The 978,514-nt window shown below is 44.5% G+C and overlaps 5 protein-coding genes and 4 long non-coding RNA genes across 22 annotated transcripts; 3 read left to right on the plus strand and 6 right to left on the minus strand.

The window, feature by feature from the left end:
• The first annotated feature begins 132,054 nt into the window (after positions 1–132,054).
• Positions 132,055–739,918, plus strand: LOC309658214 (uncharacterized protein). The gene is made up of 8 exons (XM_082456604.1): positions 132,055–132,129; positions 132,690–132,854; positions 133,007–133,165; positions 136,288–136,414; positions 137,092–139,824; positions 139,935–154,536; positions 632,706–634,588; positions 730,884–739,918. Exons 1-5 carry the CDS (start codon positions 132,095–132,097, stop codon positions 137,110–137,112), a joined length of 507 nt encoding a protein of 168 aa, XP_082312730.1. The 5' UTR covers positions 132,055–132,094; the 3' UTR covers positions 137,113–139,824; positions 139,935–154,536; positions 632,706–634,588; positions 730,884–739,918.
• Positions 435,803–494,574, minus strand: NSG2 (neuronal vesicle trafficking associated 2). The gene is made up of 5 exons (XM_082456606.1): positions 494,368–494,574; positions 493,330–493,480; positions 477,678–477,761; positions 440,136–440,246; positions 435,803–436,099 (listed from the first exon to the last, which is right to left on the minus strand). The coding sequence occupies exons 2-5, from the start codon at positions 493,456–493,458 to the stop codon at positions 435,908–435,910; spliced, it is 516 nt and encodes a 171-aa protein (XP_082312732.1). The 5' UTR covers positions 493,459–493,480; positions 494,368–494,574; the 3' UTR covers positions 435,803–435,907.
• On the minus strand, positions 529,809–560,155 carry LOC309658422 (uncharacterized protein C5orf47). Of its 6 annotated transcripts, none has more exons than XM_082456965.1 (5): positions 559,823–560,155; positions 547,561–547,646; positions 545,694–545,793; positions 544,186–544,224; positions 529,809–538,590 (listed from the first exon to the last, which is right to left on the minus strand). In XM_082456965.1, the coding sequence occupies exons 1-4, from the start codon at positions 560,112–560,114 to the stop codon at positions 544,205–544,207; spliced, it is 498 nt and encodes a 165-aa protein (XP_082313091.1). In that variant the 5' UTR covers positions 560,115–560,155; the 3' UTR covers positions 529,809–538,590; positions 544,186–544,204. The 6 variants fall into 6 exon arrangements, 5 of the variants coding, with proteins under 5 accessions (XP_082313091.1, XP_082313089.1, XP_082313090.1 ...); XM_082456963.1 differs by having other exon boundaries at positions 529,809–541,346; XM_082456964.1 differs by having other exon boundaries at positions 529,809–541,346; positions 544,156–544,224.
• On the minus strand, positions 579,309–643,055 carry CPEB4 (cytoplasmic polyadenylation element binding protein 4). Of its 3 annotated transcripts, XM_082456421.1 has the most exons (10): positions 640,523–643,055; positions 623,746–623,827; positions 605,342–605,392; positions 596,328–596,351; positions 594,412–594,585; positions 589,892–589,981; positions 589,406–589,524; positions 587,905–588,019; positions 586,187–586,368; positions 579,309–583,716 (listed from the first exon to the last, which is right to left on the minus strand). In XM_082456421.1, the coding sequence occupies exons 1-10, from the start codon at positions 641,645–641,647 to the stop codon at positions 583,489–583,491; spliced, it is 2,190 nt and encodes a 729-aa protein (XP_082312547.1). In that variant the 5' UTR covers positions 641,648–643,055; the 3' UTR covers positions 579,309–583,488. The 3 variants fall into 3 exon arrangements, with proteins under 3 accessions (XP_082312547.1, XP_082312548.1, XP_082312549.1); XM_082456422.1 differs by lacking the exon at positions 596,328–596,351 and having other exon boundaries at positions 640,523–643,054; XM_082456423.1 differs by lacking the exons at positions 596,328–596,351; positions 605,342–605,392.
• LOC309658291 lies at positions 616,227–617,594 on the minus strand. The gene is made up of 3 exons (XR_014262181.1): positions 617,577–617,594; positions 617,132–617,222; positions 616,227–616,243 (listed from the first exon to the last, which is right to left on the minus strand). It is a non-coding gene; the product is annotated as an uncharacterized lncRNA (long non-coding RNA).
• On the minus strand, positions 713,815–774,849 carry LOC309658251. Its single transcript, XR_014262140.1, has 2 exons — positions 747,538–774,849; positions 713,815–718,611 (listed from the first exon to the last, which is right to left on the minus strand). It is a non-coding gene; the product is annotated as an uncharacterized lncRNA (long non-coding RNA).
• A 44,848-nt stretch (positions 774,850–819,697) lies between these two features.
• LOC309658260 lies at positions 819,698–828,905 on the plus strand. The gene is made up of 3 exons (XR_014262151.1): positions 819,698–819,820; positions 820,617–820,683; positions 821,148–828,905. It is a non-coding gene; the product is annotated as an uncharacterized lncRNA (long non-coding RNA).
• A 33,054-nt stretch (positions 828,906–861,959) lies between these two features.
• LOC309658246 lies at positions 861,960–874,595 on the minus strand. The gene is made up of 3 exons (XR_014262135.1): positions 874,465–874,595; positions 873,920–874,068; positions 861,960–864,584 (listed from the first exon to the last, which is right to left on the minus strand). It is a non-coding gene; the product is annotated as an uncharacterized lncRNA (long non-coding RNA).
• Positions 874,596–874,609: 14 nt separating this feature from the next.
• Positions 874,610–884,735, plus strand: BOD1 (biorientation of chromosomes in cell division 1; the record flags this gene model as incomplete). 7 transcript variants are annotated; one of them, XR_014262055.1, is made up of 5 exons in its annotated part: positions 874,714–875,226; positions 876,704–876,766; positions 878,799–878,923; positions 882,763–883,031; positions 883,945–884,735. XR_014262055.1 is itself a non-coding variant. In XM_082456566.1 (5 exons), exons 1-4 carry the CDS (start codon positions 874,735–874,737, stop codon positions 882,956–882,958), a joined length of 876 nt encoding a protein of 291 aa, XP_082312692.1. In that variant the 5' UTR covers positions 874,725–874,734. The 7 variants fall into 7 exon arrangements, 6 of the variants coding, with proteins under 6 accessions (XP_082312694.1, XP_082312697.1, XP_082312696.1 ...); XM_082456566.1 differs by having other exon boundaries at positions 874,725–875,226; positions 882,763–882,959; XM_082456568.1 differs by lacking the exon at positions 882,763–883,031 and having other exon boundaries at positions 874,610–875,226.
• Between the last annotated feature and the right edge of the window lie 93,779 nt (positions 884,736–978,514).

A 978,514-nucleotide genomic window follows, 5' to 3' on the forward strand; every position in this document is an offset into this window, starting at 1 on the left:
AGAAGGTTCAAATTCCATGCAGTTCTTAGCTGTTTGATCATAACAGCAGAGTGTAGAGTCAGTGAGGCCGCATAAGTGATGAAAACCATGGGCCATAGGGCTAGGCCTTCCCAGGTTCCTCTCTGCACTTCATTACTTCTAAACTGTTAACTTTGGATAAGTCACATCGCTCTAAGCCTCAGTTTCATTATCTCATTATCATCAAAATGGGACACCACTAACAGTACCTCGTCACATGGTTGTTATAAGGACTAACGAAGAGAATATACATAAAGTGGTTAGAGCAGTACCTGGCACATGTAGATGGCTGACAAATAGTAGGTATTATTATTGCGTACATTTTCTCATCTAGTTTTTCCAGGAGCTCTGTGAAATATCTTCATTTGTAGATGAGAAAACTGAGGCTCAGAGTGGTTAACTAAATTACCCAAGGTCACACAGCTAGATGGTGAGGAAGTCCAGGTAGGAACCTATGGAGAGGCTTTTCCAGTTACACTCGAGGGTGAGAACAGACCTAGGTGAAGCAGAGCCATTTATACCTGGCCTAGCCATGCACACCTCTCCGCAACCCCCTGCAGAGTGTAGGCAGAGGGGGCTCACTGCTCATGGCGAAGTGACCAGGGCCTGCAAAGGAGTGACAGTCCTTTTTACTACCAGAGGTTTATCAGTGATACTGCAGACCATATGTGGCAGCAGAATAGTGGTTAAGATCATGAACTTGAGTTAGACCTGGGTTTTCATGAATGGGAGATCTCGAGTAAGTTACCTAACCTCTCTGGGTCTTAGTTTCCTTATCTGTAGAAGGGTGGGGACGGGGTGAGGAGGGATAAATTAGGATATTGGGATTAACATATACACACTACATATATAAAATAGCTAACTAATAAGGACCTACTGTATAGCACAGGGAACTCTACTCAGTACTCTGTAGTGGCCTATATGGGAAAAGAATCTAAAAAAGAGTGGATATATGTATATGTATAACCGATTTACTTTGCTGTACACCTGAAACTAACACAACATTGTAAATCAACTATACTCCAATAAAAATTTTTTTAAAAAATTAAAAAAAAAAACTTCAGGGCTTTTGCACTGGCTGTTCTCTCTGCCTACAATGCTCTTCCCCCTACACTCACATAGTTAACCCCTTTATATCCCTTACATCTTTATTAAAATCACTGAGCCCTACCTCGATCACCTTACTTAAAAATAAAATTCACCCTCTCCACTCCATCGCCTTCTCCTGGCTCTATTCCTACCCTCCCCCCCTCCCCAGGCACTTCTTACCACCTAAGCCTACATCATTCACTTATTTATTATTTTCTTTGCTCATTGTGTTTCTCACCACAGTAGAATGTCATCTCCACCAGAGCAAGGACTTTGGTCTCTCTGGGTCTCTGAGAAAAGTGCCTGGACATAATAATAGCTCAATAAATATTCCTGGTTGTTGTCACCGTAAACAAACCACACCAGAGTGCTAAATTTTTAGGAAATTCTCAAAACAAGCAACGTTATCAAATCATGTTGATGTTTCAGTCCCTCTGGAATGTGATCGTGGTTTTAATGCCAAATTCCTGTCATTTTTAGTTATGGCCTAAGGCCTCCAAATAAGTCTGGGACTTCCTCCTTCTCTACCTTACATCCTGCTTTCCCCTGTGACCTGTTCTCCTTTCCACTGTGACCTGTGTTATCCTTACCTGGAGCTTGCAGAAATGCAGACTCTTGGGCCCCACCCCAGCCTGACGCAGCCAGAACATGCATCGGAACAAGACCGCCGGGTGACTTGTGTCAGGTCAAGTTGCTAGCGTCCATCACTTTCTTCTTTTCTGGAATCTCTCTCTTCCTGCTCCCCAAATCTTTCAGCCATGCTGCCTTAGCTTTCTAATTTGACTTGAAGCTTCTTTTCTATGCACATTAGCTCTCTGGTGCTCCAAGGGGACTTTTCATGTTCCTTTGCCTACACATCTTGTCTCCTCGAGGTGCCCCTTCATCAGATGGGGAGCTGTTTGAAGCCAGAGGCTCTCCCTACCTACCTCCACCTCCCACTGCCTCCACCTGCCTTAACTTACTAGGATCTGTCCTGAGAGCAGATGAATCATTTCACGTCTTTGTTTCCTTTGTTTACTCCAAGGATCTAAAGATGTTTAACACAGCATTGCTTTCATGGATTCTTAGGTCTCCATGCTTTCTAAAAAGGCAGGACCATTCTGTCTTCCCTGGTATGCAAATTCGCTTTTGTTTTAGCCAGTGAACATTGGGAACAGCCTGAGTGCCAGTCCCTAGATAAAGTGGCTGCCAGGGAAATAAATATGCTGGAGACACAATTCCTGGAAATAAGCTCACAGCCTTGTGGATGCCCCACGTGGACACACTAACAGGAGTCTTCATTGTAATATCATCCGATTCAGTGGCAAACATCTAAATGTCCACCTGCAGGAATAAAAAAAAAATCTATGGCACAATCATACTGTAAAATTCTATGTAGCAGTTTATTTATTTATATTTATTTTTGGCTGCATTGGGTCTTCGTTGCCGCGCGCGGGCTTTCTCTAGTTGTGGCGAGTGGGGGCTACTCTTCATTGTGCTGCGCGGGCTTCTCATTGCAGTGGCTTCTCTTGTTGCAGAGCATGGGCTCTAGGCGCGCGGGCTTCAGCAGTTGTGGCATGTGGGCTCTAGAGCGCGGGCTCAGTAGTTGTGGTGCACGGGCTTAGTTGCTCCGCGGCATGTGGGATCCTCCCGGTCTACGGCTCGAACCCGTGTCCCCTGCATTGGCAGGCGATTCTTAACCACTGCGCCACCAGGGGAGTCCCTATGTAGCAGTTTTTAAAGAAAGGGAGATAAATATAGAATTACTGCCAGAGAAAGATCTCCAGGACAGGATGAGTGAAAAAAAAATCTTGCAGAATATGTGCCTTTTGATACTGATTAGAGCTTAAATATAAAAATTTATATTTAATAGGTACAGAAAGGATTGAATGGACACACAAACTAATGACAGTGATCAAGGGAGATTTTAGCCTTATCTGTCATTTTTTTTTAACATGGAGAATATTTGTATGTATTATTTGGGCAATTATAGAATTCATAATAATTTTAAAACATAACACTATTCAATTCAAATTAAAGAAATAGGGCAAGAGCAACCAATGTGACCAGAACTGGGAGGTGGAGAGATATTATATGCTTTGGAAACAACTTTATGTGGCCAAGTTACAATCGTTCTGATTATATGGATGACTTGACTGAGACCAGCAGTGGTTAAGTGACTTGCTTAGAGCCCCATAGCTACTAGATAAGATAGGTCGAATGCAGCACAGGTGCTTTGTGCTAAATGTGGAGTGGTCCCTGAGTGAAAGATGAGAAAAGCAAGTGCCCTCCCCCACCACTAGGTTAGATGTGGCCATCCCCACCTATCCCAATATGCCTGAGTCTGATCTGCATTTATCCATTTTTTGGCCTCCATCCCAAGACTCCCTTCCTTAAGATGATGGAGACATGACAGTTTCCTCTTTCCCTGAGGGCAACCACCTCCCCCCCTCTCCCTTTTATCTGCTTCCTACAAACTTAGATCTTTGGTCCTGACATCTGCTACAACTTTGCAAGAGGAACTTTACAAATTACTGCTCCTCTTGCAATATTCTGAGCTATAGGCCAGAAATCTGGATTCCCAGCTTCTTCTCCCAAGTTCTCAGCTTCGCCATAAACCCCAACCCAGGCACCACACAGGTAGGCAAGACCAATTTCCTGGACACAGGTCTGTCTGATCAGGCATTACCTCTGGGGAGCAAGGGTCTTCTATTTTTATGATTCTTGCACACTCTAAAAAAAAGTTGCGAAGGCAAGCAGAGAACATAAAATCAAACAACATTAACAACAAAAGACTCGACTTCAAAAGTGTCTATACTCATTTCAGAAAACCATAGAGCTGAAAATTATTTCCCGGGCAATAAACATCCAGAAGTAATCAAGCTAGAACAAGACGGTGAGTATGACACACCTTGCTGGGTGCTCAGAACACAGTGAATGTTAGGAAGGGGGGTTTGAAACAACTGAAGCATTGTCCTCAAAGGTGCCCTGTATATGTGCTGAAATGAACAAAAGGAGGTTTTAGTGTTTCTCAGAACAAAGACAGCTAGCTCTGGAACCAATGACAAAACATCAGAACATCATACAAGGCTGAACATGGGAATCAGCTCTGCATTGCACATTTATTACCAAGAGTGAGTGCAGCAGGCCTGGAAGAACCAGATTTGGAAACATCTCGAATTTTGTTTGCCCAAATTTGCCAAGCATGATAGATTAGGAGCCCTTATGGGTGTACCCAACTAATTGCACTTCATTATTTGTACACTTCAGATGACCTTTCAGCAATGAGCCCAATTAATTAAATGTAGACACACAAGTCAGATTCGGAAGGAAGGGCGAGGGCTGGGTTCATTTTAAAATTAAACCTGTGTTATGTTATTTTATTTTGAAAAGTCACTGAGAGAACACATGTAAAAACAGTAGTTCATATGGAACATTCCTTCAGGATATGGTAGAGACTATTTACTAGGACTTCCTGGGACCTGTCAAAGCCCTGAGGTTCATAATGCCAGAGAAGGAGGGAAAGGGGAGAAGATTGTCTTAGCAGGAGCAGGGCTGGTCTTCATAGCCTAGGAGAGGGAAGGCAGGTGGAAAACAGGCCTAGGCTGATTTGAAAATCAAGTGAAAATCAGGTTCAGTGCATTGCTAGAGTCTTCATCTAGTCTTTATCAAGGACACCTCAAATCCCATTAGGCAGGACAGAAGGAATGGATAATTTCTAGAGACAATGTTTCTCACATTTCCATCACTCATGAACGCCTTCACAATGTTTGCAATATTCAAGTGATTTGTCCTACTGTTTCCATTTTTCCTATAAATCGGTAAAATGATTTCCCACAGGGTTGTGCCATCTGTCACTGCCACCACTGTGTCTTATCTAGTCTTTTCACCACACCAGCGTCATCTACCAGATCCACCTGCCCACCCAGTGAGGCCCCTTGGGGATGGGTTCCCTTTCTTTTGAACAAACCACAGAGAATGCCCCAATTTCTCATTCGCCAGTTTTAAAACACCCCCTTCCCTCTTCAGCCCATGCAACCTGACTTCCTTAATGATATTCCAGAATGACTGCTCACGAAGTCCTTCATTCTACAAACATTTCTCTTTCAGAGTCCTCCTCATTCATAGCCGAAAGTCAGCTAGCTCTCCCATCAGAGGCAGAGGGGAGATTGCTAGCAAGGAAGGGGCCAGAGGTATGTGCTTCAAAATACATACATTTTGGATGCCCCAGCAGGTTTCCAGGTAGATTGATTCAAGCTTTCTTGGTTAAGTCAGGTCAACCATCCTTTGTCGTGAAGGCTCAGCCCTGGAATTGCTTTAGAGGCCACGCTGATTACCTCTGATCTTGTGCAGTTTAACTCAGACTGCAGAAGGTCCCTTCCCCAGTGCAGCCTCAGCAGTGGTTCTAAAGCTGCTCGACTCAGAGGCCTACCCGTGGATTAGCGATGGGTATGCATGGAGAGGTCGAGAGCTGATGGGGATTTTGATAGCCAATGAGAGCCATGGAGATTTCTGAGGTACGGGCCCAATTTCTCTACTGACAGAAAAAAAGGCAGCCCCCTCAGAGCATATGGAGGCAAGAAGAATCTGAAAGGAATGCGAGCAGGGGGTGAAATATTGTCAAGGACCACACAGGGGATAAAGACCCCTCTGGACACCCATTTCACCTGCTCCCTCTACTCCCAGCCCTACAGCTTCTCCCCTAGTTCTACAATGAGTCTAGCCCTAGAGCCTTCTGTCTCAGACACCAAAGGAAGGGATGGTGAAACTATGACCAAAATAAAAGGGATTAATTAAGTCAGGGCACCAGATACAAAAGGCGGTTTTGTGACTCAAGCCCAAATGATGACACAACAGTATCTGAGAGTTCTTGAAACCTTAATTGCTGCCTAATTGTTTTAACAAGAGTTTCTTTTCAAAACCAGTGTCTCTTGTTTATCCTGGCTGGAATCTGCCCGAGGCAGGGCAGAAGGGCAGCTACTGCTACTTCCCACTCAAAATGGCAGCCAATTATTCAGCACCTGGAATGAGCCAGGCTGTGTAGCCATTTACTCAGATGGGTCTGAATTTAACCTTGCCCAGTCTTTTTGGGGGCTGGTACTACACCCACCATCTTCTGCATTATGGAGACCTGAAGGTGATCAGGGTTTTCTTTACCACTTTGTTCCTTTCAAGGCCTAGAGGTTAGGTCTATTTGCTCATGTGCAAACATGACAGTAGTCATGTGCTGCTTCTAACCACACACACCTCACAGCAAACCACTGTTCTTAGAAGTTCTTGGCCATTCAATTCAGTGCATAAACATGCATAGTACATAATGCATAAACACGTGTAATGTAACAGGAGAATAAATAGAAGACTTGGAGAAAGTTCTCATTCTGAAACTTTACTTCTGCCACTAACCAGTTTATGGCTTTGAACACATCATCATCATAATAATAATAACTATTAAACGTTTTGAGCATTTACTTTATACGAGATACTTTCTGTGCATTATCTCAGTTTTATGAAGTGGGAACAATTATAAGCCCCAATGAATAAGAAAACTAAGGCAAGAGCCCAAGGTGATATAACTATAAGTAGTAGAGCCAAAATTACTTTCAACAGGGTCAATTATTTTTAGGATAACCAATCATCCTGGTTTGCCTGGGACTGAGGGGTTTCCTTGGACATGGGATTTTTAGTGCTAAAGCCAGGAATGTCCCAAGCAAACTGGGATGAATTGGTCACTTTAATTATTTCCTGAGTATATTTTACAATAAACACTTGGTTCGTCTGTAAGTATTTTGTTTCTGTCGTTTTATTAACCATAGTTTTGAGTTTTCTTTTTTGAATCTAATCTTTTCCTTATACAGGCATACCTCAGAGATATTATGTTCCATCCCAGACCACTGCAAAAAAGTGAATATTGCAATAAAGTGAGATGTATGGATTTTTTTGTTTCCCAGTGCATATGAAAGTTATGTTTACACTATACTGTGGTCTATTAAGTGTGCAATAGCATTATGTTTTAAAAAAATGTACATACCTTAATTAAAAAGTACTTTATTGTGAAAAAATGTCAAAACAATTGCAATAGTAACAGAAAAGATTACTGATCACAGATCACCATACTAGATATAATACTAACGAAAAAGTTGGAAATATTGCAAGAATTACCAAAATGTGATACAGAGACATGAAGTGAGCAAATGCTGTTGGAAGAAGGGTGTCGATAGATTGACTGGATGTGGAATTGCCACAAATCTTTAATTTGTATAAAACGTAATATCTGTGAAGCACAATAAAGTGAAGCACAGGAATGCCTATATTTTGTAACCCTCAACTTTGCTGAGTGTAGATTGTGTTAGCTTTAATTTGTATAGATATTTTTCTACTGGTAATATTCATCATAAATTAGATGAATAAAACGGTTTATAATTACTCCTTGGCTAACGCATGATACAACCATGTGCAATTCTCACCAGTGATTCCGGGATTTTATTGCTCATCACCTTACTAACCTGATTGTTCTATAAACTTGTTGTGACTTTGCCTACTAACTGGTCACATAGTTGACAGTGCAAAGAGCAAATAGCACAGTCAAAACACGATAAACTAGTGAAAAAAATAGTGGGAATAGAGAGTCTGGCTTTGTAGAGAGGAAACTTTCACATAATTAAAATGTTTTATTTTTATTCAACAAATATTATGAATTTCCTACTTCGTGCCTTGCACTCTCCAAGATGCTGGGTCCAGTGGTTAACAAGACCTGGCCCTTGCTCTCGTAGTACAGCAGAGTAGATTTTAACAACTAATTATATAATTAATTATCTGATTTTAGTGATGACCCAGACTACACAGGACAAGCATAGGGACCTCAAGCGCATGTGGACGCGAGCACTTGGCATAGCCAGGTGACGACTCCAGGAAACTGCAAAGGTGAAATCAGAACTCTGTGCCTGAGTCAGGGGTGGGGTCTTCAACTACAGTATTCTGGGGGCCACTGGTCTCGGTCGCGGTGAGGACAGAAAGGGGCACTTCCTTCCTGCATATATTTCCTCTAAGGATTGTGATAAGGGTGGGAGTAAATCTAGATAGAGTTGGCAGGAAGGGAGTTGTGGCGCCGGGGAGGGCTGAGGCACAGCACGGCTGAGAACCCATTGCCACCTGATATTATCACTAATTGGGACAGTGCAGCTTCTCCGGAGGCCCCTGGGAGATGATTCTTGTGCTACCATCTCTGGGGCAGTAAACCCTCACCCAGGTGAAGATATGTATTTGTGTATACCTAGGCACTGAGCATTCTGATTTTATCCTCACTACAGTTCTTCCAGTTAGCGTGATTACCACCATTTTGCATATGAAGAAACTGAGGTTCAGGGAGCGGAAGCAAGAAAGTCACCCTGCTAGAAAATAATAAAGCCACATACTAGAAAAGAGCATAGATGTTGGATCATTCATCCTGGACCGCCTCAAACAGTGTGAGCTTCAATCTTTTTTTTTTTTTTTTAATTTATTTATTTTATTTTTGGCTGCATTGGGTCTTTGTTGCTGCGTGCGGGCTTTCTCTAGTTGCGGCGAGCAGGGCTACTCTTCGTTGTGGTGCACGGGCTTCTCATTGTGGTGGTTTCTCTTGTTGTGGAGCATGGGCTCTAGGCGCACGGGCTTCAGTAGTTGTGCGTGGACTCAGTAGTTGTGGCTCACGGGCTCTAAGAGCACAGGCTCAGTAGTTGTGGTGCACGGGCCTAGCTGCTCCGCGGCATGTGGGATCTTCCCAGACCAGGGCTCGAACCCGTGTCCCCTGCATTGGCAGGCAGATTCTTAACCACTGCACCACCAGGGAAGCCCACTTCAATCTTTTTAAAATGTGAATAATAACCCCGTTACATTAGGGTCGTTCCAGTGGAAACAGAACGGTATCACATATGTTCATTACCTAATCAGTCATAAAGCTCAGAGTAGGTGGCTCAAGATAGAGCAGTTTCCTGTCTCTCCTAACCTCAGTTGCCTCACTAACATACTCTAATCTTGTAAGTGGCTTTTCTTGGAGTTGCAGGTGGATACAAAATAGAAGGGAGACTCTGGATCTTCGATGGAGTGGAAGAAATTGCAATCTGCCTGGGGTGCCCAGGGAGCCACAGAAAGTGAGTATCTCCCAGAAACTCTTTCTCAGTGCTCACCGATGGACTAAGCCTTAAAGGATTCAGGAATCAGGAGGGAACATCCACAGGGGCTGTGTGATCAGGAAAGGTTTCCCAAGGAGGTGAGAGAGCTCAGGACAATAACATTTCCTGATCAACATGCTCTAACAAGAGAGGGTTTTAAAGCATGCCAGAAAAATGTACACCTATGACATCTTGGATGGGAGAAAAATCTGTGTCCTTCCTTGGTTAATTTTTTCAGAGCTGAACAGCAACAATGTGAGAAAATAGTTCTTAATATTAAAGCATTGTATACACACACACACACACACACACACAGAGTCACACACCTAAAACCCAAATCAAAACAAAAACTAGCCTTTGGAGTTAGACCAGTCCAGATTTGGATCCTGGCTTCTTCATTTCCAAGCCGTGGGACTTGAAACAAGTCTCCTAATCTCCTTAGCCTCAGTTTCCTTCTTTATAGAATGAGAATAATAATACCTACTTTGCAGGGCTCCTAGGACTGAGTTAGCTGACACACGTAAAGCACGCAGTTCAGAATGTGGCACGTGGTATAAGCATTCATTATCTGGGCTTATTGTCCCTGGCACCAGAACACTAGTTCAGGATTCTCTGGGTAAAAGCCCTTCCTAAACTCAAAAGTTATTTTTTCAGCTTTATTATGGAAATTTTCAAACACATAAAGAATGAGAGAAAATAGTGTAATGAATCCCCCTATGACTACCTCCCAGCTCCAACATATGTCAACCCATCGGCTAATCTTGCTTCATTTTTATCCGTTCCCTACTCCCTATCCTTGGTATATATATTTTTAATTAATTTAAAAAATTGAGATCAAATTGACATATAACATTACATTAGTTTTAGGAGTACAACATAATGATTTGATACATGTACATATTGCAAAACGATCATCACAATAAGTCTAGGTAACATCCATCACAAACTTGGTATATTCTGAAGCATATTTCAGATGTTTTATCTACAGCTTATTGGAAGTTATTTTTCTGTCAGCTTCTTAGTTCTCTTTTTGTCAGGGCAAATAATCCGAATTCCCTTTTTGTACATGAAATTTATTAAGATAAAATTTATATACAGTAAAATTAGCCCTTTTTAGGGTATAGGTCTGAGTTTTTTGTTTTTTTTTTTTATAGTGGGTAATGTGAAGACTTCAGATGAAATAGATTGAGAAACTGATTGGAAATTGAATGCAAACTAAGACCACTTGACTGTTACTGAAATGAATAGCCCAGTTTGCTTTTTTTTTTTTTTTTAAAGAAATTCACGTTCTTTTATTTATTTATTTATTTATTTATGACTGTGTTGAGTCTTCGTTTCTGTGCGAGGGCTTTCTCTAGTTGCGGCAAGTGGGGACCACTCTTCATCGCGGTGCGCGGGCCTCTCACCATCGCGGCCTCTCTTGTTGCGGAGCACAGGCTCCAGAGGCGCAGGCTCAGTAATTGTGGCTCACGGGCCCAGTTGCTCCGTGGCATGTGGGATCTTCCCAGACCAGGGCTCGAACCCGTGTCCCCTGCATTGGCAGGCAGATTCTCAACCACTGCGCCACCAGGGAAGCCCTAGGTCTGAGTTTTGACAAACCAAAAAGCTTTGACAGTTCTTCAGAGTTCCTTTCTCAAGGTAGTCATATATTCCAGCACTAAATAGATGAATAAACACACAAAGTTTTTTACTGTCTATATTGACCTTAACATAGAAGAAGAGGAAATAGCCTCTTTCAGTGGTCTCCTTAATCATAGTTTATTATGCCTTGGAAACCTAACATGGTTGATTGGTTAGAACATAATCCAGGAATAGATTTATTAGCATCAAGTGTTGTTTAGAGCAACTGAATTTATGTTGATGCATTCGTTCCAAATGGTCATAATAAAAGGTTTCTAAGAAGCTCGATTACATTAATAACAAACCTTAAGCATGCCCCTATTGGGACTGTGTTCAACCCAAATAAAAATAACTTTGTTGACTAAAAAGAGATGTTCCTTTGGTAGCTACTATACGTTCAACAACACAGAAACAAAGGACCAAACGAAAAACAAGTGTAGATGCCAGGAATAATACTACTTCCTTCTTCCTGGATCCTAGCAGACAGTCTGAGACTACATACCAGCAAGGCTGCCATCTATTGTTTCCCAGTTACTTTGCATTCTCTTCGTCTCCAGTTTTGAAAGATGGTACAGTTTCTGGGTCACTAGAACCTCTGTGGGCCACTTCATAGTTTGGGTGAGTATAGGAGTACAGTTAAAAGTGCTTACAGTGGCACTTGCCTATAGGAGCTATCAAAACTGAATGCTGTGTTTCATTACAACTAGCTGTCAACAGCTGAAACTGTTAAAGCACCATGAACTTGGAGTAACCCAGTACCCTAGACACTTACATGACCTAACCAGAAACTCTTTCCTAACCACTCAACAGAATTTATCTAACCATGTATAGACCTAGGTACTAGCCTATCTAGAGGGCTAGCTTTCAATGCTTAATTATCACAACAATCAAGAACTCCCCTCTTTCAGCGCTTAAAAGTCACTGACTTTTTCCTCTTTGGAGAACTACTTAGAGAATTTCTTTGACGGCATGGGTTCCCTTGTCTGGCAAGTTAACAGACCCATTTTTGTTTGTTTGTTCATTAGCTCCTGTTTTTGTTTTGTTTCATGTTAGTTTGCAACTCTGTTGGTCTTTGTTCTACTCTTAGGCATAAAGAATGGAGGTTTCACCAAGATTGCCTTGACCAGCCTCTTTCCTGTATGTCCCTGATTTCTAAACTTGAACATATGGGCCCTTTTGTGCTTCAGTTTGGTCTTGCAGTGGGTGGGTCCTGCAGTCCTGCAGCAGTGATCGATCTCTGATGCGTGATTTGTTTGCTACATCCTGGCAGAGTTTACTTTGTTTAACTTGGTTGTCATACTCTTGACTTCTTTTATAATTCCGGCTAGCAATCTCCTGCGAGACCTGGTTTTAACTTGAGAGTTTTTTCAGCAGCACTTCAGTCTTGGTTTGTTGTGTTTATTTGTCTATGGTTTGTCTGAAGAAGGGAAGCAAATACTGTCTTTCCTTGAGCTTACTTAAGTCTGTCTTTTGGCTAAGGAAAGAATCCCTTCTGTGTCTGTTTTTTGGTTGGTTGTTTGTTTGTTTTGGTTTGTTTTGTTAAACATAGCGACTGCCAAGTTCAAAAACAGCTAATAACACCCTCCTTCACCCCAGTGTAAATGATTTCAGTTCTACAATAGTCAGTCTTTTAATTGGCTGTAAACTCTGTTCTTATGCCATGCTCTAGGATATCTGGTCCAGATAGGAGAAAACTAATGAATCAGATTATAAATTCTCAAATTTGATATTATGTATAAAATAGATAACTAATGAGAACCTACTGTATAGCTCAGGGAACTCTACTCAATGCTCTGCTGTGACCTAAATGGGAAGGAAATCCAGAAAAGAGGGGATATATGTATACGTATAGCTGATTCACTTTGCTGTACAGTAGAAACTAACACAACATTGTGAAGCAACTATACTCCAATAAAAATTAAAAAAAAAAAGAAATACAAAAAAAATTCTCAAATTCTATGGGAGCCCTTAAGTTAACTGGTTTATAGAGACTTAAAAGCAGTTATATAAATTTAAAGTAAAAGAACTCAAGAACTTCCGAATGGCAAAACCACTTAACCACTAATGCTTTAAATATTTTAACTCTTTCAAAGGATATTTTTCTGTTGAGACTGCAGCTCTGAAAAAGCAAGATTTAGCTGCGAGTTGGTGGTGTTGGTTACTAAGTTACACACTGAGATGGAATGTAGTTCATCTGGTGCTTTTAAACTATTTAAAGTGTTAATTGCTGTTACATAATATAAAATAAGAGAAATGTTTATAATCAAGGTGAATCTTTAAAAATTAGACTATTTTGATAATGACTTCTCTCTGATTTTACCACAGTATAAATATGTTAGCATAACACTCTAGTTTAGGCTAGAAAGCTTATTTAATCTGAATTTTCTAAATTTTCTATACTTGTCTTAAGCTAATATTACTTTCATAAATGTTTAAAATTACAAACTTGTAAGTATATGTGTTCAATTAGATTGAATTATAATAGCCGATGTCTTCATAAAAAGGGTTGATATTTGTAACTTCAGTCACGTCACAAATTCCATGAGTCTACAGAACCACTTGACTATAATTGTCGATGTAAATTCTAACATAGTGTTTTCTGCTATGTCTAATATCATTAGTGATGGTTATTTTTGAAGGATGACTTAAATTTAATTTCTAAGATCTCCCATGGACTTTGAAACTTTGAGAGTCAGCAATGAATAATTTTTATTTCAAATTCCTAAGGGAGAGAGGAAAATATGTGCAAAGTTATAATTTGTATTAGTTTCATATTGTTGCTGTAACAAATTACCACAAACTTAGTGGCTTGAGAAAACAAATTTATCCTCTTACAGTTCTGGAATCCCGAAGTCTACAGTCAAGGTGTTGGCAAGTCTTCATTCGCTCTGAAGTCTTTAGGGGAGAATATGTTTTGTTGCCTTTTCCAGCTCCCAGAGGCCACCTGCATTTTCTGGCTTCTTCCTTCCGTCTTCAAAGCTAGCATTTTTTCTTCTCTCTGACCTCCTACCTCCCTGTGATTACATCAGATCCACCCAAATGATACAGGATCATCTGAAGATCCTCAGCTTCATTACATTTGTAAAATCCCTATTGCCAAGTAAAGTAACAGAGTCACAGGCTCTGGGATTATGGTGTGGACATCTCTGAGGGATCATCAATCAACCCATCACACATGAAATCATTTCAACTTTAATTCTTGCCTGTACATAAGCTCATTTGCTCTTTTACAACGTTTGAATCCAAATGGTAAAATCAATGTGACATATACATTGTTTTATGTTAATAAGACTAATGATGTAAAAGATTGTATACTATGCTTATTTATGTATGTTTTAACATATAAACACAGTGATTCCATAAGCAAAAATCTTAAATCAGACAGAAAGGAGAGGTCCGATAAAGGAAGTACTCTTTACAAGGAAGTATTCTTGTCTGATGTAGAGTCAGTTCTTACGAGTTTCAGTTTTTAATTTTTATTCCCTCTTACCATGCTTCTAGGTTATTTTAAATGAGCAGTAAGAATTCTTCGTTGACCTCCTGATGATTATTACGTTAACTTCTGTTCATTTGTTGCTCTGTTTAATGAGGCAGCCAAGACTTTCCTTTGTTCTCATGACCAGCCTATCCTGATGACTTTTTTTGATATTGCTTTCCCCAAAATGAGACCACAAATTTAGAATCATAAAATTCTAAGGATATTTTTTTTTTAATTAATTAATTAATTTATTTTTATGGCTGTGTTGGGTCTTCGTTTCTGTGCAAGGGCTCTCTCTAGTTGCGGCAAGTGGGGCCACTCCTCATCGCGATGCGCGGGTCTCTCACTATCGCGGCCTCTCTTGTTGCGGAGCACAGGCTCCAGACGCGCAGGCTCAGCAATTGTGGCTCACGGGCCCAGCCGCTCCGCGGCATGTGGGATCTTCCTGGACCAGGGCTTGAACCCGTGTCCCCTGCATTGGCAGGCAGACTCTCAACCACTGCGCCACCAGGGAAGCCCAGGATATTTTTTAAACGTAAAATATCTTTGGGTTTTCCTGGATAGCCAGTGAGTAAACACAAAGCTTTTCTCTCTCACCTTATAAAAAGAAAATAAAAATACTTAGATTTGTCTGGCATTCTCCAGATTTTAAGTAAGTCAAAACCAAAAGTGAATTAAAGTAAGAGTTTGAGTTTGTTATCCTTCTCATGGAATTTCATGGCACCCCCTTCTATTAAGGTGCTATGCTGAAAAGGTTATTAGCTGCAATGATAATACATTCATGGCAATTAATTTGTTTCTATTTGGTCTACAATTGATACCTTTACCTGAAAGAATGACATCTTCCCAGTTAGCATTCCGCAACCAACTTTTGGGAACAACAATACTAGTTAAAAATTTTTCCAAGTGTCACACTGTAAAATTTTGCCGATGGTAAATTATTATTTCATAAGAAATAATTAACGAAGCTCTTTTTATATACTTCTTTTTGAGACATCAAAGAAAATGTCCTTGTGCTTGCTGAACTCGCTACACTATTTTTGGTTAAACTTTAGGTGTATTTGGTTAAAATGGCACTTTGGTGCCTGAGAGAGGTCTACTTACAATATTTACCAAAATGTCGGCCCCCTGTGGCTTTGTGTGTTTCTACCAAGATAATATCACCACCCAACATGGGCTGTGGAGAGGGAAAGCAGTCTACCATCTTGATAGGTTTGGTTGTACCCATGTACGACATGTACCCATGTTGGGGTTCTACCAAAGGACCTGCCTTGCAAAAGCAGATGTCCCAGAGGAGGGAGAGATGATGTTCCATCAGTTTGTGCATGGACTTCTCCCTCAGTTTGGGATTCCTGTTCAGAACACTGCTTTAGAAACTGTCCTTAGCAACGGCAATCATACCAATGAAATTGTCTAGAAGATGTCTGCTGGTCAAGCTCAATGGTGAGAGTCTTACTCACTTGCTCACTTGCAATGACATTGGGCAATCGCATCACTTTAGGTTATTTATTGACCAAACAAGGTAGCTTTTGTACACTGGCTAACACCTCCTGTGGCATTTGGAGTAATGTTTCAGGATAAGTCAAGAGGTTCCTATATCAAATTCAAGAACCAGGAATTCCTTGTCCAAGGTGGGACGAACTGACCAATGGAATCGCTCCTCATGACTTGTCTACATAAGGGCCTGATTAAGGGGCACTTTAGTGTTAGTTATACTGTTGTGTTAATTGTAGCTGTTGTCAAGTATATTGTTAACAAGGTCTTAAATGCTGTTGCACTGCTACCCTCTTGTTGGTTCATACATCAGGTGATTCTGTTTCCAAGGAGACATAAATAAGCACAATGGGATCTGTGGAAAGGACACTGCAACAAGATGGTGGTGTGGCCCTGAACACCTGACAATTTACTTATGCTTTATGCTCTCGTCCATCATCTTGAGAAGAAGGAGAACCGATTTGCGGGAAACTTCCACTTACGGCACCATTTGCCCGAGGCGATAACAAACTGAATATTTTGTGTCATTACAATTGGTTCTAAACAGTTAAAGTGGATGAATTTTAAATGGCCTTGGGTCTCAGATTCTCAGTGGACATCACTGAAGGTGTTCCTGACCAATAACAACAGGACTTGCTTTAACCAACTGTGTTCAGAGCTGTGGCCTAAGTCTTTCCTATCCAGAGGACCAGTCTTCAGTGCTAAATTAGACCAACCGCCAGGAACTTCCCCCTGCCAGAACTTACAAAGCCCTGAGTTTGTCCTCCACACAGGACTACTCAGTGAGTTTCTCCACTGGTGCGTGCTCCCTTGACTGGCAAGTTTATATACCTAGTTTTGTAACTTTCTTTATACCTCTGTTATTCCTGCTTTGTTTTTGACCCAATAATAGCACATACAGTTTGTGAATCAAAAAGATCAATCTGGATGCAGATTCTGCTTCCTTATGAAAATATATATATATTTTTTTAAAAGGAGGTTAACCTCTGGACAACTAAGGTTAAAATTCTCCAGAACTGGGCTTCCCTGGTGGCGCAGTGGTTGAGAATCTGCCTGCCAATGCAGGGGACACGGGTTCGAGCCCTGGTCTGGGAAGATCCCACATGCCGCGGAGCAACTAGGCCCGTGAGCCACAACTACTGAGCCTGCGCGTCTGGAGCCTGTGCTCTGCAACAAGAGAGGCCGCGATAGTGAGAGGCCCGCGCATGGTGATGAAGAGTGGCCCCCGCTTGCTGCAACTAGCGAAAGCCCTCGCACAGAAACGAAGACCCAGCATAGCAATCAATCAATCAATCAATCATTAAATCCTTAAAAAAAAAAATTCTCCAGAACTCACATACTTGGGTAACTGAGGTTGAATTGGGAAAGTTTCATTTTCATTTATGCACACTTAACTCAAGCTTTTTGCTTAGCTTTGTCATTAGAGGTCAGGTCCCATTAACTGTATTATGAAGTAATAACAGTGCTATGCAGTGGCTCAAACATCACTTATTTTTTATGTCATATTTATGTTTTTTGCCATATTTATTTCAGATTTTTTCTTTAAATTGACTCATTTGTCCTTATAAATAGATAGCAGTATCACAGCGTAAATGTAAGTGAAATATAAAAATAAAAACCAAAGCATTTTTTGAATAAAGATTTGCCTTTTTTCCACCAGTGGCATGCTTATCACAATTTGTGGAAAATTGTTGTGATCTAATAGGCAAGGCCTTGGGAGTGCTTTAAACCATGACAACCCATTACAACACCACAAGATCAGCAGTCAATAAAAACCAAGCATCCAGCTGTCCAGCCTGCTTCCTCCATTGCCCTAAAGCCTCTTTCTCCACTAGCACTTGCCTTTTATACCTTCACAAATTCAAACCCTCTGCCTTGTCCCTCTCACCCTGCTCGGTATCCCCCTTGGTCTTGACTTTAGAATTTGGTTTCTCAGTTTTGATCTTCCATACTCAGTATATTCACTGTAACAGGAGTCTGTGATTGCAAGCAACAGAAATCCAATTCTGGCTACTTAAACCACAACAAAAAAGAGATTTAGTGGAAGGATTGGGGAAGCTTGCAAAATTGAATGAGAAGCTGAAAAACCAAATTCTGTATGGGGAGAGAACAGGGTACTTCTGAGGATCAAGGGCACAGAAATTAGTAGGCAACCTCTTTAGGAGATGCTGATTCTCCTCACCTTTTGACTCTTCCTTCGGTTGTTTGGGGTCAACATCAAGGCAGATTCATCTTTGGCTTCTGGAACAGCATGCCCAGCCCTTTTGGTGGGAATATTGCAGAATTCCAGCCTCAGCATTCAAGGGTTTGAGTCCCTTTGGGCAACTCTCTTTACTTACTTCCTTTAGTCTCAGTTTCCTCATATGTTAAATGGGAAACCTCATGGGATTTGGGGCAAATAGCTATGAAATGCAAAACTACTGTAGTGGAGCGAATACAAGCAAAGCCATTAGAGCTACATAAATCTGGATTCAAATCCTGATTAAAATGTACACTGGCTATGTGTCTTTGTGAAACTTATTATATTTCCATTTCCTCATCCGTGAAGTGGGGATAATAATAATATTTACCTTATTGTAATTAACCTTGTATCTAGCACATAATAAATGCACAGTAATGTAAACCATACAAGGAAAAGAGGTAATAGATGTGATAATAACTTTGTGAGGTTATTGTTATCAATCATTCCTTCTTGAGGGTAAATAGTGAAGCCATACCTCCTCCCACATATAATTAATAGGACAGTTATGAGAAATTTCTGTCTTACAGTAAGCTTTTCACATAGGAGAAAGGAAGCCCTTGGAATGAAGGGTAGTATTAGATCTGGCCTCTGTAATCAACAAGGCTTTGCCTGCTCTAGTCTCATGTCTCTTCTGGAGCCTGAGGTGTTCTTGACACATCTTTTATAAAAGTCAGCCTTGCTTTCTTCCTGTTGCAAATTGCATGCACATTTCTGCTCCCTGCGACCAGCCTCCATTTCTCAACCAGCCTTCTCCAGCCTCCCCCTCCCCCTCTCCTAATGAGAACGAGTTGACTTATAATTAAGGTCATATTTTATCTGCCGGGAAAGGCAGTGGCTGGCGTGGCTAGGGCTCTACAGCTCCACTCAGCGTTCCTCTGGCAGATTACCGGTGTGTTGATGACCATCGGTTGTTGTTTCAGGCGGAGATACAGAAGAATGGTTTTGATGGCTTGAAATTACCAACCGGATTTATAGCTTGTACATAGTCCTTGTGGCGAGATTTTCCTTCTCTGCTCTAATCCCCTCTTCCCGTTCAGACCTCATTTAGGGATCCCTTGCCAGGAGCATGATTCTCAGAATGGAAAAAGAAGAATCTTTATAGCATTCCAAGTTGATTCTGCTGAGAAGTCCATAAGGGCTCTTCGCACCAAACCTCCCCTTCTGGGATGGGAACAGTTCCACTGGTCCACTGCAGACTGCCTGCCCAGGGCCTCCTAAGACTGTGATCACTCACCACTCACTCTTTCTCTTCTTGGTTCACAGCAAGAGAATTTCTGACACTTTCCTATTATTTTTAACTTATCTCTTAACATAATGCTCTGTGCAAAAAGACAGGTGGTTTTCCCAGACACCCTGGCTGTTATGGTGATGGAGGAGATGGTTTGGAAAAATGTGAAAACCTCCAAACCACTAAAGTCAATCTAGCGCTGTTTGAGGGATACTGAGAAGCCTGGCTGGCTTTGCCTGTTTGCAAGTTGCACTTGCTTCTCTGGCTCAGACAACTCTGCAATGAGAACTAAGTAGAAGTCGCCAGAGAGATTCCCCTCTGGGAAAGGAAGTTTCCCATTAGAAGCAAAAGAAAGAACAATCCACGTCCAAACAGCTTTCTGGTCCGTTGGCTCCGAGACTGGCGGATGGGCCAGTGTTCACAAGCAAACTGGACCAACTTGGAGAGGAGGGACCCTGAGTTGGCTTTGTCTGAGTCACACAGCCGCTGTGCAGTTGGCAGAATGACTCACCCCTAAACGTCTGCCCTAAGAGTCGAGCATGGGAGACATTCGGTCTCTGCCTACTTGTTATCAACGGGAACATAAGAATCCCCCACCTCCTGCCCTCCCCCCAACCCCAATGTCAAACCAAAATGTTTTAGATTAACATCAGGGTTTTAAATGCGAACGGCATGTCAGCAAGCCCCCTAGACAACATTATTTAGTCTCCCGATGTCGGACGTTTGTAGTGACTGTACATTGTACCAGCACCTTCTTCAGAGTGACATTGACATCACTCTGCTCGAATGAGTTAATTTTCCCATCATGGACTGATTCATTGGGCAGAAACCACAAGTTCACGTGCCGATGCATGGACTGAACTCCGTGACCCTCTACTGCAAAACCGAAAGTGTATCATTGGGTTTTCATGCACACAAGCACTGGGAAGCAGTTCGCTTTCATTTAGTTAGATTTTTATTTTTCCTTTTTGTGGCAACATGACCTTTCATGACACCAGCTGAAAGCTGGCTCTTTTTGTAGCATTCTCACGTTGGAATTTGCCAATTACAGCCAATATTTATTGAGCTCATTAACGTGTTGGATTGTGCTGGGCTTCCATATGCTATTTTATGTCGTTAGAGCGACTTACCAGAATAGGTGGCATGGTCGTCGTTGAACCAAAGAAGAAATGGACGTTCAGAGAGATTAGGGAACAGTCCAAGTCACAGATGAGCTCAAAAAATATCGGGTATAAAAGACGAATTCTAACAAATCATTTGATCCATATAAGCGAATGAAATGTTATTTCTACACTTCTATTTCTGCTCTTCTTCCCTGGACCAAGATCCCTCCTCATCTCCTTTCTGGAAAAAAATCGCTCAGCAGGTTGCTCAGGGGAAAGTGCCCCAAGGCTTGAGATATTTGGACAGAACAGAGGCCACACTGATTCTTCAGGGTGGATTCTGTCAGCTGCGACTCAGGCTTCAACCCAGCAGGCTTGCCACTAGCCCTTTATCTTCTGACTTTAGTTCAAAAGGCAGAGATGGTTAATTTAAAAAAAAAAAAAAAGAAAAAGAAAAAAAAGAAAGAGATGGTTACACATACCCAACACCAGGGAAGGCAAATGTGAACCCACCCACCAGGCCCTCCCCTGATTATTTAGGCCCAGCCCAAACCCAATGCTGCTCTTTGAAGCCTGCAAACTTTTTCTCATTACTCATCTCTTCTGATTTCCAGCCAACTTTCCACCATGGAAGTGCCTAAGGCCCAGAAGAAAAGTGCCTTCTTATCCTCGGGGAGGAAGTATCCTGGAGAGCTGTGAAAGCGCCTCTTAGGAGATCCCCCTGCTGGCTTTTCAGATCCACCAGCTTGAATCCTTAGGGAAACATCCAAAAATTCTAGGCTCTCCTCCAAATGGAAACTGAATCCCGAATCTTTGCAACTGTGTCCGTAAGCATTTCAGACCACTCACTGTGAACTGCTGTACCGTGGTGTGAAGTTTTGGTCTGATGGCCCATCATAATACTTTGGTAAAATATGAAATTTCATGCTTTCAGATTACAGTTTCCACATAGCTTCTACTCCCAGATGCCCCTGTCTTTTGACAAGTGTTTGTAAAAATTGTTCTGCAGAATCAGCAACATTAGATCACTGGTTCAACCGCCTGAATCAATTAAGTACCTCTGTGTCCAAATCCCAACTCAAAAATGGCCTTAAAAACAAAGAGGGATTATTGGCTCAGGAAGCTGAAAGGTCCAGAGGTAGTTGGCATCAGGTGAAGCTTGATCCAGGTGCTCACAGAGTATCATCAAGGCTCAGTTTAGCTTGTCTTTCAAGATGTCAGCTTCATCTTTAAGTCCCACATGCTAGCTTCCAGCAGTTGAAGGCTCCTCCCCAGCTACAAGTTCTGATGCGGAGGGGAGTTTCATACCAAACTATCCAGGAGAAAAAGGAGAGATTCTAGTAGTTCCCATGGAAGAGAGGACCTTATATCTTGGAAGTTCATAGCCAATGTCTCCTCTCACCTCCTTTGACTGTGTTGCTGACCATCATCAAACCAATTCTCATGGTCAAAGGGAGGATATATATTCATTGGCTTAGGACAGTGAGGGACCTCTAGGAAGTTCCTGTATGATCTCCCCCTCCAGTCATCCCCTGAATCCCTCTTCTCATCCTCAGGGCTCCAGCCATACTGACCTTCTCAGTTCCTTGAATTTGCCAGTCTCCTGCCTGCCATCCAGCCTTCCCAAGGGCTGTTTCCTCAGTCTTCTCTCTCCACTTCATTAGCTCTTGCTCAAGTCTCACCCCCAAGGCCACATCCCCAAGGCCTCATAACCAAGGCAGCCTCCCTAGGCACTTGAGTTCTCAGCCCTCCCTTCCCTTTTACTGCACCAGGTAAGTCTGTGTCTCCCATAAGTGAATCCATTCATTCGTTCCTTCTAGTGAACATTAAGTGAGTGCCTCCTGGTTGTCAGGCCCCATCCTGGGTGCTAGGAATGGAGCCATGGAAAGGAAAGTCTTCATGGAGCTCAGTGGGCATATCCTGTATTACACTGCTCCAACGGCAAAGCATGGCTGACTAGTACACCTTACATCGCAGACGCCAAACCGTGATTGATGGAAGATCACATTTGATATTCAACCCTCTGATAGGGATTCTGGGCACTGTTACCAGCCCTAGAAGCTGGCTTGTATTAAAAATGCATGATTCTGAGGTCAGGCCTTTTGTGTAATAGGAAAATTAAACTCCTGAATTCATTCCTGTGGGTCTAGCCTGTGCCACCACACCAGCTGAAGCCTCCCCAGCTCTCGCCTGTGAGTTTGAAATGGTCTTTGAGATCCAGGAGAGCAAAAATTTAGTCGCATTTATCTCGGAATTCCCAGCACTCTGCATGGAGTCTGCATGTAGGTGCCCCATAAACACAAGTTCAATGAATAGTGGTTTCCTTGCCTCCATCTCCTTCTGCATCTGGTCCAGTCTCCACCTGGACTTGGAGTGATTTTCCTACCCAATGAGGCCACCCGGCCAAGGAGATGTTAGTGCCCATTTTACAGCAAAGGAAGCTCAGACTCCAGGAAGTGAGGTTAAGGTCACGGATGTAAGGTCACGTCGTGAAAGAGCCAGGACACGACTGGGTCTGTCTGGGGTCACAGTCAACCTCTTTTTACAACACACACTGGCCTATAGCAGAGGTCCTTAATCCGGGCGGGGTCTCCTCCGTGGAGTGTCAGGAAGCCAGTGAACATTTGGGATTCTGTGCAAAATGTGGGGATGTGTGCACACGTCTGCAGAAGGGAGATCACAGCTTTCATCAGATTTTCAAAGCTATCCGGAACCCAAAACCATTAAGAGTAACTAGCCTGGGGATATTTTCTTTCTTTCTTTTTCTTTTGACTGACACAGATGCTGACACACCACTGCCCCGCACCAAATCATCTTAATAGTGGGTTTCACGCGGAGCTGGGGCCCCTCTCTTCCTGGGGCACCACCCGGCCGACCACCATGGGCATCTCTGCCAGTCCAAACAGCATCTGCTGCCTCCGTCCCATTCCTGAAGAATCTGAATATTAGAAGGAATGGAGGATACAACGAGGTAAATTTCCAGACAAGATAAATACAGACAGTAATATAATCCTTACTTGAAGAATAAGGCTACTGTTGGAATCTCCATGCTACAAAAATGTACCGAATTACAGGGGCACACCCAGTTGGAATTCTGGTTTTCACAGTCTCTTTGCTTGTCAAACTTAATATCAAGGAAAATAAGCTAATTTGATTTGGCAAAGGCTCATGCAATATGGAATTGATATCTGTGGCAGCGACCTTTGATGTTTTGTATAAACAGTGTTTTCCCTGCTGGGGAAGCAAGAGTCGAATAATAAACAGCGCCTTCCCTTCCCCACTCACAGCCTTCCCCCCATCAACAGTACCAAAGGAAAAAAAAAAAAAAAAAGAAAGAAAGATAAAAAAGTAAGAAAGTAAGTCTTTTCTGTGGCTCACAGAATTTATGGAGGCATTGAATAGCCATTATCGAGTAGCCAAACTTGTTGGCCAATTTCTCAACCTGACATTTGGGGCCAGGTAGGTCTTCCTTGTGAAGGTAAGGGTGCTATCCTCTACTTTGTCGAATGCTCAGTGGCACACCTGGCTCCTACCCAGTGGATGCCAGTAGCACCACCCCTTCCTCCAGTTTCTTGTTTATAAATTTATTTATTTATTTTTGGCTGCGTTGGTTCTTTGCTGTGGTGCGCAGGCTTCTCACTGCGGTGGCTACTCTTGTTGCGGAGCACGGGCACTAGGTGTATGGGCTTTGGTAGTTGTAGCACGCGGGCTCAGTAGTTGTGATGCACGGGCTTAGTTGCTCCACAGCATGTGGGATCTTCCCAGACCAGGGCTCGAACCCGTGTCCCCTGCATTGGCAGGCGGATTCTTAACCACTGCGCCACAAGGGAAGCCCCCCTCCTCCAGTTTTGACAACCAGAAATGTCTCCAGACATTGCCAAATGTCCCTGGGAAGCAGGATGGCCCCCAGTTTAGAACCACTGGCATACAGGTAGGAAAGAAGATTATTAAAGAAAACTTTTTTCTTTTCTCTCAGTTTCAGGCACTAGTTGCCTTAATCAGGGCCTTCTGCCTCAAGGCCCTGAGTCATCACCCAACAGTTCCTTAAGAGTCCCCGGGGAAGAACCATTGGTGTGTCACCTCTTCACCTCCCCTATACTCCCAGGGGCTTCAGGCCTGTCTGCCACACTTCTGCCTGGAAATGGGCAGCTCTCACTATCTCTGCTTAAAACACAGGGTGCATCTGATCTTGTGGGGGCTCTCTGCCTCAACAGATTTCCAAAGTTCAAGAATTGCATGGTTGCTGGGCACACACCTGATGCTCCCTTCTCTGTGTCCCGTGGCATTTGGTAAAGTATTGTGGTAAAGGTTGCTTACCTGGAGTTGGGTAGGTTCAAGTCCATGATGTTCTGGAGCTGGCTAGCCCCAGCTCACGAGAGCTGATTGTTAAATGTTCAGGAAATCTGTGAACCATGTGCAATCATGTTTGTAGCTTGACATGACCCATGATGAGAGAATTTACACCACAGAAATTGGCAAACAAACACCACACATCAGAGCTCTCCTGTCCCCTCACCTACACCCCCAACCGGTTAAATGTTTACTAGTACACCACTAGTTCGAGTTCAGGCTTGAAAGTGGGATAGCAGACACGGCTTGCTGCTGACCCAATATCCCTTCTCTCCATTCTTTCCTACTCAAGGAATTCTAGTTTTGTTTAGCCTGGCAGTGAGTCCATTTATATAACTGCATTTCCTGCCTCTCTTGCAGTTAAGAGTACTCAAATGACAAGACTCTGACCAATGGCATGTGGATGCAGTTTAATGGTAGGTCTTCCCAGAAATGCTTTAAAAGGAGCAGACCAACTGGCCTGTGACTTTTATTCTCTGTCCTTTCCTTACTCCCTGTTTAGATTGTAGATGCTAGACCAGATGTGGAGCCAACATCTCTCAGCCACAAGGTGACAAACCAGAGGATGAAGGTCACACACTAAGAATAGCTGAGCAGAAAGACAAGAGGTGTCTGGTCTCTGATGGCATCAAGGTGTCAGTGCACCAGCCCTGGACCCCCTGCCACAGGCTGCTTATCGGTGGGCTTCAGTAATATACCACTGAATGCAGTCCTCAACTAGGACCTCAGAAAAGTCAACAGAGCTCCCTTATCTATAAAACAGAAATAGGAAGAACTGAATTCATGGGATTTCTCTGAGGGTTGAATGAGATAATGCATGTGAAGAGCCCAGCGCAGTCCTGGCACGTGGGAATCACCTAGGGGTGCAGGCTGTTGTTACTACGAGTCTTCGGCTACACTTAGCACCCTGGCAGGTATTATGTGCTTGGGTGTTTGCCTCTCCACCTAGCCTTTGTCTCTTTAAGCACAGGGCCGTGTCTCATTCACTCTCCATTCTCAGTTTCCACCCCTGGTCCTATAGGCACAAATTGAATTCAGTTGTTGCTAGAGGACAGGCTAGAGATTTGAGTTATACTCAAACAAAGGATAATTAATTTATGTTTTATTGTCTGAGTATAACCCATATATCTAGGCCACCCTTTAGCACCAACTGAATTCAAGCAGTGCTTATTGAACACAGGTTGTATTATGAACACAATGAACCACACAAAAGTCTAATAAAACATTGATATCTCCACCCTACTCTAAGGAACTTGTATTCAGGTTGGAAACATAAGAAGGGTCCCTACATAGCTGTGGTGCACAGAAGCACGTGGGTTCTCAGACAAGGATGAAGCGAAGTGCTGCAGGTGGCTGATGGAAGTGATGCAGGATAAAGAGAAGGCCCCATGGAGGAGGAGGCATTGGCACAGGCTCTGGGGGATGGTGGGTTGGCGCTTCCATTAAGAAGGCATCATGGGTATCACAGATCATCACAGATAAAGGCAGGGTGGTGGGAAAGCCTGGTTCCTGCACCCGGGAATGGGGCCAAGTGGCAGGTTGGAAAACCGGGTTGCAGGCACCTCATGGAAGAAAGCTTGCCAGGCTGAGGCATTTACATCTCTGCTCACTCTCTGGGCAGTGGGGAGCTGCTGAGGCTTTGAAAGCTGGGAGGGACGTCAGAATTGGGATTTAGGTGGATTAATCCAGCAGCCATGTGACGATTGTTTGGAATGGGAGACAGGGAGGTACGAAACTAATGAGTAGGCTGTTAAATAGATGAAAGAGGCATACACTCTACCAGCCCTGTGAGCTGTTCCTTCACAGTACATGAAACCGTTGTAAACATATATTTCTTTGGGCAATCCTTTGATTAATGTCCATCTTCCCTTCTAGACCGGAAATCCATGATAGCAGGGCCTGGGTCTGTGAATCTCAGCACCTAGATAGCAGGTGCTCCATGAATAGCTGTTGAACGATGAAGTCAGAGGGGACTGAGGGTCAGACTTGTGTCTTCCAGAGCACTGAGAGTGGTCTGTGAACCTTGGGACACCTAGCCAAACACCAAGAAACGTAACGTGTACCCTGTTCCGGAGGAATGGTGGAGAACTTCTGGTTGGAGCCAGGCACCCAAGCAAAAGTGCCAACTTCACTGCAACTTGCTGTGAGACCCTGGGAAGTCCCTTAACCCTCTCCAGGCCCCTCGATAAAATGCAGAAGTTGAGGCCATGACTTTGAAAGTCTCCTAAAGTCCTGCACATCTCAGTGCAAAGGAAGGAGAGAATTGATTGAATGCATGCTACACGCCAAGGCACTGAGCCATGGTCGTTCCCTGCTTTCTCTCATTCAATCTTCAGAAGATCTCCGAGATTGATAAACATATTCCAGTGACTCAGAAGGCAGCCAGGTTATCCTACCTCTTTTTTTTTTATATTATGTGTTTTTTGTTGTTGTTTTTGTTTTTTTAAATTTTATTTATTTATTTATTTTTGGCTGCCTTGGGTCTTCATTGCTGCGCATGGGCTTTCTCTAGTTGTGGCGAGCGGGGGCTACTCTTCGTTGTGGTGCGTGGGCTTCTCATTGCGGTGGTTTCTCTTGTTGCAGAGCATGGGCTCTAGGCGCGCGGGCTTCAGTAGTTATAGCACGCGGGCTTCAGTAGTTGTGGCTTGCAGGCTCTAGAGTGCAGGCTCAGTAGTTGTGCACAGGGTCTTAGTTGCTCCGCGGCATGTGGGATCTTCCCAGACCAGGGCTCGAACCCGTGTCCCCTGCATTGGCAGGCAGATTCTCAACCACTGCACCACCAGGGAAGCCCGGCAGACTGATTCTTAAGCACTGTGCCACCAGGGAAGCCCTACCCTACCTCTTATGTTCTGAGTCATTCAGGCCTAGGGAACAATCTAGGCTCCACATTTTCATGTCTGAGTATCCTTGGGCAAATTAGTTAGCTTTTTTGTGCCTCAATTTCCTCATTTGTAAAATGGGGCCCCCAAAGTATTATTATGTCACAAGGGAATGGGAAGAGCTTAATGAAATAATGCATTTAATTCCCATATGGTTCCTCTGCTTGGTCCTTGGAGATCAATGATATTAGCCCTTAATATAATGATAGACCCAGTGGAAATCCAAAGGTATTTCTAAGACTTGCATGAGTTGGTAGGGGGCTAAGCATCTCATGATCACTTCCCCGTAACTAGGTGCTATGATTTCCCAACTATAATTTTTAAAATCACCTCACTTTTAAAAACATAACTAAATTTATTTCCAAAACCTGTGGACGGCTACTCAATGGGAATGCAGTGCCACTTGGGATATGAAGAAGGTAACTAGAAAAATAAATACCATAAAGACAAAACGAAAGCCTGGCATTCTAGCTGGCTCCAGCTGCCCACGGGAAACTGTGAGCCTGTGTCCCCTTCTTGCTAAAGAGCAAGGTCTGCAGGGTTAGGGAGGTTTTAGAGGGTAGTAGCACCAGATTGTGATAGAATTGAGAAGAGAATACGTCTTCATTTGGTGGTCCAGGGTTATTGAATCAATCCCACCTAAAATCACCCAGCATCACCCCATCCCTGCAGTTCGGGCAATACTAAACCATGCTCTCCTGCTTGTGGCATCTTCTCAGATGGAAGGCCATTTCCCCAGGTGATATATAAGGACGCTTGCAGTCAGGCAAAGATACTGAGGGCACGCATCTTTACTCTTCCTCTCTCCTTCTCTTTTACTTGATCTGGCACATTACTGTGGCTGCAAGCAAAGCAGCCTATTCCTTTAATCTGCTGCATCGTGGAGGAATTTTCTTTTTTAATCCTATCGTTTTCTTTTCATCTCTATTACCCGTGTTAACTGCTTAATTTGTCGGGTTCCTGCGAGCCACCTATTGATAATGGATAGATTGTTCCTTCCTTCCCAATTTCCTCTATTAGTCAGCCCAGGAAGTTTATTTGTGCTTTGCATGTAACCCGATAGGGTGGAGAGTGCCCGCCTTGTCTGTAGGCCTGTGTAAGTTAATACTGTCCAGCCCTCCAACCAGGAAGCTATCAGGTTGCACGCTGGCAGGCTCCTCTTCATTGAAACGACCTGTAGCGGAGACATAAGGACCTCCCTTGCTCTAATTGCTTTGAGTTGGCCATCTGGGGAGATCACTGATGCCAGGCCTGGCTCCTCCCCCCATGCCTCCAACCCCATGCCTCTAACCTGGGGCTTTTACAAGACGGGGGTGGGGATGTCTTGCTAAGAACATCCTGTTCAAAAGAACTCAGTTTCCCAGCCTTGTCCAGTTCCTCCTGGGATTTATTTTTTTTTCAGTTAATTTTTTTTTTCTCCCCCTTTGAGTTTATTCAGGCAAGAAGCATTAACTACAAAGAAGTCTCTTTAGGTGGGATTTTGACTGGGGGCTAGATTAATACCCAAAGATGCAAGTGAGTTTTTTTTACAGACTATTTTTATTTGTCTAGCTGTTTAAAACAACTGTGTAGTGAAAATCTGGAGATTGGATGGAGCCAAAAATTCAGAAAATTTTTGCAAATTTTTGAAGTTTTGACTTCTTTTGAGAAATTGGAAAAGACTTAGTTCACATTCCTGTAGGAAAAATGAAATAGCTGAGAAGGGGAGCTTCATGTCACCAGTATCCACTCTCCTGTTGACCACAGCCTGCAAAATGGGCAGTATAGGGCAATGATCTTGTACCTGACACAAGTCACGTGTGCATATGACCTTCTGGACCCCAGTAAGTGACTGAGTTTTAGACCCCTAGTCTATGCAGCCCAAACTGAAGGGGCACCACTCTTCCAGGGAATTTTGGATTTGGTCAGACAATTGTCAGATTTCTACTGGAGTTCATTTCATTCTCTATGGACATAATCGTAGCCCCTCAATCCCTTGCCTGAGAGAGAGGAAATTCCTGGCCCTCTCATTCATTCACTTTATAGACTTCACGAGGAACTGCTCTCCATCAGGGCCTCTGCTAAAGTATGGGAATCTGAAGATGAGTTACTTTCATCTGCCTCCCCCAGTGGAACGAGTGCCGTGAGGACAGGATGGGAGCTTGTCTGAAAGGAACCACTGCAAACCTTAGCATCTAGCACATGCCTGGCTCTTCAAAGAATGAAGAGAGGGAGGAAAGAGTAAATGAATGAAGGGCATGATCTCTGCCCTCAAGGAGCTCACCATCTGCAAACACATCACTCTAACGCCCCGCGTGCAATAAGGACTATGAAAAGGGAAGAATAGGGGACTCTAGACATTAAGGGAAGGGGCGCCAGCTGGTGGGGGAAAGGTCAGAAGAGTCTTTGAGGAGGAAGCGTGATGTATGAGCAGGTACTTAAAGGGTGACTATAGTTCAGCCAAAAACAAGGGGTCCAGTATTGAGAGGTGGAGGGAACCATATGTACAGATGGGAGAGCAAGACCTTCATGCAGCTACAATGTGGGTGTGGCTCCCTCACCTGACGGTGGGCTCCAGCGTGTTCATCCTGTATCCTCAGAATCTAGAGTAGTGATTGGCACAGATGAGACACTGAATTTTGTTTGTTGAATGAATTCATGAAGGAATGACGCTTTATCTATGCCTGAGACATGGCGTTGAATCAAGCTTGAATGCATTTGCACACTGAGGCTGAGGATGGGGAAGAGGGATGCTTCTGAGGGTGGTTTGGAATCAGCAGTGATAGTGAAGATGGGACGGCTGGATGAGCATGTGTGGACAGGCTCCAAAATTATCCAGTCTTGAGGATCACAAAGACTCTTCATGAGAATCCCAAAGTGCCCCAAACCCAGAACCTGGGATCTTCCAGATCAATCTCAGAAATACCCCACCTCCTCAGACATTTTGTAGTTGGGCAATTGGTTCTGGGCCATTTGTAGTCAAAAGATGATCTCAGACTTTCCCTGATTTGAACACATCAGACCATCTTCAGATGTTGGAGGCAAAAGAGGTCGGTTGGTAGCTACCATGTTGTTTTGTCCAACTTAGGGGTAATGTTTTAATGATTCTGCTCAGTGCTTGAGGTTGGGGTAGGAAGAGGAGGGGCAGGAAATACTCTTTCCTTTCCTGAAATCCCTGAATATACCTCCCATTTAAGCAGTGAGTCCTAAGGGGCGGTGTTCATCCATTATCACATTTACCCCGTCTCTGTGAGGTGAGTGTCATGCACAGCAACCTCTCTTTACGCTGAGAGCTGAGATCTGAGCCTGGAGCCTGCTTCCGCCCCTGGTGATGGTCCTACTGGACTGCACCCTGTAAACCAACCCTGTGACCATCCATAGGACCCCTACTGCTTCTGAGGCCCCAACTGGGGCAGAGAGAAGAGGTTCTTCAAGAGCAGTGACCTTCCCATTGCCCTTCACTGTAAACTCACCACTCCCTGAGAAACTTTGTCTTGGGTCAGTGCCTTAGAAGCAGAGCTGGAGATGGGGCTTCTTGTGCAAGTGATGGATTGAGGAAGCGATCTCTCCTGAAACCTAGGCAGGAGCAAGGGGAGCAGGATGGGGCAGGGAAAGATCAGCAAAGGTGTGATTTCCAGAGAAGTCTAGCTGGGTCCTATGAAAAAGTCTGGAGTGTGAATTGCACTACAGCAGTTATCCTGCTCCAAGGTTGTAAAGTCTCCCTCATCAGTCACGGCAAAGGGCAGAAACAGGACCATGGGGGAGAGGGAGGGTGTGTGTGGGACGAGCCTCTGAGGCAGCTCTGATCGGCACAGGGTGCATCTGGGTGGGACACTGACGGTATCTGCCGCACTCCTGTTTCAATCAATGGGAGCAAATATCTTCAAGGTTACATGTCAGCAAACAGACCCGGCTTTAAAATCCAGCTCCTCCATGCACAGCAGGGGGACCTCAGACAAGTCACTTCAACTCACAGAGCCTTGCTTTCCTCTTCTGTAAAATGGGGATAATATTCGTGTTCATATTCTAGGATCATTGTAAGGATTTAACAAGACAATGCAAATGAAAGGGCTCAGCAAAACGCCTGGTCCTGAGTAGGTCCTAATGTTGACTTCTATTATAGTTGTTGCCGCTGCCACTGCTGTCCTAATAGGCCCAAACTTAGAAAAGGTTCTGCCTAACTGGTGCTCTGATCTTCTGGTGAAGAATTGCTTATTCCTCTGAAACACAAAGGGATGTTTCCTTACAGATAACACGGAGAAATACATAAGTGTATGGACAGTGTATATTTTATTAAGAGGAATCTAGTTACAAATCCAATGGGCACATGGCAGATCGTGACTCATCTTTGGGGTCTGAAGGCTCCTGAGAACTGCTTGGAAAAGAAGAGCTTGAACAGCCTTCTCCGAGGGAGCATGTCAACAGTCAACACCTTATATTTTCCCTGTGAGCATCATGCAAATACATGGCCCTAAATTGCCTGCAAATTACTCTGCTGCCAGTTGCAAGAGTAATTTTAGGATAAGCCTCCCTCCCTAAATTCTTAGTGAGCTTCTGAAGTTAAATGTAAAGGTAATTATTGTTAAATTAAAAATTATTATTAGATTAAAAACAGGCCTAGGAAAGGCCCATTCTAGAAGTGTCGATTCCACCTCATCTTTACTGGTTATTCTTCTAAATGGAGAATCTTCTTTCATTCCTTCAAATCAACCCAGGATCTGAAAATGGGTTAACTTCAGAATTTTCTAAGTAACCTGTGGCGCTGTTTTGGGCAAAGGAGAGTTTATTAAGTCCACTGTCTGGCTTAACTTCTTGGGTCCTTATTTTCCTAGGGATTATTTGCTCACAGAAACCAGCACAGTTTCCTTGGCTAGCCCTCCCTGCCCCCCCTTCCCCCAGTGAAGAGTCTTTACTGGGCTTCAGTACCATCAGGAGAAGCCAGTGGGTTACCTTATTGATGCCCAAAGAAGGAAGACTTCAGGCTACTCTTGCTGCTTTCTATCACATTCTTTGCAATTGCAGAACAAAAAAAGAAGTTCTAGAAAATACTAAAAATAATTTTCAATTAAAAAAATGCAAACTAATATATGGAGGCAGAAAGCAGAGTAGTGATTGCGAGTGGAGGAGGAAGGGAAGGGATGGATTATAAAAGAACATGAGAGGCTTCCCTGGTGGCGCAGTGGTTAAGAATCTGCCTGCCAGTGCAAGGGACACGGGTTAAAGCCTTGGTCTGGGAAGATCCCACATGCCACGGAGCAACTAAGCCCATGCACCACAACTACTGAGCCTGTGCTCTAGAGCCCGCGAGCCACAACTACTGAGCCCGTGCACCTAAAGCCTGTGCTCCGCAACAAGGAAAGCCAGCCCAAAGAGAAGCCTGCACACTGCAACGAAGAGTAGCCCCCGCTCACCACAACTAGAGAAAGCCTGCGTGCAGCAACAAAGACCCAGCGCAGCCAAAATAAATAAAATTAATTAATTAATTAATTAAAAAAAAAAGAACATGAAGAAACTTTGGGGGGTGGTGGATGCATTCATTATCTTGATATTGGCGTTTTCACAGGTGTATACCCATGTCAAAACTTGTCAAATTGTACTCTTTAAATATGTAGTTTATTAGCTATCAGTTATGCCTCAATAAAGTTGTAAAAACAAATGGATTACTTCCTTTGTTTTTTAATAGTATATATTTTAAAATAAAATGGTTTTAGTGTGCCCAGTTTGAAGGAATGAAGTATGAGATAGGTCTTCAGCCAAGAATAAAAGACAGTTAAACATGATGGTTAAAACCTATGCACTTCTGGAAGCAACCAAGATATCCTTGAGCAGGTGAGTGGAGAAATAAACTGTGGCACATCCAGACAACAGAATATTTTTCAGCACTAAAACCAGATGAGCTATCAAACCATGCAAAGGTATGGAGGAAACTTATATGCAAATTACTAAGTGAAAAAAAGCCAATCTGAAAAGGCTACCTACAGTAGGATTCCAATTATGCAACATTCTGGAAAAGGCAAAACTATGGAGGCAGTAAAAAGATCAGGGACTGCCAGGGGTTGATGGGCTGGAGGGAGGGGTGAATAGGAGCACAGAGGAATTTTAGGGCAGTGAAGCTACTCTGTATGACACTATAATGATGGATACATGTCTTTGTACATTTGTCAAAAAACCATAAAATGTACAACACCAAGAGTGAACCCTAAGGTGAACTATGGACTTTGGGTGATAACAACGTGTCAGTGTAGGTTTATTGATTTTAACAAAGGTATCACCCTGATGGGAGATATTGATAACAGAGAGGCATGTGCAGGAGGTGTATAGGACTTCTCTGTACTTTCCTCTCAGTTCTTCTGTGAAACTAAAACTTCTCTAAAAAATAAAGTCTTAAAACAAAACCAGCCAATTAACCAAACAAAAAATCCTTATGTGCCTCAACATAAACCCAGGGGTTCTTATCTGTCTGCACACCCCTGGACACTGGGTATGTGAGCAGTGTTCTGGGAAGCTGGTAATTTTCCAACTTAGCCTGAGTTGAAGGGAAGCATGATGAGGTTCTCCCAAAACCCATTCAACTCTCACTAGGTGGTTGGTTGGAGGGGTTGGGTTAGACGTGGAGTGTTTCAATGCAGATAGGTTCCAGAACCAAAGCCAGAGACTGAGGTATCCTCTAGACTCCCACCTTCTTCCTGCTGCCACTGGTGTCACCATTCCCACGTCCTGGCCCATGTCTCCTGTTCTAGCTTTATGCTACAAACACGTGAGACACACATACACACACACACTCACTGATACACATGCACAACCATGAGCTATTATTAAAAGCAAGATCTTGCTACTATCCATCCATCCATCCATCCATCCATCCATCCATCCATCCATTCATTTATCCAAGAACTCTTTGCTGAGCACCTATTCAAGGTAAAGTTCAAGGAACAGGGTGGGTGATCAAAACAGACACAGTGCCTACCCCAGGGACCTTACATTCTAAAGGGTAAACTAAACAACAACAGGGTAAGTGCTATACAGCAGAGATAAGTGGCTGTAAGAGCAAATAACAGGGAGGTCTAGCTTATTCATAGAGATAGGGAAGGAAGGCTTCCCTGGAGAAATGACGAGTGAGGTGATTTGAAAGAAGTATAGGAGTTAACCAGGTAAAGAAGGTCAGTGGGAATATTTAAGACAGAAGGAATGGTCTGTGCAAAGGCCCTGTGGTCAGAAGAAGCATGGTATGATCAAAGAACTGACCAAGGGCCTTAGTGGCTGGAGCTCAGAGAGCAACGGGGAGAGAAGCCAAGTAGAGGCTAGAAGGCACATGACTTTACATTCCCCCAGAAAACCACCACAAATTCCCCAAAGAAAACAGCACTATTTACAATAGCCAGGACATGGAAGCAACCTAAATGTCCATCGACAGATGAATGGATAAAGAAGATGTGGTACATATATACAATGGAATATTACTCAGCCATAAAAAGGAATGAAATTGAGTCATTTGTAGTGATATGGATGAACTTAGAGTCTGTCATGCAGAGTGAAGTAAGTCAGAAAGAGAAAAACAAATACCATATATTAACACATATATATGGAATCTAGAAAAATGGTACTGATGAACCTAGTGGCAGGGCAGGAATAGAGACGCAGACGTAGAGAACGGACTTGTGGACACAGCAGGGGAAGAGGAGGGTGGGACGAATTGAGAGAGTAGTATTGACATATATACACTGCCATGTGTAAAATAGATAGCCAGTGGGATATGGGGATATATGTATACATATAGCTGATTCACTTTGTTGTACAGCAGAAACTAACACAACATTGTAAAGCAATTATAATCCAATAAAGATGTAAAAAATAAATAAATAAGTAAAGGGAAAACAAGAAAAAAGTAAATTGCATAAAGTAATAAAAGATATTATACATTAAAAAAAGAAAACAAAAAGCACATTGATCAAGCAAAGCTAAGTTTACTAGATCTACTGCAATAAACGAGAACACAACCTTGACAGAGTTTTAGTGATGTCTCAGAAGGTGAAGGTCAGGGGAGGCTATTTATAGAGTTTTAGGGCCTGGGCTTGATGATTTTAAAGCTGGTTTTACCAGGCAGAGAATTAATTGGGATTAAGCAGAGTCTACGACATGGACTTGTTTATGCCTCAGATTTGTGAACACAGTAAAGAGAGGGTCCTAAAGTGAGTCTTGCTGTTCATCTTCATACCTAGTCTATTTCAATTGGTTCACAGATTTCTCTTCCAGTAGTGGGTCTTTTTTAGAGCATGTAGCTAAGTTATCTTTGCTGATGCTCAGTATTGCTTAAACATGGACAGGAAAGTCTGCCCAGACTTAGTATTTTTTAGTGCAGGGACAGGGAATTATGTAGCTTTCAGTTCTGAGGTCTGATTTTACCCTAAGTGCAATGGGAGCTCATGAGTGGGTTTTACACTTCCTCTGACCTGCTGACCTTGTTGTGGGGTGATGGAAATAGTGGGGGATGGGCCGCCATCACTATATCACCTGGCCAAGTCACCCTCTAGTTGTGGAATTCAGTGTTCTTATCTGTCCAGTGGGAACACAGGGAAAGATGACTCAGAAGGCTGTTGCCAAAGTTGATGTTTTCATGGGCACATGTCCTCTGTGTTAGGAATGGTTGAGAGGAGGCACTTCAGTGCAAACCAGATGTGTCTTCTTTGCTTGGCTCAGCCACTTAGCATTTCCGACCCTCTGCCCATTCTATAACCTCTGAGCAGTTTCCTCATCTGCAAAGCGAGGATAATAACTTTATTAGGGTAATTCTTGGGATTAAACAAGCTGTGTAAGAACATTCTTAATACTGCCTGGCATGTGACCAGTGCTCAAGGGTGAATTACTATTGTTCCTTTCACATTTAACCACAGAGGCGAGAAGGTCTCCAGAAGCCCCTGTGTTCATTCCGTGACCCTCTAAAGGTCAATAATGCGCCGAGGGCTCTCGTCATCCGAGTCACTGCTAACGGTCTGCTTTTGTATCTCTCTTATTATGTTTGGCTCATAGCATTGTGTCCTGTTCCCCATAACTAGGACGTGAATTAACGTCATTTTCCATCTGGGGGGTGTGTCTTAACTGTCCACTTGTGCTAGTTTTTCCTCTAGGTCAAGGCTGCAAGCAACCCAAGTGCAGGAAACATGTTTCCGTGCTTTCTTTCTCCACCCAGTAAGAGCTTAAGGTCCTAAATCATTCCAATGGCAAGCACTGAGACCCACTCCGGGCCCAGGCTGGCTGCTGCATTTACAGGAATGAGGCAGACACAGAATTCCTGGGGGACCCTGGGATTGTAGGGAAAGGACCCAAATAACAGTCTTGGGGGGGATAAAGCACCACATACGGATGTTTAAGGAATTCGTTCTAGCCTGAGGCATTAAAGCAAGCGTCTCAGAGAAGCTGATGCCTATACAAGGTTTATCAGAACATACTTAAGCATTATTTTTTTAATAAGTAAAACATGCAAATAGAAAAAAACGGAAACAGTTCCAAAATAGTTTAGGGTGAAAGTAATTCTTCCTCCCAATCCCTGTGTTTCCCTCTCAGAGATCCCCACGTTTTGTAGTGTCTACCTGCAAATATAAGCACAGATACCACATAATAAACATCCCCACAGCACACTATACTCAGTTTTATTAATTATATATCTTGAAGATGGCGTTATATCAGTATGTGTCTGTCTCCTTTATTATTATTGTTGAGTAATTGTACATAATCAGTTCCTTGTTGATAGAATGGCTATTCTCCCCCCCACCCCCCTTTTTTGCTGCTATAACAAATAATTCAATGAATATCTTTGAGCACTTGTGTGAGGGGTGCATAGTAAATATAAAACAAATTCCAGATGCAGAATTGCTGGGTCAAAGTATATACGCATGGCCAATTTTGATAGATAACTTCCAAGTTGCCTTTCCAAGAAGGTATATCCACGTGCGAGTCTCACCAATGGGCAAGAGGGAGTTGAACAAGGCTTGGGGCGGTGGAGGGGGCGTGGCAGTGGGCTTGCCTAGCAGGTTTTCAGGTAGTGCAGGGCTTCTTTTGTTGTTGTTTTTTTTTACTGAAGTATAGTTGATTTACAATATTGTTTTAGTTTCAGGTGTACAGCAAAGTGATTCAGTTACCTATATATATATATATTCTTTTTCAGATTCTTTTCCATTATAGATTATTACAAGATATTTAATATAGTTCCCTGTGCTGTACACTAGGACCTTGTTTTTTACCTATTTTATATATAGCAGTGTGTATCTTTTAATCCCATACTCTTAATTTGTCCCTCCCCTGCTTTCTCCTCTGGTAACGATAAGTTTGTTTTCTATGTCTGAGTCTGTTTCTGTTTTGTAAATAAGTTCATTTGTATCATTTTTTATATTCCACATGTAAATGATATCATATGATATTTGTCTTTCTCTGTCTGACTTACTTCACTTAGTGTGATAATCTCTAGGTCCACCCATGTTGTTGCAAATGGCAATATTTCACTTATTTTTATGGCTGAATAATATTCCATTGTATATATGTACCACATTTTCTTTATCCATTCATCTGTCAGTGGACGTTTAGGTTGCTTCCATGTCTTGGCTATTGTAAATAGTGCTGCTGTGAACATTGGGGTGCATGTATCTTTTCGAATTAGAGTTTTCCTCTTTTCCAGATATATGCCCAGGAATGGCAGGTTGGGAGGGAAGAGGAGTCCAGGTGGGGATACAGCCTATGCCTGGGCCTGGAGGCTGGGGGGACTGGATAGGTGGAGGGAACAGAGAAGAATGTGATGAGTTTTCAGTGCAAAAAGGCAGGGGCAAGACAAGAGGACTGAGGAAACTGCGCCAGGTCAGAAGAACACTGAACGTGGTGCTGCACTGTTGGAATGCTCTTGGAGACAGTTGGGAGCCTGAGGGAGATTTTAAGAAAAGTAATGTGATCAAATTTACTGTTAAGAAGGATGATTCTAGCAGAGTGGAGACAGTCTTGGACTGCCAATCTTTTGTGGGTGAGGCGATGTCGACACGGAGCTGAAGGAAAATGGTGAGACTTGAACTAAAGAAGAGACTGAGAGTCCAGAGGAGGGAATGCTCTTGAGAGCTGTTTAGGAGGTAGATTGGGCAGTCTTTAATTTGTCTTAAACTTTGAGATTCATGATCTCATCTGATTTTATTTTTTTTAAATCTTGAAATATCAAAAAATTATCTTCATGTTTTATGTAAGTCTGGTAACTTATTTTGTTAATAGTTAATTTGCATAATCGGCCTGGAGTACTATGGGAGCAGACCAAGATGGAGTCAGGTTGGTGTGGTGGTCTCTGGAGTCCTGGGTGTGGCAATTTAGAAAGAACATCCAGTCCTCTCGGAATGCAGAAAGGCTAGAAGGATGCTGGGATTGGGCTGAAGCGTAAGCTACCACAACTCTCTTAAGGGTTCATCAAAATTCCCTTCCCTCAGTCAGAGGCAGAAGTCATCAAGTAACTTTTCCACAAGCCTTTGAAAACTCCCCCATTGTTTTAAGATAATGGTGTTAGGTGCTTAGAGATCACAAAAAACAATTTGTAGTTACATGTAAGCTTCTAGAGTTAATTTATAAGAGGTTTAAAGAGACAAAGTGACTACAGACTCTGCAAGAGTATCTAGTTCAATAAACCATCAACAAGCACTGGGGAGATCTTGGAGACTTGGGAGATGAAGTGGGGTCTCCCTCCAAGAAGTTCCTCAGCTAAGATCTTTTGGAGTCAGTTGAAAGAGTTCTCATGAATCTGTTCCCAGAAGTCTCTTGGCAAAAACAAGAATGTTTTGGGAAAAGCCATCAACCCTCAGAGGATCTAAGCAGGAGGTTCTGCTTTCAAAAATCACTATCCTACAAGCATGTTCTTAGAAAATACTGGGCTCTTAGGGCTGTGTTGAGTGGTGTCTCATTATTGTGCAACAGTCACTTGATATTAATTCTGGAACCATTCTTAGAGTCAAGGCAGGAGAAACGAACAAGGAAGACATTTTGAGTACTTTTCTCAGAAAGGTTCTAACCCATGAGTCCCAGCTCCGCAGCATGAAGCAGCAGACAAAGGATGCTGCAGCCTATTTTAAATTTTGAGGGAGACGGTGATACTTGTTATCTGTAGGACACCATGCAAACTAATTGCTCGAGGTAGTTCCAAGTTTCAGCCTTAGATTGTGCTATATCCCTTTTGAGGATGTCAGCTTTGGTTTTCAGCAGTTACTGTAATAAAAGACAAGGGCAGCATGAAAGTCAATGTGGATATGAAGGTGGCAGTGTCCCACGTGCTTTCCGAGGTTTGAGAAGCTGTGCAGTACCCAAGCATATCCCTTTGGAAGTGATTTTGGCTCTTTAAGAATAAATCCAAAAATATTAACTTTCTCTTGATTTATGTGTACTATTTTTTCTCCAGATGAATACTAAGTTGTTAGGACATAGATACTTATTAAATTCATAGTTTGGAGCTAACTGCTTAATAAATGGAACTGTTAGGTGTTTCTTTTTGCTCGGGCACCATGAAAAAATTACTGAGATGCTTGGACACTGTGAACAGAGTAAGTTTGGGAATTTTCGGATGCTCTGTTCTTGCAACATTTCATTCTTTTTTCATCTAATTCTTGCAATAACATATATGTTAGGTACTACTTACTCATTCCCATTTACTTTAGAGAAAACTGAAGATCGGTGAAGAACAACATCGCACAGCCAGTTAGTGCTAGAGGAGGAAAGAAATCTGAATCAGTCTGACAGAATATCCCTGTTCTTTGCTACCATGCTGAGCGCTCGGATACTTAGGATGTCCAATTAGCCAGTGCACCCTAAACATTAGGAAAGCTTAGTTTTACTGCATTACTAACAAGGCCACATTATTCTTTCATCCTGTTAAATCACAGCAGTGTCTCATCCTCCAATTGGAAATCTCTTAAAGTCTGGGTGGTACAGACCCATGAGTCAGACTGCTGGCTCCACTGCTGTGATCATGCATGCACAGGAACTGGGCCCTCGGGACCCGTGGGGGGTAATATGCCCTCTAAATATGGTCCTGACCAGGCCCTCTTCCAGGAACCAGGAGGTATTCTTCCTGAGGAATGAGGAAAACTCGGAGAGAGTTCAGAAAGAAGCAGCCTCTGTGATCACAGGGTGGGAATCAAAGAATATTACAAGGTTCAGAACCAGCTCATGACACCAAGGAGAAGACAGGCCCGAGAGGGTTAAGACCCTTACCAAAGGCCAAACAGCGAGTTGGTGGCAGATACAACACTCTTGACCTAAGCCATCACTCTTTTTTTTAAATTTATTGAAGTATAGTTGATTTACAATGTTGTGTTAATTTCTGCCGCACAGCAAAGTGACTCAGTTATACATATATATTCTTTTTCATATTCTTTTCCATTATTATTTATCACAGGATATTGAATATAGGTCCCTGTGCTAGACAGTAGGACCTTGTTGTTTATACATCCTGTATGTAATAGTTTGCCTCTGCTAATCCCAAACTCTCAATCTCTTCCTCCCCTAAACCCCTCCCCCTTGACAACCACAAGTCTGTTCTCTATGTCTGTGAGTCTGTTTCTGTTTTGTAAATAAGTTAATTTGTATCATATTTTAGATTCCACGTATAAGTGATATCATATGGTATTTGTCTTTCTGTCTGACTTAAATCACTCAGTATGATAATCTCTAGGTCCATTCATGTTGCTGCAAATGGCATTATTTCATTCTCTTTTTTTATGGCTGAGTAATATTCCATTGTATATATATACCACATCTTCTTTATCCATTCATCTGTTGATGGACATTTAGGTTTTTTCCATGTCTTGGCTATTGTGAATAGTGAAAAGCCATCACTCTTGATATAAGCCATTGGGCAAAAATAAGGGCCAAGAAGAAAACCTCAAAAGCTTCAATTGATTACTGAGGCTTGGTATGCCCACCTCCAGTGTGGCCCCAAAGGCTGCCCTTTAGGAGCTAACATAGATTGTTAGCACAGACCCTCTGTGCTGTGTCTTACATCTATTACCCTGTACAGTCTCACATAGTAGTCACTTTTTAAAGACCAGGCAACTGAGATTCAAAACAAAGAACGTTTGCAAATTAAGGAGTAATTGAGGTGGGACTCAACACCAGGTCAGACTAACTTTCCATGACCCATGGCGCTTCTCATGCACCTCTCTCAAAGTTCTCGGTGGATGGGAGAGTGTTGTAGAAAACCATTAACTGCCATCACCAACACCACCATCTTGGGACTTTCCATTCCCCATTGGACTTCGACACAGCACACAGACCTTTCCACTGCCAGATTCCAGATGGGAGAGCACCTCAGGTTCTCAGGTGGAAGAAGCTAGCCCTCACCTATCTAGTTCAGGAGCTGGCAAACTTTTTCTGGAAATGGCTGTATGTAAACATTCTAGGCTTTACAGGCACCTGTTGTTGTCACCATTCAACTCTTCCATTGCAGTAGGAAGGCCGCCATAGATAATATGTAAATAAACAGATGTAGCTGTGCTCCAATACAAGTTTATTTGCAAAAACAGGTGACACACATGGTTTGCCACCTCCTGGCATAGTTAGTTCTATATCTAGCAAACAGCCTTTTTCTGATTTAGCTTTGATATATTCCTCCTATTTACCTGACACTCATCTTAAGACTGAAGACTTTGTATTAGTGGTTCTTCCACTTTGTTGAGGGTGAGGGAGGCTGTCCCAGAGCCCACTGAGAACCCCTAAACCCTCTTCTAAGGAAAATGCATGTGTGTGCAGTTTTGCACATGATTCTAGCTGGGTTGTAGACACAGATCCACTTTATCCTTGAGAGATCAATGCATGCATCTTGGCTGTCTAGAAACTGCAGAGACGGGGGCAGCTGGTTGGCGTGAGGACATCAGTCTGAGAATGCCGTAGCCTGAGGAAGATTTGGTGATGTGTCAATGTGCTGGTTATTATGGAGTTTATCTCAGCACAAAGACCCCCAGCTAACAAGTATATGTCCCAGCTCTCCTGGTGGCTAAGTGTAGCCATGTGATCTTGTTCTGACCATTGGGATGGGAGAAGTGATAGGTACCACCGCCAGCCCCTGCCAGTTAAGACTGGATGTGCACTTCCCAGGCTACTTTCTCCTTCCCACTGACTAAAGAGAGGTGAGAATGACACAATCTCTTTTCACCCAAAGATGGAAGCCACATGTTGAAGATGGAAAAGCCATCCTACTGTCTGAACGGCCTACCTCTGGGCTGCTATGAAGAGATAATTAAATTTCAGTCTTATTTAAGTCACTGTCTTTCTGGATCTCTTTGTTACGGCAGCAAAACTGTTCCTAGTACTGGCTACATAATTTGCAGGACCCAGTGCAGAATGAAAATGTGGGGTCCTTGTTCAAAAATTGTGAAGAATTTCAAGACAGTGACATCAGAATATTAAATCACATGCAGGGCCCTTCTAAGCATGGGGACCTATGTGACGGCCCAGGTTGTATGCCCATGAAGCCCGTGCCTGAATATAGGTGGGAGCTCATGAAGCCCAGGGGGTTGGGTCATCAAAACTAGGTCATTTCTAGTGATTGGATGGCACCATGATTCTGATCATTTTCTGACCTACCACGTGGTCAGGAAGGAACCAGACCAGGGACCTAGATTGAGGCTCGCTTTCATGATAGGGGCCCTGGGGCCTATGCCCTCTTGGGAAATTTTCAGAGTCCATTCCTTTCCACACTTGGGGCACAGCAAGAGAATGCAACTTCCTGGAGAGCAAATCTGAGGTGACAAATGCCACAGGTCTCAGTGGTTGCCATGGACAGACCTTGTGCCAATCCTTGGTGTGGTTGGATCGTCAGATGTGGCTACAACAAGATTTGGACAAGGGTATTGATTTGGTGGCCCCCTGAAATCTTCCTTCACAACCCAGCAGCTACTCTTTCTTTCTTCTGAGGAAGGTACTATTATTACTGCATTTTACAACCTGGGAAACTGAGGCCCTACTGGATTAGTAGTGACCCTGGATTCAAGCCCTGGCAGTATCCCTTAGGCGTTTAGGCTCTTAACCACTACCCTAAGCTCGACCCGAAAGAAGCTACTTATTTTGCAGGAATGACTGCCCGTCTTCCACCCCCGGAGGGAGGTGGCTTATTCCTCCCTTTGTCCAACGCCTGTAATGGGGGGGCCTTCGAGTCAAGAGGTTACCAGGGCAGGTTCAGGAAGGCAGCTGCTAAGGTTCAACTTTCAGCTCCATTACCTACTTTCCAGCTCTGTGACCTTGGGCCAACCTCAGTTTCCTCATCTGTAAAATGGCAATAATCATAAAAGCCCCTGTCTCATTAATTTGGTATGAGGATGAAATAAGATAACGCAGGCAAACGACTTGATATTTAGAGAGCCCTTAATAGATGTTCACTCTGATTACTGATGTGAAACATGCAATACGTTACTTTCCGAACCTTTTCAGACATTTATCTGCATTTGCTCTGCTCTTTCCAGGCCCCTCCTGCTTCTGCCCTGGTCTTTGAATCCTTCCTTCTACCCCCTTCTCTTCTTTTGCTGCCGTGTTAAACTAGGCAGGTGTTTTTTGTTTTGTTCTGAAATCAGGACAAAATGGTTACATTTAACTGAATCTAATTTATTAAAATAATTGTCTTAATGAATACTAATTATTAAATGTCCACTTAGTTATATGCTTCCCTTTGCTGCTACATGTACTTCATGTGAGTCATTATGAAACAAGACAGGCAGCAAACTGTGTAATTACAGACAAAGCATTTAAGACACAAACCAATAAAAATCAAAGGTAGGAGAAAAATGCTTTGAAGAGAGCTGGCGACTAGTTGGGACTTCCTGTGTCCCGTCAGGAACCTGGGGCAGGAGGCGGGGGTGGGGTGGGGTGTTGGGTGATGGCCCCGGGATCCAGTGCCAGGCCTCTCCATCCAAATGGAGAAGTTGTTTATAAGGAAGACCAAAGAGTCGCCCGGTCACATCTTTTAGCAAGTCGAAAAAGATGAAACTCCAGTCCGATAACAGCCCTTCTCTCAGGAAAGCATCCGAAAAAGCAGGTGGTGTGAAGAGGCAGCATGAGAAGTCAGGTTTGGGATGGGTTCTTGCCTTCTCCACAATAACAATTTGCTGGGTGACTGTCATGGGTTGAACTTTATCCACCAAATTCACATGTTGAAGTCCTAACCTCACCACCCCCTCAGAGTGTGACCTTATTTGAAGATGGGGTGTTTGCAGAGGTAATGACATAACTGAGGACATTAGGGTGGGCCCTAATCCAATAGGACTATTGTCCTTACAAGAAGTACCACAAACTAACACAACATTGTAAATCAACTATACTGCAATAAAAAAAAAAAGTACCACAACTAGGTGGTTTAAACAACAGAAACGTATTGTCTCACAGTCTTGGAGGGCAGATGTCCAAGATCAAGGTGTCGGCAGGGTGGGTTCCTTGTGAGTGCCGTGAGAGAGATCTGTTGCAGGCATTGCCCCTGGCTTCCGGTGGTTTTCTGCCAATTTTTGACATTCTTTGGCTTATAGAAGCATCACTTCAATCTCTGCCTTCATCTTCACATGGTGTTCTCCCTGTGGCCCTGTCTGTGTCCAAATTTCCCCTTTTTATAAGGACACCAGTCCTGTTGGATTAGACCCCACCTTGATATCCTCATTTTATTTTATTTATTTATTTGATATCCTCATTTTAACTTGATTACCTTATCTTCAACTAAGGTCACATCCTGAGGTGCTGGAAGTTAGAACTCCAACATAGGAATTGGAATGGTGGGACGTAGGAGTGGGGGGAACCACAGTTCAGCACATCACAGTGACCTTGGGCAAGTATCTTCCTTCCTCTGAGCTCAGTTTACCTATCTGCAAGATGATGTGTAATCATATAAACTCCAAGGGCTTCTCAGCCCTCACGTCCTATGCAGGTCAAATAAATCTCGGCCCTCAGATCCAGCCTTGCCCCAAAGTCTGCAGACATAGAGGCAGAGACGTCAATTTTTTTTAATTTTTAAAAATATTTATTTATTTATTTTGTGGTGCTTTGGGTCTTTGTTGCTGTGTGCGGGCTTTCTCTAGTTGCGGCGAGCGGGGGCTACTCTTCATTGCGGTGCACAGGCTTCTCATTGCAGTGGCTTCCCCTGTCGCAGAGCACAGGCTCTAGGCACACGGGCCTCAGCAGTTGTGGTGCACGGGCTCAGCAGTTTTGGCACACGGGCTTAGTTGCTCCGCGGCATGTGGGATCCTCCCGGACCAGGGCTCGAACCTGTGTCCTCTGCACTAGCAGGCAGATTCCCAATCACTGCACCACCAGGGAAGTCCCAGAGATGTCAATTTATAGCCAGGCAAATGGGGTTGGAAACTGCCTTCCAGAGACAACTAGGCAAGGGCGCACCTCCCCAGGGGTGTCTTCATGATTTGCTTGGGGTGGGGATGAGAAACAACTCCCCAAGTCTCTGTGACCAAGCGCTGGGCTGAGTTGGGCAGAGGGGACCCAGGCCCAGACCTGGTCACTTGGGACCAATTACCAGTTTGACCCAAGGGTGGGCAAGAGTCTCAGGGGAAGCAGAATTAGGTCACCAACCCTTTCCACTTAGGTCAGCAGAAAGCAATGGGCCGGGCAATAGCTGTAATCACCTGCCCTCAGCTGCACCCAGTTCAAGCCAGAGGCCACGGGGGAATAAAAGGCTCCTATCTCACAATCCTCTGACGCATTCAGTTTAGACTGTGCTGATTCCCATCATATTGTCCTGGAAACGACCCGATTTTATCTCAGGCCCCCTGAATACCGACCATTACAATGGGAGAGAGTGTTCCAGGACCACTGGTGCTGGGGGGTGTTTGCACCCCAAGCTCGCATTTGCACATGAAAAATGGATCAGCTCTGATGGATAGAGATAAGACTTGCTGTTTTGTGTAAGCCTGAGAGATAGGATATGCAGGTAAATAGAGGGTGCATTTTCAAATCTGAGGAATCTGGGATCTTTCGTTTTGAAGATGGAGATGCCTGGGGTGAACAGAGGCTGTGACTGCATGAGGCCAGGAGACTCAGCCAAGCCCAGTCAAGGTCCCTCCCCCAGACCATTTCCACTGAAATCCACCTGCCCTGCCTCTTTTTCCTGCCTCATCTATACCAGCTGCACCTACCCTAGGGAAACCAACTTTCCCAGTTTTATCCCTGAAATTCCCTCATCCCAGAACCCCCTCAGTCCCCAGCAAAGTGAGACAGCTGATCACACTATCTCTCCAGCCGGCTCCCCCGCTCCACACACATGCACACACGACGAGCCTGAAAACACCTGCAGTTTCTGAAACAGCCTGATCCCCTCCCTGAACACCTCCCGGTCTTTAAGCCAATGTTTTGCTCTTTCCTCCAAACTGTCACCTGATCCCGTGCTCTGGGGAGCCTGCCTGGCACAGGAGCTGTTCAGCCCACATCCCTGTAATTGTGTCCTCCTTGCTTTGTCTATCTCATCTGCCAAATTAGAAGCTCCTCCCAGGCAGGGGTTTGGAGAAGATGGCACCAACGATTGCCTCATGGAAGAAAAGAAGGAAGAGGGCTGGATGTCAGGACTAAACAGCCCATCCCCGCAGCTGTCTGCAGAAGTGACCCTGCCACCTGCCTAGACACGGCAGGCACTAACACCAAGAGCGACATTGACCTGAAATGAATAAAGTGTGTATCAAAGATACATAAGCTAAAGTCAGTTTCCCGTCCACTTATTACTCCCATGCCTCTTTCCTAGACACAACCACAATGAACCACTTTCTTGTGTGTATCCTTCTAGAGATACATTGTACAAAGGCCAACATGTCTTTAAAACACACACACAAGAAACAAACTCACAGACATAGAAAAAAAATTTATGGTTACCAAAGGGGAAAGGTAGGGGGAGGGACAAATTAGGAAATTGGGATTAGGGCTAGGGTTAGGGTTGGGATTAACATATACACACTACTATATATAAAACAGATAATTAACAAGGACCTACTGTACAGCACCAGGAACTCTATTCAATACTCTGTAAAAACCTATATGGGAAAAGAATCTGAAAAAGAATAGATACATGTATATGTATAAATGAATCACTTTGCTATATACCTCAAACTAACACAACATTGTAAATCAACTATATTCCAATATAAAATTAAAATTAAGAAGAACACACACACAAAAATAGGAACATAGTGCTTGTGTCCTTCTGCACCTTGCTTTTTTTTCCCCCTTGTTGACCATATATTTGGTATCAGAACATTCAGAACTGCATCTTTATTTGTAATGACTTTCATTTCCTAAGGGGAATCTGTAAGGAAACTCCAGACCAGTCACCATCCTCAGTGACTTGTACTTTCTCAGCACCCTTATTCTTCACATCAGTCCTGATAGGTGTTTTAATAAATTAAACCAAGTGCTGTGCTATTTAATTAGGTACCTAATGTCTGAATCCCACACTAGACCAACGGAGTGGGCCTCAGAATGATCTGGAAGGCTTATTAAAATACAGATCGCGGGACCGACCTCAGAGTTCCTGATTCAGTAGGTCTCAGGTGAGGCTAGTGAATTTGCCCTTGTGACAAGTTCTCAGGTAAGGCAGATATTGCTGGTCCAGAAGCCCCACTTTGAGAACTACTCACTAGACTGTGTGCTCCCTTAGATTGTAAGGGAAGCAAAGGGGAGGTTTCATTCACTAAACTATCTTCCGTGCCTGGCACATAAAAGATAGGCAGTTGATAAATACTGGTTAAGTGAAAAATAAATTAATGAGGGCTCTCACCCTGGCTGTGAACACTTCGTGTGCATTGGTCTGGGGTGGAGCTCAGGCTGTCTTGCTGAAGGACATTTGACAAAGCTTCAGAGTAGATCAGAGATGGGGCCTCCGGTTCAGCTGGTCAGACAGGTTGACCCACCCCAAACCCTCCTTTCCCCAAGGGTCTAACCTTTGATGCCAAGAACTCTTCTTCTTCATACCCAGATCCTGATCACTTTCTTCCAGACAGAAGGGGTTTCCAACATCCCCCCTTCACTTTCCCCCATTACCCTGGGGAGGAAACCGGGGAGCCTGGGAGGTGAAGTGGTTTGTCAGATTCACAGGGCAGTTTTGATGACAAGGCAGAGATCGGCAGCACGGAGAAAATCCATACCACAGATAAAGCCAGAATGACTTCTTTCTCTGATGAAACTTTTCAGTCTTGCATGAAATTCACATTCATCATTCATTCATTCATTCAAGAAAGATTTATTGAACACCTACATGCCATGCCAGAGACTTGGGGATGCAGTAATGAACAAAACAAAGTTCCTACCTCCATAGAACTTGCATTTGGGAAGGGGGTACAAGTGAAAACAAGTAAATAATTTCGGATAATGATGATTGAATGCAAAGAAGAAAGGGAAACAGTCCAAAGTCTGAGGACTCTTGCACTATCGCCAACTTGTGGTGGGCAGAGCTGAAGGGTTTTTGCTGTGGTGAGTAGCTTTGCTGGCTTCTGGAAAGTTCCTAAGTAGAGGTGCTTTAGCCGTGGAGTCTGACTAATAGGGCAGAAGAGCAACTAGGCAAGGCCATGAGGAAGGAGCTTCCGCTTCACCAGGCACCTTCCATCAGGTGTTGTATAAAGAGCAATGCCTTCATACCCTAAATGTCCACTGACAGATGAATGGATGAAGAAGATGTGGTATGTATACAGAGTGGAATACTACTCAGTCACAAAAAATGAAATATTGCCATTTGCAGCAACATGGATGGACCTAGAGAGTATCATACGAAGTGAAGCAAGTCAGACAGAGAAAGACAAATATTATATGATATCACTTATATGTGGAATTTAAAAAAAATGATACAAAAAACTTATTTACAAAACAGAAATAGACTCACAGACATAGAAAACAAACTTATGGTTACCAAACGGGAAGGGGGTTTAGGATAGATTGAGAATTTGGGATTAACAGATACACACTCCTATATATAAAATAGATAAACAACAAGGTCCTATTATATAGTACAGGGAACTATATTCAATACCTTGTAATAACCTATAGTGGAAAAGAATCTGAAAAAGAATATGTGTGTGTCTGTATGTGTAACTGAATAACTTTACTGTACACCCGAAACATTGTAAATCAACTATACATCAATTTAAAAAATAAAATAAATAAAAATTTAAAAATAAAATGCAGGAAAAAAAAGATCAATACCTTCAGAGCCAGAGAGTTCTGGGCTTAAATCCTGTCTCTATCACCTTGCAGCTGCATGACCTGGAACCAGTCATATAGCCTTTGGAGACTCAGTTTTTCCATCTGTGAAATGGGGCATGATGACAAGAACTACTGCATAGAGTCAGAGGAGAAGGATTTGAGTCCCAGTTCTGCTAGATTCAAATAGTGAGACTTTGGGCAAATGACTTGACTTGTCTGAGCCTCAGAAAATGTATTCATACATCCACTCATTCAAACAAGAAAAATAGATGCATTTTTTTCTGAGCCTCAGCCAATTTATTAATTCATTCAAACAAGACAAAATGATCTTAAAAATAGGCATGATAGACACTACCAAATATAAAACCGATAGCTAGTGGGAAGCAACTGCATAGCAAAGGGAAATCAGCTCGGTGCTTTGTGACCACCTAGAGGGGTGGAATAGGGAGGGTGGGAGGGAGGGAGACACAAGAGGGAAGAGATATGGGGATATATGTATATGTATAGCTGATTCACTTTGTTATAAAGCAGAAACTAACACACCATTGTAAAGCAATTATACTCCAATAAAGATGTCAAAAAAAAAAAAAGTCTGCCAACTCAAGCTTTGGTTGAAAAAAAATTTTTTAAATAAACTTTTACATTTAAATAAATAAATAAAATAAAATTCAAAAATAAATAAAAAATATATATATTATGCCACTCAAAAAAAAAAAAAAGGCATGATCGAAGGACCTTAAAGATGGCGGAGGAGTAAGACCTGGAGATCACCTTCCTCCCCACAAATACATCAAAAATACATCTACATGTGGAACAACTCCTACAGAACACCTACTGAACGCTGGCAGAAGACCTCAGACCTCCCAAAATGCAAGAAACTCCCCACATACCTGGCCGTGTGGCTGACAGGGTCTTGGTGCTCTGGCTGGGTGTCAGGCCTGAGCCTCTGAGGTGGGAGAGCCAAGTTCAGGACATTGGTCCACCAGAGACCTCCCAGCCCCTCATAATATCAATCAGCGAGAGCTCTCCCAGAGATCTCCATCTCAACGCTAAGACCCAGCTCCACTCAATGACCAACAAGCTCCAGTGCTGGACACCCCGTGCCAAACAACTAGTAAGACAGGAACACAACCTTACCCATTAGCAGAGAGGCTGCCTAAAATCATAATAAGTTCACAGACACCCAAAACACACAACCGGACGTGGCCCTACCCACCAGAAGGACAAGATCCAGCCCCACCCACCAGAACACAGGCACCAGTCCCTTCTACCAGGAAGCCTACACAAGCCACTGAACCAACCTCACCCACTGGGGACAGAAACCAAAAACAATGGGAACTATGAACCTGCAGCCTGTGAAAAGGAGACCCCCCCCAAAAAAGTAAGTTAAACAAAATGAGAAGACAGAGAAATATGCAGCAGATGAAGGAGCAAGGTAAAAACCCACCAGACCTAACAAATGAAGAGTAAATAGGCAGTCTACCTGAGAAAGAATTCAGAGTAATGATAGTAAAGATGATCCAAAAGCTTGGAAATAGAATGGAGAAAATACAAGAAACGTTTAACAAGGACCTAGAAGAACTAAAGAGCAAACAAGCAATGATGAACAACACAATAAATGAAATTAAAAATTCTCTAGAAGGAATCGATAGCAGAATAACTGAGGCAGAAGAACGGATAAGAGACCTGGAAGATAAAATAGTGGAAATAACTTCCACAGAGCAGAATAAAGGAAAAAGAGTGAAAAGAATTGAGGACAGTCTCAGAGACCTCTGGGACAACATTAAATGCACCCAGAAGAAGAAGAGGAAAAGAAAGGGACTGAAAAAATATTTGAAGAGATTATAGTTGAAAACTTCCCTAATATGGGAAAGGAAATAGTCAATCAAGTCCAGGAAGGGCCCAGAGATAAACCCACACACATATGGTCACCTTATCTTTGATAAAGGAGGCAGGAATATACAATGGAGAAAAGACAGCCTCTTCTATAAGTGGTGATGGGAAAACTGGACAGCTACATGTAAAAGAATGAAATTAGAACACTCCCTAACACCATTATACAAAAATAAACTCAAAATGGATTAAAGACCTAAATGTAAGGCCAGACACTATCAAACTCTTAGAGGAAAACATAGGCAAAACACTCTTTGACATAAATCACAGCAAGATCCTTTTTGACCCACCTCCTAGAGAAATGGAAATAAAAACAAAAATAAACAAATGGGACCTAATGAAACTTAAAAGCTTTTGCACAGCAAAGGAAACCATAAACAAGATGAAAAGACAACCCTCAGAATGGGAGAAAATATTTGGAAATGAAGCAACTGACAAAGGATTAATCTCTAAAATATACAAGCAGCTCATGCAGCTCAGTATCAAAAAACCAAACAACCCAATCCAAAAATGGGCAGAAGACCTAAATAGACGTTTCTCCAAAGAAGATATACAGATTGCCAACAAACACATGAAAGGATGCTCAATATCATTAATCATTAGAGAAATGCAAATCAAAACTACAATGAGGTATTGCCTCACACCAGTCAGAATATCAAAAAAAATCTATAAACAATAAATGCTGGAGAGGGTGTGGAGAAAAGGGAACCTTCTTGCACTGTTGGTGGGAATGTAAATTGATACAGCCACTCTGGAGAACAGTATGGAGGTTCCTTAAAATCTAAAAATAGAACTACCATATGACCCAGCAATCCCACTACTGGGCATATACCCTGAGAAATCCGTAATTCAAAAGCAGTCATGTACCACAATGCTCATTACAGCTCTATTTACAATAGCCAGGACATGGAAGCAATCTAAGTGTCCATCGAGAGATGAATGGATAGAGAAGATGTGGCACATATATACAGTGGAATATCACTCTCCACAAAAAGAAACGGAATTGAGTTATTTGTAGTGAGGTGGATGGACGTAGAGTCTGTCATACAGAGTGAAGTAAGTCAGAAAGAGAAAAACAAATACAGTATGCTAACACATATATATGGAATCTAAAAAAAAAAAAAAAAGGTTCTGAAGAACCTAGGGGCAGGACAGGAATAAAGACGCAGACATCGAGAATGGACTTGAGGACACGGGTAGGGGGAAGGGTAAGCTATGAGAGAGTGGCATGGACATATATACACTACCAAATGTAAAATAGATAGCTAGTGGGAAGCAGCTGCATAGCACAGGGAGATCAGCTAGGTGCTTTGTGACCACCTAGAGGTGTGGGATAGGGAGGGTGGGAGGGAGACGCAAGAGGGAGGGGATATGGGGATATATGCATATGTCTAGCTGATTCACTTTGTTATAAAGCAGAAACTAACACACCATTGTAAAGCAATTATACTCCAATAAAGATGTTAAAAAATAAGTAAATAAATAAAACACTCAGATGCAAGCTGCCAAAAAAAAAAAAAAAGGCATGATCATTTACATTTCACTGGGATGTCGTAAAGGTTACACAAATGCATACATGGAAACTTCATTCATGAAATGGCTGTTCCTGTATTACATATTCCCCAAAGGAGGAAGCAGTCTTCTCTTCCATCTCACCCCACAGTTTCCCAAAGTCCTTTTACTTTTTTCCATGATCCAGTTTTGGCCTCTACTCAAACCACCCAGGCAGCAGCCGTGCAGAATCTATAAATAAGTCAAGTAAGACTTGAAAGCAAGGAGGACGGGCACCAGGTGAATGAGAAGAGAATGGGGTGTATCAGTACCTGAGCCTGGGGTAGTGGAAATATCACCCTGGCCTCAGAGTCACACATACCTGGAGGTGAGCCCCATGTCATCCCTCAATGGCTCTGTAACCTTGGAAAAGTCATTTCACTCCTCTGAGCCTCCATTTCCTCATCTGGAAAACAGAAAACCCAACTCCTGAATCCGAGCTAGCATTATTGTTGTACTGATTCTAGGAAATAACGAAGGTGTGTATTATTCACACATTTATTGACTGCTTGCTCTGTACCAGGCACTGTTTTGTGTGATTTATGTGCTTTATGCTATTTAATTCTCAAAATTACCTTCTGAGATAGTAACAATTATAAGCCCATTTCACAGGCAAGGAAACAGGCAAGGAGGGTCCAAAAAACCTGCCAAAGTCACCCATCTGGGAGTGGCAGAGCCTGGATTCCAGCTCTGGCCATCAGCTCTAGAGCCCATACTTTGAACCACTACTCTGTATTATTTCCTAATGTGCAGTGGACTTGCAGCCCTGGATATCTGAGGTACTCAGAACTGGCCGGCTATCCTTATCCTTATCCTTATCATCAGGTCACAGATGATGTCACCAAGTGCCTTGTTGCCCCTGCTATTGAGAGTAGCCTAGGACTGATGATGGCCCAGTGGCCAGCAGTGCCCTTGGCTCTATTTGTCAGGCATTAGGGAGACGCCCTCATTCTAATTTTGGAACCTAGATTTTTAAGGTCAAGCCTCTGAGTAACAGGATTTTCTTTGGAATGTAGATTACAGTCTTTAACTAGCTTTATTAAATGTGGAACTTCCTCCTAGGAATCAGGAAGACACTGATTTTTTTCTACTAATTGTAAACTCTCAGATGTTTCTCATTTCTGGAAGGATGGAGTGAGTTGGTTTAAAGTGAATGCTTCAGATGTCTATGACTGACATTATATTCTCTACAGTGATGGCAGTTCCCAAATTGTTTGAATCAGATAAAATGGTTTTAGCACACACGCACAGAGAATATAACCATATATATATCCTATTTCTAGTTTTAAAATATATATTTACCGGGGCTTCCCTGGTGGCGCAGTGGTTGAGAATCTGCCTGCCAATGCAGGGCACACGGGTTCGAGCCCCGGTCTGGGAAGATCCCACATGCCGCGGAGCGACTGGGCCCGTGAGCCACAACTACTGAGCCTGCGCGTCTGGAGCCTGTGCTCCGCGACAAGAGAGGCCGCGATAGTGAGAGGCCCGCGCACCGCGATGAAGAGTGGCCCCCGCTTGCCGCAAATAGAGAAAGCCCTCGCACAGAAACGAAGACCCAACACTGCCATAAATAAATAAATAAATAAAATTAAAAAAAATATATATATATATTTACCAAGAAAATACTTCAGCTTCCTGCACATCAAGGAACCACGAGTCCTCCCTGGGAGGACTCTCTGCGTGCACTGAAAATATTGAAATGTGGTGTGGTCTCCCTCAACTGCTTTCTCACCCAGGAAGAGGTTATAGGGGGAAGAATTTCAGTGGTGTAGAAAGGGAACTTTGGAGCCAGACATGCTTCAGACATCACTCACTTGTTATACGCTTATTCTCTTTCAATCTCAATGTTCTTGTATTAGCTAGCTATTGCTGTGTAACAAATTACTCCAAAACTTGGTGGCTGAAAATGACGATATGTATTATTTCATAGTTTCCTGGGCACAGTGCAGCCGGACCCCACCTCAGGGTCTGTCACAGGCTGTGATCAAGGTGTTGGTCAGGGCTATAGTCATCTCAAGGTTCAGCTGGAGAAGAATCTGCTTCCAAGCTCACCTATGTGGTCGTTGTCAGGATTCAGTTTCTTGCAGGATATTGAACTGAGGGCCCTAGTTTCTTGCTGGCTGTTGGCCGGAGGCCATACTCAATACCTTGCCACATGGGCCTCTCCAACGTGGCAGCAGGCTTTCTCAGAGCAAGCAAGACAGTAAGATTGAAGTCACAGTCTTTTACAATCTACATCTCAGAAATGACATCCCATCATTTTGCTTTATTTTGTTTTGTTTTTGTTGTTTCTGTGAATCTCTTCTTGTTCTGTTGTCTTTTATATATTTAAACTTAAAAAATTTAAATTTTGGTAAAATACACAAAACATGAAATTTGCCGTCTTAACCATTTTTAAGAGTACAGTTTAGTAGTGTTGAGTATTATATTTTCACATTGTTGTGTAACCCATCTTTAGAACTCTTTTTATCTTGCAAAACAAAAACTATTCCCATCACATAATAACTCCTCATTCCCACCTCCCACAGCCCCTGGCAACCATCATCTTACTTTCTGTCTTTATGAATTTCTCTATTCTAGGTACTTCAGGCAAATGGAATCATACAGTATATGTCTTTTCATAAATGGCTTAACTCACTCACCATAATGACCTCAAGGTTCATCCATGTTGTAGCATGTATCATATTTCCTTCCTTTTTAGGCTAATATTTCATTGCATGTATATAGCACATTTTGTTTATCCATTCATTAATCAGTGGACTCTTGGGTTGATTCTACCTTTTGGCTGTTGTGAATAATGCTACCGTGAACATGGGTGTACAAATATCTCTTTGAGAACCTGCTTTCAATTCTTTTGAGTACATACACAGAAATGGAATTGATGGACCATATGATAATTTTATTTTTATTTTTTTTTGAGGAATGGTTTTCCTGTTTCCCACAGTACCTACACTATTTTACATTCCCATCAACAGACCACAAGAGTTCCAATTTTTCCACATCCTTGCTAAGAACACTTGCTATTTTCTTTTTTTTTTCCTTCTTCATCTTCTTCTTCTTTTTTTAAATATAGCAGCCATCCTAATGGGTGTGAAAAAACTATGGTTTTTATTTGCATTTCCCTAATGATTATTGATGTTGAGCATCTTTTCATGTGTTTATTGGCTATTTGTTTATCTTCTGTAAAGAGATGTTTATTCAAGTTTTTTGCCCATGTTTAAAATTGGGTTACCTCTTTTTTGTTGTTGTTGAGTTGTAAGAATTCTTTATATATTCTGGATATTAACCTCTTACCATATATATAATTTTCAAATATTTTTATCCTATTCCATAGGTTGCATTTTCACTTTGTTGATCATGTCTTTTTTTTTTTTTTTAAAGAAATTCAGGTTCTTTTATTTATTTATTTATTTATTTATTTATGACTGTGTTGAGTCTTCGTTTCTGTGCGAGGGCTTTCTCTAGTTGCGGCAAGTGGGGACCACTCTTCATCGCGGTGCGCGGGCCTCTCACCATCGCGGCCTCTCTTGTTGCGGAGCACAGGCTCCAGATGCGCAGGCTCAGTAATTGTGGCTCACGGGCCCAGTTGCTCCGTGGCATGTGGGATCTTCCCAGACCAGGGCTCGAACCCATGTCCCCTGCATTGGCAGGCAGATTCTCAACCACTGCGCCACCAGGGAAGCCCGATCATGTCTTTTGATGCACCTAAATTTTTAATTTTGACATAGTCCAATTTATCTATTTTTACTTTTGTCATCTGTGATTTTGGTGTCATATCCAAGAAATCATTGCCAAATACAATGCCATGGAGTTTTCCCCTATGTTTTCTTCTAAGAGTTTTATAGTTTTAGGTCTTATGTTTAGTTTTCAATCCATTCTGAGTTAATTTTTGTATGTGATATAAGGGAAGGATCCAAATTCATTCTTTTAAATGTGGTTATCCAATTTTCTCAGCACCGTTTGTTAAAAAAAAAACTGTCCTTTCTCCATTGAATGGTCCTGGCATCCCTGTCAAAATTATTTAACTATATAAGTGAGTTTTTATTTCTGGGCTGCCTATTCTAGTCCATTAGTATATGTGTTTGTTTTATGTCAGTACCACACTATATTGATTACTGTAGCTTTGTAATAAGTTTTGAAGTCAGGAAGTGTGAGATCTCTTACTTTGTTCTTCTTTTCAAGATAGCTTTGGCTATTCAGCATTCCTTGAGTTTCCATATAAATTTTAGGATAGGTTTTTACATTTCTGCAGTTGGGACTTTGATAGGGATTGCATTTAATCTGTGGGTCACTCTGGGTGGTGTTGACATCTTAACAAGATTGTCTTCCAATCCATGAACATGGGAGTTCTTTCCATTTATTGTTGTCATCTTTAATTTCCTTCAGCAATGCTTTACAGTTTTCAGTGTCTTTTTCAGCCTTTCCCCTTTTTGGTTAAGCTTATTCTTAATTATTTCATTCTTTTCAATGATATTGTGAATGGAACTGTTTTCTTAATTTCCTTTTTGAATTGTTCATCATTAATGTATATAAACACAACTGATTTTGTGTATTGATTTTGTATCCTGCAACTGTGTGAATTTATGTATTAGTTATAACAGGTTTTTTTTGTGGAATCTTTAGGGTTTTCTGTATATTATGTCATCTATGAACAGAGATAATTTTCCTTTTTGCTTTCCAATTTGAATGTTTTTGTTTTTTTTAAATTTCTCTTTCTTGCCTGATTGTTCTGGCTAGGACTTCCTGTACTATGTGGAATGGAAGTGGCAAAAGTGAGCATCCTTGTCTCAATCCTAATCTCAGAAGAAAAAACTTCTAGTTTTTCATCACTGTGTAACATGTTAGCTATGAGGTTATCATCTATGACCTTTATTATGTTGAAGTGATTTCCTTGTATTCCTAGTTTGTTGAACTGCTTTTTTTCATGAAAGAGTGTGGAATATTATTAATATTTTTTTTGCATCATTTGCAATGATCTTGTGTTTTTCTTTCCATCATTTTGTTAATATGAATGATTTTTTAAATATTGAACCATCCTTGCATTTCAGGAATAGTTCCCACTTAGTCATGGTACATAATCTTTTTAATGTGTGTTGAATTCTATTTGCTAGTATTTGTTGAGGATTTTTGCATTATTATTCATCAGAGATATTGGCCTGTAGTTTTCTTATAGTGTTTTTGCCTGTTATTGGTATTATTGTGGGCTTTATAGAATGCATTTGGAAGAGTTCCCTGCTCTTCAATTTTTTTTGGAGAGTTTGAGGAAGATTGGCATTAATTCTTTCTTAAATGTTTGGTAGAATTCACCAGTGAAGCCATCTGGTCCTGGGCTTTTCTTTGATGGGAGGTTTCTGATTACCAATTCAATCCACTGATATCCCATTACATTTGTCAGATTCTATTTTTTTTTAAATAAATTTATTTATTTACTTATTTTTGGCTGCATTGGGTCTTCGTTGCTGTGCATGGACTTTTCTCTAGTTGCCGAGAGCAGGGCCTACTCTTTGTTGCAGTGCGTGGGCTTCTCATTGCAGTGCCTTCTCTTGTGGAGCACGGGCTGTAGGCTCAAGGGCTTCAGTAGTTGTGGTTTGTGGGCTTCAGTAGTTGTGGCTCACGGGCTTAGTTGCTCCGCGGCATGTGGAATCTTCCCGGACCAGGGATTGAACCCGTGTCCCCTGCATTGGCAGGTGGATTCTTAACCACTGCACCAACAGGGAAGTCCTGTCAGATTCTATTTCTTAGAAGCAAGTTACTAGGTCCAGCCCACATTTAAGGGGAGGGGATTACCAGGAGGAGGGAATGATTTGGACCATCTTAGAAAACTGCCTACCACAGTCCTCTGTAAAATGCAGCTATTCCCAATCAACTGATTAAAGAAGACGATGTGTAGAACACTTCCACACCATGCTTGTTGCCCCAGAATTGCTCAGTGAATGGTGATTTGCCCTCCCATTTGACTGATTTTATGATGCAGTCTAGATTGCTGGTAAGAGGGAACTTTTGACATCATTGTATAAAATCCACACTTTGTCAAAAGCTCCCATTTCCCTCAAATCCATGCAGTTTCTAAGGAGTTTGTGTTTATGTTCTCAGTCTGAAGCAATTAACAGGATAAGCATCTTGATCATGGTTTCATGATTGTAATTCTTACACCAGCTGTCATCCCTGACCCCTCAAACCTGGGTACAACTCTTTCTATATGATCCTGGACACCATGGGTTTCTTTTCACATGGTACTTGTCCAGGTACTGTATTTGTCTGTTTCAAGTATTCCTTTTTCACTGCATGATGAGCTGAAGCCAGAAATGATGGTTTTTCTCCCTCTGTATTCCCAGCCATTCTGGGTACCAAATAGGCCCTCAATAGAAATTTGTTACATAAAAGAACACATATAAATCAAGGAGTAGATAACTATCGCCATTCTTCTGCTAGCCTTGAAGGCTCTGACTCAGTCTACACACCCAGGGTCCAGTCCATGCCTGACCAGCATGAAGCTCAATAAATGCCATCGGTTAAAGAAGAGAATGACAATTTAGCATCTCCTGCCAACTACTGTAACCACTGGATAAAATTGGAAAGATTAGTTTTTATCTGTTCAAAGGAGCCATATATTTGAGATGTCCCCTCTCTAGTCTCCTTATCATAGGAGAAAGAGTCTCAAGGCCAGAGATTCCTTAAGTCATTTTAGTGTAAGAAAAAAGAAAGTTTTTGTAGTTGGACTTCTCCAGAAGCTGACCCCGAGGCAGGGATTTGAGTTCAAGCAGTGTATTTGGAAGAGGATCCCCGGAAAGCATGGTTGGGGGTCAGAGAAGAGAGCTTGGGAAAGGACAGAATCCAGCACAGGTCGCATTCATGAACAGGTAACTGCACTGAAATACAGCCTCATGGTGGACCCCTGTGAGATCTTGTAGAACAGGCTTCAGAGCCCTGAGTCGCATGGGAACTGTGATATTTACATCAACTCCTGATCTCATTGTTTGAGCGATGCACTCTTGACACTTCTGGTCTGGCCTGTGTGCAGAGCAGCATGCTTCTGCAGCCAGAGGGAGCCCTTCAGAAAAGGGTCCCCAGTACTTGCTGGAAGAAACCATCTGGATGCTGAGTGAGGAGGGGGACTGGGAGGGAGACTGACAGCACCTGCCGCAAAGATTCAACATTGAACTTGGACCTGAGACCTAGTTTTGTCCCTAACTAGCAAGGCAAGCCCCTTCCAGCTCCCCAGTCCTCAGCATCCCCATCTCTAAAGTGCCGTTCTGCTCAGAAAGTGCTAGGTTTTCATTCTCCCAAGAAGAGGTATGACTTGGGACGGCTGAGGCCCTTCCTTGTTAGAGCTCAGTTCTAGAGCTCCTGCCACGGCTCTGTCCATTTCACGCCAGTCCTTGGAGCTGAGGTCCAGCCGGATCAGGTTGCTCTTTGCAGCTCATCTGTGCATGTCTAACCACAGCGTGATTCGCGTTTTGCTCTAACCCAAGTGTTTGTATCATTTGATACTTTGATTACTTTGTTCAAAGTGATCTCATTTGTTTATGAGCATGTGTGAAGTCCCCAGCCCCCTTGAAGTTCCTGCTCTCCTGTCTCCTGGGCAACTCACCCTGCAGACGGAGTTAAGACCTCCGCTGCTGGAATAACCCAGGGGGGCTAAGACAGCCTCATCAATGAGTCACTGTCTTGTTGTAAATTCTTAATCTGACCAGAGTGAAAGAAAGAATCAAAACAAAAGCAACACAGTTCGGGCCCAGTTCTGTTAGCATTACGGATACAGATTTAGTTGTTGGAGATTCCCCATCACAGCATGCATTTTCCTCTTCTTGCTGTCATCTCTTGCCCTTCCACCCACATATTCATCTCTACATTTTTAGGACCAGATAACTTTCTTCTATATGTTCCATGGGAGGTGAGTAAGTATCAGGAAAAAAAAAAAAGCTTCCAGAGTCACATAAGTTTGAGGAAGGCTAGAATCAACAAACTAAAAAGGTTTCTTTGTTGCTGGACTTCTCAGAGCCTTGAATCTGCTAATGTGCACTCTTAGTGCAGACAGGGTGAGCAGCATTTCTGAATCGAACACGACCACAGAGCACTTTCTGTTAAGTGGAGAAATGCTCTGGAGAACGAAGTTCTAGAAATGCTTTCCTGGATCATGCACTTGCCATGGAGCTAAAAAAAAAAAGACTGATAATTCAGAAGGCTTCAGGAGTCTGCAAGCGTTCAGTGGATGCGTGAGGATTCTGGCATAGCTCCTGTATACCCCATGTCTGTCTCATTCATTGAGTATCTGCTATGTGCTGGGCGCTTTACCCTAGGAAAACACCTTTGCCATGGAAGACAGAAGTGAAGACGGTCTCAAGGAAAAGGCTTCCTGGGAAGGCATTTGGAGAATCAAGGGAGGACTGGGGAGAGTCTGGGGGCATCTTCATGGAAACTGAGCAAGACTCACTCCCCAAACCTGCCCTCGGCACCAGGACCTGTTACATAACAAGCAGGGCCCGGTGCACGATGAAAACTAGGGGCCCTTTGTTCAAAAGTGACAAAGAATTTCAAGATGGTGGCAGAGAGTTAAAGCAAGCATGGGGCCCTTCTCATTTCACACCGACCACAAGGGCTTGGACCTGTGGCAGGAGCAGGTACCCTGGCCCTCTAGGGAACAAATTATGGGTAGATTTTTGCCTACCGTCACCTCCTCCTCCCTTCCCCCCAGGTGCTGCTCGGAGACCAGCCTTCTCTCCTTCTGCCTCGGCAGGAAGCTTGGTCTGCCAGCTCGTCATGAGTCAGCAGCTGATTAAGCAATGTGCCTGGAGATGACTCAGAGGTGGCATAAAATGGGGCAAGAGATTGGGGGCTTTGAATCCTGGCTTTTTGCCCCTTCCCTCTCAGTGACAGTGAGCAATTTCATGTTCCCTTTCTGCCCCTTAGAACCGTCCTTTGGAAAAGGACAAGGATGGCTGTCCCGGAGAAAGGATGGTGTCATGGGCCAATGAGGGTGATGACACCTGGATAAACCCTTTTCCAACGGGCCACTGCTTCACAAGTGTACGGTTTTGCGCTTTCTCCTTTTGGAGACGCTTGGTCACTCCTCTCATTTCCTTACTTGTCCACTCATTCGGGCAGAATTTGGAAGGTGAATAGAAACAAAATAGGCAAAGAGGAAGGAGAAAGGCACTCTGGGAGGGAAATCGCCTTTGCAGTACCCCATGGCTGGAGGAGTCTGGCCCACAGGGAGGAAGAGTTGGGGTCCAAACCCAGACAGCTTCCCACCACCCCTCACTACCTACTGGGTTCGGAGAAACTCCGCTGACGGTGAAGACAGAAGCTAGTGGTAAACCAGGGCCACTGGGTTGTCTCTGGAACTTCTTTCAGCATCCTCACATCCCCATGACACAGTAGCCCAAATAATTGATGGTTGACCACCAACCAGCTTTAAGAGGCTCCAACCTCCCGGGGCGTCAAGCATCTCCAGCAATTAGGCTCAGCGTGACAGCTGTTTCTGAAACAAGGAGCCAAATGAATGGAATTAATCTCCCTGATTGAAAGCCATTAGTGCCTGTGATATACTGGTTCAGGCATTTAAGAGCCGCTTCACCTCACCCGGTCATGCCCATAGGGTCATAGGCTGAGTCACAGTTAATAGTGGGAAGGCTTTAATGGAGGGGAAGGGTTTGAAGAAGGGCAGGGTGTGTTCCGAAGCTTGAAGGTTTAATACATTTTTAATTAAATGCACTTTAATAGGATTCAGCACCAACTACCATGTCACTTCAGACAGATTCATTATATTTGTTCAGTTAATTACATGTGTGTTATTGCCCAAGTGTCAACTTTGATGACCTGGAAAGAAACTTGACTTCGAGGGACACCCAAGAGTTCTGCGGGCCCTTTGAGGAGGAGATTACACCGTTCCCCACCCTCTAGCCCCCATATTTACTCTTGTGCATCCTACACTCACACCCACACCCACACCCACACATGTGGGCACATGTGCAGAGACTCCGGCAGACACCCAGACACATGTGTATATTCTCCCTGCCCCGCCCTTCAAAGAGGAAGGGATGGTAGGAGATATTGAAGTTAGGGAAAAAGTGTTTCCAGATTGGGCTCCATCCTGCTATCGGCTGCATGTTTTCACACAAGGTGCTGAATGTTTCTGAGCCTCAGTGTTGCTTCTCTGTAAAGTGACATGACAGCAATGTTAATAATCATCATACCTGCCAACGTTGCTGTAGGCTCCCAGGAGATAACACCTATAGAGCATTTCACTGTGTGAGATGCCCAGAGCCCTGCACATGCTGTTTGCTACTGGGAGGTGTAACCGATCCCACAAGAAGGCACCCATTAGGGCTCCGCTGTCTGCACTCAGGGCACGGGATGCTTGCTTTACCGGGAGTGTTTGCGAGCCGAAGCGTGATCTCATTATTCACTCAACAAACATGCACTGACCACCCTCAGCTACGACTTCCTGAGCATCTACTAAGTGTCCAGCTCAGGGTCCTGGGCTTCCACATGTTTCTCATACATGGTTGCTTCTCCATCAACAACCAAGGGAGTATCAGCAGATTACACATGGGAAACCGGAGCTTAGATAATGGATTTATTCAATACTGTTTATTGGCTCTTTATCCTGTGCCAGGCATTATGCTCCAGGGGTTGGGGATAGAGGGGGAAAGGAAACAGATGTGGCTCTTGCTTTTATGGCCTGATCTTCTCACAGGAAGTGTTTGGGGCTCACAAGAAAGTGCTTCTGGGCCTTTGGTTTTCTCTGGGGTCCAATCACAATGTGTTGGACTGTGTGTCTCGCAGTGTGGTGGCCTCAGCACCTCACTGCCTCCTTGCACAGTGTTGGTTCCAAGTTCCAGGCATGGCAGAGGTGTCAGGGGCCTGGGAAGGGGGCCCCACTTATCCAGAGGGGGCTCTCGGAGATGTCCAGGATAAACTCAAAGGCGGTACCTCTCAGACCTTCATGTACTTACACTCTCCCAGGGAGCTTGTTAAAATGCAGAAGCTGATTCAGTAGGGTTGAGGGTGGGAGGGTGTGATGGTTAATTTTATGTCTCCACTTGGCTAGGCCAAGGTTCCCAGTTGTTTGGTGAAACACCAGTCTAGATGTCTCTGTGAAGGTCTGTGCTAAATGCGATTAACAGTGAAACCAGTGGACTTTGAGTAAAGCAGAGTACCCTCCATCATGTGGGTGGGCCTCATCCAATCAGCTGAGGGCCTTGAGAGAAAAGACTGAGGTCCCCTGAGGAAGAAGAAATTCTGGCTCCAGACTACCTTTGGACTTGAGCTGCAACATTGATTCTTCCCTGGGTCTCCAGTCTGCCAGGCTGCCCTGAAAATTTTGGACTTGCCAGCCTTCAAAATTGCATGAGTCAATTCCTTAAAATCTCTCTCTCTCTTTCTCTCTCTCTCTCTCTCTAGTTAGATACACAGATAGATGATACCTATAGATAACATATATATTAATTTTAATACTATATTTTAATTTATAAATTTAATAAGATGTAAGAAACAGTTAAATTAATTTTAATAATATATTTTACTTAACAGAAAATACCCTACTATTATTTCCACATGTCATCCATATAAACACATATGAATGAGGTATAGATATAGATATATATGCATAGGTAAATATGTATATATAGATATCTTGTCTATGTAAGATATATATACCTTGTATATGTATATATTTATTCTGTTTCTCTGGAGAACCCTGACTAATACAGGGGATGGGAAATTCTACATCTCCTACAAGCTCCTGGGAGATGCCAATCCCGCTGGTCTGTGAACCAGACTCTGGGTAAAGTCATAGATAAAGATGTCTGCAAATAGGAGCGCCATCACATGAAAAGCCAGGGCAAATCTTAAAGTTACCCAATGGACTTTGAGAGGCTAGGTTTGGCTGGAGCTATTCTGCTTGCTGTGTTCTTTCCAGTAATGAACTTCTGCCCGATCGTCTGAATCCAACAATTTATCCAAGCCAGTGAGCCACTGGAGTCTCCAAGAACATACCCTGCCTACTTTCAATCTCGGGGTTTGCAGTTCTATAAACACAGCTTTTCCCACACACTCTTAAGTCAAGCAGATGCGGTGGTCCCCACTGCCAAACAGCTGGATGGAAGCTGCAGAAAGAAATCAGAGTCGGTGCAAAAGTTTTCCAGCGGTCCAAACGTCTGGCATCCCACAAACACCAACGCAGGCCTCCGCAGCCCCCTGCCTTCCCTGACACCTCTCGAATGGCAGCGCAAGCTGGGTGTCAGTAGGAGGGCTCGACGAAAATAATGAGAGAGAATTCTCAGCCGTTGCAAATGCGAATGGGGCAAACAGTTGGTCCGAAGTGTGCAGAAGACATGGCAAACCCAGACAGAAAAGGAAGAGGCTGGTGGGGAAGGGGAGAGTCTTCCTCTCTGAGAGTCCGACCGTGTGAAGGCAGTGGCAGCCAAGTTCAAGTGGAAGGTGCTGCTCCAGACAGTTCCAGACCTCACTCCGCCAGGGCACAGGGCACAGGAACCTGGGGCCAGTCAGCACTGGCCAGGAAAAATAGAACGCAAGTCACATAGGTTAACTTCAATTTTCTAGTAGTCGCGTTAAAAAAGTCAAAAGAAACAGGTAAACTAATTTTAATGATAAACTCTAACAGGAAATACCCTAAATATTGCTATTTCAACAGGTCATCTATATAAAGACGGATGAATGGGATATTGTATGTTTACAGGCAGACATTTTATCACACTTGACTTATTGTGCTTTGCAGATACTGCGTTGTTTACAAATTGAATGTTTGTGGCAACCCTGCGTCAAGCAAGTCTATCAGTGCAATTTTTCCAACACTTCGTGTCTCTGTCACATTTTGGTAATTCTCGCAATATTTCAAAGTTTTTCATTATCATTATATTTCTTGTGGTGATCTGTGATCAGGGATCTTTGCTGTTACTGTTCCCTCTCACTGAAGGTTTACACGATGTTTAGTACTTTTTAGCAATAAACAATTTTTAAATTAAGGCTATGTACATTGTTTTTTTCAGACATAATGCTATTGCACACTTAATAGACTACAGTATAGTGTAAACATAACATATTTTGTTTTTGTCTTTAAGGGTTTGTCTATTTTATTTATTTATTTTTTATTGAAGTATAGATTTACAATGTTGTGTTAGTTTCTGGTGTATAGCAAAGTGATTCAGTTTTATATATACATGTATCTATTATTTTTCAAATTCTTTTTCCATTTAGGTTATTACAGAATATTGAGGAGAGTTCCCTGTGCTATACAGTAGGTCCTTGTTGTTTATCTATTTTATATATAGTAGTGTGCACCTGCTATTCCCAAACTCCTATTTTATCTCTTCACCCCCCAACATCCCCTTTGGTAACCATAAGTTTGCTTTCTATGTCTGTGAGTCTGTTTCTGTTTCATAGATAAGTTCATTTGTGTCATATTTTAGATTCCACGTATAAGTGATATCATATGGTATTTGTCTTTGTCTGACTTACTTCACTTAGTATGATAATCTCTAGGTCCATCCATGTTGCCACCAATGGCATTATTTCATTCTTTTTTTATGGCTGAGTAGTATTCCATTGTATACATGTACCCCACCTTCTTTATCCTTTCCTCTCTTGATGGACATTTAGGTTGTTTCCATGTCTTGGCTATTGTAAATAGTGCTGCTATGAAGATTGGGGTGCGGTGTATCTTTTTGAATTAGAGTTTTCTCCGGATATATGCCCAGGAGTGGGATTACTGGATTGTACGGTAGCTTTATTTTTAGTTTTTTAAGGAAACTCCATACTTAAACATAGCTTTTATATCCACTGGGAAACCAAAGAATTTGTGTGACTTGCTTTATTGCAATGGTCTGGAACCAAACCTGTAATATCTCCAAGGTATGCCTGTACTTTTTTTGCACTAACTCTTTGAAATCTGTTACACTGACAGCACATCTCGATGGGGACAAGCCACATTTCAAGTGTTCCTTGGGCACATGTGGCTGGGGGCCACCATACTGGACAGTGCAGTCTGGACCCTCAATGACCAGCACCAAGCGAGAGCAGACCTTCAAGTTGGTATTAGCTGCCTGTCCTGCACCCTCCCCCCAACATAGAAAAACAAATAAGAAGAAAAATGAGAAAAAATAATCTCTGGATAATTAAAGATGCCAGGCAAATCGTGTCAGGTTAACGCTCACAGAGAAGTGAATAATAACACTGGTTCCACTCAAGCAAGCACCAAATAAGCAAACATTCTTTAAATAAACAGAAATCGAGTATATTTCAGGAATGGATTTACTCTGTGGGTCACAGAGGAGGTTAAACAAAAATTTGTTTTAAAAACGTCTCCCAAAGGATGCCCTGTGCTGTGCTCCCAACACACGTTGTTGGGAGAAGGGGAGGCTCCTGCGGGTGGGAGCCAGGCCAGCTGGAGGGCTGAGAAATCGGGTTTGGGTGGATAACAGGGCCTCCAGACACCTCTGTCTGCCATGGCCATTCCCAGTTCTCGGAGTCAAGTGCCAACTTCACGTGCAGGTCTGCAGGGAGAGTGAAACTCCCACTTGGGAGAAACTTAAGGAGACATTTTCGGTCGGGGACTTTCAGCAGATGCTGTGCAAATCTGCAGGGTGCAAATTGGAAGGGGGCTGAATCCCACACATTTGAGTTGTTTATTCATTCACTTAGTTCCTCACTTGCTTCTTTCTTTCTTTCTTCCTTTCTTTTTCCTTCCTCCCTTCCCTTCTTCCTTCCTTTCTTCCTTCCTTCCTCTCTCCCTCTCTCCCTCCCTCCTTTCTCTTTCTCCCTTTCTTTCTTTCTCTCTTTCTCCCTTCCTTTCTTTCTTCCTTCCTTCCTGTCTTCCTTCCTTCCTTCCTTCCTCTCTCTCTCTCTTTCTCTCTTTCTCTCTCTTCTTTCTTCCTTCCTTCCTTTCTTTTTCTTTCTTTCTTTCTTTCTTTCTTTCTTTCTTTCTTTCTTTCTTTCTTTCTTTCTTTCTTTCTTTCTTTCTTTCTTTCTTTCTTTCTTTCTTTTCTTTCTTTCTTTCTTTCTTCTCTCTCACATTGCCTCAGGTTGGGTCCCCTGGGAAGCACACAGCAGGTTTCATATGGAGTATCTTACAATCAACTGTGATGCAGTCCAGTGGAGCCCTCAGCCCTCCCTGGGGAAGTTCTGAACATGGGATGAGCCTTCAGAGCTCTCCTGAGCCAGGTGAAGAGGGCCAGGCCTCATAACCCCAGGCTGACCAATCATCAGATGTGGGCTGCCCTGGGAAGGGAGTAGGATGGAGGCAAGGTGGCTTTCTTCCGCTGAGAGCTGAGCGCTGTCTGCTGGCAGCACTGCCAGTGTCTGGGATGAAAGGTCCTTCCTTATTCCTGAAGGGCCATGTGAATGGTGCATCTCAGTACCTACCCCACACTCCCTTAACCACGGTCACTCATTTATGCACTCGTGTCTCTGACACTTAATGACTCACTCATTCATTCACCCATTCAGTCATTTTTTTCATTCATTTATGCAATGTATACATGTCTGTTCTCTGCTTAGAACCTTCTGGGGGCTTCCCTTGGCACTTCAAGGCTTTCCTGACCTGAGCCCTGGCCCCTCTGAGCCTTGTTTGGGTAAGATCCTTACCCTCGCTCACTGTGCTGTGATCAAGCTTTTTGAACACCAAGCTCTTTCCTGGTTCAGTTACCTCTGCACCTATTTTTGTCTCTGTTTTAGACCCCGCTTCCCGGGACCTTTGCAAACTGGCTCCCTTTCATCATCCAGGTCTCAGCTTGGAGCTGCCCTCCTCAGAGGAGCATTTGCAAATCATCTTGTCTACAGTTGTTCACCCCCTACCTCTCCTCTCCCCCTCTAGCCCTCTTCTCTGGTTATTTTGTTTTTTTTAAGATGATCTATCACTGTCTGAAATTACCTTGTTTGTTTACTTATTTGCTCATGCTTTCTTCCTTCTCCACTGGAATGTAAGTTTCATGAGGGTGGGTTCTTGTCTGAGTATTTGTCCTTAGTTGCTCAAATACTTGTAGAGGGAACAAGTGAATGACTCAGCAATTTGCTTACGAATTAAATTCATTCATTCATTATACATATGTTGACTCTCTTATTCAGGTATCAATTTGCCCGTTCCTTCATTTACTCAGTAAGCATTTTTATATCTATAAATATGCATTATAATTTATTTGTTTAAATATTTAATATATTTTTATAAATATATAATATACATATAATGTATACATATATTATACACATATATACTATAATAAATATGCATTATATAAATATGTAATATATACATTTATATAAATATGTAATATCTCACTTTTACTACGAACTCAATAAAGATACTCTTAGCAAGTTTATTGAAAACAGTAAAAACAAAATTATATGAAAAAGCAAACAAACTAGAGTAACCTTGATCTTGTCCAACTCTAGGGGACGGCAGATGAAGTTACAGTGCATCGTGATAGAGCCCTTTGCAAATGACACTTTGTTATGACTTTGTGACAGTGTAACAAGGAACAAGGCCAGTAGGTCCATGAGAAGCAGTGAAGAAGCAAGTCTGATAAAAAGGCATGTACAGTATGAGCATAGCTATGTCAAATATATCTGCTATCTGGGGGAGACTAGAAGGATAAAAGTAAATGGAATTAGTCTCGGTTAGTGAGATGTGGGGAATTTTTATTTTGTCCAAGTATTCCTTTGATAGTATATCACATTTCTCAGCATGGAAAAGATGTTTAGAATCGTATGGTCCTCAAGACAAGACACAATGCCTGAGACCAATGCCTTACCAGGTCTCAATCCTGAGACCTGGTAAGAAGTATAGTCAGCTGTTTTTATCTGGGGGTTCTGAATCCATAGATTCAACTAACTGTGGATGGAAAATATTCCAAAAAATACAATCCAGAAAATCCCAAAAAGCAAAACTTGAATTGGCTGCATTGGCAACTATTTACACAGCAATTACGTTGGACTTCCAATTATTTACATAGCATTTACATTGTATTAGGTATTATGAGTAATTTAGAGATAATTAAAGTATACTGGAAGTAATATCTTGTGTGTGTGTATGTGTGTGTGTGTGTGTGTGTGTGTGTGTGTGTGTGTGTGTTAGAATAATGGCTCCAGAACCTGTCAATATGTTACCTTATATGGCAAAGGGGACAATGCTGATGTGATTAACTCAAGGTTCTTGAGATGGATTGATTACCCTGGATCATCTAGGTTGGTCCAATGTAATCACAAAGGTCCTTATAGGATGGAGGCAGGAGGGTCAGAGTTAAAGATGTGACAATAGAAGCAGAGGTTGGAGAGATGAAGGGCTACCCATCAAGGAATGCAGGCAGCCTCTAGAAGCTGGAAAAGGCAAGAGAACAGCTTCTCCCCTAAAGCCTCCAGAAGGACACCAACCCATTTCAGACTTCTGATCTTCAGAACCGTAAGCAAATAAATGTGTGTTGTTTTAAGTCTCTAAGTTTGGGTAATTTTTTTCAGTGACAGTAGAAAAACTAATACAGTGGATAAGTTGAAGCTGAGAAAGATCAAAAAAAACTTGTCCAAGGTCAGTGGCACAGTTAGGATTGATTCAGAGTTCATAAAATTTTACCTGTTGCTCGCTACTGCCACCTATCTATGGAGTATAAGTGAAGCTGGAATTCTTTGCTATGATTATTCACAATGTTCTAGATATTTGCAGGTAGCCGGCTGCTGCCTTAATTTTTAGAGTTTAATTCTAAGGATTGGGCATCCCCACTTAAATGTCCCTTCCTCCTTCCTTTCTTATCCCTTTTCTTCTTCTTCCCTCCTTTCCTTCCTTCTTCCTCCCTTTTTCCTCCCTTATATTTACTGAGCACCTGCTATGTGCCAAGCTCTCTCCCAGACTCTGAGAATACACTGGAAATGAGATAAACCAGGAGGCTGTCCCTGGGGACCTCATGCTGAAATTTTGCCCAGATTCTGCAAATATCTCGAATTTGGTGGCTAATTTGTGCTACAGAAGTCCATCTTCTGCTTTAGTCCCATGACAGAGATGCGGAGGCACTAAAGGGTTAAAATTATGGTCTTTTCTTCAACCAAGTCCTACTCCTCCAGGGGGATCTCAGAGAATAATGAAACTGTGCTTCAAGGCCACAAGAGGGGAAAGATCTGGATTTTCCCCTTCTGAGCCCCTCTGCCTCCCAGTGTCTCTGGGGAGGGGGAGGGCTCTGTCTCCCTGGAATTTAGGGAGGATCCCAGGTTCGTGTGCTCAGAATGTCTGAAGGGACACAAACCAGGAACGAACAGAAGTAGGTCCTGTGTGTCGGGAAGTGAAACAACACAACTGCAGAGTAGCATGGGAGAACCAACACTGGTGGCATTTGAGTTCTACCTCCGCCTCTCACTCACTCCCCATGTGACCTTGGGCTGGCCAGTGCACCACCCTGGGCCTCAGTCTCCTTATCTGATCAATGGGAATAATGATATTACTTGTCTCCTCTGTCCCAGGGTCAGGGATACAAATGAGGAAATATGTGTAAGGGAGCCCCACGCAGTGATAGATAACGGATGCTTGTGCAACCTGGGATGAAAAGTGAGCAAACACATGTAAACGTTTACAGCATATTGCAGTTATACTGATGATGTGGGTAAAGATCATTCTCTACCATAAATAGCTGTAGATATTGGTATGTGGAGCTCTGGTTCTTTATCAGATTGTGCCCACCTGTACACACACATAGACACACACACACATACATGATGCAGTGGAAAAAAATGATACAGTACAAGGAAGTGTAAGACCCCAGTTCAGGTTCTGATTCTCTCCTGACCCCATGTGCCCCTCAGTAAAACCATCAGTGGTCACAAATAGGGCTATGTGCTCTTCTGACTGCAGATGTGTTGTTTGGGTCAGAGTGTTGAAAAAAAAAGTTTTAAATAGTTGCCTACATTTTTAAAAAGTAGAGACTGTGCCTTAAGAAAAAGTAGGTTTCTGGAGTCCCCTTGAGACTCCTGAGGTCTGGCAACTCTGGGCCTGCATCCCCCATGGCCACACCTGTCTGGTGCTGAGTGGCAGCTGCCCCCTTCAGCTCCAGAGTGTTCTTGCTACGAACCACAGTCCCCACCACTCCCATATGTGCACACCCTGCCAGCTGCTCTGCTTTACCAGCAGTCACCTGCCTGGTCCTGCGGTGACTGTGCCTGCCAGCCCCATGTTAGGAATGTTTTGTTTCCCAGCAGCAGGCTTCGGGCACAGGGCAAACAGAGATCTACTGGGAGCGATAAAGTGGTTATAATTCTAGATTAAAAGTGGCAAGTAATGCCAGAAAAATTCCACTCTCTTCCACGAGTTGGAAACAGATCTCTTAGAAGACAGATCTTTCTTCTATCTGAAGGCCCTTCCTTCACTTAGGCCTCAGTTTCCCTATCTGTAAAAGAAGGTGCTGGAACTAGATGATCTCCAAGGCTTTTCCAATTCTTTCGTTCTTTGGTGTGCTCTCTTTCTCTCTCTGTCTCCGTCCTCTCTCATACAAATATATGTTCCTGAATGCAGGTTCATGTCCCCAACGCACAGTGAGGCCGAACACCCTGAAACGTCAGAGTTTGGAGCAGAGAAAGGTTTATTGCAGGGCCGTGCAAGGAGACAGGTGGCTCATGCCCCCAAACCCTGAACTCCCCAAGGGGTTTCAGCAAAGCATTTTTAAAGGCAAGGTGAGGGAGGGGTGTGGTTTGCTGTTGCAGATTTCTTGGTTTTGGAATCCTTTGTTCTTGCAGCCTTCCACACAGGTCAGGTCACATATTCCTGTAAACCTCCAACAAGACAAGTGTTATTCTCTGTTCTGCAACTTTTTATCTCTATATGAATGGAAAAGTGTTATACCCTTAAAGGTCAGAGCCTTGAGGGTGGGCTATCCCGTATATTTCAGGCTATATGCAACATTCTTACACCGAAGCAAAAGTAATGGAAAACAAAGGTTAAAGTAAAAGAAACAGATTTCATATGGAGTCAGATTTGTTCTTCCCTAGTACATCTACATGCGAGTGCACACAAGATGTTGTATTCTTACACACAGACACATTGACACATCTTACTGAACATGTTTTTCCGTCTACCAGTTGGACTGCGCTCCTGACATCACTCCTGCAGGTCTCCTTCGTGACTAAATCCAGCCATTAAGCTTCAATGAGTTACGTGCTGGCATTGTGTCAGGGCAGGGAGCAGGATTAGTCACCTAATCTCCTCTTTTATTGGTGTTCTCTCCCGGCAGCAGACAACAACACAGACTGTTAGAGGCAGGTACCCAGAGCTCAGCTGGAGAGGGCTAAGATCCCGCCCACTGATAGCAGGAGGAGGGCAGCAACCGAAGCTTTGTTCTCATCTCTGGCTGAGCTCAAGAACTGCAGGAAAGAGATCTCAGGGATCCTTGTAATGGTTAAATCAAGGTCAGGTTCTAGTCTGGTCCTTTGCGGGGCTCCTGACCTAGGACAAGCCCTTTCCATTAGGCAATCACTCACCTCCTGTAAAGAATGCCACCTCATCTCCAACTCAAAATGCTCTAGGACTCCTCACAAAGAACGGAAGTTGGCATTCCAAATAATTTCGTGTTCTGCTTTGCCACTTTCTTTTTGGGCCTCTTAGAATTGGAGGGATTTCTTTGTGAGAATCTGGGCATTATTAAAAAAGGCAGAAATGACAAATCAGAGTTATAATATAATTATGTTATTCATAAAATAATGAGTAGTTTGTTTCAAAAATATTAAGTGTGGTCCCAAAATGGGGCACAAATTTAAAGCTGTAAAGTGAACATGTTTTTCTTACAGGCCAATGTGATGGATGTATATTGCCTTGTTTACCAATAAATCTGAATTGAGGCCCTCAGTGAATGAGCGGCCTGGGTGTAAAGACCACCTAAGCCTGGCCTGAGACAGGCCAGGACTTCACTACCTTGACCTGGGAACCGATTTGAGGAAATTCCCTGTGAAATGGCTTCCAGGTGATAATGACCTTCATTTTGAAGTGGTTTCATTCAGACTTAGAGCGGGTGGTATCAGGCCAGGACCCATGTGCTTATGTTGAGGTCAGGCTGCTCCTCTCACTGCTTTATGAAAATCCAAGTCCTCCTGGGAAGGGCTGCAGAAAATCAGTCACCTTCTAGAGTGAATTAGTTCATCAGACTTGTTGAAATGTGGCCATCACTTGAGAGAGGTTCTTCATGAAACAAACCCAGGGCACGAGACACTGAACAGTGAGGCCTTGCTCGGTTGGGTGGGGAAAAAAACACAGACTCAGGGGCTAAAATCTGGAATCTCATTCTCCCTCTAACTAACTGTTAGCCCCGGAATGGTGGGCAGACCACTTCACCTCTCTTTCTTCATGAGCAAAAGTGGAAATAAGGTACTTCTCAAAGGGTGGCAAGCCAATGAACTATTCCAGGCGCTGGGTTTACAAGAGAAATAGGTCTCCACTCTCACAGGATGGGGAGGCAGATGATAGAGAAGTAAATTATTTACACTAAATGGTGGCACTTGCAATCAAGATACTAAAATCAAGTATTTGGATATGACGGGAAGTGGAATAGCAACTTAACCCAGCGGCAAGGAAATTTCTCTTTGAAGAAAGGATGCTTGAGCCAAAGGAGGAAAGAAAGGGCCTTCCTATAAATATATATGGAATGAATGTTCTAGCACAAGGAGCTGCACGTGCAAAGGCTCTGAGTGGAAATGTGGATGGCGTGAGAAACTGCAAGGAGCTATGTGAGTGAGGGGGCAGATGGGATTGGTGGGCGGAGCTGGCATCTTACAGGGCCTCATCAGCCATGCTAAGGAATTTGCATTTTATTCTGGGAAGCTGCTGGAGTGTTTCTAATATACATAAAAGCATGTTTAATATGAAGAAAGTGTTTTGTAAACTCAACAGTACAAAGGCAAAGTATTATTAGTATCACATGTGTGAATAACAACTTTCCATTGTAGTTAAAACTATTACACGGGCAGCTTGATCCTTTGGTTCCCTCAGTGAGAATTCGCAGTGCCAGGATCCTGAGGCATTAGGTGTGAGAGGGGTCCAGGGTCACCTCTCTGGTCACCTCTTAGGCCACGGGGCTGCTCGAAGAGAGCGGCCTGTCCAGAGCCTAAGCACCAGCTCCAGGCTGGACATGGCCCTTCCTGCTGCCCTGGTTTCCTCACCTGGGGGTGGGGAGGGGCAGAGGTGTGCACTGACTGGGCTCCATGCCTCGCAGGGACACTGCCAGCTTCAGTGAAAACCTGGCAAGACCTCTGAGCTCCTGGGTCATCACACTCGTGTTACCCCAGAAGGAGAACCCGAATCTCCTTTGGAGAGTTTTTGCTCACATTTTATTTTTCTCTGACTCCCCTCAACAAGCTTCAGGGCCTTCCAGGTATATTCTGAACTCACCGTACATTTATCATAGTTTGCGATTCTCCATTTTTTCTTTTAACGGGCTGAAGAGCTCCTGACTTCCCCACCTCACCGCCAGCTTCTTGAGTCTAAGGACCATGCTTGAGCGTGCCTATCTTTGCAATCCATTGGGACAGGCTAGATCAGCCTGCAATAACATACAACTCCCAGTCCCAGTGATTTAAAGCAATAAAGGTTTCTCTGTTGCTTGAGCTGCACGGCCACCACAGGTGGGCATGGGCTCTGCTCGGGGTGATCATTCAGGCGCCCAGGCTGATGGATGTTTCTTCATCTTAGGGGGCTTCTCAGCTCAGGCTTCAGGGCTCCCTGCAGGAGGGGTGGAGTCTTGAGACTGGCAGTAACGCTGTGGACTAGATGTGACACGTCTGCTCACTTCTTACTAGCCAGGACCAGTTACCTGTCCGTGCCAAACTTCAGGGGCTGGTGACGGTAACGTCTCCCACACCCTGATAGCCAGCACCCATATATGGCCAGGCCATTCAAGATGGCTGCACTCTTGCTCTTTGTACATCCCCTGCCCAACCAGGTCCTGCTTCACTCACATGACTATCCAGTCCTCTAAATTATAAGGTTTAATTAGTCTCCGATCACTGATGAGTCCACTTGACATCAATCTCCCCTATAAATGGTAGCCTCCTTCCCCAGAGTAGCAAGTGCTGCTGCCACGTCCTGGGGTGTCTCTCCAGGACCCTTTGTGTAAGATCCCCTGTCCGATAAACCACTGATGTCTCTGTCACTGCCTCCGGGCTCTTTCTTTGGTCTCGAGGCCGGGCAACTACAAAACTTGCCAGCCTGCGGGGTACAGCCCAACAGCCCAGTACCCAGGCACTCAGTAAATAATCTTGGAAGTGTGGCAAAATGGTCCAAGCTCATATGACTGACTGTCAGTTTCTTTTGGGGGGCAGTCTGGGGAGGTGAGAGCTGTGGATTCTCCCCTCTATGCTCACAGCTTCACTGCTGGATTGTATGGTATAATGGAAACAAGTCTCAGGTTGAGTTTTGTTACATGAACATCACTTCTTAGCGAGTAAGGGGAAAAATGTCACCTAACAACAGATGCACGTGAGAATCAGTTCCTATAAAAATAGTGAGGTCTTGATTCTCTGTCCTTAGCGTCCTGACAGGTACATTTCAGGACGGGCTCACTCCACCCTGGGTGCTACACACCATGCTGGCATATTTAGCCAATCATCCAGTGGAGCCAGGAAACAGAGACCATACTTAAAAGAAGAAGCACTGGACAGAGAGAACTGCTGTGCCCGTGAGTCTGCCAGCCCACCACACTTCTTGAGCAGTGTTTCACTAAAGGAAAATGACCCTTAATATCCTATATCCTATACAACCAACCATCTGGTGCAGATTTACATCAGAATATTTGAGGTGCCTGTGGAGCCTTGACTCCTGATGAAGGTCCTTTGAATGTTAACTATCTTCCCCTGGCTGTAGACACAATTAACTCATATATAACGATAGACAAAAATCTAGTACATCCATACAATGGAACGCTATTCAGGAATCAAAGAGAATCGGCTGTGGCTGCAGGCAAAGGCATGGCTGAATCTCAGAAACATTACTCTGAGTGAAAAAAGCCAGATACAAGAGACCACTCCATTAATATGGGTGTCCAGAAAAAAACAAACCTATAGAGATAGAAGGCAAAATTGGGGTTGCCTGGGATGGGCATGAGGGACTAACAGTAAATATGCATGAGGGATATTATTGGGGTGAGGAAAATGTCCTATAACTGATTTATGGTGGTAGGGCACAAGTTTGGAGATTTACTAGAACATCTTTGGATCGTACACTTGGGATGAGTGAATTACATGGTATGTAAAATGTGCTTCAGTAAAGTTATTTAAAAAGTAAAAATGATCACCTCACATATAAACTCATCACACTGCTTATAGCGCATTTAAAATCAAGGTATAGACAATATAACACAAAGAAATGAGGTTTCTTTCCTAAGGAGTTTTCAACACCTCCAACTACCTACTCGTGCTTTTGAAAGAACAAGTTCATTCCATCGATACCAAAGGGGCTTAGGGTTCTCCTTGAAAAGCCTCCAAACACATCTCTGGAAAACACAGTCGTTTACAGTGAGAATTCGCATAAGCCACCCCCTCTTCCTGTACACACACAGGCAATAGGGAAGGGGTTAGAAGGCCAGAAAAAAAAAAAAAAAAAATTGACCTTGGAAGACCAGCTTCATTTCCCTCATCTGTGAAATGGGGATCATCTGAACTCCCTGCGGGGCCCGGCATCTGGGCCGTAGCTGCTCATGGCAGATGTTGTTATGACCCAGAAACGGCCTTGTTTCTCTATTAATGATGGGGTCTGATCTTCAGCCCATGCTCTGGGCTGCACAGAGGGGATACAGCAGTGCTTCTCAAACTGGAGGAGGTCGTGCTAAAATGCAGAGTCTGACCCCAGATGTCCCAAGTGGTGCTGCAGGTACGTGGCTGCACCTGAAGTTGCAAGAACTAGCCATCTTCACTTGGCAAGGACTTCAAATCTCCTGTCACCTCTGAATCGCCCTCCCCCTCCCCCTCCCCCAATCTGGCCAACCTTCAGAATTACTGGGGAAGCACAGACACCTGGCTTTACCAATAGGCCTCCCAAATCAGTTATCTCAGGGATAGGACCCTACTTCTGAGTAGGGTAGGACAGAATCCCAGATCTCAAAGCTTCTGTGGGGCTGGGGAATCACCGGTAAGAGAACCCTGCAGGAGCTGAGGAAACACATCGGATCAGGAGATGGGATATCTGGCTTCTAATCCCTTCTCTGCCACCCTGTGAACTTGGTGGGGTCATTTCCCCTCTCCGGGCCTCAGTTTCTCCATCTGCACAGAAGGAGGTGATGGAAGGCGCCCACCTCCTACCCTGCACTCCTGTTCTCTGGCTCCGTGAGCCCCAGCTTTCCTGGCCTGTTCCCCATTTCCAATTGGCCTTGGCATTTCTGCGACTCAGGGGGCAGGCCCAGCAGGCGGGAGGCGGGGAACGGAGGGCGGAGTGCCAGCTTTTCCGCCCTGATCCTGCCACCGGAGCCGGGTGCCCAGCTCGAGCTATTGTACTCATGGGAGGTCTTAGCTGGTGAGGCCGCCAGCCCGACTGCTGAGGCGCCAGGGCTGTTTCATTATTTCATCAAAGTTCATTATGCTGGGGAGGAGACCAGTAATAAAACATGATTACAAGAGTCTCCCATGAGCACTTAAAGACATAATTCGGGGTGTACATTCTGCTGCATCCCTGTTTGTGGTCACATAACGCACGGAGATTTGCACCTCTGATACACGCCAGTCTTCGTGTTAATCTAAGTGAAACGAACACCCAAAGAACTTGATTCACTTTGTCTCGGGACTGAGTTGGTGGTTTCCTATGGAGGCCTGATGTGCCATGTTTGAAAACACACAGTTAACTGTGTGTGTAAAAGGCAGGTACAGTGACACAGGTGACGCGGAGAGACCGAGTTGCAGCCAAGCATATCAGATGTTACTGGCAAAACGCTTGGGGAGAAGTGGCTTTGCTTTCTTTCTTTCTTCCCCCTCACTGCCCCTCCCCACTCCCACCTCTCTTCTTCATGAAATAGCAGCTGGTGATGAGTGCTGGGAAGGTAATAGATGATACTCCATGTGCCAGAGCTAACAAAAAGAGATCTGTCTTGTGCCCTGCCCCATGCCATCTGGGCCAGCATTGTCATCTGAGAATAAGATCCTGATTAACATTGACCGGTGGGTTTGAGCCCGGTTGTTCAGGATGTGGGTTGGAGGACAAGAAGGCAGGACAGAGTGTGGTGCACTCTTGTGTATGTTGGGTAGAATTCTCCTGGGCTGTGGCCGCGAGGGCCCTGACACATCACATCTCTCCCTGGGTCTCAGGCTTGGCCTCTGAGGGCTGCCCCTGGGCTAGGGGCGCTCTGCCTTCACCCCTGACTCCCTGGGTGCCTTGAGGCGAGGCCCTTCTCTGTGGCCCATGGCTTCCAATCCCTGTAAAATGGAAAGGTTGGGCTAGGCAGTGCCACACGTATTTGCCTACTCTTCGGAATCATCTGAGAAACTTGTTACAAACCAAGTTCCTCAACCCTACACAAAGGATACCAGATCAGACTCTTCCCCAGAGAGTCCAGGGAATAAGTGTCAATAAATCTTCCTGGTGACTCACGACATTTTTAACTTAAATGTTTTGGATATGTAAGATGCTCACACCATTGCGTCACCGATAATTCACATGGTATAAATGGGTGGTAATAGAGAGTTTCCATCCACTGTGTCCCCCCGTCACTTGCCTCCTGCTCCCATCACCACCAAAGTTAATGGTTCTCTGTGTGTATATGTGTGTGCATTCTTCCAGAGAAATCTGTGATGTACAAGCCAGTATGTGTATATGTATATGTTATATTCTTTATCCTCTCCTCTCTATTTTTTATATAAATAATCCTGTCTTCTTTTTTTTTACATAAATGATAGCATACTATATGCTGTTCCGTATCTTCCTTTGTTTTCATTTAATACATCTTGGAGATCTTTTTATATCAGTTAATAAAGGCAGTAATGTGCTGGAGCCAACAGGGATGGATCTCTTCTCAAGCCCAATTTCAATAACCCCATGTCAGCAGAAGCTTGAAATTGGCCATGGTGGTATTTACCCCATGGACGAATGCTACAATCTGGTCACCCCCCAGTCTCCACTCCCAGCTGGAGAACTGGTTGTTATACCTTTACCAGCACACCGCTGGATAAAGTCCAGCCTCCTTTTTTTAAATGGCTGCATAGTAATCTACTGTATAGATGAACTATAGTATATTTAATCAGTCCCCTGTTGATGGACATCTAGGTTGCTTCTAATCTGCCAATGTAACCAATGCTGAAGTTAAGTAACTTCGTACATGCATGATTAGGAAACATTTCTAGAAGTGGCCTGAGTCAAAAGTTTGCACCTGTGCCATTTGAGTGGGCGTTGTCATATTGCCTCTGAGAGGCCATAGCAGTGCACACACCACCGGCTGTAGATGAGAACAATACTTTCTTCACATCCTCCAGGTCATCACCTTTAAATATCTCCACCTCAGGTTAATGCACATTTCTTCAGGATGAATGAAAGCTGAGCATCTGTTCACATATTTAAGAGCCATTTGTGGCTCCTTTTCTGTGCCCCTTTGAGCATTTTGATCAGGGAAACTTGGAAAGACCAGCCTAGTCTAATCTTTTTTTTACACATGGGGACCCAAAGGCATAGAGTTGACCAAGACTCCACAATGAATATTGGCAACAAAGACATTAAAATTAGGAGTTGTGGTCCCTTAAAATCTAATGGGGCGCTCACAATAAGGGAGGCAACATTCCAGTGAACATGTAATTGCAAATCGTATCAAGTTTACGAAATAAACAGAGGCGCACACTGGTGGCCCACAGGCTGTGCCTATCCTACAGACATTGTCTATTTTGGCTTACACAGTGTTGTTGTTGTTGTTTTAATTTTAATTTAAAATAGTTGCCAAACTTTAAAACAAAAAGATTTGACATATGAATTCTTGTTCATGGCTTCCTAATGTTGGGAAGAAAAGTGAATTAGGAAGCTAAGGATAAGACAGCAGGGAGTACTGGGGACAGTGCTGTGGGTCTCTCTTACTTGGTTGTTATTGTCATGGGTGATTATAGGTTCAGTGATGCCAGATCCTCCCATTTGTATGTGAAGTCTTCTGATTTTTGTGTCAACAATTCATAACAAATTGTCAAGCAAATCGTATGTGTAAATGATTTGGCATGAGGACCACCAGTGTCCTACTTCTGCCATGAAAAAAAGCCGAGTTAGAGAATGTGCTTTGTGCCCAGGACACTTTCCCCAGCAGTGAGGCTTTGGGAAGGCACCTCACCTCCTGGAGCCTCTTTTTGCTCATCTGTAAAATGGGACTAAAAATAAAACCTAGATCAGCAGGCTGAAGTGAAGCTTAGCATACAGTGAGTGCTTAATAAATGGCAGCTATCGCTGTTATTGGCTCTCTGGAAACTGCTGGAGAAGGGGCTAAAGCAGTCTCGAGCTCCCGTGGCCACAGTGGGCCATAATGTCTGCCAACTCAGTGTGAGAAAAAGCAGCCTGCCGTGACCTGAGTGTCCCTGATCCTACCAGCCTTCTTCTGCACCTTCTTACAGCCTCACAGAAGGCACGTCATGAGTTTGATTCCAATATTTTGGGTGGTACCACTTGTTTGCATGGTGCAAATGCCTTAACCCACCCTCCCTATTGCTAGCATCATCTGACTGCCCTTTGAGACACTATCCAGCCAAGTCCTTTCTGTGCAGGGGGAGGAAGGAGGGTCCAGGATGCTTGCTTCCACAGCCATGCCCATGGTCAGCCCCTGAAGGCCTGGTTGAGCTCCATGGAGTTAGGGTTTATCTCCGTTAGGGAATGAGCTGAGCTGAGGTCTCATATGTCACCTCTAAACACTTCAATGTGCATATCATTAACTAGAGTTCAATATTTGTTTATGGTTCCTTTTGTTGAGATAAGTTTTATGTATAGAGTGAAATGCACAGATCTCAGGTATACTATGCTATAAGTGTTGACGAATGCATACAGCCATGAACTCAAAGCCCTACAAGATACAGAACGTTTATCTCCCCTCATGGCCTTTCCCAACCAATCCCATCCCCACCTCCTGCTTCACTTTTGGATATCACCAGCTTACTGCATTTTAGTTTGGAGGTCGTGGCATAGAGCAAAGAGAAAATAGCCTCAAGGTTGAATCGGGGAAAGCAATCCAGGCCAACCTTTCTTGCCTCCTGGACCAACCCTTCCCCAGAGGAGCCGAGCCCTCTATGTTCTGCACTGCTCCCCGATACCTGCAGACACCATCACACCACTTTATGCAACACCTTCTCATGTGCTCTGTCCTCTGCCTGGGTGCCCCTCGACCTGGCCAACTCCCACCCCTTTCGAAAGTTTAATTTGAATGACATCCTGGCACGGTGAGGGTGAGTAAATGATAACTGTGGCCTTCAGATGACACATAATCAATGTTTATCTTCTGAAGAGTTAATGGATGATCGGATAGAGATGTTTTATGTCTAGGAACTTAACTCAGTGCTTGGCACCTAGTAGGTAGTCGATAAACGTGTATTGGATACATATACACCTGTGACCCCGTTAAGCTTATTGTGGCAGATTTATCACAGCGAAAGAAATGTGAGTTTTTAAATGTATCCATCTTTTCTTTCTTTCTTTCTTTCTTTTTTTTTTTTTTACTGTCAAATTCTTGATTCCTAGAATCATATAAAGACACAGACTTGAACTTGGAGTCAAAAGATCTTGGTTTGAGTCCCGGGTCTGACTCCCTTGCTCTCTGTGAGCTTGGGCAAGCTGCTTAACCTCTCTGAGCACTTAGGTTTTTCATCTGAAAGGTGGGGACAATAAAACCTCAAGGAATCATCGTGATGACCAGCAAAAGAGAAGAATGGAAAGGCTGATGAAATCGCTTTCCCAAGATATAATTTCCCTCCTTCACAGGCAGATCACTCATGGAGGCACCACTTTGTCACAGCAATCGTTTCACTGCTGAGTTACATGAACCTCAAATGGGAGTAAAATGATGTGGACCTGAAACCTGACTCAGCTCTGAACCCTGGGACTTAACCCTCTGAGCCCTGACTTCCTTGTTAGCAGGTGAGGCACAGTGGTCCTTTCTTTATAGAGTTAACACAGAAATAAAATCATTTGTTTGAAAGCACAGTGCAAACTGAATGGAGTCTAAGTTGCTATAAGGGGTCATTACAATAGCTACGAGCCTCCCTGCATTACTCTGCCCTAGTTCAAGCTGTCGTCTCTTATCTGGATTCCCACCCATTCCTCTACCTCCACACTTGTCCCCTTCCAATCCAACCTCCCCATTTCAGCTAACAGGATCTGATTGTGTCACCTCCAGCTTAAACCTTCAGAAGATCTGTGGCCTGCAGGAAAGCATCTAACTCCACACTGTGCCTTGAAAAGCTGTCACACTTGTACCTTCCCAGCTCTTACTAAGACCCCTTGCACACCAGCTCCCCACTGGCCCGGTGGAAAGGCTTGCCCTCAGTTGCCTCTGGGTCTTTGCGCATGTGCTTCTGTGTGTCTCCAAACTCTCCCTCCCACCCTGAGCACAGGGACTGTGTCTTGTGACTGCTATCTCTCTCAGAGCCTTGCACTGAGCCTGCTGTGTGGTAAACACTCAATAAACATCCATTCAGGACATGAATCTCTCACTTAACATTCATAGGGTGTCAGGCACAGCACGTACGGTGTTCATATACATTATCTCAATGCATAGATATTCTAACTGTCCTACTGTCCTAACTCCCTCTCTCTCTCATTTTGATTCACAACATCACAATAAAATAAGTACATAAATAAACAGATAAATTATTTTGCTTCCAAGGAAACAAAGCCTTTTGCATTTCATTTTTTTTAAAATTTTTTTTAAATTTATTATTTATTTATTATGTTTTATTTTTGGCTGTGTTGGGTCTTCGTTTCTGTGTGAGAGCTTTCTCCAGTTGCGGCGAGCGGGGGCCACTCCTCATCGCGGTGCACGGGCCTCTCACCATCGCGGCCTCTCTTGTTGCGGAGCACAGGCTCCAGACGCTCAGGCTCAGTAGTTGTGGCTCACGGGCCTAGTTGCTCCGCGGCATGTGGGATCTTCCCAGACCAGGGCTCGAACCCGTGTCCCCTGCATTGGCAGGCAGACTCTCAACCACTGCGCCACCAGGGAAGCCCCCTGCATTTCATTTTGTAGAAGTTCTACGTGCCTGCAATACTTCCCTTGTTCCTAGGTAGAAAATTATATGTTTTTTTTTTTAATAGTTCTGTTGCCTTTTTACAACCATAGGCATAAATACACGTACCTTCTTTTATTTTCCCTTTGGAAGCAGAGATGGGCTACACCTCAGATCTAATGTATCTCCAACCATCCAGCACCACAGGCCTAGAAGCAATCTTTCAGGGACCCTGGTAAAGCTTTTGAGCAGGGGGAGAGCCTCAAAACCCCACTGACTGATTCAGTTGAAGGTGGTTCCCAATCTCACAGCTTTTCTCCCTTGCCAGGTAACTTATAAGGCTATTTGTACCTAGATGATGAATACGTACATGAATTGCATTCATCACATGGGTGTTTTAGTGGGTCAATGAGCACAATTTTCAAAATATTTCTTTCTCTTCCTTCCTTATAGAGGGTTGATCATCCCGCAGCACCCACTCTGACTCAAGCTGGTCCAAGCCACCTGGGGGCACCTGAGAACTGAAACCAACGTCAGACTTGCACTCGAATTCCAGCTCCACCATTTACTGCCTGTGTGATCTTGAGCAAGTTATTTTACCTCTTTGTGCTTCAGTTTCCTCACCTACAGAACAGCGTAAATCCTGACCTCAGGGGTGGTGTGGGTGGTGGATAGAACAAAGCTGCCAAGTGTCTGACACGGTGCCAGGAGCATGTACCAGGTACCAGAGAGGCATCTGATGACTTCCAGCAGGGGTGGGTTTTTCTCAAGGGCCAACTCCAATGGGTCAATGTGGCTGCTGGGAGAATTCTGTCCAATCTTCCTGGACCACATTTGGGCTCATGAGGAAGGAGGGCTGTGGTCTCCCTGTCAAGGTAGATGGGAAGGATGAGCAAAATGCCAAGTTCATATTGTCCCAGATAAGGTATTCACTGGTAGATGCTCATGTATGGGATTGGGGTGGCTCAGCATGAATCTCGTGGGTGCTGACTCCTTTGTCACTGGTATTCTGTGTCCCACCAGGGGCAGGGTGGGCCTGGGGTGGGGAGCATTGCTTGGTGGGCACTCTTGGGGTTGAGGAGATGAGGAACATTTTGAGGAAGAGGGCGAAGAAGTATAGGCCAACTAAACGTTGATCATAACTGTCTTCCCACCTTGAGTTCAGCAAACACTTGGGTGCTTTTTCTCCTACTATTTTCCGCTGTGATTATGAACCACCAGTTTCAGAGGGATGGCATCTAAATGTTTCTGATTCATTTACAGTTGGGTCAGCAAATGTGCACTGGTAAGGGGAGACCTCCCAGGAAGTTATATAAGCTTCCTCGTGGAACTGAGAATCCTTGTTCCGGCCAAGTTTAACTAAATCAGCTGGGGCTGCGCTTTGATTCTAAAGATAGAGCAGGCATGGGGGTTGGGGGATTCCGTTCCCACCCCAGTCATCCTTTCTGGTCTTAATTACACAAATCCCACCCTCCGGAAACAGAAATCCTAATGAATAGTAACCTAAGGAGGACCACGGTCTATATACCGATGTGTCTTATCTCAGTAATTTCAGAAGAGAAGTGAAAAAAAAAAAGATGGATCCTGAACAATTATTTGTCTAATAAACAGCCCCCCTGCCCGCCGCCTTCATTTCCTGCAAAGAAAGCTCTGTGGCAGCTAATCCATCTTGGCTCCGCTCAGGTATACCATCATTTTTATCGGCCTCATAAATCGCCTTTCCAGATTACACAAAAATATACATTGCCCCACTCTAATTATTCCAGATCCCCACCTTCTCCTTTTTCATTTTGATCCCAGGTAAACCCCATCATTACCCGAATCAGTGTGGCTTCCCCAAACGTCAAGATTAAAACAGACCGTGGAGACTTATGCAAGACTGAGTCAGCCGAGCAATTTGAACCAATAAATATCAAAGTCGTGTCTAAGCAGAGAACAATTCATTTGATACCACATCTGTCAACAGGCCTGTGGAGGATTTTCCTTCCCAGGGCTCCACCCTGGCGGCCCCGCTGGCTCTTCTTGCTGATACAATGAAGAGGCTGGATTTGGCCTCACAGGAGAATGGGGCCCCGAGCCCAGGAAGGCACACGGTGCCTGGACCGGGCTGGGTGGGTGTGAGGGAGTCCAGCAGCTGAACTGCCTGCCCTCCGCCTACTATCAAAACGGCTGCACTAATGCCTTAGCTGGGTAAGCGCACTCTGCAATTAGCAATTCTTGTTTATTGGTTGATGTGGGCCTCTGGCCAAGAGGAGCCGGGATTGAATCAATATTCCTTTTATTATGTCATCGTAGGCAAATGAATTATGAAAACAAAAGCTCAGTATGAAGCTGCCAATGCTAATTACTGGGTAGGATGCGAAGACACAATACACAAAGTGTGCTCTGTCCAGGCGGGAGTTTGGGAGCTGCCCTCTCGCTGGGTCTGGGGGCTGCAGGGCCCACCTGCCCCACTTCCCACAAGCCCTGGGCTCCCAGAGGGAAGTCGGAAAGGTCTGGCCCAGTCCCCCTAACTCAGCCATCTCGGATGCCAGTTTAAAACCAACTTAATACAATTCAATCCAAGGCATTTATTGAGCACCTACTGGGTACCAGGTACTGTGCTTTTCACACACAACCACCGTCTCCATTTAGTGCTGTCTCTGGAGTCTCGTGGTGAAGAGGGCATGTCTTTAGAATCAGACACACCTGGCTTCAAATCTCAAGTCGGATGCTATTTACTGCGGAAACTTGGCTTCTCTGACCCTCAGTTTCCTCATCTGTAAAATGAAGATAATAATATGCGTGTTACAGAGTTCAAGGAGGAATGACTGGGAAAAAATGAGCCAAATATTGCACGAAGTAGGCAATAAATATTAACTATAAATTAAGCAATAAATGTTAACTATTCTTCTCCCCCTCCTCTTCCGCCCCCCCCATCTTTTCTTTCTCCACCTCTTCCGTCTTCATCTTCTTATGATTTATACTCATCTTCATCATCGTCATCATCATTCCATGAGCACCTGTCGTGTCCAGAGCAGGGCTGTTAGTCGATTGCATGAGCGGACGGGAAGCAAGAAGGAAGGAAACTGGTCTTGGAATACGGAGGGGATAAAAGATAATTCACATCAACGTCTTGAAACCCAGAGTTGACAGCCTAACGGAGGGACAGGCTTATATCAAGTTAATTTAAATAGAAAGTGGAGAGAAAGCAACCGTGTTGTTGTGGAGAATGCCCACCTCTACCCGACTTCTCCTTGCGTGGAGGATGGGGTGACGTCTGCAAAGTCAGCTTGTGCACTTTCTGTCAAGTCACAGGTGGTCGGAGGCAGGGTCATCAGGGAGGGGTGGCGTCGGCCGGGAATAAACAGTCACAAGCCTGCCCTGTGCAAAAAGTGACACTCAAACTCCTCATGTGACCTTCTCAGTGGTTCCTGAGGGCTCCTCTCTGCCTCCCATCTTACACAGAGATAGAGCAACTCCCCGAGATCCCACATACAAGATAAGCCCTGTGAGTTCTCACTTGGCCGTTTGACTTTAGAAAACTCACTGACCTTCTCGAAGCTTCAGCTTCCTGTCTGGACGATAGGGATGGCACACGTGTGTACTGTAAATCCGATGATGAGCTGGGTTTTGCTTCTAGAGCCCAAGCTCGCTCTGTGTCTCCCCAGGGCCTCCAGGACATTGGGGGTGTGGGGACCTGGCGACATCCCATTCGTCTGTGTTCTCCCTCTCGACTGCTGTGCCTGGAGCTGTGCTGGTTCAGTCTTTGCTACATGCAGTAGAATAATCATAATAACAAACGTGTATGTCATAAGTAACAGCTTCTAAACAATTTTCCTTTCAGAAAGTCACAGGAAACCTCTGTGGTGAAGATTGTCAGCCCATTTTCTTTTTTTTTTGGCTGTGCCGGGTGGCTTGCGGGATCTTAGTTCCCTGACTAGGGCTTGAACCTGGGTCACAGCAGTGAAAGTGCCGAGTCCTAACCACTAGCCCACCAGGGAATTCCCTGTCAGCCCATTTTCAAAGGAAAAACTGAGGCTCCAAGGGGGGAAGTGGGGAGCCAAGTGTACACAGCTAGTTGGGGCTTCCAACGTGGGTCTGGAGCCCTCCCCACTACTACGTGTTTTCTGGGAGAGAGAAGAAGGTCAGGACTCCAGCTCCTGGCCACAGGCTGGTGCCACACGTCTGCTGAATCCCCAGCCCCCTGCTTGTTTAGGGAGATGAAGATTCCACAGCTGATTTTGGTTAGGGGGCTCTTATCCCCAAAGGCAGATAATCAGGGTCTTAGTTTTCAGTTAACTGCAAGAAAACAGCTTTGATTTTCCATTTACATCCTGGTCCTGCGTGGCTCCTGGACGTGGGATGCGCTAAGTATCTTTGGATCCCAAGTTGGAAGTATTCCCACGGTAATACTTCTACGGAGCCCTCAGGAGCTATTGAGAAGGTCATGTGAGGAAGTGTGAGTGTCACTCTTTGCACAGGGCAGGCTTGTGACCGTGTATTCCCAGCCCGTGGCACCCCTCCCTGTTGACCCCATGGCTTCTGGAGGCGGTGGGGTCAGAGCAGGGGGGAATCAGGCTTCCATGGAACATGGAGGGGAGAGAAATGGATGAATCTCACTTTCCATTTTTCTACTAAAGAAACAGACTCCGTGTTTATGGGACTCAGGGTCAGCTTCGTGGGTGTGTAACCAGCCCAGTCACACAGGGCCCTGTCCTGAAGGTTTAATGCTCTGTGGCCACCGCCTCGCAATTCTCAATACTTTTATCTTTGTTTTTTGTAGGTGAAATCTGATGAGACAATGGAGCGTGCTCTGGAGACGTGGAGTCTCAGCTCAGACCTGGTCCCACCTCTCCCGTTGCCCCTCGGGGACAGATTCTCAGTCGGTTACTTCTCTACTCTGCCCAGTGACTCAGGCCACCCTCTGTGCCTGGCAGGGGCCTGGGGACAGAAGTAGAGGGGGCTGGGACTGGGTGCATGTACCCCATTGGATGAGCTGTGGGGCAGAGCTCCTGGCATCTCTGAGGGTCTGCCCTCACCCTGCAAGTATCCCCATGACCAAGGGAACACAGCATTAAATAGCAGATGAAAATCATCATGATAACTTAAGAGAGAGATCTTGGAAGAAAGGGAAAAGCTCTTTCTCTCCTTTTTGAACAAGGCACCAGCATTTTTATTTGGCACTGGGCCCTGCAAATTATGGAGCTGGTCCTGCTGAGACTTCAGTGGGTTTGGACATAAATGGAAACCGTGGTGTTCTGATTTATCACCATTATATGGCCCAACACTGGCTGGGAGCAGGGAAGTGTAAGTCCAAGACAGGACAGCCCAGTGGATACTAGGGTGAGCTTTGAAATCAGCTTCTGCTCCTACCTGTGGTGTGACCTTGGACAAGTTGCTTTGTTTCTCTGAGAGTTGTTTTCTTATCTGTAACATGAAGATGATAATAGGGTTGTCAGGAAGATTCAGTGAGAACATGCAAGTAAGAGCTCTTGGCAGTAAATCTGGCACAGAGCAGGTGCCAAATGGCTGTTAGTTTTTATTGTTTCATCACTGTCATTTTTATCTGAGTTCTGGTCCTGCCCCTTGTGTGACCTTGGACACATTAACACCTATGAAAACACCTAGCACCGTGCCTGTTATGCTCTAGTGTCTCAAAAATCAATAGTACCCTCACATGGATGGTCAACAAATTTTCAACAAGGGTGCCAAAGACACACAACGGGGAAAACAGTCTCTCAACAAATGGTGTTGGGAAAACTGAATAACCACATCCAAAAGACTGAAGTTAGACCTTACCTCACACTGGATGTAAAATTTAATTCAAATGGATCAGAGATCTAAATGTAGGAGCTAATACTCTTGGAAGAAGACACAGGGAAAATCTTCATGACACTGGATTTGGCAATGATTTCTTGGATATGACACTGAAAGTAAAGGCAACAAGAGGAAAAAAATAGATAAACTGGACTTCATTCAAAATGTAAAAAAAAAAAAATTTGTACATCAACGGACACTATCAAGAATATGAAAAGACAACTCACAGAATGGAAGAAACAATTGCAAATTATATCTGATAAAGAATTAATATCCAGAGTATGTAAAGACCTCCTACAACTCAATAAAAACAAAAACAAAAAACCCCAAACAACTCAACTCAAATATGGGCAAAAGAATAGAATAGACATTTCTTCAAAAAAGATACTACAGATGGCCAATAAGTCCATGAAAAGATACTCAACCACTAACCAACAGGGAATTGCAAATCAAAATTACAACGAGATACCACTTCATACCCATTAAATGGATATAATTTAAAAAAAATAAACTTTCATTTCCTAGAACAGCATTTCTGAAATTGTTTACCCTGGAACAGTTGTCAGAGTAAGTTATTCCTCAGTCAAAAGAGTGAAAGGAGTTTGGAAAATCATTAGCATTTAAAGGCTCTGAGAAGTCCTGCAATTTAAAAAGTACATTTTTAAAAAAGCTAAACCCAAGATTTTCAAAACATCTTTGAGCATGAGTCCCTTTTTTCTATGTAACATTCTCAAACCACTTTTAGGAAAATGCTTGTCTAGAGGTCTTCAAAGGTGAAATACCAAGCAGGCTGGTTAGTAAAGACATGTGGCCAGGCCACGGAAACAGACACAGCCACTATTCTGTGATTTCTTGCCCTTCAGGCACTGCATTAATCTAAGTTCAGTTAAGTCCCCCTTAAGTAACTCATGTATTCTCTTTCTTCATTTCCTCCTGAATTCAGCAGAACTTCACTACATACCCACTGACCCAGTGCAGGTGCCAGGAAATTTAGGTAAGCCCCCAGGGCCCAGCCGTCAGGGCACTCACAGCGCAGGAAGGCAAAGAGAGAGCAGGCCAATTCTACTCTGAATTCCAGGCTCAAAGTGGCTATTCTGGAGCCTGGCAAACCTGGAACTGTAAGGGCCCAGAGGAGGGGGTATCTGAAGTAGGTGCTGAGATTCCCCTACCCCCACCCCACTATCTGCCAGAGCAGAAAAGTCCATGGAGTGATGGTGCCATGTTTCTTCACTTCCCCAGGGACCCAAGGAAGTGGAGCCTCTGGATGGATTTTCTAGGTATTAGAGCAGAGATTTCAATCTGGCAGCTCTCTGTTCAGTTTGTTTAACTTACATAGAATCTTTAAGAAATAAGCTACCAATAAGAGAAGTGTTCCACATTAAAATTTGGATTTCCTTTTTTTTTTTTTAAATGATTGGACCATCTGACATCTCTGGGTCCACACTTGCTGTTGCAATTGTCTGGGGTCCACCAGTCCCCCTTACTTCCCCCAGTTCCTATCTGTCTGCTTCACTGATTTGTGCTTTATTCAGTACATTTCTATCTGGACCTCATAAACATTGGAATTTATAATCCCTATTAAAGATACTGCATCATTCCCTCCCCCTCCCCTTGCATCAGTATATGATATTGATTTAAAATATAAAATATATATATCTTTGTTGGGTTCCCCCCCGTCAGGTTACAAAACGTAATACATGCTTCTGATGAACATATAGAGAGTCATCCCAATTCCTCTGGCATTTCTTGACCGGTGTTATCTGTTTTCTCTATATATTTCTCCTGACTTTCCCTCTGCCTACAACACAGCCAATTATTTTAAAAACAACCAGTTACTGTTACCAAATGCTTTTAGAAAACCGGTGGTAACATTTACCAGATGTTTTCTGTGGGTGACACACCTCTCTTGCTTTCCAAACAATCAGCTGTAACAGGGACAAGATATTTTTCAAAATAGTGGCTGTTTCACTGACTCTGCACTTGATTTTTCACTTGTTGGTGTTTGTAGTTCTTCCGTCAGTGGGAAATGCAGTCAGGGTTATTTCTGGCAAGACTGGGGTGGGGGAGGGAGAGAGGAAAGGGAAGTGGGGCCAGCTTGTGCCCCACCTACTATGTGCCAGGCCTAGTGCTGGCATTCTGGCCACCCTGAGTGCCTCTCACCTTTTCTGAGCCTCGGTTTCCTCACCTCAACGGTGGGGATAGAAAGGATTGTAACATGGCCTGTTGGTCCCTGAGAGAGCATTTTGTCCAACTGGCATTGTGTTGGATTGTCCAGTTGGAAACTGAGGCACAGAGAGGTTATGAGACTTGCCCAAGGTCACACAGCAATGGAACAGCACCTAAGAATCTATTCTCCTAATCCCTCCAGGCAGTGTTCCTTCCCTTACACTGGTATTTTTCAGACATTGGTTATTCAAGTATCAATTTCATTATGCTGTATGATCATTTATAAAATTATATACTTGATCATTTTAAAAATCAATTTGCTATTTTTACAACTTTGCAGCATTTCCACGGATGGAAAACCATGATCATTTGACATTAACAGAAGGTAATTGTACAAATAGATACATTAAAACACAGAAAACTTCTTAGTAAATTGTAGCTTGATATGGTTGCCTGCCAGACCTCTGTTAAAAAGAGGGTTAGCCATTGCTAAGAGAGAAATTAAAGACAGATTAGCACCTTGCCGAACTCTTTCCCTTGATCTAATTTGAAGAATTGGAAGAAAATTGAACTGGAAATAGCTTTCCCTGGGTAAGCCGGTGTTCTTGAATGTCACCCGCATGTACTATGGCATCCACATGTCACCTCTTCCAATCAGGGTGAGCCCACTGCCTCCACGTATCCCCAGGCTGGCTCTGGGGCCCACTCGAGACTGCATCCCCCAGGGCATGAGAAAGAGCTTGCGCTCTCTGCAGATGGGATGTATTATGATCACCATCGTCAGTACGCAAAGCAGCAGACTCTGGGACTTTGTGAGTTAACTACGTCCAACAAGTCTGTAGTACCCTCTGCATCAAGTCCACCAACTTGTCCAGCACTGTGAAGGCTCAGACCAGGAAGAAAATTAAAAGCCAAAACCCAAGACAACAAGACAAATGAAATCACCCCTCATGATCCAACCTCTTTATTTGAAGCAAAATCAGAGCTTTTTTCCCTGAATCCGGATGTGGAGCTGTGGAAGCCACAGTCTCGTCTAGAGACATCTGTGGACCAAGCTGGTTGGCACTCTCGTGCTTCTAGGATCCTTCTTCCCTCCTTCGTTGTGAACTTTCTGTCCTACCCGGTAATTAGTCCTGGCAGCCTCAGATTGGCTCTTTTGTTTTCATAATTCATTTACTTTTGATGATATCATAAAGAGTGTATAAATTTCATCCCCCTCCCCTAACGTCCTGGCCCCATGCCCACATCCACTAATACAAAGACACTAATTGCTTCTCGCTCTAGTGCCAGGCGCTTTGAAAGCATCTTTGCCTAATGGATGGAATTAACCTTGTTTAACGTACAAATCAGCAGCCTAATTTGCCATGAATCCCGACTCTGTGGCTCCACGTACTGTGGCTGGGAGGAAACGGCTTCCCACTCTGCCCTAGCCACGCTGGGAAAGAAAACCAGTGATGCTGGCATTAGCCACGCCTCCCTCCGAGTTCCTCTCTCCTCCTGGGATGGAAGGAGGTGACATCTGAGCTGAGATCTTTCCATGGGAGACCCCCCTTGATCAAATAGTAGCCCCCAGGTATGTTGCTGGGCAGGCTGTCCCAGAGACCACCAAACAGAAAGACTCACAGACCAAATGAAGATGTTTGAAGCACACAGTTTATTAAATTCATTTAAAACATACAGTGAGAAGCCAGAGGAAACAGCTGGGGTTGGTTAATGCACTTGGGACAGGCTGCAGTGGGTCTCAGGAATGCACCATCTGAATGGGCCACGCGACGCTTCTGTGTTCTCTCTTTCTGCCTTGTCAGCCTACCCCACTGACAATAAGGTTACAGAGACTAGAACTGAGGGTGAGCAAGGGGGCTCAGAAGATGGGAGTTGCCCGGAGCCAGCACATGTGTGTTCCGCCAGAGAGCTGCGGGGTTAATCCCCCCAGCCCGAACCGTGACTTACCATGCAGCCTGCTGGGCACTGTGGTTTCTGTCTGAGGGTCTTGGACACAGGACACGTTTGGCCAGAATGGGTGTCGTCCATGGTGGACAACTTAAGACCCTGTGAACATTGAGTGCCCATGGATATTTACAATATGATGCTTCTTGGCCCCTTCACTCCATCCCACCCATGTTCACACACGGATGCTCAGCTCACTTCATCTGTGCCCAATGCAGCTCACAAGCTACTTACTATTCTGACTTAGTTTCAGCCAGCCGCCTTATTTCTTTGTTTCTCTTGCTCTCAGTAAAGCAGAATCGAATGTTCTTAAGTAAGTATTGCAGGAAACACACAAAACAGATCTGAATGTGGAGCTAGAGCTGGCCATGGGAAGACCTGGAGAGAGCATTCCAGAAGAGGGAGACGCTCTCTATTTGATCCAGCCTTTCTGCTGCCTGATTCACAACCCATCAAGTGTCAGGCCTCCAGCAGCTCTGACCAGTATGGAATGGTGGTGGTAAAGAGCAAGGTTTGGGGCTCAGATATACCTGGGTTAGAATCCTGGTTCTATTGATTACCAGCTGTGTGACCTGCAGCAGGTGACTTAGGCTCTCTGAGCTTCTGTTTCTGCAGCAGTAAAAGGGAAATGAAAACTGTTACGTTGGGATTTGAGAAAATGCATGTACAGTGGTCCTCATATTATAAACTGTCTTTGGCACCTTCGTCAAGAATGTTTGGTTTTGGATCCTGGCTCTGGGTGCCTTTAAGTCATCTGATCAGTTCATTCATTCACTGAACAAAGGCTTACTGAGCTTCACAGGTGTCAGGCACTGTTCTTGGCACTGAGGATGCACCAAGAGGATGCAAGTGATCAAAGCAAAGTCCTGGCCCCTGGAGCTTCCATTCTAAGGGGTGGAGGCAGATAAAAATCTGAGGAACAAGTAAATCTATAGTATGTTGCATGGTGATAAGGTTACAACAAAGCCGGGAAGAGTGAGGGCAAGATTGTGCAGGGACATGGGGTTGCTATTTGATCTGGGAAAGCCCACACTGATAAGATACTATGGGAACTGGGGAAATCGAAGGAGGCACCCGGTGCCTGACTTGGGAAGAAGTGTTTCAGACAGAAAGAAAACCATATGCAAAGTTCCCAGGTGAGTGGGGAAAAGCTTGGTAGGGTTTGAGTGTCAGCAAGGAGGCCAGTGTGGCTGGCGTGGAGGGAGAGGAGAGTTAGACCCTTGAAGGGTCCTGGAGGGTCATAATTTTTTCTTTTTTCTTTTTAATTTTAATCATCGATTTTCTGTTCCTTCATCTAGACTCAGAACCTGAGAAGGTCAAGGTTTAAGAAGAATTTTTAGCCAAATACTAACAGCAATTCCTTACTCCTTGCCAGGTTTTTTGTTTTTCTATTTTTTAAAAAAAATTTTTATTTATTTATTTATTTATTTATTTATTTATTTATGGCTGTGTTTGGTCTTCGTTTCTGTGCGAGGGCTTTCTCTAGTTGCGGCAAGCGGGGGCCACTCTTCATCACGGTGCGCGGGCCTCTCACTGTCGCGGCTTCTCTTGTTGCGGAGCACAGGCTCCAGACGCGCAGGCTCAGTAACTGTGGCTCACGGGCCTAGTTGCTCCGCGGCATGTGGGATCTTCCCAGACCAGGGCTCGAACCCGTGTCCCCTGCATTGGCAGGCAGATTCTCAACCACTGCGCCACCAGGGAAGCCCTGGAGGGTCATAATTTGACGTACAGTTTAGAAGGATTCTTTGGCTGCTGTGCGGAGAAGGGACGGGAGAAAGGAGAGCAGCTGGGAGGCTACAGAGAAACCCAGGCACAAGGCAGCGCTGACCAGAGCAGCAGCGGTGAGTCCAGTTATATTTATCCCTTAGGGTCTTTGGGAAGATTCAGAGGAACATATACGTAAGGGGTATAACCCTGGGCCAGCACGAAAACCGTCTGTTAAATATAATCACAACCGGGCCATCTTTTCTTTTTTTTAAGTTGAAGTGTAGTTGATTTACAATATTGTGTTAGTTTCAAGTGTACAGCAAAGTAATTCAGTTATTTTTTTTTTCAGATTCTTTTCCGTTATAGGTTATTACAAAATATTGAATATAATTCCCGGTGCTATATAGTAAATCTTTGTTGTTTATCTATTTTATGTTTGGTAGCTTGAATCCGTTAATCCCATACTCCTACTTTGTCCCTCTACTGCTCCCTCTCCACTTGGGTAACCATAAATTTGTTTTCTAAGTCTATGAGTCTGCTTCTGTTTTGTATATAGATTCAGTTGTATTATTTATGATTCTACACATAAGTGATATGGTATTTGTCTTTCTCTGGCTTAACTTCACTGTGCATAATATTCACCAGGTCCGTCCATGTTGCTGCACACGGCAGTATTTCATTCTTTTTGTGACTGAGTAATAGTCCATTGTATATATATACCACATCTTATTAAACCAGTCATCTGTTGATGAGCACTTGAGTTGTTTCCATGTCTTAGCTATTGTAAATAGAGCTGCTGTGAACATTGGGGTGCATGTATCTTTTAGAATTAGAGTTTTCATTTTTCCAGATATATACCCAGGAGTGGGATTGCTGGATCATATGATAACTCTTTTTTTAGTTTTTTAAGGAACCTCCATACTGTTCTCCATAGTGGCTGCACCAATTTCCATTCCCACCAACAGTGTGGAAAGGTGCCCTTTTCTCCACACCTTCTCCAGCATTTATTATTTGTAGACCCTTTGATGATGGCCTTTCTGACCAGTGTGAGATGATACCTCATTGTGGCAACCAGGCTGTCTTGATATGACAGAAATAAAGTCTCATGACTGCCCATCACACAGCTTCTTGTGGAAAAAAAAAAAAAAACTTAAATGTGTGTCCTACTGATTGAAGGGCAGGGTGGGCTTGTTTTGTTTCCATGTAAAGAGGACAAAGTGAATCACATGTTGACATCCTAAACTGTCATTGGTTGAATAGATTTGCAGGTGCCATGGCCCCAGCAGACACTGCCATTCAGCTAGTGGGACCGGTTGCTTTCCACGTGTATGGGACTCCCAGGCCGGTTCCAGTGTACAGAGAGGCCCACACTGGGGCCAGGGTGCCATGATCCCAACAGCTCGTGGACTCCTCCTTTTACTCTCCTGCTGAGAAAGACCCTGCTGCCCCCTCACCCCAGCCTGGTCATCCCCATGTCCCCCTTGGTTGCCTCTTTACATCAGGGAAGAAATAGGGTGACTATGTCAGGATCCTATCATTTAGGCTTTAGACCTTACATACAAATCAAAGGTATGTGCCTCACATCTGCTATTTCTAGCCTGACATCATCGTTTTTTGAGGATGAAATGAAACAAAACAACACAGGAGAAAGCACACCAGGCAGTGTCTGGCTTACGGTCGCTGCTTGATCAATGGTGACTGTCATCTACTGAAGGCTTAGGTTTAACACACCCTGTCACAGAGACTCCATACCTGTTTGTTTGTTTGTTTGTTTTTACACTATTTTTATTTTTGGCTATGTTGGGTCTTCGTTTCTGTGCGAGGGCTTTCTCTAGTTGTGGCGAGCGGGGGCCACTGTTCATCGCGGTGCGCGGGCCTCTCACTATCGCGGCCTCTCTTGTTGCGGAGCACAGGCTCCAGACGCGCAGGCTCAGTAGTTGTGGCTCATGGGCCTAGTTGCTCCACGGCACGTGGGATCTTCCCAGACCATGGCTCGAACCCGTGTCCCCTGCATTGGCAGGCACACTCTCAACCACTGTGCCACCAGGGAAGCCCCCTCCATACCTGTTTTGATGGTGATGTTCTACAGAATTAGAAACGGAGGAGAAAGATGGGAAGGGTCATTTGCCAAACTGGAAAGTTCTGGAAAGATATTTGCAACTGGATGGCCTTGTCCCCATGCTCAAGTTTAGGCCAGCCTCCAGATGCTACGGGATTGTTTGAGTCCTGATGGTCCCACCCCTCTTTGTAATACTTCTCTATAGCTCAGGGATAGCATTCAACAGCCTGGGACTTTGGAACTGCAGCCCAAAGTGACATGGAAAGCAGCATCTGGGGCATTTCCCCTGAGTCCTGGGATATACTCACTCAATAGCCACTTAATTCCAGGACTCACCGGCCTACCCACTCAGGCCTGATAGGAACACAGCTTGCTGGCCCCAGGCATCCCTGAGCTCCTGCGGCTGCAGGGCGACCCCGACAGGCTCAGGACATAAGGGAGGCATTCAGTAACTATTCATTGACTAGACCAATAAAGGCTCTCAAAGAGCTTGTAGATAAGTGGACAATGGGGGAGCATCAAAGTGTAGGCTCCCATCGTTGATCACATACTATATAGAAAATTTCTAAATCTAAAATGGTATGTCCCTCATGCCAGGGGCTGAGCTAAGCACGGTGTATGTATTACACTGAGGGAGAGGGTTTTCTCCAACCACCGCTATGGGCTTAAAGCACCTTCATCCATGAACACTGCCCTTTAATACCAGCCCAAACCCCTCCTCCCCCCTCCTCCTTCTCACCACCTCCTCCCCCAGTGCAGGTTCAAAGTTGGCGAAGGACAGCAAGGTTGTAAGCAGAGGCCTCAGGGCACTTTAGCAGCACACACAAGAGCCTGGGGGAGCCTGGGAAACGGTGGCCCAGCCTGGGAATCGGCAAAGAAGAGGCGGCCTGGAAAAGGAAGGGGAGCCAATGCAAATCCTGAGGTCGGAGGCAGCTTGAAAGTGATTTGCAAGGCTGGCTGGGCTGGGGCTGAAGAAGGTTTGGGAGTGTGTGTGTGTGTGTGTGTGTGTGTGTGTGTGTGTATTTGTGTGTAAGAGTCCTGCCTATACTAACTTGGTGGCCAGCCAGTCTGGTGTGCGCTGCCGGGCAGGAGGGGAAAGAGCGTGGGAATTAGTGGCTGCCATGGCTGGGTTTCCAGCCCAGCTCTGCCCCTTGTCAGTTGTGTGGCCTTTGGTAATCTGCTGTCTCTCTCAGACCTCGGTTTTCGCATCTGAATAGTAGGGTTCAAGTTTCTACCTTGTCGTCATGGAGATAACCTGTCTATTTTAGACACTGGTTCCTGCGCAGACTTCCTGAGTCTGAAGATGCAACTACCTTTATTATTTTTAAAAACTTTTTTAACAAAAGAAATGTTTTGGATTAGATTTAGATTAACAGAACAGTTGCAAAGGCAATACAGAGTGTTCTCTTACACTCCATACCCAGTTTCTCCTATTGTTAGCATGTCTTAGCATGGTACATTTGTCACTAGTTTTTTGTTTCAGGGGGTGGTGGTTTCATACCCTTTATTTCCCCTCCTTGATTAATTTTCACAGTTAGGTTCAGAACTCCTAATGTATTGCTCTGAGTCTTCATTAGCCTGGGCATTTGTCACTGCTAATGAACCAACGTTGACACATAATTATTAACCAAAACCCACACTTTATTCAGATTTCCTTAGTTTTTACCTAATGTCCCTTTTCTGTGTCAGGATCCCATCCAGGACACCCCATTACATTTGGTCATCATATCTCCTTCGGCTCCTCTTCATGGTGACAGTTTCTCAGACTTTCCTTATTTACGTAACCTTGACAGTTTTGAGGAGCGCTGGGCAGATATTTTGTAGAATGTCCTTCAATTGAGATTTATTGGACATTTTTCTCATGATTACAATGGAATTATAGGCTTTAGGGAGTAAGACCACAGAGGTAAAGTGCCATTCTTATCACATCCTATCAAGGGTACATGCTATCAACATGACTTAGCACTGTCGATGTTGACCTTGATCTCGTGGCTGAGGTAGTAATTGTCAGGTTCCTCCACTATGAGGTCTCTTCCCCTCCCCCGTTTCTGTACCATCCTAGTTGGAGGGCAGATGTTATGCACAGCTCACACGTGAGGAGTGAGGGGTCACATCCCACCTCCTTGAGGATGCAGTAGCTATGTAAATATTTTGGAATCCTTTTGTATGTTGTCTCTTCTCCCCATGTATTTATTTATTCAATACTTTATTTATGTCAGTATTAATTCATGGATATTTCTTTTATACTTTAGATTATAAGATAATACTGCTTTATTTTGTTCCTCAAATTATTCCAGCTTTAGCCATTGGGAGTTCTTTCCTTTCACAGATTATCAATTTTTTTTTAGCAATTCCTTAATTTTTGGCACTATAAAACGTTCCAGGCTTATCTTGTATATGTCTTGTATATGTCCTGTTACAGGTCCAGATCAGTCGTTTCTCCAAAGAGCCCTCATTCTCTTTAGTGGAGAATGGTCTTAGAAACCAAGATGTGGGTGTTAGGTGTACTCATTGCTACTGAGGGCTCATTGCTTCCAGGCCCTCTCAGCTGACAGAAAAAGGAAATATATGTGTATATACTAACACATGTATATTCACATCTATAAATATGTCTACATATATGCATCTGTATCTATATTAAACTAAACATAAGCTCTTACTGATGTTTCCAGCTCCAATACATTGTTCCACGGGTTATTCTAGCCTTTTCCCTCTGCTTGTCTGTTATCTTCCACTCCAACAGCGAGAAACTTGGCTACCACCACCTGCCATCTATTTACTTAATTGTTCAATTGAAGTTTACACATACAGTGGTTTCAGAATTGTTAACCTGTACTCACATAGGAGAACTTTATTAACTAGTGGACAGTGCTTATGCGTAATTCCTTTTGCCTTTAGTCTTACAGACTCCAGGCATTTCCAGTTACTCAGGTGAGGACCTTCTCCCCCATCCCCTTCTGTGAGGTTATTTCATACAATCATAATACAGTTAGATTATTTAGTCACAATCTGCATTTCAGCCTAGGATCCCCAAACTCCTAATTTTTTAAAATTTGCATGCATTAAGGTCCACTGTTTCTGTTATAAAGTTCTATAGATTTTGACAAGCAAATTGTGTCATGTATTAATCCTTAAAGTATTACACAGAATAGTTTCACCACCCTAAAAATATCCCCTCAAACTCCAGGACCCCTGGGAACCACAGATCTGTTTATTGTTTATATAGCTTGCATTTTCTAGAGTGCCATATAAATGGAATCATACAGTACATAGAATTTTTAGACTAGTTTCTTTCACTAAGCAATATACTTTTAGGATTCATCCTTGTCTTTGCATGACTTAACAGCTAATTACCTTTTATCACTGAATAATATTCCATTGTATGTATGGATATACCACAGTTTGCTTATCCGTTCATCTACTGAAGGATATTTTAGCTGCTTCCAACTTTTGGAACCAGATGCCCCTGCCTAGGACTTTGAATTTTAAAGGGGTGACCCAAAGATGCCAGATCAGTTTAGATGAATTCTGACAGCGTCATCAGCACCATCCAGTGGCCACCAGCAGTGGTATCTTAACAATTTCTACAAAAACCTTGGACTCCTGCCACCACTAGTTTCCTTGGCTCACCCATTTTCCATGCCATGGTTCCCCAGTTTTGCCATTAATGGTGCGGGGTTCCAAGAGCTCTTCATTTCCTTGTCTGTTTGAGTTCACAAGTATAGTTTATACCCATCCTTTCCCCACTGATAACCACCAGTTTGTTTTCTATATCTGTGAGTCCACTTCTTTTTTGTTATATTCACTTGTTTGTTGTATTTTTTAGATTCCACATATAAATGGTATATTACTGTATTTGTCTTTCTCTTTCTGACTTATTTCACTCAGCATAATGCCTTCCAAGTCCATCCATGTTGCTGCAAATGGCAAAATTTCATTCTTTTTATGGCTAAGTAGCATTCCATTGTGTATATATACCACGTCTTCTTTATCCATTCATGTGTTGATGGACACTTAGGTTGCTTCCATATCTTGGCAATTGTAAACAATGCTGCTGTGAACATTGGGGTGCATGTATCTTTTTGAATTAGTGTTTTTGCGTTCTTCCGATATATACCCAGGAGTGGAATTGCTGAGTCATATGGTAGTTCTTTTTTTAGTTCTTTGAGAAACCTCCACACTGTTTTCCACAGTGGCTGCACCAATTTACGTTCCCGCCAACAGTGTACAAGGGTTCCCCTTTCTCTACATCCTTGCCAACATTTGTTATTTGTGTTCTTTTTGATGATAGCCATTCTGACAGGTGTGATGTGATATCTCATTGTGGTTTTGATTTGCATTTCCCTGATGATGAGTGATGTTGAGGATCTTTTCATGTGCCTGTTGGCCATCTGCATTTCCTCTTTGGAAAAATGTCTATTTAGTTCTTCTGCCCATTTTTGAATTGGGTCATTTGATTTTTTGATGTTGAGCTGTATGAGTGTTTATATATGTTGAATATTAATCCCTTATTAGTCATATCATTTGCAAATATTTTCTCCCATTCAGTAGGTTTTCTTTTTTGTTTTGTCCATGGTTTCCTTTGATGTATGATGTATAATTAGTTGCTTGGGTTTTTTGAGCCTCAGTTTCCCCCTCTGTAAAATGGGACTGCTGATCTCCACCTCAAAGAGCATATGTGGGGATTCAGTGACATAACAAAGGCAGGGAACCCATGAGACTGTGGCTGGCACAAAACCTGCACTGGGAAAATGTCAGCTGCCCAGGCCCCTTCAATTGCAGTGCCACAGGGAGGGGGCCTCACGAGAGGCCAGGCCATGGTCCATCCAGCCTAAATCCCGGGCCTGGCAATTGTGGGGAAGCTCAGCCCACTCTTTGACACACCTCAACCCACAGCTTGGCCTTTCTCCTCTGGAGGAACCACACCCAGATTGGGGGAGCAGTGGGGTCACCATGACCCAGGACAGAGCACATTGTAAAGTCAACATGAGCTCTGTGTCCCTCCTCACCAGGACAAGGAATTACAAAGACAAAGCCAGCAGTCTTTTAACCAGGACCTAACCAAGGACAAGGAGTGGGGACCCCAAGAGTTCTGGAGGTGATCAACCTTCTGATGTGTTCTGTCTGAACTCTCTGGCAGCTCTTCTCCCATTTGGGGGAGGCAGATTGTATCAGAGGAAAAAGCAGGGGACAGACCTGTGTTCGAATCCTGACCTTTCTAACTACTGGTTATGTTGTCTTGGATGAGCTTCTTAACTTCTCTGGGCCTCAGTTTCCTCATCTGTAAAATGGGTATATGAATCTCTACCTCCCAATATTCCATGAGAATCAAAAGGGTTAATGCAGGAGTAGATGCTTGTAAATATCAATTCCCTTCATCGTGCATAATTCTTCCCCCAAGTCCAGGTCTGAACCTGCCTGCAGAGTTCACTGCCCCCCAACCCCACCCCACCCCCACCCCCGCCAAGACTCTGCAGCTAGTTCCAGCAGCAAGTGCAATGCTCATTGGGAAGGGTGGTATCATCCTGGGCAGGCAGAGTGCTGTCCCAGGAGATAGCACTTGGGTCTGACAAGTCTGGGTCCCCAGAGCTTCACTCCCAGCTCTCTCTGTGGACCCAGGAGGGGAAGGGAGTCAGGATGGAGCCTGGTAAACCTGGTCTCCAACAGAGAAAATGTAAACTGCATCTTCTAAGGAAAAATTGCCATCATTAGTCAAAATATCCCTTTCTATTTTGGTGTCAACAAGTTAGGAACAGCAGGCTCTCAGCCCAAGAAAAATATGCTTGTGCTTCTCCTTTATCACGATTCATCTTTCAGCAAATAATTACTCTCCCTCCAGGCACCTTCATCTCAACCTTCTAATTATACTATTGTTGGGTTTGATGTCAACTGAACAATAAATCAAACTTGGGGCAGAATGTCTGGTGGAAAATGTACTGAGGAGTAAGTTGTGGGGAGCACAGGGCATTAGGGACAGGCACGGAGTGGGGGCTTATTCTCTTTCTAAGTTTTGCCTCAGAACATTGAAAAAGCTTTCCTTTTTTCTGTTAATTCTGTTAACTTTGCGATCGTGATCTGGGCCATGTAGGGAGCTGCATTTGTAATCATTCCCCTCCAAGGTGCCTTGAAAGAATTTAATTAATCAGTGAGCTTAAAATACTAGCAAATTTATGACTAACCAGCAATTTCTCATAAACTTTTTCCTTAGTGGCAATTGGCCGCCTTCTCTGCGAGAATTTTTGTTGCATTCAAAAGCCAAGGTTTCCATTAGAGGAAGAAAGAGGGCAGTGTTTATTTTAGTATTTTATTTTATTTCGTTCCATTCTGTTTTATTTTATTTTATGTTACTGAAGTAGGGGAAATGAGTGGTTCTGGAAGGAGAAGGGCAGGGCCTGGACTCTCAGGGCATAGAGAGAAAACTCTCATTTCAATGCCATCCAGTATGTTCATTTCCATGCCCCGCCATCTTGGCCATGGCACTCACATCCTAGCAGGAAAGACAGGAGCTCGCTCTGATCTGTCACAGAACAACAGTCCATGGCAGAAGGCTTGGGAGGTGAAGACGGTATGCAGGGCAGAGAGTGACCAGCACTGCATACCCCACAGTGTGCTTTCTTTGACTAATTTTTTCTAAATCCAATCTATGTATGGACTGGACCAAAGTCCAGTATGAGTCAGTTTAGTCAGTATTTTCAATTTAGTTTAAAAAATATGACCTGGCACCAACTGGGTACCATGCCCTGTGCTAGGTGAAGGGGATGAACATAGAAGGAAGATACAGCCCTGGCCTCAAGGTGCTTCCCTGAAATGGGAGAGACAGCTATGAAAATAGATAATCATGATGTTAGCTGGTGAGTGCTGTGATTTGGGTATGTAAAGGGTATTTAACAAGAGTAGTAACTGACTGGGAAGCAGCCATGGGCACAAAATTGACCCTGTGTCCTTTAGCCCCAGAAAACAAGGTGACTCAGTGTACCAGTAATAGCACTTTCCTTTTTAAGCCTACAGTTTATTGAACAATTATTATGGACCAGACACCATGCTAATCACTTTTCTGTTCGCTTATTTAGTCCTTACAGAAACCCTATGGGGTAATAAAAAAAAAAAAGAAAATGACTCAACATCATGTCACTAGGGGTGGCAAATTAAAACAACAATAAGATATCACTATACACCTATTAGAATAGCCAAACTCCAGGACACTGACAACACCAATTGCTGATGAGGATATGGAGCAACAGGAACTCTTATTCATTGCTGGTGGGAATGCAAAGTGGCACAGCCACTTTGGAAAGCAAATTGGTGGTTTTTTACAAGAGTAAACATACTCTTACCACATGATCCAGCAATTGCACGCCTCGGTATTTACTCAAATGAGTTGAAAAATTCTGTCCCCACAAAAATCTACACATGGTGGTTTATAGCAGCTTTATTCATAATTGTCCAAACATGGAAGTGACCAAGATGTCCTTCAGTAGGTAAGTAAACTGTGGTACATTCAGACAATGAAATATTATTCAGCACTGAAAAGAAATAAGCTTTCAAGCCATGAAAAGACATGAGGATCTTAAAATGTTTTTTATAAAGTGAAAGAAACTAATCTGAAAAGGCTACACACTGTAGGATTCCAACGATATGACATTCTGGAAAAGGCAAAATTCTGAAGATGTAAAAAGATCAGTGGTTGTTGGCAGGGTTTGGGGGAAGAGGAATAGGTAGAGCACAGAGGATTTTTAGGGCAGTGAAAATACTCCGTATGATACTGTAATGGTGGATACATTATTTGGCCAGACGCTTACAATGCACAACACCAAGAGTGAACCATAATGTAAACTATGGACTCTGGGTAATGATGGTGTGTCAGTGCAGGTTCATGGATTGTAACAAACGTCCCACCCTGGTAGGGGATGTCCATAGTTGGGGGAGGCTGTGCTTGTGGAGGGGCAGGAGGTGTAAGTATGGAAAATCTCTGTACTTTTTGTTCAGTTTTGCTGGGAACCTAAAACTGCTCTAAAAATAAAGTTTATTAAAAATAAGAAAATGACAAATGATTGCCTTTCATGTGCACTGAGGCTGACTATGTCCTGGGCAATGGGTTATGGGCTTTGGACTTGCTGGAGGTACTGTGGTCACCGTCTCCTTACACTACAGAGCAATCAAGGCTTTCAAGGATTAAGGAAGGAATTTGTCCAAGTTCTCTAGGAGGAGCCAAATCCAATCTTCTGACTCAGAACACAGGCCATTTAACCACTGTGCTAGACTCTTACTTTGAAGTCCAGACATGACCAGAATCTCATATTTGGTACAGTCTGTGGCTGGTCCACACAACACCGGCAGAACTACATACTTCATTTGTTCGTTCATTCATTCATTCATTGCTTTGCTGGACAGGTGTCTGGCTGCCCTCTGCGGGGACCTGATGTTGTGCATTGTTATGTTTCTTTTCACTGTCTTGAGAAAAGAAGCTTGAAATACCTGTTCTACTCCCCCTGGCTCTGGCCTCAAGGATTAGATATGAAGCACTGTCATTCTAACCAGCCAGGACAAATGACTGACCCATTACACAGGCCTTATTGGATCATTTGAAAGTGTGGCCAAGTCCCCTTAATGAAATGGCCCGGTGCCAAAGAATACCAGGAAATTTATATATATATCTCTATATATCATATGAAGCAGCACCTGACACAGTTGCCAACCAATGAACCATCAATTCTAAATGAAGTTGCACATTTGCCCCAAAGGCCTCGTCCCAGGCCGAGCCAAGCGAGGTTGGGGGGAGGAAGCAGGGTAGAGGAAATTCTTCCCCTCTGCCCCCCCCATAGCCAATCTTTTGGTCAGAATTTGCCAGATCAAGGCTTTAATTCTCTCTTCATTTTGGCTGCAACCAACTGACTGGCACTAGGCTTGTATTTGTAAAATCAGCATCCCCTGTACAGACGGTTTAATACATAAACAAGGCCAAGAAGTCAACTTTGAAGCCCACATAGAGCTCTAGTATGCCTTGGATAGTTGTTTACAGTTACTTGGAGTGTTAGCATCTCTCCCCCTTTCCATATCATGTAGCATTCGCTCCCCAGAGTCAATATACCCAGACTGCCCAAGTTCAAATCGGCTCCCTCACCTCCTAGCCGTGTGACCTGGGGAAAATGACTTAACCTCTCAGGACCTCCATTTCCTCATCTGTATAATTGAGAGAGGAACGATCCTCCTAGGGTCATGGTAAGGATTCAAAAATGTAATAAAGGGCCTAAATTATTATCATTACTATTATACTGGGAAGAAACAGATGAAGTGTCTACATTTTTGCTCCTGAGGGCCAGAAGAGAAGATGGAAGGCCAGACTTGAAGTAACTGTGTAGGAGCTATGAAATAGCCTGCTGTCCTGGTTGTACACCTGGGTTAACTGGGAGCTCAGTGGAAAGAATTCACAGGGTCTGGATGTAATGGTGTTTTGCATGCAACTCTAATGAGTTCCAGAAGGAAGAACCATGGCTGTTCGTCTTCCTTTCCCCAAATCCTAGTGCAGTTTCCTGTACGGAGTAGATGCTCAATAGATACCTGCAATCAAATCAAATTCAATTCTAAGCTTTAGTTTTCTTGTGGCATGGACCACATCGGGTCCATCATTACAAACTTGCAGGACTTTGTACGCAGTAGAGATGAGACCAGCATGTGCTTGCTTGCTGGCTTGCTGAATGAATGAATGAATCAATCAATCAATCAATCAGTCAATCAGTCAATAAGGCAATACAGCTCACCTTCTGTGAGATGGATGTTATGACCTTCAGGGACACAACAGGTAAAGAATACAAGTTAATAGCACATTGCACCCTAGAGAGAAATCGTTTATGTTGGTATTTAACTCATTTACGTGAGCATGTATTTCCCGTAATCTAGTGGCATTCTATCCAACAGCAGGAAGAGGAGAGAGTGGAGTTGAGACATTGGACACGTGTGGGTCCAAATTCAGCCTCTCCCCTTCACAGGATCCCTAACTTTCAGGTGAGTCAGTTTCTTCACCTGCAAAGCAGGGATAATGATAGATATTTCAGAGGATTTATCCAAGGATTAAATAAGACCTTTCTCTTAGTGGCACATAAAAGCATTTTTACTAAGTGCAATTACTAAGAGGCCCTGGGCTGGCGTTGGGACACAAAGATGGCCAAACACGGGGCATTGCCCAGAAACTCAACCTGTGGGAAGACGGATGAAGGACTAATTCTCACACCAGCCAGGATGAAGGGCTATTTGTGTTCCATTCTCTGACCCATGAACTTAATAGGAACTCTTTATGAAAAATTTTATGGAAAATATATTACTATATTATATATTCATTTTCGGATATCAGAGAAGATAAAATAGGGAAAGTGTTTCTCTTAGCAATTAAAAAAAAAGTAATATACCTTACAAAAGATCCATACAGGGCTGGGGAAATAGGAAATACTAGCGACCTTGAGATTGGGACATCTCAGGTAAACAGGACATCTACACTGGACCTCACAGGGTGGCTTAGAAATTAACAGGTGGAGAATGGGGCAGTGTGTGTGGGGGGAGGGGGCAGTGTGAACCTAGTCTGGGAAGTGAGAACTGGCAAGAAATGCAGGGAGGCGACGTGGGTTGTTGGTGGAAGATGTCCTGTGCACCTGTGGTCACACAGCTGCCAAGCCCTTTGGAAAGAACCAGAAATCCCTGGGTTCAAATCATGGCTCTGCCACTCACAGGCAAAGCCGGACTAGCCTTTTCACGTTCTCTGAGCTTCTGGCTTTCTGTGCACAATAGGAACGGAAGTACTTCCGGTTGTGACAGGGATTCCATAAGAAAAACGTGTGGCTTCACCCAGGACAGGGTCTGAGACACAGGAAGTGGGAACCTGGTGTTAGATCCTGTTCCCATTTTTTTGCCTCTGTCTGCTCCCATTCTGCAACAAACAGAAATCTTCAAAATTCCCAAGCAGGAGGCTGAGCTGTGGGAGGCGGAGATAGCCACCCCGGCAGGAAGTCAGGAGGACATTTTATCGTTCTCCATACACGGGGAATGAAGACCAGGGCCGGGGAATGAAGATCGTGAGTAAGGAGCGACGTGGGTTCATCCTTTATGGGGTGCAGCCCTCATTTCCATGCCCCAGCACAAAGCGGGGTGGTGTCCCCGACGCAAGGAATAAAGGGATGTCATTGGCATCAAGATATCTGTGCCCCTTGTATGCTTCATTTTCAGGATTCTCATGGTCCCCTCCCTTCCCCCGTTCTTCATCTCCTAGATCCCAGGCACCTTTCCACCCCGCCTCCCTTGCCAAAACCATCAGACATCACTGTCATGTGAACTAGGCAGGCCGCCAGCCGGTCAGCGCTTACACAATCCATGGCGCCTGCTTTAAGTGTCTGAGAGACTCACCACTCCGTCAGGACCTGAGGGCAGAGAGTCATCACTCCCTCTTTCTTCACTTTCAGTTTTTTTTTTTTTTTTTTGGTCTTGTAAAGATACAGTATGAATTGATATTTTCCTCTGAGTTCCCTCTTCCTCGTTCCTTAAAGGGATAAATGAATCTAAAAGTTTAGTATCATTCAGACCACAGTGGATCCCTGACACGACCAAAGGGGCCCGTGGAAAGGATCCATCCAGGGGGGCTCCAAGGAGGCGACGTTTCGGGTTGTATTCCCTGAACTAGTGCTGGGTAGTATATTTTGTGTAACTGGCTGGTTATGCCATCAAAGATTCTTGACAACCATGTGTCCGCCCAGGTTACAAACAGATTGTTTTCTAGACCCAAATTTATTCCATCCCATATTGTCTTTGGCAAAGGTGAACAGGATGCTATTTGCCCTTCAACCGTTTACATCCCAATAACTTCTAAGAATATAATTTCCTGAGTTTCACACACATTGATGGGTGTGCAGGGGGAGGTGGAGGGAGGTGAGTCAAGCTGGGGAGGGGGTGGGGTTATTAGAAAGCTCCCCCGACTCAGGTTTCTCGGAGTGATGAACATGGATTGATCTGAGAGAGTGAGAAAGACCCACTCACCATTCAGAATTTAGAAGATTAGAACATATTTTCCATTTCTCCTTTTTTTTTTTTTTAAAGATGGCGACATGCAGTAGGGAAGGCAAGGTAACATCATCAAAGATTACTCACTGTAGTTGACTTCTTGTGAAACCAGGACACATTGAGAGTGATAAGCAGGTAATATGAATAATTATGTCGGGACAATAGGTGTAAACCTGGGCTGTGCCAGGCAAACAAGGATATAAGATTACCCTGCTGATCTGGCATCTTTATACAGCTGGAGTAAGGAATAGAGTGTTGCATGCAGCTGGACCAGCTGTCACAAAGCTCATGTGCTAAAGTCCAAGCATCATCTTCAGAGATGCACCGTCATTTCCTCCTTACGTACAACTTGCTTGTTCTTCGTTTTCTCCAGCAGCAAATCAGAAAGACGATGAAAGGTGTCGAGCCCAAGCAGATAGCAGTGACAAATGGCAGCCTGAGGATGCTTTACCCCAAAAAGCAAAGTCTAGAGAGAACTTTTAGTGCTAAGCTCTATTCAGCTCAGTAGCTCCTTATATTTAAAATGATGACTTTGCCTCATCAAGAAAACAAATTTATTCAACAGCCGGTTGTGATCATCTTCACTGGGCTAGAAACTGGGAAGTAAAGATGAATAAAGCACAGTATCAGACTTCAAGGAGCTTATAGCCTGGAGCAGGAAAGGGATGTGAGAAAAACAAATAACAGCAATGCAGTGAAATTATTACTGAACGCAGATTTGTGTGTCCAATGCACAGTGAGGCCAAACAAACTGAAACTTCGGAGTTTGGAGCAGAAAAAGGTTTATTGCAGGGATGCGCAAGGGTGTCTCATGCCCCCAAAGCCCCAGACTCCCCAAAGGGTTTCAGCAAAGCCTTTTTAAAGGCCAGGTGAGGGAGGAGGATTGCAGGATATGTGATCAACTGGTGTACAATCCTCTAATTGGTTGATGTTGAGGGTGGTGTCACAGGGGTGAACATATCAGTCCTTAGGCTCCAGGAGGCCTGGGGTCTATGTGTTCATGTTCATCAAGTAGTTAACATGTTCCATTTGGTGGGGGGTTTTCACATCTGTAAAACAACTCAGGAAATGTGCATCAGATACTATTATCTAGGTACTTCAGAGAGGAGCTAAAGCAGAGGATAAGGGTCTGCCCTGGGAAGGCCCCATAGGGTCCTGATGGGTAACAGAAAGTGTGTAGTCAGTGAGGGGTGGGTGTAACAATGCAGGGAATGGACAGGGGCACATTTATTCTGCCTGACATGACTGAGGGCTTCCCAGAAGAGGTGACATTGGAGCTGGGCTTTGAGGTATAGTTAGGCATTCAGGAGGCAGAGAATGAACAGAAGGGTTTCCTGGGCAGTGTGAACAGCAAGAAAACCAAGGTGCTTGGGAAGCAGCAGGGCACTCAGAGAGGACCCATCATCACCAGCAGAAGGTCCTGCTTTTGAGACAAATTGAGCACACCTTATCTTGTGTCTGAAGGTTTAAAAATAATTAATCAAGCTAACCGCCTATTAAGTAAACATATTTCTATTCAAAATATACAAAATGTGAATATATTTGATCTGAAATGTAAAGCAAATGGAAAAAATTAAGCAATAAAAATTATTTTTCTATATATATATTTTTTTTTCTGAAATAAATTTTCTTCTAAAAAAGTCAAAGTTATCCATTCAAGTTAAAAGGAAAAATATAAATTATAATTGATAAACATCAAACAAAGAGAAATTATTTTTAAAGCAGATTAAAAATATGATTTATTTATTTGTAAGTTTATGCAAGTTTAAAATTGTTTTTTAATTTTATTGAAGTATAGTTGATGTACAATGTTGTGTATACAAGTTTTAAAAGCTGTGGTAATACACACGTAATATAAAATTTACCCTGTTCAGTGGTATTAAGTACATTCATATTGTGTAACCATTACCACCATCAATCCCCATAATTTCCTTCATCTTGCAAAACAGAAATTCTGTCCCCATTAAACAACTCCCCATCCCCCCTTCCCCCCAGCCCCTGGCAACCACTACTACTCTACTTTCTGTCTCTGTGAATTTGACTATTCTAGGGACCTCATATAAGTGGAACCATACGGCATTTGTCCCGTTGTGACTGATGTTTCAGTTACTGTAATGTCAAGCTTCATCATGTGTCAGAATTTCCTTCCATAAAAGGCAGACATTTTAAATATTCTAAACATTTTCACATCTAAACATTTTTCAAAAACGTTTCAATGTCCATCCAACTGCTAAAATAAAAGAGTCAGTAGCAGGTTTCATGCATGTTACACCTAGGCCTCCATCTCTACAAATTAGAGTGTCAAATCCATTGCTTAATGTTGCAAAGTTCTCAGGCTCCAAGTGCAGCTGATGCAAACTCAATGTCAACTCATGAGTCTGTTGAGAACCCTGATTTGCAAAGTGAAGAGAGGTCATAAAATGGGAAACCTGGCGTTTTGTAAAACCATCCATTCATACTATCTGAGGAGAGAAAGATTGAGTGAGTTAATGAACTTATGTTTTCTCTTACCCAAGCCCTCCCGTGGTTCACACACTCTGCTCTCGGAAGCAGCATCACTCCAATGTCGATCACGGTACAGCACGCAAATCTTCCCAGCATTCGAACACGCCTGCATTCTGTTTCAAGGACAGAAAGCAGAAGATGTGGAAGCATTTTCCAGGGGCCTGAACGGCGTTAGCAGAGAAGTGGCTGTTTAGGGCCATGGATTGTGCTGTGTGCCCAGCCCCCAGATACTAACACACTGGGTGATATTTAGTTAATGCATTTTTGCGTGTGACTTTGACACGTCGCATCCTCTGAAGTGCAGGGCCCAGAGCAGGGCGCCTCTTGCCTGGGTCTGAGGGCATCACTGTCCAGAAGAAGCAAGGTCTGTCTTGAGGCATTAGTAGGAGATTCCCTCCTACCTTCATCAGACCCCCATCAGGCACACCAGATAAGTTTACAATCTAAGGGAAATTCCTAGACTATGCGTGGATAATAAAATGTTTTGAGGACAGGCAACCTAGAAGTCAGCTAGGTCTTGCTCCCTAAAAGCCAGATCAATTTTATTTCAATTTCTCCCCTCCCAGGGCCTGTAGAAGTCCAAAGTTTTCTCTCCAGGGGCTTACATTATCACCTCCTTCACCTCCTGGGCATTCATTTCCTTGGGTTTTTCTCTTTGGGTGCTGTCTCCATTTGGCACTTCCAAGCCCAAACTTTTGAGTTTCTCCTAAAAAAACAAAACAAACAAAAAGTATAGACTTTTTTTGACTTTTCACAGACTTTTCCAAGAATCGTGAAACAGTAGAATTTATGAAAAATTCTGCTTGTTTATGGAGCAGGGAGAGAGTGCAGAGGAAATGTTCATATTATAAAAGTGCAAACAACTTTAAATGCAACAGTAGATTTCACAGCTCTTAAAATGTCCTTTGGCCACTTTATTCTGTGGGGGTCTTTCCGTGACCACTGACCAGGGTCTTGAGTCCCTGGTGTCCTCAATGTGGTTGACTTGGACTGTTCCTTCCCATTTCTTTCTTCTCTCATCCCTCCACCTCCCACACTGGAGCAACAGATTCTTTCCTTGCCTTATGTATAACAACTTTCTTCCCTTCCCACACCAACACACACACACAGACACACACACACACACACACATGCCTTTAGAACTTTGAACCAGCTAACATTCTAACTTCTTCCCACAAACAACTTATGATGGTGTTGTTCCCAAACAAAGGCAGTTCCCTCCCTTAGAAGAATTATAATGTCAATGATAGGAATATAATTTTTCAAATTGAAGTATAGTTGACTTACAAAGTTTCAGATGTACAGCAATGTGATTTTGTTATACATATATATATATATACATATATTCTTTTTTTCAGATGTTTTTCTATTATAGGTTATCACAAGATATTGAATATAGTTCCCTGTGCTATACAGTAGGTCCTTGTTGCTTATCTATTTTATATGCAGTATTGTGTATCTGTTAATCCCAAATTCCAAATTTATCCCTCACCCCATTTTCCCCTTTGGTAACCATAAGTTTGTTTTCTACTTCTGTGAGTCTATTTCTGTTTTGTAAATAAGTTCATTTGTATCATATTTTAGATTCCACGTATAAGTGATATCATATTATGTTTGTCTTTTCCTGACTTACTTCATTTAGTATGATAACCTCTAGGTCCATCCATGTTGTTGCAAATGGCATTATTTCATTCTTTTTTATGGCTGAGTAATATTCCATTGTATATATGTACCACATCTCCTTTATCAATTCATCTGTCGATGGCCATTTAGGCTGCTTCCATGTCTTGGCTATTGTGAACAGTGCTGCTGCGAACATAGGGGTGCATGTATCTTTTCAAATTAGAGATTTCTCTGGTTATAAACCCAGGAGTGGGATTGCAGGCTTGTATGGTAACTCTATTTTTAGTTTTTTAAAGAAACTCCATACTGTTCTCCATAGCGGCTGCACCAATTTACAAGGCATATAACTTTTTTTTTTCTATCGCATCACAGAAAAAGATGGACAGAGATTTTTTTATTGCCTGAACGCTAGTGCTAGAGAAGGCAATAATTATATGGCACTGGCTATGAACTGCAAGCTTTGCTGACTGTTAACTGCTGCTGCCGCTGCTGCCATGAGCCAAACAGGAATCTCTTTGGAGCTGTCTCTACTCCAAGCCCACAGATTCCAAGTTTAGACACCCAAGAAGTAATTGAAAATCAAATGCACTTAGGTTTTGTCATTTATTTGGAATAACTTGAGAGTTGGAAGTGAACATCACAAGAGAATGCAAATAACAAATTGCCATGAACCTATCCTCGGGGATCCTCCACCTCTCCTAATGGGACCAGGTGTTAATTTGCTGACTGTCAGAGCTGGAAGGGAGCGGAGGCATTATCTAGTCTGGTGATTGATTGTCAAACTTATTTGGTAGCACAGCTCTTTTCTCAAAAAGACTCATTAGGATGCCTGATATGTTATACAGATAAAAATGGAAATTCTCTAGCTGAAGCAAGAGTTGGAGATGTGAGACCTTATGCTTATGAATATGACCCCATATTCAGCCCTCATCTTCCACCCCTGCCCCTGCCATGACCCCAAGCCAGCTCAACAGAGTCTAAGCTTATGCAAAAGAAAGGGTTACTCTGTGTGCCAGGCTCTGGGGTAGAACCTAGAGCAACAAATAGGCAACAACTGAAGGCAGATGCAGCTCCAGCTTTCATGGAGCAATCAATCCAGTGGCAAAGACCATTTCCCACCTCTGTTACAAGATCTGCAAGGTCTTTTTTTTTAATTGAAGTATAGTTGATTAACAAAGTTGTGTTAATTTCTGCTGTAGAGCAAAGTGACCCATTTATACATATACATATATATACATATATACATATATATATATATATGTGTATATATATATATATATATATATATATTATATATATATATATATATTCTTTTTTATATTCTTTTCCATTATGGTTTATCCCAGGACATTGAATATGGTTCCCTGTACTATACAATAGGACCTTGTTGTTTATCCATCTTATATATAATAGTTTGCATCTGCTAATCCCAAACTCCCACTCCATCCCTTCCCTATCCTCCCTCCCCCTTGGCAACCATAAGTCTGTTCTCTATGCTGAGTCTATTTCTTCCTTGTAGATAGGTTCATTTGTGTCATATTTTAGATTCCACATATAAGTGATATCATATGGTATTTGTCTTTCTGACTTACTTCACTTAGTATGATAATCTCTACTTGCATCCATGTTGCTGCAAATGGCATTATTTCATTCTTTTTTTATGGCTGAGTACTATTCCATTGTACATATGTACCACATCTTCTTTATAGCCAAGACATGGAAACAACCTAAATGTCCATCAACAGATGCAAGGTCTCTTGGAACAAATCTAGAGTAGCCTTTGACTAGGCTCATGGAAGCCCAAAAGATCCTGGGATGATTTTGCTTACCTTGTGAGGAAAGTTACGGAACTCTTAATGACAGAGTCATTTGGGAGTGTGAGTTTACCGTTTCAGAGTTGGATGTTGGCATATGCAGATAAGAGTAGGTTTGTTTAAGAGGCTGGGGTCACTTATGAAGTCTCGCACCCTGCCACTTTAGCATCCAGGCAAAGGAGGACAAGAAAAATTAGGTCTATTTGTCCGTTAATTTGTTCGTTCGTTTATTCACTCATTCAGTCAATATTTCCTGAGCACTGACCTGGTCCCTGGGCTGGGGGCTTACTCTGGTAGGGACGGAAAAGTAAAATCATTGCAATACATCTCACATAATCAGGGCTTTAATAGAGAGACAACCACCGTATCATGGCAACACTTTAGAGAAATAGACAAATGACTGGTGGGGAAATGGTGGATGCCAAAGAAGATACTATTTGAGTTTAGGTGAGGAGATGCCGAAAGCTTCTGCTACTTATTTGGTTCCTTCCAGGGAAAAAGGAGTCTGCCTGTACCCACCCAAGCTAGATCAGACATTCAGGACTCTGCAGTTTCTAAAGAGTCTCTGTGTTCTCTGCTCTACATCTTGCTTAATTAGGAAAACTCTTGAGGTCAATTACCTGGCAATGTCTCATGTGTTAGTCATGCTGCCCTCAGGGACCAGCCATTTACAAGCTTCCTGGAGGATGGCTTGGATCAGTTCGTGCTGACCCTACACTGGACAGGAGGAGGCTGGGGAGGGGAAAGAAAGGCATCTGAGGGCCTTGAATGGGACTCATTCCAGAGCACATGGGAGGGGACTTGGCTCAGGTATGAGAGTGGGGTTATCACATCCCTGGGCCTGAAGGCAGAGTGACCACGCTCTGTGCCTCCTGTCAGCTGAGTTTTCCTGGGAAAACCTCTTCACCTCTCCGTCTCAGATTTGCATCTCTGCCTACCCCCTCTCCCTACACCTGTCTCTTCACCCATGTCTTAAAAAAGGTTTTTAGTTTAAAAAAATCCTTGAGTTTATTATGGAATAATCAATCGCCTCCAAATTTTATTAAGCACAGATTTGTATACCTGATGGGAAAAATAAAATAACTAGAATAACCCCCCTGAGTTATGTTCAGCCCATAATAAAGACTCTTGATGATTTCATGACTATGGGGACACGTACAGCTTTCTTTGAAATATGCAACTGGGCTTTCCATCAGTACTGTCAAAGACCCTTAGGGATGAGGGGTAGTCTCATTTAGAAAAGGCAAAGGTAACCCCAGCTCTCATGTTCCAGAGGAGAAAACTAAGGTCCAGAGAGCTAGCAGCAAAGCCAGGACTCTGGTACAAGTTTCAAGCCCAGACCAGGATCTTTGCTCTACGACTTACAGTCTTCTCTCCTCCCTCTCCTGTCTTTATACTAGAAAGGCAAGTTTCCTAAAGGAGGATCTGCTGAAAGGGAGCCAGAATCTACTGGGTTGTCTAATCAAATGCTATATTTTAAAGATGACAAATACTGTAGGAACTTGAACTTCTTCAACTCTGAATATTTCCACCAAATTATTTAATCAAACTGGGAGGGATGGTGACTGATAAAAGCAATACCTGTACCCTGCACCCCTAAACATTGCCAAATGCGAGGAGGTGGGTATCTACTGTTGGACCTGCCCAGCCCTCTCCTCTCTTTGGGGGTAAGCACAGCCTGATAATTCACAGCCTGACTATAGCCACTATGTCTAGTGAAGGCAACCGATGCAACTTCTACTTTGTTGCCTCCGAGTACAAGTGGGACCCTGACCCAAGCCTGACCAATCAGAATCTCTCCTGGAAGTTTTTTTAATGAATGTCAAGGGGAGGAGGGAAGTGCACTCTTATAAAAATGTGAGCCTGAAGCTGTAGGAAACTTTGAAGCCTCACTTGGCTGAGAAAGTTAGTCTGCAGTGAGAAATAATGACTTCTGCTCTCAGAGAGAGGCTGTAAGAGAGTTCTGAAGGTATTAGAGTTTCTGGTTTTATTTATTTTATTTTAAAAAACATTTTTTAGAGCAGTTTTAAGCTCACAGCAAAATTGAGAGGAAGGTACAGAGATTTCTTATACACCCCCTGCTGTTACACCTGTCTCGCCTCCTCCATCATGAACATCCCCCATCAATGTGGTACCTATGTGACAATTGATGAACCTACATTGATAACGTCATAATCACCCAAAGTTCATAGTTTACATTATGGTTCACTCTTGGTGTTGTACGTTCTATGGGTTTGGACAAATGTGTAATGACCTGTATCCGTTGTTAGAAGTTACAGGGTATTTCACTGCCCTAAAATTCCCCTGTGCTCTGGCTATTCATCCCTTCTCCATACCCAACCTCTAGTAACCACTGATCTTTTTACTGTCTCCATAGTTTTGCCTTTTCCAGAATGACTTATCGTCGGAATCATACAATATGTATCCTTTACAGATTGGCTCCTTTTCCTTAGTATTATGCATTGAAGTTTCTTCCATGTCTTTGATGGCTTGATAGCTCATTTCTTTTTAGTGCTGAATAATATTCCATCGCCTGCATGTACCACAGTTTACTTATCCATCCACTTACTGAAGGCACCTTGGTTGCTTCCAAGTTTTGGCAATTATGAATAAAGCCACTGTAAACATCTGTATGCAGGTTTTGGTGTGGGTATAATTTTTCAACTCATTTGAGTAAATACCAAGAAGTGTGATTGCTAGATCATATGGTAAAAGTATGTTTAGATTTGTTCTGTTTGTTTGATCAATTTTTAATTCTTTTTATTTAAAAAAATTTTTTTAACATCTTTATTGGAGTATAATTGCTATACAATGGTGTGTTAGTTTCTGCTTTATAACAAAGTGAGTCAGCTATACATATACATATATCCCCATATCTCCTCCCTCTTGCATCTCCCTCCCACCCTCCCTATCCCACCCCTCTAGGTGGTCACAAAGCACCTAGCTGATCTCCCCGTGCTATGCGGCTGCTTCCCACTAGCTATCTGTTTTACATTTGGTAGTGTATATATGTCCATGCCACTCTCTCACTTCGTCTCAGCTTACCCTTCCCCCTCCTTGTGTCCTCAAGTCCATTCTCTGTGTCTGCGTCTTTATTCCTGTCCTGTCCCTAGGTTCTTCAGAACCAGTTTTTTTTTTTTTTTAGATTCCATATATATGTGTTAGCATACGGTATTTGTTTTTCTCTTTCTGACTTACTTCACTCTGTATGACAGACTCTAACTCCATCCACCTCATTACAAGTACCTCCATTTCATTTCTTTTTACGGCTGAGTAATATTCCATTGTATATATGTGCCACATCTTCTTTATCCATTCATCTGTTGATGGACACTTAGGTTACTTCCATGTCCTGGCTATTGTAAATAGAGCTGCAATGAACATTTTGGTACATGACTCTTTTTGAATTATGGTTTCCTCAGGGTATATGCCCAGTAGTGGGATTGCTGGGTTGTATGGTAGTTCTATTTTTAGTTTCTTAAGGAACCTCCATACTGTTCTCCATAGTGGCTGTATCAATTTACATTCCCACCAACAGTGCAAGAGGGTTCCCTTTTCTCCACACCCTCTCCAGCATTTATTGTTTGTAGATTTTTTGATGATAGCCATTCTGACTGGTGTGAGGTGATACCTCATTGTAGTTTTGATTTGCATTTCTCTAATGATTAGTGATGTTGAGCATCCTTTCATGTGTTTGTTGGCAACCTGTATATCTTCTTTGGAGAAACGTCTATTTAGGTCTTCTGCCCATTTTTGGATTGGGTTGTTTGTTTTTTTGATATTAAGCTGCATGAGCTGCTTGTAAATTTTGAAGATTAATCCTTTGTCAGTATGTTTAGTTTTGAAAGAAAATGACAAACTATCTTCCAGAGTGGCTGTACCATTTTGCAATCTCACCAACAATGAATAAGAGTTCCCATTGCTCCACATCCTTGTCAGCACTTGGTGTTGTCAGTGTTCTGGATTTTGGCTGTACTAATGGGTATGTAGTGGTATCTCATTGTTGTCTTAATTTGCATTTCCTAGATGACATATGATGTGTAGCATCTTTTCACATGTGTATTTGCCATCTGTATGTCTTCTTTGATGAGGTGTCTGTGAAGATCCTTGGACCATTCTTTAATCAGGTTGTTTGTTTTCTTATTGTTGAGTTTTAAGGTTTTTTTTTTGTATATTTTGGAAAACAGTCCTTTTTCAGATGTGTCTTTTGCAAGTATTTTCTCTCAGTCTGTGGTTTGTCTTCTCATTGACATTGCCTTTTGTAGAGCAAAAGTTTTTAATTTTAATGAAGTCCAGCTTATCAAGTATTTCTTTCATGGACTGTGCCTTTAGTGTTATATCTAAAAAGTCATTGTCATATCCAAGGTCATCTAGGCTTTCTCCTGTGTTATCTTCGAGGAGTTTTATAGTTTTGCATTTTACGTTTGGGTCTATGATCCATTCTGAGTTAACTTTTGTGAAGGGTGTGAGGTCTGTGTCTAGATTCCTTTTTTTTCTTTTTGTATGTGGATGTCTAGTTGTTCCAGCATCATTTGTTGAAAAGACTATCATATTGCCTTTGCTCCTTTGTCAAAGATCTGCTGACTATAGTATGTGTGTCTATTTCTGGGCCTCTATTCTGTTCTATTGATCTATTTTTCTTTTCTTTCACCAATACCATACTGTCTTGATTATTGTGGCTCTACAGTAAGTCTTTAAGTCAAGTAGTGTCAGTCCTCTGACTTTGTTCTTCTCCTTTAATATTGTGATGACTATTCTGGGTCTTTTGCCTCTCTATAGAACTTTAGAATCAGTTTGTCAATATCCACAAAACAATTGCTGGGATTCTGATTGGAATTGTGATGAATCTATAGATCAAGTTGGGAAGAACTGCCATCTTGACAATATTGATTCTTCCTATTCGTGAACATGAAATATCTTTCCATTTATTTAGTCCTTCCTTGACTTTATTCATTAGAGTTTTGTAGTTTTCCTCATATGGATCTTGTATATATTTTATTAGATTTGTATCTAAGTATTTTTTTGGTGCTAATATAAATAGTATTGTGTTTTAAATTTCAAATTCCACTTGTTCCTGATGGTATATAGGAAAGTGATTGACTCTTGTATGTTAACCTTGTATTCTGCAACCTTGCTATAATTGCATTATTAGTTCCAAGAGTCTTTTTGTCAATTCTTTCAGATTTTCTACAAAGATGATTATGTCATCTGTGAAGAAAGACAGTTTTATTTCTTCCTTCCCAATCTGTATACCTTTTCTTTCCTTTTCTTGTCTTACTGCATTCACTAGAACTTCCAGTACAATGTTGAAAAGGAGTGGTGATGAGGGACATTCTTGCTTTGTTCTTAATCTTAGCAGGTAAGCTCCTAGTTTCTCACCATTAGGTAAAATGTTAAATGTAGGATTTTTTGTAGATGTTTTAAAATCAAGTTGAGGAAGTTTCCCTCTATTCCTAGATTACTTGATCTTATTTTCTCTGGGGCTCTGTTGTAAGCCTGGTCTTCTATAGTTACAGGAAATTTCCCATAAATTCTCAACCAAACCTAAGCTAGTTACTCTGTGGCTCCATCCCTTGCAAAAAAAGCATCCTGACTAGCACACATTCCAGTAAATGCTAATGCTACCGCTTTCTCCTTTCAACTACATGTGCTGAGCACCTACGGTGCACCAGGCACAGCACTGGACATTTTCTTATGTGGAATTTTCTCTTAGAAATAGCTTTGCAAGGTTGGAATTATTTATTTGTCCTCTACAGGGAGGAACAGAGGTTCCAAGTGGTTACATACTTCTCACACTCACTGTATTAGCGTCCTGTGGCTGCTATAACAATTACCACAAGTTGATGACTATAAAACATCAGACATTTGTTCTTTCACAGTTCTGGAGGGCAGATGTCTGAAATCAAGACATTGGTGGATCCATGCTCCCTCTGGAGGCTCTATGGGAAATTCTTTTCCTTGCCTCTACCAGCTTCTGGTGGTCGCCCACATTCCTTGGCTTGAGGCCACATCACTCCAATATCTGCCTCCTCATCTCCTGTCTGTGTCAAATCTCTCTCTGCTTCTCTCTTATAAGAACATTTGTCATTGGGTTTAGGATTCACCCAGATAATCCAAATGATCTCGTCATCTCAAAATTCTTAACTTAAATATATCTGTACACACCCTTTTCACAAATAAGGTCACATTAACAGGTTCCAGGATTAGGATGTAGACACATCTTTAAGGGGGCCACTGTTCAACCAGTTACACTCACAGTTAGCAGTCAACTGCGTTAGTAGTTAGCAGAGCAGGCCCTAAACCCAGGCTGCTCAATTCCCTGACCACGGCCCTTTCCAGTGAATCACCACAGATTCCAACAGGAAAGAGGGACTTAGAATCACAGAATTGGGGGGTTACCCGGACCTCTTTTTAGAATCTCTTCTCCTTTAATTTATGATTGGTGAAACTGAGACCCAGACACAGTGAGTCATTTGCACTAAATCTCATGGTCCATTCTTTGCCAGAACCATCTATAATCTCAGCATGCCATCTGAAAAAATATCAACACAACTTCCAGAAGTTTCTGAAATCTCTTTCTTCAAGGGGCTAGCTTATTAGCTCCGTCTAGAGGCTCCCAGGATTTCATCATTATCATTTATTTTTGGTGGTGGGAGAAGAGTCCTTCTGCAGAGAACCGTAGTGAAGTATCCACCTCTGTGCTCGATGGATTCCCGGTTACACTTTATTAAGGGCCGTGACAATTTCCAGCATTTGTCACAAGAAAATATCTTCCAACAAACACCAGCTCATTAGAGACTGACTGTTAGGATTAGGGGTTGGTCTTGTTTTGCTCCTACCTCGTCATCTCCAGCCCTAGCACCCAATCAAACTGTGGCAATCAAAAGCCCATACAAGTTTCCTAATAGATTCAAAGCAGGTGGGGACAGCACGCTCCATTGCAGTAGCACCCAGAGTACATGAAATATATCAAAACCCACTCTCACAGTGCAGACTTGCTTCCCCACTTAGAAAACTAGACAAGAAGCAGAGCTCCATGAACCATCTCTTTCTGTGCAAACCATTACCAGCTAAATGATATATTTTTTTTTATGTGTTGAGATCATACAATAATGAAAAGCAGTCTGGTTGAAGTGTTGGTGGTTATACAGGGCCTGGTGCAGAAATTTTGATCAAAGCCTCTTGGCATCTGAAGTCATCAGTAATTCGACAGTCTATTTGGGTAAAAAGAACTCCTTTCTGGCTGTCTGACTTCAGGCCCACCCGGGAGAGGGGCACAACTCAAGCCAACAAGGCTGCTGGCAAATCAAGACACCTCTTCTGAAGAGGTGATACGGAACATGCGTTGGTGGCGGCAGCTGGGTGGCGCGATCGGGTTTCACTGGGGGAGCTGTGTGTACATTACACATGCTATTTGCATGTATGTCGTCTGTTCTGACCATGCTGGCGCATCCTTTCCAGAACCCTGAGCAGTGGCCTTCTACTTGGATGAAACTGCAAAAAATTCTTACAAGGAGCCATTACCCCTGCAGGAAAGGAGGGGTGAGAGCTTAAGCAACGGGAGAGTCCGAGGCTAAGGGTCAGTCTGGTTAATTAAGATTTCATAAAATATTTCCTGATACCCACTTGTGCCAGGCCTAGGTTGGTTCCTGGGGCCAGAAAGGTGAATATTCACAACCTTGCCCTTTAGGGTTCACGGTCTAGTTGAAAAGATAGAATATCAAGGTACAATTACATTCAGTATAGTCCGTATTGTGAAAGGGAAGACCCAGGGCTGTGGGGACACTGTGAGGGCCCTGACTTGGTGTTGGGAAGACAGAGAAAACTGTCAGAAAACTGACAATATCCAAGCAGAAGCATAGCTGGGAAGACAGGGAGAGGAAAATTAAAGCACGTGCTCTTCCCAAGCATAGCCTCCAAAGTGGCCTCTTTTTTAATGTTTAAAGGTAATATTTATGGACAAAATTATTATTAAGACTAAGATGAAAAGATATTAGCAGAAGAGTGTAACATGTGATTGACATGCCAGTGGTCAAACTGTGATATGCACATAAAAGGTGGTAGAAAGGTGAAACATGTTTTTTCTTTACTTTTTCACCAATCAGTGGTACAGCCATACCCCCTCAGCTCTGTCCCCAGAAATGTACCCTCTGAATTCAGAATCTGGTCATGGGTTTGTTGCCCAGATGAAGATGTCAGTAGGTGAAGAGGAGTGGAGGCAGGGAATAAAAGAGGAGAGAATGGATTGGCTGAGGGAATAGCATGTGCAAAGGCACTGGGGTGGGAAAGCACAAGACAGGCTTGGTGAATTCTTAACACATCGGTTTGACTGGAATGAAGATGTTGTTTAAGGGAATCCTGAGAAAAAAATGTTTGAAAGAGAGACTGGGGTCAGTTGTAGTGGTCCTTCAGTATCAAGCCAAAGAATTTATTTAGGTTGCATTTTCTTTAGCAAGAAATGAGAAACCTGAGCAAGGGGGTGATGGACTCCAAGTTGCACTTTATGAACTTGATAGTGAATTCAACCCTGTTCTAGGTTCTGGGAGAGGCACAAAATTTAAACACATGATTATATTCCTGAAGGAGATGATAATAATTTGGCTTGGGAGCCATAAGGCATATATACAGCAGCAACTAAAGAGTGATTATAAGTTTATATTAACAAGCATGTCCTAGTCTGTCTTGTAGTAGCAGTAGGACCCAAGTCTTCAAGTCATTTTTCCTTCCTGAGCTTCAGTTTCCAGATCTTTAAAATGGGCATTTCCCCCCCTACCTCACAGAGTCGTTGTAGGAAATACAAGGGATAATTCATGTAAAAGCATTTGATAGTGCCTGCCAAATTATAGAGTCAGGAAGAATGGAGCTTCTGTACTAGAAGGAAATTTTATCATCTTTGATTGGTCAAACAATTATTTTCCAGGCATAAGATAGATATCTTCTTATAAAGAGCTTTAGGTAAGGTTTTAGATAGCTTTTTTCCCCTCCAAATTTGAGATATTAGGGTAAACAAAGAGAGGAAATACTATGTAAAATGGAAGAATTTTGGAGATGGGGATGGAAGACTGTGACCCTCTTTGATCCGGGAAAAAGAGGCTCCAATTAGGCTTATAATTCTTGCCTTCTAGGGAGCCTTGGATTCTGTAGCTGGAAAACATCCCTTCAGCTGTTAGTCCAAATTGAATTCTGGTATATGCAGGAGATCCGGTGGGCTGAGAGATAGAAACTGGAGACCCCTCAACTCTTCAAGGACAAATCCCAATGTGAACCACCTGGAAAGAAAGCCTTGCCTAAGCCATCCAAACCCACTGGCTTTCAGAGTCTGATCTCTGTTTATTTTCTCATTGCACCAGAAAGGAACCAACTCCTGAGATGGATAAAAACAAACATTTGTCCAGCTCATTGCTGACACAGTCTGGGTAACTTTGTGTGTGTTAATGACAGTGTCGCTATTTATGGGGATCCACCTGAGAAGTTTTGTGGACACTCTGAGGATCCAAGGGCATCATAGTCAATTAAACGCCTAGGCATCTGTTGCAGGCTAACATTGTCTTAGGCCTCATGCTGGGGCTAGGGCCTGGGGAGATGGAGATGAAGGGTCTGAAATTGAGTAATTTTGTCTTTGCCTTAAATAAATGAACAACCAATGGAGGGTAAAGGTGGAAATATAACTATAAACAAGTAATTATAGTGCAAGGCAGAATGTTGAGAAAGGAGCTAAAATTCTACAAATTTAATTTAATTTTACTTTATTTTATTATTTTATTTGTGTGAAGTGTGCTAAGTATAATCTTAGAACCCAAATCAGAGCACACGATTGAGAGCTATACTCACTTTGGTTCGGAGAAGCAGTGAGAATAACAAATTATTGTTGGAATTTCTAAGCACATGCCTTAGGTAGATGGGCACAATTGAACAAAATATTTTAAATTGAGACGGTCCCATAGATGTATTATAAATAAAATGGAGATAGGTAAGGTAAGGCAGATATAGAGAAATTTATTCAACAAAATTTTTCTTTCGGAGAGAACTGCATTCATTTGGAAGAAATACCTTGATATCTTGTGGGAGTGAACATTATACCTTATCGGAATCTCGCAGAAAACTCTGCAGGAATGGAAGAAATGCTTGATGGGCAATGCTTTGCTGGCCAAGATGTACCTGCAGTTGAGGGAGGACACACAGGAATCTAGAAAATTCAGAAAGACGTGATAATGGGGATTTGATCTATTTGGACCTCAAGATCTGGAGCGAGCCTGGCCGGCATCCGACCTGCGGACGTAAGCATGCACGATGTGAACATTAGAAAAAGAAAGAGACTGAGTCCAACTGGGAAATAACATTTCCTCTTCAGGAGGCAAAATAAACACTAATTATTCAAATTTATCCTCTAGAATGCAGTTGGCTCACCAACCCCACGTTACATGAGCTCTTCCTGAAAATCTTTGCATTTGAGTGTCCCGGAGCAGAGTTCTTATTTAAGCCCATGACTTTCTAATTCTCAGAATTAATTTTAAGGAAATAACTACGGATGCTCAAAAACTCAGCCATATGGCTATTCGTCACAGCACTGTTTGTAAAAAGTTAGAAGCAATCTAGGCGACCAACAGTGGGAGAATGGTTAAATTATGACGCATGCATAAAATGAAATATTGTGTGGTCATTGGCAATTATAATGCAGGCTATATTTATTGACATGGGGAAATGCCCACAATATAATATTACAGAAAAAAATAACCATTCAAAAATGTAACCATGCTTGCAGTTTTTTGAATGGTTATTTTTTCTGTAATATTATATTGTGGGCATTTTCCCATGTCAGTAAATTTGTACAAAAACAAATGTAGTGTACATACATTATCCTATATAGAGAAAGGCTGGGGAGGACCTATGTGGTGAAGTAAACAGCAATCACTTCAGGCTGGGGGTGTGGGGGTGATTTTTTACCTCATCATTTCCTGCATCATCTACATGGTTTTGACAATGCATATCTATAATCATATAAATTCATAAAGCTATATCCACGTTAGGACTAAAAATCAAAGCAAAAGCTTATGTATCATAATGCTATTTTTCATTAGATATTTAAAAGCACGTATTTATATACATTAGAAAGGTGTCTGGAGTAAAGCTCTAGGAGTTAAAAGTCGTTATCTTGGAGTGGGTGGGATTATGGATGGTTTGTAATTTATTATTTTGGCTTAACTCTATTTTGAAAATGTTCTACAAAGGAAAAGGGTTGTGGGGGAGAAAACTGACAGTGGAGAACCTCCATGGTTCTCCTGTGGGTAGGTCAGTCCTCTCTCAGCCCTCCTATGGCCAAGATTCTCCTAGGCAGAGAGACGATATTGAATAGTTACCAAATTCAGGTTAAGCGATGGGAAGAGAAGGGGAAGAAAATGAGTATTTTGAGCAGAGGGCCTGGGTTTTGAATCCTGATTCTGCCACTTTCTAGTTCTATGACTTAGGGCAAATTACTTAACCTCTCTGTGCCTCAGTTTTCTCATCTGTAAAATGGGCACAACGATCATTTCCACAGAGCTCTGAGAGGCTCAGGGAAGGGTGAACCGGCCCCAGTCCGTATTCTTTCATTTCACAGAGGAGACTGCGAGTGCTCAGTGAGGCTAAGACACTTGCCCGAGGTCACACAGGAATGGATAGCAGAGCTGAGATTCCAAATGACTCTGAGTACAGCGCTCCCTCACCCTCCTCAGAGATGAGGGGCACACCAGTCATTCTTTTTTGTTTTTTTTAAAATTTATTTATTTTATTTATTTATTTTTGGCTGCATTGGGTCTTCGTTGCTGCGCGCGGGCTTTCTCTAGTTGCGGCGAGCGGGGGCTACTCTTTGTTGCGGTTCGCGGGCTTCTCATTGAGGTGGCTTCTCTTGTTGCAGAGCACGGGCTCTAGAGCACAGGCTCAGTAGTTGTGGCGCACAGGCTTAGTTGCTCCGTGGCATATGGGATCTTCCTGGACCAGGGCTCGAACCCGTGTCCCCTGCATTGGCAGGCGGATTCTTAACCACTGCGCCACCAGGGAAGTCCCCACCAGTCATTCCTGACTACATTTTTATTATGAGAAACAGATTCCACAGAGGTAAGCAGAAAATAATGGGAAAACGTCTCTCCCAGTGGCATTTAGCACAGCGTATAGATTTGCTCTCTGATGGTTTTATGCTCCTCCGGCCTCGTGTCCTCTCTCATTCTCTCTCTGCTTCGTTTCCTAGGGGAGAGGTGGAGAATGAGCTCTCTTAAATTGGTGTGAATTTGGCTACCATAAAAGAAGAGAAAAAAAGGGAAAACTAAACAAACAAACAAAAAACATGAGATGCTGTTTGGGAGGAGATGCACGCTATGAAGTGTCTGGTCCAGGCACGGAGCAACGGCTGCAGTGAGAAATAGCAAAGCTGGCAGTTCCCGGAGGAGCTGGTCACTCTCAGCCCGCCGGTAGCGCAGAGGCAGAACAAAAACATCTGGCGTGATGTTTACCCAGCACCTTTCTCCCCAGCCCTCCCCGGACACGGAGCAATGCCTCACTCACCCCTGGGGCTGCACCTTTGTTGTGGGGGAGAGAAGAAGCTTGAGGGAGGACAAAGGGTGGTTTTTAGTTTCATTCTAATTTTCTAAATTGAAATCTAGAAATGGATGAGAACTGGCTCAAGTGGACCCAGAAACAGTGGATAAACCTGAACCCACACAGCGCTGGCGTTGGCGGTTGAATCTTAGCCCCAGGTGATGTTATTCCAGGTACAGAGGGCGAAAATCTCCACTCTAAGTGGGAGAAGATGGCAGCCGTAACAGTGGTGGGGAATGGGAAGAACGCAGCCCCTTAGAGACAAACCCGGCTTGTGGCAACCTCGACTCCACCTCCCAGCCCTGGGCCCTTTGCCAGTCGTGGTTAAGAGCTTGGATTCTGGAGTGATAACAGGGCTGACACGCTTGTTCCACCACTTAGCAGCTAAGATCTGTCTAAGCTTCAGAGTCTTCAGCTGTAAAATGAGGCTGTTAATAATAGTGCCTCCTTTACCCTGGTGCAGCAACTGGGGAATGGGTTCATGCATGTAAAACCACTGCACTGTCCTAGATGTTCAAAACACAGCCTGGTTATCATTATTCACTTAACTTCTCTGTGGCTCCTTTTTCTCATCTCTGAAAAGGCACTCTTACCAGCTGCCCCTCAAGCCACCCTAAGGCTCTAATGAGACAACACCGTGCAGATGCTTCGTAAACACATTGCTCCTCTGTCCACCAGACTTATCTCCAGAAATCTCTCACAAACAACTGTGGGTGGTAGTGTGGGAAAGCCCCTGGCACACAGTAGGTATTGCATTAAAAAAGCAACAGTAAGTTCTTGGCTTGCGTCTGTTCAGGCCAAATGGCAGAGACTTGAATAGCTTTCTATAAACTGGCAAACTGGTGATTTCATGCAGAACAAACAAGCAAATGTCTCTGACTGTTTCCTCAGCAATAACATTTAGGGCCTAAAAACTATCTAGATGATCAACCTGACCACCGACCACAGGGTACCCAGCACAGGAAGAAAAGGCGGTCCCAGCGCCAGGTCTCTGGGCAGCCATGATGGGGCCACATGGCATCCTGTGGACCCCAGCAACAGCTGGCAGCCGCCTGGGAAACTGACAGCAGCTTCTGTGGGCTGTGAGGACACCGCCTGGTGTGATCACTCTTTCAGAGGGACTCAAATAGAGTTCCCCTAGGTGTTGACCTCTTGCGCTCTCCAGATCGCCACCTGGGGAAAGCCGCTTCTGGCAGCAGTTAGATCTTTTCCAGAGGCCTTCCCAGCTCTACCTGGGGGCCATCTGACCATGGCATGGCGGGGCAGGGGCGGGGGTGAGGGAGGAGGAGGGGAGTATCTCTGCCTGGGACAGTCCAGCATAAATAACAAACCTTCATTCATCTCCTGTCATTCCCAGGTACCGAGCAGGGCTCTCAGAATAATAAAAACAATGGTAACTAAACCATTTTTACTGTCTGCCAGGTAGTCCTTTTAATCGCTATAATCATCCCAAGTGATGGGATGGGCTGAGTGAGCTCTGTTTTCAAGATGGGGAAACAAGCCCAGACAGACCTCCCCTAGAGCAGAGGGACCCACCTCCAGGATCAAGGCGAAGTTTCTGAGCATGACATTCAAGGCCCCTGCCTACTCTTCCAGCCTCATTTGTCCTTTCAGGGATTCTGTGTCTGCAGAACAACTGACTCTTTCTATGAACCCCTGGCTCTCTCCCTGTCTGCCTTTGTGCATTAGCTCTCCCAGTCTGTCTGGAATGGTCCCCATCCTCCCCTTGGGCTCCAACTTGTCTTGCAATAAGAATTAGCATGTGAGAGCATCTCTAGAGGCCAGATACGTCATCTACAAAGCAAACCTGGGAGTTAGGCATTATCATGCCCACTTTAAGGAAGAGGAAACTGAGGCACAGAATAGCCAAGCAACTAGCAACAAGGTCACGGAGCCAGGAAGAGGCAGACTTGAGATTGAAATCCCTGGAGTTGGACTTTGGAGGGAGCCCAATATCTTCTCCACACTATGGTGCTTCTCGGCTCAGGGATCTCCTTCTCTGGGAAGCCCTCCTTGACCTCTCTGTTGGGTTAGGCCCAGGAATGGGCCGGAGCCTGCCCTTACCAATCTATGAAAGCCAATTATTAAATTGTCCGGAATTTTGCAAGCCGGTTGTTAAACACAGCAATTATTAAAGATTCAATTATAAACACATAATTAAGTAAATTATATTAAAAACAAAGGTCATAAATACTCAAAACTTGCCACTTCCTCATTATTTTATTACATTTTACTAATACCTATGCTCTGAAGATTATTTACATCCAGTGCATCTGCACGGTGGCGATGTTATGTAAGAGGGCACTGCTGTGCAACTCTCAGCGACATCACTATCGTAGCTTTGAGCTCAGCCACAGCTGGAATATTTACACCACGGAAATTGGCAAATGCTACCTATCAGGGCTTAGTTTATTGCTGTGTTGATTGACTAGATTTAACAAAGTGACGGAGAAAATCTCAACAGTGCAGCTTCAACTTGCTGCATTGCATTGTGAATAGCCCCCCAAAATGGAAGAAAATATTCTTTCGATATTTGAAAACTAGTATTCAACTTCGCAAAGAAGTTGCTAACAATATTGATAAACAAGTGGGGTTCCAACATAGTCCTTGTTGTTTGACTTTCATCTTCATTGTTAATGTCAATGAAAATATCATGTCAGAACTACACTCAAGGAATCGCTGTTCAGCACTCAGCAAGCACACCAGCTGTGTTTCTCTCCACAGTAGCCCTAACTCCAGGGCTCTGAAACTTTCCCACCTACGTTCGCCTCTTCCGGACTCCTATTGAGAGCAGGGGTTGAGTCTTTCTCTTTATAGAATCCTCAGTTCTTGGGGTAGGCACTTAATTATTGTTGAGTAAATGAATTCATGCATTCATGGCTGCATGAATAAAGAATTAACCCTATCCCCAACGAAATCCCCTATCCCCAACAAAATGAATTCTTAAGATATCCATTTATGCATATTTTATTCCTCTACTTATCATATATTGCTGAGTACCTACTAGGTGTCAGTCATGTTAATACTAACTTTCATGGGCTGGGCACATTGTAATGAAGAACACTACAATGGAAAAGATAAAAAATTTCTAGACTCAAGGACTTTTTGTGTCTTGTGTTCAAAACAGCACCCAGATTCATGAATTACTTAAAGGAAAGCGAAGTCATCAACCTCGCCATCTTCCCTCATCTCCAAGGATCCCAAATGAGCCTCAGGAAGAACTGATTGAACTTCCATTCAATGACGATGTCATGCCCGGGGCTGAGGAACTGGAATTCATGGCGAACCGCAGTTGTGTTTTGATTCCCCATAGATGTCTTTGAATTCGATCTTCCCCAATGACAAGAGGGAGGCGATTTTCCTGTGAGTGAAGAGCTGGTTTCTCGTGTCTAAACCATCACTATCACCATGTACCTGGGAGTGTCGCCTTACGTCTGCCGAGGCAGAAAGAAGAAACAGCTCAAAATAACGTACAAAACCAGGCTTAGAGGATCAGAAGATGCCAACCCATGTTCCTTTCAACAGAGGCCCACGGTAAGCCCCCACTTCTCTTTTCCCTTTGCTAGTTTCATGCAACTCAAACTTCAAGACCATCTTAGCAGATAAACAATATAGCGTGTATCCCATTAGAGTATTAATACAAAGATAGGTGGTCTAAAACTCACTAGGCAAATAATTAGTCACCAAATGAATAAGAGAAAAGAACAGCCATTAACACACTAAGTCACCTGTTAAAGGCGGCTGTATTTATATTTGGTTTGTGGTGGGAGGAGCACTTTCCCATAGCCAAGCAGGCATGATATTGGTTGCAGCAGCCCTGAGACGTCCCCCAATATATGTCTCTTTTCCTTAAAAAGAAGAGATGAGGAGGGGGGAAACAAAATCAGTTGCTTCAACTTGAAAGTCAGAGCTAAAGGAGGCATTAGGAAAAGACTTTCCTGTGGCTCAGAGCCCTGATTACCACAATTAAAGTTCAAGGTGTGGTGCTATTTGCTCAGCATGCTCTGACACATGAAAGAAAATGATTCAGGCAAGGAAAATAATTACACATTAATTTGTGTTTGGCAACTGTGTTTTACCCGTTTGGCCCACAGAGCGAAGATAAAAGGTGATATTGTTGAAAATGTTTTATCTGCCTTCAATGGGGTTGTCATGGGCTGCATTTGGAGACAGACCTCTTTGGTTGGGCATTTTCCTGGCATTGTGGGGCTGCCTTTTGCGCTCCATTGCCGGGGCCGGCCAGGAGGAGCAGAGGAAAGGTAGGTTATTAGCTGTTTACTGCCCTGAATCCTTTGTATTGGAGGATTTCCCATGGGTTTGGCCAAATGGCAAGAAAAGTGACCCTGCCCAGGGCAAAAGCTCCAGTCCCCATCCTGGGGGCACTCACTCCGTATCATGCTATCTGTTGCAGTTTGCCATGGAATGAAGAGGCAGACCAGCCAGGACCACAAACTGGGCCGTCTATGGAGAGAGGCGGCAGACAGCCATGGGCGAGCTGCATAGCAGGCAGCTATGCCAGGAAGAAACGCATGCCCCATGTAGCCAAATCTTCCAGACCTTCAAAAGAAAAGTAAGGAAATCTGGATTTTTAAAAATGAAATCTCTCAGTTTTTGCACGTTGGCTTGGTTAAAAACAAATAAAGCATGTCTATGGGCAGCACCTGGCCTACTGGTGGCCAGTTTGGGCTCTGAAATGCAGCCCAGGGCTTAAACACTAGCTTCTCGAGTCAGAAAGATCTAGGCTCTGAGCTCAGTTTCATCGCTTCCCAGCTGGGTGATGGTGGACAAGTTACTTAATCTCTCTAAGTCTCCATTTCCTATTTGTAAACTGGAGACAGTAACAATTATACCTCCCTCCGAGAGTTATTGTGGGGATTAAATGAGATAATGCAAGCAAGAGGCAAGTTCCTCGCACAGTCCCTGGCAAACAGTAAGCGCTGAATAGATGTCAGTGATTATCACTATTTATAACTGAACCATGGAAGAATGAAAAAATACGTCATCGCCCCAGGCTTTCTGTCAATTAGGACGTCTGGGACACTTCGGCTGCTCCACAGATAATTAGATAATTGCTGAATGAATGAATGAAGGGATGGATGGATTAAGACGCCAGCTAGGGGCCAGAATGAACAATCCATCTGCCGTCTTCTCTTTCTGGTGATGTCCCTAGTTGTGTTTGTGCCAATCGTTTCCCTTTCCGGACCTCAACTTCTTCATCTGTAAAATGGACTGGATGTCCTTCTCTCACCAGCTCCGAGGGATGCTTTCCTGCCTCCTGACAAGATCTTTCAAGAACTCTCAGAACAAGTTAGGACGGGCCAGCAGGGACTTTACCGCCCGGCTCTGGGAGGGGAGGCAGCCTGCCACTGGGACTGTTCCTAACTGAAGGAAGACTGGTCCTCCATCATCCCACCCCACATCTGCTCCTTACTCGTCTCTCTTCTGCTTTTTGTCCTAGGAGGCTGACTTGGAAAAGTAGCTCCCTCGCCCTCTGCTTTTCAGTATAATTTGGGCAGTAGGGAGCCCATCTGGAGATCAGGGGCAGTAGAGGAAGGAGGTGGGGTATGTATCCTCCGCACCCGAACCCTGCCCTGGTGAAGGGGCTCCTCTACATAACTCTCTCTGTTCAGATTCCGGGAACTGCTACCTCCTGTCATCCCTTTGGGTCTGGTGGAGTAGCTCCCCAGGCATCTCACCTTGCCCACACCTTTGATTTTCACTGACCATCAGGGCCTGGGGTGAGTGTGCTTGCTGTTTCCTGCCCAGACCCTGATGGATACAAGCAGATACCTCTCTACCATCTAATCTGTGAAAAATGTCTTCTAAGGAAGAAGACTTCCAAGTACCCAATAGAGAATACAAGCTTGGGGATCAGACAGGCGGGAGCTCAAATCCCTATTAGCCGTTTATTGGCTCTGTGAACCTGGACAGGTTCTGTCATGACACGGAACCTGCTTCCTCGTCTGTGCAGCGAGATGCACGACGCGTCTTCCAAGGCAGGGGGGCTGAAGAGGACCATCAGGACAGCCCCGCACGGTGCTAGCCAATCACAGCCGCTCAGGGCGGCTCTTTCTCTTCTTCTGCCTCTTCTTCTTTCTTCTTCCACCTCCTTTTTTCCTTCCTAGAGGCAAGAGTTTTTGTTTTAATTTTTTTTCAGCTTTGTACTTTTGGTAGACTGTGCCTAATAGAAATCGTTCCCATTGGTGGAGAGCCCACGGGCTCTAACCTCCCAACAATCACGAATGGTTATTACGGTGGAAGGGCATTATAGCCCCAAATCAGAGTGCAAAGACAAAAATTGAATATTATTAAAATTCTTCTCGAAAGTCCTTTAAAAATATTTACCCATACATTTTGATATATCTGGTGTGCGATGTAGCCTCTGCACCCTGGGTATATATACACATTCTATAATGTATATGGCAATGTACAGTATATTCAGGACTATATATGCAAAATATCATTTTACGCTGTTTCAATTAAAGAAAGAGAGAGCACAAGTAGCTGATTTTGTTGAGTCAAAGGTACCTAAGATAACAGCCATACTGATTTTACGAATAAAGACGTTGAGGCTCTGGGATTGGGGGGAAGAAAAGACATTGAGGCTCAGAGAAGCCAAGCAATTTGTTTAAGCTAATAAGTGGCAGAGTCAAAATTCAAATCCAGGTGTGTCTGACTCCAAAACCGGTTTTTACCTCGTGCCATAATGTCTGGATTTATGTGAGTTGGAATAAACACACCCTCAAAACCGGCATCATCAAAATGACTTTCAGTATTTTATATTGGAAATGGCTTCACATACTGGGCCAGCTGCCTGTTTCACTCCCAGTCTCTTTTTTTTTTTTTTTTTTTTAACATCTTTATTAGAGTATAATTGCTTTACAATGGTGTGTTAGTTTCTGCTTTATAACAAAGTGAATCAGTTATACATATACATATGTCCCCATATCTCTTCCCTCTTGCGTCTCCCTCCCTCCCACCCTCCCTATCCCACCCCTCTAGGTGGTCTTGACTTCGTGGGGCCTCAGCCCCACCGAGTGGTGAGACCAGGACCCTGGGCCCCGCCTGGGCGTGGGGGAGGAGTAGGGGGATGGGGGATGGTAGTGGGGCATGGCACTCACTCTTCCCTGTCGGCCAGGAGAGGCAGCATAGGATGGAGACCTCCGCTGATAGGCAAGCCAGGTAGAGATTTTCTTTTTCTTTTGGCCACTGATGAACGGTGATAATTGTTGGGAGGTTAAGATTCTCAGATGAAGGATAACTACCAAAGTGCCAGGTACAGAGAGGGATGCAGGGAGAGAGCCTGGCCTTCTCCCCGTGGCTCCAGGGCTGATTCGGCCCTGACCTTGGGCAAGTCATTTGACTTTTCCCATCTGTAAAATCAGCCTAATGATGGCTTCTCTTCCAAACCACTTTGATTCTCAGATGAAAGCATCCATAAAAGTGCACAGGATTGCTATTAATTGCACCATTATTATTTTTATTCTTAAGGGATGAAGTCCACTAAACTTTAACTATGTTTTGACTCTCCCCTGACTGGCAGGATGAGCTCTTGACTATCAGATGACAAGCCTCTCTGACATCGCCCTTTGTAGGGAGGCGGGCAGACGGGCGCTCCCCACAGCAAGGCCGTCGCCCGGGCAGGTGCAGTCTGTGCCGGGCGCGCCCAGCTACCTCTGCTTCCACCCTTAGATATAACTGCATCCAACCAGCTGTGGGCAACGTGCTCAACGATTGGAAAGAGCCAGGAGCCAGAAGTGGCTGGGTTCCAGGTCTCAGCTGTGTGATTTTATGGGCACGTCATGGACACCCTTTGCCTGTGAGCTTCTGCAGTTTGGATAATGGGAACCAGCATCATCCCGCCCACCTCCAGGCCAGGTTCAGAGGAGGCAGCGCTGTGCAGGCTTTAATGCCATTATCAGGTCAAGCGTGACCGTCGTCCCACCTCGAAAACATCAGCGTTGGGGAATTCCTTGGCCGTCCAGTGGTTAGGATTCTGTGCTTTCACTGCAGAGGACGCGGGTCCCATCCCTGGCTGGGGAACTAAGATCCTACTACAAGCTATGTAGTGCGCTACCCCCAAAATAAAACAACACCACAAAAACAAAAACAAAGAAAAAACCCCCCCAAAACCAAAAACAAACAAACAACAACAACAAAATTGTCCTGCTGCTCTGACAAGAAATCAACGTAGGAGAGATACTTGAGCTCAGACCCCGTTTCTACCCCTTACTGCTGCTGGAAGACACAGATAATACTATCTACCTTCTAGGCTGGTGAGAAGGAAATAATATGGATAAATCTTAAGCCAGCGCCTGGTGCAAAGCACACGCTCGACCACCGACAGGTATGATTATCAGAGAGGAAGCACTTGGCAAAGAGCAAAAATGATTTTTTCCCGTAATTTAAAGGGCAATGCACATCTTTCTGGATTTATGAAGGATGCATATTATAAAAATATTAAAATAACTTTACCTTCCTTTTTTTTTTATGCAGAAACCGAGATTACAGAAGTGATACACAGCCTGGGAGAAGATGGTGATTGGCACGAAGGAGAGACTCAACTCGCCCACAGCCCTACCCCCCAGGGCCCCCCTGGGAAGACTTTGATGGGCGTGTATATCTCCTACCTCCTGACACTGTTGTGCCACACAACTTTAGGGCACTAATGTTGCAGATCTTAAGGTCAAAAGGGGATATTTAGTTGCAAAGAGCCCTAGATTCCAAGACTTGAGTCTATTATCTGTGCCATATTTTCTTCTTTCATGCTGCGTTTTCTGCTTTAGACAAATAAGGCACGTGACTGGATCAGAGTTTCTGATCAAAGTGTGGAACATGAACACATTTTAATTTTCTAATCACTATGTGTTTATTAGAAATGCATGAACTGGAACAGTCGAACATATTAGAAGAATCTACATCCAGCAAATCAAATCCACGGTTTCATGAATAAATATTAATTTATATATATATATATATATATATAATGTATTTCAATACATTCATGTAAATTAAAAAATGAGTTGATTTCAAGCAAACTATAAATAAACAGCAGTGCGGGTGGCATTCAGAGATGGCAGGCTCTCTCAGGATGATACAGTGCCTGAGAGCTGGAAAATACTGGACCAGACCATCTCTAGATTATTTCCTGCTCTAAGGTTCTCTGAAGGCACTGGTAGAATCTGTCACCTGGCTTCTTGCAGGCCTTTCCACCCAACTCTGACAGTGTTCAATACAACCCCAAGTTTTTCACCGAATGGTCCATGTGATCCAAAACTTTCTCTCCACACCGTAGCTGAAACGTGCCACATAGAGGGAGAGCCATGACTGGGGTAAGAGGGAATGAGTGTGGTCTAGGAAGCCTTCTCAAACCCTTTCAGATCCTACAAGCATTTACTGAGCACTTGCTATATGCCAGTTGACATGCCAAGTCCTCACTCATGATCTGGCTCTTTGAATCTTGCTGCCACCCTGTGAAATTTTACCTGCACCTTTGTCATTAGTGGGGCCTCTGGCCAGTCAGTTAGTTACTAGGACCCATTTTATCTTCAGTAAAATGGAGATAATGAAATCTGTCCTATGCACCTCACTGGATTACCATCAGGATCAAAAGAGATTGTGTATGGGAAGTGTCTTGGAAAATACAAAGTCCTGTCCAAAGAGAAGGAAAAAAAAAGAAAAAAAAGAACATCAGAAAACCTCTTTCCTCTCCCTTTGCTTCTCTTTCTTTAACAAAATTCACTCTGTGACATTAGATTATCTGTGAGGACCTATGACGTCATTTAAGTTGTCAGAGGTCTTGTTTCTCCAGCCCCTTTCAGATTTAATCACTGACTCCTACGACCAATCAGTGGGTGTTTTAAGTTCTAAGCCCTAAATTCTGCTAAACTCCAGTTTGAATTCCACTGTGTAACTTATGAGCAGTGCCCCTCTGGGACTCTCCTCCTAAGGATAAATCGGGGGATAATGGCAGTTGTTGCCCAGCGGTCTGTTGGGAAGATGCGACGGGCTGAAATGAAAGCAGTGGGCAGTGTTTGGCTCGTAGCATGTGAAAAATGTGTGCTGTCATTGTTATCATCTACTCTGTGAGGTCTGACTATTATTATTCCCATTTAAGAGACAAAGAAACTGAGGCTCGGAGAGGTGAAGCTGCGTGTTCAAGGCTGCACAACAAGGAAGCAGCAGGGCAGAGATTTGAACCCACTTGTGATTCAGGTCGTGCTTGTTTGCGGTGTGTCGTGAGGCTTCTCCAAGGGAAGGGAGAAGGTGTTCTCATGAGAGAGAGGAAGAGAGAAAGAGAGAGAGAGAGGTGCTCTTGGTCTGGATCACATACAATTCTCTTTCTTTCATATGGTGCTTCCTGATTTCAATAACCTTTTCATTCATCTTCTCATGAAACGTGGCTGATGTGATCACCACCAAGCCTGGATTATACTTGAGGCTCCTATCTCTAGAGGCTCAGTTCTGCCTAAAATGCCTTTAGTTTCATAATCTGCAGACTGAAAATCAGGAGCCATCACTCTACCCATCATTTATGCATCCCCCGACAGCAGATGTTACAGAATATCTGAAATGAGCCTGTCCGAGAAAACTTATTTTATTTGGTTTCTGCACAGAAATATTTCACCTGCTTGTACATCATGCCTTCCCCTCTCCAGCCCCCCATGAGTTCTAAGCTAACCGTCTGTGCTGGTCTGTGATCCCCACTGCCTTTAAGAGTGTCAGGGTTGACTGGGGCCCAGGTCACTGCTGCTGGGCACGGCTGAGAGCTGGCCTGGAGAGGACAGTCAGTGAGACCTGTGAGCCTGGGCTCCTTCTTGGAGACATGGGTTTGAATCCTGTATCACTGCTCACCAGCTGATTAGCTGCACTCAGCTTTTCTCAGCCGAAGTTTCTTTATCCATGAAATCGTCTTCATCTCGGAAGGTTTTGGTGAAGATGAAATGAGATAATCCATGTAACACATTTACTCACTTAGCTAACAGTAAGTGCTCAGTAAGTACTAACAATTATCCCGCGAGCTTCCCCTCAAGTGGAGAGATTGAACTCCTTTGCTGATACCCAGCCTGAAATCCAGTCCAGTCGTGTCTGTGGCTATTTCCTGGGCAATTGGAATTTTCCTGACCAGCACATGAGTCCCTACGGTGGCCGCAACCTGCAAATGGGCCTCTGCATAGATCCCTGTAGAATTTTCTCCGACGATTACTACCTCATTTTCTTGTTTTCAAGGTATTTATTTATTTATTTCAAATTCTGAACCTGTCTGAAATCAGAACAGGTCTTAAAATCTCTACACACAGTTAGGATAGTGGTAACTCTTTTTATTTCCCTTCCTCCAGAAAAGCTGTTGAACCACCAGTGACAACTCGAAGTGAGCAAAAACACAAAGTTCCCATTTCCTGGATCACTTCCAACCTTGTGTCTGTTGGATGTGGTTGTCTGGCATTCAAAACTCGGTTGCCCTGGAGCCTGGAATCTTTGGCGGAAGGAGACTTTGGGGAATGAGCTGGTGCCGCAGCACCCTCTGGTGTCCAAGTGGCTTCTGCCGGGACATGCAAGGGGCTGCATGAAGGCAGCAAAGGAGGGTTTGAGAACATCTGCCCAGCTTTTCTTCCTCCCCAAGGAGGAGGGGGAAGGCAGTGTGAGAGGTCTCATGTCTGCCTCATATGAACAGTGGGGAAGTGGGGATCAGATTGACCTTCCATGAGCCAATAAATTTAGCATCCACAACCCAAATGGTGAATCCTGACTTGGCGTAACTGCTCTGGAGAAGGGCCCAGGAAACCCCCAGTTTCTCCTAGCTCTTTCTTTGCTAAAGCAAAACCCGACTCTGCTTTCCAGAGAAGGCTTGAATTCCAGGGTCTCTGCTCTGCCCTGAGCCTGCCGGGGACTGGGAAAGATGGGATGCCAGGGGTCCAGAGAAGGGCCCCTTTGAGACAAGAGAAGGGGGACTGGTGTACATTTCCAGGCTCCCCTGCACCCATTCCTACTCTTTGATCTCTTGACGCTAGGGTTCACCCTGCGTCAGACTGGGCGGCTTCAGCTGTCTGACTCTGCTGCTGACCCCAGTCACTGGGGCTCCGCTTTTCGTCCAAGGGCCAGAGTCCAGCATCCAGCCCTGGACATCGGTTGGACTTCCATTCCTGAGTTTGCTAGTCAGGTCTCATCACAGACATCTGGAAGGAAGTAGCATTGCATGACCACCCAGCCTGATCCAGGACAGAATGAGGGTCGAGGTTCAAAAGAAAATGAGACGGGACCTCCATCCTCAGCCACTCCAACAGAGCCAAACCCACACTGTGCCCGAGCAGATCTTGCCATCAAGATGTGGACAGTTAACACTTAGAATATTTCATTGAGTGCTCTGGTAATTTACCCGCTGTTTCTTTGGGTTTAATGTACAAGAAAGACCCCTGAACCTGAATAGCATCTCTAGAGTATTATACATGTTTTCAGGCAATGTTTCTCAAACTGTAGTCTCCTAACAATATTAGCATCAGCTGGGAGCTTTCTAGGACTTTCTAGGGATGCAAATTCTTGCCCCCTGCCCCCACCCAAATGAACCAGGAATTCTGGGGATGGAGCCCAGCAATCCCTGTTTCATCAAGCCTCCCAGGTGGGCCTGATGCACCTGGCGAATGAGAACCATTATTTTAAGGGAAAATGGAGAGAGAACCCATTATGAGCCATGTCTCTTGCTTGACACTTTTTTGTATATATTTATGTTTGTCTAATCATTTTGGGTAGTTTGTTTGGAATAGCCTGAGATGATGCTGAGTCTGGAAGTGGACGATTTATCGAATAGCTTTAGTGTTCCAGGACTAAAAGCCACCATGTTGTTTGAAATGAGTTTCCAGGACTTGCGACACACATAATATTGAAACATAAAGACGCGTTACCAAGTAAAATATAAAGGACGCTCTTGGAGTTGCTGCTATTTTGAATTATGTGCACTTGCTTCCGTTCATTTTTGGACCATAAAAATTGGACCATACCTGTTTGAGGAATATTTTTCTGAGTTTGCAGCCCAATTTCTCCTTTTCCACCAGGTTTGCCATCTTCAGAGAATCCCCTTTGTATAATTTCACAATGGGGAATGGCAAAATATCAACCGGGCTTCCCTGGTGGCGCAGTGGTTGAGAATCCGCCTGCCAATGCAGGAGACACGGGTTCGAGCCCTGGGCCAGGAGGATCCCACATGCCGTGGAGCAGCTAAGCCCGTGCACCACAACTACTGAGCCTGCGCTCTAGATCCTGCGTGCCACAACTACTGAAGCCTGCGTGCCTAGAGCTCCGCAACAAGAGAAGCCACCGCAATGAGAAGCCTGGGCACCCCAACGAAGAGCAGCTCCCACTCGCCACGACTAGAGAAAGCCCACGTGCAGCAACGAAGACCCAATGCAACCAAAAATAAATAAATAAAATAAATTTATAAAAAAAATATATATCAACAGTCATATCTCTAGAAGAGGAGCTGACTGAGGCAGTCTCCTGCTGGAAATATCAGTGGCTCCTCTATGCTGGGAGGAGAGGTCTACATGCTGTAGTCTGGCTTTCAGGGTCTTCACAAATTGGTCCTTGACCTGCCTGCCTAGCCCTGAGTCCTGCATTCTCCCTCACAGGTTTCTCTAAGTTCAGCCAAACCATCCACTCTTCCCTAAATGCTCTGCCTTTGCTCCACGCCCTTTCTCCACTGTCCCTCAATTCATGGTTCCCTCCCCAACTTGGTGAGCTCCTCTGTATCCACCAAGTGCCAAGCTCAGAAGCCAGTTCCTCTAGGAGATCTACTAAATTCCCCCAGGCAGAGCTAGCCCCATCTTTATCCCCATTCAAGGCATCAAACTCACTCGCATGCACTGACATTTCAGGAAGTATCATGTTGGAATATAATTCTGTATCTGTATCTCTGTCTCTCCCATAAGACTGTGTTTTTGCTCTTCAGTAGCTGGGGCTTCTGTTATTCACCATGATCAGAGACCGGCACATAACAAATGCTCGATAAAATGTTTTGAATGACTGAATGAGCCAAAAGTAAGGAAATGACTCAGAAAGCATTTAATGGCAGAGTTGACCATTGATATACCTAACCAGGCAGGTTATCTGCCACTACCACCACCAGGACCAGCCCTCAATTGGTTACACATTAGAAGTTCCAGCTGGAGGGGGACCCTCCAAACTGTGATCTCATCACCACCCCCATCCTGATGCAACTTTCAAAGAGGGGCCTCCCCAACTTCCTCACTTTGAGAATCACTCCGAGTTAAGAGAGATATCACTGATGAGCCCCCACTGGCCTATGAATAGTGTGGAGGCCAAAAAAAAAATGTTGAAGACTATTGTTTACAAGTTGCTCTTTAGAATAAAAAAGCATATGAATGTAAAAGGATATTGATATATCTAACAGTCACGAGATGCTTGCTCATGACAAGATTCTGATGCAAGCTGGTACATTTCTCCTGCTAACTCTCCCAGGCTCTTTTCTTCTCTTGGCATGATGCTCTTTTGGCAGCATGATCATTAAAGGATATCTACTCCAAGAAAATGAAATTAGTCAAAATGTGATGGACACAGTAGTCCAGCGAAAGGAAAACTTCTGTCTTTAGAGAGTTGTATCTCTTTGAGGTTTGTTGAATTTTCCTTTTTGCTTTTTTTTTTTAAAAAAAGATGTATTATTTATTTATTTATTTTTGGCTGCATCGGGTCTTAGTTGCGGCACATGGGATCTCCGTTGCAGCCGGTGGGCTTCTCTCTAGTTGTGGGGTGTGGGTTTTCTCTCTCTAGTTGTGGGGCGCAGGCTCAGTAGTTGTGGCACGCGGGCTTAGTTGCCCAACGGCATGTGGGATCTTAGTTCCCTGAACAGGGATGGAACCTGCGTCCCCTGTGTTGGAAGGCGGATTCTTAACCACTGGACCACCACGGAATTTTCTTGTTTTTTAAAGGCAAGATATACAATTTCTGTTTTCATCTTACTTACATAGGTAGTTGATGACGTACCCAGAAGGTTGACTTAATTTATGGAATGGATTCACATCTGTAGCTACGATCTCCATAAAATGAAAGGCTTATCAGTTTGCATCTGTAAAATACAGAACAGAAGCCTTCATGGGGTTGTAAAGCTCAAGAGCCAGCTACTTCTTATATTTTCCAGGAATAAATGAAAATCCAAAGAGGATTCAGAGACAATTTGAATCACTGAAGCATAAATAGGCACCTTTTATTACATACTCACTTTGTGCCAAGAACTTTCAAAAGATGATCTTATTTAATCCTCACAGCAACCCTGTGGGGTAGGTATTTTAAATCCTCACTTTATAGACATAAGGGGAAACTGAAGCTCAGAGAGGTTAAGTAACTTGCCTAAGGTCACACAGCTACTGTTTCAGACTTGCATTTCTTTGTGGAGTTATTTGATTCAAAAGCCGTGTTTCCTAATTATTATGAATTTGGCCAGGTACAGCCTGCAGTAACTGAAGCCATAAGCATTATTTAAAGGCACAGCTGGGTTCCAGATCCAGCCAATTATTGCCATATCTTCAAATTCCTCCATAGCAACTGGGAAGCCTGATTTTTATGGAACAATTCTAAAATGTTGGTAATTACTTAAAAACAGTTTACAACTCCATACAGGCTCATATGACGCATCTGGCCTATAGGATTCCTGTGGGATCGGCTGAGGTCTTTGTTGTAACTGTTTCTCTGTTCAACTTCTCTCTCCAGATCTTCCTTCCCTCCCTGACAGTGTTGATTTTGAGAGCACTTCTGAATGAACTTCTGTAATTGAGTCTCTATCTTTGAGTCTATTTCTCTGGGACTTAACCTATTACACATAGGAAAGGGGGAAGAAACTCTGAATATCTGAGCATTTTACCCCAAAGAGACTGAAATAGCTGAGGATCTAAATTATTGACTCACACTGAGTTTTCCGGATTAAACTAAATTCACGGCCCATCTCTCTCTTCTTGTGCCCACTGATATGCAGCAAAGTGGAGGTGCATGAGGAAGATTCAGTCAGTGTGGGTAAAGAAGCTCCACACATACATGCTCACAAGCATGTGTAAATTGGCAACTCTGCTCTCTGTGCTTTTAAAACAGTCTTAACCTAAAATGGCTGTGAACAGCGGGTGTGCTGGTAAATGTTTGACGATGGACTATCTGGAGGGGAAAAAAAGCACTCTGATTTAGAGCATGGCCAATTTCCATGGAGCAAATACTCCCACCATGGTTGATTCCAAGCGAGCTCTGTGAGGTCCCTAAATGCTGGTTGGGAAGAAATCCGCACAATCAGCTCTTGTGAGCAGGTGTCAGCCTGCTCCAACACCTCACTGGTTGTGGGTTTCTTACAAGTCGGCAGCAGTCTCACTGCTTGGCTGTGTAATACACGTCAATTCCACAGGCGTTCCATGAGCACCTGCTACATTCCAAGATGGTGTGCTCTCTCCTGAGAGATGCTTAGAGAAGAAGAGATTAGCTCTAATACACAGCTGCATGGAAACTTCACAGGGTTTCTGCAGAGTAAATGCCTGCCCTGGGGGAAAGATGGATAAGACCATTGACTTTTTTTTTTTGGTAAAGATTTTTTTTTTTTTTAAACTAAACACACTTTTTACAGGCATTTTTATTTATTTATTTATTTATGGCTGTGTTGGGTCTTCGTTTCTGTGCGAGGGCTTTCTCTAGTTGTGGAAGTGGGGGCCACTCTTCATCGCGGTGCGAGGGCCTCTCACTATCGCGGCCTCTCCCGTTGCGGAGCACAGGCTCCAGACACTCAGGCTCAGTAGTTGTGGCTCACGGGCCCAGTTGCTCCGCGGCATGTGGGATCCTCCCAGACCAGGGCTCGAACCCGTGTCCCCTGCATTGGCAGGCAGATTCTCAACCACTGCGCCACCAGGGAAGCCACCACTGACTTTTATCTCCTTTTATCCTGGGACTTACATTCCAGAGACAGTCACATCTATGGTTCCTGGTCCTCTGGTCCTCCATCTACTCATTTGTTACCTTTACTCGTCATAAGCCAATCTGGGTTTTATAAGCACAAATGCCTATGGGGCCCAGATAAAACACTTTAGCATCTCTGGATGATGTTACCTCCCTGCAGAGAGGATTTCTAGTGCTTCTAGAAGGCAGTCAGAGTAGGAGCAAATCACCTTTTTCCATTCAGGGAGTGAGCTTTTGGAAGGTGGGTTTCAGTGTTCCTTTGGTACCATCGATTTCTGTTTGTCCTTATTCCTAGAATCTCACCCTTTTAGAATCCCAACTGAAAGACCCAAGTATTCTCCAAAGCCCCTCCCCCTTAACAGGTCCTGAATTCTATTTTAATTTTAATCCCCCCATATCTGTGGCACTCCTAGAAGCACCGTCCTGTTCCCCTTTGCAGAGAAGGGCACCACCAAACATTGGGTTCCCTTCTGTGTATTTTCTTTGGCTCCTGAAGTCCTGGCTGCCTTGACAGCCCTGGACTCTACCTTTTGGTTCTCTGGCCTGTGAAACTCGTGAAAGCTCTGCTCAGCCCCTCTGCCTCCTAGCTGTTGTTGTCTCCAGGGCTCCTCAGCCTCCACCTGCACAGCTTAGGAACTGGCACACGCCTTGAACTTGTCGGCTTCATTCTGAAGCATTTTCCTTCCCTCTGGAACCGTAGCTCCTCAAGCCCTGGCATCCTCAGCCGCTCTTCAGTGTTATCCCACAGATAGGTTTTTAAGTCCAGATTTCTAGTCATTCGTTCTAGGGTTGTTCTGAATCAAGCCAGTCCATCGTGGCTAGAAGTGAACGATGTAACCCCTGAATTTTGTGTTGGCAACGGAGCTAATTTTTGAAATATACTGTGTGATCCAACTCTTAAGAGCCAAACAAAACATATCTTTAGGCCAGTGTGGGCCCACAGGCTGCCAATTTGTGACCTCTGGTGTTTTGGAATGCAAGTGAGTGAAAGTTATGCTCTACAAGGAAGACTCGGCTCTGATTTGGGTTTGTAAGTGGAGTTCAGGGAAACAAAGCAGGCTGAACTCTCCTTTGGTCGGCTACCAGAGTACAGACATCGGAATCCAGCTTTTTCTTTTTCTTTATTTTTTTCCCCCCCAAGTCGGTTTCCCATTCTTGGCTTCCCAAAAGGGAAAGGTGTTTGTGTGAGGTCTATGGAGTCAGATGCACGTGGGTTCGAATCCTGACTCTGCCACCTATTTGCTGTGTGACTCTGCCTAAGTCACTTAACCTGTTTTGTAAGTTATTAATATTCCCCTCATAGGATTCAAATTGTGGGGATTAAATGAGATGATGATGTGATCGTGCCAGGTGAGTGGTACATATTCAATATGTGTCCTTTTAAAGCCAGGTCCCACCTCCCACAAATCCTTTTCTCTTTGGCCTTTCTCTCGTCCCTGTTCAGACCTGCAGATCCTTTGATCTGTTGTGTTTTCAACCCTGGGTCCTTTGGTCTTTCCAAAAGGAGACAGAGAGGCAGCCCTGTCTACTCCCCACACTTATTCACTGTGATATGTCCACCATAGGAGTCAGCCAGCTCCAGCCCACGGACCATCAGAGCGACATAACTCCACGCTGGGCTGGTGAGATTTATTTCTGAGGAAAATTTGGGCTTAGGGGGAGGGAGGGGTTAAGAATTAATCCCCCATAAAACGTAAAAAAAAATGAAGAAGGGAAAACAAAAAAGTCATCCAGTGTCATTCTAGACTCATCGGTTGTCCAACTTTCCCCAGCTTTGGAGAAAAGAGAATGTACTGATAATTAATGAAGGCTTCTAGATGTCACAAGTGCAAGAAAATATTGGGTGTCAGGCTGCTTCCAATGACACAATGCTAGCCATCTATTTTATTGCTGTTTCTGTAGTTTTTTGAAACCAACAAAACACTGTGAGGTAGGTGATAAAGTGTTGGGAAATGCCCTCTCCCCATTTCTTCTGGGACTCAGCAAAGCAAAGAGCTGCAAAATATTTTAGAAACACTTTCCATCAAACGCCAGCCATTAACCGATTTTGCAAAGGACTCTGAAAGTGAATTCTCCACATGCCTCAGCCCTTACAAAGCAAAAGTCAGCACAGGAGCAGAGAGGAAGGAGCACATTTAAGACCAGTAGCCTACACAGTTCAAGAGCCTTGGGCAATGGCTGAGGTCTTCACTTGACCCATGTAGCCATAATCCAAACTTCTAGATTTTTATTCAAAATGGTGCTCAGAGACAAGAATACAAGGGGAAAAAATAATAGATTCTTTTGAAAGCCTGCCTGTTAATTTTTATTAACTCTGGAGAAGAGATTGTTAATTTGGTGGAAGGTGAAACTGCTCTTTGCCAAGTATTGTTAAAAACTCGTGGAATGCTCGCAAAAGTTCTGGGAGGTCCGTGTGACTTACCTCATCTGGTGGCAGTAACGACAGAATTCACACCCGATTCTTTCTTTTGCTCCCACCCCGGTCCCTGCCCAGCTAGAAGAAAACACTCCTTCAAGAAGCCACTTCGTGTGAGTGTGTCTAGATCCAAAAGCTCACATGTAGCTATGTGTGCAAATTCTCTTTGAGCTTTCATCGGGAGGAATTATATAATAATATCACATGATTTTGCAAGAAGTTCACCAGGGCTGTTTCGGAGGCTGTCAGCCAAGACACTGTTCAGACAGGGAGGCGTCAGAGCTGCCACTACAAAGTGGATGTTAATTACCTAAAACAATGTGTGTAATAGGCAAAGAAAAAAACAGGACCTGCTCTCCCAGCCCAAACCACTCATCTATTACAGCGCCAACTGCACAGTTATTTTGCCCGGAGGAGTTGTAATTAGCTGGTTTGCAAATTAATAAGATCTTAAAAAAAAAAACAAAACGACTACAAGGGGGAAAAGAATGGTGGGAAACTTTATATCTCCGATTCTCCAGGAATACATTTAGCCTGCAATTACCTCATTAAATGTCCAAAATTCACTTAATATACGCTGTGTACATTCTGCCCGATTGGAGTAGTTGGGCATAGCCCAGACCCATAAAGGCGGGCCGTCAGGGAAGGAAATCTGGGGGAGCAGCCTATCAGCCTGTTTCTATCTTAAACCCAGATTGCTTGTCTGGTTTGAGTTTGCAGATGCTAATAACCGTGCTTGATTATTCCAGAGAAATGAAAACATATGCAGGTGAGCCAAATGCTGTCATGCTGTTGCTTAAAAAGCCAGGGACCAGGCATGACTCAGTCCTGGTAACAATGGATAATACCAAACCTAGGACACTGTAATTAGATCTTTAATCCTATTGGCCTTTAATAACAAAATGGACTTGATGAATGGTTGGTCGGTTTTACTTGGTTGAAGGATGCTTTCTCTCCCAACAATGAAAAACCTTTTTTTTTCCCTTCTTCTTTCTGTTTTTCCCGTTGGCAAAGGAAGTTTCAAGATGAAAGGAGTCCTTAACTAGCTAGAGGACTGATGTTAGAGCATGCTTAATCAATCAGTGGAGTCACCCCAGATCCCCTCAATTCCAATTTCAAGGCTTCCACACACAGGGTACATCCATGACTACAATTATAGTTAACAAATTGTAATGACCATTAATTCAGTATTCACTCTGTTTTGGCCATACAAATTATTTTAATCTCCATTTCAACTTTACAAAGTGAGTATGATGCGTCTCACATAAAAAACGAGGCATTTGAAGCTCAGGTTTTGAGGTTTTTCTCAGGATCCCAAGTGAGAGAGGATTTGCATCTAGGTACCCTGTCCTCAGTGTTCTTTGCCCCATATTCCCTGACCACAGGAATCTCTCATGAGTATTAAGTTAGTCCTACACAAGGGCCAAGGAGTCACGATCAAATTCTCTGAGCTAGTTTGCTTTCATCCTGACTTCTTTTCATTTGATGTAAGCAGGAATTTGGGAGCGACAGGTGGGTGGGGAGAGGGGAAGGGATAATCAGCAGTGGAGGTGGAATTTTTAAGCACAGAGAGGTAGAGTATTCATCTTTAAGATATGGTAGGTGCTAAACTGAAATCACTGTTTCTGTATTGAAATCTTCTATTGGGTTGGCCAAAAAGTTTGTTCGGGTTTTTCCGTAGCATCTTACGGAAAACCTGAACAAACTTTTTGGCCAATCCAATATATACACAGAGGTCTTGTGTGTATAGAAAGGAATATATTTTAAGACCTGGGGCAAAAGTTTTCAGAACAGAAGATACAGAAAAAGTATATACCGTTTTACCTACACACTGATCAATGGTGTCAAAGTATGGTTCTTAATTATACTTTTAGGTCTGTGACTCTGCAAGATAAAAGGAGTTCCCTCTTTCCTTCAGTTGCCCCTGGAACATCCTAAAGGATCAGAAGAGAGAGGTGACATGGGACCATAGCTTGTAAATAGGGGCTGAGAAACTTAATCCAACAGGCAGAGAAGTTCAAGAGAGGAGACCAAGACTTTTGCCCCTCACCTAACATCTTCTCACCACACTATTTTAAGAATACAAGCAAAGCATAATATTTGACTATAGAAAGACTTAAAGTGTCTGTATATTAAATATATCATTAACAGAATTTTTTAAACCAAGAATTTGGGAAAATATTTGCAACACAGATGGCAGGGAGTTAGTATATTTAATATAGAAAAAGCTCTTTCAGGTCAATAAGAAGGTAAAACACCCCAACAGAGAAACTGGCAAAAGACATGACTAGGAGCTCTCCAACAAAAAATTACTTATATGGATTAATGTATCATCAATGACCTTCCCAAACTCATAGACTCAAAATACATAAAGAAAGGCAGGAAGAAACTAACAGGAGCCCCAGGAGAAAGGAGAGCATTAACCAAGCTTTCTCTCTTTGAGAGTTAAACAAACATCAAAAAACAAATGGAAAAAAAAAAAGGATTATTTAGCTCAATTTAGTGGGTATGTATTGAACTCAGTACCTACAAAGAATATGCATTCTTCTCAAGTTTTGCAATGACAGTTGCAGAAAATGACCAATCTAAATCATAAAGAAAAATCTCAAAAAGAAACCCTCTTTCAAAGTTAAAAAATTTACAGAAATATCCTTTGACCCCAATGATAGAGATCTGAAACAAAATAATTATCCTAAAATCACAATATAAGTGTATTTATGAGAAATGAAAAACAATCTAAACAACTCTTAAAAATGGAGAAAATTAAAAGTGTAATTATGGACCATTTAGACAATAACAATGAAAACCTATCAAATCTTAAGAGATATAGTCAAACTTTAACTTAAAGAAAAGACAGCCTTGGCTTCTTGAATGAATGAAAGTAAATGAGCTGAATATCCTGCCAAAAAAAAAAACTTAAAAAAAAAAATAAAGTCTTAAAAAAGAAGCCATTGCTAAAAACAAAAGTTTAAATTAATCAATTAGATATAAAGGAAACAAATACCCAGTAGAACTGGTAAATCTGAGAACCAATTCTTTGAAAGACCAAATAAAGGGACAAAGTTTTGGAAACTCTATTTTTTAAAAGGAATATGTGCATTTAAAAAAATTAAAATAGTATATTAACTGGTGGAGCAGTAAATAATCAGATCAATGGAATGTAATAGAAGGTCCAGAAATAGAGCTAAGTATTACAAAAATTAAGGATAAAAAAATTAAGGGAGCATCTTAAATCAGCAAAGAAATAACAGATATTGGAAAACAGACAAACCATGGATTATAACAAAGAAAACTATTTCCCTACCTCACACCATACAATAAATAAATTCCAAAATAGATGAAAATTCTAAATGTACAAAATACAGCCATAATCTGGAAGGATATAAGTGCGGTCAGGCAATGCTATTTCCTTCCGGTGTTCTCAATACATGAGTTGAGAAGGGCTTTCTGGGCATGACCACAAAAGCAGAAAGTTAAAGTAAAAGACTGACGGATTTGGCTATAGGTTTAAATATATTTGATTATTTATCCAGTAAATAAATAATATCTCCAATGTCCAGGTACTATTAAAGGTGCTCAGGGAGCCACGGTGAGCAAAAACTGACAGAGATCACCGCCTTCGATTGGGGGCAATAGATAATAAGCATAATAGATTAATACAGAAGTAAACTCTACATTTTTTTTTAGAAAGTGATAAACTGTATAGTTTGTAGAAGGTTGAAAAGATAAATATGCATAAAGCATTTTTCTTTATTTGTTAAGGGGGTTGGGAATGCAGAAGGGGGATTGCTATTGTCAGTAATCTGGTCAGTATAGATTTCATTGTGTAGGTGACAGTGGTGACAATCTTGAAAGAGGTGAGAGAGCGGCCATGTGGCTATCCCAGAGAAGAATGTTCTGGGCAGAAGGAGCAGATGTGCAAAGCCCCTAAGGCGGGAACACGCCTGGACCATTCAAGGACTAGCATACGGGACCCTATGACTGGAGATGAGCTAGCCAAGGAGAGATCATGGCAAGGTCATTGGCTTTACTCCAAAAGAGGTGGGAATCATGGGTTTGAGCAGAGGAAGGACACGACCTGCTTTGTCTGAAGCGGTTCACTCTGCTGCTAGGCTGAGAATAGACTGTAGGAGGTCAAGAGCCGAGGCAGGGAGAGCAGTTAGGAGGCGGCTGCAGCCTCCCGGCAACCGTGAGGACAGCTTGTGTCAGGTGGGCCCAGTGAACAGAGCTGGAGTCTAGATACACTCTAAAGGCAGCAGGGTCAAGAGGATCCCCTGTGGGGTGGATGGGGAGTGATTGGGAAAAAGCCAGGTCAAGGATGCCTTCAGGATGTGTTTTCTTGCCCAGCTGGAGCCCCTGGAAAAATGGGCAAGGCTGAGAGTGGAGCAGTTGTGAAGGGAGAAGGTCAGGATCCCATTTTGGACAGGTTGAGTTGGAAGTGTGCCTTAGACATCACGGGGTCAGGAGGCATTTAGATGGAGGAGTGTGAAGTTCAGGAGAAAGGTCTGGGTTGGAGCTAGATTTGGGGGCAGGCTCAGAGTATGTTTTAGTCAGTTTGGGGTGCCATAACAAAATATCATAGGCTGGGTGGCTTAAAGAACAGAAAATTATTTGTTCTAGAGGCTGGAAGTCTGAGATCAGGGTGCCAACGTGATTGGCTTCTGAGGAGAGCTCTCTTTCTGGCTTGTAGATGGCCACATTCTCACTTTGTCCTCATGTGGGAGAGAGAGAGAGAGATCTTCCTTTTCTTTTAAGGCTATATATATATATATATATATATATATACACATATATCTCCCTTCTTTTTTGGATTTCCTGCTGATTCATTTTGCTGTGCAGTAGAAACTAACACAACATTGTAAAGCAACTATATTCCAATAAAAATTTTAAAAAAGAATTAATATTAATGTAAGGCCACAATTCTATTGGATTACGGCCCCACCCTTATGTCCTCATTTAACCCTAATTGCCTCCTAAAGCTCCTATCTCCAAATACAGTCCCATAGGGGGTTAGATTCTCAACGTATAAGTTTTGGGAGGACACAATTTAGTCCATAGCAGCATGCGAATGGTATTGAAAGCCATGAGACTGGATGAGATAACCAAGGGAGTGAGGGAAAATGAAGAGCAGGGAAACAGCCAAAGCACCATAGAAAGCTACTTACAAAGCACATGACATGCTGGGGAAAATAGCAAGCAAAGGATTATATGCTTGCTATAACAGGATGGTTTAATTGAGTAGGATATTCCCAAGGAAAATTGGACAAAGAGCATGAACAAGCAATTCTCACAAGAAAGCCAAGTGGCCATTAAACATATTATGCATTATTTCAACTCATTCATCATTAGACAAAAGCCAACCAAAAGAATCAGAATCATGAGAGCATATTTTCATCAATCAGATCGATCAAAATTAAAGAAGGATGATGATGATTTGGTTTGTGGTGTTTAGGGAAAGAGGCATTTCAGGCATTATCAGTGAGAACATAAACAAGTCGAGCTTTACTAGACGCAAGTTGGGCCTGGGATGCAAAGCTTAAAAAATATGCCAATTGCAAGACAAATTTATGGTGTCAAAAGTGGTTATCTTGGGGGGAAAGGAGCTGTTAGCTGCAGGGATGGGTGTGGGGTATCTAGGGTGCTAATAATATTCTCTTTCTTGATCTAGTACATGAGAGTATTCACTTCGTGAAAATTCATTGAGAAACTTTTTTGCCGGTAGTTTATACTTCAATATAAAATATTAAAAATAATAACGCCTTCCACTGGATACAGAGATCTCCTTCTACAGGCAGCAGAAGTAGGTACTGATAGCAGTCGACAGCGGTGCTCCAGACCCCAGCAGGTATATTTGCGTCTCCGCTCTCAGTTTCGGGTGTCTCCAACTGAATCTCCATATAAATCCAGAGTCGGGCTTTACTAGGGGAGCCCCTGAAACGTGAGTCACATTTTATGAGAAGCGGGCTCAGCACCAGGAAGTCGGTTCTACTGTGAAGGCAACACAAGCCGTTGATAAAGAGAGGTTGCCTAGCTGGCTTTTTCTGCTCCTTCAGAACCTGTGTGAAATGTCACCTCCCCAGAGAGTATTCACTGACCACCACCCTCACCTCTGTCTATTCTTCTCATTCAGAACACCCTGTTCTTCCCACAGCCCTGATCACGGTGGATAGATGATTCTGTTCTGTATTGGTTTCATACTCCATGGGCATAGGGATGATTTTTTTTTTTTGGTAAGAATTTCTCTTTCACTGTCTTTGCTTTTTTTTTTTTTTTTTTTGGTAATTTATTTATTTATAATTAATTAATTAATTTATTTATTTATCTGGCTGTGTTGGGTCTTTGTTTCTGTGCAAGGGCTTTCTCTAGTTGCGGCGAGCGGGGGCCACTCTTCATCGCGGTGCGCGGGCCTCTCACTATCGCGGCCTCTCTTGTTGCGGAGCACAGGCTCCAGACGCGCAGGCTCACTAGTTGTGGCTCACGGGCCTAGTTGCTCTGTGGCATGTGGGATCTTCCCAGACCGGGGCTCGAACCTGTGTCCCCTGCATTAGCAGGCAGATTCTCAACCACTGCGCCACCAGGGAAGCCCAAGGGTGATTTTCTCACTGACATATCACCAGTGCTTAGAAAAGCACCTGGTACTTAGTAGGTGCACAGTAAATGGGCATTTATTCCCACTCTCTCCCATTCCCCTCTTCTTAAAAGAAACAAAAGAGAAATTCCATTTGTAAATTCTTTTTAAAAAATGTAATCATTCCAAATGCCCTTGAAGATGGATTTTTTTTGGACCTGGCTCCTGGGTAGGCAGATGGTCACAGGGCAGAAAGGACAGGCTTTGGAAATTGAGAAACCCCGGTCAAGTCCCAGTTTTACTTCTGTGTGACCTTGGATAAGTTTCCATATCTCTCTTGGGTTTGGCTTCCTCAGACTTAGAATGGAGAATGATACTATCCAACTCACAGGCATGGACTCGTATCATTCCTCACCTAAATTTCTAAATTGAGACATCTGTGAGAGTGAAAGGGGGGCTCCATTAGTAATGCTACTGGGACAGGTATAAATGCGGACTGTCCTGGGCCGGGGGACCCAGGATGTACACTTGACATACTACCAAGCCTGTTGGGTGTTTGGAACGAGCTAGGGAGCTGGGCGTGGAGTAGGGGCTCAGTCGGTGGTAGTTTTCTTCCCAGTGCATCTCTGCTGGCTGTACTTTGGTGGCAAGACTCTAGAGCAGTGGTTCTAGGGGAGCCTATGAAACAAGAGTCACATTTTTATGAGAAATGCACTTAGCGCTAGAAAATCAGTTCTATTGTGAAGGCAACACGAGCTGTCGATAAAGAGAGGTTGCCTAGCTGGTTCTTTCTGCTCCTTTGGGGACCTGTGCAAAATGTCACCTCCCCTGAATATTCCCTGACCACCACCCTCACCTCTGTCTATTCTTCTCATTCAGAGCACCTGTTTTTCCCAGAGGTTCTCAACCTTGGCTGCCTTTTGGAATCACACAGAAGCTAAAAGGAAACACAGATGCTGATGTACTTGGTCTCAGGGGCAGCCTGAGCATCGAGGTTTTTCAAACGCTCCGGGTGATTGCAGTGACGAGCTAGGTGGGAATCCTGCTCCAGTGCAAGTGGCTCTGGTCCCCCTACACTCCTCAGCCACCCCTCCCTTTTTTACTGTGGTAAAATATGCATAACATAAAATTTACCATGTTAACCATTATTAAGCGTACAGTTCAGTGGCATCATATATATTCACATTGTCATGCAACAATCACCACCATCCATCTCCGGAACTTTCTCATCTTCTCAAACTGAAACTCTGTACCCATTAAACACTAACTCCTCCTTTCCCACTTCCCTCAGCCCCCGGTAGCCTCTATTCCACTCTGCCTCTATGAATTTGACTAGTCTAGGTACCTTAAATACGTAGAATCATCTAGTATTTGTCCTTTTGTGTCTGGCTTAGCATGCTGTCTTTGAGGTTCATCCAGGTCGTAGCATGTGTCAGAATTTCCTTCCTTTTTGCAACCAAATAATATTCCATTGTATGTGTATAGTACATTTTGTGTATCCATTCATCTGTCGATGGACACTTGGGTTGTCTTCACCTTTTGGCTCTTGTGAATAATGCAAGTATTCATTCATGTCCCTGTTTTTAATTCTTTTGGGTAAATACTCAGAAGTGGAATTGCTGATTCTTTGTCCTTCTTTTTTTAATTACCATCTCTCTTCGCCCACACCAGACGTAGTTTTGTTTAACAAAAATCATTTACTCCCAACCTGGATCATCCGAAATCTACATAAAGACTGGGCTGAGGAAAACTTGCAGAAAAGAAAGGACTAATATTTAAGTTAATGGCCTCTGAGCAGAGCAAAAATCGATCACAGTTTCACAACATCCCTGAGCCTGGAGTGTGGAGTGTTCGGTGCCTACAGTGAAGGCTTTGGCTGATAAAGCACAGGTGCTGTGATGTCAAAAAGCTTGGGCTCATTTTCAGCTGATTCTGACATGAGATCATGGTTTCCTGTCCGAGCTGATAGCTGGGAGATCTCCAAGCTATTGTTCCCCTGGAGCCCAGCCCTCCTGAGGCTGGGAGCTTGTGACAGGACTGGGAGGAAGTGGCTCGGACTTTGCCTCCTCCATGACATAAGTAATAAACTGTGGACGTTGCAGGGGGCCTCCTGGGACCCTCTCTACCTCTTGATGATTCTTGGATCTCCAGACTCAGGAGGGGCCTTCCTTCTCTGTTTATAGGAGCAGTACCTCCCATCAGCAGCCTAGAGGCTGTGGGAGTGACACGCATTGCCTTCTTGGAGTTCACTGCTGATATTTGCTCCCAAGAGGGATGTAATTCCCCGAGCACAGAGACTGAGTTTATTACCGCACTAGGCAATGATGATCTTCAAGTATGGTAAAAATTAGTCAACCTTGACATTGGAAGCCATGATTAAACCGATTCCAAACTTTCTATGACAGAACCAGTCATCCCTGAACCACAAGAGGAAAGCACCAGGAAGTGAAACAAGACCCAGGGGAGAACTGCTTCTAAACAGGGTTATTCATTTCAGGAACTCCCAGCCTGTATCGAGTAAATGGTCATGTACATCTTACAAGGAGAGTTTCCTGAGAACCAACCACAGAACGGGCTCTGTCCTGAGAGGCAGGATAGCTCCAGCATTCAGAGCATAGGTTTGGGTTGACATGCCTTGAGTTGTTAGCAGACATCCCCTTCCTCAGAGCCTTGCAGGGGATGGCAGCTAGCTGAGAAGAAGAGTCCGCTCAATGTTAGCTGCAATAATGTCTCTACTACTGGCTGCACAAACGTGAGCTCTGGTCCCCACAACAGCATGTGAAGTCCTGGAACCATCCCATTTTACAGATGAGCAAACAGGGGCTCAGGGAAGTGAAGTAACTTGCTGAATCAGTTCCCTACCGCCGCCATAACAAACTATCACACACTTAGTGGTGCAAACACAACATGCATATATTCTCCGACAGTTCTACAGGCCAGAAGTCTGAAAAGCATTTCACTTGATGCAAATCAAGGCCAGTGATGGCCAGGCCATCATCCCTCTGGAGGGTCTAAAGAATAATCCATTTATTTGCCCTTTCTTGCTCCTGGAGGCTGTCCTCATTCCTTGGCTCACGCATCACCCGTCACATCATCTTTTCTGCCTCTGCTTCCCTCGTCCCCTTCTTCCTCTCCTGTAGTCTAGTTTCCTTCTGTCTTCCTCTTACAAGGACCCTTGTGATTACATTTAGGCCCATCTGATAATCTAGGGTAATCACCCCATCCCAAGATCTTGTACTTAACCACAACTCCAAAGTCCCCTTTGCCATGTAAGTTACCATTCACAGGTTCCGGGGATTAGGACATGGACATTTTGGGGACCATTATTCAGCTACCACAGTGCCCAGAGTCACATAGTCAGTGAGTGACAGAGCTGGGACTCACACACTGGTGTGTCTGATTGCAAATCCCATGATCTTTCTCTTAAAAAATCTTTTAATTACATAAGACATCAAAACATTTTTCTTTTAAAACTCAAAACGTTACAGGTAAAGCTAGTACCTCTTTTGACAGCCCTTCCCCCAATGCAATCTTGGCTCCTTCCCATCTCCAGAGATGTATTTGTTCCACTGGTTACCAGTTTAAGAGGCTGCCCACCAGAACATTTCTCATTCGTTTGCACACATAGCTATCGACCCATAATAAACAAATGGCATTTTTATGTGTGTGTATATTATATGTTATCCTGCATTCTGTTCTTTCTACAACTTGGTCTTCCATCTAATAATATATCTTGAGGTTCCATATGGTGCTACGTATCCTATGGATGGCCCTCATCCTTTTTAACAGCTGCGTAGTATTCCATTTAACAGTCATACCATTATTTTTATATCCTTATTTCCATTTTTCCCAATTTTCCACTGTACAAACATTCTTGTTTATGCCTCCTGGACCACATGTGGGGATGCTTCTCTAGGGTGGATACGGAGAATTGGAATTGGTGGGTGTTGGATTTTGAACTTTATTAATGCTTCAAAATTGCCCTCCAATAAAACTCAGGCTTTCCCTGTTACATTAGATTCTTGTGCAAGTGAAAAAGCATCCTAGGAAAACATTCTCCTGCCCAGACTTAAGTATCCATCATGGTGTCTCACCTGGTAAGCTTCTGAAGGAGCCTCCCTCACCTACTGGTATAGTTCCCACCATTCCAAACCAGATTGGTCCAGGGAAACTTAGTGGGCAGGAATGAATGATTGGGGGTGTTTTCTTCAATTAACCATCTTCTTGTCTTCAAATTGTGCCTCATTAGAATGGGAGCCAGGAGACTGGGATTCTAGAATCCCCTCTGTTAGGGTTTCTTTGTGTCTCATACATATAAAACATTTTTCTATATTTAGCTTTTTTTCAATATGTTATAAAAATCCAACAGAATTATTTTTCAAATTTAACTGGGTGTCCTGCATTTCTATTTGCTCAATCTGGCAACTCTAAATTCAGTTGGCTTTCTTATTTGGAAGGCAAATAAGTCTAGAGGCTTCAAACACAATTGCATTCAGATAACAGCTCTATTTGTTTACTATGGTTGCTGTAATAAATACCACAGAATGGGTGACTTAAACACCAGAAATCTATTTTCTCACAATTCTGGCGACTAGAAGTTTGAGATCAAGGTGTTGGCAGGGCTGGTTTCTTCTGAGGCCTCTCTCCTTAGCTTGTAGACGGCTGCCTTCTCCCTTTGTCCTCACGTGGTCTTCCCTCTATACCTGTCACTGTCTTAATATCCTCTTCTTATAAGGACACCAGTTTTATTGGACTAGGGCCAACTCATACTCATTTTAACTTAATTTCCTCTTGAAAGACCCTATCTCCAAATAAGTCACATTCTGAGGGTTAGGACTTCAGCATATGAATTCAGCCCTAACACCAGCTCTGGCACTTATCTGCTGAATTCATTCATTCTACAGCAGTTGATATTGAATAAAACCTACGCAGCATCAGACAGTGGCCAGGTTGTGGGGAGGAACAAGTGAATGAGGCAGACACATCCCCACTATTATGGACCTTACATTTTTGATGAAGACAGACAATCACCAAATATTACATAAGCAGGAAAACAAGATATAAAAATAAGTGCTATGCTGAGAATTGAAATGTACAGATGAAATAGAGAATGCCTGGGGGCTACTTTAGCTAAGTTGGTCAGAGGAGGCCTGAGGAGGTGACATGTAAGCTGAGTCCTGAACATTCCAAGATCAGGGAAAAGAGCGTTTCCGGCAGAGGGAATAGCTGCGCAAAGGCCCTGAGATGGGAATGAGCTTAAGGTGTTGAAACAGCAGCATTTCCTGCTCTGAAATCCTATGAGACTGTAAAAACACTTTTTATTATGGGATTTTTCAAACACATACAAAGTAAACTGAATAATACAAGGAACCCACATATGCCCATCATCCACCTTCAACAAGGATCAACATTCTGTCATTCTTTTTGCACCTTTGCTTCTCCAGTCCCCCAAATCCCCACTCAATCATTGCTTTTATAGTTTTTTTTTAAGGTAAAATTTACATACATTGAAATACATGACTATTAAATGTAGGATTTTGACAAAATGACACAATCGTGTAACTCACATCTCCATACAACGTAGAATCTTGCCATTCACCCCAGAAAGTTCCCTCATAGACATTCCCAATCAATTCCTCTCCCCCCAGAGATGGGGGAGAGGAATAATCTGAATTTTTCCAACATGCATTAGATTGGCCTCTTCTTGAACCTCATATAAATGGAATCATGCAGCATGTGCTCTTTTGTCTCTGATTTTTTGTTCTCAACAGATCTGTAAGATTCATCCATGTAGTTGTTCATATTAGTATTTGTTCCTTTTACTTGCTGAGTCTTATTCCTTTGTGTAAATATGCTGCAGTTGATTTATTCATCCTCCTAGTGATGGACAGTTGGATTGCTTCCAGTTTGGGACTATTATGAATAAAGTTGCTATAAACTTTCATGTCCAAATCATTTTATGGATATATGTGTTCATTTCTCTTGGGTAAATGCTGGTTTATATGACTGATGTAAGTTTAATTTTATGAAATACTGTTAAATTTTTTTCCGCAGTGGTTGTACTTTTTACCCTCCCACCAGGAATGGGTCTTCGTAACTCCACGTCCTCACCAACACTTGGTATTCTCACTCTTTTACAATTTCAGCCATTCTAGTAAGTATGTGGTGGTATCTCAATGTGATTTTATTTCACACTTTCTTAATAAACAATGACGTTGATTATTTTTGTACGCTTATTGGCCATTGAGATATCTTCTTTTTTGAAGTGTATTTTGCCTATGTTTTAAACTTGGCTATTGTGTCTCATTATTAGCAAGTTTTAGGAGTTCTTTATGTATTTTGGACAGAAGTTCCATGTCAGGTATATGTTTTGCAAATATTTCCCCCTGTCTGTATCTTGCCTTTTCATTTTAGAAATATGTACACCTAAAAAATTATTTTGAAGACACTTTATTTTTATAGCAGTTTTAGATCCATAACAAAATCGGGCAGAAGGTACAGAGATTTCCCATATATCCTCTGCCTCATCGTATGCACATCCTCTACCATTATCAACATCTTGCGCCAAAGGGTACCTTTGTTCCAAGGATGAACCTACATTGACACATCATTACCACCCAACCTCCATAGTTTACATTAGGGTCCCCTCTCAGTGTTGTACAGTCTATGGACTTGGACAAATGTATAATGACATCTTCGTTCTTTTTAATGACGTCTTCTGAGGAGTAGAAGTTAATTCTGGCGAAGTCTAATTTATCAATTTTTTCTTATATGTTTATTGCTGTCTATATCCCATCTAAGAATCCTTCACAGTATATCCGCTTCTGCTTCAGACACAGGCTGTTACCTGGTGAAGTAAACCATTTCATTCTAGATAGTTCTGTACCCTCTGTGTGTCTGAACAATGTAAGCCAAGACTCATCCCACCTCTCCCAGAATTTATCTGAATTGTCAGTACTGGACAAATATCCCATAATAGGGAGCAAATAGGAGAAAAATCCTTGTTCACCTGGAAGATTCATTGTTTAGAAGACTCCAATCTGAGGAGTCAAGAATAAATATCCATCTAAGGAAGAAGCAGGAAAAAATATATATACATGCATATGTATGTATGTATTTGGAAATCAATATAGATTTTCATGTAGTTGAAAAGGGAACATTCGGAGATGGAAAATGGTTGTTTTGAGACGTTAAATGGGAAGAGTTAAATTTCTAAAAATCCAGCAGAAGTCATAAACAGCTCATTTGGTGCATTAGAAAACATAGCCAATAAATAGAGAACTTGTGATGAATACGATGATCCCAACAAACAAATAACATGGAGCAAAAAGTCATTCTATCACCAAAAGAAACTCTGTTAGTATTTTGATATATTTATATTCATTGATGTGAATACAAACATATCCCCAAGTTTCTTCATTGGCCTGTGTGTACAAAGGAAGCCACATTAACTCAAATACAGCTGCTTTTTGCCACCATCTGCCAGTCTTCCCCCTGCAAGGCTTTGCTGAGTTATCTCCGGGGTCCCCCGCGGAGGGTCTCCCGCAGGCTCTCCATAGGGCCCTCACGTGGTGCTTTTCCATGCCCACTGCACTGTGCCCTGTTTCGGGACCATCTCAAAGACAGTGCCCACTCCAGGCATTCATGTAATTTATCAAACGCTGACTCAGCAGTAGCTTAATGTGAACAATTGTGACAGTGCCCTCTTTACCCTGTGTTGTAATGCCCTGGGATATAAAGAATACCCTGGCCCTAAAATGTGCAGAGCCGGCCCTCCATATTCCTGGGTTCCGCATCCACGGATTCAACCAATGGATTTTCCAGCCGCAGTTGGTCGAATTTGTCAACGCAGAACCCGCGGATACAGAGGGCCGACTGTACAACGCCATTTAATATGAGGGACTTGAGCATCCAAGGATTTGGGTATTCACGGGGCCTGGGGGAAGGGGAGCAGTCCTGGAACCAATCCCCCTCGGATACCGAGGGACGACTGTACTTGCTGTTCCCTCTGCCTGGCAAACTCCTAACCCAATGAGACCCAGTTCATATGTCATATTTAGGGAAATCTTCCCTTCATCTCTCATTCACACAATTAGGAGAAAAATCAAGTTGCCCAGACTGTAGAGACAAACAGACCCAGCCTTAGTCTTCTCTCCCCTTCAGCAGCTTGTGTCCGGGACCATCTCCCTTGTCTGGAAACAGAGCCCACAGGGGGACGTTCCTCAGAGGCAGGTTGGCAGGTTAATGAGATGGTGTGAGAAGAGGCTAGCAGCACCTTGGGCCAGAGTAAGCAGCTATCAGAGAGTACTGAAAAGGACGTTCGAGCAGTTTAAGGACCTTAAACTGATGACATACGGACCAGATGCAGCACTTGGATAGGTTTTGTTGGGACCACACAGAGTTTACTTTAAAAATGGAATTAGTTAACATCCTAAAACATGGGAGGTTTAAACCTTCAAGCGATGTGCCCCCCCAAGCAACACCACTAGCACCACCAAAAGTGGATTCTGCCTCCTCTTGAGAACTCCTCTTAAAGCGATGGCACCCTGAGCCTGTACCCTTTTAAGACCCTGATCACTTACAGTCCCCTTTCAATGGGGTGTGGGTACCATGCTCCACCTACATAGTAGGTAGCTTCCCTTCTTCCTGACACTGGTGGGCCCCTGACCCACTAGGTGCCCAGTCCCAAGATACAGCTCTTCACAGACACTGTTCCCGCCCTGGGGAGGTTCATTCGATGGACCTTTAGTCTCCCGTCTTCTGCCCTCCCACTGCACCCTGTATTCCTCACCCTGTCTGCATCCCCTCTTCCAGGCCCTGAGCACCTCCAAGACAGAGATGATAAGGCTCTGTTTGTGAACTGACTGAAGTCTTCAAAATTTTTAAAAATTCATCTCTTCCCCAGTGATCAGTCTCAGGAAAGACCAAAACACACAAGAATTGCATGAGCATGAAAATGATTCTTAAGAACACATGATAAAACAGGGTCAAGGTCGAAAAAGATGACGCCCTTCCCCCAATGCCATCTTCTGCCACCCCACACTCCTGGTTGGCCAGGTTCTTCATTTACAGTGGCCATGGCTCCTGATCTAAATATTCACTACTTCCTCTAACCAGGGTAATTATTACTCATGTAGACAATAGGCCATTATATTTGGATTAGAACAGCCCTGGTAATTCCAGAGGTACAGATCCTGTTACTATTTTTTTTTTCTTTTAGGACAATAAACAGCACCCATCTGAGACTGGCACAAGTTTAAAAGCCTGGCGAAATCCATTGTTTGTGTGAAGCAATAAAACTTCTCATTTACAGCACATGCTACCTGGTGATATGGGGAAAAATGGTTATCTTAGCAATTCTCATAATAATGATAACTTAGAAACAGCCTGAAACCTGGTCAGTAAGAGAAATGATAATTCAACTGTAATGTTTATGCAGTGGCTTACTACCATCAATGACAATGAATTAACTAGAGCTACCAAAAACCATGCTCAATGTGAAAAGCAAACAGCATCAAGATGTAAATACTATGCTGTCATTTATATAAAGTTTAAAGACAGCAAAACTCAAAGCTGTATAGTTTTAGGGACCTAGCTGTCTATGGTACACAAGCCTGGGTATGACACATAGCATGGCCACCTTGAGAAGGTGGGAATTCGTCCAATCAGGGCGGGGTGCACAGGGAGAGCCAATCATGTCTGAAGTGGTTTACATCTCTAAAAGAATACCTGAAGCAAATTAAAGCAAAACGTTGGATTTGACAGTGCTAGATGGTGGCTAATGAATGTTTATTATATTATTGCCTACACCATAATGCATGGTTAAATTCTTCAAAATAAATAAAGAGAAACTTTAATTCATCACCTGCTATGTATCAGATTATGTTATATGTATCACTCACCTTTAATTAAAATAACTTGTGTGGAAGTTATTTCTATCTCTATTTTACAGATGAAGAAACTGAGGTTTTGAGGCATTCTGCGACTTGCCAAGGCCAACACGGCTGGTAGCTGGGTTTCCAGACTGCCTTTAATTCTAAAATGCACATTCTTTTCACTACAGCCACAGACCTTCAGGATGGACTGCTTTCTTGAGCATGTTTCCCATGGTAAACTCTCCTCCTCTTCCTTCTTCATCCCCCCCCACCCCGTAACCCCCTGCCTCCCAGAAACAGGTACTGCCTTTCCTTCAATATCCCTATCATTTGCCTGGCAGGGCCGGCCCCAGTTCAGTCCCACAGTGACCAGGATGTGCCTCTGGCTTAAGAGCAAAGAGTCTCAACACGTCTGGGCTGTTTCCAGATCCTCTGGGGCAGGCTGTCAGGATCCCCTGCCTCTTGGGCACTGGGAGGCTTTGTCTGAAACCCATGGGTTATTGGTAAGGCCACTGACCCTTACTCAACCCTGGTCGTGGATTCTCTCTCTTTTTTCTCAAATCCTCTTGGGAACAGGGCAACAGACTCCCCTGTCCTTATCCCATCTGTCGCACTCCTAGTTTAGATCGCATCCTCACTCACCAGGCTACGTCCTTATAGATCTTGTCTCTGGTCTTACCGTCTCCAGTCCAAAACCCATACTGGTGACCAGAATGATCATTCAGTCACTCAACAAACTTTTACTGAGGACACATCGTGTGTCTTGAGTTTCACAGGTTGAGAAGATATATAGTCAGTCCCTGTGAATAACTTAAAGCATAATAGATCTAAAATTTATCTTGGAAGGTCATGACACTTTCTTGCTTAAAAATGCTCAGTGACTTCTCAGGCCCATGGACCAGACCTTCTGTTGGAGGTTCCTGGGAACAGGTATTTGGTAAGCTCCCTAGATGACTCAAACACTACCGTTTGAGAATGCTGGCCTAGGAATAAAGCCCAAGGCTCTTGGATTGGATTTGACGAAAAAGAAAGCAGAGCCCATATAGGGGCTTTTCCAGCAAGACAGCTGTGACGTCACCATGACTATCATTTACATTCCACACCACCTGATTTGCGTCACGCTGAGGTGGCTGCTGTGGCAATGATGACCTGTGACCCCTAGCCTGCTGGGTCACTCCAGCACCACGTGCTGTGCACTAATGAAATGGAATTCTTTTAAGATAAAATGTCACAAAAATCATTCTAGGTCAATACTCTGGTTTGGCTGATTCCAGTGTCAAGATGTCTGAATGAATGACCTACTTGAGATCCCTCTGAATGGGCTCTGCTCACTCACACCTCTGAGCCCCCGCAGATGCTTATCCTTCTGCCTAAAATGCTTATCCTCTTCCTTTGTTTCCCTGGGAGCCTTCTATTCATTATCAAAGTTGTCTCCTCTGAGCAGCATTCCTTGCTCTCCCCTCCCTTCTTTTTACCCCCATAACATATTAGGGCTTTCTTTTTTGTCATCTGAATTACAGGCTGCAGTAAGAAAGACACTGCGTTCATCTTTATCCTGGAATTTCAGTGGTTCCAGCCCCATCTGCTCATTCAAGCATTTGAATCCCTGCAGGGGATCATGGAATATTTGGGCATATTCTATTCTACTAGACTCTTGGTCAAACTCTTCTTTACCGTTTCAAGGCTCCCCTGAACAATATTCATACAACTTGTCCCTCCTTATTTGAGAAAAAGATGGCAGCAAACACTTGTAAGACTATTGATAATTATTCTCAAGTAAGCCACAGTGAGATACATGTACACATTTTCCAGAAAAATAAATTCACATGTGTGCAATAAGCATAACATCTGATGCTTGCAAAGTCCTCATGAGAAATGTTTGTTTAAAAGCATGCAGTTAACCCAAATGTCCCTCCATTAATAAACGGATAAGCAAAAGCAGGCCTATCCCTACCATGGAATATTATTCAGCCATAAAAAGGAATGAAGTACTGACTCATGCTGCAACATGGATGGACCTTGAATACATGATGCTTTGTGAAAAAAGCCAGTCACAAAAGGCCATATATTGTATGATTCCTCCATAAAGACAGAAAGCAGATTCATGGTCGCCAGGGTCTGGTGGGGAGGGGGAATGGGGAGTGACCATCTAATAGGTACAGGATTTCCATTTGGGGTGATGAAAATGTTCTCAAATTAGGTAGTGGGGCTGTTTGCACAACCCTGTGAATATACGAAATACCACTAAATTGTATATTGTACAAGGGTGAATTTTATGGTATGTGAATTATATCTCAGTTTAAAAAAATCATTCAGCTCCTAAATTGCTACTAAAATATAGAGAGACAGCTGCTGATTAAGTGTGCCTGAAATGTAGGAATGGCCCCCAAATTAGATGTCTTTGCTGCCAACCATGACTGTCCCAGGAGAGGGTACAAGAAGGTGCAGAACACCTCCCTGTTTTGAAGAAGACTCCTGGTTGTGGGAAAAAATACCAGGTTCAGACTCCGCCCTCTCCCCCCCATCACCCCCGCCCTGGGCCAAAGTGGAAAGGGCTCAGATAAGTTCAGCAATATGAAAAAGAAGAAATCTCAAAAGCAGAGGAATAGAATTAGAGTGACCACATGTCCCATTGGCCTGTGACAGACTCATTTTACACCTGCTTTCCCAGCGTTAACTACTAAAATTGTCCCCTGCTGTTCTCTAAATTATAGGCTTGGATGATAAATTATTTGGTCACCCCACCTAAACCTGTGGGGGAAACAGTTGTGTGTTAGGTAATGTCTCTTTGAGTATAAAATAAAGGGCAATGGAGTCATTCGTTGACTATCTCTGGGTCTCTCTTTGCTTTGAAACTTCTGTTGTCAGTGCTTATATCATAAGAACCAAAAGCAGGCAAAGCCTAGAAAGGGAGCCTCCTTCATCTTAGCAAGTACCTGATACAAGTCTTCAAGGAGTGGGAGTGGGGGAGTAGTCTTACCTGCACAGCAAATTAATGCTGCTTCTATATTCCGTCGACTACTGCCTCTATGAGAAAGACTGCTTCGCTGGTGTCCCTTGATGTGCACCAACTTCTGTCCTGTTGGGATGACAATTCCCATTACCTCCTCCAGCCACACATGCTCTCAGCCCTCACGGTGCCATAAGGATGCAGCAACCCTCTGTTCAGAGGCTTCCTAGAGCCGTCCATGCTGTGGTGTTTAGAAAGATGATTCTCTGTATCCCTACACTATTCCCTGGACTGGGACCAGTTCAGCTACCGGCTGCCTCTCACTAGCCAGAACAATGAAACCTGTCTCTTCTTCAAGCCCCGTAGTAAAATCTGCTTTCTCCCCAAGACTTCCTCCTCCCTTACAAGAATCTTCTCTTGGGACCCAACATCCCTCCCTGAAATCTGGCTTCCACAGCTCCCTGGGATACCACCTTCATCAGCAACATCCATGTGGGTCTGAACCCATTGTGGCCGTGGTTCAGGTTTCATTCCCAGAAGAGGAGAAAAGATACAAACAGATGCTTGATGGAGAGGGTCATTGCTGAACTCCTGACCAGATGTACTTGCCTCTTGGCTCTGGCTGAGGAGCCCTGGAATGTATTTTCATTTTGTTTTATGTGTTGATGCACCTGCCCACTCTGCTCAACCATGAGCCCCTTGACCATATATTCCTTGTACCCACAACCTAGTGGAGTGCCTGGCGTAAAAAGTTGCTAAGGAATGTTTGTTGAATGAATGCACTTGTTGAAACTGGCCTAATAATCTCAGCCTCCTCCACCAAAAACACACACCTCTGGATTTAACTAACCAACAGCTTCAACTTCAGTGGAAGTTCTGTTAACTGTTGAGAGAGAAGGGTTGAGTTTTATGATTGATTTTAATTCACAGAAGTTAGTAAATCTCTTCTATAATCTTTGGTTGAAAAGGAGGAGAACCCAAAATGTGGTACGCCTGGTCTGAAGAAGTGAGCTCTAAATCCTACTCATGGGTTGAATGAGTAGGATTCATGAGAGATGGAGTTTTAACCCCATTTATCACTGAACACCAAAATTCAAAAACCATAACTTATGAGTGATATATTCCATTTCTCCTGCTTGACCTGGAAATGCCTAAAGAGAATATTAAAGGTTAAGAAAGGATGAACTGCTGACCACTGAGAACCAACTGGTAAAAACAGGTCATTCACCTTTTCCCTCTTCTGGGAGAAACAACTATCTATTTAGTTTTGCTTTATTTTGATTTGTTGGGTGGGCAGCTGGCTAATGCTCATATAGAGAAGAGTGAGATCCATATTGTAGTTGATGCCTATTGTTTCAATCATCAAACATGATTTATAAAAGTTATAAAAATAGTCTATCATATATACTCATTTCTACTCTTTCCATTGTCTCTTCTTCCTTCCTGATGTTCCGATTCCTCCTTTTATCAGCTCCTTTCTGTTTAAAGAATTTCCTTTAGCTAATCTTTAAGCTAATGAAAAATTTTTTTAGTTTTACTTCATGTCAGAATGTTATTCTTCTTCATTCCTGAAGGATAGTTTTACCAGATATAGAGTTTGCAGTTGACAGTTCTTTTCTTTCAGCACTTGAAAAATATTGCACCACTTCCTTCTGGCATCCAGATGAGTAATCTGCTGTCATTTAATTGTGTGTCATTCAGATGTGTTCCTATAAAGGTGTTGTTTTTCTCTGATTGCTTTCAAGAACCTTCTTTTCTTTCTATGTTTTGTTTCTTTCTTCTTTCTTTCTTTCATTTTCAAAAGTTTAATTATTATGTATCATAGTGTGGATTTATTTGGATTTATCTTTTTTGGGATTTTCTTGGCTTCTTGGATCTGTAGATTGGTGTCTTTCCCCTAATTTGGGAAATTTTCAGCTAGTAGTTCTCTGAATATTTTTTCAATCCCATTTTCTCTGTTTTGGGATTCTATTGATGCTAATGTTGGATTATTTGTTATTGTTGCATAAGTTCCTAAGTCTCTGATTACTTTTTTAGTCTATTTCCTCTTTGTTCTTTAGATTGAGTGAATTTTATTTTTCTTTTCTCACATTTACTGATTCTATTCTTTGTTATCTCCACTCTCCTATTGAGCTCACCCAGCAAGGTTTTATTTCTGTGATTGTATTTTTCTGTTCCTTAATTTCCATTTGGTTATTTTTCATAACTTCTAATTTTTTGCTGAAATTTTCTGTTTTTCTTTTCATGTGTTTCAAGAGATTGTGTGACTGATTGTTAAAATATTTTTATGACAACTAGCTACTTTAAAATCCTTGACAGAGAATGCCAACATCTGGTTCATGTCAGTTATGGGTGTCTATTTATTGTCTTTTCTCATTTAATTTGTGATTTTTGTGGTTCTTTGTATAACAGGTGGGGTTTTTAAAAATTGAATTCTGCACACTTTTGTCTATTTTCCTCGGAGACTCTGGATCCTACATAATTCTTTTATTTTAGCAGACAGTCACTGTGTTTAGGTTCAGCACATGTGTTTATCCTACTTTTGTGTGCTGTGGTTCCAATGGTAGTTTAATTTTCAGAGCATTTGTAGTATTATTTTAGTCTTCTTGATTTATCTGGTACCACTGGGGCTTACACTAGTCCCTGCTGGGGCTGTCTGTGGGAACAGAAAGGATATCCCAAGACCTGGCCAGTAGCATGCCTCATGATGGGGAAACTGCAATGGGATTCCCCCTACTACTGTCTCCTGGCTTCCCAGTGCCTCTTGGCAAAGGAGGAGAATCCTGTACTTACAAGGACAAAGACGCTTCCTGGGCCAGGCTGCCTGCTGTAGCTGGGTCTCTCTTGCCAGGTCCTCCCACCTTCCTCTGGATCTCTCAGTGGAAAAGGGTGTCCCAGGCCTTGCAGGGAAAGAGAGTTCTCCCTTATCCTCTTGCATCTGGCAAGGGTCCCAATCAGTCTCTGTACTGGTGGTGTCAGGCTCACTTGATGTTGTTAGAGGGACCCCCCTTTTGATCCAGGATGGAATGAACCTAGCCTGGCTGCCTTCTGTTGCTATTTTGGAGGTTGGGAAATGCCAGGTCCAGGTGACTTTCCTCTGTTGGGTGGTGGAGACACAAGATGCCCTGACCCTGTGCTGTTCCTCCACTCCTGGGATCCCAAACCAGCTCATCTTCTTTTTTTATCACCTTTCAGAGTTCTCCTTTGGTGGCTGTAATAGTAGTCAGGGTTCTTGAGAGAAACAGAACAGGATGGATGGATAGATAGATAGATAGATAGATAGACATCCTATATAAACATATCCTCTCTCTGTATATATAGATAGATATATATTTATTTTTGTAGAGAGAGAGATGTATATATGTGGATAGATAGATAGGTACAGAGATAGAGATAAAAGTATAGATATCTCTATCTCTGTGTGTATGGAGAGAGAGAGAGAAAGAGATCTTAAGAAATTGACTCACATGATTGTGGAGGCTTGAAAAGTCCAAAATCTACAAGGTAGGCTGGCAGGCTGGAGACTCAGGGAAAAATTGCCATTCAGATCCAAAGGCTGTCTGCTAGAAGTATTCCTTCTTGCTCAGGGGAAGTCCGTCTTCGTTCTATTAAGGCCTTCAACTGATTGTATGAGGCCTATACATAGTGGAAGACAATCTGTTTTACTCAAAGTCCACCAATTTGTATGCAAATTCAAAAAACAACTTCACTGAAACATCTAGAATAATGGTTGACCAAATATTTGGACACCATGACCCAGCCAAGGTGACACGTAAAATCAACCATCACAGTTGTCTCTTGGGTCTATACTCTCTCGGCTGGACTGGAAGGTAAGAAACACTGGAAAGGCAATTTGTAGGGAGGGGGAATGAAGCCAACCCACAGAGGGAGACAGGGATGAGCACGAGTGAGGGAGTGAGTTCTTTCCTGGGAGCATCTGTGTCCCCAGCCCAGCTGCCCCTGCCTTTACTGAAACTTGGTCCTCCAATCACTACTTAGATGCTGGTAGCCTGTAAAGTGCCCCCCACTTTTTTGTTTAGTTAGTTTCACTTGGGTTTCTGTCACTTCCAATCAATTATAGAGCCTGGGAGGATCAATTAAAAAGAAGTTGCTGGCTGGCTCAAAGGCTCAGCTATCCCAGCAGCTGGTCATCTTCTCCTGATGTTAACCCTGTTTTGCTCCCTGCAGAAAATAGTGTTGAGGTGGAGAATGAGCCCTTTGCTGTGCTGGGGGTGGATTCCCCACAATCAGGCTGAATCAGGGACTTTCTCAAAGGAGGGAAGATCAGTCTAGGAGAGCAGTCATTGGGGCCCTGTCTGCTGACTAAATTAGGGCTGTTCTAGGGCACAGGATCAAGAGACGAGGATCCAAAATAGGTCAAGGTGTCACCATAAAGTGGCAATGCAGAGTTCAAATTTCTCGAGCATGGCAATTTATGGGTAGAACATCTGTCCAGACTATAAATCTGCAAGTTTATTGACAGATTCATATTATCCTCAGTGCCCCAATCCACAGCTTCAATTGCTGTGAGGTCGCACTGAATGCATCATAAGAATTTTTCAAATATCTTCAACTTTGAACCCAGGGCTATTGGATTTCCTTTGACTGCAAAGCCAATATCAGTCGCTTTGCCCAGGAAAAACTGTGCATGAGAAAATATCCCCAAACCAGCTGAGTCCTTGTAACCAGACTTGCTTCTGATGAGGTGAAAAACCATTTGGAAATGGAGCCTTTCAGACTGTGCTTGACAATTGAACATTTACGTTTCAGTTGAAAACACCGAAGGGAAAAGGGGGGAAAAAAACCAGATGTCCTTCTCCAGAAGAAAAAAAAAAGGAGAGAGAGAGAGAAGAAGAAAAAACACACCACTCTAACCTCAACTTTATTTGCATATTATACATTTTCTATATTTTATTTTATAAAAACAGTCAAGCCCCAACCGCAAGATTTCATAGATAAGAGGAAAAAGCCGGACTTTGCTTAATTCAATATTTTAGAGAAATGCTCTTATGGGCAGTGAGCAAATGGCATCCCAGCCAGACCAAGACTGCTGACGACTCTGAAAAATGTGACCGTGATTCACACTGGGACACCACATCTCATAACACACCGCTTGTGCGAGAGGCTGTAATTACGAAATGTTTGTATTAAGCAACGTGGGTGCCGAAATACAGATGTTCCTCATTGACTGTAATTGGACCTGACGTGGCTTTGGCCTGCTTTATAACAGCTGCCGGAACATGCAGCCCGCTTCAGCCTGGTCCTCTGAAGGCCTCTGTTTCATATCACCTTTATGGGGGGTGGGGGCGGGCTGGGGTCGGGAGAGGACTGTACATTAGCGCTGGGCCCTCCTCCGTCCCAGAGCTTGGTGAAAATGCCTTTCAGCCTGCTTTGAGGGGCACTCTTCTCAGGGGCTGACTGTGCAATTTTATTCAGCAATTTCTCTTTTTATTTAAAAGGGAAGGTCTTTTTGGATGTTCCCTCCTCTCCCACGAAGACTGAGTGAAGGTGCCATTTGTTTTCATGCTACTTCATAATGTGTCCAAGATGTGCTGTCTCCTAAAACACATCAATGAAGAAAGCCCTTCTCTGAAGCTTTGTGCTCTCTCTACCCACTGGCTTCCACTCCACTGCACACCCTTGGAGTCCTCAGATGCAAAAGGCCATCCTCCTAGAAGCGTTAATAATTGACACACACGTACTGCACACCCACTGTGTGTAAACTCCGCCGTGAATGGAAAACTAAGGTAAACACATGCAGACCAGCTGTGGCTTAGTGTGTAGGAACCTATTTCCCATTATTTAGAAAGAAAGGGATGGGGGCATTGGTTGAACATCTCTTCTGCCCCAGGTAATGTTCAGAAGGTCACAAAGGCCCACCTAGGCTCAAGGGGAGGAAACAACTCCACCACTCAGTGATGGGAGTGACATTGGCACATGGGAAGAAGAGCCTTCCAGGTGGAGGTAGTGAGGACAGGGGTTCAAAGGATGGGCTTTGGAATCACATTGCCTGGAGTCACCCAGCTTAACCACTGGGATACATGATCTGGGCAATATTGACCTCAGTTTCCTTATCTGTAAAAGGAACTCTAATTGTATAAAGCTCACAAGGATTTGGGTGAGACAGGCTATAAATGAGTTGCATATAAAGCCTTTACTGCAGTGTTTGCCATATAGAAAAATTACAAGTGTTCAATAAGGCTATCCTCAACATTAAAACTATATTCCTAAAAATATTGTGAAATATGCTTAGAGGCATGGATCTATCTACCTACCTCTGTATATGTATGTATGTATATATGTACATATGTATATATGTATGTTAGATACATGCATGTATCTACCTACCTATTTGTTGAGCCTCAAGGAAAGATATAGTTATTCTGGTAAAAGAAGAAACCATCACTTATATATAGATTTAAAATTAATGGATCTTGGGCTTCCCTGGTGGTGCAGTGGTTGAGAATCTGCCTGCCAATGCAGGGGACACGGGTTCGAGCCCTGGTCTGGGAAGATCCCACATGCCACGGAGCAACTGGGCCCGTGAGCCACAATTACTGAGCCTGCGCGTCTGGAGCCTGTGCTCCGCAACAAGAGAGGCCGCGATGGTGAGAGGCCCGCGCACCACGATGAAGAGTGGTCCCCACTTGCCACAACTAGAGAAAGCCCTCGCACAGAAACGAAGACTCAACACAGTCATAAATAAATAAATAAATAAATAACGTGAATTTCTAAAAAAAAAAAAAAAAAAAAAATTAATGGATCTTTAAATTAAAATGAGATTCTATTCAAGGTAACATGAAAACACATTTTTACAAAGCAAATGAACCAAGACTTTAGAGGCATACAAGAGAGATACAAAGGTTAGAGTGAAAGCAGGAATCATACAACCTAGGTTATATGGAAAGATGCAGTCAGACCTTCCTGGGTCTGGTGATTTTTTTTTTCCGAGACCCGCCATCCATCCACTGAATCTCCCTGCATTCCTGCTTTCCTTACAGCTCTGCCCTTTGACCCCTCTCTTCCACTTATCTATTGTTGGGTAAAAAACCACCAAAACTTAATGATAAATGATACCAACAGTCATTTATTTTGCTCACCGTCTGAAATTTGGGCAGGGCTCAGTGGGGTTAGCTCTATTCTGCTCCTCCTGGTGTCAGCTGGGGCAGCTCAAAGGCTGGAGTGATTTGGAGACTAGGGGCTGGGGCCATCTGAAGACTCACTGGCTCACTTACTCTCCCATCCTGTGGTTGGTGCTGGCCTGTCTGTGTCGCTGCCTAACTTCCTTGCATGACAGTGACTAGATTCTTAGAGCAAGGATCACAGGAGGACAAGGAAGAAGAGCATTGCATTTTAATACCTTGCCTTGAAAGCCACAGTGTCTTGTCCACCATATTCCATTGGTTAAGATGGTCACATAGGTTCAAAGGGAGGAAACACAGAGCTCACCACTCAGTGGTAGTAGTGACAATGGCACATTGGAAGAAGAGCCTATGGGATGGGTTCTTTTGAAATACAATTTATCATACACTCTTTTAGACACACTTTTAAAAAACTTTCAATCCCAAATCTTTAGACCTGAAGCTGCATGTATTTCCAGGGCATTCCTATTTTGTTTGCTTTTTGATAAGCATTTATTAGAAATCCTTGCCCTTGAGGAACTCAGTCTAGTGGGAGAAGCAGATAAGTAAACAGATGACAAAACAGTAGGCAGCAAGTGCTTTATTGGGGGGAATCAGAGGAAAAAGATAAAGTTCTGCACACATGATTCTAGAAGTACCAACTGAGTAACTGCCACAAGGTTACACATCTAGGAAATGGCAGAGCCAAGGTTCACAACCAGGTCTGTTTGATATCAAAAGCCAAGGTCATTAACCCCAGAAAGTCAAGCAGGTTCCTCACCTCCATCAGCAGCTTCCAGGCTCTTTGAACCCTAATGAAGTGACACAGCAAGACCACCTATGTGAAGAGAGGTGAGCGCCCATCCCTCTATCTCCTACCCATTTCTACCTTCTACCCCCACTTATACATAAGGAAACCAAGCTCTAGAAGCAGTTGCCATCTGAAGATCCAAGGAAGCTTAGGCATGGAACTTTGGTTACCATGTTGCTTGTGGATAGGGAATGGTGTGTGGTTTCTGTTGCTTTGCTGAAGACAAATGCTGAAAAATGACTCTGCTCATTAGGGAGAAAGCATGTTTGCTATTAAGACTCTGCCCAAACAAATGAAAAGAGACCAGACATTGAAGCAATGAGTTGAATTATCATTGTTATTAATTCAGGGAAGGTGGGCAAATCCCTTTAACCAGTTATTACAGGCAGAAGGACTTTTGGACTTGATGATCTAGACACTTGACTCAATTCTCCATTTTGTTTGAAATACACAGATGGTCTCTTTCTATACCCACAAGGATAAAGTGGTGGATTGAGGGAATTTTCAAGTAATTTCAGCAACAAAAAGTTTTATCCATTAGTGTATGTATTTGACAAATATTTACTGAGTGTCCAATATATGCTAAGGACAGTCAGTGATAGATGCTGAAGATGGAACAGTGGAAAAGGCATAGACCCTTTCTTCAAATTTTCACAATTTATTGCAGATAATTATGAAAGAGGCTGGTTATCTGTTCACTAAACCTGTTTTATTTTTCTCCTGGGTGCACAGCTGGACTCTATTTCCCATTCTGCCTTGCAGCTGGGTGAGGCCACGTGACCAGGTTCTGCCAATGCAATGTGAATGAAAGAGATTTGTACCACTTCAAATCTCACTCCATGAAATTTCCTACATGCTTCTCTATCCCACCTCTTTCACTGACTGCTGATTGGGTGTCTACACCCAGGAAGGTCCTGGAAGCCATCAGTTGCAGAGGCAGGGCTTTTGTAAGTTGGGTCCTTGAATGGCTGACCACATGGAGCAAATCACCCTCCTAGCCCTGGCTGATGATTAGATTTTACAAGAGTGGGAAATAAATTTCTGTTGTGTTAAGTCACTGAGATTTGGGGATACATCTGTTGAAGCAGTTAGCACTACCTTAGTTAATACTCCAGACAGTTGCAATGCAGTTAGGAGAGTGTTGTAATGTGGGTATATGCAAGATTTTGTAGAATAATGAGTGGAATTACCTCCTTTTGAGACCGAAAGATTTGAACAATTTTCCATCAAATTGAATGAGTTGTTGGGTGTTGGTGGAGAGGTTGTGTCAGAGAAGACTCCTCAAAAGAAAAGATGACATTTGAAGTGTCCCTTGAAGAGGGAATTGTATAGTTACAAGGAGGGAGTGAGGGAAGGGCATCGTAAGCAGGGGGAACAGCCTATGAACAGACTTTGGGTCTGAAAGTGCATGGCATATTCAGGAAATGGCAAGCTTTCCTGAAGGACTAGAATTTAATCTGCCCAGTTGAGACAGGAGGGAAAGAGGTTAGGAAAAGAGGTTGAGACTCTGAAATACAGAGTCATGAATGGCATGGTAGAATCTACCTGAAGATAATGAGAAAGCAGTGAGAATTTAAAATAACAAAGAAGGGGATAAATAAGATTGGTTCTTTGTCTTATTAAGATAACACTAGTATCTGGGTAGCGTGAATTAAAGTAGAAAGAGGTATTTAAAGGAATTGAATTATCTTAATTCAGCACTTTACTTTTTCCATGCTTACATGTCCATAAGACAGAAAATGCTTTTACAATTCAGTTAAATTGAGGAGTGGGTGGGAATGGTCAATTCAATATTTAAACCAACTACAAAAAATTGTTTGGCATAAAGTTAGCAAGACGTTTTGATTTGCGGGTGGTTAAACTTAACCCTGGTGGAGTCCGTATTTTATTGACTCTTTGGCAAAGCATGTTTTTGAGGAAAATGGGCCTCGCGACTTTCACATGAAACTGGAGGATTTCTTGGCCATCTAATCATTTCTGCTAACTTGAGTTTCAATACTTTTATGTAAAGGAATCGAAAACATTTAAATCAAATTTCCTTTTAAGGAGACATCAACTTGAAAATGATGGGAAAAGTGGATTGGCAAAATGTGTTAAGGGACTTGGTGGACTAAAATTATTTGCGGGAAAAATAGATATTTTGAAAGGTTCATGGTGAAAGCAAAACATAAGAGAATTCACCTAAGCCCCGATCCAAATGCCAAGAAATCCAATCCTGAGACCACTACCTTTCCTTGAATTTCAATATCATCATCTGAATCCCAAAGGTAACTCTAATGATTTTGTTCAGTTGGAACTGATTTTTCTCATCTACTCTTCACTGTGTGAGGATTAGCAGCCAAGCAAGAATCCCATTTTTTGAGACTCTCTGTAGTAAGCAGCCTCCAAGGTAGTCCCCAGTGGTCCCCATCTTCTGGTTCACACTCTTGTGCAGTGGCCCCTCCCATTGTACCAAGGTTAGTCTGTGTGACCAAGAGCAGATGGTGAGGACAGATTAGGTCATAAATGACAGTGGCTTCCATCTTGGGGACTGGCTGGCTGTCTTTGACTACTTACTCTGGGGGAAGCAAAAGGTCATGTTGTAAGCATGCCTATGGAGAGCCCCATGTGGCAAGGAATCCAACAGCCCACTGGAGCCCAGTGAAGAACATGACTACCTGCAATAAATCATGTCGGTGAACTTGGAAGCTTCCAAGTTCAGAGCCTACAGCCCCAGTTGAGTCTTCAGATGACTGCAGCCCCAGCTAACCACTTCATTACAACTCATGAGAAATCCTGAATCAGAACCACTTGGCTAAGATGCTCCTGGATTCCTGACTCTCAAACACTGTGAGGTAATAAATGTTGGTTGTTTTATGCTGTTAAATTCTGAGGTAATTTGTTATATGGCAATAGCTAACTAATATACTCTCTATAATGAGAGGTTTTTTTTTTTTTGACATTAGCATGGTCTAATTTCTTTTAGAGCTGTTCTAATTTTCCGTCGGACCCAGCCCTCTTTTCTTTGCATAAGTCTGTTGAATGTGGGACTGCCTACCAGTGAGTCTGTGTGAAATAATATATGTTCCAGGTGTGTTCCATGCTTAAATCAATGGGCATTAATTTTCTAACTTTTGAATCAAAAGATTATTTCATTAACTTTCCTATCTGTTTTCTAACATCTATGTTTAAGGCTATAGATTTTCCTCTAAGTGCCACTTTAGCTACAATCTGTATCTTTCAGTAATAATATCCTCATATTCATTGTAAGTATTTAGTAATGTTCATTATAATTTCCTCTTTGACAAATTATTTACAAGGGCTCTTTTTTAGTTTCTAAATGTGTATTTTATTGGTTTCGAATTTTATTGCATTGTGGTTAGAGGATTATCTCTGTAATATTGATTCTTTAGTATTTGTTGAGGCTTCTTTTGGGCTTGATATCTGCTAAATGTTTGCAAATATTCCATGTGAGTATGAAATACATACATATTCTGTTTGTTGGATGCAAGGTTCTATATATGTTCATCAGCTCAAGCTTGCATGTGTCTTTACTGGTCAAATCTTCCATATGTTCTTAATTTTTTCTTTTTTGGTCTTTCCATTTCCAATAGGTATTTAAAAATCTCCATTATGATCATAAGCTTGTCAATTTCCAACTAAATCTCTAAGGTTTTTTTTTTTTTCTTGGTTGAGCAAATGCATATTCATTTATTTAAATTTGACTCTGTTAAAAATCATTACTGAAGGACACATGGTTAAGCATTATGTTAAACAGAAGCCCAGAAAAAGATTGGGATTTGTTATGGGGGGGATCCTCACTCCCCAAATCTTCTGGGATGAGTACACATCATTTCCTTATATCTAAATCTCCTTATTCAGAGATCAACTTCTTCACTTGCTTCTCACCCCAGCCCCAATGTCACAGAAATAAATGCTCATTGACTGGAATTACATAATCATTAATATTTGGAACAATGATCTAGAGGCCAAAAAAGATGATGGATAATCATTGTGTTATTAATAGTGATTTTTACACAAAACAACAAGAAAATTCAGTTAATGAAAAACCCCATTGCCCAGGTGTTCTGGTTTCCCATGAATGTACCACACAACAGTGAAGAACAAATTTGTTTAACAAAAATAATGCTAGGTCCTAGATATTGGTCACTTACTTTTAGCAAGATTCTATACAACAAAATCCAGTCTAATAATGAATAGATTTGACAAAGTCATTTAATGCTTACTTAAGTAAAACCAGACTCAATATTATTACTACGGGGATTTTATTATTATTACTCCTACTGTTGTACCCAACAATAATAATGATCAATTCTTAGGGTTTCATTTACTGAACATACTTTATTGCTAAAATTACTTTCAGTTCTAGGTGAGTCAAGCCCCTCATGTCCTTCCTCTACTCCAAGACTACAATATAAGCTCCATGAGGCAGGTGTTGGTCTTCGTTTTCTATTACTGTATCTCCAACATCTAGAGCTGTGAGTGCTGAACACGTGTCAGTTAAAGATCTGCATGGTTGAAGGTTTAAACATGCATCTTACCTGGACCACTTGTGCCCAGTTTTAAAGGCTGCATGTGTGGCAGTTGTTTTGACAGCTCTTGGTAAAGGAATGACCTGGCATGCATTTCCCTATGTCACGTGTCTCACTGCAGCATCCGTGAGAGTCCAGGGCTGGAGAGCACAAGAGAAAACAGCAAAGGCTGTTTCAGGTAAAGAAAGTGAAGCTCTAATTATCTTGAAACAAGTCTTCCAACAGTGAACAAATGGTGATTATCCCCAAATAAGAGGCCTCCTCTCCAGGTCTCTAATTTACAGGACCCATAACATAATCCGGTTTCTTCAGGGTCCTTGAAAAGAGGCTTTGTTCACCTGGGTGACCTAACCCTAAGGGAAGGGAACAGAGGAATGAGGCAAACCATTATGAATCAAAGAACCAAAGCAGGAGAGGAAAACTGGACAGTGTCTGGAATTAAGCACAGAAGTCATTCTCCCTGGATCACTAGCATCCTCAGAGCCTGGCTGTTGGCCTCGGGGGCAAGCCTCCTCTTCCCTTGGAGCCCACCGACTGGCTGCCTTGCTCATTCAATATACCTGTCAGGCAACTGGCCTGATGCTGGTGGCCCCCAGCTAGCTCACAGTCTGCTCAAGTGGGAGAATGGACACAAGGATGAATTTTATTTTAATTTATTTACTTATTTTTTCAAAGATTGATTTTAAAAAGTAATTTCAACTCTTCAGTCTATAAGCGCTTCTTGAGCATAGAAAATCATGATAAGGGGCCTGGATTCCAGACTCAGACAGAACTAGGCTCCTCCAATCCTGTCTCTGCTGGCCTGCCACCTTGGAGAAGTAATTCACCTCTCTGTGCCTCCATTTCTGAGTTTTAATACAGGGAGAATAATAGAAGCAATCTCATGGTGATGGTGTAAAGATTTAAGAGTTGGTGCTGGTAACCCCTTTAGCCTAGTGCCCAGCACATAATTGTAAATGGTGGGTCCAGGCTGAGTTATCCAACCAACTGTCTCTGTCTAGATACCAGTTCAATACTTCCTTGGCTCTTTAAGGGGCCCATGTGGAAGGAAAGTGGAGGAAAAGAGGATCCCTGCTCCTTCTGTAGAATTATCATGGAACCTACGAACACTTTGGACCATTCAATGAAGTTTCTGAGCTCCCACCAACTGAATGCCAAGTAATATCCACTGTAGAAGCTTTTACCCAAGGATGTAAAGATCAGCTGGCCAGAGACAAAGGATTAGAATGAATAGCAAAGGCTTTGAAAACAGGCAGATGAAGGATCTAATCCCAACTCTGTACTTTACCATATATGCCACCTTGGGCTACATAATATACCTTTCAGAGCCTCAATTTTCTCATCTGTAGAATGGGATGATGATATTTATCTCTTGGTTTGGTAAGACTTGAACAAGCTAATGGTTGCAAGTTGCCCAGGATGATCTCTGATACAGAATAAGTGGTCAATGAATGGATATCTTACCTTAAGATATAAAGAGATACAAACGTAATTCCAAATCAAGTTTTGTTTAACAAGAAGTAGGAGCATACAGGATTCCTAGCCTATAGGAAAGCGGTCTTTTACTTGTCATTTGTAGCCCAGGTGCCCTAGCACATAATAAGGGTTAGTAAGCATTTACCCAGTCAACAGTTGGCTCACCTAGTAACTTGGGCCTACCCAACTCCTCCCTGGGCCTCAGTTTCCCAACTTGCAGCAGGGTGGTGACCTCTATAAGGACTCTTCAGTTCCAAGTGACTTTGCTCTAGTGACTTGACTGATCTGTAGCTGTGTGGATGCACGTAACCATGGTGTGACTATTAGAAAATTCAACATCAGAGCCTTCTCTCACAGCTCCAAAACAGAGAGCAGTTCATATTCTCCTGAAATGCAGATCTTACTGCTGATAGCAACTAGATTCTAAATGGAGTCTTCTAGACCCAAATTCTTTATAGATTGCTCCAGGGGAAATGGTTGTGATATACCTGAACAGGGGGTGGAGTGGGCATGTGAGGATCTGTTAGAATTTTGTAAAATGCAAATCAGACTGTCAGTGTCTAAGCTCCCAAATCAAGTTGCAACAGCTTCCAACACTCCCTTTCTGGCTCTCATCTCCCAGGCTCCCTAACTATGACTGTGACACGATAGTTCAGTGGCAACTGCCACCAAACTTATCGGAGAACTTAGCAACAGGGGGCCTTTCCGAAAGACAGATGATGATGGCTCTTCTCTCCTACCTCTTGTGGCACACACAGTGCCATGCATCCTACATGCTGACAGAGCCCATGCTGCACTCTGTTTCTTTAAGTCCTCCTGGAATCTCCTACGACTGGGCCATGGGATTCATGAGGCACCTGTTAAGTGCTTGGCACTAATGAGTAGTGTCAATATGAAGAGGTGGGGAAATAAGCCTAACTCCCCAAAATCTAGAAAGTGGCATACTATGGTGAAAAATAGATGAGGAATGTTAGAGGGGAATGTGAGTTCCATCTTGGCTCCTGTCTCAGCTCCTGCTGCTATAACAAAATACCATAGACTGGGTGGCTTAAACAGCAGAATTTATTTCTCACAGTTCTGGAGGCTGGAAGTCTAAGATCAAGATGCTGGCTGATTTCATTCCTGGTGAGAGCTCTCTTCCGGGCTTGCAGGCAGCCGTCTTCTTGCTGTGTCATCACTTGGTGGAAAGAGAGAGAACACATTCTTCAGTCTCTTCTTCTAAGGGCACTAATCCCATCATGAGAACCCCACCTTCATGGTTTAATTACCCCCTACAGTCCTCAGTTGCAAACACCATCATCTTGGGAGTTAGGGCTTTGGTGTATGAATTGGGGGTGGGGTGCACAATTCAGTCCATAGCAGCTCCTAATTTAATCCCTGCCCACATTCTCCCCACTTTCATTTCATTCTCCTGGCTACCCAGAGAAATTTTTTAAACTCATTCCCCAGTTTAAAACCCATCAGTGACCCTACTACCTTTAGGATCAAGTGCAAATTCCTTAGCCTGGCCCATAAGGCCCTCCATAATCTTCCCACCCGTGACCCCCCAGCCTCCTCTCTGAATACCACCCTCCCGAGCTCACAGCCCAGACCCTCTTTCAACTTCCACGTCTGTGTGACCTGCTTAGGTTGCCTGTTCTCCCCATCCCACCTCTTATCACATGTCCCTACGGTGACTTACTTCATTGCCTGTTTTCTCCACCAGACAAGGAGATCCTTAAGGCCAAGGGACTGGTCTCATTCATTATCAGAGCCTCAGCACCTAGTAAAGGGCCAAGTTCATGGTGATGCTTAATAAATCATTGTTGAATGAATGAATAAAATGTGGTCCTGAGCAGGTTACTTAACCTCTCTCTGGGCCCCAGATTCTTCTTCTGTAAAACGAGAACTGTGGTGAGGATGAAATGAGGGGATGGATTCAAGCCACCAGCCCCATGCCTGACACACGACATCCTTTTTGCCCTAAGTTCTCATTGGAAAGCCCAGATTCACACATGTGACATGAATGCAAGACAGCATAAAGCTGGAGATCATATAATCTAGTCATGAAGAGGTTTAGGGAAGGTTTTCTGGGGTTGGTTGAACCTGTAGGAGGCAAACCCATTACTGGTGTCTATTGGATTACTACTCCACGTCATTTCTCATATTTAATATTTTTTTATTATGGCCAATTATACAGAAAGTTTACTGTTTTAGCCCTTGGTACAGTTTAGTGGTATTAAGTACATTCACATTGTTGTGCAACCATCACCACCATCCATCTCCAGAGCTTTTTCATCTTCTCAAATGGAAACTCTGTCCTCATTCAACAATAACTCCCCATCCCCCTCTCCCCCAGCCCCTGGTAACCACCATTCCACTGTCTGTCTCTATGAATTTCACTACTATAGGTACCTCATGTAAGTGAAATCATACAATATTTGTCTTTTTTTTTTAAATTAATTAATTAATTTATTTATTTATTTTTGGCTGTGTTGGGTCTTCGTTTCTGTGTGAGGGCTTTCTCTAGTTGCGGCAAGCAGGGGCCACTCTTCATCACGGTGCGCGGGCCTCTCACTGTCATGGCCTCTCTTGTTGCGGAGCACAGGCTCCAGATGCGCAGGCTCAGTAGTTGTGGCTCACGGGCCCAGTTGCTCCGCGGCATGTGGGATCTTCCCAGACCAGGGCTCGAACCCGTGTCCCCTGCATTGGCAGGCAGATTCTCAACCACTGCACCACCAGGGAAGCCCCAATATTTGTCTTTTTATGACTAGCTTATTTCATTTAGAGTGATGTCCTCGAAGTTTATTCATATTGTAGCATGTGGCAGAATGTCCTTCCTTTTTAAAAACTGAGTAATATTCCATTGTATGTATATACCACATTTTGTTTATCCATTTATCCATCAATGGACATTTGGGTTGCTTCCAGTTTTGGCTTCTGTGCATAATGCTGTCATGAACATGGGCGTACAAATATCCTTTTGAGAACGTGCTTTCAATTCTTTTGGGAGTATACCCAAGAGTGGAATTACTGGATTACTGGCAAGTCTATATTTAATTTTTTGAGGAACCATTATACTGTTTTCCACAGCGGCTACACCTTTTTACATCCCCACCAGCAATGCACAAGGGTTCCAATTTCTCCACAAGCTCACAAACATTTGTTATTTTCGTCTTTTGGTTTTAGAACAGCCATCCTAAGTGCATCTCCCAAATGTTAAAACATTACTTTAGCAGTCCTCAAAACCACTGTCTAAATTCACCCAGCAAGTATTCCTTTAGAACTTCCAATGCATGGACACCATTGTAGTTGGGATAAAGTAGTGAACAAACAAATTCCCTTTGCTTGGGAAGTTGACATTCTCACTGAGAGAGAGAACATTAGCAAATCTGAACAAATAACATGTCAGATGTTGGTATGCTCTTTGAAGAACAATAAATCCCAGGACAAGGGGACAGCATGACCACAGGATGGGGGAGGAGGAGAGGGCATAGGATTTTAGATTTGTTTGTAATGAAAGCCTGACTCTCTGAGAGACTGGTTTTTAACTCCATTTGAGAATTAATGAAACTGAAGCTTGAAGGGGGTATGTGACTTGGCAAGTTTGGGCAGCGAGGGTGGGAATTCAGCGTCAGATGTGCCTTCGAGACAATTCAGTGAACTGCACACCTATGATTTGTGGACTTCTATGTATGTGTGTTATTCTTCCAAAAAAAGTTTAAAAATTACCGTGTGCTCGACTTCAGAATTCGTTATCTTCAAGGACACCACCCTGTCGTTAATCGAGAGGAATTGAGGAAGTGATGTTTGGGGTTCAATAGGCAGAAAGATTGAAATCAGAATAGTTTGGAATCACTGGGTGACTCAGTGAACGGCTTCCTGGAAGGGAGCCATGGGTGGGGCTGCAGTGAACTTGGCTATTCCCTTTGATTGCCTGCTGGGCCATGTCCAGGGTCCAGCTCCTTGCCATAACTGCTGAGTCCAGCAAAAGAAATCTTGTTCTCACAGACCACTCAGGAGACTGCAAACGGCGAAGGGCTTTCCCCCTCTCTCCAATCCCACTCCCAGCTGGCATATCTGGCCCCATATCACTGGGCAAACCCAGGGGAGACACGGTTTCCTGAAGAGATGAATCATTGTTAGGGCTGTGAGGTTACCAGCGGGGTCAAGGCAGTCACTCAGAAGTTGCAATAAAGTTTGGAATCTGAAATAAAGACCTCCTCGTGCTCAGGAAATCAAATGGCTGCCCACAAAGGTGTCTGCAGACAAACTCTCTGCGGGTCACCAGCCCGTGCAGGCGATGACCAAATGACTGGTTCTCTAAAGCACTTCTGGCTGCTGCAAATGATTTACCAGGGGGTCCCCAAGGTTCACGTCCCACTGAAAGATTGACACAGCGACAGAGGCAGATGTCTAGATAAGATCTCGTGGTTGGGATTGGCGCAGGAGCAGGGACAAAATATTTAGTAGCCTTTCCTCATGGTAGAGCCAAGTGGAGGGTCAGACTCTATACTTGTTCATTCATTCAGGAAGGCTTATTTGTACCAACTATGTGCCAGACACAGAATACAATATTGCAGAAGATACTGTCCTCAAGCTCAGGGGCCCACACCTTCCAGAAGGGGGGTGTCAACCTGTTCACGGGCCCCTGTAACAGTGGGACAAATATTACACTGGAGGGAAGCATTTGGGGGGCTGGGGACACAAGAGATGTCTTGGGTGTACGTGAGACGTGGAAGCAAGGTGTCCCAGCAGAGGTGAGGTCTGGGGTAAGTTTGGAGGAAACATTACTTTCAAGACACCGTGACATGAGCTCTTGGTGCGTTTGGTAGGGAGGATGGAGAGGGGTGGAGAAAAACAGGGCCCCAAACATGGAAAGCTGCGACGCCAGGCTGAAGATGAGACAGGAGAGCACTGTGAGTGTGGAAGTGACACGGTGAGATTAATGTTTTAGGGTGATTGATGCCAAGGGTGGATGGAGGGGGAGAGACTGGACTCAGGGAGACCAGAGAGGAGGCTGGTCCAGGAGGAGTCCAGGGGCTTGAATGGTGGGAACAGAGATGGATGAAGAGATAAGGAATTTGAAGAGCTATAGTTGACATTCCTCGATAATGACTGAGAGGAGACCAGGATGTGTGGGGAGTCGGCAATGCCACCTTTGGAACCTGGAGGAGGAGTGGCTTTGGGGAAAGCGGATGCTGAACCTGGGTATGGACACCTGGATGACAGGTGAGGCCTGTTTGTAGCAGCAGGATGATATTGTGTGTCATGGAGCTGACATTCAGGGGCCTGTGACAGTCAAGAGATGGGGCACCGGTGGGGACCCAGCACCTGTGCTTGAAATGACCACATCATTACGGCAAGGGGATGAATGAGACATTACAAAGCCAAGTGCGATTAAGGTGAGATCTGATTTGCGTTTCTTCTCCCGCGATCTGGACCGTGTTTTCATGACCTAGAGAGAGAGAGGAGCATCGTGAGGATACAGACTTCCTGCTTCCCTTGGGCATGGAAAGGGTAAGGTAGCTGTACCTGCCTGTTCCCATGTCAGGTTCCCTCACTGAACTCTTTGCCAGTCAAGAAGCATGTCTGTTTCACCGCTGAATCCAGAGCACATGACAATATCTGCACTGGGTAGGAACGCCATAAACACCTGCTGAATGAACCGATGGATGAGGGTGGAGCATCCAGAAGGGAGGCTGGTGGATACGTGGACGTACTCCCGACATCAGGAGAAAACCCTGGAGTTATGAGTGCGGGAACCATCAGCATACAGGGGTCAGCACCCAGTACGTGTATATGAAATCAAATCTGCTCTGAATTCTTCCTGCAGATTTCTGGCCATGAGGGTGTCTGCCTGTTCACAGCATCCCCTCCTCTCCCTACAAGGCCATGCCTTCCCTCTGGCGTTGGCCAGCACTGGACTTCTCTTAAAGGTAAAATCTGATCCCAGTTCCCTTGAGACAACAGATGAGTTTTTATGTCTCTTGCTTCTCCCCAGAAAGGCAACATCAGGTGGAGAAAAGGACATAGATTTTGGAGGTGAGCAGATGTGGGCTGGGACCTGGCTCCACCGCCACCAGCTAAGTCTTTGAATAGGTGTATTTACCACTCTGAGCCTTGGATCTTCTCCTTATAGAATGGGGATATGAATGATCACCTGTAGGCTTGGTAGCAAAGTGGGGAAGCATGCAGGGTCTGGAGTAGATGGTCCTTCCTCGACCTCAGGCAAGAGACTCCTAGCTCTGTGTTGGCTTCCTCAATGGGAATGTTAAGAGCAGCACCTTCATTGGTTATTATGAGATTTTGATGAGTCTGTGCCCCACCCCTAGTCAATATCACTATGTGTCAGCTACTGTTACCATTTAGACCATTTAATGGGATTATATATGTAGATTCCATGGTACTTAGTAAGTGCCCAATAAATCATAGAATTCCCTCCTAATTATTAATGGTGAATGTTATCTCCTGATACAATTTACTGTCCACTCCCTTCACCAACACACCTAACCGTACAAGAATTTATTAGTGCATGCCAAGGCTGTTGGAAAATTTAGAAGCCAAATTACTGCGGAATGTGGAAGGCTGCTCGGGACAGTGGAATATGCAGTAAACTTGGGGTGGGAGGAGCTGAATTCAAATCCCAATTCCACAACATCCTCCCTTCAAGATGCTTATCCTCTCACTTAAGGAGTTTTGCCCCTCTGAGGTGTCAGTCTCCTCATCTGTTAAATGGGGATAGTAATTCTTACCCCATAAAATGGTACAGGATGGTGTAGACCTGGTTCTCCTGAAACAGACTGGGATGGAGGACTCAGAGCACAGGCATTTGTGCTCTAAAGATCGATGCCTTTGAAAGGAAGAGCATGCAGCAGTCTAGGGTACAGGGAGAAGACACATTGCGATTCAGGTCTGGCAGAGCCTTGGTCAGCATAGCAGGGGCCTGAGATGAGGACGGTCCAGTGTTCTGAGTCAGCACGCCTAGGTCTTCACTTCCCTGCCCTGGTCAGTCACCATGGACACAGAGGGGAAGGGTGTGACCTCGGGTCAGACCCTGAACAAGCCGACAGCAGGGGATCTGCTGACCACCATCCCCACAACCGGGCAGCAAGTCCTGCCTCGAAGGGGGATCTGGCTGGCGCCTCTCCTTGTCTACCACCCGAGGCGAGCTCTTGGCACAGGGTAGGTATCAGTTAAGGTCAGTGAATCTTAATCTACATGGATTGTGTTTTGGGGAATACTAGCAACTGATATCACCCTTTAGAGCCCAAAAGCTATTAAAACCATTGTCTCTTTATTCCCTACTGAGTTTCAGCAGAAGACCTATTAATGATCTCCATTCCCACATCCAAGTACATCTCCCCCTGGAAGACGTGGTTTTATGCCCTGGCGTACGTGCCAGAGAAGCTGTGTTCCACCCACTCCTGGTCTCTGTTGGGCCCTGACGGTTTCAGTGGTCAAACCCTTCTTGGTAACGAACAACCTGGAATAAACCATGGAAGAGGGCGATGTGGAGTATCCCTTCACCCTAATCTCCACCACCACCACCACTACACAACCACCACACCACAAACTCCACAACATCCCACCCCAAATGAACCAGTGCCCCCAAGTCAAAAAACACATCATTCTAAACTCACACCTCAAGCACGCCCACCCAATCTATAATCCCCCAAACAGGCCTAGTGTGGGGTTCATCAAAAATACTAACTTTTTTCAAGAACAGTTTGGGTTTGAGAAAACCCCAAGCCAATTTTGCCAAACCATTCGAATTATTTGGTTCATGCATAATTTAAAGGAAATTCAATCCATGTGTTACAGATTTGTTTGCCATTAGATCCTCAGAGCAGTGCCATTCAAGGAACATTTTCTATCTTCAATGCTGTATCTGATGCAGATGCTTTCCAGACAACACAGAGTAGCAGTTCTTCTATTTTGGAGGGGGTGGTAGAACTGGGAATCATCCTTTTAGAAAAAGCACATGCATGTCAAACTCTGGAAGCCAGGGTTTGGAGAACAATATTTGTCTTAGAAAACCAAGGGGGAAATCATAGGAAAACGAGGTTTGAATTGTCATCCCACTGCTGACAAGGTGCACTACCCCAATCATAAAACACCTCTGCACCCACCTGCTCCCCCAGGGTCTCTGAGGTTGTTTCCTCATTTTTTAATTATGCCTAATAATACCCTGTACAGCTACTGTGAGGATTAAATACAGTAATGACAACAGTAAAGTGATGTATGTTCATCAGTCAGGATTGGGAACATCCAACTCACATCAAAACATTTATGACTCTTCAGTGCTGGGACATCACCTGGTCAGCTCTCTTGGATCTGAATATCCTCCAGACTCCTCGGTCACACTTTTGGAAGTCAGTTCCCCGGGTCACTCCTGAAAATGTCTGACCTCATCAATCATGTATTTTAAAAATAATATAACTTAGATTTTCTTATTATGAATGTAATATCTGTTCCTTTTAGAAACAAAAATGACAAGAGATAAAAACTATCCAGCAGAAATTGAAAGTCTTCTACCGTTCTACCACCCAAAGAAACTGTTTATATTTTGATATATTTATAACAGGGGATATCAAGGCAAATATATCCTCCAAGTTTTCCTACTAGGCTCTGTGTCCAAATGAGGTCACATTCACTAAATTAACTGTCAGTTCCTCCATCTGCCAGGCTCCCTCAGTTATCCCAGGGAGCCCCAGGGGGGTCTCATGTGAGCTCAAGATTACAGCCCTCATGTTCTGCTATCCTGTGCCCACCACTCTGTGCCCTATTGAAAAACATCTCTAGGGCAGTGCCCAGCTTGGTCACTGCTCTCCATATCAATGTCCACTGAGACAATGGTGACATCTGGGCCAAAAGGCCACCTCCTGATGCCCTTGAGAAAACCAAAGAGATCCTGAGTTTCCAGGTCCTTCTCTAGACCTGGGCCAGGGTACTGGGCAAAGAAGTGGGAAATGTTCTCTCCTCCACTCTTTGTCCCAACTTGCCATCTGGGGCTGCCACTGACATGCCGAAGGTCACACAGAGTCCTTGAACACAGCTTTTTCAGCTTCTGCCTGAGGTCCCCTGTCTCACGAGAGCCCATGGGGCCAGCCAGGGGGCCGCAGGTACCTTGCTGCCTGCCCCATGCCCCTCCCCCAATTTATTTCCCAAATCTCCTCTTTTTTTTTTTTTTTAAATTAATTTTATTTATTTATTTATTTTTGGCTGTGTTGGGTCTTCGTTTCTGTGCGAGGGCTTTCTCTAGTTGTGGCAAGCGGGGGCCACTCTTCATCGCGGTGCGCGGGCCTCTCACTATCGCGGCCTCTCTTGTTGCGGAGCACAGGCTCCAGACGCGCAGGCTCAGCAATTGTGGCTCACGGGCCTAGTTGCTCCGCGGCATGTGGGATCTTCACAGACCAGGTCTCGAACCCGCGTCCCCTGCATTGGCAGGCAGATTCTCAACCACTGCGCCACCGGGAAGTCCCCGAATCTCCTCTTTGATGTTTCCTTTCCTCCACTGAGATAAACATGCCATTAGACACTTGTTTAATGAGTTCGTTGAACACAGAGAGACATGTCTAGGGGTTTGCGTTCAGCTGGGACACAGGGGCTTTTTATGAAATTGGAATCGTATTTCATATGCACATTTCTGCCTGTTATCAAAAAGTCTTCTAAAACATGATTTTTTAATTTGTCGCTTAGTATAGTTGTATCTAGTTCCTTTACCACAATTTATTTAAGCAATATCGTATTTTTGGATTTTCAGGGCTTTTTTTGTGTGTTTATAAAAAGGGTTGCAATAAATGCTTTTCGTATATCTATGTTTTCATGCGGGCATTCAAGAGTCCAGTAGTTTCACCAGCTCTCTCTGGGACTGGCAAGACATGTATATTCCACATGGGTTGGCTTTCTAATTCAAAAGTGGGGTTTTTCCAAGGTCTCTTCCACTTTTCCAACTCTTAAAATGAAAATCAGATGTTTTTAAAGCTCTTATAACAAAATTTTATCTAAGAAGGAAAGACATGCCCTCAATGAATTGTCTGGTCAAGCCCTTATAACAAGGATTGCAAACTAGTGGCCCTTTGGCTGAATCTGGCTCAGAAATTGGTTTTGTTTTGGACAAGCTTACCCTTTGAAGTTAGATTTGAATCCTTTAGCCATGCACGCTCCAGTCTGCCCCATCACCACCACCACGCCCCCATGTTTTACATTGTCTTTCCATTATGTTACAGGACTTGGCTCCCAAAGTCTTTTGAGTTGCCTGCCCCTACTTTATATCTCAGCCAATTACTCTTGTCTTTCTCATTTAGACATCTAATTAATTATCAATTAATCAAGCTGATCAGGTGTTTATCGAACCCTCCTATGTGCTGACTTCTGTGTGTGGTGCTGAGGACGCAGCTGTGAACAGCAGATCTGGGATCTCATGGAGTTTATATACAGCAGGGAAAGCCAGACAATTAACACACAGACACACATATGCCTCAACAAACAAGAAAACATTGGGTAATGATAAGGGCTGTGATGAAAATAAAGCAGGGTGACATGCTAGAAAAACATGGAGAGGGGTGTGTGCCTTTAGAAAGGGAGCTTAGGGAGGGCTTCTCTAAGGATGTGACATGTAAATTGGGACCTGAATGATGAGAAGGAGCCAGCTAGTGAAAACCTACAGCAGTGATTCTCAAACTTTGGTGACCATCACACTCACCTGAGGGCTGGTTAAAGCAAAGACTCTGGGTCCCACCTTCAGAGTTTCAGAGTCGGCAGGTCTGGGGTGGGACCTGAAAATGTGTATTTCTAACAAGGTCCCAAGTGATGCTGACGTTGATGGTTCAGGGACCACACTTTGAGAACTACTGGACTAGAGAAAGTGTGTTCTCAGTAAAAGGAAGGGTTGGTACACAAGGTGTAGGTACAAATGGGCTCAGTGAGTTGAGAGAATAGATGGAAGGTGGGTGTGGCTGGAACATGGTGGGCAGCAGGGAAAGAGGCGTGGTCAGAACACTGGGCAGCGGGCAGAGCCAAGAGGCCACTGGAGGCCGGGGTAAGGTAATGAGTTTGGATTTTATTCTAAGTGCAAAAAAAACCCTTTGGAGAAGTTTAAACAGTGAGTGCTATGTTCTGTAGAATGGGGAGAATAGTAGTACCAGCTTCATAAGGTTGTTCTGAGGATTAAAAGAGTCAATGCATGCAGAGTGTTTATAACAATGCTTAGGACATAGAGAGTGTTCAGTAAAAGTTAGGTATCATCACCACTATCATCCCCATCACCACCACTGTCATCACCACCATCTCCATCACTGCCATCATTATCACCACCATCATCATCATCACCACCATCTCCATCACCACCACCATCATCATCACCACCACTACCATCATCATCATCACTACCACCATCACTGCCATCATTATCACCACGATCATCATCATCACCACCATCTCCATCACCACCACCATCATCATCATCACTACCACCATTACTGCCATCATTATCACCACGATCATCATCATCACCACCATCTCCATCACCACCACCATCATCACCACCATCTCCATCACCACAACCATCATCATCATCACTACCACCATCACTGCCATCATTATCACCACAATCATCATCACCACCACCATCTCCATCACCACAACCATCATCATCATCACTACCACCATCACTACCATCATTATCACCACCATCATCATCACCATCTCCATCACCACCACCATCATCATCATCACCACCATCTCCATCACCACCACCATCATCACCACCATTATCATCACCACTACCATCATCATCATCACTACCACCATCACTACCATCATTATCACCACCATCATCATCATCACCACCATCTCCATCACCACCACCATCATCATCATCACTACCACCATTACTGCCATCATTATCACCACGATCATCATCATCACCACCATCTCCATCACCACCACCATCATCACCACCATCTCCATCACCACAACCATCATCATCATCACTACCACCATCACTGCCATCATTATCACCACGATCATCATCACCACCACCATCTCCATCACCACTACCATCATCATCATCACTACCACCATCACTACCATCATTATCACCACCATCATCATCACCATCTCCATCACCACCACCATCATCATCATCACCACCATCTCCATCACCACCACCATCATCACCACCATTATCATCACCACTACCATCATCATCATCACTACCACCATCACTACCATCATTATCACCACCATCATCATCATCACCACCATCTCCATCACCACCACCATCATCATCATCACCATCATTATCATCAGCATCAGCACCACCACCACCAGATGGTGACATGTCTGATGCCTGATTCAGGAAGGATACCTTTGCCACTGTGTAGATAATAGAAGATGAGGTGAGGGTGGAATCAGGGAGACAAGTCAGAACTATTCCAGTTTTTCAGGTGAGAGATGATGGTGGCCAGGAAGGTGGCAGTGGAGACAGAAAACTGGACACATTCAGGATGTTTTGGAGGTAGAGCCAAGTGGACTTGCTAAGGAATTAGATGTTCTGGTTGGGGACAAGTGACGGAAATCAGACTGAAGGATGACCCCTTCTCACCTAGGAATGTGGCAGGCTCTTGGGATATACAAAAATAGCATAGATAGGTGAAGCTTCAAGCTCCACCATCCTCCATTCCCTTCCCTCCTCTCCCTGTAATCCATCTCTTTTCCCCATGGGCCCTAGTCTCTCAATGATGGATTATACCAAAAAAAAAAAAAAAAAATACACCCAGAAATGCTGGAGATGAGGAAGACTGGGCCCAAAGCCTCACTTTCCCAAACCAGCACATTACCTTTCCCTGGGGCCACACACCCTGTCAAAGGCACGCGTAGAAACTCTGTTCTTGTTCCTCTCCTGGTTTCAAGCAGCACAGAGTCAGGCTCCTGGGGATGTGAGCAGGAGACAGGTTTACCAGGCCCACAAGCAGGTCCAGCAGGTGGTTTGCCAGGCCCACCACCGGCTTCCCTAGGTGGTGCAGCACAGAATGGCAGGAGCCCTTGCTCATGCAGGGACCATTACCAGCCTGTCTGAAAAACAGAGACAAACTTGGGGGGTTCTCTTTGCTCTTGCCAGCGATGCCCCAGAGAACATCCTTGTACCTGTTTCCTTGAGCATACAGGCTGGTGCTTCTCTATGGTAGGTGCTTAAAAGAGGAATTACTAGGCTACAGGGTGTGCCCATTTTTTATTTTCTACCTCTGAATGTTTTCCTGCAATCCCTGGCCATTGTCACCTTAGCAACAGCCCAGATTCCATCAGCACTAGGAGAATTCTGGGAGGTAGCAACCCGGGTGATGGCTTCTCCGGCAAAGGATGTACACTCTCGTTTCAAAGGCTCTCTGATGGGATGCTGGGTTCCTGATCATTCCCTAGAGAGACTCTGGCTTTAGCATCACTTAGGCCCAGTCCCTCTTCTACCTGGCTGGGTGATCCTAGATTGCTCCTTAACCCCCAAGAGCTTGGTTCTCTCTCCTGTAAAATGCGGATGGGAATCACTAGATCTGAGCTCCAGAGGGGCTGGAATGAGATCATGTGTGTAAAGAAATCATCAAAAGGTCAGGCACAGAGGAGACAATAGATTCTTCCTGCAAACTCTTAGGGAGGGCCTCCAGGGTAGCAGGCCCAATGCTAGGCATTGGGACCACAGCAGTTGCCAGGACTCCAAGGCCCCTCCTTTTGTGGTCTTTATACTCTGGGCAGTTGCCTTTTCTTGCCTGCTAGCAAGGTCAGTTAAGCATCATTTTGATGGGTTTTGATACCATCTTGCCTCCTCCCAGCTTGCACTGCCAATGAATGAGTGTGTGACTTCATATGAGCTTTGAAGAATATCTCTACAGAAAACTCTCATTGTAAATTAAATTTTATTTTCCACATTCATTGTTTCCTAATTCATTCATTTTTTATAACTCTTATGATGGCCAACCTAAAAATAATTTTTCTGATCTGTCTTTTCCTTCTTTATGATCCATCTGGAACTCTTCTTAGAGGGGTGTCACTCTTCCAATCTGTCAATTGGTTGTGATAATAGCTCACACTTACTGAGCGGGTACTAGAAGCCAGGCATTGTACTCAACCCTTTTTATTCATTCTCTCCTCCCCTGCCCCCTCTTTTACAGACAAGGAAATTGAAGCCGCAAGAGGTTATGTGAAAGACGCAGATGTAGAGAATGGACTTGAGGACACGGGGAGGGGGAAGGGTAAGCTGGGACGAAGTGAGAGAGTGGCATGGACATATATACACTACCAAATGTAAAATAGATAGCTAGTGGGAAGCAGCCGCATAGCACGGGGAGATCAGCTCCGTGCTTTGTGACCACCTAGAGGGGTGGGATAGGGAGGGTGGGAGGGAAACTCAAGAGGAAGGGCATAGGGGATATATGTATATGTATAGCTGATTCACTTTGTTATACAGCAGAAGCTAACACACCATTGTAAAGCAATTATACTCCAATAAAGATGTTAAAAAAAAAAAAGAGGTTACGTGACTGATCCAGGGTCACAGGAATTCAAATCCCAGCAGACTGCTTTTAGAATATGTACTCTTAACCATTATTGGCTACAGCCTTCTGGATGAAATGCAAGTTATAAGTAATTCTTTTATTTTGTAACAGCTTTGTCGACATACCCTCTTTAAACTGTAGTGTGCAATTCAATGGCTTTTAGTATATTCACCATGCTTTTAGTGCATCCATCAGCACAGCCAATTTGGAACACTTTCATTTCCCCAAAAAAGAAACTTTGCACTTCGTAGGCATCACTCTCCTGATCTCCTCATCACTCCCTGCCCCTGACGATCACTAATTCACTTTCTGTCTGCATGGATTTTTCTGTTGTGGCCTTTCCCATAAATGGAATCATACAATATATGATCCTTTGTTGGTCTCTTTCATGTAGCATAATGCTTTCAAGGTGCATCCACGTTGTTGCCTGTATCAGTATTTCACTCCTTTTTATGCTGAATAATATTTCACTATATGGCCATACCCCATTGTGTTTATTCATTTGTTTGTTGGTAGACATTTGGGTTGTTTTCACTTTTTGTCTCTTATGAATAAAGCTGCTATGAACATTCCTGTACAAGTTTTCATTGGGACATATGTTTTCATTTCTATTGGGTATATACCTAGGAGCAGAATTGCCAGGTCATGTGTTAACTCTATATTTAACTTTCTTTTTAAAAATTACCAGATTGTGTTTCCAAAGTGGCTGCACCATTTTTCAATCTCACCAGCAGTATATAAAGGTTCCAATTTCTGCACAATCTCACCAACATTTTGTTATTATCTATCTTTTGATTATAGCCATACTAGTAGATAGACAGTGGTATCTTGTGGCCTCCTGGGTACCTAGCATGGGACCTGGCACCTGGGAGGCCTTCCCTAAGAATGGTATTTTTGATGGCTAATGATGTTGACCATCTTTTCATGTGCTATTGACCATTTATGCATCTTCTGTGAGAAATGTCTATTCAGATCTTTTCTTTTTTTTTTTAAATAGAAGCGACTATTTAATTATTTTATTATTTATTTATTTATGGCTGTGTTGGGTCTTCGTTTCTGTGCGAGGGCTCTCTCTAGTTGCGGCAAGCGGGGGCCACTCTTCATCGCGGTGCGCGGGCATCTCACCATCGCGGCCTCTCTTGTTGCGGAGCACAGGCTCCAGACGTGCAGGCTCAGCAATTGTGGCTCACGGGCCTAGTTGCTCCACGGCATGTGGGATCTTCCCAGACCAGGGCTCGAACCCGTGTCCCCTGCACTAGCAGGCAGATTCTCAACCACTGCGCCATCAGGGAAGCCCCTTTTGTTCATTTTAAGTTATTTGTTATTTTTCTTTTTATCATTGAGTTATAATAGTTCTTTATAGTCTGGATAATAATCCCTTATCAGATACATGATTTGCAAAAATTTTCTCCCATTCCATGGGTTGTCTTTTCACTTTTTTTTTTTTTTTTTTTTTTTTAAATTTTTTTATTTATTTATGGCTGTGCTGGGTCTTCGTTTCCGTGCGAGGGCCTTCCCCAGCCGTGGCAAGAGGGGGCCACTCTTCATCGCGGTGTGCGGGCCCCTCACTATCGCGGCCTCTCCCGCTGCGGAGCACAGGCTCCAGACGCGCAGGCCCAGCAGCTGTGGCCCACGGGCCCAGCCGCTCCGCGGCATGTGGGATCCTCCCAGACCAGGGCTCGAACCCGTGTCCCCTGCATTGGCAGGCAGACTCCCAACCACTGTGCCACCAGGGAAGCCCTTTTCACTTTTTTGATGGTGTCTTTTGAATTTAAAAAATTTTGACCATATCCAGTTTATCTATTTTTTCTTCTGTTGCTTGTGCTTTTGATGTCATTTCTATCTTTTCATTTTTTTCCCTTTGCTTTTAGGCACATTTTCCCCTTCCTGCTTTCACCTCCTACTCATCCTTTGGGAACTCAGTGTCAAAATCCCTCCTCCAAGCAACCCTGTCTGGTCTCCAAGACAGAGCTAGGGCTCTCCTCACGCTCCTAACAACCCCCTGCACCACACCTGTTGTACTTATCTGTCCACTTGCCCGTCTCTCCCGATAGACTGGAGTTCCTCGAGGAAAGGACTGTGTTTTCTTTTCTGCTGAGTCCCAGGCCTGGGACAGAGTAGCTCTCAATAGTATTGAAAGAAAGAAGGAAGAAAAAATATAAAGAACAGCCTGAGCAGAGTGTGGGGACCAGACAGGACAGAGTGTGCCTGGGGATGAGAGAGGAGTGGAACCCTTTAGCTAGATGGTCATATTGGTCCAGATCCCTGATTGAGTTAAAAATTAGGCACATGGGGCTTCCCTGGTGGCGCAGTGGTTGAGAATCTGCCTGCCAATGCAGGGGACACGGGTTCGAGCCCTGGTCTGGGAAGATCCCACGTGCTGCGGAGCAACTGGGCCCGTGAGCCACAACTACTGAGCCTGTGCGTCTGGAGCCTGTGCTCCGTAACAAGAGAGGCCATGACAGTGAGAGGCCTGCGCACCGCGATGAAGAGTGGCCCCCGCTCGCTGCAACTAGAGAAAGCCCTCACACAGAAACGAAGACCCAACACAGCCAAAAATAAATAAATAAACGAATTAATTTAAAAAAAATTAGGCACATGATGGTTATTAATTCCCTTTGTTCTATTCTCTCTTCATTTCCACACTCCATAAACATTTTAAACTCTATAAGCTGTTAATGAAGAACAAATAACGTGGGTAACTGCGTGATCTCAGCCTCCGAGTCACCTCTGGCCCAGCCCCAAGGTCCTGCGAACTAGTCATTTTCAGGCCATTTGGAAGCTGGAGCCCCAGGAAAGACATTAGATAAGATGGAGCATTTTGATAGGGAACAGTTTTTGGTTACCTATTTTTTACAACACAGTTTTGGAAATACTCTGGCCTGCTTTGATATCTGTATTTTTCTAAATCTTTGTGCCCCAAAACAGTTGGCTGAAAACAAGCCAGCTACTATTTTCACACCTCCTGCCTATGATTTGCCAAAACTATCTCTGTATGTCACACTATATTTAATAATCTTACAGAAGAGTGAACAACTGAATCAGAGCATTCTTTAAACAAATTAAACTTTCATGACATCAAGATGCTCCCCTAGATCAGATCAATAGTCTAGGGTGTTGGGCAGACACAAGCTTCTTGAGACAAACTACTTCAAAGAAAGCTATGCATGTCCTTATAAAACTGAAATCCCATGGAATTCATCCAAGCCTGCTGTTTCTTTCATGGATCTGAGTCATCTCAGTTGACAATTGAGTATGTTAGAAATAGCTAAATATTAGCTATTTCTTAATTGCAATTACTATTTTTTTTTAAGAACAAATGTATCTAGGGGAAAACACTTAACAAAATATATTTGCTCTGGTCAAATCTGATCTGCACGGACTGTTAATCCTGGAGAGAGACACAAACATCAGTGGCCAGATCTCTGTAGAAATCAGCACAACTCTCTATATAGATGGGGCTGTTGAAATTGCATACAGGGTCCACTAGTATTTTTTCTCCAATTGCAATATAATCACCATCAATCCTTTCTTTTCATAAAGACTCTTCATTGACCTCATTTCACAGAATGGCCTTTTAAAGCTAGAAGGAATCGTCTGAGGCGTTGAACTCCAGTGCCCACCAATGACCTTGTTCTCCCCTTCTCAGTGCCCACATCTGAGCCCTGTCTTTGAGCCACTCTTCTCGTCTGTGGTATGATGTCTCCCCTTTCTGGATAATCCTTGCTCTCTTTCCCATCTGCCAGTCCAAGGGATGGAAATCTGAGGACCCAGAGGAAAATGCACCAAGATGGAAGGGGCCTGGGTCCCTGAGAGACTCTGTGGAGGAGGTGATTGTGAGCGGCTGAGCCCAGGTTGAATTGTTACAGTAGCTGACACTATTTACTCCGCCTAAAAGCCTGTCGTGCCTCTGAGTGACTTACATGTACTGATTTATCCATCCTTATGAGCCCTTTCATCTTCACGTTACGGATGAGGAAGTTGAAGCCCAGAGAGGTTAAGTGACATGCCCAGGTTCTCACAGCTGGGACAGGGCAGAGTTCAGCCCCAGGTGGTCTGGCCTCAGAGCGTGCCCTTCACAGCACTCTGGAGATTTTGGCAATAAAGAACTATACCCTTTCTCTATTTCTTTGGGAGGATCCACCCCTCCCCCTTCTGCCTTCACTCTCTCTTCCTTACTGGCTTTTTTTTTCATATTTACTGAATATCTACTATGTGCAAGGAACTGGACCATGTTGTAGCCTGAGGCTGTTATGATGAATAGGACGTGGTCCCTGCCTCATAACAGTCATGGCCTTGTGGGGAGAGAGACACGAGGATGGATAATTACCATGTTGTGTGATAAGTGCTCTGATAGGATAAGCAAAGAGGGCTGTGAGGGCACACGTAAGGGATGCAGTGACTCACATCTGGTTGGGGCCATGCAGAGGTGGTAGGTCTGGGAAGGGCTAAAGCTTAAACTGGATCTTGAGGGCAAAGGGAAGATGGCAAGGCCAAGGAGGTGGGGAAAGGCATTCCGGGCGGAGGGTACACCTTAAGCAAGGGTGTGGAGGCATAAAATGCTATGTCAGACTTGCAGGCCTGGAGAGGATTCAGAGGAGGAGAGAGCAAGGAGGATGGAGAGGTAGGAAGGAGTTGGCGCACAAAGGGCTTGGAGGGGTAGGCTAAGGAGATTTGACTTAATTTTGGAAGCAAGGGGTGATGTGGTGAGATTAACTTCTCAGAGAGTTGCTCCTGGAGTGGCCCGGCATACAGAGGGCCAGAACCGGGGGTCAGGAGACGGGTGCTGATGCAGAACCAGCAGTGTCTCCAAGATCCCAGTTCCCCCCTGTCACCTGATCCAGGCAGCTAGGCACCTTCCCATCCTGTTATCATGAACCGGGGCACCAAGCAGTTTATCTCTTCTTTTCAAGAGCCTTCTAAAAACAGACCGAGGGGATGTAACAACTTCAGAGGGCGGCGACCCCATCAAGCTTCAGACAGCCTCTCCAAGGTGGCTCATCTCCCTTGCCAGAATGGGGCCAGGAAGCTGGCAGTATCCTAGTAACTGCTATCAGGGAACATTTAAAAATAAAGCCTTCTCCAAGAAAAGAGAGCTGTCTCCAAAATCCAGGATCCAAGCCACCCCAAGTAACTCCTACTTCCATTTAGAAGCTGAAGGCCAAGTTTACGTGTTTGAGGATTGGCTTCCAAGTCCACAGAATGGATAGGGGTTGTGTGATCGCCTTCAGGGAGTTCCACCAAAGGATAGGGAGCCTGGTGGCTTCAAGAAGCAGTGTTTCCTGATCAACTCAGAAATGATTCATTTTCTGTAATCCTCAGAATCCGTGAATATCAGATCTGGGAGGGAGGTCAGAAAACAGTTGTATTCTACTGGAGGTGAATTCAGGCTGCTCAGGGCTTGCCCATCCTGGAATCTTCTATGGAGAGCCTCCCTGCCAGGTTCTTTATGCCTGAAATTGCTGGGTTTTCTGCCCTGTGCAGTGGAGTCCACCCTGGGTGTCTCCGATTAGTTTTGGGTAACTGGATATTGAGTAGATGTAGAAGCAAGGGCCCCTGGAGCTGGGCCATCAGAGTTTACCTCTCAGCTCAGACTCTGAGTGTCTTCTTGTGCTGTGTAATTGGGCAGGTTAGCTCCTCTCCCTGAACCTCTCTTTCTTCCTCTGTGACAAAGAGAAAATAACATTGCCTCATCCTACTGTCATTCTGAGAATGAAATGAGATATGGTCTGTGAAATGACCCAGCTGAATGCCTGCATGTAAATGTGAGTTTTCTCCTCTCATTCGTGGAATGCAATTGTATCTTGCAGGCCTCATGTTTAATTAGGTCTGTGATTCTTTTTAAAATCAGCACTGACAGGGTACTGAACTATATTCAGAATACATTTTCATCCCACGTGGGTCTCATGCACACCTCCCTGCAGCTGTGTGATGTTGGCAGGGCAGTGTGTGGTCTTTATTTTAGGGATCAAGAGATTGAGCTTCTCACAGGGTGCTTTCTTTGCCTAAGTCAATGGCTTGGGCCAGGTCTGCTGTTACTATTGTTGTTGGGTTTTTTCCCCTTCTTATTTGTAATGGATCCAGAAGCGCTGTTTGTCAGAGAACATTCCCTCCTAAGTAGATGCTGGGTGCTGGCTACTGAATTCACACACATCATCACGTCTGGCGCATCTGGGGGAATCCAGGCCCACAGGTCCATCACTGCTTCCCTCTCTGTCTTGGGTTCAGTTTCAATTGTCAGCAAAGCTCTCTTATCTCCCCGGTGTGTCTGGAAGAAGAAGGTCATCCCATCTGTCCCTACAGACAGAAACCAAGGCCAGGAACAGAATCCAGTGTTTCCCAGAATGGCCAGCTCGAATCAAACTTAGCGCATGGGAAGAGTCATTCAGAGGGTATAAAACAGGCTTTTTCCCTATTCCTCGCAGACCTCGAGGGGCACAATTTGAAAGTGGGATGAGGGTAGATGCATGCAATCAGGTAATAAATCGCTACTCAAAAGAATAACAGAAAGCACTGACTGCATGGAGAAAGAGGCATTGTACAAATTATTTGGTGATTAGGAAACATTTTCTCTTCCTCTTTATGACTTGAGAGTCCATTTCCTCTGAGGATCCATGTTTGCTCAGGGGGTTCATGTGTGTGCATGTGGATGGGCGCATTTGCGTGCGTATATGTACACACATGCTAGTAGGTCATGTTCAAGACAACTTAGGTCCATCCATGTTGCATACTAAGTGAGGTAAGGCAGACAGAGAAAGACAAGTATCATATGATATTGCTTATATGAGGAATCTAAAAAAAAATAGATGCAAATGAGCTTATATACAAAACAGAAACAGACCCACAGGCGTGGAAAACAAACTTATGGTTACCAAAGGGGAAAGGAGGGGGGAAGGATAAATTGAGAGTTCGGGATTAATATATACACACTACTATATATAAAATATAATAGATAAACAACAAGGACCTCCTGTATAGCACAGGGAACTATACTCAATATTTTGTAATAACCTATAAAGGAAAAGAATCTGAAAAAATAAATATATCTGTATGTATAACTGAATCACTTTGCTGTACACCTGAAAGTAACACAACATTGTAAAGCAGCTATACTTCAATAAAAAATAAATCAATTAACAACAGCAAAAAGAAGACAAGTTACCCTCTGAACAATGGGCAAGTAGAAAGGAGGCCTGAAACCCATGGGGAGGAAGACCACAAGGGCTCTGAATGGTGACCTCAGGCCCAACTTGACCCGTGCCTTGAGACATTGAGGATCAGATATCTGCTCTTCCTAAGAAGCCCTGCATTTACTTATCCTTGGAAGCCATGGAGAGGGGAGATTTTCCTAAAGAGGAGACAATATTCAGGGGTGGCAACAGGTCATCAGAGGTAAATGAGAAGTGTCGGGGAAACACACAGATAGCGTGCTGGAGAGAAGATAGAAAAAGGATCCTTCCCAAGATCAATTAGGACAGTGGTTTTCAAAGCATAGAACAAAACTGATAAGGTAGTGAAATCAGTTCCGTTGCTCATGACAAGCTTTAAATTAAAGGAAAAATAGCAATGAAAGAAAGAAACAATAAATTAGAATGTATTGAATGAAATAAGGGTAACTTCTGTCCTTGGAACTTTTGTTTGACACAAACTATATTTCGAAAACCCATAACTAAAAGAAGCTGACCCTTGAAAGAGAATAAGGTAGATGTATTAGTGATATCAAGGCAGTGAGTCCAATGCTATTTTTATTTTGGAAAGTGACTGGCCATTTAAGCATTTACATATGTGTTTCTCTCTAAAAGCTTTTGATTCAATAATTGAGAGTCTACATGTTCTGGAACATGGATCCGAGCTAAATAAAATACAGCGCATGACCTAGAGGAGCTCACCATTTGCTGAGGAAGACTGACTTGGAAAAGATGTAACAGGAAGAACAATAATTATTCCACGAGTATTCATGAGCTTTCATTTTTTCCCATGACTGTCATGGGAAAGATCTTTTTGCTTGTTGAGTCAACATCCAGAGACTGGCTAAGGAAGAGTGTATAGAAAATAAAATAAGTCAGAGATACTAAGTTGATCTATATAAAATAGAGCTGAGAGAAAGATAAGGAGCATATTTACTTACTACAAAACTGCAGGGAGAATCATTCACATCATATTCTATGAAAGCAGCATCCTTAGACACACTGCTCTGAAGACTAGAGCAGGAATGGAGCTCTTGATGTGTGCAACTTGGGGGCCTTGATGAGGAGTCAGAAATAAACATGTAAGTTAGAGGTCACGGTTGGCTTCAGGGAGTTAGAATTTGAGAGGGAGAAAGAATGAGTGAGTTAGTTTTGAAACAGCTGTTGACAGAAGGATATTGAGCGAGCCAACAACTGGGAGAGAATTTCTAAGGTGTGTGCTAGTAAGAATTCATCCTCCTCTTTGCCATTTCCATAGGGGAGCTCAACAAAGACTTTCAATACTTTTCATCACTTGCAGATTGCAAGACTCTGCCTTTTGAGGACCTGAACCTAGGTTGAAATTGGACCAGTGTATCCCCCGAGAGAGATTTTCTTGAGTTGTACAAGCCATCATGGAATCACAGTTTAGTATGTTAAGGATTGGAGACAGAACAATAGTGTTTGAAAACACCGATGCAGAACCAATTATTTTATCCTACCTGGATGGGAGGGATGTGTTGGGGTAGAGAAAGCAGAAGCTCCTTGAGCTAAGTCCTAAAAAAGTAAGAGGAAATTAGCCTGGTTACACAGGTGAATAAAAATTCCAGGCAGAAAGAACAGGATGGAAAATATGAAAGCTCTGATGTGTTTAGGAATTGGGATGGCTTGCCAAAGCTGGGTGATTGGGAAAGTAAAGTGGAGATTATTCTATAAAGTTAATTTATTAACAAATCTTTTAAAAGGTTTGTTAAATTCTTAATCTTGAGGAAAATGGGAACCAGTGAACAACTCTACAACAAATGATATAGTCAGATTTTCATTTCTGAATGACCATCAATTGCAGTGTGGGGAATGGATAAGACAAAGCACAATGAAGGCAAGGCGACAAGTCTGGAGGTTGCTACAACACCCCCATGAAAGGTGAGGAAGTGTAAACTAAGAGGGCTGCAATTGGGATGTAAATAAGATATTGGATTGGAGAGTCATAGAAGATGCTTTTAAATGTGGCTTTGAGGGAGATGGAAGAATCAGGATGATCAAAGTTTCTCACTGGCATGGTGGAGAACGTACTGAACCATTATGATAACACTTGACAGGAGCAAGCTTTGGAGAGAAGATGGTAAATTTCATTTTGAATCTGGTTTGGTGGCTAGGAAGGAGTTAGTTAGGCTGGCTTTTCTGACTCTCCAGCAAAAGTTCCTCCACTTCACCCCATACTCCACACTATCACACCCCTGTAGTCTCAGAAACTGTCCAATCTCCCTGCCGCCTCTGTGCTTTCATTCACTGCTCTCTCTTCCTAGAGGGCGCTTTCGCCTTTGTCCACCTGGCAAACTCCTACTAATCTTGCACACGCCACATGATGGCTGTCTTCCTTAACTAACCACTATCCACTCCCCCAGTCAAGGTTGGCTTCACTCTCTTCCCAGAAAAAGCCTTGGTTGCCCAATTTTTTGTGTTTAACATTAGCCCAACACTTACCACATATGTTGTGTTGGCTGATCTCCCTGTCTGTCTCATCCATAAGACTGTAAAGTCTTTGAAAGCAGGAATCAGACATTCCTTGAATCCAGAAAAAGACCTGGGGCAGAATAGATGCTGAACCCTTGTGGAATGAATGAATGAGTGAATAAATGAATGAGCAATAGAATTTTGGGCTGTCTTAGCTGGGGTTCAGACTAACTAATTATTTTTTCTTTCCACAGTTACTCTGCTCCTGACCTTCTCCCAAGTAACTATTTACACTTATTCATCTGTGGGGGGAGCTTTGGGGACATGAAGAAATGAACATTTTTGTTAGGAGATGGGCCAAGAGAGTAGGGTGGATAAGGGTAAAGCAGTGTTTGCTTTCCCCCGGGGTTCTCTGTACTGGCTTAGAGACCTTTGGGAGGAAGGTCATAAAAGAAACTGAAAGGTGTATTCCAGAAATATTCTGTGCAACTCTGGGTTCAAGCAGAATTGCTTTGGAGTCCAGCTGACCAAATGTGTTGGGGTGTTGACGAAGGTGCCCCACACCTCCACACAGAAACCACCAGCACTCCAGCACCCCATGGACTGGAGACTCTGGGAGCTTCCATAGATGACCTCCATGGTGTGAACATTGATGTTCTCCTGATGCACAAGAGCCATGGGGAGACTCTACCAGGTAGCTTTAGGTGGTGGATGGGAACTGGTGGGAACAGAGGAAAGAGAGGAAGAAGGGAGGGCATGTTATTTAGTGACCGTCACTGACACCACATGAGTGTCGGTGACAGTCACTGGGAACTCCCAGAAATAACAACTGACCACTTCCAAGATTCCAGTGACGCCATAATATCACAGTAACTATGAACTTTGTAGACAAAGGTTGATGATGTGTGGGATATTAAAATTAATTTCACCTGTTTCGTTTTACTTTGTGGCTACAAGAAAATTAAAAATTATAAATGTGACCAGTATTATATTTCTATTGCATTGTTCTACTATAGACTATTATGTAGCCATTAAACGAATGAAGTCCATCTATAGGTACTGTCAAGGATGATCTCTAATATAAATGTACTGTTAAGTGAAGAAAGCAAGTTGTATCACTAAATGCATAATCCAATTTATAAAAATATTTTTAAAACTATGTGCACATTGCAAAGAGAAATATAAGGAGAAGTATCTGAAAAGGTCCCTGGAGGATGGGACCAAATGTTGTACCCAAATGGAACAACTGAGCTGAGACTCTTGAAAGGCATGAACAGGGTTAGAAGAAACCAATGGAATGGTTAACCATCCTGGGAAGGGGTATGGCCTTGGGGAAAGGAGGATGTAGAAATTTGATATTTTTCTGTACTTATTTCTGTAGATTTTAAGAAAATAAGCACTATGCATTCAGTAACTTCTTAAATAGAAATTGATTATAGGACAGATCATTATTGTTGATGGGCTGACACAGGCTCTGGAATCTTCATCAGGACCATGTCAACTGTTGGCCCATCTCACTGGACTCCCAAGCTCTGCCTTCTCTAGAGCATTAGTCCATGGAGGCAGCTCCCTGCCCTGTTTGATAAATGCATTGTCAATAGCTCAAGCCAACTGAAATAATAATGGGAGAAACGTCTGCTTCTGCCAAGAACTGAGAACTGGAATGACGCTGGCGAGTATTTCCTGAAGCCAGAGGAAGGTTTCCTATAATTAGAAGCAATTTGCTAGAAAGTTTACCAGGCTCTTCCAAAGCATACAATATGGCAAATTGTTAAAGCTTTCTTTATTTTTCCTTTCCTTTCATGACACACTGCAGATGGAGAACAAGGAATACTCCCTTTTCCTGGGCTGGGGCTGTTATTTTAGAGGATCATGTCTTTGCCGAGTCAGTGGAGTAAGAAGAAGAAAACCAACTTTTGTATCATTGTGGGAAATGGGAGTGAATTCAGAATCATATTCTAAACATTTTGAAGCCTTTTCCAACTGTCTCCACTGAGAGACTTCAGGTTTAGTCAAGCAGGATCTAGCAAGTGAAATATACACCAAGACCAAACTCACTGAATTCCCATTCCAGCGTGTAAGAAAATAGGAAACTCAGAATGCAGTTACACAAAGAGCTATTCCCATTTCTATATTCCAGAAGTCAGCCACAAAGACCAGAGATGCAGAGATGGGTATACTAACATCTAATGAGCACCTACCTAGTATTTCCCCAGCACTGTACCAGGCAACTTGCCCGTTCCCTGCAGTGTAGCCCTCACCATCGCCCACACCCAACCCCCAAGCCCAACAGCCCTGTTGTAGGTACTATCACTATCCTCTATTTATAGATGAAACTGAGACCCAGCAAGGCTAAGAAATTTTCCCAGGATCAGAGGTAAAGCTAGGGCACAATGTAAGTCTTGTCTGACTCCTAAACAAGTGCTCTTTCCTCTACACCCATCTATCCTACTTTTGGAGCCAGTCTTAAACTGATGGAAGGCTGGCTCTTAATACCCGGGCTGCCTCTATAGGATTCACAGGTCCTCCTAACTTGTGACTCTATAGGATTCACAGGTCTCTAACAGAGGGAGTGGGAGCAGGCTTCCCTCTTCCCTGGTCCAGGAGCAGTAGCTCTACAGCATTTGGAACAGCCGTCTTCCTGGGAGCTTTCTTATCCAGCTTTAGCTGTCCACTTTATTCTATGACATAAGAAGTTATGCAGCCAAGCAGTTCAGAGCGGGCTCTGACTCAGGACGCAGCTGTTCTCAGCCCTCCTTTCTAACCTCAGGCACGTTGTGTTCCAGAACACTGGCAAGATGGCCTCCTCAATCCCGATTTACTGTCAGTCTCTTGGAGGGAGAATGGAGGTGGGTGCTGGGGGACATGCAGTGTGTGTGTAAATAATGGCTCGAATGAGAGGTGGATTAGATCGAAGAAGTCCTGGATGCAAAGGAAATAAAATTAATTAATTAGCACATCCGTCCATCCATCCATCACCCATTGATCCATCCATACGTCACTCATCCATCCATAATCCATGCATACATTCATCCATCTACCCATCTATTCATCCATCCATCCATCCATCCATCCCCCATCCATCCATCACCCTTCCATTCAATTATTCAACTAGTGCTATATCTGAGACAGAACAAATGAAAAGAGATTGTGTTAGGGTGGTGGGATCTTTACTTTCACATTTTAATTAAATTTTTTTAATGATTTTTAAAAATTTGGCTGAAGCTTTAAAGAAACTGAGGGAGATTAGTAGACAAAGCATGGAGACAGAGAAAGACAAATATTGCACCATCTCACTAATATGTGGAATCTAAAAAAGTCAAACTCCTAGAAGTAGAGAGCAGAATGGTGGTTGCCAGGAGCTGGGGCGGGGGTGTGGAGGTGTTTGTCAAAGAGTATAAACTTTCCATTATAAGCTGAATAAATTCTGGAGATCTGATGTACAGCATGGTGACAATAGATAATAATAAACTATTGTATACTTGAAATTTACTTAGAGAGTAGATCTTAAATGTTCTTACCGCTCAGCAAAAAAATGTAGCTACGTGAGGTGATGGAAAGGTTAATTAGCTGGATTGGGGACATCATTTCACAATGGATTCATATATCAAAACATCATGTTGTACATCTTAAATATATGTAATGATTATCTATAAATCATACCTCAGTAAAGCTGAAGAAAAAAGGCAAAAGCGTGGGCTTTGGCAATAGAGAGGCATGAAATCTAACTCTGTCTCTGCCCTTTACCAGGTTACCAGCGAACCTTGACCATCGTTCTCAGCTTGGTTCCTGGTCTGCCTTATGAAGGAACCAATCTTCATTTCCTTGGTTATGGTGAGGAATGAATGGTGTATCTGGACCAGAAAGTGCTTGGCCAGGGCTACACGAAGGAGGATTTAGGACGCATTTGTTGAATAGATGAAGAAGCAGGGGCCTGCATTATGGTTTATGGGGCCTCTGTTACCCGGAGTGACAAATCCTAATTGGTTCTGTAACCAATAGATGCCTTTTCTGGGGGGGATTAGGTAACAAGTGGATTACGCACTGGATGGAGATTGTTAGAAGCTGGCCTTTTGGAGCGCAAGAGGGGAAGGAGGAGGATGGTATTCCAACGCCTCGCCTTAAACCTCTTTATCAAAGTGGGCACATTTTCAGCCTGATTTGCCTTTGAAACTCAGCAAGTTCACTTGACCCGGGGGTTAAGTGCTGCTGAGGCCCCAGCTGAACACTTTGTCCTGGGAATGGAAAAGTTGAGCAGGCGGTGCCTTCCTGCCAGAGGCTTAATTTGCTTATAAGATCTCCTACCCTTTGACAGGCTGGAGAGTGGCCTCTTTGGGTGCACAGGGAAGGACATCTCTCCAGGATTTTGCCGAGCCTCTCAGCCAGGAGGGTAGGACCCGTATCTCCCCTTTGTTCATACCCCTCCAACCGACAGGCACTTAGTAGGTCCCCAGCACAGCCTTTCAGAGGCAGAGTGATGGTGTCAAAAGGCCTTGGAATTTGATTTCAGGTAAGAAGGCCTTGGGGTGACCTGGGGTCACATGGAGGCCTTGATGATTCCTAAGGGTTATTTCACCTCTCAGAGTCTCATTTTCTCAGCTGTGAAATGAGCCCATGATTCCTCCTTCCTATGATTGTTGGAAGGACTTAAATTAGATCTCGCATTTGAAAAGTACCTTCAAAAGTAAGTGCTTATTAAGTCTTCCTTTTTCTTTGCCCTTCTTCCTTCTCGTCTCTCTTCCTCACTTTCTGAGCTTCCAACTCCTCACCTATAAAAGAGGGTGAATCACACGGCCCATTTCCCTGGGTCGCTGTAAATGATGATGAAAGCCTTACTTAGCACTGGACACATCAATCAAAGCTGAATTGAAAGAAAACATCTCAAAGCACAAAAATCATTTGATTCTCCTGCCAGAGAGGATTGAGTCCATTCCCCACCTACCTCAGCTCAGAGAGGCCAGAGGCCCGGGGATGTAGTGCTTTCTTGTCAAGAAAAGGACAAAGCCCTGCAGAATGAAGAAAATTTGAACACACCTTTCCAGATTATTATATCAAGTGAGAAATGGTTTCAGCTGAAGCTGTCTGAATAAATTACTGGCAGTCAGAGGGTGAGGAAATTGAGCTGTGAATGCATTTATTTAATATATTTATATGTCAAACTTAGCTCCTGCTCTGTATATTTTTGTGGCTTTTAGACATAAGATATTTTACCAGATTCTCCTTCCCTCAGGAGGCAGTTGTGCAGGTTAGGAAAAGGTCCCAGACAAATCTCCAAGTGAGATATAAATTCTTCCCTCTTCCACAATTTTTTGTAAGGAAAAAAAAAAAAAACACCCTTTACAGTGAGGTACACATGTGGGGACATAATTCTTGAACTTGAATTGGAAAATATTCGAATGCAGCCTTAGGATGCTCTTCTCTCTCTACTTGGTAAACTCATACATGTACGTCAAAGCCTGAATCAAAGTTGCTGTGTTTTATGAACCCTCCTGACCTGCTGCTAATGGTAGTGGACCCCACATCTGTGCTTGGACCACCCTTTATAGATCTCTCTGTCAAAGCACATGATACCCTGTATATTTCCTTGTCTATGTCTCACTAGAGGTTATGAGCTCCTGGAGGTCAGGAGCCACTTCTGATCTATGTTGGGGCCATGGAAGCCAGTACAGGCCTGCCATGTAGCAGGTGCTTAGCTGATGGCTTAACAAGCGATATACCTGCATTCACTGTAATAGACAAGTGAACACAAGTTTATGGAGAAACGTGGGCAGGAGATTGTTCTGAAGGAAAGTATATGGGCCAAGAGGTAGCTCACAGTATTTCCTGAAAAGTCACCAGCGACTAGTTTTACTGGCCAAACAATATTAAGAAACAACCTATTACTTAGTTTGGAGGTTGATCTTATTGGGTGTGAAGTCAGCAAGTAAGTTAAGAGCAGGAAAGGTCAACACTGCCCTCAAATCCCCATAAATAACAATAAAAAATGTCTTTGTATATCCAACCTCATAGATGATTTTCTCCATCCATCTGCTTTTGTGTTCGTGGCCCTCAATTTTCCCTTTAGTTTTCTGTTTGAAGAAGTAGGATTCCATCACCCCTCAAGCACGTTGTCTTCAGAAAACTGGATTCCGCTTGATTGTGGCAGCTGAGAAAATCTGATGTCACCCCACATTCTTTCCATTAGTTTTGGGCACATACCTTGACCATGTCAGGTGAGAGGACGTATTCACGGAGGGGAAGGCGTGAGCTAAGTGCTATATGATCTTATTCCACTGGGTCAGGTTTTGAGCAGCATTTTATATTTATTTATTTATCTTTTTATATAAAAGTACTGTTTAACACTCTAATTCATTAAAATGTATACATATCCCATAATGTATATGTACGCATCACACACTAGCATTTGCAAGTGACAGAACCTCTCAAAAAGTAGCCTAAGAGTATGAGGGGAATTTGTCTCATTTCATCCAACTTCAAAAAGTGCAAGGGTTCAGTGGATCTTGGGATGGCTGGATGTCCTCTCTCTCTCTTTTTCTCTTTCTCTCTCTTTATTTTTCTCTTTCTCTCCCCATCACGCCTCCTGCAGGAGACAGGCTTTCCACATGTGCTGGGAAACACAGTTGCTGCCCGTCATAGATTCACAATTTTCCAGCTCTGTGACTGGAAGAACAAAGAAAACTCTTCTTCCACATGATTCCAGGAGAAAATTCCCAGGGAATAACTCTGATTGCATCAGCTTAGGTGACACTCCTACCTAAGAGGGTGGATGATTGGGTCCTGGACAGACACGATATAAGCCATGACAGTGTGTGATCTGGTAGGCTTCAAGGAGGATCTGTATTTTTAAAAATTTCCTATGTGACTCTAATGTTCACACTCAATTTGGAAACACTGATCTATATTTATTAAATATGTTATATGGGTACAAAACACCCAGTGATATATTTGAAGATCCCAAGATGGCTGAAATAAATGAGCTGCTGTCTACCCTCCACTACTACTTAGCTGTCTACATTGTGCCAAGTTGAAGGATATGCAGACAAATGAGATTTGGACTCCATAATTAAGGAGCTACTGTTTAGTGAGAGATACAGATACAAACAAAAAGTGACAATTGGGGATACAGACTTTGTTATCTAAGTGCACGGAGAAGGAAGCACTAATATACTTGGAATAGTTTGGGAAGTCTTTCCTGAGGAGGGGACATTTGGACTGGGTCTTGAGGGATGAATAGAAGCTTGCTGCTTAGGTCGGGCAAAGGGCATTTAGCCTCAAGGGAATGATGTTCAAGGATCCGGTGGGGCTTTAGAGCCTAGTTCTTGAGTATGTTACTTTCAAGTTAGGCTTCCTGAGTTCAAATCCCACCCTTCCCACTCAGCAGACATATGACCTCAGGAGAGATGCCCAAGTTACATAGAATTTTTTGCCTTAATCTTCTCATTTATCAAATGGAATTAGCAACTTGATCCTCACGGGTTGTTATGAAGATCACATTAGTTAATATTGAAAAGTTGGTTAGGATTTTGAGTCATACGTAGCTGGGTGTGCATGTCTGCCTCACTGCTTGTTAACTGGGATCCCAGGAAATCTATTCTCTCTGTATCTTCACCTAAAACATTGTGGGCAGCAATAGTATAGATCTCAGGGTAATTCTGAACCTTGAATGAGATATAATGCATGGAAAATATTTGCCTCAAGATCTGGTCCATGGTATGCGCTAAATAGGCATTGCCTATCATTATGTAATCATCACTCTGCAAAGTGCTTAGTGCAGTACTCAACACATGGTAGGTGTTCAGTTTCTTCCTCCCATTACAGGGAAGACTGCCCCGTGGCTAGGAATTGTCCTTGAACATCTCACCAACCTGCAAGTCTTTACCGAGATGCTGAGAAGGGGGGGGGGAGGTGTCCCGGAATCCCCCCGGGTCAGGGCTGCGTGTCAGGCAGGGAGGTTGTCTCCATTCAGTCCAGCTCAACTTTCCTAGGCAGAGGCCCACAGTCTAATGAATTAGAAAGCTGACACACCAGGGAGTTCATTCTGGAAGAGAATGAAAGCCCATTTGAAGAAAATACTTCCATCAGCTTGCCCATACCACGGAGTGGCGTTCTGGCATATGTAACGGAATTACTGAATGGTGGGGACTGCAGTCTTCCTTTCCTCTGGGTGTTTGGGAACCAGAAAGAATGTTCACATGGCCTGTACAAATAGGCAGCTGAATTATGCTAATGAGCCGCCAGGCCTGCTGGGAGGGAGCAAGCATGAAGTCAGGACAGGATCAGAGTCTGGGCATCTCCATGCCCACAGGCCTGAACAATTTGTTCTATTTTCCAAGGCAGGATTCAGACCCAGGGGAGGGAAGGGAATATCACAGGGCCCAGGCAGGGTCTGGAGGACCCAAGAACGGGCAAGATTTGCCCCTGAGCCAAACCTCATCAAGGAGAGGGCAGGGGTACCTTCACTTTACCAGGTTCCTGATTACCGTGGCCCCTCCAAACCCTGAGATGGGCAGGAAAGCGACCTGTCCAAGGTCAGACTCGGTTTCCAGCCAGGGTCTGCCGGGTGTCGAGGCCTGGGTTGTTTCACTGGCGACCTTGTGAAGCTGGTTGTGGTGGGGAGACTGTGAGTCATTCAGACGTGGGTCCTGCGATTTACTAGCCCTGTGTCCTGGAGAGGCATCTTCCTCCCTCAGAGCCCTGATTATCCCCATCTGTAAAATGGGAACAGTAATGCCTATTTCAAGGGATCATGGTAGGAATTCTGTTGCAAAATGGGCTATGGAAATACTCTGAAAACTATGAATGCTCTGTACACATGTGCAGATTCTTTTATTCTGAGTTCCAGAGGGACTCTGAAACCAAGAAAGAGGGTAGCAAGGAGGGTGGGGAATTAACCCTTAAAGGTGGCAGGCTAGAAATCCAACAGGGCATAACTGGTCCTTATCGGGCACCTCTGGAGGGCTTGGCAGAGTCTTGGCACATGGGGATGGGAAAGAAATTCAAGACAGGGAGCTTCTAAGGTACCTTGTGAGCCCTTCAAACATGGTGCCCGGCAGACCAGGACCTCTCTGTGTTCCCAGCTCCTGGACCTACATGGTGATGCTTTAACATGTAAATGACCACGTGAATGACAAATCGGGCTAAAGCTTCCCACCAAAGCCACAGACCTTCACGCAGCGTGGAGCGTGGCTGATGAGACTTCCTTCAACTTTGACATGGCTTTGAGACATCACATGTGTTTTTGTTTTTGTTTTGTTTTGTTTTGGTGAATTATTCTCTTAAGGTTTCCTTAAATGTGTCCCATTTCCTGAGAGTCCCAGGCAGGTTCTGCGTCCCCTATCTGCTCAGGATATTTCATTCTCACGTGTGCCTTTATCCTCTTTGTAAACCAAAGAGGAAAGAAATGGGCGAGGGTGGGGTGTATGTATTTCTAAATGGAAAACCGTTTTTTTGTGCCGTCAGGTGAAGAGAAAGTTCCAGAGCTGTGGGGCCTGAGAGCAGGCAGAGGCTGGAGTCCTGGGCGGCCTCACCCAGGACAACCTCCGCACTGGGCTCCAGGAAAACTGGGAGAGGTGGGTGGGGAAGCCTGCGGGGTTGTAGACCAGTCAGGACACAACGCGTCCATCACAGGCTGGAGGTGGGAGAGTTTAATCTTCTTCAGGAAGTCCTCAGGGTGTAAAAAGTCAGGCCTGATATTATAAAAAACACTGCAGAGAGGTTTTAATGGGAGCGGACATATCAGGAGCGCTCTCTAGCTCCAATTTTCTCATTATAAAACTGACCGAAGTGTAAAAAACACGCAATGCACATTGAATATCTCTAATATGTGGCTGCGTTTTAGCCTCCGGAGAAGGACGGGTATTCATTTTCATAAATTACTTTTTAACTATTTTTTTTTTTTTCAAAGGACAGGGGGTGGTGAAAGAAAACAGAGACAAAACAGATGCCTTCAGCCCTTTGATCAGCCTCACTGCAGACAAGCAGGCTGCCTGCTAGCACCTCTTTAACTAGAGCTTGCCAGGAGGAAAATGGGTGGTTTAAACTGCAATTACAGTGCCTGCTGAAGGCCTGTCATCACAGCCAGAGGGACCTGATCCCAGGCAGCTCGGGTGCCTCCAGAATTGCAACCAGTGGGGCGGAAAGCTAAATATCCCCTGTGGCCAGTGTCTTCCACAGGCCCAGAAGCTCTGGGCCAGTCCCCCATCCCCCTGCCATGTCCCCCACCCCCGCTGCTAGAAATATAGAAAACTAAGATCATATACGCTAGCTCGGCCGGGCCAGACAGAAGAGAAAGGGGCAGGAGACGGCAGCCTTATCTCACACCCAGGAGCCGGGGAATGCGGCTAGAAGGGAGGGGAGGATGGAAGAGGCAGAGGTCAGATTTCTGGAGCATCCGGAGCAGAACAGGAGCAGCCTAACCGGACTAGAGCCACTTGCCAACTAGGCTGAGAGCATTCAGGGCTGGCCTTTGGGATATTAAGCATTAAATAGCTACCGACTCGGAAGAGGAGATGATAATATTGACTCAGGCCCCCATCCTCAGGCTCTGCCCTAAGCAATTTATGTGTTTTGTCTCTGATATTCAGCTGGTCTCTGCGCATGCCCAGGGCCGGGCACGGAGCCAGGCACATGGTAGACCCTTGAAAAAAATCAATTGGGTCTAAATGAGGGACTGCCAAACTTTTAGAAAGAGAAAATTGAAGCCCAGAGAAGTTCAGTGGCCAGCCCATGGTCACCCAAGTAGGGTTGGGGGGTGATGCTAGAGGTGGGATTGGGGTCCAGGTGGACCCACCCACAAAGCCAGTTCCTCCCAGAAGTCTGAGCTGCCTGTCTGAGACAGGGTGGTGTGCTTCCCCACAGGGAATACGGGTCCAAGATGCTACCCTGACTCTCTACCCTGACTCCCTTGCTGGGGTGAGGCACTTGCCTCTGGAGAGGAATTTAAAGGGATGTCCAAAAAACTCAGTAATCAAGATAAGTAATGTTATGATGCAATGTTTTCCAATGTCAAAGTTAATGCAAAAATCATAATGACCAAAATACCAAATTTTACAATACAAGCAGCGTAGGTTTCACAGATGTCTCCTTTTGCCTTAGACTCCACTGTGACTTGGCATGACACGGCTGACTTAAATTGCTGTGTGACCTTGGGCATCCAGTTTCCCTCTCTGGGCCTCAGTTTTCCAGTCTGCTTAAAGGGGGCATATTGTAGGCTCCTGGGGACCTTTCCAACTCTGACATGCTGGAGTAGGGTTCAAGTCCCAGCCTGGCCCGTCGGTGGCTTCGACTGTGTGTGCGGGCCCTGCAGAGGCCTGCTGGTCTGCAGCTGTGACACTGGGGAAGGTATGCAGGGCAGCACCCACCCTCTCGTCCTTTTGCAGCATCTGGGTTGAGTTTCAAAAGTGCATCCCCTGCACAGGAAGGTGCTGGGAACCGAAGTCAACTACAGACGTGACGTTGGTGCGTTTTTGGCTCCGTGGGACAGGGATGGCTTGAGGGGAGCTCTGTCTGCTCTTTGTGGCACTGGAGGCATGGGCAGCCCGTCACAGTCACTAATGTTTCTGGCCTGTCTTCCTGGGAGGCCAGCTCTTGGGGTCACTGCTCTTCATTTATGTGGCTTTTTAAATTTATCCCCCACCCCCATCAGCAGAAATTCCTTTATTTTACGAACAATGAGAAGAACAGCTGGGGAACTGTTGCAGCGATTTGCTTAAATTTTTTTGACGTTTGCTCCTTGCTTTGTAATTGCATTTCTGATTCTGTCTTCTCCCACAAATGAGTGCAATAGATTAGTTCCAGCCATTCACTAGCTCATTCATTCATTAATTCATTTAAATAAACAGTTACTAATACTGACTGAGAGGACTGACAGTCCTTGAATGCCCTCCTGGCACATAGCACCACGCCGGGCAATCATCTATTGACCCACCCCTTGATTCACCCAGTCCCGATGCGTATCATATACCTACTACATGCCAGGTGCTGGGCTAAGCTCTGAATCTGCACTGTGGAACAAACCAGCCTCATCGCTAGTCTTGCAAAACTGAGGACAGTCTGGGGAGCCTGACAGTAAACAAACCGTAATAAGTAAACTGTAGCCCCCACCTGTGTGATGGTTAATGTTATGTGTCCACTTGACCTGGACACAGGGAGCCCAGATATTTCGTTAACCATTATTTCTAGGTGTGTCTGTGAGGTTGCTTCTGGATGGTATTAGCATTTGAATCAGTAGACTGAGTAAAGCAGATTGCCCTCCCTCTTGAGGGTGGGCCTCATCCAATCAGTTGAGGGTCTAAATAAAATACAAAGTCAGAGAAAGGAGAATTCGCTCTCTCTCTGCCTGACTGCTGAGTGGGGACATCAGTCTTCTCTTGTCCTCTGACTGGGACTTACACTGTTGGTTCTCAGGCCTTGGGATTCAGATTGGAATCACACCACCGGCTTTCCTGTGTCTCCAGCTTGCAGATGACAGATTATAGGACTTCTCAGCCTCCATAACGGTGTGAGGCAATTCCTTATAATAAATCTCTCTCTCAATCTCTCTCGAGATAAGTAATGTTTTAATGCAATATTTTCCAACGTGTGGTGTGTGTGTGTGTGTGCATGTACGTGTGTGTATTCTGTTTCTGTTAGTTCTGTTCTCTGGAGAACCTGACTAATAACACCTCTGAGAAGAGCCGAGAAGAAAAGGCACACAGCGCTCAGAAAGCATGCAACAAGAGGATCCAGCCTGGTCCCGAGGGTCAGGAGAGGCTTATCCCAGGAAGTGCTAAGGGGGCTGGAATCTGAGAAGTAGCTAGCAGTTAACTAAGTTAGGAGGGAGAGGGAAGTACATCTGGCACAGAGGATAGTATATGCAAAGGTCCTGAGGTAAGGAGACAGGTGACTCTGAGAACTTGGAATAGGGCTTAGGTGGCTGGAGCTCAGAGAGCCACGGGGCTTGGTATGGAATGAGGCTGCAGAGTACATGGCGTCCAGATCATGCAAAGCCTCATAGGCTGTGAAGAAGAGTTGGGTTTTGACATTACCACACTGAATGCACTAGCTGTTACTGTTACTATTGTTACCACAATTTTTCAGATGAAGAAAATAAGGCTCAGAGAGGTTTACTCATTGACCCAGCAAACGTTTATTGAACACCTACTATGTGTCAGGTGCTATACTGGGTGCTGGAGAAATAGCTGGGAGCAGGGAGCTTTCACCCGTACAAGTGACCAAGGCAGAATGGGGACTTGGGTCTGCATGTCCCAAAGGCTTTGCTGCTTGCATAAGTCCCAGCTTCCTGGGCCCAGCACTGGGATGAAAGGTGACCACCGTCCTCCCCCTCAAGTGCTCAGAGTCTGGGGGCCAAATGCCTTGCTTCTGTGGTTTGTTCACCTGGGCCAGACCCAGCACCTCAGTCCCCTCAAGATGTCACAGCCACACCCCAAATCTGCAAAGAAAAAGGCTGAAACTGAGTAGCAAGGTTGTGGACCTGGCCAGGAAAGTGGCACAGGAAATCTCCACCTTTCTTTCAGCTGTTAAGGCAAATCTAGACACTGCCCTCCCCCCCACCAGGCCAATCTCATTTTCATTTTTGTGTATTAAAAATAGATTCTTTGCTGCTCCTTTTTTTCAAGAGGTGGAAGCTATTTCCACTCCTCCTCCTCACTCTGGACTGTCCTTGTGACCTACTTGGACCAGTGCCATCAATGTGGTACAAGTGACAGCCTTTCCTCCCTGCTGGGGGAAGATCACCTGAGGTGAAGCAGCTGAAGGTAGCTGCTGAAGGATGGGAGAGCGCGTGGGGGGAGAGGGCAGGTGAAGGCCGCTGAGAAGAGGAGACAGCTGAATGCAGTCCCACGAGCAACCCCAGGTGAGACCAGCAGAGGGACTGCCCAAAGGCCCCACAGACTCATGAGAAGTTAGAGATCACTGTATTTTAAGCCACTAAGTTTTGGGGTGGTTTGTTGCCCATCAGGAGATAGCTGAAAGACCCCTGGGTGTGTTTCCAGGAATAACGTAAAGAATGCTCTACGGAGGGAGGACGCCTGTTGTTTTTTTTTTTTTTTAAAAGTTGAGAAATATGTTTTTTTTTAAATTAATAGACTTTTACTTTTTTTTTTTAAGTATTTGTTAATTATTTATTTATTTATTTATTTATGGCTGTGTCGGGTCTTCGTTTCTGTGCGAGGGCTTTCTCTAGTTGCGGCAAGTGGGGGCCACTCTTCATCGCGGTGCGCGGGCCTCTCACTATCGCGGCCTCTCCTTGCGGGGCACAGGCTCCAGACGTGCAGGCTCAGTAGTTGTGGCTCACGGGCCCAGCCGCTCCGCAGCACGTGGGATCCTCCCAGACCAGGGCTCGAACCCGTGTCCCTTGCATTGGCAGGCAGACTCTCAACCACTGCGCCACCAGGGAAGCCCCGCCTGTTGTTTTTACTCAGCATCCATTTCCCTTCCTTCCACTAAATGCACCCCAGTTTTTCCCAGGGTTCCTCAGGGCACCACCCCTTCCCCCAGTCTCAGGTGTGATAGAGGAAACTGATCCTCCTTCAGCTCCAGGGGTGGCAGTTAACCCAGAGGACCGGCCAGTCAGAGCATGGCTTTCCCCCCCGGCCACAGTGATTGGTTCAGAGATGGACACACGATCCAGTCAGAGCCAATCAGAACTATTATTTCTGGGACATTTGCTCAAAATATCAGGAAAGAAACAGGTAGCTTCTTTCTGGCTGGAGTTGAAACTGAGAGGAGGTAAGCCTGGAGCTGCTCATGGTGATTTTATCACCACATGGAGAGAACCTGTTGGAAAATTGAGCTCATACCGAGGAAGCAGGGCCATAAAGTGAAGAAATATTGTGGAGATGTCATTTGGACACCTAGATATAGCCATGCCTGAAGCAATGCTGATTCTGGACTTTTGGGTTGTGTGACCCCGCAGGTTTTTCCCTGTGGTGGCCACGAAAATGTGCCACCCAAACCTGCCGCTGTGCAAGCATAGTTGACTGACAGACCCTCTGCATCTTCCACTGCATTTGCTCCCAGGCTGCCTTCCCTCCTTTCCCTGCAACACTGGGCTGCTTCTAGCCAAAGGCTGAGCATCTGGGAGCACTAGTATTGTCCCATGTCCCACTGTCCCTGGTGACTTTGGTTCTAAGATTCCCCACTGGGAAACTTTGTTAGAAATTGCACTGAAGTCTGAAACTCTTTCTACCTAGCCTTCCTTCCTTCCTTCTCTCCTTCACAGGATTAGAGCTGAAACAGCCTGCTCCCTCCCCTTGAACCTTCCCAAGTGTATCCGCCATTAAATCTCTTGCATGTCTGTTTCCATCTTGGCATCTGCTGCCTCGGAAGACCTGAACTGACTCCCCTATCCCTTTTTATTACTTTCTTAATCCAGTTTGACCTGGGTTTCTGACACTTTCAATTGGGCCATTTCTGACAAACACAATTCTCCGCTAAGGCACTGGGTCTTGACAGAAGGTGGCAGAGACCACCGGAGGGTGTGGTTGGATCTCTGTGGTGGAACCCCACTCCCTCCAGGTGCACGGTGAGGGGTGGACTGGGGAGACTGGAGGAGGGAGACGAGTCAGGGCCCCTGAATATCATCAGTTGGATTCTTTGTATAGCTGGTTCATTGGCTGGAGGGAGAAACGGAGTAAAAAAAAGACCTTGACAAAATGTTCTTTACTTCCCTGTGATACTATTATTGTGTTTACATGTTGCACACATTGTATCTTAACAAGTATTAGCAACATTGAAATGAGTACCAGCCCCTCCATCCCAGTGCCCTCACTTCCCCTTGTGTCCACCAGGTCTCACCCTTATGCGGATGTGCCATCACCTGGCACAGGCAGCTGACTTTTTAAAATGAACTGCTATGCAATTTTACTGCCTTCTTGGAAAGGAAAGGGATTTTGCAGAGAAAGCCGTCCCCCTCTCATCCTTTGGCAGCGAGGGATGTAAACATCTCTGGTCACACCTTTTGACAAACATGGAAGCTCACTTCTTTCTACCTGTCCCATCTTTCCCTGGTAGATCCCTTGTGGATCATATTCTGTCTTCTTTCTTCCTCGTCTCCCACCAGCAAACACACACCACGCTGCATCCCTTTTCGGCAGGAAACGCTGACTTCTCTTCTGTTCAGATATTCGCTGGCTTCTCCATGAAACGGGGATGTGAAAACCAGAGACGAGAAAGCAAATTATCATGGTCAGCAGTGATCAAAAATAAATGGGGCAAAACTGTCTCGTGGAGAACTGATGAAAACCAGCTGTGTCCAGGGAGATGTCTGGCCTATCTTGTTTTTGTAAGGGAACAGTGGGTTGCATTGGAACTTCATCCCCCAGACGCACTGGGATGATCGGTTCTCAAGTGCCCATTGGATGATCATCGTCACAGTGGCTACGAATTGGCTTAACAGAGAGTAAGGGCCCCTGGACCCTGAGCAGAGCCAAAATGACCCCATAGGGCATTACGGGTGATTTCTTTTTAAATGTATTTTATTGAAGTATAGTTGATTTACAATGTTGTGTTAATTTCTATGGTACAGCAAAGTGATTCAGTTATACGTATATATACACATTCCTTTTCATGCTCTTTTCCATTATGGTTTATCACAGGATATTGAATATAGTTCCCTGTGCTATACAGTAGGACCTTTGTTGTTTATTCACCTTACATATACTAGTTTGCATCAGCTAATCCCAAACTCCCAATCCATCCCTCCCTCACCGCCTCTCCCCTTGGCAAACACAAGTCTGTTCTCTTAGTCCATTACAGTTTATTTTGAATGAATGAAGAAAGGGAAGAAACGGAAAGAGAGGGAGAGGGAAGGAAAGAGAGAGGGGGGGAAGGAGAAAGAAAATGGAGGAAAGAAAAGAAGAGTGAGTGCCACCTGATAAGTCAGGCACATCACACCCTGTGTCACTAAGTAGCCCCAGTGCCCTAGGAGGGAGTGGTCTTTACCTGCATTTTGCAGGTGAGGGAAGCTGCCCTCAGAGGTGAGACCATCTTGTTTGTAAAGGTGGAGCAAAGGGTTCAATTCAGAACTGGGCGACAGGCAAAGACTTTCATTTAATTAGTGATGTGTGACAGTCTAAAGACCTGGCCAGAAAATTACCTCCCATTTCTGAATTAACTCCTGGAAATGACACATAGGTCAACCCGTCGCTGCAGACCTTTAAAGCTGAACCTCAGATTTCCCCAGCCTGACCGTGACAGTGACAGTGGCTGTGCCTTGGCTGTGGTGCCTCCGGGGTACAGGCGTGCCCACACCAGGCACAGGCATCTAGGAGCCCTGGAGGGTCCCCCAGGAGCTCAGGCATGGTCTTCTCACCTTCTGCCTCAGCTGCCTCTCCAGGGCCACTGTCACTAAGTTACTTTGTGCCCTGGTCCCACATTGGCTCCGTGAGGGCTCCGGGGGGGTTCAGGGACCCCCTGGCAAAGCAGGCCCTCAGCTCCGTCGCCAGTCCCTCGGTGTGCGGGGCTCAGACTGGGGTGCCCCCAAGCTAAGCGTGCAGGACAATATTCAGAACAGGCCCAAGGGACCCTGGCCACCGCCTTCCCCGGGCTCGGCGTGCAAAGCCACTTCCTCATTCTCCTTCAGTCACAAACAACCCCAAGTCTCACTAAATGGACTCCTGGGGGGTGTCTGGCCCAGACTTTCCCAAACAGGCCCAGGCTTGTCTGAATTCCAGAGTGGGCCCAGCTTGAATCCTCACCCTCTGATTCAGTTTAGGAAACTATTTCCCACCTACTCTCTCAAATAAGCTTCAGAGTAATCCCATGAACCTGGCAGCAAACAGAGTTCCTTCTCGTCTGCAAATAGGGAGGCCAAAGCTCAGAAGGTCACATGGATGGGGGGCGGTGGTCAGGATCAGACCCCTGTCTTCTGAGAGCAGAGTTCCCCCTCCTATTCTGCAGGGCCCCCCAAACCGAGACCCACCCCCCTGCCCTTCCCTTCCTGGAGGCTGATGGCCACATGCGTGAGTCTGGAGTTAGGGAATCTGCGTTCCATCCTGGGCCTCAGTCTCTTTTTTCTGTAAAACAAAGGTAGAAACCATCCCTATCCCTTAAGGCTGCTGTGAGGATCAAATAGAAGAATTCCTACAAAGAACCGTGCCGAGCTCCTGACACAGAGAAACCACTCGGCGGCCATCGAGAGTCCACACAGATGGGTCGCAGACCATGAGGTCCTGACTGAAACATCCAGCTTTAGACAGGCCATTCACCCTTCATTGGAGGAAATGCCCCATTCGTGACCTCAACTGGACACGTTTGCTATAATGTGGGTATAAAAACACATCTTATTCCACAGCGTTCTTGTAAAGATTAAATAACAACAAATGTGATGACTTCTTTGGAAACTATGACAGGCAAATCAATTCTTATTTTCATCACCTGCCTAGAGCCTTCTTTGCATGGACTCTTAGGGAAGATTCTCCTGAGTGCGAAGAAGAAACAAAGACATGCCCCGTTGACTGAGCCCCCAGGTGTTAGCAAAGCGGGGCGACCACATTGCTAACGCCAGCTTCTCCCGGCCTCGGGTGCAACCTTTCCCTTTTCACAGATGAGGCAACTGAGGCTTGGAGGGGTGGCCCAACATGCCCAAGGTCCCATGGCATGTGAGTGGAGAACCAGGGATTCAAACCCAGTTCCATCCATCTCTCCCGTGCCTAAAGATCCTGCAGAAAGATCAACGGAGCCTCCTCTGATTAGTCTCCCTGGAGCTTTTTATCAAAAACCGAGACATGGGTTGGTAAGAGGTGAAAGAAATAAATGGTCCAGAGGTGGCCTTGTTAGAAAAATCCCCCAAATGGGACGCCAGACAGGGGCCCCTTGGATGGGACTGCGCTGGTGAGGGGGCAGTGACAGGTCTGAGGTCTGAGGCAGTACAAGCTGAGTTATAAACTGGGGCCCAGAGGCTGCCACCCCTCCCTCCCCAGTGCGCCCCAGGCCAAGTGAAGCAACTTGATCCCAGACGTATCTTTAAAGTGGCTACAGCCCGGCTGGTGGCCTCTTTGTCAGACAATGGCGCCCTCTGCTGGCAGCACAAAGAGAAGTGGCTTCAAGGAGAGGCCTTCCTCCAGCAGGCCTCGAGGCCTTTAATGTTAATAATAAACAAGGCATTTAATGCTAATAATAGAAACAATACCAGCGATGATAACACACACAGTAATACCTCCAAATGACATTACAAGGAGGAGGAAGAGGAAGAATAGAGGTTTTTATGGAGCACTTAGTGCCAGGTACGGAGCTAAGCACTTTACGGATTTGATCTCATCTGGTCTTAAGTACCAGTATTTTTTGTCAGCTTGCAGAAAAATAAGCGCAATCCAGAGAGGTTAATGAACTTACCCCAGGTAAAGCTGGAGCATAAGTTCATACGCCTGCCGCTGCCCTGCACTGTCTAGTTGGGCCCAGTTCATTTCCAGCCCAGTTAGAACATTGATCACACCGTCCAATTTTGTCCCTTGTTTATTTAGGTGGCTGGCATGCTGGGTGAAAGCACAGCAACTTTGCAGTGGGACACAAAATCAAGGTCCCCAGCTCTATAGAGTTGCCAGATTTAGCAAATAAACATACAGGATGCCCAGTAAAAACTGAATTTCAGGTAAATAACACATTTTTTAGTATAAGTAGATCCCAAATATTGAATGGGACATAGTTATACTTAAAAAAAGATGTTGTTTATCTGAAATTCAAGCTTAAATAGGTGTCCTGTATTTCATCTAGTCCCTCCCCCCAGCTTTGAAGACCTGGGTTGGAATCTCTGTCCCATCACTTTCTAGCTGTGTGATCTTCAGCAAATTATATAACCTCTCAATTTCAGCTCCTGCATCACAGAAATAATATCTGCTTCCCAGAGTAATCACGATGACCGTGATCTCCTCCTACTAGCCCTGATTCCCTGGACACATCATGTAATCTCTCGTAGCCTTGGGATCCTCAGGAGCCAAGCGGGCACAGGCTTGGTTAATTCAGCAGATCAATGTCAGGGTCTAGGTCAGCTACTGCGTGATTCTTTTCATGCTTCCCCCTGATGTTCACCCCTGCTCCCAACACCATGTCCTCCCAACACTATGTCCAAAAGCAAGAAAAAATGGAATTTCCATCCCAGCCAACTTTCCTTCAGATCTCATTGTCTAGAATTGAGCCAAGAGAGGCTGGGGAAAATGAAGAGCTGGCATTTTCAGGCTTAGGAGGGGCAGACAGGCTCTGCCTGCAAAGAAAAGGAAAGAAAAACAGTCGTTGGTCAAGAGTACACACGTCATGCTCATTCTGTGCCAGGCATTGTCCTAATAGTGCTATAGATGTCCATGCATTTAACCCTCACCAGATAAGTATCATTATCCCATTCTACAGATGACAAAAGTGAGGTCCAGAGAAGTTAAGGTTGCTACTTGGATAGATTGTCAGAATAGCAAGTGGCGGAATGGGGATCTGAACCAGGGCATCCAGCACCAACATCTAGGAGCCTGACCACTCAGCCCTCCTGTCTCTATGGAGGCAGCCAGCAGGGGCTGCCCCACCCACTCTGACTCACCTCTCCGTCCTTCGTGCTACACGAGGCCTGGCGCTGTGTGTCCCTAACTCAGCTGCTGAGTCCAAGGGCTGGCTTCACAGTAGCCTCCTGGTAAGTGTCAACAATTATTGTGACTTCACACTTCCTTTCCACCCTCCCTCTCTCCCTTCCTTGTGTGTGATGACATCGTTAGTTACCTGTGCAAACAAACACCTAACTCCCGTGGAGGGGGATGGGGGCCGGGCTGTGCCTGCGGAATGAGATCTCCCTTGTGATCTGGACCTTGTCCCTGCCTGCTTCGTTCTCATCAGTTACTGGGACATGCGTTTCTGATGAGACAATGCAATAGCAATCGCAATTAGAATGCAGAAGTGTGGTCCGGAAAATGCCAGATGTAATACATTAATCGTTCTTAGACTTTGGGGTCTCATTCCTGAAAATTATTTATTATTTTACTAATTATTTATACATATTTATGTTTATTATTCATTAGCACTTATTAATGTATAGTTTTAATTATCATTGTTGTTTATATGGGTTAAATTTATCAATGTTTATTGGATTCAAAATTAAAATGGAGAAATTTATAAAACACTTATTTTAACTCATTTGTAAGCCCATTACATTTAACATACCTATTTTTATAAAAAATAATTGTGTTTCTCAAAATAAAAAATTTAGTGGAAGAGTGGCATCAATTTTTGTGCAAATCTCTTTAATGTCTGGCTTAATAAAAGACAGCTGGATTCTCATATCTGCTCAGCACTCAATCTGTTGAGGTATATTGGCCGAAGAATAGAAAGAAAATCTGGTCTCACACAAACATGCAGTTGGAAAAAAGAAGAGTATTTTAATAACCTTTCTAGATAAATGTGAATATTCTTCTTTGATATTATACCCCATATTGACAAATGGTGCTTTCTCCAAGGTTAGCTGCAACCTGAAATCTGAAACCATAGCATTCAATTTCTTTCTCCTCTGCTACATTAAAATCCATTGTTCTTTCTTGGATGGCTCTTCCCTTGTGCACGATTTTGTAACAGCCTGCGTTCATCATTTGGGAATCATTGGTTCACTGAGTCATGCAGATCTTCCAAATCTAGGCACATTTCATTTTAAAATATCAAAAGATCACATTCGCTAACGTTACCACATGTCTTATCAGAAGAGTGTTTAATTATTGGAAAACTGTCCAGCTCACGGTGGTGGACATGGATTTTCCCAAATTCAAATTTTCACTTGCAAGTTCAAATTTCATCATTGGTAGCAAATATTGTCATTTTTTCCCCCTTGACATGACAAGCTCACTTCATTTACTTTCAACAAAATGTCTACCAAATACTTCAGTCTGGTTAGTTTGTCAGTTGTGCTTTCAAGCGAAATGGTTGCCAATGAAAAAGTGGCTAGTTTAGCTCAAAAAAATTAACATAGCGCTTTTCTTCAAGGCAACTATCATACTTGAGTCTGCAGCAAAAGTGCTTCATGCATACTTCCTATTTTGTCAGGCAGAATAGTAAAAAGTTATATATGCAAGGGTTGAGATTTAATAAAATTAATGATTTATACAGCTTCATCCAGACATTCTTCAGTGAAACTGGCTTTTCTTTGGTTTTTGGGTTTTTTTTTTTTTTCGTTTTTCGTTTTTTTTTTTACCATGAGTGCCTGGTGGTGGAGAATACAATGAAGATGACAACAGTTTGGGGCACTCCCTTTGATTTCTGCAAAAGCTCCAGGAGTTGTACCTCTATTGCTTTTGCATCCTTGGTATAAATATCAACACAGTGAAACAGGCAAACAACATCTCCGTATTCCCATGAAAAGAGTTTTAATCTTGCAGCCCCCCTGAAAGGAAGTTGGGGTGCCTCAGGGTCTGCAGATCACACTTTCAGAACTGCTATCGTGGTAGTAGCCTGGGCAGGAGGTGATGTGTCCTGCCCAGCAGAAGAACAGAAAGAAGGGAGGGATAAGGAAGGAGACTGGGCAGGAGCTGGTGGCAGGTGAGGTGTTTGGATGCAGGAGAGGGAGGGGGATGAGTCAGGGATGGCACACAGGTATCTGGCTGGGGATGGGGAGGTTGGTCCTGGGAATGTTGGCAAAAGGCCAGGCTGTGGCAGGATGGCGGTAGATAACGACTCCATTTCTTACTTACTTACAGTGGGATGTCACTGAGACACCAATGGGGAGGGAGCTGGAGGCTGGCACTGGCTTTCAGAATCATCTGTGCAGAGGGTATGCATTGGTTCCTAAGAACACTGAGATTTTCCCAAGAAGGAAAACCCATTTGTCTTCTTGTTAATAGAATGTTGAACAAGATTAAACGGCCTTAATTCAAGGCAAGGAATAGTGTGGTTCGTGTTAACTTCTTGCCCACCAGGCAAAATGCTTAGAGCTTTGCAATCATAATGTTAGTAATAGTAATGGCTGGCGTTCACTGGGTACTCACAGTGAAGCTTGCTGTGGCCTCCGTCGTGCAGTCCTCGCCAGCACCCTAAGACTGGCTTGTGGGAGCAGTCAGAGAGGGGATGAAGGTAGAGCACACAGCACGGTGCCAGGGCGAGTTCTCAGTGAGCCTCGCAAGCTTTGTTTTAACATGGTCCATTCAGCATCTGCTCCGTGCCAGGTACCCAGTAAATGATTGTGGAATGAATGGGGAGGTGATTGTGGGGCTGGGCTCAGGCTTGAGCTGTGCAAACCCACAGAGAGTCACAGGAGCAGGAAAATAAGGGGGGACTGGATGAATCATTTCCAAGCTGCACCCAGAAAAGGTTGTGATTTGGGGGGAGCGTGGAACATCCCTACCAGCCAGGTCACTACAGACGTTCTCTTTCTCTCTCCAGCTGCTTTTTTGGGGAGCAGCCACTTTGCATGAGGAAGAGCCAAACCAACAGCCAAAATACATGACCTTGTCAAGGCTGAAGAAACGGGAAGCGTTCATTTAATCAGTAAACATATATATATATATATATATATATATATATATATTTCAAGTCCCATCAATTTCTCCAAACTGGTTGCTCTCATGGTCAAGTCTGTAATATGTCCCTTTGTCCCAGGTCTCAGTCCTTTTTCCAAACAGCTGGCTGGTGACGAGTCCAGAAGACACCCGATCTGGGCTCCGGAAGCTTGATGAGACTCTGAGCACACACTTGTCAGCGGCCTGCCCAGTGCAATGCCTTCCCATAAATAACTCAAGGCCTCTGTCCTCATTGTTATATGCAGGCAGCCTGCGGGTTATTCCTTTGTCTTTCTTTGACCCAATTGGAAAAAAAAAAGAAAATTACATAAACATCTTCCCCATCACTAGAAGATTGCTCAAATAATTATGTCCCCATCATTCAATGGAAAACTATGCAGTTGGTAAAATGAATGTATCTGATCTAGCTGCAAATTTGGAATGATCTGCAAGACATATTGTTCAGTGAGAACAAAGCAAATATATAGCATGATATCACTGCTGTTTAAAAAAAGATATGCTTATGTATTTGTACTTTTACACGTATGAGTGCATATGCACATATTATACGTATAATGGAAGAATGTACTAGAAACTGAGGACACTGGTTTTCTTAGCAAAGGGACGGGAGGATGGGAGGGAAAATTAACCTGTATTGTAAACCTTTGTGTTCTATTTTAATTTTTTGAGTAATGTGTGGGTGTTGGTTAAATAATAAATGGTAACATTTATTAAGCGCTCATTATGTGCCAGGCATGGTCCTAAGTGCTCTACATGTGTTATCCTCCCCACACGGAGAGTTCCAGGGGTGGTGATGTTTCTGGGGAGGCCCCTACCCAGCCTGGGACTACATTTCCCAGACTGCCTTGCATCCACCGGTGGCCATATGACTCATTCTCATCAGTGAAATGTGGGCGGAAGTGAGGTGTGACATCACTGGAGTGGAGCTTTTCAAAATCTTTGCACCCTCTTCCAGCTCCACCGCCAGAGGCAGAGGATTTTGAGGCCCTGGAGGAGGGTGGAGACACAAGATAAAGGCACCTAGTCTCCTCTTGGACGGAAGTCTCCCTCCAACCAGGGTCGCCCACATTGGACAATGACTTAAGACATAAATAGAATTCTATGGAATTAATTCCATAGGTGAAGACATAGAATTAGAGTTTATTTCTTACTGCAGCTAGTGTTGCTCTAACTTGTCTCCCAAAGCTTAAAGGGTTGTATTGGCTGCCAGGAGCAGAGTGAACTAGCTGGGAGCAACAGAGGGTGTGGAAGCCCAGTTAAAAGATTCCCTGGATGTGAATGGTGGTGTCAGATTTGGAAAGAAGTAGACAGATTTTAGACATCAGTAGGCAGAGGAGTGAAAGGAGTACAGAGGTGTGAAGAAGAGAAAGATGCTCAGATCTCTTCCCTTCCCAACCGCGTGGGCCATGACGCTGGCACTGGCCCAAAGAGCACCAAGGGAGAACCAGTGTACCTGTTACTATCCAAGCAGAAAGCCTGGACCGCTTATTCAGTATGAATTTCTGTCACTTAAGGACTTTTGAAAAGTACATCCAACAAAATAAGTAGTATTTACTAAATGCCATCTATGCTTATTTTTCCCCACTTGTCTTCACCATGTCATTCTACAGTTGGTTTACTAGAATCCGTATCTAAATAAAGGATCCAACACTGCATTTGTTGATACGTCTCTTAATTCTCTTTTAGTCTTCAGTGACGCTCTCCCCCTGCTACCTGCCTGCCATTCATTTCTTGAAGAAACAGGGTCATTTTTCCTGTAGAATTTCTCCCATTATGGTTTTGGCAGATTGATTGATGATGCTTATAAGTTCCCCCCTCCCACATAGATTCTAAAAACTTAGTTCTAGGAGCTTGATGAAATGCCAGGTGAGAAATTTGGGCAAGAATACCTTACAGGTGGTGCTGTGTACTTCCTACCGTGTCAGGGGACACCTCGTGTCTGGGGGTCCCCACTTTGGGGATGTTAAATTGCCCAGTGAGTTAAGGCAGTGCCAACCTGATTGCCCCATCCAGTGTCAGTTACCACATCCATCTGTCCCTTGAGAATTTTAGCAGAAATTAACGAACATTGCTGAGATGGAGTGTTTTATTTGCAAAAAGTTGGTTTTCTAACTCTATCATTCCTCCTGCATTTGTTAGCTTTGATTCTTCTCAAAAACAGAATATTGCTTCATCAACCATCTGCTTATCCTGAAATAATAGTCTGTAGAGGAAAGGCCAGATAAATGTTTTATTCTTTCCCTTTATTTATCAATTTTCAAAATAATAAACCGGTACCCTAGCAACCCTAGCAACCTAGTAAGAGATAGTATTGTTATCAACGTAAAGATTTCATGCATTTGCTGTATTTCAATCCACTGAAGCCATTATTCTTTCTGAAGCTAATATGATCCCATCCTTATACAGGGGAGGAGCCCTTCAGATCAGCTCCTCTCCTGTTCTAAAAGTCTTTGATAGCTTCTTACTTTTAGGCGTGACAAGATATGCCAGATTCTTCTTGTACGTTTCCTGCTCCAGGCTTGGACAAACACACAAGAAGATACACACAGTCCTGAGCCAGATCTTTTCCACAGAGTACTTTATAGATAAGAAAACAGTGAGGGGCTGACAGAGCCTGAGGCCACAGCTCTTACTCCCAAACACATGCCATTGTTAAAAAAGAAAAAGGAAAGAAAATTATTCATGACACTTGTTGAAATTGGTAAGGAGGATTTTATTCAAGGGGGGCCATCGTGAAGGGTATGGGGCACAGCACTGGGGTCTTGCAGCTGGGGAGAGAGATTGGGCTCAACTCCGAGCTCAGCGTGGGCAGGTGGGAATTTATAGCCAAGGGGCGGGGTGGGGTCAGTGCATGGAAAATTACCAAGAGGAAACTTCAGGGCAAGGAGGGTATTAGGACGCTATTAAATGAACACTTGTTAACACCTGAACAGGGTGCCAGAAGGTGAGCCGAGGTTCAACCACAGACCACAAGAGAAATTTAAAGAGAAGTTGATCACTTACAGATCCTGGAGGACGTACACAGCATACCTTGAGGGGCCACACGGGGAGGTGAAGGCAGAGTGCAGACAGAGAGAGGAAGGACCTGGGGCACATGCTTTATGGGGGTCTGTGAGTAGGGCCCTGGGGCCAAGGCCAGATCGGTCAATTTAAACCAAAATAGCAAGGTTTCGGCAAGCCCCACAGGGTCACGTCTAAGGGCTGTTTAAGATACACAGGCACTGGGAGGCAGGGAAGACGGCTGACCTCAAAGGCTGACAGGCGTCACCCCAGGATTTCCACTGGCTGTGACCCTGGAGTCTAGGACACATGCTCCAAGTCCACCAGGCTGCCCAGACCCGGCACAGAGGGAAGGCATCCTCCCTCCAGACACAGGGGGCTCTGAATACGCCCCAAGGACTCCAACTGATGGAGATGGCAAACTGTAGAAGGTCAGATACGCGTGTCAATGAACAATCAGGTGTAGTCGGATTCCAAGAGGCGAGAGAGAAAGAGAACATTGTTAGGCCCTTCAGTGTGTGAAGCTCTGTGAGTCAAGGCTTGTTATTTCTAGTTTATAGATGAGAAAACAGAGGCCCAGTGAGGTGATGACCTTGGCCAAGGGCACCCAGCTCATAGGCAAAAGTTAGGATGTGGACCCTGGTCTGTCTGGTGCCTGAGACCTTGCCATTCCCTTGGACACAGCTGCCTCCTGCACGGGCCCTGCTGGGCTCTTGGCCGGGGAGGCCTGCCTGTCGCTGCAAAGTCCGGGAGCCAGCCTTGACCTCCACTCCCCGAGCCCGCTGGACCCAGTGGAAGCCCGGCCCTCCTCTTATTAACTTGAACTAGGGTCTGGGAAGCAGCAGTGTCCCCATTTATGCTCTCCTTTAAAGGCATTGATGAGCTCATTATCTTCTCTCTGCATTCCCACTAACCATTTAGAAGTAAAATGGGAAACAATAAAATTATTTACATCAAAGGCAAATTATAAAATACCTAGCAAGCGAGTTAACACAAAAGATACAGCACCTATATGAATGAAGCTGTACAGTCTTAACTGAAGACACAAAATATGTCTTAAATGAGCAGAAAGAAATTTTAGGTTCCTGAATAGGAAAGTGACATACCATAAATTCCTACCATTCCAGTTAGGATCTCAATAGTTTCTGCAAAGGACAAAGTTATTTTAAAGTTCTTATGAAAGAACAAATGTCAAGAAAATGCAAAATATTCTTGAAAAGGGAAAATATTTAATCTGACTATAAAGCTAGCATAATAAACACAGTGTGGCATTACCACAGAAACCAAAATACAAACAAACAAACAAAAAACTAATTTAAGAGACTGCAAAGGTACCATAAGGCAATGGCCAGCAAGAGGACAATGATATAGGACAAAGTATTTAGAAACACACCCAAGTTCACAGAGAAGTTTAATATTTAAGATGGTGGCCTTTCATTTCAATGAGAAATATATGGTAACTTACACCTGGTGGAAAACAATATCTGGGCCATATTGATCATACATTAAAAAAAAAATAGATTCAAGGTGAATTAAGAATCTAAATGTAAAAAACAAAATAAAAATAATAGAAGACATCTTAGGAAAATATCTTTGAATGGAGGTGATCTAAAACAAGTCAGGATAATATACGCACAACTGTATATACAATATATAATCAACAAGGACCTACTGTATAGCACAGGGAACTGTACGCAATATCTTATAATAAGCTATGATAGAAAAGAATTCTAAAAAAATATATATATACACATATATATATCTGAATCACTTTGCTGTACACCTAAAACTAATACAACATTGTAAATCAACTATATTTCAATATAAATTTTTTTAAAAAAATAAAAATAAAACAAGTCAGGAAACCCAGGTGCTTCAACAGGTAGGAGAAACAAAGCTGACTGCACAATATGCTTAAATTTTTGAAAAGCAAAAGACAGCATACTCAAAATCAAAAGGTTTGGGAAAAACATTATGTATGTGACAAACAGTCGAGTTTTCCCAGTATAAGAAGAACCCCTACATAAATGAGGCAAACAATGAATCTAAAAATGAGCAACGAATATGAAAAAGCAAATCCACTTTTTTGTCATCAGGGAAACGCAAAACAAAATAAAATGCAATATTGTTCTCACCCATTAGATTTGCAACATTCAAAAAGAGTGGTCAATCTGATTCTGATGTGGGGAGATAGTCCGTCTCATACAATGGTATGGGAGCGTTAATTGCTGCAATCACTTTGGAAGGAATTCTGGAAAAAAATATTGTGGGTTCATAAACACTTACCTTTTGGCCCAGGAACCCCACTCTTGAAAATCTATCCACTAGATGTAAAGACACACATATGAAGATACACTGAACGTGGAGACAGAAGAGGAGGAAGCCCCCTGGATGTCCTTGGGGACGGTGGGGGGGTAGTGGTGAAATAGATCAAGGTAATCCCTCCAGGGCATGGCTGTGTCCCTGCTACAGAGCAGATGACCTAGGGAGATGGCCAAGCTCCTTAAGCAAAAATAACAAATAATCGAAGAGAAATGTAGGAGGTACCATCTCATCTGTGGTCAGACAAAAAGCCCCCAAAGACATGAATGTATGTATGAGCACAGAGGAATATTAGGAAGCAAAACCTCAAGCCTGCTCAGACCTGAAGACTCCATAGCCCCAAGCACAAGGGATGTGTCTGAGCACTTCCCGCTCAGGGGTGGCCACGCTGGTAGCGTCTGCACCACGGAAACTGGCGAATGCTGCACATTCTGGTTTTATGCCCTGGAAGCCAGTCATTAAACCTTTACCAGCGTGTCACTGACACAAAGGGCTGAAAAGGAGAAGAGAAAAGGGGCACTGTGTCCAGAAGCTCCTACTCCTCACACCGGGAAATGCATGAACACGGATTAATATTATAGCACACAGGAAACTTATCCAGGCTCCGTCCAAGGAATACCATTCTTTCCGGAGGATTCTGTGGTCTGTGCTGCTTGAGCCACTGCACCAGGGGCTATGCTGCATTCTCACCACTCGGGGGCAGTGTAGCCACAGCCAGTTCGCTTGCGCAGCCTGGTTGGGGCTCCCAGCCCCTGCCTGAAGCCAGCGGCTCCTCAGCCCTTCAGGGCCCTGGGACCCTCCCCTGGAGGTGGAGGAGGGAAGAGGGGAGAAGACTCAAACCTTCGTTACCATTTAAACCGCGTGGTTCCGCTTACAAACAGGGTGGCAGCCAGTGCACTGCCGTGAGCCTCAGTTTCCCTATCTGTAAACCACAGAGGATGATAGTATTGACTTCAGAGGGCTTTGGGATGATTAAATGATATGATACATGAAGAGTTTACTATGATGCCTGGCACACGGCGAGCCCTCAGTGACATCAGCCACTATCATTATTACAGTTTACATGGGTGATGGTCTCACCCCGTTCTCCAGCCCATCCTCTGAGGTATGTACTATTACCTTCCATTCTACAGAGTAAAACACTGAGTGACATAGAAGGGAAGTGACTGACCAAGGCTGCGCAGTGAGTGGGGATTAGCAGGGACTTGATCTGGTCTGGATGAATCCACAAGTCTCTCCTCCCCGACTCAGCACAGCAGAGGTGATGGAGAGAGAGGAGGGTCTGCAGGCTGCTCTGGGGCCTGAGCTACCCCCTCCTTCTCCCACCCCCATCCCTGCCTCCACCGGGGTGGGCCACTCAGCATTCCCCTTTCAGAGTGCAATTCCTTCCTTGTAAAATGAGTCTTGCAATTACAGAGTCATTGTAAGATCCAAGGACACGAGCGAAGGGCGCTTCATAACAAAGAAGCCGTCCCTTCATCTCTTCATTCATCTCACATGTGCTCCAAATGCACATAAGGCCCGCAACAGTGTGGGGTGAAGCCCCTGGGCTTTGCCCTAATGGGCTCCCAGTCTGGGGAGGGAGAAGCGATCGAGCCTGTTTCCTCCTCTGGGCACAAGCATTGCCACATGGCAGGTCTGGCGTTTAGGGGGTAGGCAAGGCACCTGTCGATACCCTCCTCCTCTGTCCTCCCCACCAAATGCTCATACGTATACACGGATACATATGCACACACATGCATGCACACACATGCACACGTGCACACATGCACACCCACACAGGAGGGGTTGGGTCTCCATTTGTGGGGCAATGTCTTTCCCTGTTACTGAGCAACAGAGGGGAGTGCCTGGCAACCTGGAGCAGCTCAGCATGACAAGCACTGTACCACGCCCGGCTCTAGCGGCGGCACGGAGAGGAGGGCTCATCCAAGCCTCACCCAGACTTAGGAGGTTGTAATGCCTGTGCCCAGCCCTGGGTATCCCATGCTTCCCGCCCAGAGAGGCCACCCAGCTCAGAGGTGCACAGTCACGTGGCCACATCCAGTTTCTGAGCTCGGCTGTCGGATCCGCGAGCTGGGGGCAGTGGCAGCCCCTGCACCACAGTGCAAGGCCTGACAGGGCTCTGCAGGGAGAACACTGAGCAGGGAGCCTGGGCGAGTGAGCACTGGTGGGAGAGTCAATGCTGACGTTCCCACCGCTGATCCGCACCCCTCAGCTCTAGGCTCCCGCTCCAAGCGGACGATTGCCTCTCCCCTGCAATGTCTCCCCATAAATGAGTGTCAGGGACCTCCCCCCCACCGGGTGCTGTCCTGAGGGCTGACTGGGACAGAGACACACTGACTGGCAGCACAAAGCCTGGACCAGACCCTCCTCCCATGTGCCCCTCCCCCACCATCTCCATCCTTTCAGGTGCTGCGGCCCAAACCTTGCCTCACCCTTGACTTTCTCTCTCCTGCCCCCCATCCAGTCAGTCAGCAAATGCAGCTGCTCAAACTTCAGCCTGACCCCTACTCACCCCGCACTACAGACAACAGCCCGGTGCAAGCCGATGTCATTTCAGCTGCTTCTAGCTTCCTGGGGACCGGAGTGGTCCTTTTAAAATAAACGTCAGATCCTGCATTTCCCCTGCGTGGAGCTTTCCAGTGGCTGCCATCTCACTCGGAATAAAACCCAAAGTCCTTCCCTGGCCTCACCATTTGCCCCTGATACCCCCCACTCCAATCTGCCCCTCCCCCTGCCTCAGGTACTGGCCTCTCATCCCCTCCTCAAACACTTTGCACCTTCTGTTCCCTCTGCCTAGCATGCACTTTCCCTGATGGCCACTTCCGGTTTCTGCTGACTCTCCAGCGACAGAGCTGCCCCTTCCTTCCACGTTACAAGGATACCATCCTCCCCACCTCCTGGAGACCCGCCATCCCTTTACCCTTCCGTCTTGTTCTTTGTCCTTCTCACTGCCACACGGCGGTTTGACACTTTATGTTTGTGACTTGACTGCGTCCCTCTCACGTGTGCAAGCTCCATGAAGAAGGGACGTGGTTCTCCGCTCAGCCCCCAGTCGGTAGCCCTCAGCCATGGCAACAAGTAGGCACTCAGCAAACAGATCCTGAACAAATGAATGAAGAGGAAATGGAAGGAGGGCTGAATGAATGAGTGAGTGGGTGAAAGCTTCCCCATTAACTCTGGTGTACACTCTAAGGGGTTGGTTCAGAATCAAAGGGTGTGTCAAATGCTCGTATGCACTGGCTTCCTCTCTGCACCCAAATTCCTCCAAAATCCCACTCACCTTTTCTCATGGACACACGTAGAATCCTTATTCCTGAACTCATTCCAAAAAATACTGGTAATTGGAGTTGAGTCAAAGAACTTTCGACCTAGAAGAATCCAATTGACCACCCAGAAATGGCACCCTGGGCTAGTTCTCTTTCCCCTCCGAAGACAGCCTGGTCAAAGGGAAATTAAAGACCCTGCAGGGACAATCCTGGGCTCAAATTCTGAATCTTCTTCAATCTATAAGACTTGGGCATGACCATTCACCTGTCTGTGCCTCAGTTTCCACCTATGTATAATGGGCACAATCCCCCCCCACAAAGATGGATTGCTCTGATGGTTAGGCAAGGGCAGAGCCCTTTGGGGGGCAACTTGGTAGTTGCTGGGTGTACACAGAGCACCCAGGACTTAGGGGACACACAGTTCCTTTTCCCCACTGCTGGCCCCCAACTCTGGTGCCCCTGACGCCTTCCATTCCTTTGTGGAGCTCTTGAGAGCAGGAGAATAAAACAGCTTGCGAGGCTGGCGCTGGATGAATCTCAAATCCTTGACTCCCAGTCCAGGACTCACCCACTGCCACTCACGGAAAATGTTCATTTTAAAGGCTGTCTGAAAATACGATTCCCCAGGTAGCACTGGGGGTGATGGTGAAGAAAGGAACACAAGTGAGCTCCACACTCGAATCTTCTGAGCTGTGTGTTTATTGAAGGCCTTCTATGTGCCAGACACTTTGGCAGAAGTTACTTCTTTTGATTTAATCAAGTCCTAACACAGCCCTGGGGAGTAGGACATTACTATACTCATTTCACAGAGAGGGAAACTGGGCTCCAAAAGAGGCAGCCACTTGTCCAAAGTCTCAAGCAGCTTACAGATAACAGAACTTGGATTCAGACCCAGGTCCATCTAACCCCAGCTTTCCCCACTGTGCCCATCTGCCTTCCTGAGTCCCCTGAAGGCCTCCCCTCTCCAGCCACACCCACCAAGGCTGTGAGCTGCTTTCCCCGCAGCAAGGACCTCCAGCCCAGCCCCCTGCAGAACTTGAGCAGGTAACATGAGTAAGGTGGGCAGGTGGGCAGCGCAGGGAACCACAAAGCTAAAGCCCTGCCGGATATGGGCTCCCCTCACTCCTTCAGAATGCGGGGCAGGGCACATCATTCAAGAGGAAACGAAATCCAGGTTCTCACGGGAAATCGCCTGACTTTTAAATGTTGTCAGTCACAGCTGCAGGTTGTGTTTGGTCCTCATCTGTGAGCCACTGTCACTGCATCACATAAACTCCAGGGACAGCAGGAAAGCAAAAGGCAATATGGACAAACTGTCTCCTTTTTTTCTTTTCCCTTCCTTCCTTCCTTCCTTCCTTCCTTCTTTCCTTCCTTCCTTCCTTCCTTCTTCCTTCCTTCCTTTCCTTCCTTCCTTCCTTCCTTCTTCCTTCCTTCCTTCCTTCCTTCTTCCTTCCTTCCTTTCCTTCCTCCCTCCCTCCCTTCTCCTCCTCTTTCTTACTTTCTCTCTGTTATGGTATGAGTCGTATACCCCCAAAATTTACAGATTGAAGCCCTAGCCCCCAGAACCTCAGAATGGGACTGTAGTTGGGAACAGGGTCTTTAAAGAGGGCATTAAATTAAAACAAGGCCATTAAGGTGGGCCCTAATCTAATACGATGTGTGTCCTTATAAGAAGAGGAGATTAGGACACAGACCCACAGAAGGAAGGCCATGTGAAGACACAGGGAGAAGGCGGCCATCTGCAAGGCAAGGAGAGAGGCCTCAGAAGAAACCAAACCTGCTGGCACATTGATCTTGAACTTTCCCGCTCCAGAACTGTGAGAGAATAGATTTCTGTTGTTTAACACCCCCAGTGTGTGCTACTTGTTATGGCAGCCCCAGCAAACTGACTCTCTCTCTCTCTCTCTAAGGAAGCTAAGGCTTCAGGATGTATCGACGGCAGATCTGCTCCAGAAAGAACGTAATAGGCATGGATCCACCTCCACACACTTCCCACAGACCCAAGTGGAGGAAATACCTCTCAGGGATTCCTCAACTTCCTCTCAGGGACAGTAAGGAATTTGCTTAGGAACAATGTTTGGGGGCGTAGGGTGAGACCCTGAGAGCACGTCGCCCCAGTAACAAAAGCTCCTCTCCAAGAAGAGGGGGAAGGTGTGATGGAGGCAAAGAAGAATGAGGGTGGGGACAGGAGAGGAAAGGATACTTCGAGGCCCTGTTTGAGGAAACCCCGTGCATGCCTCCCACTGTCAAACTGCCTGTAAAATTCTATGCAGACTCACGAAATGGTGCATATGCATAGATTTCTTTTAATTAAAAAAAAATTTTTTTAATGGAAATATAGTCAATTTACAGTTTCTGCTGTATAGCAAAGTGATTCCGTTATAGATACATTCTTTTTCATATTTGTTTCCATTATGGTTTATCACAGGATATTGAGTACAGTTCCCCGTGCTGTACAGTAGGACCTTGTTGTTTATCCATTCTATATGTAATAGTTTGCGTATGTTAACCCCAAACTCCCACTCCATCCCTCCCCCACGCCCCCTCCCCCTTGGTAACCACAAGTCTGTTCCATATGAGTAGATTTCTTAATAAAACTTGTAAAGGAGCTGTAACCTGGGGCAGGATGAGACCAATACCCCATTAGCTGATGCATAAACTAGTGTGTGTGTGCGTGTGTGTGTTTCTGTGTGTTGGGGGGAAGGAGAGGTGAGGGGCAAGAAGGCCTCAATCAGTATCTTGTGCCACTTGTGCCACTTGTGCAGAAGCGCCATCAATCCCCCCCCACACAATCTCATGAGTCAGGGTCCTCCTCGTCCCCATTTTACACAGGGGGAAACTGAGGCTCTGAGCGGGCTTGCAGGCCACGAGCTGCAGTGCCGGGAATCGAACAGGCTCCAAGGCACGGCCCTGGCGTCCTGGCCTGGAGATGGGGCTTCCAGAATCTCCAGGAAGCTGGAGCAGGCACCGGCAAACAAAGGCAGCTGGCTCGCTGGCTGCGCGGGGAGCAGCTCACCGCCAGGGGGCAGCGCGAGCCCGCGGACGCCTCCCGGGCCGCCTTTGTCCGGGTGAGGCCCCTTCCCGCACCCCTCGGGAGGACCCAGCCAACCCCGCAGGCCCGGCGCTGCAACCCCGCACACCGTCCTCCGCATCGCCCTGCCCTCCCTCCTTTACAGGCGAATTGGATTCCTTTTCATCTGTCAGGGCCTGGCTCAAAGATCTTTGCGGTCGTTTTCCGTTTCAGGGAGACTTCCTTCATCTTCTGCGCACACGGATTGATGCTCCGCGGCCCAGCCCTCCCTCCATCAGCCCCACTGGGCACAGGAAGGCGCTTTCCTGTGCGCAGTGCTGTGCAAATGTGGATTCCAGCATCCCCATTTCGGCCTGTCCTGGTAGAAATGTGGAGGCTCCTGGGGCCTTCGGAGCTGCAAGAGCAGCCAGGGTCTGTGTCCCTCCCTGTGATGATCAGACGGGGCGGGTCTGTTGATGGACGGAGACCTTGGGCCAGGACCACTTCTGAGCCACTCCAGTTCCCCCAGGCCCAGCTTGGTGCCTGCTGGGCAACACTTGTGTGGGTTCCTGGGGTGCCTTGGTGCCTGGAGCCTTCCCCCTCCCCTGCTCCCACAGGTGTACCCATCCCCCTGAAGCTGGCATTTCTCGTGGTGTGCAGGTGCCTGAGCTGGGAGTCTTTTACAAAACCCAAAGAGAGCCCCACAATGGGGAAGATTACTTGGCAATCAACAGAGCCAGCTTCCCAAACCAGGCAGGCTGTCTCCAATGCTGCTCCAAATCGGAGCCCACGCCCACACTATCCCTCCCCACACACAGACACAAAAAACCCTCTGACTTGATCTCCACTGAACATTTATCTTCTGCTGGATAACGTTCTTCGTGTGCATCTCCTCATCTCCCCTCAATCAGCTTTGCAGAGTAGAAATGCCTCCCCATTGCACAGATGAGGAAACAGAGATCCAAAGCAGGGGAAGGACCTGCAAGCCTCACCTCCACCTGGGAGCCTTCCCAGAGTTGTTCCTCCTGGAACCTGCCCACCCCCATTCCTCCTGCCTTGGACTTAGACTTCAATTCTCAAGTATTCCCCTGCTCTCTCTTATGGCTCCCCTTCCTGATTCTTTGGAGGGTCCAACACACGTCTACTTTCTCATGGGACTGTTGCTGCCTGTCTCCTGTTTTCAGCTCTGAGCTCCATTGGGCTGGGACTGTGTGAATTTTGTTCACCATGCTATTCCCCACACAGAGCACTCTGCCTGACACATAGTAGGTATTCAATCAAACGTGTTAAATGCATGAATGAAACGTAAAAACAACCTTAGGGAGTATGTGACATCAGCCCTACTGTCTCCATCATCCCCATGCCATGCATGAGGACACCCAGGCTCAGAATGCCGGCTGGGATGGAAAAGAAGGAACATTTCTGATCTATGTGAATCAAGACTTCTATTAAAGTGTATTTGGTTAAAGGGTTTATAAACATGAAATTACATGTCTGTGTATTGAAAATACCTTGTGTGTTTTTTTAATTGATCAATGGTTATTTATTTTCTTTATTTTATTTTTTATTTATTTTTTATTGAAGTATAGGTGGTTTACAATGTTTCAGGTGTACAGCAAAGTGATTTGGTTATACATACATACACATACATATATTTATTTTTTCAGGTTCTTTTCCACTTTGCATGTTTTAATAACAGAAATAAAAATAGATGGTATTAAAAACAGTCAACTTACTAAAACGCATCTCAGCGAACCACGTGAAAACAAAGGTGATGGAACAAGGGGGCTTTGGAGTGTCTGTGTTGCTGTTATGTTACTGCAGGTGGGGTGAGCCGAGAGCACAGCTGGGGTTTGACCAAGTGGGGCAGAGGGCCAGGCTGAGGCTGCAGTGTCCAGGTACCATGCAGACCACCCTAGTCACAGGCCCCCCTCCTCCTGCTAATGAGGTGATGAAAATAATAATACTAGCCGCAGGCAAATAAAGTAAACCGTAGGGTCAGGCAGCTGTGGCCTTGCTAGCTGTACCCAGTGCAGGGGGCCCGGGGGAGATGGGAGGTTTGCAGGGAACTTGCAATTGCTGATGCATTGCTAATGAAATGACTGCACTGACTGGTGGGTTTGGAGCCCTAGGGTGCTGTACTGTTGGCGTGAACCTGGGTTACCCTTTCTGTCTCGCCCCCATCTACAATATGAATGAGAAGACACCGTGGAGAGAGAGGAGGGGGTCAGCCCAGAGAGGGGGTGGCTTGCCTCGGCTTCGCAGTGGTGGTGGCGGAGAGAGAACTGCCAGCCAGCTCTCTCCGTCCGTCTCCACAGCAGCTGCCAGGGCTGTGAACTGCATCCCCGGAGTAGGGCAGGGCAAGACGCCCTGTGGAGCCTAATTCTGGCAGACTTTTGTCTTAAGTCCCAGCCATACGCCAGGAATTACTCCTCCAGCATGAAGGATCCCGTCTGGGGCTGTCCACCTCACTGCTTTCAATTTATGATGCTTCCCGACTGGTGGCTGTTGGAATCACAGCTGGAAGATGCTCAGAAAAAACCACAGCGGTCTTCTCTCCTGAACACTTCTGCCAGACCCACAGTACGTGCCAGGCCTTGGGCTCAAAGCCTCAGAAGCTGGCCCCCGGGGAGTCGAAAGAGCTGGGTTCAAATCTCAGGTCTACCTCTTCCTAGCTGTGTGACCTTGAGAAAACCACTCAACCTCTCTGGGCACGTTTTCCTCATTTATAAAATGGGGCCAGCCACTCACAGCATTTTGTGCTGAGTAGCTGAGGAATAATATAGCAAATGTGAATGTGACTGATGGAATCAGGACAAGAGGGGCACTGGGTTCCTGGCCCCCAGTATAACCCTTTCTCCAGATCAGAAGGGTGGAGATTGTGGACAGACCAAGTCACGGGCCTTTGAATGCTGGGCACTGAATGTGGATTTTTTCCTGGGGGCCATGGCAGGCGTGGAGGGAAGTGCTCAGATTTGCATTTCAGGAAAGGAGTGTTGGTGGGAGGGGAGAAGCTGGAGACTGGAGGCCAGGTGGAGATGGATAGAGCTGGTGAAGGCAGGGGCCTGGCCGAGGACAAGAATACTGCCCTGTTCCCATTTTTGTTTCTATTACAGATCACCACTGGGCTCTGCCACTGAAGACACACAGCCCCAGGATCCCTGCAATCTGGGGGCTCCCTCACTCAGCTTTTACCCAAATCCTTGCTCCTGCCCCTTTCTTCCCATTCCATATGAAACATCAGGATATATATATATATCTTTTAAGATTTATTTATTTATTTATTTATTTTTGGCTGAGTCTGGTCTTAGCTGAGGCTTGCGGGCTCTTCGTTGCCACGTGCGGGTTTCTCTCTAGTTGTGGCATGCGGGTTTTCTCTTCTCTCGTTGAGGCGTGCGAGCCCAGTGGTCGTGGTTCATGGGCTTAGTTGCCGCACGGCATGTGGGATCTTAGTTCCCTGACCAGGGATCGAACCTGCGTCCTCTGCATTGGAAGGCGGATTCTTTACCACTGGACCAGCAGGGAAGTCCCAAAACAACAGGATTTAAACATTTTCTTGTGAAGGAGGCTGCATGGTGTTGGAAAAGGGCGCTGAGGAAAATGCAGACCTGAGTTTCGCACACTGTTCCTTGCACTCACACTGTACCTTCAACCAGTCCCGTGTGGGAGCCTGAATAACGGTCCCAAAGATGTCCACATCTTAATCCCCAGAAGCTATGAATATGCACTTTACATGGTAAAAGGGACTTTGCAGATGTGATTGAGTCAAGGATCTTGAGATGGGGAGATGATCCTGGCAGCCCAGTGTAATCACAGGTCTTTATAAAAGGGAGGCATGAGAGAGATTTGAAGACACGGTACTTCTGGCTTTGAAGGTAGAGAAAGAAGCCACAAGCCAAGGAATACAAGCAGCCTCTAGAGACTGGAAAAAGCAAGAAAACAGAATCTCTCTGCTATGGTCTGAATGTGTGAATGCATAATTCCTATGTTGAAATCTTAACCCCCAATGGGATGGTATTAGGAGGCATGGACTTAGGGAAGTGAATAGGTCATTCCACCCTCATGAATGGGATTAGTGCTCTTGTAAAAGAAGCCCCACAGAACTCCCTTGCCCCTCCCACTGTGCGAGGACACAACGAGAAATGAGTGACCTGGAAAAGGGTCTCACCCTACAAGGCTGGTCCCCTGACCTTGGACCTCCACCCTCCAGAACTATGAGATATAAATTTCTGTCTTTATAAGCCACCCAGCCTGTGGTACTTTGTTATGGCAGTTTGAACAGACTAAGACACTCTCCTAGGACCTCAAGAAGGAACACAGCCCTGCTGATAACTTGATTTTAGCCAGTGAGATGAATGTTGGACTTCTGACCTCCAGAGCTGCAGGAGAAGATATATGTGTTGGTTTAAGGCAGTAAATCCATGATAAGTTGCTACAACAGCAATAGAAAAGTAATGCACGCCTTCCCCCCTCTGGGCCTCTGTTTCCCCGTTGAGGCTGTGGACACGGAGAAGCTTCAGGCACAGGCTGCAGTGAGTGGAGGTCAAGGCTAAGTGGAGATAGAGCAGGTCTTTCCGGGAGGCCTGGGCTCTCCCCGTGCCCACTGTGGACAAGGCAGAGTGGATGTTCAGAACTTGATTCCTGCCTCTGAGTGTCCTGGAAATGAGTGAAGTAGGCAGGTGAGAGGGGTAATAGGGACTGGTGGGGTCTGGAGAAAAGCCCAGAGCAGAGACCTTGGCCACAGGGGCAGCCCTCCCCACGTTGCCAGGTGCACAAGTGGGCCCAGGTTATCCAGATCATCCCACTCTGCTTAGAGAATCAGGACAATGGATGTTCCTGTGAAATCTCCCAATCCTTCGATGTTGCCAACCAATTAGAAAAGAATTAAACAGGGAGCGAGCCAAACCAAACACATCTGCAGCCCAGCCTGGCCTCCAGGCTGCAGTACCGCTGCCTCCGGCTTGATCATTCAAACTCCAGGCTTTGGCATCAGCCAGAGCTGGGCTGGAATCCTGGCTCTGCCACAGCCAGGTCACCTGGGCAGCTCACCCCATCTTTCTGAGCCTCAGTTTCCTCATCTGTAAAAAAGAGATATGAACGCCAACCTCACAGGCTGGGGGAGGAATAGATGATGACGTGCGCGTAAAGTGCCCAGCGCTGGGCCTAGCATGGAAGAACCTACTTATCAAATGTTCCTCGTTACCGTCATTACTGTTATTTTACTGCATGAGCCGGAAGACAGCTTTCCATCCCTCTGTGCCCTGTGCTGGTCCTTCCTATAGGAAGGGCCTCTGTGTCAACCAGTGATGGAACTCAGAGCCCGAGCTCCAGAGAAAAGATCCCCGCAGAAAAGAGTCTGCTGTCTCCGAGTTCACACCGTGCGGCGTGTGAAGTGTTGTGAGCACAGAGCCTGGTGAAGGAATGCAGGCAGCAAGGTGCTACAAAGGCAAGTTCACGTACACTGCATCCCAATCGCAGCCTTGCTATGTCAGAGTCCCATCTCATCCCTTTATAAAGCTGTACTTGCCAACCTCAGATTGCCGTGTCCCACATGCCAGACTGAGGTCCCGCTTGCAGTCACACATGCCCTGCACTCCCCACCCCCAAATTGAGTGAACTCGGTGTTCAATGATGTTCAGGTCCTTTTCAGTCAGTATCTCTTCTACTGTCCTTTGCATAATTTTTTCTTTAAATTGACGCTTTTTTATATAAATCTAGCTCCCACTTAGGAACATTATATGTAAAACAATGGCCTTGATGAGCTAATTAATTTTTTTTCTCACCTATGTTAAGAAAAAAAGTGTCTCTGTTAAAAATTTAAAAACTTGTCAGTGTGATGATGGCAAATCCTCCTGCCAGCTCTCACGGTGATTGGGGCGCCCCCTTCAGGTTGGGCTGAGGTTAAAGGGCAGCGTGATCTCGCATTCTTGCTGCTTCTCCCCGAGGAGGTTTCTCCCAGTTTTGGTTCCTCTGCCACTGGGATTTGCGGATGGTGAAGAGAGAAGTCAGGAGAAGCTGGGAACGTGCCTTCAAGCGTCATTATCATCTCTTGATTTTTTAAAAACGGATTTTACCATGCATTTGAGTAATTCATTCATGCCTTCTGCCTGGCAAATGGTTTCCAGTCCTTTCGCTGGAACTCAGGGTGTAAACTAAGCATGTGGCTTCTGCAGCTCCCTATTTCTCTAGGACCAAGTCCGAACTCGACACGGCATTCAAGGCTCTTCCAGGTCCTGACTTGTGGGCACTCTCCCATCCTGCCATGCATCCCTCCGTTCTTTGTATTCCAGCACTGTCCAGCCACTGAAGGTTTCCCTTCTGTGATGTTGTCCATGCTGGTCTCACTGTTGGGATGAACCCCATAGGCTTCGCTTGATGAGCAAACTCCTATCCAATCTTCAAAACCCTACTCACCATCATTGTTTTGGTGGTGTTTTCCCTGATGCACTCTCTAAGCTCAGTCTCCCCAGAAGAATTGCTTACTCTTTCTCCTCTATCAAATGTCCCAAATCCTTCTTGGCATCTCCTTTGCCAGTACTGTGGGCTGAGCCCACAATGCCCATCACCCAGCTGATGACAACATCTGCCGAACAGGTCTCCCCACTTTCCCTCCACCCCTCCTACCTCCTCTAATGTCATGTCCACAGAAGCCAGAGTTACCATAGAAAAACCTCCATCAGAGTACGACCACTCCCCTCTTTAAAACCTTCCAGCAGCTTCTACTGTATACAGAATAAAATTCAAGCTCCTCTAAATGCCTCTAAGCCTTGCTGTGATCTGGTCCCATCCACCTTTCTGGCCTTTTTCGTGTCCTCTCTGCCTCAGCTCACTGGCCCAGTCTTCTTGCCCGGAGTCTACAGCTGCTGGTCCCTACCTGGAACGTTCTGTGCTGCCTACCTGCCTTCCGTACACGTGCTCCCACCTACCCCGTCCTGCACCACATGTACTCTCTTCACCTGCCCGGCACTGAGGACTCAGCCAGACCATCAGCGCCTGGGGAAGCCCTCGGTGCCTCCCCCATGTGACTGGGTGCTCCCGGAGGCAAGGATGGCATTGCATCCATCCCTGTGTCCCCAGGCTGGGGACAGGGTGAGGTCCAGTCCATGAGTGGGGGTAGACCCGCTGGGGCCCTCAGGAGGATCCAGCTCCTCCCATGATCTGGGCCCGCGGCCAGCCTCCCCCGGGCTCCCACCGCTGGCCTCATGAGGGGCGCTCTTCCCACAGGAAGGTTCTTAGGGCTCAGCAAGGACACTGCCTGCCTGTGGATCAGGCAGTGGATTTACAGAGCAAGCATCCCATGTGTCTTTTTGGGTTATGGAGACAGGGACCTTCCAGGCAAAACAAGCGTGAGTGCAATGGGCACGAGATCGGGAGTGAGGAGAACCCAGGCTGGAGACTTAGTTCTGTCCTAGTTCAGTGCAGCCCCGGGTGCCCTGCCCTAGCTGGGCCATTTCCTGGGGTCCAGATTAGAGGTCTCCAAAGCCACTCCCAGCTTGGGTTTAGTACAGGTCAACTTCCCATAACCCTAGTTTCTTCTCCCCCTAAAATAGGGCTAATGATTCCTACCAGGCCGTTAGGATGCCATGAGACAACACAGCAAAGCGCCTCGCAGGACCCCACCCACAGGAGTTAGGACCCCACTGGGACTTTCATGGACCGCCCCCAACTTTCTTGCTTTCGTGGGCTCCTTCCTCATAAAATAAGATTGAAACTTTATGCAACTGGTATAAAGATAAGTATAATTCAGGCTGAATGATATTCATTTTTTCTTATTATTTTAAAATAAATTGAAATATTTTTGTGGACCCCTAGGAATATTTGCTTCCTACCTCACCACCCTACATTTCATCTCCCACCCTGATCTCCACTTGCACAGGGTCCTTGGCTCTGTCAGGGGCCCTGATGTCAGCACAGGGGATGAGGGTTAAGCATGCCAGCAGTGCCTGGTGTATAAGTCAATCTGTTAACTCACTCAGTGTTCGTTGAGCATCTCCCATCACTAGCAGTGATAGATTTGTTGGTGCTAATAACTTCCCTTGTGTGATCATGGTATAGTGAGTTCAATACTGTCCTCCAAAAACTCATGTCCCCTCAGAACCTCAGGGTGTGGTCTTATTTGGAAATAGGATCCTTGCAGATGTAATTAGTTAAAGTCCTCAAGATGAAATCATTCTGGTTCAACTCAGTGATTGGTGTCCTTCTAAGAAGAGGCAAGGATGCAGAGAGACACGGAGAAGAAGATGATGTAAAGATTGGGGTAGAAATTGGAATTATGTGTCTATAAGGAATGCCAAGGGTTGCCAGCTGCACTTACCTGGCAGCCACCAGAAGCCAGGAGAGAAGCACACCTGCAGAACATCTGGCCTCCCGACCTGGGTGAGAATACATTTCTGTTGTGTGAAGCCGCCCAGTTTGTGATAATTTGTTATGGTGTCCTTAGCACAGGAATATACTCTGCTCATCTTCATTGCTGCCCCGCCCATGAGAAAGACACATTTATTGTCCTCCAGTTTAGACATCAGCACAGGGAACCTCAGAAAGGTCCGGCAGCTTGCCCAAATTTACCCGGCTCCCCCTGACTCTGGCCATAACAGGCCCAGCATGCCAGGACTTGGGGTGTGGGGGTCATGGGGGAGGGAGGCTGGGGGTGGGTGGGAGGTGAGGCTGGAAGGTGAGCCAGGGCAATGCCACCAAGCGGGAAGCTGCATTCTGCTGCCATTGACACTGATAATTAGAAGCACCATGGAGCCACCTGGGAAATGCTTACATGTGACCTCAAACGAAGAAACAATGTGAAAGCAAAACTGCTTCTGCGCAAGCTGTGCAACAGCAGAAGTGCCTGCGGACAAAGCCTACAAAAGATGCAGAATTGCACCCTCGGGCCTCTAGATTTGTGGGAGATTTTTTTCCCCATCTATTTTCCAAAATTTCTCTGATGTTATTTATTTATTTATTTATTCATTATTTATTTATTTATTTTGATAGGGAAAAATGCAGAGGGACCCTTATCCCTGCTCCAAAAAGCCACAAAAACTGGAAAGCCCAGAAAACCGGAGCCCCGGCACAAAGCTCCCTTCACCTGCTCTGTGGATTCTGCTGCCCAAATTCCATTTCCCTTGGGCGTCTGCACTGCGGGAGCCACAGCCCTGCTGCAAGCACCTCCCTAGGCAAGCAGGATCCGCTGGGGCTGGCTTGTCAGAGGAAGGACGAAAGGAAAATGTTTTATCCCCGTGCTGAGATCAGAGACCCCGCCGGAGTCCAGGGCCCTGTGCAGGAGGGGTGGGAGCGGGGAGTGGCGCTGCAGGGTGGGGTAAAAGGAGCAGAAACCGCCCCAGGCTCCACTGCGGAGGTGCTGCATTTGCATGATAAGCTATATTTTTCCAGAGCACCTATTGCTTATTCATTAGTTATTCCTAGGACTTGCCAGGCAAGCGCATCTGCAAGGTGCTAGGGCACGTGACAGTGGCCCTGAGCCATCTAATGGAGTAGGGGGCAGCTGACCCTTTGGTGTCAGAGGCCCCGGCAGAGGGATGGGGTCTTCAAGGCCATGCCAATTTCTTTCCAGGGCCTGAAGACACTTTCATTACTCCAGTCCATCATCCATCTCTATATAGTGACAACTCTATATAGAGCCCCTCCCACCACCACCTCCAAATACATTCTAGGCCCGGACATGAAATGGTGGACCAAGTAGGGGAGACCTCTGCTCCTGCAACGCTCACAGGCTGATGTGAGTGACAGAGTCATTATTAGCCCACAAACAGTATTTCATTACGATATCAAGAACTAGGAGACACGAGAAGTACCTCTGGGGCCCTGTAAGGCCGGCTTCTCCTTGAAAGGGAAGTTTGAGCCAATAGCTGAGAAGTAAGGAGGTGTTGGGCGAAGAGTGGAAGAAGGGCAGGGGCTGCGCTGGAATAGCATCCAGGCAGAGGGCGGCATGTGCAAAGGCCCTGAGGGAACATGGCGTGTTCAAGGAAAAGAAAAGCAATGGAGCTGGAGCAGAGAAATTGATAAAAGAGGCAAGTGGGAGATGGGGCTTCAGGGAAGAGGGTCAGGGAGGAACAATCAAGTCACACAGGGTTGATAGGATGAGCAATGGCTTTGGTCTCTGGCCCTAAAACAACAGGAAACACTGAAGAAGTTTAAGTTAAGTTTAAGCTGAGTGACATGATCAGATTTTCACCTGACTGGGGACCTGCAATCCTGGCTGGAATCCTTAACACACACACCATGTGGCTGGGGTCATTTCCCCCTTCGAAAAGTGGGAGTCAACAGGACCACCTCCCTGGACCTTTACCATTTAATTGAGTGTCTACTTAATGCCATGTGGACATACTCTTTCTTGCTATGGATGAGGAAACTAAGGCTCAGAGAGGTGAAGCGACTTGCCCAGGGACACACAGCAGGAAAGTAGCAAAGGTTGGTATGAACCTGAGTAATTCATCACTATCCAAAACTCTACCATTCCATGGCCCTGGAATGTGGCTGGCTTAAGATAAGGGATGGAAAGTGGGCAGAATGAGGCATAGAACTGCCACTCTCTGCACCAATTCCCTCTCCTTCAAATCCAGCCTCATTAGATGCACAGACAAAAAGACCAGGGGAGCCTCTGTGTGTGTGTGTGCGCGCACGCGTGTGTGTGTCTTTAGTTATTTTTGGCACCAGGGGAACTTAATTAAGAATTGAGTTCACAGCTTTCCCACTGAGAGAGAGTGGGGGGTGAGGGACAGAGAAAGGGAGTTGAAGTCAGAGCAGATTGAAGACAGTGATGCTAAAATAATGAAATGGAGCCTTGGAACCTTCCACTGGGGCAAGGTAGGGGGCGCAGATGCTATTTTGGGCTAATGTTCTGCGTTCACAGGCAGAATTCTTTCTGGGTCTGAGCTGGAGCAGAGTCTGGGAGGCCATTGCCCTTGGTGATGGCAGAGACTGTCCTTGGCCCCCTGTTGAAGCAGGGGCCATCTGGAAAAGAGACTTGGACGTGGACCCCTCCCCCTTCCCGAGCACCTCTCTTTCTCTCCACCTGCCACCTTCTCTCCTCATCCGGGCCTTTCTTTGCTGCCTGCATCCTGAGCTCCAGATGCCATGGGTCTTTGCCCCCTCTATAGGATTTTAGAAAGTTTCCTAGGGCATCCATCCAAGACAGGCAGCTGTGCAATGAATCTAGTTTAGAGAGGAGTCTTGTTTGGCTGCAGTGCTTAAAAAAAAAAAAAAAAAAAAGTGAACTGATACTGTGATAATACAAAATTTTGTGCAGAGAGACAGCATCGTGCTGAGCCCTGAGTTAAGTGCTGGGGGTACAGTGGGAAGAGGACAGAGGTCCAGGGACATGAGCGGGGAGCCGGTATGTATGCACGGCAATGACATTGGCTGGTGATAAGGGCCTTGCAGGGGGACCAGCAAGATGGGGTAGGTGGTTATGGTACCTCGGATGGTCGGGGTGCCTTCAAGGTTGAGGAGGAGGCAGCCAGACAAGGCAGAGGAGGAGCTGGTCCTGAGGGAGACTGTCATAGACTTTGTCATGAGAGCCAGCGGTCCACAGGTAGGGAGAAGGCACTGGTGTCAGCAGAGGCGTCGCTGTTCTTTCTTTTTTTTTTTAAGTTTTTTTGGCTGTGTTGGGTCTTCATTGCGGTGCGTGGGCTTCTCATTGCAGTGGCTTCTCTTGTTGCAGAGCATGGGCTCTAGACGCACCAGCTTCAGTAGTTGTGGCTCGCGGGCTCAGTAGTTGTGGCTCACGGGCTCTAGAGCGCAGGTTCAGTAGTTGCGGCGCACAGGCTTAGTTGCTCCGCCGCATATGGGATCTTCCTGGACCAGGGCTCGAACCCGTGTCCCCTGCATTGGCAGGCAGATTCTTAACCACTGCACCACCAGGGAAGCCCAGAGACGTCGTTGTTATTCATTGATTGGCTGTTGTTGCCATAACTGCTACATTGAACCAGAACGCCTTGCATCAGTCGTCAAAGACAACTTTATTTTTGTCTCCGGCATTAGAGAGGGGGTCCCTGTGCCTCTCCTGCTCTTCCCTCCTGGGTAATAGAAATAGACCTAAGATGCTTATGTCTCCTGCCACCGCCTCAATTCAGAAACTAACAATGTCCCCCCGTCCACCAGCTGCTCTTTCACATCGCACTGTGAGTTGAATGGGGACAGGAAAGGGGAAGCAGTAGTTTGCACTGGACAGTGTGGACTTCTAATGACCTACAGCATCCAGAAAGCTCTGAGCATTGGCCAAGCACTTCATAGATGGTGTCCCATTCTAACCTCACCACAGACATCTGAGATTCAGGACTAATTTGGTGGCTAGTTAAGGAAGACTGACCCAAACTAGATTAAGCAGAAAAAGGATTTATTACTCACATAGCTGGGGAGTAAAAACAGGTTAGCTCTTGAAGGATGGGCTGCAGGAGCCCATGCCCTACCTCCAGTTGTCTAGCTCTCTCTGTCTCTTCCTCTCCATCTTTCATCTCTCCCTCTATTTCTCATTGTCTGATTATTTTGTATTATTTATGTATTTATCCACCAGCGTCTCAGGCAGCCACTGAGATGTCTGTATTAGTTTCCAATTGATGCTGTAACAAATTGCCCCAAACTCGGTAGCTTAAAAGAATACAAATTTATTCTCTTACAGTTCTGGAGGCCAGAAGTCCAGAAGGGATTTCACTGGGCTAAAATTAAGGTGTTGCCAGAGCTACAGTCCTCTGGAGACTCTAGAGGAGAATCGTTGACCTTGCCTTTTCCAGCTTCTAGGGGCCTCCTGCTCTGCTCACCTTGCGGCCCTTCTTCCGTCATCAATGGCCAGTTGAGTCCTCACATGGCATCACTCTGACACTGACTCTTCTTCCTCCTTCTTCCACTTTTAAGGACACTTGTGATGACATAGGGTCCACCTGGATAATCCAGGTCAATCTTCCAACCTTAAGGTCAGCTGCTTGGTAAATTTATTTCCATCTGTAACCTTAATTCCACTTAGCCATGTAAGGTATTCACAGGTTCCGGGGTTTAGGATGTGGACATCTTTAGGGGTATTATTCTGCCCGCCACAATGTCTAACAGGCATCTCAAGCTTGACAAGTCCATATCTGAACACCTTCTCTTCCCCCCACAAACTGGCTCCACCTGCGACCACCCCGGTCTGAGCTGATAGTGAGTCCATCCTTCAGTTGTACAAGTTACAGGGACCTGGCTTCCCTCTTTCTCACATCCTGCCCGCAAGCTTTCAGCTACTCCTGTCCACTCTACCATCAGCATCTACTCACAATTTCCTCACTTCTCACCAGCCTGGACCGGCCACCACCCTCTCTCACTTGAATGATGACAAAAGCCTCCCCTCAAGCTTCCCTGATTCTACCCTTGCCCCCTGTAGCCTGTTCCCAACAAGGCAGACAAGGGGCCCTTTGAAAACCTCGATCAGACTGTGTCGCTTTTGGTAGGTAGCTCCATCTGCTTCTGCACTTACTGGGAGGGAAACAGGAATCAGAGAAATGGAGGTCAAAGTGCTGCTTTATTACTGAAAAAGCTACACTAGAGGACGTGGCTCAGGTGTGACAGAGGGTTTGTTAAAACTCTTTTGAGTTGAATGGACTCACCCAGACTTTAGGCAGAGCTCTGTTAAGGTGGCTAATCAAGGAGACCAAGATACTCTCTTCCTGAAGGCAGACAGATGTGAAGGAGAGAGATGAGACAGGTCTGAGCCAGCATCATCTCCCTAACCTCCCACCTGGAGGAGAGAGTAAAAGGTAAGGAGAGGGGCCAAGAGGGTCCTGGGAATGTTCCTCCACAGGGAAACAATACAAGTGGGAAATAATTGTTCCTTTTCAATTTCTACTGATGTGTTGGAATGATGGGATTAGTTTTCATGGTCGAGAGAGGTTCATATCTACATCCAGGGGATGTAGATGTCTAGGGAGGGGATGGCTATGGATTGGGGAGCATGGGTACTAGAGGATGCTAGTAATAAAACTAAAACTGAAGTGAACTGGGCTTTCTCCCCTGCTGTGATTTTGCTGGTCTTGAGTTTCCTCCTCATCCCATGAATTTAGTTGCGGCCCAAATTCAACCCCAGCTGAATAGCTCTAAAGTGGTACCAGATAAAAACAGCACAGCCCACATAGAAACAAGCCTCCTATTTTCACAGTTGCCATAGAAATAAGGAAAAGGTGACTAATAAAAATGCTTTGCCTGGATCTTGGTAAACAGACCCAGCCATGGTGCCTGGTAGATTGCTCACATACAAAAATCCTCTAGGGCTCTATTCAAATGAATATTTCCAAGAAAGCTGGCTCCACTGGATTCCCAGCAATGTTGTGCATGAACTCATAAGACAGATAATGCTCTAAAGGTATCTAATGAGGTCATGTATTATGTCTGATAATAATTGTCCTTGGAGAGCCAACCCATTCCTCCCTAGGCGTATCAGTGGTTTTCTCCAGGTGGACACACGCCCAAGCCAGGTAATGAGGTTTTGTCATAGGATCCTGCTGTACCTACTGGGAAGAAGAAAAAAATAATTAAATAGCAGTAATAGAATGGAAGTATGGGGTTGCTTGGAGCCACCACATCAAGATAAACTCCCTAAAAGAAAGGGGAGGCACAGAGAGACACAGACTAGAAAGAAAGAGAGGGAGAAGGAAAGGAAGGCAGAGTCCGCATAATACCACTTGAACATTTATATCCACGTATTTCTGACCTGATTTCAACCTTAGACTTGAGCCAACCAGTTTTTTTTTTAGTTAGGTGGATCTGGGTTGGGTTTCTGTCCTCTGCAAAGGAAAGAGACCTGTTAGAGATTGAATCGTGTCCCCCCAAAAATATGTTGAGATCCTAACTTGGACTGTGACCTTATTTGGAAATAGAGCCATTGTAGATATCATCAGTTAAGATGAAGTCATACTAGAGTAGGGTAGCCCCTAATCCAATACAACTGGTGTCCTGGTAAGATGATGTGAAGACCCAGAAGAGGATACCATGTAATGACAGAGGCAGAAATTAAAGTGATGCAGCTGGAAGTCAAGGCATGCCAGAGATTGCCAGCTACCACCAGTAGCCAGGAAGAGGCAAGAAAGGATTCTACCCAGAGTCTCACAGGGAACATGACCTTGTTGACACCTTCATTTCAGTCTTCTGGCCTCCAGAACTGAAGAGAATGAATTTCTGTTGTTTTAAGTCACCCCGTGTGTGGTACTCTGTTAATATAGCAACCCTGGGAAACTAGTCCAACACCTGGCTGGTAGGAATGTCATGAAAGGCAGGCAAAATCTGGCACCAGAGACTGAGATGCCATTCCTTGCCCTCTATCTCTCTTTAGCTGTGTGGCTCTGGGTAAGTTTCCTCACCTTGGTCACCTGGTCTGTGAAATGAGCAGCACAGGACTTCTGCAGTGCTGTGGGCACGTCTGACAAGGGACCTGGCTATGCCTATTCCTCAAAGACCCTTTGCTGAAAGAAAATAGGACCATTAGGGGCACATGCTAGAGGTTCTCAGCCTTAAACATGAAGACTCACTCCTGGCTGTTGTCTTCTTTTTCTTTTCATTTTGGTATAAATTGAGATTTCTTTAGACCTCTTTTTCTTGACTTCATTTCAGTCTCAGAGGGTCTCCTTGCTGGGACTTTTATATCATGTCCCTGTTTAATGTCCCAGCAAAGATAGTTTCCTTCATCCCCCTCACCTCAGCCTTCTGCATGGGGTGGATGAGTGACAAATAACAACAGCTGTCAGACTGAGAGACTTTCAGGAAAGGGATCCAGCTCCCAGCTCCAGGCCTTCATCTATCTGGGAAGTTACTTATAAAGGACATGAAAAGGAAGATGGAGGCACCACTTTTGGCATTTCTTCACCTTGGGATTCTTACTGGAAAGTGGTGGGGCCTTCAGATTACTGAAATTCCTTGATTTATGTCTTGGAGGGAGTCTGGGAAGTATTATGCTTCTTCAGGAATTGGTGGAATGGGACAGCCCACAATGGGAGGATAAGAGGGAAAAGGGAAGAAAGGGCCCTGCACAAATAAAACTTCTAGATTACAGTGGTTCTAGAGGCATGAAGCTCTGAGCAAAATTCTTCCAAGGATCTAGTCACATGCTTCCAAGATGAATCACTTTTGAAAAAGAATTATTACACTCAATCATATTTTTCTGCCCTTGCCATCTTGAAGTCAAAATGATCCATACAGACTTCATCATTTCTCCTTCACTCACTTCAAACTAGGCACAAAATCCTGAGATCAAGTCTGTTTGCGCTCCCAAATGATGGGGCACTGCTGTGGCCTGATGAGTTGGAACACCAGCTTGTAGACTATGGAAGCCACTTGACAGCAGCTACATTTGTGCATGCTTTATATTTCACCTGCTTTGTTTTTTGGTGTTATTATTGTTCTCAGTATAACTCAGATCAGCTGGGCATCCTCAGTTCTATAGATCAGACTATCCATCCCATGGCTTTGAGAAAACTAGACTCTTCCATTATATTTCTGCCAGTTTGGAGAGGCGTATATACCCATGACTCCTGCCTCAGGTCCTACAACAACCTAAGCACAAAACTCAGTCCCAGCATTGGTGCCTAGAGGATACCCGCTTAGGCAAAACAGTTTCAGACTCTCTTTAGTTCTCAATGAAGACGTGTGGGTCATGGACTTTGGGAGAGGGCTAACATTTGCCCACACTCTCTCAGCCAACATTCTCTCCTACTTTCATTTAAGATCAAAACAAATTTCTCCATTTTTTTCACTCCTGACAATTAACGAAAGGTCTTAACTTTAAGGTGGTTTAAATATGCTGGGGGTGGTGGGTAGGGGGCCCTCTCCTTCTACCCTAAGTGGCTCAGCCAAATGCAATTAGATGCTTTCTCCCAGAGAAATACCAGCAAATAAAAATGTCTGCATTTTATTGTTACATTAGTAAATATGTCCCTGTATTAGATTGCTAGAGCTGCTGTAACAAATAACAGGTGATTTAAACAAAAGAAATTTATTGCCTCAAAGTTTGGGGGTCTGGAAATCTGAGATCATAGTGTTGGCAGGTTTGGTTCCTTCTGTAGATTGTAAGGAAGGATCTGTTCCTGGCCTCTCCTTGGCTTGCAGATGATCGTCTTCGTGTTCATATGGTTTTCTCCCCACATGTGAGTCTGTCTCCAAATTTCCCTTTTGTATAGGACCTAGTTATATTGGATTAGGGTCCACCCTAATGACCTTATTTTAACTTGATTACCTCTGTAAAGACCCCATCTTCAAATAAGGTTATATTCTGAGGCACTGGATATTAGGACTTCAACATATGAATTTGGGACAGAACACAATTCAACCTATAACAGTCCCATTATCCAATTCAAGAAATTCTGCACATGAACTGCCCCAAATTTCAATGAAGAAAAGTTGCAAGCATATGCACACGTCTCGTGATTTTTATGCAAGTAGGTAATTACATTCTGAAGCTGAGCCCCCTCTTGGCAGCTGTATACTGTGGTCTGTGAAGTCCTTTCTCATATGAGATCCCAACCACAAGTATGGCTACTTTGCCAAAGTTTATTTGGGAAGCCAGAATGACAACTTTCACCTTCTGAGTTATGATTCTTGCACAGATGATTAAAATCCAGCTCTTCAAAGTTTAAGTAATTTACACCTTTGGTGATTCTCTCCAAAGGGATATCAGCTTGACTGAACGTGATGAACTTTTAATTAACTCTTATTGTTGGCAACACAGGATTTCCCCATGACTGTGAGCTTACAGAGAGGCGTTCCATTATGTTGCTAAATATGCTGTCACCTTGCTGAACTGTGGTGAATCTGTACTCTTGCCCTGCCATACAGAGAATGGAAATAACTCCAGACGGCTCAGAGGAGTGATCGCAGTGTAGACTGATCCCAGTGTAGACCATAGAGACAATGAGGTTGGTGAGTGTGCTGGCTCCTCTGACACCACCTGGCTCAGCTAGTGTCATTCTTGGGTGGAAGTTATGCTAAAACTGCAGAATTTATAATTGGTGTATGGGGGTCAAGAATGAACCCAATTATGATAACAATGAGAGAAACATTGTTAACTACCTTTAACAGAAAGAAAAACTCAGCCTTAGGGAAGTGACAAGACTTTCCCCAGGACACATGACTTTAAGTAACTGAGCAAGAATTTGAACTTATATTTGATGCCCCAGAGTCCTTTAGACTATATAATACAGGTCCAGCCCTGTGGTGGTCATCTGTTCCACTTGCCTTGGGTTTTCTTTTGAGAATCACCATTTCTTCACTCTCAGGCCATTTGGCTCAAGTGAGGCTGACCTCATCTATTCCACTTCAATTAGACTTGGACACATGACCCAGCTTGGCCAATCAAAATCATGATATTGATTCAGGAGTGGGCATGTGACTCAATCCACGCCAGTGAAATCTGCCAGAGGGACTCTGTTCCTGTGCTGAATTTGGAGGCGCTGGTGGTCACCCTCACCTACACTTGGAAAGAGCCTGCCTGAGAATGAAAGATCAGGAAAGATATAGTCATGGCTAAAGTTAGAGTTACCCCTAGACTTTTCAGTTGAATGAGTTAATAAAATTTCTTTTTTTGTTGTGAAGTTTGTTTGAATTGAGTTTTTTATATTTGTGCTCAAAAGAGTAGAGATTCATCCAATCTTTACAGTTTAAAGTGTCCAAAGCACATGATTGGATGGTGCCAGAAGGAACCAGTCTTGTGGACATGGAACACCAGGGGCAAAGGATATTTAAAGTCAAGTGGGCATTGGTAAGGGTGTGAAGTCTTGGGGTCCTGTCTTGTTGTTGGAAAACTGAGAAAGTCCTAGGCAAAATGGGACAAGCTGGCCACCTTAGACTCAGAAGTGTTCTTATAATAAGAACCCTTATAGGCTTTCTTCCCTTATAGGCTCTGGCACTAAGGGACTCCACCATCTTCCAAGGTGCCTTCCTCTCTCTTCCCCCAAACCAGTGCATTCTCATGACTGACCCTCTGGTCCTCTTTCCTTCTAAGCCCCTCCTATTTGCTCACCCACCACATTTCAAACCTGCTGTCAGTGATTCCCCACTGAGAGAGGGTCTCCCTCCTTCTGAGTGAAACTTGTCAATGTGTTCTGGGTTCTGTCACTGCCAGGCTCCTTCTTCACACTCTGTCCTTCCACGCAACCCCCATGGTTCTCCCTACACTAGGTTTGGCTCCAGGTCTTATGAACTCAAATATGTATCTCTTGACTCATGTGTAAGTTGGAGTTTGAGGTCTTCACTTCTTCCTAGTTAAGCTGCAGCTGTCGTTGTAGGCTAGGGTGTTTTGTTTTGGTCTGTGTATTTTTAGAAGATCTGGGAACATTGAAATCTAAGGTGGTCATCTTTATTCCGCAGGAACCCAGATATCCAGATATCCAGAAATCTGAGAAATTTGAACACTCTACCGATGGGTCCCACACTCTACTGCCATCGTGGCCATTTCTGCCACACCACTGCTATTGAGCTTTGGGAACCCAAGCTTCTTGACTCCCCGGTCCATCCAGCAATTACTCACAGGTGGGTGGGCTCAGGAAGAACTATGTACCAGACATCTTGTCATTCCCAGAAACTGTGTTAAGTACTTTCATGCCTCCATGCCTTTGCTTATGCTGTTACTTCTGCCTCAAATACCCTTTGCCTAGTTCTCCATCTGGAAAAATTCTCTGCATCTTTCAAATTCATCTCAAATGTCAGCCTTCTTTATGAAGCTTCCCCACCTCCTTCCCCCACCCCCATCACCACCAACTTATTCTGTTGTGTCAATGCATCTCTCCTTCTGCTGAATCCCCCATATTGTAGCACTTATTCCATTGAACCTAACATACATTCTCTCTCTTACTAGTCCTGAGGTCTTCAAGGTCAGAGAATGTGCCTCCTTCATCTTTGTGTCCTAAACACCCAGCACAGTGCTTGGCATAGAGTAATTGATCTCAAATCTTTATTGAATGAATGAGTAAGTAAATAAAATAGCTTATGCTAGGCTTGCATCTAAGACAGCTTCATGGTGTTGGGAGAACTGGCACCAAGCACTTCTCACCATTCACAAAGGCACAGCTGACATTGCAGACTCCGGCCTCCAGTTAGGAAACACTGGGCTCTTTGATTCTGCTTCATTATTATGTTTTTATAAAGAAAACAATATGATGCTTCCTTAGTGCCTCCCAAAGCACCCCAATCAGCACACTAATCACTCTGAAGTGTCATCTGAATCTGCCAGTTTCATAAATTTGCATATTTTCCAATCAGTTCCTCATCCCCCTCCCCCCTTTCATTAGCTATTCTTGGAAGAGCCGTGCTCCTTCCATATTGCTCAAACCGACTTGATTTTTATTTCACTTTGTAAAGACAGATTTGTGCGATGATGAATTAGTCATTGCCAATTTCATGCGTTTATGCTCTGTGCATTTACACCTTATATTTATTCAGCCTCATTCTCCCCTTCTGGCTCCAGATGGTGTGGCGATACAGCCTCGGGTACGGAAGGGAGAAAACTTGCTCTCTCTCCCTCCCTCCTCCCACGATTTCAGCTCCGGCTCAACCGTGCCAGGTTTGAATGGCACAGCACCCTCCTGCAAATGTGGCTGCCTCTGCCGATTTCACAGGCGCTTAGGAACCAGGAAAAGTGAGTGAGATGATAGGAACCACCGAGTACACTCTTTTCACTCCAGCCACTCTCCCTCAAATAAAACTGTAGTGGGGTGATATTTTGATAGATTTTCAGATATGTATTTTTCCAAAGATTTCATCATTCAGGCTGTGAGCCACAAGTGCCTCAAGAGAAGGCTGACACAATGGAACCATGGAACAGAAGAGTAACATCTTTAGATTTTCAAAAGCCGAAAGTCTTGGTGACAGAGGAACATGTGATCAGGCCAACCCAGGACTTCTTGCCTTCTTCTGGAGCCTGAAACGGGAGTCTAGATAAGAATGTGAATCAAGGACCAGGATGGGTGCAGGAAGGGTCGGAGACAAAGCTGTGGTGATCCTTGAGGAAGGCACCCAGCACCTGCCCATCCCCCAACACTGAACCCCAAGGAAGGGAATGGACCACAGGGCATGGAAATCCCAGGTGAATCTGGGGGTTAACTGGGAGTGGAAAAGATCAGTTCCTTGCTTTCTAGATGGGGCCAAGGCAGGTGGCAAGTTTGTTTAACTCCTTGTCCCCCAGGCTCAGTAGAGTAAAAATGGTGACATTTTACATCTAGAAAAAGAAACACAGAGGGTGGAAACAAGCACTCAGCATCTCCTGTGACCAGAAATGTTCCTATTCCCATGAAGGGGGCGGAAGCAGACAATGGGACGGGACCTGGAGAGAATGAGGAGTCAGAAGTGAGTGAGGACACAAGACACGTGCTGGGGAGGACAACCAGGACGGTATGGAGTGGTGGACGCTCAGACCACACCAGCATGGACATAGGACCACCCAGGGACAGAGGACACACCTCCATGATGCTGTGGTCCTATGTAGCCTCTGAGAACTCAGACAGAGGAGGGTGATGGGGGAGTGAGAAAGCCCCTGACTTGGTTGAAGAGACCTTAAATTGATTGAGATCATCTGGAATCAGCTGAGATTACCCAGAATGGACCGGAGAATGAAGGTGAATTTCAGGGCAAATAGAAGAGGTTTACGTCTTGTGCATCTGTGCTGGGGCCTGGGATGGATAAGCACTGTCTGCCCTATTGAGCAAACGTGCACGAGTTGACTTCAAAGTTTCAATGAATCCGAAATTCCTGGAGGAAAATGTAAAGACCTTTCAGGGCAACCACATATTTTAGGGACCTGGACATTTTATGTACTGACTTGGCCAGAGTCCCAGAGCCCCTAAGGAGAGTTGGGTCTTCTAGGCCTGCAAGCTTACCAACACCTACAGAAGCTATTGATCATATCAGAAAAGCTAATCATATTTCTCAACACAGGTGCTCACATAAAAACATTTTACAGGGATATTTTTAAACATCTGCAGTGTGTGTGTGTGTGTGTGTGTGTGTGTGTGTGTGTGAGAGAGAGAGAGAGATTGTGCAGAAAGTAAAAGGATGAATGCAAAAAGCTTCTGGGAGCAGTGGGTCTTAAACTTGTCTGGATGGTGGATTCCCTGCTGGTCTTAGGCTCTTCACAGAGCACGATGAAGGGGGGACATCTGGACCAGGAATGATTTTATAGGCCGAAATAGAACCAGGAATTTTATGTTGCACATAAAGCTTAAATATAGTTCATTTTCAAGCTATGAAATATAATGAATTATAAAAGAAATGGCCAAAATAAGCCCAACTGTATTTTTCCAAGTTTTCTCAAGCTCTGTTTGCATCACGTATGTCACCTGTGCACAATCTCAGTGAAAACTGGCACAAAGGTAAGAAGAAAATCTATGGAAGAAGCGTCAGCCATTGTTTTCACTTGTTTGGCAAAATGGAGATGGGGGTAGGGGAGGGAAAATGAGATGATTTGATTTTAGAAACAATTTGATTGAATTTTGTAAGTGCTCATTGAGCACAAATGCTAAGCCAAGAGCTCCTGTTGGCACTGGGGGAATCCAGGTGACCAAGTGTGGTCTCCATCCCAAGGAGCTGTGGGACCATGGTGGCAATGACTTGAGATGCCAGAGCTCTGCTACCCTACGTTTGATACAGTCTGGCCTGTCTGGAGAACTCTACGGCAGCTGTGGGCGGAAGATGATGAATTAAAGGAAGAGAGAGAGTAGCCACTGTGGGCAGTGAGGCTGGAGTCAGTCATGGATGGAGTATCATTTGAGGTCCACTGCTCCAACAGTTTACGCAGAGGGCAGACTACTTCCCTGTATATACATAAATAAAATCCTGGGGCATGGCTTCTTCTGCAAGGTCTAGATGTCATGTGGCCACTCTACTTTGTTCAGAAGATCTCAGCTCCAAGCTGGAGGAGAGAGAGAACCATGCAATGTTAGCAAGCAAACAACCCTAAAGAGAGTTTCATAAAAACAATTATACAGGACATATATAGGAGTTCTTGACACCTTACCACACATTTTAATCATTTTATCTCTACTTGCTGAATCAAGAATTATTGCTTGAGCTCCTACCAGAGCTGGCACCATGCAGGACTCAACAGACATGTGGTGGACAGAGGCAGGACAAGCCTTGGTAGTGTGAGCGCGGTGCATGCCCAAGTCCTCAGTGGGCAGATCAGGTTGCCCTCCAATCCTGGCCGCCCCGGAGCTCTCCTCCTTGGGTCTGATGTGGCCTTTGGAGGCAGCAAACTCACAGATTTACGCTTTTTAAAGCATAGGTCGATTTGCAGCAACATGGATGGACCTAGAGATTATCATACTAAGTGAAGTAAGTCAGAGAAAGACAAATATCATGTGATAGCACTTATATGTGGAATCTAAAAAATGATACAAATGAACTTATTTACAAAGCAGAAACAAACTCGCAGACATAGAAAACAAACTTAATAGTTACCAAAGGGGAAAGCGGGAGGTGGCGGGGATAAATTAGGAGTTTGAGATTAGCAGATACACACTACTATATATAAAATAGATAAACAGCAAGGACCTACTGTATAGCACAGGGAACTATACTTAATATCTTGTGATAACCTATAAGAGAAAAGAATCTAAAAGAGAATATATATATATGGATAACTGAATCACTTTGCTGTACACTTGAAACTAACACAACATTGTAAATTAACTATACTTCAATTTAAAAAGTACTAAAAAAAGTATAGGCTTCAGTTTCCTGAGAGACCCACGCAGAGACCAATGACAAAGATCATGCACCATGCTGGATGTGAGGACAATATTTGGCTTTTTTATTCCTAGATGAGTCACTGCCCGGAAGGAACTCACAGTCTACTAGATGAATGGAAAATTGAAGGGTGACAATGATAACGCATGGTGGTCTTTCCTGTAGCAGAAGGTCGGATTAGTTTTGTCTAGTGGGAAATGTAAAAGTTTCTGAAAGGAGGCTCTGCCTAAGCTGAGGTCTGAAGAGTGACTAGGAGTTGGCCGAGCAAAGAAAATATATAGAAAGGGTGTTTCCAGCCAAAAGACTAGCATTTGCAAAGGCTCAGAGTCATGAGACAACAAGGTGATCTAAGCTGGCAAGGGGTGGGCACGGAAGCAAAGAGACCCTGTATGACCGTCCACCTGGCAGATCCAGTCTCAGGCACAGTAAGGATTGCCTTAAAAGGAAGGTTGACCTTTCATAGAAATCTCCCAGCACCAACAAGAGTTGGCTTGGCTGACTTGGTCCTTCTGTATCTGCGCCCTAGGCTTTAATATAACTAAATGCCCACATGTTCACTTGGCGTGCCTTCTGTGCCTGGTCCAAGTGGCACTGAGAATACATGGAGGACAAAGACATAGTCTTAGCCCTCAGGTTGCTCCCAGCCTAGGAAGAAAGACAAAGAAATAAATAAGTCAGTGCAAAGGAGAGTATGAGTTGCAGAGCTGGGGCTGGAATCCGTCATCCTAAGTGTTCTGGAGAACAAGAATTGCCCCCAAGGAGCAGACATGACCTGCAGCTATATTTTATTTGGACACTACGCTTTCATATTTAAAAAATGTACCTGCCAATAATTTTTAAAAGGAGCTGTCAAAGAAAAAATGCAGATTTCAGATCTCTCTTGAAACATTAAAAAGGTCTAGCCACATGGTCCACGTGTTTTCCCAGAGCTGTGTAGGTAGCAGGGGTCCCATTCAGATGGGGCGTGTTCTCACCAGTCCACACCATCTGGCTGGCTTCATTCAATCTCTTTGACAGTGTGGCCCCTGCAGTCACCTAACCTTGAGATCCCCGATTCATACAAACACCAGCCCAGTGCTTGACATACAACAGTCCCTTCACCAATGGGGACTCTAGGTAATAATAACTGCAATAACTATTATTATCCTCTGGTTCATTTCACTGCCCGTCTCCGGTGTTAGCCCCCAATGGTTCTGAATAGCTTCTTGTGCTCCTGAGAACTTGATGATTTCTCAGCCTTTCATTCCAGCATCACAGACACAAGTGAAATAGCCGAGCAGACCCAGGCTGCAGAGACAAGATGCCACAAAGGGAGGGACTATGGAGATGGCTTCATATGGAACAATGAGCACTTGTCCCACACAGACCCTAGCAGGCAGGTTACAGCAGGGAGGCAATCACTGCAAAGACAACAGGGCAGCAGCAGAGACCCACAAGTCACTTTGCAGCAGACGGGGCACAGCCCTAGCCTGGCTGGCATCTAATTCATAGCAAATGAGTACATTTCTAGGACAGCCAAATACAGCTCCTTGGTTGGGTCCCGTCTATTCAGACACCTGTTTTGCTCCATCTTCTCTGGCTAATCAGTGTCCCTGGGGAGCAACTCAGCAGCTAGGAATTTGCTACCACATTGGGGACTCCTATTTCTCCTTACCCCAACTCCCTCCCTCTACCTGGGCTTATGTCTATAGCCACCAAGCACTTCCAACAGCTGCTTCACTGCTGTTTTATGAGTGTCAGCGCTGGGGAGTGCAGCGTTCCCTTTAGCGTTGTGTTGATGGTGTGCAGAATGAACATTTACAGACTTGCAGTTATTTTACTGTGTGTTACCGACTTTAATTGCCTCCCCTTACCCACCACCCCCACAAGTCATATGTTGAAGCCCTAAACTTCACCATGACTGTATTTGGAGATGAGGCCTTTAAGGAGGCAATTAAGGTTAAATGGGGGCCCTCATCCAATAGTACTGGTGTTCTTATAAGAAGAGAAGGAGACACCAGGGGGGCACATGAGCAGAGAAAGGCCATGTGAGGGCATGGCGAGAAGGGGGCCGTCTGCAAGCCAGAAAAAGAGGCCTCACCAGAAACCAATCCTGGTGACACCTTGATCTTGGACTTTCAGCCTCCAGACCTGTGAGAATATCCATTTCTGTTATTTAAGCAACCTAGCCTGAGGAACTTTTGTCATGGCAGCCCTAGTCGACTGCAGTGTGTACCAGGAAAGAATAGATAATTGGCACATCAAAATGCAAGCTCACAGATGATATTGCTCAGGGTGAGGCTTAAGCTTTTGAGTTGAAGAAAACTGTTCAATAAATAATAGAACTTGAAGGTATAAGAAATGGGAAAAAGTTGTAAAGTTCCAACTAATTGAAGATTAGGAAACACTGGCTGAGTGGAATGGTAGCTTTGGGATAAGGCAGCCCTGAGTTTGAATTTCAGCTTTGCCCCTTCTTTATCTTTGTGAGTTGGAGAAAGTCAACCTCTCTGAAGTCAGGTCCCCGTTGGTCAAAAACAGGCAGTAGAACTTTGTGTTTTAATTTTCTCTTAATGTGTCTGCCAGCTCCACGGGCTGTGAGCATCTCAAGGACTGTATTCTGGTTTGTGCCAAACTCATGTTCCCAGGACCCAGCCCAGGACCTGACACCAGCAGGATAGCAAATGGGGAGGAAGGACATGGGCCCTGCCACTTCCCAGCTGTGTGCCCTTGAGAAAATTACTCAATCTCTCTGAAACTCAGATTCCTCATCTCTAAAATGGAGATGATAGAGACTTCCCTGGTGGTGCAGTGGTTAAGACTCTGCACTCCCAATGCAGGGGACCCAGGTTTGATCCCTGGTCAGGGAACTAGATCCCACATGCATGCCACAACTAAGACCCAGTGCAACCAAATAAATAAATAAATAAATATCTAAAAAGATAAAATAGAATGGAGATGATAGTAACATCTACATTAGGGTCTTGTTTCGAGAATTAAATGAAGCAGTCCCTGTAAAGTACTTAGCACACTGCTAAGAGCTTAACAAAGGTTTGTCATTATTATTAGTCCTGAGTAAATGCTAGCTGAATAAAAGAGTGAATGAATGTTTAGTCAAATGAATAGATGAGTAGCTAGTGAATGAGTAAGTGGGTGGGTGGAGGGTGGATAGATGGTTGGATGGATGGATGGATGAATCTTTCAATCAGTGAGTGTATTATATATTTATAGGTGAATAAAATGATTGATCGATGAGTAGGAGGATGGATGACAGATGGATAAACTTTCTGAAAGAGGAGTGGTTAAGTAGCATGGGGGGCGGGGGGTGGATGGATAAGTTGATGGACTGTGGCTGATCCATTTGAAGCATCATTTGCTTCTTTGCATAGCTGAGGGCTCCAACCTTTGGAAGGTAATGGCCGGAACATTAAGGATAGACAGTCAAAGTGGCCTTGAGAATAAGAGTTTTAGGTAACTCTGAAGTGGCAGTTTGAGACAGTTCTCCTTTTTCAGGGGAAAGCCTGAATATGGGTTCATTGACAGCCCTCCTCCTAAAGATACAGGGATGAGAGGGTCATTTTGTGTTGGGAGCTTTGGTAGTTTCAGTATTCCTGGCCATCTCACTTCCCCCTCTCAGAAGCCCATTTGCTTCTAATCTGATAAGCAAAAACTCCTTGAACAGCAATCAGACCTGGCCCCCCATGTACGGCGTTATTTGTAGACAGGCCCTGGATAATCTATCATACCTTTTTAATTTCCCGCCACCCTGGAGATAATGAGACTTTCTGTGGAGTCTGGGCAGGTTTCAAGTCAGACTGGCAAACTGCCAAGAGGGCATTTGCCACAGGAATTTCATCAGAGGCTCTAGTTTCTTTCAAATAATCCAGCGATTGTCTCAGCGTCTCCAGAAGGGCCAGGTTCTCTGGCAGCCAGATGTTTGTGGCTTCATCCAAATGGCCTCACTGGAGTGTCAGGGCATCCAATGGAGACAAGGCTGCATGTCAGCTCTCATGGGCCCATAGAGTAAGAAAAAAATGTGGTCCATTAAACACAGCTGTTCTCTCTGTCCTCTTCCTCCTTTTTTTCTTTTTTCTTTTTCCTGCCCCTGTTGATGAAAAAATTAATTAGTTGATCTAAGAAAGAAAGTGAAAATTTTATTTGAGACAAATTGAGGATTATAACCTGGGAACAGCCTCGGAGAGCTCTGAGAACTGTTCCACCTGTTAGAGGTCAAAGCACAGTTATATAAGTTTTTGAGACAAAGGGTCATACCTTAAATATTGCATTATTGACAGTTTACACAATCCAGATCTACACATACGAGGTGAGTAGTGGGTAATGGGTCATCTTGGTCCCTCCCAAGATTAAGAAGGAAGATTAGCTCCCCAGGAGTTGTCTTGTTGATGCTAGGAGAATGTTTTTTTTTTTAAACATTTTTCCCTTTTCACTATTTAAATTCATTTATTTATTTATTTATTTATTTATTTATTTTTGGCTGCGTTGGGTCTTCGTTTCTGTGTGAGGACTTTCTCTAGTTGCTGCAAGCGGGGGCCACTCTTCATCGCGGTGCACGGGCCTCTCACTATCGCGGTCTCTCTTGTTGCGGAGCACAGGCTCCAGACGCGCAGACTCAGTAGTTGTGGCTCACGGGCCTAGGTTCTCCGCAGCATGTGGGATCTTCCCAGACCAGGGCTCGAACCCGTGTTCCCTGCATTGGCAGGCAGATTCTCAACCACTGCGCCACCATGGAAGCCCCTAGGAGAATGTTGCTCTTGATAGTTGAGCAGGTATTTCTGCTGGTGGGGAGATTTGGTCAATGCATAATGCAGACACACAAAGAGGAGCAAGGAGGCCAAAAGGCAGAGAAAAATTTTTGTGTTTAAATTTCCCTTGACTTGCTTTAGAATACAAATTTTTATTTCACCACTCCCATTTCAGTAATTATTTATAGCCACAACTCAAGAATTCCATGGAAGCATAAGTGTTCTGCAGAATACAGCTTCTACCCACACCCACACAGCCAAAGCTTTGGATCTTTCTTTGGGGACTCCCATTTCTCAATCTGAAACTGAGCAAGACCCCGCGGGGCCTTCCTAGGTACAAAAGCCTTTCTGTGTCCCCCATTTCTTGTTTGTAGGAAAAAGGCTTCAGCCACCCAGACCTTCCCTGAGTTCCAAAGGGCAGATTCAAACAGTTACTAATTAGGGGAGTGAGAGAATGCAGAAACGAAGGAAAAGCAGTCAAGAAACAATACCGCAGTGATGGGGCAGGTTCCTGGTTCCTGCTCAGGGAATGTACATAGCAATCTGAGTTATTGCATAGGAACTAAGACCCCCACCCTTAGGATGGTAACTTCAGGCTGGGCACAAGCACGTTGGACCCCAGACTGGTTGGAACCAGAAGGCTGATGATTGAGGTTCCTAGAGCACCACCCTATTACCTCACCACCAACCAATCAGAAGAAAGTCACACACCCTGCAGCCTCTCCACCCCAAATTTGCCTTTAAAAACTCTTCCCTGAAACCCATCGAGGGGTTCAGGCTTTTTGAGCACGAGCTGCTCATACTCCTTGCTTGGCCCTGCAATAAACCTTTCTCTGCTCCAAACTCCAACGTTTAGGTTCATTTGGCCTCACCATGTGTCGGGCACAGGAACTTGGGTTTGACAACAAATCCTCTCCATTTCCGCCTCTACATCAGAGGTTACAGCAGACTCCACCCAGGGACGGGGCAGGACGGCAGGCTGACCAGGCTGCCAGTTCTTGGGGCCTTGGGCTGATTCCTGAATCCCTCCGAGTCTCTGCCTTGTCTCTAAAATGGGCCTAATAAACCCTTTCTCATAAGCTTGTTTTAAGAATAAAATGAAATTATGTACCTTTTATGCCTCTTTGCTCATATCAAAGACTTAACAGAAATGCTTAACTGCACGTTGCCATTCATTCAATTTTTTTGGTTTAAACACCACCCACACATGAAGAACTGTGCCAGGCACAGGAGAGGCAAATGGTGGGCAAAACAGTCTCAGGGGTTACTGATTGTTGTTATGGCAATACTGGCTGCTGCTAACACCACAGAGATTACTGCTGTTATTATACTGCTGACTCTTAGGCAGAGCAATGGATCAGCGGAGTGAGAAGTGTGGATAGTGTGACGTAAAGCCATCTCCCTATGACTCGACAGTCATTGCCTGCCTCATTCTCCCTTGTTCCTTTCAAGTACAATACAAAAGCTAAATAAGCTAAATGTTCCCACTTCTCTTGCTGTTAAGGGCTGCATGTGACAGACCTCTGGTCAATGAGACATGAACGTTAATCTGCTGGTTAGTTTCAAGGAAAGTCGTTGCTTCCCACATCAAAGGGACACACATCAATGGTGCTGCCCCTTTCCTGTCCTCTTCCTTCTTTGAACCTGGACGTGACACTTGGACAAGTGGCTACTACGCTACTATGATGTGATGAGCCAACAAGCTATGATAGAAAATGGAAAGACAGAGATGTTTGGACTTTCCTGGCACTGTCAAGCCACTGCCCTCAGCCTGTGCTGCCCACCTTCAGGCTCTCATTTGAGAAGATTAGCCCCAAATATGCTTAAGCGCCTGCTAGCCAGGTCCTCTGTTACTCGCATCTCACAGCTTTCTTAACTCATAATCCACTAATGTCAATACTAAGTGATGCTTTTAAGACACAGGGGTACAATACCAGCTGAGACTGGGCCAATAAAAGCATCCCCAGCCAAGACAGAAGAAACACATGGGCAGAATTGATCAAGTGGTTCTGGGCTTGCTCTCTCATTTCTGTCTCCTGATGAATGTGCATCCAATTTCCACATCTGCCTCCTTCTTTGCTTAATATTTAAGACTACTGGGGCCCTTCATTGGATTACCAATTAGTAAGGGTCCCGGCAGGCTACCATGACAAACTCAAGAGTTTACCTGGGGTCGAGGGTGGGGGGTCTAATGGAGAAGCTATTTGCAGAGGTGTGGGCAGGCTTAATGAAAACCTATAGGGGCTGGTCTCACTCCTCTGACCTGCACCTTCCTAGGCTCAAGGGCAAGGGAAGGGAACGGTGTTCGCACAGCCTGGAGACAGCTGTGGACACAAAGCAGGACGTCGGACAGGATGTAGCTGTGGAAACAGCCCAACAGCAGTGACGCGGGAAGCAAGTGAGGAGGGAAGTGAATGCCTGACCTATCTTTCCTCTGGCTAGAGCCTCCCATCGGCTGACGCCCCAGGAAACCCAAAGACCAGGGAGCCAGATGCGATGTGGGCTCAGAGCAGGGAGGGGAGAGCTTCCAATGGTGGAGACAAGCAAAGGATGACTAGCACTATGGCCTTCGATGGTTTCACCTTACAGAGCCTCCCAGTGGTGCAACAGTAAAACACATCACAATACAAATATAATAATGAGGACTTCCTGTGTGCCAGGCTGAAAACCAAGTACATGACATTTCCTATCGCACAGGGTCCTTACCACAACCCTATGAGGTAGGTGCTATTAGTGTCCCTATTTTATAGATAAGAAACGTGTACTGACCATCGGGTCTCATGGTTCCCATTTCTGGTCCTCACCCCAAAAAGAATGCATGAGGGGGGACTCAGGGTGTTCCCTGACACACTTGCCTACAGGCATTGTAAGCCTTCATGCAGATATACCCAATCAGAGTGGCCCAAACCCCTTAGGCTAGCAAAATATCTTGGGATTTCAAACCACTATTGATTTAAAGTCTTGCCAAGTGCCTGCATTTCACAAAAATGTCGACATTTTGGCCACGTGAATGATTGCTGAACGGCATCTGCTGTGTCTGACCCTGAACGCTTTCTTCTCCGTGAGCGGCTGCAGCCCTGAGAAGCTCCCAGAGGTAGCCAGGCCCGGGAAGATGCCCCCTTTAGGCTTTTGGGGGTTTTGTTTATCGTTTTATTATTTATTCATTTGTAACAAATGAGTATACAACTTCCTTTTACCTCACTTTAAAGAGCTCTTTTCTGTTCCTTAAATAGCCTGCGTGTGCTAATTAGTCACTCATAAAGAAAATGAAATAGTGTGAAATTAGGCAGAGTGAATTATTCATGGCTGTGGGTTCTGCTGTCACCTTCCAATGGCATCTCCATTTGAGGGAAAGAAAAAAAAAACTTAATAATGAGAAAATGAAAAACTCCCCCTTTGTCTCTTTCGCCCATTTACTCTGGTGGATGAACTATGCAATGGTGGCTGAGCAAAATAATGATTATGATAATTACGATTGTCATCATCTTAGCCAGTGGGGTTTGCTTTTGTTTTGTTTCTGTTAGTAAAAAGAAAAAAAGATGGTAATACATTTCTCAATTTTTCATTCTCTATTTATTTGACAATTGCTAACTGTGTAGTAACTCCTGATGTTTTTAAAAGACTTAACCCAGGCAATATCACCTCCAGGAAGCCTCTGGATCATGTTTCCCTCCCAACCCCAAACCCAGTTGGGAGGGATCTCAGGACTTATCACACAGCCTTGTGTTCCCAGATCTGGCCCCCTTACAGGCACAGGGAAGTGCTATCAGGCATCTGAGTGTGAGAACACGGGCCCCTTAAATGATCCTGCCCAGCTCTGGCTTCACCACCCTTCTGATGACCTTTGCGTTTCCCCCAAAGATTTTCCCAGAGCAAGAAAAGATGTTGAGTGGTTGGCAAGGGAACTTGAACTATTTATTTATTTATTTATTTATTTATTTATTTATTTATTTTTGGCTGCATTGGGTCTTTGTTGCTGTGTGCGGGCTTCCTCTAGTTGCGGTGAGCGGGGGCTACTCTTCATTGTGGTGCGCTGGCTTCTCATTGCGGTGGCTTCTCTTGTTGCAGAGCCCTAGGCGCATGGGCTTCAGTAGTTGTGGCTTGTGGGCTCTAGAGCTCAGGCTCAGTAGTTGTGGCGCATGGGCTTAGTTGCTCGGCGGCACGTGAGATCTTCCCGGACCAGGGATGGAACTCGTGTCCCCTGCATTGGCAGGTGGATTCTTAACCACTGCGCCACCAGGGAAGCCCCAGGGAACTTGGTCTATTTAGAATTCCACCCTATAAATAAATATCCTGGTTTCTGACTCAAATCTTATTCTCTTAGGGGTTTGGGTATTTTAAATTAGTCCCTGAGGCCAATTAGCTCTAAGTAACTCCCAAGGTCCATTCATTCATTCGTCCATCCAACACACTTTATTGAATACTTTCTCTGTGCCAGCATTGATCTGCAGATTCAGTAGAGAACCAAACAGGCACACTTCCTTCCCTGGATGATTTACATTATTGTGGGGAACACAGACAATAAACAGAGAACCAATAGACTTTATAATAAAATGTTGAGTGGTGATAAAGTACTCTGAAGAAGATTAAGAGGCAGGAGAGTGATGGGGCCGCCATTTCTGGACCTAACCAGATGAAGCTCAGTTTGGTGCATCTTCCAAGAGGCCCTCTGGGGTGCCTCCTTTTGCTTCAAATGGGGTGCAGCCAGCGAGCAGAGCAGGCCGTCAGCACGGTGAGAGCCCAGACCAACAGGGTCAGGGAGCAAGCCCTGGATACAGGGGCTTCACCAGTGTAGAGAATGCTTTAGCGCTATGGGAATGAAGCACTTGTCTCCCAGCTCCTGGGAGTCCAAGACATCTCTTCTCATGCAGTGTTACGTACTCAGCCCCAATTTTGCCTTCCCCCAAATTCTTGTTTATAGATATTTTCATTTGTACATCTTTCCAGAAATGGAGACTTTATGATTCTAGGGCAGCGGTTCTCAGCTGGGCAAATTTGGTCCCCATGGATATTTGGGAATGTCTAGAGACACCTTTGGTGATTACAACTGGGGAAAAGGGTGCCACTGACATCTGGTGGGTAGGGACCAAGAATACTGCAAAACACCCTACAATGCACCAGATATCCCCCACAACAAAGGATCTTCTAGCCCACAATGTCAAAATGTCAAAAGCTGAGGCTGAGAAAACCTGTTCTAGAGACATTTGACATCAGGACCTAGACCTGAATCAGAACATCAAGAAGGCATAGAGAGTTTGGAAGGAGAAGCAGACCTGGAACTAAAAGGCTCTTAGTTTGTATATTGTGTACAGTCTGGGATCACAGATCCAGATCAAGATTGGGATGAAACCAAGTGGAATTCAAATTCCAGCTCTATGATCAAATTATCTAACCTCTGTGCCTCACACTTCTCATCTGTAAAATGGGGCTAATAGTGCCTACACTGCAGAGATTTCTGTAGGATAGATAATAGAGCAGACACTCAATAAATGGAAGATGAAACTTTTTTAAATTGTGGCAAAAAAAAAAAAACCCACTTAATATCTAACTCACCCTCCTGACAGTTTCCAAGTGCACAGTACAAGATTGCCAACCACACACGCATTGCTGTGTAGTACATCCCAGAACCCACCAGCCTGCCACTACATCCACCAAACAACTCCCCATCTCTCCTTCCCACAGTCCCTGGCAACCTCCATTCTACTCCTTGTGTCTATGAGTTTGACTACCTTAGATTCCACATAGAAGTGGAATCATGTAGTAGTTGCCTTTTTGTGACCAGCTTATTTGACTTAGTATAATGCTCTCAAGGTTCATCCATGTTGTAGTATATGGCAGAATTTCCTCCTTTCTTGCAGCTGAATAATATTCCATTACATATAAATACCACATTTTCTTTATCCATTCATCCATCAATGGACATTTAGGTTTTTCCCACCTCTTGGCTATTGTGAATAATACTGCTATGAACATGGGTGTGCAAATTATCTCTTTGAGATCCTGTTTTCAATTCTTTGGAGTACCTAGAAGTGAGGTTGCTAGATTATATGGGAGTTCTATTTTTAATTTTTTGAGGAATGTACATACAGTTTTTCATAGCAGCTGCACCATTTACATTCCCACTAACAGCATGCGGGTCTCCAAGTTCTCCACATTCTCTCCAACACTTATTTTTCTCTGTATTCTTGATAGTGATCATCCTAATGAGTGTGAGGTGATATCTCATTGTGGTTTTGAGTTGCATTTCTCTGATAATGGGTGATGTTGAGCATCTTTTTATATGTTTATTGGCATATAAATGCTTCTTGGTATTTTCTTTGGAAAATGTCTATTCAAGTCCTTTGCCCATTTTTTAATAGAGTTATCTGGGGGTTTTTTGTTTGCATTTTGTTCTTTTTTTTTTTTTGCTATTGAATTGTAGGAGTTCTTTATGTATTCTGGATATTAACCCCTTCTCTGATACATGGTTTGTAAACATTTTCTTTCATTCTGTAGGTTGTCTTTTCACTCTGTTGATTGTTTCCTTTGCTGTGCAGAAATTTTTAAGCTTGATGTAGTCCCAGTTGTCTATTTTTGCTTTTGTTGCAGGTGCTTTTCATGTCATATCCAAGAAATCATTGCCAAGTCGAGTATCATAAGCTTTACCCCATGTTTTCGTAGAGTGGTTTTATAGTTTCGGGTCTTACATTTAGTTCTTTAATTCAGTTTGAGTTAATTTTTATATGTGGTGTAAGATAATGGTCCAACTTCTTTCTTTTGCATATGGATATCCAGTTTTTCCAACACCATTTGTTGAATAGATTATCCTTCTCCCACTGTATAGTCTTGGCACCTTTGTCAAAGGAAGATCATTTGACTATACATGTGAGAGTTTATTTCTGGGTTCTCTATTCTGTTTTGTTGGTCTATATGTTTGTCTTTATGCTAGTATGATACTGTTTTGATCACTGTAGCTCTGTAATATGTTTTGAAATGAGAAAATGTGAGGCCTCCAGCTTAGTTCTTTCTCAGTAATGTTTTGGTTATTTGAGGTCTTTTGAGATTCCATATGAATTTTAGAATCTTTTTTATATTTCTGGGAAAAAAATGTCATTGAGGTTTTGATATGCTATGGAATCCATAGATTACTTTGGGTAGTATGAACATTTTAACAATATTAAGTCTTCCAATGCATGAATACAGGATGCCTTTCCATTTATTGGTGTTGTCTTTAATTTCTTTCAGCGATGTTTTATAGTTTTCAGTGTACAAGTCTTTTACCTCCTTGGTTAAGTTTATTTCTAAGTATTTTATTCTTTTTGATGCTATTGTAAGTGGAATTATTTTCCTAATTTCATTTCAGACTGTTCTTTGTTAGTGTATAGAAACACAACTGGTTTTTGTGTGGTGGTTGCATCCTGCAACTTTGCTGAATTCACTTATTAGTTCTAACAGTTTTGTGTGTGTGTGTGTAATCTTTAGGGTTTTCTACATATAAGATCATCTGTGAATAAAGATAATTTTACTTCTTCCTTCCTAATTGGGATACCTTTTATTTATTTTTCTTGACTAATTGCTCTGGTAGAACTTCCAGTACTATATTGAACACAATAGTGAGAATGGGCATCAGCATCCTTGCTTTGTTTCTGAGCCTAGAGGAAAATCTTTCAGTTTTCCACCATTGAGTATAATGTTAGCTGTGGGCTTTTCATGTATGGCCTTTACTATGTTGAAGTAATTTTCTTCTATTCCTAGTTTATTTCATTTTTTTAAATCATAAAAGAGTGTTAAATTTTGCCAAATGCTTTTTCTGCCTCATTTGAGAGGATCATGTGATTTTTATCCTTTATTCTGTTAGTGTGATGTATTACATTAATTTTTGTATGTGGAACTATCCTTGCATCCCATGGATAAATCCCACTTAGTGGTCATGGTATATAATTCTTTTAATGTGATGTTGAATTCAGTTTGCTTGTATTTTGTTGAGGATTTTTGCATCAATATCCATCAAGGGTATTGGTCTGTACTATCATTGTCTGGCTTTGGTATCAGGGTAATGCTAGCCTCATAAAATGAGTTTGGAAGTGTTCCTATCCCTTCAATTTTTTGGAAGATTTTGAAAAGAATTGGTGTTAATTCTTCTTTAAATGCTTGGTAGAATTCACCAATGAAGCCATCAGGTACTGGACTTTTCTTTCTTGGGATGTTTTTGATTTTGACTCCGTCTCTTTACTAGTTTTAGGTCAGTTCCAATGTTCTGTTTCATCATGATTCAGTCTTGGTAGTTTTTATGTTTCTAGGAATTTAGTCATTTCTTATAGATTATCCAATTTCTTGGTTATAATTGCTCATAATAGCCTCTTATTAACCTTTTTATTTCTGTGGCATCAGTTGTAATGTCTCCTTTTTCATTTCTGATTTTAGTTATTTGAATCTTCTATTTTTTTCTTAGTCTTGCTAAGGATTTGTTGATTTTTGTTTACGTTTTCAGAAAACCAACTTTTGTTTTCATTGACTTTTTTTCTGTTGTCTTTCTGTTCTCTATTTAATTTATTTTTGCTCTAATCTTCATTGTTTTCTTTCTTCTGCTAACTTTGGGTTTAGTTTTCTTCTTCTCTTAGTTCATTGAGGTATAAATTTAGGTTGTTGATATGAGATCTGTCTTTTATTAATGTAAACATTGCTATAAACTTCCTGTTAGTACTGACTTTCTTGCATCCCATAAGTTTTTTGTTTTTTGTTTTTTGTTTTTTTTTGGCCGTGCCACCCAGCATGCAGGATTTTAGTTACCTAACCAGGGATTGAACCCACGACCCCTGCAGTGGAAGCTTGGAGTCTGAACCGCTGGCCCACCAGGGAAGTCCCTCCCATAAGTTTTGGTATATTACTTTTTTGTTTTCATTTGTCTCAAGACATTTTCTAATTTTCCTTGTGGTTTCTCCTTTGACCCACTGGTTGTTCAAGAGTGTTTTGTTTAATTTCTACATATTTTTGAATTTTCCAGTTTTCATTCTGCTATTTATTTCTACTTTCATTCCACTGTGTTTGAGAGATGGAATTATTATTAACAAGTCAAAACTTATTAGAAGTCATTCATGGAAACTTCAGGGTTTAGAGTTACTAAAATCATTCCTAGGGAACAAAGAGTGGTAACTAGAAATGACTTGGAGAGTATTTATTATAAGTAAATTTAGATGTGTGTCATGTTTTTAATATACTCTTTTATATGTCCTGTATAATTCTTTATTATGTAAGTATTTTTTGCTTTTTATTGTGTATTTATTTTTATTCATGTAAGGATAAAAGGGGTATTAGGTTTTTTCCTAACCTTACCTTAAGTCTGCTTTTCAGGGCTGAGTGTCTCCCTTCTGGATTCTCATTCCATAGGGCATTCCGTTCCCACTCTGTGTCAGGCATGGTACCACGCACTGCAACTACAAAGATGGACTAGTCATTATACCTGCACTTAAAAGGCTTTCAATGTTTACAAATAATGTGGAAATGGAAAAAGTGGAACATTCAGAAAGGGAACCTACTGTGTTGTACATATTTTTTAAATGTCAGCTCATTTAATATCATGATATCCTATAAAATGGGGGATTCTCTCCAATGAGTAGATGAGAAAACAAGCTCAGAGCGGATAAGTGACTTGAATAGGGTCACTTAGCCAGGCAGTAGCAGAATCAAGACTTGACCAGGTCTGTCTGATACCAAAGCCAACACCTTTACAACTGTATTGCCTTCCATTCTGGAATGACTCCAGAAAAAAAAAAAGTTCACATACAAATACAGTGACAAAATTATATCTTTATGAATCTCAGATAAGGCTAAACAATGACGACAACAACAACAAAACGTCCCCCCCCCCCCACACACACACACAAGCACAAATTAATTTTTCTCATCTCTGGAGAACAGAGTAACTCTTTTTCCTTGGTCTTTATTTAAAATGTGATGGAATCACTATTAACATCTGCCTAGAACCTCTCTGAAATTAGTAAATTCCCTATTGAGATCTGGAGGCAATGTATTTTAGAAGTCAGAAGAGCTAAGCTAAAAAAAATGTATGAATCCATTTCATTGCACAACTGGTATGCTCTTGCTAGGTATATTTCTACAAGAGGCTTCAAAAGAATTAAGAGCACATCACATACTGTGCTGCATGCAGGACCAGGAATCCTGTAGATAATTCATCCTTGAGAAAACTTTAGATTCTTGCAGTTGGAAATGAGCTCAGGACAGTTCATTCAGCCTCCTGTCCACTGTAAGAATCCTTTCTGTGGCATTCTTAGTGAATGGATTTTTAGCCTCTGCTTGAATACTTCCAGGACAGGGAACTCACAACTTATTGAAGCACCCAGCTCCACTGTTGAGTAATTTATTTTCTAGAGAGTCTCCCTGAAAAGACACGGGACTAAAAGTCAGATGAACTATGGCTCTAGTCCCAGTTCTGCCACTTAGTAGCATAATGACCTTGCGTGAGACAAGAAAACTCAATTAATTAGAATCCTTTCACCATTATGGCCCTATGGGCATGCCAAAATAGCTTACTCATCTTCCCCATTCACATTTTCAACTTCCTTTTATACAACCCCATTATAAACTGAATATTTGTTCCTTCAAAATTCATATGTTGAAGACCTAACCCGCATGTAAATGTATTTGGAGGTGTGGCCTTTGGGAGACAATTAGGTTTAGATGAGATCATGAGGATGGGGCCCTTATGATGAGATTAGTGTCCTTATAAGAAGAGACACCAGGGAGCTTGCTCTCTCTCCTTCTCTCTGCCATGTGAGGACACAGCTAGAAGGTAGTTGTCTGCAATCCAGGAAGGAGGTTCTCACCAGGAACCAAATCTGTCACCACCTTGATCTTAGACATCCATTCTCCAGAACTGTAAAAAATAAATGTCTGTTGTTTAAGCTACTCAGTCTATGGTATTTTGTTATAGCAGCCTGAGATGACTAAGAAAAGTGCTTTCAGATCTCTAAAGAAACACACCAATGGAAGATGTTCCCCTTAAAAGCAGATTCCTCCAGTTTCCAAGAGATATGATTTCCCCAAGCCAATAAGTAACCCTTCCCAAACAATTAGTACAAGCAGATTTATTCCTTCATCCCAGCCTCTTGGATGTACTCAAAGCCACTTCCGATCCATTTACACACACCTCAACCATAATCTGCTTTTCTCCTGTAATATTAATTACAAGCTTTAGTTTATCACCTATTCACACAGACTAGATGCTGTTCATTGAGATTCTCAGCTAATCATCATGACAATCCAGCAAGGTGGTAAAATAGGCATAGTTTGCTTGATGAACACCCCCTTCATTTGATGAACTAACTTATGCCCACTCTGTGTGGTGTTGATGGGTCTGTTACAGTGCCTTGTCCCTCCCTGATCTAGGTCACAGGAGAGGACATATGACCCATGTGGCAGCAATTAGTTTTGTCCTCCATTTGATACATAAATGCTTCAAGCAGATTTAGCCTCCTATCAGAAAGAACTAAAAACCTGGACAAAATATATGAAACAATGATTTTCAGCCATTAGAATCAGGCAGGACTTTTTAAGCTTGGTTCCCTTTGTTGTAAGATGATTGCCAACATCTCCTAGGGCTACCTGTGTTTTTATCCATGAGAGAGAGGAAACATCTGTTTTAGCATTCCAAACAAGAGTAACAGGGAAATAAGTCTAATTGGACCAACTGAAGTGACAAGGCAACCACAAAGGGCTTTGATTCGGGGAATGGAGTGTGCTGATTGGTGCCTAACTCTGGAATTGGGGGTGTGGTCAGTTTCCCTACAGCCCCTCAGCTACATGGAAAAGACATGGTCTCCTGAATGAAAATTAGACAACTGTTGGAAAAATGCTTACGTGGGTAAACAACCAACAAGTGTCCATTACAATATGCAACAATAGTAGATCAGTTAAATAAAATATGGTGTATCCACAAAATGGAATGTCTTACAGCCATTGTAAAGTAATTATTATATAGATCTATTTCTGTGGCAAAAATGTTCATTTTAAGTAAAAAATAAAAAGATATGAAATGGCTTACATGGAAGCATCCCTTCTTTTTTTTTTCAAAGGATGGGTGGACAGATGGTTGGATGGATGGATGGAAGGATAGATAGCAAAAATATCTGGAAGGATTATACCAAAATAGTAACGATTGTTATTTCTGAGTGATTGGAATACGTATGTTTTAATTTTTTCCTCTTTCTCTTTAATTTTTAACTTATTTTTCTGTAATGAACATTTGTTACCTGTTTAATAATAATAAAAAACTTCCAAAGAAAAATATCTTCTTCCAGATATTATTTATTTTTTTCTTTAACCAGATGTTTCATTTTAACAAAGCAAATACAACCAAAATTTCCTTTCTCCCCTCAAAGGCACAGACACAACACAAAGTAGCATTTTGCTAGGAGAAGACAGATGGTGGGATAATGTGAAGGTTCGAGAAGAATCAGGTCAGCCATCTCCCCTCCCTCCAAATCATTAGTCTTAGACAAATGAAGATGAAATGGCTCAGAGCACTCTCTGATCAATGGCAACATGGAGTCTATAAACCAGTTCCTCTTGGAAGAATAAAACCAGCAAGTTGATCAGCAAGAACCCCACCACCTGGACTCATCCTGGAAGAAAGGACACTTACCCTTAGTCATCAGACGAGCCACGGTGTACCATCGGCCAGAGCATCAATTCAGTTTTTACACTTTGGGTTCCAGTAACCACAGTGACATTAATAGCAGCCAAAAAGGAGTACCAAATAAACTCCTTCCATGACTTATTTCATTTAATACACCCAACAACATTTGGAGGTATGTTCTACCATTTTTCCTACTTACCACGTAATAAAACTGAGGTCAGAAAGGTGAAGTGACTTAACTATGGTCTCTCAGGCAGAAGCAGAGGCCAAGGTTGAACTCAAGAGCTGTCTGGGTTTAACACTGCTCTTTCTACTCTACCATACCACCTCCTTGATCCTTGTACTAAACGGCAACCAGAACGTGGAGCTCTTTCTCTCTGGATATAATTTGGAATAGTCTGTATTTACTGTGAGGGGTTCAGATTGAGGTTGATGGTAATTCACTCAATTATCCAGGGGTGACTGGATAGGACCTGGACCACTTCTCCACCTCCCAGAAGATTGCATATGTGGTCATTCCCATGAGGACCAAAGAAGAACCAAAGTTCTACTACATCATTGCTTGGAAATAAGTCTGGTAAAGCTGGTTGGGGTGCATGGCTTAGCTACAAGGCCTAATAAGGTGCTTGTACTTCTCCCAAAGCCCTAAATAAATTTTACAATATTTTTGTTACCTCGTGAACCACTTGGTACAGGACCATGGTGATGACCATCATGCTCAGGTGTGTATACAAACCTATAGAGAGTGAGCAAGCTGGTCAGTTGACCACGTGAAGGGGAAAACAGCAAGAGGCTGAACCAGCAGAGCAGGGCAGCTTGAGTGAAAGAGTTTGCATGACCTCTCCTACCCTCTATTTCGGGCACCCTGGCTCTAGACAATTCTATTAGCCCTCCTCCTTGCATGGGGGCAAGGAGGGAGGTGGGAAAAAAGGATCAGGGGCCTCCTACTTGTCCTGGAATGTTTGCATTCAGCATCACACTGAGAACTTAAGCTATTCAGGAAAAGCACAACAGTTTAGGCATCTCAGCACATATTAAGGAATCATACTTGGCTTTCAATCCATTTTTTTTTAAGCCATTCTGAAGAGAAGTCATTCCTAAGTGTAATCAGATGGGCTGTTTTGTGGGAATTCTCTCCCCGTCTTCCTCCAAGCATGAGAGTAAATGGGGGTCAAGCGGGCATGACCTCTGAGAGGTTTTGGAGCCAGAAATAAACAGGGCTTTGAACATACTGAGCTATGGTAACAGATGAAAACATCAGATCCATTTCCCTTCAAAGCATTCTCAATTAATTTTTAATTCAGTCTCCATCTTGTCAATTATGAGGAGATACCAGCATCAGCATAACAGCTGGAGCGTGGCAAGCCCTAAAATGGACTTCAGAAAAGGCAGGAACGATGTTCCAGGCTCAGCCTGTGATGGAGCAGTGACCATGGGCCTTTGGGAGAAACATTTTAGCATCATTTCATATAATTGCCACTGTTTACATTGTAACCACCAGCGGAGGAGTTAGGTCATCTGCTAATGGCACTTCTAAAGTAAAAATGACCATATGGTCTTCATGATAGAGTGGATTCCAGTTGATAACATGAAAGGGAAGTCAGCTGCTAAGGACAACAACAAGAAAAATAGAATTATAGATTGTAATGAATTCTTACTATGTGCTAAACACTGTGACTATATGCATATATATGTATGTATTTTTAAAATGGTGGTAAAACTCACATAACATGAAATTTACCATCTTACCATCTTTAATATGTGTAGTTGAGTAGTGTTAAGTACATTTGCATTCACATTGTTGTGCAACCAATCTCCAGAAATCTTATCATCTTGCAAAACTGAAATTCACCCATTAAAAAACAATTCCCGGGATTTCCCTGGTGGTCCAGTGGTTAAGAATCTGCCTTCCAATGCAGGGGGTTTGATCCCTGGTTGGGAAACTAAGATCCCCCGTGCCGTGGGACAACTAAGCCCAAGCGCCGCAACTACTGAGCCTACGTGCTCTGGAGCCCTCATGCCACAACTAGAGAGCCCACATGCCACAAGTAGAGAGCCCGCATGCCACAACAACAGATCCTGCGCACTCTGGAGCCCTCACACTACAACCAGAGAGAAGCCCGCACACTGCAACAAAAAATCCTGCGTGCTGCAATGAAGATCCCCTTGTGCCACAGCTAAGACCTGATGCAGCTAAATGAAATAAAATAAAATAAAATATACAAATGAATGAGTGTGACTGTGTTAAGAAAAAACAAACAAACAAACAATTCCCCTTTCTCCTTCCCCCAGACCCTGGCAACCACCAATCTAACTTTCTGTCTCTATGAGTTTGACTACTCTAGGTACCTTATGTAAGTGAAATCATACAATATTTGTCTTTTTGAGACTGGCTTATTTCACTCAGCATAATGTCCTCAAGATTCCTCCATGTTGTAGCATGTGTCAGGATTTCCTTCCCCTTAAAGGCTGAATAATACTCCACTGGATGTAAATACCACATTTTGTTTACACATTCATCTATCAACGGACACTTGTGTTGCTTCTACCTATTACTATTGAATGATGCTACCATGAACATGGGTGGACAACATCTCTTCCAGACTCTGCTTTCAATTCTTTGGGGTATATACCCAGAAGTGGAAATGCTGGATCACATGGTAATTCTATTTTTAATTTTTTGAGGAACGGCCATATTGTTTGACAAATGCACATTTTCTCATTGATTCCCACAACGGCTCTGTGAGATAGAGCTAATGATGAGGAAATAGACTTGGAGAGATGAAGTACCATTTTACAGATGAAGAAACTGAGACTCAGAATGGTAACCAACTTAAGGAATTATGGAGCAGTGCTTAAGAGCTTAGGTTTAGAAGTCAGACACATCAGGAGCCATGGTGGGATTGGATCCCACATCTCTCTGGCTCAAGTCTACTGCCCTCCACAAATAAATCCCATTTGAGTTTTTTTTTTCACTTTCCAAAATTTTTGTTTGTTTGTTTGTTTGTATTAGTATTTATTAGATTTGGCTTCATAGAAATGAAAAGGACAAATTTACAGAAGCTTAAATAAGATTGAAGTTTTGTTTTTGTTTTTTCTCTCCTAAGTAAGGTCCAAAATTTTATATCTCTACTTCAAATCATTCTGAAAGTTAACCCTTTTAGTTCGTTTTTAATCAAATTACTAAGCAAACAAGAAAGAAACTTTTATAAATAACCCTGCTGGAAGAAGATGCACTTTTATTTCTATATTTGTAACAATGGTGTTTGTACAGAAAATACATTTCTGGGTCTGGTCTGGGCATCAAAGAGAGGGAAATGAAGGACAGGACAGGAAAATCCAGTAGTTTTCTTGGGACATAAAGTTTAAAAAATAACTACTTGTACTGAACCAGAATTGAAATTGGTGGCTGGTGTGTCAAGTGGTTCAGTGGAGAGGAAAGGATGGAAAATTACTACATATGGTACTCTCCACACACACTCACATTAATTCTGAAATTATGAGCTATATCTCGTACATATATATTATATATATTACAGAATAGAATACTTATACTTTAACACCTCCCAGTTTAAACAAAGAGAACATTACCAGAACATTCGAGATTTCAGTTTGCACATAATCAATCATACCCTTCTCCTGGGGCCACCCAAATTCCAAATTTTGTATTAATCATTCATGTATGTTTATCTGCATCTATGTTTGCATCCCAAGTCAATATTCTACGTATTGATTTGTATTTGCCAGTTTTTGACCTTTACACAGTTGGACTCCTACTATCTGAATAGATGGAATCATACTGTGACATTTTTAATATTTGATGGATATTTTGGTTTTGAGATTCATCAGTGTAGCTGTGGTTCATTTTCACTGTTACATAGTATTTCATAACTTGTTTATCCATTCTCTTACTAATGCACATTTGGGTGGTTTGCTTTAGTTTGTTATTGTAAGCAATGTGACAATGCACACCTGTTCCAGGGTGTATACACAAATGGAATTGTTGGCTCGGGGAGTAAGCCCATAGGAAGGCTTACTAGATCATGTCAACTTTTCAGAGAAAAAGATTTTTCTATCATTCACAATAGCCAAGATATGGAAACAACCTAAGCATCTATCAACAGATAACTCGATAAGATATGTGGTATCTATACACAGAGGAATATTATTCAAGCAGGAGAAAGAAGGAAATCCTGCCACTTGTGATGACACGGATGGACCTGGAAGGCATTAGGCTAAGTGAGATAAGCCAGACACAGACAAATGCTGCATTGTTATCACTTATATATGGCCAAACATAGATATAGTAGAAAAGGGATTGTCAAGGGCTGGGGGTGGGGGGTCGTGCGGTGGGAGAAATAGGGAGAGGTTGGTTAAAAAAAAAAATTCTTCAAAGAATTCATACCAATTTATACACTTACTAGGAACATAATTTTTCCTGTTGTCTACATGCTCTCCAATGTTTAATAGCTTAAAAAATTTTGGGCTTCCCTGGTGGTGCAGTGGTTGGGAGTCCGCCTGCCAATGCGGGGGACACGGGTTCGAGCCCTGGTCTGGGAAGATCTCACATGCCGCGGAGCAACTGGGCCCGTGAGCCACAGCTACTGAGTCTGCGCGTCTGGAGCCTGTGCTCCGCAACAAGAGAGGCCACGATAGTGAGAGGCCCGCGCACTGCGATGAAGAGTGGCCCCCGCTCGCCGCTGCTGGAGAAAGCCCTCGCACAGAGACGAAGACCCAACACAGCCAAATATAAAAATATATAAATAAATAAATTTTTTAAAAAAGAAAAGATGACTACTATCTTTAAAAAAAAAATTTTTTTTTGCAAATGTTTGGGTATTGAATGGTATCTCATTGTCGTGTTATTCTGCATTTCACTGATTACTTAAAAGATTAATCATCTTTTCATATGCTTTTTGACCATTTGTATTTCCTCACCTTTGAATTGCATGTTCAGATTTTTTTGTCTGTTTGTTTCTTGTTCTACTAGGCTGCTTGCACGTGGTGGTCCTGGTGGTGTTTTCTACTTTGTGTCTCCAAGTTCTTTATATATTCTGCACACTAAATCTTTTTAGGTTTCAAGTACATTTTCCCCTTTTTTGATTTGTCTCCACTCATTATGGCATTTTAATTTAATAAAGTTAAATTTATAGAAATTCTTTATGGCTTGCGTTTTTGTTTTACATTTAAGAACGATTTCCCTACTCTTAAGTTCCTAAATTTACTTTAAAAGTTTTAAACTTTTTCTTTCACATTTAAATCTTCAATCCATCCAAAACTGAGTTTTAGGGAATTCCCTGGCAGTCCCGTGGTTAAGACGCGGCGCACTCACCGCCAAAAGCCTGTGTTTGATCCCTGGTCAGGGAACTAAGATCCGCAAACCGCATGGCATGGCCAAAACCAAAACAAAACAAAAATTGATTTTTCTATGAGGAAGGTATCTGACTTTATTTCTCCCATACAGATAACAAATTGTCCCACCACTGATTATTGAATTATTCTGCAACGCCCTCTCTGTCGTATAGCAAGTTGTCATGTGTGTAGAATCCCTCTGGGTACGCTCTGTATTTGTCTACCCTTTTGTAACATTAAACTGTCTTGCAATCTGATTGGGCATATCCCTTCATCTTGTTATTCTTCTTGGGAAGTTACTTAGCTATTCGAGCCCTTGGCATTTTCATTTTAGAATCAGCCTGTTAATGTCCATGAAAATGTCCATTTTTTTCCCATCTCATTTTCTTCTTTTCTAATACAATCATTTAAGGCTATAAAATTCCTTCTAAAAAAAGCAATTTAATTGCATCCCACATTTTGTAACATAGCATTTTTATTATCACTCAGTTCTAAGTATTTTTAAAATTTTCTTCACGAATTTGTCTTTAAGTCTTGAGTTATTAAGAAGTTTGTTCTTTAATTCTAAACGTTCATGGGCTGTAGGCCAAGGATGTCAAATTCTAGTACATGTGCTGTCGCTTTCCCCTGCCTATGCCTGACATCAGGAACTGACCCCAGCAGCATCCCTAGGAAGCCCAGAACCCTTCTCCACGTGGTACTCCAGGCAGCCACAGGTAATCAATCAGGGATGAAACATTAAGATGGAAACTATTGCACATCCCTGCTGTAGGCTGGGGAGACATTCCCACCTGTGTGCCGAAGCTGCCAGGCTCACATTTGTGACTAAGGAAAATTACTCTGATCTAGAGACAGTAAAAAATACCAGCTTTCCCCAGCCCTAGAACATTTTATTTTCAATCAGTAAGGATACAGATGTAACCATTTAACTCAAAAGACGTTTACTGAGCACTTACTATGTTTAAGAGAGTGGGCTGTAAATACTGAATAACACCATTGCTGCCGTCAAGCAGTTTACAATTGACCTGATAATTTGAAGCCTTTTACTCAGAAAACCTTGACAGGGGCACTCCTTGAGCCTGGCACTGCTTCTCATGGGCCATCTCACTTCTGAAAAACTCTGGGAGCAAGCTGGTGTTATCTCCACTTCACAAATAATGAAACAAGACTTGGAGAAATGAAATCACTCACCCAAGGTTGCCCAGCCAGTATTTGAACTGAAATCCATAGTCATATCGCTGTGTCGGCACTGCACCGTGCTGCCTCCTTGCAAAAGATTACAAGGTTTTATTTATTTAGTTTTTTCTCTCCCATTTTGTCCACATGCTCAGCAATTGAAGAGTGGAATGAGAATTGATGGATATGCAGGCAATTCGTTTCTCTGCTACGGAAAGTACATCCAATCTTCAAGCTTCCTTAAATTATATAATGGTTAGTTGCCTCAAAAAATCTTGCTTTAGGGGGTCTGTTGCCTGTTTTTCTTATCTCTCCAGGATGCTTTGGCCAACCAAGCAGAATGCTTATCTTACAGCTTTAGGGCTTTGAAAAAAACGGTTTCTGCTGTGCTGAGTGCCCTTCCCTGGGGGCCTGTGTGACACTGAGTAAATAGGTCTTCCTGAACTTGTTTCTCTCTAATTCATACTGCCCAAGGCAGAGAAGTAGCCAGAAGTCTGGTCTGTGCTATGGGTATGACAAGGAGGGCTATATACATACATACGTTACCCCACAGTTCACATGACCCAGACACAAGTTACGTGATGGGCACATACGGAATTTATACCTGTTATCCCATTTCATCTTTAATTATTATAAAAGAGTATTTTATTACCATTTTACCAATAAAGATGGAAGACACAGGAAATATACATGAGTTACCCAAGGTCACACAGCCATTAGCTGGCAGAACTGAGATTTGGTCTGCTGGACTCTGCCTTCTTTTAAAGCAAAGACACTTATTCATACAGCATATGCTACTTCTGTTTCTGCAGATGTAGGAGGAAATAGAGTGGGGAGATAATGGTACCCCATAGATGTATGTTCATACACTGATGGGTTTTCCTAGATGGAAAAAAAATTAGGCTATACAATCATTGCAAAAGTTGTGATAAGATTTGTCCTGAATTTGGCTAATTTGGCCCCCAGACCAGTAGCCTTCACTTTACCTGAGAGCTCCTTAGAAACACAAACTCTTGGGCCCTATGACACACCTACTGTAGTTTAACAAGAGCCCCAGGTGATTTGAATGTACGCTAAATTTTAAGATCTTTACAAGACACCAGAAATGCCTTAAATTTATTATTTTTTTCAATTTACAAAGGGCTCTTTACTTGTGTATAGACACAACCTGTAAATCTAGGTATGATACTTGTGTATCCACCTCTACATGGCCTCAAAAATACCAGCCTGTGTCTTGGGAACAAAATCCCAATTCAAGAGGAAGACACTCCCAATTAGCTAGTTAGACTTATGTTTTTATTTTCTCTTTCTCTCTTGTGCTTTCTACGCACTGATTCATGGTTTGATTCATAGGCTGACCTGCCTCTTGTCTCTTCCTTCGATTCATCCATTGTAAGTGATGCTTCCTAAGTTCAAACACAAGCATGCCCGATGCCTGCTTAAGAATCATCATGTACTCCTTGTTGTTTACCCACTCAAGGCCCCACTTCCTTGGCTCGACATTCAGTGACCTCCAAGGTCAAGTGCTGTCTTCTCTTTCAAATTCATTTGTCTCCAGTTTGATAGCTTAGACCGATAATGGGTCACCATGGTTACTCACGGATCCCAAAATCCTGCCTATCCTTTATGGCACAGCAATGCAGTCCATCCTCTGCCTCCCTTGCCCAGAAGATGCTTTTTGCCCCTGTGCTGTCTTTCAGACCCTGCTCAGACAACTGAAAAGCCTTCCCCATCTTCTGGAAGGGTCAGTTGCTCCCTGCCACATCATCCCACGTAACATAAAAGTGGTTCTCAAACTTTCGTGAGAATCAGAGTCACCTGGAGGGCTGGTTAAAACACAAGCTGCCGGGCCCACCCTAGGATTTCAGCTTCAGTAGGTCTGCATGGGGGGCTAGGTATATGCATTTCCAGCAAGATCCAAGTCGACCTGATGCTGCTGGTCTGGGGTCATCACTTTGAAAAACCACTGTAACACAGAGACAGCAATCACATCATGTGGTCACGAGCAATCTTCCCGTTCTGCCTCTAGCACAGGACTCTGAGTTCCTGAGGCACATCTGTGCCCATTCAGTGACTGAATGAGAGAACAGGCCAACACAGTGCAGCACGTTTTGAAAGAGTCCTGGCTGGAAGCTTGTCTTCCCCACTTATTATCATGAAAAGGATTTCTTCATCTAAGAAGAAAATGTATCTTAATGGGCTATTGTGAGGCTTAAAAAAGAAGAGGGACAAAGTTCCTATCACATCCCTGTCACATAATATGTGATCAATCAATGTTAATAAAAAAAAAAGGAAGGAAGAAAGGAAGGAAAGGAAGGAGGGAGGGAAACCAGGTAATGTTTTGGCATCCTGGGCTGAGAGCTCAGTGTACAGGAAGCATTTTGTGGGGGCATTTAGTACCAAGCAAAGCCCGAGTGGAATTTTATAGTCAGAGCCCAGAGCAGCTGTGTGACTTGGAAACATTCAAGCACTCTAAGCTTGTAGTCTCAGAGACTGCAGGGAGTGTCTTCCACTCTGAGCAATAACCAAGAAGACACTCAGAGCTTCCTAAGTAGAAATATTTACCTGGTGAACACTTTCCAGGGGGGGACTGGCAATCCCAGGTGCAAGGTGGGTTTCAGGAGTGGACCAACCAGCAACTGCTAGAGGCAGAGACCAGTGCTCGAAGACTCCAGAGTCTGTGCTGGGGAGCCCGGTGGCTCTGGCTGAGTCTGAGAGCTGGGGCTCGGAGCGCTCAGGGACTTGGCCAGAGAGGAATGAGCTGAACATGGACCTTGCAGCAGGCTAGGCAAACACGAGATGCTCTGGCCATTCCTCTTCTATCCACGCCCGGGGCAGATTTTATTACTCTATTCCAGTTCTCCTTCCCGCCCAGCCTGGACTCCAACTCAAAACCCTTCTCAGCAGAGCCCACCAGCAGCAACTGCCAAAAAATCCAAGTCAGCACTCTGTAAAACCACAAAACTATAATACCTGTGATGGGTTTTCTATTGGACAGAGCTGTCTGATAGAACCATCCGGGGTGATGGAACTGCTCTGTGATGAGTGCTGTCCAACATGGTAGCCATGTGGCTGCTGGGCCCTTGAAATGCAGCTAGTATAACTGAGGGAGAATTTTATTTCATTTTAATTGATTAAAGTGAAATTTAAATAGCCACTTTTTTTTTTTTTTTTTTTTTTTTGGGACGTATTGATGTCTAGCTGGTTTGGGGGAAAAAAATTCTCCTTTCCACAATGATTTACCCAGGCACACCTTTGTGATTTTTCTCATTCTTGACCTGCCTTAAGATATTGCCATTTAAATTTTTTTTAATTAATTTTATTGGACTATAGTTGCTTCACAATGTTGTGTTAGTTTCTGCTGTACGGCAAAGTGAATCAGCTATACATATACATATATCCCCTCTTTTATGGATTTCCTTCCCATTTAGGTCACCACAGAGCATTGAGTAGAGTTCCCTGAGCACAACTCAATATCAAAAAGCAAACAATCCAATCCAAAAATGGGCAGAAGACCTGAATAGACATTTCTCCAGAGAAGACATACAGATGGCCAACAATCACATGAAAAGATGCTCAACATCACTAATTATTAGAGAAATGCAAATCAAAACTACAGTGAGGTATCCCCTCACACCGGTCAGAATGGCCATCATCAAAAAATCTAAACAACAAATGCTGGAGCGGGTGTGGAGAAAAGGGAACCCTCCTACACTGTTGGTGGGAATGTAAATTGGTGCAGCCACTATGGAAAACAGTATGGAGGTTCCTTAAAAAACTAAAAATAGAACTACCATATGACCCAGCAATCCCACTCCTGGGCATATACCCAGAGAAAACCATCTAAATTTAAATTGATTAAAATTAAAGTAAGAATTCAGTTTCTCAGTTGCACTTGCCATGCTCCAAGTGCTCACTGCTTTCATGAGGCTCTGTCTGTGCTAGAGTTTTGGGCATTTCCCTCACTGAGAAGCTTTCCTGGAGATTACTGGCCCAGACCTACAGTCCCATCTGTGACCCCTGACTTCACTCTAGGAGAGAAGAAGACATAGTCACAGCGATCAAGTGTAGGACCCTCCAGAGCAGGATCTGTAAGACCTGAGCATGCACAGCAGACACTGCAGCACATGGGGATGCTGGAGGAAGGGCCTCATGTCTACCTACGCTGAGCCCCTCTGTGCCCACAGCCAGAGATCCTCTCTTGTGAAAACCACCGTACTCCCCTGAGAGGTGAGAATCACTCCCCACAAGGGACAGAGGAGGAAGCTGAGGCTTGGAGAAATTAAGTAACTTACCCAGGCTGTGATGGTGGAGGAGAAATCAGACCCAGGTCTGACTCCCACATCTATACTCTTTTTATTCTGTCACGTGGCCCCCAGGATTACTTAAGACATCTACTACCAATGCAGTCCACCCTTGAATCATTTATACCCCTGCAGGCCATTTCCAAACCCCACTCACAGCCCATCTAAACCTAGATACCCACAGATTTTTATGATGAGCCACAAGTTCAAAGTACAAAACCCAGGGCATGAGAGATTTAAACCAAAAAAGTGGCCTTTGAAGACAAATGGCCATGCGATATTCCAAGGCAGAGAGAACACTATAGAACTGTTACTTACAGAAGTGGGTTTGTAACTTCTTGGCTAACTATTAATAATAATAATAATGATAATAATATTAGTTTTCTATTGCTGTTGTAACAAATTACCACAAATTTACTGACTTAAAACAAGGCAAGGTTATTTTCTTAAAGTTCTGAAGGTCAGAAGTCCTAAAAATCAAGCTGTCAGTAGAGCTGCATTCTTTCCAAAGGTTCTGGGAAAGGACCCGTTTCCTTGACTTTTCCAGCTTCTAGAAGCTGCCTGTATTCCTTGGCTCATGGTCCCATCCTCCAGCTTCAAACTAGCAGTGTTGCACCTTCCAGACTCTCTCTGCTTTCATTGTCATATCACCTTTTCTGGTCCTGACCCTCCTGCCTCCCTTTTATAGGGACCCCTGTGATTACATATAGACCCTACCCAGATAATCCAGGACAATCTCCTCATCAAGATTCTTAACATAATCATACCTGCAAAGTCCCTTTTGCCATGTAAGCTAATATATTCATAGGTTCCAAGGATTAAGATGTGGACATTTGAGGGGACATCATTCAGCCTAAGACAAATACTAATAACAAAATAGTACTTCCCTTAATCAAGCCCTTCCACTGCTGAAAACACTGGCCTGGGATTCTTTCTCATCCACTCAGCAACCCTACAGAGTAGACCTTAGAGAGTCACTCATTTTCACACACCTAGTAAGTCTCATCTCAAACCTTGGTCCCTCTCTCCCGAGTCTACCCAATTTTTTCTTTTACCAGGTTATCATGATGGAGAATTTCCCAAGTGCCAAGCACTAGACTAGTGCTTGTGTATCATTTGTATCACCTCCTATCTTCACCCTGACACATGGGTACTTCTCTCCCAGTTTAGAGGTGAGGAAACTAAATGAGGTTTGCAAAGGGGAGTTGATTTACCAAGGTCAGAGAATGCATACGTGACAGAAAAGGATGACTCTTAAGCTCCCTGCCTTTCCCTTGGACAATGAGGGCCCCATGGCCACAGCTAATGGTGGCCCCACTGGTCCAGGACCCAGGACAAATGGCCCGCCAAGGGCTCATGTACCTTGGGTGTTCCCCCCTCCTCTGAGCCAGTCTGCAGGTGCCAAAGCAGAGGGGCTCCCCATGCCTTGTCACCAGCATGTATTTATCAGCTGGAATGGCTTTATATTCTATTTGCTAAATTGGATTGCTTTCAGAAAAGGCTGGGGTGGCGATAAAAACAGATTTTATGGCCATCCAATCAGAGGAAGCTGAATTTCATTTGAGCAAGTGAGAATGGATGACTTTCAGCTTTCTCTTTTAAAACCTGGGGGAAGCACTTAGATGTTGAGGCTACTTCATCAGGCTTTAGGAGGCTTTTTTTTTTATTAGTCACTTACAGCAAACATTTTTCCCTTTACAGATGGTTACTTATTGCAACAAAAATCTCCCTCTAGGCTTAACGCCAGGCTGAGACTTGGAAAGTGAGGGGGATAGAAATGGCAGCATCTCATTCCAAGTCAAGAATGAGAGAATTCACAAAGGCACCAGGGAAAGTCAAAGGAGAAGGAGGAGACTTTCCAACAAATGGTGCTGGAACAATTGGATGTCCACATGCAAAAAATGAATTTCAACGCTCAGCTTGCACTATATACAAAACTCAACTCAAAATTGGTCATAGATTTCAATTTAAAGCCTGAAACTATAAAACATCTAGAAGAAAACTGGAGAAAATGTCTGTGACCTTGATTTAGGCAAAGATTTTTATAGATAAGACACAAAAAACCAAAGCCAAGAAAGAAAAAAATTGATAAATGGATTTCATTCAAATTAAAAACTTCTGCTCCTCAGAAAACACAGTTAAGAAAATGAAAAAACAAGCCACAGACTGGGAGAAAGTATCTGTGAAACACTTATCTGAGAAAGGACCTGTATCCAGAATCTATAAAGACCTCTTACAACTCAATGATGAGAAGAGAAACACCATTCAAAAATGGGCATAAGATGTGAACAGATATTTATTCAAAGTAAAGATACAGATGGCAAATAAGCACATGAAAAATTGCTTGCCATCATTAGCAATTAGGTAAATGCAAATTTAAACCACAGTGAGATACTTCACACTTATTAGAATGGTAAAAGCAAACAAACAAAAACCATCTACATTGCTATGTTCTGAATGTCTGTGTCCCTTCCAAATTCATATGTTGAAATCTTAACTTCTAAAGGTGATGATATTAGGAGGTGGGTCTTTGGGAGTTGATTAGGTCATGACAGTGGAGCCCTCATGAATGGGATTAGTGCCCTTGAAAAGAGACCCCAGAGAGCTCCCTCATCCCTTTCGCCATGTAAGACACAGTGAGAAATCTGCAAACTGGAAGAGGGCCCTCACTGACCATGCTGGCACACTGATCACAGACTTCCAGCCTCCAGAATTGTAAGCAACAAATTTTTGTTGTCTATGAGCTACCCAGTTTGTTGTACTTTGTTATAATAGCCTGAATAGACTAAGACAAATACCAAGTGTTGTGAGGATGCAGAGCTTCTGGAACTCTCATATAGCATTGGCAGAAATGCAAAATGGTACATTTAGCCACTTTGGAAGAACAGTTTGGTGATTTTTTATATGGTTACACATGTACTATGTGATCCAGCAGTCTTATTCTAGATATTTACCCAAAAGAAATAAAAATATATGTCCACTAAAGACCAGTATGCAAATGTTCACAGCAGCTTTATTTATAACTGTCAAAAACTAGAAACAACCCAAATATTCTTCAACTGATGTATAAATGATATATTTATACAATGGAATGCTACTAAGCATAAAAAGAGATCGACTGCTTATATATGCAACAACACGGATGATTCTCAAAAAGCATTATGCTAATTGAAAAACACGGACTCAAAAGGCTATATGCAGTATGATTTTATTTATACGATAATCTGGAGAAGAAGACAAAACTATAGGGACAGAAATCAGCTGAGTGGGCTGGAGGCAGGGGAGGAGAGGGCATTGACTTCATGAGAAAACTTTCTAGGGTGGTAGAAAGTTCTAAATCTGGACTGTAGTCATGATTACACAATTCTAAACTTTGTCAAAGTGCATTGAATTGTATACCTAAGAAGGATAAATTTTACTTTTCGTAAATGATATCTCAATAAGCATAACTTTGAACAAAAGGAGTGAAAGAATTCAAATCCTACTCTTTCCCCCAATAATAATACACAAAAGTGGTCATGGAGATGAAAATGACACCAACACAATTATTCCAATTGTAGAAATTTATACTGTAGTCCATGCATTTAATATCAAGCGTGATAGTCCTGTATTCTCCAGAGCACAAAGCCTGTGAAATTGTATAATCTTTTTCTCATATTCTATTTCTATCATCCAAAACAGAAGAGGACTTTCATTTTCCAAAACATCCTTTTTCTGGAAAAAGATAATACTTGATATCTTTATACCATGTTTCAACTCACAGTGGAATAGAGGAAGTTTATAGGAATGCTTTCAATAAAGTAGAGACTATAAATAACAAATCAGGGCCAAAGAAAATATACATCACATGAAAAAGTCAAGAATAGGGAGAAAGTTGGCCTGTGGATGTACAGTTCATGAGCCTCCACACACTTATTCATTTAGCTGTGAGTTTCCTGATGGCCAAAGGAGATGGGAAAATTAATTAGTCAAGTAATTTACACATCACATCATCAGAAACCCTCTAGCTCCTCAGTGGGAGTAAATGATATCAAGGCAGGACAAACCACTAACAGTATCTCAGCAACTTGCCTCATTTCTAACTGGTTTTGATCTGGAAGAGAGTTAACTCAGCTGGGAAACCCAGGAGCAAACATGGAGTCTCAGCTTCTCCAGCTCTGGTGCCTGTCCCTGGGTCACCACATGGCTGTTCAGGTGGCCTCCTTTCTTCCAGTCAGATTTTTCCTAGGAGAAAAGCAACAAGGATGCCAGAAGAGGTCCTAGACAAGATAGACTGGGTTCCAGGTTCCAGTCTTGACCTGAACACTGGCTGGATTGCTGCATGGCCTAGTGCAAGCTACTTAGTTTTCTGGGCCTCAGTGTCCTCATCTGTAAAATGGGCATACCCAACTCAGGAAGATTGTTGTGAGAATTTGGTTAACAGATGTGAACACTGTGAAAGAAAGGTGAGTGAGCCAAAGGATAGAGACCTTCTCCCAGGAGGGGTCCAATATAAGAACAAAGTTCACTTACTAAAGATGGCAAAGTGGAGGGTGGAAAAATATGGGTCTTTAATTAGATAACTGAGCTACTGAATTAGCCAACCCAGAGAGAGATGTTTCATTTCCAGAGTTTTTAGGATGTGAGATAGTATATTTCCTTATTGCTTAAATTGGAGCCAAACATATCCTAAGTCACCTCCTGTCTGAGACCTGATAATGCTTAGCTAAGTCCGCTTTTCCTTCCAACAACAGTAAAAAAAAGAATGCTCATATACGTAGAAGCTTATATTAGATTTTGGATCAGGGTCCATTTTTATGTAGTAAGTAGGAGAAAATTGAATTCACTACAATTCCTCTTAGAAAGTGATAGTTGTCTTAGTAGGAAAAATAGTTTGATAAGTGTTCAGGGTCAGAGAGAATGTGAGGCATTTGAACTTGAGCAGAATAGAGGAGAGGACATTATTTGTTGCTTGGGATGACATGAAGTGGTGGAATTAGAGGGGGAAAGAGAGGCAAGGGAGCCAGGAGATGACAGAAAGCTAGGAATCACATGGTGTCACAACTTCTGCTGGACACTCCCCCTCAACTCCCTATATCTCTCCAGTCTAGTGCAGTGTACAAAAATCCCCAAATGCTAATAAAAGTGGGCCACTTGTAGCAACCAGTGACAGAGCTGATTTCACCCTCTAACGTCCCTAGGAGGTTAGAGGGTGAAATAATAGCCCGTAAGAAAGCAAGTGTATGTAGACAAACAAACAAACAAAAAAGTCCAAGTAATTCTCCATGAATTTCCCCCCAGATCAAGAAGAGATATTTGGTTCTCATTAGACTTTAGTATTGGTGCCTGAGTGTTAGGGAGCCCCAGGTTATATCTGGGTTATGTCTAGTTACGTTACTATTGATATTTCTAATACCTGTTTCTGAACCACAAATTACACTGGGCTATCTGACCCAAACTCTTCCAGAATTTGGACCTCCAGCCCAATCACTGGTCTTTGCTTTGAGCACTGTCACTTTTTGTTAGTCAGCCTCACTCTACGGCCAATGCAACCCATGTTCACAGCCCCTTTTGGAAAAGCATAAACTCCAATATTCTCAACCTTCCAATAGAACTTTTCTCTTCCCACCTTGCTTATGCATCCGTGGCATGGTTGCTCCTAGACTGTTCAGCATTTTGAGGGTTTGAATATAGCCCTTCCTAAGGAAATGCCTTCCTAGCAGAATTTCCCAACATTGGCATTTAGACCTGCCATTTGCATAAGTAAGCAGTCATTTGTACAGATGAAATGAGCAGTTACATATGTGCAGATAGGTCCTAATAGGTACCATATGCTCCAATTACCCATTTTCCCAGCCCCCCCGGACTGATTGGTTATTAATGCAACAGATGGAGCAATTTAGAACTAGCAAACTCCCCAAATGCCACCCTTCCCCTCCTCTTCCCAGACCCACAAGCTTCTCCTGGCATCCTCCTCATCTTTGTCATTGTAGAATAAATGCTATGGAGGAACACATGCCCTTAGTTCCGCCGAGAGTTAAATTGCATTTCCTTAACGAGAGTGCCACTTGGGAAACCCAACGGGCCTTCACTGTCAAGAAGACTCTCAATGGACAAAAATTGGGTTTCTAAATTGCATCCTCTGTAAAAAGCTGGCCTCTTTGGAGTTCTGACAGCTGGAAGTCTTCAAAGTGTCTGAAGCTCAGGGATAATTGAGGTTTGCTAAGATGACCCAGAGTTCTGATGAGATCCTGGGTCTCTTGTGTGCCATCAGGGACATAACTGATAATGTTTGGCACTCCCATGAGATCATCAGAGACTTGGAAACCTTTAGAAATGAAAGCAGACAGGGAACTGTGTAGGCCAGCAGATTTTAAGCTGACTTCCTTGGAACCCTGGGGCGTCCACAGAGGTACGTACAGGTGGGAGAAGTCTGAGCGTCAGGGATTCTGCCCTTCACGGCCTGCTTTAACCAGACCTGTTCCATTTTTACTCTGTGAGCTTTATTGTTTATTTGGCTTATGAATATGAATAAAAGTTCCCACAGCCAAAGTAAGATGGAAAACCAAACAGGTTCTCGGTTTTGGACCTGGCCTGACAAGACCTTTTAACTTCTTGAAGTGATGTAGGTAAAAGAGGTGGTAGAACAGAGGCTATTTTTAAATATTTCACAAAGCTTAACAGAGCTCCTCCATTTACTGAATGCTCCCTGAAATGTCACGCAGTGATCTCACCCATCCCCCCGCTTCATCAGCCACCTTCGCAGCGGTGACTCACAGGCTCCAGCACAGACCCCTTTCCCAGAATCCAGACCTGAATCAACACTTGTCCAAACCGCATCCCCTCTTGCAATTCTCAAGGCATATCCACCTCAGCATGTCCAAATGCAAAGATATAATCTCCTCCCTGTCCTCCAGTGCCCCCACAAACCAATTCCTTTTCTGGCATTCCCATCTCAACACAAGGCAGCTTTTCCTCTACTGAGCTGCCTACAGCAGAACCCTAAAAGTCACCCTTGACAATGCCCTCTCCCTTTCTTGGTATGTCTAGACCATCCCCAGGTCCTGTCAATTCTCCCTTCTTAACGTCTTCCTAAACCATTGACTCTTTCCATCTCCTGTGATAATCACCCTACTCCAAGAATCACTTGAAGAGGCAACTGTAAACTTTCCTACTTGGTCTCTGCTTTCGTTCTCCTCTATCTGCTCCAAACTCCTCCCCACACTGCAAATGAAGTAAAGTTTAGGCAAGGCAATTCTGACCGTGTCACTCTTCCCCTAAAATCACATCAATGTCTTCAGGTCTTATGATGAAGAACCCAATGCTCAACAGGGCCCAAGGCCTTACAAGGCCTGGCTCCAGCCTCATCACTCACAACCTGGACCCTTACTCCCTGTGTTCCAGCCATTCCGGCTTTTTATCAATTCCCTATGTGCATAAGGGTCCCTTCCACCTTTGCCTATGCTGTTCCCTCTGCCTGGAATGCTTTTCCTTCCCTTTTTGTCTAGTCAGCTCCCACTCATCTTTCAGGCCCAGCTCAAGCTCTGTTACCTCTGGCATTCTTGCTCAGGTCTCAGGCTTCAAGTCCCTCTTGATTCCTATGCCCCTTCTCCATAGCATTTGTGACAATCCGGTTTATGGATTATTTGATAAAAGTCTAACTTAGCTCTAGATGGTAAACTCCATGAGAACAGGGAGCACGTTTGCCTTTGTTCATCCTTGTATCCTGAGCGTCCAGCACACAGCGGGCGCTCAATAATATCTGTGAGATATAGGGAGGGAGAGATTTCCGCTGTGGGCTAGAAACAGCCTACATTCTCTGTGATGTCACGTTGATTATCTTCTGCTAATGAGAAGCTCCAAAGAGCATCTTTGTTTAAAAATGAAGAAAAGAAGAAATGATTACTCCTGTTAAGCAGTTCTCTTCTGCAGGCAGAATCTTTCAAAATAAGTTGAAAAAAAAAAGAAAGAGAAGAGATCCTTGATGAAGAATTCAAAGATGCTTATGCCACCTAATCCCTTTATTTCTCCAAATTGTTCATTCAGGCTTTTACATGCACTGTCTCATATACAGTAATCCTCTGAGCAACCTCAGAGGTTGGTTTACTATCTTTTTTTTTTTTTATAAAAGGGGAAACTGAGGATCAGAGTAATTAAGTAACCTGCTTAACAGCCACTGCTACAGGGTGACAAAGCCAGGATTCCTTTTTTTTTAAACACATTTCTTTTCTTTCTTTAATATTTATTTATTTATGTATTTATTTATTTAGTTATTGGCTGCGTTGTGTCTGCCTTGCTGCACGTGGGCTTTCTCTAGTTGTGGCAAGCGGGGGGCTACTCTTCATTGCGGTGCATAGGCTTCTCATTGTGGTGGCTTCTCTTGTTGCAGAGCACAGCCTCTAGGCACGCGGGCTTCAGTAGTTGTGTCACGCAGGCTCAGTAGTTGTGGCGCACAGGCTTAGATGCTCCGCGGCATGTGGGATCTTCCCAGACCAGGGCTCGAACCCGTGTCCCCTGCATTGGCAGGCGCATTCTTAACCACTGTGCCACCAGGGAAGTCCCCAAAGCCAGGATTCTAACCCATGTCTGTCTCACCCGAAGCCAAGCTCTTTCTACAGTTCGTACCTACAGTTCCTCCACCGCCCTATAGTTGAGGAAACCAAAAGGGACAGAAGTTTCTTGCCCAAGGTCATGCAGCCAGTAAATGACAGAGAAGGGCAGGATAGATTCCCCAACTCTCATACCACTGTGTTCTTTCCATAATCATGCATGTTTTACTATATTTGAATATCACAAAACTATGTAAAGCATCAATCATCTAGAGGAGACGTGAACCAGCCTGAGAACATGAGTTAGAAAAAAAAAAAAAGTTCAATTTTCGGTAGTGAACTAAGTCCCCTAGAACGCTGAGCCTGAGGAAAAGCTATGTGCTAACAGTTGGGGGTGGAGTGGTGGGGAGGCTGCAGTATCAGAGCAGCACAACGAGGGGTAAATGGAAGGGAGACAGGGAAGGAGGGAAAGGCAAGGCTAGCTGGTTAACTTGTTTCACTACCCAGACAGCCACAGCTTCACGAGAAAACAAGCCCATTGTTTGGTCACTGGGAACAATCCAGAAAGGCTGTATGTGACCACTATGTCTCAGAAGGTTCCATCAGCGTTAGGAGAGTGACCCAATTCAGCTGCCCATCTCTATCCTTCACTGGGCTCTAACTCTCCACTTCTAGATGGCGTCACCTGGTCTTGGCGGCCTTTGTGAGTCTGGACCGCTTGCACCTGGGTGCTTCCCCCCATAATGGCAACATGGAGGGTGTGATGGAGGGAGACGTTTAAAACACTAGCTTTATTCAAATACTTATTTGTGGTCTTATTTGTGGTCTAATTCAAATAAGACCACAGCCAGCTTAGATGCTGAGTCATCAGTCATTGTGGCCCGGGGCTTTATGAATAGAGAAACCGTACGAGAAGTTGCTGGGTCCACGCCAGCTGAGACACAAGCCAAGTGATCCAGGCCCAGACATAGGTGGGGCCTCAATCAGGAATGCTTCCTGTGAAGCTTAATTTATGTGTCAACTTGACTGGGCTAAAAGACGCCCGGATAGCTGATACGCATGATTTCTGGGTGTGTCTGTGAGAGTGTTTCTAGAAGAGACTAGCATCTGAATTGGTAGCCTGAGTACAGATGTCCTCAACAGTGTGGGCGGATGGCATTCAACCCACTGAGGACCTGAATAGAATATAAGGGTGGAGGAAGGGTGACTTTGCTCTCTGCTTGAGCTGGGGCATCCGTCTTCTCCTGCCCTTGGACATCAGGGCTCCTGGTCCTCAGGCCTTCAAACCCAGACCAGGACTTACACCATCAGCAGCCCTGGTTCTCAGGCCTTCGCACTTGGAGTAGAACTACACCATGGGCTTTCCTGGGCCTCCAGTTTGCAGACAGCAGGTGGTGGGATTTCTCATCCCCTGTAATTACATAATACATCTTTCTATCTCTATATATCCCATTGGTTGTGTTTCTCTGGAGAGCCCTGACAAATACACCTCATGTTTAATTATCCTCTGTCTCACCTCTGATGTAACGGTAAACAGGGGAAAGAGCATGGACTTCGTTGTGAAAAAGATCTGGTTTTGAATCCTGACTCCTACCTCATCAAATGTGAGACTCTTCCTTCACCTGCAGAACGGGGATAGTTGTGGTATCTGCAGCATTCAGATTGGGGTAAGACCATTTTTCAAGCTTTTCTGGGAGCATAGACAGAGAAGGACGCGTGTGCAGTTCTGAAAGGTTGGGGGCGGAGTTTAAAGCAGCTAGTGCTTGTATGAAATATCCTTGAAACCCAACCTATCATTAAAAATGAACATAAAGGGCTTCCCTCGTGGCGCAGTGGTTGGGAATCTGCCTGCTGATGCAGGGGACACGGGTTCGAGCCCTGGTCTGGGAAGATCCCACATGCCGTGGAGCAACTGGGCCCATGAGCCACAACTACTGAGCCTGCGCGTCTGGAGCCTGTGCTCCACAACAAGAGAGGCCACGATAGTGAGAGGCCCGCGCACCGCGATGAAGAGTGGCCCCCGCTCGCCGCAACTAGAGAAAGCCCTCGTGCAGAAACGAAGACCCAACACAGCCAAAAATAAGTAAATAAATTAATTAATTGAAAAAAAAAGAAGAACCTCTGCTTTAAAAAAAAAAAATGAACATAAAATGTGCAGTCTAGTCTATAACACATCATGTTTGTTTTAATCATTGAAAATTTCCCTCAACATAATTTTAAACAAAAACCAAAGCTCCAGAAAGAGTTTACCCTACAAATGTACGTATCCTTTAAGACATCATCAGAATCCCCTTGCGGGTGCCTGAGCAACCCAGTTTGAAAAGTCTTACAATTAAGGCACAGAAACAACTTCTATTTACTGAATACAAGTTAGGTGTTTAACTTGCCTTTTCTTATTTGATCATCTCAAAAACACTATGAGGTAGGAGTTATTTCCCCAGTTTTACAGATGAAAATGCCAAGATTCAGGGAGATTAAGAGCCTGGCCGGAACTCACACAGCATGGGGCAGCTCAAGGGAGAATTTGAATCCAGTTCAGCATATCTGAAGGTCAGATTTTTATCCACCAGGCTTCGTGGCTTCCTGATGCATGCTGAGTGCCTGGCCCACCACCTGGCCAGAGCAGGAACTATGAGCGGATCTCAGTTACCACCCCTTGGCATGTGCCGGTCAGCTCACATCTGCAGGATCAGATACTGGAGAGCTATTCCCTCCTGACCCAGTGTGGGCCGGGCTGTCAGTCGCCAGAGAGATGAGTAGGATAATTTTGTCTCCTGCTCATCATCTGAGCCTAAATCTCTTTCTCTCTCTCTGCCTCCCTCCAGATCGGGTAGACTGCAAATCTGCCAGGTGTTCCCCAATGCTACCAAGCTGTTCCTATTTAGTGGGCAGTCTGGGGAGAGCTGTGGCTGATGTCTACTCCCCATTACCAAGATCAAGAGCTCCGAAGAGGGAGGCGGCTGCAGCCGAGTCGGGTGCCATTTTGCAGGTCAAGGCAGCACTCGTGACGTGGGGGATGGAAATAGCCCCTTGAAAGGGAAATGTTAGAGGAGCTTTTCCTCCAGGTGAGAAAATAAAGACTACTGAGCTTCTGAGTGGAAAAATACTAAACCAAAAGGTCACGGCTATGATTCTGTTAAGTTGTTTTAAAGAGCATTGGAGTTTTTTGGGTTTTTTTTTAAATTTATTTATTTTATTTATTTATTTTTGGCTGTGTTGGGTGTTCGTTGCTGCGCGCAGGCTTTCTCTAGTTGCAGAGAGCGGGGGCTACTCTTCGTTGCAGTGCGCGGGCTTCTCACTGCAGTGGCTTCTCTCGTTGTGGAGCATGGGCTGTAGGCGCGTGGGCTTCCGTAGTTGCGGCACATGGGCTCAGTAGTTGTGGCTCACGGGCTCTAGAGCGCAGGCTCAGTAGTTGTGGTGCACGGGCTTAGTTGCTCCGTGGCATGTGGGATCTTCCCAGGCCAGGGCTTGAACCCGTGTCTCCTGCATTGGCAGGCGGATTCTCAACCACTGTGCCACCAGGGAAGCCCCAGCATTAGAGTTTGACTGTGGTGATAACCCCTTTTCTAATCACGCTCTCTCTTAGGCAATCTGTAGTTTATAACCACCTGTGAAAGATAGCAATCCCCAGTTATATCCATCCATCTGCCCACCCCACCCCTTGTCAATAGAAGGTACTGCTCTGGACCAGGCAATGCCCCTTCCTTGACTTCTGCCAACCAGAGACTGAGGAAGTGGCTGCAGTTTCCTCACCTTTCCCTCCCCGTCCTCACTTTGCTCCGCTCATAATGTGTGTAGTGGCCTCACCATCCAGAGTGATTAGATTTGATATAGACACGAATAAAAATCTTAAGTTCTGCACATACTGCACCTCAGCTGATGAGGGGATGTTCCTCTTTCTATCTTGTCGAAGAAGGAAGGTATAATTAGATGATCGCCATTTTGCAACCCCTAATGAAATAATGAACATTGGCATTAACGATGAAAGGATGAAAGAGACAGGAGAAAAGAGACAGTCATATCTGAGCTGCTTCCTGGCCACAGCACCACACACACAGTGGGGCTGCCAAAGCAGCAAATCCAGACAGGGGAGCTTCTAGATCCAACCACCAACTTACAGGAAACACAGAAGACAAGGGAACATATTAAATTCTACTAAGGGAATGCAATTAGCGAAGTCCAGACTGTGGAAAACTTAGAGGACCAATGACTCATTTTCTTCAATAACAACAACCAATTGCAAGACAATGGAGAAAGAATTTATAGATTAAAAAAAAAAAGTCTTAGGAGACACATTCACTGATCACCGGGTGGCTTTCATTTGGATTCCAGTTCAAACGGATAATCTTAAAAAATAAAAACACGTTTAATGATATGAAGAAATTTTTAGTGATTGTTTTGAGCTGTGATGATGGTATTGCGATTATATATTTATATTTTTTAAGAAATTGCTGCATTTTTATTTATAATGTTATTTCTTTTTAAAAAAATTTTATTAAAGTATAGTTGATTTACAGTGTTGTGTTAGTTTCTGCTCTACAGCAAAGTGACTCAGTTATACATATATGTGTTCTTTTTCATATTCTTTTCCATTATGGTTTATCACAGGCTACTGAATATAGTTCCCTGTGCTATATAGTAGGACCTTGCTGTATATGTGATTATATTTTAAAAACGGGAGCTTTTTTTTTTTCATAGAAAGGAGAGACAGGGAAATGGGTGATGTTGGTCAAAGGGTACAAAGTTTCAGTTAAGCAAGATGAATAAGTTCTGGGGATGTAATGTACAGCATGATGACTATAGTTATTAATACTGTATTGTACACTGGAAATTTGCTAAGAGATCTTAAATTAAATTTCAACACGCACACACAAACGGTGAATACATAGAGGAGGTATATATGTTAATTAGCTTGATTGTGACACTCATTCACTATGTATATGAGAACATCAAGTTGGACATCTTAAATATATACATGTATTTCATGATATCTCAATGAAGCTGTTAAATAATAAAATAAAATAGGAGTTTTTGCTTTTAGAGATACATACTGGAATATTTGAAGATGCAATGATAGGCTCTTTGGGATTTACTTCAAAGTCATCTTGGGTGCAGATGGAGGAGGGTCTAGAGGACCAAAGTTTGTCCACAGTTGACAGCTGTCAAAGTTGGGTGATGGGTATGTTGGAGTATGATATACTATTCTCTCTACTTATTGGCATAAATTTGAAATATACCATCGTTTTTTAAAGCTTTGAAAAATAATGTCTTCAATAAGATCAATAACAAATATTTTTTTCAGCAGCTACTAGGTACTGTGCACTATTCTAAGTGTTTGAAATACATTAGTAACAAAACAAAGATTCTTGCCCTCCTGGAGCTCACTTTCAGGTGGAGGGGAGACATTCTAAATAATAAATGTAATAAATAAGCAAATTGTATAGCTTGTTAAAAGTGCTCTAGGAAAAACTGTGAACAGATTATAAGAGGCTGGGAGCTGGGGAGGAAGTAGGTTATAATTTCAAACCGGGAGGTAAGGACATTTGTGTGAAGACTTGACATAGATGAGGGAGTTGGCCACGTGAATATCTGCGGGAAGGGCATTCCTGGGAGAGGGAATGAGTGTGTCTGCTAAGTTTGACCAACAGCGAGGAGACCAGTATGGCTGGAATGGAGTGTGTTTGGAGAAGTGAGTTCAGAAGAGGAATCAGAGAAGCAAGTGGACCAGGACAAGATCATGTAAGGCTTGCAGATCTTTTAAGGACTTTGGCTTTTACCCTGAACAGGATGGGGAGTCACGCAGAGTTCTAAGCAGAGGAGGGACAGGATCTGACTCCATTGAAAAAGAATCACTTTGGCTGCTCTGATGAGAATAAACTGTAAGGATCAGAAATGGTAGCAGGAAGCCCACTTAGGAGTTTCCTGTGGTAAGAGGGATGTGGCCTCAGACCAGATGGCAGTGCAGGTGGACAGAAGTGGCTGGATTCTGGATGTATTTTGAAAATAGAGACACCGGATTGCATATGGGATGTGAGAGAAAGAGAGGCATCAAGGATGACTCCCAAGTTTAGAGCCAGAGCGACTAGAAAGATGGAGTTCTGTATCATGCCATCCCAGCAGAGGGAGTTGGGAGTTGACCTTGAACTTGTATTTCTCTCTCAGGTACAGAATAAGCCATCCGGGGCTAGTGTGGTGGTTGCATCTGAGTCTTGAGCACAGACCGTTTTCAGCTTTCTCCTCCACCATCTCCCCAGGAATCGTGCTCATCCTCCTGACCCAACATGGGGTGCCAGCCATCACATCCACAGTCCAAACAGCAGGATGTGAAAGGAGGAAAAGGAGACAAATGGACCAGCTATACTTTAAGGATATTTTCCAGAAGCTGCCACACAATACCTGTGCTTACATCCCCCTGTCCAAAACTTAGCCACATTTTGTACTTACCTCCTGGCATGCCAGGAAATACAGCCTCTATTCTAGATACCCAACAAAAAAACAGGTTTTATTACTAAAGAAAAGGACAAAAATGGATATTAAGGTAACTACGTACAGTCCCTTCCATACCATCCATCCTGTTGTCCAAAGTGGACTCTCAGTCCTTCTCAGCTGTTCACCCTCAAGCATGATGCTTATCAGCCTGGGCTTTGGAGTCAAATAGACCTGAATTTAAATCCCTGTCTGTTCCTTAAAAGCCATGTGACCTTACACTTCTTCTCTGTGATACTTTGCCTAGGCCTCCCTAATGCTTGGAATGCCCCTTATCCTCACTCTTCACATAACACACTTCTAGTCATGCCTCAATACCCAATCCAAATGGCCCCACTTTGGGGAAACATTCCTTGACTTTGTCAGGGGACAGTGTATCCACCTTTCTTTCTGACCTGTTCTTCCCTAAATACTATGTCTAATCACTTCTGTATGCTTGTCATAAAATCAACATTCAGGAAATGTTCCTCATGTTTCAACTGTTTCCAAATATTTAAATGTTTGCACGCAGTAAGAATTAAATAAATGGTAGCTGTGGTTATCATTGTGGCTACTATTATTATTACAATTATTTTGCTGTCATGTGTACAAAATTTATGTGGTTGACTGGCTCTTGGTTCATATATCTGTACAGCCAATCAACAGAGTGAACATTCACCAAAGAAAACCCAAACGGGGAAAAGTCTTTGGAACGTGGCCAGAATAGGAAGTGGTGTTTTTATGGGGCTGGCCACCCTGTCACAGCTAAATGGGCCTTCATTTGCTCAGTGTGTGGAGCCCAGAACACAATCAAGGCACGTTTGATAAAACTTCTGTCTTCTTTCCAAAGCCTTAAATCAAAGAGGAATTTGCTTGCAGCATCAATTCTGAGTCTTAAAAAAGCAGCGCGTTAGCATCAACAATGGGATTAATTAGGCTTCCCTGGAAACTGTTCAAACAAAGGATTGCACAGTTCTCCAGGAAGGTCGGGCTTCTTCATTCTCTTCTGCAGCAGTTCAACAGCTATCACCTCTGTGCAGGCCCTCGTGCTGCTGCTGGCACAGCTCAGGTGTCCAATGCTATCCCAGATCTCTAGCTCCCAGGGGAGGGTTCTGCACGGCCAGGCTTCTCACTGGGGTAGCAGACAGAGGTCCTGTGTCCTAGGCCCGGGGGGCTAGTGGAAAGATCAAGGGCTTTGAAGTCCAGTAGAAGCTCTGCCACTCACCTCTCTGGCCTTCATTGTCCTCCTCTGTAAAATGGGTGTGATATTCTCCACAGAAGAGTAAGATTGGCATAAAGGTTGAAAGAAGTAATGTCAGTGGCAAACTTTAATCACTGGCATATAACTGTCTCAATCTCACCAAAGTGGTGTGTCTCTTTTGCTATTAATTACTTAATATTTTCTTTTAATCAATATATTTTAGGAGGAAAGGCTATATATAGTCTTACTTTAAGTAGAGAAAAACAAGATTTTTAAATTACACAACCAAAAACTTAATTTTTTGTTCTTTTAGTTTTTGTTTGTTTGTTTGTTTTTTAGTTCCTCTCCCTGTCCCCCTCCTCAGCCTACTTCCTCCCACCCAGAGTCTCCCCACTGTCTCTGGGCAGAGCGATCTCCTCACCATCTTAAAAGTCCCATACCACCTGGTAAGCTGAGGTTTGTGTACACTGAAAGGGTGATCTGGAGGAAGACATCCTCTCGTACCCGAGTCCCAGTGCATCATGGGAGGCCCTGGAAGCCACACCACAGCTGTGGTTCAGACATTTGCAGCTGTCTCCCAACTCAGGTGCCCTGAAGGAGACCACGCTGGTCTATTTTTCCCAGTGTTATTCCACGTGGACCACAGTACTTTTCCCTTTGGAATTCCTATATTTGGCTTACTGGAACACTAGCTATTTTGTTTTTAAACTAGTGTATTGAAGGGGAGCAGAATACACTACCCCAAGGTATGCAGATTTGGCATATTGATTATTTTAAATTAAAGTTACTTGAGAAACAACTGGTATAAGAAGGACACGCTGACCCTCCTTTTTCCCCTGAAAGCAGGAGATAAATCTCCCATGTGAAAGGTGCCCTCCCTGTACCTGGTGAGTAGAAGGCATCCTTATCACCCACCAGAGATAGGGAATTTAGGGCCAAGAAAGCTATATAAGCTATATAAACCTATAAGCCAACTTTGTTACTTCTTTTTTTTTTTTGACTGCACCACGCAGCATACAGGGTCTTAGTTCCCAGACCCAGTTCCCAGAGATCGAACCTGTGTCCCCTGCAGTGGAAACACGGAGTCTTAACCACTGGGCCTCCAGGGAATTCCCAATTTGTCACTTCTTTACCAATTTACTGCCAAGCCCAAACCCCTTTGTTCTATCAATTCTTCACACGTTTATTGTTTCTTTGTCTAAAAGGTATAGAAGTTTCCTACTCTGGTCACTTCTTTCAGTCTCAAATTTTTATGGGATTCCCATACATATGAAATTAAATTTGTTTTTCTCCTGTTAATATTTTATGTCAATTTAAGTCATAGACCAGTCAAAGAAATTAAAAGGGAAGAAGGGAAAAAATTTTCCACCCCCTACAGTATTATCAGTTGAAGATTTTTTGGTTACAAGTGACAGAAAAATTCTTCTTGGATGCACTTAAGTAAAAATTGAAATTTATCAGCTCACGTAACTAAATAGTCTAGAGGCTTCAGGCAAGGTTTGATCCAGGGCTAAAATCATGTGACTAGGATGGGCTTCTCTCCTCATTTATTAGCCCTGTTTTCTGCAATGTGGCTTCTTTCTCTGAAAGTTCTCCCGCTATGGTCACAAATAAGTAATTTGAGCTCTCGTATGTCCAGGTTCAAAGCCAGCAGAATTATGTGAACCTCACTGAGTAGTCTTCTTAGCAGATCCTGGAATCTGTTCTGACTCGCACTGGAATCAATCAATCACTGTCACCAGGGGATATGGCACTTTGATTACTCAGTCCTGTGTCAGCCAGCTCCACCAGAAACACACAGACCGAACGTGGTACAGGAGGTGGCCCCATAGAGGGAAACTACAGGATGGTTACAAGAAGAATTAATGGATGTTGGGGACAGACGCCACACATATTCAGGCTACCAGTGAGTATTATGTTCAGCTGCTATAACAGGAAAGCAAAATATGGCTTTAGAGATAGAGGTATGGTTCTCTCTCACAGAAAACAAATATGGGGTGGGTATGCAAACCTGGTGTGATGTCATTAAGAACTTGCATGTAGCTTCTATTCTCAAAGTTACATCCTGGTCCTAGGTGGATGCTGTAGGTATAGCCTGTTATCCTGAGTTGGCAGTAGGAGGAAGCAGACATGTGGAGGGCAACAGGAGGCAAAAAGGCTCCCTTCTCGACTGAGTTAACAGCCACTCATGTCTCATGACCATACCTACTTCCAAGATAAGGAAGGCTGGGTAAACGTCATCATTCTTCCAAGTAACTAAAAATCAGGATTCTGTAACTTACTGAAATTCTTTTAAATATGTTACTTCTGGCTGGAGCTTAGCATCTGAGATACATTTCAGGTATGTTTCACTTGCCTTTCCCTTAAAAGCAATAGCCGTGACCTTCTGCATGCCACCTGCGCCCTTTGTCTTATTTGATGTTTGATGCCCACAGAGTCCAGGGGGCAGGCGTCACTGCTGCCACATGGGACAGGTGAGAAAACCAGGTTCAAAGAGGTGAAGTAACTTGTGCCCCATCACACCATCACACTGAGGGAGGGTAAGGACGGGATCCGGGATTCGAACTCCCATCTCCTCATTCCACTAGTCCTATTTGGTCATGCCCGAAGGCATCCCCTCTGAGAAGCGGGGTCAATTAGAGCCCTCCCTAACCAACCCCACTCCCCGCGCCTAGCATCCAGCCTTGAGCTGAGCTCCATAAACGTGCTGATGACTGACCAGGCAATGGCAGGTTTGCGGGGTAGGGAGTAGGTGGTGGTGGTGGTGATTTGAATGTGAATGAAAGCACACACTAATCGATTCTCCTGAGCAATTAATTCTTACATCAGACATTGTGTATCAGAATGGATCCGCTCGTTTAATACAGAGCTCAGCGCTCTCTCGCAGCAAAATCACATTGCAGCCAGCATCTCTGAAGCTCAGAGTGATGATTTCTTGTGAAGCAAATAGCTCCGCACTTTCATCTACAGCATATGCTAAACGTGCCTTTAAATTGAGGTGGTACTGGGGGCCCGGTCCCTCACATTTGCCCCCCATGTGTTTATTTGCATGACTCACTGCTTTTAGATATTTTTACTTTGAAGGTTTTTAGATACACACTGCACCCACAGGCTGTTCCCAGGGGGGTGCTGTCAGGCCCTGCACAGCCTACCTGCCTGGCGTCTGAAGGCCCCGGCTTTCAGAAGATTGCAAATTTGATATGGCTTTTAAAGCCTGGCTGTGGATTTTATCCTTTTTCATTTTTCCAGGATGGCAAACAGCTGAGTCAGTATGTGGAGCCATACACAATCCGTCCTCTGAAGCGTATTTCTCCAGATCCTGTATCTTCACCCTTCCTGTCTTTGGTCCTTTGTCTCCCCCCTCCTTGTCCATAAAATGAACTCCTGTGTTCAACTCCAGACCTTTACATTCAGCACCCCTCCCCCATGTAATCCTGGGTTCCGATCCACTCCACTCTCCTCCAGAGCAAAACCCAGCTAGCTGCTTCCTCCAGTTCTGGGATTTTTTTCCTCCAGGCTCTGCCATCCTTGACCTTGAAGCTTCTTTTTCTCCTCCAACTTCTGCCCTGTGGCTTTCGCTCAAATGCCCACCTCTGCCTGGCACCCTGGCCCCAGTGCTGCCCCAGGCCCTGCTTCCCTGGGGTAGGGGAGGTTGGGCCACCAGCTCCCCCGGGGGGATTTCATCTGGATGGTGGAGAAGGAGGCCTGCCTAAGAATTTGAACTGGTAGAAATAAAAGACAAACGTGCTCTCAGAGTAACTTCTGGTTCCCACAATTCACAGGCAAAGGCCCAAGGCAGTGACTGTTTTATTTTGGAGTTTAAGTCAAAGCAAGCCCAGAACCTTCTCTGAGGGGCTACATTTCTCTACATCATAGAGCCACAGAACCAGGAGTCTGCTGTGGGCAGCCAGGAGGTAGGAATGAGGAGTCTGGGGAGAGAGAAGTTTCCAGCCACATGGGGGTAGGCTGGGTTTTAGGGAGAAAATGGCCCCAGGAGACGCGGGGCTGCTGGAGGAATGTTTAAGAGCAGCGACTGGGTTACTGGTTCCTGATCTTACATCCAGGGCCCTCCTTTGTGACCACGCTCCCCGCCCCAAACCTTCAGGACAAGTCTGTGAGCACACCAGTCAGTATTAGAGGGCTGGGGGCAGGAGGAGGGACGACAGCCTCGGGCAGGGAAGCGAATGGGGGTCACTAATCCTGCTGGGAGCAGGAATGGCATAAGGGACATAGGAGAATGTAAGATGTCCTCCGGAATTCTCAGCAGGAGTCCCCAAAGTGTGTGACGGGGGCTCAAACCAATTTACTGGCCATTAAGTGTGGCCCTCGACGAGGAGGGCCAGCTGGGTTCCTCGTTTTTAGTGGGAAATCTGCCAAAACGGGGGCTGCGCTCGGCTCTGCCTCTCCAGAGACCTCCTGGCGCTGCTCCCGGAAGCCTCGGAGGTTCCGATGCGCTGCTGTCTTGGGAAGGCGCATCCAGGGGGCGAAGGTAACTAGAAATTGCTGCCAGGGCATCTCCGGAATCCAGGGGCTGCTGTCTATCCCTGTCTCTGGCACTGCCAGGGTGTGTACCCAAAGCAACACAGTTCCCAGCTGTTCAGTTCGCCCTAAAAAGGCGGAGGAAAGGAGTCCATCTCAGCGTGGGTGTGGGGTGGTGAACACAGCCCGGCCGCTGCCCGCCCCCGGTGAGAAAGTCTTCAGGGACTAGAGAGGAGACGGGGCGATTGTGAGTCAGGTTGGGTGTAGACGCTGCCCCCACTTCTGTCAGTCGGGCTGTAGCCCAAGCAGCCACATACCGTCTGTTGCGGTTTCCTCGTCCGGAAGAGGAGGTGGTGATACCTGCCCCATAGGCATGCAGGGGGGGACGCAGGTGAAGAGCTGATATGGGGTGAGCCCCTTAGGTATTGCTGTTGTCACTGGGGCTCCAGTGCCATCAGCAGGACCCCAGCCAGCGACGGGCATGAAGCCCTGTGCCCAGCCCTGAGGAGCGGAAGCTGATAGAGTTAAGGATGACGTCAGAGCCCAGCCAGCCGACCCCGCTTCAAGGCAGGCCCTGGAGCCCGGAATCCAGTGCCATCAGCAAACCAGGCAATCCTCCAGGGAGAGGGGAGGCTGTAAAGTAAAGGTTCTGAGAACACAGAACCCACCCTCAGCCCAGACCCAGGCCTCCAGCTGTCCTGCCTGCCTCAGTGGCTAGTGAGCAGTGAGGCCGAGTTCCAGAAGGTCTGCATGTCTCTCCTATTGAGGGCAGGGATGCCATAGACAGTCTGCAATTGGGAAGGGGTGGACACGTCCTGGGCTGGCCCACTGCTCCCGGCTCCTGCTCTCGTGGCCTTGCTTTTCCACCAGGAGACACTAGCCCACCCCATGCACGAGGCATTAGAGCATAAGCATGGACTTGGGAGTGAGATGGGTCTGGGGCAAACCCTGACTCTGCCACCCCCTGCCAGCTGGCTATGGGACCTTAAACCTTCACCTCCCCTTTCTGAGTATCCCTTTAGTCAACTGAAAGTTGAAGGAGATGTTGCCTAAAAAGGCATGTGAACTGGTGTTCTTCCCATGGCAACAGGTATCCTCTCTGGGTTCCAAGCTTATCTAGTCCCTGCCAGCAGCACCTGCCCTAACAAATACTGTGATGGTCTCACTTACTCCCAAGAGAAGGGTTAACCCAGGAGTAGCTCTGTCCTCTGACCTCTCCTTGAGAGCAGGGGATGGGGAGGAGAGTTGGGTCCTTCCTGAGTGCCCAGGAGGGGGCCTCAGGCCCTGAGGTGAGAGAGGCTTGGTACCCCATTCATCACTGCAGAAGGCTCAGTTCTGTCAACCAGGTTTGGAAAGACGTGGGGTCCTGGCAGGGCAGACAGGACAGTGGATGAGGAGGCAGGAGCTGGGGTTAGGATCTAGGGCCGATGTTGTCTACAGAGCAGAGCAGTTAAGAAGATGATGGTGTTAGAGTCGGGCCAACCTGGCTCAGCTCTGCCCCTCGTTGGCTGTGTGGCCCTGAGCCTCACCCAAACGGGTGACCTTGTAATGGCAATGAGAATCTGCCATGGATCCCAGACTCTGAGACAGTGACTGGTACCTGGTAGGTCCTAAGGATAGAAAGCCACCCCAAACTGACTTGACAAAAACCAAAATGACTTATTAGGCCTATAATTTAAAAATCTGGAGTTAACATCTTCAGGCACTACTGGATCCAGGGGCTCAAACACCTGCAGCGTGGCTCCTGTTTGTCCCTCTCTTGGCTCCACATCCCACAGGCTCTCCCATCACAGCAGCAAGACGTCTACAGCTGCTTCTGCACTCACTTACTCATACCATCTTATTTCTAAGTCCAGGAGGCAAGGTGTACATCCTTCTTCCAGGGGCCATAAGTACAGCCCCTGGGTTTGCCCTGACCCAATTTGATGGCTTTGGTCCAAGACTCAAGGATGGGTCCCCAAATTAGAATCAGGAACTGTTACCTCCAGGAGGGTCCATGGCTACGGGACAGGCGTATGATGACCCATTATTCCACAATGATGAGAGTCAATTAAAAGTATTTGTCTCCCAGAGACTGATCCCTATGTGGCCTTGACGTCCAAGAAGATTCCCCTATCCCCCTAGAGACTTAGCCTCACTCTGGGGGTGCAGGAGGCCTTTGTCCCTGTACATCAAGTCCCCTGGCAGTCTTCACCCCAATTATAAACCAAGCACCCCATCATGCAGTGGAATCACAACTAATGAAACAGGAAGAAATCTGCTGTGTTCAGCATGGAAATGGCCCTATTCTTGGGAGAGACTGCATGGGAGTTTGTCTTCTTAACCACAGAAATCCAATTATCTTCTCTCCAGAAAGTGCATGTACAGAGACCACTTTCTCTAATTAATTGGTTCTCTTGCCTGTACTGGGCCTTTCAGGGGTCCTGAGATGAGAGCTCTGTCTGGGCGGCTGATGGGGGACATGAGGTGAAGGCCGCCCAAGGCCTTCCATTAGCTGAGCTCAGCGAAGCAGCAGTCCCAGGTCAGCTTTGTGGAGACGGCCTCCTGCTCTCCGCTCTGAAACACGTGTTGCCAGCGCTCGCTGGAGGAGGTCCTGTCTTCCCCTTTTTTCTTACATTATCCTAAGACCGGGAAAAACTGCACACTGGAGTTGATGGGCTGGTTGTAAAGGTGAAGTTACTGGCTTATTGCCATTGCCTGACTCACGGGTACACTCACTCATCTGTCCCTTCTGCTCTTGCCAGCCCCTCCCCAGCCCTTCCCTAGTTTCAGCTAAGCCTTCTTCAGAGTTCTTTGGAAAGGACTTCATGTCTGCTCTTGGAGTCGCCCAGGGTAGATGCTACAGCTACCCTGGTGCTAGGGGCACCCCTGCTGACCAGCTGGGCATGGGCACCAGCGTGGTTATGGTGGGTTGCATACTGGCCCCCAAAGTGATCCACGTCCTTAGAATCTGTATGTTGCCTTACATGGCGAAAGGGACTTTGCAGATGTGGTTAAGTTAAGGATCTTGTGTTGGGGAGATTACCTGGATAATCCCGGGGGACCTGCTGTAATCACAGGGCCCTTATAAGAGGGAGGCAGGATCAGCATCGCTTATCATCAGCGAAATGTAAATCAAAAGCACAATGAGATATCATCTCACATCTGTCAGAATGGCTATCATCTAAAAGAACACAAATAACAAATGTTGGCAAGGATGTGAAGAAAAGAGAACCCTTGTACACTGTTGGTGTGACTGTAAATTGGGGCAGTCACTGTGCAAAACAGTATGAAGGTTCCTCAAGAAACTAAAAATAGAACTACCATATGACCCAGCAATTTCACTCCTGGGTATATATCCAAAAAAAACCCAAAAACACTAATTCAAAAAGATACATGCACCCCAACGTTCATAGCAATGTTATTTACAATTGCCAAGATAGGGAAGCAACCTAAAAGTCCATCGATCAAGAAGATGTAGTATACATAAACAGTGGATTACTACTCAGATATAAAAAAGAATGAAAGTTTGCCATTTGCAGCAACAGGGATGGACTTGGAGGGCATTATGCTAAGTGAAATAAGTCAGGCAGAGAAAGACAAATACTGTATGATATCACTTGTATGTGGAATCTAAAAAATACAACAAACTAGTGAGTATAACAAAAAAGAAGCAGACTCACAGATATAGAGAACAGTGGTTACCAGTAGGGGTGGGGAGGGTCACTGTAGGGGTCGGGGAGTGGGAGGCACAAACTAGTAAGATCTGCTCAGGGACGTATTGTGCAACACGGGGAATATAGCCAACATTTTGTAATAACTGTAAATGGAAAGTAACCTTTAAAAATTGTATAAAAACATTTAAAATTTTTATAAATAAATAAATAAGAGGGAGGCAGGAGATGAGAGTGGGGAGAAGGTGATGAAAACACGGAAGCAGAGATTAGAGTAACGTGATTATGAGCCACAGCCTCTAGAAGCCAGAAGAGGCAAGGAGAATGGGTTGTCACCTGAGGCCTCCAGAAGGAACAGCCCAGCCAGCACCTTGATGTTAGCCAGTAAGACTGATTTTGGACTTCTGATCTCCAGAACTGTAAGAGGATACATTCACGCTGTTTTAAGCCACTACATTTGTGGCCGCCTGTTACAGCAGTGTTAGGGATCTAATACCCTGACTGGCTCTGCCTGTTTTGGAAAGTGGTGATGGCAGGGAGAGGATATGGGGAGAACGGCTTGCATCCCTTTGAGTAGCACCTGATGATGGGGGCACCCAAAGCAGTGTTTCGAAACTTAGGTGAAGCAGTGTTTTCAGTTTTTATGTTTGAAGTCAGAGAGGGTGTGGCCAGGAATTGGGCTGAGCTGCCCTCCTGGGACGTGGCATTCTCTTCCACGACGACTGTGTCCCCCTATGTCAGTGAGTGCCACCTGGCACTGTCTGATATATCGTCTCTAAGGGGTTCTTCTGCCCCTGTCCTGGACAAGGATCTCGAAATAACCATAGGAGCAAGGTTTGTCATATCAAGGAAACACTGCTGTTGGATGTAAAGAGAGTGTATTCCGCGGATATCAGGGAGACTGGGTTCAGCTCCCTACACTTGGCAGAGAGAGGAGCACATAGCAGCAGAAGATAAGAAACAAGGCCCATTATATGCGATCGAGACTCCCAGAACCTCCTCTACCCAGCCAAACATTCTTGATCAGATTTGAATAATGATTCTAACATTTACTGAGTACCCGGTAAATGCCAGGTGCCACGTGCTTGATGTGCAAGACCTCATTTAATCCTCACAATAAACATAAAAGGAAAGTACTATTATTCTTCCCATTTTGTAGATGAGGACATAATAGTTAAAGTTCGCCTTGCTAGAAAGCGGCAGGACCAGGATACAGATGCAGTTCTTTCTAATTCCAAACCTTCTGTAGAATGTGCTGTCTTGCCCTGTCCTAGAGTAGATTTCTTTGTCCTTGCCTGCCAGCCCTCTTTTGCTGCTACTTGAAAGTCAGGGGATAGTGGACTTCACGACCACATCCTCACATGCTCGTAGTTGAAGAGGGGATCGTAATGCCTGGAGAAATCCATGGGTGAAGGCAGTACACCATTTCACTAAGAACTCACAGACTCTCTAAGGCTGGGCTTGCTAATCAGGGCTTCCAAACCTCCAGCTGCTGGTCAATTTGGCCCAGAGATGTTATTATTTCTTTCCATGCAATGTCAGTGCTTCCCTTGCTTGCTTGTTTGTTTTTTAATTGGAACTACTGTATTTCTTTTTTGTTTGTGTTTCTGTTTTCTCATTTTAGCATCCCTGAAATCAAGGTGCATCTTAAGGTCACTGTTGTGACACATAAGCCGTGACACATCATCGCCTGTTATTGCTTCATCAAAACTTGCAGAACGGGTGTTAGCAGCTTGCATAAGATCCCGGAGGCAACAGTAGAGCAGGCACAGAGGATGATATTGTGTGGAAGAAAGCAGATTCCGATGATGCTGGTGTAGAAGCAACACAAAGCAGTCAGATTTCAAGTGGGAAGATGTTTTAGGGGAACTTTAACCGATTAATTTTGCATGAGATTTCCTTCTCAGACCTGCACAAACTCGATGTGTGATAAAGAATCTGTGTCTATATAAGTCTAAAATAGCCCTTTCTATATGTATAAAATAAATCTTTAAGTGATAAGAAAGTCCCATGACATAGTTTAATTAGCAAATTTTGTTTTCTTAGTGGTACAGAAAATAATGGTGCAACTTACAAGGAATGATGTCTTAAATTTGACGAGATATGGTCTTTGCCCCCACCCCCAAAACAAATCTGTCTCTTGAGCTTCATCCAAAAAAATCAGAAAGTCTAATAATGCAGGGCCTTTATGTCTGCAGAGCAGTCATTAGCTAGAGAGCTGAGAGGCAGTTCCCCCTTTTGAATGGGCTATATTACACTCCAGTTTGCCCCAGTCTCCACCACTCCCTACTACTTTACCCTAGACCCTCTTCAATCATTCTAGTTATTATCTGGCCTCTGTGAGCATTTAGGTCTGTCAGCCCTGAAAAGATAGGTTCAGTGTTGTCTGGCTGGGGAACTATGATCCACATATGGTCCCAGCAGCAAAGATTAGCCTCTGATTATTTCTTTAGATGTACTTCGGGGAAGGGGAGAAAAATTCAGGCCCACGAGCGGCTACAGAACAACAGCACTCAAGAGGGCTCCTTGGAAGTCACCTTTCCGTGGCAGCGTCCCAGAATCCCATCCTGTTTCATTGTTACCCCACTAGTGGGCTTCCCAGCCAAATGAGCAGACAGCGAGATCTCCAGCCACTAAATGCCTGTCACACCTGTCCTGTGAGTGTCAGAGAGACACCCAGGCGTGGCCGAGACTGAGCAGAGGACGCAACCTAGCCTCTGGCTGAAATCTCTGTTTCCCAAGCATCTACTCATTCACTTGCAAATTTCTGCTGAGCGCTGCTAGCGTCAGGCAGCAGGCAGGGCAATGGGATGTGAAAATGAAACACATTGTCTACGGAGGAGATGCAGGCAAAGAAAATGATATTTCATGGGGGAAGTGTCCTAAGACAAGGAGACAAGTGACAGGAAAAGTAAGTGTGATTATTTCTATTTTAGGACATCAGAGAAATGCTACCAGGAAGTGCTTTCTAAATAGGTTTTTAAAATATGCATACCTGTCTAGGGACAAAAAGGAAAAGACCTTCCAGACTATGGAGGGAGGCAGGAGGTAATGTAGTGTGATGGAGGAGGGGTGCCCGGAGGCCATGCTGGAGAGGTTGTTGTGTCTGCCCTGTGTAAAACATTTGAAGCAAGCCTGGAGTTTGGGCCTTATCCTGCCTGCCAGAGTCCTTGAAGGGTTTTAATAGCTGGGGCGGAGGAGCACAGTGGGAATCAAATTCAGAGGCAGGGTGCAGGGTGGATTTGGAGAAAGAGGCAGAAAACAGTTTGGAGGCTGGTAAAACAGTTCCAGTGAGAAGGGTGAGAGCCTGAGGTGAGGCGGTGACAGGAAGGGTCCCAAGGAAAGAACATATTCAAGAATATTAATCTCTACCTTAATTCAAGTCTTAGGATCAGATTATTTTGGGAGAGTGTTTAAGATATGATAACATTTGCTGTGCTGATAAATCCCCCATCTCAGGGTCTTACATTTATCTCTAATTTATAAGAAATCCAGTTGGTGACTGGACTGCATGTAGTCATTCAGGGACTCAGACTCTTTTCTTCCTTCCTTCCTTCCTTCCTTTCTTTTTCTTTCTTTTTTGAGGCTCTTCCATCTCCAAGGCCCTCAGAGTCCTTCTATTCCAATAGGTGAATGGGAAAAAGGGAGAAAGTTTTCCCACGTCAGAGGTGTTTCCTGCTGGACCAGGCCTAGCCGTGATGACATCACTCTGACCACATCCCATTGGCTACGAGTCAGTCACATGACCATACCTAGCTGCAAGGGAGCCCGGGAAGTGTGTCTAAGCTGTGTGCCCAGGAGGAATGGGGACTCAGAACATTGCCACTGCCTCAGAAGATGAGGAAGAAGAATCTCTAATAACTCCTCAGTCTCTAAATTGAACAATCACATAAATAGTGACTGCATTAACGCATGAGAGGATGACCAAAGGGAAGATGGACGGTCAGATCTGCACATTGTGAGTGCAAAGAGCCAGTGGATATTTGGGTAGGACTGGATGTACAGGTTCTTAGCCCAAGATCAGTCTGAGCCAGAGTGAGACCTCGTGAGCCTGCAAAAGGAGTTAAGTCTTACTGGTCTCTGCTCTCAACCCTGAGAGGCACCCACCCAAGGGTGGTCACCGGGCAAATGGAGCACATCCAATCTGGTTCCGTCATCCCTGAACTCTTCACAATTTTCCCAGCCAAACAGAAGTCTCCATAATAAATGACAAATAATAAACTGTTACAATAGTGTGGATCAGGTCTCATTTATCTCAGAATTCTCCAAGAAGAGAGAACAAGGAGGGCCAAAATTCCAGAAATGCTCCAGCCATCCTTCCCTCTTCTATCCATTTTCTCATTTTCCTCCTTCCTAAAGCTACAATACACACGGGAGTCACTGGGCCCCCCCGGTTCTCTCAGTTCATTAAACTCACAATGAACATCAGAGATGCCAAGAGCTGCAGTCTGATAAAGAAGAAAAGGGGTTTGATTTCAACCTGGAAGACAAAGGGAAGCCCAGGGCTTCCGGCGGTCGGAGCCTATGAGGTGCTGGCCCACCCCTGCTCCGAGGAGACACAATCTAATCCAAGACACAGATGTCACAGCCCCAGGTCCTCCTTCCTTAATGACCTGTATGGCAACACCCTCCTCTGCAACAGTCCAATAGGGTCACATTCCGGGACAGGGTCCTATTTGTCCTCTGTCCCTCACTAGAATAGTTCTGCCCGAATCCTGTGCTTCAAATCCTCCAGCGTGGGGAGCACCTCCTCTGTTCTGGTCCTTGTGTGGACAGTGAGGCACAAGACACACACCTCCTCAAGGAAGCCACAGTCTACAGAGGGAGGCCCAGATGAGGAGGATGCAGATGAGGATGGTGCCAATAAGGATGCAGTTCCTGTTCGAGGTGAGAGAAGATGTTTTTTGGTACCCGGGTTGGTACCCAGGTAGCATTAGAACAGAGGTCCAGGAACACTTCAATCCAGTCCTGCTGTCACCTTCCCACCTGTAGGCTTCTAAAGCAAGAGAGCCATGTGCACGGAGCAAGAACTAAGCGGGAAGCAAGAAACGCTTAATTAACTGGGCAACCCTCTGATACCCACTTCCCTGAGAACAGAGCTTTCTGGTAAAACCTGGGCTGAAACATGCAGCTTAGGTTGGAGAACTTAATAAGCCTCTTCTTACCCAACAGACCACCTGCTTCCTAATCTAAGTCCTGGGCCAGCATGAGCTGGGGATGCTTCGAAGAGGAAATGAGGGCCAGGAGGGCCCCGAGCACATTCACGCACACAGCCTCCTGGGGGACAGGGGCAGCGGGAGGTGGGGAGAGGAGCGTCAGGCCCTGGGAGCCAGGCTCACCTGTCTGACAGCCGAAAGCCACAAAGTGCAGTGCCCTGCGTGCTGATCTGGGGGACAAAGTGCCCCTCAGCTCCAGGGAGGGCTCTGGCTCTCAGGGACCAGCAGGTCTGCCTCTCTTCCAGGACCTGGAAAGTGGCTTGGGGCAGGAGTGGTGCCTGGGAGGGCAACTGGGAAGAGTTCCTTAGCTTTTGCCCTGCGTCTTCCGGTGTGTGCTGTGGGCTGGTACTCAGGCCAGAGCCCTCAGAGATGCCGTGACCTCGCCAGCGTTACACAGTGGCTAAACTGTGAAGTAGAATCCAGGCTCCAGCAAATCAAAGCCCCTCCTCCACGTGCGTCACAGCAGCACAGTAAAATGGTGCTGGGCAAGGCTCTTTGGAGGAAAACGTAGCGTGCAGTCAGTTCAGCTCAGAAGGGGAGACGCAGGCAGAGCCATTTGCGCCAGATTTCCTAAATGGGAACAAAAGCAAGAGCATTCCTGGGGGAGGAACCCCAGACAAGGGCGGGGAGTCAGGGCATGTCCTCCAACAGCAAGTCCCCCCGAGTGGGGACACACGCGGTGTCTGAGACCCACCCCCGAGCCTGGAGGGGGACCCCAAAGGCAAGCCAGGCCCTGGTTGCTGTGCTAGGGAGTTTCCACTCTATTCTGCAGGTGCTGGGGAACTATGTCAGAGGCTGACCGGGAGCCAAGCTAAGTTGTCGCACCTGTGAGAGTAGCAGTGCGGAGGATGCGGGAGGCTGCAGGAGCGCTGATGGACCAGGAAGGGTCCAAAGCAAGGGCCGTGGCAGTGGGGACGGAGAGGCTGGCCAGTGTGAGGAGCCCTTTCGAGGACTAGCCAGACGCGGTGACCGATTAGACGGCAGGTTGGCAAGTAGAGGGAAAGAGGGGGAGAAAGGAGGACCCTGGGACCATAGCTCCGAGTCCCTGGATGGTAACACATGAAGACAAGACTCAAAGAGAAGGAAGGAGGACTGGGTAGAGGGGGGAGACAATGAGTGGGTGTGTTTAGAATCGCCCAATGCTTGCTGAAAGGGGACTGGATTTCATCAACTCTAGGACACGTGTTCTCTTACATTTCAGCATCGCTGAAACTGGAAGGCATCTTACCGTTGCTGCGTCCAGAAAGCCATAGTTCCATACGTGTCCATCATTCAGCTGGCAGCATTTTCTCTTTCCTAGTGTGGCCTCCAAAACATGTTTCCACAGCCGATGACATCTTAGACTGTACGAAGTGGAGTGATGAGCTGGGGGTTGGCCGTGGGAGACAATGAGCCTAGAACACTGCCCTGGACACTCCGCTGCTTTGTGGCACTTCTGTCACCTTGAGCACCAATTCCCTGTCCTCCTAGGACTCAGCGCCCTTATCTCTAAAGGGGGGCCAGTAACTGGTGCGAGGGCTTTGCTCACAGTGCCAGGAGCTGCCCTGGGCTCCCTGGTTAAGCTCAGGTGGTTTGGGGTTAAAGCTGCTCTAGGATTAAACCGTTTTACAGTCGGTTCTGCCTCAGCCAGCTGTATGTATTCTCTGATCCAGAAAAAAGCCACCTGACAACCCAAATGTCCATCAACTGATGCTGGATTAAAACCAAGTACGTCCATACAATGGAAAATTATTTGGCCGTAAAAAGGAATGGAGTCCTGCCACCTGTGACAACGTGGATGAACCTTGAAAACACTGTGCTAAGTGAAAGAAGCCAGACACAAAGGACTGCATATGGCATAATTCCATTTACATAAGATGTCCAGAATAGGCAACTAGAGAGAGACAGAGAGTACATGAGCAGGAGAGGGGTTGCCAGGGGCTGGGAGGTTTGGTGAGTGGTAGCTAATGGATGCAGGGTTTCTTTTGAAGGTGACGAAAACGTTCTAAAATCGATAGTGGTGAATATAGTAAAAGCCATTGAATTTTACACTTTCAATGGGTGAACTGTATTTCAATAAACTGTTTCTAAAAAGCCACTCTGCCTCTGTTTTAGAGCATTTCCCTTTCTTTCCAAGTGGCAATTAAGTCTTGTGAAATTCTAGGTGTTTACCTGATCCTTGGACTTGGGACCTGGGAAAGGGGGGCCCTGAGCCAGGGTGGACCTGAAGGCCGCAGTGTGGGGCTGGTGAGGTGACATGGGGACGCGTCCAAGCCATCACCTCCAGGATGAAAGCTCTGTCTCTCCTGACCACGCCCTCGCCCTGTACCCACTCCACATTTCCCATCCCCTTGGGGAGCTGTGACTGGCTGAAATGGAGGACTAGCTGTGAAGACTGTCACAGAGGGACAAGAAATGTTTTGGGGACATTTCTGGTTCAGAAGGTCTGGCCTCGGGCAGGGCGTTCTGGCTATATTGAGGCATGAGTGTGGGTCTGGCTTTGAATCTTGGATCTCCACCTTCTGTGTGACCTTGGATCACTTACTCAAGCTCTCTGCGTCTCAGCCTTCCCTCTGTAGCAGGGGGACAGGAATCCTGTCTTTCTCCAAGGGTTTTACAAACTCTGATAAGCCTGGAAGGAGAGAATGGGCCTTGGACACAAAATGTAAGGAGGCGTTTGCTCTCACCATGTGCACACAGTGAGCGCTCCTTAGATTTGGTACCCGGGGCCCCTCACTAGCTTCCCCTTGGTCTTGGTCATGTTTACAAAGGTTGATTGAAACAGGAGCTTTGCCCAGTGCCTGCCAACAGTGAAGGTCACATAGCAATTGTCATAAATGGACTCTCTTAAGATTCTGAGGGATGGACTTTCTTTTTCAGTGTGTTTTCTTCTAAGCTACTCCATGATTCCAAAGTGTTATTAGAAAAGTGGGTCCTGGCCAAGGTTACCATGACACCTGCCTTACCCTATATGACGTACCCTGCAGGGCGAGTGGGGAGGGGTGGGGTCTGGTTGGCTGCGGAGCTGGCCACAGAGGCGATGCCCACTCACCTGCCTTTCCTCTCATCATCCCTCTTCTTCCCTCCCTTTCCCTCTTTCCCATCTGAAGTCCTCTGATCCTGGACCAACACCATCTCTTTGCCTACCAAGCCCGTCCCATCACTTCCCTCTGACCCCTCCCTCCTATGGGGATATACTATTCTCTGAGATATTTACACTTTTGAAACTTTTTAAACAGAGTGGGGAACAATGCTCAAACTGGAGCCAAAATGCCCTGGGGAACAGGAGCAAACACTCCAGCGATGAATAGCCTGGGAATCACAGCATTGCCGGCAGTCCACACACCCCTCGGAAGTTTGAAGACGCCGATGGGGAGGTAGGGGCTCCCTTTGAGTGCCGTCATGAAGAACGCCAAGGGACAGCACTCTGGTTCTTTCCTCCACTCTCCACTTCTCTTCCTCTCAACCTTCCTTGATACCATCTGAGTATCACTTCATATGTTTTATTTGTTTGTTCATTCATTCTTTTTCAATAAGCTCATCGCATGCATTATGTCATTCAACTCTTCCAATCGTCTTCCAAGGTTGACGTTATCTCCACTTTACAGGCAAGGAAACTGAGGTTTAGAGATGAAAGAGACGCAATTTGTGACTCCAAGGAATCCAAATATTAATAGAGGAGGTGAACACACCAGTATCCTCATATGGATGTAGCAGAAGAAATGACATTTTCCCAGCGTGTTCATTTGGGCTATCTCATAGCCAGATCTTTTTTTTTTTTTTTTTTTTTTAATCTTTTGGCCACGCTGCACGGCATGTGGGATCTTAGTTCCCCGACCAGGGATCGAACCTGCCCCCCCTGCATTGGCAGCACGGAGTCTTAACGACTGGACCACCAGGGAATTCCCCTCCTAGCCAGATCTTTATAAGCATCCCTATTTTATGGATAAGGAAATAAAGCCCCAGGAGATTTTAAGAGATATATATTTGGTTACCAAGCAAGTTAGTGTATACTTGGAGTAGAACCAGAGTCTGGTGAGTTTTCCTGAAGTTGTCAGAGGTGAAGACAGCATTTTATCTACAGGAAATACTGACTGCACTTTGGACACAGTGTTGTCATGACGACTCCAAGCATCCGAGAAGAGTAATGTGGTCCCTCTTTCCTGGCGCTCATTGGCCACAAGAGCACGGAGCAGGCATCGTGTTTTGCTCTGCCTGTACATTCAGGGCCCCCTCTGCTGGGAAGAGCACCTCCATTTTCTTTTTCAAAAATTCCTTCCCCCTTTCTCAGTCCGTGGGCTTTGGGTGAATTTGACTTCTTTCCTGAATCAAGGAGTGGGTGTATGATCAGCTGTGGCTAAACAGAGCATCCTATCTCCTGGCCCCATGATGGGCTCAGGGATGGGCATGCAAACTGCCAGAATCCATGAAACGCAATTTCATGATCCTTTCAGATGCAGTTCTCACCACCACAAAAGGAAACCCGCCGAAACTGGAGTTACCGTACAAGGCGGTGGCACCAGGAGAAGAAGCTGGATGCTGAAGACATCATTCAAACCCTGGAAATGCCCCTTACAGGAGCCAAGAAGTCCCTTTTTCTGCCTATGCCAGTTGTAGTCGGGTGCCTATCCTTTGAAAAGCAAAGACTCCAGACAAGCACAGAAGGATTAGGTACACAGAGTTGTGACAGATATTAGATCTGAGCAGGACAGATCAAGGGATGTGGGAACTCAGAGAAGGGGGAAGTGGAGAGCCTTCCAGGATGGGAAGATCTGAGGGGGACCTTGAAAGGAGAAGGATGGTGCTGTGTGCCATCACCAGAGAAATCATCAAAAGCAAATCCACCTGCCATAGTGTGGTGCCTGTGGGGATCTCCTGCCTCATCTCGCCCCCTCCGCCTCCCCAGGCTCCATCATTAAGGTCCATGGTACAGGCAGCCTCTGTGCTGGAGAGACCCCCTTGCCCAACTCCTTATAGTCTCAACTCAAAGCCACTTCCAGGGCTGGCATATCCATTAAGCACAGAAGGCTTGGAGCCTTAAAAGTATCACGCGCCCACAAAATGTTTTCATTTCACAAAACATGATCTACATATTAAAATATTATTCAGCCATAAAAAAGAAGGAAATCCTGGGACCTCCCTGGCGGTCCCAATGCAGGGGGAAGAGGTTCAATCCCCACACCGCATGGCAAAAAAAGAGAAAAAGAAGGAAACCCTGCCGTTTGCAACATTGATGGACCTGGAGGGCATTATGCAAAGTGAAATAAGACAGACAAAGAGAAAGAAAAATTCACAGAAACAGAAAATAGAATGATGGTTGTCAGGGCCTGAGGGGAGGGGGAAATGGATAGATGTCAGTTCAAAGGGTACAAACTTTCAGTTATAAGAAGCCTAAGTTCTGAGGATCTCATGTACCACATGGTGATTATAGTTATTAATACAGTATTGTATACTTGAAAGTTGCTGAGAGTAGATCTTAAACTTTCTCACCACCAAAAAAACCCCCCCAAAACCTGAATTAACTATGTTAACCATGGGAGGTGGTGGATGTGCTAATTATCTTGATCTTGGTAGTCATTCCACAATGCATACCAAATAATCACGTTGCACACTTTAAATAAATGCAATTATATTTATCAATTATTCCACAGTAAAGTTGGAAGGAAAAAAAGGCTTCATTTTAATTTATTTTAAAATAAGAACAAAATTGATATAATAATGGATATATAATTATGAATCCATTCTGAATTATATTGATTTTTATACCAACATACCAATGCAGTCCAAAAAAATTATATATATATATATTTTTTTTTTTTAAATGGAGGAAGGGGCCCTGCAAGGTAAATGTGCCTAGGGCCATGAAAGTCAGGATGTGGGCCTGTCCATTTCCCACAAGGAAACCTTTCCTGGTGCCCTTGACTGCAGAAATTTTTTCCATTCTTCTTCAGATGTTTATGATTGTTTTAATAAACTTTTAAACGTTTACATTTATTTTTATAATTGCTTGTCATCTCCCCTGCCGGTCTACACACTCTGTGAGTACAGGAATTGTCAGCATCTTATATGCTGCTGTGGTTGAATGAATGAATGAGTTTTATTAATTTTTGTCCTGAAACACGTCTGTCCTTCTGCAGCTTTGAATCCCTTAAGCATCAAGACCTCCCCTAGCCTCCAGCCTGAGGGATTGCAGTTTCCCGTATAGTCACCTAGGGAGGAACTGATCTGTTAGGTAAAGCCAGCTGTTGGTGGTTCTCTATGGAAAGAGACTCGGTGTCAGTTTCAATTCCATTTCTCTCATTCTATCTTCATATTACTGAGGCATAAGGGATTAGGGTGTAACTTTACGCAGATTTATTTACATTTGGGAATAGCATTTGCATGGGTTTCACCCTCACTCACTTATTGAAAATGACACCTTCAAGGTTTATCACCTGGAGATTTGCCTAACCGTCAAGTTATTTTTCTTGATGTGCATTTGTGAAGTCCTTGTAACTTTGGTTGGTTTGTTCATCCATTCATTTATTTAATAAATATTTATTAACACCTATTCCGTGGGGGCAGTAGACCTTATTCAAGATGGGGAGTGCTGACTGGAACAGAGCAAGGGCCTTACAGATATCTTTTTCTCCCCACCCCTTCCATCTTACCGCCCATGGAGAATTTCTGCTGACACCTCTTCCCCACACCATCTGCATCCTATAGAATTTCCCTTTCCTCCTGAACTTCTCTGAAAACTCAAAAATCTTTTCCCTCCGTTAAGCAGAATAATTCACTTCTCTCCAGCTCCTGCTTCATCTAACAGCACCCGTTTCACTTCTATCCAGTTCTTGCTTCATTTAACAGAATCCATTCTTTTTCTTTTTCTTTTTCTTTTCCTTTGAAAGCAGTTTTGAATATAAACAACAACAACAACAGAAGTTTTGTTACATAATGACTTGGAGTCTCAGGACTTCCTTTTAATATCCTCTTTGTGCATTTTTGCTTTCAAGAGAAATGCTATAGGAAAGAAAAATTTCTCAATGACTTTATCTGCATACATTCCAGGTACCTAAAACCAAAAGACTGGAGTGATTATCAAAGGAAAGAGGAGACTGTCCTTTCTGGAGAGTTTGGACCATTGGATCTGAGAGATTGTTGGGGGGCAAGAGTACAGCCATTAACAGTAGAGAGAACCAAGTGTCTTGCCTAACTGAACTGTTTATGTCAGCTTCAGGAGAGGCATGTAACCTAGCATCTTACATCCCTACCCCTCAGAATGGTTTCAACCTCACAAGCTCAGGGTTGCAAGTTGCCTGCCAGCAATACTCTGGGTCATGTGCTTCTATATTCAAATCTAGTAGTAAAAAAAAGAAAACCTGCCTTACTAATTAATGTGAACATATGATCTAAACTTGAGCCATGTTGGGTTATGTGCCCATCCTTGAACCTATCACTGTGGCCAGGCTTCAGCTAATAGGGGCTCAACTTCAGAGCCATGGGTGGAGTCGATCCCACATAACTTCAACAGCTGGAAAATTCACGTACACTTCGGAAGGGGGATTGGCATAGCATGCAATCTACAGGTATCCACTGAAGGTCTCTTCTGTTAGCAAGATCTGAGGTCATTTCAGAGGAAGACCACACCAGGACTTACACTTTGAAATGTATGTAGGATTTCAAAAGATAGAAAATGGAGGGACGAGGGAGGAAGAGGGTTAGGAAAGCATTCCACGTGGAGGGAATGACAAATCCGGAGGTACAGAGGTGAGAAAGCCAAAATCCTTGGGGTGAAGGAAGCAGAAGGTCCAACAAGTCTGATCAAAACTGATGGGGACATAAGATCCCAAGGAAGAGGAATGGGAGGGGCTGCAGATATCTCAATGAGAGCCCCGAACAGCTGGCTAAGGAGCTGGACTTTCTCTTGAGGGCAAGGGGGAGTCACAGAGGCATTTTGTGCAGGGCAGCAGCAAAGTCAGATCTGTGTTTAGGAAGACCGCCTGGATGGGGCTGTGTGGAGGATGGACAGTAGTGGGAGAGACCAGAGGCAGTGAGGAGGTTACGGGCCTGGGTGGTAAAGTCCACCCTTGGGGTGATAAACCCAATGTTTTCTTGTTCCAGCTGTTGATCAGAGGTGCTGCACTGGGTACAGGAAGCTTCCAACAAGTGTCAAATTCTTCCGAGAGTCACAAGCAGAGAAGTTCCTGGCATCAAAACTGGCTACACCCTTTAAGCTCTCTGAGCCTCAGTTTACTCATTTGCAAGGTGGGGACAATATTCTCCACCTTGCGGCTTTGGGGTTCTTCATGTTAGTCCTCAAGAAATGTTAGACCTGATCAATAGGACTTCCCTTAACCTGCTCTCACCAAAGCCAAGCTACTCATTTTGTACAACATAAGGAAGCAAATCCTCGCTGGGTCAGGTAAAGAAAAATGACTCATCAGGGTCCAGGATTTTGTACAAAGTGCAATTAATTATCCAATCTACCCTCCCAGTAGTCTGTGAGGAAGGTTTTGTCATTGATATCTGCATCTTTCAGGTGAGGAGATTGAAATCTAGAGAGAAGTACTTGCCCCAGTTCCCCCAGCCTAGAAAGCAGCAGAGCCAGGATGGGGGTCCCACCCCTGACCGAGGGTCCCCAGAATTCACCAGCATGGGCCTCAGATCCTGTAGCAACAAGTTACATTGATCTGTAGAGATGAGCAAATCCAGCCAGACCAGACCAAGACCTGCTGGGGAGAAAAGATCTTAGCTGAGTCACACCACACAGTGCCCCCTCCTGGGTATCAAAGAGATTGCAGCCGACCTTCTAATTGTTCCTAACAGCCCCTGTGCTATCTTCCATCCCTAGACCCCAGCAGGCTGACCTCCTGAAGAAATCGCCCTTCCTAGGTAGGCTTGGGGTAGGGTGTGTATCTTTCCCTCCCAGTTTGTATGTGGTTTTAATGCTTTCTCCTTGTTTTTCCCAGTGTGACGTGTTTAAGGAACAAGAGCCTGGCTTCCAGTGGCAGCCTCTACCACTTAGTAGTTCTGAGATTTTGGACAATCACATTCCCTCCCCCCCAACCTGTTTTCTCATCTATAAAATAGAAATATTGATCCTCCGTCACAGAGTCGGTAGGTATTGCATGAGACAATATCTGTAAAATGGCCAGCACATGGCCTAGCTCATCCTGGTGGTACTGGGGAGAGCAATGCACTACTGTAAAAAAAGATGCTGAAACAGTCACTGTCTTAAAGAACACAGGAGTTTGTTTCTCTTTCCAGAATGGTCCTGAAATGACTGAGCAGCTCTGCTTCTGTAACATAATCCAGGGACGAGGTCACTGGCACTCCGGGTAGTTAACTGCGTGACTGGAGCTAAGACCCCACCTTCTCTGGGTACCAGCCAAGTGGAAGGTGAAGGAGAGCACGGAGCAGGCATCCTCAATGTCTTAAGACCCCCAAACACAAACACCCAGCAGGGCTGGGCACAGAGACTCTGGGGCAGCCATGTACCCAGTTCCAACTCTATTACTTGAGAAGAAGAGAATGAATTTTGATCAACAGTAGTCTAGACCTTCCATATTAGTTTTCAATAGTTGCTCTTATTTTCAAGATGTTCCTCTACAAGATAAATCAGTAGATTTCCACGGTCCAGCAGAAGGATCACAAAGATACTCTTTCTTTAGACAAGCAAAAATTTGAGTCCGGAGTCATTGGCTATGTTCAGCTATTAACATTTTCTGTTCCCTAAGTGATGGCCCCGTAAGCTTCTTATAGCTTCTGTTGGGCGCTTATATCCAATCATCTTCATGAAAGGATGAAAATGAGAAATCTCAACAGTAGATCCTTTGAAAATAAAAATTAGGGTCCAACTCTCAGGTGAGAGTTAATATACAAGCTAAGTTAATACACAGCCTGAGATAAAAACTGAAGTTAGTTCACCGGGGAGCTGGTGCAATGGGAGGAAGACTTAGGGCTTGGGGTCGGGCAGGACTCAGTTCCCAGAGGGAGCCATCAGCAGGGATCAGGAGGGTCCGTTCCCTGGGGGTCGCTCTCTTCTGCAGGATCCACATCCAGAGCTCATGTTAAGAGTCCCAGGAATATCCCCACCCTGGCGAGATCCCACCACCCCTCAGTGCTGACAGCCTCCATCTGCCAACTTTGGGACCGTCAGGGACTAACGTCATCACACCTCTAACCCTGACCACGTTAGGCGCCTGTGGTCCTCGCCAGTGCAGGCTGTTCTCGCTCACACCCCTCAAGCCTCTGCATCTGGAGGCTGGTAGATGTCCTCCTTGTTCCTCATGACCTTATGTCCTCTTGCCCAGGAACCGCCCAGCTTTCCCACCACGTCACTAGACTACAGCACCCGGTACCCATCTCCCAGTGTTGCGTCATCTACATCTCTTACCGCCTGTATCACTTGCTGTCCCTTTGCTCAACATCTCTTCTGTCATAATCTTTAGTGATTTCAAAGCCCATGTAGGCAATCCTAGGACACCCTGGTCTCGTGTCCTTGACCTGAGATCCCCTCCGCTAGCTCATGATTTACCCTCTCTCAGCAGTTTGCTCCCAGGCCCACACCTCGTCCGTAGCGTCACCAGTCACTGTAACCACCCCTCCAAAATTTCAACTGCAAGCATTTCATCTTCCTCACCCACCCCTGACCTCTCCACTCACTCCCTCCAGGACCCCAGACCCAACAATCTATAGCCTTAACAACTTTCCATTGTGCCTGACCCCTGGATGTCCCCTCTTCCCTCGGCCTCAATGTCATGGTCAATCCTTATAGTCCTTCTTTGACAACATTCTCACCTTCCTTGATCTGAGGAGATCTGCGGCTTATTTCCAGGTGGTGGCATCTTCAAAATGAATCGGAAGGCAAAGAAGCTGCCTGGATTTCATCATCGGGTTGACTCCATAATAAAAGAATTTGTTCTTTGGGGAACTGTATCAGTTTCCTACAGCTGCTGGATGAAGGACCACAAACTCAGTGGCTCAGAACAACATAAATATGTTCTCTTCCAGCGGCGGAAGTCTGAAATTGGTCACACTCCGCTGAAGTCCAAGTGTCAAGAGGACTGGTTCCTTCTGGAGAGTCTGAGGGGAGAGTGCGTTGTTTCTTTGCCTTCTCCAGCTTCTAGTGGCTGCCTGCATTCCTTGGCTGGTGGCTCCTCCCTCCATCTTCACAGTGCATCTTCCGACCTCTGCTTCCAGCATCACCGGGTCTTCTCCTCTGACTCTGACTCTCCAGCCTGCCTTTTATAAGAGGCATGGCGAGTACATCAGAATCATCGGGACCATCTCTCCATCTCAAGATCCTTAACTGAAGCATATCTGCAAAACCCTCTTGCCAGACAAGACAACATTCATAGGTTTCAGAGATTAGAATGTGGACCTCTTTGGAGGGGCCATCTGGCAGGCCTACCATGAGGACCAAAAAATGATGAATATCTCTCTGGGTCAGGAAGTTGTCTTCTAGCCCTTCTCGTGCATTAGCTGGGAAGCAAGAGGCTCTGGCTAGCCCCCAGGCTGGGATCTGTATGGCTGGGACTGGACTTCGGGCTCTAAGTGAAGCCCGGCAGCCTAGCACTCAGGGAAAATTGGGGAAATCTTGCTTTGGCATGCAGTCCAGAGAAGCAGGGTTACGCTGATGTAATTCACAGTCCCCCAAATCTCAGAGACTTAATACAGCAAAGATCTTTTTTATGCTTTTTGCAAAGTCCAGTGGGATCTGGGCGTCTCTCTAGGGAAAATGACAAGCAACTCAGCAGTTCTGGCTGTTGTGAACTTGTGGCTCTGCCACCCTAACACAAAGTCTCTTCCATATCTGCCACAGTCCGGGAGGAAAGGGACCGGGGAAGGACACATGGGCTTTTCAGTATCCTGGCCCAGAAGTGACAGTCACTTCCATTCGCGTTTCATTTTCTAGGACTGATCACAGGACCCTGGCCAAGGGCAAGGGGCTGAGAAGTGCAGTGTTGCATGCTCTGGAAGGGAAGGAGAGCCAGACACTGATGAACACCAGCACTGGCCACTGCACACGCCGAGGGATGCAGAGCAGCTGGCAGTCACTGGCGAACGGGGAATAAGGAAATGGATCCAAGACGTCAGAAGAACATCCTCAGCGCAGGTACATCCCACTGCTCTCCAGTTTCTCCCCCGACGACCCATTGTTTTGAGAACTACCAAGAATGCCAAACTTAGACCCAGGAGGGGAAAAGAGAGTTTTCTTTTATCTTCAGATTTCATAGTTCTAACTACGCTCCTGCTTTCCTTTGCCAGGGACATGAGCACGAATCAGAATTACCTAAAGAACTCCAAGAGGAATTTAGCCTTCAGACTCTAAATGTGTAGCATTCTTGGATTCCCACGTCAACAAGGCAGAGATGGTTTAAAAAATGAATTCTCGCTTTATGTCAGAAAGTTCAAAACAAGCAAATTCACAAAGAGAGGTCTTGGCAAAAGCTCCAGATGTGGAATTAGACAGACATAGGGTAGAGGATTCCAGCTCCTGCCCTGAAACTGTGTAACCTCTGTGAGATGAGCTTTTCCCCATCTTTAACATAAGGTGATAACACCTGCCCTGCAGGGTGGTGCTGAAGATTGGATACGACATGCACAACCACCTGGCCCCTGCTCTGCACTGCCTAGGGCGTGATGCAACCCTCCCTTCCTCCTTTAAGAGTTACCCACCTATGAGGATTGCACTGGGGATCAGGCAGACACATGGGGAGGACACAGGGCAACTTGGCAGAATAATATGTTGAAGGATTAACTGAGATTTTTCTTGTCCTTGCATTTCCTTGTAGCCATGATCCCCTTGCTTGTCCAAACAGCCAAGGTGGGCATACTGTACTCATCACCCCCAAGAAGGACTACGGAGCAGAGGCTTTTCAGTTTCAGAAGTAGAGGCCTTCTGGGGAACGTGCAAAAATTCTAGAAAATACAATAAACTTGGGAGAATCCATAAGTATAGAAGAACCAGCTCCCCACCAACAAAGCCAGATCCAGATTCCCCTGGGATAAGAGGAGGTGCTGGGGGCAGAAGAGAGGAAAGCTTAGATGTCAGTGGGTCCCTTAGAAGGCTTCCTGTGGATTCTGTCCAGAGTAGGGAAGAAGAGGGAATTCCCTGGCAGTCCAGTGGTTAGAACTCAGTGCTTTCCCTGCCGAGCCCCGGGTTCGATCCCTGGTCGGGGAACTAAGATCCCACAAGCCATGCGGTGTGGCCAAAAAAGCCCAAACAAACAAACAAACAAAAAACAGAGTAGGCAGAAGAGGGAAAACCCAGATCTGACAGCAGTGGGCAGGTAGAGCCCTGGGAGGTAACAGCCCCCAAGGGGAGAAGCCATGTGGTTGACTGCACAGACAGCCTCTCGGGGGTGCCTGGGAGCAGCTCAAGGATACCTGAAGGGCTTTTCGTTGGGAATGGTGGGTGATGGTGCCCGCAGTCTGCTCCCTCATTGCCTTGACTTGTAGGTGTCAGAGCACAAAGGAAGGTCTCTAAGAGAGAATGTGTCCAGTGGTGAAAACGACTGGGGATGGGTCTGCTCCTTCTGGGTCATCTGTGATGAGTTGGGCCCCCATGCCCTTGTGCTAAGAGGCAGGCAGCATCGGCTGCGGTGCTTTTCCATTATGCGTGTCTCAAGGTGTAGGACGTTTCTCCTGGCTGTGTTGTCCCTGGATGTGAGACACCTAAGTCTGTTCCCAGGCCCTTCCAGACTGTGCAACTCCAGACCTTCTGATAAATCCTGCTCTGCTTAAATTACCGGAGCGGGTTCTATTCTCGGCAATTAGAACTGACCGACCCGATGACTTAGCAGGAACTCATGTCATTAACAATGGAAACAAGGATGTCCCAGCAAGTGTCAGCACAAGCCGGTGGTGAGGACCAGAGGAGCATTTCATCATTCACACGACTCACCCTGGCAACCTGGATACAACCTCAGTGCGAGGAAGGGCGGCTGCATTACCTGTGATGACCTTTCCATCACTGAGCAGAGTGGTGACTCCAGAAACACACTAAATAGTTAATACAGAATTCCAGAAAGTCAGGTTCACCAATGCTTGAGTTAATGACCCAAGATTGGTTCACAAAAGACAAGCTTGCATTCACAAGTAAAATACAATGTATCTATACCTCCATCTCACACCTATTAGGAGGGCTTCTATTTTTTAAAAAAGAAGAAAATAACAAGTGTTGGTGAGGATGTGGAGAAAACAGAACACTTGGGCACTGCTGGGTGGGAATGTAAAATGGTGCAACCGCTATGGGAAGCAGTATGGGTGTTTCTCAAAAACTTCAAAATAGAATTACCCACATGATTCCACTTTGGGACATACAGTTGGCCTGTCACATCCACAGGTTCTACATCCGGTGGGGGGGGTCCTGGAACCAATACCCCCCACCCCATGGATACCAAGGGAAACTGTATACCCAAAAGAACTGAAAACAGGGTCTCGGAGACATATTTGCACACCCATGTTCATAGCAGAATTATTCACAGTAGCCAAAAGGTGGAAGCAACCCAAGTGTCCATCGACAGGTGAATGATTAAAGAAAATGAGGTGTGTCCATACAAAAGAATACTATTCAGTCTTAAAAAAAGAAGGAAATTCTCACACTTGCCACAACTTGGATGAACCTTAAAGATAGGATGCTAAGTGAAATAAGCCAGTCACAAAAGGACAAAGATCGTGTGATTCCACTTACATGAGGTATCTAAAGTAATCAAACTCATAGAGACAGAGTTTTCGTTTTGCAAGATGAAAAGAGTTCTGTGGATGGATGGTAGCGATGGTGGCAAGAAAATGTGAATGCGCTTGTTACCATTGAACTGTATGCTTAAAAATGGTTAAGAAGGTAAATTTTACGTGTAGTTTACCACCATTAAAATTCAGAAGAAGAAACGTTTTCTAAACCTTTCATCGAGAAGAGCTAGAATCCCAGAATGTTAGCACTGGCAGAGGCCTATTCCCAGAGGGAACACTTGAGGCCCAGAGGCGGGAAGTGTTCAAGAGGACAGGCATTTTCATCCGCACCTGAGCTCCTTCAATTCACCCCTCCCACCTCTGTCCGATGCCCAGGTGACAGACATGCTGTCCCCACCCTGAGATGCTCTGTCCGGCCTCATCAGGCTCTGCTCTGGCCCCTGGCTGCTGGATAATTGATGATGGCTCACAGACCAGGCCAGAAATGGAAGCAGCAGGCTCCAGACACTAATTAGATCTTCTTACTCCCAAAAGGATGTGCTGGAGCCTTGTTCCAGTGAAGAAGTGACATTGGGCAAATGAAACAACCACCTCTATTGAGCTCTTCCGATGAGCCAGATCCTTAATGCATGCTGTCACCTCGAATCCCCCTAGTCCTATGAAGCAGAATTTATCATTATAGCATCTTAGGAATGGGGAGCAAAGCCTACCGGTTGTCACTGAGCAGGGCCAGGAGCCTGTGCAGCTCTGAGCTGGGTCCACATGACCTCCTGTACCCACTAGACACCTTGTCCATGTTTGTTGAACCGAATTCACACATTTTAAGCCATGCAAGGTTTGAGAGCAATATTGCCACGTCTTTTTAAAAAGATTTATTTATTTATTTATTTTATATTTATTTATTTGATTGCGTCAGGTCTTAGTTGCAGCAGGCAGTCTCCTTAGTTGCAACTCGCCGGCTCCTTAGTTGTGGCAGGCGGGCTCCTTAGTTGCAGAAGATGGGCTCCTTAGCTGCGGCTCGCAGCCTCCTTAGTTGAGGCTCTCTGGCTCCTTAGTTGTGGCATGTGAACTCTTAGCTGCGGCATGCATGTGGGATCTAGTTCCCAGACCAGGGATTGAACCCAGGCTCCCTGCATTAGGAGCATGGAGTCTTAACCACTGCACCACCAGGGAAGTCCTGAAATATTGCCACATCTTAACCCACCCACCAGGGAATAGAATTCAGGGACAATTGTAGTAAGTGCAACAGCTATATGCAAATAATTGATTTTTTAATTTTTTGAGACAGAGTGGTTTATCTATATAGATAACTCAATTTGTGGGCTTCCCCTTTCCACATCACTCCTCCAGGTCGAAGCTCTTTCCAATGAAGCACCAGCATTAGAAATTGTGGACTTTTTTAATGGAATTGTTTGCAGAGAATGAATATATTTGTCTGATTATCTTTTTCAAAGCAAGTTACAGAATATTGCAGTCAGCTTGTCCTTAGAGATCATTATATCCACTCCTCTGCCCATTGTACAGATGAGAAAATAGGCTCAGAAAGGTTTGGAGGCCTCCAATGGATGGAGGAAGTGAGAGAGAACCCTGGCCTGAGACCATCAGGTCTGCTGCATGGCTTTGGCCTTGGGTATATGAGACTAGAAATATCTCTTTGGTGGTTAAAGTCAATTCCTTCTCAGGCTCCAAACTGAGGTCTTCTGGGTCCTCCAGGGAGCAGGTGTGTGCCATCTTTCAGACTTAAAGCCCCAAGCCGCGGACATGAGCAGGTACTTGTAGTCATCTGCGGGGAAGGGCTCTTTACTCCCATTTTGTAGGTGAGGAAATAGCCTCTGAGAGGTGATACCCCTTGCCCAGCACATCAGCCAGTGGATGGATGTATTATTTTGCTAGAGCTGCTGTGGCAAAGTCCCATAGAATCACTGGCTTAAAACAACAGAAGTTTATTTTCTCACAGTTCTGGAGGCTCTAAGTCCAAAATCAAGGTGTCAGCAGGTTGTTTCCTTCTGAGGATTTTGAAGGAAAATCTATTCCAGACTCTCTCCTCGGCTTTGGCTGTCTTCTCCCTGTCTCTTCATATCGTCTTCTTTCTATGCATATCTCTGTGTCCAAATTTTCCCTTTCATAAGGACACCAGACATATTGGATTAGGACCCACCCTAAAGACCCTATTTTCATTTAATTCTTTAAAAGTTTTATCCCCAAATACGGTCTCATTCTGAGATATTGGAGGTTAGGACTTCAACATATGAATTTTGGGGGGCACAATTTAACCCCTAACAGCGAAGGAGCTGAGATTGGAGGTCAGGTGTATAAGTGTGAAAGCCAGGGTTCTCCCCTCCACAATCTACAGCCTCCCTGGCAAATTCCAGGACAGGTGCTGATCTTCAGGAACTGTTTCACTAATGAGTCAGGAGCAGAATCTGACTGTATCTCCCAGAAGCATGGAAAATGTGACCATCCAAATAGATAGCATTCCATCTATAGCTGCAGCTTCTCCAAATCTCACCATCAAATAAGAGAGAAATCTGCAGGAAAAGAAGCTTAGGCAGCTCTGACGCAGGTGAAAACACCCTAGATCTTATAGTAAGAGACAGGAAGATTAAAACTGCTTTCTTACAGCTTTACCATCACACCTGTGGGAAACGCCGTGGGTACAAAGTTCTGTATTTCAGTGTTGCCATATTGAAAGATTCTAACAATCTAAGTGCCTGCTGATAGGAGATTGTTTAAATACATTGTGGTAAGAGCCATAAAACGGAATACCATTTTTCAAAAGAATAAAAAAAATATTTATGTGAACCAAAAAGTAGAAAAAGTAGAAAAGAAAAGCACAATGTAGAATAGAGTGCAAAATATACCATCATTTGTGTGAAAACCTAATCTAAGTTTGCATGTATATGGAGCATGTATGGATAGTCAAACACAAAAAAACTGGTATTGTTGGTTACTTTCTGGGAAGAAAACAGGATGGTCAGGGAAGGGGGGGATAGAGAGACTTTTTTATTGAAGTATAGTTGATTTACAATGTTGTGTTGGTTTCACAGTGCACGGTGACTCAGTTGTACATATATATGTATATTATATATATATATATTCTTTTTCAAATTCTTTTCCATTATAGGTTATTACAGGATATTGAAGATACTTCCCTGTGCTATACAGTAGGTCCTTGTTGTTTATCTATTTTATATATAGTAGTGTGTATATGTTAATACTAAACTCCTAATTCATCCCACCCCCTTTGGTAACCATAAGTTTGTTTCCTATGTCTGTGAGTCTGTTTCTATTTTGTCAAGAAGTTCATTTGTTTCATATAGATTCCACACATAACTGATATAATACGGTATTTGTCTTTCTCTGTCTGACTTACCTCACTTAGGATGATAATCTCTAGGTCCATCCATGTTGCTGCAAATGGCATTATTTCATTCTTTTTTATGGCTGAGTATTATTCCATTGTATATATATTATATATACCACATCTTCTTTATCTATTCATCTGTCAATGGACATTTATTGAGGTTGCTTCCATGTCTTGACTATTGTAAATAGCGCTCCTATGAACATTGGGGTGAATGTATCTTTTCGAATTAGGGTTGTGTTTGGATATATGCCCAGTAGTGGGATTGCTGGATCATATGGTAACTCTATTTTTAGTTTTTTAAGGAACTCCATACTGTTCTCCATAGTGGCTGTATCAATTTACATTCCCACCAACAGTGTAGGAGGGTTCCATTTTCTCCACACCCTCTCTAGCATGTATTATTTGTAGACTTTTTAATGATGGCCATTCTGACTGGTTGTGACGTGATACCACATTGTAGTTTCGATTTGCATTTCAAAAGAGAGACATTTTAAAGTTTTTTTCTACATGCAAAAATTACCGATTTAAGTTATATACAATCTCAAAGAAAGTTCTTACCATCAGTCTACAGGCCCGATTTGTGGCTTAATCCTCCAGGCAAAACTTGAGCCTTTTAATAGTTTCCCAAATACATTCAATTAATTTTTATTCTCTTTAATGAATCTAAATTAAACCAGTGCCAGCAAGGGGGGAAGATGAGTACAGAGAAGGGACACAGATAAAATGTCACTCCTTTGCTTTTTTTTACTCCCTGTCCTCTCCCCACTAACGGAAGAATTAATCCTTCCTTCTCCAGCAGTCCCACCGTGACTTGGACCTGTGATAACTCAAGTCACAGAAAGTGACAAGCATTCGTCAGTGAGTCTGAGCAGGAGGGAGGCTCACACACAGGTCTGGTGTTGGACAGAGACAGCTTAGAATCCTGCTCTGGTCACGCGCAAGCCACAGCTTGTGTGACCCTGGGGGCTGGACCAACCTCTCTATTGCTCAATTTCCTCCTCTGTAACTTGGGGGTAATATTACTTGTTTCGTATGGTTGTTGTCAAGTAGATTCAACAAGCAGGAGACCCCTCCCTAGCACAAAGCCTGGCACCAACTGGGCACTCTATCAGGACCACTTCTGCTCCATGGCCCACATTTCCGGGGCACCTTCAGTGTGCTGGGTGTTTAGTGGGGCTCTGGGAGACATGGAGAGTGCCGGCTCTCAGGAAGAGTGCACTGCATTCTCATCTGCTTGTTATCATTTTTGCCATCCTTGCTTTTGGGTGCACACCGTAGCCTCTGACACATGGAAAGGGCTAGATAAAGGACGGTTCCCTGCTCTGGCTTTCTTCCTGGCTCCCTGAGACAGGGGCTGCATCAGCACTTGCTCCAGGCCTGGCACAAGGTCCCTTCTGGAAAGGCCTGCTGAGTACAGCAGTGAGAAGCACGTGGGACACCTGCTTAGCCCCCCTCTCTGGGCTGGAATATGACACGGCAGAACAGAGCCCCAGCGAGCTCCCTTTACACCCCCAACAGGGAGACGGGAACAAGAGGCCTAAACAGAGGAGGGTCTGCAGCCATGATTTCTCCTTAGAGGGTTGATGTGGGTTCTTGGGATGAAGAAAGCTGGTTTCCCAGCCCGCTAGCCTCCTGTAGGAGAGGACTGAGGAGCTCCTGGGTCTCAGCACCCTGGGAGACCCTTTGCCGTACACCATCAGTGCTGTGATGGAGGTGGCTTTTCACAGAAGAGGGCCAGGAAGCTGTCTCAGGTGGGACCACGGGGCACCACATCCTTGAGGCCAAAAAGAAAAGAGCTGGCCGGGTGCATGACACAGAGATTCTCTGCTTGCTTATTTTGGGGGTTTTTGGCATTTTGGCATTTTTGGCACAGCAAAGGAAACCATAAACAAGACGAAAAGACAACCCTCTAAATGGGAGAAAATATTTGCAAGTGAAGCAACTGACAAAAGATTAATCTCCCAAATATACAAACAGCTCATGCAGCTCAATATCAAAAAAAAAGACAACCCAATCAAAAAATGGGCGGAAGACCTAAATAGACATTTCTCCAAAGAAGACATACAGATGGCCAACAAACACATGAAAAGATGCTCAACATCACTAATCATTAGAGAAATGCAAATCAAAACTACAATGAGGTATCACCTCACACCAGTCAGAATGGCCACCATCAAAACAATCTACAAACAATAAATGCTGGAGAGGGTGTGGCGAAAAGGGAACCCTCATGCACTGTTGATGGGAATGTAAATTGATACAGCAACTATGGAGAACAGTATGGAGGTTCCTTAAAAAACTAAAAATAGAACTACCATGTGACCCAGCAATCCCTCTACTGGGCATATACCTGGAGAAAACCATAATTCGGAAAGACTCATGCACCCCAGAGTTCATTGCAGCACTATTTACAATAACCAGGACATGGAAACAACCTAAATGTCCATCAGCAGAGGAATGGATAAAGAAGATGTGGTACATATATACAATGGAATATTACTCAGCCATAAAAAAGAACGAAATTGGGTCATTTGTAGAGACGTGGATGGACCTAGAGACTGCTATTCAGAGTGAAATAAGTCAGAAAGAGAAAAACAAATATCGTATATTAACGCATACATGTGGAATCTGAAAAAATTGGTATAGACGATCTTATTTACCAAACAGAAATATAGAAACAGATGTAGAGAACAAATGTATGGCTACCAAGGGGGTAAGGGATGTGGGATGAATTAGGAGATTGAGATTGACATATATACACTATTGATACTATGTATAAAACAGATAACTAATGAGAACCTGCTGTATAGCACAGGGAACTCTACTCAGTGCTTTGTGGTGACCTAAATGAGAAGGAAATCTGAAAAAGAGGGGTTACATGTATAAGGATAGTTGATTCACTTTACTGTACAGTAGAAACTAATACAATATTGTAAAGCAACTATACTCCAATAAAAATTTTTTTTAAATGTCTATAATTCTGTGATTAAGAGCTCGCTCCCATACCCTAAAAGGCTTTCAAGACAAAGCAGACAGAACAGAGATGCTGAGGCCATGGGGGGCTCAGCGGGACCTGGGGGTGAGGTCTGCGCACAGGGCAAAACCCGCGTCAGTGCTGCCACGTGCATCCACGTGGGGTGAGGGGGTCGTAGCAGCAGGACTGGCTACCGAGATTTGAGCCAACATAATGAAAGCTTTAATATTAATACAGCTCTTCTTTATGTGCAAAAATAAATGACCATGTTGAAGATCCAGGAAAGGAACCTGCATTTCAGAACCTATCATTTGTCAGGTGCTTTAAAAACACCCTTCTAATTAACCCAATGTGATGCCATTCCCATTTTAGATTTGGGGATACCAAAGCTTGGAAAAATAGAGTAAATGACCATGGTCTCAAAGGGAGGTATCGAGGGTTCAGTAGAGAGGCCACATCAGCTGCTGAAGCTGAGGCCATCCCACGGCGGGACAATGGCGTCCCCGTCCCCACTGCACTGTGCGTTGGGAAGCCACTGGGGAGGTTACCTCTTCCTGAGGATGCGTGGATTTCTGACGTTCTGGATCTGTTCATAAATTTCTTGTCTTTGCCTATTATTCTTGGATGATAAAGTGCATCTGGCAGGCAGGCTGTGTCCTCCAACAGGGACAGGACACTTCCCTGTGCCAGGCATCGAGGAAGCAGAGATGAATAGGACGCAGCCCCAGCCCTCAAGGACGGGCCAAACGCAAGCTCAGAGCCAGGCAGACCTGGGTCTGAATCCTGCCCTGGGCACTCATCGGCCGTGCGACCCTGGGCAAATCCCCTCGTCCCTTCAAGCCCATGTTTCCTGCCGACATTGGAGATAATAACACCCTCATAGGGTGGGTGTGAGGATTAAATGAGACAGTATATTTCCAATTCCAGGCATACAGTCAGTGCTTAATCTTAATTTTAAAGCCAGTGGCCAGTCTGGCTATAGTTAAAAAGACATGCCGGCCCGGCAGCTAAGTCAGCCTGACAAGTCACATTTTAGAGTTTACTTTGTTGGAGGTGAAGAGAAATGCAGATTCTTGGCTGGGGGCTCCCAGGGGTAAGATGTGCGTCCCAGGGGTAGAAGAAGGAAGGAAGAGGGGAGAAATTAAAGCACAGGGCTTATTGTAGACTGAATGTTTGTGATCCCCCCAAATTCATGTGTTGAAACCTAACCCCCAATATGGTGGTATTAGGAGGTGGGGCCTTTGGAAGGTGACAGGAGATGACGGTAGAGCCCCTGAAACCAAGCAGGACCCCATGGGGCCCTTGTGGGAACAAAAGCCTCTCTGTGTCCCCCGTTTCCTGTTTGTAGGAAAAAGGCTTCAGCCTCCTAGACCTTCCCTGGGTTCCAAAGGGCAGATTCAAACAGTTACTAATTAGGGGAGAGACGGAATGCAGAAACGAAGGAAAAGCAGTCAAGAAACAATAGTGCAGTGATGCACAGGGTCCTGGTTCCCCCTGGGGGGGTGTGCAAAGCAATCTGCTACATACTTCTGAGTTTTTTTTATAGTGGCTGGGGCCCCTAGCCCGGTGGAGGATGGTAACTTCAGGCTGAGCACCAGCAGTTAGACCCCAGACCGGTTGGAACCACAGGGCTGAAGACCGAGATTCCAGGACCATCACCCCACTACCTCACCACCAACCAATCAGAAGAAAGTCACACACCCTGCAGCCCCACCCCCACCCCCAATTTGCCTTTAAAAACTTCCTGAAACCCATCAGGTCTTTCGAGCATGGTCCACCTGGTCTCCTCGCTCGGCCCTGCAGTAAAACTTTCTCTGATCCAAACGCCAACATTTTGGGGTTTTTTGGCTTCACTGTGTGTTGGGCACGTGAACTTGGGTCCAACAACACCCCGACAAATGGGATTAGTGCCCTAATAAAAGGGACCAGAGAGAGCTCTCCTGTCCTCTCACCCACATGAGGACACAGCCAGACAGCATTCTGCAAGGCAGAGGAGGGCTCCCACCAGAACCCAATCACACTGGCACCTGATTTCGTACTTCAGGTTCTAGGACTGTCAGAAATAAACGTCTGCTGTTTACTAGCTACCCAGTCTCTGGGATTCTGTTATAGCAGCGGGACCAAGACAAGACTCAACATGTCTTTAATGCTTGATTTGGCCAATGTGTCTGGAAGCTTGGGATCTGGAATGTTACCTTACTTAATGCTCATGATAACCAGTGAGGCAGGAACCATTGTCTTGTCCATTTGACAGATGGAGGGACTGAGGCTTGGAGAGGTAAAGGTCACTCTGACAACAGCAGCACGTTTGTTCAGTGATTCACTTGCTCATTCAATCAACAGATATCAAGTGGTCCTCTCCTATGTGCCAGGCTCTGTGCTAGTGACCAGGGTACTACGTGCCCTTTATAAGTGTGAAAGGAAAATCAAAATGGAGTTGGTATTGCTAAGAGAGCTCTCTAAAATGAAGCTGGGAAGTGTGACTTACCCACATCTCAGCCCAAATGGAATCTGAACTTTTGTCTTAATGCAGGCATCTAGAACATCTGCCCAATGTTCCAGAAACTCAGATACTTATGAAACACTTACCCTAAAATAACTCGTGACAACCTCTCCCTTAAAGACAAATATTTCTCTTCTTGTGTTGGAGTATAGCCTCATGGCTTTTGCCTTTATAAACCCTTGACTCTTTCTCTTCCCGGGAATAGTCTTCTGGTTTTACCCATATCTGAGTCTCTCAAATTGCAATTCTTAAGACCCCGAATAAACTCTTATTTGTAGCCTTCTGTGCTTTTTTGGTTGACATAAGAGCCTGCCCTCAGGATGCTTGTAGCCTAGTGAGGGAGACAGATGTATATGGAATAACCATGGATGATTGTGTAATTGCAAACCAGGATCAGTGCCCCGAAGGCAAAGCAAATGGTGCTTTTCGAGGGGTCAAAGTTACCCAGGGAAAGGGAGTTGGGTGGGAGAAAACTTCCAAGGAGGAGGGAAATCTGGTACACGATCTTGTCTGATCCAGGACTAATCTTCTGGGTCTCAAGGTGGAACTAGGGCCTCTAGCCACAGGCACAACAGCAAGCTCCATGCAGCCTCCCAGCTTCCCAGACCTCCTGGGGGAGCAAAGAGAGGGGAGTCCCTCCTCTGCAGGCAGCCAGAGGGCTCTGTGGGAGCCTGTGGTCCTCAGGGGCCAGGAGACACAGCCAGTCAGCCTAGGCTGTGCGTGACAGATGCCATCAGGCCGCCCCGCCGTCCCGCTGCGGAGGTCCAGGTGGTGAAAGTTCTCCCTTTTTTGCAGAGATCAGGTGATGGCTGGAGCACAAATAACCTTCCAGTATCATAAGAACACATCAAAAGCCGTTCACCCCAGCCCCCGTGCTCTCTTTAAACAATTTTCAGTTGGCTTCAAATGCTTTAGGAAAATTCTGGCAACTGCAGAAAGAAAAGTGTCATTTGCTTGGGGAGGGGTGGGTACTGGTCCCAAAGCAAGGAGGGTCTCCCTGAGTCCTCTTGCCAAGAATCCCTGAGTGGCATATCTGGCTCTGGAAGATAGAAAGCCAGCCAGCTGTGGTCGGGAGGAGGGGGGAGCTGAGTTGGGAGAAGCTAGCCGGAGCCAGCTGTGCAGGTCCAGGAGGCCAGTTGAAGATTCTGATCTCTATCCTGAGCTACTGGGGCTGCTGAAGGGTTTTAAGTGGAAGTCACATGATCTGAAGCCTGTTTTGAAAAGATGTCTCAGCTGCTCCGGGAAGAGGTACTGGTACGTGGAGAGGGAGCGGCCGAGCGGCCGATGCAGGAAGAGGGTGCTGGGGGATGAAAGGAAGGAACCACGGAGCTGGGGAAGAAAACGCCATGGCTGGGCTGCAGGATTTGGGCCACTTCTCCCTTCCCCAAGCAGTCAGTGGGGAACCGCGCTTTCTGATGGTGTCCAAATATCCAGGCAGTTTATCTTAATTACTAAGGGCAGGACTGAGAGTTTTGTTTGAATGCTGGGAACTGACTCTATCGGATGATGGCCATGAACGGATGATGAAACCTAAGTGCCCATAAGATGAAACCTGCAGGAAACAGGCAGACGGAGTTGCTATGTTGGGGTCACTGAGAAGGGACAAAAATACGTGCACTTTGCTCTGTGTATGGTAAACCTCCAGTAGTAATAGTAACAAGATCCTGTTTTTATAATCAGAGCTTCCCTTCTTTTTTCTGTTATGGGGTGACCGTCCCCCATTTATACAATCTGGTACAAAAACATCCCTTACCTGATCCCAAGACAGATCATGGCGACAGAATAGACAACAAATGTTATCTCATTCTTGGCTTTTAAATTTCTAAGGTCACTATCCATTTACAAAGATATAAAAAATAGAGATGAATGGTCAGAGCCCATCTTCCTGCTGCTGAAGGTTTCTGCATCAGCTGGGGACATGGGGAGTGGAGGGGAAGGTGACCACAAGGGTAACAAAGGCCCATAGTTCAGAGAGACAGGAAGCCAACCCAGGGGCCACAGGCAGAAGCTGGGTCAGCCTGGGAGACCACCGACTCACCCATGGGCAGTTCAGTTTCTGTAGCCATGGGTGCCATTGGCTGGCAGTGCCAAGAAGCTGGGTTAGTCATTGACAAGCCAGAGGAGGGCACGCCACTCACAGCCCCCATAATGTTCACGGACATCTGTGCTGGCCCCCATCTGACTCACCTGGACAGCCCACCACCCTTTCAATTTCCCAGGACCCTCATGAGCACCACTTCCTGGGATGTGGGGTAGGCTGTGGAAGACAGAGGAAGATTTGATGGAGACCAGAAAGCCCCTCCATCCATGCATCATTGGGACAGAACAGAAGCAGGCAAAGGTCTCCCCTTCACATATTATTACATACATGACTTCCTAACTCATTGGGTTTGGGGGCTTTTGTTTTGTTATCATCGTGAAATCCAATTACATATGTTGATCTGAGGCCTGCTTTTCCCAGTTCATCAAACACTTTAGAGATCTTTCCTTGTCAGAACCTAGAAGATTACCTTGTTCTTTCTTACAGCTGCAAAATAATCCATAATCTGAAAACAACAAAAATTTTAAACACCCTCTATTCTGAACATTACATTGCTTCCATTCCCCACCATTACAAAATAATGCCTCAGTGAACACTCTGTGAGTACGTGTGTGCGTGTGTGTGTGTGCATCTTTATATTTCTGAAGTATGGAATTTCTGGATCAAATTTTGATAGCTTCTGCCCTTTTGTCTTACAAAAAGGTGGCATTATTACATCCCCATGTTGTAAATGATTTGACAGAGGTTTAGAAGGGAAAGGGACTTGGCCAAGACCCCCAGCTGCTAGAGTGGAAGACAGGATTTGAATTCATGTCTGCCTCTCCCAGGCCTGATAAATAGGTACCCAGCAGCCTGGATTGGAAAAAGTCTCCGTTGTCATGGTAATGAGTTTGGAGGAGCCAGGCATCTTGTGGGCATAAATGGGTGCGTCCCTGTTCCTAGAGGCTCAGCGCTGTCTCTGCCCTGCTTCCTGGACCCCATCACCAGCTTCCTGAGGGCAGCCCCTCCCTGGAGGCATTAACTGCCAGATCAACCCATCAGTCTGGAGTCAAGGTTACCAAACAAAACAAACGTGCCACCTGGGCCTCCCTGACAAGCAGGAAGCTGACTGTCTTTCTCCTTCAAGGCACATTACAGAACAATCTAGGATGCAGCTGCATCAGGGGCAAAGCTGCCTTAGCATCAGCACATTCTATGACCCAGCCCCAAACACAACTCCCATGAGTGAGGTCTAACGCATTTCTGGCTTGGAGATGCTTGGAGGGTCCCAGTTAGCAAGGAAAGAACCAAGACAGATCTTGGGGCTCTTTTCAATCTCTCCCTCTGAAGTTGGGAAAAGGACTGTTTCTTTCTCAGAATGTATTACTTAAGGGCAGTATTTCAAGCGAGGGGGGGTCACAAATCCAGCGGAGGTCAACACTAATTGGCAAGCAGTCTGAGTAATTCATTAATCTCCCTTCCGCTCAGCAGGCCAGGCGTGCAGCGCGTCCCTTAAACCGTTGGTTAATTCGCTGTAGCCCATTCAACTTCCATCCTGCCTACTTATTTATGACACCGGGTGGCAAGTGTCTACTTGCCTTTTTTTCCTAGAATGTGAGGTCCTAACTGTTCCTGGATGGCAAAAACCTGGCTGCATCCCTCTCTGCGCCGTGCACAAGGTCAAACACAGAGCATAAATGTCTGATGAACGGAGGCTGGATCCATTCATTCATGTGATAAATATTCCACAGCTACAGTAGGCCACGCTCTGCTCTAGCCTTGAGCTTGTCTGATTTGGTGGCCAATATAAATAAGCCAACAAAGACATTTGATGGTGGGAGGAAAGAGTTCTGGATAAAAGTCGAAGAGATGGGTTCTGGCTTGGCCAGCTCCCTTTCTGGGTGTCAGTTTCCTCCACGATGAAATGAGCTCTTTTATGAAATGAGGAGCCCTGGAGGGCCTCTACATCCTTGCAACCAGCTTTGAGAAAGGGTTGACAGTCCTTATCCGAGTGCGTAGCCCTTCAAGAAAACAGATGTGTTGCCCTCTGAGTAGCAGATGTTAGACAAAAGTGATCAGTCTTGGGGAAATGAACAGTTTGTCTGTGCTACTCACAGATGGAAGAGCAGATGTGCATCAGTATTGAGGGGTAAGCCCGGAGTCACTGGCAGGTGAATGGCAGAGGCTCAGGTCAAGGCCGGGTGGGCTAGGAGAGGGCCTGGATTCAGGCAGGCCTGGGCTTGAAGCCTTGTTCAAGGCCTCTCTTGAGGCTATTCACCTCTCCCAGCACATTTTACTTCCCACCGCTTTTATGAGAATTGAGGGTACCAGGTTGGGACAGTGTCATGGCTCAGTGGTTAGCCCCAGAGTTCTGGAGCCCAGTGGCCTGGGTGCAAATCTCTGTCCTAATATTTCTAGGTGGGGACCTTGGACAAATCATTCATTGTCATTTTTTTTTTTCATATAGAAAATAAGTAACTGTTATTGAGGGCTTTTAAAAATTATAATAAACTCTGAATAAATGGTAGTTATGAACACATACTTACCTGGCACGCTGTGTTAAATATACCCCGTGGAGTGTTCATTTGAATAATTGACCTTGATGCTTCCAGGGCCTCATGGGAGTAAACTGGAGCATGATGGGGCCGCTCAGTTGCCTTTAGGCACTAGAGTGTGGTATCCTGGGGTGAGGGAGGATGGATCTGAGTCTCAGGGGGCTGGGAGGACCCTGGGCCTGAAACGAGGCAGAACCACCCTACTCGATAGTGGACTCAGGGACAAGGGACTTCTGGGACCATAAGACTAAGGTGATGCCATCCGTTTTCAGGTGGAGTTAAAGAGCTGCAGGACCTGACCTGGAGCTTGCTGTTTGGCAGAGATATGGCCTAAAGACAGCCATCCTGGCCCAAAAGTGTTATCTCAAGCTTTTGTGATATGGTTTCTGAGGCTTTGAGATGTATATTAGTTGCCATGGTTTTGAAAGAAGTCCACTGGTGCCAAGTGTAGGAGGAAGGGAGTGTGAGGAGTGAAAGAATAGGGGATAAAGCAAGAGACGGGATGGAGCTTCATTCTGGACACAGATACCCCACCTTGTCTGGACTAGCTTCTGCAACTTGTGTCATTTTGAAGAATGGGAAGATGAAGGCAGAGGCAGTATGTTCTAAGGTCTCTATATGGACCAAGAGAGGAGGAAGGAGGTGCTTCCAATTCAGTCCCCTGAGGAAGGGGGTGTGGTCAAGGGGGGCTTCACAGAGGAGGTGACATTTAATTGGGATCTGGAAAGTTGAGTGTTTCTCGGACCAAGCACTTTGGAAAAAAGCATTCCAGGCACAGGATGCAGCACTGAGGTCCAGCAATGCAACAAGTAAAGGCAGCAGCAAGCTCAGCAACCGCAACTTGGCACTTGAGATAAGACTTTACGTGGAATAGCAGCCAGAGACCTTGGGAGGAGGCCACCACCACGGACCATCCTCTCCTCCAGGATGAGGGGGCGGCAACAAGGGATATACATCCAGCCAGGAAAGCCAAGTCCAGAGATGGGAAACCACTGTTTACTAGACGCCAGCCCAGGGCTAAGCACTGGCATTCATCATCCCATTTAAGCCTCACAACAATCTCATTGGATTATCATCTCCTTTTTATAGATGAGAAAACTGAGGCTTGGAAGGGGGAAAAGCGATTTGTGCAAAGCCACACCTGGGTAACCACGTCATGGCAGCCTTCACGCTGCTCAAATCCTGGGGAAAACTGACTTGAACTGAAATCCAAAGTTTTCCCTGGATACCTGCAAATTCCCTAAGGGCCTCTCTTGTCTGGCCTCTTCTCCTTCCTGGGTCCACTTTACCCAGGGCACGTCCGCATGCCGCCATATGTTCCCCAGACCAGACACTGATCCTTCCCCACAGTACAGGGACTGCCAGGTACCTGCCACCTCCAATCTCCCCTTCCTCCCAGGAATGGAACCCTGACTAAGGGGTCTGGCAAAGCACCAGCTAAAAACTATAGTTCCCAGCAGCCGTTAATGACAATGACCTTGGCCCTGCCATCCTGGAATTGACAAGCCAACACCAGCAACCTCCCCCTTTACGTGAGGACAACAGCCCTTGAAATTCCTCCCAGATTCACCAGTCCCAACCAAAATGTCAATACATGCTTCCTGCATTTTTGTGGATTTTACTGACCACTTGTAGGTCACAGAAAGGAGTCAGATCAAACCCCAGGCCACCTTTTGCCATTTCCCTCTCTCCTTTCTCTTTTCCCCGTTCCCAAATGTTTCTTGTCTCCTTCCTATCCAAATTCTCAGGGATTCCTAGATTTTCTGCCTCTGTTTTCACCCTCAGTCCTCTTCCCTAAACTCCAAGCCCACACCCATCCCAGCCTCAGCAGAACAAAAGCCCTTCACTTCACAGACTTTGCTTTGGTTTTGCATGTGTGTGTGTGTGTGTGTGTGTGTGTGTGTGTGTGTAAGGAAAACCAACTGACAGCCTGCCAGCCTAGAACCAGCTGTGCCTGACATCCCCTTGCTTCCGCTATAGTGATTATTGTTCCAGATGGGGAAGTGGTGTCTCTTGTCCCCATCCTAGTAATGCCTTTGTAGGGACGTGTCTGTTCCAGCTGTGGCTTTTCACAGTTTCCCCTCTGGAAATCACGCAGGATGTATCCCTCTGGGCACCGTGGGAAACTGTTTTCTCTCCTGCAGCCCTGCAGGAGCTGCAGGCCATCCCCCAGCAGGAACCCATCTGTGGCAGGACCCTGCTGAGCATGGGTCTCTCCTGATTTTTTAAAGTGCCAGGGCTCACTCTTGGGGTCGCTGCAAATTCAACCAGGAAACAAGAGGGGGCGGGAGGAGCTGGGGGCCCTCAAGGAGACCTCCTTCTCTGCCAGTGATGCTGGAATGTGTCCCAGCCACGATGGCATCAGAGCAAGGCCTCCAGGTGGGCTTCCCCAGCCCTCCCATGTGGTTTTAAAGCTCTGAAGTGGTTCTGCCTGGAAATACACACAACCCCAGCCAGGTCTCCCAACCTCACCAGCAAACTCACCATCAAATTAACCTCGGCCTTCAAAACAAGTATCCATTGGAAGGAACAGGTAAAGCTCTCCGACCCCTCCCTCCCCTCTAGGGCTTCTCTCAAAAATAATAGTCGCCATCACAAATCCTTGCCACTGAAACAAGAGAGGATATGTTACTTTAAATAAAAGGACACTTGTCCAAGCAGAAATAGCAGGCATGAAGGAAGAGATAGCCATGGCCCAGGGCGGCTTTGTCCAGCTGGGAGGGTCCTGCAGACTTCACCCTCATCTTGCCATTTTCAGAGCATCCTCTAGGGCCTGGCGTCCAGGCTTGGAGGTCAGCTAAGATGGGTCCCAATCAACGCTCTGAGAATGGTCAAGGGATGTACAGAGCTGCTGCCCGTGCCCCTGGGTCTCCTACGGTGTATCCAATTCCATGTGGCTTTTGTTTAGGGGTTTCTTGTGTGTGGCTTCTGCAAAGTACAAGATACTACCCAGCCCAGACCAAGCACGTGATAATTGCTCCTCCAATCACTGGCACGCCAGGTGTGTTGGCGACGCTGGCTACATCTGGAATTGGCTGCTGTTACTGCTCCAGCAGTGGGCTGGAAATGCAAAGCATTAGGTTGAACAGAAAAACAAATGTCTTTAAAGAACCATATGCCTTTGATCTTGACATTTTGGTGAATTGTTAAGACCATTTTTCTTGTTATAAAAAACCCACTTCTAGAACAAAAGAGATGGTGCGTGGATTCATTTCCTATGGCTGCTATAAGAAATTACTATAAACTTGGTGTCTTAAGACAACACAGTTTTATTCTCTTACAATTCTGGAGGTCAGAAGTCCAAAGTCAGCCTTATGGGACTGAAACCAAGGTGTAGGCAGGGCTGGCTCATCCTGGAGGCTCTAGGGGAGAATCTTGTCTTGCCTCTTGCAGCTTCTAGAGGCCGCCCTCATTCCTCAGCATGTGGCCACATCACTCCAATCTCTGCTTCTGTCACACAGCACCTTCCCCTCTGACCTGACTCGCCCTCCATCCTCCGTGGAATTACACTGGGCCCACGAGGATAACCCAAGTCCACCTGGGGAGCTGGAAGTGAAAACCCATTGTACGTGATGGGGTTCAGGACACATTACCCCAAAATATGGCACTTTGGTATATTAAATACCTTAAGCTGAAGGAGTTTGAGAAAACAGCAAATACAGAAAGGTCACTCTGACCTCTCCCCAACCCTTGCCCTTCTTCCCTGAAACAGGCCATGAAACTCCCATGGCAAAAGGTACCCTCCCTGTACCAGGAGGAAGGAAGATATTTTTACCACCAGAGAATTTGGGGCTGAGCTGGCTGTATAAAAAACCGTGTTAAATTCACCTTTATCGTTCTAGTTACTTCTTCACCACTTGCTACCCCAAGTCCAGACTCCTCCGGCAATTCTTCAGTTGCTTCTTTGTCGAAAAGGTATAAAAGTTTCCTGCCCTGGTCGCTTTTTCAGGTCTTCATTCCCATGGACATTTTCTCCTGTTGATCTGTGTTGGTCCGTTTAACTGCCAGACCCAGGCAGGAACCCTAAGAAAGTGAAGGAAAACGTTTTCCTCCACTACATACAACACAGTCTGATAAGGGCAGCAATAGAAGTAAGATTAACCAGGCTACTGGGAGGGTCCCAACTCACCAGACCAGGGCTCGGCTGGCAGCAGGTACTGGGGGAGGGAGGGGGAGGGGTCTGAAATTAAAAGACGAGGGAATCCTGTGCACATCGGGGCAAAGGCTTGGCGGAGTCTGACAGTCTGGTGTGCATGGGAGCTTCAAGGAGCTGATCTGCTTCTCCACTGGTTCCCCCAGGCTGCAGGAAGGTAAGATGAGGTGACGTGTGAAAAGCGTTTTGTGAACCGCAAGCCCCCTGCGAAGAACCAGAGGTAAGGGGGCGGGGCTCTTGCCCCGCCCCTCGTGTCTCCTCAGCACCCCCTCCCTTCTCTGGTTGCCAGATGAAGCGAAGCGACAGAACTTGGGGGAAAAAAATTAATAAAAGGTCAACGCGTAAATCTGATCATTCCTCCTTAGGTTAAAACCCTCCAATAGCTGCCATCCCTCTACAACAGAAGCCAAAGTCCCTTCCTGCCCCGGCTTGGGGGGCGGGGGAAGGGGGAACGGAGGGACGCAGCTCTTGCCCACGTGACTCCCCTGGACCCATCTGACTCCCTCCCACCCCTGCCGTCTCTCTATTCCTTGAACACCCCGAACCCGCTCTGACACTTGCTAGACCCTCAGTGTGTAATCACCTGCTGTGAATCCTCCGGCCTGTCTCTTTCTTGGCCTTCAGCCCAGATGTCCTCCTCAGAGGCCGCCTCTGACCTTCTAGCTGAAGTGGTCTCCACATCGCCACCCCGCCACACACCCCAGGCCAATCGGCCTCAGGTTCTCTTTTCTTTTCCTCAGGTAGCAAGTATCATGATCTGGAGTTACTTTATTCCAGTATTTACTGATTTGTCTCTCATACGGATTATAAGCATCATTGTGGGGACAGGCACGATACCACTTTGGCTCACCTCTGCATCCCCAATGCTTAGGTGACACTAGCCTGGGCAGACCATCAACATTTGAATGATTACATTCCTAAAGGAACACAGGAATGAGTGAAATTAAAAAGAGCCCGCCAATGCTCATGGCCTTATTGCATGCAAACCAGAATGGAGATTTATGAACGTTTTTATATCAGACTATGTTCAGTTCTCTCTTCCGGAAAGTCACACAGCCGATGATAGCACTCAGACATTCTGGAGGAGAAAAAATGAGAATATTGCTTTAGCATTTATAAAGAATTTCAATGCACGTTACCTTGTTTTTCTTTCCGTGAAGACCCTGCATGTTAGCTGGTATTTCATCATTTTAACACATGAGAAAACTGAGGCCCAGAGAGGCTGTGTAACTTGCCTGAAGTCACACAGCTTAGTCATGGTAGACCCAGGCTCCTAGGGATACCTATGTTTAGAGACACTCTATGCAGTGCCCTTCTCTCTGTGAACACTAATTTCTGCCCTTTGTTATTAATTTATCTGGACTTAGGCATTTCCCTAAGGTATTCACAGCCTAGTGGGGGAAATGGATTCTGATGGATACCAAGTTGTGGTTGGTGCTGCTCTTGTTGTTTCCTGTCTAGCAGCCAACATTCCTTCCCTGGGTCACAGCCCTTTATTTTCCTTTAAAGAAGCATCCCCTTCCCCATGCTCAGACCGTGTAGCTTGGTAGGGCTGCCTGCATCGTCCCAGGATAGGCATGTTATCTTTATCTGGTCATTTGAAGTCACAGTAGTTGGGTCAGTTCAGGTACCTGATGAAGCTGGACCAGCAAGCAACAGTCCTAGGATTTTTTTCTGGAACATTAGGGAAAAAGAATTTTCCTTTCCTCAAGGCATTGCTTATCTGGTGAAATATAAGTTTAAAGTTACCAGTGTCTGTGTGAGAATGAGCCCCACACAACAATGAAGCAATTTCTCATTGATTTTGCGTTAGCGCCTGGATCAAGCCATGCCTGAAGGCGAAACTCCTTGTGTTAAGGCCAGTCAGAGTTGGGCTTCTGATACTTACAACTGAAAGATTCCCAGTGAATACAAGATGTGTGAGTTATTACTATCTCGTGCAATAGGAACACACAGCATGGGACCTCACCATTTGGAGGCCAGGAAAGCCTCATAGAAGAAAGGAAATTTAAGGTTGAACTTAAAGGATGAATGGGGATTCTTGGGCAGATCTCTCGGTGATGGGAGTAACATAGATAACAACATTGCCATGGGATTAGGTAGGCCCAGTGTTGCTTGACCACAAAAGTCTTCAAAATGGTCATGCCAAAGAGTTTGAGCTTTATTCTTCAGGCGGTAAATTCTCATTCAGGAACTTTCAATAGGGCGGGGGGAGGGGAGCAGCTGGGAGGGGCTGGATTTATGAATTAACACACTGCTCTTTAGAAACCACCCTAGAACAGGTGATCCCGGCCTCCTCCCTCCTGGAATCCTGTCATGTCCTCTGTGGGCGGATTGGCCTCCCCCAGCCCCACCTCAGGCTACAAATGAATGGCATTGGCATAATTAAGCCATGCTGGGCAAAATTCCAGATGAGACCCAGCCAAGGCCCAGGAAAACTGTGATTCTACGAGAGTCTCTTCATTTCTTTCAGTCTTAGGAATTCTCCTTTTGCTCATTTCCACCGCAGAAACAAAGCACGACCCGCCTGTAGTAACAGGTTCTTTGTGCTGTGGGGCGCTGGGTTTTGCAGGACTACATGGTCCCTCCAGCAGCATCCATGGGCCTTCCCTGCTGCATGTGACCCAAAGACTCAGAAGATGCGGTACCCACCCCAGCTGCCTTCCTCTTGACAAAGGAAAACCTAGGACAGAGGAAGAAGCAGGGAGTGGGACTGAGCCAGGAGGAGGGAGGTAAATTGCGTCTTCATGAACATCTTAATTGTGCAAAAACGCCTGGTCTCACCCTGGCTTGGAGAGGGAGGATACTGGCTGTGAGAGTCACCTGGGAACCTGCCATGGGTGTCAGGATAGCCCCACACCCTCTGAGCTTAATGTCCACAAGCAGATGCCGGTGTACCGCCTGGGAGTGGGGTGATGGCAAAGGCTGAAGCAGGGGAATAATATGTGACCCTCACCCCGCCTCCCTGCACTTGTTCATCCTGCTCCCTCCAGCCCACGCCCGCCAGCTCACAGCATTGCTGCCCGGCTGGCTCCGAACCTTCCTGCAGCCCACACGCCAGCTGGATCGGGGGCAGGTGGCCACTGAGCCTGAGAAGGAAATTACCCACAGTAGCTGGGGCCTGATGCAGCAGCGAGGGCCAGTGGCTGAGAGGGAAGATTCCAACTGTACCTGACAAACCTGGTTGCCCCTACTTTTTCTTAGTTTGCTGCTCCCTTTACTCAAAACAACTCTTCTCCCAGAAATCCATATGCTCCCTACCCTTCTCCTGCTCCTCCATCTCCATCTCCATCTCCTCATCCAACTCCCGCTCCTCCATCTCCTCCCCCTCCTCCCCTCCCCTCTCCCTCCCCTCCCCCTCCCCTCCTCCTCCTCCATCTCCTCCCCATCTCCTCCTCCCCTCCTCCCCCTCCCCTCCTCTTCTCCCTCCCCTCCTCCTTCTCCTCCCCCTCCTCCTCCTCCTCCATCTCCTCCCCATCTCCTCCTCCCCCTCCCCTCCTCCTCCTTCCCTTCCTCCCCCTCCTCCTCCTCACCCTCCTCCTCCTCCCCCTCCCCTCCTCTTCCCCCTCCCCTCCTCCTCCTTCTCTTCCTCCCCCTTCCTCCTCCAACCCCTCCCCCTCCTCCTCCCCCTCCCCTCCTCTTCTCCCTCCCCTCCTCCTCCCCCGTCCCCTCCTCCTCCCCCCTCCCCTCCTCCTCCCCCTCCCCTCCTCTTCTCCTTCCCCTCCTCCTCCTCCTCCCCCTCCCCTCCTCTTCCCCTTCCCCTCCTCCTACTCCTCCCCCTCCCCTCCTCCTCCCCCCCTCCCCTCCTCCTCCCCCTCCCCTCCTCTTCCCCTTCCCCTCCTCCTCCCCCTCCTCCTCCTCCTCCTCCATCTCCTTCTTGCTGGCTGCTGCCTGGGGGTTGCTCTCAGCTCCTAGAGGCCATTCTCAGATTCTTGCCACATGACCCTTCCATTGACACTCTCACAACATACACATATATATTTTAAAACTCACTTATTAACGCTATAGAATTTATCTAGAACATAAATTCTATGAGGGCATGGATTTGTGTGGGTTTTCCCTAGCATCTAAAACAGTACCTGATACACAGTAGTAGCTTAATAAATGTTTATTGAACAAATGGCTATAGGGATTAAGAATGTACTCTAGAGACACAGGTGGGGTTCGAATTCTAGCCTTAGCATCGACTAGGTGTATGGCCTGGATCCAGGTGCCTGACCTCTTTGGGCTCACATTTCTCATCTACAGAGGGGAGGTGGTTATCATAGGATTGTGGAAAGGCTTCAGTGAGATCGTGCATGGAAAGCACATTACAGGTGCCTGGCCTTGAGTGAGCACTTAGTAAATGTGAACCACTCTGGTTATTATTTCCTTCCATAGTGCCAGATAACTGGCCATTTTCTTATTGGGGCTCTCAACATGTGAACAGAGAAAGGAGTATTTCAATCTAGTAATTTGCTCAAATTGGCACCACGAATGAGTGACCAACAGGATTAGAACCCAGGACTGAGTTACTCAGGAACAGGCCCCACGAGGTAGGGATGATGGGGAGAGAGGGGAGGGAGGGGAGGGAGGGGCAATGGGGCAGCTGTGAGGCTGTCACGACCGACTGGGAGAAGACATGGTCCAGGGGACCTTGTGGGACATGAGAATGGAATATGGCCTTTCCCCTCACAGAGTCAAAGGGAAAAAAACACCCCAGGACATTTTTGTACAATTGTCTATGCGCATAACTAACTGCACATTGATGCTGCTTCCATCTGTTGTGTGGGCATCTGTCTTTGCCTGCCCAGCGTCTATACCCCGTCCTTCGATCCAGTCCCAGTGCCCTGATGTTGTTTTGGGAACCAGTCCTTCCCCAACCTCAATCCATGTGGTTCTAGTGGGACTGACCACAACTCTCTGCTTCAAGAGTGGACCTTGACAGTGATTGGATCAGGATATGTGACCCAGCCTGTGCAATGAAATCAGTCCTGGGACTGTTGCCGGAACTTCTGAAAAACAGGCTCTCTTTTCTATTAAGGTTGCTAAGCTAGTAGGATGTGAGCGGGGGCCATATGGGATCCCCTTAATAGGAAAAGTCTAAATAGGAAACCAAAAAGCCAAAACAGAAGAAAAGCAATGGAAAGAGATAAAGAGAAAGGACAAGTAGGAGAAAGAAAACAACTTGGTGACATCATTTAATGCCCTGGATCCAGCCATGCCTGAAGCTACCCCTGGACTTCTCATTTGCATGAATCAATACATTTCTTTCCTGCTATAAGTCAGTTTGTGTTGAGTTGCTATCACTTACCACCAAGAAATTTCTAATTAATGCACCTATTCCCCACCCTGACTAAGCTATTGAGCAGCTTGTAGTGTGTTCAGAAGTTTAAGAACACTAGGGAGAAGGAAACTACCATCTACAGAAGACCTATCATATCCTAAACCTTTACCAGAACCATCTTATCCTTCCCCAAACCCTAGGAGCTAGAAATTATTATACCAACATCACCAATGGAAGAACAACTGCCCAGGAAAATGATTTCCAGAGCCAGGTTGCAAAGCGGAAGCTCAAATCCTACACCTTTACCCCTAACAGTGCAGCCTTCCACAGATGAGGGAGGAAGATCTTTTTTATTTTTTTTAATAAATTAATTAATTTATGGTGTGTTGGGTCTTCGTTTCTGTGCATGGGCTTTCTCTAGTTGCGGCGAGCGGGGGCCACTCTTCATCGCGGTGCACGGGTCTCTCACTATCGCGGCCTCTCTTGTTGCGGAGCACAGGCTCCAGACGCGCAGGCTCAGTAGTTGTGGCTCAAGGGCTTTGTTGCTCCGCGGCATGTGGGATCTTCCCAGACCAGGGCTCGAACCCGTGTCCCCTGCATTGGCAGGTAGACTCTCAACCACTGTGCCACCTCAGAAGCCCAGGAAGATCTTTTAAAAGAAAGGATTTTGAGACTGACCATGAAGAATGAAAGTGGTTCTGTTAGGCCAAGATGGGCTGGGCAAGGAGATCCAAGAAGAAGGAACAATGCAAAAGCCACGTTCAGAAGCAGGACCACTCAGAACTAGTTTAGAAAACAGCACCAAGTCAAAACTGGCTTGAGGCTAGAGCTCATGTAGGGATGAGGTGAGAGAGACTGGGAAGCGGGGAGCCACCAGATCACCAAGGCCTTGAATGTCACCCAAAAGCGTTTGACTGTAACCTCTGACTTCAGGGAGCTTTGAAAGGTTTTGTGATTTGGGATGATATGCGGGGTGGAGGATGGGCTGGGTGAAGTGAGGCCAGATGTGGATGCTTGTAAATGGTCCCAGGTGAGAGAAATCATGAGGCCCCAACTGGGCAGGGCACAGAGGATGCAGGAGAGGAGGCAAATAGGAAGAAAATTGTAAAGGAAAACATGTCCACATAACCTGACAAGTGATCGATTGAAAAAGGAGTCAGGGAGACCTCCAAGTTTGGAATTATTTACAGGAAACAGTGAATTCAACTTTTCGACACCAGAAAGTGGAGTCACAAGCAGGCAGCAAAGGTGGTGATGTCCCCTGGCAGTGCTGTGAGTCTGGAGGGTAGACAATCTGGCTAGCCATGGATGGGCAGGTGCTGAGCAATTGACCTCAGGAAAGAAAGTCAGGGATGTGGAATGAATTCCGGGAGACTAACGGCATGAATGGGGTCTCATGACCGCTGCCCCATCTCCTATCACTGCCAGACTGAAGCACGGAAGAGGGAACCTGGGGGGACCTTGATCTTAGGGTCAGGTAGCAGGGCAAAGGCTCCCGCCCTCCCACTAACGAGTATGTTTCCATCCCCGTACTGCTACTTGGCCTCCCTGCTGTGTGATCTTGGGCAAGTAACATCCTCTCTCTGAGCCTCAGTTTCCTCATCTGCAAAATGGGGTTCAGGGCTCCTACCTCAAAGGACTGTTGTAAGAAGAGATGGGCATACAGTACGTTCACAGCTCTTTGAAGCTGTGAAGTTTCCTTTTTTCTAACCATCGCCTTTGATGAAAGAAGGAATGTTTATTCAGGGACCAAAATTTACCTGCAGACCTGGTAAGTACAGCATTTTTATGGCCTTGTTCCTCTTGCCGCTGGGACAAAAAAGGCATTTTATGGTGCAAGAACATTTTCACTCAGTTCTTTTAAATCTTCCTTGCAAGGCTCTGCACAAAATCACTCAGACCGTAAACAGAATTGAAAAACTGACTGAGGCGATTTCTCTGGCACCCCGGGCCTCCCGCTCACCTTTGCACGGTGTTCACGTTTCTCTGACAGCTGTTCCTCGGAACCTAAGGTCAAGGATGGTCCAGCGCATGGGGGTTGATGCACAGCTGGTTGAAGAAAGTCACTGATTATTTCCACTAGTGTTTGTTCCTGATCAAACGGTTGTCAGTCGATGTGGATTTGACCTCCCGAGATGCTGCTATGTTTTGCCAGCTCTGCGCATTTAATATGCCAACTTCAAAATGCATTCATTTTTGTTGCTGCAATTTCAGCCCTAGAGCAGGGGTCACAAATTCCAGTTCCCTCAGGGACCAAACTGAAAAGTGAAGAGTGACGTTTGCTGGGTGTGAGGCAATAGGACTTGATGGGACCTCTGGCTAAACTGCTGAGCCAGGCCTCCCCCAAAGAAGGCAGCTTCCCCTGGGCTCCACCTGATCGCTGCTGTGTACAAAAGTGATTCTAGTGTTGCTGGGGCTTTCCAGTTTTCTAAAGAAACTGGTATTGTTACATGAAATTTTCTGTTTCAGGCAAGGCAGCAAAATCCTCAGGCCACCCATTTTCAAATTTGCCCCAAACAACTGTATGGTTGTTTAAGTTAAAAAAACAACAGGTAGGGCTTCCCTGGTGGCGCAGTGGTTGAGAATCTTCCTGCCAATGCAGGGGACACGAGTTCGAGCCCTGGTCTGGGAAGATCCCACATGCCGCGGAGCAACTGGGCCCGTGAGCCACAATTACTGAGCCTGCGCGTCTGGAGCCTGTGCTCCGCAACAAGAGAGGCCGCGATAGTGAGAGACCCGCGCACCGCGATGAAGAGTGGCCCCCGCTTGCCGCAACTAGAGAAAGCCCTCGCACAGAAACGAAGACCCAACACAGCCATAAATAAATAAATAAATTAATTAATTAATTAAAAAAAAAACAAACATGTAGCACTTGTCTGGTACTCTTCAGATTACAGAATACTTTCCCAAGCTGACAGTGTGATTTCTAATTTTTCTGAGCCTCTGCTCTGGGATAAGCCCCATCCTGGGGTCTAAGGGTGCAGAGACAGACCAGACTCATTCTTGCTCTTGGGGAGGCCGTGGTCCTGCCAAAACACTCCCTGCAGTGGTATCATCGGGATCTTCATTCCTCCCAGCTGGGGCCCCAGGTGTGAAAGGGAACCACCGCCTTGGTTTCTAAGTCCCCAGTTTCCTCATCTGTACAATGGGGCTAACACCATCTAATTGGCAGGATTGTGGCGAGGACTAAATGAGATGGCAGATGTAAAATACCAGCCCAGAGTAGCACATAAATATTAGCCTCTATTTCTTTTTTACCTAAAACAGCATGGGAAATTCAGAAGCCCTGCATTTAGCTCTCAGGTTCTGAAACCTAAGGCTCATGACCCAAGGAAGAAGGAAGCATCCATGTAAAGAAGAGTCAGACAATCTTGGATCCAAATCCTGGCTCCACTACTCGCTGTGACCTTGGACAGTTCCTATCACCTCTCTGACCCTCAGTTTCTTCTTCTCTAAAAAGGGGAATAGGGCTTCCCTGGTGGCGCAGTGGTTGAGAATCTGCCTGCCAATGCAGGGGACACGGGTTCGAGCCCTGGTCTGGGAAGATCCCACATGCCGTGGAGCAGCTAGGCCCGTGAGCCACAACTACTGAGCCTGCGCGTCTGGAGCCTGTGCTCTGCAACAAGAGAGGCCGCGATAGTGAGAGGCCCGCGCACCGCGATGAAGAGTGGCCCCCGCTCGCCGCAACTAGAGAAAGCCCTCGCACAGAAACGAAGACCCAACACAGCCAAAAATAAATAAATAAATAAATTTTTTAAAAAAGGGGGGAATAAAACCTACCTCATAGAACGAGCATGAAATGAAGTCACATATAGATAGCAGAGCCTTTGGCGCTTAGTAAACACACAGAAAACATTCCCCTCTTATTCCCTGTGTCCCAGGGGAGAGTACCTTAAGTCCCCAGGTTTCCCTGATTGTGTACCACACCTGCCCCTTCTCAGTTCTCAGTCCTGGCTCTTGGACTCTTGCTGGGGTTTAGCCTTCCCTACCAGCTCTTCAAGGAGGAGGGTCTATACCCCTCAGCCACAAAGACTCCACATGTCAGGATCTAGAAGAGTGCAAAGGAACCTTATGACCTCTAAGCCACTGGAGAGAGAGGAGGTTTGGGGGAAACCTTCAGATTCTTGCAGAAAGTCCAGAAATGGAAACCAGCCTCCTCCATGCCCTTGTGAATTTGATGTAAAACTCAAGTGAGGAACACTGATGGGGCTTGTGGGGGCAGGGTTTCATTTGTTTAGAAATCAGGAAACTTGGTTGCATCTCTGCATACAGTGCGCGAGGGTAGACATTTGACTTAAAGCACTGGATCTCAGCCCTAGCTGCACAATGCAGTCAACCGGGGAGCTTTCAGCTCTGCTGATGCCTGGGTCCCAGCCCCAGAGATTCGCTAGGCCTCTCCCTTCAGCAAGTTCAGGGTGGGGCCCGAGAATCTGCATTTCTAACAATTTCCTGGGTGGTGATGCGGCTGCTGCTGTTCCTGGCCCTCACTTTGAGAATCACTGGTTAAGTGAGCAGTCCTGGTGCTGAATATTTGTGTTCTCCCAAAATTCTTGTTAAATCCTAAAGCCCAATGTGATGGCATTAGGAGGTGGGGCCTTTGGGACTAATTAGGTCATGAGGGTGGAGCCATCATCAATAAAATTAGTGCCCTTATAAAAGGGACCCCAGGGAGCTCCCTGGCCCCTTACGCCACATGAGGTTGGCCATCTATGAACCAGGAAGCAGGCTCTCACCAAACACCAAATCTACTAGCATCTTGGTCTTGGACTTACCAGCCTCCAGAACAGTGAGAAATGAATGTTTGTTGTGTAAGCCACCCAGTCTATGGTCTTTTTGTTATAGCCACTTGAGGACTATGATATCTGGGTAAAGAGATAATGATGGCGACTGACACAACTTTTGATGGCCTGGGGCTGGGCTAAGTCCTTTCCATGGCTGAATACACTTAGTCCTGACAGCAATCCCATAAAATTGGTGTTATAATTCCCCCATTTTGCAGAGAAGAAAACTGAGTCAGTGAGCGGCTAGTACAGCCAGCAAACCTAGAGCCGGGATTTGAACCTAGGCAGTTAGACCCGCGACACACTTCCACAGCGCTGCCCCTTGTAAGTGGCATCAACTTGGAAAGTCGCCTCCTTTTCCTCATTTGTAGAATGTGGCTACTGGGCTTTCTTTCTCTCGAGGGGTTGTCATAAAGAAGCTAATCTTTCAGCCTGGAGCATCCTGTAAGTGCTCACTGCATGGCAAGCTGCTATTTCTACCTATTTTTTTCCACTTCTGCTCAACCACAGGGAGGCAGTGTGGTGTGGTGACCAGACCTGCCCTTGGGAGTCGAAGACTAGAGTTGACAATAATTTTTGCCACTGACGTTGGCCAGTGGGAAGTCACACTGGTTGAGCATGTGTTACACGTGGGGACCTACATGGCCCCCAAACAGGGGGTGGCTGAGATTCAAGGCCATCAGGCCTAGAAGGCATTTCCCTTGAGTGATACCAACTCTTTGTTTTACAAGTGACAAGACTCAGGTTGGGAGGAGAACAATGACATTACCAGGGCCACAGAGCTTAACAGTCATTCAATATTCAACACAAATTTATTGGGTACCTGCCATGTGCCAATCACTGTGCTGGGTGTGGGGAGAGAGGGCTGAAGCAGGAAGATGCACCCCAGGACCTTGCATCCTAGTGTGTGGGTGGAGGGATGGAAGAGGGAGAGGCATAAAGGAGATTAATAAACCACGCATGAGTGAGATATGTGATAAATGCTATCAGGACTATAGTCTGATTTGCCAGAAGGACTGGCAAGGTCATCATAGATAAGGATGGTCAGGCTTCTCTGAGGAGGTGGCATCTGAGTTGGAAATTGGAAGACAGTGTGTGCATGAGCTAGCAATAATAACCAATTATTCCTTAGCACTGACTATGTGCTGGATACTGTGCTAAGTTAAATGAATGCTTATCACAGCCCTTTGAAGTAATTACTATTATGATGCCCATTTGATAGAGGAAATTAAGGTTTAAAGGGGTGAAGTAGCTGGTCCACCAGAAGCAGAGGGACCAGGATTCAAACCCAGGAGATCTGATGAAATGGGGTGCCCCCAGCCACCGCATTTGACAGACTCCTGGGACCAAAGCCCAAGGCAGAGGGAATTGGGGTGATGACGGGACGCGCTACAGTACAGAGGCAGCCAGAGCTGGATGTGAATCCCTGGTACGTGACCTTGAGCAAGTCACGGTAACTCTCTGATGTTCAGGTTCCTCCCCTGTGAAATGGAGAAGATAAGAGCAATGCTGTTTTCAAGATTCAGCCGGTCAGTGTGTACTTAGTCCAGTTTCTGGCATATATGAGGCCCTCAGAAAATGGCACTATTGTCCTACATTATGAAGAATACAGCCTTTCAGCTGGATATTGGAGGGTCCTCAAGGTCATCAGAGTTGCCTGTCTGACTTAAATAAAGGCTTCCCGGGTAGGAAGTCAGCCCCAGATCTTTCACTGATACCCATCCTGATCTTTCATTGTCTTGGAAGAGTATGAAACAAATCCATCCTCCACCAGTGGGTTCTTGTTCCCCATCCGTGAAAAATCTTTCTTTCCTCCTGACTTTGTGCTTGCAGGATCGGGCTGGTGAGAAGCTGTGTCTGTAAGATGCTGCAAATTGAAATGATCATCTGCCCTAATCCTAAATCCCCTTGTCCTCATCTGGGGACGCCTTAGCAAGGGAGATACCAAAAGTAAATTTGCAGAGAGAATTTTCTTTTCATCCTGTAGCTGTTTCCTTTTGGCTTCAGTCAGAGTTGGCAGAATTGGCTTGGGTTTCCAGCCAGAATCATACAGCAGTTATCACATATGAGCTTACACACATACGGCTTTAGTTTCTGAATCATTTTAACCACTCAGCTTATAAATTCCCAGCCTCTCACTTTGCACCACCTGCTCCCTCCCTACCCATAAGTAGACTCTGAATCCAGTTCAGTTCAACACTCACTGAGCACCTATCCAAACCCAGACATCTGGATGGTGCAGGGAGATTCTGGGATAGTTCTGCACAAACTCCTGCCCTTGAGGAGTGCGTGGTATCCTGAAGGTCAGATCTGGTCACTCCTCTGCTTCAAACTTTCCATGGTGTCATGGAGACAGCCTTTTCTTCTTGGGCACACAGCTGAACCACATTTCCCAGCCTCCTTTGCAATTAGGTGTTACCATGCTTTCTGTGTTGAATTGTGTCCCATAAAAATGTATATGTTGAAGTCTTAACCCCAGTACCTGAGAGTGTGACCTTATTTGGAAATAGGGTCGTCACAGATGTAATTAGTTAAGATGAGGCTGAACTAGAGTAGGGTTGGGCCCCTAACCCATTATGACTGGTGTCCTTATTAAAAGGGGAAATTTGGACACACACACACACACACAGGGAGATCGCCACATGAAAAATGAAGGCAGAGACTGGGTGACTCTTCTACAAGTCAAAGACACACCAAAGATTGCCAGCAAACCGCAATAAGCTAGGAGACGGGAACACAGAACACAGAACACGGGCAGGAGCATGGAACAGATTCTCCATCACAGCCCTGAGCTGGAACAAACCCTGCCAACACCTTGATCTTGGACTTCTAGGCTCCAGAACTGATAGATGGTAAATTTCTGTGTTTAAGCTGCCGAGCCTGTGGTACTTTGTTCTAGCCGCCCTAGCGGACTAACCATGTGACTGCATAGTAAAAGACAAAATGTGATGGAAAGTTATGTGTGCCGTAGACAGCCCTTGTCCCTAGAAACCTCCCACGCGTCCCCTTCCACCCTCCATCCTCCCTCCTGCACGTGGACACACGGACAACTTGGAAGCACCATCCTGAAGGTGCCATGGCTCCATCAGCCTGGGTCTCTGCATGACCGCGTGGAGCAGAGCCACCACCTCCAACAGTGACTGGATCTGACGTGGTAGAGAAATGGACTTCAATTTCTTAAGCCTCTGAGATTTGGGGGTTTGTCTGACAACCCTGTTTAAAGTAGCCACCCCTCAAAAAAGGAACCCTCCTACACTGTTGGTGGGAATGTAAATTGGTGCGGCCACTATGGAGAACAGTATAGAGGTTCCTTAAAAAACTAAAAATAGAGTTATCATATGATCCAGCAGTCCCACTCCTGGGCATATACCCAGAGAAAACACTGATTTGAAAAGATACATATACCCCAATGTTCATAGCAGCACTATTTACAATGGCCAAGACGTGGAAGCAACCTAAGTGTCCATCAACAGATGAATGGATAAAGAAGATGCGGTGTACATACATGCAATGGAATATTACTCAGCCATAAAGAGACTGAAATAATGCCACTTGCAGCAACATGGATGGACCTAGAGATTATCATACTAAGTGAAGTAAGTCAGATAGAGAAAGCAAATATTATGTGATATCACTTATATATGGAATCTCAAAAAATAATACAAATGAACTTATTTACAAAACAGAAATAGACTCATAGACATAGAAAACAAACTTATGGTTAGCAAAAGGTAAAGGGGGGTAGGGATAAATTAGGAGTTTGGGATTAACATATACATACTACTATATATAAAATTGATAACCAACCAGGACCTAGTGTACAGCACAGGGAACTATATTCAATATCTTGTAATAACTATAATGGAAAAGAAACTGAAAATGAATATACATATATATATGTATAACTGAATCACTTTGCTGTACACCTGAAACTAACACAACATTGTAAATCAACTATCGTTCAATGAAAAAATAAAATAAAGTAGCCACCCCTCCTTTTCCTTCATAGCATTCAGCGAGATGTCTAGCCATATTTTTGATTGGCTTCCCTGCTTATTTTCTGCCTCAGCCACTTGATCCTAAGTTTCACAGAGGCAGAGGGTCTGTTCACAGGGCATTGTTAAATGCTGTTAGTTCAGTGCACTGCGAAGTGCCTGGTGCCTAGCAAGTTCTCTACCATGTTTCTGGATGGAATATTCTGTCTGGTGGGAGGAAAGGATGGGGAGCAGACAACCACTTCTCACTGTGACATAAAATGACCAGCGTGTGAACGGGTCCGGGGGAACGATGCCTTTGGGGAAAAGAAGAGAAGGGCAGAACAACCTCAGAGAGGGGGTGATCCCTGAGTGGGTGTTATGGGAGAAACAGGGGTGACTGTGGGAGCTGGAGAAGCCTTCCGGGCAGAGGTACAGCTCAGGTGACGGTGAGGAGGAGCAGAGAGCCCGTATGTCCCGCAGCTGAAAACTGGAGTGCCGGCCACGTGTGGGCAGAGGAAACTCCAGGGGGTGCAGGTGCACAGGGTTGCAGGAGCTGGACCATGAGAGCCTGGAAAGCTCAGATAAATGTTCACTTAACCCCACCCACTTTCAAACTTCTCAGACCACACCCCATAGAAAGAAAACACATTCTACACCTCAATCCAGGACACACGCATTCAAGTCTGAATATAACAGAAATAAGTCTCAGTACATAAGACTGCCTTTTATAACTGTAAAAAATCTTGTATTTTCTATTCTATTCCCAACTATTCTAAAATGCTTATCTCTTAGGCTGAATGGATTTCACAGTACTACTGGGTTGTGACCCAGAATTTGTACCCCTCTGCTTCCGGCCACAGAACTCCTTTAGGTGGGCTCTGAGCCAGCGTGGGGAGGGGATGAGAGGATAGATGAGGGGAGAGCAGGGCAGCCAGCCCAGCAGGAGATGGGGGGCAGCCCAGGCGAGGGGCTTCTGCACAGGGCAGTGGATATAGAAGTTGGGTCGGTGGGTGAGATCCTGGGAACAGTGGGTGCCTGGGGATTTGCAGGACCTCGAGCGTAGGACTTGGCCCTGGTTTTTTCTAAGGGCTTGGCTGAGCACTATGGAGAGAGCCCCAGGCCATGTGCCCCCCTGGAGAGGCCTTGCTGACTGATGCTTGGACTGCTTCTTCGGAGGGGAGGGTTTGCTGAGGGGCTGAGAGTTGAGGCCAGAGGTGTAGGGAGAAGGAGGTGTCCAGGGAGGGTGTGTGCACACATCAGCCTCGGGAGTGACTGGGATGGCTCAGTGCCCACCATCAGGGTGACTGGCAAACCCTTAACACGAAGCAGGGCTGGGCTGTGTGAGTGTGTGTGTGTATCTGCGTGTGCGTACTGTGTGAGAACATGTGTGAGAGAGTTGTGTGTGTGTTCCCACCTCAGTGACTTGGGGGTAGCAGTCCCTTCCCTGTGGATGGCTTTGTGAGGCTCTTCTAGGAAAAGTGTGGAGACTTCCTGGCACATGGCCGGTGTGCTAGAAGCAAATCATAGCTGCCCATTTCAGGAAGAGGAAAGTTCTGGGCTTTACTTCGTTCCCACTGGCACCCCTTGGGCTGATACCTGAAACGATTTACCTCCTTCTAAACCTCTCCCACTGTGGAGGCTGCGACAGTAATCATTTATCACCCTACACGCCTTTCCCCACCCTCCCCTGTAGGCCCTCTCTCCACTCTGGAGACTGATGGATCCTGGGTGACAAACCTCGGGACTAAGAGTTCCCCGCTGCTTTCCCAGGCATGGCCCCTCTGAGCCCCCATGTCTGCATCTGTGCAATGGACACATGACCCAAGCCTCCTTTTGCAGGATGAATTTGTGAAGAGATAGTGAATGACACACCTGGAAGGGCTTTGTCATCTATGAAGAGGCTCAGGTGGTGACAGGATAACTGGAGATGGCGGGGATGATGGCATCTCAGGAGAGCCCCTGACGAAGTCCTTGCAGAGAGCTGGGAACCCAGAACAGCCCAGCCTGCTCAGGACGCTGGGGGCGGGTGCAGGGGCCACAGGCTACAGAAAGAATCCCTCCTTCCTTCACGCCTCCCTGAGTCCCCCCCACCTCCTGCTTATATTTGGGTTTGGATGTGATCAGAGGAAAGGGGGCAGATGTTACTCCAGAGAGGGCCCTGGGTCCTGCCAGACAACAGCTCCGGCCCCCTAAGTACCTCCTTTGCCTCCAACAGAGCCCGAGGCAGGACCTGAAGCATCTTCACCGCCCCAGCCCCAGTCTCTGAAGCCAGCCCTGCTCCCTGAGCCACGGGGAATAACTCCGCAGCCTCCAAGAGCTAGAATTCTCCAATTCTGGCTGGCACCCGTTTCCCATGGCAACCCGAAGCTCTCCTTTGCCACCTTCGGGAATGTCATTAGGCTGTGAGGGGGAGACGGCAAACAAAGGGAGAATGTCAGGCTGCGGCAGCGTTTAGGAGGATGGCTCTGCGGGGCAGAAGCTCTTTTTGTAGCAGTTTTTTTTGCTTTCCTCTTAAATAAAATATACAAACCATTTCATTATATCAAACCAACTAAGTCCTTTCTTTTCTAAGGGAAAAAGCAAAACTAATAAAGTGTACTTCAGTGCCTCGCCAAGGAACCGGAAAATAGATGCTCATGTCTCTAGAGCAACAGTATAACGACAGCAGGGACTTCACACGCTCCTTCACCTTAAACACTCCCAACCACCCCTTTTCCTGGTGAAGGAACTGAGTTTGAGAAAGACAAACAGCCCTCTCAGGTCACAGACCAATAAGGGGAGGGCAGGGATGTGAGCCCATCTCAGAGCCCTGGTCAGCATGGGACGTACCTGCCAACGTGCTGTCCTGGAAAACAGCGATCACATCGTCAGCACCGGATTTAAGAGCCAGGTGCCTGTGGGAGAAAGGAAGGGCTGCTGAAGGTTTTCTTTGCTCTCTACCCACCAGGTCTGCTGAATCAAACCTGAAAGCAGCCAGAGCCCCAGGTGTCTCTGGAATTCACGCCCATGCCATCTTCCAGCTGGATGACTTGAGCCTCCTCTGTCTTTGTCTCCTTAACTTCCATCTCTCCACCCCAATGCCCACTTCGCTGAGGCCACAGAGTCTATGCAAGCATGGTGTGGCCACGTCATCTCACATCTACTTAGCACAGGACAAAGTCCAAGCTCTTCAGCATCAGCCTCGGGGTCCCCCGTGGTGGGTCTACCATCGACCCTCCAGCATCATCCCCCAGAAATTAGCCCTTCAGACTGACCCCTGCGTTGTTAACCAAACACTCCCTGTTCCATCTTACCTCTTTTTCTTTACTTTAGTTGATTCCTCTGCCTGGAACAGTTCCATTCCCCATGAGCCACATGAAGTCTGATTGAACATCCAACTTCAGCCTGTGTCATCTCCCTGTGAGATTTTCCCTGATTTCTGGTCCCATCCACCTCCACGCAGACTTAAATCCATCCCTCTTCTCAGTCCTTAAAATATTTAGACTTGTAGCACTTACTTCCTTGACTGAAATTACATACTTACATATCTGTCTCTGCTGCTAGACTGTGAACACTTTGAAGACAGACTACATCTGGTTCATTACAGTAATCTGAGCACATAGTAGATGCTCAGGAACTTTTAAATGATTGACTGGTATACACACACAGAGATGGACAGTGGAAAGAAGAGAGCAGGCAAATGTGATTAGAAGTCGTTTTAAGCTCAGCCAACAAGAGATGGTGCCAGGATGAGCTACTTTTCAATTTGAAAATCTCTTCAGAGTTGTTGGAACATGATTTACGTGACATAAACGAGTCCAATCTGATGTTGGACCGATGACCGGGCTCACAGCGTGGTTATCCAGGCGTGCTGGAGGGCTAGCAGCGTCTTGTCTTATCTACTATGGCATCATTAACATCTCCGGCTAGTCCACTCACTTAGAGAAAAATCTATGGCCTTAAATGCATTTATTAGAAAACCACCAAGACTGACAAGAAAAGGACTTAGCACGCATCTATAAAAAAGGCAGAAAAGAACAAAATAACTCACTCTCTGAACTAAAAGAGGCAATTAAGAAAGATAACAGCAGAAATTAATAAAATAGAATACAAACAAAACAAAATCAGCCAAAGATTGTCCTTTGAAAAGACCAATATAATAGACAGATTTCTGGGAAACTTTATCAGGAAAATCAGAGGGAAGATATTAACAAACAATTTTGGAAATGAGAGAAGACAGGAGCTATAGATAAGAGTGATATTAAAAATGTATTTAGGGCTTCCCTGGTGGCACTGTGGTTGAGAATCTGCCTGCCAATGCAGGGGACACGGGTTCGAGCCCTGGTCTGGGAAGATCCCACATGCCGTGGAGCAGCTGGGCCCGTGAGCCACAACTACTGAGCCTGCGCATCTGGAGTCTGTGCTCCGCAACAAGAGAGGCCGCAATAGTGAAGAGGCCCACTCACCACGATGAAGAGTGGTCCCCGCTTGCCGCAACTAGAGAAAGCCCTCGCACAGAAATGAAGACCCAACACAGCCAAAAATAAATATAAAAATAAATAAATAAATAAAAGATTACTATTAATTAAAAAGAAATGTACTTAGGAATGCTAGGTGCAACTTAATGTCAATGAATATAAGCTTCTAAAGGAAATGAATAACTTCTTAGGAAAATATAAATTATTAAAATTCATTCAAGAAGAGGTAGAAAACATGAATAGATCAGTAAACATAGAAAAAATTGAAAAGGTAACCAAAGAACTACTTCTTAAAAAGGGAATAAACTCAAGTGATTTATGGTGAGTTTCACCAAATTTTCAAAAGTAGATGTTTTCTATGCTATATAAACTGTTCTAGAACATAGAATAATGTGGAAATCATTTTTCCTTAAGCTCTGAGCAAAATTCTGACATCAAAACTAAAATAGGAAATAGTAGGCCATATTCACTCAGAAACATAAACATGCTAAAAAATATATTAGCAAAACAAATATACTGCCATATTAAAATCATAATCCAAAGATATTTTACTATTGAATATCAGAAAAATCAATATATTCACCAACCTAACAGATAAGAGAATAAAATAATATATGATTTTTTTTTAAATGGCATGCACAGAACATTAGAATCAGAAGCGACCTTTTTTTTTTTTTTATATATATATAATTTATTTATTTTTATTTATTTATTTTTGGCTGTGTTGGGTCTTCGTTTCTGTGTGAGGGCTTTCTCTATTTGTGGCAAGCGGGGGCCACTCTTCATTGCGGTGCGCGGGCCTCTCATTATCGCGGCCTCTCTTGTTGCGGAGCACAGGCTCCAGATGCGCAGGCTCAGTAATTGTGGCTCACGGGCCTAGTCGCTCCGTGGCATGTGGGATCTTCCCAAACCAGGACTCGAACCCGTGTCCTCTGCATTGGCAGGCAGACTCCCAACCACTGCGCCACCAGGGAAGCCCCTGATTTTTTCAGTAGATGTTTCAAAAGCACATGGTAAAATTAAAAACCTGTTTCTGCTGAAAGAAAGTCATAACCTACTAGGTGATGTTTAACAAACATCAGACAGGCTGGTGAAATATAGAAGCATTCCCTCTTAGGACTTGAACAAGGTAAGGATACTATCTGTATCATCCTGCTACATAACATTTTACTCAATGTCCTGCCAAAGCAATAAGGCAAGAAAAAAATAAAGGAATAAAATTTCAAACAAAGACAATTGTCATTACTTGTAAGCAATATTATTATCTCCCTAGAAAATTAGCTAAGAAAATAACAGAACTAATAAGAGACATCAGTAAAGGAGGAATAGGTAGATATCTACAAAACATTAAAAAGTTAATAATTTCCTTGACTACATAATAATCAATTATAGAACAGAATTAACATTTTCATTCATAAGGAAAAACAAATATACACACAAAAGCTAAGAATAAACCTAAGAAGAACTGTATAAGACCTAAATGAAGAAAATTATTAAACTTTATGAAATGAAGGTTAACAACAATAAAAAAAATCCTGAATAATGGAGATTCATGCCCTAATCCTGAATGGGAAGATAGATTATAAAGATGTCAATTCTCTCCACATAATCCTCATATTCAGTGTAATCCCAATCATAATTTGAGCATGATTTTAATGAAATTTAATAAGTGGACTTGACATTAAAAATGCATTAAAATTACTAGGAAAATTTCAAAATGAACAATAATACAAAACTTGCTATACCACATTAAAAAAACACTATAAAGCTATAGTATATATAAAACAGTGTGTTTAGTGGCTTAGAAATAGACAATCAATTAATAGAACAAAGTAGAAAATATGTAAATGAACCTATATACATTTAAGGACTTATTTTATAATAACGTGGCCAACTCATTAAACAATATTTTATTCTCAGTTGGAAAAAATGAGTATGAACGTAAAAAATTTATGGAATATCATCATTAAAAAATAATGAAAAGATTACTTACTGACATAGAAAGTTTTCCAATATATCAATATATTATAAAGTGAAAAATGGTAAGTCATGGAACAATATGCATACTATAATTCCATTTCTGATGTAAGATGCAGGTACATTTGTACATGTTTGAATGTAAATGCATAGGAAAGAGTGTTTAAGACAGATGTGAAGCTATTTACAGTGGATACTTTTAGAGAGGAAACTGGAATGTGGAGGGGATATGGAGAAAGTTCTCATTTTGATCTGTTTTGTTCTAGATTATTTTAATCTTTCAAACTGAAAATGTATTCATGCATTTTTAAAAATTTTATGCATTCAATAATAATTGTCCAGGAGGAAAAACAACAAAAAACAAAGAGCAAATCCATAATACACCATGGGAAAGACCCTGGGTGCCTACAAAATAGACCTGGAGCTTCGGGAAGCTCAGGAAACTCTCTGGACTCATCCTCTGCATGCCCCAGGCCTGCCCACTGTCTTCAGACACAGTTCATTATATCTAGAACCAGTTCCACCTCTCTATCTGGGCCAAGTTCAAGAGCTGTCCCCTTGAATTTGGCCCTCACTCAGATGACCATCTGGTTCCTGGGACTGCCTTCACCCATGGACTTCATTCTTCTTACATTCCCTAGCTTTAGCTCCTCACCCCCAGGCCAGTCCTGGCTCATCCAGCCCAATGGGGGAATCCAGACCTTCTCATCTGATGTGTGAAGAAAGTGAATGCCAAAGTCACGGCTCCAAAGCACCTGAGCCACATGCACCACCCCCCCAAGGAGAAGCAAGAAACCACATGGCAACCTCTGAGCATCCATCTTTTGTCATCACCCCCAGCCTTTTACATCATTATTATTTTCACACAGCAAACTATTTCCCACTAGAATGAGGGACAACAGGGACTTGATCTTGTCCACTGTTTATCCCATCCCCAGCACCTGGAAGCATACCGGGTAGGCACTCAAAGAACTCATTGGGTAAGCTCAGGAAGTCACATGTCCTGTCTTTAAATCCACCAAGTGTGGTCAATTTCAAATTCTGGAGACATGTACTCTCAGCGAACATAAAAGAAGTAGCTTCCTCTGCCTTGCCCAGGCCTGAGCAGCTGAGCACCCAGAAGGCCTGGACCTCTCCTGATAAGATCCACCCTTCTGATTTCTGGCGTCTCAGGGTCAGGTGCAGGATGCCCTTCTCCTTCCTGGTGGGCAAGTCTCATTTCCTCTCCCCAGAATTTTTCAACAAATCGTGAACCACCTTAACTTGTAGGCCTCGGGCCATTTTCCTCCTCTGAGCCTGAGTTTTCATTCGCTGAATAATATAATCCCCAAATCCCCATGTCAAGGACAAGTCAGGACTCTGCAGCCAGCACCATTCCTGGCTTCTGGGACAGCAGTCACGGAATTTGCATTTTTCTGCCAGCTTGGTCTCATAAATTCCAACACACCCTGGCTGAGGATTTATCAGACTAAAGATTTTCTATATCTCCTTCCCACAACCAAACTCAAGGAGAATTTCTAATTTTCTGCCGAGCCCCAGTGCTCTGCAGGCTTCTTTCCCAGGGTTTTGCTTCACCAAAAATATTGATTGCTTGAGGAAAAAGCCACAATCGATCGAGCTTTCCCAAAAGCCTTAATGAGCAGGGCTTCTGCCAGGCTGAGCCATGATCGTTGATGTTCCAGCAGGAGTTGAGGAGGACTTTGTCACAAGACACAGCCGTACGCAGCCCGCCAGGAGGGAGATAAATGTCACAGGACACAGCCGTACGCAGCCCCCCAGGAGGGAGACTAACAGGTACCTCATTAACTGGCTCACTCTGCACGGAGGTGAGAGCTCTGGGCGAGGAGGCTTTGCAGCTGGAGAGTTCTTGACTAATTGTCAGACACAACTATTTTAAAAAGTCACGGCTCCAATGCACCTGAGCCACATGCACCACATGCACCAAAATGGCTTCTCTTATGTCAAGAAAGCCATGCTTGGTTCTCTTTCTCCAGGGGGAAGAGAAGCAGTCCCTTTGCACCCTGTGAGACTGTGGGAATGAGGGCTAACTTCCCTGGGCCTCAGTCTCCTCATCTGCGAAATGGCTATAATCACGCTCCCCTCCTGCAGTTCCAGGACTCTTACCAGACAGAGTGATCATATGTGCCCAGCACAGACCCAGGTGCCCAACAACTGCTTCCTTTCCTTTCCTTTCCTTCCATACTTTTATAAACCTGGAACTAATTCCCCCACTAAGAAAATGAGCCTCTCACACAGTTTTTTTGTTTTTGTTTTTCTTGTAATCATGTGAAAGTATCAAACCAAAGTTTCATTTTGAGCATGGACTTTGCACTTAGCACTGGACCAAAGCAGCCCGGGAGATGGTAAAGAAACCTAAGTGGCGTCTGCTGCCTGGGGAGAATTTATAACTTGCTCGAAAACTTAAAAGGGAATATTTGCCAGCACTGGATGCCTGATCGAGGCAGCTTTAACTCCAAAGCCCTGGGGACAGAGTCCGGCGCTGGCTGCTGCCAGCCGTGCCATGTAGACCATTACTTAGTGTCGTGGAGCCCATTTCTCTATCTATGGAACTGACTTTTTAATATCCACCCTCTGGGGTTGTGGTGGAGATGTTTAAAAACATAAATAAAATGGTGTAGGTGAAACATTCAGTATTGTGCCAGGAGTGTAGCAGACACGCCATCGATTCTTTTTGAATTGTATGACCCAACAATCAGGGAATAATTAAGTGCAATGCATCCAATGTACGATGGAGCCACACTAGATGGAAATGAACAGAAAATTCTGAGAAACCGCAGCCATGGTCCTTGCATCTTGTTTCACAGCAGCTTTTGCTGTTGCCCTGAGATTCCTTCCCAGCAGGAGGCAGCATGCACAGGTAAGCAGATAGACATGTACTGCAATGCAGGACATACTTGGGTTCCAAATCCAGTTTCACAAGTCACCTGCTGTGTGACCTTGGCTGGGTAGTGGACCTCCTAGACCTCTGTATCTTCTCATATCTATAGGATGGCCACAATGACAGTCGCCTTCTCACAGGCTGGGTGAGGATGAAATGGTGTAGGATGCATGGGACTGGACCACGGTGAGGCTCAGATGTGAGTTAATATCAGGAGAGTTTCCGATCCTGTCCCTCTTTAGGAATGGGGCTTCCCAAGGCCTCGGTGAGGAGCAAGGAAGAGAGTTGAGGAGGAGAGGAAGCGAGAGGGATGGAGACCCCTCACAGGTGCAGCGTGAAGGGGCCGGGAAGGGGGTCAGCATCACACCAGGAAGAGGGAGAAGAGAAACGGGGTCCCTCAAGCCCCGGAAACTCCTCAGTCCCAGGTGAGCCGGGACAGTTGGTCACCATAAGGGTGTGATTGAAGCAGCAGCAGCACAGGGCGGGGCTGGGCCCAGGCAAGAGGACAGTGCAGGAGAAGCAAGGGGAGCACTGGAGGGGTCCGGGCAAGGTGAGCTAAGCCCCAAGGAGAGTGTTTCCCAGCCCTGGGGCTATTGCTCAGAGCAGAAGCTCAACACAGGGCCTTTGCTTGTAAGGACATCTTGTCAACCACCTCGCTTGCCCTACACACCCACTAGCACCCTGCCTGGGTTGCACCAATGTTGTTTCCCAAGCTGGTGAGTTTCCTGCCATGGGACTGCCACCAAGAGAAAGGATGCTGGAAGAGCCACTGGCCCTTCCTTCCAACTCGTGAGAGCACAGGAATAAATAGAGTTGCTAGGAGGAAAATGAGGCATCAAGACTAGAGGACAGAACAAGGAAATGGGTGTGTGTCCCGCCCCCAAGCAAGGAAGCACTGACGGCTGAAATCCTCAAAGGGATTTGTAATAAACGTGCATGTGTTTAACTTCACAGTTTAACGAATGTGACTATAATCGCATAAACCATGACAGGCAGTAATAATCATGAGGACAGCTAACATTTCTGAGCATTTACTGTGTGCCAGGCACTGACGGGTTGTATCCTCTTTAAACCCTCAGAGCAGTCCCATCACAAAGGTACAATCTCTGTGTCCATTGTATAGATTAGGAAACTGAGACTTCCTAAGGGCCGCTCACTTGCCAGGATCACCCGGAGCAACCAAAGAGCTCAAAGGGCTGATTGGCCAAGTCTGGGCTTCGACCATTTACACCTAAGAACTGCAAGTGGGGGAAGCAGCTAGGGTAGGGGGTCCCTGGAGAAAGAGAACCAAGCATGGCTTTCTTGCCATAAGAGAAGCCATTTTTCACCTAAGCCATTTTGTGATCTAAGCCTGGCCACAATGTTTGCCTTTGAACAGGTCTCAGTAATTAATGATCTTAAGGGAACAAAGAATGCAGATCAAGTGGAACTTAAGAGATGATGATGTTGACTTTTTCTGACCCTCATGACTTCAATCAACTAAAGCTTGGACTCTGTCAACTGCCCAAACCCCTTCATAAATATGCATGTACCCTTAGCTTAAAATTTCGCCCAGTTTGGCAGTTTGCGGAGACACTGCTTTGGGAAAGATTCCCAGTGTTCTCCTTACTTGCTGCAAGTAATACATCCTTCCTTCCCCTGATCTTTGGTTTGGCTGTGTCTTTTGGCTCGACACCCAGCAAGAGGTGAACCCTCAAAACGAAGATCTGTTACTCAAATAAGGGGGAGCACAGCTGGGCAGGCAGCACCCAAGCCCACAGCCCACTGTACCTCAAGACACACTATCATCCAATGCTTGCCTTTAGCACCAGCTGTATGCAGTAAAATCTAATCTAAATTTAAAGCCTTGCCTCAGCCTTTTTGTGTTTCAGTTGTAGAGTCATTGAAAGTAAAGAAACTTCTAGAGGCACAGTCATTGGCCATACGCTCCACATCCTCCCACCCCCAAGGGCATGCTTTCACATTTCGAATTTTCCCCGGTTCAGTTAAAATCGTTGTGTCTGACAATTAGTCAAGAACTCTCCCTCAACCTAAGAAACGTATTATTATTTTTTTTCTTTCTATCTCCGGGAGAACAGGGTGTGTAATTATAAGAACCTAATTATCAACTCCTTCAAAAGAATCGGGCTGCTTGGGCTGCGTTTGTGGCGTTGGACTCAACAGCACTGAAAACCCTACTTGCACCATATTATAATCATCGTCATCAATCATGCTCCCTTCGAAGCACTAAGTGGGGACATTTTCTCTCAAGGGAAACACAGCAAACCCTTTCTCAATGACAGGTAAGTAGCAGCATGAGAGGCAGATGGCTTAGTGGTCTGAGTCATCCAGATGAGAGTTCTGAACCCAGTCCTGCCCTCAGCCTTGACCTTGGATGAGTCACTTAACAGTTCAGCATCTCGGTTTCCTCATCTGTAGAGTGGGGATGAAATGGTTTCCCTCACATCATCCTGTGAGGTTAGCAAAATCATGCATGTCACAGCAAGTCCCAGAGTGCCTGACCCAAAAGAAACACTTGCTAAATGGTAGTGGCATTTCAGTTTGATATCTTTGTATCAATATTATTTCATCCAATGAAGGTGATGGGCTGGCATGCTCTCGGTAAACTGCCGAGTCCTCTTATAAGCTATCGTTCCTTGTCCAGGTAAGAAGCTCACCTCTTAGACCTGAGGAAGTTACCCTCCCCCTCCACCTCTTCCTTGGGAGAAGCCCAAATCATAAAGCTCCAAGAGACATGAAAAGACCAGCAGCTTATGTTCCCTGGCCTCAGTTTCCCCATCTGTAAGGTTGGCTGGTCATCTCTACTCCCTGGTTCGTTGTGAATATTAATAGAACTATATGAAGTGTCCTCCTCAGCACGCAGTACCTAGTTGCTGCCCCGTCAGGGAGTTTTCTTCCTTCTGGTGCCCACTAAGCCAGCTGGTGCTCCCTGCACTCCTACGAGGGAGGCAACACAAGGATCTGTGTTCCCACTGGATCAGAGAGGTCAATGGACCTCTTTGATGACTCTCAGTTGGCTAAAGCTGGAATGTAAACTCAGTCTCTGGGTTCCTATGCTCTTTTCAGTGCTCCACAGCCACCTCATTCATTCATTCACTCAACAAAGATCTCCCGAGTGCTTCCCACAGGCCAGGCTGTGGGCTGGGCTACTGCACCAGTCCAAGCTTGGTTTAACCAGGGTCTGAGCCAGGGCAGTGGCCACACAGAAGGGTAAGGGGGCAGCTTCTGTGTCTCTCCTTTCCATGCCTCCTCCTCTCTCTTCCCTGCTTATTCTTCCTCTTATTTTTTTCTCTCTGGGGCTTCACTACCCACACAGCCACATTCTGATGAAGTTAATAATCAGGGTGTCAGCTTTAAATACCGGTTAGCTCAAGGAAGAGAACCTACTTGCCAAAAAAAAAAAAAAAAAAAAAACACCTAACAAAAGGAAAATTCCAGTTGAGCTAACCCATTACCATGGTGCCCAGACTGTACGACATGGTTATATTTCATTGATTCATTCATTTTCATTCATTTATTCTTGCAACAAGTATTTTTGTGCATCTCTCTATTAGGTGTTAGACATGGTTCTAGGCCAGAGGTCAGCAAGCTTTTTCTGTAAATGGCAAGATACGTGAATATTTAAGGCTTGTGGGCCGTATGGTTTCTGTCACAACTACACATTCAGTGCTGTTATTGTAGCATAGACAATACACAAGGAAACAGAGGTGGCTATGTTCCAGTAAAATTTTATTTACAGAGAGAGGAGGTGGGCTGGAGTTTGCCCACCCCTGCTCTGGGCCCTGGGACCCAGAGGAAAAGGAGACCCAGGCGCCCCCTTGTTGAGGTTAGAGTCTGAATGTGAACGTATTTCCGGATGGAGCACTGTGGTAAGAGCAAGGTTAAAGGGGGCAATGATGATGACAGACAGCAGTTAATTATATGGAGCACCTACTACATGCCGGAAACTTCACCTGATTTATTTATTTTTCCAACAACCCTGAGAAGGAGGTATTATGTATCACCATTTATAGATGAGAAAAATGAGGCTCAGATGGGGAAATGACTTGCCTGGACCACATGGCAGTGATGGGTGGAGACTTTGAAGGGGAGAGGGTTGGTGTGCAGACAGGGCCTCCAATGGTGACCCATTGCCGAGCTTGGTGGAAATACCAGTTGGGGAAGCCCCTCTCCTCCTGCCGCAGAAGACAAACCCTTCTCTCACCGGACAAAGCGAGCATGGATCGCAAGAATGTCCACTGTCCTGGAAGCAGCCCCAGGGCAGGAACTGAGTTTTGTCCACTCTATCTCCCCAGGGCCCTGAAGGAGGTCCTGGAAAGCTTGCTAAGTCGTGGGCTAGTTGCCTCCCCCAAGGAAATACAGTGTATGTGACTGGATCAGGCAGAACTCCCTCCAGTTTTGGGCTCCACCCTCCTAAGAGCTCATCAGCTTGACCTAAGGGCAGGTGTGTGTGTGTCCCACTCTCAGGACTGAAGGCTGCACCCCACACTCTCGCTGAAAGAGAGGGGGGTGGGGCTTCTAACCTGCTCAGGTCACTGCAGCCTTAGCAGCAGCTGTCACAGGAAGAGGTTAAAGAGGGAAAGGAACTTTCTTTAACACACACACAGAGGAACATTCATTTCCTAGTAAATCCTAACTGGTAAAAGCAAAATCAGTCAACACTTCCATAAATGAAACATCATATTCTTCTTTTGTGAATCCATTCTGATCTCTCACTTTCCCAATACAGCAGGCAGATGTGTGTTGAGTAGAAACGACTGTCCAGGGTTACTTATTCCTTTATTTTAAAAAAAATGAACAGAAAAGGTAATCAAATTTTTTTTGCCCATTAAAAATTTAATTTTCCATACCTATTATAACTAAGGTCAGAAATGCAGGAGTCGGATGAAATTAATTGTTTTTTACTTCTGCTTTTCACTCTGCAATGGCACATTTGTGAGCTTCCTAGGAATGAAATGTAGTAGCCTTTCATCACATCTCAAAGAGTTCCAGCCCACAGGATTGATTATTGTGACGATTGCTTTTCTGAAGCATGTGCCCTCTTGGGGTGGGTAAGAGTGGTTCAAAGAGGTCCAAAGAGGGACACATTTTAAATCATTGACATTGAGCTGACTGCCAGTCTGTTTCTGGGTAAATTCATGTCATAGAAATCTGCAAGGAATTTTTTAAGAGATAGGAAACAATATATTCCTTTTGACACTATCTGGATGCAGGAGGATGTTTCCAAACTTCATCTCAAGCACTGGGCCCAAAATGTGTCATTTCCCTTCAGGCTGCTAGTTGAAGGACCGTGTACAAGAGAATGTGTGCGGTAGGATTCGGTCTATATTCAGAAAGAAGAATTTAAAACACTCATTAACTCAATTCCTCTCTCTAGGGGAAAAAGCAGTCTGTAAGGATGCCCAAAACTGTAGCTATTTCTGTTTGCAAGCCTTTTCTCTTTTACATTCATTTAAAGGAAAGCTATCATAGGGAGACCTGAGCTTATCACATTGTTTTCCATCTTCCTTCTTTTGTACCCGCTGATCTTCTTGCCTTAGATGCCCTTTCTCACTATTTCTACATAAAGGACGTCTACTTTTCCTTTAAAAATGCAGCGCAGAATTCTGCTTTGAATGTGGTGAGTTAACTCCTAGCAGACACCAGTCCTCCCAGAAATTACCACTGTAAACTATGCACAGTATACAAAAAGCAACTACATTGAAGTCTCTGGAGACTGATCTAAAGCAGGCACATTTTGGAAGGGAGTCAAAACATAGAAAGGACTGGCACAGGGTGAGTTCCCCACTCTTGCAGCTTTGGTCTGGGGGTGGGCTGTGATCTTGGCGTGGTGATAGAAAACCCATCATCTTTCTGAGCTGAGGAACAAGCAGATAGAGCCCATCAGAAAGTGAGGGGAGGAATCTAGGAGAGGAGAGAACTAGAGAAGGGGATCCCCAGGTTCTGAGTGTAAACTTCGTCCATGTGTCTGGCCAACCCCATGGACCATGCATGCCTGGGGAAGACTTGAAAGAGCCCAATAAGGATGAAATACTGCCCTGAGAATTGGCTGACCACACCCACAGGCAAGCCAGAGATGACAGTCTGAATCTAACTAACTGTCTGCTAAAAAAAACCCATCAACATTCTTGGGAGGGACATACCAGCAATTAGGAGTTTCCACAGCATGAAAACCAAAGTGTTCAGGATAAAATCCAAAATTACTCAATATATGAAGAACTAGGAAAATACAACCCATTTGCAAGGGAAAAGAAAGCCGAAAGTGGTAAAACACATGATGATTCTGATGTTAGAATCATTATAAGAAAACTATAATTGTGTTCAATGAGGGAAGAGAAAATATGCTAAAGGTGAAAAGGAAATATTAACAGAGAAATAGAAGGTGTGTGTGTGTGTTTATACCAAAAGGGAAATCCAGACCTGAAATACATAATATTTGAAATTTAAAATACACTAGGTGGATAATATTGGACTTCCAGCTTTAGCTTATGATATAGAAAGCTGGAAAGCACACTGTTCTTACCTTTACAAAAACCACAACAAAATCCAGGCAATCAGAAAAATTAAAAACACTTCTTGAATTCATTGCATACAGACACTGGGCCTATTATATATTCAAATTGTTGAAAACTTAAAACAGTATCTTGGAGGTAGCCAGAGGAGAGAAAGATACATTGCATTCAAAGGAACAAAGATAAGAAGTCCTACAGGTATGATTAGAAACTATGCGATCCAGAAGACAACAGAGTGACACCTTTAAAGTGATGAAAGAAAAATGCTGCCAACATGGCACTTTATACCTAGCAAAGACACCTGTTAAAAAGGAGAGAAATGAAGAATTTCTCAGACAAACAAAAACAGAGAATTCATTGCCAGCAGACCTACACTATAAGAAATGTTAGATGTTCATCAGACAGAAGGAATATAATCCCAGGAAGAAACTTGGAACTACAAAAAAAAAAAAAAAAGAAAAAAAATGGGGGGTTGGGGGGAGGAAGCACTAAAAGTAGAAAAAAATGAAGTTACATATCAAGATCATTTTTTCTTATTTTTAGCTGCATCAAATCATAACTGACTATCTAGACCAATAAGAGTAGAAATGTGTTGTGTGTTTATAGCATATAAAAAAAGTAAAATGTCTGTTAACAGGAGCACAAAATACTGGCGGGAAGAGTTGGCTGTGTACTATTGTAAGGTCCTTACACTACAAGCGATATAATATTGAACAATATCATACTTGAAGATAGATACTTCTGCTCTTCAAGATACTGTTTAAAAAATGAAAAGACAAAAACTAAATTAAAATAACAAAAAATAAAAAACATAAAAAAGACAATCACAGACTGGGTGAAAACATTTACAGATCATATCTCTGATAGAGGACTTGGATCCAGAATATATAAAGAACTCTCAAAACACAATAATAAGAAAACAATGCAAGAAAAAATGAGGGAACTATTTGAACAGACACTTTATCAAAGAATATGTACAACTGGCAAATAAGCACATGAGGATATACTTAATGTTGTTAGTTATTAAGAAAATGCAAATTAAAGCCGCAGTGAGATACCACTTTGCACGTATTAGAATGGATACATAAAAAATTCTTTTGACTTTCAACATCAAATGTTGATGAAGATGAGGAGCAACTGGAACTTTCATACATTGCTGGTAGGAGTGTGAAATGATACTGTCACTGTAGAAAACAGTTTGGCAGATTCTTGTAAAGTTAAATAGACACACATCACAGGACCCAACAAATCCATTCTCAGGTATTCACCCAAATGAAATGAAATGTGTATGCAAATGTTTATAGCGGCTTTATTTTCAACCAACAAAATCCAAATACAAGCCTAAATATTCTTTAACTGGTAAATGTAAGAACAAACTTGGTACATCCTTACAATGGAATAGCACTCGGCTACAAAAAGAAACTAACCCTTGGTACATGATCGAGATTCAATGGCATGGAAAAATCTCAAATTCATCATGATAAGTGAATGGAACCAGCTTCAAAAGGCTATATACTGCATAATTCCATTTATATGATATTCTGGAAATAAAAACTATAGGGACAGGAAACAGATCTGTAGCTGCCAGGGGCTGAGAGTGGGAGAAGGGACCTGGGGGAATTTGAGGCATGATTAATGGAACTGGTCTATATCTTGATTGGGGTGATGGTTACACAACTCTATACATATGTCAAAAGTTGCAGAGCGTGGCCCCCGCTCGCTGCAACTAGAGAAAGCCCTAGCACAGAAACGAAGACCCAACACAGCCAAAACTAAATAAATAAATAAATAAATAAATAAATAAATAAATAAATAAATAAATAAATAATAAAAAGTCTTGCAGAGCCATATACTAAAAAGGGTAAATTTTCCTGAAGGTAAATCATACCTTATTTTTTTAAAAAAGGAAAAAATCACTATAATGATTGAAAGTAGCCATACACATTCTGCATGGGTCCATTTATATGGAATCCTAGGAAAGGCAAATTAATGTATATTAATGAAATTCAGATCAACAGTTGCCTGAGACTGTTGGCTGGGTGAAGGAGGCATGGACTGGAAAGGAGTATTTTGGGGATGATAGAAATAATTCTGTATCTTGATTGTGACACTTTTTCATGGATGCATACATCTGTCAGAAGTCTCTGAGCTTTATCTTTTAAATGGATGCAGTTTACTGTATATAAATCATACCTCTCAAGGAAGTTGATTTTTAAAAATCCAGCTCAAATTTTGTGTTGTCTGTGAAGCCCTCTAAGACCTCCCCAGGCATCATGGATTCTCCCTTCCTCTGGACTCCACGGATAAATTCTATACATGGGTACCTTTCACAGAACTGGCTTTTCATGTCTCGTTCTTCTCCAACACCCAGCACAGAGCCTAGAATTCATCCTTTCAAAATAATTATTTCATTACAAATATGTAATGCGCACCTATTAAGAGCTAGGCAATGACTGTGCCTTCATGAAGATTACAGTACAGCTGGAGAGAAAGATAATAATCTCGTAGATAAGTAAACATAACTTCTCCGAGCCTCAGTTTCCTCATCTGTAAAATAGAGGTAATAATAACCATCGGGTTGTTGCGAAGATTATAACAACCTTATAACATTATATGATGTTATACTGATGTCAGTGCCTGACACATAGTGAGAACTCAGTAAGTGGTGGCTATTATTGTCATTATTAAATTTAATTACTACTGTGACAATGGGTAGGAAGGAAATTAACTTCATTCAGTGATAGAAAAAATGAGAAAGTACCTACTTTAGAAAGGGTCATGGGGTACCTTTCTTCGAGGGGACATTTAAGCTGGAACTTGAAATCTGAGAAGGCACTAGCTAGGCAAAGTATGTTCCTGGCAGATGGAAGAGCCTATGTGATGCCCTTGAGACAGGGAGTTGGTGGGCCTCTTGGAGAAGCTGTAAAGAAATCAGGTGGCTTCAGCCCAAGCAGGGAAGGGGAAAGAGTAGAGGAGATGAGAAAGAGGTAGGGGCCCCTGCACCAGGGCCTCATAGGCACTGACATGGTTTTGGCAAATCTTGGTAAATGTTGGTTGGATAGGTGCCTATGTTGATGGATGGACAGATAGAAGGATGGATGATTGGATAGTTGGATGGATGGATGGTTGGATGGTTGGATGGATGGATGGATGGATGTATACATGGTCAGTTGGATGGCCACTCAACTCAGAAGTCACACAGATCTGGGTGAGCCATCTTTGCCTCTTAGCTGCTATGCAAACTCAGGCAAATACCTTTCCCTATCCCAGCCCCTGCTTCCACATCTGCAAAAATAGTGGTTATAATAGTAGTGATGCCACAGAATTATTGAAAGAATCAAGTAAGATCATGCACAGAGGCTGCCATTTAGTAAATTTCTCTCACTGTCTCCCCTCCCCCTGCCGCGTGCGTGCATGCACGTGTGTGTGTGTGTGTGTGTGTGTTTCATACACCCATCATGGTCAGGAGCCTTGCCTCAGCTTGGCAAAACCAGAAACAGGACTTGGTGAAGCACCTGGAGCCGACTGGGCTCAGAATCCATCAGACTCACCAGGGTTGGATGCATAAACCGGAAGTCATGTTCTGTCATGCCCTGAGAAAGAGGGGCTGGGCCATTGAATGAGGACATTCTTGGAGGTCATCAGAAGCTGGTTAAGGCAGGGCAGGGTCAGGGAATGGATGGATCTCAGCAGCAAAGCAAAGCCAGGGAAAGGACAAGGAAAATGGTGAACGTGTACGCAAGTCTTCTTAGGATGGGAAGCACACAGATTTTCTCATTTGATCCTCTCTACAACGCTAGGAGGAGAGTACTATTTTTATCAACATCCCCATTTCACAGATGAGGAGCCAGAGGCTCGGAGAGGTATGTCAGGCTTCCCACCAAGGCACCCGGTTCAGTTAAGGGTGTGCTGAGAAAGTATGGATGGCCTTGGCATTGAATTTCTGACTGTGAGCAAACTCATCTGTCTTCTCCCTGGCAACAAACAAATGTGTACATTTTCTGTGTGTTCTTTGATATGGGAAATGATAAGACGCACCAGGGCGATTAATTTACTCAAGGTCACCCACTGGTGAGTGGTGGAGGGGAGATTCAGACCCTGGCTCCCAAGCCCACCCTCCACATCAGGGAAAACCCTGCTATGCACACACCCCAGCCCCAAGGTCTCACTCCATGGCCACCCTGCTCTCCTCACCTCCGGCAGGATGCAGTCAGTCATGAGCCTGTTTAACCCTCCCACAGACCTGGCGGGGCAAATACAACTCCATCCACTCTATAGATGAGGAAATTGGAGCGCCCTTCATGCCCTCTTCCCACTTGTAGAACTTTGTCCAGGCTGTGCCTTCTCTGCCTACCCAGAACAGGGGCAGTGGGACCGGGATAGACGATGCTTGGTTCTAGAACTTCCTGGGGCCCTCGGTCAGCAGCTCCTTTGTAAGCCTGGTGACCACTTCCTCACCCAGCCTTCCAGGCTCAGCTCAAATCCCACCCCTTTTGTGCCACCCCCAGAACAACCTAGTGATTCCTCCTCACGCCCAGGCTTCCTTACAGCAGCTCCTCTTGGGATTATAACTGGCTCTGGCTCTGCATCTTTCCATTCTGGAAAGAACTTTGGGGGGAAATGTCTGCAGCGTGGAGGGCCACACACAGGGCTGGGATTTATTGGGAGACAGAATTAACAGAACTTGGAGATGAAGTGGATGTGGGAAGAATGCTAGACGAAGGAGGCATAAATACTCCCAGCTCTCTGTATAAGCAAAGGTGGAAGACAATGCCATTTGCTGAGAGGGGATGGAGGAAGCCAGCCGGGGCATCTGTGGAGGGGCAATTGGAAGTCCCATGAAAGCTGGAGTCCCAGCACCAACGACAACAATCTCACAGCAAAGAAATCTTGACAAGGAGTTGAAACCTTTGGAGGCAGAGTCACCAAAAGGCTCCCTTTCCCTCAAGTCCCAGCCATTACATTTCTAGACCTTTATTTAGATGATGGAAGCACCTAGAAAGAAGTGGAACCAGGAATTTTCAGTGTGGATGAGCTCAGTCGAGCTCAGATGGCTGGGAAATCACCTACCTTTTTGATTCCAGCTGCTGTCTAATGAACTTCCTGTTTGTGGGGCGGAAGTAGAGAAGGGAAGGGGGAGGGGAGATGAATGTCAACAGCATCTGGGGTCCTGGGCTAAGCAAAGGGTTGGCCTTGGAGTCAGGAGGTCTGCGTTCTGACCCCAGTGCCGCCTCTAATGAAGGCTGTTAAGTCTGGCCCTTTCTCTGGAATGCCTGGAAACTTTCTCCTTGTTTCAAGGCCACTTTCTGTGACTCTTGTCTCACTCTCAGCAGAGTTAGACATTTTCCTCTCTGCTCCTCAGCACCTTGTTCATCCCTCAATTACAGCAGCTGCCATATTTAATTATGATCATTCCTGGTCAGTGGCACAAGTAGAAAGAACCAGGAAATCAGACAGTCTGGGGTTCCTGTTCCAAGCTCTTTCTCTCACTATGTGTGACTCTGGGGAAGTCCCTTTTCCTCTCTGGGTCTCTAGCCCTCACTGCTGTAAGGTTTCAAACATAGGAAGAAAAATGCACATAATCTGCTTGTTATCATTATGGGCACATGTTAACTGCACAATAAAGATTAGGTCCTTGCCCCAAGAAGATGGCAAGCTCTATTAGGATTGGGACCCTCTATCTTCTGCATCTCCAAGGATCTGGACTTTGCCACCAGCTTGAAGTGTGTTCATGTCCTGGCTCTGCCCCTTACCAGGTAAGTGACCTTAAGGCAGGTCATTTTATTTCTCTGAGCCTCAATTTCCTAATCTGTAAAATGGTGGCTTTTGTTAGGAAAAATCATAAATGTGAAGTGTCTGGTAATGTCTGGCACTCATTACTACAAAAGCCTCAAATTGTTGAATTAAGCCTTTCAAACTTCAGAGTCTGAGATCAGGAACTGTTTCTATCTTCACTAGTGTAACCCCAGGGATACCATGTACAGTTGCACAAATTGTGCACTGCACTATTCTAGAGCACCCTTCATACAGATTTGATGTGAACTGTGCCATCTAGAGTTGTGCAGTGCATCAGCCCTGCAAGTGCCATGCCTGGCATTGTTCTAGGTGCTGTAAACAGGATCAATTCCTGCTCTCATAGAGCTTATATCATAGTAAGGAGGGGGGAAAATAAACAAGACAATAAATTAAGTGTTACCAATAAATACAAGAGGAAAGAGGGTGATGTGACAGACAGCAACTAGGCTAGGGAAGCCTTTAAGGTGACAGTGACATGAGCTGTGGCATGAATGTCAGCTGTGCAAATATGGAGTGAGGTGTTACAGGGAAATCAGAAAGACAAAGCATGAGTGTGCAGAGAAGTGGTCAGAGGGCCAGCCATCGTGGGCACAGAGTCCCAGGTAAGGACGGCATCCCCTTCTAAGGGCTCCAGGCAGCCTCAGGAGATTTCCATCAGGGGCAGGACATGATAGAGTTTGTGATCTACAAAAGGGAAGGGTGGAAGCAGGGACCAATCAGGAGGCTGATGCAGTCATCCTGGTGGGAGATAAGGGCCACTAGGACCAGAGGGTGAATATTAGAATCAGAGAATCCAGTTAGTACATGTCAGAAGTAGAGAAGTAGTAGACACAAATGAATGGGCTGTGGAAGAGAAGGACTGAGAACTGTTCTCGTCTCGGGTGGATGGAGAGCTACTTATGGAGATGGGAAGCCTGGAAGAGGGATGGGTTTGGGGAGAGTTTGCAGTGCTATGAGGCAGCCTCATGAAGCTGATAAAGCTCAACTGGTGCTCAATAAAACCCACTGGATGAATGAATGAATGAATGAATGAACAAACAAAGGAACGAGGCTCCATGTCCTCTCTAACCTGGGGATAATAATTCCTCCCTTTGTGAAGATCAAATGAGCTCGTGGGGGTCATGGAGAGAGAACACTGCCTCTGAAGCTGTCCTGAAGAGGGATAAATGGTCCCAGTGGTCTGACCCTGAGCTGCCCTCCGTCCTCCCATCCACCCCTTCCATGGTGGATGGGAGGTGGCATTCCTGGTGTCCTGGGGAGCAGCCGGGCCTCTGCAGGACAGAGCTGCTGCTGATTCCCTGTGCTTTCCTGTAACTCCCTAACCCCGCTGTTCTCCACACTCCTCCGCTCCCTCCCCCCACTTGGTCTTTTCATTTTCTGGCAGGTGTCGTCTAACACTGTGGATCTGTGAAAATGTCAGTGCTCTTCTTTCTGCCCCATTTCACTTTAAATGCTCTTCAGAGAGACCTGCAACTTCACAGCAGAGCTCTGGGACCAGAGAGAACTGGGCTTAGATCCTGTTAGTTACAAGCTGTGCTGCCTTGAGCAAGTCGCTTCCTGTCTCTGAGCCTCAGTTCCTCATCTGCAAAATGGGTTACTTGTTCAGCCTGAGAGCTTACCCTCGGAAGGACCCTAGACCTCCGCAGAAAGTCTGGCCCAGAAGAGCAGCAGATTGAATGCTAATGCTCAGCTTTCTCCCAAATGAATATAAGACTCCAGGAAGCTCGCTTCCCAGATTCAAACATCTACTCTTCAGCTTCCCAGATTCAAACATCTACTCTTCAGCTGTCAATTCATTCAGAAAGTATTTCTGGGGCCTGTCCTGTGTGCCAGGGCCTGGACCAGATATTGGAGCAGATGAAGTGTAAGTGAGATGTGGAATCCCTGGTAATTCTTGGTAAAGGAGAGTCATGTGAATGGGCAGAGAGGGGGCTGCAGCATGACCTGGCAGTCAAAAGTCACCCCCAGTCATCCTCCAGGAAGGCTGCTGAGAGGAGGGGTGTCTGAGCTGAAACCTGGAAGAGAAGGAGGAGCTCCCAAGGTGAAGGTGGGGGATGTCATGTGCTCTGAGGTGACCAAAAGCATGAAGCTTAGAGAAAGGGAAGCACAAACAAAAAAGAGGGAGGAGCAAGCATGAACAAGGGAAGCAACGCCATCCCATCAAAGAGCGCCCGGCAGCTTCTGGCCACAGGCAGCAGTGCTATTCAATTTAAGGAGTATCCTGAGGGCACTGGCAGTGTGCGTGGGCTGTGGCAGGAGCACACGATCTGATTTCTGGTTGCTTTGCAGAGAATGAATTGTGGATGGTAGATGAAGCAGGGAGTGCTGAAATCAGGCAAGAAATCAAAGCCGAATTCCCCTTCCACTCATGAGCCCTGGAATCAGAAGGCCCTCGGTTTAAATCTCAGTTCCACCACTTCATATTTAGGTGGAATTGGATAAGCCACTTTTCCTCTCTAAATCGTGGGTTTCTCGTCTATAAAATGGGAGTAGTTATAACATGCATCTTGGAGCTGCTATAAAAAATTAAACGAGTTGATCCATGGACAGTGGTTGGCACAGAACAAGTGCCCGGTAAACAGAAGCTATTACAATTGCTCCTTTTCCTCCCTGTTATGCGTGTAATCACCCACCGCCCTAACATACCTTTGGACTTCAGGGTATGTGAAGTCCAAAGTCCCTCCCCATTTTCACAGCCAATTCCAAGGCAACTGCTGTGAGCAGGTCTGGGTTGAGGAGTGAGTGGCAGAGAGGTCTCAGAGGATTTGTGCTGTAGCTCCGTTGCCTAGCAACAGCATCAGCCTCTGCATCATTGCAGAGCCAGGCCGCATCAGGCACCCTCAAAACAAAGGCAGCAGCAGAGATGACTCACAGCCAGTCTTTGGAAACTGGTGGGAGCAGGGCCTTTTTGGGGGGTGAGGGGTATCATGTATACCCAAATTCTAGCTCTAGGGAGGGACCAGCCTCAATTCTAGCTCCTGCTTTCCCCCCCGGGGACCACCGCTCTCACCATCCCCTGGGCCTTCTGGTACAAGGTGGAGACAAAGAGTCGATTATGTGCCCACTGTATGCCAGAGCACTCTGTGCATTCTGTGTGCCATCTTCAGAACGGTTCTTTTTCAATTTGCCATGGAGGAGTCCGAGGCCCAGAGAAGACAACATTCACAGTTGGAGTCTAGCTAGCCTCAGAGCCCATGCTCTTGTCATTATGCGGCAGGGTGTCTCCCAGATCCTGCTCCCCGGCCGTCACCTCTCTGCAGAGCTCTAGACCCAAATAGCCAAGCATTCCTGGCACCCATGGAGGAACCACAAGCACCACACTCAAGAAGATCAAAGCTGGGCTCCTCTTCCTCCCTCACCCAGCTCCTGGTCCTCCTGAGTCCTCTCCTCTGTGATGGCACCAGTACCTACCAGGCAGTCACATCGAATAAAGTAGGTGTCATCGTGGGCCTTTCCCTTCCTCCTCGACCTCAACGCCAGTCACCAAGTCAGCAACTGTCCCTTTCTCCCCCCACCCTTTCTTCTCAGTTCATCTGTCCAACGCTCATCTAGCCATGGTCTCCTGGACGGTATGTGCTCACCCCAGGCCAGCCTCGGCCTCCCGCCCCATGCTCCACCCCGCAACTCCTTCCAAAGGCCAAATCTGACCATGGCACTTCTTGCTTCAACACTATATGGCTCTACCAACCACAATTTGAAGCCCAAACTTCTTCCCAGGGCCTGCAAGATCCCTCACAATCCGGTCCCCATGCCGGCTGCCCACAGCACGTGCACAGACATACATGCACACACATGCTTACAGACACGCACTCACACACACACACACACACACACACACACACACAGCCATCCTGGAAGCGGGTCCTGCTCTCCATCAAGCCTTCAGATGACCACAGCATCAGCCAGCAACTGGATGGACAGCTTCACGAGAGATCCCGACCCAGAACCACCCAGCTAATTCACTCCGGGATTCCTGACCTACAGAAACTGTGAGATAATAAATATTGGCTGTAAGCTGCTAAACTGTGGCGTAATTTGCTCCACAGCCATAGATAACTAACACCGTTTCCTAGAGTAGATCACCTAACCTCGCTGTGCCTCCATTTCCTCATCTGTAAAATGGGGTTAATAAGAACACGTGGACAGGACTTCCCTGGTGGCACAGTGGTTAAGAATCCACCTGCCAATGCAGGGGACACGGGTTCGAGCCCTGGTCCGGGAAGATCCCACATGCCGCGGAGCAACTATGCCCATGCACCACAACTACTGAGCCTACATTCTAGAGCCCACGTGTCACAACTACTGAAGCCCACGCACCTAGAGCCCATGCTCTGCATGCAACAAGAGAAGCCACCGCAATGAGAAGCCCGCTCACCGCAACCAAGAGTAGCCCCGCTCGCCACAACTAGAGAAAACCCACCTGCAGCAACCAAGACCCAACGCAGCCAAAAATAAATAAATTAATTAATTAATTATTTTTTTTTAAAAAAGAGTTACTGACTAGGAACTGCTTATCACAGCGCCCAGCGTGTATGAAACATTCAATAATTATCAGGTATTACTATGATTTTTATTATTATTTATTATAAAAGGTTTCTTTTTCGTTTCCAAAGACTCTTTCAGTTCCAAAGTGTGACTTTCCTGAGTAACACTGAACAGCATTTTTAAAATTTTTGATATTTTATTTTTAAATATAACTTGTTATGTTTGATAGTTTGTGGAATAACATTCTCCAATATTCTCTATATTAAATGCTAAATATCAAAAAAAGAACAAAATTAAGGGCTTGCCCAATATCCGAACAGGTGTTCTCAGCTGATTATGTCTTCCATAAAAAACCTATTACTGGGCTTCCATGGTGGCGCAGTGGTTGAGAGTCTGCCTGCCAATGCAGGGGACACGGGTTCGCGCCCTGGTCTGGGAGAATCCCACGTGCTGCGGAGCGACTGGGCCCATGAGCCACAACTACTGAGCCTGCGCGTCTGGAGCCTGTGCTCCGCGACAAGAGAGGCCGCGATAGTGAGAGGCCTGCGCACCGCGATGAAGAGTGGCCCCCACTTGCCGCGGCTGGGGAAGGCCCTCGCATGGAAGCAAAGACCCAACACAGCCATAAATAAATAAATAAATAAATAAATAAATAAATAAATAAAATGTTAAAAAAAAAAAAAACCTATGTACTGTGATCGCTGGAAGTCAATGCCATTACTCTGCTGAGAAAAAATTTCAGCCCGATGATTCACAGCCTTTTCCTGCAAAGTGACGCTTCCCCTAAAAAACAATGACAATAACAATAACAATCATAATAGGTAACCACTATCTTCCACCTAGTTCTCACTCTGCCAAGCGCCTTACGTGCATAAACCTTCACATTCAGGAGCATCTAGTCAGGGACAGATGGGGAACTTGAAGCTCAGAGAGCGAAGCACCGCGGCTGAGGTCCCCCAGGGAACAAGCGGCAGATTCAGGACACAAACCTGCTCCACGTGACATAAAAGCTGCTGCTCGGGGGCGTTTCGAGACCGGACCCCTCCTCTCACCTCCCCAGGCACTTCCAGAAAGGCTGTCATTGGCTGCGGCCAGAGCTGTACGCCTGCCCTGAAGTCAGAGGCACTTCTCTTCTGAGGCTACGTCTTTAGAACACGCTCCCACCTGCACTGCAGGGGCACGGGGACGCAGGGGGCCCCCCGAAGCTGGGGGCCGCCTTTTGCTTCAGGGTGTGGCACATGTCCCTAAGCCCCATGCCATCCGTTTGCTGCCCCACAGCCCTCTGAGGCCTCCAGATCCGAGGAAGGCCAAAGGCCTGGAGTGAATGTTAGTGCCAGCCAGTCACAGCTGGGTGATTCCAGCACCCCCTTACTGAGACGTCACAGAGGCCAAGGCACCGGAAAGCAGGAGGGGCCTGGCCCCGTGGCTCAGGACTTGCAGTCAGAGCTCTGCCATCAACACCCTCCTTGAACTTGTCTGTTTGGCAAGTCCTGCTCCACCCCCCTCTCTTACCCAACAGACACCCCAGCAGGTGGCTGGCTGTGGCTGGAAGCCAGTGACCTCGCCAATGGTCACCAAGAAAGCCGTCTCTTCTGGCCCTTTGTCCTGGGCTCAAGAACAGGAGAATGTGCAAGACTGAGACTCTGGCATCTGTGTGAGGCCCATCAGACGTAAAATTTCAAATGCTTTGGGTCCATCTGCCCAAACGTGGACTGGTTTTCAGACCTTCTTTCTCACCCAGCAGGAGGAACCGCACGTCTCTCAATTAGAGCCTGAAAGAGGGCAGGATCTCCTTCTGGTCACCTCCCAGAGGCAGGGGGACAGAGAGCCTTTATGCACCTGGAGATGTGCTGTTTGCACAATCTTACAATGAGAAAGCCAGACCCTGAGAGCGGGCAGAAGAGGCCACATAGCTTAACTCTCACCCCGTTGCCTCCTCTGTCTCCTTGTTTAGGGGATACTCAGCTTCTCCTTGCATACCTCAACTGACGGAGAGCTTACCACCTCCCAAGATGGCCCTCTCTGGAACCCAGATTTTGGAATCAGAGCCCTGGATTGGATATTCAGTTCAGCACATGACCCTGGGGAAGCCTCTTCACTCCTGTGGGTTCCAGTGTCTCCCTTTCCATAAATAGGGCTTGTGGTCTCACAGGTCTGCAGGGAGATTCAAATACAGTATTGGCTATGGATGCACTTTTGAAATGGAAAGCCACGTGCAGCGGTGTGGGTTATTTTTGTAGTAATTGCTGTCATTATGAGGCTGTCATACAGCACAAATTGTTCCGGAGCTTCTCTGATGTAGAACCCACACTCGCTCCCCATCAGCTCCTACGCCCTGGATCTTCCCACTGTGGGTTAATCACAGCGGTTGTGGTGAGAGAGAGAATATTTGTCAGCTTTATGAAGATGCCAATCCAATCTGAGAATTGTCATTCTGGAAAAATATAGACCAAGGGTGCGCTCACTTACACTCCTTACTAATGAGCTAGTTACAAGGTCACGTGCACCCAAGAGAGGTACATGCTCTCACCGCCCCCCGCTCCTCCTTTCTGTCAGCAAGCATTCTAGTGCCTTCTACGGGAGAAACAGAGAGACCTCCCAGATCACCCAACATAGTCCCAACACACGGCACCCCTCTACTCTGTCTCCTGCTGATATATTTCCTTCTCTCCTGCTTATCACTATCAGACGTTTTTTATTCATCCATTTGTTCCTCATCTGTACTCTCCTGCTAGAACAGAGCCTTCTCTGTCGTGTTCTCCACTAGGTTCCCAGTGCCAGCCCAGGACCTGGCAGATGAGATATTGAATCTATGTTTGTTGGATGAATTTATAAATAAATAGTGAGCAAAGTGCAGCCTCTGAACCCAAAGAACTCTGTCTGTCTGCTGGGGAACAACAAACAAGCGTTCAGGTAGTATTGATTCAATGTGATCATGATAACAGATGAACAAGGAATAGTAGGGACAAAACAAGAAGAGGCAGGAACTCTGCTTCCACGGAGTCCAGGAAGGCTTCCCTGGGCAGAGACTTGAGTTGAGTCTTGAGGGATGAGTAAGAGTTAGCCAGGTGGATGAAGAAACTGTGGTTCAAAGAACCAGGGTGTCGAACAACGAAATGCATTGGTGGTAGGACACACTGTTCCTTACGGCTGCAGCATAGGGAGAGAGCTCTGGAGCACTGAGAGAAGTGAGGCTGGGGGTCTGTTCCTAAAATGCAAGGTCAGGACTTGCGTGCTTCATCAAAGAGCAACGTGGTGTTCTGAGAGCCTTGGGCAGGAGTGTGGTGGGATCAGAATCACAGCTGGGGAGATCACTTCGGTGCAGTGGGTTAGAGTGGGGGTGACTGGAGACAGGGAGGCCAGGGAAGAAATGGGTCCAGGAGAGGGGCAGGTCCAGGAGGGGGCGGGGCCAGGAGAGGGGCAGGGCCTCCTGAACGGGGCAAGGGCAGGGAGTTAAGGAGATGGGAATGAGAATGTCTAGAGTCAAGATGAGAACAAAATTAGGAACAAAGAAGAACTGAGAGATTTTTACATGAAAAACTCATCTGCTTTATGATGTTAGCACTAGTCTAGATTTCCCAGGTAGAAAGGGAGGAGATGAGACCACATGTTGATATTTACTATGTGCCAGATACTTTTCGTTCATTGCTTCGCTCAGTCCACGAGGTGGGCATTATTCTCTCCATTTAACAGACAAAGAAACTGAGGCTCAGATAGGTTGAAGAATCTGCCCAAGTTTTCACATGGAGGGCAGAGCCAGGAATCAAACACAGTTGCTTCTGACATTAAAATCCAAGTTCCTCACCTTATATCACCTGCCTCCCAGAAGACCCAGGGGGGACAGATTTTGGAAAGAGGGGAAGAAAAGAAAGTAGCAAGGGACAAAACTGTGCTGCCTGCTATGGTCTGAATGTGTCCCCCCAAAATTCATATGTTGAAATCCTAACCCCTAAAGATGATATTAGGAGGTGGGGCCTTTGGAAGGTGCTTAAGTCATGAGGGTGGAGCCCTCATAAGTGAGATTAGTGCCTTTCTAAAAGAGGCTCCAGGGAACTCCCTTGCCCCTTTCACCATGGGAGGACACAGAGCGAAGGTGCCAGCTTGAACAAGGAAGAGGACATTCCCTGGAAGGCGGCAACCATGGTGGCACCTTGATCTTGGGCTTCCCGCTTTTGGAATCATGAGCAACACATTTCTGTCATTTGTAAGGTAGCCAGTTGGTGGTATGGTGTTATAGCAGCCCAAACCTACCAAGACACTGCTCTTGGAGCTAACCTTCAAGGGGATCTTTCTTTCTCGTTGCCAAATTCTGTCTTGTCTAAATGTCAGTAGTAAAGAGGACAAATTATCTTTTTTCTTCCGTGCTAATTATGCTAACATCAAAGATTTTTAAAGATCCTTCCTCATTCCTGATTCAGGCACTAATTTCCTTTTCATACTTTAAACTGAGACTGTGGAGACATAAACTGTGACCTGCTTTTCTCCCTCTCTTCTGGTGCCAATTGTTGGAAAAACCTTTGGCTTTAAAATGAGAATTTCAAAGCAGACGGTCCAAGCTCTTAAAGAGAAGGGAAATCCCAGTTATTGAATAGCCAAGAGAGTGCTGTTACTGTAGGTGCCTTCTATGCAAGACTGTTGAATCGTGACATGTAATCATCTTCATTTTACAGGTGAGAAAACTGTGAGTCAGAGGCGGACTTTTTCACGCAGGGTCACGCTGGTAAGTGAAGACCGAGCATGTCAGGTGCATCATGTGGATCCATGGCGGCATGTGGCAGAGCCTATGGCCATTTCCTCATCACTGGGCACAGCTCGGGCACTGAACAAATGTTTGCAAAATGCACGTGTGGGTAGACAGATGAGTGTCATCTTGCTCGCTGTGACATCAACTTCTATACCTGCATTTTCACTTCCAAGTATAGGCCTGATACCTAGTGTTTACTCCATCCAGGTTTGTTGAGAAGGCAGACAAATCATGTCCTCATCGGTGCAGAGTGGCAGAAGGGTCTCCTGCTGGGGTTCTAACAATATACCCATAATAAAGAGCTGTCCCTGCCCAGCTGACCACGACCGACAGCGGGCCGAGCCATGAAGGTGGGCTGGAGTAGAGCCACTGCAGAGAAGACAGGCTTGGAACTCACCAAACCCATTTGTCTGGTTTCCGAGGCACAGAGGGACATCCCATTTGTACGCAGGTGGAGCCGTGTGACTGGAAGAGAGGGTATGACAAGAACAAAGGTCTTGAGTCAGAAGCTAGCAGTATTCATGCTTGAGGTACAATAAGAAGGAAAGTGTAGCTGCAGTCTGCCATGGTCACTTTTACCTGACATGGCTTTTTTGAGGGTCATACAAAGTTAGATAAGGGAAAAACCTCAGGCAGCAGATTCCTCTTTTCCTCCTTCTTGGACGTGTGGCAGAGAGATGGACCAGCTGAAAAGATGGGCAAGAACTTGAGCTTAATGGGAAGTTGAAGATGATGGGATTGAAGCTGATGATGGTCCAGGAGTGTACCACTGGGTGGCTTTCAGTTGAAGTGACAAAAAAAACGCCCTGACTCTGGTTCCTGTACTAAGAACATTTATTTATCTCTCATAGAAAATGTCAGAAAGTAAGTGACCCAGGGTTGGTGTATCAGCTCAACAATGTTAGTGAGCTAGATCAATACCCCTTGAGTTCTCTTGTCCTTCTTCTCATGGTTGCAAGATGGCTGTCATGGCACCAGGCATCACAGCCTCACTTGACCGTCTTCAAAGACAGAAGGCAGAGAATAGTAGTGGCATGGTGGAGCAGAGTTTATCCTCACATGCCTCCTTTTTATTATGGAAAATACATTTTCCAGAATCTTGTCAGCAAATTGACTGGATCACTGGTCATACACTGGGAAGGGATTAGTATTTTAGATTGCTGTGGTCACCATGCCCACAAAGTCACTGCTCAGTCTCTAAAGTAATTGGTCAGTTCAGGACAAGTAGACAAATAAATACATTGAACTAATCAATCAGCCATCAGGAGTAACAACTCATCGTTGAACAGTACCTTATAATTATAAAGTGATTTCACATATATTGGCTCCTTACATCCTCATAGCCAACTTTTCAAGGAGGGGATATCATCCCCATTTTACAGATGAGAATACTGAGGCTCAGAGAGAGAGTGACTAGCATATGGCAGAGCTAGATTCGTCTGACTCAAAATTTCCCCTGCTGCATCTACTTCCTCTTCTTCCATCCAAACCATCTGCCTGGTTGGCTAAGGGGACTGCTTGGTTCCCATTGCCCAGAAGTCTCCTTCAGAAGGAAGGGGAGGGGAATCCTGGGCTGTTGATCTCCTACTGTGTGCAGAGAACAGATACACAAAGAGCAGAATGATGTCTCTAGATGGTCATTTGGGGCTGGTTCACATTCTGGGTTCTACTGACCTTTCTTTAGACAGTTGGAGCCCTTGGCATGGCCTTGAGGGGAATCTGGGTTGTTTAAGCAGGAAGACCAAGAGACAGACATGGTGGATGTGTACTGATTCCCAAAATCATCTCTGGAGAATCAACAGGGGAGGTTGTGCAAGAAGCTTGGTGCAGAGTTTATGGACCTAGATTTGGAAAAGAGAAGAGGGAGACAGTTAAGCCTCTTCTGCCCCTGCTTGTGCCCCAGGCATGGAAGGAGGAAAGCCAGGGTGTGGAGGATAAGGTGGAATGTGACACCACATTGAGAAGCACAGACCAGCATCGGGAAAACAGGAGGGTACCTGCCGTTCTCAAGCCAGGGACTCCCAGAGGCAGTGACACCCACCCCACCTGTGGATGGTCCAGCGGAGACTTAGAGAAGCTGAGCCACATCCAGAACACCCCAGGAGGACACCTCCTTCCAGCAGCCAAGGTCACGTATAAGCTCTCCCACCATATTCCTAGACTGAAAGCTAGGGCCTGTGACACCCACAGGGGAGGCTTTGGTGCTGCAGGGTGGCCCCAGCAGCTAGGACTCAGGTGGACAGGTCAGAGTCAAAGGTCCCACCCCGGGTGACATATGCACAGTCTCCTTGAATCTCAACAATGAGTCTAGAAAAACATATATTGGCATTTTACCATGATACAGAGCTGGAAACAGACTCAGTGAAGTTCCATATCAATTACCAAAAGAAGGAGGAGGTAGGATTTGAACCCAGGACTGTCTGTTCTTTTTCTGCCCTTGAAAAGATTGTTCTGAAATCACAACGTGTCTTTTTCATATCATGCATGTTGCTTATTCATCATTATTTTCATCTATTATATATTATCACTACTATATCTTTTTCATTGTAGAGTATCGTTCTGTCTTCAAGAATTAGGAGTCTCCTGAAAGCAAAGATGCAAAGATCTGGAGGAGAAATAAACTAGCCTCGCCTGTATTTTAATAGGCTCTCAATCCTCAAACTTGTCCAGAAAGACCTAGAGGCCTGGGGACAGTGATTTCCTGCATCTGCAGATGCCTCCTCACTCGCTTCCTGGCCTTCGCAGTTTCCTCCCCTGGGGAATAGCATTAACTGTCTACTTTCTTTCAAAAAAGAAAGACACAACAGTCTCGTGGCAACACTTTTTTTAAGTGTATCTGGTCTGATAACCAAGTGGACAAGCACAGCCGCTTTAGGAGGCGTGTTCAGATCCCAGGTAAACTTCTCTTGCTCTTGGGAGGGGGATAATCTTTGAACCTGGTGACTAGTATCCTCTCTCCTCCCTCCCCATCTTCACATTACTTTCTCTGCTCCTTGCCACCCCCTCCCCTGACCTTGGGCCCATCCTGCTGGCAGCCTCAGGGGCTAAACGTGGGCAACTAAAGCAGAGAAAAGGGGGACTTCCTCCTGGCTTTTAAAAACCTAAACCCTCAGGGCAAGGAAATCTCCTCACAGAGCAGACAAAATATTTAGGAGAAAACATGAGGCTGTACGAACAAGGTCTCCCCTTCCTTTGTAACTCACCACCCTTCAGATCAGAACTGATTTTTCCAGACTGGGGATAGCTCTCCTCTGAAGAGAGGGTCTTAGAGGAGAATCAAGATACTCTGGGTGGGTCCTAAAGAAAGAGCCCCGATCTCTCTCCAGGCTAAGCCCCAGGAAGGGAGCCAAATCCCCAAGATGTCTGTGGGATTCCAGAGGAGAGAGGGCCTGCCCCCTTGCAGCCCACAGGAGCCCAAGAGAGGGGAAAGAGACCACAGAAAGTGATACATGGTGTATCTTGGAAACAAGTCTATGAACAGCCTCACACAGATGTGTTGGAGGCCAGGAGCTGGGGAAGCAATGAAATAACCTCTGAGCATCCAAAGAGCCAGAGACTCAGTCAGGGGCCAGCAGAGTCAGCACTGCTGAAGAAAAGCAGCCCTTCATTCTCTCTCTCTTCTGTCTCTGTCTCTGTCTGTCTCTCTCCTTCCCTTCCTCTGTCTCTCACTCCCTCTGTTTCTCTGTCTCCCTCCCTCTAATCTCTCTCTCTGTCTCTTTACGCTCACACACACACACACACACACACACACACACAGACACACACAAACACCATCAGAAAATCTCAGACTGATCCTTCAAAACATATCTACGTAAGAGATTGTCCCACTAGTATTATTATTTTCACTTCAACTTTCTCACCATCCTCACACCCTGGACCCAGCCATCACCGTCTCTCACCTGAATTGCTGCATGAGCCTCCTAACGTATTTCCACACTTATTTCACTACAGTTTTTCTGGCCACAGCAGTCAGCGTGATCCTTTAAAAACACAGGTTAGATCATGACATTCTTCCTCTGCTCGGAATCCTACAGCAGCTTCTCATCTCACGCAGCACAAAATGCAAATTCTCTCTGTGACCTACAAGGTCGTACCTGCCCGCCCCTCAGAACTCATCTCCCAGTTACATCCTCCGTGCTCACTCAGCACCAGCCACTCTAGTTCTCCTCAGACACACTGAGCTCACACCCCACCTCAGGGCCTTTGCACAGCATCTGGAATTCTCCTGGGCTGGCATGGACCTTACTCCTTTAATTCATTCAGGTGTTGGCTCAAACACTACCTGAGAACCCAATCTCTATAAGCTCTGAAAGCATGGTTTTGTCTAGTTCTTTCATGTCTGTATCCCCAGCACTTAGGAGAATGCCTGACATTTCCTTTGTGATCAATGATTATTTATTGGATAAACAAATGTCCCATGTTGGCAACTAACCAAGGGCCAGTCAAGTAGAATCCTGAGTTTTTTTTTTTTTTTTGGCTGCATTGGGTCTTCGTTGCTGCGCATGGGCTTTCTCTAGTTGCGGCAAGCGGGGGCTACTCTTTGTTGTGGTGCGCGGGCTTCTCACTGCAGTGGCTTCTCTTGTTGTGGAGCACGGGCTCTAGGCGCGCAGGCCTCAGTCGTTGTGGCTCTCGGGCTTAGCTGCTCCGCGGCATGTGGAATCTTCCTGCACCCGGGACTGAACCCGTGTCCCCTGCATTGGCAGGCAGATTCTTAACCACTGCGCCACCAGGGAAGCCCCCTGAGTTTGAATGGATGTAGTCAAAGACCAGAGTAACCAACCCCTTCTCCAGATCTTAGGCTCCACCCTAGGAAAAAGCGGGGGAATATTTGATCGTGTCCACCACCCTCGAATGGGGACTAAAAATAGAATTAATGTAAATGATAGAAAATGAAGTTATGTTTCTTGCCCTAAGCTTGTGGTCTGAGATTCTCAGTAGACACACTTTCCTCAAAGCAGAAATCCTCAGCCAGCTGGTGGCAACCTCTCAACAGCCTCAATGATTTTCTGTTGGACCAGCTCACCTGCTTCCCTCCTTTCCAGGCATCCTTAAAGAGCACCGAATCCCTTCGATGTACCATACCTGGGCTGGTGGGCACTAGGCTACTATCAATAATAACGATTAACATTTATTGGACTTTTACAGTTCCAGAAACTGTGCTAAAGGCTTCCTATGGGTGATGTCCTTTCATCTTCCCAACGGCCCTGTGAGGATTGTAAGGCTTGCACTATTATTAATCACCTGTTACAGATGGTCCCTGACCTAGAAGCACTCCAAGTTCCATCAGGAAGACAAAGACATGAATCAATTACCATATGGCACGAGCTTGAACAGAAGGAAGCACGATGCTGCAGGAACACAGATGGAAAGCTGATTAATTCTCTTTAGGATGGGGGGGTCAGCGAATTCTGCCTTCTGCAGCTACCAGAACCCTTCCAGCCTCTTCCTTTCTAAGGCTTTCAAGCCTATTGTGCCCTCTCAGACACCCCATCCTTGGCCCTTCCCGTGGCTCCTCCTCTTTCAGCCCCAGTCTCCTTCCAAATGTCCCTCCAAAGTAGAGTCCCATCTCCCCCACTGGAATGTAAGCTCCCTGAGGGCAGGGCTCCTTCCTGTCTGGTTCATTACTGTATTCCCCAAACCTGGGCAAGTGATTGACACAGCAGAGGTGCCCAGTATTTACTGAACAAATGTCTGTATGAGTGTGTGAGTGAGTTAACTAATTGAAATTACAAGAGGCTCAGTAGGCGGGGAGGAGGGAAGAGAGGAGCAGAGAATTCTCCTTTTTGAATGGGTAAAGCTGGAGGGAGGTTGCCAGAACATATGGCAGGGAGGAGCAAAGACCCATCAGAGATGTCCTCTGCCTCACTCTGCTTCGGGAACCTCACGGTCAGTTCTCCTAGGCCCTCTCCCCCAAGCAGAGTTCTTAGAACATACTAGTCTCCTGATATTTGATGAATGAGGGAATGCCTAGGAATCACCCCAGCTGAGCAAATGCATAGCCAAATGGGGCGGTGCTGCCTCTCCCTAGCATTCCTTCCTCAACGAGTAAATGGTCAGTTCACTGTTTTTCTCACTAGCCCATTCATTGGAAGTTTTGATGTCGGGCAGATCTGAGTTGGTACCCCAACTAAACCACCTTGGACAAGCTGCTAGGCCCCTGAGCCCCAGTTTCTGCACCTGCAAATAGAGGTAACAGTACCTGCATGATAGCTGTGAAGGTTGAAAGAGATGAAACCTGCAAAGCCCTCTGCATAATGGTCGGTACATAGTAAGTGCTCAATAAAGCACTGGATCAATGAAGGAATGGATGAATGAATGAAAAAGGGAATACATATTTTTGGCGAGACCTTAGATTTAGTAAATTTGAGACAACTTGATGCAAGAGAGGCTGCAAATCCTCCTTTCCAAACATCTTGAGAGATAGTGCTTATTGAAAAGCATACTGAAGCCTCTTGACAGACTCGAGTGGTGGCTTTAAGGGCATGGGCCAGGGATGCTGATGTGATGATTGGCATCATCCTGTCCTGTGTCCTGGCCAACACAGGCAGAGGGCTGCCCCAGCACATGGAAAAGGGACCCCACCGAGGGGCCGGGGGCTTGAGGCAGCGCCCCCAGCAAGCTTGTTGGTTCTTTGCAGACTTATTTTAGTAAGTCTGAGAGTGTGGACCCTGGAACTGTCTGGATTCGAAAGTCAGCCCTGCTTCCTATTAATTGAGCAGGTTTATGCAAGTCACATGACCTCTCTAGGCCTTGGTTTCCAAATCTGTAAACTGAGAATAAAACAGCATCTGCCTCATTGGGTGGTGGTGGGGATAAGTGAGTTCCCACAGGGAAAGCATGAGAACAATGTCTGGCACACTGTAAATACCCAAGAGACAGATATTGGCTGAAAGTATAAATAAAAAGATTCTGGCATTATATAACTACCCTTCACTCAGTGTCTCCTCTGTTCTGGGATCTGGACATGGAAGATGCAGAGATAAATAAGCTATGACCTCATTGCTCCCAGGCTGGTGAGCAAGGCAGCTGTGTAAACAGACAGTGGCCCCCGATGACTCTGGGGCTGTGGTGGAAGAATAATTAACAGACTGGGAGACCCTCAGTAAGGGCACCCAATCCAAGCCTGGGAAACCAGAGAGTCCTTCCTGGAGGAGGTGATGAACTTCAAGTGGGAAAGGGCACTGAGCCAGGAAGAGGGGAGGGAAAAAGCATTCTAAGCCAAAGATTGTGTGAGCCGTGGCCCAGAGGCGAGCATGGTGGGCACAGCCAGGGGATAGGAGGATGAGAACATGAGGGCAGGGTGGGAGATGAGAGCTGCGGGAATCTGCAGAGCACACTCTGTGCGCCAGACCCTGTGCTCAGCATGGGGTACGGGGAAAGCGCACAGTAGCAGCTCTCAAGGGGCATACAGTCTAGTTAGAGAGATGGAGACCTAGATTATTATATTATAGTCATAATAATAATGCAGTACGGCAGGTGCTATGGCTGAGCTTTGCCCAGGGGCTGTGGGGATCCCTAGGTAAGCACAGGAGAAGAGTTTTGGAAGACTTCTCAGAGGACAAAATGACTGCAACAATGTTTCTTCTTTCCTTCCTTCTCCCAAGAGGTAGTATAGGATGGGGTTGAGAGTGCCAACTCTCTGTTCATATCTCCGTTCTGCCCACTTAGCAGCTGTGTGACCTTGGCCAAGTCTGTTAAGCCCTGTTTCCTCATGGGATTGTTATAGAATTAAACAAGTTAATATGGTTAAAGTACTTAAAACCATACCTACTGCAAAAGTAAGTGCTCTCTGTGTTGGATGTGGTAGATTCACTTATTCAGTATCTGTGTATTAAGGTGCACTGCTTGCCAGACATTGTTCTAATCACGGGAGACATGATAGGGGACCAAATAAACAAAGTCCTTGCCTTCATGCAGTTAAGATTCTAGGGAGGGAAGATAAGTAATAAGGATGCAAACAATAGATGAACAAGATAATGTGTGCTAGTGGTAAGTGCTGTGATGGAACTACATCAGAGGAGCGGGTGACTTAGATAGTCTGCTCAGAAAAGGCCTTTTAGATGAGCTAATTCTCTGAGGATGAGGAGAAGCCAGCTGGGGGAGAGCTGGAGACAGAGAGAGCCAGACATTGACACGGCAGGCCCGATGACCCTGGATGAATGCATGAAAAATCAGCTCAAGGCTTCCCACCAGGATGTCTCCCAAGATGTCAGGAACCAGCGTGGCATGTTCAAAGAGGGGAAAGAAAATGAGTGTGGCCAGGGCAAAATTCAGAAGAGGAAAAATGGGAGGAGATCAGATGAATAAAATATGGCCCAGAAAGATGGGATTTGATGGAGTTGGGGCAAGAAGACCCTTTACGTGGGAGAGTCCTTATGGGCAAAGGCTCAAATGTGTGCGTCTGGCTTGCTCACAGCTGCAGCTGGAATTTAGGGTGGACGGTGAGGGTAATGGCTGGAGAGGACCTTGCGCGGATAAGAGGGTATTTGATCTCTAGCTTCTATGCAATGAGAGCCACCACAGACCAAACTTGGTGTTTTAGAAAGATCGCTGTACCATGTGAGTTTCCTCGGGCTGCTGTAATGAAGTGCCACAAACCGGGTGGCTTAAAACAGAAATTGTCTCACAGTGCTAGAGGCTAAAAGTCTGAAGTCAAGGTGTCAGCAGGGCTGTGGTCTCTCTGAAAGCTGGAGGGGAGAACCTGCCTTTCCTCTTCCGAGCTTCTGGTTATTTGACGGCAATCTTCGGCATTCCTTGGTTTGTCCAAGCTTCCTACAGAGCTTCAATCTTTACCTCTATCATCACATGGCTTTCTCCCTCATATGTTTGTGTCTTCTGTCTTTTTTTTTCTCTTCTAATAAGGATACCAGTCAAATTGGATTAGGACCCACCCTAATGACCTCCACTTGATTACTTATTTCCAAGTAAAGTCATATTCACAAGTACCAGGAATTAGGATTTCAACATATCTTTAGAGGATGCAATTAAACCTATAATAAGTATGGATAATATCAGAGTTGTCTCTGGCCCAAATTAGCAGGTATCTGTATGCTGGAAAACACAAGACGCTAGCCTTGGAGAAAAGGTGAAGACCCATGAGAACTGTGTTTTGCAGATTCCAACCATAAGCATTTGCCTTTAAGACCTTCTCGGACTTCCCTAGTGGCACAGTGGTTAAGAATCACCCTGCCAATGCAGGGGACACGGGTTCAAACCCTGGTCTGGGAAGATCCCACATGCCGCGGAGCAACTAAGCCCGTGCGCCACAACTACTGAGCCCACGTGCCACAACTACTGAGCCCGCATGCCACAACTACTGAGCCTACAGGCCTAGAGCCCGTGCTCTGCAACAAGAGAAGCCGCCGCAATGAGAAGCCCGTGCACCACAACGAGGAGTAGCCCCCGCTCACCGCAACTAGAGAAAGCCCTCACACAGCAACGAAGACCCAACGCAGCCAAAAATAAAATTAATTAGTTAATTAAAAAAATAAAATAAATAGAGTCCATAAAAACAAAAAAGACCTTCTCAAAACAGCGTCTGGTGGGATTTGTTGCCTGGATGCACACAGCTGCCACCTTCCCGCTGATGATATGAATCAATAATCTTTTCTCAAAGGCTGTGAAAGTCAGGACCTTATCTCCTGACTGGAGATGGTTTTGCCTTCCCTGACTTCAAATGCACTTCAGAGGCACACACTGTTTTCCTGCTACCTCTGCCTGAACACCAGCGGGCTCCAGGGCCTGTATGCCGGCCACCCCCAAGAGGGGCACCTCTCTGCCTCTCTGGTGTCGGTGGTGGGAGGTAAGAGGAGGTGGTGGGGTGGAAGACCTGAGACTTACCACGGTCTGCCATGTGCCCGCACGGGTGCTGGGCTCAGGAAGGAACCAGAATTTGAACCCAAAGGCACTAAACGTCTCAGCCTTTGACACTGTCACGTCTCACCCATCCCACTCCCCCCGCCCCCAGCCTGGAAGCGCTAAATAGGCTGCAGGCTTGCAGAGTCCTTCTAGATCCTTTGTGTGTGTCAGGATAGACTAGTTGCTGTAACAAACACATTTCAGTGGATCATCATGAGAAAGGCTCTGGCTCATTCACCCAGAAGTTCAAAGTGAGTGTTCCTGGGTGGTAGATTCCCTGGGTAATGAGGAAGAATCGTGCGGGTCTAAGATTTTACCCTGCTTGCAAGCTGGCAAGTTGGCTCGCCACCATTCCGCGGATGCTGGAAGAAGGCACAGGACTCTGAGTCAGAGGCAAAGGACGTGAGTGTCAAGTTCACATTGGTTCTCCTTGTTCCCAAGCTCCACAGCAGCGATGCAGAGCAGCCCAGGTGGGAGCTGCACAGCGGGCTTACATCACAGACGAGGAGCCCCATGCTTCTGGAACCCAAATCTTTTGGCCTGAGTGGTAAGTCGATCTGATCTTTGCCCGGAAAGGAAGTATTATCTTTATTCTACTAGGCAGTGAGCAAATCTTCCCTCTGCTCCAGAAGCAGACACCATCTTTATCTCCCAAAGCTGTTCACTGTACAAACATCCTTGAAAGAATAGTCTGGAACAAAAGCTGTCAGTGCCTCTGCTCACAAGACATACAGAAAGGAGAAAGCCCCATGAACAATAAGCTCCCAAGAGTAGCTCCCCAGTAAGCAAGGACTCAAGGGCCCAGGTTCCTTCCAAACCCTCCTGCATATCCTTAGAGCTTTCTCTATACAGATGGAAAATGGGGGAAGAGGATGAAGGATCAAGAGGGAGAGAGGATTTAACAGTGTGGGCTTGAAGTAGTGTGCTGGTATTTCACTTGCCAGAGCTCGGTCACTGAGCCATGCTTTCCAAAGGAGATTGAGAAGTGTAGTGTAGCTTGTGCCCAGAAGGAAGAGAAAAAAGGAATGCTTTGGTGAACCACTAGCCAGGCTCTGCTGTTCTGCTTTTTTATGTTGTTTTTTTAATTGAAGTATAGTTGATTTACAATGTTGTGTTAGTTTCAGGTGTACAGCAAAGTGATTCAGATTCTTTTCAGATTATTTTCCCTTATAAGTTATTACAAAATATTGAGTATAGTTCCCTGTGCTATACAGTAGGATCTTGTTGTTTATCTATTTTATATCTAGTAGTGTGTATATGTTAATCCCAAACTCCTAATTTATCAGTCTCCCAACCCCTTCCCTCTTTGGTAACCATGAGTTTGTTTTCTGTGTCTGTGGGTCTATTTCTGTTTTGTAAATAAGTTCATTTGTATCATTTTTTTAGATTCCACATATAAGTGATATCATGATATTTGTCTTTCTCTGTCTGACTTACTTCATTTAGTATGATAATCTCTAGGTCCATCCATGTTGCTCCAAATGGCATTATTTTATTCTTTTTTATGGCTGAGTAATATTCCATTGTATATACCACATCTTCTTTATCCATTCATCTGTCGGTGGACATTTAGGTTGCTTCCATATCTTTTCTGCCATTCTGCTTTAATTCTAAGCTAAACTTTACAAAGATGCTCCAAGGATTTCCAGGAATCTGCTGGGAAATAGAGGTAAGGATAATGGGGAGTGGGACTGAGAAACAGAAAGAAAGAAGGGAGGACCACTCCTCTGAGTATATAGTAAAATATCTATTTAACAAGAGTACTAGATTTGAAAAATGAGAAGCACAATTTTAAATCCTTGAGACTATACTTCCCTAGGATGACAACCATCCCAGACTGAGTGTTTCTCGAGACGTGGGACTTTGGGTATTAAAACCGGGAGAGTCCTGGGTCAACTGAGGCAGCTGGTCACCCAATGTCTGGGCTGCATAGTCTCGGAAATGATTTCCTCTTTCCGAGCCTCACTTTCTTCACTTAGGAAGTGAGACATACCCTTGTAGGCTACCTTACAGATATGTGATGAGCGACCCAGGGAGATGGTGGGTGGAAAAATCTTTTATAAAGGATCACATGCATGTGAGTGTATTTTGGAATATGTTTTTAGAACCCAGAAGGTTGAAGTGGGGCAGAGGGAATTGGATCCAAGTAGGGGGAAAGCTCAGAGACGCCATCATTGAACAGCTTAACCTATAAAATGAGGAAACATGAGATTCAGGACAATAAGCCAGAGGAAACTCACCCAAGCCCCACCCCAGAGAGTCTGTGGCAGAACTAGGCCTCTTAGCAGTGAGTTCAGTACCTTTCCTCTGCCTCTCATGGAATTTCTTGCCTTCTACTCCCTGTATCTAGCAGGACCCTTGTGGAGTCCACGACACCCCCCCAAAGATGAGTATTCAAAGCCATTCCTGTTGTAGATGGGAAGACTCCTTGTAAATGTTCAAACCCACATTCACCCAGTCCTCTGTCTTTGTGGCGGCCAACTGGTTGGGAAAGGAAATTTTTGTCACTGTCATGAGTATTTATTTCCTTCAGTAAACTCTGGCATTGTATTATGAGAGCCTTAAAATATTGATATTCCCCATGATTTGGAGTCAATAGGGAATAAAGTACTTTGCACAAATCCTGGTTTATAACTCAGATATTTAAAAATGAACTCCAGCATTTCTGTTCAAATTTCAAATAAAAACTTCATATTCAGTGTGGGTCTGCTCAATTTTCTAACCTTCACTGGAGTATAAATATGATTTGCTCTCTTCTTGAGTCCAGAAATTTGCTTTACTAAGTCTCCTAACCATTTTTGTTTAAAAAGGCTAATTTATCATGGCAGCATGTGTAGGATTGAGCAGAGAATCTGCTCAAATGGACTGCCCCAATCTTTATCTGTGATGAAACATTTACGTGCTTCATCATGAACACACCATCATGTATTGACAACCAAAATGGAATTCATTTTTTTATTTCTCTCCAAACCTGGTTCTCTTCCCAGGTTCCCCGTCCTAGTAATGCCAGCACAGTCACGTAGATGCCCAGAAACACAAGAATATTCTAGACTCTTCCCTCTCCCTCACCCCCCCACACTCAATCTGGCACGTGCCTCATCATTTCCGTCTCCTCAAGTATTATCTTCTAAATCAGTTGACATTGCTGCAGCCCTACTACTTACTTAGTTCAAGTCTTATCTTCTTTCCCCTGGACTATTACAATAGGTCCCTGACCGGGTCCTCTGTCCCCCGTTCTCCCACCTCTGATTTCTACACCACCTAGGCTAGTGGTCTCACATCCTTGTGATTGTCTGCATTTTTCTTTATTTTACATTTCTCTCCTTCCTCCCTGATTCTTTATGAGCATCACCCACCTGGGCACTCAGCCTAATGTGTCTCATCTGTGGCCTTAAATATGCGCTGATTCTTATCAGCTAAGTAAGGTTGCTTGGTATAAAATGAGTTTTAATTTAATATTAAGTTCATTTGGTTTCCCTTCTCTCTCTCAGTTTTGTTGCAGGGAGACCTTTTCATGTAGCTGTAAATACACCGAGTTTGTGGTTTCTGGCTTCTGCAGAGTATTCCACAGTGTGCATCCACCAGATTTTACTTGTTCTTGCCCCAGTGGTGGCCACTCAGGTTGCCTTCCATCTTCTCTTCCCCTTCCATTCAGAGCCTAGCAATGACCATCCTAGGACATGCTCCTTTGCAGACCTTGGAAGCGATTTATCTGAGCTGTATACCTAGGAATATGTTAACGGGAACATATGGCATATGGACATATGCATGCTTCATTTTGCTCAGTGATGCAGAGCACTTTCCAGAAGGACTCTGCCAGTTTATGTTCCTGCCTCTGAGCAGGGGAGTTCTGGTCTCCCCACATCCCCATCGGCATGTGGAATTATTCACTTACAAATGTTTGCCAAATTAATACATGTAAATCCATTATCACAGTATTGTTCTAACTTCCATTTCCCTCATTACTATGACTTTGAGCCCTTCTTCATACAGCGCTTAGCCATATGAATTTCCTCTTCCGTTCCACTCCTTTGCCCAATGTCTTATTGAATTCTGTCTTTTTAAAAAAAAATGATTTGTAAGAGTTCTTTACATATTACAGGTGCCAGCAATTTGTTGGTATGACATACTGCAAAAATCTTTATTCAGCCTGTCATTTGTCTATTAACTTTTCTGGTGCAATTCTTCATTGAGAATGAATCCTCCATTTTAATGTCAGAATCATCTAGATTTGCTCTATGGCTTGTCAGGACACCCCTTTTCCCCCCAGTTTACTCCTGGTCCCAACCATGCGATGATGGCTGAGACAGCCACGTGCCTTCAGGGTTATCTTGGCTTTGTGGACACAAGCAGTTGGGTCACAGGTGGGCACCTGGCCCTGCTGGGCCAGTGATCCCATTATTAAGGGAGGCGAAATGGGGACTGAGTGCAAATCAATCAGTCTCTTTCCAAGTGGCTGTCAAATTTGGGAGCTGTTGATGACTATTTTCTACAGTGATAAAGCTGACCTGCAGGGTGACACCAAAATGTAATAGGTATGTGGAGAGAAGCAGAGGAAGGGCAGGATAGGAGGGCATCACAAATTTCCTTCCCATTCCCTGGTTTCTGAGTTCCAGCTCCCTAGAATGACTCAGCATATTCTTGACTTGTATTTTCCAGTTACCTTACAGAAAGCCATATTTGGGCACTCAAACACCATTTTTAAATTAACCACATCCTTTTGCCACATCTACTGCCATTTGCTTAATACTGTTCTTTCAATTGACCAGATATGTTTTCTTAAAACTTTTGATTTAAAGAGGAAATTTCATATCAAGACTATAAGTAGAAAGTTAGCAGTATTTGCTATACCTAGATGTAATGATGGAAGTAAATAGAAATAAAACGATGTAAATGTTAACTAGATACCATCACATGCTGAAGAAATGCATTCAGACAGAGTAAACCTAAACTGAGACTTTCTTCTCAATGTAATCAGGATTTATAGAGATTTAGGGAGATAGTAACCCTTTCTTGGTGTGATTCAATGTTATGTAGTGCTTTCTCTCCAACCTCCTAAAAGCATCTCCCTGTCTCAGTGGTACCTTTGAAAGCTAGTGTTCTAATAAATCTTTCCTCTCTCCCTCTGACAGGTTTTTATTTTTCTTTTCCTTAATCTATGTTTAATATTAGGTTTCTGATCATTGCAACCAAAAACATAATAACAAAATGAGGTTTCTGCAGTTAAATGGCCCAGTAGTTCTAATTTATCATTAAGAACCAGGCTTATGGGAAAATGGTGTAGATCACCTCCTCGGACAAGTTGTCCAGGACTCAGGCATAGGAACCCCTCCTAGAAGCAAGGGAGTCTGGGAAATGTAGTCCAAAGCTCAACAGCTGATTCTTTGCAACAACTCTACACCATGGAATGAATGCATGGATCTCTTATGGATGGTGTCTGCCACACACTGTCACCAACAGCTCACACAGGGCTGAATATGTTATAGCAGCTCAGATGAGAGAGGGAAGAAAGGTAGGAAAAAGGGGCAGAGGAAAAAAATGTGCCCTATTTCTTTCCTTTAGGTGAGAAAAATTCTATTCATCCTTAAGTCTCATTATTTTAAATGAGCATGAACCACTTTTTCCACAGCTATATGGATAGTCCGCATAAAGCAGTGAAAACCTTATGGTTTTATTAAGCAGATTAATTTTCACTCGCAGAATCTTTCTGGGAGTATATCATGTATAGGTTTATTCCTGAAAGGTCACTTGGAAAAATACTTTTCTATAAATTAAATCTTGTCTTCCCCTGACCTTCATAAAGCTATCGGAGTTGAGTTTCTCTGGGAGCCTATTTCTAAGTCCTATCATCTTTAAGAATCCGGTGAAACATATAATATCACAAACCTAAGCGTGTGTGTGAGATGGTTCTCAAAACAAGTCACACAATAAAATGGCCTGGGACTAAGAATTGCTCTGAAGTTGTATTAGTTTTCTAAGCATGCAGTAACAAAGTACCACAAGCTGGGTGGCTTAAACAACAGAAATTGATTGTCTCATAGCTCTGGAGGCCAGAAGTCTGAGATGAAGATGTTGGTGAAGTTGGTTCCACCCATTGACTATGAGGAAGAAGCCATCCCATGCTTCTCTCCCGGTTTCCGGTGATTTGCTAGTCATCTTTGGCATTCCTTGGCTTGTGGATATAACACCTTGATCTCTGCCTCCATGTTCACATGGCATTCTCCCTAGGGCATGTTTGTCTTTGTGTCCAAATTTCCCCTTTTGATTGGGACACCAGTCATATTGGATTATATGACCTTAAAGATCATCTGGAAAGACCCTACAGTATTTCCAAAGAAGGTTGCATTCTGAGGTTCTGGGGGGTTAGGACTTCAACATATGAATTTGTGGGGACGCAATTCAACCCATAGCAGTCATTGTCTCAAAATCAAAATGTTCAAAGGAGAAACAGTAGGGACCATGTAAGAGAACAAAATGAACTGCACGGAAGCCAGCCAACCTTTGTGATGCCTCCTGGTCCACAGCTAGAGAACAGAAAACACTTCTGATTTCTCCAACCTTCTTTTCCAGGACTTAAGATAGCAACTGACCCCTAAAATATTGGGCTGCGGGCTTGTCGAGAGGATTAGAAGGTGGGTCCTAGACGTGGACGGCCTGGGCTCTGATCCAGGCTTACATTAAACCAACTATATGAATTTATACATGAGCCTTTGTCTTCTCATCTGTAACCTAGGCTGATACAGACCTCATAAGATTGTCCCGATGATTCAGTGAGCAAAATGCCTGGTAAGTAGTTCCCAGCAGGCATTGTGCTAAGCGCTGGGTACAGAGTGGTGCTTAGGACAAGCTTACCTTAAAAGAGTTGTATGGTGACCCGCCACACACCCATCGCCTAGATGTGATCAGTGCTTTGCTGCATCTCCTCCATCACATACCTCTCCATCTCTCCACCCCCTCTAGCCTTCTGTTACTCCATCTCATTTTTAATGCATTTCAAAGTAAGTTGCCAACATCAGTACTCTACCTCCTCAACATTTCAACATGCATATCATTAACCAGCGTTCAATATATTTTTTATTTTGAGATAAAATTTAGTACAGTGAAATGCACAAATCTTAAAAGCATCCATTGCTGGGTTTTGACGAGTGATACCACTGAAATGCAAGCATTTATCAAGACACAGAACATTTCCATCACTCCAGAACCTTCCCTAATTCCCCTTCTGAGTCAATCTCCACATCCACCTACTCCCCAGAGGTAACCATTGTCCTGATTTCTATCATTAGAGACAAGAGTTTTGATTGTTGCAAAACTTTATATATGGGATCAGACAGTAGGTTCTCATTGAGGCAAGCTTCTTTCACTCATATAATGTTCTTGAGATGCAGCCATGTTATTGCATGTCTCCGTGGGTCGTCCTTTTGTTTCTCAGTCACCTTCCATTATATAGATAGATCACAGCTTGTTTACCCATCCTCTTACTTATGGACACCTGTGCTGTTTCCTGTGTTTTGGCTGTTCTGAAAAACTCTGCTACGGATATTCTTACACGAGTCTTTGTGTGAACATGTGCTTTCATATTTCTTGGGAATGCAATTGTGGGTCATAAGGTAGGGATATGTTTAGTTTTATTTTTTTAAAAAACTCCAGAATGTTCTACAAAGTAGCTAAATCATTCTACACTTCCTTCAATTTCCTAAGATTTTGAAAAAGGAAGATCACCCTGGTGGCCTCTGAGGAAGGTAAACTGGAGGAGGAAGGGCCCAGACCAGGCAGGTGATGGACTGAGAGGCCTTTGCAACATTCTGGAGTAGGTGACAGGAGCTGCACAAGTGCCTCCTAAATCACCAAGACCTCGCTCTTCTTTTTAAAAGGTTTACAATGTAGCAGGATTTTGATCCTGTGTGTGTGCTCAGAATAATCCCAAACTACTACCAGGACACAAGACAGGGCTGAGAGACAGAAGTCTTCATTCTGAATTTATACAATAATTTCGTGGGAGAAAAGAGACTTATAAATGTGGACTATTTTAACATTTGTGCCAGTGTATTCTCTTATTAACTCTAACCAGGTTTCACCTATTTAATATGGGAGGGGGGCCAGTCTGGGCTGAGAAATGAGGATATTTCCGTGCTGTTTCTCCATTCCTTCACTGCCCTGCAGCTGGTGCAGTGAATGGCCTCCCCAGCAGCTCCCAGCAGCAGGGTGTGGGTGCTTCCCAGAGAGCTAAGCCTGTGTTGGGGTCTCCAGCCCTCTCAATGAAGCTGGGAACCCCTTAGCAAATTTTAATCAATCCCTTTTTCTCCTATACTAGCTGGCAATCTTCAAACCGGGGTGGGGTGCAGATCCCTGAGAGGATGCAAAGTCTCGGGTTTTAGGGAATCAATTTCCAGATCTTCAGCTTCCAAAAGCCCTTGTTTCTAAAATGGGCCCTCTGGTAACTTCCAGGGTCTGCCTGTTCTTTCCTACCTTCTCTTTCACAATCACACCTCTTGCACTTAACAAAAGAAAGGCTTGCTTCTCCTCCAGCTTATTATTGCTATAAAGGGCAAAGGTCTCCAGGACCAAATAAAGGGGAAAAATTTCAGAAGGACAGCTCCGGAGTGGGGGAACCCCTTAGCAAAGACCTACAGTGAGGAACACTGGGACAAACTCTTTGCAGGATCCCTCTAACTTTATTCAACCATCTATTTATCTGTCTTTCCATCTATCGGTCTGTCTATCTAACTTAGAATTGTTTGTTTATTTTTTAATTTTTATTGAAATATAGTTGATTTACAACATTGTGTTAGTTTCAGGTGTACAGCAAAGTGATTCAGTAATACATATATATATATATATTCTTTTTTAGATTCTTTTCCATTATAGTTTATTTTAAGATATTGAGTATAGTTCCCTGTGCTATACAGTAGGTCCTTGTTGGTTATCTATTTTATACACTAACCTAGAATTAGAATTCAGAAGTGCAATAGTTGTCTCATGGTCAAGTTTATTTGAACTAAGTGATGAAGTCAGATGTTTTCTTTCAAACACTTTGATTTGGCTGATAGTTTCAGTAAGTGGCCTTGCCATTTAGGCATGGGGGCTGACATTCTTCAAAATTGAAAGCACTGAATGTGCAGCTTCAAGATTTCAAAGAAAATATATCTAAATCAAATACTTATACAATGAATAATAAGGTACATCTTTTACAAGCATCTAAACTCATGACTTAAAAGAATTTATGTTATTAACCTGTAAAAATGTGCAAGAGAAAACAAAGCTTTTAAAATTATTATTGTTTCAGGGGGATTTGGAGTAAAATTTTTCAAGATCTCTGCCTTGCGATATCACCCTTCATCCAAACTGGCTTCTCAAGGGGTTTCTTCCAAATAAATACTATTGTGCTCTTTTCAGGAGGAAGTCTGGAGAATTGAATTCTCCCCAGCTCATAACTTAAGGGGGAAGAAATGATAAAGTTGTCCCTTTGCTTTTGGGAAAGGAAATACATTTGCAAAGGATTTGATCAGCCACAATAAAGCTGCCTGATGGGCCTTGATGGAAGATTGGACATATCAGAGACCAACAGAATCACAGGGTACTCTTTTCGACCAATCCACATCCCGAAGGCCTCCACTGAAAGAGGCTTTCTTCCCAGAATTGCAGGAAGGGGCTGCAGGCCGAAGCCCAGCCAAAAAGTACCGCTTGCTGCTTTTCAACCAACAAGCCTTTGCCACCTTCCCTTGGAGGACAGCTCTCCTCCGACGAGGAGGCGTCCGTATCAGCAGCGGCCCCTCTGCTTGCTTAGGAAGCGTGGAGAGAGGATGCACCTGGCTGCAGGACTGGCTCGAGCCCAGCTCCACCGTTCATGCGCGTTGCTGAGAAAAAGGTCAAAGAACAAGTAATTAAAAGCACCACTTCTCACGCTGGAGAAAATACAATAATGACTTTAAGAGATTTTCCTGTTTTCTTTCCAAACGCAATTAGATGCCAACCACCTTGACTGATCTCAAGTCCAAATAGCTGATGCTATTTTATCTAACTCATGATTACAAAAGCGCTGGAGAGCTCACAGCAAATATGCTGGGGAGAAAGTTTTTTTCCAGCTCATCTAGTCTACATGAAGTTTTTCTCCTATTTTTTTTCCTCCTGGCCAGCTCACGGTTGGGCTGTGGTAGGAGGTGTGGCAGTTGTTATTGTCTGGAGTGTCCGCCCCTCACCACACTGTGAAACTCCCTCCCAGCACCAGAGTTCATGGCAGACTGCCTTCCCACAGCCCCTTCTCAGCTGTTTGTAACGCTGCATCCTGCCTTGCAAGGGTCAGTCTGGGAGCTCTGTAAGGGTGGGCACTGCCTGAATGATTGCGAGACATTTAAAAGGATGAGAGAACATCCCTTTGGAGCTGTACGTGTTTGGCATCTGTCACTATCTCCTTGAAGGTGGGGTCTGCATTTTAGACGTCACTGGCTCCCCGGTTTCTAGCGGAGACTCTGCATGTGGGAGGTGATCAGTGAACACTGAACTGGATCGATCACTCAACTTTGCATTCATTTATTGTAACAGCTACACAGTGACTAGTTGCTACATACAGCGCAGAGAAAGAGCACAGCCTCTGGGGTCTGCATTCGTTTGCTAGGGCTGCCAGGACAAGGACAACAGACTGAGTGGCTTAAAATAACAGAAATGTACTGTCCTCATCGCTCTGGAGGATAAGTCCAAGATCAAAGTGTTGGTGGGTTGATTGGGTCTGGGCTGTGAGGGAGAGCCTGCCCCGCCCCTGTCTAGCTTCTGGTGGTTTGCAGGCAGTATTTGCGAGTCGGTTTGTAGATGCATCGTTCCAATCCTCTGCCTTCACAAGGTGCTCACCTCGTGTCTCTGGTTCTGTGCCCCAAACTCACCCTTTTTAGAAGGACACCAGTCACATTGGATTAGGGGCAACCAATGACCTTACTTTAACTTGGCTACCTCCCTAAAGACCCTATTCCCAAGTAAGGTCACAATTTGAGACACTAGGGGTTAGGACTTCAATGAATCTTTTGGGGGGACACATTTTTTTAATTTTATTTTATTTTTTTTAATACAGCTGGTTCTTATTAGTTATCTATTTTATACATATTAGTGTATATATGTCAGTCCCAATCTCCCAATTCATCCCACCACCCTCACCCCGCTTTTCCCCCTTGGTGTCCATACGTCTGTTCTCTACAACTGTCTCTCTTTCTGCCCTGCAAACAGGTTCATCTGTACCATTTTTCTAGATTCCACATATATGCGTTTATATACGATATTTGTTTTTCTCTTTCTGACTTACTTCACTCTTTATGACAGTCTCTAGGTCCATCCACATCTCTACAAATTACCCAATTTCGTACCTTTTTATGGCTGAGTAATATTGCATTGTATATATGTACCACATATTCTTTATCTATTCCTCTGCTCATGGACATTTAGGTTGTTTCCATGTCCTGGCTATTGTAAATAGTGCTGCAGTGAACATTGGGGTGCATGCATCTTTTTGAATTATGGTTTTCTCTGGGTATATGCTGAGTAGTGAGATTGCTAGGTCATATGGTAATTCTATTTTTAGTTTTTTAAGGAACCTCCATACTGTTCTCCATAGCGGCTGTATCAATTTACATTCCCACCAACAGTGCAAGAAGGTTCCCTTTTCTCCACACCCTCTCCAGCATTTGTTGTTTGTAGATTTTCTGATGATGGCCATTCTGACAAGTGTGAGGTGATACCTCATTGTAGTTTTGATTTGCATTTCTCTAATAATTAGTGATGTTGAGCATCTTTTCATGTGTTTGTTGGCCATCTGTATGTCTTTTCTGGAGAAATGTCTCTTTAGATCTTCTGCCCACTTTTTGACTGGGTTGTTTGTTTATTTAATATTGAGCTGCATGAGTTTATATATTTTGGAGATTAATCCTTTGTCCACTGATTTGTTTGTAAATATTTTCTCCCATTCTGAGGGTTGTCTTTTCATTTTGTTTATAGTTTCCTTTGCTGTGCAAAAGCTTTTAAGTTTCATTAGGTCCCATTTGTTTATTTTTGTTTTCATTTCCGTTACTCTAGGAGGTGGGTCAAAAAAGATCTTGCTGTGATTTATGTCGAAGAGTGTTCTTCCTGTGTTTTCCTCTAAGAGTTTTATAGTGTCTAATCTTACATTTAGGTCTTTAACCCATTTTGAGGGTTTTTTTGTGTATGGTGTTAGGGAGTGTTCTAATTTCATTCTTTTACATGTAGCTGTTCAGTTTTCCCAGCACCACTTATTGAAGACACTGTCTTTTCTCCATTGTATATCCTTGCATCCTTTGTCATAGATTAGTTGACCATAGGTGCATAGTTTATCTCTGGGCTTTCTAACCTGTTCCATTGATCTATATGTCTGTTTTTGTGCCAATACCATATTGTCTTGATTACTGTAGCTTTGTAGTATAGTCTGAAGTCAGGGAGTCATTTCTCCAGCTCTGTTTTTTTCCCCTCAAGATTGCTTTGGTTATTCAGGGTCTTTTGCGTCTCCATACAAATTTTAAGATTTTTTGTTCTAGTTTTGTAAAAAATGCCATTGGTAATTTGATAGGGATTGCATTGAATCTGTAGATTGCTTTGGGTAGTATAATCATTTTCACAATATTGATTCTTCCAATGCAAGAACATGGTATATCTCTCCATCTGTTTGTGTCATCTTTGATTTCTTTCATCAGTGTCTTAGAGTTTTCTGAGTACAGGTCTTTTACCTCCTTAGGTAGGTTTATTCCTAGGTATTTTATTCTTTTTGTTGCAATGGTGAATAGGATTGTTTCCTTAATTTCTCTTTCTGATCTTTCGTTGTTAGTGTATAGGAATGCAAGAGATTTCTGTGCATTAATTTTGTATCCTGCAACTTTACCAAATTCATTGCTTAGCTCTAGTAGTTTTCTGGTGGCATCTTTAGGATTCTCTATGTATAGTATCATGTCATCTGCAAACAGTGACAGTTTTACTTCTTCTTTTCTGATTTGGATTCCTTTATTTCATTTTCTTCTCTGATTGCTGTGGCTGGGACCTCCAAAATTATGTTGAATAATAGTGGCAAGAGTGGACATCCTTCTCTTGTCCTGATCTTAGAAAAAAAATGCTTTCAGTTTTTCACCATTGAGAATGATGCTTGCTGTGGGTCTGTCATATATGGCCTTTATTATGTTGAGGTAGTTTCCCTCTCTGCCCACTTTCTGGAGAGTTTTTATCATAAATGGGTGTTGAATTATGTCAAAGGCTTTCTCTGCATCTATTGAGATGATCATATGGTTTTTATTCTTCAGTTTGTTAATATGGTGTATCACATTGATTGATTTGCATATACTGAAGAATCCTTGCATCCCTGGGATAAATCCCACTTGATCATGGTGTATGATCTTTTTAATGTGTTGTTGGATTCTGTTTGCTAATATTTTGTTGAGGATTTTTGCATTTATATTCATCAGTGATATTGGTCTGTAATTTTCTTTTTTTGTAGTATCGTTGTCTGGTTTTGCTATCAGGGTGATGGTGGCCTCGTAGAATGAGTTTGGGAGTGTTCCTTCCTCTGCAATTTTTTTGGAGTAGTTTGAGAAGGATAGGTGTTAGCTCTTCTCTAAATGTTTGATAGAATTCACCTGTGAAGCCATCTGGTCCTGGACTTTCGTTTGTTGGGAGATTTTTAATCACAGTTTCAATTTCATTACTTATGATTGGTCTGTTTGTATTTTCTATTTCTCTCTGGTTCAGTTTTGGAAGGTTATAGCTTTCTAAGAATTTGTGCATTTCTTCCAGGTTGTCCATTTCATAGGCACAGAGTTGATTGTAGTACTCTCTTATGATGCTTTGTATTCCTGCAGTGTCCATTGTAACTTCTCTTTTTTCATTTCTAATTTTATTGATTTGAGTCCTCTCCCTCTTTTTCTTGATGAGTCTGGTTAAAGGTTTATCAATTTTGTTTATCTTCTCAAAGAACCATCTTTTAGTTTTATTGATATTTGCTATTGTTTTCTTTGTTTCTATTTCATTTATTTCTGCTCTGATCTTTATGATTTCTTTCTTTCTACTAACTTTGGGTTCTGTTTGTTCTTCTTTCTCTAATTTCTTTAGGTTTAAGATTAGATTGTTTATCTTAGATTCTTCTTGTTTTTGAGGTAGGATTGTATTGCTCTAAACTTCCCTCTTAGAACTGCTTTTGCTGCACCCCATAGGTTTTGGATCATGGTGTTTTCGTTGTCATTTGTCTCTAGGTATTTTTTGATTTCCTCTTTGATTTCTTCAGTGATCTCTTGGTTATTTAGTAATGTATTGTTTAGCTTCCATGTGTTTGTGTTTTTTTACAGTTTTTCTCTGTAATTTATTTCTAATCTCATAGTGTTGTGGTCAGAAAAGATGCTTGATATGATTTCAATCTTCTTAAATTTACCGAGGCTTGATTTGTGACACAAGATACGATCTATCCTGGAGAATGTTGCATGTGCACTTGAGAAGAAAGTGTAATCTGCTGTTTTCAGATGGAATGTCCTATAAATATCAATTAAATCTATCTGGTTTATTTTGTCATTTAAAACTTGTGTTTCCTTATTAATTTTCTGTCTGGATGATCTGTCCATTGGTGTAAGTGAAGTGTTAAAGTCCCCTACTATTATTGTGTTACTGTCGATTTCGTCTTTCATAGCTGTTAGTATTTGCCTTATGTATTGAGGTGCTCCTATGTTGGGTACATATATATTTATAATTGTTATGTCTTCTTGTTGGATTGATCCCTTGATCATTATGTAGTGTCCTTCCTTGTCTCTTGTAACATTCTTTATTTTAAAGTCTACTTTATCTGATATGAGTATTGCTACTCCAGCTTTCTTTTGACTTCTATTTGCATGGAATACCTTTTTCCATCCCCTCACTTTCAGTCTGCATGTGTCCCTAGGTCTGCAGTGGGTCTCTTGTAGACAGCAAATATATGGGTCTTGTTTTTGTATCCATTCAGTGAGCCTGTGTCTTTTGGTTGGAGCATTTAATCCATTCACATTTAAGGTAATTATCAATATATATGTTCTTTTACCATTTTCTTAATTGTTTTGGGTTTGTTTTTTAGGTCCTTTTCTTCTCTGTGTTTCCCACTTTGAGAAGTACCTTTAACATTTGTTATAGAGCTGGTTTGGTGGTGCTGAATTTTCTTAGCTTTTGCTTGTCTGTAAAGCTTTTGATTTCTCCATCAAATCGGAATGAGATTGTTGACAGGTAGAGTAATCTTGGTTGTAGGTTCTTCCCTTTCATCACTTTAAATACATTGTGCCACTCCCTTCTGGCTTGTAGAGTTTCTGCTGAGAAATCAACTGTTAACCTTATGGGATTTCTCTTGTATGTTATTTGTCATTTTTCCCTTGTTGCTTTTAATAATTTTTCTTTGTCTTTAATTTTTGTCAGTTTGACTACTATGTGTCTCGGCGTGTTTCTCCTTGGGTTTATCCTGCCTGGGACTCTTTGTACTTCCTGGACTTGGGTGGCTATTTCCTTTCCCATGTTAGTGAAGTTTTCAACTATAATCTCTTCAAGTATTTTCTTGGGTCTTTCTTTCTCTCTCTCTTCTTCTGGGACTCCTATAATGCAAATGTTAGTGCATTTAATGTTGTTCCAGAGGTCTCTTAGGCTGTCTTCATTTCTTTTCATTCTTTTTTCTTTATTCTGTTCCACAGCAGTGAATTCCACCATTCTGTCTTCCAGGTTACTTATCCGTTCTTCTGCCTCAGTTATTCTGCTATTGATTCCTTCTAGTGTATTTTTCACTTCAGCTATTGTATTGTTCATCTCTGTTTGTTTGTTCTTTAATTCTTCTAGGTATTTGTTCTTTAATTCTTCTAGGTCTTTGTTAAACATTTTCTTGCATCTTCTCGCTCTTTGCCGCCATTCTTTTTCCGAGGTCCCGTATCATCTTCACTATCATTAGTCTGAATTCTTTTTCTGGAAGGTTGCCTATCTCCACTTGTTTTTATTGTTTTTCTGGGGTTTTATCTTGTTCCTTCATCTGGTACATAGTCCTCTGCCTTTTCATTTTGTCTACCTTTCTGTGAATATGGTTTTTGTTCCACAGGCTGCAGGATTGTAGTTCTTCTTGCTTCTGCTGTCTGCCCTCTGGTGAATGAGGCTATCAAAGAGGCTTGTGCAAGCTTCCTGATGGGAGGGACTGGTGGTGGGTAGAGGTGGGTGTTGCTCTTGTGGCCAGTGCTCAGTAAAACTTTAATCCACTTATCTGCTGATAGGTGGTGCTGAGTTCCCTCCCTGTTTGTTGGCCTGAGGCAACCCAGCACTGGAGGTTATACGCTCTTTGGTGGGTCTAATGGTGGGCTCTGGGAGGGTTCATGCCAACAGAACTTCTGCTGCCAGTGTCCTTGTCCTGGGGGGTGACACATTTCAACCCACAACAGAGCTGACCAGACCTAGGTAAGTTTCCAGCAGTGGGACCCTATGCTCTAGGGTCCTAAGAGGATGCACCGATTACTTGCGTGTTTTTCTGCAATATAATGTAAAGGAATATTCTTCCCCTACTGCCAGAGCACCTTGGAATTCCCAAAACATCTGGATCCTTTCTCAAAGGACCTTTCTAGCCATGGTATGAAGTAGGGATCAGCACCCCCACTTCACAGATGAGGAAAGTGTGGCTCAGAGAGGTGAAGTGGCCTGCCCTAAGGCCAGTGGGCAGAGAGCAGTGAAACTGGGATTCAATTCCGGGTCTGTTTGACTCCAACCCCAGGACTTGGATGCCACCAATTTGCTGACAGCTCCTTCATTTTCTCTTTCAAGAGCTCACTGGTCTGAATTGTATTGTTGTTGTTTTCTTCCTTGTTAATTAGTGGGACAATTTGCATAGAAGGGAATAAATTGCTGACATAGAGAGACACATCCTCCTAATCAAATGTGTTTCTTTAAAGCTGCAGGGGAAAGAGCTGACCTGTGGAGATGCTGTGGACGCTGTCATCCTGCAGGAGAGCGGGACTGGGGGCCTCCAAACAAGATTGCAGAGGGCCACAAGGAGGATGGAGGATGGCGAGGGTGGGCACAAATGGACTCCACACAAGGGTGCAGAGACGCACACCTGGGTGCCAGAGCAGCAGTGCAGGTGTAAACCCCAGCACCTGACCCATCTGAGCCTCTGTTTCTTCATTTATAAAATGAAAGAATAATAACACCTACCACATATTCTACTGAGTATACAAAGAATTATAAAATAAGTAATGTAATAGAGGAATAGACAAGGAGCTATGGAGGCCCAGAGGATGGGCAAGTCTGTACCACGAGGCTGACGAGAGTGAGCCTGAGAATGGTGAGAAGGGCAGGGAGTGTATGAACCTTGCTCCATAAGTTCAGGTGGGCAAGATCGCTCTCTTTTTTTCCCCAAACTCAATTAAACTCCTATCTTGAGCCCTCATTCTGCTGGGCCAGCAGGAGATGTAGCCTCAGCCCTTCAAGGAATTTGGTTCTGGGATCTGAAGCATCTCTTAGAGACACAGCGTGACTGTCTCCATGGTCTTTTCTGTCTGCTTTTGAGCCACAGATGAACCCCTACAGTCTTTTGGATGAAGACTGTACAGCATGTCCATTCTCCAGACATGACTTTGCTCTCTGGGGCCTAGGTGCCTTTGGGTGGGAGAGGGGGCACTTGGTGCCCTTAGCATGCAGGGTCCCTCTTCTCTCTGAGATCCCCAACCTCTCTGCTCCATCTCCTGCTCCCTTCAGCCCAGGGGATCCTTTCTGGAATGAGACAAATCTGTCTACATGTTTCTTCAAAACACTTCATCTGTACCCAGGAATTATCTCCCCTCTGTGGTGTAGATTTTGGAAACAAAAGCAAGAAGTTCAGGAAAGTGCTTTCTGCTTTCCTTCCTGCCTTATCCTTTTCCCATGCAAGAAGCATACCTATTTCAATAAGGCATGGTGAGGAGGATGGAGGGAGGGGAAAAAATGAAACAGTGTCCCAGCTTACAGGGCATTTAAGGCTGTGGGTGCTGTGAAGGGCCATCTTGGTGGGACTGAGTGTGTGTGGTGAGGAGGGTGTGGTCCATGGAAGACATGAGGGGGTGGGAGGAGCCAGGGTGTAGGCTGCAATGGGCTTTCAATGTCAAGGTTGGGAGACTGGATTTAATCCTGAGGACCAGGAGGAGCATTGAGAGGCTACAGGCAGGGAAGTCATGGGGTCAATTTAAGCCAGTGAGAAGGGTGGATGGGAAGAAAAACTAAACGAGGGAGATTGTAAGGAGGCATCTGAGGGAGGAGTGAGGGGGACCTGCACTCAGATTCTGGCAAAGGAAGGGGCCAACTCGAGTCACTTTGAAACTGGAATGGTCAGAACTTAGCAGCTGATAAAATGTTCATTGCTATAAAGGGAAGCATCTAAAATGGCACCTGGGTTTCCAGTCTGGTGACATCACCACCCAATTTAAAGGACATGGGCATATAGCATATTTGGGGGAAATATGATGAAGGTTCTGGGGGACATGTTTACTTTGAGGTGCCTGCAAGGATATTCAGTTAGCAAGAAACAGCATGAAGAGACATATATGAGTGTGAATCTAAATAGAAAGGTCTGGGCTGGAAACAGACATTTAGAAGTTATTGGCATAGAGATTTTTTTTTCATCCATCGCTTCAACCATCCATCCAGGAGACCACTGACAAGTAATCTGATGATAAAAATAGATTGTAGCCATTCTGTGATACAGGGATACACAGGATTTGGGGGGACTGCTATGGAGAATCCTACCCAGTTTGGAGAGATCAGGGAGATCACAGAAAAAGTGACACTTAAACTGAGTCCTGAGGTGTAAATTGGAAAGTGCTTGATGGATGAGAGAACTTGGAGGCTGAGGAGCTCACCTGAGGATGGAGCTGGAATCATGAACCTAACCCCAGAGGTAGGTCATTGTCACAACCTCTCCTAAGCAAGGCATGGTGTTCAGATGGAAAATGGATTTCATTTATGTATTGGTCATGGTAATTCTTTTTACTGTAACAAATAAAACCCAGAATTTCATTAATAACACCATAAAAGTTGTTTTTCATTCATGTAACAGCCCAATGCAGGCAGGCGGCTCTCCACATGGTGATTCAGGGATCCAGGCTCCTTCCATCTTGTGGCTCCATCATCCCCCCAAGAGTCCTCAGCTTTACAACATCGCAGAGTAGGGAGGAGTGGGAAGGAAGAGAGAATAGAGATTCTGCACTACCTGCTTAAAAGTGCCATCCCAGAAGGGACACACATCACTTCCACCTTCCACTCACAGTCGAATGCTGAAAACTAGTATATAATGAAGCTTCGAAACAAGAGGGGCTGAGAAAGATAATCCCTCACCAACTGAGGCCCTCATGGTGACAACTCCATGCTATGGAAGGTGGTCATGGCCTTTCAATAGAACCACCGATCTCTGTCACTCTCAGCATCAAAGTGAGCGATAGAGGGAGCATGGAGAACTGTTGTAGGGAAAGATGATTAGGCTGCAATAGGGCTCAGTAAGAAAGGTGATGTGACAGATTCACAGTCTTCCATAGGTGCAGATGGTAGTTATGGTGTGTGGCCAGTTACTTCCAACCCAAGCATGATAGCTCTTCCTCAAATTTGCCTTTTAGTGAAGCCCCATGGATTCACGTTGGGGTCCCAAGTAGAGTGTGGAGGAGGTAAAGGTGCTGTCAATAGAATAAAAGAATAAAAGAGCTGTTTGGTTAAAACTCTGTAGGGCACAGGAAACAAAAGCAGTCCTGCAGTGGTCCTCTGATGATAGACTGAAATACAAAGGGAAAAGGGCATCTTCTCCCTTTACCCCACCAGAGCCTGAGGAAAGTGGAAACTATAGGACCCCAGGGCATCAGTGGCCCTGCCCATCAGAGTCTGAGAAATTCTGGGTATCCAGGGAGCTCAGTGGATAACAGACCCCAGCAGGTTCACACCTGTTCTCCAGCACATGTGAGAGTCCACCTGGGCTAGGAAGAGTGGTCTTCATAAGAGGATGGAATCTCCCAAAGGCAGATGGGGGCAGGTGTCTATGACATTTAAGGTGCTATTGTTATTAAGACCCCATCATTACTCTCAGTGGTGAGGCCTGAGAAACTCAGCTTAAATATAACACAATGCATTGGGCCATTCAAAAATGTTAGCTTTCAGAAAATAAGTGACTCTCTATATATGTCTTACAACGAAACACAAAGCAAGATGGTTACCCTAAAACACAAAGTTAATGAATCAAAACGTGTCTCTAGTGATGTCAGAAATTCTAAATGTCAAAAAAGTCATGTATCTGAAATGACATTACATGTATACGAGAGATGAATAAGTAAATATATTGTAAATAATAGTCATCTTTCTCACTGTCAGAGAAAGAAGTTATAATCAAGCAAAGAAAGGATGTTAGAATAAACCCTTTGCATTGGAACCAGAGGTATCAAAATAAACTTATGTTTGATTTTGATAGAGATAGGTAGATAGATAGATAAATGATAGATGATAAAAGAGAAATATGGAGAGAGAGAGAGATGGAGAATGAGAGAGAGAGAGAGAGAGAGAGAAAGAGGTGTGTGTGCATACATGGACTGCTATACCTCCATCATTTCCTAACTCTGTCCACTGAGAGGAACTAGAAGCAATGACACTCCTCTAGCACAACTAACATCCAGATCTTGGTTTCTAAATACCATTCCTCAACAAAAAAGAATCAGAGCTCCTTGGAGTCATGGTTGATTCCAGGACTGGGAAAGGGACAACACAGGATGAGCCTGGAGCATCTTGTAGTGCCAGAAACTAAGAAAGCACTGAAAACAAGTGGGATGTGTATAAAATAGATAACTAATGAGCACCTACAGTATAGCTCAGGGAACTCTACTCAGTGCTCTGTGGTGACCTCAATGGGAAGGAAATCCAAAAAAGAGGGGGTATATGTATACATATAGCTGATTCACTTTGCTGTACAGCAGAAACTAGCACGATATTGTAAAGCAACTATACTCCAATAAAAAATTTTTTTTTTAAGTTAAAAAAAAATAAAGTGGAGAAAAAAAAAGTGGGATGTGTCAAAAGGACACAGGAACCAACCTGAAAGAGCTTCCAATTACAAAAGCTGAAACAATCTGAGCAACAAAATAGAGTATTTGATTATAACCCAAAGAATATATAAATATCCTTGAGTCCACACTAATAAAATGCATGATTGAATCAACACATAAATGGGGACAAGAAACAACTCTTCCTTTCAGAAGAATTCTGATAAATAAAAGTAGAAGGAATAGAAGAAATAGAAAATTACTACTAGAACACTACAGTAGTAATTGCTGCAGGCAAGACCCACTGATGAATGCTAAAATTAGTGTCAGAAGGTTTAAGGAGAAACAGGATATTTGTACATCCTCCAAGTACCTTCCCCCAAATTTTTACTAATTACAGAGGGAAAAATGGTAACATTACAATGGAGAAACTTGGAAAACACCACCTAAACTGAGGGGTCAAGGTTAACAACACTAAGAATAAGACAGATCAATATCACATACCCCATAATGTGATGCACTAATAAGTGACATATATGCACTAATAAGGGCATATCCCCTCAGAATCCCCAAAATCATATCTTCAGTGTAACTATGGGAAAACATCAGACAAACCCCAAACTGAGGGACAGTCTACAGAACAGTTCTCTTCAAAAGTGTCAAGGTCATGAAAGACAAGGTAAGACAGAGGAACTGTCACAAATTAGAGAAGACTAAGGAGACAACTAAATGTAACATGGGATTCTGGAAGGATTTTAGTGGAAACCTGGTGAAATCTAAATAAAGTCTGTAGTTTGGTTGTTTCTTTTTTTTTTTTTTTTTCAATGCATGTAAGGAGTTTGATCAAAATTGTTTCTGGAAATGTGATGGAGACCTCAAAACAATACTTTAATGTCTTCATTAAAATGATATATTTGTGTCTTAGTTTAGCAAATAAAAACTGTTAGTAGACAGAGGAAGATAGCGTGCATGTGGCTCTGTGTCAGGGAGTCTTCTCTGACGATCTCTGGGAGGCCTGGAAAGAAAGGGGTGTGCCCATGAACTTCCTAAGGGCCCGTGGGAGGTAATCGACTTCTGGGCTACAGGCACTTCACAGCCACTGCATTATTTTAAGCCACAGCAACCCTATTGGGGGGGGGGTTATTTATAAATAATTCCAATTTACAAGTGAGGAAACTGAGTCTGAGTGAGACTTATTAAGATATAGCAGCCACAATTTGTTGAGTGCCTGCTACAGGTAGAAATTTATTATTTCGTTGCATTCTTGCAAAACGACGTAGATACAATTATTATGCCCGTTTTAGAGATTGGGAAGCTGCAGCTTAGAGAGAGGAAGGGAACTGGCCAAGGCTGCAGAGCCAGGAGGAAGGAGCAGATCCTGGGAGCCACGCTCCTCCGGGGCTGTCTCACCCTCTGCCACGCACCCCACTTCACACCCAGCCCAAACCCAGCACAGAGCCCACCATGGACCTAGAATTGAAGCATAAATTACAGCAAGTGAGTCCACACCTCCAGACACCATTTCCCTTGGAAGGAGACAAGGAGGCAGAGGCAAGGACAAGGACAGATAAGACAGAGAAGAGAGAGCAGAGAGTCTGAAAGAAGTGTGGCCATCTCTCAGGGCAACTCGGACTCATGGTCTCTGGGGCTGGGTTCTCAGAAACACATCATTTCTGACAAAAGAGCAGAGTCAGATGAACACCCCTCTGTGCCAGACTGCATCTCATGGCACTGATGTTGCCAAGGAAACCAGCCCTCAACGGTTCCCGAGAGCTATGTTTCTAAAGAGACGGTGTTGTGTACTTCTTGAAAAGATTATCGGAGATTCATTTCTTATTCTTCCTCCACATGAGTTCCCCCTGGGATTAGAGCCCATCGTAGGGGTGGAGGGGGGATAAAGTGATTCACAGCAGCTCCAAGTGGTCTTTCAATTTTCCAGAAAAATGTACATCTCCCTAATGTGTTCAAACTTGATTGACTGCTGGGGTCACCCCAGGCGCCATTCCTGCCTCTCCCCAGGGTGAAGCAATTGTGTCTTCATTTATCTCCCTCCCCCTCTCACTGGCCTGGACCGTGAGCCCCAGGGCAGTGGCAGCAGCCTCCTGTGCCTGCTTAATCTTTTCATCCAGCACTGGTACTGGGGAGACATCCCAGGGGCATCTGTGAGGGGCAGCCTCGGGCTGTCCCCTCCGCACCGTTATGACGCTCTTCCCACGGCCTGGGAGGACGGCTCTGCGGTGTCTTCTCTCCACCTCCTGATTTCTTCCTGTCAAAATGCAATCGATCCTTCAAGGCCCAGGTCTAAGTTCAGTTCCTCCAAGAACCCCAGGCTGGCACCCCACTGCCACGCTGTCCCCTCCTGAGAACTTCTGTCCCAGCTCCTCTCCTGCACACCTGATTGTCTGACCTCCCCATAAACTGTGAGCCTCTTAAGAGAGGTTCCCACTGCTGGAGAGCAGATTAAAAAATGTGCAAAAGCCACAAACAGATCTTGTGCTACAAACCAAGGCACTGTGTTTATTATCATCATCTCCTGGTTCCCCTTGGCCCTTTGTCAGCCAGCAGCGCCCTGCAAACCCCAGGGCAGCTTTCCCCCGACCAAACCCCCTTTGGTTAAGCTTTTCTAGAACCAATCTCCCACTCCTTGGGTATTTGTGGGAGGAGTTAAGCATCCTCTTTTTTTTCTGATGAGAAAATTCCAACTCCGCCAGGAAGAGCACATGGCCCCAGGGTCGCTCCTAAAATCAGAAACCTCTGTCCCCGTCCCCTGCCCCTGACGTTCTCCCTTCCTTCCGGTCACACTCCCAGAGCCTGTTCATTCCAGAGAAAAGACAGCTTGGGTTTATTTTTTGAGGCAACGGAGTGGAAAATCCATTTATGACAGAATGTTTGAACATGTGTTCATTAAGTCTTTAGCTGACTTCGTGTAATTGAGAAAAATAGTGGGTGTTTATGCATTGGCCATATGGATGAGGCTGCCTCTGAGAGTGGGAGGCCAGCCCACAGCCTGGCCCTGCCTGCGCAGCTCACCAGGCCCTGAACAGAGGCTGCAGTCTGAGGCTTTATGGGTGCAGGTGGGGCTGTCTAAGGCCCGTTTGTGCTCAGCCGCCTTTGTGCAGGAGCCGTGCTACCTCTCTCCTCCTTCCCTCCAGCAATGCCTGCAAGGCCACCACCCCCAGTGCAGCAATGAGCCTGGGGCGTCAGCCTCCAGCTCTGCCCACAGTCAATCTTGACCTCTCCCCCAATGGTCTGCCATCTGAGGTTGAGAAGGGTTGTGAACACAAACTAGAAACTCCCAAGCAAAAGGCAGAGATAAGCGGTTACTGCTGGAATGGCACTGTGGTTGAGAAGCTGGTACCCAAATACGTGGGTTGGAATCACGACTCAGCCGCTTCCTAACTTCAGCCTCGTGTGGAGGTGCTGCGCTGCTCTTTCATCTCAAAATAGGGGTGATGATGACACGACGACAGTGATGTTGAGTACGGGGGTACCTACCTCACGGAGCTGGGGGAAGGGTCACAGGAACCAAGATGCTCAAAGCGCTTAGTGCTTGCAATGTAGAAAGGGACCTTTAAATGTTTGCTATCCTTAACATTCACTGCTGATACTGAATTTAGGCTGAGAATAAGCTAGTTCGCTTTTCTAAGTGTGACTTGACTTTCTGAGGCATGAACCTTGACAGCATTGCTCGGGGTCTTACAGAAGCAGTCGAGGGGGATAAAGTAGTCACACACACATGGGTTTGAATCCCAGCTCATCTGCTGTAGCCCCAGGGCATCTCTCCATCCCTCTGAGCCTCAGTCTCTTCATCTGTCAAATGGGGACCAATAATCTCTACCTGCCTAGGTAATAATAAGCCTTAAATGAGCTCGTTATGAAAAGGGACCACTCATCACCCACCAGCTTCCTCCTTAAGCTGTTGGCCAAATGCATTCTGTCAATGGCACCCTCAGACTCTTCTTGTGCCAATGTCTGTTTCTACATCCGACTCTACCTCCAGACTTCAGGGAGTGAATATGTGTCATTCGTGGCTGAATGCCCCATGCCCAGCACAGCCTGGCCCTCTGCAGGTGCTCATAGGATGAAGGACGTTGGGCTGCAAGACAAGAGCCAGGTGCATCTCTTGGTCCTTGCCTTTGACCTCAGCATCATTTCAGGCCCCGTCGGCTGAGGATGGAGGTCCCTCCGCAGCCCAGTTCCAGCCCCAGCCTAACAGGACACTCTGCCCCCAGAGTTCACCCATCCTCGGGGACCCCTGCCCCCAGCATCTTCCCCACCAGGCTCACTGAGCAGAAGATAAAGAAAAATTCAAAAGGAAGGTCAAGACTCTCAGACACATCTATCTTTATTTGTTTCCTGTCAGAAAAGTCCAAGGATTACACCAAAAAATACTTCAGCCTCTGCTACCTACTGACAAAAATACACCACAAAATTATAAAGCGCTCAGCAGTTTTGCTAGGGACAACTTGTTATTCCGCTTTAGGTGACCAATGAATTTACAAGTGACTCGAGGTGACTGAAGGGTGGGGATGGGGAGGGAGGAAAAGTCAGATGATAGCTTTCAGCAGACTAGTTTGAGCTATGCTTGTCTTATTACCCAGCTATTATGTACGATGATTTCAGCATCATAGCAAGCCACACACAACAAAATGCCCTTTAAATGGCCTGTTTGAGCTTCGTGGGGAACCAGTACCACATCTCATATAGCCTTTCCCAGCCAGTTCTGGCTTTGCTGGACCTGGAGCCAACACCACACAGAGGGGGTCTCCCCAAAACGTTTGCTGGAGAGCCGCGTGGGAGCGCCTGAGGTGGGTCCAGGGCCACGGGAGGCCTGGGCAATGTCGGATGCTGCCTCCTGGCTAGGAGCTTCCAGAACCAGACTGCGGAGTTTGGACGGTGCCCCCTGTCAACACAATGGAGTGGCCAAAAGACGGCCACAGGTCTTAGCTTCCTTTAGGAATGATTTGGCTTTGCTGCAGCCCCAATGGAAAGTCTCCCTGGCTGTCACCTGAGGTTCCTGGTTAGGACCCTTCCTGTTCTTCCTAGTGTTATTAGCACTTTGGGAAACAGCAAACAGACACAAATTTTAAACTTGGGTGCTGTGCTTATAGCTTGGCCAAATGTCACATGCCCGTGCTGTACCTTCTTCTTCCTGCAGCCTCTCCTTCCTTCTCTTTCTACCTCTTCTGTCTCCTGGGCAGTACCCAGGTGTAGGGCTAGAAACACAAGAGAAAGACAAAGAAAGTCTGCCCGCTGCTCAGTGTTTGCTTATACCCTACACATCCCTAGGCCACGCAGCCCGGCCCCAGCTCCGGTGCCCATACAGACAAGTTTGTGCGAACTTTGCAAAACACGCGACGCGGCGGAGGCTTTTCTCTCTGGGTTGTATGCGTCCTGGGCTGACACATGCCACAATCAGTCCTTCTCTCCAACTCAGCAGTTCCTAACTTCCGGTATTCCTCCCCCGCAGACCGGAGGCCAAGCAAGCAGCCCCGCCTGCATCACTCCCAAGTTCTATACCTTCCGCAGCTCACGCTGAAGCTACCATCTCTCGTCTAAGAAGCCCAGGGCATCTGTGCTCTTTACCACCCTTCAGTGTCTTCCAGGTGCAGCCGGTCTAACCCTTTTTTTGTTCATTTTCTTTGTTTCTTTCCTCTTCTGTTTTTAAATTTTCCTAACAAATAATAAGCAGTGGCTTTGAAAATATCTTACATGGGAACAGTCAACACGAAACATGCCTTTGTACATGAGCCTGACTCGGGGACGAATCAACCCTACCAAAGGACGAAAAGAAATATTGATTCAGACAGCTCCAGTGCAGGAGATTTTCGGTGAGATCCCACCCACCCGCCCCCGGCCCCACCCCCGCCCCCATATCCCGGGAGTTCAGTGTTGTCTTGTAACTGGAGCTTGGCTTAGCCCACGGGGGTCCCCCTCTCCGCCCCCGATTCTGGCTGGGGGTGGGCCTCTAATGGCCCTGGGTCTTGGGCGGCTTGGGCTCGTGGATGACGGCGGCTGCCGACAGCCACGGCCCGATGGCCCGGGCAGTGCTCTGCTTGGCCACGCTGTAGTGGCTGATGACCGTGTAGAAGCGGCTTCTGGAACTGGGGTCCTGGGATGAGTAATAAGCATCCAGGGAGGCCGGGATACAGCGCTTGTGCTGGGGAAGAGAGAGACAGAGTCAGGGGTAGCTCAGCGGACTGCTTCCAACCCGCCCTGCAACACGGCCCCCCCACCTGGGGGCCACAGGCACGCCAGACTCTCAGCCAGAGGGCAGGGGATGGTACCTGGCCTGCGCCTGGCCCTCATCAGGCTTTCCCCAGTGTCATCACCATCATCAAAGCTGCCACCTACTTGAAGCCAGAAGAAACTAACCTGATGCTAGGTTGCAGGTTCCCAGAGGTGGAGAGGGGGTAGGAGAAATGGGTGAAGGTGGTCAACAGGTACAAATTTCCAGTTAAAAATAAATAAGTCCTGGGAATGTAATGCATAGCATGGTGACTGTAGTTAATAATACTGAAAGTTGCATTTTTGGAAGTTGCTAATAGAGTAGATCTTAAAAGTTCTCATCACAAGAAAAATATTTGCAACTCTACAGGTTGATGGATGTTAACTAGACGTATAGCGGTGATTATTCTGCAATATATACAAATATTGAATCATTATGTTGTACACCTGAAACTAATATAATGTTATATGGCAATCACACCTCAATAAAAATAAAGAAGAAAGAAAGAAAGGGAGAGAGAGAGAAGGAGGGAGGGATGGAGGGAGAGAGAGAGGAAGGAAGGAAGGAAGGAAGGGAAGGAGGGAGGGAGGGAGAGGGAGAGATGGAGGGAGGGAGGGAGGGAGAGAGAGAGAGGAAGGAAAGAAGGAAGGAAGAAAGAGAGAAAGAAAAAGAAAGAAAGAGAGAAAAAAGAAAAGAAAGAAAGAAAGAGAGGGAGAGAGGGAGGGAGGGAGGGATGGAGGGAGAGAGAGGAAGGAAGGAAGTGAGGGAGGAAGGAAGGAAAGAAGGGAAGGAGGGAGGGAGAATGAGAGATGGAGGGAGGGAGAGAGAGGAAGGAAGGTAGAAAGAAAGAAGAAAAAGAAAGAAAGAAAGGGAACGAGAGAGAAGGAGGGAGGGATGGAGGGACAGAGAGAGGAAGGAAGGAAGGAAGGAATGAAGGAAGGAAGGAAGGAAAGGAGGGAGGGAGAGGGAGAGATGGAGGGAGGGAGAGAGAGAGGAAGGGAGGAAGGAAGAAAGAGAGAGAAAAAGAAGGAAAGAGAGAAAGAAAAGAAAAAGAAAGAAAGAAAGGGAGGGAGGGATGGAGGGAGAGAGAGGAAGGAAGGAAGGGAAGGAGGGAGGGAGAGGGAGAGATGGAGGGAGGGAGGGAGGAAGAGAGGGAGAGGAAGGAAGGTAGAAAGAAAGAAGAAAGAAAGAAAGAAAGAAAGAAAGAAAGAAAGAAAGAAAGAAAGAAAGAAAGAAAGTAAGAAAGAAAGAAAGAAAGAAGAAAGAAAGAAAGGAAGAAAGGAAGGAAGGAAGAGAAAGAAAGAGAAAGAAGGAAGAAAGGAAGGGAGAAAGAGAGAGAGAAAGAAAAGAAAGAAAGAAAGAAAAAGGGAGAGAGAGGGAGGGAGGAAGCTGATGCTGATACTAATTCAAGGTCAACATCCTCTGCTTACTGACTGTGGGGTTACAGTGGACACTGTTGGTAGCTCTTTACCTGGCTGCTTCTCCCATCCCCTAACTGCTTCTCTGGGCCATTGCCTGCAGCCAATCGCTGTGCATTTCATTGCCTTGATTGGATAGTTGTAACTCTTTTCTCTTATATCAAAATCCTTGGTTCCTGACAACATTAATATAATTATATATTTGCATGATCCTATAATACATATCAAATGGTCACAAAATAACTGAAATATTATGAGTAATAGTTAAGACTACTGAAGGAACTATAGGATTTCTCTGCAGCTCTCTGCGTCCTTAGAATATATTCCACTGAGGGTGTACAGTCAATATACTGCATTCTACAGTCATTTGGAATATTTATTTTCTTGGTAAGTTTATGTTCCCAATTTGATATACAGCTAGATTTTAGCTTGTTTATAATTTCAGGAATTATTTTTTATTTATTTATTTTTACAAATACATCAAACATTTATACACATCAAGGACGAATGTATAGCAAGATATATCCAGAGAAGCCTTGCTCCCATGCCTATCCTTTCTGTTCCCTCCCTGCCCACCTGAGTCACCATTTTTCTTAGTCTTTTTAATTTATCCGTCCAGAATTTCTTTCTGAAAATAGAAGTAAATCTCCCTGACCTCCCCTTTTCTCACTCAAACGTAGCACCTTTTTTTCTTCACTATTATCCTGGAGGGTATTCTGTGTCCATGTCTGGAGCTCCCCCACCCCCCCCCCCCACTCATTTTCACAGTTGTTTGAAATTCCATTGTGCGGATACATCATAGTTTATTCCACTGTCTCCTATTGACAGTTGTTGCCAATCTTTCAGAACGTCAGCTTCTAACAACTAAAAATGTCATCTTAGGAAGTCATGTAGCAGAACCAAAGGACATGTGTTTTTAAGACAGAACAGTCCCCATTTGACTCCCTCACTTTGAAACATAACATCTGTGATGTCTTAGAAAACTCATAACAAAACGCTCTTAATCTCCGTTTCCTCAGATGTAAAATGGGGGCAATAAAACCTGTTTTTCAGAATGGGTGGAGAGCTCAACTGAGATACTGCTTATGAAAATGTCTAGGAAGGGGGTGACATATAATGGGTACTCAGTAAATGGTAATTTATAAATATTCGTTTCGGCTCTGAAATGTTACTACCACTAACAATTGTCAAGAGCCCAATATCTAGCAGGCCCTTTGCTAACCGATTTTACTTAAATTGCCTCCAAAATCCTGTGGGCAGACATTATTGACGCCCATTGCAGGCGAGAAACCTGAGGCTCAGAGGGGCGAGGGTATGCCCGGGGCTCATGCAGCCAGTTCAGTTTTTCAAGGGAAGGAACACGATCTGAGTGAAGGTGATGGAGAAAAGGCCCAGCTGCAGGACTGGGGGAGGCCACCTCAGAAGCTCTGCTCCCTGTCTTCACGTCTCTGCGGGGATAAGAAACCAGCCATCCAACCAGGAAGACTCACACCTAGGCGGAGCGCTCTGGAGACGGAACAGTCTATTCGGAGCAGGAGTGAGCTCTCCCAGATGCGGATGGGCAGTCCGAAGCGAGGGCCATCTGACAGGAGGCCCTCTACTGCCTACTTGAGACCAAGTCCTTCATGCAAGCCTGAAAACTCCTTGCCAGGCATATATGACTTTTTTTTTCTTGTAATTTTTTATTTCATATCAAAATTTATTGTGAATATACAACTTTTTAGAAAATAATTTTAGATTGTCACCATCAGTTTTGTTTTGGTGTTACTTATACATTTCTTTATACTAACTTTTTTACGTATTTCAACGCCTTTATTGAGTGCATAAAGTTTTCTTTTTTATTGAGGTATAGTTGATTTACCATATTTTATAAGTTTCAGGTGTATAATTTCATGAGTCACAATTTCTACATTTAAAGTTAGTATAAAATATTGGCTATATTCCCTGTGCTGTACAATATATCATTACAACTTACTTATTTTACACATAGTAGTTTGTACTTTTAAATCCCCTACGCCTCTCTTGCCCCTCCCTACTTCCCTCTCTGCCCTGGTAACCACTAGTTTGTTCTCTATATCTGTGAGTCTGTTCCTTTTATGTTATATTTACTAGTTTGATGTATTTTTTAGATTCCACATGCAAGTGATATCATACAGTATTTGTCTTTCTCTGTCTGACTTATTTCACGTAGCATAATACCCTCCAAGTCCATCCATGTTGCTGCAAATGGCAAATTTTCATTCTTTTTGTGGCTGAATACTATTCCATTGTATATATGTACCACATCTTCCTTATCCATACATCACTGATGGACACTTAGGTTGCTTCCATATCTTGGCTATTGTAAATAATGCTGCTGTGGACATTGGGGTGCATGTATCTTTTCAAATTAGTGTTTTCATTTTCTTCGGACACATATTACATTTTAAACAGTCTGTAGGGAGGTTGCCATACCCAGAATTGAAATGTCAGTGAAAAGAAGACATTGATAAACCCTTTAATTGAAGCTGACAGTCACCTGGGCCACTCCCCTGCCAGAAGCCCCTTACCTTATAGACAAATCCTTCTGGGCAGCTGTGGTCATAGGTGAAGGCTTTGTAAACCACCAGGAACACAATGCAGGCGAGGAAAGCTAGGGCCAGGCTGACGAGGATGGTGACCTGGAGAAAACAAAACAGAATCCCCCAGCCTCAGCTGGCCTGCCTTCAGTCCACAGGGTGCAGCCTTCGAAACCCAGAGCCGATAGGCAGCCTGGTATGTTAGAAAGAGGAGGGGGTGGCCAGGGGCCCAAAGAACCAGCTCTGTCTCAGCTCTGTCACCAGCTTGGAGAGTGAGCCTGAGCAAACCGTCTGCAGTCTCTGGGCCTCGGTGTCCCCTTCTTCCAGAAACTCTCAGAAGCTCCATCTTGGCCTAGTGTGTGGTTTCCACCCCCTCCCCATTTACTTTTCCTGTTAATTCTGGGGGGGGCAGGGGGATGATCATTAAGCCCTCACGTATGGTGCTCCTGCCTTCCATCACCGCCCTCCCTGCCACTGCTGGGTTCCAGTCTCAGGTATCAATGCTTATTCCACCTCCACTTGGACGTCCAGGACTCACCTGAAGTGCGTTCTCAAACCAAACTCCTGCTCCCCTCCCATCCCAAACCTGCTCCACACCCCGCATTTTTACCCAGCTCAGGAAATGTCAGCCCCACCTTTGCAGTCACTCAGGCCAAAAAGTTTGAAGTCATCTCTGACTCTCTCTTTTTCTCACATTCTACATCCTAGCTACCAGCAGAAGCTATCATTTCTGCCTTCCAACACACCCATAATCCAATCACTTCTGACACCCTAAATCATCTCTGTTGTGGCCAAAGCCATCATCATCTCTCACCTGCAGTACTGAAACTGCCTTCTAACTAGGGGCCTCCTCGACCCCTACATGTATTCACACACAGCAACCTGAGAAGTCCATTCAGACTTGAAGTCAAGGCATGTCCCTTCTCTGCTCAGAAGCATCTAATGGTCTCCAAATTGCTCAGAGTGAAAGCCCAGCTCCTAGCCATTATCAACAAGTAAGCTTTAAAAAAAAAAAATACCACACCAAACAAACTGAAGTCACCATCAGGATTTACCAGAAAGGACTAAGTGGCTAATTTCAGAGGCACCTCCAGGTTTGCACTGACCCCATCCCACCGCCTGTGTACAAAGTGGTAGGGTTACCACTGGTAGGGTAGTGGTAGGGTAGTGGTAGGGTTACCCCCATGATGCTGGGCACCTAGTGTTATAAGCAGACTTTTTTCATGTTGTTTTTAAAGCTGGTGGGCTTTTGAGTCAGTTGGCCGAGAAATATGGTAGAATTCCTATCATGGAGAGAAGGCTTATTGGGATTCAGAAGAAAAATAAAATCAACTTTTTGGGGGGGGCGTCCCTATCCCATCTCCTTCCCACCTCAGGACATGGTTTATAAGGACAGGAGGAGATGGGATTCTACATTACTCCAAATGGAGTCATTTGTTAGCAGCTGTAAATACTGGATGGAAGGAATTTGAAAAGGAAAAGAAGATGGGTGTGGGAGACGTCCATCTGAATCCTATGGGCAGACAATGTCCATGAGAAGTTCCTGTGCATGTGTGTGTATGAAGTTTTAGGGCGATGTGCTATTGTGATGTAAGAATTATATCTATTTGGTCTTGTTCCCGGTTCCTGGCACAGAGCTAAAACACTTGTAATTTCCTAAGTGATAAAGAGCAGGGTAGCAGCATCTTTTGTTGTAATATTTGGTTTTTTTGCCCACTTCCTGAAATAACTCTGATCCGTAAAGGTGAAAGGAGCAGCTTTTATTATTCATAACAACCCCCTTTCAACTACACCTGAGTTAATGTTATGTTATATTATGTTATGAGGTGACTTTTGGAAAGCCCCTAAGGATGGGGGCTGGTTGCCAGAGGAACTAACCATTGATTGGAGGGTTGTAACTTAACCGCCTCCCCGACCTCCAGGGAGGGAAGAGGGGCTGGAGATGAAGTTAACCACCCATGGCCAATGTTTTAATGAATCATGAAGCCTCCAGAAAACCCTAATCGAAGGGGCTCAGAAAGCTTCCAGGTTGGTGAACAAGAGCACATCCATGCCCCTGAGGGTGGTGTACCCCAAACTCCACTGGGACAGAAACTCCTGTGCTCAGAACCCTTCCAGACCTCACCCCATGTATCTCCTCTTCTGGCTGTCCATGTGTATCCTTTATCATCCTTCATAATGAACCAGTAATAGTAAGTAAAGTGCTCTCCTGAGTTCTGTGAGCCATTCCAGCAAATCACTGAACCTGTGGAGGAGGTTGCAGAAGCCCCCAGTTTATAGCCAGTCAGTCAGAATTTCAGCTGTCAACCTGAGATTTGTGACTGGCATCTGAAGTGGAGGCAGTCTTGTGGGACTGAGCCCTCGACCTGTGGGGTCTGTGCTGACTCAGGACAGTTAATGTCAGAGTTGAGTTAAGTTGTAGGAAATCCAGGCAACCTCCACCAAGAATTGGAAAAGTGCATGGTATGGAAAAAACCCCAGACATTTGGTGTCAGAAGTGAGAGTATAGAGAAAAAGTGTTTTTTCCTTTTACAGGGTGACACATAAAATTCAGTTCTAGACTACTGTCCACACAATGTGCTGTCCACCCTCTCCATTCACATCCCAAACCCTCAGCTGCAGCCTGTTGCTCAGCCATCAGCCTCCTCCCCAGGATTAGGGTGGTGACAACATGGGGTGAGATGGTACAGAGGTCAGACTGGAGTCACCCAGCAAGATGTGGAGAGAGATGGAGATGTCAGAGGCCAGAATTTGGAACAAGAGGTGCTCCCAAAGACGCATACCCCCCTTAGAACCTCCAAAGATAGTATTTGATTAGTACAGGGACAAGAGCCACCCAAGACTACTGCTCATTGCTGAGGACCTAAGAACACCCAGTCAGCAGGTGTTTGGAGTATAGATGTAAAGAATTTTAAATGCCCAGTTTTCCCAATAGCCAAAAGGTAGAAATAGCCCAAACATAATCAACTGATGAATGGATAAACGAATTGTGGTCTATCTGTACAATAGAATATTATTCAGCAATAAAAAGGAACGAAGTTCTCTTACAAATGTGGATGGACCTCAAAAACATGCTAAATGAAAGGCCACATGTTGTATGATTCCATTTGTACAAAATATCCAGAATAGGTAAATCCATAGAGACCGAGTGCAGACTGGTGGTTGCCAGGTCCTGGGATGCGGGGAATAGGGAATGACTGCTAATGGGGATAGAGTTTCCTTTTGGGGTAATGAAAACATTTTGGAACTAGATCGAGGTGATAGTTGCACCACATTGTGAATGTACTAAATGCCACTGGATTTTTCACTCTACGTTCTCAACTTTATGTTATGTGAATTTTACCTCAACTTTCTAAAAAATGCCCAGAGCTCCGGCTGACTTTGTCAAATGGACCTTAAACTCCTGCTAGCATCCCCTCATCAGAGCTGCCCCCAAGACTGGGACAGACACGCTCACAGTCGCCTCCATGGTCGCAGACCTTGAACATGCAAAGGAAAAGTCGAGAGCTGCAGCCCGCCCTGCCACCACCTGATGCAGGATCTGGGGGAACCCGCAGAGAGCTCCCCCTCCAAATGACTCCGTACAGCCCCAATCTCTGACTGAGCAGAGAGCCAGGCCTCTTAACTGACTCGGAAGCAGGACAAGACTCCAGCGTGGACGTCCCCAGGCAGGGCTGCACTATTCCCCTGGTTCCCAGCAGGCTGGTGGTGGCGCTGGGAGCTGAAGCAGGGCCCGGCAGGCTGGCTGTGAGACAGGTTCCCTTTATGGTGGGTTTTTTTTTTTTTGGTGGAGCGGGGGGGACCGCTTTCATTCCTAACAGCCCCCACCTAGGAGGGGCAGGATCTGATTCACCACAGCACTCCTATGGCTTGACGGGATGAGCACAGCAAATGTTTCTGAAACAAGAAAAGAGAGGGAGGGGAGGAGAGAGAGGGAGGATCCTAAAGGACTCAGTGCTGATGCCTAGATGGCCACCACCCCAGTGGATTCTGATTTATCGGGTCGGGGATGGTGGGTCCAGGACACTCTCCAGGTGATTTTAATGTACAACCAGACATGAGAACCACTACTCCAGCATGACTATGTATGAGGGTTCTCGAGCTTAGAATCACCTGGGCAGGGTTTTAAGCGATCCTGAGGCTCTGGCTCCGTCTCAGACCAATTACATCAGAATTCCAAGGCAGTTGCTGTGTGCAGGCGAGTATCGAGATGAGTGCGGGACATAGACCCCAGGCAGGGTGGCCTATATGACCATCAGGGTCAAGGTCTGACGCTGACTGGGACGCCAGGGGTGCAGCCCACCCCAGGGCATCCTTCCGAGCAAGGCTAACTTCTGCCACGTGTTCCACAGCCCCAGAACGAGGGTGATGGGAGGCCGTTTTAGGCAAAGATAAGTCTGCCTCCCCGCCCTGAATCTTGGTAACTTCTGCAACAACTAGAGGTCGGTCATTCCTTAAGAGCCTGTGGAGGTCAGAGAGTTCAGGGTTGTGAATCGGGCACAAGCCCTCCCTCAAGGCTTCACAGCCCACAGGGCGGGGGAGAGGTAGACAGGAGGACACAGGCACTTGTAACACAAGGGTGGCACCATGAGTGAGGACATCAGCCCAGAGGGCTGCTGGACCTAACCAGCCTGCGGGTGGGGAGATCAGGGAAGGCCTCCTGTGGGAGGTGACTCTGGAAGTGACTTCAGGGAAGAATGCCAGGATAGGGGAGGAAGAAGGTTCTGAGCGGGGAAGTCACATCTGCCGCAGTGCAGAACCTGGGGCTGTTCTGGAAACATCATATGGTTTGTCATGGCTGGTCCAGAGGATGCAAGTGAGGGAGAGACAGGCCTGGGGCAATGGGTAGGTAGGAAGAGAATAGATAAGGAAGGACCAAGCTAAAACTTGGGCTTTATCTCCAGGGTGGCAGAGAGCCCCTGAAGGTTTTAAGCAGGGGGATGACAGGATTAGAATCACGTTTTGGAAAGATGGTATGGTGGGGCAGGGAGGAGGGAGGTGGACGTGGAAGCAGGTTTGCAGGGGCAATGCTGGAGGCAGGGAGGCTGATACACCAGGACATATGCCCTAAATAGGCCAGACCTGGGGCTGTAGGGGTGGAAGGGCTTGAGAAGGCCTGGGAGGTGAGCAGAGTGATGTGAAAAGGAAGGCGGAAGGGGCTGACTCCCTGGAGGAAGGAGGATGTTTGAGCAGGGTCTGGATTCCTAGTCTTAATGACCGAGTCTGTGTTGGCTATTGGCTGGGGTGGGATGGGGATACTGAGGTTTCTGATTGGTTCCAGGGTGAGGTTTTTCCTGAAGGCGGGTCTCCGTGGGGCATCCTGAAGCTGGCCTCTCCCTTTCCGACGGATTAGATTCTTGGATGTCAGAGGTCTTAGCGCTTGGTCCCTGCAGCAAAGCTCCCGGTGTGGCAGGGGAGCCTCAGAGGACCCGGGAGGGCAGTCCCCGCTTCCCCCATAGAGCACCTCTGAACGTGAAAGCCAGCAGCGCATCAATATTGCTTGACTCAGTTTATATAACCTCGTTGCTTGGAAACATTCTACAGCCTTTGGCTTTACCTCCTGAATATAACAGCCTGGGATTAGAAATAAACAAGTTCTCGATGCTGATTTGAGTGTTTCCTTAGAGATTTGGTCCTCCCTGCTCCCCGTCTCCCTGCTCTTCCCTTCATTCACTCAGCACATGTTTATTAAGGGGCCCACTGCGAGCCAGATGCCGCCATGCAGCAATCGGGAGCTTACGGCAGGGAGAGGGTCAGACGCCGAACTAGCAAACCACCAAATAAATAACTTCAAAACAAGACCTGAGCAGGATCTGGAACAGCGAATAGGAGGGGAGCCTCGGATATGGTGGGCAGGGGTGGGAGAAGGAGCCCCACACAAGAAGACCCTGGGCCAGAGCCACCTAGACTGAGGCGCAGCCCCAAACCCCTAAAAAGAAGAGGAGCTCGGGGTCTCAGTGGACCTGGAAGAAGCGGTCTGACTGAGATGGGAGGAGGGGCACGGGGGAAAGAGTGCTGAGGTGAGGCCCCATAGGCCTTTGGAGACCGAGATCACCCCTGTCCTGCCCAGGAGAGGAGCTTCCTCCAGCTTCCATCCAGTGCTTTCCAGGTAACGTCCTGCTCAGCCTGGCCTCCCTCTGCCACCGTCCAGCCTCTTAGGCCACGGCTCCCTGGCTCACAGTTTCCCCTCCAGCCACCCGCCACCCCCAGGCTGCTGAGGGCTCCTGCTGTCATGCTTATCCGTGCCTTGCCCAGCCCTGGAACACACCATCCCCACTACCGTGTCCTTCCTCATCAACCTCCTGGTCCAGCCCTGGGGCCCCTTCCCTGAACACCTGATCCTGCCCTGCTCTGTACCTGGGGCCTGCTTGGGCTGCCCTGATGGAACCCACCATGTCGTCCTTACCTCCTCATACCTCTGAACCCTCCCTCTGCTGGGAGTGCATTGGGCAGCCAGCAATCTCATCCCTTCCTCTGTACCCAGCACCATGACTCCCACGGTGGGGGGGAACCCATAAACATTTCCTGAACTGAAATGCTGAATTGACTTAAGACCTGGAGGATGAACACACCCATATACACATGTGCACACACACATGCACACACACACATGCGCACCCCTTCTCCCCACATACACACACGCAGACACTCAACCTGGTCCAAACCACATCACGTGGGAGGGGGTGGGGCACTGAAACATCTGTACTTCTCCAGTCCCTAGTCTCAACCCCTTCCACCACCCGCCCATACACATGCTCAAAATAAAGTACCTTAACCTTGAAAAAACTCAGGGTTTGGATTAGAATCAGCTAAGACCTGCCCAAGATCTCTCCTCCAGCTTTTGAGCATAGGTCAGGGAGAGAATAGAGGAAGAACTGAAAACAGAGTGTGCAGCCAGGGGCTCTGCTGAAGGTGTACTTAAATGGCAGTCATCGTGACCGCCCTGTGAGCCACACCTCCATATAGTGATAATAGCAGCAGTAGTGGTAGTCACAGTAACAAAAGATGCTAAGAGTTATTGGGAGCTTACTGTATACTAATATCACCACCATCATATGAAGAAAGTAGAATTCTTAACCCCATTTTGCTGATGGAGAAACTGAGGCTCTGAGAAGTTAGGTGACTCAGGTCCCACATGTAGTAAAAGATAAGTATGAACAATGCTTCAAGGTACCTCAAGGGCACCTTGAACTCACCATGCCAGAACCAGCCTGCTGTCTTCCCCTCAGCTGTGGTGGGAAGCAGCTCTGACCACTCGCCTCTGGAGCTTGCCCTCCTGCAGCCAACCCTGCCATCCCTCCCACTTCTCTCCCCAGCCCCACCCCAGTCAGCCACCAGTTCCCGGAGCTTCTGCCTCTGGTGTGGTTTGTTCATTTCTCTCCACCATCTTCATCATAACTTCCCTGGGTAGGACCACCATCACCTCACCGCTGCATGCAGCAGCCTCCCTGCTGCTCCCCTGGCCTCCAGCCTCCCGGCTTCTAGACCAGCCTAGACTTTCTAACAAGCCAACCTGAGCATGCTGCTTCCCTGGTGAATGAGCCGTCACACCTACAGGGTCAAGTCTGAACTCCTTACAGAGCAGACAAGGCCCTTCCTGATGGAAACTCGATTTGCCTCTTCGGCCCCAACCCCTCCCCCCGCTGCCTGACTGCACCCTCATTCCCCCCACCTCTAAGCTCCTGCACCTGCTGGCGCCTCTGCCCGGAACGCCAGCTTCCCCTCCCAAGGCCATCAAGCTCCTGCTCATCCCAGACCCAGGTCAAGTTTCTTCTCTTCCCCAAAGTCTTCAGGTGGTATTTAGCGACTGCCCTGTCTGCTCACCGCTCCTGAGACACACTTCCCAGAGCACTCTAATTAACCACCACCTGTATGCCTCCCCTCCTGAGAGGCAGTGTGGAATAATACAACACACTTCCATTTACTAAGCACTGCTTGTGTGCCAGGCACTCTTCTCAGCACTGGACGTGGATTTATTCTTTTTTTTTTTTAACATCTTTATTGGAGTATAATTGCTTTACAATGGTGTGTTAGTTTCTGCTTTATAACAAAGTGAATGAGCTATACATATATATATATATATATATATCCCCATATCTCTTCCCTCTTGCATCTCTCTCCCTCCCACCCTCCCTATCCCACCCTTCTAGGTGGTCACAAAGCACCAAGCTGATCTCCCTGTGCTATGCGGCTGCTTCCCACTAGCTATCTATTTTACATTTGGTAGTGTATATATGTCCATGCCACTCTCTCACTTCGTCCCGGCTTACCCTTCCCCCTCCCCGTGTCCTCAAGTCCATTCTCTAATAGGTCTGCGTCTTTATTCCTGTCCTGCCCCTAGGTTCTTCATGACCTTTTTTTTTTTTTTTAGATTCCATATATATGTGTTAGCACACGGTATTTGTTTTTCTCTTTCTGACTTACTTCACTCTGTATGACAGACTCTAGGTCCATCCACCTCACTACAAATAACTCAATTTCGTTTCTTTTTATGGCTGAGTAATATTCCATTGTATAAGTGTGCCACATCTTCTTTATCCATTCACGTGGATTTATTCTTACAATAGCCCTACGAGATGGTACATTTTCACTTTTTAGGCTAAGGCACAGAGAGGTTACATAATTTTCTCAAGGTCACACAGCTAATTAAGTAATACAGTCAGGAGTCTAACTCTCTAAAGTATGGCCTGGGCTCGTAGCCTATGCTATACTTCTCGTAAAGCATTTATTCACTAAATATTAAGCGCTTACATGTGCCAGAGAGAGTTCTACACACCGGGCGTACAGTGCTGAGGAGGACAGTCAGGTCCCTGCTCTCGTAAAGTTTACCTTTAACTGTTTCGACAAGTGTCCACTTCTGCAAAGGGGAGTAATAGCAGTATCTGCCCCTCACAGTTCTGAGGATTAAATCAGATAATGGATGGGAAGCCCTATAGTGCGTTGAATGGTGGCCTCTCAAAAGATATGTCCACGTCTTAATCACCAGAACCTGTAAATATGATCTTATTTGGAAAAGAGGTCTGTGTAGATGTAATTAAGCTAAGGCTCTTGAGATGAAATCATCCCTGGATTGTGCAGGTGGGTCCTAAATCCAAGGACAAGTCCCGTTACGTGAGACACACAGAGGGAGACAAACACACAGAGAGAAGAGAAGGGCATGTGAATAGGGAGGCAGAGATTGGAGTGAAGCAGCCACAAGCCAAGGGACACCTGGAGCTACCAGAAGCTAGAAGAGGCAAGGATAGATCCTTCTCTAGCCTTCAGAGGGAGCATGGCCCTGCCAACACCTTGATTTTGAATTTCTGATCTTCAGAACTGTGAAAGGATGAATTTCTGTGGCATTAATCCAGTGTGTGGTCATTGGCTGTGGCAGCTCCAGAGTGCTTTCCCACAGTGTCTGGCATATGTGCTATAGATGTGCACTCCTCCGTCTCTCCATATCATCTGCCATGCTTCTCAGCAGGTACTTCAAAGGCTCCAACCACTGAGGAAGACTGCCATTTCTCAACATGTATTTCTCTTGTATACCTTTTCAGCCCTTTTTTCCTTGGAGAACTCCTAGCCATGCTTCAAAGCCCAACTCACAACATCTCACCTCCTCTGGGAAGCCTTCCCTTGCCAATGTGTGTTCTCACCACACTTTTTTTCCCTTCACCACTTAGCACTCAGCCCCCTGTATCACGACTATCCATTCTATTGTGTGTTTGCCTCTGTGGTCCCAGCTCATGACCTGGCACAGAGCAGAATGTACATCCCACATTCCCTACCCCCACACCTCTTTCTTCATTTTTGGCACAAAACACTACCAAGAGTGAATTTTAGGGCCCCTTTTAACTGTTTCACACCTGACAGGTTAACTGGATAAAATCATTGCATTGGGTCATCTGAAGCAGTCTGTATGATGCTGGGAAATGATTAGTTTTGCCCCTGAAGCAATCTCCTTGTCTGCCTGCTACGCCCTAAAAGACAGGAAGCTTTTCTCTGATGGCTGGGTGAATTAGGCCTTCATTCTAGTCAACGTCCTTGCAGTTCTCTGCAGTAGCTGTGGCCCCATCCTTACAAGGTTCCCATTCTGCCTCTGCCTCTGATGAGCTGTGTGACCTTCAGCAAGATGCTTCACCTCCCTGAGCTCCCGTTTCCTCTTCTGTTAAATGGAAACAAAAATCCCACCCCACAAGATTGGTGTGATGATTAAATGAGATGATGTCTGTAAGTTATCCAGTGTTGTCCTGGCCCCTGGGCTTAACCAATAATAGCAGTCACTTATTGACTGTAATAGTGCACTGGTACAGTGTCAAGTGCTTTGCATGTAATATCTCCTTTAATCCTCATGATAGCCCTATAAGCCTAAGTATTACCCCCATTTTACAGTCCCCCTGTGCACACTAAGGCACAGAGTAACTTGTCTGAGCTCACGTGGTTATTGAAGTAGCAGAGCCCGACTGGAACTCTGGAATATCTGATTCTGAAGCCCTCAGTCCTAAACACTACCCTAACAGACTTTCTGATAAATATTCCTCAGTCCTGCTGCTGCGTTTGCTTGCAATAGTGCAATGAAGCAAGGCGATATGTACTGTAAACTTATTCTAGGAGGATGTGTCACCGCAGACATGAAACCCCAGGAGTTAGGAAGAGAGAGGAGAAAAACAAAAACCCTCCCACTGTCTGCCAAGCCAGGGTGCTGATCTAGGACCCTCATTATGCCAGAAAACATGAACTTCATTAACATTCATGTACTGCAGCATCTCGGCACCATGATACCGAATAAACCGTCCTTCTTTATGAAGAATGCAAACCCTGGAAATCTCAAAGCAATAGAACCACTCATAACGGGGAGATTAAACTTTGTGGGGAGATAAAAACAGAGCTGCCCAACAGACATTCATCTTTCGTATGTGACAGCTGGAACCTCCAGAGACAGAATTAGACTACCCAGCGCCCTGCTCCTGGCTCTGCCTCAAAGATCCTGACAATAGGGCTTGAGAGGAAAGTGCGAGGGAATCACGGACTCCGTAAATTCTGCCCAAATGACACCCTGGTTTCCCTGGCCCTCTCCCTAGCACCAAGTAATGAATAGAGTCGAGTCTTTGGAGCCGGATTGTCGGTCTGAAAGCCCAGCTGTGTCACTTATTACTATATTCCTGGGCAAGTTGATTGCCCTTTGTAATCCTCTGCTTACTTCTCTCCACCGGCTGTTGTGAGGCAGAATGTGCTAGTGTCTGAAGCCCTCAAGCAAAGGCCTGGTCCAAAGTAATGACCTTAGTTAGCATCCAGGGGGAGCACACACACGTTACATCATTTTGTGTCCTCACAATTCTGTGGGGAAGGTACTATCCATGTGCCCATTTTACAGATGGTCTATCAGAGGCACATGGAAAGACTTTACCTATATGAGGTGAGAACTGAGTATTTGAACTCCGGTCTTTCTAACTCAGAAGTCCAGCTGCCTAACCATATGCTATATTGCCAATAAATCTATAACTATGTTAGAGTTTATTTTTATTAAAAATGTATTGTACCCTTAGAAGAACAATATCGGAAATCCAAGAGGAGAAACCCCCATTACAATTCCGCCACCATCTCCAGTCCATTTTTACACGCTTGTTATTTGTTCCTATCCACGTGCCTCCCTGCATAAATCTTGATTCCTTTTGCTCCTTCCCATTTCACCCATTTGTGGCCCATCCAACTTTCTCTGATCACATAGACCATCGTCACCAGCCTAGTCCGAGTCACCCCAGAAGAAGAGAGGCCTCAACTTCACCATCTGCAAAGTGGCTCCAAATCATGACACTGATCTACACAAAACTGTCATGAGGTACAACCAAGATGAATAATGCAAATAGCAAATTGCCGTGTAAAGGCAAAAATAATAAGCTAATGCTTCTTGTTGCCACCACTGTTATCGTACAATTGTACAACATTAGAGCTGAGTTTGATTCAGTTATTTCCTCAGCACGAGGACCTTCAGCTGTTACACTGTGTTACCATCACCTGTGACCTGTCCTCCCAGACTAACTAACAGCCGCCCCTCAAGGGCAGGGCAGTGCCCTCTATCTTTGGGCTTCTGAGGGCCTGAGGGTCCTACCATTTAAAGGATTTGCTGGTGATTCATGTTGATGGGGGAGAAAAGCACCTCTGCCATGGGCCATCTCCTCCCTAGTCTCTGCTGCTTCTCACTCCCAATCCATCGTCCCTGCTGGCCACCAATGGGATCTTCCTATATTAAATTACCCCTCTGAACCTTTCACGGTAAGGCTGAAGATCCCACGTGAGCCTGCTTTGGGGCAGATTTTGTGTCCTGATACAGTGGGTCCAGGATCTCACTGAGCATCAGAGCCCTGATGCATCAAATAAAGGCGATTGATCAGATGCAGAGCCCTGGACGTGCACCCAGAGATCCGGGTTCCCTTGGTCAGCCCAACACTCACAGGTCAGCATTTCCACACAAGTCCAGGAGGTTTGGATGCAAGTGACCTGGAAACTGTAGTTAGATCAAGATGAGGGCCAAAATGCTTTGGCTTCTGAAGAGAAGAAAGCAAGGAGTTCACATCCCTGATGGTCAGATACTCAGCATTTTACATAGATGATCTCACTCAGTCCTACCCAGTGTCCCATAAAGTGGGTACTGCGCATATTCCTGTTTCTCAGATGATGAAACTGAGGATTGCAGAGGCTGCATAATTGTCAGGATTTTCCAGACCATCAGTGGTGGAGCAAGTCCCAGAAGCCAGGTCTGTCTGGATCCAAAACATATTTTCTTCCCTCAACACTGCACTGTCTTCATCCTCTGGCCCCCACTTACCTGTCCAACAGCACCAATTGCTTTGGCCCTAGGAGCCCTCACACACACACAGAGAAATGCACTGAGACACACACCAACACATGCAGACACACATATGCAGTTATACACACACAGACTCACACGCAGACACACAGAGACACACGGAGACACACACAGACACACACAAACACACAGACATATATAGACACACACAGAGACACATGCACAAAAATACACACAATAACAAAGACACACAGACACAACAAACACACACGGATTCACATAGATAGACATATCACACAGACACACACAGACCTATGCAGACACACATGCACATACACACACACAGTACAGTCTTAGTTCCTGAAAGTTCTAGGCTTTCTGCTGCTGGCATGCCTTTCCACTGTCTTCCCCTGGAGGGTGTCACCCCCACACACCAGGCAGCCTTCGCAGATCTCTCCCTCAGGAGTGAGGTCTCTCTGGGTTCCCCCTCGCTCCATCCTCACCACCGTCATGTGTTGCTCTGTGTTATCACGACTGCTAGCCCTGTCAGCACGCCCTACTGCACCGTGAGCTTCTCAAGGGCAAGGAGTGTACCTCACTGACGTCCTGCCCAGCTCTCAGCTGGGGCTCAGCACCAAGAGCACATGTGTGAGCTTCGAAGGCCTCACATCCATTTGCTTCAGCCAGCCCAGAGCCAGGCCCCAGTGCAGGGCAGGTGGTCTCCTGCCCCAGATGGTCGGCTACACGCGTCCCGGCCACACTCAGAGGTGCACCGCTGCCTCACCGCATCCCAGCCGAGCCTTGTCTAGATGCAGCCTGCATCCGCATCTCCATGGAAACACCAACCCTGCAGCCCAAATAGCCTGTTCCATTAAGCTACTTTCATTTCTCAATCCCCTTTCTTGGCAGAAGAATTGATAAAAAAAAAAAAAAAAAAATCGGGTCAGCAAAATTGGTTTGGAAAATTAGAAATCATCTTCTCCAAGTTCCAATGTGTAACACAGCTAGGCATGCCAGCGGGGGGTTCTGAGCCAGATAAGCTACTCCACGTCTTCCTATAATTCCCGCAAGGCTGAGAACGAATGCCTGCCAATAACACAGCGGCACACGCAGCAGGATCGCCTCTGGACAGAGGGTGGTCATCTTTGGGGGAGGCAGCGTTCCTGCCTCTCCTCAATTTCTGCCTCGGAAACTACTCAGAAGTAGTAGTTTCTGCTACTTTTGTTCATGAGGAGGAAGGAATCTCTATCCAACCTTCTACCTCCTCACGCCTCCCGCCCTACACACATGCACCCACACAGACACAGACACACACTCCCTACCTGGAGTGTTTTCACAGAAAAGAGTTAACACAGCGGACCTGACACAGCTGCCCTTGGAAAAGTCCGCTTGGGAGGCTGAGCCCTGGCTGGTGTCCTGGAACTTGGATATCAGGAGGGCTCCCACGATTCCCAGAACTAGTAAAAGGGGGTCAATGTGCCTAAACCGCGCAAACAGTGTGGTTTAGGCTGAACACCTGCCTTCCTTCTGGAGTCTGGAGCTTGGGTACGTGCTAGGCAGCGGGTACCAGCCCCCAGCAGAAACCTTGGGCACTGAGTCTCTAATGAATTCCCTGGTCCACCACTCTCCATGCGGGTACTCACAACTCGTTGCTGGGGGAAGTGAGCGTGTCCCATGTGACTCCACTAGAAGAGGCCTCTGCAAGCTCCTGCCTGCTTTCCTCTGGAGGTCGCCCCCTGCACCTTTTACCTTCGCCGCCTGTGCTTTGTACCCTTCCGCCGTAATAAAGCATAGCCAAGGCTACAGCTACACCCTGAGTCCTGTGAGTCTTTCTAGTGAATCATCGACCTGGGGGTGGCCTCAGAGACCTCCAACACAACTCCCCTTGCTGTCCCCTTTTTGGTTTCCCGTGAAGGAGAGACACCGTGAATCTTATGTTTCAGAGCCTGGCAGCAATGGCTATGCTATACTATGGATCCTGTGCTTTAAAGGCAGCACCAGGTTCTAGCTGTGAACTCTTCCCTTCCTGCCCCCAGAGCCCAGGCCCCACGAACACCTCTTCTCTGACTCCTTGCCTCATGGGTCAGGATGGCTGTGAAGTTCTCACTCTTCCTACATGGAAGAAGCCTGGGCCATCTCTTTCTCGTCCATCCCTCCCCTCCCCTGCAGCATCTTGACCCAGGTTATCGCTAGGTGCACCTGATATTAGGAATTAGGAACAGACACTCTCTCTCCTACCTTCCACCTCAATTTTCCCTCCAGTGGTGATGAGTACCCATCAGTATGAGATCTCTTCCTGGGGTGAGGGTGGAAAAAACAGGGCGAGAGGCTAGAGAACCACTTAGGCCTCCCATCCTGAGCCTCATGCCCAGCTGTGCTCATGGGAGAAGCTGCCTCTTGGGCTATTGGGTGCCCACCAGGTGAATAAGGCAGTTCTTCGTCTGCCATTTGGGGTCCATCCTTATGTACAGACCTCCTTGGCAGGGAGCCTCAGAAGGAAACAGCGGAAGGATTCTGGCACCAAAATCTCTTCCTAGCCCTTGTCAATCTACAGCTGTGAGTATGTAGGCTGACCCCCCAGCTACTTGGCCCTGTCAAGGGCTCACCATTCTCACCTTCAAGCAGCACCTAGAAGTTGAATCTACCCTCCAAGCCCAAATGTTCTCAGACATGCATGTGTCTCTGTGGCCTCAGATGGAAAATTTTCCATCAGTCTGTTCTGTTTCAAGAAAGAGAGAGCCTTGGCTTGGAGGCCAGAAAGGCCCATGTTTGGATTCTAACCCCAGCACTTCCTGGTTCTCTTATTACATTTCCTGGGCCTCAGTTTTCTCATCTGGAAATTGGGATCCTAATAACTATGTTGAAGCCCTGATGTAAAGATGAAATGAGATCGCTATGTGAAAACACAGAGGGCAACACCTGGCACAGATCTGGTGGCCGGAGATGTTCATCCCAAGGATCTGGAAAGAATGAACACGCCTCAGGATCTAAAACCATGTGCCCTCTGCCTGTCCCATGGTTCCGTGCTTTGAGTGATTTCTTTTTTCATGCCAAACAGATGGCATTCACTCAATGCTAATGAATTCATTCTCCTATTTTGGACACATCAGACTCACGCACATAGCTGTGAATGGGAAATAACCAGAGGGGCCAAAACAACGACCCATGGTGTTTTTGTTGATTTGTTTGGACTAATCAGAAGAAAAGAAACCGTTTCCTTTGGGTTTTATTAAATATTGGGACGAGGCTGCAGACGGCCATCACTACTAACCAGAGCCAGTCTGGAGCCAGTGCAGACTCTGAGAACATACATGCTGTCCATTGGCAGCTCCACCTCTACTATCTGTGTGACTTGAGACAAGTTCTGTGACATCTCTAAGGCTCAGTTTCTTCATCTATGAAATGGGAGTTTCGATGATCCCTAGCTTCCAGAGGCTTTGAAAGGCAACATGAGGTCATACAGATCACCTGCCTGGCTTTGGTCTGAAGCAGTGTTCGGTAAGTGCCTTCTAAGTGAATGCATCAGAATGATTTCTGTTGAGATGTTATCTCTTGGGTAGAAAAGCAAACGCTGAAATGGCAGGTCAGGTCTGGAGGGTGAGTATCTGTTCTGTTTACCGCCCATATTCTGTTTCATTCCTCACTTGGGGTCAATTCCTGAAGAAGCAGTTGGCTTTGCTTATGGTTTTGCTTTATTTCTTATTGAAAACTTTTAGAACCCATCCTATAAGGTAGGTCTTATCATTTTTCCTGTTTTATAAATGAAGAATGTGTAAGACCCAAAGAAGTTAAGTCACTTGCCTAAGTAAACTCCAATAACGAGTGGAGAAGAAGCTGAACTCAGGTGTGAACCCCAAGGTTGTGTGTACATCCGCTTCCTCTGGAATGGCTGCTACCAGAGTGGCTGTTTGGAATACGAAGGTGATCTCCATCCCAAATCAAAAAGATTATGTTTGGTCAGACTCTTTGGTCAGCTCCCCATGGAAGCTCCCCAAAAGCCATTAAAGAAGCCCATTCTCTAGGGCCCCGGTGAATCCCGCTGAGGTAATTGCCTTTTGAAAGGAAAGGGAAAATGAAACACCTGTGGCCTCAAACTTTATATGAGCAATAATTCAAGAGTCTCTTTCAGAACCCAGAAAGGGCAACTCCCCATGGAAGGAGGAGCGGTACAGAAGTGTGATCCCGGCCAGAGCCAGGAATTCATTTATATTAGTGGAAACCTTGAAAGAGAAAAGGCACAATTTAAATTGGAACATTCCAAAGCAATAACTCATTTTCCAATTGAATTTGCTATTGGCATAATCATTAGAAAGAAGAAACAGGGGCCTTGGGGCCCAGGTTATGCAGGAGATAAATCTCTGGACTCCTGAGGTATTTTTCATTTTGCAAGGGCAAACCACTGTTCAACTTGGGCCAGAGGATATTAAGACCTTTGAGAGTAAACCTCTTACAGGTTGGAGAAGCTGAGGCCTTACTTCACAGGGTTGTGTCTTTATCAGCCGATAATCAAAGGCAAATGCAGATAGCACAGAGAGATCAGCTCAGCGCTTTGTGACCACCTAGAGGGGTGGGATAGGGAGGGTGGGAGGGAGGGAGATGCAAGAGGGAAGAGATATGGGAACATATGTATATGTATAACTGATTCACTTTGTTATAAAGCAGAAACTAACACACCATTGTAAAGCAATTATACTCCAATAAAGATGTTTAAAAAAAAAATAAAGGCAAATGCAGAATAGAGGTCTTAACCAGTGTACCTAGATCTAAACAGCCTATCAAAGGGAGGAGCCAACCTTTCCTGATCACCTACTATGTGCAACCACAGCACAGACAAGCCACGTAACTGAAGCAAGAGGGCCAGGTGTGGAGACTGGAGGGAATGGAGGAAACATGTCCCATCCACACGGGGTAGCTGCTCAGCCCCAGACAATTGTCAAGGATGGGAAGGAGGCCCTAATATGGCTGTTCTTCTGCTTTTTCAAGAAAAGACAGAGATTCTGCCCACAAGTGAAATGTCCCAATTTTTAAATTGGGGGCATCAGATACAACACTATGGTTTCTTTCATTATTCATTCTAAACCTTTCAGTGACTCTGTAAAGTCAGTCTTTTTAACCCTATTTTATAGGAAATAAGGTTCCAAAAAGTGCTTGGTCCAGGGTCAAACAGCCAGTAAAGGCTGAAACCAGGACTCGCTCCCAATTTGTTCTGGGAGGGAGGTAACGAGGTCCCAGGTGATGGGCTGGGGAGGGTGACTGGTCTGGGGCTGAGTGCAGAGCCAGCCCAGGTGGCACCCAGAGCACCTGTGACACTTACTGTACAGGGCAGGGTGGGGGATTAGAGGGGTCTGGAGCACATGTCTAGGAAACAGCTGCAAAGAGGCCCAGCACTGTCTATCATGGAGGAAGGATTTGGGGGCATGGAGAAGGAGGACCTACTATTTATTGAGCAACTACTAGAAGCTAGGCCCCAGGCTCTACATGCACTGCTTTACTGAATCCACACAACAGCTATTTGAAGATGTTATTATTCCTGTCTTCCCGAGGGGACTTCCCAGGACCACACAGCCAGCCCGGGTTGAGCCTCTTTGTTCTAACATTTGCTCAAAACACCTGGACCTTCCTCCTGCCCGGGCTTTAGGCAAGGAGAAGCCTGGAGCTTCCACTGCCATGTGGTCAATCACCAGCATTTTGTAAAAACCGGTCTGGGCCAGAAGGCCTCACAAATCTTACCAGGGTTATTTTGCACAAAGTGGAACTCAGTAAATTAAGATGTTGCACAAGCCTTGCTGTTTCCATGGGGAGGGATCATAGCTACAAATCTGTCCCAACGTGCAGGCAAATGGGCTTTGAGCAGATAGGTCATGAAGTTTGTTTACTGCTGCTGCGATTATGATTTTTACTTATTATTAAGAAAATGAAAGGCGTCCCAGGGTGCAGGGTAAAGGCGGTGTAACTGTCCACTTTCAGCTCTGCAGAGACTGGGATGCAGGCATCTAAAAGGGAAGCAGTGCCGGGTGGTGCAAGAGGGAGAAAGGCTCTAGCCCCTGACTGGCCTGGATCCAGTCTCTGCTCCACCACTTACGGGCTGTGTGACCTTAAGCAGGTGATGCCACTTCTCGGAGCCTCAGTCTCCTTAGCTGCAAAAATGGGATTAATCATAATAGCCGCTACCAGGCACATTGGTAGGACTCCCAAGGACGCCGGATGTAAAGCTCCCAGCAACGTTGGATATCATCACTGTCGTTATTATTAAAGTACATTCCGTAAGCAGTCGCCTATAAAACCACCTGCTTGATGCCCTGTCACTAAAATAGCATGATGCCTGGCTGGACCTCTTAATTTCATCAAAACGGTCTGTTGAGTCACAGTTTTAATTAACTTTCCCATGGTTTCACTGGGAAACCATGTTTCGGGCCCTTGCCTCTTGCCCCCTATCCCTGGCTCCAAACAATGGAAGTTCATGTCTCTTATAAACCAATTCTGACTCTGCAAAGACGAGCAAATTACCCATAGACACACAGGGTTGCACACACAGCTAGTCTGCAATGCTGCAGAGACCTTTTCACAGAGCTTAGGGCTTGGAACCTAAGGAAACCACCTTTCCTCAACGAGTTCCCTATAGTGGCTGCAATCTGGGTCCCCGGTTTGTGTGCATATTCAACTGTGACCTCCTGCCGTGTCTTCCCAGCAGTCCTGGCGGGATGAGCTGGGCATGGTGACCCAGAGCAAAGGGTCATTGTGTTTCATATATATGCGAAGCTGCTCTTTGCAGGGTTGCAGAACACCACGGGGCTGGGGGTGAGGTTCAGGTCAGGGTTGCTTCCTGGGTACAGAAAATAAAGCAGGACAGAAGAGGCAGAATGTTCTCAGCGAGAGGCTCCGTGGCGGGAAGCCACAAGCCTGCTGAGAATGCCTATGCGGGACTTGAATCTTGACTGAGCTGTTTCCTCCTTGGGGGCCCCAGCCCTGAGGATTCATCTTGGTAGCCCCTGCATTTGGCCAAAGCTTGACTGCAGTAGGTGCTCAATAAATCTGTGCTTAGTAAATAAATGCCCCTAACTAGTTTCATTCTTCTTATTTTCATCACACTCCTATCTTTTTCCAGGAATGAGTTAAGGTGCATGATTTAGTAATCATTAACATTCGCTAAGTGCTCCCAGTGTGCCAAGTTCTACCCTGAGCATCTTATATGGTTTCCCCGTTATGTCTTCACAGCAATCTTTGTGATAGGTATTATTATTACAGTCCCCATTGCACAGATGAGGAAAATGAAGTCAATGAAGTAAACGAAAGTAAATGTACGAAGTAAATGAAAGGAACAAGGATGGACACACATCAGAAGCAGGTATTATAACAGTGCCTGTACTTGCAACAGGGGGGGCAAAAAATTGGTACAAGATTTTCCGGAAGCCTAGCCACAGATAGGAACTGGATCCTTTATAACATTCAAGAGTCCAGAAGATAAAAAAAAAAAACTGATTTCTCAGGAGATGCACAGATGGCTCCTATCTAACATGTGTGGCCTTGGTCAAGTCACTTCTTTCTCACCCTCTGGTTCTTTGGTTGTTTTTGGTTTTGTTTTCTGTACAAAGAGGGTGATTACAATAATGTCCCCGACACAGAGCAGTTACGAAGGTCAAAGGAGATGATAAATGCAGCAAGCCCAGTGCCGGGAACCCAGAAGATGCTCTATCAATTATTCACCCTGTCATATTTCTGGCCTTTCCTCCCCCTCCACTTATTGGAGGAGGCATCTTGGAGTGTGGGTGTTTAACTGTAAAATCATCAGCGAGGCTGCCCAGCCAGCTCATTGTTGCCTAAAAAGAAGAAAGGAGCTATGCAGGGCTTTTCAAGCACGCCTGCTCCTGAATTTCACAAGCAGTGGGTGGCTGAATTGTTCGGTGAGTTCCAGCCTGGGCCCCACTTAAATCCACCTTAAAATGAAAGGTGCCTCTAACGTCCCATTATAGGGCCGTGCCCTAGGAGGCTCAGGAAAGTCATGCTTTTCCATCGTCTCCTGCAGCCAAGAAATGCAATTGATTTTCCTGGCCTTATTTTCATATTTAAAAGAACTGTTTCCCCCAGGCTCCTCAGAGAACTGAAATGGAGAAAATCTCATTCATATTTTACCATGTAACCCAAAGACTCATCATGCACCTGACAACAGATACTGGTGGAACGCCTGGTCCATAGCAGGTCTAGGCCAGGCACATGGGATGCAGGGATGACATATGTGTGGTCTCTGCCCTTAAGAAAGACTTTAGAAGGCAAAGTGAGAAGCACTGTGATGGAGAAAGCACTGGGGAAGGGGTTCTTAAGCCAGCCTGGAAAGAGATGGAGAAAGGGTGATTCAGGCAGAGAGAACAGTCTGTGCAAAGATACGGAGGTGTGGGTGGTACATGAAAGATGACGCTTAAAAGGTAAACAGAGGCAAGCTCAAGAAGGAGCATGGGTGTCAGACTACAGAGTTTGTTGTGAGCACTCGAGAACTAACAGATGTTTGACATCTGGTATTCACTGACATGGCTCCATTGTTTTAAAATGGAAATTGAATGGATGGGTGGAAATTGAATTGGACGGGATGAAATTGGGAGGTAGGAGAACCAGTCGAGGGCTCTAAAAATAGTCCAGACCTAAACGAATATTCCATGAATGTCTTCTTCACAGCCCAAAGTATATTTCCCAAAGTACCTAGTACTGAACTAGGTACTTTAGGAAATACCAAAAAAAATGGATACTAACTGTGTTTTGATGCTTTACATTTACATACTCATTTAACTATCACAAAACAGGATTAGGGGCTTCCCTGGTGGCGCAGTGGTTGGGAATCTGCCTGCTAATGCAGGGGACACGGGTTCGAGCCCTGGTCTGGGAGGATCCCACATGCCACGGAGCAACTAGGCCCGTGAGCCACAACTACTGAGCCTGCGCGTCTGGAGCCTGTGCTCCGCAACAAGAGAGGCCACGATAGTGAGAGGCCCACGCACCGCGATGAAGAGTGGCCCCTGCTCGCCGCAACTGGAGAAAGCCCTCGCACAGAAACGAAGACCCAACACAGCCATAAATTAATTAATTAATTAATTAATTAATTAAAAATTAAAAAACAGGATTAGTATCTTCATCTTACAGATTAAAAAGTCTAAAGTTCAAGGAGGTAAAGAGAAGTGAGTCACACTGGGAAAGCCCGCAAGTAAGGCAGATCTGACGGGCTCCACCCACTGCTGACCAACGTGGCCCTACCCTGCAGACCAGCATCAGAAATGGTGCAGGCTCAAATACAGAAAGGAAAGACAAATTGTTGCATCTCTGTGTGCAGCCTGGAGTGAGATATTTTACTCTAGATCCAAGAATGACTAATGTGTGCCTAAAGGGTGATCTGTAAATACAGAGCCCCGAGCTCTATTAATATTCAATGATGAATGATGTTTCTTTCAAATCAGATTCACATAAATGGAGGTTTCAGCAGTATGCCAGCTCCTGGGAACATTTGACTGTGGGCCATGTCAGGTACTTCCATGAATCACCTGTACCACCTACCTCAAGGCTGGGGACACAGTGGCTACTCTATAAATACTTGTTGACTGAATGGGGCCACTTTGAGAAAAATCACTGAAGGGAGTTACAATTAGGACAATGACGGTGGATGCATTTCATAATGTCATCTTTTAAAGCTTTAGAGAGGTAGCTGGGTACAAATGGAATTTTTTTTTATTAATTCTTCACATATTTACTGAAAACTACCCACACCCTCCCAATAACACTAAGCCAGAGGATTTTATGGGTTAATCCTGTTTTATAAAAGGCTCAAAGAAACATTATTTCTCTACTCTTTCCAATTTTCTAGAACATGGAGAAAGGAAAAGGCATTATATTCTCTTTACAAGCACAGCATAACACTAACAACCTTACCTGACAAAGACAGCACAGAAAAGAAAACTCAACACAACCTCACAATATTATTAAAGCAACAATTTTAAATAATATATTAGCAAACAGAATTCAGTGGTACACCATGACCAAATGAGGATATGTAAGAATGCATTAATATTTAAAAGTCTATCAGTATAATTTACCATAATACTAGGTCAATGAAGACAAACCATGTGATCAACTCCATAAATGCAGAAAGAGCAATTTGAGGGGAAAAAAAATCCATCAAAATTTAAATGGTGAAATGCTAGAAACAGCAGATCTGAAGGTATTCACCAATGCAATTAGATAAGAAAATGACATTAGGAGTCTAAAAATTTCAAAAAGGAAATAACATAAGAAAACTAAGTATCAGAAAAGGGAAGCAATATTAGTATTATGGACAGATGATACAATTATATATGTAGAAACCCAAAGAATCAAATTTTTTAACAAATTATTAGGAACAACAAGGGAAGATGGTAACTGCCTAGTGGCAAATAAATGTACAAAATTCAAAAATATTTTTATTAAGTATAAATAAAAACTTAATAAAAATTAAATTAGAAAATATAATGGAAGAAAAGGGCCTTTTACAATACCAACAAAAAATAAGTAAAATACTTCAGAATAAATTTAATAAGAACTGTAAAGATGATTTTAAAGCACAGTTGAGAACCTCAAAAGAAGATGTCAACAAATGCAAAGTTAAATCTTGTTTCTAAATAGACTCAATACTTTAAAGATGTAGCTGCTCTTCAAGTTAATCTTTGAATTCATGTAACCCAAATTAAAAAAGTTAACAGGAGTTTTTTGGACCTAAAATATATATTAATATTTACCTGGAAAAGTAAATGTGCAAGAATGGATTAGGAGTTCCTGAAATGTAAAAGGAATAAGAGAAGACTTTACACAGATTTTAAAATGTATTATAAAACTACGTAATTGAGACAATTTAGCATTGTCTCTGTTATCAATAGCAAATAATTGTCAGATCCATAGAAGAAAAGAGAGCAGAGGAGTAAACTCAAATACATATGGGAATGCAGTATCTAAAAACTGTGGCATGTCAAGTCAAAGAGAGAAGGGATTAACTAATAATCATAGATCAACTGTCAAACTGCCATTCAAAAAGAAGTCAGGTTGGATTCCTACCCTGCCCTTTACAAATTCCAGAGGGATCCAAATTTTAACATAAAAACAAGTCATAAAAGCAGCAGAAGAAAACATGACTTTAGGGTGAGAGAAGGCTTTGATTTTTATAGAGTCAAATGTACCCATAATTTCCTTTATGTCTTCTGGAGTGTGTGATTAATTTGAGTTATAAAGCAAAAGTAAGAATTACTGAAAATATAAGAAAGAAGTTGCACCATAAACAAAACAAGAAGGCGAAGGACAACTGAGAAAATACTGAATAAGTGAGAATGACTAAGTTCTCAGCTTTTGGAAGAGGCCACGCAAATCAACAGGGAGGAACAGCAAGTGGTCCAACCAAGTAGGACGTTTTCCAGGAAGGACACAAACAGGCAACTGGTACATGGAAAGAGGCTCGATCTCACCAGTAATGAAAGACATACAAACTTAAGCAAAGGTGAAGAGCCATTTTCTATATATCACATTGGTGAAACTTTTAAAGTTTGTTCAAACAGGTGCTGGCAATGTGGGGAAGAATACATTCTCAGGCATGGTGGAGGATTTATATGTGGTGGGAAATTTTTGGAAGGTAATTTGGCAAAAGCTATTAAAACTGAAAATTCACATTCACTTTGGCAAAGTTTTTAAGATAAAGATTCTCATACCTTACATATATACTTGTGAAATATATGAAAGTTGTGTGTGTGTGTATATGTGTGTGAAAATACACATACTAGGAATATTACTGAAGCAGAGTTCTTAGCAGCAAAAGACTGAAAGCTAAAACAATAGGGGACTGATTGAGAAAGACTGTGAAAATCCTCAGTCTACAGTCATTAACAAGAACAAAAAAGGATCTCAATGTGGTGATGTGGAAAGGTCTCCGAGATATATTATTAAGAGAGAAAAAAAGCAAGGTACAGGAGAATGTATATAAAATGGTCCCATTTGAGAGAGTGAAAAAGAATATCAAATGTGCATATGCATATATAAATACATATATGCTGACATGTAGAAAACGCCTCTGGATAGAAACATAAGGAGATATTCCTAGGCTGTTCTATAGAGCTTTCTGCAATATGGAAGTATCCTATAAGTCTGAGCTGTCCAATATGGTAGCTGCTAGGCTCACGTGGCTATTGAGCACTTGAAACGTGGCTTGTGTGACTGAGGAATTAAATTTTGAATTTTATTTTATTTTCACTAATTTAAACGTATATAGCCACACGCGGCCCGGAGCTTCCAATTTGGATAGCACAGACTTAGACAGTGGATAGTTTAGGGGAGAAGGATTATGAAAGGAGAGAAAGGGAGATATTTTTTCAGTTTATGCCTTTCTATAGTGTTGGAATTTTGTGCATGTACTACATGTGTTACTTTTTTTATAGTTTAAAGCAGATTTTATTTGCCTTCAACTTATTATCTGTGTAGAATATACTCTACACCGCCATCTGAATGCTCTTCAATGGGCATTTGATTACACAGAATCTCCAAAACTTTTACTTTATTTTTTTTTCTTCCAGTTTTATTGAGATATAACTGACATACAGCACTGAATAAGTTTCAGGTGTACAGCATAATCTTTTGATTTAATACATTATGAAATGATTATCACAATAGGTTTAGTGAACATCCATCCTCTCATATAAATACAAAATAAAAGAAAAAGAAAAAAAAGTTTTTCCTCGTGATAAATACTCTTAGGATTAACTCTCTTACCAACTTTCATATATAACATCCAGCAGTGTTAATTATATTTATCATGTTGTACATTACATCTCTATTATTTATTTATCTTTTTATAAATGGAATTTTATTCCTTTGACTACCTTCATCCAATTCTTACTCTTATTTAAAAAGTTACTGACCACCAAGGTCCCAGGGTCGATAGTCATAGTAGAGGATTTAGAAGTGAATCAAAGGTAGTGTCTGTCCTCAAGAGTCCAGGCTTTCTTAGGGCCATGGGAAAACATATGTAAGGAAATAACTGCACAGAGGAGGTCAAGTTGACAAACTCCCCAGTGAGTAAGGTCCCAGAGGAAGAAAGGGTCAGTTCCACATCTGACAGTGGGGAAGAGAGGAGGGGCTATTAGAACAGGCTTCACCCAGAAGGTGATGTGTGAGCCAGCCTATGAGATGAAAAGGTGCCCGCTAGACCATAGGGGAGAAAAAAACACTCAGGGCAGAGGAAACAGCTATTTGGAGGAGTGGAGGCAGAATAGGGCAGAGTATGCCCAGGATTCCATGAGTAATTTTGGTTGGTGGGAAGGGTGTGAAGTCAGAAAGGAGAGGAGGTTGAAGAGAGGAGAAAGCGGTTCTGAGGACCAGGGACAATAGACTAAGGAGTTCAGATTTCACCCTGAAGGCCAGGGAAGCCCCAGAATGGCTTTAAGCAGGAGAGAGAACTGATCACACATGACTCTCAGAAGAGATGTCTGTCTGGCTATGACTTGGAATATCAAAATCAAAGACAAGCTGGAAAATGAGGAATGCAATTGAAATATTTTATCCTATATAGAAAAATAATAAAGCTGTTTATGGATTTAAAATTGCATGTTGTACATTTTACTTTGCCCATGAACAATCACCTTTGATCCATTAAGAGTTAGGCAGTACCAAGGGGAAAGAAAATTCAAAGGAATTAATTTTTCCCACCTCCTGTGACCATCTCATATTTTAGTAAGTCCCTTAGGACCTTGAGAGGTCTTTTGTCTTTACTAATTTTTCTAGGGCTTCAAATCTCCAGGAGATGGCTAAGATAAGAAACTGAATACTCAACAACTCTGACATGTCGTGGTGGGACGTAATTCCTATTTTCAGACAAATAAATATGGCGATAAATCCCAGGCCAAGGTTTTCTCAGCCTTGGCACTACTGATATTTTAGGTAGGATAATTCTTCATTGTGGAGGGCTGTCCTGTGCATCATAGGATATTTCACAGCATCCTTGACCTTAACCCACTAGATACCAGTACCACATATACATACAAACACACACACAGAATGGTGACAACCATAAATGTCTCCAGACATTGCCAAAGGTCCCCTGGGGAACAAAATCATCCCTGATTGAGAACCACTGTCTTAGGACATCTCAGACAGGAGAGCCCTTGGGGACTGTCCCACCCAACTTCCTCATTTTACAGATGAGAAAACGGAAGCTCTGAGACTGAGACCAGAAACCAGGTTTCCTTACTCATTTTAGAATTTTTTTTTAGAGATCAGATATATTTCTTTTTTGCTTTTTTTGAACTTTTTCTCCAGTTTTACTGTTTATTTTATTTAATTTATTTTTTGGCCACGCCGTGCAGCATGCAGCATCCTAGCTACCCCGACTGGGGATTGAACCCACGCCCCCTGCATTGGGAGCACGGAGTCTTAACCACTGGGCCGCCAGGAAGTCCCGAGATCAGATGTCTTTTTCTTAGCCTCAGAGAAATGCAATTTTCCAAAAAAAAAGTTGGAGGAATTTTAAATCAAATCAATTGCACATGGATGGACATGGAGATTATCATATTAAGTGAAGTAAGTCAGACAGAGAAATACAAATATCATGATATCACTTATATGCAGAATCTAAAAACAAAAAATGATACAAATGAACTTATTTACACAACAGAAACAGACTCACAGACTTAGAGAACAAACTTATGGTTCCCGGTGGAAGGGTGGGGGGAAGTTATAGATTGGGAGTGTGGAATTGGCATGTACACATTCCTATATTTAAAATGGATAACTAATAAGGACCTACTGTATAGCACAGGGAACTCTGCTTAATATTCTGTAATAACCTAAATAGGAAAAGAATTTGAAAAAGAATGGATACACGTATATATATAAATGAATCACTTTGCTATACACCAGAAACTAACACAACATTGTTAATCAACTCTGCTCCAATGCAAAATAAAAAATTTTTTAAAAGATAAGGAAAAAAATAAATCAGTTTCATCTAGCTGAATATTCATTTATTTTTTCTCTCTCTTCTCTCTTTTCATCTCTCTCGTTCTCCCCCTGATATACATGACTCAGCCTAGAATTTCAATTTACTAACTTGTTTTTCTAGCCACAAATGCTACCAAAGTTAATAACAATAATGATGATGATAATAATAATAAAAGAATATGAAAACATCCATCCCTCTCTAATTTAGCATTTTTCTTCTTTCATTTGTTCACAATGAAGAGGTGAATGGGAAGACGTCTAGTATATATCAGAGTGCCTGTGCGCCAGGCACTCTGCCAGGCACATCCTAAACACAATCATTACAACAACCCTCCGAAGTGGGCGTTGGCATACCCATGTCACTAAAGAGGAAACTGAGGCTCATGCAAATGAGATGACTTGCCCACGTAGCCACTGAGTTCTAGAACCAGCATTCAAACCCAGGTCTGTCAGATTGCATAGTAAAACTGAGTTCGGGTTGTGGAGTCTTAGAGTGCGTTCATGATCATCGCCCAAGTGAGAGCTGAATCCCCTCTGAGAACCAGATCCGCCCGCAACTGCTCGGATCACAGAGCTGAGGAGCTTGCCAGCATCTCCAGGAGGAAGCCAGGCCTATGTGGCAGTTGCTATGACGACTAGTTTTCTTATAATTATAGAACATGGTGGTGACACGAAAAGCCACACAGTCACTTTGTTAGGACCTGTCTTCCTCTGACAGTTCCAGGCGCTTAAACATCATCAATTTTTTTTTAATCCCGTTTAAAATAATCACACATTGCAGCAGCAGAGGCCCAGAGAGCAAGACAGTCAGGAGATTAATCCGCCCACTGTGTGAGGGGACCGTGAGACAAGCCACATGACAAGCCATGAGGAAAATGGCATGTCTTCCTTGGGAAATGTTTGCTTCTCTCTTCTCTTTTGGATCAATGCATTTAGGACTTGGCCAAACAGCGTATTTAAAGAGAAAAAAGAAGAGAGCCAAAGCAAAATTGGCCTAATGCTTGGCAAATAACAGGGATAGGCAGCAAAATTTTAGTATTCTAGCAACCACTTTTCAGTTTAGTTTAAGTTAGCCAATTACCCATATGTACAGGGTTTCCTGATTTGGAAGCTGATAGAGACAAAAGAACACACACATACACACATACTCGCATATACATACCATAGACATACATACCCCTCTGGCCCAGAAAAGCCTGACTCTTGCCACTTATTGGCTGCATGACCTTGAATACCTTAATTAAATTCTCTGACCCTTGGTCTCCTCACCTGGCTATCAAAAAAAACCGCCTACTTCAAGAGTTAAAGATAAAATAGAAAATGACTAGCAAACTACTCAGCACATAATAGGAGCTCAGTGAAATGGAAGTTATTGTTATTAATTAATTACAAATAATAATTTTTTAAATCTTGTTTTACTTTCCACAAGCATCTTCCTTTCATTACCCCAACATGGGATGTGAGAAACCTTTATGAAGCCCTACCTTCTGTACTACTTTCAGCAATCCAGCCAGGTAGCAGGAGAACTCTAGTTGAAGCCAATGTGGCATCTCAGAGCAGTGGTGGGTGCAGGCAAAGGCCGGGACATTCTCCAGATGAGAAATTGACTTGGGGAATCAAGGACAGGTTTCTGGAGGAGGTGAGATCTGAGCTGGTTCACAAGGCGGGAAACGTGGGCTGGCAATAGAGCCAGAGGAAACTGCACGGGCAAAGACCTGGAGGAGTGAAAGGGCATGGTGGTTTTACAGAGCCATGAGAGGCCCGAAGCACTGAGGACACAGGAATGGTGGAGGGCCTAGCAGCAAGGACCACCTTTGGAAGAGCCTGCAGTATCACGCAGAAACCTCACGTTGTTGCCTGTCGGAGTGGGGAGCCATCAAGGTTTCTCAAGCAGGATCTGACGATCGTTCTGACTTCATAACAGGTAGAAAGGGGAAGATGGGATGAAGCTGGAAGGTCAAAAGCTGGCCCGGCAGGAATGGTGGGCGAGGAGGAACAACTGAGCCAGGGCAATGTCAGTTGAGACAGAGGACCTAGTGAGATGGAGCCAGGCGTGGCTTCCCACTGAGACCCACCCTGGGTGGAAGCATTCCATCTAGCCGGATGACCAGCTCCCCAGCAATGAAACTCTCATGTAACGACAAGAGGCAGCTCACATTTATCAAGCTACCATGGGGCTTATATTATCTCATATTGTCCTCAGGCCAGGCCTATGATGTAGACAGCATTATCCCATTTTACAGATTGGGAAACACAGGTTCAGAGAGATGAAATGACTTGCTTTAGTTCGTACACACCCACAGTGTCAAACCCCCAGCCCATGTATTTCCCCTTTTCCATACTGCCCTTCACACAAGTGTGCTGGTAAACCGTCCTGGGCTGGAAAGGGGGGTGATGCATGATTTACAGTGTTTGCTCAGTTCCATGGTGTAAATACTCCCACCATGGTTGGTTACAAAGTGCCAACAGCTTAACAAGCAGTGTGCAAACTTTTAATCAGCCGACTCCTACAGGAGTCCCATAGGAAATAAGAATATTCACTAAACTCTAGAAGCCATCTACACTAAACTTATTAACAAGTGACTTGCTTTATTACAGCATTTATTTGCCAGTGTTTGAGTCAATGAGAATGAGGACCTGGCAATAAAAGCACCCCAGTCATTAGGCTGTGGAGCGGTCATTGAATCTCCCAGTCCCCCATCCAAACCCTGAGCACATTCCTCCTGAGATAGTACCACGGATGTTTTCTCTCCCAGGGAAAGGTTTTGTTAAAAAAATTAAGCCACATTTGCTTTTCAGTTCTCAATAATATATATTTTTGAAGGTCACTCTAATAGTACAATTCCATGAGGCCAAGAGAAAGCACCCAGCCATAAATATAGGCCTACATCTTTATTCTGATTTCTGATAAAACCCTAGCCAGAAGTGCAATAATAAACATCAAATACTATTGCAGATTTTCTCCACCAAGCACTCACATGTAAATTCTTTCCGTTCCAGATGATAGCTCTGCTCCTAAGCCAGAAGGCAGTGTTTTTAATAATTTACCTTAAATGTTCCTCAAAAGTTAAAAAAAAAAAAAAGAGGGCAATAAAAACCAAGACAACAGATAATAAAGTAAAATCGCTTATCTCCATTTGCTGCTGTCAGCAAATATTAGAATCCCACCAACGGAGGGCAGCCCCTGGGGTTTTGATGAAAAATTGGTAGAAGCAAATGGCAAAGCTATAAATGAGGTCTCACCTCCCAGGGAATGTGACATCAGGAAGGGGACATTTATGAGAACGTGTCATCGGCAAGAAGCTTAGAAGCAAAGATAGAGCCACGATTTTAAATAAAGATATTGAAAATGAGGCAGCCAGAGCTCTGGTGTTTATCAATGTGTAGTTTTCTATCAGCCAGGTATTTTTGTTTGCTCATTAACCTGTTCATTCAGTTATTAAAGACATCATTTGGTGCCTAGTGTGGGCTGGCACTGGCTAGGTTCTTGGGGAGCAAAGATAAAGAAGACACCATCCCAGCCTCAAGTCAGTGGGAGACACAGCAGGTAATGTTGATGTCAACACTGTATAACTGGAGGGTTATATAGCAGGTGCAGGAATCCCGAGAAGGAAGGACAGACTGCGCAAGGGCTGGCAGGCAAGCAAGCCCTCACAGGCCAGAGCCATTTGAGTTGGGTGCTGAGAGATGAATAGGGAGTTTGCCCAATGATGGAGGTGGGAAAGGCATTCCAGTGGGAAGGGACGGCACGAACAAAGACAGGGAGGCATACGAAGTATGGTATCGTGAGGGAAGGACCAGGGCTTCGAGCAGGTCAGGGAGAAGGCAGGCGAGCCATGGAAGCTATGGCAGGGTTAGGAGGATGGCAGTGTCCTTGCAGGATATGCACATTAGAAAGAGTCCTCCTTTGGGGAGGTGAGAAGAATGGGCAGGAGGGGGGCTGAGAAAGCAGGCAGAGGGACCCAGAAGGAGGATGGGCCAGGAGATGACAGGTGAGGACAGAGACCAGAGAAGAAAGCACAGTTACCAGAGACTCTCAGGAGGGAGAGGGGCCTGGACTCTGCCGGCTGTTAGATGTGGCCGCCTCCCCCCACCCCGCCGGGGAGGCTCATTCTGAGGTTTTGCCATGTCTCTCCCATGTTGGAGTTAGAAGGAATGTGAGCAGAGTTGAGGCCTGAGACAGAGTGCAAACACCCCCAACCCCTGGCTGCGTGGAAGAGGAAGGGAAGGAAAGAAATGTCTGCCAGGTAGACGGGCTCAGCAGCATCCCCCGGGAGCTATTCACTGGTAGCCAGGCTCCCTTCCGCTGGCGGCAGCTTCCCTAACCTCTTACACCGGCCACGGCCCCCTGCTTAGGACCTGCGAGTACATCCCAGGCCCACAGCCTCCTGGGCGTGGAACTTGGGAAAATTCCCAGCCTCTCTGAGCCTGTTTGCCTCACCTGCAAGTGGAGTGACAGTCTCACCGGCCCAGTTTGCTGGGATCATTCAGTGGGATAGCTTACATAAAGCGCCAATCACAGGTCAGGTCAGGAGCAGAGCACAAGCCCAAAAAGTTGAGTGGATCAGTGAATGGATGGAACAGTGAAAAATCAGCACCCTATAATATCAGGCCTGAAGCTTCAACTGGATTTTTGTTTATTTTTGTTTTGTTGGTTTGTTGTTGTCGTCGCTTGTTTTTAATAATAGCCCACAGACACCAGCTCCTTGAAAACTGCTAACCTCTCACTTCTAGTTCTCCCCAACCAGCTTTATTTTAATGCGTCCATTTGCTTGACTGGAATGGTGGGTTCTGATCCCTTTACACTAACGCAGCCCTCCCATTCTGGATTCTCCCTGCTGACTGTGCTCAGGGTCTGGTCTGCAGGCATCCCCAGGATCTTTCCCCATGCGACCAGACACCCTCTAATCTGAGCTTACCCAGGCCATAGCCACCAGGGTCAGATTTCCTGAACCCAGACTCAACATGTTATTGGGGATGAATACTGAGGCGGTCCCGAAAGTCTGGGGCTCAAGTTGCAGCACACGTGACACCCACTCTATGCCAGGCCCTCTTCTGGGAACTAGGAATACGTAAGTGGGCCAGTGTGACCCTACCCTCCAGGGACCAGAGGCTGGAGGGGGCTGAAGATGCCGGAGTAGCCAGTTACAGTACAGCAGCATTCGAGAACCCCATATGATCTGCAGAGCCCAGAGGAGGCACCAAACCCAGCTCAGAGGATCAAGGGAGGCATCCCAGAGGAGGTGACCATACAGGGACAGTATTCCAAGAAATTGGCCAGAACACTCTTGTCTAATCCACACCTTTGCAAGCTCCTCCAGAGCAAGGATTTTGTCTTGCATATAAGTGTGTCTCCCAGCAACAGGCATCCAGCCCAGCCCAGAGCAAATTTGATAAAGACAAAGAAGAAAGGGGAGAAAGGGCAGGAAGGGAAGAAGTCAGGCAGGCCACAGTTTGGCAAGGACAATGGCAGGGTGGCATCAGGTGTAGCAGATATGGAGCCATAGGGCTTGGTTCTTATTCTGTTCTGACACGTCCTCGCTGCGTGGCCTTGTCAGACAATTCACTTCTTTGAGCATCAGTTTCCTAGTCTGTAAAATGGGGATAATAATAACAGTAACAAGTACACAAGGTTGTTGTTAGCCTAAAAAGTGGATGTAAAGGCATTTTTAACAGGTACTAGGATTATTCATTTTATAATGGATGTGTTGAGAAGTAGCCTACCAAAAAATATTGCCTACACTCCCCAGGAGGCAAAGAGATAGCTCCCTAGGTCACTGTAGAGAGCCAGAGGCCACCCATGGATCCTGACATTGAACTGGCTACACTTAGAACAGTTCCTCCAGGTTTTCCCAGCCACATTCCCAGGGAGAAAAAGCCAGGAAAGGGAGGACCAGGTCTGTCTCAACCAACACACAAAATTCAGCTAATTAGGTAGCAAGCTAAGAACCCAGGATGAAGGAAAGGGATCTGAACAGGAAGAGAATAAAATGATCATTCATTGAGAACTAGAGTGCGCCAAGGACTTACACTTTGTGCTATTGTGTCCCGGTTTACTGATGAGGAATCAGGAGCTCAGAGAGGTGAAGGGACTTTCCCAAGGTCATGAAGCTTAAGAGGTGACAGGGGTGTGACCCAAGTTGCCAGGTGAATCTAGCCCCAAAGTGCAGGTGTTCCCTAGAATACCTCTCATCAGCTTGGCACAAACAGCCTCCAAATGCAAGACTCAGTTCCTTCTCACAGGTGAGCCTGGGGACAATCAGGTCTGATGGCATGGCCGGATGCACCAGCTCCTTCGACGGCATAATCAGCTTTAGAAGAACCTCCAGCTCCCAGGACTAAGAAAGAAGGAGGGGCTTCTCTCTGCACGCTCCCATCTTCTCAAAGAAACCTGATGAACGGTCTCTCAAGTCTGTGGCCCTTGGCAATGACTGCAAGAGCCTTCATGTTAAAAAAAATTCCAGGCGATTCTTTCAATTTTTCTCAGTTCGTCTCTCCCTCCCTGCTCTGTCTTCTCATTCTCTCTCATAGAGAATTGTTATGAGCTGATCTCCCCAGGTCAAATTTGAGATGTGAACTCGCAAGCTCTTCCACCTCCATGAAGATATTGGAATGAGGGAGGGAGGCATCTTTGCCATCCGCATGGTTACTTCTGCCATGGGCAATATCCTGAAGGGGCAACCCGGCCGCTGTTTACCAGCATTATGCTCTCTAAGATGAACTGGGAATTCTCTGACTTCCAGCCCCTGTGGTCTAGCCGAAATTTCCACCCTGAGCTCCAGACGCGTTACATCCAAGGGTGGCCAGAGTGCCTCTGCCCCACCCCTCCCATGGTCCCCAGGCACCTCCCACTCAATGCGTCTCCCACTGCCCGGTCCCCCACCTCCTACCCGGTGGACAGCATCCCCCCACCGGCTCAGTCAGCCAAGCCAAACACGGAGGAGCCCCTGATGCCCCTTTCTCCAACCAGGAACAATTCCACCTCCGTAACAGCCCAGCTGGACCCCCGAGTCCCACTGCAGCTGACAGCTCAGACCCTCAGACTCTTCTTAATGGCCAGCACAACCTCCTTCCTAGTGCGCTGCACCCACCTTCACCCCAGCGGATGCGTCCTCCACGCAGCCCAGGGGGAGCTCTCTTTAAGGAAGTGCAAAGCCAGGCTAATAAATGCTCACAGCTCTACAAAAGCAAACAATTTTGCTCCATTCCTCCCATTGTGTTCCAAGGGGCAGGGCCCTCCGCCCACACCTGACAGTCAGTGCTGACAAAGGGCTGCCCCCAAACCCCAACGCCCTTTCTTCCCAACCCCCAGGGCCAACTGAGTCAAGCTGCGTGGGGCGCTTCCTCAGGCCCTGGACCCTGACAAGCCACTCATTTTCTCTTGGCTGACTCGCTTCTGTTCTAACCCATAGTTACCTACAGCAGGCGGCACAGATGAACAGAAAGGCAGGGGGCCGGCTCTCAGCACTGGCCCTGCCACTTGCTAGTGGGTGAGCAGGTCGCATCACTGCTCTGAGCCATAGTTCCCCTTGAAAAAAACAGGGGATTATATCAGCTTCTCAGGGACTCGTGGGCAGCAAATATGATAAAATAGCCACATCACCAAAAGTTGCCAACAAAGAGGAAAAAATAAAAAACAATGACAACATGGTCCAACTCCACGGCTGATAACACAGCCACAGATGACATTTTGAGACATTTCTTTCCATGTCCTTTTTCCTCTGTATACTTGTGGGTTTTTTCATAGTTCCAACCATAGAAAACATACAATTTTAATCTCTGCTTTTTTCACTCAGCTTCCTCTATGAAGTATTTGCCCAAATTATTGCATGTTTTCATAACCATCATTTTAAATGATTGCTAAATAAGGAATAATTCCATCAAAAACTGTAACACTCTATTTGGTAAAAAGAGCAAATTTTTAAAATATTCTAATTTTTTTCTGATTATTGTAACAATTCATGCTTGTGTAAAATTGAGAAAGTAAAAGTAAGATGAAAATATCTCATAAGCCCATAATTCAGAGTAAACTAAGTACTCTCCCCCCCAAAAGTGATTCCTAAGAAACTGTTGAAACAATCCATCTTATGCATGTGGTCTTACATATGGAATCATGAGAAAGCTGCTGAAAATCTAGCATTGTTTCCAATGCTTCGATTTTACAAATAACACTGCAATAAACATTTTGGGGCATGAATCTGGGCATACTTCTGATGATCTCTGCTGCCAGGAGGACAGGTCAGCTTTACTCCCTGGCCTGATGCCCTTACATTATGCACCAAGATACTCCACCCTCCCCTCACATCTACCTGCTGGTTCTTGCAGATACCTGCATGCAGTTCAGGCCAGGTCAGCGTTCACTGGGCCCATGCTGTGTGCCAGACACTAAAGCTACAGCCAAAAATAAAAGCAATCCCTGCCCTCAAAGAGGGGGTCAACATCCAGGGAAGTCCCACATTCTGGGGGGATGTACCCAGAGGTGCCAGATTCCCTCCCAGGCTCACACACCCAGCTGCTCTGACACATGTAGCAGGGAGAAAGATAGGGACAGAAACGGACCAATATATTTATCCATGTATAATACATACTCCAACCAAGTATGTATTATACAAATGCATATAGACAACCAACCAAGGGCTGTTTTCACTTCCAAAGCCCTCAGCCACAGTTGATACAAAATAGTTACTATTAATCATGCACTTATCATGTATAGATCCAAGTGCTTTGCATGTATCCCATATTTCATTCTCACAGTAACCTTCTATTATCGCCATTTGATGAATGAGGTTTATTGACTAGCTTGTGGCCACATGGCTGGTATGAGGTGGAAACAGGGCTCAAACCCAGCCAGACTGCTTCAGTATCCATCCACAGAACCACTTCTTCTACTGCCTCCATGGCTGATATTGCCTCCTAAATATTTTTTAGGCCTCTATCCACTCACCTTCCTTTGCTAAGCCACTATTGTTTTTTTACTTGCAGTAACCCAGCAGTCTCCCCACCCTCCCTCTATTACTCATGTAAAAGCCAGCATGTTTTTTCCAAAAACCTAGTTTAATCATATCCTTCCTCTTCTTGAAGTCCTTTGGGCTTTCTTTCATGCTTCTGGTCTAAAATAATAATTCCTCCATACAGCCTACAATGTCTGGGACTGTCTGCCCTCTGCCCACTTTTCATACCTCATCTCTCTCTGGTCCCCACACCCCTCCTAGAACTGAGCTTCACTGCCCTTATTCCTATTCAATGTTGGGTTCAACTTCCCTCCAGCCTCAGGGCCTTTGCACAAGCTGTGCTCTCCTTAGCCACCTAAGTGACTTCCCCAGGGTACTTCCCTGGGCTTCCTCCATACATCCTCACAGAGCAGGCTTCATGGCTCTTTCACGCAATTCATCACAGTGATATATATTCATCAGTTCTCCTAGTGACTCGGCCACCAATAAATAGAAAATCAACCATGCGGTTTTTACCACTAAGAAGTCAACTTTTCCCTCCCTTTGTCTTTTTTGTATTTGTTGCAATCAACCAATGTCTAAAATTTGAGTTTCTTTATACATTTCTATCACATTTCCTGAAGATTGTGATGGAAAGGCAGAGAGACAGGGACAGGAGGAAAAAGAAGAAATGAGACACATTTATCATCAAATTGTCTGAACATTTCGGAGTAGGAGAGAGGATAACTTGTCCTCAAGAGGCAGAGCTTTAGTTATTTGATTCGACTCAGTGACCCACACTTTCTGTTACACCATCAAGACACTGACCGTAAATTCAGCGATTTTCGGCACCCGGAACTTCCCTTTGTTCTTCTGTTCAGGCTGATATTCCGTTCTTGTCTTCACAATCACCTGAAATGTTCAGCCAGTGTTAGCATGCATAGAGACTTGAAAGACTTTTCTGTTCCTTTTTTTTAGTAACTAGAATTTACTGTATATTGCATAAAGATCAGAAAATAAAGAGCCTCCCACGCAAACAAACACAAGAAAATAGAAAATTCAAATTACCCATAATACTTTCCAATTCCAACAGACAGCCATAGGTAACAATTTTGGTCGCACCTTTCCAGAAGTTTTTATATGCATATATATGCACATATTCTGCATATGTATTTGCTATTTATGCAAATATATACTTTTATGAAACGGATTCATACTTCATTTTATCACAAAACACTCTACTAACGTTTTCTCCATGTAGAAAAATACATGATTTCATTTTGCCTTTTGATGTAGCTTAATATTTCATTGTATGCATATACCACAATTAATCTAACCAATCTTGATGGTTGAACACGTAGGTTGTTTCCACAGTTCAGGGTATATAAACAAGTTATTATGAACATCTTGTAGCAAAACTTTTGCACATATACTTAATTCCAGTTTCATTTAGGGACTTCCACAAAGAAAAACATAAAGGTCTATTGAATCTATTGTATCATCTTATTTTTCTCAAGTCTGAATATTTTGCAGAGGTGGTTAATATCTTTTCAAGATAAGCTGTCAACCTGCCAAGACATTTATGGAACTCCATTCCACTGTGTAGGCAAAGTGGAAGAAAAAAGAAACTTGACAGATAAAAACTATTGCCGAGTGTCACAGTGTCATAGGTAACACAGAAGCTGTCTGAGTCTCGGTGCCTCAGCTGTAAAATATGGGCAATAATCATAATCATAACCCCTAGTTAACAAGGCTGTTTTGACGGTTGAGTGAGATGAGAGTGGGCAATACTTTTGGAATAATTTATTATGTGCCAGAGCTAGATCAAGCTCTCCATATACTTTATCTACATACCACTGCTATTTCCATTCTCCTGAAAGGAAAACTGAAGCACAGAGCTGTCAAGTCACTGGTCCAAGGTCATACAGCTCAAAGGAAGCAATCTTCTAACTATGATCATTCTTCTCATTAGCGCTTAAATTAACCAAATTTTCACTGAAAACTTTTACCAAGTTTTCCTAGAGACAATAGTCAAGCGTATGTACTCCCGCAAGAATTCTTCTATGAAGAATTTTCTTTAAGGTCTGTGAGGCATACCATGGACAAAATATAGCTCAAAAAGGAAAGGACGGGGAGGAACTACTATTATTGAACATCTACTATATGGCACTTAAATATGTTAGTTAAGGAGGATCTGGGTCCCAGCCCATCTAGAACATCACTCCTTCCCTGACATTTAGAACTCATTTGCAAATGTAAATTCTGTTGTTGTGCCCCGCCCCCTTTGGATTCTGCTCCTCCAAATATTAAAAAGTGAGCCCTGGCTTCCTTAAAGAAATGATACAGCTAAACAAGGATGAGGGTTTTGCGGGGGAGTGGGGTGGGGAATGTTCTTTTTATTTTTTTCTATCTCCTGTTCCAAAGAATAGGAAAGCAGAAGCTTCTTTGCCACAAATAATAAAAATGTCCCTCATGCTTTGCAAATTTACTATACAGCAGACACTGAGCACTTGACATGCACTATCTCACTTAATTCTGTGCTGTGGGGCAAATACTGGTACTGTCAATATTGTAGGGAGATGAAACATTGTGCTTTGGGTTTGAATCCTGGCTCAAGCACTACGCCTTCTGTGTCTTAGTTTTCTCATCTATTAAATGGGAAAATAACCATCACTACCTGGTTGGGTTGTTAGGAGGCTTAAATGAGTTAATGTAAGTTAAGCACTCAGACCGTTCATTCAATAACAATGTTTTTTTGAACACTGCCTCTGAGTGCTGCCAAATGTTCTTCCAATAGATGTCTGAGACAGATATGGAATTGGGCCTCGCTTGCACCTGTCAGCCTGCAGGTCCTCCCTATCCAGCCCTTCGAGAGCAAGGCAAAGATTTCTCAAGAACAATACTGTTCAAGGATGGTCTGAAAAAAAAGGTTTCAAGGGTGAATAGAAGTTTCCTGGGTGAATAAGACAAGATATTTTATGCAAAGTGAACCACATGGTCAAATAAACAAAAGTGTAAAATAGCATGTAATCTACACATTTGGCCGTTTTGGTGTCATGTGAACTTCAATGTGTTAGTGAGAGTTAGGAGCTAATATAAATGTAAGAGTAAATGCCAAGGCACGGTTCACAGGCTAAGTGTTTCTATTAGAAACTCACAATATTCTGGGAAGGGCCAAATGAAATAATGTATGTGCAGGTGCTTTGTGAACTTAAAAGATATTCTACAAATTGTAATGATTAAAAATATTTAGAATATCACTAGATCAACTGACAGGCTATGAAGTATATTGAAAATTTAGATGTCTGATCATTTCTCTGAATCCACATTTTTAGAAATATTCACAAACTGGGAATTATAGTTTCTTCTCCCAATTCCCCATGTTGTGTGTGTGTATATATCTAATGTCTGTATGTATATATATAAATATATTATAATACATCTCAATGTCTATTTCTAAGATAGTGAATTTCCTGGTCAGTGTGCCATGTGACCTATAAGACTTAGGGCAATAACTGCCTTTGCCTTTTATGATAGACAGCATTCTAAGATGGTCTCCAAGCTTCCCACCCCCGTGTACATGCACTGTATAATCTCCTCCCTCAAGAGTGAGGACAGGACCTGTGAATATGATGGCATAGTCACTCCCATGAGCATGGTATGCAAACTCGGTCACAGCAGACTGGAGAGAAATTCTCCTGCTGGCCTTGAAGAAGTAAGTCAACATGTTGTGAGAGGGCCATGCAGCTAGTACCTGAGGGTGGACTCTAGGAGTTGAAAATGACCCCGATCAACAGCCAGGTCACTCAAGAAAATGGGGACTTCAATCCTACAACCACAAGTAACTGAATTCTGCCAACAACCTGAATGAGCTTGGAAAAGGACCCCAAGAACCAGATGAGAATGCAGCCTAGCTAACAGCTTGATTTCAGACCCATGAGACCCCCGAGCACAGAACCCCTCTAAACTGTGCCTGAACTTCTGACCTATATAAACTGTGAGATAATAAACTTGTGTGGTTTTGAGCCACTAAAGCTTTGATAATTTGTTACATAGCAACAGAAAACTAATAGGCCTTCCCACATTGCCAAGTCCATCTCAACCATCTCTTAGCTTGAGTCCTTCATTTCTAGATCCTTAGCCATCAGACTGGTCTCAAGCATAACACATCAAGTGTTAAGAAGCATTTGTTTCTTAGTCTTTCCCTCTGCCCCTTTATTTTTATAAACATCCTTCCCAAAACTTCTCAAAAAGCCCTAAACCATTCATATCATTCCATGTAAATTTTAAAGACCTCATGCAGTGGCCAACATGTTGAGATAGGAGACAAAACTAAACAAATATTACTGTTGGAATGAGACAATGAATAACCATTACAGCCAATATCATTCCAATTGTCATAATAAATATTTTGTGGTTGCTTCTCTAACATCCATTTCCTTCTTCAATCAAACCTCCCCCCCGCCCGATATTGCTTTCAAGAACTCACCCCTGTCCCATGTGGCAGCCATGTGGTTTGGTGGAATTGATGCTTTCCTTGATGGCAGGGAGGGACTCTAATTAGGTAAAACCAATCAGAGCATATTATTCTACTGATCACAAAATGTGATTGACTCAGAGATGGGCATGTTACCTAACTTGAATCAAAGAGATATGAGGCAATACTGACTGGGAACTTGGGGGAAGACACCTCCTTGCTCTTTATGAGTGTTCCCTAAAGAACATGTTCTTCCTCTGGATGGTGTGGTGAGGACTTAGTCCAGTCCTGAAACTGCTGAAGCAATTGTTGCTACTATGGGGAGGAGCCAGGATGAGGTCAAAGGCAGCATACAAAAGGGCAGAGCCAAGAGGGACCCAGAGAAGTGGAGATGAGCCCTGATGACACCCTGCCCTCTGGATCACACCTTGCCTGAAACCAGACCTATGCTGTACCCTGCAGTCATGGGGGTGGGGAGGGGGACAAATATATACTCTTTGAACCTTAATCCAATTTAGGTTGTGCTTTCTAGTACTTGAGGTGAAAAGCTTTCTATCTAATAGAAATGTGTTCCAAGAAAAAATGAACTGAAAAGCTATTCGAATTTAGTAAGATGGTCAAGTACTAAATAAGTATAACAAAACCAATAGATTTTCTTGGCATCAGCAAAAAATCACCTCAAAATGTGATGAATCCACCAAAAGATACACACAAAAATGTTTATAGCCACTTTTTTCATAATAGCACAAAACTGAGAATAACCCAAATGTCTATTAACAGGAGAATGGATAAATTGTGGTTTATTCATAAGATGGAATGCTACACAGCAATGCTACATAGACATGGGTGACTCTCACAGACATTATATTGAACTAAAGGAATCTGATGCAAAAAAGTATTTTTTTATGTCCTGTGTGATTTCATTTATATCAAGTTCAATATATATAAAATAATTTATATATTATCTGAATAAATATATATATTTAACATGCCATTTACCATTTCCAGGAGTGATGCTGAGTTTAGGCAGAGTTGGGGTCATAGCCCTCTTTCAAATCCATATACTACTTTGCCCTGAACCCCTATGAGATGTTGCTTATGCCCTGAGTGAGTTTCTAATGAAAACACTTCTTTTGGCTTCAGAACGTTTCTCAAACAACTGAGCTCAAACTAGGTCAACAGACAGGTTGACTGACCCTGTGTCAGTCCTCAGTCATCTTCTCCTCTCTTCAGCTATACCATATTTTCTCCAAAAGCAACCCATGCAATATTTTACCTTTGCCCCTAAGGAAGTGTTAGCTCATTAGAACCCCTTCTCCATGTCAAAAGCAGGTCTTTGCCCATTTGCCTGGAACAAATGGGCAGTCTTCTGGCCTCATCTTCTTTGATCTCTCAGTAATATTCTTTGACCACTCACTCCTCCTTAAAAGTCCTCCTCCCGGGTCCACGGTCTTCTCCCTGCTCACTGACCAGCCCTCCTCAGTCTCCTCCCACTCTGCTTTACTTCTCAATGTTAGAATCTCTCAGGGCTAGGTCATGGGCATGCTTCCTTCCTACAAGTCCCTTCTGAGTGTTCTTACTCCCATCATTTCCAAGTCCATCTTTATTCTCATAACTCTCAAATTTACATCTCCAATTCGGACCCCACCCAGCACTCAGATTATCCTACTGGACATTTGCCCTTGGATAGACACACATAAGTTTACCATGTCCACAGAAAAGCACTTGGGTTCCCTGACCCACCTTCCCCAACCATCTTGCCCTCAACATTCTCTTCCCCGTGTAATCGCCAGCTAAGAAAATAGCAGCATGATATGCCATTGTTTATGTCAAGTCATATACAGGAATCTCTCATGATCCCTCCCTTCCCTTCAGTCTCCAAATCCATTGCAATCACCAGCTCCTGCTTCCTCGAAAATTTCCCTCAAATAAACCCATTCATCCAGTTACACTGCCAACACCCTAATCCAGAGCATCATTCTCTCTCCGCGAACTTTTGCTCTGACAGCTTCCTTGTTTCCATCCTTGCCTCCCCAAACCCAAACAAAAAGAGATTTCTAGACCAAGAGAGCATCATAAACCAGCAAACATTCAGAAGACATCCAGGAGGCTGGACCTGGGAAAACCACAAAGAGGCAGTTTTGAGTGGCCAGGGAACAGAGCAGGTGAAGTGAGCAGTAAACAGAGGCTCTGAATGCCATGCCTAGCATCTTGAAGATGAACTTGGGAACAGTGAGGAACTGAGCAAGGATTATTAACCAGAGAATGGCTTTCCAGGTGTGCATTACAGGGAGAGGAGAAGCCCCTGGCACAGTGAAGATACACTGGAGAGATGTAGAGAGCAGGAAAAACCAGCCCTACAGTTACTGGAATCAACCAGCTATTGGGCATGTCATGAAGTGTGGTGTGCTGTTCCCATGGACTGGAGCCAGAAACAATTCCCTTCTATAAAAGGAGATATAGTACCAGTCAATTTTTTTAGTACTATGAAGGGGAAAGCATAAGAAATGTTAGCCAATCGTTATTAATTGTACCTTGGAGGAATCAGCTTGCATATGCAAAGAAAGAGAGGGAAGAGAAAATAAATTTGCAAAGAAAGGCTCTATTTTCTGCAGTTGAAAAAAAAAAATGGAGGAAAACAGAGCCCTGAGCTCCTTGATTAATAACAGAAATGGGAGGAAAAAGTGGAGAGAGGGGAGGAAAAAATTCTTTCTACTCTTGTTATTATTAAAAGTGGGGTTTCATAGATACTTGGGAGAATGAAACTCCAGGTTTTCAAATATCATTGTGGATATGGGCAAAGAAATAAATTTGTTTTCTTTTCATATCAATACATCAGTCCCCATTGTTCGGTCAGCAGCTGATATGAAGAACATAATTTAACATAATTGGCATTGTGAAAATGGGATAAATTATTCATCCCGAAAGCACCCCTCATCTGGATATATTCCCCCTTTGCTGGCAAGGCCAGATAATACGTGGTGGTTCAGATGGTGCAAAGTACAGATCATAAAAATTTAAAATACTGCTTCCCAGGATTATCAATAATGAAGAGGTTCCCACATGGAGAGGCCCCAGGATTGGCAGGAACAATAAATAAAAGTGCAGAAGTGCTGACAAGGAGCATGATTGTATTTTTATGAGCTGGGCTTGCACAGGCCAAAAATAGACCTAAGCTGTATCCTTCAGCTCATTCCTGCAGCAAAGAGAGAAGTTCGGAGCAGGGCAATGAAAGGCTAGCCCCTGAGCACCTCCTGTGTGCCAGACACTGAGCTACAGGCCCTACTGATGTGTCCTCAGTTAGTTCACACAACCCCCCTCTCCGATCTTCACATCTCTCCTTTAAGATCATTATAATTCCCATTTTTCAGATAAGGAAATTTAGCCTCAGAGACTTCAGTCACTTGCCTATGATCAAATGACTGGTAAGTGGTTGAGCTGGTATCCAAACTCAAGAACATGTTGCTTTTTTCTATCATTTTTTTAAGGTACCCACTATGTGCCTGGCACTGTACCAAAAGCTTTACATCCTATATCTCAGTAAATCCTCTCAATCGCTCTGAGGTAGGACTGATTATCCCCATTTTATAGGAACCTGAGTCTCAGGGAGCAGAAATGACTTCACAACCTCACATAACCACTAAGAGGCAGAGTCAAGGCTTGAACCTGAGCTTCTGGCTCAGATCAAGTGCCACTAGGAAGGTCATCCTTCAAATCTCGTAACAAACTCTGATCCTATGGCACCTGATGCTCCGTAAGTGCTATTAACTGAACGAACAAATGAACGAATCCTTTATCTAAATAGACAAGGTGAAGTCACCCCAGTGGGGCCTGAGTACATAGTTGGGAACCTTCTCCCATTTACTGCCTCACTCCTCAACCCACACTCCATCTCTTTGGGTTTGAGTCTTTCCCTGGACCCTTGAGGTTTGGTAGTGGGCCCAGAACACAAGGTAAAATGTCAATGCTCAGAGTACATTAGTGGCAGTGTTGTCCAATCCCACCCATTCACCGATGGGGACGTGGAAGCTCAGAAAGGGGGACGGATTTGCTGCAGGTCACACAACAAGGCAGTGTCAGAAGTAGGACCCTAGTATGGACCTGTTGACTCCCAGTCCGGGGCTATTTCTGTGGCATTGAGTCTCTTTTACTTGCTGGGCCTTTGATTTCTCAGGGCAGAATGGAAGGCTGGCCAGTATGGCCTCAAATGGATGGGCTAGCCCAATAAGTCTATGACTCTCCAACTCTCAGGCAAGGCATAGAATTGGGCAAGGTGAGCGACTCTTCCTTGGGTCCTACAGGGACGGCCAGCTCCTGCTCTGAGCAGAGGCTAGCTGCCTGGACCGGAGTCACTACAGCAAGGCCGGCCCACAGCTCTGCCACCCAGGCCTGTCCCCTATAGGGCAAGGCCCAGCCCACCTCTCTGCTCAAGCCTTCTTACAGCCTGGGGCCAGCCCCGTGCACTTCACGAAAAACAATCCTGATTCTGGGACTGAACTGATGATGATGATACCACAACATTAAGCAGTTACTCTCTGCCGGCCACTGTGATAAACATTTGGCATGCATTTCCTCATTTTACCCTTTAAACAGTTCTTAGAGGAAGATATTCCTGTCCTCGTTTTAACAACGAGAAAACAGAGAGACAGAGTGGTTAGTAAACTGGCCCAGGGTCACACAGCGAGTAGGTGGTGGAATTAGGATTCAAATTCAAACTGCATTGCTATAATGCATGTGCATCTATACAGGCCTCCCTCTGCATGCAGGGGCACTAGCTCGTTCCACAGTGGTCTCTCCATGTGTGAACGTGAGCAAGTAAGTAAGTCACTTCAGCTCTCCGAGACTGTTTCACCATCTGTGAGATGGAGGTGATTTTTTAAAAATAGAAAATTTGATATATGCTCATGGTAAAAAAAAAAAGTATGAAAATTGTAGAATAAAAGTTTTCAAACGGACCCCAACCAACCCATCCGTACTCTAACCATCTAATGGTTTCTCGTGTGTCTTTTCAAGACTATTTTATGAATTAGAAGAATGAAACATACACACGTGTTTCCATAAATGGCATCACTCTATACCACACTCTTTAAAGTTGTTTTAACGGAGCAATGTGTCTGTTGCTTTCTCCACATTAGCGCAAACACAAGCAAATCTGTCTCATCCTCATAACAATTGCTTACTATTCCACATCCATGCACCAGGGTTTATCCAACCACTCCAATCTCATGGAACATTCCAATTGTTATATATATATGCCTTTGCATACTTGAAAAATATACCCATAGGATAAATTCCTGCCAGTAGCAAGCATACCAATTAAATAGGATATACAGTTTAAATTTATAAACAATATCCAAATACCCTCTAAAAACCATTGCATCACGTTATATAACCAACCAGAGTACAATGAGAAGATCTGCTTTCCCCCAGTGTTAGCAACACTAGGCACTATTACATTTTTTTTGCCAATCAGATAGGTAAAAAGTATGTTTCATTAAAATTATGTTTTCAAGTTATAAAGAATTTTTAATCTGCTTATGGGTCATTTTTTTGTCTATTTGCTGGAATCACCTAGTCAGAGCCTTTGCCCAATTTAGGGTGATTTATAATCTTGTGAGTCTCTGAAGAGTAGAACAAGGGGGCTCAGTGAGCCTGGAATCGGCAGAGATGTGCATCCCCTGCTCCCTGGGGAAAGGCTGACAGTTCTCTGATCCTGTGTATCAGGGAGAAAAAGAAACCCTCTAGTGAAGTCATGAGAATGATGACCAAGAAGGCGTGGCGGACTCAGTGACAGGAGCAGTATCTCCATTGCCCAACATCTTTCCAGATCCGCCCCGTCGGACCCCTGCACCCCCGCTGTTGAAACCCCATCCTTCTCAGCATGTCTCACGTTTACAGTCATCCTCCAAAAATATCACCTTCGGGAGACATATTCTGAATATCCAGTGAAAGAAAGGAAACTATCAATGAGCACCATCTTTGTGCCATTAGACAATTTTCACTTTTTTTTTTTCCTCACAGTAACCCGGTTAGGTAGCTATTATGTTCATTTTACAGGAAAAAAAAAAAAAAAAAAGAAGCCCAGAGATGCCAAGCAACTTGCCTAAAGCCACACAGTACATAATTAGTTTAGCTGAGAGTTGAATCCAAGCCTGTAAGACAACCAAGCGCATGCGGTCTACCACACAAAGTGAAGGGTGCTAAACATCAATAATTGACCTTTTAATGTCTGCATTCCTTTCCTCCCACAAGCAGGTGAGCCAACCTCCTCTAGGATGTGTAAAGACTTAGTAACCAGTAGAAAGGAAAGGTACATTTGCCTAGAGCCTGGCAGCTGGCTTGGTGAATACACAGTTCATCTGGGGCTTTGCCAAGGTGGAGTTGTGCCTGTCTGTGGCTTGCTTTCTGCAGACCAGCCACCCCTTAGCTGGCATTTCCCAGCACTCTTGGGTGCAGATCTTGGCTGCACTGTTTGGTGTGTCCTAGGACAGCATTCCCCTTCTCTGAGCCTGTTTTGCATGGTTACAACCTCACAGAGGAGTTGTGGGGACTTCTGGGTTATTGTGGTCACTTAGATAAACCAAAGGCACGTCCTGGAATTTGGTGTCTACGGACTGATGTTCCAGCTTCTCAAGAGCTTGCTCCCATGGCCTAGAGAGAGCCACCAGACTGCTTGGATTCAAGTGGAAAAATTAAGCCCAGCCTTACCCTAGGCAAGGGGCAGGGGGCCTCGTTCAGCCAGCATTTCCTGCTGCCCGCCATATGCCAGGACTAAGGCTACAAAGATGAGACAGAGCCAGGACCCTCAGGCCTAGTAGGAAAAGCTCCTCAGTGCTGACCCAGCACTAAGTCTCCATCAATCCATCCACCTCCCCATTTCTGCTGCCACCGTCCTAATACACACCACCACCATCCCCTTCATGAGCACAGCAGTAACCTTCTAGCTGATCTCCTGCCCCTCCACTCTTTTCTTCCACCATACATGGCCAGGGCTGGGGGGTTGGTGGTACTGCAGGAAACCCAGTAGCCTCTGTTTTGGGTACATTTCTCTGGTGCTGCCTCATTTGGAAGATGGATTGGAGAAAAGAGGAAGAAGAGACCAGGAGACCAAGCATGAGTCACTTGGCCCTAGGGTGGCCCACTGCAGCCAGAGGAATCTTCCTAAAATAGAAATCTGATCCTGTTACTCTCCTCTTTAAACCTCTTCAGAAAAATGCACGGGGCCCCTCATGAACTGGTGCCCACCCCACGTCACCTCCCAAGTCTCTCCCCCTCCCTCAGCTGACCCAGCCAACCTGACCTCCTGACCTTTCCTCCCATTCCCTCAATGTCTGTCCGCATGCTGGTCCCTCTGCCCCCTACTCCCCTTACCAACCCACCCTCCATCTCTCAGCCAGGGCTCCTTCCTCAGAAGGACCTCCCCTGACCATCCTGCCATCATAATTTAATCCCCTTAAGTCTTATCGTCTCTTAACAATACAGCACCTTATTCTTTCCTTAATAGCCCTTCTTGCAGTTTGCATCTCTGTATTTCTATTTGTGTGCTGGCTTGTTTGAAGTCCCTCTGCCCCACTGAACAGGAAGCTCCATGAAAGCAACGGCCATGCCTGACTTTTCGTGGCTGTATATGCGTAGCCTAGCATAGGGCCTGGCACATAGAAGGTGCCCAGTAGACATGCTGGATGAGAGAGTGAGTACCTTCCGTGTAATAAGTATAACCTTAGCTATAATTATGGGTGGTCAGGGAAGGTATCCAGGAGCGCTGCCATCTGAACTGGGTTTAGGAAGATGAGCCCTGGCTTATCAGACAAGCAAAGGGGCAAGAAGAGCATTCTGGGCAGAAAGAATGGCATGGGCAAAGAGGAGGGAGCAAGAAATACCCTGGAGAGTGTAGAAAATTCCAGGGCGGGGTTTCTCAACCTCAGCACTGTTGACATTTTGAGCAGGGCAATTCTTTTTTTTGGGGGGGGGGGTGAAATTTTGTGCATTGTAGGATATTTAGCAGTATTCCTGGCCCAAAACATCCCTCCTCCTATTGTCACAACCAAAAATGTCTCCAGACATTGCCAAATGTCTCTCTGGGTGGAAAAGTCACCCCTGGTAGAAAACCACGGCTCTAGGTAGTTCTGACATGCTGGTGTTCAAGGTACAAAGTGAGGAGTGATAGGAATGGAAGCCAGTGGGGCAGATAATGGAGGACCTGGAGTGCCAAGGTCAGGATTTGAGGACTGTACCCTGTGCGGGTGACTGGAAAGGCTTTCCATGGGAGAAGGACTGGTCACAACTCCAGAGGCACTACTGCAGGTGCGCTGTGGAGGATTGATTAGCGTGATAGAAGAGGTGGGGAAACAGCCACGAGTCCAGCCAATCTCGTCTCCTAAGGCATGCGCAGTCCCGCTAGCACTGTGTAGGGAAGGAGCCCTGGAGGCCGTGACATTCTCTCTGCAGGATCGCCCCAGGCCCCACCTGCATGTCCAGGAGAGCTCAAGAAGGAGCCATGGCCGTAGATGAGGGAATGCAGAGTTTGAGGGAGTACTGCCTGGGGATGGGAGGCTTCTCATTATCGAAGGTAGCACGGTGCAGAGGGGAAAGCTGTGGTGTCAGGTGCACCGGGGTTCCAACCCCAGCTCTTCCACTCTCTCTGTGAAGCTTGGACAAGTCACTCCATTGATGTGAACCTCAGTTTCCCCACCAGTGAAATGGGTGCACTAACACCCACCTCACAGGGCTGTTGGGAAGATTAACTGAAACGACAGCCAAGAATGCCCTGCATGGCCCATTCCTAGCCCAGAGCAAGGGCTTCGGACATGCTTGTCCACACCACTTAGCCTCCAAAAGCTTTTCCCCAGAAACTCGCATTCCATACTAAAGGGTATTTAGTGAACAAGATAACTGTCAGTATTACACACCAAGCACACTCTGTATTTTACATTTTCAAGAGGAAAACGCATGATGTAACATTGGGGTTAAATACACTTCTTTCTGATAACCTTTTTAGCTTCAAACCTTCACCATCTGGCTGGACCTAATGAGAGAGCTGACAACTATGTCAGAACTCACCTTGCCTCTCTACAGCCCTGTGAGGTTGAGTCCCCCCTCTACCCACGAGGAGGCTGAGGCCGAGGCAGTTAGAGAACCTCACTCAAGTCCTCAGCCGCGGGAGGCTCGTAAAAGGTAGAGCAGTGAACCCCCCAAGAGAGGGGCCTCCGAGTCTGTGCCGGTAAACACAACACTGCTCTTAGCGTTTGGCTTCTTGAGTGGAATTTACTGTTAACACATCTGTTCTAATGTCAGGGGGAAAAACCTGGTTTACTCTTGTAAATACTATAAAATCTAAATCCTAGCACAGAAAACTGCTGATACAATTTCCCACTCAGAGAAGAGAAGACAGAGGTCTAAGGGAAGAGAGACAACTCACAGGAGTTGAGCTGAGGTTGGTGACGGAGCTCTTGCTCGAGTCCAAGTTTGGGGACTCCCAGACCAGCTGGCCCCCTATTCCTGCTGAGATGGAAGGTTCTAGAACAGTGCTGCCTGGGCTCTGGGCTCTCCAGACTTTGCCAGGAGGCTTACCAACTCTGCACTTTGGAAAGTGACTTTACCACTCCATGCCTGAGATTTATCGTCTTTAAAAATTGGATCAAAGTAGCAACTCCCTTATTAGGTCCTATTAACTATTGAAAGGGTGAAAGAAAATTGTGTGTGTGTGTGTGTGTGTGTGTGTGTGTGTGTGTGTGTGTGTGTATGTACTTGTGATTTACAAAAGCATCTAGCATTTAAGAAGCACATGAAAATGATCATTTTTATTCTCTTATGGTTAGTTTTGTGCCAGGCACTTTATTTATAAGGCCACATCTAACTTTGCCCCAATCATTGTGAAGTAGGTGTGAGCCTCCCCACTTCATAGAGGAGAACACTGGGGTCCACCTGGTACAAAGACTTTATCATGAACATCAGAGTGAGTCTGTGACATGCCCCTGTGGAAATGTGTCCCTTTAGGGATTTGCATCTTACAGGATACTTTGGTTTCCTTCCATGCATGCAAGTCCACAATGTATTTATCTTCCGGCTTTGGGACATCTGGACCAGATGCTCAGTGGTTATCAGGTGTGTCTCCTCTCTCAAGGAAAGAAAGAAGCCCTTGGAGGTGGGAAATGGGGTGGGGAGTAAGGGGAGACAGAGGCCATGATACCTCTGGATGACCCGCAGATGTGTGTAGAGCTAAGAGGAGAAGTGACCTCACCACAATCCCTTTTCCTTGCATACCTGTCAGGGACATACAGATCTTCGAGACTGAAAAGGGTAAAGATTCTTCCTGAAACTTCACAAAACCTTGAGAGAATATTCCCTCTGCTTCTCCTCAATTTCCATTACATCTGGGATCAAATTCTAGCATTGCCACTTACTCCTTCTGTGAATTTGGATAACTAACCAAATTTCTCTGGTCCTTCACCTTTTGCCCACAAAAGGGATGTATAATCCCTGGGTAATGTGCATCTAACACAGTGGTTCTCAACTTTGGCTGCACATAGGAGTCACCTGGGAAGATTTAATTAATATTGACACCTGGGTCTCACCCCCAGAGATTCTGATACAATTGTTCTGATACAGATATCAGGATTTTCAAAAGCTCCCCGGGTGACTCTAATATGCAAGTCAAAAACTGAGAAACTCTGCTATACAGGTAGCCAATACCCAATTAATACTGTTCCTTCACATTTCTTTAGTGCTAACTGCCTGTTCAAATTTTATTTTCAAAAGGTCTGACCAGTTGCTCAGAATGGCTCAAGGATTCTTTATTTCTGCCACCCCTATGCACATTTTCATACTGACAACCTCTGCACTTTCAAAACAGATGACTCAACCCTTAGCCAATCAGCCAGGACATTTATCTAGCTTTGGCTCCTCTTCTGTTCATTGGATAGAGCCAATTGGTTAAGACACACAATGCCCTCCTGGAGATGCCAATGAGAAAATCAAACAAATGGAATGATCCATTGTTCACTCTTCAGCAAGGGAACTTCATCATTTGCCTCCAAATCTATCTCTTATGGTATGTAAAAGCTCACATTATAAAACCCCAAGTTCTCTCAGATGGATCTTAAACAATATCCTTTCTCCCACCTATGTCCATGGGATAACTCCACCACTTTTGTATAATTGCTCACCTCCATTCTTCATGGACTACTCCCACGTCAGGAGATGTGCCATCAGCCAGTCACTCATTTCCAGCCACGCCTCCGCCAAAGACACCCTACTTCAGTCATGCTATTTCCCGAAAGCTCTCCATCCTTTGCATAAGTGTGCCCTTTGCCTTAAATGCCTTTTCCTCCAATGGTCTACCCGGGAGGTTTTTACTCACCTTTAAAAGCCAAATTCAAATGTTCTCCTCTGCAGCTTACCTAATCTGTCCTCCAAGTCCCCTCTCTGCCACAACAGAATTTAGTTTTTTCCACTCCTCTGCTCTCACAATCTTTGTAATGCTCAGGCACTGCATTTACCATGATGCTTTATATTAATTTAAGTGTTATACTGAATAGGGATTTTGTAATGTGTCTTTTTATAACCAACTTGCAGCCTAGGAATGGGGCCTTAGGAGGTGCAAACTAAATGCCTGCTGGACTGCATCCAATTCTCTGTCCTCAAATCCGTAGCAGTCAATTTTTGAAACACCTTCCCAAAATAATCAAGACAATTTTCTCTTTCATCATCTAGAAGCTTATTAGTATTCATCTACTATGATGAAACTTTTAAAAGGAAAGATTAATTTTCTTGCCCATGTATGTATATGTGAACAAAAATAAATGAATAAACACTTACCATAAATCTGAAATAACATAAAAGATGTCATGTCTCTGGAAGGAATAACTACATTTTACAAGAAAGGGAACGTATTTGGCTGATGAGGGAATGAAAGGGTTTGGGGGAGGTGGAATTTTTTGCCGCTTTATTTCCTGGGAAGGGGGGAGCATGGGGGGCTGATGAGGAAAAGAGCGCCTGCTTTACCTTTTCCGGAGCAGGTAGCTGTAAGTGATTAACCTCCAAGGGAGTGATGAGAGGGACGGTCTGGAAGCCATCCTCAACCGAAGGCGGCTTGGTTCCCTTCTCACTGGGGTTACTGTTCAGCTTCACCATCCTTACGCCTTTCTTCCCAGACCTAAGGCAAGCAGTGGGATTCTAGTTACAGTGGGAAGTAAGGCAGGAAAACAGAGGGCTGACGACAGAGAAAATAGCGCTGTCCTCAACAGTTCCACTCCAGCAGCTTCAGTGTACAGATCAGTCATCGATCTTCCGCTAGATTTCCTGACATGATTCCCATTATCCAGTAAAACTTCTTTAATCATCCAGATATGCCACCTACCCACGGCACTTAAGAGCTTTCAAATTTGAGAAACTCAAGGAAAATCCTAGGCTCACACACAAAATATACAATCTTAAAAATATATCCAAGACACTAGAGCCAACATAATCATATAATCTCAGTGGAAAGCTTATTCTTAGTGCAAAAATAAATCCTATTATTCTGGGTCACCCTGCAGTATGATAAATTTCACCTTACCATCTTGGTTGCTATTTTATTATGTTGTTGTTTTTTTCCATTAATCTCCCTAAAATACAATAAATACATTCAATGTCCCTATGTGTAGTGTACCCTTTTACTCAATATGTAGGTTGCACAGGAGATACAATTTCCTAAAACAAAAAAGGTTTGGCTTGAACCTGATCCTGTTATTCAGCCATGGAATGCCTCCATTTCCTCAATAGCAAAGGGCCATTTTTTTTTTTTTGGTTCCATGGAAAGTTAGCAATCCCCGTATTGCAAGATTGCCAACTAAATAAACAAATCACATTTATTTCTTTCCAGCTCCCTTGGAAGTGAAACGGTGATCCCACCCCAGCCCCAGAAGCCCAGCACAACAGAATTTTTCTTGTCAATCCTGCTGATGGAACGTTATTAGACAAAATAGGGTTGTTGTGGGAGTGAAAGGGAAAGGGTTGGAGGACATTGGGGAGTGGTTATAGCAAAAACAAAAGCCTACTTACTGTGCTGCACTCTTGGGGGGTCAGAGCAGATTCAAGCCAATTTGAAGAGGAGGAGGACGGCCAGGAGTCCTCCCTCCTCAGCCGGAGCTGGTGGTGCTGAAAGGACAGCGCCTTGCGTGCGTCTGGAGTGGGAGCTTCTGAGAGCGAGGCGCAAGCGAGCGGGCTCCTGGCAGCTGTCTGCCTGCTTGCTCGCTTGCTCGCTCGCGCCCCCTCCCACCGGGAAACGGGTTCCCACACCATCTGTCATCTGGCACCACCTGCTGTTTCTCATGCATGGCCACAACCACAGGATGGGACAAAATGGTTTCCAAAAAGTGGGAGGGATTCTGGCCATAAAAAAATAAAAAATTAATACGCACCATATTATAAGCAATCCTTGAGCCTTTAGAAAAACTGGAGAAGGAGGCACATTCATTAAGAGAACGGACCACTCCTAAGATCTTCCAGAACAATATTATGAAATAGAATTGCTCAGGACCTGCATCGTGCGCTAACCTGTGTAAGGAGAGAAGGAGAACTAATATTCATTATCTCCCATGCAGTGGGGACTTTTCCAGGCTCTTTCAGACTATTTCCCTCATTTGCAAATTGTGATTTCTAATAGTACCTACATGATGGGGTTAGTGTGAGGTGTGAATGTGATAACTTGGGGAAAGCATTTAGCTCAGAGCAGGGTGCATGGCAAGCAGTGCATAAACATAAGCTCCTATTCTCACAATGTTACTGTCATCATGCAGGTCAGCTAAGGTCACAGAGCTGGTACAGCACCAGGAACTGGGATTTGAGCCCTGATCCATTGCTGTCTAAGTCTGTATGCAGTCCACAACATTACGGGGCTTCCAGGTTGGTATCTGGAATCAGAGAGGGCAAAGTCCTAGTGTCAGCTTTATGAAATTCTGGCTGTGGGGATCTTAGACATTTTGCATTCACTCTCCAAACCTCCATTTCTTTATCTCTGATAATAACACCTCCTTTGTAGACTGGTTGTGAATATGAGAAGAGATTGCACTCAAGGAAACCCCTTTTAGTTCGGGGACAGGGATCTGAATGGCTGAATCGTTTCATCCCTGGGGGTTGCTCTTACATGCCCTTCAAATCCTCCGAGGTCAAGGCTGTTTCCACTGGTTTCTCCCAGCTGTGTCCAAATCACATTTGGCCATTCATTCCCAGCTGCAGTGCTGTTTATGATGCACTTCATGAGGTCTTGGCATCAGTAATAGCATCCCCTTTCACTTTCAAAAGTATCCTGGCTTGCACGATAAATTATTTGGTCACCTTAGTTGGTGTTCACATACTGAGCATATAGTCTCCTAGCTAAAAGGCCAGGAGAAAACATATATATTACCTGTACTGTTTAGGAATGAGATGGGTGTGTGTGTGTGTGTGTGTGTGTAAAAAGAGAGAGATGTTTCTGAGACAATAGAGGCTATACTACATCAGAGCTGCGTAGGGCACTTCTGTTAATAGAGGTATGCATATATATGAAAGGGAGGTATTCCAATAAATATTAGTCCCCCACTCCCTGCTTTTCCAAAGACCTGGAGGATTTTCAGGTGTAGGCATTGACTAAGGACAACAAAATGTAGACAGCTACATGGAAACAATTGTGAACACTTGTATTTGATTCTATTATTGCTGCCTCCAAAGGAAAAGGGAAGTCCCTTCAACACCGCTTGTGATTGATTCACAAGCAGAAATTGTGCCTTTAATAACTCTAAGCCACAGGTCCTGAGAGTTTAGTAAGGTCCAGGATAAGGGCCTGTCTCATGGAAATGGAAAATCCAGGCTTCCTTATATGTGAGGACAGGAGAGAGGGTGCAGAAAGAAACAGGGGGCCAGAGCGATGTGGAGAAGCCCCTTGTTGAAGAATTATATTGAGGGGTGCTAAATATAATAGACTATTATTCTCCTGTAGAGCTCTGGAAAAGATGTTTGACAACTGAAAACAAAAATTATGATATTTTCTGATGAGGTTCTCCGAGTATGTAGACGTAGATGTAATATATTAGACAACTGCAACATAATAAATGAAGGATAAAGGGACCAATCTGGTGGTAATATATATTCCACTTGAAGTGGTAAAGTACTGATTCCAACTAAGCTGTGAAAACTTAATTATGCTATTGTAATCGCTAGTATAACCAAAAGTATACTGAGATAAAGTCCAAAATGTGATATATAAATTTAAATGGAATACTAAAAAATGTTCCAATAGCCTAAAAGAAGGCAGAAAATGGAAAACAGAGAAACAACAACAACACAAAAGAGAGAACCAGCAGAAAACAAATAATGAAATAGTAGACTTAAATTCAAACATATCAATAATTACATTAAGTGTAAGTGGTCTAAGCAAACCAAATAAAAAGAAGAGTTTGTCAAAATGAAGGAAAAGCATGAACCAAATATATGTTGTCAACAAGAAACTCACTTCAAATAAAATGATACAGGTAGGATAAAAGTACTGGCTCAGGCTTTCAGCTCAAAGGAAGACAAGGTGCAACTCTCTTCTCTCCTCCCACCTCTAGGTTCATCTGACACTACCTGACTCTGTCATGCCACCCAACTGTGACTCCAATGAGATCAAAGTCATGAACCTCAGGTACACCTGTGAGGAAGTCAGTGCCACGTCTTCCCTGGCCCCCAAGATCATCCTGCTGGATCTGTCTCCAAAAAATGTTAGTGATGACATCACCAAGACAACTGGTTACTGGAAGGGTCTAACGATTATAGAGAAACCATTCAGAACAAACAGGCCCAGACTGAAGTAGTACATTCAGTAGTACATTCAGTACATTTGGTGGTGCTCTGACCACCAAAGTCCTCAAGGAACCACACAGAGACAGAAAGAAGCAGACAATCAGTAAGCACAGTGGAAATATCACTTTTGATGAGATTGTCAACATTGCTTGACAGATGCAGCACTGATCTTTAGCTAGAGAACTCTCTAGAAACATTAAAGAGGTGCTGGGGACTGACTAGTCGGTGAGCTGCGATTTGATGGCCTTCATCATAGATGACATCAACAATGGTACAGTAGAATGCCCAGTTAGTTAAAAACTACAAAGGAAAATATTTCACTAAAGGATTATTTGACAACAAAAAAAAAGGTAATGAGATGGAAGAAGATGCAGCATGATAACGCTAAACAAAAGAAAGCTGGAGTAACTATATTATTATCAGACAAAGTAGACTTCAGAGCAAAGAAAATTACCAGAGATAAAGAGGGACATTACATGGGCTGAAAAGGTCAATTGACTAAGAAGACATAACATTCCTAAATGTGTATGAACTTAATAACAAAGCTTCAAAATACATGAAGCAAAATCTGACAGAACTGAAAGGAGAAATGGACAAGTTCACAACTGTAGTTGAAGACTCAAACACTCCTATCTCCTTAATTGAAAAAACAAATTAAAAAATCAGCAAGGCTATAGAACAGAGTTTCTCAACTTCAGAACTATTAACATTTTGGACTGAATAATTATTTCTTGTGGGGGACATGGGCTGTTCTGTGGACTGTAAGATGTTTAGCAGCATTCCTGGTCTCTACTACTAGGTGTCAGCAGCATCTTCCCCCAAGTTGTGACAATCAAAAATATCTCCAGACATTGACAAATGTCCCCTGAGAGAGAAGGGCAAAACCACTACCAGTTGAAAACCACTGTTATAGAAAAACTGAACAACATCATCAACCAACTGGATCTAATTGACATGTATAGAAAACTCCACCCAACTACAGAAGAATATGTATTATTTTTAATTGAACTTGGAACACTTACTAGGATAGACTATATCCTGAGTTATCAAGATATACTATATCCTGAGTTATAAAACAAGCCTGAACACAGTTTTTCAAATTGAAAATTATATAAAGAATGTCCTCTGACCATAATAGAATTAGACCTGAAATCAATGACAGAATGATAATGGGCAAGTCTCCAAACACTTGGAAATTAAACAGCACACTTTGAAATAATCCATGTGTCAAAGAGAAAGTCTCAAGGGAAATTTAAAAATGTTTTGCACTGAACAAAAATGAAAATATGAGATATAAAAATTTGGGGAGTGCAGCTAAAATGGTGCTTAGAGGAGACTTTACAGCATTAAATGTGTATAACATAAGATAATAAAGGTCTCAGATCAATAATCTAAGCCATCACCCAGAAAAAAGGAAGAGCAAAATAAACCCAAAGCAAGCAGAAGGAAAGAAATAATAAACAGCAAAAATCAATAAAATTGAAAGCAGAAAGAACAATAGAGCAAATCAATGAAACCAAAGCTGGTTCTTTAACAAGATCAATAAATCAGATAAACTTCTTGAAAAACTGACAAAAAAAAAGAGAGAAAATATGAATTACCAATATCATGAATGCAAGAGGGAATAACACTACAGAGCATACAGACATTAAAAGGATAATAAGGGACTAAAACAAACAACTCTATGTACATAAGTTTGATGAACTAGTTTAAATGGACCAATTTCTCAAAACCCATAAATTACCAAAACTCGTCCAAGATAAAAGTTTAACCTGAATAGTCCTAACTATTAAGGAAATTGAATTTGTAGTTAAAAATCTTCCAGGAAAAACAAATCTCCAGCCCCAAATGATTTCACAGTGAATGCAACCAAATATTTTTAAAGAAATAACACCAATTTTACACAGTCTCTTCCAGAATATAAAAGAGGAGGGAAACAATTCCTAATTCATTTTGCAAACCCTGCATTACCATAATACAAAAACAGACAAAGACAGTACAAGACAAGAAAACTACAAGTCAATATACCTCATGAACATAAGTGCAAAAGTCTTCAACAAAATATTAGAAAAATCAAATCCATCAGTAGACAAAAATATTGATACACCATGAACAAGTGGGCTTTACCATGGGGATGCAATTCAACAAGAAAATGATTTTAATAAAATTTAACATTCATTCATAATAAAAACTCTCAGAAAATTGGAAATAGAAGGGAAGTGCCCCAACCTGATAAAGGGCATAAGAAAGAAAGAGATAAAGGCAGGAAGGCAAGCAGGAAGAAAGGAAGAAAGAAGGGAGGGAAGGAGGTAGGGAGGAGGGAGGGAGGAAGGGAGGAAGAAAGGAAGAAGAAGAAAGAGAAGGAGGGAGGGAGGAAGGGAAGAAGGAAGGAAGGGAGGGAGGGAGGAAGGGAGGAAGGGAGAGAGAAAGAAAGGAAGAAAGAAGGAAAGAAGGAAGGAAGGGAGGGAGGGGGGGGAAGGAGGAAGGAAGAGAGAGAAAGAAAGAAAGAAAGAAAGAAAGAAAGAAAGAAAGAAAGAAAGAAAGGAATGAAGGAAGGAAGAAAGAAAGAAAGAAAGAAAGAAAGAAAGAAAGAAAGAAAGAAAGAAAGAAAGAAAGAAAGAAAGAAAGAAAGAAAGAAAGAAAGGGAGAAAGGAATGAAAGAGAGAGAGAGGAAGGAAGGAAAGAAGGAAAGAAAAGAAAAGCTAATGTCATAATTAATGGTGAAAGACTGAATGTCTTTCTCCCAAGATCTAGAACAGGCAGGCAAGAATGTCCACTCTCACTACTCCTAGTCAACATCATACCTGGAAGTACTAGCCAGTGCAACAAGGCAAGAAAAATAAATAAGAGGTAAACAGATTGGAAAGGAAGAAATAAAATTATCCTTACTTGCAGACAACACGATTATTTACATAGAAAATTCCAAGAAATCTATTTTTTAATTCCTGGGACTAAATTTAAATTTAAATCTCTAGTCTAGCAAAGTTGCAGATACATGGATGTATGAAACTTAATATTTCTATATTTTAGCAGTGAACAATTAGAAACCAAAAGGTTTTTAAGATATCATTTAAAATAGTGTCCCCAAATGAAACACTTAGGTATAAATCTAGCAAAATATGTACCAAATCTGTATGGGAAAAAACTATGAAATACTTATGAAAGACCTCAAATATGTAAATAACTGAAGACATACCATGTTCATGAATTTGATCAGTCAAGATAATAAAGATGCCAACTTTAAAAATTTATTTATGGATTAATTTTCTATTATAATCTTCAGTAGCAATTTTTGTAAGTAAATCTAGATCATTCTAAAATGTATATGATAAAAAAAACAAACAACCCAATCCAAAAATGGGCAGAAGACCTACATAGACATTTCTCCAAAGAAGATATAGAGATTGCCAACAAACACATGAAAAGATGCTCAACATCACTAATCATTAGAGAAATGCAAATCAAAACTACAATGAGGTATCACCTCACACCAGTCAGAATGGTCATCATCAAAAAATCTACAAACAACAAATGCTGGAGAGGGTGTGGAGAAAAGGGAACCCTCTTGCACTGTTGGTGGGAATGTAAATTGATACAGCCACTATGGAGAACAGTATAGAGGTTCCTTAAAAAACTAAAAATAGAACTACCATATAACCCAGCAATCCCACTACTGGAAGAAATACCCTGAGAAAACCATGATTCAAGAAGAGTCATGTACCACAATGTTCATTACAGCTCTATTTACAATAGCCAGAACATGGAAGCAACCTAAGTGTCCATGAACAGATGAATGGATAAAGAAGATGTGACACATATATACATTGGAATATTACTCAGTCGTAAAAAGAAACGAAATTGAGTTATTTGTAGTGAGGTGGATGGACCTAGAGTCTGTCATACAGAGTGAAGTAAGTCAGAAAGAGAAAAACAAATACTGTGTGCTAAAAAAAAAAAAAAGATTCTGAAGAACTTAGGGGCAGGACAGGAATAAAGACGCAGACATAGAGAATGGACTTGAGGACACAGGGAGGGGGAAGGTTAAGCTGGGACGAAGTGAGAGAGAGGCAGGGACATATATACACTACCAAATGTAAAATAGATAGCTAGTAGGAAGCAGCCACACAGCACAGGGAGACCAGCTTGGTGCTTTGTGACCACCTAGAGGGGTGGGATAGGGAGGGTGGGAGGGAGACGAAAGAGGGAGGAGATATGGGGATATATGTATATGTATGCTGATTCACTTTGTTATAAAGCAGAAACTAACACACCATTGTGAAGCAATTATACTCCAATAAAGTTGTTTTTAAAATAGTAAAATAAAATTAAAAATAAATTTTAAAAAATAATAATAAAAATATAAAACATAAAATGTATATGAAAAGGCAAAGAACTAGAATAACCAAAACCATTTTTTAAAGAAAAATAAAATTGGATGAATCACACTGCCCATTTTTAAGACTTAGTATACACAGCTACAGTTATTTATACTGCATTGTATTAGTAATAGGATTGACATATAGATTAATGGAAGCAAATAGAGACAACAGAAATAGACCCATATAAATAATAGTCAATTGTTTTTTGACAAAGTGCAAATGCACTTCAATGGTAAAAGATAATCTTTTTTAAAAACGGTGTTTGAACAATGAAACTTGACTTAAACCATATGCCTTATACAAATATAGATCATAAATCTAAGTGCAAAATATGGAACTATGAAACGTTGTGGAGAAAACATAAGAGAAAATTCTTTGTGTCCTGGGGTTAGGCAAACAGTTCATACACTTGACACCAAAATCACAGTGTATAAAAGATTGGTAAATTAGCATTCATCACGTTTTAAATTTTTGTTCTGCCAAAGACACTTTAAAGAAGACAAACTACAGACTGAAGAAAATATTTGCAAATTATATATACCTGACAAAATACTTGTATCCAGAACATATAAAGAGCTCTCAAAACTCAACAGTAAAAAAAGAAAAAATTAAAATGAGCAAAAGACTGAAACAAATGCTTCATCAAAGGGAATGAATAGGTGGCAAATAAACACATTAAAAGATGTTCAAAAATCATTAGCCACTAGAGTTCTAGAAGAGGACATAATTAAGTCAATCAACCTTTGTGTGAATGAATGAATCTTTATGACCCCTTCCAAGACTTCATAGAGAAAGAAATCGAGCATGATTAAATGGAAGAAAGAAGCTTAAAATGCTTTAAAGGTAAACGTCACCTACTTCCCAGAGGCAATAATGTGAAGTGGAAAAAGCATGGATGATGAGGTCAGACATGGGGCTTTGAACCCACCTCCAACATGGTTCCAGATCTTGAAGAAGTCACCGTCCACTAAGAGACTCAACTAGCAGAAAGATACATAGTCCTTCCTGTGTGCCAGGTACTGTGATAAAGATTTTGTATGCATTTTCTCTTACACTTCACAACAAACTTCTGAAATAATGATAACAATATTTAACATTTTTTGAGTACTTACTATGTGCCAAGCAATAGTCTAAGCACTTACCATGTGTAATACCATTAAATTCTCACAATTACCTTATAGTGTAGATACTGTTATTACCCCCCATTTTACAAAAGAAAAAAAATCAAACGCATAGAAGTGACTGCCCAATGTCAAGCAGCTAGTAAGTCACAAAATTGGAAGTCTCTCTGAATCCAGACACTAACATGACCACTATAATAAAGAGAAGCACAGACTACAGTAGGATTACTGAGATTCCACTACCCAGTACTAGCCTGGGAACAGGAAAGATTTCCCAGATGAAGTCTTAGCTGAGATCCGAGGACAAATAAGAGACAAGAAGGCAAAGAGGGTAGAGACATGTACTGAGGCTTGGACAGTTCCCAGGAATGCAGAGTAGTTTGGGCTGGCTGGAGTTCAGAGTTCAGAACATGGAGTTTAAGCTGCAGAAGAAATAGAAGAAGTGAGCAGAGGTCAGGTGAGGAAAAAGTTTCCTGTGTGTTCTCATTAATCAGGACTCTTGTGATTTCAAATAACAAGTTTGTGGAGTCACCTTATATTGAATCAGAAATGTATTGGCTCGAATAGTCCAACTGTAGGGACCACAGAGATGGGTCAATTGATTAATTTGTCTTTTTTTCTGCTTCTCTCTGTGTTGACTTTATTTTCTCAGATCATTTTCCTCCATAAAACAAAAGTTAAGGTTAACAACAGCCTTCAGGATTACTTCTTAATGGACAGTGAGATTCCCTTTCTCTGAAGAGTACTGTTTAATTCCCAAACATTTGGGGATTTTTCTAGATATCTCTTTTGTTATTAATGAATACCTTATTGCACTGTGATCAAAGAATATGTTATTTAGGATTTTATTCCCTTGAAATTTTTAAAACAGACTTTATGGCTCAGCCTATGGCCAATTTTGTCAAATGTTTCATGTGCACTTGAAAAGAATGAGTATCCTTGAATTGTTGGGTGCAGGATTCTGTATAAGTCAACGTGGTTAGGGTTGTTTATCATATTGTTCAAATCTGCATGTTGATTTTTTTCATCTGTTTGTTCTATCAATAACTGCAATAAGTGTACTAAAGTTTCCTACTGTAATTGTGGACTTACCTACTTCTTTTATTTCTGTTAGTTATTTAATCCCTTTTTAAAATATTTATTTATTTATTTATTTATTTTATTTTTGGCTGTGTTGGGTCTTAGTTGCGGCACATGGACTCTTCATTGTGGCATGGGCTTCTCTCTAGTTATGGCTCACGTGCTCAGTTGTTGCAGTGCACAGGCTTAGTTGCCCCGTGGCATGTGAGATCTTGGTTCCCCCACCAGGGACTGAACCCACATCTCCTGCATTGGAAGGAGGATTCTTAACCACTGGACCACCAGGGAAGTCCTTATTTCTGTTACTTTTTGCTTTACATATTTGAGTGTACAAAATTAAGTAGATACAAATTTAGAATTGTTTCTGCTGGATTAACCCTTTTTTATCATTATGAAATATCCTCTATCTCTACAGCTGCATCTTGTCTTAAAGTCTTCTTTATCTGGTGTTAGCATAGATGTACCAACTTTCTTTTGTTAATGTTTGTACAGGAAATACTTTTTCATCCTTTGATGAAATCTTCAATCTCTCTGTGTTCTTATATTTGAGGTATGCCCCATGCAAGCAGCATATACCTGGGTTTAAATTTTATCCAATCTGAAAATCTTTGTCTTTTTATTGACTTGCTAACACTGAATCTAATTATTGATATATCTGAGTTTAATCTACCATCTTACTATTTGTTTTCTATGTGTCCTATATATTCTTTATTCCTTTCTCTTTTTTGACCTTTTTTTGGGTTATTAAAATATTTTGTTAGTTTTACCTACATTTGTTTTAATTATTTCTTTTTTTATTACTTTGCTCATTAACTTGCAGATTGCAATGTGCAACTTTGATTTATTATAGTCTAATATAAATTAATATTTTTATTTTTCAAGGACCTTAGAACAATTTAACCACACTCTTCTACTTTTGTGATCCTGCTGTCATAAATTTTATATTATACATATATTGAAAACCCACCAGAGATTATTTTTTTCTTTTCTTTTGAATTTTATTTTATTTTTTTATACAGCAGGTTCTTATTAGTTATCTATTTTATACATATTAGTGTATATATGTCGATCCCAATCTCCCAATTCATCCCACCACCACCCCCACACCCCCGCTTTCCCCCCTTGCTGTCCATACATTTGTTCTCTACATCTGTGTCTCTATCTCTGCCTTGTAAACCGGTTCATCTGTACCATTTTTCTAGATTCCACATACATGCGTTAATATATGATATTTGTTTTTCTCTTTCTGACTTACTTCACTCTATATGACAGTCTCAAGGTCCATCCATGACTCTACAAATGACCCAATTTCATTCCTTTTCATGGCTGAGTAATATTCCATTGTATACATGTACAACATCTTCTTTATCCATTCATCTGTTGATGGGCATTTAGGTTGCTTCCATGACCTGGCTATTGTAAGTAGTGCTGCAGTGAACATGGGGGTGCATGTGTCTTTTTGAATTATGGTTTTCTCAGGGTATGTGCCCAGTAGTGGGATTGCTGGGTCATATGGTAATTCTATTTTTAGTTTTTTAAGGAACTTCCATACTGTTCTCCATAGTGGCTGTATTAATTTACATTCCCACCAACAGTGCAAGAGGGTTCCCTTTTCTCCACACCCTCTCCACCATTTGTTGTTTGTAGATTTTCTGATGATGCCCATTCTGACTGGTGTGAGGTGATACCTCATTGTAGTTTTGATTTGTGTTTCTCTAATAATTAGTGATGTTGAGCATCTTTTCATGTGCCTCTTGGCCATCTGTATGTCTTCTTTGGAGAAATGTCTATTTAGGTCTTCTGCTCATTTTTGGATTGGGATTTTTTTTAATATTGAGCTGCATAAGCTGTTTATATATTTTAGAGATTAATCCTTTGTCCATTGATTAATTTGCAAATATTTTCTCCCATTCTGAGGGTTGTCTTTTCGTCTTGTTTATAGTTTCCTTTGCTGTGTGAAAGCTTGTAAGTTTCATTAGGTCCCATTTATTTCTTTTTGTTTTCATTTCCATTTCTCTAGGAGGTGGGTCAAAAAAGATCTTGCTGTGATTTATGTCAAAGAGTATTCTTCCTGTTTTCCTCTAAGAGTTTTATAGATTCCAGTCTTACATTTAGGTCTTTAACCCATTTTAAGTTTATTTTTGTGTATGGTGTTAGGTAATGTTCTAATTTCATTCTTGTACATGTAGCTGTCCAGTTTTCCCAGCACCACTTATTGAAGAGACTGTCTTTTCTTCATTGTATATGCTTGCCTCCTTTGTCATTGATTAGCTGACCATAGGTGCATGGGTTTATCTCTGGGTTTTCTATCCTGTTCTATTGATCTATATGTCTGTTTTTGTGCCAGTACCATATTGTCTGATTATTGTAGCTTTGCAGTATAGTCTGAAGTCAGGGAGTCTGATTCTTCCAGCTCTGTTTTTTTCCCTCAAGATTGCTTTGGCTATTTGGGGTCTTTTGTGTCTCCATACAAATTAAAAAATTTTTTGTTCTAGTTCTGTAAAAATTGCCATTGGTAATTTGATAGGGATTGCTTTGAATGTGTAGATTGCTTTGGGTAATATACTCATTTTCACAATGTTGATTCTTCCAGTCCAAGAGTATGGTATATCTCTCCATCTGTTTGTGTCATCTTTGATTTTTTTCCTCAGTGTCTTATAGTTTTCTGAGTACAGGTCTTTTACCTCCTTAGGTAGGTTTATTCCTAGGCATTTTATTCTTTTTGTTGCAATAGTGAATGGAATTGTTTCCTAATTTCTCTTTCTGATCTTTCTGTTAGTGTATAGGAATGTAAGAGATTTCTGTGCATTAATTTTGTATCCTATAACTTTACCAAACTCATTGCTTACCTTTAGTAGTTTTCTGGTGGCATCTTTAGGATTCTCTATGTATAGTATCGTGTCGTCTGCAGTGACAGTTTTACTTCTTCTTTTCCAATTTGTATTCCTTTTATTTCTTTTTCTTCTCTGATTGCTGTGGCTAGGACTTCCAAAATTATGTTGAATATTAGTGGTGAGAGTGGACATCCTTGTCTCGTTCCTGAGTTTAGAGGAAATGCTTTCAGTTTTTCACCATTGAGAATGATGTTTGCTGTGGGTTTGTCATATATGTTCTTCATTATGTTGAGGTTGGTTCACTCTATGCCCACTTTCTGCAGAGTTTTTATCATAAATCGGTGTTGAATTTTGTCAAAAGCTTTTTCTGCATCTACTGAGATGATCATATGGTTTTTATTCTTCAATATTTAATATGGTGTATCACATTGATTGATTTGCGTATATTGAAGAATCCTTGCATCCTTGGGATAAATCCCACTTGATCATGGTGTATGATCGTTTTAATGTGTTGTTGGATTCTGTTTGCTAGTATTTTGTTGAGGATTTTTGCATCTATATTCATCAGTGATATTGGTCTGTAATTTTCTTTTTATGTAGTATCTTTGTCTGGTTCTGGTATCAGGGTGATGGTGGCCTTGTAGAATGAGTTTGGGAGTGTTCCTTCCTCTGTAATTTTTTGGAAGAGTTTGAGAAGCATAGGTGTTAGCTCTTCTCTAAATGTTTGATAGAATTCACCTGTGAAGCCATCTGGTCCTGGACTTTTGTTTTTTCGGAGATTTTTAATCACAGTTTCAATTTCATTACTTGTGATTCGTCTGTTCATATTTTCTATTTCTTCCTGGTTCAGTATTGTAAGGTTATACCTTTCTAAGAATTTGTTCATTTCTTCCAGGTTGTCCATTTTGTGGCATAGAGTTGCTTGTAGTAGTCTCTTATGATGATTTGTATTTCTGCAGTGTCCGTTGTAACTTCTTGTTTTTCATTTCTAATTTTATTGATTTGAGTCCTCTCCCTCTCTTTCTTGATGAGTCTGGCTAAAGGTTTATCAATTTTGTTTATCTTCTCAAAGGACCAGACTCTAGTTTTATTGAAATTTGCTATTGTTTTCTTTGCTTCTATTTCATTTATTTCTGCTCTGATCTTTAATGATTTCTTTCCTTCTACTAACTTTCGGTTTTGTTTGTTCTTCTTTCTCTAGTTCCTTTAGGTGTAAGGTTAGATTGTTCACTTGAGATTTTTCTTGTTTCTTGAGGTAGGATTGTACTGCTATGAACTTCCCTCTTAGACCTGCTTTTGCTGCATCCCATAGGTTTTGGATCATCGTGTTTTCATTTCCATTTTTCTCTAGGTATTTTTATTTCTTCATCAATCTCTTGGTTATTTAGTAATGTATTGTTTAGCCTCCATGTGTTTGTGTTTTTTTATATTTTTTTCCCTGTAATTTATTTCTAATCTCATAGCATTGTGGTCGGAAACAATGTTTGATATGATTTCAATTTTCTTAAATTTACTGAGGCTTGATTTGTGGCCCAAGATGTGATCTATCCTGGAGAACGTTCCATGTGCACTTGAGAAGAAAGTGTAATCTGCTGGTTTTGGATGGAATGTCCTATAAATATCAATTAAATCTGTTTGGCCTATTGTGTCATTTAAAGCTTGTGTTTACTTATTAATTTTCTGTGTGGATGATCTGTCCATTGGTATAAGTGAGGTGTTAAAGTCCCCCACTATTACTGTGTTACTGTCGATTTCCTCTTTTATAGCTGTTAGCATTTGCCTTATGTATTGAGGTGCTCCTATGTTGGGTGCATATATATTTTTAATTGTTATATCTTCTTCTTGGATTGATCCTTTGATCATTATGTAGTATCATTCCTTGTCTCTTATAAAGTCTATTTTATCTGATATGAGTATTGCTACTCCAGCTTTCTTTTGACTTCCATTTGCATGGAATATCTTTCTCCAACTCCTCACTTTCAGTCTGTATGTGTCCCTAGGTCTGAAATGGGTCTCTTGTAGACAGCATATATATGGGTCTTGTTTTTGTATCCATTAAGCAAGCCTGTGTCTTTTGGTTGGAGCACTTAATCCATTCACATTTAAGGTAATCATCAATATGTATGTTCCTATGACCATTTTCTTAATTGTTTTGGGTTTGTTTTTGTAGGTCCTTTTCTTCTCTGTGTTTCCCAGTTAGAGAAGTTCCTTTAGCGTTTGTGTAAAGCTGGTTTGGTGGTGCTGAATTCTCTTAGCTTTTGCTTGTCTGTAAAACTTTTGACTTCTCTATCGAATCTAAATGAGATGCTTGATGGGTAGAGTAATCTTGGTTGTAGGTTCTTCCCTTTCATCACTTTAAATATATTGTGCAACTCCTTTCTGGCTTGTAGAGTTTCTGCTGAGAAATCAGCTGTTAAACTTATGGGAGTTTCCTTGTATGTTATTTGTCATTTTTCCCTTGTTGCTTTTAACAATTTTTCTTTGCCTTCAACTTTTGTCAGTTTGATTACTATGTGTCTCAGCGTGTTTCTCCTTGGGTTTATCCTACCTGGCACTCTCTGTGAATCCTGGACTTGGGTGGCTATTTCCTTTCTCATGTTAGTGAGGTTTTCAACTATAATCTCTTTAAGTATTTTCTCGGGTCTTTCTCTCTCTCTCTCTTCTTCTCGGACTCCTATAATGCAAATGTTAGTGCGTTTAATGTTGTCCCAGAGGTCTCTAATGCTGTCTTCATTTCTCTTCATCCTTTTTTCTTTGTTCTGTTCCACAGCAGTGAATTCCACCATTCTGTTTTCCAGGTCACTTATCCGTTCTTCTGCCTCAGTTATTCTGCTATTGATTCCTTCTAGTGTATTTTTCATTTCAGTTATTGTATTGTTCATCTCTGTTTGTTTGTTCTTTAATTCTTCTAGGTCTTTGTTAGACATTTTCTTGCATCTTCTTGATCTTTGCCTCCATTTTTTTACGAGGTCCTGAATCATCTTCACTATCATTATTCTGAATTCTTTTTCTGGAAGGTTGTCTACCCCCACTTCATTTAGTTGTTTTTCTGGGGTTTTATCTTGTTCCTTCATCTGGTACATAGTCCTCTGCCTTTACATTTTGTCTATCTTTCTGTTGATGTGGTTTTTGTCCCACAGGCTGCAGGATTGTAGTTCTTCTTGCTTCTGCTGTTTGCCCTCTGGTGGATGAGGCTATCTAAGAGGCTTGTGCAAGCTTCCTGATGGGAGGGACTGGTGGTGGGTAGAGCTGGGTGTTGCTCTTGTGGGCAGTGCTCAGTAAAACTTTAATCCGCTTGTCTGCTGATGGGTGGGGCTGAGTTCCCTTCCTGTTGGTTGTTACCCAGCACTGAAGGCTATAGGCTCTTTGGCGGTGCTAATGGTGGACTCTGGGAGGGCTCACGCCAAGGAGTACTTCCCAGAACTTCTGTTGTAAGTGTCCTTCTCTCTGCAGTGAACCATAGCCACCCCTCGCCTCTGCAGTAGAGTAGGTCTGGTTCAGTCTCCTATGGGGTCACTGCTCCTTCCCCCTGGGTCCTGATGTGCACACTACTTTGCCTGTGCCCTCCAAGAGTGGAGTCTATGTTTCCCCCAGTCCCGTCAAAGTCCTGCAGTCAAATCCCGCTAGCCTTCATAGTCTGATTCTCTGGGAATTCTTCCTCCTGCTGCTGGACCCCCAGGTTTGGAAGCCTGACGTGGGGCTCAGAACCTTCACTCCAGTGGGTGGACTTCTGTGGTATAATTGTTCTCCAGTTTGTGAGTCACCCACCCAGAGTTTATGGGATTTGATTTTGTTGTGATTGCACCCCTCATACCATCTCATTGTGGCTTCTCCTTTGTTTTTGGATGTGGGGTATTTTTTTTTTGGTGAGTTCCAGTGTCTTCCTGTCAATGATTGTTCAGCAGTTAGTTGTGATTCCAGTGCTCTCACAAGAGTGAGTGAGCACATGTCCTTCTACTCCGCCACCTTGAACCAACCTCCCCACCATAGATTATTGTTTTAATTAAGTTTTATTGTCAATATTCATTTAGATTTACCCAGATGTTTATCCTTTATATCACTTTTTATTGCTGTCTGCATTTTGCACTTCCATCTAGGATCATTTTTATTCCAAAATTTATTCTAAACGAGAATAGTCTTTAGTATTTACTTTATGTAGCTTTATTGTAATAAGATCCCTCATTTTTGCTTGACATTGGCTTTCTATTAAAAAGGATATTTTTGTTCGGTATAATGTTCTTGGTTGGCAGTTGATTTTATTTTTCAGCACTTTAAAAGGTGGTATCATATTGTTTTCATTTTTCTTAAAAAAGCAACTGTCAATCATATTGTTTCTCCTTTGAAGATAATATTTCTTTTTTACTTTGTATCCTTTTAATATTTCTCATGGCTTAATTTTCAGAAGTTTTATCATTATGTACCAAAATGCGTTTTTAATTTATCTTGAATAGGGTTCATTGTACTTCCTGAGTCTGTGGTTTGATGTCTTTTGTCAGATTAGACAAATTTTCTTACCTCATTTTTTAAATAGATTTTATTTTTTTAGAGCAGAAAAACTGAATGGAAGGTACAGAGATTTGCCATGTGTCCTCTGCCCCTACACATTCATAACCTCCCCCATTCTTAACATCCCCCACTTGAGTGGCACATTTGTTACAATTGATGAATCTATATTGACACATCATTATCACCCAGAGTCCATGGTTTACATTAAGTTTCACTCTTGGTGTTGTACCTTCTATGGGTTTGCACAAATTTATAATGGTATGCATCTACAACTAGACTATCATACAGAGTAGTTTCAGTGCCCTAAAAATTCTCTTTAGTCCACCTATTCACCACCCTCCCCCCTAATCTTTGGCAACCACTCCGTCCATAGTTTTGCCTTTTCCCTAATGTCATAATTAGAATCCTACAGTACGTAGTCTCTTCAGATTGACTTCTTTCACTTAGTAATATGCATTTAAGTTTCCTCCATGTTTTTTTATGTCTTGATGGCTCATCTCTTTTCAGTGTGAATAATATTCCATTGTCTGCATGTACCACAGTTTATCCATTCACCTACTGAAGTACAAGTTTGTTGCTTTCAAGTTTTGGCAGTTATGAATAAAGCTGCTATAAACATCTGTTTGCAGGTTTTGGTGTAGACATAAGTTCTCAATTAATTTGGGTAAATACCAAGGAGTTCGATTGCTGGATCAAATGATAAAAGTATGTTTACTTTTGTAAGAAATGGCCAAACTTCTTCCAAAGTGGCTGTACCATTTTGCATTCATATCAGCAATGAATGAGAGCTCCTGTTGCTCCACATTCTCATCAGCGTTTGGTGCTGTCATATGCTTATTTGCCATCCATATATCTTGTTTGTGGAGGTGTCAGCTAAGGTCTTTGGCCCATTTTTTAATTGGGTTTTTTATTATTGTTTAATTTTAAGAATTCTTTGTATATTTTGGTTAACAGTCCTTGATTAGATACAAATTTTGCAAATATTTACTCCTAGTCTGTGACTTGTTTTTTCATTCTCTTGACAGTGTCTTCTGCAGAGCAGAAATTTTAATTTTGATGTAGTCCAGCTTATTAATTCTTTCTTCCATGAGCCATTTGTTTGCTGCTGTATCTTAAATGTCAACACCAAACTCAAGGTCATCTAGAATTTCCCCTATGTTATCTTCTAGGAGCTGTATATTTTGGCCCTTTACATTTGGGTCTTTGGTCCATTTTGAGGTAATTTTTGTGAAGGGTATAGGATCTGTGTCTAGATTCTTTTTTTTTTTTTTTCTTTTTTTGCATATGGATGCCCAATTGTTCCAGCATCATTTGTTGAAAAGACACTTTTCTCCATTTTATTGCCTTTGCTCCTTTATCAAAAATCAGTTGTCTATATTTATGTAGGCCCTATTTCAGGGTTCTCTATTCTGTTACATTATTCTACTTGTCTATTCTTTCACCAATATCAAACTGTCTTGATTACTGCAGCTTTACAGTAAGTCTTAAAGTCAGGTAGTTTCTGTCCTACAACTTTGTTCTTCTTCTATATTGTGTTGGCTATTCTGGGTCTTTTGCCTCTCCACATAAACTTTAGAATCAGTTTGTTGATACCCATAAAATAACTTTTTCTGGGATTTCTATTGAGATTGCATTGAATCTATAGATCAAGTTAAGAAGAACCCACATCTTGACAAAATTGATTTGTTCTACCCATGAACATGGAATGTTTCTCCATTTATTTAGTTCTTTGATTTCTTTCATCAGATTTTTGTTGTTTACATCAGATTTTTGTTATTTTCCTCATATAGATCTTGTACATATTTTGTTACACTTATACCTAAGCATTTCATATTTTAGTGATACTGTAAATGGTATTGTGTTTTTAATTTCAAATTCTACTTGTTCATTGCTGGTATATAGGAAAGCAATTGACTTTTGCATATTAAATTTGTTTTCTGCAACCTAGATGTAACTGAGTATTAATTCCAGGAATTTTCTCGTTGATTCTTTTGGATTTTTAACATAGACAATCATATCATCTACAAACAACAACAGTTTTAATTTTTCCTTCCCTATCTTGTATACCATTCATTTCCTTTTCTTGTCTTAATGTATTATCTGGTACTCCCAGTATGATGTCAAAAAGCAGTGGTGAGAGGGGACGTCCTTGCCTTGTTCCTGATCTTTGTAGGCAAGCTTCCAGTTTCTTACCATTAAGTATGATGTTAGCTGTAGTTTTTTGCAGATAATCTTAATCAAGTTGAGGAAGTTCCCCTCTATTCCTAGCTTGCTGAGAGCTTTTATCATGAATAGATGTTTGATCTTATCTAATGCTTTTTTTGCACCTATTGAAATGAACATGTGATTTTTCTTCTTCAGCCTATTGAGGTAATGGATTACATTAATTGATCTTCAAATGTTGAACCAGCCTTGCATACCTTGGATAAATCCCACTTAGTTGGGTGTATAATTCTTTTTATACATTATGGGATACAATTTACTAATATTTTATTGAGGATTTTTGCATTTATGTTCAATAAAAGATATTGGTTTGTGGTTTTCTCTTTTTGGTAGTGTCTTTGTCTGGTTTTGGCATTAGGATGATGCTAGACTAGGACTAGGATAATGAGTTTGGTAGTTTTTCCTCTGCTTCTATCTTCTGAAAGAGATTGTAAAGAATGGTATCATTTTTTCCTTAAGTATTTGGTAGAATTCACTGGTGAACCCATGTGGGCCTGGTGCTTTCTGTTATGGAAGGTTATTAATTATTGATTCAGGTTCTTTAATAGATATAAGCCTATTCAGATTATCTATTTTTTCTGTGTCTTTCAAGGAACTGGTCGATTTCATCTAGGTTATCAAATATGTGAGCAAAGAGTTGCTCATGGTATTCTTTTAATATCCATGGGATTGGCAGTGATGTACCCTCTTTTATTTCTGATATTAGTAATTTATTTTTTCCCTCTTTTTCTTCTTTGTTACCTTGGTAAGAAGCTTATTAATTTTACTGTTATTTTCAAAGAATCATCTTTTGGTTTCATTGATTTTCTCTGTTGATTTCCTGTTACTTTATTTCTTCAGATATTTATTAGCACCACTTTATCCTCTTTTTCTGGCTTGCTAATTACATGTTTTAGATTTTGTCCAACATCTCTTATGGTATTTTCTGCATTGTCCATCTATTTTTATTTTTCCTCTACATATTTTAAATATTTTCTATCTTCCACTTGACTAATCTTTTCATCTGTGTAATCTTTATGGGTTTTATTTTCTGTTTAATTTATCCAATTTACTGTTAAATCATCTATTGAGTTCTTGATTTTAGTTATTAAATTTTTTCTAAATAGTTTTTATAGTTGTTTTTATCAAATTCAGGTCTTTGGTGACACTCTGCATCTTGTCATTTTTTGATGCTATTACTCACATATATTTTTAAATCCATGTTTGATAACTTTAGTATCTGTATCTCATGTGAATCTCTATTACGTCTTTTTCTCTCCTGACTTTTACTAATTAAACTCTGGCATGCCTATTAAATTTTTATTGAATATCTTACATTGTATATGAAAAAAAGTATAAAGGAACTAGATACTATTTTCTTCTAACAAAGTTAAATTACTTTAATTCTCACAGGGAGTTAAATAGGAGCAATTCACCTTGGTCCACTTAGGGATTGAGATAGAGGCTGAGTTTCAGTTCTTGTAAGGTCTGGTCTATTTGGGGTTTCAACAGTCCCTTGGGGTTTTCAAACAGAAGCCTAGGTCATTTACCAAGACTCCTCCTCCAAGGCAGACGTTGAACTCCAATTTTTGTCTCTTGTGGCACCAGGAGGCTTCAAATGTTCTGTTTAAGTTTCTTAACCTCTTCATATCCACTTTACATTTGGGCCATCAGTCTCAAGTACAGATAAGGAATCAGAAAACATCTTGAGGAAAAAAAATGGTAAGGAAGTTTGGGCTGACTGCTCAGCAGTTCCCTTTTCTCTGGGAACATGTCCTCTTCCAGCCCGGGATATCTTGGTAGCAATGAACCCCAATGTTTGATTCCCCAGTCCCAAGAGACTGCTGAAAGCTCTTGGCCACTGCTTTCTTCTCAGCTTCTAGGTCTGCCATCAAGAATTGGCAGTGTGAAGGAGGAAAGCAGTAGAGAATCTGAGGCTTGCCCCAATCCATTATTAACTTCTCTCCAGAACCATAACTCTCCAATTCCTTGCTTCATTGGTCCCTCTCTTTCAAACAGCTATTTTGGGCTTTGTTTTGTTTTTAATTAACAGGATTTGTTTTTAAAAGCAGTTTTAGGTTTACAGAAAAATTGAGTGGAAAGTACAGAGTTTTCATATATCCTCTCTCCTGCCACCCCCCACCCCACACATGCACACACAGCAAAACACATACACAATTTCTCCTATTATTAACATCTGACATTAGTGTGGTACCTTTGTTACAATTGATGAGCCAATATTTATACATTATTATTAACTAGAATCCATTGTTTACATTAGGGTTCACTTTGTGTTGTACATTCTATGAGTTTTGGCAAATGTATAATGTATCCACTAGTACAAGTATGTAATATACTCATTATTACAGTATCATACAGAAGAGTTCCACTGCCTTAAAAATCCCTTGTGGCAACCACAAATGATAAATTCCACTTTTTCAAAATGACATAAAGTTGGAATCTTACAGTATGCTGCCCTTTCAGATTGGCTCCTTTCACTTAGCAATATACATTTGAAGTTCCTCATGTCTTTTCATGATTTGACTGGTCATTTTTTACCACTGAATAGTATTCCGTTGTCTGGATGTTCCACAGTTTATTTATCCAGTCACCTATTGAAAGACATCTTGGTTGCTTCCAAGTTTTGGCAATTATGAATAAAGCTACTTTAAACACGTATGTGCAGGTTTTTATGTAAACATAGTTTTCAATTCATTTGGATAAATACCAAAAACAGTACTATTGGATAGAACAGTAAGAGTATGTTTACTTTTGAAAGAAACTGCCAAACCGTCTTCCAAAGTGTTTGAACTATTTTTCATTCCCACCAGCAATGAATGAGAGTCCCTGTTGCTCCACATTCTCACCAGCATTTGGCGCTGTCAGTGTTTTGAATTTTAACCAATCTAATAGGTATGTAGTGGTATCTCATTACTGTTTCAAACAGCTGGTTTTATTTTAAGCAAAATTTTAGTTGTTCTCAGCTGAAATATTGCTAAGATAATCTTCTATTTCATACCAAAGAACAACATGAGACTTGTTCTCTCAGGTCCTAAGTTCAAAACTTCCAAAGAAGGACTCTGGTAGGCACAATTGAATCCAGTGCTCATTTCTGACAAGAGAAATGAGATCTGAAGATGACCCCCTACTCAAACCAGATGGTTGATGGGGACAAAGCCATTTCTTGGAAGAAAGGAAGGGTGTATTCAAAAAGTTGGAAGGAGTGTTGAGCACTCCAAAAAAAAAAAAACAAAACAGATGTGTGTATACCACAATCCCCTGATGAACAGTTTAGTTTATCAACTTTACTTTTAAATTAATAATACACACTTAAGGTAGTGTATAGGCACTGGCTTGGATGAAACAAAGAAATAGTTATTCTTTTGAGCATTACCTGATAATTCCAGGTGACTGTTACCATGTATTACTTTTAAAGAGTATGTTTAAATTACCCATGTTTTTAGCATAATATCATATGTCTTGTTTTCACTTATAAATTTTTAAATTGCTATTTATTATTTCCATGAGCTTGTAACTATTTTCCTTCATAATTGTGAGTATAGTGTGAGAATTAAGGACATAGTCTTAGCAGCCAGACTATCTGGGGTCAAATCTCAGCTCTGTCACTTGCTAGATTTCTGATTTGGGGTAAAAGTTACTTAACCTCTGTGTGCCTCAATGTCCTCATTATAAATTGAGAGTATTAGTAATACTTCATAGGCTCATTATAAGGATTATATGAGTATATATATATAAATAAATATATATATATATATATATATATATTGCTTAGAACAACATCTATAAGTGAAAAATAAATATTTACTCTTATTATTCAATTATTACATAAGCATTTTTTATAACTAGCTCGGGTTTTTTTTTTAATTTTATAACTTATTAATTTATTTTTTAAATTATTTTCTTATTCTTCACTACCTTGTTTGTATCCCATTTTTCTCTTTTGAACTTCCTGGAACAAATATCTAGTTTATTGATTTACTTTCTTCCTGTTTTATAATGAAAGAAATTAATGCTATTACTTTAATATATCTCTGATTAGTGCTGCTTTTTTATTACCCTCCTTCAAATATTGTATAACTGAAGATTGTTTCTCTGACTCAAGAGTCATTCAGTAAAATAATTTTGTTTCATTTTAATTCCTAAATGCTTGGTTTTCATTGTTACTAATTTACATCTCTTGACACTAGTTTCTGGTTTCATTGCATGTAGTCCAAGAGTGTTTTCTGTTTATTTTCTGCTTTGGGGAATGTAGTAAATTTTCATTGTAGCCTAACATATGAACTATTTCTGTTAAAATTCTCTTAGCATAAGGAAAGAAGTCATATTCTATATAAATACAGATTTTTATACATAACTATTAAATTAAGTCTGTTCCTTAAGTTATTTAAATCTTCTATACCTTCATTGATTTTTTACTTGCTTGATCTGTCAAGAAATGAGAGAGGGGTGTTGCTGTTTTCCATTATTGTTGTGATGTTTCTCCTTGTAGTAAAGCTTCATTATTTGGCACATAGTTTCATGATGCCACATCTTCTTATGAGTTTTGCTTATAGATGTAAAATAACCTATTAGTCCTATTTAATGTTTCATGATTTGGATCCCTCTATGTAAAATATAATTGCAAACCCTTCCTTCTGTGGTTTGTATTTTTCTCTTACTAGTTTTTTATAATTGAACTTTATTTCTTGACTAGGTCACGTTAAGTAACCTTTTAAAAATATATTTATTTATTTATTTATTTTATTTGGCTGCATTGGGTCCAAATTGCAGCACACAGGACCCTCGCTGTAGCATGTGAGATCTTTCATTGTGGCGTTCAGACTCCTTGCTACAGAGCTACAGTGGGTGGGCTTCTCTCTAGTTGTGGTGCAGACTCCAGAGCACATGGGCTCAGTAGTTGTGGCACACGGGCTCTGCAGTTGTGGCACGCAGGCTCTAGAGCATTCAGGCTTAGTTGCCTTAAGGCATGTGGGATCTTAGTTTCCTGACCAAGGGTGTTGGGCAGGAAACTAAAGCACTAATAGCACTTTAGGGGCTTCCCTGGTGGCGCAGTGGTTAAGAATCTGCCTGCCAATGCAGGGGACACGGGTTAGAGCCCTGATCCGGGAAGATCCTACATGCCGCAGAGCGACTAAGCCCGTGGGCCACAACTACTGAGCCCGCATGCCACAACTACTGAAGCCTGCGTGCCTAGAGCCTGTGCTCCACAACAAGAGAAGCCACCGCAATGAGAAGCCCACACACCGCAACAAAGAGTAACCCCTGCTCTCCACAACTAGAGAAAGCCCACGTGCAGCAACAGAGACCCAATACAGCCATAAATTAATTAATTAATTAATTAATTTAAAAAAAAAAACTTTAGATGTCTCATTATAAATCTTGTTTTGGGGCTTCCCTGGTGGCGCAGTGGTTGAGAATCTGCCTGCCAATGCAGGGGACACAGGTTCGAGCCCTGGTCTGGGAAGATCCCACATGCCACGGAACAACTACGCCCGTGAGCCACAATTACTGAGCCTGCGCGTCTGGAGCCTGTGCTCCGCAACAAGAGAGGCCGCGACAGTGAGAGGCCTGCGCACCGTGATGAAGAGTGGCCCTCACTTGCCGCAACTGGGGAAAGCCCTCGCACAGAAACTAAGACCCAACACAGCCATAAATAAATAAATAAATAAATAAATAAATAAATAAACCCAAAGTTAAAAAAAAAAAAAAAACTTGTTTAGTTGTCAGTTTAAGAATTTATTCCAGGGCTTCCCTGGTGGCACAGTGGTTGAGAGTCTGCCTGCCGATGCAGGGGACGCGGGTTCGAGCCCTGGTCTGGGGGGATCCCACATGCCACGGAGCAACTGGGCCCGTGAGCCACAACTACTGAGCCTGCGCGTCTGGAGCCTGTGCTCCGCAACAAGAGAGGCCGCGACAGTGAGAGGCCCGCGCACCGTGATGAAGAGTGGCCCCCGCTCGCCGCAACTAGAGAAAGCCCTCACACAGAAACGAAGACCCAACACAGCCATACATAAATAAATTAATTTTTTTTTAAAAAAAAGAATTTATTCCAAATTTAATGGTATGATAGGAATATAAGCTTTTTAGAAATCTGTCCTAAGACTCTCCCAGAGGCAAGCATAAAAGGAAGCTATGCTCATATTATTGCTAGGAGCTCTATACTTAAATTTCAAATAACAGCAGTCAGAAAGCTATGAAAAGCTTGAGATTCTCTTTCTTCTTAAAAAGGGAAGGGGACACTGCCTATTTTTGATTTAAAGGGAAAAAGGACAATAGAGAAGCAGAAAGGCAAGTGGCAGAAAACCCAGTGCAAATGTCTCCTCTGGTTGGCTAGAAATAGATGAAGAAGGAGACACTGTAAAGGAGGCAAGCCCTGGGGGTGAAAATTGACATCAGCTTAATACAGGATGGCTTACAAAGAACCATTCCAATTAAGGGCTGGGGATTCACTTAGAAAGAAATAAGCTGATAAGAATAAAGGCTTTTTGAGAAGTTTTTGAATTTTACCTGGAAATGTATGGTTTAAAAGGCATTCCAAGGGACTCTCTTCCTGTTAAATGATCGATCCACTCATCTGTCTCGTCTAACAAAATGCTTCCCGGTCTATGCTGTAAAATAAGTCTCAACTGAGTGGAAAGTTCTGCTGTGGGACAGGTTTCTCCAAAAGCCAATTTTGAGAGTTTGAATGCAGAAAGTTTATTCAGGAGTGCTCTCAGGATAAAGAAGGGAAGGGAAGGAAGCAGAATTGGTTAGAGGGAGAACTTGAATGGTGATACAGTCTCAACAAAGCCCTCAGACAATCTCACAAGTACCTATAAAGCTGGGATGGCCCTTCATAGTTGTCCTGAGTTGAGATGCAAGTGAACGCCCTTCCCAAGAGGGCAAGACCTTGGCCAAAGTGTCACTCTTCAGCCAAGGGCAACTCCTGGAGAGGGTTAATAGCTAAGGCTGTCAGCCAACAGCCAAGCGACAAAAGACTTTCCATCCTGAAGGGGGCTCTATCTGGGAGCACAGCATCCACCACAGGCTCTATCCTAGGCTGCCCTCATGTCATACTCCTTCACTTGGCAATCACACCCTGAGACTTCAAATACCATTCATATATAAATAACTCCTAAATTCCAACAGATAGATTTTTTCTAGACTCCAGACCCCTATATACAACTCTTTCCTTGACATCTTCATTTGGATGGTTCATAGGCACCTGAATCTCAACATGTCCAAAACTGAACTCCTGGTCTCTCTCTCTCAAAACTGCTCCTCCTCCTGTGTTGTCTTTCAGTGAATTGCCCCATCATCCATCCATTGCTCCAATCAGAAAACTGAGAGGGACCCTTGACATCTTCCTAACTCCTACATCCAATTACCAAGTCCTGATAATTCTCCCTCCCAAGTATCTCTCACACCAGTCCACCCCTCCCTATGTCCATGACTCCCCCTAACTGCACTCTATTTCCCTACCTAACAAGTCTCCTGACAACTGTGCTTTCCTCCCCACCAATCTATTCTTTAGACTATAGTCCAAGCAATTTCTATAAAATAAAATTCTGGTGGTGTTATTTCCTTGTTTAGAACTCTTGAGGCTTTTCTTCTTTATTTTTAAAAGATAAAGACCAGGAGGGATCTTTAAGATGGCAGAAGAGTAAGATGTGGAGATCACCTTCCTCCCCACAAATACATTAAAAATACATCTACATGTGGAACAACTCCTAAAGAACACCTACTGAACGCTGGCAGAAGACCTCAGACTTCCCAAAAGGCAGGAAAATCCCCATGTACCTGGGTAGGGCAAAAGAAAAAAGAAAAAACAGAGACAAAAGGGACAGGACCTGCACCACTGGGAGGGAGCTGTGAAGGAGGAAAAGTTTCCACACACTAGGAAGCCCCTTCATTGGTGGAGACGGGGTATGGTTGGGGGAGCTTTGGAGCCAGGGAGGAGAGCGCAGCCACAGGGGTGCAGAGGGCAAAGTGGAGAGATTCCTGCACAGAGGATCGGTGCCGACCAGCACTCACCAGCCCGAGAGGCTTGTCTGCTCACCTGCTGGGGCGGGCGGGGGCTGGGAGCTGAGGCTCGGGCTTCGGAGGTCAGATTCCAGGGAGAGGACTGGGGTTGGCGGTGTGAACACAACCTGAAGGGGGCTAGTGCCCCACAGCTAGCTGGGAGAGAGTCCAGGGAAAAGTCTGGACCTGCCTAAGAGGCAAGAGACCATTGTTTTGGGGTGCGCGAGGAGAGGGGATTCAGAGCACCGCCTAAACGAGCTCCAGAGATGGGCGCGAGCTGCGGCAATCAGCTCAGACCCCAGAGACGGGAATGAAACGCCAACGCTGTTGCTGCAGCACCAAGAATGCTGTGTGCAAGCACAGGTCACTATCCACACACACACCCCATCCCCCCACCCCCGGGGAGCCTGTGCAGCCCGCCACTGCCAGGGTCCGGTGATCCAGGGACAATTTCCCAGGGAGAACACACGACGCGCCTCAGGCTATTTCAACGTCATGATGGCCTCTGCCACCACAGGCTCACCCTGCATTCCAATTATAACTACCATACCCTTTCCTGCCCCAGCCTGAATGAGCAAGAGCCCCCTAGTTAGCCGCTGCTTTAATCCCCTCCTCTCTGGGTGGGGAACAGATGCCTGACGGTGACCTACACGCAGAGGCAGGGCCAAATCCAAAGCTGAACCCCAGGAGCTGTGCAAACAAAGAAGAGAAAGGGAAATCTCTCTCAGCAGCCTCAGGAGCAGCGGATTAAATCTCCACAATCAACTTGATGTACCCTGCATCTGTGGAATACCTGAATAGACAACGAATCATCCCAAAATTGAGGCGTTGGACTTTGGGAGCAAATGTAGACCTGGGGTTTGCTTTCTGCATCTAATTTTTTTCTGGTTTTATGTTTATCTTAGTTTAGTTTTTAGAGCTTGTTATCATTGGTGGATTTGTTTATTGATTTGGTTGCTCTCTTCCTTTTTTTATTATTATTATTTTTTAATTATTAAAAATGTTTTTTTCTTTCTTTTCTTCTCCATTTTCTTCTCCATTTTCTTCTGAGCCGTGGGGCTGACAGGGTCTTGGTGCTCCAGCCTGGGGTCAAGCCTGAGCCTCTGAGGTGGGAGAGCCAAGTTCAGGATATTGGACCACCAGAAACCTCCCAGCCCCACATAATATCAATCGGCGAGAGCTCTCCCAGAGATCTCCGTCTCAACACTAAGACCCAACTCCACCCAACGGCCAGCAAACTCCAGTGCTGGATGCCCAATGCCAAACAAATAGCAAGACAGGAATACAACCCCACCTATTAGCAGAGAGGCTGCCTAAAATCATACTAAGTTCACAGACACCTCAAAACACACCACCAGACGTGGCCCTACCCACCAGAAAGACAAGATCCAGCCCAACCCACCAGAACACATGCACCAGTCCCCTCCACCAGGAAGCCTACACAAGCCACTGAACCAACATCACGTACTGGGGATAGACACCAAAAACAACAGGAACTACGAACCTGCAGCCTGCAAAAAGGAGACCCCAAACACAGTAATTTAAAAAAAAAAAATGAGAATACAGAGAAATATGCAGCAGATGAAGGAGCAAGGTAAAAACCCACCAGACCAAACAAATGAAGAGGAAATAGGCAGTCTACCTAAAACAGAAGTCAGAGTAATGATAGTAAAGATGATCCAAAATCTTGGAAATAGAATGGAGAAAATACAAGAAACGTTTAACAAGGACCTAGAAGAACTAAAGAGCGAAAAAACAATGATGAACACAAAACAAATGAAGTTAAAATTACTCTAGAAGGAATCAATAGCAGAATAACTGAGGCAGAAGAATGGAAAAGACACCTGGAAGATAAAATAGTGGAAATAACTACTGCAGAGCAGAATAAAGAAAAATAATGAAAAGAATTGAGGACAGTCTCAGAGACCTCTGGGACAACATTAAACCTACCAACATTCGAATTATAGGGGTCCCAGAAGAAGAAAAGAAAAAGAAAGGGACTGAGAAAATATTTGAAGAGATTATAGTTGAAAATTTCCCTAACACGGGAAAGGAAATAGTCAATCAAGTCCAGGAAGTGCAGAAAGTCCCATACAGGATAAATCCAAGGAGAAACACGCCAGGACACATATTAATCTAACTATCAAAAATTAAATACAAAGAAAGAATATTAAAAGCAGCAAGGGAAAAGCAACAAATAACATACAAGGGAATCCCCATAAGGTTAACAGCTGATCTTTCAGCAGAAACTCTGCAAGCCAGAAGGGACTGGCAGGACGTATTTAAAGTGATGAAAGGGAAAAACCTACAACCAAGATTACTCTACCCATCAAGGATCTCACTCAGATTTGAGAGAGAAATTAAAACCTTTACATTCAAGCAAAGAGAATTCAGTACCACCAAACCAGCTTTACAACAAATGCTAAAGGAACTTCTCTAGGCAGGAAACACAGGAGAAGGAAAAGACCAACAAAAACAAACCGAAAACAATTAAGAAAATGGTAATAGGAACATGCATATTGATAATTACCTTAAATTTAAATGGATTAAATGCTCCAACTAAAAGACACAGACTGGCTGGATGGATACAAAAACAAGACCCATATATATGCTGTCTATAAGAGACCCATTTCAGACCTAGGGACACACACAGACTGAAAGTGAGGGGGTGGAAAAAGATATTCCATGCAAATGGAAATCAAAAGAAAGCTAGAGTAGCAATTCTCATATCAGACAAAATAGACTTTAAAATAAAAACTATTACAAGAGACAAAAAAGGACACTACATAATGATCAAGGGATCAATCCAAGAAGAAGATATAGCAATTCTAAATATTTATGCACCAACATAGGAGCACCTCAATACATAAGGTAAATGCTAACAGCCATAAAAGGGGAAATTGACAGTAACACAATAATAGTAGGGGACTGTAACACCCCACTTTCACCAATGGACAGATCATCCAAAATGAAAATAAATATGGAAACACAAGCTTTAAATGACACAATAGACAAGATAGATTTAACTGATATTTATAGGGCATTCCATCCAAAAACAACAAAATACACTTTATTCTCAAGTGCTCATGGAATATTCTCCAGGATAGATCATATCTTGTGTCACAAATCAAGCCTTGGTAAATTTAACAAAATTGAAATTGTATCAAGTATCTTTTCTGACCATAACACTATGAGACTAGATATCAATTACAGGAAAAAGAACTGTGAAAAATACAAACATACAGAGGCTAAACAACATGTTACTAAATAACCAGGAGATCACTGAAGAAATCAGAGAGGAAATCAAAAAATACCTAGAAACAAATGTCAATGAAAACACGATGACCCAAAACATATGGGATGCAGCAAAAGCAGTTCTAACAGGGAAGTTTATAGCAATACAATCCTACCTCAAGAAACAAGAAAAATCCCAAATAAAACACCTAACCTTACACCAAAAGCAATTAGAGAAAGAAGAACAAAAAAAAAAAACCCAAAATTAGCAGAAGGAAAGAAATCATAAAGATCACATCAGAAATAAATGAAAAAGAAATGAAGGAAACAATAACAAAGATCAATAAAACTAAACTCTGGTTCTTTGAGAAGATAAACAAAATTGATAAACCATTAGCCAGACTCATCAAGAAAAAGAGGAAGAGGACTCAAATCAATAAAATTAGAAATGAAAAAGGAGAAGTAACAACTGACACTGAAGAAATACAAAGGATCATGAGAGATTACTACAAGCAACTATATGCTAATAAAATGGACAACCTGGAAGAAATGGACAAATTCTTAGAAATGCACAACCTTCTGAGACTGAACCAGGAAGAAATAGAAAATAATAAACTGACAATCACAAGCACTGAAATTGAAACTGTGATTAAAAATCTTCCAACAAACAAAAGCCCAGGACCAGATGGCTTCACAGGCGAATTCTATCAAACATTCAGAGAAGAGCTAACACCTATCCTTCTCAAAATCTTCCAAAATATAGCATAGGGAAGAACACTCCCAAACTCATTCTATGAGGCCACCATCACCCTGATACCAAAACCAGACAAAGTTGTCACAAAGAAAGAAAACTACAGACCAATATCACTGATGAACATAGATGCAAAAATCTTCAACAAAATACTAGCAAACAGAACCCAACAGCACATTAAAAGGATCATACACCATGATAAAGTGTGGTTTATCCCAGGAATGCAAGGATTCTTCCATATACGCAAATCAATCAATGCGATACACCATATTAACAAATTGAAGGATAACAACCATACAATAATCTCAATAGATGCAGAAAAATCTTACAACAAAATTCAACACCCATTTATGATAAAAACCCTCTCAAAAGTAGGCATAGAGGGAACTTACCTCAATATAATGAAGGCCATATATGACAAACCCACAGCTAACATTGTTATAAATGGTGAAAAACTGAAACCATTTACTCTAAGATCAGGAACAAGACAAGATTGCCCACTCTCACCACTAATATTCAACATAGTTTTGGAAGTTTTAGCCACAGCAATCAGAGAAGAAAAAGAAATAAAAGGAATCCAAATCAGAAAAGAAGAAGTAAAACTGTCACTGTTTGCAGATGACATGATACTATACATAGAGAATCCTAAAGATGCTACCAGAAAAATTCTAGAGCTAATCAATGAATTTGGTAAAGTAGCAGGATACAAAATTAATGCACAGAAATCTCTTGCATTCCTATACACTAATGATTAAAAATCTGAAAGAGAAATTAAAGAAACACTCCCATTTAGCATTGCAACAAAAAGAATAAAATACCTAGGAATATACCTACCTTAGGAGACAAAAGACCTGTATGCAGAAAACTATAAGACACTGATGAAAGAAATTAAAGACGATACAAAACAGATGGAGAGATATACCATGTTCTTGCATTAGAAGAATCAACATTGTGAAAATGACTATACTACCCAAAGCAATCCACAGATTCAGTGCAATCCCTATCAAAGTACCAATGGCATTTTTCACAGAACTAGAACAAAAAATTTCACAATTTTTATGGAAACGCAAAAGACCCCAGGTAGCCAAAACAATCTTGAGAAAGAAAAACGGAGCTGGAGGAATCAAGCTCCCTGACTTCAGACTATATTACAAAGCTACAGTAATCAAGACAGTATGGTACTGGCACAAAAACAGAAATATAGAACAATGGAACAGGATAGAAAGCCCAGAGATAAACCCACACACATATGGTCACCTTATCTTTGATAAAGGAGGCAAGAATATACAGTGGAGAAAAGACAGCCCCTTCAATAAGTGGTGCTGGGAAAACTGGACAGCTACATGTAAAAACATGAAATTAGAACACTCCCTAACACCATACACAAAAATAAAGTCAAAATGGATTAAAGACCTAAATGTGAGGCCAGACACTATAAAACTCTTAGAGGAAAACATAAGCAGAACATTCTATGACATAAATCACAGCAAGATCCTTTTGACCCACATCCTCGAGAAATGGAAATAAAAACAAAAATAAACAAATGGGACCTAATGAAACTTAAAAGCTTTTGCACAGCAAAGGAAACCATAAACGAGACGAAAAGACAACCCTCAGAATGGGAGAAAATATTTGCAAACATAGCAACTGACAAAGGATTAATCTCCAATATATACAAGCAGGTCATGCGGCTCAATATCAAAAAAACAAACAACCCAATCCAAAAATGGGCAGAAGCCCTAAATAAACATTTCTCCAAAGAAGATATACAGATTGCCAACAAACACATGAAAGGATGCTCAATATCACTAATCATCAGAGAAATGCAAATCAAAACTGCAATGAGGTATCGCCTCACACCAGTCAGAATGGCCACCATCAAAAAAATCTATAAACAATAAATGCTGGAGAGGGTGTAGAGAAAAGGGAACCTTCTTGCACTGTTGGTGGGACTCTGGAGAACAGTATGGAGGTTCCTTAAAAAACTAAAAATACAACTACCATATGACCCAGCAATCCCACTACTGGGCATATACCCTGAGAAAACCATAATTCAAAAGCAGTCATGTACCACAGTGCTCATTACAGCTCTATTTACAATAGCCAGGACATGGAAGCAACCTAAGTGTCCATCGAGAGATGAATGGATAAAGAAGATGTGGCACATATATACAATGGAAAATTACTCAGCCATAAAAAGAAATGAAATTGAGTTATTTGTAGTGAGGTGGTTGGACCTAGAGTCTGTCATACAGAGTGAAGTAAGTCAAAAAGAGAAAAACAAATACCGTATGCTAACACATATACATGGAATCTAATTTTAAAAAAAAGTTCTGAAGAACCTAGGGGCAGGACAGGAATAAAGACGCAGATGTAGAGAATGGACTTGAGGACACAGGGAGAGGGAAGGGTAAGCTAGGACGAAGTGAGAGAGTGGCATTGACATATATACACTGCCAAATGTAAAATAGATAGCTAATGGGAAGCAGCCACGTAGCACAGGGAGATCAGTGACCGCCTAGAGGGGTGGGATAGGGAGGGTGGGAAGGAGGCTTAAGAGGGAGGGGATATATGTATACGTATAGCTGATTCACTTTGTCTTATGACAGAAACTAACACACAATTGTAAAGCAATTTTACTCCAATAAAGATGTTAAAAAAAAAAAAAAAGATAAGGCCAACATCTCAAACCTAGCCTATAAGGCTCTTTATGATTTCTCCTCTGACTGCTCCACAAGCTTCATCTGCTGTCACTCTTCCCCTTGCAACTACATTTCAGGTTTCCTCACCTTCCAAACACACACTTCTTCCCAACCCACGTGACTTTCCATGTGATGTTTCCTTTGTGATTCCCTCTTGAGGACGTGCTCTTTCCCACTCCTTTAATTAATGTCTTGTGACTCTTCAGAGTCATTTAAATATTACTTCCTCAGACAAGTCTCCTCTGAGACTCCAGACTATATTCAGCTTCTCTTGTACTCCCTTAGTACTCTGTTCCTCTATGCTGAGATAACTGTTCTTAAACAGGTTCTTAAATTATATGATTATCTATGTAACTGTGGTATAGTGAGAGTAGGGATTGAGTTCTTGTAACCTAAATATCAACAATCAGGGGGTGAATGGGTGAATTTTGGTTCATCCCATATGGTGAGATATTATTCACTCTTTAAAAATGATGTAATAGAATATTGAATAACATGGGAAATGTTTATAATGTTGAGTAAAGAGAGGAATCAAAATTGTATAGACATTATCTCAACTATGTGAAAATATAAAGACTGAATTCCAACTACTAAAAAGAAAAAATAATTATGTAATGTGATAGAGGTGCTAATTATTGCTACTATGGCAATCATATTACAATATATAAATGTATCAAGTTAACATGCTGTACACCTTAAATTTACACAGTGTCATATGTCAAATATATTTCAATTAAAAAAGGACTATAAGAAATAAAAATGCTTATAGGCTTTTTTTCTGGATGACTTTATGGGTGATTTCATTCTTTTCCTAATACTTTTTGCTCATCTCCCCAAAGCATATTATTTATTTTTAAATCAATAGAAAAAAAATGAATAATTTCCTGCTAGAGAAAAAAACTACCGAGTTCTAGAAAACATAAACATTTTTTAGAACAGTGAATTTACAGAGAGACTAGTAAGTCAACATGGTGAAATCAACTAGTTGAATGTAAGTTCACTGGGTATTATGCAAGACCTATGGAAAATTCCTTTTATTCCTCTCTGATACACCAGAGAGAATTAATGGATTATAAATATCTATGTTTTTCTTCCAACTTTATTGAGATATATTTGACAAATAAACCATGTATGTATTTAAGGTGTACAATGTAATGTGTTACTATATGTATCCATTGTGAAATGATTACCATAATCAAGCTAATTAACACATGCATCACCTCATATATCACTTTTCCATATATCACCTTTCCATTATCACCTTTCCATTATCACCTTTCCATTTGTGTGTGTGTGTGTGTGGTGAGGACATTTAGGATTTACTCCCTTAGCAAATTCAAGAATACAATACGGTATTATTGACTGTAGTCACCATGCTGTACACTAGATCTCCAAAATGTATTCATCCTGAATAACTGAACTTTGTACCCTTGGACCAACATATCCCTGTTTTTCCCTCTTGCCTCAGTCCCTGGCAACTACCATTCTACCCCTGCTTCTATGAGTTTGACTTTTTTAGATTCACATATAAGTGAGATCAGACAGTATTTATCTTTCTGTGCCTGGTCTAATCACTTAGACACTCCCCATTTTTAAAAGACATATATATATATACAGACATATATGTATATATATCTGCAGTGAACATGGAAATGCAGCTATCACTTCAAGATACTGATTTCATTTCCTTTGGATATATACCTAGAAATGGTATTGCTGGATCATATGGTAGTTCTATTTTTTATTTTTTTAGGTACCTCCATACTGTTTTCCATAGTGGTTGGACCCATTTACATTCCCATCAACCGTGCACAAGTGTTCCTAATTCTCCACTCACTTACCAATACTTTTTATCTTTTGTCTTTTTGATAATAGCCATCCTAACAGGTGTGAAGTGATATCTCATTGTGGTTTTGATTTGTATTTCCTTGATGCTTAGTGATGTTTAGCATTTTTTCATATACCTGTTGTTCTCAAAGTGCAACCAGAATATGAGTGTTACTTCCCAGAAAATGGACTGTGTATCTCCACCAAGAAGTGAGAGCTTATAATATTTGCAAATTCCCTGTGAAAATTCCCTTTCTGTAGAGAAATTTTACTTCCTTGACTTTTTATGTTTATGTTAAAGAATGGGAGAAAAACTGCCCCCCACTGACTCATATAAGGTAAGAAAGGCCTGTCTCCTTTCAGTTCATTATCAAAACAGTTGCCAAAGTAGTTCCGTTAAATGTTAGTCAGTTCATGTCAATCCCCTGCTCAAAACCTTCCAGTAGTTTTCCATCTAAGGAAAGTCCTCAAAATAGAACACCTCACTCTCTACCTTCTCACCTCATCTACTATTCTATCTGTCTTACTCCACCTGAGCTCTTCCTTCTTTTTTCTTTCCTGTTCTCCAGCCTCAGGATATTGGCCTCTACCCAGAATGTTCCTATGCTCTTTCTGCACATCTGGCTTCCAAACTTCAGGTTTTTATCTAAATGTCACCTTCTATGTGAGGCCTTCTCTTCACCTCCCTACTTAACACTGTATCCCTTGACATACTTGCATCTCCTTTATTTTTCTCCATAGTATTTTTTTTTATCATATTTCATTCACTTCTGTTGCCCCAGGCCTAGAACAGAATCAGGAGCATGATATAGACTCAATAAATATTACATAAATAAATGAATGAGTAAATGAATGAATGTCCCACTGGAACCTGACTCACATAAGTTAGGGCTGGATGTCACCACTCCTCCACAAGCTCTACCCTAGACCATTATATAATTGAAGACTCCCACCTTCAGGCAGGAGTGGGTAGCACATGTTTGGTAACTACCTAGTATTACCTTTTCTTGAGATAATTTCAGTTTTCAGTTGGTCTCTTTGTCTCTTGATGTCCGGAAGATTCCATTTCATGGTGATATTTTAAAAAGAAAATAAAAGGTCAGGCTCAGAGAGGATATTTCCTCTCTGAGATATACCAACTTACATAATTCATAGATTAAAATACTGGGACGAATGGAGTCACCCATAGTCAACTAGGCTATTTCCAGCTATTTGAAAAACTTCTCTAAACTTCCCCAGATTCCTGAAATAATAAGGTACCATAAGGACACATTAAGGTCATGGAAAGACCAACATGAGAACTGACAACTAAATGGAGTCATTTGAGATCATATTGGAGCATGTCCTGAAATCTGAAAAAACTCCCTCATACTCAGATTCTTAGAAAGTAGAGAATAGGATAAATGAGGATATTTCATGTCAGGTCTTTCAACTGGGAGTCTATATATTAATTTTATTTTATACTGTAACTTTTCTAGGAATATAAAATGTTTTTATACATGCAATCAGATTTCTAAAAGCATAGGAATCAGAGGTCTCTTTTAGGGCTATTATCATTTATTATCAATAAAAGTAAACAAATTAAGCAAGTGGTAAATGAGTTTATCATGCTCATGAGGAAAAGTGGGATAATCTGGGCTCAAACTGTGTTATTCCCATGAATGTGGATATTTCCTCACACTTTACTTGACTTTTAGAAAGTTCTGAATAAAACAAATGAACCATGATGACAGTCAACAATATGCATAAATTTTACCAATGTAATATTAAAAAGTAGTATTAATGTAATATTAAAAATCTAAAAAGATTATATGTAACCTAATGTCCTTATTAGAAAATTATCATGCAGCTCAATAACAAAAAAAACAAACAACCCAATCCAAAAATGGGCAGAAGACCTAAATAGACATTTCTCCAAAGAAGATATACAGATTGCCAACAGACACATGAAAGAATGCTCAACATCATTAATCATTAGAGAAATGCAAATCAAAACTACAATGAGATATCATCTCACACCGGTCAGAATGGCCATCATCAAAAAATCTATAAACAATAAATGCTGGAGAGGGTGTGGAGAAAAGGGAACACTCTTGCACTGTTGGTGGGAATGTAAATTGATACAGCCACTATGGAGAACAGTATGGAGGTTCCTTAAAAAACTAAAATAGAACTACCATACGACCCAGCAATCCCACTACTGGGCATATACCCTGAGAAAACCATAATTCAAAAAGAGTCATGTACCAAAATGTTCATTGCAGCTCTATTTACAATAGCCAGGACATGGAAGCAACCTAAGTGTCCATCATTGGATGAATGTATAAAGAAGATGTGGCACATATATACAATGGAATATTACTCAGCCATAAAAAGAAATGAAATTGAGTTATTTGTAGTGAGGTGGTTGGACCTAGAGTCTGTCATACAGAGTGAAGTAAGTCAGAAAGAGAAAAACAAATACCGTATGCTAACACATACATATGGAATCTAAAAAACAACAACAAAAAAAGGTTATGAAAAACCTAGCGGCAAGATGGGAATAAAGACGCAGACCTACTAGAGAATGGACTTGAGGATACGGGGAGGGGGAGGGGTGAGATGTGACAGGGTGAGAGAGTGTCATGGACATATATACACTACCAAATGTAAAATAGATACCTAGTGGGAAGCAGCCACATAGCACAGGGAGATCAGCTCGGTGCTTTGTGACCACCTAGAGGGGTGGGATAGGGAGATGCAAGAGGGAAGAGATATGGGAACATATGTATATGTATAACTGATTCACTTTGTTATAAAGCAGAAACTAACACACCATTGTAAAGCAATTATACTCCAATAAAGATGTTTAAAAAAAAAAAAGAAAATTAAACACCTAGATTTATAATGAAGTTTTAAAAAGACATATAACTGCAATAAAACTATATAAAAAGCAAAATAAAGAAATCATATGCATGGATTCAGTATGATAGTTATCTTGAGTAGAAAAAGCAAGAAGAATGGGTTGGGAGGTATTGGGCAATATGATTAGTATGTTATTTTCAAGATATTATTTTGAGAGTAGGTTCACAATTGCTTCTTGCATTATTAAAAATAATTAAATTTATATAAATAAATAACAATTAAATATAATTAATATAATTAATTTAAAACTATAATTATATAATATATATAAATATATAATTATATAAATTATATGAATATATAAAATTATATCTATATAATATATAATTATATAAAATATAAATTAAATATAATTAATATTATAGTTAAATATAATTAAATATAACTATTAAAAATAACTAAATAAAAACAGACCATGCACTGATCAATTAGAATGCCATGAACCAAGGATTAGTGATTAATCCAATCTCTATTCTTGAGATCCATAAATTTGACAGGGGAGAGACAAAGTAGCTATAATGACATGATAGCATGAAATTAATCATAATCAATTAAGAGTAAATGGACCAAATTTCTGAATTCAGCTTAGTATGTGCCAAACTGGAAAGAGCATCACTCCCACCCTAACAAAAAGAAAGCTGGATATCTGCAAAGTCACAGTTTTTCTTTAATCCATCAGATTGCTGAGGGAGCAGTGCAAACAATTTACTTGAAATTTAAGGAAAGACAGGCACCTCCAAGAAGAAACAAGGTGCTAGCATTTGCTTACCTAGGGTAAATGCCAGACATTGTACAAGTTGGTAAGAACAATTCAGCTTAAAATTTTGATGGATTGCTAAAAGCTTAATGTGAGCCAGTGTGAAAGTATAGAATGAATCCCCCAGAACCACAGACATGAGAATTTTCACCTATTCACAAGTCTTCTGCACATATCTTCCCAGGTGCTCACAAGAAAGACCTCAGACAGAACAGAGACCCCAGAAAGCCTCCCTTATAGTGTAGAACTTGGATAAGAAAATAGCAACACTGAAAGAAATGCACAAAATCCTGTTCAGATCTTTCTTCCCTATCTCTGCTAAAAGCAAAAGAATTAAGCACTGATGATGTATCCAAAAATTAAGAGACACATGAGGAAGCAAGGACAAAAATTCAACACACAAAGCAATAAAAAAAAAAAAAAATTCATATGTGATGCTGATGTTGGAGTTAACAGACAGGGAATTTAAAATAAGTCTGATAAATAGAACACAGTCTCTAGTGGAAAAGATTGCCAATATGCATTGGCCAGATAAGGAATTTCATCAGAAAAATAAAAACTTTAAGTTTTTATTTCCATTTTAAAGTGGAAATGCTAGGAATAAAAAAATGCTGGAATTAAAATTTTGTAATGCTAGTAATGTAATGTAATGCTAGTAACAGAGATGAAGAATGCCTTCTGAAGGCTCATCAGTAGACTTGACATAGTGGTGGAAAGAATCAATGAACATGAAAATAAATCAATAGAAATTGCCCAAACTGAAAAACAAAGATACAAAAGAATGAAAAAAAAATAGAACGGAGCATCCACAAGCTGTGAGACAATATCAAATGTCTAATATGTATAATTTGGATACCAAAAGAAGAAAGAAAGGATGAAATGGAAGAAATATTGAAGAGATAATGGCCAGAATTGCCCAAAAGTAGTAACACCAAAAGAAATATCCAAAAAGAGGACACCAAGAAGGATAAAAAGAAAAAACAAACTACCACAACCTAGACACATCATATTCAAACCACTGAAAACCAAAAAATAGAAGGAAACTCTTGATGGCAGCCAGAGACAAAAGAAACTTTACACACAAAGGAACAAAGACAGAAAAACAGCAGATTTCTCATCAGAAACTATGCAATCTAGAAGGTAATAGAGTGTCATCCATAAAGTGCTTAAAAAGAAAAGTTAGCCCAGAGTTCTAAACAGGGAAAATATTCTCCAAAAATGAAAACAAAATAAAGAATTTTTTCAGAAAAACAAAAAATAAGAGTAATCATTACCATCAGACATGCACTACAAGAAGTGTTAAAGGAAGTTCTTCAGTCAGGATGAAAGCAGACAGAAATTTGAATAAACATAAATAAATGAAAATCACTAGAAATGGCATGAGTGTAAATATATACTTCACATTTTTATTATTTTTAATTGCTCTAAAAGATTATTTGAAGGTAGGCTGAATAATTTAAGATGTATATTGAAAACCCTAAAGAGACCACTAAATCTTCTTAAGAGTTAATAAATAAAAAGCTGTGGTAGGTACACTTCTAAGGTGGTCACTAATGATCTCCACGTTTGGTATTCACATCCTCATGTAATTGCTTCCCCTTGAATACAGAAGAAACATAGTGACTTGCTTCAAACTAATATAACTTGATAAAAGTGATGGCAATACTTTCACTATTTTGAAGAGGCCCACATGGCAAAGAACTGACGGTGGCCATAAGCTAACAGCTAGGAAACAAATGCTGCCAATAACCAATGAGTGAACTTGGAAGTAGGTCTTTCCCCAGTTGAGCCTTCAGATAAGACCACACATGCTGAGCTGATACTTTGCAGCCTTGAGAGAGACCATGAAGTGGAGCATTCAGTATAGCTGTGCCTGTATTCCTGGTTCATAGAAATTGTGAGATAATAAATGTGTGTCTTTTTAAGCCACTAAATTTGTGGATAATTTGCTGTGAAGCAACAAACACACAAAATGGATGCTTTCTGGTGAGTGTTAGTATGTAATACAAAAATCTTCACACTTTGTGCCCCTTCCCATATGTCTAACCATAAGCCTCTATCCCAGACCTTCCTGTCTCCAATCTTCCAGTCTTTCCTAAGAGGCCCCAGATCAGATGGCCAGGCCCTTGCTTACAGCCCAGGAATTCATATAGATTCTCACTGTGAGTCACTTCTGTAATAAGTGGATGATCAGGTGTGCTGCTTTCAACTCTGCTCTTTTCCCTTTCCAGTATCTTTCAGGGCCACTCTGGAACATGACTGTCATGCTGCCACCATATATATTGGCTTGCATCCATGATCAAGCCAATCCATCCAAAAACCAGAGCTCAGACTTTTCCTGCTCTTTCAACTGGTTGTATGAGACTGCCCATAAGTGCAAGCAGGGTGAGGGTAGCTAGTACAAATGATGCAGGTGATCTACCTGTTCATGTGGCTTATTTGTGTTCTCTAGTCCTGCTTAATCTTCCTTCCCAGATGTGCTATTTCCATTTTATGATAGTCTGCTGCAGGTACTCCAATTTCTTGACTAGATGGGTTCAACAGAATTCTTTTCATAAAGTGAAGTTTCAGATTCACAGTCACTTGGTACCTCATGACCAAGCAATCTGTCTCTACCAGAGCCCCAAAACATGTTGGAGCTGTTTTTCAAAAGGCATTTTATTTCTTGATGTAGACATAAATTTATAATTCTACTATGATTTATAATTCTATGATGGAGACTGTGTTAAGCTTCTCATAAGCTTCACACTACATCTTTTCCCACTACTGATATCTCCAACACCATAGGGTCTTCCAAATCTTATGCCAGGCAGCAGGACTGCTTACACCACAGCCTGGACCTATTGCAGATCTCTTTCCTGCACTGGGTCCCACTCAAAGGTGGCAACCTTCTATGTCACCTAATAAATGGACCAGTTCGATATTTCTAGGTGAGAAATGTATTTTTTTCTAGAATCAGAGATGTCCACCATGCATGTGCTTCAATTTCTGCGGTAAGGGAATCAGGATGCATGCCTTTTTTTTTTTTTTTACTTTGGAGGGGATATCCTGGCATATTCCTGACCACTGGACCCTAAAAACATCACTGAAGTTTTCTTCATTGGAATCCTAAAATTTCACTAAAAATTCAAGCAGGTCTTTGAAACTTTGCAGTTTATCTCTCGCACCCTCTGGAGCACATGTGCATTATCGAGGCTTTCAGAGTACTAGCCATCTCTTGTTTGACTTACCTGATCAGCATTATTAATGTAATGGATCACTGTGATGTTCTGTGGGATGACCAAGCAGGCCAGATCTCTTTGGACTACACTATGATGAAAGGCAGGAGACTTAACATAGCCCTAAGGCAAAACTAAATGAACACTATCTTCCCTGCATGAATGCAACTGTCTCTGACCTCTGATTGGGATGGAAAAGACTGCATTTGCCACATCAGTGGCTACACATCATGTTCCTGCTCTACCAATGATATTTATCCAGCACAGCAGCTGCAAACAGGGCTACTGGTTAAGTCTGCTGTAGTCTACGGTCATTCTCCGGGATCCATCTAGTTTCCTCAGGGATAAGAGTGGTATATTTAACAGAGGTATGATAGGAATCACCATCCTTGCATCCTTTAGATCTTTAATGGTGGTGCTAATCTCTGCCACTCTCCCCGCATCCCACAGAATGTGATCTTCTTTTTTTTTTAATTTAATATCTTGGTTGGGAAAAGGGGGAAGTTTCAGACATTTCCACTTGTCCTTCCCCACTATGAGAACCCTTACCCCAAATGACAAGTATCCAATGTGGAAATTACTCCAACTACTAGTTATATACCAGGTATATTCCTGGGGACTATGGAAATGACCACTGAGTAGTTTGTAGATCCAGTGGGCCCACTGTGAGCCAGACTTTAACCAGGATTCCATTTATTACCTGGTCCCAAGATGCCCCCACTCTAATTGGAGTGCCTTGAAGATGCTTTGGGGCTCCAGATATCCAAGTAAACTCAGAACCTGTGTCCAAGAATCCTGAGTATTCCCCTTTTCCCATGTATCCCAAGAAAGTTCCTCCATGTCTATGAATTCTTTATTATCTATAGTCTTACGTTTCAGCCCCTTTGATCAAGCACCTCAAAATCCAATCTCTGGGGTATGCTCCTTTCTCATGACACTGCATGCTAGCTAATTCTTAAGAGTTCTTTCTGTGTATAATCTCTTTCCTGCCTTATCTAGCCTAGCACTTTTCCAGTTGGGTTACCCTAGGATTTAACCTTAGTTATGGCCTAGTAGCTAGGAGAGGCGATAAGGGCAGCTCCTGAGGAGGGCACCTGTTGCCTTGAAGGGGAGGGGCTTCTGCAACACCTTCCAGCACAGGGGAAGGGTGGACTACCTTGCAAATTCCTAGGGTTCAGGGGAATCTGCAGAGCCAACACCTTCAGGGAAATCTATCCAGATAGTGCCATTACACATTCCAGGGCCTCAGATTTCCCCAACCTGTGCCTTGACTTTGTCATAGCAGACCTGCCTCAACTGATCATTTATTCATCTCTGGAGCTCTTCAACTTTAGCTCTTAGACCCTCTAACTGCCACTTAACAAGGTCCGCTCTTGCACTGCAACAGATGAAGACCTTTCAATAAACTACCAGAGAGACACTCTGGTCCTCACATTTATTCTTTAACTGCTTGTTAATGGACATACAGTTTCTTACTATCCTCTCTGTAGAGTGTTAATACAACATAGCTGTAACCAGACAACTAAACTATGTTTGAAGGCATTACTTGCCCCATATCTTTCAAATGTTTGGATCATCATACCTGTAAAGATATTCCACTCCACTGTGAAGTTTTTCCAAGTGACCTCAGTTGAGATGTTTAATAATAGGGCCACCACCGTGTGCCAGGGACTATCCACATTGCACATACCACTCAAAAAGCGTCTTGTTGCCATCCGGATGGTGAATACACCATCCCAGTGCCCCATCTTGCTGCTTACTTTATCAGACCACTCCTGACATCACTTGCGTTAATTTGAGTCCTCTCAGAAACAGATGCCAAGGTGGAATTAGATGTGCAAGTACTTACTGAAGAAATGTCTGTGAGGGAAAAGAGACAGAGCCAGGGGAGCCTAGGAGAGCCATCCCAGCATGACGAAGGACTGATCTCTGCAGGGGAGAGAGAGAAGGAAAGATGGTTGGGTAGGAAAAGTCTTAGACTCTCTCTCTCTGCTGTGGTTCTAAGAAAGTTTCAGCAAAGCAAATGGGGAGTCTTTGAGGCTCATCTCACAGAAATGTATCTGCCTTAATATCCCTGCCATGCTTAATCAGTGGCTAGGAGCAACTAGTTGGGAAGCAGGGCCTCATACAAATGTAATAGTCAATGCACAATGCAGTACAGGTGGGCCATCAGTCAATTATGTCCCCCGTGGTAGGAAATCTGAGAAGCGTATTTACATAGCTGCCATAGATACATGGTCCCTGACTTAGGAACTTGTGATGCTACTCCAGTGGCATACCACTTCCCAGCCAAGCATTCTCCCTTTAATTAATGATGTACTAGTGTGTTTCCACCTCCACTCCCACAGGGCTGGCTCCCAAATTCAAGACTGGTCTCTCATCATTGTATTATAAGCCGACTCTCAAAGACTCCTAGGTTACCCAAAACTTTCCCCAAATTTTAACCTTTCTTCAGCTTATACTAGATGGGAAAATATGTTGAATTTTAGTTAGCTCCTTTGCTAAAAGATCCCATTCAATTTCCTAATAATTCCAAAGCTCACCTATAATCTTCCAGATGACTGGAATAAATGGCTGAATAATACTTTGAAGTACTGACATGTTTCTCCTCTATTCTGTACTCACCCAAATGCTTAATTTGAACCACTAAAATATCTTTCCTCCCCACCCTGCACAGCTAAGCATGAAACACTCACTGCAGACTCCAAAACAGAAGTTGCAAATACTAGACTATTGGGCGAAAATAAAATGCCTTTGGTCTAAGCAGAAGAAAGGAAGAGTCAGGTATACATTTGGCAAGTGAGTGCGCCTACTCCTGGAGACCAGACAAAAGATACTCTGCGCTGGAGATGAAGAGAAGGCAGGACCTCAGAGTAGTGTGAGGTCATTTAATGTAGGCATCATTAACCCCTTCTGGAATTACAGACCAAAAATAAATCACAACATCATAGGTGATATTCAGTGATGTGTCAGCAAAGAAAAGCTTTACTATATTTATTATATCCTATTTAACAGAACAGAGATTTAATATATTTACCAGAAATTATTAAATGAAAATTTAAAGATTTAGAGGAAACATCTAGAACATTCATTTTAGTAAGAGTCTTCATTACTCCACAGTTCTAGAACAGTGAGACAAAGCTTGTATCCAGCATTAGACTCATTTTTAAAATCTAATAAATATTGACACACTTGATAAATTAAAACAGACTACTTCACTATGTCAAGTACTATAACTCACAAAAATATAAACTTACATTGAAGCGAACCTAACATCCTCATTCATGTTCATCACAACACTTTATGCAGCATAAATTGCAGTGTAAACAAGTAAATGTCTCATTTTACAATGATTTAAATTGTATAAGCTAAAATTTGAAGCTTTACCCAAGAATTTAGCAGCCTGAAAATTTGCCCAGTGCATTCCAAAGAAGTTGCATGACCCTCGCTGCCAGGGGACCTTTGGACACTGCATGGCAAGCAGGGCCCATTCACTCAGGCAATGTGTCCTTCAACTGGAAACAGATGGATTTGGTAAACAGTCACAAGAACATGTTACCACAAACCCTAGTCCGTTCTAGGCTCATGAAGTAGTTAACTTATAACTAGAAGAAGAAACAAAATTATGAATTATTTTACAATCCTTACGTCTTGTACCATTTCATGAGAATTCTGTATTATTGCCACTCTGTAATGCCATTGTAAGAGAAACGAGGAGGCTCACCTTCTCAGTACCCTCAAAAATAATGGATGTCACTGTTATCATCCTGGATAAAAAAGGAGGACCTTTACCTCAAAGAAAGAAGCAAGGAGTGCACATGGAGCTTGATTAAGGGAAAACCTTTTGTCTCCTCCCTCCCACACTTTCAGTTCCAGCCTTTGATACAGTTTAGGGAGAGAGACTGCATCAGCAAAAAGCAGAAGAACTTATGTAGGTACTAGATGATTACTGCTAATATTGAGGAGAAAATAAAGGAACTTCACTGAAAAACACTTCTAAATTATTTTCAGAGTTCTGAATCTCTCATTTACTGATATAAAAATAATGTATCTAATTAAAGGCCTGGAAAGGAGAATGTCTCCTCTGATCTTTATCCAGAAATTTCCCTAAAATACTCCACATTATAATATAGACTGCATAAATTTACTAACTTTCCCTAGGATAAAAAGATGGCTTAAATAACTATTAAACACCCAAAATAATTGTTGCTATGTAAATGGTAGGTCTTTATCATAATTGAGAAATTTAGAAAAAGTGAGGAAGCCAAAAATAATTTAAATGAATCCAAATATAATTTAAAACAATTAAATCTATATGAAGGGATGAATAAAGCAGTGGATGCAGACTCATTAATAAAAGGGAAAAGTTGGCAATTTTAAATGCATGCAATTATACTGATATGCTAATTTAAATTTTATGTAAAATATTAATTTGAATGAGTATGGAATAAGTATTCATTCTAAAAATAACACTTGTATGCATATAATAACAATATTTAACTAAAATTTTTATTAATTTGCAAAGAAACACTACTAATTGATAAAGAACATAGTTTTTTCTATTCAACTATTAAAGTTCCAACAAAACACATCAAAATTAACATATAATTATGATTCAATTTAAAGTTCCATCTTTAAACTCTTCATAATCTTCTTTGGTAAACAGATCCAAAAATAGGTTAACCCTAAATAAAAGATGACAAAATTGAATCTTGTCAATACAAAATGTCATAATCAGTAGTCACTGAAAAATTTTAACATTTCTAAAACTGCAAAGCAACAGTTAGCCACTCCCTGCCTTTACTGTTTTGATTTTTACTTTCTCCAGTTGACCATAAAAAGCTTCTGATGGACTCAATGTGTAACTCATATTTTCTTCTCCACTCCAACTCCTGCCAATACCCTTGGTGACTTCAACAGCCCCAATTACAAGAACGGTGCCACAAAAAAGACTATATCACAGGCCTTTGCCTCCAGGCCACTTCAGCCACTCACAAGCAAAGCCATTGCTTGGACGGTCACTGTCATCACTTGGAACTTCTACTTTACTTCTAAGTGCTGGAACTCCTAAAATGTTCCCAGCTGATACACATATACTTCTATACCCCTACTTTTTTGTACCCCTATACTCTCACTGAACAAGTTCACTGTCCTCCTTTAAACTGTTGATCCCTTGATCTCCCACAAGCTTCATTTATATCCCCTCAAACCCACAATCATTTCTCTCATTACTCCTAATTAAGCCCCTAGAATCCCTCTTTGAGGGACTGAGACTTCCTCTTCATCCTAGACGTTGCCTGACATTCTGTTCTCAGTCCTCTCCTCTCCCTCCATCCCCACATTGAGGTTTCATCTGCATCTACTGCTAGAACTACATATGACCTTTAAGCAGTATAGATATCACACTGGATCTGATATGACACTTCCAATTGCTTACAATTTTCAGCTGAATACCTATTGTCTAAAATTGTACGTGCCAAAATAAAACTCAGTAGCTTCACAAAACCAGTTCTTTCTCTTGACTTCCTTATTTCTTATCTGCTCGTTCTCAAACCTTAGTATCATCTCTCATATTGCCCTACATCTAGTCATTTGTATCCTCTCCACTCTCATTAAGTGCATTTCACTTTTCCCTTGGACTGCTGTCGCAATCCCTAGATTTTCTTGTTCACCTCTTATCTTGCCTCTATTCCAAACCTTTTTATAAAATGACACTGGATTCTTTCTAAAATGCAGATCTGATCAACCCACTGCTTTAAAATGTTCTATACTGATGATATACAAGATATTTGTGTAGTTTCTAATTATCTTTCCATAAAATACTTATTAATTACAAAAGGAAAAATAGTAACTATATACAGTGGAGAAACGGACATCTTAACCAATAGATCAAAGTTAACATCCTCAATAAAGGATAAATGAAAATCACATGACTCCAGACGTGATGTTCTGAGAAGGAAGTAACATTACTTATATAATGTTCCAGCCAAAAATGCAAAATATGAATCAAATCATGGGAGGTATCAGCAAGTCCAGAGGGATAGTCTGAAAAATAATTGGCCTGCGTTCTTCAAAAATGTCAATGTCACAAAAGACAAAGAAAGGTTGAAGAACTGTTACAGATTAAAGAAGACTAAAGAGACATGACAATTAAATACGATACATGACACTGGACCAGACCTGCTATCAGGAAAAAAATCCCATTAAAGACATTATTGGCACAAGAAAAAACTGGAATATAAACTATAGATTACATAAAAGTTTTATACCAATGTTAAATTTCCTGAATTTGATAACTGTAGTGCAGTTATAGAAAAGATATCCTGGTTCTTAGGATATATACCCTAAAGTATTAAGGGGCAATACCTGATACACATAACACACAGAGAAAGAGAGAGAGCGAGTAGGATAATGATAAAGCAAAGTGGCAAGATGTAAAAATCGGTGAACCCAGGTAACAGGTATTCTGGAGGTCTTTGTATTCTTCTTGTGATTTCTATGTACATTTGAAATCATTTGGAATAAAGGGTTAAGAAAATGTTCCATGTTTCTTCATTGCCTACTGAACTGAGTACATATCCTTGGCCGAGTATCCATGTGAGACCATTTGAAATATAGTCTCAGTACACTGTATACCTTTCTTCACTATGACTACCTTACACAAGCTTTAATCAAGCTGTATATTCCTAAACATTTTCTGTGACTCCATGAATTTTCTCATGTCCATGTCTTAAAGTATACTCCCTTCCCCCACATTCCCACTTATAAAAGTCTAATTTCTTTTTTCCAAAGCCCATCTTACTTACCTTTTCTACTACTTTCCAAACCCCACCAAACTGGGTGTAACCTATTCCTAAGAATTGAATGAGCCCAGATGATTAGTAAATCAGGGCACAATTGAAAAAAAAAAAGGGGGGGGATGACATGCTCAGTTTAAACCACATGGCATTTAAAAGTAACTGTAGAACAGCCTAAAGAAATTCAGAGGCACATGACCAGAGGTCAGAAGTAGGATAGAGATTTAAGGGTCATACACCCAGAAAGAGTAACTGAAGTTATAAAATGGGTGAGTTATCTCAGAATAAATATGTAAAGAGACAGCAGGACCAACAATTACTCCTAGGGAAGCATTTGTTATTAGATGGTAGCAAAAGGGACAAATAAAAAATACATAGAAAATATGGTCAGAAAGGTAGAAAGAGAACCATGACATAGTCTTCAGGATAATAAGAAGAAAAATTTGAACAAGTAGTAGTAAAACAATATTAAATGTGGCAGCATGTTCAAAAAGAAAAGAGAACTAAGCAGAGATATGAAAAAGAAAAAACACAAAACTTGGACCATAGAGAGAGTAGTTTCAATAGCATTGTGAATATGAGGTCCAAATGAAGCTTATTAAATTTCAACAAATATTTCAACAGGCTAGAATTAGCAATGGGTATACACGAAAGGTTGGAGATGGTAGGATGTAAAGGGGAAGGAAAAAGTCTATACCTTTTAATTGTTATCTAAGTGGATTCTTACCAGAAGATGACAAGAAGATTCACCTTGTGTAATTTGAATCTAGGAACAACATAAAATATAAGGAAAATTCAAGTTGGTCTCTGGCATTGGCTTTCCCATTAATAAATATATAATAAGGAACAAGAATTATAATACATTTTTAAAATATAATTATTAGTTTCTATAATCAGTTTTAAAATTGTAATAAAAATAATGAATTACAAGGATACCTTTCATTTATGAGAGGCTATTTCTGGAAAACACAGCACATTATTTTAAATTGCTAAATAATCCTTACAAGATCACCTGATATTTAATAGAAGGCCTATTGCTGAGGCACAAAAGAACCCGACAAGTTCAAGGTAATGGCCAGAGCAAAATTAGATGTGATCTAGTATGTTTATTAGAGTAATTGGATCTGGATTAACACTCAGAACAATGTCCAGGGTTTTTGCACATTTCTCTGCCTGTTCAATCATCTTTGTCACCTAAGAAACCACTGACAACTTTTTTCCTCTTAATGCCCTCTGCCTCATTCTCCTTCTTAATTGGATAAGAAAAATAAAAGAGTATCACTAATGTGAATATTAGTTCATATGCCATTATTGCAAACAATTTATGCTATTATGGATGCAATATTACAATAACAGTAATGAGTTTCCAGTGTTACACTGCTTACAAAATGGCATTGTTTTAATTATCTTACAAAAATATTCTTCACAAAATCAAATTCTGCAGATTTACTGACTGTCAAAATAAAAGTTGTCCTTGAGTGACTGTACTAAAAACTTATAGAAGCATTCAGCATGGTAATATATGTATTAGGACATGCATGTAAAGGAAAGAAAATGCCTTATGATTTAGCAATTCATGTTAATAAATTTTATCCAACTTAATTGTTTGAGAATCCAGAACTTCCAATTACTTTAATAAACATACTAGATCACATCTAATTTTGCTCTGGCCACAATATCAACTCACTGATGCAGCTTAAAACATGGTTTAATTTACGAATTGTTTTCCAGGAATGAAATAATGACATCAAGGCCATAACTCAAGGGCAGATTTTGCTAAATGCATTAAATTGGACTGCAGCATCATGAAAAGGAAGTGACTGTATGAAGCAACACAGAATTTATACTTTTATAATACAATTAAAATGTTTTTCTTCATCAATATGGATGAGTTTTGTAATCTGTATTAAAAATTTGGCGTTTAAAACAAAAGTTGGCATTAAAATTCAAATTTAATAGACAAGCGTGTTCCCTTGGCTCAGTCAGTTCCAGTCAACATTCACCTTCTGCACTCTTCCACTCACACATACACCTGTGGTCTACTCTACACTTAATGCTTTACAATGCTTTGACTTTTCATTACAATGAACAGTGATAATACGGTAGCCTTTTTTCTATAGCTCTATACATTGAATGTGACAATGCGGAAAACTACTGGTCTAATGTAATCCAAAGGTAACTAAACTATTAGAGAAGCCAGTTCTCTTTAATACAATGAAAATTGTGATAACTTACTTTCACTAGGTAATTGTTGGCATTTCAGCCTAAGTCTGTATTTTTCATTTTCTTCAAGCATTTTAGAAATGACTTTGTACACTCCATTCCATACTGAAACCTTAAAAAGGTAAGCACAGTTAAGGAACACTGGGCAGAGAATCTGGACTATATTGTGATGTAGGCAATTGGGAGTAAGCCAACTGTGTTGCATGCCAGTTTGATATTATCATTATAAAGCAATATTATACTTAGAGATCTAAAAATTAAACATGATTGTTTTCCCATATTCAGTGAATTCTCTGATATCTTTTCCCAACTTCCTAGCATTTCCTCTCTGCAGTATTTAAATTAACTGTCCTGGACAAAGGCAATGTGTTTCAAAGGCAATATCTAGTAAGTCCTATGGTTTCAACATACTCAATTTTGTTTTGAAAGGTAGTAAAAATAGTGAATTTCTATTCCTATGTCTATGTCTAAACCACTGGACAATGATATGATTCTTAATGTATTTTATTCTAGTTAATAATTAAACATTTCTCCTAGGACATACCAAAGCAAACTTACTAGAGAGCATGAATATACTAGAATAGGAAGAATGGAGACTATAGAAGCAAACAGATAGATCTAGGCTCAAATTCTGGCTTCACTTAACCAGTTGCTTGACATTGGGCAAGTGTTTTAATCTCATCTAGGAATAACTTCAAATATTGGATTATTAGAATTAATGAAAAATATAGGTAAAGCACTTACCCCAGTGTCTGGCACAAAGTAGTTACAGGTAAATATTGGCTATTGCCCAAGAGGAATTGGCTCTTAGAAGAAAAATTTCTTAGTATAGTGGGAAGATTAAATGCTCACTCAAAATACACTTGCTGCAAGGATTAGTCACTTTGAATGCTATTTTATACTATACATGTATTAGAAATCAAACAAACTCAAAGCTCAGAAATAATATAATTTTATGTGTCATTATCAACTAACAATTTCTTTAAACGGAAGTGTAAAATATATAGTGGTAAACAAAGATTAGTAGAGTAACTGATCTTGAATATGTTTAATTAATTTTATTTATTTATTTATTTTTGGTTGAGTTGGGTCTTCATTGCTGCGTGCGGGCTTTCTCTAATTGCCGCGAGTGGGGGCTACCCTTTGTTGCGGTGCGCGGGCTTCTCACTGCGGTGGCTTCTCTTGTTGCAGAGCATGGGCTCTAGGCACACGGGCTTCAGTAGCTGTGGCTCGCGGGCTCTAGAGCACAGGCTCAGTAGTTGTGACGCACGGGCTTAGTTGCTCCGCGGCATGTGGGATCTTCCTGGACCAGGGCTGGAACCCGTGTCCCCTGCATTGCAGGTGGATTCTTAGCCACTGAGCCACCAGGGAAGTCCCTTGAATATGTTTAAAACACTCAAAAGTTACCATGACATTTGGACAGCCAGACATGAAAAGGGTTCAGCATAAAGTTTCATGCTTGTCAGCTTTCCTGCTAGAAACTTGTACACCCCTTGCCTTTAAAAGAGCAATGTGACACCAATATAGATACCTTTTTCTTTTCTGTGAAATCCATGATTTTCTTATGTAACACTATCTGAGTTTGTTATATTCTATGGAACATATATTTTCATGCTTTGAAAAAGCTCACAGTCAGCTACATTTTGATTAAAATGTGTTTCATATCTTCAAACACTGGAAGGACTATTCTTTATGGTTAATAAATATTTCCAAACCCAGTTTCATTACTGCTAAATTAATTCTATTTTCTCATCTCAGTAAATTAAATTTTTCAAAAGATGGCACTATTTTTAATGTCTTGAGTATCTTCATACGTTTGTATTTAGACAGGTTAATCTAAAATTCAAAATACCACTCATTCCCCTTTACAATAATATACCTTTTTCTTTTTCTTCATTATTTTGGAAGCTTCATTCAAAGGTATGGGGAAGTCAAACTTTTTAGCTAAATTCTTCTGGGTCAAACCTAATTTAAAAAAAAAAAAAAAAAAGAGCCACAAGGTAAAATATCAAGGTCAGCACAGACTTTAAAGGATTCACTATCCTGAGAATTGACAATTATAAATGTCTCTTGAGCTCTCTTTGGGGATTTTTACACTTGTTGGTATATTTCAGATCACTAGATAATACCAGTTTACCAATTAGCTAATACTATATTGGAAAAAATAAAACAAGAAAACTAAGAATAAACTACCTTGGCGGTGCCTAGGAGATCTCCCTTTTCTGATTTGAAAGGTGAGCCCCCAAAAGGTCAGCAACAGATCTTGTTCTTTACCCCTCCCAGTCTTTGCACATGCTACACACCTGCCAGGCAAATGTCTACCTGCTCTTCAAGACTCAGCCCACACATCACCTCCTCTCTACAGCCTTCCCTCAATCACCCACAGCCCCACAAACAGCACTGGTTCCAGGAACAGGTTCCAGGGACACTTTGTTCACAGCACTCGGAACACTTTTATAGCATGTGTTTATACTGTTTCCTCCACTAGGCTGTGACCTCCTGGAGAGGCAGTGTCACCGTGTGCCTTATTCATCTTTCTATCTATGCTACCAGACACAGAGTAGGTACTAATAAAGGTTTGTCAGAGTGATAAGCTTCCTGACTCTACTCACTAAACCATGCTGCCTTCCCAAATATTAACTGTGAGAAGAAAACCTAAGGGATTGTGTGTCCAAAGACAAACCCGTACAACAATGAGCATGTGTTCCCTGAAAGCCTTTATATTTGGTCTCCTTTCATCTGTAACACTCCATACGTACCCCAACCCTTCCCCACCTCATTCCTGCCCTACCACCACTCTATACCTGGCTTTCTTCTACTCCTCCAATATTTAGCTTTCCAGGGGTGGAGGTCCTTCTCTGATTTCACAAAGCACCCTATGCTCAGTTATCACAGGACTTATCATGTTGTTTACTTGAGGAGTATGTTCTAGTCTTCATTAGAGGTCCAGTACTGTATATATTATATACACAATAAATATGCTGTTTGCTGAGTGAAATAGATTATGTTCTAAAACGGCATGTCCCTAGTTAAAGTGATGAAGGGGAAAAACCTACAACCAAGATTACTCTACCCAGCAAGGATCTCATTCAGATTTGACGGAGAAATTAAAACCTTTACAGACAAGCAAAAGCTAAGAGAATTCAGCACCACCAAACCAGCTTTACAACAAATGCTAAAGGAACTTCTCTAGGCAGGAAACACAAGAGAAGGAAAAGACCTACAATAACAAACCCAAAACAATTAAGAAAATGGGAATAGGAACATACATATCGATAATTACCTTAAATGTAAGTGGATTAAATTCTCCAACCAAAAGACAGAGACTGGCTGAATGGATACAAAAACAAGACCCATATATATGCAGTCTACAAGAGACCCACTTCAGACCTAGGGACACATACAGACTGAAAGTGAGGGGATAGAAAAAGATATTTCATGCAAATGGAAATCAAAAGAAAGCTGGAGTAACAATTCTCATATCAGAGAAAATAGACTTTAAAAGAAAGACTATTACAAGAGACAAAGAAGGACACTACATAATGATCAAGGGATCAATCCAAGAAGAAGATATAACATTGTAAATATTTATGCACCCAACATAGGAGCACCTCAATACATAAGGCAAATACTAACAGCCATAAAAGGGGAAATTGACAGTAACACAATCATAGTAGGGGACTTTAACACCCCATTTTCACCAATGAACACATCATCCAAAATGAAAATAAATAAGGAAACACAAGCTTTAAATGATATATTAAACAAGATGGACTTAATTGATATTTATAGGACATTCCATCCCAAAACAACAGAACACACTTTCTTCTCAAGTGCTCATGGAACATTCTCCAGGATAGACCATATCTTGGGTCACAAATCAAGCCTTGGTAAATTTAAGAAAACTGAAATCGTATCAAGTATCTTTCCCGACCACAACGCTATGAGACTAGATATCAATTACAGGAAAAAATCTGTAAAAAATACAAACACATGGAGGCTAAACAATACACTACTTAATAACCAAGAGATCGTTGAAGAAATCAAAGAGGAAATCAAAAAATACCTAGAAACAAAATGTCAATGAAAACACGACGACCCAAAACATATGGGATGCAGCAAAAGCAGTTCTAACAGGGAAGTTTATAGCAATACAATCCTATCTTAAGAAACAAGAAACATCTCAAATAAACAACCTAACCTTACACCTAAAGCAATTATAGAAAGAAAAACAAAAAAAGCCAAAAGTTAGCAGAAGGAAAGAAATCATAAAGATCAGATCAGAAATAAATGAAAAAGAAAGAAGGAAACAGTAGCAAAGATCAATAAAACTAAAACCTGGTTCTTTGAGAAGATAAACAAAATTGATAAACCATTAGCCAGACTCATCAAGAAAAAAAGGGAGAAGACTCAAGTCAATAAAATTAGAAATGAAAAAGGAGAAGTAACAACTGAAACTGCAAAAATACAAAGGATCATGAGAGATTACTACAAGCAACTATATGTCAATAAAATGGACAACCTGGAAGAAATGGACAAATTCTTAGAAAAGCACAACCTTCTGAGACTGAACCAGGAAGAAATAGAAAATATGAACAGACCAATCACAAGCACTGAAATTGAAACTGTGATTAAAAATCTTCCAACAAACAAAAGCCCAGGACCAGATGGCTTCACAGGTGAATTCTATCAAACATTTAGAGAAGAGCTAACACCTACCCTTCTCAAACTCTTCCAAAATATAGCAGAGGGAGGAACATTCCCAAACTCATTATACGAGGCCACCATCACCCTGATACCAAAACCAGACAAAGATGTTACAAAGGAAGAAAACTACAGACCAATATCACTGATGAACATAGATGCAAAAATCCTCAACAAAATACTAGCAAACAGAATCCAACAGCACATAAAAAGGATCATACACCATGATCAAGTGTGGTTTATCCCAGGACTGCAAGGATTTTTCAATATATGCAAATCAATCAATGTGACACACCATATTAACAAATTGAAGGAGAAAAACCATATGATTATCTCAATAGATAAAGAGAAAGCTTTTGACAAAATTCAACACCCATTTATGATAAAAACCCTCCAGACAGTAGACACAGAGGGAACTTATCTCAACATAATAAAGGCCATATATGACAAACCCACAGCCAACATCATTCTCAATGGTGAAAAACTGAAACCATTTCCACTAAGATCAGGAACGAGACAAGGCTGTCCACTCTCACTACTATTATTCAACATAGCTTTGGAAATTTTAGCCACAGTAATCAGAGAAGAAAAAGAAATAAAAGGAATCCAAATCAGAAAAGAAGAAGTAAAGCTATCACTGTTTGCAGATGACATGAAACTACACATAGAGAATCCTAAAGATGCTGCCAGAAAACTACTAGAGCTAATCAGTGAATTTGGTAAAGTAGCAGGATACAAAATTAATGCAGAGAAATCTCTTGCATTCCTATACACTAACAATGAAAGATCTGAAAGTGAAATTAAGAAAACACTCCCATTTACCATTGCAACAAAATGAATAAAATATCTAGGAATAAACCTACCTAAGGAGACAAAAGACCTGTATGCAGAAAATTATAAGACAATGATGAAAGAAATTAAAGATGATACAAACAGATGGAGAGATATACCATGTTCTGGGATTGGAAGAATCAACATTGTGAAAATGACTATACTACCCAAAGCAATCTACAGATTCAATGCAATCCCTGTCAAACTACCACTGGCATTTTTCACAGAACTAGAACAAAGAATTTCACAATTTGTATGGAAACACAAAAGACCCTGAATAGCCAAAGCAATCTTGAGAAAGAAAAACGAGGCTGGAGGAATCAGGCTCCTTGACTTCAGACTGTACTACAAAGCTGCAGTAATCAAGACAGTATGGTACTGGCACAGAAACAGAAATATAGATCAATGGAACAGGATAGAAAGCCCAGAGATAAACCAACGCACATATGGTCACCTTATCTTTGATAAAGGAGGCAAGAATATACAGTGGAGAAAAGACAGCCTCTTCAATAAGTGGTGCTGGGAAAACTGGACAGCTACATGTAAAAACATGAAATTAGAACACTCCCTAACACCATACACAAAAATAAACTCAAAATGGATTAAAGACCTAAATGTAAGGCCAGACACTATCAAGCTCTTAGAGGAAAACACAGGCAGAACATTCTATGACATAAATCACAGCAAGATCTTTTTTGATCCACCTCCTAGAGAAATGGAAATAAAAACACAAATAAACAAATGGGACCTAATGAAACTTAAAAGCTTTTGCACAGCAAAGGAAACCATAAACAAGATGAAAAGACAACCCTCAGAATGGGAGAAAATATTTGCAAATGAAGCAACTGACAAAGGATTAATCTCCAAAATTTACAAGCAGCTCATGCAGCTCAATATCTAAAAACCAAACAACCCAATCCATAAATGGGCAGAAGAAAAAAAACAAAACAAAAATGGGCAGAAGACCTAAATAGACATTTCTCCAAAGAAGATATACAGATTACCAACAAACACATGAAAGAACGCTCAACATCATTAATCATTAGAGAAATGCAAATCAAAACTACAATGAGATATCTCACACCGGTCAGAATGGCCATCATCAAAAAATACAAACAATAAATGCTAGAGAGAGTGTGGAGAAAAGGGAACCCTCTTGCACTGTTGGTGGGAATGTAAATTGATACAGCCACTATGGAGAACAGTATGGAGGTTCTTTAAAAAACTAAAATAGAACTACCATACGACCCAGCAATCCCACTACTGGGCATATACCCTGAGAAAACCATAATTCAAAAAGAGTCATGTACCAAAATGTTCATTGCAGCTCTATTTACAATAGCCAGGACATGGAAGCAACCTAAGTGTCCATCAACAGATGAATGGATAAAGAAGATGTGGCACATATATACAATGGAATATTACTCAGCCATAGAAAAAAACGAAACTGAGTTATTTGTAGTGAGGTGGATGGACCTAGAGTCTGTCATACAGAGTGAAGTAAGTCAGAAAGAGAAAAACAAATACCGTATGCTAACACATATATATGGAATCTAAAAAACAACAACAAAAAAAGGTCATGAAGAACCTAGGGGCAAGATGGCAATAAAGACGCAGACCTACTAGAGAATGGACCTGAGGATACAGGGAGGGGGAAGGGTAGGCTGGGACAAAGTGAGAGAGTGGCATGGACATATATATACACTATCAAATGTAAAACAGATAGCTAGTGGGAAGCAGCCCCATAGCTCAGGGAGATCAGCTCAAGGCTTTCTGACCACCTAGAGGGTTGGGATAGGAAGGGTGGGAGGGAGGGATACACAAGAGGGAAGAGATATGGGGATATGTGTATATGTATAACTGATTCACTTTGTTATAAAGCAGAAACTAACACACCATTGTAAAGGAATTATACTGCAATGAAGATGTTAAAAAAATAAAAATAAATAAATAAAATGGCATGTCCCATTTTGTGAGAAACATGCCACTGATCCTGAGTGGGGCACAGACGTAGCACTAAAGAATATTAACTCACATGGTGGGAAACACATTCCCTTTCGAATTCTTTTTCAATCTTATGATTACAGCTAGGAGAAAGTCTGAGTTTGGAACTAGTGTGTCATTACGACTTTTCTAAGACTTGCTAATCTCTCTTTATAACTGCAGCAACCTCCAGCAGACAACCTATTTGGCTAGAATTTAATAATATTGTTTTACCTTTACTAGATTGTTTTTAATTAATTTCTATTTGTGGAAAATGATACATGTTTTCCACTGAGGTAATGACGTAAAGTGTTCTAAAAAGAAAATTAGTTGGGAGGGAAAAAAATGCACCTATTTAAATAAGTATATTAAGTTAATGATAGTGCAGATGATGTGCAGATATAACATAGGAAAATAACTTAAGTTTGGGAAACTCTGCCCTTCATATACCCATATGTATCCTTCCCTCTAAGTACCTACAACCTGTGGAATACTATACCTGCATCACTTCCAAATGTTTTCTGTTTGTTAGTCTTACATAACCTAGACATATACTCCTTGAGGTCAAGATAGGAGCCATCACGTCTATCTGTATTAGTTGGGAATATAAAATATGTCAAGAAGTATAGAGGATGGGAAAAAGAAAAAAGGCAAAATTATTTCTTCCACTTATTTTGTGTATTTTACTGAGTCTATGGCTCCAGTGTATACCATAGATTTTTGTCCCAGCTTATGCTTCAAATCTGTCTCTCCTCCTCTTTCCATACACTCTGACCCAGTCAAAATATACTTCTCCTTCTTCCCAAATCATTATCCATCCCTGATCCATACTCAGTGCTTCACTAACATGTTTTTCCTACCTGTAATCCCCTCCTATCTTAGGAACATGTGTAAATCTCATGGAGCTACTTCCACCACCATGAAGCCTTCCTTGATTCCTTCATCCCCAAATTATTCACCACCTCCAAAGCATTTATTTGTACCTCCACAACAGCATTCAACATCCTCTACTATATATAAATTATGGGTATGTCTCTCAAGTTCTGTGAGAACAGGGAACCAGCTTGACTTATTAGTCTTGTTTGAAACATTAGAAGAGTTACCTGACTTGGCTGCCCCTGGATTTCTAAACTATAAGACATCTCACAAATGGCTTAAAAGCTTATCTTCCAGAAGTGTCTGTATCTCTGATAACTTGACTCCACCATTCAAAAATCTGCAGTGACTATAAAATTAGAGTCCCCGAGGCATTCCACAATGTGGTCCAAAACTAATTTTTCATTCATTCAATAAATATTTAGTGTATGCACTATGCGCTAGACACTGGGCTGATCACCTCCTCTTCCCTTAAGCCATTTCTGCTGAGTGTGCCAACATATACTGGGCACCTACTCTATATCAAACACTGTGCTAGGCATTCTGCATGCATTACTTCATTTAATCTTCACAGTAACTCATTAAGGTAGGAACTATTATCCGCATTTTACAGAAAGGGAAACTGAACATCAGAATAGTTAACTAACTTGGCCAATATTACACTGCTAGTAAATGAGAAAGCCAAGATTATGACTTTCTGACTTCAAAGCCAATGCTCTTGATAATATCCACTGTCCCACTAGCAATTTCTCCATTCATTACCTTGATTTCTTCCTTCTATGTCTCCCTTTTCCTGAACTACCAAAGCCCTTCTAAATTGTCTCTCTTACAGCACTGATGCCTACTAGCTTATACTTCCATTATTCACATTATTCATGTATAAGTCCCTTGAGAATAAAATATTTGTCTGATCTGTGTCACTAGCACCTGACCTAGTGTCTACAGTATGGTAGATGTTAAATAAATGTTACTGAATGGATAAATAATTCATCTTTGTTTCCAACAGAGAGCCAGACAAAAGTATGCAATGAATGTCCACTTAATGTTAATACTAAATACATCCAAGAATGAGTAAAATCATTAAGCACTTAGTGATTTTACTCATTTTACTTAATGAGTAAAATCATTAAGCACTTAAGCACTTTCTGGCTTGACTGAAATGTAAGTCTACCTCAGGACCTCCTTCCCTTGACTCTATTCTTGGTTCCACAAGCACAGCAGAGTGGTCACCAAAGTTAATGGCTCCATCATCCACCCAGCTGCCCAGCATGTAAACTTCAGACTTGGCCTCAACCCATCCTTCTCCCTCTTCCAGCCAGTCATCAATCCTGTCCATTCTGCCTCCATTGCCACTGTCTTAGTTCAGGCTTTCTATCTTTCCACTTTATTACTGCCTCAAAACTGGTCTCTGGCTTCCAATCTCTCCCAATCCCACTCCATCCCCGTTATCCTCCCTCCAGCTCTGATCATGTCACCCCTGCCACAAAGGAATGGCAAAAAATTCCAAAATTTCAGGACCAAACTTCAAAACAAACTGCATTATTGTTTGTTTCCCAGAAGAGAAGCCAACTAGAGGAAAGCCATTCTAGGTCAGCACAAACCAGTTACAAGAGCAGAAAGCTGGTTTCACAATCTAAGCTCTTTGCCGTCCTGTTATTTCTACCTGACTTATGTGGGGATCTCCAGCACTAATTCATGCATCCTTTCCCTTCCCCCATGAGCTTCTTCATCTGTTTTTCAATGTTCTTCATTTCCAATCCACTATCTTAGTGCTGGACTATTATTTGTCTCTTTGATCTGTTGGTGCTAATGCAATACCAGTTCCATTTTATTCTTTCCTCACTTCCTGCTCTCCCCCCTTTAAAGGTGAAGAGCTCACCACCACCACCATACTCTCTCCAATTCCCAGAGTAAATCTTTTAACTGTCTTTATTATTCAAAGGAGCTGGAAACCTAGTGCTAAAGTGTCTTATACTACCCCTAAATTTTTTAATCACCAGCACAGGGGTCAAAAAAACCTGAGTGCCTTTTAGCAATGGGACCTTTGGAGGAGCATGAAGTCTAAAATAGTGCCCCTGATGAAGGATCTCTGAAAAGCTTATTCTCAGGAGTCAATCAAGTTACACAGAGTACAGTTTTATACTTCCAAATTATCAAAGTAAATTTAAGTAAGTTAAATTATCAAAGTAAAATTAAGTAAGTTCTGAAAGGATACCAAAAAAAATATTTATGTATTTTTCAACTTGAGCTTCAGTCTTGCCTGCCTCCAATGCGATCTCCCCTATACAGCATGAACTAAGTAAATCTGACCCTATTACTTCTCTTGTTCAAAACCTTTCAAGGCAGAACTTCTGGGTAGCTCTAGACCATGTGACGGGGTCGGGGTGGGGAGAAGCAGGGTATAGTAATCAACTTCCCAAAATTTCTCCCCAAACAACTTTACATTACAAAAATTCTACATAAAACCACACCCTCACCATTACTTGAAGACAGAGAATGCTGAAAATGCAAAATAAATGTAAGTACAATGAGAAAAGTCATTACATCGTGGCACTATGATCCCATTTGCTCCAACCTCACCCTAAGCAGGGCTTTGTGGCCAGCAAGGAAGAGAAAGGAGGGACTCTAGAAAAGGTGGCTGCGGGAGAGCTGGAACAACCAACAGCAAGAAGAAATCCACCCTAACTCTGAAAATACTAGAAGATAACCAGGCAGATCACAGCACAGACTACAGGAAAGAATTTCAATGTACGATTTAAAGGGCCAGACACCAAAAACGTGCACTTTAATGGGACTGATTTGGTTAAAGGGGCAAGTATGATTTAAAGGGATAAAAACAACTTAAAGGGACAGTCTTCCAATCTCTTGGCTTATGGAGGAGAAAAAGAACCAAAAGGAAAGCTCATAAATTAGGTCACAAAGAAAACATCAGTAACATCCATAAAGTGGAGACATTACAAACACCACTCTGATCACATGCAATAAAACTAGAGTTTACTAGGAAAAAAAAAAAAAGAGAAAGTCCTGGAAATTTTTGAAAAATTAAATCTATTAAGCAACTCTAGAGTGAAAGTGATAATACAAACTTAAATTACAAAAAAATATATTTTTAAATAGTGACAATAAAACCACTATATATTAGAATCAATGGGATTTAAAGTAGTGGTTAGAAGAAAACTCATTGCACTAAACACATTTATCAATAAAAAGGAAGAAAAAAATTAAATTTCTTGCTCAAAATAAAAGCACAGAAAGAACAAAGTAAACCAAAAGAAAGTACACATAAGGAAATAATGAAGTTTTATCTTTTATTATTTACCTTTATTATTGAGCAAGAGACTAGAAAAACAAAATACCTAATTAACAAATCAAAATCCTGTGTTTTTGAAAAAATTAACAAAACACTGGTGAACCTGATCAAGGACAAGGAAGAAAGCACATACATCAAAAAAAAAAAAGGAAAAGGGGGAAATAACCATTGAAACACAAGGAATTTTGAAAAATCATAAGACACTACTTTGCAGACCTCTATGCAAATAAATTTGGAAACCTAGATGAAATGGATAATTTCCTAGGAAAATACAGATTACCAAAATTGACCCATTAGAGTTGGAAAGTGTAAAGAGACCAATTTCCATAGAAGATACAGAAAAAGTTATTAAGGAATTATCCCACAAAAAGCACTAGATCTAGATGGTTTCACAGAATAATTCTACCAAATCTTCAAACACCAGATAGTCTCAATGTTCTATAAATTATTCCGGAGCACTGAAAAGGAAGGAAAAGTTCCTAATTCCTTTTATGAACTAAGTATAACCTGATACCTAAACCAGATGAAGAAGTACAAAGAAAGAAAAACTACCCTGTCTCAAATTCCAATGCAAAAATCCTAAACAAATTATTAGCAAAGAGAGTCTAACATTATATTAAGAAAAAAGTACATCATAACCAAGTGGGATTTATTTCAGGAATGCAAAGTTGGTTCAATCTTAGGAAATCCATTTGTATCATACACCATGTTAATAAATCTAAGGGAAAAATATTATCTCCATAGATTTAGGAAAGCCTTTGACAAAATTCAACACCCATTCTTAGTAAAAACATTGAATAAAATTAAAATTGAAGAATACATTTTAATGCTTTAAACATACACCCCCTTAGTCTTAAAGCCAATACCTTATTTAATGGGGAAATACTAGAGGGATTTCCCCTAAGATCAGGAACAAGGCAAGAATGCTCACTATCTCCACTATTATTCAACATTCTATTCATGGTATTAACCAGTGTAATTAGACAAAAAAAAAAAAAAAAAAAAATCAATTGCAGGCATAAAAATGGGTTAAAAAGAAATAAAATTATCTCTATTTACAAATAATATGATAGTATACCTGGAAAATCATGAGCATTAATGACAAAACTAACTCAAATAATAAATGAATTCAGTGAAGTACTAGGATCAAAAATTAACGTACAAAAATCAATAGGCTAAGTGAAAGAAGCCAGTCACAAAAGCGCCAATATTGTGTGATTCCATTTATATGAAATAGGCAGAATAGGCAAATAGGCAAATCCAGAAATTTGCAAATTTGCAAATTTGGTATTTTCCAAATTTGCCTATTGAGAATAGGCAAATCTATGGAGACAGAAAGTAGTTTAGTGCTTGTTTAGGGCTGGGGTTGGGGGCAGTGAGGGGGCATGGTGACTGACTAGTCGCTAATGGGTACAGGGTTTGTTTGAGGGGGTAATAAAAATGTTCTAAATTGATTTTGATGATGGTTGCACAACACAGTAAAAAACATTGAATTGCCCGTTTTAAATGGGTAAACTGAGCGGATCGTAAATTGTCTCAGTAAACTTTTTTTTTTTTTAAGCACAGGTAGAGGTATGGGCCCTCAAAAAGAGGTAGGACTTTTCCAGGTGATGGAAATGTTCTAGATCCTGATTCTGGTGGTGTACTACCAGGTGTATAACTTTGTCAAATCTCCTGAAAGTTGTTGGGTTGGTTTGTTTGTTTTAATCAAGAGGCTTTATATACACAAACAATGAACATCTGGAGGACATTATGGAAGAGTAAACCCATTTACAACAGCAGAGAAGATCAAATACCTAGGAATAAATTTAACAAGATACATGAAAAACCGATAGAAGGAAAAATTTTAAGTATAAAACATTCCTGAAAGACACAAAAGTAGAGTGAAAATGGAAAGACATCCTCCCCCCTCTTTTCAAAGAGGAAGTGACATCATTAAAGATGTCGGTTCTCCTCAGGCTAACTTATAAATTCAATGAGTCCTGAAAGGAATATGGACACACACGCCAAGGCCCCCATCATTCTGAGGGACTTCAGTGGCTCCGTCCAAGAGCCTCCCCTCTCGGATTCGGATCTCGGGCTGAACTCAAACGACCTTCGCTTGCACTTCAGCGCCCTCTCGGGGCAACACCGAAGCGCAGGTCGGGCTTGTCTCTCAGCCCCCGGACGGACAGGAGGGCCGCCCACTGCCCGCGGCCAGGCGGGGGCTGGGCGCGGCGGCCGCTGAGCGACCCTACGAGCCCGGAGCGGCCCACCGGGAGGGAGGCTGACCGGAAGCTGACAGGGAGGCCGCGAGCTAAGAAGCCGACCGCCCTGAGACTCGGACCCCAGGCAGGACGGCTGCCGAGGAGGACGGAAAGGCGGGCTGACCAGTCGGCACCCTCCACAGGCCGGGGGCCCCCTCCCGAGTCCCCGCCCGCCGGGCCCTTCGCGCCACCTGCATGTGCCTCCTGCCGAGGCCGGCTCCGCGAGCTCGACGCCCGCGCCGGAGAGGAGGCCGCGGGGGCCCTGGGCGGGGAGCCGGGACACAGCTCCCCGCCGCCCGCGGCCCCCGGCACAGCTGCCCGCGGCTCCTCCCGGCTGCGGCCGGCCCCGAGCCCGGGGCTACACGGACCCTGAGCCCGGCGGCCGCCCAGCTGAAGGACGGCGCCGCACTGGTGCGAGCCGAAGCGAGCCACGTAGACGAAGCGCACCCGGTCCCGCCTCTGCTCCCGGCCCGCCGCCACCATCGTTGCCTTCTTCGCGCAACCGCCGCGCGGTGCTCTCAGCGGCCAGCCCAGCGTGACTGGGGGCGGACGACGCGCGGAGGAGGGGGGGGCCTGGGGGCCAGACCACTGTGTGTGTGAAGGGGGGACGGGTAGAGCTGAGGGACTGGACCACTGTGCACTGTGTAGGGGGTGAGGGGCGAGCTGTGGAGCAGGACCCCTGGGGGCGTGGGGGGCGGAAGGTGGGTTGGGGAGAGATGAGGGGTGAGGGAACAAGTAGGGGAGTGAGAGAGGCTACAGAGACCGGTCATCCCGTGGGCAGCGGGAAGAGGGGAGTTTGGACCACTCTGCACGGAGGGGGGAGCAAGAAGGTGTTTGGTTGGGGGGTGGATGATGGACCACTCATCTGAAAGGTGGTGTTAGAGTTTGGAGACTAGATCACTTGGGGGTGGGGAGCAGACCATGAGGGGCAGAGCTCTCTGAGGAAATGAACTGAACCAAGAACAGGGTGGGGGAAAGGGAAGAGACCAGGTCAAGTAGCTTTACCATGGACCATCTCTTTAAATCCATACAGCATTTTACAGCAGAGGATCTGGGGCTCCAAAATGTAGAGTGACTTCCCCAAAGTAATACACAGTGACAGAGACATACTCTCTTAAACGTCAATAAACTGGATTATAAATATGTGCAGAAAAGTGCACGAATCATCAGTATACATATGGATAGATTTTCACGCAGTGAACACACCCACGTAGTATCCGCTGAGGTTAAGAAATGGTGCACTGCAGAAGCACATCACGTCCTTGCCCAGTCCCAATCCCTTTCCCTTCTTTCCTGATTACAAACAGCATCAATTAGTTTTGCCCATTGTGTTTGCCTTCTTTTACTCGTTACGTTAATACAAGATATTGCATAAGTTTATACATCATTTGAATATACTACCATTCATTCATTCATTCCACTGTAGGTGGAAATTTGGTTGTTTCCAATTTAGGGTAATCATCAATCAATAGTGCTGCTGGGAACAACTATATATATATAGTTGAATATATGTTATAGGATATGTACCTTAGTGTGGAATTGCTTAGGGTATTCATATGTTTAGCTTTAGCAGCTACTGACAGACAGGAATCTGAAGTGGTTGTACCAGTTTTCACTCCCACCAGCAAAGTATGAGAATTCCAGTTGCTCCACATGTTCACCACCCTTTGGTGTTGTCAATCTTTTTCATTTCAGCCATTCTAATGGGTGCGTAAATTAGGACTCTCGAGAAAAAGAACCAATAGGGGGTGTGTGTGTGTGTGTGTCTGTGTAGACAAGTTCATAATCTTCAGGATAGGTCAGCAGGCTGGAGACCCAGGAAAGAGTTGATGCTGCAGTTCAAGTCTGAAGGCCTTCCGCTAACAGAATCCACCCTTCTTCATGAGACATCATTCTTTTTCTGTTTTTTCTATTAAGGCCTTCAACTGAGACCATAATGAGGTCCACCCACATTATGGAGAGTAATCTGTTCTACTCCAAATCTACTGGTTTAAATGTTAACCTTCTCTAAAGAATACCTTCACAGACACACCTAGCATGTTTGACCAAATATCTGGGTACTGTGGCCTAGGCAAGTTGACACGTAAAATTAACCATCACAATGTGGTATTGCTTTCTTATAATTTGCATTTTCCTGATGATGTGTGAAGCTGAGCTCATTGGCCATTTGGATATTATCTTTTGCATTTTAATCTCTTGCCTATTTCTCTTTGTTTTTTTGGCTGCACTGGGTCTTTGTTGCTGTGCGCGGGCTTTTCTCTAGTTGCGGTGCACGGGCTTCTCATTGCGGTGGCTTCTTTTGTTGCAGAGCACGGGCTCTAGGCGCGCAGGCTTCAGTAGTTGTGGCATGCAGGCTCAGTAGTTGTGGCACTCAGGCTTAGTTGTTCCACGGCATGTGGGATCTTCCCGGACCAGGGCTCGAACCCGTGTCCCCTGAATTGGCAGGTGGATTCTTAACCACTGCGCCACCAGGGAAGTCCCTCTTGTCTATTTCTATATGGGGTTCTCATAATGTTCGCATTCATTAAGAGGAGTTCCTTACATATTCTATATATTTGCTATTTGTTAGTTGTATGTATTGCAAATTTTCTTCTCATCTGTGCTTCACCTTTTTATTCTCTTTATAAACTCAATAAATAAAAAAGTTTAACTGTAACGTAGTCCAATATATCAATGTTTTTCTTTAGTATTATACTTCTTGTGTTTGGTTAAATAAACCTTTGACTATTCCAAGATGTTCTCCTCTGTTATCTTCTAGGAGCTTTACTGTTTTATCTGCACATTTAAATACTCAATCCACCTGGAATTGATTTTTATGAATAGTATGAGGTAGAGGGACAAGATTAATTGTTTGTCTGTATGTATATCCAGTTGATTCAGGCTAAAACTTCCAATATAATATTGAATACAAATGATGATAATGAACATCCTTGGCTTGTTTCTGATCTTAAAGGAGAGTTTCAATGTTTCACTATTAAGTATAACATTTGCTGTTTGTTTTTTGTCATATCATTTAACAGATTAAGGAAGTTCCCTTCTATTTTTAATTTGCCAAGAGTTTTTGGTAATAAATTGGTGTTAAATTTTATCTGATGCTTTTGCTAAAATCTATTGAGACAATTCTTTTACTTCTTTATTCTGAAAATGTGATGTATTACATTGATTGATTTCTAATGTTAAACCAAACCTGCGTTTTGGAATATGTCCAACTTGTTTGTAACATATCATCAATTAATATGTTTGACATACCTCTAAATTTGATTTGTTTGTGTTTTGTTTAGATTTTTTACTTCTATGTTCATGAGAGAGAATGGCTTCTTATGTATTTCGTAGAATTCATCATCGAAGACATCTAGGCATGGAGTTTTCTTTGTGAGTAAGGTTTCTGGTAATCATAAGATTATTCAGATTTTCTATTTCTTTTTGGGTCGGTTTCAATAAATTGTGTTCTATGAATTTGTTCATTCCTCCTATCCTTTAAAACTTGATGGCAAAAAACATGTTCAAATATGTTTTCATTATCTTCTTAATGTTTCTAGGAGCATTGTGATATCCCTTTTCATTCCTGATACTGTTAATTTATGCTCTCTTTTTTTAAAATTTGATCAAGACAGTAAGTTATCAATTTTATTAATCTTTTCAAGGAATCAACTTTGACTTTGTTGATTCCTTCTATTGTTTTCTAATTATTTTTATAATATCCTGTGATGGATACTTAAATCATTGATGTTAAGGCTTTCTTCTTTTCTAATGCAAGCATGTAACGCTGTACATTTTCCTCTGAACATAGCTTTAGCTGCATCCCACAAGTTTTGTATGTTATATTTTCATTACTAGTCAGTTCAAAATATTTTATTATAATTTTTATAAGACCTATGGGTTATGATAAATATATTGTTTCACTTTCAAGCATTTAGGAACTCTCTACTTTTTGTTATTTATTTTTATCTTAATTCCATAGTGGTTAGTGACCATACTCTGAATGATTTCAGTCCTTTGAAATTTTCTGAGACTTGCTTTAGGACCCAGCATGTGGTCCACTTTTGGGAAATATCTGTATGCATTTGTAAAGTATGTGTATTCTGTAGTTGTTGTGTCTAGTGTTATATATATACAAAATTAGATCATATTTGTGAAGTGTCTTATCTGGGTTTCCTATTCCAAGTATAATACTTGTTGATCTTTCTTTGATCTATTTGCCCTATCAATAGATCAGATTGTTCTATCAGTTACTGAGAGGGGTATGCTAAAAATTTCCCTCTACGGCTCTGAATTTGTCATTTTGGTTTTATCAATATTTACTTTATATGTCTTTAACTGTTGTTAGGTGCCTACACATTTAAAATTGTTTTGGTAGTTTGACTCTCTTATCTTTAGGAAGTGTTTCTTTTTCTCTAACGCTGCTTCTTGTCATATATTCTTGTGGTTAGTGTATCATGGTGTTATCTCTTTCATTCTTTTACTTTCAACCTTTTTTCATTCTTACGTTTATAATGTGTATTGTAAGCAGCATATAGATTTTTTAAAATTCTAGAATATATTTTAAACACCGTGAGACATTAAAATTATTATTGTTTTATATAGTCAATACTCATTTTGATTTTCTGATATATTTACACTTCTCATTGTTTTTTATTCATTCTTACATATCCATTCTTCCAAATGGGGTTATTTTCCCTCTACCTAAAGAACAACCTTTACACATTACACTAGTATAGTTCCACTGGAGATGAAGTCACTTAGTTTTTGTTTACTTGATATGTCTTTTTTTATAACTGTGTTTTTAAACAATATCATTGCTGGGTATAAAATTCAAGGTTGCCAGCTATTTTCTTTCAGCACTTTGATACATTCTGTCTTATGGCTTCTACTATTTCTATCGAGAAGTCAGCTGTCCATCATATTACTGCCCCACTTGAAAGTAATACATTCTTTTTCCCTCTGCCTGTTTTTCAGATTTTCGTTTTGTCTTTGCTTTTCAGACATTTTACTATGATACAACTGAGCATGATTTTCTTTGCATCTATCTTACTTAGACTTCATAGTGCTTCTTGAATATGTGATTTGTTATCATTTATCAGTTTTGGTGAATTCTACTCTAGTCTTTCCCTTCTTTTCTGAGACTCCACTACACATGTTAAATCTTTGTACTCAGTTCCATTTATCTCTTTTGCTCTCGTCTGTAGTCTCTGTCCTTGTTTCTCTTGAAGCTTCTGTCTAGTTATTTTCTACTGATCAGTATAGCAGTTCACTAATCCTCTCTTCAGTACCATCTAATCTGCCATTAAACTCCCTTATTGAGTTCTAAATTTCAAATATTATATTTTTCATTTCTAGAATTTCCATTTCCATTCTGCTGAATTATCTTCTTCTGAATTTCTTCAGAATATTTTCTAGAAATGTTGATCAGAGTTATTTTCAATACCATTATGATAACTGTAACAACTATTTTCTCCCTTGTGTTTTGGTTATCTGATTTTTTTTTAATCCTGGTGTGATGGGGAATTTTTTTTAACCAAATGCCAGATATTGTATAATTAAAATTGTAGAGTTTATTGGAGGGTTGGGATGATATTATCTTTTACAATTTACTTTTGTTTCTGGCAGGCAGTTAAGGTAGGGGGAGTTCATCTTAATCCTATCAGAAATTGAATTGTTTATAGCTTGGCTTCAGTCTTTACATAGGAGAGTGTATATCTTGTTTGGTCTTACTCTTTAGTGCTTAGATCTTCAGGTCTCCCAACTTAAAGTCTAGGGCATTTACTAGGACCTTCCTTGGCTGGCCCTGGACTCCAGGGTTTGTTCATTTAGCCCATAAGTCTGCCTGTAGTTCTTCTCAACTTCTCAGACTCTAGGCTGCCACTCATAAACCAGCAATGTCTGGTGGGGGAAAGCTATGCTGAATATTGAGTCATTGCAGTGCTTGTCTTGGCCCTGGAAACTTGGCCCTGGAAACTTGGCCCCTCAAGGTCTTACCACCTCAGTAGCTTTCCAATTCTTTTGAACAGATTTTATTTCCTTTTTCATTCAGAATTTGATCTTTTGCTTGGTGGAAGAGTCAACAGATCTGACACAAACTAGTTCCCCAAGCCAGAACAGGGATGGGACAAATGTAGGGAAGTCTGAAGCCACTGCCTCGTGAGCCTACTCATGTGGAACAATCACAGAGCTCACTGTCACTGTCCCTGTCACCCGGGGCCTTCGCAGCGCTCCACCCGAGATCAGCATGGATGGGTACTGACGGGGCGACCAGCAGGATGACAAGAGAGCCTGGTGGGTGAAAGGGGTTCACATAGCCAGAACCTTCTCACCGTTCAGTTCTCAGCCTATAGGCCCCGCCTGAGAGCACCCTGGGACCCTCTGTCCAAAGCAGCCCCTGTCCCCAGTCCCTCCCTCATACATGGTCTCCACCATGGCCTGAAACTGTCTTTCTCATTTAGTGGTTTACTTGTTTATTGAGTGCCACCCTCTCCCCACAACCCCACAATTGCTACATGAAAGTGAGGACCTTGGCCATTTTGTTCCCACAGCATGTACCCAGGTGCCTAACACAGTGCCTGACACACACAGGCCTTCCACTTTCATTTGTTGTATTAATAAAGAAGTACAGGCAGACCCCAGAGATATTGTGGGTTCAGTTCCAGACCACCGCAATAAAGCGAATACCGCAATAAAGCAAGTCGCACGAATTTTTTGGTTTCCCAGCGCATATAAAAGTTATGTTTACACTATACTGTAGTCCATTAAGTGTGCAATAGCCTTGTGTCTAACAAATGTACATACTTTAAAAATACATTATTGGTCAAAATTGCTAATCATCTGAAGCCTTCAGCGAGTTGTAGTAGTAACATCAAAGATCACTGATCACTATAACAGATATAATAATCATGAAAAAGTTTGAAATATGGTGAGAATTACCAAAATGTGACCCAGAGATAGGAGATGAGCAAATGCTGTTGGAAAAAAAGGGAGTGGATGGACTTGTCCGAGCAAGGTTGCCACAAACCTTCAATTTGTAAAAAAAGCAATATCTGTGAAGTGCAATGAAATGAAGTGCAATAGAATGAGCTCTGCCTGTAACTAAATGAATGGCCAGACAAATTACAAAAGGGCAAGAGTAGAAGGAATGTAGGGCAAAAATCCCACAGGAACCATCTCTTCCACACAAGACCTTTGCAAAGAGCAAGTTTCCTCCTTTCCTGGGTCTTGCTCTCTTCCAGCCCCACCCCTCCCTGCATGCAGCCTCCTGCATACCTCCCAGAACTCACCTTCTCCCTCAGAAAACTTCACCCTGCCCAGGAGGAGCTTATCCCTCGGTCCCTTCTCGTGTCTTGGAATCCCAAGCAATGCCTTTGGTGTCCGCCAGGCAGGCGGTGGCCTTCTCCGCTCTGTCCTACCTGATGGGGAGGATGGTGGTCGGACTTGAGTCCTAAGAACGAGGGTGGATGGGCGTGTCCCAATCCCAGTTGGGTCTCTCTGTCAGCGCAGCTGTTTCTCTTTATTAAGTCACTTAGCGAAGATAAACATTCATTTTCTGTGGCTACATGCAGGTCAAAACTCTATGGAGAAAGAACTGTTTATTTCCCCTGCTAGCATTAGAGGCCAGATCTCTAATTATCTCCTGTTCTCCATCTCACCTTGTTGGCGCCATTTCAAAAGAAGCCACCCCTGTCGTTAAGTGTGTTTCCAAGGGATGGCACCAGCTTCCCCACATCAGCTCCACCAGCTTCCTTTGACTTTAGTCTTCTGGTAACAGGGGGAGAAAGTGAGCTCGTTCATTCCACCATTTACCTAGCCAACATTTCCTCCTGCATAATCAACCCTTTGTACCAGGGTGTCCCACCTCTGCCATTCCACTGACGTGACAAGGTCATTCTCCACTTTTGACCTTGCTCTCCCGACTTAACCTCACCATGGCTCCCCGTTGCTCTGAAGACAAAATGCAAAATCCCCTTCTTGGGCCTCGTAGGGCCCTTGCAGAGCTGGCTCCTGCCTGCATCTTCACCCTCACCCCAGCTCTCCCTTGGCCTCCAGCCCTACCCAACCTCTGTCAGTTCCTCAAAGGCACTGAGTCTGATTTCACTGTGAGCCATTGCAAGCAGCATTTCAAGTCTGCTCGAACCCTCTTCTCCTTGCCTCCGTTGGCTACTCCTTCTCATCCTTCGGAACTCAGCTTACAGCCTCCTTCTTCACAAGGCATGCCCCTCCCCAGATGGGTTAGTTGCTCCTTATGTGCTCCTAGGGCACTGAGGACCATCCTGGAATAAAGTTATTACAAATTATAATCACCTGTTTACAGGTCTAACTCCCCAGCTAGACCCTGGGGGTAAGGACCATGTCTATTTTGCTCTTCGTGTGGTTATTTGCTTGCTTGTGCCTGAATCCCTCCAGACAATGAACTTGATGAGATCAGGGCAATGTTTCTGCTCACCATCATATCCCCAATGCACCACAGCATGCCCAGCACATAGTAGGTCCAAAGGTGCCCACAGCCCCATGTTTTTCTCCACACCATACCACCAGCTAACTTTAACTGAATGCTTTCTGTGCACCAGATTTGTGCTAACCATTTGCATGGAGTGTGTAGTTTATGTCTCACAATCGCTCTATGAGATAGGAAGTGTTAGCCCCACTTCACAGATGAGGAAGTAGAGGCCCAGAAGAGGTTTAGCAGCTCAGCCAAAGCCACAACAGAAAAGTCTTAGAGGAGGGAATCAAACCTGGACAGTGTGGCTCCAGCACTCACGCCCTTAACCCCTACTCAGGACTGTCCCTATCACAACATCTATCCCACTGTGCGGTGGCCAGCCCTCTCCTCCCCTCCACCGAGCTTCTCCGCATGAAAACAATTGAGAAGAGGGAAGAAATGACTGAATGGCTGACTCATTAAAGTCAGCAGCCCTTTTAGTTGCTCAGTCAGCATCAGCCACCAGGTGGCAGTCGCACCTCCCAGATAAAATCATCTCTCCCTTTATTTCCCCCCATTTCCAGAAAGAAAGAACTCAATTTTTATATTTATCAAGGAATGAGTAGTCTGAATTCAAACCTCGACTCTTTTCGGTTGAGCTTTTTGAAAATGGTGCTTGGAGAAAGTGCGTTTCTAATCCCTAGGCGCTGTGGAGTGCGTGGCCCCCGCTGCTCCGCCGGGCTGGTGGAGAAGTTCAGCGCCTGCCTGGGGCGTGCCCTGCATAGAAAGACCGGGAGCAACTGTGCAAGACGTCTTTTCAGCCAGCAAAAGAGATGATTTGCTCCTCCCTCCCCCCACCCCTCATCAAACTGCTGCAGGAGCAGAAAAGCAAAAGATGCATATTCCTACTCTTGAATTCCATTTGGCCAGCAGCAGGCATGGGGACATATGGTCCCCTGAGGAGATAGCCACAGATGACTGTCAGAAAAGGGCCTTCCCACCTCATCTGCGCCTGAAATGTTGTTCCTTCCTTCTCCACTGGCTCTGCCACACGCTTCTGGCAGCTTCCACCGTGTTCCTGAGAGTGGAATGGGTTTGGGGGCTGAAATGGTTCTTGCTGCCAAGCCCACCCTGACTTTCCAAAAGCTAACCCCAGGACTTCGAGAAAGAAAGAAGCCCAGGCCCATTCCATAGCAGGAGGAGGGAGGCAAGGGAAAAGGTATACTTTATTTTTAAATGAAGAAATTGTGATATGTTTTAAATGCTTACATCAAACAAATAAATGCTGTTAACCCCCAAAATACAATGTAACAGAATTATGCTTTTCTCCAAGAAATCCCAGGAGTTACTTTTAAGACCGGACTCTTTGTGTTACAAGCAGAGGAATGGCCCTGAGCTTAAAGGTGTGTGGTGGCTCGATTCTGTTCTCCTACTTGTCACTGGATCTCTATGGCCGTTGTTTAATGTCAACTGTCTCCATTTTTGGCCCTTTGTGAATGAGAGGATCTTGGGTCCCAGGGGACCTAGCCTAACACTGAGTTTGTTGGGACCAAATGGATGGGAGGACCCCACCGTATGGGGAATTGAGAGAGAATCCTCTAGACCTGGTAGCAGGGAAACTGAGCCCTTTCCCCCTCCCCTGCTGCCTCACCACCACTAAACCAACACACACACACACACACACACACACACACACACACACACACACACACACACCTCAGCTGTTGGTTTTTGAGCCTGATATCTAAGATTAGTTATCTATGTCCTCCATCTAGTCTTCCTTTCATATACCCTCTCCGAATCAGAATAACGCTTAATCAGAATTAGAGCCTGTTCAATGCCACTAAGTGCCACTCGTTACTTGTTAAAGCAGGATCTCTAGTGCCCTTTCATACAAGCCAAGCATTTCAATGAGACTTCAGAGGACAGGGAGGGGACTCGGGTAAAGATTGCCCTTTGTAATCAATACCCTCCTTTCTGAAGCTTCTGTGTATCTGGGTAGCATTAGGATGGGCCTTGTTTCCTCCTGCTTTCACAAAGGTTTTGCCTTTGCCGAAGTGTTCCAAGGGAGTGGGGTTAGTACTGCATGGTAAATTGTATCTCCTCCAAAAATAGTGCAGCATGTGGGATTTTGCCAAAATCCAAGTCATTCTCAGATATCTTTCTCACTCCCCACATTTCCTCAAGCCAGTGTCATCCACTGACATCCACTGACATTCACCGTCATCCACGACCATCACTCACGGAGACCACTGCCATCCCCTTCTAAATGGTTCTTCTCCCACTCTTGCTCCCCTACAATCTATTCTCCATGCAATTGCCAGAGTGATCACTGATCACTTCCCATCCCTCTGCTGCAGCAACTCTTCAGTGGCTCTCCATCTAATTTAAAATAAAATCCAAAGTTTTTACCCTGGCTAACAAGGCCCTGCCTTATCTGGCCCCTTGACCTCTCTGAGCTCATCTCATGACCCCTCCCTCTTGTCACAGCCTTGATATATCAAGCTCAGTCTTGCCTCAGGACCTTTGCCTATGCTGTTCCCCCTGCCCAGAATACTTTTTCCTAAGATTTTGGCATGGCTAGTTTTTCTCGTATTATTCATATCTCAGCTTAAATCTCACCTGTCAGAGATGCCTTCTCTAATCTCCCCAGTTCAAGTAGCCCCTTCCCAGTCTCCACCATATTATCCAGTTTCGTTTTTCTCATAACACTAACAATAATAACATTTTCTTGTTTATATATGTGCTTACTTGGCGATTGTCTGATTTCCTCTTCTGAATATAAATGCCAAGAAGATAGGGACTTTCATGGCTTTGCCCCCATAATATCGCCAGAGTATAGAACAGGGCAAAACAGGGCAAACACTTGGATGAATGATTGAATGAATAAGAAAACTTCTTGATATGATTCTCCTTTGCAGAGTGCCACCTTTGGCTAACAGAGAGCAAGTTCAGAATTCAGATTAGTGGTTCTGAGAATAATTATAATACCTTATCTTTGTAAGGCATTTTCTCCTGAGATCCACCCAACAACTCCCAATGCTGGGTGTGGGCATCACATTTCACTAGGGCTCAGATTACTGAAATGACTCACCAAAATCACATAGACACACACACACACATACACACAGAGCTGAGGGCTCAAATCCAGGTCTTTGTCCCCAGAATGTAAATGCCAAGAGGACAGAGACTTTATGTGTCTCATCCCCACAGTATCCTCAGAATAATGTGCAAATATTTGTTGACAAAATGAATGAATAAATGAATGAGCAAACTCTTGGACAGAATTCTCTCTCTGGGACTGAGGCAAATTCTAAAACGTAGCAGCTCCCAGCCTCTCGCTGTATCTGGCTGGTCTGTTCTAGCCTCAGGAGAGACCAGCTCTTTGCTCCTCCCCCTACCTCCCCCCGGGGGCCTGGGTTCCCCAGTTTCCTGTCCAGAAGCTGCCTCCATAACCCAGCCAGACTCTCTTCTCTCATCACACACACTATCCCTGTCCTTGTTACTCCAAGGCTTCCACAGGGACTTGCTTCTTTCTCCAGCCTCCAGCGTGGTCTGAGAAACTTGTTAGAAGTGCAGAGTCTCAGGCTCCCAGGGGGGCTGAACCAGAACCCACATTTGAGCAATATCCCCAGGTGAACTTGGCGCCCATTAGCATTTGAGGACTCTGAGCTGCCTTTATCGAGCATTCCGATCTCTATTTTGCTTGGGAAATACCTTAGGCTTGGGGCCCCATTGCAGCACAGCCATCCTCTTAGTGGCAGTTTTGAGAGCCGGCCTGGGAAAGAGAACTAACGTTAGGATCCTGTGCGTCACCCACTCAGCAAACATTTATTAAGCACTTATGATGTGCAAGGTGCGTGACAAGTCCTAAGGACACAATATGATTAAGACAGCGTTTGTCTCCCCTACCCAAAAACGCAGGTACACAAATTATATAGCGTGATAATTAGACAGTGTAATAAATGCTAGTCAGAAGGAGCGCTTCTGATAACAAATCAAGTGTGATGATGGTGAGTCGGGGCGGGGGGAATCTTTAGAAAGAGTGATTCAGGAAGTTCTCTCGGAGGTGATGTTTAATCTAAGTCCCAAAGGGTGAATGAGGAGCCTGCTCTGAGTTGAGTTGAAGCGCGGAAGGAGGCAGAGCAGGGCAGGTGGATAATTTCTCACAGGAGGAAAAAAACGAGCGCGAAGACCCTGCCAGGGGAAAGGGGTCTTGTGTTGGAGGAAGGAGAGAGGTTCGTCCGCTGCGTGGCTGGAGGGCATGATGAAGACGGAGAGAAAAAGGAGAGGAGGTTGAGGTGGGAGCCGGGGCTAGAACACGCTAGGCGCCCGGGCCTGGGGAAGAGCGCGGATTTTATCCCCAGGGCCAAGGGAAGCTGTTGGAGGGTTTTAGCAAAGCCTGGCAAAGCCAGATTTCTGTTCCACTCTAGCTGCAGGGGGAGAATTGCAGCAGGGTGAGTGTGGCAGCGGGGAGGGGCCGCCAGGAGGCGCTGCTGCAGCCCGCGGGGCACTGGGCGTTCACATCTCTTGTTCCTCACCATCCCCTCCGTACAGAGATGGGTGGGGTAGGGTGTAATATCGCAGAGGGGATGGGACCTTCCCGAGGTAGTTGCTGCCAGCAATGGCCAGATGTGGGGCAATAATGGTGACGATAATGAGAGTCTCTAATGTTTATAGTTGGGGTGTGTGTGTGTTTATGATTGCCTCATTTAATCCTCACCTCAACCCGATGATGGAGGTATTATTATTTGTCCCTTCTGATGAATGAGACCACAGATACTCAGAGGTTACCTGCTGTGGCCAACGTCACTCAACCAGCAGTGGCAAAGGGACAGAAATCCTGGGCGTCTCACCCCAGAGCCACGTCCTTAACCCTGGTGGCTCCTGTCTTTGGGGTTTGAGCCCAGCTTTGCCTGACTTCAAAACCTATGTGGTCTCTACTATCCCACTCTGTGCCTGGGTCACTTTGCCTACAGTTTGCCGTTCATTAGGGCAAAGGGGAAATAATCAAGGAACTGAAAATCGTATTTTCTCAAAAGCAGTATAATGGAGCTGTCAGCTGAGAGACCCAAGTCCTCCTTTCCAGCTCGCACTCCTCTTTTCCTGCTTCTTTCCCTAAAGAGAAAGATTCCAGACAACCAGGGTCCCAAGACATAGGCCCTTGGAGTTCATGCTCATGTTGGTAGCACAGACTCAGCCCCTCTTTTGCAGAGTGTGGTCGCCCCATGGGAGGATCCCTGTTCCTAAGGTGGGAAGGAAGATAGCAGGAACTGAGCACTGCAGCAGTGGGCACTGGGCCTGGAGTCTCTGCTTTCTCCGTCACCATGGCAACTCTGCCAGGCTGGATCTGGTTGAACCGTGAGAATAAGCAGGAGGTGGGAAAGCAGCATCAGAGGGTCCCACCTGCTGCCAGTGACCCTGCCGCCCACTCCTGCCCCCCACCTAGTACAGGGACTGGCGATTCGTAAGGGTGTACATAATAATAATAGCACAACAACTGTCATTATGATGCTACTAATAACAGGTAAATGGATTGAGTACTTACTCTGTGATAACACGGCACTAACTCCTATCAAAAAAAGACGTGGCTAGAACCCAACTTTTGAGAATTATGGAGCTCCACTCTCCATATGTAATTCAGAAAAGAAACTATTATTATATAAAACAAGTATAAGGAAAGCCAAAAACGATTCCAATTGCCCCTCCCCCCTTTATGGGGGACTACAGCGTCACTACAAAATTGCCTCGCCCCGGGAGAGAGAGAGATGAGATTGCGATCAGGAGTGTGGGACGCTGTGTCCTGGCTATGGGGTGTATGGGGGTGGAGGGAGGTGCCAGTGGCTTCTGGACGCTAAGTTGCACCTGACAGCTGCATTCCACTGCCCTTCTCCTCCCATCCTTCCCATTCCCTCCCCGCCCCCCTTCACCTACCCTCCTCCCCGCCCCCTTCTGACACCCCTCGAGGAGGGCTGCTGATCCGGATTTAAGTCGGACTCTTTAGGGCACTAAATCTGAGTCCCCACTTGCATCCCTTCCAATTTTTAGAATTTTGCATTTGGTCCTTGATTTGAATTCTTTGGGTGGCAAATAAAAAGGAAGTTACTGATGACTGTATTTGGCTATGGCCTTGGTATCTCCCTCAGAAGGACCGTTGTGCTGCAAATCTATGTTCCAGAATTCTAAGTTGGTTCTTCCAGGCTCCACAGTGTCACATCTGTTCAGGAACAGCTGTTCAGGCTACAGCAATGATCAAAGCTCTACATTCCAGAGCTCCGGTGCTCTAAAAATGGCAAACACTTCTTCTTTCTTTCTACATATATATAAAAATCAGGAACATAAATTTTCTGTAGAAATCTATTTTAACGATTCTGACATCTCAGCCCAGAAGCAAAATATTCAAGTGCTGTTCTGAAATTCAACAGGGCACACCAGTAAGAAAGCCTCTCCCCCGCTCCTTTGGGTTTTCAGGACTATTTTTGTTCTGATCACAGAGATGGTGCAGAGTCTCAGAGGATGAGATTCATGAGGAGGCTTGATTTCTATATAGAATGTGTTGTTCAATTATAGTTCTATAGAAAGAAGTAAAACCCTTTCTCTTTGGTGGGATTTTCCTTGAATCTAAAAGAAAATCTGATGTATAGTTGTATACATGTATACCTTATCTGCATCTATCTGTCTGTCTGTCTGCCTACTTACCTACCTACCTATCCACGTAACCATCCATTCTCCATCCGTTCATCCAACCATCTGCCCATCCATCCATCCAGCTAACTAGAGATCCTTCCTTGGCACCCGTGTGATGATGATTGGTTGGACCACTTCTTCGTCACGTGACAATTTAGCGGACAACATAACAACCACAGAGAATAGCCATCACCTTATCGTTAAAGACATCCTTGTCAAACAAAATAAAGGAAAATAATTTTTTGATGGGTTTCTAAAATGGTATGTATCCTTTCGGTATAACGTCTTGGTGATCCCTTAGTCAATGCGGGGCGGGGAATAAATTTTTACTAAAATTTCTTTCTTGTTGGAAACTTACAAGGGGTGAGGAGAAACAGCACCTGGGTGTGAACCCTGATTTTGAAAACTGGTTAACCTTTCTGAGTCTTGACCATGTTTAAAAGGGGCATGCTAACAGTACCTGCCTCATAGGACTGTGGGCAGAGGCAGAGAGGCACGATGCCTGCACCTGGTAAGCACTCCATCGATGCTAGTAGATGTTATCATTATCATGATTCTTCTTCTCACTCCCAGAGCTGCTTGTGTTTCTGGGATCTGGGGGTTCACAGTACTAGAGAAAAGGCCCTTCCTTTTTCCTTGTTTCCTGCCCCCCAAACTGATACGTGTCTTTTCCTGGTGGTGAAGTCAAAGAGAAAGGATATGCACTAAGGGGTCTGTAGTTCCTTGAAGTGAATAGAAATGACATTTCAACTCCCTTGCCTCTACTCCTGGAAATGTATACCCCAGTCTGGCTGCTGAATCACAGACACACATTTAAGGGAGGCCAGTGGAGCAGACAAGAATTGTAGAGGTAAACGGGAGCCCCCCTTGGCCTCACAGAGGGAAGAGCTTTGGCCTCCTTACCTGGCCTCCCCTACCCACCTATATGACCTTGAGCAAAATCCTTTAACCAAGAACCAGTTATTGGGGAGCAAGTGACCTCATGTGTGGACTCCAGTCAAAACTCACCTTCTCTCTAGTGAATTGCTTCATCACCCTATCTCTATACTTTCAAATACGAGAGCTTGCACCCAGATTAGGTTTAGGAATGAAATTTTTTGTCTTGAAAACAAACCTAACTTAAAAAAAAAAAAAAATCCTGTCCATTGCTATTCCAGGGGCAGTGAGGTTTATAGGGGAAGAAGGGATGTGGTAGGTGGGGATTGGAGTCCAAGCTTCACCACATACTAGCTGTGTAAGCTTTCAGGTCACCCAACTGCTCTGGGACAGGACACAGTTCTGTATTCTGTTCAGTGCCTCGCGGGGGGAGTGGGGGAATGGGGGTTAACCTGCCAAAGTACGTAAGTGCCTGATGCACCACAGTCCATCAGCAGTCGCTAGCTTCCTCTTCCAGAACCAAACCATCGATCGCCCTCGCGGTCATGAAGCCATTCCGCATCCCCTCCCCCACCCCCCGAAGTTAAACACACAATGGGCCACTTGTCTTTTCCCTCCAATATGAGAGGTGAATTATGCCTCCATTCGTTCAAATAAGGAGGCTCAAGGCTCAGGTCTTTCCTGGATTCTGTCTAAAACCTTTTATGGTTTCACAGACTCAGGTTACTGCCAGTTCCCTTCTTGCTAACAAGTTTTAAATGCCCTCTTGTGTTTAGTGGGGATCCTTCCTGGATATGTTTGGTTCTTCTCTCTTTTGGTGTTGGGAGTAGGGTCGGAGAAGCGTTGAAAATAGTCTCTTTAAAAATGGTGACATCTGCTTTGATCGCAGTGACATTTTGATGGTGTCGAAGCCCTGCTTACTGAAATAGAACTGCAATGAAAAGGATGAAGAAAGCGCAGGCTGAGCTGCTGGCACTGTATTCACTGATTCACCACCCTCCGCCTCCCACCTACCCACAAGCAGGTTTTTACCGACGCTTAATCAGATTATCCGCAATAGAAAACACTGCGGGTTTGGGCACACATTGGATTTTGACGCTGCTGTTCATTTTTAACTTCCTTGAAACAAACTGTACTTTGCCAACTCTGGTCACCACAGTGAATCACAATAAGACAAAACAATGACACCCAATTTGACTAGAAAAAGATTCCAAGTTAAAATACACCAAGACTCAGGCAAGCCAAAACAAAACGTTCTCTAATAAAAGAGACTGAATGGGTACTGCTAGATAAGGGGCTCATAGTAGGGTAGAAATATTCGTTTTCTGAATTCTTAGTTTATTTGAAGCCTGTGGTCCCTATTCTCAGAGCATGGGGTGTGGGGTGTGTGCTGGGGGAGGTGGGCAAAGGAAATTTTTGAAGGAGGGAAATGATATGCGTTATCAGAAAGGTAGACAGTGCACCACAGAAGGCAGATTCAGAGCACAGGTTGCTTGGGTGACGTGGTATTTGTGGCACTCGTGACAAATAAGGGCCGATCTGAGTCAGCAAGGAGCATAATGAAAACAGCATTGCAAGGTGATAGTTTCTGCTGCAGAGTAAACGCCTCTTTTTCTCCTGGGGTGGGAGCAGAGGGAGGAGGGAAGAAAGGAGGTGAACTGGAAATGGGACAGGGGTTAGAGGCTAGGCAAGTATGTCAAACCCAAGTTCAATGCAGACCATGGCAACAGCCCAGGATATGACTCAGGCGGGGCAGGAACAGGAGCCCTTGCAGAATACAATCCAAAGTGGGGCTCTAAGGCTGACACCAGCAAAAGTACTAACAAGTAGAGCAGTGCACCCCAAAAGTATGTGCCATTAGGGATCCTGCATTACCTGGAAACAGAGTCTACGGTCAAAGCAACTCAGGGGGAAAACACTTGAAACAAAGCAAACAGGTTTCTTCACTGTAGAACTTCTCAAAGCCTTAATAAGTCAATTGCCTATTTTCCAAGAAACAGGATGCTTTATTTTCGATGCTAATGACAGAACTTTTTATTTTTTATTTTTTGTCCTTTTCTCGTGGTAAGGACTATCTTAGTGCTCTGAAGATGAGAATCTGGGAAACAAATATTAAGAGTTTCTTGTTTACTATTCTGTCATTACATACTTCAGAAAAATAATTACCCTTTCAATGTGTTTAACTCACTTCATTGACACCTTCAATGTTCCTTAATTTTTAAAATCAGGAACTTATTTTCCCAATGACTTTCTTTCTCTCTGACTTTAAGTATTTCTCCAACTTAAAAAAAAAAAAAAAAGACTTATTTTCCTTCTGAACTGTGTATGAATACAAACCCATTACCAAAAGAAGTTATGAAATAACTTCATTGTTAAGGACCGTTAAGAATGGAGTAAAGAGCTTTCCTTGTTGGGTGGGTTTAGGTGAGCTACCAGTGAATAAAATAAGAAAATGCAGCCCTTATAACCTCACACAACCTTTCCAGATTCACCATTCCATGACTTAAGACACCAGAAGTACTGCACCTACATATTATTTCAAGATACCATTGTTACATCACTTATAGTTGATATATCACTTGCCTAAAATAAATATTTCCTCAAATAAAGAAACTAAATCTACTCATGTTTTTTTTTTTTTTTTTCCCCCTCTCCGACAGTGCTGAAACCATGCCAGCATGCCCAGGGATATAGCAGAGGTGGCAACCAAATGTCACCCACATCTCCTATGTCCTTGGGGCTTTCTCAGGGGCCCTTCACTGAACTCTGAACTTAAGTTTTGGCTACTGCCAGCCAAAGCTTCTGTGACCTGTTACTCCTGGGGGGTCCTATGCACTGCTGGTTCAGCCTGAACTCTCAGAAACCCCTACAGTTGGAAGAGTTGTATATTGGGAATATTTAGACAACTTAGAAGCAAAAGACCTCCAGAGTCCGTTTGTCTCAGGACAAGAACTGCTTCTTCTAGTCTTAGGAATACTATACCCAAGGTAGGAAAGAGCAGAAATTAAATTTGACAAAACAGGATATATTCAGTGTTATGTTTTATGCTATAATAAACCCTTAAAAACTTGAAAATGCACTCTAAAATACAAATGACTAACACATCACAGTATTCAGTAGTCCACGTGATTTATGGACCAACCCAAAGATAATACTTTCAATTCACATGCTCTACTGATTATAATCCCAGAGGCCACATCCTGTGATGTCAGGATCTAGGGAGGAACCGGGTGGTTAAAATTCCAGAGAGACTTGTTAACAACCCAGATCCTCTTGTTAGAGTGGCCAGAAATCAAGGTTCTTCACTGACAAAGACCCAAAACCAAACCTCTCAAATACTGACCTTTCCTATTAAGTAAACATGTGTTCCCTTACTTTCATTGGACATTTGGCCTTAAAGCAGATGACCGAACGCTCGGATCCTGGGCTTAGGCCTCACACACATGCTGAAGGCTACAAATGAAAAGACCTCTGCAGGGCAGCGTGTGAACTAACAGTGCAGGCCAAAGACGACCACCACTGACATTTATGGGTTTACATAATAAGCAAGGCACACTTGCCAGGAGTACTTATATGACCGGACATCTTTTCATTTCAGTTTCTTCTGCTTTGGCCAAAGAATACATTCCTCATATTTTTTAAATGTTATATCCCCAACCATGGAAGCATAATCTACTTATGTTGAAAATAAGTATATTAAAAGAAAGCTGAGTTAAAAGTTTTATTCATTCAACATCTCACATTACAAATATTTAAAAATTATATGCATACTGGTATAAATAGTCATTTGCAAACTATTTAATAACATTAATTTTCCACTAGCACTTCAACAAATGAACTCTTTTAAAAAAGGAACTGTGTTATATAACTTAAGAGTAGAACATACAAAAATAGGAACTTAACGTGAAAATGACTTTAATAAAAAATGAATTACCCTTATTTAAAATGCTATAATAAATACTACAACCTCCCCATACACAGTAAAAACTATATGGAAATTCAGCCAAGTAGTACAATTAACTGACATACTTAAATAACTTTTCCTTCTGATAATATGAGCAATACACTGGAAAAAAAAAATTAGGGATTAGTAAAAACTAGACACCCACTTGCTAAAAGTTTCACTTCCAAAAAATATAACAAAAATCTGATGAAAATTATAAAAACTAATTATACTTTAAATTTTAAAAATATAAAAAATAAAACAGTTGAATACAATATTGTCCCAATTCTTACAATGCTATCAATCACAGTAGCTTTAAAATAAGATAATAAAATAAAGCAAATGACCAAAACCTCTTTTATTCCATTTTTAAAAATAATCTCAAATTTACATTAGTAGAAAGATTGAGTTCTGATTCTTTTCTTTAGAAACACCAGCAAGAAAGAGGATTACTCTTAACAGTAGAAAATGACATTTTTAAATGTCTGTAATTAAAAACAAAGAATTACACTGCAAAGATCTTTCAAAAGTTTGAAATAAGTATTGCACATAACTTGAAGTTAACTTGCCACAATTCATCACATTCAAGTTTTAAATCACCTTTTAACAGAAGATTCAACTCTTCAAAACAAAAAGGGTGAATTATCAAGTCTTTCCAACAGCACTCTCATAAAATGCTAAATTCATTCACTGCAAGTTTTATTTTGCATTCTGCAGAGGTCTGTGTATGGAGAAGTATATATATTTTACCAAAGCTTGGGGACCAGAAGGGGAAGGGAGAGGGTTCCTTTACATAGAAAATAATCAGAAACACTTTATTTTACATTGCAAAAATAACCATGTAATTACTCTGTAACTACATTGTAAGTACATGGCTGGTGCCATGCTAGTGCGCTAGAACTACATGCTTGGTACATTGAAGTGATACCCTAAAATCTGTAAACTAATTACATGTTAATTATGTTTTGAGTTACATGGTAACTCCCAACTACAATCCCATGTAATCTGAAGGACATGTAATCAATAAAGTCCAGAGTAATAGATAATAATTGTTTATGCCCTGTAAATTGAAGTGTAACCAAATAATCTGTAAACACGCTTGTCACACAATCACAAGTAAATATTAGTAGAATAACAATTTCTTACATTAGTCATGCATACTAACATTACACACCTGTCCCACGGCAGGCTATTTTTTTTTCTTTATATATAATTTAAAAGAGCAGACATCTCTGAATCAAACACTTAACACCAATTTATTAATATTAAAAATGGCTAAACATTCACCAAAAATGTCTGCGTTATGAATAATTTTAAAAACTTAGTAAGAAGCTGTAGACAATTTTGTTATTTTAAATTTCTACCCTATGCTTATGCATTTAATTTTTTTTTTTTTTTAGGAACTACAGTGTTATCTGTCATTTTCATGCGAATTTTTTTTCACTGTGACTTTACATAGACTATTTCTTAAATTATAGGTACACCAATAGCTGGTGCTGGGGAAGGATGTTTAAGCAACATGCTTTCTCTTCTCTGCAGACTCTAAAATAGCATTGCCAGTGCACAACATTCATAATTTAAAATGTATGCAGAGCACTGAAATGTATAAAAAGCAGAATATAAGAAAATAAAATTTATTAAAATTATTTATATTAAAAAATGAAGTATATGAAGATCTCTCAGTAATAAAAGTACAAAAAGCTACTCTCTGCAATATGAAAAATTGAGGTATTGCATAAAGAGATATCCCGTCAGTGAAAAGTGTGCCTAAAAATGTTCACTGTTGGAAAAACAAGATATACAAAAGTAGTGCATAACAAATATACATTATGTGCATGACAAAATAAGTTAGCTACAAAAACACTGTACCGAAATTCAGCAGGTCATGTACAAAGGGAAAAATTATTATTCAAAGCTAGTTCTTATTTCTTGTTAGCTCATCACACCTGTTTACTGGGTAGGAACAGCACGATAGCACACCCCAAGCCACCTACAAGCACTGAAAAGAATAAAAAGAGGCAAATGAACATTCCAATTAGAATTACGTCATTCAGGAGAAAAGAAAACAAAGTCCCTGACCAGCTACGCAAGAGCACCCCCCATTCACATGACCGCTTTCAATATTTGCAGGGGATTCTTTAAAAGCCGCTCCCTTTCTGTATCTGTTAGACAGCAAATGCCTCCATTTTGACCTTTGGAACCTAACAGGTATACAGTTCATTAAAGCCTGGATTACAAATAAAGGACTGCTTTTCCTAAAGGTGATCAGTAGGGGTCATCAGCCAGGTGGTTCCACCGCACTGCTGGGGCAAGTCTTTGGTTTTGAAGGATCCAAGATGGTACTGTTAGGTAGCACAACTAGCAAGATTGCCATTAGATTTTTTTTTTTTTTTAATGTTTTGCACACTGATGATAATCCTTTTCATGGTGGATAGGGCATTTCATAAGAGAATGTCCATTAAAATAAAAGTTACTTCCATGACCAGGGCTTCAAGAGACTATTTTCAATTTACCCCTGAAGCATACTGTTCAACACATCGTAACGCCTTTCAAAAGCTAGTTTTATTTATAATAAAGCATGCATTACTTGATGAAGTTGGCACTTCAAACACTGACTATGTCCCATGCTAAGTTCTGAAACTGTAATGTTATTTTATTTTATAGGAAGAGTAAGATAAACATACGTACCTTTGCACAGATTTACACAGTTACTTAGTTCAACAGTGCAAAACACTTTGCAACTACTTAACTTTTTTTTTAACTTTTTTTTTTTCATTTTCTATGTTACAACTAAATTACAGGATACCCAAAGTAACTTTAAATCTAAAAGTAAAGCCAATCAGCAGCCAATTTGAATATTGGTTTTGTCTTCCAGTTTTGGCTACACATGGTAGTCTAACACAAAATCAAAAATGATATCCTTGAGGTATCTCTAGATCTGTTTTTTTTTAACGTCAAAATGGAGAGCAAAGGCTGACACCTGATGAGTGTTAGTAAATTAGGATATAGAGTTTATATATAACATCAAAAATAAAATTTATATATTTGTTCTTTAGGAGAGGAAATGCTAGTTTTCCCACCAGTTGTCATTAACTCTAGCTTTGGTAGGTTTCCTGGGGCTGTGACCAGATAAGTAAAAGTTTAAAAATAAATAAGCGCACTCCCCTCAGAAGTAAATGTACCCAATTTTTATATTCTAAATTTAAAAACCTGTTTAAAAGAAAATAAACCTAGCTCTGCCTACTTTACTATTCTTTTTTTCTGATGTGGTAGTAACTTTGCGGCATAATGAAATTACATTCCGCCTCTAAACCCTTAAAATTAGTTATAATGCTGCTTCAATCTTGCTCATGCATTTGTGTTTGCTTTAACACGCTCTTTCCTGTTAATGATTGTTAACTTCTTCCACTGCTGTTAAAAGAATAAAAAGGGGATGGAAAAAAAGAGAGAGGCAAAAAATATGAAAGAAAAGAAAGAGAAAGGCAAAAGCACTTCCCTGGGGGAAACCCCGCGTCAGGAGAGATTGATAGTGTTATTGTTATGTGGTTATTTTAATAAAAGTATTCTTATCTGTTACATTATTAACAATAATTTAATTAAAAACCCAAAATACTCTATTGTTTCATTTCTCTTTTAATATTTCTCTCTCTCCTCTAAGAAAATGTTGCGGGAAGTTTGGATCCTCTTGGTCTCCAGCAAAACAAGAGAATGAAACTTCCATGCAACATGATGGCAATACGAAAAAGGAGTTCATACATATTGTTTTCAGTGACACAAGAATCTACAAAACGCCTATATTATAGGTCATTCTTTCCGTTAGACTTATTGTTAAGTTACAGACTGCACAAAAGGACATGCCAGCATGAAGAGGTTGAGGAAGGGGGCAGAATTAACAGAAGAGTGCACTTATTCTGAGGCCTGAAAATGAGCACTGTAGTTATCCTTTAGTTCCAGCGGAATGAAATATGTCGAGGACGGTCACCGCCTTCCTTCACCAGGGGCTTGTGGAATTCCCTGCCAGCGCGAGAATGAATAGCAGCCCAGCAATATTCACAGTAATACTGCAGACAGGTAACATTAGCACAGAAAAATGGAGCAAATTTTCCCCCACAACGGGCCCCCTGACATTCATCACACAGCTGATCGTCCAAGACATATGGCTTAACTTCCACCTGCAATCAAAAATAAAACAAGGGTGTTTACATTTCTCAGTGAATGGACCAGGCAACTCTTACACCGTGTGTGTACGTTTCCATCCACTGTCTGAATGAGTCTGTGCCAAGGTACCCCAAAGGAAGGGTCAATAACTCTGTTACTGAAATTAGCTATCATCTTTTAAGAAACTGCTAAGGCTTTTATGCCCATTGTTTTACATTTTTGTCTTATTAAATGAACAGTTTTCAAATGAAAAGCAAGATCTCAGCAGAAAGTTAAGAGTGAAGCCAACTTAACGTTTAAGAACATTACGAGGTTAAACCCACAGGAGAGTTTTCACAGACACAAACCGTCACTGTAATTAGTGGATCTGGGTTCTTGTCATATGTGGAATTATAATTTACACAAGACCAACTAAGAGATTCCCAGTGCCACAAAATAGCACTTCAATGTGCAAATCAGAGGGAAGCTGCCTGACTTCTGCATCACAAGCCTCTGAGCTGTAATAAGGTTTGGGTCATGGTTTCTATTTACAGTGTACACATCTTGGGTTATAATCACAAACCTCGAACTCCAGGAAAACAAGATGCAGCCATAGTACTCATAATCTAAAACCTTGCTTTGTTCTTTGTCAGGAAGAATGGCTTACTTCAGTCTAAAAGTCAGAGGTGAATTTATAAAACTGGGTCTGTTCCAGTGTTCAATAGGCCAATGTCATTTGAGCCTCTCAAGCATTAAAAATAACCTGGCTATTAATTCTCCAGTGAGAAAAGAGTTGGTTATTTTTAGTCTTGGAGAGACTCATGATTGAAACTCCCTTACACCAGGCTATGACTACCACTGGTGCCATCCACTTCTGACAAGGAATCCTGAACAAAGGTTAGCTGTGAACAAAAAGAGAAGAGTGATACGGAAGGCAGGAAGAGCAGACGTAATCAGAGGATTAGGCTTCTGGCCCTGAGGCCATTCCATAACATCTACAGAACGGCAGGAACACCGGTCAAAGAACTGGATCATAGAGGAAAACAAATTAAGTCTGAATTTCTAATGGCTAACCTTACAACTCTGAAACCGATATGATGGAATGAAGTGATGAGGCAGGAGTGTCCGTTTACTCAGATGTACATATTTTTTTGTGTGAATAAAAAACAAGGAGGCATGTTAACATATACTGCAACTAATCCTGCCCCCTTCCTCCATGTTTACAGTAGAATCTACACCTTTCTCCTTAATATATTCACAGTATGATGACCACTACCATGGGAAATTTTCAGCTGCCACCGATGTGGAATATACATGAAATGGAACATAAGCAGTAAGTGTAAACCACTAGTGACCTGATAGTTTCTACGTACTGAATTGAGAAAGGCACAATACAGTCAATCAACAAAGACTTTTCTGAGCACAATGCCTTGGAGTGTTGGATATCTAAGTCAGCCCTAATGAAAGTGCCAGTCTGCCATGAAATGAGGAGCTGACACCAGAATGTAAATCAACACATTGCTTTCTTCATCAAGAAGGTCTTTCTATGAAAAAATCTCAACTGAACTATAAACACTGTGCTTACTAATGCAGCAGATTCACATTCTGGTGTAAATTCCTATCTCACCACAAACTCCTAACAAACCATTTACCAACTGGCAGTCGGTTCACAAGCCACATTTTGAGTAGTACTGGTGTAGGATAGAGTTCCATCCACCAGAACATAAATCCATGAGGACAGGGATTTCTTGCCCTAGGCACTAAAATGTTTGTTGAATGCATGAAACACAAAGATAAGAAATTCGTGAATGCAAAGAAAAAAGACATATAATGGAACACACAGTCTCAAATACAATACATTAAAAAACAGAAGAGTTAACTTTGAGGGTTTTTTTCCAGCCTTTTGATTCAGAGGATAAACACAACAAAAAGGAATATAAAGTGTGAAAATAATTACTACCAACTACTACCTAATTTCAGGCAGTAAAATAGATTACAGATGAAAGGATTGAGTTCTTCTACTTAATCTGTTACAATGAAATATTGCTTAGACATGCCGTCCTAGAAATGAATTTACTCAATCATTTGTTACATAGGAAAATAGGGCTTGCTGAGGTATTTTTGATATCCCAGGTTTAAGAAAAAACCGTGAGGAGATCTCAAGAGTGTTCATGTTTGTACAGTTGATATAACATAGTACAAAGGATTCGGTAAATATGCATTGAATGACTAACTGAATAAGTGAATGGATGGAGGTGATACCTTAGGAAAGATTAAATGGACTCAAGCAAAGTGACTGCAATGTTCTGGTTAGGCTATTCAGAAAACTAAGAGAAGAAATTCATATGAAGCTCTTAGATGTATTCTAGAGCATGCATCTAATGGGTCCTACAGGAATAACTATCAGCTGTCAATTTATTGTCGCATAAAATTCCCCCACTCCAAGCTTGGTAATGACATAGACGGCCATTTCTAGAACTTTCCGGAATGTAGTCCAGGACTTACCCGTTTATCTATCTCTCCATGCTGCAGCTGCACGAAGCGGGCACTGATAGCAGCTATGTAACTCTGTTGATTAGAGAATGCGACTCGCCCAGCTCCTTTTGGGTATTTCAGCTCAGGGTCGGTATCAATCCCAGCATAGCACACGCCTCCATACAGCCGGTCCATTATCATGGCAAGCTCCACTACATACGGAAGGAGCAAATAGGACATTTGAAATCAGGAAAATTCATCTGGCTCACCAAATCAGGAAAATTCATCTGGCTCTTACATCAAAAGCAGTTCATCTGTCTGTCATTACAATAATTATTAAAATGAAACTAGTTATTATAACCAATTGTCCATGTGTTCGTCTTTAACCCACTGTAACTAAGGGCAGGGACTCTGCTGAGTATTTCACACATGTTCACTTTTAATCTACACAACAACCCTATGAAGTAGGTAGTAATTTTCTGGGGAAACTGAGGCACAGAGAGGATGATTAATCTGTGCAAGGTCATGGGTAGTTAAGTGATTGTGCTGCACTTGGCACCCTGGTCTATCTGCTCTACGCCACGATGCACCATATATTTACCAGTTAACAATGTACTGCTTAATATAAATAATCATTTGAACACTAGAAAGCTGATTGGCAGGCTCTTTGGGGGTCCTTCGAGCATATTTCCAACAAAATCCTTTTTACCTTTCCTTACCGTGTAGCTATTTGCCAATTTTTCACATAGAAGCTTCAAGTAGGGCTTCCCTGGTGGCACAGTGGTTAACAATCTGCCTGCCAATGCAGGGGACACGGGTTCGAGCCCTGGTCCTGGAAGATCCCACATGCCGCGGAGCAACTAAGCCCGTGTATCACAACTACTGAGCCCGTGCCCTAGAGCCCGCAAGCCACAACTACCAAGCCTGCGTACCACAACTACTGAAGCCCGTGCGCCGAGAGCCCGTGCTCCACAACAAGAAAAGCCACCGCAGTGAGAAGCCCATGCACCACAGAGAAGAGTAGCCCCCCTCGCTGCAACTAGAGAAAGCCCGCGCGCAGCAACAAAGACCCAACGCGGTCAAAAATAAATAAATAAAAAATCAATAAAAAAAAAAAAGAAACTTGAATAAATGTATCTTCTTCTCCATGAAATGTTACAATTCTAAAACTGCATTCACGTTCATTTTATGTTCTTTATGTCACTTCTACTATTAAACCTCAAATTATTTGAAGTTGGGGATGAAATTTCTTCTGAAAGCACTGCTCTGAAAACACAATGCACTGCTGAGAACGCTGCTGTATTTCAGAGCTCAGTAAGCAGCTGTTGAGCACATGGGGACGTGGGAAACAAACAGCGAACATCTCGATACCTAACCCATCCCTGAAGGGTTTTTTTCTCTCAGACGATGAGAGTGATGAGCATTAGCATTACGAGACCGTGCACTAAGCACTAGGATCCACAATCTCCTCTAATCCTCAAAACAACTCTCCATAAAGGACACACTTATAACTCCACTTGACAGATGAGGAAATTGAGAATTAGAGAAATTAATTTGAGCAGGGTTACTCAGCTATTAACTGGAAGCAGAGCACATGAATTCAAGCCCAGACACTTGGATTCCAGAACTCTCACTCCTAGACATGAACTCAAATGCTTATGGAGAATCTATCCTGAAAAATCTGTATATTTCTTATGCTAACGGATAAATAGGTTTTTTTGTTTGTTTGTTTCTTTGTTTAATCATACCAGCTCGCAATGGTCGGGGAACACCACCAACAAATATAGTTTTTCGTGGGTCAAGAGGCTGTGAACCATCCATCACAAAGTCACTGTCACTGAGATTCCAAGGCCGAATCTGTACCTAGAGAGTGTGCAAACCAAAATGTCTCATTCTCAACACAGACAATTTATGGAGAAAGGAAGTTTAAAATTATTGCAGAGTATTTTACTTTTAAAAGCAATAATCCATGTCATTACAAATCAAGAGAATTAGAAAAGACTTACAAGTAGTATATTCCAACCTTTCATTTCATATTTAAGAGTAAACTAACCAAGGTGGAAAGTTCAATTTAATTGCCTATTGTAACCCAAATCACTTAACATTAACATGCCCTTAATTATCTGTAAGTTAATTAACTATTTTACAGCTTATTTGGGCCTCTCTCCTACGCGACATCCCAGTAGCCATATAATTTAAATTTAGCACGGTATTGGATGTTGATCAGTATTCAGTGCTATGTGAACTAGGACTGTGTGTCCAGTCCTATGTCCAGGAAATGCAAACTACTCCTGATACTAACCAATCTGTTACACTGTTTCAAAAGGCATTTCAAAATAAAAATATTGATGATATCTGCAGTAAGCATTTTATGATAAAACACATCAGTGTGTCCATTACAACAACCAAGGATCAAGTACCTCAATTCAACTGTTTGCGTGTATTAACTGTTACCAATGCCCACACCAAAGGCTAAGGGGTTGATAGTGGGGTATTCCCAACAGGTACACCAAACCAAGTCCCAAGGCCAGAATGTCCCAAATTTAAATACCTAAATTTAGGGACTGGCAGGGAACAAGCAAGTCAAATAGAGACTAGCCACGTAAGAATTCTGGGACAACCCTAAGACACTAAGAGGAGCTCCACAAATCACTGTTTGAGCTGAGCCCACTGGCGCCTCCATTCTGAACTGGACCCCATCACTAGGTACTGGCTGAGTGATAAAAGATTGTTGGTTTGCCAGATTTGTCAAAACAGGCTAGTTGCTGCTATTCCTAAAGACTAAATTTTATAATAAAGAAAAACTTCTTCAAAATGAAACAATATGCAATGTACATTTATGTATATACATAATTCATTTTACTTGGCGAGTACCATATGCAAAAAGTTAAGGATAGTATTGGGTAAAATCTTGATCAAAGAGAGGAAAGAGAAAGACCTATTTGTGATTTGAGTTCTATTATTCAGAGGAAATTCAGCTACTTTATATTTATCAAATGCATTACCAGGTAAAGTCTTTTAATAGAAAGATTCATCAATATTTTAACTAACCAAAAATTCAATGTCAAAATAATGTGCACAAATATACAGAATGTCAATGTTAGGAACCTGACAGAAACAAAACTTTTTCATTTCGATTCTACTTACAAACGTGTCAATTAACAGAAACATTAAGATGTCTGTGGGTTTTTCAGAGCTAACAAATAGAGGCAAAAATGAGAAGTTATTTTCATGCTAGACTGCACTTACTGGCTTGTCTTTGATAGTGGGACTTGATACACACAGGTAGAGTTTTCCATCTTCTTCAATACATGCATCAATGAGAGCCTGAACAGAGCTTTCATCTTGAAAGAGCAGGAATGCATAGCCTAATAAAAAAATTTTGAAAGGCTTATATTTTTCCTATTTTTAAAATAAATCTTCAAGGGAAAGGAAGCATAAAACTAAGGAAGGGAAAAGGTGTAGAAAAAAATGAAAACAAACAAACAGAAACCTCTAAAACTTAAATCTCACCCTAAATCTGATAATATCAACATTAAGTTCAGTTTGGTATTATCTTGAAACCTCTTTTAGAGTAAAATTAAATCTGAATTGAAAGTGCATACTAAATACAAATTTTAAAGACATATTTGGGAAAATGTAAGTTTAACAATGAAAAACTGTACAGTGAAGGTAAACATTTATGAAAAGAACATAAGGATAAACTATGCATGTATACTGAATACTGAAAATTACCTTTAGGAGGAAAATAGGATTTGCTCTCTGCTTTATGAGGCCAATCCACAATCAAAGGGCCAAAGCGACGAAAACTAGCTGTGATCTCATCTAATGAACAACAAATCAAAAAAGTAGATTTAAATATTTTTATGTTCATTTTTGGGAAATAGTTTAGAAAAAAGTTTCCAATCTACTATTTACAAGAATAGTACACCAAGACCTCCCACATCTCCTTCATCTGGATTCCCCTTACTGTTAACATTTTGTGCGTTTGTCTTCTGCCTCTTCCCCTTCTATCTATGCATGAATCTATCTATCTATCTATCTATCTATCTATCTATCTATCTATCTATCTATCTATCTATCTATCATCTTTTTCTGACATGATGCTCTATTACCCCCAAACACAACTACTGGTACCTGCTCAAAGCAAGGTCACCCCCTTATGTACCACCAAACAACACCACTTCCAATCAGGAAATCAACATTGATACAACACTCCTTCCCAATTCACAGACTCCATCCCAATTTTAAACTATCACAATATATCTCTTTTTTCCTTCCTGATCCAGAATCCTATCCAGAACCATGCTACATTTAGATGTCATGTCCCAGGTCATCAGTCTTTTTCAGTTTACAATAGTTCCTCATTCTTTCCTGTCTTTTACATGCTTAGTAGCTTTAAAATATACAGACCATTCATTCTGCAGGATGGCTCTCAACCTGGGTCGGTACTGTTTCCGCATGACCTATGCATTCCAAACAGGAAAACCACCATAATGATGCTGTCATCCTGTCCTTTCACTAGGTATGTTAATCTTGATCAGCTGGTCAAATTGATACCTGCCTGGTTTCTCCACCAAAAAGAAACCATTTTCCCCTTTGAATTTGATTAGTATTTTGTGGGGGAATATTGTGTTATCCATCAATATCCTGTTCCCTCATTAGACTTGGCATCCATTGAAGACTCCTACCTATATCAGCTACCACAATGATTACTGCCAAATGCTGATTACCTATTTCTATCAATCCTTCTACATTTACTAGTTAGTATTATACAATAAGGAAGAGTTTTCCCTTCTCCCCCATTTATTTAGTCATGTATTTATTTATATCAGTATGGACTTATTTTATTCAATGGGTTGTAATCTGATTCTCTCTTCATTTATTTTGATGTTCAATTTGTCCTCAAAATTGTCCCTGATTTGGCCAGAGGGGGTTCCTATGTCCTTTTGACCTATCCCCCCATCATCCTTCAAGGGCTTCCATACTTCCTGGCCCAAGAAGATACTCCAGGCTTTCATCTTGTTCTTTCTCTGCCCTACCCTTAGAATTAGCCGTTTCTCACCCCCTGCCCACCGCCCGCACCCAAGAAATTCTCATTCCTTTCAGTGACAAACGGTATTTAGAAACTAAGATTTAGGTATTCCATATAGTCATTGCTAGTGGATATTTATTACTTCTAAGTCTTCTCAGAGGACAAAGCTAGGAAATGTATGAATATACACACAGATATATTTACAACTGTTTCTGTATCTGTGTACATTTTAAAAATGAGTTCATACTGGTAACTGTAAGTCCACTCCAACATCTCATGTTTTTTTCTAGCCTTCCCCCCTTCCCATGTTTGTAAATTCCCTTCTCGCTATGAGAAACCAAGTTCTCATTATCCTCAATATGTTGGCTTCCTTGCTCAACGTAACCCATCTTTCAGCTAGCTGCCCTGGCAGTCTCCTCTACCTTCCACCTCTGCACCCTAGCCCTTATTGCCCTGATTTACTGGGCAGCATGCACGCTGCTGCCGAGGCCTCTGAGCAGGCCCCTTCCATGTGTATACCTACACACGCCCTCCACTTGGCACCCTCTTCCCCCTCACCAACCATCTTCCTTGGACACCAATATCTCTGAGCCTTATGAAGAAGGTAAAGGAAGCGCACATGGGATGGACAAGGAAGACCTGATCATATTTTCCTATTAGTGTAAATGATACCAGTTATGCTATATTATATATTTGGAGAACTACTGAGTAGACTATAGGAAAATAAATTTCCAGGGAACTTCTAGAAAGAGTAGGTAAGCATATGTAGATAAGACCTGGGAGTAGGGCAGGAACAGAAAAGAGAGATGAGAAACATGTTCAAATTTCAGTCTGGTAATACTGTTCTCATCTCCTCCAGATTGTGAAACAGTAGTCTGTTCGAACAGCTATGATGCCTGTTGCTACGGTACCGTTTAGCTCATGTGAGATTGATAAATAGGGGAATGATGTCAGTGTAACCTAGACATTATACTGGTTCACAAATGACTTTTCCTAAGCAAGGTGAGCTAGCATAGTGGGAGAACCATAACCTTCGGCAGGAAAGGAAAAAGCCCCCAGCTTGTGTGATGTGCAGGCAGGAGCCCCCTCAGCTCTATTATAAGAAAATTAAAAATGAGCACAGCAACCAAGCCTCTCTGGTCAGAGAGGTGTCCCCCCAACCTTGCAGGGCTCTTATCTCCTGGGAGTTCGCATTCCTCAGCTGCTCAGAGGTCCACTTTCATCTGCATTGCCTCCAAGCTAGCAAGCCAGAATTTCTGCTCTATTGGTTTTGTGCATTTTCAATATTCCTTGAGGCAGTCTCTAACCATACTGAGCTGCTTGCCTGAATTGTCCAAGTTATTTCCAAGGTACTAATTCTCTTTTTGTTAGTGCTTCTGGTACAAAATTCATTAGGTTCTAAGTGATCTGCCTCTAGCCCCTTTTGCCCCATAAACCCTGTGATTCTTAGTGCACAATTCCGCAGAACACAGTATTCTTCAGGAATACATATTTCACATTTTAATAGAAAGGGCTGCCTGCCTAAATTGCTACCGACTTATCATCATACGTGGTCTTGAGGATAAAGCAAGATGACTAACACAATTCCCATTAATTTTGCTCAGTGTAAACCACCTCCTTTGCCAACTTGGTCAAATTTACCTGTGCCTCTAAGAATTTTAGGAACGATACATTTAAGATTGCTTAGTAATTTTCCTAAAAGATACAGACTAACTAGGCCAGAGAAGGAACTTATCCCAAGCAAAGTCAGATAAAATTCAGTCTTCTCTGTCTGTATATAAGCATATAATTTCCTCATTGAAGTCCATCCAGGGCTCAGGAGTGTTAAAGATTTGACCTCTAAAGGCTCATAAAACCTAGAATCCATAATGCTAAGGAAAGTGAGGATTCCAGCTAGAGAAAAGAAAAGGTCACACCCAGGAGCTTACTGGAGTGAACAACATCATGCTGAGGTGTTTAGCCCAGGATGAACACTTTGAGCAGAAGCTATGCCTTCTGACGACAGAACGGAGATTGAGCCAGTCTGGCCTGAAATTTCAGCACAGCTTCCTCCGGGACGTTTTATCATAGACCCAAAAAAAAACCAACCCTGTGTTTATTTCAATCTTTGGCTGTTTTGAAGCCATTTTTGTCTCAACCTTCCAAAAGACTGATCATCTTAAGGAAAATGTAGTGGCTCAGTAAGTTTAATCTCAATCTAAATGGGAAGTTATTAAACCTCATTATTAGACCTTATAGATTTTTAGAGAAAACTCTTCTATCCTCCGTAACATTTCTTTCCATTTCCATTCAGGAAACCAAGACAAAATAGATTAGGAAAAAAAAGCAAGCAAGGATATGTGGTTGCTATATGGTCGCAACTTTCATTTTTGTCAGGGTCACTTAGACCCACAGGTGAATAAAATACTTCTGGACAATAGTCCTCTATGTCTTTTTGCATGACTGGCTCCTTATTCAGGTCTCAGCTCAAATATCACGTCCTCAAAGAGGATTTCTTTAACCACCTAATCTCACAAGTCTCCCTTCTGAGACTTCACTATATCACATCAACCTGTTTTCTTTTCAGTACTTATTCTCTAATATTTTCACACATTTTTTATCTCCCTTCCCCCACTAGAATATCAACTCTATGTGAGCAGGGGCTTTCTATCTTGTTTACTACTCGAAACAATCCTAAGAACAGTTTATAACGTTCAGAAAGCATGTAAATATTTGACAAGTGAAAAAATACTCAGAAAATGATATAACTCTTAAGATTCCCTAAGACTCTAGGCTATATTTTTCAAAAGTTCAGGCTTATTCTAAGACTTTAAACTTTTAAACAATTAACTGTACATTTACAGAGCACTCATAAAAGGTAGAAAATAGGAAAACGAATAATTGAATTTGGCCAAGGAAGGACACACAGACAAAAATGCAGTTAGCGTCCGTGTTTGCCCACAACAGAATCCTTGAGAAGTTTTCCCAATGATGTTTAACTCTTTTTGATTTAGTCCAGCCACTTGCTTCAGCTGGTTCCCAAAGTCCAGCTCCCTTTCCTTCTGTGAACTAACCTTACATGCTGTGTTAGGAAGACAGGACAAGAGAACAATGCAATCACAACTGAACACTTGGAGCCAGATAAGACTGTTATTATAATGACAGCAACCATTACCTATGCATTACCTACTATGCGCCACAGTCTGGGCACCATGTTATAAACGGCTCTTTCTAAATATACCTTCATCGATGTCAGGAGGTAATCCGCCCACAAACACCTTGCGAGAATATCGTTCTACTCTTTCTCCATTCTGGTGAGTGAAGCAGTGAGGTGAACCCAGGCCACTATGAAGAGGTTGATCCCCACGGCCATCATCCAAGAATCCATCTTCCATTGGAAACAGTGAAGACTGACCTGGAACAGAAAGCAGGAAAAAAAAAGCTAACAGAAAATGTTCCTTGCCACTGATTATCTTACACGAGAAACAAGGAAAACAGCAGATCCAATAAAACTGCTGCTTTTATTTTTCTCACTGAACAACAAATCACTTAGATATGCTCTTGAATTTCCATCACCTTAAGGTCCCAATTGAGTCAGGGAGAAAGTACATGGTTAAATAGAGGGCTGCTCAACCATCCCACTGGGATCCAGAAACTTGAGCGAGGTGAAAGTACAATAGGAGGGAGCACTCTTTTGAAAGCAGTTGGCAGCAGGCTGCACCACCTTGGCAGGGCCCCATGGCCACTGGCAACCTACACATGTACACTAAGTATTAAATTTGACTATCAGATGCTAGATCACTTAAATTTCTTTAAAACATCATATAATATAGCCTGCCCAATTGCCTCTAAGAATGTCCCTAAAATGAACAAGTTGATTTTTAAAGTGAGCACTCAGTTTACCTTAACTAATGGGATGCCATCAAAATCCACTTGATGCTGTTATCCAATTTTGTTGGCTAGTCTCACAGAATTTAAGATTTTTAGGCATGCTAAAGATAAATTTTCTTTTAGTTGAGTAATTATCAGCTGGTACAGGTAGTGTCTAATTCTAAAAACTAGTCATTACGTTTGCTGTTAAAAAATCCTATCATTCAGAATATAAAAACAGAAAAGACCAGAGATGCCAATGTGGTTAATATTCTTCCCATACTTACCTGCCAGTAAAATATGAACTTATAAATCATAAACAAAGCAAAGAGCTACAAAGAACTGTAGAATCTCTCAAGCACTGTTTTGTCACTTTTCAGGCTGCCAATTTACTTCTAGGTACTACATAAGGAATTCGTTAATGGATTCTGCAGAAACATATCTTAAGTGCTCTTCCTTTACTGAAACATTCCAATATCCTTTTGTCACCACACTTGTCTTCCTTTCAACTTTCATTATTAAACACAATTGACAGTATATTTGTTATGAATTTACCCTATAAAACCACAGTTCAAAAGAGTTATATAATGAAGATAAAAAATGACTCTAAAATTGGAGGTTATTTCTGGATCTTCAAAAGTCACTTATATTTTAAAGCTACGTTATTTAACTGTCTAACTTACTTTCTTATAAAAAGGCAAAACTATAGTACAGGAGGCAAAAATAAAGTTTATTCAGGCAGACACTCTAGGAAATGATTCTTTGAAATTCTCTAAACTGTGTAGAGCTTTACCCCCCCCCTCAATGTTTGAAATTTATAGGAGTAGTCATCTATTTAGTCTCATTTTAAACAAAATGCAGTATTATGCTCAGTAATAAATAGACAAATATATAAAAATTTTTGAAAGTAGATTTAAGCTATTCAAGCATAACTGAACCTCCAATATAATCAGGTATTTTGGGACCAGTCATACTATATTTTCCTTTTTAAAGATTCTTCATTTTGTTCTCCTAAGAAATTCCTTTCACAAAGGAAAAAAGGGAAACAAATCTTCAGATATAAGTAAGGTGAGTTTGAAATTATTTCAATTCAAATCCCAATCCTACCATTCTGACTCCTTCAAATTAGAATGTCTATAATGTTAACTATAACACATAAAGTATGTATTGATCACAGCTATGTTTCATTCCCCCTACCCGCTTCCCAACAAGGGTTAGAAATTGAGCAAACTTGGGTCCTCTCCAAATACAACTGATACATTCAAAAGTTAGAAACAATAATGTTACCTCTCCTTCGCCCATATGTCCTTGCTGCATGTCAAATGAGAAAACAAAAAAAACAAAAAAACAACCTTTCAAACATTGTCAAAAGAATCAACTGTGATTTCATCTACCAGCTTTAGAAACTGAAAAAAATTGGCTATATTCCTCATTTCCTGGTAAGCATCTCAAAAAAATATGGAATTTGGATGGTGAGAGGTCAATTTAATGCATTATTTTTTTTTTAAGTTCTTCAAGGACACTGTAAAAAGTGTATTGAGCCTTACTTGTTTTAAGGGAAGCTTCCTGCTCTGTCACCCAAGATCCAAACTAGTATGAAACTAAGGGATATGTAACATGATCTAAACCAACTCCTACCATATTGATCTTAATTTCTCCCAGAATTCCCTGCTAACTAGCCATTCAGTAGATATTTCAATATTTAATTCATGACTTTTTTGCCACTACAGGATAAACAGCAGTTTTATACTATTTCTCAATTATTCCCTAATAAAGAAACACATAACAAATGAAGTCTTTAGGAAATTTATAAACTTCCTTTTAGCCAGTTTCTTGTCCCTAATCAAATCTTCCACCGTGGCCCAAATGTTGAAAAGTAAAAAGTTTGGCATTTTATCACAAAGTAGGTTCCAACCAAGAAGAGAAGAAAAACAATATAATATAATATAATATAGTATAATACAATATAATATAGACTTATATAATTATTATATGTATATACTTGAATACTCAGAAAATGGCAGTATAAATTTCAAATCAGAAAACTTTTGAGAAAATGTCTTCCCTCAAACAAACTGGAACTTGTATGTGCAGTTTGTCCAAATACCCTAATTCTATTCAACAAACATTTCTTGAATGCATGCCTGATCTTGCTAAGCACATGTGCTTGCTAAGCACATGGGTCTGACTACATGGAACTTAAAGGCCAGGTGGCCACATAAGCAAATAACGGTAATGTAACCATTACAGCAATAGGCATGTTAAGTGTTAGGTGCAACAGAAGCAGAGGAGGAGGAGAAACTCGTTCTGATTAAAGAGACAGAGAGGGGAGGGTATGGCTCTGAGATGGACCTTAAAGAGAAAACAGAGAAAAGGCACTGCAAGACCTGGCAATGGCATGAATAGGGGTGCTGTAATGCTCAAGGAAAGATGCCGAGAACAGCAACATATGCAACAAGTGAGGTCTCTTGACTGGAGAGGAAGTTTAAACAGGAAGCTGGGATAGGTTTTCCAGTTAGAAATTATAGCACATTTTAAGAGATCACTACACGAACTGGTCAGGGTTTTCATTCTTAGCCTTCTCGATAAATGCTAAGTAAGTACAGCTCAGTTATAACTGAGTTACAAATATAACTTAGAAGTACCATGTACCTATTTTCCAAAATAAAATTATGTCTCATACCAAAATAATGTCTATCATTACTAGATAACATTGAATTTCACCAAAGTACTTAGGCAAATGGATTAAAATCAGTAAAATCTCCCTCAGCTGTTAGATTTTCACTTTAGTAGTTCTTAAATTTGGGGTGGGGGTGGACGTATTTTCTCACTTAGTGAACCTGACAGAGGTTAGAAAGACAAAGATGTCACAGAAGTAGTTGTTTAAGAACATTCTATTCATACAGCTGCTTCAAAGACAAGGGAGTTTGGGGAAATTAATGATTTGAATATCTTGGTTCTGCCAATCTTAAAAAGTTGATTGATGCTGCTTGGATTTCTGAGAAAACAGATATTTGAAAAGAGTGGGCTTTTAAAAGCTACAAAATTAACATTAAAAAATCTCATAGCTTCCGCTATTTCAATAGTAAGTACAGTTTCAGGAACAGTAAAGGCTATAGATCAAAAGCAAAAATCAAATACTCTCAAAGTCTTCAAACATGTACTTTCAAACTTTGATTCTGTACCACAAAATTAAGCTGGTTAATATAAAAGAATTCATGATCAAATTCCACGATTAAATTCTAAAAACTATATTTAGAAACATTTTCCCACATTTAGGGAAAACAGGTTACAGGTGTACAATGCTTATAGCTACAAAAACTGCCTAATCAAATAGGCAAATTAATATAAAGTAGTACCAAAAAATAAAAACAATGACATTCTGGAGCACAGAAAATGAGAATGTTTAAATTTTTTATTTCCACTTATTATAATGCTATACATTATTTTAATATAGATTTTGACACATGACAGATATACAGGAAAGTAGACAAATCATAAGTGTACAGTTCAATGAACTTTCCATAACATGAACACACCTATGTAACCAGAACCCAGATATTAACAGAATGGTAAGTGGTGCCACTTCATCTATGTACAAAAGAGGTACTTAAGCACAATTCTCTCACCTATTTCAAATTATACTTGGAGAAGCATATTATGATGAAATAGTTATAATACAGAGCTTCACCACTTTCCTGAGGAAAATGTCAGATTTCCAATCTCATGATTATCAAGTGTTGCACATTATTTGATGTTTTTCAAATACTGGAGGAAGCGGCAGTTAAAAAAAAAATCACTTTAAATATGTTTAAAGAAATCTATATTTTGAAAAACTTCTGGCTAAGTCAGCTGAAATAAACCCTGCTTAGAATTTTTCTTGAATTACCAAAGAGTATACACTGTTAAAAGTTTTCAAAAATGCATACTATTATTGAATAAAAATCTTCTAGTTCCCATCAGAGTTAAGATTAATACTATTTATATGTTTATCTTTTATATTTATTACTTAGTTTTGATTTATATAATTTAATGTTCAGTATTAAAATGATTCAAGAATTTTTTAAATGGGCTGGAAACATTATGGCTATAAATTTTTATAACTTCTGGATGCATGTTGTTATTAGATCTATGATAAATACTTTATTTCCAAAGTGTCTTTACAAGATTGCTTAAAAATGCCCTATATTCATCAGTAAATTCCCTCTAGTAAAATTCCAGTAGTCTGGCATTGTAGACTTGCAAAAAGGTACAGAAAGACTGACCGGGTCTTTTTCAATACACATTATATATATATATTTCATTATAAAAATGAAAATATCATTTATTTATCTCTTTAAAAGTATCTTTTTCTCATGTTATAACATTTGTTAGTCACAAAAGGAACAAATTATCCATAATAGTGATATATTCATAACAAAAAATGCAGCCATTTAAAAAATATGGCACATATTCATGTGTTCATATTAAAGCTCTCTAAAATGTAGTTTGCATGAGGTGCCAAAGTGTGTATTGTATGATTCTTATTACGTGAACTTAAAAATAAAGGAAATATAAACAGATATGTGGGAATATACACAAATGTTTTTTCTAGAAACAACCACAAAAACCTTTGAGGATAGGGACTGGGATGGGGAAAGAAGGAATGATTCCACTTCTTGTTTTATCCTTTTCTGCACTATTTAAATTTATTACTACTGTGTACACTGTATTACTACCGTGTACACTATATTACTATATTTGCTAATGGACCCTTTTGGGTTTTCTTCTTGGTACTTACATTAAAAACAAACAAATGATATATTAAAGAAAAGCATCCTTTCCTACACGAGGGCATCTAATCAACTCTGTAAATAATAGGACTTTAGGCCATAAGGAGTAACATATGACTAGCTTTTAGTGGGCAATGAAAGACTGATCCTATTCACACTACCTCTGGCCTACCTCAGGCTCTCCATCTACCTCTCACTGCCCCCATGTTGAGAAGGCAGATAGCAATGCTACTTGGAAAAACAAGGGGAGAAGGCTCAGATTAAAAGATGTTATCAAATAACTGATTTTTCCAGTGGAACCAAAAAAAAAAAAAGTATGTGGGGGAATCAAATTAGTAAGTCAGTTAAAAAGATATAAATCAAAGGCTGGAAGCTAAAAGGAGTTGATCTGTTAACAAAAGAATAAAGGTGGTAGAACCCAAAAGCAGACAATCATTACAAAGACCAAAGCATACAATTCAACAAAGATGCGAAGAATCATTTTAAATGATTTTATAAATCACCTCCTAATTTATTAATGGGCTCATGGTCACAACATTACTTTAGATATATGCTTAAGAGAATTTCCTATGTCACATTGGCTTCTGTTTATACTAGCCTGCTGGCATTAACAATATTCAAAGAATGTTGATAAAGTATAATAAAGATACGAGAGGATTATTTATAAAGAGCTACCTTACAGAAGGGCAGAGTATGAATGTAATTCTAGTTTCTGTATATCCCTAATCCTCAGTTTCTTATTTATAAAAATGGAGAAATGAAGAGAGAATCACAAAAGATACCACATGTATATATGATGGTCAGACAGTCAGACAGACGCTCAGTAAATAATAATTTTCTTCCTCAAAAGTAAACTCATATGTATAAATTCTTAGATTAGTGTTCAACAGTTACTTTCAGCTTTCCATTACTATTCCAAGGCTAACAACTGTAGAGCACTTTAGAGTTTACAGTATGTTTTCATATTGTCTTTTTCAAGAAGAGATCTCTCAACATGCTCCTTACTGTAGCAACTAGAACCATATTATATACATTTTCAGCAAGTGACTATAATCTACATTTCTCCTGGGTAAATTTTCCCCTCCCTTTTCATAGATTTCTGTCCCCCGTCCCCTTTAAGCAAACAATCTTCTCCCTTTCCTTCCAAAGAACTATAATTAAGAGGTGTTGTTCTATGCTAACCTTTACTCATCTTCTCTTCTGGGACGAGCAAATGTTTTAGCTGAAGCTTCTAAGGGAGAGACATCCACAGAGGCTAGGACATACATACATACATGCATCTGTTCGAAACTAATTTACTGGCTTGGCCAAAAAGTTCGTTCAGTTTTAAGTAAAAATGAAAGACGCATTTTTCATTTTCACGAAGAACTTTATTGAACAACGTGTTCACTGACTGAATGAACTTTTCGGCCAACCCAATATTTTGCTGTTCTATAACTTTCCCTGCCACAAGGTTCATTTTTGAAGCAGCTAATCCTAAGGGCTAAAGCAGTGAAATGGGAGGTTAGGGAAAAAAGTACCATGCACGAGCACTTTTATACAGAGGTAGTGGTGGTAAAATGTTAGTTTTCTTGGACAAAATAAAGCTTCAGGTTGAGTAAAAAGAATATTAATCATTTAATCTGATATCTATCTCAGAGCTAAACCAAGACACACCAGAGGAATATAGGGTGAGTCTGGCCTATGCTTAGCTCTCCTTTCGGACTTAGCTGAGAAACTGAGCAAGTTTCAGCCTTGCTTATCATAACATAAAATGGATATTCTAACTATCTTCCTACTATGTATAAGATTAACTAGGAAACGGCATCTGTTACGGGATGAATAGTGTTCCCTCCTCAAAATTCATACGCTGAAGTCCTGAACCCCAGAACCTCAGAATGTGACTGTACTTAAAACAGGGCCTTTAAAGAGGTGGTTAAGGTTAAATGAGGTCACCGGGGTTGGCCCTGATCCAACATGACTGGTGTCCTTACAAGAGATTAGGACACAGACTTGCACACAGGGGAAAATCATGTAAAGACAAGGAAAAGACAGCTATCCTACAAGCCAAGGAGAGAGGCCTCAGAAGAAATCAACCTTGCTGACACTTTGATCTCAGACTTCCAGCCTCCAAGACTGGAAATAAATTTCTGTCTAAGCCACTCAGTCTGTGGTACTTGTTAACGGCAGTCCTAGCAAACTAATACCATATCCAAAAAGCAGCTAGAAAATTGCTTTTTTTTTTTTTAATACATTTAAAATCCAAGGATTTTCCCCAAGAATGCCCCTCAAAAATATCTCTATGACTAAGAGCAACAATAATAATTCCCTAGAACATGCAATTATTATTTGTTGAATTATACTGGCAGTGTCTTTTAAAAGTCATGAGTGGTAATATGAAGGTAACTGCATAATCTGAAAACTGATGACTGAGCATAGCCAAGGGGAAAAAAGAAAGCAATCTGAATCTGATCCACTGGATAAGTAAGCTCTTTTTATCTTTGTACATGCAAATTCCAATATTATTCCAATATAAACTGCTGAAGCTAGTAGACTAACTACTCTGAATCTTTTTTTCTTTTAATTTATTTAGGATTTAAACCCCACTTCTTTCCAAAAAGCTTTGTGATTGCTTGAAATTTTCAAAACAAGTTATACAATAAAAATCATGTCAAAATTCAAATGTGCATGTGAGAAAGAGAAGAAACAGCTCTTTCACATTTTTATTCAAACAAAGCAAGAAATGGTTCTCAACAGAGGCTTGGAAGAAAAAGCTCTGAAACTTATAGTTGAAGCAAAGTAGAGTATAGCTATATAATCACCTTTCTAAAGGTTTTTAAAAGGCTGAGTAGACTATTTAGGTGGACAGGAAAGAACAGCTCCTGATGGTTCCTTAAAGTCTTAAAATGGAATAATGAATATAAAGCAACACAACATATTAGGCTTTTATTTTCAGTTTTAAGAAAAAGCTGAATGGATGTAAGATGCAAAGGGACTGTATTTAAAAGTAAATAAAGTTTCAGGTTATCGCTCTTAATAATAGACAAAGAAAGCATGTTCATTCATAGACAATCATAATCTCTTGTTTTGTGTTTTTTTCCCTTGTAAATTTTTAGCACTAATATTCCCAATCCCCCCAAAATGACATTCTAATTATTTAATTTGACTACATGCCAGGTGCTATGCTAAATGATTGTACATGCACTTAAATCTCCACCACAGTCCTATGAAATGAGTAGCATTTGTGATTTTTGAGTTTATCTTCATTAAACACAATTAATGGATCACACTAGATTTTCAATATGGGGACCCCCAAAACCTGAGCTATACTGAGAACAAAGCTACTAAGAATCAACATATGAATGAGATCAATTTATCTATAGAAGCAATCCACCATAGAAGATGGTTCATAAATTTGACTGAAGAGAATGGGCAATGCCTAAGCCTAAATCAAGGTGACTAAAGAATTGTCTTAACATCCCTCCACCCCCACCTTGCTTTAATTTCAAGATTTTTAAGCAGTCTTCCAAAACCTGGACTTTGCTATCAGAGAATGGGTCTATCAGTAAATTCTAGCATCTGGTCTACCCAGAAGTTGTACTCCTCATTATGAATGCATAAATTGGCATCCGGTCCTAGTTGGCTTGTTATTAAGAACTAGCACTTGATCAAATCTGACAAAATCAAGTTCCGGGACCTTGCAAAGCTGAATACTGGATCTGAGAGCATGGCAGCCATAACCCCATATTCTGGGTCTTGCCTGAGGAGCCAGCAAGTTTCCCCTCTTTGACATCTTTTTGTTCTTTATCATCCTATCTTTCAGTCTGAGGTAATGTTAACCTCAGTCAGTATACTTCTATAACAAAATTTCCATGTCTACAACAGTAAAAACCATCTAGTCTCCTTCTAGAATCTATGGGCCAATAAAATTTCAAAACATAAACATTCAGAGGGGAAAGTTATCTTTCTTTTTTCTTTGCCAAGTAAGGGTTGTTAAAAAATAATCTATTCTTAAAAGAAAGGATATTAATGGGGGTGGGAGGGGGAGGTAAAAGGAAAGAATCTCATAAAAGACTCAAAAAAAATTAAGTGAATTGGGCTTTAAGGAAAACCCACTAGAGAGTGTTTCTTTTTCTCGTCTCAACAAAGATGACCCCAGGGGCAACTGGTCTAATTTAGCGACTTCATGAAGCAACTGGGACAACAAAGAGTTGATCACTTTGCCTAAGATCACACAACAGTATCTCAAATCTTGGTTTGCTGCAATTTCCAGCACTTGACTCTGGAACTCGTTCCACAGGAAAAGATGAAACCATGCTACAATGGCAAGCCTTATATTACTCCCCCTTATCCTGATGTCACTGTCACCACTGTGTTTGGTTTTCGGTCTACACACATTTATGCTGAAATATTATATTTTGGCATTATTTCTGGCAAATGTAGCATGAAAAGACGAAAGACTAATGAACAAGTGAGGTTTTTACAAACCATATAGTCTCCAGAGGATCTAATGCACCCAGTAACTCTCATAAATCAAATCTCCTTCTAACATTTCTTGGCTCAACAGTCTTACATTCTACAGAACACTGATTTTAAACACTAACCAAAAAGAAATCCAGTCATAAAATCAATTTTTAATTCCTCATTCATACTATAGCATGGACAAGGAGTAGGATTTTTTGGTTTTGCTTTGTTTTGGGAATGAGCAGAATATAGTATTTGGTCAAGAATAATTTATAGAAGTGGTGGGACTTAAAATGAGTTTTGGCAAATGGAAGGCATTATGAACACACAAATTTGAAATCCATATTCAACAGTAAAAGAGTGGAAAAGAAGTAAACAAGACTTCTGTATTCCACCCAATTATTTTAAACTATAGTACTACAAAAAAGACAATTTTTAATTCTTTAATTCCTTCTGTGAGTAGATGGCCCCTCCTTCCGTGCGAAATTTAGTTTGTTTCAGAATACGCACATAAAAAGAGAATTCAACAGCGCAGTGGTAATATTTAGAATAGGCAAGGAGAATTTACAGAAGGCACTGCAAAGGCTAATAAAACTTCATTTTTCTTGTTGTCATTAGACAGCAAACAGTGAATGACCTTGTCCTTTGCAGTGTCAAGCCCTGTGGTCTCAGGCTGTTTTGTCTGACTTTCGATCTCTGATTACCTTCCCTTTCTCCTGGAACACTATTCCAACTACATGGAAATGGTTTTTATGTTGACATTTCAAAGGTCACTCTACAGAAGCTAACATTGGATTAAGCCATTCTTTATGTGTCATTATGGGAGTCTCATTTATTCTCACTGTCACCAGTTTCCAGACAGCAAATTAGCTGGCTCTCAAAGTTTAAAAAAAGTTCCTGCTCTAACTTGCAGGAATAATAATTATTCATAAAATAGGTGATAGATTAATAGCAACTTGCATATTCATTACAGAGCAAACTAATGTCATTTCTCCACCTGCTGAAGCTTAACTACTGTATTTTCTACCCAGTACTAACTTGTTACAGTTCTATGAACTTCACTAAGGTGAATCAATTATCACTTACCATTAATAAGCAGAGAGCTATCGGATCCTGGATATGAATAGTTTAGACGACCTGAGGGTAAAAGAAGGCCGTTACTAAATTTATTTTTTTTCATAGATGGTTTAAATGTATTCAACAACAAAGCTGAATTAATTGCTTAATAGGTATTTAAAAAGCCATAGTATGAAATAAAACTTAGCTGTGCTAATAAACACAAAGAGTCAGTTGACATATCAAACAGCATGTTCACAAACATTCAAAAAGGGAAAGTTTCAAAGTGGGAAAATAAAATATCCCTTATATTTTTAACTATTCGGTTATTCTAATTTCCAAATCCCCATCCAAAGGAAATTTTTTATACCATTATGTTCTAATACCAACTCATAATAACAATCTTCATATTTTTTCCCCATAAATGTACAATTTTTCTTTCATGTGTAGTTTTTCATAGCTTTTTAAAAGTATGTAGTTAGCAGTAGCATTTTTTTTATATAATTCATAACAAAAGTGCCAGTCTTATGCCTACATGTACAGACACACTAATGGGTTTAAATTCAAATTTCGGGGAATAAGTACAGAAGGTAAAGAGACACATTTCATTGTACTTACACATGAAGAAAATATCAAAGCACATAGCACAATGCCCAGAGGCACAGTAGCATTCAATAAATGCTGGGTTAATTTCCTTCTAATTTTGAACCTAAAATGGGCACCCAAGATACCCTCGAGAAAAGGGTTTGTGAAAGTCTAAAGTTTTGGGAGGATGCTCCACCTTCCAAATTGGTAGCCACAAATAAAGGGGGGGAAATGCATTTCTGTTTTGGAAGAGTTTCTACATGCACACACCATGTAACTAGTTCTATGCTGTAAGTTACAAAACTCACTATGACAACATTTTCATGTCTCCATATTCCCCATGACCTTCATAAGAATGGTGGAGAACCCTCAAGTCTTATTCATCTAAGGAATGGACAGGGGAACTTCACTGTTAATTACCCACCACTGTCTAGCACTCTACACATCAGGAGTAGTGTGAGAATTTAAAATTGACTCAGAATTACAAACATTCCAATTAGGAAACAGCAGTCTAAACTCTGACCCCACAGAACCACAATAGACTCTCTAAGACAATGAAAAGGTGGGTAAGCAGAGGCTCTCCCAGGCCTGGAGGCTGGGGCAAGCCTTTCAAGGTGCCAGGAAGACTCCACCTAGTTCCAGTGAACACTGCGGGAGCCAGAGCTAATACGTGGTCCTATCAATCCACCAGCCACACATTTACAACTCTTTAAAAAGGAACTTTAGACCACAACTATCCTGCAGTCTCTCAAAATCCTACTTCTTTGAAATAGTCTCCACAGAAATAAACTCACGCCATGAAAAGAGAAAACTGTTCTCTGTTGCTAACAGCTTTAATTAATCCACGTGCAAACCTTGGAGTCTCATGTGAAACAAAATCTGAACTTAATTTTTCTACCATTTAAAACCAAATACAAGGATTTAAAAAATTAAGTTGTTAATTGCTCCACTTAAAATTTCACCATGTTCCTATTTAGGGAGGAGAGGTAGGGATGAAGACGGGCAAGGAGGAGGTGAAAATTAATTTTGATATTTCAATTTCTTCCTAAAAATTGGCTTCATTATTTAATGCTCATATACACAGAGTCAAGTATCCAAATCCAGTGAATTCCAGCTGAACTGCTTTAACTACAAGCCCAGATCATATGACCTGTCACAAGTATTATCTTTAAAAAAGCATAGACTTGAGTTGCTGGAACAAGAACATGACCTTAACTGTTAAAAACTTGGGAGGGAGGGAGGGAGTGCTGTTTCTGAATCACTTAACTCAAAGTAGCAGCTGATTTTCCATGATGGAACATTTGCATTAATTTTGTAGCTGTAAAACCCTCTGGTAAATGAATTAACAGCTATCACTCATACCATTTTTATTTATCATAAAACATTTTTTAAAAAGACGATATAAATCAACACAGAAACAAAAATATTTAACAATATTAACTGAAGTTAAGAAAATGTTTTGCTATTTCTGAGAAGATACTCTAATTGAGTATCTAATTGAAGATACTCTAACATTCCAATTGAAACCAGGGCTGTTCCATATGAACTGTAATGCTTCTTACTTGATACTAAGGAAGGATAATTAACGATGAGGATCCAGAAAACAAAATTCCCAGACTAGCTGGCCCAGTTTAACAAATCAAATTCCACCTTATCAGAAACTCACCTTTGGGGTACCTTTTAAGGAGAGAGATAAGAATATTTCAACTTGACAGGCACAAAAATATCCCTTAACTCAGTTCTCTCAGAGTCTGCCTCAACACACACCTCCTAAAGAGAGGCCACCCTCCACCCGCAAGGTAGGTAACCTTTGAGACTTTTTCTGATCCTTAGACTTCTAAATACAGTAGTTCTAACCTTCAGCTAGGACAATAGAGCACTGAAGAATCAGTGGCAAAATTCACAGCTTAACTCTCAAAGTGATACTTGTTTTTATTTTTCGACCTGTTCTTATGAGTCCTGTTCAGGCTGGAATCAGTTCTGGCCTCTGAGTAGTAAAGATACCTATAATATTTTGTTAAACCAGCAGCAATGCTTTCTACTTCAATTTTAAAATAGTAGCAGTGACATTAAAAAACCTTTGAAAAAAACTTTCATAATGCTTCCCATCCTACCTGCCCTTTCCTTCTATAAATTTTTTCTGTAATTAAAATATCTAGAGTCATCCACTCATGACATCTATTATGGAGAACATATATCACTTCCTTTCCGGAAATTCTCTGAAAGCTCCCATTTATAAGTGCCATGGGACAAGTGCCTTGTCTTCTACAAGCCTTTCACCTTCTCCTTGTACCCCTTTTATTTCTGCTCTAATATTCTCTCTGCTCTACGGATGCTAATTTTCACTGGCATTTTTGCATTTTCTATTCCATGGCTAGATTACTGACAATCCCCTCCCTCCCTCTGAGACAGTGGTCCTCTTTCTTTGTTTCCAATGGAGGATATTTTCAAATCTTTTTTTGTTTGCTTGTTTGTTTTTCAAATTTTTTTCCAGGGTGCCTTTCCCCAAAAGGAAACCCCCTTGTTATATTAACTCACCAGATTTTATTTCTATCTATATTGCAACAGCCAACCTTCTCACGTAATCATTTCAGCTACTGGCTAACTTTCTTATCTCTTTTAAGTAATAGCCCCCTTTAGGAACTAGAGCTTTTTTTTTTTTTTCCCCAGCCACGCAGCTTGTGGGATCTCAGTTCCCCAACCAGGGATTGAACCTGGGCCACGGCAGTGAAAGCCCAGAATCCTAACCACTAGGCCACCAGGGAACTCCCAAGAGCTTTTTTTTTTTTTTTAAAATGTAGGTACTTCGAGTTTCCTGTTTGGGCAGCAGGTAAGCATTCAATTAGTTCATTCTCCTGAACTTAAAACACCAGCACTTCACAAATGAATAAAGTGAAGTAAAATAAAAATCCCTGAGATATCTAAATATGAATATAACCCAGTGTTTGTGGGTTTTATTTCATTGGTTTTTTTGATAACTCATCTATCTATAAACATAACTCAGGTTTGGGCACATTTAGAATTGAATTCCTCAAGGGAGAAGGGAGGCATTAGGATTTCAGGCAAGTGAACCTATTTAGTGGATAAAATTCAATCTTTGGAGGCTCTTGGTATTGATTGTGTTATAAATGCAAAGAAATACTGCCAGATCAGCAGTCCTAAACTTAAGGGACGCAATGACAGGAAAAGCAGTCATCTCTGGAGGCCAGCTGTGGCATTTGGAGCCAGAAGCCTGGCATACATCATGCAGAAGGCATAGACTATATTTGGTGACATGACTCAACCTAGCCAAATATAGGCAACTGATACAGTGTGACTCTGGGGAACTACACTACCAAATTCTACAGCCTAGAAAAGATTCAGACTCGAACTAGGCAATTCTATGCTAAGTATTTGCGAGTTGGAAAGAACCAATATTTATCAACCAGAATGACTAAGAATTGCTGGGGGGAGGAGGTGCTCAAAAGAACAGTGTGTATTATCATATTCTTTTAAGACACTAACGAAAGTAACCGAGTTAATGAGATGAAAGGAGAAAAGACTAGAAGGAAATACTCTAATATGTTTCCATAATTTTCAAAATTAGGTAAAGTAAGTTGTTTTCTAAAAATTAACCCAGATACTATTGCTACTGATGATTCAGCAGGAAATGATACAATAAATGTTGCCGTTTCAAACACACAAGCAATGAAAAATATCAAATGGACTATAGTGCTATTAGATTTCATGCTACGGCCTTCTCTTTTTCAGTCATGCCAGCATTGTTGGGGTCATGGTACAGGCCAAGGAATGATAACAGGGGATAACGGCAAGGTTGTCTAAAATAGAGCCATGCAGTCCAAAGAAGTGACAAGAAGCATGAAATTCTGGGTTAGTATTTTTATTGACTCACAGTATAAAAACCTAGATACTCCAACGAAAAAGGAGAGGTTTTCAGTGGACATCGTTAAAAATTTCTCATAGGGAAAGGATAGGCATGGACTTAGGTCCATTTCTAAAACAGATTAAAAGGTTTATGCACACGACACAACACACACACACACACGTACATACTACACACATATACATTATTTGTTATTGTTTAACTAGAGATGCTTCTCCTGATTCTGCTCCTGCTAATTTTATTTAGTTCATATCTAAGTAAGCCAAAGCTATACTGCCATAAATAATTTTTTAAAGGAGGTGCTGTAACTGCCTTTCTGCATCTGCTGTTTTTACCAACACTGCCTGAGACTTGCAGCAAGATGGCGCTGTGGAGGCCTGGATGACGCAAGCAAGGTACAAGAAATGTGGAATAAATTCAATTTCTGAATACCAGCTTTATACTTACACAAACGCAGAACATGTATCAATATGAACGAATAAAAATGTGTTCGTTATGTTCTATCATTTAATGATACAAGGATAATCGTTTTCAATAATTTCTTCCAATGACCTAAAAGTAACTCCCCAAATCATAATCAGTAACCTTATTCTACCCCCTGACCTATCTGTGATACAACCGACTTCCAGTAAAGACGTTTCCACTCAAAATTATGAACGAGACACTGGCTGGGACTGACATCAACTGGATGGAGAGTCTTGTCCCCTCCAAAAGAGCCATTTAAATTACACACACACACACAGTTTAGGCTACACAAAACCCCTCTCCAGGACAGATTTGGCTTTCAGTTTAAAGACCGGGGCTTGTAAAAAAATACTTGAATTCTCTTGCTTACCCCTCTAGGTTCATCTCTCACACTGCCATTTCCCTTCCCACATGAGCTACTCTGCACGTTCAGAACTACTAGCCCATTAACTTTTACTTCTGGATCCCTCCCTCCGTCTGAAATGCCTTCCTTTCTCTCTGCCCCCAGTGTTTCACCACTCAAGCCTCCGCCCTTCTGTCCAGGTAGCTTCATTCTTAGGCCTCACATCCTACGGAAAGTCCCTGCCTCAAGCCACCTGATCCCGGGTTCAGACAGCCTTATGGGCTCCATACAACACGCTTTACACTTATTATACTATATTTAAATCACCTATCTCTAAACTCTCTTCCTAGTCTAGAGCAACAAAATCTTTGAGGATAGATTTTGCGTCTTGCATCCCAGAACTTAGAGCAGAGAAAGGTACTCAATAAATAGCTGTTGAATAAGTGAGTAAAACAAAGCTAGCAGCTGGTGGTCTCTCTGCCATGAAACACCCAGTGAAAAGTGTAGAGTTGGACCAATCCCATCTTGTAAGCTAGGTCAAATTACTTAGTTTCTCTGAAGTAAAACAGAGATATTTCTATTTACATGTGACAAATTCATGAGATAATTTTTGCAGAATGCCCAGAAAACTCTCCCAGTATAGAGTATGTGCTCAATTAATATTAATTCCTTTTCCCTCACTAACTTATAAGCCACAGATAACCAACAGTTTTCTATTTGTGAGAGAAAGAAAGAGGAAGGATTCCTCTTAGCCAAATAAGACCCAAACTGGAACCTTGGAGAAGGGAGTGGCTATCTGTGGGATTTTTGGCTTCAGAGAAATGAGAGTTTGCTAATGTTCTGAGTTACAAACAAGGATATCATTCTTCTCTGGGGGAGAGAAGAGAAAAAACCTAACTCTTTACTTTTATGATAGCCAAACAGGCAAAGTAGCAGAAGTATTTTAGGAAATGAAAACTTTGAAAATTGAAAGGAACTTAAAAGTGTTCCTTTTAACAAAAGCCAAGGAGGATCTCTCTTCTGTACCAATAGCTTAGATCTAATTTTTCAATTGTGATATGATAGCTGAAAACCAGAATGTATAGTGGCAAAAAAAAAAGAAAAGAACTTCTATCTTTAAGGTAAGTAAAGTCAATGGGATATGTTTCTACAGGTTGAGGAAGGGTTCGTAATAAAAGAAGGTTTCATAATAAAAGAAGGTTTGCTTTGACTATAACTCAGGGCAGGTGCAAAGATGGAAGATCTAAAAGCATCTAAGAATTTCAGGCAGAAGGGAATGTCTAGAGAGACACTAGCAAAGAGCTGACCGAATTAAGGAATTTGAAAGATTTCCTACTGCCAGTAAATCTAACAACAAACCAGCAAGCAGGAAGGCTATTTTTATCCCTGCCAGAGGCCTTCTGACTCTGGATGCTACATTTAGAGGACAGAGCAACAAGATAACTTGCCTTAAGAGGATGTTATGATACCAGTGATTAATGGCAATATTTTAAGCTTTAAAAAATTAGGCATAGTTTTTATCCGCAGTAAACCAGCCAAAGCCAGTTAAAAAAAAAAGAAAGATAATATAATGGAAAGAAAAGTGGAAAAACAGACCAATGGATAGCAGAAAAGCTTTAAGTAATCCAGAAACAAAGCCAAGGCAGTAAATTAAAATTCTACCTTGCAAAAAGTTTGATCAGAAGAAGCATGTGTGGGCTTCCCTGGTGGCGCAGTGGTTGAGAGTCTGCCTGCCAAGGCTGGGGACACGGGTTCGAGCCCTGGTCTGGGAGGATCCCACATGCCGCGGAGCAACTGGGCCCGTGAGCCACAATTACTGAGCCTGTGCGTCTGGAGCCTGTGCTCCGCAACAGGAGAGGCCGCGATAGTGAGAGGCCTGCGCACCGCGATGAAGAGTGGCCCCCGCTTGCCACAACTAGAGAAAGCCCTTGCGCGGAAACGAAGACCCAACACAGCCATAAATAAATAAAAATAAATTAATTTAAAAAAAAAAGAAGCATGTGTTATAAGAGACATATTTTAAAAGAACCAGTGAATAAAAATAAATAATTGTAGAACTGGCCAGAAGGTAAAGATGATGTTGAGAAATGGCTCTCTGTACTGACATGAAGAAGACCAAGACGAACTTAAGAAATCCTTAGGTACTATAAACTAAGTTGCTTGCAAATGATTGAGAACTTTAGAGATGAGATAAGCCATTCTTAACGCTGGTTACTTAAATCCAAACCCCTAAAAGCAATCAGCAAAGTCAGTAGTTGGCTTTCTGCATACATACCTATCATCAACCCTAATCACTTACTTAATATAAATTCTGATGATTTTATTGAACCTTCATGAAGAATGCACTCGGATTTCATACCTAATCTGATTTCATCTTTTGTTGTCTCAAAAGGCCAGTTCTTATTTTCCTTTATCAATACTAAAGGCACTGAGTCTTCCTCTTATTAATTAGCCCTCAAAACTAAAAAACAGGCTGTTCAAAGATATCTGCAAATTATTTGGAGGATAAGTTGCATGAGGCCAAGAGTCTTAGTTTTTATTTCCTGATATATCCCAACAGCCTAAAATAGTGCTTGATATTTATTTGTTTTAAGAACAACCTCCCACAGCTTCAGACTTTACATATGTATCTAAAGTGGTTCTCAAAGTAGAGTGAGGCTAGGGGTGAGGAGGGAGAGTCTATCTGAATCACTTCCAGAATACATATGCTTAAGTCTCATGACAGACCTGGTGAATCAGAATCAGCGAAAAGAATAAGCCAGCTTGGAAAAGTTCCCTCAGTGATTCTATTTTGACCTCCACCCGCCAAAAGGCACCCTTCAATAAGAAATCAGCAGGTGTGAGATCTGAATCTTTTATAGAAGATTATGATAAACTACAGATTTTAAATTCTGTCCCCAGTCTCCTACAGAGAAATTAAGAAACCTGAATGCCTGCTCTCTGTCTAAAGTATACTAAGACAAACTTTTTTAATGTTTGTTTCCCTCACAAATGCTACACAATAAATACCTAAGCTATTGAACCAGAAGCCAGAGGCTATGTGTTCCTATCTTGATTCTCTAGGCACCAGTTAGTCGAGTGACTTTACAAAAGCGGTTGTATCTCTCTGAACTGCAGTTTCTGCAGCCGTAAATTGGAGATCACAAAACTCACAAGGAAGGTTATTATAAGGATTTAAATTAGAGATAATTCTCAGAAGGGGCAAAGAATAAAAGCCAGAGAAATGGTATCAGAAGTAACTGCCCTTTCACTTGAAACTGGTTGTTAACACTGCTTCCTATACAGAATGTCCAGGTCCACCTCAAAAAAGAAATATGTAGCTCAGCATCAAATGTGTCCTGTGGTCTACTACTACTCGGGACATGGAATACACTCAAATGTGTGTGGAGCTGGAAGATAAACAGAAGCTAAAATGTAAGGTACTTCCAAGCCATGTGGCTTGAAGAAAGCCATCTCCTCCTCCTAACAAGGGCTACCATGTTACCCCACTCCAGGGTGCACCCCTCCTGTCACAGGGCTCCCCCTGCCCCCTGGCACTGTGCCAGATGTAGCCTGACAAGTCCACACTCCTAGACATGCCTCAAAAGGCAAAAAGATGGCTTCAGACGCCAGAGACAACATTCCAAAATGCTATTTGGTGGAGATGATAATCTAGGATGGGGTAAGTGACTCCTCCTCACTCCTCTCTGTCCTCGTCCTCACTATTTCCTCTATTAAATTCCTTTTTTTGTTATGTTCTTTTTTGGTAATGGGGAACATTCTAATGGTAGGAGTTTAAAGCGGAACAATTAGAGAAGTTCTCTACAGCAGTGTTTCATAACCTTCCGTGATTATTAAGACCTACTTCAATCAAAATATTTCAGAGAGGCTCCCCACCATAACACCTGAAGCCCTCAAGCCCCACGCCAGTGGATACTACAAGTAAAACAACCACAACAAAAACCCTTAATAATGAAAGGCTACTATGAATTCAGCAACACCTTTAAATATATTTTCATTGTATTACATCAGCATCCACGTGCTTCTGGAAGATAATCATGCAACACATACATGACAAATCTATCATCTAACTAGAATGCTTGGTTCTAATAGGTTCCTAGACCCCATCAAATAATTCCCATGGCTGAAGAGGCCCGTAGTCCACAAACTGAGAACAGAAACATTACATCAAGCCAAGTTTAAACAACTGCTTCCTTGACATAGTATTTTTAGGCCTATCTCAAAAAGAAAAAATGCAGTCTAGAAACAAAGCCTTCACTCAACTGAATAAATCTGATTGATTTCTGGTTATATCCCTTCTTACAAGCTACTCAATATTAAATGCTGCCACACCCCAACTCACATGAAATCTGTATGTTACTTTCAGTCATTCAACTATAAAAACCTTCAACTTTGTCACTGAGAAATACCATGCCAGAGAGACTGCGTGGAACTGCTGATAGCAACTTAAAGATCACTAAGTTCAATCCCTCCATTTCCTCCTGCAGGTAGAGAAACCAGGATCTAGAGGGAAGTGACTGACTTAAGCCATGCAACTGTTAATGGCAAAACCAGGTCTTAATAGACTCCTAAATGCTTCTCTTTATTTCTAACAATTTGGGAAAGTCTATTATAAGCTAACAACTTCTGATCTTTTACAATAAAGAGACCAAGTGGCTGATTTAAATATCTCCATTTAATTAACCATGCCAGACATTTATTATTTGGAATACTATAGCCAGTAGAAGTTAGATTTTTTTTTTCTTTTTTAGATTCTTTATACTAATTAACACTAATTAATCATGGCTGCTCTTCAGAATGAAGATCTGCACTTTAGTGCTGGTTTCTCAAGAATTAAAAAAGGGTCCTCTAATTGGTTGATTCCTCCTTCTCTTACCCAATGTATAACAACTGGCATCAGCCCAATTGGATTCCAAAGAGATTATGGAACTGCTTTCCCTTCAGAGTTCCACTAATGTTCTTAATTGAGTGGTTACCAGGTAATACCCAGAATAAAACAAAGCCTTGCTTTTAGAACAGAGTGTGCTAGTGTGGGACTGAATTCAGACTCAGTCTATCAGACAAGATAATGAAGCCCAGAGGCAGCCTAGTCATCTCCATATCTGATTCAAAAAGTAGTAACTAGTTTAAAACTAGCTAAAAGGTATTCCTTTTGCAAATTTTTACTGCTGAACAGCAACAAATTCATCAAGTTTTTTCTCTTTTCCCTCCTGTAACTTAGGTAATGAGGATAGTGGCAACATGAGGGGAAAAAAATAAGGAGTAGTGAATAAAGAAATTCACAAATCAGGTATACACAGCTGCTAAGTGAATCAACTGCCTACAATATTCAGGTAGAAATTCCATGCCTGTCAGGAAGAAATAATTTTGTGGCACAATTGTGCAACTATTCTGCTTCCTGTTGTTAAATTGAATGCAAAGAGAATCCTGCATATTTTTATGACAGCTATGAATCAGGTGGCATTGCTTCAACTCCCTTAAAGTCAGCAAATAACATATTCCAGGATTATATAACAGGATTAAAGAAAGTCTTAAGACCTTCACAGACAACTCACCATTGTATTACTCCATAATCAAAAGGGCTTTCATTATGCAGATTATTAGCATATAGGGCTGTTCTAGTAGCTGTCAGGAAATGAAACAGCAAGTCACCTCTCTACAGAATTTTATAATATAGAAGGAAAAAACAGAAAAATAATAAGTGACACTATCAAAAGGTACAATATATTATTAATTTGGACATGGTGCATGAACAAAACGGATCTCTATAAATGTTCTGGACCTCCTTCTACTTTTTTACACAGTAGGGAGGGCCCTAATATTTGACACTGACAAACTGTTGACAAAATCTGAAAACCTTACTACTTAAATTTATTCAGATTTCACTTCTGAATGGAAAATAATATTATTATTGTCTGTCCACATGGTAATATCTATACTTACTAAGTTGTACACAGTACTTAGTGTGAAAATGTACAAGATTACAGAAAAGCACTCACTAATTTGCTACCTGACTGCTGCTTGTTTTTTAATTTGGTATTTCTAAGTGTTAACTGTCACATATAGTTATTCCTTTCCCAATCCCTGCCCTGAATGTGAGTCTAACAAAATCAAGTTACAACAGCCATAAAGTACGTGAGCCTTAATACAGTTGTAAAGGAAAAAAAAAAAGTTAATGAGTTAAAAGCATCTTTGAAAGAAATGGTTAGGCTCTTCAACCTTCTAATAGCATAAAAAGTTTACTGTCACTTTCCCCTCTGCCCCCCTGTACCCTCATCTCTCACCCAGGTACAAGCAGAGTTGCAACAATGTTTTAAGATGCCTACTCAATTTTCCTGGGCTCGAGACTCTTTGTGCTCAACGTTCAGGATTAAGATAAGGGACTGCTTGAGTAATTATGGGCCCACATCACGGATGACAAAAGACAAATTCCCCCTTTGTGACAACTGCTCGTGTGATTTTCGGAACAAATAAGAACAAGGGTCAATATTCTATCACAAACACATGGAGGGCAGAGGACAGAGGGTCACTACTTTGTACTTACCGGTACATATTATATAAAAAATCGGGCAGATGAGGATCTGGCCAAGGCACAGGAGCATTTAGTATCAACCAAGTTGGTTTCACTTCAGAGCCTAGAGTAAGGAAGACTTCAATCCAAGGCTACGAGCACATCCGTGTTCACAAACATCACATTTTGTCCTCCCAGGCATTTCCCTTTCCCCTCCTCCCCTTGAAAAATTTAAAACAAAATAAAACAAAACCAAAAACAACAGCAATCCTCAACGTGGAAAAGTAGTCACACAGTTTGAAACCGACACCTCTGTAAACTCTGCCTACACTGTGCTGTGAGGAATCAGAAAAATCCTGACCAACAGTAAACCAGAAAGGAGACAGTGGGTCCGAATTACGAATACACCCTGCACCAGTAATACACAGAAAATCATGCCCCACCACTTTGCCCCCTTCTTCCTCACAAAGGAAGTTACCTCAGCACAGAAGCCCAGGTCCCATCCTACGGCACAACTAAGCCAAGCAAAAGAGAAAGGCTGTTTAGGATGTTCCATTTCAGAAGTCAAGAAAGGGAGAGTGCGGAAGGAGAGGAAACCACTTCACTTCTAATAGCCACACGCGAAGTTCAACTGTAGCCAAGTTTATGAACTGTATTCTTTGCTGTGTGCCTTACTCCATTACTCATGAAGCTTCTAGAAGTAAGGCAATTTTCTGCTCCCCAGAGACCTCAGCCACTCCCCTGCTATGCTGCTTTGAATTACTTGGTATCATCCAAGCAGAGCAAGAAAGAACCAGCCGAGTTCAGGAAGGCTCCAGCCAGGTTTGCAGGGCAGCTGCCTGGAAGACTCGGAATCTTCAACACTTGTAATATTTAAAGATCCCCCAATTCACCAGAAGACATTTGATACCACATAATGGTAATCTGCTAGGAAGGAGAAATTTGATTATGAATCCAAGTAAAATTTAGCCGTTTTGCTTTATCCGTGTCTTCTTTATGGTAGTTTGTATCATGGCCCATTAAATATCCCTTGAAGAAAAACGTCCATCTAATCCTTTAAAAAGGTGACTGGGGAGTGGGGTGCAGAGCAGTGCATAGTTGTCTTTCTTCAAATTGCCACAGGCAAACTGATTTAAATAGAAAAAGGTTAAATACTGTAAGAGATTACATCTCCCCACAACTATTTCAAATAAATCATTTAAATAATATTATAGCAACAGAACTTATTCGGTAAAAGTCCCTTTCATTTTTTAAAACTGTATTTACTCTGAAACTCAAATTTATAACTGAATGATATTAAATTTAGTCCTATTGTCAGCAACTCTCATGGAAGGTTTCCAGAGCTATCTCGGTGTACACAAAGTCAGTATACAATATCTGTTCAAAACATCTGTATCGGTATACAACATCTGTTCTTGAAAATACTGAGCTAAGTGACTGCAATTTGGAGTATAGGAATATTAAAAGAATTGTGGATCGAAGGAAAGTTTAAGGTTTTCTGCTTATTATTTATGATATCTTTTTAAAGCAGCACTAACTTTATTCCTTCCCCCTACTGTAAAGATACAGAATTTAAATAATTATCCCAACAGTCACTCTCTCCCACAGTGACATAAAAAATCTTACAGAAAATTAACAAAACTGGCTTTGTGTACTAAACTTTCAACTGAGTTTCATGATTTTCTTCTAGAGAGATTATAATAAATGGTTCTGCTTAGCAGCAAAGAAAAGAGGCACAGATGGAATCATCACTTGCCCACTCGCTGAAGCATTTGTTTCAAACAAATTCACAGCCATGAAAAATAGTTTGGGGAGGGCCCCTAATTTAATGTGTAGATAAGGAAAGAAAAATCACAGAAGTATTTTAAAATGCAAGGTCACAGTACCTTCAGCAGTCTGGAATTAAATGCATAGCATTTTTGGAGTAGGTCCAGCTCTTAAAATAAGTTCTTATTAAATTAATGCATGAGGCAAGTGAGGCAGTAAGGTCTAACACACTCCCACTACTTACTTGACTGACATATGCAATAGGTTTCTCGGGCACCACGGGAATATGTAAAAGACTGGCACTTTAAACAACTTGCATTTCTGAATGCAATCATCATTGCCCACATGCAAATTAAGTATTTAAAATGCCTGAAACTCAGAGGGACTGGGGTAGATATGCTGAGCTTCCCCTTCCAAAAACTGGAAGCAAGATACTTCCTATAACAATATGAAGAATGGAAGACTCTAATTTCACAGTATTCTGAGGAAAAATAAAATGATATTCTGATTCATAATTTAGTTAATTAATATCTGAAGAACAACTATATAATGTTTTGACAATTTACAGATTGCCTTTGTTCTCTCAATAATTTTGCTGTCTCATTTGGCTTTCTAGTGAAATGAAGCAAACTGGATATTAAATTGTTTTCATATATAGGATTTAAAACACTCAACCACTACTATGAAACTGTGAATTGTTCTACTCTGACATCTGATAATTTTCAAATACTAGTTTTTGTCTCTTTATTCCAGTGCTGTCTCCCTCTGCTTCCATTCAATGAACTACTGCTTCTTGGTTTATACATATATTCCTTTATTCCCTTCACATACAGGAAAGAAAATTTTAAAAGTCTCCTTAATTTTTAGAGGTCTCTCCTACTGTACACTGAATGTAATACCACTTCATGAATCTTTATTTCGCTGTGTCCAAACTATGCTTCATAAGGGCTGAAAACAGATGCACTCGCACGTGTTTTTAATCTATTTCATGCTGCTCCATTTCTAAACAATAAGTACCAATTTCACAGGCAGGAAAAAACATAAATAACAGTAAGATATAATACTTCCCAAATAATCATCTCAGCATCTACAATAGTAAAAGATTTTCCTGTCCAGGTGAAGAAAATACCTGATAAGCTTAACAATTATAGTAGCAATACACAAGCTGCCGTCTCAGAGATCAAAATTCAAAGATTGGTCTACAGAGCAGGCTCTTAGCTTGTAAGACCGGGTGTGCAGTGAGGAAAATGAAATCGTTCTCTGGGGAAGAAGTGCTACAGACTGTCACTGGTGTTAGTTATGGAGAAGGCAATACATAATTTCGTGGATAAAAATACTACAGACAGACATGCCAGCTCATCAGTGAAAGGACATGGAGATAAGGCAGAGGGAGGACCCTTTTCTTCTCAAAGAGGTAAACCTCTGTACATGGAGAAAATGACAGTAGCCTTAAAATTCTTAGAAAAACTATTTTTAAATGAACTGTAAAAAAATATATATATAAATTATGAAATGAAGGCTAGCTATTCTGTTTGCACATTTCTTAAAAAAAAAAAAAGGTTGCTAAACAAGCCAACTGGAATCAACAGCACATTCATAAAAAATAAACTCAAAAATTATATTTGAAAGTTCCTAGGCATATTAACATCTTGTCTGTTGATGGCAAAAATAAAATAAAATTTTAAACCCACTTCATTAAGGGAGATTTTTTTTTTTCCCAAAAGGAAAAGGCAAATTCAATTTTGGGTTTTTTTTTTTAAATTTAAATAAATAATACAGCCTTAACGACTCCATTCAATTGACAGGTCTTGTATCAATTTTAGGCTTCATTATTTAAACACATACACACAAACCACATATCTATGAGGAATTGCAAATGAAAATAAAAATAAATGAAGTCATTCATAATATATTTCATAAAGTTATTTTTAAGATAAAATGAACCCAAATATAAAATCTGCCTCCATATGATAGTTTTTTAAAAACAATTTTCAAATTAATTTTTTGAAAGGCATGTTATTCTATACTAGTCTCATAGAAATAATGCCCATTTTCTGTTTTATCTGTTTCTAAGGAAGCGGAGCACATGAAGAGGCTATTTATTCATTTTCAAAATGGACAGGCAGTTTTATATACTTACTTTAAAAGGACAATGTGTTAGACATTTTAAAGATATTCAGCTTTTATTGTCACCTTTAAACAAAATTTCACAATAGAACCACTGTTAAAATCAAACATAGTTTTCCTAAAATAGCTATCTAAATCAGAGGAGAGTTTGACAAGAAATAAAGTATTCCCCTGAGCAAAACTGCATTGCGATAGACTACAATGGTATAAAGTTCATCATCTTGGTTTAAAAAAAAAAAATCAAGCATAACTGCAGTCTGGCATTTTAGGACCATGAACTCATCTGTGAATTCCTTACTTCTCTTAGAAGGAAAAAAATACACAAAGTTCATTTAATATGCTTAAGTCACCTTGGCAGTCATATTGAAACCGGTTTTCTCATTTGATAAGCAAGAAAACAGACTTAATAGATGTTTAGTAATACTCGATACCATTTATTGAGTGTCTTCTCAATGAACTGGCTGTATGCTGGATTTTATAGACACATGATATCATTTAATCCTCATAAACTACCACAAAACTGTAGTGGCAGAATGGCAATTTAAATCCAGGTCTATGTGACTCCAAAACCCATGTTCTTTCCATCCTGCCACACTTCCTCTTATATGTCACAATTTCACAAAACATTTGTGTTCCCACGTTAGGTCAATCAGAGTTAATTTTTTCTGTCACCAGACTTAACTTTTAATTATCTCTACAGAATCAGCCTAAAGAAACCTAATTTAGGTAAAAATTGGTAAGAAGAAATTTAAAAGGGAATATAGAATAAAGGCAGAAGTTTACACAATGAGCCACTTAGCAAACTAGAAGAGAAAAAATAAACCTGAGTTGTCCTCACTGTATCCGATAAACCAAGGAAATGTTGCTAATCCTATTAGAATAATGTGTGCAAACTCTTACATAAATACTAGCTAGAAGCTTACTTCTTAGAAGCATCACATAATAAAGTGTTTATACTGCTGCCACTTGTAAACTGTTTTCTCTGATAAAAGCCATAGGCACTTATCATGAAAATGAGTTCTAATTATTATCCCTATTATCTAGTACATAAGAGAAGAGGCTCTCAAAAAAAAAAAAAAAGTTGCTGAGGAAATCAATTAAGGAAAAAAAATGTCCTTTAGAAACTTTTTCTGTACTTAACTTTTAATTCTGAAACAATCATAGATTCACATCAAGTTACAAAGAGTAGTACAGAGAGATTCTGTGTACCCTTTTTCCAGTGTCCTCAACTGGGAACATCTTACATAACTATAGTACAAAACCAGGAAAGTGAGACTGTATAATTCACAGACTTTATTCAGATTTCTCCTTTAGCTACTTTATTTTAAAGTGTGCAGTTTTTCTGGTGCTAGAAAGGGCCTTAGACTCTCCTAATTTTTCTGATGGGAAAACAAAGGTTCGAAGAGGCTGAAGGACTAGCCAAAGTCAGAGTGCTAAGAAGTGACCAAAAAAATAAAAGCCAATTCTGAGAGATCCTCTTTCCTCAGAAACAAAGTATGCAATCAGATTAGAGGCCATCAGAATTCCCTGAGGAATTCAGTAAAGACCTTCAAAATAATCCCACTTCAAAGTTAGTTCATCAGATGGACACATATTTTTTCACATATTATTTTTCATCTCTCCAGACCTCAAAAAAATTCCTCATAAAAATATTTATTGTTATAGGTTTGCTGAAAAATAGTTTTACTGCATCAGTAATATGATAAACCAAACTCAAAGGAAAACTAGGCCAAGCTGGTTACCACTTGAAGTCACAGGCTCTTTGCCACCTTTGATCCCAGCGCAAAGTTGTGTTGGCACAAAGCAGGCTCAGAAACATTGGATGAATGAATGAATGAACAAATGAACAAACAACTTGTGACAGGACCAAATATACCAAACAACCCAAATGTCTTTAAAAAAAAAACCAAAAATCTCTTCAGTCTAGTAAAACGAGATTTTTTGCAGAAAAATATTTTATTTTGTGGGGTAGTTTTCACAAAATCAGAGCTAGAATGGCCCTTAGAGAACATCTAATCTGTTCATTCTCAACTCTGGCTACACATGAACATCACGTGAGACACTAAAAAATATCATAAGCCCCACCCCACACCTGGGATGGGGCCCAGGCACCTGTATTTTTAAAGCTTCCCATTATAAAGTCCCTTATCATAAGAGTGGTTCTAAGTCCCCTATTAAAGATGAAGAAATTGAGGCCTAGTCAAACTGCAATATCTTATTCAGGGTAAAAGAATTGAGACCAGAATCCAAGTGGGAATAGCACTATTTTTTTTTAACATAATACAGAAAAAGTATTTCAAGAACTACAAAGCTTCATTTTAACTTTGAAACTGTTGGCCATTTTAAAAAACATGAAACTAGGCCAAAAAATCTATCAACATTTGAACTCTTCCTAGTGTACAGGCACTGTCATTGGTGAACAGACATGAAGGTTCTGCGGCATTAGCAGGTTTTGCCTGAGAGATAAAAAAAAATTAGGAGTATGGGTCCCATCTTTCCAGTTAACTGCCCTCCCTTAGCAATTAGTAACTCTTGTAGGTAGTTCCCTTAATTGGTATTGTGAAGGCCTTACAGTGGATGCACATAAAATATGTCTGTTTTTGAACAAAAAGAGGTACATGTATAAAATTGATGGAACTGACTGGATATAAAATATGAATCTATAATATTTGCCATATTGCTCATCATGTTACATAGATAATACACATTTTAAACTATTTACTAAAATCAAATAGTTACATTTGGAAAATTACCTTTAATCGAATCATTTTCAGCTCTCATTATGTCAATGAGTGAACTCTCCAGTGAGTGCATGTCAAAAGTCCGGGGGCGATCCTGTAAACACAAACAGCCACAAACCACTTTTAAAACAGCATTTAATTATAAAAGAGGATAATAAGCTGTATTTGATGGGACACATCAAAAAGTGGCAATTTTCCTCCCTCTCTGTATAAGGCACATTATTACTACATTTTATTTTTAACACTTACAAAACACCAAAACCACAAAAGTTAGGTACCCAGGGCTCAGCAAAGATTGATTTGATTTCTAATAATAATTTCAATAAAAGCATAACTTTCATGAACAAAGCAAAAACAAACTAATTTTCATATGGTTAAGAATATTAAATAAATGTAAAAATAGAATTCATAATCTTTCTCTGTCACTTAAGATTGCAGTCATGTGGCAAAGCTTCCCAAACTTGTTCCAGCAGTAATCTACTAAGGTGGCATCTACATGTGCTATTCAGAATAGCTATATTTACTTATAAGCCAAGATCTGAAAATAGTCATCAAATGTCTGTAAGACCACTAAGTGGCAAAGTATTCTTGATTTTTCTGCCATTAAAGGAAAGACAGGGTGTGGAGAACACTGCTGGTCTAAACCCCGGCTTAACGAAATGCACTTCATGAGTGGGTGAGGAATCTGAAAATATAAAACCACCCCAACTGCTGGGGCATTCTTCAGGATAAAAAGTACTAGAGATAACTAAAATTAAAGTTTAGCTTGATAATGAAAAGTAGATGAAAAAGTTTTCAAATTAAATACTGAAGGGGAAGAAGTAATACATGTTTCTGACCCACCTTAAGAATAAACAAACACATAACACATATAAAGACCACAGCAAGGGTATTAAAGAAAAGGGGGCTTCCAAAGCCCTCTTTATTATATTTTCTCTCTCATTACTTTTTAACTCAAAGCTTTGGCTTTGTAAAAGGATTCGCCTCATTTTATCCCTTATTTTTTTTTTCCACACTTGTTGGGATCTCATTTTTCCACCTTCCAGCTTCTCTAGCACTTTAAGGTTGATAGGGCATGTCCTCTATCTTTCGATCATCCTGACATTTCTCCTTTGTCCTTCCATAACACTACTCACCCTGTACTATTATTATCCTTCCATGAAATAGGGACCACTCCTCCTGACCCCACCCACCACACAGATATCCAGTAATATTCACTGAATTGTTTTAGGATACAAACTTTTTTTTACTTCTGCAACCTGAGGGGTCCAAGGGCAGTTACACTGGGATACAATCCACATTTAAAGTAGGAGAGTATTAGAGGTTTTTTTCCCCGGGGTGGTGGGGGATGAAGACGGGAGGGGAGTAGATGCCTTAACACGCTCTTCGGCTCCAAACTGGTATGGCTCTTCCAGAATATCTTTCCCACTTTTCCTTCTGATCCTTTCCTCATTGTCCTCATCTTCTCAATACGGTCCATAGAGAGGCAGGAGGACAGGTGGCCAGAATGAGAATTTCTAAGGTTAGTGTTCACAAAAAGGAAAAACTCTTCTGTTTTTATCCTTCCTCATCTCAAGCCCTGAATTAAATCAAAACCTTATTGCACATTCTTTCGGAAGCCACGTGGATTTGAGGCATAACCGGAGAAACAAGTTAAGACAAAATTCCGCTATCTCATTCTGCAGTAGCTGGATTTGTCCTCCCTCCAACAATCTATGCACCACACTCAAAATCAGGCCAGCCACTATCTCTTCTCCACAACAAAACCAGTCTTGGAGACACTAATGCTCAGTGTCTGTTCCCTTGCCTATGTTCTCTGTCAGTTTCCCAAGGGTAGGAAGTATGTCTTACATCAAAAGTTCCCAATGTTTATAACTCCCAAAGGGTGATGGTGTGCCAAGATATCATCTCCTCAACCCACAGGACTGCCCAGAGGGCCTGATGTGGCAGGAACTCCCTGGCAGATGATTTCTATTTCTATATTATCATTTTCTATGCGTGCCATGATGTGAAACAGGTTGAGAAGCCTTGTTCCACATATCTGTTATCACTGTGCCTCACACAGGGCCTGGCAGCTTAGAAAGCCTGCATATGTTTCCTCAATTGAGGAATGAATGAATTCCTTCAAGTAATTTATTTTAAATATTGAAAATATTTCTTTTCTCCTATTTCCTTATCTTGAGGTTTGTTTTTATACATCCCCTTTCTGGCTATAGAGTTGTAGGGGGTTTTTTGGGTCAAAATAACTGTAATGGTGGTGGGGAGAGATGGAAGAGGAGACCTCAGCCTTTTTTTTTTTTTTTAATGCAACTAAAGTAGTAAGCAACCTGTGAACTTCCAGAACTTGCATTTTGCCAATCACTGAATGACAAGAGCACCCAAGAGAATCAGTCGATAAAGAATATTATACAGTGTTTTTGTTTGTTTTATGACAGCTGTTTCCAGTAAGAAGCCTCCTTTTCACCTATAATTTAGCGAAGCCACTTCATACCGCCCCCCCAGCCTATTGCCTAGAATATAAAGATTTTTGCTAAAATAACCACTGACTTCTAATTGGTACAGTACATTAAAACTAAAATCCTAAATGAATATTTAAATTTTCAGTAATGCTTTGTGGGATTAAAAAGCAAACAAACAAAAAACCCTCTATCCTTTTTACACTTATACTAGCTTTCCTTTCATTTGTCACGATTTAATACAAGGATGATAAATAAATACCAATATACAAACTCTGATCAACTGGTACTGACTCTTAGATGCAACGTGTTGAGAAGAATGGCTCTGAATGGAATTAGAAGAAAACAGTGTCTCAACAGACATTTGTAAGTGCAAGATACAGACCCAATGGCACAAGCACCACATTTTGCCAACCCTGGTCTAATATGTACTCCTCCACACGATCCAACCTTATTCGCAATTACAATTATTATAAACTACTTTACATTTGTATAACACTTTGTTTCTTATGATGCTATGGTAATTCAGAGTTCCAAGCCACATATTTTGTCAAGTAAACATTCTGTTCTCAGAGAGGTCCAAAGTTTATTATTCTTGATTACTCCCTCACTGACTTTTTTCTGTCTATTTTAAGTATCTAATTTTACAAAAAGGACCAAAATGTAAATGTTTGTGTCATTAAGAAGTAGGTGGAGGGGTATAGACACAAATAAACCCAAGGAGTAAGAACAGCACAAACAATGTTGGTTCTCCTGCCCAAGAACCGAAGTGTCAAGTCAAGAGTGCTTTGATTTCTATATTTCATTCTTCAATTTTTCCTTTTTGGCTTGCTAATTGGGCCAAGTATCATAACCACTTGCCTATTTTCTAGAATCCACTTCCCAGAAAGTAAACTAACTATAAAATAGAAACCTTGTTAAGTGACAGCTCTTCTTGACTGAACTTGAGCTGATGATCAAAATATGAACATCAGCCTAAATCAGTGGAACCCAGCATCAGGCACTAGGAAGCCTGGAGTGTCATGTGAGCTTGACATTTTCATCCTCTAGACCCTTTTCCTGATCCGAAAAAGGAAAGAGTTTGATTAGATCTCTAATATTCCTTTCCCAGAAACAAAATACACTTGTATTCTAGCTTTCCGATATCCTAAGATAGTCTGTGCTCTTTCAAGATTTGCAGTTTAAATTATGAGTATTGAAGGAATCAACGATGTGAACAAGAATGACTGATCAAAGTTTATCACTTCTTGCCCACAAAAAGGTGGGGGGTCAATGACTGATTAATAAGAAAATGAACTCTTATAGCGTCTTAAAAGGACAGTCACTGCGTTTTCATTATGCTAAACATAATGCAAAATAACAAGCATTTCCCAAAAAACTTACTTAAAACAATTTGCTGAAGGGGGATGTCCTGATTTCCAATAAAAGTTCAAAGACTCTATTACAAAACAAAAAAACACTCTATCTGCTTCAACCTACTACTGCCAGTTTCTCTTGGCAGACTACAGAGATAAAAAGCAGAAAAGCAGAGCTACCATTTATTGAGCATCTACTGAGTACCTGACATTATTCTAGGTACTGTTTAAATACTGTCTTAATTAATGTTCAAACCTCCTTTTAAGTTAGATTGTATTATTCTCATTTTAATGACAAAAACTAAGACTAGAGAAAATCCACAGTTTACTGCACAGACAGGTTACTGCCTAGTTCAGCAGCTTAGTCAGGATGCAAGCCCAAGTTTCACTCCAAAGCAAATGGGCTGCCTTGGGTAAAGTAATGGTCATGGCAGTCAAAAGACCACACTAATTAAGATATATATTAGAATAAATGAGATACTCTGCCATAACGGTCCTAGGGGCAGGAATGTGCTGGCTAGTACCTGGCAAACAGTAGGCACTCAAATATAACTCAATAAATGAAAGAAAGAACAAAATGTATGTATAAGAGTAATATAGGATAATATCGGAGATACTAAAAACATAAGAAGAGATAAAGAAGCCTTATCTTCCTTCTTCCTGTTGAGATGACAGATAGATGTGGTCCACAAATTAAAGACCTAACACAAATGCATCTCTAGGTTAACTACGGCCAACCACAGGAGCAGAAGTGGTAGTAATAGCAATAATAATAGTACCAGCAGCTAACGTTTAACAAGCTCTAATGCTTTACATGCATAATCTCATTTATTCCTCACAAAAATCCTATACAATTAAGTGTTAAGTTATTATTCCATGTCACAGATGAAAAAAGTGAACCTTAGCATGATTAAGTAACTTTACCAACGTCAGGTAATGGAGAAGGCAGAATTTGAACCCAGGTCTTCTGACTCTAGGACATGTGAGCTTAATAATCATGAATGAAAATAAAAGACCACCAATTATTTTCAAGGCTCAGCAAAGCAAACTTGATTATAATGTGCAGACCTCTTTTTATTTTGTAAAAATTAATTGTATTTAATATATTGAGTTGTAACTTGTTGGTTTCAGTTTCTATCATCTCTACTTCACAGGACAATTTCTAAAGGAAAAACCACACAAGCCGCTATGAAAATCAAAGTTGATAAAAATAACCTTCTGACAAAACAAATTAGTATTTCAAAGAGCAGGACCTGTCCTTTTAATATACACCTGAATAATCCTGACTGCCACAGCAAAATAGGAAGACCTACATCAGCAAAGAACTGATGACACGTCTTTTTATAACATCCCAGAGTAGCCACAAGAAGCACGTGAACCTGTTGGTCTATTACAATCAGGATGAACAACCAGATTGCAATTATGCCACAAACCAAAATTATCATTTTGTAGCTTTTTAAAAAAAATCCAGATGGATAATGTAAGCCAGTGTTTCTCATACTTAAGAGTATATCAGAATCATCTGGAGGTCCTGTCAAAACATAGACTACTGGGTCAACCCGCCAAGTTTCTCATTCAGTAGGTTTGGGTAGGGTCCAAGAATTCACATTTCTAACAAGTTTCCAAGTGAAGACAGGGATCACACTTTGAGAACCACTGAGTTAAGCAATTCCATTCCACAGGTTAACTTCATTAGATACTTGGGGGTGTGAGTTGTAGCTTACATCCTGTTGACAGCTGTGATGCAGTCCAGCTTAAACATTCTACATCAACCATTTTAAGGTTTCCTTATGAAGAGAAGGGCTTTGCTCTCAAAACCCAAATCAAAGCCCTCTCTTCCAAGCTCTAAGATGCATAAATTGGAAAAAAGATTACAGTTCAGTTCAATTTCAACAGAACCACCACCTTGACCACTCCATTAATTGTTCCTGTCTTCTTATACTTGAGTTAGTATGTTTTAGCATTACTAGACCTGGTCTAAAACACAAAATGTACTAAATTGAACATGCCCACATTATTAAGAACCAAAGCCAAAATTCAGCTAGTCCCTTTACTCATTGTCTTCCTATAAAGACATACATTACTGTGAGCATCACTTCTCGGACTGCTAGGTATCTGTATCAGCTTATGGAAGTTTCTCTTTCCGGCATAAACTTTCCCTGGTGAAGAAGGGAAAGGAAAATATTTTGGTTTGAAAGGCAAAGTCTATGCCAGTGTATCAGCTGCCAAAATAAACAGGAAGTTTGAGATGCCAGCAGAGCCCATAATTAATCAAAGGTAACTCTGGGAGTTTTAATCCAAAATTTGCCAAAATGTAAATATTTTTCTTGGATTAAGTATTTAAGGCCACAGATATCAAAAGTTGGCAATATAGTCAGCTTTCAAGATTCCACTACCAGATGACCCTTCCATCCCTGTGCAGGCGCAAGTCCCTTTTTCCCCATATCCCCCTAGCACGCTGACAGCCCACATGATACTGACAAGTTCTGTTACAGCTACCCACCCCCTCCGCCACTGGACTGCGAGCTCCACTCATCTCCACAGCCACAGACTGTAGCAACTGTGCGGCGTACACTAAGTCCCTCATCATCGTTACCATTATCAATAAAGTGGCTAACATGTCGCTCCTGGCTCTGTGTTGTGTCTCAGATGAATGATGTATGATTTATGTACATTAGTTCCTCACAACCATCGTGTAAAGTGGATACAATTATCACCCCCATTTTAGGCAAATGAGTTCTGAGAAGTTAACTACTTGCCCTCAAAGTCACCAAGTAAGTGGTGGAGTCTGACTTCAGAGCAGAAGTTCAGAAAAGTGGTCCATTTAAATGAGCTTTGTCATGACCTAGAAATTCCAATCTATCAACACTTGCAAGGTATGAAATCCTTCACTGTATACAGGGTCTGAATGCAGAGAACAAGTGTCAGAGGTTAAAGTGAAAGAGGTAATTACCTGAAGTGGGAGAAACCACATTTAATAGCATCTCATATTTCTTAGCAGGATCCCTCTTCAGTCAGTGCTTTCTCATTATGACTGCTTTATAATGAGGCAAAGAGTCTTCCAGATCTTGGGCTACCAAGTGCTTCCCTAATAGAATAATAAACTGTAACAAAATGAATCAATGTCTTTGGGGTATTACCCTGACTAGATCAATAGCTCCATTTTCTTCCACATGAACTGATGAATCTGATCTCTCCAGAAAGCCTTTGAGAAAATTTTCTTTTACCCCACCTTCACTAAATAAACCACATTCATGTTCACCATTAGCAATCCTTAAAGTGGTAAATATTTTTTGTCACCACTTGACTGTATTAAAAACACAACTTGGCATTCTACTAGACTTGATTAGTCAGTTCCTAAATCAATAGACCCCTTCCTCTTGTTAACTATGTGTTCATTTTCACCTTGCCTGGCAGAGGGAAATAATTAAAATCTAGTCCAAGACCTGCATTTAAATCACCACTTAGGAGACAACTGATCTTGACACTGCATTGTCTCTGAACCTTGATTTCATCATGGAAATAAGGATCACACCTCCCTTATAAAACTGGGGTGAGGAGAAATGAGACAAGGTACGCACCACGCCCGCCAGTTAGGAGATCCTCTCAATAAACATTCCCTCTGCCCTTTCTCTCTCTGGTGAAATGGCAGAAGAGCCCAAAACTAACATATTAAATTAGGTATTGTTTGTATCTGAATAATTCAGCTGTTCTGTGCTATTTCCTGTAGCTCATTTTCATAGAGAAACAAAAAAGGGGAAAAAAAGATATTTCCTACCTAATAAGCTATTCGGGGCAAGAGGTCATTAGTTCAGGAAAGTGGGAAGAGCTACTAAAACTAGGCCCTAAGGAATGAAGTCATTTAGACCCTCTGGCCATTCCTCTATCTTTGGCTGCTTACTGGCAGTCAGCAGTCCTCTGCTATACGTCTGCTGGGCCTGATCAGGGTCCGGAGTCAGCAGAGAGAACGGTCACCCAAATACACAGTCTTTATTCTTAAACTGAGGCTTGTATCTTGTAACCCATAACATCCATAATGTCTCTTCTCTTTCATGAGCCTTGACAGCAACATCAAAAGGCAGCCTGTGCCCAGTGTCAGCCTCTGGGCCCTCACAGCTCCCCCCCGCCACATCCTTAGCTCTCCAGAGTCTCCAGTGCAGAAGGCACTTCTCAACATGCAGGTACAGAGCAAGAGGTCACCGGACTGTACAGTTCACGAGGAGCAACATGTCTGCCTTGGTCATGTACTCCTAGCACACGGTCCATTGAAAGCATCAAACATTTGTGGGTTGAAAAAGAGCAAGAGATGAAAAAAAGTGTGATGCAGCCCAAAGGCCTGCAAAAGACCCCAAACCTTTAAATTCCCCTTCGGAAAAACAAAAACACATTAACAAACAAAAATACAACCAAAACGCTCTCAGTCCTGCCCTGTTCTCTCTCCTTTTGGAGATCCTTCCCCCAAGTCCACAGAAGCCTGAACCCAGGAGAAGGCTGAAATGAAGAGAGGAAAACTGAACAATCTCCTCCCAAATTTGTGGTCATCAGCTGATGTTTTGGTGTCTCGTTGGATCTCTCTTTTTTTTTTTTTTTTTTTTGACGGCCATGTGACCACCAGCACCCTTCTTGACCTAGAAGGGAGATGCGGCCAATAGTGGTTTCTTTAGAGATTAGCACCAGGTTGAGTGGTGAAACAGGCTGAGCAGGTACAACAGAAATGTGGGCCTTGCTTCAATTTCTCACTATCTTTCTTTAAAAAACAACTAGAAGATATTTTTGTATGTTTTTAAGGGGGAAAAAAGACTATCTTTTAGAGACACATACTAAACCATTTACAGATGAAATGATACAATACCTGGGAAATGCTTCAAAATAACATGAAAGCAGGAAGAGACAGTTAGGAAGATAGATGAAAGAGGACTGTCCAGAAGCAGATCATTGTTAGAAGCCAGGTGACGTGTATGTACATGGGAGTTTGCTATACACTACTCTATTATTGAATATGTTTAAATTTTTCCATAATAAGAAATGAAAAAGACCTGGGGGGAAAAACTTTATCCAAAGAGGAAACAAACAAACAAACAAAAAAACCAGTTGGTCACTAAATTTTCCAGCAATGTTCAAGAAAATGGGAGCATCATCTAGGCTGATTCCCACTATTAAGTACACTGAGTTTATTAAACAAAATTATAGTTGAGCTTATAAAATTCCTCTTTAGAGTTAAACTCAAATTGCCATACACCAGTTACACAATGGTTTGCACCTTTTAAGAATCTGTGCTATTTGCAAAATTTTGAATTAATATTTCTATTTGATGACTTTCTTATACCAGCAGAATCTTTTGGAAGCCAAATATTAGGCATATTTCATTTTACTTCAAAAACACTGGACAAAAGAAATGTGAAAATGAAGGATTAGGAAAGTTGAGGAGCTTGCCTTAGGTCACACAGCTAGTAAGTGGCAGAGCCATCGCTGAAACTCAGATCAACTCAGATCTGACTTCCATATGATAATTAGGAGGTTTTTCTGAGTAGCAACTGTTCTTACATTGTTTGGTTCTTTTTAAGGTTCTTACAGACAGTAAGGCTACAGCAATTATTTTACTGACTAGCACCAGATACATTCCTCAAAAACACCTGGGAAAACTATTATTAAAAGTATGTTGCATAACATTTAAATATAAATATGGCTTTAAAATGTATAATACTGAGGAATTAACTATAACTTATTTTAGAGCTAAAAGAAAGCAATGACTGGGATATATCTGGTAAATATGCAGCAAATAGAAATTGCCCAATTTAAATACTCTACAATATGAGAAGTACTTCTTTAGCTTAAGGCTTTAAACTTTAAAAATTCAGTTTGCAAACATGAGGGAGGACCTGTTAAGTGACTGATGGAGTTTTTTTCCTTGACATGTAATGAGACCTAAATTCTGCGACCCACAGGCTAAAGTTTGCCTTTTGTAGTACCATTTTGTCACAGAACTTAAAAAAGCACATGTTGTGTACAGGTGTATATTTATAAATGTGACCATTAATAAAATATTTGGAACTGTCATTTACACACTGTTTCTGTTATACCTAAAGTTGAACCTGTTAGTTTGCCTTGAAGTTTAAACAGCTCATGGATTAAAATGAAATATAACTATTGGGCTAGTTGCTAATTTGTTTACAATGATAAAAAGTGCATGTTCAGTATCATTCAAAGATTAGCACAGGTCAGAAATACATTATGAATCAAATCAAAACAATTTTTATGAGATATCTACCTATGCCTAGTCCATAACATAGCAGGTGCTCAATAAATATATGCTAAATAACTTAATTAAAATATAAAAAACAGAACTTAATTCCAGGATAAAAGCTAAAATATATTCAATTCAAATCTATGGTACCTTCTCCTGTCTTTTAACCAACAAAATCATAAATTCTTCATTAAAGTACAGTCTCCTTCTAAGTGTCCATCGACAGATGAATGGATAAAGAAGATGTGGCACATATATACAATGGAATATTACTCAGCCATAAAAAGAAATGAAATTGAGTTATTTGTAGTGAGGTGGATGGACTTAGAGTCTGTCATACAGAGTGAAGTTAGTCAGAAAGAGAAAAACAAATACCGTATGCTAACACATATATATGGAATCTAAAAAATAAAAAAAAACAAAAAAACAAAAAAAAAATGGTTCTGAAGAACCTAGGGGCAGGACAGGAATAAAGACGCAGACGTAGAGAATGGACTTGAGGACATAGGGAGGGGGAAGGGTAAGCTGGGACGAAGTGAGAGAGTGGCATGGACATATATACACTACCAAATGTAAAACAGATAGCTAGTGGGAAGCAGCCGCATAGCACAGGGAGATCAGCTTGGTGCTCCGTGACCACCTAGAGGGGTGGGATAGGGAGGGTGGGAGGGAGACGCAAGAGGGAGGAGACATGGGGATATATGTATATGTATAGCTGATTCACTTTGTTATAAAGCAGAAACTAACACACCATTGTAAAGCAATTATACTCCAATAAAGATGTTAAAAAAAAAAGTACAGTCTCCTTTAATGTATACAAAAACAATCAAATGTTCTAAATTTCTTAAAAATAGGTAAAATCTTTCAAACTACTGAAAGATGCAGGCTGCCAATGCTAATAAAAGTTTAGGTATATAAACAATTATAAAACTTCTCTTCAAGAAAACTGATAATTCTGCTAAATGTTTTATCTGTCCTGGGTTGCATCTAGCTTATTTAAAAGTAATACTCTGAGAAGTGGAGCATATATGATAAGATAAGCAAAACTAAGGACTGCTCAAAATCTTTCATAGATACCCAAGCTTTTTGTAGTTATTTTAATTTCCTGATTTTACTCAATATTAGAGATTTTAATTTTATTTTAAATTAAACAAAAAAATGTAAGCTACCTAATACGGCCACATACTTAAAGTACCTTACAATAACCCTTCACTGCTAGGTCTGTGTTCTCAAATTTAAGTGACTTGCTCAAGGTCACACAGCTAACTAGAGTTCAGATCAAACTTAAGTCTGTTTGGATCCAGGGCCTGTGCTTCAGTCTACTATATTTTTGGCCTCACACAATAATAGCCTCTCTCAGTAATTATCCAAGTGTCAGCTTCAGAAACTGATTAAAAACAGGATCTATAGATCCTTTATCTTTCTATTGAGAATTTTCTGAAAACCTGAAAGTGTAACTCCTTCTGTTTCATATTATACAATATGATGAAAATCTACGCTAACTTTGAAGTAAAAAATTCTATACTGCTATAAATTTATCACGGTAAAAATATACTTTAATTTCTGCAAGAACAATTTTCTTCGAACAATTAAGTACAAAATGACTTTTGTCAGGAAAAATTAAAATGAATGCTCATGTTACAAGCTCCCTGCCTTAAAGAGAAATGCATTATATACATATCTCATCTGTGATGGGACCAAAAACTGAGGTAAACTATAGTGCTGAAAAAATGTGATAATGGAACCTCAAGCTTATTTTCCTTAATAGAAAGAGCAAGAAAGTCGTAAGGAAAATAGATTTAGACTGTAAAATTCAAAATAGGCATATGTTAACTTTAAGACTACTTTTCCATTTCTTTCTCATGAACACCAACAAAAATTATTCTCAAAAGCATAAACTCATGAACTAAACAGCATCTTTCTAGTTGCAACTAGCAACAAGCGCATTCACTAGGCTTGCAATAACCAGGTTTTTCCTGAAAGATGTTGGAACAGTGTGTTGATCATATTCCATGGCTTCCCTGAAGACACATCAAAAAATAATCAAAAAACTACCCTGCCCAAGTTTCAATTCCATCAGAAAAGCAATTAAACCTAGTTAAAAGGCTTTCTACAAAAAGGTGTAAAATGGTATCTGGTAGCCTTTTCCCAAACTTTTCCAATATTTCAATTCTGCTGGAGCCAGAACCATCCAACCCATACTTTACAGTTAAAAAAAATTAGTTTCCCGTCTTCTAACATAGATTAATACAAAGTCAAAGAAAATGTTTCCTATATCCCTCTTGGGACTATATGAAAAAAACAAAAAATGTAATAATGTTGCACTTTAGATAATTTTAATATTGATAATTCACCATTACTTTCAGACCTGAAGCCATGCAGTAACTTTCTGTTTTCAGATATAAGATGCTATATATAATTTTGAGGATCAATAAACTGAAAACACAAGGAGAGTTATTAAAGTAACAAATTATTTGCCTGGTTAAGACAACTTAGCAAATCCATGGTGACCAAGTAAGAGCAAATGGGCTCCAAATCCTAAAATGTCTCCCTATCAATCAAGTTTTAGGATCATCTTTGTAACAGATTTTGTCTCCCCCCTTTCCTTTTTCTTTTCTTTTTTTCTTTTTTTCTTTTTGGTCTACTTCTTGGTTCTTAGCTAATGGAGATGGGGGCGTAACTGAGCTGAATATAAGAGAGTACTAGGATATATAGCATACAATTCTCCTTTACATTCCTGTAAGGACAGAAGATCTAGGCACCCCTCCAAAGAAATGCTATATTCAAATTAATTATTGGCAGGTGCCCCAATATATTATTTGGTTTGGACATCAGGATTCCAGGATGTGTTTGGCAGGATGGGTAGGATTTTTCTCCCCTTAATGTAAGGGTCAAATCATGCCTTTAGTCACATAAACGTGGCCCTTGTTTCTTCATTTTGAAATTAAGACAATAAAACTAAGCCTCATAGGGTTGAGAAATCCTATACACGAAGTGAGATAACATATGTGAAAGCACCTAGCTCACTACCTAGTATATAGTACGTACTAAAATCAAACAAAAAAATATTGATTTGAATATTATTTGTTTAATATTTTAAAGTTGATAAATATATTCTATTAGTTTCCACTTTTAAAACTTTATAATCAGCTTTTGATCATCAGGTATCAATGATTCACTGTAAAAATTTTTCTCTCATCTTACATGCTTCCAGAAGGCATTTACCACCCCCCATCTGTAACATGTCTATGTGAAAAGACACTGTAGTATAATGGTTAAAAGCCAAATCTCATGTGTGAATAGTAATAATAACAATAATAATAATAATTTCTACTTCATAGGATTGTTGAATGAATTAAATGAGTTAATACATGTAAAACACTTAGACTATCATAGGCATGTTAGCTATTATTAAATACATATTAGTTTAGTTGTATCTGAAAACTGGATTTCAGGCATGTTATCTGCATTCACATAATGAAAACTTCAAGCTAAGCAAAAATAACTTAAAAACAAATTTTAATACAAAGAAAATCCCAAAATATAATGCCTGTCATATCAGTTATTTAGAGGATTATTCACATATTTGGAATCTTTGCTCCTGCTCCATAAACATGGATAAAAGAGAAGGTTAAGATTGGCCCCCAAAATTAATTTAAAATGTCATCATGAATTTTAATTCACTGTATGTACCCAAACCTGTATTAAACAAATGTAAAAACCATTCTGATTCATTTCAAATTAAAATAAACACTGCCCAGTATTAGTTACATTTCAGGTAAATTATTTCCTTTTAATATAATAATTCCATGCTAAACTTTGATTTAATACCAATATTATAATATAGCCATGTAAATTCTATCCTGTAATTTCTGTGGTAAATTTTAAGATCCCTCTATAACAACTAAGGAATTCTTTCTAAAAGCAAGGGAAATTGAATTACTAATCTATAAAATGTCTTTCCTAAAATTAATAGTGTTTAAGGTAATAAATTTAAATAAGATAGCAGTGTTTAGAAAAAAGTATGGACTGTGATTGCAGCAGTTTAAATTTCACAGTAGCTTACTTTAGAATCATAAGGAATTTAGGAATCACCTAGGTCACCACCACCCCCAATTTTATGAAGAAACTGAGGTCCCCAAATGCTATGACACTGATAGAGCCAAGCCCACAACCTAGGTGTCTGGGCTCCCAGTCAAATAAATGTTTCTTCAAATCTTTTCATATCACATTTAACCAAGTAATTCATATCAACTCAAAACAGTATTTTTGCCAAAAAATTATTCAAAAGAATAAGTCTCTAAAACACACACACACACACACACACAACTGCATTCATTTAAGTAAGCACCACGGTACTCAGTTTACTAACTTCTTATATTTTCAAAACCCTATTAGGAATTTCTTGTCATAAAGATTATTTTCAAATCACTTATTTTTATTGTGACTTTCAACTCAACCCAATGCTTGCTCTCAGCTCCCTACCTCCCAACCTCTCTTTTTCTCTCTCTTCACTCTCTCACACACAGAAATATACACACTCTCCTAAAAATGGTGGGGATGGTGAACAGAAATCAACAACTTAGTTTCTAATCCTACCAAATTTGAGCCAGGTATATTGACTCATCCATTTTCCATCCTCAGTATAATAGACAACAATTCTAAGGGAAGAGTTAGTTTCTAACAGTATCTTTTAGTATCAACCTTAGTCTACTATTATTTCATACACCAGCTTATTCTCTAAGAAACCATCTGGTTAAAAAAATTTCACATGTTAAACACATCCCATTAGCTCCATAAAAATATTAATAATGTGCATATACATATAGTTTATTCATTTTCTGAAATTTTTATTTTTCCCAAAGCAAACCTTTATCAAAAGTCAGTAAACTGAGAATGGAAAACAAACTATGAGGTCACATAAATTCATTCTGTCACTTTATAAGTAGCAAAATAAAAAAGAAAAGTATTTTTAATTCTGAGCCAATCTTAACCCAGTTAAAATGTTGAGAATGCCGTCTTAGATTTTTTCAATTAGGAATATATAAATAATTCATAAAAGTTACCTTTGCATTAAATTTCCCTTAAATTTATGTTCAAAGGAATATCAAAACCAACTTTTTAAAAATAGACTTCATGGGATTGCCAATGTCTTCAACAGCCTTTCACCTGACCACTAAAGCATGATAACTGCTCTCTTCAGTTTGAGTAGAAACCCTTTCTAAAAACAAAAGCCAACAGCTTTTCTTATACCTGGGCAAAAAAGTTATTTAAAAAAATTTTTTTAAACTAGATTTCACCAAATATTTTAAGATACATCCTAATCATTATACCTGAATCCTTAGAGAAGGGATATTTAATTCCTTGGAATGACACAGGGTTCTCTTAGCAAACTTCCCCTCCCTCTGAGCAAATTATTAATTAAAACAGATAATTCTACTTGTGTTGACATCATATATGGAGACATTGCAATTATTTTGAAATCTGTTTGAGCCTTTGCCGAAAGATCTCTAAAATAACCCTCTAGATATAGCACATGTGTATGTGTACACATGTATGTAGCATTTTTTTAATCCTTGCTTTTTAACCTAGAGTTTGTACTCTTACCAGCTGTGTGCTCTTGGGCAAGTTATTGTATCCTGCTGATACTCAATTTTCTCATCTCTAAAATGGGGATAATAATAGAACTTATCTTGTGGGGTTTGTTCTAAGGACTGATTCAATGTTAGCTTATAAACCATATAAATTTCCTAAACACATATAAATGATCATACCCGCAAAGTATACAAATTTAGTGGGGCATCTGATGTTCAATTAACTATGAAATTCCCTTTATCCTACGTCTATCAACTAGACTGGCTGCTCATGAATTAAAAAACATGAAACAATGTGACTCTTGCAGAATAAGGATACACTGGTGGCAAGAAAGACAAGTGATCTTTGCCTGGATCTATTTTTAGGAATGGTTTAATTATCTACACCCCCAGTGTTAACACTGGAAAATAAACAAATGGGTGAAAGGCATCATAAAAGAGTCACTCTGAGATCAACAGTTTCATAGTATTCAAAAATAATTGGGGATGAAGAAAATATTTAGATCATTTCTCTAGCAGTCCTTACTGACACAAGGCAGGCCAGAATTTGCAAAAAGGTTTAACAGGAATTGCCGAATTGATGAATTCAAACTGTTCAGGCCGCAGGGTTCAGAAAGGTTTCAGGTTTAAAATATAACCAGTGAGAAAACTATAATTCAATAGCTGGTTTTCAGTGAATCACTACCTTACAGTGGAGAAAAATTAATTTGCGAGGTTATATAGTTATGCAAACGGGTAGAAAATGCTCATCAGTTTCCACAATGAAATATATTTCTATCTACATTATTTATTCTCACTTAAATAAGTAGGGAAAAACCAACCACGATTCTCTTGGCAGGCTGGAAAGGTATTATGGTTAATAATCATGACATCACTAGCTACCTCGTATTCATAATTATGCTAATTTACACGATTATCTAAGGGAAGATAAAAATTAGAAATTTACCAAAAAAAAAAAAAAAAAAAAAGCTGAATATTTTGTTCCAAATTATACTCCTCTCCTGCCAAAATAATGTCTGGTAATTTTCTAAGAAGAGCTCTGATATGAATACAGACAATTCAAACTCTCTTCGTTACACAGATATTACACCCTGCTGTTTCCTTATTTCATCTTAATCTATTAATGGAACATAATCTTACCGGAAAAGGAAAAATGTTGTCAGCCCTGTTCAAGCTATCTTCCATCCAGGATTTAGGAGCAAAGGCAGAGCTGGGGCGAGCGTACTTCTGGAGCTGAATATGATTGCTTGCAAAATTTTTCTTCAAAGGCGAGATGGAGTTCAGGGGCGTTATTCCTCCATTCAGCCCTCTGCGGTGATCTCGGCCTTGGGAACCTCCCCAGCCACCATATCCACCACCTCCTGGGCTCCAGGAAGAAGACGGTGTAGGAGAGGGACTCTGGTAGCTGCTCCATGGAGAGGGGGGCTTGTTAAGATTATTCGCCAAATGAGGCAGCTGGTTAAAAGCAGCATTTCTATGTGTGAAAGGTGGGGGATGGGGACTGGCAGGAGACCTCCTTTGCTGCTGATGCTGGCTGTGATGATGCTGGAAATGAGGGTGATGAGGGTGGTGCTGTGAGAGAGGCCCGATCTGAGGGGAGAAACTGCCTCCAAAGCCAGGGCTGACATGATGGGGAAAATTTTGAAACAACAGAGCACCGTTATTAGCCGAAGCAGCCGGGACCCCTCCCTGGTGAAAGAAACTTGCATCTTCATTGATGATTGTAGAGGAAGAAGGCGCTATCGCTGCTGACCAGTTACTGAAACCAGTAAGAGACGATGCGCTAGATGTCAAGGGTTGGGTTGAAGTACCTAGCCCCGTGGCTTCTTGATAATCAAAGCCTGTCAACACTGGTGACTCGATTCTTATTTTCTCCTTCCCGTTGCCATTTTCTGAAGAATTGTCCCCTTGATTTTCTTCAGATTTTGCCTTCTCAGTTTCAGGCAGTATTCCAGCTTCCTGACCTGGACTGGGGGAGAGCTGCTGCTTTTCTAAAGGGTCTTGCTGTTCCTGTTGCTGACTTTTTGCCTTTTCTGATCCCAAGATCTCATCCTGAATGTTATGGGTAGCCGGAGCAGGAAAGAGCCAAGCTGACCCGGCACTGCTGCCATTGGCAGCTGTGTTATTATTTATAAAAGCAGCGGGGCTGGGGGTGGCATTTTGGTGATGGTGTGGAGGCTGCAGATGTGGATGGAATCGGACTGGAAAAGCAGATTTATTCCCAGTATTGCTTTGCACTAGCACTCCAAACCCGTAATCCCCCATTTATTATTTTTAGGCCCAGAATCTTATGATTAAAAAAAAAAACAACAACCTGATGTCTCACGCCTTTGTATTCTCTACCCCAAATTTAAGTTGTTTGTTTGAAATGTCTTATTTTTAGCTAGCTCAAAGATCGCAGCTTATCACCCTAAATAGTTCAGATTTGGAATTCTGGTCTCTGAAAGAAAAAAGAAAAAAACTAAAAAAAAAAAAAAAAATGTCTTAGAACATTGACATGAATCCAACTTATTCTAGGAGGGAATAAAAACGAAGAGGGTAAAAATCAAGTCTTTGGTTAGTAAAATAGGCGCTTTCTTTTTCCAAAGGAAAACGTACATGAATGACAAAAACACAGCTTCTCAAGCATCTATGGATGTAGAAGAATAAGCATTGCGCGGAGTAAAAATATATATATATATAATTTAACAATCACATATGGTCTTCTTCAGCAGTTTAGATTCACTCACATAAAAATTAGAATAGGGCTAAGGGGAGAATACGTTCTTTTCTTGGCAGCTTGGTTAAAAAAATTCAGGAATAATTTAAGAACATTATATATTATATATTTATATATATAGATTATATTAGGTTATTTGGGGTGGGAGGCGAATTCCTGGTTGCGGGAGAGGAAATCAGCATGGACTAATGGAAAGATGATTGCAGGGAAGTTTCTGCTGTTCCTGGTCCTGTTTCTGATCTTTCACGGGGTGCAGTTTTGGCCTCTGGGGCTGTTCCTGAAGCTCTGGGTGCAGATCTTGCTGCGGTCGCTGTTCCTGGGGCTCCCCCCGGCCTCCTCTCCCCCATGAAATGGGTTGGAAACACCCGTTTCTCCCTCTTGGGGGTGTCGCGGTCAGGACGGATTAGCGAGACTCGACGAGGACAAGCTGGCGGTCCCGGGGTGCGGGGACCAAGGGGGCGACCTGGAAGGTCCTGCGGTTTCGGCCTCTACCCCTCTCTGCGGCTCCGGGGTTTTTTTCCCTCATGGGACCCAGGGGCGGTTTGTTCAGTTCTCTCAGTTCGATTCTCCGAGGGGGGAAAAAAGAGGAAAAATAGGAAAACCCCACCAGCGTAGTTACTCTAAAAGAGAAGGGCCTTCCCCCCTTTGCTCGCTCTCTCTCTTTTTTCCCCAGATTTTTTAAAAAACTGTAATTTAGAAGGCTTTTGTTTCTCCTCACGGTTGCTGGGCCGTCGTCGCCGCCGCCGTCGCTTTACCCCGGTCCCGCAGTCCCCGCTGTCGTAGTTGCGGACTCCGCCTGGCTCTTCTTCTCTCCTCCTTCCTCCTCTGCTGTCGCCGCTGCCGCCGCCGCCGCCGCTGCCACCGCCTCCCGGTGCCCCGGTTCAGCAGCCGCGGCTGAGTCCTTCTCCTCAGGACCGAGCCGAGTGAAATGACAACCAGCTGGAAAGACCGAGAGACACTTCCGGTTCGAAGAGGGAGGGGTGGGTTAGGGCAGACACCCCGCCCACCTGCCGAAAGGCCAATCAGATGCTAGAATTCAGATGAGGCCACGCCCCTCGGCACAGGTGCCCTCCCAGGAAGGTCGAAAAGTTATCTCGAGAGACGCCCCTTCCGTCTGCGCCTCGCCCAGTGAGGCCTGGCGCCTGGAACCCGCTCCCCCGACCCAGAGTGAGCGCAACTGGTCGCCATCTTTAGTGTGGGCAAAGGACTCCTGCGCTGTTTATCTCACCTAACCACGCTCTGCAGGAGTAGTATAGCGGGACGCGTGGAAGAGAACGGATTCCTCTAGCACTGCAGTAAAGAGTCCAGGTGTGGGAGATCGGTGGGGCAACCCCTGAAACCGCTGATGAACGGGAGGACTGCCCATAGTAAACGTGGTTCCCCAGGCATCACGTGCTTTGACCGGAGCTCCTCCCCAGAGGTATCTGGAAGAGGAGGCGGGTTTTCCCGGCAGCTGTGCGGTGCCTGGATTTGCGTATGTCCTTGTCCTGCATGTAGACCTCACGCGGGACTCTGCCTTCACCTTCCACTCCCCCACCCCCACTCCCCCTGCTTGGTTTAGGCTCTCATCTGGTGCAGTCTCAGGCACAAAGATACAGCTGCTGTAAACGTCCGTGGTTGAGCCCTCATCCCCATCCGGCTCTAGTGCACCCTTCCCGCTTACTAGAGGGACATTTCCAAAACGAAAAGCTTGTCAGGGTCCTCACCTGCTCAGATCTCTCTGCGATTGCCCACTACCTCTTTGAAAAAGACCAAACTTTTTAGTCTGGTGTTCAAGGCTTTTCCACTCTGGGGGCAGTATATCTTAACACCTCGTCTCCCTCCAACCGCCACACACCAAGGTGCTCCAAATATAATCTCAGCGCCTTTTTACCTTCCCTTTCCTCTCTTCTCCACCTGGTAAACTCCTATTTAGTTTTAGGAATCTGTTCAAAAGCTACCAACTCTGTCTTCCGAGTTCCCTCTTGCGAGCATCCATGGCCCAGTGTACGTCTCATGCTTCTTTATCACCCTCTATTGTAATGGTTGCTTATGTCTCCTGGACCTGTTGTCAACTGTGGGCTCTTTGAGGAGAGAACCTTGTAGATAGGAGTCATCAGTGAATGAATGCTGAAGAAATGAGTGAACAAACCAACTACAATGAAATCTTTCCTGAATGACAGTCCCTTTTCCAAATCTGCATAATTTCATTCCTTATGCCATTTGGTTTGGGACTCACTTCTCTCAAACTTTAATCATTTAGGTTATTCATTTGCTGCTCAAGGGCTCCATGTCTTGTTCATATTTGTACATTCTCACCACTATGACCACCATCAGGACCTAGATTAATGCCTTGCTCTCAGCACTCGCTCTAAAGATGTTGAATAAGTGAGTGTTTTCCTTTAGTAGAAAATGAGAAATGAAAAGAAATCAGAGGAGAGCCACAAGTGACTATGGCAAGAGTAGGGAATAAAAAAGGGAGAGATCAAAGACTTTTAAGAAGAATCTCATGAAAAAAGGTGGCTTCCATTTCATTTCCCTAGCCTTTCCTCAATGCCCCAACTTCTGCTGCCTGAGTTTATCAATCCTCCCATACTTCCATGTAGAACACCTGTTTGGGACCTTAATCGATGATTTTTTTGTCTTTCGTTGTGTCATGAACATGAGTCTTGTCTCTGTAACTCTACTTTGAGTTCCTTAAGTGTTAGGGATTGGGTCTGATTCTGCTGTTTATTCCCCACAACTGGACATACCTTGAGACTTAGCTGGTTCAGTTAGGTGTCACTTCCTCCAAAATGATTTCCCTGACTGCTCCTTTTTGTAGCATCTTATAGATTCCTCTCATTTACTCACTGCTGGTTGTCAGTGAGTTAGTTTTTTCGCAAGCAGAGCTTGTGTCTGATTTATCTGTGTGTCCCCAGTGGCCATCAGAGGGTCTGGCACAGAGCAGACTCAGGACATGTTTACTGAATAAATGAATGAATGACTCTTCAATGCACAGTAGATGGTTGAGAGTCTTTTGGGGCTGCCAATTCTTAGTGACTAAAATGGCTGCCATATTTGAAGGAAAGAGGGCTATCTTTAGAACCAAACAGGTAATTTGAATCCCAGATCTGCTACTTCCTAGTTGTAGAGCTCTGGGCATCACCTCTACAAGCCCCTGGTTCCTCATAGATAAAATGTGAATGATATTCCTCCCTGGCTAGGAGGTGGTAAATTACATGAGATACAAGTGAAGTGCTGGGCTCATAAGAGGTTTTCAAAAATGTCAGTTCCTTATTAATATATGAAGCGCAGAGAAGCACTTCTCAAGTGTCTTTTGCCTAGAAGCTGCATGCATGAGTGAATCCAGGAACCTATGTTGGTTTGTAGAGGGAGGAGACACACCAGAGCCATAGTCAGGGTGCTGCTAGGTCAGCCTGATCTTTTAAGGCTAAATCAAGCATGGGCAGTAGGTTTGGGCTGGGCTGAAGCTAAAATGATCTCTGCAGACATCAGGTTCCTGGCTAGGGATTAGGAGCATGGGAGAAGGGAGCGGGAAGCAATTCTCTTGAGTCAGTTGCCTACTCAGAAACCCAGGATACCCAGCTCAGGGCTGCCCTCCTTGAAAACATTCTGGCCTCAGAAACTGTCCCAGGTAACCATGACAACAATTCAGCAGCTCTATTTAGGATTTCCAAAGAGATCAACAGTTGCAGATGAGTGCTGGCTTGAACACTTTGCTGGCAGAAGAGAGCGCCTCCCATGAAACATGCTCACTGGGAAGCTTTCAGGTTGCAGAGAAAGCAAGCTCTCCCTGAACGTTAAGGTGCTACCAGATTTTTTTTTAATTAAAAAGATTTTTTTAAAAACCCTCCCTCCCTGTCCATTAAGGGCTGACACACCTTCAGAAAAGTTGTAGGCTAGTGAATGGACCCTGCTGGCTACAGCCCAGCCCCCTCTGGGGTTTGAGGTCAACCACACCCCAAAGTCGGAGCCTCACAGGAAGCAGGGCCCTAATATTTCCTTCATCAGCCTCTCTTAAAGCTTGGCAGGCGATATAAATCTCACCCCATAATCACACAGAGTGAACTCTTCCCCACGCTAGCTAATGTCCTCCACCACTGCCCTTGAAGCACCCTGTCTTCTCCCAACAGCACACACCCAAGCTCCCCAGGGGCCTGTCTAATGACTTTAGCAATCAGGGCCACCACCCAACGTTGCCCAGGTTGTACACTGTGCAACTCCATAAGGCACCACAGACTATGATGTGAACGCCCATCCCCCTGTTGCACAATGCAGTGGCCCTGCTTTGGTTCATTTCCATGAGACACCGAGGCACATTATGGAAATATGACACTCATACACAAAGCCACCAGGTACTACCATAAATTACATGAACACACGCTCATCACATGGAGAAATATGTAAAGCAGTTGGTCTTTTTAGATTTGGTGGCCCAGGAGCTTTCTGTAATGGAACTGAAGGACACCGTGTCCTTGGTGTTGTTTTGGGTGGGGAGCTGTAGTGAGAAGACAAGTCCGGGCAAGTACATGGTCCAGTCCCCTAAGAGATTAATACCCAGCAGTTATTTTGCTTAGCAGCGTTAATAAGAATTCTAACATAGTAGAGGAATATATATGTTACTGAAACGAAAAAAATATAATATTAATATTCAAAAGCAGGTCTTGTGAAGGTAGGGGAAGAGAGAAAGATGGAATTACTTTTGGAATATCCTCTTTTCCAAAACTACCCGAAAGCTCACTACCAGAAGGCAAGACAGACAGAAACAGAACCACGTCCTGAAGGCAGGTTTCATTAAACCCACCTCTGATCTTCACCCTGTTTCAGTGTTGGAAAGCAGGCACATTTACTTAGAAAGCACCATTGGGTTTTTTTTTACAGTTAATTGCTGGGTTACATTTTCTCCTTTTGTTTGTTGTTTATAACCTGCACAAGCCCTCTGCATTTTAAATACTGTTTTCTTCCTGCTTTCCCACTTAAGGTGTTGTCATTAACATGGAGTCCATAGTTAACAACCCATTTTGGTGGGGAGCAGTGAAGTCAGTTCTTCCAACGCAGTGTCACTGAACAAAAGGTCTGGAAAGGTCCAGGACGGAGACGCGCTTCACTTGATTTCGCCATATCCCGGCAAAGATTTAGGTGAGCTGGGATGGAGGGTTGACCTTCCAAACTGTGACATGTATCACATGGGATGACTTGGATTCTTTTGTGGTTCCAGCCACATATGTGGATGGGCTGTTGACCTAGATTACCCCTGGCTGTTTTGATTGGACACACTGCACTTCCCTGTATCAAAACCATGGCCAGGCTGCCAAACAGCTGCCATCTCACACTCTGTGGCTAGACTAGAGGATCTTCACCTGCGATGCTGGAAAAGGAAGAGCTTTTTGGAGCTCACAGGGAAGCTGCAGAGTCCAGAGATCAGAGATCTGGGAGTCAGAGACCAAAATTTTAGCCCCAACATAGCCTTGAACTCACAGGCACTGGTCCAGTTTGTCCGATGATTTCCTTTCAGCCAGAATTTTTACTGCCAAAGGAGTTTCACTTTGGAACCCGTAAGCAATAAAGTTTCAAAGAAAGTCGTCTATATAAAAAAACACTAAAGATGGTCCTTTCCTTTTATGTCCAAATTTCTTGCTCCCCTATTCTTGGAGTATATATATATATATATATATATATATATATATATATATATATATATATATATATATATAACTAAAGAACAATTGTAAGAGTTGATTCGTAAGCATCCAACCTCAAACTTTAGCATGCAGTTCCCATGGGAGCCCATCAAACGCAAATTCCCAGACCCTGCCCCCATGATATTCTGATTGTTTTCTCATAGTATTTTCTCATAAAGTTATAAGGTACTAAAGATTTTCTCATAATAATGCAAAAGCACAGAAAATCCAAATGAAAGATGCCTAAAAAAGTGCCTTTCTCACATGAAAGAAGTTTGCAAGAGTCCATATAGCGCTGGTGGGGTAGTTTCAAGAAGTCATCAGAAACCAAGGTTCCTTTTATTTCATTGCTTTTCCCTCCTCAGAATTCAACTTCTACCTAGGATCTAAGATAGTTGATCTAGCTCCAGCTATCACGTCTGTATTCCAGACCACAGGAAATAGAAAAAGATGAAGAAGGACACAACCGTTCTTTGAGGGAACTTCAGAAGACATACACGTCACTTTCGTTCTCTTCTCATTGGCCAGAATTTGGCCATATGGGCACACCTAATGGCAAAAGAAGTTGGGAAGTATAGTCTTTATTTCATGCTTTATGTATTAAGCTAAATATGGATATTCTATTATCAAAGAAGCAAAGGGAGGTGGATATTGGGGGTGGGGCATGTAGACCAGAGAGGTTTCATGACTACCTGAGGTCTAATAGCCAAGTCAATGCCCTCATTTTGCAGTTGAGGAAACTCAACTCAAGGCCCCAGGGAAGGGCCTTGTCTAAAATAACTCAGTTATTTTGCCCAGGTATCTTGACTCAAAACTCTTCCCTCTACTCGGTGGTCCTCAAATTTTAGCAAGCATCAGAATCACCTGGAAGACTATTTAAACCAGAATTTCTGATTGAATAGGTATGGGATAGAGCCAAGAATTTTCCTTTCTTTCTTTTTTTTTTTTTTCTTTCATTGCCCTATTACTTTTATTTTTTTAAATTTTTATTGGGGTATAGTTGCTTTATCATATTGTGTTAGTTTCTACTGTACAGCAAAGTGAATCAACTACTCAGCTATACGTATACATATCCCTCTTTTTTGGATTTCCTTCCTGGACTTGCTCACTGAAGTTTTTTAAATAGAGAATCTAAAGACCTTACTCCATTGCTTAAATACTTTCAAGTGGCTTCCTTATGTATTCAACTCTATTTTTCAAACTTGAGTGATTTTCATTCCAGCATCCCAGTTTTTGCCATATAGATGTAGTTCCTGCATTGTCATTCCTTTAACATTTTTTATAAACTGGTTTATCTTTAAAAAACAAACAAATAAATATGCAGTCAAGACAACTTGATTAGCCACCTGAAATGCTATAACCAAAAGGTAATTATCACATTTAAAATAATGAAAACAAAATTATGGTATTGAATTGCTCCTGGATCCTGTAAGTATATCACAGGCCCTAAGTCTGAGGCTTTCTTTCTCTTTGTTAAAAAGGAAGATTAATAAGGTTAGAGAGAGGTGCTAAAGACACTAGCCCAACCTGGAAAGGTCATCCTTACATAATGAGAAGGCCTGAAAAAGAATGGAAAAGGAGCGAAATTTCTCATTGTGTGATTCAAGATTATATACTGTCTTGTCTGTGTACCACCTACAACTATCTCATATACCCCACTGGGAAGGGACCCATTGTCTGGAAAGCACTTCCAGACTCCTGAATGTGGTACCCCATGCACCTGATGAACTGGCACTTGCCTAACGTTTTAGCATCATCTCCTGCCACTCTCTGACAGCACTGTTCCGACCATTCTGAAAAACTTAAGGTTCCAAGAACTTACAATGTCATGAATGCTATTTGCTGGAAGTAACAGGATGCATGAGTAAGAGTGACAAACAGTAAGTGGTGATTTTTCTCGCACATCAAGAAGTCTAGAGGTGAGCAGTTGCTGATGCTGGCCGGTCAAGTACGACAGGGCTGTGGGTTGGAATCTCTGGATGTTCTTGGCCTCACCTTCAGGGTCTTAAGATGTCTGCCACAGCCCCAGTCATCACACCATGACATTCAGAAGCAAGACACAGAGGGCTTCAAAGAGCTGAGAGTTTCTGGTCACGAGCTTTCCTCTGATCAGGGAGGAAAGGTCTTCCTCAAGGACCCTCCAAGCACACTTCCTGTTATATCTTTTTGCTCAGGATGGGGTCACATGCCTTGATCTAGACGAGACCTGGGCCCACCTTCCCTGAGACCAAAGGACCCCAATGTGAAACAAGCAGAATCAGAATTCTGCTAGCGAAGGAGCAGGAAAGTCTTTGGAGGAATCAGCAAGTGTGTCCTATGCTCACCACACAACTTTCTTAGGCCTTTCAGTGTATGTCTGTCTGCCAAGAACAGCTATCTCGTTTGCCAGGGGAGCTCAGACTCAAGCACCCTCACTGCCTTCTCTGACCCCCCAGCAGAGGTGGGCATCTTCTCCCAGGTTGGCACAGACACTTGGCCACATAACTGACTATTTATGTAATTGGCTATTTAGATCCACCCACTGGAGTTGCTCCTCCGGGTCAGGCACTTTTCTGTTGTGTATCCCCTAAGCCCGGCACTATGCCCAGCACACAGTAGGCCTTTAATGAGTGTTTGTTGAATTAAGGGTGAATTAATCAGTTTTCTTTCCTCTTGATATACAAGTCATAAGGAAGTCGAAGTAATAAATGGTAGGTTGACTTTAACAACAAGCCTTGGAAAATTTGGGGAATCTCCTAATAGCGTACATCAAGTTTCTATTGGCATAGCATAAAACTTCTACCACACTGCTGATCTTTTGGCGAATTAGTCACTGTAGATCCTGGCAAGTGGCTTTATAAACTTAGTAAACCATTTCAGTCTTGTGTAAAACACACTGTACAGGGTAATAGCTTCGTTTGGCCAAGTCATCTTAGGTGAAGTTCCACGATTGCATAAAGCTAGTCTTTATTGATATACCCTCAATGTTAAACAGCCTGTTAATGAAGTGGATTGCCTTGAAGCCATTGAATAGTGCACATACACACACGTACACATACACACAAAGTTATCACCACCTGAAAACAATGGCAGAGGCAGTAATTATGTAATATTAACGAGCAATATCACATACAATTGGATGTGCCAGTTTCTAACATAGCTGAGTTAATTCTCAGTAATGGGTTTCTTGAAATGACCTGGCCCCCAAAGAAGTACCTTCAGGTTCAACAGTCCATGTAAAATATAATAAATGCATAAATAATTTAGCAAGGGAAATAGGTAGCATTATGGCCGCAGTTCTGTGCTCTTATTTAAAAGCCTGGCAGCTTGGTAGTTATAAACCACTATGTCCAGGGATGTTGTAATTCACCATTTGCTTGGAGTTGAAATGAGGCAGAGGAGAGCTCCAGGCCCCTAGCTCATTTCTTATTTAGAGGCAGGGGTTTTTTTTGTTTTTTTTTTTAAATCCATTTGGCTATTTAAATTCCAAAAATAGAAAGAGGAAGAAGAAACACGCTTCAAATTTAGAAGTTTAGAGGCTAGTTGGAGTCCTCTTAGGCAGGCTCTGGGATGTGTTTTTTTAAGCAAGTGAGTTTAAAAATTAGTTTCATTGTGTGTGTGTATGTCTTTTTAATCCATATATGGCAATTGATGAGGCAGTGTTTTTCAAATTCTAGTTCTTTTTGTTATCTCAGACACATAATTTTTTCTTTATTGTTGTATGACCTATCTTATTTATTATCCACCCAACATTATTTGTAAATGGACTCAATTTTTTAGAACTTAACTAAATAAGTTGGAAAGAAAAATTCTGTTATCACTAATGTAAATAGAAAAATCAATACACCATGCCATAAATGGATGCTGTCATTTATTTTTTCCTAACCCACACTAAAATAAATGAGTCAAGCAAATGCCTAGTAATAGAAATAAGAGTTCTTCTGTGCCATCTAAAGACATCTCAAAAACCGTCGGTGGCACTTTTAGGGAAGCCTGGCTTACTGGTTGAGTAATACGTACCTTTTGAATCAGGCAAGATTGGTTCAAGTCCCACCTCTGACATTTGCCAGCTGAATGACTCATGAGCAGGTCTTTTTGTCTCTCTGAGCCACAGTTTCTGCATCTGGAAAACGGGGATAAAATATTGTTGAGCAGTTAGTTGAGAGGATTATATAGGTAATACATGTAAAGTTCTTAGGATGGTGCCTACCTATAGCAAGTGTCCAAGAAATGTCACCTATGATTATTAGTCATTTGTGATTGGGGAGATGTGGGTCATCACAGAGAACCAACCACCAACAAATTCAGTCCAGAACAAACAAAATGTGCTAGGTGTCTACCATATGACAGGCTCTGTGGTAGGCCCTGGGGACATGGAGGTAATTCTTGAAGTGACAGACGTGTACAGAGCTAATGACAGTGGTACATGGGAAGTGCAGTGAGAGGTAGGTTCCCAGGTTATTATGGCAGGCCAGAGGAGAACATGATGAAAGTCAGTGTCAGGGAAGAAGAATGTGCAGATCCCCAAATCAGGCCTTTCCTGATAGCTTATGGGGGACATACATCAGCACTAGGAGGTACCAAGTAAATTGAATTTCTGCTGGGGAGGAGAAAGTGCATGAAATTGAGACGTATATACAGCAGTGGAGACATACCATTTACTTATGGGCTTAAGTGACATTAATGAATTGGTGAATATCATTCTCAAAACTAAATGGTGGTCAGGCAACTTGTAAATCGAATTTTAATGTTCTTTCCTTTCATAGTGGTCACAGTGATTCACAGATATTTTTTAATTTGGCCAGCTGGATGATTTTTGTGTTTTTTTCATTATTATTATTACTTGCTAATGTAAAAATTATGCAGTTGCATAGGAAAACCCAGATTTGTGTTCTCTGTTTAAAAAAAGTGGAAGATGTAGCCATCTGAATCCATTCCCCACATATGGCAAGTTAGGGCTTGCATTGAGTAGGTGCTGCTGTTGTAAGATGGGGCATTTGCTCTACAACACTCCCAAGGCGACGGTGCTGCCCTAAGACTCCGGCAAGTGGGGCCCCTGCCCTTGACCCCATGCAACCAAGGGATGCCTGCACTGCCTCTTCTAGACCATGCTGCTGGGCCCTGGAATTCCCTGACCACGTGACCCAAGCCTGCTTCCAGAGCCTGCAGAGACCTCTTTCCCAGTGAGTTCTCCCAAGGGCGAATAGCACTGCTAGGGAGTAGACCCCATGCCCAAGGGGTGGCCAAGACAAAGCTGGAGGGAGGGAAGGGACTGAAGCTTGAATGTGCAGGCCCTGGTGTCCATCCACCTGTACAGAGTTCCTTGCTGTGGGGGATGGAGTCAGGCATGGGAAGAGAAGAAGAGCAGACGGTGTGCTGAGCGGGGTGGGGAAGCCCTTGGCCTGGGGACCAGTTCTCCCCATCATCTTCAGGTAAGGAGCCCTGAGGAGTCTGAGAATTCTACATTGACCTTGGCCTTCCAGGTCATTATAAAGGTACATTTGTCAGGGTAGGAGACTAGAAGTTACTTCAATTTGTTAACTCGATTTATAGCTTGAAAAGTATTTAGGGATCTGGTAGATGGACTTCCATTTAAACTTTTTCCCAGGGCCTGCAAAATATGAGGAGTGGGCCTGCTGGTGGATTTCACTCCTTTCTCCCTGCTGCCTGACCCCCATTAGTGCTGAGTTTGTGGTTCCCCGTAGACTGTGAGCTTCGTGAGGGTGGGAAGTGTACCTGATGTTTACACTTTATCCCCTCACCCCTAGCACAGTCCTCGGCTGTGGTACCCAATTCATACTGAATGAGTGACTGTCTAACCTGAGAGTTGATAGTTCAGGTTAGTCCCCTTGGAATTATCTTCTGTCATAGATGTCCACACACCACAGATTATTTAAAATTGTCTCCTTAGCAACATCATTAATTGCTAGAAATGATTTTGGTTATTTCTGTTTTTCTGATGTAAAATGAATTTATGTACACGGTAACATAATCCGAAAGGTTTTTTAGAAAAAGTAAAAAGAAGAGGAAAAGAACATCACATATCACCCTAATTCCACTGGTAAAGCCATTATTAACATTTGGATATATTTATTTCAGTCTTTTTTCATATGTTTCTTTTCAGAGTTGAAATCCTACCCAGAGATGGATGACAATAAGCTGCCACGTTCCAAAATTTGAGCAGCTTTCTGGCTGCTGTTTGTCACTCCCCGTGACCATAAGAAACTTCTAGATTTCATGGAAGAATATTGGTGACGAGCATTACAAACATTTTCCCAAGAGGTGAATGATGTGGTTCTAAATTTTTGTGCGTGCGAGAGTCTGTGATTTACCCTACTTACCGATCAGTCATCATTTTTATCAACATCATAATCACTGTCAAGGGTCAAATATTTGCCATCTAATTTTTTACAGCCCTTTTCTGTTAAGCTCGAGATGAAGAATGCTGCACACACTTGGCCCCCTCTCTTTCAAAGCCAACAGACTGCCATGCACACATGCTTGCTGTGCTGCCAGCGGTCCACAAACACTGATCAGGTGATGCCTAAATACCATGCACCACTGAAATCCTGAGACTATCCAGTATGACAGGGGAGAGGTGACTAAATGCCAAATTGCAATAAGCATGACAAACCAATAAATAAGGGTGCCATGGGGACACGGAAGAGAAGCTGCCTTACTCAGCCTGAGCTCCAGGGAGGGCTTCCAAGAAGAGGGGATATTTGAGAGCTGTCTGGAAAGCTGAGCTGGGGGTTGGCAGCTGCAGAAAGGAATCGGGTGTCGGGTTGAGGCCCCTTGAGGGTGTGGCTGGTGCACAGGAGAGGACCTAACCAACATTTAATGACTCTGCACTATGTATCAGGGGCCATGCTGGGTCCTCAGAAGACAGAAATGGCTAGGCTAGTGAATGAATACATGAACAGACCTTCGGGTGACATCCTACCTGATAGGATACTTCAGAACTACATCCTGATAATTAAACCCAAATCCAAGGCATTCTAGAAGATCCCTAGTTAAAGTAATTTAAAATGTCCTCTACAATTTGGCAATATCTATTAAAATAAAAAGTGTGCATACCCCATGACCCAGAAATTCTACTTCTTGGTTCCTACTGTAGAGACAAAACCTGTTCAAATCACTTGCTTGTGTAAAAGGGTGTATATTGCAGCACTTTTTGTCAAAATGAAAAACAGTGGGGATCAACCCAAATATTTATGCATAGATGAATGGCTGTCAAAACTAGGCTGAATCTATCCCATAGAAATGTATGGAAAGTTAGAAAGAGTAAGGTTGATTTATATATACACAGTAAAGGCTATGAGACAGAGAGCTGAGGGAAAAAGTCACATAATACGCATACAATATGATATCATTCACGTAAAAAAATTCCACACACAAAAAACCACCATGTTTTCTATAGTTAGTTACAGAGATATGAGAGTTTTTATTAGTTCATAGATATACATTTTACATAAGCACACAGATAACTAATTAAATGCATTGATTAAGGGCTTTTTAACTGAAAACAGTGGCTGCCTTTGAGGGGTTCAGAGATTGGAGGAAGTGGTGATAAGAGATACAGGCCTTACCTTTTAAATCTTTTTACAAGGAGCGTGTATGCTGTGAATGACTTCTGCAAATAAAGGTTAACTAAAACGGTGAAAATGTTCTTTCAGGGTAAATCAGTACCACTTATTCAGAATCGAACTGAGCAACATGAAACAAGACACTAAAATGTTCCTACCCTATGACCCAGTAATTTTCCTCTTGGGAGTCCAGCCAAAGGAAATAACCCCCGAGAGTTGCAAAGATTTTCATATAAAGGTGTTCAATGCAGTATTATTTATCAGAGTGAAAAAAAAAAAGGGAATCATCTGAAATGTACAGTAATGGCTGAAAGCTTAAATGGTAAGTTTGCATAATGGAATGCTGAGTAGCCATCAAAACCTGTTGCAGAAGAATTTTGTTGACTTGTAAAAATGTGACCAAAGTCATATTAATATAAAAAGGTGAAGGTAGAATGATCTCAAATATGGTATAAGCACAAATGCACATACACAAGACCCATGGGGGTGGGGTAAGGGACCCAGGAGAGCTATTTGATTGCGCCTCATGTCCACCTAAGGTCTCAGATTTAGATTTTTGACATCATCTCTAAATGCAGTTCTATAAATAATCACAGGGATACTCTGAATACTCGCACATAGTCACAGATATACTCTTGCTAATATCATGTGACTCTGATTGTTGCCTGTAAATATTTAAAATACAGCACAGTTTTTTTCCATCCTGCTTTAGCACTTGCTTCACAAATAGAGGAAGCCAGACTGCTCTCACTGGCTGAGAGACCCCGTTCTGCCACAGGTACAGAGGATCAGAAGGAAATACCCCAAACGGAAGTATACAAGCTGGTTGTCTCTTGGCAGTGGGATTTAGATTTTTTTAATGGCGAGTTTTCTGTTTTTCCTAACTTTTCTACAATGAGCATGATAAATTAGGAGCTTGGAGTAACATATGCACACTACTGTATATAAAATAGGTAAACAACAAGGACCTACTGTAGAGCACAGGGAACTCTACTTAATATCTTGTAATAACCTATAATGGAAAAAATCTGAAAAAAATAAATTTATGTATATAACTGAATCACTTTGCTGTACACTTGAAACTAACACAACGTTGTAAATTAACGATACTTTAATTTTAAAAAAATAGCTCCTAGAATAAAAGTTTTGAAAACAAACGGGAGAAAAACAAAACAAAACAAAAAAACAGAAGAGGAAGCGTCCTCCTTTAAAACACAAAAGCAGCGCCTGGCTGGAAAATGTGCCACATCAGGATGTCCCCGGGCGGAGTCCTCGGCAGGCTGGCACCAGGGCTGGACAGAAAGAATGCGGCTGGACCCTGCTCCAGTGTGTCACGGGAAGGCCAGCGCGACTCCGGCCCCCGCCGCTCCGCCACTCCGCCGTCCTGCTGGGTGAGGCCAGAGCAGTTCCGCAGACCAGAGGCGCAAGAGGATTCGGGTTCAAAGCCGGACCTGGGGTTTCGAGGGGGTGGGGAGATTGTCCCGGCTCCTGATCAACCAGGCGAACCTGCGTCCGTGGCTCTAAATCAGAGTGCGCAAGAGCAGGGAGGAGCAAATTTGCAGGAACAAATGGGACACTCAGGTCGGGCCGATAAATAAATCCCTTTATCAGGGGACTTCAGAGCGGAGGATTTATTTGCATAGCCGACAAGCTGCACGCTGGTTGGCAGGCACAACAGGGTGAGAAAGACAAGAATTACTAGATTACGGTGGAATCTCTTATTAATAGATTTGGGCCTTAACTCTTGACAGGTTCAGGGTGTGTGTGTGTGTGTGTGTGTGTGTGTGTGTGTGTGTGTGTGTGATTGTGTGTTATAGTCAACAAAAGTGAACACTCCTTCCCACCACCCTCCGCCCCCAGGCTTTTACTTCTCACTAACAAAGCGGGTGTAACTGGTTCTATCAGTCGAACAAACACAAGGCCATCAGTTCTTCCCCTGGTGAGGAAATCGCTCCTGCGTCCTCACCGGAGGAACACGTGTTCTGATAGGTCAGGGAGCACATTGAGTGTCTGGTGGTGAACAGCTGGGGCCAGGAGCCAGCACCCTCATTAGAGGAAGCTGCTACTATTTCCAGCCTGCCTCTATTCACTGAAAGCAGGTCATTACAAACACAGCGCGTTTTTGCATATTAGCCAAATTAAAAGAATAATATGTTCTCTCCTTTCATGTGCTATACTGATAAATCCCAATTTATGAATGAAACATGCTGATTAGTTAGTTAAAAAATAATTAGTCCCAGAATGTGTTTCGGAGTCGGAGACTTAATGAAAGCACACACAAATACTGTTTCCCAAGTACTCAGTACATGTCTCTGAAAGAAAAATATTCATAAGATGCATTCATGAGAGACTAATGATGAAGTAGCCTGATTTTATTTTTACTTCCTTCTCACCGTGTGGGTTAATATTTGGATGTTATTTGGTGCCTGTCAGGCTGGGTCACTTTAGAAATATGGGTCCAGGTGATGGCTGTTATCCTTGATTGAATCTTGATGTTCAGATTGTCAAGAGAAAGGGTCTCAGCTCAGAAGCTCCATCTTGTTCTGGAGAGAACCTTCCAACCCTGCTATGGAGCCTTCATTTCTGGGTCCAAAGGTTAATTACAGAAAGACGGACAGTGGAGAACCAGGGGGTAGCATCCAGTGGAGTCCATAAGATTTTCATTGTGTTCCCACAGCTGGGAAAACCAGTATTGGGTTTCAGACAAAATCTGAGTGTTTTGGCCACTGAGAATCAGAAGGTTCCAGACACTCCAAGGACATAGGGGCATAAGGATGACCGCCAAGCCAAGGACCTTTAACCCAAATACCAGCTGACCATTCCTAACCCTGGAGGCTGTACACAGCACAACTGCACCTTACCATATACTACAGCTTGTACTACAATGTATATTATAAAAACCACCCTTGCAAATGCCTTCACTTGCCTATCCGATGTATGTGGTACAGTAAGATGGTTTAGCTTCCATTTTTGGACCAGATCACGGTTTCTTTGATTGAGCCCCAAAGGGAGTATATGTTTGCATTTAGGAACTTGGCTGTGTGGAAATCACACCGAGATGCTTTGGCCATGAGAGGCCTGTGGGAAGAGAGATGAATCAGGCTTCACCCCATAGTTACTTCAGGGCGCAAGCCATCGAGAATTAAAATGTGGTGTTTTTTTTCAAATATGTATAGTGCAATTTACATAAGTGAAGCAGTCCTACTCCCCTGCAGGGTATGGGCTAAGGGAATAAGATTTGGTGTCAGACAGGCCTGGCTGTCCAAACTGTTATCATATTTCTCTGAGTTTCCACATGTGTATCTGTAACTTTGGGATAATAATAACTAACACCGATATAACACTTACTATGTGCCAGAGGATTTTAGGTGATATGTCTTCACTCCTCTAATCTTGGCAATTCATCTCCCTCTGACAGGCAGCAGGGAACATGTAGCAGACTACAATAAATGGCAGCTCCGTTATTATCTTATTGCTGCTCTTCAGTTTCATCCCCTGTGACTACCCATCCCACGGCCTCCATTTCATTCATTCATTCAACAAACATCTCCTGACCACTCTGGGCCTCTAAGGGACCAGAGATAAAGAGGTCTCAATAGTCCCCCTAACTGACTGTCTCTCCTGTCCCCGCTCTTGAAGTTTGTTTGCCTAATGACCGAACCCTCACAACTCAGCTCAGACATCTCCTCCTCTGTGAAGCTCTCTCTCAATCCACCACGAGCTGATATTCACCCAATTCCGTGTAAAGGCTGGAATCTGTTCTGATGGGTTAGGCAACCATTCTGCCTGGTACGTTAGTACCAGTTGTAAAATATCTGGAAAATCCCCCCGACCTCCCGCCCCATCCCTCCTTCCCTTACTCCACTCTGGGGTCCCACAGCACTTTGCATGCATCTCCATCTTTACTTTATTATCCTGCATTTTCATTGTTGGTTTTTCCTCTCCTGTCTCCCCTACCCGACTGTGAGCCCCTGGAGGGCAGGTTGGAGTATTACTCATCTCCAGGGCTGGCCACTAGAGAATATCAATAATGGAGAGAGAGGGAGAGGAGAGAGCAAGATGGATAGAAGATAAGAAACATGGGGGGAAAGGGAACTGGTGTATTTTTGGCCCATGTGCTGATCACCATGTAGAAGTGGCCACAGGCTATAAAGCTGTTTTTATAGACACCTCCCCCAGCCATCTGCCCAAAACTCTGGCACAAGAAATCTCTGCCTTTCCTATAAAAATGTCAGCTCATATGCAAATTGTATATGTGTTGAGTATTATCTGAGTTTTACATTTGGAAAGGGAAAAAAAAAAAATCTCTTGCTCTTGCCTGTGTCTGTTTCATTGTCCAGCCCTTTGAGGCGCTGGTCTGTGAGTGTCTGTGCCAGTGTGTGTGGCTGAGAATGGACGCTTTATGTGCAAAGGAAGCGAGGCTTTTCTTTGGCTGCTTCTCTGAACCCAGCTGCCAGTCACAGGGCTGGCTGCCTCGATCCACTTCAAGGAAGTCTCCCGTCTGTGTTTTAGCTCTGTATTGAGGAGGCTTCTGCCTTTTCAGGCAGGCCTTTAGGATATCCCTTGAGTCAGGAGTGTCCTGGGGCCGTGGAAGGCGCACAGCCCAAGTGCCAGGTAGCACAGGGCAAGGGCACAGAGCCCTGATATGCCTTCTTCCTCGGAAAGCTGTGCTACAGTGGAAAGGAGTCAGGCAGATAGCACCAATGTGGCTCTAAGTCTCCAGCTGAGTGATCTCAGATAAGCTCTCTGACCTCTCAGTTTCCTCATCAGAAAAATGGGGAGAGCAGAATTGCCACCTCGATACAGTTACTGTGAGGAATAGGTGAGATAATGCATCTGATCACATTTGGTGAACGGAGAGGTTAGATGCACACGTCAATTTATTATTAACAGGAGGTTCAAGTTGAAGTTCTAGCTGAGGCACCAAGGTATGACAGCTGCTGCATTCCACAGGAGGGGCAAGGCCAGCCAAGTGCAGAATTTACAAAAGAAAATTCCAAAAACCAGTCAAACCCTTCTCAAAGCTCTTCACCACTTTGGAAGGTAGAAAAGGGGTGGGCTGTTGAAATTTCGGGAAGGTTTTGTGAAGCCTTCTTTGGAGAAGGAGTTTGTGCTTTCACCCTGAGCCTTAGCCCACTGGGACTCTCAGAGAGCTTGTTTTGTGTGCCCTGCAGCTGGAGGACGTGATGGGCCTGGGCCTGACCTGTGCTCAAGGGAGCTACAGTGGCTGGTGGCAGCAGAGAAGGGGAAGAAGGGACATGGCCCTACGATGGCAGACCAGAGATAGGTGAAATGGGGGCCAGGTATTGGGGACTGGGGGGCTGTCACATTCAGAACCGCAGTAGGAATGTCAGCCTGGGATCTTTGTGAAAGAGATCCTGTCCTGAAGGAAGTGCTGGAAGGGAGAGGCCAAGATGGGGAATGGCGGGGACTGGCCAAATGGAAAGCCTGGACTTGTCCTCATGGGTGGTCCAGCAGGGACATCTCCAGAAAACCTAAGTGCAAAACTGTCAACTTCAAACATCTGTCAGACTCAGAGAGGGCAACGCCAGCCTTTGACAGTACCAAACAATTGAGAACTTTCCTATCCCCCTTACTTTCCTTCTCTATCCGCACGTGATCCTTGGAGGGACCAGAAACTAGGTTATCATGCTAGTGCAGGAGCAGAAAGACCCAACCCGCAGGATCCTGCTGGCAGCAGGCCCTGGTGGAAAGAGGGGAGAAGAAGTAAGTAATGAATTGAGGCAGTTGTCCCTGACTTAAAGTGACCACATGACCTTTTATTACCTAACAGTGATTAGAAAACTCACGGGACTGCTCATAATCTCATTCAGGAGTGAGGAACAGATTACTTGCAATGAATAGGTTTAAAGGGAAACGGGAGACAAAAATCAAGTTGTTTTTATAAGCATCCTGCTTGTTCAATGTATTGGATACATTATTTTTACTAAGCTAGCACTAACCACGTGCTAAGTACTGTGCAAAGCACCTTATATTTTCAAAATAACCACAGAGGTAGGTGCTATTATAATGTCCATTTTGCAGGGGAAGAAATTGAGGTTCAGAAAAGTGAGATAATCTGACCCAGGTTGCAGGATGGATGGGGAGGAGCCGGGATTGGGAGCTAGGCAGTCAGGCTCTAGACTGCCATCCTGCCTTCCCACTTCTGTGTCTCAGTAGGCAGATCAGACAAGGGCTAAAGTTGTCCAAGTATACGCAGCTAAAAATACTTCAAGGGTTCACAGGAATTTTCACCAATCCCTTTGGGGAAGGACTTCAAGGAGACATGTTTTGGTTAGAATGACTTGGTTTTAAGTCTCAAGACCCACTCAAGCTAGCTTAAGGAGAAAGCGGGGAGAAGAACATTGTCATAAGGATACAGGGACATATTCTGGAAGCCTGTTGGGCCCTCTCTGCCTCCATCCCTCTCCCTTCTAGTTCTTATTCCTCCTCCTTTTCCCTCTGCACAGTCCTTAATCCTTTTGCAGATTGTGGCTGCCTCAGCTCTCGGGTTAAGGGTCCCTCAGTGCCAGCCCTGCAGAGGACAGTTGGCTGAATCCTGATTCCAAGTGCAGAGAAAGATGCAGTTCAATATATACTGTGCCTGGCATAATCTTAGGCACTTGGGATTTACCATTGCACAAAATAGGAAAAAAAGAAACAAGACAAAACAAATGCTGCCTTTGGTGGTGGTGTCCCTTCCAGTGAGATTCTGATTGGCCTATCTCAGGTCAGCTGACCTCTTCCCCCAGCCCAATCAAATGTGTCCAGGGGCGGGATCACAGAGGATAGCCTCCGTGGCTGGAAGCCCAGCCAGGAGGCTGAGCTGGATGTGGAATCCAGGGCATCCGGTTCCTGAAGCCAACCCAGCCAGAAGATGTCAACCTGCCTTGGATCTGGTTCTAGCAAGGCTTCAGCCCTCCATAGTGGCAGCTGCCCGCTGCTAGGTCCTATTGGCTTTCCCTTTCAGGAGGGCCCCTCCCTCATCAGCCTTGTCCCCAGTCTCTTTCATGCTGGGATTGACACACATTGTCCCCCTTTTGTGTTGGATGAAGCCAGAGCTTATTTTCCTCTTGCTTTTTGTCCATCTCTCCTCTGTGAGTGAAGGCCTTTAAGGAGGAAACAGGGTAGTCTCCCCCTGCCCTGGTGCAGACAGCCAGGGGAGGCAGAGGACAGACTACATACTGGGGCTCTTGTCCCCCCAGATGGTCTCCTCTGAGGCAGTGACACTGCTGTGTACAGCTGGGCCTGGCTGTGGGCGCCTGGCTGAAGCGGGCCTTGTCAAAGTGCCCTCATCCTTCATGGTCCCGCAGGCAGGGATGGTGATGACCTCAACAGTTAGGGTCCTCCGCTGCTTCCTGTTTGATGGCCACCGTGATCAGCTTGGATAATACCAGCCGCTGCTTTTCAATTGTCTGGGGTTCTGGGCCTCCCGCCTTCCTACCATTTCTACAGCCTTTTTTTTCCTTTCTTTCCTTTTATTTATTTATTTTTTTAAATGTGAGCTACTGCACATTCAGTAATGGAATAGATTACATCAGATGCTGTGTTTGCCAGCCTCAGTGCTAAGCTACGCATCTCACTGCTGCAGCAGAGGATGATGCCAACCTCGTTTATATTGGGATGGAATTCACAGGGCAGAATCCCCCCAGACAGGCTTCTGTAGGATCCCTGAGTTTTGTCAGCTGAGAAGCATGGTACTGTCGTCTTGGTGGTTAAGAACGTGAATGTCTGAGTCAGAGCAGACCAGGATTCCATCCTGCCAGAGCCACTTAATATGCATGACCCTACGTGTGTAACTTAACCCTCAGTGCCCCAGTTTCCTCGTGTACAATGAGGTTAATAATGGTTTCCTTGTTGCATCATTGGAAGTTGAAATGGGGATAACGTATGGAAGGTGCTTAGCATAGTTCCTGACAAGCATGGTAATGACCCAACACGTGGCAGCCATTGTTAATATCTTTGTTACATCCCTTCTCAAGCTCTGTCCCCCAAATAATCCCTATGGCCATAGAAACAGTGTGCTGGAACCAGGCTTTGGAGTCAGACAGACCTGCAGAGCTCTGGCAATCACATATAGCTCCTAATCCTGTGAGGATAGAGTAAGTACATAATCATAATAAGCATATATAAGTGCTTTACACAGCTAACTCATTTCATCCTCACAACAAATCTAGGAGGTAGGTACCATTATCGTATACACTTCACATATGAGGAGACAGGCATTAACAGGGGCCTTAAGTAACTGGTTCAAGGTCACAAGTTGGTAAATAAATAAGGCGGGGAGTGGGTAGAGTCAGCATGTCTAGTCACTCTGTCAATTCCACTCTCTACCATAGGAGTTCAAAAAAATGTGGATTATATTTCTACATGTTGCAGATGTAAAATGACAAGGCGACAGAGCAGAATGGATGTTTGAGACAATGTCTGTGTGAATCTGTGAATCATTAGGGAACATAGGCAAGCCGATGATACAACCAAATGAGGTTAAGAGTGCCTACTGTATACCAGGTGTTCTCCTGAGGGCTTGGCGCGTGTAGTTGCAAGTTAATTCTGAGAACCACCATGCGTGGTAGATGAATAGGCCCTGGTGGCTCATGTGAATTCTGTCCACACATACATTTGAGGTTCCTGATCTCACGTGAGGCTTGAAAACCACTTTTCCTTAGAGCTGGGAAGAAAAGTGACTGGCTGGTCCAAACCAAAGAGCAAACAGGACGTGCAAAGATTCGGAAGGGCAACTTCATCAAGGCCAAATTTCCAACCTTATTTTCCACGTGGGCCAGAAAAATATATGCGCAGAGCAAAGTGATCTCCAGGCTGAGAACCTGGAGGTGTCAGTCAGGGGCTGGCAGGAAACAGATGGCATGCTCAAATTAGGCAATTCGAGGAGCGTTTAATAAAAGAGCTATTTACAAAGGTGTGGGGGAACCACAAAGATAGCCCAGTTCCCTGGGACTGGTAATAACTGAGTTCCGTCACCTCCCCTAGGCCTGAAGAGAGAGGGGAAAAAGTGGTGACCAGAACCGTGAGACAGAGTACTGTGCGGAGAGTTCCACCTGGCAGGAGCTGTGGCCTCGGATAGAGGGACTCAGCCAAACCACAGAGGCCCAGCAAGGCGGAGGCAGCGGAATAAATGGAATAAATACCGCAATCTCACTTTCCTCCCACCTTCCCATCTCCTGCTCAGGCTCCCCATTGTTTGAGCGCCTAACCAGGAACCAGAGGGTAAGGGGCTCCATTGATTGAATCCACCGAGGTCAGCCTCCCCGGGGCAGGCACAGAGCGGGGTGAAGGTGGGCGGAGTATGGGCCTGGATGGGCACAGGGAAGATTTCTGGGACACCGGTTCTCAACCGGAACCACAGAGAGGCCGTTGCCCCCCTGGGACTGGAGATTCAAAAGCAAAGAGAAGTTTAGGATCTTAGGGATGGTGGTCTGTTCCAGGGAATGTGGAGTTGGATGGCTGGTACCTGATTAGACTCGTGTTGGCCAAACTGGGAGCCTGACATCACCTTCTGTCCCTGCGCACTTTGGATGGAGTCTCTCCACCAATTCGAATCGAATCGACTGTTGAATCTCATTATTCTCTATGGCTATATGCTCTTAAAAGCCAGAAGTAGTCAAAGAGGACTTTGCAAACATAGGATGTCTCTGACTACAAACCCATTTGTGTCCTTCAAACGTGGCATAAATTTCCCTTTTGTGATGTCTCTCATGATGTTTGTGTGCATGTGTCCCACTATTTAAATACAGACCCCACAATGGCATGTTTTATTCATCTCTGTATGCCTGGTACCTGACACGAGACTGACATACTGTAGGATCCCAGAAATATTCGTTAAATCTTTATGTCCCTATAGTCCTCAGCAGATTCCAATTTAACCGGCATTTATTAAACCCCTACTACTTTCTAAGCACTGCGTCAGGTCATTTTCATATCAGTTCTCTAATTTAATATTCCCAACAGCCCCTGTTATTCTCCCCATTTTTACAAATGAGGAAACTTAGGCTCAGAGAGATGAAAGGGGCAGAACCTGGATTTGAACAGAGTTCCACTTCCCTGGCCTAATGCTCTTTCCTTTCCTGCTCAGAAGGTGTCCTTTGATTGGTCATTGAACAGTAACTTCATGCATATGCATGAGCTGACTGCATGAATGAGCTCAGCGGAGGCTATGTGTGTGTATGTGGTTTGTGAAGCTCTGAACATCACTGATGGTGCTGACCTGTTCACAGTGTTCATCCCAGGTTGATGGCTGCTGCCAACTAAAGCACTCATGGATATCCTCCCTGTATATTCTCCCGAAACCCACCCTGCAATATGACCATGAGATCGGGTCAGACGGATACCGCCCCTGAACTCAGCTCCAAGTTGGATGCAGGAACCTGGCTCTCTCATAATTGGCTTGCTCCCATTGATTCAAAGCACATCTATTTCTGACAGTTTCCTCTGTCAAATACTGAAAACGTGAAATTGTCAAGTGCCTACCCTTCAGTTGTTCTGCAATGGAGCTGCCAAAATTCTAATTGGCCAATAAAATCCACCTGTCTCAGAAGAGCCCCAAACACACCCCCACTCACCAAAAAGAGAACAAAAGTTAAAAGCTGGTCCTTGTTATGCATATTCCATATGCCCTGAACTTGCATATAGTTCTCTCCATCCTCATAGCAACCCTGAAGATAGCACTATTTATTGTTAACTGTGTTTTATAGGTGATGGGCCTGAGGCTTCCAGATGGTGAGGGGTTTGTCCAAAGTCACACAACTAGGAAGTGACAGAGTGCGGACTCAGGGCAGATCTGGACTTCTGTCTCTTGCCCATGGATGAGACCAGCCCGAGGGAGCTTTCTGCTGCTTTTAAGCCTGCTGGCCTCAATCACAGGTAGTATCACCTCGATTCCTGCTCATTACCTTCTGCCCTATTTTACTGAAGATTCAGGCCAGATTTGAATCTGGCCTAGAAAAACATCTTCCTGACCCCTCAGAGAGGGAGAGAGAGAGAGAGAGAGAGAGAGAGACACGAAGGAATGTGTTTCTAGGCTGTTCTATAGAACCTAAGGCATTTCCATGACAATGCCTGCTAGTCCTCAGGACACTTTAAGTGCCTCTTCCTATGGCCCTTGTCACAGTCTGCCTTGTTGATTTCAGCCCTACCTCCCCTTCTAGGCAGGGAGCTCTTCAAGGGCAGCGTCTGCATCTGATCCTTTTGTCTCCGCTCACACTCAAAGTCTCAGCGTCCATCAACATTCACCGAGCACTTTCCACGTCAGACACTTTCGTGACTGTAACCATCTTTCCTGTTTGTGGCAACCCATGTGGAATCAATTGTATGATTAACCCATTTTACAGATGAGGATATTGAGGCTGGGAGTGGGGAAAGAAGTTGCCCAAGGCCGCAGAGCTAGTCAAGGGCAGAGCTGGGAGTTGAGCACCAGCTGTGTAGCCCCATTATCAGTGATCTTTGTGCAACATCAGCAGCTACAGCTGCTGAGCAGGTGCTCCGTAAATGTCCTCCTTGAATGACAAAGGAAGGAGGCAAGGAAGGAGAAGAAGGAGGGATATTGAAAACAGTTGAAAATAGCAAAATAAAGAGAAATAACAGAATTTTTCAAAGCAGTAAATTGATGGAAGATTAGAGAAATGGGTCTAGAGTCTAACTTCCTTTCTTCTAAGGCCACGAAAAGACAGGCACACCCCCAAGATCAGAGAAAGGAAAGCACAGAAGCAGCTGGAATTTGAACTTCCGAGTGGACCTTTCACTGGGCTCTCTGTGGGGATAGACACGCTCAGAAGGTCCACCTCACAGCATCAGGATATGCCTCTTAGCTCTGTGTCCAAACAGTAAGATTCTGTTCAATGAACTTGAGCAATTTATAGATATGATATACATATACCTACACGTGCAGTGAAGTTAGAGGTCTCTGCCCTTGGAGTTAAGTGACCAAGGATCAAGTTCCAGGTCTATCCTTTCCTAGCTGCCCAGCTTTGGATAAAGCTTCTTATGTGTCTTAACCTCAGTTTCCTCATTTGTAAAATTGGCATGACAAGATTCCTCATTTCACAGGGGGCTAGGAAATCAAATTAAGTAGTGAACATAAGCCCCAAACAGGGGCTTTAGTTAAATGTTTCCCACATCATTCTATCTAATAAATTCATTTTAAATGAGGAGAGACAAAGTAGCCCCCACTGCTGCAAGTTCCAGCTCCCCACCTCGGTTAGCACATGGAGACAGTCTAGAGCGGAGAAGGTTTCCAGGGACTCTGGAGCCAGACTATTGGGGTTTAAACCTGGCTTCACCATTTGCAAGCCAAGTGACCTGGGACAACTTACTTAACCTCCCTTTGCCTCAGTTTTTTCACCTGTAAAGTGGGAATAATTATAGGACTTCCCTCTTACAGTTCTTAAGAAACATGCGGTCCCTTGGAACCCTGCCTGGCACACAGCAAGTGTTCAGAAAATGATAGTTATGACAGTATTGTCATTATTATTACTCTGTGCTGAGTGTTTTTCTTACGGCTGTTGCATTGCCCCCTCCCTCACTTCCCTCATATTCCAACTGCGGAGCTGCAGGACCCAGATCTGCAGGCCAGAGAGGCCTTACTTAAGCGAGGAGAGAGCCTCTTCATCTTTCACTGATGTCAGGAGGGCTCCTTATCAATTATTGAACAGTTTTTCCAGGAACCCAATCTAGAGAGTGCAGTGCCCTGGCTGCTGCAGAGCCTGGCTGGCGGGGGCTCCCGGAAGGCTCTGGGCACAGTGGGGATTGTTATCTGCCTGCTCTGTGGGCGGAGGGGTCTGGTGGCTGCTGGAAGGACTCCTGCTGCAGGGTGGGACTCAAAACTCAAGCCTCCCAGCAAGGTCCTTGATCTTCCCCCCCGGGCCCCGCCCTCACGGACCCATTCTAACAGCCCCAAAATAGAAGACCTATTCTGCACCTGGTGGGTTTGAGCCCAGAGCCTGGAGGTCATTCTCAACACCTTCCCCTCCCTTGCTGCTCACTTTCAGGCCATCTGTAAATTCTGATAATTTTGTTTTTCAGCATGACCCAAATCTGCCCCCTTCTTCCATTCTTGTTACCACATCCTAGTCCAGGGGTGCTGGGGCTCCCACAGCAGCATCTCTCTGGCTTCCCTGATCCCCACCTGCACCCGCCATCCCCACCCCCAGTGCGTGTACATGCATGCGTGCACACTCACACACACACACACACACACACACACACACACATGGCGGCGGCAGCAGCAACAGCAGTGGCGGTAGCTAAGAATAATGTTTCTAAAATGCAAATCTGGTCATGTCACCTCCATGCCTAAAAACTTCAGTGTCTCGGTGTTGCTCGTAGGAAAATATTCAGCCCCTCCATGTGTCCTCAAGGCCTGCGGTTAACCCAACTTCACCCCAAGCCCTTCTTGTCTTCATTCATGACCTTCTGGCCACACTACCCTGTCCCTGTCACAGAGCCTTCGCACCTCCAGGCCCTCCCCCATCCTGTTCTCTCTTCCATATCTGCCTCCTGCTTATCATGCAGTTCTCAGATAATGTCACTTCCGCAGAGAAGCCCTCCCTGACCTCCTGTCTAAAGCAGTGACCCCACACCCTCACCCCTTCTTCCCTCCACAGACCCTGCATATTTCCACCATGAGACTCATCCCAGCCACAATGATTGTCAATTTATCAGCTGCCTTGTTTAGAGTCTCCCTCCCCCACTAGAAGGTGAGCCCAAGAAACACAGATCCTGTCTGTCTTGCTCACAGCTGCATCCTCATGACATCCAATAGCTCCTAGTGCCTGGCAAGTGGGCAGCAAAAATTTATTACATGGGTGCATGGGAGCTAGGCGGTCATGTTGTGTTATGGGGTGAGTGCTGGACCCAGGTCCAGAGTCTTGGGTTTGAGTCCCAGCTCTGTGACCCCTGTGTGCTTTTAAGCCCATCCTTGGACCCCTCTGAAGCTGCAGTGGAGTCAGGAGACCTGGGGTCTAGCCCAGGCTCTGCCACTCGCAGGTTACGTGAGATTGGACAGCTCACCTTATCTCTTTGAGCCTCTGTTTCCTCATCTGTCAAAGAGGAGAGTACTGTCTACCTCACAGGGGACTTGTCAGGATTCCTTGAAATGGTGTGTGTGGAATCTGGGCAGGTAGACAGAGACTGACACATTCTGAGCATGATGGGAGCGGAGCCTAGGGTCTGTCAAATCCTACGGGCATTCTGCACTGCTCAGGTAGACGGATCCTGTGTTCATGCCAGGGAAGCCACAGCCAGAGGGGTAAAAAGCAACCAGCCCAAAGCCCGGTAGATGGTGCCCACTTCAAAAGAGCCAAGCCAAAGCACCAACACCCTCCGGACTTCACCGAATTTCCCTTGGGGAATGGGCTGCCAGGGAGCTCAGAGCGACCTTGGGCCCTCAACCATAGACTTTTCTCCTGTAGTGTGAGTGTCCATTGTGCAAACTGGCTATAACCCGATGGATTATTTACGGTATACAATTGGCCTTACCGGGCCCCCTGAGGGAACCACAAGAGTGATAGGTGAATGGCTTTGAAGTTGTAACATTTGCTTTGAGAGGCTTCGTCATAACACTGGCTGAAAAAGACGATAAAGAGGATAAAAAAATACCTAAGATGCTTTGCCCCGATGTCAGAGCTGGTGGCCGTAAGGGGAGTAGCACATGATGCAACACCGCAGGAGCTGCTGACATTTAGGTTTTACGGCTGTGAACGCCCAGCTACAGAAACACTTTTACTGCTGCGACTCCTGGAGAAAAAATTATTTGTGTTATTGCCACGCTAAACCTCTCTAGTCCAAACCCCCTTATTTTTTTCTGCCATTGGAACAATTTATTTTATAACCATGGCCCTGAACTCGGGGCTGCGCTGGCATTAAAACCAGAAATGGGCCACCAAGGCTTAGCAGGTCTGCTTTCACCTGCTTGCCAGAGCGTTCCTTTTTTTGTTTGTTTTCTTTTCCCAATCTTTGGAGAAACATTAATGTGGGTAAGGTACTTAACTCAGGACCTGCTATATAGTAAGCGCTCTGTAAACATCATCTGTTATTATTCCTACTCCTGTTTTATTAACAGGAGTGTATATAAACACACTATGTAGTCAACAGCCTCAGATCTTTTTGAGGGGGAATAAGGTGAATGGTAAAGAAATCCTAGGAGTCTCGAGTAGGTTCTAAGTGTGTGGATGGAGTGAATTTGGTTCCATTGCCAGGTGACCCAATATCCATCAGTTAATGTCTAGCTGTCTCTTAAAGCTGACCTAGGTAAGAAGCCCCACATTGGATGGGAGGAGGAAACTTATATAAAGTAAGAACCTACCAGGTACCTCCAAATGACCTTATCACATTGAGACCTCATGGCAACACTGGGAGGTAAGCCTTATTTTCCCCAACTTACAGAGACAGAAGCCGGGTCTCAGTACTACTCAGTAACTCGCCAGGGGAATAGAGCCAGAAAATGGCCAGGCTGGATTTGAACCCAGATCTTTATGACTCTAAGGATGGCAATCCTCTTCTCTCTGGAATCAGTTCTCAGGTCTCGGCCACTGCTTTAGGAGTCTGCAGCAAGTCTGAACTTGCAAAGTTTGCATTTGTTGAAAAAGTAGCACCCTAAATTGCAATTTCTTTCTAAGTGTTCATTCTCCATGTTGCAGGCAGCCCTGCTTCAGACCTCCGACTTCTCTTAGCTGGTCAGACCTCTCATCTGTAATCCAATCCACGATCCTGGCAGAATCCAGTCAAAATAAGTTATCTGCTGTCAGGGCTGCTTAAATATTTCATGGTGGCCTGGATCAAGCTGGAGGACAGATCTCTCTGCTATGGGGGCAGGAGAGGCAGCTAATGGGTCAGCTGCAGGCACCAGATGTCCGGGAGCTGGGAGACACGGCTCGTCAGACGAGGCAAGCAGAAAATGGATGCTTCAGGTTAAGCATCTTTTAAGGACAGGGATGCATGTTTATAAGAGGTCAAATTTTTAAATGCCTGGTTTAGATGGACATTGAAACTGGCCTTAAAGAAGAAGCTGCTTTAGTATTTTTATAAGCATTATATCAGCCCTTGTATGATATTCTAAGAAACACACACACACACACACACACACACACACACACACAAACACACACACAGAGCCATGAGGCTGGCTGAGCGCACTAATCGGCAGATGGGTAAACAGAGGCTCACAGAATTTAAATGTGTTCTAGATTACCCTGGACGTAATGGCAACTCAGGGGTCTGATCCTCGTCTTCTCTGTCTCCATCTAAGAGAAGTAACAGGTTATTGAAAAGATCTTGAAATCTGAAAAGAGAGGAAACTGAGGTCCTCTTCCACTCACTGCCTGTGGCCAGATCATTTTCCCAGTCTGAGCTAAAATTTCCATCTTCTGAGGAATTCTTGGGGTCCATTGACAACGCGACCTTTTTCCCACTGCAGCAGATCAGGTGGGGGCTACTGGCAGAGAAGGCAGGGAGATGGATGATAGAGCCATTCCAATCCTGGGCCTGGCATCTCAGTCTAAGGACCAATCCTGGGCAGAGAAACCAACTGCAGACCAGGAAGCTACTTATGTGTCGGTTGTCTGTTTTTCAAGGGTTCAAGTGCAAAGGGAGGATGCTGATCATTAGGGGGAAATGCCAGACAGGTTAATCAACTGGAACTTGCCTCTGCAAGCTAGGGAGCCCACGCTGCTAGGGCAACAAGGAGGCTGAATCCAAAAGGAGGGAGGGGAAGGGTTCTGAACGGTGGTGTCTAGCAAGGTGGGAGGTGCCTCGGATTAGAATGCCAGCTCTCCACTTCTCATTCACCCGGAGATGATTTCTTGAGTGCTTACTACATTCCAGGCACTGGGCTAGGTCCTGGAAAGCGAGATGAATAGCCCTCATGGGCCCTATGTTCCAACACAAGGGAGGATGGTGCTGTCCCTAAACAAGAGAGGTTTCATGAATTCCCAAGGGTTCTGCAGGAAACAGAACAGGATGGGATGGGGTGACTGGCAGGAGGCACATCCAACAGGGAAGTGACGGGGAGTGACCTCAGAGGTGGACCTGAAGGCTGGGGTGGAGCCAGCCAGGGGGAGAGGGTCAGGCAAGAGGAAAAGCCTTGAGGCTATGCACACATTTTCAGCTGAAAGTAACGGAAAACCCAACTCAAGGTGGCTTAAATGATAAGGAAGTTTCTGACTTCCCTGACTGGGAGTTCTCAAGTCCAAGGGTGAAAAGCGGGGAACACAGCAGTGTTCAAACACGTCATTAGAATGTGGGGTCTTCTGCGTGTCACTGCTCTGCCAGTCCCAGCATCCCAAGGCTGGATCCCCTTTAGGGTCCTAGGATAGCTGCCTGTAGTTCCAGGCACATTCAAACCTGTGTCTAGGAGAGGGAAGAAAACTTCTCGTGGGTCATTTTGAAAAGAGAAGATGATTTCCCCGGGAGACCCCCCCACCCCCACCGCCGACACACACACAGGACACTTTTTCTTAAACCAGAACTGGCTCACAAGCCCAGCCCCAAACCAATCACAAGTGAGAGAAATGGCATTATCCATGAATAGACTGGGCATCTAATTGCGATGGGCTATGATAACCAGCCCCCACGCCCCACGGGTGGGCACGTCTATCCAAATCAGGATTCTGTTAGCTGTGGTGGGAGGTGGAAAGAGTGTTAACCAGACAACCAACAGCACCCAGTATAAATAGGCACAAGCTTGTGGTGAGAGGTGGGAAGAGAAGGCAAATGTAGCAAGAGGGAGGTGTCCTAGGAGGAGGGGAGGTCAGGGAGATGGGCAGGAGACCCCTGATTCACTTGTGAGCAGGTTATTACTCATCCATGAGAAATGAAGGTGATAATCATGTATTTCATAAATAAAGGCACCAGCAAGTACAAAGCACACCATTATTTTATGAACTACTAAGAAAGAATCACCACTGTCAAACTGTGACATGCTCTTAATTGTAAATTATGCTCTGATTTCTCAGATGTTAAAATGCGGGAAAAAAAAAAAAGTGTGAGTTCAAATCATTGAAATATGGTGGTAGCAACCTCCGGGGCAGAGGCAGAACTGGAATTTAAATCCAGGTCCCCTGTTTCTCCTCCTATGTGGTGGTTTGATTTCTGTTTTTCTTCCAGTATGATGATACAGTTCCTGTAGGGGTTGTGATGGCCACACCTTAAAAGTAGGGCCGACATGTTTGACTCATGATGGGGCGGAAAACATACACAGCAAAGAGTGAAAACAACCTAGGTTTGAATTCTTCTTGGGCCACTCAGCTGTAATGGGACCTTGGACGAGACCCTTGTCCTCCCTGGGTGTGTTTCCTCTTCTGCCTCTCCTCGTGCTATGAGGAGTCACAGAAGGAACGTGCAGGAGCCTTCTAGCCCATCACCCAACACGTTTGCAGGAGCCCAATTATTTCCCTTCCTTTCTCTCTTGCAATCGGGTAGACTCAAATATAATTCCCCAGGGACAGAAAGAGCCTTTGCTCTCAACACCCCTTCCAAGCCCACTGGCCCTAATGTTGCATTTTGCCTTTGAGTCCACAGTGACCGGAAATGGACATCCCCATAGACTCCTCTGGTTGGTGGCTGAATCAGCTCTGTCCAACCTACCACGTGCCACCAATGCACTTGCTATTTCAGTCACAGTCACTAAGTGCTTCCATCTAAACCTCTTGAGGCTACAAGGTACCAAATGTTTTGAATTAATTGGCTTCTATTTTCTTCCCGTACGTGTGCCTCGGTGCCTTTTTAGGGCAAGATTGACTAGAGGAATCCTTTCTGAATTCTGGCAGCCCTGATTCAACTTGGAGTTAATTATCTCTTATATGCTATACAATTCCCTCTGTACTTTTTATGACACGGAGTGGAGGCATAACTTATCCAAGTCTATCATTTGAGACGTTTTTTTTTTTTTACAAAAAGAAAATTATTACATGTGTGCCTTATAAAAATATTCATTCTGCCATCACTGTACATTTACGAGATGTTTATGGAGGACGCACCTCTGTGCCGAGCATTGCGCTATGTCCCTTATAATTCGTTACCAGGTTAACTACTCACAAGCCTATCAGGTCAGTGGTCTTATTCCCCATTGGCAAAGGAAAAAACTAAGTTCAGAATGAAGAGGGAGGTCTGCCAGGAGCTGTGTCCCTCCATGACTAAATTTTCCATAACCTCCAATAACTCAGTTTCCTCCCTTTGTCCTCCAGCCCTAGGGCTGGTCCCAGCTTCCCTCTGTCGCCTCGGCATCCCTGGTTGTCCCCTAACCACGTGCTGTGAATGGTCTTTCCTGCAGGTCTCTGGCTGGTCCACTTGTCCAAGAGCACGCAGCTGATAGGGAAGGGGTGACTCTGAGATCCCACGTTCTCCCTCTGTCTACCCTCTGCATTATTCTGCCCTCTCGCTCCCTGTTATCCTGAGAACTTATTTTTTGAGGATAAGAAAAAGAGAGCCGTGTTGTGTCTTCGAATGTCTCTGTATTTTTGATAAGACATTTAGAGGAAGACAGGCCTTTTTAGTATCCGGTGAAAAGTGAATGTGTTTCGCTTCCAAAATTCTATTCAAATTGAGCCAATTGACATCTATCACCTAGTTCCTTTTGAAAGACTCTTGTTCAGTGGTAGATTCGAAGATAACTATGGGGGGCTGTGCTGAGTTTCCCAGGGCTGTCGTAACAGAGTACACACACTGGGTGCTTAGAACAAAAGAAATTTGTTCTCTCTCAGGTCCGGAGGCCAGAAGTCCTAAGCCACGGCATCAGCAGGGCTGTGCTACCTCTGAGACTATGGGGGGGTCCTTCCTCGCCTCTTCCCAGCTTCTGGTGGTGGCCAGCAATCTTCCGTGTCCCTTGGCTTGTAGCTGCAGCACTCCAGTCTCTGCCTTCTCCCATGTGTCTATGTGTCTCCTCTTCTTCGAAGGCACCAGTCTTATTGGATGAGGGGCCCACCTATTCCAGATTGACCTCATCTTAACTAATTACATCTTCAACAGCCCTATGTCCAAATATGGTCACTTTCTAAGGTCCTGGGGGCAGGGGTCTGGGTTTCAACATATCTTTTTGATTGACACAATTTAACTGATAACAGAGCTGTCGCGGAAGACTGGGGGTCAACTTGGTAGGGGTCTGACTGCCGCTTGGAGATGGGTTTAGCAAAAAAGATTTACGAAAAGAAAAAGATCAAGAGCCACAATAAAATTTAAGGGTAACCTTTTTTTTTTTTTTTTTAATGACCTTAAGCAGTGTTTACACACTTTGGCTCACACCCATTCCTATTGGAGGGGCGAGGATGGTGGTGGTGGAGACCCCAAGAGGTGGGCGATTAGACAGATCATTTTCATAGAACTCACAGGTCCTGAGGACACATGCAGTGTTGGGTGGGGGTAGCGGAGGGTGACTGGGAGATGACAGTAGGCTTTTTAAAAATCCCCTTTTCTTGTGTTTCAGAGTAACATGTACTGATCTGCACCAGTCAGTGTAATAGGCAAGAGCAGGAGACTGCAGGGGGAGAGGGGACAAGGGAAGCCTGGGGCAAGGGGCAAGGGTCTGGAGGAAGAGAAGCTTTGGAGAAGCAGCCTACAAAAAGGCAAGAATCAGCACCCCTCCCTCCCTCCCTCCCTCCCTCCCTCTTTCCTTCTTTCTTCTCTTCCATCCATGTTTCTTTCCGGCCTCCTCTCCCTTCCTCAATTGGCTCCCAGTATATCCCACATCATGATCTTGCTAAAAAAGGTTAGGCATTAGGCTGCCTGAAAGTCACAGATTAGGATCCAGCCAAGCAGAAGCAGGGGCCGCCAAGGAGGGTGTGTGGCGAGGACGCCGTGGGTGTGTAGATGCATCGTCTCCGGCCCTGATGGGACACAGCCCAAGCTGTCTGCAGGCTGAACAGGCACTTAATGAACAAAGGCAGCAGCACTTCAAGAGCATTATAAAACAGCGATTCCCTTTTTATAACTTTGTTTTCTGTTTAAAAAGGCTGGAGTTCTGATTGCAGCAGGAACCCTCACTAATTGGAGCCCCTGCCCTACAGAAATAGAGGGTCCGGGAGGAAACTAAGTCAGGTGAAGAGTCCCACTCTGTGTGCTCTTTTCAAGACTTCTTGTTACAGGAAAAATGGGATTGATCTTCTTTGTGTTTAGCTGTGAGTTGTATTAATGACCAGCTATGTGCTCAGCAAAATAATCATGACCAAGGAGAAATTGTTTCAACGTTTGAATTTCCCGTATTTAAATTCTTAATTTTTTTTAATGGTAAAGACTACATGTACATGACGAAAAATATCTAGACAGTGCCAAGGAGTAAGCACTAAAGCATAGCTTTTCCCTCCATCTCTAATTCCTGGTCCCCCAGAGGCAACCTCTACTATGGGCTTTCTTCAATGAACAATCTTTATAAAGTAAAAAGTCAATGTTTTCTTTGCTGATAGTGTTCTAACTGTTCCAAATGGATTGCTTTAAAGTAACACAAGAGGTTTTTTTGTTTTGTTTTCTTTTGTTTCTTTTTTCCCCCAAATAAACTTGTTTCTCTGGAGACTAAGCTTTTCTTCTACTAGGTCATACCACCTCAAGATTAACCAACAAGGCTAGGACATGACCAGTGAAACCTGGAAATACCTTGTGAGGTGGGTGTTGTTATTCTCATCTGTAGGCGTAGTTATCCCCATTTTACTGATGAGCAAACTGAGATCCAAAAAGACTAAGTGACTTACCTAGGGTCATAGGAGAAACAAGGTCTGACCACAGGTCTGGTGAGCTCTCTTCAGTATATGGAGCTGCCTTCTCACTTATTCCAAGAAGACTGTTAATCTATTTCAAGGTCAGTGATTCCCAAATAAATAAATAAGTAAATGATGGAATCAACTGATCGCTCAATTCCCAATCTTACTCCATACAGGTGATTCAGGAGGTTATGCAGGTAAGGGATGGTGCATTCAAATATGGCTGCACATTTTTTGCCTCTTCTCCCATGAAGAGTCTATTTCGAATCTGGATTGACGTGTGACTTGCTTTGACTAAGAGAATTCAGCAGAAGTGATCATGAGGCTGGGCTTTAGGAGATTTGCAGCTTCCACGTTCACACCTTTGAAATACTTCCTTTTGGAATCCAGCTGCCCATGCCACATGGAGAGACCAGTGTAGAGAACAGAGTAGTCTGGTTGACAGCCCCAGCTGAGTTCCCAGCTGACAGCAAGGACCAACGGCCAACCGCAAGAGCAAGCCATCTCAGTCGAGCTGTGCCTCTAGATGAAAGTAGCCTCTGCCAACACCGTGTGGAACAGAAGAACTGCTCAGCAGAGTAAGTCATGTCCTTTGCCACATGACAGCTTACAAACAAACTTCTGATGATTTCATGTGCTGCACTATATCCTTTTTATACATTTATCTTCTGTGTAAATAGGCTGGAGCTCTGATTGCAGTAGGAACCCTGACTGATGGGAGCCACTGAAGGCATTTTTTGCTAAGCAGTGTCAGGATAAGTCTGCATTTTACAAAGACCACTTTGGCTGTGACTTGGAGAACGCCTGGGACAGGGAGAACACCAGAAGGCAGGGAGACCGGTTAGGAGGTCACTAAGGGTGACGATGACGTCAACTTGGCAGTGGCAGGGAGAAAATAAGCACTTTGGGAAGATACTGAGGATGTAGTCTTTATATGTCTTGGTGATACAGGGGGTAAGAGAGAGGTAGGAGGTAAGGAAGATGTCCAAGTTTCTGACTTGATCAACTGGATGGATGGAAGTTCCAGTTACAGAGATCAAGAACCCTGGAGACAGAAAGGTGAATATTAGTTTCCACCTTTCCTTAGTAGGCAATAGTACTGAGCAGTTGCTGGCTTCAGATCCACACTCCAATTTGTCCTCCCACCTTAGGAGATCTGAAGCCTGGGTGATCATTCCAATAAGCACGTCTGATCGTGACACATTGATACTTAAGACCCTTCATGGCGCCTCCATTCTTTTAAGATGAATCCACAGTCCTCACTGGCTTGCTCCTTACTCTTCCAACCTCCTCCAAAACCTTTCTCAGCAAGTTCCAAGAACATGTAGGTCCCACTGTGCACCGTGCTCTTGTCTATTTCCAGACCTTTGCTCCCACGATTCCTCTTGCCTGGATCATCCTTCTCCTCTTCTTTGCTCTGCTGAATCTTTTGTCAAGATTCAGTCATCACCTCCTCCAGCAGCTTTCCCATCTCAGGGTAGGCGTCAATCCTCCAAGATCCGAGAATACCCTCTGTTTACTTTTGGAGCCGCCCTGCTCAGATTCCATTGTCATGGCCTGTTTATGTGTCTGGCTCTCCCACTGGACTGAGAATTCCCTGAGTATTTGTGTCCTCAGAGCTGGCTCAGAGCTGGGCTAGGACTTTTCCCCTGCATTACCTCATTTCTTAGCTATACTACCATCAGCAGCATTTTTATTATTGTTCTTGCTTCTCCTTTGTAAGGGAGTGCTCTTGGGGCAACCCTGTCCAGATGAATTCAGAAGTGTACTTAAGAAAAAACAAACAACAGCATTTCAGAATTGAACAACTAAAGAAAGAAGCCCAAAGTTGATACACAACTTCCTGTGGTAGTGGTTTCAACAAGAGGAGAATGAGTCCCCGGGTAATGTTTTACAACTCAAACAAGTCCCAGGGGACGTATGGAGAGTCTAAGGCATGTGAAATTGCACAGGAAAATTGGAGAGCTTCAGCAGAATCCAGCTTCTGGGAGCTAAAGCAGCCTGGCTTGTCCCTACTTCTTTGATCCCAGACCCCTTGCCCAAGCTGCTCGCACCCACACCATACACCCGGGGGGCAATGCCCAAGGCTTCCTGCCTAGGGCTGTGTCTTGGGCTGTAGAGCAGTGCCCGCGAAGAAGTCCTAGAGTCCCCGCACTGTTGGTCCCACGGGAAAACTAAAATTCCCTGCAAATGCTCCCACTGTCCCATCCCTGCCCTTCTTCAAGGACTCTTGGCTGCAGATCTGGGTGGTTGGGGTGGGGAACAGATGCCATCGGATCCTACCATCAGCATTGCAGGCATCAGATCCGTGGGGGAGACTGCAAAAGGCCAACTGGGACAAGGCCAATGACACAAATAGGTGAACTGGCCAAGCGTAAGGCGGTAGAGAAAGGTGGGGAATGAGGCAAATCAAGGTGCCCTGCTCCATCCAAATGCAGCCGCTGCTACCCAGCTCCCAGTGACTTTTGCCAGGAGGGAATGTCAGGTCAGGGATGCCAGATCTTCTCATGTTTCTTCAGCTATACCCAGAAATTGGAATTTTAATGTGGAATCTCTCCCAATGTTAAATATCAAACATGAATTTATAAAATTTAAAAGATCTCTTGCCAAGCAAAGCATAGGCAAGGTGTCCAGTTGGTGACCTCTTTTCTACTGACAGCATGTGTCCAAATTATAATCTGTATCTGAATGTTTGCTACTGCAGGAACTTTCCCAGGTCTGGGTTATTGATAAATCCACAGGTAGAACAAGGCAGTGGAAAGATTTTTGGGAGTCAGAAAAAAAATGGGTTTGAAACTCAACTTCATAATTTTCTAGGTATGTAGTCTTCACTGAGCTTTACTTTTCACATCTGTAAAATGGGTGCAATAATTGTCCCCATTGCAGGCTCTTGGTTGCCTGCAAGCGGGCATCTCCTACCTCCACCCACTGATTGGCTCTTCCTAATAGGAAATAATTTTGTTCAGGCATTGGAGGGGCAGCAGTGAGCTTACTGCACATATTTGAGAAGATTATGCCCATTCTTGGAGATACCTTATGTATCAAGCAAAGCCATAGTGCTCAGGAAGACCTTAGTTTCTTTCGTTCTGTCTTTATTTTCATCTGAAGACATCTGAAAAGGTGGTATTGTCCACCCAAGCCAACCTGATACAGGTCCAACTTGAACTAACAGTCTGAAATATACCTGGAGGGCTGCTCTCAAAAAATATTCATTATGCAAATGGAAAGGACAGTGAAATTTCCCCTGCGTAACTTCCCATAGAACCTCTCACCTCCAGCATGTTTGAGAAGCCTCCATGAAATGTGCAGTATGGGACTGGCTTCTACCTTCAGCACAAAATGTCAGTTCAAACCTTTGGCAAATGTAATCGATTGACACACAGCTCTGATTTTGCAGTGGAAGGGCTTGAGATCAAGAATTTCCCTGTACAGCTCTTTTCAGAAGCCTCCCACTTGGTGACTTTGGACTTCTCTCATTTACTAAACACCCACCTAATCATGCCCAGAAACCAGTGTAACTGTTTACCATTATCTCTCATCATAGTGGAGTCTCTTCAAAGCTTCCCTCCCCAGACCTGCCTCTTGGCTTGCTGTCCCCTTATGACCAGGCTTTTTCTTCTGTTTTCCTTTTCACGTCTCTACTCCTGCTTCCTATGAATCCTTTTCCTATTCCCCAAGCCCTGCACATTTTCCCTTTTCAGGCTGTGCTGGTGTTTTCTGCCCAGCTGAAAGGGCTCAAGGAGAGGCAGTGTGGATCAGTAGAAACAGTCTGGCAAAGCCTCCCTTAAGAGGGACCCCTGCCCGGCCCTCTCTCAGTGGAGTCAGTGGGTCCAGGGGCGTTTGGTAGCAGCCAGCTTCTCAAACTTTAATGTCCATATCCATTGCCTGGTGATCTTGCTAAAAGGCTGATTCTGTCTAGGGTGGGGCCTGAGATTCTGCAGGTGCTGTGAATTCTGTCGGTCCCCAGACCACACTTGGAGCAGCAGGGTTCTAGACCTGCACTGCCAAACAAGGCAGCCGCTAGCTATTGAGTGGCTGTCAGGCATCTGAAATGTGGCTGGACTTAAATGAGATGGGCTGTCTGGAATTCAAAGACTTAGCACAAAACAAAGGATGTACGATTTCTCGTGAATATTTTTTTACATTTGCTTACATGTTAAAGGGATAGTATTTTGGATATATTGGGTTAAATAAAATGGATTACTAAAATTAATTTGCCCTGTTACTTTTTCCTTTGTTTTCCTAATGTGAGCTAAGAGTGAACTTTATTTTTTTTAAATAAACTAAACCTATTTATTTATTTATTTATTTTTGGCTGCGTTGGGTCTTTGCTGAGCACAGGCTTTCTCTAGTTGCGTCAAGCGGGGGCTACTGTTCGTTGCGGTGCACTGCCTTCTCATTGCAATGGCTTCTCTTGTTGCGGAGCACAGGCTCTAGGCACGTGGGCTTCAGTAGTTGTAGCACGCAGGCTCAGTAGTTGTGGCTCGCAGGCTCTAGAGCGCAGGCTCAGTAGTTGTGGCGCACGGGCTTAGTTGCTCTGCGGCATGTGGGGTCTTCCCGGACCAGGGATCGAACCCATGTCGCCTGCACTGGCAGGCGGATTCGTAACCACTGCACCACCAGGGAAGTCCCAAGAGTAAATTTTAAGTTCCATACGTGGCCAGCACCTGTAGCTCATGTTATATTTCTATCAGATAGCGCTTTTCTAGATCATGCTCCATGCACACATACTGGGGACCATGGAAGTCTTGCCCAAATGGCTAAAAGCCCAATTCTGGGACCTGCATAGACTCCTTCCCCCATCCATCCTCCCAAAGGCTGAGCAAGCTGCCTATGTGCAAACCTGAAAGCCCAGTGGAGGTCAAAGGGCAGCTGTTGGAGGGGAGAGGGTGTAGATGATGGGGCTTGGACATGAGGCTGGGGTACTGTCAGGTGTTTGCCTGCACGAGGCCCATCTCAAAACAGGACAGAGACCAGGGTGGCGCAGGGGCCAGGCCTGGGGCTGGGGACCAGCTCTCCTAACGTCATCAGACTGAGGCACAGAATTGAGGCGTCTGAGATTTCTCAATTCCATCTTAGCTTCCAGATTGTTAGGCAGATGTATTTTTCAAGGTATGTGGATAGGACATATTTTATTTAACAGTTTGTTAGCTTGGTTTATAACTTTCAATATTTAGACCTATGATATGTGGGCCTCTGTCTGTGTTCTTGCCCTGGGCAAGTAAGGTAATTACCACAGAGCTTCGTAAGGGCTGATGTGGGATGTCTATGGTGCAGTGGGAGCCCAGAGGAGGGCCATGCTCTGCCTGCTTCACAGGGACCTTGACGAATGTTGAACTTCAGAGGAAAAAAATCATAGCTGAAGGACCACTAGGAAGTACAGTGGGAAGAAGTTGAACCCATTTATTTTTCCATGGCAGAAAGTCAGGAGGAATGTCCTGGGCATCTCCAGCTGAGCTGGGGATCCCGGTGAGCCACACAGCCAACCAGCTTTGCTCGTCTCCACTGCCTTACATTTGCAACCACGGGGCACCTGATTGCAACACCATCCATCTGCTTCCTTAGGGGAAACAGAAGATTGATTAAGTACTGTGAGGGCCCAGGCTGCGAACTTAGATCTTTGAAGCCTCCTGACAGCGGCATCACATGCAAGATGCAGGACCACTGGGATTTGAATTCTGGGTTCCCCTCTCTGAGTCTCAGTTTCCTCATCAGTATAAAATGGGCTTGATAATACAGGCAGACCTCAGAGATTTTGGGGGGTTTGTTCCCAGACCACCTCAATAAAGCGAATATTGCAATAAAGAAAGTCACGTGAATTTCTTTTTGTTTCCCAGAGCGTATAAAAGTTAAGTTTACACTATACTGTACTCTGTTAAATGTGCAATAGCATTATGCCTAAAATAACAATGTACATACGTTAATTAAAAAATACTTTATTGCTAAAAAATGCTATCATCTGAGGCTTCAGCCAGTTATAGTAGTAACATCGCTGATCATAGATCACCCTAACAAATATAATAATAATAAAAACTTTGAAATACTGTAAGATTTACCAAAATGTAACACGGTGACACAAAGTGAGGGGATGCTGTTGGAAAAATGGCGCTGATAGACTTGCTCAACTCAGGGTTGCCACAAACCTTCAAGTTGTAAAAAAACACAGTATCTGCAAAGCGCAGTAAAGCGAGGTATGCCTGCAATAGTACCATAAGTGGGTCCTTAAGAAGATGAATTGAGATACTACTTAGAAAGGACCTAAAACAGTGCCTGGCTCTGCCTAAGCACTATACAAACACTGGTTGTCACTAAGTCCATCTTACAGATGGGACAGCAAGGTGTAGAGCAGCGAGGGAATCTTGTTGAAGGACACCTAGTTCAGTGGCAGAGCTGAGGTCCAGACCCAGCTTTTCCTGCGCTTCAAAGCCCATGCTCTTTCCTGCCGTCACGTTGCCTCTCCCACGTGAGCGTTTCTCAACCACGAAGATAAATGCATCTCCTCTTTCATGTGGGGTGCATTCGCTGAGCTGGAGAGAGAAGGCTAAAAATACCACCGGGTGTAAATCTGATCCAGCGAGAAGGGGTGAGTTTGGTTGGGTTGTACGTGGAAGGAAAGGCCCAGCGGACAGAGCATGAGATCTTACAGTGGCTCTACCGCTCCCTTCAACCTCCTCTCCTGCGGCCTCCTTCCGGCTTGCTCCCTGGGCTCCAGCCCCACAAAGCACGTCCCTGATCCTGGAACAAGCCAAGCTGGTGTCCTCCCCGGGACCTCATGCACATGCCCAGACCCAGATCTTCCCAGGGCTGGCTGCTGGCTCAGATGTCACAATCAAAGTGGCCCTTTCCGACCACCTTCCCTAAAGCGGCCTCGGTCATCTCCTCACACCGACCCCTCACTCTGTAGCCCAGAGCCCCTTCATAGGCTTAGCACAATCTGAAATCCCCTTGTCCATCTGCCCCTCTAGAATGGGAGCCCAGAGACTGCAGGCACTGCGCTCATCTCGCCCACTGCTGTGTCTCTAGAGCCTGCAATATGCCTGATGCCTATTCATGTTCAAAAATATTTTTTGAATAAACAAATGTGCGCCTGTAGGAATGAATGAAACCTCAATTCTGGTCTTGATTGTGCCACTCACTTGCTGTGTGATCTCAGGAAAGTCCCAATACCTCTCTGAGTCTCAATTTTAAAATGAGAGGGTTGTACTAGATTAGGAAGTTCAAAGGTTACTTTGTGGGTAATACTGGGATCCGATAGGAAGTGGATCAAATGTGTCCATTCTGGAGCCCAGGGAGTGGCCAAGGGGCTGTGACAGATGTGCAGGCCAGAGAGAAATGAGTCACCCAGGCTTATCAGAAGATAGCAGGTAAAGATCACAAACTGTCTCAGGTGACAAACTCACCAGGGACCCAAGCCGACTACAGACTATAGAGTTATATATGCTGTGGTTGAAACTTCTCTGTCTCTCTGTCTCTCTTTCTCTCTCTCTCTCTCACACACACACACACACACACACACACACACACACACACACAAAACCCCTTCCCCCATCAATCTGCTTCATTATCATCTGGGTTTACAAGATTATGTGATAACGGCAGATATTTTAAATTTTAATATTTTGATAAATTATTTTCCCACTAACAATTTATATATATCTAATTGACCCCTTTCTATGTGCATCTTACAATAACACATACAATATTATATATGTACAATAATACTATACAATACAATAATACCATAAAGTAGAAATTTATAAATAGAGACCAAATCAAGATTCCAGAAAGATAGATTTTTAACAGATTCAGATCAGGAAGGAAGTTAGAACATAAACAAGCAAACAGAGGATTCTAGGCTTGAGTTTTGAAATCAATTTTTCCTCTTGGTAGAAAAATGAATAAAAAGAGCTACAATTTATTGAGTCTTTTTTATGTGCCCAGCACTATGCTAAGCAGGTGACATACAGGAGCCCAGCCCTCCCCCAGACCTGAGAGGATGGATTATTATCTCATTGACTGATGGGTTTAGCGGGGCCTCGTACCTTGCCAGAGATCAGACAGCTCTTAAGACTAGTTCTTTTGACCCCAGGTTTCTGCCCCAGAGCACGAGACTCTTCCTCTCTGGGGAGTCTGTGACATGTGCTGAGGATGTGGGTATTGGTCACCAAGCCAATTTTATTTCATATCAAACCCCAAAGGAAGACTCTGACAGGAGATTTCATCCCAAGATGAACGCACGACAATGTCCACATCAGTTTCAGAGGGAGAAACTGATCAATCCACAAAGATCCCACCATGATCCACCAGATTGCTACAATGTGGTGATGTATTATGTACAAAAAATAAAATGTTCATTATAAGGTGGCAAATAGGCTGCCCTCACAATTGCTGGCAGGAGACAGAGGGGGACAAGCTCCGGGCAGCCAAGCTGTTCAATTTTCCTTGATTTTGCCCATATTGCACCATAATGCCATCCTTATTAGAAGACAAATACGAAAAAGGACAAATCCTGTCGTTTGGAGAAAACATCCCCAGAGCACTCTTCGTCCACACTCTCACTTAAGTGTAAGCCTGGGTTCTGCAGTGTGAAAGAATCGAGTTCAAGTTCTGGCTGTGCCCTCACTAGATTCCTTTGGCGAGTCATCTACCTCCTCTAATAATAACAGCTCTGACCCCATAGGATTATTGTGCAGGTAAAGAGTGAGATGCTGGCAGTTTTGTCCCATGTCTGGCACACAGCAAGTGCCTAATAGATGGGAGTTATAATTATGCAGTAGCTTGGATCACAGCCCATCCCTGGACCGGTCACGCTGGCCAGAGGGATGTTGTACTCTCCTTGGCCTGGCTTGGGTCACAGAGTGACGCTCTGAGAGATGATATTGATTGCAGCGTGGGCATGGACTCGGGGTTGCAGGAAGGAAAGCGTGGGAAGCAGAGATTAGGAGCCTATTGCAGGGATCAAGGCAAGAGATGGTCGTGGTTTGAAAGAGGGTGGTGACTGTGGTGCCAGAGTTGAGGTCCAGGCATTGTGTTCCTGGCAAGCTGTGGGTGGTGAGTAATGTGTTCTCCCAGCTGTACTAGTAGCTCTGCTTCTTCTTACCCGTGTGCATAGGGACAGAGGATGCCAGAGGGACCAAGGTGAGGCAATGCATACCATGGGCGCATCTGCAAGGCTGAATAACAGGCTATCCTTCCTATATCAGGTCAGGCCACCAGATAATGCCTTCCTTTGATCTTGGATTTCTATAAAAAGGAACCCCACGGAGGAAGGGCTTACTGCAAAGCCAGAAGCAAGCTCAAGAGCACACCGGCAGTCATGTAACCACGGGTGACAGGCGGTCCTTAGGCATGGGGAGTTGGGAACTGCCTTCTTCATGCCTCTACTGCTCATCCTTGATTGCAAGCGAGTCCCTGGGTTTCAAAACAGGAAGTAGCCCAACTTGGGCTGCTGTTCTTCCTGGCAGCTTCCCTTCTCGGCAGCCCCTCCTTCAGACAGAGGCGAGACAGCTGTTCCACAAAGAGTGAGGCCACACCCTTCGTGGAGCTCTGGGGCTGGAGACATGAATGGCCCTGGACGGGGGACCCTGGGAAGCATGGTAGAGCTTCGGCATGGCCCACTACCGCTCTACAAGGCACACTTGGGATTAATCAAGCAAGAACCGCATGAGAGGGAAAGGGACATGATAGGCATTGAGAGCTAGCCATGTGCCAGGGGTTGGGTTAGGATGTTTTATCTTGGAGATGGCTTTCAGTGATCCTGAGAGGTGGGCATTGTACCTCTCATGGGATAAGCTCAGAGTTAGTAAGTGATGCAGCCAGGACTCACATGTCAGTCGGACTCCAAAAGTCTGTACTTTCTTAGTCAATCACCTGGTCGTCTTCACGTCCACAGTGAACCCATGACTCCACTGAGTTGGAGAAGCATTCAGAGCAGTCAGAGACTGTCAGCACCTACTGCCAGGAGATCAGAACAGCCTCGTAGTTGTGTATACACATACACAGATATGCTTGCACTTTGCACATTGTAGAAGGTAATGAAAACGTTAGGGTTTATCATTATGAGCAGCTCTACTATTTATCATACTGATTCCCCTCTTAAATTAGAACAGTCTAATTTCCTCGAAGTCAGGAAGCACCTCTATCTGTTTCATCTTGTTCACCCAAAGGATGGTACCCCATCAATATCTCACACGTGGCAGGTGCTGGCTGTGTTATGCTTAAAAGGAAATGAATTGAATTACATGTTTTATCTGTGCTTTGCAGTTCTTTGGAATTTAAAAGGGAGCCAGTAGTCCACAAATGTTACTGCTTTGTCAATGGTAAAGAGCTTTTCAAAAGGGAACATTTTCTTTAAACTCCAAAGGGGTCGGTAAACATGGGTTTGAAGGAGTATAAGGGCACGATATTCCAGCTCGTTTCTCAGAAGAGGTCTCATGTCTCACACGTACGCAATTGTGCTGTGTCCAAGACTCTCATTATACTTTTAAGTTTGGCTTTGATGAGAGCCTGACCAACACCCAAAGGCCTCTCCAGCCTAAACTAAGGCTTGTCTTGCCAGAAACCAAAGTTCCCAGCCATTAATCAATGTCTGGTCCCTATCAGGCTGAGAATAGACCACTTGCCTGTAAAGATGTTCAAGGAAACTGCCAGTGGCTTCCAGGAATAGGTGGTATGAGTGGGAAAAACGTAAGTTATCAGGGGGGTGGGGTTGAGTGGATAGACAATGAGAGACCACTGTCAACGGTTTTATCCAAGTAGAGTACGATTTTGAGAAAAATTAAAATAAAATAAAAGGAATAAACTAAGGTCAGTGTCACTTCCTAGTTCATTCTGGGTTGGACTTCAAACACTGATTATTTGTGTTCAGTCTTTTCTAGGAGGCAAGATGTGATTGCAACTGAAGTACATTGATTAACCCAAAATAACTTTCCCTCAATTTGCTGGATGCTCGAGAATACTCTGGAGACCTCGCTTTTGTTTTGAGTTAGCCATTTGGGAGCTTGGCGCTGATCCTTGTGCAACCATTCAAACTGAGTGAACCAGAAAAATGTCAGCAACTACACAAGGACATATAGCATAGTTTAATTAGTTTAGAGAGAGGGTGGGTCCCCCCCTCTCCCTAAACATCACTCAAGCAAATTGTTTTTTTTATGGTACTTGTTAAAATAATTTCATGGTTGCAGTTTTGTTCTCATGCTAACTGAGCAGGACCGCGTGGGTTATTAAAAAGGGTAGTCAGCCTGGCAACGTTGGGTGCATTCTCTCTGCTTTTAAAAAACAGAGGGGTTTAATCACCTGGCTTGTGCAATGGCACATGAAAGAACCCAATCTTGAATGTCAGCGCAAGGCTGAAGCGCCTGTTAATAATAGTCGCTAGCTAGGAAATTCTTCTGCTGACTTTTATCAGGAATTTTCCATAGTAAGTGAGGCTGCCCACGGCAAGCTGGCCTGTGGGATTTTCATTCCATCACGTACATTTTTCTGTTCATCGTGGTAAGGAGAACATTACTTACTGGAACATGTGACCGGAGTTATGCTCTCTGGGAATGGAAAGCTTGCTCTTCTTCCTCCTCGGGACAATTCCTCAAAGAGATTGGAGAACTGTTCTCTTTAAAGGAAGACAAGCCACCCTGGTTTCAAAATATTGGTCTGCTGCGTTCATTCCAAGCCCCCAAGTCGTCACTCTGTGTCACTCAATCTCATCATACACATCTTGCAGTCATCAGGGCAATCAGGGCAACCCTCCCACCTTATGTGGGAACCAGGTTCAGAAATGATGGCACAGAAATATCACTCCCCTGCTGAAGAAACTTCCATGGCTCCCCAGGGACTACGGGATAAAATTCGGACTTTTAAAGCCTGATGTTCAAGGTCGTTCATAATCTAGCCACAAACCATTGCTGGCTTCTTTTCCCTTTCCCCATGCTGCCCCGGCTAGACCCCAGCCACTGTGAGTGACTCTTTTCGGCTCCCTTAACAAAGGCTCTTCCCAACCTCACACCCATTAGGGTAGCTACTATAAAAAAATAAAATAAGTAAAAACAGAAAATAACAAGTGTTGGCTAGGATGTGGAGATATTGGAACTCTTGTGCACTGTCAGTGAAAATGTAAAATGGCACAGCTGCTGTGGAAAACAGTATAGCAGTTCCTCCAAAGATTAAAAATAGAATTATCATATGATGCAGCAATTCCATTTCTGTGTATATACCCAAAAGAATTGCAACCAAGATTTCAAAGAGATATTTGTACATCCACGTTCACAGCAGCATTATTTACGGTAGCTAAAACATGCAAGCATCCCAAGTGTCCAGAAATGGATGAATGGATAAGCAAAATGTGATATATACATGTAATGGAATATTATTCAGCCTTAAAAAGGAAGGAGATTCCACAATACATTACAACACAGATGAACCTTGAAGACATCATGCTAAGTGAAATAAGCCGGTCACAAAAAAATAAATACTGTACTTCGATGAGGTACTTGGAAAAGTCAAAACCCTAGGGACAGAAAGAAGAATGTGGTTACCAGGGGCTGAGGGGAGAGGGGAACGGAGAGTTATTGTTTAATGATATAGAATTTCAGCTTTAAAAAATGAAAAGAGGGCTTCCCTGGTGGCACAGTGGTTGGGAGTCTGCCTGCCAATGCAGGGGACACGGGTTCGAGCCCTGGTCTGGGAAGATCCCACATGCCACGGAGCAACTAGGCCCGTGAGCCACAACTACTGAGCCTGCGCGTCTGGAACCTGTGCTCCGCAACAAGAGAGGCCGCGACGGTGAGAGGCCCACGCACCGTGATGAAGAGTGACCCCTGCTTGCCGCAACTAGAGAAAGCCCTCACACAGAAACGAAGACCCAACACAGCCAAAAATAAATAAATAAATAAATACATAATTAATTAATTTTAAAAAAAATGAAAAGAAGTATGGGGAATGGATGGTGGTGACGGCTGCACAACACTATGAATGTATTTAATACCACTGAACTGTACACTGAAAACTGGTTAAGATGGTAAATTTTATTTTATGTGAATTTTACCACAACTTAAAAAAAGGAAAAGAATGTCCTTCTCCATGTCTATCGGACAAAATCCTTTTCATCTTTCATCTGTTGAGGCAAACTCAAATAGCATCTCTTGCAGGGCCTTAAAGGCTGTGCAATGCGGACGGTGACGCTGCCTCAACAGCACTTTTTAGACCTACCTCCGACTGACGCATTTATAGAAGGGTGTGTGTGGGTTTGTGTGTGTGTGTGTGTAATATAAAACTGTCTTTTAAGCCATTTACCCTTCAGAGAAGCTGGTGACTCCCTAGAGCTTTGCCATTCCAAGTGAAGTTTGCAGCCTCACGTGAGAGTTTATTAGAAATGCATAACCTCAGGCCCCATCCCAGATCTGCTGAATCAGAGTCTGCACTTTTACCAAAGCTTCAGGTAAATCATTTATGCATTAAAGTCTGAGAAGCCTTGGTCTCCTGGGCCCAGCTTCCTGAGGGTCATCTTTCATTCCTCCATAGTACATGGTTACTCAACAGAATCAGTATGGAACTCTTTAAACGTCACATACACCTAGGCCTCACCTGATTCGGTAGGTCTGGGGGTAAGTAAGCCCTGAGCAAGAATAGATTTTTAAATTTCACGGGTGATTAAGATGCACAGGTAGGGTAGAGAACCATTGGCTTAGCCCAGTGGTCCTTAAACTTGAGTGTTGTATCAGAATTACCTGAAAGGCGCCTTAAATCAGGTTGCTGGGTCCCACCCCAGAATTTCTGATGGAGTAGATTGGGTTGGGGCTCAGAATTTGCACTTCTAACAAGTTTCCCAGTGATACTGCTGCTATGGGGATCACACTAAGAGCCACAGGCCTAACACATAGGGAGTATTTGCTGGATGTATAAATAGAAAGGACGATTAGAAAAAAATTTAGATTCCAGAAATGTCCAGTGTTCTAGTTATCAGTGGCTGTATAACTAGCCATCCCCAAACGCAGGGGCTTAAAGCAACAGTAATGTGTTATTTTTCAAAATCCTGTGGGTTGACTGGGCTCAGCTGGCTGGTTCTTTTGCTCCACATGGTGTAACTGAGGGCACTCACGACCTGCCTTCCACTGGAATCTTGGCTGAGCTACACTGCTCAAGGCAGCCTCTCACCCTCAGGGCCTCTCTCCAATGCCTTGGCTTCTTACCCTTCACTAGTCTGGCTGAAGCTCCTTTAGAGCATGCAGCTGGCTTCCAAGAGGGAGAAGGCAGAAGCTGTCAGTCTTCTTTTTAAAAATAAGAAACCCAGAACATTACTTTTGCCATATTCTGTTGGTTATTATAAACCAAGCCTCCAGGCCAGCTTATATTCAAGGGGAGGAAAACTAGGTCTCCATCTCTTAATGGGAGGAGCAGCAAAGAAGTTGTAGCCATCACGAACCCCCTGTATCTAGTTTTTTACAGAGGACAAATTAAAAGACTGAAAGAGAAGTACATAAAATCCCATTAATCTGTCAGTTGGTCAGACCAGCAATGTCTATCCCAGGCATCTCTTGCTCTCCACGCTGGATCTCCATGGCTGGGAATTCAGTGGTGGGTGTCAGCTTTGCTCAGCATTCCTGCTCAGTCAAGCTCTCCTTGTGATCTCATTTTTTTTTGGACCCAGGCTATTTTCCTGTTTCATCTATTATGCCAAAGATGGAAGGGGCTTGGGAGAATCGGTCTGTGGGTATAAAACCACACTTCACCGAGGGTTCTATAGGACTCAGATACTGAGGTCGTGAAAGCTCCTAATTAGTGCAATGAAACACTGATGAATCTCTTCACCTTTGATCATCAGATGGCAAAAAAATAAAAAAGTTTGGGGAATGAATGAAAACTTGAATGACTCTGCCCAGGATCCATTCAAGTGGGAGTTGTTATTAGTAATAATATTATTTTGGTTCTTCTTCCTTGAATAACCATCCTTTCTGGACAGTCTACAGAGCCCTGTCTCAGGGGCATTATCACATCATCGTTCATCAGGTGGTACAATTAGCCTCATGCTTCCCATGAGGAAGCTGAGTTTCTAAGAATGGAAGTTGCCCAAGATCATGATAACTAAATAGCTGCTGGAGTTCAAACCCAGGACTCCTAGCCACGAACCCTCTCCATGACTCTGTTTCAGGAAATTCCTTCCAGGAAAGAACTTAATTGAACATCCTGTTGTCAATGTAACATACCAGGAGGGAATATAGTACAATTTCGATCTCCGTTACTTAAAGTGTATACTCAATCAGCAACATCACCGTCCTGTGAGGGCTTCTTGGAAATGCTAAATCTTAGGTCTCAACCCAGAAGCTACACTTTAACAAGGTCTTTAAGTGATTTTGTGTCCCCCCAAAGTTTGAGAAGCACAGATTCGGCACGGTTTTGGAGTCAGAAAGGCTGGGGTGAAATCCTGCCTTGGTTACTTACTAGTTGCGTGACTTGGGCAAGTAATTCTCTAAGCCGCAGTCTCTTTATTTGTAAAATAGTAATTTAAAAAAGCACCTGCCCTCCCAGCATTATTGTGAAAATTCTATAAGTTAATGCACAGAAAGTGCTTTGCAGACTTCCTGGTTCATAGTAAGTGCTCAGTAAGTGTGAGCTACTATTATTGTTAAAAATAATCACCTTCCCCATCAGCCAGCCAGACGGCTCATGACTCCTTGCTGTGAAAAGCAAAATTCTCCACCCATATTCAGAAACTGCAAAAGAAAGAAGAGACAGAGACTTTGCCCTTGAGATGCTCTCGGTGCAATGAGAAAGGGAGGGCAGCTGCATCGAAAAACAGACAAGCAAACTTCTCCCACGGAAACATCCCCACGGAGCCCGCACTCTCGCAGCCTAGATGGGCTGTTTGATGAAGTGCCACAGGGAAGAGGCATGGTTCTGGAGCTTGTTAACTAACTGATGAGTCAGGGGCGACAGCCACTGAAGCGTGAAGGTGGAAATACACAAACAAGGCTCAGCATAGCCAGGGCTGCCAGGGCACACGTCCCCTCCCCCATCCCCCCACCGATGAGAGCGGAGGGGGGTGGCAGGCTGGAGGCGAGTCTGGAAAGGACGGGGGTAGTGTGAGGTCAGGGCTGGTCCTACCAGGGGCAACACGGGACACGGGGGCCTGAGGGGCTGACTCAGTCAGGACCTATAGGGGAATGCTTGGCTCCAAGTCCTGGGGACAAGTACATTGATTCCAAACCCAGAGTGGACAACGGCAGAATAGATGTCAGCAGTCAGGAGTCTCCAGATACGTGTTCTATAAGCACTAGGAGCCAGAGAGGGTGAAAGTGAGGGCCAGGGTCCTGAGGGCTGCCTTGAATCATGATCATCATAACAGTAACAACTGACATCATCATAATAATATAATAATAACATACATCAAGGGATTAGTGCATGTCAGCAGTTTCTCTGTGTTACTTCATCCTCACACGTATATGAAATCAATACTTTCTTAAACAAATGAGAGGACCAAGAAGAAGAGATGGTAAACTATTTGCCCATAGTCACACAGCCAGGAAGTGGCAGAGCCAGGCCACTGGGCTCTCAGAACTGGCTCTCTTAACTGTTAAACTAGACTGAATATCAGCTGGTCTTTGATGCTATTTTCGGGGGTGGGTGTGGGGTTGATGTGTGAGTTGGGTCTACCTGGCTTAAGGAGCCTAGGGGGAGAAAAATTAGGATAACTTATGACACTGTCTTTTGAGGGGGTGGCCACCCTAAAGATGAGGTCACTCCTAATTTTACTTTATCTTAAGTTTCAGTCCACATGGGGCAGATATGGTAAGTGCCCACCTGGGTGACACACAGAGCCAGGCTCTGGGAGACACAGCTGGGTCTGGCACTGTCCTGGCCCTGAGGAGCTCAGGGTCTCATAGCTGCCTGTTGCAGTAACATGTGTAAGAGAGGTGCAAACTACAGAGAAGCTGTGTAGGATGCTACATGTGTAGAAGGGGAGGATGTTGTGGTTGTAAACTTTCTTCTCAGCCAATGAAACCTAGATGGTGGAAGGGTTGGCACTATTCTTCCTGCTTCTAATTTCCTCCATGTCCTGGGTCTTTGTGAGTCTTTCTCCCAAGCCCAATTCGGTTTTTGTTTTTTGTTTTCTTATAGATTTTAAGCTATCTAGTTTTATTTATTTTTTAAAATTAATTTATTTATTTTTGGCTGTGTTGGGTCTTCGTTGCTGCGCGCGGGTTTTCTCTAGTTGCGGCGAGCGGGGGCTACTCTTCATTGCAGTGCGCAGGCTTCTCATTGTGGTGGCTTCTCTTGTTGCGGAGCACGGGCTCTAGGCGCGTGGGCTTCAGTAGTTGTGGCACGCGGGCTCAGTAGTTGTGGCTCGTGGGCTCTAGAGTGCAGGCTCAGTAGTTGTGGCGCACGGGCTTAGTTGCTCCGCGGCATGTGGGTTCTTCCCGGACCAGGGCTCAAACCCGTGTCCCTTGCATTGGCAGGCAGATTCTTAACCACTGTGCCACCAGGGAAGTCCCCAATTCGGTTTCAATTTGCTCCTCACCTTCTCTGATTTCCCCACACACCTCCTGAAGTCTCCTTATTTATGAAGTTTACAGATGTGGTCCCCAAATAGGAAGATGCTTTGGCAAAATCCCAAATTATACAGCATGTGGTTAGAAATTGAAACTGTGTGCCTCAGATTGGACTTGAACCTATGCAGCTGGGACTTGAACCCAGCCAAAACCTACAGTCTTCCAAGTGAGATCACATACCTGGTTTCAGGACTTAACAAAGCTCAGGTTCTTGATGTCTCATCACAGAAAGAATTCAGTAAGAGACAAAGTGATAGGTAAGAAGTGGATTTATTTAGAGAGAAACACACTGCACAGACAGAGTGTGGGCCATCTCAGAAAGTGAGAAAGGCACCAGGGTATGGGGTTGTCAGTTTTTATAGAGGTGGGTAATTTCATAGTGGGAGGAGTATTCTCCCACTCTAGCTAATGAGTGGGAGGAGTATTCTAGCTATTTCAGGAAGGGGCGGGGATTTCCAGGAATTGGGTCACTGCCCACTTTTTGATCCTTATGGTCAGTCTTGGAACTGTCGTGGGGCCTGTGGGTGTCATTTAGCTTGCTGTTGTGTTACAGTGAGCATATACTGAGGCTCAAGGTCTAGTGGAAGTTGACTTGTCCACCATCTTAGACCCATTTGGTTCTAATCAGTTTATGTCATGTCCTCCGGCTATGTCATTCTTTCAAAAGTTGTGCCCTGCCTCCTTCCCTCCTGTTTCAAAATGACCCCAGTGGGCCAAAACAAGCCATGAGCAAGCCTCTCCTGTAGAGATTGGCTAGGACCATTCAGCTGAAGAGGCAAAATGCCCTACACATCAGTGGAAAGAGACTTCGTCTTGGCTTGGAAGATCTCTGTGTAAATCCCAGCTCTGACACCAATTAGCAGTGGGATCCTGGGTAGTGACTTGCCCTCTTTAAACCTGCGTTTCCCTTTCCTATGCAAAATCCTTGACTTGCCCCTATTGCCCTGCATGATCTAGGCCCTGCTAAGCTCTCCAGTCTCACTTCTCACAACTCCCCATTAGTATACTTTTGGCTACAAATAACAAATGAGCAGTCACTTAAATCACAAGGATGTATATTGTTTACTTGGCAAGAAGTCTGGGGGGACATGCTTCCAGAGTTGCTTCAGCAGCAGCTCAAGGTCCAGATATTGGTTCCATGTCTCCCCAATTCTCTTCGCCTTCCCCTTATTATCACAAGATGGCTGCCACAGCTCCAGGCATTACACTCACAAATAACAGTGAGGAGATCTCTCTCTCTCTTTTTTTTTTAAAGATTTATTTATTTTAAATTTATTTTTGGCTGTGTTGGGTCTTAGTTGTGGCTCGTGGAATCTTCATTGAGGCACGCGGGCTCTTCGTTGTGCTGGGCAGGCGTCTCTCTAGTTGTGGCATGGGGGTTTCTCTTCTCTAGTTGTGGCACGCAGGCTCCAGGGTGCATGGGCTCTGTAGTTGTGGCATGTGGGGTCCAAAGCACGTGGGCTCTGTAATTTGCGGCATGCAGGCTCTCTAGTTGAGGCATGCGAGCTCAGTAGTTGTGACGCGCGGGCTCAGTTGCCCTGCAGCATGCGGGATTCTATTTCCCTATCCAGGGATTGAACCCACGTCCCCTGCATTGTAAGGCAGATTCTTTACCACTGGACCGCCAGAGAGGAGCTCTCTTCGTTGGCTTCTTTGCTTTAATCTGAAATTTCCAAGGAAATGTCTCCTGACATCTTTTTTGGATGATACTACGTCATATGGCCTTCTCTAGCTGCAAGGGAGGCTGGTAAATCATATATCTTGCTCTCTCTCTGTAGTGTAAAGCGGGTAAGAGAGAAGTAGATTGCAAATATATGTTGATTAGCCAAACAATATTATCTGCTATATCCCTAACCAAAATCTTGTCCCTCTAATGCACCAATTCACTCAATGTTCCCCCAGAAGAGCATATAATTTCAGCTTCTATGTCATTGCATATGATGGTTCCCTCTGCCTGGAATGCCTTTCCTCACCTTCTTCATCTGGTAAACCCTCACTTACCTTCCAAGATTCAGTTGTGCAACAACTTCCTTTAACATCACTTCCACTCTAAAATCTGGGTTCAACAGACCTCGCCTCTGTGAACATAAAGCTTTTCTGATTGATTTCTACATCCTAGAGTCTAGCATATTACCTAACAGAAAACAGGTACCTGTTAAATGTTTATTGACTAAATAAATGAGGATAATAATTACCACCTCATAGTTATTATGAAGTTAAAAATGAGATAATTTATGAAAAAAAGTTTTCATATTTTATTTCATAAAAATAATGCATATTATTTTTGTGCATAATAATTGATGTAATAAGTAATATCAGCTAGCATTCACTGAGTACTTATTATATGCCTGCCACTATCCTAAAGATCTTACACACCTAACTCATCTAATCCTAACAAAAACCTTATGAAGTAGGTTGATTAGTTAGCATAAGCTAGATCTTGCTGAATTAACAAATAATACTTACATCTCAGTGGTTTAAACACCAAAAATTTATTTCTCACCCATACTAAACGTCCATTGTAAGTTGAGGGGATCTCTATTCATTTCAAGAATCTGGGAACTTAACCGACCATCCTGTAATTACAACATCCAGGGCACATGGCCTCCTTGGTCTAAGTGGCAGATAAAGAGAGCATGGAAAACCAACCCCAGCTCTAAATGCTTCTGTCTAGAAGTGATACACATCACTTCCACCTACATTTCATTGCTAAGGGCAAGTCCCCTGGTCACGCCTAAGTGCAAGACAGCGTGTGTAACTGAAGGAGTTGGTGAGAGCTGGTAGCGTCTACCACATAGACACTACCTTTAATTAACAGTTTCTCCAAACTGAAGCAGAGCAAGGAGGTAATTAACAGTTTCTCCAAACTGAAGCAGAGAAAGGAGGTAATTTGTCCAAGATCAAGCAGCTGGTAAATGGTTGATCCAGGATTCAAACTTGGCTTTTGTGAATTAGGGCAGAGGTTAGCAAACTTCTATCAAGGGTCAGATAGTGAATATTTTAGGCTTTGCAGGCCACACAATCTCTGTTACAGGGACTCATCTGTGCCGTGGCAGTGCAAAAACAACCACAAACTATATGTAAATGAACGGGCATAGAGGTACTCTGATGAAACTTCATTTGCAAAAATACAGGGTGGGCCTGATTTGGCCGGTGGCTGGCCATGGTTTGCTGACCCTTAAGTGAGAATTCTGGCTCATGACCTCAAGGTTACCCTGAGCTCTGAAGATTGTGAAATGATGAACAAATGTGAGTTATCATAACCATTTGCTACCAAATATCTGCTGCATTCCTCCCTAGCCGGCCAGAGTCCAATGACTTCACACACTTTAATGGGTCACTGAGCTTTCATCCAGCCATGGTTAAAGGTAACCAGCTTCTCTTTGGGGGCTGGCTAATTATTACTGTACAAGTTTAAAGGGAATGACAGACACAGGTAATTTTCTTACTGAAAATGAGGACAGGAGCATACCAAGGACCAAGCAAGCCAGTATTAAACCCCCATTAGCTGCGTGGGGTCATTCCTAATGGCACATTCACCGATGGGACAATTGTTCTGCTGGCCTGTGCTAACCAGCAATTGAAATCAATGGGAGGCTCTGGGCACAGAAGCAGGTTTTTTTCTGGGCCACCTAACACAGACCTTGTTTTTCCAGCTGACACTCTGCCTGTGTCAGCTAATTCCCGCTTTGGAAAATGCATTCCAGGGCTCATAAAGACTTTAAAGTCACACTATTTTCTCACCATGTTATTAAAACCCAAATGGCTTTGCTTCTTCCTAATATGACCAGATTTCCTGGCTAGCTTAGAAAAAAGGCCCGATTGTCACAGAATCGGGGTTTCCAATTGGAAAGACAAAGCCCGAGGTTTATTTGTGGATTAACTGTTTCTAAATGATTCAAGCACTCTGGTGGGAAAAGAAGAACATGGAGGCGGCAATTTTACGAAACTGCACGTGTGTTTGAAAATCTGTAAGGCAGGATTCAACTTCACCGCTCACTTACTGCCTGCGGGAACCTGGGCAGGTCACTTCACCTCACTGAGCCTCAGTTTCCAGGTTTGTAAATTGGCAATAATGAGACCAGTTTCTCAGTGTTGTCCTGAGGGTGGCAACAGGGTGTCAGTGCCCAGGAGGCCCTCCCAGAATGGCAGCTCCCATGGAAGCAGAAAGCTCCTGGGTCTGGCCAAGCCAGCAATAGCTGAGAACTGGCTCTGGAAAACTGGCAGAATCCACCCCAAACTGGGCTTCCCGGTGCTAATTGGAAATTAATCAGGAGAAACAACCACCAGCCAGAAGAATTAGGAGAATGAGCTAACGGAACCTGCCCACCCCAAGCCCTGCTCATTCTGGGATGGCAACCAGTCCTCCCCCAGGCCAGTCGGCAGCTGCCTTGAGGAAGGCAGGCTGCACTGGGGCAGAGGGCGAGCGTGCCTTATTTTAGTGGGGCTGTCTTCATCTCCACCATCAGTTCTCACGGATGCTGCACTTAGCTCACCAGAGAGGGCAGCCAGGGCCATCCCTCAGAGGCCTGGAGAGGCCTGTGTATGTCCCCAACAGGGCAGGTCACCAAGGAGCAGGGAAGGGCCAGATGTTGCCCTGGGGCCCAGCTCTCCCATGGCCGAGCTACAGGCAGGGGTTCAGACTAGAAGCTTTAGAAGCATGGATGGGCTTTTGGGACTCAGCTCCACTTTGTATACCCCTTTTGCAGATAAGAAAACTGAGGTCCAGAGAGAGTCAGTGATTTGCCTAAGGTCAGGCAGTAGGGTTGTAGCCACGCTAGGAACTGAACTCAAATCTCTTCCTACTGACCTATCTGCCTTGAAACCCCTTTAGAGATGGGACAGGTACCAGGGTTAGGTTGAAGAGGCTGGGGCTGTGTTTAAAGAGAAGGGAACAGTGTGAGGTCAAGAAAACAGATTTCAACAAAATCTTGTAATAATCTATAATGGAAAACAATCTGGAAAAGAATATGTATACACATACATATGTATATATACATATGTATGTATGTATATGTGTATATAACCGAATCACTTTGCTGTGCACTTAAAACTAACACAACATTGTAAATTAACTATGCTTCAATTTTTTAAAAAAAGATTGCATAATGAATGAATAAATAATGAATAAACACTGACCGGATTCAAAAAAAGAAAACAGATTTCTAAAATTCTGAGATAGGTAAAAGGAAAAATATTTCCTCATGATGATACCCACATTGGAACAAGGGACCCTCTCAATCCCATCACCCCCAGATTGTATTCAAGTCAAGCTAACCCCCAGTGAGAAGGGGTAGCTGATGAACTAGAAGACTGAACACAGACACTATTTTTGCCCGGTTTGCTTTGTGGAAAACTTTCTCATCCTGGCCCTGCCGTTTCCTGGCTATGTGTCCTTGGGCAAGTCACTTCCCCTCTCTGAGTTCCAAATTCCCCACCTGCAAAACTGGAGTGGTGCTAGAATTGACAATCTTTTGTAAGCTGCAAAGCATTGGACAAACATAAAGCTTTGGCCAAGAGGCTTTATATTTCTTTGTAAAGCAGATTGATGCAGAGATTTCCCAGCTGGTAGCTGGTATCTCCATTCCTTTAAAAAGGGTAGAGAAAAATGCCAAGCAGCCATCCTGCAGAGCCTGGAAGCTCCTTCCTGTTTTAACAGCCTCCCTGTAAACTGTCCAGGGGGTGACCGGCTCTCCTCCACGGAAATCTGCAGTAAATTGCATTCCAGGCCATCTCACCAATCATCAGCCATGCGATCCTGTTTATCCTGCCCCAGCCTGGAATTTGGCCTCTTACGAAACCCCAGCTCACAAAAAGGAGAACAGGTTGGACCAAAACTGCATAGCCAGTGAAGGAAGCTTTCCAGAAGGCTGGGGGATGTTTATTAAACAGACACGGACCTGGACCCACCCATCGGGTCTCAGCCCCAGAGTCCCAGCTGACCTTTCTGTTGACACTGATTTGAGAGTTTGAGGTGTGATCTGACCCCCAGAAAGGACAGCTCCCCAATTCAGATAATCTGAATTGCCCCAGATAATCAGTAAAGCCAGCTCCCCAATTCAGATAATCGCCTAGCCCCAGGTCTTTACTGCCAATGATGGCAGCACCGCCTTAAATTATTTGCTGGTCACCTTCGGTGGGGGCAGGGATTGTGTAATCCTTACAATCTCTCTAGAAAGGTTTTATAGAAGTGGAAGTTGGGCTTCTGATTCATTGAGTCATTTGCCCAAGGTCACTGAGCCAGGAGGGTGGTGCAGACAGGGCAGCTGCTGTTTGTGGGTGCTGGCGTGCTTCCCTGCTTCGTGGGGTGACAGATCCAGCTGCCCGTCCACCTGAGCTGGGCACAAGACCCAGGCTAATCCAATCATAAGACCACATCCTCCTGGCAAAATGAGAGAGGAGCATGTGACCAAGCAGGACCAAACAGACACTGTTTTAAGCACTTTACCTCTCTGAACAACTTTATGCCTCGTAACAATGCAATGATACTGATTCCCATTTTACAGATGAATAAACTGAGACCCAGAAAGTTAAGTAAAACAGCTGACCTTAAGTGGAAGGGCTGAGAATCAAATAGAGCAGTCTGATGCCAAAGCCCATACTCTTAACCACTAGGCTGGCCTGAACCTGAATATATCTGGTGTGGACTTGGGCTGTGTGACCAACCATCAGCTGGCTTCTCTTTCACTTTCGCTGCACTGCTTCTCAGGGCTTTTGTTTTTTGTGAGACCTCCCAATCCCTCCTCCACTCTGCTTCTAGGTATCGTTCTAAACAATCTAATCCGCCCCTTCTGCCTCTCACAGCTTCTGAATCATTCTCTGTCTCCTACAGACTCAAGTCTAAGTACTTAGCCTGCCACTGGGTCTGCTCTGCCTTCCCTGAGGGCTCGACTACACACACACACACACACACACACACACACACACACACACACACACACACACACACACACACACACCCCCTTGCAGGTAGGCCAAACCACCTACAGTTTCTGCAAAGTGTTAACTTTTCTTCCTAGGGCAGCACTTTCCGTACATGTAATGGGAGCCACATATGCAATTTAAAATTTTCTAATAGCCACATTAAGAAAAGTAAAAAGAAAGCAGTAAAAATAATTTTAGCAGCATATTTAATATATTCAAAATATTAACATTTCAGCATGCAATCAATATAAAACAAATTATTAATGAGTTTCTCATTTTTGTTCTAAATGTTCACAATCTGGTATGTATTTTAGACTTATGGCACATCTCAGTTTGTACTAGACACATGTTTCTAGTGGCTACCGAATTGGACAGTGCAGCTGTAGAGAGAGGCTTCCCAAATGTTTTCAAGTCACAGCACATGTCGGAAACGATCATGCTTGTACAGTCGCCTGGAGTAAATAGTTGACCATGATTAAGGCCAGAGGCAATAGGCCAGGTATCCCAGTGTTCCCCCACCCTGCCAAACCCCCTTAAGGTCTGGACCATATGCGTATCAGGGAAAAGCATCTTGTCTGGGGGTTTCAGCCCCATTTTCCCTTGAAGCTGAAGCTGGATGCCCTTGTCTTCAGGATCCTGCTGAGGATGAGGGATCAATTTCTGGGCATACACATCTCCAGCCGCGATATACGGGCTGTGAAGCTTTGTGCTGGAACTTCCAAGCTTTTGTTGCCTTTCTTCCTTCACTTCTTTGCACCACTTCACTGCCTTCTGCTAAGCACCACAGCCTGCCCCGTGGCTTCATAAGCAGCAAGTTAGGCCAGTGGTTCTCAAAGTGCAGTTCTCGGGCTGGCGGCGTCCGCATCACCTGACTCTTGGCAGAGATGAAAATTCTTGGATCATACTAGCCCAGACCTACTGAATCAGAAGTTCCAGGGCTGGAACCCAGCCGTCTGTGTTTAAGAAGCCCTCTAAGTGACCCCGATGCTCTCTAGGCACAAAAGTAATAATAATAATATCAACAACAATACTTTCCATTCACTGAGTGCTTTTTGTGGCCATTCACTTACTAAATGATTTACAGGCAATCCTATGGTGCCATAACCAGCCCCATGTTACAGAAGAGGAAACTGAGGCATAGAGATGAGTGACTTGGCCAGGTCACACAGCTATTTCACATCCATGGACTGGAAAATGACTTTTTTTTTTTGGTTTTTACAAAATATCAGCTGATGACAAGCAGTTAAGTTAGGTGAGTAGATTTTAGTGGAAATTTAGGGATCAAAGGAAGGAAGATTAGCTCAAAGCACACAGCCTTCCACCATCTTGCTGGCACTTAAGTCATCTCTTCCCTTCTGTTATGGCCGGCATGCTTTATCCCCCCAAATCCATGTGTCGAAACCCTAACTTCCAATGGGATAGTATTAGGAGGAGGGGCTGGGAGGTGATTAGGTCATGAGGGTGGAGCCCCATGATGGGATTAGTGCCTTTATAGGAAGAGGAAGACAGCTATTCCTTTCTCTCTGCTCTGTGCCATAGGAGGACACAGAAAGAAGATGGCAGACCATGAAGAGAATCTACATCAGAACCTAACCATGCCGGCACCCCGATCTAGACTTCTCAGCCTCCAGAACTGTGAGAAATAAATGTTTGCCATTTAAGCCACCTAGTCAATGGTATTCCATTATAGGAGTCAAGCTGTCTGAGGCATCTTCCCATCTATCTCCGTTACTTTCTCCCTCCTTCCTAGAATTCCTAAAATTCAGAATTCTAAATTCTTTTCCCTTTGTTATCCAAAGTAGTTCAGCATCTCCTCCCAAATATGGGTGGCATGAAATAGCAGTTGGTGTCAGGGTTGATGGGGCCTTGTAAGACATACATCTTCTGTGGTCTTTTTTTTTTTTTTTTAACTATTATTGGAGTACAGTTGATTTACAATGTTGTGTTAGTTTCAGGTGTACAGCAAAGTGATTCAGTTATACATATACACATATTCATTCTTATTCAGATTCTTTTCCAACGTAGGTTATTATAGAATATTGAGTAGAATTCCCTGTGCTCTACAGTAGGTCCTTTTTGGTTATCTATTTTATATGTAGTAGTGTATGTATGTTAATCCCTCTTCTGTATCCTTCTTGGTGTCCATTCTGCTGTGGACTGCCCACCTTAGTCTGGTCCCTGGATTGGTGCCTGCCAAGGGTAACTGTTCTCACTGGCCTTTGGGGCACTGGGTGGCCACTATCGCTGAAGTCCGTGGTCCAGCTATTTGCCTCTGGTTTTAAAGCCCATTTACACTAGCCCTTCTCTGTGTCTCAGTGTCCCTTGCTGGGGCCCCTGGGAACTTGCCAAAACCTCGCACACCTCATGCCGCCTCGGGTTCATTTATCCAGCTGCCCGCTTCTGTCCCTGCACTGTTGGGACATGCGCTGCTGTCCCTGACAGCTGGACATGACCTTGTGTAGTGTCCCCCTTCAGCTGTGCAGCCTGCCCACCATGCCCAGGAAAGCAAGTCACACACACTCCTCCTCCCCGACCCCATCCCCTGTTCTCAGCATCCTCCCTCCCACCTGGATGTGTCTACCATGTCCTCCTTTGGGGGTCCTCTCTGACCTGGGAAAACCAGACACACATCCTTCTGGCCTCTTCATTTCAGCCTCCTCTTCTCCATGGAACAATCACACAGGCGCAGAAGGGGCGGGTCTCCCCTTCCTTGCCTCCTTCAGCTCAGGACTTCATGGCAATCTAATCTTCTCCTCTATTCTGGGGTGGCCTTCACCCTGCTCCTTCCCTGAGGCCATGATAGATGGAGCAGGCAGACAACAGCAACACTTCCAACAACTTGCCAATCAATAGTGGAAGATCCGCAAATATTATCCTGCCTTCAGCTGCTCTTCCAAACATTTCCCAGTGCTCAGCAGAACAAAGGGTTGCTATTCAACAGTCACCACCTTCCTGAGAAGGCAGTCAGGGTTAGAAATGACAATTTTTTCATACATTGTGATGATTACATACAGGAGTGATGATTACCATGTTAATGATTCATTTAGTCCGCCATGGAAGAGAGGGAAAATACAAACAATGCAATTAAGAAACGCACTTGGCGTTGGCTTATAAGCTACTGTCTCCTCCTCCGCCTCAATGAGGCATGGCAGAAACCCGCCTCTCAAACTCAGTCCCCGCAGTCACAATCTCCTGCACTCTCCTTCCCTTAGATCTACCCAAGATACTTGTTTTCATTCAATTTCCCCCACCAAACAACTCATCGCAGAAATGGAAACAAAAACAACATTGAAGTACCAACTTCACCTATTCTGACAAAACACATAAAGTGATGATCATATTCGGCACGTGAACCCGTTGACGACAACTTGGCAGTGAGCTGCCAGAGCTATTAAACAATGTTCATCCCCTTTGACCTAGAATTTATCCTACAGACATAATTCCTGAAAGGAGAAACTGTCACACCCATGTTCATTGTGGTGATATCTCTAATAGCTCCAAATTGGTAACCTCAGAACCAAATGACAGGGGAAAGGTGAGGGAAAATACAGTCCTTTGAAGCAGTGTAATATTATGCAGTCATTAAAACTGACAGGAAGATTAGGCAGCAACATCAAAAGTGCTTGTAATTTAATGTTCAGCATAAAAAGGCAGAATACCAAATTGTCTCCCTGCAAGTTCTCCCAGACCCCCCGACAGCCCGCGTTAACCAGTTCCTGACCAGTCTGGTCTTTCCTCCCTATCTTCCTGTCTAGCCCAGTTCAGACCTCATCCTTGCTAGCATGCATGCAATGGAATTTCTCATTTTCTGTCTACATGTCCACCTCTGGCCCTAGATGATGCATTTTAGGAGGAAAGGCACTGTGTTTTCTCTCGCCTGCTGCCTGACCTTAAAAAATGCTTAATAAATGTTTATTGAATTAAAGAATCAATGACAGTAACTGACTACTGTTTATTGAGCACTTACTATGTGGCAGGCATTGTGATCAGCATTTCCCATGAATATGTCACGTTATTTTATTCTGAGATAATCTTTTGAAGTTGATACTATTATTATCCCCATTGTACAGATGAGAAATTGGAGTTCAGAGAAGTTGTCACACGTTCAAGGCCATGCATTTGATAAGGAAAGGAGACAGAACTTGAATCCAGCTCTGTCTGACTTCTGAGCCAGTGTTCTATTTATTTTAAGGTACACAAGTGTGTGTTTGTGTGTGTGTGTATCTATAGCATCATAGCATCCACAGAGAACATGGGAAGAAAATCTGGATGATTTACTTGGCTGGTGAGTAGTGAGATGAGGGGTAATTTTTTTTTCTGTTTTGTATACCATTTCTTTAAATGTTAGGGTGGCCTGAAAAGACAGGAATACACTGAAGTTTCCAAGCCCTTGTAGGGTTGAGTCTGGGTAACCTGAATATCTTAAAGGGAGATACCATGTTGGTCATTTAAGTCCTTTTCCGCTGTCAGGGCCCAGGAGACATTCAGCTGCAAAGAGCCAGTCATGTGTAAGACCCAGTCCTGTGATGAGAGTCAGGAGAAGAAAGCTTCAGCTGCCCTGTGGCACGCTGCTGAGCGAGTCTGGCTCGCCTGCCCACGGCACAGGGGCAAGTATTTGCTCACCACTCCTGCTACTCTGCTCTCGCCGCCTTTGGTGGGAGCTGCCCAGCTGATGTTTCGGGGCGCATCTCATCACTGGGGTGTGAGTGCTGGGCGGAGGCAGGGGCGCATGGAGGATGGAAACGCACTCCATGCCTCCCTATCCGTGGAAGTCCCAAGGGCTAGAAGGCTGATGTTACCTCTGAGTTGAGACAATTCAAAGAAGGTATTCATCACAGTGCTTTAAGCTTGCATCTCATTACTGTACCACTCTGCCTGTGTGTCATGAGTTAATATATTTAATAAATCCTGTAATTATCTTGTGAATAGCGTAATTATATTGCTTTGGAATTTTTTTTCAGTGTTGAAAGCATACATTTGGCAAATGCAAATGTTTAAAATATATCTCAATTTTCCTAAATTTTGTTTCAGCAGATCTTCATTTTTTAAAAATGTGCTCAGAAATACTGAAAAAATTGAAGTGGCCCAGGGCTGTTTTATTTTCTGAGAAATCCAGGCCCCCGGTGTCTGAGTTCGTATGGTTTGGAGAAGCTTGTAGCTCTTAGTGCGTTTTGGACCATTCAGGGTGCTTGCATACGGATCCTATTCTTCATGTTGAAAATAAAATAAGATGAAAAGAAACAAAATTTAGGTTTATAAAAGAGCAGTGGGGAACTTTTATTTTAAAATAGGGATCAAATCCATTCATTTTCATCTGCTTTTTCCTCAAACAGCACTAAAATGACAAAAGAATATAAAAGGTATAGTTTACCAAAAAATAGGAACTCAGATATATCGATTAATTTTATGAAAAGGGACAACATACGGGTGAATAGTAATCAGCTTTGCCAACCAGAGGAAGCTTTAACCTAAGCCTACAAGAGAGAAGTCAGAGGACCCGAAAACATCGCAGGAATTGGATAGCAGGTAGCTTGGAGACGGGGTGAGGAGTGGAGCTGAAAATAATAGGAATGGTTGCAGAAGTAGGAGACAGCAAATACCACCACCACCACCATCACCATCACCACCATCACCACAACCACCACCCGCAGCACCATCAGCACCACCACCATCAACATTACCACCATCACCACAACCACCATCGCTACCACCACCATTACCACCATCACCACAACCACCACCATCACCACCAGCACCAACATCACCACCACCACCAGCACCACCATCAGCACCACCACCATTCCTTCCCTCAGCTGGTAAATGCAGACAACAAAAGCCTGAACGCTTATCTTTGGGGGAAAGATGAATTGGAGAGACCTTCCTACAGCTCAGGTCAGGTGCAAAAGACTATTTTACAGAGGTATTAAATGTAAGTCTCCATATTGAATACAGAGATCCCTCCTGGGTACCAGGGTAATAACCCCCAGGCAGGAGGTTCAAGGACTCCTCTCTAGGGAAGCTAACTAGCCTAAGAGCAAAACCAATTCACCACTTTTTTGCACAATAGTGAAGCTTACCAATCAACAAGCCTCACTGATGAGTTTTCAAACAGCTTTTCAGCTCTTAACCATGAACAGCAGCCAAAGCCTCTGGAGCAAAACACACAGAAAAGAGGGGAACACAAAAGTGACAGAGATGATGCTGAGGGCAAAAGAAAACTGCCAAGGAACAAGAGGAAGAACAATAGCAATGATATCCTCAGAAAGGCAGGGCTGGCAACCCCATCCCTAAGACAAAAATAAGAGGCTGTATAAATGAAAGGTCAGAGGATAAGAAAGAGCCCTTTTGAAAACGGAGAACAAAATAGGGACTCTAAAGGCCTTTGCCCTCCCAGACGTTAGGGAGGATAACACATCAGAAAACTAACCCCCAGCTTTGGGCAGCAGGGCACCTTGTTCCCGTCAATCTCTGGCAAAGATGCATTTGAAAACTGGTGGATTTGGCTACCAAGTTAGGTCCTGGTATTTATTGTACATGTGTGCAACAATCCTTTAGGTATGAACTATTATCCTCATTTGATACATAGAATCTCAAAAAGATACAGTTTTAGATAGAAACATGAAATAGTCAGTTTTGCAGGTCATTGCAGTTTCTATGGTTCAACCTAATATTTGGTCTAAGGTCACACTACGACGTTTTTGGCCAAAGACAAAAACGTTAAAAGAGAAGACATCATCATCCGGGGGTCTCAAATTGCTGTTTTTCTCACGTGGTATCCTTGAATGTAAAAGGAAAAAGAATGTATATTTTGGTAAAGGTTGCCGAAACCCTCTTTCCTAGCTTGTCTGTGGCTAGTTTGCAGCAAAACCATAGCGTTAATGGTGAGTGAGTCCGTGTACGTGTAGGGGGAGGGGCAGGGGTTAGGTGAAGAAATCAAATTATTGCATTGCCCAACGTCACAAAGAGACAGCGTTTGTGTGTTGGTGGGAGTGTGGGTTGGATACAGAAAGCTCTCTGCTGGATTTTTTCTTCAGGTTGACCCTGTATGGAGGTGCAGTTCTTGGTAGAAAAGCACAGCTCTTTCGGTGACAGGCACCAACCAAGGAACTTCCTTTTTTCTTATGACTGCCCTTGTAAACTGTTAGCTTGACTCCTTTTTCCCGGCTATCTTGGATAAAATCTTTGAGAGGTGGAAATTCAGCCATCGTTTCTTTGGTCACTTATCCTACATAGTAACAAATCTTCCCCAGACACTTATGTTCCCAAGAATAATCTCATTTCCATAATTAAAATTTCCAGTTTGGATAATTAAAGGAACTCCAAATTTTATTTAAAGTGAAGGTGTGTCTCCTCCCCCAAGTTGGGGTCTGCTTAGGGCCCCTGCCCAGGCCATCTTTGGCTCCTCCAGGTAAAATGGAAGGTGGGGCTGGGTAGAGCTCATCTTTCTATGGTTCCTGGTACCCATGGCCCCTGGCTTTGGTTTCCCCTGGCTCTGGCAGAGGGTTAAGCCTGACTCTTTCTCTCCTGGGTATCCCATGGGTCCTTGGAAACCTTATCATTGGGGGTGTCCCAAAGGCAATTACTGTAAGGCACAGATCATCTCTGCTGGCTGGCTGTGTACCAGCTTCACCTCTTATAGACTCCTCATTGGGGTCATTGCATCTGGGTGGCCTTTTTGGACAAAGCCTCCAGCCAGCTCTCTCTTCTGCACGATCCACACACCCATGGGAAATGCTCATGCATTCTCTGCCCCACCAAATGTCTGGAGTGATGGCCGTTCCCAGCTCAGCGCCCCTCCGCTCTTCTTTCCCCAGCCCAGCCTCGTCTTGACCACTGACCTCTTGGATGGGGAGCAAACACCAGCCCTATGTGTTCCCCCAAACTCCAGGGGCAAAGGCCAAGCTCTCCAAGTGGTCCTCTGAAGGTCTCAGATGAGAAGGAAGTACTCCCTCCCATCTCTTGCCTTGAGGCGGGGCCGAGAGCATTCTGACTTCTCCCAAGAGGGTCTTTCCTCTCAACTTTTTCAGTCTCAACGCTTTGATACCCTCGAGTGGGTGTTGGGCTCAGGGTTACAAAGCTAGATTTTGTCCCCCACCTCTGTAGGTCCTGCGTAGGTGGAGGAGTTCTTCATTTTGCTGTAGAATGGGTCCTCTTTTGGTAAATTGACATTCCATCAATGTGCTCCATGAGCAAATCTGTGCTTGGTAGGTGTGGGAGTAGAAGAAAAGGCTTGTATATGGGTCTGTTTATGCCTGTGAGAGTATGCAGGGCCAGATGTCTGTACGTAGATACACACTGTGTGTTCGGCTCGTGGAAATGATCTCAGTAGGTGTACGCCTGGTGTAGGCATGCACGCATGTGTGTGTATGTGAAGCGTGTACTTGAGCTATATGTGCACATCCAGATCTCATCTATAAACACCAAACAGTGGGTTTTCCCCGTGGCCTCACATGTGCCAATACACGAGGCTCCCTCCACGACCCCTGAGGTAAGTTGTGGGAAGCCAAAGCACCTGAGACCAGAGCGTGGGTCCTCACCAGCCTGGGAGGCGGACATACCCTTCTTACAGGCAGGCACACTGGGAGGGAACAGCAGTCACAGCTGCCCTTAAGTAGAGCAAGGCACTGGTCTCCCTCCCCTACTGAGGAGACCTAGAACAATGATTTGATTTGCCTTAGAGCAAAAAGCTCCTCTTCTGGTTTTGCCTCTCAGTTGAATGCAAGGGGGAGAGAGCAAGAGATTCCTGCAAAGATTATGGCATTTGTGAAGCGAGCTTATTTCCCCTCCTCTTTGCGCGTGAGCCACACGAGCCGTCCATGTGAGTCTTAAGTCCCTGCCATGTGACTCTCATTCTCATGTTGGTGGTGTCACGGAGCAGCTGGAGCCATTGCACCAAGGTTAGTGTGTGTGTGTGTGTGTGTGTGTGTGTGTGTGTGTGTGTGTGTGTGTGAGTGTGTGTGTGTATGCGCGTGCGCACGCATTTTCGGGCCCTCGGAAGTGCCAATGAACGTCGCTGGAATATGTCTTTCTGGAGAGCCGGGGACCCATTTCCATGGCAACGTACAGAGAAAGCCAGGGACTCGGGGAAAAGTTGCCAGATGCCATGACCAGGGCAGGCTTGCCACAGTGCACAGGAAGGAAAATTCCCAGGTTGAGTGGAGAGGGCTGGGAGAGAGGTTCGTGCTCTGCTTGTAAAGAATTTGCTGTGCGCTCTGCCGCATGTCACCGGCAAACTCAGCACCCCAGGGAGAAGTGTTTGCATTTCTCCTATCCTTTCCCCAGAGAATCCAGGAGTCCACCCTGGTACCCTGGGCACACAGCAACCCTTTTAGTAAAGGTGCCAGCTAGAGGGGCTGGCTGTAGGCAGGGACTTGACTGCAGAAATGGGGAAAAAACCCAGTCAGTCTCATTGTCCTGGTTGGGCCAGGCCGTGGGATTACCCAGTAAACTCCTCTGGAGTGTTTAGATTTGAGGTGATTAAGACAGCGATTCTCTTTCTTCTAGGAAAGACACAACACAGTGAACCTCAACCACTCATAGACTCTTTTCTTCCTTTTTTTTTTAAATTTATTTTTGGCTGCGTTGGGTCTTCGTTGCTGCGCGTGGGCTTTCTCTAGTTGCGGCGAGCGGGGGCTACTCTTTGTTGCGGTGCACAGGCTTCTCATTGTGGTGGCTTCTCTTGTTGCAGAGCTCTGGCTCTAGGCGAGCAGGCTTCAGTAGTTGTGGCACACGGGCTCTAGAGCACAGGCTCAGTAGCCGTGGGCTTACTTGCTCCTCGGCATGTGGGATCTTCCCAGACCAGGGCTCGAACCAGTGTCCCCTGCATTAGCAGGCGGATTCTTAACCACTGCACCACCAGGGAAATCCCCATTCATAGACTCTTACAGCTTGAGAACCCCTGCAGGTCACCACCTCTTTGCAGATGGGCACACTGAGTTCATGCATTCATTCACTGGGCACATATGTACTGAGGACCCACCGTGTGCTTGAGATGGGCTCTGGAAAGACAGTAGGTCAAGAAGCAGGCAAGATCCCGGCCCTCACAAAGCTGACATTTCATGGGGGGAGGGTGTTGATGATGATCAAGATTAATAAGTGTGATACGTAGCACGTCAGATGGTGATAGAAGCTATGGAGAAAAATATAGCAAGGTAAAGGGCATAGAGGGGGAGGGGCGGTCCTAGAGAGACATTCCCCTTCATAAGGGAGGCAGAAAGGCCTCGCTGATAAGATGACCTGTGAGGAGAGATCTGAAAAAGTGGAGGGAGCACACCATAGAGATATCAGCAGGAAGAGCATTCTGGGTTCCGGGAGGGCAAGTGCAAAAGCCCTGGGGCAGGAGCCTGCTAAGCGTGTTCAAAGAATTGCAGGAAGTGCAGAGAGGCTGGAGCAGAGGGCCAGTAGGAGGGTGGTAGAAGTCAAGGTCACAGGGGTAACAGGCCAATGATGTGGGCTCTGAGGGCCTCTGTAAGGGCTTTGTTTTGCCCTGAGTAAAAAGAGAGGTCATTGGGGGTTTTGATCACAGAAGACACATGATATTACTTACATTTGTTTTTTCAAAAAAATTTTTATTGTGGTGAAATACACATAAAATTTACTATCTTGCCATTTTTAAGTGTACAGTTCGGTCGTATTAAATATATTCACAGTGTTGTGCAACCACAACCAGCATCCAGCTCCATAATTCGTTTCATTTTTTAAAAGTGAAACTCATTAAACAGCAACTCCCCATTTCCTCTCCCTACAGCTTGGCAACCACCACTCTACTTTCCGTCTCTACGATTTCGCCTCCTCTAAGTATTGTATATAAGTGGAATCATACAGTATTTGTCTTTCTGTGACTGGTTTATTTCACTTAGCATAATGTCTTCAAGGTTCATCCATGTTATAACATGGACTGGAATTTCCTTCTTTTTCACAACTGAATAATATTCTACTGTATGTGTACACCACATTTTTTTCATCCATTCATCCATCAGTGGACACGTGGGTTATTTCTACCTTTTGGCTATTGTGAATACTGCTGCTATGAATATGAATGTGCATGTATCTCTCCAAGATCTTGCTTTCAATTATTTAGGATATGTACCTGAAGCCCAGATTCTTAACCAGTCCCCTGTCAACACAGTGATGCCTGGGCGAGGGGTGGTCTTGCCTTAATGGAGCACATCTAATAGGCACTGGACATGTAGCTCCAGGTGTTAAGGGACACAGATGGCCGAGCCTACTGTGTGACCCAAAGGGGGAAAAGTAACAAAGAAGATCCAGACTCTGCCCCTGAGATGCTCACAGAGTATAAAAAAGGAGCCAACCCTATTAACCAAAGGGACTTAATTTATAATCTTCTGATGGGGATGTCTCATGGTCCTAATGTACCCAGAGCAGAGTGAATAAATGTTTTAGATCTACAGGAGCAAAATAATGATGACGAGAATGCTAATCTTTACTGAGTGTTTACCCTGTGCCAGATACCGTGCTAAGAGCTTAACACACATTATCTTACTGAATCTTTGCAACAACCTTGCAAAGTTAAGTATGGTTATCATGCTTTTACAGATGAGGAAACTGAGGCCAAGGGGAGTGAACTCATCTGCCCAAGGCATGCAGCTGGTGCCAGAGTTGGGGTCAAGCCAGCTCTGCCAGACTCTCAGACCCGTGCTCTTGTAAGCCACTGCCTGCTTGCTCTTGGCCCTGCCATCAGGTCACTCACTGTGCCTTTCCCTCCTCTGGCAAGCTGGGTGAATCAGGTTTACGGAGGGGCCGCGTGGGCCAGGCCCCGTCCCCAACAGTGAGGAGACTTTGCCTCTGACAGAGGCACCAGCAGATTTCAACACTCTGATTTCCTCATCTTCCTTTCCCAACATGTGGCCCACTGGCCCTATGACGCGGCAACAGTCAGGGAGAGGGTGTCGGAGGGTGACACGTGTAAGGAGATGGACTTCACCTGTTGCCTGTACTGCCCTATCGCCTCCCCACTGTGCCCTCGGCATCCCCTGGCAATCTCTGTGCCACACAGAAACCTGAGTAGTCTTTTGAAAGTGTGAAATTGATTATGTCGTGCCAATGGCTACAGTCCTTTTGTAGTTTCCCATTGCTCTTAGAATAAAAGTTGCACTCCCTACCCCAGCCTACAAAGTCCCATGTGGTGCTGCCCTGCCCCCCTCTCCCACATGATCTCAGCCCACTCGCTTACCATCGTTTGGCCGAGCCGGCTGGATCCTGTTGCTTCCTCCACTCTGATCAAATGTTCCTTCTCCAGAAAGGCCTTCCTCAACCATCTTAGGAAAATTAGACCTCCCATTCTATCATATAACTTTTTAAAAAAGAAATCAATATTTTTTACTGTGATAAAATATGCATAACATAAAATTTACCATTTTAACCATTTTTAAGTGTACGCTTCAGAAGCATTAAGTACATTCACAGTGTTGTGCGACCATCACCACCATCCATCTGCAGAACCTTCATCATCTCGAAAAGGTACTCTGTACCCGTTAAACAATAATTCCTCATCCCCCTTCCTCTCCCAGCCCCTAGCAACCTCTATTCTAATTTCTCTTTCTATCAGTTTGCCTATTCTGAGTAACTCATGTAAGTGGAATCATATGGTGTTTGTCCTTTTGCGTCTGGCTTATTTCATTTAGCATCATGTCTTCAAGGTTCATGCATGTTGCAGTCAGAATTTCCTTCCTTTTTAAGGTTGAGTCATATTCCATTGTGTGTCTGTTCCACATTTTATTTATTCATTTGTCTGTTGAAGGATACTTGGGGTATTTCCACCTCTGGCTACTGTGAATAATGCTGCTATGAACACTGGCATACCAGCATCTGTTTGCGTCCCTGCTTTCAGTTATTCTGGGTATCACAGAACCTTTTGAATCATCTCTGTAACACACCACTACCTGAAATTATTTTGCTTATTCCTTTGTGTGATAACCTGATTTCCATGTCCCCACGTGTCTCCTTGGATTCAGGAACATCGTCTGTTTGGTTCCTGGTTGTTATCACCGTGACCCGCTGATGGTAGGTGCTCCATAACCATTTTTTAAAATGAATGAATGGCTGGATGAGTAACACTGCGGATGGGCCAGGCTGTTGGGCACGAGACTGGTCACTTCTAAAATGAGGACATGTCTGAAAGACTAAAATGTTGACAGGCATTCACAGACATTATTTTTTAAGATTTTCTCTTTTACAAAAGCAAATTTAAATCAGAATTTACGCAAGTGACATGTGCATCACAGTCTGTGGAAATGACAAGTGCCTGCACCATGGACAAAGCGTCAGGAAGCTGGAGAAATCAGGAAAGTGTTCTGCCAGTGGGTCAGTGCGTCTCTGTTGCTGGCGTCAGGTCAGGTGAAGGTCTGAGGGGCTCTGGCACAGGGCGCAGTCTCCCCCCAACTCCCTCCTCCAAGTGAGCACATCTCTTTGCAGGCCCCAATCATGTGGGCTGCTGTGGGAGGAAGAGCATCTCAGGAAAGGCAGCAGCCCCTTAAACCCCAATGAAACCACAGTGTCGGTGAAGCAAGGTGAGGGGAGAGGCCAGGGTCCTAAATTCAGCCTGCTCTCCTCTCCCTCTTTGAGAGCGGAGCGGCGTCATTTGTCTCCTTCACTGTTCATCTCCTTCTTCCAAGTCAGCCGTAGGCCCAGTCCCCCATAATACATCCCCTGTACCCTTCCTTATGTGTGTGTACATATGTGTGCGGGGGCGTGTGTGTATGAGTGCATGTATATGTGCGATATGGTGCTTCATAATAAATATGTAGTTGGTCTTCATCCCAGTTTCTGACACAGAGCTCCTAAAACCCTTAGAATTTCCTAAGTGATAAGAACAATAAAGTTGTCTTTGGATATCTGTAACAAGCCCCTTTCAACCACACCTGAGTTTGTTAATGAGGTGACTTTTGGAAAGCCCCTGAGAAGGGAGGCTGGTTACCAGGGAACCAACCAGGATTAGAGGGTTGGAATTTTCTGGGTTTTTTTCTTTATTATTTTATTCGATAGACATTTATTGAGCATCTACTATTTACCAAGGATTCTAGAACAGTTATCCTCAAACTTTAACATATGTATGAGTCACTCAGAGATTTTTCTAAAATGCAGATTTTAATGTGAGGGGAGAGGGACTTGGATTTTATTTTCTAACAGGCTCCTATGTGATAGAGAGCGTTGGAATTTTCAGTCTCACATCCCCCCTCCCCAGGCCTCCATGAAACCCCAAAATGATGGGGTTTGGAGAACTTCCAGTTGGTGAACACGCGGACGTGCAGGTAGAGTGGGGCACTCCTGGAGGGCGTGGAAGCTCCTTTCCCCGTGCCTTGCCCAATGCATCTCTTCCAGTTGGCTGTTCCTGAGTTACCTCCTTTTCTAATAAACTGGTGATCTAGTAAGCACAATGTTTTCCTGACTTCTGTGAGCTGCCCTAGCAAATTAGTTGAACCTCAAGGAGGGGGTCATGGGTTCTGATTCATAACTGACAGATCAGAAACACAGGTGACAACTTGGACTTGTGATTGGCATCTGAAAGGGAGACTGGACAGTCTTGTAGGACTGAGCCCTTAACCTGTGGGATCTGATGCTCTCACCGGGTAAACAGTGCCTGAATTGAGTTAAATTGTAGGATACCCCGTCAGTGTCCACTGAGATTTGAGTTAATTGCTGGTGGTGTTGGAAAACGCACTATGGAATGTGTGTGTATGTGAATATGGGTGCGCACATTTGTGGATGTGAGTGCAAAGCATGCATATGTGTGTATACGTGTATGGGTGTGTTTAACTGCCTGACATTTGGACTCAGATTCAATTGCGACTGGACAGTGCCACTTATAAGCTTGGGACATTGGATAAATCACAAACTCTCTGAGCCTCTGTTTCGTTGTCCATAAAAACAGATAAATAAAAACTCTCCTGCTCTGGGGATCTGTGAATTAAATGAGGTGATGTCTTCAAGCATTGCCCACGGGGCCGGGGCCCGGCTCACGGTAAGTGCCAATAAATGATGGTTATCGCTTTCATTCTTTTCACTTTATTACTCAAACTCCTGGCCAAGACTCTTTTTGTCAGTCACCAGTTAAACTCCATAAACTATATTCTGCTTCTATTCAACTGGGGGTAGAGTGCCAAGAGGGGACATCAGTCAAAGAAATGAGAGAAGGTTTGATTCACTGAGCATATGGCAGAGGGGCACGTTTTCTAGCCATCCTCTGTGTTTTATTTATTTATTTTTAAAATATGTATGTATGTATGTATGTATTTATATGGCTGCATCAGACCTTGGCATGTGGCAATCTAGTTCCCCGACCAGGAAGAGAACCCAGGCCCCCCGCGTTGGGAGGGCACAGTCTTAGCCACTGGACGGCCAGCAAAGTCCTTCTCTGTGTTTTATATCCATTTCCTCACCGAATCCTCACCTCAGCCCTGTGAAACTGGCTTATTTACAGATGCCCAATTTACAGATGAGACGCTTAAGGCTCAGAGAATAAAAGGTCACACATCCAGGCAGCGTGGAGCTGGCATTCAAACCCAGGTCTAGGGCCTTTAGGGCCAGTGTTCCCTGTGCTCCCTGACACTAAAGGATGGCTCGAGGGCCAGCCAATGAGGCTGCTGCTGAAACAGTCCCAGGCAGAGGACCTGGGGAAGAGAGGAAAAGAACGCATGGGATTCCGGAGCGGAGAGCGAATGTGAAGTGGGCAAATGTGTGGATTGAGACTGGGACGGTGAGCGAGGACCAGATGACACAAGGGGTTGAAAGCCACATGGAGGAGTTTGGGGTTGATCCTAAGGCCAAGGGTTTTAAACAAGGAGATGAGGTCAGATGTGAGCTTAAGGGAAATGACTTTTGCACATCGAATAACAATAAACCTAGAGTTACTCCAAGGAAGAATCCAGGAGCAATGGCAGTGACCTGGAAGGATGTTTCTGGGAAGTGTGTCTGAGGAAGCAACAACCCGCTGGGGGCTGCCGGGTCCCCACGCTGACCACACCTGTCACAGCACCCCAGTCTCTAGGAAGTGGGCCGGGGGCTGGGACCCAGCTGCTGCCTCTCTCCCTCATCCCTCGGAGCCAGTAGGTCTGTGCTCCAGGCAGGAGTTCCAGTGACCCACACAGATGTCAGTGGAGGAACTGGGTCCAGTGGCCACAGGGCCACTCCTGGAAAAGGGTGGCCGGCAGAAGCAGTGGACACCACAGCCATCAGGAACACACACCTGCAGAGTGTCGGAATTACCCACTGGGGTGTTACTTTGTGTTTTGTGCTCTCTGCTCTCATACTCACTCCTCCTTTCTCCAGCGCCAACAGGTAGCCCCGCGTTATAAATAGAAGATGCTCAATGACAGTCTGCCTCCTTGGCTTCTGTATTTCAAAAGCCTGAACTTGAGGTTATTATCCTGCAGGGAAGAGAGAGCCAAGGGCCTTTGAGTGCAATGAGAGGGGAGATTCCCCAAGACAGGGAAGGGAGCAGACATCAGCAGTGTCAGTGGAGGTGGCTGGGGAGGGGGGACATTTAACTTATGGAGGCCAGACCCTGGTATAGCAGTAGCAGGGATGTCTTCCAAAAGGGGAACACACAGGAAGGACAGCGAGGAGCTCGACAGCAGCCGCTGCTGGAAAGATGCCCCGAAGACCCATCTCGGATGGGAGTCTACCATATTGTGGGCTGCCCTAAAGAAGAGGGTTCCCCTCACCTCAATAACAACTGAGACCAAATTTCCAGTCACCTTGGCAAGAATGTGGACTCAGGGTCAGATTTAACTGGATTTCAAGGAAATATAATAATGCAACATTTCTTGCACAGTCAAGTTTATGGATTCATACCCTGTAACATTTATTAACAGGACATAATCATAACACTGAGGTTTTCATCAGGAATTGTCTGGTTGCTAGGAACAGATTTTTACTTGGAAAAGGGAGCCAATCATCAAGATATAGAGCAGCCTGACAGACTTGGGCTGTAGGAAATGCGCTCGGCTTCAGGGGAGCCAGAGCCTTCTTTCCACATGTTTCTGTGGCTCCATGCTTGGGGCGGCTTCTCTGATCACGTGATCCACCCTCTCTGGCAAAGCCATATTGTCTGCAGGTTTTCCCTTCCTGCTTCAAGCTCTGGTCCAGCTCTCCATCATGCCCTGGGGAGACAGGAGCATGAAACGATAAAGACCCAGGTCACATCCTATCTATGGAATTTTGTTACTGCCTCTGCCAATGGAGTAATACTATAGACAAATGGCAGCAACGTAGACAAATTCTACATCCACATACCTCCTTCTCCCCTCCCCACTAAATATAGCCAATGTGTCTATATTATTAATAAAGGCCCATAATGAAGACTTAAAATGACAGATAGACCTAATGGCATATGATCACATGATCTTGGTGGAAGTCCTCCCCAGTATACAAAGCCCATGTTAGATTCATTTCTTACATACTTTATCCTTTGTGCCAGTTCCAAGAAATGCTTTATTTCAGAATAAATAGAACTTATTTGGAATTTTTTACTGGAATTTCAGTATACAATATATTGTATTTACATGAACAAAATGAAATGGTTTCTTCTACAAATACCTTAAAATTATTTTCAATATATGTATGAGGAAAAAATATATTGAAATTCTTTTTCCTGGAAAATTGGAATGTATCTTAACCAGCTGCATGCCATAACATGACAAGTATGGTACTTCACTGGAACTCAGTTTCTCCATCTGTAAAATGGGGATACTAACACAGCCTACTTTGCAGGGTGATGTGAGAATGAAATAAAGGGCACAGGGGAGCAAGTGTGCAACAAATATTAGTTATTTTTCTTCAGAATATTGTAGGTATAGACTAACCCTATCTAATTGATCCAGGACCTGGGTATCTTGGTTTAAACTCTCCAAAGGATCAGTCTGATTGCTATGGAGTATGGATGGAGTATGTCTCTTTAGGGTCAGGAATCTTTTAGAATCCGCTCCAATTAGCTTGGCCAGTGGGGAGAGGTCACGTGGCACAAACATGGCAGCCTAGGCCGACCATGTGGCTGGCTGGTGGGGAGGGTGATTGCCAAGAAACTGGACGGGTAGCTTTGCAGTGACACGTGTGTCTGGAATCAACAGTCAGAGGATTTAGAGTCCCAGAGCTGGAAAGGCAATTGAGATCACCTGGCCCAGTCATTCCAATTTTATATGTTTATAAACCGAGGCTCTAAGAAACACGGTGAGCTCCTTGAGGTTGCACATGAATTGGAAGCAGAAGCTAATCCAAAAATACCGTTTTCTTCCTACCAATCCCTATCCAGTGGGCAGGAGCCCTAAAGGGCATGGAGGGGAGCCATAGCTGACCCGGCCACCAAACCACCTTCCAGGAGCCTGTGGGTTTGATGGCATCACATTGTTGTACTGTCAACAGCCTGGATTCCCAGACTCCAGGAAGTATTCAGCCTCCTGGCCCTTTGCGGCCTAACCCCGGCCACCTGTCTAACCAGATTCCACCCGTCAAATCCAGCCAAGCAGGTGTTCCTTCCTCTGTACCTTTGCTCAGTGAGCAGTTTCCTTTATCTGGAATGCCCCCTTCTCCCCACCCATGTGAGTTCCACAGACCCGGCCGCAGGCCACCGCCTCTGGGAGGTCTTCCCTAAGGCGTGCCCCTGTCACACCCCCAACTCCCAGTTTCTGTGTCTTTTCCTGTCTCTCAACTCAAAAGACCACTGCCTGCTCCATCCAGGGGGGGACACATAGTTATAAACTGCTGGCTAGTTTCAGTTCTCTTATATGTTCTCTCTTGAGCTTAGAAAGCTTGTCTCACACATTTTGCATCAACAAAGCACCCAGTGCTGTGCTGGGTGTTTTGAAGGCGCTCAGTAAACATCTGTGGGAGGGAATGAGTGAGTGAGTGACGCAGTAAACGACCAAGAGGATGACTGGAGTGACCGTCAGGTGGGCTCCCCTCCTGCCCTCGCAGTCCTGTGAGTTGGACCAGCAAAGCCTTCTTGGCCCCTGGATTTCCTGGGAAAGGTGGTGAGGGCCCTGGGGTACACCAGTGACCGCAGCTCGTCATGGAGGACTCACTGGGATGCAGCCAGGAAGCCTCGTCAGCCACTGCCCATTAAGTCTCACCCTGTTATCACACCCATTTCACCAATGAGGAAACTGAGGCTCAGAGATGGAAGTGACTCCCTGGGAGTCACACAGGCAATCTGACTGGGGACTGACTGGGGCCTCAGACTGGGGTGAGGCTGATCCCACGGCTCTGACCGCCTACCTCATGCACAGGCCATGTGTGGGCCCCAGGGATGCAAATGGGCAGGACACACCCCTGACCTCCAGGAGCTCCTCGGGGGCCTGGTGAGCTATGGCTGGAGACCAGCCCTGAGGACACTATTGAGGTCCCACGTGCCCAACGGGACAGAGGCTAAACAGGGGTTGTGGGAACTTAAAGGAAAGCCAAAAGAAAGCCAAAGAAAGCAAGTGACCCCTTTCTCTGCATAGCAAAATCTATAAGGTCCCCGAGACCTTCAAAACTTCCCTGTAAGACAGGTGGGATGAGGATAATGAGGCTTGATTTACAGGACAGCAAACAGTCAGAGAGGTAAGTGACTGACCCAAGGGCACACGGAGACCAGTGGGGGAACCTTCTTTCCCAGCCTCCTCTCCGACTGACCACTTCTCTTTCCACTGTCCTGCAGGGAAATCCCATTCCAGAGGGTCAGCTCTTGGTTTTCAAACTCACCCTTCTTTATTTGGCTGCCCAGCCTTTGGTTGGGCCATTCCTCCTGCCTGAATGCTCTTCTCCACCTAAACTTTCCAAGGCCCCGGCTTTGCAGGACCCAGCCCAGATCTCACTTCCTCTCAGAACCTCTCCAGGCCTCCTCCAATCTGAATAAACCCCTCCATCCACCCCAAAGAATCTCTCCTTATATCATGCTCTGATTTAATACTTCATTATTTTTTTAAATTATTTTTTAATTGAAGTACAGTTGATTTACAATGTTGTGTTAATTACTGCTGTACAGCAAAGTGATTCAATTATACATATATATATTCTTTTTTTAATATTCTTTTCCATTATGGTTTATCATAGGATACTGAATATAGTTCTCTGTGCTATACAGTAGGACCTTGCTGTTTATCCATTCTATATATGAAAGGTTAACATCTGCTAACCCCAAGCTCCCACTCCATCCCTCCCCCAAACCCCTCCCTTGGCAACAAGCAGTTTGTTCTCTATGTCTCTATGTTTCTGGTTTCATAGATAGGTTAATTAATACTTCTTTAAATAAGAATACAAGTGCAGGGCACAATACCTGGCACATCTTTGAGGCTCAGACTGTGCTCTCTGGCGTGAAACGGCATTCTGTGAGCTCTGGCGGAATGAAGGTCTGAATGACTGAATGAACCTTTCACTGCTGTGGAGAGGATTCATTTCAGTGAGATGGCCTACAAAATTCCCAGCATAGGGACTTCCCTGGTGGCACAGCTGTTAAGAATCTGCCTGCCAATGCAGGGGACACGGGTTCGAGCCCTGGTCCGGGAAGATCCCACATGCCGTGGAGCAACTAAGCCCGTGAGCCACAACTACTGAGCCTGTGCTCTAGAGCCCACAAGCCACAACTGTGAGCCCGCACACCACAACTACTGAAGCCCGTGCACCTAGAGCCCACGCACCACAACGAAGAGTAGCCCTGGCTCGCCGCAACTAGAGAAAACCCACATGCAGCAATGAAGACCCAACGCATCCAAAAAAAAAAAAGTTCCCAACATGGAGTGGGGCCCTGAGCAGATGCCTGTAACATGCTCACTGGCATGAATTGGTTTGAAGCAATGCTGTCTCCTAGGCCACACCCGGCCAGCATAACTAGACTTCCTGATCGGGGCAAATGCCAACACAAAGGCCCCAGCAGGCCCGGTGCCAGGGAGCTGCCCACTGATCTCGAGAAAGGAGCAAAGTTTGCAGCCCTACCCACCAACCCTCCGCCCTGCCAGCTCAGTGGCTGTCCATACCTCCCCAACTTCCTGGGCCCACAGTTTGGGGAAGAAAAGGAACAAAAATCAGGTTCAACCAGATGGCCAAGCTGTTCTTTTAACCAGCACTTGTGGAGCCCTGGGGCTGGGGTCAGGAGGTATGGCAGCAAAGCAGGCCAGCGTGGCTCATGGTTAAGAGCACAGGCCCTGGGTCTAGGTAAAATACTGACCTTGTGGGTACCAGCTGCTATGACCCTGGGCAAGGCCATCTCCTCTCCGAGGCTCAGATTCCTCACTTAAAAAATGCAAACAATACATTGCCATATGTTCATCTGCAGACAAATACTGACTTGGGACAAGTTTTTTACTCTTGCACGACATAACGAGAAAAATAATGACGATGAATATACACATATGTATCCGAATCTATAGATCTCTCTCTATATTATGTAGATAGATACATAGACATAGATAGTGATGTGGTGATATTTATCACCATAATAGGTTTCCAATTGCCCTCCCTTAAGAAGGATTGGCCTTTCTTCTGAGATTATATCTTTCCTCTATTTTTATTATTTTGTGGTTGAAAGGGCTGAGGGCCTTTGTTCTTCATCCGCTCTGCCTGGAACCCTTAATCCACTCACCTGTCCACCCACAAGACTCACTCCCTCACCAGCTTCAGAACTTTATTCAAATGTCTCCTTCTCAAGGACACCTTCCCTGACCCTTGTTTAAAAGTACAGCCCATCGTGGTGTGCCCTATCCACTTCCCTGCCTTGTTTTTCCTCCATGTGGTACTTAACACCATTGGGCCTATTATTTATTTCCTGTTTTGGTCCATTGTCTGACTTTCCCCACGAGGACAGGGATTTTTGTCTATTTCATTCACAGTTATATCACACTAACCCTGAAATAGTGCCTGACACATAGTCGACCCTCAGTAAGTATTTCTCAGATGAATAAACAATTGAATGGATATTTGTTTTTTTTAATGTGTTTCCTTGGCAAAATTAAAAATGAGCAACTCACTCATTTTTCAGCTCCCAAAATCAGGCATTGGAAAGGAGAGAATTCTACTGCTCCGTGAAATCCTTAAATCACTGAGCAAATCTATATAAAAGTTGGTAAAACTCACTAAATGGTAATAATGATTCTGCTCTTCCTCCTGTGCCCCTCCCCCCATCTCCTCCCCTCCCTTCGTCCTCCATCCTTATCTGTCCTCACCAGGACTGTCCCCAGCCCTGCAGAACTCACAGGACCCTCTGGCCTCTCCATTTGCCTAATTCACTTATTTTCTTTAAAAATCCTGATTACAGGCCTGGCTTGGGAGAACCAACCAGGCTGTAAACAGGCATGTAATGAAGCCTGGCCCACCTGGGAGACCTGGGCACCTGTATTGGCAAGACTGTGTTTATGATCCCAGGTCACAGATGAAATAAATGGAAGCTTTTGTTAGTTTGCTTGCTTCTCGACTCTGCGCCTGCTGTGTAGGGAGCCCAGGTGCTCAATCCTGAGGATAACAGTGCCCTCGGAGGTGCCAGCCCCAGGCAGGAAGGTCTAGGGAAGCTGCTGAATGATACCCGCTGGCCCGAGGAAGGGCAGGGTCAGCGTTAGGACCCTGGGCCAGAGCCAGAAGGAAGCTCAGAGACTAGATAGATTGACTCTGTCATTGCGCAGCTGGGGACACTGAGGTCCAGCGCGTTACGGGACTGACTCAAGACCTCACTTGGAAATAAGAAAACCAAGAACCTGATGTTTTCTTCCTGACTCCTTGTCCAGCACCCTCTGACCAGGACAAGAGGGACTTCAGCCCTGGGCCCTGCAGTCCAGAGGACCCCACTCAGGCCCTCTTCCTTCCCCACAAGTGAGGAGTCTTGGGGAACGAGGGGATGTGCCCAGCTGGAGGCCATGCATCTCCCCTCCAAGCAGGACTCTGGGTTCCCAGGACTCTGGGATTCCTGGTTAAATGTCCCAGCGCACTTCCCAGGTCTCTGCAGGCCTCTCCCCCATTCCATCTTCTCGTGGGTGGCCAGTGGGTGCTGCTTACTGGGCGGGGGTTGGGGGCAATGTGTGGGCTACTTGCCCCCTTACAGCGCAAGAAAACACGGAGGATGGGAAGGCAGCTGCCATGTTCTGCTGTAAAACTGCAGAGTTAGGCCTAATTCCGGGTCATTAGGAAGCCCTGTCACATTAGGCGGTAAAGCATATTTTAGTTGTTCATTAACTTGGTGTATGACTTTTGAAATATGTAGACTATGGTTTGTGACCTGATCTAGGGTGAATCTCTGCCTGGGGTGTATGCTGCTACCCGGTGCCTCCAGCATGGTCTGGTGGGGGAAAGGAGAGGAAAACATCATCAGGTTCTTGGTTTTCTTATTTCCAAGTGAGATCTTGAGTCAGTCCCAGAACTCTCTGGACCTCAGTCTCCCCAGCTGCACAGTGACAGAGTCAATGGTCTGGGGGGGGAGAGGAGACCCCCCAGGCTTCTCGAAGGAGGGAGTTGGGAGAAGAGAGTGAGCGTGGCACCCTCCCCCTCACACAGGCGCTTTGAATCTAGGGCCCCTTCACATCACCTTTTCAGCTGAGGAAGCTCAGGCTCACAGGCTTTGGCCAAGGTCACACAGCCAGGAACAGATGGCCAAGGGTCTTTCGCCTCTCCCAAACAAACAGCAATTTGACTTTGAAATGACAAAACAGGGGGACAGAAAGAGAAGGCCCTCCTGTAAGGCCCCTTCAGCACATGCAGGCTTTGCTGGCTGGGCATCTGCCTGGCTGCTTGACCTGGCCAGCTGGGGTGGGCAGGAGCCATGTGCCTTCTCCTTCTGACTACTGCTACAGTCCAATCATCCTGTGACTTCTCAGGAAGGAGACTGATTTATGGGGGTGACAATGTAGGAAATAAAAACTGGCACCAGATGTGCCAATGGATATAAGAGGCTGGGATGGGGTTTCTTGGGAAGTCAGGCTTCCCTGTGTGTTTCCCTGGGAGCCCCAAATCTTCGCTAAGTCAATTTCCTATGGAAGGGAGACCTTTACTCTGCCAGAGCTTCTGTTTAATTGTTTCTGATGAAAAGACCTGAACCAGAGGTCTCTATCAGACCTGACCTCTCCCCCATTTAGAACTTCTAAACACTGGTCCCATCTGCTGCTCCAATTTTCTCTCTTCGCATCTCCTCTCCCTGCGCCCTGGGCTCCACTAACAGCCTCCTAAGCAACTTTTGCTTTTGCACATGCTTCTTGCCCCAGGATGCCCTTTCCCTCCTTTCTACAACCAGCCGGCAAGTTCTCATTTGGAAGTCAGCTCAGTCCCTGTCCCCCTGGCCTGGCCCCTCCCAGTTGCCCCCAGGCTGTCTCCTCTATGCCTCCTGTGTATTGCCCAAGCCCCTGCTGCTTCCTTCTATAAAAGAACTCTGTACTGTAGGCTGATTGCTACCTGTCTCCTAGAGTAACTAACTCCTGAGCAACTTGGGGGCAGGGACTGGATTTAATTCTCCTCTCTGTCCTACTAAACAACTCAAGCCTGGAATGCTGGAGGTGCTCAGGAAAGGTCAACTGAGGGCAGGAGCCCCCGCTCTCAAAGGGTGTGCTCTCAGCGTGACCTTATCTGCTATTTACTGACCGAGGACTGATTGGGACAGTTATTATTATCCCCATTTTATCACTCTGGAGGCTGAGAAGCCCTTGACCATGCTTGTCTCTGGGCACTGGGGCATCTGCAAAGCAGTCCTGGTCTCTCCCCTGCTTGGCTGGGGGCAGGGGAGCCACACAGCACTGGCCACGTGCTGCGCAACCAAAGTGCAAGGTGGCGGTTGACCGTTTTCTCAACAATCCCCAGACTTTGCCCCAGGGCAAGGAGGAAGAGTGAAATGGGAGCGCTGGGGTGAGGAGGCCAGAGACCCTCCATCTCCCAGGAACTGGCAGAGGCCCAGGCAGGGGGCATTTCCAGGCAGGAGGCATTTCCAGGCAGGAGCTGGGTCCAGCTGGGACACACCAACTCAGGGCTGGGGAGGAGGGGAAAGGTCAGTTGCAAAACCCCATGTGTGGCAGCCTCGCTGCTGAGTCATGTTCCTGATGCCAGTGGGGGACCAAAGTCGGGGGCCGCAGGCTCAAAACCGCCCGGTTAGCATTGAGCTTGTTGATTCTCTGGCCTTCCACGTCTAATCCTTGCTAGGGCCCTACTAATCTTCTGTAGGGCACAGCTGTTGTTTTGGGGTTTTTTTCCCAGCATATCCCCCTTTCTTTGGGTGACAACACCCCAGTGTTCCATGGAGACCCGCTTCCGCCTCAGCCTGGGTGAAGTTGGATTCTCTCCTCCTCCCAAACACTAAGTCTGGTCACATGGCCCGGGCGTAGCCAATCAGAGCATTCTCTCTTGCTCTTGATTGGCTCTAGGATGGGAACGTGGTGGACCCATAACCAGTGAGACTCAGTTCCAAGATATTCACCAGAAATGCTGGGAAAGAGACGTTCTTTTTTTTCTACAGGGATTGCTAGATGCTTGTAGCAACTAGAGCCTCCGCACGCATGGTGGTCGCCTGAGAATGAGCTCACCCCAGAGACAAGCGTGCAAGCAGGACACCCAGCCTTGCAGCCATTTGTGAAACTCAAAATGTACCTCTCGCTTTTCAGCTACGTGAACTAATACGTTCCCCTTTGCTTATGCATGTTTTAAAGTTGGGTTTTTGTCATTTGCTAACAAAAGATTTCTAACACCACCTGGATAATATTTATTCTCTCTTCTCTCTGTTTTTACTCTCTGCGTCCTAGCTTAAGCCTCGTCGTTGGCCTTGGCATTCCTACCCTGGATTATTGTACCAGACCACCAACTAATAATGACAATAGGATAACAGGAGTAGTTGAATAACTGCTACTTACATGCACTTCCTACTTATTACAGTGACCCTGCCAATTGATACTCTCCTCTTTCTCCTCTTCTTGATGAAGAGACCGAGGGTCAGAGAGATAAAGGACAGTTAGCAAACAGCAGGGCTAAGATTCAGACTCAGATGGTCTGACTCCAAAGGGCATGCTCTTTGACCACAGCCTCATCCTGCTTCGTTTAACTCTAGATGGACCTTGTTTCTCCCACACAGATTTTTAGGGTAGGAACACTTTGGTCCTTTGGAAGCACAGAGCCACGAGTAGCCAGACCGTCAAATATCCTGGACTTCATGGACACTTTCTAGGGGCACTGACTCTACTTTTGGTGTATCATTTTTCTTCTGCCTTCATTTTCCTTTCCCCCAATTTCCATACTTATCTTTAATTTTGCTGCCATGCTCTGATTGGCCAGGCTTGGATGGCCTAACCAGCACTGGGCAAGCACTGAGGTCAGCTGTGCTATCTGATTGGGTTACCTTGGATCATATGCTCTGCCCTGAGACTTGATCAGTACCACCCAAACCAGATGGGTGGAAAGGGGAGAGATGATTCCTCAGGGACCAATCCAGGTGCTATTACCAGAAGGGGTAACCGCTCCTTCTCACCCCCTGTCCAAGACCTCAGCCACCCAAAGCAGCAATCATTTATTTGGTTTTGAGGCTGCCGAGCCCTAGACTGAACACTTGCAGGACAAAGAGGGGTTGGGCGCAGGCTTGTCACTGATCCAGATGGTGAGAAGTTCGCTGTCTGAGAGTAAGTGTACTATGGACGAACCTCCAAGATGTCCTGGGATGAGGTCATAGTCAAGAAAGCATAGAGCACCATGGGAACAATTCATTTTGCTTGGGGAGGGGAGAGGGGGCATCGGAGAAGCCATATTGAGGAGCTAACACATGAGCTGGGCCTCAAAGCGTGTGGTTGCTTTCATTAAGAAGGAGGGGTAGGGGAACAGCATTTCTGGCTGAGGGAACAGCATGTGCAGCAGTGCAGAGGCATGAGAAGTCTGGTGTATTCTGGGAAGAGAGTATAGTTGGGTGACAGCACAAGACAAGGAAGGGGAGGAGGGCAAGTGGGGCTTAGCCTGAGGAATAAAGGGAAACAAAAGCATAAAATCAATCACTATTAGATAGGGTGATCTTTCTTGGCCTTTTACGTAAGCTTTGCTTAGACAGCCCAAGAGGAAGTCGGTACTTCCCCAATCTACGGTTTCCCTCAGGAGAGGAAGGGTTAATTCTGAACAAGATGAAGAAACGCCTGGGGAGCTGAGTGTGGAAGGGAGAGACCAAGGCAGCCTGAAACTTGAGCAAGGGAAAGGGGGCTGGGGAGGATTGGGGCAGGCCAAGGAAGGGACAGGTCAGTTGCTGAACTCATAAAAACGTCCATGACGAGCCCTGCACTGGACCTTGGGGATACAGAGAGCAGTAAGACAGGGCTCATAGGCTGGCTGGAGAGACACACAAGGAGGTGGAAAAGATAATAAAGTGGCTGAGTTCTGTGGCTTGGGCTGTGTAGCAAGTGTCTATGGGGAACACCTACCTCAGGCCAGAGACATGGCAAAGGCCTCCTAGAGGAGGTAACATTGGAACTGGGCTTTAAAGGATGAATAGGAGTTTGCTGCATAGAGACTGAGGAGCTCTCATAATTCCCTTATCCCCCCTTTTATTAAGACTGAACACACTGTAGCTACTTGGCCAACGTCCGTCCTTTCTGCTGGACTCCTCAGGGACGGAAACTCATTTGTCTGGTTCACTGAGTTCTCGCCTACACCTAAAAGAGTGCCTGGCATAGAGTAGGTGCTCAATAATGTGTGTGTGCAGCCTGGGCAAAGGCTCAGCAGGCAGTGCAGACAGAAGAAGCAGCAAAAAGTGTGGTTTGGGACAGGGCAGGTAGGACAGGCAGAGTCCAGGGCAGAAATGGACTTGATTGCCCATCTGAGCAGTTTGGATTTTATCCTCTCAACAGGGAGGGACATGATCAAATTTGTGTTCACCCATTTATTTGACAAAGACGTATGGAGCACCTATTATATGCCAAGTATTGTGTTGGACCCTAGGGATATCATGGGAGCAAGACCAGCTCCTTCCTCACGGGAGCCAACGTTCTTATGGGAAAACAGCAAACTTGTAAACCATTAAGAAATAGTGTATCTTCAGCGAGTGATGAAATGCTAGGTAGAAAACCAAATATGGGTAAGAGGCTAGAAATTGATGAGAAGCGGCAGGTTCAGTGCTGGATGAGGAATGTGTCAGATACAATTGTGTTCACTGCAAAGAGCAAAAAACCTGGCTCACAGTAGCCTAGTGTGTAGCAGTTTATTCGTATCTCGCAACAGGAAGTCCAAGAGGTAAGCAGTCCAGGGCTGGATGGGGACTCAGTGGTGATGTCGAGAAATCATGTTCCTCCATCTTTCCGTTCCATCTAATTAGCTTTATCTCTGATGCTTTAACTTTTTTTTTTAAATGAAGAGAATGAATTCATGCATTTCATATTTATTTCAAAGTACATCATTAAAAACACTTAAGTTGATGCTTTGCTGACATATAAATTTCTCCATCCAGAAAAATTCGGAAAAGTATAATGCTCACAAAAATGACTGGTATGAGTTTTGGGCGTTGGGAGATAGGGAAAAGGGCCAAAGCCACAGCTGGGTTGATGGGATCTATGATTGGATGGCACCCATGCGTGTGCAAGGTATTCAATTCCTTTCCTGGGTGAATTCAGTGGAAGCAGGTATTCAAAGCCAGAAATGACCATGAGAGTATAACCCCAGTGTCCCCCTATCTCCTACAGTGTCCCCCTATCTCCTACAAAGGTATTCAAAGCCAGAAATGGCCATGAGAGTATAACCCCAGTGTCCCCCTATCTCCTACAAAGAAACATTTTAGGGAGAGCTTCCTAAATTTTATAGAATGGGAGATAAGGGACAAGCTGACCGTAGCTGACACTTGGTTTACTAAAGGATAATTCTGGGGCAGTGGGGAAGATGGATTTGAGGAGGAAAGTCTGCAAGTCCTGGGACAGATGGGGAAGCCTGGATTAGGGCAGGTGACAGGAATGGAGACAGGGGAGCAGCTTTGAGAACTAAGGGGGAGAATGCTGACATAGTGACAGTTCATGTAGAGCTGAATGAAGGACCACACCGAGGTGAGGGGACCTAAATGCAGCTGCAAGAATCGGTGAGCCACTCCCATGTCCCCAACAATATCAGGCCCCCCTTTGGAGAGTTGCTTGTAAGAAGCAAATTCCAAGATGACTTTCTGAATGCTAAGAAATTCCTGAGGTCAGCCTACCCTTCCTTTATTGGTGGAGCCAGCCAGTCATGGAATCCAAATACTCACTGGGTGCTGGGCATTCATTAGTGTCTTGGCAGCCAATGACAAATCTCTTTTAAAACAAACAAACAAACATGGCGGCAGATCTTTGAGGAGTTTGGGGGAATGCAGACCAGGCAACCCAGCCCTTGGGCCCTAGTCATTGGACACTTGAGTTGGTCACTGATTAGGGGAGATTTTGTTGACAGGTGGTAAAAATTGCTCTAAAAACTTGGGGCCTGGAACCTCCCTGGTGGCACAGTGGTTAAGAATCCGCCTGCCAAGGCAGGGGACACAAGTTCGAGCCCTGGTCCGGGAAGATCCCACATGCCGCGGAGCAACTAAGCCTGTGCGCCAAGACTACTGAGCCTGTGCTCTAGAGCCCGCCAGGCACAACTACTGAGCCCACGTGCCGCAACTACTGAAGCCCATGTGCCTAGAACCCGTGGTCCGCAACAAAAGGAGCCACCGCAATGAGAAGCCCGCGCACCGCAACGAAGAGTAGCCCCCGCTTGCTGCAACTAGAGAAAGCCCACGCAAAACAACAACAAAGACTCAAGGCAGCCAAAAACAAATAAATATATATTTTTTAAAAAATTAGTTCCTTAAAAAACAAAAATAAAAAGAAACTTGGGGCCAGGAATTTCCTGGTGGTCCAGTTGTTAGGGCTCTGCGCGCTCACTGCCGAGGGCCCAGGTTTGATCCCTGGTCAGGGAACTAAGATCCCACAAGCTGCGTGGTGCAGCCAAAAAATAAAAACAAAACAAAACAAAAAACCAACAAACAAAAATAAACTTGGGGCCATGTGGCGCCATGAATATCATCTCCTGAGCAAGGAAGGGAGGACGACTGGTCTCAGAAAAGTTCCTTCCCCATAGATTATGACGCTTATTTGTCTTTAATGTAGCTAGCTGAACTGGTTTCAGGTAGTCAAATAGTCCACACTGCCTGGGCCTGGCACTCTTCTAAGTACTGGGGAACAAAACAGAAAAAAATCCCTCCCCTCAGAATTCTGGTAGGAGGAGACACCCAAAGCCCTAAGTAAACAAGTAGTCTCTATATGGTATACTAGTTGTTTCTTTTTGTTCTTCTATCTTAAGCAGTGCTCTTGGAGCTAAATCCATCCTTCACTGCATAATTCACTTGTAAGTCATGCTGTTTTTTTCTTCTTCAACCCTATAGTCAAAAGGAGATTTGGTCCAGACATGTGCCAGTCAATCAGCCATAGGGAAAGTTCTGGGTACCTACTTTCCCAGAGTTTCTCATTCCAGTACTTGGGAGAATTAAAGATGGAAGCACTGAAGCCCCAGAGGTGAACTGTCCAAAGATCAGTCGATTGACAAACAAGACCCAGGTTTCCCAATTCACAGGCTGAGGTGGTACAGATTCTCCATTACCTGATGGTAAGACTATTTGTTCTATTCTCCAGACCAGGCTGGTGGCCCAGGGGTTGATATGCACATGTCTCATGGTTAAGACATTATTAAGCTCTTGACAGGTGACAAAGAACTTTCACATTTGTCACCTCACTCCATACGCCACATAGACTTGCTAAATTTAGCAAATGAAGTTACAGGACACCTTAGTTAAATCTGAACACAATATTTGAAACACACTTACACTAAAAAAAAAATCTTTGTCTATTCGAAATGCAAATTTAACTGGGTGTCTTAGTGCATTAGGGCTGCTATAACAAAATACCAATAGACTAGGTGGCTTAAAAACAAACATTTATTTCTCATAGTTCTGGAGGCTGAGAAGTCCAAGATCAAGACACTGGCAGATTTGGTGTCTGGTTAGGACCCTTTTCCTGGTTCACAGATGGCCGTCTTCTCCTGTGTCCTCACGTAGTGGAAAGAACAAGGGAGCTCCCTGGGGTCACTTTTATCAGGACTCATCGCATTCAGGAAGCCTCTGACCTCATAACCTCCCAAAGGCCCCACCTCTTAATATCATCACATCGGGCATTAGGATTTAGCACATGAATTTTGATGAGACACAAGGATTCAGTTTATAGCACTGGACATTCTGTATTTTTTCTGGCAACCCTAACCCTACACTCCTCAGAGGCAGGCAATATCAGTGTCCCCATCTGATCATTGAGGCTCAGAAAGAAAATTTTCTAAGGTCAATCAACCAAAGCGGTGGCAGAACCTGGCCCCCAGGTTGGCCCCTGGGTGCCATCTTCAAGGCATCAAGGATGCCCTGGGATGGAGTGTGGTGGTCTCGGGGCTAGAAGGGATGAACAGTGTAAGGGAAGGCCTTAGAGGGACCAACCAGCATGAGTCGTGGACCCCACGGTCTTCATATTAAAGGGCAGAGAAGAGAGGGTTTCCATTCTTAGTTGTAACATGTTTTCGGTTTTAGTTTACTGCACCAGGGCCTCGGCAACCCAGCCAACAAGGCTGGAAATGCAGGAAGCCATCTGGAGCTGAGTGCTGAGTCATAGGGCCTGGAGAAAAACAAGAACATAGGCAGAGGAGGGGGCGGGGAGCAACCTCTCTGGAGATCGTGGTGGGCACCGGAAATAGAAACTGCTCTCTTTGAAGCATCTGTTAGAAGGTCCAAGATCACCACGTGACTGCAACCCCCTTCCTATTAAGCGCCAACTGAATGCAGAGCTCTGTTCTGTGAGAATGTCAATAAGTCAGGTGGTGTAGCAGAAGTTTCTAGTTTTTTTTGGGGGGGATGGTAATGGGTTTTTGTTTTTGTTCTGTTTTTCAAATCCTGGCTCATCCTCTTCTCTTACTACCCGTCAGCCCTTGGATGGTTTTCTTAAACTTTCTGACCCTGTTTCATCTTCAGGAATAATAATCCTCATCTCATTAAGATAGTGTGAGGGTTTCAATGAAATAACATTTTTTAAAAGTGTCTTGCCTAGGTTTAGCACACAGTAGATGGTCCGAAAAGGGTAGGTTTTGTTATCAGAGAGACCTAAAAATATCTTCCTGTCAGGTTGGTGTGGGGATTAAATCAGATAACGTATCTTCACTCTCAAGAGAGCGCTGGACCCAGGTCTTAGCAAGAAGTCAGCTAATGACAGAGATTCCTTTCTCCTGGTTTTGCCCCTAGATCCTGAGATGGCTGGTTCTGGTCCCCCGGGTGCTGTTTAGTAAGGTAAATACACACACAGTGAATTCTTATATGATATATGTTCATTCCATCCACAAATGTTTCCTTTAACATTGTTCATGTCACTGGTTCAGCCTCTGTGGAGGTAGAGACAAACGAAATGAAGATAAACATTCTTATTTTTCCATTGTTTTTAGCAACTGTTCCGTGTCAAGCACTTTGCGAAGCACTTAGTATTGGATTCTCAGAGCAACTCTTTCAGATCAGTACTATTATAATGCCATTTTATAGACGGGAAAACTGAGGCTCAGAAGGATTCAATACGTCATCCAAAGGCACAGAGCTAGTAGGTAGCAGAGCCGAGGCTCAGTCTCAGGCCTGACTCTTCCAAAGGTCCTGACTATTCTACAATGGACCAGATCCCAGAGGGAGAAAAACCCTCAGTTGGAGATTTCAACTTATTCAGGCACAAGGGTAACTAGACAGCACAGGGCAGTGAGATGATGAAATGCCAGAGGAGAGACTGGTCATCAGAGTAATAACAGTTCTGGGCTGGGAGGGGCTCCCTGAGGGACTTCATAGAAGTTGGGGGCGGGGAGTAGCACTAGACCTTGAGAAAGGAGATGGAGGAGGGTATAGAGAAAGCAGGTGAGCAAAAGCACACAGGACTTGACCAGGTATGGGCAGGGTTCAGCGAGAGGCCAGCTGGCCGAGCCCAAGGCGTGTTTTGGAAGCAAAAGGAGGAATATCCAGTTGGGACAGCATCTGGTTGGGGCAGGCTATCATCAGTTTCCAGAATGATAAACTCCTCAAGCCCAGCTGAAGTGATTCCTAGCCTTAGAGCATCACTGCTTAGAGGATGCCACAAATCACGTGCTGGGCCTAGTCAGCAGTGCTCGAAGGTGTACCTGTTGCTGGAAAGGAAGGAGGTTTCTGCAGTCAGTAGACATCACCTGTCTTGCCCAGTGGCCTCAACCTTAGGTAAGGAGATAATGACATTCCCTTTGCCTTCAAAGGATTCCACTAAGAAGAACAAATGCTAAGTGTCATCAAATCAAACTCAGAGATGGTACAACTTTTCTTCAAGCCAGTCTGGCAATATATATCGAGAGGATGAATGCAAGCCCCCTTTGATCCCATGATTTTACTGCTAGGAATTAATCCTAGGGAAATGGTCATAGAGGTGTGCAAAACAGTGTGTGTACAAGGATAGTTGCAATAGTATCACTTGCAAACAAAAGAATCAGAAATGTACCCCCCCACACACACAAAAAAATAGAGAACAGATTTGTGGTTGCCAAGGGGAAGGGGGAGTGGGGGAGGGATGGATTGGGAGTTTGGGGTTAACAGATGCAAACTATTACATATAGAATGGATAAACAGCAAGGTCCTACTGTATAGCACAGGGAACTAAATTCAATGTCCTGTGATAAACCATGATGGAAAAGAATATGAAAAAGAATATAATACAGAATATGTATTATAACTGAATCACTTTGCTGTACAGCAAAAATTAACACAATCTTGTAAATCAACTATACTTCAACAAAATAAAGTAAAAAAAAAAAAAAAATGTCCCAACTAGTCAATAACACGGACTTGGTTAAAAACGATGATATATCCCTTCAGTGGAATACTACACTGCCATTAAAAGTCATTGTGGTCACACCATATTAAGTGAAAATATCAAGTCGCAAAACATTAATATAATATTATCCCAGCTTGAAAGTACATTAATCTAATTCATTCACTTATTAAGTAGTTAATGTGCTGTGTCCCAGGCAATATTCTGGGCACTGTGTGTATGGAGGGGAGCAAGTTTAGTGTATTATTGGGGGGAAGTCAGACAACGAGCATATAGACTGTGTTCAGGAATAAACAAGGTAATTCCTGAGAGTAGTACAATGCCATGAAGAAGATATAAGATGGCCTAGTTTAGAGTGAGTAACAGGGGAGGGATTATCTGAGGAGCTGACATTTTGATTGCCACCTGCATATTGAAAAACATCTAGTCATGAGGATCTGGGGAAGAGCCTTTCAGGCAGAGCGACAAAGGCCTTGAGGGACAATGCAGTTGGAGTCCTAGAAAAAAAAAATAAAGGAAGAGAAATAGTGTGTGAGTAGGGAGAGAAGAGGTAGGGGAGAGGGAGGCACAGGCAGGATAATGTAGAGTCTGAAAACCAAAGTGAGGTGTTTACAAGGGGTTTGGATTTTATTCTAACTGCAGTGGGATGCTACTGGATTTTAAGTCAGGCAATGATTATATTTACACTTATATTTATGGAACCAGAAGGAAATACATCAACGGGTTAATAGAGATCATCAAGGGATAGTGGGGTAATGAACAATTTTTTATTTGCTTCTGTGTGTTTTTCTGTAACTCCCAAACTTTGGCAGTTAGAAGCAAACAATAATTTCTCTTAAAAAAGAAAAAAATTCACCAGTGTGAGCTAATGGCTGCCAATTATGTGGAGCTGCAGTAAGAAAAGACTTTTGCCCACGCTGTCTCATTGGATTTTCGCAATGACCCCGTGAGTTAAGTCAGACCATTTTAATGAGCTCCATTTTACAGGTGAGAAAATTGAGGTTGGAAGGTGCAGAGACTCTGGCAGAAAATGTTAGAACTGGGACCAGAATCAAGTTTCTACAGCCTTTGCCCAGGTTGGCTGATTTTGCCACATAGCCGAGCCTCTGGGCGGGTCTGCCTTAGATGCAACCAGACACCCAGAGGTCCCAGGAAGAAGTCACCGAATTACTCCTCCCTGCTTGGGGGAGAGCGGGAGGGACCTACTGCCCCCAACTGCAAATGGCTAGTGCAAGAGCACGTGTGTGCAAGAAGAGGGGTCTTGCCCACATGGTAGATGCTCAATAAACATTTGTTAATTAATGAAATAACTTGCTTTCAGGACAATGCTGCTTACCCTAGGGAAGCGGTTTAGCTGACTTCACAATTCAGTAGCTGCATGATCTTAGGTTAATTTTTCTACCTTCCAAGCCCTGAGTCCTCCTCTGTAAAATGGAGATAAAGTCTGTACTCGTTCACCTCTGTGAAGTGTGATAGTTGGGGGCAGGCTCTGGAGCCCAGCTGCCTGGGCTTGAATTTACTTCTACCCTGTTCTAGCTATGCCCTTGTGGAGCTGCTTAGCCTCTTAACACCTCAGTTTTCTCATCTGTAAAGTGGGAGTAATAATACTTGTCTCATGTATACAGTGATGTGTATAAAATTAATGACTGATTAAAAATAATAATAATAAAATAATACTTGTCTCCTAGTGTTGGTGTTAGGACTAAATGAATGGATAGAGAACTTTGAAGAGGTCTCAGCACATAGTATTTGCTCCTTAAATGTCAGATAATGTTAGCATTAGCATTATAAGGAGCTTGCATTAAGGGAGAAGCTTTCAGAAGCACAGAAGAACTTAGCACAGGGTGCCAAGCAGTAGAAGCTGCTGCTACTGCCTTTCTACCACCATGCCTGCCATTATTACTGCTTCGGTGGTTTTTCATAGGAAACATATAAATTCACTGTCCATCTTTTTGTTTAGAAAGGAGACCCCTTACCCACCAGGAGGGTCCTTTGCCAGGTTAAACAAATAGATCTACTCTCTCCCATCTCAGGAGGTTTCTGTCTGTTCAAGGTCATGGGAAGAATTCCCTGGCATTTTCCAGTGTCTGTCTCTAATTCATTTAAGGAGCCACTTTTTACATTTCAGGCTTGACATTTGCTTAATGACAGGAATGGAGCCTCCTCCGGTGAGTGGCCTGGGGTCATGGGACCTCTGACCTCCACCCCTGTTTTCAAGCTTCAGTTGTTTGAGGACCACCAATAATTGTGCAACAGCTGTATACCACTGGGTCTAGTCTTTCCCTCATTATTTTTCTTGAACTTGTCTCACATTTAAAACTCAAAATACATTTATTCAAAAGGGAGATGTACTCATTACCATAAATGGAAAGCCACAAATAGAAGCTACTCATAAAAAGAAATATCATGAAAATAAAGCAGTATTATTGAATTCTAGAGAAATAGGGTTGCCCATTGAAGACTCTGGGCTCTTGAAGCCTGTTTGATTTCCATTTAAAAGAGAGATCTGGAGAGGTGTGACAGACCTATTAGTACCACAGTAAGATTGTCTTCTTGGTGTAATAAGAAGGATTGAAAACAATTTAAAGAGGAAGAAGTCCCTAATCACGTGATTCAGTGTTTTTATTTCTCTGTCTCTTCACCTTCTAGAACTTTCTCCTGTCTGCCAGGGGCTCCCTTCTATGCGATTCAGTTCTTTTTTTTTTTTTTTTTTTTCCAATTTATTTATTTATTTTTGGCTGCGTTGGGTCTTTGTTGCTGCACGCGGGCTTTCTCTAGTTGTGGCGAGCAGGGGCTACTCTTCATTGCAGTGCGCAGGTTTCTCATTGCGGTGGCTTCTCCTTGCGGAGCACGGGCTCTAGGTGCGTGGGCTTCAGTAGTTGTGGCTCGCGGGCTCTAGAGTGCAGGCTCAGTAGTTGTGGTGCTCGGGTTTAGTTGCTCTGCGGCATGTGGGATCTTCCCGGACCAGGGCTCGAACCCGTGTCCCCTGCCTTGGCAGGTGGATTCTCAACCACTGCACCACCAGGGAAGCCCTGATTCAGTTCTTTATTGAGAAAAGCTAAGGAGAGACCAGCCCATCCTCTGCTTCTCACATGTTAGGTCATTTTAGGAAGATTCTTAGCCCTCTCTGAAGGCTAGGGGGCTGAATTAGAAAACTGTTCTTCTCTGATGATTTCCAGGCCCCCAAAGTACGTCGGCTGCCCATCCGTGTTTCTTACCTGCTGATGGAGCAGGAGTGAAACCCATCCAGAGGATGGCTTCCTGGAATAGTTCCGGTCTCTGGATCTCCATGAGAAGCCAAGATGTGTGATTCACCACACAGCCACAAATGCATTCACGTTTCCCGGGGGTGGACTTTCTGCATGTTGAACTGAGCGGTTGGATGGCTATGTTTCAACTGAAAAAGGAAGTAGCCAAGACCCCTCTCTGCCCAGCCTAGATCCTCGGAAGAAATGACAAAACGACCTCAGGTTTCATCCCCTTGTTCGGCAGCCCCTGCAAGTGCTGCCTTCCTCAGAGAGCGTGGGAGGAGCTGCTGAGGCATCGCTCCTAAATTATTCCCCTTTTCAGGTCTTCGACCTGCTTCTAAATCGGCTGGGATCTGCCACACCTGTGCTACATCCAGATTCTTTAGCCTGACATGCAAGCCCCTCCCTTCTGGTTCCAATCTGCATTTGCAGCCATGGCTGCTGGGACATCCTTCCTTGAATCCCCTGCTTCTGGCAAGTTTGTTCCCTGGCACATAGTAGGTGTGGAAATGTAATGGAATAAAAGAGTATGTCTTATGCTGGACTGCTTCTACTGTCCATTTCAACATGTAGTTCTTGAGTGTCAGGGACAAATGGTGCTCAAAGGCTTCCTATATGCCTGGCCCTGGTGGGGTGACCACTGTCTCGATTCGCTGAGCATTTTCCTGGTCCTGGCACTGGAAGACCAGAACCAGGAAACACCTGGGACAAAGGCAAAGCAGGATGGTTGGTCACCCTGCTGGGTTAGACTACACATGCTCTATCTCCGTGGGACCTCCAGCATAGTGGGAGAGGATGACAGTAAACAAATTATCCCGCAAAAACATAAGTAATTACAAGCCATGGTGAACGCAGAAAAGAAGCCAGCCCTGAGCTGAGCACTGTGGGTACAAAGAGGAAAAGGCATAGTTCTGGCCCTGGAGAATCTCCTGGTTGCAGCTAGGAGAGAGAGGGACACACAGCTTATTTAATATCAAGTACCAAGTGCAATGGATCAGAAATCTACCCTCTCTTTTCCCTGTTCACAATGCACTGTTTCTATTTTAATTGCGGTTTCAAGCATCAGAATCCCACTCCGGTAAATTAAATAGATATACATCTATCGAAAGGGTATTACAAGGAAAAGCTGAAAAACTGGGCCTTGGAAGAGAGAGAAACGATTGCTTCTTAGGGAGTTGAGAGAGTAAAAAATATGCCAGAACAAAAGAACATGCCTTGTTCCCATTTCCATTAGAAAAATTGTCTTGAGCCATTCTCTGCCCTTGGGTTTCTCTGCCCAATATTCTAATTCCAGGAAGAAAGAATTCAATAGCCAAGCCTGGGTCTCATGACAGCCCCTTGGCTAGGCTAGGGGGGCACCGTGATTAGAAATCCACCAAAATAGTTTGCGATGGGGGATGGGGCCCGGGGTGTGGGGTGGCGGGGTGGCTGCTAATGGAAACGGAAGGGCCAGGATGCTGGGAAGGTGAGGGCTTCAGTCACCTGCTACCTCCTCTTCGCGAGGCGGTCCAGACACTGCCTTCCCTAGGGCTTCCAGCTCTGTGGTCACTGCCTTCCAAGGAGCTCTCTGCTGGACTTATGTCCGGAATATTCTGTTACCATGGACAGCCCCATGCTGACAGCTTCCTTCCCCAGGCACCTTGACCGTGACCACCTTGGAGCATGTTCTGTGTCCTTGGGTACAGCTGGTGCAATTCCGGTAACACTCTGTAAGTGTTGATGAGGACTTTCTGGAGAGTTCAAAGGAGCCCACTGCCCTCCAGCCAAACCAGTCTTCTTTCTGCTTCTTATATACTCAGCCTACTTTGCTACCCCTTCCACCCATTTGCCTGCTTTGCTGACCTCATGGCACAGCAGTTCTCCATCAGGGGCAGCTTTACCCTCCAGGGACATTTGGTGACATCTGGAGACAGTTGTGGTTGTCACACTAGACAGTGGGCTGCCACCAGCATCTTGTGGGTAGAGGCCAGAGATGCTACTAAACATCCTAAAATGCACAGGACAGACCCCACAACAAAGAATTATCAGGCCCCTAATGTCCCTAATGCCAAGGCAGAGGAGTCCAGTGGCACGGCTGAATGCCCACGTCTCCGCTCAAAACTTCTCCACTCTAAGAGGCCTTCTCTGACCATCCACCCATTTCTTTCTCTCTCACCCCCTATTGTATTTTCCTAAAATGACTGTGTCTGTATATTCAGTTGCTTGTTTGGGGCCCGTCTCCTGTAGGAGAAGATTAGCCGTAGGAGAGCGGGCCCCCATGGGGCTTGTTCCCCGCTGCCTGGAGAGCAGCACCTGGCACACTGTGGGCGGCTCAATACAAATGTGTTGAATGAATGTTTAATAAAGGAGAGTGGCCTCAACTCCTCAAATAGCAGAAGTCAGAACACTCAGCTATGAAGCCCAGTTCCTCTAGGGCTGGCCATCTTTGGGTGCATTTGTTTATTTCCCCAGCCAGTTCAAATTCAGCCTTTGGCAAGTTTCTGAAGCCTCCTGGGCCTCAGTTTCTCCATCTGTTAAGTGGGGCTATGATTATTAGCCCCTTCTTTGCAGAGATGTGGTGGGGATGAAATAAATTAACCCACAAAACACTTAAGAAAATGCCTGACTCAGAAGCGCCTCTGTAAATGTCATCTCTCATCATCATCATCATGATGACTTGGCCAGAGTAGGCGGTGAAGATGACAGAATGGGCTCTGGGGCCCTCCCAGAAGATCAGGGGATTAATGCAGCTTGCAAGGCCAAAGCTGTCCCCACTTGGTTTTGCCAGCTCTTGCTTCATCCATGAAATAACCAGATGAAGCCTTTATCCATCTCTTGTTTTAGAAGGAGGCTATCAGAAACTGTGGATTTAATGTGGCAGATGGTGCTGTCCTTGAATTATGAAACCAAAGGAGGAAATTAAAGTGCTCTGTTGCAACAGATATGGGCCAGCAGGGGTAGAGGGCAGTGGCTGGGGCACAAAGGAGAGTGGAGGAGGTGTTTTATCAGCTGGACAATGGCTATTCTTGAAGGTAGCTGGAGTCCTAGAATAATATGATTTTATAGCCTAAAATAATTTGAGGCCTCCCCCTTCATTTTATATAGGCAAACGAGGCCCAGAGAGGGAAAGTGACCCCCAAGGTCACAGAGCCAGTTAGTGGCAGAGCAACCCACACTTCTTGTTTTATTGAACAGGGTTATTTTTTTGCTGCCCCAGGCCAAGGCCAGGGGCAGCCTCTGTCCCCAGGCATCCTGACTTTGGGCACCTCTGCTCTGCAGAGAACAGGGCACAAGCACCCCGTGTCTCTTCCCAGCACATCAGGGGGAGTATGAGTCAGAGTCCTGGAACCCTGTCTGGGTCCTAGAACCTCAGTTTGCTTATCTATAAAATGGGAATAATAATAGGCCCTACCTCACAGGGTCACTGTGAGAATTTGCTGAGTTACCATCACATAAAGTATTTAGCCATGGGCTTAGCACATAGTAAATGCTGCATAAAAATGTTAGTTCTTATTATGGCCCCAGAATTGACTTTAGAGTCTAAAGGTCCTTAGGCTGCGAGCCCCTCAGAGGCAGTGCCCATCTATGGGACATCTTTTGTCCTCTATGCCTTGCCAGGCAATCGACGCCTGCCAGGGGCTCCGTAAATGATAGTGGCTGACGACAGCCCCCCTTAGGGACACTCATTTCTCAGTAGGCACCATGAAGCACCAGAAAATACTGCCAGCAACGCATGTGACTTTTGTCACTAGTTTAGACTTTAATCCTAAACGGATAAAGCAATCCTCCTGTCCAATGGTGAATCGACCTCGTGATGAGGGCTGTGTTTGTTTTCCCAGCCTTTCTGGCAGCACAGAATCTTTCCCCAACTAGCTGTGGGCTATTTGCATTTAAATTGGTTTTCTCTCATTATAGAAATCTCTTAGGTCAGCTGGAGTTTCCATTTTCTTCAGCATCAGTCTGGAAGCTCCGTTTCTTGCTCGAGGGTCCCTCACGCCTTCCTCCGTCTTGCCGACAGTGAGATGTGGTTACGTATTCTCATCGTGGGGACCAGATAGCCTGAGAAAGTCGCCCAAATCCCAGGCAGGCTTGGCGTGTTTCTCCCAGGAGAAGGTGGGGGCTGGAGGGAGGGGTTGGAGGATTCTGGTCCTGCGATTGCAGGAAGGAGACCCTGGGGTGGTTCAGCTTCAGCATCTCAGCCTCATTTTCTCATTTATTCAAAAAACATCGATCGACTAAGCCTGATGCTAGGTACTTGGAATGCAGAGATAAATAAGACGCACTTACTGCCTCCCAGGAGCTCCCTGTCTAGCAGAGGAGAGAGAAAAGCAAAATAATACAAAAAAAATCATAACATAGTCAAATAATTGCTTTAATAAGGATCAGAATAGATTGCAGCCAGAGCATAGGCTTTCAGATAATGCTCATCATAAACCACGGTCACACACACGTGCACGCACATGCACATGTGCACACATACACTAGCTAACATGTTTATAGCACTCACCATGTGCCCGGAGATCTTTCTAAGCAGATAATATATGGCCTTTTACTTTGCTTCACTTTATTGTACTTCTCAGATATTGTGTTTTTTTACAAATTGAAGGTTTGTGGCAACCCTGTGTCAAGCAAGTCTATGAGTGCCATTTTTCTAATAGCATCGTTTTTCAATTAAGGTATGTACATTGTTTCATTGTTTTCTTAGACATAATGCTATTGCACATGTAATAGACTACAGTATAGTATAAACGTAACTTATATGCACTGGGTTACCAAAAAATTTGTGTGACTTGCTTTATTGCAATATTTGCTTTATTGTGTTGATCTCGAACCGATCCTGCAATATCTCCAAGGTAAATACATAGATATATATATTTATACATAATATATAAATATATATTTAGTAGTATATTAATTTAATCTTCATGGCGGCCATAAAGGAAGTGCTATCATTATCATTGTTTTCTAGATGAGGGAACTGAGGTACAGAAAGATGAAATCACTTGCCCAAGGTCATTGCTAATCAACTGTAGAGATAGATTTGAACCCAGGCAGTCCAGGTCCAGAGTCTGTGCTATTCATCCTATGTTATAACCACACCTGACAAAGAGCGATATACTTTTGTGTTTTCTAGTCTAGTTCATCTTTCAAGACGTGCTTGTCAAGATCCACTACACTGCTATCCTGACCCACCTATGGGCTGTGGACCATGGTTTGTGAAGATTGAATTGAACTATAGAAGGAGGGCCCAAGTCTGCCTGGGAGAATCAGGGAGGGCAAAACAGGGAGAAGATGCTTGTGGTGGATTTGAAGGATGACTAGAAATTTTCCAGATGGGTGAGAGGAAGAGCAGAGTATTTCACTAAGGAGGACTGTGCCAATCCCCAAAGTATGAGCAAGTGTGGAAGTCTAGGTCTGGGGGGCCTCAAATTGCATGACAACGCTCAGGTGTGATGTGGGCTGAGTAGGTGGTGAGCCATGAGACTGGGAGACCAGCCGAGACCAGACCACGGCAGGCCTTGAATGTCATGTTCATGGGCTCTGTCCTGAGGGCAGGGGGAGCCATGGAGTGGTCGAGCAGGAGAGGAACATAGTTGGTTAGAAAGATCACTCTAGCTCTGGTGTGGAGGGCTGCCTGGACAGGGAGGCAAGGAGACAGTATAATCAATAGAACCAAGAGGTGTAAGAGCCATGCTTGACTGGGTATAATCGATAGGGTTAGGTGGCGGGTTTTCCTGCAGAGAGGCACTCCTGCTGCCCAATGATGCGCTGTGGAGCTGCATCTACCCAGAGAAGATATCCTTATCTAATTCACCCAGACACCTTACAGGCTGGTGGTGGCTCTCGTGTGTGATAGTCAAGAGGGGCGGGGACAGGGCTTAACTAAGGCTGTGGCATTTGAGGAAGAGATGGGGGACCAAATGTACGAGATAGAGTGGGGCAAAGTAATCTGGTCTTGGTGATCAACCAGATGTCAGGGCTGAGGGAGAGAGAGATCGGATGGTGCCCGGTGTACTGGTTGAACTCAATCAGCTTTAATCCTGCTTCAATCTAACACCAGGGTCGGCAAACTTTTCTGTAAAGGACCAGACAGAAAATATTTTAGACTTTGCAAGCCTCGTGGTCTCTGTTGCAACTACCGAACTCTGCCATTATAGTGCGAAAACAGCAATAGACAATACGCAAGTGAATGGGCATGGCTATGTTCCAATAAAACTTTATTTACAAAAACAGGCTGTGGGCCAGATTTGGCCTGAGAGCTGTCGTTTACTGACCCTGCTCTGTGTCATCAGGTGGCCCAAGCACCAAGTAAGGTGACCAAGTATGTGTGCCAGGTAGCTGTTAAGGGAGAGAAAGGCTCACACTTCAGCAGGTACAGATAGACCTTATATCTCTCCTTGAATTATGCCCACCTGATCACAAAAACTCATTTGAAATTGAAGAGTAATTCCATCGTCTAGTCCCTGGAGTCCAGCTCTGGCAGGATGGAGGCTGATGTCTCACTGCAGATGCTCATTCTCTGTTACAGTCACAGTGGAGGTCCTGGGCTGATAATTCCATTAAATGCAACGCAACAGAAATACTAGCTCACCTTCACTGAATACTCACTCTACACCAGACACTGGGCTTTACTTGAATGATCTTCTTTAATGCTGACAAAACCTCTGTGAGGTGGGTATGTACTATGATGTATCCCCTTTTACAGATAAGGAGACTGAGGTACAAAAAGGCTCAGAGGCTTGGGACCAGGCAGTCCAATCCCAGAACCTAGGTCCCCAACCACTCTCCAAAGCTGATGTCACAGGCCCACATGGACAACCACGGTCCTTATGGCAAACCCACATGCTAGCCCTAAAACACAGGATAAAGCTAGTCAAACACCTGGGCATATTTTGTCCTCTGGCCTGCGTGGCACTCTTAGTAAAGACAAGCAGTCCAGCAGAGAGAAACCCATCTGCTTCCAAACCAAACCAAATCAACAAAGCAAAGCTCTCCAGGATTTCTGTTATTGAGCAAAATGGTTGTCAGAAACGGGTCCAGATGAATAGATTGATATCTGAAGGCATTGCATCTAAGGAGGTGGGGACAGAAAATGAAAGAAGACAGTTGATCTCCATGTGTTCACTCTGCAAATGTCCACCGAGGGCTTTGTGGTCCCCTGTCCCTGCCCTCCTGGAGGGCACTGGCTGGGAGGGAGCCAGACACAGAGCGGACCATTCAAATGCCCTGGACGTCATGCACGGTGGGATGAATCCAGGGTAGGCTAGGGACACAGAGCAGGGACATCTGTCTTAGCCTGAGCAGAGGCACCTAGAGCCCAGCCCAGACGATCTGGGGCTAGAGTGGTGGTGAGGGGCATTCCAGGGGAGGGAACAGCATGTTCCAAGGCAAGGGGGTTTGAGGTCTTGCTGGAGTGAGGGGATCATGTAGAAGGGATGTGGTTGGACATGTGGGAAAGCTGGCCCCCGGCAGCTGGCCTGGACCACTCTGGGCTGGAGGCTGCCTCAGTCTCAGCTCCTTTCTGCAACTAGAACAGCCTCTGAGTTCTAGATGATACGCAAATTGCTTGCCAGGGATATGGTAATGCCAAGAACACTCTGCATCTTGAAGTCGTAAAAACAAATGAGAGTAAATCACTTCTATCACATCATCCATTTCACCCTCACTTCCAGAGGCCATGTCTTGCCTACACTCACTGACAGTTTGAAAGTGGGCAGGTATTCATATTTCCATCACCCCTGTTGCACTAGCCAAAATACTAACAACTCTCGTTTGGGGGGGCCCTCACAGTGGCCAGCAGTGAGCTAAGAGCTTTATAAATAATATCCTGTTTAACGGAGAAGCAATCTGAGGCTCAGAGAGGCATCATAACTTGCTGAAGGTCATACGTTAGGAAAAGAATAGAGCCAGGATCCAAACACACATCTGCCTGACCTCCGAGCCCGGAGTCTTCCCGCTCGGCCTCTCTGCTTCGACATCATAGGATTTTAGGACTTTGTGGATTTCTGAGAACATTTTCATCTATTATTATATTTGCTCCTGCAAAGAACCTTCTGAATTTAGCAGGTAAAGAACCCTGGCTCAGAGAGGTAAAGTGTCCTCCCCAAGGTCACACAGCTTTTGAAGGGGACAACTGGAAACTTGAACAGAGCTCTTACCATTCCAAAGCCAAAGCTCTGTCTCCTTTATCATGGCTCCCAAGTCCAGAAAGAAGATGGACAGCTACTGTTCCACCCCTGGATGTTTCTTATTTTTTAAAAAATAACCCAAACTCATGTTCTTTCAATCTCTACATTGGCAGGTATTCATCAAGCAATCAAAAGACAAATACCTAGGAGAGCAGAACGTGCAGATCACAGCAACATGACCTCATAAGGAGCAGATTGTGCCAAGCAAATCTAATTTCCTCTGGCAGAGCGGCAGCCTGGGAGATAAGGTGAAAGGCACCGACGCTGTCGTTTCCCCCGTTCTGAAGCACAAGTTAGATTAGCTCCACAGAAACACCTGGGAGACGGGGAGGGAGGCAGCTCACCCCACACACACCCACAGAGGCACGCACACACGCACAGTCACTCACAGACACCAACACACACACGCACACACACACACACGTCTCCAAAGACACACATGCAAATCGAGAGATGCCCACAAATGCACAGGCACAGACACACATCTATCCACACACCTCCAACTCAAACACACACAGTCACTTGAATACACATGCACACACGGAGACACACATAAATACAGACATATGCAGAGATATACAGTCGCACAGAGAGAGACATACACAAGTACACATACACACATACCTGCACGCCTCCCCTCCTCATGCAAACACACAGACACAGAGGTACATGCACACGTTCACACATGCACAGAAATAGAGGCACACAAAGACGGTCACAGACACACATACACACACCGAGACGCACCCAGCACCCCCTTGCCGCCAGTAGGAGCCTACTCTTCTCAAAGCCCTCCTCTGTAGCCCTCAAATTACATCCTTCCCAAATTGGAGCCTCTGAAAACTGAATACCTCTTGGTGTCCGTGCATAGTCTCCACCCTGCCTCGCTGGACGTCTTGATCCAGAAGCTTGAAACACACCCTGGCAGCTGCGTGCTGTTGAGAAAGATCGTGGACTTTGGAGTCAGGCTGGTGTGTGTTCCAGCTGAGGCTCTGCCAGTCACTAGGTGTGGGAACCTGGGCAAGTCTCTTCACCTTTCTGAGCTTCAGTTTCCTCATCTGCAGAAGGGGCTGATAATCCCTGTGATGGAGCCCATTGCACTGGAGCCCTTTGAAGTTCTGGCATTCGGCAAGGACCTGTCTGTGCCAAGTATTTTCCTTATTTGAATGTCTGTCTTCCTCCCCAGGCTGGAGGCACCTTGTGGGCAGGGGTCTTTACTGTTTCCACCCAAGTCAGTTTCCAGGGCTTAGCAGTGTCTCCCCAAGCAGATCGTAGGTACTCAGCAAATATTTGTGAAATGAATCAAACAAGTCTGTATCCTTAGTTCCTAGCAAGGGCTGGGCACAAAGTATGTGCTCAAGTACAGTTAAAGTGTGTTGAGAAAAGTAATACATGAAAGTATAATCGCAACTATGGACCAAGTTCTAACTATATGCCAGGCATGCCCTTTACCACATTCCACACTCTCCGCGAAACAGGCATTCATTCGTAGATGAGGAAACTGAGATCCAAAGAAGTTAAATAATTCACCCAAGGTTACCTGGCTTCCTGGGGGTGGCAGTTCAAAATCAGGGATCTGTTGAACACACACTCGAAACCTAACTCTAGTCTCCATGAATAAACATTTTCCCCTGGTGACACAACTCAGCTGATGATGTCTACAGCCAACTCTGCTTCAGTTACAATGTGGAGTAACTCTTTAGAGTGAATCATTATCTTCAATCCCGGGTTGACTTCTCCGTATCCAGCATCTGTCTGGCGAATCTTCCATATGGTCATGGTTGCATTTTAAAAATATCACAACCCCAAACTCCTGATGTCTGCATTTCTCCTCGGTCCCTCTCAGCTAACAGCCATCCATCCATCCATCCATCCATCTATCCATCCATCAATTGATCTATCTATCTATCGATCTGTCGTCTATCACCTGACCATTTTCCATTTAAGGCCCATTCTGTCCCCAGATGTTTTGCTTCTGTGTTCATATAAACCACACAGTCCCACCCTGCATCTGTCAAATCTGTTTTCCCCTCTCTTGCACTGGTACAATCCGTGGGCTTAAAACTCAACCAACCAGTAGGCCAATTAAGCTACTTTGCATAACAACCACATTTGGCAGTAATTGATGGCGCATAGTTAAGCATCTTGCAAATCCTGAAAGGTTGCTACACTTGCACCAGCCTTGCTTCTGCACACCTCAGACGGGCTCAAATCCCCGCCACCAGCCCCCACCAATGTCCCTGAAAAAAAAAAAAGGAGTTCTTGAAGGATCTCTGCCTCTGTCCAGGCGCTGTGCAAAATGGAAACAGCCACAGGGCACGGAGGCCATAATTACCCCTCCCCACAAAGGAAAATTAAAATGTCCAAAGATAGTGGCCACCTCGCAGGCAGGGGGCCAGGGCAGGCAGCAGTGACTCATCGGCCGTGCCAGGCAGCCACTCTTCCCCTGCAAGCAGGCTCCATGCTTACTCACAGCTTTGCCAGGCATACGATCAGAACAGAGCCATCTGAGGGCGAGGGAGGTTCTATTTCTGATAGCTTTAACCCTAAAATGATGCAGGTGGGGTTTTTTTTTTTTTTTAACATCTTTGTTGGAGTATAATTGCTTTACAATGGTGTGTTAGCTTCTGAACCTAGGGGCAGGACAGGAATAAAGACGCAGACATAGAGAATGGACTTGAGGACACGGGGAGGGGGAAGGGTATGCAGGTGGGTTTTAAGACTTTTTTTTTAAGACACTCTCTTGCTTCCCAGTTTTGGCTCTATGCATTGGGATAGCCCTTGTGGACAGAATAGATTTTTAAAATATATATAATATATATATTAGCCAAGCAACCTATATTTTCCTTACCCTTGCCACCTCAAATCCCTCTCCCCCTCTCTCCCTCAGCATCTGAATGAAATTCTACCATGATCAGTTCATTTCATGGGATTGAACTTGGTCCTCGGTAGGGGGGGGCAGTTATTCGTTAAAACAGCAACTTCTGCTTGTATAGAGCAGATGGGTGGGAAGGAAGGGATGCGAGCACAGCAAAGGAGAGAGCCACTGTGGGCCGGGAACCGTGCCAGGCACTTTACAAAAGTCATCTCCTCAAACACTCACAGTACCCGACTGTCTCCATTTTAGAGACGCTGAAAGGGACATTCAAAGAGGGGAAGTGACCTACTCAGCACTTGCAGAAAGACCAGAATGCAGGTTTGTTTGGCTCCAAAGGCTACACTCTCCCCTTGTATCCCCATCACCTCCCAAATGTTTTATAGTCTTACTAAAATGCTGCTAGACGCACTGCACTTTGTCCACCTTGGGATGAGAAATAAATGACATCTCAAGTGCCAATGCTGATACATTGGTGGAACCAGGAAAATGTAATGTGTCCTGGAAAACTGGTGTATTTCACCGAAACACTGAAGTTGAGGACACAGCACACATCTGCTAGCAGGAGGCATCAGTAGAAAGACCAGAAGTCCAGAGGATGGTGGAGCAGAAAGCAAGCAAGCACCTGGGTCCCTGCTGGGATGGCTGAGCCCCTGAAAGCAGCCCTGGAACTCCCTTCTTCAGTGAATCCTAACATCTGTATTTATTTGGGCCACGGGTGCATGTTATGGTTATCTGCTGTTGAAACATCCTAGTTGACCACGGTCCATAGCAACTATTAGAAAGTACTGGAGGGCTTCCCTGGTGGCGCAGTGGATAAGAATCTGCCTGCCAATGCAGGGGACACAGGTTCGATCCCTGGTCTGGGAAGATCCCACATGCCGCGGAGCAACTAAGCCCGTGAGCCACAACTACTGAGCCCGTGCGCCACAGCTACTGAAGCCCGCGCGCCTAGAGCCCGTGCTCCGCAACAAGAGAAGCCACCGCAATGAGAAGCCCGTGCACCACAACGAAGACTAGCCCCCCTCGCCACAACTGGAGAAAGCCCGCACACAGCAATGAAGACCCAACGCAGCCAAGAATAAATAAATTAATTAAAGTATTGGAGTTCTGAGGCTGCCTCTCTGACATGAGTTTTTCTGCTCTAGAGCTTTCTGCCGAGAAGCTTCCTTACCCACAGAGTCCTAACTCCAAACTGGACTTCAGACTAAATGAATTCTCGCCTCCTCACCAACCTTGGGGTTGCCATCTTGCCAACTCGGTAAATGGCACCATCAGAGGTTGTGGAGTCGTCCTGAACTCTTGGCTCTCCATGTCTCCACATCCCCTCAGTTACCAAGTCCGGGTGGCCCTGCCCTCTAGTCTCCAGGGAATTGGTCCCCTGCTCGCCTTGCCTATCTACCCACTACAGCCCTGTCTTTCCTTGTCCAGGTGGCTGGTACCCTGACCCCAGCCCATCCTCCACCCCAGCTCAGAGAGAACATTCTAAAGCACAAAGCTGGCCGCCTCATCGCATGCTTAAAAAATCCTCTCATGGATCTACATTTCCTGAAGATAAAATCCAAATGTCTAGACCTGACATCCAAGACCTTTTGTTACCAGATCCCTGCTCACTCCTCCAATCTTATCTACAGCTGCTCCCCAAGGCACAACCTGCATCCTGTTCAAACAGGCGGCAGCCACCCAGAGGCCCGTCTCCATTCCTCCCCACCTTTAACCAGGCTCTTCCCTCGACTGAACGGCCCCTTCCTTGATTATCTCTCTCATTCTTCAGCTCAGCTCTGGCCTCCCAGGCCCACCCCCTCCCGTCTGGTCAGCCCAGATGGGGCGCCTCCTCTGGTCCTCCACACCCTCTGGCGTCACTTATCACCTGGTGTCAGGAGTCTTTCTTGGCTTTGGGGTTTTTAAGACGAGATTCTCAGGAGATTGGAAAGATCTCATGGCTTAGTTAAAAACATTTGGAGGAAGAGATGAGCAGAGCAAGGTGCCCCCCACTCCCCTGTTGGCCAGAAAAATGTCCCCCGGGCTGTACAGAAAAGGACCGGGAAGGGGAGGAATGAGAAAGTCGCTGTCCCGACTAAAAAGGCCTGCATGCTCTGCTCCCAGGGCCAGGTGTGGGGACAAAGACAAATTTCCCAGAGGGACAACCTGTGGGATCTCCGAGCAGAAGGGAAGGAAGACCCCCAGGGAGGAAAGAAAGCCCCAAAGAGCAGAAGTGTCCACATGGCATGTAGGCGATTGGGAACTTAGACATCTCACAGAGTTTCCCACAATCCTGTGAGGCATAAGAAGTAATACAATGACTCCTGTGAGCCCCAGAATGTCACGAAGGTAACAGAGTCACCTGATCTGAGACAGGGCACAAACATGGTGACCTGCCTTGACCAATGGCTGAAAGATAAATGCCACTGAAACTGACATCGATGACCGGTGGCCTCCCTCCCATCACCTGTGCACACCAAGCATAGATGCGATTGCTGGGGAATGGAGGGGATGGATTGACTGTGACTCAGCTGTGATCCACCTGGCAAAATGGAGGCTCAAAATAGAAATTGAACTTAGTTCGGTATAATAAAGACATACATATTTTCTATTTACCCCACACCTGAGTTTGTAGACTGAAAATCATACCCATTACAAGTGAATGAAGGAATGAATACAGTTGATAAAAGAAGCTGGGCCAGAAAAACACATGTATTTAGAGCTGGGTCCTGACCTGAAATAGGGGTCCGTCTCTTTCCCCTATTTTGACTTCTGGGGCAGCCCAGTATGAGATGTCAAGAATCTGTGAGCTAGGGACTTCCCTGGTGGTCCAGTGGGTGGAACTCCACACTCCCAATGCGGGGGGTCCGGGTTCGATCCCTGGTCCGGGGAACTAGATCCCACATGCATGCCGCAACTAAGAGTTCGCATGCCGCAACTTAACATGCTGCAGCGAAGGTCCTGCATGCTGTGGCTAAGACCCGGCGGAGGCAAAATAAATAAAGGTTAAAAAAAAAAAAAAATAGAATCTGTGAGCTAGATCCAAAGTCTGGCTGCTTGATGATTACAGCTACAGCTAAAGGGTCCCAATGCAGCAAACCATACAAGAGAGAGAATTGAACGGCCAGGGTCCAGGCTTCTGCTTGAAGGTAACCTCCTGGGCTACCCAGGGCTGAGTGATGGCACCCCTTCTTCCTGTGACTCAGGAGAAGGGTGGTCAGGAGAGGCTTCTCTGCAAAAGTGAGGCTGGAGAAGAAATCTGAAATTAGGCGGTGAGGAAGGGAAGAGCTACCAAGCAGACAGAAATGTATGTGCAAAGGCCCTGCGGTAGAAAGAAGCTGGGCTTGTTCATGGAAGGAAATAGACTCCTATGTCAGGAACCCAGAGAGCGAAGGTGAGTGATGAAGCAGGACACTGATTGGTGCTTCTAAAACGTTCCCCCCTCCCTCCCCTTTAGTTGGGCTGGACCTAGTGAGTTGTTTCTAACAAATAGAATAAGATAGCAATGGGATGCCACCTCCAAGATTAGGTTATAAAAGACCTCTTGCTCCCACTCTGTCTCTGGTTTTCTCACTTTCTTGTTCTGATGAAGCAAACTGCCATATTGTAAGCTGCCCTACGGAGAAGCCCTCGTGGCAAGAAACTGAGGAAGCCTCCAGCCAACAGCCAGCAAGGAGCTAAATCCTGCCAACAACCGCATGAGTGAGCTTGGAAGCAGATCGACCCTGAGTTGAGCCTTGAGATGACTGCAGCCTCATCGGATAACTTGGTTGCAGCCTTGTGAGAAGCCCTGAGCCAGAGGACCCCAGCTTCTCACAGAAGACACCCACATTCCTGACCCACAGGAACTGTGACATAATAAACCCGTTTTGTTTTCTAAGTCACTAAATTTGGGGTCATTTGTTACACAGTGATAGATAACTATTGCAGCTGATAAGGTAGGTAGGTGGGAGATAATGCAGAATATTTTCGATTTCAGTGGTCAGTCTTAGGGTTGTAGTAAATTCTCCACGTGGAACCTGTGTGTAATTCACCTAAGCTTCTGACTCTGAACCTTTCTGATTCATTAAATCTAGGTAGCATTTGAAGTTGGATGTAAGCTAATGCTAGATTCTCTAACGTGGAAGCAGTAGGGGGCAACAGGAGGTTGGAAGGGAGACAGGAACTAACCTTTGCTGACAACCTATGGAGGACCAGGTTCTCAAGATGCTTTTGGTTCCTGGGGAAGTATTCCCAGCGTTGACCTAGGCAGCCGTTTCCAGTGAAACTGAAGAAGCTTTGAATTGGCCATGGAAGGGACAACATTCTCCCATTTCTCCTTATTAATAGAACCCCTATATTATCGGGGGGTCCACTCACCCAGTCCATTTCCCAGCCTCCCTGGCTGTAGGGGGAGCCAATAAGCTATAAGCAGAAATCAGTGGATGGAGTTTCTGGTAGGTTTTTGTTTGTTTGTTTGCTTGTTTTTTAAATGCTGACTCATCTGAGAGGTGCACACTCTTATACTTCTCTTTCTCCTTGCTGGTGCCTGGAATGGGAGCATGATGGCTGGTGCTCTGTCAGCATTTATGACCATGCAATGACCTTCACAGTGGAAACCACACTGTAAGGATAGCAGAACCAAAAGATGGAAGGAGCCTTGGCTCCTTGGAGGGAACTGCTAGGGGGCCACCATTCCAGTCCTCGACTGTTTGCAGTTTCCTATGAGAGAAAAATAAATCTTTATCTTGTTTAAGCCACTATTATCTAGGTTTTCTGTTACAGGGAGCTGAAAAACCAGTCAGTCCTAAGTGATATGCTTGCATTCTAAGTAAGGTATTTAAGCAGGATTTTGGGATTTCACTTTTAAATTGCCAAGATTCCAGACTCTCAGAGAAAGATTTTCCTTTATGCCCCTCTTGGTTAAAAAGTTATTAGTATGCTCTCCAGAGGAGCGGGGGACTAAAATTTCCTGAGCTTTGCCCCATGCAGGGTAGTCTACCCATTATTTGTACTTACCTCACAGTGTATTTGTGAGATGGGATTATCATCCCATTTCACAGATGAGGAATTGGAGGCTCAGACAGATTATATCACCATCCAAGGAACACAGCTAGGATTTGAACCCGGAGCTGTCTGACCCCACAGCCCATACTTTTCCTGTTGCTTTCCGACTGTCTCCCAGGTCTAGAACTCTGAGTCCCAGTTCAGGCAGAAGGTGGGGCCAGTCAGACCTTTCTGAGGTCCCTGGGTCAGGCTGCCCAGCCCTCACCCAAATCTTCCAACTGCAGCCACCGACTGAAGGCTTCTCCGCTGCAAGGTGACTAAAGCAGACGGCCCAGCTGGTCCTCTCCCTAACTCACTGTCATCCTGTTTACTGGCCATCTGGCCCTCATCTCTGTGATTCTCTGACTGTCTCTCCTCAAGGACCCTCTTAAAGGGACAGAGGCCACCCCTGGTTTCATAAAGGACCTCCATTCCTAAGCAAATACATACCCAACCTTGACCAGGGCAAGCCTGACAAAGAACAGGACAAAACATCAGGGATTTCTGGTAGCAACATAAGTCTATTTCTAACCTCAGACTACAGCATCCAAAAGGATTACCTGTTCTAAGCAAACACACTCCCACCCCCTGGCAGGAATGAGATCAGAGCCACCTGACTCCTTGGCAGGCTCCAAATATTCTCCACTGAAACTTGCTTTACCCTGTTCGAAACTCCTCTGTCTGTCTCAGGAGAGACTGGAAATACACTCTTTCTAGGAGCTGTTGGAAAATTAACCCACATTTGGAGACCTAAGTGATGCTGAATCGGGGACAGGAAGGTCCATTTGAAAGAAAAAAAAATGTTCTTTGTAACCAGGACAAGGCTAAACATGCCTTCTCTCCATTGGTCCAAATCTATGCCAGCCTCCCACTGGCATCCGTGGGTGTGCTGAGAACAAGCTATGGATTTCTATAGAGACTGTCACCATGGCACTAGGGGCCTTATTCTGCTATTTCAAGAGGGAAAATAATCAAAAGGTCAAAGGAAGAAAATCTACCATAGAGCTTTTCAAACTACAAATATTTATTAATGCTTTAGTGTGTGCCTGGCACCAGATTTGATGCCGGCCATAGCAAGATGGGCTGGGAGAGATGACCTGTCTTGCAGCCCCGAGGAGTCAAGCACAAGGCTGGGCACTGCCCATCTGTCATCTGATTTCTTTCTCACAACAACCTCAAAAGGGCAACAGTATAATCCTCATTTTGTCAACTGGGGAAAAAATGAAGTTAAGTAACTTGCCCACGGGCTTCTGGGATTTGCAATCAGGACTGTGATACTGGACCAGACCGAATCCCAGTAGAGGGTCCACTCGGGGGTGGGGGGATTCTGTATGTAAGTACTGCTTGGTCTGTTTACGGAGACATGGGGTGAATTAGGAAGCTGACAGGCGAGGAATCAAGGTGATGGAGGAGTAGGACGTGGAGCTCACCCCCTCCCACAAATACATCCAAAAATACATCTACAAGTGGAATGATTCACACAGAACATCTACTAAACGCTGGCAGAAGACCTCAGACTTCCAAAAGGGCAAGAAAACCTCCATGTGACTGGGTAGGACAAAAGAAAAAAGAGAGAGAGAGATAGGGAACCGACAGGGATGTTGAGGCAGCTGGGAGGATCATGGAGAGAATCTCATACCTTCTGTTGGCCTGAGGGGCAAGGAAAGAAAACAGTGTTACCAGCCCAATGGGGACTGCAGGGGAGAAAGGGACCCTGGGCTTGCAGCTGGGCAGAGAGTGGATGGGAGGGGGGTGGCAAATGGAGAGTCACCAGCACAGGGACGCCTGCTAACCACACCTGGAGCATGCCCTCCCCCCTGGGTGGTGCCCAGCCCCATCCAAGCAACTGAGGATGGAAGGGGGATGCTTCATTGCAGGAACTGGTGATTTACTGCACTAACCCTGGTTAAGAGCCACCAAACCCAGTGGCTTACACTAACAAGCATTTTTTTCTTGCTCATGCATCTGAGGACAAACTATGCCCCTGCTGGGGTCGCCCGGGCTGGGCTCCAGGCTCCAGGGTGAGTTGGGTCTGCGCCACTCGCTCCTCATCCCATGTGGACCAGGAGACATGATTTTCTCATCTCAGATGACAGGCATACAGAAAACCAAACCTCACAAGCACACTGAGACGCTGCTCACCTCGTGTCCACCCACATCCCATAGGTCAGCGCAAGTCTCTTGACCAAGCCCAACAGTGGTGCCATGGGGAGATAAAGCTACTTGACTGAGAAGCTCTGAAAACCCAGGAGGTGAAGGGTACGATGTATAATCCTGTTCTATGGGAATGAAGAACTAGAAGCAATATTTTAATCTACCATCTTCCCCAAAGGAAAGTAAAAATGTTAATACCAAAAGAGGAACAGAGGTAGATTCAAAACTACCCAGGTCCACCACAATGGTCTCATGCAATGTTCGTTTGGACAAGCTGGAGAAGTTTGGGGGGATGAGAGCACGTTCGCTGGATTCCTTGGGTCAAGATTCAAAAGTCAGTGAGTTGGTAGAGGCCGGAGAGGGGCAAGTCCCTAGCGGAAACTTCAGGACTCTGAACTCAGCAGCGTCCTATTCATGACATTGATGACTGTCATGATGATTAAATTCCGGAAGTTACAAAGTTAGGGGTCACAGCCCAACCTAGGGTGCTGAGATACTCGGAACCCTAAAATATTGTGAGTGGCCTGTATGAGAGACTGAATCCAATCACATGATGTTCACAGGGTAGTTACAGGTCCTGCCCGTTGGGACTCAAAACTTGACCACAGGGATACCAAACTGGGGGCTTTCACTTAATTCTGGGCTTCTAAGGACAGCCCCTCTCTGAGCCTCAGCTGTCTCATGTGCAAATGGAGCTGATAAGACCTGCGCTGGAGAGACGGGGTGACGATTGTGAGCAGCATTGTACGGGAATTGAGCCTGGAATCCAGGAGGTGCTCCAAGCACGTGGGTGCCTGCACACTCGGCCTGAGTAGCAGCAGCAGGTGTGCCCGTCAGCCAGGGGTTCTAGTTGACTCAAAGATGATCCTGTGCTGGGTGTGCCCAGCAGGAAGGCTGAGAACAAGTGCTCACTACGGCAGGTGAGACGCCGGTCACAACGCTCTTTAGCCCTCATCTGCAGTGGCCCATTCGACTTCAGGTATCTTGCTTAGAAGGGGACTTCTTTGATGAAGGGTAGCAGGTCTAGGAAGTGTCCCAGGAAAGGGACAGGAACTCAACATCCTTTCTAACAAGAAGATCGAAGGAATCAGGGATCTTGAGTGAGGACAGAGTCACGATGCCAAACATTTGCCAGAGACAAGTTGAAAAGAGTGACTTCTATTTGGGGAACGCTGCAAGCAAGGCTGGATCCAAGGTTGGAGCTGTTGGATGCAAATGGCAGGCTGTGGATTTGGGCTCAAAGTAGGGAGGGACTTTGAACCCATCAGATTGGCCTGAGTTTGGAACGCACGGCCTTATCACAGGGCTTGGGTCAGACGCGCCTTGTTCAAATCCTGGCTTAGCTGCTTACTCCCTGTGTGACCTTGGGCAAACACTCCATCTCTCTGGCCTCTGCCTGGGTCAGAGTTTTGCTCACATAAAATGCTAAGGAAGGGGTAACAGATGGCAAAGATTCTCTGATTCTGCCTGCAGGTAAGAATCACCTCTTCCTCCAGAACCAGGGGGGAGGCAGAAGCCATATGAGGGGAAATACTGACACCCCCCGTGGCACCGGGGGAGCGTGAGACAATGTGAGGGTCATTGTTTATTGCCCCCTTCCCAGTAGAATGGCAATCTCTCAGGAGAGAGGAAGGATGAGGGTGCCGTTTGACTTTTTGGGCTATCCCCCACAGGACCTAGCACGAGACCTGACATAATGGCGACTTTGATCAACATTGGAAGGAAAGAAAGAAAGAATGAGGGAGGGAAGGAAGGATGAAGGAGAACATTCTACGTGCTCAGCGCTCCTCCCTTACAGAATCTTACCTTCCCAAGAACCTAATAAATTAGGAATTATCATCCCTCATTTTCCAAATAAGTACAAATTGGGCTCAGCAAATTGCCTTTTGCAATTTATGAGACCTCGGGCAAGTTACTTAACTTCTCTGTGCCTCAGTTGCCTCATCTGAAAAATGGAGGTAATAATGTCATCTAACTCATAGATGTACTGTATGAGTACTCTGTGTTAAACCTTGACTAAACCCAGTCAGTGTCTGATTGGAAGATTTTTTTTTCCTTCCATGCCATTCACCTCTACAAATATTTAAGTGCTTCCATCACTGTCATCAGTGTCTGATATATAAATTAATTTTCTTTCCCAGGTTGAGGCCTGAGCACAATTTTGGTAAGCCACAGCTGTGCACGTAGCTCTAAGGCGGATTATTTTGGAGGATGGTGAAAATGTGGCACAGAGCAAAGGAGGGAAAATCACTCTCATAAAATAGCGCCAAAGCAATAAATGCAGATCATGGGGTTCATGAGGACGACAATCAGTGTCCACGAATATTCGATCAGGTCGGCTTCCAGGAGCGTGGTCTGGAATTTGCAGGCAGGCTCTGTGGTTCGGGCTTGCAAGTCATGCACATGCAGCAATGAAACTGACTCCTGCACCTGGGCAGCCCTCCCACCTGCAATTTCTGCCTTGCCAACTCGAAGCAGGTGGTGTGTCAACCAAAGGGACCAGGGGCCACCCCCCCCCCCAAGAGTGCCCCACATGGCCAGCAGCTCCCCTGGCACTGATCTGAGCTGATGCCATTAACAAGGGCCAAAAGCCACTTGGCCTGCCAGGGAAGAGCTGGGCTAGAGTGAACCAATCTCCAAGCCCCAAGCTGTCCTCCAGCCCCTCTCAGGGACAGGTCTGGGAGCAGGTCAGGTTTCTGGCTGCTGAGGCCTCTCTAAGTAGATCCCGTTACACTCCAGCAATGCCTGCCTAAGCCAGGGATACTCGTTTGGGGGAGGTCAGCCTTTGGCTCTGTGGAACCTGGGGTGCAGGCCATTCGACGGGGCCTGGCAGTATCCACCCCTGCATCCAGGCCTATGGCTGCCTCTTGAAGCTGCACTACAGAGGGAATGCCTAGTTCGAATCCTAGGTCTGCCACTTTCTAGCTCTTGAGCGATTCAGCCTCTCTGAGCTGCAGTTTTCTCATCTTTAAGTGTGAGGATATAAAAGTATCCAGCTCTTGAATTTATTAGGAGACACAAGTGACATAAGCCATGTAAAATGTTTTGCATCGTGTGTAGCCCACACTTAGTGCTTAGTAAATCTGAGCTACATTTATCGTTTCTTCCTATTGCTGCTGTTCAGAGTATGTTCCTAGGAAACAGAGTTCCACATGGTATTGGCCAAGGTCATCTCTGTTAGACCCAAATGGAAGAGTGAGATAGTATAATGTCCAACCTTCGCTTAGAGACTGAGACTTTGGGGCCCACCAGATAAGCAACTTCCTCCAGGTCACACAGGGAGCTAGCCGGTGGTTGGGCTGAGCCCGAATCCAGGCCTTCTGAGGCTCCCCCTCCTCCGCCTCTTCCTCTCCCCACCCCCCTCTTCATTGCACTCGCCAGCATACAAAGTGTTTGCACGTGTGTCTGTGTCCATCATGCCAGGCTCCTACAAGCCCAGATTTGAAGCCACGTGCAGAATAAAGGGAATCAGGGCCATGCAACTTCCTCTCATTTGCCTTTGTCCTTCTCTCTTGCAGCGCGTTCTGGGAACCTACTCTGAGCTCTGGGAAGCCCTGACAATTAGCAGCCTTCTGACAGACTTCTTAATGCGCAAAGGAAATCAGCACAGGCAACTTCTCCAAGATTTCAATTTGCCCTCAAATTTCAGCCCTAAGCCTCAGTGACATCTCTGTTCCTCACTCCCTCCATTTCAAAGGAGCGTTGGAGAGACACACCTGCCTTTGGCTGCTTTTTGTGAAAGTTAAAGCAAATGCTCAGGGCACAGGCCTTTCCTCTTCACAAGGAAGAGGAAAGGAAGAGCGGGGTTTGTAAAAATCATTCCCCAGGCACCGAGCTTGCTGCTAAAACTTGAAGGTCACCTGTGTTGTTATGAATGTTATTTTTTTCCATAAACCTGAATTGAATTGTAGTCCAGACAAAACAATGCCTGCCTCAAAACAAAACAAACCTAAACCTGTAAGCCACGAGATATCGGATGGGGGCAGGGGGAGGGGTGCAGGAGGCACAGCCTTTGAACCCAGACGGGCTTGAGTTTGATTCCCAGCTCTGTCCAGCACTGGCCCCGAGTCCTCGACCACATCACTGCACACCCCTGGAACTCTGTCTTCTCACCTGAAAAACAGGGACAGCACCGTCTACCTCAATGATTCTTTGTCAGAGCCTTTGACCAAAACAAGATGATATATGAAAAGCCCCGGACACAGAAGCACAATCAATAAGAGTTTTCATTAAGTGTGACTGCCACCATGGGGTCATCAATCCCCCAGCAGCATTTAAAGCAGAGTTCCAGAATGGTTCTGCTGCTAGGAGGAACCTTGAAAAATCACTGAACCTCTAAACCTCATTTTCCAGATGAGGAGACTGAGGCCCAGAGAGGTAAATTAGAATGGAAGTAGGGGGAAAAAAGGCTGGAAATGTCACAGAAAGTCTGTTCCAGGGCCAGTACTGCTGACTCAAGGGGCTGGAGAGGGACAGACAAGATGATAAGGATTTTCGAAACTTATTTACAAAGCCACGCCCACAACCTCGATGCCGGTGACGTCAGTGCCTCAGCCAAGCGCCCCAGTGATCCCACCGCAGGATTTGCAGCGGGGTTCAAGGCTGTGGGCGGACTGACTGGTCAGCAGAAGGGGTCCTTAGGTCAGTTCCCTTGCCATGAAGCAAAAATAATACCTCCATCTCAGGCTCGTTGTAAAGACAAATACTATACAGAATAAAAGAGCTGCTAACTCATCCGAGTGGCAGACACTGTGCCGACTGCACCCCAAACATTCGCCATTGGTCCCCAACAGCCACAGGAGGCAGGAGCCAGTCATTTCCTCTCATTTGACAGATAGAGAATCTGAGGCTTGTGGAGATGAAATAACCCACTAAAGGTCACATAGCTGCTAAGTGGAAGGAAGAGCGGGGCCTCGACCCCAGTCTGTCTGTCAGACTCCCGTTTCTGTGCTCTTACTCATGGCACTGTTCTGGAAGCAACTCAAATGCCCATTGTTAGGAAACTGGTTACATCAATCGCAGCTAGACCCACGAAGAACTAACATGCAGTTGTTTTTTCAAAGGCGAAATGCAGATTTGTGTGTGCGCATTAAATATTGTTAAGTAGAAAAGCAAGTGGTGTAAGAGTTGTATATATTAATCCATCTTTGTTTAGAAAATAAAGGCACACACATGTGCTTAGAAATACTCTAAAAAGATTTCAGGAAGCTATTAACAGTGATTCTTCTAGAGCGGCGGTTCTCGGCAGGGGTGATTTTTGCCCCCCAGGGACATCTGACATTTTGGTTGTCACATTGAGGGGGCGGGGCGTGCCACTGGTACCCAGTGGGTAGAGGCCAAGGATACTGCTCAACATCCTGCAATGCACAGAACAGCCCCACACAACGAATTATCTGGCCCCAAATGAGAAACCCTGCTGAGAGAGAGATGAGGGCTCTTGAACTTGGGAATGAAGACTTATTTTTAATATCATGCTTTTCTAATGTTTGAATGTATTCCATTCATAGGAACAACAACCACAAAATCTGCCTGCTCTAAACTATGAGATCAGGCATGTAAAACGCCAGCACAGGTGTCTGCTCACGTGGTGTTCTTTCCACCAGTTTCGGTTTCTGCATCTGCAGAAGTGGGTGCGCTGATGTTTGCTTTCAGGGGCAGCCGCAAGGCTCACGTAAGACAAAATGTACCAGGTTGAGTGCAACCCACATCTCAGTGTGCCGTGGTCACTCTTCAGGGACAGGTGGAGGCACCCCAGAGATGCTCCCGGTGTGTTTGAGGGCAGGGCTGGCGGCCTTGGCTTGCGCAGAGGGACAGAAGAAGCAGGGGATAGGTGGCAGTGGCTTGTGCTCGGGGACCATGGAGCCTGCAGCTGTCAGAGGCAAAGCGAGGGGAGGCTCCAGGATGGAGCCCTGGAAAAACAGTCCAGTGGGCAGCCTGCCAGAACCCACTGCAGGAACAAAGGACATAGGCTCATTCAACACAGAACAGAGGGTTCCGCACGGAGGAGGGCCCGGCTGGTGACCACGTGGACCCGAGAGCCCGCACTTGCCAGCTTCAGCAAAGCAGTTCCAACAGTTTGGGAAAATGTTTTTTTTCCTAAATAGCTAACAACAAAAACCTAACATAGGGATACTTACCACTGACTCCTAGGCATACATTTTACATATATATTCTCCTATTTCATGCTCACACTGCCCAAGAGCATAGGGACCATCATGTTACAGGTGGAGAAACAGGTTCAGAGAGAAGTGAGATCTTCACAATTCCAGGTTGATCATTCACTCACCGACCTGCTTGGGGGGCAGTTGCCCCAAATCCCTTCTGCTACTGGCTACTCTTCTGCTGAAGATCAGGTATCTCCACCCACTTTCCAGACCAGGAATGCTTCTGAAAGACACACCCTGAGGTTGAATAGCTACATCCTTCTTTGGGAAAGAAGAGTCAGGAGCCCCACTGCTAAAATCAATTTTGCTTCCCGTGGCAGTGAACCTGACTTTGCTGGGTCCCTGCGAGACAGGGCTGCCAGGTACCGTACAGGACACCCTGCTAAATGTCCCCTGCAAAATGTCCATACTTATACTGAAAAATTATTTGTTGTTTATCTGAAATTCAAATGGAGTTGGGTGTCCAATATTTCGATTTGCCAAATTCGGCAACCTTCCCTCTGTCCCAAGGAGCAGGTCTCGTTCGGGAGGGAGTTTGCATCTGTTTCAGTGGAGGTCTTGCTCACTTACCAAGGGAGCTTGGAGACTGCAGGGAGGCCGAGGTGGTCACTGCCCCTGACAGTTAGCCTGTTTGGAGGGGTTTTTCTGGAAGCTGTTGAGCACAGGTACCATGGAGGAGAAAGGGTTGAGAGCAGAGGGCAAAAGCTAATGGAGACCCTCTCTGGCACAGGTGTCTTCCAAGACCCTACTTCACATTGGTAAAAGTTTGCTCTTTCTTTCTTTTAAAATACTTTATTTTTCTAGGGCAGTTTTAGGTTTACAACAACATTGAGAAGGAGGTGGAGAGATTTCCCATATACCCCCTGCCTCCACACATGAGTACCTCCCCCATTATTAGCATCACTCACCGGAGTGGTACATTTGTTATCAAGGATAAACCTACATGACACATCATAATCCCCCAAAGTCCATAGTTTACATTACGGTTCACTCTTGGTGTAGTACATTGTATGGGTCTGGACAGATGTATGATGACATGCATCTGTCATTATAACATCCTACACAGTATTTTCACTACCCTAAAAATTCTCCGTGTTCCACTTATTCATCACTCCCTTACCCCAACCCCCGGCAACCACTCTTTTTTTTTCTTTTTTTTGGGCTGTGTTGGGTCTTTGTTCCTGCGTGTGGGCTTTCTCTAGATGTAGAGAGCGGGGGCTACTCTTTGTTGTGCGGGCTTCTTATTGCGGTGGCTTCTTTTGTTGCAGAGCACGGGCTTTAAGCACGTGGGTTTCAGTAGTTGTGCCTTGCGGGCTCTAGAGCGCAGGCTCAGTAGTTGTGGCGCACGGGCTTACTTGCTCCGTGACATGTGTGATCTTCCTGGACCTGGGCTCAAACCCTTGTCCCCAGCATTGGCAGGCGGATTCTTAACCACTGCGCCACCAGAGAAGTCCCAACCACTTTTTATTGTCTCCATACTTTTGCCTTTTCCAGAATGTCATGCACTGGGAATCATACAGCATGTAGCTTTTTCAGATTGGCTTCTTTCACTCAGTAATACGCATTTAAGGCTCCTCCATGTCTTTTCATGGCTTGATAGCTCCTTTCTTTTTAGGGATGAAAAATATTCCATTGTCTGGATGTAACACAGTTTATTTATCCATTCATCTATTGAAGGACATCTTGGTTGCTCCCAAGTTTTGGTAATTATAAATAAAGCTGCTATAAACATCTGTGTGCAGATTTTTGTGCGGACATAAGCTTTCAACTCCTTTGGGTAAATACCAAGGACTAGAACTGCTGGATTGTATGGGAAGAGTTTTGTAGGAAAGTACCAAACTGACTTCCAAAGTGGCTGTACCATTTTGCATTCCCACCAGCAACATATGAGAGTTCCCGTTGCTTCACATCCTCTCTCCAGCATTTGGTGTTGTCTGTGTTTGAATTTTCGCCATTCTAACTGGTGTGTTGGGGTATCTCACTGTTGTTTTAATTTGCATTTTCCTGGTGACTTAGGATGTAGAGCATCTTTTCATATGCCCATTTGTATCTTCACATGCTCTGAGTATCTTCTTTGCTGAGGTGTGGGTTTGGCCCATTTTTTAATCAGGTTGTGTGTTTTCTTACTATTGAATTTTAAGAGTTCTTTGTATATTTGGGATAACAGTCCTTCATCAGATGTGTGTTTTGCAAATATTTTCTCCCAGTCTGTGGCTTGTCCTCTAACTCTCTTGATACAGTCTTTTGCAGAGCAAAGTTTTTCATTTTAGTGAAGTCCAGGTTATCAGTTATGTCTTTGATGGTCATGTCTTTGGTGTTGTATCTGAAGAAGCATCACCATATCCAAGTTCATCGAGGTTTTCTCCTCTGTTATCTTCTAGGAGTTTTATAGCTTTGTGTTTTACATTTAGGTCTATGACCCATTTTGAGTTAATTTTTGTGAAGGGTGTAAGGTCTATGTCTAGATTCATTTTTTGGTATGTGGAAGTCCAGTTTCCAGCACCGTTTGTTGAGAAGACTATTTTGCTCTATTGTTTGCCTTTTGATCTTTTTCAAAGATCAGTAGACTATATTTATGTGGGTCTACTTCTGGGCTGCCTATTCTGTTCCATTGGTCTATCTGTCTATTCTTTTGCCATTACCACACTGTCTTGATTACTTTGTAGCTTTCTAGTAAGTCTTGAAGTTGGGTAGTGTCAATCCTCTGGTTTTTTTTTTTTTTTTCCCTTCAATATTGTGTTGGTTATTCTGGGTCTTTTGTCTCTCCATATTAACTTCAGAATCAGTTTGCTGATATCCACAAAATAACTTGCTGGGATTTTGATAGGGATTGCATTAAATCTATAGATGAAGTTGGGAAGAACTAACATTTTGACAATATTGAGTGTTCCTATCCACAAACATTTTTTTAGTTTTTTTTTCTTTATTTTGTTCATCAGAGTTTTGTAGTTTTCATCATATAGATCTTGAATATACTTTGTTAGATTTACACTTAAGTGTTTAATTTTGGGGGTTGCTCATGTAAATGATACTGTGCTTTTAACTTCAAATTTTATTTGTTCATTGTTAATATAGAGGAAAGCAATTGACTTTTATACATTAACCTTGTGTCCTGCAACATGTTATACTTGCTTATCAGTTCCAGAATGGATGCTCTTTCTTGAAGAGGGACCACAAATTGTATAGGCTCCAGGGTCCACCAAACCTGGATCGGGTCCTGGCTGAGAAGGCAGGCCTCCTTAGTTTGGGAGACCAGTGGTTGATGGTGTCTACTGAGCATCTTCTACAAGTCCAGGATCAACTACACTTAACCCTGGGCGAGACCTCACTGTGGGCATTCTACAAAGGAGTAAACAGAGTGGTGGAGTAACTCCCTCAACATCACATAGCTGGGAAGCGGCAGAGAAAGGATTTGAACCTAGGTTGAGTTTCCTCCTGGCTATGAGGGCAGTGGTCAGGGCTGTGTTGCCCCCGGGACTTGTGGGAAGGAGAGAGTTTATACCCTGAGGGTCCCTGCTGGTCCAAGCACTGCAGGAAGGGGCTGACCCCTCAGGGAGGGGTAGGGCCCTAGTCAGGGCCAGAGCGGGAGGTGGTTCTAGAAGCAGAAATGAAAGTTACAGAATTATGCTCAACAACTAAAAATATCATCAAGCACCAATTTTGTGCCAGCCACTGTTGCTAAGAGACTTCACAAGCACAATTTCATTTAAGCCTCACAGCAGGCCTGTGGGGTCAGTTTGATCATGAGCTGCGTTTTGCAGATGAGAGAACCAAGGCCCAAAGAGATACTGTGGATGCCCAAGAGCAGCCCCTGGGTAAATAGAACTGGGATTTGAGGTCAGGTCTTCTGAGAGGAGGGAGGAGGCTGGAGAGTCAGGAGAGAAAAGTACTGGGCTGCTGTTGGTTTCTGATGGCTGCTGTAACAAACGGCCACAAACATAGTGGCTAAAACAATGTAAATGTACTACCTGACAGTTGTGAAGGTAGAAGTCCCAATGGGTCTCACTGGGCTAAAATCAAGGTGGTGGCTGGGGGTGTCCCTTCTGGAAGCTTTAGGGGAGTGTACATCCCCTTGTCTTTTCCAGTTTATAAAGGTCACCCACATCCCTTGGCTTATGGCCTCTTCCTACATCTCCAAAGCCAACAGTATAGCATCTTCCAGTCTCTCTCCGACTTTCACTTTCTGCCTCCTTCTCCCATATTTTAAGGACCCTTGTAATTAATTGCGCCCACCCCCGATAATGCAGGATCACCTCCCCATCTCAAGGTCCTTAACTTCATCATACCTGTGAAGTCCCTTTCGCCATGTAAGGCAACATATTCACAAGTTTTGGGGATTAGGACATGGACATCTTTAGAGAGGGCGTTGTTCTGGCTACCACAACTTCCTCGGCTGGAGCTGAAGGTGGGTGTGGGGCTGGGTTAGTGAGCGAAGGGAAGCCATGGAAACAGGTGTCGCTGAGCTTGGGCCATGGGACCAAGGGATGTTCCTCACTGAGAGGTCTCTGACCAAAACTCTGAGGAGAGTATATGCTATCTTCCAAGGGAGGGGTGATTCCTGCCCACTGAACCACACCAGGGGCCGCATGGCAGGGCACAGTCCCTCTCAGGGGTGTCATCCAGGTCTGTATCACTGGGGAGGAATAGAGAAGAGCTCAGATAGGGCAGGGGGAGTGGCCTGGTGGTTCATGTCTGGTCATGTTTGAATAGTGTGACCTTTTGACCTAGAAGTTCCATTCATCTGAGTTTTTCCTACCAATACACTCACCCATTTGTGAAGTGACATGTACAAACTTAATTACTGCAAGATAATTTGTAAATTGGGAACAACCTAAATGTCCATCAATAAGGGACTATCTTGGTGGTTTAAGATTCCATACAATGGGGCTTCCCTGGTGGCGCAGTGGTTGAGAGTCTGCCTGCCAGTGCGGGGGACACGGGTTCGAGCCCTGGTCTGGGAGGATCCCACATGCCACGGAGCAACTAGGCCCGTGAGTCACAATTACTGAGCCTGCGCATCTGGAGCCTGTGCTCCGCAACAAGAGAGGCCGCGATAGTGAGAGGCCCGCGCACCGCGATGAAGAGTGGCCCCCACTCGCCGCAACTGGAGAAAGCCCTCGCACAGAAACAAAGACCCAACACAGCCATAAATAAATATACAAAATTTAAAAAAAGTCATTACTGAGTGTTTTGTGTGGAAAATTTGCTAACTCAAGAAAAAATTTCAATAGAGAAAAACAACCTACTCTTGTCCTACCAAACATTGTACCTTGCACCAATCACTAGTTTAAAACAAACAAACAAACAAAAAAAGATTCCATACAATGGAATCCTCTGCTGGCATAAAAAAGGTGAAGATGCTCTTTACACACTGTCATGAAAAAAATCTCTCAGACAAAAGTAAGGTACTTGATATTGCATGCTACAATTAGTGCAAAAATGGGCAAAGGGAAAATGTAAATACACATGGTACTTACATGTCACAAAACATCTCTGGAGGAATATACAGGGAACTGATAGCACTGGGCACCTCCAGGGAGGAGAAGTGGGTGCCTGAGAGATAGAGTGGAAAGGAAATTTCATGATTTACCCATTTACCCTTTAAAAATTCTGAACCATATGAGTGTACTACCTATCAATAAATAAAAAATTAAAGCATGATTTAAAAAATCCTATGCAGTCACAGGCTCACAGAATTACTTGATAGTCTGAGTTGGAAAGAACTTCAGCTCTTTGACCCAAACTGATGTTCTTGAGCATAAGCTCCTATCCGTGGCCCCCCTTTAAGGGCCAGGGTGAGCACGATACCCAAGTCACTTCCTGTCACCATTCCTTCCTTCTACATATAGTGACAGCCAGGCTGAGGGTGTGCTAGTTTCCCAGTATGCTTTGCTAGCTTTCCTCCAGACCTCTGCACACAATGGTTCCCTATCTAGAGCACCCCTTCCAGCAACGCTATCCGTGTTCCTCCTCCTCCTGAGCACACAGCTGGATTACATTTCCCAGCAGCCATTGCAGTTGGCTATGGCCAAGAGGCTGAGTTCAGACCAATGGAATGTGAGTGGAGCATGTTGCCATGTCCAGGCTCAGCCTATTAAAACTTCCCAGGAACAGTGCTGCCCCACTTCCCCATCCACTCTCTGAAGAGAGGAGACTCCAAAGACCTAGAGGAGAGTCCAGACATAAGGAACCTGAGACCCTGAGTGACTGTGTGGAGCAAAGTCCCACCAACTTGTTGGACTGTGACAGAAACAGACTTGTTTTAGCTTAAGCCACTGTGATTTGGGGCTGTTACAGTAATTGGCCTATCTTGACTAATATTCTAAATAACTTTGATTCATTCTTCAGGTGTTGGCTTAAATGTTACTTTATCTTTTGGGCTGACCTCCTGTTTGCCCTATGTGCCTGGAGGTGGGACAGAAAGGTGGCTGGGTACAACCCCGGGGTGTGCCTGGGGCATGCCTGGGGCTTGGCCTGGATTAAGGCCAGAGGAGGGCAGATAGGCATTCACACTTAATATCACACTTGGCTGTAATATCTTGGGGCCTATAGCCAAGTAAGTTTAACTGGTATTTGTAGTGAGAGGGATTTAGGGTTCCCCCCCAAGAGACCATGAGTCCAGTGACTGTGGCTGAATCACTCTACCAGGTTCCTTTCCTAAGAAAGCAGCAACATCCTTTCCGATGTGGTTATGAAGGCCACATCTATTCTGTAAGAATGGGCCTTTTTTGAGGCCTGTTTTATGTTGATGGTTATAATTAATCAATCATTAATTAACTTATTTGTTCATCTAACTTTTCTTGAGCTCTTTTTCTGCAACAGGCCCTGGGCTGGGCACTGAGATTATAGAGGCTAACACCCAGCTGTTGCCCTCATGGGGCTTACAGTCTAAATGGGGGACCAGGTCCAATTATAATGCAGTGGGCTGAGGGCCAAGATGGGAGGGGGATCTTTCTATATGAGGCTGTGGAGCCTAGAGGAGGGGCCCTGAAATTTAGCTGAGGGGTCTGATCTGCAACCTTCAGGAAGAGTAGGAGTTAGCCTGGAGAGGATAAGGGAGGAGGGAACAGCATTTGCAAAGATGGAAAAGTGAAGGAATATAGAAGGTTTGGTGGGTTAACTTTACTTGAGGTTAAGTCTGCAAATACTAACAATGCACAATCAACCTAACAATAGCCCACATTCCTTGACTTCCTGCTGTGTGCCAGGCATTGAGCCAGCTATTAGTTAATCTTCTCAAGAACTCTGTGAAGTAGGCATTAATGTTCTCTCCATTTTGTGGATGTGTTAACGCTATGGACTGAAATCTTGTCCCCTCTAAATTCATATGTTGAAGCCCTTACCCCCAGTTGACTGTATTGGGAGATAGAGCTCTTAGGAGGTAATTAAGTTTAAATGAGGTCATAGGGTGGGATTCTTATCCAATAGGACTGGTGGCCTTTTTAAAAGAGGAAGAGAGAGATCTTTCTAGCTCTCCATGTGCATGCAACAAGGAATGGTTATGTGAGAACACAGTGAAAAGGCAGCCACCTACAAGCCAGGAAGAGAGCTCTCACCAGAAGCTGAACCCTGCTGCACCTTGATCTTGAAATTTCCAGCCTCCAGAACTGTGAGAAATATATTTGTGTTGTTTACACCACCCAGTCTGTGGTATTTGTTACGGCAGCCCGAGCTAACTAATACAATTAACGTTATTTTTATTTTCATGACCGTCATCATCATTATTGGTTTAGTCGACATTTCTTTTTTTTTCTTCTACTTTTATTGAGATATAATCGACATATAGCACTGAATAAGTTAAAGGTGCACAGCATAATGATTTGAATTACATACATCATGAAATGATGACCACAATAAGTTGAGTGAACATCCATCATCTCATATAGATACAAAATTAAACAAATAGAAAAAAAAATTTTTTCCTTGTGATGAGAACCCTTAGGATTTACAACTTTCGTGTATAACATACCGCAGTGTTAATTCTGTATATCATGTTGTATATTACATTCCTAGTACTTATATATCTTATAACTGGAAGTTAGTATCTTTTGACTGCCTTCATCCAATTCCCCCTCCCCTCACTCCCCACCTCTGGTACCCACAAATCTGATCTCTTTTTCTATGAGTCTGTTTGTTTGCTTGTTTTGAAGTATAATTGAGATACAACACTATGTTAGTTCCTGTTACACAGCATAGCGATTTGATATTTCTATACATTTCAAGATGATCGCCATGATAAGTCTAGTTACCATCTGTCACCATACAAAGATATTACATAATTATTGACTATATTCCCCACACTGTACATTTTATACCCGTGACTTATTTTGCAACTGGAAAGTTTCTGCTTCTTAATCTCCCTCAGCTATGTCTCTCCTTCTCCCACCCCTCTCTTCTGACAATCTGATTTTCCTGTATCTATGACTCTTTTCCTGTTTTGTTATGTTTGTCCATTGTTTTGTTTGTTAGATTCCATATGTAAGTGAAAATCATACCATATTTGTCTTTCTGTGTCTGACTTATTTCACTTAGCATAATACCCTCAGGTCTATCCATGTTGTCTCAAATGGCAAGATTTCATTCTTTTTTATGGCTGAGTAATATTCCATTGTGTGTGTGTGTGTGTGTGTGTGTGTGTGTGTGTGTGTGTGTGTTTATAGATATAGATATACTTTATCCATTCATCTGTTGATGGACACTTAGGTTGCTTCCATATCTTGGCTATTAAAAATAATGCTGCAATGAACATAGGGGTGCATATATCTTTTCTAAGTAGTGTTTTCCTTTTCTTCAAATAACTAGGCAGAAGTGGAATTGCTGGATGATATAGCAGTTCTATTTTTAATTTTTTGAGGAATCGCCATACTGTTTTCCATAGTGGCTGCACCAATTTACACTCCCACCAACAGTGCACAAGTGTTCCCTTTTTTCCACATCCTCTCCAACACTTATTGTTTGTTGTCTTTTTGATAATAGCCATTCTGACAGGTGTGAGGTTGATATTTCATTGTGGTTTTGATTTGCATTTCCCTGATGATTAGTGATGTTGAGCATCACTAATGTGCCCGTTGGCTATCTGTATGTCTTCCTTGGGAAAATGTCTATTTAGATCCTCTGCCCATTTTTTAATTGGCTTGTTCATTTTTTTGATGTTAAGTTGTATGCATTCTTTGCATATTTTAGATATTAATCCCTTATCAGACATATCATTTGCAAATATCTTCTCCCTTTCAGTAAGCAGCCTTTTCATTTTGTTAATAGATTCCTTCACTGTACAAAAGCTTTTTAGTTTGATGTAGTCTCTTTTGTTTATTTTTGCTTTTGTTTCCCTTGCCTGAGGAGACATATCCAAAAAAATATTGCTAAGATCAATGTCAAAGAGCTTATGTACTGCCTACATTTTCTTCTAGAAGTTTTATCGTTTCAGGTCTTACATTTAAGTCTTTAATGCACTTTGAATTTATTTTTGTATATGGTGTGAGAAAGCAGATGACATGATACTATACATAGAAAGTCCTAAAGACATCACCCCAAAATTATTAGGACTCATCAATGAATTTGGTAAAGTCGCAGGGTTCACAACTAATGTACAGAAATCTTTTGCATTTCTATACACTAACAACGAACTATCAGAAAGAGAAATTAAGAAAACAATCCCATTTACAATTGCATCAAAAAGAATAAAACATTTAGGCATAAATCTAACTAAGGAGGTAAAAGACCCATATTTGGAAAACAGTATAACATTGATTAAAGAAATTGAAGATAACACAAACAGATGGGAAGATATATCATGTTCATGGATTGGAAGAGCTAATATTGTTAAACTGACCATAGGCCCCAAGGCAATCTACAGATTCAATGCAATTCCTATCAAAATACCAAAGCAGAACTAGAACAAATAATTCTAAAATTTGTATGGAAACACAAAAGACCCCAAATAGCCAAAACAATCTTGAGAAAGAAGAACAAAGCTGGAGGTGTTACACTCCCTGACTTCAAACTATATTCCAAAGCCACAGTAATCAAAACAGTATGGTACTGGCACAAAAAAAGACACATAGATCAGTGAAACAGAATAGAGAGCCCAGAAATAAACCCACACTTATATGGGAAAGAAATCTACAACAAAGGAGGCAAAAATACACAATGGGGGAAAGACAGCCTCATTAATAAATGGCATTGAGAAAACTGGGCAGCTACATGCAGAAGAAACAAACTGGACTAGTAGACATTTTTTGACCACCCAACATTCATTTTGCTCCTTCCCTGCTCCAGGAGCAGCTGATTCAGGTATCCATTCAATTGTTTGTCTGTGCTGCCCTGGGTGCTGGGGGACTCTGGCCTCCCACTGGCAACTCAAGTAGTGTGTCTGATTTGGTCAATGTCCTTCTAACTCTGCCACAGTGATTTGATCAGTCTCTTTTTTGGTCTTTTCCTGGTTCCTCCTCATTTCCCAGTCTCTGCATGTAGGAGAACCCAGGACTCAGTCTGTGCATCTCTTTGATTCTCGAAGTACACCCCTTGCCCAGGTGATCACAGCCAAATTCATGGATTTAAATTCCATTTCAGTGGTTCTTAATCCTGTCTGCACAATGGAATCACTAGGGAGCTTTTAAAATTCTCAATGCCTGGCTATGGCCCACCAGTTCCAGCAGACTCTGAGGACTCAGCATCATAGTTTTTAAATCTCCCCACATGAATCCATTGAAGTTGGGTTGGGAACCACTGCTGCAGGCAGGAGATGAAGCAGGGGAACCAGCTAAAGGCCCGATGAGACCTGGAGATTATGGGCACTTTGATGAGGGTGGCAGTGGACATAATATGAAGTGGTGGATTCTAGATATATATATATATTTTTTTTTAATATTTATTTATTTATTTTATTTATTTGGTTGCAGCAGATCTTAGTTGCAGCTCACGGGCTCCTTAGTTGTGGCATGTGAACTCTTGGTTGCGGCATGCATGTGGGATCTAGTTCCCTGACTAGGGAATGAACCTGGGCCCCCTGCATTGGAAGTGCAGAGTCGTAACCACTGTGCCACCAGGGAAGTCCCTATTCTGGATATATTTTGAAGGCAGAGTGAACAGGACCTTTTAAAGAATTGGAGGTGCGATGTGAGACTAAGAGATGAATCAAGGACAATGCCAAGCTTCTGTCCTGAGGACTGTAAGGATAGAAAACCCACTCACCAAGACAGAGGACACTACAGGCACAGCAGGTTTGGGGAGGGGTCAGGAATTCGACTGAGGCCAGGTTAAGTCGGAGATAATTATTATGATTATTAAGCATCCAAATGGAGATCTGGAGTTAGACGTTAACTCAAATTTGGACATCCAGGGAGAGTTTTAAGTCAGAGATAAGGATTTGGCATATAGACCCATGGCTCTCAACCCCAGGTGTACACTGGAATCATGTGGATTCCAGGGGAGCTTTAAAAGATCCTGATTCCCAGGCCCCATCTCCACTCAATTGTATCAGAACCTCTGGGGGTGGGATCCGGGCATCTGTATTTTTATTTATTTATTTATTTATTTATTTATTTATTTATTTATTTATTTATTTATGGCTGTGTTGGGTCTTCGTTGCTGTGCATGGGCTTTCTCTAGTTGTGGCGAGTGGGGGCTACTCTTTGTTGCAGTGCGCAGGCTTCTCATCACAGTGGCTTCTCTTGTTGCGGAGCATGGGCTCCAGGCATGCGGGCTTCAGTAGTTGTGGCACACGGGCTCAGTAGTTGTGGCTCACAGGCTCTAGAGCACAGGCTCAGTAGCTGCGGCGCACGGGCTTAGTTGCTCCGCAGCATGTGGGATCTTCCCAGACCAGGGCTCTAACCTGAGTCCCTTGCATTGGCAGACGGATTCTTAACCACTGTGCCACCAGGGAAGTCCAGCATCTGTATTTTTAAAGCTCTGCAGGTGATTCTAATGTGCAGCCAAGATTGAAAATTTCTGTTTTAAAATTAGATCATGTCAAAAAAATAAAAAATAAAAAAAATAAAATTAGATCATGTCATTTCTCTGCTCAAACCCTCTATGGACTTCCTATTTCACTCAAAGTAGAAGCCAAAGTTCTCACCACAGGCCTCAAGAGCTGTACCACCTGCTGTTCCCCTTACCTCCCTAACCTCACTCCTCTACCGTCCTCCTCACTTTAGACACTTGGTTTCCTTGTTCCTCAAAAATATCAAGCACATTTCTGCCTCAGGGCTTTTGCACAGGCTGCCTGCACTGCCTGGAATACTCTTCCCCCAGATGCCCTCATGGCTCACTCCCTTACCTTCTTTGGTCTCTGCTTAGACCCCCCCACCCCGCTACTTAACATTGCAACGTCTCCGACTTGTGCTCTCCATTTCCCTGCTCTACTTTATTTTTCTCCATATTTTTCTCTACTTATCACATCTCAAAATACTGTGTATTTTACTTTCTTCCTTGTTTTTGTCTATATCCTCCTGCTAGAATATAAGTCCATTTTTGGAACTTTGTTTTGTTCATCACTATGCTGCATGTAGTAGGCTCTTAAATATATGTTAAAAAGAAGAATAAGTTAATCCAGTCTTCAGCCAATAAGAGCTACAGGAACTGATTTGGAAATGGGCATGTATTAAAAAGAATGAAATAATGCCACTTGCAGCAACATGGATGGACCTAGCGATTATCATACTAAGCAAAATAAGTCAGAAAGAGAAAGACAAATACCATATGATATCACTTACATGTGGAATCTAAAATATGACACAAATCAACATTTCTACGAAACAAAAACAGACTCACAGATATAGAAAACAGACTTGTGGTTGCCAAGAGGTGGGGTATGGGGGAGAGAAGGATTGGGAGTTTGGGATTAGCAGATGCAAACTATTATATATAGCACAGGGAACTATATTCAATACCCTGTAGTAAACCATAATGGAAAAGAATATGAAAAAGAATGTATATATGTATAACTGAGTCACTTTGCTGTACAGCAGAAATTAACACAACATTGTAAATCAACTATACTTCAATAAAATTTAAAAAAAAAGAAATGGGCATGTGACCCAACTTGGGCCAATGAGATGCAAGGGAGGTGGATTGGGGTCTTCTAGATTAGCCACAGGAAGAGACGGTATGTGGATGTGAAGGCTGCAACTGTCTCACCCATTGTCACCTTGTGTGGTGAGGGGATCTAGATGGAGGTCAAGGCCATTGCACCAGTAGGGTAGAGTTGAATGAAGGGTAGGTTCTAGGTTTGGACAATCCCCAAATTTGCTGTTTCCTTGTTTAAGCCAGTCTAAGGTTTTTTGTTGTTGTTATTGTTCATTTTTATTTTTAAGATTCCTAACTGTATGAGAGATAGTTGTGGTGTTTTTTAAACAAACTAAAACTAATTATTAGAGAAATGCACCTCAAAACCAGAATGAGGTATCACCTCACACGTGTCAGAATGGCTATCATCAAAAAGTCTGCAAATAACAAATACTGGAAGGATGTGGAGAAAAGGGAGCCCTCAAACACTGTTGGTGGGAATGTAAATTGGTGCAGCCACTATGGAGAACAGTATGGAGGTTCCTTAAAAACTAAAAATAGAACTACCATGTGACCCAGCAATCCCACTCTTGGGTACATATCCCCAAAAAATGAAAACACTAATTCCAAAAGAAACATGCACCCCAAAGCTCATAGCAGCACTATTCACGATAGCCAAGACATGGACGCAACCTAAATGTCCACTGACAGATGAATGGATAAAGAAGATGCACTATATATACAATGGACTACTACTCAGCCATAGAAAAGAATGAAATAATCCCATGTGCAGCAACATGGATGGACCTAGAGAATATTAAGCTTAGTGAAATAAGTCAGAGAAAGACAAAAAAATATATGATATCACTTATATGTGGAATCTAAAAAATAATACAAGTGAATGTATATACAAAACAGAAACAAATTCACAGACGAAGAAAACAAACCTGTGGTTACCAAAGGGGAGAGGAAGAGGGGAGGGACAAATATGGACTATGGGATTAACAGATACAAGTAAAAAAAAAAAATTAAAAATTAATTTTTAAAAATTTAAAAAAGACAAATTAGTTTCCAAGTACAAGCCCAATTTTTCTCAAGATATTTAAATGCTTCATTCCTGGGCCCGAGACTCAGCAAGAACAGCAGGTCTGGAAGCCAAGAGGCCCAGGAGTGAGTCCCAGCTCTGCCATGAGCTAGCCAGTCTGTTTCTCATTCTGGGCCTCAGTTTCCCCATTTTCTAAAGTGAGACGTCTGCGTGAGCCTTTAGGTTCTCCCAGCTGGCAAGTCCATGCTTATCCGAGATGACTGGGATCTCGTTCCTTAGCCTCATCTTCCCAGCACTCACAAATTAAGCAACTAGACCACGATCGCCAATTTGGCCCCCTGACCGAGGAAAACAAATGAAGGTGTTCCCTGCTCTTCTCTGCGACACATGTTACCCTGCTAATTTCATCCACAACATAACTATAGCCCAGTTACAGTGACGGTGCAGGATCAGCAAGAGAGGGATGTCAGAGGGGCTCTCAACTCCCTTCAAAGTCTCAACTGAACAGCCTGGGAGTCAGATTTCATGTAAGGTCGTTCCCTCATTTAACGAGCACCTCCTGAGCCTACTGTGGGTGGGTCAGGCCCTCAGCAGGTGCCGGAGCTACAGGCTGCTGATGTGAGTGTCATTAGGACCTCCCCGCGTCAGCAGTTATACAAGCATTATCTCTATCTTCACCATATCCCCCCAGGGTCGCTACCATCTTTGTCTGTTTTGTACTGAAGGAAACTGGGGCTCGGAGAGGGTAAGAAACATGCTCTGCGTCTCACAGAGCAAGAAAGTGCCACAGCCAATATTCGAATCCAAGTAGTCGGCTCCTGATTCCTGAGCTATGCTTTCAGGCTCTTCATAACAGCACTTGCCACGGGAATCAGATCCCATCCGTCCATTCATTGGACGTGGGCGTGCATATTTTTTGGGCATCTGCTCTGTACCTAGTCTTGTCCTGGAAGCTGGGGCTTTGGCCAAGAATCAGACCCTCCAGAGACCATGGAGGGGCTCCAAGTTCTCAGTACAGAGTCTAGCTAGCGAGATGGACCAAGCGTGGAGGACTGTTCCTACTCAGGCCCAGAGAATGTGGCCCACTCATTCATTCACTCACTCACTCATTCATTCATTACCTCACTCATTCATTCGCCCAACTCCTATGCCCCATGCCATACCAGGCCTTGTGCTAAGACCTGGTACAATCCTGAACAGGAGAACCCCAGTCATGACCTCACAGATGTGAGGGTCTAAAAGGGGAGGCAGGCCATCAACACAGAAGCAGATGAAATGGTTCTGGTGGGGATGAGCGCCGTGAAGACAATAAAATTGGATGAGGAATTAGAGTGACTGAAGGGGCAGTGAGGGTGGCCAGGGAAGGGCCCCGAGGAGATGACTTTTACAATGTAGTCAGAAAAGTGAGAAAGAGCCAGCCCAGAGAGCACCAAGTGCAAAGCCCGCAGAGCCAGGGAGAATAGAGTGGTGTAAGGGGTGACTGATGGCCTGTTTCAACCGTGGCTCCCATGAGGCCCCGGGGCATGGTCAGGCCCAGACCCACACGGCCCATATCTATAATGAAGGGTTTGGAGTTTTCTCCGGGAGCCAGTGCCGTCTCCCTACCCAGCAGCCTCTCCTGGAAACATCCGGCTCACAGACAGCTGTGACTGTAGTCAAGGCCCTGCTTGCTCCCTGGGTGGGGCCGGGCCCATGTCACCAATCCCTGCTATCATGGGTCAAGGAGTGTGGCCTTCCTCAGAGGACAGGGCCGTGGGGAATGCATCCTTAGCTGGGCCTCCACATTCCTCAGATCATGTATCTCTTCTCCCACCTCCAGGGCTGGGGGCCCGATGAAACCGGCTGTACTACAGCAAAGAAAGGCTAAGAGGCTGGCCTGAGGTCATTCAGCAGGTCCTTGGGGCAGGCGGGGCTAGAATTCAGCCTCTTCTCCAGTTTCTGGCCATGACCCTCCATCCTTGGTGGTCTCTAGGCAGAGTATATGCTTCCTTCTCTTCCTGAACAATTAGCCCAGACTGGGCTTGAGTGAAATGTGGTGGAAGAGGAAGGTTTTCTCTGTGTTTTCTTTTATTAATGTCTAATGTTCCCTTTTCTGTAATGGCCAACCCATTCATTTATTTGTTCCATGCACTAATTTATTCAATTGATTAAAGAATTACAAAGCACTCACTCTGTGAATTACTAGGAAGGACAAGTAGAGACTCTGTCTTCCAAGAGCTCACAGCTGACTCAAGGGGTCAGGGCATGGCAGAGGGCAGAAAAGATGAGAGAGACAATTGCATATAGTTACCATACAATGTGATAGGATCATATAAAAGGCATAAGCAAATTACTGTCGGAGTACTGAGGAAAAAGTAACTAACTGCTTGGGGAGTCAGGGAAGGCTTCACAGAGGAGGTGACATTTGAGCTGGGCCTTGGAGGATCAATAGAAGTTTGCTAAGCAAGTCACATAGGAGATTGTTGAACTAGGTAGAGGGGCCCGCATGTGCAAAACACAGCAATATGGAAGGGCTGTTTAGGGCAGAAACAGGATGGGACCAGGCTAAAGAAAACAAAAATAGCTATCACTCATTGTTTGGAGTGATATATGTCCATGTGTTTGCATCCATTTAATTTTCACAACAAGCTGCAGAAGTATCATGTTGTGGATGGAGAATTTGAGACTCAGAACAGTGAAGTCAATTGTCAAAGGTCACACAACTGATAAGAGGCAGAGCCAGGATTCAAATCAGGTCTGCCTGACTCTGGTACCCTCTACTCCTCTGTCTCAGGCTGAGATGTCAGGATAAGGAGTCATGCCAAGGAATCCCATGGAAACTTAACTTGTTCCAGAATCTGCAATGAGGTGGCCTGCAGCTTGGTGGAGGACATTTCAGAGTTATCTCCCAGGACACTTTTCCTCACTCTCCCTGTTAGGACTGAAGTCTTGGGCCTTGGCACGGCAGGAGCCTCCTTGGTAGTCCCTCTCTCCATCCATCCATGTCACGGAGGCCTTGTCTCATCAACCCTGAGTTAAGGAGGGCCATGGGGACAACCGACATGGCCTCATTTTCAAAGATGTCTCTGTGCCCAGGGCTGAGGTCTCATCAACAATCAAGGGGCTCCCGCAGAGGTGGGGAGCTGGGGGTGCTGACCGGGACGTTCTCTGAAGCCAGGCAGCAGACTAATTACAGGCTGGCTCTGTAATGAGAGGTGGGCAGGCTGGACGACAAGGAGTGGCCTGGTGTAGAGAGGGGTGGGCAGTGCCCAGGCCTGCAGGAGCACTCCAGTTGGCCACCAGCTCAGCATCCAGCTGGCTCCAGACCACACGCACGCTGGCCCTGCAGAGGACGAAGGGAAGGTGGGAAAGAGAATTGTGATGAATACCGCCCATGGGCCAGGTGCTAAGCTGGGGCTTTTACCTCCACTTTCTCATGTACTCCCCCAATCGCCTAGAGAAACAGGTGTAATTTACTCAGTTTTACAGAGGAGAAAATGAAGGCTTCCAGAAGCGAAGCAAATTGCTCAGACACCTAAGCATGGTAGAATGAAGATTCAAAATTAGGTCCGGATGAATCCGAAAGCCTGTTTTCTTCCAAGGAGGAAATGGAGGAAGAGGCGGGTCCATTCTGGAGCTGAGAAACCTTGAGGAACAAGGGGGGAGCAGCGGAGAAGCAAAGTGTGGAGATGAGGTTGGCCGTGGGCCCGCTGGGGATCCCCCAGATGCAGGCGAGACAGAAGCCCGAGGCAGCCTTTGGGATGTTGAAGCGCAGGGTGACATCACAAGACTGAGTGGTTTGGTTACAGATTGGGGGCTCTTGTATTTTGCTTTTCTTTCTTTGATGTCTTGCCTTGCTCTTCTCTGGGCTATAAATCCCTAGGAAAGCAAATCTCTCCTCAACCCCTGAAACAGGCTGCGCCTGAGATTGCCTCCCCGCTGGCCGTCCTCAGAAGACTCCTCCTACACGTGTCTTCCTCCTTGGAAGGTCCAGGTGGTTCTTTAGCAGGAAAGCCATGCTTTTCCCTGGGGCCTTGGGGCATGTTTAGAAGAGATTTCAGTTGTCAGTGGCTTGGTTACATCTGCGTGGGCCAAGCAGCTATGACTAACCTCCCCAGGCAAATGCCGGGGCCTCGTGGCACAAAAGCAAGCTAAGCATTCTCAGCCCCTCTCGGCAGGATCACCTGCTCCTGATTCACCACGGGGCCTGCCGAGGGGGCTGTGGGTGCAGCTGCTTCCTGGGCTCAGATCACTGCACGAGCCCCAAGCTCTGACTGGAGTCTGGCTCCCCCAGCCTGGTAGGACTCGTGCATTCTGGGCATGTCTGGGGGGCTCTGAGAGAGCTTTCCACTTGTGAAATGCCCATTCACAGCCGGAAAGCACCTTCCTGTGTCTGAGATGCTTTTCTGCCGATTCCAGTGACCTAGCAGGGTGAGCAAAGGTTGGAACGCAATAGACTGAGTTTCAAATCCTGGCTTTGCATCTTCTTAGCTGAATGACCTTGGGCAGTTGATCTCACCTCCGGGAGCCTCAGTGTCCTCAGATGTAAATTGGGGGTGATAATTGTTAACCCTCACATTTGTTCATAATAGTGCTACAAAGCTGTGTAAGACCTTGGCCTCTGGGAAAAGATGTCTCGATTCAAATCGTGGCTGTGCTGCCTGCCAGCAATGTCATCCCGGGCACCTTGTTTGGCCTCACTAAGCCTCAGTTTCCTCATCTATAAAATGGGGATAATGAGACTCCTTAATCCACAGGGTTGTGGTAAAGATTAAACACCATCTAAAGCAGTCCATTAGCCATTTAACATCTCTTTGCTGAGCACTTACTCAGGGCTCACCCGGGGATGCAAAAGCCCTAAAGATGCCCGGGGTACTTGCCTTTTCCTCTTTTTTAGGAACACCATGCATTCAGACACAAATAATCTTCCTTCATCATCCAGGAATCAGAAAAGATGCTATCACATTCACTGCAAAACACCTCTCTTTCCAAAAAGGGAAATTTCCAGTGATAGTAGCTAAGGAAACAGGCCAACAGGGCAGGGCTCTCTGTCAGCATCATGAAGGCTGGTGTAGGAGCTGAAATCACTAATGTCTATGTGTAGAGATGTCACGCAGTAGGTCTCTGCACCTCAGGGTGGCTGGCAAGGGCAATGCAAGCCTCCACTTCTACCCAGAGGGATGTGTTTCATTCACTGTACCAGCAGATTAGCCGTAGGATGGCCCCCATCCACCCTGGGAAAACAGGTGGTGGTGTTGAGGGTCTGGAAGAAGGCTGGTGTTAAAAGAGACTGGAAAGGCCTTGTGTGTGTTGTTTTCAGAGGCTCAAATCACATCTTGTCAGCCCCATGGCCGCTTTCTCCTTGTGCAAAGGCAGAAGTAGCTGGCATTGCCATGGCAACCAGGCAGCATCTTCCAATTTGCCCCTGAATTTTCCATAACAATGGCAGAGTCACCTAAAACATGTTTGGAAAGTGAGAGCCACGAACAGAAAATCACACCAGGGAACTGCGGGGAGCTGACAAGGAGGGGAAGTCACGTTTCCTACCTTTTCAGTTAACCAAGAATGCAGCGAAAAGACACGGGATCAACCCAAATTCAGGTTGAGAGAAAGAAACATTCTTAAGACTTACCTGTGCTGAGATCCCAAGAACAGGGGTTGCTCTTTGCCTTGAGCTCACAAGCACAAACTGTTGTCTGCCAGGCTCTGGCTTAGATGCTGGAGTGAGAAGTTAAGGCGATTTTTGAGATTCAGATTTCCAGAAGGTTTGTCAGCACTAGGTACCTGGCATCAGAAAGATGGCTCCATATCTATCATCCCATCCACCTCGTGAAGGTCCTGATCTCTCCTTATCTTTTTATATTAGCCACATTATTAATTTTAATGTTTCTATGAGCCACATGAATCAAAAACAGGTGAAATTCATTTAAATCATATATTCTATTCAGTCCAATAAATACATGTAAAATATTATCATATCAATATGTAGTCAATAGACAAATTGTTGAGACGTTTTATATCCTTTTTTCTTTTCTTTTTTTTTAAATTTATTTATTTTTGGCTGTGTTGGGTCTTCGTTTCTGTGCGAGGGCTTTCTCCAGTTGCGGCAAGTGGGGGCCACTCTTCATCGCGGTGCGCGGGCCTCTCACTATCGCGGCCTCTCCTGTTGCGGAGCACAGGCTTCAGACGCGCAGGCTCAGTAATTATGACTCACGGCCCAGTTGCTCCGCGGCATGTGGAATCTTCCCAGACCAGGGCTCGAACCCGCGTCCCCTGCATTGGCAGGCAGACTCTCAACCACTGTGCCACCAGGGAAGCCCCTTATATCCTTTTTTCTTCCCAAGTCTTAGAAATCGGTGTGTCTTCTATCCTTACAGCGCATCTCCGTTTGCACTAGCACATTTCAAGCCCACAGTAGGCGCATGTGGCTACCATATTGGACGCTGCAGCTTTGATATTGGAAGTGGAGGCTTGGCTACGTGAGATGATTTGTCTCAAGTCACCCAGCTCATACACTTCAAAGCTGGGAATCCAGTCCAGGAATGTGACCATAAGAGGTGCTTTGAGTAGCAGGGATGGTCTTGGTAAGGAGGTCTGCTATGTCAGGATTCCTCAATGTCTGTTGACATTTTGGCCAGGATTGTTCTTTGTTGTGGGAAACTATCCTGTGCACTGTAAAATGTTCACAACATCCTCGGTCTCTACCCACTAGATGCATTAGCATCCCCTGAATTGTGACAATGCAAAATATCTCTATATATTCCAGAATGTTCCCTGGGGAGCCAAACTCATCCTCATTTGAGAGCCACTGTGCTAGAATAAGACAGAGATGGGGGGACAGGGAGGTATGGTATTGGCTTATGTGACCAAAAGGTGGGAAAGGCAGGGGTGAGGATGGATCTCAGAGACACACAGAATCAGCTACTGGAAAATCACTAGAATATCCTCTTTTCATCTTTCATTGTTGCTTCTCTAGCCCCATCAACCTTGCTCTACTCTATGAGCCTGGAACCAGGGCTGCTAATGGGCTCCAAGCTCTCACATCTCAGCTTGACCACAGAGAAGGACTCTCTGCCCCTTACCATTAGCTTTCATTCCCAAACTCCCAAGGCAGGTGTCTGATTGGCCCAGCCTGGGTCATATGGTCATTCCTGGGCAGGGGGTAGGCAGATCATGAGGTAGGAGCAGGAGGAGTAGTTTACCCAAGTGGGTGGGTGAAGTGCCAGGAAGATAAAACAACGGTGACCCCTTCAGGGCAGCAGGATTCCCAGGAGCCAGGAATGAGACAGAGAGAGGATTATGTGGGGACCAGCATGAAAGCTCACGTTCCTCCTCAGAAAAGAGAAGCATGGTAGGTGGGATGGAGCGGGCAAAGAGCTTAAAGCCCAGATTGAGACTGATAACAGAACCAGGATGATTTCTTCACTAAACTCTGAGCTTTAGAATGTCAGGAATCTCGTTTTTTTTTCTTTTGGTATTCTCCTCAGCATGGATAATATATGTGATGGTTAATTTTATGTGTCACCTTGGAGGGTGTTTTTAAATGAGATTAACATTTAAATCAGTGAACTTTGGGTAAAAGAGATTGCCCTCCATATTGTGGGTGAGCCTCATCCAATCAGTTGAAGGCCTGAATAGAACAAGAAGACAGGCCTCCAAGCAAGAGGGAATTCTCCAGAAAACTGCCTTCAGACCTCATCTGCACCACTGGCTCTCCTGGTTCTCCAGCCTGCCAGCCCACGCTGCAGATTTTGGACTTGTCAGCCTCCATAACTGTGTGAGCCAATTCCTTGTTTCAGATAGACAGACAGATAGATAGATACAAAACATATATATATATATATATATATATATATATATATATATATATATATATATATATATATATACTTATTCTGATTAATACAGAATAGTATTAGTACTTCACTGGCCACTTCTTGAAAAAACAGGAGGAAAATGAATTTATGTTTTCTGTAAGAGTCAGGAAGAAATACAGTGTTTAAAGAAGGAACGTGGAAAATTCAAAATGGCATTCAATGAGGCTCTTTCTTCTCATCAGATATTGGAGACGCTCGAATTTTGAGAGGGGGAGATGGCTTTTTTTTTAATGGTTTTATTTATTTATTTATTTATTTTATTTATTTATTTTTGACTGCACTGGGTCTTCGTTGCTGTGCATGGGCTTTCTCTAGTTGCAGCAAGCAGGGGCTACTCTTCGTTGCAGTGCATGGGCTTCTCTTGTTGCAGAGCATGGGCTCTAGGCCCACGGGCTTCAGTAGTTGCGGCACACAGGCTCAGTAGTGGTGGCTCACGGGCTCTGGAGCACAGGCTCAGTATTTGTGGCGCACGGGCTTAGTTGCTCCGCGGCATGTGGGATCTTCCCCGACCAGGGCTCAAACCTGTGTCCCCTGCACTGGCAGGCGGATTCTTAACCACCACGCCACCAGGGAAGCCCCGAAGATGGCTTTAAATAAGACCCAAGTTGAGTACGGGATGGGCCAGGACGGGGTGGGCCAGGCTGGGCTGGTGGGGGTGGGGGAGAAGTAGGGCTGACCCTCAGAGCAGTGCTAGATGGGACCAGTTGGAATTGGCCACAGATGGTGGGGAGGGCGGGAGATGGAAGCCGAGTTGGGGAGCCCTGGGGAATGTGAATGGGAGCTGCCCAGGGTTGATGGCCATCCTGGCGCATAATGATGAATTCTTACTGGGACCCTGCTTGATTGTACTTGGTAGTTGGGCACCCACAGGCAAACAGGCTAGACACCTGAGGGACAGGAACCTGAAATAAAGGTATCCTTTTGGAAACTCAGAGAGTAGATGAGTTTCCCAAGGAGAAGACAGAGGCCTGCAATGGATCCCCGCGGGGAACCAGCCCTGGGAAGTAGAGACAAGGAGCCAGCCGGAGGAAGGAAGAAGCTTGTCTGGCAATGCCATGCAAGCTGCCAGGAGCACAGGCTCACTCCTGAGACTCCACCCCCACCCCTGCTTAGGGGACACAGGGGCAGCTCCCTCACACTGTGTGCCCTTGGCCATGACTTCTCTAAGCCAAGCTTCTTTATCTGTAAATGGTGGGTAGTAATTGCCACCCCACAGAGTTACTGTGAAGATCAGGTGGGATTATAAATGCTAAGCACGAAGCGCATAATAGGTGTTTAATAAACCTCCTGGACTGCCTGTTGGCATTGGCAGCTGCCTGTTCCTAGAGCACACGCCCTAGTTGGCCCTGCGTACAGGGAAGATCGCTCTGGCTTTTTCCTCCTCTAAAAGCGACCATTACTGGGCACTCCCTGTGAGCCAAGTGCTTTTCTACGTGCTTTATGCATAGTCACTCATTCCTCAAACAACCCTTGGGGTGGCACTAGGATTATTATCCCTATTTTGCAGATGAGGAAACTGAGGCTCAGAGACCTACCGAAAGGCACACAGCTCTTAAGTGCTGGAGCTGAGTTTCAGATCCAGGCTGCTGGACTCAGCGCCTGTTCAGCTCTGCTTGCCCACCCTATGATGTTCTGCCACCAGACTCTAGGCTCCTCGAGGGCAGGAGGGGCCCTCGCTGACAATCTAGCCCTGTGGGAGTGACAGATGCTCTGCAGAGAATTCAAACAGTGCACCAGGAGAGACAGCAGGACTCGGCCCCTCCTCTGGGCCCTCAGTGCATCTTCTCATAGCACCGAGGCTCGGGGGCTGAGCAGTCTACGCCAGGAACAACAATTAGAGTGATTTGACAGCTGAGAGGCAGAGAGTGCCGCAGTGGCTACTCTGGGCCGGATCTACCCAGAACCAGATACTGGGCTGTGAATGTTGAACCCAGCACTTACTAACTTCAGGGGCTTTGGGCAAGTTACTTAACCTCTCTTGGCTCAGTGACCTCAAATAGAAGGCAGGTAATGAAAATACCACAGTGTCAGCTAATATAGGTAAAGCCTGGCACATGGTGAGTGCTGAGTAAACGTCACTCATTTTCAGATGAAGTGCTGAGGTCTAGAAATGAAAGACAACAGCTGCCACTTAACAGGCATCTGAGATGTTCCAGGTCCTTTCTCTGCATTATATTCACGGACCCTCACCACCTGCCTGGGAGGCGGGGATCATTATTCCTCGTGCCTGACCGATGAGGGAGATAAGGGACAGAGAGGGCAAGGGAGTGTCCCAGATTACACAGCTGAATGGCCAAGGCAAGACTTCACTTTTTCCTGACTTGAAATGCCACTCCCTCTCCTGCCCTTGGTGTGTCATGGAATGTTGAAGGGGAGCACAGACCTGTTCCCCAGATGGAAGAGAACTCAAACAAGGGCAGAGGAAGAGGAGGAGGAGAGGGGATGGAAGAGGAGAGCAAGGCAGTGGCATCTCATTGGTTGGACCCTGGGAGAGGCACTTTCAAAACACTATCACCCTGCACCATTATTATCCCCATTTCCCAGATGAGGAAGGTGAGGCTCAGTCAAGGGAAGGGGCCGTCCAAGGTCACACGGCCAGTAAGCACCGAGTCAGGATTAGAACCACTGAACATCAAGCCCTCCTGCCTCTGCCCAGGGCACCCTGGAGGAGGAGGAGTGGGAGGCAGAGAGGGAGTAGGCAGGGAGGTTACAATCTTAATTCCACAGATGTCCAAAGAAATGCTTGGGGCCTGGAGCATTCAGGGGACCAGGATGATGCTAAATGGATTTCTGAATCCCACGTGGATTATGAGTAGGGTTAGTTCCCTCCCAGGAGAGAAGGGGTATGGGGGACAGAGCCAGGCTTCAGTAAGCACACGGGTCTGTAGTGAGCGCCTCCCTCTTCATGTTTCCATTCCAGTTCCAAACACACCGTCTGCTTTCTCTCTGTCTCCCCGCTGGAATGCCAGCTCCTAGAAGGGAGGAACTGGGTCTTTCCATCTCTGGGCCCCTGGCAATTCACACAACTGGCTTGCAGTATTTGAACTCACATCGAATCCTCTGCTCCAAACACCTGTCCCATCACTCACTTCCCTATTCCCTTTGTTTTTCCTCAAAGAACGTATCCCTACTTGACACCAGATTTTTATTCATCTATTGGTTTGTTGTCTATCTCCACCACATATGCTAGGCTGTGATGATGAGAGACAGTCTGTTTTGTACATGGCTGTGAGCAACTAGTAGAATTTCTGGCACATGGAGGCGCTCCATAAATACTTGTCAGTTAATTGAATGAATAGTAGGTACTCAATATGATCTTTTAAAATCAGTGACTGGGCAGTGGTATCGTATGCTCGGCAGTTATATGTTTTATTGCCTCTAATCCTCACATGCAGCTTTTGAGAAAGAATTGCCTATCTTTTAAAGATCAGATGAGAGAGGAGAAGTGACTTGCCCAGGATCACACATCTAGTTGGTGGCATTGGTGGGATTCAAGACTGGTTCTACCTGACTTCAAAGCTATGCCTGTTCCACTTCTCTCTGCTGCCTCTAACTGAATGGGGAAATCAGGAAAGCACAGTGCTTGCTTTGCCAGGAGAATGTGTGGTCTCATTTTCTGGTTAAGGATACATAGCTCACAAGATGTGTGATCTGGTCACCAGAGGATAAGGACCAACCAGGCTGAACTAAAGAAAGCATCCAGCTGCCCCTGTTCAGTGAACATCGATAAGCTGTGAATGACATAACTGAACTCATCCAGAAGGGCTCATGACAGCCCTACTGCATTCATTTCCTGGTTTTACAGGGGTTCAGAGAGGTGAAGTAACTTGCCCAAAGCCACACAGCCAGCTCCTGGGAAAGCTGAGTGGAGATTTGATCCCAGCCTCGTTTGACTTCAAAGCCTGTGTTTTTCCCAAGCTGTTTCTCTTTATGTTTTATGCATGCACTGGCAGGTCCTGGAGCCAAATTGCAAAGCCATCCCGTAGGCATCTGTTCTTACCCTATTGCCATAGGGTTTCAAATCCTTGGCAGCTGATTTCAACTTCAGTGTGAGTTTAATAGGGGTTTCAATAGGAGCCCCTGGAGACTGAAACACCTTTGGGGTCCAATCGAATAAACCTCTGAAGAAAATTCAAGCATCTGGGCAGAGGACCGGGTGTAATCAATAACCATGATCCTACCTGCCTGGTTACCACTCCCCTTTCCTGCGAATAACTCTGTCCCCACTCCAACCACTGAACCTCTCTCTGGAGAGGCCATGTCCTATATGACCCTGCTCCTCAACCTCTGTTGTTTGGTCCAAACTGGGCCAATCATGGTACCCTCCTACCTCAAGCAGTTTTGATTGGCTGAACCCAGACCAATCAGAGACCTTCCCTAGGACTTTTTGAATGGGAACTGAGGGAGGAGGTGAGTCCTTCTCCAGGTGACAGGATGTGCAAAATGTTTGACTCAACAATCAAGAGGTAGCAAATTCTCAGAGAGACATTTGAGAGTTGAGACAGCCTGCTTTGTGTCCCTGAGGACACGTGATGTGGGGGGGTGGAGAGGGGCGGTTTTCTGCAGATGCACTGTTCAGTGCCACAGCCTGCTTCCCCTAGGGATTTCTCCACGGAAACGCTGCCCACACAGGGGCCAGCCTCACTTTGGCCCCAGAATCGCCTCCAAAGGTTTGACTCCTCATCCCTTCTCTGGCCTGAGCCTCGCCCAGCTGGGCCTGGAAGGGCAAACCCCAGAATTCCTGGCTGAGCCCGGAGCCTTTCTGTTGCCATCTGAAATTCACCCACAGAGATCTCCCACCCACTTCGGCTCCCTTTACTCCAGGAGGCGGGGGGTGCACATGCACGGGGCGCACAGCCGCACTACACACACATGTACATGCACACACACAGATAGATGAACGCCCACTCACCCTCTCACAGCACGCTCCCGTTTATAGATACGAATTCGCACTTCGCAGAGTACTTCGTGCCCTTGAATACAGCCCTCTCACTTCCACGCATGCGCACATGGGCACAGGCGCATCCGCAAATGCGCCTGACATCCAACACACACACACTCACATTCACACCACACCCCCACGATCCTCTTCCCCGGGACAATGCAGACTTTCCCCGGGAAGGCCTTGTACCCGAGCATGTGCAAAGCGGGCAGGAGGAAATTAGCAAGTAGATGGTGGGCTGGGGCAGGGGAGGAGGAACACGTGGCAGGAACAGAAATGGACTTTACTCCCAGCAGTCCATAAAAAGGTAGTTTTACTCATATCTTGTTTCATCCTGTGACCCACACCATGAGGAAGGTACCACTTGGACCCTCGCCTCACAGACGAGACAGCAGGGCTTAGAGAGGCTAAGTGACTCGCCTGTGGGCACGCAACCACCAAGTCACAAGCTGGGTTCTGGCCCGGGCGGTTTGGTTCCAGAACTGGACTACCAGAGCCAGTGCTGTGCTCACTTAACCTGTGTCTGAGCCAGGTCAAGTTCACTGCCCTAATCGGGACTGAGGTTGCCCTTTTGCTAAATGAAGTTAAAGGAGGTATTCTCTCATTCCCTCCCCGCCATTGGATGGAGAGTGTGTGATTTCATAGTTACCACTTGGCAGGTGTGAGAAACTTGACGCCTGTCAAAGCATTTCCAAGTAGCCTACCTGATTGGACTTGCACAACCTAGACAGGAACCTGGAGGTTCAGGAAGGTGAATAGGTGGGTAAGTCGTGTCCCGGGCTAGTGGCGGGGCCAACCTGAAGCACCTGGCAGGTTGCCTGAGTGGCCCAGACTTCTTCCCGCCTCCTCCATCCAGGGACGGGTGGGATTTGCTCCCCCGGGGAAGTAACAATCTCTGCTACCTCTAGCTTCTCCCTCCTTTCTTTCACTCAACTGATAATTGAATGAATATTCAACACCTATTACACACCAGGTATTGCACCGGCCACGAGGGCTAGAGGCCACCCCTGCCCCACGAGCTTGCATTCCACAAGAGGAGCAGACGAACCCCGCCTGTGTGTGGTCGGGGGGGGCTGAGGGTGGAAGTGCAGGGACCCTTAGGGGCACATGGACGGAGTCCCTCGGGGTCCAGGAAGGCTTCCCTGGAGAGGAATGATGCCTTCCTGGAGAACAGTGGATTTGAAGGAGTGAATGAAGTGACAGTGGAGGAGAGGGATCTGTGCTGAGTTCCAGAGGTCAGGAAGCCCCCCGTACCCACCCACCAGTCAGCTCTGGGGACGCAACCCTGCACAGCCAGTGCCTCCGAGGCCACCGACTCTTGTCAGAAGGGCGCTCCTTCCGGTGTCACCCAAAGGCCGGCTGCTGCAGGGCCCCGGGGACTCCCCAGCTTTCCCCGTGCCTCGCCTGCCTCCCTCCATCTCCAGGGAAGCAGGATTCATCCCAGGCCTGATTTATTAGCCTCGTCCTGGAATCATCCCAGATGCTGTCATTGGTCTCATTTTCTGACCTGCCTGAGGGCCAGGGAAGGAAATTCATTAGGCCGGGAGAGCTGGCCGCCAGGCCCATCTGTCTGGGCATCTGTCCCCGTCTTCTCCCTCCCTTCTCCCCCTCCACCCCCCTCCCCCGCCCTCCCCTTCTATCCTCTCCACCTGCAAAGGGAGGAGTTCTGTGCCTGCCACTCCGCCCAGGATCACCAAGGCAGTGACACCACTGAGCTGTCGGTTCCCCAGGGGAGGCCTGACCAAGGAAAGACGGCAGAGAGCTCCTCAAAAGCTCCTTGAAGCTGCCCTCTAGCACTGCCTTCCCAGGCTCCCTGGGCATCCTGCCCTGAGCGAGGAGACTAAGCATTTTCCATCTGGGGGTGTGGAAACCTCTCTCCCAGTAACTGAAGGCAGGTACACCAGACCTGCCTGTTTTCATGCAAAAGGTGTCTTTCTGAGCAAGTCTTACGGAAATCAGATCTCCTGACACAGACTGTTGCTTTTAAAGCTGAAGGCAAGAAGGGACTCGCAGAGCATTCGCATCCCGACACGGGGCAAGCAAGATGATTTGAAGGAGTATCGGGATTCGTGCCTTTTATTTTAATATGTATTAAATAAATTTTTAAAATATATAAATGTATAAGTAGCACATCTAATCTTTGATTACATAAGATATAATTGCTTTGAATAAATAAAATTTAGGTATTTACATTTTTAAAAGCAGATCAGTTTTTTTAAATGCTAAGTAAATAACAGTTATAGGATGTGTACACATTTGGCAAAAACATCAGAGTTTAGCACACGTTGCTTTAAGTGAACGAGGCAGTGAACGCATTGCCAAGGTTAAACTTCTTGAGGTGAAGCAAAACTTGATTAAGCCAGCCTATTCCATGGAGGGAAATTGCAACCCTAGTTTACCTGCTGCCCAGCACCCACTCTCTCCGGCCCACAGAGGGAAAGCACTCAAGCCAGAGTTTGCCTGTGTGCAGTGACCCGGAGCTTTAAGCAAACACAGCCTCAGGTCTCGGGAAATGTTCAACCTCGGTGACTGGCTGGCAGCGCAAGGCTATAGAACCTCTGTCCCTGACATCTGGCTCCATGGGGGCAAGCAGGAAGCAGGGAGGGAGAGCCTGGGTCCCATGATGCTTGTCCCCGTGGTTACCTCTTCTGACCTAAGGAGAGGTAAGATGCTGAGACCCTCGGAGGCTGCAATGAACAAATGAAGAACAGTGTTTGCAGCTTTGTCTGTGTTGATAATATCCTGGAGTCTCTCTCTCTCTCTCTCTCTCAATCTCTCTCTCTCTCTCTCTCTCTCTCACACACACACACACACACACACACACTGCCCACAGTCACCGCCATCTACATGCACACACAAACACACGGCCTACATAGTCACTGGTACGCGTTTACAGGCAGACACACTGTCTACTCAAACACAGATATGTAGGGGGCTTCCCTGGTGGCGCAGTGGTTGAGAATCTGCCTGCCAATGCAGGGGACACGGGTTCGAGCCCTGGTCTGGGAAGATCCCACATGCCGCGGAGCAGCTAGGCCCGTGAGCCACAGCTACTGAGCCTGCGCGTCTGGAGCCCGTGCTCCGCAACGGGAGAGGCCGCGACAGCGTGAGGTCCGCGCACCGCAATGGAGAGTGGCCCCCGCTCGCCGCAACTGGAGAAAGCCCTCGCACAGAAACGAAGACCCAACGCGGCCAAATATAAATAAATAAATAAATAAAACAAAAAAAAAACACACCGATATGTAGCTACAGACACGTCCCCCATAAACATCTGTGTACATAAAAACACATCAACATACCTTCATGTGTGCACACACATGTACACAGACTCATTTCACACACACATAGGCACAACCATGCCCACAGTCACCTACATATACACGTACACATGGACACAGCACTAACACAGTCAGAGGTAAGCAAGCCCGCAGACATGTCCGCCTGGATATTCAAACACAGGCAAACAGAAAGAAAGGCACCACGTACAGAAAGAAAGGCACCACATACACAAAGAAAGATACCTAGGCACAAAGACACATAGCACAATCTCAAACTTATACTCACATCCACAGATCCACCATGACACATACAAGTCAATACACATATAGGTAAACTCACACACATGCACACACACGCACACAAGCAGAGGATGTGAATATATACTCCCAGCTATAGTACAGAACAGCCCACCGTTAGCTTGGGAATGTCACATCAGACATAATAGGATCTGCTGCCCACGTGCCCCCTTGGCTGCCAGCTTCCCAGTTCACAGATGATGCCCTGGAGCTGGGCCTGAGCCATGTGTCTGGGTGCAGGGAGGACAGTACCCCCCCGTCCCCACAGGGAGCTCAGGGGCTGAGGGAATCAGAGGGAGGCCGCTCCACTGTCCCAGAGGTACATGGGAGGGACCGAGATCACACCAGGCCCTCACCCCACACAAGCCTTTGGCACATGGTCTGTATTAGACACTCCAACTGCTGCTACAGCACGAAGCCACCTGACCCTGGCACTCAGTCACAAGGACAGGAAAAAAGGGGGAACCAGAGACCATTTGGAATAGTGGAGTCAAGCAGACCAGAGTTCAAATGCTTTCGCTGCCATGCCAAAGCTGTGGACCTTGAGCAGGTAACTTCACCTCTCTGAGCCTCAGTTTCCTCATCTGAAAAATGGGTATGATGTTAATCCTAGCTCAAAGAATAGTGTGAGAACTAAATTAGATGGTGCATATAGAGCACCTAGCACAGCTCTCATCACACAGTAAGCACACTGTAAATCAGGAGTTCTCAGCCTTGGTGCTATTGACATTTGGGGCCAGATAATTCATTGCTGTGCATGTGTGGTTGGGGGCTGTCCAGCACAGTATAGGATGTGTAGCAGCACACCTGGCCTCAACCCACTAGATACCAATAGCATCCCCCCCTTCCAAGTTGTGACAACAAAATATGTCTCCAGACAATGCCAAATGTCCCCTGGCGGGGGCAGAATCTCCCCCCGCTGAGAATCACTGCTGTAAATATTGACCGTTATTATTATTTTTGTTGCTATGATTGTCATCATCATCATTAGGATGACATTAGCTATAAGACAGTCGGAACAGAAAGGGGACCAAGGAGAACATGCCCTTATTCCAGTAGCCACTTCCCTCCTCTCTTTCCTCCTCCCCTTGTCCTTTCTCTTTGTTTGCTCCTGAAACCACCTCTCCTGACCAGACCTGGCTTAGCTGAGTAGCTGAAGAGAACGTGGTCGAGGCACTTGCAGGAGATTCAGGCTGGAATCTCTTTCCCTAAATAAGCAGACTGGCCAGGAGCAACTATGTGCCTGGAAACCAGGCTTCCAGGGAAGAAGTTCAGGATGTATCCAACTTTTGGGTAACCTTTGGGTGGGGTGGGAGTAGGGGGCCAGGACTGGGGAAGACAGAAGTGAAGAAAGTCACCTGGGAAAGCAAAGGGGCAGGACAAATGACTTGTTGGAAAGTAACCTTGCCATATCTATTAAAATACAAAATATGCATATCTTTGGGCCAAGTAATCCTTTACATGGGAATCTATCCAACATAACAAACACCAGTTGACAAGATTTATAAGTATCACATGTTTATTGCAGCAGTGTTTGTAGTGGCAAAGATCTGGAAACAATCCTTGCATGTCCATCAACTGGGGACCGGTTGAGTAAATTATGGGTCACCCACACAATGGAGTATTAATGCAATTTTAAAAAGAAATTAGCTATATAGCCAATAATCTGGATTGATGTCTATGGACACAGTTAAATGAGAAAAACAATTTACAGAATAATGTCAATAACAGAATCCCACTTTTTGGTAAAAGCAACTGAAAGCCCTATTTTTGTATGTGTTTGAGCATGAAGACTACTAACATTAGCTGCTGGGCAAGAAAGGTGGAACAAAATGAATATGGAGAGATTACTTTTTGCATATATGTGTATATATAGATTATGTGGATCATTGAGTGTTTTCACTCATAGTAATGAGAGAACCCTACCTTGTTCATTTCTGCAGAAGAATTTAGTAGGGAATGTTGTTAAATGAAAAGAACTCAGTACTGAACCAGTCTCCAAAGCTGAGGTTTTAAAGTATGGCAAGTGACTCATTCATTCATTGATTCATTCAACAAATACTTCTGAAGCGGTCATTGCTCTAGGCACGGTGGACACACAGGAAATGAGATGCATCCCTGTCTCCTGGAGCTCACATCCAGGGGGAAAAGCAGACAACAAACAGATGAACACCTGTGTATAAAGCATTGCGTTGCGTGGTCATGTTTGCGTGAAAAATAGAGCGGGGCAGGGAACAGAGAGTGATGGGCGGTGGCCTGTCTTCTAGATGGGGTGACCAGAGAAGGTCCCTGGGCACAGACCCGAAGGGTTTGAGGAGGCAAGGGGCCAAGGGGAAACCCGGGCAAGAGTGTTCCAGCAGAGGACCCACGAGGGCAAATCCCCGAGCGACACGCTTGGTGAGTTCAAACACAGAAGGAGGTTAGTGCAGGAGATGGTGGTACGCGGGCACAGGAAGAACTTTGAACTTTAATGCAGATGAGCTGGGTGCCTTTGAAAGGTTTTGGGCAGAGGAACACACTGGTCTTATTTCCCCCGGCCAGATTGGCTGAGGAGTCTCAAATTTGTTCTAGAAAAGCAGGCTCCATTGTTTCTGGACTTCTTCAAGACTGCCATCAGTCCAGGCCCTACACTGGAGGGTCTGAGTAGTGGTCCAGCCAAGGTTCTGGTGGGCTCAGGCAGGAACTATAGGTGTTGCACGATGCCCCGATCATTCTTACAAACTAAGCTTGGAAGGAGATGCCCTTGGATGTGAAGCGATGGGCATTCTCACCCGTCACTGGTGGGAGAATCCTCGCAGAATGATCCTTCTGGAAGCAGTTTGGCATTCCCCAGTTCAGCTGAACACATATGTACCCGGGGGTCCACAACTGCACTCCTATCTGTGGACCCTCCAGGAAGTCTTGCACACAAGAGCCGGGAGATGCACCCTCTTGGGCTCAGTGATACTATTCACGATCGCAAAGACGGGAACAGCCCGAATGTCCGCAGAGAGGGGAACACGTGAAGAAACTAGGCGATATTCCTCCAGTAGAACACAACACAGCAGTGAAGACAAATCTACCATTGTGTGCGTGGGCTTGGGGGCTCCCAAACCCTAATGTGAGTGAAAGAAGCAAGTCACAGGACACATACAGTATGATTTCATTTATGCAGTGTTCCCATGCAGCCAAAACTAGCTATCCATTGTTTAGGAATCCATAAATAGGCCATACAAATATAAAGAAAAGCAAGGGAGGGATTAATTCAACATTCAAAACAAGGTGGCATAGACTTTGTAATTTTCTTTAAAAGCTGAAAATAGTTGATACTTCACTGTATAGCTCACTTAAAAAGAAGCCAAAATTTATGAATGTCTCGACTTATTTTGTTGTTAAAGTAGAGGTGGCAGGTAAAATTGTCACTAGACTAAATCAATCCCTCTCTACTCCCTTTTCCGTAGGTTTCCAGCAAAAGAATGCTCCACATAGGTTGGTTGTACTGTTTAAGCCTTGAAATAAGCTACACAATTATACCCATTTCAGAGGTAAGCAGAGAGGGGCTCAAAGAGGTACAGTCACTTACCCAAGGTTACCTGGGATTCAAATCCAGGTCAGTGTGACTCCAAAGCCAGAAAGAACTCAAAGCATTGGAAGAAAATAGGCCACAGTGGCTGGAGTGTAGTCTGTCAGGGCCAGAGGATGGAGGGATTTGTAGGTCATAGAGAAAATCCTGGGTTTTATTAATGGTGCCCTGGGGAGCCACCAACGGGTTTCAGAGCAGAAGAGTGAAAAAGGCCAGATCTGCATTTTATAAAAATTTCTCCAGCTTCTGGGTCAAGAGTAGACTGGGAAGGAGTAAGAGTGACCGTGGAGACCGGCAGGGAGGCTGTGGCGTCATGTGTAGACGGAGGGGAGCTAACGGGTTCTTGAGACATTTCAGGGAGGGTCACAGAATCTGGCAATGGATTGAATTTGGGGCTTGAGAGGAAAGAAGAGGTCAAGGGTCATCCGAGTTTTGATTTCAACCACTGAGTGGAAAGTGGTGACATTTGAATTAACTGAAGAAAAAGCAATTTTGGGGGGAAGCACTTTAATTAAATAGGACTTCTGGTTTCTGGTCCGGTCCCCACACTAGAGTAAAGGGACAAGCATGAGCTGCCTGAAGAGTCACCACCAACCCCTAGCAGAGGCCACGCTCTTGGCCTGCCCATGCACCCCAACTCTCTTTCTCTGCAGGTCAGTTCTTTCCCTGGGGCTCCCTCTGCCCTTCGTGCAAACTGATGCCCCTGTCTAACGGCCTGTCTAAAGCCTTGGGGGAGCCCAGGTTGGGCTGCCAAGCTGAGACGTCCAGTGCATTTGGTGTTGGTCATTCCTCTGGCCTTTGGTAACATTCTCTAGTCTCCTGCCTTTTGCAAAGTTGGAGAGAATCCTCAAAAATCTGTACTGGCCCATGAGCTACCAAAAATCGCTTTTTGGGTCTCCTAGAAGTTGGGTAGCAGCATGAAAAGCAACTGAACTTCTTTTCTTTTCCCCTGAGCATCGCCTGAATTATTTAATAATTTGCTTTTCCTGGAGATGGTAGAATCGAGTGTTTAAGCCAATGGCATTTGGAGTCACACAGTTCTGGGCTGGAAACCAGCTCTTGCTACATTAATAGCTGTGTGATCTTGGCAGGGGTAGCACAGGGCCTGGCACATAGTAGGCCCTTAAGTAATGGAAGGTGGTAGTGATTTAAGGAAGGTGAGACCGGAGAAGAGAATTTTGGCTGGCGGAGCCCTTAGAGATCTTCCTGCCATTATATAGGTGGGGTAAACTGAGGCCTGGAGAGGTCAAAGGGCCTGCTCTAGGAATCCCATTAGATGTAGGATTGGGGAGTAAATGCCACACCCTGACCCCCAGTTCAATTCTCTCTCCAGACCTCCACTGGGAGAACCGGGGACACTAGTGAAGGCAGCAGAACCTACACAACATGTGTTTTCAGTTGACTGCAAGGTGGGCCTAGAGCAGAGGGGCACACAGGTGTTCCATGGGCTGGGTGGGTTTGCCTGTTTGTACAGGACAGGCAGCACAATGATTAGAAAAATATCTGAACTAGTTGCTACAATTTACAAATCAGGAAGTTTCATATAAAAATCCAAATTTCTGAATTTTTTCTTTTTAAATCAGAAGACGGGGCCACCCTGGACCTGTATTCATTCATGGCAACAAGCTGTTGGAGCTGACCTGGTGCTGCTTCCTCTGGCTGGCTCTGTGCACTCTGTTTGTCACAGTCTCCACCCCTCTCTATTGCCTCCTGGTTACTACAGCCTGGTGTTGCCTGCAGTGTACCATTATGTTTGACCTACTTTGTTTTGAACACGTGGCCCACTTCCCTCATTTATGTGACCTGCCCTGTCCTATAGTCATGCATTTATGATTCTGGCCCTAGAGTGTTTTTTCTGTAAAAAAATGTTTTAGGAGACAGAGCTATATATACACCTGTACCATATTACCTCTGTTGTATAACACTGACTCATTTCTCCCAAACTCATGGCAAATGAAATCTTCCTCATATCCATTTGCAAATAGAAAATCCTGCCTGTGGTCACAGTTGGGCCCTTTCTCTAGATTCCCCACTTTTCCTTTCAGTTTGGATCTTACCAAGTGTTACAGTCCTTACTTTCCCACATTCTTTCCTTCCCCCCGCCCAACCCCTTGCCTGCCCGTGATGTGCCTCTCCTCCCCTCCTCCCTACAGAAGCCCAGCCCAGTGCTCTGCCCCCTGCAGCTCAGAGGGGCTTGCCCTTCCTTTCTGCATCTGGGTCGGGTGGTGTGTGGCAAAAGGATCCAAGGCCAGGCAGCACTGTGAAATGCACTCTTTACCTGGGAGGTGGGGCAGGGGCGGGGTCAGATGTCTTGAATTTCTTATAGCAGGAAACACAATCATCAACTCCCCACCCCCATGGGTTGCTCCCCACCCCCATGGGTTGACAGTGGGATAAGAAATCTTTACCTGCCTCTCCTCCACTTTTAGAGATGAATAAAGGAAATGTCCAATCTGTTTGGAGCCTCTCTTTAGACCTGCACCACTTTCAAATTTGTTGTGGCCTCCCAACCAGCCTCCCTGCCTCCACCTCTTCCCCTCCTGCCCCTTTTTTACTCTGCCTCAAGCGTGAGCAGGTCTCCCCCCTGCTTAAATGCCAACAAGAGCTCCCCATCACCTCCAGAATAAAGTCTAAGGCCTTGGCCAACCAGTGGGGCCACCAAACTTCCCAGCCTCATCTCTCACCTTCCCCGTGAGCAGTAGACACTCAGGTCAGGAAGCCACAAGCTCTCATCTGGTCTTCTGCTTTGCCTGTGCTTCGTCTCTACCAGGACAATCTCCTGGCCATCCTTTAGGAATCAGCCTAAACACCACCTCCTCCGACTCTCTGTCTCACCAAAGGGGTTAGATTGTCTTGCCCCTCCTCTGTGCTGACACCCTTCTTCTGTGGTCTGCATGGTTGTACTATGTTTATAGATCTGTCGCTCAGATTCTGAGGCTCTCAGACAAGCACCCTCTGGTTTGTCTGTGTCAGCAGAACCTGGCACAGGGCCTGGCAGGAGGAATGGCTAATAAAGACGTGAGGAACTGAAACAGTGCAGTATGGAATTTCAGCCAAGACACAGAAAGGGTGTTCACGATTGGAAGAGGTTGTCCTTGCGTCTTTTGAGAATGTGTCTCCTGTTTCATACCAACAAAATCTCTGTCCTTCAAGGAGATGATCATGGGCTTCCTCCCCACTTGCCAGCCACAAGGCCCTTCCTCTTCTTCATTCCTCTCACAGGAATAGGTCCTTCCATCAAAGACACTGGATCACAAAGTGCCTTGAGTTACTACTGACCATTTTATGGGTCTAAATCTTGTTAATCCAAATGGACAGTAATCTCCTCAAGGGTAGGTGTGTGATATTCATCCATCCATCCATCCATCTCTCCATCTAACCATCCATCCATTCATCCATCCATCTGACCACTCATCTATCCATCTATCCATCCAACTATCCATCTGACCATCCATCCATCCATCCACCCATCCATCCATCCATCCGACCACTCATCTATCCATCTATCCATCCAACTATCCATCTGACCATCCATCCATCCATTCATCCATCCATCTATCCATCAGTCCTTCCATCCATCTATCCATCCATCTGACCACTCATCTATCCACCTATCCATCCAACTATCCATCCATAGATCCATCCATCCATCCAATCATCCAATCAAGCATCTACACTGTACCATACACTCCAATGGGTACTGAGGATAAAATGGAAAGCAAAATCAGATGGGACCTCTGCCCTCACTGCAGCTAACAGTGCAGTTTGGGAGGAGACATGTAAATAGATAATTACAAATAAGTGTAAAATATCAACTGTGGCAAGTACTTTTGAAGGTGAAATCAACAGTGCTATTAAGCTCTGTTACAGGGTGATTGGTCCTGGTGTGGGGGACAGGAAAAGCCCCGTGTGGTGGCAGCAACGAGAACGTGGGTGAGTGTGGTACAGATGAGCAAGTGCTGCAGAGCTGGGAGGCCGCGTCCAGGAGCCCTCTCTTTGTGTATTAGCAACAGTAAGACATTGGCCTGTGTTTAGGCATCATTACACCATTGAGCTGGCATTCCAGGTGCTTCGTTGTCCATTCATTTATACAAACATGCCCAATAATATAGATGCATTTTTCCTGTGATGTCACTTTCTCTTGCATAATGCAAAGTGTATATTTATATACCATATATGTCTATATATAAATATACAGACACACGCACATATGCACAAGCACATGTGCACATTGCTTCTTTCTTCTCCCTGATGCTCGGTCTACATAAAGTAGTTCATTGAAATGAGGATACCGTCATCATCATCTTCATAATTATATAACTATCACATCTTATACTCCTATATAAGATTTTATATATATATATATATATTTGATATTTATATAACTCTTTAGTGAGTACCACTTTACCAGGAAAATCATATGCATGGTCTCTACTCCTCACAACAGCCCCACTGGATAGGTTTGGTTTCCCCATTTCACAGATATGGAGACTGAGGCTCAGAGACATGAAGTTACTTGCCCAGTGTCACACAGACAGAAGTGGGGGGAGGCAGCCCTGGAGTCCGGGTCTGTGTGATTCCACCTCCCTGCTGCCTCCTTTCTAGAATTTCTGGACCCAGAGTGACCTGAGACAGTGGTCAGACAGCTGGCTGAGTTAGGAGCTGCCTGTGGCTGCCGAAGAGTTTGCCTCTATTTAAAGAAAGAGCCATTCAGGAAATGGGGACCATGACCGTGGCTGCACAGACCAGCTGGGCTCTGGGGACTCGATGGAGCTGCCCAGCCAACAACAGCCCCTGCACAATAGATTCACTGACCCGGCAGTCAGAGGTGATCCCCAGAGGTCCCTGGTCCCTGGCCCAGGAGAAGGAGCACAGACCTGTGATGGCTTTTCCTGTGGACCACACAGGGAGGGGAGAGGGCCTCTGACTCAGATGGACAACCTAAGGCCCACGAGGAATTAGTCCCAGGCCTTTGGGGTCAGACTTAGATTCACATGCAACCAGCTTGGGTTATGTGTCTGACATTTGTTAGGTACTTTCACATGCGTTTTTTTCGCCAATCCTCAAAGTGACGCTTCAAGAATAGTACTATTTAATATCGTCATTTAGAGAGGAAGAAAGGGAGGTGCAAAGAGGTTAAGTGTCTGACCCAAGCTCACACAGCTACTAAGTAGTAGAATTCTACTCAGTACAGTGTAGCATCCATTCATCCATCCATTCATTCATTTAATCAACGTGCATGACATGTCTACATGTACCAGGCACCGTTCTAGGCACTTGGAATTCACAGATAAACAAAACTGACAAAATCCCCATCCTCATGGAGCTGACATTCGAGTGCCACAGTGCCAGAGTCTGTGCAGTCACTACTGAAACAAAGAAAACTAAGACCCAGTTCTTGCCTTTGGGGTGCCGTAGTTTACTCAAAGAGACACACAGGTGGAAAATTTTAAAGCACTGTGAACAGTTCAGGGTGCTTTGATGCGGTTAGCAGAGAGGCTGTGAGAACAAAGGGTGGGCATCAGGGAAGGCTTCCTGGAGGAAGTTTTACCTAAAATGAGCCCTGCAGTGAATGGAGCCCAAACATGTTCTCTTTCGGCTGCTGCACCCTGAAATCCTGACAAAGCTGCCCAGACCTGACTTGTTCTCTCAAGTACATCTTGAGCAAAGGCCCAGAGGCAGGAGGCTGCTCTGTGGTTCAGGGAACTCTACTTCTGGTTACAAAGGTCAGGGATGAACCCCGCTACAGAGGACAATGGACTCAGATAGCCTTGGACTTTCAGGAAGCACTGGTGAGTTTTAAGCAGGAAAGTGGCCCAATGCAGCTGGTGGCTTCAAAGATCCCTCTGAGGCTGAGTAGAGGCTGAAGTGGAGGGGGTGAGGATGGAGGCTGGGAGGGAGCTTCGGGGGCATCCAGGCAATGACAGAGGGACGGAAAATTGTTCTGTAATTTATCTTTTTAGAGGCAAAATTATCCCTGCTCATTAAAATACAAGAAAGAAAGAGAGAGAGAGAGAGAGAGGGAGGGAGGGAGGGAGGAAGGAAGAAAGAAGAGAAGGAGGGAGGGAAGGAAGGAAGGAAGGGAGGAAGGAAGGGAGAAAGAGAGAGAGAGAGAAAGAGAGAGAGAGGGAGGGAGGAAGGAAGGAAGGGAGGGAGAGAGACAGGGGTGGGGTGGAGGGGAGGGAAGAAAGAAAGAGAGAAGGAGGAACGGAAGAAAGAAGGAAAGAAAATAGAAGGATGGGAGAAACATACCTAACAGCAAAGTCAAGCCAATGTTCTCCTTGGAAACATTTTATTATGAAATATTTCACACCAATGACTACATGCAGTTTATACTAAATTATAAAGCATGATAATAAAATAAACACTCATGACCCCACCATTCGATGTAAGCATTAGAACTCGCCAAGGCCTTCCTAGCTGAGGCGGATCCACCTTGATGTCCTCCCTGTCCCCCACATCCAGAGACACTAGGAGCTGACCACGCCCTGCGTTTCATTTTGGTCTCTTCTCCTTGCTTTGCTTCGTGTATTTACCAAATACAAATGTGTCTCTAAACAACATAGTGCTTATTTTCTTGTTTTCAAGCTTTATCAGAAATGCATCTTAGATCCTACTGCCACCTGCATTTTAAGTTCAGTATCCTGTGTCTCCGATTTATCTATGTTGATGCATGTGGCTGTAGTTTTTTTTTAATTGAAGTATAGTTGATGTACAGTAATGTTATATAAGTTACAGGTGTACAATATAGTGATTCATAACTCTTAAAGGTTATACTCCATTTATAGTTATTATAAAATATTGGCTATATTTCCCATGTTGTACAATATATCCTTGTAGCTTATTTTATACCTAATAGCTTGTACCTCTTATTCCTCTATCCCTATATTGCCCCTCCCCCCTTCCCTCTCCCCAGTGGTAACCACTAGTTTGTTCTCCATATCTGTACGTCTGCTTCTTTTTGGTTTTATTCACTAGTGTGCTGTATTTTTTAGATTCCACCTATAAGTGATATCATACAGTATTTGTCTTTCTCTGTCTGATGTATTTCACTAAGCATAACACCCACCAAGTCCATCCCTGTTGCTGCAAATGGCAAAATTTTATTTTTTATGGCTGAGTAGTATTCCATCACGTGTGTGTATATGTGTGTGTGTGCACCACATCTTCTTGGTCCATTCATCTGTTGATGGACATGTAGGTTGCTTCCATATCTTGGTAATTATAAATAATGCTGCTATGAACACTGGGGTGCATGTATCTTTTCAAATCAGTGGTTTTGGTTTTTTTTTTTTGATAAATACCCAGGAGTGGAATTGCTGGGCCATACGGTAGTTCTATTTTTAGTTCTTTGAGACACCTCCATACTGTTTTCCACAGTGGCTGCACCAATTTACATTCCCACCAACAGTGTAAGAGGTTTCCCTTTTCTTCACATTCTTGCCAACATTTGTTAATTGTCTTTTTTGATGAGAGCCATTCTGACAGGTGTGAGGTGATATCTCATTGTGCTTTTGATTTGCATTTCCCTGATGATCGGCGATGTTGAGCATCTTTTCAGGTGCCTGTTGCCCATCTGCATTTCCTCTTTGGAAAAAATGTCAATTCAGTTCTTCTGCCCATTTTTTAATCGGGTTGTTTGTTTGATGTATGAGCTCTTTATATATGTTGTATATTAATCCCTTATCAGTCATATCATTTGCAAATATTTTCTCCCAGTACGTGGCTGTAGTTTATTCACTCTCACAAGTATATGGTGTATACCATTGTGCGTATATAACCCAACTTACCCACCCATTCTCCTGTCGGCAGACCTTTGGGTGGCATCCAGCTCTTTGCCATCTCAAAGAGTGCTGTTATAGGCATTCGTGGGCATAGCTCGTGAGCACCTGTGCATGAGTTTCTCTAGGCAACCTTGAGGGTGGAACTACTGGCTTGTGGGGCCCAGTGCCCGCTCCAAGCCTCTGTCCTGAGCAAGGCCCGACCGCCCCAATGTGGGCCTCGCTGCCGGCATGCGGGAAGCCCGGGGTGAGGCAGCCCTGTGCAGGCAGGCCCAGGCCAGTCCCCAGTCATCTCCCAGGACTCAGCAGGCGCCTCACATGCCCCTCATCTGCCAGCAAGACCAGCAACCCTCCAGCTGGCTACTAACTAGGTCATGAGAGAGCATCGCTCTCTGAATTTGTTCCATTTCCTTCAGCACTTGGGCCTGGTGAGGCTCTGTTCACAAGCCACTGGCCCCAAGGGAGGTGGTAATAATAGCAGCTCTTGAGCTGACTGCACACCAGGCACTGTCTAAATAACCTTCCGTGCATGTTAACTCACTTAATCTTCATAACCAACCACACGAGGTAGGTACTGTGTTATTCCCATTTTACAGATCAGCAACCAAAGCACAGAAAGTCGAGGCTCTGGCCCAGAGTAGCACATGCTAGTAAGTGATGAGATCAGGCTTCAAACCCAGGCAGCCTGGCCCCTGCACTCCCTGCCACTCTGCTAGGCCATCTCCCACAAGATGGAGAGAGCCAACTCCTTGCCCACTCCTGAATCCATCAGCATTCTTTTACTTGCAAAAAAAAAAAAAAAACCAATTCGAATGAATGAACATAAGCAAACAGGAGGACTTAGTCGATGACAAAAATAAATCCAGAAAAGAAAGGTAGGAAGCAGACATCGGGGCCCTCTGAGTCCAGGGAGGCAAACACTCTCAGACACCTCTGCATCTCCACCTTGACATCTCTGAATGTGGTGCCTTTGCTCTGTTTACCACGACGAGAGGGGCAGGAACGTGGCTGCCTGCAGCCTTCACTTACCTTCTAACACACCCACCAATTCCTGCTAAAAAACAAAACCCAAGCAAATAAACCAAACATAGGAAAGGACCCTGATTAGCTCCGCCTGGGTCCCCTGTCCTCCCCTAGAGCATCGCCAGTGGCCGGGGGAGGTCGGGTGCTGGCATTGGTGCAGGCTCACGGGCCCCAGCCCATAGCCACAAGGGCTGCACCTGTCCCCAGGAGGGGGACAGCGCAGATGCAACCCCTGAGGCCCGAGTGAGGGGTGAGTGAATGTGAGCACGGCAACTGCCCACAATGGTAGTTGCACATACCACCGGGGCCCTGACTGCCAAGGAATGGAGGAAGCCCGGGGAGGTCCCTGCCTCCCCTCTGGACACTCATCTTTACCCAGGATTCAACTGGACTGAAAAGAAGTCCCCCTTTAACAGCTTTCTATTCAGCATTCAGGGAAAAGAGGTTTCCTCCTGGTGTTTTTAACGAACAAAATCCTCCTTCCACACACCTCACCCATGGAGGGCCCCGGGACCAGCAGAAGTGTGGACATCCAGGGCTCAAGGGAGCTGCAGAGCCTTGGGAGGGGAGCCGGGGGTCCCCTCCCGGCCCGTTGATTACAAGCACTGCAGCCCAGGGTGCCATTCACCCTGGCCACTGCGAGGAAGCCCGGGGAGGGGCTCGTGGCCTCACCCTCAGGCACAGGGAAAGGAAGCAGAAAGCCAGGCAGATGACACACGAGTTGACATGAGAAAATCCTGCATGGGCTGGCCTGGCTCCTCACTGCCCATCTTCCCCCTAAAGTCCACCCAACCCTCACCCAGCCCTGTGCTCTGGCCACCCCTGTGGACCCCCACAAAAGTCTGATGTGTCCTCAGTGAAACCAGGTCAGAGAACATTCGAGAAGCGATTCGGAGAGGCCAGCAGACGCAAATCCGGACAGAACAAAGCCAACCTGTCCGCCAAGGAAACTCAATCCGCTTACGCTCTGGAGCTCCCTCATAGCAGAGAAGAAAGGGTGCTTTCATGGGCCCAGCCCTCCCTGCCTGCAAAATATGTCCCGCAGGTGTCCTGTCCTCTCTCCAAGCGTCTGCCCCCTGGGACCTGTGGCCCCTCACAGCCCAGGGGTGGGCTCAGGGAAGGGACCCCATCCTTGGGCCACGGAGGAGAGGGGAAGTGGGAGAGGGGAATCAAGAAAAGCCCCGAGTAATGAATGACTTCAAGGTTAAGGCTCTGGAGATAAAAAAAAAAAAGACAGTGTGTGTTTGTCCTGGAAATTGGCTCATGGACAGATTAAATTTAGGAGTAACTGGGGCAGATACGCAGGGAAGCATGTTTCCTTAATGAATCCGTCTTTATTTAACTGCTTAATCATTTACTGGGCCAAAAAATCTGGAGGTGACTCCAAAAGTCACAATGATGAAGACAGTGATGGACTGTACCCTGCTGATCAGTTTCAGGGCTGGGATCCTGTGACATTACCTTGCCATGCCAATGGGGTGAGGATGGGCTGCGCCGACCGCCAGGGTAACCCCACGTGACACAGCTGCTTTTTGCTCAGGAGCAATCGTCTTACCACATCATCTTCCTAACAGGGAGGTGGCCGGGACAGGCAAAGTCGATTTGGGTGGTGCTTCCTCCTCTCGCCCTGATACCTCTTCCCTTCAGCCTCCTGTGTTCTCATAAGCCCACAGTTATATCATTACACGCTGCAATAAGGGCACTGAAGAAAAAGTGGAGAAAGCTGGGTTCAGAGGGAAGGGGGAGGGACAGATGGGTGGAGCTCGGGCATTTTTAGGGTGGGGAAACTATTCTGTCTGATGCCGTCTTGGTGGATGTAGGCACAACACGTTTGTCAAAACCCATAGAATTGTTTATCACAGAATGAACCCTCATGGAAACTATGGACTTTAGTTAATAATAATGTCCCGATCGTTTCAGCGGTTGTAACAAGGGCACCGCCCTAATGCAAGATGTTAGAAATAGGGAAACCTGGGGGAGAGGGAGTATACGGGAACTCTCTGCACTTTCTGTGCAATTTTTCTATAAACCTGAAACTGCTCTGAAAAATAAAATCTATTTTTGAAAAAAGTGAAGATGATTATAAAAGACTATAACAGGGGGCTTTATCTACACTTGAGCACCTGCAGAGATGCTGCTTGAATCCATAATCTGGCTGATGGTCATTTGGCCATGGTTGCATATCTGCCTGCAGGGATGGGAGGGAACCACTGTTTAGTGAGTGCCTGTTCTGTGAAGCTCATCACCGGGCACTGCCCGCCTGTTACATTTGCTCTGGGAGTGGGGACAGGGGTTCATTCTTCTAGGAGATGTACCAGAACAAAGATGGGGAGAGGCAAAGAGAGGGGAATGTGTATAGCTCCAAACAATAGAGCCAGAATAATAATATGATTTTATACTTTGGGGGGAAATCTTCTATTTCGTAATACAAATTGTGGGAAAGCTGGACAAAGTGTTCTTGGTTGGTGGATGTGTGTGAAATATTTATCAACAGGCCATGGAGAGGTGGAACCTTTGAGGAGGAAGGTAGAGATTTTTGTATTTAACGAAAGAAGACACAAAATAGAATAGGTTGAGAAACACTGTACTATTGCATGTGAACTCACCACCACACTGAGAGCAAGATGGCATGACTCCCACTTCCCAGAAGAGGCAACTGAGGCTCAGAAAGTTGAAGTCCCACGCCCATGTCACACAGCTGAAGTTGCAAAGGTAGAAATTTGAACTCCAACTAGACCTGCCCATGCAGTAGCCATCATTGCGAACAGGGTGGTGCAGGGGGCTCCAGAGGACGCCAGTGGCATTCCTGGGGAGACTGGAAGTCACGGTCCAAAGTCAGTAGGTCAGCAAGTCACCCTCTGCCTGCATGGCCTGCGAGGGACAGCAGTGGGGAGACCCCACTGGGCTGTGCTCCAGGGAAGAGAGGGACCTGGGATCTTGACGCCGTCCAGAAGTGTCAGCCCAGGAAATAGAGTAACAGCCTCATTTATCTGGATGTCACTAATGCAGGACACACTGTCAATGCAGCCTGGGCTGAGCTGAGGTCCAGGCTGTCCTAGGTTCAAGAGTTTTATAGAGATAAAATGGAAGGGAGGACGCTTAACCAATCTCAGCTAACTCTTCAAGAATTTCAGGTTATCTGATTTTTTTTTTTGTTTTTTAAAGGAGGTCATTAATCATACAACAGGTGATTCCAAACGCATGTTTCCCTCTTCCTCCTAAAAGCAGGTGCAAAAGGACTTCCAAAAGGCTAAATGTCATTAGTCATGTGAGGACGTGAAAACAATAAACGTCTGGGAACGTCACGACGCAGCAAAATCTCCTCTGCATGGAACAGCTGGACCCTGCCACGGTGGAGTGTCCCCTACCTGCCCTGTCCAATACGGTAGCCACACGTGGCTATCAAGCGCTTAAAATGTGGCTGCCACCCCAGAGAAACTGCGTGTGTCATTTTATTTAAATAAATTAATCAGTTTAATAGCCACATGTGCCGAGTGGCTCCCACTTTGGACAGGACAGACTTCAACGGTTCCCGTCTAAGTGCTGTGACTTCTCTCCCTTTTAGTCCAAATTCTTATTCTCACCAAAGCAGCCATGACAACTCACCTCCCCAACGTGGTCCCCTGTCATAGAAGCCTTTCACACCCGCCAAATTGGCACAGACCCTGGGAGAGATGGAGGAGAGAGGCCTTGGAGGTGAAACCCTGTGGCCCAGAGAGGAAAGGTGACTTTCCCAAGGTCTCCCAGCCTCTGAAGAGCCAAATGGGATGGGATCTGAGGCCTCTGCTCTCAGAGGGTGGCCCTGTTAGATACATTGAGCTATAAGATACAAACATTTGCCACAAACATATACATTCATATATAGATTATATATATGGTTGGCCAAAAAGTTCGTTCGGTTAGTGAATACGTTGTTCAGTAACGTTCTTGGTGAAAATGAAAAATGTCTTTTATTTTTACTTAAAACCGAACGAACTTTTTAGCCAACCCAATATCAAGCGCCAGCCTGTGCCAGCCTTGGGGACACAGCATTGGAGACAGCAGACAGGACCCCTTCCTGCTCCTTCCACAGGTCCCAGCCCAGCAAGCCTGTCACAGGCGCCCAGTTGCCTGAGCTGGAGGACTGGTGCTTTGGAGTCAAGGGCACAAGTCAAAAGACCTCGATTCCCCAGCATCTGATTCTCATAAGGCACTCTGCACTTGAAAAAAAGAAAAAAGTTTCCACTGACGAATATGCTTGGGAATCACTGAAAACAAGATTTCTCCTCCAGGAGACTGACAAATGCTCATCAGCAACAGGGAGGAGGGAGGCAGTTAGGGGAGTGGACAGAAGCCTGGGTTTGGGGTTGGCCTGCCTCACTTCTAAATCCTTGCTCTGTCCCACTAACCAGGGGGGTGACTTGGCAGGAACCTTTCCAAGCCTCAGTTTGCACGTCTGTAAAATGGGAATGATGGGAACACTGCATCTTATATAGGACAGGGCGTGGGTCTGCACCCAGCCTGGGGTGATGCTCTGTGATTGACGGTTTCCTTTTCCTTCACCTGGCAGGAATATGGAGGGCAGGGAGGGGAGGTTGACCAGGGAGTATCTGGCTGGCCAGTCTGGGCAGACCTTGGTCACTAGGTAAAGAAGGAGGAGCCTGTAATTAACTGTCACCAGGGTTCCCTGAGGAGCATGCAACACCCTGGACAGTGGAACGGAAGGCAGAATACGCACTCCACCCCGAGCCTCCCAGCTCCTCACTTGCCCCAGGTTCTGGCCCCTCAGGCTGCCTAGCCCAGCTTGGGGTCCTTCCATTCAAGCACAAGTCAGCTTCAAAGGGGACACGAGCCAGTCCTCAGAAAGGAGAGGCTGGCCTGTGCACATGTCCACTCACCAAGAGCCCACTGTGGCCCAAGCCAAGGCCCGCAGGAGAAGGTGAGCGACCTCCTGGGCCCACAACAGAGACAGCCCGTTAAGAGCAAGCATTGACACAGTTTTCTGTGTTTTTTCTGGTGGAGGCAAAATCAAAATGTAACAACCACCTCCCCGAGGCCACATCTCTGGATCGCAAATCAAAGACCTGGGCTGAATCCTGGCTCTGTGACCTTCGTGCTGTGGACAAGTCACCTCCTTTCAAATCCCACATGCTAGCTCAGAGCCTTTAGGAAAGCGATTCAGCTGTCCAAGCCTCAGTTTCCTCTTCAGAAAAATGGGGGTGAAAAACCTCTTATACTTGGGTAGTACCATGCTTACAGTAGGTATTCCCTAGATCAGTGGTTCTCAAAGTGGGGTCCTTGGACCGGCAGCATCAGAAGCACCTGGGAATTGGCTAGAAATGCAAATTCTCGGGTTCCACCCTGGATCTACTGAATCATAATTCTGGGAATGGGGCCCAGAAATTTGTGAATTTTAATGAGACCTCCAGCGGTTTCTGACACTCACGATTTCAAGGCACCACATTAAGTGGTAGCTGTCTGGGGGTTATTGACAGTCTCAAAACCCTTTCCAGCTCCCAGTCTGACTGTGGCTGGCTAAGTCCAGGGCGTAGGGTCAGACAGACCTGGGAGAAGTCCTGGTGTCTCTACTCCTAGCCGGTGGTCTTGGACAAGCTTGTCGCTCTCTCTGAGCCTCAGTTTCCTCATCTTTGAAATGGGAGTAACACTTGTCTGGCAGTTTGCCATAAGGCACCGGATGTAATTATCTCCGTGCCTGGAACATTGGAAGAGCTCAGTAACTGGTAGTTACTATTATTATTGTTGGTTTTCCTCTTAAACAATCAGGTACCAGGGAGTTTTGTTCTTAAAAAGGGTCAAGTTTCTCTGGCCTGAATCCCCGCCCACCCTGCCATCATCCCCCAAACAATGTTCCCATAAGGAGTGGTAAGTAAATTGCCAAAGGGCCCTCTGCTACCCATCAGGAGGAAGGCTTTCCACGTTTGAATGAGGCAGAGGATTTCAATTACCCAGGATTACAAAGGAGGACCTCGGAAGCACCATATGGTCTGGGCCTGGCCGCCCCAACGTTCTGCGTGATCGGAGGCTCTTGTGTGAGATATTAACATAATATCCCTTCCAAAAGCGATTACAGAGTTGCAGGCAGCAGAATGTCATTTGGTGGCCGCAGCCCGCTCTCATCAGTAGCGATGACTAAACAAGCTAATCAAATCAGCACAAATTTGCACATGGGCCTGGCAGCTGGGCCTGAAATCGCCATGGCGAAGGCATAATCCTGCTGTAGGATGACTTGACTAATGGGCTCCCGGTGGGCAGCCAGGCCCTAGTGGGCTGCCTGGCAAGTCCGCATGGCGAGGGCGGCTGCACCCACAGGCAGCCAGAGTCAGGGTCCCAGAAGCGACAGAGGCCGGGTTAGCAAACAGCAAATAGCCGGGGAGGAGCAGGAAGGGCCGGAACCTTGCATCAGCCTCTCCAGCCTCACCATCTTTGTGTGTGGCGTGTGTGGGGTGCATGCGTGTGTGTGTGTGTGGAGAGAGAGGGGGACAGAGAGAATGGCTGTGACATGCAACAAGAATGTGGGCTCCAGAGGCTGCCCTTGGTTCAAGTTTCAGTTCTGTCATTTGCTGTGTGTCCTTGGGCAAGATGCTTAACATCTCTGAGCTCAGTGTCCTCTCATAAAATGGGGATACCTTGTGAGTGTTCAATGAACAATGATTGTTGTTGTTGTTGTTATTATATTGCTCAACAAACTTCACATGGGCCTTCTATGTGCCAGGCCCCAGGCTATGGGAATGCCAAGTTAAGAATGACACTGTCCTTCCTTCAGGGAGTGCATTATGTAATGGGGGCTCTGGAAGAGTAACTAGAGAATGACAATATCCCATGATGAGTGCTGTGACAGAGGAGAGAGCAGGGGGCTGAGAGCACGGAGCAGGGACACCCCAGGCTTGGGGACCTGGGAAATCATGCAAAAGGTGACACTACAGCTGAGTTGGGGAGGGTGGGTTGGGGTTATGTAGGAGAGCAACAGCGGAGGCAGAGCCCGGAAGTCAGAAACACAGGCGCCTGGCCGGCAGCGGGAGTCCCCGGAGGGGCAGACAGACACCTGCTGCCCAGACCAGCGGGCAATCTGCCCGGGGGCGGGGGGCCCCTCAAGTCAGAGACAAGATCAGAAGGTACAGCCATATCCGAGGAGGCTGGGATAAAGGCACACATGTTACTGGAGAACTTCATCCACCAAATCTTGGCTCCCAGACATATAAACGATAGAAGAAGCCGAAGGAGGCTTTCTAGGGCAGCAGGAGTGAAAAGTGGTTAGAAGGTGCCTGCTCGCCTGGCCTCACTGCGAGCCTCTGGGCAAGGCCCTTCCCAACGTCACTGCTGGGAGGGATGGGCTTGTTCCCCTATTCTGCAGATTCGGAAGTTAAGGCAAGGCAAGGCTACGGTTCCACCTCCAGCGTGGCAGGGCCCCGGCTCAGTGCCTTCTGCCTCAGTCACCTCCTTTCTACTTCACAAGTTGCCACAGCCAGAGAAGACTGCAGGATGATTGGCTTGACATTTGTCTCAAAACAGAGGCACCCCCTTTTAAAAACTTATATCACTCATTTAAACGAAAACTTTATAACACTGCCCTAACTGAAGAGCCAGTATCATTTGCCATCGATAGAAGATAGCTGTAAACAAAACACGGTGATACATCGCTAGTTAGATGCTGTCACTTCCTGAAGACTCTGGGCCTCAGGTCTGGGGTGAGGGGGTAGGAGGAGATTAGCAGGTGTTCTGGGAGGTATTTAAAGACACCCCAACATACAGGTGAGACTTTACCAAGGTGAGACTCTCTCCCTGCAGAATCATAAGGTTGAAGGAGACCTGAAAGAGGGAATGCAAGCCTCTCTGGTTAACACAATGTCATTTAGTACCAGGTGTGTGGACCACCCCCGTGTTCTTGCAGACCACAGGTAATATCCCACCTACTTGCCCTGCACTTTGGGAAATGCTGGCCCCGATCATCTCGAAAGGCGTTTCTAGCTAGGAAACTCTTCAACGCAGTGAATGTATCAACTCTATAGAACAGGTAGAAGTGACCAGGCATGAAGCACCGGGCCACGCCCCCTGTCCTCTCTACTCCCGCCCAGTGAAGCAGACCTGGATGACACGCCCGAGAGGGGCTATGCCCTGCTGGTGGCCCCTGTGTGGTTCAGCGGGCAGGAGCCACCCTGCCCTCGGAAGATGACCGTGCCCAGCGTGCTCTGCTCAGATTCTTTTCCAGAAACCTCTCAGGGAGGACCATCCGTGATCCCTCCTATGAGCCCACCTCAGAGACACCTGTTTCCACGGCCTCCCTTCACCCACAGGCCCAGCCCCACCCCTACCCTCAACACCAGCGCCATGACTTGACCCCCACCTCCAGAACAGAGGCAAAGCCCACGAGGCCGAGGCAGCCCTGATGTACCCGTGCAGCGGCCCTGTGCTGCCACCCTCCTGACTCCCCAGCTCCTCCCCTCTCTCAGGAGGCCTGGCTTCAGATTCTAGCTCTGCCACTTGCCTTCCGGGGTCCCTCTGCACCTCAGTTTCCTCATGTGTAGTCATATAACTGACCTCATGGGATTGTTTCAAGAGTCAAATGAAATAATGTTGACAAACACACCAAAATACTATTAACAGACTGCACAGATGAATAAATGAATGAATGAAACTAGTTGGCCTGTGGCTGATAAGAGAACCAGATGTCAAGTCTAGAGACCCGGGTTCTAGTCCTAGCCCAGAGCTAGCTGACTGCATAACCTTGGGCAAGTCGCTTTGCCTCACTGAGCCTCAGTTGCCCCATCTGTCAAGCAAAGAGATTGGGCTTGGATTTCTGCAGAGGTTGTTTCCAACTTTAACTGGTAAGCTACGATTCAGGGTATGAGACCCTGAATGCGTCTGCAAGCACAGTCTACACCTGTAATTTCGCCAGCACTGGGCAGTGTAGCCAGGAAGGTGGTTAGCTGAGGGGGCAGGAAAAATCCCTCTTTTGCAGCAGAGTCGGCATGGAGTTTAACAATGCAGGTGAAAATAACAAACCTGCCATTTCCTAGCTGTGGGATGATCTTAAGAAAGTCATGTGAGCTGTAAGCCTCAGTTTTCCTCATCAGTAAAATGGGGACAATTTCCCCACTCTCTGTGGCATGTTATGAGACTCGAATGAGAGTGCTGATTCTTACTACTTGCCGGTTCTTGCTACCTACATGTAACAATCTCTCAAGAAACAGTAGAATCCTTATTTTTTACGTTTTTAATTATTGTCATCCTGGTACAAACAGCCTTCACATTGAATACAAGGTCTAAAAGTAAAGGCAGGAAGGGAAGTCACAGGAGTTTGCGGGTGTTCGGTTCTTCAGTCCCCTCCGCCGACACAGCTGGGGCAGCCGAACCTGGAGAGGCGCAAAGGGGCAGCAAGGGGGGCGGCCTCTGCTGAGAGAGGAGGCCAGGCCTCAGGGATGGATGGTCGTCCTGTCTGCCTCCTGCCCCTTCCCAGCCGAGCACACACTTCCCTGGGCCCCTGGAGGCTAGTACAGAAAACAGATCCCCCCCGTCCCACCCCACCATCCCTGACTCTTCCTAAGCCCATGTCACAACCTTAACGAACAGAAATAAAGAATGCTGGGCACATGTGTGTGTTTGTGAGCACACAGCAGGGCAGTTACCAGTGTTGGACAGGAAACAGGGCCCCAAGTGTGAATCCTGGTACCACCACCCACCAGCTCTGCAACCTGGGCAAACACCTCCACCCGCTGGGCCTCAGTTTCCTCCTCTGAACAATGAGGGCAGTGTGGTGAGGACGACATTACATCACGCAGGGAACCGATTAGCACGGTTCTGGTTCACAGTGCACGCCCCATCGATCCCAATTGTTTTGTTTTGTTTTAAAGTGTGGCAGTACATTTCCCTTTAAGCCAACCTGGGATTACGAAAAGCGAAATCAGGAAGGGAAGCCTGGCCTTGAAACCAGCCCCTTGGCTCTCTGAACTTCAACATGTGACATGGATTTCAAGCAGGGCTTCTCTACCCTGGCTGCACATTCAAAATCTCCTGGGGAGCTTTGAAGAATCCTACGCCGGGGCCACACCCCAGGCCAACTGGTTCAGACTCACAGGGGCAGCACCTGATGCAGGATCATTCAAAGCTCCCCAAGCACTCCCAGTGTGGAGCCAGGGTTGAGAACCGGGGGCTTAAATCAAAAGGACAAGCTCAGGGGTTAGACTGGCTTGGGTTGAAATCCTGGTTCTGGAACATCTAAGTGCAGCCCTACGTGAGGCACTCAACTCACCGCAGTCCTGATGTGTTGTTCATTTGTTAAAAATCAGCAGTAGTAATATAGCCTCACAAGGACGGTACGGAGATTCGCTGAGACAGCAGGACTCATCACGTACTCAATACAGTAAGAGCTGGTCACCCTATGAGTCCTTCCAATAAACTTAAATTCATAATATGACGTTAACTAAAGGCAAGTTTAGCCACAAATGTTCAAGACCATAACATTTACTTACATATTTATTTCTTTTGATTTGCTTGTTGGTGTTTGTTAAACCCTACCTTGTCTTAGGAAACATGTAAGACTACCAGGTACATCTGTAGTACAAGTATTGTAAAGTTATTCAGTTATTCAAAGTAGCGCCTCGCGCCAGCAAACATGAATGCTTTCCCAGCTTGGTTCTTCTCGGCTGTGTTTCTAGGAGGGAATCTGGGAGCCGCTCAGGGGAGCTGGGAGCTAATGAAGCCGAACAGGGAGGATGCCCTTTGACAGCTGCCCCCTTCCCCGTTCTCAGAAGGGCCCTCACTCCCACCAGCTGTTTGCCTGGTCTTGGAAGAAGCTGCTTTGGGACCCTGCAAGCCTGCCCTGACTACACAGTGAACCGCACCTCATAACCCACTGGTGCCTGGTGCAGGGAGGAGGGTGGAATGTTCCAGAAAGGCCAGTGGGTGGAGGAGGACTCAGGAGAGCTGGGTTCCAGGCTCGTGAAGCTCATTGGCTGTGTGTCTTCAAGCCGCTGCTTCCACCCCTCTGAGACTCAATGTCCTACTCTGTAAAATGGGCGTAGCCAGGGCCGCCTACCGACTTCCCCTACTTCTCATGCGGTTTCGAGGTGAGACGCTGTGGAAGGGCACTGGGTGAGTTTCCTGGGGCTGCCGTAACAAATCACCACAAACTGGGTGGCTTAAAACAACAATGACTTATTCTCTCACAGTTCTGGAGGCCAGAAGTTTGAAATCAAGGTGTCGGCAGGGCCACGCTCCCTCCGAAGGCTCTAGGAGAGAATCTCCCTCCGTCTTCCAGCTTCCGGTGGCCGTTGGCATTCCCTGGCTCTTGTCTCCATCAGTCCAATCTCGACCTGTATGTCTTCTTCTCTGTGTGTCTCTTCACCCATCATTGAATTTAGGGTCCACACAAATAATCCAGGAGGATCTCATCTTGAGATCCTTCATTTAATTGCATCTTATTTTCTAAATAAGGTCACATTCACAGTTTCCAGGGATTAGGACATGGGCATATCTTTGAGGGGCCACCATTCAGGCCACGACAGGTACCTTGCAAACCATTTTAGTGTTTTTTGAACTACATTCTATTGCTAGGGGGCCAGTAGGTTTCACAGTGCATGCCGATGTGATGGGTTGGTGGTGGAAGCCGGGAGAGTGAGAACCACAATCGCTGAGCACCTACTATGTGTCAGGCAATGAGTGCTTTTCACCATTTATCTCATCTTATCCTCACACCCACTAAGCCAGTATTCCTGCCGCCTTCCTCAGATGGGGAGCGCGAGACTCAGAGGGTTGAAAGGACTTGGCCAGGGTCACTCACAGAATAAGTGGTGGAGCTGGCATTTGAACCCAGGCAGGCTCTGCCTCTGTTGGCCATGCAAGTAACCACTGTTATCACCAACCACAGCAATCCACGTCCACCCAGCACCCAGGCCAGAAACCCTGGCTCCTCCTTCTTCCCCATGGTCCCCATCAAGCCAGCATCATCCGGCTGATTTGAACTCTGCACAGTTCTCGAATCCACACGCACCACTCCATCCCTGCACGATGCCCCCGGTTCAGGCCTTCATCACCTCACTCCTGGACCACTGCCCAAGTCTCCCCTGACTGCTCTCTGGACTTCTGGTATTTCCCCGCTCCCTGCTCATTAGATTCATCTTCTTCTCGGCAACTAGTATGAATTTAAGAAAACTGAATTCCAGCCATGTGGGTCCAAATTCAAGCTCCTTAATCGTAGGTACAGTAGGGACCACTGACTTCTGGCCCCGCCTCCCTTCCCAGCCTCGCCTCACACCCCTCCTCAATCACACAGCAAACTCCCCTAGCACCGATGTGCTTGTAGCGCCCCACCTACAACGTGCTGTTTGCACCTCAGGGCCTTTGCACATGCAAGTCTCCCTGCCTGGAACACCATTCCCATTTCTAGCCTCTCCGTCCCATCTTCCAGTCTGCATATTCTTTGAGGGCAGGGACTTTATCTGTCTTGTTCACTGTTTTATCCCTAGCTTCAGCATAAAGCCCAGCTCCTAGCAGGGGATCAGTAAACACTTCTGAATAATGAATGGACAATTTGAATAAAGATGCCCTTAGGCTGAACTCAGTACCTCTTTTCAGAGGTCTGGTAGCACGTGTTCCCTTGTGGTATTATATCGAAATTCTCCATCTCCCTCACTAGTCTGAGAGCTCATCCAGGGTGGAGGGACTCAACCTGAGGTTACAGACCCATGGCCCCAAGATGTTCCCTGACATGCTGCGTTAGGTTTACCCCCATGTTTTCTTTCTTTCTTTCAAAAAATTTAATTAATTGCCAACATTTTAATAGTGGGTGATTTCAAAACAATCCAAATTTAGGCTTCTCTTGAAAAATATCATGATCTGGTCACCCTGGGCTGGCTCCCTGCATGAGAAGGACAGGCCGGGGTTGAGTTAACAGCTGCCCCTTCAGCCAGGACATCTGCTGTGCAGTCCTCACAGGTCCACCCAGCCCACTTTCTGCATCTCTGTCACCTGCCTGCCCACTCTGGCATTTGAATTATCAGGTCTCAGGACACATCATATTCATCCGAGAAACTCTTCTTTTGAGGACATAACTGTGTCCTTATTAGGTCTTTGCTATGTGGCATGTCTTATACATGAGGCCAAATAAGCCAACACTTCAGTTGAATTAAACCTTTTCCTCTTAGCAAAGAGGGAAACAAGCTCAGTTACAAAAGTCAAAGTGCCCATGAGATTTTTTTAAAGCACAAGTTGTCCAAAGTCAGCGCAGCATCCACCCAAGGAGGACACAGGGCTGGGTGCCCTAGGGCAGTGCTTCCCCCGTTTTAATGTGTGTAGGAACCGCCTGGGGCAGGGTTGGGGGGAGGGTCTGTTAAAAGGCACATTCAGATCAGTGGGGACAAGCAGGGCCTGAGACTCTGCATTCTAACAAGCTCCAAGGGGAGGACAATCCTGCTGGTCCCTGCACACTCTTCCGGTGGCAAGCTCTGTGATGCCACCACCCCTGTTGCCTGGCTGTTTGAAAGAAACATCTTCCCAATCGTTAGGATGTCCTTGGGACAACCATTTGCCTGGTGTCACCATGATAAAGCCCTTCGAGAATGCCCAGCTCTTCATTTTAGTCCAGGAAAGGGAAACGTGGAAAGCAAAGGACACACAGCAGGTAGGGTGGGGCTCGGATGCCTTTGCCTTTGCAGCTGCCTTCCCCGCTCCCTACGGCTGACCCCCTGAAGTCCCCAAGTGGGCTATCTCACCGGGTCTCAGACTGTGACCCCCACAATAGGATGGGGGATGCTCTCAGAAGGACCTGAAGATTCAGGCTCAAGTCAACCTTCGTCACAAACCCCAACTTGCCAACTTGGTGTTTTTTTTTGAGCAGCCTTCACAGTTAAGCTCACGTTCCCAGGGTATTATTTTTCCAGGTGGCAAAGGGAAGGCCTTTGCCCTCACAATGTCAGGGATCTCAGAGGAAGCAGAAAGAAAACTGACGTGTGCAGAACTGGTCCCCAGGGCTTCTCCCATGGAGCTGTAAACAGGAAGTTGCAGGTACACTCTTCAGGAACACCCTGGGTTTTTCTGCCGGTTTATTTTGCAGCCATTCTGCCCGTTCAGATAAACTGGGAAGAAGTTCAGAAACTCACTGAGCCTGTTGGCAGCCCGCACCTCCCCCTGCACTGACGCTGGCCAGATTTGGTGATAGCAAGGCTGCTGGGCAAAGATTTGCACCCGGGGAGGGGGCGGGCGGTGGGTAGTGCTACAGGCTGCAGGGATGTGCCCTCTGATTAGTCTAGCCCACTTTCCACCAAATCCCCTCACGCCACCCCACCCCACCGGCCCAAAGAAACATTTCTCAGGGCCATGGAGGTTTGAGAAGCCAACCCCTGGATGTGGCTGCAGCTGGCGTAGCTTTCAACAGCAGGCGAGAGGAGGAAGGGGAGATGGGGTACCCGGGCTCATACCAGGCTGCTGGCTCTAGGCTTTCATTATTGTCCCCTGTTTTCAAAGTTCCAGCTCCAGAGGGGGCTGGTGAGAGCAGAGTTTGGGGATTTGTTCAGCCTAGGTATACATAAATAGCAGCAGACAAAATGTCCTTTATCAGCTATTTCCCAGGAAACAGAAAATTCTTCTCGTCGCCAGATTAATAAAAGGACAGGGAGACAGCCCTCTCTTCTTCCCTCTCCCCCATGCAGAACACTAAGTCACTGTTCTGACACCCACCAGGAGGGTCCCTGTTGGAGAGAAGGCAGGGGTGGGCTGGATGACTTGGGCAGCTGCTAAGAAGACAGGTTCGCTGCCAGCCGGAGCACAGAAATTCTTTCCCAGGAAAGGGGAGGTGACGTAGCCTGCTGGGTAAACTGGAAATTATTAACCACAGGATGAGTAGAATCAAAAAGAGCTGAAAACTGATTGTTGGCTTTACCGGGAGTTGTAAACATGCTAGGAAAAAAAGGACAAATACATTCGAAATTTTTTTTTTTTCCTGAACCAGGAAGCACCATTTCCAATAATTCTGTCAAGTAAAGCTCTCAAGTGTTCTCTCCTGCTGGTATTTCAAGGTTGGTTTTGTTATTTCTTCACACAGATGGCCTAGGAAACACTCACCACACTCAATATATTTTTCTTTTCTTTCTCCCTTTTTTTTTTCGCCCAAAGAATCTGGGTCTTTGTAATCTGCCCATTGCTTATTTTCTTTCTATTTCTGATTTAGATAAAACACTGACTTAAAAGGACCTTCGAGACTATTTACATCACAGGAGAATTTGAGATTCTTTTTTATCATAAAAATAATAGGTCCAACTTCCTGCAGTCATCAACTAACATTTTATCGAGCATTTACAGTGTGTCTGGATATGTGGTAGTTCTATTTTTAAACGGATTTATGTTGTTGTCGTTATTGAGTTGTATGAGTTCTTTACATATTTTGGATATTAACCCTTTATCAGATATATGATTTGCAGATATTTTCTTCCATTCTGTAGGTTGCCTTTTCATTTTGTTGATTCTTTCTTTTGCCGTGCAGAATTGTTTTAGTTTGATGCAGTACCCCACGTGTTGATTTTTGCTTGTCCAGCAATCCGATTTCTGGGTATTTATCCAAAGGAAATGAACACAGGATACCGAAAAGATACCTAGGCTCCCATGTTTATTGCAGCATTAGTCACAATAGCCAAGGTATGGAAAGAACCTAAGTGCCCATCAGTGATGAATGGATAAGGAAGATGTGGTGTACTTACATACAATGGAATATTATTCAGCCATGAGAAAGAAGGAAATCCTGCCATTTGTGACAACATGGATGAAAGTGGAGGGCTTTATGCTAAGTGAGATAAGTCAGACAGAGAAAGACAAGTACTGTATGAGACCCCTTATATGTGGAATCTAGAAAAATTGAACTCATTAGAAACAGATAGCAGAATGGTCATTACCAGGGGCTGGGGTAGGGGGGGTTGGTGGGAGAACTGGGGAGATGCTGGTCAAAGGGTACAAATTTGCAGTTAGAAGATGAATAAGTTCTGGAGATCTAACGCACAGCATTGTGATTATAGTCAACAATACTGTATGATATACTTTAAAGTTGCTAAGAGACTAGATCTTAAGTGTTCTCACCCCCAGAAAAGAAATGATCATTATTTGACTTATTTGACATGATGGAGGTGTTAGCTAACAGGCTACGGTGGGTATCATAATTACCATAATAAATGTGGTAATTTATTGCAATAAATACAGTAAATGTATCAAATCAACTTACGTGTATACAATGTACACCTTACATTTATACAATGTAATATGTCAATTACATCTCAATAAAAATAAATTAAAAAGACTGATGTGTGAACAAACCACCCAGAGGTTGTATCAAAACACAGAGCCTGAATCAGCTGCTGTAGGGCTCTGGGAGTCTGCATTCCTAACAGCTTCCAGCTGATGCCAATGCTGCTGGCCTCTGGACCACACACGGAGTAGCAAAGCTTATACCCCAATCTCATCCAATCCTCACGTCAGGCTGGTGGAACTGATTTCATCAAAAGAACTTAAGGAGTTTTCCAAATGAGAGGGAGGAAGACAGGCCTGAAACAATCTTCAGTTTTGGAACAGGCAATGCCAACATGGAAAGGTGAGCAGATGTGAATAAGATACCTGTGGGCAGGGGCAGGCCCAGGCTTGAGACATCCTCCTTAGCTACAGAAGACAGAAGTATAGACCTTGGGCTTTGGAGACAGAAAGACACAGATTCAAGTTCCAGCTCTGCCATTCTCCAGCTGGATGGTCCCGGGCAAGTAATGTCACCTCTCTCTGACCCTTAGCTTCCCCATCTGTAAAATGGGGGTAAAACCTACCACCCAGGGTAAAGAGCAAGTGAGAAACCACATTTCCAGCATTTCACATCTGCCCACCACCTGGTCCCTGCCCCGCACATGGTAGCTATTCACTCATTCAACAAACTTAATGAACACCTACTAATTTTCAGGTCTGTTCTACACACTAAAGAAAGGAAGGAAATAGACTGATGTGGTCGCCATAATAATGACCCAATGACCCCCCAAATGCCCACGTCAAAATCCTTGGAAATTGTGAATGTGTTATCTTACATGGCAAAAGGGATTTTGTAGGTGTGATTAAGGTTAAGGACACTGAGGTGGGGAGAGGAGCCTGGATTATCCAGGTGGATCCAATCTTATCACATGGCGATGAAAGTGGACAAACTTCCACATGTCAAAATGCGAGCAGCATTTCTAAATCTTCCGACCCTACTCTGCTTAGATCCTGCTCAGAGCAACCTTGAGCTTCTGAGAGGAAGTTGGAACCTTCTAAGAACCAAGTGTAGGCTTATGTTCCTCACATCTTGCAGTTCTCATCTGGGTAGCTTTCAATTTGCAGGGGGTGGAAATGACCTTCACCCACTTCCAGTTCCTCTGCAGCTGCTGAGGCCTGAAAAACCCCAGAGTCACGGACACGTGCCCCGTGAGCAGCTGCTCTTTGACTCGAGTCTCTCCACTTATGGGAAGCTGGTTTTCCTTGGAAATCAAGGGAGATTGTGGGATAAGTCTTGAGCAAAATCGAATGCTCCAAGCAACAGAGATTGAACTGGGGCAGGATGGAGGCTGTTCATTCTTAAGAATATCTTTTTCTTGCTTTAATACATGCAAATTTGAGCCCAGAGGATTTGGGTATGAAAAGCTACACAATCATATACCAAAATGTGTGTTTTTAGGCCCAAGACATTTTTATGTTCCTGACCTTTGTACAGGTGTGTACACTGCGCTGTATTGCATGGCATCCTGTAGAACGTATGTGGCGTGTCTATGATCCAGTGCATTCAACAGCTGATAATCGTGACCCCATTAAGGAGGCTGACTACTTAGTCACTGCTAAGCATTTCACGTGCACGAGGAGCAGTAACAAGGATAGGACAAGAACAGGAATCTCAACTCTGCCAATTACTGGCTTTGAAACCCTGAGCCAGCTACTTGAACCTCAGTTTCTTCATCGGGAAAATGGGAACAATACGACCATATTTCATCAGTTCTAAGATGCACAGTTTTTCACATTTTAGCAGCTCTGAAATCAGAACATGGCATACAGCCAACAGAGCTTTAGATGCGGTAAAAAATGGTATTACCCGTCCAACAATCTTGTCGTGAGGATTAAAGGAGATCATTACACTTACAAAATTCTGAGCCTTGGCTCTGACACATAGTCCTAAAATACATATCAGCAACTAACACTTAATTTCTATCTCCAGCGCTGGGCTCTCCCACACCTGTCCAGTGATCATCTTAACCTGTGCAAGTAGGACCTTGATCTCCTTGCCCCATGCCTGCTCCTGCCCAGTCTTTCCCTTCTTAGTAAACCGTACCACCTTTCACCAGCTGCTCAAGGCCAGAAATGTAAGTCATCCCTGAGTCCTCTTGCCCTCATCCCTGGGGCAAAATCCATCCCCTAATTCCGTGAGCTCCATCTTCAAAATACATCAGGAAAGTGACCACTTCTCCCCACCCCTACTTCTACCACCTTGGCCAGAGGCACCATCCCCTGTTGCCTTTGCTGTCACAACAGCCTCCTGACCCGGCTCCCGGCTTCCACCCTTGCTGTGTTCCCTCCCGCTCTCCAACCGCACAGCACCCAAAGGATCCTTTAAAAGCTAAGTCCCTCCCCTGCTCGGAACCCTACTAGCCTCTGTCCCACTCAGGGCACAATCCACACCTTCACCTGCTACAAAGCCCTGCAGGACCTGGCCTCTCTGACCTCACATCCTCCCTCCTATGATGCTTCCCCCTGGCTAACATGTCCCTTCCACTCTGGCCACCTTGCTGTCCCTTGCACTTGCCAAGTTCATTCCTGACTCAGAGCCTTCACAGTTGCTATTCCCTCTGCCTGGCATGCTGTTCCCTCCCCTCCTTCAGGTTTCTACATTTATGTACAAGAAACAATTATGTACTCATTTGCTTATTGTCTCTCTCTCCTCCTAGAATAAAAGCCCCTCGAGGATGTCAGAGACTAACCGTCTTGTTCGCTGCTGTTTATCTTCAGCACTCAACAGTGCCTGGCATATAGTAGATGTGCAACATATATGTGTGTTGAGTGACTGAGTGAATGAATTAGTATGCATTAGGTATGCTTTCTAGACATATGAGGATATGCATGTGTATATGTTGTTATATGCATATATTTACATACACACACTATTCATATCTATATGTCTATATTCATATCCCTATCTATATCTATATTTATCTGTAAAACACAAAGCAGAACATACTCATTCACAAAGGGATACAAGATTTTATTTCTGGCTCTGTATTCATGGAGGAATTCTAGAGGCAAAACATGTTGTATTTGAAGAAACATAAGCCCAAGGTCATACAGCTACCAGGTCCATCAGAAGCCACTTTCCTAACTGCACTGGATTGCCTCTTAAAAGTCTCAGCATAAACTATGGGGAAGGAAAAAATAATAGCCAAAGAATGTTAGAGCTAGAAGGTTCTTCAAGACCTTCTAGCCCAGAGTCAACAAAATGTGTCCTACCACTTTCCCCTCTTGTGCCCTTGGCAGACATCACCAATAGATCACAGTACTTTCCCCCACTGAACTTCTGAGTCCTTCTTAACATATTGCTCCAGGCAGCCTCTGCCACTTAACTGAAATGATCTGCTGTCCCAGATCTGGCCCACCCCAATCAATTTTTGGATTGAGATTCTGAGGCCCAGAGAGGAGCCATTATTTATCCCAAATTTCATAGCATGCCAGAGGCAAAGCCCAGGTCACCATGCTGGACACCTAGTTTATGTTCCCAAGCTGGAAGGGAACTTCTTAGAGATCATCTTTAATATGAAATCACATAGTCAGAAAGTCATTTTTTTAAAAAAGATCTTTCGTTACTTCTGATTACTTCAAAAGATTTTAATCATTTGCAGCCAAAGGCAACTCACTAGTAAAATGAGCTCAGGAATCAGACCACTCCTGGCTGCCAGGAAGTTGCTAAATAGAACCAATTTAGCAATCAAGAGACCAAGAAGAACGTCCTGCCTTTGAGGAGACCAAGAGACAGTTCAGCAAAAATAGAAAGGGGCTGAACAGCTTGAATGGTGGAAAGTGAAGGAAGAGAAACACATTTTCCAACTAAAAATGGAATCACAACTGTGTTCAGATTCCACCCCTTAGGCAAGGTAACCCTATCCTCAGCTCGAGACTAAATCCCAATTGTCCAAGCCAAACATGCAGTCCCACTCCTCTGACAATAAAACGTACAAAACTGCATGTGACAAAATTCTGACCGTAGTCCTGCTGCAGGACTCGGGAAAGTTTGCTCACTTTTAAAATGAGAAACACAGAGAAATTCAGTCTCTTTTGCTTATGGCAAAAAGTTGTTGCAACTGAGTGTGATGACTGGGCTGTGGCAGCCACCTTGGCACCATGAGGGAAGCAGGCTAAGGCAGGACTGACAGGTCTAAGATGCCAGAGCAGTGGGATAGAAGGAAACCGGATGCTTGGTAACATGAAGAACCAGGGAGTCAACAGGCCCTGAAGACACTCTACATTGAATCATAGATCCTCCTTTGTTTAAACTGTTCTGAGTTAGGGTTTCTGTTACGTGCTCCCCAAAGCATCCTAACTGGCACATGAAATCACCTCTCCTTTCCTTCTAGAGATTCAAACAGGCCTAGTCAAAGCTCCAGCCCTCTCCCAACTTGCAGGCATTGCACTCCCACCCTCCCAATTGTATAAAGACAGAGCAGACCCTTATATCCAAAGGCAGCTGGGAAAGCTCTACCATTACCAAAATGTATTCCTGGTGTCTGAATACCACTCTGAGTGAGGCATGGTTCTCTTTAGGTAGGCAAAAGGTCCTGGGATAGAATAAGTCCCCTAATTGTGAAGGAATTAATCATATCTCTTTCTTCTTGTAAGAAACGTGGGCAATGTGTATTACTGGAGAAGCAGCTGCCAAGACAGGAGCAAATGTACAGGGGTTTTATTAAAGGAACTGCCCATGGGATTAATGGGGGAGAGAGCAAGGGCTTGGACAGCAGTCAGACCATGATGCTCTCTAACCCTGAGGGAGGGAGAGAGGGAAGTTTGGGTGCAGATGTCCTAGGCTGTTGTGCTATCACAGTGATTTGGAGGGCTGTGCTTGAGCCAAAGTCTACTGTCAGAGGAGTCCTATGTCTGCCAGGGATGGCCCACCTTTGTTTTTCCGCCACACAGATGCAGCAGGGGCCCTTAGTCACTTACACACCCTGTAAGCAGAGGGCTGCAAGGGGCATTCCCTGGCTGTCACAGGCAGCTCGGGAAGAAAAAATGGGCTCGCGGGGTGGGGGAGAAGGAGACATGGGGGTCCAGCCGGAGATCAAAGTCTGTGTGATGGTCATGTGCCCTGACACCCAGGGACTCAGTCAACCTCCTTCAGTGACGTTAGCTCAGTGCACCTATGTGTCACCTGGGTACCTGGTTGCTCTCACTGTTGTGGGAACTCAAGGCCATGGTGTGGTGTGGGCTACGGTGGCATGAGAGGAAGCTGGGCTCACAAGGTCCAGGAGCCACAGCACCTGGGTATTATTAGTGTCACTCTGGACTCTCAAGGGCCATGCACTTTGGGGCAGTTTGAGGCAATTCACCTGGTGAACCCCAGCTGACCTCTGACTTATTCATTGTATTGGAAGGATATAAGCTCGAGTGCTGCATCGGAGATGCAAAGACACAGTGGCTTAAAGGAGAGAGCAGTCAACATGTCCCCACATATCGGTGCAAGTGCAATGTGGGAACTGGGGCCCAGGCTCCCACACTCTTGTTGCTCTGCCCTCCTTGCAGTGCTGCAGAATCATATTGATGGAATAATGCTTTGGCAGCACATGTACATGCCAGGCCCCATTCTAAACGCTTTATAGCTATGACTCTTTTAGATAGTAGTATCTCAGTTTTACAGAAAACAAAGAGGTTGAACCACCAGCTCCACCATCTGTGCTCCTGGCGACCATACCCTTCAGTTAGATGTGCGGGGTGAGGCGGGAGCAGTGCATGCCCTCCCCTCTTTAAGGACACAAGACAGACACCATTAGTCAGATGGCCACCCTTGGCTACATGGCTGCAAAGAAGGCTGAGAAATGCAATCTTCGGCTGGGCAGGCATGGGCAATGTCTCCAGTGAAATTTCTACTCCTCTGCCTGGAATGGCTCTCCCAACCTTTTTGTCATGATTTAGGCTCCCTTTACCATCATTCAAGACTCAGTTCAGTTCATCTTCACTGGGAAGACACTCCCATTCCCCACACTGGCTGGGTTAATGCCCACCCCCACCCCAGGCTCCAGTAAGTTTCTGAGATTCCTTCTATTTCAGCTTTTATCGTATGTTATTGTAAGATCCTCCCTGGGCCCAACAGGCCAACAGACGTTGTTCGGCCCACATAGTGTTTTAAAGAAGACAGAAAAGAAAAATCATACAAAATTCCAGATATTTGTTTTCTCCTTGAAAATCATAAAGTACAGCCATACCGAGCAGTTACTCTCGTGTAGGAACAGTCAACTGGGACTGAGTGGCTCCCTAATCCCTGTGCAGAGGACACAGAACTTTTCACGCAGACCCAACAACTCCCTACTGTCTCAAGCCCTGTCTGCTTCATTTATTTATGTTGCCTGCCTGGCCCCTGTAGGAAGGAGGAAGGAAACCCCCTGGACCACGGGTTTCTTTGGGGGCAAGGTGCATTTCTTCTGGGTGTACCTTGCACTTGGCACACGGTACGTGCTCAAATGCACCCACTGAGCCTGTGACTAGATCCACGGAAACATTCAGGATTAAATTGCACTGTGGCACCGGCTTACACTCCATCCACCCCTCACCCCAAAGGACTTATATTTAATTGTCTTTGCAGAATCGGAGCCTGCGAGCAACTTCACACTGGAGACCCTTCCCAAACGTTAGAAATGCAGCAGCTTGGCCGGCCTCGCGCTCCAGCCTATCAATAGTCAGGCTGTCTCTGGTAGTGTTTCCTGGGCAGCCGCATTGTTCTTAGTGGCAGAGAAGCAAAGGCGACCTTCTAAGTCCGACCTTCCCCCTGCTTTGCTTAACCCTCCCTGGCGCCCTCCCTCGCATCTCTTTCTCTGCATGGCACGCCCCACTGTCTATTCTGCAGGATGGTTTTTTATTTATTTTTTTTGTCAGCACTCATCAGTATGGTGGGGATGGGAAATAAGAGCCCTGGCCCATGTGAAAGTGCTTTACCGGGGTCTCCAGGGAGAATCCTGTGCTGCTTGCAGCGCCAGAGGTCACCGTCACCTTGGCCTTGAGGTGGCCTGTTTACCAAAGTGAAATGAAGATATCAGTCAGATGTCAGGGAAATGCTAATGGCGGGCGCCGGGCAGGGAGCTGGGTGCGCGACTGGCTGGGCCCGGCTATCCCTTCCTTCCCAGTTCTGCAGCACAAAAGCCTCGGTGACTTAGCAACTCCGATAAGAGGTCAATAGGCAAATGTCAGGTCCCTGATTGAATGCTCCTCTTGGCCCGGTTGCAGAGCCTTCCAGACTGCCTCTCTCCCTTTTCCACACCCCTCCATACATCTATTCAACGGGAGGAAGGGAAAGTGTTTGTTTGAAACCCTGGCCCACCCTTTCCCTATCTCTGGCAGGAAAGAAAGCCGCATCCCTCGGGTCCCAAGGTCTGGAAGCACAATGAGAACCGGCATCGTTATCCCCCGGCCATAGATGGGAAAAGCGGGGTGTTGACCATGTCTCATCACTTAGGAGGATGGATGGGACTGGATTCTGCAGCGGCAAAGGACAGGAAACAGTGGAGCCCTGTTTACGGCTGTGTGATAGATAAGCACAGCCGTGCAGCCTCCCCACACTGGGCCTCATTAAGAAGTCACTACCTGAAACAGGACCCCAGCGTCATGAGGCCCAAGATGAAGCAGGCCTATTAGGTCTGTCTCCCAGGGGAGCAGCTCCTTTTCACATTCCTTCTATTGCTTTTCCACCCTGGGGGTTAACATCTGAGATGCGCTTCCCCTGCTCTGGTCCGGGGAGTCAGGCTATACCTCTGCTAGAGCTGGCCAACACCCCATCATCTTCAGGCACCCCATCATCTTCAGACAGCCCCCTTTCCGCCCTCCCAGCTTCAGCTGGCTCCTCCTTTGGGCTCTTTTGTGAGAAGCTAAAGAGTTACTTTGTTTGTATTCAACACCCAGGTCTTTCTGCAAACTCTTCTTGCTCCCCAGTCAGCAAACGGCTTCGTTCCTTCTCTGGGCTTTTTCCTCCAGCCCTGCATTTGTCACACTAAACCCATTCCTCCAGGGAGCCCTGCCCTGCTACTTTCTAAAGCTAGACCACTCTCTAGTCTGTTGATGGCATTTCAGGGCAAAACAACAGGAAAATGATGATCTCTTCCACATTTCCAGAATCAAGTTTAAATTATCACCAGCTTGCTAAGGCTCTCCTTGCCGCCTGTGAAAGAGCAGTGTTAAAAATGTGGTTTCATTTTTCCTGCCACAAGGGTGGGGATTGAAAAGAAAAGCCCCCTGGTTCCTTCCAAGCCTGAGAGCAGAACTTTGGGGTCCGTCGGCCATGACAAGTTCCTTTTGTTCCCACCGGTCACCGACTTTGTGATCATTTGGTGAACACCGCCAGTAGGATTTTGCAGCAGGAGTGCACAGTCCTGCAGAGAGGGTAAAACCAAGAGAGCAGTGCTCACCAGCAACCCAGCAACGGGGACTCAGGAGTTCTGGTAAAGCTTGGAGCATGCCTGACGAGCTCCCCTGTGGGAAACATGGCCTGGGAGGCAAGGATGGCAGGAGATGAAGTCCCTGGGTTGATGCATGCGCATTCTCCCTTCTCATATTTCACGGGAAATGGGGAGTGTCTGGGTGGTGCTGAGCATGGCACAGACCGTAGAGAAAATCACCCACTTAAAGCTCAGGAAAAACAGTAACAAACAGAGCAGTCTCAAACTGTTTTCTCTTCTTCAGGAAATCAAGTGATGTCTAGAAGGACTGGCCCTGTGTGTGTTTGGGTTTTTCGGAGGATGGAGGGTTCCACAGGACCACAGGGACCGGGGACTCTTGTGGAATAAGTGGGAGGCCTCACACTTATCCCTATCTGCTGGCTATTTTCCGTTTGTGCCCTCCACCCACCCCCAGAGCGATTCCCAGCCCTGGAAGGTTGACCCCTCTGGACTGTGTCACTCAGCCTCACTCAGCCTCTGGTTTCTGGTTGTTTGCCCAACAGGAGGCACTAAAACGAAACGGGAAGTGAGGAAGGGAGAGAGGTTGGGGCATTTCTTCCCCATTGCCATCTTCCTAAGGCACAGGTCTCTGGCAGTTGTGTGACTCTTCAGACCTGGGGATGGTAATGGCTTCTGCTATTATTAGTTGTATCAGTTATCTACTGCTATGTAACAAATCACCCCAAATGTAGGGATTCAAGGCAATCATCATTTATTTGCAGATGATTCTGCAGTCAGGGCTGGGCTCATCTGGGCAGTTCTTCTGCTGGTCAGGGAATCACTCATATAGCTGCCATCGTCTGACAGGTTGACTAGGTGGATGACCTGATTGGGGATTGGTGCTGTCTGTTGGCTTGGTGCCTTGGTTCTCCTCTGCGTGGCCTCTCATCTTCTAGTAGGCTAGACTAGGCTTCTGTACCTGGAAGTCCAGGTCATCTTCCAAGAAGATGAAAGCAGAAGTTGCAAGGCTTCCAGAAGCCTTGCTTTGGACCTCTCATAACACCACTTCTAGCACTAGCACAACACCACTTCTAGCACTTGACCAAAGCAAGTCCCAAGACTAGGCCAGAGTCAGGGAGTGGGAAAATGGACTTCGTCTTTGAATAGGAGCAACTGCAAAGTCTTTTTGCAAAGGGGCCTGGATACTGGAGTGGGAAGAATCTGTGACCATAACTTGCAATCTAGCACCATAGTTTTTGGATACCTCAAATTCTTTGGTTCTCTTAATTTTCCATTCCCATGTGAGTGGTGCCTTCATTAATCTCTCTTGAATAGAATCATCTGAATGAAGTTCTATTTCCTGCCAGGACCCTGGTAAATATACCTTACGACAGTAGCACTATCTCCGTTCCCTGTATAGTTATTACTGCCATTGTTGTTGACATGTAGCCCTTGACTTGCTAGCAGTTTGATTTGCAGAGTCACACTTATATCCTTTGTGCATTTACAACTGTGGCATTTCATGTCCAATGCAGCCCTACTCATATGAAGAAAAGCTGTCTCATCAGGAGCAGCTAACACTTTTCCAGCATGCACTATGGCCCAAACACTGTCCGAGAATTCTGTGTGGTCAAGATCTGACTCGATGCACACAGCAGCCCTGAGAAGGAGACACCACCTCACAGAAGAACAAACTAAGGCACTGAGAGGCTAACTAATTTGCTCAAAGCCACACAGCAACTGGGAGAATGACTGTCAAAATCTTCTCAAAGAAAATTTTCTGATTTTTTTGGCATTGATATTTTTTCAGCTTGTGAAGAGTGAGAAATCACAAAGAATTTAAGAAATTTGAACGTTGTCCAGCATCACATGCAATAATATGGGCATGATTTGCTCTCCTTTGTACAGCGTAATTGATAACCGTGTCAGAATGCTACGAAATATGTAGTGCGTAGGTATATAGCATGTCTTAAATTTATCCCTGTGTATGTTGATTTTTGTAGACAGATAGGCATCAGACCTGTGGTCTGGAATGCATCCCTGGAAATAAGACATGGCTTATACTATTTTGCCTTGCCTCACAGTTACACAACACAGACTGTGGCTATTCCGCTATATTCCACTGGGGGTTTGCTTTGAGTATCCACCGTGCTCAAGTCCACTCTCACTGGCTTGTTATTGCAGGGCTACTGGTGCTCAAAAAATCAGACCCTTGCCCACAGGTGAGTTTCTGGGGCCTGGTTAGTAAAACATATGTCCGAGAGCACTCAAACCTCCATCCAGCTCTCCACTGGGGTGTGGCTCTCAATGTCCAGAATAAGCAAAACCCTAGAAATATTTTCTTGAAGAAGGGCACCGTATTTGTTTTGTGGAAGGTGTCTCTGTCATTGGAAGATAAAATGATTCCATTCTCCCACCTGGATTGCCTGAGTAGCTTTCTGATTGGCAGCCCTGCTTCTTGCCTTGTGCCCATTCAATCCATCCTCCATCCAGAAAGCGGAGTGATACTCTTAAAACATAAATCAGGTCATCTGTCTCTCCCCTGCCTCCAAACTACCACAACACATTCAGCATCTCCCTCAGACTCCTTCCTATGATTGTGCCTACTTCTCCGACTTCATCTCATGCCCTTTCCCCCTTGGTCACCCAGGCTCCGGCCACACGTGCTTCCTCGTTGCTTAACAGACATGCCAAGATCACTCCCTGCTCGGAGGCTCTGCACTTGCTGTTTCTTCTACCTAGGAGGCTGTTCCCTCAGATCTCTGTGTGGCTGGCTCCTTCTCATCGTCTCGCCTTGAATGCCACCTCCACCGAGAAGCCCTCCCTTCTTGCTCTTTCACATCACTCAGTAATCACAGCACTCGTCACTAGCAGTATCTTTCTAGCTACTTAGCTGTGCACTTTCTTTTCCCCGTGAGCAGATGAGCTCCATGAGAGGAGTAGCACTGTCTGGGGTCACAGACACAACCCACCGATTCTGGGTCCGTCTCCAGGTGGCTCCCCGTTCACAGTTCTAGCCACAGCACCAGCCTGCTTCTGGAACAAGTGCTGGCATTTTGTTCTCAGCAGCTTTGGAAACCAGATCTCATTCCCAAACCTCGTGACTCAGTCAGCAGCAAGAGAGAAGGCTGGGCTGGGGACACAAGGGTGCCTTCAGTCTTCAGAGAGATAGCAGCCCTCCAAGGAACCGAGCCACAGATAAAGCCTGAGAATCAGTCCCGAGGGCTGCCCTGTTCGCTGGAAACTGACCCCCTCCTAAACCCTGCCAGCTCTCAGCATCTCATGCGCTCGGCTATCTCCCAGCCTTTTGAACGTGCCAGTATCGCCTAGCTACGGAATTACCACGCAGATAGGGCTCCAGGGATGAAATTAGATTTCCCTTTGCAGAACAAAGACAAACACACATTCCTCTAGCCCATCCTGGGAGAGCTGCATTGGGAGGGCCTGCTTCGGGGCCAGGCATTGAAAGCCCACGGGCTGTCTTGCTTGCTTCAGCAGTTCCTGGCAAAGTGCAACGGAGTTCTCCGGCTTTGAAATCTAATTGCCTGCCCATGGCTGTGAATCCATCTCCAAAGGCAAAAAAAAAAAAAAATGTTTTAAGTGAGGGGGTGAGGGGGACGGGGACAGTTCTCACGGAACCAGCCGAGATGAACCCATTTAAGCTTTGGCATGATACCTTTGGGGGAGGCCAATTTTTAATACTCTAGTCTGAGAAGCTCCTGTTTAAAAGAGAAAGATCCATAAATGCAGCTTCTGTCAGTAATGAGAAAATGGAAATCACAGGCAAAATCAGAAAACTCATTCCCCCAGAATCTTAATGATCTCCAGAATAATTGTGCTGGTTTCTCAAATCAAGGAGTGAATGGTGACAGCTCCGGATTTTCCTATGAGGGTCAGATGGGTTCATGTTTTTTTAATTGGGCTTATTTCTAAGCCATGTGCTTGTCATGATACCTTAATCCCTTCGCTGTCCCCCAGAAAAATGCTTTCTCTCTCCGTGTTTCCCTCAAACAAATGCAGCTTCTCAAAGGCGATATGAGCCTCCCTCTCTTGCAAACAGATTTCTTATCATATGACTGCTCTGCTGTGAGTGAACTTGCATTTCTCTTGCATAAGAGAGCAATTTCCTGAAGGTAAAAAAAAAGGGGAAAAAAATCCATCTGCTAGCCGCTCCTCGTTTTCCATGTAAATATCTGGAGCCTCAGCTCCCAAATATAATGGGAAAGAAGCGGCTTTATTTTGGGAGGATGAATATCAATCTTTCAGATGGCAGTGAAATGCTTTCTTGCATTTGTTTTATTTGGCGGGACTCGCAGCAGGAAGAAATTCGTCAACAATTTTAAGGGTTCTCCAGGCCAAAAGATAACTTCTGGTAAGATCTCCTAGCAGCTTAGAGTTCAACAATAATTAACAAATTAGAAAACTCTGCCATTATGGCCAAATATAAGTTCGTGGCCTTAATTTAGGAGGCTTAAAACAAGGAACGAGATCTTAAAAGTAATAAAAATAGTAATGAGCCTCAGGATTAAAAAAAAAAAAAGGAAAGTGTAATTTCTGAAGTGTGGTCAGAGGTGTGAAAGGTGACAGCAGCCATCGATTAAATAATGAAGCACCAGCTCTTTGACAGACATTGGCCATACCATGAAGTCTCAGGGGAGCCTCAGATCTGTCTTGGCCATTTCACACTCCTTCTAGGTTCTGGCTACCAGCTTTATCCCACCCAGAGAGGACAGTGAGTCCTGTCCCGGGTCGAGCGTGAGGGTCAGCTCTGCTAGTGGGGGTGCAGTGTCAAAGAAACAGAAAAGAGGGAGGGAAGGAGACTAGGAGGGAAGAGACGACCATTCTACAGTCATTAACTGATTGAATAAAAGCTTGTTACGCATCCATTATGTGCCACTCACACTAGGTGCCCAGGAGACAATAGTGAGCAAAGGAAGACCCCACTCCAGCCCTCTTGGAGCTTACGGAGGAGATAACTTCAACCACATAAATACATAAATAAATAAACACAAGACTGTTCCTTTGCTGAGTGTCACTGGGAGCACATGGGTGCAGGAATAACCAGGAGACAAGACCTGTGTGGTGGGCAGCGTGTCCGGGGTGTGAGGGAGTTTGGGGTGAACGGCCACTAGGTTTGAGTGCTTTCACATGCCACGTCCTGCCTAAGTATTCTTACAAGTATCATCTTATTCACTTCTCACACCAGCCCAGTGGGGCAGATGCCATTATAATCCCATTACAGACAAGTCCCCTTAGGCTCAGAGAGGTAATACTGCTCGCCCAAGGTCACAGGGCTTATGATGAGGAAGAGCTCAGACTCAAAGCCGGGTGGACCTGTCTCCATCGCCCGTGACCCTGAGCAAACAGCATATACAGTCCTCCCAGGACTGGCAGAGATAGGCAAGGCCAACCTCCCCGTCCTCGCCTCCCTGCACTTGCCTCCCCCTCCTCTCTCAGGCAAGCACACACGCACACACTCATGCTCTCTCACACGCACACTCACACACAGTCTTACACACACGCGCGAGCGCGTGCACACACACACACGCACACACCCTGCCCTCCTGCTCCCAGAAGCCAAGGTGACCCTCAGCTTGCTGCCAGCTTCCCCACTTCCTTCCTCCCCAGTTGAAATGTTCCTTCGGGTCCAGTGTGACTCAGGCTATGGGCAAAGGGAGATGCTGAGCTCCCACCAAGGGTGCGGCTGAGTATCCCTGAGGAAGGGGCATCTGACCTGGACCTTGGAGCATGAACAGGCATTTGGCCAAGAGAACAGAAAGAAGAGCTTTCTGGGCAGCTGCACGTGGAAAAGTGTGGGCATGTGAGAAGCAGAGCACATCTGGGGAAAGAGGATAACGTTGGGTGGCTGGCTCAGACGTCCCCCTCCCCACTCCCCTCAGCGCCCCCCCTGCAGCCTGCTTCTCCCCAGGATCCCCCGTCTCGGTAGAGGCACCACCAGCCCCCAGGGTCACAAGCCACAAATACAGGCGGCACCCGGGCACCTGCCCACTCACTCGTCCAAGCTGTCACCAAATCCTCCTAAATATAACGCGAATCTGCCCACCGCTCCGCCCCATCTTTGCTGCTGCCGCCCGCCTTCCCGCACCCCCCAGCTCCTCCTGGACTGCCGTCACAGGCTCCTGCCGGTGCCCCCGCACCCATCACCCTGCGCTCCTGGAGCAGCCGAGGTGACCTTCATCTCTGCACATCAGAATCCCTGCTGGAAACCGCTTCCCAGGGCACCGCTCAAACCCTCCTCCCTGACAAAGGCTCCCGCCCCCAGACAAGGTCAGATCCCCTGTTTCATGCCTCAGGACTTGCTGTTCTTTCCCTCCCTGACGCTCAGCAAAGTTGACACTCCTGCACACACGTCTGTGATTGCTCGGTCTGACACTTGGAGCTACAGGAGAGTAGGTACTGTCCCCACCCATCCCCGGTCCTACACACAGCAAGCCTGCTGTAAATTTTTTTTGAGTGGATGGGTAGATGCTAAAGCCTGGAAGTATGGCACAGATGGGACCTGTAGGCGAGTGGGGGAGAAGGACGCATTCCTGGAGGGTCTCAGTCACCACACCGAGTGATGCAAGCACGGCCTTGGCAGTGTCTCTGGGATGGAAGGGCTGCACTGACCTCCTTCTTCCCTGCTGCGGGCAGACTTTGGAAAATGGCTTTGGGCTCACTGCAGGGCCCCTCTCTCCACGAGCAAATGTGGACTGCTGAGGAAACAAACCTGGGGAAGGTATTTGGAAGGCGAGGTGCTGACACCTGCCACCCATAGACAGGCGGCACCTCGGTCCCTCCCACAAGCTTTGATGCCCAAGGATGCCCAAGGCTCAATAGGGCCCTGGAAGCTGGCAAGGTGGCCAGCACCTTCCTCGGGCTCCAGAAATTCCAGCCAGGCAGCTGGGGAAGATGGGGGGATGCCTTCTTGGTGGGCTGTACAATGCTAATAACATTTCTGCAGCTGCCCGAGGGGCAAAGAGGTAGATAGTCTTACTCGTGATGACTCCAGGCCCCCAGGCCAGCCAAAGGGTCCTGGCAGTCATATCAACGCATCCGAGAACGGAGGGTCCTTTGGATCTTCACACCATGGCCCAGCCAGAAACACACCATGGAAAACATTCATTCATCCATTCCTTCATTCACACGGCAGACGCTGACAGTCTTCCTTGATCCGGGCCCCGGGGCTACAACAGAGCTGGTGCTGTCCCCGTGGTATTTAGAGCTGGTGCAGCGTGAACAGGTGGGGTGCCAAAAGAACCTGGGCCTTGGGCATGTTTGGTTTATTCTTAAAAGAAAATGTCTTCCAACATTTAAAACAGGCAATTTCACATCAAAGTCTAGATTTCTGGCTTCTCTTAAAAAAAGAAACTGGAGGATTCCATTCCCTCTTGGCATTAATTTCTGCCGTCCCGCTAGATGGTCATGAGCTCTGCACCCCATCAGCGCTCCCACTCTCTGTGGACTTACACTCAGTCCTATTAGCTCTCTGGCCCTTGTCAGCACCTGAGACAGACAGTCAGTCATCAGATAATCCTCCTACTGGGTGATCACGTGTGCGATGAGGGACACAGAGGAAAAACAGAAGAGGGTTCCTGAGCCCTTGGCCTGATGGGGTTGCGGCCCTCCCACTACGGAATGCAGGGAAGCCTCCTGTTGGCCCCCATTCATCTGGGTCACCCAATCCTGTCCTCTGAGGTGGAGGAGCTTCAGACCCAGCAATGTTCTGGAGACCAAGGCAGCCAGGTGTGGAGCGAGTCACCCGGGCCTCTTCCCAGTTCAGGTGCCATGGAACACATTTTGAATTCCGACAGACGTCCCCCCCAGCTCATTCGATGGTGATAAACCCATCTCCCTGAACATGTAGCATCTTCAGCAACACCAGGCATGACACCTACTGCACGCCTGATCTAAAACCCTCCATGACTCTCCATGGCCTCGGCTTGATACTCAAGGCCTGCTCCAGCTTGGCCTTGTGCCCTCCTTACCTCACCCTACTCTTCTGTCCCACAGAGCCTGGTCCCAGACAAACTGCCCCAGTGTACATCTCCCAGGGAACGAGCGTCCCCTTCCCTGCCCTAGTTCATCACTCCCCCCAACACCTTCCCTTCTCCTTGCCTTCATCTGTCCCTTCCTGACCTCTCTCCCAAGGACCCAAGCCAACCCCTCCAGGAGGCCTTTCTGAGGCCCTAACCAAGTGTGACCACTCCCTCCTGAGTCCTTGTGTTTAATTCAGGTGGTTTTCCATGACAAAGCCCAACTGGGAGAAGAGACTCACACATCTATACTTGCCAGGGCCAGAGCAGACCCAGGGCTGGTGTAAGGACGGCAGGAAGCTGCCTATCTCTACACCTCTCACCCTGCCTCCCCGCCCACCTTTGGGCAGCCTCTGTCCAGGTGGCAGGCCCTGAAGGACCCAGGCTCACTTCTTGCCAGCATGACAAGTCCATGGAAAGAGCCCCCTTTCCCATAGCTCCAGCGAAAGTCCTTCAACTGACCCTCACGGCCTGGACCGCTCACTGTGGCCGGAGAGACGGGTCAGCCACGCCTAGTTCACATGGGGTGAGACCAGAGGAAGCATCCTTTCCCAAAGGAACAAGTTTCTGGACGAAGAGGGCTTGGATGCCTTCCAAGCACACACAGTAGATGTCATCGGCTCCTTGGCTGTACGTCTCTTTAATACGTACCTTACTCCGCCATGGCCCATGGCTGGCTCACTTTTGCAGCCCCTCCAGGGTGTGGCTTTATGCCCTACACATAAAGTTTATGGAATTAAACTCTAGTAATTGACATCATCTCTGCTAAGAAAGACCCTGACATACATGTCCTCAAAGTGCCGTGTCTGTTCATTTTCTCTCTCTAACAGACAAAAACTCCCTGAGAGCAGGCCTGGCTTCTCTTTCTTCAGTGTCATCCGTGGTCTACCATAGCACTGGGCACCTGGCTGACCAACAACTCTCTATTGATGAGAATCCTAGAGCACATCACCAGGAGAATAGAGGCTTCCCAGTCGGACAGAGCTGGGTTTAAGTCGAGGTTTCTTCCACCTCTTAGTATCCGTGCCTTTGTCAAGGGATCAGTCAGGATTCAAGTGGGGAAGAGGCCGCTAGGGTCATGGGATAAGGGCTTTATTATTGGAGTTTGACCTTACACCTTGTGGGAGAAGGAAGGTTGGGAGGGGGAGTGGGAGGGTCAGATGGCTGATGGGCTGGTGGATCTGGGAAGCCGAATGGGACTGGGAAGGGGGAGCTGGTGGGGGAGAAACCAGGGGGCTACTGCCTTCGTGCATCTGCCAGAGTGTCTGCGGGAGGACAGCTGGACACAGAGCCAAAGAGAGCAAAGGCCCCCAGGCACCACTGGCCCTTCAGCATCTCACCGCCACCACACCCAACAAGGTCCGAGCTGACTATGGCCGCTGCTCACCTCCACTTCCGGATTCTTGCACACGTGTCTCCTTCCACCAGTCACACCCAGAGCCATGCAGGGAAGAGGATTCCAGACAACACAGTCCAAATCACCTCAGTCAAATATTGGACCCCTCTGAGCCTCTGTTTCCTCATCAGTGAAATGGGTATGTTACTGCTTAGTGCAGGACACAACAGGCACACAAATTTCATTTATTATAATAATTATTTATATACTAAAAAGGTATTATTACTTATTAACCTTTGCCAGAATCTGGTTACTGACGGAAACTTCTGGCCCTTCCCTCCTACCATGGCAGTGCCTTTAAGAATTTCCACCCCAAATCATTCAGGTAGAGAAAGACAAATACAGTCTGACCTCACTTAGACGTGGAATCTGAAAATGTTGAACTCATAGAAACAGAGAGGAGACAGATGGCTACCAGGAGCTGGGGGGTGGGGAAATGGGGAGGTGCCGGTCAAAGGGCAGACACTTTCAGTTACAAGATAAATAAGTTCCAAGGATCTAACGTACAGCATGGCAACTACAGCGAACAATTCGGAAAGTTGATATGAAAGTAAATCTTAAATGTTCTCACCACGACAACAACATGGTGATTATGTGAGGTGTAGGATGTGTTAACAAGCCTTATTAGGGCCAACACTTTGCAATATATCCATGTATCAAATTATCACATGGTACACCTTAAGCTTACAAATGTTACGCATCAATTACATCTCAATTAAGCGGGCAAAAAAATTCCATCCCCAAAGCCCCCAAGCTCTGGCAGTGGCCTCAGACAGCAACCATGACTAAATTTAAGTCTCAAATTTGAACCAACATTAATTATTGCCCTAAAGGAGTGGCCTATCTCTGTAGTGCTCTGGCCTTTCACAGAACCAGGGTCCTCTGGTCCATGGGCCCATTTAGAGGTCATTCCCATTTCCCACCCAGCTTGCATCTGGGGTCATATTGGTATGAGAATTGGACAGGTGGCATGAGGTTCTAACCTTTCAGGTGTACGCGAGTCACCACTTGCAGCCTGGGGAGAGCTGCCACTTCCTTGGGGAGCCCTGACTCCACAGCTCCTATAGCTACAATTTGCCTCCCCAAAGGATAAAACCAAATGAACACCTTGCCAGGAAGCAACAGCTATCCTGTGACTTCAGAAGACATCTTTCTCTGGGAACTGCAGAGCTGGGCTTTAAGGCCCGTGGGCCACCTCCTGGGGTGGGGCTGGAGGGGACTGGGAGGAGGAAAGGACTTCTCAGCTGCTTGGGGGAGACAGAGAAAGAGAGAGAGAGAGAGACAGAGAGAGACAGAGAGAGAGAGAGAGAGAGAGAGCAGTTGTAATACCATGGCAACGGTGAATACTCCAAATAGATTTGTTTAGTTCAAAGACTAATATTCAGGGAAATAAGACAACTTGCTCTGGGCTGCTCACAGGTCCCTGAAGGCTGGTTCAGATGAGACCTGGGCTGGGTGGGTTGAGACCTGGTGGAGGGGACCCACTTCCTCGGAGCTGGGGAAACTGAGGCTAGGAGAGGGGAAGGAACCGGTCCATCGTTACCTAGTTTGTCAGCAGCAGCTCCAGCAAACATGTAAACGGCTCATTTGTTCATTTAGGCAACATATTTATTGAGTGCCTACTATGTACCAGGCGCTATTCTAGGTGCTGGCAGTATGGCGTGGGATACTTGAAGGGTCCATTGCTGGTAGAGTGAATGTGTAAAATTACGCTGTGCCAAGCTTGCTGCAAGCGCGTGCGGTGTGCTGCTTGATCCTCGCAGACAAAACCCAAGCAGGTGCGGTCCCGTAGTACAGCCGGAGCTCAGGCACTCGCCAGGGTCACCCACCCGGTCTGCCTGAACTCTGCGACCACAAGGTGCCTTCGCCTCTTTCCCACATCACCACCCACACGCTTGACTGGAGTGACTCTGAGCTCAGAGACCCCAGTCACCTAAACCCCTGGGAGTTGGGTCAGTGGGGGCTCTGAGAGAGGCACATAGGAAAGAATGCTGGGAACGTGGGACCCCATGGCAGCAGGTCCCATTACAGTAGGAGGTCACTTGGGTCATGAAAACCAGGAAACAGGACTTGCTCTATAGTCAGAAAGATCTAAGTTCTTTCAGAAAGGCAAGTCACTTGACCTCTCTGAGCCCCGGTTTCCCCATCTGTACAAAGTGAGGTAAAGAGGACAATGCACACAGAGGAGCCTGGTCCAGTGCCTGGCTCAGAGCAGGCGCTCTCTCAACGGTAGCTGTGATGCACTCACCTGGGAACAGGCAGGGAGTCCCAGGGCACGGCCTCTTCCACAGGGCCTTCCGGCTCTGGCCTACTGGTGTGTCCCATCACCGTCCTTCTCCCTAAAAAGCTGGGGAGGCCAACCACTGTCCAGGGGTCCAGCACAGCCCATGCTTGGCGTCCACTGGTAAGGGGCTGGCACTTATGAACTGCATACATTGACAGTAGCACTCAGCCCCATCTAGAGAACGTGTCATCGCTGCGGCCCTTCCAGACTGATTCATGGGGGTTAGCGATGGTGACACCGCACTTCTGATGTCACCTTACAGTTCACAAGTCTCTGTCACATGTATTAGTCACTAATCCCAGGGCCTGAGTTTGAGAGCTGAAACATCCCCAGGAGGGCAAGAATCATCTAATCCAGCGGTTTACCAAGCCTTGGGGCTCATCAGATTTACCTGGGAGCTCTGCAGTTGCTAGCATGAGAATGGTTTCCTTTTGCATGCGCACCGCTGTACCCTCCAGCTGTACAAAAGGGTATTCAGTAAAGAGTCCCCCGGTGTCTCCTCTCCAGAAGCAACCACTCTTTCTTAGGTACCTTCCAGAAGGCAATCCATATATGTACAAGCAAAACTATTCTCTACACTCCTGGATGCCCAGTCCACACACTATTTTGCTTCCTGTTCTTTTTGTTATCAGTGTATTTTGGATGTTTATATCAATATGCCAGGACATGAAGATATAACTAATTTTTTTATGACTGCATAGTATTCCGTCGTACAATATTGGCCCCTTATTGATGGACATCTATGGACATTCTAATTACGTGCTCAAACAAGGCAGCAGTAGGCTTTCTAGCACTTATATTCCCTTATAGGTAAACCTTTGTGTACTTTTGTGAATTCACTCAAGGATATTAGGGAGGTTTAAAATGACAGATTCTTGGGCCTTCTCAAAGATATTTTGATTCCATTGGCCTGGGGTGACACCCAGGAATCTGAATTTTGGGAAGCACTCCCCTAATTCGGATGGACACCCACATTGGGAGTTTCCTGGTTCATCTTGTAAAAGTGGAGCGTGCTGCCCTGTGAAACTGAGTGGCCTGAATCAGGCCGCTGATGCCCAGGGCAAGCGCTGGGTCCACTGTGGTACCCTGGTGAAAGGCCTTGCGTTGTCACCGCTACCGGTGACCAAGCATGGGCATCCCTGAGCACGCGCCAGGCTCTCCCCAGGAAGCAGCGATCATTAGTCAAGTGGCTGTGGAGCCTGGCTAATCCCAACCAGCCCCAACTTCATGTAATTTTATTACGTTTGATATCCAGATGGACACACAGAAAGCCAGTAACAGCGGCTGCCTCTGAGGAGAAGACTGGGCATAGGGGAATCAGGGTAAGAAAGGGGACTTTTCAATGATTAACACAGGAATTATTATTATCACTATTACTTTTAAAATCTGCTGAGTGAAAAACAGAAATAATCAGAGAATAGCTGGGTCTACTACGTTCACTCACCATATGATGTTGAACAAGTTGCCTACCGTTGGAGCCCTGGTCAGGCACCACTTACAATACTGATGGGTAGCAGCAAATGCTAAATCAGTTCATGGATGTGAAACACTTGACGTAGCTGTAAACAGCTACCCAAGCAGCAGCATGAAGCATCAGGAGACAGAGAGAAGCGGGGGAGGTTTTTACCATTCTGTAAAAGGGCAGAAGAACACATAGAAACAAAGGCCGTGAGCTTGAGGCTGGCCATAAGGCAAGGTCAAGGATGAGGTCAGCATGACCGCCCAGCCTCTCTGAGGGCCTCTGAGGCCATCACAGGCCTGGATCAGGCTCTCTGCAGAAGCCTCCACCTTCAGGTCATGGACCCAGTAAGCAAAGTCACTTAGTGGGATGTTTTCTGCCCAGGATGGCTCCATGGGACCACGTGTATTCAGGGAGTACAACGTCCCTTCAGACTGCCAGGGGCCCCGTGCCTGGGATGGGGACCCATGGCTGGCTAGGCCTAGGGAAACAGGAGCTGCCTGCCTCTCAACAAGGAGTTTCCCTGGCTGGCCTTCCCTGGGAAGCAGCAGCATTTCACAAGATGAGAAGAGCTCAGAGAAGCAAAAGCCAGTTGGGAGGTGAAAGATGGGCCAGGAGTTCCCTGTGAATTATCTTAACTATGGAAAAATAAAATCGGAACATTTTGGAACCCTTTCTAGAGCTTATAGTGAAAAAAATTGCTTTTTTTCTGTTGGAACAAAGGCAGTGGGTATGTTTCTCTCTCTAGAGCCTAAACTGGGATGGCTCTTTGGAAAGAAAGTCAGACACTGGGCTTCCGTGGGTCAGATCTGGCATGCAAATGTCTTCTCCATCCCACTTTCCCCCGGCTCAGACAAAATTGAGGGATTTGAATACTCAGTGCTTTTGAAGTATTGAAGGAGCTGGTGCTCTTGGGCCAACCTACACACCTAGCAGCAAAAGGCATGGCCTTCATGACGGCTATCTCTTTTAGATGAGGCATGCCCTCTCCTGTCTGCCACAGTCCTCACCATCCCCTATCACAGCACAGCAGCCTACATTTCTCCCACTATGCTACTGATGTAGCCCCTACCTTATGTCCTACTATGCTAAATCTAGCTACCATGCTAAAGTCGTCAGTAAGAGTCAAACCAAATCCACTGCCTCGCTCTAAGATGCAGTCCTGTGATGTTGCCAAATGGTTTGCTTTCCAATTACTGATTTCCATTATTAATTGCTGGCAAAATTAGTTTCCACGGGCACATCCTGGCTGTAAGTCGGAGGCCCTACTGTTTAAGGACTGTGTGACTGAAGGAAAGCTGCTTGATGTCTCTGAGCCTGTTTCCATAGGACTGATATGAGGATAAAATTGTATTATTATTATGTTTCACAATTTTGTAGATTGATTCAGTGGTTCTTTTGCTTCACATGGTGCAGCTGAGGCTCAGGGATGGCTGGAAAGTCCAAAATGGCCTTGCCCATATGACTAGTAGTTAGCTCTGACCACCATCTGGGATCTCAGCTGGAGCTGTTGGCCGGGAATCTTGGTTCTCCTCCATGCACCTCTCCACACGGCTGCTTGTGCTTCCTCACAGAATGGCCGTGAGGGATATTGCAAGAGGTGAAGACAGACGCTACAGCTCTCTTAAGGCCCAGAAGTTACCCGGTGTCACCTCCATCACATTCTGTTGATCATAACAGGTGTGAGGGCCAGCCCCAAAGGATTCAACGCCAGGGCAAATGGACTCCGCCACTGGTGTGGACATAGCAGTTCTCCTCACAAAGAGGCATGGGAGGTAGGGGATATTTTTGCAGCCACTTTGGAAACACAATTTCCTCCAAAAAGACTTTCGCAGTGCCTAATACACAGAAGACTGTCAACAACGTTAATTTCATTCATAACACATTTAGTAAGTGCTCACTGCGTGCCAGGCCTTAACCTAGGCACTGGGAAGATGGAATTGGTTCCAACCATCAGGGAACTCACAGTTCCAGGTAGGAAACAGGCAAGCGAAGCAGTAATTACAGCACAACATGCTAAGTGCTTCGCCAGAGGAATGCATGGGGATTGGAAGGTGGATTCAGGCTGGGCCAACGGAAATCAGCCTGGCAGTTTGGCTGGCTCTACTGGGAAAGAAAGTCCCTTTTCACAGGAATGTTAGGCTGGCCGCAGGATGCCGGCAGCTGCTGCAGACAGCCCTGACATCACATGGGATCGGCCAGCGCCCGTCTTGTCATGTATGGGGAGGGCTTGTGACAGATGCGCCAACCAAATTTCCTTTCCTGCTAAAGTAATTTGGGTTCGGGTTTCCCTCACTTCTTGTCAAAGAGATTCCCTACAAACACTCCACTCTTGCGGCCCTCATAAACTAATGGAAGGGACCGACGTGCAGCAAATAATCACGCTTCAGTGTTGTAAGGGGTAAAACAGAGACGGGAGAGGGTCATTTTGAAGGGAAGGACTGGGTTCGTTTTCTTGGAAGCAGGTGAAGAAGTTCTGGACCGTTTCCTGGAGGAGGCCACCCACCCACATACCTACCACAGGGCTGGTCATGTTGACAGAGGCTCTGTATGTACCAGTGGAAGAGGTGGCAGAGTCTTAAGGTAAAACTGGTAGAGACCAGGGGATCCCGTTTTAAACCTGCCCCCTTCCTAACTTCCTAAATTCCAGGGTTTTTAGAATTGGCCGCCCTGGCGTCTGTGTGACAGAAACAGAATCTCCTTAGCAAAAGCAGAGTCTTTTCATAGACCTCCAGAGGTTAATGGGCCTGACAGATCTTTGACATTTATTGGATTTTACAAGCTAGTGGATCCGACTCAGAAAGCCGATCAGATGTTCCAAATCGATGGCCCGTTTGGGGTACTGTCTTCACACAGAACCATAACGAGGTGACCTTGGATGCCGGAGTCGTGAAAGAACGGAAAGAGGACGTCAAAATCCTAGGAAGTGCTAAACTGATCAAGGCCCACACAGTGCCCCTGGGGTCCCTCCGGCCCAAGATGCTTTGCCCATAGAGTCAGTAATCGCGCATCCCTTCCACCTCACCCTGAACAGCTACAAGCACCAATCCCCCTGTAAAATAATCCCTTCCCTCGTTCCACAGACATTTGTGAAAGCTTCGTTACGATGTCACTGAATAATGAACATTTCCTGGACCACTGCTCTGCACTAAACACGATTCAAGCAACAGGGGACCCATATTTTCACACCCTTTACTGTGGGGGAAACTGAGGCTCAGAGGTGGTGAATAACTTGCCCCAACTCTTCAATGATAATAATGATTATTTATGCTACCATCAGTAATATTAAACGACTGCCTTTTATCAAGTTATCGTGCCGTGCACTGTTACATACTTTACCTGAACAATCTCATTTAAAGTTCAAAACAATCCTAGGACATAAATACTATCATTTTATTTATGCTATAGGTGAAGAAACCGAGGCTGAGAAAGGTAAAGCTGCCCAACTTACAAAACAGGAGCAGAGTCTGGGACTTCTCTGGTGGTCCAGTGGTTGGGACTCCGTGCTTCCACTGCAGGAGGCGCGGGTTCGATCCCTGGTCGGGGAACTAGGATCCCGCACGCCACACAGTGTGGCCAAAAAATTAAAAAAAAAAAAAGAAAGGAGCAGAATCCAAGCAGAACCCAGATCTGCTCAAATCCAAAGCCCGACCTGTAAGCCCAGAGCGCACCACCTGTCAGGGATGAAGACCTATATGAGGGCACCACAGCCTCCCCAGAACAGGTAGGATGGAATGGGGAAAGGCCTCCCCCGAAAGACAAAGAGGAGAGGAAAGGGAATCCTGAGGGGGCAACAGGGGTGTTAAGAACAGGCTGAGAGCCATGCGCATTCCAGATCATTCCACTGAAGACACTGGTACTCGCTGAGACCCCTCCGTGTCTTCTCTAATGTGTTACTTTTGTTTCCTAACTGATTTGCCCCAGGATTCCTCAGCTGTGGTGAACATGTGTGGTTTTTCCTGCCCAGAATCCCGTCTTTTGGAAACGGTACCCTGATTTCCTGTGGGGGACAGCTCCTCCCACTTGGGTCCATGTGGGTTTTATGGTCACCTTGAAGTAGGCTTCTTTATTCTGTGCAGTCATGCGTGGCTCATCTTAGTTATAGAAATGCCAGGCAGACACTCATGGTCCTGGGGGAAGGGGGAAGGAGGGGCCAGTGGATGTCGCTCTTCAAATCCCATGGAACAGAGGTACAGGGTGGAGATGGACAGATCTGCATAGAAGCCGTTGGTAACTGAGCATTCATTTGAGTGGCTCATTTTAGGGAGAATTCGCCACCCCATGAGTCTACCTGGCGGGCAGAGACCACCTCCCACTACAAAAGCTGAAATTCACTTCCCAGCCTCCCGTGTAGCTAGGGAGATGGCACGTGAGCTAGGCTTCTCCTATCAGACATGCCGTCTCAGGACAGCGTGGACACTAATGACACAGGGAAGCAGGGACTGTATGGAGAGCATGGCAGCCACGAGCTGAATCCGGTTTCCAGTGGCAACAGCAGGCCCAGATGCAGGGTCCAGCCCTGCTAGTGTTGGTGGTGCCAGTGGCAGTGTCTGTACCCAGCGGAGGAAGAGTCGTGTGGTTTTGGAAGTTGTTCCTAGCTGAGCGACCTCCAAGCCTGGGTCTCTGGCCCTCGGAAAGACTCTGGAAGCTAGCCAACAAGCAACCTTTTAGAAATCCTTTCCTGCTTCAACTGGCCAGGTTTGGTTCCTGTTTCGGAGCAGGGAAAGAGAATGCAGAGCTGGCCATGAGTAAAAGGATGCAAGAACTGGTAAGGTTCTCCAGAGCTCGCCTCACCCATCTTTGACTGCAGCCTAACCCCTGGAGACCAATGAAGAACTTGAATCTCTTGCACGATCCCAAGGGAGGGAAAGATGGAGCCAGGAGAGAGATTCTAAACCTTCTGCTAAACTGGGCGACTGGGGGCTGTGGTGTGCATGGTAAAACGACACGTGACCTCTTTCGTGCACCAAGCTGGGGGAAAAGTTAAACCGCTCCCATTCAATAGTTTAATAAATACATCTTCAGAGGTGAATTTCAGGCACTTGTGGTTAGTTGAAGGAGGAAGGGGGGAAAGATGTGAAAATTTGGGGCAATGGAGCCTCCCCTGGCACTGAGGAAAGGATAAATCCATCGCCTACTTCACTCACTGGTTCTGGGGCTAAGTGATCTGGACATATGGGTTAAACTGGTCACCACGGGTCCTTCATGAAGAGTGGGGGCAGAGTGGTCCTGGGGTTCACAGAGTCCCCGGTTCCTCCTGGCTGCAGTCCCTTCTATGCCAGCACATGCCACAAAGTCAGGCTTCCAGAAAGCTTCAGGCTTTAAAAATGCAGAGTCTGGTGAATTCCAGACATTCTGAGCCACTACAGGGACAGCACCCGCCATGTCCCAGCGAGGAAAGCCTTCTGAAGGCTCTCCTGGAATTCAACTTATTTGTCCGTAGGTTGTTTTGAGATTTTCAGTAGAGAATCAGTGTCTTAATTCAGAGAAGCCAAGCATATACATTTAAAATGCCAACAAGCAAAAGCTCATTATTGCTATGCCAAGAGAGAGGCAACCATCCCACGCAGAACCCCTCAGCTCTAAATTTACAACTGCAGCCAACTTCTGAACTTCAAGCCCTCCCACGAGGCTCAGGTTGGGGGCCCTGGCTGGAGGAATTTGGTTGTCTGGGGGGCTGCAATTGAAATGTTCTAAAACTGATTGTTCTGATGTTTTCACAACTCTGTGAATAAACTAAAAGCCATTAACCTGTACGCTTTAAAAGGGTGGATTGTACGGTGTGTGAATTATATCTCCATAAAGCTGTTACCACATTACATAAAAGGAGCACGAAGAGGGCGGACCGGGTTTGACTCTCAGCCCTTCTGTGGACTAGGCGGGGCGTGAAGCTAGTTTCCTAACCTGGCTGAGCTTGGCTCCACTATTTCTAAAGTGATAGGAAATAATCAAATTATACTTACGTCCTGGACTCAAGATGAAGAGGAAATGGGAGGCCATGTGTGACACTGCCTGACCCATGGGTCACAGCCGGTAAGTGTGTGTGCCCTATCAAGTCCCTGTTATGCACCAGACCTTGGGGACACAGAGACAAATGACATCTTGCTCCTGCCTTCAAGGAGGAAGCAGTTTAGGGCGGGAGACAGGCAGTGACATTATAGTGTCATCAGTGCTGTGATTCAGAGACCAGACTATGCAGGTGAGATGGCTGGAGGGTGCAGAGACGACAGATGTCACTCCTTAGGCACACCTTCCCTGACCCCCAATCCCTACAGGCCTGTACTGTCTGCCTCATCACCCTCCTCGCTCTCTCCATGGCACCGTTGGAATATATTCTTGTGCACTTACTTGGGTGCTTCCTTCATGCCTGTTTCTCCACCGAGACTGGCAGCTCCATGAGAGCAGGGCCCTTGTCTGTCTTGGTCCCCAGTGGCCAGAACAGTGTCCTGTACTTGGCAGACACTCAATAAATATTTGCTGAATGAAAGAGAGTATCAGGACGAGGCTTGGAGGATGAGTAGGAATTCGCCAAGGGAAGAAGCCTGGGTCCTCCAGGCTGAGAGTGCCACAGCCAAAGCCACCAGAACTGGAGACTGTTCGGGGTAACGGGAGGGGATGGGAGGGGAAGTGGCAGGAGAGGCAGATGGAGACACAGGTGGGGCAGCCCCAAGAACAGACCTGGCCCTCACTGTGGAAGGAGGGCTCTAACCACTACTGAGTCCCCCCTCTCTATCAACTCCAGTCTATGAAAACCCCCCACAGATCCCGGTAGGAGTGCTGAGTGCAGCCCGTGTGTTTCTATAGTAACCGTCACCATGGCACCAGAGGCCTGGATCCAACTTCCAGCATTGCTGAGGCCCAGAGCTCCTATCCCCCTCCCCCAGCAGCCTCCATCCCCCAACACAGAAAGGAGACACAGCTGGGCACCCACACTACGGGTGTGCAAGGAGGGCTGCGGCCAGGTGTGGGACACAGGCTGTCAGGATTAAACATCAGCTATTTCACAACAGATGCACCTGCCAAGGGCGGGTGCAGCCTGAGCCTTTACTAGCAATTTCAACTTGCATTGCTTTGCCCAGGCAGGGGATGGGGGGTCAGGTTTGAACATGCAGCAAGTGGCAGAGCAGACTGGCCTCCATGTGGGCTGGCAGGGTGGGGCGTGGAGCTCAGGAGGCCTGGAAAAACCCCAGTTCCCTCAGCTCCCCGTCCTGTGGCCTCGCTGAGCATTGCTCTCCCATCCTGTACAATGCCAAAGATACACAAGGATAGTAGCAGCCCATTCCAGATATCAGAGAAACAAGCACAGTGCCTTGTCCCTGACAGGTACTTGATAAATATTTAGTGAGCGAATTAGCAAATAGTAATGAAAACTACTGTCATCTCTCAGTCAGCAAAGGTACAAGTCCCCATCTCCTTCTCTCTTCGCCCTCTTCCCTGCCCCATGTTCTGTTCAAGCCCAATTCTGTCACATGAGCTTCCGATCATCTGTTCTCCGCCACACCCCAGCCTCTCGGAGGAGTAATCACAGGTTCCTGAGTCACAGACTTGAGTTCCAATCCAGCCACTGTGACTTGCTGACCTTGTGACACCAGGCAAGTTGAGTCATTTCTCAACTGCCTGCTTCCACTGGGATCCCTTTAGTTGTTAAGACTCAGAAACCCAACCAGACTGGCTTCAGCCCAAAAGAGGCGTGAGGTTGGGGTTCCAGATTTAGCAAATAAAAATACAGAAATACAGGATGCTCAGTTAAATCTGAATTTCAGATAAACAACTGATAATTTTTAGTATAGGTAGGTCTCAAATATTTCATGGGGCATACTTATAGAAAAAAAGAGTCATTGTTTCTCTGAAATTCGAATTTAACTGGCCAACCTGTGTTTCATCTGGTGACCCGAGGTGGGGTGGGTACTTTTAACTCATGAAACAAGCTGGATCCAGAAGTTCAAGTAACATCGTGAGGACTATCTCTCCTCACGCTCCCATCTTGGCCTTTGCTTTCTGCAGCCTCACCAAACCTGGCTCTCCACGCCTGAGCTATTTTCGCTCTGGACTTCAGTTTCCTGATCTGTGGGTTGAGGGGACTGGACCAGCCAGAGCCCGCAAATGCCAATGACACCAGAGTTTAGGCCAGGACTTTAAATAGCAACGGCAGCCCCGTGTGAAGGGAACAGGAGCAACCCAGCTCCGGCCCCTTGTCAGGTAGGACGGCAGGCCCACGATCGCCAATGCTTCACATTTTCCCAAAGAACCAGAAAGCTGAATAGAAATGGAAAACTCTCAGTTTCGAGGGGTGGTCCCCCAGCTGTGACCTCTGAACTAGACGGCCCAGCCCTGTGACCTAGGGCAGGGCTCTCAGAGGTGTTCCCAGGCACCACCTGCCGTAGACACCTGAGGGGACTATTTAAAGTGCCTTCTCCAGCCCCACCCAGACTCTCGGGAGGCAGCACCCAGGAATCTGCATTTTAGGAAGCATCCTCAGACGGTGCTTACGCTCACTAAAATTTGAGGATTACAAATTCTGGATTTTCCATTTTAAGAGGAAATCAAACTCTTCGTTTGCAGCCATTACAATGGGGGCAGGGGCACCTCCCCTTTAGCATTTTCCTCCCAAGCCATGCCACCCCCCACACCCCACTGCAACCTTGGAGCACAGCAGGCGAAGGAACCCAAGCTTTGTGGAGCAGGAGCTCCTGCCACACGCCCATCACTATGCCAGTCCCGTTGGTACAACCTGGAGTGCAGGGATCAGGATGGAGAACCTGAGACTCCAAGAGGGAGGTCACTTGGCCAAGGTCACAAGGCCATCATTGGAGGAGCTAGGGTTCAAAACCCAGTCTGCATGGCATCAGGGTACCCTGGGGAGCTTCCTACCAGGCCAAACTATCTCTCCCCAGATGGGAACAGGAGAAAGGTAATCATGGTGTTGAGAGAAGAAAGCTCCTGTCCCCTCCTAATGAGCAGCTAGGACCACCAGGGCAGAGCACTAGTCATCTACGATGGGGAGGAGGACACGGCAGTGTCCTGAGGAGGGAGAAGGAGGATGAGTGGCTTTGATAAGAGCAGATGACAGGACAAGAGCTGCCACAGACATCAGTTCTGATGAACTCCCATGGCCCTTAGCTGCCCATGGCACCTCACAGAAACAGGGATAGTGGCTGCCCGCCTCTGGCCTTCACCGCCCAGCCCTCAGGCCCACTTCCCACCAAGTTCAGCTTGAGCTGTGTGCAATCACTGCAAAGTCTTAAACCACAGGATGCCCATGCAACGGGCAGCTGGGGGTCCCACAGCACTCTGCCATGGGTTCCATCTCTGGCTCCATTTACCTGGAGCAGTGCACGTGCTTATCGTCTGGCCATGGTTTAGTAAGGTGCAGATTCAGAGTGAACATTCATTGAGCACCTGCTGCATGCGCTGTGCTGTGCTCACTGCAAATGACTGGAATTGGGGGTGCGCTACTCTAACAGAACAGAAAAGCCTCGCTGCCTCCTAAGTGCTATGGGGATAGAGCAGGGAGACAGGTAACTGTCACCTGGGATGGAACCAGGGAAAATCTGGTGAAGGAAGTGGCCCTGGAGCCAGGATGGGAAGGGTGTGTTGGATCCAAGCCGCACAGAGGTGAGAAGGCAGGGGCATTCTCCGTGTGCAAAGCGATGGAAGCAGGTTCCAATCCTGCCAAGTCTGCCTCCCTCACACTTCCTGTCTATTTCCTTACACCCAGGGCTTCTCAAACTTCAGTTACTCGTGGAAACCCCTTGCATGTTTGCCATATCCATGTGGGACCTGGGCTCTTAGTGATGTCACATTTTTCCTTAAATCAACACACCGATTTCTATTTTATAAAATTTATGTTAAGAAGAATCTTTCTCTCATCGTAGCAACTGGAAAATAGGTTTCACTTGCTATAGATAGATGATCATCATAAAAATAAGAACACTGAAAACAAGATAACGTTCCTGAAACCCAGCCAGGTTCTGCAACTCGGGGAGCTGCTAAGTCTGCAGCCTGCTCTCTCGTTGTCGTCAAAAAGAGAGAAGAGCTACTGTTAGGGAGGCGTTAGGGACACCCCAGCACCAGCCTGAGAGCTTCTTGATATAATCAGGGTTGAGAGATGCTCTCTCTGTTGCTTTGTCTGCGTCCCCCACTACAGGAACCCCAGATACTACTAGTGTCCCCAACACTTGGGGAAACTCTGTCCTAACCAAAACCTGAGCCAAACCCCAAACCCCATACACGTGTCTCCACCATTCCCGGCAGCTGTTGGTTTGTTACTATGCTCGTTGGAGACCTCGAGCTCCATGGCTGTACCTGGGGCCTGCCGCGATGGGCGAGCACTTTGCATAACAGCAATAACCACAACCCTTGCAATGGTACTAACAACCACCATCAGAGTGAACATTTATATAGCCCTTATCATGCACCAGGCACTGTTCTAAGCATTTACACATATTAAATTACTTCATCCTCACAAAAACATTGATGACGATGGTGCCATTACTAGTCCCATTTTATGGATGAGAAATTTGAAGCACAGAAAGGTTAAATACCTGCCCAAGAGCAATTCTATCCTTTGTACATATTGGATTCCCATATACAGTTTCATTTTTCTATTCATTCTTTCATCCAGCCATTCAACAGATATGCATTGAGTATCTTCTGTGGTTCCTTTGAAGCAATGCTTATTTTTAAATGAAACTTGCTGTTTCCAGCTCCCTGCGTGCTTTGACTTGCATCCCTCTGTTCCCTGCATCCTCAAATGGCCTCCGATTGCCTCTGTGGGCTGTGCCATGGTACACTGCCCAGATGGCCCATCGGGACCCAGGCACTCGTCCCTCTGGCTTCCAGCACTGTCGGCTGCTGGTGGCCCTCACTGAGTCCTTCACTGGGAATTGCACTAGACCGCAGAGAACTGCATGGATGTCAGTTCTAGTCATTCCGCCTGGGGGCAGCCGGCAAGCAGGGACTGACCATTATGGGGGAACAAAACTGAAACCCCTGGATTCAATTCAGGACAAATCTGCGGAGCCACCAAAGCTCCCCGGGGGATGGGCTGGGGCCTCTGTTGCAGCTGCACCCCAGCCCACCTTCTCTGGCTAGCCTCGCTCCACTCCCTCCCTCACAGGTGTGCTTCCCAAGCCCGCTCCCCCAAACCCCATCTGTCTCAGAGTCTGTTGCCTGAGAAACTCCACCTAAGATGCTGTCCAAAAGCATTTGTCTCCAACCAGCACTGCAACCAGCCCTGTCTCCCCAGCGGTCCCACCCCAATAAGACCCAAGCAAAGGGAGCCCGGGTGCATCCGACCTTCTCCAAGGGCCCTGGCGGCACTGAAGCCCCAGGGTCACCTCAACCTCCACAAGCCAACCTTGGAGGTGGTTGGATTTCTTTATTTATATGTCTTAGTACATTAGCTAATTAGCTTTGTTCCCAGGCCGCATTGCTGTTTCCTCAAGTGGATCACGGCCTTGACTCTGATGATGGGCAGCTGCTCAGGCCACTGGGGAAGACGCTCTCTTTCAGGCCCACGGGGAGCAGCCCAGAGAAGGAGAGAGGAGATTGGATGGCCGGGTGTCAGGGAAGAGTCACCGCTCCCCCACCTCTTTCTGCCTTTGAGCAAGGAGAGCGGAATCAGCATTTCCCCTCCTGCACAAGGCAGTATCCCAAGCCAGGCCGAGGAAGGCCCTAGTGCTAAGTGGTCCACCTTTACTCTTCTTAAGTGGCCCATCTATAAAAATAGCCTACATCTGCCTCAGGCCTGACCCCTAACATGTCTTACATTTAACTGCAAATTACTGTCTCAGCAACTCTGCAGGCTTCCCAATCTGGCCTAAACCCAGCGATAAAGGCCGAAAACAAATGGAATCAGAACCTGCAGTCTGCAGAGGCGATTCGGGATGTGGATGTGAGGGCTCCCGGGTAATCCTACTTAGCATAAACTGGGCAGCAGAACTTGGTTTGAGGGAGCTCCAAGGTCACCACGTCCAGCCCCTGCTTAGAGTCACAGGAGGGAGGACCAGGCAGTCCAGACACTGTCCTTCAACGAACAGAGAAACAGAGTGACATGGGGACCAGGCGGCCTGGCCTGCCATCACCCCCAAAGGCCTGGACTCCACACCTATTTAATGAGTACCTACTATGTGCCAGGCCATGAGGCAGCATCTCTCAAAACTCTTTGGTCTTTACATACTTAACAGTTACTGAGGACCCCAAAGCACTTTTGCTTCTATTTCTCATATAAGAAACTAAAATTGAAGAATTATGCAAATATTCATTCATTCATTCATTCATTCATTCATTTAAAAATAATAATAACATGGTTAGCAAAGGGGAAAGGAAGAGAGGAGGGATAAATTAGGAGTGTGGGATTAACAGATACTACTACTATACATAAAACTACTACTATTACTATACATAAAATAGATAAGCAACAAGGATTTACTATACTGCACAGGGAACTATATTCAATACCTTGTGATAACCTGAAAAACAATCTGAAAAAAAACACATATATATGAACTGAATCACTTTGCCATATACCTAAAATAAATAAATTTAAAATAATAACAAACCCATTACGTATTCACATGTACCATATTTTATGAAACTAAACTATTTTACAGAAAGAAGACATTTCATTAAGAAAAATGTCATTGTTTCATATATTTGTAAATCTCTTCAATGTCCAGCTTAATGGAAGACAACCGGATTCTCAGATCTGCTTCTGCAATTGGTTTGTTGCAGTATCTTGTTCTGGTTTAAGTGTATAAAGAAAACCTGGCCTCACACAGATATGTAGTTGGAAAAGGAAGAAGTATTTTAATCGCCTTTTCAGATAATGATGGATATTCTTTGGTACTATACCAAAACTTGACAAGTGTTAGGGGTTGTTGCAATGGAAGATTTGAACCATGCTGATGAACTCTTTTACTCTGTCACATTAAAATCCACTGGTCTGTCTTGGACTTTGAATGGATCTTTTACCCAGGCATGATTTTTTATAACATTTTATAACATTGTTCATTTGAAAAGGATTGCTTCACTGACCTTGCAGATCTTCCAAATACTGACACATTACACAGCATCAAAAATTCAAATTCATTAGTATCACCATAGTTCTCATCAGAGACTGTTTCATGAGAAGATGTCAAGCTCAGAGTGGCAGATAAAGTTTTCCAAACTTCTAATTTTCACTTAACAGCTTGAATTTTATCACTGGTGACAAATACTGCCTGTTGCTTTCGTTAAAGTGACAGGCTCACTTTGTTCATTTTTGAGAAAATATCTGCCCAAATTTGAAAACCCTGGTGTGTCAGCTGTTCTTTGAAGTAAAAATGATGTGCCATTAAAAAAGTGACCAATCCAGTGGACAATTCAATTACATGTGTTTTTCTCGTCCTTACCTTCAACCATTGTGCTTTGGTATGCGGCAGAAGTGCTTTCTATGTAGCTTTCTTTCTTTTTTTTTTCTAAACACAGATCATTAAAAAGACAGGTACTCAAGGGAGGAGATTTCTAAAGTTAATCATTTTACTGCTTCATTTAGGACATTCTTAAGTGAAGCTGGTATATGTATGATAGTGAAGGACACAATGATTCCTTGTACACTTTGGTGCTGCTTCCTTGATCTGTACTAAGATACCAGCAGTTTTACTCACCACCAGTCCAAATATCAACAGGATGAAAAATGCAAATAATGTCCCAGAGTTATTATGAAAACAGTTTTAACCTCAAGAACCCCCTAAAAGAGTCTGGGGGGATCCCTAGGAGTCTGCAGACCTGCTTTTGGAAACAGGTACAAAGAAGAAAATAAACAAGAGAGTTCATATTATTAGTAAATAATATTGGCCACCATCATGGAACACCTACTATACACCTTACACTTTACATACATTATCATATCTAATGGTCTCCAAAAACCTCTGAAATGCAGGTAAGTATCTGCTTTGCTTGGAGAAGTTGGGTAACTTCCTCAAGGACGACAGAGCAAACGTGTGAGGAAGATCAAGATTAAAGCCGACTGCCTGACTCCAAAGGTCACCTTTGTTCCTTCTACTTCCTTCCCTAAGCCAAGAGGAAGAGCAGTGTCCTGGGCCTCCAGGGCTCCAAACTTCAGTTGTGCCCTACAGTTGACCAAAAAAGACCTAGTCCCTTCCACTCGGCATTCAAGGCCTCCCAATGCAGCTCCACCTCCCTTTCCTAGCCCTGCCTTCTATGAATCCCAAGTCCAGCCACACTAGGATCCTTTCGTCCAGACTTGCTTCGGGCTTTTCCTGAGCAGTGACCTCCACCAGAAGTCCCTTCTTCCCCCTTCCATCTTGATCAACTGTTGGAATCCTACCAATCTTTTCAGGCTCAGACAACCTCTCCTTTCTAATTGTCTGCATCTCTTATTTGCGTTCACGTCATGCATAATGGTCTGCCTACAGCTACTGATTGATCCATTTATCCACTCCTCAAACCTAATGACCCATCACTGGACTGCAGGCTCTTTGATGGCTGGGACCACACTGGTCTAAGAATATTATCTCTTGGTTCTTGCACTTGCTCTTTGAGCCTCCTGTTTCCCCCTCTGTAAAATCGATATTAGCACGCTACCTCATAGAGTTGTGGTGAGGATTAAATGCGTTAATGTATGTCAAGTGCCCGGAAAACTGCCTGGCACATAGGAAGGACTCAATCAGTGTAAGTTGCTTCTGTTGTTATCATAATAATAATTAGTGCTGTCAAATATCATTGAGGGAGAGGGGGTGAACACCTTCCTGTTCTTATCAGTTTCATGGCCCACTTTCCCATCATAAGGGCAGGCTCCGGTAACATGATGCATTTTAAGCCGGTCTAGAAGCATGAAAATATGTCCAGATATTTATTACTTTGATTTTCCTGCAAGCAGTTCTATTCCTGGCGACTTATTCCAGTTGGGTCCCTCTGTTCTGTTCCTCACGCCTGCCAAACCTCCATGGACCTGAGAAGTCTGAAAATAACTGAACCAGGCCCTCCAGGCGAGTCGCAGAGAAGGCCCGGGGCACTCAGAGCCCTGATTAAAACTTCAGTGGGGTTGGCTTTGTTATCAGCTGAGCGGCCTTCCTTTTTCAGTTCTACCCAACCACCCTCTCTGGGCTCCAAGCCCCTTTAGTCCCGCTGGGCACCCCGAACCAGAAAGATAATCAGTGCCTTAAACTTTGATCTCTGCTGCTGTCACTCTGATCAGAGGTGAGGAGAACTCTCTAGTCCCTGGGCTCTGCCCCGCCTGAAGCAGGCTGGTGGGTTGTTGTCAGCGTGCTGGGTTTGTTTTTAAGGTCAGTGAACAAAGCGCCCTAGAATGCAAGCTGCCTCAGGTTTGGTTACTCTGTTCTCCAGATATGATGAGCTCTTGGGATTGTGTGAATTCTGAGGAGCGCAGGATGTGTGCATGAGCTCCAAAGGGCAACGCAAGCAAATCAGTTACATCCGGGCTCCCGAGTCCTATTTCCAAACATGCTTCCGGCCTGCAGATACCGTTATTAGAGATGGTGAGCCACTCCATGCAAAGACCTGATGCCATTTCCAACTCGTTTCATCATCTTTCTAAGACTGGTACAAAAGTTCTGCCCGATGCCGTGGAGGGTACCATTTCTGAAGCCTTGGATCAGCCGCGGTCACCATAGCTAGCACTTTCTACACTCCAGCCGCTGGGTGCAACTCTTCACCTGCATTGTCTAGTTTCACGCTGAGCACGGCCCTGGGGGGATCCTGGATACCTCTGTTTGACAGAGGAGGAAAGTGCAGCTCCCAGTGGATAAGTCACTCATCCGAAAGATACCTCTCCTTGACCCAGGAACCAGGAACCAAGGCCAGTGTGATCAGCTTCCATGGTGTGAGGGCTTTCGCTCTGGTCCCCTGGCTGGCTCTCTTTGCCATCCATCCCGCTTAGCTGAAATGAACTGGGGAAAAGTTGGAACTAGTATTTTGGGAGAGTCTTCACCTGCACCAGACCCATGCATTATCTTATTTGCTCCTGAAAACAGCTTTGCGAGGTGGGGATTATCACCCTCAGGTTAGAGGAGAGGATCGGGGGGCTCAACTTGTCAACTGGCTTGCCCAGGTCCACAGTCAGAGCAGGATCCACACTCAAGTCAGTGTGAGCTCAGAGCCCAAGCCCTTCCTGCCACGTTCACTGCTCCCGCTGTACGAGGGCATCTGGTCCTCCTGGGAGAGCCGAGGGAAACCTCTCCCGGACAATGGGCACAGCTGACAGGGCTGGTCACTGTCAGTGAGAGGAAAGGGGAGAGGAAAGCCCGATACCAAAAAGATTTGGGGGTAGGGGACTGCAGTGCAGGGCAGATGGGCAGGAAAACAAGAAGGCAGGTCCCCGCAGTGTAGGAACAGGGAATCCAGGGACAGACAAGTTGGTTCTATGACCATACCTGTTCCTTCCATCAGAATCAGGAGTGCCTAGCCCTCCGATTCCAGATCCTTCCAACTTCAGGACTCAGTTTAAGCACCACATTGTCTACAGAGCTTTCCTCCAGCCCACAGTGACCCCGATCTCTGCTAGCATCTCATGTCTGTGCCTCTCGATCTGTCTTTCAATTATGTACATACTGTGATCTGTCTCGAGTGTCCTGAGACAGAAAGTCCCCATCAGATAGGAGGTTCCCATTCAGATAGGAAGTTATTAAGAGGGAGGATATTGTCCTATTAATTCCTTTTTTTATTCCTCACAGAACCCAGAAAACTGGCATAAACAAATGTATGTGCAAATACATGCGGTATTGAACCATTCCCATTTTACAGAGAAAAACAGAGAACTCCTATAAATTAGGTCAGCAGCTCCACGGTTATCTGATTTTCCTCTAACATTAAATCTCCTAATTGCAACTATACCCCAAATCAAAGCCAAATAAATGTGGATTAATTTTAAAAGGAGGAGAGCGAAGAGAGGCAGAAGGGGGTATGGGAGAAGAAGTGGAGGAAGGGGAGAAAGATAAGGGGGAGGAGGGGAGAGAAGATGAGGAGGGAGGAGGAAAAGGAGGAGGAGGCGTGGGAGGAGATGAGTGGAGGGAGGAGGAAGAGATGAGTGGGGGAGGAGGAGGAGATGAGTCAGGGGAAGAGGAGGAGATGAGTGGGGGGAGGAGGAGGAGATAAGTGGGGAGAGGAGGGGGAGGAGGAGATGAGTGGGGGGAGGAGGAGGAGATGAGTGGGGGGAGGAGGAGGAGATGAGTGGGGGAAGGAGGAGGAGATAAGTGGGGGGAGGAGGGGGAGGAGGAGATGAGTGGAGGGAGGAAGAGGAGATGAGTGGGGGAGGAGGAGGAGATGAGTGGGGGGAGGAGGAGGAGATAAGTGGGGGGAGGAGGAGGAGATGAGTGGGGGGAGGAGGAGGGGGAGGAGATAAGTGGGGGGAACAGGAAGAGATGAATGGGGGAGGAGGAGGGGAGGAGATGAGTGGGGGGAGGAGGAGGAGATGAGTGGGGGGAGGAGATGAGTGGGGGAAGGAGGAGGAGATGAGGGGGAGGAGGAGGAGGGGGAGGAGATGAGTGGGGGGAGGAGGGGGAGATGAGTGGGGGAGGAGGAGGAGATGAGTGGGAGGAGGAGGAGGAAGAGGGTTTTGCACTGGAATGGGACACAGCTTCAAACTGAAATGGGTACAAAATGAGACTAGAGACAGAAATAGCACTCTTCTCAAGCATGAATTCTATTCTGCCCAATCTAAAAAGAGATTTTTCTGCCACGCAAACCTCCCCTTCTGCGCCTGCTTCACGGAGATGTAGGCATAATTGACTTCATCGACTGTGGAAACCTAACCCGCCGTAGAATGAAGTACATTCGGAACTCTGTCAGGTTAATCTCGACAGAAATCTGGCAACAAGGTCAAATCTTGAAGCAAAACAAAACAGACAAGCGGGAATTTGCAGCCTGGCCATGCCTCACATGGCACGGCGCGGGCAGGCCCTGTGAGGTGCTCCAAGGGGCAGGCAGGCAGGAACACTTTACTTCTAGCTAACATTTAACATCCTGGGGACCCCCAGTGCCCCCCACAGAGCCTGACACAGGAGATGCTCCATAAACCTCTCACCTGTTCCCATCTCTGAGTTTACGAACACAGTCAATGATTGTCAAATTTAACCACTTTCATTAACATCAGGATTCGCCAGCTAATCTCAATACTGACCACATTTCAGACTTTCTCAACAACATGGTTTTCATATTTATTCATTTTGGCAGTATTATTAGTAATGAACTTCACAGATGATACGGGCATTCTGGGTATTTATATGTGGCTGGCACCTTACCTGAGCCTTCATACCTGGACCATTAGATCAGTTTTGACCAAACTGGATCTGTAACATATGCTGTATGTCTTGCTCTTGTGTTTTCTCTCACTTACTGTGTTCAGAATTACGTATTTGTAGGTTTCCTGGTTTTGTGTGTCTTCACCCCCTTAAAAATACTGATGTCTGTGAAGACCAGAATCATTTGTATTTTGTTCACCACATGTATAGTACATAACATGGCACTAATATAATACATGGCACATGGTAGGTACTTAACATTTATTGAATGAACGAATGAATGAATGGGGCTGGGTTAAATGTCTCTTAGCTCCTTTTGACAGGAAGAGCGTCAGGCTCCACATCACCAGAGGGTCTTTGGTGCCTGACCCCAAGCAGGCAGCCCTTTGTGAATTGGCTGGTCACGCCAACGTGTGTTGGGACCCCAGACCCGACATCCAGGGTGGTTGCAGGTCCTCTGTTTGCACAGCTGGGACCAAGGAAGGCTTGGTCATGGGAGTGATCTCAGGTTGGGGGCCTGGAGGATAGGCCCACCGTGGAGCTTACTTGACCACTGCCCCAATCAGGACCCAGCTGGGGAAGGGTACCTCCGATTCCAGCAGGACTACCTGCACCCCTGGCGGCCAGCACCAGTGTGTGCTCCACACGCTAAGAGCAGCAGGAGAGCCTGGTGGCAGACAGGAAGGCATATTCACCCCCTCCACCCAGGCGTGACCCCCAAGGTCAGGGAGACAGGCACTGGGAGAAAGTGGGCCACACATAATAATGGCGGAGCTACGCCTCTATTCTGAATGATCTGTCCTTTAGTGCAGAGTCACAGCAGGTGTAGGGCAAAGAGGGGGCCAGAGCAGGCCTCCAGGGAGACATTGGTGAAAGCACTCCACCCTCAGTACATGTTCTGGACTCTGGGCCCAGCCCCAGTCCTCCGGGCAGCCTTCCTATGAAATGAGCTCTCCCGGGGCTTCCCAGAAACCATCTGCTACCCCCATCCTGCTGTTCCATCAACACTGGCCACACTTGCCCCCTAACCAGTCCTGTCCCCACCTCCAAGCCTTTGAACTATTGCTTCCTTCCCAGGTCCCTCTTCCCTCCGGCCCGAGCATGGCCGCTCCTTGTTATTTAGATCTCGGTTCAAATACTGCCCGCAAGAGAAGCTTTCCCTGACCACCTACTGATCTGGACCCCAAATGGTTTTGATCTTGACTTTGCTTGCTTGTTTCTTGCTGGCTTAGGAGCTTCAAGAACTGAGATCAGGCCACCTTTCACTTACTCTTTTAGCCCAAACCCCAGCACAAGGCAGCATGTAGAAGGCACTCAATAAATACTGATATTTGTATGAACGAATGAGAGACTGACTGAGTGAATGCACGTGCTCAGTTAAACAGCAAGGACCAGCCCAGTTTCCCGGGGTCCCTTCGATGCCAGGCCTGTCCAGTAATGAGACTAATCCCAAGATCCGCGGATGATGAGGCAGAAGCTCTTGAGAAGAGTCTCCTTATCTCGGGACGGGCTCTGGGTCTAGGCCTGGTTAAGTTTTTTTTTTTATTGAGCACTGACTATACAGCAAGCAGACATGCAGGCCTTTGTTTAATTCACAGCCTCCCTCTGCATGGTCACCATGGTGATTCCCATGTCAGAGATAAGGAGACACACTTGAGGATGTTAAGCGACTTGTTCAAGGTCTCTTGGCTATGAAGTCACAGACCTCGCTCGGCCTGGCCCTGAGGACCCAGTGCTTAGATATCTCTCTCTCCTGCTTCCCTGCAAATCCCCATGTCAGTCTGCAACTCCACGCCCCGGGGGGATGAGGCAGGAACCAGAACTCTCTGAATGAAGCCGTTCCTACTTCTTCACCCAACAAGCACCTGCCAGGCCTTTGCTCTGTGTGGGTCCCAAAGCCAAGGGCTGGGGACACAGAGCCACGAGGCTGAGCCCCACCCTCCTGCAGCTCAGGGACACCCATGTCGCAGTGAGTCACCCATCACAGTGGTCTTCTGGAAAGTTTTCTCTTAATTAAGGGTAATTAAAATTCCTCCAGTTTTTGAGGATTTCTTAAAATTCCTTTAGCGGGGTGGTGAGGAGGGGCGGTGATGGTATGTGGAGTGAGTACTAATGTCTGAAATCAGGGGAGACCCTTGAGGTGGTGCAGGAAGCTTGGCCAGACAGCAAGCTGACTAGGTGGGCTGGCCTCCCAGGGCTTTCCCCACTTTGGAGCCGTTTCCTCACCAAATTCTGACTGCCCCCCTCTCCAGCCCAGAGCTCTGTACCCTGGCGGAGGACCAGAGGGCAATGGCATGGGGAAAAGCGCCCCTGCTCAGCATTTGGCAGAAGGTCTTGGAGTACAGACACCAGGACCTCTGCTGAGACACAGGAATTTTTTAATTTGAAGCCCAAAGTTTGTGCACTCGCGCTCGCTCTCTCTCTCTCTCTCTCTCTCCCTTTCATTCATTCATTCACTCCTGGCACACTGCACATTCTCCCCTCCTCCCACAGCAAAGCCCATTGTCATTCTGGTGGCATTTCAGCCCACTGCAGGCGTAAGGAGGCTCCCTCTTCCAGATTTCTCTGTCGAGTCGCTGACAAGGACAAAGCCATTAGGAGCGAGATTCGGTAACTAGTTTTTTAATTTTCATGGCCGGAGGTTGTCAGGACAGTGCAGAGAAAATTGCCAACGATTCGGAGAGTGGCCCACGAATCTGGGGCAGAGCAGGCGAGAACAAGGGAGCACTTCAGCTGGGGCGGGGGTGCTGGCAGCCACTCGGATGAGAAAGTTCCCTTCTTCCAAATTTCTTTGATTCAGATCCCGTGCTAATTGAAAAAGATCGATTCAGCAATTTTTCACCCTTCCTCAATAAAGTGTTTTAGAGGGCTGAGAAAGAAAAAAGAGAAGGGGTACTCCAGGGATCCTTCTGTAGCGGGGGATAAGGATCATAGGAAAAGGGGGCTATTAATTTGAGGGAGAGTTGTCATATTCCCAAAATTCACTTTGCATCCTTGGATTACAGCACAAACACATCTCCAGATTAAGGCACACTGTCAGAGTGAAAAGATCTGCATCCCAACCCCAAGCTCAACCACAGAGGTGCTGTGTGGCTGTGGGTTGGTGGCTCTCCCTCTCTGAACTCTGAAAATGGAGGGGATTGAATAAAACAACTCCTAATATCCTTTCCCATCTCTGTGCTTCTCTGCCTTTACCAAGCCCATCAGGAATCTTTTCATTACCTCCAGTCTGAGGTCTCTGGTCTCTTGAGTAGACTGTCAGATGGATCTGAATTGTAAGGACTGGCCTGTGACCTTCCAAGAGGTAAGTGATAGAACGGTGGCATAAGGAAGAACAGTTTTTATTTAACCCTGTCACGCCAACCAAGATTCCCCAGCTGGATATATTCGGGCAAGCTAACACAGAATAATGTGGTGAACTTGCACTGGGGTTTTGTTTTATGGTTCCCAGAACTCTCTCAAATACATTCTCTTACAAATACATTCCTTACAACCATTCTATAAGTGAGGTCCTATAATTGGCCCCATTTTACAGATAAGAAAAGTGAGGTTCACATGCCCAAAGGCTGACCAAGTCTGACCAGAGCCCCTGCCCAGCACCCTTTGGCTTGCTCTGGCCTAAGACAGACAAAGGTTGCTCCCAGAGAAGCAGCTCATGCAGGGGAGAGAAGTCAGGTGCATCTCGCCAGATCCTTCCTTCCAGCTCCTGGCTCCCATGCCGCCCCACGCTGCCCTCTAAATTGGTTGTATCCATCCAAGTCTCTTAGTCGGGGAAGCAACATAAATGAACTCGGTGATTTAAATTGAACGTGAATTTATCGAAAGGATACTGAGCAGCTCACAGATGAGACAGGAAGGCTGGAGAACTAGGCTTAGAGAGTAGGCAAGAGAAAAGGGAGGTCACACAGCCAGAATCACAGCCCAAACTCTTGCAACGGAACCAGCCCAACAATGTCACCACTGCAGCTGCTACAAATGCCGAGCCCATGGTACTGCCGCTGTAAGCACTATCTTCTCTGGCCTTGGCTATGTGCCTGCACCTGAGCTGCAAGGCGAGCTGGGAAAGTGGTACCTGGCATTTTCATCTATAGGAAGGCTCTGCCTCCCAACAAGTCTCAAGAGGGTAGAGGTTACCCCCAAAATAGGAAGGGCATTGAGATGCCAGGCAACCAAATAGATGGTAGGTGTGTACAGTTAGGTTAGGATGGGTAATGCTGTGATAACAAAAAAAAATCCTAAATTTTTAAAACACCAAAGATTTATTTCTTGTTCACTCTACAGATCCATCAGGGGTCAGCTGGGGGCTCTGCTGCCGGTCACAGGCTGATGGAGTACCCACCATCACTGCCCACGGTCACCTCAGCAGACGGAAAGAGAGACCTGGAGCAGCCGTTGAAGGCTCTAGTCCAGAAGTGACATCACTTCTACTCATCGCTCACTGGTTGGAACTAGTCACATGGTCCTGCCTTGGGGCCAGCAGTTACAATCCTGCCTTGGGTCTAGAAAGCAGAGAGTTGGGACTATCCAGTGAATAGCATTAATGATGCCCACAGTCTGCTACATGGAGCCTGCCAACCAGAGCTTTCCTAGGGAGGGAGGAGAAGAAAAAGGCACTGAAATGGAGTCAGGAGACCTGAGTTTCATTCCAGGTTAAGCTACTGGGACCTGTACATTCCTCTAGCATCCCTAAGGGACAGAGGAAACCCCAACTCTGGAGTGTGATCACGGAAGTGGTCCACTCAAATTGCACGTGGCAGCAGCAAATGCTCAGAGCACAGCCCACCAATGAAGCGCTGGAGGGGCCAGGAGTAACCAGAGCCAGAAGCCAAGCCAGCCTCGTCCTCACTCACAGGTTCCTTAGCCATTGCACTGTCTCCCCAGAAAGACGGGCACTTCTCAGTGGCCCTAGTATCCCTCTGGAAATAAAGTCTCTACGGGCAGCAGGAGCTGAGATATCTGGCGTATCCACAGGCCTCTTGGGCCCATACTCTATTTCAGCTACAGAGAGGTGACTGGCCAGACTGAGTCCCAGGAAAACACAGGGGAGCGAAGCACTATAAGTGAGGGTCTGCCTCGACCTATGAGGGGCCTCAGACACCCCGGGTCTGACTGGCCCCCAGCCCTTCCTGAAGTTGTAATGTTGACACTTCTAAAGGAGTGAGAACAACTACTGGTACCATTGTACACCATGATTGACAGACTAAACATTTAAGCTTCCTTCAATACCCAGTCCAGGGAAAAGTGCAGGTTAACTTCTGAGATAAGTGGTCTTCGTAGATACAGCACAGACCACTAGTTTCCTCCCAATGTGCATTTGCCACTTCTTCCTTAATAACATGAACACCAAATTTTAACCAGAGGTTGTACCAAAAAGGTCCAGCAACACTTCCCGGCCTGCCTGCAGCTCCCTCGGGCCTGGAGACTTGGCCAGCCACCTTGGATCAGAGCTCTCAAGATGGTGTAGGAGCCTGGGAGACTCACGGTCATGGAGCTGCCCTGTAAGCCTTCCTCCAGACTTTTACATGAGATAGACAAAATTCTCCTATTTTGTGGTTTACAATTATTAGCAGCTCGGAATTCCCCGGCAGTCCAATGGTTAGGGCTTTGCGCTTTCACTGCCCAGGGTGCGACTTCAATCCCTGGTCAGGGAACTAAGATCCCGCAAGTCACGCGGCACAGACAAAAAAATAAAGTAAATAAATAAATAAATAAAACAATTACTGGGGCTTCCCTGGTGGCGCAGTGGTTGAGAGTCTGCCTGCCAATGCAGGGGACACGGGTTCGAGTCCTGGTCTGGGAGGATCCCACATGCCGCGGAGCAACTGGGCCCGTGAGCCACAACTACTGAGCCTGCGCGTCTGGAGCCTGTGCTCCGCAACAAGAGAGGCCGCGACAGTGAGAGGCCCGCGCAGCGTGATGAAGAGTGGCCCCCGCTCGCTGCAACTAGAGGAAGCCCTCGCACAGAAACAAAGACCCAACACAGCCAGAAATAAATAAATAAATAAATAAAAATTAAAATGAGAAAGATTGTTTTTAAAAAAAAAAAACAATTACTAACAGCAAAATTCAACTGTGAAAAGCTATCATAGAGGCAGAAAAATAACTGTTAACACTCCTGCCTTCAAAGGGGTGTGGAGCTTTTTAAGAGGATAACCTCATGTTTCGATGGCCTCTTCCATGGGCCTGGAGGTGCAAAAGTGGGCCTGGAGCTGAGTTTGGAAGAGAGGGCTTGAGAGGGCTGACTTGTGGTGCATCCCATCAGGAGTATCTGGCATTTCACAGGCAAACCGTGAGGGTGGGAGTGAAGAGGGAGGCGGAGCCGGGGCGGGGAGAGAGGAGGTAATGAGTTGCACTGAGGCTGGTGCACCCATGAGGAGAAATAGCTGACCATGAATCCCTCCGGACATGTAGCGTCTTCTAAGAACAAGATGGTTGAAAGTACAATTTGCAGTTTGTTTGTTTTTAATGTTGCTGAAATGTCAGTCTCTCCTCTGATACTCTCAGAACTTCAATCTATGCCAAAGAATCAGGTGCTGAGTTTCACATGAAAATCCATAAACTAAAATGAATACAGCAGAGGCAGGAGCTCCGAAGCAGAGAGGACCATGGAGAAGTTGCAGAAATTGTGGAAGGGATCCCGCTTGGCCTTCTGCAGGGCCTAGGAAGGCAATGGGGCGGGGCGGGGCGGGGGGAGGTGATGAGGAAGGAGTGAGCAGTCTTAGCCAGATCTCAAGGGCAGGGACGCCCTAGCCAACACCTACCACATGAGATGCCTCTTCTGGCTTCCTCATCCGTCTCCCTGCCCCCAGCTTCACCGGGTCCAGTCACACTCTGCACTGTCCCAGAGAAATCTCTGTCAATTTTGCATCTGATACAGCTCCTGTCCTATATAAAACCCATTGTCTCCACTCCAAGGTCATGTTCAACCTCTGAAATGGTAGCATTTGAGGTCCCAGCTTATTTCATCAACCTCATCTCTTTCTGGTCCCCACTCCACCCCAAATACATGCTCTGCAACCCATGGGACTGGCAACCCTTTTCAGAATATATCCACGCTCTTCAAGACTCTGGGCCTTTGCTCAAGCTGTACCCTCTGCCTGGGATCCTGAACCTCTCTCCTCTCTACCTACTTATCCAGGAAAGGTCCTTTAGTCACAGCAGAAATGAATTCTGGCTGGTTTAATCAGTAAAGGTATGCAGTAAAGAATATGGAGTGGCTTCCAGAATCCCTGGGAGGGCCAGAGATCCAGGCTTGGAGATGACATGGACAGGAGCCACCGTCAAATGACACCATGGAGATGCCACTGTCCCAATGCTGGCACAGAACAGCATCAGGTGCCTCTGATGTTGCCCGTGCAGGTACTGGACACCCTGCGGGACCCCACCGTGGCCCTTCTGGAGGCAGACACCACCTCCCCCAGTTATGGAGCTTGCTTCTTCACATGCCACCTGCTGTGTCAAGTGCCAGATTGGCCTCTGATGGCTGAAGTCAAGGCCACATGTTTGGGAAGCCGGGAAAGCAAGTCTCTGGGTTCCCAGGTAGAAGGGGGTCTCCCCATCCTGCCAAGACTCATAAGGTGGGGTGGGCCCAAATGCAGGAACATGCTCAAAGGCACTTCTACAAAGAAGGGCAATGCCCTCCACACTCATTAGGACCCTGTCTGAATGCCACCTTCTGTGGGACGGCCCCAGAGCTGCCTCGATCAGTTACCGGCACCCCTCTGCACCCTTCGTACCTGCCTCCATTCTCAGGCACCATTATTGATGGCCTCCCTCTAGGTATAAACTCCCTTCTTTTTACAGACAAGAGATGCAAGGGCCAGAGGGGAGATGTCACTGATATTTTCAAGGGAACCTTTAATCAAAGGTAATCACTTAGGTAGAGGTGGCCACCTGGGAACAAGGGTGAGGGCTGCGAGTAGGAGCTGAGGCAGGGATGACTGAGAGATGCTGAAAAACCCACATGCCAAAAAACAATCACCCTTTCAGACCTGTTGATGGGGGTCTGAATTTTCTACCCAAAGAGGCAACCGTTCCTAACTTTGGCCCATTGTCAGAACCTCCTAGGAAACTTATTATAAATGCCGATGGCCAAGACCCACTTCTAAGGATTGATTCTGCAGGTCTGAGGGGATGGCGGGGCATCTGTATTTTTAATGCGGTCCTCAGAGAATTCTGATGAACACCAAAGTTAAAGAAAGACTGACCTAAGCTGTCTACAAAGGTACACAGGGTAAACTAGGTGGATTTATAGTCATTCCTAGACATGATCTGAAGGGATGGGGCCCAGGAGAAGGAAGCGAATTCATTCATGCTTTTAGTTAGTCATTTGTTAGTTAGTTTTTACATTCAGTCATTCCAGAAATGATGGGTTTAGTGGAGGAATGGGGTCAGGGTTATATCAGTCAGGATGGGCTAGATTATGCTGCAGTAACAAACAACTCCACAACCTCAGTGGCGTAAAACAACCAAGGTTTATTTCTCACTCCTGCTGGTCCATTAGGGGCCAACCAGGGCCCCTACTCCATGTCGCCTCACTTTGGGGCTCAGGATGATAGATCAGCCACTATCTCAAATTGTGCTGGTTATCATGGCAGATGAAAGGAGAATTCTTGGAGGGTCTCATGTTGGTACATTGTTTAAAATTTTTTATTGGAGTATAGTTGCTTTACAATGTTGTGTTAGTTTCTGCTGTACAGCAAAGTGAATCAGCTTCATGTTGGTACTTAAATGTCCTGGCCCAGAAGGGACACAACTCTCACTTCTGTTCACAACTTGCTGGCCAGAACCAGTTTGTAACTGGCCCCTAACTAACCCTTAGGGTGTTGGTTTAGGACTGCTGCACCTCGACGCCACAGCAGGAAGGGGCAGTGCTTCTATCAGCAAGGCAAAGCTTTCCCAGATACCCTCAGCTTCTATCTCCTTGGCCAGAAATGGCACCTATGGTCACTCCTAGCAACAAAGGAATCTAGGGAAGTACACACTTCAACAGGGCACATCGAAGCCCCAGACAAAATTGGGTTCTGTTGATAAAGAAGGGGAATGGATACTGGATAGGCAACTAGAAGTAAATGATTCGATATGTGTGTCACTGGAGAATGAGAGACGGCACTGCAGGTGTGAAGACAAAGGCAGAGGACGGATCCAGACCACAGCAGCAAGAGCATGGAGGGCTCGACTGTGAACTTGGCTTCACTGAGCCCACCAATTTAGGGACTGGCTGAGTGGTTCTCTATGTCATCACAAGATTAAAACTAGCAAAGTAATTAAATATGTATTAATTCTGAATATATATTATTCAAGATTTCTGCCCACAACAGACTACAAATGAGTACATTAGGATGTTGTTTCAAGACCATATTATTAGCTTTAGTGCCTACCATGTGCCACCTTCTGCATATATATTATCTCTACATTTCACGACAAACTGAGGCTCAGAAGATTGTCCTAGGTCACATAGACGATAGCAGAGGTGCTGGATCCAAACCCAACCCAGATTCCAAACTTCCCATTCTTTTCTCTACATTATATCAGGTTGCCTCTTCCACTCAGCATTCTTTAGTAATAATAATTCAAAATGACAACGTGTTAAAAACACTGCAGCCTGAAATGTTATCTAAGATGCATGTTAGGTGGGAGAGGCAGTGGTAGTATTGATTGGTGCTGAGGACGCCTGCTTATCAAAGCCCTGTTTTCTGAGTGTGTATTTGGATCCAATCTGTCATTAGAGATGCTGGAAAACATGGCAAAGAAACAAACAAAAAGCAGCCAAGATCCTCTGATGCAGATGTAGCCAATACACTACAGACAGGCAATCTCGAGAAACGCTGGATGCTGTCAATTAAGAAATGAATACCTGTCCAGCCTAAGAATTAGTAAGGCTCTTTGGATGAAAACAAGGAAGCAAGGAGAAAAAGGGCCACACCATGAACATGAATAAGGACCAACAACGTGTCTACCCCAAGTGGATGTGGTGTCTAAATGCAGCCCTGGGCTCTGGAACGCTCTTGCTTAAATAACCGGATCTTGGATTAGAAGGTTGGAAGGTTACCAAGGCAACACATAGACTGACTTCTAACCTCGGGGCCTGCTCCCAGCCCCAGGCTCCTAGTCCAATTCAGTCACACATATGGAAAGCTCACTAGAACACCTGACCCCTCTGTATATATAGTCAATATATTGAGTATATTCTTCCATTTGGTGGAGGAAGGTATCAAGAATCTTGAATGGCCTGATCCTATACTTAGAAGAGCAAATTTCCCATTTACTCATTCATTACTTTTTTCATCCATCCATCTATCATATATTTACAGAGAGCCTGTATGTACCAGACACTGTACTAGGTGCTGGGGACACAATGATAAACAGACAATCCATTCCTTCATGGAATTTAGAAGTTAGCAGAGGAGACAGTGGTTAATCAAATAACTTCCCAACCCAGATGTGAATTTGTGACTGTAATATGTTATCAACATTTGCTGAGGACCAGGAATTATGCTAAATGGATTGCTAAAATGGAACTGAGGCTCGGAGAGGTGATGCAGCTTTCCCAAAGTCACACCACCCCAAAGTGATGGAGCTGGGCTTCCAATCCAGTGCCACCTGATGCAAAAAGCCCACGCACTTGGCTGCTTTTTCACATCTCCCTTGGCAAACTGTGTATCTCATTTCTAGTTTCTGCCCTTTCTCCTTTGAGATCTGGGTTTGGCCTGCAGTCTTTGACATAAAATATTCCAACACCTAATATGTACAATTCACTGGGCTCAGGAAACTTGTTACAGACAAATTTTAACAATGAGAGGCAACAATTATTTTTTCCTAAAGGATATCTGAAAATGAGATCACCACCCGGGCCAAAATTAAAACAGTATTCTGCATAGAAATTGCTAAAGGTCCTGGATTATTAATACAGCAATGGCGCTCCCTGGTGACAATTATTGTGTATTACATGCTCCTTGACTTGGGGGAGGAATGCATTTTGGATGTAGTGGAAGCTTCCTACTGCAAATTTGGACAAACAATAAGCCTCCCCTAGTCTTGACTTCCTTCACTCCTCGTTCCCCCGACCCCACCACACCCAATTTATATCAATTCCAGAGGCAAGGTCACAGGTATAGGGTGCAGCCTCTTTTCACAGTTGAGATTCTAGCAACTAGGACACAAGGTCCCCATGAGAATGACAAAGGGTTAAACCATTTGCTGCCAATCTCCAGGATCACTTACCCATTTGGTCATGATGGATTAATCCATCATCTCCTACTTTCTTTTCTGAAAGTAGTGGCTACAAATGACACCCTCCTCCACCCACCTCCCCCCCTCCACACACACACACACACACACACACACACACACACACACTCTCTCTCTCTCTCTCTGACCCTATCCCATGATTATAGGAAACAGACAAAAATTTACACATCTACTTTGAGCTAGGCATTGAGCTATGGGCTGGGAACACAGTGATGAAGAGCAAGCTGTGGTCCCAGCTCTAAAGCTTACACTGTAGCAGGGGAAACAGGTGGCCAATTAGCCTATAAATTATTCACTTTTGATTACAATAATTGCTACAAGAAAGAGGCTCTGAGAGTCTATACCAGTGAGACAAGACCAGATTAGGTCAGAGGGTCAGAAAAGTTACCCTGGAGAAAGAGAGTAAGGTGTGCTGTGCCAAAATGGAGAAGAGGCTGGTCAAAGTCAGGGAGCTTGGAGGAGAATGGACATGAGGCCCAGGCGGTCTGAATGGGGCCTCTCCTGGGGCTAAAGGTGGGGGATGAGTGTGGGACAACTAGGAGGAATAGTCTTTAGGTAATCTCCAGGACGGTGAAGTATTAAGAGAGAATGTTGGTCATTAACTTAACCTTTGAGGAAGATTTAGCTTGAGTTAAAGGATGAGTATAAACTAACATCCCGATTTTCATTTTAAGGGTTAAACTCTGTTAAATAGGAAATGGTGGAGTGGAGAGCATCCCAGATCTCTGTCTATTATGCCTCTTCCCAGAAGGCAAGGATATTGAAGAATTTATTATTTACAACCCCTCCACTGCTTATGGAAGATGAGGAAATAACAAGAGCAGGCAGAATTGCCAGGGGTTGTGGGCAGGAGTTCAGTCAATAATGGACAAAAGGCTGAATGGAAGAGAGGACAGTGGTGGCAGTTCCAACGGTAAACTGGGGCTACAAAAAAAATCAAGAAAAAAGCCTTACCTTTGATGCCAGCTAGCTCTCAGAATGTAGTACACCTTAGGTTAAACATTGCCAAGATTTGGATTCAGGAAACCTTTGTTCAAACCCTCCTCTTCCACCTCTAGCTACGTGATCAGGGTAACAAACTTTCTGTGCCTCCATTTCTGCCTCTGTAAAATAGCGATGACGATCTGCTTTTTAGATTGTGAAGTAGTGTATGTGAAATACTTAGCATCATGCCTGTAATATTCGAATTACTCAATATTAGTTTATTATTATTATTGACAATATTTAATATCTGGAAGGAAATACATAGAGAATCAGGGAAACTTTTTTTACGGCAGTTTTCCATTATTTTTCAATTTTCTAAAATAAGTATGCATTTCTATTAAAATCAGAAGGGGAAATAAACCCACAATTTCTGAATAAAAGAAATTTGACTAGTAAACTGCTTCCCACATTTCCTGGATCGTATTGTTCAAGAAAGGCGCGGGAATGCATGTTAAAAGCACAGATTGCTAGGCCCCGACCCAGAAATATTGAATCAGAATCTCTAAGGGACAAACCTGTTAATCTATACTTTCAATCAGCCTAGCAGACGATTCTTATAATCAGGCACTTTGGGGACGCGCTGATTTAAAGCGAGAGGGCAGCAACGGAGCGAGGAAGGCCAGCCCAGGCTGCAGCAATCACGAGGGCCTAAGCCTACAAGTCCCATACTGCCCCGCAAACTGGAGACGAGAGTCCGGAGCCTGCCGGGAGATGTAGTTTCCGTCGGCCAGACCTCTGCCTATAAGAAAGCCGGAGATGACTGCCGGAAAACCTCCTGCCCCACAATGCAGAGGTCGGCGGTGTCGTCACCCGGAGAGCGCCCTGGATGGGGTGGGCGGTTTCTGCCGCCTGTACCCCCACCTCTGCTGCCTCAGAACCTGCAGTCGCCTCCGCCGCTGCCGTCCCCGCTGCCACCGCTTCCTCCTCCCCCGCCGCCGCCGCCTCCTCCTCCTGCCCCTCGGCCACCTCTACACGACCCAGGCCCTCTGTCCTTGAGAGGAATCCGTATTCAGTCTCCTTCGCGGGCACGGGGCGCAGCTATGGCGGACGGCGGGGGCGGAGGGGGCACCGGCGCGGTGGGCGGCGGCGGCGCCGGCCAGGCCTCGGCGGGGGCGACGACAGGCGCGACGGGGGCCGGTGGGAGCGGCGGCCCCATCAACCCGGCCTCACTGCCTCCCGGCGACCCGCAGCTCATCGCGCTCATCGTGGAGCAGCTCAAGAGCCGGGGCCTGTTTGACAGCTTCCGCCGGGACTGCCTGGCCGACGTGGACACAAAGGTAGATTAGGCCGCCTGGGCTCAGGCGGGCCGGGCTGGGCATGAGGCTTCCAGGGTTGCATTTCACATTTCCAAAGGAGAGAGGAAAACAAAAGACACCTTAAAAATGTCAGCAGCGAGGAGACCGCTTAGGGCAGTATAGGAAGCTTTCTGAGGGATGCCCACGTGGGTTCGGCTCCCAGCCCCATCACTACTGTGTGCGACTTAGCCCAGTCGCATCTCTCAACTTGGGGATCCAATACCGGTTTCACAGCCTATCTCCTGTCTTTCCCAAGATGGGACTCCTTTAAGGCCCTCAGTAACAAATCTCAGTACGTTAAAAACAGTGGAGAAAACCAGGTAAGTAAGCGTGAATGGTTTGAATACACAATCATCAGCCTGTAATAACTCTTTGTTCTTTTTCTCTAGCTTAGTGATTTGCAGACCTGCATGCACAGTTAATTAAGGTACATTGTTGTAAAATCAGCGCCCTATTTTGTTCTCCATCATTGATTGAAAGGGATTTGGTGCCTATTTTAGATCCTAATGCCATAGGTCAACCACGTCAACAGCTAGTACAATGCTGTTTCACTTTACCTACTTGCCAAGGTTCATTTGTATTCAGTGAAGTCACGTGTGTTAAGTGTCAGACAGACAGCAGTTGCTGGAATATTCGTTTACTCCCTTTTCAGAAGCTTCTCCGACAAGACTGTGGTTGTAGACTTAGGAGGCTCTGTTACTGAATGGGCCGCTAGAGGGAAGTGATTTCTCCTCTCTGAGCCTATCATGGAAATCCTTTGCGTACCTCACAGCAAGATTGTGAGCTTAAAACTAGGCCTTAAAAATACGGAAAGACCTTGTCCATGTACCCATTAAACATTTATTGATGGGGTTTGTGGATACAGGAACGAGCAAGTCACTACCCAGTCCTCAAAGATCATATTCTAGGGTAAAAAACTGAAACGTAGACCAGATAGTATAAATCGTAAGTGGTGTATGCTGTTATTCTCCAAGATTAAAAACTCAAGGAGAAGTGCTATCCTTGAAATGGAGTATTTAATTTTCCTTATTTGAGGTTCCCAGGTACATATTGACAGAGCTTTCACCTTTTCCAGGACTAGGTGTTCTCAACTTCCCATTGCAAGTTCTCCACTCATGTGTCATTTGTCTCACTGGGTTTTGTGCAGCTTGATCAATGTAGTATACATTTCTTTAAATCGGTATTGAGAATCTGTTGGGGGAGAGGGAATTGGAGCCTTCACCACTTAACACCTCCTTAGATGTTCTTTCTGGTAGTCACCTGGTTGTCTTCATTCTTGAAGATAGTGTGTTTTAGGCACATCCTTTGTTGCTTTAGTCCCGTGGTTCTCGAAGTGTGGCCCCTGGGTCATCAGCATCACCTGACAACTTGTCAGATTTACATCTTGTTAGGCTCCGCCCCAGACTGCAAACGTAGTTAAGGAAAAGTGAACTGATGGTGTTTGTAATTTACTTTGCAGTGCATCCAAAATATAAACAAACAGAACAAACTGATAGGTGAAGAGGAGAGAGAGATGGCGATAGTAAGTATAATAAAATGTTAGTGGCAGGCACATTAGGTCCTTTCACTTCATGAACTGAAGGGATTATTCTATATTGTCAGGGTCTATTAAGGTTTGGTGGTGACATTAGCTGTCCTTTGTCCTTTTCCCTGGGAACCGTTTCTATCTAAAACTGGGTGAGTTATTTTGAATCGTAGAAGGTATAGTATCAGTATTAATGGTTAAAAGCTACAAATCTAATTCTAACTCCTGTAAGCAAAGGGGAGAATCTGTTGGCTCATGGGATCTAAGGAAAGGTAGAACGAACAAACTGCCAGAAGGGCAGGGACGCATTTGGAACCAGGGATGCTCCGCTAGTGCTGTCTCTCATGCCTATTCTTCACAACCTTTTAACTGTCACTGCAGAGCACAGTCATCCATTTGGTTACTAGTATCTGTTGGTTACATCTTACAGCTTCTTCCTCTAGAAACAGCTCCAGTTCAAAAAATCCCAGTAAGTGTCTGCATTGTCTCAACACGGGTAGGCACCCACCCCTGTAGCCAGGAGAACATGGCACCCACTGCCCTACCCACAGTAGTGGGTAATGAAGAGGGGAAGATGGTTACCAGGAAAAAGGAGTTGCTAGGCAGACAGTACATGGGTATCTGTGAATTTTAGTCCTCACCCGTCTCCCTGCCTTACTCTCTCCAGGTTTGGTGGAGAGTCTTTATGTCTGTGAGTCATGGCCTTTGAGAAGAGCCCATTCATGGAGTTGAGGCCTATTGATTCCTTTGTCAGTTTCATTTACCTGACTGTTAGCAAACTTTTGTCACAGTAACACTACATAATAAACCAAATCTCAGTGACTTACAACAAGCATTTGTTCTCATGCTGATGGGGCTACAAGTCAGCTAAAGTTCCTCTGATCTAGATAGGCTTGGTGCTCAGCTGTAGGTGGCCTGGGCTTGGGTCCAAGCTGTGGGTTGGGGTAGGTCTGCTGCACATGTGCTCATCCTATAGGTCCCAGGACAAATGGACAGGGGCTGCAAAGGACAAACTGTCATCAAAGGTCACCAGAGTACAAGAGCCAAGCCAGGTGGCACAGCCACATTTAGGACCTCTTGTCACTAACACCCCATTGGCCAGAGCAAATCACACTGCTAAACGCAGTGTCACTGGGGTAGGGAAGTATTCTCTGCCCACAGTGGGAGGAGAGAGGAATGAAGTGTGAACAGCAGTGCGCACTGCTACACCTGGTTTGGAGAAGAACAGCTGGTGGTGCCAGAAGGTCTTGGAGGCTTAGAACATGCATTCCTTATGTTCACATGGATTCCTCGTGTTCGTCAAGTTCCTTTCTGATTTTGTTCTGATCCTAGTTGGGTCTAGAACATTTGAGACCAATAAGTGCCTCTCAGGCTCCTTTTGGGACTTAAGTTTTGCTTCCCTTCAGCCTTTCCCAGTGTTCCGTAGGCTTTGACTTCAGTCTGCATTCATGAGTCATGCTGAGGGTTGGGTGGCCCTTCATTTTATGTGGAGAACTTTCCTGAGGCCTTGCTTGTTGCCAAGAAGACCCTATGAGGTAAACAGGGCAGTAGTATTTGTTTTACAGACGGAAATAACTGAGACTCAGGTTGGCTGACCTGTTGAAAGTCAGAGCTAGTAAGCAGTGGATCTGGACTAGAGCCCATTTCCTTGGATTTGGAAACGGCCTGGGTCTCACCTTGGCTTTGCCACATTTTAGCCTTGTAGGCCAGTTGTTTACTTTTTCTAAGCCTGTATCCTCTAACATGAGAGCAGGAGAGAGCCAATAGGACCTCCCTCGTAGAGTTATTTGAAAAGTAAGTGGGGTGATAAAACATCTGGCATTGTACCTACCCACCATGAAGCAGGCACACATGTTGGTCATTAATCCACGCTCTGCCATGCTGCGTGGTGATCTTCACGGACACGATGGGAGTGTATTTAAGGACCTGAAATTCTGCGTTTCTATGAAAAGCAGTGTTCTGAATGACTGATTTCCAAAACTTTGGTGCATGTAACTTCTGACCTTGCCCCTTCTTTTTAATATTTTAGCCAGCTTACCAAAACCTGAGGCAGAAAGTGGATAATTTTGTGTCAACACATCTGGACAAGCAGGAGTGGAATCCTACGATGAACAAAAACCAATTGCGAAATGGTCTGAGGCAGAGTGTGGTTCAGTAAGTAAGCAGAATTGAGAGCGAAAAGGCAGTAATCACAAGTGTGACTCGCAAGAAGGCCAGTGCAAGGCACTGTTTGGTCAAGGTGCATGGTATTTTCCAGCAAATATGACATACAAGTTACAGCAGACCCCGCCCCTATTAAAATTAAGGTTCAGTAAGCAAAAGAGCTCAATTGAAATTCTTGCTACCCACATAGGCCTCCCATGCACACCTCTACCAGGAAAGATATTCCAAATTGGAAGACATATTTCATACTCTCTGAAGTTTTCAGTGTAATGTGAACATAGCTGGAGTTCATACTGATACATCAATGTTTGGGTCTTGGGCAAGAGCAGCTGGATCTTCTCACAAGTAAGTCAGTGTGGGTTACACAAATTTTCTGAATCCACACGGCCCCTCTAAAGTGTAATGGCAGCTTTCAGGAAGGCATGGAGTCTTATCAAAGTATATTCTTCACAGTAGCAAACTGAACCTTAGTTAATGAGGTGCTACTGATTGCTCATCCAAGTGACTTCTCAGTGTCACTGGCACAAAAGTGGTGGTGGCTCATGAAATCCAGTGTCCTAAGATAAGCTTTTTCTAATCCATTCAGAATCCTTTTTTTGCTCTTAATACCAGCGCTTATGTTCAGGTTTTCTTGATCCACTATCTCTCCTAGAATATCTAAAAGCTTGTGAAGCCTTCCTCTTTAAAAATAGAAATATCAGGGAATTGTGCTGAGTGAAAAAAAACCCAGTATCAAAAATATAGTGGTGCACGATTCCATTTCTGTAACATTCGTGAACTAACATATAATTATAGGGATGGAGAACAGATTAGTGACTGCTAGGGCTTAGGGTCAGGGGGGCCGGTGAGTGTGGCTAGAAAGGGGTAGCATGAAGGGGGTGGGGTACAGGTGAGTATCTTAATTGTGGTGGTGGTTACATGAAGCTCCTCATGATAAAGTTGTGCAGAGCTACCCACGCAGACGCACATGAGTGCAGCTGTAACTGAGATGTAAACGAGGTCAGGAGAGTACCCGTGCTGGTCTTCTGGGTTTTTGCCCCCACCCCCTTTTTTTTTGGAGGTATAATTGACATACAGCATATTGGTTTCAGGTATAATTAGTTTCAAACATAAAGATTCAATATTTGTATATATTTTGAAATGATCACCACAGTAAGTCTAGTTAACATCCATCACCACATATAGTTACAGAATTTTTCCTTTTGCCTGTGTTCCTGGCTTTGGTATTGTACTGCAGTTGTGCACAGTACAAGCATTCGGGGTGGCTGGGTAAAGGAGTGCGTGGACCTCCCTATGTAATTCTTTGCAACTTTCTATGGATATATAATTGCAAAATAAGAAGTTTTGTAAAATAGAAAAGGATGCTTATTAACAAGCTGGCACTTTCAGTATGGCTGTACGGCTGATGAAATCTGAATCTTTTTAAACGAATCTAAAATTTATAAAAGCTCTCAGAGTTAGGGAAGAAGGATGATACCAAAAGATGCCCAGCGCCTTGTCATTCTGGATTTATCACCCATTGCCTTTCTGTTTCTCTAGGGAGCGGACTGTGGCACAGGGATCCTTCAGAGACAAGGGGACGATAGCTTCCACTTACTGAGCAACTATTTCATGTCTGGCACTGGTCCCTATCTGTGTTACTGCCAATCCTTACAAAAAACCTGTTTGACAGCTGCAGTAACAAATCAGATGAAACTTTTTTTTTTTAACCCTACTTTCTAAAAGATTGGCAAGCATATTAAGAAACTAAGTCAAAACACCAAATATTTGAAATATTTGAAAGGGTGCCACTAATGGTATGAAAACTGTCAACATTACTGTTGATTTCTAATACACAATGATGTCATTCTTGAGGTATGCATGTGGCGCTTCTCTTTATATACCTTTAATATGAAGTGTAACACAGAAAAGTGCTTAGAACAGAGATGCAGTATAACAAGTAACTAGAAACTAGAACATCCCTGTAGTCACCACCCAGGTTGAGAAATAGAACTTACCAGCACCCTCCAAAACACCCCGGCCCTGCTTCCCTCCTTCCTTGATATACCTTCCTCCTCTCAGAAGGTTACCATACTTCTGAGTTGGATGGTCGTTCTTTCCTTGCTTTTTTTTCATAGTTTTACCACCTATGTAAATATTTCCTCCTTTTTGATTTGATCTAGAATGTATTTAACCTGAAAACATGAATTTGGATGTGATACTGAGACATTTCTCTGTGATTCTCGTTAACATTTTGAATTTGAGGCAAATTCTAATGAAGTTTTAAAGTGAAGATTTGCTACTTAACCCTATAGATGAAACACTGCAGCCCTCAGCATTGGCTGGCTGGCCTGGCCGTTCAGGCCCAGAAGCTGTATCCCAGTTCTGCAGCGTGGAGGGCTTAACGGGAAATCAACCTCTACTGTTGAACCTAATTATGACTGATAAGTCTTTTAACTGCATATTTGTTCATTTCATCTTCTGTTTTAGGCTCCTGACAAGATGCTGTTTTCTCCAAACACTTTTAAAATCTCCAAGAAAGGGAGCTACACTCTTGGTACTTTGTTTTCCTTGGTCAGGCTTTCACCTCCAGTAAAGACCCCTGTGAATCTGACCTGGGAAGCAGGGTGGTGTAGGTGGACAGCCGTTGGCTTGTGCCTAAGGAGAGGTGGCTTTGCTTCCCCACCGACCCATGGCCTGCTGCTGACCTCTCTGTGTTCCACGGTGCTCATCTCTAAGGGCACACGTTGTCTGTTGGGGTCTGCCCGAAAGTGCCCCTGTACTCTAGTGGTGGTCTGTTTACATCTAGGCTTTCTGTTGATAAGCTGTCAGTTACCACTGGATCTAGGAAGCACTTTATTCACTACTCAGCCTAACCAGTTCAAGGCCTGTTTCTCATCTCACTTATCACTGTGTGTGTTCACCCAGTTGTCTCCTTGGCTGTACCCTGACACACCATTTGCCCCATTACTGCAGGACCTATTTTTACCCAAGCAAAAGCTTGAATGGCCTAAGAACTCAAGTCTAAAGGAAAGTAAGTAAAACCTGTCCACCATGCTTGTGATGGTATTTGACTGTTTTAATCCTTTGAGGAGAACAATTCAGTTTGACCCTGCATGGACTATTTTCCAAACTCTTCAAATGAGATTTGTTTCCTATGACCGTAATCTTCCTCACTACCCACCCCTGGTGTTTGAATATAGACATCTTGACTAATTTTTGCTCTATTTCAGAAAGGATCGGGGATGTATTTTAGCCCATTAGGAGCTGAGAACCAGTCTGTTTCTTGTCTGTTTACTTGTTTGCTTCCAGGTTACCTAGTATGTGTCATAGATAACAACCACAGCCGAAGGCCTTGTTGAATTGCTGGTGATGCTGTGAACATTCCCAGCCCTGACTGGTTTGTGTTATATAAGATTTAGGGCTTACTAGCCAGGTTGCTGCTGGAGGCTGCTTCTCCCGCTTTGACTTGTGAGAGGATAGATATTGAAGGAAATGGAGTCAAGTGGGAGGCTTGCTGGCTTTGACAGATTGAGGTTTTCAACTCTCCCCGTGCCGTCGGTTCTTTCCTACCATATTGTTACTTGCTCTTTGTCTCTGGGACAGTTTTGTTTGGTTCTTTTGTACAAGGTTGAGGTGGGAGTGGATGAGATTGTGAATTAGGAATAATGATAGCCGCTGGTCGTGAATTGCCCTCTAAAGATATCATTGCTTGAACCCTATGTGGTAAGTGGACCGCCCTGTGAAAGAACTCCCTCAAGGGGCTGTACTTTGGACCAGGTGGACATTTATTGGGCTCTCCCATGACACTTGGAGGCTAAATAATGGAATGATCTATTTGTCTCCTCAAGGTCAGGGATGTTGGAAGCTGGAGTGGACAGAATTATTTCCCAGGTGGTGGATCCCAAACTAAACCACATCTTCAGGCCACAGATAGAAAGAGCAATTCATGAGTTCCTGGCGGCCCAGAAAAAAGAAGCTGTGCCAGCACCCCCTCCAGAGCCTGAAAGCCAGGACCCTCCAGCTCCATCCCAGGATGCTTCCTAAGGTCCAGTATCCCGTCTTTTGTCCAGGAACATTCACCTCTGGCTTATAGATATAGAAAATGGATAGAAAAGGGGTAAGCCATTATTGAGGGTCATGTTTCTTGCCTATTCAGAAAAGTATTTACCTCAAATGGACTTCATTTTGTTATGAGTCATTTTTTACTGAGAACTAATTAGTAATGTTTTCCTGTGTCCGTGAGTATGATGTTCTGTGCCAGCAGAACTGAACGTTTAAGCTGTGAATAGATGTTTCATTAGAAACCACCTGGGATGATTGGTGTGCACAAGGCAAATTCAGATGAAAGTCTTGTTGTTCTGAAATTGTTTAAATGAGGCTCTCCCCTGGACATGAGTTAACTTGGGTTTACAGTTTTTATATAAAATCAAGCAATGCATTCTAAAGCGGCATCCTAAATGGGGCTCAGAGTCTGCTTTAAGCCCTGCTGGGTTTCCTTGTATTCAGTAAGGATTTCAATTCACCATTGTCAGTTACCGTGGGACTCTTCTGATATGAGCACTCCTTTTTTTTTTTTTTTTTTTTACATTTGAAATTTAATTTTAAAAATCAGCTAGATGCACAAAACAATGCTTTTTGCAGAGCTTGGGAGACATTAGTAAACATAAGCAGCAATCACCAAGTAAGCAGTGGCGGACTCTTAACTTAGCCATTGTTGGTAACCATCAGGGTGTGCCTCATCCCCTCATTCTACTTCGGTGTTCTCTTTATAAGATTCTTTAAGATGTCTGTTACTTTTGATAAATAAAATAAGCATCAGTGAGTGAACAAAGTGAGAACATCAGGCTCACGTGGGGCACTCGAGAGAAATTGTCCCTTTGTACCTATCTATGTTAGGAGAAGACCTCAATTCCATTATGGAGTGTAAAACATTCATTTCAAGTCTTTCTTTCTAGTTTAATTCCTTTGGGGACATAAAATTAAACATAACACAAAACTAACATTTTGATATGATTATCTTTTCTTTTTAGAATATGCCTGACACGTTTTGGAAGCTCCATTGAATTAATGGTGAGGAACTGGATTCAGTTACATAAGAGTACAACTTCAGAGTGAAGACAGGCCAAGGTCATCACTGACTTCACAATTCAACGTTGACTTTGGGGCGGTGTCCAGATAAAGTAGGGAGCCAGTGGGCCAGTAGGAGAGTTGACCATGTGGGCCCCACGTCGTGCTGCCCTCTGGCCAGCCTGTCCAAGGGGTGACACCCAGTAGACACTACAGATACATTAAGAAACACTACATCAACTTGGGGTTGTCCTGAAACAAACCTTTGTACTTGAACTTAGAGACTGTGTATGTATTTTAGGGTTTGTTCTTGGGGATAAGCAAGAGCTACAATGAAGGAACATAACCAGTCCCAAAGATGCAATTTCAAAGAATGACAGTAAAGGTTAGCCAGGGGTAGGTATTTGACAATGCTTATTTGATACTGTTTCTCAGAGTTGCAAATAAGAGTGTACAAGCCATTAGCATCAGATAGCTTTAAGGTTGTCGTGACCCTCTTGTCCATGACTCTTTAGCCTACGTGTCCTTTCCCCTGTAAGAGGTGTCAAAACATGGGACCCTAGAATGCATGAGGAAATGTAGACTTAAGTATAAGGAAAAACATTTGCAGGCTCTCTATCCAGGGCTTCTTCCTATCCTGCAAGGGCTAGTGAGTCTTGGGTGTGTTTATTTTATTCTCATGTTTGTGTTTTTTAGAAGGTGAATAATTAATAAGTGGCTTAAGTTTTGTAATTAAATCATTTGATACTCTGAAGCTTCGACTAATTCTTAGACCCCAGGTGCGCAGTGTAACCTTTTTCCTCGGCCTGCATGCCATTCCTGTGGACAACACGACTTAATGGCAGTGAAGGGCTGGTAGACATGCCTTGGAACTACCGTCGTCCTGCAGCTAGTGGGTGTAGCTGGAAGTGAGCAAGACGTTCCTCTCTTCCCCGGACTATTCCTGATGCCGGTCTTTAGTTGAGCATAGTGTGCTCTATCAGTGTTTCCCAAACTTGTTTGCGGAAGTGTCACCTGGGGATTTTAAGAAAAAAATGCATATTCTGATTCAGAAGTTCTGGGAGGACCTGAGAGTGTTTCTGACAGGTTCCTGGTGATGACTCGGCATTTTGCATCCCAAGCCTTGGATGATATCAAAAATTACTTCAAACTAAGTGTCTTTCGTTCTTAGTTGAGTCTACTCCTGGATATTGTTACTCAGACTTTAACCTGTTTAGACTTCCACCTTTACCATCAATACCTGTAAGTTAGGACTGCACTTCCATATTTAGCAAGATGTTTGGGCAACATGTGCCCTTAGTTTAAAGCAAGCTGACCACGTGTTTAGGGCAGGCGGCAGTTACTTCTGAAGTGTGTTCTGCTTCCAGCTGAAACAGGTTGGTGTCCTTTTCAGTTTGGGATTCAACTACCAAGTCCTCAGTACCCAGAGAAGGGCCCCTCTAGTCCTCTTCACTCCACTAATAGGTAAACATGCAATGACCAGTCTTACCAGTCCTATGCTCTGCAAGGAAGCTTGTCAGACTAGAATCCCCTCTTCAAGACCATGAGCCTCCTTCCCTGGGAGGCCTCTGCCACCGGAGGGAGGCCTCAGCAGAGCCCCTTTCTGTCGACGCGGCCAAAATCCTGCCCATCCAACACTGACCTCAACCCAGTGACAGGGTAGAATAGAGCAACCCAGAGAAGGTGTCCTGCCCACAAATGCCCAAGTGACTGTTGTGTATGCTTTTTGGTGGACAGTTTTTGGTCCATCTCAATTTTCTTTTTTTTCCATTACTAGAGAAGGGTGTACCAGTTGATGAGAAACACCCTAATTTTCACAGAATGTTAAATATGCCAAGATACCAAGGAATTTTGTTCCTTTTTTGTAAATCAGTGTTACAGCCACTAAGTCACTCTAGACTAGAGATAATTTTTTCAAATGAAATCATCAGATTACAGGAGTAACTAAACGTCACTACTGTTGGGACAGAGGGCTGACTTTGACTCTTAGCTGAGCCAAATTGTAATGGAAGTAGTGCCCACATTCCCTTGAGCAAATGTAGTTAAATCGGCAGGCTGGGAAAATGAGACCAGGCAAACAGCACCAGAGGGGCTGGGAAGCCCAGAGCCACCTCTGCCCTCTCCTTAATAGCGGGTCACCTGCTCAGCCTCTTTGCATTCTCAGCGGAGTCCTCATGCTTGTGTCTTAGGTGAGGCATGCAGAGCCTAGAAAATTCGTGTGTTCTGAGATACGGTAGAAGAATTCCTCCCTGAGGAAGATGAGGCCACCAAAAATATCTCATCCCGAAACACCCTTGCTATATTCACTCCTAAACAAGAATCTAGTTGTCTCGCACCTCAAGGCTTCTCTCCTTATAGTTGGAAAAGCCACTGCCATTTGTAAAAGCCTTGTGAAGCACAGAACTAACCTTTGTAAGACATCACCAAATATTACCAACCTTTAGAAACCATCAAAGCCTTAGAGTCACGGTGATACGAAGAACCCCATGCTCATTTTTGTAGTCCAGTTCTTTGACCTGGGGCAGTGTCTACAATTACTACTGGAGACGATCGCCCCCAGCATGTTCCCAGTTACCAGCCTAAGTGCTTGACTGGTATTGCCAAACCGCCATGTCCACCTGGTCGTGACTGTCTAACTCCTTGGCTTACAGTGAAGTTTGTGGCTCCTAGATCAGATTTTCAATCAATCGTTGTTTTATCCTATTTCTGTCGTTCAACGTTAACTTCTGTCTACTCATCAGGGGATGGGTGTTGGGATTCCCATGCATTCTGTAACACTCATTAGCACTGTGGGCTGAATAAATACTAGCAGATTCATTACAGCAGTGCTTCTGAAAGCATACCACCCAGCCACCGGCAAGCAGCATGAGTATCACCCTGGAATTGGTAGAAATGCAGCCCTGATCCCAGATCTACTGATTCAGAGACTTGGTGAAGGGGCAAACAAGCCTTCCAGATGATTCTAATGCACATTAAAAATCATTTTCACTTCAGGACAACTTTGGAAAGTCAGTGATGCTGACTGGTAATGACGGTTTAATTAGATGAGTGGATAAACATAGTGTCTACATAGTGTATAAAATCAGTGTCTCTTCTGCTCCTGAGATGCAAGACTATCATCTCTCTCTCTCTTTTTTTTTTTTTTTTTTTTTTGCTAATTCTCCCATTAGTCCCTTGTAAGGACTGTGCACTTGGCCATTTTGGCTTAGAAATGTCTGCATGTAATTTAAACCTCCTAAGCTTTCAAAAGCTATAAGCCATCTTCTGAAGATGAGTTTGCTAAGCAGGTCAGAATTTTGCCAGGAGCTCTGCAGAAAGGCCTTCAGTGGCTCCTAAAGATAGAGATGTGCAGGGACCCAGCAGAGGTCAGGGCCTGGCTGGTGCCTGAGGCTGGCACTGAGGTTTGGGCTCGAAAATCACGTCTGGATCAGCACTGGCCAGAGGCCAGGCTCTGCCTCCCTCGGCTGCCCTAAGGCTGCCGAAGATGGGGTGGGAAGCAGACGGGAAAGCTGGTGCAGCCAAGCTTTCTTTGGCACTGTGCATTGCACACTGTCCATCTTACCCTTGGAGGAGCCAGTGGGTCAGCTTTTATGGTCTTGTCCCTGGGGATGGGCTCAACTCCAAGGCCGTGCAGTAATAATTACCTGTCCTCTCAAACTGGTCACACCGCCTGAGACCTAGCCAGTCTTTCTGACTCCAGTCTCCAAGCTGCCATTTGGCCATTCCTCCTGAAACACTGCTTTCATCAAGTATCATCCTCACTCACAAACCTTTGAAAGGAAGAAGTGAGTGAACGAGGCATCTACGAGGTGGTAGACATTTTCGTAGGCACAACTTCATTTAATTCTCATGACCCTGTTAGGTAGGATCTATCCTCCCTTTTATGGCTGAGGAAACCAAGACTCAGAGAGGTGACGCATCTTACTCATTACACAGCTATTAAGTAGGGAAACAAGGTTTGAAGCCAAGCCTCTCTGAATTCAAAGCCCACATTTCCCCGTCCCCCTTGCTGTTTGCTCCTCTGCCACCCTATTACCTAACAGAACAAGTTCCAGCTTGTCAGTCCTCCGGGGTCCTCCCTTCATTCCAAAGGCAGGCCCAAATCAAATCAACTTGACCTCCTTCTACATCTCAACACATGCCCTTAGTTCTAGCCAGCCTTTGCTCCCCTCACTCAAGTGCATGTCACAGGGCAGAGTTTGCCAACTGACAGGCTGCTCTGCTGTGCCCTCTAACCATGTTCTATTGGCCAAGGAGTTGTGACTGTTGTCTATTAATTACCGATATTTTTAAATGGGGAGATTTCCATATAGATCTGTATTTCTGGCTCCTAAAGGAAAATGTCAAGGTTTGGAAACACTTTCATATTCCCACTGGATAACAATCAGCCCAAGTTTGATAGCAGCCCACCATTTCAGATGAGTGGGACACGCAGATGCCACTGGCCGGCTTCACCCATTTCCATCACCCTGCTGGCCCCTGAGGACATTTGAGTTTGAAATACTTGCCCTAGAGGGTCATTATCTTGTGATTATTTTAAATTATTCAAACATCTCTTTAGCTGTCTTCTAGACCTTAATTTTCCATGAGACTAGATTGTTAAGCTACCCGATCTTGGTTCTAGAATTTTCAAGATAGGAGGGGGGTCTGCGGTTCCCTCACATCCCTGTCTGGGTGTCTACATAGAACCACCCAAGGATGCATGAGGGTGACAGGATGTAGACGGCATGGAGAGGTGGGTGTGAGGTACAAGGAGGAAGCAGGCAGAAACCAGCACCCAGTGTTCTCAGAAGCCTCTCAGAGGTGCCCCAAGAGGCAGTCTCCCTGAGCCAAGGCCAGAAGAAGGCTTATCTGTGGAACTGATCAGTTTATGCAGCTTAACGTTTTGTAAATGAGAGTGAAGGGTAGCAGAATATGCCGCTCCAAAATATGACGGTGGGAGTTGAGGACGTGCCTCCACAAAATAAGCTGCTTCAGTACACTGATTACTTTGAGCTGTAGGCCCTTGAAAAAGAGCAAATGCAGGGAGAGGCTTTCTCTGAACTCCTCTTATCTGCCTAAAGACAGATCCTCCAAAAGGAACTCAGTTGTCATTGAGGGCCGCCCCTCTTTGGGTAATTTGTTTGATTGATTGATCCAGCTAATTATCTTATTTATTTAAAGGAATAATGCTTGTATGTGGGAAGACATCCCAAGGGTACGAATGGGTTTAACAGGAGAAGTTTCCCACCGTGTCCCTCCAGGCTCCCAGATACCCTCGCTGTTACCCGGTCTATACAGACCCCTCCGGAGACAGTCTGTGCATATATAAGCATGTAAGTTTTCATGTCTGTCTTCAGCTGGGATACACTCCACCTCTCTAACTGTCCACAGAAGAAGTTCCTAGGAAGGGAAAGATAGTGGGCTGGGGGCTGAATAGTCCATAAGTCTGGGAGGTGGGAGGAGGGGTAGTGGGGAAAACGACAGCCGCCCTGCGGAGTTATGGAGTCAGTGATGCGTAATGATCAGAATAAGAGGAGGTAGTCTGTTTTGAGAACTTGCTCTATGCTGTCCACTACAGCCGCTACACGAAGGGCTTCCCCATGGGGTCTCTGACTCTGCACCATGAAGACAGTGTCCTTGTCACCAGTAACAAAGAAAGAAACAAGCACTCACCTGAGATCTCAGTAACAAGTGTCAGAGCTGAGAAGCTGTTCACCTCCAAAGCCTAGCTTTTTTTCCCCCTCCAGTTTCTTTTATTGTGGCAAAATATACATACCATAAAATTTACCATCTCAACCATTTTTTCAGTGACATTAAGTACATTCATCTTGTTATGCAAACATCACCAACATCCATCTCCAGAACTTTTTATATGCCCCAACTGAAACTCTATACCCATTAAACAATAACTCCCCATTCCCCCTCCCACAACCCCTGGCAACCGCCATTCTACTTTCTGTCTCAGTGAGTCTGACTGCTCTAGGTACGTTATGTAAGTGAAATCGTACAATATTTGTCTTTTTGAGACTGGCTTATTTCACTCGGCATAATGTCCTCAAGGTTCATCTATATTGCAGCATGTGTCAGAATTTCCATCCTTTTTAAGGCTGTATAATATTCCGTGGCATACACACAGCACATTTTGCAAAGCCTAGCTTTCAACCACAGCACTGAGCAAAGATGCCTGACTCTTAGTAGATGTTTAATAACTTTTTAAAGCTTTTTCCTTCTCCTTTGAAATGATTTCAAACTTACCAAAAAGTTGTAAGAATAGTACAAATAACTCTTTTTCCTGAACCATTTGAGAGCAGTTGTTGACCTGATGCCCCATCACCCCCAAGTACTTCAAAATGTAATTCCTACAAACAAGGACAGTCTCCTACATAGCCAAAATAATAGCATCAGGAAATTAACATTAATACATTACTACCATTAACCTGCAGACCTTCAGTTTCCTTCCTTCCTTCAAGAGTAATTATTTTTCTATTGCTTTTCCATTATCCTAAACACATTTACACTGGATCAGTACCACTATTCAGAACCCATCTCCCATCACTGTCACCACCTCAAGCTCCCACTGACGCCCCTCACCCTGTTCTGGCTCCGGCACTGCACTCTGATCTTCTGCCCCCGCTCTCCCATCTCCATGCACGCTTACCTTGCTCAGTCCCACCTGGTGGCCCTGTGACTTTGCAAACCCTTGACCTGATCCCCACTTCAAAGTCCTATGGTATGAATGGGCCAGCGGATGGTGACAATGAAGAGATGAAACGGCAGTGGCAGTGGAATCGAATCCACACCACGTGACAGCCCCTGCCCGGTGAAGCAGGTGGCTTGGCCGACTTCAGGCCTGTCCGCAAGAGGAAACAGTAGGGTCACTTCCCGGACGGTGTGGACCACAGAGAGAGGCCTTGGGGTCAAGCTCACTCTTTCTTTTTTCTTTGTTCATGCTGTCTCATCATCCGCACCCCGCCCCCATCCACTTTTTGGGTCCTCTTGCCATGGCTCAGTGTCAGCCTCTTGGGTGGCAGGCCGCCTGTCTTTCTGATGTCTGCGTATTCCTCATCACCAAGTTAGACCACCTGGAAAATACCCACCAGTTTGGCGAAAGTCCACAAGCTGTGGAAACTAACAGAAACTTATTTATATTCCATAAGTTATTAATAAGCTAGGATTTCACTGATGTCCATTCCAAGCACAAATCTCTCCATAAACGCTTGGCAAGTGTGGATGAAAACACAGAGAACATTATTCGCTGAAATCGCCGTAAAAGAAGTATTGTGTTACGTCACTGCCCTTTTCCTCATTAAGTTCACCCTGGGAACATTTTGTGGTTTGCAGTTGTAAGATGAGTCCTATGCAACCTGGAGACCCAGGACCACTTCTCTCCTGCCTTGGCCCAGGCTCCCACCTCCTTACAAGTCCCCAAGGAGATGTTTGCACAGTTGATGCTGGCAAAGTGGTCCTTTATGATCAGCAGACCCTCTGGCCCCAAACCCTGACACAGAACTCCAGGGAGACAAGCTGGACCACACGGGGGCTGTGTTCACCCCAGCCAGCTCTTGGATGGCACAGCCTTGAACCAAAGCCAGCTTGAAGAAGGTGGCTCTGCCTGCTTCCCTGTGCTGCACCCAAGTCTTGGAACTTACCACTCCAGGGGGAAGCAGGCCTCTCCCACCTGAGGCAGAGGAAGAGAGGGAGAAAGATGGGCAGCAGGAAGGGCACGTGGAGTGGAGCAGAGCTGAGTCCTGGAGCTAGAGAGGGAGGGACAGCGTGAGATATGGAGAAGGTCCTAGCAGGGCCTATAGAGCCAGGCTGTGTTCTCATCAGATGCCTCCAGAACAGAAAAAAAAAAGGTAGAGGATGCCAGGGCCTGCGCTGAGGGAGCAGAGTTACCTCTGTGCCCACTCTAATCTCGTATGACGGTCAGAGAAAGGCAACGACCAGGGCACTGGACCTGTGAGTGGAGACCAGCGACATCACACGAGCCCTGCCGCCCCGCTAGGGCCCTAGAATTGAACTGTTCCAACAAGGGCTGTTCCCCCTGGCCAGGGGGTTCTCCTCGGTGGGATAAACCCAAGTGCAGAGTGAAGGGGACTGGAGGGGCCAAGGGAGGCAAGAGCTGGCCTTCCACAAATCTGTCAAGGGTTGTTGTAAGATGGAAACAGGGGGCTTCCCCAGTGGCACAGTTGTTGAGAATCCACCTGCCAATGCAGGGGACACGGGTTCAAGCCCTGGTCCAGGAAGATCCCACATGCCACGGAGCAACTAAGCCCATGCGCCACAACTACTGAGCCTGTGCTCTAGAGCCCATGAGCCACAACTACTGAAGCCCGTGCACCACAACTACTGAGCCTGAACTCTGGAGCCCGCGAGCCACAACTACTGAGCCCGTGTGCCACAACTACTGAAGCCCCCGTGCCTAAAGCCCGTGCTTCGCAACAAGAGAAGGCACCGCAATGAGAAGCCCGCGCACCGCAACGAAGAGTAGCTCCAGCTCGCCACAACTAGAGAAAAGCCCGCACGCAGCAACAAAGACCCAACGCAGCCAAAAACAAATAAATAAAATAAAATAATTGGAAATAGAAGGTGCATGGTTACCAGAGGTTACCTAGGGGATGGTTTTTAGGTTCCCTCATGTAAGACTGACTTGTGGCCTATCCATTCGTGAGGAGTGACACAGCTACATCTTCGAGGGACAGGGTCGCCTCACTCAACCACTACCTCTGTTATCTGGCGGCCTTCTCGTTCCATGGGCTCTGAGACATGGCACTCTACTCATGGCCAGGCTCCGTGGGGATAGAAAAGGAATAGGATATAGAAATAAGAGAGGAATAGGAATAGGGGAGGGAACAGCAGCTAAGAGGAACCTCAGAAACACTCACGTCCCTTAGTTCACCCCTTTCCATCATTTATCCCTTAGTTACCCGTGCCTGCAGAGCACCGGTCCCTGCAGAGCACATAGTAAGCACTCATTAAATATTGTGATTGCTCACAGTAGCAACAGAAGCGGTAGGCATTGTTGTTGGTGACTCATTTGACCAACACCCCAGAGTGCAGACTAGCCGTTATACCCCCATTTTACAGAAACTGAAGTCCAGAGCTGTGAAGTAGCCTGGTTGCCTGCTGCCCTGAGGGCCACAGAGCTGGGGCAAGGGCTTGTCTCCTGCTGGAAATCAGGGAGCCTAGCTGAAGACGTGGAACTAGAGCAAGATCCAAAAGATGGGGGGAAAGGGAAAAGAGAGATAGGAAGCGTGAGGCGTGGACGCAGCCAGGGAGAGAGGAGAGCTGGGGGACAGGAGGGTCCCCAGCAGTTTGGGGGGGGGGTTGCAGAAGGCAGGAGGCAGCGGCGACCGGTCTGGGCTCTGAAGTGAAACCCACCTGGGTGAACGCACCGCATTCAGTAGCTGGGTGATCTGGGGCAAGTCTTCCTAACGCCCTGAGCCTCCGTTTCCTCTTCAGTAAAACGGGGGAAATGGTGGTTCCTACTTCAGGGAGCTGCTGAGGGAATTGATGAAATAACGTGCAGCACGCAGCTCTTAATCACCACTCAGCCAAGCTGCGGTTATTATCGTAGAGCCAAAGAGAGATGGCAGACCCGTCCTTCTCAGATCCACTCCACGTGGTCATGACAGGAGAAGGAACCAGTGAGACTCCGCCATGCATTTTCCTAGAGGAAAAGTTTCTATCAGAAGAGAGCTGCTTGGCTCCTTCCCTCGCAATTTGGAGGAGCTGGGTGATGAGCTCCAGCTCAGTCACTTCCACCTGTGCAACCGTGGGCAAGCGACTGGTCCTCTCAGAGCATCAGTTTCCTCGTCTATAAAATTGCCTTGAGGACTATAGAAATTCTTTAAACAGAAATACTGGTATTCATTTTTACCTGGGGAGGCAAAATAACCAAGCTGGAGAAGGCACAGACTTCCGACTTCAGAGAGATCAGGCTCAAATCCCAGCTCCCCTAAGAAGTAGCTGAGCAGCCTTGGACAAGTTTCTCAGCCTCTCTGTTTCCTCCTCTGTGTGGCATAAATTACTGAGATAATGCATGTGAAGCCCTGAGTACTATCTGGTATGTAGTAAGGACTTAAAAAAGAGTAGGTGTTATTATTACTGCCTGTCTGTTTCACTCTCGGCCTGAGCCAGATCCTGGCCTGACCTTGACCTCTATCTCACCCTGCTTTTGCCCCCAGTTTTCCAGCCGAGTGTGGCCTGAAAGCTGTTTTTGTGGGGCAGCCACCCAGGCCCAACCACAGCGCTGGTCTCATCAGTGCCACCGCTATAAACAGACAGAGGCAGTGTAAGTAAATACGCGCTCCCTGCTGGCCCTGGAGGCCACCCGCCTCGAAGGAGTTCAGGTGGAGGGTGGCAGCCTGGTTGGATGGAAATAACGACCGAGCCCAGGGACAGGGCAGGCCATGAAAGACCCTTGGCCAGGCAAAGCAGCAAGACGGGTGCTGAAGCCAGAGGGCATCCAGGCTGAGTCCCCAGCTTCTGTCTCGCCACCCCAACTGGGCCTGGCATCACCCGCCCCACCCCAGAGCTAGCATCTGCCTCTCAGTGCCCCCCGCCGGCCTTGCCCCCAGGAGTGACCACAACAGCAGCCTTGACAAAAGTACACACCCCGGGTACCTTACACACAGCATCTCATGAATACCCTCACCATCCGAGGTGATGGGTGCCATCACTGATGAAGCAACGACGTCTCAGTAAGACGACTGGCCCCAAATCATAAAGTTGGAGGGGTGCCTGGAATCGGAATCCAAGTCTGGCTCCAAACCCCAGGTTTCACCCTGCTCCACCCTGGAAAATCACTTCTACCTGCCCTGGAGTCAACCCTCAGAGCCACGCAGGCTCTGCTGACCCTTCTTTTGTCAGCACCAAGCACACTCCAACACCCAGTGAAACAAGCAAGTTTGCTGAACGGCTCTACAAATGGATATAGAAACAAGAATCTGAGTGGGAAATGTTTCTCTGAAGGAGGAGGGCGTGGATTGAGCACTCATCAGGACTTCGCATACTGCTTTGCAAGTGCTCATTCATTTCACCCTCAAGACCACCCGATCGGGTCAGTGGTCTGATCCTCATTCTACAACTGGAAGAATGGAGACTAGAGGTTCAGTAAGGTGCCCAAGGATTGCATTGCTCTTAAGTGGCAGGGCTGAGTGTGGACCTGGGACTGGGATGCTGACATGGTGAGGACCACAAACGCCTTCCCCTCTGTGGGGCCACCACCCGGCGTGGACCTGGCCCAGCATGGGTGCGCACCACGAGTCTGGTCATTGAATAGACCCACAGGTAAACAGATTACTTCTTAGGCTCCTTGAAGTTCTAGAAGGACAGTATAGGTGTAAAAAGCTTGGACTCCGGAGCCCCACGACCTAGATTCCTCATCCCGGCTGCCCCCAACCAGCTGTGTGTTCTTGAGTGAGTTACTTCATTCTCCTGTCCCTCAGTTTTCCCATCTGTAAAATGGGGGCTATAGTAGTGCCCGCTTCAGCGGGCTGATATGAGGAGCCAGTGAGTCAATATTTGTTAACATTCTTAGAACGTTTCCTGGCACAGAACAAGTTCCAATGAAATGTTTGTTAAGTTAAAAAAGTTATATGTATATATGGTTGACTGAAAAAAAATGCACAGCCTAAAAGTTGAGAGTTGTTTCATTCTGCAGACATTCTTAGGACTTCAAGCCTGGGAGACAGCAACTCAGATAATGCTGAGAAAACTGTTCTGAAGAGGAAGGCGGGGAGCCAGGACATATAGGAGTTTTTGCAACAAAACCAGATAGTTCAGAACAAAAGTTTACTGTTAATAAAAGAAAACTAGATATCTCACATTAAGGAATTTAGTGCTCTTCTATGTATGGGAAGATGCAAGAGCCTGGGCTCACTGAAGTCATTCCTTTGATATGCACCTCAGCTATCTGGGGCCAGTATCCTCTGCTTTCTAATCCTGAGTTTTCTCAGGTGCACAGTCCGGGGGCGGCTGCAGTCTGATGACTGCTAGATGGCGGGCAATCCTTGTTTCCATCCTGAGTTCCCTCAGGGCTCACTGCCCACGTGGCAGTAATATAATGGCTTGAAGGCTGCAAAATCCTTTATTTACTGATTTGGTTTTAGTTCTCAATATAATAGAAAGATATATATATATACATATATTTATAACTCTACTTCATAGCTGTCTCAATTCAGTTTTGGAGGTCACATTGTGTGAACCTTTAAAATTATGCAGTTATCTAAGCTAGTATCTGAGCTGATAAAAAATATTACCTCTCGGTTGCTTGTGGATTTAGATACCTTTGCACAAAATCTTAATTTATATTTTGTTTTACATCAGAGATGGACATCAGGCCTTGATCAGGAACCCTTGCGGAGGGGGGCTGTTCCGCATTAATCTTGGCGCTTGAGTTGCTTTGCTCCCTTTCTATTTAAGATGAAACAACGCAAAAGGGGTGGTTTTAAATGCCAAGGCTGAGAACGTTGTGTTGCTAGGGAAAAGCACAGAGCAGAGCTTCTCAGAAGCCCTCAGGTGAAGATAAAAAATGCAAGGGACTAGTGGGAACTAGAAAGGGGCCATTCCCGGGAGGGAGCTTGGTGAGCCCACCTGCTCCTGGGGACCCATCAGAAACCAAGGGCAGTGCCCGTGCAGCCATTCCACACACACAACCGCCATCTGTGCCTCTGGAAGCCAGGCCCTGGTGTCTGTAATAAGGGGTCAGGCCTGCCTCTGGGGAGATCACTTCAACTGTGGGTGCAGAGGCAGCATTGAAATAGTGTAGCTGAGCCTCACAAGCCCGCCAAGGCCCTGCTTTCAGTCCCGCACATAGAAGGACGGAGAAAATGTCCTCTGCCAGGATCCTCAGAGGGAGAACGCTTTATCTCCTTGAAAGAAGTACTTTGATAGAATGATCGGGATGGAGGGTGAGACCCATAGCGCATGTGCAAATAAAAAAACGATATGACTGAATGGTTCCGAGACCAGGAGACAGGAAAGGGAATGAGTCTTCTCCAAGGACAAAGAGGGTAAATTCTGTTCATGAGGAATGAGAATGGTAGGGGCTGCCAGGGGGCCACTGGAGAGAGCCTGCTGGCAGGATAACCAAAGAGAATGCAGAGAACAGAACTTCCTGAAAGGAGAACTTTAGGGTTTTTACTGTGGAAAGCATAATGTAACCCCAGGCCTCTGGCCCACTTACTAAATCTTGAGTAAAGGCTACATTGACCACTGCTGCTATGTGTGAGTGGATGATTTTGAAAGCACTCAGAGTGGCTGAGTTTTATAAAAATAATAGCTCTCATATGTCAGGCCTTATTCTGTGTGTTTTACATGAATGGACTCATTTAACCCTCATGACAGTCCTGTAAGGTGAGTCCTATCATTACCCCCATCTTCCAGGTGAGGAAAGTAAGGCTCAAGGAGAGAAACTAACCTGCCCCAAGCTCACAGTTAGTGGATGGTGGAGCCGTGATTGAGCTCAGGCAGCCTGGCTCTAGACCTGGGCAAAAAGGACCCCTGCTCCAGGCCACGTGTTTTAGAGGCCCCTGTTCTGGTTCTGCCTTGGATTTTCACTTTTAAAAAGTATTCACAGCAGGCTTCCCTGGTGGCGCAGTGGGTAAGAATCCGCCTGCCAATGCAGGAGACACGGGTTCGAGCCCTGGTCCGGGAAGATCCCACATGCCGCGGAGCAACTAAGCCCGTGCACCACAGCTACTGAGCCTGTGCTCTAGAGCCCGCGAGCCACAACTACTGGAGCCCATGTGCCATATCTACTGAAGCCTGCACGCCTAGAGCACGTGCTCCGCAACAAGAGAAGCCACCGCAATGAGAAGCCCATGCACTGCAATGAAGAGTAGCCCCTGCTCGCCACAACTAAAGAAAGCCCAAGCGCAGCAACAAAGACCCAACACAGACAAAAAGAGAAAAATACTGTATGCAGCCAAAAATAAAATTAAAAATAAACAAATTTATATGAAAAAAAGTATTTGAAGCATTTTATTTTATGAGAGAGAGAACCACTAAAGTCTTGTGCCATGTTCTGTGGATATTCAGGTGTGCCTGTGCTCTTATGTACTCTGAATATATTTAAAAGTTAGCCAATGTGAACAGGTGAAATCCTTTTATTACCAAGTTGCTTAACGGCTATGCAGATGTATTCTTTTCCTGAGGAACTGGTAGGCCCTATATCACCAATATGAATCTGGGCATATCTCTTTTTTCCTAATTCATCACTTGAATCCTCCCTCCCTCTCAAACTCTATTATTATAAAGTTTAATATCTTGCTTTTGAATATTCCGAAGACGCCAGGGCCTTAGTCCTGCTTCTGAAATACGGGATGCAGGGAGAACTGGAAAGCCCACATCCCTCTTTGATAAGAGCTCTTGCCTCTCTGCACCACAAGGGGGCACCGTTGAACACCAGTTCTGCACAGCCCTATGGACACATAAACCACTGTGGGGCGGTCCCTGCTTTTCTGTATCTGCTGTTTCTGCAGTGGTGTCCCACACTTGGGCTCCAAAGTTGGCTCCCTTGGTTCATGTTCAGACATGATTCCCCCAGATGAGACCCTGAGCAGCTTCCACTGCTGTCCCACTGTTGAGCCTGAATCATTCACCACCTAGCCTCCCATGTTTTTCTTGGTAAGCATTATGGGCTGAATGTGTCTGTCCTCTCCTCCCTCTAAATTCATATGTTGAAGCCCTAGCCCCCAGTATGACTGTATTTGGAGACAGGGCTTTTATGGAAGTAATTAAGGTTAGGTTAGGCCAGATCCAATTGAATTAGTGTCCTTATAAGAAGAGAAACAAACCAGAGAGCTTTCATGCTCTGACTCCTTGCCATGTGAGAACACAGTGAGAAGGTAGCCGTCCGAAAGCCAGGAAGAAGGCTGTCACCAGAATCTGACCCGGCTGGCACACTGATCTTGGACTTCCAGTCTCCAGAACCACGAGAAAAAGAAATTTCTGTTGTTTAAGCTGCCCAATCTATGGTATGTTGTAACTGCAGCCTGAGCAGACAAAGTGAGTTTGTCTGTGGGGCACTTCATCTCCATTCCTTCCAACATACTTTGATCAGGGTCACCCGGGTCCTACCTGACAGAGCCATTTGAGGAGGGAATTCCAGGGTACAGAGTACCCAGGGCCTGGTTGAGAAGTAAGGGAGACATAGGATCCAGGTGGGCACATCCCTTGACCCTGGTCCTTTGGGGAGGGGCATGGCCAAATACTGTATGTTTTCACTTATATGTGGAGTCTGAAAAATACAACAAATGAACAAACATAACGAAACAGAAATAGACTCACAGATAGAGAACAAACTAATGGTTACCCGTGGGGATAGGGAAGGGGGGGCAAGATAGGGGTAGGGAATTAAGAGGTACAAACTACTATGTATAAAATAGATAAGATACAAGGATACAAAGGTACATTCAAATGTACAGCACAGGGGATCTAGCCAATATTTTATAATAACTTTATATTGTGTATAATCTATAAAAATATCGAATCACTGTGTTATACAGCTAAAACTAATATAATATTATAAGTCAACTATACTTCAGTAAAAAAAAATGGTATGGCCACTTTGGAAGACAGTGTGGTGGTTTCTTCCAAAACTAAAGATACTCTTACCATACGATCCAGCAATCATGGTCTTTGGTATTTACTCAGAGTTAAAAACTGTGTCCACACAAAACCTGCACGCAGTATTTACAGAAACTTTATTCATAATGGCCAAAACTTGGAAGCAATCAAGGCGTCCTTCAGTAGGTGAATGGATAAATAAACTGTGGTACATCCGGACAATAGAATATCATCCAGTGTTAAAAAGAAATAAGCTATCAAGCTGTGAAAAGACTTGGAAGAAAGTCTTAAATGCTTTTGGAAGAAAGCATTTCTTCCAAAAGCAATGGAAGAAACTTAAATGCATATTACTAAGTGAAAGAAGCCAATCTGAAAGGGTTACATACTGTATGATTCCAACTAGATGACATTCTGGAAAAGGCGAAACTATGGAGACAGTAGAAAGATCAGTGGTGGCCAGTGGTTGTGCAGGGGGAGATGAACACAGAGAATTTTTAAGGCAGTGAGAACATTGTGTATGACATTATAATTAATGATGGATACATGTCATTATACTTTCATCCAAACCCATGGAATGTACAACACCAAGAGTGAACCTTAAGGTAAACTCTGGACTGTGGGTGATTATGATGTGTCAATGTAGATCCGTCTTTGGTAACAAACGTACCATTCTGGTGAGTGATGTAGGTAATGGCACAGGCTGGAAACGTGTAGGGAGGGAGGTATATTGGAAACCTCTATACCTTCCTCTCAATCTTGCTATGAACCTAAAACGGCCCCCCACCGCACCAAATGAAGACTTATTTTTAAAAAAAGGACTGGAAAACTGGAATCATTTTGTTTTTGAAGAATCAAGAGCTGGAGATCCGTGCCAGAAGAGGAAGAGGAAATATATTCTTCACCACGCACTATCTTTATTGTCTGCGATCCGCCTTCATGTCATCCCCTCCAGCAGTGAGTATCACTCTGCCCATCTCTCTGGAAGAGGCTGCGAAGCCTGCAGCAAGCATTTGGAAGCAGCTGAAAGCTCATTTCAAATAGCTGCTAGGAGAGCAATGGCTTATCTAGACACATCTTCTCAATTCAGGATTCAGGAATGCAGAAATCTCACTCAGCCCTGCACCCGGCCACAGACAGCCCTCAGAGAATATTTTCTGTCCCGTTGCAATGGAGCCGTGCACAGGGCACGTGACCTCTGCGAGAAACTTGCATCTCAGGTCTGGGAGAAGGACAGAGCCACCCAGAAATTCGTGTCTCCTGCGGCCTGTGTGCTGGCGTGTGGGTGGAGCGCAGCACCAGGCAGCATGATGTGACGAACAAACAAACCCCAGCCCTTAGGTGACACCACCTCCGTTGGCAGGGACTGTGTGACCTTGGCCAGGCTCTCACTTAACTCCTTGAGACACTGACAGCAAGTGAGCTCTGTAATGAAAAGCACCCATAACATTTCCCAAGGGCCTGACAAACTTCGGCAATGGCAGCATTTTAATAGATGACCCAGTCTCGGCAGTAAAAAAAAACCTTTGCCGTTAGTAGCCACAACTTGTTTTTTCCAAATTGCTTTTGCCTTTCATTGCACAGCCCAACCCAGAAGAGCCTTTCCTTTCATCACAGAGTGGAAAAATTCTTGGTGGCATTCTCCCAGAGCTGGGACCCAATCACGAGTCCCAAGGGCCCCATCTCCCCTGACCAGGTGCTTCTGGGGCATTCATGGGAGAGCATGTCATGTTGGGAGCTCTGGACACACAGCTCAGCTCTGGCCACACATTCAAAGAGGGGAGGAAGGAGGAGACACATTATTTTGCTGTGGTTTTGTAACTGTTTGACTTTTTCTTTTTTTTTTTTTTAACAATCTGCTCAGAGCAGAAAAAAGAAAACTTTTCCACTATTGTTTGGGAAACTCATGGGTATATTATGGCAGAACTCTGGGTCATGTCAGCCAGCCTGACATGGAAGGGTTGAGACAGCCCAGGGCTATAGAAGTGATGTAGCTACTCCTCCCTCAAGGAGGGGCAACATAACTCTCCCTGCTCTGTAAGTGTGGGCTGCACACAGTGACTTCCTCCAAAGAGGACCTACAGAAATGAGGAAAAGGTAACTTGACAGCCAGCTGTCAAGGTCAACATCAGCAGTGGTAAGTCATGTCGATAGTATGTTCCCTTGACATGAGGTGATGTGAATGGCACTTTACCTCTGTGGTCTTCCTTCCCAAAGCCTATAACCTCAGTCTAAACATGAGAAAAATAACAGACAAATTCTAGCTGGGGACTGTTCTGCAAAATACCTGAGCAGTACTTCTCAAACTGTCAAGGTCGTAGAAGTGAGAAAAGTCTGGGAAACTGTCACAGCCAAGAGGAGCCTAAAAAGACATGGTCACTAATATAAGGTCACTAAATATAAGGATCCCATCTAGGATCCTGGAACAGAAAAAGAACATTAAGTAAAAACTAAGGAAATCTTGGGACTTCCCTGGCGGTCCAGTGATTAAGACTCTGCGCTCCCAGTGCAAGGGGCCCGGGTTCATTCCCTGGTTGGGGAACTAGATCCTGCATGCCACAACTAAGAAGCCTGCATGCCGCAACTAAGGCCCGTTGCAGCCTAAATAAATAATAAAATAAGTATATTTTTAAAAAACTAAGGAAATCTTAATATTTGTTAATAATAATATATCAATATTGGCTCATTGATTTTGATTACCATGCTAATATAAGATGTTAATAACAGAGGAAACTGGGTGTGGAATAAATGGGAACTCTCTATATTAACTTTGTAAATTTTTTCTGTAAATCTAAAATTGTTTGAAAATGTAAAGTTTCTTTTACAAAATGAAAGGGTTTGGTTTCATCTTTTGCCTTCCTTGTTTGCCCCCTTACATCACCTTCTTACAAGCCTTGGCATCTTAGATCTGGTCTTACATCTTTTTTAATCTATTTACCAGTTTATTTATTTTGCTCTCCCACTTCGGGGGTATTTATAAAAGTTTAGTCTACCCAGCCAGTAATTCATCCAGAGATGGACACACCAGTATCCATCAGTCCTCCTCAGGCATTTTTAAGGGACCTCCCAAGGGTCTGGCACCAATATCCTATTCGAATGCGTATTGCATAGCTACTTGGCTAAATCAGATATTTCACAGGGAGCTCAGGCTCTCCGGGGAGGAGTGGGAGGGGGAGAAGGAGGGGGAGAAGAAGAAAAAGAATATTTATAACTTGTGTACTGTTAATATTCTGCGGACAGTTTTGAAAGAAGATACAGGAGCCCCCCAGCCCCTCAAAAGAATTGGACTGCACCCTAATCCCATGCCCCTGGTGGTTCATAGACCTCTCAGATTTACCAGGCTCTCCAAGGAAGCAAGAGACTCAATGTCCCCAACCAGTTCTCCCTCTGCGTCCCTGTCCCTGTGTACGCAAACTCCGAGAAACTCATCCCCTCCCTTGATTTCCACAAAATCTCGCTGACTCCAAGCATTCGTTAGAAGAAAGAGATGTTTTTGAAATTCAAGGGCATGGAGGGAGATGAAGGAGGATTTTTTGTCTCAGCAACTCAAACACTTTCCAGCTAGACACTGGGCATCGCTATCTGTAAATGGCCACCTGCTCTGGAGTCTCAAGGCGCTTTCCACTGGTCCCCTTGCCCCACAAGATCCCCAAAGTCAGCCCCATCCTGGGCTCTTCTCTATCTCCCCCTCTTAGGAAAAAGAACAAACATATTTTTATTGCTAGGGTTCTTGTCCCTAGCAATGTGCCCTTGTGCCCTTGGAGTCTGGGTCACACCTTATATCCCAAGCAGCTCGCCAAGATATGTTCCCAAAGACAGTCCCCTTCCTAAGAGGGATCCAGCTGCCAGCAGTTAAGAAAATCTTTGCCTAATCATGCCTGGCATCATTTTTCAGCTCATCCTCTACCCTGGCCCTGTTCCTTCTGCATTCATCTACCCTCTTCCAACCAAGAATAAACCCCAGCTTTTAATGTTAATCTTTGAAGCTGGGTTCATATAAAATATTTGTCCATGTCATCATCTCATTAAACTCCTATCCATAAACTTACCTTCAGTCAAAGTTGTAGGTGAGGCAAATGCGCTTCGCTGCCTTGGATTACGTACACATTTCTACTCAACACTAAAGGGAAACTAACCCATTACAGAACCACAGTTCTTACTGCCCAAGTCAGTCTTGTCCTCTTTGGATAAAAATTTACACCTGTAAATATTAAAGTCAATAATAAAAAGAACAAGATATGAAAAAATATCTTTGGACCCTTACCGAATTACTTTTTCTTAATCACGCTTTGGTATTTTGCCTTGGGCTCTGAAAGATGCCAAGAGAGGATGTCGTAAGAACTTCACTTTTATTTACTATGAGGTTGTTGCTGAGGATAACACTGTTTGGATCTCGTTTCCTTCTTTGCTTTGACTACTAGGAAACTCAAAGTTCAAGTTACAGCCCACCTCAATTAACTGATTGGAATCTTATGATAAACGTGGTACAAAAATCTCATATACAATACAATTTATCCAATTAAAGTATAAGGTTCAATGGCTTTTAGTGTATTCATATGCTGTGCATCCATCGCCACAATCAATTTTAGAACATCTTCATTACTCCAAAAAGAAATCCCATATCCCTTAGCTATCACCCTTCAACCTTTTCCCCCCAGTGCTCGGTAAATACTAATCTACTTTCTATCTCTATAAGTTAGCCTATTCTGCCTATTACAAATTTGCCTAATTTGCCTATTATGTATAAATGGAATCATACAATATGTGGTCTTCTGTGACCAGCATAATGTTTTCAAGATTCATTCATGTTGTAACACGTATCAGTACTTCATTCCTTTTTATTGACAAATAATATTCCATTGTGTGGATACACCACATATTATTTATCTCCTCATCAGTCGATGGACTCTTGGGTTTTTCCCACTTTTTTCTATTATGAATAGTGCTTCTATGAACATAAGTGTACAAGTTTTTGTGTGGACATATGTTCTCCTTTCTCTTGGATATGCACCTAGGAGTGCAGTTGCTGGATCATATGGCAACTCTATGTTTAACCATTTGAGAAACTGCCACTGTGTTTCCATCTTTGCTTTGACTGTTTGCCAAAATGCTACACCACTTTATATTCCCACCAGCAGTCTATGAGGGTTTTGTTTTTCCATATTTTTCCCAATGCTTCTTCTTACCTATCTTCGATTATAGCCATGCTAGTGGGTATGAAGTAATATATCATTGTGGTTTTGATTTGCATTTCCCTGATGACTAATGATGTTGAGCATTTTACCATGTGCTTATTGGCCATTTGCATATCTTCTTTAAAAAGCTGTCTATTCAGATCCTTGGTTCATTTTTAAAATCGGGTTGTCTTTATATTATTGAGTCGTAAGCATTTATAAAGTTCCTCATGCGATATATGATTTGCAAAATTTTTCTCCCATTCTGAGTTGCCTTTTCATTTTTCATTGATGTCCTTTGAAGCCCCAAAGTTTTCCATTTTAATGATGTTCAGTTTATTTTTTCTTTTGTTGCTTGTGCTTTTGGTGTCATATCTAAGAAACCATTGCCCAAACCAAGGTCACAAAAATTTATACTTGCTTTCTTCTAAGAGGGACTATATCTTCTCATTCATTAGCCAGCACCTGCCCATGATCCTTGTAGAGAACCAGGGTTCCCCTTTCCCCTCACACTATGGCTAACACTTGGCATTACCCGACTTTCTAATTTTCACTCATCTGATGGGTATACACAGTAAAGTTTCAGGTTGAACTTTTGAAACAAACTTTTAAAGCTTTTTCTCCTTTTGGTAAAATATGAGGGGAGGGGGAAAGGAAAGAAAGAGGCAGCTGGCTGGGTGGGCAGAACCAGGAAGTGAATTTTGCTCGACTGCTTGGGCCCCTGTGCAATCCTAGAGGCAGACAGAGTGGTCACGGGCCACCTTGGGGAGAAGGAAGAAATGCAGTTGGACTTTGGGAAGCTGGCTTCCCAGGCAGCTTGGCTGGAAGGCGTCCACCCCATATGACCAAGGCTGGCTGTGGTTGCCTCCCAGAGAATCCTGGGAGCTCAGGGAGGCTGGAATCCAGCCTTGTTCTCACCAGGACGCCTCCTCCTTCTGTTTCTCTCTCACTTCTTTCTTGGGGATTAGAGACTCTACCTTAGGGGGACCTATATCATTTTGATTTTTAAAAAAATTTTATTGGAGTATAGTTGATTTACAATGTTGTGTTAGTTTCAGGTGTACAGCAAAGTGATTCAGTTATACATATACATATATTCATTCTTTTTCAGATTCTTTTCCCATATAGGTTATCACAGAATATTGAGCAGAGTTCTCTGTGCTATGCAGTAGGTCCTTGTTGGTTATCTAATCTTATATATAGTAGTGTGTATGTTAATCTCAAGTTCCTGATTTATCCCTCCCCCCAACGTTTCCCCTTTGGTAGCCATAAGCTTGTTTTTTTGTTTTGTTTTTTGTTTGTTTGTTTTGTTTTTTTAAATATTTATTTATTTGGCTGCCCCAGGTCTTAGTTGCGGCATATGGGATCTTCGTTGTGGCATGTGGGATTTTTAGTTGTGGTGAGCAGGATATTTAGTTGCGGCATGAGAATTCTTAGTTGTGGCATGTGGGATCTAGTTCCCTGACCAGGGATTGAACCTGGCCCCCCTGCACTGGGAGCGTGGAGTCTTAGCCACTGGACCACCAGGGAAGCCCCCCACAAGTTTGTTTTTCATATCTGTAGGTCTGTTTCTGTTTTGCAAGTTCATTTGTATCAGTTTAAAAAATTAGATTCCTATATCATTTTGTTTAATCTTCACCTCGTTTGCTTTCTCTTCCATTCCTTTCCTCACTCTCTCCTGCCCTTCTTCTTTTCCTGCTCTCCCCACAGGACAGATGTGGCCCAAACCCAGGTCTTTAGGAATGTCTGCGGGGACACCAGCTGCCTTCTCCTGGGACCAGGGAACCCCTGGCCCCTCTGACTATTCAGTTTCATCCAAGGACCTTGGTTCTCTGGCCAAAATATTTGCGCTGAAGTCAGCAGGATCCTCTAGCTGTTAAGATAACTTGCTACAATCCCTGAAGATTTGCACATGTAGAAGGAAGAGGGCGATGCTATTTTGTTAAACCGTGGCTGCAGCTGGAGCTGGCTTGCCTAAGAAGAGCATCACTCAGTTCTTCACAGGGATAGTGCATCTCTTTTGGAAATACCTAGACATGCAAGAGATGTGTAGAAAAAAAAAAAACAGTTTAATTGCTCTGATTAAAAGGGAACAGCAGCTTGGAACTTGGCTAGCAGCTGCATGCAGGGTTTGTAGGAGTCAATGGGGGAATTGAGGGCAGAGTAATTTACTTTGGGGATGACACCCTTTGTTAACTGCAGAATTTCAGGAAACATCTGCTAAACTTGACAGCTGTGTGCTGGCGGTCATTGAAAACCAGCATTAAGTTGACAGGGACAGAAAGAAAGAGACAGTCCCAGGGGGAAGACAGGAATGAGATTGAGCACTCAGTGCCAACAGGAAATCAAAGGCAGGAAGTGATCAGTAAAGTATAAGCCCCAGGGGGTGGGGGTCTGGGAACATTTGGGAAAGAGCTCCAGGCTTTTCCATAATATGCAGATGTGGGCTCTCAGGAAGGAGGACCCCAGACTGGTGAACTTGGGGATATGCAAACTTAAGGCATCTGGGATACACGTGGCAAGCATACACACACACACACACACACACACACACACACACACACACACACACACTCCTGTGCAGGACCAGATCTTCCTGAGCAGTGATTCTCCACATTGGCTGCAAATTTGAATTGCCTGGGGCCTTTAAAAAAACGTGCCAAGCCTACCCTTCCACCAAACCAATGACATCACAATCATCAGGCTTTCAGAGCTTCCAGGTGCTTTCGGCTTAGAAAGAGTTCGCAGCGCTGCCCTAGAGCAAGGGACCCTGCCAACACCAGCCCGACAGAAAACTGATGTCATTTATCGCCTCCCGCAGCAAAAGACTCACCTGAACCCACACTCCTTTCCCTCACGCACTTTTCCCTCCAACCTTCTCTTCTCCCGTGCTTTCTCACCCCCTCCTTTCCTCCCCTCCCCCATGCCAAATGGAGCCTCTCCCACGGGCAGGATGGCAGGATGCATAAAATACAGGAATTTGAATTTCAGATAAACAGCGAATAATTTTTTAGGATAAGTATGTTCCATGCAACTATGCAACACACTCGTACGAAAAAAAATGACCCGTGATTTACTAAAATTCAAATCTAACCAGGCACCCAGTGTTTTTTGTTGCTAAATCTGAAAACCCCAGATAGGGACAACTTAAAAAGCAATAAAGGGAAAGACTTCTTCCACTGCACGGAGATCTGGAGAGATCACCAGCCCCCAACCTAGAGTCAAGGGTTCCGGGGCTGAGTCCCAGTGAGAATCAGGAGCACTTTTCTGCTTTTCCAAGTGTTATGGGCCCACAGCGCTACACGTTACGACCACCAGAGGGCGCGCTATGAGCGGCCGGGAGGAAGAGGCTTGGGAGAGCCAGCTAGGACTAGACCCGCCTCTTCCCTCCCCCCCGACCCCCCACGATGCTCAAGGATGGAGCAAGGAAGCACCCGCCAAATGAGCATTAATGCTCAAGCAGTGGGTTAGAGGGAAATGGCTTCCTCTTTGAAACTAAATCCTCTTGCCAACAGCCAAGATGAAATCAGAGAGTAAGCTACACCCAGGGTAGAAGAGCTCACAAATTGGCAGCTGTTTCTCTTACAGTGGTTTATTGTTTTTATTTGTTTGTTTGTTTGTTTAAGGGTTATATATTTGCTGTGGATCTTCCCAGAACTTTTTCTATGCATGTGAATGTGTGTGCATGTAAATGATTTGGATTCGCTGGCAAAATTCTTTCACAAATGCCATAACGAATGTATGTGTATCTATACATACATATGTCTGGAAGTTGCTGTTTTCATGTAATACATTTTGAGGGTCATTGTATGGTATACATAGTACTAATTTCCTTGTATCTTCACAATGACCCTATGAGGCAGGGGCCCTTGTTATCATCCATTATACAGATGGAGAAATCACAGCACAGAGAGGTTAAGTGACTTGCCCGAGATCACACAGCAAGTAGCCAAGCTGGAATTTAGACCTGGGCCATCTGTCTTCAGAGCACACATGCTTAATCACTCTTCTGGAATGCTTCGTTTTAACCAGGGCATGACAGTCCATGCTACGGACCGGCCATTGTGTATACGCACGCCCTTTTGGAGGGACCTTTAGCTGAGTCCGGGTTTCCACTATTATAAATGACGCTGCAGGGGAGCCTTGCACAGGGGTGGTTGAGGCTCTGCGGGGTAGAGCCGAGGTGGAGCCTGCACGGGTCACATTTCCACGGATACTGCCTCATTTCTCTCCCTACTCCCAGCAATTGTGTGTGCACATACCCACCCCCCTCACTGCCACCAAAGACGTGCCGGGATGCAGGAACAGCCTGTGGAGAGGCGCAGGGATACACTGTGGAAACCGGAAGAAAGGGGACTTCCGTTATGGGGAGGGGAAAAATTAGCAACACTGCAGCAACGCAGAAAGGAGAGGATGTAGGTTATCAATTGGGTGATCTAGCTATGGTTTTTTTCTGGGCAAGTCCAGGCATTGGACGCCTCCACTGAAGGTCTCTTACTTGTTACACAGTCAAAAGACCCAGGCCATGCGGCCCTGCTGGTTGCCTCTGGGTGGATCTCATCCAGCAACATGGGCTGTGCCCACTGGTCTCCGTGGAGTCGATGGATTGGGAAGGGAGAGGGTTATGATTCTTGCTGATTCCCAGAGTGGGTCTCAGAGAGCTTGGGAGTGAGACAAGATTGTGTTCATGTCCCCCCCCCCCGGAGTCTAGAAGAGATTAGGTCGTCAGTACGCTTCTGAGGAAGTGGGGGGAATAAAGGGTACCCCTGGGAAGCACTGACTCAGCCCTCCACCCTGCCCAGGGGACTTTACACATGGTGACAAAGCCACATGACCCAGAGCTGGGGTGTGCCTTGGGGTGCTTGTGCCCGGCTGGGGGAGGCCCCTGGGTAGGATTCTCAAAGAGGAAGCCCCTGCCATATTATTCCCCCTAATGACAGAAGCGACTAGCACACAGGCTATCTCTCCTTTCCGATGATGGGGTACATGATGGCCTGAACTTGAAAATGATTTTCCCTTATTTACTTGTAATGCATATTTGTCCTTCTGCTTGTCTGGCATTTTTGAACACCTTTCAAAGCTTTGAAGAATCCTCTCCTCCTGGGTCCCTGACTCCCCAGAGAAGCCAGAAACTCTGTTTTCCCAGAAACTAGGGTGCAGGCACAGGAGCAGGCTCTCCGGTCCAGCAGTGGACTCAGATTCAGAGTCAGCGGTTCTAAGATGAAGCAGGTTCGCACGGATAGTGGGGAGGCGGCAGGGCCCAGGGGCAGAAGGTCGACGGTTACATCCGGGCCCTTTGGTGTAGTGGCTCTGCTAGGTGCTGGCCACGGTACTGCTCCCTGGAGCTGCCCTGCAGTGGCACGTTTGGGCCGTGTTCCCAAGGGCAGAGCCTCCAGCCTGGTTCTCGGGCTGCTCAGGACATGCTGGGAGCCCCCAGCATCCGGTAATAAATTCCGTTTCAGCTTAAACTCACTGCAGGTGGTTTCTGCGGTTTGCAGCCAGGCCTGCCTGAGACCTCCCTGTTGGCCCGGCATCTTTGAAAGGGAGGCATTTAGTGTGCGGTGTGACGGCTGCATGGCATGCCTTTTACCCTATCAGGCACGGCTGATCCCAAAACTAACCCAGACACTCTGTAGGGTAAATAGGCCTCTAAGTAGGGTCATTCAGATTTAAAAAGTGATTTTGGGGCCATTTAGAGTGATCTGGCCTCCCGCCTCCTCCCTCTCTCCCACTCGGATCCATCCTCTCCTGTGTGGCCAGAATGAACTTTCTCGAAAATGACCTGACTGTGCCACTGCCCAAGTGATAGCTGTGCTGGCACTCTCCCCCACCCACCCCCCAACCCAGTCCTTCTCCTCCCTGCTCTGCCACGAGGCTGCCCTGTCCAGGGGGCAGCAGCAGGCATGGGAGGGAGAGAGGAGAGTGGGTTCGGGGCATTTGTAGCCCTGAATCCTTCCCTGCCTGGTCACCATGGTCAGCTGCATCCCTTTCCCGTGGCCTTCTCCATGCCGCCGCCGTCTCTGGGTTCTGATCACCCCTCCCTGCCCGCCTCCTTGGGGTGGTCACAGCCTCCCAAAGAGGGAGGAGCACATCACTGCGGCTCCAGTCCCGGGTCTGCCCCGCCCCCTGCTCCTTAGCCCCGCCCACTCCAGAGCGGCCGCACTCCTCTTGCCACCCCCCTCCCACAGTCGTCTGCTCCAGGAAGCTGTGGGGTTTCCCCCAGGGGTCCAGGGCCTCATCCCCAGAACTCGGGAGTGTCACCTTGTATGGCAAAGACTCTGCAGATGCCATTAAGTTACTGATCCTGAGACAAGGAGATGATCATGCATTAGCCAGGGGGGCCCTAAATGTCATCACCAGCGTCCTTAAAGAGGGAGGCAGAGGGGCATCTGACGACAGGGGACAAGGCCATTGATGGCAGAAGCAGAGACTGGGCTGGTGTGCTCTGAAGACGGGGTCAAGGGCTCTGAGCCGAGGAACAGCCTCGGGCTCTGGAAACAGAAGGAGGAAGGGAACAGATTCTCCCCTCAGTGGTTCCACGAGGAACCTTGGCTTTAGCCAGTGACACTGATTTCGGACTTCTGGCCTCCAGACCTGGAAGGGAAGAAATTTATGTTGCTTGAAGCCATTGAGTTTGTGGTCATTTGTGATAGCCACAGGAAACTAATCAGAGGGCTTCCAGGACCTCAGGCTGGACTGCTGGCCCCATCTGAGCCCCACTGCCACCCACTGCTGACTGGTGGCACTTCTCACGCTGCAGGGTACCTGCAGCTGACCTGCCCGTCTTCCCCAGCGGACCCCATGCTCGGCCTGTACACTGTCACTCCTGTGTCCCCAGCACCGGCTGAGGGGCCGGCACATGGTGTGGCGGGAATGAAAACTTGAAGGACGAACTGTGCACCCGGCTATGTCACTTACGGACTGAAACGCTCCGAAGCAGGGATGCTCACTTACAGCCTTCAGGGATCCTAGAAGCTCCTCCCCGTGACCCCTTGGACATCAATGCTGGCCCCCAGGACACCAGCCGTCAACTTCCTTCGACAGCTCCGATGGGACCAAATCAGGGCTGAGACCCGGGTCCTCCAGTGACCCAACTCCTCAGAGGGCAGCGTTTCATAGCCCGAATTCTTGGGATCCAGGGAGAGTAAAATCTGGGAATAGTGTCCCATAAAGCAGGGGACAGGAGCGGAGGACCCAGAAGATGGGCACGACACCCCTTTCTGTCCCCCGCTCCCCACTGAGATCCGGGGACTCCTAGGAGGGGGCAGCTCAGCTGCGCTGGGTTGGGGAGTGTGCAGTCTCCTCTGTGCACTCAGCTCTGTCCTCTGTCCCCGGTACCAAGGGACCTGGGGCCGGAGGCCATGGCTGCTGCAAGCGCTTTGTGTTTGTTTTTGGTCACACCGCAGGGCTTGCGGGATCTTAGTTCTCTGACCAGGGATTGAACCGGACCCTCGGCATTGAAAGCGCCGAGTCCTAACCACTGGACCACCCGGGAATTCCCAGGATTTGGGTTAAAATCACAGGGGTGATTTGGGTCCTCTCCATCCTCCTTCTCCGAGCCTCTCCTGTCCCCAGTCTCCTGGCAACAAAGCCCTACTTCTGCCATTGCACTCAGGTCCACTGAGCCCGGTCAACACTGTCACCAGGCGTGGGCTTGCAGCCTGCTGGGCTACCTGCTGAGAACCTCTGGTGAGGCCACCACAACCATAGGCCACTGGAGGACCAGGTGGCCTGGACCCCATCACACCCACATCGCTCCACAAAGCTCTCCACGTAACTCCCTGTGCTGTCATCACCCCTCTATCACCATCCCTCCCACTAGCCTGGGGAGTTTCTGAGGGCAGCCAACAGCAGCTTCCTCTTGGGTCCCCCAAACCTAGAAATGGCACATACATTTGCTGAGTGAGGAAGCAGAGCAGGGCAGGGCGTGTGGACACTGGGGGGAAGGAGGCTGTTTACTATGGCAGCCCCTCTGGTGGCCACTGCTTTCCTCAGAATATAGGCGTGGACACCCTCATCCTCTGCCCCTCAAACCTCATTAATCCTCTGCTGTCTCCTCTCCCACATCTTCTCCTTGCTTATCCACTCCAGCCATACTGGACTTCTTGCTGTTCTTTGAACCTGCAAGAATGCTCCCTGCCTCAGGGCCTTTGCATTGTCTGTTCCCTCTGCCTATCATGCTCTTCCCCCAGAGGCCCTCATGACTTAAGCTCTCACCTTTCCAAAACTTTGTTCAAATGGCATTTTCTGAATTGCCCTATTTTGATTATCCAATTTAAAATTGCAACCTCTCTGGCATACCCAATCTCCTTGGCCTGCTCATTTTTCCCCCTTTTAAAAAATAGCAGTTATCCTCTAATATTGACTTTATTATCTTATTGTTTATAGTCTTTCTCCATGTGGGTTGGAACATTGGTCTGTTTTGTTCAAAGATGTTTCTCCCATACCTAGAATAGTGCTGTCACATAGTGGGCCCTCAACAAATATTAGTTGAAGAAATGAATGAATGAATTGGTTGAATGAATGATTGGGAAAGCTTCACTGAATGGTGACAGTTAACCAAGTCATGCAGGAAGAGGTTGAGCAATGGGAATCACTGGGGAAAGAACACTCCCAGCAGAGGAGACCTGTGCAAAGCCCTGAGGTAGGAGCCTGCTGGTGTGTTTAGGCAACAGCAAAGAAGCCAGTGTGGCTGGAAGACAGCCAGGGCAAGAAGGCAGGGGGAGAGATCAGAGAGTAGAGGAGGCATTTACTCTGATATGGGAAACCACTCGGGACTTTAGAACAGTGATGTGACATGATCTGATTTATGTTTTATAAACATTATCCTGTCTCCTGTGTAGAAAACAGACTCTAAGGGAGGTGGAGAAGAAGTAGAGAGACTAGTGAGATTTCTGTGATCACCCAGGTGGGAGACCTTGGGGACAGCCATGGAGGTGTGAGAAGGGGTTGGATTTGGGATGTATTTTGAAAGGAGAACTGATCAGATTTGCTTTTGGATCCTATGTGGAGTGTGAGAGAGGAAAGAGGCATTACAGGCAGCTCCAGGTTTTAACCTGAGCAACTAGAAGGAAGGAGTAGCTGCCTCCTGAGCTGGGGATGAATGGGACCAGACTGGGAATGGGAAACTAGGAGTTCCATTTGGGCTCATTAAGCACGAGGCACCTATTGGAAATCTAAGGGGAGACATCAAATAAACAGTTGGATGTACGAGCCCAGAGTTCACGGGAGACTTCCGGCTGGCTGGACGAATTTGGGAGTGACCAGCATTTAGGTGCATCTTATAGTGAGGAGGTTATGAGCTCACCTGTGCAGGGAGAATGGGAACAGAGAAGAAGGGGTCCAGGACTAAGCCCCAGGCTCCAGCGCTGAGAGGCGATGTTGTGAGGAGAAACCAGAACAGTGCAGTGGAGGAAGACCAGAAGAGAGACGTGTCTGAAAAGCCAGATGAAGATGTGTAAAGGAGGGGGCACCATGGGCTGTTCCAAATACTGCCAATGGGTCCACAGAGATGGGAGCCGAGAAGGGTTATAAGGGCACGATTTGACTGTAAAGGACCCAGCACAAGACGGACTAGGGAAGGGACTTCGCCGATGGCACTGTAATCACCCTTGAGGACAATCATCTTCGCCTGCCTTCTTAGCAAGTCTGGAGACCTGAGGTCACAGGACAGGACTGGAGTCCCAGCTTTGTCACCACAGGCACTCTCCTTATCGAGATGAGACTCTGTTTCCTTTGGTGTCCAATGGGACGGGAAAGTCCGCCCTTGGACGGCTGGGGAAGAGATTGAACAAGAATTCTCAAGGCACATTGAGAAGTGGAAAATAGGATTTCATAGGAGAACACCCCCCATGGTTGGGAGAGGCACCTCTGGGCAAGGGAGAGGAGAGGGTGAGGAAAAACCTTTGAACTCTCCTATTTTGTAACAGGGATCAACAACAACAGAAATGCTAGCAAGGGCATTATTGCAACAATTGGTGAAATTTGAATAAGGTCTGTGATGACATAATAGTATTGCATCCATATTAATGTTCCTGATTCTGATAACTGGACTGGGTCAGGGGAGAGAAATACCCTGTTCTTAGGAAACACCCGTGAACTATTTAAGGGTGAAGGGTCATCATGTCTGCAACTCACTCTCAAATGCCTCAGATTTATAAAATAATATATATTTAGAAAGAGAGTGAATGATAAAGCCAATGTGGCAAAATATTAACAATTGATGAATAGGATAAAAGGTGTGTAGAATTTCTGCACTATTCCTGCAACTTTTCAGTAAGTTTGGAATGATTTCAAAATAAAAATTATCTAAAAGGCCCTAAAAACGTTTGTAGTATGTTCTTCCATATTGTTTGAATCTTGTTCAATGAGAAAACATTGATGTTACTAAAGTGTGAAGTGTTTTTAGCTGTGAAATAGGCACAGTAAATAAAAACCTCTTGTGAACTGTAAATCATAAACTGTTAAATATTAATTATTATATTTCTTTGTCATTCTATTCATTATTATTGTTACTGTTATTATTGATATTGTTAGTATTTCGAGTTCTTGAATTGCAGACAGCCGCCTGTTTTTGTGTGTCCCTGGTGCCAGGTCAGGTCATTTCGACCCCTGGGGCCCCGGGCCAGGTCGTTTTCTGGCTTCCCCACCTCGACCCCCGCCCGAGGGAGCTCTCCATCGCCCCCAGCCAGCCCGCCGGCTTTCGGCAGTGCCTCCCTCTGTCCACTAGAGGGCGCCCGCAACTCCTCCTTGTCCGCAACGCGGCTCCGCAGAGCCTGAGATGCACGCGCTGAGCTGCAGGACTGCAGTCCGCCGTAGGCTGAAGTGAACCTGCGAACCCCCGGGCAAAGGGTCTGGGGTCTCTGGAATCCAACTCAATTTCCTGATCCCTTTTTCTTTTTTTTTTTCCTGCATAGATGGCTGTCGGCTCAAGGGTGACATTGAAAATGCATAAAACTTAATAATTCTGGAGACTGGATCGGGGGAAATACAATTAAATCAACCAACGCAGACCACCTACTCCAGGATGTTGAGAAATACACAGAGGTAGGCGACACAGAAGTGGCAACAGAGCAGCCCGTCGGCCATATTTGGCCCCCAGATGTCCTCTGTTCAGCTTCCTGGTGTCTGATAAACTGAATGGGGGGGGGGGTGTCACTATTTTAAAATTTTTAAGTTGAGATATTTCACATAAAATCCAGATTTCTGTCTTTGCTTATAAAATGAGGTGAAGGGCCCATATCCTCACATGGGAAACCTCTCTGGAGCTACGGGGCAGTTACCTTCTTGGGACTGGGCATACACTCCAGCTCACCACAGTCCCCACCAGGCCCTATTGCCTCACCCCCAGGGGAAGACAGTTAGGAAGGTACATTTGTCAAGAGAAACTTTTAGAGCATACTGTACTTCATGGCTTGTTAGCTTGATTAGAACTCTTAACTGTTGAGCATAAGATATGGGGTCCACCCGGTACTCCTGCCTGGGCCTTGCACTTCCAGGGACAGACCTGACCACCAGCACCTAGAACATCACTGGCATTTTCAGTAGATGCTCAAAAGATCTGATTTGAAATGATGAACTTGTGGGCCTGGGGTGGGGGCAATGGAGGGGTTAGAGGCTGTCCACTATGAAGTGCAGAATGTCCTGCACTTGCCCAGTAGTGGGGCTGGATTCCAACTCAAGTGCCTGTAGCATTGGGATGGGAAGGTTGTCCCCGTGTTCAGCCATCAGAAGAAGCCAGATGACGGACTTCTCCAAGGCTCCAGAGTGTCTCAGCTTCGCATCCCCACCACTGAATGAACGTGTTTTTGCATCGGTTAAACTTAGAGATTTAATTTTGTGATAAGGCTACTACCCTGAGTCTGAGAGTCCCGAGTGTCTTGAGAAAGGAAGGACTCAGGAAGGACTCCAGAAAGCTGGTTACCTATGTGGGATGGGTCGGATACAGATGCATGTGTCACAAGGTGGTGAACAGCAATAGCAGGCCCTCATCACCAAGGAGCAGGAAGCCCACTGGACAGGTACATCGGAGGCAACTGTCTGTTCTGATCTGGCTGGATCCTTTTTTTCTTCCAGCATCTAGACTCAACTGAACCTAACCTTCTGCCCTCTGTCCTCCGCGTTCTCCCAGGTTGCTTTGTGGGCCCAGAGCTCTTGTTGCTAATTGCATCTCCCAATGCTCATAAATCACAGAGTACTCAACTACTGATTTCTAAAAAGGCATTTTCCCCCAATATGCTCTGCAAAATGCCTGCTCCAGATCTGACTGCCTGGAAGGCTTCTCCAATTCTCTGTTTTCTTGAGGACTTGCTTCTCTCACTTTCCCTGTGATACCCCGGAAGTCACTCTAAGTCTACACTAGGCAACGTCAAGGATGCTCCTTAGAAAGAAGCCAGCTAGATGGAGTATCCCTTTCCCCTCCCCTCCATCCTTCTTTCTGGAATCCATAATAGGTAGCTGGAAACGCAACAGCCTCTTTGGTCCATGAGGCAAACTAGAGGATGAAAGCAAAGGCTAAGGATGGGGAAGCAGAAATAGTGAAGGAAACTGGCACCCTTTTGACCATGGAAATACCACACCAGACCTGGACTAACTACTTGTAGAACTGCTTGAAATGAGAGAAAAATCAACATTATTGTGTATAAACTACTGCTGTCCTAGGCACGGTGCTTTCATAGCAGCTGCTATGAACTTAATCTTACCCGTTAGACCGTCTCTCCCTGGGCTGACTGCCAGCTGAGATACCTCTTCCCCTCCCTCACCATGTAGAATCGACACCCAGTGAACTGCTTTAACCCACTTTGTGGGCCAGGATGTTCTGTTTCTCAGGTGGTTTGTACAATTGTTTATAAGAGAGAAGTGTGTGCTGCCTGGGTGCCTCTTGGATAAAAATGTCTTTCAGATGACCTCCCCCTGATCCTCATCTGGATAGAGTGGTCAGGCTGGGCTGACCTTCAGCCAGTATATAAAGACACACTTGTACTGGCTGATAAATTATAAACACTACCACGCAGGTTGTAAACAGCTACTGCTTCAAGCCCCACTAGTGTACCCCTACTCTGTCCCCAGTTGCTCCCTATAACTCTCAGACTCACATAATCCAGCAACTTGAAAGGTTAACACCTGGGGTGGCGAGGGTCTGAGGCTTTGCTCTAACTCAGCTGCTTTGTGTGTGTTCTGATGGTTGACGCCCACAAGACACCTCTGCATCCAGGAGTGGGGAAGGGGCCACACACCACCCCGGAGTGGGAAGGAAGGGGCCCTGGCCTGGGTGCTGGCTGGGACCTGCTGGCACCCAGAGCCACGACCCTTCCCACCTGGTTGCTGGTGCCCTGCTGACTCTGATGCCCCCACCTGTGACCAGTGACCTCACGGCTTGTTCTTTGGGCTCAGAAACACCCCAGGGAGCGCTGGCCATCTCCCTCTCACTGACTTGGTCCCCCCTGGACGCTCACTGAATGCAAACCCCAACCTCTCACCTTGTCCTCCATTCAGCCTGCTGGCCTGGCGGACCACCTGCCCCCCACCCCCACCCCAGCACCTGGCTGTCAGCACTCACACCCCGTGGGCATGGAGTGTGGGCCAACACAGCGCCACCAGCTGGTGCCCCTGCTGCACCTGAGCTCACAGCCCAACACGTGGGGCTGCATCCCAGGTGGCTTCAGAGCAACCCCTTCCAAGCTCCAATCCCCCTCCTTGCTTCTCTTCTCCCTTTATAGACTCTTCCTCCCATCTGCTCCTGGTTGCGAACCAATATACCCCTCAATCCCTGTTACTTTCCTGTGTAGAGAATTTCTCCATTCCTTTGTCTTAACCCCTTTTGTTTGGGCCAGTTGTTCTCACGGGGGGATCTTTGGGGCCATTTGGAAATGAGTGTGGCATCTTCAGCTGTCCCAATGATTGGCAGGGAGCCAGTGATATCAGTGGATAAGGGTTGACATTTTTTTTCAATATTCACTGTAAACTTATTGAACTATGGCATGAATAGAGAAGCGTACATATATCTTAAGTGTACACACAATACATTTTCACAAAGTGAACATATCCATGTAACCAGCTCCCAGACCAAAACCAGAAGAGTATCAGCATCCCCAAATCCCTCTGGATCCCCTTGCAGCCATGACCATCTACCAGGGATAACCACCACCCTGACTCCTAACACTTCTAAGGAATTCCTTTTTTTTTTTTAGAACTCCTAGAAATGACTTCATGCCATGTCTGTCTTCTTCCACTCACTATCATGTTTGTGAGATTTCTCCATGTTGCTGCTTGTAGTTCTTGATGGGCACGTGGGTTGTTTTCAGTTTGGAGCCATTAGGAGTAGCACTGCCTTGAACATTCCCTCACACACTTCATGATTGATAGATGTACACATTTCTCCTAGGCAGACACCAAGAAGTGAATACCTGGATCACAGGACAGACATATACGCAGCCTTAGTAGCTACTGCCAAAGAGTTTTCCAAAGATGTTGTAGCAGTTGACATTCCCACCTGCCCAGTAGAAGCGTTCCTGTTGCCCTGCTTCCTTGTCAACACTTAGTACTGTCTGTTTCATGTTAGCCATTCTGGAGGGTGTCCTGTGGTATCACACTGTGGTTGTTGGCCATCTGGATATTCTCTACTGTGAAGTGTCTGCTCAAGTCTTCTGCCCAGTTTACTGTTGAGTCGTTTGCCTTTTCTCTTATTGATTTGTAGCTCTTTATGTATTCCAGGTATGACTTCTTCAATGAATATATGGATTACAGATATCCTCACCCATTCTGCGACTTGTCTTTTCACTCTCCTAAGAGTGTCATCTGATAAAACAGAATCTTTAGAGAGTAAAATTCATTAACTTTTCCTCTGAGGTTAATAATTTTTTGTGCTAAGTCATCATTTCCTACCTCTTTGTTTCCTTCTAGAAGTTTCATAGTTTCACCTTTCACATTCTGATTTATAATCCCACACACTTTTGAATGATCCATCAGACATCCATGAAGGTGAAAAACCTGTTTATAAGGATCTGACCTAGAGCCTAGCTCAGCTTTACACATAAACACAAAGTATTTTTTTGTACAGTTTAATATACACTGAGTTTCCCAGAATGTAACTCCTGTGTAAATTTAGAGACGATTATATTTTGTTTTATTTGGAACTTTACCAAGATTTGAATCGCCGTTTCAGAAAAAATACGCCACTGACGGGGAAGTTACTTGAGTTACGTGAGTTACCCATATAACCCACCTGTATCCATCTACATTTCTAGATGATTCTATGTTTGAAATAGGCACACATACTTAGTTGACTCCTTTTCAAACTATTTACTATAAAGGAACTTTCGACAATCTTCAGTCGATAATCGTCTTACTTCTCTTCAATCCAAACATAGTCATTATAGCTCAGAGCACGTATCTGATCACTTAAACTATATCCCCTGGTCTGGTCATGCCCAGGTGTCTAGATATTGGTGCACATATGATTTTATCATAAATCACTTTATTTGTATTTCTTTTTTCTATTACAACTTGGGCATTAAATTAATTTGGGAGGGGGAATTATGTGTGTAGATACATTTCATTTCAGGATGGCAAAGGGGATTTTACGAAGCATTTTCTGTAAGAAGGAGCCATTGTGTCTGATAGAGGACCAGTGTGATCGGCTCTGCCCAGGGGACCTCACATTTCAAATCAAATAAGAACAGTAAGGTGTTTTTTTTTTTCCTAAAATGGAATTCCTCTTAAGCCAACCAATTTTACGGTAACAATAATGTGCTTCCTCTCGTGACATTTGTGAAATAGAAGGACCCATACCAACCCCAGGAGAAACAAAGTGTGCATGGCCTTTCTACTCAAAGCCACCTCACCTCCCGCCACCATCTACCTGCCTGAAACCACGCAGAGGTGCATTCTGATTCTTCACTGGGTTTAGTTTCACAGGTAAAAAGGTCTGATTTCAAGCCCCAGTTCTGCCCCAGACACTCTTTATGGCTCTGGGCAGTGTGTTAGCCCTCTATGAGCCCACAGCATACATTCGCAAAATGAAGAAAAGAAAACTTACTTGGCATATCTGTGATAGTCAAAAGGTAATAGCTGCTAACATGTACTGAGTGTTTATTCCAGCCCAACTCCTGTGCTAAATGCCTTAGCAGGATAATCTCCTTTCACCTCACAACCCTGCTATCTGGATAGGGACCAATCCTGTCCCCATTTTACAAATGAGGAAAGTGGAGGGACAGAGAAGGTAAGTAAACTGCCCTAGGTCACACAGTTGGTAAATGGCAAAGGTGAGAGTTGAACCCAGGCAGTCTGACTAGTTCCTGTTGAATAATAGCTTGTAGGGAAAACAGTGCCCAGCACAGGGAAAACATACTCAAAAAATGGCAGCTCTTGCCTACTATGACGTGCTCACTGGCTGTATAGTTCTGAACACCTCTATGTATTGCTGTTTTCTCCACTCTCCTCCCCACCATAAGAACTGGGCACATGCCTTTGGTTTAATATATTCAACCTTTTCATATATGTCATAGTGAGTTTGAAACAACTTGATTTCCGGAATTTCCCTGGCCGTCCAGTGGTTAAGAATCGGTGCTTCCACTGCAGGGGGTGCAGGTTTGATCCCTGGTCAAGGGAACTGAGATCCTGCATGCCACAGGGAGTGGCCAAAAAAATTTAAAAAAAAAAAAAAGTAAACAACTTAATTTCTAATATCCCAATTGCCTAAATTTGCCAGGGTTTGTCAACAGGATACTAGTGGAAGTGATGTTAATTTTAATTTACCTGTGAATGATATAGAGCAGTCTGTGTTTGCACTGGAATTCATGCTGACATTTACCTAAAAAATAAAATAAAATCCCATAAGCAACAAAAAGCACACTATGTCAAAAATACCTCCAAGCCCCAGGCCACTTATGCCTGGAAATACTTGACACGAGGAAACACAACTATTTTCCCCCCTCCTCCCCACCGCCCCAAGTACTGGTTGTAACAGGATTTGACCTGCATGTCTCTAGATCCTTAAGAATGTTCTCTGATGCAGACCAAGGTCAGGTATGGTAAATAAAGTGGCTTCCAGTGCAAAATAGACTCCACTTCCCAGCAGGTGTGGCTGCTGAAATTTTCCATTTTTGAAAATGGTCCATGGGCTTAGAGAATTTTCGGGAGCTCTGTCGTGTAAGGCTGTGTCATGGCAGCCGTCCAGGCAGCTGAAGTGTGTGGTCGTTAGCAAACAGCAGGACCCTGGGCTTTAGAGCTGAGTTTCAGGGTGAGTCTCTGCTATCACCCAGCAGTCAAGATGCCTTGGGTCTCTGGGCTTTTGCTTCCCTCCCCATCAGAGGAAGAAACTGAACAGGAGAATTCCTAAAATGTCCCCAGGTCTAAATTCTAGGAGCTAAGGAGTCAACACTCTCCACAGTTTTGGATCGGTTAGTGCTGGATCACATCGTGAACAAGCCAGGACTCACTTCCTTTGTAGCTGTGTGACTTAGACCCATCACTGTGCCTCTCTGAGCTTCAGTTTCTACCTTAATAAAATTACGGATAATAATACTGATCTCACAGCCTTGTTGTAAAGATAACATTTAAAGGCCTAAACATAAAATAGATGCTCAACAAATGTCAGTTTCATGCTCTCACACATTTGCCCACCTTCTCTTTTCACCATGCTCTCCACTCTCAGCACCAGACCCACCCCGTGCAGTCAGCCCACCTCTACCTATGCCCCAACCCAGCCCATGCTGTCTTCCCCCCAGCAGTACCGAGAGTCTAGACCCTCAAATCTTCAGTCCCAAATTAGCATCCACTCATAGACCAACAGTCACAATGGGAACCACCTGATAAATTGATACATTTATGCTTGTCACTTCCCTGGAACATTTGCAATAAGATTCCTAACAGTAGGGAACTCCCTGGTGGTCCAGAGGTTAGGACTCCGTGCTCTCACTGCTGAGGGCCCGGGTTCAATCCCTGGGCGGGGAACTAAGATCCCACAAGCCATGAGGCAAGGCCAAAAAAAACAAAGATAAAAATAAATTAATTAATTAAATAAAATAGGGATTAGGGAAAGAAAAAAAAGAATTCTAACGGTAGAATTTCAGTGCCTAGAACAGAGAAGAATCAGTAATTTAAATATGGCAACATGTGCTTTAAAAATTCCATTCCCTGGGCTTCCCTGGTGATGCAGTGGTTAAGAATCCACCTGCCAATACAGGAGACACAGGTTTGAGCCCTGGTCCGGGAAGATCCCACACGCCGCGGAGCAACTTAGCCCGTGCGCCACAGCTACTGAGCCTGCACTCTAGAGCCCGCGAGCCACAACTACTGAAGCCCGGGTGCCACAACTACTGAAGCCCGCGCACCTGGAGCCCGTGCTCGGCAACAAGAGGAGCCACCGCGATGAGAAGCCCGCGCGCCACCACGAAGAGTAGCCCCCGCTCACCGCAACTAGAGAAAGCCCGCGAGCAGCAACGAAGACCCAAGGCAGCCAAAAATAAATAAATAAATAAATAAAATTTATTAAAAAAAGAAATTCCATTCCCTGATGATGCTAAAAAAAGAAGCATTTGGAATAGTTTCTCTTTTCAACGTATATTATGCATATAAGTAGCTGGTTCGTCCGTGTGATTTATTTGGTTCCATGATCTGTTTCTTTTTCCACTTGGAAAACTAACCCACTTCAGTGGATCCATCTCAGGAGTTTTAGCCAGTGGGCAAAGTCTTAGAGCTCGGATTCTTGTCTGCTTCATCCAGTCAGTCACCCCAGATTCTTTTTGGAAGTGGGTGGAGCATAAATGAAAAGTGGGTAAACAGAATTCTTTCTTTGGTCTCTTCTGGACAGGCCGTGGTCTCTTCGGGCTACTTCATGGCTCCCAAACTGTAATTATTGGTTGCTTTTTAAAGTGTCCTTCTGAACTGACTGAGAGTATTTAGTTGTTCTAAATTCATTTGGGATCCTTCTGGACCAAGAATTAAAGGTGACTCTTCATTCCTGTAAGTCAGAGATGGCCTCATCTCAGGAAACCTTCCAGGGCTGTTGCCATGTTGTGTGGTGAGATGGGCCAATTAAAGCTGCATCCCAGCACCCTCCAAGTGGGACTCCAAGGTAGCCTTGGGAAGCAGGAAGCTTCCTTATGAGTCTGATCTCCAACCTGGATGGACCCTTCTCTCCCATAGTCCTAATCTCTGAGATCCTGGAATAACGGAAATAAAGAAAGAGACCAATGGGCCAGAAGAATTGTAGGTGGTTTTATTGACCACAAAGTCTCAGTAACATCATGGGTTTTGGGTAATGCCCTGAACCACACCTGACTTCTGAAAGAGACAGAGGCTGTTCCCAAAGATTCTATAAGGTCTACTATTTTGTAATAGATTCTCAAGCTCCCTTCCACCAATCCTCCCTCCCTTCCAACACAACACCGTATGGAGGATTGAGGGTGGGATGTGAGTCTGGTCAGGAGACACTGCAACCTTTGCCATTTAATAACAATAATGTTGATAACTAATGACATTTATTGAGCACCATATATGCATTGCTTCATTTCATCCTCACAATGACCCTATGAAGTAGGTCTCACTATTATCCCCACTTTACAGAAGAGAGGACTGAGGCTGAGAGGGGGAAAATAAGTTCCTCAAGGTTAGTTAAGTGACAGAGATTCAAACCCAGATCTGACTGGCCCCACAGGCCTCATTTCGACAACAGTCACAAATCTGCTGCCTGCTTTGCCTTCAGCCCGAGAACTTCACACGTCTCTGTTCCACACAGGCCCCAATCAGTTTCCTGCCACCCACACCAAACCCCAAAGAGAGAACAGTGGGTGGAAGGGCAGGCTCTGGGGCCAGATGGCTCAGGTGTGAACTCAGTTCCAATGCTTATTCACGGTACGGTCATGGGTAAGGTACTTTGCCTTTCTGTACCTTTGTTTTCCCGTCCATGCGGAGGAAGAATAATCCCTTATCAGGGCGCCATGGAGATGGGATGACTAGATATGTGTAAGCACACAGACAGTGTTTGGCACATTGGAAGAGCTCCATAAACACTGGGTGTTTTGGTCCGCTTTCCCACCTCTAGTCAACTGCCCGCTCGCCATCTCCACCTCGACATCTAACAGGAAACTCAAATTGGCAGAGCCAAAGCTGAACTCCTGATCTACCCCCCAAACTTGCCCTTCTCCCACTCTTTTCCCCTCCAACATCCAGCAATTTTGTCTATCTAGGAGCTGGAAAAAAAAAAAAATTGGACTCCTTTCTTTCTGCACAGCTCACATCTAACTCACCTGCAAATCCTTTTAGCTTTACCTTTAGACTAGACCCAGAATCCCTCCATAGCTCACCACCTCCACTGCTACCTGGTCCAGGCCAGCACCATCTCTCCCCTGGGTGCCTCCAGCAGCCTCCTCGCCGGGCTTTTTGTTTCTGCTCTTGCCCATGACTCTCTTTTCATGCTGTAGCCATAGCAACTCAGGATGCATCGTGTAACTCTCCTCAAGGCTCCTGTCTCACCCAGAGAAAATGTCAGCATCTAATCATGGGTCCACGGAGCTTGTCCTCCACCACGCTTCCTCTCCAGCCTCTTTGGCCTCCTGCTTTCCATCCTAGAGCTTTTGGCCCCATCTCTCCCACTGCAGAATACTCCCTCCCGCCCCCACCCATAACTGCATGTCTTATTCCTTTACTTCCTGTGGTCTCTGCTCACACACCACCTCATCAAAGCGGGTTTCCCTGACCATCCTAAATAAACAAGTCCCCAAGTGGACTTCTGACTGCATGTGTCACAAACCAATAAATCACCAACCTCCTCCACCCTAACCCAGTTTTCTTTATTTCCTCCCAGTATCACGTGTGGCCCAGGTGCAGGAGAGGTAGAAAGGAGTGGCAAAGTGCTTGACAAAAGTATCTGATGGAACCGTGATTCCTTGGGTTATATAGGAAGACACTATGGTATAAATAAATACAGTTTATGGGCTTTGCTGGATAGGACACGATTGGCTCAAAGTGCGGCTTTGGACCAAGTAATGCTGAGGAAGTCATTTCAGAACAGACTTGAGACATACCTGAGCTCCCTTCCAAAAGAACACCCAAGATGAGGTTGGAAATGCAAACTAGGCCCTTCTGAGTAAAGAGGTTGGGTTGAACACAAGCATCTTATTGCTGTCCCTCATGAAACCTTACTACAACTATCATGATGGGAGTTTTTAAAGACATAAACCTAAAAGTGAAATGAGAGAGATGAAAAATCACAAAACTTTGGAAGATGGAAAGCTTATGGATAGGAAGTCACTGACTGTCAGGTAGCCCTGACAGAGATGAGTTCCAAGCTCACAGCAGGAAAATGAACCAGCTGGATTTATACAAAAGAATGAACAAAGAAGCTCAGGAACCTGTGGCACCAGGTACCTCTGGAACTCAGAGCAAAGCTTTGGGGAAGGAGACCATAAAATAATGGACATTGGTTGAAATCCGTTTAGTAGCAGTTAGATGCCTGGACCCCACCCCACCCCTCCACTCTACACTGCTGGGTACCTGCCCCTCCCTGACTCTGGCAGAAGACTGACCATTTGCTTTCCAGGGAGGATAAAACATAAGGGCTCTGGTCTGTGTGACATCAGACCCAGTTGATGGGATCTGATACCCAGGGAATCATAAAGAAACAGGGGGATTCAGTGACTGTGGACATGCCCCTCTCCTCTCCCCCTGCCCCTATTGAGCTTCCAGAATGCTGGCAACCAGGCCTTTGCCCTCCAGACAGGAGGTTGGAAGAATATTCTCTGCTATGTCTAACAAGCTCAGGTGGAACTATCTGAAGATACTGACACAGGGGATCCCCCATCAACTGGCACAGCATGGCACTCCACAATAAAGCTCACGGTCAAGGAGCTCCAACTATTCTGACAACCACGGATGAAGATACTTTTGAGGAAAGCTTCCACAAGGTAAATCAGAGTACAAAATAAAAGCAACTTAGAGGAAACAGAAATTATGCAAGGAGAAAAAAACTTCCCAAAACTACCATTGATAACATTTGCAAGATAAGAAAAGACATTGCATCCATGAGACAAGAACAGAATGCTATAAAAAAAAAAACACTTAACAGAACAAAAAATATTTCTTGAAAATTAAAAATGTGAAAATAGAAGTAAAAAACTTTGTAAAAAAATGGAAGATGAAACTGAGGAAAAGTTTCAGAAAGTAAGTCAGAAAGACAAAGAGACAGAACACAGGGAAGAAAAGAGAAAATAATTCAGAGACCAGTACAAGAAGTCTCGCATGCAAAAAGAAGAGTACTGCAAAGAAAGAACAGTGAAAACTGAGAGGAGCAGATGTTCATCAACAAAGTAATATGAGAATATTTCCTAAACTTGAAGAACAGGAATCTCCAGATTGAAAGGGAACTTCAAGTTTACAGCATAATGGAAAAAATATACTCACACCAAGGTACATTATTATGAAATTTCAAGAACACTGGAAATAAAGAAAACATCCTGCCAAGCTTCTGAAGGGTAGAAAAAAACAGGTCCTATGCAACAGATCAGGAATTAGAAAGAATTCAGAATTCTCAACAGCACACAGGGAGGAAGCAAACAAACAAAAAATAATGGAGCAGTGACTTCAGAATTCTAAAGGAACATTATTTCCAACCTAGAATTCTATATCCAACCCAATTATCACTCATGTGGAAGAAGAGAATAAAAATAATTCAGACATGCAAATTCTCAAAAAAAAATTTAACTTCCCCATGCTTTTTCCCAGGAAGCCATTGGAAGGTATACTCTACCAAATGAAGGCTTATGCTAAAAAGAAAAAGACATGCCATATATAATAGTTCCCTGGGGCTGCCATAGCAACTTATCACAAACTGGGTGGTTTAAAACGACAGAAATTTACGCAGTCCTAGAGGTTAGAAATCCAAAATCATGATGTCAGCAGGGCCATGCTTCCTCTGAAACCTTGAGAGGAAGATTCTTCCTTGCCTCTGCCAGCTGCTGGTGGACTCAGGCATTCCTTGGCTTGTAGGAGCAGAACTCCAATTCTCTTCCTTGATCATCACATAGTCTTCCCTCTGTGCATGTCTATCTCTGTATCTCTTCTCCTCTTCTTATAAGAACATCAGTCGTATTGGGTTAAGGGCCCCACCCTACTCCAGTATGACCTCATCTTAACTATTTACATCTACAATAAGCCTATTTCTAAATAAGGTCACATTCTAAGGTTCTAGTAAAAACATGAATTTGGGAGGGAAGGGACAATAGTTAACCTAGTATAACATACAGAAACAGATGAGAGGAATTCTCTGGATAATGGCAAAGGACTAGCCCAGGCTGACAGCTATGTATGAGGGTAGAGGGCATCTAGCCCAGAATGAGCAGGTTAGATGCTCATAGATTTTGTCAGAAAGGTGAAATTGAGATTTGGAGATTGAATTAATGATAAACACTTAGAAAATTAAACAAATAAATAATTCCACCAATAAAAAGGCAGTTGTTAATTCCAGGAAAAACAGAAGATTAGTTCATAGCCCCAGTTCTGCAAGGCATATGTAAACATATAAAAGAAACAATAAATGCTTATCAAGCCAAAATTACAACATAAATATATGGAGAGTGTAGGGGATGGAAGTGGTGAAAATGGAGGGAGAAAGTAGTGATAAAGTCCTTATCTTCCACAGTCAATGGATAAATTAACGGATATTGCCAAAAACTGAAAAAGCCAGAGGTAACAATTCAATTATATAGAGAGATACGGAGGAAATATTAAGAGAGTTGAAAATACTTGCCCCAGAGTAGGGAAAATGGGAGGGGAGGAGAACAGAGGAATGTTGTTTGTCTAACAAACCTTGCAGAACTAGTTGAACTATGCTTACTCATAACCTCAACGAGAAAAAGAAAAATCAAAACAAGAGCGAGAAAGGCACAAATTGGGCCAATCATCAACAGCCTTGTACATTGAACACTACACCATAAGTATATTTTACCATTAACGTATTTTATGATGAAACTCTAGAGTCAGCTTAACACAGTGGTCTCAGCTAAGGGCAATTTTGCCCCCCACATTCCTACCACATGGGACATTTGACAATGTCTGGAGGCATTTTTGATTTTCACACCTCAGAGAGACAGTGCTACTGGCGTCTAGGGGGTAAAGACCAGGAATGCTGCTAAACAGCCTGCAATGCACAGAGGGTAGTGCACAACACAGAATTTGTCAACTACAAATTGGCACTTGCCACGGGCACTTGCCATCTACCTCTGTAAGGATTATATCAGTTGCCGCTGCAGCTGATTATACCTTCAACACCCACTGAAAGGAATTCAGGGTGAAGATCAGGAATGAGGCGCTCGGTGCTCTGAGAAAAACTGGCAGAACAGGTCTTCAGATAGTTAGATATTTTCAGGAGCTGATTTTATGAGCCCAATTCTTGCATGTCCTCATATCTAGAAAAGCACTAAATTCCTTCATGGTGACGTCTGCTCCTTGTAACTCGCAGTAACCCTCATGAGACCTTCTGCAACACATACGTGCTTGTGGACTTCCCTGGTGGCACAGTGGTTAAGAATCTGCCTGCCAAGGCAGGGGACATGGGTTCGAACCCTGGTCCGGGAAGATCCCATATGCTGTGGAGCAACTAAGCCTGTGAGCCACAACTACTGAAGCCCGCACACCTAGAGCCTGTGCTCCGCAACAAGAGAAGCCACCACAATGAGAAGCCCGTGCCCGGCAACGAAGAGTAGCCCCCGCTCACCGCAACTAGAGAAAGCCCGCGTGCAGCAACGAAGACCCAACGCAGCCAAAAAATAAATAAATTAATTTAAAAAAACATATGTGCTTGATTGTATGTACTCTCCCTTCACCAAATTCACATATATACTGACCTTCCCCCTACCTCTTTGGAGCAGTTTCTCAGAGTTATCTGAAATGCTGTCTCCCAGGCTATAGTCCTCATTTTGCCCCAAATAAAACTTAACTCACAACTCTCACGTCATGCATTTTTTTAAAGCTGACAATTTGTTCAACAGCTTACAAAATTAATTATCTGGACCCAAATGTCACTAGTGCCGAGGTTGAGAAACCTTTGCTCCACAGTCAGTTGGAAAGAGAAATCCCAGTGAGGAAATCTCGGAAAACTCAGTTACTCTACACTCACACGACACTCTGACACCAGATCTGTGATTTTTTTCCCACACTGAGCAATTCTTCAGTTCTCTGTGGACACCAGTTGGGTGTCCTACAATTCAACTCAATTCTGACACCATCGGCCTGGAGTTAGCGTCAGACTCCACAGGCTGAGGGCTCAGTCCCGTGAGACTGTCCCCGCTGTAAGTGCCAACTGCCAAGTCCCAGGCCTCCCACACTTCTGACCAAGTGGCTATAAATCAGGGTTTCCCATGACCCCCTCCACAGGCTCAGTGATTTTCAAGAATGGCTCACAGAACTCGGAAATGCACTTTACTTATGTTTACCAGTTTATTATAAAGTATACAACAGCCAAATAGAAGAGATGCCCAGGGCAAGTTTGGGGAATGGGGGACGTTTGGAGTTTCCATGCCCTGTCTAGGTGCACCACCCTCCCAGCACCTCCACGTTTCACCAGCCTGGAAGCTCTCTGAAGCCTGTCCTTTTAGGGTTTTATGGAGGCTTCACTACAAAGGCATGATCATGTTGCATTAAACCAGGGGTCCCCAGCCCTCTGTACCAGTCGGCGGCCCGTTAGGAACCGGGCCGCACAGCAGGAGGTGAGTGGCAGGCGAGCAAGCAAAGCTTCATCTGCTGCTCCCCATCGCTCACGTTACCGCCTCAACCATCCCCCGCTCCATGGAAAAACTGTCTTCCATGAAACCGGTCCCTGGTGCCAAAAAGGTTGGAATTGACTCAACCCCTAGTCCTTCTCCCCTCCCAGGAGGTCAGGGAGTGGGGCTGAAAGTTCCAACCCTCTAATCCTGGTCAGTTCCCCAATCAACCGGCTCCCGTTCTTAGGGGTTTTTCAAAAGTCACCTCAACATAAATTCAGGTGTGGTAGAAAGGAGCTTGTTATGAATAACAAAAGACACTCTTTGCATCTTTATCACTATTTTCACTTAGGAAATTCCAAGAGTTTTAGGAGCTCTGTGGCAGGAACAAGGATAAAGCCCAAAGGTCTACTTCTTATTATAAATCACCATATCACAGGAAGTTGCTGAGATCCTCTAGGTAAGAAATCACAGACTGCTGAATTAAGAGAGTTCTGAGGTAGACTCCATTGGATTGGAGACTGGATGTAGGTGGTGACAGTGGAATCAAGGCTAAGTTTTCCTACTTGGGTATTTGGGTGGATGTTGATCCCATAAACCAAAACCAGGAAAAGGGCGTAGGGTGAGAAGAAAAATAGTTAAGTTGGGCAAGTTTCGTTTGAGTTCCTTAGAGGCCATGGGAGGTCAAGGTGAAGATACTTAGTAAGTAGGGTTCTGGAGTTTAGGACAGAGGTCTGCAGTCCCCATATTTAGAATTAGGGTTTCATGAGGGTTTCTTTTAAAGCCCCTGTTTACCCAAGACCTAGCATAGTGGCTGACACTTAATAAAAGATGCATATTAAAGACGTATTGGCTGAATGAAGGAAACCCACGTGTACCAGTTTTCTGTGGCTGCTATAACAAATGACCACAAACTGGGCAGCTTAATACAACAGAAATTTACTTTCTCACTGTTCTGCAGCCCAGAAGTTTGAAGTCAGTCTCACTGGACTGAAATCAAGGTGTCAACAAGGCCATACTCCCTCCAGGAGACAATCTAGGAGAGAATTGCTTCTTACCTCTTGCAGCTTCTGGTGGCTGCTGGCATCCCTTGGCTTGTGGCTGCATCACTCCCATCTTTATCTCTGTCTTCACATCAACTTGTCCTCTTCTGTGTCTGATCTCCCTCTGCCTCTCTCTTATAAGGACACTTGTGATGGCATTTAAGACCTTCCCAGGTAATCTAGGAAAATCTCCTCATCTCAAAATCCTTAACCTAATCACATCTACAAAAACCTCACATTTAAGGTAACAGTCACATGTTCCAGGAATATGCTGGAATAACCTGATATGCTTAGGGGGCCACCATTCAGCCCACTATACCATGGAAATAGGGTGCAGGTCCCTGGGAAAATAAATCTTAAAATCCTGAAACTGAAGACATGATGGGAAAGCTGACTAACTCAGATGTTGCAGTGGTTTTAAAATGTCCACAGACTCTTTGACATTCTTTTCACGAAGTGGATTCTGATTTTCTTCCCGTCGAGTATGGGTCGGACTTAGTAACTCACTTCTAACAAACAGAATAAAGTGGAGGTGACAGTGTGTGACTTTGGAGATTAGGTCATAGAAGGCCCTGGGACTTGCTGCTTGCTCACTCTCCCTTCCATCACTTACCTTTGGGATAGGTGGCTGCCATGTTGTGAGGACACTCAAGCAGCCCGTGGAGAGGTCCATGGAGGGAGGAACTGAGACATCCTGCCCATAGCCACATGAATGAGCCCACTTGGAAGCAGATTCTGCAGCCCCAGGCAAACCTTCGGTTGCCTGAAACCTGGGCTGACATCTGCCTGCAGTCTGACAGAACACACTGAATTAGAACCACTCGGATGCGCCAGAATTTCTGACTGGCAGAGACTGTGAGATAATATGTGCTTCTTGTTTTAAGCCACTAAGTTTTGGTATAATTTATTATGTGGCCATAGATAACCAATACAAATGGGCAGTGAGAAAAAGATAAAAGCAGCAATAGCAAAGCAAAACCAAAAGGATACACAAGGAGGCAAGATGTTGATGGGTACGGCAGGGACGAGGTAGAAAATTCAAACAGTGGTGACATGGATCCTGGAAGGCCTATGAGTCTTGAGTTTCTCTATGATCAAAAGGACGATGTTACATATTTCCAAAAATATTTGGCCTGAGGATGAAAGCAGAGAACTGAATTGTATTAGAAAAGATGCATATACGAACCTAGCACAGTGTCAAAAATGTAGTAAGGGGGAAAATAACAACAACAAAACAAAACCCAATAGCTCACATTCTGGCATTGCACTATTTTCCTGGGTGACACTAGCTCTATGGTCTTAATGAAAACTTATTTATTGTGTCTGATTATATATCCACACGCAATTAGGTATAACTATGCCTATTTTAATGAGGAAACTGATGCTTCCAGATTGATGCGGCTTCTCTACGGTTCCACGGTTCCACGGAGCCAGAACATGAACCCAAATCAGGCTGATTTCAAAATCCACACTAATCCCACGGCACCGCCCATGTCTCTTTGTAGAATACTTATTTACATTCCTTGGGATTTTTTGAATTCTCTTCTCTCAGCCTTCTTACTAAGAACTCTGCCAGTGTTCCTCTTCCCCTCCATCCTTAAAAAATCCTTTAATTATTGATTAGAGAGACTCAGAAAGAGCTGAGAGGGATGGAATGCAGGAACTATGAATTGAAAGCTTTTCAAGACTCTTCCTCATTCTCTTCCCCCTGCCTGCCCAACCCCCCCACCGAGCCTGGACGTGCAACTATTCTGCCTGGCAACCTTCCTTCTCCCTCCACATCCCCCCACCCCTCCAGAGCTCCATCTGGCCGGAGCACAGCATTGTCTCAGCCCCATTCCCCCTGGAAAATGTTGAGTCTGAGTTGACATTGACACCCATTAGGGAGCTGTGCAGCTGTTCCCGTGCAGCCAGACCAAAGGCCTTCCGGAAATTGTTTGCATTCACGTGCCTTCTGTACTCCTGGCAGCTCTGCCAGGCCTGGCAACCCAGGACTGCGCTGGGGTAGGGGTGCTGATTTGCTTCTACTCTTCTTTTCCCCTTCTGTGACTCCCTGAAGGGCCAGTAAATTGAGAGTTCATAGCTAAGAAAAACAGGTACTTCCTTCCTGCTCTCTAGAATAAGTTGGGGTGGACAGGGGATGTTACATCTTTTTTTTCCTTTGTGGTTGTAGATAACTATTATCATTATTTAGATCTCATTTGGCTTAAGTGGCATAAATCCAATTCCAACTGGATTTGGCAAAAAGGGGAGTTTAATAACAGGGTATTGGAGTATCTCCAAGTAAGCTGAAGAAAGGGTAGGGATGCTGCCAGATGGGTCACCATGTACAGTTGCACAAGCTGCACACTGCACAACCCTGGGGCCACTATCACAAGGTGGCTATATGAATGGCACTTCCTGGCACAACTTGTCTAGCTCTTCTCAGTGTCCCTTGTCCAGGTTTCAGGAATAACTGGAAGCAGGGTCTCAAATGCCACCAGGACTCTCTCTGCATTTCTGAAATGGGCTTCTCTCTGAGCACTGACTAAATCCTTCCCACCATGGGCTGATTTCATACATGTGGTGGATGAAGAATTGTCCTCCACAGTGGTGAATGGTTCTTTACTTCCAACATCGAGGAGGCACTGACTTGTGCTGTTATTTGTCCCAGCTTCAAAACTTCTACAGAAGGGATCTGATTGATGTATTTGAGCTTGGCATTCATCCTTCCACTAATGAAGGAGCAGGATGGCTGGAGGTGGGCATTACCTTTGCCTTAGCCTGAGTCAGACTCCCACGTGGACCCAGCATGTCTGTTCAGTGGGAGGCAGGAGGTATCTGAGCATTCCCTTTGGGGGGATTTAAAGCTTTTAACCTCTGCTTATTTGTCTTTTTTTTTTTGGTAATCTCCAGAGCCTTTCAGGAGCTCTAAGTATCTAACAGTAGGTAGGAGGATGTGAAAGTAAAACTATTCCAACTTAAGGGTGGGTGTGAATTAGACTAACGTCCTCTGGGACTTTCAGTTGATGGAATCTTAAGAGTTTGGCAACATGGGAGCTATATTCATAGTTTGAATATTTGGGGGGAACGTTATGATCCTTGTGCAGTCACATGCAGGCAGCTCTCAAGCTCTCTGTCTTGAAGGCAGAAAATACCAATTTTCTTCCCAAACTAACTGCCCACGGAAGCTTGGTAACTGCCTCCTTCAAGACAGCAGAGAGAAGAAATGGTAATCTCATAATTGTTCAGTTCATCTCCCTTCCACTCCCTCCTTAGCCTCCCACCTCCAACACAAGTTTGAAAGGTGTGACCCGGCCTCTTGCCCTTTAATATTATTACCCTGATAGTACTCTCTCTATGTCTTTTTTGAACCCGCAACTTTTCACCCCAACTCTCATCAGTCACCATAGCTTAGGAGTTTGAACATGAAAGCCAGAGAATGATTCTCTGGGTGTCATGAAATCAAGGGGTTACCCTGAAAAGGGACTGGGGGGCGTGTGGAATGAAGAAAAACGAATACAGCTGCCACGTGCCATAAATATTCTTGGACCATTTAATCTACATGGAACAAGGGAGTGCATGACTATTAATGACCAAAATAAATAGTAATCAATTATGATGATGGTAATTATGCTTTTGAAATTAGCCTGGGAAAGGATGACCGAGGCAATTTTTTATTCCAGCTCAGGAAAATGGGACGCCAGCTGGGCTAATAAGAGCTTTCATAAAAGCACTGAGTTTCATCCAGCACTGCAAAGAAAGCCCTCTCTGTCCTGTGACCCGGCCCGGCCCTGACATGCCTTCTGCTTTTTAACAAGAACTGAAAGGTGGCGAGACAGACAGTTCTTGCCTTGGCACCGGGCGAAGGCGGCCTTTGAAAAGGCAGGGATTATTTTCAATGGCTCAGTGCTGGGGAGTTTCATTTCCTTTGCCCCCTGTCTCCATGCGCCTGGGTTCCAGCACCGGCGCGGAGGACCTGGAGCGGACTAGGTCGGTTGGCAGCGGTAGATGACCCAGGGCAGAGGGTCTGGGCAGGGGAGGAAGCGACGGGGCAGTTTGCGGTGATTGGCTGGCTAGGGAGACAGAGGGAGAAAAATATGTGGTTTCTGTACAAGGGACTGTGTGTCCTTCCCCGCACTTCAGCCTCTCCAGTAGCTGTTGTGGAGATGGTCACTAATATTTACCTGCCAGCCCTTTCACCCCAAAAAGCATATTTACCAAGGCACAGGGAGGCCCTCACAGCCCCGCCCCGCCGGCTCCTCTGCTCCTGCACACCCAGCACCCACGGGAATTTCATGGAAGTCACTCGCTTCTGGCTCCTGCCTCAGTTTCCCGTTTTGTCGTTTCTCCCTTTCGCTCGATCTGTTGCTCTATGTCTATCTCTCTATGAAGAAACTAAAGAAGGCCTCTCGCTTAGCCACCTGGAGCACCGCTGAAGAGTTTAAGGGTTAGTGGGAATAAAATTCCCCTCTCCCTCTTTTGAGTTCTGATACAGACTCACTGCCCAAACCTCTGATAGAGGCTCATTACCTAAACCTGAATCAAAGCCTCACCTTCATTCAGTGGCTCTCAGCCTGGGGCGAGCTTGCCCCCCAGAAGGATGTCTGGCAACGTCTGGAGACATTTTTGGCTGTCACAACTGAGGTGGGGCATGCTACCAGCACCCAATGGGTATAGAAGATACTGCTCAACATCCTACAGTGTACGCAAGGAAGAATTATCCCATCCAGAATGCCAGCAGTGCCAAAGCTGGGAAAGCGTGGCTCGATTAGCAGCTAAGCAAGCATCTGATCTCCACCACCATCGCCCTGCCCTCCAAAAGGCTGGCCTCCTGGAGGGTGTGTGGAAGTCTGAAGGCACCAGCCAGAGGCCGAGCTGCACGCATGCGTCAGTGGCCTGGCAACCACTCCGGCCACTCAGATTAGCTGCTCCAGGGAAACTAAGGCCACAGAGAACGTTGTAGAAGCTCCCTTCCTAGCCCTTCTGCCAGAAGGGAGGACGTTCTTCCTGTGTGAGCCAAGAAGGAACCTTGGGGGGAGGAGAAAAGAGCGTCCCTCCATAGGCCGATTCAGGTTGTCTAATAAAGTTCCAGAGTCTGATGGACCCAGGAAGTGCTCTGGAGAGGTTCAGGTATGGCCAAGAGTTAGAAACCATCCTCAGAATATGGCCCTAGTCTCAACATTCATTTGGCAATTGCATACGAAACCTCGTGCCACGTGCTTTGCATACCCTGTTTGATTTCATCCATACAACAGGATGCAAGATTTTTTATTCCTACTTTACAGATGAGGAAACGGAGGTTTGGGAATATTGAGTGACTTGTCCCAGGCCACGGATCAAGTCAGTGGAAGAGCTGGGGTTGGAAACCAGCCTGACCTAAAATAATTTGAAGCCCCCCTGGATTCTGTATCTAAAGAGGACTAGAGACATGCAAGGGACCAGGCCACATTGGCTGGATGGACTGAAGGGAGAGGTGGGCAAGGGTGACCTGTAATGAACCCAAGGCACTTTGGTCTGGAAAGATCTGGGCTAAGAGCAGAGATCCAGGGTCTGTAATATTATGAGTGTTGTGGAGAGAGTGAATATGAGCTCCATCACCAAATCCCCATACCAAAAATTTAAGTTGTGTCCCTTGAATCTTTGACTAGGTCCAACAGAGTAATCTTGTAGAACTCATCAACTCAAAATCAAATAATTTTACTATTAAAAAGCAGAGTTTATTTAGAATTCACATAAGTTCTAAGACTTGGGTAGTGAAAGCAGAAGGCTTTTTTTTTTTTTTTTTTGCTTAACTTTTTAAAATTTAATTTTTACTTTACATTGGGGTATAGTTGATTTACAATGTTGTGTTAGTTTCAGGTGTACAGCAAAGTGGTTCAGTTATACATATACTAGACTATCATTTATTGAGTACCACCTACATGCTAGGCTCTCTGCTAGACCTACACATAGATGATTTCATTCCCCACTCCCCAGAATCCCATGAGATGCCCTGAGCCCCAGTTTTAGGGACCAGGAAACTGCCAGGGGCAGAACCAATGGCCCAGAGCCCCTGGCACTTATTTATGCATAATGCCCTGGACCTTGGCAAGATCAGTCATTATTAAGGGGTACTGGCTATAAATGGGGATGTAGCTCTACTGTCAGAGAAGATCCTCAAGGGATCCCACAATATTGCCCTCTGACCCTGAGTGCTTCTAGAGGCAAAATCCTGAGGTATACACCCAGTGAACCCGATTAATAAAGCAGACGTTGGCTTCTAAAAAGCCCACACACACCAAGATAGCTCTGCTCTCCATTTGGTGTCCTCAGAAAAAGGGCCTGCTCTTTTTTTTTTTTTTTTTCTACACTGACCCATTGCAGGGTCAGGAAGTTCTTCCATATCGACACCTTCAGGCTGCTGCTTAAGCCTATTTCCTCCTCTCTGGTCCAGGATGGAAATGAAGAACAGCTGGTGGCCACCGTCTCTAAGAATCTTTCATAAACCTGAAAGCCCATTATATAACTAGCCTTCTCCAAGTGAAATCATCCCAGTTCTTTTCAATGTTTCTCAGAGATTATTTGTTCTCCAAGTTTCCCCTGCAAATTACTTGACCCTTTTGGAAGTTCTCTCTGCTCCTCTGAAGGTGCAGAGACTACAATCCGAACTGATGTGGAGTCCATCACTTTGCAGGACAAGCGTTCTCTCACAGATGTTGTCAGAGGGTGACTTCCCAGTAAAATCAACAGGGAAGGCATGGTGATGGGGTGTAAAGCTCAAAGACCCCTAAGTTTAAATCCTTGCTTCTCCTCATACTAGCTGTGTGACTTCAGGCAGATAAGCTGGGCCTGCAAGATCTCCATTTCTTTACCTCAAAGCAGAAGAAATGACTTTCCCATAAGGCTCTAAGAAGATAATGTAAGTGAAGTACTTGGCACCAGTAGGAATGCTCTACCCAGGAGCTATTGTGACTTTACAGTCATGCCCTCGCCTCCCCACCACAAAAGTGTAGCCACTTCCTTATTTGCAATTCCTTTGAATCAAACAAAGACAGCAAACCAAAGACAGGCAGCTCCTCACTGGCCCTGTCTGCCTCCTGAAGAAGTGAGCTTGCTGTCCTGGAAGTGTTTGAACCAGACTGCTTTTGCCTCCCAGGGGAGCCAGGGAAGGGGCTTCTACTTTGTGTGGGAATGGGCTTGGTGACCTCCTAAAATCCCTTTCGATTCAAGCTTCTATTTAGAACCCAGAACAACCCAGGCTCTCACCGCTTATCCATTTTCCACAAAGAATCCCACCAGATTTCCTATGGGGGAAATGCAGGAGAGATGGTACCCCGTACCCCTCACAACACACTTCCTCCATTCCTCATCAGACATGACTATCCCCCAAGTGCCCATTCTCTCGTGTTGCCCCTGGTAATCTTCCTTTTCTAAACTCCTCTGCAAATGCTCTGTCTCCTTTCTATTGGGTCAAGCAATGCAGCTTTGCCCTCAAACATGTCTACTCCCTCCAGATCAACTACAGCTGGCTAACAGGAGCGACCCTCCTTAGCAGGCAGTTTAAAGATGATCTACTCTTCCTGGAGTGTGCATGGCCTCTGGAGTGTTACTCCACAACCAAAGAGACTTATCAGAGAATTCCTTTCCTTGACACACAGAATTTTTTCCGAGAGGAATTCCTCGAATACAGTTTTCTCCATCTTCTTGCATACAATTTAATGATTGCTGTCTCCACTTCGAAAGAGCTTTTACCTCTTTACAAAACAAATTATGCCAACAAATATTTATATATGTATATTTTTAAAATTCCCTTGCACTTTTTATCTATTGACTTTATGGTGCTTTTTGTCTGGTACAGCATCTAATAGAGCTAGGCTGCAGCATCACAACTTGCCTGTAGGGGGCACCTGCTCACACACTTTTTAGCATTAAGTACATCTTGAGATTGAGGGTTCAGGTTATGCGAAATGAACTAGCTGCCTACTTCTTTGCTTTAAGAAACTCAAAACATACTGACTATCCTTTTAGTAAAAGGGAGTACCTGAACAGGACTCTTTTAACAAGGCTCTAGTTGACAGAGGGCTTTTTCAGTTGACTCGCCATGTGGATTTCTCAGAGAGAGATGCTCTCCCCACAGCACAATTTTGCCTCCTTCAGTGATCCCTGCCAGGTTGTAGTCAGCAAGTGTTCCCAACATCTCTTAGGTCACATGTCAAGGGCAGCGAGACCCCAGGATGCAATGATTTTACTATTAAGACACAGGCGTAGCCCTCTGTCGAAAGGAGCTGGCCTCCTGCCTCTGAATGCAATGTGATGCCTTCTCAGCCAAGAGACAAAAGCCTCAGCTGGACGCTGCCCACCAATGTTTTCCAGGTAGGCAAACCCCTGGCTCTTTATAATTCCTCCCTCGCAGTTATAATTTCTAACAGCTAACATAAAGTGCCTTGGGGGCAAATCAAAGGAACCACATTGGACAGCATTTGAAAAACAGTCTAGGCCAACATACTGCCTCCATCCAGGACTGGGACTTAAATGAAGGTGGACTTGACCAAGAGCAATTTCTTCCCCAACCTTTACAGCTGGGTGGGGACGTGGGGCTGGAATGAGTTAGAGGGGAAAGTTAGCTGATAGCCTTTTTTGTGCACTTTGGTCAGTGGCCTGCCTCTAAAAGATGCAGTGCAGGCCTTTGCTTGCTTTGGTGGAAAATGACACACTTGATAATAGTAAAATCCATCTCCTGCCTATTTCCTTTCTGCATACGCCTGCCTTTCCCCACTTGCACTGGCCTGTGCGCTTCTCATTCCTACCAAAGTTGTCAATCAACCAGAAAAGCTGATTTGTCAGACAGCAAATAATGGCAGATTTTCTTTGAAAAAGAGGTGCTGTTTCCTGGTTCTGGAGCATCCGGTACCCACTAAAGCCTCAGTACTCAGCCTACTCGTGTGAACACACAGATGATGAAGAGGCAGCTGCAGCCTCGTCGGTTCTTGAGATCACGGTGGAATTACCTCTTACCCAATAGTTCCATGGCTTTGGAAAGCCCCAGCCTCCCTCCTCAGCACTTCTGCAATCTCCCCTTCTCCCATGCAGAGTGGGAGCTGGGCTGTGCACATGCAGGTGTGGAACTCATCTATTGTGTTGGGGCAGCAGGGAGAAGGGATTTACATTGCATATCTCATGCAAACGGCTTACAAACTCATATTAGGAACGTCTGTTCTCCGTAGTCCTTTCCAGCAAACCCCTCCCCTCCCCACACACACACACATCACTGAGATGTCCCCCCCTGTCCCCCTGGTCAGCAGCCGCAGGCTCTGTGGCTCCTCTTCCCACCCACCAATCCCCACATCCAGGGATCCTCTCTCTTCTACCCTCTGTTTGCAGAGCTAGTTAGCACTCTGCCGCAGCTCCCGGATGTGCACCCAGAAGCTTTTCTACACGCTGAGCAGAGCGAGGGGCCTTCCCAAGACTGCCACCCACTCACCTAATAATGCTCACTCATCACTCATTCAATAAATGTTGGTCAGGCAGCTACTGTGCGCCAGGCCCTGGGTGGTATCGAGGACATGGCACTATATTCTGTACCCCTCTGAATTATGGTGTGTGACAGCTGCTTTCACCTTGTCGTTAGGAGGATGCCTGGAAATGTTATCATTAGTGGTGTATCTGTTGTTACATTTACACCTTTTGCCTTGACAGACCTCTCTCATCTCTGCAAGACACCTTGCCATGTACTAGTAGCTCTACTCCCCCGACTTCAGTTATTTGTAAACCATCCTCATGATTTCAGCCATAGGTGTGTACGACCTGTGTTTTATTGGCTTCATATGTCTTTTAAGTGACTCACTTTCTTTACTTACCATTGAAAAAAATTTTATATCACTACCATAAAGGGAAAACTATAATCCTTTACCATAAATAGAAGGCAACCCTCAAATTAAGTTCAATTTTAAAACTATGCTATGAAACTTCAGCTAAATACAGAAACTTGAGTCCGTGCGCTCTCTCTGTTTGTTAAAAAGGGAGCATAGGATGTATTGGACAGGTGTTAGAGACGGTCTAGCCCCACACGGAGACTCACTCCTTGGTGTGATCCAAAGAGTTAAAAAGGGAGGCATATTTTCACTGAGGGATGTCACGCAATTTCATGCCATCTCTGTGTAGCATCTTCAGTAATCTCAGGTACCACGAGTGATTTCCATCTAAGCCAGTCAGGAAAGGCACATTCTGTAGCAGTAACAAATAATGCTCAAACCGCAGCGGCTTAAAATACAAAGGTTATTTCTTGCCCTTGTCTACTGTGGGCTGGCAGGGTCCCCACTCCTTCTTGCTGCTCCGGATTCCAGGCTGATGAAGCAGCCGTCATCTTGACCGTTGAGGGTCATTATGCCGGAGAGAAAGGAGAGAGTGATAGGAAGCGTGCACTGGCTTTTAATACTTCCCCCCAGCAGTGAATACTCACCACTTGTGCTCACTCTTCAATGGCTAATTCAAGTCACATGGCCAGCCTTGACGTCACCTGGGCAGGAAGTACAATCCTACCATGTCCCAGAAGGAGAGAGAGCTGGCATATTTGTGAACAGCCATAAGGACTTGCACCCCACCCGTGCACTGAGAACACTGCCCCAAACAGCTGCACCCCAGCCCCTCCAGGCATGGTTTTCTCTACCCGGCCCATGACAGTCAGGCAAACCAGACCACTCACCATGCCACGACCATGACCGTGCTCTGGACTCGCCTTCCCCTACCTCTGCTCAAGGCTCCCACTGACTGGAATACTTTCTCCCTGCCTCCCGTCCTACTCACTCTTCAAGAGTCTACCTGTTTCTGAGGCTTTGTCAGCCCACCAAAGCCATAACTGTGTGTGTGCTCTCATAGAGTATAGATTTTCAGAGCTAGAGGGGATGGACCCCTTCATTTATAGCAGAGTTTTTCAAGCCCAGCACTGTTCACATTTTGGGCAGAATAATTCTCTCCGGCGGGGGACGGTCCTGCACGTTGGATTATGTTTAGTAGCATCTTTGAGCTTTGCCTAGAAGTCAATGGCAACTTCTCCCTCCAACTGTGACAACAAAAAGTGCCTCAAGACATCGAATGTCCCTTGGGAGGGAGAGCAAAATTTCCCCCAGTTAACAGCCACTGTTCCATAGGGCGGCCAAGAGGAATTAGATACTGTGCCCAAGGTGACACAGTGAGTTCATGGCCAAAGGGGCTGGAGGAATCCATGTTCTTGCCTTCCATCCCCCCATCCAGGGTTCTTGGTGCTAGTACACAGGGATCTGGCTGGGAGTAACGATGAGAGAAATGAGCTGGCCTCATATTCCTTTGACACATTTGATGTGCCCTATTGAACAATTTCATAAAGAAATATGCTCCTGCTCATAAATACACACACACACACAGAGACAGACATCTGAGTCTGATACCTTTCAACTTTTGATTTAGCTAAGAGGACAGAAGAATTTCATTTTCCTTCAGTTCTACTATATGTCATTCATCCAATGACAACATGGCAACTGATGAAGTTAAGAGGGAGGCACTAGGGAGGGCTGGGGACTGTGACACTGGAGGATGGATGCCCCATCTAAGAGGCCAAATGTGGTAGCCAAGTTGTTAGAATTTTTCAAATAGTTGAAATCCAGATTCTAAGGAGAGATCTCCTGAGTTTTAGAGGCTGGAAACTAATTTAATTCTGTTTTTTTTTTTGAAATGCACAAACCCAAACTCTAGGCCACACGAAATACCAGGTTTGACCCTTGGGCCACGCAGCTCTGTCATCTCTACCTTACACAAGCGACCACGTTGCGTACCCATGTAGATGTGTCGTAGCCACAACTCACAACCCTCCCTGAACGTCAGAGTCTCCGTAGGAGTCCCAGACAGAGCCCCAGACCTCACCTCAGACATGCTGAATGGAAAGCCCCCAGGGTAGGTCTCTGGGATCTGAGTTTTTGAAAAGCTCTGAGATAATGCTGATGTAACAGGTCCCTTGACAGGTTGGAAACCACTGTCCTTAACTCCTCCCCTCCCCTCCCCAGACTGTGAGCTCCTCGGGGGGCGGAGGGGCCGCAGCGTATCCATTAATGTTTTCCCAGCAAGCACAGACTAGGTGCTCTTTAACCATCTCTTCAAACTGAGGCACCAGAAAAGTTGAAGCGTAATTGCTTCCAGGCTTTTCTCTTGGATCTCTTTTTTTTTTTTTTTTAATCTCTGTTGTATTTGGTTGTAACATTCTTTTATCAACACCAAGGTTCCTTGGAAGAAAGATGGTCATAGAAGACAGGGGAGGGGATGGTGGGCAAGTCATGTTATTGCCACTTTAAATAAAAGGAGAAAGTCCATGATGGGGCTTCAGTCCCGGGGGCCGGAGGGGCTCAGCTCTCACGGGGCCCTCCCCTGGACAAGCTCCCTAGGGTGCAAACAAGTGGTGGTTTCGTCTTGTATGGGCCTCCCTGGGAAGAGGTGCTCCTTCATCATCATTTATTAAACCTAGCAACTTTTAAATTCACCCCCACCTCTTTGCAGCAGTCTCACATCTGGGAATTGCCTTTCCAGCTCTGTTAGGACAAAGGCCCAAAGACGTAGGTACCAGGATGTTGCAGCATTGTTTGGAGGAGCGAACTTGTGGACAAGACCTAAGTGTCCATCAATGGGCCATGGAGGAAATTGACTACGGTCCGTAGGGATGACAGGAGACCAGTCAGCAGGTCGCCCTGTAGGTCTCTGTCATGAGAGCTCACTCATGCCCTCCACAGCCCTCTCCACCACTTGCCTTTACCAACACATGCGTCTCTTTACCTGGTCACTGTTCATTTTTGGTCTCAAGTTCTAGATTATAATCTTCCCAGGAAAAAGCAGCATGCATGCTTTAAGAATAGATATGCAGGGCTTCCCTGGTGGCACAGTGCTTAAGAATCCACCTGCCAGTGCAGGGGACATGGATTTGAGCCCTGGTTCGGGAAGATCCCACATGCCGTGGAGCAACTAAGCCCGTGCACCACAACTACTGAGCCCACACGCCACAACTACTGAGCCCACACGACACAAATACTGAAGCCCACGTGCCTAGAGCCCATGCTCCGCCACAAGAGAAGCCACCGCAATGAGAAGCCCGTGCACCGCAACGAAGAGTTGCCCCCGCTCACCGCAGCTAGAGAAAGCCCACGCACAGCAACGAAGACCCAACGCAGCAAAAAATAAGTAAATGAATTTTTATATATATATATATATACACATATATATATATATATATATATGTATATATATATATATATATATATATACATATATATATATATATATATATAAAAGAATAGATATGCAGCTAGGACTTCTGAAAAGATGCTCATGATGCAGCGCTAAGGGGCAGAGAAGTTCCAGAATGGCATGCGTGTCACAGGACTCCGTTAGCAAGCAGAGGGCATGCTGCAAAGTGTGCAAAGGTGTGAAGATGATGTCATGAAGGGGACAGGTATGGTGCTGGGCAAGGGTAAGGGAACCAGCAGGGGTTGTGAAGCACCCAGGGGGCAGAGACAGCAGGAAGTCACTGCCCTGCCTCAGCCTCAGGGGACAAGGGGAGGCCCAAAGTTACTGAGTCCAGAGAGAGCTGGGCTGTGAAGAAGGGCCCAAGATGGCCTGTGGCCTCAGGGAGTCCGGCCACTTGGAGAACCACAGCGGGGTAGGGCAGAAGCAGGAGGGGAGAAGGAGGGAGTAAATACCTCGGCCTCCTTCCCCTCCCACCCTTCCATTTCCTGCCGCCTGGGCCTCCCACTGGCCAGCTGTCCCTGACACCAGAGCCCATGGGAGCCAGGGCACTGCCATCTGTGAGGGCGACCTCCCAGACACAGAACACAGTGGCGAAAGACAGAGAAGAGTTGCGGGGCTGGGGGCGGAGGAGGGAGAGGCAAACGGAGTGTGGTTTGATCCCATTTGTGTAAATTATATCTATCTTTTCACATACTTAAAAACATCTGAGGACACACAGCAAGCATGGTGGCTCTCTCTGGGGAAGTTGGGGGTGGAGGAGATGTGAGAGGGAAAGGAGAATTTGATTCTATGCGCTTTTGTATTCTTGGCATCTTTCACAATGAGCTGGTATCTTGAGAATCAAGTGTTATCATCAACTCTGCGGCACTGGACACAGGAAATGCCAGGAAGAGATAATCTTCCCTGTGTAGACCAGGCTGGTTCCTCTGAGATACTGCCAGGGACACTCGCGGGAAAAACCCTGGGGACAAAGACAGGGAGGCTGGAAAGCAGATGGGACATCAGGCATGGCCAGCAGGGAACTGTGGGTGGGCTGTGGGTCTGAGGGCGCAGCAGGGTAGATCAGTACACGATCCAAAGGGCCTTGAACCAGAAGGCCAGGAGGAGGGGGCTTTTTCCTGCTTAGAGGGTCCTGTGCTTCCAGGGGCTTACTTCTGGCTCTGTCACTTGGCTGTGGCCCCTAGTGCAATTGACACAACTTATCTGAGCCTCAGCTTCCTCATCAAGAAGAACAGACTAACAACTACCCCTGCCACCCCATCGTCTTGCAGGATTGCTGTAAGGATTCATGAGATGTTTGTACAGTACCTGGTACCTAATAAACCCTCAATCGCTGGTATTATTACTGTTGTTGTTGTCGTTAGCAGAGGCTAAGGTCGTGGTGGATGAGGCCCATCTCTCAGCCGGGATCCCGGGGCGAGCAAGGTAAAGACCCCAGTGTCCTCCTGTTGGAAGCTGCCGACGCTGTACATTCCGTGGTCACGCAGTGTCCCCCTCACCCCAGCCAGCCGCCTGACAGCCTGTAAACAGATGGGCGGGCGGGGTCGCCGGTGAGATAGTGCAGATGGTACTGAGCAAATCCAGCCGCAATTTTGGGAAAACAAGTCAGAGTCAATGGGGGCCCCCGTGGACCTCTTTGCCTGTGATAGACAGCACACCCAGGGAGGCCTCCAAGGGAAATAATGAGATGCACCAGACCCTGGCGGGCCTTGCCAAGAACAATCTCCACCCTCGATTTCCGTGGCTCAGTGCCACGGAGACATTGCAGACAGCCAGAGGTCACCCTGGCAGGGCTCACAGCAGAGGCTACATGGGTTCTCCAAGGTCTGGGAGCTCAAAGAGTACTGTCTTCCAGGCTCCCTCCCCTGGGTCCTTGCCCAGCTTCTGGCTCCCTTCCCACTTCATTCACCTGTGGGCTCCTCTCTTCCCAGGGCCTTGGGACAGACCCACAGCCAGGAATACGTGGATGTTTGAGTGCAGAGTTGCCCACGTGGCGTGGCGGGAAGTGTGGAGGATGGGGCCAACCGTGGCCGAGTGTCCAGGGGGCCTTGGGGTGGGAAGCCAGACCCTGGTTTGGGCTGGAGTTGGGAAAGGGGCCGTGTTTACAGCCGCACATCCTGCCACCTCCCCCAAGTTCCCTGCCTCTGCTCCCTCTGACCTTGCTCCTTGAACAAGGTGAGCTCTGCCAACACTCTGCTTCTCTCTCTCGTCTTTACCCGCTGACTTCACACCATCTGCCAAGAGCCCATACTGATGTCACATCCTTCTCCCTGCCTTAACAGGGAGAATAATCCCATCATTTGTGCCTGCACTGCACTTGGTACAGACCTGCTTTATAGCATTATCATATTCTTCTACCAGTTTGAAATTACCAACTATACACACACACACACACACACACACACACACACACACACACACACCCCAACTTTCTTCACTCTCCATTCTAAGGCTGATTCCAAAGTTTAACTAAACAGGTGGGTACTCTTGATTTTTGCCAAAATTGGCAAGGCCATCGGAAGGAAACCTATGTTTACACTAACACTACGTCAAGAATGACACGCGTATTAATACCACTCATTGCTTCCTCCCATTTCTATCTATGAGGGAAGCATAGTGCTTATTACGTTGCATGCGTTCTCTCTAATCCTGGGGATAATTCTAGTGCGTAGCTACTATTATTATACTTAGGTTATTGGTGAGAAATCTGCAGCCCAGGGAGGAAAGGCGACTTTCTAAGTTACGCATCTCCTAAGTGGCTGACCCAGCTCTCAAATCCAGGAGTGGCTCCAAGGGATGACCTCCCCTCCCAAGCACCCTGCTCTCAAGCTTTCTTTCTAAGTAACAGGTGATGAATTTCCTGCTCCCCGTCACGCCCACAACTTAGCCACTGAGCTTGCACACAGCCAGTGCTCCCCAGCTCGTGTGATGGGGTGACAGTTTCTCTGGGGCGGCTGTTTCTCATCCACAGAAACTTCCTCGGTCTTCCTACTTCTGCTGCCCACTTCTGCTGCCCTTAATGCTTATGACAACTTGCTGCCACTGGGAAGCTTTTGGTCTCCTTGTCTCCTGTGATTACCCAGGCCTTCAGGGCAAACATGTCCAGCAATGTTACAGCGACTCCTTGGAGCCTGCCTCAGCAACCAATCAGGCCCACACTGCTCCTGCTTCCCTTCCTGCTGTACCCAGCAGGTGGGAATGATGAGGGCCAAAGTGCCAGTGGGTCTGGGATGCCAAGCAGGAACTCTGAGATCCAGTTTCCTAAGTCCAAGAGCAGTTCTGCCACTTGCTACCCTCGTGACCTTGGGCAAGTATATTCTGCCTCTGAGTCCTCTGTCCCTCCTCTGTTAGTCTGGGAAAATACAATGTCTACTTTCTAGGGAGGCTGTAATGAAAAAAGGAGATGCTCAGTACAAAAAGCTTAGCACAGGCCCTCTCACAAAGTAAACACCCATTAAATGCTAACTTACAGCACTAAAAAATGTGCCAGGCAGTTTTCACAGTAGGTTGGAGGAGGGAAGCCCAGACCCACAAACAGATCATTTTGATGTGATGTGTCAGTGCTGGGATGGAGAACGTTGTGGGATGGCATCCACCCACTGAGGCTTCGGATGAGTCTCTCCAGAGGAGAGGCCACCAACGGACTGTTAAGGATGGCACAGGCCCCCTCACATTTGTTAGACACTGTTTGAGGTTATTCTGAAATTGCTTCTCACATAGATTTACTTTGTCTCTTGCAACTTGAGGTCTTGGAGTCTTCTCATCTATAAGGTGTTCACCTGTCTTATCCCTCTGCTTTCTCACTGCATCCCACCCTGGGGTCTAACATTACATCACTCATAGCTGTGCTCACCTAAAGATCTGTTTTTTTCTTTAACATTTAGAAGACAAAGAAAGAAGAAGAGAGCAAGCCGTTGAGGAACACCTTCTACGATGCCAGGCGTCTCCCCTGCATTATCAGTTTTAATCCATACAGTAGTTCTTTGGATTACCATGCTATATCACTCCTATTTTAAGGATGAAAAAACTAAGGGTCAGAGGGGAAATGTACCCAAGTTGACATAACTAGAGATGACATGGCTGGAATCTGTTCTGAGGTTCATCTTAGCCCTAAGACTTCCCCAAATGCCCAAACCATCATTTCATATTGTTATGAGATTCAAAAAGAGGAAGAATCTCATGATATATCATAGAAGGAAATTAGGTTGGGCTCACAGTGTTTTCTGCAGCCATTTTTGTCTGAGTCCCCTAACATCTCTCTGATCATCTCTAATGTCAATAATCAATCAACGCAACAAGGGAGCCCGTTTCCATGAGCTAAGCAGCCGTTAATTTGCTCTTCTAAGTCCCAGTCAACAAGCTGAAATCCATTCACCTCCCTTTATTTCTCGCCCCCCTCAATTCATTTCTGGCCTGGATGGAGCGCCTTGGTGTTGGAAACCATACCACACTTCTTGGCAGCGTTTCCACCTTGGTCTTCGCAAGGCCCTTCTCACCCACCACTTGCCAAACCAGGGACATGCACCCAAAAGGGGCAGAACTGACCGGTCAGCCCCACCAGACCCAAGTCAATATAACTCATAGCCCAAGACTTAATTTAGAACCCCCTTCCCTGCCACCATGTACCTTGGCGCTTATGTTTGTGGCTATCTTTCTGGCATGAGGATTTCTGCCAAGGTTATTTTAATGCTGACTGACACCTCTGTCTATTCCGGGAGAATATCTCTGGAGAGAAGCAGCTCGTGCCCAGGTCCCAAGACCTCTGGAATGTACTATTGGACTGTCCATGGTACTTTGGTTTTCTGGGTGGGAATCCCTATTGTGAACTCTAAAGAGCCCTCTAGAGAGATTTTTTTCCTCCTCTCACATGTTAGAGGCAAATAAATGCTCCCAACCTCTGCTGACTCACATTTCTAATCAAACTACCGAAACAGACCATAAAGAGGAATGAAGTACTGATAAGTTCAACAACATGGATGAACCTCGAAACACTATACAAAGTGGGAGAAGCCAAACACAGACTGTCACATATTGGATGATTCCATTTATATGAAATACCCAGAATAGGCAAACCCATAAAGACATAAATCAGATTGGTGACTACCAAGGGATGGGGGGATGAGGGGGTGAGGAGTGACTGCTTAAAGGCTATGGAGTTTTCTTTGGGAGTGATGAAAATGTTTTGAAATTAGATAGAGGTGGTAGCTGCATAATGTTGTGAATGTACTAAAAATGCCACTGAACTGTATACTTCAAAATGGTTAATTTTTGGTTAAACAAATGTCATCGCAATTAAAACAAAAAAAATACCCGAATCACTGCAGAAAGGATTCGACGTGGCTGACTGCTGAATACGTGCTTCAGGATGCAAAATGAATGCAGTAAGAAATCAGAACCAAAGGAAATGGAGGTAGGAAAGGAAAATGAATTCTGAGTGTGCTTGCCGTGCAAACTGCAAGCCTTGAGCTGTCTTTGGATTGTAAGAGGTGGCCACAATTTCAACTTGAGCTTCCCAGTGGCTGAAGCAAAATGAGACATGAGTTCTTCCAAAATTTGCAGTCAGATATTCAGAAATTGCTCTATTGAAAGTTGTAAGAATTTTCTCCCAGGATTCCCCAATGGGTCATTTGTAGACTGTCAGAGCTGGGCTCCCACTGGTGACAGGTCTCCTGCAGTGCTTCTCTGCCTGGCCATTCATACACCAAGGTTCAAACACTAGTCTTTTCCTGAAAGAAGCAGGCTTGGCAAACCTCCCTGCCCATCCCTCCCAGATCCATAAAGGAAACAATCCCATTCAGAGAAGTGTGGGACCCATGGACCACCCCCAAATAAACCAGAAACGTTGCCTAGACCGTATATCATTCATCAGTCATTTCACCTAATATTTGATGGGCACCTGTGGCCCACTCTGCTTAGGCCCCAGGGGCACAATGGTCAGCAAAGCAAGCCTCATGAAGCTTGCCTTCTAGAATGGGAGATAGACATTATTTTTTTAATCACATAAACATATAATTGCTAATAGTATTTAGTATGAAGAAAAACCAGAAGAAATGGTGTGTATGGGTGACAGTGAAGGGACTAGTCATGGCAGCATTTGGAGGAAGGCTTCTCTTAAGGTAGTGACATTTGAGATGAGATCAGAAGGAAGAGTTAGATGAGCAGAGAGAAGGGAAGGCTTCCAGACAGAGGAAAGATCATGAGCAAAGACCCTGGGGTGAGAGGGAGGAGCCTGAGGATGCCAGGAAGTGACAGAGGGTCAGTGTCACTAAAGCAGAGAGTGAAGGAAAGAGGCAAACAGATGCACAGAGGTCAGGTCATGGAGGACTGAGGAGGAATGTGCAGGTCCAGCTGCACTGCTGCCCACTCCGGGGTGTGAAGGATCATGGGAAGATGGCCACCAGGATGGGGAAGGAAGCTGGTTTTGAGGACTGAGGGATGTTAGGATGTTGTTTATGCATCAGTCCACAGGTTCAGGGAGGAAGATTCTAGAATGAACCAGACTCTTGTCCTCCTGGTAATATTGAGCTAGAGAGTTCATGCCTCTCACCTAGGGAGACTTTCCTGGCTGCATCTCTATGTATCATTTGCACATGTACCCAAGGTGCTGTTGACGCTTCTTCAATATTTACCTCCAATTATCTGCAGGCTCTTTCCTCACATCCCAAGAAGTCTGGAGAATGTTTCTGGCTTCCATAGCAAACACTGATTGAGCCTTTATTACAGGGTAGACCCTTCAGACATCACAAGTGCCACGGAAGATAAGCTACATTTTAAAGATGAGAAATCTGAGACAGAGAGAGTTTAGAGTGTTTGCTTATGGTGACTCAGGTAGGAAGTGGAAAACCCAGATTGGAGCCCGGGTCTTCCTGACCCCTCAGACGGCTGCCTTTTCAACCACAGTTCACTGCCTGTCCATCAGGTGACCCCTGAGGTATGCCTTCAAAGGCTTTCAGTCTTAGGTCTCCTCTATGCCTCTAACCAGCTGGTAGACCTTAAGAAAGGGACTGGATTACCCTTCCCTTTTAAAACAAAGGAGTTGTCTGATTTAGGGTTTCCAAAACATATTCCTCAATATTTTAGTCCCTCAAGGTTCTCTTTGAGAAAGAGATCCCATGGTCAAATCCACTGGAGAAACCTTGCATACTTAATCTCCCTCTTGGTGATTCACGTGTGGTTAAGGCTTTGAGAAATCTCATACAGTCTGGCATTCTCCACACCTATTTACCCATGGTGTGAAATTCCTAAGATCATCCTGGAAATGGATGTTCCAAAGCACACACTTTAAGAAGCTCCAGACTTGAACACCCAAACACTGGATGCTGTCTTCCATGTAAAATTCTAGGCTCTGGAAAAAAATATAAATGGTCAGGATAAATGGATCCTGCCCTCAAAGAAATCCAACTCTCGCGGGTGACATAAATATGTCTACAGTGAATTGCAGTGTCCTGTGCTAAGTGCCTAGCCTGATACCAAGGGACAGGCACTTACTGGATGAGCAAGGGCTGGAAAAGAAGTCAGAGTGGGGTACTGAGATGACCTAGCAGAAGGAGCAGTGCATCCTGTGTGGGTGGAGAGGCATGGGGATGGTCAGAACGACCAGACAGAAGAGGTCACCAAGTGGAACCTTGAAAGATAATCCAAAACAGGGAGTGGAAGAAAAGATAATGGGAACTTTACAGCCAAGGAGATGGATCAACCAAGGCATGGAATGTTTACGAAATGGTGAGTAATTTGACAAAGCTGAATTAGGAACCCAGCAGTGGGTGTTGGGGAAAGAGGTGGGGGTGGTGTGAGGCTCAGGGTGCTCTCTGAGAGAACATCCTTCTTTGAAATCCTATGAGTTTATGACCCAGGGACCCTCACTGCCTCTCTTGTCTGTGACACAGCTAGAATTCCTGATCTAGATTTTCTGACAACACCCTGTTGCTCTCCAAGAGTTCATCCACAAGGATTCAGCCAAGCTCTAACCACAAAGGGTTGAGACACCATGGTCAGAGAGTAAAATCCAACCCCAAATTTACCTCCCAGTTTTCCTTATCTGGGTTTCCAAAGGTTATCTGGAGCCCTGCTTATCAGTTAGGAATATTTTAGGCTGCAAGTAACAGAAAATTCAACTAAAGTGACTTAGATAATTTTTTTTCTTTGTGGGATGGGAAGGGTCAGCGTGGGTGGGATTTGTGGTATCTGGGGGTTTCTCCTACCCCACAGTGCCCTCTTTCAGGTATCTGCCTCAAAGCAGTTCAGTCATCTGGTAGACCCAGCTGCCACCATAGCCCTCTCCTCCACCAGGAGGGATTTTTCTCACATAATACAGCTGGAGGTAGAATTCATCAGCTCAGTGGTGTCAGGACCACTGTTTCTGCAATTCTCTTCACCTTTTCAACTTGTTTTTAAAATGTCAGGTATGGCTCTACTTGTCATGACTGTGCTCAAGGTAGAGATAAGGGAGAAGGGAGAAAGTAAGCACACACCTTCCACAGAGCTCCCGAACCTCTCCCACGTGCACATGTCTCATTGCCAAGAACATGTTACATGACTTCCCCTAGATACAAGGATGTCTGAGAAAGTGAGTATTTCATTGGGAACTGAGTTCATTGCTGCTCTAAACAAAATCACAATGTTGTCAGCAAGGCAGAGGGAGGTGGATACTGAGTCAGTCATAATCAATGTCTGCTTTCCATGGGCAATATAATTCTCCTGCCTTTTTGGGTGGAATTCTTGGTGTGGGCCCCATGACAGCATTCAGCTCCCATAAAATGATTGCTTCTTGGACATTTCTGTAAACCACTCATTCCCCCCTTAGGGTTAATGCAAAAAGAATTTTACTGTTTATATGATTCAAATGGACTCTGTGGGAATTTAAGGGTTTCTTTAAAAGACCTCAAGAAAAAGGAACAAGTAATTATGTGCCTCAAGCATAACACACAGAAAACTCTGACCAGGGTACTTAGAGTACAGGACAGCCTGTGCTCTTGGCGATGTAATGCTCTGCCTTTCTCAGCAGAAGCTGGACATCAGCAGCATCTTTAGAATCTCATATTTCCCTTGAGGTGGGGCGGGGATGAGACTTCTTGCTTCATCTGAGAAAAGGTTAGAGATATTTAAAAGGAAGGTTCAAAATAGATACACAGAGAATGAAGGACAGAAAGGTAGGGGAGGTCTGCTGGGTGTAAAATTACAGTTGTGTCTTTCTTTGTTTTTTGTCTTTCTGTTTCCTAAAATATTTTCATCATGAAGGCTCAGTTCCCTATTCTTATTCTGCCTTTCATTTGAAGTCTTTAGAGTAGGATAATAGTGACTACTCTCCATGGAATGCTTATTCTATGCCAGATATAATACTAAATGCTTTATATGCTCCATCTTATTAGGCCTCACAACGGCCCTGAAGAATAAGAACTATCATCATCCCACTCTGCAGATAAGGAAACTGAGGCTCAGAGCAGCAAATTAATATGCCCAGGGCTATCACATATCAGATGCCAAATTCTAACCATCATACCATTCAGGCATACCATTCCTGCAGGCTATTGTTCAAGCCTAGCAAAACTAAAATGGCTCTTTAACTCAGAGCAGTGTTGAAGACCTTGGTGGTGGCCCATGCCTAGGGGCAGCCAGCCCCTGAGCCTAGCACTGAGCTCCCTGCCAGCTCTGAGCCACAGTGCCACGGTCTGCTTATCTGCTTTCTTAACTCTGGAGGTGGGCACGGGGCAAGGGCACTAATACAAATGGAGCTGCAGCTCAAGCCAGGTCTTGAGTAACACCGATTTGAGTAGCATTTGATCCTCACAACAGTTCAAAAGAAAATCTAGGAGACTGTCAATTGTAGTGGTCTGCCCTGCAGTCTGGTAGATTTGAATCCTGCCAGCTGTGTGACCTTGGGCAAGCTTCCTAGCCTCTCTGAGCCTCATTTCCTCTTCTGTAAAATGATGCCTATCATGGGAATCTTGTAAATACGAAATTAAATAATCCACAGGAATAGCTTAGCACCACGCCTAGTGCAACTAAGCTCTTGATCAATAACAGCTACTCTCTGATTGCTACTCTATTAGCCCTCTTTTGAGGGCGAAGAGACCAAGGTGGCCTGCCCAGGTCCCATAACTAGAAAGGGGCAGAGCCGTAATGGAGCCCAGGTCTGAGCTGGCTCTACTCTTGAGCCATGATGCATCTTTCAGTGGGATGTGACCACGGAGTTCCTCTATCAGAGCGGTAGCAACATCAGAAGGAAGCAGTGTGTGCTGCCAGGGGAGGATTTGCTCTTTCCTTTGAAGGCCAAAACCTCGAGGAATGGAGTGGGACATGGCCAGACTCTGGGCAAAGGTGACTCTTAACAGATTCGCTTTTTACTGTCAGCAGCAGACACATGGGAAGCCTGCATTCCGGGGGCTGCAGAGGGGAAAGTCATAAACTCGCATCCTCCCCAGATGGCATCAGCGCTCGCTATAATATCTGCTGGAGATGTCAGCACATCATAAAGCATTCCTGCTTGGCCCAGAGCAGCTGCTCCTAATTTTGTCCAAGGTTCAGAAACAACAAGACACATGGGCCTGCCACTGACTATTCCTGTTCAAGGCTATAGAATTTTGGCCTCCAAGACCTCCATCGGAAAACACTCAGAGACATTCTCCCACACCAGCTCAAACATGCTTCCAGGACACTTCTCCCAAGTGCCCCTCCCTCTTCAAATAAGCCAAGGGGTTTTTTTGTTTTGTTTTGTTTTGTTTTGTTTTTGTTTACCCCTTTGGGCACCAGAAAAGCACAGCGCGTATTGCACATAAATGCAAACAGTAGGTGCAAGGTGGCCGAAATGGTTTGGTTGTGAAGTTTTCATTAGAAACAGATGACCAGGGCACTGCCTTCGGAGGCAGCTGCCAGGGTCCACTGGGCAAAAGACATGGGGGCCAAACATGGTCAGCGTAGCTCTTTGGTGCTCTGAACACTGACACTCCAACAAAGGGTTTAGCCAGGCTTTGTGGTAAGTTTTGTAAAGCCCCATTTGTGTGCACAATGAGGAGAATTCTCTGCCACTGGGGCTGTGTGCCCGGGGTTCCCACCGTCAATGTGAGATGCCCTCTTCCTGGAAATCAGATACCAGAAGTGCCAATCATAGGCTCAAAGGGGTAGCCTGGACCCACCAAGGATGTGGGGAAAAAGCAACGGACTGTGGCAGGCAGAGCAGCAGGTTTGGAAAAGAAGATGTAGGTCCAAGTCCTGGTTTTCTCACTTACCTCCTTTGTGGCCTCAACCAAGTCCCCTGTCCCCATTTGGAGAATGTGTTTATAATACCCTTTCTGCCATCTCATAGGGTTGGTCAAATGAGGAGACACGTATGCAAGCTCTTATCTATAAAGGGCCCAGTACACAGGAGGTCCCCACCTAAAGCTCTTGAATGAAGGAATGAATTTGGTGTAGTTATAAGGGAAAACACGTTCTAAGAGGGCACTTAGCATGTTCGTGATTAAAGGCTGCCCCATTTAAAGCACTGGGGAGAAGTCCTCTGTGATTTCCTGAGCGAGTGGAGGAAGCCAGGATGCATCACAAAGCCAACCCCAGGGGTCGATAACACCCTGCTGTTTAAAACCCTTCAACAAGTCCCCACTGCCCAAAGCCTGCCCATGACTTCAAAATATGGCTGTGAATTGACACTCCCCCAGATCTGAATCAGAACCTCTGAGATGAGACCCAACAATGTGTTTTTGTTTGTTTTGTTTTTTTAAAGTAGAACGTTTTTTCTTAAGACGCATTTCTGGTTCTACTTTTTTCTTTCTTTTTCTTTTTTTTTTTTAAATTTATTGTGGCTGCACTGGGTCTTTGTTGCAGTGCTCAGGCTCAGTAGTTGCAGTATGTAGGATCTTAGTTCCCCAACCAGGGATCGAATTCGGGCCCCCTGCAGTGGGAGCGCAGAGTCTTAACTGCTGGACCTCCAGGGAAGTCCCCCCAACAATGTGTTTTTAACAAGACTTCAGAGGATTCTAATGCATGGTTGAAAAATCATGACTTCTCCGGGTCCCAGTGAGAGCCCCTTATGGCCAGTGTAACAAACATCAACGTGAACTTTTAAAGATGTAGTAGCCTTCGTGGTGGCTTCATTAGCTGCAAGCTTCCCCTGAGAGGTTCTCCATTCAAGCCAGACCTGCCAGGAAGTTGTGGCTCAAATTGCTAGATCATCAGGAACGCCCACCGACTCTAGGTAAGGAAAGTGACATGACTGAAGCCTCGTTGCAGAAAGAGAATGTTGCTACCGTGAACGGGATGGATTTTAAAGGGATGGAGGCAGATCAATGGTGTCTGGGTACCCTGGGTAGCACTTGGAATGCTCTCAGCTGCAAGTAATGGATTATCAAATGAAGGGTGGCTGAAACAGTACAGTCCTTACTTTGCAAGAAGCCCAGAGGAAGGCAGGGCCGGTCACCAAGGTTTCGGGTCTTTCCATCTGGTGGTCTCCATATGCAGACACCCTTTGCCCACTGGACAGCACCCTAAGTGTGAAGGAAACAGGCGGGACTATCAGGCCTTAACTTTATCTTTCTATTAAAGAGGACAGATGTTCCCTGGAAGTCCCCTAGCAGACTCCCCCTTATATCCCCTTGCTCAGACTCAAGAGTATGCTTACTCCTGGGCCAGTCGCTGACAGAAGAGAATGGAACTGCTACAACTGGCTTTGATTCCTCATGAACAAAATCGGGGCTCTTAATGGAGGGGTAGGTGGGGAGAGAATGAGGGCAGGGAATCCGCCAACAACTATGAGAATGTGCCTTCAGAAAGGAATGAGCTCAGAACCTGAAGGGCCGAGGGACAGACACGAGGGGGAGATGCCCTTGTAGATGACAGAAGGTCCTGCACAGAGTGGGGGGAACATCCGAGCGGAAGGTGTTAGGGTAGAAGTTAAACCCATGTTGAAAAATAAACCCTGTAGGGAAGCAGAGGCAGAGGGAGAAGAGCGGAAGGAACAGCTTTGGGTCTGAGAAGATTTTCTTTTACAGGAGCCATGAGACGGACAGAGAAAGAGCATGATGCTGTGGGCACCAAGGCCACTCGTGGCTGGGGGTCCCTTCCCTCCCCGAAAGCTTTTGAGGAATCTGTGGTCGAGGGCATACTAGATGCAGCCCAGCTTTTGGGGAGCTCTCAAATGTCCAGCTGGGCATATGCCAACTTGGGGCAACCCCACATGGAAGTCCTCAGGTCCTGATCTAATACGTTGTCTTTTGGAGCCAACAGGAAACAGGCAGGGAGTTGGTGTGGGGGACGTGGAGGGAAAACCAAGTCTCCAAGCTCACCAAGAGCTGCCTTTCCAGAATGTGGCTCTGTGTCCAGGATTCTGTATCTATTTCCTTTGGAGAGGCAGGGGGCATCTTCTTCACCTCCAGGTCCCAGGCCATGCACACACCAAGGCTAGCTAGGGGGATCTGCCAGGCAAGTGGGAAGTACTCAGGGTCCAGGAAGAGGGAGTCAGCAGGAGGCGGGCTAAGATGAAGTCAGGCCCATAGACAACCTCCACCCCATCCCACCCCCCTTCACCCCAGCTCCATGCAAGAGGACATTGATTCCAGGGATGCCAGAGAGGAGAGCAAAGGGCTTCAAGGGACCTTGAGGAGACGAGAGAAGTTCACAGGGGCAAGGTGGCCCTCCGCAGTGATGCAAGGGGGGTGGTCCCGGGAAAAGCCTGCATCCCTGTGAACCAGGGAGCAAGGTAAATGGGGTGCAGGTGCTTCTCCTGAGGTGCCTGCCCTGGGCATCAGAGTCATCAAGTCTGCACCACGTATGGGCTTCTTGGTGAGAAGGCTAAGGCAGGCCCCTCTCCCTTTGCCATACATGCCTAGTACTGGAGTGACAGAGGCATCTGCCTGCCAGGGCGAAGAGGAAAGGAGTTTTAGCAAGCTGCAAACAGAATGAGTTCTGTGCAGCGCCCTGGGAACTAGAGTTCCATTTTGCTGGCAGCCTTTCTCTCCAAACCCCCACGCCTGGAGGATTTACTGTTCTAGGGGGTCTGTGTCAGCGCCGCCACCTGCCACCCTGCCCAGACCCTGGAATGGCCCGGGGTTAACAGCTGCTTGCCGGCCTCCCCCAGCCCTCCTGGTGCCCCCTCCCTGCATCCCTGCAGCAGCCCCAATGGGCAGCTCGCCCAGCCTCTGTCCAGGCAGCGTCTCGCTCTTCCTCCCCCGCCCCATCACCAAAGCTCAGCCTCACCTGCCATCCCGCAGCCCTGCCTTCCCCAGAGGGCTGCTGGCGCTCCGCCTGTCCTGTCCTCATGGCTGACAAAGGAGGCCTGGAGCCTTGACCCCAGGACACACAGCCTCGCCACGTAGAAGCCACAAGTCTCTTCTGTTAAAGAGTCACCTCACCAATGGGGCCTGCTTCATCCCGAGTCTCACCACCCGATTCGTCACTCAGAAGGGCAGAAAGTCTTTCGTCTTGTTCCCAGTGTCATGTATTATGCCTCTGTTTCTGTTCATCCTTTATGCTGGGCAAGCTTTTTTTTTCACTCTTCGTCAATTTCTCTTCAAAATTTACGAAAGTAACACGTGTCCACTCTACTCCGTAAGAAGATGTCAAAAGAAAAAAATCAGCATCTCTCCCCATCCCCTTTTCATCTGTGCTTCCCACGCTTAAAACATGTTGAAGTGTAACCTTTCTCCTCTCCTGCTCACATAAAATACGTGTACAGGTAGCCTTTTGGCTCGGGGCTGGTAGCTTTTGCAAAACTGGAATCCTATAATACACACTTATCTGCGGCTTGCCTTTCTCTCTTGACAAGGCGTCATAGCTTTCCTCATCCATAAATAAAACCAAACACATTTTGGTATGTATTTCCATAGGTTTGATGTGTCACAATTCATTTGTTCAACTTGCCCCCCAGGTGGCTATTTAGGTGGTCTCCTTGTCAGTGTTTGCAAAGCCATGATAAACAGTCCCCGTCCTCCACGGGGGCAAACTCTGGGCTCAGGGCTCATCCCAAATGCCTTCTCCACCTCCCTTGCCTTCTTTCTCCCTCCCTTTCTTTGTGGCCTTGTCCATTTCCTCTCCATTTCTTTTCTGTAATTTCTCTCATTGCACTTAATAACCAGGTCCTGGTGTTCTTCTTTAGTTTTCTGTTTATTATCTGTAAGGATTCTGGACCCAATTCCAATGTGTAGGGGGAAGGGGTTCCCCCACACCAGCAAGCAATTCTCCAACACCAGCTGGGTGTCCTACAATTCAACTCAGTTCTGACACCATCTACCTGGAGGTAGAGTGGGCTCCCACAGGTTGAGGGCTCAGTCCCACAGGACTGCCCCCAACTTCAGATGTCAATCCCAAGTCGAGGTTGTCACCTGTGCTTCTGACGACTGGCTACAAAGCAGATTCCCACGACCCCCTCCTTGGGTTCCATTAAATTTACTAGAGCAGCTCACAGAACTCAGGAAACCTGTTTACTCACTAGATTATCAGTTTATTTCAAAGGATGTCAAGGGATATGAATCAACAGTCAGATGAAGAGGTACATAGGGTGAGGTCCTGTACAAAGGAACTTCTCTCCCCATGGAGTCTGAGGCCAGGGCACGTTGGTGCATGGAGTGTTCTGGTTCACCAACCCAGAAGCTCTCCAAACTCCCTCCTTTGGGGTTTTTACAGAGGTTTCATTACACAGGCATGATGGATTAAATCATGAGCCACTGTCAATTGGTTCAACCTCCAGCTCCTCTCGCCTTCCTGGAGATCAACCTCTAATCACGTGGTTGGTTCTCCTGGCAACCAGCTCCCATCCTTAGGTCAGGTCCAAAAGTCACCTCATTAACATAACAAGAGACACCTTTGTTCCTCACCATTTAGGAAATGCCAAAGGTTTTAGGAGTTCTGTACCAGAATCTGGTTGAAAACCAAATATATGCTTTTTATTATGAATCACAATATCATGATCTGTATCTCCAGAGAGTCAGAAGCTACTCAGGGCAAGATGAGAAGATTACACTCATCTTTGTTACCTATGGAGTGCTTAGAACTCAGTGAGTATCAATATCTAGCTGTAATAGTTATGAGTACATGAACCAACCTTATGGGAAGGAGTTCCTTGTGCCTCTAAATCAATGCAGATGTGATGGGTAAGAACATGGGTTTTAGAATCAGGTAAAACCTGGGTTCACATCATTGGTCTAATGATTTGCGAGCTGGGTGTGCTTGGGCAAGCTATTAAATGCATTTGGGTCTCAGTTTTATTCTTTGTAAAATGGGGAAGGTAGTGCCAAACTTGTAGGGTTCTTATAGTGTAGGGCTGCATAGTCACCAGTCAACGGTGCCTTCTAGAAGCAGTAATAGCATAGTAATGATAATAATAATGAACAAATTAAACATTAATCTGACTCACAGATATTTTCAGGATGAGAAAGAAACTTTACTGTTATTCTTTGTAAGTGGTTCTATGGTGTGGAAGAGAAGGTTAGGAAGAAGGAAGTGAACTGAGGTCAGGGAAATAGAGGCGATAAGTGATGGTAAACCCTGGAGACACTAGAAGCGGAGTTTCCTAAACTTGCCTGATCTTAACCACAGAGAACTGTTCGTATACAGATTCCTAGGTCCTTCTCTTGGAGATTTTGTCTCACTGGGTCTGGGATGAGAGACCCATTTTAAAAATCTGCATTTAAAAAATCACCCTGGAGGCTTCTGTTCCATGGTTAGCTCTGGGAAGTACGCAAGGAAGTGGATGAACCCAGCTGAGTTCTGGTCTCCTGTGTTTTCCTCAAGAAATTTCCTGGTTTCAGGTTTTACATTTAGATATATAACCCATTTTTATGTAACTTTTATATATGATGCAAAGTATGGTTCAAGTTTGATTTTTTTACATAAACAATCAAGTTTTTACAAACTTGTTCCATTGATTTATTTCCTTGTTTTGACGCTAACACTATCTTGATTACTGTAGCTTTCTAATAAGTCTTAAAGTCAGATAATGTAAGTCTTTCAACTTTGTTCTTTTCCAAACATCTGACTCTTTTGGTCATTTACATTTCCCTATGAGTTTTAGAATCAGTTTCTCAATTTCTGTCAAAAGGATTTTGATTTTAATTGTGTGAATCAGCAGATCAATTTGGGAAGAACAGACTTCTTGACAATATTGAGTCTCTGATCCATAAACACATAATATCTTTCCATAATTTAGCAATTTTAAAGTTTACACATGCAGGTCTTGCATATTTTTTGTCAGATTTATCTCTAAGTAGTTCATATCTTTGAAGCTTTGATAAATGGTATAAGTATTTAAATTTCAGTTTCCCATTGTGTATTGCTACTATACAGAAATATAACTGATTTTCATATATCGATTTTGTATCCTGCAAACTTGCTAAACTGACTTACTAGTTCAAGATTTGTTTTTGTTGGTAGATTCCATAGGATATTCTACATAGATGGTAATGTTATCTTCAAGCAAAGACAGTTGTACTTCTTGCTTTCTGATCTGTATGCCTTTTATTTCCTTTTCTTGCCTTACTGCACTGCCTAGAATCTTAGGCACAATCTTGAACAGGAATGGTGAGAGTGAACATCCTTGCCTTGCTCCTAATCTTAAGGAGAAAGCATTTAGTCTCTCATCATTAAACATGATATTAGCTGGGGGTTTTTCATTGATTCCCTTTATCAATTTGAGGGCATTCCCTTCTCTTCTGGGTTTTGTGAGAGTTTTAAGGGAGAACAAATGTTGGATTTTGTTTTCAGTTATCTACTCCATTGATTTCTAATCTGATCATTATTATTTCCTGTCTTCTGCTTTTTGGGGTTTCATTTGCTCTTTTTTGTGGGGGAGGGGTGGCTAGTTTCTTAAGGTGGAAGCAAAGGTCACTGATTTGCAACCTTTCTTATTTTTTAAGACAGGCATTTAGTGCTATAAATTTTCCTCCAAATACTGCTTCAGCTGCTTCCCACAAATTTTCACATGTTGTCTTTCATTTTTCACTCATGTCAGGAGAAGGGAGTGGTAATAGAGATAGTAGAATAGTATCCTCTACCTCCTATCTTACCCTGAGTAGCTTCTGACTCTCCAGAGATACAGACTGTGAGACTGTGATTTATAATATAAAGTATATATTTGGTCTTCAACCAGTTTCTGGTATAGAGCTCCTAAACCCTTGGAATTTCCTAAGTGGTGAGAGTGACAAAGCTGTCTCTTATTCTGTTAATGAGGTGACTTTTGGGTCAAATGCTGCTCATGGGTTGACAGATAAAGACTGAACATTGACTTGGAGTTAGCAACATAGAGGTTACTGGTGAACTTGATGAGCTATCTTAGTGGCATTGTGAGGGACAAAAGCCTGATTGGAGTGACTCAAGAGAGAACGGGAGGAGAAAAAGTGAAAATTAGGAGCATAAATCTCCTTTGAGTTTTGTTTTATAGAGGAGCAGAGAAATGGGACAGAAGCTAAATGGGGAATGAAAGGTAATTTGTTTTCAGATGGGAGAAAAGTAGCATGTTTGCATGCTGCTGAGAATTTTTACTGTTTCTATTTAAAGTTATTTAGTTCATTAACTCTACTACTCTGAGATATATGTTTAGTCCATTTCCCTTACTTTATCAACTGTAGATAATAACTCTTGTCTCTAATATAAAAGATAAATATATGGTTCAATTCTATCTCCTTGTTTTCCTTCTCTGCCTTCCAAAGTTTGTGTGTGTGTGCGCTTTATCCATTGATTACCTTTGCAAGTTTAAATAACCTAAACCTCCATTTCTTGCTCTGTCACTTTTCATGTTTCTCAACCACTCACTTTGTGAGTTGAGGTTATCAGCACTCTTCCTTTTCCCCAATCTTTTCTTTCCTCCTTCTCATTCCAAGTTTGATTAGTAATAACTGTTTATAGATTGAATCAAATTGGTTAAATGTATAGCATTAACATGTCTATATTAGTATTACTCCTGTTGGGCTAAGTGGTATGTTAAAATTAAATTATCTTCTCTAGGAGTCATTTATCCATTCATACCTATATTTATTTATTCAACAATTATTCACTGAGTGCCTGCTACCTCCCAGGCACTGTTCTAGCCACTAGAGATAGCATGATGAAGAAGACAGATGAATTCCTTGCCCTATGAAGCTGACATTCCAGTAAGGAAGCAGGCAATAAACAAGTGAACAAATAATATAATTCCAGATGGAGATAAGTATTACAAAGGAAAATAAAGTGGAACAGGAATTTACACAGTAACAAGTGAGGCATACTTTAGACTGAGTAGTCATAGTTTCTGAACAGAGACCTGGGTGGAGTGAAGGAACAAGTCATCCAATAGCTGTTGATTTAACCACCTTATATCACAACACCTGGAACAGCAGAAGGAAGATGCCACAAACATTAAAGTCAAATGGATTTTCTTTTCTTACAATCACCTTTTTTTTTTCTATACATTTGAATCATGATATGGCACTTTAGATGCTCTCATGTCCCTCCAACTCAGAATTGTGACAGCCCTTTATTTGCAAAGGCAAATTGTGAATGGCAAAACACCAAACAATTTAAATGTCAAGAAGTTTAGAGGGAGGGCTTCAAGATGGCAGAGGAGTAAGACGTGGAGATCACCTTCCTCCCCACAAATACATCAGAAATACATCTACCCGTGGAAAAACTCCTACAGAACACCTACTGAACGCTGGCAGAAGACCTCAGACTTCCCAAAAGGCAAGAAACTCCCCACATACCTGGGTAGGGCAAAAGAAAAAAGAAAAAACAGAGACAAAAGAATAGGGATGGGCGGGGCTTCCCTGGTGGCGCAGTGGTTGAGAATCCGCCTGCCAATGCAGGCGACACGGGTTCGATCCCTGGTCCGGGAAGATCCCACATGCCACGGAGCAACTAAGCCTGTGCACCACAACTACTGAGCCTGTGCTCTAGAGCCCGTGAGCCACAACTACTGAGCCCACGTGCCGCAACTACTGAAGCCCACGTGCTTAGAGCCCGTGCTCCACAATGAGAGAAGCCACTGCAATGAGAAGCCTGCGCACTGCAACGAAGAGTAGCCCCTGCTCGCCGCAACTAGAGGAAGCCGGCGCGCACCAACGAAGACCCAACACAGCCAAAAATAAATAAATAAAAATAAATAAATTTATAAAAAAAAAAAAAAAAAAGAATAGGGATGGGACCTGCACCTCTGAGAGGGAGCTGTGAAGGAGGAAAAGTTTCCACACACTAGGAAGCCCCTTCACTGGTGGAGACGGGGGTGGCAGGGGGGAAGCTTCGGAGCCACGGAGGAGAGCGCAGCCACAGGGGTGCAGAGGGCAAAGAGGAGAGATTCCCGCACAGAGGATCGGTACCGACCAGCACTCATCAGCCCGAGAGGCTTGTCTACTCACCCGCTGGGGTGGGTGGGGGCTGGGAGCTGAAGCTTTGGCTTTGGAGGTCAGACCCCAAAGGAGAGGACTGTGGTTGGCTGCATGAACACAGCCTGAAGGGGGTTAGTGCAACACAGCCAGCCGGGAGGGAGTCTGGGAAAAAGTCTGGAACTGCCTAAGAGGCAAGAGACCATTGTTTCAGGGTGCGTGAGGAGAGGGGATTCAGAGCACCGCCTAAACGAGCTCCAGAGATGGGCGTGAGCTGCAGCTATCCGTGCAGACACAAGAGACGGGTGTGAAACGCTAAGGCTGCTGCTGCAGCCACCAAGAAGCCTGTGTGCGAGCACAGGTCCCTATCCACACCTCCCCTCCCAGGAGCCTGTGCAGCCCGCCACTGCCAGGGTCCCATGATCCAGGGACAACTTCCCTGGGAGAACGCATGGCGCGCCTCAGGCTGGTGCAACGTCGTGCCAGCCTCTGAAGCCGCAGGCTCGCCCCGCATTCCATACCCCTCCCTCCCTGCAGCCTGAGTGAGCCAGAGCCCCCTAATCAGCTGCTACTTTAACCTCATCCTGTCTGAGTGAAGAACAGATGCCCTCAGGCGACCTACATGCAGAGGCAGGGCCAAATCCAAAGCTGAACCCCAGGAGCTGTGCAAACAAGGAAGAGAAATGGAAATTTCTCCCAGCAGCCTCAGGAGCAGGGGATTAAATCTCTGCAATCAACTTGATGTACCTTGCATTTGTGGAATACCTGAATAGACAACGAATCATCCCAAATTGAGGCGGTGGACTTTAGGAGCAAATGTAGACTTGGGGTTTGCTTTCTGCATCTAATTTGTTTCTGGTTTTATGTTTATCTTAGTTTAGTGTTTAGAGTTTATTATCATTGGTAGATTTATTTATTGATTTGGTTGCTCTCTTCCTCTTTTTTTAATATATAGATATATATATTTTTTCCTTTTTCTCTCTTTGTGAGTGTGTGTGTGTATCCTTCTTTGTGTCATCTTGTCTGTATAGCTTTGCCTTTATCATTTGTTCTGTCTGGTTTTTTCTTGGTTTTTTTGTTTTTTTAGTACAGTTTTTAGTGCTTGTTATCATTGGTGGATTTGATTTTTGGTTTGGTTGCTCTCTTCTTTCTTTCTTTTTATTACTTTTTAATTTTTTTCTATTTTTAATAATTTTTTTACTTTAATAACTTTTATTTTATTTTATTTTGTTCTTTCTTTCTTTTTTTCTCCCTTTTCTTCTGAGCTGTGTGGCTGACAGGATCTTGGTGCTCTGGCCGGGTGTCAGGCCTGTGCCTCCGAGGTGAGAGAGCCGAGTTCAGGACATTGTTCCACCAGAGACTTCCCGGCCCCACATAATATCAAACTGCAAAAGCTCTCCCAGAAATCTCCATCTCAATGCTAAGACCCAGCTCCACTCAACAACCAGCAAGCTACAGTGCTGGAACCCTATGTCAAACAACTAGCAAGACAGGAACACAACCCCACTCATTAGCAGAGAGGATGCCTAAAATCATAATAAGGTCACAGACACCCCAAAACACACCACCGGACGTGGTCCTGCCCACCAGAACGATAAGATCCAGCCTCATCCACCAGAACACAGGCACCAGACCCCTCCACCAGGAAGCCTACACAACCCACTGAACCAATGTTAGCCACTGGAGGTAGACACCAAAAACAATGGGAACTATGAACCAGCAGGCTGCAAAAAGGAGACCCCAAACACAATAAGTTAAGCAAAATGAGAAGACAGAGAAACGCACAGCAGATGAAGGAGCAAGGTAAAAACTCACCAGACCAAACAAATGAAGAGGAAATAGGCAGTCTACCTGAAAAGGAATTCAGAGTAAAGATAGTAAAGATGATCCAAAATCTTGGAAATAGAACGGAGAAAATACAAGAAACGTTTAACAAGGATCTAGAAGAACTAAAGAGCAAACAAACAATGATGAGCAACACAATAAATGAAATTAAAAATTCTCTAGAAGGAATCAATAGCAGAATAACTGAGTCAGAAGAATGGATAAGTGACCTGGAAGATAAAATAGTGGAAATAACTACTGCAGAGCAGAATAAAGAAAAAAGAATGAAAAGAATTGAGGACAGTCTCAGAGACCTCTGGGACAACATTAAAAGCACCAACATTCGAATTATAGGGCTCCCAGAGGAAGAGAAAGAGAAAGGGATTGAGAAAATATTTGAAGACATTATAGTTGAAAACTTCCCTAATATGGGAAAGGAAATAGTCATTCAAGTCCAGGAAGCACAGAGAGTCCCATACAGGATAAATCCAAGGAGAAACATGCCAAGACAGATATTAATCAAACTATCAAAAATTAAAAACAAAGAAAAAATATTAAAAGCAGCAAGGGAAAAACAACAAATAACATACGAGGGAATTCACATAAGGTTAACAGCTGATCTTTCAGCAGAAACTCTGCAAGCCAGAAGAGAGTGGCAGGACATATTTAAAGTGATGAAGGGAAAAACCTACAACCAAGATTACTCTACATCAAGGATCTCATTCAGATTCGATGGAGAAACTGAAACCATTTCCTCTATGATCGGGACAAAACAAGGTTGTCCACTCTCATCACTATTATTCAGCATAGTTTTGGAAATTTTAGCCACTGCAATCAGAGAAGAAAAAGAAATAAAAGGAATCCAAATTGGAAAAGAAGAAGTAAAACTGTTGCTGTTTGCAGATGACATGATACTATACATAGAGAATCCTAAAGATGCTACCAGAAAAATACTAGAGCTAATCAATGAAGTTGGTAAAGTAGCAAGATACAAAATTAAGGCACAGAAATCTCTGTCATTCCTATACACTAATGATTAAAAATCTGGAAGAGAAATTAAGGAAATACTCCCATTTATCACTGCAACAGAAAGAATAAAATACCTAGGAGTAAACCTACCTAAAGAGACAAAAGACCTGTAGGCAGAAAACTATAAGACACTGATGAAAGAAATTAAAGAGGATACAAACAGATGGCGAGATATACCATGTTCTTGGATTGGAAGAATCAACATTGTGAAAATGACTATACTACCCAAAGCAATCTACAGATTCAGTGCAATCCCTATCAAACTACCAATGGCATTTTTCACAGAACTAGAACAAAAAATTTCACAATTTGTATGGAAAGGCAAAAGACCCCGAATAGCCAAAGCAATCTTGAGAACGAAAAATGGAGCTGGAGGGATCAGGCTCCCTGACTTCAGACTATACTACAAAGCTACAGTAATCAAGACAGTATGGTACTGGCACAAAAACAGAAATATAGATCAATGGAACAGGATAGAAAGCCCAGAGATAAATCCACACACATATGGTCACCTTATCTTTGATAAAGGAGGCAAGCATATACAGTGGAGAAAAGACAGCCTCTTCAATAAATGGTGCTGGGAAAACTGGACAGCTACATGTAAAAGTATGAAATTAGAACACTCCCTAACACCATACACAAAAATAAACTCAAAATGGATTAAAGACCTAAATGTAAGGCCAGACACTATCAAACTCTTAGAGGAAAACATAGCAGAACACTCTATGACATAAATCACGGCAAGATCCTTTTTGACCCACCTCCTAGAGAAATGGAAATAAAAACAAAAATAAATAAATGGGACCTAATGAAACTTAAAAGCTTTTGCACAGCAATGGAAACCATAAACAAGACCAGAAGACAACCCTCAGAATGGGAGAAAATATTTGCAAATGAAGCAACTGACAAAGGATTAATCTCCAAGATTTGCAAGCAGCTCATGCAGCTCAATATCAAAAAAACAAACAACCCAATCCATAAATGGGCAGAAGACCTAAATAGACATTTCTCCAAATAAGATATACAGATTGCCAACAAACACATGAAAGAATGCTCAACATCATTAATCATTAGAGAAATGCAAATCAAAACTGCAATGAGATATCATCTCACACCAGTCAGAATGGCCATCATCAAAAAATCATAAACAATAAATGCTGGAGAGGGTGTGGAGAAAAGGGAACCCTCTTGCACTGTTGGTGGGAATGTAAATTGATACAGCCACTATGGAGAACAGTATGGAGGTTCCTTGAAAAACTAAAAATAGAACTACCATACGACCCAGCAATCCCACTACTGTTCATATACCCTGAGAAAACCATAATTCAAAAAGAGTCATGTACCAAAATGTTCATTGCAGCTCTATTTACAATAGCCAGGACATGGAAGCAACCTAAATGTCCATCAACAGATGAATGGATAAAGAAGATGTGGCACATATATACAATGGAATATTACTCAGCCATAAAAAGAAACGAAATTGAGTTATTTGTAGTGAGATGGATGGACCTAGAGTCTGTCATACAGAGTGAAGTAAGTCAGAAAGACAAAAACAAATACTGTATGCTAACACATATATATGGAATCTAAGAAAAAAAAAAAAGGTCATGAAGAACCTAGGGGTAAGACGGGAATAAAGACACAGACCTACTAGAGAATGGACTTGAGGATATGGGGAGGGGGAAGGGTAAGCTGGGACAAAGTGAGAGAGTGGCATGGACATATATACACTACCAAACGTAAAATAGATAGCTAGTGGGAAGCAGCCGCATAGCACAGGGAGATCAGTTCGGTGCTTTGTGCCCACCTAGAGGGGTGGGATAGGGAGGGTGGGAGGGAGATGCAAGAGGGAGGAGATATGGGGATATATATATATAGAGAGAGAGAGAGATAGAGAGAGAGAGATAGATAGATAGATATATGTATATGTATAGCTGGTTCACTTTGATATAAAGCAGAAACTAACACAACATTGTAAAGCAATTATACTCCAATAAAGATGTTAAGAAAAAAAAGAAGTTTACTTGCCACTCACTGAATTTGATGGATAAATATTTAAATGGAAATGCTAATAAGATCTCATCTTTTTGAATCTTTTTTTTGCCATGCATAAAAAATAAAGGTCAAGGGAACCCCTCTCCGTTTTAACATTCTCATGAAACAGGAAGATGTCTCAATTTGAAAGAAAAGGTCAGGATAATCCATCCTTCTAAAGGACTCTTCTTTATTACTTTGACAAGTTTAATTTAGTTCTGGTTGCTGTGATCACATCCTGGGTAAAGAAACACGCTCAGTGAGAGCAATGAGGTCTTGATGAATCAGGACCCCCCAGGAGCCCTTAGTAATGGAATCAGCATGCAGCAGTGAGGTAGAACTGCTGGGATTCTGATAGAATGACTGGATCTGCAGATTACCATGGTGAGAAAGACTTCAAGCCTGCTGGTACATTTTTCACTTCCAAAGAACTTTTCAAGCTTTTTCTAGTTAGTTCTCAGCCTATCTGCAGGGAATATGAGATAAACTGAGGCATGGAATGACACTGAATCAATCTAGTATTCCATCTACAAGATCCCTGGCACCTTTTGTGATGTAGTACCTGACTTGAGAAACTGACATTCAAGAGATCCTTTCTTCCCTGGATGAAGGAACTGGTATCTGAGTACTCACTGTTTAGGAAAACAGAAGTTTCATGCAAGAGATAGACAGCAAGGCAGTGAAGGGAATAGAGGATACCAAGTTGACTGAATAGCCAATGGCCTTAAGAAACAGAATGAACCTTTAAATTCTCACATATACAATTCAGTGATAGAAAAAATTTCAAGGATGTCACCGTAATGACTTTTGGAGAGTAAGATTTGGGGGATCAGAGAGAGAAAGAGCTTTTACTTTTCATTTTATATATGTTTACTTGTTTAAATGTTTTTTACAATGATTCTGTATTCCTTTGGTTATCTTAAAAATTTATAAGCTAGTTTAGCTTTTATTATTAAAGCAAGTGGTATGATCAGATATGTCTCTTTCTCGTGATAAAACTTCATTAGAAGATTCACTGGCCTGGAACTGCATCTCTCTCAGGGCCCCATACAATAATTATACTTTGGAAATGTTTTTTAAAATGGCAAAATGATTATAACAAGTAGCTAAGGCAAAAAGAGGTGACCTGGTGTGTTCTCTTTGCTCACTTCGGAAGTATTTGTGAACATTGTAAACCTTAATTTTGAACATTGTAGCCTTTGCAAATCAACATGACCCCAGAGTTGAAGAGTAATCCAGATAGTCCCAAAAAATTAAAACTATACAAGTGGAGACTTCACTTCTGGCCATGATGGAGTAAAGGGGACCAGATCTACCTTCCTGCCTGAAACAACTATGAAATTGGATAAAATACATGAAACAATGATTTTCAAGACATTGGACATCATGCAAAAAAGATAGTGACCCCCAGCAAGACTGGAAACAAACGAGATGAGCCTTATGATTGTCCCAGCTTACTACCTTGAGGGTATTACAAGATATGGCATAGGGAGGGAGAACAAAGCAGAGCCCAGAGGACCCTGAGTTTAGGAGATAAAGCTAAGAGTATAGGAAGCTAGAATTTGGAGAGGAGAGAGCTGTATAGAGAGAACCCCAGAACTCTGCAAAGGGTGTCCATGAGTATTCAGCAGAATACTGATCAGTGTATGAAAGCGAAGAAACTACACAAAGCTGGGGAAAGAACACCAAAAGAATTGGAGGGAAGAGTACCTGTTACAATCAGCCAGACTGGAAAACCTCATAGTTCAAGGGGTACTGGGTCAAGCAATAAGAACAGTCCTGACTGAATAGTGGAGAAAAATGAGCCCTAGACACAATGCTGCTCTGGTCAGCCTAAAAGAAGTTTAAAAGCAAGACCTGAAAGGATCAAACTATGTCCAAGTGACTTAACCTCATCCCAAAATAAAGTTGAAAAATATTTATAGAAATACAAAAATATCCAGCAACCAAGAAATTAAAGTTCATAATGTCTAGCATCCAATCAAAAATTACCAGGCATTCAAAGAGGCAGGAAAATATGGCCCACAGGGAGTCGAGAAATCAGTTGAAACTGAACCAGAAACGTCACAGGTGTTAGAATTAGCAGATAAGAACATGACAACAGTTATTATAACTGTATTCCATATGTTCAAAAGTTTAACATTGAATGTGTTAAGTAGAAACATGGAAAACACAGAAAAAGAGACACAAATAACAAAAATCTTGAGATGAAAACGACACTGAATGGGATTAATAACAAATTAGACATTGCAGAGAAGATCAGCGAACTTAAGACATAGCAATAGAAACCATGCAAAGTAAAACATGGACAGAAAAAATACTTTAAAAAGTGAATGAAGCATTTTTGAATTGTGTGACAACCCCAAGCAGGCTTGGAGTTGTAAATGTGTAAATTGAATTCCAAAGGAGGAGAATGATAACAGAAAAAAAGTACTTGAGTAAATAATGGTAAATAGTTTCCAAATTTGGTGAAAAATAAAAACCCACATATCTAAAATCCTCAACAAACTCCAAGAACAAGAAATATGAAGAAAACTGCTTCAAAATACATCATAATTCAACTGCTCAAAACTAGTGATAAGGATAAAATCTTACAGCAGCCAGAGGAAATGAGATACATTATATACAGAGGAACAAAGATAAGCATGACAGTACATTTCTCATTAGAAATTATGCAAGCTAGAAGATAGGGGAGGAACATTGTTAAAATACTGAGAGAATAAAAAAACAAACCTGTCAACCTAAAATTCTATACCTAGTGAAAATATCTTTCAAAATTCAAGGAGAAATGAAAACTTCATTCAAAAACTGAAAGGATTTATCACCAGAAGTTCCATGCTATGAGAAAAGTTAAAGGAATACTTTCAGACAGAAGGAAAACAATAACAGATGGGAATATGGATCTATAGAAAGAAATAAAAAAAAGAAACCACTGATAACTCTGTTGATAAATATGAGATTTGGTAACTCTGTTGATAAATATGAGTTTTTTCTTAATACTTAAAGTCTTTTAATTGATTATTTAAGCAGAAATAATAACATTGTATTGACGGGTTTATAAAATGTACAAGTAAAATGTATGAAAACAATATTGTAAAGGCTGGAGAGGAGAAACAAAAATATACTATTGTGAGATTCTTATAAGAATGGAGCAATGTAATATCACTTGAAGATAGACTATGATAAGACACAGATGAATACTATAAAGCCTAAAGCAACCACTAAAATAACAACAAAAATAATAGCTAATAGCAAACAAAAGACATAAAATAGATAATGAAAAGTACTCAATCAAAAAGAAATCAGAAAAGGAGAAAAAAAGGAACAAAGAGAATACAGGAGACAAGAAAATAAATGGCAAACTTGTAGATTTAAACCTAACCATATCAATAATCACATTAAATGGGAATGATAAAAATATCACCCTTTAAAAGGTAGGAATTATCAGATAGGATATTTTTTAAAGCAAGACAATTATATGCTGTCCACAAGAAACCCACTTTAAATATAAAGACCCAAAGAGGTTAAAAGTAAATGGATGGAAAAAGTTATACCATGCTAAAACTAATTCTTAAAAAAAGCTGGAGTGGCTATATTAATATCAGACAAAGTACATTTCAGAGCAAAGGATAATACCAGAGACAATAAAGCTCATCTGACAGCAGTGGCATACACATTCTTTTCAAGTGCACATGAAACATTTACCAAGATAGACCGTATTCTTGGCCATGAACCAAACCTTAATGAATTTAAAAGAATTCAAGTCATATAATGTACATTCTCTGACAGCAGTGGGATTAAATTAGAAATGAATAACAGAAATATATCCAAATACTTGGAAACAAAGTGATACACTCCTAAATAACTCATGAGTTAAAGAATAAATCAATTGAGAAATTATAAAGCATTTGAACTAATTGAAAAGCAAAAATACAACAAACCACAATTTGTAGGATGCAGGACTTAGAGGGAAATTTACAGCACCAAATGCCCTAGAAGAAATGTCTCAAATCAGTGACACCAGTTTTGATTTTAAGAAACTAGAAAATAAAAAAGAGTAAATGAAACCTAAAGTAAGTGGAAGAAAAAAATAATGAAGATCATTACCTAAACAAATGAAACAGAAAATATAAAATCAATGAAACCAACAGCTTTCCTTGTTCCTTGAGAAAATAAAAATAATAATAAACATCTAGCCAGACTCATCAGGAAGAGAGAAAAGACACAAATTACCAATATTAGGAATGAGAGGGGTAGCAACAGTACAGATTCTACAGATATTAAAAAGATAACAAGAGAATTTTGAACATTATGCCAATACTTTCTACAACTAAGAGGAAATGAACAAATTCATTGAAAGGTACAAACTACTAAAATTTATTTAAAAATAAATAGATACCCTGATAGCCCTATACCTAAGAAAGAAATTAAATTTTTAGTTTAAAACCTTCACACAAGCAAGCCCCAGGCCCAAGTGGCTTCACTCGTGAGTTCTACCAACATTTAAGAAAGAATTTATACCAGTTCTACACAATCTCTTCCAAAAATTAAAGATGAGGGAACACTTCCCAACTCATTATATGAAGCCAGCATTGCCCTGACAGCAAAACCAGAGACATTACAAGAAAAGAAAACTAGAGACCAATATCTCTCATGAGTATAGATAAAATAATCCTCAATAAAATATTAGGAAAATGAATCTAGCATTATATATAAATAGAATCAATGTAATTCACCATAATATCAAAAGAAAATCAATATGATCATCTCAATAAATGTAGAAACAGCATTTGAAAAAAATCCAACCAATATCTATTCCTGACAAAATCTCAGAAAGCAAGAGGAAATTCTGCCAGCAGATGGCCTTCAGACTTGAACTGTAACCTGAGCTCTTTCCTGGGTCTCCAGCCTGCTGACCCATCCTGCAGATTTTGGACTTGTCAGCCTCCACAACTGCAGGAACCAATTCCTTAAAATATATCTTTCTCTCTACATATTCACATCCTATTGGTTCTGTTTCTCTGGGGAATTCTAACACACAACCCAAAAGTATTTCAACTGGTGAATGGATAAACTGTGATGCATCCAATAATGGAATTCTCCTCCTAATAAAAATGGTAGACTACAGTTAAACTCAACAACGTGGATGAATCTCAAATGCATTGTGTTAAGTGAAAGAAGCCAAAGTTAAAAATAACCTTTCCTAGATCACAGAGTTAATAAACTGTTATTCTTCTTTATAGCACAGATGTGATCTTACTTATTCCACTGTTTATTGTAGACCTCCCACACTGAAATGAAAGCACCACAAAGTTAGATTTTTGTCTTTTTCACTGCTGGACCCCAGGCGTCTAGAACAGTTGCTGGCACAAAGTACGCAGAGATTGGTTGAGTATTAAATGAACAAGATTCAAACTCAGATCTGGCTCCAAAGCCAACTTTTTTCACAGCTCCAGATTGTTTCATATCTCCTTGGATGATAGTGAGGAATCCTCTTACAGGCTGGATTTGCCCTAAGCATCCCATGACACGTGTTGTTGGCACCACGCATAAGCCAAGATCTAGCAGAGTCCTACTTGGTGGCAGACAGAGCTATATTCTTTACCGAGGTTACCTCATTCAGTCCCACCATACACCTGTGAGCTGGGGACTATCACCACTGTTTGGTGAATCGGAGAACTGAGTTCCAGAGAGATTACATGCTTACAAGGTCACAGATTGAGAATTGTCTGGCTCCAAAGTTTTTTACATATTTCTTTAAAAATCACACACTATAAACAATTTAATTATTCCTATGAATATTGTGAAACCTAGAACTAGATTTGGGGTTTTAGTCAGACTATGTCAAAAACAGTGAAAAATGGACATTTGGTCATTCATTATCATTTCAACATATATTTTGAGCACCTACTACATGCCAGGTAACGTGCTAGGCATTGGGAACAGAGTGTTGAATAAAATGGTCCATGTTCCTTTTCCCATGTGTGTGTTGTGACAATTGATAGAGACCTTAGCTCAAACTAGCTTAAACAACAAAAGGAATTTTTGGTTCATATTACTATTAAGCCCAGAGGTAGGTCTTACTTCAGGTATGGCTTGATCCAGCATCTCAAACCAACAAACCAATTTCTTTCTTTCTTTCCTTTTTCTTTCTTTCTTTCTTTCTTTCTTTCTTTCTTTCTTTCTTTCTTTCTTTCTTTCTTTCTTTCTCTCTCTCTCTCTTTCTTTCTCTCTCTCTCTCTTTCTTTCTTTCTCTCTCTCTTTCTTTCTTTCTTTCTTTCTTTCTTTCTTTCTTTCTTTCTTTCTTTCTTTCTTTCTTTCTTTCTTTCTTTCTTTCTTTCTTTCTTTCTTTCTTTCTTTCTTTCAACTCTATTCATCCAGCAGTCTTTCTCTTGTAACTAAAACGATCTCTCCTCTTGGTTGCAAGATGATTTCTGGGACCTACATGCTTTCTTTTTTTTTTTTTTTAATTATTATTTATTATTTATTTATTTATTTATTTATTTATTTGGCTGTGTTGGGTCTTCGTTTCTGTGCGAGGGCTTCCTCTAGCTGCGGCAAGCGGGCGCCACTCTTCATCACGGTGCGCGGGCCTCTCACTATCGTGGCCTCTCTTGTTGCGGAGCACAGGCTCCAGACGCGCAGGCTCAGTAGTTGTGGCTCACGGGCCCAGTTGCTCCGCGGCATGTGGGATCCTCCCAGACCAGGGCTCGAACCCGTGTCCCCTGCATTGGCAGGCAGACTCTCAACCACTGCGCCACCAGGGAAGCCCTACATGCTTTCTTAATATGTCTAAATTGAGAGAAGCATCCTTCTTGGTAGTGACGACACTTAGAACTCACTCAGCACCCACTTTTTTTCCACCCATGGCAAACTTTGAAGAAACCACATACATCAAAAGGCCTCCCCCCACTTTTTGGTATTGCTGATCTGTGTGGAAACTGAAGCAAAGGAGACTTCAGAGTCTGGCTGACCCTTGCTTTCTATTTTTTGTCATCATTGGCTGTCAGTATGGAATCTGCCATGGCTGAGATATGTGTGGCTGTGGAATCAGCCCAGAACTGAGCAGAAAGAGACTTGTTTGACTTCCAGCTAAGCCACTTCACAGCTCTGTGGTTTCTATAAATCACCTCAAAGCTCTGAGCTTCAGCTTCCTCTTTGGTAAGCAGATAACAATATCCACCCTTGTCAACTTCACAAGATTGTTATAAAAATGCATTTCATTCATCCATTCATTCGATAACTATTTACTGGTAGCCCACTCTATGCCAGACATTGAGCTAGATTCTAAAGCTACATCAGTGAATAAAACAAAGTTCCTCTGTCTCAAAGCTTATGGTAGAGGAAAACAGACTGTAAATTAATCAAAAAATGAATATATAATATATCAGGTGGTAATGAGAGCTTTGGAGAAAAATGACACAGGGTAAAGGAAATGAGGGCTTCTTTGATATTCTATATAAGATGGTCCATGAGTGACTATTGGAACAGAGATATGAAGGAAATGAATGAGTGAGCCATGCAAAGATATTAGGGAAGAGAAGGTACAGCACATGCAAAGGCCCTGAGGTGACGGGATGATTGGTATTTATGAGGAATAGCAGGGAGGTCAGTTTGGCTGAAGCAGAGTGAATGAGGGAAGGGTGGTAGATGGTGAGGTCAGACAGGTAACATGGAGCTAAATCAATCAATTCAGGGCTCTAGGCCATGGTAAAGATGTTGGCTTTTACTCTGATTAAGATAGAAGGCATAGAATGGTGTGAGGTGATGTGTGCTTTGTAAAGATCATGCCAGCAGCTATGAGAACACGCTTCATGGGAGCTAGATTGGAAGCAAGGAGACCAGGTAGGAGGCTATTGCAATAAAGCAAGTGAGAACTGACAGAGGCTTGGATCAAGCTGATAGCAGAGGAGGTGGGGAAAAGTGGTCAGATTGTGGGTATATTTTGAAGGTAGCATCAACAAGCCTTCCTGATGGATTGGATATCAACTGTAAGAGAAAAGAGAGGAGTCAAGAATGATCCCCAGTTTGGTGCCTAAGAAGTGAGAAAATGGAATTGTTACTTATTGCGATGAGGAAGACTGCAGACAGAATAACATGGAAGGTCTCCGTGTACTAGGACCTCAGTTTTGGAAACATTAGTTTTGAGATGCCTATTAGACGTCCAGATGTCTAATACATACGTATTTGGAGTTCAGGGAAGAGGTGTAGGGTGGAACTATAAATTTGGGAGTTGGTAGCCTATACAAAGCCTTAAGAATGGATAAGATAACCTAAGGAATATGTAGAGAGGAAACAATTCTGAGGTCTGTGAAAAGGAAACTCCAATATTTAGAAGTCTGGGAAGAGAGAGAGGCATGGCAAAGGAAAACGAAAATAAGAAGCAGACAATGAGGTAGAAAGAGGAACGAGAGAGAGAGAAGTGAAGAAAATGGGTAAGGAAGGAGGGGCTATCATTTCCATTTATTATCCAGTAGCTTGGATGAGTATCATGATGGTAGATATAAACCGGAATATATCAGTAATTACATTAAGTGTAAGTGGATTAAGTAGTTTAATTAAAAGTCTATAATTATAAAAAAATTTAAAAACAAAATTTAATTTTGTGCTTCTTACTAGAGATGCACCTTAAATATAGGACATAGAGTAATTAAAAATTAAAGATCATAAAGGATATACT

This window comes from Balaenoptera physalus (genome assembly GCF_965194825.1).
Source record: "Balaenoptera physalus genome assembly, chromosome: 3".
NCBI classification, from domain to species: Eukaryota; Metazoa; Chordata; class Mammalia; order Artiodactyla; family Balaenopteridae; genus Balaenoptera; species Balaenoptera physalus.

What these genes read in the sequence shown, in the direction of transcription:
- CPEB4 (XM_082456421.1), bottom strand. Translation starts at nt 641,647, where the DNA reads ATGGGGGATTACGGGTTTGGAGTGCTAGTGCAAAGCAATACTGGGAAT. An exon ending in TAGCTCTCTGCTTATTAATG is followed by an intron (nt 596,352 to 605,341) that starts GTAAGTGATAAT and finishes TTTGACATGCAG; the next exon opens with CAAGGACATATGGGCGAAGG. An exon ending in ATGGAGAGATAGATAAACGG is followed by an intron (nt 583,717 to 586,186) that starts GTAAGTCCTGGA and finishes TTTTGATTGCAG; the next exon opens with GTGGAAGTTAAGCCATATGT.
- LOC309658422 (XM_082456961.1), bottom strand. Translation starts at nt 560,114, where the DNA reads ATGGTGGCGGCGGGCCGGGAGCAGAGGCGGGACCGGGTGCGCTTCGTC. An exon ending in TCGGCAGGAGGCACATGCAG is followed by an intron (nt 547,647 to 559,822) that starts GTGGCGCGAAGG and finishes TTTTTAAATTAG; the next exon opens with GTTTGACCCAGAAGAATTTA. An exon ending in TAATGAAGAAAAAGAAAAAG is followed by an intron (nt 545,794 to 547,560) that starts GTATATTATTGT and finishes TACCTTTTTAAG; the next exon opens with GTTTCAGTATGGAATGGAGT.
- LOC309658214 (XM_082456604.1), top strand. Translation starts at nt 132,095, where the DNA reads ATGCCAACCCATGTTCCTTTCAACAGAGGCCCACG. An exon ending in CCTTTCAACAGAGGCCCACG is followed by an intron (nt 132,130 to 132,689) that starts GTAAGCCCCCAC and finishes TTTGGCCCACAG; the next exon opens with AGCGAAGATAAAAGGTGATA. An exon ending in TCCAGACCTTCAAAAGAAAA is followed by an intron (nt 133,166 to 136,287) that starts GTAAGGAAATCT and finishes TTCCACCCTTAG; the next exon opens with ATATAACTGCATCCAACCAG.
- NSG2 (XM_082456606.1), bottom strand. Translation starts at nt 493,458, where the DNA reads ATGGTGAAGCTGAACAGTAACCCCAGTGAGAAGGGAACCAAGCCGCCT. An exon ending in AGCTACCTGCTCCGGAAAAG is followed by an intron (nt 477,762 to 493,329) that starts GTAAAGCAGGCG and finishes TGAACATTTCAG; the next exon opens with GTGATTGTGAAGACAAGAAC. An exon ending in CGAAAATCGCTGAATTTACG is followed by an intron (nt 440,247 to 477,677) that starts GTCAGTGTCTTG and finishes TGTTTTCTCCAG; the next exon opens with GTCACCATCCTCGTCAGCCT.